At 39.1% G+C, this 838,763-nt stretch overlaps 3 protein-coding genes, 6 long non-coding RNA genes and 7 pseudogenes across 31 annotated transcripts, besides 30 other annotated features; 9 read left to right on the forward strand and 7 right to left on the reverse strand.

The window, feature by feature from the left end:
* Nucleotides 17,452-17,882: a transcriptional cis regulatory region, noted in NCBI's record as "candidate enhancer chr10.2661 targeted for multiplex CRISPR interference". NCBI's record gives its function as "positively regulates VCL gene expression with high confidence in K562 cells {active_cell/tissue: K562}" and the evidence as "EXISTENCE:mutant phenotype evidence [ECO:0000015][PMID:30612741]".
* Nucleotides 18,899-19,182: a transcriptional cis regulatory region, noted in NCBI's record as "candidate enhancer chr10.2662 targeted for multiplex CRISPR interference". NCBI's record gives its function as "positively regulates VCL gene expression with high confidence in K562 cells {active_cell/tissue: K562}" and the evidence as "EXISTENCE:mutant phenotype evidence [ECO:0000015][PMID:30612741]".
* Nucleotides 23,394-23,753: a silencer, noted in NCBI's record as "silent region_2498". NCBI's record gives its function as "represses an Ori minimal core promoter by ATAC-STARR-seq in GM12878 lymphoblastoid cells {active_cell/tissue: GM12878}" and the evidence as "EXISTENCE:reporter gene assay evidence [ECO:0000049][PMID:35858748]".
* On the forward strand, nucleotides 23,785-147,032 carry VCL (vinculin). Of its 2 annotated transcripts, NM_014000.3 has the most exons (22): nucleotides 23,785-24,044; nucleotides 68,752-68,822; nucleotides 96,339-96,489; nucleotides 96,644-96,752; nucleotides 98,399-98,521; nucleotides 100,412-100,572; nucleotides 108,123-108,213; nucleotides 109,035-109,182; nucleotides 114,865-115,018; nucleotides 115,692-115,867; nucleotides 119,940-120,130; nucleotides 121,325-121,524; nucleotides 122,873-123,001; nucleotides 126,617-126,766; nucleotides 129,489-129,597; nucleotides 130,720-131,022; nucleotides 132,899-133,023; nucleotides 134,640-134,825; nucleotides 137,578-137,781; nucleotides 139,853-140,056; nucleotides 140,464-140,568; nucleotides 143,692-145,838. In NM_014000.3, exons 1-22 carry the CDS (start codon nucleotides 23,877-23,879, stop codon nucleotides 143,836-143,838), a joined length of 3,405 nt encoding a protein of 1,134 aa, NP_054706.1. In that variant the 5' UTR covers nucleotides 23,785-23,876; the 3' UTR covers nucleotides 143,839-145,838. The 2 variants fall into 2 exon arrangements, with proteins under 2 accessions (NP_054706.1, NP_003364.1); NM_003373.4 differs by lacking the exon at nucleotides 137,578-137,781 and having other exon boundaries at nucleotides 143,692-147,032.
* Nucleotides 23,814-24,013: an enhancer, noted in NCBI's record as "active region_3587". NCBI's record gives its function as "activates an Ori minimal core promoter by ATAC-STARR-seq in GM12878 lymphoblastoid cells {active_cell/tissue: GM12878}" and the evidence as "EXISTENCE:reporter gene assay evidence [ECO:0000049][PMID:35858748]".
* Nucleotides 24,084-24,133: a silencer, noted in NCBI's record as "silent region_2499". NCBI's record gives its function as "represses an Ori minimal core promoter by ATAC-STARR-seq in GM12878 lymphoblastoid cells {active_cell/tissue: GM12878}" and the evidence as "EXISTENCE:reporter gene assay evidence [ECO:0000049][PMID:35858748]".
* Nucleotides 24,084-24,737: a biological region, named in NCBI's record as "H3K27ac hESC enhancer GRCh37_chr10:75758175-75758826".
* Nucleotides 24,086-24,737: an enhancer, noted in NCBI's record as "H3K27ac hESC enhancer chr10:75758175-75758826 (GRCh37/hg19 assembly coordinates)". NCBI's record gives its function as "activates a minimal SCP1, AML or CMV promoter by ChIP-STARR-seq in primed H9 embryonic stem cells {active_cell/tissue: H9 hESC(primed)}" and the evidence as "EXISTENCE:reporter gene assay evidence [ECO:0000049][PMID:30033119]".
* Nucleotides 30,100-30,394: a silencer, noted in NCBI's record as "tiled region #4496; HepG2 Repressive non-DNase unmatched - State 17:Gen3'". NCBI's record gives its function as "represses a minimal TATA promoter and a strong SV40 promoter by Sharpr-MPRA in HepG2 cells {active_cell/tissue: HepG2}" and the evidence as "EXISTENCE:reporter gene assay evidence [ECO:0000049][PMID:27701403]".
* On the forward strand, nucleotides 54,284-59,784 carry LOC124902455 (uncharacterized). Its single transcript, XR_007062197.1, has 2 exons — nucleotides 54,284-55,601; nucleotides 55,771-59,784. It is a non-coding gene; the product is annotated as an uncharacterized LOC124902455 (long non-coding RNA).
* Nucleotides 60,366-60,495: an enhancer, noted in NCBI's record as "active region_3588". NCBI's record gives its function as "activates an Ori minimal core promoter by ATAC-STARR-seq in GM12878 lymphoblastoid cells {active_cell/tissue: GM12878}" and the evidence as "EXISTENCE:reporter gene assay evidence [ECO:0000049][PMID:35858748]".
* Nucleotides 97,419-98,447, reverse strand: LOC124902458 (uncharacterized). Its single transcript, XR_007062200.1, has 2 exons — nucleotides 98,371-98,447; nucleotides 97,419-97,733 (listed from the first exon to the last, which is right to left on the reverse strand). It is a non-coding gene; the product is annotated as an uncharacterized LOC124902458 (long non-coding RNA).
* On the reverse strand, nucleotides 145,924-176,497 carry AP3M1 (adaptor related protein complex 3 subunit mu 1). 8 transcript variants are annotated; one of them, NM_001320263.2, is made up of 11 exons: nucleotides 176,424-176,497; nucleotides 176,004-176,164; nucleotides 164,475-164,600; nucleotides 163,776-164,051; nucleotides 162,301-162,472; nucleotides 159,696-159,833; nucleotides 155,576-155,661; nucleotides 154,777-154,910; nucleotides 151,817-152,024; nucleotides 150,049-150,193; nucleotides 145,924-149,579 (listed from the first exon to the last, which is right to left on the reverse strand). In NM_001320263.2, exons 4-11 carry the CDS (start codon nucleotides 164,046-164,048, stop codon nucleotides 149,479-149,481), a joined length of 1,257 nt encoding a protein of 418 aa, NP_001307192.1. In that variant the 5' UTR covers nucleotides 164,049-164,051; nucleotides 164,475-164,600; nucleotides 176,004-176,164; nucleotides 176,424-176,497; the 3' UTR covers nucleotides 145,924-149,478. The 8 variants fall into 8 exon arrangements, 7 of the variants coding, with proteins under 7 accessions (NP_001307192.1, NP_996895.1, XP_024303707.1 ...); NM_207012.4 differs by lacking the exon at nucleotides 176,004-176,164; XM_024447939.2 differs by lacking the exon at nucleotides 164,475-164,600.
* Nucleotides 176,421-176,650: an enhancer, noted in NCBI's record as "active region_3589". NCBI's record gives its function as "activates an Ori minimal core promoter by ATAC-STARR-seq in GM12878 lymphoblastoid cells {active_cell/tissue: GM12878}" and the evidence as "EXISTENCE:reporter gene assay evidence [ECO:0000049][PMID:35858748]".
* Nucleotides 176,890-734,959, forward strand: ADK (adenosine kinase). Of its 15 annotated transcripts, none has more exons than NM_006721.4 (11): nucleotides 176,890-177,012; nucleotides 226,433-226,507; nucleotides 250,207-250,260; nucleotides 340,336-340,414; nucleotides 419,810-419,982; nucleotides 424,140-424,248; nucleotides 550,925-551,095; nucleotides 614,951-614,986; nucleotides 626,048-626,162; nucleotides 695,852-695,938; nucleotides 733,990-734,959. In NM_006721.4, the coding sequence occupies exons 1-11, from the start codon at nucleotides 176,948-176,950 to the stop codon at nucleotides 734,112-734,114; spliced, it is 1,089 nt and encodes a 362-aa protein (NP_006712.2). In that variant the 5' UTR covers nucleotides 176,890-176,947; the 3' UTR covers nucleotides 734,115-734,959. The 15 variants fall into 15 exon arrangements, with proteins under 15 accessions (NP_006712.2, NP_001356052.1, NP_001189379.1 ...); NM_001123.4 differs by lacking the exon at nucleotides 176,890-177,012 and adding an exon at nucleotides 202,432-202,555; NM_001369123.1 differs by lacking the exon at nucleotides 626,048-626,162.
* Nucleotides 177,061-177,240: an enhancer, noted in NCBI's record as "active region_3590". NCBI's record gives its function as "activates an Ori minimal core promoter by ATAC-STARR-seq in GM12878 lymphoblastoid cells {active_cell/tissue: GM12878}" and the evidence as "EXISTENCE:reporter gene assay evidence [ECO:0000049][PMID:35858748]".
* Nucleotides 193,265-193,384: an enhancer, noted in NCBI's record as "active region_3591". NCBI's record gives its function as "activates an Ori minimal core promoter by ATAC-STARR-seq in GM12878 lymphoblastoid cells {active_cell/tissue: GM12878}" and the evidence as "EXISTENCE:reporter gene assay evidence [ECO:0000049][PMID:35858748]".
* Nucleotides 201,471-202,417: an enhancer, noted in NCBI's record as "NANOG-H3K27ac-H3K4me1 hESC enhancer chr10:75935560-75936506 (GRCh37/hg19 assembly coordinates)". NCBI's record gives its function as "activates a minimal SCP1, AML or CMV promoter by ChIP-STARR-seq in primed H9 embryonic stem cells {active_cell/tissue: H9 hESC(primed)}" and the evidence as "EXISTENCE:reporter gene assay evidence [ECO:0000049][PMID:30033119]".
* Nucleotides 202,172-202,291: an enhancer, noted in NCBI's record as "active region_3592". NCBI's record gives its function as "activates an Ori minimal core promoter by ATAC-STARR-seq in GM12878 lymphoblastoid cells {active_cell/tissue: GM12878}" and the evidence as "EXISTENCE:reporter gene assay evidence [ECO:0000049][PMID:35858748]".
* Nucleotides 215,879-215,938: an enhancer, noted in NCBI's record as "active region_3593". NCBI's record gives its function as "activates an Ori minimal core promoter by ATAC-STARR-seq in GM12878 lymphoblastoid cells {active_cell/tissue: GM12878}" and the evidence as "EXISTENCE:reporter gene assay evidence [ECO:0000049][PMID:35858748]".
* Nucleotides 232,147-232,679: an enhancer, noted in NCBI's record as "H3K27ac-H3K4me1 hESC enhancer chr10:75966236-75966768 (GRCh37/hg19 assembly coordinates)". NCBI's record gives its function as "activates a minimal SCP1, AML or CMV promoter by ChIP-STARR-seq in naive H9 embryonic stem cells {active_cell/tissue: H9 hESC(naive)}" and the evidence as "EXISTENCE:reporter gene assay evidence [ECO:0000049][PMID:30033119]".
* Nucleotides 232,680-233,210: an enhancer, noted in NCBI's record as "H3K27ac-H3K4me1 hESC enhancer chr10:75966769-75967299 (GRCh37/hg19 assembly coordinates)". NCBI's record gives its function as "activates a minimal SCP1, AML or CMV promoter by ChIP-STARR-seq in naive H9 embryonic stem cells {active_cell/tissue: H9 hESC(naive)}" and the evidence as "EXISTENCE:reporter gene assay evidence [ECO:0000049][PMID:30033119]".
* Nucleotides 253,606-253,655: an enhancer, noted in NCBI's record as "active region_3594". NCBI's record gives its function as "activates an Ori minimal core promoter by ATAC-STARR-seq in GM12878 lymphoblastoid cells {active_cell/tissue: GM12878}" and the evidence as "EXISTENCE:reporter gene assay evidence [ECO:0000049][PMID:35858748]".
* On the forward strand, nucleotides 255,735-280,546 carry LOC124902456 (uncharacterized). Its single transcript, XR_007062198.1, has 2 exons — nucleotides 255,735-266,633; nucleotides 268,407-280,546. It is a non-coding gene; the product is annotated as an uncharacterized LOC124902456 (long non-coding RNA).
* On the reverse strand, nucleotides 369,939-370,598 carry TIMM9P1 (TIMM9 pseudogene 1; annotated as a pseudogene).
* RPSAP6 (ribosomal protein SA pseudogene 6) lies at nucleotides 397,134-398,155 on the forward strand (annotated as a pseudogene).
* Nucleotides 410,278-410,357: an enhancer, noted in NCBI's record as "active region_3595". NCBI's record gives its function as "activates an Ori minimal core promoter by ATAC-STARR-seq in GM12878 lymphoblastoid cells {active_cell/tissue: GM12878}" and the evidence as "EXISTENCE:reporter gene assay evidence [ECO:0000049][PMID:35858748]".
* Nucleotides 443,676-444,911: an enhancer, noted in NCBI's record as "VISTA enhancer hs595". NCBI's record gives its function as "enhancer in: midbrain (mesencephalon)[9/13] | forebrain[12/13] | nose[8/13]" and the evidence as "EXISTENCE:transgenic organism evidence [ECO:0001131][PMID:17130149]".
* RAB5CP1 (RAB5C, member RAS oncogene family pseudogene 1) lies at nucleotides 448,902-449,726 on the reverse strand (annotated as a pseudogene).
* Nucleotides 532,167-554,993, reverse strand: ADK-AS1 (ADK antisense RNA 1). The gene is made up of 5 exons (NR_120673.1): nucleotides 554,962-554,993; nucleotides 553,435-553,661; nucleotides 535,061-535,178; nucleotides 534,041-534,084; nucleotides 532,167-532,262 (listed from the first exon to the last, which is right to left on the reverse strand). It is a non-coding gene; the product is annotated as an ADK antisense RNA 1 (long non-coding RNA).
* On the forward strand, nucleotides 553,251-553,765 carry MRPL35P3 (mitochondrial ribosomal protein L35 pseudogene 3; annotated as a pseudogene).
* Nucleotides 611,193-611,362: an enhancer, noted in NCBI's record as "active region_3596". NCBI's record gives its function as "activates an Ori minimal core promoter by ATAC-STARR-seq in GM12878 lymphoblastoid cells {active_cell/tissue: GM12878}" and the evidence as "EXISTENCE:reporter gene assay evidence [ECO:0000049][PMID:35858748]".
* Nucleotides 614,993-621,016, forward strand: LOC124902457 (uncharacterized). Its single transcript, XR_007062199.1, has 2 exons — nucleotides 614,993-617,472; nucleotides 618,340-621,016. It is a non-coding gene; the product is annotated as an uncharacterized LOC124902457 (long non-coding RNA).
* Nucleotides 633,835-634,682: an enhancer, noted in NCBI's record as "H3K27ac-H3K4me1 hESC enhancer chr10:76367924-76368771 (GRCh37/hg19 assembly coordinates)". NCBI's record gives its function as "activates a minimal SCP1, AML or CMV promoter by ChIP-STARR-seq in primed H9 embryonic stem cells {active_cell/tissue: H9 hESC(primed)}" and the evidence as "EXISTENCE:reporter gene assay evidence [ECO:0000049][PMID:30033119]".
* Nucleotides 634,683-635,529: an enhancer, noted in NCBI's record as "H3K27ac-H3K4me1 hESC enhancer chr10:76368772-76369618 (GRCh37/hg19 assembly coordinates)". NCBI's record gives its function as "activates a minimal SCP1, AML or CMV promoter by ChIP-STARR-seq in primed H9 embryonic stem cells {active_cell/tissue: H9 hESC(primed)}" and the evidence as "EXISTENCE:reporter gene assay evidence [ECO:0000049][PMID:30033119]".
* Nucleotides 667,079-667,445, reverse strand: NDUFA8P1 (NADH:ubiquinone oxidoreductase subunit A8 pseudogene 1; annotated as a pseudogene).
* Nucleotides 680,528-681,028: an enhancer, noted in NCBI's record as "H3K27ac hESC enhancer chr10:76414617-76415117 (GRCh37/hg19 assembly coordinates)". NCBI's record gives its function as "activates a minimal SCP1, AML or CMV promoter by ChIP-STARR-seq in naive H9 embryonic stem cells {active_cell/tissue: H9 hESC(naive)}" and the evidence as "EXISTENCE:reporter gene assay evidence [ECO:0000049][PMID:30033119]".
* On the forward strand, nucleotides 680,620-681,996 carry POLR3DP1 (RNA polymerase III subunit D pseudogene 1; annotated as a pseudogene).
* Nucleotides 764,990-765,079: an enhancer, noted in NCBI's record as "active region_3597". NCBI's record gives its function as "activates an Ori minimal core promoter by ATAC-STARR-seq in GM12878 lymphoblastoid cells {active_cell/tissue: GM12878}" and the evidence as "EXISTENCE:reporter gene assay evidence [ECO:0000049][PMID:35858748]".
* FAM32CP (family with sequence similarity 32 member C, pseudogene) lies at nucleotides 768,870-770,471 on the reverse strand (annotated as a pseudogene).
* On the forward strand, nucleotides 775,842-779,485 carry LOC124902459 (uncharacterized). Its single transcript, XR_007062201.1, has 2 exons — nucleotides 775,842-777,108; nucleotides 778,773-779,485. It is a non-coding gene; the product is annotated as an uncharacterized LOC124902459 (long non-coding RNA).
* Nucleotides 776,326-776,545: an enhancer, noted in NCBI's record as "active region_3598". NCBI's record gives its function as "activates an Ori minimal core promoter by ATAC-STARR-seq in GM12878 lymphoblastoid cells {active_cell/tissue: GM12878}" and the evidence as "EXISTENCE:reporter gene assay evidence [ECO:0000049][PMID:35858748]".
* Nucleotides 779,072-780,592: an enhancer, noted in NCBI's record as "VISTA enhancer hs1500". NCBI's record gives its function as "enhancer in: neural tube[6/7] | limb[7/7]" and the evidence as "EXISTENCE:transgenic organism evidence [ECO:0001131][PMID:17130149]".
* Nucleotides 813,186-813,386: a silencer, noted in NCBI's record as "peak1017 fragment used in MPRA reporter construct". NCBI's record gives its function as "represses an SCP1 promoter by STARR-seq MPRAs in K562 erythroleukemia cells {active_cell/tissue: K562}" and the evidence as "EXISTENCE:reporter gene assay evidence [ECO:0000049][PMID:32103011]".
* Nucleotides 821,446-822,032: an enhancer, noted in NCBI's record as "NANOG-H3K27ac hESC enhancer chr10:76555535-76556121 (GRCh37/hg19 assembly coordinates)". NCBI's record gives its function as "activates a minimal SCP1, AML or CMV promoter by ChIP-STARR-seq in naive H9 embryonic stem cells {active_cell/tissue: H9 hESC(naive)}" and the evidence as "EXISTENCE:reporter gene assay evidence [ECO:0000049][PMID:30033119]".
* Nucleotides 821,863-821,982: an enhancer, noted in NCBI's record as "active region_3599". NCBI's record gives its function as "activates an Ori minimal core promoter by ATAC-STARR-seq in GM12878 lymphoblastoid cells {active_cell/tissue: GM12878}" and the evidence as "EXISTENCE:reporter gene assay evidence [ECO:0000049][PMID:35858748]".

The following is an 838,763-nucleotide window of genomic DNA, read 5'->3' on the forward strand; positions in this document are numbered from 1 at the left end:
AAAGCTGTTAAAATTTCAATTCATGACAGTGAAAGAACATGATTAAAATACATTTGATTATTTCAACCAGTCTGTGAAATCTAAAGAAATAATACACATGTAAACAAAAAAACTTCATAAATCAAGGTAGGTAGTTTGCTGCTCAGAAATGACAAGGTTATAATAAGAAGAGAAAGCAGATTTTTGAAAACCACAAGAAACAACCACAAAGTTACATGCTGGTCAGATAGAGGGTAGAAGAGATAATCTGAGCGAGAATCTATAGCATGCCTCTAAAAAAATCTTTATTTTGCTATGATCCATATTTGGCTTTTAAAGACTACGTATTTAACATGATTTTGGAATATAACATATTTCTGGCAAGGAGACAAGCAAATTAGCTACGACGGTATGGTAGCTAATCTTTGAAAATGGCCTGGTACCTGATATACTTCCTGTTGTTTATGTCTTTAGGTAATCCTCTCCCATATAGACTTTGGATTGATCCTGTAACTCATTTTTAAAAATTACTAAGAATCGTAATGAGATTTAAGATATTACACAAAATTTGGAGCTATATACATACAAAAGGCTTATGCACTTTTTGTATGTTTGAACATTTTTGTATGCTTTTGCTTTGTTTTAACCAATAGAATACACTGAAAGTGACACAGTACCAGTTCTGGATCCAAGCTTTAAGACTACCTGACAATTTTGGCTTTTGTACTTTTGAAAACAGTCCTGAACTGCCATGTAAGAAGTCTGGCTGCCGGGCATGGTGGCTCACGCCTGTAATCCCAGAACTTTGGGAGGCTGAGGCAGGAGGATCAGGATGTCAGGAGTTCAAGACCAGACTGGCCAACATGGTGAAACCCCATCTCTACTAAGAATACAAAAAAAATTAGTCGATGTGGTGGTGAACGCCTGTAATTCCAGCTACTCAGTAGGCTGAGGCAGAAGAATCGCTTGAACCTGGGAGGCGGAGGTTGCAATGAGCCGAGATCGCGCCATTGCACTCCAGCCTGGGCGAAAAAAGTGAGACTCCATGTAAAAAAAAAAAAGTCTGCCTATCCTACTGGAGAGATCATGTGGAGAAGTGACTTGGAGAAGCAATGCAAAATGGAAGAGGTCCCGAGACTGCATGGAGAAAGGCCCAGCCATCCCAGCAGCCCAGCCTTCCAGTCATCCTCACCAAGACACCAGACGTGGGAGTGTGCCATCATGTATGTTCCCCCAAATGACTGCAGCCCCATCTAGCATCACCCGGAACAGAAGAACTGCCCAGCTGAGCCCAGTTAATCCAGAGAATCATGAGAGGCAATACAATGGTGCTGATTTAAGCCACTGAATTTTGGAGTGGTTTGTTATGCAGCTATAAATAACTGAAATGTATATTTTTGTTTTGTTTTCTCTAAATCTCCTAATCCACAGGTGTTTGTGGGCTTTGCTATTCTTAGGGCTCTTCAACGAAGAAATTGTCACAATTTTTTATCCTCAAAACTTTTTATTTGGAAATAATTTCAAACTTACAAAAAAAGTTGCAAAATAGAACATAGACCTTCTATATGCCCTTCACCTAGATCCTCCACTTATTATTTTTTCTGAATCATTGGAGAATAAATTGTGATGCCCCGTTACCTTTTAATATTTCAATTTGGATTTCTTGAGTGCAAGGATATAGTGCAACAATTCAGATTGATAAATTAACATTGATCTAATAATGCCACCTAATCTACGGACCCAGTTTAAATCTCACCCATTGTCTGAAAAGAGTCCCTTACAGGTCCAGGATCCAGTCTAGGATCACGTGTTGCATTTAGTTGTCACATCTCTTTAGTGTTCCTCAGTCTGGAACTGTTTCTCATTTTCTTTCTTTCTTTCTTTTTTTTTTTTTTGAGAGGAGTCCTGCTCTGTCACCCAGGCTGGAGTGCAGTGGCACGATCTCGGCTCACTCCAAGCTCTGCCTCCCGGGTTCACGCCATTGTCTTGCCTCAGCCTCCCGAGTAGCCCGGACTACCTGCGCCCGCCACCATGCCCAACTGATTTTTTGTATTTTCAGTAGAGACGGGGTTTCACCGTGTTAGCCAGGATGGTCTCGATCTCCTGACCTCGTGATCCGCCCACCTTGGCCTCCCAAAGTGCTGGGATTACAGACGTGAGCCACTGCACCCTGCCCTTTTTCTTTTGAGACAGAGTTTCGCTCTTGTTGCCCAGGCTGGAGTGCAGTGGGGCGATCTTGGCTCACCGCAACCTCCATCTCCCGAGTTCAAGCGATTCTCCTACCTCAGCCTCCCAAGTAGCTGGGATTACAGGCATGCACCACCACACCCGGCTAATTTTGTATGTTTAGTAGAGACGGGGTTTCACCATGTTGGTCAGGCTGGTCTCGAACCCCTGACCTCAGGTGATTCACCCACCTCAGCCTCCCAAAGTGCTGTGATTACAGGTGTGAGCCACCATGCCCAGCCGTTTCTCATTTTCTGAGTTCTCTTTCATGACCTTGATAGTTTCGAAGAGCCCAGGCCAGTTACTTTTGAGAATTTCCTTCAATTTGGCAGGTGGGGATTGTTTACTGTTTATAATTTATGCATTTGGCAGGAATATCACAGGAATAATGCTGTGCTAGTCTCAGTGCAGCATACCAGAAGGCACATGATGTAGACTTGTTCCATTAATGGTGATGTTAACGTTTATCATTTAGATAAGATGGTGTTTGCCAGGTTCTCCATTTTAAAGTAATTAGTAATTATTTTGTGGCAAGAATCTTTGAATGCAATCGTGTAAATCTTGTTTCTCATCAAACATTCACCAGTTTTAGCATTGATTAATGATTCTAACCTGAATATTATTACTCTGATGATTACCAAATGGGAATTTTCTGTCTTATTCCTTCTAGATTTATTAGGTGGGATAGAGTTTCCTTTCTCTCCTATTAATTATTGATATCAGTATGGACTCAAGAATCCTTTTTTATTCACAGAGTTACAATCTGTTATTATCATTATTTATCTTGATATTGAAATTGTCCCAGGCTTGGCCAGTGGGAGTCCCTTTAAGCTGGTTACTGTCTCACAGACGTGTGCCCGTCATTCCTTGAGCATTTCTTTACTTTCTGATGTCATAAAATGTTCCAAGCCCATCCTTGTATTCTCCCTTCTTCAGCCCTGGAGTCAGCCATTTCTTTAAGGAGCCCTGGTTCCTTTTAGCAGATAATGGTATTTAGAAACCAAGATCTTAATATGTTTGTTGTTATCAGAATGTCTCATTGCTTCTAGGCCATCTCAGTGGACAGAACTAGCATGTGCGCGCGCGCATGCACACACACACACACACACACACACACACACACACACACACACACCTATATTTGTTGTCTTATCTAATCAGACTCTGATACTGATACCTCTAATCCCTATGCAACACTAGAGGGTATTTTCTAGGCTTCCCAGTTTCCATATTTGTACCTCCTTTCTTTGACAGTGAGAAATGTGTATTCATTTATTTGCTTCATCCTGGACATGCTGACCTCCATCCCTCACTGGGCACCAAGGGAAAGCTCGGCACCAGTGAAGGGGAAGAGGGAAAAAAAGGCTTTTTCCCCCTTCAATGTGTCAGAAACTTAAGCAGTATATGTTGGCAAACATTTCTGTTTATTCAACTATTTTGACCAAGTTGTTTGCAGACCTTTTTTTTTTTTTTTTTGAGACGGAGTCTTGCTCTGTCACCCAGGCTGGAGTGCAGTGGCATGATCTTGGCTCACTGCAACCTCTGCCTCTGGTTTAAGCGATTTTCCTGCCTCAGCCTCCTGAGTGGGTGGGATTACAGGCACCCGCCACCACGCCCGGCTAATTTTTGTATTTTTATTAGAGACGGGGTTTCCCCATGTTGGCCAGGCTGGTCTTGAACTCCTGACCTTGTGATCCACCTGCCTCGGCCTCCGAAAGTGCTGGGATTATAGGCGTGAGCCACCTCACCCGGCCCATTCATTCTTAAGTAATAGTAGGCCGGGTGCGGTGGCTCACGCCTGTGATCCCAGCACTTTGGGAGGCCGAGGCGAGTGGATCATGAGGTCAGGAGATTGAGACCATCCTGGCTAACAGGGTGAAACCCAGTCTTTACTAAAAATACAAAAAAATTAGCCGGGCCTGGTGGCGGGCACCTGTAGTCCCAGCTATTCGGGAGGCTGAGGCAGGAGAATGGCTTGAACCCGGGAGGCAGAGCTTGCAGTGAGCCGAGATGGTGCCACTGCACTCCAGCCTGGGCAACAGAGCAAGACTTCGTCTTAAAAAAAAAAAAAAAAAAAAAAAAAAATAGGCCGGGCGCTGTGGCTCACGCCTGTAATCCCAGCACTTTGGGAGGCCGAGGCGGGCAGATCATGAGATCAGGAGTTCGAGACCATCCTGGCTAACATGGTGAAACCCCGTCTCTACTAAAAATACAAAAAATTAGCCGGGCGTGGTGGCGGGCGCCTGTAGTCCCAGCAACTCAGGAGGCTGAGGCAGGAGAATGGCGTGAACCCGGGAGGCGGAGCTTGCAGTGAGCGGAGATCGCGCCACTGCACGCCAGCCTGGGTGATAGAGCCAGACTGTCTCAAAAAAAAAAAAAAAAAAAAAAAAAAAAGGAAGTAGAAGCAAGTTTGTTTAAATGCTCCGTATATTATCATTTACTAAAAGCTTAGCAAACTAGATTTCTAGCAGCATCTCTGAAAGCAGCGGAAAGATGTGATTACGAGTTGGAAAGAGCTGGTTTTAATTTCTATGTCTAACACTTCGGGTATCAACCTTGGGCAAATTTCCTAATTTCTCTGAAATACAGTTTCCTTTTGGAAAATGGAGATTAATGAAAGACATAATTGTTTTTAGGATTAAATGAGACCATGTATGTGCAATGGATTGTTTTTGATAGACACTGGACCTTCAGATTTTAAAAGCAGAATAAAAACTGTTACTTAGAAGTTACAAGCTGTTCCTCCCTGCTAAGTGAAGATTTGGATACACTCAAAAGTCTACTGTTCTCTGTTCTGGGAGAGCCACCACTTTGTGTTTAAATTATGCAAATATACATGAAGTGTCCACCCATTGTTCTTGAGAGAAAATTGAATACAGTAAAATAACTGAAATACAGTTGTTTTAGGTCAAGAAATTACGTGTTTGATCATATAAATTGGGTAATCTTTTCACAACTTTGAAGGGGAATCTGTTCGTTCCTCTATGAATTTAGGCTGTGTTATGCCCCTACATTGTTGCTTCTTCTTGGAGAGTTTTTTTCCCCTATTGTTTATGAAGGAACCCTGAGGACTGTAGGAGGGGCCACAGGCATGAATTTTACTTCATGGTGGAGGGAGGCTGTACTCAGTGACTGCTCTGGGCTATTCCCTTCGCGTGGTATTTTTTTTTTTAAACTAAATAATCCAGAATGTATTGATGCTGGATGTGTTAGTCTGAGTCCTCTTAAAAGACAGAATCAAGATGGCATTAAATGTGCAAGGAATGTATTAGGGAATATGCCTGTGAGAGAAAATGGGGAGGGAACCAAGACAGACCGAGATAGTCATTTTTCATGCTGTGGATGAAAAAATAAAGACAGCTGGACTCTAGAGACAGGGAATGAAGCAAGTGCCCATGAGAGCAAGAGGCCCCAGCAGAAGATGCCGAAATAGAAGATATTTTCCTTAGCACTTGACCACTTCCTTATTCTTTTTGTTCTGACTCTTATGAGGCTGGGCTGCAACTCCTTGAATGGTGCAAGATACTCTTCTCTCTGTGCAGTACATGGCTTTTTGTTTAAAGTCATCTGATTTCTAAGACGGCCACATGTGGGATAGAGTAGCTATGGGGAGAGAAACACCCCATTTCCTGACACTAGAGTGTGGGTAACCATGGAGAGAACCAGTGGGAAACAGTGGGGTCTCCTGCAGTGGTCATCTCATCCTCATGAGAGAGTCCACAGGGAGAGGAGGCCAGAGTGGTAGAGTCTTACAGATCTATTCCTGACACCTCAATAGATAGCTTCTCCCAGCAGGTCACACTGAGAGGTGACTTCTGGCAATTAGAGGAATGAGTAGTGAGTCATTGTTTTAATATTAATGGAAATATGACTGAAATTTGCGGTACTAGGCTAAAGCCAGGCATTTTGGTTGCCCAGGTAAAATACTTGCTTCACAACAAGACTACAGTCAACACTAATTATTTCTCGCCCACTTTCCAAGATTCTCTGTCATTCCATAAAATACCATGCTCCAGGGTCACTTTATTTATAAATCCACTCTAATTTTTGGAGCAATCATTCCTGAGCACACATAGTGTAATGCAAAGGTCCCCCTTGCTTGGAAGAATAAATCACATTTTAGGAATATTGCTAGGTGGATTATGGTCTGTCATTAACTCCCATTAAAAATTATTAGATCATGGGGCTCTAAAGCACTCTAATTATAAATATATTTAGAAGATGTAATAAAATAAAAATAAAACCTTTTTTTAAAAAGCAAATTTTGTATAGATCACATACTGAAAGGAAAACAAAAACTCCTTTGAGCTGGTTTTAATTTCTGTGTCTAACACTTAGGGCAGCAACCTTGGGCAAATTTCCTAATTTCTCTGAAATACAGTTTCCTTTTGGAAAATGGAGATTAATGAAAGACATAATTGTTTTCAGGATTAAATGAGAACATGTATGTGCAATGGATTATTTTTGATAGACACTGGACCTTGAGATTTTAAAAGCAGAATAAAAACTGTTATTTAGAAGTTACAAGCAGTTCCTCTCTACTAAGAAGTGAAGATTTGGATACACATCAAAAGTCCACTGTTATTTAGAAAATTAGAACATTTTGTAACATATTTATCATAATATCCCAAATTACAGTGCTGTGTTATCCTCAAAATGAGTTCCCAAATACAAATACTAGATGTGTACCTGATGCCAGAGGGGGTGTGTTTTGGTGATGGGTAAAAGGAAGCAATAGCCCTCTTTCTTGGGTGATTTTAATGCCTTTCTCTTCTTCCTAAGCTGGTACAAACCGTCTAGTATACTCTGGGTTTTCTTTTTCTTCTTCTTTTTAAAAATTTAATTTAATTTAAAATTTTTTTCCTTTTCCTCCTCCTCCTAATTTTTATTCATTATTTATTTATTTTTAGAGATAGGGTCTCACTATATTGCCCAGGCCAGTTTCAAACTCCTAGGCTCAAGCAATCCTCCCACCTCAGCCTCCCAAGTAGCTGGGACTACAGCTACCTGCCACCATGTCCAGTTCTAGATACTCAGGCGAGGGACATAGCTAAGACTGGGAAATAGCAACATGCATTAACCAGAGCTCTTTAGACTGCAGATGGGGGAATCCTAACTTAACCTAATTAAAGCCAAAGGGAATTTATTGGTTTCTATATTTGAGTGGTTCAGGGTATTCTCTGACTTTGAGTATAACCGGACTCAGGAGCTCAAACAATTGTTCAAATCTAACCCTCTCTCCCAATCTTTGTGCCCTGCTTCTCACAGTGATTTGGTCTCATTTTTTTCTTACTCCAGACTTCTGGGGAAAATGGCTCCAACAGTTCCAATTTCACATCTTTCAATGTTAGTAACTCCAATAGAGAATTGTTCTTTCTTAATACCCGTATATTAATTTCTGGGAAGGATTCTGACTGGCTCTTCTAGGGTTACATGTCTATTCTTGAATGGTTAACTGTCACCAAGGAGGTAGGATACTATGATTGGCTAATCCTGGGTCATATTCATTTCACTGTGATAATGTTGCAGGGGAGGCGGTTAGAGAAAAGAGATTCCTGTATTTAGGAGCCCTACAAAGTCATATGAAGTACGAGAGGATGTCTGTCCTACTGCCTTAGCCTCCCTAGTAGCTAGGAACACAGGCATGCACCACCACACCTGTCTAATTTTTAAATTATTTTGTACCGATGGGGTATCACTATGTTATCCAGGCTGTTCTGGAACTGCTGGCCTCAAATGATCCTCCTGCTTTGGCTTTGCAAGGCATCAATCTAGAATTGTTTACCTTTGGCCTTTTCTATGCCTCAGTTTATTGGGCTAATAACTATAATTTGTTTAAGTTTGTGAGTATTTTTTCTTTAGCCCCAAATTTCATGATAATATCGTCTTGCTTTTTCTTTCCACAGCATTTGAACTTGCTTTCTAGACCCCTTTGCTCAGTAATATTTATGCAAATATTGTAGTTATACCTATACCTCACTGGCCTATGAATAGAACAATTTTAAGATAAGACCTCTTTGAAGCAACATGCATGCCAATGAAAAGCCCAATTTGGCAGAATGAAGATTAAAAAGAGCTAGAATCCTTGAAGACCAATCAGTTGAATTAAAGTCACCCATTGTCAGTTGTCACCTTTCGCCTATGTAAGGACAATAAATCTTTATTTGTTTATACTTTAATGCATATTTCCCATTTACAATACAGTTCATTCCTTTGCGTAGATATCATTTTCCTTCTGTCTGAAAGATTTCCTTCAACATTACTTATAATGCATGCACACCAGTTACAAAGTTTTTCAGCTTTCTGCATCTGAAAAAGTTTTCTTTGCCTCCATTTTTCTCCCCTTCTTTTTCACAGGTGTTGATACCTTCATTTTTGAAAGGTAAAATGTTCACGGAATTCTAGGTTAACAGCTTTGTTTTGTTTTGTTTTTGTTTTTTCTTTGAGTACAGTCATGCACTGCAAGACAACATTTCAGTCAATGACAAACCTCATATACAACGGTGGTCCCATAAGATTAGATTACAATACAATATTTTCACTGTACCTTTTCTATGTTTAGACATGCTTAGATACACAAATATTTATCATTTTCTTATACTTGCCTGCAGTATTCAGTACAGTAACATGCTATAAGATTTGTAGCCTAGGAGCAATGGCCATACTGTAAAGCCTAGATGTGTAGTAGACTATACCATCCAGATTTGTGTAAGTACACTTTATAATGTTTGCACAATGAAGAAATTGCCTTACGAAGTATTTCTCAAAACATGTCCCCATTGTCAAGTGATGCATGCCTGTACTTGTAAAGATATCACTCCACTGACTTCTTGGTTTTATCGTTTCCCATGAGAAGCCTGCTGTTACTCTTACCTTCTTGGCTTTTATAATTATGTAAGCCAATTCTCATAAGAAACCTCTCTCTATATATGTGTACAGATATATACCTATATAATAATCATCTATCTATCATCTATCTATCTATCTATCTATCTATCTATCTATCTATCTATCATCTCCTATTTGTTCTGCTTCTCTAGAGAACTATCACTGGTACAAATACGCTGCTTGATCCCCCATGTGTTAAAAGTTTTTTTCCATTCTGGCTCTAGAGAACATGAACTATTTCCACTGCCATCTGATCTCTGTGAGTTATTCCACCTGCTCCTTTCAGATGGTTCTTTTCCCAGCCTTGGGTAGTTTTCTCACATGCATATTCTAAAGAGTGGTCAGTTGAAAACCCAGTGTGATCATCTGAAAATCTTCAGAGCTCTATTCATGTGCAGCACTCGGAGCCTCCTTCTGGTACTCTTTACTGTGAATTATACTCTCGTTGAATGCTTAGTACTTTCAGCAACACCTCGTCAGCTCAGGAAGACTGTGGACTCTGGGTTCCTCTTCTCTGAGCTGACGGTAATTCAGGGCAAATTGAATGCTTGCTTCACTAGTTTCCCTCTCCTCGGGGATCAACATCATGCACTGCCTGTTGACCAATGTTTGTTGGTGTATTTGCCTTTTTTAAAGTTTTTAGACAAGAGGATAAATCTAGTTTCTATTAGTCTGTCTTGGTCAAGATTGGAAGTCAAATTCCTATTTGATTATGCCAGTTTTAGTTAGATTATCTGCTATTTGCAGCGAAAAACATTCTTTTTTTTTTTTTTTAAGACAGAGTCTTGCTCTGTCACCCAGGCTGGAGTGCAATGGTGTGATCTCAGCTCACTGTAACCTCCACCTCCTGGGTTCTAGCGATTTTCCTGCCTCAGCCTCTGAGTAGCTGGAACTACAGGTGTGCACCATCACATCCAGCTAATTTTTTTTCTTTCTTTCTTTTTTTTTTTTTTTGAGACAGAGTCTCGCTCTGTGGCCCAGGCTGGAGTGCAGTGGCGCAATCAGGGCTCACTGCAACCTCTGCCTCCTGGGTTCAAGCAATTCCCTGCCTCAGCCTCCGGAGTAGCTGGGATTACAGGCACCTGACACTATGCCTGGCTAATGTTTGTATTTTTAGTAGAGATGGGGTTTCACCATCTTGGCCAGGCTGGTCTTGAACTCTTGACCTCATGATCCACCTGCCTTAGCCCCCCAAAGTTCTGGGATTACAGGCATGAGCCACCACGCCTGGCCAAAATGATATTATCCAATGATTTCTTTTATTATTTTCTTTCTTTCTTTCTTTTTTGAGACAGAGTTTTGCTCTGTCGCCCAGGCTGGAGTGCAATGGTGCAGTTTTGGCTCACTTCAACTTCCGCCTCCCGGGTTCAAGCGATTCTCCTGTCTTAGCCTCCCGAGTAGCTGGGGTTACAGGTGCATGCCACCACACCCGGCTAATTTTTGTATTTTTAGTAGAGACAGGGTTTCATCATATTAGTCAGGCTGGTCTTGAACCCCTGACCTCAGATGATCTGCCTGCCTTGGCCTCTCGAAGTGCTGAAATTACAGGCATGAGCCACCGTGCACAGCTGATTAAGCCACCACGCCAGGCCGATAATTTTTATATTTTTAGTAGAGACGGGTTTTGCCATGTTGGCCAGGCTGGTCTTGAACTCCTAACCTCAAGCAATCCGCCCGCCTTGGCCTCTCAAAGTGCTGGGATTACAGGCATAAGCCACCACACCTGGCCTGCAGATAAAAACATTCTTAATGGATATATGCCGTCTTTGCAGTCATTTAGGTAGCTCATATGTATTTTGACTAAAATGTAATCTTTATGAAGAATAAAATTATTTTAAATGGTGATATACTAAAATCATCAGTAAAAAAGATGACTATAATCATCACTGTATTTGACATTAAAGGTTGTGGTTAATGCAATAAGAAAACAAAACATATGGAAAAAAATATTGGAAATCAAGTGGCAAAGTAAATGTGATTTTTCAGATTATATAATTGTATAACAAGAAAACTTAAGATACTCTACCAAAAATAAAACTTTATTTATAATTAATAAGATAATTTATCTTATGGCAAATTTTAAAATAGCTTTTCTTTAAATCAGAAATAACTTCCTGGAAAGGGCAATGGAAAAAAATCAATTTCAGTTATCAGTAAAGTATGAATACCAACAAATAAACTTATTTTATTGTTATTTTTTGAGACAGAGTCTCACTCTGTCACTCAGGCTGGAGTGCAGTGGCACAATAATGGCTCACTGCAGCCTCGCCTTCCTGGGCTCAGATGATCCTCCTGCCTCAGCCTCCCAAGTATCTGAGACCACAGGTGTGCACCACCACACCTGGCTAATTTTTTATGTTTATTTTTATAGAGACAGGGTCTTCCCACGCTACTGAGGTTCGTCTCAAACTCCTGGGCTCAAGCAATCCTCCCATCTCAGCCTCTCAAAGTGCTGGGATTATAGGCATGAGCCACCGTGACTGGTCCAAATAAATTTAATAAGATAGGTACATATCGGCTGGGCACAGTGGCTCACGCCTGTAATCCCAGCACTTTGGGAGGCTGAGGTGGGCGGATCACCTGAAATCAGGAGTTCGAGACCAGCCTGGCTAACAAAGTGAAACCTCGTATCTACTAAAAAAAAAAAATACAAAAATTAGCCGGGCATGGTGGCGCACTCCTGTAATCCCAGCTACTTGGGAGGCTGAGGCAAGAGAATTGCTTGAGACCGAAAGGCGGAGGTTGCAGTGAGCCAAGAATGCACCACTACACTCCAGCATGCGTGACAGAGCGAAGACTCAGCCTCCAAAAAAAAAAAAAAAAAAAAATGGCTGGGCATGGTGGCTAACGCCTGTAATCCCAGCACTTTGGGAAGCTGAGGCGTGAGGATTACCTGAGGTCAGGAGTTTGAGGCCAGCCTGGCCAACTTGGTGAAACCCTGTCTCCACTAAAAATACAAAAATTAAGCCGGGCGTGGTGGCATGTGCCTGTAATCCCAGCTACTCGGGAGGCTGAGGCAGGAGAATTGCTTGAGCCTGGGAGATGGAGGTTGCAGTGAGCCAAGGTCATGCCACTGCACTCCAGCCTGGCCAACAGCAAGACTCTGTCTAAAAAAAAAAAAAAAGTTACATATCTAGTGAAAAGAGCAATAACATTTTATATTGAAGGAATGCAAAACAAAATCTTTACAATCTTCATATATAATGTCCATATTTGGAAACACTATTTCCAAACATTTCCTAGAAAGAGGTCTTGATTTTCTTTCAAAAGCCACCCAATCACAAAACTAATCAACTAAAATCTGACAAAGATCAATTAATTAGAAAGTTCTGCTGGGTACAGTGGCTCATAATCCCAGCACTTTGGAAAGCAAAGGCGGGCAGATTGCTTGAGCCAAGGAGTTTAAGACCAGTCTGGGCAACATGGTGAAACCCTGTCTGTACCAAAAATACAAAAATTAGCCAGGTATGGTGGCATACACCTGTGGTTCCAGCTACTGGGGAGGAGGCTGAAGTGGGAGGATTGCTTGAGCCTGGGAGGTGGAGTCTACAGTGAATTATAATCACGTCACTGCACTCTGGCCTAGGCAACCGGAGTTGCCTAAAAAAAAAAAAGAAAAAAGAAAGTTCTGCTGGGCACAGTGATTCACACCTGTAATTCCAATGCTTTGGAAGCCTCAGGCAGGAGGATCTCTTGAGGCCAAGTGTTCAAGACCAGCCTGGGCAGCACAGCAAGACTCTGTCTCTACAAAAAATTTTTTTTTTTTTTTGAGACGGAGTCTCGCTCTGTCGCCCAGGCTGGAGTGCAGTGGCGCGATCTCGGCTCACTGCAAGCTCCGCCTCCCGGGTTCACGCTACAAAAATTTTTAAAAAAGTTAGCCAAGTGCCTGGCGCAGCGGCTCACGCCTGTAATCCCAGCACTTTGGGAGGCTGAGGAGGGCAGATCACCTGAGGTCGGGAGTTCTACACCAGCCTGACCAACATGGAGAAACCCCATCTCTACTAAAAACACAAAATTAGCCAGGCTTGGTGGTGCATGCCTGTAATCCCAGCTACTTGGGAGGCTGAGGCAGGAGAATCGCTTGAACCCTGGAGGCAGAGGTTGTGGTGAGCCAAGATCGTGCCATTGCACTCCGGGCTGGGCAACAAGAGCAAAACTCCGTCTCAAAAAAAAAAAAAAAAAAATTAGCCACGCATGGTGGCATATACCTGTAGTCCTAGCTGCTCAGGAAGCTGAGACAGGAGGACTGCTTGAGCCCAGGAGTTGGAGGTTGCACTGAACTGTGATCATACCACTGCATTCCAGCCTGGAAACGGAGTGAGACCCTGTCTCGAAAAAAAAAAAAAAGAAGAAAGAAAGAAAGAGAGAAAAGAAAAGAAAATTGTGCCTGGAATTCCTAGGTTTTTCTTTTCTTTTCTCTCTTTCTTTCTTCTTTTTATTTTGGGGGGGTCCCCTTTGTCCCCCAGGCTGGAGTATAGTAGTAGGATCTTGGCTTACTGCAACCTCCGCCTCCCAACCTCAGGTGATCCTCCCACCTCAGCCTCCCAAGAAGCTGGGACTATAGGCGTGAGCCACCACACTCAGCTAATTTTTGTATTGTTAGTATAAATGGGGTTTTGATATTGCCCAGACTGGTCTCAAACTCCTGAGCTCAAGTAGTCTGCCCACCTTGGCCTCCCAAACTGCTGGGATTACAGGTGTGAACCACCACACCTGGCCTAGGTTTTTCTTTGGTCATCAAGATAGTGATATTCAACTTGATGCTCTCATTAGTAGTTATGAGCACATTTTAATTATGTCTGTTATGGTTGGCAAAATGCTGAGTTGCTAGATGCTCTGTAGAGTCAAGAGTCAGACTATGAGATACATACAGTTAACGATTTGGTTGGCAAAGCTGTGGACAAGATAGAAAGTTGAAGATGATAGTGAGAAACTCCTAAATAATATAGGCTGAAAGCTGATGGGAGATAAATGGGTACTGTGCCTTGTGGGAACATTTTACTAAATTTACAAACTTCAGGATTTCTCTCAAGTAAATTTCGGAAAATCTTGGAATTGCTGTGCCAGCCAAAGATTTTTTTTTTTTTTTTTTTTTTGGTCTAGAAAGAGTCTTGCTCTGTTGCCCAGGCTGGAGTGCAGTGGTAAGATCTCGGCTCACTGAAACCTCCGTCTCCCAGGGTCAAGCAATTCTCATGCCTCAGCCTGCGGAGTACCTGGAATTACAAGGGAATTTTTTAAATAGAGGCATAGGAATCCACACAATATCAAGAATTGTTCTTGTAGATGGAGTTAGTAACTTCCTAAGTTAGTGTTTATCAAATGCCAGATCTTGGATTGATTTCTTCAGGTTCATAAAGGAACTTTATTGATAATACAGATTCTTTGTCCTCACCAAAGACAGTTTAAATAAGACTATTCTGGGCAAGGCCTACAATTTGTTGTTGTTTTTGTTTTTTTTGAGACACAGTCTCGCCCTGTCACCCAGGCTGGAGTGCAGTGGCGCGATCTCGGCTCACTGCAACCTCCGCCTACTGGGTTCAAGTGATTCTCCTGCCTCAGCCTCCCGAGTAGCTGGGATTACAGGCACCCGCCATCATGCTCGGCTAATTTTTGTAGAGACGGGGTTTCACCATGTTGGCCAGGTTGGTCTTGAACTCCTGACCTCAGGTGATCTGCCCGTCTTGGCCTCCCAAAGTGCTGGGATTATAGGTGTGAACCACTGTGCCTGGACTGTTGTGGTTTTTTAATTGTTACAGGGACTTGTTCTGTTGCCTAGGCTGGAGAGCAGTGGCGTGATCTCGGCTCACTGCAACCTCAGCCTCCGGGTTCAAGTGATTCTCCCTGCCTCAGCCTCCCGAGTAGCTGGGACTACAGGTGCTTGCCACCATGCCCGGCTAATTTTTATATTTTTTATTAGAGACAGGGTTTCGTCATGTTGGCCAGGCTGGTCTTGAACCCCTGACCTGAGGTGATCCACCTGCCTTGGCCTCCCAAAGCGGACAGATTACAGGCGTGAGCTACTGCTCCTGGCCACGTGTTACTCTTAAGGTTTTGAAGGTTACAAATGGTGTGCAAATGTTAGTGAAGTGTATTAATCAGAGCTCATTCAGTTGCCAGTGACAGAAACCCAACTTAAGCAAACTGGCTCACACAACTGAGGAGAGGAAGGAGAGATTTTTCAGTCATGGCATGTTCCAGTGACTCAAATTATATCTCTAAGGATTGGGTCTTCCCATTTCTTAGAAGGTTCTCTCTCTACTTAATGGGCAAGAATGTTGGCCCAAGATTCACAAACCTGCTGGGTGGTTGGAGGCAGAGAGCAAGAGCAAGAGCATGTGCTCCTGAGAGAGAATTTGCTAATAGCCCAGCATAAGAATTCCAGAAAAAACTGGCCAATCATGGGTCACATGCTTACTGCTGAGTTGGAAAAGGGTTGTAGTCAGCCTCATCTGAACCATCTCACATAGATTCTTTTTAAGAAAGAAGAATTTTATCACTACACAAAGATAGGTATGATTCTGCGAAGTCAAAATAAGAGATGACTGCTAAAAATGATAAGCATGATAAGGGCAAGGAACTCATCAGCATGTAACTGTGGCTTTCAAAGTGTGGTCCAGGCCACACTCAGGGTCTCTGAGACAGTTTTACAGGGTTCACATTATCTTCTTTTTTCTTTCTTTCTTTTTTTCTTTTGAGACGGAGTTTTGCTCTTGTTGCCCAGGCTGGAGTGCAATGGCTCAATCTCCGCTCACCACAACCTCTGCCTCCTGGGTTCAAGTGATTCTCCTGCCTCAGCCTCCCAAGTAGCTGGAATTACAGGCATGCGCCAGTACCCCCAGCTAATTTTGTATTTTCAGTAGAGACGGGGTTTCCTCCGTGTTGGTCAGGCTGGTCTCAAACTCCTGACCTTGTGATCCGCCCACCTCGGCCTCCCAAAGTGCTCGGATTACAGGCATGAGCCACCGCGCCCGGCCGGGTTCACATTATTTTTATAAAAATATGTTATGTTGGCTGGGAGCAGTGGCTCACGCCTGTAATCCCAGCACTTTGGGAGGCCGAGGCGGGCGGATCACCTGAGGTCGGGAGTTCTACACCAGCCTGATCAACATGGTGAAACCCCGTCTCCACCAAAAGTACAAAGTTAGCCGGGCGTGGTGGTGCATGCCTGTAATCCCAGCTACTTGGGAGGCTGAGGCAGAAGAATCACTTGAACCCGGGAGGCGGAGGTTTCGGTGAGCAGAGATTGCGCCACTGCACTCCAGCCTGGGCAACGAGCGAAACTCCATCTCAAAAAAAAATGTTATGTTAAAATGTGATGAGTTTATTATTTTCAATTAATTCAGTCGATATGTTTTTAAATTATCATTTTTTTCTGAAACAGGAAATATTGATTTCTATTTTGTCATACATAATATATAATTGTATTATCATAAAAATCATACATAATTTTATCAACATAATCAATTATGTCTCTTTGGCCAGCAAGTGAAGGAAAACCCAAGCCAAACTGGCCTTAACCATAGGAGGATTTATTTGCTCAGTGTGCTGGTTAGTTTTGTGTTAACTGGGCTATGGGGTGCCTACATATTTGGTCAAACATTATTCTAGGTGTTTCTGTGAGGGTGTTCTTGAATAAGACTAATGATTAGGTTGATAGACTGAGAAAATAAGATGGTCCTCATTCCTTAGTGTGGGTGGGCCTCACTGAATAATTTAAAAAGCCTGAATATAAGGAAAAGAGTGAACTTCCTCCAAGTAAGATAATTCTTTCCTGCCTGACTGTGTATGTTTGAATTGGGTTTTTTTCTCCACCTTCAGACTTGACCTGAAACACCAGCTTTTCTTTATTCTTGACACTGCTGGCCTTCAGACTGGAACTAAATCTCTGTTCTCCTGGGTCTCCACCTTGCCAATTCATCTTTCAGGTCTAGGGCTTGTCTGCCTCCGTAATTGTGTACGCCAATTCCTTATTTTACACACACACACACACATATACACACACACACACAATTCAATAGGATAGATGTAATCGCCAATTGGTTCTGTTTCTCTGGAGAACCCTGACTACCATGCAATCTTCCTGCCTCAACCTCCCAAGTAGCTGCAATTACAGGATATGCTCTTGATATATTTAGGTGAAAATAGCAAGAATAAAAATTGAACACTATACTTCTAAGGGGTGAATTTTATGGTATGTAAAAGATCTCAGTAAAAATCACATGGGAAAAAAGTTGAACACACACACAAAATACAGATGAACAGGAAAAAGGCTGAAAGAGAATACATTAAAATGTTAATAGTAGTCATCTCTAGGAGCTGGAATTTTACATAATGTTAATAGTCTTGTTTGTAGTTTTCTCACACAACACAGATTAAAATACAATAAAAAAGTGTACAATTAAAAAAATTGGAAAATGTATGAAGTTGAAAATTACTTAAATCCATGTTGAATTTTAAAAAATTGGTCAAGAAAAGAGAAGAACCACAATTCAAAGTGATGGGGGAAATGGTTGTGGTTTTGGGTGGAGGTGGAGGGTGGGGCGTGGTGTTTGGAGGGTGGGGCATGGTGTACATGTCAGCATTTGGAGAGAGGAAGGAAGAGCTACTAACGAAGCCGCTGTGTGGTTCACGTGGGGAAGAGGCTGCCATAGTGGTCTAGATAGAGAAGGTTCATCCGTGATGAGCTGGAGAATGCAGTGTGTGTGTGTGTGTGTGTGTGTGTGTCTGTGTCTGTGTGGGTGTGTGTTACAGGTTCACTCATGCGGGCACAAAGTGTATTGGAGTGTATGGAAAGATGTAAGTAAATCTAGCCATACAACTGATACTCAGCAGTCCAAAAATGAGGCAAAAGGAGAGCCCCAAAACCTAGAGAGACACTGAGCATCCCAACTAAATATAGAAGTCTCAGGTTTTATAACCAGCTCTATCCTGGATTAAACTTTTCACAAATTGGACTGGGCCCAGTGGCTCACACCTGTAATCCCAGCACTTTGGGAGGCTGAGGTGGGCGGATCACCTGAGGTCAGGAGTTCAAGACCAGCCTGGCCAACATGGTGAAACCCTGTCCCTACAAAAATACAAAAATTAGCCGGGCATGATGGCGGGTGCCTGTAATCCCAGCTACTCAAGAGGTGAGTCATGAGAATCGCTTGAACCTGGGAGGTGGAGGTTGCAGTGAGCCAAGATCATGTCATTGCACTCCAGCCTGGGCGACAGAGCAAGATTCCATTTCAAAGAAAAAAGAATTCACAAATTGTACTTACGACTGACAGTGGCTTCTATGTCTCAATTTCCCAGTCTGTATATGAAAGAGCTGTACTTCTTGTTTTCTACATACCTCAGAGAATTGCTACAGACTAAAACAATAGAAAGTTACCCATGTCATGAAGCCATGTGTAATAGAGTTGCTACCATCAAAAATTCTTCCCCAATGATTTCTAATTTAGAAATGCTAAGTTTGGTGGCTCGCACCTATAATCCCAACACTTTGGGAGGCTGGGATGGAAGGATTGCTTGAGCCCAGGAGTTTGAGACCAGCCTGGGCAACATAGGAGACCCTTGTCTCTATTGAAAAAAAAAAATTAGCTGGGTGTGATGGCGGCACACACCTGTAGTCCCAGCTACTCGGGAGGCTGAGGTTGGAGGATTGCTTAAGCCTAGGAGGTCAAGGCTGCAATGAGCTGTGGTCACACCACTGTTTACTCCAGCCTGGGTGACAGAGCTAGACCTTGTCTCAAAAAAAGAAAAAAAGAAATGCAATTTTTTTTTTTACATATCTTACAACATTCCCTAACATTAGTGGTCTCCAAACTAATTACATGGTAAAGAGTAATGTCGAGCTAGCCACAATCAAGAGTAAATGTCATACAGTCCTTTACCTCTGTAGCTTATAATCCTGTAGCAATTTCCCTTTTCTTCCTTATCTTTGAGTTGCATGAACATTCACTTCAGTCTGACTAATCACTGATCTGGAACATTCGCCCACCTCCTGCCTTGTTCATTCTGAAATGTCTGCCCTCTTGCCTGCCTAACCAAACATTATTCTTCCTTTGAGGGCAGATTTAGTTCCACTGTCCCATAGACTCTTTCTTACCCTTAGGCCCGTGGGGATCTCCTCCTGCTTGGAATTTGAGCATCACACCTTCTTTGCCACATATTTGCAACTTAGTTTCATGATGATTCCTTAGTCTAGCCCGTGCAATGAACTGACCTCTCTCTTTCCATGGTAACATTTCAGTCCTTAATAATCTGTGCTATGTTTAGTGAGACTGAAAACTTTATTATCCCCACTTTAGACATTAGAAACCAGATTTGTAATTTTTCAAGTGTCAAATGAGAACCATGTGGCTAAGTGCCCACATACATCTGGGGTTCTATTACTATGGAGGAAAAGCAGAACGGATATATTGGAGGACATCTAGCAGCCTGTATCATAGGAGAGAAATGTAAAATGATCATGTCAGAAAAGGACAATTAAAAGGATTAGTACAAGCAGCTCATGCCAGGGCCTTGCTGTGGGAAATCATAAAGAAAGAACTGAAAGTGGACCTTGAAGGTAGGTATATCAGTGATCTATTGTTATGAACAAATCACCACAAACCTAGAGGCTTAAAACAACACTCATTTATTTTTATTTATTTTATTATTATTATTATTATTTTTGAGATGGAGTCTCGCTCTACTGCCCAGGCTGGAGTGCAGTGGCGCAATCTCCGCTCACTGCAAGCTCCGCCTCCCAGGTTCACGCCATTCTCCTTCCTCAGCCGCCCGAGTAGCTGGGACTACAGGTGCCCGCAACCACATCCAGCTAATTTTTTGTATTTTTAGTAGAGACGGGGTTTCACCGTGTTAGCCAGGATGGTCTCGATCTCTCGACCTCGTGATCCACCCGCCTCGGCCTCCGAAAGTGCTGGGATTACAGGCGTGAGCCACCACGCCCGGCCTTATTATTACTATTTTTTGAGACGGAGTCTCGCTCTGTCACCAGGCTGGAGTACAGTGGCATGATCTCAGCTCACTGCAACCTCTGCCTCCCGGGTTCAAGTGATTCTCCTGCCTCAGCCTCCCAAGTAGCTGGGACTACAGGCACGCACCACCATGCCCAGCTAATTTTTGTATTTTTAGTAGAGACGGAGTTTCACCATGTTGGCCAGGATGGTCTCGATCTTTTGACCTCATGATCCACCCGCCTTAGCCTCCCAAAGTGCTGGGATTACAGGTGTGAGCCACCGCGCCTGGCCACAACACTCATTTATTATCTCACAACTGTGTAGGTCAGAAGTCCTGCATGGTGTGACTGGGTTCTCTGCTCAGTGTCGCAAAGCTGAAATAAAGGTGTCTACTGGACTGAAAACAAGGTGTCCCCTGGAGCTCTCAGCTGGAGGAAAAATCTGTTTCCAAGATCATTCTTCTTGTTGGTAGAGTTCAGCTCCTTGTAACTGTGCGACCAACTTCCCCGTTTCCTTGCTAGCTGTCAGGGGCCACTCTCAGCTCCTAGGGGCTGCCCACATACCTTGACCCATGGCCTCCCACGTCTTTAATCTAGCAACAGCTCATCAAATCCTCTTGTGCTTTTGAGTTCATTTGTTGTAACTGGCCAGAGAAAACTCTCTGCTTTAAAAGAGCTCATGTGATTAGGTCAAGCCCACTTGGATAATCTCCCTGTTTTAAGACCAACTGTGCTATATAATGTAATCTGATTATGAAAGTAAAATCCCTTATAGTCACAGCCTGGGGATTATGGAGAGTGTGTATATTCGGAGTGAGAAATCCCGGGGGACATCTTAGAATTCTGTCTACCACAATAGGTAAGAGTTAGACAAGCACTGATAGCTTTCTAGGTGGGAAAGAAATGTGGAGAAAAGCTCAAAAGTGAAACTCTACCAGGAATTTCTGGAGACTGTGAATATGTCAGTTTGTGACTGCTCTAATAATGATAATGGTTTCTTTTACTGAAGGTCTCCTAGGTGCTTTACAAATTCCCTTACATCAGCTCTGTGACGGTGCTATTATCCCACTTGCCGGAGTTATATCTCCATCAAGTTGTGAAGCTGGGGTTCTGGCTTGAGCTCTGGATGGCTCTGAATTTATGCTGTTTGCACTGTTTAACCTGCCTGTCTGTGGGTCTAAGGTGGGGAAGCTGAAGGCAGTAAGGTTGGTCTGGACCCAGATTGTGGAGGGCATTGGTGTTAACACATGCTAACAGGCACCAAGAAAGATTTTAGAGGGAGCCAGTGAATGTGGAAATCAGGGGGACGGAAATGGGTATGATTATGGATGTTGGGGAGCACATGGGCTGGATGTGCAATGTGATATTCTTTTTGGGAGGTTAATATGGCCAGTCAGGCATTAAAGATGATTACATGATCAAGCCTCTGAGTCTTCCTGCCAATCTGTAGGAAATATATAGTTCAGAAGAACAAGTTAAACTACACATAAATATACAATCAGCAAAGTGGGGACAGGGTGAGGATTTAACAAAATCATACACTTTTTGGGAGGCTATATATACTTTGGGAGGCCATTTATACTTTGGGAGGCCAAGGCAGGTGGATTTCTTGAGTCCAGGAGTTTGAGATCAGCCTGGACAACATGGCGAAACCTTGTCTCTATCAAAAATACAAAAATTAGCCGGGCGTGGTGGCATGCACCTGTGGTCCCAGCTACTTGGGATGCTGAGGTGGGAGAATCACCTGAGCCTGGGGAGGTCAAGGCTGCAGTGAGCCGAAATCACACCACTGCACTCCAGCCTGGACAATCGGAGTGAGACCCTATCTCAAAAAATAAAAACATAAATAAAAATAAATAAAATAAAATAATTTTTAAAATAAAAAAATCATATCGTTCCATCACTCAACTTTTTTTTTTTTGGACAGGGAGTCTCACTCTGTTGCTCAGGCTAGAGTGCAATGGCACGGTATCAGCTCACTGCAACCTCCACCTCCCAGGTTCAAGCAAGTCTCCTGTCTCAGCCTCCCGATTAGCTGGGATTACAGGCACCTGCCACCACACCTGGCTAATTTTTGTATTTTTAGTTGAGACGGGGTTTCACCAGGTTGGCCAGGCTGGTCTTGAACCCCTGACCTCAGGTGATCTGCCTGCCTCAGCCTCCCAAAATGCTGGGATTACAGGCGTGAGCCACCGTGCCTGGCCCCATCACCCAAATATTTATACTATTAACACAAAGTAATGGGCAGAGAAAACAGCTGTGGTGGTTGTGGTAGGACTAGACAAAAATTTTCATTTGATGTGAGAATCTTTTGCTTGGAGGCATTACTGAAAGTGTTTACCTCAGAATGGGAAAGCTTGGGCAAAAGCGAATTTGAAGTAAGTAAGACGTTTGGAAGATGTCTTTTTTTTTTTTTTTTTTTTTTTGAGACAGAGTCTTGCTCTGTCGCCCAGGATGGAGTGTAGTGGCGCGATCTCCGCTCACTGCAAGCTCCGCCTCCCGGGTTCACGCCATTGTCCTGCCTCAGCCTCATGAGTAACTGGGACTACAGGCGCCCGCCACCACGCCTGGCTATTTTTTTTGTATTTTTAGTAGATACGGGGTTTCACCGTGTTAGACAGGATGGCCTAGATCTCCTGACCTCGTGATCCGCCCGCCTCAGCCTCCCAAAGTGCTGGGATTACAGGCGTGAGCCATCGCGCCCGGCCTGGAAGATGTCTTATACAAAGCGTGAGGGAACTGGATAATTTGGTCTTACCTATCAAAATATAAAATGCATATACTTTTGCGTTTTTCTCTTTCCTGGTAGGCATTTGCGCTAGATAAATACACAGATGCACAGCACAGGGGTAAGTACAATTCATGCAGAATTGTTTTTTAATAGTGAAAACCAGGACCCAACCCAAGTCCATGAGTAGGAAATTGGTTCTGTAAATAGTTTTATTTCATGCAATGGAATATCATGCAGTCATTAAGAAGAATGAGGTAGACCTCTACCAGCAGTGAAAGATAAGGGCATTTTAATCAAGGGCAATCATACCTAGTTCCAGGAAAATGTTTATTAATCTCATTTAGTTAGAAAATATATATGTAGAAGTGAATCTATAGACAAGTCTAGAAGGCTACACACCCAGCTGTTAAACAGAATGTCTTTGAGGAGGGCAGGGGGCGGAGTCTGCGTTTACGTGAATGGGACGCTGCTGTTTCTCAGTGCACCTCTGCTGTTTGAATCTTTTACTAAAAACCTTCCCATGCATTGCTGGGAGGGAATGGAAGGAGTATTTTGAGGGTTTCGTGTGAAGGGAAAAGTTGAGGAGGGGACGTGGGAGACCCCTTGGTCTCATCAAACTCTAGCGCCGCTTGAGGTGAGGAGACCCCGCCCCGCTGAGGTGATTCTGCAGAGGGGCGGAGCCCCCCAGATCCGAGGCGGGAGGCGGCCCGGGGGCGGGACCAGCCGGCTCCAGCGGCCCGCTCCGCTCCCACCATGCCCTTATAAGGAGCGCCCGGCGTTAGGGCTCGGGAATCCGGTAGCAATCCCGGCGGCTCAGCCCCAATCCCAGGCCCCTCCCTTAGGAATGGGGGAGGGGCGGGGTTTGGCGGCGCGGTGGCTGGGGCGGAGCATCTCGAAAAGGGACCAGTAGGAGTGGCGGCCCAGGTCTGAGCTGCGCTGCCATTGGGCGCGGCGACGAGAGGGGGCGGGGAGCCCGTGAGGCTGGTTACGCCGAGGGAAGCCCCGACTCCGTAGTCGCTGCACAGTCTGTCTCTTCGCCGGTTCCCGGCCCCGTGGATCCTACTTCTCTGTCGCCCGCGGTTCGCCGCCCCGCTCGCCGCCGCGATGCCAGTGTTTCATACGCGCACGATCGAGAGCATCCTGGAGCCGGTGGCACAGCAGATCTCCCACCTGGTGATAATGCACGAGGAGGGCGAGGTGGACGGCAAAGCCATTCCTGACCTCACCGCGCCCGTGGCCGCCGTGCAGGCGGCCGTCAGCAACCTCGTCCGGGTGAGCGCGCAGGGCCTGGCGCGGGAGCGGGCGCGGGAGGTATCCCCGGGGCCCCGGCCCGCGTCGCGGCTGCCTGTGGCCGGCTCGCTGGCCGTGGCTTTCCGCGTGGGTTCCGGAGCCAGGCGCCGAGGGTTCGAATGGCCTCTTCTCCGCCCTGTGACCTTGAGCGAGTCCTGAGCCTCTCCGGGCCTCAGTGTCCTCATCTATAAAATGGGAGCAGTCATGAAAAAGGCTGCCTTGCGGGCTTGTCGTGAAGATATGGCGAGGTATTATTCGTGGAGTGCCTCGCGCGGCGTGTGGCCCACAGCAGACACCCAATAAATGAGAGTTGCTGGGATGTCCGAGGGTCCCTGCCCCGCGCAGGCTTCGCCCCCACGTTGACTTCCTCGCTCTCAGCGCCTTTTAGGCCTCCTCGATCTGGCTGTGCGGGGGAGGGAGAGCGGGCCTTCCCACGGATCCCTTGCCTTCTCTTCTAGGGATCCTTATTTGAGCCACGTTGTCCTCCTTTCTAATACTTCTGCCCCTCACCCTGAGACCCGCCTCGCCCACCCCCGCTCCCCAGAGCTCCCTGTATTCCGCCCTTTTATTCACTTGCCTCACTCTCTGTCGCCTCCTCCTCCCTCCTGGGCATTTTACTTATGCTCACTCCTCTGGCACTCTCACACCTTTATGCAGTCATTCGTGACCACAAGCCCGGTTTTTCCTTCCGCTCAGCCCTGCTGCCCTTCCTTTCATTCCCTCCTGTGGACATTTTCACCTGGCGTTACCTGCTGTCAAACGGCCTCCTCCCACTGGGGCCTTTCTAGACTCGGGGGCCCTCCTTGGCCCCTCCTCCTGGCAGGAAGCAAGATGGAGCTGTTGGGAGAGGCCTGTGGAATCTGGGATCTGCCGCCCCTGCCGGAGAGAAGGCTGGGGCATCCGCTCCCCATCCACAACTTTCCTGGTGGCTCTGCAGACCCCTGTAACCCACAGCTGTGACTCATAACCGAGGTGATTCCTGGAGGAGGTGGAGCCCACGTCTGAAATGGGAAAAAAGAGGTGCTGAGACCAGTCTCCCAAGACTCCCCTGGCTAATGTCACACTTTTCTTTCCCACCCTGGGTGGGTGACTCAGACTGGTCCTGCTTGTGAGGAACAATTTTGGAAAAAGTTCATACTGCTCCCCCACTGAGCTGTGTAAATAGTGTGTGTCAGGGCAGTTGGGCGGCAACTGTGGGTCTGTCTGGGTGGGGCTTGGGTTACTTTTCTGATTTGAGCACTTTAGTGCACTTAGAGGCTCTTTAGCAGCTGAAAGTCTTCCTCAGTCTTCAGGGGTCCCTGGACTGTCTCAAGCAATTTAGGAGACTGGTAGCTAGGAAGACAGGGTGACACCACCGACCAAATTCCTGATCTTTCTTCTCTATAGCTTTAGTAAGAATCTATTCATTCAGTAAGAATGCTGTATTCATTCACAATGTCTACTTGTACATTGTTCTTCTTTTTATAACTAATTTGAACAGAACACTCCAGAGTACATTCTTATGTAGTGTTGTCTAACATGGCTGCATTCCAGGCCTCCATTTTTCAACAAATAGGAAACAATGTAAAGAGACAAGGTAATAGTGTCTCTCCATGTAGTACTTCAGGAAATGAAATCTTAAAACCACATGTTGCACTTGGAACAGAGCTAGTGTAGTCTAGGGGTTGATATCTGGTTAGGCTATTTAGAGAAAAGTTATTTATGGGCTTCCATGCCATGAATTAATAAGCATTGAATGTCTGCTATATGGAAAACACTGCAATAAATCAGTGCTTCTCAGCTTAAGAGTGTTCATGAAAATCATCAGTGAGGCTTTTTAGAAATTAAGATGTCCAGCTCCCACGGGTCAAGGCCTTTGTATTTTGCTTTTTTTTTTTTTTTTTTTTGAGACAGGGTCTCGCTCTGTCACGCAGGCGCTGGAGTGCAATGGCGTGATCATAGCTCACTGCAGCCTCCATCTCCTGGACTGAGAAAAATCCTCCCACCTCAGCCTCCCAAGTAGCTGAAGGCCTTTGTTTGTTTGTTTGTTTGTTTGTTTTTGAGATGGAGTCTTCCTCTGTCACGAGGCTGGAGTGCAGTGACACGATCTGGGCCCACTGCAACGTCCTCCTCCCAGGTTCAAGTGATTCTCCTGCCTTAGCCTCCCGAGTAGCTGGGACTACAGGTTCGCACCACCGTGGCCAGCTAATTTTTGTATTTTTAGTAGAGGCGGGGTTTCACCATGTTGGCCAGGATGATCTCCATCTCTTGACCTTGTGATTTGCCCGCCTCGGCCTCCCAAAGTGCTGAGATTACAGGCATGTGCCACTGTGCCCGGCCAGGCCTTCGTATTTTTTAGGAAGCTCCATAGGTGATTGTGATATACGGCCTTAGTTAGGAAACACTGTAATACACACTGTGAGACAAATACAAAAGAAATAAGGTTATAAGATGAAAACAATGATATGTAGTTAAGTTATATACTTTCCAACACATACAAAAGAGGGGACTTGAGATTGGTGGTAGCTATGGGTTAGCAGAGACAAAGTAGGGAGGATTGTGCTGATAAATAGTTAATCATGAACAAAGGTACTTGTGAGTAAGTCACTTCCAGGTTACAGCAAGTAGATTATCTTGATTGCAGCTCAGGAGACAAGTTGGAGAGAAATTGGAGATGAAGTTAGTGCGTGACATATGGGCAGTGTAACATAGGCCTTATCCAAAAGGATGAACAAAGAGAGCAGGAGGGGAAGGAGGATGAGAATAGTGTGTGAGAAAGACTGCGTGAGAATGGCGTGTGAGAATAGTATAGTGTGTTTTGGGGAGGCCAGAGGACCTACCCATTGCTTCACATTCTTGGTGCCAACTGTGACCGTTAAATATGTGGATTCTGTACATGCTTCAAGATTGTTCCTGGAGGTCAAGCCTTGTCTGATATTCCTCTCTTTTTAAAAAATTTTATTTTGGTTTTAAATAGAGACAGGGTCTTGTTATGTTGCCCAGGCTGGTCTCGAATCCCTGGGCTCAAGCAATCCTCCCGCCTTGGCCTCTCAAAGTGCTGGATTACAGTTGTGAGCTACTGTGCCTGGTCTGATATTTCTTTATATGGTCCTCAGTTCCTGCCCTCAAAATTGGCACATAGGATCACTCAATAAATATTGTTGAAGGAACTATGGGAAGGGAGACAAATTGGGAAGCTTTTAAAATTGGTTGGTTATGAAGAAAATGAAGGCCTGGACTTGCGAGTGGCAGGGAAAATGGAGAAGGAATTAATCAGAAATATATTAGAAGAAGAAATAATAGAACTGGATAATTGAACTCTGAATTTGCTAGAAAAGAAACATAGTATTACGGTAAAATAATGAAACTGATTTTAGAACAAATCTTCTGGAATTTATGTAATCTGGGTGAGTATTTCTTGGGAGTTACTTTGGGAGGTTATATCCTTATTCTAGTGCTTTTCTTTGGGAATTTCTTTCAGATTATTTACATACGTATGCCAAATTAGTCTTATTTTGGTCAAGAAAGTGTACATTTTGACTGAAGTAGGCATTCTTGAGCTCAACTACTTCATTTACTGTTCTTGAGCCTAAATGACTTTTGGATATTTCCATAATTAAAATTTACTAGATGAAGATGAAATTTTCAATTGTTGTAATAGTCATTCACTTATCAAGCAGGTGTTTATTGAGACCCCTTCCAATGTCAAAGCAATAAGTGTGATGCCTGTCACAATCAGTATGATACTGAATTGGAAGTCTTTTTTTTCTGAGATGGAGTTACGCTCTTATTGCCCAGGTTGGAGTGCAGTGGCATGATCTTGGCTCACCGCAACCTCTGTCTCCCAGGTTCAAGTGATTCTCCTGCCTCAGCCTCCCTAGTAGCTGGGATTACAGGCATGTGCCACCACGCCCGGCTAATTTTGGATTTTTAGTAGAGACGGGGTTTCTCCATGTTGGTTAGGCTGGTCTTGAACTCCTGACCTCAGGTTATCCGCCCGCCTCGGCCTCCCAAAGTGCTGGGATTACAGGCGTGAGCCACCACGCCCGGCTGAATTGGAAATCTTAAGTGGCACTGAGGAAACAGAGTATGATGGAAAGTCAGAGGAAGACGAGATTACTTTTGATTGGAGAATCAGGGAAGGCTTCACAGAGGATATAACATTGAGTTGGGTCTTAAAGACAGATAGGATTTGAATATTTAGAGATGTGGTAAGAAAGGTATTACTTGGCCAAGTATGGTGGCTCATGCCTGTAATCCCAGCACTTTGGGAGGCCGAGGCGGGCTGATCACGAGGTCAAGAGATGGAGACCATCCTGGCCAACAGGGTGAAACCCCGTCTCTACTAAAAATACAAAAATTAACTGGGCATGGTGGCACGCGCCTGTAGTCCCAGCTACTCGGGAGGCTGAGGCGGGAGAATCGCTTGAATCCGGGAGGTGGAGGTTGCACTGAGCTGAGATCTTGCCACTGCATTCCAGCCTGGTGACAAAGGAAGACTCTGTCTCAAAAAAAAAAAAAAAAAGAAAGACATTACTTACTTTTATGGGGGCAGAACTCATTAGGATTTGTAATTTCATGTATATTTGCTAAGCAAAGTAGTCTGGTCACTGATATATATATATAAATATATATATAAAATTTGCAACTGGGTCATCACTTTTACTCCACAATTAGGGAGGGGGTAGGGTGGGAGTATTTATTTATTTATTTATCTTGAGATAGAGTCTCACTGTGTAGTCCAAGCTGGAGTGCAGTGGCGTGACCTCAGCTCACTGCAACTTCTGCCTCCCGGGTTCAAGTGATTCTCCTGCCTCAGCCTCCCAGGTAGCAGGGATTACAGGCATGTACCACTTAAAACTCTATTTAAGGCAGTTTTAAACACAGAGAGTGAGTCCAATTCAATAATGAAACAAGGAAGAGGAGGTAGTCAAGGGAAGGGTGGGAAAGGAAAAATAGGAGAAGGGCACAAGAAATTCTAAGAAGGCTTGGATTCAGCAGGCAGTGTGAAAAAGTCACAAGTCTTAGACTGAGTACTTTGTAGCATGGTATATAAATTTTTCTTTTTTTCATTAAAATGGCCCATAGAAATGTGTCAGTCTGTGATGTGACATTATAGTCATGCCAGTTTTGTTAATGGGGCTTCAGATACTTTGCTTTCTCCAGTGCATCTGAGAGCATGTGTTGTAAGTACTCCTTGGGCTCATGAAATATTTATTTTGGGAGTTTTTTGTGGCCTTGACTTTTATGGGCCTCACTTGTATATCATATGTTCTTGGGACCAGCTCTGGGACAAATAGCAGTATTATCTTCACTTTACACTGATAAATGGGAAAGACTGCTCTGCTCTTGTTTTGTTGTTGTTTAGAGATGGAGTCGCTCTGTCGCCCAGGCTGGAGTGCAGTGGTGTGATCATAGCTCACTGCAGCCTCGAACTCCTGGGCCCAACAGATCCTCCCACCTCAGCCTCCTTAGTAGCTGGGACTACAGGGGTGCACCTCCATGCCTGGCTAATTTAAAATTTTTTTTATAGAGATAGGGTTTCACTATATTTCCAAGGCTGGTCTTGAACTCCTGGCCTCAAACAATACTGCTGCCTCAGCCTCCCAAAGTGCTGGGATTATAGGCATGATCCACTGTGTCCAGCCTACTCTGATCTTAAAAGGAGATCAGCAGTTAATTTTGTCATTTGTAATTATCAGTATTAACATCTGAAAATATTTTTGCTTTAAAATTTGGTTGATATTAGACTTTATTTCAGTTAAGTAAATAACAGTGTTTGGGTGGGTGATTTTTTTCTTCTTAATATATTTCTGTATTTTCCAATTTTTGAAAATTAATATATAATTCCTATGCTAAGGAAAAAATAGAGTAAATAAAAAGAATATTTATGTGATCATTTATAGCTCATAAAATACTTTTATATTTATAATCTCATAGCAGTCTATGGGTAGGTATAGTGGTGGTCTCCGTTTTACAGATGAGGGAGGATACTGTAGTTCAGATAAATTAAGTAACCTGCCCACAGTGGCACAGCTGGTTAACCTGGACTTGAACTGTGGTCTGTTGTTCCAGATCCTCTGCTTTTTTTCACACCACCATTCCACATCTACTTAGAGCAAAGTTGTTAAATATCAGTGGAGGTTTCCCACCTAGAATCAGAAGCAACAGGAATGCTGTTAGTCATAGAGGTTCCATTTGTCCTGGGTCTGGCAACAGTATCTGTTTAGAGCCTGGCTTTAGCATAGCCTGCATGAATGGCCTATATGAGAAGAATGATGTGAAGGTAAGCTTGTTTCATAGCCACACCCAATTTCATAGCATTTCTTTTCTTTTCTTTTTTTTTTTTTGAGACGGAGTCTCACTCTCTTGCCCAGGCTGGAGTGCAGTGGTGCGATCTCAGCTCACCGCAACCTCCGCCTCCTGGGTTCAAGCGATTCTCCTGCCTCAGCCTCCCGAGTAGCTGGGATTACAGGCATGCACCACCATGCCTGGCTAATTTTTGTATTTTTAGTGGACACTAGGTTTCACCATGTTGGCCAGGGTGGTCTTGATTTCCTGACCTCAGGCCATCCACCCTCCTCGGCCTCCCAAAGTGCTGCGGTCACAGACATGAGCCACCACGCCTGATCCACAGCATTTCTTTTTTGAGAAATTAGAGTAGATACAGATCAGCACAAAAGTATGCCTGCAAAACAGATGAAGAGTTTTTGTGGTATATGTGCCTGCTTAGCTTGAAGCCTGTTAGAATGAAATCGTATGTAAAATAACTTTGTAGATTACTTGGGGAATCATGAAGTTTCATTTGTAAAGCTGTTGCTACATCAAAAGAGATGTAAGAACGAGACAGATATCTATATCTATAGATAGATATATGTATTTTTCTTTTTTTTCTTTTTTGAGATGCAGTCTCGCCCTGTTGCCCAGGCTGGAGTGCAGTGGTGCGATCTTGGCTCACTGCAACCTCTGCCTCCCAGGTTCAAGCGATTTTCCTGTCTCAGCCTCCTGAGTAGCTGGGATTACAGTCGTGTGCCACCACGCCTGGCTAATTTTTTGTATTTTTAGTAGAGATGGGGTTTCACCATGTTGGCCAGGCTGGTCTCAAACTCCTGACCTCATGTGATCCACCCGCCTTGGCCTCCCAAAGTGCTGGGATTACAGGTGTGAGCCATTGCACCCAGCCAGAGACAGAGATATATTTTGTTCCAATCATTTTTAACATTTACTCATGTGACTGAGAGAACAGAAGATTTTTGGAGATGGGCAGTTATCCGTCGGTATCCATGGGGGATTGGTTGCAGGAACCCCCCTCGGATACCAAAATCTGCAGATACTCAAGTTACTTACATAAAGTGGCATGGTATTTGCATATAACCTATGCACATCCTCCTGTATACTTTGTCATCTCTAGATTACTTATACTGTAATACCTAATATGATGTAAATGTTATAAATAGTTATACTGTTTTTTTAATTTTTATTTTTATTGTTGTATTGTTTTTTATTTTTATTTTTATTTATTTATTTTTTTGAGACAGAGTCTCGCTGTTTCACCCAGGCTGGAGTGCAATTGCACGATCTCAGCTCACTGCAACCTCTGCCTCCCAGATTCAAGAGATTCTCCCACCTCAGCCTCCTGAGTAGTTGGGATTACAGGCACCCACCATAATGCCTGGCTAATTTTTGTATTTTTAGTAGAGACAGCGTTTCACCTTGTTAGCCAGGCTGCTCTTGAACTCCTGACCTCAGGTGATCCGCTCGCCTCGGCCTCCCAAAGTGCTGGGATTACAGGTGTGAGCCACTGTGCCCGGCCTATTTTTATTTGTATTTGTATATTTTTGATCTCCAGTTGGTTGAATCCATAGATGTGGAACTCAAGGATATGCAGGGCTATAGCTATGTTTAAATTTTAATGGAACCACAACTTAAATGTTTGTTTACATCCACACAGTGGAAAATTGGGCTTTTCTAAAGCTGTTTTATAAATAGAGCTGGTATAACTCTAAATGGACAAAGTAAGAGGGCAAAAGTCCTCTGGTATCAGCAACAGTAGCTTAGATTGGGTCCTCCTGTTACAGTCCTGGAGTAAGGACAACAGTAGGACAAACTACTTTTATAGGACTCATTTGAATTTTACTATTTCTTAGATATTTGTTTAAAAACAAACTAGCCTGGTTATTTCATACACAGGTTGAGTATCTCTAATCTGAAAATCTGAAATCTGAAATGCTCCAAAATCTGACTTTTTGAGTATTGACGTGATGCCACTTGTGGAAAATTCCACATCTGACCTCATGATAGGTAGAAGTCAAAACTTTGTTTCATGCACAAATTATTACAACTATTATGTAAAATTACCTTCATGCTATGTGTATATGAAACATAAATGAATTTTGTGTTTAACCTTTGGTCCTATCTCCAATATAGCTCATGATATATATGCAAAAATTCCCAAATCCAAAAAAATCTGAAATATGAGATACTTCTGATCTGAAGCATTTCAGATAAGGGATATTTAACCTGTACTTATTTAATTACTCATCATTTATATAGTTATGAAGTGTTTATGTTTTATATATAGTCATTTTATTTTTATTTATTTATTTATTTTGAGACAGGATCTTGCTCTGCTGCTCAGGCTGGAGTGCAGTGGCACAATCTGGGCTCACTGTAGCGTCGACCTACTGGGCATTGATCCTCCCACCGCAGCCTCCCGAGTAGTTGGGACTACAGGCTTACACCATCATGCCCAACTATTTTTGTATTTTTAGTAGTATTTAAACAAATATCCAAATGGGGTTTTGCCATGTTGCCCAGGCTGTTCTTGAACTCCTGGGCTCAAGTGATCCACCTGCCTTGGCCTCCCAAAGTGCTGTGATTACAGATGTGAGCCAGTGTGCCTGGCCAGGATTGTAACTTTAAGAGCCTTCTGACAACTTCCCAGTCTTTCACTGCACCCTTTGAAATGGGTAGGATAGGAATATCCTCATTATCCACAGCCTGTAGTTCAGCATAGCATGGAGATGCTCTGTTATTACACTCATACTTGTTCAGTGTTTGTCATCTCACTAAGTTGTAGGTTCCTCAGTGGCAGGGACAATATGCCTCTCCGGGTTATAGGTATGCAATATACTTTTTTTTGAGACGGAGTTTCGCTCTGTTGCTCAGGCTGCAGTGCAGTGGGACAATCTTGGCTTACTGCAACCTCTGCCTCCCGGGTTCAAGTGATTCTCCTGCCTCAGCCTCCTGAGTACCTGGGATTACAGGCACGTGCCACCACACCCAGCTAATTTTTGTATTTTTAGTAGAGACAGGGTTTTACCATGTTGGTCAGGTTGGTCTCGAACTCCTGACCTCAAGTGATCCACCTGCCTTGGCCTCCCGAAGTACTGGGATTACAGGCATGAGCCGCTGCGCTCAGCCTAAATTTTTTTTTCCTTTTTTTTTGAGATGGAGTTTCATTCTTGTTGCCCAGGCTGGAGCGCAGTGGCACAATCTCCGCTCACTGCAACCTCTGCCTCCTGGGTTCAAGTGATTCTCCTGCCTCAGCCTCCCAAGTAGCTGGAATTACAGGCACCCACCACCATGGACGGCTAATTTTTGGTATTTTTAGTAGAGATGGGGATTCACCATGTTGGCCAGTCTGGTCTCGAAGTCCTGACCTGAGGTGATCTACCCACCTTAGCTTCCCAAAGTGCTGGGATTATAGGCATGAGCCACCGCGCCCGGCCTAAATTTTTAAATTAAGTGAACATATGCATAGCATTTATTTTTATTTATAACATATAATATTAGGAATTATCGTACAGTGAATATTTCCCATCCCCAGCTGTCAAATATCTGGTATAGTCAAATTTGAGCCATCTCATGGAATTTATAATGGGCTTTGACTGAAACAAGTGAAATATATACTAAGAGGAATGAATGGCTAACTGCCCATTGTTTGAGATAACAAAAGTGTTCAGGCTATTTTGGGTTGTGGTTTTTCTGTTTCAGAGTCATTTCAGCTATGCAGATCACTTACTAAATTCATAATGTGAGAGTATGTTACCTTCTATCTGAAAGTGGCGTTGGGATTTTGCATTCTCTTCTTGGGAGTGCCTTTTTAAAATTTAATGATTTAGACCAGATGTTGATATATTATTTGGAGCCCTGCTGGTTACAATGTAGTCTCATACTATGAGTCAGAATTCCTCATTAAAGGATCTTTATTTCCCTGAACCATATGGCAAGAGACAAAGATATCACAAAGTTGATCTGCTGCTTTTTTGCTTTCTGGCTGATTTGGGCCCAGCCTTTTCATTAAACCTTTAGGTCATGGTTCCGACAGCGGGGTGTATTTTTACATAATAAACCAGCATTAGGGCAGTATCAAAAGAAGTAGCAGTCTTTAATGAGCAAATATCAGAGATTAGCTGCTTTCTTTGTAGATGTTTCTTTCTAGAATATGCTGTTTGGTCAGAATTCTTGATGAGGAAGGTCCATTCAGTCAGTTCTTGTTGCTCTCAGGCAGGTCAACCCTTAAACCTTTCCATACAGATAGGACTAGAATAAAAAACAAACTTCTGCCTTGGCATTTTTAAGCTTCAACAACTTTCAGTGCTATATAATGTAAATCCTTAAGAGTTAGCTTTTGGGGGGGAAAATTCAAGTCTGTAATAAGACTGAAAGATAGAGAAGAAATTTGATATATTGGAGGAAGGACGTCCCATTGAAAGCTTTCATGTGTCTTTCTTTTCCCTGTACCTTGGATCTGTAGAAGTCTTGCAGTATATGTTTGAATATAGTGGGCCACATAAGTTCAGGTGAAATAATTTTCAAATTGTCTAGGTGGCTGCTGCTTTCCCCCCCCCCCCCCGAGCCATTTTAGTATTTAATTCTGTTTTTTATTTTTATTTTTTTTTGAGACGGAGTCTCGCTCTATTGCCCAGGCTGGAGTGCAGTGGCGCCATCTCGGCTCACTGCAAGCTCCACTTCCCGGGTTCACGCCATTCTCCCACCTCAGCCTCCCGAGTAGCTGGGACTACAGGCGCCTGCCACCACGCCCGGCTAATTTTTTTGTATTTTTAGTAGAGATGGAGTTTCACCATGTTAGCCAGGATGGTCTCGATCTGCTGACCTCGTGATCTGCCTGCCTCAGCCTCCCAAAGTGCTGGGATTACAGGCATGAGCCACCGCGCCCGGCTTTAATTCTGTTTCTATTGGGAATTGTTATGGAAAGGAAAGCTGTCTTACCTTATTTATTAATTATTATTATTATTTTGAGACAGAGTCTCACTCTGTTGCCCAGGCTATGGCATGATCTTGACTCACTGCAACCTCCACCTCACGGGTTCAAGCAGTTCTCCTGTTTCAGCCTCCCAAGTAGCTGGGACTACAGGCATGCGTCACCACACCTGGCTAATTTTTGTATTTTTAGTAGAGACGGGGTTTCACCTATTGGCCAGGCTGGTCTTGAACTCCTGACCTCAAATGAACCACCCCCTCGGCCTCCCAAAGTGTTGGGATTACAGGCATGAACCACTGCGGCCAGCCACCTTTTTCTTTTTTTTATTTTTCTTTACTTTTTTGAGATGGAGTCTTGCTCTGTTGCCCAGGCTGGAGTGCAGTGGTGAGATCTCAGCTCACTGCAACCTCTGCCTCCTGGGTTCAAGTGATCCTCCCTCTTCAGCCTCCCAAGTAGCCGAGATTACAAGCATGCGCCACACACCCAGCTAATTTTTTGTATTTTTAGTAGAGACAGAGTTTTACCATGTTGGCCAAGCTGGTCTCAAACTCCTGACTTCAAGTGATCCATCCGCCTCGGATTCCCAAAGTGTTGGGATTACAGGCTGTGAGCCACTGCACCAGCCTACCTTTTTCTTCTTAACAAGTTACAAAAAGATTTATTAGGGAAGGAAGTTGAGAATATGTAAGTAGGGAATTTTGTTCTTTTGTATTTTTATCAAAGTATTTTAGTTTTCATATTGCATTAAAAAATAATACTATTGAACAGTATACTATTAGTAATCACTTTTTATCATGCTGTGTCTTCATATAGTCTGAAAGAATAATTTTTCTTGTTACAAAATAATGCATTTTTATTGTTGAAAATTTAGAAAATCTATCTTTATTTGCAATCTTCTGTCAGTATTTCTCAGCCTTTTTCATTTCTGTCTACTTGAACTTGATTTGCATCATTTTTTCTTGTTACTCCAAACCAATTTATGTTTCTCTGGGTATAAATACAAATTTAACTATATATAGATGCACCAGCTCTTATCCTTTTCACCGTTTAAAAAAAAAAACAAACAAAAACAAAACCCATCTCTAGTTCACTTTCCTGCTTATGAATTTTCAAAGCAAGGTGAGGAAACCCACTGTCTTAAAATACCCCAAGACTTTCTCTGCCATCTGGGGAGCTGTGCTGTAGACAGGAAACTGCTGCTTCAGAAAATATGAAATGAAATAACTTCAAGATAATGAGCCTCATCCTGAAAGAACTTCTGGTCCCAACATACTTATTAAGACATGGGGGCTGGGCATGGTGGCTCATGCCTGTAAGCCCAGCACTCTGGGGTGCTGAGGCAGGTGGATCACCTGAGGTCAGGAGTTCGAGACCAGCCTGGCCAACATGGCGAAACCCCATCTCTACTAAAAATTCAAAAAATTGGCTGGGCATGGTGGCAGGTGCCTGTAATCCCAGGTACATGGGAGGCTGAGGCAGGAGAATCGTTTGAACCCAGGAGGCAGAGGTTGCAGTTAGCTGCGCCATTGCACTCCAGCGTGGGCAACAAGAGTGAAACTCTATCTCAAAAAAAAAAAAAAAAAAAAAAAAAAGACACGGGATCAAATAACCATTGATTAAATTAAGTATGTGCATTGCATGTATGCAAAGAGGTAGAGTGGGATAGAGTGTTAGGTAAAAAGGAACTTGTATAATTAGACGTAGGAAATGGGGAACTCACTGCCTTCTTTCAAGTCCCTTGGTAAATGTAGATTTTATGTCCTCATATACTGGATCATCAGTCCTTGGATGATGGATTTCATATCGAATTTTCTTCCCCCTCTCCTCCCTACTCTCCTAGGGTGTCTCCCTTTAGACTGTTGGTTTCTGAAGGGCAAGGAGTGGGTTTTATTCTTCATATTATTGGTTCTGTGTTTACCATAGTCCCCTGCTCATGGTAGTTCTTCAATTAAGTGTGTTATGTTCTGATATTTAATATACCAGCTAGTCATTTTAGGTTATTTTATGATAATAAGGATAGCTGATTATCTCTTGCCTCCACTGGAAGGCATGATGTTTCTCTTTTCCTGCCCTCAAATGTTGCTATGTACCAAATATTTATACAGTCTCAAAGAGAAACAAAGATTCATAAACGATATTATATTGTGTTGGGTACATATTTTGAACTTTTAGATTCCAAAAAATTCCATGTCACTTCTATCAGAAGTTAGCACACTGGATTGGCATAAGTGTGGGGTGTGTGTATAGAGGAGAGAGGTGGTGAATCTTAGAACTCGAAATGTTTTACAAATGTTGTTAAGCTGCAGAAAATAGAGTCTTTGGCCCTTAGAGAATTTCCCACTGATAAAATTTCCAGTTGAATGACTTTTAAGGGGAAAGTGGCTGAATTTCACTGCACTTCTTACCACAGCTGGCCACCATCCAAGTCAAAGTCATTCCTTCTTTTGAAATAAGCTTAAGTTATTCCCATGAGTAAGCTTTCTGTGAAGAAAGAAATGGCACAGTTGTTAGAGTTGAGAGTTGAGGGACCTTTGTTATATAGCTTTCTTGTGTTTCCAGCCTTCTCTTTGTCCTCTCTCCATCCCTGGAGAACTGGCTCATCTTTTATCTACCAGGTGGATAACATGTTTTTATTCTTGCAATTAAAATAGATAAGGGTATATGAATAGGCTAGTAAATCTCATAAGAAAAAATGTAGATCAGCAACACTTAAATTTCTCATTCTACAATTCTCCCCAAATAGTAAAGTTACTTGTCAAACTCCAGCTATGCACATTGCTAGGTGTTGGGATATATAAGATATGGTCTCTGGCCTCAAGTTGCCTAAAACACAGATGAAATCAATAATCTTATAAAAAAGATTTATTCACATCCTCTCCACCAATATAATTGTTGCAGAATTTATATTATTCTTCTTAAAGAGTTGTGTGTTAACTACTACAAATACAGTGGTTTTTCTTCTTTGGAGTCATGGAGAAGATGTGAAGTGGTAGGGACGTGGGGGAAGAGTGACACACACACAGTAGGCCAGCAGCAGATCGAGACTGGTATGGTATGAGAGGAGTGAGGAGATGGTGGGCCACCTAGTTAGGAAGAGACCTTTGAGCATTGGCCTCAGCTGCTTTCTGCTTGTGGCTGCCCAAACTCACTGGGTTTTTGTTTCCTCCAAAGTACAGTGCTTCCTGTTGGCCTTCCTTCTGCCTGATGTACTCTTCTGTAGTTCTTTACTTGGATAATTTCTACTAATTCTCAGTTTTCATAGTAAATGTCCATTTTTCAGGGACACTTTCCCTGACTACCTCTAAGCTAGGTTAGGCCCTTCTATCATGTACTTTCTATATTTTTTCCTTATTATGCTTATCACAATTGTAATTAATTATTTGTGTGATTATTCACTGTTTAACATATCTCCCCACCAGAGCCTCAGGGGCAAATATTGGCTCTGCTGTGTTTGTCTCTGAATTTTTAGTATCCATCATAGTGCTTGGCATATAGTAGGATCTTGCCTTGTGGAGTAAAGTATTTGTTCAATAAACAAATAGGAAGGCCATTTTCTGCTGCGATCAAAAACTGTTTTAAGCTTCTTTGGAGAAATATATATCAGGCTGTGGTTGAATCTTGGTGAAATTTAACTGCCAATTAGGAAAGTAGCTGTAAATAATTGCTTAACACAGGGCATTGCATGCAAAAGGACCATCTAATTTGTGTTCTCTGAGTGAAAAAAATTTAGGCACAGAGTCCTGGGGTGCAGATGGGGATAATCCTGCACAGCCCAGCACAGGATTATACAGAATATGTAAGTGTGAATAAAAAAATAAACATGGATGTAGAATTCTCTATTAGTTTTGATCTTTTGCAAATGAGCAGAATAGCCATCTTTGGCAAAATGTGGTAGTATGAGTTAGCAAATACCAAAGTCACACTTTAGATATAGATACTAGATAAATCAGCATATGATAATCAGCACATGATAAAAATTTTGGGAAGCAGTACAGTAGTATAATCGTTAAGCATTAAACTCCTTATTTTAAAATCCCATTGTTGACACCTTCGAGATAGGTAACATTGGGGAAGTTATTTAATCTCCATTTCTCTTGATCCTCCTATGTAAAACAAAGGTAAAGATAGTACCTGGCTGATAATGTTGTTGTTGTGTGGGTTAAATTAGTTCATTAAAATGTTTATAACTATTCCTGACACAGAGCTAAGAGCTTTATGAGTGTTAGATTTTATCATTACTATATTTTCCCATGATTTTAAGTCATATTTTAAACGTTAGTCTAATGAAAAGGCAGTGTTGATTTAAAAAAAAAATGTCTAAGCATAGCTTCTAACTTTTATTCAACAAGGCAAAATGCCAATGAAAGCTTTCAGTAGAATTCCATATGTTGTGGAATATACAGTTTTACCAACTGTGGGGAAAATATCACAGTTTTAGGTGCTTGAACCTTTGATTGCCAGTTTCCCATGATTAAAGATAGACATCTAAATTTTTAATTTATATTTATTTTGTTAGAAGCAATAGTGAGGGAAAAAGTATATATATATTTTCCAATTTGAAGCAAGAATTAGGGTTTAGGATTTAGGGTTTTAACTCAAGCATTAATTGTCTTTTCTCTTTTCTTTTCTTTCTTTTCTGTTCTTTTTTTGGAGACAGGGTCTCACTCTGTCACCCAGGCTGGAGTGCAATGGCTCAATCTCGGCTCACTGCAGCCTCAACCTCCTGAGTTCAGGTGATTCTCCCACATCAGCCTCCCCAGTAGCTAGGACTACAAGCATGTACAGCCATGCCTGGCTAATTTTTTTTGTATTTTTAGCAGAGACGGGGTTTTCCCATGTTGCCCAGGCTGGTCTTGAACTCCTGGACTTAAGCAGTCCACCCGCCTCAGCCTCCCAAATTGCTGGGATTACAGGCATGAGCCACTATGCCCGGCCAGTGTCCTATTTTCTTAAAAAAAAAAAAAAAGAAAAAAAGCAAAACGAAAATCCCAAAGAGGTACCCAGGCCATTCACTGAAGTAATAAGATAGAACCAGCTTTCCAGGTAGAGTTGAGAAATATTATGCATTTGTGAAATACAATTCATCATATTCTGGAACAGCCAATTTAGTTTTGAGACAGGGTCTCACTCTGTTGTTCAGGCTGAAGTGCAGTGGTGTGATCTCAGCCCACTGCAACCTCCACCTCCCAGGCTCAAGCTTGCATTAGTCTCCTGAGTAGTTGGGACTACATGCGTGCACTACCATACCTGGCTAATTTTTGTATTTTTTGTAGAGATGGGGTTTCTGCCATGTTGCCCAAGCTGGTCTTGAACTCCTGGGCTCAAGCGATTCTCCCACTTCAGCCTCCCAGAGTGCTGGGATTACAGGTGTGTCACCATGCCCAGCAGCTTATCAAATATTTAATGAGTACATTCTATTCCGGATACTAGACTAACTTAATTTCTCTTGTCTGAAAAAAGGGATAGAATCGCTTTCAGATTCCTACCAAATATAGGAGTAATAGAGTTGAAAAGTGAGATTAGGAGACCTTAACTACTAGTTTAGAGGTTATACTCAGTATTTCTAGTCTTTCAAGAAGTTTTTTGCTATGCATATTTAATTTCAAAGTCTTAAATTAATTAGCATTTCTACTATTCTCCTGAGTAATAAAAGGATATTAAAACAATTTTTGGCCAGGCCCTGTGGCTCACGCCTGTAATCCCAGCACTTTGGGGGGCCCAGGCGGGTGGATCGCTTGAGGTCAGGAGTTTGAGACCAACCTGGCCAACATGGTGAAACCCCATCTCTACTAAAAACACGAAAAATTAGCCGGGCGTGGTGGCTTGCGCCTGTAATCCCAGCTACTCGGGAGACTGAGGCAGGAGAATCGCTGGAATGCGGGAGGTGGAGGTTGCAGTGCCACTGCACTCCAGCCTGGGTGACAGAGGGAAACTCTGTCTCCAAAAAAAAAAAGTTTATATTTCCCACTTGGTAATTTCTTTAGTTCTTCCAGTTTGCTAATTCTTGTGTAGTAGTTTCTAATATGCCATTTAATCCATTCACTGCATTTTTAATTTAAATGACAGTCTTTTCCTTTTTTTCTTTCTTTTTCTTTTTTTTTTTGAGAGGAAGTCTCACTCTGTTGCCCAGGCTAGAGTGCAGTGGTGCGATCTTGGCTCACTGCAACCTCCGCCTCCCAGGTTCAAGCGATTCTCCTGCCTCAGCCTCCCAAGTATCTGGGATTACAGTCATCCACCACCACATCAGGCTAATTTTTGTAGTTTTAGTAGAGACAGGGTTTTACCATGTTGGTCAGGCTGATCTTGAACTCCTGACCTCAAGTGACCTGCCCACCTCAGCTTCCCAATGTGTTGGGATTATAGGCATGAGCCACTACGCTCAGCCTTTTTTCTTTTTATTTATTTGCTTTTGTAAATAATGGGGTCTCCCTGTGTTTCCCAGGCTGGTCTTGAACTCTTGAGCTCAAGGGATCCTCCTGCCTGGGCCTCCCAAAGTCTTGGGATTACAGGCATGAGCCACCACATCCAGCCTAAATGACAGTCTTTTTCCCTTCTATAATTCCCTTTGGATCTTTTTCAAAATCTGCTTCAGTTTTGATAGTCTCTTGTTCTTTTATTATACTTAAAATTGTCATTTCTTGTTGTTCGTGTTGTTTTCCTTGGAGTATAGAAACTATAAGAGCTTAATACCAGAGAGAGAATAGCAAGGCACTTTTAAAATCTGGTGAAGGCTGGGTAAGGTGGCTCATGCCTGTAATCCCAGCACTTTGGGAGGCTGAGGCAGGCAGATTGCTTGAGTGTAGAAGTCCGAGACCAGCCTGGGCAACATGACAAAACTCCTTCTCTACAAAAAGTATAAAAATTAACTAGGCATGGTGGTGTATGCCTGTAGTCCCAGCTACTTGGGAGGCTGAGGTGGGAGGATTGCTTGAGCTGGAGATCGTGCCACTGCCCTCTAGCCTGGGCAACAGAGCGAGACTCTGTCTCAAAAAGAAAAAAAAATCTGGTGAAATGTGAGGATAATCTTATTGTTTTGAGGCTGCAAGAGTCTCTCACTCTTTTTTAATTTTGGTAAAATGTACATAATATTAGCTTTACAATTTTAACCATTTTTAAGTGTATAGATCTGTGGCATTAAGTACATTCACATTGTTGTGCAACCATTACCATCACATACCTCCAGAACCTTTTTATTTTCCCCAACTAAACTCCCTATTTCTCATTCCTCCTAGCCCAGCAACCACCATTCTTTCTGTCTCTGTGAATTTGACTACTCTATGTAAGTGGAATCATACAGTGTTTGTATATACTGTATAACATATAGTATATGATATGCTCTATATAAGTGAAATCATATAGTATTTGTCCTTTTGTGATTGGCTTATTTCACTTAGAATAATGTCTTCAAGGTTCATCCAAGTTGTAGCATATGTCAGAATTTCCTTCCTTTTTTTTTTTTTTTTTTTGAGACGGAGTCTCGCTCTGTCGCCCAGGCTGGAGTGCAGTGGCGGGATCTCGGCTCACTGCAAGCTCCGCCTCCCGGGTTCACGCCATTCTCCTGCCTCAGCCTCCCAAGTAGCTGGGACTACAGGCGCCCGCCACTACGCCCGGCTAATTTTTTGTATTTTTAGTAGAGACGGGGTTTCACCGTTTTAGCCGGGATGGTCTCGATCTCCTGACCTCGTGATCCGCCCGCCTCGGCCTCCCAAAGTGCTGGGATTACAGGCGTGAGCCACCGCGCCCGGCCTCCTTCCTTTTTAAGGCTGAATTATATTCCATTGTATGTGCATACCACATTTGTTTACCCATTCATCCATTGATGGACATTTGGATTGCTTCCACCTTTTGGCTATTGTGAATAATGCTGCTATTTCATCATATGTTTAATATCTTAAGAGGCCTGAACTCTGTCTCTGAAGGGTGTAAGCTGCTGCTGCTGCTTTTTCTTTCTTTCTTTCTTTTTTTTTTTTTGAGACAGGGTCTGGTTTTGTTGCCCAGGCTGGAGTGCAGTGGTATGATCTCAGCTCACTACAACCTCAACCTCCCAGGCTCAAGCCATCCTCCCACCTCAGCCTCCCAAGTAGCTGGGACTACTACAGGTGCATGCCACCATGTCTGGCTAATTTTTGTGTGTATGTGTATATATTATACACATACAATTTTATTATACTTAAAATTGTCATTTCTTGTTGTTCTTGTTGTTTTTCTTGGAGTATAGAAACTATAAGAGCTTAATACCAGAGCGAGAATAGCAAGGCACCTTTAAAATCTGGTGAAGGCTGGGTAAGGTGGCTCATGCCTGTAATCCCAGCACTTTGGGAGGCTGAGGCAGGCAGATTGCTTGAGCGTAGAAGTCCGAGACCAGCCTGGGCAACATGACGAAACTCCTTCTCTACAAAAAGTATAAAAATTAACTAGGCGTGGTGGTGTATGCCTGTAGTCCCAGCTACTTGGGAGGCTGAGGTGGGAGGATTGCTTGAGCTGGAGATCGTGCCACTGCCCTCTAGCCTGGGCAACAGAGCGAGACTCTGTCTCAAAAAGAAAAAAAAATCTGGTAAAATGTGAGGATATATATAGGATATATATATATATATATATATATAAATACATATATATATGTGTATTATTTTATTTTATTTTATAGAATGGGGTTTTACCATGTTGCTCAGGCTGGTCTTGAACTCCTGGGCTCATGTGATCTACCTGCCTTGGCCTCCCAAAGTGCTAGGATTACAGGTGTAAGCCACCGTGCCCAGCTGGAATGTAAGCTTCTGACGGACTTGGGCTAGGACTGTGAACTTAGCCTCTGATGCCAAGGAGCAAACATGGAATGAAAGCAGGCCAAAGGCCCTTTTGCATAATATGGCAGTAAGGCAGGAAGGGAAGTTCATTCCACTTTAGAGAGGCAGTGTTTGAAGCATGAGGAAGTTTGCCAGCCAGAGAAAATGGGAATACCTTCTGTGCAGAGTGAATACAAAGATACAAGGGTGTGAATGTGCAGTTAGGGAATGGGGAAGCTTTAGTAATGAGACTGTTAAGGTGGATTGTGTCCCTTGTGAAGGGACTCAGACGACATAAATCAGTTAAAAAAAACAAAACTAACTTCAGTTTTTGAATAGGTATAGGATTCACCTGGTTCAAAATTTAAAAGGTAAAGGTATACAGTGAAAAGTCTCCCTTTCCCCCTTGAACTCCAGCCACCCAGTTTCCCTCCTCATAGGAAACCGATGCACTTAAGAAACCCAATGTCTTGGATATGCTTCTAGAGATAGTTTGTGCACAATCTGGCAGTAACTAGTCCCCTTTCATACAAATGAAGACCTGTTATACTGTCTTGTCCTGTTTCTTGATTTTTTTTTCATCCTTTGCATGTTTTGGGGAACATTTCTTGCTTGTATCTACAGAACTTTCTCTTCTTTTGACAGTTAAATAATAGTCCCTTGATGGTTGTAGATAATTTATTAAACTAGACCCTTATGGAAGGTTATTTGTGATCTGTTGCTGTTTCAGACAACATGGCAAAGAATGACACAAATATGTCAGTTTACGTATGTGCAAGTACATTTACAGGATAATTTCTAGAAGAGGAACATACTAAGCATTGGATGTTAGAAAACAGAGAAATCTTGTATTATTATTATTTTTACTTTATTTTACTTTAAGTTCTGGGATACACATGCAGAACATGCAGGTTTGTTACATAGGTATACATGTGCCATGGTGGTTTGCTACACCTATCAACTCATCATCTAGGTTTTAAGCCCCGCATGCATTAGGTATTTGTCCTAATGCTCTCCCTCCCCTTGTCCCCCATCCCCCTACAGGCCCCAGTGTGTGATGTTCCCCTCCCGAAACAGAGGTGTTTAAGCTGATGTATAAAATTTTGGTAAAATAATCCTGGTAGTATTGAGGAAGATAGATTGGAGCGCTGGTGAGACACTGGGGTTGGAGAGCCATCCATTCAAGCAAGAGGTAGTAAGAGCTGCCTTCAGGCAGTGGTAGGAGTGCAGATAGAGAAAAGACACATCTGCAGCATGTGTAGAGTACAAGAGGGAGAGGGAGGAAAAAGAAAAGATAAATTCTAGAGATAGACTCATTATTACTTAATTTATATTTGGATTCATAGTGTTCTCGATTTTGAAAATGAATCAGTAAAGTAAATGTTTTAAAAATAACTAATTGGCCCGGTGTGATGGCTCACGCCTCTAATCCCTGCACTTTAGGAGGTTGAGATGGTCAGATCACCTGAGGTCAGGAGTTTGAGACCAGCCTGGCCAAAATGGTGAAACCCTTTCTCTACTAAAAATACAAAAATTAGCCGGGCGTGGTGGCGGGCGCCTGTAATCCCAGCTACTCAGGAGGCTGAGGCTGGAGAATTGCTTGAACCCAGGACTTGGAGGTTGCAGTGCGCCGAGATCGCGACATTGCACTCCAACCTGGGCAACAAGAGTGAAACTCCGTCTCAAAAAAAAAAAAAGAAAAAAATTACTAATTTATTTTCAGGGGAGCACTATGTGGTTATTATCTCTATTTTACAGGTAAGGAAACTAAGGCTGAAAGCATTTGAGTAACTTGTCCCGAGCCAGTAATTGGTGGTGTCGGAGTGCAAATATTTTTATTATGCAAATGAGCTTACTTTGAGATGCAGGGCAGAAAACCTAGAATTCTTATTAAATCTAAAAGATCTCATCAATGATTTTATTGAAGCTGAATATGAAAGAAGTCATGCCTTAACCTTTTTGATCTCACTTGGAAAAAGAAAAACTAAATACAATAGCTGGTAGCATGGATCCACCTAGAGAGATGCTGCAAGAAAACACAATCTAGTTGAAGTGAGAGCTCAAAGGATGGCGCATAAGGAAAGGGCTTGAATTCAGGAATGCCAGTGTTTTTTAATGACTCTGATATGTATTCCAAGCTGGGAGGGACAGATATCTATGCTAGTAAGAAAAAACAGGGTCAATCACTTGGTGGCTCATGCCTGTAATCCCAACACCTTGGGAGACCGAGGTGGGTGGACCACTTGAGCTCAGGAGTTTGAGAGCAGCCTGGGCAACATGGCGAAACCCTGTCTCTACAAAAAATACAAAAATTAGGTGGGCATGGTGGTGCACACCTGTAGTCCCAGCTACTCAGGAGGCTGAGGCAGAAGGGTCACTTGAGCCCTGGAGGTTGAGGCTGCAGTGAACCATGATCGCCCCACTGCATTCTGGCCTGGGCAACAGAGCAAGACCTTGTCTCAAAAAAAAAAAAAAAAAAAAAGAGAGCGAGAGATAAAACAGTAGGGTAATCTGTTTATGATGTATGTGTGGAAGAGTGCATACTAAAATGGTGGCGGGATTGAATGGTAGGATTTCAGGTTAAATAATTGTTTTAATGAAAAACTTTTTCTGACCATAGTTTGTGCTTTTACCCTAACAATGAACATGTGCCACTTTGGAAATAAGAGAAATAAGTTCCGTATTTCCCCTCCATCTTTTCGTTATTGTTTGTACTCTTCCCACTGCCTGGAGTTGCCCTTCCTCTCTCATTAGAATGGGCCCAGTGCAGATGTCACTCTCTTCATGAAGCTCTTCCCAGGCTGCTCAGCAAAGGGAAGCTCTCTCCCTTTGCTGTGTTACTAAAATATTTGACTATGGTTGTTATCATGAATTAGAACTAATTGTGTTCGTGTCTGTTTCCACCCCTCCTTTCTCTGACCCCCCTACCCAGCTTCCAAATTTGAGTCCGTAGAATGAGAGTAGTTACAGACTTCAATGTTGAATTGGTTGCATTTTCAGCACTGCAGTTTTTTTTTTTCCCTGTCAGAACAAGAAAAGATAGATAAAAATTCTGAGTCATAGAAGAATGACTTAAAACTTCCGAAGGCAATGATATATCTATGTAAGCCATATGAATACTCTTGCCTAATTTGGGAACTCTCTGGAGTAAACAGGGCCATAAATAAATAAACCATCTCTGGAACTACCATACCTATTACATCTGTAAAACCAAAACATGATTGCCACATTTCAACTGACATATACCAGAAGACTCTGTCTCTGAACTGGAAGCTCCAACTTGGGCTGTTCTAAAGCTTCTGTAAAAAGGCAAATTCCTCAGTTAGTCTGCTGAAGTTATATACTATAATGATAGCACTAGAGAATGAGAATGCAAAAATCTCCTTTTTTCTCCTTCTTGTCTAGAGATTGAACCTTTTACTTATTCTTGCCAGATAAATAAACCATTCCTCTTCTTTTTTTTTCCAACAAATGTTCCGTTGATCTTTCCTTTTACATCTTTTTTCTTCTTTTTTTCCTCAAAGCAACCAGTCTGGATTAGGCTGATTGTTATCTTCTAATCTCTCCTTCCTTTCCATTACTGCCAAGTAAATCTTTCTTAAGTATAGCTCTGATCTCAAAAGGTTCTTGCTCAGAAACCTATGCCTTGTCCCCAGTCTTCCAGATTAATTTAAATTCCTTATTCTAGCTCTTCAGGGCTATCACATCCCTAACCCCTTTCTGATTGTATTATTTCTCTATGGAGAGCAGAAGTCAGCAAACTATAGCCTGTGTTTTTAACTGTCCAGGAGCTAAGAATAGTGTTTGCATTTAAAAATATTTTGGGAAAAAAACAGAAGATGAATATTTTGAGACACAAGAAGTTATTCAAAATTAAAACTTCAGGCCAGGCACGGTGGCTCATGCCTGTAATCCCAGCACTTTGGGAGGCTGAGGTGGGTGGATCACCTGAGGTCAGGAGTTCAAGACCAGCCTGGTCAACATGGTGAAACCCCATCTCTACTAAAAATACAAAAATTAGCCGGGCATGATGGCACGCACCTGTAGTTACAGCTACTCCGGAGGCTAAGGCAGGAGAATTGCTTGAACCCAGGAGGCAGCAGTTGCAGTGAGCCAAGATTGCGCCATTGAACTCCAGCTTGGGTGACAGAGCGAGACTCCGTCTCAAGAAAAAATAAAATACAATAAGAATAAAGATAAATAAATAAATAAATAAATAAATAAATAAATAAGTAAATAAAACTTCAGTGTCCGTAATGTCTTTTTTTTTTTTTGAGACGGAGTTTCGTTCTTGTTGCCCAGGCTGGAGTGCAATGACACGATCTCGGCTCACTGCAACCTCCGCCTTCCAGGTTCAAGCAATTCTCCTGCCTCAGCCTCCCTAGTAGCTGGGATTACAGGTGCGTGCCACCACACCCGGCTAAATTTTTTTTGTATTTTTAGTAGAGAAGGGGTTTCGCCATGTTGGCCAGGCTGGTCTTAAACTCCTGACCCCAGGTGATCCACCTGCCTCGGCCTCCCAAAGTGCTGGGATTACAGATGTGAGCCACTGTGCCTGGCCCACATTGTCTCTAGATCTCCAGGGACTCTCTGCTGTTATATATCTCCCACCTAAACTCTTAGTTTCAGATGGTTTTCATTTATGAACCAAATATAGACTTGTGTTGTTCTTTAATGAATCATTAGAAGTGAACTTGATATTTATTGAGGAATGAAGATAAAAGGATTGTAGCTTAGTGTGTACGTGCTTTGCCTGCACTGTCTTTAATGCAGTTGTGGGTAATGAGGTTTCAACAAAAGGCTGCATATGTGATGATGGTACCATAAGATAATAATATATTTTCACTGTACCTTTTCTATGTTTAGATACACCAATACTTACAATCGTGTTACAGTTGCCTACAGTATTCAGAACAGTAACATGCTATACAGGTTTGTAGCCTAGGAGCAGTGGCTATGCCATAAAGCCTCGGCATGTAGTAGGCTATACCGTCTAGGTTTGTGTAAGTATACTCTATGATGTTCACACAATGACAAAATTGTCTAAAAGCACATTTCTCAGAATATATCCCTGTCATTAAGCAATGTATGACTGTACTTAAAACAGTGACAAACTGGATAAACCAATGAACTCTCTAGTATACTGTAATTCTCTCAATTCTGACTAATTCTGATTATTCCTTTTGCCTAACTGGGAATAAGTTATCTGAGATGGTATAGCCTAATTTACTAATGAGTTTGGTTGTCCGTGGCAACTGTTCAATATCTAGGCTGCAGTATTGATGTTTTATATTGGTAAGCAAGTGAAACAAAAGGAAATGAAGTTAACATTTCTATAAAAGTCTTTTTCTTGTTTTAGACCAAAGGCTGTGTCTAATCTATTAATGTTCTATGAAGAGCAGTGATGAAATACAATCTGCAAAAGGCACAAACACAAATAGTATTGCTGGAGCTGGTTTACAGCTTATTTTCTATCAATACATCTCAGCCAGCATGCTCTGGAAGTGCTGTAGCTGTTCTCTTCTTTCACTTTTCAGCAACTTCAGAACTGAGTCCATGCCCAGCTCATATGTAGTCACACTAAATTGTGTTTGCAGTAGTTGAAAAGGAAAAAACATTAAGAAAAAAAAGCCTAAAGGTGTAACTTTGGAAGTACAGATATCATAAAGGTTACTCTTTTCTATGAGCATTTTAATTGGAGGTCTTGCCATTTGACACATGAATATTATAAAACTTATAATATTCTGCCTGTGGCTGCCTGTGAGAAATGTGTTTGTAGCTTGAGCAAAGGAATAGAGTGATTTTGCTTGTAGCCTTAATTTAATGGGTCAGAATGTTTATTATGGCCTGGAGCCAAATTCAATTACTATATTGTAAAAGTGACTGAATAATCTCCAATTAGCAAGCAGAATGGTCAACGTTAGTAAATGCATTTAAAGACTTTTTGCCGGCTGGGCGCAGTGGCTCATGCCTGTAATCCCAGCATTTTGGGAGGCCAAGGTGGGAGGATCACCTGAGGTCGGGGGTTCGAGACCAGCCTGGCCAACGTGGTGAAACCCTGTCTCTACTAAAAATACAAAAATTAGCCGGGCATGGTGGCAGGCGCCTGTAGTACCAGGTACTCGGGAGACTGAGGCAGGAGAATTGCTTGAACTCGGGAGGCAGAGGTTGCAGTGAGCTGAGATTGCACCATTGCACTCTAGGCAACAAGAGCAACGTGACACTCCATCTCAAAAAAAAAAAAAAGACTTTTGCCATTGTGTTACCATTTCAAGTTTTCATCACACCTGTAATTTAAAAAATGGGGGGTCTACAGTGTTGGTCAGTACTGGTTCAATTTTAAAAGTTACTTAAGGCCAGGCTGACTCAGCTGATCATGCCTAAGCAAATAACAGTTAAGGAGCTGAAGCCCTAGTTAAGCCTAACTGATCTTGGCTGTGGAAACCTTCCAGCTTCTGGGAAGAACCAGGACAATGGGACATCAGTTGGTTAGACTGCATCTTGATGGTTTATATGTGCCCATTGTGTACTTGAAGTTTTTCTTGTCCTTCTTGCCATCTGATAGTGCTGTAGAGTTACAGAATCACACAATATAACAGCCAAAAATATTAGACATAATTGAATCCCACTCTCATTTTATTTTATTTTATTTTATTACTTTTTTGAGACAAAGTCTTGCTCTGTCACCCAGGCATGGCACGATCTCAGCTCACTGCAACCTCTGCCTCCTGGGTTCAAGCGATTCTCCTGTCTCAGCCTCCCAACTAGCTGGGATTACAGGTGTGCACCACCATGCCTGGCTAATTTTTTGTATTTTCAGTAGAGACGGGGATTCACCATGTTGGCCTGGCTGGTTCAAACTCCTGACCTCAGGTGATCCACCCACCTCAGCATCCCAAAATGCTGGGAATACAGGCGTAGCCATGGTGCCTGGCCCCACTCTTCTTATTTTAAAAAGACACAGTATGGCTGGGTGTGGTGGCTCACACTTTGGGAGGCGGAGGTGGGAGGATTGCTTGAGGCCAGGAGTTTGAGACCAGCCTAGGCAACATGATGAAACCCCACCTCTACTGAAAATACAAAAATTAGCTGAGTGTGGTGGTGTGCGTCTATAGTTCCAGCTACTCGGGAGGCTGAAGTGGGAGGATTGATTGAGCTCGGAAGGTCAAGGTTGCAGTGAGCTGAGATTGCCCCACTGCAGTCCAGCCTGGGTGACAGAGCAAAACCCTGTCAAAAAAAAGAAAGGGAAGGGGAGGGGAGGGGGAAAGAAAGAAGGGAGGGAGAAAGGGAGGCAGGGAGGGAGAGAGGGAGGGAGGGAGGAAGGAAGGGAGGGAGGGAGGGAGGAGGGAGGTTTAGGATTAGAGTGTAGGTGTGCTGAGATCATCATTACTATTTGAGTGATAATTGAAGCAATGTCACTTATCTTGGGTAATACCCGAGGTTCATTGCTGGAAATCAAGGATGTGAACACACCAGAGTGAGGTTAAGAGTGGAAGTTTAATAGGCAAAAGAAAGAGAAGAGCTCTCAGCCCAGAGAGGGATCCTGGAGAAAAATGGGTTACCAGTTCCATGATGAAATGCACGGAGTTTTATAAATGAGCTTGAGGAGGCAGTGTCTGATTTACATAGGGCCCAAAAGATTGGTTGGACCAGGTGTGTCATTTACATAGCATGCAAAGAAGCTAATGTTTTATTATGCAGATGGTTCTCTACCTGGCCTGCATCATATTGCCTGTTTCTTTATTGTACACATGGTTGAAAAAGAAAAGGGAAGATGGAGCCTCCATGTTGAACATGCCTGGCCCCCAGGTAGCCTTTTCCTATTGGCATAGCTGCTGGCATTCACCCATGCAAGTTTTAGCATGCTTTTCTATGTCTGCAGCTCGATTTTTCAGGGTGGTCTTTGTTAGAAAAGAAATGATTTGGGGGCTGCTTTTTATTAAAAGGGAAACCTTGCTGAGAACTCTTTTACCCTCACCAACTGCCTAAATAATTTCTTTCTAGCTTCTGCATCAATATTAGGCAAATTGACAAACTTCTCTGTGACTCTGTTCCTCATCTGTGGCATGGGATAGTAAATGGAACCCACCGCATGGGGGAGTTGTAAAGATTTAATGAGATCATAAAGAGCTCCTGACTTACAGCATGTGCTAAATGAAAAATAATTTTTTTTTTGAAGGAGAAAACTGAAATCACAAACGAATATTGCAATGGCAGAGAAGGAAAAAGGGACTAATGTTTATTTAGCCCTTGTTATCTACCAGGCCCTATTCTAGGTGATTTACATATGTATTACATCATTTATCTCTGAGAGAGATGTTACTTTTTCCATTTTACTGATAAGGAGACTGAGGCTCAAAGAGATTAAGTAACTTGCCAGAGGACACAGATCTGGTAACAGCACAGTGAGGTGAGATTCAGATTGCTGCATTCCAAAGCCCCAGTTCTTTTTCCACTATTCCATTACCTTCCAAGATGAGGAGTAGGACCTCATTTTCCTAACATGAAAATGGGTTGCATTTCAAAAATTCGTTTACAAGTTGGTTGTTTGGAGTTACTTTTCCATGGAGACAATGTTACATGGTTACATGCCCAGGCTTATCTGCAAAAGCTATAATGTAACTGAAATTCTGCACATTTGTGAACTGAAACTATTAAGGAAAAAAATGCATTTGCAGTTCTAGCTATAAGCAGAAAAGAAAAAATAAGGATGCATTTTAAATTCTGTGGAATGAGAAAAGCACGTTCGGTTAGAGGGCAGTGAGGGAGAAGATGGGGACTGTTTTTATTCTGGTGGGGCTCTGGGATACTTTCATGGTATTCACACATATTTCCTTTTAAAAAATAATTACATATGCAAGAGATAGGACAGGTGGTAGCGTTGACCTAATTTCTGTTGGCAATATTTAGCTTTCCGTTTTAAATATATTTACCCATTTTTTTTTTTTTGTAATGACATGTGGGAGCCCAGCTAGTCACCCTCATATAGTCATAGAGTATTAAAGTTTATAGATGTCATGCCTGTAATCCCAGCACTTTGGGAGGCCGAGGTAGGTGAATCATTTGAGGTCAGGAGTTCAAGACTAGCCTGGCCAACATGGTGAAACCCCGCCTCTACTAAAAATACAAAAATTAGCCAGGTGTGGTGGCGGGCACCTGTAGTCCCAGCTACTCAGGAGGCTGAGGCAGGAGAATCGCTTGAACCCGGGGGGCGGATGTTGCAGCCATTGCGCTCCAGCCTGGGTGACAGAGCGAGACTGTCTCAAAAAAAAAAAAAAAAAAAAAAAAATGAAGTTTATGGATGTGTTGAAGAAAGAATGAAGATAAAAAGAATGTTTTCCTGAGTGAATTGTATAAGAATTTGAAGGAATTGAGGAGCTAAAGAGCATGTGCGCACAGATATGAAAATGATAAAATTAAATTTTCATTTCATCTTAAATCTTCATCATTTTACTTCAGTTGGCATTTAATTTCTGAGCATATGCTATGTGCCAGTCACCATGTGTCATGGCTATGAGGGAAAAAAACAGTCACAGACCCTTAGTCACAAATTTGCAAAAGAATTTGCTTTGTACTTGAAGCATCTACTAGAGATTATATTCAGATCATCCAGTGATGTTTTCCTCTTTATCGGTATTTATGAATATGTAAAGGTTACTTAATTATAACTAGTGGGAATAAGACTGAGGGTTTTTTTGTTTGTTTTTGTTTTTTAAGACAGGATCTCCCCCTGTTGCCCAGGCCAGAGTGCAGTGGTGCAATCATAGCTTACTACAGCCTCGATCTTCTCAGCTCAAGTGATTCTCCTGGATCACCCTCCCAAGTAGCTAGGACTACAGGCAAGAGCCACCACACCTAGTTAATTTTTTATTTTTTTTATTTTTTGTAGAGACAGGGTCTTGCTATGTTGCCCAGGCTGGTCTCAAACTCCTGGCTTCAAGTGATCTTCCAGCCTTGGCTTCCCAAAATGCTGGAATTATAGGTGTGAGCCACTGCTCCCAGCCTTAAGTAATCTTTTTTTTTTTTTTTTTTTTGAGACAGGGTTTCGCTCTTGTCACCCAGGTTGGAGTGCAATGGCGTGATCTTGGCTCACTGCAACCTCTGCCTCCCGGGTTCAAGCAATTCTCCTGCCTCAGCCTCCCAAGTAGCTGGGATTACAAGCATCCACCACCATGCCCAACTAATTTTTGTATTTTTAATAGAGACGGGGTTTTACCACGTTGGCCAGGCTGGTCTCGAACTCCTGACCTCAGGTGATCCACTCACCTTGGCCTCCCAAAGTGCTGGGATTACAGGCGTGAGCTATGGCGCCTGGCAAGTAATCTTTTTAATAACTAAGAACACTGGAAAAACTAGAGGAGATTATTAGTAAAAGGTGTTCATTTTATTTTCCCATAATTATTGCTTGATTTCCTGTCACTAGTCAGGACTAAAAGGTGGGAGATGTGGGACCTTTGAGTTCTGTTACATAGCATTTGCTTATGTATGTTTGCAACTAAAATGGAAACTTTAGGCTGGGCACAGTGGCTCATGCCTGTAATCCCAGCATTTTGGGAGGCCCCTGGAGTAGTTGGGACTACAGCTAGGTGCCACCATGCCCAGCCGATTTTTGTATTTTGAGTAGAGATGGGGTTTCACCATGTTGGCTAGGTTGGTCTCAAACTCTTGGCCTCAAGTGATCCACCCACTTCGGCCTCCCAAAGTGCTGGGATTACAGGCGTGCCTCCATACAGAAGAATTTTTTTTTTTTTTGAGATGGAGTCTCGCTCTATCACCCAGGCTGGAGTGCAGTGGCGTGATCTCGGCTCACTGCAAGCTCCGCCTCCTGGGTTCATGCCATTCTCCTGCCTCAGCCTCCCTAGTAGCTGGGACTACAGGCGCCCACCATCATGCCCGGCTAATTTTTTGTATTTTTAGTAGAGACGGGGTTTCACTGTGTTAGCCAGGATGGTCTCGATCTTCTGACCTCATGATCCCCCTGCCTCAGCCTCCCAAAGTGCTGGGATTACAGGCGTGAGCCACTGCGCCTGGCCAGAAGAATCTTGAGTTGAGGGGGAGGATGAAGTGTTTGCACATTAGAAGCTTAGTCATGGTATCTTCATAAATGGGGATCTGGTGAGCAAGGTTGCTCTGCTAACATTTATGTAGCCTTAACTGACAGACTGAGTCTCATATTGGGTTAGAATAAACAGCTGCTGCCAAGGAAGCTTAACATTGGTTCTAAGGAAACTATGTGGCATCAGATAAGCTTGCTTGACATCAGAACTTGCCACTGACATGGTTCATCTGCTGCCTAGCCTATGTGATTGTGTTCTCATTGATGCACATTTAAATTAATATTTTGGGCAATTGGTTAAAATTTTGACCTTTAGGCCCTAGAGGTTTCTCATGACTTTATTTATGAAGAATATTGTTGATGCATTTTAGAATTTAATTTGTGTTTTTTTCTGATTATGAAGGCAATACATAGTTGATTTAAAAAAAATACTCTGGAAAAAGTATAGAAAAGGATTAAGAAGAAAATAAAAATCACCTGAAATTCTACTTCCCATGGTATGTTTGCTTCCAGTTATTTTTTCAATGTGGATATATATTTGGGAGAGAGTGGGATGTTTCCTTATTAGTGAAATAGCTGAGGCTTCAGTAAAATTTCACTTAACACTCATGATATTGAGATGTTTGCCTAATGCACTGTGCTAATTAAGGTTGTTTGTTTAATCAGGTGGTACAAATTCTGATGCCTTAGGAGCCAAATAGGCAATGAGTGAATCAGGCCAGTTATAAGCACTGGGGAGTGATGGCAACTGTGGTTAACTGGAAAATGCCGGCCCTAACTGAAGAAGTTACTACCATCTTCAACTTACTGTTGTCACATGGAAACAGGGGCTAATGTTACCAAATCTTCCTAATTGTCAAGAAAGTCCCAGAAGTCTGTTTCTTTTTAATGTGAAATTTCTCATGTTAAAAAATACTGTGCAGGTCAAACAAAATAGTCTGTGTGTTGCACTTGGCCCATACACTGGCATTTTTTGTCACTCCTGACATAAATGCTTCTCAATCTTTCTCATAGCTCTTACAAGAAGAGCACATTTATTAAAGAAAATGTTGGGAGAGGAGTTTATGCATAAGGAGTTTCTGAGAATGGCTTCAGGAACTTTTCCGTCTGAGAGGGTTGCTTAGTATAGAAATGATAAACTCAGTTACAGGAATCAGGTGGTGACATAAATGAGTAAAATGAATTGGGATTAAGATTATGAGTGTGGACATGGTACAAATGCGCTGTTTGGGACATTTGGGTTCCAGTAATGTTTTTCCTTGATGGAATGCAGATCCAAATTGCTGCCAGACCTTCTAAGATTTAAGAGATGTCAGAAATTTGGATCTTTGTGAAATTTCTTGATTTTCAACTCATTTATGCATAGTGTTCCATTATTGGAACGCTAAGCTTGTGGGAGTTATTTATATCCTACTGCTCAAGGTCATCGCCAAGGTCTGATTTTTCACACAAAAAAATTGCAACCTCTGGCACAAATGGGTTAAAAATACTATGTGGACCAAACAAAAACCATCCTTGCCCCAAATTCTACACAAAATCCACTAATTTGCAGCTCTTGGCCTAGATCACTGTTTCCTACATATGTCCTAGAAATCCTAATTCTGTCATATATTAATAGGTGCTAAGAAATAAGGAATTCTTGGTCACATGAATTTGGAAAATGATGGATTAAACAAAACTGAACACATTTCCTGACTGAAGGTTATCATAGATCCTCAATTATGCTAATGTGCCTTGTAAATTCCTAAGAAGATATAGCCCATTACCCCACAGTTACAGTTAGGTCACCATCTCCACTTGCTTCCCCCACCACCCCCCTTGTCTAGGGTAAGAGTGGCTTTCCTCCTGGTAAAGGTTAGTCTCTGTATCTCTCTCCAGATTCTTACCCTGTCTCTTCAGGGATCTGACTTCAGAAGAAATCTATTTCCTGCCTCTTGTCCTGTAGCCTATCAGTATGCTTGGTTTTCTCCAGTTTAAAAAAAATGACGACCTTTTCTTATACCATACACAAAAATTGACTCCAAATGGATCACAGACCTAACTATAAGAGCTAAAACTATAAAATTCTTAGAATAAAACATGGGAGTAAATCTTCATGATCTCAGGTTAGATGAAGCCTTCTTAAGTGTTACACCAAAAGCACAAGTAGCAAAAGACAAAACAAAACAACAGGAAAAAAGCACAAGCAACCAAAATCACAAACAACAAAAGAAGACAAGCTGGGCTGCAATCCCAGCACTTTGGGAGGCCCCGCAGGCAGATTACTTGAGCCCAGAAGTTCGAGATCAGCCTGGTCACCATGGTGAAACCCTGTCTCTACAAAAAATACTAAAAATTAGCCGAGTGTGGCCCGGCACGGTGGCTCATGCCTGTAATCCCAGCACTTTGGGAGGCCGAGGCGGGCGGATCACCTGTGGTCAGGAGTTCCAGACCAGCCTGACCAACGTGGAGAAACCCAGTCTCTGCTAAAAATACAAAATTAGCCAGGCGTGGTGGTGCGTGCCTGTAATCCCAGCTACTTGGGAGGCTGAGGCAGGAGAATCACTTGAACCTGGGAGGCAGAGGTTGCAGTGAACCAAGATCACGCCATTGCACTCCAACCTGGGCAACAAGAGCAAAACTCCATCTCAAAAAAAAAAAAAAAAAAAAAAAAAAAAGCCGGGTGTGGTTGTATACACCTGTACTTCCAGCTACTCAGGGGGCTGAGGTGGGAGGATCACCTGAGCCTGAAGAGGTAGAGGCTGTGGTGAGCTGTGATCATGCCACTGCACTCTAGTCTGGGCAACAGAGACTCTGTTTCAGAATAAAAAAAAAAAAAAAAAAAAGAAAAAGGAAAAGACAAGCTATATTTTAGTCTTAAATTGGCCTTTATCAAAATTAAAAGCTTGTGCTGCAAAGGACACTATCAAGAAAGGGAAAGACAACCCACAGACTGGGAAAAATATTTGCAAAAGATAAATAACTCAAAATATTGGCAAGGGGCCAGGCACAGTGGCTCATGCCTATAATCCCAGCACTTTGGGAGGCCGAAGCAGGCAGATTACCTGAGGTCAGGAGTTTGAGACCAGCCTGGCCAACATGATGAAACCCTGTCTCTACCAAAAAAATACAAAAATTAGCCAGGCATGGTGGCTCATGCCTGTAGTCCCAGCTACTTGGGAGGCTGAAGCAGGAGAATCGCTTGAACCCGGGAGGCGGAGGTTGCAGTGAGCCCAGATTGCACCACTGTACTCCGGCCTGGGTAACAAAGTAAGTCTCGGTCTCAAAAAAAAAAATATATATATATATATATATATTGGCAAGGTATCTGAATAGACATTTCTCAAAAGTAGATATATAAATGGTCAATACACCCATAAAAAGATGCTCAGCATCATTAGCCATCAGGTCAAAACCACAATGAGATACCGCTTCAGTAGGAGGGCTGTAATTAAAAAGATAATAACAAGTGTTGCCAGGGATATTGAGAAGTTGGAACCCTCTCATGTAGCTGCTGCGAATGTTAAATGGTTTAGCCTCTTTGGAAAATAGTCTGGCATTTCCTCAAATGGTTAAACATAGAGATACCATATGACCCAGCAATTGAATACCTAGGTTTATAACCAAGAGAAATGAAAACATGTTCATACAAAACCTTGTACACTAATGTTTATAGCAGCATTATTCATAATAGCCCAAAAATGAAAACAACTCAGGTGCCCATCAACTGATGAATGGACAAAATGTGATGTAACCATACAATGAAATATGATTTGGCAATAAAAAGAAATGAAGTACTGATACATAGCACAGATGAAAGAAGCTAGTCACTAAAGAGCACATCTTATGTGATTCTATTTATATCAGATATTTAGAATAAGTAAATCTGTAGAGAGAAAGTAGATTAGTGTTTACCTAAGATTAGGTGGTGGTGAGGAAGGGTTAGGGCTAAATGGGGGTGGTGTTGACTGCTAATAGTTACTAGGTCTCTTTCTGGAGTGATGAAAATGTTCACAAATCAATTGTCATGGTTGCACAACTCTGTGACTGTCTTAACGACACCATTAACCTCTCTGTGGCAGTTGACACTATTGACTGTTCCTGAAATTCTTCTGGCTTTTATGACAGAGTTCTATTGATCCCCCTGCCCCTATCTCTGATATTTTCTTTCCAGCTTTTTTCACCAGCTTGTTCTTCCACCAGCTACTTATCTGTTGGTGGTGTTGGGTCGTGATTTCATTCATTATCCATGGCTTTTAGAACGTCTGAGTTGCCTGTTACTTGTGAATCAATTTTTCTAGTCCCGGTAAGTGAACTGAGGAACCATCTTTTCAGTTGCTTATTGGACAACTCCCTCTGAATATCCCAGTGCTAATTACTTTCCCTCTCAGAGCTGGTTTTCTTCCTATGTTACCAATTGACCCAGTCACTTGAGCCAGGGGCTGGGAGCCATCCTAGATTTCTGTCTCACCCTCCACATGGAGTGTCATGTGGCTGCCTTTTTTACACCTGCCCTCTCATCTCCATTCACACTGCTGCTGCTTCTGCTACAGTTAATCTGTAGTTTATCTTTCACTAAGACTGTAAGCTCCATGAGATCTGGGGCCATGTGTGTTTTCTTCATCACTGTCTGTAATGCTTGGTACATTGCATGTTATGTAAGTAATATTTGTTGATTGAATAAATGAATTCACAAATGAACTTGTCTTCCGAGTTTTCTTCGCTCTGATCCATTCTTGCTGCTGAATTTTTCTGTTTGAAATGCAGACCTAACAATGTCTTTTACTTAGAATAATTAAATAATTCCCCATTGCTTAGAGGATAAGTCTATTGCATTGCATACAAGGCCCTCCATGATGTGGCCCCTTTCTGCTTTTCCAATTTCCTGTCCTCTCCACATCTCCTCTCTACCCAGTACCCCATTTTCCAGCTATGTTTCCTGAGCTGGCCATGCTTTCCCATATCTTGCCCTATTAACTAGAAAGCCCTCCTTTTTACCTTGAATTCCATTACTTCTGGAGAACTCTTATTCTGCCTTCCTAGAGTTTCTCTTCCTCTGTGAAACTTCCTGTACCTCACCTACGCAGAGCAGAAACTTGGTTGTAACTCTACTAGAGCATGCATTACACTGCATTGCCTTATTTGTTTAAGCATTTGTCAACGAACAACAAGGACTGAGTCTCACTTTTGTATCCCCATCACACAGTGACAGACACAGTGCCTCCCACATGGGAAGTACTCATTAAGTGCTTGATTAAATGAATAAGTTGGAAATCAGAGTAGATTAGAGAGTTTTAGTTTTTCTGGATGTGGCCTCTTAAACACTGAACTCTGGCTGGCCATCTGTGAATGATGTACAAAGGATATCAGTGAGGGGTGGATGGATCACAAGTTCATCACCACCCCAGAAAAACAATCAAAAGCATTGCTGATGATGGGTCACTTACATTATTATTATCCTTGTATGACTGAGGCCTGGTACTGGGCACAGCTGCAATCAGAATGGTTGTTCAGTATAATGGATTGATCAGGCTAACTGTTATGCCATGACATTGATTTGAGCCACAGTAAGTACAGGCAAATGGGTACACATTCTTAAGTCTGGTCACAATCAGTTGGTCACAACCTATTGTCTAAATACATTAAGAACATCTTCCTACCACATTTTTAATGTAATGTTCTTTAGTTACGACTTACATTGTACAAATAAGTAACACAAGTCTTCTCAGCTTTGTTTTGTCTTTCTGTTTTCTTGTACTTAGTCTAGCTAAGGGAGACATCTACATTAACATATTTTTTAGTCTAGGTAGTGACTTGAACCAGCCAACCTTTTTTTTCTTTCTTTTTTTTTTTTTGCTGGAAAGAAACCAAATCTCTCTACATTACCAAACCAAATCGAGTAGATTGTGATGAAAGGAGTAATAATAACAACAGCAGAAGACAAAAGGCCTCTCACATAGAATTTTGAACTAAAGTCACATATTGAACAAAGGATATTTAAATTAACTACTGAACAAAGTAAGAGCTCTTCAAAAGAAACAGAGCTCCCTGCCAAGCCCCCTAAAAATGCCCCCAGGCCTCTTATTCATTCACTACCATTATTTCAGTTTATATCTAAAGATGTTTTATTTCTTATCTCATTCTCTTCCCACCACCTAGTGGACACATAGTTGGCACTTACTGCTTGTTTATTGAATTGAATGGAATCTAGCCCCAAGAGTTAAAAGCTATTCTCTGAAGAAGAAAATAAAAGAGAAATAATTTTGTCAGTGAATAGAAATAACAAGTCTGAGTTTCTCTCGGCAATGGAATAAAGTTAGGAAGGGATAACACGTACAGTTGGCTCTCTGTATCTGTGGGTTCCACACTTCTGCATTTAGCCAACTGCGGATTGAAAATATTCAGAAAACAAGGATAGTTGCATCTGTGTTGAACATGTACAGATTTTTTCCTTGTCTTTATTCCCTAAACAATACAGTATAACAACTATGTACATAGCATTTATATTATATTAGGTATTATAAATAATCCAGAGATAATTTAAAGTATGTGGGAGGATGTGTGTAAGTTATATTCAAATACTATGCTGTTTTATATAAGAGACAAGCATCTGTGGGTTTTGGTATTTGAAGGGGGTCATGGAACCAATTCTCCATAGATACCAAGAGACATGACTATATTTATTATAAAGTTAGATTACTCCAAAAGGGTTGTTTTTAAATACTGACCCAGAGAAAGCTAATTAGACTATAACTAAGATCTGTTTGTTCTTTTCTCTGTTTTTGTTTTTGTTTTTTGTTTTTTTTAGACGGAGTTTTGCTTTTGTCGCCCAGGCTGGAGTGCCATGGCACGATCTCGGCTCACTGCAACCTCTGCCTCCCAGGTTCAAGTGATTCTCCTGTCTCACCCTCCCGAGTAGCTGGGATTACAGGCGCCCACCATCACGCCCGGCCAATTTTTATATATTTAGTAGAGACAGGGTTTCACCATGTTGGCCAGTCTGGTCTCAAACTTCTGATCTCAGGTGATCCACCCGCCTTGGCCTCCCAAAGTGCTGGATTACAGGCGTGAGCCACCGTGCCCAGCCACTCTGTTTTTTTTTAACCCTTTAATCCATAGGACTTTTTTCAGAAGGAATAAGATCTATTTTAAGGCATAAAAAAAATGAGGCATCAGACAGATGTGGTGGCATGCACCCGTATTCCCAGCTACTTGGGAGGCTGAGGTGGGAGGATTCCTTGACCCCAGCAGTTTGAGTCCAGCCTGGGCAATATAGCAAGACCCCATCTTAAAAAAAAAAAAGTAAAAAAGAAGCATTTGTTGATTCTTACTGACCTGTTTGCAAAGTTGTAGTCTACATTGGGAATCATATTTCTCCATACTAAGTTGACCTCGAAGAATAACATTTTCCCACCAGCTATGAAGATTCCTGTTAGTTAACAAAAGACATTTTGTGAATTAATCCCTTTCTTGTTTGTTCTACTTTTTTTCTTTTTCTTTTTTTTTTTTCTTTTGAGATGGAGTCTCGCTCTGTCACCCAGGCTGGAGTGCAGTGGCCCGATCTTGGCTCACTGCAAGCTCTGCCTCCCGGGTTCGCGCCATTCTCCTGCCTCAGCCTCCCGAGTAGCTGGGACTACAGGCGCCCGCCACCACGCCCGGCTAATTTTTTGTATTTTTAGTCGAGACGGGGTTTCACCGTGTTAGCCACGATGGTCTCCATCTCCTGACCTTGTGATCTACCCACCTCCTGACCTTGTGATCTACCCACTTACGCCTGGGATTACAGGCGTAAGCCACCACGGCTGACTGTTCTACTCTATTTTTATTTGGAAAAGATGGGTGCTATGGAAATTTTCTGTTTTGATGGTGACAGGAGAGTACAGGAAAATGCATTTTCTGTCATCAATGGGTTAATGGCTTAAAAATTAAAGATTTGTCTTTGGTTCTCCTAGACAGGCTTTGCCAGTTGTTCTCAAATAGGACATACCTTTCTGCTTCTGTAGATCTTTACAAAGTGGTTCTTTGGAAGTTCTCGACTTGTTATTTTGGTGATAGAACACTAAATTGTAAAGATCTAGAACAGAGGATGACAATCTTTGAATAAATGGGCAGGTCAAGGTAACATAATCCTCTCTGCCTTCACTTAGCATACAAAGTCCTGAACTAACTGAACTTTCCTTTCTAGCCTCATTTCCTCTGCTGAAGCCACACCAGCGTGTCTTTCTAGTCCTGGCCTCCTTGTACTCGCATATCTGACTGAACCTTCTTTGCCTGTGCTCTTCTCTTTGTTTGGGCTGTCTGATTCTTCTCTACTGGGCAGCTTCTCCTTTCCAGGCCTGGCTCCTTTTTTCTAAAAGACCACATAGGAAAGGAATAAATGAAGGTTATAGTAGCTGTGTGAAGAATGAATTGGAAGAGTCTGGAGCAACAAGACCAGTTTTAGGATACAGTGAGGGTCTCATGGATCTGTGCTGCCTGATATGGTAGCCACTAGCCGTAGGTGGCAATTAAAATGAAATAAAGGTAAAAATTCAGTTCTTCAGTTATACTGGCCACATTTCTTTGTTTCTTTTTCTTTTCTTTTCTTTTTTTTTTTTTTTTGAGACGGAGTCTCGCTCTGTCGCCTAGGCTGGAGTGCAGTGGTGCGATCTCAGTTCACTGCAACCTCCTCCTCCCAGGTTCAAGCAATTTTCCTGCCTCAGCCTCCCAAGTAGCTGGGATTACAGGTGCCTGCCACACCCCTGGCTAATTTTTGTATTTTTAGTAGAGACGGGGTTTCGCCATGTTGGCCAGGGTGGTCTCGAATTCCTGATATCAGGTGTTCCACCCGCCTTGACCTTCCAAAGTGCTGGGATTACAGGCATGAGCTATTGCACCTGGCCTATGCTGGGAACATTCCAAGTGGTCAATACTCACAGGTGGCTAATGGGTACTGTATTGGGCGGCACAGATTAAATAGAATATTTCCATCATAAAAGAAAATTATTTGGACAGCACTGCCAAAAATCAATTCCCCAAGAAAAAATGGCATTCATTCTATATAGTCATGTTTTATGTGTTGTACCTTAAAAACAGTGCCGTTCGTTGTCCCTAATCTAATTCTAGCCAGAGTGTATTGAGCAATCATGGATACTATTGCTTCAAGTATGAATGCAGCTTAGAATAACAAAATCACATTTAGTGTTTATCACTTAAGTATTCAAAAATAGCATTTAAATAAATGCCCTTGAATATATTTTTAATTATCCATTTATCTTTCCTTACCTACTCCTACTCTTACAAAGAGGCATCAATTAATTACATGCCATTCAGTTTTTAGTAATTACCTCTACTGAGGTCAGAATATATGCTATTTACAAAACTGTTTTAATGTTTTTGCCTGGTGTAGCCATGATTGCTTTATCTTTGGATAATAACTGTTTGCCATATATCAGCCTTCTAGCATTGCTACCTTTGAAGGCTTTTTATTTCATTGATTTAGAAGTGATTTTTTTTTTTATTTTTTCCTTTTTTTGAGACGGTGTTTTGCTCTTGTCACCCAGGCTGGAGTACAGTGGCGCGATCTTGGCTCACTGCAACCTCCGCCTCCCAGGTTCAAGCGATTCTCTTGCCTCAGCCTCCGGAGTAGCTGGGATTATAGGCATCCGCCACCACGCCCAGCTAATTTTTGTATTTTTAGTAGAGACAGGGTTTCGCCATGTTGGCCAGGCTGGTCGCGAACTCCTGACCTCAGGTGATCTGCTCTCCTCGGCCTCCCAAAGTGCTGGGATTTATAGGCATGAGCCACCACGCCCGGCCACGTGGTTTTTATTTCTTTACCTCAGTCTAGTCTTCATCCCCCACCCCACCCCACCCAGTCCAAGAGCAAGTCCTAATAATATTTCTTCCGTAAAAAGGTAACACAATTCTATTCTTTTCTCCATTTCTGTTTTCACTACTTAAGTAGTGAAACCTTAAGTCACTACTATCACTCTCCCGGCTGACTGCAGTAGCCTCCCTGCAATCATCTAGGAGAGTGATACTGGTTACCCTGCTCTCCCCTCACCACCTAAAAATAGGCAAAATGACCTTTTAAAAAGAAAATCAGGCCAGGCGTGGTGGCTCATGACTGTAATCCCAGCAGTTAGGTAGGCAAAGGCAGGAGGATCGCTTGAGCATGGGAGTTTGAGACCAGCCTGGGAAACATAGTGAGACCCCATCTCTACAAAATAAAAAAAAAAAATTAGCTAGGCGTGGTGTCTCATGCCTGGAGTCCTAGCTGCTCCGGACGGAGGATCACTTGAGCCCTGAATCACTTGAGCTATGATTGCACCACTGCACTCAAGTCTGGGATATGGGGCCAGATCATGTCTCTTAAAAAAGAAAAGAAAAGAAAAGAAAAGAAAAAGTCAGATTAATCTCTTGTTTAGAACTCCTGCCTCCTATTGTACTGATAAACGATTCCAAATATTTCAAGCTGGCCTAAAAGGCTCTTTATGATCTGGCCCTTGCCTTCTTACCCAGCCTCATTACCACACCATACTTCCCTCCCTCCCTGAGGTTCAGCCACTCTGGCCTCTTTCCAGTTCCTAAAATACACCCAATCTTTTCCTGCATTAGGGCCTTTTTCTGGCTGCTCCCCCTAGATTGTTCTTGCCTAGCTCTTTCATGAGTGACTCCTTCTTAGTTTCAAAGTCTCAGCTCCAATTTTGCTTCTTTGTCTACTCTTTCCAAAGTAAGCTCCTTTGTTTCCAGCCCGTACTCTTTATTATAGCATCATTCTTACCATTATCTGGAATCATACTTGTTTATTTACTTGACTCTCTGTCTCTCCCTACTAGACTGTAAGTTCCGTGAAGGCAGGAAACTTTTTTTTATTCTCTACTCCATCTCTACTACCTAAACAGTACCTGGCTCATGTTGTTGTGCTAAAAGCAATGTTTAATAACACTGAATAACTTACTATTTTCTAAAGGAAATATAAGAGGAACTCACCTAGTTCTCCCTCCCACGCTTGCTCTCTGTGTCTGTGTCCCTCCTTCCCCCCACATATATAAAAGGAATCTCTCTGTGTCTTAAATGTGAATATCTTTCTAGGCCCTTTATACTGAATGTGAACTAGTGACTTTGTGGCTGAACTTCATCTTTTACTTCATGAAATCATGGCCATAGCTTTTTGAATGGTTAGTTTCAGTTGGAAAACATAGTGAACAATACATCTGGAAATATTCTGTCATGTTTTGAGCTGAGAAACTCTAGAGAACCAGCTGCTGATTTAAAAGCCTTTTATTATGATACAGACAGTCTATTGTCTATAAAAGCATTGGCTATTACACAGTGGTAGATATGTGTTGCTTTTTCTAGCTATTAACTTGAAAGAAAAAACTTGTATTCATAATTTATGCATGACTTATATTCCCTGAGAATAGTTTATTGTGTTATTTTCTTTAGCTGATTTACTGAGCATTTAGAGATTTTTTGAGACAGGGTCTTGCCCTGTTGTCCAGGCTGGAGTGCAGTGGTGTAAAACACTGCTCACCACAGCCTTGACCTCCTGGGCTTAAGTGATCCTTCCACCTCAGCCTCCCAAGCAGCTGGGACCATAGGTGTGAGCCACCACACCCGACTAATTTTGTGTAGAGACAAGGTCTCACTATGTTGCCCAGGCTGGTCCCAAACTCCTGGTTTCAAGTAATTCTCTCACCTTGGTCTCCCAAAGTGCTGGGAATGATAAGTGTGCACCACTGTGCCAGCCAGGATTTTTCTTACTCCATTTTTTTTTCCTTTAAACTCAATCAAAAGTTAAATGGTTAAATAGTAGGACTGACATATTTTCCATTCTGGGTTTTTTTAATTTCACAGATTTCTACATTAAAATATGGTTTATAAATATGATTTAGTACTCTTAGGTGGCTTTATATTGTTAAAATGGGTGAATTTCACCATTTACTATATTAAAGTTTACTCTTATATTTTATAATACATGAATATAGTGGAAGAAAAATTGACATTCAAGACCTGCATAGAGATAATTTTGAAGAAAGTGAATATGTGTATGATTAGTGGTATAATACACACATAATTTGGTAGTGTGACATTTAATATTTTGATAATTTAAAAAATTTCTGACCATTACTATTTGGAAGATCTATATAAAATGACAGATAATTGTGTACTGAGATTATTAGGTAGGAAATAATTACAACTAAATAACTTAGGCTGGGAGTGGTGGCTCATGCCTGTAATCCCAGCACTTTGGGAGGCAAGGTGGGTGGATCACTTGAGGTCAGGAGTTCGAGACCAGCCTGGCCAACATGGTGAAACCCCATCTCTACTAAAAATCCAAAAAAAAAAAAAAGATTAGCTGGGTGTGGTGGCACATGCCTGTAGTCCCAGCTACTTGGGAAGCTGAGGCATGAGAATCACTTGAACCTGGGAGGCCAAGGTTTCAGTGAGCTGAGACTGCGTCTCTGCACTTCAGCCTGGGCAACAGAGTGAGACTCTATTTCAAAAACACAAACAAAAAATAACAAAACAACTTACAGTAACATTTTTGTGTTTTTAAATTACAAAAATTACTTTAAAATTTACATTTCAGGAAATTAGAAAATAGGAAACGCAGATACAAATTCATTCAATTTCCTAAGCATTAGTACAACCAGTAGAATATTTTAAAAATGTTCTTTCGGTGTTGTTGCTTTATTTATACATGTGGATTTTTTTTGGTGTTGTACTCATAATGTATATTTCTTCTTTTAAGTGAAATATAATGTCATAAACATTTTCCTATAATGCCAAGTTTTTATAACCATTGTTTTAATGGCCCACATAGTACTCAACCTAACGATATATCTTAATTTACTTAACTATTCCTCTTTGTTGGAGGAGTTATTTATGAAGTGTTTTAGCTTTTATAACTGTCATCTTAGTGAATACTTTTGTGAATATTGTTTTTATTATCACATTTGGCATTACTGCTTATAAGGTATATTCTCATAAGTGGAATTCCCAGGTATGACTTTTTTTATGTCCGCTAACAAATTCTAGCAAGTGATTTTCCAAAGAGAATATGTCAGTTTATATCACCACCTGCAGGGTGTAAAACTACCTATTCCATTGTTGCATTCAGCATTATATATTCTTTCTTTTTAACTCGCACTATAATTAGGGAAAAATATCATATTGTTTTAATTTCAGTTTTTTTGATTACTAGTGAAGTTGCATATTTTCATGTTTGGTTTCTAGTGTCAGAATCATAATAGCTTCAAATATTTTTCCCAGTTCCAATAACTTCGTTTTTTTCTGTATAGATAGTTTTGTCTGTCTAACTTGATTCATGTACTTCATGTAACATTTTAGAGATGTGGCCTAGTTTTTTGGCTTAAATACACACACTTATATTCTCAATGATGAATTTCTCCTATTATGCTCAGTAATGCTTTCAAATTAGTTATTCTGAAGAAGGAGTAATACAACATTATGTTTGTATTCCATATTGTTATTCTAGTATATTGTGAAGGCATATTATGTGAGTAATCCTAAAAAATTTTTTAAATCCAGAAATCTCCCTTAAATCTAGAAACTTTAATGATAGATTATGTTTAAGTATATGTTTCAAATATGCTTAAGTAATAGTTTTTTAAAGTCTGAGAATTTATATTTGAATTATGATTTTTTTTCCTCTTGTAGGTTGGAAAAGAGACTGTTCAAACCACTGAGGATCAGATTTTGAAGAGAGATATGCCACCAGCATTTATTAAGTGAGTAATTGAAATATTCTTCTGTTGCTAAGCAGAATAATACTCTTGTTAGGAAGAAAAAGTAGCTGATTTCAGTAACAACTTTTTTTTGGTATAAAACTTTTGTTTACAATTGAAATTTCAACTTTTTTGTCTTCTAACTTTTTTAAAAAAACTGTTCATTTTAGTTTTTGATATTAGGCATTTTTGACATAATAATTTTTTTTTTTTGAGACGGAGTTTCACCCTCGTCACCCAGTTTGGAGTGCAATGGTGCGATGTCAGCTCACTGCAACCTCTGCCTCTTGGGTTCAAATGATTTGCCTGTCTCAGCCTCTGGAATAGCTTGGATTATAGGCGCGTGCCACCATCCCTGGCTAATCTTTGTATTTTTAGTAGAGATGGGGTTTCACCATGTTGGCCAAGCTGGTCTTGAACTTCCGACCTCAGGTGATCCACCCACCTTGGCCTCCCAAAGTGCTGGGATTATAGGCGTGAGCCACTGTACCTGGCCAATTTTTGACATAATAATTTTTAATAAGACCATGAGTTTTGAGTTTTTCTTTCCAAAATGAAAAGTATTCAGAGACCCACTGTGACTATAGCATGCATGAATCTACATTGTATACTAGGCACCTTTGCTTGGAGATAAGGGAATAATGGTAGATATAAACTTTAAAAAATTATTGTTTTGGCCGGGCGTGGTGGCTCATGCCTGTCATCCCAGCACTTTGGGAGGCCAAGGAGGGTGGATCACCTCAGGTCAGGAGATCGAGACCATCCTGGCTAACATGGTGAAACCCTGTCTCTACTAAAAATATAAAAAAAATTAGCCAGGCGTGGTGGCGGGTGCCTGTAGTCCCAGCTATTTGGGAGGCTGAGGCAGGAGAATGGCGTGAACTCAGGAGGTGGAGCTTGCAGTGAGTGGAGATCACGCCACTGCACTCCAGTCTGGGTGACAGAGCGGGACTCTGTCTCAAAAAAAAAAAATTATTGTTTCATATTTTCAGTTACATTTTAAATTTAAGTTATATTTATATATCTCCTAGTATTCCTAAAAATAATTTCCAGGCTTTTTGGGCTATTCTGCATAAAACAAGCAGACATACTAATTTTTGAATACTTAAAACTTCTTAGGTTCTTATATTGTCTTTGATTAGTGGTTTTGTTCTATATGGCAGTCAAGTTGTAAGCAAAAGTAAAAGCTGATGTGTAGGACAAAAAAAATAGAACTCATAGAAGTCAATAAGAATAACATAAGACTTTCCAAAAAGGTGTTTGAAGGACTTGAATAGGCACCTCAAAAGAGGAAATTTAAGTGGCCAATAAATATTTTATTTCAGTCATCAGAGAAGTGCAAATTATTTTATTATACACCCCAAATTAAGAACCCTGATAATATTAGTTGTTGATAAGATGTGGAGCAACTGGAATGTTCTTACACTGCTGTTGGGAATGTAAATTGCTGCAGCCACTTTGGAAAACAACATGACATCAGTAAAGTAGAAGATAAGCAGTTCCACTGTCGGGTATGTTCCCTAAAGATACTCGTCCACATGCACACCAGCATCCATATAAAAAACATTTCTATCAGCATTGTTCATGATGACCCCACTGGTCTATCTAGAGTAGAATGGATAAAATAATCATGGTGTAATCAGAAATTGTAATATTAATCAGTAATGAAAAGGAGTGAGGAATTTTCACTTAAAAATGGTTAATTTTATGCTATATGAGTTTCATTTCAATTGAAAAAAACAATGAGGCCAGGTGCAGTGGCTCACACCTGTAATCCCAGCACTTTGGGAGGCCGAGGAGGGAAGATCACTTGAGCCTAGGAGTTTGAGACCAGCCTGGGCAACATGGTGAAAACTCATCTCTACAAAACATTAGCTCCGTGTGGTGGTGTGAGCCGATAGTCCCAGCCACCCAGGAGGCTGAAGTGGGAGGATCACCTGAGCTGGGGAAGTTAAGGCTGCAGTGAGCTGTGACTGCACCACTGCACTCCAGCCTGGGTGACAGGGTGAAACCCTGTATCTAAAAATAAATAAATAAATAAAAAGACAAAAAAAGAGAAATGAATGAATCTCAAAAATAATTGAGGGAAATGAAAAACAGAGAGACAGAGAGACGGATAGATAGATAGATAGATAGATAGATAGATAGATAGATAGATATGTAGGTTCCACTTATTTAAAGTTCAAAAATGGCCAGGTGTGGTGACTCACACCTGTAATCCCAGTACTTTGGGAGACCAAGGCAGGTGGATCACTTGAGGTCAGGAGTTCGAGATCAGCCTGGCCAACATGGTGAAACCCTATCTGTACTAACAATATAAAAATTAGCCAGGCGTGGTGGCTCACACTTGTAATCCCAGCTACTTGGGAGGCTGAGGCGGGAGAATCACTTGAATCCGGGTGGCGGAGGTTGCAGTGAGCCAAGATCAAGCCACTGTACTCCAGTCTGGGTGACAGAGTGAGACTCTGTCTCAAAAAAAAAAAAAAAAAAGTTCAAAAACATGCAGAAATAAACTATGTTGTTTAGACATGCCTATTTATATGGTAAAAAGATGAAGATGAGTAAGTAATAATGGTCACCACAGCCAGGGTAGTCCTACCTCTGGGAGGGAGGAAGAGGTCTATACTCAGGAAGAGGTACACAGGGGCATCTAAAAGTGGTAATAATGTTCTATTTTTGATTTAAGTGATGAGTTACATGGGCGGTTGTTTTATATTTATGCATTATATTATACATATGTTTATTTTCTCTATGTATGTTAAATATCACAACTTTAAATAAAGCTAAAAGTGTTCCTTTATTTTTATCCTCCTTATGTTCTATTATTTTCATTGAACAGATGTAAAATTCTCACCCATATTGAAATCTTCTTATTTCTACCTGAGTGGGTGCTTTATGCAACTGTGTTTCTGTTAATTCCATAAAATGTCTTCATGTGTCAGGAAGTAAGGTGCTAGAAGCATCTGTTTTTTTGTACAGCCTGTTTTGTGGGAGTATCTTTTTTGTCCTACCTTCATTGGACTTGGTGATCTCAAGGTTTCTTCGAGCTCTGATCAACATGAGCCTATTTTGTTTACATGCCATCCGATCAGCCTGGTAATATATATATATTTTTGAGACAGGCTCTCACTCTGTCACCCAGGTTGAAGTGCAGTGGTGCGATCATGGCTCACTGCAGCCTCAATTGCCCAGACTTAAGTGATCCTCTTGCCTCACCCCGAGTCGCTGGGACTACAGGTGTGTGCCACTATGCCCGGACAATTTTTAAATCATTTGTAGAGGTAAGGTCTCCCTGTTGCCCAGGCTGGTCTTGAATTCCTGGGCTCAAGCAATCCTCCTGCATTGGCCTCCCAAAGTGTTGGGAGTACCGGCATGAGCCACTGTGCCCCGGCCTTAGCCTGGTAATATTAAGAGGAATCTTATGCTGTCAACTAAACATATTATAATTAAACTTGCATTTACCTTACATTAAAAACATAGCTCTAGCTTGTAGCAGGTTGCCCCTCACCCCTTGGAAGATACAGAGCACGGGGAATGAGTGAGTACAGGTTTCACTATCGGGTAGGTAGTTGGACTAGAAGACCTTACAAACAATTGCTTCCAACCCTGACATTCTAGTCTATGAATATGATTTGATTGGTAAGTGGATTTTGTCAGGAAACTTATTTTTGCTTATCCCCAGAGACATATTCTGAAATATGCTATGTGCTTTCACAGACTTCTTTGGGGACTTAGAAAAATTAAAAATGAGCACACCCTAGTTGTGATAAAAATTTCAAAAAATTTGGTCACTTTAAAACAAAATAAAACTTTACTGATCACCCTGTGTGGTAACTAGGGCATCAACCCCTTACTCTAATAATTGGTAATTTAAAGGAAATTAAGCATTTATCTTGCCTTTCCTGTACAAAATTTTTAGAGTAGCCCAATAGCCCTAGTTGTAAGGTGAATTCTAACCAATAAATGTGGAAGACATGACAGAATTAAAAAATCATTGATCGCTGGGCATGGTGGCTCACGCCTGTAATCCCAGCACTTTGGGAGGCCGAGGTGGGAGGATTGCTTAAGCCCAGGAGGTCGAGGCTGCAGTGAGCTGTCATTATGCCACTGCACTCCAGCCTGGGTGACAGAGTGAGACCCTGTGTAAAACAAAACAAAATAAAACAAACCGTGATGGATTTTTATGTTTGCTTTTCTTGTTTTTCTATAGAATGCAAAATGAAGCAGAAAATAGTAGATGCCTTGACTTGGAAAAGACAGGGACAGAGAAGGGGGAAACAGATGGAAGCAATTAATGACATCCTTGGAACTATTGAGTAGGACATTCTTTTGAGCTGCTTGGTTGATGTTTAGAAATTTCTAGGGCATGACCGACTGAAACTTCCTCTGTAGTCTACTTTTGCAAGGACTTCTCAAGTGACTGCTTAAGCAACACTAAAGGCTAAAATATTTAAACATTTATTGTTAGATCAGTCTGTACTCCTAGAATGTTAAGATGTCAAGGCTAGAGAAAACAGAAGATACTTGGCCTGTAGATAGATTTATACCTAAGCTATCTGATATATATTTAAAGATTTTTCAGGGAAAGATATGATACTTTTAGGATTTGGGGATCTCAAGATCCTATCATAGGCTATTTGTGTGATTGGCAATTAGGGCATATGGAAAAATGGGTTTAATACATTTAAAATGATACAATTGTCGATGAGGAACTTCCAGTGCTCAGGCAATTCCTTACTGTAAAAGTGAGAGCCATTTTAATATAGAACAAGATTTGCATGGTCACAGCCTTTCTCTTGGGTGGAGCTAAAGTTATTTGATCCCTGGCTGCACTGGCAGATAGAGCTCACAATTTACTAATTTTACCCAAGACTGCAATAATAGCCACAGTGTTGCATAAGAGGTGTAGGGTTGCATGGTGATTGCCATCGAAACTGCCCAGATTGTCATAAACTTCAGGAGTGCAGCAGCTATGCTGTATTGTTAAAATGTTGGTTAGACTAACCTTATAACCCTATAAGAAATCATTTGTTCCTGGCTGGGTGCGCTAGCTCACGCCTATAATCCCAGCACTTTGGGAGGCTGAGGCAGGTGGATCACTTGAGGTCAAGAGTTCAAAACCAGCCTGGCCAACATGGTGAAACCCCATCTCTACTAAAAATTCAAAACTAGCCGGGCGTGGTGGCACATACCTGTAATCCCAGCTACTTGGGAGGCTGAGGTAGGAGAATCACTTGAACCCAGGTGGTGGAGGTTGCAGTGAGCCGAGATCATGCCATGCATTCCAGCCTGGGCAAGAGCGAAACTCTGTCTCAAAAAAAAAAAAAAAAGAAAAGAAATCATTTGTTCCTTTTGAGACTGTCAGCAGGGGAGTCAGCTACTGTACTCCATGTTTACATTTTGTATCACTGTCAGTTGTCATTTTCTTCTTCGTCATCATCATCATCAGACTGCTGTGGCAGTAATGTTTTATATATAATTGATTAATGGGCTAGACATGCTCCTTGGTTAATTATTTACTGATTGCCTTCTATGTGCCTAGCATGCTGAGTGCTGTTTATAGAATAGTAGTTCCTACCAGTGTGTAATGAATAGTCACTTGTGAGATATATTGCAAATAATATATTAACAGTAATAAAGTGCCAGAGGATACTAATGCTTTGCTTTAAAAGAAAAAATTAATTGAGAGGTCAGGCGTGGTGGCTCATGCCTGTAATCCCAGCACTTTGGGAGGCCGAGGCGGGGGGATTGTGAGGTCAGGAGATCGAGACCACGGTGAAACCCCGTCTCTACTAAAAATACAAAAAATTAGCCGGACGTGGTGGCAGGCACCAGTAGTCCCAGCTACTCAGGAGGCTGAGGCAGGAGAATGCGTGAACCCAGGAGGCGGAGTTTGCAGTGAGCTGAGATTGCGCCACTGCACTCCAGCCTGGGCGACAGAGCGAGACTCCATCTCAAAAAAACAAACAAACAAACAAACAAACAAAAACTTAATTGAGCATATTTAAGTTCACGTGTATAATAATATCCCTCTCATTCCTTCTCATTATGTTTTTTTTTAAACTTTCATTGAAGTATAATATGCTTGTTATTATGTTTTCTTTAATGGGAGATAAAATAGTGGAACTACAGCTATTGTGGCTGGGAATTATGCATAATCCCAAGTAGACCCATGGGGATATGCCATAAACTTGAGTTTTATTTTTCTATATATGATGGCAGAGCAAAAGTGGAAACACTACTGCAGAGAAATTTTGTAAAAAAGAAATATTTTAAGACGTTTCCAATTAAAGAGCTATAATACAGACTGACTTTATGATAGGAATTCAGAGAGAGAGCTCTCTCATTATAAGTAGGAATAGTAGAAAGAGCGTTTATGTAGGAAGTGGGGCTTGGGAGGATGGTTAGATGTAGGGAGGAAGGAAAATACTCTAGGTGCAATGAATGGCATGACCAAGTCATGAGGGCCTGTGGGGAGAGGGGCACATGGTGGGGGTGGTAGGAACTAAGCTTAGGTAGGTAGGTTGGGCAATAGTGAAGGTCCTTGAAAGCCAGGCAAAGGAATTTAGAATTGGGCAGGAGGGAAGCTTTGTAGTTGCTGAGCAGTAGGATGACAATATGAAAGCATCTTCCAGAAGATTCATAACCAAATACAGAAGGAATAGTAGGTGCTAATGTTGTAACAGAGAATAAGCTAGATGTCAAACTGACCAGATTTATTTTCTGTCAGTGTAGATTTGCTTCAGATTGATTCCTTATTATAGGTGAGAAATGTTTATAGCAAACTATTTTATTTGCCTTGGAAAAATTGTCATTGCTGTATACAGTGGAATTTCATTCTTATTTCTGCAATGGAGCAGAAATGAATAAGGAAGGCAATTCTTGGACCTGATCCAAGGATGTTCAGAACTGAATGGATCAAAAAGCATCACTTCTGAGGTGGTCTTGTGATATGAACTTGAAAAGGGCATGGTGTACATTATCTGTTGGCAGGCAAATGACAGCTTTCATTTCGAACTGGACAGTGTTGTCACTTTCTGCCTTAGTGCTGCTCTGACAGTCTGCTTGAAGTCAAAACTTGGATTGGTTCACCAGCTTGGACTATTTTTGAAGCATACTGTAATGTCTAGGCTTATTGAATAAAAGAATGTTCCCAAAATACCATGTGAAAGGATGTACTACTGCTACATGATTGCCATTATTCACATTTCTTGGGAATTCTTTGTTTTAACCCTTAAACTTTATTAGTTAAGAACAGTTATGGTATTTACTTATACAAATTTACCATAATTTATATTCATGCACAAAGAAGAAATTTGAGAAGGATTAAAATATGCTTTATACTTAATTTAGATCTCTTTTGACCTAAAGTAATGATGTCACATTTTTAGGTCATCAGGCCTTGTAGCTTTTTCTTTGCTTGTGATCTTGAACACTCAAAATAATTTGTGATGAAATTTGTATTTTTAAACACACTTGTGGGTGAAAGTGCCCAGAATATCTTTTTTTAACAATTAATTACTTAATCATATCACTTAATACCTTTTGTTTGCCTGGGGCTAATGTGTGATTTGTGTGTGTGTGTGTCCTGAGTTTTGTGGTCCTTTCCACTGCTACAGTATTAGAAGATTTTTGTCTCTTAATGTGGATGCCCAAGTTCTGTGATGTAATCATTGACCTCTGCCCACTGCCTTGCTGCATTTTTGACCTAGAGCAAGCACTCAAACTTTAAATAGTTCACCTTTGGACTTGCCACATTAAGCATAATTTAGTACTACTGTATTTTTTTTTTTTTTTTTTTTTTTTTGAGATGGAATCTCGCTCTGCTACCCAGGCTGGAGTGCAATGGCACCATCTCAGCTCATTGCAACCTCCACCTCCCAGGTTCAAGAGATTCTCCTGACTCAGCCTCCCGAGTAGCTGGGATTACAGGCATATGCCACCATGCCTGGTCAATTTTTGCATTTTTAGTAGAGATGGGTTACACCATGTTGGCCAGGCTGGTCTCGAACTCCTGGCCTCAAGTGATCCATTTGCCTCAGCCTCCCAAAATGCTGGCCTATCACTACTGTTTTTTGTTTGTTTGTTTGTTTGTTTTTTGTTTTAGACGGAGTCTTGCTCTGTCATCCAGGCTGGAGTGCAGTGGTGTGATCTCGGCTCACTGCAACCGCTGCCTCCTGGGTTCAAGCAATTCTCCCGCCTCAGCTTCCCGAGTAGCTGGGACTACAGGCACGCACCACCACGCCCAGCTAATTTTTGTATTTTTAGTAGAGATGGGATTTCAGCATGTTGGCCAGCCTGGTCTTGAGCTCTGCTCAATTTCTTAAATACCTTGTATGAGCTGGGTATTTTAAGTTGTGTTATTTAGTCCACTTCATTTTTCAGATGAAGAGAAGCTCAGTAAGGTGTTGAAAGTTACTCAGTTCATACATGGCAGAGGTAGGATTCTAACCCTGAACTGTTTGATTCCAAGTATGCTCATTCCAGTATGCTAAGGTACTTTCTCATTCTTCTTTACAATAGTCTCTTCTTCTAACATAATAGTTATTGTGAGGTTTAAATGAGTGAAATGATATATGTGAAAATACCTAAAACAAACAAAAAGAAACATTTGGTGATTATGTTGCAGGACAGGCAAACCCCAAAACTGAGGTTTATCCCAAGAGGGTTCTTGGCTTTTCCTAGGAAAGAATTCAAGAGCTAGCCAGTGGTGTTAGCAACTTTTATTGAAGCAGCAGTGTACAGCAGCAGCAGCAGCAGCAGCAGAGGCATTTCTGCTGGCGGAGCAGGGCTACCCTAGAGGCAGCGTGCCCAGAGTAGCAGCTCAGAGGCAGTTCTGCATTCATATTTATACCCACTTTTAATTATATTCTAATTAAGGGGTGATTTGTGCAGAAATTTCTAGAATGCAAGTGGTGGCTACTAGGTTGTTCAGTTGTTGCCATGGAAAGGGGCAGTAACGTCTGGGTGTTGCCGTGGCAATGGTAAGGTGACCTATCACCCTGGTGGGTGTGTCTTATGGGGAGGTGCTTTTACCCTGGACCTGCTTTAGCTAGTCCTCTATGTGGTCCAGTGTCCACGCCCTGCCTCTGGAATTGAGTACTGACTCCTACTTCAATTACATATTAGCTCCCTTCTATAGCTTCTTTTTTTTTCTTCTATAGCTTCTTAATTTTTGTTTCTTAATAATTTTCTCCAAATAAATGATTCAATTCTTCAGTTAGTTTTTTTTTTTTTTTTTTTTGAGACGGAGTCTCACTCTGTAGCACAAGTTGGAGTGCAGTAGCGTGATCTCAGCTCACTGCAACCTCCCCCTCTAGGGCTCAAGCGATTCTCATGCCTCAGCCCCGCAAGTAGCTGGGACTACAGGTGTGCACCACTACTCCCAGCTGATTTTTTGTATTTTGGTAGAGAGGGGGTTTCACCATTTTGCCCAGGGTGGTCTCAAACTCCTGAGCGCAGGTGATCTGCTCACCTTGGCCTACCAAAGTGCTGAAATTACAGGCGTGAGCCACCGTGCTTGGCCCTTCAGTTACTTTTTAAGCTTTTCTCAGAGATATTTTTTATCTAATTTGTAGTCTTCTGTAGTAAGACTTTTTTTTTTTTGAATTGGACCATGATTACTTGTTTTTATTTAATGCCCTTTCTTTCTGTATCTGTTGAGTGGATTACACAATTTTTATCCTTTACTCTGTTGAGATAGTCTATGGTTTACTACATGAATATAGATTTGCTGATAATGAACCATTCTTGCATTTCTAGGATAAACCCTACCTGGCTGTGATGAAAAAAAAAAATATATATATATATATATATAGTGCTGAATTTAATTTGCTAATATTTTAAAAGGATTTTGCATTTTTGCTCATGAGGGACCTTTATCTGTAATTTTCTTTTCTTTTTATGTTCTTTTCTAGTTTGGGTATCAAAGTTATTTTAGCTTCATAAAATAAGGTCTTTTTCTAGTTTTTGAAACAGGTTATGTAAGATAAAGATTATCTGCTCTTGAAAGTTTGGCAAAACTTGCATCTAAAACTCCCTGTATCTGGTGGTGTCTTTGGGAGGAAGAGATATGACTAAAAAGAAACTCGCTCAGTTTTGTTTTATTATCTAAATCAGGTTCTAAATTCATTGTGAGTCAACTTTGGTAGTCTGATACTTTTCTAAGAAATTACCAATTTTATCCAACCTTCCAATTTATTAGCATAAAATTCATAATAATTATTCTTTTAAAAATCTCTGTTGTATCTAGTTATATCACATTTCCTATTCAGTATTGCTTATTTCTGCCTTTTGTCTTTTTTTCTTATCGCTCTTATTAGAGATTTATCTGTCTTACCAGCTTTTCCCACAAAGATCTATTTCATTAAATTCTTTTCTCATATTTATTATTTACTTTTCTCAAGTTTATTATTTGAATACCTTATTTTTAATATTTCAGTCTTTATGTTCAATCTTTCTTTTCTTTTTTCTTTTTTGAGATAGCGTCTTGCTTTGTCACCTGGGCTGTAGTGCAATGACATGATCTCGGCTCACTGCAACCTCTCCCTCCCGGGTTCAAGCGATTCTCCTGCCTCAGCCTCCCAAGTGGCTGGGATTACAGGTGCCCGCCACCATGCCTGGCTAATTTTTATATTTTTAGTAGAGACAGGGTTTCACTATGTTGGTAAGACTGGTCTCGAACTCCTGACCTCAGGTGATCCACTCACCTCCACCTCCCAAAGTGCTGGGACTACAGGCATGTACCACTTTAATTTTTAAATTAGAGAATTTAAAAATTCTTTAAAATTATTTTTTAAAGTTTTCAAAATTCTTTTTAATATCTTTTGTTATATTTCTAATATAATTGTATTGTACCCAAAGACATGGTTGGTATGATATCAATTCTTGGAAATTCTTTTGTTACATACAGCTCAGTTCTAGTGAGTTTTTATGTGTGCTTGAAAAGAAAGTATATTCTCTTTTGCTTGGGTATAGAGTTCTATTTATACTAATTAGGTCAGTATATAAATATTACTAGTCCAATTTTTTATAGCCTAATTTGTCTGTTTCAACTATCAGCTTATGATTGATATATGTTAAAAATCTCCTATACTAATTGTAGACCTGTCTGTTTTTCTTATAATTGTCAGTGTTAGCTCTACATATTTCAAAGCAATATTGTTAGGTGGTTACAAGTTTGTGATTCTTCTGGGTTCTGAATTCTGTTAATTATTTGTTGCTAATTATCTTTTTTTAGAATGACTGTTGATAGACGTTAGCCTGCTGTTGGCTTGTTTCTCCAGACTGTGTTCTTCTTCTTTTAATCTACATCCTAGTTTTTGCCAGTTTTCTTCATAAGTGAAAAATATCCTCTTATTGTATCTATCACTTCATTTTGTGTTTAGGTTGCCACGCCTGTAACTCTTTTATTACATTCTACTGTAGAACAGTGATTGCCTACTTTTTTTCAGCATAAGGACCTTTAAGTAATAATAGTGAAATTTTAGGCTGGGCGTGGTGGCTCACGCCTTTAATCCTAGCACTTCGGGAGGCCAGGGCAGGAGGATTACTTGAGGCCAGGAGTTCAAGACCAGTGTAGCCAACATGGTGAAATCCCGTCTCTACCAAAAATACAAAAATTAGCTGGGCGTGATGCTGCACACCTGTAGGCCCAGCTACTCGGGTGACTGAGGCAGGAGAACTGCTTGAGCCTGGGAGGTGGAGGTTGCAGTGAGCTGAGATCACGCCATTGCACTTCAGCCTGGGTGACAGAGCAAGACTATGTCTCAAAAAAAAACAAAAACAGAAAAACCAACAACAAAATAATAATAGTGAGATTTTAAATTATTTCTTGATTAAGAAATGCATAAAAACAAAAAGATACAGGCCGGGTGCGATGGCTCACACCTGTAATCCCAGCCTTTTGGGAGGCTAAGGTGGGCAGATCACTTGAGGTCAGGAGTTCAAGACCAGTCTGGCTAACATGGTGGAAACCCGTCTCTACTAAAAATACAGAAATTAGCTGGGCATGGTGAGGAGTGCCTGTAGTCCCAGCTACTTGGGAGGCTGAGGTGGGAGAATGGCTTGAACCTGGGAGGCAGAGATTGCAGTGAGTGGAGATCATGTCACTGCACCCTAGTCTGAGTGACAAAGTGAGACTCTATTTCAAACAAACAAACAAATGATACAGTGAATTTCATAATATTTTATTTTATTTTATATAATTTTTTGAGACAGGATCTTGCTATGTCACCTAGGCTGGAATGTAGTTGTGTGATCACAACTCATTGCAGCCTCAGCCTCCTGGGCTCAGGTGATCCTCTCATCTCAGCCTCCCAGGTACCTGGGACTATAGGCATGCATGCTACCATACCTGGCTAACTAAAAGAAAAAAAAAATTTTTTTTTTTTTAGAGATGGGATCTCACTATGTTGTCCAGGTGGGTCTAGAACTCCTGGGTTCAGTCAATCCTCCCAGAATACTGGGATTATAGGCGTTAGCCACCACGCCTGGCCAATTTAGTAATATTTTAAGATAATTTAAAAATTTTATTCATCACAACAGAATCAACATACATTTGAAAACTGCTAGTATCTGTAAGACACTCTTGCTTGTATACTCAGTCTATTTCTGCTGCAACCCTAGTATGAGATGGAGGAAGGACTGTGGAGCTGATGGACCAGGAGGTAGCAGAGTTCTTGATTGAACTCTGCACACTCAGAATCTGCACTGACGCTAGATTTGACAAGAGAATAAGGGAAGAAGGGAGAAAGAACAGGACTGGTTATTCAGGTTTTAAAGGATTTAAAGATTGTGACTTATACACATCTTTAAAATAAACTACTTACCAAGACTTGAGGAACATATAGCTTGGGCAGCTGTAACGTTTGTTCCTCTCCCATTCTTTCCCAACATGCTGCTTCCCCTTCAGTTATCAATTGACTTGGACAGAGTCCTGTTTTATTTGAAGTCAAAACTGGCTGCATACCCTCCTAATCTCAATAATCTGAAATAAGAGAATTTAGTGAGCCTGTGGGTTTTGTGTGTGTGTGTGCTCATGATGGGTGTGTGTGTGTGTTTAGGCTTTGTTATCTAGTATACATCCTCTAGCAAAGGGTTTGGTGTTTCCCTTGAAATGTTTTGAATGTTTTCAATATGACTCATTGTGGGTTATTTTTTAAAATTCAGTTTTCCCCTTAGCTTTATTGAGATATAATTGACAAATGGAAATTGTATATATTTAAGCTGCATCCTTGTGGTTTTATTTTTAGTTTTGGGTGTACTCATGCAGTGTCCTGTACTATCACTGTTTGGCCTTGATAAGAACAAGAAGTCCACTTTGCATTATGTTGTACTTTAAGAGAGTTGGGACAGGGAAAGGAATACTTTGTGGATGAGGTCTGTAGGATCTTTAAATGTAGGAGTACAGGGTTGGAACAGCATGTATTAATATTATCACACAGTGTACACCCGTGTGAGTTGGTGCTGCATACTTGCTACTTGAATTAGATTAAAGCTTGTCATTGTACTCTGTGTTCCTGACTCCCTCCTAAAAACTGTAACTATGCTTGTGGCCTTCAGTCAGGTGTCTAGGTGACTAATGGCTGAGGATCCTTGACCTTTCTCAAAATGGCAACTCCAGGAGCAAAGCATATCAGCTATTACTGATATGCCACAGAATGCGTCCATCTCTACTGTTTTAAAGTACAATCTGTGCCAAATGCTTCATATTAACATAGAAAAGAAATTTCTTCACCTATCTCCTGAGTCTTTTGAAATCTTCACATATATTATTTTCTAAATTATTATTATTTAAAATTTTCTTAAAGATGGAGTCTTGCTCTGTCTCCCAGGCTGGATAGAGTACAGTGGCATGATCTTAGCTCACTGTAACCTCAGACTTCTGGGATCAAACAATTCTCCCCTCAGCCTCCTGAATAGCTGGGGCTACAGGTACATGCCATCATGCATGGCTAATTTTTTAAAATTTTTCGTAGAGATAGGGTCTCGCTACGTAGTCTAGGCTGTTCTCAAACTCCTGGGCTCAAGCAATCCTCCCACCTCAGCCTCCCAAAGCGCTGGGATTATAGGTGTGAGTCACCATCCCTGGCTCTATTTTTATTATTTAAAAAAAAATTATATGTATATATAAATTCCAGTGAATTGATAGAGGCAGTACTTCCTATTTGAAGCATACTAGAATGGCTGAACTCTCAGTTGCTGATGCCTGAAATTTTATATTGGAGTTCATTCCTTAGGTTAACAATTTAAATCTTAAATATCTAATGAAGGGATAATTTGGGGGGCCTTAGCAGTCATTTTCACTTAGATCTTTGTCTGAAGGTAGGTTCTTAATATGCGGGAAGGCAGAGAGAGCTTGAGGGCCTGCCTGTACCCCAAACCCCTGTCTTCTCACTCAGGCCTTATATTATGAAGGGTCTGGACTTTAATATTATCTTCAAATAAGGCCATGTATGTAGTCACAGGAAAAAAAGAAGTTTTAAAAGATGTTGTTCATGGCCAGGTGTGGTGGCTCACGTTGTAATCCCAGCACTTTGGGAGGCTGAGGTGGCCAGATTGCTTGAGCCCAGGAGTTCAAGACCAGCCTGGGCAACATGGCAAAACCCCATCTCTATTAAAAATACAAAAAATTACCTGGGCATGGTGGCATGCACCTGTAGTCCCAGTTACTCGGGAGGCTAAGGTAGGAGGATCACTTGAGCCCAGGAGGTCAAGGCTGTGGTGAGCCGTGATCGTGCCACTGCACTCCAGCCCAGACAAAAGTTGATCATGCAATTAAAATATTAAATGTAAGCACTTAAATAGACCACCATTTTTATGAACCTGTTTTGGCATTTCTTCATTTTTAAATATGATGGACTTCTCAGACTGGGAAGTGATCTATGCCTTTCTTGATGTCTGAAAGACCCTGACAGGATGGGAAGGGAAGGGAAGATCTCAACAAGGGCTAAGAAAAGAGGAAGAATAGCCCTGACAATTGATTTTGCCTGCCACATAATTATACTGGGGCCAGACTGGTTGGAGATGACAGTGAGGGAGGTGCTGGGTGCAGTGGCCAGGTGGAGAAAACCTCACTGACCAGATTCTCATGTTCTCACTTCCTTCCCTCCACCTGTTTCCTTCCCATCTCCCAAGTGTCGTCGTAGCCTTGTTTGATCAGATATGTTTGTGGGCTCTGCAACAAGCTCTCTCTCTCTAATACAGGGATCGTGGTATGTAAACACCTGTTTCCTTGGGTGTGCTCCAGGAACTGCGACCTCCATGAAATAAAATTTTCAAGTGTTCTGTTCCATAGTACTTCACTCTTAGGCAAACAATGCATCTTTTTGACAGTATTTATAACCTAAAAGGCTATACTGTCTAAGATCAGTTTTAATTTTTTTGTTTTTATTAAAACAGTGAATGTGATATGAGTTACTTCCACTCCTCCCCAACTTTTTTTTTTTTTTGGTGGGAGTGAAAGTTGAACGTGAATGTTTTCAAGTGCTTTCCAGTTTTAATTTATGGACCATATGTCTAAATAGACTTAATCACACCATTTCCTTTATATTATTTTGTCTAAAGCTCTCCTTTCCACGGCCACTAAACCAGTGAGCTGACATAGGATGACTGCTTTTTACAGAAGTAGATTGAGATTGTTTGGCTTTAGAGTGAGCTACCTGCACTTTGTGATGGTAGACTGCCCTCCCTAGTCCAACTAGACCGATTGCAAGTGCATGTTATTTCTCACAGAAAGGGTGTGTGTGTGTGTGTGCGTGTGCACGTGCGTATGCGTGAGAGAGAGAGAGAAAGAGATCTACTGGAAAAAGAGCTCAAAGAGATGCTGCAAAGAGAATCATCTTTATAAGTAGTGCTGAACTTCTCAAGGCAGGAGCAGTGTAGTTACCTTCTCCATCGCAACATTCCTAACCTCTTAGGTAAAAATGACTCCTCCAGGCCAGGCACGGTGGCTCACACCTGTAATCCCAGCACTTAGGGATCACCTGAGGTTGGGAGTTCGAGACCAGTCTGGCCAACATGGTGAAACCCCATCTCTATTAAAAATACAAAAACTAGTTCGGCATGGTGGCGCATGCCTATAATCCCAACTACTGGGAGGCTAAGGCTTGAGAATCACTTGAGTGTGGGAGAGGCAGAGTTTGCAGTGGGCTGAGATCGCACCACTGCACTCCAGCCTGGGTGACAGAGCAAGACTCCACTTCGAAAGAAAAAAAAAAAAGAAAAGAAAAAATCTCCTCCTGCTTTTGCACCCATACTTTTTTTTTTTTTGAGACGGAGTCTCGCCCTGTCACGAAGGCTGTAGTGCAGTGGTGCCATCTTGGCTCATTGCAACCTCCACCTCCTGGGTTCAAGCAATTTTCCTGTCTCAGCTTCCTGAGTAGCTGGGATTACAGGCATGTGCCACCACGCTTGGCTAATTTTTGTATTTTTTAAGTAGAGATGGGGTTTCACCATGTTGGTCAGATTGGTCTCGAATTCCTGACCTTGTGATCTGCCTGCCTTGGCCTCCCAAAGTGTTGGGATTACAGGTGTGAGCCACCGCGTCCAGCCTGCTGGACATACTTCTAAAGACTGATTTGTACTTGTCTCCTCCTACCAAGGTTCCTCTTAGGTAAGGACTTTTAAAAAATATTCCCATTTCTAGGAATCATAGCATGTAATAGTTCCTCAATATATTAGATGAATAAATATATGAAAGAATTTAAAGGAATTTAAGATTAGTGACTCTGCTGGGCACAGTGGCTCACGCCTGTAATTCTGGCACTTTGTGAGGCAAGGCAGGAGGATCACTTGAGCCCAGGAGTTCAAGACCAGTCTGGACAACATAGGGAGACCTTGTCTGTACAAAACATAAAAAATTAGCTGGGCATGGTGATGTGCACCTATAGTCTCAGCTACTTAAGAGGCTGAGGTGGGAGGATCACTTGAGCCCAGGAGTTCAAGACCAGTGTGGGCAACATAGTGAGACCCTGTCTCTACAAAAAATATAAAAAATAAAAAATTATCTGGGCATGGTGGCATGTGCCTTTGGTCTCAGTTACTTGATAGGCTGAGGTGGGAGGATGACTTGAGTCTGGGAGGTTGAGGCTACAGTGAGCTGTGATGGTACCACTGCACTCCACCCTGGGTAACAGAGCGAGACACTGTCTAGAAAAAAAATTTAGTAACTCACTTTTTCTGGATATAGTCTAAAAGAACCCTTAAAAAGGACTTGCAGGCAGAGTGTGGTGGCTCACACCTGTAATCCCAGCATTTTGGAAGACCGAAGTGGGTGGATCACTTGAGGTCAGGAGTTGGAGACCAGCCTGGGCAATATGATGAAACCTCATCTCTACGCAAAATACAAAAAAAATTAGCTGGGCATAGTGGCGCATTCCTGTAGTTCCAGCTACTTGGGAGGCTGAGGCAGGAGGATTGCTTGAGCCCAGGGAACGGAGGTTGCTGTGAGCTGAGATCGCGCCACTGCACTCCAGCCTGGGCAACAGAATGAGACTCTGTCTCAAAAAAAAAAAAAAAAAGAAAAAGAAAAAGAAGAAAAAAGACTTGTGGTAGTCTTTTTATAATCTCTAAATGGATTTTCCTCTTCTTTGGCATACATTTAATCTTCTTGGTTAGTGATAATTGAAATCACATGGAACTGAGGAATTTGTGCTCTTTTTTTCTTACAAAATAATTACTCATACTCAAGGTCTTCTCCTAAATTGTCTCAAATTAGAGTAGGTGGTAATTCTGGGAAGAATGTATTAGAGGGTCATGAGTGAGCATATTTCGAGATCCCATAAGGCTGTCATTGGTCCATTTGATATATAGCATAAGATTTTTTTTCTAGCAATTTAGGTTGAAGATTCAAAGGGAGAGAGAAGTACTAGTTGATTGATTTAAATTATCTAATTAAATATTATTAGTATATAGTTAAGATATACAATTATTTAGGAAACTGACCTTATGCCTACTTTCATTCTTTAAATACTTTTTAAAAATTCAGATTTCTATTAAAATGTGCAAGATCACTTTAAGAAGCTAGGGAGCTTGAATGTTTAAATAAAATCCAATTTTCCATACACAAGACAGACTTCTTCCTGTTTCTGACTGCTGGTTAGTCTTAGTGGGATTTGTTTGGCTTTTATGAATGCCATTAAATTTTAATGTGCAGATCAGATGTCTTATTGTATAAAAAAATGGTTCAGTCTCTGTTTTGGACCTATCATTTTACCACACAAGGGAACCATTAGTGATAATCAATTTTATTCCTGTAAACCTTTTCAATTTCATCTTTTTCAGTTTCCTTTCTCCATAATGGTCATTCTTGTCATTTTTTTTCCAAATTTGAAAAACTTATACAGTAACTGGATTTCATAAATAGATATATCACAAGACTTGTAGTTGGTGATGCTTTTGTTTGTTGGCTATAATTTCATAAATGTTCAAGTTTCCTGGAAACAATTTCTTTAAATATTACCCTACCACTACCTTCTCTCCTTTGGAAACTTTAATTACACATATATTAGGTTGCTTGGAGTTGTCCCACAGTTCACTGATGCCATTTGTTTTTCAAAATCTTTTTTCACCCTGTTTTATTTTGGATAGTCTTTATTGCTATGACTTCAATTTCACTATTTTTTCCCCTGCAATATCTAATCTGCTAGTAATTCACAGTGTATTTTTATATCTCAGACATATCTTTCGTATCTAGTTGTTCTATTTGGGTCTTTTTCTCTATCTTCCATTTATCTAACTAGGGTAACCAATCTACTTTTTTTTTTTTTTTTGAGACAGGATCTTGCTGGGTCACTCAGGATGGAGTGCAATCACGGCCCACTGCAGCCTCAACCTCCTGGGCCCAAGTGATCCTCCCACCTCAGCCTCAAGAGTAGCTGGGGCTACAGGCGCACAACACCATGCCATTACATTTTTTATTTTTATTTTTTGAGATGGGGTCTTACTCTGTTGCCCAGGCTGGAGTGCAGTGGCACAATCACGGCTCACTGCATCCTCAACTTCCCTGGGTTTAGGTGATCCAGCCACCTCAGCCTCCTGAGTAGCTGGGACTATAGGAGTGCACCACCACACATGGCTAATTTTTTATTTTTTGTAAAAATGGGGTTTTGCCATGCTGCCCAGGCTGGTCTTGAACTCCTGAGCTCAAGAGATCCTCCTGCCTCAGCCTCCCAAAGTGCTAGGATTACAGGTGTGAGCCACCATGCCTGGCCTGATTTTTTTTTTTTTTTTTTTGTAGAGATGGAGTCTTGCTATATTGCCCAGGCTGGCCTTGAACTCCTGGCCTCAAGCAATCCTTCTGCCTCAGCCTCCCAGACCATGGTATTAGGCACTGTGCCCAGCTCAATCTTTACTTTTGTTTTTTGAACATGTGGAGTACAGTTATGACCATTTTAATGTTCTTATATACTGATTCTGTCATCTTTGTCATTTCTAGGTCGGTTTTGTTTTGAAATAGGGTCTTATTCTGTCACCCAGTATGGGATGTGGTAGTGCGATAATGGCTCACTGCAGCCTTGGCCTCTTGGGCTCAAGTGATTCTCCCACTTTAGCCTCCTGAGTAGCTGGGACCACAGGTACTTACCACTGTTCCTGGCTAATTTTTAAATTTTTTGTAGAGACAAGGTCTTCCTTGGCCGGGTGCAGTGGCTTACACCTATAATCCCAACACTTTGGGAGGCTGAGGCGGGTGGATCACTTGAGGCCAGGAGTTCGAGACCAGCCTGGCCATCATGATACCCCGTCGCTACTAAAAATATAAAAATTAGCCAGCTGTGGTGTGGTAGCACACACTTGTAATCCCGGCTACCTGGGAGGCTGAGGCACAAGAATCCTTTGAACCCAAGAGGTGGAGGTTGCTTTGAGCCGAGATCGCACCACTGCACTCCAGCCTGGGCGACACAGCCAGACTTTGTCTAAAAAAAAGAAGACAGGGTCTCCCTGAGTTGCCCAGGCTGGTCTTGAACTCCTGGCCTCAAGCAGTCCTCCTCTCATCCTCAGCCTCCTAAAGTGTTGGGATTACAGGCATGAGCCATGACACCAGGCCCGAGGTTGGTTTTGAATGATTGACTTTTCTCTTCATTATTGGCGGTATTTTCATGCCTTCTTGTATACCTGATAATTTTTGACTGGATGAGAGTTTCCTCTTATTGCTGTGACAAGTCACCAGAAACTTTGTGGTTTAAAACAACACAAATTTATTATCTTACAGTTCTGGAAGCCAGAAGTCCAAAGTGAGTCAGCAGGGCCACATTCTTTCTGGAAACTCTAGAAAAGACTCTGTTTCTTCACCTTTTCCAGCTTCTAGAGGCTGCCTGCTTTCCTTGGCTTGTAGCCCCACATTACTCCAGTCTCTGCTTTCATTATCATACCTCCTTCTCTCCTGCTTCCATTGCCATGTCAGTGAAATAATGCCCTCAGTTTGCTAATAAAATAACTGTCAACTTAGAATTCTGTACTGCTATAATAGTCTTTGAAGAATGAGGACAAAACAGACATTATCAAACAAAAACTGATACATTTTGTCACCAGCAGACTTTTACTAGAGGAAATCCTAAAGAATGTACTTCAGACAAGTCCGCTGATCCCAGATGTAAGCCTGAAATACAAGAGGGAATGATGAGCCAAGATACTGGACAGTTTGTTGGTAAATGTAGATAAGTGTTGATGTATATAATAATGGGATGTTTTTACTCAACGCTTCTGATACCAGATGTATGGCTTTTTTTTTCCACACCAACAACCAGTCTTCCAACTCTTCAGACACCAACTTGGTATTCAGCAGCGCAATTCAATTCTGACACTAACTATCCAGAGTTAGTGTCAGACTCCACAGGTTTAAGTGCTTAGTCCCATAAAACTATCCTCACTTCAGATACCAGTCACAAGTATTGGGTGCCTGGTATACCCACACTTCTGTCTGACTTTACTACAAAGTTGGGAGTTCCTACAACTCCCCGCTTTCGGGTTTGTTAATTCGCTAGAATGGCTCACATAACTCACAGAAATACTTTACTCAAATAGTTACCAGTTTATTATAAAGGATACAACCCAGGAACAGCCAAATGGAAGAGATGCATAGGGCAAGATATGATGAGGAAGATTTCATGCTGCCTGGGTGCACCACCTCCCAGCACCCAGATGTGTTCACCAACTCAGAAACTCTCTGACCATGCCTTGATGTTTCTGGAACCAGCTCCCGTTTTGAAGCTATCTAGGGTCCCCCAGCCACTAGTCATCTTATTAGCATACAAAAGACACTTTTTTTTTTTTGAGACAGGATCCAGCTCTGTCACCCACACTGGAGTGCAGTGGCATGATCATAGCTCACTACAGCCTTGATATCCTGGACTCAAGCACTCCTCCTGCCTCAGCCTCCTGAGTAGCTAGGACTACAGGTGTGAGCCACCGTGCCTGCCTATCTTTTTAAAATTTTTAGTAGAGATGAGATCTTGCTCTGTTACCCAGGCTCGTCTGGAACTCCTAAGCTCAAGTGATCCTCCTGCCTTGGGCTTCCAAAGTACTGGGATTACAGGCATGAGCCACTGTGCCTGTCCACAAAGACACTTTTAAGTGTCAAAAGACACTTTTAGGAAAAATATTTTTCCTAAAATTTGGATCACTCATTCTTTTTAATAACACATAGAAAATTTATAAAAATAAATCATATGTTAAGCCATGAAGCTAGCCTAAATATATTTTAGTGCCTTAAGACCACATTTTCTACACAACTCATTTGAATGATAAATCAATGATCAGAAGATAAGAGGAAGAGTCCTTTATACGTAGAAGTATATTTTAAAATTCCCAAACAATTCATTGTTAAATAAATCACAGTGACAATTAAAAATGAATGACAAAAACACTACCTATCAAAACCCATGGGGCCAGTAAACAGTGAAACAAACAAACAAACAATCCTCAGTTTTATTAATAAAAGAAAAATGCAGGGCTGGGCACAGTGGCTCAAATGTATAATCCCAGCACTTTTTTTTTTTTTTTTTCAGACTGAGTCTCACTCTGTCGCTTAGGCTGAAGTGCAGTGGCGTGATCTTGGCTCAATGCAACCTCCGCCTCCCAGGTTCAAGCAATTCTCCTGCCTCAGCCTCCCAAGTAGCTGGGATTACAGGCGCTTGTCACCATGCCTGGCTAATTTTTGTATTCTTAGTAGAGACAGTGTTTCACCATGATGGCCAGGCTGGTCTCCAACTCCTGACCTCTAGTGATCCACTTACCTCGGCCTCCCAGAGTGCTGGGTTTACAGGTGTGAGCCACTGTGCCTGGCCCCCAGCACTTTAGGAGTCTGACATGGATGAATTGCTTGAGCCCAGAAGTTCACGACCAGCCTGTGCAACATGGCAACACTCCATCGCTACAAAAAATAAACATAATTAGCTGGGTATGATGGTCTGTGCCTGTAGTCCCAGCTACTTGAGAGGCTGAGGTGGGAGGTGACCAGGAGGTCGAGGCTGCAGTGAGCCATGATTATACCACTGCACCTGCCGCCTGGGCAACAGACCGAGACCCTGTCTCAAAAAAAAAAAAGAAAAAAAAAGCAAGTTAAATTCACAATAGTTTATCGTTTCACATTGACCAGATTGGCATATTAAAAGTTCAGACGATGAGGATCAAGTCTGTATACTGCTGGTAGAAGTATTCAATTGATAAAACCATTTTGGAAAGCAGTTTGTCATTCCCTGGTAAAGTTGAATATATTTATTTTCTGTAATTTAGTATTTCCATTACTAGATATATAATCTAAACTCTGTTCATGTGTACCAGGAGCCAGAATAAAAATTTTCACAGCACTATTATTCATATTAACACTAATAACAGAAACAAGAACCTAGAACACCTCTAACATCCAGCAGAGGTAGAATGGGTAAATCAATTTTGGTATATATATATATATTTTTTTTTTTTTTTGAGATGGAGTTTCGCTTTTGTTGCCCAGGCTGGAGTGCAATGGCACGATCTCAGCTCACCGCAACCTCCGCCTCCCGGGTTCAAGTAATTCTCCTGCCTCAGCCTCCCGAGTAGCTGGGATTACAGGCATGTGCCACCACGCCCAGCAAATTTTGTATTTTTAATACAGACAGGGTTTCTCCATGTTGGTCAGGCAGGTCTTGAACTCCCGACCTCAGGTGATCTGCCCGCCTCAGCCTCCCAAAGTGCTGAGATTACAGGCGTGAGCCACCACGCCTGGCCAATTTTGGTATATTCTCACAGGGGAATACAACATAGTAGCTACAGTTGTTAACATGATGGACTGAACATTATAATGTTGAACAAAAAGAACAGTCACAGAAGCATGCATAACGGTATGATTCCGCTTAAGTTCCAATATAGGCAGAACTCAACAAAAAATTGCTTAGGTATGTATACATATATAGGTGGTAAAAGTATAAAGAAAATCAAGAAAATAATTAACAACATTCAGAGTAATAATTATCTCTGGAGAATAGGAAGGAGGATTTGGTTAAGGTGGGGTTCTAAAGTACCTGGTACTATTTTATAAAATGATTTTTTTTTTTTTTTTGAGACTAAATCTCACTCTATTGCCTAGGCTGGAGTGCAGTGGCATGATCTTGGCTCACTGTAACCTCTGCCTCCTGGGTTCTACTGATTCTCCTCCCTCAGCCTCCTGTGTAGCTGGGATTACAGGTGCCCGCCACCATGCCCAGCTAATTTTTGTATTTTTAGTAGAGACGGGGTTTCACCATGTTGGCCAGGCTGGTTTCGAACTCCTGACCTCAGTCCGCCCACCTTGGCCTCCCAAAGTGCTGGGATTACAGGCATGAGCCACTGCACCTGGCATAAAATGATTATTGACTTTTAGGTAGATGGTGTTTGTTTGAATTAAAATTTATACAATCTTTTACATGTGTTATTTTATTTTGTAACTTAAAAACTATGAAAATCCTCAACCTCAATGGAAATTAACACTATATTGAATAAAGATAACCTACAGACTGGGAAAAAAACATTTGCAAATTGTATTTCTGATGAGAGTTTAATAACTAGCTTATCTAAGAAACTCTTACAACTCAGCCCCAAAAGACAACCTAATTGAAAAATGGGCCTAATTGAATAGACATTTCTCCATAAAAGATGTAGAAATGGACAACAAGCACATGAAAAGATGTTCACCATCATTGATCATTAAGGAATTGCAAATCAAAGCCATAATGAGATACCACTTCACACCTGCTAGGGTGGCTTTTATTTAAAAAAAAAAAAAGATAAGCATTGGTGAGGATATGGAGAATTAGGAGCCCTTATGTGAAATGGCACAGTGCTGGAAAATAGTTTTGTGGTTTCTCAAAAAATCAAACATGGAATTACTATATAAACTAGCAATTCCTCCCCTAGGTATATAACTAAGAGAAATGAGAACATTATAGCAGCATTATTCATAATTGCTAAAAGGTGTAGACAGCTCAAATGTTCATAAGTAGATTAATGGGTAAACAAACTGTGGCATATCCATACAATGGAATATTATTATTCAGCCATAAAAAAAGAATGAAGTATTGATACAGGCTACAACTTGGATGAACCTCAAAAACATGCTAAATGAAAGGAGCCAGACGTAGTGTATGAATTCTTTTGTATGATGTTTCCACAATAGGCAAATCCAGTGAGACAGAAAGCAGATTAGCGGTTATCAGGGGACGGGGGAAGGAGAAAATAGGGAGTTATTACTTAATGAGTATTGCGTGTTTTACTGAGATAATGAAGAGTTTTGGCACTAGAGAGAGGCAGTGGTTGCACAACACTGTGAATACACTAAATGCTACTGAATTGTACACTTTGAAATGGTTATTTGTATGTTACATGAATTTCACCTCAATTGAAAAGAAACTATGTTTGGATCCAATTTTGGTTTATTATTGGTGAAGATCCAAAATTTGAATTGGTGAGAAGGTAAGAACTGTTTAGTATAACTTCTGCAGATTGCAATATGGCAACATTTGTTAAAAATTATACATATGCATACCTTTGACTCAGCAATTTTATATCTAGAATGTATCCTACAGACATACAGGGTAAAATTACATGTATTCAAGGTGATTCATCACAGCAGGCTAATAACTATTAGCCTGGGCTATTATGTAGCTTTATAAAAGTAGGAGGAGGCTCTTTATGTACTTTTCTTTCTTTTTTTCTTCTTCTTCTTTTCTTTTTTCTTTTTTTGGAGTCTTGCTCTGTTGCCCAGGCTGGAGTGCAGTGGCATGATCTCGGCTCACTGCAACCTCCGCTTCCTGGGTTCAAGTGATTCTCCTGCCTCAGCCTCCCCAGTAGCTGGGATTACAGGCCCCTGCCACCATGCCTGGCTAATTTTTGTACTTTTGGTAGAGATAGAGTTTCACCATGTTGGCCAGGCTGATCTCGAAATCCTGACCTAAAGTAATCCACCTGCCTTGGCCTCCCAAAGTGCTGGGATTACACGTGTGAGCCACCATGCGCGGCCCTCTTTATGTACTTTTAATAGAACAACACATAAATGTAAAAAGCAGAATGCAGCGAGTGACCATATATGATCCTATTTGTGTAAAAAAGTGGGGAAATGTACATTTTTGCTTCTTTGAGGCCTGAAATGTTTTATGAAGACATTTACATACAGAGGAAATACAACATTGGAGGAAACTCAGTATTGGTTGCAAGTGGGATGGAATGAGTGCATGGAAGATAGTGAAGGGAAAGAGATTTCTCATTGTATGCCCTTTTGGTTTTAAATATGTGTATATGCTTGTGTAATATGTATGAATATATATTATATATTTAAAATAAAATTAAAAAGAACAAAATATCCAGTCCTTTAAGCCTGATCAAAAGCCACATCAAACAGGTCTTGCCCTTCACTGATATTTATTATATACTGCCTTATGTTTTTTTTTTTGTTTGTTTGTTCGTTTGTTTTGGAGACAGAGTCTAACTCTGTCACCCAGGCTGGAGTGCAGTGGCATGATCTCGGCTCACTGCAACCTCCACCTCTGATTCTCCTGCCTCTGAGTAGCTGGGATTACAGATGTCCACCACTATGCCTGGCTAATTTTTGTATTTTTAGTAGAGACGGGCTTTCACTATGTTGGCCAGGCTGGTCTCGAACTCCCAACCTCAAGTGATCTGCCCACCTTGGCCTCTCAAAGTGCTGGGATTACAGGCATGAGCCAACTGCGCCCGGCCATGTATTGGCTTATTCTGCCAATGTTTGTGTCTTGCCTTAGTAAAGTATGCTCCTCGAGAGTTAGAATAGTGCTTTTTACATCTTTATATACATACCTACAGTGTCCACAGCCCAGTGCTTTTTATGTAGTTGAAATTCATAAGTTGGTTTAATTCTACTTGTTAACAATGTAATACTGCTTTAAACTTGTGGAGTTTCTGTATTACTTCATTTATCCTCAAAAGAACCTGGTGAGATAGGCTTTTATTTGCAGGTGACATTTTCTATGTTTTCAAATGAGACTGTATAATTCTGGCTAAGCATTTTAACTTTAAGCAGTTTGTTCCTTATCTTTGTAAGTTAGTCAGTCACAACATAATGGCTATATTGAATATGAGACTAGAGGAGATGATCTATTAGGTTATTTTCAACTCTGTGGGGATGAGTAATTGAATGAATGAATGAATACATTTTATTAGTACAAGGAAGGCAAACTGAATACTTGGTGTATGCATTTTGGGTTCCTCTTTTAAATGAATCCCCCGCCCAGCTCCCCTTCCACCACTCAACCTTTGGCTGATCTGGTTACTTATATTAATATTAAACTATTAATAACTGGCTTAGTTACTAATAATAGTGACCTTTAATTAACAATATATTTTCATTTTAATTTTTAAATTTTTGTTTTTATTTTCTTTTAACAATATATTTTCAAATGGTCCAATGGATTTATCAAACAAATTTATTTAGCTAGATGAATGAGTGAGAAATTTATGCATTGCCTCATACTTTTTCTTTGTGTTTCTTCCTATTCCTTTGCTTTGTTTAGTTATTAAATTTCACTTAACACCATGCTTTGGCATTTTATTTCCAGATGTTAGATCTGAAAATGATCTAACATTTCAGCAAAGAACTGAAGGATTTCAGTTCTTTGTGCAGTGTCTTTTAATAGCAGTGTGTATAGGGTGGGGAGGAATAAGGAAACAAAGGCATTGCAGAGATAGAGCAACCTGAAGTCAAAGAGCCCAGATGTTTTCTCGTCATTTTTTGTTGTCAGGAAATAAAGAATAAGGGCAGTGCACTGAATGAATGTGCTGCTTTTACCTGTAATTTTGTAATTTTCTTTTTGAAACAGGGTCTCTCAAAATGCTGGGATTACAGGCATGAGCCACTGTGTCCTGCCTAAATTGTAAAATCTAAAAACGTAGGTTCTATTATCAATTGGTCTTGGCTATTTTTCATGTAGGGAAAAAAACTGTGAATTTACATGCATATTCTCTCTTTGTATTTGCATATGGTATTCTTCTGTGTGGTTCTGCCGGTGTGTTAACCTGTGTTCTTCCCTATAGGGTTGAGAATGCTTGCACCAAGCTTGTCCAGGCAGCTCAGATGCTTCAGTCAGACCCTTACTCAGTGCCTGCTCGAGATTATCTAATTGATGGGTCAAGGGGCATCCTCTCTGGAACATCAGACCTGCTCCTTACCTTCGATGAGGCTGAGGTAGGCAATCTGAGACAAAAAGCCTACTCTTGAAGATAATAATGGAAGATTGATGATTGTTTAGAATGAAAATATGTTGAATGCTGCACATCTGTGTTACCGTGTTTGCTAGTTGTCCACCCATGTGATTGAATACTCTGAAATATTTTTTCAGGTCCGTAAAATTATTAGAGTTTGCAAAGGAATTTTGGAATATCTTACAGTGGCAGAGGTGGTGGAGACTATGGAAGATTTGGTCACTTACACAAAGAATCTTGGGCCAGGTTAGTTTTATCCAATTTCTATAACATTTTTTAAGGATTGTCCATGTTGGAGCCAAAGGAAAGGGTACCCTCTTCCTACTTTTTGCAGAAGATAGGTGAAGATGCATTGGGCTTTCAGGTGTCTGCTCTGTTGATGGAGATGATGCTGTGCTTTGAGGTGATGTCATTATCTCTGGTATCTGAATCTGCTTTCTATATATTGCCTTGTCAAATGAATTAAACCAAACATTGCAAATACTGCTATTGGAGAATGTAGGAAATACTTTTCTGTTACTGTAATGCTGAAGGCCATCCTGCATCCTGACCTCTCCATTCCACATTACACAGCATTCCTTCACTGTCTGCCAGCTGGCCTGTAGTTCTTTATGACCTCTTAGCTTGCTAATTAGCCTGCCTACTATTATGGATTCATGCCCTCACCCAAGGCTGCATAATATAATCAGACCTAGGAGAGAAGAGCTATTGTGGTTAAATCTTATTTTGAAATGATTATTCAGGCATCTGAGCATTAAATATTCAAAATATATAAACGGATACCAGCTTTTGATGTTACAGACATATAACATGAACTTGAGGGTCTTTAAAGTATGAATGAGACCAATGACAAGATATGTTAGATGTTTAACCTGCTTAACTTGATTGTTATCACTTTATAAAATTCATTTGTTTTATGTGAAATGTTGATTTTTAATTAACAGCATTTTTATGAGGTTCCAGTGTAGGTGTTCTGTAAAACTTAATGGCAGTTAAGAATTTGAGCCATCACTGAAGATCACCTGGAAATAGGTTTCTCTGGTGGCTTTAGAGTAGTCCTCTTAAAATTTCTCATAATACTGGCGAAAATTATATTTCCCCAAATGGAATCTTATGCAGAATCCCCAAACAAAAAAAGACAAAATGGAGCTACTTTAGGTGAAGCAGGAGCAGCCCCACCTCTGCTTCTCTTTGGTCTTGATGGTCTGTGAGACAACTTGAGAAATCCTAGGAGTAATTTGAAAATCAAAGCTTTAGAGAATCACATAGCGCCTTTGAATAACAACCAACATAAACAAAAAGTGCTAGCAGAGTGATTCCAAAACACCAGATGCTTTCAAACACTGTCATCCCTATAATTATTTTTATAATATTTCTATTTGTTTCTAATTATAAAACTAGTACATGCTTATTTTGGACAAATTGGAAAGTACAGACAAATAGAAATATGAAAACAAAACATATCATTGTTATTCTTAGAACTTTTTTCAGCCACTAGATTCAGTACTAGGCTCATGTGAGATTTTTAGCACAGAGTTCAGAGACATGGCATGAAACCTGTATGCATAGAAGCCTGGCAAAATGTTTTTCCCTTACCTGTGAATTTCTTTTTAATAAATATATATTTATTCATTTAGATGTTTAATATTTGTGAATATATTTATATCAAAATATGAAAATGTTTATCACATTTAGTGTTTACATTTAATACATTACTTTCATTGAAAAGAGTAATGTTGCATAAATTAGAGTTCAGTGATGGTGTCTGTTGTTTAAATAAGTGAGCAATCGGTTTGAACTTTCATAGTATTTCATAATGGATTTAGACTGAGAAAGCCAGACCCGGGATTGTTTCACTACTCACCCTGCACAATTTCTTCTTTGTGCCCCAGGAATGACTAAGATGGCCAAGATGATTGACGAGAGACAGCAGGAGCTCACTCACCAGGAGCACCGAGTGATGTTGGTGAACTCGATGAACACCGTGAAAGAGTTGCTGCCAGTTCTCATTTCAGGTACTTCCTGCCTGTACTTTATTTTATAGGGGGGAAAAATGTTAGCATGTTCTAAACTCTGAGGTTCATTTTGTTTTCTTTTGTTTTCTTTTCTTTTTTTTTTTTTTGAGATGAAGTCTCACTCTGTTGCCAGGCTGGAGTGCAGTGGTGCGATCTCGGCTCACTGCAACCTCTGCCTCCTGGGTTCAAGCGATTCTCCTGCCTCAGCCTTCTGAGTAGCAGGCACTACAGGTGCGCACTGCCATGCCCAGCTAATTTTTGTATTTTCAGTAGAGACGGGGTTTCACCATGTGGGCCAGGATGGTCTTGATCTCTTGACCTCGTGATCTGCCTGCCTCAGCCTCCCAGAGTGCTGGGATTACATGCGTGAGCCATGGCTCCTGGCCTGAGGTTCATTTTCTTTTGTGGCTTCACTGCATGTCCTTCAGCCTAGGTAAAAATGAGACCCGATTGATTGGTTATCACATGATGGCTGTAGCTGATTGGCTGAGAACCAGTCTTCTTCTCTAATGCTGTCCTTCTCCTGTTCTTTGTTTGAAATTGCCTTTCTGTGGCCTAATTCTGTTCTCCTAAAGCTCTAACAAGCCCCTTTGCTGGGAGGTGGACTCTCCTCTATAAACTCTAGCCTAGGATATTAAATTTTCACACCTTTGTGTTATAGAAAAATAATTAGGAGCTGGAATGGATATTATAGAGCATCATATGATAAAGACATGAACTCAGAGCCCTTTTTAGTGTGTATTAATCCAATTTTTCCTAAAAGATATTTAACTGTTGTTTACATCATGAGTAGATCAGTTCTTTAGTCACCAGCTGGGACTACCTTCCCATTGAGTAGTGCTCTGAAATGCAAACATGGTAGCTGCTCTCTCGACTAGCAAAAGGGAGTAGCACTTATTGAGTGTCTAGTATATGCCAGACAGCTCATGGTTTATATGAATTATCTTAGTCAAGTTGTGGGTTAATTAGTTATTTCTCAGAAGGCAACTTTATTATAAAAATCTGGTGACTCATGTCATTGTGACTTCCAGCTACCTGCTTTGGTGTTTCAAGTAGTAGCTAAAAAAGGACATATGAGTATAAGAGTTCAGGAGGCTGGGCACAGTGGCTCACTCCTGTAATCCCAGCACTTTGGGAGGCCGAGGTGGGTGGATCACCTGAGGTCAGGAGTTCGAGACCAGCCTGGCCAACATGGCAAAACCCCGTCTCTACTAAAAACAAAACAAAACAAAAATTAGCCAGGATTGGTGGCAGACGGCTATAATCCCAGCTACTCAGGAGGTTGAGGCAGGAGAATTGCTCAAACCCAGGAGGCGGAGGTTGCAGTGAGCCGAGATCACGCCGAAAGTGTTGGGATTACAGGCGTGAGCCACCATGCCCAGACATTATTTTTTTCTTCTTTATGTTTGGGGGTTGGCAAATCCAAGCTACATGTTGAGAGAAATCTCGGATGATAAACTTGACATCTTGGGATCTTCTGCTGGGATCAGGGGCAGCAGGATACGCCATTCAGAGTATTACTGACAGTTTTCATATTGTCCCATTAGGTTTGTAGTAGATGGAGCCAGGGTGAGGGCCAGGATGATAACTGATTTAGAAGGATATTAGATATTTTGTGATTGCAGGTCATCAGCATATGCAGGTTAAATTAGTTACTTAATCATGTTGTGATGGTGTCTTTGTACCTTGAGTTTTCTTTTTCTTTTTTTATTTTTACAATAAAGGTTGTTAATGTTGGAACTTTATTGTCAAACTTGTAGTGTTTGTTTTGTATACTCATTTTAGGATCTTAAAAGCCCAAAACATCTAAAGTGTAGAACATCTTTTGTGAATATTGTTATACAACAAGATTAAATTCCAAGCTTACTTTCTGATCTTTTATTTTTACAGCTATGAAGATTTTTGTAACAACTAAAAACTCAAAAAACCAAGGCATAGAGGAAGCTTTAAAAAATCGCAATTTTACTGTAGAAAAAATGAGTGCTGAAATTAATGAGATAATTCGTGTGTTACAACTCACCTCTTGGGATGAAGATGCCTGGGCCAGCAAGGTACGTGTTCTTAGTGGAGAAATAAGCAAAATCCCCAACTCTCCCTGGCTGGGGGTTTTGATTGGCACCTGTCTCATACTTTATCTTGTAATTTTTGTAGCATAAGAGTACTCAGATATTGTGAAAGTAATTTCTTCTTCATTTCTGTTTCATAGGTTACTTGCTATCTTTGCTAATTTCCTTTGTTCTAAGGTAGAACAAGTAAATAGGCATGTGGGGTAGATACTGGTTTAAGGCTGAGATTTATAGCTTTTCCATCAGGCTGGAGTCTTATTGGTTGGACTGGTGGAAGAGTATATTCCCGTGGATGGGAGCTCTGCCTTGTATATGGGTGGTTCTTCCCAGCTGACTAAGTAAGATACAGATATGCCTGTAATTCTGAACTTTATGGAAAACTTTTCTTTAACCAATCTTTGATCCAGAGAAATCTACAGAGGAAACTCTTGGCATTTCTAGATGTGTCCCTTGATCATTCCATTTTCCCCAAGGAAGGTTTAATTAAAATATTAGTCTTCACATTGGTCAGTTAGTTTGAGGGATCCCTTCACCCTTTTTCTGGAATCTCTTTTAGGACCCCAGAGGGGCTGGCAGATTCCTTCTAGAGCCTGTTAGCAGTGGTTTTGTGTTGCTGCTGCTCTGGTCTGCTGCTCCCTGTTTAATGACTGTGAACCAAGCTTTCAGGTCTGGGGGAACAGAGATACTTGGGTTCATACTTTCCTTGTAGGAGCCCAAGATGTAGGCAGTGGGGGGAACACACTGTCCCCAAGATCTAGCTTTCCCATGTGTGACCCCAATGTCTCCAGGGCCAGCCAGAAGGCTGGTAGTCAACTAAAGAAGGGATTTTGTTGTATGACTTCCATTGGGTGCTCAGTAGAACGGTATGTTCTCCGGGATCTGTAAGGTAATGTAAAAGCTGGGGCCTGAAATCACCAGCCCTCTCTCTTGTTGCCCTGAAAGCTAATTTAATTATATAGAGTAAGTTAGCTTATTTTAACTATGGATTTATTTACAGAGACATTTTCTCATTGATGTGAAGTTCTTGAATAGATTCTAAGACTGTATTTTAAATCTATATGGTAAAATCTTTTTAACTCTGATATTTTATTTAATTTTGCTTTTGCATAGTTGACAACTTTCACTTCCCTGTTATGACTTCTTTATGCATCTTTTTTTGTTCTTTTGTTTTATTCTTTTTCTCACGTTTAGAAGGTAAGCTTTCTCTTGCCCTCTAGTTTCTTTTTCGCTTAAAAAGAGAAAAGCATGTCTGTGAGGTTTTTTTGTGCTGTGTGCCGTGCCTTATTCTGTGTATAACACTGTGCTTGAATGTGCGTCAGAATGTGATTTAATACGGGACTCTAGGCAGTGCTGGGGAGACTGACTGTGGCTCATATTGAGTGATTTCTTTGGGAAAAGCTAAAGGAAAGACATTACTGTGGGCTATCAGGCTGCCTATATTTGGTGGGTGCCTTCAGTTCTTTGGGTAGGCTCCTGGGATCTTTTTTGGCCTGGTCTTTCCCATTGACTTCATTTGAGGAGCAGGATTCCCCAGGTAGCTGGGAGACCCCTGAGTTACCTGTGGACCCTGCTGTTGGGAAAGGAGACTTCCAGCTGATGCTATCTCTGTACCTGCCTCTCCCACCAGTCTTCTTTGCGGGCTCTGAAATTTTGCTTTTGGAGATGCATCATTGAGGTTTTAAGCCATAATGAAAGAGGGTAGGCTAGAGAGCTTAGATGAGGCACCTGTCCTTCATAATAATCCTAGCCTTCAAAATCCAAAGGAAAACAGAAGTGAAGTGTGTCTAAAGGTCTTCCTAACTTCATTCTGTGGCTCACTGCATGTTTTGCTGTCCAAACTGAATTAGCTGTAGTTCTCCATGACCTCATGTTCCCCTAACCCAAGCTCTTCGCTTATTCTCTTTCTTTTGCTTCTAGCAGATGACAAAAAGTAATAAGGAGGAACAGGCATTTTAACCTTAATGTTTCTCTATTTTCAGAAGGGAAAAGCTATCCATCATTTAGTGAATAAATGTTATTGAACTTTATTTTGTGCAAGTGCCATCAAGAGCTGCTTCTCTCATTAAAAAAATGTAGTCAGTTGAGTTTTCAGGGCTAGGATTAGGCACTTGGGGATACAAGTGAAATAGACCTGGTACTCACCGTGTACAGTCTTGTAGCTGCTCCCAGTTTTATGCTGAGGAAAACCAATTTGTTAGGATGCTACAAAACTAACTTCATCTGAAATGAAAGAAGGTAAATTAAATTAGCTCAACTCAAGTACACGATGACATCAGAATGAACAAGAGATGTTTATGTTTTAATCTACTGACCATAAGAATGAAAAAGAGATGCTTATTTTTTAACCTAATGACATCAGAATAAAAAAAGAGGTTTATTTTTAACCTAATTTTGCTTTTGTTTTACATTTATGTGGTTCAAATATCAAAGTGCTGCAAAAAGATATACCTGATAAGTCTTCCTCCTAACCTGGTTCCCATCCACTCTACCGCTCCTCACCCTCTAAGAGTAATCATTTCTATTGGTTATCAAAATAGAAAAAAATTTTACCCTGAAAATAGAAATTGGTAGCTAGGATTTTGGCTCTTTTTCAGTTTTGTAGCATTACGCATCTTTCATTGCTCCACTGTAAGCAGTGAATTAATCAGACCTTTTGTCTGACTGTGACTGCTGGGTTCCCATTCTGTTTAATGCATACAGTGTCTTTCACCTCTTCTCGCCCCTACCAATAAATAATTAACTTTGTCTTACCATACTTGTTTCATGCCTCCCCATTGGTGCAGTATTCTTCTGGAAAGTGATGATTCCTCTAGAAAAGTGGGGGAAGAAAGTAAGTGGAAAAAATTCTTGGTAAAAGTGCGTCTTGCCGAATAAGTTAAGATTTTAAAGAGGCAATGCAATAACTGATTATTTTACCTTTTATACCTATATTCAAATTGCACATTTACAAATTTAAAAGTAACTTTGACTTTAAACACTTCACTTATTTTAAAAGTAAAAAGTTTCCTTTTCTTAAATCAACAATCATTTTATAGTGATCATTAAAAATTAGGTTAGCATTTTTTTCTGAAAATACATTATTTATTAAAAGAATTTGAGTTAAACACAATTCTAATTCTACCCTTTGTAAATTTAGTGCTCTACATTTAATTTTTTTGGTATTTATATTACTTGTATCTTGATGCATGCTGAGAATTAAGAGGAAGTGAGATAAAAAATTAAAAAAAAATTTCACTGCTAAGACTTTGAACCCTACATAGGCACTCCTGCAGCTTTGCACCGTGAATCATTAAATTCTATTATTCAGAATTAGTTCCTGTGGTGGGTCTCTCCCCACTGTGGTCCTGGGCTGGTGGTGGGTAAAAGTAGTAAGTGACTCAGATGCCTTATACAGAAGATTAGCAAACTTAACTAAGGCAGGAAATGTTGGTTAGAACTTGTGAGTGTGTAATACTACCCCCTTACTTGCAGACCACTGGGATTTAAGAGTTGATTTGTTAAATTAAAAAAAGGTCATTTGTGGGCTTTCTATGAGCAAGTGTTCTAGTGTTTTGTTTTTAGCAGCTAATAGAATGAAAGATCTCTAAGAGCTTGAGAGAAATAGTTAATTCAGGCATTTATGATATTTTATCTCCCTGCTCCCCATGAGGAGAAAATCCCAAAATAAATTGATGTTTCCCTTCTGATCTAAGTTATCTTTGGCTAGTACATCTGATCATGCACTCATAGGTAGCATAGATTTTTAGAGCCAGGAAGGTATTCTTAGAGATGAGGAATTGAGACCCAGAGAAGGTAACTTGCATGAAGTCTCAGGACTAGACAACTTTCTCTTGTTTAAATGTAGTTTGTAAGATTTTGTTCTACTGCCCAATCTATACTTTCCAGAAACATCTTAAACCAGAAACATCTGGTTTAAAACATTGACTTGCAGGTGGAAATGAGGTTAGAAAGGGGATGGAGTGGGAAGACAGGTGTTGGTGGAGGGAGAAGGGAGAGTATGGTGGGCAGTCATGGAGAGAGGTTCTTATTCCCCATATTTAAAATTTTCAAGAGCCTAGGATTGCAGGACTTTACTTTTTTAACCGAAGTTCCTCTTGATTGTCCATAGAAGGAGGTCATTATTATTCACAGGTGTTCTGAGGCCTAAATCTATGTTTAATTTAAGGAGTGTTTCAGTTCCTAGGAAAGCACGTACAAATGGTTTAGCTTGTCGTTCCATCTTTTGGTATGCAGGGAAGAGTGCCAAGGCACTGTATTTTTTTCATTTAAAACATGAATTCATAAGAATTTTATGTTAAGAAGGAGCATAACATGGTGGGGGAGGACCCAGATAGATTCAGGCCAGCTGTCCCCAAAGCCACATGACTAGACCTGGTCTTTTTATACTTCACTCTTTCAACACCCACAAACCCCCTGAAAAACAAACCAAAAACAGATAAGAAATTGGTAGAGACTTTTCTTTTTCCCAAAGTTGAGCTTTTACAGAGAAGAATACTCAAATGAAGGTGCAGTTTTTCTCTCTTCTATTTCATATCTGAATTATACTGACCTGAAATATACAGACCTACATGACAAGGTTTAGCAAAATGGTTTGTGGTACAAAGCATGGCTGACCACAAGGGTTACGATTATTTTCACCCTTTATAAATATATCCCCAAATTGACTTCTGTCCTAGTTGTCCAGTGAATTTGTTTATGTCATATTCATTGTTTGTATACTTACATGCTTATGACAGAATTCTGTCAATTCTATAATAAATATTGCCTTTCAAAAGAAATATATATGAAAGTCTTAGGAGAAAAAAATTCCCTTAGACATGTTTGTTTTTACTAGATATGACTAACATAAAATGGTTACTTATAACCTACTGTTTTCCAGAAAGAATTTAAGATGGCTCTTTCAGTTATTGTTTTAAATCTCTGAAATTGTCTAAAATTAATGCTGTTAAAAATTTTGGTAACTTATTGAAAGTCGCAGTTATTAAATGCAGCTTCATTCAAAATTGGCTATTGGTTCCTTTTAGGGGAAAATGAACATCTCTTAATTTTAACTTCTTGACGGTGTCACACCTCCCACTGAGCAGTAAATTACTCACTTCCTGAGAATTACATTCTTTCCTTGCAGTACTGGCCATTAGAGCTTTATTAAGGAGAAAAAAAGAAATGATTTTTGAGGATGCTGAATAGACAAAAACTATTTTTTCCATTGTGTTTCAAATCATTTTTGGGCATTGGAGAATAAAAGCAGTCATTTTTGTTAGTGTAGATTATGAATTTGATTTCTGGAGCTTATTTTCTCTGCAGTATTAACCAAAGTCAAAACTGACAAGGCAGAGATTTGCTGACTATTGTTGGAGATTAGTAGAATCTTTAGCAACTCTCCTTGGTAAAAGAAAAAAAAATCTTGTTTCATTTGATAAGCAATGAGGTTTGGAGTCAACAAACCTGAGATCAAATTAGGTTTGTAGGAGTCAGTTCCTGTTTCTTAATTTGTAGTATTATTTAAATGACATTTAAATTTGAGATTCAATGAGGTAAGGAGGGGGAAAGTAGCTAAAACAGAACCTAACATGCAGGGAATGCATATTAAATTCAATGCATGTCAGTTGAATTTAGTTTCCTAACTAGTAGCCTTTAATGTTAGAGTAGACATAAAAATTTCTGACCTTCGTTTCCCTTTGAATTTAGATTTTTGAAATGTAATAAATACCTATTGCTTTTCTCACTGAAAATAAAAGTGTGTTAGGAAAATGGTTTAACAGGTTTTAAGTGAAATATTTTTACATTGACATAATTATTCTCCAGGATGTCCACACACTTCCTAAGTAAGAGTTTGTGATTAAAAGAAAACCTATGCCTAGATAACTTGTGTTAGATCCTGAAGGCTACCCAGTTCTCTGAGGTTAGGAGTTGCCTGGCCTCAAGTCTTTTAAAAAGTTATTGATTCAGGCCTTGCTAATTTGGAATTAAGCTAAAGTTGACCTTTGCATTAATTTTGAAGGCAACGTTTTCTGCACAAATTAATTTAAGACATGATAGGAGAGATTTGCTGATATTCAAACCATTTGAGAATCAAAGCACTTAAAAATACCACATATCTTCTTCTAATTACAAGTGGATTTTGAAATAGATCCTCTTATGATTCTGCCTTTTATTGACAGCTACCATGGTTACATATAACTTGATAATAAAAATATTTTGTTTTCAATTTTTTTGGTAATTTAGTTCACTTCTTTTTCATTGCTATAGCTGAGAATTTGCTATTTAGAGCCTTAGATAGCCAAGGATTCAACAGGAGAATCATCTGTGTCTGTTTAGAAGGGGAAGGAGGGATTCCGACAGTTGAGAGATCTGTCTTTTGAATAGGGGGCTTTGGAACAGTTGTGGACCTTGAGCCTAACTATGGGTGCTGCCAATGCTTATTTGTGATAGTGCTGTATCTTTTTTTGAATTGGAAGTGGGGATGCTCCTGGTGCCCCCGTGTGGAAAACTAGTGGTGCAACACCTTTAAGAACCCCAGTTGTGCAGGATTGGAAACTGAAGGAAGCTAGGACATTGCCTAGAATTTTAGAGGTTAACTTTGTGCTTTGATGGCTTAACTCTGTAAGAGTCAGTTTCCTACAGCAAAAAGGAGGATAGATGGTCTTTGAAGATGCTAAATAGAGACTTAAGAGATGGCTGGTGTTATATTGTTCTCTGTGTTTTTATGTGTTTAAAAAAATTTACGGAAATACTTAAATACATTTAAAGTGATTAGTCTGTTGTTTCAGCTTCTCCTGGTGTATCCTGGGAGATTTTATGCTAGTTTCCTGATAGTCCTCGTGAATCCTGGTTGTAAAAAATAAGCTGAGACCCATTTATTCTATCCTGCATCTTCTTCCAGGTGAGGGATAGTAAGGGAACTAAGAAGGAGGAATAGCAGGGAAGGTCAGAAAACACTTCTAAATTATATTACTTTGAGGGGTTTATTTGTAGAATTAAAATTAAACTGCTAGATTAACATTTTCAATTGTTTCTTCCAACCAGTAATTCCAAGTTTTTCAGGTTAATTGAATATAGTGAAATATCATCCAGTGTGTGCATTTCAAAACAAGATGTAAAAGAACTGTGATTTGTGGCACCACATACTAACGAGGCTTCCCTGAGGTGGGAAGGGCTTTGGCAAGGCTGCAGTAGATGAATGTTGACTAGTGGAAAGGCTGACAATGAGGCATGTGACAACAGGGCTTTTTCCTGCTGAAGACATTAAACATATTCTGGCTTGAGCAATTTTACCAGTTTTCACAGTTTTAGCAATAGGGAACCCAATTCCACTCTGTTTAGCAACAGAGTAGAATTAACTGAATATTTGCATGCAAGATGCTGCATTTTGACAGAAATGAGAATTGTGGTGTGGTGACAATATTTTTAAGGCCTTCGTAGGACTGACTACCTTAGCTATGTATGTTAATGCTGTAACTTCTTCTCTGTCTTACGTTCTATCATGGTATCTCAACTTTTGCAAAGAAAATAATGGTGGGATTTCTTCCCAAAAGGACACTGAAGCCATGAAGAGAGCATTGGCCTCCATAGACTCCAAACTGAACCAGGCCAAAGGTTGGCTCCGTGACCCTAGTGCCTCCCCAGGTAACCCTCTAGTTCTGCTTTTCTGATCAATACAACGAGAAGCTAAAAACCAAGCAAATGAAAGAAAGAAATTTTCCCATAATCTCATCATCTGAGAGAACTACTGTAACATTATGGGGCATACCCCATTATCTGATAGTTCTGAGTAACTGAAGCAAGTAGTAGGCCTTACAAGGATGAAGGGAATAGATTCGATCACCTCTAATCACGGAGGAGTAAGTCATACTGAGCTGGGCATTCTTTGCAAAATTTTTGGTTCTCCCCTTCCCTGAATCCAAAAGGTAATTATTTTGAATGAAAGTTCTTCTCTTCCAGTTCCCATTGAGCAGACTTCCATTTATGTCAACAGAGTTCTTAATTAAGCAGATTAAATCATGATGCCAATGAGAATTGGAAAGTTGACTGTATAAAGATAAGACCCAAATAGGTTATTGAACTAGGCTTTATTGATTTTCTAATCTAATATTTATTCTGTTTTAGATTAATATTTGAATGAATGTGAAAAACCTAAAGTAGGTTGGAGGTGCTAAATACTATTAAATTGTTAGAGTCTGTTTTCATCATCCATATTCTTACCACAAGCTACTTAGTATCTCCAAATAGATACAGTTCCAAGTATCTTTTTTTGCGTGTCTGTTGTTGAAACCTCACCCTATGGTTTAAGGGCACTGCTTGGCTGTTAGCTATCAGATATGTTGCCTTCTATTCACTCGTCTTGTTTAAAATCATCCATTCCTTGGTGAATGAAATGACTTGTAAAGTATCCTCTCTAAATAATGAATGTGTCAACAATGTAGTTATTGAATATCTCTTTATTTTAGGGGATGCTGGTGAGCAGGCCATCAGACAGATCTTAGATGAAGCTGGAAAAGTTGGTGAACTCTGTGCAGGCAAAGAACGCAGGGAGATTCTGGGAACTTGCAAAATGCTAGGGCAGATGACTGATCAAGTGGCTGACCTCCGTGCCAGGTAAAAGTTCCTCTGTCCTTACAGAGCAGTAGTGGGTAACTCACTCCTAACAGGGTGATTCAGAAAACAAGCCTCTGCCAGTTTTGAGTTATCTCTTTGGCTAGTAGATAACAGAGATATTATAGTCTATTAAATTCTTTTGAGATGGAGGTGAACTTTCCCTTTGCTGACTTTATTTATTTATTTATTATTTTTTGAGACAGAGTCTCACTCTGTTACCCAGACTGGAGTGCGGTGGTGCGATCTTGGCTCACTGCAACCTCCACCTCCCAGGTTCAAGAGATTCTCCTGCCTCAGCCTCCCGGGTAGCTGGGATTATAGGCGCCCGCCATCACACCTGGCTAATTTTGTTTGTTTGTTTGTTTGTTTGTTTGAGATGGAGTCTTACTCTGTTGCCAGGCTGGAGTGCAGTGGCGCGATCTTGGGTCACTGCAACCTCCAGCTCCGTGGTTCAAGCAGTTCTCTGCCTCAACCTCCCGAGTAGCTGGGATTATAGGCGCCCGCCACCACGACCAGCTAATTTTTGTATTTTTAGTACAGACGGGGTTTCACCATCTTGGCCAGGCTGGTCTTGAACTCCTGACCTCGTGATCCACCCTCCTTGGCCTCCCAAAGTGCTGGGATTACAGGAGTGAGCCACTGTGCCCGGCCACACCTGGCTAATTTTTGTATTTTTAGTAGAGATGGGGTTTTGCCAGGTTGGCCAGGTTGGGCTGGGATTACAGGTGTGAGCCACCATGCCTGGCCTGACTTTATTTAAAACATGTTTTTATTTATTTATTTATTTATTTATTTAGAGACGGAGTCTCGCTCTGTCACCCGGGCTGGCATGCAGTGGTGCAATCTCGGCTCACTGCAACCCCTGCCTCCCAGGCTCAAGCAATTCTCCTGCCTTAACCTCCCAAGTAGCTGGGATTACAGGCATGGGCTGCCACACCTGGCTAATTTTTTATAATTTTAGTAGAGACAGGGTTTTACCTTGTTGGCCAGGCTGGTCTCAAACTCTCAGGTGATCCACCTGCCTTGGCTTCCAAAAGTGCTGGGATTACAGGCGTGAGCCACCATGACCTGCCAAATTTTTTCTTTTTCTTTTTCTTTTTCTTTTTTATTTTTTTGAGATGGGAGATTCGCTCTTGTTGCCCAGGCTGGAGTGCAATGGCGCGATCTCGGCTCACTGCAACCTTCGCCTCCTGGGTTCAAGTGATTCTCCTGCCTCAGCCTCCTGAGTAGCTAGGATTACAGGAATGCGCCACCATGCCCGGCTAAGTTTGTATTTTTAGTAGAGACGGGGTTTCTCCATGTTGGTCAGGCTGGTCTCAAACTTCCGGCCTCAGGTGATCCACCTGCCTTGGCCTCCCAAAGTGCTGGGATTATAGGTGTGAGCCACCATGCCCGGCCAAATTTTTTATTTTTAATGACATGGCCTTGCTCTGTCACCCAGGCTCAAGTGCAGTGGTATGATCATAGTTCACTGTAACTTTGAACTCCTGGGCTCAAGCAATGTTCCTTCTTCAGCCTCCTGAGTAGATAGAACTATAGGCATGTGCCACTATGCTTGGCTAGTTTTTCAATATTTTGTAGAGATAAGGTCTTGCTATGTTTTGTGGTCTCAAACTCCTGGCCTCAAGTGATCCTCTCAAAAGTGTTGAGATTAAAGGCGTGAGCCACCACTCCTGGCTTGAACTTTTAAAATACACAAATGCCTAATAGTAAAGTTGAAACTTGTTCCGTAATTGAAACTGAAACACAAATCTAGTTTCTAATTTACTAGCCATAGGCTTATGAAAAATAAAGGGGCAGTGGTGAAGTCTGGCATGGGTAAATACATTTTACGGAGGATGGGGAGAAAGAAACATAGCGTGAAAACATTGGAATTATTTCACCTCATAAAAAAATCATTTAACTAGGTTATCCTCTAAGTTGGTAATTTCTGGGCTTTTTTGAGTTTCCTTTTCATGATTATTTATTCGGATTCATAATTATTTACCTTCCTTTTACCCTCCTAAAGCCTTGGCCTTTAGAGCTTTTCTCCCCATAAACTAAATAAACATAGTTTGCTATTGAGAAAACTCAATATAATATAAATTTGTTTGGAATTCATACAGATGAACTCATCCATAGTGATAATGAAGTTCTAAAAGATTTTTATAGAATTTTATGGTATGGACATTACGAAAACTTGGAATAGGATGAGACACTCATGAAACATCATGAGATAATTAGGATACACAGGGTCTACATACAAACAGGGCTCAGAAACACTCCTCTACATGCAGTGCACCATTATACCTGGTCTCCAATATTAGTGCAATAGACATAAGAATGCAGATCTTATTTATTTATTTTTATTTTATTTTATTTTATTTTTTTGAGACAAGAGTTTTGCTCTTATTGCCCAGGCTGGAGTGCAATAGCATGATCTTGGCTCACTGTAACTTCCGCCTCCTGGGTTCAAGGCATTCTCCTGCCTCAGCCTCTTGAGTACCTGGGATTACAGGCATGCGCCACCATGCCTGGCTAATTTTTGTATTTTAATAGAGACGGGGTTTCACCATGTTGATCAGGCTGGTCTTGAACTCCTGACCTCAGGTGATCCGCCTGCTGCGGCCTCCCAAAGTGCTGGGATTACGGGTGTGAGCCACTGTGCCTGGCCAAGAATGCGGATCTTAAAGGCGTGGTTCTTAACCTTTTGTGGACCAAGATCACTTCTATCATCTGATGAAAACATTCATCCTTACCTAAAAAGATGCATATAAACATGCCCATACAATATTATGTATAATTTCTAGAGGTTCCTGGATTCCCTGCAGCCCTGGAAGCTCCAGGACTTTCAGGTTGCGTCTCTATGTTGAAGGGGAAAGAAACAGCTTAAATAAATGTGATCCCATTGAGTTCAGTGAATCTTTTCTCCTGCTGAGAAGCAGTCTCCTCTGTCATGAGCATGGTAAGAACTTTGCAAAAAGGACAAAAAGAAGTTTTGTTCTCATTCGGAGAAATGCCAGTGCAGTTTGATAGGATTCTTGGCTCTTCTGATTTCTCACTTTTGTGTCTTTTGTCTGCAACCTTTTCCCAGTGTGGTAGCCAGTTTTCACTTGGAATTCTCAAATACACAGTTGTATGTGTTTAGAGAAAGATGAGTATGAGCAAGAGAATGAGGTAGTTATTGTAGGGGTTCCACCATTAATCTGTAAAGAGAAAAGGCTAGAACAGTGAAGGGTAACTATGGTCCTGCTTCACAGTGGAGCCTGCAATATCCTTTCCTGATGAAAGATTAGAAAGTTATCTCCCTGTAGTCCTTTCTTAAGTGTACCCAGCTGTTTAATATTTTAGTGGCTGAAATGCGGTAACAATTTCTTCTTGATATTCTGTTCAGTCACACAGGGTTTCTAGGTTGCTAGTATATATTTTTACCCCCATGAGACTCAATAAAATCTTTCTGTTTTGAATGAAAAAACTGTGTAGCCCATAAATAGTTTTACTTTTTCACAGTTGGACTCTTTTTTAAAAAAAAAATTTCTAAATTTCCAGCCTCAGAGAAGTTATTATTTTGTAATATACAGTTGGACTCTTTTAACAAAAAGATCTCTCATCATGAAGTAGTAGATTTGAAGAAAAAAAGCACATTAAATCCTAAAGACTATGTTTCCTAAAAGTCTTCCCCTCTTCTGCCACATAAAAGGAAGGCCTCAACTTCAAGGAAAAAGTGTATATATACCTTTTATATACCCGGCAATAAATGAATGATTCATTACCTCAAGTTTTGGTATAGATGAAAAACAGAATAATTTTATTTATTTATTTATTTATTTTTTTTTTTAGGTTTTTCTTTTTTTTTTTTTTTTCTTTTTTTGAGACGGAGTCTCGCTCTGTCGCCCAGGCTGGAGTGCAGTGGCGTGATCTCGGCTCACTGCAAGCTCTGCCTCCCGGGTTCACACCATTCTCCTGCCTCAGCCTACCGAGTAGCTGGGACTACTAGGCGCCTGCCACCACGCCTGGCTAATTTTTTTTTTTTTTTTTTTTGGATTTTTAGTAGAGACGGGGTTTCAGCGTGTTAGCCAGGATGGTCTCGATCTCGTGACCTCGTGATCCGCCCACCTTGGCCTCCCAAAGTGCTGGGATTACAGGCGTGAGCCACCGCGCCTGGCCGAAAACCAGAAGAATTTTAAAAAGAGGCTAGATAGGCTGGGTGTGGTGGCTCACACCTGTAATCCCAGCACTTTGGGAGGCTGAGGCTGGTGGATCTCTTGAGGTCGGAAGTTCAAGACCAGCCTGGCCAACAGTGTGAAACCCCGTCTCTACTAAAAATACAAAAATTAGCCAGGCATGGTGGCACATGCCTGTAATCTCAGCTACTCGGGAGGCCGAGGCAGGAGAATTGCTTGAACTACTTGAGAGGCTGAGGTAGGAGAATTTTGGCTCATTGCAACCACTGCCTCCCAAGATCGCGCCACTTCATTCCAGCCTGGAAAACAGTGAGACTCCGTCTCAAAAAAAATAAAAAAACCCACAGAGGCTAGATAGATGAATGACAGATCAATACTATTATGAAGGGAAGCAAAGGTGTTTTGGAGTTTATCCTAAAAATAGAAGTTCTGATTAGGATAATCAGCCATGCCATTCTACCAAATGGTAAAGTTACTGCCCCTATCATTGAGTTTACCAGCCTGCTTGGATTAAAACAATCTGGATTGTAAAATGAGGGCAAATCATACTTTGTGACTTGGAAAGTAAATAAGGAAAACAAGTAAATAGGGAAAGTAAATAGAGAAACAAGTTTCCATGAACTCATATCATTTTTAGTAGTAATAGCATATCATTTCTGAGAGAGGAAAATAGTGAAATCAGTTCTTTAGGAACTTGATGGGAAACAGTGGTTTCCTATCACCATGTGCTCAGTATTAGCTAGTTTCGATTATTTATATATTTATAGGTTGCCTAGGAGGAAGGTAGGCATTTAAGATTATCATTAGGTTCATTATAAAAATGATGATAATTCAGTAATAATGATAGATTTTTATTGCCAGTGTTTTCAAGTATATTATTTTGATGCTTGAAGCCACTCCATAAGATAAGTGGGGAAAATGTATTACCTACCTTCATTATATGTTACCTTCACTATATAAGTTAGAAAATGGAAACCCAGGGAGGTTAAACATCATAAACAAGGTTCCACAGGTACCAAGAGTCAAGATTTGAACACAGATCTGCTTGTTCCCAGTCTGGTACACTTTCATTAACACTATGCGTGCTTCCTCCTGAAACATTTTCAATGTATACTTGCCCATAAGAAGACAATTTAATGGACTATTTATTTCAGAAGCACACATTACTATGGTAACAAAGCCCTCCCTAGCAATAAGATCACCAGCACATTTTCCCACTGAAGTTTAGATTGGATTATGTAATCACTACCAAGAGGAGAATAATTATCAAAATTTGCTGGCCTGGTCTTCAAAGTGGTTATGCAGTTCCGTGAAGCTAATGTGCATTTTTAAAAGAAAAAGTACTTGATTTGGGCGTCTTGCTTTGTTTATGTCTGTTTTCTTGTGCTGTCCCAGATTTACTGGGAAAAAGGAAAAAGCCAAGCATGTTCATGAAAACCACATGTACTGTGCTATTGGGAATATTTTGTCATTAAGTATTTGAGGGTGTACAATGACAGCATGTGTCTGTTTTGAGCAGAGGACAAGGATCCTCACCGGTGGCCATGCAGAAAGCTCAGCAGGTATCTCAGGGTCTGGATGTGCTCACAGCAAAAGTGGAAAATGCAGCTCGCAAGCTGGAAGCCATGACCAACTCAAAGCAGAGCATTGCAAAGAAGATCGATGCTGCTCAGGTAGTCACAGTGATTTTCAGGAGGGGTGGGAAATATTTCATAAATATCCTAAGTCATAAATATCCTATCTTTCTTCTCTGTCTCTTATCATTTACTGTGGTTGGATAATGGTTTCTAAGTGATGAGTGACTTCCAGCACTTACCAATGTTAACACCTCCTTTACCACCACAGGTTTAGACAAATGTTTATCTATATTTTGAAATAAAGATCTTAATTTACAGCACTTCAGTTAGGTAAAAGTAAGCTCTCAGAGTACCAAGGGAAGATTGCAGTACATTGGAACTATTCCTTGTCCCAGAATTCACAACTCTTGGGTCATTGTAATGTTTAGGGGTTAAAGTTTTCCGATACTGCTCTACTGTAAAATGATTTTCAAGCATTTCACAAACACACATGTTTGAGGAACTGAGGAACTAATAAGGTGTGGTTAATTCAGAGATGAGATAAAGCTTGGGAAAATATTTTATGCTAATGGGTGTAAAAAAATTGATTTTAAAAAGATGAGAGATTGAGTTTCTTATCTAAGAACCTCCATACAATAATAAAGATCAGAATTATAAAAATGATTACTGGTATATTACTTTTGAAATCCTTCTTCTGGCCTTGTTAAGTTTAGTAGAAAGGAGTGTGTGAGTAGATCACAGCGTGCTGCTTCTCCGTTTCTATGTGTAGAACTGGCTTGCAGATCCAAATGGTGGACCGGAAGGAGAAGAGCAGATTCGAGGTGCTTTGGCTGAAGCTCGGAAAATAGCAGAATTATGTGATGATCCTAAAGAAAGAGATGACATTCTACGTTCCCTTGGGGAAATATCTGCTCTGACTTCTAAATTAGCAGATCTACGAAGACAGTATGTATTTAACCCTTACATTGCCTTTTCATATCTTTTCTTCTCTTTCTCTCTCCCTTCCCTCTCCCTTTCTTTCTTTCTTCCCCCAAGAACATACATATTTCAATTCCCCTAGGTTAAATGCACTTATGATGCTCTTCCACTATATTCTCATTAATTCTAGGTCAGATGTTAATTTGCTGTATCAGTGATGTAACTGAGGTTTAATGATTTATTGCTGGTCACATAGTTATAAATTGATAAATTTAGGATGCTAAGAACTCCTTTTTTGAGATGCTTTTTAAATTTCTAAGCTAGGGCTTTCTTTGATACATCATGTTTATGACCTATCTGTTTCCCATACATAAGAGGAAAATAATTTTTGTGGCTAGCTATGAAAAGACTCCTATGTGTATATGGAGGGGAAGAAGCGTAAGAATGTACTTTCCTCCTTCCCCAGCAATGATATTTTGTAAGTAGCAAGTATAGGAGATACTTAAATTACATTTCCTGGATGATTTTTCTTGTAACAACAGCCTCCCCACAGCCTCCTCTCCTAAAGTCTCTCATGGCACCTACTTTGATGATATGGAAAAGGGGTATTTCCTCTTTTTTTTTTTATTTTTTATTTTTATTTTTTTGAGATAGGGTCTCACTCTACCACCCACGCTGGAGTGCAGCGGCATGACTATGCCTCACTGCAGCTTTGAACTCCCAGGCTCAAGCCATCCTTCCACCTCAGCCTCCGGAGTAGCTGGGACTACAGGCACGTGCCACCATGCCTGGCTAATTTTTTTATTTTTTGTAGAGACGGGGTGTTGCTATGTTGTCAGGGCTGGTCTCAAACTCAAGGGCTCAAGCTATCCTCCCACTTCAGCTTTCCAAAGTTTTGGGATTACAGGCATGAGCCACTGCACCTAACTGCTTTCTTCTTTCAATAGATATTTTTCACTTTTAAGAAAAAAACCCCTGCAGCACATGCTAAAATAACACTAAGGAAGGGTTTAATGTCAAATGTAAAAGTTGCTCTCTATACTCTTAGGACCTAATGGAAGTCCATATACATACTAGGTACTCTTTAATGTTTCTTAATGATGAAGAGGTAATGAATGGTAATGGTGCTAACAGCAGACCTTCATGTGTGGTCATTCATGCCATCATTACTTAATACTATAGCACACACATAAACATACATCTATGTAACCTCTTGCCAGGAGTAGCCACGATCAGAATCATGTTAAAGACCCTCTTTGTTCACCTTTATAAAGGAGAATGTTATAAAAATTTAGAATCATAAAGGAACTCTTAAGAGAGTATCTAAGCTGGGCATGGTAGCTCAGGCCTGTAATCCCAACACTTGGTGAGGCTGAGGGCGTGTGGATCACTTGAGGTCAGGAATTCAAGACCAGCCTGCCAGCCTGGCCAACATGGTGAAACCCTGTCTCTACTAAAAAAAATACAAAAATTAGCCAGGCCTGGTGGTGGGTGTGTAATCCTAGCTACTCAGAGGCTGAGGCAAGAGAATAGCTTGAACCCAGGAAGTGGAGGTTGCATTGAGCTGAGATTGTGCCGCTGCACTCCAGCCTGGGTGACAGAGTGAGACTCTGTCTCAGCAAAAAAAAAAAAAAAAAAAAAAAGAAAAGAAAAGAAAAAAAAGAGAGAGACAGAGTATCTAAATTAGCTGTTCTGGCGCGGATGGGCTATTATTTTTATTTATGTATGTATTTTATTTATTTATTTATTTATTTTTGAGACGGAGTCTTGCTCTGCTGCCAGGCTGGAGTGCAGTGGCGTGATCTTGGCTCACTGCATCCTCCGCTTGCCAAGTTCAAGTGATTCTCCTGCCTCAGCCTCCCGAGTAGCTGGGACTACAGGCGCACACCACCACGCCCAGCTAAATTTTTGTATTTTTAGTAGAGATGGGGTTTCACCATGTTGTCCAGGATGGTCTTGATCTCTTGACCTCGTGATCCACCCACCTCAGCCTCCCAAGTCCTGGGATTACAGGTGTGAGCCACCACACCTGGCCTATTATTTTTATTTTTACAGATGAGACAGATAAAGTTAGCCTGAAAGTTACCTTTCTATGGCTGAGAGGACCTGAGATGGAAAATGAGTCAGATTCTTTGTATTTTTATAATGGTTAGAATTTGAAGTCTTTGGAATAAGGTGTTGGGGGCAGTTTTTTTCTTTGTGATATAATTGTGGTTGTCTTTTTATTTCTGTGTTGATACTTGGTTGAGGTTCTTTGGTTGGAAGGACCTGGTCAAGTAAAAAGTAGAGGATTATTGAAAATAGAGGCACCTCATCAAACCCAATAGCTTGAATGTGGCCAGATCTTGGGCAACTGGAAGCCCCTCCCTCCACCTCTTAGTCGCTGTGTGGGATCCTCTATGTCTGTTTCACCCTGTGTGTTGACTTAGTTTATTTATCTGGGGGTTTTGTCTCTGGCTGTGAGCTACCACGGCCCAGGCTTAATCACTTTCCAGCTCCAGATACCATCACTGGTTGACTATGCAGTGTTTTTGAAATATGGACCCAGGATTATCTGCCTAAGAATCATCTGAGAAGGTCGTTAAAAATGCAGACCCCTTGACCCCACCGCAGACATACTTAATTGGAATCGCTTTTGATGGTGGGTTTAACAATCTGTATTTAAAAATAAGATCTCCAGTGACTTTTATCCACACTGGACTTTGAGAACCCCCAGAATCTAATTGAGTGCCTTGCCTGACTGTGGGTATGTTGTCCTTGAGGTAGATAACCACCCAGTTTAATCAGTTATGGCAAGGACTGGGGATTATGTGATACCAAATGTATAGTAGTTTATGAATGAAGGCTGGGCACGGTGGCTCACGCCTGTAATCCTAGCACTTTGGGAGGCTGACGTGGGCACATCACCCGAGGTCAGGAGTTCGAGACCAGCCCGGTCAACATGGTGAAAACCCGTTTCTACTAAAAATAGAGAAATTAGCTGGGTGTGGTGGTGGGCATCTATAATCCTAGCTACTCAGGAGGCTGAGACAAGAGAATGGCTTGAACCCGAGAGGCAGAGGTTGCAGTGAGCCGAGATCGTGCCACTGCACTCCAGCCTGGGCAACACAGCGAGACTCCATCTCAAAACAAAACAAACAAAAAAAAGTGTGGCGACTCTGAAGTCACGGTGCTGGGTTTGAATCCTGACTCTATCAAAGTAAATAATGGGACATTGGGCAAGTTATCCAACCTCATACCTCCATTTTGTTTCTTTAATAATGAGGATAATACTGTTATTTACATCATAGGGTTGTTGTAAGGATTAAATAATATAAGGCAACTGCTTATGGCTGGGTGTGGTAGGTCATGCCTATAATCCCAGCACAGGACTCTGGGAGGCCCAGGTGGTAGGATCACTTAAACCCAGGAGTTAAGGACCAGCTTGGGAAACATCGGGAGAATGTTTCCTATCTCCACGAAATATTTTTTTTTTTAATTAGCCAGGTGTGGTGGTGCATACCTATAGTCCCAGCTACCTGAAAGGCTGAGGCAGGAGGATTGCTGCAGTGAGCCCTGGGAGGTCAAGCCTGCTGTGAGCCATGATCTCACCACTGCATTCCAGCCAGGGTGATGGAGCAAAACCCCTCTCAAAACAAAAAACAAACAACAACAAAAAATTGCTTGTAACAGTACCTGGCAGAATTAGGACTCAAAAGATAGTATTACTACTAGTTTGACTATAACTGTTTCAGCTGCTCCTACAACAAACATGGCTGCCTGGGCCCACCCAGTTCCAGAGGAAACTGGTGTTTTCAGAGGTGGCAGGCAGAGGGTGCCGCTAACCTAGTGATGATTGATTGAGCTCCGCTAACCAAATGATTGATCTGAGCTTTACTGATGCAAACTCATATTTAATGTCTTAACTAGGACAAAATAATCTGAATGTAAATTATTAATTTCTTATGTAAGGGCCAAATAAATAAACCACTCCTTTCAAACCAAATTAATAGTAATCAGGAGCAATTTGTCATCCTATTAGCATTTGTCATTAGCAGCTAAGTGATCTCAATGTAAATAGTGTTTATGTGTGACAGGATGGCTGTCTTTTTCTCTGTAGGGGGAAAGGAGATTCTCCAGAGGCTCGAGCCTTGGCCAAACAGGTGGCCACGGCCCTGCAGAACCTGCAGACCAAAACCAACCGGGCTGTGGCCAACAGCAGACCGGCCAAAGCAGCTGTACACCTTGAGGGCAAGATTGAGCAAGCACAGCGGTGGATTGATAATCCCACAGTGGATGACCGTGGAGTCGGTAAGGGCAGCAGTGCACTATAACCTCATTAAATTGGTCTCAGTGCAAATAAGCAAGTTGTTGATAGGGGTCCTGTAACATCTGTAATTAGGTAAGGGTTCTTTAGCTGCTGATAAGTAACTGTGATTCCATTTCCAAATGCAGCCAGTAAAATTCCTGTGATGTAATCAAGAAGCAGACCAGGCATGGTGGCTCATGTTTGTAATCCAAGTGCTTTGGGAGGCTAAGGTGGGAGGATCACTTGCGCCCAGGAGTTTGAGACCAGCCAAGCAACATAGCAAGACCCTCTCTGTACAAAAATAAAAGAGTAAAGAATTGGCTGGGCATAGTGATGCTCACCTGTAGTCACACCTTTCCAGCTACTTGGGAGGCTGAGGTGGGAGGATCGCTTGAGACCAGGAGTTCCAGTCTGTAGTGAGCTATGATCACACCACTGCATTCTAACCTCAGTGACAGAGAGAGACCATGTCTCTTTAAAAACAAAACAAAAAAGAACAAAATTCTAAGTTAGTTATGCCCAGTGTTGTGAGGAGTTGGAGAATTGGGCACATATATAATTTACTGGAGAAATAAATTAGTACAAACTTTCTAAATTTGGTATTAGATGTCAAGAGCTTTAAACAAAGTTCATACCCATTGACTCAGGAAATTAAGGGTTTCTTCCCTAAGAAATAATTAGAGATCTTTCTAAGAAGTTGCATACAGGAATATATGCATACAGCATAAATGTTTAATAATAACTGACTTGTGAAATAATTATTGTTAATATGATAAAATATTACATAGATTTTAGATCATGATTTTAAAAGATAGTGAAATAAAAATAAAGTGTTAAATAAAAAGAACTGGCTGGGTGCGGTGGCTCATCCCTGTAATCCCAGCACTTTGGGAGGCCGAGGTGGGTGGATCGCCTGAACTCAGGGGTTTGAGACCAGCCTGGGCAACATAGTGAGACCCTGTCTCTCTAAAAAAAACCAATTAGCCAGGTATGGTGGTGCACACTTGTAGTTCCAGCTACTTGAGAGGCTGTGGTGGGAGGGATTGCTTGAGCCGGCAGGTCAAGGCTGCAATGAGCTGTTGTTCCACTGCACTCCAGCTTGGGTGATAGAGCAAGACGCCACATCGCACCACAGAATGGCATTGCAATTGTCTCCTCTGGGTCTTGTAAGTTTCATTGTTTTTCTCTTGGTCCAGGTCAGGCTGCCATCCGGGGGCTTGTGGCCGAAGGGCATCGTCTGGCTAATGTTATGATGGGGCCTTATCGGCAAGATCTTCTCGCCAAGTGTGACCGAGTGGACCAGCTGACAGCCCAGCTGGCTGACCTGGCTGCCAGAGGGGAAGGGGAGAGTCCTCAGGCACGAGCACTTGCATCTCAGCTCCAAGACTCCTTAAAGGTAGAAGTCAGGAGCACATATCATTTTACTTTTTATGCTTCCTATTATTGAAAGACGAGGGAAGGAAGAGAGAGTTTTGAAAAATACATAATTTCTGGGGTCTAGGGAAAATGAAAAGAGTGTGACCAAAGATATAAGGAAATCTAGAGCTTATTAGGAAAAAGCTTGCTGGTATATAGTAGCAACTAAATTTGTGTTTTCCAAATTCCACTCAGTCAAGAGCCCTTTCGTGATTTTTGCTCTATCCACATATCATCTGTACTTTTATTTAGCCAATATTTTTCTTAAAATGGACTTTTTTTTTTTTTTTAAATGGACTTCTTTTTAAAACTTAAATTTATTTAAGAGAAAACTCTGTGGGCCGGGCATGGTGGTACATGCCTGTAATCTCAGCTACTTGGGAGGCTGAGGTGGGAGAATCACCTGAACCTGGGAGGCAGAGGTTGAAGATCACGTCACTGCACTCCAGCCTGGGTGACAGAGCGAGACTCCATTTCAAATAAATAAATAAATAAATAAATGAAAGAAAACTTTGTAATCCTGAAATCTTGGGTTTGATAAGCTAGTTGTATTTTTTCTATTATCCTTTAAAAGAAACACATAATTATTAAAATAAAAACATTTGCCCATGTAACACCTAAAATTATCTCAGGTATCACCAGCTAGTTTATGCTGCCCACCTTGCAAAACAATGAGGGTGATGGAGACTTCTTTGTATATATCCAGAAAACTTAAATTGGATTAAATGTGATGACTATGAAAAAGAGCTTGTTCATGGCTTCTAAGAATACTCTTATTTAGACCCATGTTGAGAAATTGATACAGATATTTGTTATTGAGTTTTTCTAGAAAACTTAATTGAAAGAACCTGGATTAAAAAATTCCCATTCTTGATTTCTTTCCTCTTAAGACAATAAATTGCTTAGAATTTGGCACTACATCCACCAAACAATCCTTACAGTTACTGTGATCGTTATCAGGCCCCGCCAGCACTGGCAATGGTGTGGAACTCTAGCCCATCTCTGGGCCTTCTTTGGGCTCAACCTCATGATTCTCAGTATCATTTCATGGAGGCCACCAAAAAAGGAAGTAGGGTTCCTTGATTGAGTGGAACAGTCTCTAGGGACATGTGGGTCATGTCTTATTTCTACTACACCACTAATGTCTTACAGGGCAGGATTCATAAATTACACCTGTTCTGTGCTAGCTCAGTGCTTTGTACACAGTTAACAAATATTTATTGAATGAAAGACTGAATAGATGAATGAATGTCAGTGAAGTAAGGGCATTAGTAGATATGCTTTGAGGATGTATCTGGACATTTTCATATGTAAACAATGTTTTTAAGGATCTAAAAGCTCGGATGCAGGAGGCCATGACTCAGGAAGTGTCAGATGTTTTCAGCGATACCACAACTCCCATCAAGCTGTTGGCAGTGGCAGCCACGGCGCCTCCTGATGCGCCTAACAGGGAAGAGGTGGGTATCTGAGGTCTTCCATTTTTCTGTCAGCCTGTGCTATAGGTATATGTAAAGGTGAAATGTGATTACAGTGGACATCAGGATCAGTGGTTGGGAAACTGTAGATGAAGGGTGGAAGAGCAGAACAGGGAAAGCCCTACCACCTCTACTTTTAGTCTCCACGTATATCAGTGAGGAATATCTTTAGTTGCAAGCAATAGAAGACCTGACCATCAGAGATGAAAACAACCGGGTTTGTTTTCATCACAAACCAAGAAACATGGAAGTAGGTGGCTTTGGCATTGGTTCAGCAGCTAAATATCATGAAAGCTGGCATTTCTATGATTTTCTAGGTCATTTTCTCAGGGTGTGGGATGGCATCATGTTAAATGCAGGAAGAAATGAAGAATGGGGGTACTCCAGTCACAACTGTGCCTTTCGAGTCAGGATGATCTTTTTAAATCAATCGATGTCATTCTTATACTCAGACCCTTCCAATGACTCCCCGCTATCCCAGAGTAAAACCAGAGTGCTAACAATGAAGAAAATTGCCAGCGATGTGCTGGTAAGCCAACTCTCCAGGAAAACGAAAAACCTTGATTTGTAATGTTTGTTGATTTCCATTATGTAAATACTCCCACGGTGGCTGTTTCAACATGAAGTCACTGAAACCTGAGTTGGGAAGAGATGGACATGTTTCGCTCCTGTGAGCTGGCACGAGTCGGTACAGGTGGCTTTAGCACACCACTGGATCTGGTCCCCATCCATTTCTTTGCTCTCGTGTGGTACCACTCTTCCCCCTCATGCTACATCTGTATGTACCTCCTTGAATTGTATTCCTAGTGTGTATTTATATGTTCTAATCTTGGGGCCTTTGCACTCGTTTGTTCCAGTCTTCTCCAGATAACCATATCTATTAGTTACTGTCTTTCTTCAGCTTTCTACTGAAATGTCACTTTCGGGTGACCACTAAGATAACACCACCACCCCAACTACTATCCCCATGGATTTCTTCATCTCCATATCCTACTTTTTCACTTAGCATTTATCAACATTTAATGTATTTACCCATTTTTCATTTTTGGTTTGTCTGTCTCCCTCCCACTACCATGAAAGCTCCATGCAGGGAGGGACTTTATTCTGTCATTGCCTTATTCCCCCTTCTTGGAACAGTGCCTGCCACATTGTTGGTGCTGAATGAGTGAAAATAGAGGCTTTCTTAGAAATTGTCCAGGAGAGCTTTGCTATGCCTCATTGGCTTGAACTCTGTCTCATGGCCACCCTAGCTGCAAAGGAGTTTAGGAAAGCAAGTATTTGGTTTTCCAGCCTTTATAGTATTGGCAGCGAATGAGAAGGGGTTTGGGTCAGGTACCCAAGACAGTGTAGAACTGGTAGGTGGAGGTTTTTGTTATTATGTGCTGATTACCCCAGTTTTCTTTCTGTAACCTGAGTTACTAGGCAGTTCAGCTGATTGTTCCCTTAGGCTGAGATGATTTGCTATTTTTTTAATTCCAGACTTCTCTTTCAGGCTAGTAGATACATCTAGGTGGGCCTCTCCACCTACAGTCTTCCTAGTTACCTCAGCATATGTTGTCCTTCTGTTCTCTCTCAGAAATTTGTGAGTTGTCATTGACTTTTCCCTTCCCCACACCCGTTCATACAAATAAACAACTAAGGCACACTCATTTAATCTCACATCCATTTTCTGTTCATATTGCCAGAGCTCTAATTATTTTCCTAGTCCCCTAGTCCCCCTAGAGCTATGACTGCATAGCTCTAACTGGTCTTCTTTGACTCTTTCACTAGGCCATCAATCAAATAAAAATACAACCTGACTCTGACATTCTCCTGCTTAAACCCTTCAGTGGGGCCTGTACTTTCACAGAGGATAAGGCCAGGGCTCTGTGATCTAGCTCTGACACTTCCCATACCTGTTTCCTACAAACCCCTCCCTCTCATTTCTGGCCCTAGCTATACCTAGTTGCTTGTGGTTTCCTGCACAGTCTGTCTTTTCCATGTCTTTGTTTTTTCTGTGTAATTATCTTCCCCTTCTTTTTTGGTGAATTACTATTTATCCTTCATCCTATTATCCTTTGTTTCCTAGAGAGGTTAAGTGCTTTTTCTTTTGCTCCTACCTATAGTATCAGTGCTTAGCTCTATTATTGTACATAGCACACTGTATTGTAAATCTGTTTTCGAGTGCTTTTTTCTCACTGGGCTGTGAGTTCCTTGAGATGAGGATATTGTGTTTTACTCATTTTTGTGTCCTCAGCACCTGTCTCAGGGTCTGGCACATAGTAGGTGCTCAGTAAATTTTGGTTGAGTGACGAGAAAAGCAAGTTAAGCAGTTAGTTAAATCAGAAGGAGCAGCAGTCATGGTCTGGCATTGAGATGGTCAACCAAGGATATTAGGTAGGTAAAAGCCCAGGAGATCCAGAGTGTGGGAGACCAGCTAGGGTAAAAGAACTGAGGCCACGGGAAGGAGGCTAGGAGATCAGGGATTTTAGGCAGAGATTCTCAGCATTAAATGGCAGGAACCCATGTAGTTAAATCCAAACAAGAGGCTGGCGTGGGGAAGAGACTTGAGAAGATAGACACAGAACACTGGCAATGATTTGGAACCTGCTATTGAACCAAGAGACCTTTAGAGATTGTCTAGAGCCAGAACTGATCTCCAAGTTAGGCAGAAGTTGACAAAAAAGAGGACGCATTCCACTAGGCAGCTCCAGACATGTTCGTGTAGTGTATAAACCTGACCCAGTGCTGTTGGGAAGCATCAGTTCTAATAATGCAGTAAGTAAGTAACTGAATGTGAAGACTAAATAAACCCCATTCTCCAAAGCTTATCTTCTAGTTTGAAGAAGATAAGCTTTTGCAAGAATCTATTCTAACAAATGACCAAAGATCTCTTGCTACTTTAAGTTTAATAGTCCCCTCCACAGTATGCAACCTTGCACAGTATCCCTGTTAAAGGAAACATTAACTTTTTTAGAATTTGAGAGCTGAATGAACAATTAAGTAGATGATTTTGCATTTGGGGTTAATAAAAGTCAGTCATCCTTGCCCTGAGGCCTGAGTGTGAGCACCAGCTATCATTTTTCCCTTGGAGGTCAATGGCAGAGTTTTTACAACATTAATGGTAATGGGATATATGAAGGATGCTGCTCTGGGGAGCCTGGAGCTCAATTTAGGACTGTGTGGATGTTCTGGGCTTTTAATGTACCCAGCTGCCTACAATAGAGCCTGGAGTGGGCTTGACTGTCTTCTTCAAACTAGAAGATAAGCTTTTGAGAATGGGGGTTGTTTAGTCTTCACATTCAGCAAATTACTGCAGAGTATATAATGCTCCTGCTTGTACCTGGTAAGCACTGGTTGAACTGGAAATGAAGGTTATGTGCGTGTGTGTGTGAGTGTGTTTGTGTGCATTTGCACATGATGGTGATGGCTAAACGTCTGAGGAGATCCATCAAGGCCAGGATTTGGAGTTTGACTGTTGTTTTATTAACTAGGGTTTGATGTCATCTCTAAAGTCTTTGAGCAGTTGCTGCCCTTCTTAAAGGATGAAACTTTTTCTTAGGCTGCCTGACCCATTTTATTGAAATAAATGTTCTTAATATCTGTTTTTTCCTCAAGGTATTTGATGAGAGGGCAGCTAACTTTGAAAACCATTCAGGAAAGCTTGGTGCTACGGCCGAGAAGGCGGCTGCGGTTGGTACTGCTAATAAATCAACAGTGGAAGGCATTCAGGCCTCAGTGAAGACGGCCCGAGAACTCACACCCCAGGTTGGGTTTTGCTCATTCCTCATACAGTGTTCAGTAAAGAAAGTTAATTACAGAACAGTTTCTATACATTTTTGAATACTTACCGTAAGATGGCATAAAAAAACATATACAGGCCAGCACGGTAGCACCTATAATTCCGGCACTTTGGGAGGGTGAGGCGGGAGGACTGCTTGAGCCTGGGAGTTTGAGACCAGCCTGGGCAATACAGCAAGACCCCGACTCTACCAAAAAAAAAAAAATTAGCTGGGTGTGGTGGCGCATGCCTGTGAACACAGCTATTTGTGAGGCTGAGGTGGGAGGATTATTTGAGCCCAGAAGGTTGAGGCTGCAGTAAGCTTTGATTGCCCCACTGCCCTCCAGCCTGGGGTGACAGAGCAAGACCCTGTCACCGTCTTTATACATTTTCATAACATTTGAATTTTTTTTTACAAGGACTATTTATTAGTTTTTTTTTTTTTTTTTTTTTTTTGAGACGGAGTCTCGCTCTGTCGCCCAGGCCGGACTGTGGACTGCAGTGGCGCAATCTCGGCTCACTGCAAGCTCCGCTTCCCGGGTTCACGCCATTCTCCTGCCTCAGCCTCCCGAGTAGCTGGGACTACAGGCGCCCGCCACCGCGCCCGGCTAATTTTTTTTGTATTTTTAGTAGAGACGGGGTTTCACCTTGTTAGCCAGGATGGTCTCGATCTTAGTTTTGAAAGTAGAAAAAATTAGTAAAGCAATCCCCTTGCCACATACACACATAACTAGGAAAATATTTGGATAATCTTTTTTTTTTTTTTTTTTGAGGGACAGAGTTTCGCTCTTGTCACCCAGGCTGGAGTCCAATGGTGTAATCTCAGCTCACTGCAGCCTCCACTTCCTGGGTTCAAGTGGTTCTCCTGACTCTGCCTCCTGAGTAGCTGGGATTACAGGCACCCGCCACCATGCCCGGCTAATTTTTCTATTTTTTAGTAGAGACAGGGTTTCTCCATGTTGGCCAGGCTGGTCTTGAACTCCTGACCTCATGATCCGCCCACCTCGGCCTCCCAAAGTGCTGAGATTACAGGCATGAGCTACTGCGGCCGGCTTGGATAATCTTAAGAGGCTACTTTGTTTTGATTTTGGAGTTTATATCTTTTCTCCACATCTTTGTGAGAGTTTTTTTTTTTTTTTTAAATTGATCTGTTTCTATAACTTTCTTTTTTCTACTTATTGTGTAACAAGGCATGGCTAGTAAGTTTGGGAGCAAAGGAAGATTGGGAAAAAAAACCAAACTGTACAGTTATTAAAAGTTTACTATGTGATAGGTTTTCTTAAAAATATTAGCTCAACATTATTTAGTGTGATGTTTGTGCAATTTTTCTTCTATTCAAATTATAGAAAATTCATTATTTTTTCATTTATTTATTCAGACATTTACTGAGTGCCTATGATACATTCGAAACTATGCTAGGCTTTATAAATTTGTGATACTGGCTTATGTGTGAACTTGTGAGGAGATATGGGGGAAATAAACATGTCTCTGAATCATTAAACTTTTGCCTGTGTGGCGTGTTAATAAATTAGATCCTCTTGTCCAACTTTTTAACTTGTCCAACTTTTACACAATTTTTCATAAGCTACAAACATGTCTAACACTCTTTAAAAGCTCCCATAAAACATGGAACATAAAATACAATTTCAATATGAAACTGAGATTCCTAAAAAGGAGGAACAGGAATCTAGGCTTATAACACCAATTATAGATAAAATGAGGACTCTGGAGACAGATTTGGACTTGAGACCTCTGTGAGTTTTTTTTTTTTTCCGAGACGGAGTCTTGCTCTGTTGCCCAGGCTGGAGTGCAGTGGCATGATCTTGGCTCACTGCAACCTCCGCCTCCGGGGTTCAAGCGATTCTCTTGCCTCAGCCTCCCCAGTAGCTAAGATTACAGGCGTCCACCACCATACCCGGCTAGTTTTTTGTATTTTTATTAGAGATGGGGTTTCACCATATTGGCCAGGCTGGTCTCAAACTCCTGACCTCAAGTGATCCACCCGCCTCGGTCTCCCAAAGTGCTGGGATTATGGGTATGAGCCACTGCACCCGGCCGACTCCTCTGTGCTCTTGATGCTTAGTCTCTCATCTGTAAAATGGAGCTAACTCCTTCCTAATGGACTCTATTTGGATTAAGAATATGCATGTACAGCCTGTATCTTACCAGATACGTGGCAAATGTTAATCCTTTTTTCCCCAAATGCTGTAACTGACTGGCCAGGACCTCTTGAGCAGTCACTTAAATTTTCTGAGACTTGGTTTTTGCATCTCTAAAGTAGAGATATTAACTGTCCTGTCTCATGGGGTTGTTGTGAGGATTTTTTCTTCATATTATTCATAAATCAGTTTTGAGTACTTTTCGGTATCCTTCTTAATGGTGATTTTTAAGATGGAAGAGTTGACATCAAGTGTTTAAACATATGCCAGTTTTGTGTATGTTCTTCTGAAGTATCAAGTGGACACTCATTTACTTTGTCACTTTATTACCTTCTTAAAATCAGGCTGTGATGGTAAAACCTTCCTGTGAAGGGCCCATTCTGGGGAGCTGTTTATTGAGACCAAACCTCATGTATTCAGCCTGAAAAGAGACTTGCCACTTTCTGGCTTTACAGTGCCATCTGTAGGTAAAGAGGAGAAAGCTTGGCTGAAGGTTTGTATCTGGAGAGCAAGGGTGCTCTGGTGTTTAAAGGTGTTTTGTCATTGTCAGGTGGTCTCGGCTGCTCGTATCTTACTTAGGAACCCTGGAAATCAAGCTGCTTATGAACATTTTGAGACCATGAAGAACCAGTGGATCGATAATGTTGAAAAAATGACAGGTAGAGTTTTCTATACAAATCTTGTTGTCTAATCCATGAAGAATGAGTTCTGAGAAATTGGAGCGGGACTGGTTCTGTTACTCAGCTGTAATTGGATAAAGGGCCGGTCACGTGCTGAGCAGTGTACTTGGCTCTGCTTAAGGCTGCTGAGCAGTGGCGGCTTCTCATTCAAGCCTTGCAACTTTGTCAGAAGAGAGACTCTTTGAGTCTCTTTTATTTTAATGCTGCCCTCCTGGCGTGATGTTTATTGTCACCACTCCTATCTTCTCTTTGAATAGTGTCTTTGCCCAGTCCGAGCCCGAGTTTGGTTTCAGAGGCTGGGAGGCGGTGTTTGTGGATACAGTAAGTGTCCCTGTCATTTTCAGTGGGTTCACATTTCAAGGAACCACAATAGCTACCATTTAATACAACTTGTCTCAAAGTTTCCTCCAACTTATCAACTACGTAGTTTTTTTAAAAAGGAGAAACCAACCACCAGCAAACCTGTGTCTGTGCAATTGAAGTGGCACCTCTGAATCGTCTTCATTCTCTGTAAAGGGAGAGATAGGAAAGAAGGAATGAGGAATGTAGGCTTTTTGCTGTCCCTGCAGAACCTGCTGTGACTGGGGTCCATGGCAGCCCGAGATGAAAGTGGAACTCCTGAGGTGTCTGAAGAGAGGTAACAGGAATAAGAAATAGGCTGTTAGGGTTATTGGAATCCTCCGCATGGCTCATCTTGAGCACTACAAGCTGCCAACAAGCAACAGATGGCTGGGGAGTGAGAGGGACAGGGAGAAAATATTATTCACAGATAACGTGGTGGTGATGCAGTGATGGTTTCAGACATATTCCTTGTTTCCTCCCGATGTTGCATTTCTGGTTGTCTGGGGTGGATACAAGAAGGCTGGCAACCACGGTTGGTATAAATGCTGCAAATCCAGATGGGCTTTTGGGCTATGTCCTCACTGTTTTTTTTAACTGTGGTGTTTACCTGGAAGCTTTTGATTATGTAGGAAGAGTTTGAGCTGAAGAAGAGAATTCTGGATGTTATACTTTCTCATGAGAAGTTTGAGTGGATAACAGTGTTTTGGAGTTTCTGTTCTTCTAAATTGAAACTAAATTCCATTTCTGTTTTCCTAACAGGGCTGGTGGACGAAGCCATTGATACCAAATCTCTGTTGGATGCTTCAGAAGAAGCAATTAAAAAAGACCTGGACAAGTGCAAGGTAGCTATGGCCAACATTCAGCCTCAGATGCTGGTTGCTGGGGCAACCAGTATTGCTCGTCGGGCCAACCGGATCCTGCTGGTGGCTAAGAGGGAGGTGGAGAATTCCGAGGATCCCAAGTTCCGTGAGGCTGTGAAAGCTGCCTCTGATGAATTGAGCAAAACCATCTCCCCGATGGTGATGGATGCAAAAGCTGTGGCTGGAAACATTTCCGACCCTGGTAAGCAATGCATGGCACTATGTCTCACCTCCACTGAGAGGTTAACTCAGGAAAGGTCGTGAGGGAATATGTACCCCACAACCACCACATACAAAGTCTGGGGGCAAAAACTATAGACACTTAGTTTGAGAATGCTAGATTAATCTTTTTCCATCCAAGTCTCTGCAGTTATCAGCAGGCTTGTTGTATGTTAGTTTTTCTGGACCAACTTCTCTGTGCTTTCTTTTTTTTTTGAGACTCTCACCCAGGCCAGAGGGCAGTGGCATGATCTCAGCTCACTGAAACCTCCACCTTCTGGGTTCTAGCGATTCTCCTACCTCAGCCTCCCGAGTAGCTGGGATTACAGGTGTGTGCCACCATGCCTGGCTAATTTTTATGTTTTTAGTAGACAGGGTTTTGCCATGTTGGCCAGGCTGGTCTTGAATTCCTGACCTCAGGTGATCCACCCGCCTTGGCCTGTCAAAGTGCTGGGATTACAGGTGTGAGCCACCGTGCCCAACCTCTGCGCTTTTTTAGTGCTGGGATTACAGGTGTGAGCCACCGTGCCCAACCTCTGCGCTTTTTTTTTTTTTTTTTTTTTTGAGACGGAGTTTTGCTCTTGTTGCCCAGGCTGGAGTACAATGGCACAATCTTGGCTCACTGCAACCTCCGCCCCCGCCTGGATTCAAGTGATTCTCCTGCCCCAGCCTCCTGAGTAGCTGGGATTACAGGCTCCCACCACCACACCCAGCTAATTTTTTGTAGTTTTAGTAGAGGCAGAGTTTCACCATGTTGGCCAGGCTGGTCTCAAACTCCAGACCTCAGTTGATCCACCCGCCTTGGCCTCCCAAAGTGCTGGGATTACAGGCATCCAGCCTGTGCTTTCTTAATATGGTCTGGCTAAATAGCTCCTCGCCTTGTTCAGTCATTATTTTGGAAAATTTTCAAAAGATGCATGATAACCAATTTACCATCCATTTAGTTTATGTAACTGGTGTTAACTTCTCTTGGGCTTTTCTTAAAATGCTTTTTTTTCTTTGTAAAGCATTCTCAGTTTCTATCAAATCTGGAGGGCTTAAGTTGATCTGTGGGTCTCCTAGGCCCTACACCTAAAGAAAATCTGGGTTTTCTTTAGGTGAATTTTGATCATATTTTTGGTACTACCATGGCAGATCATAATTGGAGCCGCTCCTTTGGTTGAAATCATCTGAATTCCTTCCTGTTTTGAACATCTGATGTTTTCAGTCTTGTCTATGAGTAGAATGCAGTCAATGCAAGAGAGTAGGAAGGAGGGGCTCCCCTATTCATCTCTGGTTCAGGCAGAATCTTTCTAATATCCAAAACCCATTATCACTAAGGACATGCTTGGTTTCCTAATTGGAGTTTCTAATAGTAGAGTAGATTCCTGAATTCCAGGCAACTGAACAGAGTAGCGCAGCTCAGCATAAGGGTTAACATACTGAATGCCAAGGACAGCAAAGGAGTAGAGAGAAAGGTGAGAAGTACTTCAGGGAATGTATGTCCAATCTGAAACTGACATCTCCCATGTTCTGAGTTGGGCAGGCTTATCTCTTGACTGCCTCATCATAAGAGAGGTGATGGATGCCACCTGAGCCCAAAGTGTTCATGCCCAGGGATCTCCTGGGTACTTTTTAGTTGTACAGCCAAGAAGGCACCCTGAACACTAAAAGAACAGCTGGTTTGTGATGCTTCCAATGCTCTGCAGGCCTCAGGGCATCTGCCTTGTCCTGCCTCCCCCCTTCTTCAATCACTGCCCGTGATATTTACTGGCAGCTTCACATCCAGCTTTTGTTCATGGAACCAGTTCTGCTGCTGCACAGACAGTGCTTTGGGGCACTGACCCACCCAGCTGAAAGTGAGGATGTCTTGTGTTTAGGACTGCAAAAGAGCTTCCTGGACTCAGGATATCGGATCCTGGGAGCTGTGGCCAAGGTCAGAGAAGCCTTCCAACCTCAGGAGCCTGACTTCCCGCCGCCTCCACCAGACCTTGAACAACTCCGAGTAAGTAAATTCAGATATGCAGAGAATTGAGCAGGAAGGTGTTGAGACTTCAGCAAGAGAGAGGTAGATTGTGTTTTAGAGCCTCCATCACTAGGTGGCTTCGTTTAGCTTTCATTTGAAGCTTAGTGGGAGGCAGATCTCGATTTTCATTCCTAAATCCAGTGGAGTTATAACCTAGTGCTTATATGCATGGGTTGTGTGTGTGTGTGTAGTACTGGTGTGTGTGGTAGTGGCTTGCTGTGATGGGGAGCGGCTGGAGCAGAGGAGCTGGCTTTGGTAAGTGTGGATGTGATGAGTGATGAGGTAGTGCATTGTGGTAAAATAATCTGCACAGCTTGGAGTAAGGAGATTTGGTGTGTTCTTAGTTGATAATGGTAGAACCGAGGTGGTTGAAATCTTGTGTTGGTTCTTTCCTTTATTTGACTTTTTTTTAAGTAACAAGATACATGCTTTTAAAAAATTTTTCCCTAACTATAATTTAAGATCTTTAGATACCTTCCCCACTACCCCCCGCAAGTACTGTGAATATATTTTTACATGGTGTAGGAAGAAGCTAGCTAGGCAGTATGTTGCAGACACAAATTCCAGAAACAGAAATAGTGATTATTTCTAGACACTTATTCCAACTAACAGTATTAGAAATACCTTGACTTTGTAAATAACTTATCAAGGCAATAATCTGATTTACTTTCCCATATTTAATGTCAGTAAAAGATGTTAAGTTTTTAAGTTGGTTGAGTACAAAATTGTGTCATCGCACACACAGCTAAGGAACAGTGTTTCCCAGCCTTCAACGCATCTTAGATTCTTCCCAGCTGGGTGCTTGGTGGGTGTTTAGAGCTGGGAGAGAGGGCTATTCCTGGGAATGGCTTCTTATGTGAGCAACAGAGTTATGTCATTTAGAATCTGGATCTTAGAGGTCATTTGGTCTAGCTACCCCTCAGTGACAGATGAGGAACCTCAGGCCAAGGGGAGAAGTTACTTGCCTATGTAGCTGCTTTCTGGTAGAACCAGGACCACAACTTACATCTTCTGTAGGGACTTTTTGAGAATCCTTCATCTGGTAGCACTGTGTATACTTCCCTGGGATGCAACCAAAACAGTAGCTGCAAGCCTTTTTTTTTTTTCTTTTTTTCTTGTTTTGAGATGGAGTCTTGCTCTGTCGCCCAGGCTGGAGCGCAGTGGCATGATCTCAGCTCACGGCAACCTCTGCCTCCCGGGTTCAAGCAATTCTCCTGCCTCAGCTTCTTGAGTAGTTGGGATTATAGGCACATGCCACCATGCCCGGCTAATTTTTGTGTTTTTAGTAGAGATGGGGTTTCACCATTTTGGGCAGGCTGGTCTCGAACTCCTGACCTCAGGTGACCCACCTGCCTTGGCCTCCCAAAGTGCTGGGATTATAGGCGTGAGCCACTGCGCCCGGCCACTGCTAGCTTTTTGTAGAGAAACCTGCTTCTGTTGAGATTGAAGCAGGTGGTCCTTGTGGCTCAGTGTGGGTGGTCTTATGTGGAGTCAATATGGGTGGGTTTTCTAGGGATGCTTTTTAGAAGAAAGGAAAGAATTCCAGGGGGGAGTAGTTTTAGGACTTTACTTACAACTTGTTTTCTCTTTTTTAGCTAACAGATGAGCTTGCTCCTCCCAAACCACCTCTGCCTGAAGGTGAGGTCCCTCCACCTAGGCCTCCACCACCAGAGGAAAAGGATGAAGAGTTCCCTGAGCAGAAGGCCGGGGAGGTGATTAACCAGCCAATGATGATGGCTGCCAGACAGCTCCATGATGAAGCTCGCAAATGGTCCAGCAAGGTAAGTAGTGAAGCTTTTCTTGTTGAGAAAGGATGTCTTCTCGGAAAGGATGAAGGACCATGAAAGACCCAGAAAGAAGAGTCTATTTGGAGTCACCCTCTCTCTCTCCTTTGGTTCCTGTGTTGCCAATAGCATATTCCTCTTCTTACCTGTGCTTTAGTGAGATGTTTCTGACACCTGATGGTTTCTCCTTCAAGCTTGCAAAAGCCAGAGTCAGGGTGCCTGTGATTTGAGAAGAGGATTCCTGTCCTTTGTCCATTAGAGTGCCAGGTGCCTTGACCTTAGCATTTGGGGTCTTTTAGAAATTGCTTATCTTTCTTGGAACTGCAAATGTTTTTAGATGCTACATTGCTAATGATCAGAGCTCCAAATATGAATTGTGTGGGCTGTGCTAAAGCTAGATGAAATGTTTGCATTTTCTTTTTTTTTCCACAGAAGCAAGTAGATTGGTATCTTAGAAGCCATGTGCTTTTGTCCTTTCTCAGAATCATTTCACCTGTCAACTCAAGACAGCTCCAGGCTGTCTCTTACTCAGCAAATCTGAAGGTGTAAATATTAATGTGGTTGGTAAAAATATGGATGCTACAGCAGTCTTGCCCTATGAATAACTTTTGCCTATTTTCCCCTAAATGATGAAAAGTGAGCAGTAGCTTTTCTAGATAAGAGGAATATTATTGCTAACCCTGCAGTGAAAGGTAGCTCTTAGTTCTAAACTGTTTCTAATATGACCCTAGATCTTTTTTTTAATGTTTTTATGACCCTAGATCTTTATTCCCACCACCTATTTGCCTTTATTCTTTACACATCCTCAAAGCTTTCAAGCTCTTGTGTCGATTGTATTTCCTCAGGGACCTCCTGCACCTGCAGCTGATCTTGGATTTTTTTCAGGCTGGGAAATTCACATTGGTTTTTAACTCTGTATTTTGCTGAACTGTTAGCTGTGAGCCCAGGTTCTAAGAAGGAAGGGAGACTTTGCTGGTGTTGGACCTGACCTGTAGAATTATTTATAATGGTATCTCTCCAACTGCATGTGGCAGAGCCCCACTGTGCATGGGGAGTGGGGGAGGGTGACAGTGAAGATTTTAAAGGAAATTTAAATTTCATTACAATGAACCAAAATACACTATGCAGAACAAAAAATATACATGAATTATTTAAAAAAACAAACAAACTTAAAAGCAGACAGCATTGGCCCACATTACTTGCCCCACTCTGCCATTTGTGGCCAGAAGTCCTGAGGTCTATCTCCTGAAGTGTGCAAGATCAGGAGTTTGCTGACTTTGAGTTGTGTGAAGTCAGAAGCTACTTGAACCATGTGTGTACTGGGCTGGGGAGGAATATCTGTTCGTGTGTCTGTCAACCTATCTGTCTTTGTACACTGTGGGACTCTGAGCCTTAGCAGCAGTGAGCTGGCTTTTCTTCTGAGCAGCAGAGATGGGTCTTGGTTGAGTTTAGGCAAAAGAGTTTAGATGGTATCTGAACCCCTTGTTGGCCCTGAATCCTCCAACATCGTCACCCTTTGGAGTCAGGTTTCATGTGCAGGTTAAGACTTTTAGGAGTGGTAACAACCTCAAAGAAAATTCCATATAAACTACTTCCTCTTGAGTACAGATGTTTGATGTAAAGAACCTGTATTCATCATTCTTTGTATAAATGGTTTGGCTTCATTGTGGCAGTTTTTAATTTTCTTTCCATGTTAGTCTATTTTCAGCATCTGGCTTTTATAATCTCCATCCCTGGTTCTAAATTCATGTTCTCTCCATCATGATTCTCATTCTTAAATGAGCACCATTCTTCTGAGCTTCTGTGAGCTCAGCTGCAGTCACTTGCCAAGTTCACATATTATTCTATCTGTGAACTAGATAAGCAGAGTTTGGGGTGAGTGAGAACCTATTTTGCAAGCAATTTAGGTTGTACCCAAGGAGAAGCTTTCTGAGGTGGTACTAGCAATGGATGCAAAAAGAGATGGTAGAAGCTTTGCCTCAGAAGACCTTGAGGGGATAGAGAGCTGGTCTGATGTGTGGGTGTTCCCTGAGATGGGCGGCTGACGAGGTGGCTTCTTGAGGCTCCTTACAGCTGGGTGACAGTGGGGTACTTAAGTTCTCTTCAGTCACCATTGTGTTTGTTTTTCCTGCCTCTTTCCTAGTTTGGTATTCGTTACCTCTGATGTATCATTTTTAATTCTGGGACTTTTAACTCATGAAGGAAATAATCTATGTCTGGCAGCTGCAGAGCTGACCCAAATTGCCTCCTGTGTCCCAGGAAAATGTAGAACAGTGACCATATGATCCAGCAGTGTTCACTTTGTTCTGTACAAAGTAACTTGTGTGGCTGCATTTACTTTTTCTCTCCGGATTCCTTTTAAAGGTAATTTGCTACTATCGTTTGGTTGTTTGGCTCCTCAGAAATATTCTCATGTGAGAATCACTCTTGTCAAGTTTGACTTTAGTATCAAGTATATTAAAGAAATGGATGCCACTTGCTTTCTTGGTGTAAAGATTTCTCTAGAAGCCCTTTGCCATTGGAGTGAGTCCCTTTTCTTCTCTCACCACACAGTGGCTTGGGCTGAGTGGCGCTGGAGGCTGAGAATTCCCCCTTCTGTGAAGCTTGGTACACAAGGCTCCTAGAGAACATGTTTCTTTCTCATCCTAGGCAGGCTTTGGTTACTAAACCAGCTGAAGCCCAGTTTCCCAAGTCGTATTGCTCTTACTAACACTATCCCTATTTCTCATCCTTCCCGCCATCGACAAAGCCGGGCATCCCAGCCGCTGAGGTGGGTATAGGTGTTGTAGCTGAGGCAGATGCGGCCGATGCTGCTGGCTTCCCTGTCCCCCCTGACATGGAAGACGATTACGAACCTGAGCTGCTGTTAATGCCATCCAATCAGCCGGTCAACCAGCCCATTCTGGCCGCGGCTCAGTCCTTGCATCGGGAAGCTACCAAGTGGTCTAGTAAGGTACTGATAAGCACCCCCAGTTGGGGGCTGCTCCATATGCATCCGGCCATGTGCAGCCTTGACACATTGCATCACTCATGATCTGTGCTGGTCCTGTGAGTCTGAGCAGGGCGGGCATCTGTCTGTCTGCACCATGTTGTTAGGACTGGCTTCACAAGTTTGATAGGTCTGCTAACGCCAGATTAATTGGACTGCATTTATGTTTAGGGGATGAAGAGAGATGGGGGGGGTCACTTTTGGAAAGGATTCCTTTTCTTACTGATTTTGTGGCCATCGCTGGAAACCCCTTGGGAAGCCGTGAATGCATCTCTCAATGACTTCCAGGTCAGGAACCATGGTAGACCATTACGAGGTCACCTGGCCTGACCATTGAGCTTTGCCTGCTCCCAACTGACCCCTCACTGATGGCTCAGGGAGAGTTGATGAGGGGGAGAGGCAGCTTTATAGGGCAGGGTCTCTGGGGGAGGACTGCTTGCTGCCCTGCACTTGGCTATGTGGCAGATGCTGGCCTTGATGGGAGTCCACAGAAAATGGGGCCTCACTGACTGCTTGTCCAGGTATCTCAGTGGGAGGGAATGGGAGTGGGAAATGGAGTACTCAAGGCCACAAGACAGGCCGCCATAGAACTTTGGCCTTGGGGAATGAACCAAAGCTAGTTTGGAGAGTAGGGTGATTGGGGTGATCACTTTTCCCTTTAAAGGTGGCATGCTGCAAGAAGAAAGGCTTTGAAGAGTGATGGGTAGTCACTAACCATGGCACTATGCTATCTTCTAACCAACGTGATGGGGTCCTGGAATGATCCTAGGTCTGCACTAGAAGAGGTAGACCCAGAGGACCTTGTCTAACATACCCCTTGCTTCTTGACTTCTTCCCATACCTGCGTTCTCTCCGGCCTCAATTACTGCCTGAGATGTTACACCCTTCCAGCATAAATGATGAACCGCTTCATGGTGCCTGTAGAGGCCTCTTGCAGAGCACCCTGCAGTGGTATGGTTTGTGTATGCCTCACTGCACTGTAGAGAAATGAAGAGCATGAGGGGAAAAATGAGTAGGGCCTGGACTTTTAGCTAGTTTTGAACACTGCAGTTGCTATGACTTGGGGTTGTTAGCAGCCAAAAGAGGAGCTTTCATGAGAGGGCACAGAATACATAACTTGTCTGTTTCTTTACTATGACCCATGAGGGTTTTAGTAAACCAAAATGCCAAGTCTAAGATAAACTGCCATTCCTTGGAGTGAGGGTTCCATTTACAGCCTGAATCACGACTTTTATTTTCCTAATGCCTTCTCTTGCATCCTCTTAGCTGAAGGTTCCTTTAACTGGAGTCTTCACTTAGCTGAGGGGACTGAAGAATTGATTCTTTACCCTTTTACGTGGGAAAAATTAAAGCAACATGTTCGTTCAGGCTGACAGGACAAATAAGAGGCAGTAGAGGGATAGCCAGAGCAGGCTAGATCAGAAAATATCTTTTTTTTTTTTTTCCCTCACCCAGCTGAGAATAGTTACTTGGGTTTGAAATTCTAGTTAAGTAGCAAGAACGCTTGGCTGCTATTTGCAACAAGGGTAAGCATGAAGAGGGTGATTTCAGCATCTGGAAAGGCTCCTCTGTATTTTTCCCCTCAGGCCAGCTCTACTGCTTTCTCCCTATAGAAATGAAAGTGCCTGTTTAACCAGCTCCTTGGCCCTGTCCCCAGTTTATTGATATGATTAACCTGGAGATGCCAAAGTGCTTGTTCAGTGCTGTGCCTGGGGTGCACATCTTGCCCTTTCAGACTAATATCTGGGTCTTCCTTTTTTTTAGTCAGGAAATGTCTCTCTCCCTCTCCTTTCCCCCTCCTCTCTCCTCTCTCTTTGTTTCTCACACTGAGTGCTTGGGCGAGTGCCCTGTCTCATTCTTTTTTTTTCTTCCAGTGCTATCCGTATCACTCAAGAACGGCCCTTTTCTCCTCTTCTCACCCTTCCGGAGGGATGCTAAGGTGGCAAGCTCCCTCCTCTTCTCTGTGCTTCTCCTTCCTTCCTTAACATGGCCAGAGCGTGGGCAGAGCTCACACTGTATCTTTGCTTCCCTCTAGGGCAATGACATCATTGCAGCAGCCAAGCGCATGGCTCTGCTGATGGCTGAGATGTCTCGGCTGGTAAGAGGGGGCAGTGGTACCAAGCGGGCACTCATTCAGTGTGCCAAGGACATCGCCAAGGCCTCAGATGAGGTGACTCGGTTGGCCAAGGAGGTTGCCAAGCAGTGCACAGATAAACGGATTAGAACCAACCTCTTACAGGTACTCGGGGAAAGAGGCTGCGTGTGTGTGTGTGTGTGTGTGTGTGTGTGCGTGTGTGTGTGTGTTGGAGGGGAGGGTATGAGAGGGAGAAAAGCAGGAGAGAAAAACTAGGTAAGGGAGAAAGAGGCACTTCACCGGGGACAGAAATAGCAGAAAGGGAAAAAAACAAATGTACTGGGAAAGACAGATTCAGGAAAGGTTACTTCCTAATCAAATGAATGCTTCCATTTCTGGAGAAATGGATTGTACTGACCCTAGGGGAAAAAACAAGTGGAATTCTGCTGCTTATTTATCGAGTGCCTTTTCTGTGCCAGCCACTGGGAATACAGAGGTAGGTAAGTCTTGCCTTCAAGGAGCTTGTGGGCAAGGCAAACAGAGAAACATACCAAATTAAACTTTCTCTTTAGGTATGTGAGCGAATCCCAACCATAAGCACCCAGCTCAAAATCCTGTCCACAGTGAAGGCCACCATGCTGGGCCGGACCAACATCAGTGATGAGGAGTCTGAGCAGGTATGTGGCAGCTGTTTTTGGTTTCTGGCTGGCAGCTTCTGTGCCGTTTTGCAGTAATTTAACTCTGCTTTGGGGAAATTTTACCCCTTAATTGAGTATCGAGTATTCAGTATGTGGGATGCACTCAGACTGTCTCAGGAGGGGAAAGTCTGTGTTGGATAGATACATCAGAAATTTGGAATTGGGGCCAGGTGCAGTGGCACATGCAGGTAATCCCAGCACTTTGGGAGGCTGAGGCGGGAGAATTGCTTAAGCCCAGAAGGTCAAGGCAGTAAGCTGTGATTGCACCACTGCACTGCAGCCTGGGTGACAGAGTGAGACTCTTGTCTTGAAAAAACAAAACAAAACACCAGGAATTGGGAGCCAGGTGTGGTGGTGTGCACCTGTAGTCCCAGCTACTCAGGAGGCTGAGGCAGTAGGATCATTTGAAACCAGGAGTTGAAGACTAGCTTGGGCAAAATAGCAAGACCCCATCTCAAAATAAATAGATAAATAAATAAATAAATAAATAAATAAATAAGTAAATAAAAGGAATCTGGAATTGCTCTTGGGCAACTTTTGTCATTTTACAGATAGGAAACTGAGGTCTAGAGAGGTTAAGTGTCTGAAATAACACTATGGATCAGTGGCAGTTAGGACTCTACTCAGTTCCTTACCCTTGGAATAAGTTTGGCTCTTTTGAGGCCTCCAGTGCCTGTTCATTTCAACTCACTGTATGTTTCTGGCTGGAGAGAAGGTCCGCTTTCCAGCTCTCTGTGTGTTAGTGCCTCAGGGAGGATGAATAGTGCAGGCTTTTCCGGGGCATGAGGTAGTTAGGCCTGTGCTGAAACTGAAATGACAGCTCAAAGGAGGTGCTTCTCTTATATTCTCTTTAGGTTTCTCTGATAGAGATAGAAATAAGGATGCTGAGAAGGTTCTCTTAACCACTGCTTCCTGCATATACCTTGGCAGTCACCCAAGTTTGTCCTCCTTCCCAAAATCTTGGCCCAGGTCTTTCAGGAAACCCTCATTTGAGCACCCCTTACTCTCCTTATTTCCCCTCCGGGAGGCCCTGCTCTAAGCAAGATTCCCACATGGACTGCCCACACAGGGCTCCTCACACATGGGGTACATAGTTTTGTTGGACTAGCCACACGAGGCTCATCACACATGGGCTAAGGTGAAGCACTGTATTAGGTGTTAAGGGAGTTTAAAAAATTAAGAGACACAATTCCCCCCACCCAACGTGGGGAACTCAAAAATAGTCTGAAAGAACAACTGTTTCTGATCTCTAGGCCAGGAGATAGGGCACTGGGGCACTTTAGAGGAAATAAGGCGGCCATTCTTCTTGGTGCCATTATTGTTGCTTCTGCTACCATATTCTAATCCAACAACTCTCACCCTAATCCTCTCTTCTCCCAAACCATGGGAACTGTATCTTCACACCTAACTTCCACATATTCTATGAAGGGTTTGCACACTTCGCTGTTTCTATGTCATGTGATCTCTTCTGTCCAAAGAAAGGTGGAAAAAAATGGGGAAGGAAGGGTAAGACTGAGATTCAGGCCTAATCAGAGACTTAATCAATTAACCACTAAAAATATGCCTTGAGAATATCTATTATGTTCCATTAAATATTCCAGTTTTAAAAAGGGTAGAAATTGACAGTATGGTAGAATGGAAAAAACACAGGACTGTTTGGGAGGCTGAGGCAGGAGAATCGCTTGAACCTGGGAGGCGGAAATTGCAGTGAGCCGAGATCGTGCCATTGCACTCCAGCCTAGTTAACAAGAGTGAAACTCCGTCTCAAAAAAAAAAAATAATAATAAAATAAAATAAAATAAACAACAACAAAAAACAAAACCCATAGGACTATAAGTCAGAAATCCTGAGTCCTAATTCTCACTCTATGAATGTCTCTGGGCCTGAGTCCCTTTGCTGACCAAGTGAAAAGAACAACTGATGAGGAATTCCAGCCCACAGTTACACTTATCAGAGCCTGTGAAACTGAGTGTACAAATTTTATGCAGGTGTGCATTTTTTCTGGGGGAGAATTCACCGCCTTCATTAAATCCTCAAATGATGTATGACTTAAAAATAGCCAAGAATTACTGAGCTGATGAATTGCCAAGATCCTTCCTTGACTTTCTATGGTAGAGTACCAATGTGATTTCAGTCTTATAAGTTTGTGCGTTTGTTTGAAAGATTAACGTATTTAGATTTTCATGGGTTTAAAGTGGTTGGTTGCTTGGTTTGTTCATTTGGTTGTTTTTAAAATTCATTAATTAAATATTTATGAAATACCTCCTGTGTGCCAGGCACCATCCTAAATACTGGGGGTATGACAGTGCACAAAATTGACAAAAATCTACTCTGTATAACTTAAATGTTAGTATGAAGACAGAAAAAACCCTCAAAACTCCCAAACAACCTAGGTAAAATACGTAGTGTATCAGTTCGTGATGATAGGTTCAATGGAAAAAATAAGGCCAAGCGCGGTGGCTCACGCCTACTGTATGTAGTCTTAGCACTTTGGGAGGCTGAGGTGGGCAGATCACTTGAGCCCAGGAGTACGAGTCCAACCTGGGCAACATGGCGGAACCCCATCTGTACAAAAAATTAAAAAATTACCCAGATGTGGCAGCATGTACCTATTGTCCCAGCTGCTCAAAGGCTGAGGCAGGAGGATCCTTGAGCCCAGGGGGCAGAGGCTGCAGTGGCCGAGATCACACCACTGCACTCCAGCCTGGATGAAAGAGAAAGACCCCATCTCAAAAAAAGAATGAGCAGGGAAATCCTCACCAAGGTGACAAGTGAGCAAAGATCTGAAGGTGAGGGGATCCCTGGGATCCCTGGGGAAAGAGCAGTCCAGGTACAGGAAACAGCAAGTCCTGAGGGAGAAGCATGTTTGAAGACCAAGAAAGAGGACATGCTGTAAGCTATCTGAAGCCACAGTATACAATCAGCGATGGCCAGTTTTGGGTTCTTTTTGGTGATCTGGGAAAACCCCTAGTGATGCAAGCAAATATGGGGGATGCCAGGTACCAGTGGGGTTAGCTGCATCCCACTCCTGGCTGAAACCTATTTTAGAGACAGGCCTGCATCAGGGACCCTGGGTAACGGAAAGTACCTTTTTCCTTGCAGGCCACAGAGATGCTGGTTCACAATGCCCAGAACCTCATGCAGTCTGTGAAGGAGACTGTGCGGGAAGCTGAAGCTGCTTCAATCAAAATTCGAACAGATGCTGGATTTACACTGCGCTGGGTTAGAAAGACTCCCTGGTACCAGTAGGCACCTGGCTGAGCCTGGCTGGCACAGAAACCTCTACTAAAAAGAAGGAAAATGATCTGAGTCCCAGGAGCTGCCCAGAGTTGCTGGGAGCTGAAAAATCACATCCTGGCCTGGCACATCAGAAAGGAATGGGGGCCTCTTCAAATTAGAAGACATTTATACTCTTTTTTCATGGACACTTTGAAATGTGTTTCTGTATAAAGCCTGTATTCTCAAACACAGTTACACTTGTGCACCCTCTATCCCAATAGGCAGACTGGGTTTCTAGCCCATGGACTTCACATAAGCTCAGAATCCAAGTGAACACTAGCCAGACACTCTGCTCTGCCCTTGTTCCCTAGGGGACACTTCCCTCTGTTTCTCTTTCCTTGGCTCCCATTCACTCTTCCAGAATCCCAAGACCCAGGGCCCAGGCAAATCAGTTACTAAGAAGAAAATTGCTGTGCCTCCCAAAATTGTTTTGAGCTTTCCATGTTGCTGCCAACCATACCTTCCTTCCCTGGGCTGTGCTACCTGGGTCCTTTTCAGAAGTGAGCTTTGCTGCTACAGGGGAAGGTGGCCTCTGTGGAGCCCCAGCATATGGGGGCCTGGATTCATTTCCTGCCCTTCCTCAGTTTAATCCTTCTAGTTTCCCACAATATAAAACTGTACTTCACTGTCAGGAAGAAATCACAGAATCATATGATTCTGCTTTTACCATGCCCCTGAGCAATGTCTGTGCTAGGGAAACTTCCCGTCCCATATCCTGCCTCAGCCCGCCAAGGTAGCCATCCCATGAACACACTGTGTCCTGGTGCTCTCTGCCACTGGAAGGGCAGAGTAGCCAGGGTGTGGCCCTGCCATCTTCCCAGCAGGGCCACTCCCGGCACTCCATGCTTAGTCACTGCCTGCAGAGGTCTGTGCTGAGGCCTTATCATTCATTCTTAGCTCTTAATTGTTCATTTTGAGCTGAAATGCTGCATTTTAATTTTAACCAAAACATGTCTCCTATCCTGGTTTTTGTAGCCTTCCTCCACATCCTTTCTAAACAAGATTTTAAAGACATGTAGGTGTTTGTTCATCTGTAACTCTAAAAGATCCTTTTTAAATTCAGTCCTAAGAAAGAGGAGTGCTTGTCCCCTAAGAGTGTTTAATGGCAAGGCAGCCCTGTCTGAAGGACACTTCCTGCCTAAGGGAGAGTGGTATTTGCAGACTAGAATTCTAGTGCTGCTGAAGATGAATCAATGGGAAATACTACTCCTGTAATTCCTACCTCCCTGCAACCAACTACAACCAAGCTCTCTGCATCTACTCCCAAGTATGGGGTTCAAGAGAGTAATGGGTTTCATATTTCTTATCACCACAGTAAGTTCCTACTAGGCAAAATGAGAGGGCAGTGTTTCCTTTTTGGTACTTATTACTGCTAAGTATTTCCCAGCACATGAAACCTTATTTTTTCCCAAAGCCAGAACCAGATGAGTAAAGGAGTAAGAACCTTGCCTGAACATCCTTCCTTCCCACCCATCGCTGTGTGTTAGTTCCCAACATCGAATGTGTACAACTTAAGTTGGTCCTTTACACTCAGGCTTTCACTATTTCCTTTATAATGAGGATGATTATTTTCAAGGCCCTCAGCATATTTGTATAGTTGCTTGCCTGATATAAATGCAATATTAATGCCTTTAAAGTATGAATCTATGCCAAAGATCACTTGTTGTTTTACTAAAGAAAGATTACTTAGAGGAAATAAGAAAAATCATGTTTGCTCTCCCGGTTCTTCCAGTGGTTTGAGACACTGGTTTACACTTTATGCCGGATGTGCTTTTCTCCAATATCAGTGCTCGAGACACAGTGAAGCAAATTAAAAAAAAAAAAAAAAAAAATCCCTGAATGATGATTAGAGACATCACCGCTAAAAAACTACATTTATAAGCTAGGATTTGTTATATGCAAATATTTTCTGCCTCTTCTTTTGTTCTGTTTAAAACAATAAAATGCATTTGTATAAAAAATGCTTTAAATGATGGATATGTTACTTTAGCAAGAACTTTTAGGTCAGGTTTCTCCTTTGTTTTGATGAATAGTCAATGAAACTAATCCTCAAGATCTGGAAACTAAAGATTTTTATTTAATCCAAATGTTGCACTGGAAGAAGAAATCAACAGTGGTATATTTACTTAACAAGGATGTGTGTAATACAAGACAACCCTGGGGATTACACACTTGAAGGAATGGAAGTGGCAAAGGTTAACAGGCAGAAAGCAGCTGGATGAAACAGTTTATTTTCATCTTAGAAGATTCTAGCTATCTGTGGAGACCACCACTGTTCCCCGAAAAGCTAAAGTTGTTAAGTTTGTAGGAGTACCACAGGTCCTTCCCCCTGCTGCAAGACAGAGACTTGCTCTGTTGCCCAGGCTGCAGTGCAGTGGTGCAATCTCAGCTCACTGCAACCTCTGCCTCCCGGGTTCAAGCAATTCTCCTGCCTCAGCCTCCCATGTAGCTGGGATTACAGGTGTGCGCCACCATGCCTGGCTAATTTTTGTATTTTTAGTAGAGATGGAGTTTCACCATGTTGGCCAGGCTGGTCTCGAACTCCTGACCTCAAGTGATCCGCCCACCTTGACCTCCCAAAGTGCTGGGATTACAGGTGTGATCCACCACGCCCGGCCACACAGGTCCATTTTTCATATTCCAAAGCCCAGTATAGAATAAATAGGGTTTTCAGGGATCCACCAGGGCTATAAAACAGAGTTAGCTTTTGGGGACATAGTCCTCTTCTTCCTTAAAGAAACACTGACTAAAATAGTAGGAGCAGGTTTTTAGAGTAGAGTTGGGACATCACTTTTTCCCTGATTTTCTAGATCTGAAAGGGGTAACATGTCATTAAAGGGTGATGATATTGATATTTAGTGTTGCCAACTGCTATTATCACTGCTTTATCTTGGAAAGTTGCCGACTATAAAGACAGATTCCAGCCTGCTTGAGTTAAGGGAAAGGCCAAGGCTGCTACTGAATTAGCAGTTTCTAAAACTGTCTTGTTTTTGCCATTTACCATATGTTCACTGGTGCTGCCTTCCTGCTGTAGTATAATCATTTTCTCAAATCAGTTGCCTCTCAGGACAAGATCAGCATTTTCCTAGGGTCCTTCTGTAGCACCACTTAAGGAATGAACCTATCACAGGAACTCCCTTTGAATAAAATGATGGTGACTCCCACACGCAGGAAAGAATCATTTACTTCATTTGCTCTTGATATACTCCCTTATGAATTTAGAACAAGTGATCCAGGATTAGCTGTAACTCTGTGCTTGAAAAATATTTTACTACTACTAAGTATTCAGAAATCTTTGTTATCAGTAGGTGGTGGTAGTGATAGGGAAGGGAGCTTTGATCACTAATCTCTCAGACTGTGGCCAGAATGGTGATGCTTAAGCCAAGTATGAATGGCTATTAACATACTGAGGTTAGGGAAGGAGTACTGAGAAGTGCTTTGCAGCAACACTCGCAGCTTGTGTGATGATGCAGAAGAAAATCTGATCATGTTCACCCTGCTTTGACAATGAGCCTTGCCCATTGGAGAATGTTCAATCAATAGTAGACCTAAAAAAAATCAACTTGTTGCTTTCATCTTTTTATTGATAGCACAGCCAGAGCTACCAAAATGATTTACTGGATTCTAGCAAATTAATAAATACAGTAATTTGATTGTAAAAGGAAACATTCTACTTGGACATTTTAGTAGAAATTGCTAGAGGGAAGGAGCTCCTGGCGTACATTCTACTTGGATAGAAGAGAAGATAGCACAGGAGGAGAACTGGACAGTCCAGGTATAGATTGTTGAGATTAGGGATTCAGCAGAAAGCAAAGCAAATGTTCTCATTGTTCTTTTGAGGTACGAACTCTGAAGAGTCAAGACATTAAAAATAAAAAGCAATTGAACCGGGTAGCCAAACTTAGGCAAAAGGAATAAATATTTGGCAACATTTTGACTTTAACTGCCAATCTGAGATTAGTTTCTTCAGAAATTTGGAAGCTGCAAAACGTTGCCTTTCTTATTCCATGAAAGGCAGGGCAGGCAAAGGTAAGAAAACTGCTGAGTGGGCTCCTTGTACCAGCACCAACCAGCAGCCCTTGACAGCATAGATGGGATGAGTGTAAGGGCTATCCTTAGCATAAGGGAAAGACGGTTATAAGCTGAGAAGATTGAAAGAAGAATGGAGCCACAAAGAGAATAGCATAAATAACAAGAAGGAAACATGAAGAACAAGCACTTAAGATATTAACTTTCAGTCTTTCTCCATTTCTTGATGTCTAATGAGGCAAAATAACTGGGCAAGGACCACCAAGATGAAGAAGTTAAATAAAATGTCACAATGAAATTGAGTGCAATAATACAACTGTTGACTGACTTTCCAAAACCACGGTGATCGGTAGAGTATCATCAATGTTACCGAGGATTTTGTTTCTGCCTCATTATAACTCACTTCCATGTATTTTGTCAGTATAGTACGTATATTTAAGCACTCCAGTGACAATTATGACAATAGTTTCTGGAAGAAATCTATGACTATAGCTTTGGGAAGCACACAATATGAAAAGGGAATTTCCCCTAAAGACAAGGAATGCAGACAAATTCAAACCCTTAAGAACAACAACAAAAAAGATTTAAAAAGACTGATGACTGTGAGGCAGGCACATTTTCCTCCTTTTGCTGAACTGGGGCATGAGGCATTTAGGTTAACCATGGCTTAACTGGTGTTGGGTAAGCTTTATATTATAAAACATGAAGATGGCAAAGGTTTCACTTAAGTTTTTCTTTTACTACTTTAATTTGCTTAAAAGCACAAATGCTTGTGCTTGCAGTAACTTCCTAAAAGCAGAAGTAATGTTCCCTTTTACTACCTTAATAAAGCATTTGCCCCTTTGATACAAATGATTTTTTTACTGTGCTAACAGCTGAACCAGTGGCACAAAATTGAGATGGTATTTACTGCAGCAAGGTCCCTGTAAATCAAATTCTAAGCTTTACATAAAAATCTTATTTATAAAAAATACAATACCAAGTACAGTGAGAATGGAGCATGGAGCAGCAGTGCTCCCTGCCAGGGCCATGTGGAAGTGGCTTTTGCTACAGTGCTTGCTTAATGGCACAAGTGAAAAGCTGAATAAGGCAAACACTTGAAGAGGCAGTTTTCTGTAAACTTCTGGGGGTGGGGGGAATTTCCTCTCGGGACAGATACTGGTTTGGGATGGCTAAGATCAGAAGGTGTGATATTTGGCTGCACCTGACACATCACAGATTTAAGATAGCTTCTGCTGGATGAGACCAGTTAACTCTTTTAGGAGAGAGGTTATCACTACAGCTTTCTGCCTTTACTGTTACAATGTGCAGCCGCCAGATGGTATCCTCCTATGGAAAAAAATCACCTCCAAAATCTTCCTAAGTGAAAAGATACAAAATAAGCTAAGTCACTAAAAGGTTTCCTTAGCTTAAAGCTCCTTAAGAATCCTACATTGATAACTAAGTAACTTTGTTAGCGGTGTGTAGCTAGACACAAATGCTTTAACTAGAATATGTATTCCCACTCACTTGGTACCTAATAGTGATACATCGTAATGACACTTGGAAAACAAACTGGTCCTGAGGAATTTTGGCCTCTTCTCATGTCCTCACTTGGAACTTTCCAGCTTTCGTGACGTATTTGACTCCTTTAAATGGCTTATATTTCTCCCCATACATGTCCAAACGGTTTACTTTTAAGCCTGTATCAAAAAGAATGAAAAAGAATAAATTATCATCATCCCAACCAATATAATGTTAGCAATGAGCGCTATATGGTAAATCTGACATTAACCAGTGTCCCTTCCACCATTTGGAAGAAATGTCTCTTCTATCATTTACAAATTATTGCACTTTGATGGTATGGTTTTGGTTAAGATTCCCACACAGGCAGGGAATGTCTGTGAAGTATAATTCTACTTTCTGTGAATATGAATAACTCTCTTTTTGGTGCTTAAATGAGGGCGGAGGTGAGGGGAAGCTGTTTGAAATAAGGTGCTCTGAAAAATCATTTGGTCGGTGCCTGTGAGACTGCCCCACCAAGCACAGTATAAAAGGCAAATGGGCTACTGCTCTTTCTAGAGAAGGAAACTTTTGTTACTCTTCTAAATGCCTAATAAATGAGCTTGCAAAACTCAATTACCCTTAACTACAAGTCAACCTTATCCTTACCTGAAATAGCAAGCTGCTGGATCTTAAACTGTATGTTGAGGCTCGGATTCTCTTCTGGTTTGGGGGCTCCAGACTGTAAATTTACCAGTCCTTTAAGACTTGGGAGCTTTTGTGGAGTAATTTTTCCCACATCCCATGTTAGTACCTTAAAAAGACAAAAAATGAAAAACAAATAGAACCATTTATTAAAGACAAACCCTCAAAAACAAAGTTCAAAGATATCATAAACTTCTGTACAAACTGAAGTGCAGTCTCTTGAAAACAAGAGATCTGGCATCTACAGTGAGTTTACCTCTGATTAATTCTGTGACTTTGAATGGGGAGTGAGAGCAGAGAATCTACATTTGTTGAGCATTTTCTTTTGTATTAGCACCGTGCTTAGCATTATTCATATGTTGTCTCATTGAGGGCTGTGAAGTAGCTTTTGTCTTCTATTTACAAATGAGGAAATTAAAGCTCAGAGGACATTAAGGCTCAGAGATCAAATGACTCGCTCAAGGTCACATAGTTAGTCAGAGGTAAGGCTGGGATTTGAACCTAAGGCCCTCTGATTTCAAATGTTCTCCATCATAACCATCTTCACTTTTCTCTGGGCCTGTTTCTTTTTCTTTTTTTTTTGAGACAGAGTTTCACTCTTGTTGCCTAGGATGGAGTGCAATGGTGCAATCTTGGCTCACCACAAACTCTGCCTCCCAGGTTCAAGCGATGCTCCTGCCTCAGCCTCCCAAGCAGCTGGGATACAGGCATGCGCCACCATGCCCAGCTAATTTTGTAGTTTTAGTAGAGATGGGGTTTCTCCATGTTGGTCAGGCTGGTCTCGAACTCCTGACCTCAGGTGATCCACCCACCTCGGCCTCCCAAAGTGCTGGGATTACAGGCGTAAGCCACTGCGCCCAGCCTCTGTTTATTTTTCTGTAAAATAATTAGATTGACTTAAGATGGTGTTTTTAAAACTTTTAGCTGTGAAACCCATTGTTCAAATGAAATCTTCGGTGTGAAGGCTCAACAGCAGATGAGAAAGAAAGCAAAGCTGTCATAGTTGAAGCTGTGGTAAAGGGCCAGGAATCTGAAGCTCCCTTTCTCAGCCCTGTGTGGTCTCCAGGAGGAGGTTCTTTGAATCCTTACAACTGTATTAAATAATCTTTAACATTCTATGATGTTATTCAAAAAACATGTCTTTTCATTTATCAGGTAGCTCAATGACTCTGCTATTGAAAACAATCATATTTACCAGCTAATCAGGAAGCTGAGAGAAAATCATCTGCTACAGTTTCTCTGAAAACCCTCTGTTACACAAAAATTTAAGTAGAGTGAGGAAGCAACTTTCCTAGCCCTGTGAAAGAGTATGAAATAATGCTTTTAAATTATAAAGGAAGAAAAAGGTCTTAGTGATCAATTTATATAGAAAACTTAGTAATTCATAGACCATCATAATATCTTCTTCAATCTACATAATGTTTTCTCTTTTTAAAAAAGCTTTTACTTCTTTCTTATTAGATAGCAGAGTCAGGCTCTGGATTAATAATGGATGAGTGAAGGCACACTCTGAAAAAGGACAGAATGACACATTTTTCTGTTCATCTACTCAGTAGCAGCTGCAGGATTCCTTCTGCAGCCAGTGGCAGAAGCACAGCACAGTATGCTCTCTAGGTTTTGATACGAACTTTAGTTTTAAACAAGGTGCCAAACCTTTCCCTCCATTCCTCCCCACAAATCACAAAATAGATTGCAGAAACACTTGCTCACTCTTGATTTGAAGTGGCTGTACCTTGGTGACTGGATCAAATGTATAGCTGCCTTGTGTGGGTGTCAGGTTCATGTTCAGCACAACTTTTGGCATGTGAACTGTCACTGTAATTCCTTCAATAGTTTTCCCCATATTCTGCTTTGGTCCAATTGTTATATCAAATCTGCCGCAAGAACTGTTCTCCTTAAAGCTGATACTATGTTTCACATACACTGGTATTGCCACTAGACTAAAAAGAGAAACAGAGAAAGATACAAAAGCACAAACACAATTAATGGTGTGGGGAGAGCTCCAGAGGTATCCTGAAAACCTCTGTCCAGAGTATCCTACCCTGCCTTTAACTCCACAATAAGGTACTACAGAGTTGGCTCTCTGTAGCCACAGTTCTGCATCCTTGAATTTGACCAGCTGAGGATTGAAAATATTATTTCACAAAATTGGCCAGGCGTGGTGGCTCATGCCTGTAATCCCAGCACTTTGGGAGGCCGAGACCAGGGTTGGGAGGGGATCACCTGAGGTCAGGAGTTTGAGACCAGCCTGGCCAACATGATGAAACCTCGTCTCTACAAAAATTAGCTAGGGCTGGGCGCGGTGGCTCACACCTGTAATCTCAGTACTTTGGGAGGCTGAGGTGAGGAGTTCAAGACCAGCCTGGCCAACATGGTGAAACCTCGTCTCTACTAAAAATACAAAAATTAGCTGGGTGTGGTGGCTCATGCCTGTAGTCCCAGCTATTTGGAAGCCTGAGGCAGGAGAATCGCTTGAACCTGGGAAGCGGAGATTGCAGTGAGCTGAGATCGTGCCACTGCACTCCAGCCTGGGCAAAGGAGCGAGACGCCATCTCAAAAAAAAAAAAAAAAAAAAAAAAAAAAAAAGTAAAAAATAACAATATAACTACAATAAAAATAAAAAGTCAACATGGTATAACAATTATTTACACAGTGTTTACAGTGTACTATCACAAGTAACTTGGAGATGATTTAAAGTATACAGGAGGATGTGCATAGGTTATATGCAAATACTACACCATTTTATGTAAGGGACTCGAGCATCTGCTGATTTTTGCAACCAGTCCTCCAAGGATACCAAGATGGCAGTACCTCTAGAACTGCAGATTCAGTATCTACACAAGGGGGAGCTGAGTACAGCATAATGTTCTTGTACCACTGTGCTGGGAACTGTATACAAATCAAGACAGAAATCTGAAGTTTAATAACAGTATAAACAATTGGGGTGGCTGGGTGCAGTGGCTCACACCTGTAATCCCAGCACTTTGGGAGGCCAAGGCAGGCAGATCACTGGAGGTCAGGAGTTTGAGACCAGCCTGGCCAACATGGTGAAATCCCCTCTCTAATAAAAAAAAAAAATAACAAAAAACAAAAATTAGCTGGGCGCGGTGGCAGGTGCCTGTAATCCCAGCTACTTGGGAGGCTGAGGCAGGAGAATCGCTTGAACCCAGGAGGTAGAGGTTGCAGTGAGCCAAGATCACACCATTGCACTCCAGCCTGGGTGACAATAGTGAAACTCCGTCTCAAAACAAACAAACAAAACAAAATAACATAAAACAAACAAACAAAAACAATTGGGGCAAATGGCCCTAGTTTAAAATGAATTATGATCCCACTGAAAAATAATGTAAAATATGTTTTATATAAATGAAAACAGTTCCTATGTGATAAGAGCCAAGAAACAGGCCAGGCACGGTGGCTCACGCCTGTAATCCCAGCACTTTGGGAGGCTGAGGTGGGCAGATCACCTGAGGTCTGGAGTTCGAGACCAGTCTGACCAACATGGAATAACCCCGCCTCTACTAAAAACACAAAATTAGCCGGGTGTGGTGGTGCATGCCTGTAATCCCAGCTACTTGGGAGGCCGAGGCAGGAGAATCACTTGAACCCTGGAGGTGGAGGTTGCAGTAAGCCGAGATTTCACCATTGCACTCCAGCCTGAGCAACAAGAGCCAAACTCCGGCTTAAAAAAAAAAAAAAAAAAAAAAAAGGAAAAGAAAAGAGCCGAGAAATAATTTCTCTGTTTTTGAGTTCTGTCATGATGTTACTCAAATAACTTTTGGTATTTTCAAGAAACAAACTACCTATAACTCCGATCCCCAATGCTAAATTTTTTTTTTTTTTGAGATGGAGTTTTACCCTGTTGGCCAGGCTGTAGTGCAGTGGTGTGATCTGTCACTGCAACCTCTGCCTTCCAGGTTCAAGTGATTCTCATGCCTCAGCCTCCTAAGTAGTTGAGATTATATAGGCACACGCTACCACGCCTGGCTAATTTTGTGTTTTTAGTAGAGACAGGGTTTCACCATGTTGACCAGACTGGTCTAGAACTCTTGACCCCAAGTGATCTGCCCACATTGGCCTCCCAAAGTGTTGGGATTACAGGAGTGAACCACTGCACCCGGCCCCTCAATGCTAAACAGTTCCTTAAAAACTCAACGCAGAGAAGACGTACTTGAAGCAGGTAAATTGGGGAATGTCCTCACGAACTACAGGTAGGTCTGTCTCCTTGTTGGCCACAAACTCTACAGACTATGGTAAGATTATGGCAATGGTTCATGGTTTTGCCCAGGTTATGCATGGTCCGTTTTGCTCTGCTTGCAAAGTACTCAGCTTTCAGAAGCAGAGCAAAATGGACCATGCATAACCTGAGCAAAGAACCAGTGCCATAATTTGACCATGCATAACCTTGCAAAGGACCGGTACCACAATTTTTGCCCAGGTTATGTATGGTTTGCTTGTTCTTGGCTATAGATTTTACTCTAGTCTCACTTAGTACCACTCTACACTCATACATTCAAAGTATACGGATTATTTTAGGTGCGTATTTTCACCCGTTCTCACTGGGTCTCCTGGTGAGCTATGGTTAAAGTGAGCAGTGATGACCTCAAGTACTCAACTTTCAGAAAGAAACAGGGAAAGGTGAGTTGTACTTGATATGTATGATGGCAGATTCTGGCTGATGCATCAACATACTTTTGTGAGCTGACACGGTATGATATGAGTCGGAAATTTCCATCTGGAGGAATAAATGACAAAACTCTTTCAGATTCCCAACGCTTGAACCGGATGCAGGGGTGAAAGCTGACATCATCCAGAAGCCTAGGGTTCTGCCAGAAAAACAGAAGACAGTCGTTCATAGACTATAATGAATATGGGAACTGTACTCAGATACCTTGACAAATATGTTCCCTGAAGATAAAGCAGTCATGGAAGAGTTTATGACCACATCTACACAACCTTATAGTTTCATAATGCTTTAAAGTTTGTAAATATTTTATGTACATTATTTTATTTGAATTTCAATAACTATAAAGGAGAAAAGGCAAGTAGTATTATTTCCCTTTAACAGATTAAAAAACTGAGGTTCAGAGGACTTAAGGTCAGAGCAAACTGGTGACAACACCAGAAGTCAGTTCTCTTAATTGTTCCTAGCAGTATATCATGCTGACTCTAAAATGATACAAAAGACCAGTGTCCTTTCATATCAGCAAAGCAAATAATTATTCAGTAAAAATGATACTGGATATTTGCAGAAGCCAGCCAGCCAATTTTAAGCCCCTTCTAGCACACTCAGGCAAAGACCTCCCTTAGTCTTTCCACAAAGACCACGCTCATCATGTAAGCGACTGTCTTAGGAAACTCTGCTAGGAATATTTCTGAGATAATCCTTTGCAATCTAAGATGCAAACTTATCTCAATATTTATCATTTCATTTAGTACTTCACATGTATTAGGCATTCAAGGGGCTATAAAACAGGAGAATAAAACTTACCATGAAAGAAAGGGAGAGATCAGGCATTCCAGATAGTTTAATGCAAGCATCAATGACCCCCTGAATTTCTGCAAAGACTGTAGATCCTGAAGAAAGAAAAAAAAAAGGAAGATAACATCAATGGAATATGAGTCTTCACTAGACCTATCACTGTATCTTTTTATTTTTATTTATTGTTTTTAGAGACAGAGTCTTGCTCTGTTGCCAAGGTTGGAGTGCAGTTGTATGATCATAGCTCACTGCAGCCTCACTCCTGGGCTCAAGTAATCCTCCTGCCCTAGCCTCCCAAATAGCTGGGAATATAGGTGCGTGCCATGACACCTAGCCCAACAATCACTACATCTAGAACAATAGAGATACCCTCTGGGTGTCAGATTAACTGAAGCTTTACATCTCTATTAACAGGTCAGGGGACAAGGTCCATACTTAACTCTGGCTGGAATATAATAATAATTCTTTTATTTTTAAGAGATAAAGTCTGACTAGCTAGTCCCAGCTGGTCCCCAGAGTAACTGAGACTACAGGTATGCCACTGTAGAATATAATTTTTTTTTTTTTGAGACAGGGTCTTGCTCTGTCACCCAGGCTGGAGCGTAGTGGTGCTATGATAGCCAGCCTCAACCTCCTGGGCTCAAGCAATCCTCCCACCTCAGCCTCCCAAGCAGCTGGTACTACAGGCATGCACCTCCACGCCTGGCTAATTTTTGTATTTTTTTTGTAGAGACAGGGTCTTGTTATGTTGCCCAGGCTGGTCTCAAACTTCTGGGCTCAAGCAATCCGCCTACCTTAGCTTCCCAAAGTGCTGGGATTACAGGTGTGAGCTACCATACCCAGCCAGAATATGCTAATTCTAAGGAAAATTAAACTGTTTCCTTTATGGAGCCAACCCTGTAAGATGACTGGATATGAGTTTAAAACATTTGGCAGGACGCAGTGGCTCATGCCTGTAATCCTAGCACTTAGGGAGGCTGACGTGGGTAGATTATCTGAGCTCAGGAGTTTGGGACCAGCCTGGGCAACATGGCAAAACCCCGTTTCTACTAAAAATACAAAAAATTAGCCAGGCGTGGTGGTGTGTGCGTGTAGTCCCAGCTACTTGGGAGGCTGAGGCAGGAGAATCGCTTGAACGTAGAAGGCGGAGGTTGCAGTGAGCTGAAACCACAACACTGCACTACAGCCTGGGCGACAATGTGAGACTCTGTCTCAAAAACAAAATAAAACAAACCAACCAAAACCATTTTCAATAGAATTTTATTTTTTTTTAATTTTTTTTTTGAGACGGAGTCTTGCTCTGTCACCCAGGCTGGATGGAGTGCAGTGGCGCTATCTGGGCTCACTGCAAGCTCTGTCTCCCGGGTTCACGCCATTCTCCTGCCTCAGTCTCTCGAGTAGCTGGGACTACAGGCGCCTGCCACCACACCCAGCTAATTTTTTGTATTTTTAGTAGAGATGGGGTTTCACTGTGTTAGCCAGGATGGTCTGGATCTCCTAACCTCGTGATCCACCCGCCTCAGCCTCCTAAAGTGCTGGGATTACAGGTGTGAGCCACCGCGCCCGGCTTCAATAGAATTTTAAAATGTGGCAAGTGTATTATGAAATGGACTAAGTTAACTTTTAAGAAATAGGATCCATAATAGAAAGATATCTCTTTTTTTTTAAGAGACAGGGTCTCCCTCTGCCATCCAGGCTGGAGTACAGTGGTGTGAACATAGTTCACCACAGCATTGAACTCCTGGGCTCAAGCAATCCTCCTGCCTCAGCCTTCTGAATAGGTAGGATTAAGGAAGCCATGCCTAGCTAATCTTTTAAATTTTTGATAGATATGGGGTCTTGCTATGTTGCCTAGGCTGGTCTTGAACTCCTGGGCTCAAGTGATCTTCCTGCCTAAGCCTCCCAAAGTGCTGGGATTACAGGTGTGAGCCACCGTGCCTGGCAAAAATCTATTATTCTATAAGATGGAATGTTATAATGAAAAGGGGACTCATGGAAGAGAAGATATTGACTATAATTCACAATAAGCCATCATTACATATTAACAAGTTGTGTGACCTGGAACAGTTCACTTAACCCTTCTGGGCTTTCCTTATGTGTAAAATAAATGTAAAGGAAGGACTAGATTTTTTTTCTTTTTTCTTTTTTTGTTTTTTTAGAGATGGAGTCTCACTCTGTCACCCAGGCTGGAGTGCAGTGGTGCAATCTTGGCTCACTGCAACCTCTGCCTCCCAGGGTCAAGCAATTCTCCTGCCTCAGCCTCCCAAGTAGCTGGGTTTACAGGCGCCTGCCACCACGCCCAGCTAATTTTTGTATTTATAGTAGAGACGGGGTTTTACCATGTTGGCCAGGCTGGTCTCAAACTCCTGACCTCAAGTGATCTGCCTGCCTCGGCCTCCCAAAGTGCTGGAATTACAGGCGTGATCCACCATGCCCGGCTGCTATTTTTAATAATAAAATTTTACGATTCTTATAGAGTACTATTGTTTTGTCTGGTTAAAAAGATAATCAGATTGGGTGTGGTGGCTGATGCCTGTAATCCCAGCACTTTGGGAGGCTGAGGTAGGTAAACTGATTGAGCCCAGGAGTTCAAGACCAGCCTGGGCAACATGGTGAGACCCTGTCTGTACAAAAAAAACAAATAAAAGTTAGCCAGGCATGGTGGCGTGTGGCGTGTACCTCCTGATTGGCTGGGACTATAGGCTACTCAGGAGTTTGAGGTAGGAGGATCACATGAGCTGGAGGTCAAGGCTACAGTAAGCAGGGACTGCGCCAATGCACTCCAGCCTAGGCAAAAGAGCAAGACCCTGTACTTAAAAAAAAAAAAGAAAGTGAAAAATAATCAGATAGGGGCTTTTACCAGAAGTACTGCACATAATGTAGTAGCAAAAGCATGGTATATAGCAGATTTTCAATAAATGTTAGAAGGAATAAATAGCAAGAGGTAGAGGTACATAGGGTAATAATTGGCTTAAAGTAAGGCATTATGAGTTCTGATTTACATGTTTGGCAGACCTCAACTAGTGGTTATGAAAATTATATGTAACCTATGGGCAAAATAAACAGATTTATGGGCCAGGTGCAGTGGCTCACGCCTGTAATCCCAGCCCTTTGGGAGGCCAAGGCAGGTGGATCACTTGAGGTTAGGAGCTTGAGACCAGCCTGGCCAACATTGTGAAACCCCGTCTCTACTAAAAATACAAAAAATTAGCCAGGGCCGGGAGCGGTGGCTCACGCCTGTAATCCTAACACTTTGGGAGGCCGAAACGGGCAGATCACCTAAGTTCAGGAGTTCGAGACCAGCCTGACCAACGTGGAGAAATCCCATCTCCACCAAAAACACAAAATTAGCTGGGCATGCTGGTGCATGCCTGTAATCCCAGGTACTCGGGAGGCTGAGGCAGAAGAACTGCTTGAACCCGGGAGGCGGAGGTTGCGGTGAGCTGAGATTGCACCATTGCACTCCACCCTGGGCAATAAGAGTGAAACTGCGTCTCAAAAAAAAAAAAAAAATTTAGCCAGGTGTGGTGGCTCATGCCTGTAATCCCAGCTACTTGGGAAGCTGAAGCAGCAGGATCGCTTGAATCCAGGAGGTGAAGGTTCCAGTGAGCCAAGATCATGTGATTGCACTCCAGCCTGGACAACAGTGTGAGACCCCGTCTCAAATAAATAAATAAATAAACAAACAGATTTAAAAATCATCAGATAATGAATGCCTTTCCACCGAAACCATACTGCCAAAGGACTTCAATTTTCTTTTCCTTTCTTCTTCTTTTTTTTTTTTTTGTTGAGACAGAGCCAGGCTGGAGTGCAATGGCATGATCTTGTCTCATTGCAACCTCTGCCTCCTGGGTTCAAGCAATTTTCCTGCCTCAGCCTCCCGAGTAGCTGGGATTACAGGTGCGCGCCACCATGCCCGGCTAATTTTTTGTATCTTTAGTAGAGACAGAGTTTCACCATGTTGGCCAGGCTGGTCTCGAACTCTGACCTCATGTTCCGCCTGCCTTGGCCTCCCAAAGGGCTGGGATTACAGGCGTGAGCCACCGCGCCCGGCCAGGACTTCAGTTTTCTATTCATCTGTGTCAGATGAATTGTTTTTCCCCAAATAAGATGACATGCACACAATTACCTGATTTATCTATAATTGCGTCTATTTCTTCAACAACATCAAAATAGGCTTCATTGTTTGTGTACTTTACCCCTGCCCGACGCCATGGTATGTTGGACAGCTGCCCGGTGGGGAGTGTGTCCCCAACATTACTACTGCCTAGAAACCAAAAAAGGAGAAGGCAAAGCTGATGTATAAAACAGTCATGAGAAAATTTATTACTAGGAAAAAAAAAGCTGCTTCTTCAATGTTTGGATTTTTCTTAATGAAGTTGTGGATGGTCACTAGAATTGTCAGACATATCCATACCAACATGATCAAATTTCTAGAAAAGAAATATAGGCCATGTGGCCCTCTGTCTACCTGCCAAACCAGGTTAAATTTATTTACTTATCTTTTGCCTCCTGTGTGTTAACAGTAATCTAATCTAATTCCAGTGGCTCAACAACAGAATCTCTGCCACTGATGAAAAAAGAGGTTGGTTGTTTCAAAACCTTCTGCCAATAAAATGTCTCCAGTGAGAATACAGAGTTATAACTAGGCCCTTCAGTATTCAACTTTATTTTACATGAGATGCTGCCAAGCACGCCTCAGTGGAGTAAATGGAATCTGGCCTTTTCCTATTTTAAGGTCAGCATACCCATACGGCTGCAATATAGCTAGTATTCAGTATCCAGCTCATTTCCTGGTAAACTGACACATGCCTAAAAATAAGTCTGGTTGTCCAAAACACATATCTTTGAGCTGTGACTTACTTAATATTTTGGTTAATTTATATTTCCCATTCGAAAGTACTACATACTTAACAACAACAAAAAGGTAGAGTTCAGAGAAGTGGTTTAAAGAAAAACACCTGTCTTCTTACTAACAAAATATATCTACCATTAACATTTTTGTTAATATTATGGTATTAACATTTTAATATAATATTAACATTTTGGTATATTTCTTTGAATATTTCCACCACCAGAAGGTTGCATTTTTTTCTATTTTGATAATTTTGGTTTTTAATTGCACTTTAAAATATAGTCGCAATCATACTGTATCTACAATTTTGCAGTCTACTTATGATTGGTGTTCCTACCTGCAACCTATAATCATGTTATCTTCCTGCTCAAAAACGTTCAATGTTTGCTCACTGGCTTTATGATAAAAGCTAAATATTTATCCTAGCTTTGAAGGACTTTCTCTACTTTTTAATTTGATCTCTAACTTCTCAAGTGAAAAACAGTTCTGCTTCTGCTAAAGGGATTAATAAAACTTTAGGTTTTTCTCTTTCATGTGTGTTTTTTTCTCATACAGTTCCACCATGGAGAATGCTCTTATTCCTTCCTCACTTCCTGAATTCTACTGATTTTCCAAGGTGGCCACCCACCACAGTTCAGGAGGGATTACTTCATTAATGGAACCATTCTCTTGAACTTTGTAATACACTATCTAATGAATCTGTTATGTTTTGCATTATATATTTTAGTAACTTTTCTCTGACTATAAAATACATGTTTATTTTGGAAAATTAGAAAGTATAAAGCAAAAATAAATATAATCTGTATTTAGCTGGGTATAATCATTGTAAATACTTTTTTGTCGGAGTGAATATTTATATATAAGAATAATTTTTTTCAGTTTTGTGCTGACTTTTCAATTTAACGTTACATCATGTGTATTTATTTTCCAATGCTATTACTTTATCTGTGAAGTATGGAATTGCTTTTTAAAGTCTTATACAGTTATTTACTTAATTTTTTTTCCAATGTCCCATTCAGAGTATAAGTTTTAGGAGTACAGACACACCATCTTATCTTTCTTTGAATTTCTCCTAACATTCGTCCTTACACAAAGGATGAATAAAGAGCTGCTGAATGATCTTTTTCTTATAGGCCTCTCTCACCTCATTTTTAGGTCAAGGCACTGGACAGGGGTTTACAATGGTTGACAGTGGAGTTGGAGTGGCATATAACATTTCATAGGAATCTTTGTCTAAAAGACTTTAATGCTTTCGAAAGAATATTGGTATCTGGATGTGCCTAATTTCTAGCTACACTCAAGAATTAAACCCAGCTGGAAGCTTACAACACAAGTACAGGCCCACAATGCATGAGATCTCATAAGTAAACTATTTCCTATTTTTTCTTAATACATCTTCTGAATGCATAAAAACAAAGACTTGGAGGAGATTGTAGTACTGTGTGGTTAAGCGTCTTAAATTTTCTATTCTCTAGTAATTGTGGAGTAGCAGCATACCAGTTATGTAATGCTATTTTAAATATTAAAATGCCAGTCTATAAATGGACTAAATTCTCTTCTAAGTGGGCTCATATACTGGCTTCTTTAGGAATAACTGGAACAATTTATTCAGTCTTAGTATTTAGTGTTAAATAATGGTAATAATATTGTTGTGGTGTTTTAGAAAAAAAAAAAGAGTAATAACCAAAAGTTCTTTATCACTTAAGGTCTAGCCTCTTTCCATGAAAATAAATATATAGTACATCCATTTTAACTTTACCAGTAACTTTAATTATGGCCAAATTGTACTACCTTAATAATATGTCAGATCATGAGCAATAATGAGTTGTTTACAAAGTTTTAATTGCTCAGTTACTAGCACAGTATGTTTTCATCTTACCTGTAATAGAGTTGACAACAGAGCGTAGAATTGTTGGTGGTTTAATCAATTCTTTCAAAATGTTAGATTCGGTAGCCAGTGGAAATCCATTGTCTAACATTTCTTCTAAGAGTTCATATACTATGACCACATTATCCTTAATTGCAGCCTCTGAACACTCACCAAAGTAGTCCTGACAAAATACACACAAAATATCACACAATGGAAGGCAAAAAGAAAGGCCTGCTAAATACTTTTTGTTCTGAAGAATAAACTTAGAGTAGCATAATTCATTGCTTAAGCTGCTGAACATATATAAAACAGAGCGGGGGAAAAAACCCTCTATAGTCCGGGCATGGTGGCCCATGCCTGTAATCCCAGCAATTTGGGAGGCTGAGGCGGATGCATCACTTGAGGTCAGGAATTCAAGACCAGCCTGGCCAACATGGTGAAACCCTGTCTCTACTAAAAATACAAAAATTAGCTGAGTGTGATGGTGCACACCTGTGGTCCCAGCTACTTGGGAGGCTGAGGCGGGAGGATTGCTTGAACCCGGGAGGCGGAGGTTGCGGTGAGCCAAGATCATGCTACTGCACTCCAGCCTAGGGAACAGAGTGAGACTCCGTCTCAAACAAAACAAAACAAAACAAAACAAAACAAGCAAACAAAAAAAACCCCTCTATAGTCCTAATATTATTCCTCAATATTTTCTTGATATTTCTAGGTTGAATTTAATTCCTATTACATATTATACCAGAAAGTATTGAAACATTAAATTGGAATTTGAGCTATAAACTTCATTCACCCTGATTATCCCAAAATACATATAGATAAGCTTAAATTATTTGGTATATTCCGCAAGACAAAATAATAAAATGTAAATATAGAAGAGTTCATAACCAATGAAAATCTTGAGACCATTGAGAGAACTGTATGCGGAGGGCATTATTGTTTCCTGATGATATACAGTCATCCCTTGGTATTTGTGGGAATTAGTTCCAGGATCCCCTGTAGATACCAAAGTTCACAATTCTCAAGTCGCTGACATAAAATGGCATAGTATTTGCACATAACTTATACACATCCTCCTATATACTTTAAATCACCTCTAGATTACTTGTAATATCTAACACAGTGTAAATGCTATGTAACTATTTGTTATACTGTATTGTTCAAGTAATAATGAGAAGAAGTTTGTACATGTTCAGTTCGATTTTTTTGTTCAAATATTTGCCATGTAAGGTTGGGTGACTTTATGGATGCAGAACCCATGTATATGGAGAGCCAACTGTAATCTGTAATACATATAAAAAATAGTGAATAGAGCAGCCATGTGTGTAACTGTATACCACACAGAAAAGGGCTTATGAATTTACGCTTAAACAGAGAGAGACAGACAGTAAACATCAAAACCTGGGTAATTAAATAATATAATCATGTCTCACCTTCAGCTAACTTGGGTCATTTAACTTAGAAAGGTATGATAGATAACCAACCTGAAAAGTGTCAGCAACTCGATGTAGGAACTCAATTACAAAGAGAGGTGGCACTTCGGTCTGTATGACAGATACAAAGAAGAGCTTATCCCGGTAGATACTGATGAGGTAGTGGTGAGGTGTTGAAATGACAGGTGGTACATTTTCAACATCAGCAGCTTTCTCTTGAGCTTCAAAGAAATAATCACAGACAGACTGGCTCACAACGCTCTTCCAGTGCTTCTCTAGAAATATGTCACCGGAACAGTTTATGAGAAATAGACTGTGGATCATTTTCTGTTGGGGCAAAGAAAGGTTTAAATTTATTATACATTAAATATCATTTAACATACACAAAAAGATTATACACCTTGACCAAGTGGGATTTATTCTAAGAATGCAAGGCTGGTTCAACATACAAAAATCAATCAACATGATATACAATAAGAACTAAAACAATCATTTCAAAAGGTGCAGAAATTGCATTTGACAAAATCCAACATCCTTTTACGAAAAAAAAAAAAAAAAAAGAAAGCCATTTAAGAACAAAAAGAAACTTCCTCAGCCAGGCTCAGTGGCACATGCCTGTAATCTCAGCACTTTGGGAGGCTGAGGTGGGCGGATTGCTTGAGCTCAGGAGTTTGAGACCAGCCTGGGCAACAGGGCAAAACATCATCTTTACAAAAAATACAAAAATTAGCCAAGCATGGTGGCACTTGCCTGTAGTCCTAGGTACTCAGGAGGATGAAGCAGGAGAATTGCTTGAGCCCAGGAGGAAGATCGACGCTGTAGAGAGCTAAGATTGCGCCACTGCACTCCAGCCTGGGTGACCAAGTGAGACACTATCTAAAAAAAAAAAAAAAAAAAAAAAAAATTTCCTTAACCTGATGAAAACCCCACAGCTAATATTATATTTAAAGGTGAAAGACCGAACACTTTCTCCTTAATAACAAAACCTAACAAGGATGCCCAGTCCCATCATTTCTATTCAACATGGTACTAGAGGTTTGAACCAGGGCAATTAAGCAAGAAAATAAAACAAAAGGCTTCCAAATTGGAAAGGAAGAAGTAAAACTGTATCTGTAGAAGATACAATCTTATATATAGAAAATCCTAAGGAATCCACACACACACAAAAAAAAACCTATTAGAGCTAATAAATTTAGTTCAGCAAGCTTGCAGGACACAAGTCAATATAAAAATCAATTATATTTCTATCCACTATAGCTATAAAATACTAAAAATGGGCTAGGCATTGTAACTCATGCCTATAAACCCAGCACTGTGGGAGGCTGAGGAAGGAGGATTGCTTGAGCTCAGGAGTTTAAGACCAGCCTATGCAACATAGTGAGACCTCATCTCTATTAAAAAAAAAAAAACAAAACAAAACTGAAAATGAAATAAAACAATTTCAGGCCGGGCGTGGTGGCTCATGCCTATAATCCCAGCACTTGGGGAGGCCGAGGCAGGTGGATCACCTGAGGTCGGGAGTTCAAGACCAGCCTGGCCAACGTGCAGAAACTCTGTCTCTACTAAAAAAAAAAAAAAAAGGCCAGGCGCGGTGGCTCACGCCTGTAATCCCAACACTTTGGGAGGCCGAGGTGGGTGGATCACGAGGTCAGGAGATCGAGACCATCCTGGCTAAGACGGTGAAACCCCGTCCCTACTAAAATTAGCCAGGCGTGGTGGCACGCACCTGTAGTCCCAGCTACTCAGGAGGCTGAGGCAGAAGAATCGCTTGAACCCGGGAGGCGGAGGTTGCAGTGAGCCGAGACTCAAGATTGCACCACTGTACTCCAGCCTGGGTGACAGATTGAGACTCCATCTCAAAAAAAAAAAAAAAAAAATCCCAGCTGCCTTTTCGTGGAATTTGACAGGCTAATCCTAAATTCATAAGGAATTGAAAAAGATCAACAGCCAAAACAATCTTGAAAAGGAACAACAGGGGCGAACGGGGTGGGGTGCGCCATTCCTCCCTGGCCAGGGTGCTTGGGAGCAGGGACCCCCACCTGCAGCTGAGCATCCTTCCTGGGAGCCACTCTGCTGTTCCAAGGACCTGGGAGGAGCCCTCGGTCCCCCGGGTGCCAGGGCCCTGGGGCGCACACATCCACCCCAGCCCGAGCCTGCGTTTCCTGAGCCAGGATCTGGGGCGAGATGGCTGCAGGCGGCCGTGCGCCCAAGCCCCACGTCCTCGTCTGCCTTGGGGCGCTCCTGGCCAGCTGGTCGCCGTAGGTTAAACTCACCTTACACCTGTAACCGGTGGACTTCCCTACATACCTTTGCAAGCCCTTCTGTGCCGACCAGCGCCTTCAAAGCGGGGTCTTCTGCCTTTACTTTTGGAAAAGCTTTTCATTTTGAAATACTTGGCTGACTTACAAAAGACTTCCCCTCACACTTGACATGATTGACAAAAGGTCTGAAATGCTTCATCTACAGTCTGATTTACTATGAAACAAGAATTGGGGGGATGCTTACAAAAATATGTAGAATTAAAAAGATTGAAAAAATATATATATTTGAATTAAAAAAAAAAAGGAACAACGAAGATGGATAACTCGTGCTTCCTGATTTCAAAACTTACTACAAAACTACTATGTGGTATTGGCACAAGGACAGACCTACAGATCAATAGAACATTAACCCTTACATTTATGGTCAACTGATTTTCAACAAGGGTGCCAAGACCTGGGTGACCAGTTGGAGAGAGAACAACCTTTTCAACAAATGGTACTGGAACAACTGGATTTCCACATACAAAAGAATGAAATTGGATACAAAAAGCAACACAAAATGTATCAAAGACCTAATTGGAAAAGCCAAAATGATAAAACTCTTAGAAAAAATATGCATAGATTTTGACTCTGGATTAGACAATGTTTTTTAAGATACGATACCAAAAGTACAGACAAGAAAAATAAAAAATAGATAACCCAGAGTCCATCAAATTTAAAACTTAGTGCTTCAAAGGACATTATCAAGAAAGCAAAAATTCACAAAATGATAGTAAATATTTGAAACCATATATCTTAAAGGGACCCCTATCCGGAAAATATAAAGAACTTTTACTCAATAATAAGAAGGGCCAGGTGTGGTGACTCACAACTGTAATCCTAGCACTCTGGGAGGCTGAGGAGGGAGGATTGCTTGAGCCCAGGAGTTTGAGACCCCGTCTCTATAAAAAAATTTAAAAACTAGCCAGGCATAGTGGCTCATACCTGTAGTCCCTGCTACTTGGGAGGCTGAGGTGGGAGGATTGCCTGAGTCCAGGAGTTTGAGGCTGCAGTCAACTATGATCCCACCACTGCACCCTAGCCTGGGTGACAGAGGGAGACCTTGCCTCTAAAACATAAAAAATAAATAAATAAACAAGCCAATTAAAAAATGGGCAAAGGATTTGAAAAGACATTTACTCAAAGAATATATACATACAAACGAATCTTACAAATACGATGTTGAATAAATGAAGCCAGATGCAAAAGAATATACACAGTATGATTCCATTTATATGAAGTTGTAGAACAGGCAAAACTAATCTACGTTAAATCAAATGGTTTCCTTTATGGAGAGTGGAGGGCCATGGGGATGATCTCCTAGAGTGCTGGTAATGTTTTATTTCTTTTTTATTTTCCTTTTTTTTTTTTTTTTGAGATGGAGTCTTACACTGTCGCCCAGGCTGGAGTGCAATGGTGTTATCTCGGCTCACTGAAACCTCTGCCTCCCAAGTTCACGAGATTCTCCTGCCTCAGCCTCCCTAGTAGCTGGGATTACAGGCACACACCGCCACACCTGGCTAGTTTTTTTTTTTTTTTGTATTTTTAATAGAGACGAGGTTTCACTATGTTGGCCAGGCTGGTCTTGAACTCCTGACCTCGTGATCCGCCTGCCTCAGCCTCCCAAAGTGCTAGGATTACAGGAGTGAGACACCGCACCTGGCCAATGTTTTATTTCTTGACCTGCATGATGTTTACAAGCTGTGTTCCTTCTATGATAACTCATTAGGCTTTACATTGTGATTTGCATACTTTCTGAGTGTTAGTTATGCTTCCTATAAGAAGTTTATTGTCCCTGCAATATGGGGGACAATGGAAAAATGTCTAATTATCTTACCTTGTTCCTATCTTTTACGTGTATAAGCACCAGTATCAGGTGTTTAGTCTAGTGGCTCAATCATTCCAAGTAATAGTACTATAGTCTAAGAAGAAAGAATTTAAGACCTATGAATACAGTTTCTATGAATGAAGATAAATTCCAAAGAGGAAAGGAAGACTTTCCAGAATTGATTCATTTGATTCTGTTGACAGAAAACAACATCAACCCTTTCTTTTATGAAAGCGGCTGACATTTAAAGAATATGTGGTGATGATCTCCTCTTCCCATTCGACACATGTTCAGTAGTTATCAATAATACTAGTTACTAAGATATGTTTTAGTAATTATTGTATTAATAAAGTATGAATACTGTTAACAGTTTAGGGTTCCTGTTTAATTAGAACCAAAAAATTTCTTTGTTTAAAGCCCTCTGTTTAGCCAAGAAATCAACTTGAGTTATTAGCAATAAACTCTGACACCTCAGGGTTGGAACCTGCCAAATTTTTCTACTTTATCTAGTCAGATGCTTTGCTTAGTAGGCTTGCTTTGTGTCTTATATTTCTGTCTGGGTATTAATATAAGTGCCATTAGAATACTTAGACTTGCTATATAGAACCTGCTGATTTTAACTATAATCTTTAGCTGATAAACTTTTCATTTTCATTTTTTAAATGAAACAGGAATATCCAACCATAAGATCTGCAACTAAATTTTTATTATTACACCTTTTTCTTGGAAGAAAATCAGCATCTGAAATATATAATGTATGACTTCAAGTGGAGCACTGTAATCCACAAGCAGACTCAGATTTGGGCACTTCAGGTGAGTCACATATGGAACACAGCATTCTTTGCAAAAATTAATCTTTTGGCCCCATTCAATGTGGTTATTTTTGGCCAGGCACAGTGGCTCACGCCTGTAATCCCAGCACTTTGGGAGGCCAAGACTGGTGGATTACCTGAGGTCAGGAGTTCAAGGCCATCCTGGCCAGCATGGCAAAACCCTGTCTCTACTAAAAATACAAAAATTAGCCGGGCATGGTGGCGTGCGCCTGTAATCCCAGCTACTTGGGAACAAAGCTTGTTTGTTTGTTTGAGCAGAGTCTCCCACTGTCACCCAGGCTGGAGTGCAGTGGTGTGATCTCTGCTGACTGCAACCTCCGTCTCCCATGGGCAAGCAATTCTCGTGCCTCAGCCTCCTCAGTAGCTGGGATTACAGGTGTGCACCACCATGCCCAGCTAGTTTTTCTGTTTTTAGTAGAAATGGGGTTTCACCATGTTGGCCTCAAGTGATCCGCCTGCCTTCGCCTCCCAAAGTGAAGCTACTGTACTCAGTCCCCATTCAAAGTGTTTTATTCATTAAAGATAATGAATAATAAATGAATTAATACTATCTAAAATGTATTGAGTACTTATTATGGGCCAGACACTATGCTAGACACTTTATCTCATCTTATTTTCACAATGCTACACCATAAATACTACTATTATCCCCATTTTACAGATAAGACAATGTCATCTCAGAAAAGTTAGGTCAATTACCTAAGATCACGCAGTAAGCTAGGATTCAAACCTAAATCCAGCTGAATTCTGAGCTCCTGCTCTTATCTGCCTTGTAGAGACTAATTATTAGGAACACGTTCTAATACAGCACTGTCCAACAGGGCTTTCTGCAATGATGGAAATGTCCTTTATCTGTGCTAATATGGTAGCCACTACACCCATGGCTATTGAGCACTTGAAATGTGGCTAATGTACCCAATACTGAAGTTTTAATTTTTTTGAAATTTTAATTAATTTTTTTTTGAGACGGAGTCTTGCTCTGTCTCCCAGACAGGAGCGCAATGGCGTGATCTCTGCTCACTGCAAGCTCCGCCTCCCAGGTTCACACCATTCTCCTGCCTCAGCCTCCCGAGTAGCTGGGACTACAGGAGCCCGCCACCACGCCTGGCTAATTTTTTGTATTTTTAGTAGAGATGGGGTTTCACCATGTTAGCCAGGATGGTCTCGATCTCCGGACCTCATGATCCACCCGCCTCGGCCTCCCAAAGTGCTGGGATTACAGGCGTGAGCCACCATGCCCGGCTTTTTTATTTTTATTTTTTTTTTGAGATAGGGTCTCGCTCTGTTGCCCAGGCTGGAGTGCAGCTGCGTCATCTTGGCTCACTCCAACGCCCACCTCCAGAGCCCAAGCGATCCTCCCACTTCAGTCTCCTGAGTAGCTGGGCTTACAGGCGTGCATCACCACACACAGCTGAGTTTCAAATTTTTGTTTTGTAGAGACAAAGTCTGCCTATATTGCCCAGGCTGATCCTGGACTCCTGGGCTCAAGTGATCTTCCCACCTTGATCTCCCAAAGTTCTGGGATTACAGGTGTGAGCCACCAAGCCTAGCCTGAAGTTTTAATTTTAATTAATTTAAATTTAAATAACCATATATGGTTAGTAGTTAATATATTGAACAGTGCATGAATGTGCTGCTTTAGCTTATGATTTTTTTTTTTTTTTGAGACGGAGTCTTGCTCTATTGCCCAGGCTGGAGTGCAATGGCACGATTTCCTCTTACCACAACCTCCGCCTGCTGGGTTCAAGCGATTCTCCTGCCTCAGCCTCCCGAGTAGCTAGGATTACAGGCATGCGCCACCATGCCCAGCTAATTTTTTGTATTTTTAGTAGAGATGGGGTTTCACCATGTTGGCCAGGCTGGTCTCGAACTCCTGACCTCGTGATCCGCCCGCCTCAGCCTCCCAAAGTGCTGAGATTACAGGCATGAGCCACTGCACCCAGCCTAGCTTATGATTTAAGAGGAGGAGGTAAAAGACATTTCTTGTTTAGTTAGGAGGCAAAAGACATTCTAGTTGTTATGCTGAGGAAGTTTAATAAATTATTTAGAGTGGAAGTTATATTTAAAAGCACCGACACAGGTTATCTAAAATCATTCATCCTATCGAAAATATAGTTCACAAGGATTTATAGTGCTCCTTTGCCACAATACACTCTGAAAGAGTTGCTTGTTTTGAAAGTAAGTGATTTTGTAGTTACTTTATTTTAGGGCCAGATCTCTACTCATCCTCTTAAGCTGGTGAAAAATTCTTTCCAGGAAAGTTTCCACCGAAGTTGTTTTTATTGGCAGTAGTTCAGGTCTCAGAATACAGAAAGTTAAACCAGCCTCCTAGATTTATTGTTGTTATCCTTAGTGCTGAGATGAAAGCATAACACTTGTAAGTTCTCGACTGTGCTTAGCTTTAAAACCCATCTTAACCTTCTATAATAGGAAAAGAGAGCTTACTTCTTCTATCCATATTATGACCAAGGTCTAATGCATATAACAATTAAATAATACCATGTTGCAGTGTAAATTAGCCTGTTTCTTTATTTATCGTCCTTTTGGTAGCTGCAGTTATTTTTTTAATTATTATTTTCATAAACTTTCTGAGAAAACTACACACTCATTATTACCACAACCATCTTTTTGTTCCTAGTGGCTTTTGAGTCATAAAACAGAATTCTCCCAGCTTATTTAAAAGCCACTAGAAGAAACTGTGTTCAGAGGCAGACCCACCAGAGCTTTGACTGCAGCTTAAATACATCATAAATCCTTTTTACTAAACATTTTATAATCATCCTGGGTAATTCACAAGCAATGCATTTACAATAGTCAAAATATTCTTGGAAGACAGTGTCTAAAAACAAAAATGTATTCCTTCTATATATAATATGATGGAGGCACAGAAGGGCCTATACTGAACTTGAGAGAATGAGACCAGAAAAGCATCTACTCTTCTGATTCTCAGCCAATATCTTGACCACATATTCATTCAACACAGAGTTTTGAGGCACTGGGTATATAAGAACAAACAAAATTAGAGTTCCTATACTCACAGCATTTAGAGATGAGCAGAGAAGACAACTTAATACAGTTAAGATGTAATTCCTACGATGATACAGGAAATATAGTGTGCTGTGGGAATCTACAAGGCTTAGAGGTGAGAGAGAACACAAGACAAATAAATCCAGTATAAATTTAGCAAATATGGAAGGTGGAGGGAAGAGGGGAGATGAAACTGGACAAGGAGGTAAGCAGAGACTGATTGGTTCATGGAGCATGCTAAACTTGTTAAGGAGTTTGGACTTTATTCTTAGTGCAATGTAAAGTCATTTTATAATTTTTTTAATTAATCATGCAATCCGATTTACATTTTTAGAAAGATCATACTAATTACACTGCGGAAACTGGATAATCGGTAACTGAACACTGTGACACCAGTTGGGAGATGAGTGGTGATGGCCTGGTCTAGAGTCTTGACTATGAGGATGGGGTACAGTGAAAAGATAAGAGAAACATTTAGGTTTTGTGCTAAAAAACATTTAGGCTTGGAGGAGGGGGTGTGTGGAGATGAGAGAGATGTGTCACTTGGCCTGGTCCTGTGTAATTTGACCAATTCTGGATACATCTGACCCAAATAAATATATTCAAAAAACTATTATATATACCCTTCTGGTGCTTTAGAGAAGCCAGATTGGAATCAGAATTGTAAGTAATCAGGATTTTTTGTTAATGGGAATTAATCAAAAGGAGAATTGAAACAAAAGAAAGAATGTGCATAGTATGAAGAGAGCTTATGGCAGGAACTCCAACATTTGAGTAGGAGGTGGGTCAAGGAAGTGGACCTAAAGAATGACCAAGATGTGACTGAAGAGTCCTAAGAAAAAAAAAAAAACAGGGTGGTTTTTAGTAACTATAGCTTATTAGTGTATTTCCAGAAGAATGGAGTGGTAAATACTGTTACATGGCACAAAGAGGTTAAGCTACGAGAATTGAAAATGTCAGCTGGGCGTGGTGCTCACACCTATAATCCCAGCACTTTGGGAGGCCAAAGTGGGAGTATCACCTGAGCTCGGGAGTTCGAGACCAGCCTGGCCAACATGGTGAAATCCCATCTCCACTAAAAATACCAACAAATTAGCTGGGTGTGGTGGTGGGTGCCTGTAATCCCGGCTGCTCTGGAGGCTGAGGCAGGAGAATCGCTTGAACCCGGGAGGTGGAGGCTGCAGTGAGCCGAGATGGCGCCACTGCACTCTAGCCTGGATGACAGAGCGAGACTCCATCTCAACAACAACAAAAAAGAATTGAAAATGTCTGTTGATTTAAGAGTGTTTTTTAAACTTTCTTTTCCTTAATGCCTGCTAAGGAGCCCTTTTAGACTCCATCTTCTCACCACCCTGCCAATCAAATTCCTCACCCATAAAACTTTTTATTATTCTTTCTTTTTCAACTGTAAATTGACAAATTATAGTTGTATATATTTAGGGGTACCAGATGTTATGATTTATGAAATGTGGAATAATTAAATGAAGCTAATTAATATCACCATAAAATTTTAATACCACAGAATATTCTCTGTTTATGTATTGTATTTGTGCTTTACACATAAAAAGAGTATTATATTTTTTTCACCTCACAAGAAGCAGTTTTTATCTGCTTTGAGAATGCATGATTTAACACACAGAGGACACTGGTGATCTTGGTAAAGGTAGTTTTGGTGGGCTGGGTGCGGTGGCTCACACCTGTAATCCCAGCACTTTGGGAGGCTGAGGCGGGCAGATCACGAGGTCAGGAGTTCGAGACCAGCCTGGCCAACATGGCGAAACCCTGTCTCTACTAAAAATACAAAAGTTAGCTGGGCATGGTGGTAGGCGCCTGTAATCCCAGCTACTCGGGAGGCTGAGGCGGAAGAATCACTTGAACTCTGGAGGCGGAGGTTGCAGTGAGCCGAGATTGCCATTGCACTCCAGCCTGGGCGACAAGAGCAAGACTCCATCTCAGAAAAAAAAAATAGTTTTGGTGGTAGTTCAGTGGAATGCTAGAAATAAGACATTGCAGTGGGCTGGGAAATAAATAGCAAGAAGTGTAAAAAAATAGAGATATGTAGAGTAGATTCAAGAAGTCTAGCTGTGAAGAGGATGAAAAGACAGGAAAATAAATGCAGCAGTTCATAAAGTGAAGGAAGAATACATTCAAATGCTGAAGGAAAGGTGTGAATAGAGGGGGAAAAGCTGACATAGGAGAGAGGGAAAAACGGAAAGAGGACCCTGACATAGCAGGAGAGGATGCTACTGAGAGACTAGGTCAAAGGGTTTGCCTTCTCTAAGGAGAAGGAACACTTTCTACTCTTCAGATTGAAGGGAAGGTTTGTATACTTGACTGCAGGCAGATGATGGCTCTCCTTCTCTGTGTAATGGGAGAGAGGTCATTTCCAAAGGGAGAGAGAAGTCCTCTTCTCTGTAAATACCATGTGCTACTCATGAATTGACACAGTACTGAGCTACTTAAAAATATTTAAATCTGCAAAGAACTCCCATAGCGTATGTGTATATGTATTTTTTTTTAAGAGATAGGGTCTTGTTTTGTTGCCCAGGCTGAAGTGCAGTGGACCAATCATAGCTCACTGTAACTTTGAACTCCTGGGCTCAAGTGATCCTTCTGCCTCATTCTGCCTCTACCTCCTGAGTAGCTAGGACTACAACCACATGCCACAAAGCCTGGCTAATGTTTAAATTTTTTGTAGAGATGGAGTCTCGCTATGTTGCCCAGGCTGATTTCCAGCTCCTGGCCTCAAGTGATTTTCCCGCCTCACCCACCCAAAGTGCTAGGATTACAGGCGTGAGCCACCGCACTCCATCTGCCCATAGTATATTGGTTTGTTTTTTTTTTTTTTGAGACGGAGTCTTACTCTATTGCCAGGCTGGAGTGCAGTGGCGCAATCTCAGCTTACCACAACCTCCGCTTCCTGGGTTCAAGCGATTCTCCTGCCTCAACCTCCCGAGTAGCTGGGACTACAGGCACGTGCCACCACGCCCAGATAATTTTTATATTTTTAGTAGTGACGGGGTTTCTCCATATTTGCCAGGATGGTCTCGATCTCTTGACCTCGTGATCCACCCACCTCAGCCTCTCAAAGTGCTGGGATTACAGGCATGAGCCCTACCGTGCCTGGCCGTATATTATATTAAATGGTTAGAAATAAAAATCATAAGATTAAGTAAGAAAATATAATCTTGTTGCAAAGAGAGCTTTCCTAAAGATACGTAAGGTTTTTTTTTTTTTTTTTTTTTTTTTTTTTTTTTTTTTTTCGAGGCAGAGTCTCGCTCTGTCGCTCAGGGTGGAGTGCAGTGGTGAGGTCTCAGCTTACTGCAACTTCCGCCTCCCGGGTTCAAGGGATTCTCCTGCCTCAGCCTACCAAGTAGCTGGGACTACAGGCGTGTGCCACCACACCTGGCTAATTTTTGTATTTTTAGTAGAGACAGGGTTTCACTATGTTGGCCAGGTTGGTCTCGAACTCCTGACTTTGTGATCCGCCCGCTTCAGCCTGCCAAAGTGCTGAGATTACAGGCGTGAGCCACCGCGCCTGGCCAAGATTCGTAAATTAAGATAATTCTTCATTAACCTCATTCACTTCACTTCTCCTATAGTGTCAATTGAAAGTGTCCCTCTGTCTTTCCCAAATTAATCCTTTCACTTGTAACTTGATCCCATTCCTTTCCTTCTCTTCTGGGAGACAAGACTTTTTCTTGAATCTTCAAATAGTTGCTTGCTTCCTGCCCCCAAATAGATATCTTGTATTCTTTAAAACAAACCCCAAACTTTCCCCCACCTTGCCACTCTCAATAATCTTGCTTCATGCCCCAAATGATGAAGGATTGGTCTACACTTGCAGTCTTTCCTCAGTTACTATTAAAGCATCTCTCTCAAACAGCTCAATGACTTTCTAATTATAAAATCCAACGACCTATTCTGATTTCAGCTTCCTCCTCTGACCATTGCAGCATTTTATGTCATTGATAACTTTCTCCTAAACAAAAATACTTCTTACCCTTTTATATGAAACTTCATCTGTTTTGGGTCTCACCTTGAAAGTCTTTCGGGCTTAATTCTCATAATTTTTTTTAAAGTCTTTCTACAATCTCCATGTAAACCACTGTTTCAAATTCGATAAAACTCAAACTCCATAAAATACCTCCTCCTGTCACTGGCACCATCTTCTTAATCACACATAAGGCTGTAAGTTTCAGGTTCAAACAAATCTACCAAATACAAACAGCCACATCGCCCGTCACTCTTCCACACTCACTGCCACCTGCTCAGCTTAGAACCCCGTTACCTCTCTCCTGAAGAACTGCAACACCCTTCTCACTGCATTCCTCACCCCAGGCTCTTCCAGGCACCACCCGCTAACAGGACGTCTGCTCAGGTCCGTTTGGGGTTTTGTCCTCCAAAGCAGAAACCTGGGACTGAGATTCCTGCCGTCTGTACTCCAGCTCACTATAGAGGGGGAACCCAGTAAGCTTGACCTCCGGGGCTCAGGCGCCTGAGAACACTGGGCTGCAGGTGGACCGCTCCCTTCTGGCCTTGCTGGCGAGAAAGCCCGGAAGGCCGGGAGTGGGGGGGAAGCGAGGCCCGGGCCAACAGCACCAAAGACGCTCCTAGAGCCCAGATCGGAGTCGGGGGCCCCAGCTATTCAGCCTACTCCCGGGTTTTGGAGCTGTCCCCAGTCCACAGATTTCCCGCCCCTCACACTCACCCCAACACCTGTGCCAGTCAGTGATTCGGCGCCGGATCCTCTCCTACCGAAGCTGGAGAAGCCGAGAAGGCCGCGAGGACCCGCAGCTGGAGTGCCCAGGAAATTGCCTGATTAACAGCTTCAAAGACACCGACTCTGTCTACCGTATTAGAAATTTTAAATATGCAGGAAGACCGTAAATGAGAGGAAAGACGTCTCTTGAGGCTTAGTATCTAAATCTTCTACATAATCCAGGGCCTAGAAAAATGGTGGGTTTCTCTCCATCTAGATTCAGGCGGTCATCTGCTGCCTAACGCAGTCTGGGGTCCCTCATGGTAGGGGAGGCGGGGTCAGGAATGGGCGGGGCATTCGCTGTTGGTGCCGACGGATAGAGCCAATGATTGTGGATGACAGCGGCACAGAATGGGCGGAGTCTGGAGGGGCGGGATTTGGAGAAGAGAAAGCGGTGATGCGAAGAGGGGGCGGGACCAGAGAGTGGATGGCAGAGGTGGGCTGTAGAGCCAAAGTGGGGTGGGAGCGCGAAGATGGCAGCTGCTGAGGAGGAGCCGAAGCCCAAAAAGCTGAAGGTGGAGGCGCCGCAAGCGCTGAGGTGAGCGCTGCCGGACTTGGGGAGGAGGGTGACGGCGCTGCAAGCAAGCCAGGGCCCACGTGGGGTTGCACGGCCCCGACGCTGGGTGGTGTCTCTCACTGCCAGCTTGGGGCCAACACGCAGGACCTCCCCCAGCTGCCCGCTTGGCCGCGACCCCTTGCCAGACGTTCTCTCCGTTTGGCTGAGTCCCCGCCTGTCTGGTGCAGCTCCGGCTCCAGCAGCCCTTCGCCAGTCGTGGCCCGCAGGGGGACCGAGCTGGCTGACCGCGCCACCTGCGAGCAAGCCCAGGCTGGGCTGGTGCGACCCCGGAGGGTCGGACCGGAGCAGCGTCTGTAGGCGGCCGCCTTCTCTTCCCGGGGGATGGCGGGAAAGAGGCTCGGCAACTGCTGTACACTGGGGCAAAGTCAGAATTCTTGGGGATTTTTCAGAGTGTTGCGGAAGGGCACGTTGACCTTCCTTTTCGTGCACATTCTGAAAGCCCGTACCTTTGAGGACCCTCTACCAGGGACCCAGACCCCTCCGATGCTTTGCAGGGGCAGCATTTGGATGAATGGATAGGAAAGGTTGATTTCTCTTTTTTATTTACACTTTTTGGCAGCAACGGGGACAGTGCTGCCCCTAACACCTGCCTCACATGTGATTGATGTTGCAACTTTTACTTATGAAGAGTCATTTGTTAAAATATCCCTTCCTAATAAGTATAAAGTGAAGCAGGCAGTCTTTGATGATTTGGAAATGTTCGCTGAAAGGCAGCGATTTTTTTTTCCATCTTAAAATAGACATATCAAACTGATTTAAAACTATTAGGACACTCCTGATTAAACAGGACATATCCCATTTCTTCCAGTATCACTCTTCTTCACCTCCAAAGGAAGGAATCACTCACAATTGAAAAGAAAAGGACACTTAGGGGCCTGGTGGTGTGTTCATGCTGCTTTGAATGGAGGGTGAACAAATCCTTGCCAGTTCCTTTAATGTATTCCTACTACCCTCAAAGGGTTAGTGTGCCTACCTTATACCAAGAACATAAACTTTAAAATAAAAACCCTCAGGATATTCTATTTTTATTTTAAATATTCCAACTATATGCAGAATAAAAAGCAACGGCTTTTGAATCAGACCTACCTGAGTTCAAGGCATGTGCTTTCCCTACTCTGCCCTTTATTAGAGTATTTCCTTATAAGGCACCTCCTTCGCCAAACTGGAAGACAGATGCAACTTTTCCCTACCATCCTACTGAACATATAACCCTTAGATTTCCTTAGATTTTTCCTTAATAAAAATTATTATATATAATGCTGATCCATTTTCACTGTGTTTTCCTATTTATTATCTTGTTGGACAGTTCTGTGATCAAAGGAAGGCAAGAATTATGCCTATTTTACAATTGAAGATATTGAAGCCCAAATAAAACAATTAGTACAGGAACAGAAATAGGAACTAGCTGAGCATGTTTTCTTATACCTGCAGTCCTGGTGCTTTGTGAGGCTGTGGTGAGAGCATTCCTTAGGCAACTAAAATTCACTTTATACAATATGAATTTAGTGCCACCTGTAGACATGAAGTTAAAAGATTAGACACTTGAGTACTGGGACAAATCTCTAATTTTGTGGGGAGACATTTTAGGATCGGCTATTATTACTTTTATTATATTAATTTGCTTTCAGACTCAAAGTGTGATAATGCATTGAGTATTTACACTGAATTTATGATGACTTGCTTGACAGGGGATTGCTACTGGTTTTGGTTAAGGAGAATGGATTATAAAGACTTTGCATAATTTAATGTGCAGCATCAGTGGGAACAAATAATGAGATATATTTGTAGATGTCAGGAAAAATATTTAGATTTAGGGATTTGTGAGAATTTGGTCAGCTCTGGGATAATAATTCTCCACCAGGGGAAATTTTGCCCTCCAGGGGACATTTGGCGTGGTCTAGAAAGATATTTTTGGTAGGGAGAGCTATTGGCACCTAGTGGATGGAATTCAGGGGTGCTGCTAAACATGCTACATAGGACAACCCCCACAACAAAGAATTATCTGGCCAAATACGTCAACGGTGTTGAGGTTGAGAAATCTGTTCTAGAGGGAGCATCTGACAAGACTAGTCTGCCTTTCTCAAATATCTATTATTTTTCTAGGCTCGGTTGCTTTTCAGCATATAACAGTTGCTTATAAAGAAAGAATCAGGCTCTGACATGTTTTCACGTGGGATTAGGGGAAAGAAGGGAACGTTAATTGAGTGCTAGACATTATACTATGTGCTCTATATATGTTATCTCTTTTAACCCTCCCAGTGACCTATGAGGTAGGAGCAATGATTCCTGTGTTACAGACGAGCTATTTTGTGATGAAAGAAGTGGAGAAACATTTTTGGGAACTGCTCCCTAGATGAAGGTGTTCCATGATGATCACTTATATTTAAGACAACTTAGTTTTCTTTTCTCTCCTTTGGAAATCTCATCCAAGTTCATTTCTTTAGCGATCGCCTCTTAAGAGGCTACAGTGCCTTCCAAGGCTTGTTGAGCACGTGCCAAGTCTTTTCCTTCAGTTTGTCTTTCAAGTACATGCTATTTTAGACATGGTGTTAAAAACTGGATATATATAGAGAGAGAAAGAGGTAAGGCACAGGTACCATCCTCTTGGTGGGAAATAAGTGGGGTTTGGGAAAATGACACCTGAGTATTCTTAAAGATGACTAGGAGTTAACCAGTCATCTGTGACTGTAGGGTATCTGTGAAGTAGGGTATCTGCCTTATAGGAAAGTTTGTTTGGTGGCAGAACTGGGAGAGAGCTGCCTCTTGGGGAAGTGCAGATAGTCTGACTGAAGCAGAGATGTATGGGGTCCAGGCTTTGTATTAGACACTCTCACATGTGTCCTTTCTATCTCTGTGCCTCTCAGTTCTCAGATCTTAATTTAATTTAATTTTGTATATATTTTTGAGTTGGAGTCTCACTCTGGCGCACAGGTTGGAGTGCAGTGGCACCATCTCGGCTCACTGCAACCTCTGCCTCCTGGGTTCAAGCAATTCTGCTGCCTCCGCCTCCCAAGTAGCTGGGATTACAGGCGTACACCACTATGCCTGGCTAATTTTTGTATTTTTAGTAGAGACGGGATTTTGCCATGTTGGCTAGGCTGGTCTTGAACTTCTGACCTCAAGCGATCCACCTGCCTCAGCCTCCCAAAGTGTTGGGATTACAGGTGTGAGCCACCGTGCCCTGCCTTCCCAGACCTTAATTTTTACTGTCTGCTGAGTATGTGCTTCTGAGTGACTTTCTGACATTTCGAAGTCATATATACCAAACTAAATTATCTGTTATCCTGAATCTGTGCATTTTTCCATATTTCCTGCATCTGTTAATGGCACCAGTAACCTCCTTTACTCCAAAGTTTGAGACCTAGATATTTGATTCATTTTACATCCACATTATAATGTCTTTCCTTTTCCATTCCTGCTGCCACACCTTACGTTTAGACTTTATCTTTTGCTTAGATTTTGTTTTGACTTCCTAAGCAGTCTCTTTACCTTCAGCCTCAAGTTCTGCCTACTTTTCTTTAGGCACAGCTCTACTTATTCATCACGGCAAATATTTGTAAACTCTGAAGTTGATGTTAGGAAACGTTGAATCCTGAAAGCCCATATCATTACTCCATCTGACATTAGCAATTAAGGATTATTAAGGATCATGACTTTTAATAGTACTAAAAAGGAAACAAACTACAGTTCTCTAATCAGCAAATGCTGAGCTTTTCTCAAATATTGCTTCCTAACTGTTTCACTTCCATGGACCCCTTTTATTATTTTCCTCTATCTCCTACCTCACTATGGACCCTGTGTTCTAAAATTAAACCTAGGAGCTGGGCATGGTGGCTCACACCTACATTCCAGCACTTTGGGAGGCCAAGGTGGGAGGTTTGCTTGAACCCAGAAGTTCGAGACCAGTCTGGGCAACAAAATGAGACCCTCGAATCTTTAAAAAAAACGAAACAAAAACTAGCTGGACATGGTGGCATAAGCCTGTGGTCCCAGCTACACAGGAGGCTGAGGCAGGAGGATTCCTTGGCTTCCCAAAGTGCTGGGATTACACGTGTGAGCCACCAAGCCTGGCCTTAATTAATGTTTGTTGCATAGAGTGGCACTGATAACTTTCATTTTTCTAGACCCTATATATATATTTTTTTGTTTGTTTGTTTTTGTTTTTGAGACAGAGTCTCGCTCTGTCGCCCAGGCTGGAGTGCAGTGGCACAGTCTCGGCTCACTGCAAGCTCCGCTTCCCGGGTTCATGCCATTCTCCTGCCTCAGCCTCTGAGTAGCTGGGACTACAGGCGCCTGCCATCACGCCCGGCCAATTTTTTGTATTTTTAATAGAGACGGGGTTTAGTAGAGACGTGTTAGCCGGGATGGTCTTGATCGCCTGACCTCGTGATCCACCCGCCTCAGCCTCCCAAAGTGCTGGATTACAGGGGTGAGCCACCGTGCCCGGCGACCCTATACTTTTAATAATGCAGCCTAAAATTGAGCTTTGCTACTATTTTCTTTTTTCATCATGATAATCTACTATTGAAAGAGTTTGGTTATTTTTGGATGATATTGCATGCCTTTTACTTATATTCGCAAATTTAATCCTTTAAGATTAAGGCTTTGGGCTATGAAGGAATGGAAAACAAAAGTCCCCTAATGCACTTAGTATGAATGCCTTAATAAGATCCTTTCCTGGGCAATATATACTAGTGCAGCGTGAGGGTGGTAGAGAGAGCCAGAGGAAAGCTTGCATGGATGGTTCTGGGTATCCAGGGACAAGCATGGAAGTGCTTGAAACTCAGGGAAAGTGGGAAGGGCCTTAGGAAAACAAGGGGCATTGAAGACTATGTTTCTTATTTTGGGTACAGGCCTAGACTGAATATTCAGCCTCAAATAAAACATGAGGCTGATGTGCTGCTTTTTTTTACCTGGAATATGTCTTTGCTTTACTTCCATCAATTAAAATCCTGGCCACATGGTGTGGCTCATGCCTGTAATCCCAGCACTTTGGGAGGCCAAGGTGGGAGGATTGCTTGAGGCCAGGAGTTCTAGACTGGCCTGGGCAACATAGTGAGACCCTAGCTCTACAAAAATAAACTTAGCCAGGCATGGCAGCAGGTTCCTGTTGTCCCAACCACTCTGGAAGCTGAGGCACTGGCACTACTACATTCCAGCCTGGGTAACAGCAAGACTCTGTCTCAAAAAAAGAAAACAAAATATCTTTCCTGTGTCCAAAGTGTTTACAGTTAGGTGGGGGAAAAAAAGTATCAAAATTTTAAAGAGCATTCTGGTCAGAATGGATCCCAGTAGAGCAGTGGTTAAGAGCATGGTCTCTGGCATCAGCTATCTGGTTTGACCCTTGATCCTTATTAGCTAGTGATCTCGGGAAGATTGGCTACTTGCCCCATACCTCTTTTCTCACCTGTAAAATGGGTATAGTAATAGTACGAACCTCATAAGGATGTTGAGAGGGAAACGCAGCAATTAAAAATTTAAAAAGGAAAGGAAAAGATATAGATATACTCAAGAACAAGATAAACATCTCCAGGGACCAAGAACAGAAAAGAAACATGCAGTTAGACTCTGGGTTCAGGAGCTAGTAGAAATAACATGTAGGGGACCTAGGGTCAGATGCTCTGTATGAAACTGAAGCTGGGCTGAGACTGGATGAAAGAGGGCTGAAAACATCTGCTCTTGGCTGTTGCTTTAAAAAGCTGTGGACCTGGAGTGAAGATGCAGAAGTGGCTGAGCTGCCAGATGGCTCAGAGTCAGGAACTGTGGTTTCCCCACTATCAGCTAGTACAAGAGCACCAAGCTTGGAGGTCGTGGACTCTGGAAGAGGGGTGGCCTATCACAGAACCCCTGGGAAAAGAGGGAATGTCTGAGCCTATAAACACACGAGGAAGACCATTACTTAGAAAATTAACACAGTTACCAAGAGATAAATTCACAAAAAATCTGATGGAAATATGGGTAATTTCAAAACAATTGTAAGTATTTTAAAGATCCTTAAAAAAGATAAAAGAAATAATGGTCATAAAAAAACATGAATCAAAAATAGGTAGATATGAAATAGATGGCTATATTAAAGAAAAAATGGAATTATTGAAATTAAAAAAAAAATAGGTCAGTTGAACTCTAGACCAGACAAATTTGAAGGGAAAATTAATGAATTGGAAGAAAGTACCCAGATGTATCACAGAGAAATAAATAGGAATTAACAAATATGAGCTGGGCGTGATGGCTCATGCCGGTAATTCCAGTACTTTGGGAGGCCAAGGCGGGCAGATCACCTGAGGTTGGGAATTTGAGACCAGCCTGACCAACATGGAGAAACTCCATCTTTACTAAAAAAAAAAAAAAAAAAATACAAAATTAGCTGGATGTGGTGGTCCATGCCTATAATCCCAGCTACTCAGGAGGCTGAGGCAGGAGAATCTCTTGAACCCGGGAAGTGGAGGTTGGGGTGAGCCGAGATCGTGCCATTGCACTCCAGCCTGGGCAACAGCGCAACTCCATAAATTGAGAGGCACCAACTTACATCTAACTGGGAGTTCCAAAAAGAGGAAATAATGTGAATGGTGGAGAAGCCAGGTTGGAAGAGCTGATGGCTGAGAATTTACCAAAATTTAAGAAAGACCAGTTCTCAGCTTGAAAGGGCATTATATGTATCTAGTAAGATGGAAACAAAAATATAAACTAAAACTTCAGAGATTTTCTTGCTAATTATATTAATGTATCTATTATAGAAAGACTGAAAATTTAGACACTCCAAATTTAATAGTGGGCATCTTTAGGTGGAAGAATTATGAGGTTTAAAAAAAAACTTGTATTTTCCAATGTTTCTACACTGAACATATTAGGAATCTTGCTTTTAAGTTGGAGAGACTTGAAGTACACTGAATATATAAGTGGCCAAGTGCTGTGTGGCTAAATATTATCTTTACAGAATGGACCTCTGGGATACCAAATACCTCTGAAACTTGGTAACATAATTATTATGACTTTATTGTAGGCTATAATCTTTTAAGCTATATTTCTGAAATCCCAAAGCTCTGGAAGCTGGAAGTTTTTTAAAAAGTTTGAGATGAATTAATTTGGCAGCAAAATTTGAACTGATGTAAAGGTGTCAGTAGTATTTATTTGTCTGACACAAATGTATATGCTTTGCTATGGAAATATTAGGCTGTTAATGACATGCCACATGAATTCCTCCTGGGTGTTCTACAAAATATATAGTGCAGTGTTACCTTCCTAAAATCCATAAAATTCTGAATTCCAAAACATACCCTGCCCCAAGGATTTAAGAAAGGGTTTGTGGACTTTTATTACTTATTTATAGTTTACTTTTAAAAGTTGGCTACTGTGCAGGAACAATAATTTCTCATCAGAGTTAGTTCCTAGATTTTTTTCTCTAGTCACTGTTCTGCACTTCTATGATACTAAGTAGATGCTCATTTCAAAGATACTTTTTGGCTAGCTCTACTGTAATACCAGTACAGTTGATGTCACTGAGTTATTAGGCTTTTCTTCCTCTCCAGTAGTAACTGAAAAGACAGACTTCTCTTCAACTTTTGGACTTGAAGATTTGGAAGGCTGTTTTACAAAATGGTCTCCCAAACTGAAGTTTCACATACTGCTTGAAGAAGATACATTCTGATGATTTATCAAAGCAGATTTAGAGTTTTTGCTCTCATTTATGTGTATTATTTCTGATGTTGTTTGTACTTTTGGCTTCGTACCATTTCTTTAAAAATTTGGTTCATACACTTCAGATCTAGAAGCAATGTGATTAGCCTTTGATATAAGAACATCTGAGTTTCTATTTGCATTTTTACTTTCATTGCATGCATGCTGACTTTAGTATTTTCTTTACAATTTAGAAGATATATATGTATAGCAATTATGTAAGAAATTCTTGCCTTCTGTAGGCACAACAGTTTGGTTACTGTATTAACATGGTCTTAACCATTTTGTCAGCAAGCCACATTTGGTTAGTAGTGAGTCCTGCTATTTTACTATGTTACCTGCAAACAGGATTGCAGATGTGAAGGTAGCCTGTGTGATCATTGGTCACTCACTGAATTAGGGATTATCAGAAATTATATTGAAGTGGTCACTTGGCTACTTGCCTTCTACATGCTTAGGCTAGACTTTGGTTCATACTTAGAACCATTTTGAAATCTCTGAAAGACTCAGTTGACTCAACCTAACTGGAAAGTCCATCTAATTTTTTTTTTTTTGAGATGGAGTCTTGATCTGTCACCCAGGCTGGAGTGCGGTGGCACGATCTCAGCTCACTGCAACCTCCGCCTCCTGGGTTCAAGCAACTCTCCTGCCTCAGCCTCCCGAGCAGCTGGGATTACAGGCATGCACCACCATGCCCAGCTACTTTTTGTATTTTTAGTAGAGACAGGGTTTCACAATGTTGGCCAGGCTGGTCTCAAATGCCTGACCTCAGGTGATCCACCTGCCTTGGCCTCCCAACGTGCTGGGATTACAGGTGTGAGCCACAGCACCTGGCCTAAAGTCCATCTAAATATGACTCAATCTAGGAGTTCACCGCTTGTCTCTGTTGTCCTTTAGATTCAATTTATCTCTCACGTAGGCCATTTCAGTGTAACAAGATGGCAGTTCTCAACTCCAAGCCAAAATCTCATGAGTCCAAAGGAAGAGAGTTTTTCTATATGCTTGTATCAGTTTTGAGAGAAATTTGGTTCTGCCTGTGTTACACACTACCTTGAACCAGTTGAGGTAGGAGGTGGGGCTCAGACACTGGACCAAATTGAGGACTAGCTAAAACAGGGACAGAGTGGAATCAGCTTTCCGTAAGTCACACCTACTAATGTGCCATGTCAGTTTCCCATTGCCACGGCAACACCCAGAAGTTAGCGTCCCTTTTCATGACAGTGTCCTGGAAGTTACCACCCTTTTCCTAGAAATTTCTGCATAATCTGCCTCTTAATTTGTATATAATTAAAATTGGGTATAAATATGACCACAGAACTGCTTCTGAGCTGCTACTCTGGGCATACTGCCTATGGGGTAGCCCTGCTCTGCAAGGGGCAGTACCTCTGCCGATGCTTTACACTGCTGCTTCAATAAAAGTTGCTGACACACCACTGGCTGACCCTTGAATTTTTTCCTGGATGAAGCCAAGCACCGTCCTGGGCTAAGCCCCAGTTCTGGGGCTTACCTGCCCTGCATTACAATCACTGTATCAGAGGTGGAGATTTGGGCTGGCCTTGGATACATTCTCACTGTCTGCCCGTCTGTTGTGTGCGTGCATGCAGGTAGGGGTGTGTGCGTGCATGCAGGTAGGGGTGTGTGTGTGTGTGTGTGTGTGTGTGTATGTGTGTGTGTAGGTAGTACTAGGTATATGGGGAGCCAGTGAGTGTAGGCATTGTTCGTATATGGGGGGAAATGGATGGGTGTTGATGGGTACACTGTAATCAACAACTCCGACAGGACCTTGTAGAGTAAGGGAGGTAGTGTCATTCCCTCAGCAAGAGAAAAATCCATTTTAGCATGTACAATATTTATTAAAACAACCTTCCTCTTCTCCCCTTCCAAAAAACCCGACAACCTCAGTCTTCAAGGTCTAGCCAAATTCTCTCTTCTCTATAAAACTTTTCTACTCACCAAACCTAGAAATGGTTTCTCCTTTGACTGTTTGTACTTTATACTTTGCGTTATTGCAATGTACAGTATGTGCATGTTTTATCTCACCTATTGCTACTTGAAGTTGGGAAACTAGTTGAATAACTCTTAGTGCCTCATAACTGATCACTTCATTGCAATATAACAGGCTCTGAATTTCTGTTGAATCAAGGAATTCCTATTTATTTTTTTGAGATGAAGTCTCGCTCTGCTGCCCAGACTGGAGTTCAGTGGCATGATCTCGGCTCACTGCAACATTCACCTCTCAGGTTCAAGCAATTCTCCTGCCTCAGCCTCCCGAGTAGCTGGGACTACAAGTGCACACCACCACACCTGGCTAAATTTGTGTATGTGTGTGTTTTTAGTACAGACGGGGTTTCACTGTGTTAGCCAGTATGGTCTCGATCTCCTGATCTCGTGATCTACCTGCCTCAACCTCCCAAAGTGCTGGGATTACAGGCATGAGTCACCGCGCCTGGCCTATTTATTTTAAAATTTTAATTAATTTTTTTTTTGTTTTTAGAGACAGGGTTTCACTATGTTGCCCATGCTGGTCTTGCCTATGCCTGTCTTGAACTCCTGGCCTCAAGTGATCTTCCCTCTCAGCCTCCCAAAGTGCTGGGATTACAGGTGTGAGCAACCATTCCTGGCAGAATCAGGGAATTCTTAACACTTTTTTTTTTTGTTTTTTTTGAGATGAGGGGGTCTTGCTGTGTTGCCTAGGCTGGAGTGCAGTGGTACAATCATGGCTCACTGCAGCTTTGACCTCCCAGGCTCAAGCGATCCTCCTATCTCAGCCTCCAGAGTAGCTGGAACTACAGGGATGCACCACTGTGCCCAGCTAATTAAAGAAAAAATTTTCTTTTGTAGAAACAGGGTCTCACTCTATTGCCCAGGCTGGTCTTGAACTCAAGCAGTCCTCCTGCCTCGGCCTCCTAAAGTGCTAGGATTACAAGCCTGAGCTGCATGCCTGGCCTCTTAACCCTTTAAAGATTTTTTTGTTTGTTTTTTAGACAGAGTTTCACTCTTGTTGACCAGGCTGGAGTGTAGTGGCACGATCTTGGCTCACTGCAACCCCCGCCTTCTGGTTTCAAGCGATTCTCCTGCCTCAGCCTCCCAAGTACCTGGGGTTACAGGTGCCCGCCACCACACCTGGCTAAATTTTGTATTTTTAGTAGAGACAGGGTTTCACCATGTTGGCCAGGCTGGTCTCGAACTCCAGACCTTGTGATCCGCCCACCTTGGCCTCCCAAAGTGCTGGGATTACAGGCGTGAGCCACTGGGCTCGGCTGCTTGTAGCATTTAATGGTGCAAAATGGATTCATGTGTTGTCTATAAATTCTTACCAATAATGGGAGTTGATGGAGAGAACTATTACCTGAAAATACTTCACGATTCTTTGGCCTTTCATTTTTTTGTTAAATGGAGTGAGCTTGTGTGCAAAATCAACCTGATACTAAAGGATAAGAAAGGTACTCCCGATTGCATTTCTTTTGTGTGTGTGTGTGTGTGTGTGTGTGTGTGTGTGTGTGTGTGAGACAGAGTCTCACTGTGTCGCCCAGGCTAGAGTGCAGTGGCATGATCTCACCTCACTGCAACCTCCACCTCCCAGGTTCAAGCAATTCTCCTGCCTCAGCCTCCTGAGTAGCTGGGATTACAGTCATGCACCACTGTGCCCAGCTCATTTTTGTATTTTTGTGTTTTTAGGTTTCACCATGTTGGCCAGGCTGGTCTTGAACTCCTAACCTCAAGTGATCTGCCTGGCTTGGCCTCCCAAAGTTCTGGGATTACAGGTGTGAGCTACCACGCCTGTCCCCAGTTTGCGTTTCTGTTCTTTCTGGTGACCATAGTGAGCTCGATTATAATAGCCATTTATTATATTTGTCTATGGGGAAAAATTCCCTCAGAATAAATACACTTCTCCTACGTGAACAGTAACATTTTCTTTCTTTTTTTTTTGAGATGAGTCTTGCTCTGTCACCCAGGCTGGAGTGCAGTGGCATGATCTCGGCTCACTGCAGCCTCCACCTTCCGGGTTCAAGCGATTCTCCTGCCTCAGCCTCTGAGTAGCTGGGACTACAGGTGCCCGCTACCACACCTGGCTAATTTTTTGTATTTTTAGTAGAGACGGGGTTTCACCATGTTAGCCAGGATGTTCTCGATCTCCTGACCTTGTGATCCATCCGCCTCGGCCTCCCAAAGTGTTGGGATTACAGGCGCGAGCCACTGTGCCCGGCCAACAGTAACCTTTTCTTAAGGTCCCGTGGTTGATGTCTTCACTCATTCTTTCTTCTTTTAATATAGTAGAATTGCGTATTTGGGGGAGGAATAGAGTTTCTGAAAGAGTGAATGTACAAAGAAGATCCCAGTGACCTGTTAGAATGATGAATCTCTTTTCTCTGTGTTAGCAAGCCTTTAATTAGTAAGGCTGTTTGCAGTGTAATTAGAACTGCACAAGCATGGAAGGTCAGTAATACTGTTCAGAATTTCATAATGTACTGTGTAACATAACATACTGTGAAATGAATCCATAGTACCACAAAATTTGTTTTTAAAGAAGTTTGTCTCTATTGACTCATCTAGGAGGGGTCACTTAAAAACAAAATAGGGCAAAAAAGTCAAATTCAGATGTCTTAGGTTTTCTCAAATTCCTTTAATCTCGATATAGCAAAAGAAACTGTTTCCTTCTTAGCCCTAGAATGGCAGTCTGAAAAATTATCTAAGTTTTTGAGGAAACAAATTGAAATACAAGAAAATTATTTCCTTTACAAATAAACAGTTCTCTTGTTTGTCTTTGAACTTAACCACATAGAGATTTAAATAGTTTGTTGTTTTATAGGCTTGACTGAGGAAGTCTTCTCCTAAAATAGAATTTTTTAAAATAGTTTTTTCTCAGCCCAGCTGAGACCTTAGTTATCATTTTTAGTTCTTAGTTTTGTTGAAGATTGAAGCCATTAAGCCGTAGAAGTGATGCAGATTTATGCTGTTGTCTATATCTGTTCTCACCTACTCAGGATGAATTGATTATAAAACATTTTATCATAGGATAGCATGTTGATGCATATAAAACATAGTGATGAAATTCTACTTTGTCTTGTTTTACTTATTGCTTGTTCATCCAAATGTATTAAATTTGATTGTTTAGGTTTGAGATATTATAATAAAACTTGGTTACATTATTAAATTCAGTACATAGTATAAAATGTTTATTAAAAATAGTATTTTAGGCTGGGTATGTTGGCTCATGCCTGTAATCCCAGCACTTTGGGAGGCTGAGGCAGGCAGATCACTTGAGGTCAGGAGTTCGAGACCAGCCTGGCCAACATGTTGAAACCCTGTCTCTACTAAAAATACAAAAATTAGCTGGGCATGGTGGTGGGCGCCTGTAATCCCAGCTACTTGGGAGGCTGAGGCAGGATAATTGCTTGAACCTGGGAGGCAGAGGTTGCAGTGAGCCCAGATTGCTCCACTGCACCACAGCCTGGGCGACAGAGTGAGACTCCATCTTAAAAAAGGAAAAATTTGTCCTTTTTTTTTGGGAGGGGAGTGTAGGTTCTTCTCTACATAATACATTGACTTCCTTAGGGGTATTCATCTCTGTGTTTGCATATCCTAAGGGTGTTCTTTAGAGAAATATATACATTTCTAGACTTATACTCGTAGATTCTTATCTTTGCCTAGTTTCCTCTGGAGGACAAGAATCTCTTCTTTAGCACTATTTCCCCCATATTTGTGTAGCATTCCTACATTTTTCAAATGTAAAAAAACACCACATCAGAGACCTTTGACCTCAGTTCTCTGTGAAGTTTCAATAAACTCGATTCCTGAGAAGACGTGTTAGTTTCTTGTAGATATCAAGTCAAACTCAAAGATCTTTAAGTGTTTTCTTTGTTTCCCAAGATGTTGATTCTTTACTCTCATAAAACAGGTTAAAGCAGGCTCTCTCAGCCTTTCTCTTTGAGAAACTACTTTCATATTTCCGAAGACTGCTTGGGAATGCTGGTGGGAGTTGGGATAGGAGCAGCGGAGGGAGGAGATGCCTAAGAGTGCCTGTTCTCAGGTAGAGTTGGAAATGTTCCCTCCTAGAGCTGAGATTTCCTGCAAGACATCGAGTTGGGGTGTGAAAGCAGCAGATTTCAGTATCAGCCAGATGTGGCTTTGAAATGGTGGTTCACAGTTTCTTGTGATTTTTGAAAACTCTGAACATATTTTAGACTTTTTAGATTATTAGTGCTTGATGAGGTACTTAAAATCAGAGTCTAATATTTGGGTTGTACAGTTGAGGGTATTAAAGCCCAGAGAGGCTAGGTGGTATCAGTAAGGTAACACAGTAAGTTACAGCTACTAAGTATCCAAGGTGAGATTTGATCCTGAGTCTTATAACTTACCGTTGCTCTAGGCTCTGGAATAAGAAATGAAGCATCAATTTCCTGGGGAGCTTTTTTTTTTAATTAAATTTAATTTTTTTTAAGATAAGAATAACATATTTGAAGAAAATGTCAAGTACTTTCACTTACATTTTCTTATTGATCTCCACAAGAAGACAACCAGGCAATCTGTCTTTAGCTGAGGAAACAGACCCCCGAGAGGTTAAGAGTCCCTAAGTAGTAAACATTCATCTCACGTTCAGGACCTCTGACTCATGTGTCTTGCTGTTTATATTATGTATGAAGATAGAAATTGAGAAGCTGTCAGTAAATTCTGTATGTGCTAGATAAGCACCCTGTTTAAAGAAATTCTGTGGCAATTGTCAATTGTGTTTTATAATCTTGTCTAGACTTGTGTCTCTCAAGTTTTCTTATTCACACATATGTAGTTTTATCCCCCCCAAAATAATTATTCTCTTGTGGGATCTACTTAGTGGTATGGTTTGCAAATGGATTAACTCATTGAACTGGAATTTTTAGTAGATTATATTTTCTTTTTTCTCATGTTTCTTTGAGACAGAGTTGCTCTGTTGCCCAGGCTGGAGTGCAGTGGCCTCCTGGGTACACTTCCACTTCCTGGGTTCAAGTGATTCTCCTGACTCAGCCTCCCAAGTAGCTAGGATTAAGGGCATGCGCCACCACACCCAGTGAATTTTTGTATTTTTAGTAGAGACGGGGTTTCACTGTGTTGGCCTGGCTGGTCTTGAAGTTCCAACCTTAGGTGATCTGCCCGCCTCGGCCTCCCAAATTGCTGGGATTACAGGCGTGAGCCACCATGCCCGGCCAGTAGATTGTATTTTCTAATCAAAACTTTAGACAAACCAATTTTGCTTGTGTTTAATTAAAATGTTCTAGTTAAGAACAATTTATTAGTACTATTTTTTGAGATGGGGTCTTACTTGGTTGCAGAGGCTGTAGTGCAGTTGAACAATCTTAGCTCACTGTAACATTCACCTCCGGGCTCAAGCCATCCTCCCACCGCAGCCTCCCAAGTAGCTGGGACCACAGGCTTGTGCCACCACGCCCAACTAATTTTGGTATTTTTTGTAGAGATGAGGTTTTGCCATGTCACCCAGGCTGGTCTGAAACTCCTGGCCTCAAGTGTTCTGCCCACGTTGGCTACTCAGGAGGCTGAGGTAGGAGAATCGCTTGAACTTGGAAGGTGGAAGTTGCAATAAGCCAAGATTGCGCCACTGCACTCCAGCCTGGGTGACAAAGTGAGACTCCGTCTCAAAAAAAAAAAAAAAGAAAAAAAAAAAAGAAATGGTTAAAATAGGAAAAGTCTCAGTTCCTCTTAGCTATTTCTGATTGCTACATGACTTCCATGAAGCTTTTTAAGCTTTCACTCAGTTCTGAGGTGTTTATATGAGCTTGTGAGGAACTTCTGGTTACAAACTGTAATACCTATTGGCTTTTAGCATGGTGCAAGGAAAAGAGCTTTGGATTAGGGATAAGGACACCTGAGTCCTATTAAGGTCTCTGTCTGGATTTGTGAATGCACCTGTTAAGTGAGTTGTATAGACTAAAATGTTTTCCAGACTACATGAGCCTTTTTGAGTATTGCACAAGTGGTATTTTATAAACGAGAAATAGAATAAAAAATATTGTGCATTGAGTACCTAAGAGGTAAGTATTGCTCTGTGAATCATTGTTTCAGTTATATGTATAGGGTACTGGGTTACAATGTAAAAAATGTATTTTTAATTAAAAAAATATAAATGTAGAAAAATATAATAGAGATGAGGTCTCACTATGTTGCCCAGGCTGGTCTTGAACTCCTAAGCTCAAGTGATCCTCCCGCCTCAGCCTCCCAAAATGTTAGGATTACAGGCGTGAGCCACTGTGTCTGGCCAAAAAATGTATTTTTCACACAGTTTGGTTTTCTATTCCAAAATTTGGTGGCTTAAAATAACTACTTTATTAGATGTCATGATTTTTGGATTAGGAATTCAGACACAGCTTGGCCTGTTGATTCTGTTCTATATGGTGAATAAGATCACTTGGAGGTGTTTAGCTGACAACAGGTCTGGTCTGGAGGGTCCATCTTATCTTTATTCACTCACCTTATGCCTTAGGGTAACTGGAGGCTTGGCTCAACTGGGCTTCTCTTAGTGTAGTTTGAGATCCTCTCTGTGGTTTCTTCAGCTGGGTAGTTGGACTTCTCACGTGGCAGCTCCAAGAGACCAAAGCAGGAGCTGGCAGCCCTCTCAAAGGCTAGCTTAGAATCTGGCATAGCATCACCTTCACTATACACTATTGGTCAGAGGAGTTCCAGGCTAGCCCAGATTTAAGAGAAGGGAACATAGACTTCTTGTCTCTAAGATATTGTTCCCATTTTAAGTCTGCCACAATTATGTAAAATAATTTAGAAAAACATGACTGAATTATATATCCAAGCTTTTAATTCTGTTATTGCCCTTTGAAGGATGATCACTTTTAAAGTGTTTTTTCCTCCATTGGGAAATTTGTCTGCTTTTGGTAAATTTTCATAGTTCAATTTGAGTATGTATATTATTTTTCCATGGAATACTGAGGGTTTTATGCTTTTGAAGAAATGATTTAAAGTTTAAAATTTCTTTCTCTACATTGATCTGCTGGTTTTAATTCTTTGAATAGCACTTATGATCATTTGATGCTGTTCTTTTTTGTTACTTGATTATTCATCTTTCTCTCCTTAGAATGTAAGTTCTAAAAGGGCAGCACATGTTCTTGATCTTTGCCAAATCTGTAGTGTCTCCTGTAGTAGAACAGATGCTCGATAAATATTTGTTGAGTTAATGAATGAACAATTTAAAAGATTGTGAGCTGGGCGCGGTGGCTTACGCCTGTAATCCCAGCACTTTGGGAGGCCGAGGCGGGCAGATCATGAGGTCAGGAGATCGAGACCATCCTGTCTAACACAGTGAAACCCCATCTCTACTAAAAATACTAAAAAATTAGCGGGGCATGGTGGCATGCGCTGTAGTTCCAGCTACTTGGGAGCCTGAGGCAGGAGAATGGCATGAACCCGGGAGGCGGAGCTTGCAGTGAGCCGAGATCGCGCCACTGCACTCCAGCCTGGGCGACAGAGCGAGACTGTCTCAAAAAAAAAAAAAAAGAAAGAAAGAAAAAAAAGATTGTGAAGTATCATAGATCAGATCTACGTTGAAATGATAAAAATAAGGAAAATCTTTTTTTAGACGGAGTCTCTCTGTGTCGCCCAGGCTGTAGTGCAGTGGCATGACCTCGGCCCACTGCAACCTCCACCTCCCGGGTTCAAGCGATTCTCCTGCCTCAGCCTCCTGAATAGCTGGAATTACAGGCATGTGCCACCACACCCGGCTAATTTGTGTATTTTTAGTAGTGATGGGGTTTCTCCACGTTGGTCAGGCTGGTCTCAAACTCCTGACCTCGTGATCCTCCCGCCTTGTCCTTCCAAACTGCTGTGATTACAGACGTGAGCCACCGTGCCTTGCCAAAATAAGGAAAATCTTTTAGATAGAAAATATAGGACCGGTGTGGTGGCTCATGCCTGTAATCCCAGCACTTTGGGAGGCTGAGGCAGGTGGATCCCTTGAGCTCAGGAGTTTGATACCAGCCTGGGCAACATCGTGAGACCACATCTCTACCAAAAAATTAGCTGGGCATGGTGGCGTGCATATGTGGTCCCAGCCGCTCAGGAAGCTGGGGTGGGAGGATTGCTCGAGCCTGGGAGGCGGAAGTTGCAGTGAACCAAGATTGTGCCAGTACACTTCAGCCTGCGTGACAGTGGGACCCTGTCTTAAAAAAAAAGGAAAAAGAAAATATATTTCATAAGGTTAGCAACAAGCTTTTGAGAAGGGCTATTCTTTATTTCTGTGATGTACTTTCTATATTTTTGTATTAAAATCCCTTTTCTGTTGTGAAATGATAGTGATATTCACTTCTATAGTTTAAAAATATGTTCTGTGCAGCATAAATAATTGATAAGCAGTGTTATCTTGTACTTTCAGATTGGAGTTGCCTTTGAGAGTCAAAGATTTGTAGCTCACAGAAAATAAAGAAGTACTGTGTGGGTGTGCCTGGGAGGGAGTTTTGCTAAGAATTCTTACTAAATAAAGTTCAATCAGTCAAATGTTATTGTACTCTTCAAATTCTCCAGGGAAATAAATTGCCAGCTTCCATTTAAAGATTGTATTTTGTTTGAATATGTGATGTTAAAGTGAAATGTGACATATAAGAATCTAAAGATGATTATTAAAAGCAAACAACATAATAGCATTCTTACAATGTCTTTTGCAGGAGAGAATTAATAGATTTAGCAGTGTTTCTTTGAATAAACTTGTCCATAATGAAAGCTAACTAAAATTGCATTAAAATTTATCAACTCCTTTAAAAAAATTCAATATGTTTTGAGATACAAGTATGCACAAGTATTTTCTTTCATTGTCTAATAAGAACTTAAAGGAACCTGAGATGTCACCTATAACAAACTCCTTTGTGTTTCAGAAAAGGAAACTGATGGTCAAAGAGGTAATGATTTGTCAAAAGTAATAAAGTTATTGGTAAGTCCAGGATTCGAATCCCTTCTCATTCCCAGGCCCCTGACCTTTACATGGCTGCACACTATTTTAGGGAGACAAGTTTTAAGAAGTTTCTCTTTTTGGATATGATATAGATTCTTTAAATAATATTATTTTACTGATTTTTGAATTCATATTAAATGAGGGTTTGTATTTTTAAGTAACATGCAGGGAAAACATTCCACATTCATGTTATGACAGCTGGGCTCGTCAAGGCTTTGCAAAGCTCTAAAAGTAGGATACACACTTTTAACTTTTGTCAAGTTGTGATTTAAAATTAATCAAAAAAATCATGAGGACACCTTATTTTTGTTATTCCTGTCTTAAAGAATCTTTATACATGAAAAAATGAAACATTTATAAAATTAGCCCAATTTGTCTAAAAATAAGGGTAGTTTTGACGGTTGTGAATTTCTTTTTTTAAAAAAACTCAGGAACAAGGTTATGATTTTAAAAATGCAAGTTTTCAAAAAGGGCAGGAGTAAGTTTTGTATTTTTAAGCCATTTAAAAAAGATAGTAAGGCCGGGCACGGTGGCTCACGCCTGTAATCCTAGCACTTTGGGAGGCCGAGGCAGGCGGATCACGAGGTCAGGAGATCGAGACCATCCTGGCTAACACGGTGAAACCCTGTCTCTACTAAAAATACAAAAAAAATTTGCCGGGCGTGGTGGCGGGCACCTGTAGTCCCAGCTACTCGGGAGGCTGAGGCAGGAGAATGGCGTGAATCTGGGAGGCTGAGCCTGCAGTGAGCCGAGATCGCGCCACTGCACTCCAGCCTGGGCGACAGAGCAAGACTCCATCTCAAAAAAAAAAAAAAAAGAAAAAAGATAGTTGATATTTAATAATAATTATAAAAATTATAACTATAAAACCAGTATTAGAAAATTAATGATGGATGAATGTAAATAAAGTAAAATTATGCATAATCCTACTTTCCAGAGATAACTAATAACATTTAGGTGTATTTCTTTCCAATCATTTTTTTCTATGCATATATGGTGTGTATTTTTTTAAACACAGTCAAGTTCATACTCTACTTCCTTTTGTTTTGCTTTTTTCATTTAACATTATATCATGAGCATTTTCTTATGTCCCTAAAAAGTCTGTGGAAACATTTTATAATAGTTCCATAACATTCTGTAATTATTTAACTATTACCCTATTTCTGGTTATTTGGGATATAATAAATTTTTGCTATTGTTAATAAGGCTGAAATGAATAACTGGGTATACAAATCTTTATACACATTTGTCTCTCTTTTAATGATAGTTGCCTAAAAGTTGGAATTACTGACACATATTGCCAAAATTCTTTATAGTAGAAATGTACTAATTTATACTCCCATTAATTTTATATGAGAGTGCTTGTTTTATCGCACCCTTAACAAACTGGTTGTGTTTGAAGAGAACTTTGCTATTATTTTGGGGCTTGAAGCATTTGTTGAAGAGATTAGTGGATGGGTCCACATTTTTGGTATGCTATTTGGAGGCACTTAGCTATTTTGGGTTATGTATCTGATTGCTTTTATAGGGCCAGACCACAAGATTAGATAAAGTATATGGAATATTTACATATCAGTCTTACGAAGAGCAAACTATTCAGACCCACTTATCTTGATTCAGCTATTCTAATTGTAAAAAGACTACTGAAGGTTAAAAATTTCAGTTGACTATTTTCTCCTAAAGTAGGATAAGCTAGGCTTTTAGGAAAAAAATAGGGTTGAAATAAATTGTTTAGAAAATTGATCAAAAGTAGTAGTTACTCAGTACTCTCTCTCTCAGCGCTCACTCTCTTTCTGTCTCTCTCTGTCTCTCTGTGTGTGTGTGTGTGTGTGTGTGTGTGTGTGTATTTAGAAAAAGAGTAGAATGGAAAGATTAGAAATAGAGCATGAAAGGCTGGGGAAGGGAAGTTGCTGTGAATAACAGAACTTCTGCCTTTACCTGGGAAAATATATCTTTACTTTTGTCGCTACATTATTGACTCTGAAAGATCACATGAGTCCTCTTTCTTGAAATAATATTTTTGTGTTTGTAACTGCTGACACGACTGGTACTTAAATTTTGAGAGAATAAACTTTTTGAAAATTTTTTTGACCATTAATAAAAAACTTTTTTTTCATTTCCTACAGTACATGGATTTTCTTTTTTTTTTTTTTTTTTTAAGACAGGGTCTTGTTCTATCTCTCAGGCTAGATTGCAGCGGCGCAAACACAGCTTGCTGTAGCCTTGAACTCTTGGGCTCAAGCCATCCTTCCATCTGAGCCTCCCAGGTAGCTCGGACTACAGGTGTGTGGTCTCCCTATGTTGCCCAAGCTGGTTTTGAACCCCTAGGCTCAAGTGGTCTTCCTGCCTTGGTCTCCCTCAGTGCTGGGATTACAGGTGTGAGCCATTGCACCTGGCTAGACAGCTGATTGGCTGGGCGCGGTGGCTCACCTGTAATCCCAGCATTTTGGGAGGCCGAGGTGGGCGGATCACCTGAGGTTGGGAGTTTGAGACCAGCCTGACCAACATGGAGAAACCCCATCTCTTATTAAAAATACAAAATCAGCCGGGTATGGTGGCACATGCCTATAATCCCAGCTGCTAGGGAGGTTGAGGCAGGAGAATTACTTGAACCTGGGAGGCAGAGGTTGCAGTGAGCCGAGATCGCGCCATTGCACCCCAGCCTGGGCAACAAGAGTGAAACTCCATCTCAAAAAAAAAAAAAAAAAAAAAGCGGATCACGAGGTCAGGATATCAAGACCATCCTGGCCAACATGGTGAAACCCCATCTCTACTAAAATACAAAAAATTTGCCAGGCCTGGTGGCGCACGCCTAGGGGATTGCTTGAACCCGGGAGGCAGAGGTTGCAGTGAGCCAAGAGTGCACCACTGCCCTCCAGCTTGGTGACAGAGTGGGACTCCATGTCAAAAAAAAAAAAAAAACGGTTAGATGCAAATATCAAAAATGAGTTAAAAAATATCTTTGGTGTGGCTTCAATTTTATTAACTATTTTAATATTGCAGACCCATATCTTCCCTTAATTATACTGAATTTAGTATATTTGTTAAAAAATAAAGTTTTAAGACTACCTGTTTTGGTATCAAAATTAGTTTTTTTTTTTTCTTTTTTTTTGAGATGGAGTCTTGCTCTGTCACCTAGGCTGGAGTGCAGTGGCATGATCTCTGCTCACTGCAAGCTCCACCTTGGGTTCACACCATTCTCCTGCCTCAGCCTCCCAAGTGGCTGGGACTACAGGCACCCGCCACCACGCCCGGCTAATTTTTTTTTTAATTTTTAGTAGAGATGGGGTTTCACTGTGTTAGCCAGGATGGTCTCGATCTCCTGACCTCGTGATCCACCCGCCTTGGCCTCCCAAAGTGCTGGGATTACAGGTGTGAGCCACTGCGCCCGGCTAGGTTTTTTCAAATTGAAAATTTTTTTTCTTTTTCTTTCTTTTTTTTTTTCTTTTGAGATGGAGTCTTGCTCTTGTTGCCCAGGCTGGAGTGCAGTGGAGCAATCTCAGCTCACTGCAACCTCTGCCTCCCAGGTTCAAGTGATTCTCCTGCCTCAGCCTCCCAAGTAGCTGGGACTATAGGTGTGTGCCACCGCGCCCAACTAATTCTTGTATTTTTAGTAAAGATGGGGTTTCACCATATTGGCCAGGCTGGTCTCGAACTCCTGACCTTGTGGTCCTCCTGCCTCAGCCTCCCAAAGTGCTGGGATTACAGGCGTGAGCCACTGTGCCTGGCTTTAATTTGAAAATTTTAATGTTACAAATCAAAGGTAGGTGTTACCAAAGTATGTTAAGCATGAGCAAAAGTGCATTTGATTGTTCAGAGGGCCAAGTTCATGTTAGCTTTGGGATCATGCCTCCAGAGATGTAAGTTTAACTATTATGATAATAACAAAGTAATAATTATGCCATGTGCCAAGGATTCTATTAGACTCTTTACTATAGTTAATTAAATTTTAATCTTCACAGTGCCCTGAACAGCATATAATGGGTAAACCGAGGGACAGACAGTTTAAGAACCAGTTTAAAGGCTGGGTGTGGTGGCTCATGCCTGTATTCCCAGCATTTTGGGAGGCTGAGGTGGGCGGATCACTTGAGGTCAGGAGTTCAAGCCCAGCCTGGCCAACACGGTGAAACCTTGTCTCTACTAAAAACACGAAAAAAAAATTAGCTAGGCATGGTGGTGCGTGCCTTTAGTCCCAGCTACTCGGGAGGCTGAGGTGGGAGAATTGCTTGAACCCCGGGGATGGGGGCGGAGGTTGCAGTGAACCGAGATCATGCTACTGCACTCCAGCCTGGGTGATAGACTGAGACTCCATCTCAAAAAAAAAAAAAAAAAAAAAAAAAGAACCAGCTTAAAGTCATACAGGTAATAGGAAGTCAAGCAGAAGTTGCAAACCAGATACCTTTTGCTACCTTTACAGGCTTGCTACTCAGCCTGGCCCACAGACCAGAAGCAATTAGTGAGACCTGGGAACATAAAGAAATGCAAAATTTTGGTCACTGATACCTGCAGTGCCAAACCTGCATTTTAACAAGATCCACGAGATTTGTATGCATGTTAAAGTTTGAAAAGCACTGATGGTGTGAAATGTGGATTATCTATCAACATTTTCCACAAGAGAAGGTGGGTAACTCTAGCCAGTGTCTCCACCACTGTGAATTGCTAATCCAGCTGCTGCTTTGCTTCAGATCCTGTTTAATCCAGAGGAACAATTGACTAATTCTGCTTGTGGACCTTCGGTCAAAGTCTTAACCACGCCAAGTATAGCTCAGTGTTTTAACAGCTTTTACTCATGGACTGAACACATCAGTTTTATAGACCATGGCTTCATTCTGGATAGGCATTTCCCAGGTTAAAGAGAACAGTGCTAAAAATAGCATTTTCTAAAGAAACTTGAAATCTTCTGGAATATTTGATGTGTTTTATGGCTAGCAAGAAAACAGATTTGTATAAACTGGCTTCCTTACTAATTTCATTTTGTGAACTTAATTATTCTATCACAGGGACAGTGATAGGTAAAGCTAACTTAGACTAGAGCAGCACTGTTCTGTAGAAATATAATGCAAGATTCCTGTAATTTTAAATTTTCTAGTAGCCACATTAAAAAAGGTAAAAAAGAGGCCAGGAGTGTTGGCTCACGCCTGGAAGGCTGAGGCGGGCAGATCGCTTGAGGCCAGGAGTTTGAGACCAGCCTGGCCAACATGGTGAAACTCCGTTTCTACCAAAAATACAAAAAAATTTAGCCAGGTACGGTGGCGCATGCCTGTAGTCCCAGCTACTCGGGAGCCTGAGGCACAAGAATCGCTTGAACCCAGGAGGCAGAGGTTGGAGATCGCACCACTGCACTCCAACCTGGGCGACAGAACAAGACTCCAGCTCAAAAAAAAAAAAAAAGTGAAATGTAGTCCAACTAAAACAATACAATTGTGTTTAGTGGAAAAATATATTGCTTCAGTTATAAAATTTAAATGAATTAAAATTAAATAAATTAAAAATTAAGTTCTTCAGTCCCATCAGCCACATTTCAATATCGGATGGTATTGGTTGCTTCTGATATAACTGATTTCAGACATATGAAATTGATCACCATCCTAGATGGTCAGTAAGTTAATGCCACAGGATATTGTAGTCTATTAATAACATTGTAGAACAGGGCCCAGTCGTTCACACCTATATTCCCAGTGCTTTGGGAGGCCAAGGTGGGAGGGTTGCTTGAGGCTAGGAGTTCAAGACCAGCCTGGGCAACATAGTGAGACCCTGTCTCTACAAAAATAAAAAAATGAAAATTAAAAAAATTATTGCACAGAGAATAAAGGAATAAAAGCAATTTGGATCATAAAGCATTTACTGATTCCCCCCTTTTCATAGTTGGAGTTAATTTTCCTTTTATTGGTTCACAATTTCTTAACTCTTCAACTGCATTAAACTGTAAGATTAGAGCCAGGAGTTAGGGTGCCATCCACTTTTCCCCTCTATGGTCTTAGATTCTTTTTTTTTTATAGCCCGCATGCTTCTTTGGAAAGTGAGGTAATTGTGTCAAATAGGATAGCCTTGAGTGGGGCCCAGAGGTTGTAAAATTTTATGTCTGTACCTGATTCACCTGGTAACTTGCTAAAAATACCGATGTCCAGGCCTACCTTTCTAGATTCGGATACATAAAGTGACACTTTCCATATTAAATAAGCTGCTCTAAGTGTTTCTGAAGTTCAGGAACGTTTGGGACCATCAGATCCAGCAATTGACTCTCAAAGGCTGCGGACTGGAATTAGTACGTCGTGCTGCCGTTGCCAGGCATTTTATATTTTCCTAGGCTGAGGCTTCCCAGGCTGTTGCTTTTTTTCCCCCCACCTTTGCAGATGGATTTTGCAGGCTGTTAAATCCCACTCCCGAAGACCTGCCCTGACAGCGCCTCTTTCCTAAGTGCTGTTACAGGGAGCTGAGCTTGCCGAGGTAGACAGTGGCCACGTGACTGCTAAACCGGTTGCCAGAGGCGCGGCCATTTTTGGGGCGGGCACCCAATCTCTCGCCCTGTAAACTGCGGGGTGACGGGACGCTGTTACTAGGACTCAAGATGGCCACCGCGCCCGCTAGTCATCTCGCTAGCCCGCGCGCCAGTGAGCTGGCACGAGACACGCGGTGGCCCACGGCGTCTGGGGACGATCTCCAGCCCTTCGCACGGGGCGGAGCGCCCGCCTTCCCTCCAATCAGCACGCCGGGCCGGCTAGCCAGGGGCCGCCCGCGCGCGGGGTGTGTGAGGACGCGCTCCCAGTCGCTGAGTGCCTGAGCCGGGAAGCAGTTGCTGTGGTACCTGCTGCTGCCCGAGCGGACGTAGAGCATCGGACGCGGGCGCCGTGGCGCTGGGCAGGAGGGCGAAGCCATGACGTCAGTCAGGTAACGAGCGGGCGGCTGCCTTGACTGCTCCGAGCTGGGCGTTAGCCTCCCGAGCGCGTGAGCACTGTCGCTCCTTCTCGCGGGTGGTCTGGAGCCTGCCTCCGCCTCTGGTCCCCCTCGTGTTGGGGGTTCCCTCCGCACTTTTCATTTGGGCATTTCTGCTTTCCTCAGAAGTTTTCGGGTCTGTGGCACATTGCGGAGTTCTGTGTGTCGCTGCTTGGTCGAGGTGACCCTCGCCCAAATTCCAGGGTTGCAAGCGTTCTTGGGTGTGTAGTGGATTTCCCATGAAAAATGTGCCCCACCCGCGCCCCCGGGGGCGGCCCAGGGCCGGAGGGAGCGTGGCGTGCACAGTGTGTGTCATGCCTGCGTGTCATGCCCTCTGACAGAACTTCATTGTTGGCCGGGAGCAGACCTGCAAAGTTGGCCCTTCTCTGATGCAGGTATATTGCCCTCAAGTTGTGAAATTGTGTGTCTCTAAAATGTTTGCTCATGACTGGAATTAGGACCCTGGTTCCCGAAGGTACCATCTTGTTTCTTTACTCCTTTTATCTCAGAGTCACAAGTGAAATGAGTTGAGAGATACTGGGCATGTAGCGAAATCCATGAAACTGGAGACTTTCCCCCAATTGCTCTTCCAGTTTGGAAGGTTCTTTTTTTGTTAATGAGGACAGGATAATGGGCTTGTCCACTTTCTCCCAGTAGCCTTGACTGAATGTTTAATTTACGCTAGTTCAACTATTTATAAAAAGAGATAAATTGCCTTATATACCCAGTGTTCTGACTGGCCTTTTTAAAAGCAGAACTTGGGCTTTGTTGTCCCAGAGAAAGGGAGGCCCCAGCACAAAAATGTGAAGAGAAATAAAATAAGCTCATTTTTGGTCTATGAGCTTTCCAGGCTCCACCCGTCCTGGTGATTTGAGGGCTTCTCAATGCCAATTTTTACTACATTGTGTTTAAGAGACAGCTTGGGAACCTAACCCTCAGTAAGATCTAACTGTGCTGAACTCGGACATAGTCTGTCTCTTAAATTGCATAATTATATATATATATATATATATATTTTTTTTTTTTTGAGACAGAGTTTCGCTCTTGTTGCCCAGGCTGGAGTGCAATGGCGCGCTCTCTGCTCACTGCAATCTCCGCCTCCCGGGTTCAAACGATTCTCCTGCCTCAGCCATCCAAGTAGCTGGAATTATAGGCGCCAGCCACCACACCCAGCTAATTTTGTAGTTTTAGTAGAGATGGGGGTTTCACCATATTGGCCAGGCTGGTCTCGAACTCCTGACCTCAAGTGATCCACCTGCCTTAGCCTCCCAAAGTGTTGGGATTACAGGAGTGAGCCACCGCTACTGGTCTAAATTGCTTCATTCTGTACTAACATAGACAAAGTACTTATCTCATTATGCAGAAGGAGATTCAGGTGCTGAAACATGGAGACCCACATGGAAGGATTTCACAGTAAATTATATTGGGGCATATAAATCTAGCTTTTAAAGCTAACAGTATTTTAGGATGAATTAGAATTAGGCTATTATACCCAGAGTTAATTCCCCTTCTTCCCATTCCCACTCTTATTATCACAGAATGCTACTAATTAGGTGTAGGGGTCAAATACTTTCTGTGTTAAGAATCAGTTGTTATGTGGATTCAGTTTTAATTGACTATCATCTTCCTGACCGTGCCTCATTGGAGAAACATCCAAATCTAAAGCTTCTGCTGTTTAATAAGTGACAGCAGGATGTATCTTTTACTGTAGGGGTTGATAGTTTTTTTTAAAAGACTGATGTAAAGGTTGACACCAGCCTTACTTGACATGTTTTGAAAGGATGGATAACTGATAATAAAATTTATTTATGCTTGTTTCTTCAGATGTCAGTCTGTATTTTACATAATCTTGAACTATGGTAACATGGCTCGAGAAAGCTCTTTTAGATGTTATTTAAACCAGCTATTACATTTTACACCTGAGGAAACTGAGACAAAAGTTGAGTGCCTTGTGCAAAATCAGCGGCAAAATTAGGAATTGAATCCAGATTTCCATGATTTAGTGCTCTGCATGGTGCCTTTGTAGAAACAATATACTATTTAAACTTCCTGAAAAAGCTGTTTCTGTGGACAGAAATTGTAAAGTATCATGAGAGACAACTATAGTAACTCTTTTGCTTTCTTCTTATCCTGCAACGAACTTGATAACTGGGGTTTAGAAGTAGGCAGGGTTAGCCAAGAGAACACAACTACTGGGTGTTGGGAAGTGCAGGGAGGCCATTGAAAGTGAAGTGACTCTGTATGGTGATAGTTTTGAATGAGTTGGTCATCCTACAGATACCAGCCATTTCCTGGTGAACACTACATTTAATACAATTATGTCATATCTTTAGTTTTTGCAATAATGATGTCAGACATGTTCCTATCAGAGGCATTTGAGCCAGAGCGACTCCATCTTGAATAGGGTCTGGGTAAAATAAGGCTGAGACCTACCAGGGTGCATTCCTAGGAGGTTAGGCATTCTTAGTCACAGGATGAGATAGGAGATAGTCAGAAGATACAGGTCACAAAGACCCTACAACAGGATGCAGTAAAGAAGCCAGCAAAAACTCACCAAAACCAAGATGGTGATGAGAGTGACTTCTGGTCATCCTCACTGCTTATTATACACTAATTATAATGTATTAGCATGCTAAAATACACTCCCACCAGTGCCATTGACAGTTTACAAATGCCATGGCAACGTTCAGACCTTACCCTATATAGTCTAAAAAGGTGAGAGACCTTCAGTTCTGAGATATCAGAACTGATTTCTTCCTTTCCTGGAAAACTCATGATTAATCCACCCCTTGTTTAGCATACAATCAAGAAATAACAAGATACTTAGTTGAGCAGCCCATACCCGTGCTCTGTCTTTGGAATCGTCATCCTTTTGTTTCTTTATTTCTCTAATAAACTTGCTTTCACTTTATGGACTTGCCTTGAATTCTTTCTTGCATGATGTCTAAGAACCCTCTTGGGGTCTAGATCGGGACCCCTTTCTGTTAACATTCCCATTTTGTGCTCAGTCTAACAGTAGCCTAAAAGGTAGGTATTATTGACCCCCTTTTACTGATAAGCTGAATGATTACAAGATATCCAACTCTGACTTTGTGTCCAATGTTCTTGTTTTATACCACCCTTAATTGTTGCTAAATATAGTAGTATGTGACTCTTTTCATAGCAATGGCTATGAAAGAATACAGGATTGGAAATCAATGAGGACCAATGGTCAGAATATCTTGGGCCCCACTGAGGGCCTTTTCTGAGTTACTGAGCTTCCATTTCTCTTTTCTTTTTATTATTATTATTATTATTATTATTGTTATTATTAATTATTATTTTGAGACAGTGTCTTGCTCTGTCGCCCAGGCTGGAGTGCAGTGGCGCGATCTCGGCTCATTGCAACCTCCACCTCCTGGGTTGAAGCCATTCTCCTGCCTCAGCCTCCCGAGTAGCTGGGTTTACAGACGCCTGCCTCACGCCCAGCTAATTTTTTTCTATTTTTGGTAGAGACGGAGTTTCATCATGTTGGCCAGGCTAGTCTTTTTTTTTTTTTTTTTTTTTGAGACGGAGTCTCGCTCTGTCACCCAGGCTGGAGTGCAGTGGTGCGATCCGGCTCACTTGAAGCTCCGCCTCCTGGGTTCATGCCATTCTCCTGCCTCAGCCTCTCTAGTAGCTGGGACTACAGGCGCCCGCCACCACGCCCAGCTAATTTTTTGTATTTTTAGTAGAGACGGGGTTTCACCGTGTTAGCCAGGATGGTCTCGATCTCCTGACCTCATGATCTGCCCGCCTCAGCCTCCCAAAGTACTGGGATTACAGGCGTGAGCAACCGTGCCCGGCTGGCCATGCTAGTCTTGAATTCCTGACGTCGTGATCCCCCCACTTCGGCCTCCCAAAGTGCTGGGATTACAGGCGTGAGCCACCGCCCCCAGCCCCATTTCTCTTTTCTATTCTGGACATTTGTTTAATGAAATAACTCAGTAGCAGAGATACTAATATGCATCCTACCAGTGTTGTTGGATAAGTGTAAAAGTGCTTTTAAATTTTAAAGCATTTTAAAAATAGAATAAAAGCACTTTGAGCCCTCTAGAGAATGGTGTCATCTGAGGAAAAAAATGTTTAAATCTTAAATTTTTAGACAGGAAACAAATTTACCTATCTAATTTTCTCATTTTACAGTTGAATTAAAGCCCAGAGATAGTGTGACATGTTCAAGTTCACACAGTTACATATCTTGAACTAGATATGAGATCTCTAGATACCTTGTTCAGTTCCCTTTCTAGTATAGCATTCAACTCTGAGGAATTCCTAAATAATGATTTTTTTTTGGGGGGGGTCTCTTTAGGAATTCCTAAATAATAATTTTAAATGAAAACTTTTCTTTTTTTTTAACTTAAGATCTTTGAATTTGGCTGGAGTTAGTATTTCATCATTTGTATTCTATTCTACTTAATTACTGATTAAGAGTCTAAATTTACAGCCTCTGAAACCAGATATCCTTGGGGAACAACTTATATCCTTTGTTATGTATATCAGATTCCTACTGGTCTTCATTTGGGAAATGATAGAACATATTTGATAAATTGATGCTTTTGTCATTTTAAATTGGCCCAATAGTTAAGTTGGCGCCTGAGTTAAGTTCAGGAGACAGAGGAAGATGCAGAATGTCAGGATTCAAAGAGGATCTTAGCATTTTACTTTTTTTCCTTTTCTATACTGGATCTTGTGTCCAAAGTAAAGTGAAATGTCCTACTTAGACCTAGTGGTAGAGCCTAAGATAGAATTTAGACCTTCTGACTCCTAATTTATGTATTTTTCACTGAGCAACACTATTTCAAAATTCCCCTCTGAATATTGCCTTGTTTTCCTAACATCAGTGTCTAGTCTGGTTTTGGGCATCGCTTACAGCTTGGGTTTGCGCCAGGGAAGACTAGGAAATGGAGTTGGGGAATATTTGTTGTAGAGCTAATGAGCCCTATTCTTTGGTCTGCCCAGATAGGTCAGGTTTGGTCTAAAACTATTCTGGGACTCTGGACATCACTGTGCCCTACATGATGATTCTGGAACCCACTTTTGTGGGTTAAGCCTACATTGGAAAATTTATGTGGGCAGTGGGTGGGGTCGTGGGGTATTTTCCTTCTAACACTCGAAACTTTTTGAGGTATGTCCAATAGAATCTGCCAAGCCACTCAGAACATTCATATGGAGACTAAAATCTGGCTAAGATTGAAACTGTCTTTGTTGAGTTGGTTTCTTTAGAGCCTTAAAGTTTTCAAACTCATTTTTACCTGTGTTTTTAAAATACGAATTGTAAATTCACATTACTGCACAATTTTTTTTATGCTGTGGGATGTTTTTAGAGAGGTAAGTGAGCTTTTAAACTAAAATTGTTTCATTTATGGAATATTTTGAAGAAGTAAAACAGAAATCTTTTTATTTATTTATTTATTTATTTATTTATTTATTTTTGAGACACAGTTATACTCTTATTGCCCAGGCTGGAGTGCAATGGCACAATATCTGCTCACTGCAACCTCCGCCTCCCGGGTTCAAGCAATTATCCTCTCTCAGCCTCCTGAGTAGCTGGAATTACAGGCACATGCCACCATGCCCGGCTAATTTTTGTATTTTTAGTAGAGATGGGGTTTCATCGTATTGGTCAGGCTGGCCTCGAACTTCTGACCTCAGGTGATTCTCCTGCCTTGGCCTCCCAAAGTGCTCACAGGCATGAGCTACCGTGCCGGCCAGGAATCTTTTATGTGCAACGTTGTCAGCTGTTAATGCTCCTATTTATGAATAGGTCACCTTTGTTTGAAAAAAGCGTACAAGGTTTTCTAACTCCAAATCTTTCCAGCCACAATATTGCTACGTTAAGCAGAACTGTCAAAGATAAAACTTGAACCAAAGTGATTTTCTAGACTGTTTGAATGTTAACCCTTTCCTGCAATATTGGTTAACAGTCACGTCTCCCTACCTCTTCATACCTCCTTGGTTTTATTTTATTATTTTTATTTTTTGAGGCACGGTCTTGCCCTGTTGCCCTTGCTGGAGTGTGGTGGCATGAACACAGTTCACTGCAACGTCAACCTCTGGGCTTAAGTGATCCTACCACCTCAGCCTCCTGAGCAGCTGGGAGTAGTCCCACTTGTAGTCCCTACAGTCCCACCTGTAGTCCTGTAGTCCCACCTTTGTATTTTTTGTAGAGATGGGGTTTAACCATATTGTCCAGGCTGGCTTTGAACTCCTGAGCTCAAGTGATCCACCTGCTTTGACCTCACAAAGTGCTGGGCCTCCCAAAATGCTGGGATTACAGGCATGAGCCGCTGTGCCCAGCCACATCCTTGGTTTTAAATTGTTATTTAAAAAATACTGTTGCTGGGCACGGTGGCACATGCCTATAATCTCAGCACTCCGGGAGGCCGAGGTGGGAGGATCACTTTGAGGCCAGGAGTTCAAGGCCAGCCTGGGCAATATGATAAAACCCCGTCTCTACAAAAAATACGAAAATTTGCAGGGTATGATGGTATTGTGCCTGTAGTCCCAGCTACTTCAGAAGCTGAGTCAGGAGGATCCCTTGATCCTGTAATGAAATATACTATTTTTTTTTTTTTGAGATGGAGTTTTGCTCTTGCTGCCCAGGCTGGAGTGCAGTGGCGCCATCTTGGCTCACCGCAACCTCCACTTCCCAGGTTCAAGCAATTCACCTGACACAGCCTCCCTAGTAGCTGGGATTACAAGCGTGTGCCACCACACCTGGCTGATTTTGCATTTTTAGTAGAGATGGGGTTTCTCCATGTTGGTCAGGCTGGTCTCGAACCCAGCCTCAGCTTACCCACCCACCTCGGCCTCCCAAAGTGCTGGGATTATAGGCACAAGCCACCACGCCTGGCCATGAAATATACTACTAATAAAATAAAATACTGTGATAAAACATAAATAAACATTTTTATTTTTTACTTTTTACTTTTTTAGCTGGCATTCTGGTCTGAGATTATTTTATTTTATTTTTATTTTATTCGAGACAGAGTCTCGCTCTGTCACCCAGGCTGGAGTGCAGTGGCACAATCTCAGCTCACCGCAACCTCCGCCTCCCGGATTCAAGCAATTCTCCCTGCCTCAGCCTCCCGAGTAGCTGGGATTACAGGTGCCCACCACCACGCCCTGCCAATTTTTGTATTTTTAGTAGAGACGGGGTTTCACAATGTTGGCAAGGCTGGTCTTGAACTCCTGACCTCAGGTGATCCACCCACCTTGGCCTCCCAAAATGCTGGGACTACAGGTGTGAGCCACTGTGCCCGGCAGAGATTTTTATTTTTTAAATGGCAAAGCTAGGTTATGAACAGGATGACCATATGTTCCAGTTTGCCCAGGACAATTCTGGATCATGCCTGTTATCCTGACATTATTATTTATTATTATTTTTTCTTTTGTAGACACAGGGTCTTGCTCTGCTGCCCAGCTGGAGTGCAGTAGTGCAATCATGGCTCACTGTAACCTTGAAATCCTGGGCTCAAGTGATCCTCCCACCTCAGCCCTCCAGAGAGGCTGGGACTATAAACACACACCACCATGCCTGGCTATATTTTGTGTGTGTGTGTGTGTGTGTGTGTGTGTGTGTGTGTGTGTGTCAGGGGGGTGGGTAAAGATGGGGTCTTGCCATGTTGCCCAGGCTGGTCTTGAACCTCCTGGCCTCAAACTCTTGGTCAAGTGATCCTCCCGCCTCAGCCACCTAAAGTGCTGGGATTATAGGCATGAGCCATTGTCCCCGGCTATCCTGACACAATTATTAATAGACACATAAATGTGTCTCATTTACTCTCAAAAGTGTCCCATTTGGATAATAAATTATCTGGTCACCTACATATGCATTACAATCATTTTGTTGTACTAGGTTTTGTTTGTTGAAATGTTATTTGAACTAGGACCATAAGATAATGGAATTTTGGCCTATTTTGGGTACATTTGGATGTTTTTCATTGGTCAGACATTTTTATTGTATGGAGAGTTCTGAGTGTACAAATGTATATTAAATAGTAATGCACATGATTTGAAATTAGGGATTATTTGTTATCTTACTTTTGGGAGGTTACATAACCTTGAGGAACCTCTTGTTTCCTCATCCGTTAAAAAGAGATAATAGCGATACCTATCCTACATGGGTGTTTTGAAGATATTAAAGAGGTGACATACCAAAAAATGCATTTTAAGTTGAAAATTGTTATATAAGTGTTAGTCATGTCACACATGTGCCTTTCTGCAATTGAATTTAAAATGAATAATTTTACCTAGTTTGGGGAACTTACTATTTGATAGAGCACTGGTAGTGTTTTGCTGTAAAGGAGAGCAGGGAAATAATGGTAGTTGGAAGTACATGCTGGGCTAAGGTTTTCTGCGGGGAGGTTTTGAAATTTTCACATTTGTGTGCTGAAAAGAGTGGTCCAATAGAAAGCAGAAAAAATAGATGATGCTTGACAGAAGGAAGAAATCAATGTTGAGTAGGAAAGAAGGATAGAATCTAGAATACATATGGAAGGATTGGCTTTACGTAACCAAGAAACACATTTCCCTAGTCTGTTCACTTTAAAAAAAAATGCCAACAATATAATTTTTTTTTTTTTTTGAAGCAGAGTCGTCGGCCGGGCGCGGTGGCTCACGCCTGTAATCCCAGCACTTTGGGAGGCCGAGGCGGGTAGATCACGAGGTCAGGAGATCGAGACTATCCTGGCTAACACAGTGAAACCCCGTCTCTACTAAAAATACAAAAAAAAAATTAGCCAGGCGTGGTAGCGGGCGCCTGTAGTCCCAGCTACTCGGGAGGCTGAGGCAGGAGAATGCCGTGAACCCGGGAGGCGGAGCTTGCAAGTGAGCCGAGATCGTGCCAGTGCAGTGCAGCCTGGGCGACAAAGCGAGACTCCGTCTCAAAAAGAAAAAAAAAAAAAAAAAAAAAAAGAAACAGATCCTCCCTCTGTTGCCCAGGCTGGAGTGCAGCTGCCCGATCTCGGCTCACTGCAACCTACCTCTCCTGGGGTCAAGGGATTCTTCTGCCTCAGCCCCCTGAGTAGCTGGGATTACAGGTGCGCCCCACCGTGCCAGGCTAATTTTTGTATATTTTTGTAGAGATGGAGTTTCACCATGTCGGCCAGGCTGCTCTGGAACTCCTGACCTCAAGTGATCTGCCTACCTCGGCCTCCCAAAGTGCTGGGATTACAGGCGTTAGCCACTGTGCCTGGCTCTCTCAGTATAATTTACCTAAAGTCAAATCAGCCTTCCCTTTCCTTCCCTTCCCTTCCCTTCCCTTCCTTTCCCTTCCCCTCCTTTCCCTTCCCCTTCCGCCTTTCCCCTTTCCCTTCTCCCTTCTCCCCTTTCCCTTCTCCTTTCCTTTCCACAGGGTCTTACTTTGTCGCCCGGGCTTGAGTGCAATGGGGCAAACACGTCTCACTGCAACCTTGACCTCCCCAGCCCAAGCCATCTACTTGCCTCAGTCCCCCAAGTAGCTGGGGCTACAGGTGTGCACCACCACGCCTGGCTATTTTTTTTGTATTTTTTGTAACAATGCCGGGGGAGTGGGGTGGGGGTGGGGTCTTGCTATGTTGCCCAGGGTGGTCTTGAACTCCTGAGCCCAAGTGATCCACCCACCTCGGCCTTCCAAAGTGCTGGGATTACAGGTGTGAGCCACTGTGCCTGATCCAGCCTCTTTTTAATTAATTCTGTCCCCCTTCTCACCCAGGCAACCACTTTTGGACTTCTTTTACTATAGATGTTAGTTCTGCCTGTTCTAGAACTTCACATAAATGGAATCATACAGCAAGGAGTATTTTGTGTCTGATTACTTTTGTTCAATATAATATTTTTTAGATTCACCCATTTTGGTGTGTGTATCAGTAGTTTTTCCCTTTTATTGTGAAGTAATATTCCATTATATGTATGTAGCAACAAGTCTTCTATTGATGGGCTTTGGGTTATTTCCAGTTTTTGGTTACTATGAGTAAAGTTGCTATGAACATTTTTGTATATATCTTTATGTGGACTTGGGTAAATATCTAGGAGTGAAATTGCTGTGTACTAGGGTAGATTTATGTTTAACTTTAGAAACCACTAAACTTTTCCAAAATGGAAAATTTAACACTTTTTACATTCCCACCAGTTTTTTTTTTATGAGAGTTCAGTTTTCCACATTCTTCACAATGTTTGGCATTTTAAAATTTAGGCATTCTCCTGAGTGTGTACTTGTATTTCATCATGGTTTTTGTTTATATTTCCTTGATGGCTAATATGTGATTATTGGCCATTTGCTTATCTTTTATTTTGAAGTGTCAATTCATTTCTGAAATATTATCACTGAATAATATTTCATTGTATAGATATGCCACAATTTATCCATTTATCACTTGATAGATATTTGGATTATTTTCACTTTTGGGCTATTATGAACAATGGTGCTATAAACATTTATGTACAAGTTTTTATTAAACTTTTATGTGCAACCCTATTTTATTGGGTTGTCTTTTTGTTGCTGATTTGTAGGAGTTCTCTTTATATCTGAATGCAGGTTATTTGCCAGGTTTCTCAGATTTTACACGCACATACACACACACACACACTCTTTCTCTCTCTCTCTCTAAATATTTTCTCCTGGTCTGAGCTATGTTGTTGCATTTTCTTAATGCCTTTTGAGAGCAGAACTTTTAAGTTTTGAGCAAGTTGAATTTGTTGATTTATTTTATTTTATGGTATTACCTTTTCTGTTCTAAGAAGTCTTTCCTTACTCTCTGCTAGGCTTGTGAAACTATTCTCTCATGGTTTTTTTCTAGAAGCTTTATGTTTTTGTCTTTTGTATTTAGGCCTATGATCTATCTTAAACTACTCTTTTGCTATCATGTAAGGGTTTCTCAAAAGGATTTTCAATTAATTGATTAGATAGCTGTGGGTCTTTTCTTGGATTTGTTCTATTCTGTTGATTTATTTGTATCTTCTTATGTCAATGCCACACTGTCTTAATTATTGTAGCTTTATAAGATTGGTATTGTTACTTTAAATTTTGATAGAATTAATCAGTGCAGCCGTGTGGGCCTGGAGTGTTTTTGTGGGAAAAAGCAGAAGGTTTTAAATTAGTGTAATTACTTTTACAGGTTTAATTACTTTAGCTGATATATAAGCATTCAGGTTCTTCACTTTTTCCTGTGGCAGTTTTAAGAAGTTGAATTTTTAAATGAATTTATTCTCAATTGTTGAGTTGTTATAAAGTTCATAAAATTTCCTAATATTCTGTTATTGCCTGTATGAACTGCTGTATGTCTCCATTTGCATTCTTGATGTTGGTACTTCTTTTGAATTTTTGGATCAGTTTTGCTAGGGGTTTAGCAATTAATCTTTTCAAAAACCCAGATTTTGTTTTGTTGAATTTCTATTTTGGACATGTATTTTTAATTTTTTTTTTTTTTTTTTTTTTTGAGACGGGGTCTTGCTTTGTCACCCAGGCTGGAGTGCAGTGGCGCGATCTTGGCTCACTGCAAGCTCCGCCTCCCGGGTTCACACCATTCTCCTGCCTCAGCCTCCCGAGTAGCAGGGACTACCGGCACCCGCCACCACACCCGGCTAATTTTTTTTGTGTGTTTTTAGCAGAGACGGGGTTTCACCGTGTTAGCCAGGATGGTCTCCATCTCCTGACCTCGTGACCTGCCTGCCTCGGCCTCTCAAAGTGCTGGTATTAGGGGCATGAGCCACTGCGCCCGGCCACCTTGCTCTCCTCTTGTGGATTTGATTTGCTCTCTTTTTTCTACCTTTTTTGAGTTAGAAGTTTAGATTATTGTTTTTAAACCTTTCTTGTTTTCTAATGTGCATTTCATTTCATTCATTCATTCATACATTCATTCAGAGACGGAGTCTTGCTCTGTTGCCCAGGCTGGAGTGCAGTGGTACGATCTTCGTTTACTGCAACCTTCGCCTCCCAGGTTCAAGCGATTCTTCTGCCTCAGGCTCCCGAGTAGCTGGGACTATAGGCGTGCACCACCACGCCAGGCTGATTTTTGTATTTTTAGTAGAGACGGGGTTTTACCATGTTGGCCAGGCTGGTCTCTAACTCCTGACCTCGTGATCCGCCCACCTTGGCCCCCCAAAGTGCCACCGCTCCCAGCCACATTTCTTTCATTATTATTATTTTTTCTTTGCTAACCCCTAGTAGTCATTCTAATGTACATTTCTTATATAATTAACATTTTCTTCTAAGTACTCCTTTAGCTGCAGCATACAATTTCGATGTGTTCAATTCAAATTTCTATTTCCATTGTGATTTTTCTGGTCCACAGGTCATTTAGAAGTTTATTGTTTCTTAATATTTGGGGATTTTTTAGCTATTTTCAATTTTACATGGTGTTCAGGGAATGCGTTGTTGACATATTGTGTACATATCTGTACCATATATCTGTAAATGATAAGTTGTTTATCATTTTAATCCTTTGATAGCTACTGAGATTAGTTTTAAGGCCTACCCTGTGGTGGTCTGTTTTGGTGAATGTTACCTGTGTCTCTAATTCCGCTCTGCAATATTTTGAGGTTTTCAGTGTAGATATTTTATGTATCTTTTATTAAATACGGTGTATACTGCAGTTATTGAATTTAGTGTTCTATAATTTATCAATTAGGTCAGATAGTTTTATGTGTTTGTTACTATATAACTGAGATATAATTCAGCTACTGTAAAATGCACCACTTAAAAATTGCACAGCTCAGTAGTTTTCAGTATATTCACAAGGTTGTACAGCCATCGGCACTATTTAATTCCAGAACGTTTTTGTCCCCCAAAATGAAAACCCATACCCGTTAGCAGTTACTCTTCATGTCTCCCTAACCTCTAACCCCTGGCAACCACTAATCTACCTTGTCCCTACAAATTTGCCTATTCTGAACATTTCCTAAGTGGAATCATATAATATTTGGCCTTTTGTAGCTGGCTTTTTTTTTTAACTAAGTATGTTTTCAAAGTTCATACATGTTGTAGCGTGTATCAGTATTTCATTCTTTCTTATGACTGAAATAATATTTCATTGTATAGATATGCCCCAATTTATCCATTTATCACTTGAGAGATATATGGGTTATTTTCACTTTTGGGCTGCTATGAATAATGGTGCTATAAACATTCATCTACAAGTTTTTGTGGTGTTCTATTTTTCTATTTCCCCTAAGGGTAGAATTGCTGGGGCATGTGGTAATTTTATGTTTACTTTTTGAGCAACTGCCAAACTATTTTCCAAAGCGGCTGAATCACTTTATAATTTGCAACAGCAATGTATGAAGATTCCAGTTTCTCCACATTCTTGTCAATACTTGTTACTGTTCTAGTCTTCGCTGAGAGGCTCTGTGTGCTTGTTGGAGCACACTTTCAGCACTCAACCAGGCTTTCAGTTCATCCATAGCCTTGACTTCCTGTTTTGCCGAGCTTCATGCTCAGTCAGTGGTGATTGCTTAGGGCCTTCTCAGGTCTTTCTTGAGTATGCCCATAGGCCTGGGCACACTGTTTTCATCTTCCAGGGTCTTAGGAATTTCAGAACTTTTCAAAACTCCCTATGGACATCTCATTCTCCTACTTTTCCTTTTGTGTTTTTTGGTTAGCTTGTTTGCCCCAGCTGCTTCAGGGAGCTGAAATGTTAAGCAATTGTAGCTGATTGTTTTTGACAAATAAATACCTTGGGGGAAAAGCCTGTTAGCAATGGGCAAGCTCTGAATCAGGTTAAATATTAGGAAGTCTTGGGAGTGGGGTTTTTCAGGGAATTGCTAGTCAGCTCAAATAATAACTGTACTCTGAAAATGGGACTTTGAAGGAACTCTAGCCCTGTTCTGTCACCTCCACTGGCTGCTAGGCTCCAGGATTCCACAGATTGTGGTTTGCTGCTTTTCAGGGCTAGCCTGGAGCTGGGAAGAGGGGCATGGGAATAAGGCATGTTAAAATGCCACAAAGCTTGCTATTCTTACTGAGATGCAGCCATCTTTTTTTGAATAAATGCTCCTTGGATTGTTGCAAACTTTTTGGTTAATATTCAGAGTTCTGAAAAAGGCTATTTTTGACTTTTTTTTTTTTTTTTTGAGATGCAGTCTTGCATTGTCGCCCAGGCTGAAGTGCAATGGTGTAATTTTGGCTCACTGCAACCTCTGCCTCCCAGGTTCAAACGATTCCCCTGCTTCAGCCTCTGGAGTATCTGGGATTATAGGCACCTGCCACCATGCCCAGCTAATTTTTGTATTTTTAGTAGCGACGGGGTTTCACCAGGTTGGCCAGGCTGGTCTCGAACTCCTGACCTTGTGATCTGCCCGCCTTGGCCTTCCAAAGTGCTGGGATTACAGGTGTGAGCCACTATGCCCGGCCCAAGTCTTGACATTTTTTTGCCAGTGTTCTTGTTGGTTTTATGGAAGAGAGGATTTTTGGAGGTCCTTACTCTGCCATTCCCAATGATGTCACCCAATTTGTTTTTTAAGCATTAAAAAAAATTATTTTAAAATATAAAGACAGGGTCTCACTATGTCAATTAAAAAGACAGGGTCTCGCCCAGGCTGGTCTCGAACTCTTGGGCTCAAGTGATTGTCCTGCCTTGGCCTCCCAAAGTGCTGAGACTACAGGTGTGAGCCACCACACCTGGCCTAAACATTTTTAATATATCTGTTTTTATATCCTGTTCCTCCCTTTTCTTTTGAAATACAACTCACAGAAATTGCAAAAATAGTACAGAAAGTTCCTGTGCACCATTCACTCAACTTCCCCCAATGATATATCTTTTATAACTATAGTGTGTTACCAAAACCAGGAAGCTGATTTCGGTGTTATACAATAGTATTAAATTAACTATAGACGTTATTAGAATTTCACGGGTTTTTGTATATACTGTTTTTAATTGAGGAGGTGGTGGTGTATAGTTCTATAAAGTTTTATCATGTCCAGATTCATGTAGCTATTACCACATTCAGGGTATTAAACTATTCTGTTACCACAAAGAAATTTCTTCATATTATTTCTTTATGGTTATGCTTTTCTCTGAACCCTAACCCCTGGCAACTACTGATCTGATTTCCATCACTGTAATTTTGTAACTTCGAGAGTGTTATATAAATGGAATCATATAGTAGGTAACCCGTAGATACGGCTTTTTTCTCACTTAGCACAATGCCTTTGAGATCCGTTTAAGTTGTTGTGTGTGTCATAGTTCATTCCTTTTTATTGTTTCTCTTTTATGGGTGTACCATAGTTTGTTTACCTATTTACTTGTTGAAGGACATTTATTATGTTTCCAGATTTTTACCATTTTTTTTTCTTTTTCTTTCTTTTATTTGTTTTTTTTGAGACAGAGTCTTGCTCTGTCACCCAGGCTGGAGTGCAGTGCCGCGATCTTGGCTCACCACAACCTCCGCCTCCCGGGTTCAAGTGATTTTTCTGCCTCAGCCTCCTGAGTAGCTGGGATTACAGGCGCACACTACCACACCCAGCTAATTTTTCTGTTTTTAGTAGAAGCAAGTTTTCACTATGTTGGTCAGGCTAGTCTCGAACTCCTGACCTTGTGATCCGCCCGCCTCGGCCTCCCAAAGTGCTGGGATTACAGGCGTGAGCCACTGCACCTGGCCCATTTTTTTTTTTTTTCAAACAGATATGGTTTTGCTCTCTCTGTCACTCAGGCCAGAGTGTATTGGCATGATCATTGCACACTACAGTCCTCCTGGGCTTAAAGAATTCTCCCACCTCAGCTTCCTGAGGAACTAGGAGTAGAGACATGCACAACTGCACCCAGCTAGTAATTTTAATTTTTGTAGAGATGAGGTCTTACTATGTTGCCCAGGCTGGTCTTGAGCTCTGGCCTCAAGTGATCCTCCTACCTCAGCCTCCCAAAGTGCTGGGATTACAGGTGTGAGCCACCATGGCTGGCCTAGTGTTTTACAAATAAATCTGTTAGGAACATTTGTGTACAGATTTCTCTGTGTACTTAAGTTTTTCTTCCTCTGGGATAAATGCTGTGTAGTGTGATTCTTTAATTTTTGGTGTGTCTGCCTGTTTTACTAATTACTGAAAGAAGGGTGCTAAACTAAGATTATGTATTTGCCTATTTCTTTTGTTTCTAAGTTTTTAAAAAAGTATTTTGAAGCCATTTTATTTGGTGTGTACATATTTTGTATTGTTACCTTTAGCATTTCTTTTCTTGATGATTTGACCTATTTTCATGAAATCCCTTTGTATCTGGTGATACTCTGTATTTTAAAGCTTACCTTGTCTGTGTCTTAATATAGCCACTGTATAGTGTCTATATAGTGTCTTAATATAGCCACTGTAATTTATGATTAGTGTTTTCTTTTTTTTTCTTTTTTTTATTATACTTTAAGTTTTAAGGTACATGTGCACAACATGCAGGTTTGTTACATATGTATACATGTGCCATGTTGGTGTGCTGCACCCATTAACTCGTCATTTAACATTAGGTATATCTCCTAATGCTATCCCTCCCTCCTCCCGCCTCCCCCCACCCCAGTGTGATTAGTGTTTTCATGGTGTGTCTTTTTGCTAACTTTTTATTTTCAAAACTTCTTTGTCTTTATAAAAGTGTATCTTGTGCTAGGCATGCTGGCTCATGCCTGTAATCCTAGAACCTAGGGAGGCTGAGGCAGAAGTATAGCTTGAGCCCAAGAGTTTGAGATGAGCCTGGGCAACAGAGGGAGACCCAGTCTCTATTAAAAAGAAAAAAATTAACTGGGTATGGTGGCTATAGTCCCAACTTATTGGGAGGCTGAGGTGGGAGAGCTTGGGAGGTTGAGCCTGCAGTGAGCTGTGATTGCACCACTGCCCTCCAGCCTGGGCAACAGAACAGGAGCCTGTCTCAAAAAAAGAAAGAAACAAAAGATCAGAACCTATAATCACAGAATCACTGAAAACCCATGGAATTATCATATGCTAGCCATTGGGAATACAAATGTAAATGAGATTTCAAAAAAATCTTTACCCTTTGTTGTCTAGGTGGTTAAGATCAGTTGATTGAGATAAAGTTCAAAGCAACCCCTAAAATCAACTAAAAAGTTCATCAAAGGACTTTTAGAACTGAGCAGGAGGGAATGAATAAATCTTTGGGAGGGAGGGATGCAGTGCCTTGATATACAGTACCAGGAGCCATTTTCTACATTGTTAACAGCACTCTTGAGTGATGTTGGTGGCAGCTTGTATATCTTATGTGGAAGCCCTTGGGTAGGAGTCGATCAGGAAAAACTTCCCAAGACAGGTAGCATACAGGGAATTTTAAAAAGATGAATGGGAGTTTGCCAGGCAAAGGAAGCAGGAGAAGAACTTTACAAGCAGAGTCTTATTCAAAGAACAGTAAGGCATTATGATTAAAATAGTTTGTATATATTAGAATGGTGAGAGGTAAGGTTAAAGAATTACTGAATTTTGATTATCTTAGTGTGCACATTTCTTCCCATTTTAACAACTCTGAAATTGGCATACATCTTACAACTGATTGTGTTTTGCATCACCATTGGAAATTGGGATTATTTTATGAATAATGGCATCTTAGATATGATGAAATATGGTAAGTTTGAGTAGATTCAATGTCCTTTAAGTTATGCTTTTGGATTTTATCCTATTAATAATCAGAAGCTAGGTAGATTTTAAGTAGAAAAATATTATGTCTAGAATTGTTTAAAATAATATGATTTTGGTGATATTGTGCAGGATTTATTGTGGCTAAAACAATTGCTAACAATGTAGAAATTCAGGCAATGTCTGCAGAGGGCCTAGTGCTAGTGGGTGTATTGTGGGAAATCCAGGTACAGGAAGCGTTTGATAAAACCAAGATGATGTCGTTACTAGTAAGATGGGGCTAGTTGACGTAGAGAGAAGAGTCATATAAAGCTGAGGTTTCTGGATTTAAAGAGAAGATGACTGGTGTAACAGTTAAAGGCAGTCATTGTTAGTGTTTATTCTGGCATCATAATTAAATGTTTCTATTACTGAGAGGGCTAATCAACATTCAAACATTAATATATCAATAGCCAAGAAAAGATTTTCTCAGGAACTCTTACTGTAAAATATATGTCAGTATAAAATTTGTTGACTGTCCAATAAAATAATAATTATAGTGTAGGTTTATGTTGGCTGCAAGCCTAAATTATGAGACATTTATAAAATTACTGACCGCTCCCCCCCCCAAAAAAAAAAGATTGTTCAGAATCTCTCATCCTAGCATCCATTCCAAGAAAAAGATATTGCTAACATTTGGAATAAAAAGTAATCCCAGTACGGGTTAGTCATAGTTTTTGGCTATAGACTAAACCTCATCTTGTTCACATTCTAGTAGAACAAGATAAAAACAAATGCTTATTCATATAGTATGTTCATCATTTAAGAAGGTCATAGTATTTACTGGCCTGGACACTAGTTTATATGTGTTTGTATTTAAGAAACTAGCCATTATAATCTCAATTATGTGCAGTGAAGGAGAGAGAAACGTGACATGAGCAAAGTTTTATTTGCTTTTGAAAATAATTGTATCTTTTTTACTTAACTTACTATTTCAAGATATCTTTTATATGCTACTTTATTTAATTAATTTGTTTTTAAGACAGGGTCTTATTCTGTCACCCAGGGCTGGAGTGCAATGGTGCAATTACAGCTTACTGCAACCTCGACCTTCCAGGCTTAAGCGATCCTCCCACCTCAGCCTCCCTGGTAGCTGGGATTATGGGTGTGCACCACCATGCCTGGCTCAATTTTTTATATTTTTCTTTTTCTTTCTTTCTTTCTTTCTTTCTTTTTCTTTTCTTTCTTTTTTTTTTTTTTTTTTTTGAGGTAGTAGCATACTCATGGCTCACTGTAGCCTCAACCTCCTGGGCTCAAGGATTCTTCCACCTCAGCTTCCCTAGTAACTGGGGCTATAGGCACATGCCACCACACGCGGCTAATTTTTGTATTTTTTGTAGAGATGGAGTCTCGCCATGTTGCCCAGGCTGGTCTTGAACTCCTGTGCAGAGGCAATGCGCCCGCCTCAGCCTCCCAAAGTGCTGAGATTACAGGTGTGAGCCACTGTGCCCAGCCAATTTTTTGTAGAGATGGAGTTTTGGCATGTTGCCCTGGCTGGCCTTGAACTCCTGGACTCAAACCATCTACATGCCTCAGCCTCCCAAAGTGCTGGGATTACAGGTGTGAGCCACCACGTCCAGCCTGTGCTAATTTAAATTATTTTCTCCTCACTGCTGTACTAGCCACAACTTCTGCAACCAGTTTCATGTGGGCTTTGGACAATTGCAGCCTAACAGCATCACTCATCAGGGTCTATGTTGCATACGTTCTCCCTTGGGGAACTGTAATGTTAAGATTAGGCTGGGTGCGGTGGCTCACACCTGTAATCCCAGCACTTTGGGAGGCCAAGGAGGGCAGATCACGAGGTCAAGAGATGGAGACCATCCTGGCCAACATGGTAAAACCCCATCTCTACTAAAAATACAGAAATTAGCTGGGCATAGTGGTGCGTGCCTGTAATCCCAGCTACTTGGGAGGCTGAGGCAGGAGAATCGCTTGAACCTGGGAGGCGGAGTTTGCAGTGAACCGAGATTGCGCTACTGCATTCCAGCCTGGTGACAGAGCGAGATTCTGTCTCAAAAAAAAGAAAATGAGCACTAATAATCTTTTCTATATTACAGTTTTATAATAAAAATGCATTACATATTAAACAGATTCACAAAGTGAACTAATGACAATTTACGTCTGTCCCTATACTTTCAGTTGTAAGTAACTAAAAACCAGCCTCAAATGGAAATAAACAAAACTACCGACATATGTAATTGAAAAGTCCAGATACCTGGGTGATGAAATAACCTGTACAACAAACCCCCATGACACAAGTTTACCTATGTAACAGACCTGCACTTGTACCCCTTTACTTAAAAAAGCAAAACAAAACAACAGAAAAGTTCAGATGGAGTATAGGTTTCAGGTAAAGCTTTATTAGGTGGTCCAACAACTTCATTAATGACCTGGTTTCTTTCAGTTTTCGCACTCTGCTTTCTGTGGTGTTAAATTTATCCCAAGGCAGCCACATTGAAGCCATTAGGTTTTTAAGGCTTCTAGCACCTTCTTCATTTATATCTATTAGGGAAAAATATGTTCTGTATCTGAGCATCATAGAAAAAAATCTTGGGTTCATTCTGATTTTCCTGGCTTAGGTTACATGCCAGTCTCTGAACTGATTACTAAGGCTAGAGAAATATATTGTGCTGATTGGCTTAGGTTTGCCCCAGGGATCAATTCCACCCAAATTCCATTCTTGAGTGAGGAAATTTGGGGTAAAAGAGGGAGGATAGCAAGGAAAAGATGACAGACACACAATTCCAGTTTATTATAAGAATGACTTCAAATGACCTTAACTGAATTGTAATATTATTTGGGAACAAGTCAAACATTATTAACATTTAGGCCCAGAGATGGTAGATGGCTTGCTTAAGTCTCCCAGCAAGCTACCTCAAGAACTGAGACTTGGGCTGGGCGTGGTAGCTCACACCTGTAATCCCAGCACTTTGGGAGGCCCAAGGCGGGTGGATCATTTGAAGCCAGGGGTTCGAAACCAGCCTGGCCAACATGGTGAAACCCCATTTCTACTACAAATATAAAAATTAGCCAGGCGTGGTGGTGGGCACCTGTAATCCCAGCTACTCAGCAGGCTGAGGAAGGAATTGCTTGAGCCCATGAGGCAGAGGTTGCAGTGAGCAGAGATCATGCCATTGCACTCCAGCCTGGGTGACAGAGAGAGACTCCGTCTAAAAAAAAAAAAAAGAAAAAAAAAAAGAACTGAGACTCAGAAGTGAATTATTTGACTCTTGAATTGTACTTCATTCTTAGAATCAATTATTGGCCTCTCTGTAAGACTGTCTTTACTGAGTTTTTAAACGGAGTATAATAAACTCTTTTGGGAATGCGGTAGATGTTCAAAGGTTTGACTTCTTAAAAAGAGGTGTAACAATTATATTCCTTAAAACTGAGAGGGGACCAATTGAGGGTAGAGGGATTGATGTGGGGGCAGGAGGATACTTTTTTGTTGTTATTGTGATGAAAATGTTCCATAGTTTTGTGGTTATATGACTGTATACATTGAACTGGATGCTTACAAACGGTGATAAAAAGGGTGAAGGAAAATAAAAAACCAAGTAGCCCAATAACACTGCTCATCCTTGTTTTTTTGTTTTGTTTTGTTTTTTAAATAACAAGTTCTAGGAGTTTTTGTTTGAATAAGAATATATAAATCAGGCAGAGTAGTCCCAGTGAAATCATGGTTAGATTTTACTGTATTTGTCTGTTGATCCTTCACCTTCTAAGCACTTAAAATACTTTTTTATTAGACTTGCTTTGATCACATATGCAATTTAAGTGTGAATAAGTAAGTGTATTATCTTTCCCTCCTCCACTCAGCTTTCTTTAAATAGAAAAGGGACAAATATCTCTTTATTGCATATTCAGCCATAGTTGCTCAATCTATGGTGTTAATAAGAGACTGTAATTTTATCTTCTAAAAATCATTACAGATTATAATTATAGGCTGTACCTCATTCTCTTAAAGAAATATTGGCATGTTAGTCCATTGATATTACTGATAGTTGCCAAATGGTGAGAATGGTAACTGGTTTGGAGGCAACTGAAAGGGAGGGGGAATCATCAGTAAACTGGAGACCAATAAAAAATTACACAGAAACAAATCTTTTTGGATAAACTAGATGAATGTCTCTTATTGAGACTGATCCAACAGTATTCACTGGCCCATTTCTTGCTGCTAGATGAGCTTCTGTTTAAGGCATCACTTGTGGTGGAGTTCTTTCTTTTATTTGGATTGGAACCATACTGTGATCTCTTATGGAAAACAGACTTCCTCCAAGTCTGTTAAATATAATTTAAAATTATATCGTTTCTTGTTGATTTGTTTGTTTTTGTTTTGCTTTATTTCATGTTATAGGCATCTGAAATGAATCCTTATATATATAACATACAAGTATATGTATGAGAAGACATGAATATAAGAAGTATAGGAAACATAAGACATGAATAAAAGTTTTAGCTAGACATTTTTAGATGAAAAGATGTGCATTTAAATTTGTAAAAGTTACAAATCGTTCTATAAAAAGTTAGCATATATTTAAATTTTTTGGATACATAATAAGAGAATTATATCACTTCTGATATCCATTGTGAAGACCCTACCACAGTCATTTTTTTGTGAAGGGTAGATAGGGCTCTTGCTTGTACTCTTCCAGGATGTGCCACGGGCTCCCTAATAACATTCAGGGGAGTGCATGTGCAGGTTTGTTACATGGGTATATCATATGATACTGAAGTTTGGTTTTGTAATGATCCCCATCGTCTAAGTAGTGAACATAGTAACCAATAGGTAGTTTTTGAGCCCTTGCTTTCCTGTCTCCCTCCCTGATTTTGGAATCTCCAGTGTCTTTTGTCCCGACATCTTTGTGTCTCTGCGTACCCAGTGTTTAGCTTCCACTTATAAGTGAAAACATGTGATATTTGGCTTTCTGTTTCTATGTTAATTCACTTAGGATAATTCAGCTGCATCCATATTGCTGTAAAGGACATGATTTCGTTCTTTTTTTATGGCTGCATAGTATTCCATGGTGTATATGTATTGAATTTTCTTTATCCATTCTACCATTGATGGGCACCTAAGTTGATTCCATGTCTTTGCTATTGTGAAGAGTGCTGTAATAAACATATCCCTTTTTGGTAGAATGATTCATTTTTTTTCATTTTTTTTATTTTTTAGGCAGAGTCTCGCTCTGTCGCCCAGGCTGGAGCGCAGTGGCACGATCTCGACTCACTGCAACCTCCACCTCCTGGGTTCAAGTGATTCTCCTGCATCAGCCTCCTGAGTAGCTGGGACTACAGGTGCTCGCCACTACACCTGGCTAATTTTTGTATTTTTTATACAGATGGGGTTTCACCTTGTTGGTCAGGATGGTCTTGATCTGCTGACCTCATGATCCACCCACCTCGGCCTCCCAAAGTGCTGGGATTACAGGTGTGAACCACCGTGCCCAGCCTAGAATGATTCATTTTTCTTTGGGTATATACCCATAATGAGATTGCTGGGTCGGATGGTAATTATATTTTAAGTTTTTTGAGAGATCTTTAAACTTCTTTTCACAGGGGCTAACCTAATTTGCATTCCCATCAGCAGTTTATAAGTATTACCTTTTCTCTGCAACCTTGACACCATCTGTTTTTTTTTTTTTTTTTTTTTGACTCTTTAGTAATAGTTATTCTGGGCTGGGCACAGTGGCTCACACCTGTAATCCCAGCATTTTGGGAGGCTAAGGCAGGTGGATGTGCTGAGGTCAGGAGTTCGAGACCAGCCTGGCCAACATGGTGAAACCCCATCTCTACTAAAAATACAAAAATTAGCCAGGCATGGTGGCAGGCACCTTTAATCCCAGCTACTCAGGAGGCTGAGGCAGGAGAATCACTTGAACCTGGGAGGTGGAGGTTGCAGTGAGCTGAGATTGCACCATTGCACTCCGGCCTGGGCGACAAGAGCGAAACTCCGTGTCCAAAAAAAAAAAAAAAAAATAGGTATTCTCATTGGTGTGAGATGGTGTCTCATTGTAGTTTTGATTTGCATCTTTCTCTGATAATCATCTTTTTTTCTAAATGTCTTTATGCTACCTCTAAAATGTTCTACGTATAATAGGCAAATCAAATGTTTAATAAACTGGTGTGTTAGGTTTATTTTCAGGTTGAAATGAAGATAGTTATTTTTATTTTGTGTACCTTTTACATATCAACTTACTTTTAGAAGTATTTCTAACTTGTGTTTTGTGTTTTTTTAGAGAAAATATTCTCTTTGGAATGGGAAATCCTCTGCTTGACATCTCTGCTGTAGTGGACAAAGATTTCCTTGATAAGTAAGTATTAAACTCTTCATATGCACTATGTGGAACTTACATTTGAAGAAGAATGGATGAAAACTTTAGAAGTGAATTTACCACCGAATGTCTTCAATTAAAGGAAAACTCAGGAAATTTAAGTTTGGTGATAGCAAGTGTGCTATCATTAACTATTGAATAACTGAGTACAGTTTTCCTTGGGAAAACTTATATACATTGCTATTTTTACTTAAAACTTTTTTGCTTATTATTTGGAAGGAGAAAAGTTTATATAATTTACCTAATTATTTAATTCCCCAACTTTTAAACTACTGTCAGTGAGCTACGTCTATAATGGTATCATAATCTACAGACATTCTACCCCGAATGTGCCCAGTCTGGTTTCCTCTCAGAAGCTATAATGGGAGAAGAAAGATGATTAGAGAAGACAAGAGAACGTGCAGGATATAATTCAGAGGATATGAAGCTCTGCTGTTTCCGCTTTATTAGTAACTTCCAATGTTTCAACTTAGCTGAGAAATCAGTTTGTTTATTTACCTAAGTATTTGAGGCCATTTCGTACAATAGTCCCCACTTGTGTCCTTGTTTTCAGTTTCTGAGGTCTCAGTTACCCATAGGACAGTGTAATAAGACATTTTGAGAGAGAGACATGCACCACGTCCACATAACTTTTATTACAGTATATTTTAATAGTTGTTCTATTTTTAGTTAGTTGTTGTTAATCTCTTATTGTGCCTAATTTATAAATGAAACTTTATCATAGTATGATGTGTAGGTATGTATGTGTAGGAAAAACAGTGTGTGTGTGTTTGTGTGTGTGTGTATATGTATGTATGTATGTATGTATGTATGTATGTATCTATCTATCTATCTATCTATCTATCTATCTATCTATCTATCTATCTATCTATATATGGTTCAGTACTATCCATGGTTTCAGATACCCACTGGTCATCTTACAATGCATCTACCTCGGATAACGGGGGCACTACTATATGGCAAATTTAAGTAGTAAAAAAGATTAATGATGAGAAAGCAAGATCCCCCCTCTCCTCACACACCCTGATTTCTGTACCCAAGAGTAATTACTTTTTAAAAAATTGAGGCAAAATTTATATCGCATAAAATTGATCGTTTTAACCATTATAAAGTATACAATTCAGTGACTGCCAGTATATTCACAAAGTTGTACAACCATCACCACTATCTAATTCAGGACATTTTCATCACCCCAAAATGAAATCCCATACCCAGTAAGTAGTCATTCGCTATTCCCTCCTCTAACCCAGTCTCCTGGGAACTACTAGTATACTTAGTTTTTCTATGAATTTGTCTATTCTGAGCATTTTATAGAAATGGAATCATATAATAATATATGATCTTTTGTGTTTATATATATGACCTTTTGTGTTTGGGCTTATTTTACTTATGTAATGCTTTCAAGGTTCATCCATGTTGTAGCATGTATCAGTCCTTCATTCCTTTTAATAGTGGACTATTCCATTGTGTGGATAGACCACATTTTGTTTATCCATTCATTGGTTGATGGACACTTATGTTGTTTTTATTTTTTGTCTATTAGGAACAATGCTTCTTATGAATATTCATGTATAAGCTTTTGTGTAGGAATGTGTTTTCATTTCTCTTGGGTATACACATAGGAGTGGAACTGCTGGGTCACATGGTAATTCTGTGTTTAACTTCTAGAGAAACCACCAAACTGTTTTCCAAAGCAGCTGCACTGTTTTGCATTCCTACCGGCAGTGCATAAGTGTTCCAGTTTCTCTACGTCTTTGCCAAAGCTTATTTTTTATTTTTTAAATTATAGCCATATGAGTGGGTGTGAAATGATGTCTCATTGTGATTTTGATTTGCATTTTTCTATTGAAAACTTTTGATGTTAGCATCTTTTCATATGCTTATTGGATATTTGTATATCTTTGGGAAAATGTTGAAGCTCTTTGCCCATTTTTTAATTGGGTCGTTGTCTTTTTGTTAAGTTGTAAAAGTTCTTTTTATATTCTGGATACTAGACCCTATCAGCTAGCATATGATTTGCAAACATTTTCTCCCATTCTGGGGATTTACTTTAATTTTTTGATAGTATCCTTTGATGCACAAAAGTTTTAAATTTTGATGATGTCCATTTTATTTTTCTTTTGTTGCTTATGCTTTTGCTGTCATATGTAAGAATCTATTGTTAAATCCAGGATCACAAAGATTTGTGCCTGTGTTTTCTTCTAAGAGTTTTGTAGTTTAAGGTCTTAGATTTAGGCATTTGATCAATTTTGAGTTAATTTTTGTATAAGGTATGAAATAAGGGTTCAACTTTATTCTTTTGTGTGTGGAAATCCAATTGTCTCAACATCATTTGTTGAAGAGACTATTCTTTTCCCCACTGAATGATCTTGATACTCTTGACAAAATCAGGTGACCATAGATATATGGGTAAATTTCTGGACTCCATTCTATTCCATTGATACATATGTCTGTCCTTATGCCAGTATGACATTGGTGTTTTTGTGTATGTGTGTTTTGTTTTTTGTTTTTTTTTTGGAGACAGGGTCTTGCTCTGTCACCCAGGATGGGGTGCAGTGATGCAATCATAGCTCACTGAAACCTTGAACTCCTGGGTTCAAGTGATCCTTCTATTTCAGCCTCCCAAGTAACTGAGACTATATGCAGGTACCACCATCCCTAGCTATTTTAAATTTTTTTTTGTATAAACAGGGTCTCCTTATGATGCCCAGGCTGGTCTCAAACTCAAGTCTGGCTTGATCCTAGGCCCAAGTTGTCTTCCCACCTTGGCCTCCCAAAGTGCTGGGATTATAGGCATTAGCCACCATACCTGGCCTGTACGACACTGTTTTGATTACTGTAGCTTTGTAGTAAATTTTGAAGTCAGGAAGTGTCAGTCCTCCAACTTTGTTTTTCAAGATTATTATTATTATTATTATTAATTTTTAATTTGAGATCCCTCACAATTCCATATGAATTTTTGGGGATAGCTTTTTCATTTCTGTAAAAAAGGCAGTTGGAATTTTGATTGGAATTACATTGAATGTATAGATAAATACATGATTAAGTCTTCCGAGTTATGAAGACAGAATGTCTTTCCATTTATTTAGGTCTTTTTTTTTTTTTTTTTTTTTTGGAGACAGAATCTTGCTCTGTTGTCCAGGCTGGAGTGCAGTGGCATGATCTCAGCTCACTGCAATCTCCATTTCCCGGGTTGAAGCGATTCTACTGCCTCAGCCTCCTGAGTAGCTGGGATTACAGGTGTGTGCCATCATGCCTGGCTAATTTTTGTATTTTTAGTAGAGACAGGGTTTCACCATGTTGGTCAGGCTTGTCTCAAACTCCTGACCTTGTGATCCACCCGTCTTGGCCTCCCAAAGTTATGGGATTATAGGTGTAAGCCACTGTGCCTAGCCTTAGGTCTTTTTAAAATAATTTTAGCAGTGTTTAGTAGGTTTTCAGTGCATAAGTCTTATACTTCTTTGGTTAAATTTAATTTTATTATTTTTGATGCCATTGTAAATTGGGATTGTTTTATTTTCTTATTGTTCATTGATAGTATGTAGAAATATAAGTAATTATGGGGGACAATAATTTTTTTGAAACTTTTTTTTATATCCTGGGGATTACCCCTGTAAGTATATTTGGCTAAACTCAAATGTCAAAGGGTAAGGCAAGAATTTATAAATGTGTAAATTTGACTTACGGTAATATAATAGGAAATGTGCTGGGGGTCTAGGATAAACTGGGAGATGTGTTTTATCCTAAGACATTCAGATAGAAACTTTAAAACACACTTTCCCAGTCAGAAAATACTACTATATACAGTTACTTTAATGATTTTAGTTCTTTTGGTTACCTTGTACTTTTAAATAATATACTATACTTACATTTCTTAAAATTTCTTTTTCTGTCAAATTTCAGGCTGGGCGTGGTGGCTCACGCCTGTAATTCCAGCACTTTTGGAGGCTGAGGCAGGTGAATCACTTGAGGTCAGGAGTTCAAGTCATGCCAACATGGCAAAACCCTGTGTCTACTAAAAATACCAAAAATTAGCCAGGTGTGATGGCACGCACCTGTAGTCCCAGTTACTCGGGTGGCTGAGGCAGGAGAATTGCTTGAACCCGGGAGGCAGAGGTTGCAGTGAGCTGAAATTGCACCATTGCACTCCAACCTGGGTGACAGAGTTGACACTCTGTCTCAAAAAAAAAAAAAAAAAAAAAAAAAAAAATTAAACCAAGCCAAACCACACCAAAACAAAAAAACCCAAATTTCAATGGAATCCATTGACTTCTCATTATGGAGAACGAGATTACTGGTGCCCCTATTCTTTCCTATGCTACTTCTTCTATCTTTCTATTCTATTAACTGTGTTTTTAAGGTTGATGTTTTCATTCTGTTATCTATCTATAATTGTTTTCCCAACTTTGAATACAAATTCATAATGAAAGTTGAAAATGACTTACCCACATTATCACTCTGTGTATCATTTATTGCAGAATTAAGTAGTGTACCAGGAATGTAGAGCAGGTTAACATTTGAAATGTAATTAGAAGACTGGGCGTGGTGGCTCACGCCTGTAATCCCAGCACTTTGGGAGGCTGAGGTGGATGGATCACTTGAGGTCAGGAGTTTGAGACCAGCCTGGCCAATAGGGCAAAATTCCGTCTCTATTAAAAATACAAAAATTAACTGGGCATGGTGGTGTGTGCCTGTAATCCCAGATACTCGGGAGGCTGAGGCAGGAGAATCGGGTGAACCTGGGAGGCGGAGGTTGCAGTAAGCTGAGATTGCACCACTGCACTCCAGCCAGTGTGACAGCCTGAGAATCTGTCTCAAAAAAAAAAAAAAAAAAAAGAAATGTAATTAGAGTAATTCACTATAGTAAGAAACTAACATAACAGTCTAAGAAAACTCCATATAATTATCTCAATAGACAAAGAAAAACCTTTTGACAAAATCTAATATCTATTCCTGATGAAAAAAAATAACTTAAAGCAACCTAGGTAACTATGTCGATAACTTTCTTAACCCTATAAAGGTTACGTTAGGGGAAAACTGGTAGTGTGATGCTTATATGGGTATATAACGTATCAAATTGTATACTTTAAATGTCTACAGTTTATTGTATGTCAGTTATATATCAAAGGCTGTAATAAACAGAAAATAAAATCAGTTGGACATGAATTCATGGGTTTAAAATTAGATCTCTTTTGTTTGTGTAGTGTGAGATATTTTGTTCAGGAAGTCAACTAATTCATGGTCACTATTTTAAAAAAATCATGATGTATAAAAGTAAAGAGCAACTTAAAAATTTGAAATTTTATCGTGTATTTCAAAAGTAAAATAAAGTATAGAGACAAACCCATAAATGTAGAACATTTTATATGGGAAGCAAGAATTGAAATTTGGGATATACACACAGACCAGGTGGTCTTTGCTATGTCTGAAGAAGAAAGATAAGATTGGAAGTTTTATAAAAAGGTGAAATGTTTTGTATTGTTTTGAAAGAAAGCTCATTGGCACTAGTTTTGGGGAGGTGGCAAGCTTTGATTGGTGAGTGACTGCAGTGAGTAGAACTAGTCTTTTAGAGTCACAGCTCATTGTTTCAGTAGCTACTGGATAAAACTGTTTTCAGATGACAACAGGCAGTTTCAGCAGCCAGGCTTGCAGAGAATTACCTTCTTGGAGCAATGTTATGTGTGCTGAGTGCTCTTCCCCCCAGCCTGTCACCTGTTTTAGTCAGATATGACAAGAATGACCCAATTTATATGATTAGCTTTCACACATATATAATCAGTGTTGTTATTTTGGTGAACATGCCTCCAGATGTTTGTTAGGCATATATAACCTGAAGATGAATGTTTATGGGCTAATACTATGTGTAGTCTTTGTTAGTATGCTGTTTTTCACTCAACATTATGTTTTTGGATCACTGTTTTTAAAATTTCAGGCAAATGTGATCAGAGTGATTATGACTTGGCAGCTGTGTGATGATGTCACAGGATCCTTAGGGTGTCGCTTTTCCAGCCAGAAGCCACTGTGGTTGGTGGAGCCTTTGCCTGAGGTTTGCTTGTGCCTGCCAGGCTTGTTCTGCTTGTTTGGCCTGGCAGGCTGCGTTCGGCTCATGCTACCAGCCTGGATCCCACACCTGCCAAGGGCGAGCCAGGTGCAGAGTGGCGTGGCAAAGAGTGTGTGAGCAAGCGAATATGGGATCTGGCCACTGTGTACAGCCACTCATGCTGGCTGCTGTGGTGGGGTGGGCATCTCCAGGCACTGGCACAGGTGCTGGCTTCATGCAAGCTTGCGGCTGGATCTGATGCATCTCAAGTGGCTTCCACTGTAGGAACCCACGTCTGGACGAGGATAATATGGTGGTGCCCAGAAGCTTGGAGACACCAGAAACCACAGAGCCCCAAAGAGAGTGTCACAGCCCTGGATTGGGAACCCCCTAGGTCTGGGCTCTCAGAAGGGCTGCAGCTCTTCTTTCCTTCTTGTTGCCTGCAAGGTGCTGAGTGGGGTGAGGCATATTTTAGCTCTGTTTGTGTTACAGCTGTTTCAGTCCTGCCACTTGGTGGGTCTTCTTATCCTGCATCCATGAACAGTGAGGTATGGGGACAACTGGAGGGTGAGCAAGGTGGAGAGGAGCTTCATTGAGCAACAGAACAGCTCTCAGGAGACCCGAAGTGGGTAGCTCCTTTCTGCAGGCAGGTCGTCCTGACAAGTGTTCACCTCTCAGTGAGATGAGACCCCGAGGGGGTAACTCCTTTCCACAGTTGGTAGTCCCAGGTCTCTTCTGTAAGTCTGGCTGAGTCCAGGGTTTTTAATGGGCTTCACAAGGGAGAAGTGTGTGCTGATTGGTCCATGGGCGGCTATGGGTGGGTCTGGAAAAAGCACCATGAGTCTCACTCCCCTCAGTGGACCCCACCTGGAACTGATAGCCTGGCCCCCATGCTTCAGGCTGTCCCTGGCTTGAAGGCAGGGCTTCACCTGAACCCACCCCTTTTTTCCCAGGAGAGTGTCTGCCTCCTGCTGCCATCAATCATGTTGTCCACAGTGTGCAGGCTGTTGGTGATGAGGGTACTTGCTGGCCCCATTGAGCTGCCCTCAGTCCCACCTTGGCCTCCTTCCCATGCTTCTCTGCACCTAAAGTCCAGAGGGGGCTGAGGGGGCAGGGGGCTGGTATGTCAGTGCTGCCCCGAGCACATGCACACCTGCTGGGTTGTGACAGTGCCTGGGCTTGGCCACGACTTTGCTCCACCCTGGAGCAGGTGCTGGGATCGAGGAGAGGCCAGGCATGGGAACAGGCACTTCTGAGTCTGCAGGGGAAAGGGGGACTTCCCGGGCCCCAGAGAGTGCAGGGATACCTGGGTCCACAGCCATGGCTGGGTGGCTGCAGCTGCACTCAGGAGGGTGGGGCTCCAGCCCTGCCAACTTGGAAGTGGGTGTGGCTCCCACCTGTTCCCAGCTCCCATGGGCTCTGTGGAGCATGCAGCCCTGGCTGCATCTCCCCAATTGTAGCCAGTGTCTTTGCAGCAGCTGCTCTAGACAGCCTGCTGCTGCCATCAATGACGCTGCTGGGAGCTCGAGTAACTTCTTTGTTTTACATGTTTTACTAGCAGCTGGTCCTAAGTGGCTAGCTGAAGTTCTATTTTATATTTGGAAGGTTTTAATCTTTAACTTTGATTTTCAAATAAGTACTTGAAGATAAAAAACAAGTCTTTGGACCCTAACAATAAAAGAGTCTTCTCTATTGTTACTCCTGGCTATTTCTTCCAAATATATTTAAAAACTTACCTTATGATATAAACGAATCGTGTTTAGCCTACATTTTGAGCCACCATTAGATAAGTATTTAGATAAGTACTATGTATATATATATTTTTTATTTTTTTATTTTTTTATTTTTTATTTTTGAGTTGGAGTCTTGCTCTGTCACCCAAGCTGCAGTGCAGTGGCGCAATCTCAGCTCACTGCAACCTCTGCCTCCCAGGTTCAAGCGATCCTCTTGCCTCAGCTTCCCGAGTAGCTGGAACTACAGGCATGTGCCACCATGCCCGGCTAATTTTTGCAGTTTTAGTAGAGACAGGGTTTCACCATGTTGGCCAGGGTGGTCTCGAACTCCTGACCTCTGGTGATCTGCCCACCTCGGTCTCCCAAAGTGCTGGGATTACAGGCATGAGCCACCGCACCCAGCATAGATAAGTGGTATATTGCTATGGTTTGAATGATGGTATCCTCTCCAAAAATTCATGTTGAAACTTATCCCCAGTGTAGCAGTATAAGAAGTGTGACTCTTGGGGGTTGACCAAGTTATGAAGGCTCTGCTCTTATGAATGGGGTTAGCACACTTGTGAAAGGACTCAAGGTTGAAGGGAGAGCTCTCCTGCCTTTACATTCCTTCTGTCATGTGAGGACACAGTGTTCCTCCCCTCTGGAGGATGCAGCAACAAGGTTCCATGTTAGAAGCAGAGAAAAGCCTCGCCAGACACCAATCTTGCTGGTGCCTTAACCGTGGATTTCCCAGCCTCCAGGAATGTGAGAAATATATTTCTATTGTTTACAAATTACCCCAAACAAAATAAGAAAAATAAAACAACAACAAAACATAAGTAAGTAAATAAATAAATAGCCTGGTCTGTGGTATTTTTGTTATAGCAGCACAAGGGGACCAAGACATATACCAAATGAATGAGATATATACTGATTAGTATCTTACACTGTGAAAGTGAGTTCTAATTGTCAAAATTCATTTGATAAAATATTTTTCTGATTCTGATTTTTTTTTTTTTAGAGACAAGTTTTTCTGTTTCCCAGACTGGAGTGCAGTAGCACAATCATAGCCTAGTCACTCACTGCAGCCTCAAACTCCTGTCCCTCCCACCAAAAAAAGAATTGAAAGTTATTAGGAACACCTGTGGCAGAAAGTACATTATTGAAAAGAATCTTTTCTAGTAAACTGTAGGGACACAGTGGGCATGAGGGGATAGGAAATGTGGAACATATGAATACCTCCAGTTGAGCCCTGGTCTGTAATTATGGAGGTATGTATTAATAGGGATGAAAAAGGCAGGGAAGGAATGTGTAAGGTAGGTTTGCCTTGGTTTTTCCTGACACTAGATAAATATGAAAGTAAGAGGAATGAGAGAATGAATGAAATGGTAATTGAGAAAGGAAAACCATCAGTAGAAATGAAAATACTCAGTTTTGGCTGGGCGCGGTGGCTCACACCTGTAATCCCAGCACTTTGGGAGGCCGAGGTGAACGGATCACCTGAGGTCAGGAGTTAGAGACCAGCCTGGCTAACAAGGTGAAACCCCATCTCTATTGAAAATAAAAAATTAGCTGGGTGTGGTGGCACACGCCTGCAGTCCCAGCTACTCAGGAGGCTGAGGCAGGAGAATCGCTTGAACCCAGGAGCGGAGGTTGCAGTGAACCGAGATTGCGCCACTGCACTCCAGCCTGGGCGACAGAGTGAGACTCCATCTCAGGAAAAAAAAAAAAAAAAAAAAATAGAAAATACTCAGTTTTATGACAGGAGTAGTTGAGGAGACGTGTTTTTCTTACAGATCTAAACCTTTAATAAACATACAAACCTTACATGAGTTTTTATTAATCTGAGTATGCATGAAAGATGTTACTTAATGTTCAAACCTAAAATGCCCGAAGTAGCTGGCTGTGGTGGTGCTTGCCTGTAGTGCCAGCTACTTGGGAGGCTTTAGCTGTAGTGCATCATGATTATGCCTGTGAATAGCCACTGCACTCCATCCTAGGCAATATAGTGAGACCCTGTCTCTAAAAATTAAAAAAAGGAAAATGCTCAAAGTAATTGGCCATAAATTTTAGTGCTGATTATTCAGTGCCAATAATTTACAACTGAATTATTTCTATAAATAAAAATTTATTTCTTCTACAAATGGGTGTATGTTAGCTTTGAAAGTGAAAAAAATATTTAGTGTCAAGTGAGACTGCATGTGTTAGGTTAAAAGCTAGACATTTAATTGTTTTGCTTTAAAATGAATTGTAAACTGCTCTGACACTTTTGTAGTTAATTTTTTTTTTCTTTGAGATGAAGTTTCACTGTCGCTCAGGCTGGAGTGCAGTGGCATGATCTCAGCTCACTGCAACCTCTGCCTCCCGGGTTCAAGCTATTCTTATGCCTCAGTCTCCTGAGTAGCTGAGATTACAGGCATGTGCCACCATGCCTGGCTAATTTTTGTATTTTTAATACAGACGGGGTTTCACCATGTTGACCAGGCTGGTCTTTAACTCCTGACCTCAAGTGATCCACCCACCTCAGCCTCCCAAAGTGCTGGGATTACAGGTGTGAGCTACCGTGCCCGGTCTTTTAATTAATTCTTTATAAAGCTATTGCCATATTTTTTTCTACAGCTTTCAACATTATGTTTTGTATATTTAGGTCTTTAATTGACCTGAATATTCTGTCTGGGATTTTGTTTAGTATTTATGGATTAATTTGGAAAAAAGAGATCTTTACCAACAAATTTTCTTATCCTTACAAATATTTCTTTCTGTATTTTAGGTATTCTTCTATTATCTTTTAATAACATGTAAAATTTAAATACATTTAATATGGGTTACAAAATGGTTAGGCTGATTTTTTTAAAAAACGTATACATCTTATGGTAGTGATCATTTGCTAAATCTGTTAGATTCAAAAATTCTAAAAGTAAATGCTTTTTAGAAAAAAATTCAGACCATGTAGAAGTCAATAAAGTACAAATGAAATCTGGGGTCAGTATCTTTGCAGCAGTGTGTGCTGTCCACTAGAATGTTTCATGATTATGGAAATGTTGTGTATCTGTGCTATCCAACATGGTAACCACTAGTCACATTTGGCTTTGATCATTTGAAGTGTGGCTAGTGCAACTGATGAATTTCAACATTTTATTTCATGTTAATTAAATTTTAATAGATATAATTAGCATATATGATATTAACCAGTACAGCTTAGGTTTATTGTAAAATTTTACATTTCTTTTTATATGTTTATATTTTTTAAAGGTATCTTCAAAAAAAGTTGTATCTATTGTGTATATGATATATTTTTCTACAACATATTCTAGATTATTGGTGGTGTTTGGAAATGCTTCTTAAGTTTGAATATTTTCTCTTATTTGACTACCTTGTGACCTACATTAACAGATAGTCTTTGGTTATTCTGCTTCTCTCCTTCAAAATTCTAAATTCTTAGAATTTGAAATAAACTGCTATTTGAATCTTTATGTCATTTCACATATTGAGTGATTGGTCCTGAGTTGCTCTGGGGCTTCCTCAAAAAACAACCTAAATTATGGATACTAAATGAACACAGACTACTTTCCTTCATTTTGCCCAAATAGATGCTGTTCTTTGGGTTCTTTGATGTTCAAACTTAACTTTGAATATTGAAGGAAATGGTACTTCTAAGGATAAGTAAACATAGATTCTTTTTTAACAGTTCATTTCACAGCTCAACACACACTTTTTGGAGCATATGTTTTATGGTTACTCTTTTGCCAAATACTGGGAATACAATATTAAATAACTGTTTTGCCTTTAAGCAGCTTGTAATCTAATTGAGGAGACAGATGTGGAAAGAAATCACTTACTTCTTCACAGTGGCATTATAGAATAGAGGTTAAGAGTGTGCTCTGGAGCTGTGTGACCTTGGTTATCTATGGAAGCTCAGTTTCCTTGTGAGTAAAATAAGGTTATTAGGGTTCTTGTGAGGATTGAATGAGATTATTTGAATGTTTGGCATATGTTAGCTAATATTACTGGCTACTGAGCTTGAAATCTCTCGTGCCTCTATTATTGGCAATGGAGAGCACTTGAGAGATTTAAGCAGGCAGATGACATGGTTGGATTCATATTTTAGGATTATGTGAATTGCTTTGTCTGTAGTGGATCAATAGATTTGAGGAGGCTATAGTGATAAACCTGTTGCGAGATGATGACTTGATCACTTTAGTTATGATAGAATGGTTGGGAAGAGAGTGCAGTAATACTTTTCGTGTTATCAAGGTAAGACTTGATTGATTTAATGAAGAGGGTAAAAGGAGTTAGAGATAACATTTGAATTTTTGGTTTTGGTGACTGATGGTGGTATTTACAAATGAGTTAGGGAGTATAGGAGGAGGATATGGAAGAGGGGCTTGAAAGATTGAATTGAGTTTTGTTCAAGCTTGAGATGACTATGATATCCAGGCAGGCATATTCAGGAGACAGTTGGATTTATGTTTTTGGTGGGTAGAAGAGTCATGGCTGGACTCCTTTTGTTTCTGGAGACAGGGTCTTGCTGTGTTGCCCAGTCTGGAGTGCAGTGAGTGGTGCTGTCATGCCTCCCTGTAGCCTCCCAGGCTTAAGCGATTCTCTTACCTCAGCCTCCCGAGTAGCTGGGACTACAGGCATGTGCCCTACCATGCCCAGCTAATTAAAAAAAAATTTGTTTTTTAGAGATGGGTCTCACTATGTTGCCCAGGCTGGTCTTGGAATCCTCTGACCTCATTCTCTCAAAGTGCTGGGATTACACATGTGAGCTACAGTGCCTTGCCTGGACTCTTTAATTGTATTTAATTTTACATAGTTTGACGCAATATTATTCAATAAATGGTAGCTATTACTAGCACTATTTTTATTATTATGTGGCTGGTATTTAAAGCAACCAGTAGATGAAACTTTCTAAAAAAAAAGAAAGAGTAAAAAGTAAAAGGAGTGGGCTGGAAGCTAGAACATTTAATAGATGGATAGATAAAGAATGAGTATAGAATGAGATTAAGAAAAAGCAGAACTAAGACAAGCTCTGATGAAGTATGATGAGTTTATATAAGAATAGTCAATAATACCTGATGCAACAGAGATATCTAGTAAAGTAATGCCTAAAAGGGTCCCCTGTATTTGAATGGGATGTCAGTGGCGCCCTCTGCCAGGCAAATCACAGTGCAAATATGGAGACAGAAGCCAGAAATAAAATGTATTAGCAAATAAATGGGAGGTTGATATAACATGGGCCGGTTTTGCTGATGTGACCCAAGAGCTAAGCAGTGATATCAATATCTTCCAATTCCAAATTTTAAAATGTCCTTTAATAAAATATGTGGCTAGTCATTTTGAACAATTATCAGTAAAATTTTTAAAATAAAAAGCATAAGAAAAATTAAGAATACAAAGAGTATAGTTCTATTTTAGGTATTTAGGTTTAAATCTAGTTTAATTCTTTCAGCTTTCTCTAATTGAGTTTTAATCCTCGTTTACTTTGCTAATGAGATTTAAAAATATTATTTTCATAAACCTTGTAACTTTTTGCTTTTTTATTCTAACCCTGTGATTTACTCTTAATCTATTTCTTTATAAGCTTCTTAAATTTCAGTCCAGCTTTAGTCTCAAACATTGTTGTAGTGATTAATGGTTTTGCCCCCCCATTTTCTTCCTTTGTAATATATTTTAATCAACTTTTTTTTAAATTGGAAGAGCCAATTAAATATGTTGTTTAAAATCTTGCCATATCCACACTGTCTACCTGATTGGTTTTGCCAATTCTGTAAAACTTTACTTGATACTGTTGGGATTCTTTGGACTATGTGGCAATATTTGTAGATTTATAGAAATTTTACTGATTTAATTCTTGGAAGGCAATTTTAGTTCCAAGTATTTATAGAATATTTTATTGTCATCTGCTATGTACCAAGTCTTAACTTGACATTAACTGTGCAACATTAGGCATGGCACCTCTCTTATGACTGTCCTATTTCAGAACTTCACAGTCTGTTCCTGCGCCTTTCAAGGCACTAAGCTCTGTGCTATGCTGATCTTCAGAGGAGGAGCACATTTGAATAAAAAGTGTTTGTTTCAGTCTCATTAAAAGGCTCTTATAAAAGTTATGAACATTTAAAAGTGCCCTTTCCTCCCTTTTTGAGCTAATTGAATTCTTCATTTTATAGGGGTAGAAGATTCCAGGAAGAGGGGGCAGGGATGAGTATTTATCATAATTGTTAAATAATGCGCTGGACACTTTTTGTGTAATGTTATTTGATCTGGATAGCAACCCTGTGACATAGGCAGGTTTATCCTCATTAGAGAAATTAAGTGGCTTGCCCAGTTCAGAAAACAAGTTAATGTCAGAATCAGGATGATATTGCAGGTTTTTTGATTTGTATCTAGTGATTTTTTTCACTCAGTTGTTCTCTTTGTAGGGGCTAGAGGCAGAATAAAGAGGCCCCTTCCCTGTGCTCCCTCTTGCTTCCCCGTCTTCTATTCTTTGGAGTGTATGTCATTTTTCTCCAGTAATTTAGGGCAGAAAAAAATGTTGAGGACTACCACTGTACCATTTTGTTGTCTCTGATTTTTAGGAACTATGTTCATGGTAAGAATTGATTATAAAAGAATACCTATCTATGCCATTAGAAAACAAAACATCCAAAATATAGGCTGTGCTTTGCATCATTCTATGAAAGCCATGGTGGGAAGTTGGGTTATAGCTTTCTACTAAGTTGAAAGTAGGCTCTGTCGCCTAGGTTGGAGTGCAGTGGCACAATCTTGGCTCACTTACAACCTCCATCTCCCAGGTTCAAGTGATTCTCCTGCCTCAGCCTCCCCAGTAGCTGGGACCACAGGCGCCTGCCACCACGCCTGGCTAATTTTTGTATTTTTAGTAGAGATGGGGTTTTGCTGATGGGGTTTCGCTGTGTTGGCCAGGCTGGTCTCAAACTCCTGACCTCAAGTGATCTGCCTGCCTTGGCCTCCCAAAGTGCTGGGATTATAAGCATGAGCCACTGCGCCCAGCTAATGATTTTTAATAACTTTATATAATACTGATAAATCACTCTTTTTTTTTTTTTTTTTTAAGACAGAGTCTTGCTCTGTCACCCAGGCTAGAGTGCAGTGGCTCGATCTCGGCTCACTGCAAGCTCTGCCTCCTGGGTTCACCCCATTCTCCTGCCTCAGCCTCCCAAGCAGCTGGGACTACAATGCCTGGCTAATTTTTTTGTATTTTTTTTAGTAGAGACGGGGTTTCACCATGTTAACCAGGATGGTCTCGATCTCCTGACCTTGTGATCCGCCCGTCTCGGCCTCCCAAAGTGCTGGGATTACAGGCGTGAGCCACCGCGCCTGGCCTAAATCACTCTTTTTAGTGGACTCTAAATACCACTGTGATTTGATACCCCTTTTATTCATTTATAAAAATACATAAACAGCTTCCTTTTTTGATGTTTAAAAATTTTATAGTCCTTTCTGTCTTGAATTTGCATTTCTGTTATACTTTTCACACCAGATTCTATTCTTATATGATGTATTTTATGCATAAGTTATATTTTGCCTGTAACATGCATACATTATGAAGGTAGTATATTTTTATGCATTACAGTCTTTCATGCATATTGATTACCCTATTATATGTCTTTGCAGCCAGCCAAAATGTGTAAATTTTAAAATATCTCTTAGTCATTAAATTGTAATTAGCACACGGTAAAATAACAAATGTATTAAAATGTTGCTAAATTATTTTTTATTTATTAAAAAAATTTTTTTTCTCCTTCTCTGCCTTCAAAATGTTGCTTCTCTGCCTTCAAAATGTTGGTACATTATTAAACAGAAGAAAATAGGCCAGGTGCAGTGGCTCGCACCTGTAATCCTAGTACTTTGGGAGGACAAGGTGGGCGGATCACTTGAGGTGAGGAGTTGGTGACCAGCCTGGCCAACGTGGTGAAACTTCGTTTCTACTTAAAATACGAAAATTAGCCGGGCGTGGGGGTGCATGCCTGTAGTCCCAGCTATTTTGGGGACTGAGGCACGAGAATTGCTTGAACCCAGCAGGCAGAGGTTGCGGTGAGCCACAATCATGCCACTGTACTTCAGCCTGGGTGACAGAGTGAAACTCTGTCTCAAAAAAAAAAATAAAAAAAAAAAAGTTTCACAGACAAAATATGAATCATTCCTTGTTTAACACTTAAAAGGTTTTTATACTCAGGCAATAGAATAGTGTATAGTTTCATTCACAATAGGTGAGGAGTATGTCATCCTTTTTATATTAATAAAAAGTGAGAGGAGCCCAGATGGCCGAATAGGAACAGCTCCGGTCTACAGCTCCCAGCGTGAGCGATGCAGAAGACGGGTGATTTCTGCATTTCCATCTGAGGTACTGGGTTCATCTCACTAGAGAGTGCCAGACAGTGGGCGCAGGTCAGTGCGTGCAGCGCACCGTGCATGAGCCGAAGCAGGGCGAGGCATTGCCTCACTCGGGAAGCACAAGGGGTCAGGGAGTTCCCTTTCCTAGTCAAAGAAAGGGGTGACAGATGGCACCTGGAAAATCGGGTCATTCCCACCCGAATACTGCACTTTTCCGACGGGCTTAAAAAACGGCACACCAGGAGATTATATCCTGCACCTGGCTCGGAGGGTCCTACGCCCACGGAGTCTTGCTGATTGCTAGCACAGCAGTCTCAGATCAAACTGCAAGGCGGCAGCGAGGCTGGGAGAGGGGCGCCCGCCATTGCCCAGGCTTGCTTAGCTAAACAAAGCAGCCGGGAAGCTCCAACTGGGTGGAGCCCACCACAGCTCAAGGAGGCCTTCCTGCCTCTGTAGGTTGCACCTCTGGGGGCAGGGCACAGACAAACAAAAAGACAGCAGTAACCTCTGCAGACTTATATGTCCCTGTCTGACAGCTTTGAAGAGAGCAGTGGTTCTCCCAGCACGCAGCTGGAGATCTGAGAACGGGCAGACTGCCTCCTCAAGTGGGTCCCTGACCCCTGACCCCTGAGCAGCCTAACTGGGAGGCACCCCCCAGTAGGAGCAGACTGACAACTCACATGGCCGGGTACTCCTCTGAGACAAAACTTCCAGAGGAACGATCAGACAGCAGCATTCGCGGTTCACGAAAAACCACTGTTCTGCAGCCACCGCTGCTGATACCCAGGCAAACAGGGTCTGGAGTGGACCTCTAGCAAACTCCAACAGACCTGCAGCTGAGGGTCCTGTCTGTTAGAAGGAAAACTAACAAACAGAAAGGACATCCACACCAAAAACCCATCTGTACATCACCATCATCAAAGACCAAAAGTAGATAAAACCACAAAGATGGGGAAAAAACAGAGCAGAAAAACTGGAAACTCTAAAAAGCAGAGCACCTCTCCTCCTCCAAAGGATCGCAGTTCCTCACCAGCAATGGAACAAAGCTGGACGGAGAATGACTTTGACGAGTTGAAAGAAGAAGGCTTCAGACGATCAAACTACGAGCTACGGGAGGAAATTCAAACCAAAGGCAAAGAAGTTAAAAACTTTGAAAAAAATTTAAACGAATGTATAACTAGAATAACCAATACAGAGAAGTGCTTAAAGGAGCTGATGGAGCTGAAAGCCAAGGCCCGAGAACTACGTGAAGAATGCAGAAGCCTCAGGAGCCGATGTGATCAACTGGAAGAAAGGGTATCAGCAATGGAAGATGAAATGAGTGAAATGAAGCGAGAAGGGAAGTTTAGAGAAAAAAGAATAAAAAGAAACAATCAAAGCTTCCAAGAAATATGGGACTATGTGAAAAGACCAAATCTACGTCTGATTGGTGTACCTGAAAGTGACGGGGAGAATGGAACCAAGTTGGAAAACACTCTGCAGGATATTATCCAGGAGAACTTCTGCAATCTAGCAAGGCAGCCAACATTCAGATTCAGGAAATACAGAGAACGCCACAAAGATACTCCTTGAGAAGACCAACACCAAGACACATAATTGTCAGATTCACCAAAGTTGAAATGAAGGAAAAAATGTTAAGGGCAGCCAGAGAGAAAGGTCGGGTTACCCACAAAGGGAAGCCCATCAGACTAACAGCGGATCTCTCGGCAAAAACTCTACAAGCCAGAAGAGAGTGGGGGCCAATATTCAACATTCTTAAAGAAAAGAATTTTCAACACAGAATTTCATATCCAGCCGAACTAAGCTTCATAAGTGAAGGAGAAATAAAATACTTTACAGACAAGCAAATGCTAAGAGATTTTGTCACCACCAGGCCTGCCCTAAAAGAGCTCCTGAAGGAAGCACTAAACAAGGAAAGGAACAACCGGTACCAGCTGCTGCAAAATCATGCCAAAATGTAAAGACCATCAAGACTAGGAAGAAACTGCATCAACTAACGAGCAAAATAACCAGCTAACATCATAATGACAGGTTCAAATTCACACATAACAATATTAACTTTAAATGTAAATGGACTAAATGCTCCAATTAAAAGACACAGACTGGCAAATTGGATAAAGAGTCAAGACCCATCAGTGTGTTGTATTCAGGAAACTCATCTCACATGCAGAGACACACATAGGCTCAAAATAAAAGGATGGAGGAAGATCTACCAAGCGAATGGAAAACAAAAAAAGGCAGGGCTTGCAATCCTAGTCTCTGATAAAACAGACTTTAAACCAACAAAGATCAAAAGAGACAAAGAAGGCCATTACATAATGGTAAAGGGATCAATTCAACAAGAAGAGCTAACTATCCTAAATATATATGCACCCAATACAGAAGCACCCAGATTCATAAAGCAAGTCCTGAGTGACCTACAAAGAGACTTAGACTCCCACACATTAATAATGGGAGACTTTAACACCCCACTATCAACATTAGACAGATCAATGAGACAGAAAGTCAACAAGGATACCCAGGAATTGAACTCAGCTCTGCACCAAGCAGACCTAATAGACATCTACAGAACTCTCCACCGCAAATCAATAGAATATACATTTTTTTCAGCACCACACCACACCTATTCCAAAATTGAACACATAGTTGGAAGTAAAGCTCTCCTCAGCAAATGTAAAAGAACAGAAATTATAACAAACTGTCTCTCAGACCACAGTGCAATCAAACTAGAACTCAGGATTAAGAAACTCACTCAAAACCGCTCAACTACATGGAAACTGAACAACCTGCTCCTGAATGACTACTGGGTACATAACGAAATGAAGGCAGAAATAAAGATGTTCTTTGAAACCAACGAGAACAAAGACACAACATACCAGAATCTCTGGGACACATTCAAAATAGTGTGTAGAGGGAAATTTATAGCACTAAATGCCCACAAGAGAAAGCAGGAAAGATCCAAAATTTACACCCTAACATCACAATTAAAAGAACTAGAAAAGCAAGAGCAAACACATTCAAAAGCTAGCAGAAGGCAAGAAATAACTAAAATCAGAGCAGAACTGAAGGAAATAGAGACACAAAAAACCGTTCAAAAAATTAATGAATCCAGGAGCTGGTTTTTTGAAAGGATCAACAAAATTGATAGACCACTAGCAAGACTAATAAAGAAAAAAAGAAAGAAGAATCAAATAGACGCAATAAAAAATGATAAAGGGGATATCACCACTGATCCCACAGAAATACAAACTACCATCAGAGAATACTACAAATACCTCTACGCAAATAAAGTAGAAAATCTAGAAGAAATGGATAAATTCCTTGATACATACACCCTCCCAAGACTAAACCAGGAAGAAGTTGAATCTCTGAACAGACCAATAACAGGCTCTGAAATTGTGGCAATAATCAATAGCTTACCAACCAAAAAGAGTCCAGGACCAGATGGATTCACAGCCGAATTCTACCAGAGGTACAAGGAGGAACTGGTACCATTCCTTCTGAAACTATTCCAATCAATAGAAAAAGAGGGAATCCTCCCTAACTCATTTTATGAGGCCAGCATCATCCTGATACCAAAGCCTGGCAGAGACACAACCAAAAAAGAGAATTTTAGACCAATACCCTTGATGAACATTAATGCAAAAATCCTCAATAAAATACTGGCAAACCGAATCCAGCAGCACATCAAAAAGCTTATCCACCATGATCAAGTGGGCTTCATCCCTGGATGCAAGGCTGGTTCAACATACGCAAATCAATAAATGTAATCCAGCATATAAACAGAACCAAAAACAAAAACCACATGATTATCTCAGTAGATGCAGAAAAGGCCTTTAACAAAATTTAACAACCCTTCATGCTAAAAATTCTCAATAAATTAGGTATTGATGGGACATATCTCAAAATAATAAGAGCTATCTATGACAAACCCATAGCCAGTATCATACTGAATGGGCAAAAACTGGAAGCATTCCCTTTGAAAACTGGCACAAGACAGGGATGCCCTCTCTCACCACTCCTATTCAACATAGTGTTGGAAGTTCTGGCCAGGGCAATCAGGCAGGAGAAGGAAATAAAGGGTATTCAATTAGGAAAAGAGGAAGTCAAATTGTCCCTGTTTGCAGACGACATGATTGTATATCTAGAAAACCCCATTGTCTCAGCCCAAAATCTCCTTAAGCTGATAAGCAACTTCAGCAAAGTCTCAGGATACAAAATCAATGTACAAAAATCACAAGCATTTTTATACACCAATAACAGACAAACAGAGAGCCAAATCATGAGTGAACTCCCATTCACAATTGCTTCAAAGAGAATAAAATACCTAGGAATCCACCTTACAAGGGATGTGAAGGACCTCTTCAAGGAGAACTACAAACCACTGCTCAATGAAATAAAAGAGGATACAAACAAATGGAAGAACATTCCATGCTCATGGGTAGGAAGAATCAATATCGTGAAAATGGCCATACTGCCCAAGGTAATTTAGAGATTTAATGCCATCCCCATCAAGCTACCAATGAGTTTCTTCACAGAATTGGAAAAAACTACTTTAAAGTTCATATGGAACCAAAAAAGAGCTCACATCGCCAAGTCAATCTTAAGCCAAAAGAACAAAGCTGGAGGCATCACGCTACCTGACTTCAAACTATACTACAAGGCTACAGTAACCAAAACAGCATGGTACTGGTACCAAAACAGAGATATAGATCAATGGAACAGAACAGAGCCCTCAGAAATAACGCCGCATATCTACAACTATCTGATCTTTGACAAACCTGAGAAAAACAAGCAATGGGGAAAGGATTCCCTGTTTAATAAATGGTGCTGGGAAAACTGGCTAGCCATATGGAGAAAGCTGAAACTGGATCCCTTCCTTACACCTTATACAAAAATCAATTCAAGATGGATTAAAGACTTAAACGTTAGACCTAAAACCATAAAAACCCTAGAGGAAAACCTAGGCATTACTATTCAGGACATAGGCATGGGCAAGGACTTCATGACTAAAACACCAAAAGCAATGGCAACAAAAGCCAAAATTGACGAATTAAACTAAAGAGCTTCTGCACAGCAAAAGAAACTACCATCAGAGTGAACAGGCAACCCACAAAATGGGAGAAAATTTTTGCAACCTACTCATCTGACAAAGGGCTAATATCCAGAATCTACAATGAACTCAAACAAATTTACAAGAAAAAACAAACAACCCCATCAAAAAGTGGGTGAAGGACATGAACAGACACTTCTCAAAAGAAGACATTTATGCAGCCAAGAAACACATGAAAAAATGCTCACCATCACTGGCCATCAGAGAAATGCAAATCAAAACCACAGTGAGATATCATCTCACACCAGTTAGAATGGCAATCATTAAAAAGTCAGGAAACAACAGGTGCTGGAGAGGATGTGGAGAAATAGGAACACTTTTACACTGTTGGTGGGACTGTAAACTAGTTCAACCATTGTGGAAGTCAGTGTGGCGATTCCTCAGGGATCTAGAACTAGAAATACCATTTGACCCAGCCATCCCATTACTGGGTGTATACCCAAAGGACTATAAATCATGCTGCTATAAAGACACATGCACACGTTTGTTTATTGCGGCGCTATTAACAATAGCAAAGACTTGGAACCAACCCAAATGTCCAACAATGATAGACTGGATTAAGAAAATGTGGCACATATACACTATGGAATACTATGCAGCCATAAAAAATGATGAGTTTATGTCCTTTTTAGGGACATGGATGAAATTGGAAATCATCATTCTCAGTAAACTATCACAAGAACAAAAAACCAAACACCGCATATTCTCACTCATAGGTGGGAATTGAACAATGAGAACACATGGACACAGGAAGGGGAACATCACACTCTGGGGACTGTTGTGGGGTGGGGGGAGGGGGGAGCGATAGCATTGGGAGATATACCTAATGCTAGATGACGAGTTAGTGGGTGCAGCACACCAGCATGTCACATGCATACATATGCAACTAACCTGCACAATGTGCACATGTACCCTAAAACTTAAAGTATAATAATAAAAAAATAAAAATAAATAAAAAGTGAATTTTAGGCCATTTTCTGTTACTTAGAATACCTGAAACTGGGTATTTTATAAGAAAAGGAATTTATTTCTTACAGTTATGGAGGTTGAGAAGTCCAAGGTCAAAGGGCTGCACTTGGTGAGAACCTTCTTGCTGATAGTGACTCTACAGATTCCTGAGGTGGTGCAGGGTATCACATGGCAAGGGGCCTGAACCTGCTAATGGTAGCTCAGGTCTCTTCTCTTCTTTTAAAGCCACCAGCTCCCCTCCCATGATAACCCATTAATCCATGAATGGATTAATCCATTTATGAAGGTGGAGCTCTCATGATCCAATTACTTCTTAAAGGCCCCAGCTCTCAATATTGCCCCGTTGGGGATTAAATTTCAACATGAGATTTGAGGGGGGTCAAATATTCAAACCATAGCAGTGGGTTTAAAGGTACTTGTGAAAGAGGAGACCAGAGAGGAAAATCAACATGACCTTTCAAATGGACCTATGATCCATTTTCAGGCAGATTAATTTTAAATTTTATGAAAGGGTTGAGTATGAATGAGAATTGAAGACCTGGGAATTGTTGTCCATTGTTGTTTATCTATTTCTGTGTACCCTTCAGAAAGTCTGTTTACCTTCAGCAGTACAAATATATGGTACTGTGAAAGATCCCTGATCTAGTATTTATAGCAACCTGTATTTTATGACCAGAGAAACTGAGACTTAAAGATGTAGAGTACTTGCCTATGGTCACTTAGCTAGTAAATGGTCAATCAAAAACTCCAAAACTTGAGGCCGGGTACGGTGACTCATGCCAGTAATCCCAGCAATTTGGGAGGCTGAGGTGGTTGGATCACTTGTGGTCAGGAGTTCCAGAGCAGCCTGGCCAACATGTTAAAACCCCTTCTCTACTAAAAATACAAAAATTAGCCAGGCATGGTGGTGCGTGCCTGTAATCCCAGCTTCTGGGGAGGCTGAGACAGGAGAATCGCTTGAACAGGTTGCACTGAGTCAAGATCGTGCCACTGCACTCCAGCCTTGGTGACAGAGTGAGACTCTATCTCAACAAATAAACAAACAAACAAAAAACACACAAACCCTCCAAAGCTTTTCTTTCCCTCCTGTGTCATGCTACTTAGTACATAGCCTGGTTCACAGTATATGATTACTATATATTTAATGAATGATTTACATATTATTTGTGAAGTCCAAAATACTTAACGTTGTAGTTGTTCCATCAGTTTTGAACTGCTGAATAAGTGTGACATTACAGATGATTCACTACAGAAGAATATTGAAGATCTTCAAAGCATTGTTAAGGTGATCTCCTTTCAGTTCCTGGAGTGGTGTTCCTGGAAATGACTAATAGAACAGCAAAAAACCGTCTACTTGGGCATTCTTGGTGTTTTATCAATTAAGTCAGAGACCTATAACAGTGTTGGAGTGCTTGTTTTGAAGAGGTCAGCTAACTTACGTTGACACTGTGTGTGTATGAAGAGTGTAATTTTCGTTTCTGTTATACAGGTATTCTCTGAAACCAAATGACCAAATCTTGGCTGAAGACAAACACAAGGAACTGTAAGTGCATTAAACCATTGGTTGTAAATAGTTTACTCTGTCTATGAACTTGATATATGTATATGTAAATTATCTGATTTTCAAAATTATATAATGACAAAGTATAATTAACACTATGACCTTAATCCTAACAATTATGATAACCTACACTATATAATTTACACTACATAAAGTTTACACAGGACATAATTTCTCCTGTATTCACATTAAAAGATGTAGTGTTGTATTCCATCATCTAGACTAAAGTCTTACTGGGAAATATGTCATGCTATTTTCTCTTTCCAGATAAAATATTAAATTGTTCCTATTTTCTTTCTGACTGCTCTACCAGAAAAAAGTAAAAAATAAAAATAAATTGTCACTCTTAATTTTTGGGTCTTACTCCGGTGGATCACCCACCTTCATGGTAATGATAGACAAATATAATTTTGTTTCTGTCACTGGTTTATGCAAAAGTAAATGTCAATTGTTTGGTACAAGGTAAAACACTTTATTTTATTTTTATTTTTTTGAAACAGAGTCTTGTTCTGCTGCCCAGGCTGGAGGCGCAATCTCGGCTCATTGCAACCTCTCATTCCTGGGTTCAAGCAATTCCCCTGCCTTAGCCTCCCAGGTAGCTGGGATTACAGGTGCCCGCCACCATGCCTGGCTAAATTTTGTATTTTAAGTAGAGATGGGGTTTTGCCATGTTGGCCAGGCTGGTCTCAGACTCCTGACCTCAGGTGATCTGCCTGCCTTGGCCTCCCAAAGTGCTGGGATTACAGGTGTGAGCCACTATGCCTGGCTGAAGACATTTTATTTTCACATCTAACTCAGGTCGCTCTTGGTTTAGTTTAATGTAACCTTCACTTGTACTCATTTATAGGGACAGTAATTTTTTTTCGTAGAGGACTTCAAGACTATTATTTTCTTCTTGAGATTAAGTAATAATTTTTTTCCAAGTACTTTTAAACTGCTTTTTAAAAACTGTCTTGAACCTTTTGTAAATTATTTTCTTCTCTCCTATTTAAGGTAACATAAATTGTTAATTATAAAATGGCAGGACCAATGTTCAGGGAAAGGATTTTCTTATGCGTTCTTACCGTTTACACATTCCACTATTATGCTAACCTTTCATCAGTATTTTTATATTTGGCCTATCCTTATTTGAGTATAATCTCCATAGTGGGTTCTCAAATATATATATTGTCAAGAAATTTTTTTGCTCTTTCTTTATTTCCTAGTATAGTCAGTGAGGGCCGGTGATTGTTACTGTAGCATTGGTTGGTTATTATTTATAGGTCTGGTAACAGAGCTTCTTTTGCTTTGGGAATTAAGTAGTTGGTGAGCCTTAAAAGTTCCTTTAGTCCTTAGACTATGACCAATATTAAAAATACCAGAAATCTGCTTTTAAAGAATATGTTATTTAATATGTAACCCATTTTAATGTTTTAATTCATTTGAAAGTTTTTTTAACTGTCCAAGATATAATTCATCTCTATGGGTATAACTTGGCGAACTGATACTTTTTTCTTACCTTTTTTTTTGTTTTTTTGAGACAGACTCTTGCTCCGTCACCTAGGCTGGAGTGTGGTGGCATGATCTTGGCTCACTGCAACCTCTGCTTCCTGGGTTCAAGCGATTCTCCTGCCTCAGCGTCCTGAGTAGCAGGGATTACAGGCACCCGCCACCATGCCCAGCTAATTTTTATATTTTAGTAGAGATGGGGTTTCGCCATGTTGGCCAGGCTGGTCTTGAATTCCTGACCTCAAGCGATCCACCCACCTCAGCCTCCCAAAGTGCTGGGATTATCACAGGCTTGAGCCACCGTGCCCAGCCCCTACATTTTATTACGAAAAGTTTTAAACATATGTTATGTGTTCACCCATATATTTACCACCAAGGTTTTATCATTAACATATTACTGCACTTGTTTTATCTATTTATTCTTCTGTTCGTGCATTACTTCATCTGTTTTTTGGATGCATTTCGAAGTAAATTGTAGACATCAATATGCTTCTCTCTAAATATTTCAACACATATACCATTAACTAGAGTTTTATATTTCAAAGTTTTTTTTTTTTAGTTTCACCTGTTCTAAAATTTCTTATAAACTGAGTCATATATATGTCCTATTTTGTATAAGGCTTCTGTCACTCCCTGTGTTTTTGAAATTCATCAGTGTTGTTGCATATATCAGTTAATTCCTTTTCATTTTTGCAGATTAACATTCTGTTGTTTATTTGTTCTATTATTGCTAAGTATTGCCACTTGTTTGATTTGTCATTATTGATGGTCTTGATATTTTTGGCTGCTGGCTCTCTTCCTTGTAGTTTTTGACCTACATACCAAAGAAAACTTTCAGTTGAATATGGCACCATAAAAGCAGAGTATTAATTTTAAAAAATTAAAACAGTTATTGAATTAATGAATTTCATGAATTATGAAAGCTGTTTATAAATAATCTCATTTGTGTCTTTGCAACTCAAATAGCCAAAATCTTGGTAGGGTGGTGGTCATGGAAGTCAGAGTCTGCTAAGGAGTGTATAACAACTCACCTGCTGTATTAAAAACAAAAAAATCTTTTTGTGTTCAAGACTAAGCTTTAAACAATATAAGAGATATGGATATAAAACAAAATTTTATCTAATCAGTAATTCCATGCTTTATTCTCATAAAACATTATTACAACTTCTTAATTTCAGTCTGTTAAAGCTTGATTAATTATAAAATTGTAAAAATGTGTTGGCACCATCACATTGACCTGCTCTTTGAAAATTAACCCTAATTCTATAAGAGTACCAATAAGAGAGTACAGTGATAGCTCTAATTATCTTGATATTAATAAATAAAGAGTGGCCTGGCATGGTGGTTCACATGTGTAATCCCAACACTTTGAGAGGCTGAGGTGGAAGGATTGCTTGAGGCCAGCAGTACAAGACCAGCCTGGGAAACATAGTGAGACCCCATCTCTACGAAAAACTTAAAAAAGGCCGGGCACGGTGGCTCACGCCTGTAATCCCAGCACTTTGGGAGGCCGAGGTGGGTGGATCACCTGAGGTCAGGAGTTCAAGACCAGCCTGGCCAAGATGGTGAAACCCTGTCTCTACTAAAAATACAAAAATTAGCCAGGCATGGTTGTGGGTGCCTGTAATCCCAGCTACTCAGGAGGCTGAGGCAGGAGAATTGCTTGAATCTGGGAGGAAAAGTTGCAGTGAGCCAAGATCACGCTACTGCACTCCAGCCTGGGTGACAGGGCGAGACTCTGTCTCAAAAAAAAGAAAAAAAAATTAGCCTGATGAGGTGGTGTGTGCCTGCAGTCCCAGCTGCTCAGGAAGCTGAGGCAGGTAGATCTCTTGGGCCTAGGAGATCAAGGCTGCAGTGAACCATGATCATTCCACTGAGCTCTGGACTGGACAGCAGAGTGAGACCTTGCCTTTAAAAAAATAAAAAAAGAATACCAATAAGAGAGTACAATGATAGTTCTAATTATCTTGATATTAATGAATATTAAGTATGTTTTCATTAAAACATTTTTAGTTCCTGAAATTTTGTGATTCAGATTTCATATACACTTAGTCACTGATGCTTCACGAGTATACTTGTTTCTCTGTCTGAGGAAGATTGGCATGGGAAAACAGGGAAATATTGGTCAGCAGTGACACTTGTTTTTCTAAGCAAAGTGGTTTTTCTCAACTTCCTGTTTTTCATTATTCTACATACTGAAGACCTTGGGGGATGATTTTAAGTAGAGAAAGCTGAGCAATTCAAGTTGTGATGTGATTTATCTAAAACTATAGGATTTATAGTTTGTTCTATACATGATCCAGTAATCAACTGGTTTCATTAGCTTTCTAGTTTTTTTCAGTTTTAGTTTTGTAAATGGAATAATTTAAAATAAATTAGGAAAACATCACTATTTTACTAAGTATTTTTTCACCTACTTTCCATTGTGCTAGGCATTAAAGAAAAGATAGTGTGCAGCTTTTTATATGTCAATTATACTTCAATAAAGCGGTTTAAGAAAAAGTAAAAGATACTGATTTTATTTATAAATGGAATCTTACTCTCCAATAGTGGCTTTTCAAAATCTTTGGACACATCTGCAGTTATTGAAAATAGAACCATTTTGTTTCCATGAATATCTATTTTATGAATATATAAATTTTGTATTACCTTGGATTATGAGATCTGATCATATAGATTTAGGTAAGGAAAGTTAAAAGTTGTCTGGAGTTAGGGGTGAATTCCAAATGCAAATATAAATAAATTCAGAAGTATCCATACTACTTAACACAGAGTAACCTGGTATCTGAAGATTTTTTTTTTGTTTGCTATAAGGCAAGGGGAAAATCTCTTTAAAAGGGATTCACATTTATTTACTTGGCTTTTTAAGATAGCTACCAAGGTAAACAGTGAACTTTTGTAAGCAGTGTATACTGTTCTAAATATGAAGTGTATTTTCCCTTCTGATAGTGAATGAATTCCATTATGATTTTTTAATGTCAAAAATTAAATTATTTTGTCAGAATAACCCCTTAAATTTTTAAATGTTGTCTTATAAAAGTTAATTATATTGTGATATTTAAATGCTTGCCAATTTACGATTATGATGAGATGGAAGAAAATAAATAAATTATGCAATAGGCATGAACCTTCAAGGGTATTAGGACGTGCTCAGGATATGATCTTTGGTGCAGTGTAAAAATGTAATTTCTTAGTGAATAGGTCAATTTCCAAACCAGCAGGAAAGTTATAAGTATTTAAATGGAATGTGTAGGGATATGTCAGGGAAGTTAGAGACAATAACATCTGGTATGCTTTTTTTTTTTTTTTTTTTTTGGTGAGATGGAGTCTCGCTCTGTCGCCCAGGCTGGAGTGCAGTGGCGTGATCTCGGCTCACTGCAAGCTCCGCCTCCTGGGTTCACGCCATTCTCCTGCCTCAGCCTCCAGAGTAGCTGGGACTACAGGCGCCCACCACCACGCCCGGCTAATTTTTTGTATTCCTAGTAGAGAAAGGGTTTTGCCGTGTTAGCCAGGATGGTCTTGATCTCCTGACCTCGTGATCTGCCCGTCTTGGCCTCCCAAAGTGCTGGGATTACGGGCGTGAGCCACCGCGCCCGGTCTGGTATGCTCTTAAATTAATTGTTAATGCTGTGACTTAGCAGTTCTTTGAAATCATCAAGATCATAGACTGGGCTTGTGCCTATAATCCCAGCACTTTGGGAGGCTGAGGCAGGAGGATTGCTTGAGTCTACGAGTTGGAGACCAGCCTGGACAATATAGTGAGACTCTTGTCTCTACAAAAAGTTAACAAAAGTAGCCGGATGTGGTGGTGCCTGCCTGTAGTCCCAGCTACTTGGGAGACTGAGGTGGGAGGATTGCTTGAGACCAGGAGGTCCAGGCTGCAGTGAGCTATGATCCGTGCCACTGTGCTCCAGCCTGGGTGACAGAATGAGACCCTGTTAAAAGAATCTTTTTTTTTTTTTTTTTTGGTAAGAATGAGCTAAGAACTGGATATCTGTAAAGCTAATAGAAAAAAATCCTGTGAAGCAAAAAGTCAAAATTGAAATAAGCTAGGACCGACAGCAAGGTTAAATGCTTATTTTTTTTTAGTGTTCATAAATAAGGTACAGTTTTAAAAATATCATAAACATTTTTATGATCCTATTCTCAGGGCCCGGTTTTTTTTGTATCTTTAAAATTATAGTATTTTGATTCTAGAAATGAACCCTTGAACCAATATCCGTATTTTATCATGAATAAGGTGAGAGTAACATTGATAAAATGACTTGCTATAGTTTACATTGCTACTTAAGGACAGTACTAGACCAGAAACCAAGTCTCCTGAGTCCCATTTAAGTGCTGTTTTTGTCACACCAAGCAGTTCTCTAAGTATATAGTCTTTTTTTTTTTTTTGAAACAGGGTCTCGCTTTGTCACCCAGGCTAGAAAACAGTTGCATGATCATGGCTCACTACAGTCTTGTTTTTAGAGATGAGGTCTCCTTATGTTGCTCAGGTTGGTCTCAAACTCCTGACCTCAAGCAGTCCTCCTGCCTCTGCTCCCAAAGTGTTATGATTACAGGCATGATCTACTGCACCCAGCCAGTAACTTTTTTTTTTTTTTTTGAGACGGAGTCTCACTCTGTTGCCAGGCTGGAGTACAGTGGCGCGATCTTGGCTCACTGCAATCTCCGCCTCCCAGGTTCAAGTGATTCCCCTGCCTCAGCCTCCTGAGTAGCTGGGACTACAGGTGCCTGCCACCACGTCTGGCTAATTTTTATATTTTTAGTAGAGACAGGGTTTCACCATATTGGTCAGGCTGGTCTCAAACTCCTGACCTCAGGTGATCCGCCTGCCTCAGCCTCCCAAAGTGCTGGGATTATAGGCGTGAGCCACCGCGCCTGGCCGCCAGTAATTTTTTTTTTTAAAGGGATTAATATCCATTGCAAGACTTGGTAACGGATCACAGAGAACTCATTAGTTAATTAAATCAGTTTCACAGTATTGTGTTTTGGTTTTGGAAATCACTTCAGACCTATAACCAATATTGAGTGAGTTGAAAAGAATTAATTACTTCCAAATACAAGGCACTTTACATTCTTCTAAGGAGAGGATGCAACACAAAGCTATTTGGTCAGCTTGATACAAAAGCTCTTAGGTGTGCTCATGAAGTAAGTCAAATGTATACATTTTACAACCACATATTAAATAGAATTAGTTTTTTCTTTTTCCTTCCCATTTCTTTGAACAGTCTTATTCAGAATCTTCATCATTAGCAACTTTGTCATCATTGGAGCCCTTTTCTCTAGAACACATCAGCCTCTTTCTATGTATGATATTTTCGCTGGAAATTTTATCCTGAGCTATAAATGCCTCTCATGTAAGAAAAGTTTTTTTTTTGTTTTTTTTTTGAGACAAGATCTAACTCTGTTGCCCAGGTTGGAGTGCAGTGGCGTGATCATGACTCACTGCAGCCTTGACCTTGTGGGCTTAAGCAATCCTCCCATCAGCCTCCTGAGTATCTGGGACTACCACTGTGCACCACCACACCTGGCTAATTTTTGTATTTTTTGTTGAGATGGGGTCTTGCCATGTTGTCCAGGCTGGTCTTGAGCTCCTGGGCTCAAGTGATATGTCTGCCTTGGCCTCCCAAAGGGCTGGGATTACAGGTGTGAGCCACCATGCCTGGCCAAGAAAAGTTTTTTTTAAAGTTTATTTTTGTATGTAGTCATAATACTTGTAAGGTAACCTTTTCACTGTATTGCTTTTTAAACTAAGGTTTAAATAGTTCATTGTAATAAGAGTTACCGTTTGTGCTTATAAGGCTGCATCTCCAGGAGTAAGTACTAAATCTGTGTTAGATTTCTTTGCTGCTTTTTTTTGTTTGTCTTTTTTTTTTTCTTTTACTGATATGGTCAGGTGGTCAGGTTACTTCCGTAAGGATCCAAAACTAGAGTTGATTGAGATCATTTCAGGCTTATACATAATCTACAAATGATTCTCAACCAATTGAGATCTGAGTTCACCTCTTTTGCTGAACTTTTAATTGTGATCTTACTGTAAAATTCTAGGATCTCATAACTTCTATGAAATTTTTATACCTGGATTATAAAACTTCGGAAAGATTTGCTTAAATATTTTGTTGCTTAAAAGAAAATAATTGGCCGAGTGTGGTAGCTCACGCCTGTAGTCCCAGCATTTTGGGAGGCTGAGGCAGGTAGATCAGTTGAGCTCAGGAGTTTGAAACCAGCCTTGGCAACGTGGCGAAACCCTGTCTCTACTAAAAGTATAAAAAAAATTAGCTGGGCATGGTGGCACTCACCTGCAGTCCCAGCTACTCAGGAGGCTGAGGTGAGAGGATTGCTTGAGCCCAGGAAGTTGAGGCTGCAGTGAGCAAAGATTGCACAACTGCACTCCAGCCTGGGCAATAGAGTGAGAACCCGTCTCAAAAAACAAACAAACAACCCCCCCGCACCCCCCCCCCCCAAAAAAAAACAAACAGAAAATAATTAACACTGTCATCAAGGAAGGTAACTCATTATAAGGATTTAAAAAAAAAATTTTTTTTTGAGACGGAGTCTTGCTCTGTCACCCAGGCTGAAGTGCAGTGGCACAATCTTAGCTCACTGCAAGCTCCACCTCCCGGGTTCACGCCATTCTCCTGCCTCAGCTTCCCAAGTAGCTGGGACTATAGGCGCACGCCGCCACACCCGGCTGATTTTTCTATTTTTAGTAGAGGCAGGGTTTCACTGTGTTGGTGAGGCTAGTCTCGAACTCCTGACCTCGTGATCCACCCGCCTTGCCCTCCCAAAGTGCTGAGATTACAGGCGTAAGCCACCGCGTCTGGCCTATAAGGAATAATTTTGTGATTAAACATGGTCTTATATTCATGAACGATAGGTGAATGAAAAATGTGTGTTATTGGTGGTAAAATCTTAAAATCCTTAAAGAATTAATTTAAATTGCTACCTTCTACTTATGAAGCACTATATGGTGCCCTGGACTTAGCATTAGAAGAAACTTAGTTTATGTATGAGTTTTGCCATAGGCTGTAGTCTTGGGGTATTAGTTAGAATTCAATGCCACTATGATATTAAGAAATTTATTACAGGAATTAAATCTTATTCAATCATGAGAAAAACTGGGGATATTAAGGTCCCTAAAATGTGAGAGAAAAATCGCTAAACTGCCTTTTGATGTAGGTTAATGAATTGCGTGTTCTGTTAATAGGGAAACTGTGAAGGAGGTTCGTGTGTTGTGGGCTCTTTGCAACTACCACCTTTATGGGCCTTTAGTGAAAAATCTGGTGATAGGCTTGGTCCTGGTAGTTGTGGACGTAAGGTAGAGTGGGGATGAGTAAGGACAGATTACAGTTCTGCCCATACCTTTGTGTCTGTCCTTCCTGCCTCTAACCAATGACTGCCTTTGGAATGTAATGGCTACTGCTTCAATTGCATCCCCTAAATTTTTTGCAAATTTCTCTTGTGACATATCTTAAGCTGAAACCATATAGGAGAGGAAATTAGGGGAAGTGTACTCCTTCTTGACATAGTTTAATACCTTAACTTTGTTTAATCACTTAGTCTTCCAAACTTAAGTTCCTCCGATATCATTTTGGGTTTAGATTAGTGCTTTTCTGTCATTGTCCATTAAACAAATGATTTCTTTCATTACCTACTTCTCTTTTAGTCTGTTCAGTGATCCCTCTGGGTATAGCTTCTGAATTTCTAGCATAAAACTCTTCAACAATAACAAAAAAGGATAATGATCTTTCCTGTCAATTTTTAGGGGGAAGGATAAGGTGTTTCCTAGAAACTTTATTCAGAGCACTTTAGTCAAAGTGTAGTTCATTGATCCTTAACTGCAATTTACTTGACAAGATATATTTATGGGATGAAATTTATTGAGGGTAACAGAATGGAGAGAGAAACTGCTGGTGTGATGAATTCTCTTTCTTCTTGGTCTACAACAAACAGAAATATTTTGAGAATGTAGCTATGGCAGATTTTAATGTAAGAGTTATGCCAACACTATTTCCCCTTAAGGGTTGAGTCAGACCTTTTGGGAATGATATAGACTTGGGGGTCTTGAGTGAACTTTTAGTATTTATTAGCAGCCAATCTAACCTTGAAAACTCTATGTTGATTTCTTTTTGGAAAGTGTTGAACAATTAAATAATACATGTTAAAGAACAAGGAAGAAGGGCATTGTTTTAATTATTTTGTGATCTAATTTAATCCCCACAGCAACTCTGTGAAGCAGATATTGTAATCATTCCCATTTTACAGATGAGGAAGAGACTTCGTAACTTGGTTTATATAAGAAAAGGATAGAACTGTTTAGATCTTTTTGATTGCTTTCCATTTTGTATAAGTTCAGTGACTTAGGAACCTTTTTTAAAAAACTTCTTTGGAGGAGTGATATTGTTCATTATGAACATACCTACTTGAAAAGTATTTAAAGGTATTTTTCATGGAAATTATATTTTATAAGTTTTAGTATGGTTCACTAGAAATACGTCACAATTTGTAGGTAATACTGTGTTTTATTTTGAGTTGGCTAATTGTTAAGGTAAAACTTTAGAGGATAAAGTGAGCTCATATTGATGAATGGTAATCTGATATTTCCAACAGACTAGGTCTTTTTTTGAAGTTCATGTATTATAACTTTATTCTTTGTGATACTAGCTCCCTCTGTAGAACTTCAATAAGATTGCAACTGGACTTTTTCAATAATTTAGAAAAGTGATCTAAACATTATCTATAACATTTCCCTGTAAAATTTTACTTTGTATTCTAATCAGTTGCAAGTGGGTTTTTAAAAGTATAAATGTAACATTTATAAAAATGTTTCACTTTGTACACACAAAGTTTTAATAACATATACAAAATAAAACTTTCTTCAAACATTCCTATAACTTTAATGCTTTTTTATTTAGGAAGGCTAGAGAGAGGTGTGATTTCTAGGTCTGTAGGTCTGTGTTGAGTAAAGCCTGATGGAAGCCCTAGGGGAAAAATAAATTTTGACGTTTAGCTGGATACTTGAAATTATCCCTTTTTTTTTTTTTTTTCTGAAACTTTCCGGTTTGACTTGGGTGGGAAAATGTTCATAAGGGATTTTTTTTTTTTATCTTGTAGAGAAGGGGAAAGCAAACTTCTACAACAGGTAGAAAGAGCAAAGAGAAAATCTTAGCAAGATCCAGAAATTTAGTGGAGAATTGCAGGAAAACATTCTTGACATTTACGGTTTAAAAAAATTTTCCTTTTTCTTTTTTTCTTAAGAGGTGGTCTCACTCTGTCGCCTAGACTGGAGTTGAGTGGCATGATCATAGTGATCGTTCCACCTCAGCCTCCTAAGTAGCTGGGACTACAGGTATGTGCCACCACGCCTGGCTCCTTTTTGTATTTTTAGTAGAGATGGGGTTTTGCCATGTTGCCCAGGCTGGTCTTGAGCTCCTGGACTCAAGTGGTCTGCCTACCTCAGCCTCCCAAAGTGTTAGGATTACGGGCGTGAGCCACTGCACCCTGCTCACATATATGAGTTCTATGAGTTTATGCTGTTGTTGGAAAATCCTTTGTTATCAAAGTCTACCAATTTTCCTGTGTGGGAGTGAGCTTACTTATTTTACCACCACTTTTTCTCCTTTCTTTCTGCTATGGTTTGAATGTTTGTCCCCTCCAAAACTAATGTTGAAATTTAATTGCCATTGTAACAGTAATAAGAGGTGGAGGCCTTTAAGAGGTGATTAGATCATGGGGCTCTACCTTCATGAGTGCATTAATGCAGGAGTGGGTTAGTTATCTCTTAGAGGGTTGTTATAAAGTGAGTCTGGCCCCTCAAGCACTTGCTTGCTGTTTGCCTTCTGCCATGGGATAATGCAGCAAGAAGTTGCTGAGCAGAAGCTGGCACCATACTCTAGGACTTCCCAGCCTTCAGAACTGAGAAACATATTAATGTTTCTTTCCTTTATAAATTACCCAATCTCAGGTTTCTGTTAAAAGCCGTAGCAATCAAACTAAGACACTCCCCTAAACCATTTTATATTAAATTGTAAGTTGTATAATTAGCTCTTCAAAGATGTTTTCTCAGACATAATGTAAGCTCAATGAAGGCAGAGGAAATATGATTGACTTGCAACATGGAATTTAGAAAAATGAGCGAACTGATTTCAACCATAAAGCTAGGGACTAAAACATACAAATGAGGATAAGAAAGAACTGAAGTACATATGCTCTTTCAGTTTCTAAAAATTTAACTGTATTTTCTTCTAAGTAGATTGAAGGATGTTCTTAGGATTATGCTTGAGTAGGCTTTTAAACAATTTTGTGTGGATAATTATCTTTGAAGCCTTTGTTAGTACTAAACATCTTTATTCTGTTATAATACAGTTTATTCAAACAGACGTACAGTGTGTATTGTGGCACAAAGAAATTCAAGAATGATTCTTATTCTTTTTGTTTGTTGGCCTTGACTAAATTTGATACCAGATAATTGCTTTAAAGGATAGGCCAATTTTATTGGTATAACAAATCTACCCTTCATTATCCATAAACCACTTATATAGTAATCTGGTTTTCCTATACAGGCACACCTTGGAGATATTGGGGGTTTGGTTCTAGACTATCACAATAAAGTGAATATCACAATAAAGAGAAATACATGAAGATTATATTCCCCAGTGCATATAAAAGTTGTGGTGATATCACACTGTAATCTATTGTATACAATAACATTGTGTATAAAAAATGTATATGCCTTAATTTAATGTAATCTATTGTATACAATAACATTGTATATAAAAATGTATATTCCTTAATCCATAAAAATACTTTATGGATGAAAATGCTAACAATCATCTGAGCCTTTAGCAAGTTACAATCATTTTGCTGGTGGAGGGTCTTGCCTCAGTGTTGATGGCTACTGACTGATCAGGATGTTGGTTGCTGAAGGTTGGAGTGTCTGTGGCAATTTCTTAAAATAAGACAATAATGAAGTTTGCTGTGTCAGAGCCTTCCTTTCATGAAAAATTTCTCTGTAATATGCAATGCTGTCTGATAGCATGTTACCCACAGTAGAATTTGGAAAATTGGAGTCAGTCCTCTCAAACCATGCTGTTACTTTATCAACTTAAGTTTATGGAATATTCAAAATTCTTTGTTGTCATTTCAGCAGTGTTCACAGCATCTTCACCAGGAGTACATTCCATCTTAGGAAACCACTTTTTTTGCTCATCTATAAGAAGCAACTCCCTGTCCATTCAAGTTTTATCATGAGATTGCAACATTTCAGTATCCATCTTCAGGCTCCACTTCCAATTCTAGTTCTCTTGCTATTTCTACCACATCTGCAGTGACTTCTTCCCTGAAGTCTTGAAGCGCTCAAAGTCATCCACAAGGGCTGGAATTCACTTCTTCCAAACTCCTGTTAATGTTGATGTTTTGACCTCCTCCCATGAATCACGAATGTTCTTAATGGCATCTAGAATGATGAATACGTTGCAGGAGGTTTTCATTTTAGTTTGTCTGATCCATCAGAGGAATCACGGTCTATGGCAGCTATAGTCTTGCAAAATATATTTCTTAAATAATAAGACTTGAAAGTCAAAATTACTTCTTGATTTGGGGGTTGCAGAATGAATGTTGTATTAGCAGCCATGAAAACAGCATTCATCTCCTTATACATCTCCATCAGAGCACTTGGGTGACTGGGTGCATCATCAATGAGCAGAAATATTTTAAAAGGGGCCAGGCATGGTGGCTCATGTCTGTAATTCCAGGACTTTGGGAGACTGAGGCAGGCAGATCACCTGAGGTCGGGAGTTCGAGACCAGCCTGACCAACAGGGAGAAACCCCGTCTCTACTAAGAATAGAAAATTAGGTGTGGCAGTGCATGCCTGTAATCCCAGCTACTCGGGAGGCTGAGGTAGGAGAATCGCTTGAACCCAGGAGGCGGAGGTCATGGTGAGCCAAGATTGCACCATTGCACTCCAGCCTGGGCAACAAGAGTGAAACTCCATCTCAAAAAAATAAAAGCCTAGCCTCCCAAAGTGCCAGGATTACAGGCATGAGCCACCGCGCCTGTCTGTCCGCCCGTCTTCTTTTTTAAGAGCAAGAAAAGGTTTCCCAGAAGTACTCTGGTAGATTCTTATCACACACACATTCCTAAACCAGTTACTGGCAAAGAAAATAGAATTATCATGATTAATTAGCATATTCTGAAGTACATGCTTCCTTATAACTGAACAAAAATTAGAGCTCCACTGGCAACGCGGAAATGGCTGTTGACTTGGCAACTAATAGTGAATTGCTCACAATGTTTAAGTGAAATGGCCTGTCAGATTTCCTGGGAACACAGGAACCAGGGCCAGACTTAGAAACGGCCTCAGTAAGAGGTTTTCTAAAACTATTTTCTGGTATCGTAATTATTCCTAATTACCTTGTGCACTAAAAAAATTTAAAAATTTTAAATTTAGAATTTTAAACACATTTCCTGACAGTAACCAAGATATAAAAATGTGTAAAATTGAGTGAATATATTTTAAAGCATGGAAGATTTGTGTTACCCTCAGACTTGAAAGGGAACCTGCAAAGTTATGGTCTCATGGGAAATATTGTTTCTTTTTGCCTTGACATAATTTTCAGGCTCTTTGGTTTTATTCTAAGCAACCCAGCAGGGCACCTTTAAAAAGAAACAAACAAAATTACTGTCTCTAAACCAAAGAAGATAGAAAAATACATTCAGGAGAATAGTATACATTGAAAACTGCCACTTTAGCTAGTGCTTTTTTTTTTTTTTTTTTTTTTTTAAGACGGAGTCTCGCTCTGTTCCAGGCTGGAGTGTAGTGGTGCGATCTCAGCTCACTGCAACCTCCACCTTCCAGTTTCAAATGATACTTATGCCTCAGCCTCCTGAGTAGCTGGGATTACAGGGGCCAGCCACCATGCCCAGCTAATTTTTTCATATTTTTAGTAGAGAGTACTTTTTAACTGAGAAGAGATGCTGTAAAGTTTTAGGAAATCACAGTGGGGACAGTAGTCATACTTCTACTTTCTTCTGAATATAATATTGTTTCTTTTTTCTCCTGCAGTTACTTATTTTTTTTTTCTTTTTGCTTTAAGGCTTGGTAGTTCTGAGAATTTTAGATTCAGTTATAATCGAATGTAACTATCAACACATGTTATGGAGTAGTATAAATTGTTACTTGATGTTTGGAGTTGTTTTACTCAGTCACTCAGCAAAGGTAAGATTAGATCTCCGTTAGATGAAAAGTATTATCTCTTATGCAAAGAGACATTGGTTAGCTCTGGATGAAGACAATGGCTATGGGGTCAGTCAACCTTGTAGAAAGAATAGGCTAGGCACAGTGGCTCATGCCTGTAATCCCACCACTTTGGGGTGGTCGAAGCCAGTGGATCACTTGAGCCCAGCAGTTCGAGACCAAACTCGGCAACATAGTGAGAGCCCCCTCTCTACAAAAAATTTGAAAATTAGCCAGGGCATGGTGGTGTGTACCTCTGGTACTAGCTATCAGGAGGCTGAGGTGGGAGGATCTCTTGACCTGGGGAGGTTGAGTCTGCATGCAGTGAGCCATGATTGCGCCACTGGACTCCAGCCTGGGTGAGAAAGTGAGACCTTGTCTCAAAAAAAAAAAAAAAAAAAAAAAAAAGACACAATAAAAGTAAAATTGTATAATCTCTGGAAAAAACAAAATAGGCTGTCATGTTCTAATACTCAATATGTAAGGATGTTTAGTATATTAGTGGGTATAATTATTAATAAAATATTCTATTTAGTTATCTTTGAACCAGTTTGTAATAACCAAACCACAAAAATTCAATTTGCTTTGTATGTAAAAATCTTTTAAAATAGAAAGTCCTGCCTTAACTTTCATAAATCTGAATGTGAGCATATATTTATGCTTTTCATTTCTTTGCACAGCTTTTTTTTTTTTTCCTCTAAGACAGAGTCTCACTCTGTCACTCAGGCTGGAGTATAGTGGCACGATCTGAGCTCACTGCAACCTCTACCTCCCAGGTTCAAGTGATTCTTGTCCATCAGCCTCCCAAGTAGCTGGGATTACAGGTGTGCAACACCATACCTGGTTAATTTTTGTATTTTTAGCAGAGACAGGGTTTCGCCATGTTGTCCAGGCTGGTGCACAGCATTTTGTTGTTGATGTGTGAGACTTGTAATATAACAGTAATAATGCTGTCATTTCTTAAAGATGATATATAATCCTATCAAAATATTCCTGGGAAGTAGGTATTTGTCAGCCTGTCAGTGTTTTCCTTTTATTTTGTGTGTGTGTGTGTGTGTGTGTGTGTGTCTGTGTGTGTGTGTGTTTTAGTACATTCTCCCAGATGCTGAAATTTTCCCTTTAAACTGTTACTATGATGTATGTCTTATTTCTTTCTCTTTTTTGGTCCTAATTATGCTCTCAGGAGTTAAGACAGTATAAAATTATGTTTTTTAAAGGAAACTTCATCAAATACTTGGAAATTAGCAAATATTTTTTAGAGGTAGAAACTGTCATTTATATTCCTAAGACTTGTAGGCCATTGTATTTGTTGACTGACTGATTTGACTGAGAACCTAGTGTGTGATAACGTGTCACTGTTTCTGTCAACTTATATAATTGAGGGTCTTTTTAATTGTTCTTACCTTAGACCACTATATACTTGTGGTCTTATAAAGTATATTTGAAAATTATATGCATTTTCATGTTTTGTCTGGGCCTGGGAAAAATATTTATTTTAAAACTGTAACATCTTAACCTTTAAAACCCATTGTCAGTTATTTGGAAAAATTAGTATTATATGATATGAAGCACTTCTTTTTATTGCTGATTTCAGGTTTCACTATCTGGGAAACTCCGGTGTGGAGACATAGGTCTGTTAACTGTCTTCTTTGTTTTATCTGGAATGTTTTATTGATACTATAAAACAAAACTTATCAGTAAGACTGATTTGGAATTCATATTGTTTGACAGCATTATCACTGTCAATAATTATCCATTGTCAGTATTTGTAAAGCAGAATAAAAGAAGCCATTATTTAAGTTTAATTCCTGAGATGATTCAGCATACGGTGTAATATCAATCTGTGGGAATTTTATTTTAAACTTTTTCTTAGTAAAGTTTACTTTTTAGAGCTGTTTTAGGTTCATTCACAGCAAAATTGAGCAAAGATACAGAGATTTCCCATAATCCTCCTGCCCTCACACATGAATAGCCTCCCCCATTTTCAGCATCCCCCACCAGAGTGGTACATTTGATACAATTGATGAACCAATATTGACACATCCAAATAAAACTATTTTTTGGGGAGGGGAGACGGAGTCTCTCTCTGTTGCCCAGGCTGGAGTGCAGTGGCGAGATCTCAGCTCACTGCAACCTCTATCTCCCGGGTTCAAGCAATTCTCTTGTCTCAGCCTCCTGAGTAGCTGGGACTACAGGCACACGCTACCATGACCGGCAAATTTTTGTATTTTTAGTAGAGACGGGGTTTCACCATATTGGTCAGGCTGGTTTCAAACTCCTGACCTCAAGTGATCCACCCGCCTCGGCCTCCCAAAGTGCTGGGATTACAGGCATGAGACACTGCGCCCAGCCGATAAAACTCTTAGAACAAGATTAATTGATTGATTGAGACAAGGCCTTGCTCTGTCTCCCAGGCTGGAGTGCAGTGATGCAATCATAGTTCACAGCAGCCTGCAGCTCCTGGCCTCAAGTGATCCTCCTGCCTGAGCCTCTTGAGTAGTTGGGACTATAGCTTGTGCTACTGCTCCCAGAAGTCTCTTATTTAATCTGTCTCTTCTAAAGTATAGATGTATAGTTCATACCTTTAGAAATTTCTGAGTTTTTATGGTGGTTCTGCAAATAAACCTGTTTGCTTCTTATTTCTGCCTTCCCTTCCTTCTGAGCCTTTGGTTTTTGATTTTCTCTTATATGCTGGTTCAGCTATCCTTGTTTCTGTTGCTTTAAAGCCTTCAACATATTATGAACATTTTCCACCAAACATATTGTTCTTATGAGTACATCGTAATTTTAGGGCAAGAAGCAGAGATGAACTTTGCTTTAACTCTTTTGTGTTGAAGTATGCTAATGGCAAGCATGTTTTTTAAATATAAAAGTTGTACAAGTTGAGATGTTTAATTCCTTTACTTTAAGAAAAAGCATCATAATTAGAAGGGAGAATTGCTGTTATCTGGAAGGTGTTCAGACAGTTTGGGGAGAAAAAAACAACCAAAACAGCTGCAGTGTAATTTCCATAAGGGAATGGGCTTATATCTTTGTTTATTTGTGTTTGTTTTCCATTGTACACTCAGTGCCTAGCACGGGGTAACACAGTATGTGATTAACCAACAGTTATTGGAAAAATATATTTTAGTGTGTTATTTTAGATAATTAAAAGTACATTTAGGAAATATGCAACCTTTTTGTTTGGCTTTATTAATCAGCTTTAAAATGCTGATGATAGAAGCAGGAGGCAGAGAAATTATAGGCAAATAGGGGTGGGTCCCTGGTGAAACCCCACCTCCAAGGTGAAAAGCTTGAAACCAGCAGCCCAAAGTGAGAACTTCTATTCCTGTTTGCCTGCACTGTCCTGATTGGTTCTTTCTGAATAATGTCTTTTTACCAATTGAATGTTGCCTTTTCCAAAGCTACCTATGGCCTGCCCCACCCGCATCCTGTGCCTGTAAAGCCCCGGACTCAGTAGGTAGAGAGGAGAGATTCTGCCAGACTTTCGGGAAAAGAGATGGCTTGACTTCGGGGAAGAGACTACTGCTGTACTTCAGGGAAGACCACCTACTCTTCCCGTCCCCTCTCCAGCTCCCCTCTCCACTGAGAGCCATTTCCACCGCTCAGTAAAATTCTCCACCTTCACCATCCTTCAAGTGTCTGCATCACTTCCTTCTTCTTGGATACTGGACAAGAACTCAGAACCCACGGAGTGCAGGTACCCAAAAAGGCTGTCATACTGGCCCTTTGCCCTCGCTGGCGGAGGGCAGCCACCCCACGCAATGTGGTAAGGGACCAACTGAGCTGTTAACATGCACACAGACAGACGGCAGAGCTAAAAGACCACTGTAACACTTTCTCTGGGGTTTTGGGGTCGTGGGCACCCTCACCTGGGTGCTGCTGTGGGACCTGCATGGAGCTTTCTCTCGCTGGCTCCTGGAGCAGCCGGCCAGGTCCTGCACTCTCTTGCTAACATGCTCCCTCCTGCAGGGGGTTGAGCGCTGTGGCGTGAGTAAACTGTCGCCCTTGTTGCAAGTCCAATGAAGGGACCAAGAAAAATCCTGCATCACTGATATGAAATGTACCAAATTAAGTAACATCATCTTATTTCTTCTGATTTTGTTTTCAGTTTGTTTATATTCCTTTCCATAGGTATTATGTGTCTGTTTTAGTTCATAAAATTGTGGCCTAATTTATATTTTGACCATTATTCAGCACACTGTTAGTACTCAGGACTAATTTCAGTTGCTTATTTAGACACATCGAAATAAATCACATTTTAAGGCTGGGCGCAGTGGCTCCTGCCTGTAATCCCAGCACTTTGGGAGGTTGAGGCCAGGAGTTCGAGACCAGCCTGGGCAATATGGTGAAATCCCGTCTCTACTAACAATACAAAAGTTAGCTGGGCATGGTGGTGCACACTTGTGGTCCCAGCTACTTGGGACTCTGAGGCACGGAAATCGCTTGAACCCAGGAGTCAGAGGTTGCAGTGAGCCATCACGCCACACTGCATTCCAGCCTGAGTGAGATTACGTCTCAAAAAAAATTTTTTTTAAACATAAATAAAGACCACACTATCTTTTTTGAAGATTATGTTCACATTTCATTCTCTCCATTGAACTGTATAGATGTATTACCTGTATATAAAGAATGTAAATTTTTTTGTATTAAAAATCGACACCTTAAAAAAAAACTAATACCACCACAAGGTTAAGCTCTGAGGAGATTTCAGCTTTACAATAATTACATTGTTACAATAATGTTTAACTTCTCAATAATTAAAAACCAAAGCAATGTTGCAACCTTGGTTCAATATTCAAATATATTTTTCTTGGTAACCAAGCTACTTCACTATTTATAGTACTTTATAAATGATTTAGAATTGTTATGCAGTTTTTTCAAAGAAGTATTCATAAGGTAAATTTAGAAAATTATTTTAAAACGAAAGTGATGCCCACCAGATGGTGCTATTTCGCCTGTTTTATCTGCGACAATAAGTAGGAAAAATGAATATAGAACTTCAAAAAAGTGTATGGAAGATCTAGAATATTTGGGCATTGTATTTTGGGTGTAGATGAGCTCAGTGGAAGGAAGCATTCAAATATTCTAAACTTGTGTTTAGTACTGTATGTTTATCTTGATAAAGGTAAAGATGAATTCCCAGAGTTAATATGCCAGATAACCTTTTATTTAGTCTAAATGTTAAGTAGATTTTTTGAAAAGTTGACCTATATGCAAATTTTATTAACTTCATAGCTGTATATGCATGAAAAATGAAATTATTTATTAGATATGTGTTACCAAAATTTGTTTCAAGATTTCTTTATATTGTTAAGTAAACAATATTACTATCTCATTTGAGTTACATTGTGATTTACAAATTAAGGGAAACATTTTGATTTTTTTATGTGTTTGTAATTATTACCCAGAAACTTAGGCTTGAATTCACTATTTTTACAAAGGAAAGAGATGACTCTTCTAAATTAATTTTTGTATTAGGAAGAGGGCAAACTATGTGGTACAGTGTTCACTTAGATGCAGCCATTGAATGACGATCCATTAGAGTCAAAATGGTTAGTTAGCTAATGAAATACACTTTTCAGTAAAGCTGGAAAGATTTAGCCAGCTCTTAAAAGTGTTTCTAGGATTTTAATGTAGTCTTTTTCCCGCTGATTTTATTATCACTCTGTATTCTTCTCTGGTCATGAGATTGAACCATAAAAGTCATGTAGATGCTTGTTATAAGTATTTGCCAAAGTCATCATTGTCAGTGATTTTATTGGCATGTGTGAAATTAGAGATTAAACTTGCTTTTAAATCTTGCATTTGAATTTTTCTTCTGGAAGGGTACATGTATAACTTTCAATTTAATGTTCAATTATTGGTAACAGAATGAAGCATCTCTCTATAGGCCAGTAAATATATATAGTAGATTTTATTGTATTCCTGTACTGTTTTTGAATGAATATTTTACTAATTATATTAACATAATCCTCATACATACCCTTAAGATTAGGACCTACTATAATGCTTTATTTGAACTTGTTTCATAGCATTTGTCTTTTTTAACTTTGGATTATAGTTTTGGAATATAAATCAGATCCCTCCTACAAAAACATAAAGTTCTTCATGCTTTCTCTCATTCCACTTATCACAATACTTTACATGTAGTAGATGACCCTATATATTTTTTATATAAATGAATAGTTTTGTCATGCCAAGTATTGATATTAGTATTAGTGACAACAAGTATTCCTCATTCCATAGTTTTTGTTTTTGTTTTTTTTTTTTTTGAGACAGAGTCTTACTCTGTCACCCAGGGTGGAGTGCAGTGGCAGAATTTCAGCTCACTGCAATGTCTGCCTCCCAGGTTCAAGCAATTCTCCTGTGTCAGCCTTCTTAGTAGCTGGGATTACAGGCATGCACCATCACGCCTGGCTAATTTTTGTAATTTTAGTAGAGATGGGGTTTCACCATATTGGTCAGGCTGGTCTTGAACTCCTGACCTCAGGTGATCCACTCACCTCAGCCTCCCAAAGTGGGATTACAGGCATAAGCTACTGCACCTGGTCTCTGTTCTACAGTTTTTTATCTTATGCTTTTCTGAAATGACTTTTTATAGTTGGGTTTAAAAGGATCATCTCATTGGAATCTCATATCACAGTTATGATGCATTCTGTCATGATGAGGATAAGTGTATATTCAGGTTAAAAAAAATCAAAATATTATTGTCAGCCTGCATCAGTATTAGAGATTGTCTGGTCCAGGAGTTCTCAGATTGTGATTCAAGGGCCTCTTGTGGGAGGGGGGGGTCAGGGGTCCTTAAGACCTTGACAGAAGTTCTGTGAGGGCAGAACTATATTCAAAGTAATACTAAGACTGTGTTTACCCTTTTCATTCTCATTCTCTCATGAGCATAGGTGGAGTTTTCTAGAGGTTGCATACCATGCCATACTGATTGAATGTACAAGTTATATGAAACTCTAGCAGTTCTGTCAAAAGACAAAGTTACAACAAATTTAGTTTAAAGATCTCAGTCAGCTTTATTGTGATTCTAGAATCAGGCAATACTTCATTCCATAAAGTAGAGTGTGTGTTCTAATGAGTTGAGCAGATGGTTGGTTTTATAGACAGAAAGGGCTGAAGAAAGCAGATTGGTCATTTCAAAGTGAATTCTCTTGTAAGGTCTGGATGGGGAGACAGGACAATAGAAAGACTGGTTAATATCAGGTTACTTCAGATTAGGGATTAAAACAGAGGAAACTTCATTATCATGCCCATTGAATACTTCATTATCATGTGCATTGAATATTGAAAATTGTCCTGTTTGGGATATTAGGCTGTTATCTGTCTCTCCTGATTTTTTAGAAAGTCAAGATAACAACTCAGTTTGGGTTTGGTGAGCATGGGTGACTCCATTTTGATTTTTAGTCTGGTCTTCTTTTGGAGCCTAGTGTAGGAGTTTTGTTCAAAACAGTGGCCTATAATTTTGGCTTCATAAGCCAGACATTAAAGAGATTTGCAAAGATTATAAAACAGTGCTTCTCTTGTCACTAAGATGTTTTTTAGTTTGGAAATAGTTATTTTCATAAAATGTTACATTAACATTTAATGAATTTATTCTTAAAATAATAAATATTTAAAAAAGTTATATTTTAACTTCTAATATGATAACTAGGGCTAGATATTAAAGCTCCTTGAATTACTCGATACTCTTTTTAAAGTGTAAAGTGGTCCTGAGATGAAAGTGTCTGAGAACTTATGATCCTAATTCTTTATCCTCATTTCATAGATGAGAATACTATGAGCCCAGAGAGGTTAGTTTAGTTAAGTACACTCATCCAGTTTTTGGCTTAGCTGATTCTTGGATCACTGACATCTGGCTTTTTTTGATTTTTTTTTTTTTAAGTTTTTTTTTTTTTTTTTTTTTTTTGAGACAGAGTCTTGCTGTGTCAGCTAGGCTCGGGGGCTGGAGTGCAGTGGTGCAGTCATGGCTCACTGCAGCCTTCACTGCCTGGGCTCAAGTGATCCTCCCACCTCAGCCTCCTGAGTACCTGGGACTACAGGCACGTGCCACCATGCCTGGCTAATTTTTGTGTTTTTTGTAGAGAAGGGTATTTTTTGTTGCCCAGGCTGGTCTCAAACTCTTGGGCTTAAGTGATCAGCTAGCCTTGACCTCCCAAAATGTTGGGATGAGCCACCTTGCCTGGCCTGATATATTTTATTAGCAGTTTTGCTGTTTAGATATTCTTCAACCTAATACCAACCATCAGCTCCTTTAACAGTTTCTTCATTTGATATTTTAACTAACTTTATTAAGTACATGAGTAAATTAGGAATATTGACCTACTTTTTCAACAACAATAAAATGGTGTTTTTTTAAACTCAAAAAATGTCTAGAAAAAGGGAATTGATATATGAAACAGTGTAACCTTAGCGTCAGAAAGAATAATGTTGAGGGCAAAGAAATAGGTTCTTGTGTTTTAGAGACTCTTTTACTGTCTTTTTTCCTTTTTTTCCCCCCTTCTTCAACAACAAAACATTGGTTACAAGCTTCCCTGGGCATTTATGGCAGCCCACCTACAGAAGAACAAGTGTTCTGTTTTAAAATTTTAAAAATTTTATCAAGAGGATAATAATTACACATATGCTGCTTTTTTGATGGATATGTATTATTTCTCAGGTTGAGCCTCATGGTGGGGGTGGTAGATTCTAACCCCCTCCTTTTAATTGTTGAATGAATTTAAAACTATGTCATAAAGAAACTGCGTAATTTTAATTCAAAGAAAGATAATTAGGATATACATAATATCCCTCTTCCTTTGAGGGGCTTCCTTCGTGTAGAAGACATGGACTGAGTGATTTTTGCTCAATAAAGGAAAACTTTCTAGTAGTAAAGAAATACAAAAATAGAATCAGCTTGTTTGGAAGTAGTGAGTTCCCTTTCTTATGAGGCATTAAAGCATAGACCAGATTATTGACTGTTAGTAGGAGTACTAGCAAATGAATCAGTAGATGGAGGGTTAATTGGGTTACATGACCTTTCAGATTGCTTTTTTTTTTGAGGTGGAGTCTCGCTTGTCACCAGGCTAGAGTGCAGTGGTGCAATCTCAGCTCACTGCCACCTCCGCCTCCTGGGTTCAAGCGATTCTCATGCCTTTGCCTCCCGAGTAGCTGGGATTACAGGCACGTGCCACCACACCTAATTTTTTGTATTTTTAGTAGAGACGGGGTTTCATCATGTTGGCCAGGGTGGTCTTGATCTACTGACCTCATGATTTGCCTGCCTTGGCCTCCCAAAGTGCTGGGACTACAGGCATGATCCACCGTGCCCAGCCTTCAAATTCTTTTATTAAGTGTTTGAGTATACTTGTTCAAAATAACTTTTTAAACAAGTATAAAAAGGCAGTTGGTTTAGCAGATGTATTCTACTTTTATATCAGCTGCTCTGTTAACCTAAAGATTTTATGGATCTGTGGTCTCACCATGATCACTGACATCAATTCTCCTTGAAGGAGGATGAGTTTTGTTTGTTCATTTTATTGCAAACCATTTGAAGAGATGATAGATTGGTAGCAGAAATTTGGCAGAGAAAAGGATGATAAACATTAGAAAGGAGGATAAAGCCCACTGGAAGACATAAATGAATTGATGATATTTTGGTGTATATTTTCTCATTGCTTTATGATTATAAATATTTTCTGCTGCTTTTTGCCACTATCTATTTTTCATGTCTTCCAATAAAGTATTCCATGGCCAAAATTTGTGTGAAATTCTCTTCGGTTGTTGCTGGTTTTACAAGTTATAGGGTTCTTTGGAATATAATTACTGAAATGATGACTACACTAAAACATATTTCTTCTTAATTTAACAAAGTATTTAGTGGGAGGAAGGCTCTAGCTTTTCTTATTTTCTTTAATGTTTTTTAGGCATGCTAGAGGAAAATAGTGTTCTTACTATTAGTTTTGAACATTTTTTATGACTATAGAGTTGAAAGCCCAAAACACTAGAAGTAAATGGATCATTGCAAAATATTTGTTTTGTTTTCATTTGTGAGTGGGGCATTCGTGTGTCACTGTGTCTATGCTTCTATTTTTCTCTGTATATAGTTTATATCCTTAAGACTTTCAGAAAGAAATTGAGATGTTATGTTGTTTTATTGTATATGCATGTACATGCATACACACACACACACACACACACACACACACAGTTTTATTTGTTCATCATATATTTAAGGCCTGACATAGGTCTTACAAAGTTCAATTACTATAGGGCTTAAGTAGGAAATGAATGGTAAAATGAGCCAATTTGAAGCAATAAATACTGATTGATAGATTATCACCTTCTTCCAAATAAGATATGTGGCATCGTAGAATCTTGCTCTTAGATACACAGATATGTGTGATGTTTAAATAGTTGAGAAATTCAACCAGAAATGAATGAAAGGGTTTTCCCGTTATCCTGTCATACGCAAATTACCAGATCATTCAGTTCTTCAATTTATCAATTCATGTATTTATTCATTTAACTAATATTTGTTAGTTTTATACTATGTGTAAAGCCCTATTTTAGACACTGAATACAGTGCCAGACAGTAATTTTCCTGCACTCATAGTTTATACTCTAATAGAGAATGTAGAATTGAGCTTTAAATTTCCTATTCAATAAGTATTTTTAGTAATATGTGAAGTACAAGAGCTTCTGAAGACTTATTGCGCCACTCTCTCCCTATTCATCCATTTACCAGTTGTTACTGAATGCTTACTCTATGTACTAGAAATGCAGAGATGAGTAAGATACAACCTGGCCCTGAAAAAAATTCAGTCTATTTGGAGTTATAGACAGGCAGTAACTAGCTATTATATAGTGTGATGATGGCTATGATATAATTACAAATAATATTCTGCAAGAACAGTAATTTTCTCTAGCTGTGAGGTATGCAAGAAGCTATCATAGAGAACTAATATTTGAGGATGAGTAGAAATAGTCGGGTATAGGGAGATCAAAGGAGAAGTTACTCCTATTCCCCAAATAGAGGGTTCTTCATGAACACACAGAAGTAGGCAAGGTCTGTTTGGAGAATGGTGAGATATTGTGTAGTTTGGGTAAAACACTGGGTATGTCATGGAGGGAGAGGTAAAAGAAGAAGCTACAACGTAGGTTCAGGCCGAATTGTGAAAAGTTTTATATACAAGGTTAAAGTTGGCTTTTTATTTTACAGTTAGTTGGGGACCTGTGGAAGATTTTTCAGCAGGCAAACATACTTAGTCTGCAGTTTACAAAGATAGTTGATAGAATACAGGATGAAGTAGTGAGAAGTTGAGGCTATGGAAAGGCAGGTATACCAGTTTGAAAACTTCATAATAGATATGAATGAAATAATGAGGGTCTCTTATAGGGTAGTAGTAGTAGTGACTTTAGAACACAGGGATGGATTAAAAATCAAATTCAGAGGTATTTTTGTTTTGCTTCATTTTTTTGAGACAGGGTCTTGCTCTGTCACCCATGCTGGAGTGCAGTGACATGATCACAGCTCACTGCAGCTAGGGCTACAGATGTGTGCCACCATGGCTGGCCAATTTTTTATTTTTATTTTTATTTTTGGTAGAGACAAGGTCTCATTATGTTGCCCAGGCTGGTCTTAAAATCCTGAGCTCAAGCGATTCTTCCATCTCAGTCTCCCAAATTGCTAGGATTACAAGCATGAGCCACCATGCCTGGTCCAGAGTTAGAACTGACAGGATTTAGTGAGTGATCCATATGGAGAGAGGGCGTTGAAAAAGATTTTGAAGTTTTGTGTTTAGTGTCTGCATAATTAAATGCTGGTACTATTAACTTCAAAAGGAAAAGCAATATGGTTGAGGGAAGCAATGAATTTGGTTTTGTAATATTGAGGGCAGGAGTAAACCTAAGGGAATGTTGGAGGCATTTAAATTCTAAGTGGAGGAGATGCCTATTCAAGAGAAAGGAGGAGGAGTAGGGGGAAGAGATAGCTGTTCAGTGTGTCATTAAACCTCTCAAATCCTCAGTTTGTTATTTATCATATATTGGAGGTAGAATCAATAATTTTTCTGGTTTTGAAATAACCTGTGTTTTAGTTATCACAAATTCTAAATTAGTAGTACAAAAATTATAATAATTATAGTTTATATGTTATAGACTGATGATAATATTTATTGATTACTTCCTGTGAAGTTTAGGTAAAATGCTAAGCATTTTGCATTCATCATCCATTTAATTCTCCTAGCAATATGAGTTAAATATTATTACTATCTGGATTTTCAGAAAAGGGAAGATAACTTGACCAAGATTGTTACAGCAAATAAGTGGTGGATGGGTATTCAAACCCAGGACAATCTGACATTAAAACTCAAGCTTTTAACCACTATATTATTTGCCTGTCTTGTAGAACATAAGAGTTGTAATGAATCTAAAACATCATCTAGCCCTTTCCTGTAATCAGATTTATGTCATAGCTAAGGTCTGTAATTAATGTCAAAATTAGCTATCCAATTTACTTAATAAGAAGCTTACTCCACAGCCATTCATTACTGCTGTTTTCCTTGTGGCAGATACTTTTTTTTTTTTTTTTTTTTTTGTCGACTCACCTCTTTACCGTGTGATGTGAGTAAATTCTGTATAGTCTAGGCCACTCATGATTATCCCATTTTTCTTGCTAGTCATTAATTAAGACCTGAACATAGGACTGATATCTGACCAATAACTCATTTGTGGCCAATGAGACATGAGGGGAGGTTTGGTGGAGGGGCTTCTTGGAAAGGTAACACCTCCTCTCCCCTCATTTTTGGATGTTTCTATCTAGATGGGTTCTTGGAATTGTGAGAGCTATCTTGGAATTATTTGGGGCCTAGGTCAGGATAAAACCAAAACACTGGATGGCACAGTGAAAAGATGGTGAGAACTTGGATCCTTAATGATCTTGTTGAACTTCTAAATTACCCATTCCTAAAGCTATTGTGCCTCAGGACTAGGTCTTACATGAAATTAGAGGGAATTTATTAGGCTGTGTGAAACAAGGACTTTTTAAGGCTACTAACAGTTTTTTTCTTTTAAACGATACTTATCACTGAAAGAAACCTAACTGGGATCTGCAGTGTTTATCTTTGTCTGAAGTAAATAGAAAGGCACTGTAGGGCTTGCATTACTGTTGAGACACAATTAAAACAGGAATAGAAGACAATTTTTGTGTCACTGCACCTAATTTAATTGGTGTAGAAGTTGGAGATGATCATGCTCTAGAAAACAGATCTTATATATGTTAAAGGTAGCAAAGTGTCATTGAGGAAATGAGTCTGATTATTCTGACAGTTTCTGTAGGTAAAAGGAATAGAAAGTAAGTGTTCAGATTAGGTTAGGAAATAGAAATGGATTTAGTTTGTAGACAGTTAACCTACGTTTCAGGGTCCTTCCAAGACTCTGGAAGAATCTCAAGCAATGTGTTAACATAATATTTTGGGTGAGGCGGGGTAAGATTTGCAAAAGTTAGGTATTTAATCCATTAAAACTGCTATTCCTTTTCACTTAGACTTTCCCTGTATCATACCCTCATATTGGGTGGCATTAGAGTGGCCTGAGCTAAGGGAAAATTGAGTAGAGGATACATTTAGAGATAGTATATGGTTAGCAGTTGTTTATGTGTCCAGTTATTTTGTAGGCATTACTTCCAGGAATGTTATTACTGTCCACTGTGTCTACTTCCCTGGCCTTGTGATACATAGATGTAGTTTTGCAGGGCAGGTGAGCCCCAAAGTGGGGCTCAGCCCGTGAGGGTTCTTGGCTTTGCCCAGAAAAGAATTCAAGGGCAAGCCAGAGGTAGAAGAAAATAGATTTATTGAACAGGCAGTGTTACAGCTCTGGTGGTGTTATAGCTCGGTGACTGCTCCTGCAGAGCAGGGCTACCCCGTAGGCAGAGAGTAGCAGTTCAGGGCAGTTATTAATACCCTTTTTTAATAACATGCAGATTAAGGAGTGGTTTATGCAGAAATTTCTAGGGAAGGGATAGTAACTTTTGGGTCATTGGGTCATTGCCATGGAAAGTGGTGGTAACTCCTGGGTGTTCTCATAGCAGTGTTGACATGGCACACTGGTGGGTGTGTCTGATGGAAAGCTTCTTCTGCCTAATCATCTTTCAGCTAGTCCTCAATTTAATTGGGTGTCTGAACCTGTCTCTAGAGTCAAGTCCTGCCTCCTAACTCAGTAGGGGCAAGGGTCTTAGAGCATTATAAATATGTTCTTTGTGGTAGAGGTAGAGGAAGAGAAACATCGTTTAAGTGTTTAGAGTGAGAAACTAGTCTGGAAAATTTTTCTAAATCTTGGAACTTGATTGTGGTTTTCGTAAATTTGATAATATTCCTAAGAATGTATATGACATTATCAGTAATAAGTTATAAAGAAGTTATAAAGCTGATATAAACTCTCTACACTGCCTTTTTTTTTTTTTTTTTTTAAGATGGAGTCTCCTCTGTCACCCAGGCTGGAGTGCAGGGGTGTGATCTCTGCTCACTGCAACCTCTGCCTCCCAGGTTCAGGTGATTCTTTTGCCTCAGCCTCCTGAGCAGCTGAGACTACAGGCACGCACCATCATGCCTAACAAATTTTTGTATTTTTAGTAGAGATGGGGTTTCACCATGTTGGCCGGGCTGGTCACGAACTGCTGACCTCAAGTGATCCGCCCGCCTCAGCCTCCCAAAGTGCTGGGATTACAGGTGTGAGACACCGTGCCTGGCCTACACTGTCAGTACTAAAAATTGATCAAACACAGTAGTAAAAAGATAAAATTATCTTTCTATTCTCTTAATGTTGCAAAATTGTTATATGAAGAGGAAATCAAGAAATGCAGCCAGAAATGTAAGAAAATAAGAGCATTATAGAGATAGATTAGGCAATTAATAAAGATATGCTCTTCTTTTTGAAATTCATGTTTTTGGCATTTGTTAGCCTTTTAAAGTTAGTGTTTAGTTGTAATTTATTTTCTCATTCCAGATATTTACTTCACACCTAATTTTGTATTCCTTTCCTTAAATAGAGTCCCACAAATTGTAAAAAAGGAATTAGCTCACCAAAAACACCAAATGCAGTATTTTTAATATTTACCTTTCAGGTTCGGTTGCTGGATCTAGATATGCCTCTTTTTTTTATTTCCTCATTTTTTCTTCTAAAAAGAAAATTATGTATTTTAATGTCAGATTGCTTTTGATTAAAATGTTTCATATTAAAATTGTATACCTGAAAAATATTATTCAATAACACACTTCAAAAAGTTGACAGTTAAAAAAAAAAGAATAGCCCTTGTTACTTTTCTTATCTAATCACAGAGTTTGTGTAGTGAATGTAAAAAGAAAAAAAAATTGTTACAAGTTTGGAGCAAAGAGCTCTGTGTTTAAAAGGAATCTCCTTCTTTTTTTGTGTGTTTTTCCTTTTGTACCAATGGGGAACCTAAATCTGTTTTAGTTGCACAGACACAATGGACAAATAGTCATTTTGTATTTGCCAAGTGTGATACCTTCCTTTGTTTATTTGCTATTAAACTGTTGAGAGTTTTATGGCTAGTGGATAATCATTGTTCAAACTTTTTAATAACTACAGTGAATTGTGTTAATATAAAATTATGCTGTACAGTATTTTCTTGTTATGTTGATGGTCAAAGTGAACATCAGATATTAAAAATTTAGATGAGTAAAATATTAAACAGCCTATTTTTGTCATGTAACAAAAGACCATGAGATCCATGGAGGAAAAAAGGACAGCTTTATTTTTCTATAGAAAACAATAGTAGGTTGGGGATATGCAGCCTGTGGTGTAAAATGAAAATGAGGTCCTAGTTGGGGGTTGGAGAGTTAGAAATTATAAAGGCAAAAATTGTAGGACAGGGGAGGTGGGGTCAAGGAAGTAAGGAATAAAGTCTTGATTAGATGACCTTTAATCCCCAAATCACCAGTGTGTCTTAGTTGGTTGTTTCCAGGTGGTTGGTCAGTTGGCACCAGGTGGTCTTTTGGTGATCATTTGGGGAATTTCCAAATGATCACCAAAAGGAACTGTTCTTTGACTTGGTGGCAGAAAAACAGGTTTTGCAACACTTTTAAGGACACAGGGTATAATTGCTCCCTTACCCTGTCATTGCCTCTTGGTTCTGCTTTTACCTTTGAGCCACAAGGAGTCTATCTTGTCAATTAACTGGGGGCATAATTTGACAGTCCAATATGTATAATGATGACAACAGCTCCACTAACATGAATGCCATTCTTAGAATTTCTCATAGATCCTGGCATTTGGTACATCTGAGTTGAATAAATAAAAGTCTGGGGAATGAATGAAAGAAAAATTAGTTCAATGTCCTATAACTTTAAGTTAATTTATTAGAATTGCCACCAACAAAATTAGCTCTAGCATTTAGATACTAAAAGGAATTTGTTAAGCAAACTTACTTTTGCAGTTATCTCTCCATGGACAGTCAGAACAGGTATTCTTCATTTCTAAAACATACTGCTGTTCTTTAAGACCATTCTTTGGCACTGTGGAACTTTAGTCATTTTCTAGACATTTGTTAGCCACTAAATGTCTCATACCAGGGACTCATATTTGTAAATAATAGTGTCTGCCTTTGAGAAGCTCATAACTGGGTAGTCAACGAACAGTCACAGTGCAGATCTGGAATCAGTGTTGAGGGAGTACAAAATCCTTTGGGTGTTGTAATCAGAGTCAAGAAAAGCTTCACAGTGGCGATAGGCTTAAGCTTAGTTGAAGGAAGAGGAAGCTTTCAAGTGGAGGTGGCAGAGAAAGCATTCTGACATGTGAAAAGGCAGGAAAGCCTGCGTGCAGCATATTTATTAGTTTTGTCTCCCTTGGAGCATTTTGTAAATTTTATTGAGTATTCAGAGTTGACAGAAAGGCAGTCAGGGATCATTTCATGGAGCGCCATGCTGAGAAGATTAGAGGATTTTAAGCAAGTGATGTGGTCAAATTTGCAGTTTTGAAAGAGTACTTAACATTATCCTGGTTATATGTTTAGCAGATTTGGCAAGAACTGATTGTTATGATTTGATAGTCATTTAATACAAAAAGGAACCTGGAATGCTCTTCGTCTTTAGTGAACATTATGTAACCTATCTTCATGGCCTTCTTAGTGAGGTAAACATTTTTTTTTTGAAATTGTAAAGATTTAAACTTTTTGAAGGGTAAACTTTCTCAGATAATTATGCTTAGTTGTGAGCAGAAGTAAAATAATGTTTTTACAGGCCAGAGCATTTAATTACCAGTGCAAGACTGTCCAGACTACTCTTTCCATTTACCATGATAACTGGTAAAATGTGAGATGGTGATTGCTCCATCATCTTGGGTACTGAGATGAAAAGATGTGGGGTGGAGTCCTCAAATGACTTATGATGAACAGCTAGTGTAAGCAAGAAAATGACCTTATTGTTTTAAGCCACTGATATTTTGCAGTTCTTACCTGATAAATGGTACATGAACCTAACGTGTTTTTATTGATGCAACCATATATCAAAACAGTATTTTTGAAGGAATCATTGTAGAAGTACAGACATTTATAGAAAATTTTTTACCTCTCTGATTTAGAGAAATTTTTGAAAGCACAATAACTTAGGTAACATAGTAACATAAAAGTTCTCATAATATGTGTAAACCAAAATGAGTTACTGCAACTAAGAGTCATTTTGAAAGAGACTAAAATTGACTTATCTTTAATTTGTTAAATAAAAGTGTGATATTAAATCCATTACAAAAATGGGTAAAAATTGAAGACAACTGCAATTTTATAGGTTACTGAACTTTATATTTTACATGATATTACAGTCATCCTTCAGTATACATGGGCGGGTGGTTCCAGGACCCAAGTCTACAAATATGTTAAGTCCCACAGTGGGTGCTGTGAAACCTACATAAAGGAAAAGTTGGCTCTCTGTATGCGCAAGTTTCGTATCCTGTGAATTCTGTATTTTCAATCCACATTTGGTTGAAAAATTTCAGCCTGTAGGTGGACTTGCGCAGTTCAAACCCACTTCATTCAAGGGTCAACTGTATTTTATAGTCAGTATTTGCATAATAAGGAAATCTAAATGGTACTTTGATATTCAAAGTTTCATAATAATCTATATGTATGTTTTAAAGTGAGTGTGGTGATATTAATACTTAAATGAAAAATATGAGTTAATAAAGCAATTTATAATTTTATATCAATTGAGCATATTGTTTTTGAAATTTAATTTAGAATAATCATCTATACATAATCTATAGATACTTTAGTCTTTCTATATGACATTCTTATGGTGGTTTATTGATTATCATAACTATGAATAATGAGTAAAAATTATACAACTATACAAGCCAATATATGCTTGAAATTATTATTTATTGATAGTAAATTAGATTTTGACATGAAATGATTTCTGTTTAGGCAATAAATTTAAACTATAGAAAAAAATGCAGTGTAACTTGTACTGTAAATAAACGATTAGCAATGAACATTACAGTGAGAGCTGATAGTTTATGAATTATTCACTGCAAACTTATTGTCTCTGTGTCATTAACATGTAAGATAATGAGCCTAATTACCATGGCTTTAAACTCAGGGGAGTTAGCAATTTATGTGTAAAAGTTTCTGGGCTGTAGTTACCACCCACAAGGGTATTGAGAGAACTGCAGACACTACTTCTGTGTTTTGTTTCAGAAATGTTCTTTTTCCTCACTTGCTTCCTTCTTAATAAATTAGTTTTTATTTATTTTTATAGTGAGAATTATGAGCTTTTCCTCTTGCTTGAATACCTTTTTAAAGGAGTTATGAGAAATATTTAAGTATTTTTTTAGTGTAGTTTAGTGTTGTAAGTAGACAAAATATTATTAGATGTATTCTTTTATTTGCTTACATAAGTTGGCATCACTTACTATAGTAAATGACCACTAATAGTGTAATTTCTTGGAAAATCTAGCCTAAAAGGTCAATATTAATAATTGGTTTTCTCCTCTAAAAGGATTTGTACTAAGATGATTTACTTTCAAAGTACTCAGTATTAGCCTATAGCCTTTTTTCTAATCTTTAATATTGTATCTTTGATCTTAATTTAAAGTTTTGATGAACTTGTTGCTTCTATTTTCTCTCTTATAGTATAAATTATCTGTAATAAGCCACCTTAATTAAAGTTGGTAAATCTACAACTGCTTCAATTATACACTAATCAATTATACACTAATTTAATTCTACTTAGCAGGATACGGTACATCATTAATCAGTTTTAGACTTAATACAACAGATTTAGAAGTAATCAAAATTGAAGCATTTTATTTAGCTGGGAAAAAAATGAAGGGTCATAATCTAGTAATTCACATATCAATTCTGATAAAAATCAAAGATTCTTTGCTAAAAATGAAGGAATGTAGCTGTTATGTTTACTGTTGAGTGCCATGGGCTGAAGCTGTGATTATATAATATCTTTAGATGTTAATAGCATAATAGTTTTGTGCTCTACCTTTTTCTTTAAATTGTTATTCATGTTACTAAATGGGTTGTTTTCTGTAACATGATTGTTTAACGTATACATAATATAAGAATTCCTTGAGTGAATATCTTTTTTGTTGTTGTTGTTTGTTTTTGTGTTTTTTTTTTTTTTTTTTTTTTGAGACGGAGTCTCCCTGTGTCGCCCAGGCTGGAGTGCAGTGGCATGATCTCGGCTCATTGCAACCTCTCCATCCTGGGTTCAAGCGATTCTCGTGCCTTAGCCTCCCAAGTAGCTGGGATTACAGGCATGTGGCCTAGCTAATTTTTGTATTTTTAGTAGAGAAGAGGTTTCGCCATGTTGGCCAGGCTGATTTCGAACTCCTGGCCTCAAGTGATCTGCCTGCCTCAGCCTCCCAAAGTGTTGGGATTACAGGTGTGAGCCACTGTGCCTGGCATATAGAATATTTACTAGTAGTTTGTTTTGAACATGTAAGCATGTGCACAAATGTATTTTTTTCAGAATTATGTTAAATAAGATGATTAGATATAATTAACTCAAAAATCTTTAGCAAAATGATCTTTGTTTTCTGTGATTGAGGTGGTGACAAATTTGCCTTAGAATTCTTGGGGATGTGTTATAAACTCGATGTAATCATTTTTCTTTTCCTTTTTTTTTTTTTTTTTTGAGACGGAGTCTTGCTCTGTCACCCAGGCTGGAGTGCAGTGGCGCGATCTCGGCTCACCGCAAGCTCCACCTCCTGGGTTCATGCCATTCTCCTGCCTCAGCCTCCCAAGTAGCTGGGACTACAGGCACCCGCCACCATGCCTGGCTATTTTTTTTGTATTTTTAGTAGAGACGGGGTTTCACCATGTTAGCCAGGATGGTCTCGATCTCCTGACCTCGTGATCCGTCTGCCTTCGCCTCCCAAAGTGCTAGGATTACAGGCGTGAGCCACCCTGCCCGGCCCATTTTTCTCAATTATCTGCTCATTGAATTAAATGACTCAGATTGAATTTCATTACTCATTCTTTCTATACATGTTCATATTATTGGAAACACTTCTTGTCCTGCTCAGCTTTCTTTCCAATAAATTAGTAATTCTTTGCTCACTCGTCTTGTATTCCTTTATAAGAATGTTCTAGATAGGGATATTCTAAGTTTTGAAGACTATGTATGTTAAGTGCATTTTACCCTTTTGAGAGAGTTTTAGTAACAAGTTTCAGGGAACCCCTAGGACTCTGACCCATTATAGCTTTGGCCATTTAAAAAAAAAAACCTTCAAAGGTAATATGTGTACATGGTTAACAATCAAATAGAACAGATGGTCTGTCTAATAATGAAAAACAAGAAAAATCTTGCCCTATGTTTCTCTGTTCCCACTCCCCCCAAAATCAGCCACTTGTAACTGATTCTGTTTTCAGTGCTTATTGTGGTTGTCTCAACCTGTAGTAGAATTATAGATTCTTTTGTTTGTTTGTTTGTTTTGCTTTTTAAATTAGAGACAAGTTCTTGCCCTCTCACCAGGTTGGAGTACATTGGTGTGATCACAGCTCACTGAAGCCTTGAACTCCTGGGCTCAAGCCATCCTCCTGCCTCAGCTTCCTGTGCAGCTGGGACTACAGGCATGCACCACTCCACCCAGCTAATTTTTTAATTTTTTTGTAGAAACAGGGTTTTGCTGTGTTGTCCCTTGAATGCCTGGCCTCAAGTGATCCTCCTGCCTTGGCCTGTGATTATAGGCGTGAGCCACTGTGCCCAGCCTTAGAAATTATTTCTCAATGCTTTTGCTCTTCTGTGTTCTGTGATTAGGTGACTCTTTATCTCACACCACTTCTACCTTTTCTCCATCCTTCCAAGTTGTGATCACTGTTTTCGTTCCTAAATTGGTTATTTTTAAACTTCAAATAATTCAGGTAAATTTATATTTTATGTTTTGTTAACTGTGTTCCCTGCTTACTGTTTCTTCCATTAATTTAAATATCATCGAAGTTGATAATGCTAAGAACTTGTTTGTGTTAAGGTAATTCTCACATGTGGATAAAAACTGATTAGTGCCAAAAGTTTACAATAAAATATAACAGTCTCCTATCCTACCCTGGGTTCTCCAGAAGCGGCAACTTATAATACTGTTAGTTTGTTCTTTCTGATACTAGCTTATTCCTAAATAATATGTGTATTCAGCTTTTCTGATTAACCAATTTTAGATGTTATCTATTGACCTTTTTATTGGGGCCTGGGATACAGATCATATTATATACCTGTGCACCCAGTTCTGAAAAGTTATATAATAATTTTGGTTCAATCTATAAGCAGTCTATAATCGTTATTTATATTATAGTGACTATGTAAGTATTGAGTGCTGTAATATAGCACATTACATTCATTTGCTTAAACAAATATTTGGTCCCCCTTTCCCACCACATTATTTATAGCCTTGTTTATTCATTTGCTTGGTTTCCTATTGGCTAATTTGCTAATCTCCCCCCTCAGTGTTTCAGCAGATCTCTCCAGCACCTCCCATTAATTTTTCTTTGTTTATCATAGGTTCGAAACTCAATAATTTTTTTTCCTGGAAGTTTCTCTCCTTCAGCCCTCTATTCTACTTTACCAAGGAGTTGTCTTACTCTTTTCAGCTCTGATCCTGGGACTTCCCTTTGTTGCTCTTTTGGGGGACAATTTGCTTTTTGATTGTTTTTAGTCTTATTAGTTTATGCCCTTGTTTTGCTCAAGCACATTCTCCAGAGCTTCCTGAGAAAAGAATATGTGAGAAATAAAATTTTTCCATACATGTAGGTCTAAAATGTCTTTATTCTACCTTTACATAGGTTGGTATTTCAATTAAGTCTGGAAATGCAGATTGAAAATAATTATTCCTCAGAAACTTGAAGGCCTTGCTCCATTAGCAACCAGTGTTTCCTATGTGAAGTTTGATGCCACACTGATTGCTGATTCTTTATATGTGACCTATTTTTTTCTCTTTGGACATTCTTAGAATCTCCTCTTTCCTCCTGGTATTCTGGCATTTCTCAATGTGATTTTTCTTATTATGGCTTTTTTTTTTCATTGTTCTGAGCATGTAATGGGCCCTTATAGTCCAGAGACTTAAATGTTCTTCCTGCCATTCATGCAGGTTTTTGAAATTTCTTCTCTACTATTTTCTTTAGAGCTATGAGTTATTTTTATTAGCCAGTTTTCTATTAATAGACACTGGATTTTTCAAGTTTTCCACCACAAAAAACACTCATGGGCCGGGTGTGGTGGCTCACACCTGTAATCCCAGTGCTTTGGGAGGCCGAGGTGTGTGGATCACCTGAGGTCAGGAGTTCAAGACCAGCCTGGCCAACATGGCGAAACCCTGTGTCTACTAAAAGTACAAAAATTAGCTGGGTATGGTGGCAGGTGCCTGTAAATCCCAGCCACGTGGGAGGCTCAGGCAGGAGAATCGCTTGAACCTGGGAGGCAGAGGTTGCTGTGATCACGCCATTGCACTCCAGCCTGGATGACAAGAGTGAGACTTCATCTCAAAAAAAAAAAAAAAAACAAAAAAACTCCTCACATATATTATCTTTTTTGCATGTACTTTTATATAATTGTGCCAGTTCTTCTGTAAGATATACATGGCTTTTATCTTATTACTTTCTCTGAGAGGTAGAGGGTGGGGCAGGGAAGGCAAGGAGAGGAAGAAGCTTTGAGATTCTCCTACCTGAACTTCAGATTCTGGTGTGATACCTCAATATTGAGTTAGAATGGCTTTATCAAGCATGTTTATTTCTAGTTTTTCATATTATTTTTGTCTTAGTCATGAAGCACAACAAACCAACATAGAACCCATTTCATACTGATGAATAAACAGGTAGCTTCATTCATGTATTCATTTATTCATTCAGTCATGTTGTGATACTCTTTGGGAATACAAAGGTGATACTGTACTTGCTGTCATGGGATTTACAATTCTAGGGATAAGTAGGAGTGTAATTGATAAAACATGTATTTGTGCTTTTCAATAGTAATATTGACTAACTCAAGAAAACTTTTGGAGACAGGCTTTCTTTGAATGGACTGTGATGCTTGCTTGTTTATGTTTTCATGAATACATTTACTAGCTTTTGATTTTTTATATTAGGAGAGAACAGAGTGTCTTGTTGTGGCAGAAATACCTAATATGTAATCCTCTGAATTCTTCAATTGTTGCAAAACATAAACATTTACTAAAGAGTTCAGCAGAGTAGATTAAATGTTATTTAAAACATATGTTATATTGACCTCATGGCTAAATGGCCTGGTTTAGGAATCCATGAATTATCCCACAGGTAATAGCAAAGTTTTCTCCCTGCCTCGTCTCCCACCCCAAATATTTGATTTCCACATATACTGCACAGGGGAATTGAATTTGATGTCGAAAGCCATAAGAAAAAGAGAAACTTTGCTTTTTACTGCTTTTACTAGGAAATAGAAAACATTTTTAGTGACAGGCTATGCTTCATCATGAAAATACGGTTGGGTGTTTTAGGCCTTCACAAATTTGATTTCATTGTACTTAGTGATGGATGTTAGTAAGCTGTGTGAGATGGAGAGAAATTAAAGAATAAACAGGAACCTCTCAAACTTGCTAGTGATGTTCTACAGTTTGTAGCATGAATTTTCTTACTTTTAGTTTTTCCTTATGAAATACTTTATGTAGAACAAACTAGCAGTACTAAAACAAACACCCATGTACCCAATCTGTCAACACTTAGATTTGTTGAAGATTTGGGTGGGCAGAGTCTTCCACCCAAATGGTAAAAGGGGAATACATTACAAGTACATCTGGGGTTCTCTGTATACCTGTCTTCAGCCCATTTTCTGTCTTATTTCAAAGTTCACTGGTGTTCCAGTTTTGTTTTTAGCTGTAATGCTTTTCTTAGTGCTTAAAATATATGTGTATATATTCATAAGCAATATGAAGTATTGATTTGCGTGTTCTAAAACATATTTTACAGTGCCTCTCCTTCGGCTCGCTTTTTCGTGTAACATTGAATTTTTAGATTTTTCCCTGTTAATGCACGTAATTTATATGTAATTTATTTTCACCTGTATAGACTTGTATGAATACATCACAATTTATTCTTTGGTTGAGGAATTACAGGTTTTTCAGTATTAGAAACACTACTGTGTTTAAGGTTCTTGTACTGATCTGTTTATGCATATGTGAAAGATTCTTGAGGACTGTATTTTAAATATGTGGATGTTTAAATTTCAATTAATTAAAATTAACTCAGTTCCTCAGTTACACTAGCAACATTTAAAGTGTTTAATAGCCACATGTAACTAGTGAGTAATGTATTGGATATTGTGGATATGGAATCATTCCATTATCATAAAAAGTTTTATAGGCTAGTGCTCCTTGGGGTTTATACCTGTGTGTGGAATTGTTGTGTCACTGGGCTTGCACATGTTGCACTTCAGTAGATGTTGCTGAGTTGTTCTTTCCAGTGGTATCTGAGCATTCCCTTTCTCAATTGTCTTGCTAAGAATTGGTATAAACAGAAATTCTAATTTCTGTTTTGTAGGTGTGAACTGTATCTCATTGTGGTTTTAATTGAATTTTGAAAATATATAGTGAGGCTGAGCCTTTTTTCTTATACATGTGTTTACCTTTTACAGTTCTCATCTTGTGATTGCCTCTTAATGTCCTTTACTCATTTTTTCTTTTGAGATATTTTAAATTACTGATTTGCATGAGTTTTTTTTGTATTTTATGGATACAAATTCTTTGATTATATTTGCCATATATCTGTGCCTAGTATGTGACTTGTCTTTCATTTTGTGGTGTCTTTTGCCTCACACAAGTTTTAAAATGAAATGTAATCACATTATCAATTTTTAAAAATGCTTTATCTTCTTATGCCTTATTTAAGAAATTACTTCCTACTCTAAGGTCAGAGTTTCCCATATGTGCTTTGCAGAGGTAGATCTTTCATCTGGTAGTATGTAATTTTTGTGTATGGTGTGAGGTAGAGTTGGAGACTTGAGTTTTTTTGCATATGGATAACCAATTATCTTTGTATAATTTTCTGAAAACTTCATTGCCTTAATAGTTTTTTGTTTGCATGGGGGTCAATTTCTGGGTTCTAATTCTGTTCCATTGGTCTATTTGTCCCTATACCAATGTTTCAGTTGAATTTTCCTTTTTGTCAAAGTACCTATTTTTTTCTTTATTTTTTGTAGAGACAGGGTCTTGCTTTGTTGGGTAGACTGGTCTTGAACATCAAATGATTCTCCTGCCTTGGCTTTCCAAAGTGCTGGGATTACAGTTGTGAGCAACCACACCTGGCCAAATTTTCTTAAAATGAAAATAACAGTGATAATTTAGGTCCAAGCCCTCTTCCCAAAATTGATTTAGCTGATGATAAGCTATAATATTGGAATTTATAATATAAAATACTACAATTTTTTTTTTTTTTTGAGACGGAGTCTTGCTCTGTCACCAGGCTGGAGTGCAGTGGTACAATCTCAGCTCACTGCAACCTCTGCTTCCTGGGTTCAAGCGATTCCCCTGCTTCAGCCTCCTGAGTAGCTAGGACTACAGGTGCGCACCACCACGCCCAGCTAATTGTTTTTATTTTAGTAGAGACGGGGTTTCACCATGTTGGCCAAGATGGTCTCAATCTCCTGACCTCGTGATCCACCTGCCTTGGCCTCCAAAAGTGCTGGCTGAGATTACAGGCGTGAGCCACCGTGCCTGGCCTAGAAAATGATATTATAACCAGCAGATGTGAACAATAACATTTTTTTCTGTGATGATATTTGAGAAAAGCGCAACTTAATTACAAAAGAGTGAAAAACAATCACTTTATCAAAGTCAGAACTTCTATACACTTTCAAGTGGTGAATTGAGCCTCACTTAAAATCTAATTTTCACTTTTAATGCCATTTGTTTTCTTTTGAGATATAACTGATTCATTTACCACCAATTTTTATAAATTGGATTTGTAGTTTGGCCATTGTATGAAAATATTTTTTTAAAAAAGTATATGGGTCATATGGGTAGTAATCAGGCAAATTGGTTTTAGATTTGCAGTACCTGTTCAATTATCTGAGATTTAGGGGATCTAGGGCATGTGAGTAGAGGTTCTATTAGGTTTATAAAGTGCTTGTGATGATAATATAGGTTAAGGACCAAGTACCTGGGAAAGATCAAGGGCATACTAAATAGTTGTTCCTAAAGTAATGGGACAATTGCAGAGAGAGGGATGAGAGAAGGAGACTTAAGGATGATGTGTTGATGTGTATGTATATATAAATGAGACATAAATGACTTTTGGAAGGATTACTAAAGAAAAACAGCAATAGAAGAAGACTAGCCTATGTCCAGCAGCAAAAGGAAGTAGAAGACAGTGAGTCAGATAGTGACCAGTACAGGACGCTAGGTGGTGCCATTAGTCTTAGACTGCTTATTTGAAGTCTCTGGAGGCTCAGTAACCTCAGAATAGAAAGATCGAAAGGCGGCCGGGCACAGTGGCTCACGCCTGTAATCTCAGCACCTTGGGAGGCCGAGGTGGGTGGATCACGAGGTCAGCAATTCAAGACCAGCCCGGCCAACATGATGAAACCCCGTCTCTACTAAAAATACAAAAATTAGCCTGGCGTGGTGGCGGGCACCTGTAATCCCAGCTACTCAGGAGGCTGAGGCAGAGAATTGCTTGAACCGGGGAAGGAGAGGTTGCTGTGATCGGAGATCGCGCCACTGCACTCCAGCCTGGGTGACAGAGCAGGACTCTGCTTCAAAAAAAAGAAAAAAAGAAGAAAAAAAAAGGCACTGCTTGTATAGTAAATGAGCGAATTGTCTTATTGAGTATAACCCATAGTATATTATAGTTCTTGATATTTTCTTCTCCAGTGATCATTTTGAAAAATTTTCTGGAATTTGCATTGTAAAGAAGTTTGTCCACCAAATAAACTGTGTTTTAAAAGTAATAGTTCATTTCTTTCTAATTTTAAAGGTTGTATATAAAAAGGTATTTTCATTTAAAATTCATATTAAAAAAGATAATTGAAATTTTCATATTGAAATTATATAATCAGAAGGAACTTGGTGTTTTAATAAGCTTTAGTGGCCTTTTCCTAGGTCAATGTACAATTCCACTGAATTTTTTTGAAATACATATCCATGGGTTCCACATTGGTGGATTAAACCGTGGAAAGAAAATATTAGGGAAAAAGAAATTGCCTGTGTACAGAGCATGTACACATTTTTCCTTGTCAATATTCCCTAAACAATATGACAAAAGTTTACATACATTTCCATTGTATTAGATATTGTTAGTAATCTAGAGATGATTTAAAGTTTGGGGAGGATGTATGCAGGTTATATGCAAATACAGTTGACCCTCAAACAGCACAGGTTTGAACTGCATGCACCTACTTATATTAGTTTTTTTCCAGTAAATACAGTTGGCCCTCTATATGGGTTGGTTTGGCATCTACAAGCAAAAATGGATGGAAAATACAGTATTCAAGGAATGTGAAAGTTGTGTATATGGAGAGAAGGGCCAACTTTTTGGATCTATGGGTTCAACAGGGCCAACTGTGGTACTTTAGTATGTGTGCATTTTGGTATCCAAGTTGGGTCCTGGATCCCTCAAAGATACTGAGGAATGACTGTATTGAAGATGATTCCTTGATTCCTGTTACATTTTTTTTTAAGATTCCAGATTGGGAATAATTAAGTGCATTATTTGATTTCTGGAGATGAGTTACACCATTAAATTTTTGTTGATATGTGTATCGTGCAGGTGACAGAAACCCTAACTCATACTGGCTTAAGTAAATGGAAATTATTGGATCACATATCTAAAAAGATGTTGGTATGGCTGATTTTAGGTGAAGCTTGATGCAGAGGTTCAAATAATTTTATTTGGACCCTCTTCACCTCATCTTCTAGAGGTAGGGTACTGCCATCAGCTATTGGCTTATATCCTTATTTGTGTGTGTGTGTGTGTGTGTGTGTGTGTGTGTGTGTGTCTGTCTGTCTGTTTTAGTGGCTCTAAAAACAGGTGTAGGATTATGTCATATTAGGCCTCTTTGGCTTGTTTGGGTTCCATATCTACTCTGCAACTGGAGATAGAGTTAACACTGCTGGAAATTTATGGATTAAGAGTGTTGAAGGGATGATTCCCCAAAGAAAATTTGGATCTTATTAGGGAAATAAAGAATGGTTGTAAAATTGCACTTATTTCTTTAAGGAAGTCATCTTAAAGCTGTTTTTCTTTGCCAGGTATGGTGGCTCACACCTGTAATCCCAGCACTTTGGGAGGCTGTGGTGGGAGGTTCACTTGAAGCCAGGAGTTTGAGACCGCTCTGGGCAGCATAATGAGATCCCATTTCTACAAAATATTTAAAAGTTAGCCAGAGATAGTGGCATGAACCTGTAGTTCTAGCTACCCAGGAGACTGAGGCAGGAGGATTGCTTGAGCCCAGGAGTTCGAGGCTGCAGCTCGATTGCGCCACTGCACTCCAGCCTAAGCAACAGAGCAAGTCACCATATCTTTAAGAAACAGCAACACCCCCCAACACATGAAAAACTTTTTTTTTTTTTTGGCTAAGCTGTTCTTACACTATTGATTTTATTTCACTAGAATTTGTTTTTACTTTAATCTCATTTGTGCTACTTATTAGTTGTGTGACTTCTCAGAGTCCATTTCCTCACTGGCAAAATTGTTGATACAACTATTGATATAGTTATGGTGATGATAAAATAAGATAATGTGTGTGAAATACCTAGCCTAGTGCCTGGCATATATTAGATATTACAGAAATGTTAGTCCACTTGTAAGCATGGTTATTACCCAGACATGTTTGGATTTTATCAGTCTTTGCTATATGTTTTAAATTAGCCTATAATCTGTAAGTATCACAGATGTTGTAGAATGATCAATTTTCAGATTATCAGTTTGATTTATTGATTACCGCTTTCAGTGCTGAAAATGACAGTTGGTAGATATTGTCCAATTCATGACTTGCCAGTATTTTTATCCTAGTACTTAATGTGCAGATTTAGCTTCTGTAAGATTTTTACAATTAATCTATGTGGGGAAATATAAATTATCTTTAAGGAGTAGCAGTAAGTGTAGTGAAATTATGATAAATGGTTTTATTGTTTGGGGAAATAATATCAACTGCTTCATGTGTTTGAAGAATAAAAGGAAGTTGGCAGCAAGGGAGAAAGATGAATGATTAAGTATGGCTTAAACTTGTTTTTTAATTAAAGTGCTTCATTGTTGTACACAATATTCAAATTATATTTAAATGTAACATTAATTTTTCTATTAACATTCATCTTTATTAGAAAATATTGCTTGTATTTATCATAATTTTTTTCCCCACCAACTATAACACTCTTATAATCTATTTGGGTTAATGCGTGTGTAGTCTCAAGAAAAGAGCCTCCTTAATTGTTTTTAAACTGTTTGAACACTAGAGATTTAGTAACCTACATTTCCAATAACTAACAATACATATGAAACTCTTGATAGTGATGGAATAGAACTAATCATTTCCTTATAATATAGTGATACATCATTATTTGACTTATGGCATATTTAACTCTGGTTAGCTACAAGCAGCTTTATACTGGTGTCTTTTATTCAGATTTGAGAAGTATCAGTGTAACATATAAAGAACTTATTTTTACTAATTTTCACCATATTTTATAGACACAAACCACATGAGACCAAAAATAGTGTATACTGACCTGGCTGGTCATTTTATGGTTGGTTATTGTGTTTATTATTCTGTACTATGTTTGTTGTATTTGTGCTTTAGTTGCTATTTATTTTTAAGAATATTGTGTTATATAGGTGTAAAAGTGATAAGAATGTGCCAGGTATGGTGGCTCACTGTAATCCCAGCACTTTGGGAGGCCAAGGCAGGCAGATCACTTGAGCTCAGGAGTTCAAGTATATCTTTTGTAATCCCAGCACTTTGGGAGGCTAAGGCAGGTGGATCACTTGAGCTCAGGAGTTCAAGACCAGCCTGGCCAACATGGGGAAACCCTGTGTCTACTAAAAATACAAAAAATTAGCTGGGCGTGGTGGCACGTGCCAGTAGTCCCAGCTACTCGGGAGGCTGAGGCAGGAGAATCGCTTGAACCCAGGAGGTGGAAATTGCAGTGAGCCAAGGTCATGCCACTCCACTCCAGCCTGGGCAACACAGCCAGACTTCATTTCAAAAAAATAAATAAATAAATAAAAGTGATAAGAATGTGACATGTTAATAGGGAGAGATATTAGTCCGATGGTAATTAAAAGCAGAGAAAGTTTTAAATAAACTAAATGGTGAAGAATTGGTTTGTTCAACAATAGGAGTTATTTTGAAGAATAAAGCAAGTGATTAAACATGTGAAAAGTAATGTGCCTATGCCCCAAAGTGCTATTGCTTAGTGGGTTATATCTATTGATAATTACAATATTAGAAATTAAAATGGAAACGGTTGAAAATATTCAATACATTTAAAGATAACTGTAATAAACCCAGTATTTGCTAGCATAAACACATTTTTCTGGAAAATAATGATATTTTCTAAACCAGAAAAAAATAGTTAAAAGAATGGTATTGCTTTTTGCAAATCTCTTTAATGTCTGACTTAGTAGAAGACAGCTGGATTTTCATCTGCTTCTGCCTGCCATCTGTTGTAATATATTGAACTGATCCAGAACTCCTGGTCTCAAGCCATTGTTCCACCTCGGCCTCCCAAAGAGCTAGGATTACAGGTGTGAGCCACTGCACCCAGCAAAGCAAATAGTTTTAACCTTGTTGGTTCCCTGAAAAGATTTTGTGGGACCCTTGTAGTCCTTAGACTATGCTTTGAGAACTGCTGGCCTTAGCAATTGAACGTAAGTACAGTAGGAGACATTGGTAGAAATGCTTTTGAATTTACAGTAGAGTCTGGGCATCAATATTAGATGTCTATTGATCTTTTATTAAAAGACTAAGAGTTTGAGAATTTAAAGGCTAAAACATTATAGGTCCTGCTGATCAGACTTTTCATAGCCAGATAGTTCTGTAGGCTTAAGGCCCTTTAAATCCAGATAATGTCCAAGTAAGTGGCAAGGCAGCAATTTGGATTCCATAGCTGCTAAAAAGTTTTTTACGGCATTTGTACATAGATCATTAAGAAGAGAGGAATTATTTCTCACAACCAATTTTTAGTGTAGACAAAACTGGAATATTTTGGAGAAAAATGTCTTAATAGAATGCATATAGCGGTAATGTAGTCTTCTATTTGGCAGGAATATATATAGGGATGGTCACTTTAGATTAAAGAACAAATAAAACTTAACCTACTTATAAACAGAGGCTTCTGTATTGAGAATTTTTCTTAGTATAACATATATTCACCTTAGTATCAAGTTGTGGGGGTTTTTGATACCCCCAAATTGACAGTTATTCAGCTGAAACTTGGAGATAGGACAGACCTTGATTAATATTTGGCAATAATTGTCAGTTCTAATGTTGGAATTTTTGCTCTAACCTTGTTGATTAAGCATTTAACTTATTTACATTTTTATGCTTAGGGATTAAAAGTATGTCTACTTTACATTTATATTCAGGTATATATATATTTTTGTTGTTGTTGTTGTTTTTTCTTATTATTATTATACTTTAAGTTTTAGGGTACATGTGCACAATGTGCGGGTTAGTTACACATGTATACATGTGCCATGCTGGTGTGCTGCACCCATTAACTCATCATTTAGCATTAGTATATCTCCTAATGACTATCCCTCCCCCCTCCCCCCACCCCACAACAGTCCCCAGAGTGTGATGTTCCCCTTCCTGTGTCCATGTGTTCTCATTGTTCAATTCCCATCTATGAGTGAGAACATGCGGTGTTTGGTTTTTTGTCCTTGTGATAGTTTACTGAGAATGATGATTTCCAATTTCATCCATGTCCCTATAAAGGACATGAACTCATCATTTTTTATGGCTGCATAGTATATATTCAGGTATATTTTAAGGCAGTTTTTAAGTATATCTTTTTTCTTTAATAGTACTTACAAAAATGTAATTATTTGATATGACAAAGCTGCTTCATATTTTCATATTAGCTTGAACTTTCCATTGATATGTCAAGCAAATAAATACTTAGTTTTTTTCTGAGTAGAAACCAACTGTACTGCAAACCCCATTGATAGTAAATTAATTGCAGGGATTTAACATGTAGGGAAACCTTAATTATTCTGAATATACTTATGTTATGATGTGTAGATGATTTGTTTACTGTCTTTAATGTGACTGAGTCAAAATATGTGTAGTTATTTGCATAAAAGGGAAGTGTTGCTAATATATTTTGCATTACTTAATGTTATATATAAAATTAATTTTCCTTGTAAGGGATGTGAGAAATTTTTTTACTCCTCATTTCTGTTTATTCTCATCTATTTCTTTGAAAATGTAGATTTAATTTATTTAAATACTGTGTGATGAAAACATTACAGATATGTTCTTGCTCTCTTTTTTTTTTTGAGACAGGGTCTCACTCTGTCATCTAGGCTGAGTGCAGTGGCATAATCATGGCTCCCTGCATGTCAACCTCCTGGGCTCAGGCAGTCCTCCCACCTCAGCTTCCTGAGTGTTTGGGACTACAGGCGCGCACTACCATGCCGGGTTAACTTTTGACTTTTTGTAGAGATGGGGTCTCACTATGTTGCCCAGGCTGGTCTCAAACTCCTGGATGCAAGCAATCCTCCTGCCTCAGCCTCCCAAAGTTCTGGGATTACAGGCATGAGCCACCACAGCCAATATGCTTCATTTTCTACCTCTGATTATAAATTAAAGGATAGTATTATAAATGCTTAATTTTATAACCTCCAAATAGTGATATTGTATTGCTCCTTATTGTGATGGATAAATTATAAGACATATGTGTTTAACTGGTTTGGTGGCAAGTCTGTTTACAGAAATTTGCTGTTAATTTCTCAGTTGTTCACATGAACTTATCTGATTTATAGCTTTGGCCAGCAATTTACAAAGAAAGTTCAGTCTGTAGGGCTTCCTGTTGCTCTGAGTGGGGGCTCCTTCTACCCCTGTTCAACTTCAGTCAGCCCATGGTCTATAGTATACCTCTCACAAGGTCCTTATACTGCAGATCCTCTCTGCTGCAGATGCTTGGGCTTTTGCCTTAAGCACACTGGTGTAATTAGAAGAAGTAGAAAAGAAGAGAAAGGGTGAATAATAAGAGATGAGAGGATTTAAAAATGGTTGAAACAGGAGTTGTGAAGTTTGAGTGTGGTGGATATGGAGATGTGCAGCCCTGATCCTCCTTCAAGGAAGAATTGTGGCCCAGTTGTGGGGAGGTCAGTCATCAGAAAACCTTCAGCTGTCTGGCCTACAGAGGACAGCCAGAAAAAAAAAAAAAATTGCCTTAAGCTGTCAGCTCCTTCAGGCTCTACCTCAGTTGCGGAGAGCCTCCTTGCTTAAGGTCACATCCTTTCCAGGGCAGCACTTATCCTGCAATCAAGCAAGACATGTTTAAAGGCCCAGCCATTTTGTTCAGGCCTGAGACAACTCTGACAGGTGATATACCACCAGAGATCTGCCAGGTTGCTTGAGGCTTTGTTGGGCCTGAATTGCAATTTGATTTTTCCCTCTGCCCAATTCGGCTTTCTTCCCCAAATCTCTTCTTCTTCTTTTTTTTTTTCTTTGAGATGAAGTCTTGCTCTTGTTCCCCAGGCTGGAGTGTGATGGCATGATCTTGGCTCACTGCAACCTCTGCCTCCCAAGTTCAAGCAATTCTCCTGCCTTGGTCCCCTGAGTAGCTGGGATTACAGGTGGGTGCTACCACCCCTGGCTAATTTTTGTATTTTTAGTAGAGATGAGGTTTCACCATGTTGGCCAGGCTGGTCTCGAACTCCTGACCTCAGGTGATCCACCCGCCTCGGCCTCCCAAAGTGCTGGGATTACAGGCGTGAGCCACTGCGCCCGGCCTCTCCCCGAATTTCTTTCACAGGGATTGACTGCTAATAAACATCATATACCCAAAACTACTTCAGTGTCCATTTTCAGAGAATCCAGCTTGCAACAGGCAGGCGTATCGGCTTCATGTTGTCCTAAACCTTACGTAAAGTTCTATGCAATTTTTTTTGTGAATTTGCATTTTTCTTAGGAGGTCTGTGGCTTCCATTATCTTCTTTAAGATAGACTTGAAAATTAAAGGTTTTTCTCATCAAGGACTTAAGAAGGAAAGGCTTAAACATTTTTTTTTTGACTCAAGATCAAACTAAATACACTTGGCCATTGAACAATATGGGGGTTAGTAGTGCTGACCCTTTGCACAGTTGAAAATTGACATACGACTTTTTACTCTCCCAAAACTTAACTATTAATAATCTACTGTGTACCAGAAGTCCTACCAGTAACATAGTCTATAAACACATATTTTGTATATGTATTAAACACTGTATTCTTACAATAAAGCTAGAGAAAACAAAGTGTTATTAAGAAAATCATGGCCGGGCGTGGTAGCTCACACCTGTAATCCCAGCACTTTGGGAGGCCGAGGTGGGTGGATCACCTGAGGTCAGGAGTTTGAGGCCAGCCTGGCCAACATGGTAAAACCCTGTCTCTACTAAAAATACAAAAATTAGCTCGTGGTGGTGGCAGGCGCCTGTAATTCCAGCTACTCAGGAGGCTGAGGCGGGAGAATCGCTTGAACCTGGGAGGCAGAGGTTGCAGTGAGCCTGAAATTGCGCCATTGCAGCTCCAGCCTGGGCGACAAGAGCAAGACTCTGTCTTAAAAAAAAAGTCATAAGAGAAAACCTGTTTATTATTCATTGAGTGGAAGTGGATCATCATAAAGATCTTTATCCTTGTCATCTTCATATTGAGTAGGCTAAGGAGGAGGAGGGGTTGCTTTTTAAGAGGGGGCAGAGGTGATTAGTAGGAGAAAAATTTTAATGTGTGTATATATATATATATACACACACACATTATATATATATAATTTTTTGTAGAGACAGGGTCTTACTTTGTTGCCCAGGCTGGTCTTGAACTCCTGGGCTCAAGTGATCAGCCTGCCTCCTAAAGTGCTGGGATTACCAGCATGAGACACCGTACCTGACTGGAGGAACTACGTTTTTGATATGGTACTCAGAGAACTGAGTGCAGTACAGAAGCTTATACACCCCCTTTTTTTTATAGGGAAGTGGGGAAATGGAGAATGTAGACAGTTCTTTTGAGGGCCAGTAAATCATTTAGGTGGGAGGCAGACATTGTGGGAAGGTGAGAGGTGAAGCTGCAGGTTGTCTTACCATGCAGATGAAGGCCCCCTGGGTAATCTGTTGGAGCTGCCCTGGGAAGAATAGATGAAGTCTTTCTGGGCAGTAATGATCATGACTTCCAGCTTCTTCTCATGTAGTCGACCTTTCCTGATCATTTGATGAGATCCCTAGGAAGGGAGTTTAAGACAATTGCATTTCTTTTGGAAAGAAGCTTTTTTGGGCTGATAAGGAAATACCAGAGAGAGCCCCTCTCTGCGCTGGGGTGGGGGACACGACAAGTTAGAGGGATCTTGATTGTGAGGCAGCTTCTAAGGCCTTTAAGCATGTCTAAGTGCCAGTCTTTGGGGGTGTGGTTTGAGAGACCAAAATAGATGCCCCTTTATTAACTAGGACAGATCTTAAGGTTAAGGAAACAAAGTTACCTATCGGTAGAAAGTTCAGGGCCCTGCTGGTGTGGCAAATTTCTAAATTCCTATGGCTACAAGAAAAATCACTCTTATTAAACTCTCTAACAATAGGAGCTTTCAGACAAATTATCACAATTCTGATTTACAGCCCAGACTACTACAACTCTGGACAGAATTCCCAACTTAGAAACATTCTTTTCTTTTCTTTTTTTTCTTCTTTGAGACAGAGTCTCACTCTGTCACCCAGGCTGGAGTGCAGTGGCACAATCTTGGCTTACTACAACCTCCACCTCCCATGTTCAAGAAATTCTCCAGCCTCAGCCTCCAGTGCGGACCACTATGCCTGGGTAATTTTTGTATTTTTAGTGGAGATGGGGTTTCGCTATGTTGGCCAGGCTGTTCTTTAACTCCTGACCTCAGGTGATCTGCCTGCCTCAGCCTTCCAAAGTACTGGGATTACAGGCATGAACCACTGTACCCAGCCCTTAGAAACATTCTTTTCTGATAAGCTTTATAGACCTTGAGTTTCAACCAGCTTTAGAGGCTGGGCACAAATTGTCTTTGCATCGTATAGTTTTTATCTTTTGATGTAAAGAGCCAAATTCCACCTTATTTTAATGCTAAAGCCCCACCCCAAAGTGAGCATAGGATGTATATTACACATATGTTTACCCATTGCACGTGCGCTCAGCTCTTCTCGTAAATATGAATAGCTTTCCCCTAAATCTGCTGAATATATATGATTCTGTTGTGTAATATGGGCCCTGTGAGGCATAAAACCCAACCTATCCTTCCCCTGTTTGAAGACAGAGCACCTTTGGTTTGCACTGGAGACTTTTTCTTCGCTGGTTGCAAACCCATATTCCCAGTAAAGCTCTCCTTTCTACTACGTAGCTTCTGGTTATCTTTTGGATGACAGGGGTATTGCTTTCTGGGCCCCAACACTGGGAAGCAGCACTTAACCATTGTAAGCAAGGAGAAGGGTGTATTAATTTTCTGTTTTTCAGATAACAAATTGACACAAATTTAGCAGCTTTAAAACAATACCCTTTTATTATCTTATAGTTCTATAGGCCAGAAATCTGATACAGTGTGTCTCACTCAGCTGGTTCTCAGCTCCAGGTTTTACAAGGCAGAAATCAAGATGCTGGGAGGATAGTGTATGTTCCTTTCTGGAGGCTCTAGGGGTGAATGTTTCCAAGCTCTTTCTGGTTGTTAGCTGAATTCAGTTACTTGCAGTTGTAGGACTGAGGTTCCCATTTACTTGCTGGCTTTTTGGGAAGTGGTGTTTACCTGTTTAATCTCAGTGGTGTTTACCTGTTTAATCTCAGTGGTATGTGTAGTTATATGGGATTGTGTGTTTTAAATTGATCTCTTTTGTACCTTTCCTTTCTATTCCTTTGATTTTTGTTCTTTTTCATCTCCTTTTACTTTCTTTGGGTTTATCTATTGTTCCTTTTCAAATATCTTTTTTTTTTTGAGACGGAGTCTCAGTCTGTTGCACAGACTGCAGTACAGTGGAACGATCTCAGCTCACTGCAAACTCCACTTCCCCAGTTCAAGCGATTCTCCTGCCTCAGCCTCCGGAGTAGCTGGGATTACAGGCGCCTGCCACCACACCCAGCTAATTTTCCTGTTTTTAGTTAGAGACAGGGTTTCACCATTTGGCCAGGCTGATCTCGAACTCTTGACCTCGGGTGATCCGCCCTCCTCAGCCTCCCAAAATGCTGGGATTACAGGCATGAGCCACTACACCCAGCCTTTAAATATCTTAATAAGAATACTTAGCTCATTCATTTACAGCCTTTTTTCATTTCTAAGATGAGCACTTAAGTCTATACATTTTTCTCAGAATACCTTTTTTGTGTGACCTGGACTGTGTGAGATAGTTTTTTACTTTTTCATTTTGAAGTGTTTTAAATTTCTTTTGTTTTGTTTTGTTTTGTTTTGTTTTTTTGAGATGGAGTTCTCACTCTGTCGCCCAGGCTGGAGTGCAGTGGTGTGATCTCGGCTCACTGCAAGCTCCCCCTCCCGGGTTCACGCCATTCTCCTGCCTCAGCCTCCCAAGTAGCTGGGACTACAGGCACCCGCCACCATGCCTGGGTAATATTTTTTTGTATTTTTAGTAGTGACGGGGTTTCACCATGTTAGCCCGGATGGTCTCGATCTCCTGACCTCGTGATCCACCTGCCTCGGCCTCCCAAAGTGCTGGGATTACAGGTGTGAGCCACCGCGCCCAGCTAAATTTCTTTTATGGTTTCTTTTTGACCTGTTGATTGTTTGGGAATTGTTTAGAAATACGGGTTTTTAAAAAGCTATTTTTTCTTTGATTGTACATTGTGGTCAGAGAATAAGTTCCATGTGATATCTATGCTTAGAAATTTTTTAGATTTATATTTTGCCAGTACATGACTACTTTTGTAATGTTTTATGTATATTTGATAAAAATATAGATTATCTAATTATTGGATGCAGAAATTCATATATTCCATATATCATTATATGATCCATACATATTCAAGCTTGTTAATTATTATTTCCTGAATATAATCTTTGTTTATTTATATGCTTGACTGGTCAGTAATAGAAAAATGTTGTGTCAAAATCTACTGGGAGGGGTGGCGACGTAGCTCACCCCTGTAATCCCAGCACTTTGGGAGGCTGAGGTGGGTGGTCTGCTTGAGCTCAGGAGTTTGAGACCAGCCTGGGCAATATGGCAAAACCCCATCTCTACTAAAAATACAAAAATTAGCCAGGCTTAGTGGCAGGCACCTGTAAACCCAGCTACTCGGGAGGCTGAGACAGGAGAACTGCGTGATCCTGAGAGGTGGAAGTTGCAGTGAGCTGAGATTGCACCACTGCACTCCAGTCTGGGTGACAGAGTGAGACCCCATCTCAAAAAAAAAAATTAAAAAAAAAAAAAAAAAAAACAACCCTAAAACAAATCTACTGTGATGTTAGGTTTGTCCATTTTTTTCCAGATTTTTTTGGCTTGATATATTTTGAGACTATTTTATTAGATGCACATACTTTTAAAATTACTTTGTCTTACTGGTAATGTGAACTTAAATAATTTTGTTATGATCCTTTCTTTCCTAGTTGATCATCTTTTAGTTTAAAGTTTATCTGATAACAATTACATGTAGTTAAACTTCTTTCTTTTGGTCAACATTTGACCAATATGTCCTTTTTCCTTCTTTCACTTTTTTTATTTTTATTTTTAGAGTTGGGGTCTGGATATATTGCCCAGGCAGAAGTACAGTGACTGTTTATAGGCATGATGATAGCACACTACATCCTCTAACTTGTGGCCTCAAGCGATCTTCCCGTCTTAGCCTCCTGAGTAGCTGGGACTACAGATGTTAGCCATCACACTCAGCTTCTTTCACATTTATACATTAGGAGTCCTTTTGCTTTTTATATGTCTTTTATAATAGCCATTAGTTGGATTCTTTAATCTTATAATCTTTATTTTTTAACATAATGATTTTTGATTTTTGTTCATCCCTCTTGTTCTTGGCTTCATAAAAAAAATTGAGGCCAGCTGGGCGCGGTGGCTCACGCCTGTAATCCCAGCACTTTGGGAGGCTGAGGCAGGTGGATCACGAGATCAGGAATTCAAGACCAGCATGGCCAAGATGGTGAAACCTCATCTCTCCTAAAAATACAAAAATTAGCCGGGCGTAGTGGTGGGCGCCTGTAATCCCAGCTACTCGGGAGGCTGAGGCAGGGAGATTTGCTTGAATCTGGGAGGCGGAGGTTGCAGTGATCCGAGATTGCGCCACTGCATTCCAGCATGGGTGACAGAGCGAGACTCCATCTTAAAAAAATAAACAAAAAATAAAAATTGAGGCCAGGTGCAGTGGCTCACGCCTGTAATCCCAGCACTTTGGGAGGCTGAGGTGGGTGGATCATGGTCAGGAGTTTGAGACCAGTCTGGCCAATATAGTGAAACCCCGTCTCTACTAAAAATACAAAAATTAGCTGGGCATGGTGGCTCATGCCTGTAGTCCCAGCTACTTGGGAGGCTAAGGCCAGAGAATCACTTGAACCCGGAGGTTGCAGTGAGCCGAGATCGTACCACTGCACTCCAGCTTGGGTGACAGAGTGAGACTTCATCTCAAAAAAAAAAAAAAAAATTGAGTGCCTTTTACCCAGAGCCTCACCAACAGAATTGCCAAACTTTTGATTTTTTCTTTTTTTGCCAGTTTGATCACTAAATAGTGATGTTTCATCTTACCTCGAATTTTTTTTTTTCATGAGTGAAGTTGAGCATCTTGTTTAAAAACATTTGTGGCCAAGTGAAGTGCTCAGGTCTGTAATCCCAGCAAGTTGGGAGGCTGAGGCAGAGGATTGCTTGAAACCAGGAATTTGAGATCAGCCCAGGCAATGTAGGGAGACCCCGTCTCTAAAAAAGAAAAATTAAACTGGTGTGGTATTATGTACTTGTAGTCCCAGCTATTCAGAAGGCTCAGGGAGGAGGATCACTTGAGCCCAGGAGTTTAAGGCTGCAATGAGTTATTATTGCACCACTGCACCCAACCTGGGTGACAGAGTTAGACTAGATCTCTTAAAACAAACAAAAAGTTTACTTTTCTCTTTTCTGTAAAATGTCTGTTCATATCGTCTCTACCACACTTATTTTTTTGGTGGGATTGTGTCTTTTTAGTGATATCTGTGTTTTTTTGTTTTTTGTTTTTTGTTTTGGAGCCAGGGTCTTGCTCACTGCAACCTCCACCTTCCTCAAGCGATTCTCCTGCCTCAGCCTCCCAAGTAGCTGGGACTACAGGCATGTGCCACCATGCCCGGCTAATTTTTTGTATTTTTAGTAGAGATGGGGTTTCACTGTGTTAGCCAGGATGGTATGGATCTCCTGACCTTGTGATCTACCCGCCTTGGCCTCCCAAAGTGCTGGGATTACAGGTGTGAGCCACCGCGCCCGGCCTTAAACAAGTTTAAACACACACACACACACACACACACACACACACGTTTTTTAGAGTTGGGGCTTGCCTTGTAGCCCAGGCTGGTGTCTAACTTCTGGCCTCAAGTATTTCTCCCACCTTGGCCTTCCAGATAGTTTGGATTATGGGTGTTTACCCCTATGCCCAGCTCTAAATAAGTTTTAATGCCAACCATCACTTCTATTTGTAGAGATTCCTAATGCCACCCAGTGTAATGCTTTTGGGGCTATGGCAGTGTAAATTTGGTTTTCTCACTGCTGTTTATAATTCAGCTTTCTTGGGTCTATTGAGTTGATCACTGCACCTCACTCTGCTTTCCACTGTCCAAAATTTTGTCACCATTATTTTTTTGTTTTTCTTGTCTTTCAGAGTTTTAGTGAGGTTTCAGGAGGAATCAGAAGTTCATGCATGTATTAAGTCCTTTGGTTTTACTGAAAGTTTGACACATATTTTGAATTGTAGTTATTTTGTCTTTCCTAATTTAGATGCAAAATTAAGTTGTCTAGTGAGATACTCAGTTAATCAAGTTGAGATATTAAGGGTTACAAAAAGGTTTACCACACTGGTTTATATACAGGTTAAGTATCCATAATTTGAAAATTTGAAATTCATAATGCTCCAAAATCTGAAACATTTTGTGAGCCGACAAGAGACTCAAAAGAAATTTTGAATAAGGTATACTCAACTTGGATAATATTCATTTGAAGCATGTAAAGGAAATAATGGCTGTTATGTGTTATACACAAATGTGAAGATAGTGTTGATTTGATGCTTTACTTTTGATAATGTTGATCTGATGCCCTGGTTTTGATCACTTAACAGATACCCATGTGCTTTATGGGAAGTTGAGTTCTTCTTATGCTCATGGGCTGAGCCCGAATTAATCCAAATCAGTAATGGTAATTTTATGCCCTCTCCCATTGATTTGATAGTGAGTGGCCTTGAGAGCCAGTTCATTGGGGGAAGTTCCCCACTTTTTTGGTAAAGAAACATAAGCAAGGGGAAGGCAGTCTCTCTTATGATCCTAGACATTAAATTGTTACTTGCAACTAGTGTAGCTACTTTGAAACCGTTAGGGGACAAAAAGTCATCACACTAAAGATGACACAGGAAAAACAAGGAAAGAACTTAGGTCCATGATCTTGATGAGGCATCATAAATTACCTATCCCTGGAGCTGCTGTAGCTCTGGACTTTTTGTTATATGAGATAATAATTCCTCAGATTGACTTAGAATACCAATCAAAATAACTATTATTTTAGCTAGCTAAGAAAAAAAATCTGAGTAAATACCATAAGGTTCAGATTACATAAATATGAAGATCAAAACTGCAAGTTTTCTGAGAAGTTAGTTATTATTGTTTTTTACTAATATGAGCTGCATTGGAAATTTATTTTCTTTTTAAAAAATTATTGCTGTCTTTGTCCATAACTTTTATGGACCTGACATTTTAGTTGTTTGGAAAAATTGGTAATTTTAATCTTTTGTTTTGGTATGATTCAGGTTGACCTGACATTTTAATACATCTGGCTCCTAGGACTGATTAAAGAGACATTTTATTTGTTGAAATATGCACATTTTCTTCATGAAATTGGTTTTCTTTTTTATGTGTGACTTTTCTTGCAAAAGCTTACAAGGCACATGCTTTTGATAGCAGTGTTACATTTTTAATTAATATTTTAGATGTAAAAGGTGACAGTTTAAAAGATTGTTTTATTAGTGGGTTATCCTTAAAAGCAAGTGGCATTTGGTTTTATTTTACAATAGAGTTTAATCTTACATGTTTTTTGTTAAAGTAATGTTACCAAAAAATCTCTTATTGAACTATTTGTGGTGAACTTTTTAAGGATGTTTAAGATTTCACATGCAGTTTAACTGATCACAGATGAAGTTGTAAATTAATACCTCATGAGCGTATTTGACTGCAGGGCATTGTTGTGAATCAAAACCGCTTTGTTCCTGTAAACTGTGAAAGGGGTTTAAGCATATGGATTAAAATTGCATGGTGATACCGAAGTACTTATGAAAAGACACTGTAGTTGGATCATTTAAAATGTACTAAAATATTACGAATAGCCATAAAATATAATAATTCCCTGAAGCTTTTAAGAGTGGTAAGATTTAGTTTTATTTCTTTGTTGGATTTAACTACTTTAATAAGAAATTGTTTTGTTGCTTTTGGAACTATGCATAGTAATGAGAATAACCATGATGATGAGAACACTGGAAGCTTCCCAGAAAACATGTATTTCTTCAGAAATGTTCTTGGTTGTGACAAATATATATATGAAGCTTTTCCTTGTTCCCATCTGAGTCATTCCCTTACCAGAACCTTTAGAATGAAAGGTTTAATGATATCTTCTAGTATAAGATTATGAAATGAGCATTGTTTAGTGTAAAATCATATTTTTCTTTTGCTGTTAATTTTGTCTTATAGTATATGAAAATCACCTGGTGTAGAATGTATTTTTCCTGCCATAAGAAACTGTCAAGAATCTATTGAAAAAATACCATGAGAGTAGTTGTTCTGGATGACAATGGTAGGTTCTGATTTACTGACGTAGAAGCAAGCTTCAGTTAGCCACTTTAGTCATAGGTAAACACTAGATTAGCCTAAGGAAAAATTGTTGGGAAGCTTTTGGAGTTCTCATCTGTGTCACTGTTTTAGATCTCTTCAAGTTCTTTGAAAATTTTGGTACCTCCCTGTTTAACAAATATTCTGTTTTCTGCTATCTAATTAGTTCTCATGTAGATGACGTTTCTAATACTAATTACCACACTTTCTTGGACTCCTCTTTTATAACGACCTTTATCTCCATTCCATTTGATCAACTGTTTTTTAGGACTATGTTCTGAACCTACTTCCTACCCAGGACTGCTTTAAAAAAAGTAATCTATGTTAGCTTCCTGTTTGGCTTCTTCCTAGTTTGACTTTACTCTCTATATACAGCCTGAGTGGCATGCTCGGTTATTTCAGCTACATCTTACCATTACTCAGTTCTCTCTCCCTTTTGACCTTGCTGGTTTCTAAATCTGGGTCAATTTGTGTGCCTTGCTTCTTGACTTGATATTACAATTAACTTATTTTGTCATACTAGATGTTTTCAGCCATCTTTGATCCCCAGGTTGCTCACCAACTCTTATTATCCTTTGAAATGACTCTCAAATCTTACCCCTCTTTTTGACTTTTATGTTTGTTGCCCTCATCTTCATCTTTTTTTTTTTTTTAATGAGACGGAGTTTCGCTCTTGTTTTCTTTCTTTCTTTTTTTTTTTTTTTTGAGACAGAGTCTCGCTCTTGCCCAGGCTGGAGTGCAGTGGCGCCATCTCTGCTCACTGCAAGATCCGCCTCCTGAGTTCACGCCATTCTCCTGCCTCAGCCTCCTGAGTAGCTGGGACTACAGGTGCCCGCCACCACGCCTGGCTAATTTTTTGTATTTTTAGTAGAGATGGGGTTTCACCGTGTTAGCCTGGATAGTCTTGATCTCCTGACCTTGTGATCCGCCTGCCTAGGCCTCCCAAAGTGCTGGGATTACAGGCATGAGCCACTGCGCCCAGCTCGCTCTTGTTTTCTTGTTGCCCAGGCTGGAGTGCAATGGTTTGATCTTGGCTCACTGCAACCTCCGCCTCCTGCGTTCAAGAGATTCTCCTGCTTCAGCCTTCTGAGTAGTTGGCATTACAGGCGTGTGCCACCATGCCCGGCTAATTTTTTGTATTTTTAGTAGAGACAGGGTTTCTCCATGTTGGCCAGGCTGGTCTCGAACTCCCGAACTCAGGTGATCCGCCAGTCTTGGCCTCCCAAAGTGCTAGGATTACAGGCATGAGCCACCACGCCTGGCAAATTCTATTTTTTTTTTTTTTTTTTGAGACGGAATTTTGCTCTTGCTGCCTAGGCTGTGCAATGGCACGATCTCGGCTCACCGTGGCCTCTCCCTCCCAGGTTCAAGTGAGTCTCCTGCCTCAGCCTCCCAAGTAGCTGGGATTACAGACGTGTGTCACCATGCCCGGCTAATTTTGTATTTTTAGTAGAGACGGGGTTTCTCCACGTTGGTCAGGCTGGCCTGGAACTCCCAACCTCAGATGATCTGTCTGCTTCGGCCTCGCCAAGTGCTGGGATTACAGGCGTGAGCCACTGCTCCCAGCCCTTCATCTCTTACATTAGGTGCCATAGCACTCACCTCTGTGGCTCTGTTTCTTCTATCCCAACAGCACATGAGGGATTGGGTCCCCTTCCATCTCTCCAACTCCCTACTCCTACTACCACATAAATTAACAGAAACTCCCTTTAGTAGTAATTCTCAAATGAGGTGCCAAATCTTGGTCTGTATGGAATGTGTATTTGGTTTTAAAAAAATTCTAAAAGTGATTCTCTTCTGAGGTCCTAAAGGGTCTTTTGCAGGACTTCCTCAAATTCGTCTTTTACAATGCTATAGGAGTCATCTTTGTCAAACATAGATTTACTCATTTTACAACTGTGTAACAACTTATTTTTTGCCAAGTATTGGGATAGCTACTGGAGTTAGTAAAGTGAATATTAGGGTGCTTACTTTTGAGAAAAATGCTAATAATATAGTATAGCCATCATTTACTGGAACTTTTTTAAGTGCTAGGCACTTCATGTATTTATCCTTATAATAGTCCTTCAGTGTAGATATTATTAGCCACTGTACAGATGAGCAGCCATTCTCAGAATTCTGAGGACTCACATAGTAATTCATTAGGCAAGTGATAAGCTTTATGATAAATACTTGAAAGGGACCTCTAAGAGCATAGAGGAGGGATATCTAGTTTAGAGTTGGAAGATTAACAGAATAGGCTTCACAGAGAAGATGATGTATTAAGCTGAGTATTTAAAGACAAGTAGGAACTTAGACAAAATGATAGATTGGAAAATGAGTGTGTGGCATGGTTATATTTGTGAATAGTCTTTGTACAGAGATATAAGAGAAGCATTTTATGAGAACACCTGGTGCTCACTTAGGCAACACATATACTAAAGTTGGAGAACAGCTCAATATGACTGAAGCATAGTATGTGAGATGGGGAATTTAGAGTGGTTTAGATATAAAGACATTAAACTAGGTTGTATTTTATATATTTATACATCTATATCTATATATCTATATCTATATGCATCTGTGGTCCCAGCTACTAAGGAGGCTGAGGTGGGAGGATCGCCTGAGCCTGGGAGATCAAGGCTCCACTGAGCCGAGATTGCACCATTGCACTCCAGCCTGGGTGACAGAGTGAGACCCTGTCTCAAACAAAACAAAACAAAACAAAAACCCAGTTAGACTGCTGGAATAGTCCAAATAAGAAATCAGGAGGCCTTGAAACGTGTCAGTGGGATTAAAGAGGAGAGAGGTGGAATTGAAGGTTATCTGGTAGGTGCAATCAACAGACTTAGTGGTTTAAAAAGTGAGTGAGAGGTTATAGTCAGGTTGGGACTATGTATTAATCCTTTATTTTTTTAATTTACTGTACTGTACTATGTATTATTGTTAATATCCTTTATTTCAGATTGACATATACCCTTAAATATTCTTAAGATCATATCCTTAAGGTCTTAATAGTCTCTGAATAAATATTGGTATAAGCTGCTTCCTAAATGATTTCCCATTTATTTACTGGTGTTTTTATATATCTATTTAGAGACTGAATCTCACTATGTTGCCCAGGCTAGAGTGCAGGAGCATGATCATAGCTTACTGTAACCTCACACTCTTGGGTTCAAGTGATTCTCCTGCCTCAGCTTCCCAAGCAGCTAGGACTACAAGTGTGTGCCACCACACCTGGCTCATTTTTTAATTTTTGCAGAAACAGACTCTTGCTATGTTGCTCAGACTGGTCTCAAACTCCTGGCCTAAAGCGATCCTTCAGTCCCTGCCTCCCAAAGCAGTGGGACTGCAGGTGCGAGTCACCATGGCTGGCTTGAGGAGTGTTTTTTAAAACATCCTGGCCAACTGTGAGCATTGAGACATCAATTTATCAAGGCTTTACTGAGTGCTCAAGGGCCCAGGCACATTCTAAGTCCTGGAAGAGGGAGCACAGTGGAAGTTCTAGGACTTAGCTATCTAGTTAAATATCTTCAGTTTAAACAGATTTACTCATTTTACAACTGTGTAACAATTTATTTTTTGGCAGTTTCTGAACTTCCAGTTTTCACGTTCTCTAGTATTGACAACAAGCTGATAATCTTGCTAGACACAACAGACTCTTGAGGAAGGAATTATTCATTGTGGTTTATAGACAATGATATTTGAAGTTAACTTGCCCCAGGGCAGGAGTATGGTTCTTATATAATGTAGGAAAAGGCCAGTCAACACCAGACCTCAGAGCTACCATTTAATGCATTGTGGCAAATGATTCGCATGTATTATCACACTTAATGCTCACAAGAATACTACCATGAAATAGTTAATATTTAAAACAAATTTTTTTATTTTTTAAGGAGACTGGGTCTCACTATGTTGCCCAGGCTTGTCTCGAACCCCTGGGCTCAAGTGATCCTCCCACCTCAGCCTCTTAAAGTTCTGGGATTACAAGCATGAGCCACCGCGAGTGGTCTTTATCATTATTATCGCTGTTTTACAGATGAGAAAACTGAGGCACAGAGACCTGCTTATGGTGACACAAGTAGGAATTGAAAAGATGAGATTTGAATCTAGCTGGTCTAATTTATCCTGAAGTTCAAGATAGCAATACAAGAATTATGAACATATAAATGGAGTGAGTGGATATGATCGCTCAAGATAAATCTCTTGGCCGGGCGCAGTGGCTCACACCTGTAATCCCAGCACTTTGGGAGACTGAGGCGGGCAGATCACGTGGTCAGGAGATCAAGACCATCCTGGCTAACATGGTGAAACCCCCTGTCTACTAAAAATACAAAAAATTAGTGGGGCGTGGTGGTGCACGCCTGTAATCCCAGCTACTCAGGAGGCTGAGGCACGAGAATCACTTGAACCCAGGAGGCGGAGGTTGCAGTGAGCCAAGATTGCGCCACTGCACTCCAGCCTGGGTGATAGAGTGAGACTCCGTCTCAAAAAAAAAAAAAAATCTCTTGGATGAGAAAACTAGACTTAGGATTTAAGGAAATCTACGTTAATGGACTGGCCAGAAAAACAAGTCATAAAGGAAAATTAGGAAGTAATCATGAGAGAGGGGGATGTTATGTCCTATTACCTGAAGCAGAAATATAAATGGAAAACATATCAGTGTTATTAACTGAAGGGAAAAGAAAATATAAAAATATATCTGTTATAAAATATATTCTGTATAAAACTCGAATACCAGATTGTTGTTTGCATTGACGTTGCCTGTAATCCCAGCATTTTGGGAGGGTGAGGTGGGAGAGCTCAGGAGTTCAAGACCAGCCTGGGCAACATGATGAAACTCCATCTCTACAAAAAATTAGCTGGGCATGGTGGTACATGCTTGTAATCCCAGCTACTCAGGAAGCTATAGTGGGAGGATCACTTGAGCCCGGGAGGTTGAGGCTGCAGTGAGCCATAATGGTGCCACTACACTCCTGCCTGGGGCGATGTACTGAGACCCTGTCTCAAAAAAAAAAAAAAAAAAAGAGAAAAAAAAATTTTTAAGTACTTTTTTACTTAGAACCTTTCAAATGCCATGTTATGTGTCTTTATATACAGAAACCCTGGGCAAAGACAGTATGGCTCTTTTTTTAAGAATTAGGAGACATGAGTGTAAAGCATATTTGTAAATAACGGGCAATAAAATTAATGCGGAAGGTTTGGCTTACATTATTTGGGGAGGGAACATATAAAATTCAATATTCAAATTGTTACATCAACTTGAAGTACAGTGAATCATGACTCAGAAAATGTATGAAGATGAGACAAGGTAGTTGCCTATTGGAATCTTAAATGATACTTTTAGTAGAGATCATGTAAATCTGTGTTGATGTTAAAGAAAAGTGAACATAGGCTGAGCGCAGTGGCTCATGCCTGTAATCCCAGCACTTCGGGAGGCTGAGGCAGGCGGATCAGCTGAGATCAGGAGTTCGAGACCAGCCTGGCCAACATAGCGAAACCCCATCTCTACCAAAAATACAAAAATTAGCCAGGCGTGGTGGCGGGCACCTATAATCCCAGCTACTCTGGAGGCTGAGGCAGGAGAATAGCTTGAACCCGGGAGGTGGAGATTGTAGTGAGCCGAGATCACACCACTGCACTCCAGCCTGGGTGACAAGAGCGAGACTCCATCTCAAAAAGAAAAGTGAACATAAACTTTTAAAACTTCATTACAGAGTAAAAAGTCTTATTACGTTTTTCTGGCCAAAATTTATAAACTTTTAAAATATTTCAGTGAAGTTGAGCTATATTAGAGGTATCTCTTTATGTACCTCTGGAATGGAACTTTGATAACTGTTTATTACAGTAGAAAATAGGATCTAAAATGGGTAAGTTCATTATTTCACTTTGCTTTCTTAATATTCATGGAAGGTATTTTGCCGAAATTATTTTTGGAGAGTATATGAAAAGTAAGTAATATTTTATAAAACTGTATTGCAGCTGATTTGGAGAATGAGTGGCTACTTTGAAAATTGTCAGTAGATAGGAAATAAAAATAACAGAATGAAGCAGCTCACACACTTCAGAGTTTATTCTCAATATTGTTGAATTGGGCCATAATGAAGCATAATGCCTGGTTAAACTTTATTGCAATTCAAACATCCCACCAGAAAGAAATTTTTAAAAACTATATCAACAAATAAATTCACTGAAGTCTGTCTATAGCTTCTTCTAGGAACTACAATTTATTTATTTGTTTATTTTAATATTGTTTTTTGTAGAGACAAGGTCTCACTTTGTTGCCCAGGCTGGTCTTGAACTCCTGGGCTCAAGTGATCAGCCCGCCTCTGAAAGTGCTGGGATTACAGGCATGAGCCACCGTACCTGGCTGAAGGAACTACATTTTTGATATGGTACTCTGCTTTAAACGCAGTAGGTACTCTGCTGAATTGGGCTAAATAAACATTTCACCTCTCAAAACTATGTGAATATTTGGCTTAAGCAAAGATAGCCTGGGACCATGAAGAAAGCTAAAACACTTAAAAAAAATGTACCCTTATTTAAAAAGTAGCATGTTTCTTTCTGATTTGGAGTGTTATGTTTTTGTTGAAAAATTGGAAATTACATAAAACCAAAATGAAAAATATAGAGATGATCAGTAATTTCACCATGAATATAATACTCCTCTTATCATTTTGTATTCCCTTCCAACTAATTTTTCTCTTAAAAGTGGCACTATGTTTTTGAAAAAGCTGACTACTTTAAGAAAATTTCTCTCAGTTTACTTTCTTAATCGTGTGCTTTTCTGAAGAGTTGGCTCTGACGTTGACTACTATAGTAAATCCAATTTTGATGAGTTTTTCTTTTTTAGTGGGCCAAAAAAAAAAAAAGGAAAGAAAATTCTCCTTTGTAGAAAAAGGAGGGAGGATGGAATGTATATTGTAGTACACCTGAAAATCCATACCTTTTCTTAGCCATATACACAATTAGTTTACTCTTTCTCAAGATAATATTTTTATAGTAAATTAGGATTCTTTGTTACAAGTGATGGGAAACCAAACTAGTGCTATGCTAGGTTAAAAAAAGGAATTTAGGGACTCAAGTCACTAAACTACTCACGCGCACACACACACACACACACACACTCACACACACTCACATAGGGGTTCAATTGGGCCTTAGGAATGGCTAAATCTAAGGTCTCAAAAGCTGTCAGTTTTTTTCCTTCGGTTCGTTCTTTGTCTCTGAGAGTTAGCTTCACTTTGTCAGCCTGCTTCTTTATACTCTTCCTGTTTTTCACTCTGACTTACTGTGTTTATAATTATCTTGGGTTAGTTTTTCTTATTGCTCATTTGGAAAAACTATCAGTACTTCTGATTAGTAATTTCAGATGTTTTTATATTTTAATTTTGTATGCAAAATAAGTATCCGTGATATTTTAAAAATATTTACTAAGTATTTCCCTAGTCTTTCTCTAAAGGGTAATCTCAAATGAAACAACTGGAACTGGATTCTCATTTGTTTAATGACTGAAGAAGTCTTCCAATTACTCTACAAACCATTGATAACTTTTGTTATTTGTGACCAGTATTCATCTAGTAAGATGTTAAATGCTTTTATGAAAGAGACAAGTGTTTTACCTAAAGAATGAGAAAAAAAAAACCCTAATTTTTTGTGAAGTTTTCTCCTTTTTTGCTGAGTGCTTAAAGAAAAAAAGTTTATGTTGTTTTAGGTTTTTCTTCTTGCTTATCACCCTAGGAACTAATTGTGTTACTTTTTAAATGTTTAAATTTAATTTTTCCTGTCCCTTCCCCATGCTTGCTAATTATGTTTTTTAAAGGTGACCCTTTAAGATGGCTCTTATAGAATAAAGAGAGACACTGAATTTTCTAATCTTGTGGAAGAGGTTATATTTAGCCATTGGTATTTTAAGTTGGAGCACTTCATTCTACTGTGCCTTTAGTTTATGAGTCATCTGGAGAAAATGGGCTGCTTCTTGCTTTTAGGAAGAGTCTGTAGCAAATAATAATAATAAGTGCTATGGGAGATTTTTTGCCAAATAATTTAAAATGGAAAATGTTTTGTAATATATTTTATTGCCCATATGTAAAATACGTACTAAAGAATATAGGAGTTTTTGGCTCATTATTATCTTTAGCTCATAAAAATAAACAAAAGAGGCTGGGTGCGGTGGCTCACGCCTGTAATCCAGCACTTTGGGAGGCTGAGGTGGGCGGATCACGAGGTCAGGAAATCAAGACCATCCTGGCTAACACGGTGAAACCCTGTCTCTAATAAAAAATACAAAAAATTAGCCGGGTGTGGTGGCAGGCACCTGTAGTCCCAGCTACTCGGGAGGCTGAGGCAGGAGAATGGCGTGAACCCAGGAGGTGGAGCTTGCAGTGAGCTGAGACCGCACCATTGCACTCCAGCCTGGGTGACAGAGTGAGACTCCGTCTCAAAAACAACAACAACAACAACAACAATAACAACAAAACCCTAATGTCACATATAACAAAAAGAAAGCATTTTCTACCAAAACATTATATAGATTGTTATGAGTTATAGGTAAGTGGAAAGCAAGCATAAACCATATGAAATTATTTTATATGCAGGATGTACAGCAGTGGTCAAATCTTAATGATAATTGTCAGTAACTGGGGAGAATATTGTGATTATTGAAGTATTGATTTTTTTTCAAATATTTTTATATTACATGTGGTAACTTTTTATAATCTTGTTTTATATCTACTTTAGTATGATAGCTTTACCATACTAGATATTCTATGAGGGGTAGACAGTTGGCAAAGGATGTGATATTGATTCTAATTTTGGCTACCTTTGTATTATGTGTATCATAATGATTTCACGCTTCAGTTTTCTCATCTGTACAGTATTTTGTTCTTCGTGACTTTTCTTGCAGGAATGAAAGGAGGTAGCATGGAACAAAGAAAAAAGTGTATCATATTGTAAAACAGGAAATTTTAAAGTCCTAGAGTTCAGATTTTAAATCCAAGATGTCATTTTTGAGGTAAATTTGTCAGGTCTCCCTGGGACACAGAATGACTGCATCACTAGAATCATGAGCCCGTGGGATTGTTTTTTTCTTTTTCTCAAATGTATTTATTTAACATCTCTCTCCCTCTCTACTTACCTACCTGCCTACCTACCTACTTACCTCTGTTGTGAAACTTTTGGGAGCTCAGTATTGTCTACTATACCAAGAATACCAGTCCTTTACTCATTTTTTTGCATTACAAAGATCATATGGAATATACTGGAGGGGAATTTAGGTCTTTTGGTTCTGTGTTAGAAGAGCCCATTTTGTTTTTCCCTGCATGTGGTAGTCGGTGTATAGGCCTGTTTCTGTGATGGGAAGATGACACCTTTTGTCAAATCTCTATCCTTTTTGTATGTCAAGGAATCATTTCTTTGCAGTGAAGTAGAGTGTGCCCTGTAGTATAGCACTCTGTGTCCTTAGTCATAGCAATATTGGAGGATTGGAGAGTTAATCATGTTTGAGAAGTTAGGGGACTTGTTCTTTCAGCATCTATTTAATGAATCTGCTTGTATTTTTGATATCCTAATGTGTCCCAACACTGAACTCCTAATCTTTCCTCTAAAACCTGTTCCACCTGCAGCCCTCTCTATTTCACTTGATGGCAGTTTTATCCTTCTCGTTATTCAGGATAAAAACCTGAGACTCATTCTTGTTTTTCCTCTTTCTCTTATATCCCACATCTAATCCTTAAGGAAATTATACTGGCACCACTTGTGAAATATATCCTGAAATCTGATCACTTATACCATCTAAATCGCTAAAGTCATCTGTACCCCCACCTCTCTTTTGTGCCACCATCATCCTTTGCCTAGATTTTTGCAGTAGCTTCTTAGTTACTTTCTTTCCACCTTTGCTGCCTTCAATATCTTGTCAGCACAACAGATTGGCGGACATTTTAAAAACGTAAGTCAGATAATGACACTCTAATAAAAATGAGAAAGGTTTAAAAATAGTAAAGATAGGAAGCCTGGACAACATGGTGAAACACCATCTCTACAAAACTAGCTGAGTGTGGTGGTGCATGCTTGTGGTCAGCTACTCAGGAGGCTGAGGCAGGAAGATTGATTGAACCTGGAAGGTTGAGGCTGCAGTGAGCTGTGATTGTATCACTTCACTCCAGCCCCCGTGACTGATTGAAACCCTGTCTCAAAAAAAAAAAAAAAAAAAAAAAAAAAAGGAAATATTATTTGCAGGTGAAATGGTTGTATTTAGAAACAAGAACATTTAAGTGGCAGGTAGTTACAGAATTGATACACACAAATATATTTTTTATACTTTTGTATGTTTAAAAAAGCCACAAATTACAAATTATGTTAACAGCAATATAAAAAGAATGAAACATGAGTGGGGTTTATTCTAAGCTGAGTTGTTCAAAATTAGGGTATCTATTAACATAATTTACGATGCTTCTCAGAGGGTTTCTGTTGTTCACTCAGTGACTGCAGACCCACTAGTACTAATGAACTACTCTCTTAACTTGTTATTGAACTACACCTTCTCCAATGAGTCTGAGTCTTTAACATTGCATACTCTTTTAATCTGCCTTGGGGTACTATATAGAGCTTTCTTATATCTTATAGTTACTCTTTTATTAGAGTTAAAATACTTCTTTATGTTAAACTTCTGTTTACCTTACTCTGTGATTTATATCTTTTGATTAGAAAAGACTAATGTACCATATTAGTAGGTTTTTGGATAAATTTTTATATTATTTTCATAGATGCTAGAAGAGCATTTGCCAAAATTCATCATTGATTCTTTTATTAACTTTTTGTGAATTAAAGTATAACATACATAGAAAGGTATAAAAATCATAAGTGTACAGCTGAAAGAATTACTGCAAAGTAAACATACTTGCTTAACTACCATTTAGTTCTAGAAATAGAACTTGGCCAGCAGCCCAGAAGCACCCCTCACCCCCACCTTCTTCCCCAAAGGTATCTTCTGTCCTGACTTCTAACATTGGAGATTACCTTTGCTGTTTTAAACTTTAAATATATGGAATCATATAGTGTGTACTTTTTGTCTCTGGCTTCTTTGGCTCATCATTATAAGCTTTATCCACATTGTTGAACATAGCAGTGCTTTTGTTCATTTTCTTTTCCATGTCCTATTCCATCATATGAATTTATCTCAGTTTATTTTTATATTCTACTGTTGATGATGAATATTTGGGTTGTTACTAGTTTGGCCATATTACAAATAATGTTGGTATGTGAACATTCTTGGGTGTGTCTTTTGGTGCTCATATGCACATATTTCTTTTCTTTCTTTTTTTTTTTTTTTGAGATGAAGTCTTGCTCTTGTTGCCCAGGCTGGAGTGCAATGGCACAGTCTCGGCTCATTGCAACCTCCACCTCCCGGGTTCAAGTGATTCTCCTATCTCAGCCTCCCAAGTAGCTGGGATTACAGGCACACGCCACCATGCCCAGATAATTTTTGTATTTCTGGTAGAAATGGGGTTTCACCGTGTTGGCCAGGCTAGTCTTGAACTCCTGACCTCAGGTGATCTGCCTGCCTTGGCCTCCCAAAGTACTGGAATTATAGGTGTGAGCCACCACCCCTGGCCCAAAGTGTTATCTTTAGAACAGCAGAAATGGGAGTTCCAGTTTTTCCACTGTTATTTTCTATCTTCAGACAAACAACTGTTTAGTTATACTGGTAAACTGGCAGTGGTATATCATTGTAGTTTTAATTGTATTTCCTTGACCATGACCACTAATAAAGTTAAGCTTTTAAAAATTTATTTATATGTTGATCAATTAGATATACTTCTTTGTGAATTACTTAAGTTTTTTACCCAGTTTTCTATTGGGTGTTTAAGAATATTTTATATTTATTTATGTATTTATTTTTGAGACAGGGTCTTGCTCCGTTGCTCAGGCTGGAGTGCAGTGATGTGATCTCGGCTCACTGCAGCCTCCGCCTCCTGGGTTCAAGTGATTCTCCCACCTCAGCCTCCTCAGCAGCTAGGACTACAGGCGTATGCCATCATGCCTGGCTGATTTTTGTATTTTTTGATAGAGCTGGGGTTTCACCCTGTTGGCCATGCTGGTCTCGAACTCCTGAACTCAGGTGATCTGCGTGCCTCAGCCTCCCAAAGTTCTGGTATTCATCTGCAAGCCACCACGTCCGGCCTGTTTAAGAATTTTTAATGAATTTGGCTGGATGTGGTGGCTCACACCCGTAATCCCAGCACTTTGGGAGGCCAAAGCGGGCAGATCACCTGAGGTCAGGAGTTCGAGACCAGCCTGGCCAACATGGTGAAACCCCGTTTCTACTAAAAATACAAAAATTAGCCGGGCATGGTGGCACGTGCTTGTAATCCCAGCTGCTTGGGAGGCTGAGGTGGGAGAATCACTTGAACCTGAGAGGCGGAGGTGGCAGTGAGCCAAGATCACTTTATTGCACTCCAGACTGGGCGACAAGAGCAAGACTCTGTCTCAAAAAAAAAAAAAATTTTTTTAAATGAAAAATCTCTGTACTCAGGGCTATGACACTTTTTGGTTGGCATATGTCTTTTTGGACTTGTTCTTTCATTCTTTAAATGGTGTCTTTGATGAACCGATGTTCTTCATTTTAATATGGACCCTCTTTTTGGTGTTCCTCCCTTTTTTTAGTTTTCAGAAGATATTGTCTATGATTGGTTTTACTTCTATTGGTTTTATTTCTTAAATGTTTGGTGGAATTCACTGGTGATACCCTTGAAGCCTGGAGTTTTCTTTGTAGGAATGTTCCATTAAAAAAAAAATACTTAAAGGGCTTTTTAGATTTTTTTTCACTTCTTAAATCAACTTTGGTAAAATTTCTTTTTCTAAGTATTTGTACATTTTGTCTTAAGTGTTAAAATGCGTTAGCATAACCTTTTCCCTACAGTATCTTTCTGTGATTTTTAAATATGCATATGACCTATCATTTCTGCTAATGATTATTTGTGCCTTCTTTGTAAGAGTTCATCAATTTTATTAGCGTTTCAAAGAACTAACTTTGGCTTTGTTGGTTCTCTGTAGATCATGATGTATGTTTTCTATTTCCACGTATTTAGCTCCTTTTTTTTTTTTTTTTACTTTCTTTGGGTTTCATTTGCAGTTTTTTTCCTTACCCTAACCCTACAGTTGTTTTTAAAAAAAGATTCTTGAGATGGATACAGGACCATATAAAAAATTTTTTTTATGCATGGCAAGAAGTTTGCATAAAGTCAGAAGACAAATTACAAACTTGTAAAAAAATTATTTAATACCAATTACATCAAAGTCCAAGGCCTACTTCTTTAATATGTAGTGAGTTTCTAAAAGTCAATAAGAAGGAAATAATTATGTATTAAAAATGAGCAATGTTTGTGAAGAGTTGATGTGTAGAAAAGTTAATATTAATGGCAGTAAAACATATGAAAGGATGTTCATCGTCTCATGAGGAATTCAAAATAAACCTTCTATTATTAAATTGGCAAGTATTTTAAAAATCAGTAATAAGTAGTATGGGCAAAGTTATAGAGAATAGGCGCTTTCATAAGCTATCATAAGGATATAAATTGCTACAACCTCTTTGAAGGAGAAGTTTACATTATTTATCAAAATTTTAAGTATTCTTTTTTTTTTTTTTCTTTTTTTTTGAGATGGAGTCTTGCTCTGTCACCCAGGCTGGAGTGCAGTGGCGCCATCTTGGCTCACTGCAAGCCCCGCCTCCCAGGTTCACACCATTCGCCTGCCTCAGCCTCCGGAGTAGCTGGGACTAGAGGCTCCCGTCACCACGCTGGGCTAATTTTTTTTTGTATTTTTAGTAGAGACGGGGTTTCTCCGTGTTAGCCAGGATGGTCTTGATCTCCTGACCTCATTAACCGCCCCTCTCGGCCTCCCAAAGTGCTGGGATTACAGGCGTGAGTCATCGCGCCCGGCCCTTAAGTATTCTTTAATTCACGAACTATGTGTATAAAGATGTTTATTTCCATATTACCTATAAAAGCCAAAAAACTAGACATAACCTAAATGTTTATTCTAGAGACTAGGTTGTAGCTACCCAATGGAAAACTATGTAGCCACTAAAAGGCAATAGACTGTTGGTACTGGTTGTTACAGAACAAGCTCCAGGAAAGTTTTTTTGCAGAAATACACATTTTATTAAACGAGTTTGTGGGTGAAGTGTTTGTATTTTGTGTGTGCATAGTAAGTTTCTGAAGTGCATAACTTTGTGTATCTCACTAGGTAAATTTGAGTGTTGTATTTATGGAGTTGGATTTACAACATCTGGTATTTACTATTCAGTATCACTTTAGGTTATGTTTCGTTTTCTCACTTATATTGTAAGCTCATAGAAAATGGAAGATATGGACTGTGTTTTATGCTTCATAATTTTCTCCACATTGCCTAGCATAGTATATTGAGTGTGAAACAGACTTGGTTTTTAAAAAACAATTTAAGAACAAATTTAACACTAAATATTTGTTTTCCAGTTTCAGAACCTGTTCACATTATCTTTGGTGAGCTGTATTGTAGCTCTCTGTAGTAGATAGGTATAATACTCATTAATTTATTCATATGTTACCATAGGGCGAACTGAGCCCAAGTGAATAAGTGAGTTATTTAAAGTAGGGGTTGGCAAACTATGAGCTGTGGGCTAAATTTGTCCCACCTCTTGTTCTTTATGGCCTAGAAGTTAAGAAAGGTTTTTATATGTTTTAATGTTTGGGAGAAGAAAGCATATTTTATGACACATGAATGTTATATGAAATTTAAATTTTAGTGTTCATAATTAAAGTTTATTAGAAGACACTGATGCATATTCCTTTATGTATTGTCTATGGCTGCCTTCCCACCACTATGGCAGAATTGAGTCGTTGCAACACAGATTGGAGTTGGCATTTTCATTGCTTCACACTGCTGCTTGGCATACTACACATCTCAGTAATGCAGTTATAATTCAACAGTGTTTCAAGTGCCATATGTATTGCTGTGCTATAACACTGTATTTTTTTTTTATTACTAGGGCATACCTATATGTCAAAACAAGAAAAGGAGAAAATCTCATGGTTTTAAAGCACAGTGGACTGGGGATTATTTTATCCAATTAGATGGTAAAGCATTAGGTTTATTATGCCCTTCTAAAGAAATAGAATATATATTGCCATTACCAGGCTAAGCACTTACAGTGTTCCAAATTCATAGGAACATAATTCTCATAAAAATTCAAAAATTTGAAATGTAATATGTTACAACAGCAGAATTTTTCATGCACTCACTTTTTCTCTCACTCACTCTCACACTGAAAAGGAGGCTGGACTTAATATAAGATTTTGAATGACCCATTTGTTAGCAAAGCAAGGAGAGCTATTTACTAATGGTAAGTTAGTAAATTTTCATTGTAGCAGCTAAAGAATATTTTCAGAAAAAAATTACATTTTTAAAAATATCATTAGCCATTTGGTGACCATAGTTGCTTTAAGAATTGAGGACATTAGGCTCGTTGCAGTGGCTCACACCTGTAACCCCAGCATTTTGGGAGTCTGAAGCAAGAGGATCACATGAGCCCAGGCGTTCAAGACCAGCCTGCGCAACATAGTGAGACCCTATCTTTTCAAAAATAAAAATAAAAAGAGTATTGAGGATTTTAGGCCAGGTGTGGTGGCTCATGCCTGTAATCTCAGCACTTTGAGAGGTGAAGGTGGGAGAATCCACTTGAGCCCTGGAGTTTAAATTCAGCCTGGACAAATGGCAAGACCCTATCTCTACCAAAAAAACCCCCCAAAAAAACAAAAACAAAAACAAACCAGAATTGAGGACATTAGCCAGGCATGGTGGTGTGCACTTGTAGTCTTAGCTTCTTGGGAGGCTGAGATGGGAGGATCCGTTTGATCCCAGGAGTTTGAGTTCAGCCTGGGGAGCATAGCAAGACCCCATCTCTAAAATAAAAACAAAAAAGTGAATTGAGGACATTGGGTGTAACATCGGTAGTCAGTTAAAGAAGATAGTGGTTTTACTTGGCTCTGATGAACCAACAGATGTTACTGACACTGATCAGTTATTCAAAGAGCCAATGCTGAGTTTGAAGTGACTGAAAAATTAGCTTTCATGAAAAGTCGATGAAACATCTGCAGACGTGAATATTTTCAAAAAATTTGAGAAAACACTAATTCAGCATAATCTGAAGTAGAATCTGTTAAGATGTGTTGCTACTGATAGTAGTAAAAATATATGTGGAGGCCGGGCACAGTGGCTCAAGCCTGTAATCCCAGCACTTTGGGAGGCTGAGGTGGGCAGATCACTTGAGGTCAGGAGTTCGAGACCAGCCTGGCCAACATGGTGAAACCCCATCTCTACTTAAAAAAAAAAAAAAAAATTAGCAGCGTGTGGTGGCATATGCCTGTAATTCCAGCTACTTTAGGAGGCTGAGGCAGGAGAACTGCTCGAACCTGGGAGGTGGAGGATACAGTGAGCTGAGATGATGCCATTGCACTCCAGCCTGGGTGACACAGCAAGACTCTGTCTCAAAAAAAAAAAAAGAAATATATATATATATATAAAATATATTAAAATACATATTTATATCATAAACTTTGTAGATTTCTCCACTTAACCTTTTTGCTCCATATATATTTTAAATATACATTATACATATATATGGATCAGAAAAAAGGGTTAATTGGAGAAATCTACAAAGTTTGTGAAACTATAAGGTTGTAAAGCCTATGGCTATTCATTGTATTATTTATTAGCAGCTATTTTGTAGACAACATTTGAATCTATGATTTATTATTTGAATATCATTTATTATTGAACCAGTATTATCAACAGTGAACTTCATTTGCTGTATGAAGAGATAGTTCTGTAAGTTTTTATCAGAAATTTAAGCTGTATATTTGACTTGCCTGACCACCCATCAGTTTGATTACTGCAGTTGTTTGAGCTTATGGTCAAGATTCAAATTTTTCTAAACAAGGAGAAGCTCCTTCAACTACTGTTATTGCATATGAAATGGCTTTGAAAATTAGCTTTTACTGAAGACTTTATATTGTTTCTTTTCTTTCTTCTTCTTCGTCTTCTTTTTTTTTTTTTTAGAAACAGGATCTTGCTATGTTCTCCAGGTTGGTCTTGAACTCCTGGACTCATGTGATCCTCCTGCCTCAAGCTCCCAAAGTGTTGGGATTATAGGTGTGAGCCATCATGTCCCTGGCTAATACATTATTTCTTAATGATACTGATATTGTTGTTGTTTGTTTCTTTCTTTCTCTCTCTCTCTCTCTCCTTGTTTCCTTCCTTCCTTCCTTCCTTCCTTCCTTCCTTCCTTCCTTCCTTCCTTCTTTCCTTCCTTCCTTCCTTCCTTCCTTCCTTCCTTCCTTCCTTCCTTCCTTTCTTTCTTTCTTCTTTGTCTCTTTTCTCTTTTCTCAACAGGGTTTCACTCTGTCACGCAGGCTGGAGTGCGGTGGTGCTGTCTTGGCTCACTGCAACTTCCACCTCCCTGGTTCAAGCAATTCTCCTACCTCAGCCTCCCAAGTAGCTGGGACTACAGCCTCATGCCACCATGCCCAGCTAAGCTTTTTGTATTTTTAGTAGAGACAGGATTTCACCATGTTGACCAGCCTGGTCTCAAACTCCTAATGTCAAGCTATCCACTCACTTTGGCTTCCCATAGTGCTGGGATTACAGGTGTGAGCCACTGTGGCAGCCTTTATATGGTTTCTTAATTTTGAGGCATACCAGTGCTTATATGTAAAACTTATACTATGGTAAAGTTATTTGACAGCAGCTAATGTAGTTTGAATCACAAGTAATGTCAAGCTGCTTTATATACAATGTCCCATTCTGTCAAAAGTTAAAACAAGAAGTGATACTTCTATTTCCACACACATTTGTAGCAGATGTTTGTGGGCTCAAACTATAGTTTTAGCAATATTGATGCCAGAGCAGAGATAACTTCTTTATTTCAAAATCCATCTAACACTGCAATCACGGAGCTTCTACCTTATGTTACATTAGAAGTGATTAATCTGCAATCTACATGCTAAAGGGGAAATATCAAGAAAAAGCTCTGATAGAATTCTATAAATGCTTTCTAAGTGATAAATATGCTTAATTTAAATCATATGCTATTGGATTTATATCAGTATTTGGGAGTATCTATTTGTATATAGAGACATTCAAAGTTGAAATATGTGAAATTATTATAGATCAATGTTAACAGATGAATATTTGCGATCAATTTTGATTGATAACAGTAACTTTGGCCAGGCACAGTGGCTCACACCTGTAATCTCAGCACTTTGGGAGGCCGAGGCAGGTGGATCATGAGGTCAGGAGTTCAAGACCAGTCTGGCCAATATGGTTAATCCCCATCTCTACTAAAAATACAAAAAATTAGCTGGGCGTGGTGGCGTGCGCCTGTAGTCTCAGCTTCTCGGGAGGCTAAGACAGGAGAAACGCTTGAACCCGGGAGGCGGAGGTTGCGGTGAGCCCAGATTGCACCACTGCACTCCAGCCTGGGTGACAGAATGAGACTCTGTCTCAAAAAAAAAAAAAAAAAAAAAGTAACTTTAAACACCAATTAAATGAAATGTTATTTCCCCTAAAAGAATTACATTCTTCTCATTACTAAACCTGATAAACAAAAAATTTTATTGTTATTAATATTCCTAAATTTGTCAGTAAAAGTTTTTTGTTTTATAAGTACCTAGATAATGTCCTTGGTTTTTTTCTCATTACCCATAGAGCCCAAACTATTTACTACCTGGCCTTTTACAAAGAAAGCTTTCTGACCCTCATCTTCTTCTAAAAGAATAATAGATGTCTAATTAGAAACCAGTTATGCATTGGGTTGAGTATCCTTTATTAGCATTTTAAAGTTCTTGCATTTCGAAAATACTAAAAATACTCAAATTTAGAAAAGTTAGTTGTCTTCATAATGTAATTTAAATGTTTGAAGTGTTACAAAAGAGATTCACCTGCAATTAAATATCAGCAGAGTGTGTCCTGTACCCTTATCCTGCAACACTTTTCTCCTATAGTAACTGAATGACTTTGGAATTCAGGGCTTTGTATTTTTACCTTTTTTTAAAGCTTATTTTTGCTTTCTTTTCTTTTCTGTTTTTTTTTTGTTTGTTTGTTTTTTTTTTTTTTTTTTTTTTTTTTTTTTTTTTTTTGAGATGGAGTCTTGCTCTGTCGACCAGGCTGGGGTGCAGTGGCGTGATCTTGGCTCGCTGCAACCCCTACCTCCCGGGTTCAAGCGATTCTTCCACCTCAGCCTCCTGAGTAGTTACAGGTGGGACCACCATGCCTGGCTAATTTTTTGTATTTTAGTAGAGATGGGGTTTCACCATGTTCCCTGGGCTAGTTTCAAACTCCTGAGCTCAGGCAATCAGCCCACCTCAGCCTCCCAAAGTGCTAGGATTATAGGCATGAGCCACTGCCCCCAGCCTGTTTTTGCTTTCAAATGGACTGTTGATGGTTTTCTCAGAGTGCTTTACTTTTGAAGTCCAGTTTGTACTGGAAAGAATTTATATTCCAGGCTGGGCACAGTGGCTCATGCCTATAATCTCAGCACTTTGGGAGGCCAAGGCAGATGGCTCACTTGAGTCCAGGAGTTCAAAACCAGCCGGAGCAACTTGGCAAAACCTCGTCTCTTAACAAAAATATTTTAAAATGAGCTGGTTATAGTGCTGCATGCCTATGGTCCCAGCTACTTGTGGCACTGAGGTAGGAGGTTGGCTTGAGCCTGGGAGGCGGAAGTTGCAGTGAACCCAAATCGTGCCACTGCACTCCAGCCTCCATTACAGAGGGAGAGCCTGTCTCAAAAAAAGGAAACGAATTTATATTCCACATTTTACTGAGTCTAGTGTGAGTTTTTGTTTAAAAAAAAACAACCCAGGAATAATTTCTTCAAATTCATAAGCATGGCAGGCAGTTTTATTTTAAATTCTGTGGGAAATATGAATTTAAGGATCTCATGTACCATGCCTTGATAATCATTTCTCTGTAATGTATATTTTGGCAAATGATATTGTTATGAAACATACTTTTGCATTAATATTAACTTTATGCATAATAAAGATGCATCTTCAGTTTTTTGTTTGTCCTATGAGAGTTTACAGCTGGGGACATCTTTTACAAAAGTATATTTATAACCTGTTCAGAAGATATGAAACACAATAATGAGATAATCACCTATGTATTTTTCAGTTAGCAGTTACAAAAGGATTATTGACACTTATAGTTGTTAATATCTCAGTAAAAACATACTCTTGTGCTTATTTTAAAATTGAACGCTAGTCTATATTTTTAAAGTTTCCTTTTATGGAATATTTTGTCTTTTGGCACTTTGCATCTGGATTATAGTTCCCCCATTTAAGAAAGAAACCTGTTTCTATTCAATAGGATTAAAAACACACTTTCAGTTTTAGAGCAGATTTATCATCTACCCTTCAGGCTATTCTTTAATATGGAGCTCTTAAAAATGAGTATATTAAGATATTCCCCAGATGTTTTAAACTTCAGCAAACTTGTGGTTTTCTTTATTTGTAGTATTTGGAAGATGAAAGAAAGTATCTCCAGTATCTAAACACTTTTCATATTGGTTTTAATGTTGTTTTTTTTTTTTTTTTTTTTTTTTTTGCTAGAAAGGCATGCACAAGATAAAGCTTCTACACTGATAAATTTTCAAAGTCCTTGCTTTTAAAATATCAAGCTGGGTGCAGTGGCTAACGCCTGTAATCCCAGCACTTTGGGAGGCTGAGGCGGGTGGATCACCTGAAGTCAGGAGTTCGAGACCAGCCTGGCCAACATAGTGAAAACCCGTCTCTACTAAAAATATAAAAAATTAGCTGGGTGTGGTGGCTGGTGCCTGTAATCTCAGCTATTAGGGAGGCTGAGGCAGGAGAATCGCTTGAACCCGGGAGGTGGAGGTTGCAGTGAGCTGAGATCGCACCATTGCACTCCAGCCTGGGCAACAAGAGTGAAACTCTTGTCTCAAAAAAAAAAAAAGGTATTGTCAAAATGAGAGTTGTATTAGCAGTAATGTAAAAGTAATATTGTATGTCTGTATACTTTTGAATTTACATTGTTATGTGATTCATATTTGTTTTGTATAGCTGTAACATTTGGTTAATTGTTTAGTGGGTTATTGAATAGATTATTTTCTTCATTACTTAGTACAGTGGGGATTGAGAATGCTTTGTATCAAGTGTCTTACAAGTATTGGGAAGTTCGAATTAAAAATATTAAAGATGTCAGTCATTTACTTCTTTTTTTTTTTAAGGTGGTAGCCCAATTGAAAATTTTCTGCAAAATCAGTAACTAAGTTATTTTTCCACAATTATAAACTTAGTTGATGGCATTTATTGAGTGCTTACTACGTTCAAGGTAAATGAAATGAAAGAGTGGAATAGTGCATTATACACGCACACACTCAAGGGAAGCAAGTATAAACACCTTATTTCATCTCACTTGTTTAGAAATTTGATTTTGTTTTTTCTTGCTGGGTAACATATCTGTGTTAATCGAAAATTTATGACTTAGAGTGGAATTTCTCTAAAAAGCAGTAGGTGACAGGGATACAAGATAAATAATTTCATCAGAGAATAGAAATTCTTTTTTACAATGGATAAAATTGTGCTTGTAACAGGGATACAAGCACAAACCAAATCAATGTTTAATTATTTTAAAAATATTCAAGGGAAATCTAGTTTTGTTAAAATTTGTATAGGTTGGTAGTGTGCATGTTCTTAAAAATCCAAGAACAATAGCAGCAGCAATTCTTATTTAATCTTTCTTTAGTGTGTCCATTCAACCATTCATTCATCAATTTTTTTTTCTGTGTACCCATTATTCATCAGGCACTATGCTTAAATATCGTGGAACACAAAAAGAAATAGTCTTTAATGCTGTGTTTTACAAATGAGGAAACCTAATCTCGGAGAACTTAAATTACAGTTGTCCTTTGGTATTCATGGGGGATTGGTTCCGGGAACTTCCTCAGATACCAAAATCCAAGGATTCTCAAGTCCCTGATATAAAATTCTGTGGTATTTGTATATAACATATGCATATCCTCCCATGTACTTTAATTTCTAGATTACTTATAATACCTAATATAATGTAAATGCTGTGTAAGTAGTTGTTATACTCTCTTGTTTAGGGAATAATGTCAAGGAAAAACACTCTTTACATGTTCAGTACATATTTTTCCAAATATTTTCAATCTGTGGTTGGTTGAATCCATGGATGTGGAACATACGGATATGGAGGGCCAGCCGTACTTGCCCCATGTCATATAATTAGATGAATATAGAATTAAAGCCAGGTCCGTCTGACAGAGCGTTTGCTTCTAACCATTGAGGAATGTTGCCTACCCTGATGACTCTACTATAGGAAATCATATATTGATATCAAATTGATCTTATATGTCTGTAGTGAGGAACTTGGCCATGTTGGACCTATCCCCTTCCCTCCTTGCTCCTCTCCTTTCTTCCTCCCTTACCCCCACAGCTTCACCCCTCCCTTAGCTCTTTTTTCTGACAGGTGGCTGTTTCCATCCCTGTTTGCTGGCACCTTCTCCACTTAAATTTTGGTATATCCCTTGGTTCCACTCTCTGTGTTCTTCTCTTGTGTATGAGTGTGGATTTTGTGTTTGCTTATCCTGTGTGGAGTTTCTGAGCTTGAATCTGTTAAGAGTATGTCATTAATCAAATTTGGAAATTTTTAAGCCATTTTTTTTTCTTTCTTTCCTTTCCTTTTCCTTTTTTAGAAGCAGGTTCTTGCTTTGTGGTTCAGGCTGCAGTGCAGTGGCACAATCTCAGTTCACTACAGCATCAAACTCTTGGACTGAAGTGATCGTCCTGCCTCAACCTCCTGAGTAGCTGGGACTACAGGCATGCATCACTATGCCTGGCTATTTTTATTTTTTTGTAGAAGTAGGGTCTCACTATGTTGCCCAGGCTGGTTTCAAACTCGTGGGTTCAAGCAGTCCTCCTGCTTTGGCCTCCCAAAATGCTGAGATTATAGTTGTGAGCCACCATGCCTGGTCAAGCCATTATTTTTTCAATTTTTTTTTTTCTGCACCGCACTTCTTTTCTTCTGTTACTCATGCACAAATTTAGATCTTTTAGTATTGTCCTATAGGTCTGAGTCTTTTTTCATTTTTTAAAAAAATCCTTTTTCTGTCCTGCAGATTGGAAAATTTTTATTGATTTATTTTTAAGTATACTGATTAACAGTCTTCTTCATTTTACTATTAAGCCCATCTAGTTAGTTTTAAATTTCTAGTTATTGAATTTTTAAATTCTAATATTTTTATTTTATCTTCTTTATCTTCTGTTTCTTTGCTGAGTCTTTTCACTTTTTCTAGCTGTCTGAAGAGTCCTAGTAGTTTGTGGTTCCCTGGAGCTCTCCGCCTTGGTAATCCAGCCAGAGAACTGGGGCTTTATTTTCTCAGCTCTGCACATACTTCCTGTGACTGTAACCATGTCTGGGTCTAAGTAGTAGGCAGATACTCTTCTCTTGCTTTTTTCTTTCTTGTGTTTTAGTCAAATTATTTTACCTCTTATTATAACTTTGTTTATTATTATTTACCAACACTTTATATGCAAATTGTAGATTATTCAGATTGTATCTTCTACCAGAGTGTTCACTCTTTTCTGTATGAGGCTGATACGGAGTGAGGGGAGAGCTTATTACCTTAATAAAAATTAAGGGTTAAGCTAGGTCAAAGTTGATTTTTCAGTGTTGACAGTTCAGTTGAGCCTGTTTGCTTCTGTTCCTAGAGCCTGAACCTCTAGGACTTTTAATTGATACCAGTGGTCTCCGCTCTGAAACAGTCCACCAGAATGAGGGTACCAAACTGACCTCAGAGGTTTCCAGGTTAATGCAGAGGTTTCTAGCTTAATTTCTTTCTGCCTTCAAAATTTGGCAATTATGTCAAAGGGGAAAATGATCTTTTGTTTTAGGTTTTCAGTTTCCAATGTTACTACTTCAGCCTTATGTAATTGCTAAAATCCCTACTGTTTTCCCCCTATTGCCCCCTTCCTTATCATTATCTTCTGCTAAGCACAAAGTGTGAATTTTCAGGTTCCACATGTAACCAGTATAAGTATATCCTTCCCCCCAAACCCCAGTGGAAATGTGCCACGGATCCTTATTTTTATTCTCCACTCCTTCTAGGGCTTTCATTTCTTGCCTATTATGTTTTTAGTTGCTCTTTTCTTGTTCTGTCTTTGTAAGCACAGCTAGAGTCAGAGAACTTTCTGCTTTTGGAACTATTTTGGTTAACCTCTTTAACTTAGCATTCAGTTTCAGAATTCAGCAAATGTGTTTTGGGGCAAACTAGCTGTGTGTTTTAGGTTTGGGAAATGTCAAATTTTGTTTCTCTGTCTTCATGCTTCTGGCTGCAAATGTTGGCAGGTGGAACAAAAAGCTGCCAGTTCTGGCCTGCCCCTGTGAACAGGTCTCACCTCTCCGGAAATTTATCCACTTTGTCCTTGTTGCTTCAGAGCTCTTTGGTACCATTAACAATGTGACTTATGATTTATATGGCCTTCCTAGGTGTCATCAGTAGGAATGTTGGCTGTGATGCAGTATATGCTACCCAGAATCGGAAGTTCCATATATTATGTTTTGATAAGAGATTTTAGGTGTTTGAGTATTTCTGATGAGTGACATTTTTTGAAGTTTGCTAGAGAGAAATAATTAGCTAGTTATTGCTTAACTACTCTCTCTCCATATCTATTACATATGTTTCTGGAATATTTCTATGGTCAGAGAAACTCAGGCCCATTATAAACCATGGACTCTGGTAGAAATAGAAGCTGAAAGCAAACCAGTAAGGGAGGTGGAGTGTATAATTTGTGTTTTGGAAGTACCTGCCGGTGGACTTGGGGGTGATGCTCTAGGTTTACCATGAGATTACTCATCTAATTTTGAGAACCACTGTCCTGCAGTATTTTTCTTTTGCTTACATATGACTTTTTCTTTTTATGATTTAAAACTAAATGTCAACCAGTTACTATTTAATGAAAATCATAAATTGGTTTAGTGAAATTTTGTTGTGTTCTTACAATGGGTAGAAACCTAATGCACTTATCATGCATCTAAATTTAGGAATAATTCATTTTATTTTAATCATCTATACTTATATACAAAATGCTTTTCAGCAGTATATTTGATTATCTTAGGTACAATGATCTTCATGTTCAGAGTTATAAATGGGAATAATTAAACCTTTAAACATATTAGAGTTGAATAAGGGCTTATCTAAGCAATACATGCTTAAAATTGCTTTCTTATCAAAAAAATAAAATTGGAGGTTCAAGAAGTGTCTTTAAATTACAATCCTTATGAACTAATAGCTTAACCTTAGTTTTGAATAACTGTTACTTTTTCCGTCTTTTAAAAAGATGCTTAAAAATAAACGCATGTCGAAAATGTTATTTTGGCTTTTAGCAAACTGACATTTGAGTTTTTTAAAACCTCACTAAACATTTGTGGTAAAAGATTTCAAAGCTTTGAATTTTACAATTTGCCTGTCGATTCCCCCCCTGTGTTATTCTATTAACATTTGATCTTAATAAGTATAACCTGTTTAGAATGACTTATGTTTTTAATTATTTGTTTAGATGAGAAGTTTAAGGAATAACTTCATCAGAAATTCTACTTGGCAGTTATGAATGCTTTCTTAAGGAAGTTAAATTTTTGGAATTTCACTGTAAAGATTTTAATCACATGTCCTATTCTTCATACATCAATCTATAAATGTTCAAAAATTGTTAATGTTGTTTTTATGCTGTGCTGATGTTAACACAACGTGAGGTCTTCTTTCTTCTCCTGATAATATGCTGAGCGCACACACACTCTCATATGCTCACTCGCTCTCTCTCTCTCTCCTTCCCTCCCACCCCTGAGTTTGAAATAAGTTAGTGGCTTTAGTTTCTTTGAAAATGGAAAGCAATTGCCCTTAGGTAGAACTGGAAATTGTAAAGTGTTGGTTTTGTGGACATTTTCCTGTTCATAATTCTTGTTATATCTTATTTATAAGTACTTTTATTCATATAGGAATAAATGATTCTATGTTGAAGGGTATAATCATGAAGTCTTTTTTATTTTTTCGTGTTAGATAAGGAGAAAAATGACACATTAAAAATTACAGTGCTATTTGTGTTTTAAAATTTCTTCTGTCGCTTTTGTATTCCTTATTGTTCTCTTCACTTTTTCTATTGTTTTTCTAGCTTTTCAGGATACATTTTCTAAATGCATCCTAAATATAACTTACAATAGTTGCCTTTTATTTAAAAGTAATACATTTAGTTTCCAACCACAAAGTGTTTAATTCTACATATTTCTATTTTTATTTTACATGATCTTAATATATCCTTGATTACTGTGTTGATCTTCTAGTTTTTAGGCTGCCACTTATACCATCAAAAGCCATTTAAACTGGACTTAGAGGATAATGAATCTAAATTTTCTTATCTTCCTCAAAACAACAGATACAATTAAAGTCACAAATAAGCTGTACCTTCAGAATTGCTAGGAGACAGAACATAGTAAGAATTCAAATCTCTTATAAGCAGAGTTATAAACATCATATTCCAATATTGATTCTGCTGCTTTGTCTGTACATTTGGAGAGCAGAGGTAGCAGGGAGGTTTAAGAGACTGAAAAAAGGGAGAGGGGTGTATGAAGTGTAGATCAGTAACAAACACCATCACTCTTGAAAAGAAAAAGTCCAACAGAGGTCCTAGACCTGTGTTTTAGACAGGTGGGAGGACAGTAAATTAATTTTTAAAGACAAAATAATTATATTGAATGAATTTATTGATCATTTTGTTGAACAGTTAGTATAAGGACATCCCGTATTATATTTCAGCTTTCATAAACTATAAGTGTTTATGTCTTATATTTTGTGTTCTTTCAACTTTATCTTAATTTGCTTCTGTTATTTTTAATGCCATTTTTGTACATTTGTTTAATATTACTATATTCATCTTTGTTGTAATTTTTTCCTGTAATAATGTAACATAAATAATTATAATATTACAAAGTTTATTAAATTTCTTCCAATGATAATTAATATAGTAGGCTTGTGGTGGAAAAATGGATCAGGTACTGTCCTTCCAATTCTGTCAGGCTTTTGATTGAGGTGTTTATATGGCCACCCCGTTCAGACAAAGAATGTCAACCAAAAGGAGAAAGTAAGAAGGAATCTATAAATTACTAAAATTCCCATACTTTATTTCCTATGGAAAAAGTCATGTAAGGAAAATATATAGAAGTTTCCCGTAAAATGTAATAATATCATAAACTCTTTCATCCTTAAACACCTGTTAGTCTTGCCACAGCACAATCAGTTCCCTAAAGATAAATATTTCTTGGTTTGTTAGTTGGCTACTTAGGAGTTCCTTTTCCTTCTTATGAGTTTTCTTCTCTCCTGTATTTCTTTTCTAACACCATCCAACTGGTTATCCAAACTAGCAACCTCAGAATTTTCATCCCTCTTCCACATCTTACATTTCTTTATCACATCCTGTGTCTTCAACTTCGGAATGATTCCTTACTTTGGTCTCGTCTCTCTATCCTGTCTTTCGTATGAGCTATTCTAAAGGCAGGTGGTCTGCTTCTCTTTACTCTGTCCAGTGTTATCATCATTTTTAAAAAGTCTGCTTTTCACACTGTTGCTAAATAGAGTTTAATAATTTCTAGTAGCCTTCAGAATAATGTCTACACTTATTAGCCTGATAGTTACCTTTTCTTTGTCAGTTTTTACTACTTTGATTTTGACCTGCATTTTAGTCTGTGTTTAACTGGTTTTTCTGAATACGTCATGTTTATTGTTTTAGCCTCAACCCTGAATTTTTTTTTTCTCCCTTAAGTGTCAAATTTCAATTCAGATGTTAAACTTTCCCTGCCTTTTTCATTCAGAATCACTTCTTTCTTTGCTCTTGTTTTTTATTCAGCTTTGTTCTATATATGGTTCTTTAAAAATAATTGTATGGAAAATTGCTATGTTCTTTTATTATAAAATGAAGTTGATTTTTCATTACAAAACAGTTTATATGCTTATTGCACAATCTAAACAGATGTATAAAAGAGCCATAATTGTTCCTAATTTGGCGATAACTACTGTTAATACCTTGGTTGTATTCTTCCAGGTTCTTTTCAGTAGACATGTATATTGGGTAATTTTGTTTACACAAAAAGATTACATTGTGCATCAGTTTTCATAAATTAGCACTTCTCATTTGAAATAACATGGAAAATACCTATCAATAGATGTAAATCTATTTTAAATCTGTAACATTTAAAAATGTTTAACACTTAAGTAGAAGCAACACATACACATAGTAAAACTACATCAAGGTGGAAAATTAAACGCTTATTTGAAGACTTCTAATTTTGGGAAATTGACTAATTCTGCTATTCTTCAGGATTTCTCAGGCCAAAATTCAGAACAAGGCTAAATTTGCCCATTTCCACCTACTATTATTTATTCTTTCTTTATATTATGCTAGAGCTTGTAGGCTCTGTACTAACACAAGAAAGGGGAAGAAAAAAATTGTCCTTATTCACAAATGATAATTATGTTTAATTTATTAAAAACACATAAATCATTGGAGTTAATTAAATATTAGAAACTTGGCTGGAAAAAATTGATATAAAGAATGTTTCTAAATATCAGCCACAAATAAAGATTAAACAATATCATAATAGTATTAAAACATAGGAAGTATGAAGTAGTGATCAGAATAAAAGATGTGGAGGCTTTGTGGCAAACATTATGAAACTTTGAGAGATACTGTAATCATGGATTAGATGATTTAATATTGGAAATATATCACTTTTCCCAGCATAGATATAGATAAGTAGTGCAATCACTGTTAAAATCCTAACAAGTTGGGCTGGGCATGGTGGCTCACACCTGTAATACCAGCACTTTGGGAGTCCGAGGCAGGCAGATCACGAGGTCAAGAGATGGAGACCATCCTGGCCAACATGGTGAAACCCCATCTCTACTAAAAATAGAAAAATTAGCTGGGCATGGTGGGATGCGCCTGTAGTCCCAGCTACTTGGGAGGCTGAGGCAGGAGAATCACTTGAACCAGGGAGTCAGAGGCTGCAGTGAGCCGAGATCGCGCCAGTGCACTCCAGCCTGGCAACAGAGCGAGATTCTGTCTCAAAAAAAGAATCCTAACAAGTTGGTTTTTGGAGTTTGACAACTAGTTGTAAATTTATATGGAGTGCAAAAAACCAAGAACGGCCAAAGCACTCATGAAGAACAACAGGGTAAGGACACTTGTAGATAGAGTGTGTGTGTGTGTATGTATATATATGTGTGTATATATATTATATATGAGAGATAGTTATAAGATACTGGGGTTTCTAAGTCAGTCCAGTGTGTTTTTTCTTAACCTGGGTAGTGGTTACACAGACATTCACTTTTTTTTTTTTTTTAGAACAGAAAGTTTCTAAGAATTTATAGCACCAAGACATTCATTTTTTAAAAATTGCACATTTATTTTACTTATCCTAGAGAAATTTATAAAAAACAAAAGTAAACTATAAACACCAGTTAAAAAAATCCTTTTATATTAACTCCATAGAGATGCAAATACTGTTAACAGTTAATGTTTTCAGGGGCCTGGCTCCATGGCTTGCACCTGTAATCCTAGCACTTTGGGAGGCTGAGGTGGGAGGATCGCCTGAGCTCAGGAGTTCGAGATCTGCTGGGCAACATGGTGAAGCCTGTCTCTAAAAAAAAAAAAAATACAAAAAAAATTAGCCAAGTGTGGTGGTGCATGCCTGTATTCCCAGCTATTTAGGAGACTGAGGCGGGAGGATCCCTTGAGCCCAGGAGGTGGAGGCTGCATTGAGCTATGTTTGCACCACTGCACTCCAGCCTGGATGAAAAAGGAAGATTCTGTCTCCAAAAAAAAAAAAAAAAAAAAAAAAAAGTTAATGTTTTTAGCTTACCATTATAAGTCTAAATAATGAATTTGTGCTTATTTTTAATTAACAAACTTATACAATGTCTGTAAACTCTATACTGGAAGATGAAGAATGTAGTGCACTTACACTGTTTTGCCTTTTTATTCTTCCTTATATTTGCTTTAGTTTGATTTTTTATTGATTGACTTTATGACTTCAACAATATATTTAAAACCTTTTTAAAAACTTGATTTTTAACATTTGAGATATTTATGGAGTCTTCTCCATGAAAGGGAGAATTTTGCATGCAATAGTGTATGATGGGCACTTTTAACTTTTTTATGGCTTTCTTTTTCAAAGTCATACACCACTTTACTTTTCTTTTAACCTAATTCCATCTTTCTTCTGTTTTTTTTGGGGGGGAGAGGTTGGAACATCTCCTTAGTAATTTTTTCCACATAGGAAAAAGGATTATTAAATATTACTTTGCCTTATTAACCTGATAATTTGAGTACATATTGAAAATTTCTAGTTTCAAAAATTTCCTCCCTTCTCAGCATAGAATACATTACTCCATTATATTTTTAGCATCCGGTATTCTTTGAGAAGTTAAGTATTAGTCTGATTTTTATTCCTTTTAAGGTAATTATTATTTTTCACATTATATGCTTTAAAGGTTTTATCTTAATATGAGAGATTAAACAAGATGTGTCCAAGTATGGGGTCCTAGTCCCTAATCCCTTGTAAAACTGCTTGATGTTTGGAAAAATCTGACCATATTTATGTTTCACCTTTTTTTTTTCCAACATTTCTCTCTTACTCTTCATAATCTCTATTTTCCCTTTCTGTATTTCCTGTTAAACAGATCTCAGACCACCTAATAAATTCTCTACACCTTTTAATTTTTATTTCATATTTTTAATTTCTTATATTTTCTATCTACTTTTTTGGTCTTTTTAAAAATTTCAACTTTTCTATTTTTATCTTAGTTTTTACCCATGCATATTTTGATTGCTCAGGTAATCCATCCAACTATTGATTTTTCAAAAATTTTTCAATAATTGTTAGTGTACAGAAACTGTGTCATTCTCTAGCTGCATCTTTTCATATAATTAGATAGGTCTGTTTGTGGCATCTTTCTTTCCTTGCTTTACAGGCAGTACTGTTATACTTTTGTTTATTTTTATACATAAAACATATTTTTTGACGTTTAGTAAGATGTGGAAGAGGAAATGAACATATACTTCATCTCTTTTGAAGTGTAAGGTCTTATAATTTTCATACTTCTTGAACTGATTCCAAGGGTAACATTAAGTGAAATTTTGTTTAGTTTCTATAGAAAACTCTGTTAGTTGTCTGGAATGAGGAGAAATACATGCTGATTTCTGTATGTTTGTAGTAACAAGTGATTCTGAGACTGGGATTCTGATTTTGACTTAACCAGTTTGCCACGTGACCTCCATTTGGCAATCTATTAATTATTACTTTTACTTTCTGTTTAGTTTAATGGCCAATTATGGACAGTCTGTTTTAAATTCTTAAATTCTTATAGTTGTACACTTATGGAAAACATTTCTTAAATGTGGAAATTTAGTATTTTTGTTATAAGATATTTCAATTCATTTATTCAACATACTTAAACAATAAAAACATTTTACTATTTGTGTTTTAATACTCTTCTGCTCAGAAAAGTTTACTTTGTTGCAACTCACAGAAGGTAACTTACTTTTTTCTACTGTGATTTCCTTATAGGTTTGATGAACTTGTGAAAAAATTCAAAGTCGAATATCATGCTGGTGGCTCTACCCAGAATTCAATTAAAGTGGCTCAGGTTGGTTAATTATTTTAAAAGTTAAAAGGATTCAAAATGATTCTAGACCCATGTCTATTTTGCATAATTGTTTCCTTTTATATTGTGTTGCTGTAGAATAGTTTTGTTCATTTGAATTGGGATTTTAGTAGTCATTGCACATCTAATCAAAAGTTATTTTAATTGGTATTTCTTTGGTTATTGGTAAGCTTGAACTTTTAATGTTTATTGTTCATTTGTGTTTCTTCTTAAATTGTTTCCTTTCACTATCATTTTATAATTTTTCATGTTACAGATTTGTAGAAACTTCATATTTTATAGATAGTATTCCTTTTTATTTTATAAGTTGAAAGTATTTATTTTTTGTTATGTGTACATTAACTCTTACAGTGTCTTTTACTGTGCCTTAGTTCTTAATGTAACTTTCAAAGTTTTTAACGTAATTAAACTTTATGGCTTCTTCATTTCCTGCATGTCCCCCTTACGAAGGACGTTTCTGCCACAAGATAGTAGAAATTGCTCTGTATTATATATAGATATCTATATACATAAATGTACATTCATATATTCATACCTAAATATCTATGTATAGACATATATGTTGGTAGATATGTATATGCATCTATATATCTATACCGGTGTATATCTTTTATAAATCTATATATCTGTCTCTATTCCCATATCTTCCAATGAGTAATTGAATAAACCCATTAGGCATATACTCTTTGAGTTACCAGCTTAACCTAATCTTGATTGAGAGAGTTAGTGATCTGTTTAATCTTCCAGCTTTGAAAGATATGAACAAGTTTTACATACCTCTGGTTCTTACCTCTGCAGTTTGAAGTTAACTCAAAATTCTGCTCATTGCAATCATGTGTCAGTTCTGCCTACACTAGATTTCTTTTTCTTTTTTATTGATTAATGCTTTCCCCTTGAATTCTGATTAACTTCAAGAACTGGGGAAGTGGAAAATTGACAAATAAAATCCAGAATGATTTCTTTTCAAGTAACTCTTAGTTGATTGAGACATATAGTATGATTATTCCACATACTTCCAAGCTCAGATTTAATCATAGTTTTCAAATATTTTGTAAAAATGAATCTTTAAGGCGGTCATTAATATGAAGTGGCCTGAGTCTTTGTATTGGTCAATTGATTTGTATTGTTTTTGGTAAAACATCCTGGTGGTCACTTTATGAACTTCCAGAGTAATAGAAAAAGGATGATTTACGGCCAGGCACGGTGGCTCACGCCTGTAATCCCAGCACTTTGGGAAGCCGAGGTGGACGGATCACTTGAGGTCAGGAGATCCAGATCAGCCTGGCCAACATGGTGAAACCCCGTCTCTCCTAAAAAAATACAAAAATTAGCCAGGTGTGGTGGCATATGTCTCTAATCCCAGCTACTTGGGAGGCTGAGGCCAGAGAATCGGTTGAACCTGGGCGGTATAGGTTGCAGTGAGCTGAGATCATGCCACTGCACTCCAGCCTGGGCAACAGAGTGAGACTCCATCTCAAAAAAAAAAAAGAGAGAAAAAAAGGATGATTTACTTAAGCCTTAATTTATCAAGGCACGTTTTGCATTTTGCAGTTTTCAGTCTTTTCTCCTGCTAGAACTGGGGGTGATATGGTTAGGCTTTGTGTCCCCACCCAAATCTAATCTTGAATTGTAATCTGTATAATCCCCACATGCCAAGGAAGAGACCAGGTGGAGGTAATTGAGTCATGGGTGCAGTTTCCTTCATGCTATTCTCCTGATAGTGAGTGAGTTCTCACAAGATCTGATGGCTTTATAAGGGGCTCTTACCCCTTTGCTCGGCATTTCCCATTCTTGCTGCCTTGTAAAGAAGATGCCTTTCTTCTCCTTTGCCTTCTGCCATGATTATAAGTTTTCAGAGGCCTTTCCAGACATGCTGAACTGTGAGTCAACTAAAACTTTTTTCTTTATAAATTACCCAGTCTCAGGCAGTTCTTTACAGTAGTGTGAAAATGAACTAATACCGGGAGGCTATTAGCTGTTCACTAATAAATTGTCTCCTTTCTTGGGGATCTTCATCAGTTTCTGCCTTCTAAAAGTTTATTAATTATATAATTAAGTTCTCCCTCAGCTTTCTCCCTGATATTAGTCTCATAATAAAACAGTCATTGCCTACTTTTATTCTTTTGCACTTTTTTTTTTACAATATTTCACATTCATTCTAACAACGTATTCTAGTAGTGGTTTATTTGTTCCTGTCTTTAGCAAGGTAATAAAAGGAATTTGAAGCTTTGGGTAACTTATTCTGTCAGATCTTACTAGTAATCATACTTTCATGTATCAAGTGATATGGCAAATTATGTCAACAAGAAAATGTCCCCAAAGCTCTTAGGTATTTTGATATGTCAAATCATGTTTTTGAAGATTTTAATGAAACCATAGGCAACAAAAACAAGTATGGTTGATATCTTGTCCAAACACAATTCTAGATTTATTTGATACACAGCACAAATGTAAATTTTGGTAAATTTCATTTGGTCTGAACTTCTTCCTAATGAAAGTGAAAAGTTCTTATCTGCTCAATATCCTGCACAGCATGTATATAACACTGCTAAAAAGGGGTATAACTTGCTTAAGTTTGATAATTGATGCTTTCTTAATGAACACTTTTGGTTACTTTGTCAGTTTTTAAAAAATTTGTAGAAGCACTTAATGTGAGTTTTGACTTGAAAGAAATGGAAAAACGTTGGCATTGTGACTCATGCCTGTAATCCCAGCATTTTGAGAGGCTAAGTTAGGAGAATCGCTTGAGTCCAGTAGTTTGAGACCAGCCTGGACAACATAGTGAGACCCTGTCTCTAGGAAAAAAAAAAAAAAAAAGAAATGGAAGAAAATGACTTCCTTGGATATGTGCCTAAAAGATGGCTATTATTGTTGCTGGACATAGATGCCCTGCAGTACAATATTAACAAAATATGGGACCAAAGGAATGCCCATCTCTGATTTGGCAGTACATTGAGAATGAGAATGGAAAAAGAAGATTATAGTAAAACAAATATTTTTATGCTGTTTCTGGTTTTTTTGTTTGTTTGTTTGTTTCAAGACGGAGTCTCACTCTGTTGCCAGGCTGGAGTGCAGTGGCGCGATCTCTGCTCACTGCAACCTCTGCCTCCCGGGTTCAAGTGATTCTTTTGCCTCAGCCTCCCAAGTAGCTGGGACTATAGGTGTATGCCACAAAGCCCAGCTAATTTTTGTATTTTTAGTAGAGATGGGGTTTCACCATGTTGGCCAGGATGGTCTTGATCTCTTGACCTTGTGATCCACCCGCCTCGGCTTCCCAAAGTGCTGGGATTACAGGCATGAGCCACCGTGCCTGGCCTGTTTCTGTTTTTGAAGAGGCCACAAGTGGGCTAGAAAAAACACATACCAAAAAAATACTCAAATAATTTTATTTGTTCATTATTTATTAATTTTTTTGAGACAGAATCTCTTGCTCTGTTGCCTAGACTGGAATGTAGTGGTGTGATCATAGCTCACTCCAGCCTTGAACTGCTGCGCTCACAGGGTCCTCCTTCCTCCATCTCCACCTCCATCTCCTAGGACTACAGGCACACCCTACCATACCTGGCTAATTTATTTGTTGTAGAGACAGGGTCTCTGTGTGTTGCTCAGATTGGTCTTGAACTTTTGGCCTCAAGTGATTCTCCTGTGTTGGCCTCCCAAAGTGCGAGGATTACAGGTGCGAACCATTTTACCTGGCTCAAATGGCTCATTTTTATATATTAAGAGTGCTTCAGAACTCAAGTAAAAAAGTCACAGAAAAGAGCAATGAGGTTAAATAAAACTTTTTTTCAGTTTCTTTACTAAAACTGTAACTTACTTGGAATCCAGTTTTGACATCAGAAATTCAAATTCAGGTGTTTTAAAACCATTTCTGCAAGAAAGAAATTTAAGTTAGGATGATAGCCAATGTCTTTCAGAGTGTTTTAAAGTGATGGACATTTTGAACATTGATAAGCCTATATAATGAATCTGTAAACACAAGGGATATGATTCATAAAGAGCTGGAATGCCAAAACCTGCATTTAGCTAAAAGATAGATGGATATTTTTATAGAACTATAAACTAATTCCTATATCTAAACACCTATTATTGATAGTAATTAAAATCCTAAGTATTCTATGTTTACATGCTTTTGTTGAGAGGATATTTAGCTTAATGTCATTGCACTGGACTGACATCAAGAATGTGGGCTTGATGCATCAGAGGTATAAGTCACAGTGAATTTTACCTTTGACTGTATTACGTTTTACCACACATACAAGAAGGATTGACCTAATGGCTCTAGTCAAGTATAGAAAGGAAACATAAAAGTAAAAATATTTTATTATTTCTTAGGCAAAAAGAAGCATGCCTTTATTCTTTTTAATTAAATATTGGTAAAATGTTTAATCCAACTGTGGTTACGTTATTTTTTTAAAAAGTGTGATAGAAATAAACAACAGAATAATATATGATTTTGAATAAGTTCAATATTAGTTTGCTAGGGCAGTCTTAGCAATTTCAGAGACTAGGTGGCTTAAACAACAAAGATTTATTTTCTCACAGTGTTGGAGTCCCAGATCAAAGTGTTGACACCTTGATTCCTTCAGAGGCCTCGCTTCTTAGCCTGCAGATGGCTACCCTCTTTCTGCCTCTTTGCGTGGTGGTTTCTGTGTACATATGTACCTCTGGAGTGTCTCTGTGTGTCCTAATGTCTTCTTATAAGGACACCAGTCAGATTGGATTAAGGCCTACCTTACTGCCCTCATTAATTTAATTACCTTGTTAAAGACCCTATCTTCAAATGTAGTCACATTGTGAGATACTGGGGTTTAGGGCTTCAACATATGCATAGTGGCAGGAGGGTCTGTGGAGGGGTGTTTATAATTCAGCCGATAACAACTATGTGTTTTTAAATTTTTGTGTCTAAGTAATAAAACATGAATAAGTTAATTTTTGGTAGTGTTCTTTTTTGATACCTTCTTCCTTTTCTTTCCTGTATATGTTTTAGTTACTTTTATTATTTACCATTTGAATTACAATGAACATTCTAAACTCATAACAACCTAATTTGAATAATACCAATGTAGTTTCAATAATATACAAACACTCTGCTCCTTTACATCTCCATCCTCTTCTTATATATTATTACGCTCATTGATTACGTCTTTATATATTGCATGCCCATTAACATAGATTTGTAACTATTCTTTTATTCATTTGTCTTTTAAATCATATAAAAATAAAAGGAATTACAAACCAAAAGTTCAGTGATAGTGGCATTTATATTTACTATGTAGCTACTTTTACCAGAGTTCTTTACTTCTTCATATGGCTTCTGGTTACTATCAAATGTCCTTTCATTTCAGCCTGAAGGACTCTCTTTAGCATTTTGTGTAGGGCAGGTCTATTGTTAACAAACTGTCTTAGCTTGTGTTTATCTGGGAATGTCTTAAATAGCCCCTTTATTATAGGATAGTTTTGTTGGATATAGAATTCTTGGTTAACGGTGCTTTTCTTTTAGTATGTTAAATATGTCAACTCACTGCTTTTTGGCCTACATGGTTTCTGATGAGAATTAGTTCTTATTCTTACTGAGAATCCTGACTTGTGACCAGTTGCTTTTCTCTCACTGATTTCAAAATTCTTTCCTTGTCTTTGTCTTTCAGCAGTTTGACTATAATGTGTCTTGGTGTGAATCTTTTTGTGTTTATCATGTTTAGAGCTTATTAAATTCATGCTTCAAGTTCATGCTTGGATGTGTAGATTCATTCATTTTATGAAAGTCAGGAAGTTTTGGACCATTATATCTTCAAAAATTTTTTTCTTTTATTTTCTCTTTGTTTTCCTTCTGGCATTCTCATAATTAATATGTTGGTCTGTGGTGATTGTTTAGTGATAAGGATTCTGATTAAATAAGATAGAAAAAAACACCATGGTGAGTAAGCAAAGCAGAAATAGAACCCCACTGTTTTAACTAGTAACCTCAGCTTGCTTTTTTTACCGGAGATTTTTCTCTCATCCTGAGAAAACTTCAATTTTTACTTCTCTAAATGTTAGAGATTTTGAGTAGTGTTTCACATGCTTTCTTCACTTCTTACTGTCTTCTTCAATTTGGGAGTAATTGTAGGTTGTCAGAGAGAGTGTCGAATATGCATCACTTTAAATACAGTTATCAGTAAATGGACTCTTTCATTCATGCTTCCCAGAGATGACAGTTTTCCTTGGTGCCTAGATACCTTTTTGTTCCTTGGAGATTCATAGTATTATGTGACTCATTGAATTTTTCAGAAGCCTGATGGTGAGCTTCGTGAGGTATTTCTATTTAAGTTGTAAGTTCGCTTGTTTTTAAGCTTCCTGCAATTTAACTTACCTATAGTATTTTTAAATTTATTTTAAAAATGCCATCTTGGGGTATATTCTAGGCATCTCAAAAATTTTAAATACCATCTTATCCTTTGTTAACTGGAATATAAGCAGGTAATCATTTGAATCATTTTTTTTCCTGTAATTATTATAACATTGAGGCTATATGGATTTTTTTTTCTTTTTTTAATTTGAGGCAGAGTCTTGCTCTGTCACCCAGGCTGGAGTGCAGTGGTGCGATCACAGCTCACTGCATCCTTGACCTCCTGGGCTCAAGGAATTCTCCTGCCTCAGCCTCCTGAGTAGTTGGGACTATAGGTGCACACCACCACACCCACCTTATTTTTAACTTTTTTGTAGAGATTGGGTTTTGCCATATTAACCGGGCTGGTCTTGAACTCCTGGGCTCAAATGATCCTCAAGACATTAGCTTGGTCTCTTCTCAAATTAGCAGATCCTTATTTCTGTCTTATAATTTCTAATCTGCTTTTATAATTATTGACTTACATTCAATCTTCCAGTTTTTCATGTCTCTTCCAATTAGATAAGCCTCCATATTTGTATTTAACTTCCAGTAAAATTTTAACCATGTTGTTTCATTTTTAATTAAAATTTAAGAGGACTGCCTAAATGCCAGTGTGTTTATGTTGTATACATCTCGGGGCATGCTTTTAAGTGTTTTCTTGATGTAAAACATCACATAATAAACTAGTGTTCATAATTGTATTTTAAAGCTTTCCAAAATTCTATGTAAAATGAGTTTCTAAAAACACTAAACAAAAGAAGTTTTAGGAATTATGTTTGAATGAAATAGAAACATTGAACTCAAAATTGTAAAGCTGATATTTCAAGAACTACCAATTAGTGTAACATTACTAATTGAGTTACAGTATTTAGAAGTTAAAACTGATGTAAATCAAAGGACTCATGTTGTTTATCTATTTTGAATCCTTTTTTGAAAAAAGTTAATCTTTAAAGTTTTTCTGTATTAAAAAAATCTGATTATCTCTTGTGACCTATTTTACCTAGAAAAGCTAGTTAGAGGTTAAAAGGTTTTTTATGAGACATACTTCTGTGCATCGGAACAGTCCAGATGTAAATTTAAAAAGAAGAAATGACAATGAAGTGATCAAAGAGAATTCTGTGTTCAAATGCTTTCACCTGGAGCAGTTGTAGAAATGTCAGTAGCACAACTGTATTTATAATTATAGCAGGATGTGGCAGATGGTGATGCAACACCGTCTCGTCAATTCTTTGTGTCATTGAAGAAAGTAGTAAGTATTAATTCTGCCAATTTTATGATTAATGAATAATTTTAAGTAACACAGGCCCTACGAATAAGGTTGACTGTTCAAATTGTGATACCTCATTATAGTTTTTAAAGTTTAAATATGAATTAATACTCCTCTTTGCCTTTCTGTTCTCTTTCCTTTTCAAATTAGGTTGTTAAGTTTTCATAGCTAAAATAAGATGAAGGAAGCAGTGGCTTGCTGTCCTCAATTATATTTTTGATGTGTTTGTGAAATTATTATAACTTAGATCAGATTCTTTAAAGAAAAATCAGTATTTCATTTTTTCCTTTCCTCCCTTTTCTCCCTCTCTCCTTTCCTTGTCTCTCTCCTTTCCTTTCTCTCTCTTCTTCCCTTTACCCCTCCTCTCCCCTTCCCTTCTTTCTCCTCCTCCTCCCTTCCTCACATCTCTTTCCCTTCTCCTCCTACCCTTCCTCTTCCCTCCCCTCTTCTTCCTTTCTTCCTACTTTGTTTTATGCATTATGTTAAGAAATTGTTTTACTGCTATTAGTGATAACATGCTTTTAGTTCTGTCTTAGCAGTTATGGTTGTGCTCTCCAGGATAAATCTACACATATCACAGTTATCCACTTCATAAAAGAATGACATATCTCTACTCTTGTGGGCCTTAATGTCATGCAGTGTTTCTGGGTATGACATTAAACATGGGTACAATTTGAAATTGTATTTTTCTGTCTAAAAGCAAAACAAAGCTTCATCAAGAAATACTACAAGCAGTGGGACCTAATTTCATCAAGGGGATAAAACTCTATTCCTTTTTATTCTATTTTGGAATTGGAATTCAGAAACATTTTTTTTTGGTCCTATGGATGGTATATTCACTTATTTGAAATGAAAATTGAACTCAGACTTTTCTGAAAGAGTCTCATTTGTTAATTGGTTGACAAGGATGGTCTTTGCCATTTAAATGATACAGTGGTACTGTCAGCTGTCATTGTTCTTGAAAGCAAAGAAAATATTTAATTGTATTGATTTTCTGACTTACGTTCGAATTAATACACATTTCCTTCTTCTTTAAGCAACTTTATTGGAATATAGTTCACGTACAATTCACCTGTTTAAAATGTATAATCTTGTGGCTTTTAGTGTGTTCACAGATCTAGCTAGCTGTGCAACCATCACCACAGTCAGTTTCACAATATTTTCTTTTCTTTTCTTTTTTTTTTTTTTGAGATGGAGTCTCGCACTGTCGTCCAGGCTGGAGTGCAGTGGCGCGATCTTGGCTCACTGTAATCTCCACCTCCCGGGGTCACACCATTCTCCTGCCTCAGCCTCCCGAGTAGCTGGGACTACAGGCACCCGCCACTGCACCCGGCTAATTTTTTGCATTTTTAGTAGAGACGAGGTTTCACCGTGTTAGCCAGGATGGTCTCTATCTCCTGACCTTGTGATCCGCCCGCCTTGGCCTCCCAAAGTGCTGGGATTACAGGTGTGAGCCACCGCTCCCGGCCCCACAATATTTTCATTATCAAATGAAGAAACTCTATAACCATTAGTAGTCATTCCCCATTTCTCTCTCACCCCCTCATCTTCTGTCCATTCAACCCCTTGGCCCCAGACAGTCACTTATCCAGTTTTGTTTCTATAGGTTTGCCTATTCTAGACAATTATTTTTATTTTTGGAGATGGCATCTTGCTCTGTCTTCGAGGCTGGAGTGCAGTGGCACAATCATGGCTCACTGCAGCTTCCAACTCCTAGGCACAAGTGATCCTCCCACCTCTGCCTCCCGAGTAGCTGGGTCTATAGGTATGTGCCACCATGCTCAGCTAATTTTTAACTTTTAAATTTTCTGTGGAAATGGAATCTTGCTTTGTTGCACAGGCTGATGTTGAATTCCTGACCTCAAGCAACCCTCCTGCCTCTGCCTCCCAAAGTGCTGGGATTACAGTTGTGAGCCACTGTGCACAGCCTTTCACCAATTGTCAAAAACTTATTCATGTATGTGATTGTAGATTCTTTGACCAACATCTCTCCATCCTTCTACCCCTCTAATTACCCAAGCCTCTGATAAACACCATTTTACTTTCTCCTTCTATGAGATCAGCTTTGTTATAGTTCACATATGAGTTGAGATTATGTAGCATTTGTCTTTTTGTACCTGGATTATTTCTGTTAACAAGTTATTCTCCAGGTTCCTCCATGTTATCACAAATGAGAAGATTTTGTTCCTTTTTTTTGTGGATGAATAGTATTCCATTGTGTATATATATCGCATTTTATTTATTCATTCATTCATTGCCTGATAAACTCTTAGGTTGATTACATATCTTGGCTGTTGTGAATAATGAAGCAGTAAATATGGACGTGCAGATATATCTTAATCATTTCCACTGAATATGTACCCAGAAGTGGGATTGCTGGATCACATGTTGTACCGTTAATTTCTTAAGGAACCTCCATACCTGTTTTCCATAATGGCTGTGCTAGTTTACATTCCCATCAGCAGTGTACAGGGTTCCCTTAATATTTCGGGTACTATAGCCTTTTGTAATATATTTTGAAGTCAGATAGCATGATGTGTCTTTGTCATTTTTGCTCAAGATTGCTTTTGCTATTTGGGATCTTTTGTGGTTCTATATGAATTTTAGAATTTTTTTTCTATTTCTATGAAGATTATCATTGTCATTTGAGAGGGTTTACTTTGAATCTGTAGATCACTTTGGATAGTATGGGCATTTTAATGATATTCTTTAATTACATGAATGCAGGCTGTCTTTTATTTGTGTCTTCTTTAATTTCTTTCATCAGCGTTTTATACTTTTCATCTTAGAGATCTTTTATCTCCTTGGTTGAATTTATCACTAGGTATTTTAGCTATTTTTATAGCTATTTTAAGAGGAATTGTTTACTTGATTTTTGTTTTTTTCAGATAGTTTGTGGTTGATATATAGAAATGCTTTTGTATGTTTATTTTGTGTCCTACAACTTTACTGAATGTGATTATTAGTTCTGACAGTATTTTGGTACATTCTTTAGGGTTTTCTGTGTATGAGATCTTGTTGTCTTCAAACAAGAACAATTTAATTTCTACCTTTCCAATTTGTATGCCTTTTATTTCTTTCTCTTGCCTAATTGTTCTGGCTGGGTCTTCTAGACTATGATGAATAGAAATGGTGAAAGTATACATCCTTGTCTTGTTCCAGATTTCAGAGGAAAAGCTTTCAATTTTTCCCCATTCAGAATAATAGCTTTGGATTTTTCATATATGGCCTTTATTGTGCTGAGCTGCATTCCTTCTATACCCAATTTGTTGATAATTTCTAACATGAAAGAATGTTGAATTTTGTCAAATGCATTTTCTGCATCTATTGAAATATGGTTTTTTCCTGCATTTAATGTGATATATCACAGTTATTGATTTGTGTATGTTGAACCATTCATATATCCATGGGATGAATCCACTTGATCCTGGTGAATTATCTTGTTAATGTGCTGGCTTTTTTTTTTCTTTTTTAAGACAGAGTCTCTCTCTGTCACCCAGGCTGAGGTGCAGAGGTGCTCTACCTCCTGGATTCAAGTGATTCTTCCGCCTCAGCCTCCCTAGTAGCTGGGATTACAGGCACCAACCACCATGCCTGGCTAATTTTTGTATTTTTAGTAGAGAGGGGTTTCACCATGTTGGCCAGGGTGGTCTTGAACTCCTGACTTCAAGTTATTTACTTGGCCTCCCAAAATTAATGTGCTATTGAATTTGGTTTGCTGGTATTTTGTTCAGGATTTTTCTTCTATGTTCATCGGAGACATTGGCCTATAGTTTTCTTATTTTTGTTGTGTCCTTGTTAGGTTTTGGTATCAGGGTAATGCTGATTTTGTAGAATGAGTTTAGAAGAATTCTTTCCTCTTTATTTTTTAAAAATAATTTGAGAAGAATTCGTATTAGTTTCGCTTTGAATATTTGGTAGGGTGTGTTGGCTTACGCCAGTACCCCAGCACTTTGGGAGGCTGAGGCAGAACTTCAAGAGGCCAGGAATTTGAGGTCAACCTGGACAACATAGTGAGACCTTGTTTCTACAAAAAAAAAAAAAAAAAATTAGCTTGGTGTGGTGGTACACACCTGTAGTCTGAGCTACTTGGGAGGCCTCTTGGGAGGCTGAGGCAGGAGGATTGCTTGAGCTTAGGAGGTGGAGGCTGCAGTGAACTATGATCATGCCACTGTACTCCAGCCTGGGCAACAGAGCAAGACCCTGTCTCTTTAAAAAAACAGAACAAAAATTTTGGTAAAATACAGCAGTGAAGCCATCAGGTCCTAGGCATTTTTTCTTTTTTCTTTGATGGGAGACTTTTTATCACTGATTTAATCTCTTTACTTATTGGTCTGTTCTAATTTTCTATATCTTCGTAATTAAATTTTGGTAGATTATATATATTCAGAAACTTATTTCTTCTAGGTTTTCTAGTTTGTTGGTGTATAATTGTTAATGAGAGTCTCTTATAATTCTTTATATTTCTCTGGGATCAATTGTAGTGTCTCCTTTTTTGTTTCTCACTTTATTATTTGTGTCTTCTCCTTTTTTTCTTAGTCTAGCTAAAGGTTTGTTGCTTTTGGCTATCTTTTCAAAAACCTAATTCTTTGTTGTATTTATCTTTTGTATGTTTTTTAGGTCTCTATTTCATTTATTTCTTCTCTTTATTATTTATTTTTTTCTGCTAATTTGGAGTTTGGCTTGTTCTTGTTTTTCTAGTCCCTTGAGGCGCAACATTAGGTTTATATCTTTCCTCTTTGGGGATTTATGTGTTAATTACTATAAACATCACTTTTAGACCTGCTTTTGCTGTATCTGATAGGTTATGCTTTTTTTCCATTGGCATTGTTTCAAAAAATCTTTTTGTTTCTCTTTAATTTTTTCATTGACCATGTTGTTTAATTTCCATGTATTTGTAGAGTTTTTGATTTTCCTCTTATTATTGACTTCTAGTTTATGCCATTGTGATCGGAAAATATAATCTATGATTTTGAACTGAAACTTGTTAAGACTTATGTTGTGGCTTAATATGTACTCTATCCTGAAGCATGTTTCATGTTCAATTGAGAAGAATGTGTAATCTTCAGCCGCTGGATAGAATGTTCTGTAAATGTCTGTTAGGCCTATTTGGTCAAGAGTGCAGTTTAAACCTAATGTTTCTTTTTTGGTTTTCTGTCTGGATAATGTTTCTGTTGCTTAAGTGGGGTGCTGAAGTTTCCTACTAGGTAGAGGATCAGAAAAAATAAATATTACATACTCAGCTTAGTATCTGGGTGATGAAATAATCTGTACAACAAACCCCCATGACACAACCTGTACATGTAACAAACCTGCACATGTACCGCTGAACCTAAAATAAAAGTTAAAAAAAAAAGTTGTCTACTATGATTGTTTTGTACTCTATCTTTCCCTTTAGATTTATTGATATTTGCTTATATCAGGTTATTTTAATCTAGTAACAACTTAACTTTGATTGCTAAAAATGTTTAATAAACACTGTGTACTTTAACTCCTCTTTTTCTCTCACATTTTGAATTTTTTTCTGAGATACAGTCTCACTCTGTCACCCAGGCTGGAGTGCAGTGGTATGATCTCAGCTCACTGCAACCTCCACCTCCCGGGTTCAAGCGATTCTCATGCCTCAGCCACCCAAGTAGCTGGGATTACAGGTGTGCACCACCTTGCTCAGGCAATTTTTGTATTTTTAGTAGAGACGGGGTTTCACCATGTTGCCCAGGCTGGTCTTGAACTCCTGACCTCAAGTGATCTGCCTGCCTCGGCCTCCCGAAGTGCTGGGATTATAAGCATGAGCCAACTTGTCCAGCCACATATTTTGAATTTTTGATGTTACAACTTACAACTTTTAAAACTGCATATCCCACTATCAATTGTTGTAGTTATAATTATTTTTAATAGTTTTATCTTTAATCTTCATATTAAAGATATAAGAGGTTTACATACTATGCTTACAATAGGCCGAATAGCCACTTCCCACTCATTTTTTCCACCATAGAAAACTTGCATCCAGGGGACTTCTGCATATGTGGGCTTAGGGGAAGGGTGTTGCAGTCAAAGCACCATTTCCCTTACTGTCTGATATGGTTTGGCTCTGTGTCCCCACCCAAACCTCATCTCTAGTTGTAATCCCCATAATCCCCACATGTTGAGGGAGGGATCTGGTGGGAGGTGATTGGATCATGGGGGTGGTTTCCCCCATGCTGTTCTCATGATAGTGAGTAAGTTCTTACAAATCTGATGGTTTTATAAGTGTTTGGCAGTTCCTCCTTCACTCTCTGTCTTTTTCTCCTGCCACCATGTGAAGAAGGTCTTTACTTCCCCTTTGCGTTCCAGCGTGATTGTAAGTTTTCCAAGGCCTCCCCAGTCATACAGAACTGTGAGTCAGTTAAACCTCTTTTCTTTATAAATTACTCAGTCTTGGATATTTCTTTATAGCAGCGTGAAAATGGACTAATACACTGTTCTCAGATTTTTCTCAGCTCTGTGGTACAATGAGACACCATCCTGAGTTCCAAGAGATCCAGGGTAGTCGTCTTGCCACTGAGAAGATACTAATTGTGACAAGTTAATGGGTGCAGCACACCAGCATGGCACATGTATACATATGTAACTAACCTGCACATTGTGTACATGTACCCTAGAACTTAAAGTATAATAATAATAAAATAAAATAAAAATAAAATAAAATCTAATCTTCTGTGCAGGCAAAAAAAAAAAAAAAAAAAAAAAAGAAATTCTATAGGGTGTGGAGAACCAGACAACAATTCCTACCCTTCCATTTTGCAAGCATCACTCTGCCATATTTTTTAAAGAATAATGTTTTTAGAGTATTTGTGTTCTTTGGTACTTTTGCTGCTGAGATTCTTGGGATAACAAAGTAAAAAACCAAATAGTCTAGATTGTAACATACCACAGTGATTTGGGGCAAGAAGGATGTGCAGTAGAATTAAGCCAAGCTGGGCAAGTATGAACTTGGGACTGTCACCAAACTCTGTCTCATTCTTTTCTCCTTATTTAATTCTTTCCATATCAAGCATTTACAACCCACTATGTAGAGGTCCATACACCTTGGCTTATAGACTTCACTTGGTAGTTACTGTTGCCCACCTATCTATTAACCAGAATTTTCATTTAAAAATCTCTACATAAAAATTAGCAGTTATGCAGTGGAGTTTTCAAATAAGGAAGAAGATTGGTTGGATGGATGGATGTTAGGTGACCACTGGGAAACTATGGTTTTAGAACGAGTAGCTGGTAGGTTGCAGGTGGCATGTATTTTAATACATGTAGCAGAAAACTGAAAATTTATGAGCATTTTAGAAATTAGAGCTCTGTCAAAATAAGAGAAAAACTTAGATTTAATTTTATAAAAGCAGTACTAATGACTTTATGAAGATGGCATATGATTTATGTATGTATGAACAATTATATGTATCATTAAATAGATCAGATAAATTTTTTGTTCTTTTAAGAATAATAGGCCAGATGTGATGGCTCACGCTTATAATCCCAGCACTTTGAGAAGCCAAGGCCAGAGGATCAGTTGAGCTCAGGAGTTCAAGACCAGCCTGGGCAACATGACAAAACCCTGTCTCTACAAATAATAAAAAAAAAAAAATTAGCCAGGCACGGTGGTACATGCCTGTCATCCCAGCTAGTCAGGAAGCTGAGGTGCAAGAATTGCTTGAGCCTGGGAGGTTGAAGCTGTAGTGAGCCATGATTCTGCCACTGCATTCCAGCCTAGGCAACAGAGCTAGACCCTGTCTCAAAACCAAATAATAATTTTTTAAATATTTATTATCTAATGTGGGTTTTTGCTTTATGTTACAGTTGTCACCTACTCCAATATGAAAAATGAGAAGAAAGCCAGGTGTGGTGGTGCATACCTGTAGTCCCTGCTACTCAGGAGGTTGAGATGGGAAGATCACTTGAGGCCAGGAGTTTGAGGTTGCAGTATGCTATGATTGCTCCTGTGAATAGCCATTTTACTCTATCCTGGGAAACACAGTGGCATCCTGTCTCTTAAAAAAAATTTTTTTTTAAAGCATGTTCACAAGTTCTTTAATACTTCTCCATTGAAAAGGTAGAACCTAATTTCCCTTCTCTTGAATATGGCCCAGACTTAGCGACTTGTTTCTAATAAGTAGAATGTATGTAATGATGGTGTGCTATTTCTGAGGCTAGATCATTAAAGGCATCATTACTTCCATATTATTTTTTCTTGGGACACCCATAATGGGGAATTCAACTGCTATGTTCTTGAGGATACGCAGTCAGCCTTTGAAGACACCCACATGGGCAGGAACATAAGCCTTCCAGCGGCAACCAGCACCAATATGTTGGCCTTGTGAGTGCAGCCAGCTCCAGTCAAATCACCAGATTACTGGAGCCCTGCCTTACTTAACCGACTACAACCTGATGAGACACCCCAAGAGAGAACTGTTCCACTAAGCTGCTCCCAAATTCCTGACCCACCAAAACTATGTGAGATAGTATTTCTTATTTATAGCCACCATGTTTTGAAGCAACAATGACTATTAAAATAATAAAATAACTTTCAGACATTGTTTTTAATCCCTCTTTTCTGTAGTCCCTGTACTTTCCCACCCCAATTTATATTTCCTGTTTCTATTTGAACTTTTTTCTTTTTTGTTTTCATTTCTTTTATACATAATCGTTTTGAGCTATAAGAATAATTTATGCCAAAAATTATGCAGCTAATATTTTACACCCGTATTGTAACCAGTATACTGGTATAAAACTAGATAATAAACTACTATGGCTGTGTTTTGCTTCTTACAGATGGAAGGAAATGCCTAAAATTTAATTTTATATACCACAATGTGTTTTGAAAGTTTTGAATAATTTTCTGGTTTTGAAAACCTGTTTTGATTTTTTTTTCTCACAAACACGATATTCTTAAGTAAAATAGAGTGATTTATGATTAATAGAAATAATGAAGATTATGCAAGTTATTTTACTTCAATTGAAATAGCAAGGCCAGAATAATTTAATCATGTTTTCCAGAAGAATAATAAAATAGAATCAGTGGCAATACTAGTAAACATTAGTCTACATTTCTATTTATTTATTTATTTTTTTAGACGGAGTTTTGCCTTTTTACCCAGGCTGGAGTGCAGTGGCACGATCTCAGCTCACTGCAACTTCCGCCTCCTGGGTTCAAGTGATTCTCCTGCTTCAGGCCTCCCAAGTAGCTGGTATTACAGGCGCCTGCCACCACACCCAGCTAATTCTTTGTATTTTTAATAGAGACGGGATTTCATCATGTTGGCAAGGTTGGTCTCAAACTCCTGACTTCAGGTGATCCACCTGCCTTGGCCTCCCAAAGTGCAGGGATTATAGGCGTGAGCCACTGCACCCAGCCAACATTTATATTTCTTTAACTTCATATCATTTGCTGTAGTTAGCTGGATCATATTTCTTAAATTTTACTTTATTTATTTATTTTTGAGACAAAGTCACGCTTTGTCACCCAGGCTGAAGCTCAGTGTTTGCGATCTTGGCTCACTGCAAACTCTGCCTTCTGGGTTCAAGGAATCCTCCTGCTTCAGTCTCCTGAGTAGCTGGGATTACAGGCTTCTGCCACCATGCCCAACAAATTTTTTTTTGTATTTTTTGTAGAGACAGAATTTCACCCTGTTGACCAGGCTGGTATTAAACTCCTGACCTCAAGTGATCCACCCACCTAGGCCTCCCAAAGTGCTGGGATTATGGCCATGGGCCACTGTGCCCAGACAAATTTTACTTTCATAGTAACATTTTGCAAATGTAAAAATTTTATAATTTGATTAGTAATGTCAGACTCTATCAAGGTGATGCTCTCTTAAAAGTTGTTGATGATAATATTAGATGAGAGATGTATGTAGTTATGAAAGACCCTGAAATGATTGTATTTTTTTATTTCTGTACAAAGTTTACTCACATTTCTATGTCTAGCCATAGCTATTCTAAGCCATAGCACAAAGAACTGTATTGTGATGGTGAGACTATAAAAAGGTAAATTTAGAGAAAGCTTCCAGATCTGCTCTAGAATTTATTACCATCTGGTCTCTTTGGAGACTAGTATAATTATTCATGGGAATGTTTTCAACACAGAAAAGCATGGTTTGTGTATTGGCAGAAAGTAAAAAGTACCAGTGGTTTAAACCATATGTAGCTTTTTTAGAGTTAGGCAAGGGAAATGAACTGAAGACCTAATTGAGAGTCATCAGTAGTGATGCAATTTGTGTCAATTTTGTCAGAATCTGTTCATAATGAACAAAATATTGCACAACAAGAAAAACTGAAGGTATTAGAAATATAACTCCATTTGAAGAGTATTACTTTATCTTAATTTAACCAATGAAATGTAAGATGGTGTCAGCTAAGTATTTGTGTAAATCTCTGAAATAACATAAGGAATATATGTCAAATTTTGATGACTTTTAAAAATGAAAACACTCATGTTAAAATAATTTTAAGCTTGAACACTGGAAGAATGTCTTATTAAGGTTATTTTTCTTAAATTGAATATGAATGTATTATTTTAGATCATTTTAGATGTGGCATGGACTTACTACTGTTCCTCTTAAGAAGCAGAAATATTTTACAGTCTTTCTTAAGCTTAAATTGATTTTATAGAAAAAGGAAAAAAAAACTAAATATCTTTTCACTTTCCATTCTAACAGTTACTTGGAGTCTATAAAAAATGAGATGACAAATCAAAAAATTGAAATCGTCTATTTTTTCAGCTATTTTAAAAGAAAAATGCCTAGTGGGCTGGGAATACACAAGAAATTTAAATTTGTGATTGAGAATAAGAAATGCATTTGTGGTTTTAAAAAAGAAATACCAGCATGTCACATTAAAAATATGGCATCTACAGTATTGTACAAAGGAAAATGTATTACATTAGGAGGGGGTATGTTGTACTTTATTTAGAGAACTAGTGCAGGGATACGAATGAGAAGTATAACGCCATAGAAGGCATGAGCATTAGTAATCCAGTCAGAGAGGAAGAATTTTGCTGCCTCCCATGTAACATAAAACAGATGTTCCATTCTATTAGAACCTTACTAAAATGAGAGTTTAGATCATTGGTCAATAGGAGAAACATGAACAATGGCAATTTAATAATTTTGAGGGTTTATCTTATTTGTGAGTTAATATCCATGGTGGGGAGTATGAAGGGATGCCTGCCAAATGTTATTTTATTTTTGATATCTTGATTGAGAGAGCTGAAAGGCAACAGTAAGCTATACTAATTTTTAATTTATTGTTTTGCAAATTTAATCTATTTTTTTCTCAAAAACTGTTGTAAGAAAAAAAGATTTCAAAATTATAAGTCCTGATTTAATGCTTGAATAGGTATTGAAGCATATCTGAAAGTATAATTAATTAACCTCAAATGAATACTGTAAACATTAAGTAGTTGGCAACTGAAAGTAGACGTATGCAGAAAGGGACACCAGGGATGGTACCACAGGGTCCTGGGTATATTTTTGTTTTTTTAAGGGAAGATTTACTTTTTTCTAGAAAAGAAATTCTTTTCAAATAAATTTATTTTTCAAAAAATACTTTTTTTCAAAAGTATTTTTTCCATTTTAAAATTAAGTTATAATTTATATACAAAAAAGTGATCTTTGTAGTGTATGTTTCTGCAAGTTATGACACATGCACAGTCTAGCAACCAGTATCAGAAATAAGATAGAGAATAGTTTCATCACCTCAAAACTTTCCCTGTGTCCCCTTTGTAGTCTTCCTTTCCCCTACTTCAGCCCTTGGCAATCCCTGCTCTGTTTTTGTTGACAGAGACAGTTCTCCTCACTTGTTTGTGAAGACTGTAAGGTTCTGACTGCCCTTTTTCCTGGGACATTTCTCAGGGTTATATATGCAGCTGATAAACTTGAGACATGAGATAACATCTGTTCCCAGACAAAAAGCAAGCTTATTTACTGCTTGCTATAAAATTGGTGGATTCCCTGAGTTCAGTGCTTCTCATTTGCTGATGCAAACTCACTACAAGCATAGCATCCATCTGAGCATCCCCAAAGGACTTGGGATGAAGGGAACTGATGCAAATGTGCTGATGTTCTTCTGTTTTGTCATAAGTAATGAAGTGTTTTTTCTTTGACTGAGGAGTCTTGTGTCTTCTGCCTGCATCCATGAATTAGTTAAGAGGCTTTTGTGTTAGCTTTTATTAAATAGGGTAAAATCAAATCCCAGTCTCCATAATTTTCTGTTTGTATAGTTTTGCCTTTTCCGGTGACTTGTATTGAGGGTTCCTGCTTCTGGCCAACAACCTATGAGTGATTTTTTAGGTCTGATCATAAGGCATTTACAGAGGTTTTCCTGGCAGGCTTCATAGGGGGAGGGCTGGTCTCCAGAGCAGACTTGGTGCAAAGCTTTTATAGTCTCTGAGGGGAATTGCAGTCAAGGACCCAGCCATCCTCTTATACATATCTGCGTTCCTAGCCTAGGTGCCTTCATTCAGAGGCCTCTTTATGTGGGGCTTTTGGGGAGGCTTTCCTTAAGTGTCTCTGTCAAGACTTTATTGGGGAAAAGAGGGGAAGACACTTACCAACTCTTTCTCTACTATGACTTGTACTTTTCTGTTTCTAACCCTTCCCTCTCTAGCCTTCACTCGACTCCTGGGTCTGTAAAACTGCCAGAATCTTTTGTTGGGGGTTCCCTTTGGCAATGATGCAACCCTCACATTTGTGCTGGTCTACCTGCCCTGTGACCAATGTGCCATGCCACAGGGGAAAATGGAATGGGGGGTAGCTGGCACTTTCTCCAATTTAGCCTCTTATACTGTCACAGTGATTACAGACCTATTCTTTATTTTATTTTATTTTATTTATTTATTTTTTTGGCTTGTTGCCATTGGCTGTGCCAAAACGTGGCAGCCCAGCTTTCTCCAGCTCTCCTGAGGTACTGATACACACAAATGGAATCATGTTGTGCATAGCCTTTGAATCTGACTTTCTTCAGTTGACGTAAGTTCATCTTAGATTCATCCATTTGCTTTGTCAATAGTTTTTAAATTTTAATGGCTGAGTAGTTTTCTATCATCGTGATGTACTGCACCTTGTGTCTCTATCCACTCTAGAGGGATATTTGAATTGTTTCTGGTGATTATGAATAAAGCTGCTAAAAATATTTATACGTTTTTGTGTTAACATAAATTTTCATTTTACTAGATGTATTGCCAAACTCCTTTCCAAAGTGGCTGTGCCATTTCACATTCCCACTAGTAATATATGAGAGGTCTAGTGGTTTCACATCCTTTCAGCACTTGATATTGTCAGCTTTTATTACTACATCAATTGTAAGGGGGAGAGGAGCATCTCATTGTTTGTTTCTACTTCCCTAATTATGTGAAGCACATTTTTATATGCTTATTTGCTATCTGTATATGTTCTTTGAAGAAGTATCTCTTCAAACTCTTTGCCTTTTTTTTAAAAAAAATTGTGTTTATTTTTGTTACAGAGTTTTGAGAATTCTTTATCTGTTCTGCAGACAAGACTTATCAGATGTGTGATTTGCAAATATTTTCTCCTAGTGAGTGGCTTGTGTTTTCATTTTCCTAACAATGTCTTTCAGTGAGCAGAAGTTCTTACAAATTTATGTACTTTTAAAATGGATTATGCTTTTGTGTCATATAAGAACTCTTTGCCTAATCCAGGGTGAGAAAGATTTACTCCTATATTTTCTACTAGAAATTTCATAGTTTTACTTTTTACATGTAGATCTGTGATCCATTTTGAGTTAAGTTTTGTGTATATTGGGTGAGGTCTGTAACAGAGTTTTTGATTATTGTTTTTTGCTATTGTTTTTTGCTTTGGCATATGGATATCCAATTGATCCATTACTCTTCCCTGAAGTCTATTTAAATCTCTTTAATTGCCATTGTACTTTTTTGAAAATCAATTATGTGGTTGTATATCTATGTTCCATATTCTGTTTCATTGATCTATATGTCTCTTCTTTCTCCAATATCATACTTCTCTGATTACTGTAGCTTAATGTGTTTGTTTTTTTTGCTGTCTAATCATGGAAGTTGAATTTATTGCATTTTACAGGTCAATATTTTTTGTAGTTGTAGACGTCTGTAATTTTGCACTGTTAATTTTAATGTAATGGACATATTAGAAATTAGGTTTTCAATATGCAGGGGAAATGCTGTTAATTTACAATTGAAGAGAGTTATGAAATAATAATAAATAGAAAAAGTAAATAGAGAAAGGAAAGTACAGTCATCCCTTAGTGCCCATAAGGGATTGGTTCTAGGACCCTCTGTGGATACCAAATCCATGGATACTCAAGTCCCTTAAATGGCATAATATTTGCACATAACCTATGCATATCCTCCCATATACTTTAAATAATCCCCAGATTGCTTATAATACCTAATACACTATAAATGCTAAGTAAATACTTGTTATACTGTGTTATTTAGGGAATAATGACAAGAAAAAAGTCTGTACCTGTTCAGTACAGACTCAACAACTATCCATTTCCCCCACTTCCAAGTATTTTTGATCTGCTGTTGGTTGGTTGGTCTGCAGATGCAGATCCCATGGATATGGTGGGCCTATATATATGTCTTATTTATTGTCACTACCTTTTGCTTCCAAGTATTTTTTATTTTTAATGAGAGTTATTTTGTTGTGGTGGGTGGTTTAACATACATAAGTTTTCCCAGCAGCAGAACCCTGAAGCAAGGATTTTAGAACAAAGTCTACTTTGGAGACGTATGTAACAGGCAAGAATTGATGCAAGGAAAGCAAGGCAGCTAATGAAGACTTACTAACTAAACTAACACAATAGGTTGCTGGAGCTTTATCTTGTGGGATAATTCTGGGAAAGTCAGTGTCAAATTTAGTTTCGGGACTAACTCACCTGAAGTGTGAGAGAGTGAGTATATTTCCTGTTACTGGTTGTGGACTGCCATACAGAAGACATTGCACCTGCCTGGTGCTGTGGTGGGCAGAGTAGCATTCAGCCATTCAGAGGAAAGCCCTGAGGGATACAGAGGAAGATACTGGCTATTGGAAGTAATTTGGAATGGTGGGAAAGGGTTAGGTCCAAAGGATACTGTACAGACACTGACATTATCTGACTCATGCCTTGTGAATTTTAAGTGCCTTTCCTGGGTTATCAAAGTGAATAGCTTTAATCAAATCATCTCTATAAAGACATTTCTAAGTAAATTTTCTATACTTACACTCCTCTACTTTTTATTACTACAGCTGGCTTCATTAGCTTTTTGTATATTAATCTGTGTTGTCCTACTATTAGCTAGAAGAGCTTACTAACTGTGAGCTTGAAGATATTGTATATTCCCTCTTCGGATGATTTTTTTTTTTTTTTTTTTGAGTCAGAGTCTTGCTCTTGTAGCCCAGGCTGGAGTGCAGTGATGCAATCTCGGCTCACCGCAGCCTCCGCCTCCCGGGTTCAAGTGATTGTCATGCCTCAGCCTCCCGAGTAACTGGGATTACAGGCACCTGCCACCACGCTGGGCTACAAATGTATTTAAGAATCTTAAATGAGCTGTGATTGCACCACTACACTCCAGTCTGGGTGACAGAGCGAGACCCTGGCTTCAAGCAGTCCTCCTGCCTCAGCTTCCTAAAGTGCTGGGATTACAGGCATGAGCCACTACCCCTGGCCTAAATTCCTTTTCTAGCCTCTATACAGAATTTCTAGGATAACAACAACAACAACAACAACAAAAACTTAAATGATAAAAATGAATATATAAAATAGCAAGTAAGCCATGTAAAATATTTTCAATATTCTTAGCCATTAGAGAAGTGCAAATTAAAACTATAAGATACTGCTGCATACATATGTGGATAGCGAAAGTAAAAACTGGTGAGAATACAGAATGAATGGATTTCTCATCTGTTGCTGATAGGAAAATGACACAGCCACTCTGGAAAACAGTTTGGCATTTTTAATAAAATTAAAGATAAATATTCCATATGACTCAGCAATCATATTCCTGAGTATTTAACATAGAAAAATGGAAATTTATGTATATGTAAAAACTTGCTACACAAATATTTACATCAGCTTAATTTGTAATTGCCTCAAACTGGAAAGAATCCAGATAACTTTCAACAGGTGAATAGATAAACAAACTGTGATATATCTATCGAATGGAATACCAAGCTTTGTAAAAGAATAAATTACTGGTACAGTCAACAGTTTCCGTAGATCTTAAGTTCATCACACGAAGTAAAAAAAAAGCTAAACTCAAAGTGTTACATACTGTATGATTCCAATTATATAGTATTACTTAAATGAAAAAAAATTAGTGTTGGAAAATTAACCTGTCATTCCAGGAGTTAGAGATAATGTGGGAGAAGGGGATAGGTATGACTATAAGGGAGTTGCAGGAGAGGGCTTCTTTGTGGTGATGGAATAGTTCTGTGTCTTAATTGTGCTGGTGAGTACATGAATCTTTACAGCTGATAAGATTTTATAGAATAGTACACACACACTAAGAACAATGCATGTAATGTCTACTTTGGGGAGCTTTTTTTAAAAAAATTTCTTTTAAGAGACAGTGTCTTGTTCCATTTCCCAGGCTGGAGTGCAGTGGCACAATCATAGCTCACTGTAGCCTCAAACACCTGGGCTCAAGGGATTCTCCTGCTTCCAGCCTCCCAGGTAGCTAGGACTATAGGTGCATGCCACCATGGCTCGCTAATTTTTTTATTTTTATTTTTTGTAGAGATGGGGGTCTCACCATGTTGCCCAGGCTGGTCTCAGTCTCCTGGCTTCAAGCAGTCCTTCTGCCTTGGCCTTCTAAAGTGCTGGGATTACAGGGGTGAGCCACTGCCCTGGCCTAAATTCCTTTTTTAGCCTCTTCACAGAATTTCTAGGATAACCAATATAAGTAAAGTAGATGTTATTTTTAAAATGATCCACTTTATACACTAAATTAAAAGACAGTCTTGATTTCTTCAAAATTCTTTGCTGTGAAGTGAAACGTTTGGTAATCATATATCTTGTTGACATAAACATACAGATTCCTCTGCATGTAACATTCTTTTCCTTCACTTTACCAATTTGTGCCCATTTCACGTATCTCAGCCTATATCCCTTTTTCATGATCATCTTACCTCTGACATAACTCTTTCACCCACCAAATCTGTGTTTGGTGTCATTTCTATGATGGTCCCATACAAAGCTGGACTCATTTTACAGATGCAAAAAGTGATGAAATAATGAACAAGTTAATGGCCCAACTGAAACTGTGGTGTTGGACATAAACTTTAGAATAAATCCTAAATCTTAAGTGTGCAAATAAATTATTCAAAACATGAGATTACCTAACCTATTCTAGTGATATTTAACAGAGATATGTTTGTAACTGGTGGAAGAAGAATCACTCCCTAGGTACAAGATCAATTACTGTTCATTTTATTCACCTGAAGATAAATCACTTTCACAGATTTTGCAGACTACTTCTTTTCCTGAAAAAATGATTTATTAAAGTGGAGGTTTCTTTACTATATCAACACTGGCTTACTCTTTTCTTTATAATACTTCTATACTGAAAGAAGCCAGAGGCCAAAAGTAGTCTTGTTTGTGCTGCTCTTTATTTCATTGTTATTTTTAAACCAGATGATGAAATTCCCTTCCATTTTGAAGGGCCATTTTTCATGTACATAGGAGGGAATTTAAACTGTTTGAGTTAATATTAACATATTCTATTACTATAAATTGGTTTTAGTTTGATTTTAAAATAGCATATTAATTTACATTTAATTTTAGTATTCAACTCTGATCAGAAAAATAGTATTTTGGATGTAGGGGTAAGGAAAAGGTGTGAAATTCCAGTTAAAAATCTAAAGTACTGTGTTTATTGTTTCATTGTGTGTCTGCATTTAGTATTGTTTGTATGAGAAAAAGTCAGTTGTTTCCTTATATTCCCATATAATTTTTGAGTAGTATGACAATCTTCATTTATATACCTGATGACTTTTAATTTTTAAAATGTTGTCTAAACCAGGTTTCAGGTGATATATCTTGCTTCCTAATTTGACAACTCTGAATATTACTATTGAAACTTGTAAGCAAGTAGAAATTAAAATGAAGCCATACATAGCATTTGCTTTGATTAAAAAGAATAGAAACCTAGACTGTTTTGGAAAATTCAGTGTATATTTCAGTGTATATATATTATGTGTTTATATATTGACAGATCTGGGCATCAGAATAGAGTCAAGAAATAACATAAATAGAAATTCAGTAAGAACACATATGAAACTGGAAACCAGTGGAGGAAAACTGAGGAATTGCTGTTTGTGAGAGACTTATTTTTCACTCAGTATACTTTTTTTTACTGTTTTAATTGTCTATATAGCATGCTGCATATTACCAATTTTAAATACTTAATTTTGAAAGATTAAAATGGCTGGCAAATTTATTGCCCATTTGCAAAGTACATTTATATCAGGCATAGTACAATATGTAGAATGTTATTGGAACATTGGAACATTGTGTCTGAAATACTTTTTTAAAAACCTCATAAAATATGAAAATACTTCTTAATGATTTCAATATTAACTCTATTCATTAGACATCTATCATTATCCTTTATGTCAGAAACTTAGAGTGAAATCTTATTAGCTTGATTGAAGAACACTTGTTCTCATTTCATTGTGCTATAGTTAACATTCAAAGTTAAAGTTATTTTTCTTCTCCTTGATAGTATACTATAATAAGTATATTCAAAGTGATGCTCTAGATTTGTTTCCTTCACATTTAGACTTGCATTTTTACAATGTTTATACTAAGGTTTCTTACACTTGCCATAGTATATCTGTGCGGTGGCTTACTCCTGTTAATCCCAGCAATTAGGGAGGCCCAGGCAGGTGGATTATGAGGTCAGGAGTTTGAGACCAGCCTGGCCAACATGGTGAAACCCTGTCTCTACTAAAAATACAAAAAAAAAAAATTAGCTGGGTGTGTTGGCGGGTGCCTGTAATCCTAGCTACTCGGGAGGCTGAGGCAGGAGAATCACTTGAACCTGGGAAGGTGGAGGTTGCAGTGAGCCGAGATCCTGCCACTGCACTGCAGCCTGGACAACAAGAGCGAGACTCCGTCTCAAAAAAAAAAAAAAAAAAGGATTTTTGCAATCATTAACTTACTTCTTGCTGTCTGTTTTTATTGTCTTTGGCTGTCCTTCTTAACTTCTTCAAAGATTTCTAGTATATTTACACTCCTTAATCCTAAATCCAGTGTATGTTGGCTCTCATGGTAGTTTTCCATTTCATGTACTTGCTTGTATAATATAAATCCCTGTTCTTGGTGTTTTGTGTATTTATTTATTTGGCTGCCATTGTATTGAAAATTGTCTTGACAATTCATTTATGAACATCATTAGTACAGCAATATGTAATTCAAAACCAGCATGCTCAAATTTGTACTATTCTGGTTAGTTATTGCTATGTGTGTATTTTCAAATTTTTAAAGACTTAGAGAATAGTAAAACATATACTTAGCACAAATGATATCACTTCTTGGTACCTTTCTGTGAGTCCTTCTTCCCATAAGGAAATTAAATTGTTCTTTGTTTTCATGCTAAGTAGCATGAAAAAAAAGCTTTATTGAGATAAATCAAATTTAGAGCATTTTTATCACCTCAAAAAGAGCCCATATACATTAGCTCTCACCCACTCAATTATCCCTCCTTGGCTATTTTGGGTCCATTGCAATTCCAAGTGAATTTTAGAGTCAGTTTGTCAATTTACACAATGAGTATAGCTTGGATTCTGATAGGGATTGTGTTGAATCTCTACATCCATAATGGGTAATATTGCCAATCTTAATAAAATTTTCCATGAATGTGGGATGTTTTTCCATTTATTTGGATCATCTTTAATTTGTTGCAACAATGTTTTGTAGTTTTCAGAGTATAAATTTTACACTGTAAAGAAAACTTATTCCCAAATATTATTTTCTTTTTGATGCTATTGTAAGTGGAATTCTTTTCTTAATTTTATGTTCAGATTATTCATTGCAGATGGCTTAGAGATACAATTGTGTGTGGTTTTTGTTGTTTTGTTTTTGAGACAGGCTCATGCTCTGTTGCCCAGGCTGAAGTGCAGTGGCACAAACATGGCTCACTGCAGCCACAATCTCCTAGGCCCACCTGATTCTCCTCCCTCAGCCTCCCAAGTAGCTGAGACCACTAGACATGCACCACCATGCCTGGCTAATTTTTAATTTTTTTTGTAGAGACAGAGTCTTGCCATGTTGCCCAGGCTGGTCTCGAACTCTTGGGCTCAAGCAATCCTCTGGCCTTAGCCTCCCAAAGTTTTGGGATTATAGGCATGAGCCGCTGTGCCTAGCTCAGTTTGTGTGTGTGTGTGTGTGTGTGTGTGTGTGTGTGTGTTTTAATATTGATCTTGTATCCTACAGCCTTTCTGAACTTACTTAGCTCTAATATTTTTTAGTGGGTTCTTTATGATTTTCTATAAACAAAACCATGTCATCTGTGACTATAGTTGTGTTTCCTTCTTTCTTTCTAATTTGGAAGCCTTTAACTATTTTCCCCCTTCCTTAATTGCTGTGACTAGTAGTTGTAATGTAACAGTGAACAGAAGTGGCAAGAAGAGATGTCCCTAGTCTTGTTTCTCATATAGGGGGAAAATATCTAATCATTCACCATTAAGTTTGATGTTTCTCTGCAGTTTTCTTAGATGCCCTTTATCAGATTGAGGAAGTTACTTTCTATTTCTGTTTTTTTTTAGCGTTTTTATCTTGAAACAGTACAGTTGACCCTTGCACAACATGGCGATTGTGGGTGCTGACCCACTGCATAGTCTAAAATCCATGTATAACTTTTGATTCTCCCAAAACTTGTCAATTAATAGCCTACTGTTAACCAGAAGCCTTACCAGTAACATAAAGTCAATTACCACATATTTTATATATGTATCATATAAAGAATATATTATTAAGAAAATCATGAGAGAAAATGTATGTACTATTTATTAAGTGGAAATGTTTCGTGAGAAAAGTCATCATTGTCTTCATGTTGGGTTGGCTGAGGAGGCAGAGGAGGAACTGGTTTTGCTGTCTTAAGGGTGGCAGAGGTGGAAGAAAATACTGGTGTAAGTGGATTTGTGAAGTTCAAACCAGTGTTGTTCTGGAGTCAATTGTAGTGGATTTTGCCAAATGCTTTTTGTTTGTTTGTTTTTTGAGACGGAGTTTCGCTCTTGTTGCCCAGGTTAGCGTGCAATGGCATGATCTTGGCTCACTGCAACTTCTGCCTCCCAGGTTCAAGCAATTCTCCTGCCTCAGCCTCCTGAGTAGCTGGGATTTCAGGTGCCCAGCACCACGCCTAACTTATTTTTGTATTTTTAGTAGAGATGGGGTTTCACCATGTTGGCCAGGCTGGTCTCTAATTCCTGACCTCTTGTGATCCACCCGCCTTGGCCTCCCAAAATGCGAGATTACAGGCGTGAGCAACCATGCCTGGCTGCCAGATGCTTTTTCTATGTGTGTTGAGATGATCATGTAATTTTGTTTTCTATTCTATTGATATGATGCATTGAATTAATTGATTTTTGGATCTTAAACCAACCTTGCATTCCTGAGACAAACTCCACTTGGTTATGTTATATATAATTTTTAAATGTTGCTGGATTTGTTTTGCTAGTATTTTGTTGAGGATTTTTGCATCATTCTCATATGAGTATCAGTCTGTAGTTTTATTTTCTTGTGACTTTGTCTGATTTTAGAGTATCATAGTAATACTGGCCTCATAACATGAATTGGGAGATGTCTTCCCTCTTCTAATTTTTAGAAGAGTTTGTGGAGAATTGGTATTAATTTTTTTAAAAGAAGCAGCAATTGCTTATTTTTCTAATCAGGTGTCTATGCTGCTGAATCTTAAGGCCTCAACAAATGTTGCACCTTATTATTTCATTGAACAATAAGACCTTCTATTCTGATTATTCCCGGTAAATAGGAATAATCACTGGTTTCTCCAGTGGTTTCCACTTGCCAAAAACTCATGACAGATGACTTAACAAGGTGGCACCTGCTTTCAGGGGATTGTATCAGATGCATACTCATTTCCAGTGCAGCAGCTGTTGGCAATCTAGGACTTCTCTATCATGGTTGGCCAAGTAGTCCTGCTTTGGCTGCCAGAGCTTCATTCTGCTGAATATTACATTCCTGAAGTCTCATGGATATTCTTTTTGTCATTTAAAAATATTTCCATAAAGTGTTCTGAACAGGCTGGTCTCTTCAGGTTTTACATCTGTTGTGCAGTCTTAACACAGTCCAAAAAGCAGATTTCTGCAAGTTTATTGTCAGTCCCAAGAAATTCCTTCAACTGTTTAATCTGATCAGATTCTGGTATTTGTGCACCCATATTCTTTTGGTACATTTATTAGTCATCTTCTCTGATGCATGAGTTTCCTTTCTGTTCTTGTAAAGTAGTGTTCCAACCTTTGTTTGAATGTCTTCAGTGAGACGTGATTTCTTACCTAAGCACAGGCTCTCACATCTGACGTCAGTACAAGGCTGGAGGCCTACACTGCCAGTCGAGTCTGAGGATGGAGGATCAGGATCAGGGCAAGCATTGCAGCCGCTTTATCTAATTCTTCTTTAAACGTTCATTAGAATTCAATAGTGAAGCCATTCAGGGCTAGGCTTTTCTTTGTGGGTAGTTTCTTGATTACTAATTTAATCTCTTGTTATATAGGTCTGTTCAAGTTACCTATTTTTTCTTGAAATTTTTTTAGTCATTTGTGCCTTTCTAAGTATTTGTCCATTTCATCTAATAAATAATCTAATTTGTTTAATGGCTATTCTTTCTGACATTAATATAGCCACTTTGTCTTTCTTGTGGGTGTTGTTTGCATCACGTATCTTTTTTTTTTTTCCCAGACAGGGTCTTGCTTTGTTGCCCAGGCTGGAGTGCACTGGCAAGCAGAGGTTGCCACTCACTGGAACCTCTGATTCCCAGGTTTAAGTGATCCTCCCACCTCAGTCTCCTGAGTAGCTGGGATTACAGGTGCATACCATCATGCTTGGCTAATTTTTAAATTTTTTGCAGAGACGAGGTCTCACTGTATTGTCCAGGCTGGTCTTGAACTCCTGGCTCAAAGTGAAACCCCTGCCTTGGCATCTCAAAGTGCTGGGTTTACAGATGTGAGCCACCACATCCAGCCTGCATGATATATTTTTCCACCCGTACTTTCAATCTGTTAGTAACTTTCTATCTACAGTGTGTCTCCTGTTGACCCACATAACTGTCTTTTATGTATAGTTATTAGAACTATTGATAAGAAAATGTGAAAGTATAGTCCCATTATCTTATTTGAGTGGAATCAGTAGACTATTTCATAAAATGTATTCTAGTTTATAGTTTAGAATAGTTTGTTTTTCATGGCTTTTGAGAAAAACATTTGAATGAGCTTACATTTTGTTGCATTTAAAATTTCTGGGTTTTTGTTGTTGTTGTTGTTGTTGTTTTGAGATGCAGTCTCTCTCTGTTGCCCAGGCTGAAGTGCAGTGGTGTGATCTTGGCTCACTGCAACCTCTACCTCCCAGGTTCAAATGATTCTTGTGCCTCAGCCCCCTGAGTAACTGGGACTGCAGGTACATGCCACGACCTGGCTAATTTTGTATTTTTAGTAGAGATGGGGTTTCGCCCTGTTGGGCAAGCTGGTCTCAAACTCCTGACCTCAGGTGATCTACCTGACTCAGCCTCCCAAAGTGCTGGAAGTACAAGTATGAGCCACTGCGCCTGGCCAAAATTTCTGTTTTTTAATGAATCCAAAGTTCATGTTTTTTTTTCTTCCCAATGCCATGGTACATATCATCACCAAAAAAAGTAGTGATTTTGCTTCAGTGAACACTGAATTTTAATATTATTGATAGAATGGCTATATCGATCAGGGTTTTACACTTATAGTACAGTATACTTGCAATGTAGGTAGGCCTCATCCTTTGTAATTAATTAATTAGCTTGTAATTATGTAAGCTAATCTAAATTTTCATATTTTCAGTTTTAACATTTGGGCTTTTGAGTTACATTTCTTATATTTTGATTTTTTTCTATAAATTTTAAAACCAGAAAGACAACACTAGAATCAATTAAATGCAAGATTGAAAGGGTTTCATAATGTAAAAGAGCAATCTTGTTTTTGAAATGTTCAGTTTACAGTAAGGATCGAGTAGCTCTGCAGCTACCGATTTGGGAAATACCTGAGGTTTTTTTTCCCCTTGCACTTACAGGCTGTTTTAGCCCTGAAGGTGGCTAGTAAGGACACAGACTTTAGAGTGCCACGACAGTTCCATAACAGGAATGAATTGAAGAAGAGAAGCAGTGGAGTCAGGAGCCTCACAAATTAAAGACAACTGGTGAAGAGAAAAACCATTTATTTTCGATACTTAAGATGGCTGAGCCTGTAATTCCAGCAGTGCTTTGGGAGGCTGAGGCAGGTGGATCACGAGGTCAGGAGATTGAGACCATCCTGGCTAACACGGTGAAACCCTGTCTCTACTAAAAATACAAAAAATTAGCCGGGCATGGTGGGCACCTGTAGTCCCAGCTACTCAGGAGGCTGAGGCAGGAGAATGGTGTGAACCCGGGAGGTGGAGCTTGCAATGAGCAGAGATCGCACCACTGCACTCCAGCCTGGGCGACAGAGCGACACTCTGTCTCAAAAAAAAAAAAAAAAAAAAAAAAAAAAAAAAAAAAGATGGCCGAATAGGAAGAGCTCCAGTCTGCAGCTCCCAGCAAGACCAACACAGAAGGTGGGTGATTTCTGCATTTCCAACTAAGGTACCCAGTTCATCTCATTGGGACTAATTAGGCAGTGGTTGCAGCCCACAGAGGGTGAGCAGAAGCAGGGTGGGGTATCACCTCACCTGGGAGGTGCAAGGAGCTGGGGGACCTCCTTCCCCCAGCCAAGGGAAGCCATGAGGGACTGTGCTATCTGGCCCAGATACCATGATTTTCCTATGGTTTTTGCAATCCGCAGATCAGGAGATTCCGTCGTGTGCCTACACCACCAGGGCCTTGGGTTTCAAACACAAAACTGGGCGGCTGTTTAGGCAGACACTTAGCTAGTTGCAGGAGTTTTTTTTCGTACCCCAGTGGCACCCGGAACCCCAGCGAGACAGAACTGTTAACTCCCCTGGAAAGGGGGCTGAAGCCAGGGAGCCACGTGGTCTTGCTTAGAGGGTCCCACTCCCACGGAGCCCAGTAAGCTAAGAACCACTGGCTTAACATTCTCACTGCCAGCACAACAGTCTGAAATTGACCTTGGACCATTGGGCTTGGTAGGGGGAGGGGCATCTGCAATTACTGAGGCTTGAGTAGGTGGTTTTTCCCTGACAGTACTAAGGTGGCGGGGAGGTTTGAACCAGGTGGAATTCACCACAGTGCAGCAAAGCAGCTGTGGCCAGACTCCCTGTCTAGATTCCTCCTCACTGGACAGGGTATTTGTGAAAGAAAGGTAGCAGACCTAGTCAGGGGCTTATGGATAAAACTCCCATCTCCCTGGGACAGAGCACCTGAGGGAAGGGGCGGCTGTGGGCGCAGCTTCAGAGGACATAAACTTTCCTGCCTGGTGGCTCTGAAGAGAACAGCTGATACTGACAAGGAGGATTCTCCCAGAACAGTGCTTGAGCTCTGCTTAGGGACAGACTGCCTCCTCAAGTGAGTTGAGGAGACTCCGTGCCTTCTCACTGGGAGAGAACTGCCAACAGGGGCCAACAGACACCTCAAACAGGAGAGCTCTGGCTGGCATCAGGCTGGTGCCCCTCTGGGACGAAGCTTCTAGAGGAAGGACCAGGCAACAATCTTTGCTGTTCTGCAGCCTCCATTGGTGATACTCAGGCAAACAGGGTCTGGAGTGGACTTAAAGCAAACTGCAGCAGACCTGCAGAAGAGGTGCCTGACTGTTAGGAGAAAAACTAGCAAACAGAAAGCAACAAACTCAACATCAACAAAAAGGACCCCCACACAAAAACCCCATCCAAAGGTCATCAGCCTCAAAGATCAAAGGTAGATAAATCCATGATGATGAGGAAAAACCAGCGCAAAAACGGTGAAAATTCCAAAAACCAGAATGCCTCTTTGCCTCCAAATAATTGCAGCTCCTCTCCAGCAAGGGCACAAAACTGGACGGAGCAACCCCAAGACACCTAATAGTCAGATTCTCCTCTGAGCTGAAGGACCATGTTCTAACCCAGTGCAAGGAAGCTAAGAACCTTGATAAAAGGTTATAGGAACTGCTAACTAGAATAACCAGTTTAGAGAGGAACATAAATGACCTGATGGGGCTGAAAAACACAGCACGAGCACTTCATGAAGCATACACAAGTATCAATAGCCAAATCGATCAAGCAGAAGAAAGGCTATCACAGATTGAATATCAACTTATTGAAATAAAGTGTGAAGACAAGATTAGAGAAAAAAAAAATAAAATGGAATGAACAAAACCTCCAAGACATATGAGACTATGTGAAAAGACCAAACCTATGATTGATTGGTGTACCTGAAAGTGACAGGGAGAATGGAACCAAGTTGGAAAACACACTTCAGGATATTATCCAGGAGAACTTCCCCAACCTAGCAAGACAGGCCAACACTCAAATTTGGGAAATATGGAGAACACTGCAAAGATACTCCTTGAGAAGAGCAACCCCAAGACACCTAATCATCAGATTCTCCAAGGTTGAAATGAAGGAAAAAATGTTAAGGGCAGCCATAGAGAAAGGTCAGGTTACCTACAAAAGGAAGCCCATCAGACCAATAGCAGATCTCTCTGCAGAAACCCTACAAGCCAGAAGAGAGTGGGGGCCATTATTCAACATTCTTAAAGAAAAGAATTTTCAACCCAGAATTTCATATCCAGCCAAACTAAGCTTCATAAGCTAAGGAGAAATAAAATCCTTTTCAGAGAAGGAAATGCTGAGGGATTTTGTCACCACCAGGCCTGCCTTACAAGAGCTCCTGAAGGAAGCACTAAATGTGGAAAGGAAAAAGTGGTACTAGCCACTGCACAAACACACCAAAATATAAAGACCAATGACACTATGAAGAAACTGCTTCAATTAGTGTGTAAAATAACCTGCTAACATCATGATGACAGGATCAAATTCATGTATAATAATATTAACCTTAGCTGTACATGGCCTAAATGCCCCAATTAAAAGACACGGACTGGCAAATTGGATGAAGAGTCAAGATCCATCGGTGTGCTGTATTCAGGAGACCCATCTCACTTGCAAAGACACACATAGGCTCAAAATAAAGGGATGGAGGAATGTTTACCAAGCAAATGGAAAGCAAAAAAAAAAGCAGGGGTTGCACTTCTAGTCTCTGATAAAACAGGCTTTAAACTAACAAAGATCAAAAAAGACAAAGAAGGGCATTACATAATGGTAAAGGGATCAATGCAACAAGAAGAGCTATCGTAAATATATATGCACCCACTACAGGAGCACCCAGATTCATAAAACAAGTTCTCAGAGACCTACAAAGATACTTAGACTTCCACACAATAATAGTGGGAGACTTTAACACCCCACTGTCAATATGAGATCAATGAGACAGAAAATTAACAAGGTTATTCAGGACTTGAACTAAGCTCTGGACCAAGCGGACCTAATAGACATGGGGTTGCTACAGAACTGTCTACCCCAAATCAACAGAATATACATTCTTCTCAGCAGCACATGGCACTTATTCTCAAATCAACCACATAATTCAAAGTAAAACACTCCTCAGCAAATGCAAAAGAATGGAAATCATAACAAACAGTCTCTCAGACCACAGTGCAATCAAATTAGAACTGAGGATTAAGAAACTCACTCAAAACCACCCAACTACATGGAAATTCAACAACCTGCTCCTGAATGAATATTGGGTAAATAATGAAATTAAGGCAGAAATAAAGAAGTTATTTGAAACCAATGAGAACAAAGAGAAAACGTACCAAAATCTAGGACACACCAAAAGCAGTGTTAAGAGGGATATTTATAGCACTAAGTGCCCACTTCAGACAGCTGGAAAGATCTGAAATCAACACCCCAACATCACAATTAAAAGAACTAGAGAAGCAACAGCAAACAAATTCAAAAGCTAGCAGAAGACAAGAAATAACTAAGATCACAGCAGAACTGAAGGAGGTACAGACATGAAAAACCCTTGAAAAAAATCAGTGAATCCAGGAGGTGGTTTTTTGAAAAGATTAACCAAATAGATAGACTACTAGCTAGACTATTAAAGAAGAAAAGAGAGAAGAATCAAATGGACACAATAAAAAATTATAAAGTGGATATCACCACTATTCTCAGAGAAATACAAACTACCAACAGAGAATACTATAAACACCTCTATGCAAATAAACCAGAAAATCTAGAAGAAATGGATACATTCCTGGATACATTCCTGGACACATACACCCTCCCAAGACTAATCCAGGGAGAAGTTGAATCCCTGAATAGACCAATAACAAGTTCTGAAATTGAGGCAGTAATTAATAGTCTACCAACCAAAAAAAGCCCAGGACCATACAGATTCACATCCGAATTCTACCAGAGGTTCAAAGAGGAGCTGGTACCATTCCTTCTGAAACTATTCCAAACAATTGAAAAAGAGGGAGTCCTCCCTAACTCATTTTATGAAGCCAGCATCATCCTGATTCCAAAACTTGACAGAGACACAACAAAAAAAGAAAATTTCAGGCCAATATCCCTGATGAACATCCATGTGAAAATCCTCAATAAAATGCTGGCAAACGAATCCAGCGACATGTCAAAAAGCTTATCCACCACAATCAAGTCGGCTTGACATGTAAGGCTGGTTCAACATACGCAAATCAATAAACGTAATCTATCACATAAACAGAACCAATGACAAAAACCATATGATTATCTCAATAGATGCAGAGAAGTCCTTTGATAAAATTAAACATCCTTCATGCTAAAAACTCTCAAAAAACTAGGTATTGATGGAACATATCTCAAAATATAAGGGCTATTTATGACAAATCCATAGCCAATATCATACTGAACAGGCAAAAGCTGGAAGCATTCCCTTTGAAAACCAGCACAGACAAGGATGCCCTCTCTCACCACTCCTATTCAACATAGTTTTGGAAGTTCTGACTAGAGCAATCTGGCAAGAGAAAGAAATAAAGCGTATTTAAATAGGAATAGAGGAAGTCAGATTGTCTCTGTTTGCAGATGACATGATTGTATATTTAGAAAACCCCATCGTCTCAGCCCAAAACCTCCTTAAGCTGATAAGCAGCTTCAGCAGTCTCAGGATACAAAATCAATATGCAGAAATCACAAGCATTTCTATACATCAATAATAGACAAGCAGAGAGCCAAATCATGAGTGAACTCCCATTCACAATTGCTACAAGAGAATAAAATACCTAGGAATACAACTTATAAGGGATGTGAAGGACCTCTTCAAGGAGAACCAGAAACCACTGCCCAAGAAAATAAGAGAGGATGCAAACAAATGGAAAAAAAATTCAGTGTTCATGGATAGGAAGAATCAATATTGTGAAAATGGCCATATTGCCCAAAATAATGTATAGATCCAATGCTATTCCCATCAAGCTTCCATTGACTTTCTTCGCAGAGTTAAAAAAAAAAAAGAAACAAACCTTAAATTTCATATGGAACCAAAAAGGAGCCTGTGTAGCTAAGACAATCCTAAGCAAAAATAACAAAGCTGGAGGCATCATGCTACCTGACTTCAAACTGTACTACAAGGCAACAATAACCAAACAGCATGGTACTGGTACCAAAACAGATATATAGACCAATGAAACAGAACAGAGGCCTCAGAAATAATACCACACATCTACAACCATCTGATCTTTGACAAATCTGACAAAAACAAGCAATGGGGAAAGGATTCCCTGTTTAATAAATGGTGTTGGGAAAACTGGCTAGCCATATGCAGAAAATTGAACCTGGATCACTGCCTTACACATTATACAAAAAGTAACCAAGATGGATTAAGGACTTAAATGTAAAACCGAAAACCATAAAAACCCTAGAAGAAAACCTAGGCAATACCATTCAGGACATAGGCATGGGCAAAGACTTCATGACTAAAACACCCAATGCAATTGCAGCAAAAGCCAAAATTGACAAATGGGATCTAATTAAACTAAAGAGCTTCTACACAGCGAAAGAAACTATCATCAGAGTGAACAGGCAGCATACAGAATGGGAGAAAATTTTTGCAATCTATCCATCTGACAAAGGTCTAATATCCAGAATCTACAGGAACTTAAACAAATTTGCAAGAAAATAACAACCCTATCAAAAATTGGGCAAAGGATATGAATGGACACTTCTCAAAAGAAGACGTGCAACCAACAAACATGAAAAATTGCTCATCATCATTGGTCATTAGAGAAATGCAAATCAAAACCACAATGAGATACCATCTCATGCCAGTTAGAATGGCGATCATTAAAAAGTCAGGAAACAACAGTTGCTGTTGAGGTTGTGGAGCAATAGGAATGCTTTTACACTGTTGGTGGGAGTGTAAATTAGTTCAACCGCTGTAGAAGACAGTGTAGCAATTCCTCAAGGATCTAGAACCAGACATACCATTTGACCGAGCAATCCCATTACTGGGTATGTACCCAAGGGATTATAAATCATTCTCCTATAAAGACACATGCACACATGTGTTTATTGTAGCGCTATTTACAATAGCAAAGGCTTAGAACCAACCTGATGCCCGTCAATGATAGATAGAGAAAATGTTGCACAGAGACACCATGGAATACTATGCAGCCATAAAAAAGGATGAGTTCATGTCCTTTGCAGGGACATGATGAAGCTGGAAACCATCATTTTTAGCAAAGTAACACAGAAACAGAAAACCAAACACCACATGTTCTCATTAATAAGTGGGAGTTGAACAATGAGAACACATGGACACAGGGAATGGAGCATAACATACCTGGGCCAGCTGGTGGGTAGGGGTCAAGGGGAGGGAGAGGATTAGGACAAATACCTATTGCATGCAGAGCTTAAAACTTAGATGATGGGTTGATAGGTGCACCAAACCACCATGGCACATGTATACCAACGTAACAAACCTGCACGTTCTGCACATATATCCCAGAACTTAAAGTTAAAAAAAAAAAAAAAAAGCCAGGCGCAGTGGCTCACGCCTGTAATCCCAGCACTTTGGGAGGCTGAGGCAGGTGGATCACAAGGTCAGGAGATCGAGACCATCCTGGCTAAAATGGTGAAACCCTGTTTCTACTAAAAATACAAAAAATTAGCCAGGCGTGGTGGCGGGCATCTGTAGTCCCAGCTACTTGGGAGGCTGAGGCAGGAGAATGGCATGAACACAGGAGGTGGAGCTTGCAGTGAGCTGAGATTGCGCCACTGCACTCCAGCTCTGGCGACAGAGCGAGACTCTGTTTCAAAGAAAAAAAAACTTCAGTTTACTTGATTTTGCTTATAGAGTTCTTTGAGAATTTAAATCATCCTTTCTGAATTACAGAAAGTCATAGATTAGAAGTGTAGCTTTAAAATGCTCTAGATCACTCTGAATTAAGAAAAAGGGTTTCCTTTGTCCAGAATAAGCATCAATTTAAAACAGCATTTAAAAACAAGTATTCAACAAATTGGTATACGAATTATAACACAAGCAACTAAATCACTGACTTTGATTAGTCTCTCTACTGATTACTACTGTTGAACAGAAGTTGTGTGTAAGAATAGGAGAAGGTGAACTCATTGTCTTGAGCATGTGGAATTAGTTCTTGTCTGAGGCCAGATAGCAATTTTTATCTTATTTTCAGTATAGCAGATCCTATGCTGCCCTGATAAGAATCACCTGCACAGCCTCATTGACTCTCACGGAAGTATTCCAGTAACTCTTTGAATTTTTTCCTAGAAAAATTGGCATCTGTTACCCCTACACAATTCCTTCATAAACAGTAGAAATTTCCCCCATGAAACCTTTCCTTTAACCTTAACATTCTTCGATAATTATTTATGAAGTCCTTAAATAATTATTACAACAAGTATTGGTTTTGAATACGTACCAGCTTTGGAATACTGCTTAAGGAAACCATGATAAACTCCAACTCCTTTATGATTATTTAGAGGAATATATCTATTTGTTATAGTCTTAAGGAAAACCTTGTCAACATATTAGATGATAGAAACAGTCATAACCAGCGACCACCAGGTTTGGTGGGAACTCATGATGTGAAGGGTCTACTCCATGTTCTGCCAACCAAGTAACTAAGTCATTTTGGGCAAATGATTCAGCTGACTTGATCTGTTACATGATTCCTAAGGTCTGTTATAGCTCCAATATTTCATGGCATCACTCCACTTTAATGTATTATCTATCTTAAAAAAGTTAAACAGAAAGATCAATTAGCACTTATATTAAATTTGAGTTGCTGAATATTTTATTTTTTCTCACTTCCACTCACTGCTTCCACTATTTGGGTAATGATTGTTGGAGCTGTATGCATTTATAATGCATTAAGTACAGTGTGGTATATCAGTAAAACTTCATTACAAATATTCATTCCATACATTTGTCTGTACTGGGGTCAGTTTTTTTCCCCTTCTTCTTCTTTTTAAAGACAGGGTCTTGCTCTGTCTCCTCCTGTCTTGGTCTCCCAATGTGCTAGAACTACGGGCATGAGACACTGCACCTGCTCTTTTCTAGTTTTATTTGTCTATCTGAAGAGTTTATTATTTGGCTAAGCTCACATGGCAAGGTAGGTATCATGAAGTGTTAAAACCCAGCTTTTCTGCTAATGTTCTTGTGAGATAAACCAACTATTAGTAAAGATACTTGCTTCCTAATCAAGATTACTTGGAATTGTTAAGAGAGTATGTATGTATGTATAAGTTAACTTTTTAAAAACTTCTCTGCTGCCTGGAGGAATAATGAAATGACCCAAAGGGATAGAAGCAAAATATTTCAGATAGTACATAACGTATATACTTAGCCTTGTGCAATCAAGAATTAATGATATAATGTGTATGGAGTAATATTTAACTTTATTTCGTTATAAGCCCTTTTGGGATAGTGGTTGTTCCACATAACTTTTATCTTCTTTAATGCTTAGTATCTGCTAGAAATGTAGTCTGTGGGATCATAAGAGTTGGGGAAGATTTACAGATAGCATTTTCAGAGACTGAACAGAAAAGCATATTGTCATTTGGAAAAATTTTAAAAGTGTCTAACTTTTATTCAGGACCATTTGCTTTTATTTTCCTGTTGTTATTTATTTCTATTATCTTGTTTACAGTTGAAATTTGGACAATTGGTCTGTATCTTTTCTAATTTTCATTATATATAAAGACTTAGGTTTCCTCTTTCCTTATGTGTTTGTTGGTAAACATTAGGTGCTATTTTTAAGTTTTCAATTCTCAGGCATAGTGCTACTTATCCATGTTATTTATATAAGCAAATGAGCATATTTGCCAATCAATCCACGGTAAGAAACACAATTTAAGTTCCTACCAAGGATACCTCTGTGTGTGTGTATGTGTGTGTATGTATCTGAAATATTTCACTAAATAATTCATTTTTTTTTTTTTTTTTTTTTTTTTTTGAGACGGAGTCTCGCTCTGTCGCCCAGGCCGGACTGCGGACTGCAGTGGCGCAATCTCGGCTCACTGCAAGCTCCCCTTCCCGGGTTCACGCCATTCTCCTGCCTCAGCCTCCCGAGTAGCTGGGACTACAGGCGCCCGCCACCGCGCCCGGCTAATTTTTTGTATTTTTAGTAGAGACGGGGTTTCACCTTGTTAGCCAGGATGGTCTCGATCTCCTGACCTCATGATCCACCCGCCTCGGCCTCCCAAAGTGCTGGGATTACAGGCGTGAGCCACCGCGCCCGGCCAATAATTCATATTGTTAATACCTCAACCATATCTTGATATTCTGTTAGCTTTTTAAATGATGGTTGTGACCAACTACAGTTCACATTTTTCACTAGTGGATCACACTCTGCAGCATTAAAATCACCGTGAAATAGATTAATTAGAATAAATGAAGTGTTCTTTTTTCATTCTGTTTGTACAGTAGATATTATTGGATTATTTTATAAAATACCCATTTTATAAATTGGATGGTATGTTATAAATGGATAGTAGGATTTTTCCTTTCTTCATTTTGTACCAAGAGAATAAAAAACACTCCTGTTCAGTACATCTCTAGCAAGCCTATTTCAACATCCAATGTCTCAAATAATTAATTTTTCTATACTTTAGTCACCCTTACACCTAAACGTTACAGTGCTTCAGTATAACTTCTATGTAAACATTATTAATCCCATTTACAGATGGGAACCAGAGTGTTGGGAGACAGGTCATGGATTTCTCATGTTCCTGCACAGTCTAAGTGTTCTAAGGAGAGGCATTTACAGTGCCAATTGTATAAGGAGAAATTTCAGGACAGTAAAACTACTGACATGTCCCTCCCTGGAGACGTCCAAGGATAATAAAAATAAAAGACCTTCTCTTCCCCTTCCCAGAGGAGATTTGCTTATATTTGAGTGTAATGAGCAATCTTTCTGGGCAGAGCAGGGTGGCAAACCAATAGAAGATCAGAGTTCCTTCATTTGGGGGTTACTCTCCTGTGATGCTCTCTACTGTATGCACTAGTAACATCCATCCCTTACTGCATTGCCTCATGGAGATTGGAGCTCAGGGAACTGGTCTAAATATATTGTTCTAGGTGCTGCTTTTGCTACGAGTAATAAATTGTCTTTGTTTCTGATCCACAGTTCTTGTGTCCTTATGTCATTGTGTGTGTGTGCATATGTGTATGCAGGAGAACGAATGCGGCAGATTGAAGAGCAGTTGAATATCAGACCTTTGTAGTGTGGTGGTGGTGATTATGGTGTTGAGACAGAATTTTGCTGTGTTACCCAGTCTGGTGTGCAGTGGCGCAAGGCTCATTTCAGCCTTCGAACTTTCAAACTCCATGGGCTCAGGTGACCCTCCCAGCTGGTACTGAAGGCACACCCCACCATACCCAGTGATTTTTTTTTTTTTTTTTTTTTTAAGAGACAGGGTTTTGTCATGTTGCCGAGGCTGGTCTCAAACTCTTGGGCTCAAGCAATCCACCCACCTCAGCCTCCCAAAGTGCTGGGGTTACGGGCATAAGCCACCATGCCTAGCCCTTTGTGATTTTTTTAACTTAACTCTGGCTCACACAATTTAACTGTAGGTCTGTTTGTAAACCTGAAGCGCTTTCTATGCTTTCTTCCTTACATAGACCGATAAAATAAGTAGAAAATATGGTGCTAATGACTAGTATTTGGTATAAGTAGATAAATGTTTTGTATCACATTTGCATGCTTATAATCTGTGATCAATGAGCAGTCTGAATATTTTTCCCTCCATCCTCATAAGTTAAACTAAAAAAAAGTTATAGATTGAGGCTGGGATATCTGGTGGCGAAATTATATTTATTTGAACAGAGTTTGTGTATATACATACATATTTCAGAATATATTGAAAAATAAAAGTGTAATGACCTTGATAAAAATGAAATATTCACTTAAAAACTCCATTTAATAATGCCCACAGGAAAGAAATGCTTCTAGAATTTTTTAACTAATCATTTTTCTCAGTACTTTTGATTGTCATGCAAACTAAAGAAATGGACTTAATGAACAATTTAGTTACAATAATAAAGTTTCAAAAATTCTAAATTTACCTCATAATTGCAACAGATGCAAAATTATTTCATATCTTTATACTCGTTATGAAATTACCTCATATCCAAAAATATTTATGTCAAGTGACAGGCTTTTTGCAGCATTTTTGATATTATTACCCTTGTAATATATAATTAACTTTGTAAGTTAACCTTGTGGAACTTTTAAGGGAAATGCATTAACTTAGCATTAATATAGACTTCTAAAATTTACTGTGATGTAGAACATTTGATTTAATGTTGTCTGTGTCTAATACAAAATAACTGTGGTCCACTTACTTATTTCAAATTTTATTCTCAAAGGTACCTACTAGATTATGTGTGAAGAAGTTTGTGACCAAAGTAATATAACTGATTCTGTTTTGAAAATCTAGAATAAAGTTTATGCAAAAGCATATGGATTATTTCTTTATGAATGCAGTTTTATACTAAAAACTCCTCCATACCCACGTAAGTAGATATATTCTCATAGTGATGTAGAAAACTGACAAAACTTTTCATCCTCAGAGCTAGGAATTCTTGTGTTTGGCCACAAGGGAAAGACAAAGGTATTAGAATTTTAAATAAGCTATCATCAACAAATACTACATCTCTCCAGCTCCATTCATAAATATAGCAACATTTTGGAAGTGCAGATGAATCGAACATAGTTAAGTGAGAAAAATTTTTAGTAACATACATAATTTGTAAATATTGAATCGTTTTTTAAATGATACTCTGAGTCATAATTATTTCAAATTGTACATAATGCTAGAAGAAACTAGGATAATAGCAGAATAAGTTACAGTGACTAAAATCATAGGTTTTTTTAAGAGATTGGGGAGTCTCTGTGGTGCCCAGTCTGGAGTGCATTGGTGCAATCATAGCTCACTGTAACCTTGACTCCTGGCTTCAAGCAATCCTCCTGTCTCTGCCTTCCTTTTGTAGTTTCAGGTCTTAACATTTAAGTCTTTCATCCATTTTGAGTTGATTTTTATACATGGTATAAGATGAGGATCTAGTTTGATTCTTCTCCATATGGATATCTTTGGTCTATATATTTATTTATATGACAGTACCATGCTGTTTTGGTTACTGTAGCTTGGTAATATAATTTGAATTTGTGTAGTGTGATGCCGCAGCTTTCTCTTTTTGCTCAGGATTATTTTAGCTATTTGGGGTCTTCTGTGGTTCCATATGAATTTTAGGATTTGTTTTTTCTATTTCTGTGAAGAATGCCTTTGGTATTTTCATAGAGATTGCATTTAATCTGTAGCTCACTTTGGTTAGTAAAGATATTTTAACAAGGCCGAGCATGGTGGCTCATGCCTGTAATCTAGCTCTTTGGGAGGCTGAAGTGGGAGGATTGCTTGAGGCCAGGGATTCAAGACCAGCCTAGGCAACATGGCGTGACCGTCCCTACAAAAAAATATTTTTTTAATTAGCTAGGCATGGTAGCATACACTTGTAGTCCTGTCTACTTGGGAGGCTGAAGCAGGAGGATCCTTTGGGCCCAGGTGGTCAAGGCTGCAGTGAGCTATAATCATGCCACTGCACTCTAGCCTGAGCAACAGAGAGAGATCTTATCTCTGTGTAAAAGAAAAAGAAGTGTAATTAAAGGAAAAAAACATTTTAACAACAGTCTTTCAATTCCAAAACATGGGATGTCTTTTTTTCCTTTTCTCTTCAGTTTCTTTCATCAGTGTTTTATAATTTTCCTTGTATAGATCTTTCATCTGCTTGGTTAAATTTATTTCCTGGTTATTTTATTTTTTTGTAGCTATTGTAAATGGTTTGCTTTCTTGATTTCTTTTTCAGGTTGGTTGCTCTTAGTGTATAGAAATTCTACTGACTTTTGTATGTCGATTTTGTATCTGACAACTTAATAAATTCACTTACCAGTTCTAATATAATATGGTCTAATTAATATATTAGACTAGAAGTATAAGATCTCTCCTGGAGAATGTTCCATGTACCGATGAGAAGAATGTGTATTCTGTGGCAGTTGGATGAAATGTTCTGTAAAGGTCTGTTAGGTTTATTTGGTCTAGAGTATAGTTTAGCTTCACTGTTTGAAGTTAAACACTGATGTTCTTACATTTCTTATAAGAACATTTTATGTTTCTTATGTATAAGAACACTGATGTTTTTATATTTCTAGTCTAATAATGTATTATTAAACTAAAAATATAAGATTTGTCCTGGAGAATGTTCCATGTCCTGATGAAAAGAATGTGTATTCTGTAGCAGTTGGATGAAATGTTCTGTAAATGTCTTAGGTTTATTTGGTCTAGAGTATAGTTTTTTACTTCAGTGTTTGTTGATTTTCTGTTGGGATGATCTGTCCATTGCCGAAAGTAGGAAATTGAAATCCCCTACTATTATTGTATTTATCTCTTGCTCTTGCTCTTATGTATTCACACTTGCTCTCTCTCATGCTCTCTCTCTCTCTCTTTCCCTTTGTATCTAATAATATTTGCTTTATATATTTGGGTACACCAATGTTGGGTGCATATATATTTACTATTGTTATATCCTTTTGCTGAATTGACCCCTTTATCATTATATTATGATCTCCTTTGTCCCTTTTTACAGTTTTTGACTTAAAGTCTATTTTGCCTAATGTAATTATAGGTATTCCTGCCCTTTTCTGGTTTTTATTTGAATAGAATATCTTTCTGCATCCCTTCACTTTCAGCATCTATGTGTCTTTATAGGTGAAATGAGTTTCTTGTAGGCAGCATGTATCTGGGTCTTGTTTTTAAAATCCATTCACCCACCCTGTGTCTTTATTTGGGTTTTATTTGAGATGGAGCCTCACTCTGTCCCCCATGCTGGAGTGCAGTGGTGTGATCTCGGCTCACTGCAACCTCCAACTCCCTGGTTCAAGCGATTCTTCTGCCTCAGCCTCCCAAGTAGCTGGGACTACAGGCGTGCACCACCATGCCTGGCTAATTTTTGTATTTTTAGTAGAGACGGTTTCACTATGTTGGCCAGGCTGGTCTCAAACTCCGGACCTCATGATCCACCCGCCTCGGCCTCCCAAAGTGTTGGGATTACAGGCGTGAGCCACTGCGCCCGGCCTATCCTGTGTCTTAATTGGAGCATTTAGTTCATTTATATTCAGTATTATTGATAGATAAGGTTTTACTACTCTTATTTTGTTACTTGTTTTCTAGTTGTTTTTAACTTTTCTTCTGCTTCTTTTCTTACTGTCTTTCTTTGTGGTTAGGTGATTTTCTCTTAAGAGTACATTTTAATTTATTGCTTTTTATCCATTTTTGCTCTGTGGTTACCAAGAGGCTTATAAATAAACATCCTGTAGTTATAGCAAGTATTTAAAACTGATAATCAACTTAACTTTGATTGGAAAAAAAACACACAAAAGTGAACATTAACTTCCTTCTCCCCCTTCATTTTGAATTTCTGATGTCACAGTTCACATTTTTATATTGCCTATCTTGTAACAAATTGTTGTAGTTATTATTTTTAATAGTTTTGTCTTTTAGTCGTCTTACTACAGATATTAGTGTTTTAAACACTGCAAATACAATATTAATATAACACTCATTTTAGTGTTTCTTCCAGTTTGAAGAAGTTTTTAAAGCATTTCTTATTGGACAAGTCTGATTATGGTAAATTCCCTCAGCTTTTGTTTGTCTAAGAAAGTCTTTATTTCTCCTTCAGTTTTGAAGGATAATTGTGCTGAGCACAGTAATCTTGGTTGACAGTTTCTTCTCCACCAGCATTCCAAATATATTCTTCCACATTTTCCTGGCTTATAAGGTTTCTGCTGATAAGTCTGCTACCAGGCATATTGGATCTTCCTTGCATGTTATTTACTTCTTTCCTTTCAGTGATTTCAGAAGTTTTTCTTTGTGCCTTTGACCTTTGTGAGTTTGATTATAATGTGTCCTAGAGTAGTCTTCTTTGTGTTTAATCTAATTAGTGATCTTTGACCTTAGTCTACCTGAATATTTATATCTTTTTTCAGGTATGGAAAGTTTTCTGTTATCATTTCCTTGTATAAGTTTTCTACCCCTTTGTCTTTCTCAGTCCTTCTTTGACTTCAGTAACCTGAATATTTGCCCTTTTGATGTTGTCCCATAGATTTTGTAAGCTTGCTTGCTTCCTTTTCTTTTTTTTTCTCTTCTCACCATATTTTTAATCATTTTTCTTTGAACTCACTGATTCTTTTATTTGGTTAATTCTGCTTCTGTTGCTCTCTATTGAGATTTTCGCTTCATTAATTTTTTTTTTTTAGTTGCAGGATTTCTGGTTTTTTAAAAAAGTTATTTGAGTCTCTTATATTTCTTTCATAATTTTCTGAATTGATTCTTCATGTTTTCTTTAAGTTCTTTGAGCTGTCTTCAAACAGGTATTTTGAATTTTTGGAGAGATCACATATCTCGGTCACTTTCAGGTTAGTCTGTGGTACCTTATTTTGTTCTTTTGGTGTGATGTATTTCCCTAAATGTTCTCAATGCTTTAGAAGTGTGATGATGTCTGAGCATTGAGGGATTTGTAATTTATTTTAGTCTTCCCAGCCTGGCTTTGTTTGTGCCTGTCCTTCTTCAAGAGGCCTTCCAGGGATTCTAAAGCTGACTTACTATTGCATTCTCTGAGCCTCTGACCAATTACAGCCATCTCAGCACTAGAGTATGCTTTAAGCCCAGGTTTTCTGAGTCCTGCAAGGGCACCAAGGTTGACACAGCTTTCTGGCCCAGATGGACCTCGGGAAGACCCAAGGGAGGTAGTTGGGCTGCCTGGGAATGCTGTCCAGACACCTGAAGCCAGAAGACTCTCCTAGTGGTCCTGATAGGTATGCCTCCCAACAAATCTCTGCACAGATGGGATAGGTCCCTGACTACAAAGAGAGTGGCTGGAGTTGAGACTGTGCGTCTTTGGAATCTACTGTGGAAAGGAGGCTGATTGGCTCACCTCATTGGCTCAGATTAGCATGCATCACCCAACAGGTCCCAGTATCTGGGCAGTTTCTTGACTGCAGCAAGAGGGCTTGGAGCCAAGACTGGGCCCCTTCAGTATCTACTATGGATATGCCTGTCACATGGATCCAGTTGGGCGTGTGTCTCCCAGCAAGTCCCTCCATAGATGGAATGATTCCCTGACTACAGCAGGAGAGGCTGGAGGTGTGACTGTGCCCCCTTGGGATTTGCTGTGGGACAGAGGATTGAGAGCCTGGTCTTGGCTCAGAGGGGTGTGCATCGCCCTGAATGTTCCTGCACATACAGGATATTTCCCCAACTGCAGTGAGACGAGCCAAAGCTGAAACTGCACCACCCTGGGATCTGCTGTTGGATGGAGGTTGATGTGCTTGTCATGTTGGCTCAGATGGGCGTATGTCTCCCAGCAGGTCTCTGCATAGACAGGAGGGTTCCCTAACAGCAGGAGGAGGGTCTGGATCTGAGACTGGACCCTCTCAGGATCTGCTGTGGGATGGTGGCTGGAGAACCTGGTCTGAGCATGCATCTCACCAGTAGACCCTGTAGACAAGATAGTTTCCTGGTTGCAGCAGGAAAGGCTGGAGCTGAGACTGGGCTCCCTCAGGATCTCCTGTGTTGCAGAATCTGGAGAGCCTGTCTTGTTTGCCCGGACAGATACCCCTCTTCCAGCAGATCTCTGCACAGAATTATTTTCAGACCACAGCAAGAAGGGTCAGAGCTGAGAATGGACCACCTGAGGATCTGCTGTGGGATGGAGGTTGGCGTGCCTGTCTCATTAGCTCAAATGGGCACCCATCTCCCAGCAGGTTCCTGTTTCTGCACAGATAGGATGCATCCCCTACTGCAGCAGGAGGAGCTGAGGCTGAGTCTGGGGCCTCCCTTGGGATCTGTGGCATGGAGTCTGGAGCCCCTTGTCTCATTGACTCAGAGACACACCCACAGGAGATAACTTTTCAACTTCTAGTAAGCAATCATTTGAATCATTAAGTATTTTTGGTGTATTATACATAACCACACTTAATTACAATTCATACCTGTACCTTCTTATTGCTACCCATATTTGAGGAATAGGTCTTTCCCTTCTTTCCTTCTATATTTAAAACCTTTTATCTATATTTTCTTCTCATGCCTTGAGTCTAATCTCAAACCTTGTTCTCTTCTTGATCTTTGCTAACTTTGTTGTAAATGTGCTCCTATCCCACTATTGAAACAAACAGGCAAACTCTCCAACATTCGCCTTATCTATCCTCATTTCAGCTGAATTTCTTGACAGTGTAGTTCACACTTCTTTATCTCTGATGCATTCAGCTGCTCTCACCACGTTTTTAAAATCCAGTGGGCACGAGTCACCCATGACCTTTTAGTTGCCAAATCCAGTGAACACTTTTCAGTTCTTGTCTGACTTATCTCTGGCATTTATCAGTGTTGACCTTACCATAACTCTGAAACTTTTCCTGTCTTGCTTAGCTTATGTGATACCTTTTCCCTCAGGTTTTTCTTCTTTTCTGGCTCCTCTTCTTCCTTTTCCACAGCTGGCAATTCCTACTCTTACAGCTCTTCTAATGTTTTCCTTTCCTTTCCTTTATCTTTAGGCAAAGGCTATGGTGTGTGTGTGTGTGTGTGTGTGTGTGTGTGTGTGTGTGTGTGTGTGTGTGTGTTCTAGCAACCTCTTTCAAATGAATTCCAATGGATTCTAACACTAAGCTGGAGTGTCAGGTACTACTTGTGATTTCTTCTCTTTTATCTTCCTGGGAGTTTTACAGAATCTACAGTAGTGATCACTACTTCCCACAGTCTTTTCCTGACACTTTCTTTCTCCCTTTCTCCAGTTTATTCACTTCTCTTTTAGATTACAGGACAATTTTCCTCTGTTCTCCGTACATCCAGCCTGGCTGTCCTCCAGTCTGTGTTCCATAGAGCTACTGAAAACCCTACTAAGAAACAAATTTTGTAATACCATTTCCTTACAATGCTTCAGTAATTAATGTTAACATTTAGGTTAAAAACAGCCTTATCATTAAGAAAACTTTTAAACTGATTTAAAATTTATATAATGTGAAATCATTTTAAAGTATACAATTCAGTGGCATTTACTGCATTCACAATGCTGCACAACCACAACCATAATTTCTAAATAATTCTAAGTTTTCATCACCCCAAAGGGAAACTCCATACCCATCAAGCAGTCATTTGTCATTCTCCCCTCCAGCTAGCCCCGTTCATCCATTAATCAGCTTTCTGTGTCCGTGGGTTTACCTATTCTGGAGGTTTCATATACATGAAATCATCACTATATGTGACCTTTTCTGTCTGGTCTTTTACTTAGAATAATGTCGTGGAGGTGCATCCCATTTTGTTGCATATATTAGCACTTCATTTTTTTGATTGAATAATGTTCCATTGTATAGCTATACCACATTTGTTATTCATTCATCAATTGATGGACATTCGAGTTGTTTCTGCCTTTTGAATGCCTGATTTTGATTCATTTTTGTAGAGTCCTTAGGTTTTCCTAAGTATAAGATCATTTCGTCTGGGAACAAGGCTAATTTAATTTCCTCTTTTTCAATTTGGATGCCCTTTATTTCTTTGTCTTACCTAAATGCTTTGGCTGATTCATTTTGGGCAAATACCTGGGAAGAGTGTTTAATTGCTGGGTCATATGGTAATTCTATATTTAACTTTTTAAGGAAATGCCAAACTGTCTACTACAACATCTACAATAAGATAAATTTTCACCAGCAACTTATGAGGGTTCCAGTTTGTGTACATCCTCACTAACTCTTGTTATTTTATTTTCCAGTTTTAAATACTATTAATATCTAACTCAGTGGGTATAAAGTTATATCTCATTGTATTTATGATTTGCCTTTTCCTAATGACTAATGATATTGTAAATGTTTTCATGTGCCTGTTGCCCATGCATACATCTTTTTGGGAGAAATGTATATTCAACTTACTTTCCCGTTTTTTATTTGAGTTTTATTTTTAACCAAGAAATACCTTTTAAGTGATCAGACCTGGAACCTTGCCAGGTTTAATGATTATCAAAGCAGAGCCATATTTTGACTTTTGATGTTATCTATTATTATAGTCTTGTTATTCATAATTACTTGAATATTATCAGCATCTCTAGATCCTTTGTAGTTAAAACATAGTAAAGTATTTTAAGTCTTTATACTAAAATAGTACGTCTTGAAAGTTTTAATATAGAACACTCTGCTTAGCATTTCTTTATAACCTAAAATGCAATTAATAAAAGGGTGTCATTTCCTCTGCCAATTAAGTAGCCTTCATTGGTTGATATTGAACAAATTGCTGATACTTATTTCTGTGATGTTTACTTTTTAAAAAAAATATTTTTTGCTTTCTTTTTAACACTTCCAAACAATTGCTAGGTTAATTTGTCAGTTGCAAATCTGAAATAAAATTGTTTTTAGCAGTCTTTCAAATAAAATTTTCGTTGAGACTAAAGAGATCCTGGATTACAATCAACATTTGTAGATATGTCATACATAGAGAACCAAAAAAAAATTATAAATCTGATATAAATATCAGTGTGCCATACAGGCATGGTGGCTCATGCCTGTAATCTCAGCATTTTGGGAGGCTGAGGCAGGTGGATCACTTGAGTCTAGGAGTTCGAGATTAGCCTGGGCAACATGGTGAAACCCCATCTCTATAAAAAATACAAAAATTAGCCAAGCATGGTGGTACACACCTGTAGTCCCAGCTGTTTGGGAGGCTGAGGTGGGCGGATTGTTTGAGCTTGGTAGGCAGAGGTTACAGTGAGCCAAGATTGTGCCTCTGCACTCCAGCCTAGGTAACAGAGCGAGACCCTGTCTCAGAAAGCAAAACAAAAACGCCCAAATATCAATGTGCTATGAAACCACACATTGTATGTGTTCATTCCCACAAATTGGAGCATTTTAAGAAGCGCTCTAAATTAGTTTATGTCTTGCTTTTCTTCTTATGTTCTGTAGATTCTTTAGTACTCCATAAGAAAAATTTGCTATAGAAAGCATAAAAACTGCAAATGCATTATATCCTCCATGAAACCAGCTTTAATTTAGTTGCTAAACCCTGATCATTGTTGCACTATACACTCAGAAAATGTATAGCAGTGACTATTTTGTAAATATGAAGAGTTCATATTCAGCACATTCAGCAATGGTTTATATCTAAAATGATTTTTGAAGAATGCTTTAAAAAACTTCTTTGCCTAGAGTCTTTAAAGCTGGCACTTTAAAACTATGTTTCATGGATTGTCAGTTGGAATGGACTTCAGGAGGTCCATAAGTCCATGAAATTACAGTTTTTTAACATGAATTTTTCTGAGGATACATGATTTTTATCATACTCTCAAAAGAATCTAAAACTCAAAAATGGTTAAGAGACACTTAAATAAAATGTTGATAAAGGCCATGGTCATTGATTCTCATTCTTCAGAAGCTTTGCATGTGTGAGTTTACCTACTCACTAAAATGTACTTGTAAATCCAAAACCAGTACTCGGTGCTTTTGCAGTCATTTGTAAACATATTTGGAGAAGCAAAAATTTTGAGTTACCTTATGTGTTCATTCCTCTCTGAGGTCAAAGAAGGTGATGGTTTGCCTTGTTTCAGCTGTCATACTGTAAACAAGTGTCCTTTTCAATGCGTATTTAGTGCCATATTAATCACATTTTTTGTTGTTGATTTTTCTGTTTAAAATGGTTCCCAAGCATAGTGCAGATATGCTGTCTAGTGTTTCTAAGCATAAGAAGGCTGTGATACACCTGAGAGAATAAAAATCTGTAATAGACAAACTTGGTTCAGGCATGAGTTACACTGCTGTTGACTGTGAGTTTATTGTTAATAAATCAAATATGAAGTATCAATATCTGTATAAATAGTTAAATATAATTATATATAGATGTAAATATAAATTGTTAAAATACGGAATCTTTAAACAGAAACATACATTTTAGAAATTATGTATTGGCATTGGTTGACCAAGATGATGTTTGGAGAGGTTTTCAGGAAACTAACCCTGTCTTTTTCCCAGGAACAATAATTCTGCAGGAGGCAGAACCTGTTGTCTAGGTTGGAGTACAGTGGCATGAACATGGCTCACTGCAGTTTTGACCTCCTGTGCTTCTTCTGCCCCAGCTTCCCAAGTAGTTCAGGCTACAGGCACATGTCACCATGCCTGGTAATTTTTGTATTTTTTGTAGAGACAGGGTTTTTCTTGCCCAGACTGGTCTTGAATTTCTGGGCTCAAACAATCCTCCCATCTTGGCCCCACAAAGTACTGAGATTAGAGATGTGAGCCTCCATGCCCAGCTATAGTTAACCTTTTGCAGTGTTTTTTTTTTTAACTTAATGTTTCTAAATTTCTTCTAGGGTAAACATTTACTACGTAGAGGCTGTGTGTCATTTACCTCTTCATGGTATCACACATCAGATACTTCTAACATAATCATGATAAATGTTAGTGGTTTCATGGTCTTATTTACACTCCAGCTCTACCAGAATTCACTAATCTACTTCAAGTTTCTGTCTGAAATATTCTTTTTTTTTTTTTGATACAGAGTCTCACTTTGTTGCCCAGGCTGGAGTGCCGTGGCCCCATTTCAGATCACTGCAAACTCTGCCTCCTGTGTTCAAGTGATTCTCCTGCCTCAGCTTCCCAAGTAGCTGGGACTTACAGGCACACGCCACCACACCCAACTAATTATATTTTTAGTAAACATGGAGTTTCACCATGTTGGCCAGGCTGGTCTCAAACTCCTGACCTCAAGTGATCTGCCTGCCTTAGCCTCCCAAAGTGCTAGGATTAACAGACACGAGCCACCGCATCCTGCCTCTGTCTGAAATATTCTTATTGTTCATCATACAGTATATTGGGCTACAGTACTGTATTTTTCTCCAGGGTGTTGGTAACCATTTATGCTGAGTTTAGCCATTTTACTTAAGAGTCTACTAATTCACTGTAGATAAAGAGTTACTACTTTGGCATGGTGGAGCATGCCTGTAATCCCAGCTCTTTGTGGGAGGCCAAGGCAGGTGGATCGCTCGAGTCTAGGAGCTCAAGACCAGCCAAGACAACATGGCAAATTTTATTTCTACAAAAATTACAAATATTAGCCAGGTGTGGTGGTGCATGCCTGTAGTCCCAGCTACTGAGGAAGCTGAGGTGGGAGGATTATTTGAGACCGGGAGGTAGAGGCTGCAATGAGCCATGATTGTGCCGCTGTGCTCCAGCCTCAGAGACAGAGCAGTACCACAAAAAGAGTTAGAAGAGTTCTTTATCTAACAAATATGAGTTGTATATTTGCATAGTTGATTGCATTCATGAAGTCTAAGTATTTTTTTATTCATTAAATCTAAAGGAAGTTGGGGCTCTCTGCTTTCGATAAGATGAAGTAACAAGTACTGTACTTATCCTTCACCTAAAATAATGATTAAAGAAAATTTGTGTGTTTATTTCTTAAGACACAGAACAAGCATTTGATAAAATCCAACATCCATTCCTCATAAAATCACTCCTGAAACTGGTGATAGAGAGGAACTTCCTCAACCTGATAATTAGCATCTATAAGGAACCAATGGTAATATTATATTTACTGGTGAATGTCTGAATGCTTTCTCACTAAGATCAGGAATAAGACAAGGATGTCTACTTTCACTACTTCTGTTCGATACTGTACTGCAGGTTCTAGCCAGTGCAATTAGTTAAGAAAAAGAAGTGCTTCTAGATTAAAAAACAGAAGTAAATCAATCATTATACTTCAGTGATATGATCATCTATGTATATTATTCTATAGAATCTACAAAAAGGTACTAGAATGAATAATTGAGTTTAGCATGCTTGCAGAATATAAGATCAGTATTTAAAACTCATGTAGTTTTCTGTACTAGGAACAAAAATTTGAAATTAAAATTTAATAGAAGAAATATTTTCTATCACATAAATAATAGGCTATACTTGGGGACAAATCTGACAAAAGATCTGGAAGACCTTTACTCTGAAAACTGTAAAAACATTACTGAATGAAAATAAGTGTGCAGATTCTTTACATATGATACTAATAGAATGATCTGTTTAAAATTGATTAATTGTGCATCAGCTATATACATAAGCCAAAACTTAAACAATTGTACACCTTAAATATGTACAGTTAATTTTGTTAATTCAAATCCCTATACTACTGTTAAAACAAATTAGAAAAACAAACTAAAGGAATTTATGTTCATATGACAGTGAATGAGTTGTCTGAACTCACCTCAATTTTTAATCCTAAGATGAATCCATCTCTAAAAAGTACTGAACATCTCTGAAAAGTTATGAATATGGTGTATGTTTTCTCCCATAACCTCATATATAGCAATTATTGTTATTAGGAAATCAGAACTAGCTTAAATAATCATAACATTGACCATCTGCTTTCCTTGTTAAATACATTTGACTACTAACTTAATGTTTTCAGTTAGCCCTCTAAAATTTGAGAAAGCAACATCTTTTTTACCTTTTTGCCAGATTTCTACAGGCTTTCTGATATATAGTTGGCCCTCTAGATCATTGCTGGCAGTTTGAAATATGTGTGATTATGATAGAGTATTTAAAATATTTTATTATAAATATTTGATCAATTTTTTATTATATAAATTTTCTTCTTTTAAAAAAATACAATTTAGAGATGGGGATCATACTATGTTGCCCAGGTCTTGAACTCCTGGGCTCAAGTGATCCTTCTGCCTTGGCCTCCAAAAGTGCTGGGATTATAGATGTGAGCCACTGCACCCAGGCTAGGGTAAACTTTTGATAAATATTTTTGATTATGTAGAATAATTTTATGGTGAGTTCAAAGTAGGGTTTTGCAATTTTTATTGTGGAGATGTATTTATACTGTTAGTTTCAGGATATCTGTACTGATCATCTCCTGTGTTTTTAATCATGATGTTTCCTTTTCAAACAACACATTATGATGAAAGATCAATTTTCAATGAAATCATTTATAAGTATATACTAGCTATTGCAACTTTGGGGTTTGGAAAGGAAAAATTAAAGTGTGTTATGTTTACATGTTGGAAACATGTTAGAAAAATCAGTCTAGGATTGGAAGGAGATGGGAAGATTTAGGAGTAACTGCTAATGGGTACAAGGTTTCTTCTTAGGGTGAGAAAATGTTCTACAATGATTTGTGGTAATGGTTACAGAAGTATGATTATACCTAAAATCATTGAATCATATGCTTTAACTGGATAAATAAAAGGCATTTATATTGGAAAGGAAATAGTAAAACTGTATCTGTTTGTAGATAACATGATCTTATATACCAAACAAAAATCTTAAGCAGTCCCCTACAGATCTATTAGAAGTAATAAATGGCTTTTCACACTACCCACATAGACGTCCATACGGCGTTCTTTCTGGATTCCCATCGTAGCTTAAAGCGAAACTTTTCACCATGTCTGGAGCCCTTGATGTCCTGCAAATGAAGGAGGAGGATGTCCTTAAGTTCCTTGCAGCAGGAACCTGCTTAGGTGGTACCAATCTTGACTTCCAGATGGAACAGTACATCTCTATAAGGAAAAGTGATGGCATCCACATCGTAAATCTGAAGAGGACCTGGGAGAAGCTTCTGCTGGCAGCTTGTGCCATTGTTGCCATTGAAAACCCTGCTGATGTCAGTGTTATATCCTCCAGGAATATTGGCCAAAGGGCTGTGCTGAAGTTTGCTGCTGCCACTGGAGCCACTCCAATTGTTGGCCACTTCACTCCTGGAACCTTCACTAACCACATCCAGGCAGCCTTCCAAGAGCCACGGCTTCTTGTGGTTACTGACCCCAGGGCTGACCACCAGCCTCTCACAGAGGCATCTTACGTTAACCTATCTACCGTTGCTTTGTGTAACACAGATTCTCCTCTGCACTTTGTGGACATTGCCATTCTATGCAACAATAAGGGAGCTCACTCAATGGGTTTGATGTGGTGGATGCCAGCCCGGGAAGGTTTGCGCGCGTGTGGCACCATTTCCCATGAACACCCATGGGAATTCATGCCTGATCTCTACAGAGATCCTAAAGAGACTGAAAAAGCAGAGCAGCCTGCTGCTGAAAAGGCTGTGACCAAGGAGGAATTTCAGGGTGAATGGACTGCTCCAGCTCCTGAGTTAACTGCTACTCAGCCTGAGGTTGCAGACTGGTCTGAAGGTGTGCAGGTGCCCTCTGCGCCTATTCATCAGTTCCCTACTGAAGACTGGAGTGCTGAGCCTGCCACGGAAGGCTGGTCCACAGCTCCCAATGCTCAGGCCATTGAATGGGTAGGAGCAAACACTGAAAGGTCTTAAGCTGTTATTGCACACGCTCTTAAGCAACATGGAAATAAGGTTGACGGAAAATAAATGTCAGTTTAAAAAAAAAAAAGTAATGCATTCAGCAAGGTTGACAGATAAAATATCAAGATAGAAAAATATATTGGATTTTTGAGCAATATTAATGGGCAAATTGAAAATGAAGTTATGAAACAATTTCATTTAAATATCTTAAAAAGAAATAATGTACTTAAGTATAAATATAACAACAGAAGTGTGGAACTTATACTCTAAAAACTACATAACATTGAAAGACATTAAAGGAAACTAAATGGAAAGACATTAAATGTTGATATTTTGAAAAGATTTAATATTTTTAGGATGGCAGTTCTCCCCCAAATTGATCTAAAATAAATTTCCTACTAAAATCACAGCTAAATTCTTTGCACAATTTGACAAGCTGCTCTTAAAATTAATATGGAAATTCAAGGGACCCAGTATAGCCAAAACAATCTTGAAAAAGACCAAAATTGTGTTTCTCACTTCCCAATTAAAAAACGTATGATGAAGCCATACCAATATGTAGTTCTGGCATAATGATAGACATATCTATTAATGGTATAGAATTGAGAACAGAAATAAGTCTTCACATTTATGGTAACCTGTCTTTCTATAAGTGTGCCATGGCATAAAGAATAGTCTTTTCAATGAAGGGTACTAGAACACCTGCCCATCCATATGGGAAAAAAAAAAAGCTGGACCCCTATCTCATATGCAAAAATTAACTCAAAATGAATTAAAGACTTAAATGTAAGAACTAAAACTGCAACCGTTAGAAGACATAGGGATACATGTTTATGACTGGGCATGGGATATGAGCTGGCAAATGATTCTTAGATAGGTCACCAAAAGCATGAGCAATAAGAGAAAAGAATAAATAAATTAGATTTCATCAAGTTTTGAAAGTTTTGTGCTTTAAAGGACACCATCAAGAAAGTGAAAAGACAACCCACAGAATGGGAGAAAATTGCACTCACATATCTATTTTATCTTGAATATATAAAGAATTATTTAGACTCAATAATGATGAAAAGACAAATAACTCACTTTAAAAAATGGGCAGAATATCTGAGTAGGCAGTTTCCCAAAAGAAGATATACAAATGACTAAGGAGCACATAAAAAGATGCTCAACATAATTAGCTATCAGGTATATTAAAGTCAAAACTACAATGAGATACCATTTCACTCCTGCTAGGATGATGGGTATAATCAGAAGGACAGAGTTTTGGCAAGGATTTGGAGAACCCTAAGGCATTGCTGGTGGGAATGTTAAATAGTGCAGCCTTTTTGGAAAAGAGTCTTGCAATTCCTTAAATATTTTAACATAGAGTTACCATATCCAGCAATTCTGCTCCTAGGTATATACACAAGACAAATGAAAATGTTTGCACAAATGTTTATAGCAGCATTATGTATAATAGCCTAAACATGGAAACAACCCAAGTGTGTTACTGATAAATGAATAAACAAAATTTGGAATATCCATGCAATAGAATATTATTTGACAAAAAAGAAATGAAGTACTGATACATGCTACAACATGGGCAAATTTTGAAAATATCGTGCTAAATGAAGGAAGCCAGTCATAAAAGTACACATGTTTTATGATTCCATGTCTGAGAAGTGGCCTGAACATGCATATTTTTAGAGACAGAAAATAAATTAGTGTTTGCCTGGGACTTGTGAAGATGAGGTTTTCGGAAGTGATGACTCAAGAGTGAACTGGTTTTTTTGGGGGGTGTTGAAAAATGTTCTAAAATTGATGTGGTGATGCCTATACAACTCCAAATATACTAAACACCATTGAACTGTACACTTCAAAGGGATGAATTGCATAGTATGTGAATTATATCTTAAGGAGCTGATAAAGAATATATATTTATTGGTCTGTTTTACCCTTTGAATGGATTTTACCCATATGTGATGTTTTTACCATGATACATTAATCATTTGCCAGAGTTTTTGTTCCTTAAATTATGCATATCTTACAAATGTAAAATGTCTTATTTGTCAATATCACTACTAAACAAGAAAATAGTCTTTAAGCATTGGGAACCTCACTGGTGGATATGAGTTTTACACGATCATAATTTTCAGAGACCCAGGGAGAATTATCTCCCATTTTTTGATTAGTTTTCTGTACACTGTTGCCTAATTATCTTTCTGAAATACAGATTGATCAGGTAACTCTCTGATCCCAGCCTGCTTGTCATTGTCATGCATGGTTAGTCCTTCATAAAATATGCTATTATGGACCCCATCTTTTACTAAATTCAGAGAAAGCATGCCCATGTCTCTCTGTGTTTTTTGTGTGTATGAGTTTCTCTATGTATAATTCACTTTAGTTTATTTTTCTTCTTTTCGCCTGGTAAAATCTTCAAACTTCAAGAAACAGCATATCTGTTATTTACTCTTTGACCTTTTCATTATACCCCATATTCCTTGGTGCTTTCCAAGTTTTTTGTTCGTACCTTTATTATAACACTCCTCGTATGTTGTTTTCATGCTTACTCCTCCAGTAGAGCTATGAACTTCTCATGACTTTATTTGTGCTTCTATTCCCTCACAGAGTACTTTAGATATAATAAGAGTCTCTTGGATTAATGAGTTCCTAATTTTATTGTGGGTGCTCAGTAACATTTTTATTTTGATGATGTTATAATTGAGGTATGAATCAGACTCCCCTTACACTTTCTGCATATAAATCTTTTTTGTAAAAGAATTCTATACATTTTAATTATCCTATAAAAACTTAATTACCAATATTGTTTGTAGATGTCTGTTGCCAGATTTTTAAAAAATGATGCATTACCATCCCCATAAATGATAATTGCCTTTTGCTTTTTTTAATATAAAAATGACAACTTTGCCTGTCAAATTATAAAAAATGTTTTCTCATTATTTTCATTTGCCATTCTTTGGTTACTGTGCTAGAGAATATATATGTCTATTGTTTGTTAGTGTTTATATCATTGCCCTTTAAAAAAATTGTAGTTGTGCAAGAATGGATGTAGGCAGGCTAAAATATGGACTCTCCAGAGATGTGGATATGCCTGGGAAATTGTCATTTGATTTACCTGTCTTCACAATCAGCATTTTGGACCGTGATACAGTTGTTACTACCTATTTACACTTGGCTGATAGGCAGGCTCAAAGCTGTAGCCTCTTATTAGAGTCAGTCAAGGGGGGCCAGAATGGCAAGAGCCATTTTTTTTTTTAAACTGCTGGTCCTACCTCAGCAGCACCAGGAGAGTGGCAAAGGGGGCTTCTTCAAAGATTTTATGGTATCTTCACTTTATGTCAAAGTCTAAGCTATCAGTATTTTTCTTTGTAGTAGTTGGTGTATGTGCCAAAGTTAGAAAATCTTTCTCTGTCTTGGTTATTAAAATAAGTGGCTGAATTTTCTAATACCTTTATGGGTTCTGTTTTGTTTTGGTTTGTTTTTTCATTTGTGTGGGGTTTTTGTTGTTGCTGCTGTTGTTGTTTTTACACTTTTGGTTAAAGTGTGACAGGAAAAACTTTTCTTTTTTTCCCTGAAAATGGTTCTGTTTTTATGCCAGCTTAATGTACTAATTCCCTCATTTCCGTCTAAAAAAAAAATCACCTTTATTTTAATACTATATTGCCATAGGTACTTGGATCCGTGTTTGAACTCTGTATTTTTCTGTTGATCTGTATATTAGTACCAAATTGTTTCTAAAGCAATTAACAAATAATACATTTTAATACCTGGTAGTAAACTGCTCCCTTAATCCCATCATTATTACTCATCTATTTCAGAAGGTACTTTCTTATTATTCTTCCACATGAATTTAAAAATCATATTGATATTTTCAAAATATCACATTGGAATTTGTAGGTTCTTTAGGAAGAAATAACATTTTAGGGTACATTTTTGTTTTCTTATCATATATCAAGTTTTTCATTTTAATTATTTATTTCATAGCTTTTTATTATCGAAAGTTTCAAACATACACAGAGAAAGAATAGTAGGTATAATGAGCTCCACGTTTCTATTCTCTATCTAGCTTCAGTAATTATTTACATTTGCCAAACCTGATTTAAGTACCTCTCCTATGAAGCAAGTCCCAGATGTCTTATCATTTCATCCTCAAATGCTCTAGATTGCCTGAGAATGGTCTCAAAAAACCCACCATCATATTATTCACAATGGTAATTTCTTACTGCTATTTAATATCCAATTTAGATTTGCATTTCATAATTGTTTCAAAAATAGCCTTTTACAGTAAGTTTATTTGAATCAGCATCTAAAGAATTCAAACACTATATTTGTACCTTGTGTCTTTTATTATTACTGCTTTTCTCTCTCTCGTCTTTTTTTTTTTTTTTTAATACTGTCATTGACCTTTTTTTAAAAGAGAAACTGTGTTATTTTTCCAGGAGAATATCTCACTTTCTGAATTTGGTTAGTTGCTTCATATTTAGTATTTGCTGAGAATTTGAGCTAGAGATTTGGTTAAACTCAGGTTTTATTTCTTTAGGCAAGAATCTTCTTAAAGTGATGCTCCATCATTTCCATTTTATCTCATCTGTGAGCCATCATATCTGGTGGTTCCACTTTTAATGATGCTGAGATTAATCAATATGTTCAGGTGTAGGTTTTTTGTTTGTCTGGTTTTCTTTCTGCTATTGTATATAGAACATTTTCCTTACTGTTTTTCTAGTAGGTTATTATTGGTATCTGAGAAGATTTTTAAAGCATGTGTTTTAGTAACTGGACATCTGACCAAACTCTCATTACTGTGTCAACTTAAAAATCATGAGATCTGTAAATCTGGAAAAGAGAACTTTATTTCTGAGAAGGGTTACAACCTGTAGGCTGGGAAGCACAGCCTCTGGATTAGATCAAAAGTAGCCATTTCAAAGACGATGGGTGAGAGAGGAGTTTTACACTAAATGGGTTAGCTGAACATACATATTTAACAGGTTATAGGAGGAGCTATGAGTATTCATGAAAGGGGTTACATGTATGTATGATAAGCAAACATAACATGTTACATATGTCCCATGTTCGCTTTGGAATGGAGACTTAACATTAAAAATGTGGTAAAATCAGACTCTATACATCAAAGGTGAAACTTAGGACTCAAAGGTGCTTTGTGCACATTCTCTGTAAACTGACCAGTCCATGGTCAATTGTCGTTTATCAGGAAGGATTGCTTTGTAAGTTGGTCAGCAGTCATGTCAAAACCATGAAAAGGGAGGGGAATCTGGCCACAACATCAGGCAGTTGGTCAGTGGAAGAATTTTCCATTCTTTCTTTTCCAGGGCTGGTGTTTGTTTAACTCTTAGGAAAAATAGTCTAATGACAGGTAGTGAGGAAGAGTGTATACTGAGACGTGACCAACCTCCTATCTCATCAAGGCCGGGAAACTTCGTTTTTAAAGTTTTTCTGGGGCCTCCTTAGCCCACAGACATCTGTTCAGTAGGTTGGGGCACTTAGGATTTTACTTTATCTCACAAATATCTAATAAAATTTTTGGGTGATCCTCTTCAGTGACTAGTATAGAATTGTCACACTTGAGCTTTGGAGATGAGGTGTCTCAAATTAAACCCTAGGATGGTTATTTAGTCTTTCTGTGCCTCAGTTTTTTTTTTTTTTAATCTATGAAATGGAGATCATGTGTCTACCTCATAGGTTTATAATGAAGATTGAATCACTTCCCATAATAATCAGAAACTACATATTTGGGCTGGGAGCAGAGGCTCACACCTGTAATCCCAGCCCCTTGAGCCCAGGAGTTTGAGGTTATAGTGAGTTATGAGCATGCCAAAGCACTCAGAGTGAGATTCTGTTTCAAAAAAAGAAAGCAGATGTTTGTTTTTTAATTTTTCCATATCTTTTGCAGATTGTGATATTGTGCTTTCCCTTTTTTTCATATTTTAGGCCTTTAATTTTAGGATGTAATTATATAGGCCATAACAGTTAAAAAATAGCAGTGATAACATGCATCCTACAATAACATGAATAGCTAATATTTATTTTAGTATAATTTTCTTCTTGTATAATTATGTTGTTTTAGTAGTATGTTTTGAATATCACCAGAATAAATTTTTGGTATCTATTAAAATAATACTATAATTTCTTTACATTGATCTTTTAAGATACAGTTTATCCAATACTTATGATGCCAGGTTCCAGAATGCATTAGAAGAGTGTTTGTGGCATAGGGAATGTTGGAACAGAAGCAACACTTTACAATGTTAAATAGTTTTATTGAGAAGGTGAGATTTGGGTAAAGACTTTCAAGATGAGTGAGGATCCATATGGGTTTCTGGGGGAAATCCAGTTCAGTGGAGGGGTTGGCATTTGCTAAAGGAGGGCATGTTTGGTGTGTTTCAAAATCCAGTAGGGAGCCGGGTGTGGTGGTGTGCTTCTGGAGTCCTAGCTGCTCAGGAGGCTAAGGTGGGAGGATTGCTTGAGCCCAGGAGTTCAGATCTAGCCTGGACAACATAGCAAGATCCCATCTCTAAAATAAAATAAAAATTTAAAAAATTGTTTAAAATCCTGTAGAGAGTTCAGAGTGGTTGGAGCAGAGTAATGGAGAATAGTAGACAATGGAGTTAGAGAGGCAATGAGAGGTAAAGGGAAGTGGCTTGAACCTGTAGGGCCTCATAGACTATTGTAAAGATTTTTGCTTTTTAGTGAGTGTTGTTGGAAGCATTACAGGGTTTTGAACAAAGGAATGACATACTTTGGCTTGCATTTAAAAAGGACAGCTCTATGTGCGTGGAGTCAAGGATGGAAGCAGAGAGGTTAGGAAATCATCGCAACAGTCTAGGCAAGCAGTTATGGTAACTTGGATGGGTGGTAGCGTGGAGTTAATGAAAAGTGGTTGAAATCTGGAAATAGTTTGAGAACAGGCTTTTCAAATGGACTGGATGTGGTGTGTGAATAACACTCTTCTCACTGGTCTTGTTGCCTCTCCAATCCAGTTATACACAGTAGCAAAAATGATCTTACTTTACATTTGATAATTTCACCTTCTTGATTAAAATCCTTCAGTGACATACTATTACACTGAATAAAATTTATCCTTCTTAATATAACCAACAAGGCCCACATAATCTAGAACTGCATATTTTTCTAACCGTTTTCATCTCCCTGAGCTCCAGCCATACAGGTGTTAAATTGTTTTAATATGCCAAAGTTTTTCCTGCCTCAGATGCTTTGCATTGCTCCTCCCTCTGGAAACTTCCCCTAACCGTAAGGTCACTCTTTACCCAATCAGCTCATTTGCATGTTTCACGTCTCAGTTTAAATGTCCTTTTGTCTATTTAAAATATATTTTAGCTGAGTGCCTTTAATCCCAGCTACTTGGGAGGCTGAGGCAGGAGGATAACTTGAGGCCAGGAGATAGAGACCAGCCTGGGCAACATAGAGAGACCTGGTCTCTGAAAAATTGAAGAATTAGCTGGGTTTGATGGCTTGCACATGTAGTTCTAGCTACACAGGAGGCTGAGGCAGGGAGGATCACTTGAGCCCAAGAGTTCAAGGTTACAGTGAGCTATGATTGTACCACTGCACTCCAGTCTGAGTGACAGAGTGAGACTCCATCTCTAAAAAAATAAATAATTGGTTCCTTCTTTGCCTGCCTCCCACTCTTTGTCTTTCTCAAACATTTTTTTCTTCATAGCATTTCTTACAATTATGCATTTTATTTCTGTGTAATGTTTTTGTTTGCTATGCTTTGCATTTTATATTGTGTGGAATCTCCATGAAAATAAGGACCAGCCTGACTTGTTCAAGTTTGTGGTCAAGTAACAGGATGGTACCTGGCCCTTAGAACTATCTTTATAAATATCATTAGATTGGATTGACTGACTCAATTAATGAACAAATGAACAAACAAAATAAATCATTATATGCTGAAGTAGCAGTCCTGGACATTGTATCTAATTTAGATTTTAATTTAACCTTGTTATTTTGATACTCGCTTCCCTTAATCAGTCATTGCATGTTCCTTATTGTAAGGTGGTTGTTTTTCTTTATCATGAGAAGAATAGTTCTTCTCCGGGCGCAGTGGCTCACATCTGTAATCCCAGCACTTTGGGGAGGCTGAGACGGGCGGATCACAAGGTCAGGAGATTGAGACCATCCTGGTTAACATGGTAAAACCCCATCTCTACTAAAAATGCAAAAAATTAGCTGGGTGTGGTGGCATGCACCTGTAGTCCCAGCTACTTGGGAGGCTGAGGCAGGACAATCGCTTGAACCTGGGAGGCAGAGGTTGCAGTGAATCGAGATCGTGCCACTGCACTCCAGCCTGGGCGACAGAGTGAGACCCTGTCTCAAAAAAAAACACATTTTTTTATTTAGCTATTAGCTTCTAGGCAAAATCTTAAATTTCAGAAAATAATTATACTCATATAGTCATACTACCTGTCAGGGAAATGTGTCAAAGGAAATATGAAACAATAGCTTTAAAGTTGTCCCGCACCCTCACCCTGTTTTTCTTTTGAAGGTATTATACTAAAGGAAGAAAGGGAAAAAGAGAAATCTATGGTGTGAGTTCAAGTTTACTACTGTAAGTGTTTAAGAAAGGGCTCTGTTACCATGACAACAAATGCATGAATTTCATGTGGAAAATTTTCAGTGTATGGGACTGATAAAATTGTAACATTCTGATTTTCTCTGGTATAGAATTGTTCTTTGTCAAGTTAAAAAAAATCTGTTAATATATGTTAAAATTAAATTTTTAAATGTTTTATGATATTGTTTTCTAATTGTTTATTATAACTTAAAATCATAGCCAAAAGAGTGTACTTTCGTAGATCTGTCAAGCAGAAAGTTAAGTATTTGATTTGACATTAAAAATTACTTTTCTAATCTGTATTAGATTTTTGCTAAATGGTAAATAAAATGGTAAATAGTTTCATGTATTGGGAGTTCTTGACAATAGAAAATGACCTGCCACTTTATAGATTCCTTTGCCTTAAATGCTTACTAACTCAGGTAGAGGAAAGCTGTTAAGCTTTAAGTGCTTTGTCATATTTGCAGGCTTTTATAGTGGAAGAGAACAGCAGTCAGCAATGATGATGGAAAACTGTGGCAGGTAGACTTAAAACACCATAAAGCACAGACGATTGTGTGTAATGCCTTGAATTGAATCCTTTTTGAATGAAATGATCAGCCATATGTGCCACCCTTATGGACCCTGTAAGAAGAGTAGAAGAAATGTGCCCTAATGCTAACTGTGCATGAAATTGCAGTGTTAGGAGATATTGACCAGATGTTTCAATCTCAGCAAATGGCTTGTTATGTGACTGAGTGAAAATATCTTTGCTGCTTTGATCACATACACCTTGAAGGAAGGGGTAATTTAATAGAGGCTGTCATAGTTCATCATTGTCAATAAACTTTGACTTGACCTTTGCCTTACGTTTTTGATGTTGCTGCTGTTAAGTGTTGTTGGGCAGATGTTTACTGCCTTGAGGGATTTTGCTTTTTATAAAGTGTATACTAGAAAAAGTAAAGGAGAAGGATTTTCTCAATTCTTTTCTTATTCTTTGGTTATTAGTTGGCATGCTTCTCTGTGGATTTTGTAGAATTTCTGGGCAGATGCATTTGAGTGACATTCTTATGTCTAAAGATCACTGTGGTGTTTCTCTAAAGGTTTCTTCCTTTCCTCACCTTCCTTTTTCTTTTCTCGAGACATGGTCTCACTCTGTCACTCAGGCTGGAGTGCAAGTGATGTAATCTTGGCTCACTGCAGCCTCTACCTCCCAGGCTCAGGCGATCCTCTCACCTCAGCCTCCTGAGTAGCTAGAACTACAGGTGCACACCACCATGCCTGGCTAATTTTTGTATTTTTTCTAGAGATGGGGTTTTACCACATTGCCTAGGCTGGTCTCGAACTTCTGAGCTCAAGCCATCTGCCGGCCTCAGCCTCCCAAAATGCTGGGATTGCAGGTGTGAGCCACCGCACCTGGCCCTTTCTCACCGTTTTGTCCTGGTTTTAATTTACCACAATAAACTTCCTTGGTGGTTTTTCTTTCTTATTTTATATACAGCCTATTCTTTTGTTCTGATGAAAGTCACATTGAATTAAAACTTGACACCTATTGTAACACCATACCAGGTGCTGTGTTATTTTTTTATCCCTAGTTTTGGAGACCTTTGGAGATAAATCCATGCTATTTTGTAATCCATTTTTGTTAATCTTAAGAAATTGAGTGAAAGTTTCAGTAACACAATTTTTTTAAAATTATAAGATACAGTATTTTAAAATTTTGGTAAATAGCTTTGGATTAAATGAGTTTCTTGTTTAATTTGATGAATTTGACTCAGTTCTGTAACCTTTTTGCTCTTTTTCTTGAAAAGAAAAAGGCTTCCTCACTGGCTATATCTGGGTTCTGCCTACACTCTTCCCTCACTTCCCCTTGGTGTAGGTGGCCTAGACCGTGTTAGTCACCTAATGAAATCTGTGAATCCTCTCTTGAAAAACACAGCAAAGTTTCCTTACAATTTCAGGATGTTTATTGGATTTTCCCCCCCTCCTCTCACACATACCCTGCAATGATAGGGGCCCCTGGACTTCAAGCAGACTAACAAAGCTTAGAAAATAAGATTCATACTCCTTCTTAGTATTCTAGATATATAACAATTTGACTTAGAAGTAACAATAACAATAGTATTAGTGATACTGCTACAATAATTACAACAGTAATAATAATAATAATAATTAAAATTTACTTTCTGCCAACCTTATGCCAGATTCTATGCTGAACCTTTAACCTGTATTACTGGTTATATTGTTAATGATACCTCTAGATAGAGTATATGCAGCATACTTTTATTCTGTACTTTAGGAAATACTATATCTTTAGAATACAGATTTGAGTAAGAGATTATAAGCATTTTGATTCTAAGACTTTTTGGAATACTGAACTTTTAGTTTTCTGATTCCAGTAGTCAGTCTGTCTGTCTCTGTCTCTGTCTCTGTCTCTCTCTCTCTCTCTCTTTCTCGGCCTCTCTGCCATTCATCTTCTTCTGAAAATTAGCTATCCCACGTAAGCCTCATATATCCCCTAATTCCTATTTGTAGTTGTGAGGGAGGAAAAATATTTTCCTTCTAAGTTCTCTGCTGTAAGATTCTTGTAACAAAAGACAGATTAACAAAAGTTAAGTACACTAATTTATATTCTAAGTTTTATGTAACATAGAGGGAAATGAAGACTTGAAGAAACAATTAAACCTGGTGTTTTTACATTAGGTTTTATGAAGAGTGGAAGGGAAAGGCAATAGGACAAAAAGGGGTATGAACTAAGAGTAGTAAACTGAGGGGACCTTAGCAAGACCTGTTTGTTTAGATTCATCTCATGTCCTTACATCTTCTGAGATAAGGATGTTCTTTTTTTCTGCATATAGTAAACATCCTCTCACATGGATGGTCTTATGATTTGCTTCAGAGGAAATCAGAAAGTCCTTCCTGCACCTGCTGTTCTCAAATTCCTTCAGCTTAAAATTTTCAGTATGTCAAGTGCCATATTTTGGGGGTAGTGTGTCCTGATCTCCATCATAGTTAAGTGTCAGCTTGGACACAGTTTCTCATATTTATCTTAGGAAATCTTCTTTGGCCACTCTGCAAAGACTAAGGTGCTACTTGCATGTTCTGCAACAACTCCTATTATATATATATCATCTCTTAAAATAAATAGTAACATATCTTGTATGTAAGCTTTATGTACCCTTAAATTGTAAGTTTTAAGAAGATACAATCCTGGCTTTCCTGTTCACTTATTTGACAATTATTTAATTGCATAGAATGTAGCAGGCACTCTTCTAGATTTGGAAACACACCCTACAACTCTTTTAAAAAAGCCAAGAAAACAGTCTTGAACAGCAAATTACAATTAAGTGGAATTAATTCTATGATAGGAATGATACAGTTTGTTGCGGCAACATAAAATGCAGGCATATAGGCTGGGCACGGTTGCTCACACCTGTAATCCCAGCACTTTGGGAGGCCGAGGTGGATGGATCACTTGAGGTCAGGAGTTCAAGACCAGCCTGGCCAACATGGTGGAACCCCACCTCTATTAAAAATGCAAATATTAGCTGGGCATGGTGGCGTGCACCTGTAATCCCAGCTACTCAGGAGGCTGGGGTAGGAGAATTGCTCGAACCTGGAAGGCAGAGGTTTGCGGTGAGTCAAGATCGCACCACTGCTCTCCAGCCTGGGTGACAGAGCAAGACTCCGTCTCAAAAAAATAAAAAATAAATAACAATGGGTATATAGAACAGAATTTAGGACAACATTGTCTCAGTAAGTGAAACCTGAAACCTAAGTAGGAAGCTAGAAAGAACAAACAGAAACAGAATGAAGTATTCAGTGTACTGGAACATTGCATTCAAGAGTGTTAATGCTTAGGATTAACTTGGAGAGGAAGTTAATGGTTCAATCATAAAGTTGTTTATGTTGAACTTGCTTAAGATACTTGGGTAACGATTGAAGGACATTTTAGGAAGAGCACTCAAAATGCAGTGGATTGGAGAAAAACAGAACTAAAGGCAGGGAGATGATCTAAGAAGCTTTTGCAAATGGTTGCATGGTTGGGAGGATGGAGTGACAGAGAGAATGGGAAATGACATCCAATGGGTAGAGGTTTCTTTTTGAGATAATGAAAATGTGATGGTTGCACAGCTATGTGAATAAACAGGAAACAACTGAATTGTATATTTTAAAGTGGCAAATTGTATGGTTATATGAATATATCTCAATAAATTTTTTTAAAAGAGACTTTTATAGTAGTCTAATTGAGAGTAGATGGTGGCCTGTACTAAAGTGGTGTTAATAGAGGCAGGAGTAAAAGTGTGTCAATTTAATAGGCAAAATAGGGTTGAGTAGGTATTTGGATATTCAGAGCAGTCATTTGAAAACAAGTATAAGCTAAAAATGAGGGGGTCTCAGCATATAGATGATAATTGAAACCATGAGAGTAGATTAGATCATATCCAGAGAAAGTATATACGGTAAGAATTGTAGGTAACCTGGGAATCCAGGCCTGAGAAATGCTAAGGAATGGGGAGAAGGAAAGAAGCCTACAAAAGAGATAGAGAAGACTTCTTTATCCATTATTAATTACAATAATGTCCAACAAATAATAGGTGATCAACAAATATTGGTGGAATGAATTGAATGAATATACACTAAAAATTCTGCATTTTATCACAGTCTCAGGGCACTGTTGTCATCGTCAGCTGTACTCTGTAATAGGCACTGCCTTGAACACTTTGCTTACATTATCCTATTCAATCATCACAATAATTCCACAAGAAACATAGTCTCTGAAATAGTAGCTTGTTTACCATCACATGGCTGGATGAACTTATATATCTGAGTCTAAAGTTTATTTTTTCTACTAGGCCTAATATTCCCCGAATCTGTTCTGAGAATGTTAACAGATATTTACTAACAAAAATAACAATAGAACTATTTCAGGGAAAGAACAGGATTATTAGAAATTGATTTTTATTAATAGGATGCTTGCTGGCAGGGGCAATGGAGCAGTTTTTTAAGGAAAGAAGCATAACATACTAGTTATTCAGTTAGAATAGATTCTTAATATTTATGAAAATCTTGTGTTTTGCCCTGTCTCACTTGGTGGTATTGTAATCATCTGAGAATCTATCCTATAAGTTATGTGATATATGCTATTTTCCTTATCAATCTATTTCAGTTTTGATTTCCTCATCATCCTTTGCAGTCTGCTTGTTGCTGTTTCTCAGTTTTGACATTTAATTTCTTTTAGTTGTGCTTTACAGTTTTTCTGAGATGCCTCATTGAGTTTTCTGTATAAAATTTCATATCTTTGGCTTATCTTGCAACTCTTTTAGTACCTAGGTGTCATTCTTCATCATTCTATTATGAATTGAATTAAAGCATATGGCATTATTTCAGAAGTGACTGCCTCTTGGGCATCATTGTCAGTTATATTGTCCTAAATATTGCATTTAGGTAATAAAAAGGAAATCTTCCTTGAAGGTAAAGTTAATATTAATAGAAATCTTTCCATATGTTGTTAAAGACTCTTGTTATGAAGTTTAATATGCCATTTATTTAGGCCTTATTTAAATTCAGTTGTAAATTTTTTCCTTCTGGCTCCTTACCTTAGTGAACTGTCATCTCTTATCATCATACTCTTTGCTCGAAAACCTTCATGTGTTGCTTTCTACCCTCAGGATGTTGCCTAAATTTCTTGAAGTGGTATTTACTGATCTGGCCTACATCTACCTTTCCCATTAGTCTCTTCCTTCCCACATAGTTGCTTTGTCGGTATACTCCTAATAGTCTTTTATTTCTGTTTTTCATTGTTTTTGTTAATATTATATTCTTGTTTCCCAATCTGTGCACTAAGTCCCCTTGGGGTGCTGTAGCAAACCCACAGAGAGTCTTCAGGGTATTTCAAAATTTCAAGGTAAACACAGTGACGTCTATCAGACACAGCATGAACCACTAGCTCCAGATATTTCAGTTTTTTTTTTTTTGAGATGGAGACTTGCTGTGTCACCCAGGCTGTAGCGCAGTGGCGGGATCTTGGCTCACTGCAGCCTCCACCTCCTGAGTTCAAGCGATTCTCCTGCCTCAGCCTCCTGAGTAGCTGGGATTACAGGCATGTGCCACCACGCCTGGGTAATTATTGCATTTTTAGTAGAGACGGTGTTTCACCATGTTGGTCAGGCTGTTCTTGAACTCCTGACCTCGTGATCCGCCTGCCTCAGCCTTCCAAAGTGCTGGGATTACAGGCGTGAGCCACTGCGCCTGGCCTGGTATTTCAGTTTTAACATTAGATTACTACATTCCTTTTGGTGGCATTATACTGTGCGAAACTGAATCTTTGACGGTTTCTGTGATAAAAAGCAAATCAGTGTGAAACAAATGAGGGTGATGGTTACCAGTCTGATTCCAAGATTTGAGAATTTTGCAGTGCCTAACAGGTAGAAAATCATTAGGAAATAAACACTTTTGGCTGAAACGAATTATTTAATAAATGGAATTTCTTTCATCCTAGGGGCACCATGATAAAATTTCTAACATAGGAAAGGAGGCATGTGCTATATGCTGTATGACTCTTTTTTCTTTCTAGTTTGTAACCATTTTGGAAGATCATACCCATCCTTCAAAGACCAATTGATACTGCTACCTGTCTTTGGAGGCCTTTCCTGATCCCCTCCACTGCAGTTGATCTCTCTCATGGGTATTTTCCAGTAATATGCTGCTTTTTTACTATTGCTGTTTAAGTTAAACTAATTGAAGTATTTATTTGAAGTTACCAATAGTGGCCGTGGTTTTCCTATTCCTCCAGTTAGGTATAATTACTTAAAGTATAACAAGAGCCCTTTCCTTCTTTGTATAAAGGTGATACAAATATAATAATAGAAACCCTATACTGTACTAAACTGCGTAGGTTGTTAGTCAATTTCTTTTTATTTCTTTTTTTTCTTTTTTCTTTTTTTTTGAGAGGAGTTCCACTCTTATTGCCCAGGCTGGAATGCAATGGCGCAATCTCGGCCCACTGCAACCTCCACCTCCTGGGTTCAAGCGATTCTCCTTACCTCAGCCTCCTGAGTAGCTGGGATTACAGGCATGCGCCACTATGCCTGGTTAATTTTTTGTATTTTTAGAGATGGAGTTTTTCCATGTTGGTTTGGCTGGTCTTGAACTCCCAACCTCAGGTGATCTGCCTGCCTCGGCTTCCCAAAGTGTCGGGATTACAGGCGTGAGCCACTGCACACGGCCTTGTTTGTCAATTTCTAATTCTTACAACATCCTTAAAAGATCATAGGTTATGTTATCCACATTTTATATTTGAAGAAATTGACGTTTAGCAGTGTTAGTTTTTCTCACACCCACATACCTCCTGACCTTTAGCTATTCTAGTTCCTTTTCCTTTAATATTGATTATAGAATCAACTTTTTGATATCCTCAAAAATCCATTGAGAGTTTGGTTGGGATTGCATTGAACTTATGAATCAATTTGGGGAGAATTAATGTCTTAAGAATATTGAGTTTTCAAATCCATGTACATAATATAGCTCTTCGTTTATATAAGTTGTTTTTTTTTCCTCAGCAGTCTTTTGTAGTGTTCTACATATATGTCTTGCACATATTTGGTTAAATGTGTTCCTACATGTTTCAATTTTGGTGGTATTGTAAATATTGTTTTCTTAATTTTAATTTTCAACTCTTCTTTGAAAATTTATAGAAATACATTAGATTTTTATATATTGATCTTAAAGTCTGAGACCTTGATTGACTTACTTTTAATTCTAGAGCATTTATGTGGATTCCTTATGATTTTACATATATTCCTTAAACATGCACAGGTTGGTATCTAGCCATAGCCTCAAGGGTTACTCTGTAGATTTCAACTCATTCTTCTCTGAAAATCTTTTTCACAATTTCTAGTCTCCTGGCTCTCCTTGAACACATCTCTTTCTCCTCATTTTAGTGAAAATGCCAGGCTCTATTTGCCTTCTTTCTCCCTCTCCATGGTGTGGAACTTGCCTCCTGGCAGAGTACCTGCATGATGTCAGGGCACACCTTGTTTCTTTCCTATCAGAGATCACAGTCCTACCATGCCTGTTATTCAATGTCTGAAAATTCTGTAGGTGTTTCCTTTTGGTTTTCTGGTTTACAGCACAACAGTAATTCTAGAGCCTGCTACTCACTCATGGCCAGAGCAGAAGTTAAAGTTTTTAAGGTATACTGTACATATGTGAACCAAGGGAAGGTAGGCAGTTTATTTTAGCTAAAAGAAGGAGCATAATCAAAGGTTATAAACAAGGTTGAATCTCCATCCTGGAGAATCAAAATCTAGTAGTTGTGACTTTGTATTAGGAACATCATCATTTTTATCTTTTTATTCCCTGGCAGACATGCATTAAATGTTTGTTGATTGAGTATCAAAATGATAGGAAATAGATTAGTTGGATGTTGGTGAAACATTGTGTTTTAGATGCTTACAGATGTACTAAAATTTTAACAGAAATCTTTGCAAATTACTTGTTAAATTTTCCTAAACTGATTTTTAAAAATCTATTTCATTCTCAATTATAACATCTTTACTGAGATTATTAAGTGCTTTGAAGCAGTTAACGTGGCTTTTTTTTTTAATGGCTGTAAAAAAACTGAATTTTTAGGCTTGTTAAACTCTGGTTTTAGAATGACTTTTGAGTGGAAATCACTGATCAAAAGCAAAGTTCTCACATTTTGTCAATATCTGAATGTCAGAAATAGAATGTCAGGCAGTTTCCCATGTTGAAATATTCGATAGTAAAAGGATAGCAAAGTTGCTGAATATTTCTACTGTTTATCAATTTTTGCCTTGCAGGTTCAAATAATATTTATTTGTAGTGGAAATATTTCAATTCATTTAAATCCTGATTATGGAGTAGTTAGTAAATCAGGTTTAAGCCTGACAGTGAGTTGATATAGCTCTTATTTCAGACTGTAGTTTGAACATGTAGACTCTCTGATTATAACTAGGCTAAATTATATAATAATGACTTTATTTTCACTGAACAAAGTTTGCTATTATTTTGATGACAAATTATTTAAGTAATCATAGTAAAAGTTGCTATTGGCTCTGGGTTTTATTTATTTTGCTATATATAGTAGACATGGTTGATCATTTAATCATGCCTTATAGATAAATAAAAGTAAGTTATAGAATAACACAGAAATTTTCTGCTAAATTTATACTTTCACTAAATTTAATAACAATAGAAATTCTCTGTTAAATTTATACTTTCACTAATTGTAGAATAAAGTATTTTAAGTTAGGCATTTATACTGAGACATTTTATGATATTAACTGCTTCATGTTATTTACTCATTTTGATAAATGGAGTGATAATATCCAAAATGGAATAAATTAAGTTTAAATTATTGTTATTCTTTAAAGGAATGATTTAGCTACAGTATGTTTGTCCCACCTTTTAATTTTGAACATTTTCTAACTTACAGAATAGTAAAATGAACTTTTCTATACCTTTCACATTGATCCACCAATTGTTAACATTTCAACACATTTGTGTTCTCTCTTTAAATAAATGTATGTGTGTGTATTTTCCTCAGAACCATTCTGAAGTATTTATTCCTTATTCAAGAAATTAAGCATTGATACTGTTTTCTGATGTGTGATCAAGATTCCAGATGTCACAGTTATTCTGGTAGTGTCCTTGATAGCTGTTTAATTTTATTCTCAGTCCAGGATCCAATAAGAATCACACATTACATGTATTAGTACTATTTCTTTAATATACTTTCCTCCCACCTTTTTGGTTAAGGCATTTTCTTCAAGAGTCCAACCCAGTTGATTGTAATATGTGCCACCTTGTGGACTTAATCTCATGATTTTAGGCAATAATAGTACGTAAGTGACACTGTGTATTTCCCATTGCATCACATCGTAAGGTTTATGGCTTTATTGATAATGCTAATTGATAATGGTTAAGATAGCATCCCTCAGATTTTTTGCTTAGAACCTTCTTCCCTTTCCCCATTCCATGTTTGTGTTTTCCTTATCCTGTTCAGCAAACCTAGTTCCCAACAGCATCAACTTTATATTCATTTGCTCTATCCTACAATACGCACAAAATAGTTTCACCAATAACATAACCAACAATAAACCTACTAAATAAAGTTTGATTTATTTGTTGTTTTTGTTCCTTATAATTATTCCATTAAGACTGTATTGTCATAAGAGCATACTGAAAAATTATTTGCATTATTTTTTCTATGTGCTTATGTTACAATTTGATACCTTCTTTGATTTTTCATTCTTGTTATACTCAACTTCATAATTTGTTTTTCTTCTAATGGAATTTGAAATTAAAATTAAATTTTATTATTTGAAAATGCAAAATTTTAACATGTTTCAGAAGTCAAATTTGTATGGAATGCTATATTCAGAGAACTCTTCTATTCCTATTCCTCTACTCCTTTCCCACTCACTCTCATAGAAAAGCATTTTTCATTTCTAGTTTATTCTTTCTGTGTTTCTTTTTATAAAATTAGCAAACACAAAATTATATATACATTCTAATATATGTATATAGTATAGTATCTATACTAAAAGAATATATATGGTTGAGTGAGGTGGCTTGCACCTATAGTCCCAACTACTCAGAAGACTGAGCTGGGAGGATCTGTTGAATTCAGGAGTTCGAGGCAAGAATATACACACACACACACACACACACACACACACACACACACACACACATTCTCTTTTATGTAATAAAAACCATAACATTAACTCTACCATCTTAACCATTTTTAAATGTACCAATTAGTATACGCATGTTGTTACATAGTCAACCTCTAGAAATTTTTCATCTTGCAACACTGAAACTCTGTACCCATTAAACTCTTAATTCTCTGACTTCCCTCCCTGACGTCCTTGGCAACCAACATTCTACTTATGTTTCTATGATTTTGACTACTTCAGATACTTCCTATGAATGGAATCATACAATATGTGTCTTTTTTGTGACAGACCTTATATAACTTAGCAAGTTCTTGATGTTCATCTATGTTGTAGCATGTGACAGGATTTCCTTCTTTTGTTTCTTTATCCTTTAATTGTTGATAGATGTCTGGGTTGCTTGTACTTCTTGGCTATCATGAATATTGCTGCAGTGAACATGGACATGCAAATATATCTTTGAGATCCTGCTTTGAATTCTTTTGACTGTATACCCAGAAGTGAGGTTGCTTGATTATATGTTAATTTAATTTTTAATATTTCTTTCAGGAACTTCCATACCATTTTAGTAGTGGCTGTACCATGTTACATTTCCACCAACACTGCACAAGGGTTCATTCACTTCTCCACATTTTGCCAGCATTTTTTGTTTTCTGTGTTTTCGGTAGTAACCATCCTGATCAGTGTGAAGTGATATCTCATTGTGGTTTTGATTTCCCTGATGATTACTGATGTTGAACATCTTTTCTTGTGCTTATTGGCCATTTATATATCATTTTTGGAGAAATGTCTATTCAAGTCCTTTGCCCATTTTAAGATCATGTTATTTGTATTTTTATTGTTCATTTAGAAGTTTGTTATATATTCTGGATATTAACCTTTCATTGGATATATGGTTTGGAAATAAGTTGCCTTTTCACTCTGTTGATTGCCTCCTTTGCCATGCAGAAGTTAAGCTTGATATAATCACATTTATCTATTTTTGCTTTTGTTGCCTGTGCTTTTGTTCCATATTTATGAAATCATTGCTAAATCCAATGTCCTGAAGCTGTCCCCCATATTTGAAAATAATATATATTATTAAGTTTTATTTTTTAAACAAAGCTTTTTACCTTTGAGACTTGATTTTTTTTTGAAGTTAACAAAATATCCTGGAAATTACTTTGTATAGAAGGAGTGTTCCACAGAGCTTTTCCTTTTTTTGTGTTGTTTTGCTGGGATTTTTGAATGGCTGTGTGGTATTCCATTGTGTGGATATATCATAATTTAATCGACTGATCTTCTACAGGTGGACTTCTAGTTTATTTCCAACATTTTGCCATTACAAATAACATCTCAATACTTATATATGTGTTGTTTTATATTGTGGATGAGTCTGTAGAAGTGGGATTGCTGGTCATTAAGCTGTTACTATGTCTCATTCTTACAGTTCTGTCTTTGTTACTTTTTCCTCTCCTCATCCTTTTACCTCTCAAATATGCATGTATTTCTTTTCTATTCCAAATATTTGAGAACAGATTTTATCAAAATCTATTTTGATATCTTTTGACTTTGTATGTAGATTATTTGTAGGTTATTTTGCTACCTGTAAGTCTTTGAAACTAAACAGGTGTTACCTATAGAATCACTATAGAATATTAGAACCCTCAGGGATTTGAGCTAATTATAAAAGGTAAAAAGTTCAAATCTGTGAAACATATGCATCTTACAAGAAATCCATTAAAGCTTATAATAATTACTTCAATGAAAAAATGAGATATTTGTAACTAGAACTGTAACACTATTTCTGAATTTTTAAAAGAATTTTTTTAGATATGAGCATGTTTTAGCTTAATTTATATATGAATTACTACAATAAGTATGACAATCATAGTAACAGCCACAGCTAATATATGTTGTTGACTATGTGCTGGGTACCATGCTCAGCAATGCAAGTACATTAATTTACATCATTTCAATTAGTCCTCAACGACCTTATGAGATGTATTTGTAATTATATCTCCACTTTAAACATGAGTGAAATGAGAAATGTTAAGAGATATGCTCTAACATGCTCTAACTCATGCAGCTAGTAAGTGGCAGAAGCAAGATTTGAACCCAGAGAGTCTTCAATCAAGATGGATTCTGCTCTTTTTATGACAATGCTAGACTTCTTATATTGGGACCCACTATTATTTTCCTATATCAGGCCAGCATTTGTCTTAAGGTCTGTATGATTTTAGCTGCTGAGTCCTTAACAACTTTATGTACTTTATTTCTCTCCCCAAAGCAGTATAAGATATTACATGGTTGTTATATTAAGTTTTTTTAATCGTAAGTGATAGCACAGAATTGAAATCCCATTCATAACAGCTACAGTTTCTCACAAAGCATTCTTGTCACATCACTATCTGTGGCAGAATATTAAACTATGTGTACCATTTTTTTGCCCCATTAAATTATTTATGTTCCTGTTTTACAGTGGATGATTCAACAGCCACACAAAGCAGCAACATTTTTTGGATGCATTGGGATAGATAAATTTGGGGAGATCCTGAAGAGAAAAGCTGCTGAAGCCCATGTGGATGCTCATTACTACGAGCAGAATGAGCAGCCAACAGGAACTTGTGCTGCATGCATCACTGGTGACAACAGGTCAGTGTAATTCCAAGGGAACCACTATACTAATTGGCTATTTTAACACTGGTAAAATATGAATTCCAATGTGAATTTGGAATTTTGACTTTATAATTCCTTTTAATGTTTGATAAATGCTTATTCCTTATATCAGTTTTCCTGTATTGTTTTTAAATTTACTTTTGTTAAACATGCAGTTGAATTCATGAGGCATAATGGAATAAAAGTTTGAGGTTATTTAGTCCAGTCTCTACTTTTTATAATTAGAATCAGAAAAGGCTGATAGCTTGCTCAATGCCTTGTAGCTTGCTCAACACCTTGTAGCTAATTTGTTGCAAAACTTGAATTAGAAACAATGTTCTTTTCACCATATCCTGAGGTTGGAATACGAGAGAGAGAGACAGAGAGACAGAGAGAGAGTGTGTGTGTGTATTTTATGTATATAAAATACAACATTACATTCAGGCTCGTAAGACTTAGTCATCTAAATGGTCATCTAAACCATTTCTGGCAAATAGTAATTCATTCATATTGAATAAACTCAGTCGTGGGTAGTATACCACTAACAAAACAACCAAGTATATTTCTATACACCCTTACTTATTAGAAAAGTATTCTTAATATGAACTTGAAATATCTCTCTCAGGCCCCTCCATATATTGGTTGGTTGTTCTTTTGTACCCACATGGAGATACTCCTTCAGTGTATTCATGCACTGCTAACGTTATTACCATATCAGCACAGGCTTTTTTCCCCTTTGCAAGGGAAAAACAAAATAACTGCCCTAGCTATTATATTGTTGGGATAATCAAAGATGACCTCTTTTTAAATAGTGATTCACTAGAAATTTTGCATTACTTATAGTTGGAAATATGTAGTCTGTCCTCCTCCATTCCCTATCTCCTTTCTTTTCCCATCTTCTCTTCCTTTCTTTTTTTCCCTTTTCATCCTCCTTTATTTTCTTCCCCCTCTCCACCACGACCTTGCTCCATTTCTTCTATTTACCCACTTTATTGCTCACTACTTGACCTTCAGCAGAGGTATATTAAGGAATGGACTATTCTAGAGACTGGGGATCAATAAGCACAGTATTTACTAAATAACCAAAATACAATATTCAAAAATTATTAGGGTATGAAAGGCATTTTCAGATCTTTCCTTTAATTTTGTTTTTTATATACAGGAGAACTTTATGGTTTTAAGATTACAGTAAACATTGAAATATGGGATTCAGGGATTTTAAAAAAAAACAACTAAAAATGTTGAAATATGTTTGTTTAGACCTTTGCCCTTAGTTTTCCCAAGACCAGCCTTAATCTGTAGGTGCAAAGTTTTCCCATTAGTGAGAAGTAGGTCAGATTTTCTTCTGATATCACTTAGGCTACAGTAAAATTACTAAATTGTTTTAGTATGCTAAATTGCTGTCCTAAAGAACAGTTATGGTTGGGTGCAGTGGCTCACGCCTGTAATCCCAGCACTTTGGGAGGCCGAGTCAGGTGGATCACCTGAGGTCAGGAGTTCGAGACCAGCCTGGCCAACATGGTGAAACTCCGTCTCTACTAAAAATGTAAAAATTAGCCAGGTGTGCACCTGTAATCCCAGCTACTCGGGAGACGAAAGTAGGAGAATTGCTTGAACCTAGGAGGTGGAGGTTGCAGTGAGCCGAGATTGTGCTATTGCGCTCCAGCCTGGGCAACAGAGCAAGATTCTGTCTCAAAACCAAAGAGAGAGAGAGAACAGTTATGATAATATTAGATCTTCTGGATGTCAAAAACTTAACTTTTATACTAATTTTATGGTTATAGTGATATTGTTGAGATGATATGGGACTCAAAAATTGGGGAGAAATCTTCAGTATCTAAATCATTATCTAAATTCTGGAAGCTAATACAGTTGGATCAATTGTTTTGGATAGGTCCAGTAACCTTTGCTGCCACTATCAAAAACTCAGAAATTGGCCGGGTGTGGTGGTCACACCTTGTAATCCTAACACTTTAGGAGACCGAAGTAGGCTGATCACTCGAGCTCAGGAGTTTAAGGCCAGCCTGGCCAACATGGCGAAACTCCATCTCTACAAAAAATACAAAAATTAGCTGGGGATGGTGGCATGTACCTGTGGTCCCCGCTGCTTGGGAGGCTGAGGTGGAAGGATTGCTTGAGCCCAGGAGGTTGAGGCTGCAGTGGACTGGGGTCGTGCTGCCCACTGCACTTCAGTCTGGGCAAAAGAGTGAGCCCCTGTCTAAAAAACAAAAAACAAAACAAAAAATTTCAGAAATTGAAGTGTTTGGGTAATGCAGTATCTTTCTTGATCCAGGTTCTTCCTCTTCAAAGTCAGAATCAAATACGTTGGGATAATAAGAATACTCATATTTTTCTGGTCGGGCATGGCAGCTCATGCCTGTAATCCCAGCACTTTGGGAGGCCGAGGCGGGTGGATCATTTGAGGCCAGGAGTTTGAGACCAGCCTGGCCAACATGGTGAAACTCCACCTCTACTAAAAATACAAAAAAATTAGCCGAGCATCATGGCGGGCACTTGTAATCCCAGCTACTTGGGAGACTGAGGCAAGGAAATTGCTTGAACCCGGAGGCGGAGGTTGCAGTGAGCCAAGACGGAGCCATTGCTCTTCTCTAGCCTGGGCAACAAGAACGAAACTTCATCTGGAAAAAAAAAAAAAAGAATACTTTTATTTTTCTTTTGGAGAAACTGTAGTTTCCCATCAAAAAGTAGTTTTATTATCAGAATAGAGTTTAGTATCTGGTACCAGAAATGTTTGCTTTTATTTGGTAGCCATTTTGTCAAAATTTTCCTAAAGTCATAATTACTAAAATATTTTTATAAATTAGGTCTAAATTTTCTTAAGTTTGTAATATAGTTATTTTGTATATGAATATGTTGATGCATATTACTCTTTCTTTCCTTCATTTACTTGAACATAAACAGATGTATCCTTTAGTAGTAAATTGGCAGATGGATGAGTGGAAATACGTTTTGGAAGAGAATTGAGGTTTTTTTTTTTAACAGTGTAATCGAACATATTACCAAAGTCTGAAATGATAAGATTTTTTTTGTAAGCTATAACTGTTACAATTTAATTAGAAAAAGAGAAAAATTGGCAAGTAATTTTTTAAATTCTGGAGCAGTATGAGGAAGGAAAGTATTTTTATTTATAATGTAAATAATTATTGTATTTATTTTTAATTAAACAAGCCAAGTGACACTTGTAGCAGGATTTTATTTATTTATTTATTTATTTTTTAGAGATGTGGTTTTGCCTTGTTGCCTAGGCTGGAGTGCAGTGGCATGATCATAGCTCATTGCAGCCTCAAACTCCTGGGCTCAAGCAATCCTCCCACCTCAGCTTCCTGAGTCCCTAGGACTATAAGTGTGCACCACTACCCCCAGCTAATTTTTAAAATTATTTTGTAGAGATGGGATCTGGCTGTGTTGCCCAGGCTGACCTCAAACTCCTGGCATCAAGCAATCCTCCCACCTTGGCCTCTGAAAGAGCTGGGATTTCAGCTTTGAGCTACTGCACCCAACCTGCAGCAAGATTTTAAATGCAGTATCCTGCTTAGATATTCCATTTCTAAAATTGGACCAGTCAGGGGACTTTTCAACTATAGAAAACAATTCTAATTGATTTCAGCCCTTAGAATGTAATGGTTTACAAATTAATTCCTCTTAGCGAATATGGTCTACATTTATAAGTGTCTTTTACGAAATTAATTCCATATTTGGCTTTTAAAGGCTTCGATTAAATAGACAATTATAGTATGTTGATATTTATTTTTATAAAGATATTTTTCTACTTAAAAAATGTTTTTAGTTGCATAGATTTCTTTTTATATAATGAGTTAGCCTTATTTCTTAACTGCATTTTGAACTATTAAGGTGTAAAAAGTAGGTCCTATTTTACTATCAAAAGGCAACTTAAATGCCAATTTCTTTCTCAAAATACCAGGTGTTGTTTAGAACAAAAATTATCATAGATGCCTCAGAAAGTTCTCAAAACAAAATTATTATTTATATTTATTTAAAAATCAATAACATTAGTTTTGAAGAATTAATTAAAATGTAAATTTTAAACTTTGCAAAAAATATTGGTAATTATCTATTGAAACATATGCTAAGTTTGACTATAATATTACTTGCTTATTCTTTGGTTGTTTTAGGTCCCTCATAGCTAATCTTGCTGCTGCCAATTGTTATAAAAAGGAAAAACATCTTGATCTGGAGAAAAACTGGATGTTGGTAGAAAAAGCAAGAGTTTGTTATATAGCAGTAAGTACTTACCTAATTCAAATCTCTAGTACATATTTACATGATGGATTATAGTTGTTGTCTGATATATATTTTAAAATAATTATCTTTTATTTACCCTGCAAATTATTTATCTCTCTCAAAGCATATGTTAGATTCACTATTGTGAAAATAGAACAGAAATCATTATCTTTCTATGGGTAACATAATTTGTATTATTTATCTTCAGGTCTACCTATTTTTGGATACATTATGCATAGGTGCTTGCCAACCAAGCGCAGAATTCTATATTAAATCAGTTTCCAAATATATTTTAAAATAATTCTACAAACTTACATCTTACATTTGTAGGCAACTTGCATTGTGCAGAAAAATATTAGTAGTATAAATATTCACTGCAAATAGTTTGAGCTGAATTGCTTAAAAAACTTAATTGCTATTTATTCCATAGTAATTACCATGACACCTCTTAATTTAATATTTCAGAAACATTGATCGTGACAAATCTCTTAAATCTGGGAACAAGGGCAGGGTGTAATTTGAATTATTAAGTCTTCTGACACAAAAATAATTGGTTAAGAATTTATTTCTAAAATAGGATGGTACTAAAAATTCTGAATTAATCACCCCATGATTACCTTGTTTTTATTTAATATGTGTTAAATGTGGCTTTACACAAATAAGTAGATACCTATGAAAAAAGCATCTCGTATGCATGTAATATATGGTTTTGGTATAACAGCTGCTGCCATTTCATTACCTGAGCTCTGTGAAATAGCTGGTAAGATGTGTAAAAAATTGATTACCCTACTAGGAGGAACATGTTTATTGAAAATATAATTATTTCTTTCAGTCTAATGTTAATGTCTCCTACAGCATGTTTGTGTGCACTGTTCTAGGCTTTACAACATTGTTATTGATTCCTCTGTATACCAAATCCTATCCCTTTATAACTGTCAAATAAATGCTTACATTGAGAAGATTATATAATGGAAAGTTATGCTATCTTTTCTGCCAGTATGTGAGAAAAACATTTCAAGAATTAAATATTTTACCCCTTTATTATTTCCATTTCATTTTATTTCTCAAATTGGTCTCATGTTCTTTCCATTTTTCAAATCTTGATACTGTATTTCTTGTAGTGTGATTCTTTAGAGGGGATTTATGTACTATTTCAAACCATCTTACACTTGAAAGTCTGATTTTCAAAAAGCACCATGTTTAGAATTTGGCATAATTTATATATACTTGTTGACTATGAAATAAGACAGTGTATTCTGATGAAAAAGTATATTTAACTTGACAATTACAGTCTTCTATGTTTCAATATATAGTTGTTCAATCCTGAATTGTGAGCCAACTTGCAAACAACTCATAGTTGTAATGATTATACAGTATAACATGTCTAGCCAACTTTGGGTGAATGGAACTTTTATGAAAGTGTAGATTCAACTTGCAGACAACTCATAGTTTTAGCATTTATGCACTATATTGTATCTAGCCATATTTGGGTGAATGGAGTTTTACAGTAGTATTAAATATTTATACTTACGTGCAATTTTGTACAGCATAAAGTGATCAGCTTTTGGTGAAATTAATAAGGCAAATGATATTATTTTTGAGATTTGGGTGGTGTATTCAGCCAGAAGAAATAACAAAATGGATTTCAGTTGTTATCTGTGATACAAGTGTTAGCTTGTAGCTTCTGTTTCAGCAGTTTCATAAAAAGAATGATCTCTTACATTGCCAGGTAAATCTGTACTCTTCTCCTAGCTTGGCTTATTCCAAAATAGTTCTGAAAATAGTAGACTCATATTGGATACCTGGGACGCTGTATATTCTTAGTGAACATTCAACAAATATTTACTTGGTGAATAACTAAGAGCATAATTCGTATTTATTGAAATCTGTAAACTTCCTTTTGAAATACAATGTTATTTCCACAAAGACACTGCAGGTTTTGCAAATCTGTAATTCCCTTTGATTTCAGAGCATTCCGAAATGATGTGTAGTCTAGTCTAGTTTTTTCTTAGCATATGGTCAAACCATAAATTAAGTGGGCTGCCCCATACTTTCTGGTTCTATGAGGTCAACAGTCTCATTACATTATCATCATAAACTAATGAGGTTTAAGAAATTAAAGTTCTGGGGGCTCTTTAATTCTAAAATGTTTTTGATCTAAGGAAGCAACGCAGTTTATCTATTCAACAAATATCCGTAACTAAAACATCTGTCTGCATCACATAAGCTAAACCAGATCTACATACTCAGCTCTGCTTCTTCACACTATTCTCCAAACTAGCAGTGTTTCATGAATATTAAGAAAATTCCAAACCTTCTTCTTCATTTTCTTCACCATATAATTTACTGAGTAAGTTCACACTGGAAACCTTCCTGACTGAAAAGCTAAAATTGAATATGGATACACCAGCATCCTCTTTTGGTTTAAATACAGTGCCAAGATCTTTTAAAATTTATTTTTTACCTTTCATAATAAATGTCTCATTTTATGCCACGTAAACTCAGTTTTTCCATGTTTAAACCAGCTTCTCAGATTCTTTGTTAGCAGGTAATTAGGGACTACTGGCTATGGTGACTAGGTAATTATGTTTTTGAAAACATAAGTCTCAGGTTCTCTTCACCTTAGAATCAGATTGGGATATATCTGTTTTTTCTCACTTAAGAAATAATATTTCCTGGCATAGTGGTTTATGCCTGTAGTCCCAGTGCTTTGGGAGGCCAAAGCCAGTGGATTGCTTTTGGTCAGGAGATCGAGTCCAGCTTGGGCAACAAGTAGGTCTCTAAGGACTTGCTTTATGAATCTGGGTGCTCCTGTATTGGGTGCTTTATGAATCTGGGTGCTCCTGTATTGGGTGCATATATATTTAGGATAGTTAGCTCTTCTTGTTGCATTGATCCCTTTACCATTATGTAATGGCCTTCTTTATCTCTTTTGATCTTTGTTGGTTTAAAGTCTGTTTTATCAGAGACTAGGATTGCAACCCCTGCTTTTTTTTTTTGTTTTCCATTTGCTTGGTAGATCTTCCTCCATCCCTTTATTTTGAGCCTATGTGTGTCTCTGCATGTGAGATGGGTCTCCTGAATACAGTACACTGATGGATCTTGACTCTATCCAATTTGCCAGTCTGTGTCTTTTAATTGGGGCGTTTAGCCCATTTACATTTAAGGTTAATATTGTTATGTGTGAAGTTGATCCTGTCATTATGATGTTAGCTGGTTATTTTGCTCGTTAGTTGATGCAGTTTCTTCCTAGCCTTGATGGTCTTTACAATGTAGCATGTTTTTGCAGTGGCTGGTACCCGTTGTTCTTTCCATGTTTAGTGCTTCCTTCAGGAGCTCTTGTAAGGCAGGCCTGGTGGTGACAAAATCTCTCAGCATTTGCTTGTCTGTAAAGGATTTTATTTCTCCTTCACTTATGAAGCTTAGTTTGGCTCGATATGAATTTCTGGGTTGAAAATTCTATTCTTTAAGAATGTTGAATATTGGCCCCCACTCTCTTTTGGCTTGTAGAGTGTCTGCAGAGAGATCTGCTGTTATTCTGATGGGCTTCCCTTTGTGAGTAACCCAACCTTTCTCTCTGGCTGCCCTTAACATTTTTTCCTTCATTTCAACTTTGGTGAATCTGACAATTATGTGTCTTGGTGTTGCTCTTCTCGAGGAGTATCTTTGTGGTGTTCTCTGTATTTCCCAAATTTGAATGTTGGCCTGCCTTGCTAGGTTGGGGACATTCTCCTGAATAATATCCTGCAGAGTGTTTTCCAACTTGGTTCCATTCTCCCTGTCACTTTCAGATATACCAATCAGATGTAGATTTGGTCTTTTCACATAGTCCCATATTTCTTGGAGGCTTTGTGCGTTTCTTTTTACTCTTTTTTTTTCTCTAAACTACTCTTCTTGCTTCATTTCATTCATTTGATCTTCAATCACTGATACCCTTTCTTCCACTTGATCGAATCAGCTACTGAAGCTTGTGCATGTGTCACGTAGTTCTCGTGCCATGGTTTTCAGCTCCATCAGGTCATTTAAGGTCTTATCCATGCTGTTTATTCTAGTTAGCCTGTCGTCTAATCTTTTTTGAAGGTTTTTAGCTTCTTTTAGATGGGTTCGAACATCCTCCTTTAGCTCGGAGAAGTTTGTTATTACCTATCTTTTGAAGCCTTCTTCTCTCAACTCGTCAAAGTCATTCTCCATCCAGCTGTGTTCTATTGCTGGCGAGGAGCTGTGTTCCTTTGGAGGAGAAGAGACGCTCTGATTTTTAGAATTGTCAGCTTTTCTCCTCTGGTTTCTCCCCATCTTTGTGGTTTTATCTACTTTGGTCTTTGATGATGGTGACCTACAGATAGGGTTTTGGTGTGGATGTCCTTTCTGTTTGTTACTTTTCCTTCTAATAGTCAGGATCCTCAGCTGCAGGTCTGTTGGAGTTTGCTGGAGGTCCACTCCAGACCCTGTTTGCCTGGCTATCACCAGCAGAGGCTGCCAAATATTGCAGAACAGCAAATGTTGCTGCCTGATCCGTCCTCTGGAAGCTTTGTCTCAGAGGGGCGCCCAGTTGTATGAGGTGTCTGTTGGCCCCTACTGGGAGGTATCTCCCAGTTAGGTTACTCAGGGATCAGGGACCCACTTGAGGAGGCAGTCTGTCCATTCTCAGATCTCAAACTTTGTGCTGGGAGAACCACTACTCTCTCCAAAGCTGTCAGACAGGGACATTTAAATCTATAGAAGTTTCTATTGCCTTTTATTCAGCTATGCCCTGCCCCCAGAGATGGAGTCTACAGAGGCAGGCAGGCCTCCTTGAGCTGCTGTGGGCTCTACCTAGTTCGAGCTTCCTGGCCGCTTTGTTTACCTACTCAAGCCTCAGCAATGGCGGGCACCCCTCCCCCAGCCTCACTGCTTCCCTGCAGTTGATCTGATAGCGGACTGCTGTGCTAGCAGTGAGCAAGGTTCCATGGGCATGGGACCCTCCGAGCCATGCGTGGGATATAATCTCCTGGTGTGCCGTTTGCTAAGGCCATTGGAAAAGCGCAGTATTAGGGTGAGAGTGTCCTGATTTTCCAGGTACCGTCTGTCATGGCTTCCCTTGGCTAGGAAATGGAATTCCCCAACCCCTTGCGCTTCCCAGGTGAAGCGATGCCCCGCCCTGCTTTGGCTCACACTCTGTGGGCTGCATCCACTGTCCGACAAGCCCCAGTGAGATGAACCTGGTACCTCAGTTGGAAATGCAGAAATCACCCGTCTTCTGCATCACTCACGCTGGGAGCTGTAGAATGGAGCTGTTCCTATTCCTTTTTTTGTTTTGTTTTGTTTTGTTTTGAGATGGAGTCTTGCTGTGTCATCCAGGCTGGAGTGCAGTGGCACAATCTCTGCCCACTGCAACCTCCGCCTCCTGGGTTCACACCATTCTCCTTGCCTTAGCCTCCCAAGTAGCTGGGACTGCACGTGCCTGCCACCATGCCCGGCTAATTTTTTGTATTTTTAGTAGAGACGGGGTTTCACCATGTTAGCCAGGATGGTCTCGATCTCCTGACCTCATGATCCACACGCTTTGGCCTCCCAAAGTTCTGGGATTACAGGCATGAGCCACCACACCCAGCCTAATTGTTTTTTTTTTTTTTAATCAGCTTTGTTAATATATGTCTCACAACTTACAATACATACATTTTACTTCTACATATATATTATAAACATCGTAACCTTGCTGCTATTTTTGTTTAAATTGTCAAATATATATTTTAAAAGACTTAATAAGAAAAAATTCATATTTTTACTCAGGTATTTATCATTTCTAGTTCTCTTTATTCCTTTTGGTTAGAATTAGATTTCCATCTGGTATCATTTTCCTTCTGCCTAGAGGGCATTCTTTAACATCTCTTGTATTTGGATCTGTCAGTAATAAATTCTTTCAGCTTTTGTATGTTTGAAAACATCTTTATTTCACCTTCATTTTTGAAAGACATTTGTGCCAGATATATAGTTCTAGTTTGACAGTTTTTCAGTACATGAAAAATGTTACCCCATTGCCATCTTACTTGCATAGTTCTTGATAAGAAATCTGACATTCTTTTGTTCTTCAATGTTTCACAACCCCCATTCCCCAAATTTTGCTGCTTTTAAGATTTTTCATATGAGACCAGGTGCGGTGGCTCACACCTGTAATCCCAGTGCTTTGGGAGGTCAAGATGGGAGGATGGCTTTTGAGGCATGGAGATCAAGATTAGCCTAGGCAACATAGTGAGACCCCATCCTTACAAAAAATACACACAGAGAAAATTACTCATTTTGATCAGTTTAGTTATGATGGGCCTTAGTGTATTCTTCTTCATGTTTCTTGTGCTTGGGTTTTGTTTAACTTCTTAGAGCTATCGGTTTTTAGTTTTTATTATGTTTGGAATATTTGCAGCCATTATACATCTTCAAATTGGTTTTCTGACCCTTTTATGCCACTTGAAGTTGTCTCATAGCTCACTGACACTCTTTTTTTATTTTGTTTCTTTCTCTATGTTTTATTTTGGATACCTCCTTTGCTGTGCCTTCCATTTCACTAATATTTTCTTCTGTAATACCTGAACTGTTATTAATCTCATCAAATAAATAAAGCTAAATATTTCTTACTACTGGGGGAAGACTTTTCTTAGTACTCCATGGCACAGAGCACTAAGGGGTCCCTAATCTCTGGTACTGCAACTATATCAGTTCCTGTTAGGAACCAGGCCACACAGCAGGAGGTGAGTAGCAGGCCACCAAGCATTACCACCTGAGCTCCACCTCCTGTCACATCAGCGGAGGATTCTTTTTTTTTTTTTTTCAAATGTGAAAAATCTAATTTTATTCAGTTTAGATTAATGTATAGCTATACACTCTGGACTCTTAATGAAACCTTTCCCATTCTTTTTTTTTAGATTTTATTATTATACTTTAAGTTTTAGGGTACACGTGCACAACATGCAGGTTTGTTACATATGTATACATGTGCCATGTTGGTGTGCTGCACCCAGCAGAGGATTCTTATAGGGGTGCAAATCCTATTTTGAACTGCACAAGCGAGGGATCTAGGTTGTATACGTCTTATGAGAATCTAACTAATGCCTGATGATCTGAGGTGCAACAGTTTCATCCTGAAACCACGCCTCCTACCCGTCCGTGGAAAAATTGTCTTCCACAAAACTAGTCCCTGGTGCCAAAAACGTTGGAGACTTTGATGAAAAAAATGATGAGTTTTTCTGCTCTAGGTCTTTGAAACAGCCACTATTTCCAAATGTGTATGTGCCTCAGGTACTGTTCCTTCTATTTTTTTTTCCTCTTAATACTTTTGGATGTTTCTTTCCCAGGTACTGACCTTAAGAAAAGACCCTCTACAGAATTCCAGGTTTCTCTGTAAATCTTTCTGTTCTCTGATATTGTGGTCTTTCAACTCTTAACTGCTCTGAAATTCCCAGACTCTCAGTTGTATTTCCTCAACTCACTGGCATCTACTACAGTTCTCCTTATACCATATTCTGGAAACTCTTGCAATAAACTGCTGTAGTCATATGGCTGACCTCCATTGTTTCCCATCTCTCAGAGATACGTATTTTTTATTCTTGATGTCCAGTGTATTAAAAACCATTGTTTCTAGTTTTGCTATTGTTGTTTCATGATAGGGAGTAAATCTAGTTTCTGTTCCTCTACTGTCTTCTGCTTTGCATTGTTTTTGAAAGGAAGCCTGCTGCCATTCCTATCATTGTTCCCTCTTACCTAATATGTCTTTTAACCTCCTTTATCTGCTTTTAAGATGTTTATCACTGATTTTAAACAATTTTATTATGATGTACCTTGGCATAGTTTTATATTTTGTGTGGTTGGGGTTTTTTATAGTTTCATTCACTTTGGAAATTATTTAACAATAAGTTTTCTCTTTCCACCTCCATCTACCTTTGGGACTCCGATTAAAATAATAATAATAATAATAATAAGAAGAAGAAGAAGAAGAAGAAGAAGAAGAAGAAGAAGAAGCCACTTGTAGTTGACCCATGTCTCAGTGATTCTGTTTTCAATATTTTTGTTTTTCTATCTGTTCTTCATTTTGAATAATTACTCTCTCCCCTATTTTGTCTTTTCTTTTTTATTTTTATTTTTATTTTTTGAGATGGAGTCTTGCTCTGTCACCCAGGCTGGAGTGCAGTGGTGCAATCTTGGCTCACTGCAACCCCCGCCTCCTGGGTTCAAGTGATTCTCCTGCCTCAGCCTCCTGAGTAGCTGGGACTACAGGCACGCCTCACCACACCCGGCTAATTTTTGTATTTTTAGTAGAGGTGGGTTTTCACCATATTGTTTCGGCTGGTCCTGAACTCCTGACCTCATGATCTGCTTGCCTCGGCCTCCCAAAGTGCTGGGATTACAGGCGTGGGCCACTGTGCCTGGCCTCTTTCTTTTTTTTTTTTTTTTCAGACAAGTTCTCGTTCCGTCGCCCAAGCTGGAGTGCAGTGGCACAATATTGGGTCAATGCAACCCCCACCTCAGCCTCCCAAGTAACTGGAACTGCAGGAGTGCACCACCATGCCTGGCTAGTTTTTGTATTTTCTCTAGAGACAGGTTTTGCTGTGTTGCTCAGGCTGGTCTCAAACTCCTGAACTCAACTTATCTGCCTGTCTCGACCTCCCAAATTGCTGGGATTGCAGGCATGAGCCGCCATGTCCAGCATTGAATAATTTCTATTACTCTGAAGTTTACTAATTATTTCATCTACAATGTTTAATCTGCCATTAATCTCATCCAGTTGACATTTTATCTCTGACATTATAGTTTTCATCTCTTGAACTTTGATTTGGACCTCTTTTACTCATGCCATATCTCTACATAGTATGCTTATGTTGTCATGTGCTTTCGGAATGTTGTTATAACAATTGTTTTAATATTCATGTCTACTAATTCTGTCACTTTTTTTTAATCTGATTACCTTGGTATTGGTTTTTCCTGATTACCTGGGTATTCATTGTTTCCTCATACATGTGTACTGAAGACTCCAAAGGAATCCCTTGCATATCTCGAGTTCTCACTTTCCACCTCTTTCTTCTCCAAGCAGCTCTGTCCTCTCCAGTACTCTGCCCCAGCATGTGGTAGCCAGCTTGGCCTCCCTGAATGGAAACTACTTGACTCTATTTAGGTTCTTCCTTCCCGCTCTGCAGCCTGGGAACTCTATTCAAGGTGTAAGTTTGAGTAATTGTAGCGCTTACCTTATTCTGCCCCTTCTTTGATTATTATCCAATGCCTGAAAATTGTGTTTTCATGTATTTTGTTCATTGTTAGTTGTTTAAGATGGGAATATAAATCTGCTCCCTGGTCCTTCATAGTGGCTGGAAGTGCAAATCTCTAGGTTGATTTTGGTTTTTCCCTTTTTCAGGTAACTCGCTTTTTTTTTCAAGAATGCCTAATTTTTTTATTTGAATTTGAGTCTCAGTCTGTTGCCCAGGCTGGAGTGCAGTGACACAATCTCGGCTCACTGCAACCTCCATCTCCTGGGTTTGAACGATTCTCCTGCGTCAGTCTACCCAGTAGCTGGGATTATAGGCACCTACCACCATGCCTGGCTGAGTTTTGTATTTTTTTTTTTTTTTTTTAGTTGAGATGAGGTTTCACCATTTTGGCTAGGCTGGTCTTGAACTCCTGACCTCAAGTGATCCACCCGCCTTGGACTCCCAATGTGCTGGTATTACAGGCATGAGCCACTGCCCCCAGCCTGAATTTGAATTTGATAATAACTATGATTTATCTCTATGCGAATTCTGTATTGAGTTTTCCTCGAACAATGTATTCATTTTAAACTGTAGATTTCATTCCCAGTTAACTTTCTTGTCCCCAAATATTGTTTCTCCTTTACTTGACCTATTGGAGTGTCAGAAAATGATCATAACCATCACTGATAAATGTGTTATGGGGAATATTAGAGTAAAAGCAGAAATTCCAAGTTGTGGTGAGAAAGTACAGTAGAACCTTGAACAATGTGAGGGTTCTGGGCACTGACCCCTTCGAAAATCCACATACAATGTTTACCTCCTCAAAAACTTAACTACTAATAGTAGTTAATTGGAAGCCTTACTGATAACGTAAATAGTTGATTAACACGTATTTTGTATATGTATTATATTCTGTATTCTTACAATAAATTAAGCTAAAGAAAAAATGCTATAATATCATATGGAATGAAAATATATTATTATTCATTAAGTGGAAATGGATCATCATAAAGGTCTTTATCTTAGTCATCTTCATGTTGAGTGGGCTGAGGAGGGGAAGAAGAGGAGGAGTGGTTGGCCTTCATGTCTCAGAGGTTGGCAGAGGCAGAAGAAAATCTATGTATAGGTTGACCTGCACAGTTCAAATTCATATTGTTATAGTATCAGTTGTAATCTTAAATTCATCTTCAGGTTGATTTAGTGTCAAAATTCCCTCAAATATTATTCTAGATTCTATAAAATGTTCTAGATACCATTTTATCGCTTAAAAATAAATGTGAAAGCTCTCAGCTAAGATATAGTTGTTCATCTATGTGTAATTACTAGTTTTGTAATTTTTTGTAATTTCTTAGTCACCTCTGCATAGTGTTTGGATTACATTGTGAGTACAGTAGGATTTTGTTTAGAAATCTATGCGTTATTTCAAATAACATCTCTTTATGATAGGAAAAAAGGTTCCAAGTTTGAAATAACACTGTGAAGAACTAATCACCATGCAAGTTTAGGCTTATTATGGGGAAATTTTTAAACTTTAGGTATTAAAAAGATTTTTAAGAAATAGATTTTAACAAACTTTCAGTACCTTGTGACTTACCCTGCGTAAACAAGGTCAGCCAAATTTGTACCCTGTTTCATGGATTAGAAATTAAACACTATAAGTGAAAGAATAATAAGTCATATCTTGTCAATAATTTTGTGAGAGTATGAGACTTGTGGTGAGTTTTCCTTTAGCACTCATGCCTATTTTCTTTTTTAAATTATTTTTTCAGTTCCTATGTCTTATTACAGGTCTTCTCTTTTCCTCTCTTCATTTATTTATAACTCTGTCTTGACCACTTATATCTGTTTTCGGTCTAGAATTTTACTACTTTGGAGAATGTGGTTTTTGTGAGGGTAGAGTTTTCAAATGTCACTAATGTTTGCTTCTGGAATAAGGGAAGTATGATTATAGGTCAGTAGAAGAAACATGGTATGAAGAAATGTACAGCCTTGGTGGTAAGCAATAGAATTCATACTTACAAAGAAACAGAAGTATATGTATATTAAAGGCAAGTAAGAATCACTACCAAATGTTTACATTTTACATCTCCTGCTTTGTTTGCCCTATAGGTTTTTCATACCTATGCCATGAGTAACAATTTTTCTTAGTAAAACTTTCATTTATACTCAGTTACAATTAAATATCTTTATCAGTAATCTAAAAGCAATAAAGCCCTTAAAATGAGGTAGTGTGATAAATTATAAGAAATCTCATCTAAGAAATCATATGTTTGAAATTTTACGTGTCAGTAATGTGGTTTGTGTCCATTGAATTAACAAGTTAGAATGAATTTATAATTAAATAAATAATTTCTATTTTTTTAGGATTTGGTTATCTTTTGGCAGTATTTACCAAAAGACATGGTTACACTAAAACGTGACTAGAAATTTAAAAAGATTGCTCAAAATTTCATGCTCAGAATTTAGAACGTGCCATCTAGTATTCTTTGCTCTGTCATGAAAAGATTTGAGAAAGTTTCAGTGAAAGTGAATTAAGTTGTTTTGTAATGGTAACCTAATGGAAATTGAAGTAATTTTTTTTTAAAAAAGGTAAGTATTATTTAGGCCAGGCACAGTGGCTCAAGCCTGAAATTCCAGCCCTTCGGGAGGCTGAAGTGGGTGGATCACCTAAGATCAAGAGTTTGAGACCAGCCTGGCCAAAATTTTTGGTAGAGACCAGACCATCTCTACTAAAAATACAAAAATTAGCCAATCATGGTGGTGCATTCCTTAGTCCCAGCTGCTGGGGAGGCTGAGGTAGGAGAATCGCTCAAACCCAGGAGGCAGAGGTTGCGGTGAGCCAAGATCGCGCCACTACACTCCAGCCTGGCTGACAGAGTGAGACTCTGTCTGAAAACAAACAAACAAACAAACAAAAACTTACTTAAAGTGATAGCTTTAAACCTTATTCGACCATGGAACAAGCCTTTGTAACATAATCTATACTGTTACAATAAGTACACTTTGGCAGAGTAAGTGAACTAATGATTTTTTTTTATAATTTAAGCTAGTCTGTGAATGACAGTTGATTAAATAATGTCACAGCTCTTTATATATAGCATTAAATAGAGTTCAAAGTATTTTTGGAATTTATTAATTTATAATATTCTTCTGTGATTATTAAAGAGGTGGGATAGCTAAACTTTTTCTCACCTTTTATCATTGTTCCAAGTGCAGTTTTGAACTCGTATGTGTTAGAACTCCCATTATATTGGTCAAATCGATGATCACCATATGACTTTATTCCTGCATTTTTGCCTCAAATTTTTAACTATCCTATTCTGGACTGCTTCATTAACTTCATTAGGGATTAACTATGAATGTTTAAGCCTTTATTTTACAATGTCCTTGCAGGTGTCCTTAACTGTTTCATTTATAAACACAGAGAATAAAATGAAAAAAAAATCTGTAGAGTTGTTTGTTCTATTTGGAGCTTTTCATGTTGGTGTAAAATTCCTGACACTTAACACATATGAATCTTTTTCATTCATGTTTAATAATTTTATTTGAGAGTCACTTCAAGTAAAGCCCAAACTGTGTTAACATTTGAGTTAAGCAAAGACATCTTTGCTTAACAATAAAGCAAATATCACAATAAAGCAAGTCACATGAATATTTTGGTTTCTGAATTCATATAAAAGTTATGTTTACACTATATGGTACTCTCAAGTGTGTGGTAGCATTACATCTTTAAAAATAAACATACTTTAATTAAAAATACTTTGTTGCTAAAAAATGCTAGTGATCATCTGAGCCTTTAGCGAGTAATAATCTTTTTGCTGTTGGAGGGTCTTGCACCAGTGTTGATGGCTGCTGACTGCTCAGAGTGGTGGCTTCTGAAGGTTGGGGTAGCTGTGACGATTTCTTAAAATAAGACAGCAATGAAGTTTGCCACATCAATTGACTCTTCTTTCATAAAAGATTTCTCTGTAGCATACAATGTTGTTTGATAGCATTTACCTACAGTAGAACTTCTTTGAAATTGGAGTCAGCCCTCTCTAACTCTGTTGTTGCTTTAACAGTTATGTTTATGCAGTATTCTGAATTTTTCGTTGTCATTTCAACAGCATTCATAGCGTGTTCACCAGGAGTAGATTCCATGTCAAGAAACCACTCTCTGTGTTCATCTATAAGAAGCAATTTCTCATCCATTCAAGTTTTATCATGTGATTGCAGCAATTCAGTCCTATCTTCAGGCTTCACTTCTAATACTAGTTCTCTTGCTATTTCCATCACATGTGCATTGACTTCTTCCACTGAAGTCTTGAAGCCCTCAAAGTCATCCATGAGGGTTGGAATCCACTTATTCCAAACTCCTATTAATGTTAATATTTTGACCACCTCACATGAATCGTGAATGTTCTTTTTTTTTTAAACAGGGTTTTACTCCTGTCACTCAGGCAGGGAAGTGCAGTAACAATCACTGCACATTGCAGTCTCAATCTCCCAGGCAAGCTCAAGCAATCCTCCCACCTCATCATTTATTTTATTTTTGTAGAGACGAGGTCTCACCATATTGGCCAGGCTGGTCTCGAACTGCTGGGCTTAAGTGATCCTCCCACTGCGGCCTCCCAAAGCGCTGGGATTGCAGGTGTGAGCCACCATGCCCAGCCCATGAATGTTCTTAATGACAACTGGAATGATGAATTATTTTCAGGAGGTTTTCAATTTACTCTGCCCAAACCCATCAGATGAGTCACTATGGCAGCTATAGCCTTATGAAATATATTACTTAAATAAGATTTGAAAGTCAAAATTACTCATTGATCCATGGGCTGCAGAATGAATGTTGTTTTAGCAGCCGTGAAAACAACATTCATCTTCTTATACGTCTCCATCAGAGCCCTTGGGTTACCAGATGCATTGTTAATGAGCAGTAATATTTTAAAGGGAATCTTTTTTTCTGAGCAGTAGATCTCAACAGTGGGCTTAAAATATTCAGTATACCAGCTGGGCACAGTGGCTTATGCCTGTAATCCCAGCACTTTAGGAGGCCAAGGCGGGAGGATCACCTGAGGTCAGGAATTCGAGACCAGCCTGGTCGACATGGTGAAACCACATCTCTACTAATAATACAAAAATGAGCTGGGCATGGTGGTGCACACCTGTAATCCCAGCTACTCAGGAGGCTGAAGCAGGAGAATTGCTTGAACCCTGGAGGCGGAGGTTGCGGTGAGCCAAGATTGCGCCATTGCACTCCAGCCTGGGTGACAAGAGTGAAACTGTCCCCAAAAAAAAAAAAATTCAGCATACCATACTCAAACAGGTATGTGTTCATCCAGGCTTTGTTATTTCATTTATAGAACACAGGCAGAGCAGATTTAACATAACTCTTAAGGGCTCTAGGATTTTTAGAATGGTAAATGAGCATTGACTTCAACTGAAAGTCACCAGCTGCATTAGCCCCTAAAAAAAAAAGAGTCGTCCTATCCTTTGAAGCTTCGAAGCCAAGCATTTACTTCTTTTTAGCTGTAAAAGTCTTCAATAGCATCTTCTGCCAGTAGAAGACTCTTTTGTCTATGTTGAAAACCTGTTGTTCAGTGCAGCCACCTTCATCAATGATGTTGGCAAGATCTGGGTAACTCTTCAGCACCTGCTATTTTACCTTGCACTTTTATGATATGGAGATTGCTTCTTTCTTTCAACCTCACAAATTAGCCTCTCTTAGCTTCAGACTTTTCTTGCACAGCATCCTCACCTCTCAGCTTTAACAGAATTGAAAAGAGTTAAGGTTGTGCTCGGGATTAAGCTTTGACCTAAGAGAATGCTATGCTGGTTTGATGTTCTATACAGACCAGTAAAACTTTCTCCATGTCAGCAATAAGCTTATTTCACTCTCTTATTCATGCGTTCACTGGAGTAGCACTTTTAATTTTCTTCAAGAACTTTTTCTTTGCATTGAGAACTTGCCTGTTTGTTGTGAGAGGTCAAACTTTCAGCCTGTCTCACCTTTCGATATGCCTTCCTCACTAAACTCAATCATTTCTAGCTTTTGACTTAAAGTGAGAGACATGCAACTCCTCCTTTCACTTGAACACTTAGAGACCACTGTAGGATTATTAATTGGCCTAATGTCACTATTGTTGTGTCTCAAGAAATAGGGAGGCCTTAGGAGAGGTAGAGAGATGGGGTAATGGCCAGCTGGTAGAGCAGTGAAAACACAGCATTTATCAGTTAAGTTCACCATCTTCTATGGGTGTGGTTTGTGGCATCCCAAAACAATTACAATAATAATATCATAGATCAGTGATCACTATAAAAGATATAAAAGTTTGAAATATTGAAAGAATTACCAAAATATGACAGAGATCCAAGCGAGCACATTCTGTTGGAAAATAATGACACCATACTCAAGGCAGGCTTGCCATAAACCTTCGATTTGTAAAAAAAAATAATAAAAAGGTATCTGTGAAGTGCAATAAAATAAGGTATGCTTATACCAAAACAGACTTAATTATGCTATTTCTTACCATTAGTGTTAGAGTTCAGTTTCTAATGTTTTTCATTTTCCATATGTTATTGATGTTCAGTGAGTTACACAAATTATTTACTGTTGTTACTTCCACCTTAGTAGGGAGAATCTTTGATTTTTGCTGGATAAATTTTCAAACAAGAGTGTGATTATAGGCTGGACGTGGTGGCTCACGCCTGTAATCCCAGCATTTTGGGAGGCCGAGGTGGGCAGATCACTTGAGGTCAGGAGTTGGAGACCAGCCTGGCCAACATGGTGAAACCCCCTCTCTACTAAAAATACAAAAATTAGCCGGGCGTGGTGGCGCATGCCTGTAATCCCAGCACTTGAGAAGCTGAGGCAGGAGAATGGCTTGAACCTGGGAGGCAGAGGTTGCACTCCTGCCTAGGTGACAGAGTGAGACTCCATCTCAAAAAAAAAGAAAAGAAAGAAAAGTGTGATTACAGAGATCCTATTTGTGTTTATTTTTAATTTCTCTAGAATTTGTTTTCTTCAATAAATAAAATTCTAATACCAGTTTTTTTTGAGTAACACTGTGATTTTTATACAGAAAGACTTTCTCCAAATTGGAGAATGTACTCTTTTATTCCTGTAATTTTTCTTAACTCTTATTTTTGGCAGCTACCAAAAGTAAAACTCTCTACCAAGACAGAGAAGAAATCTTTGGGAATATTAAGTAATGTTATTTTTCATTACACGGACTAACCTTTTTACTAAGAAGAATTGGGATAGTATTGGTTATGGGAGCTTAGGAGCCCTAAAGATAAAGATTGGAAGATTTTGTGTTGTGGACTTGTGGCACTGTAACAAAGTCTGGGAATTTTATGTGAGATTGGAAACCACACTATGTGCTAATTGCCTCAGAATGGTAAGAAAATAAGCATATGTATAGCATTTAGTTGTTAAGACAGTAGGCACTTATGCAGAGCCCCAAATGAATTAACAAATCATCTACTGAAATATTTTCACTTCTGTTTACTTTATGTATTTTAGACCAATCAGCAGTTGCTTGAGAAAATGAAATGTTTACTAAATCTCTTTAATAAACATGTTTAAGAGAGGAAAAACTTATAAACATTCAGATGGCAGTGTACATTTTTAAGTGCTAGTTGTCATATCTTTGAAATTGTATGTAAACTGGACATAAACAATCAAGTGTCTACAGAATGGTATCTGTCTTCCAATATATTTACTGAAGATATTATAGAATCTTTATAGTTTAATATGATTTACCCCACATGTTCTGTTGTTGCTATCTTTTCAGATAAAGTTGAATTTAATCTTTCTTATCAGCTTTTATTGAGGTATTTATGAACCATTGAGTTCACCCACTTAAAAAATATCATTCAGTGGCTGTTAGTGTATTTACAGAGTTCTGCTACCATCACTGTAATCTAATGTTAGAACATTCACATCACCACAGAAGGAAATGTTATACCCATCAGTAGTAATGCTCCATACCCCCTGGATTTAATCTTATATCCACATCTCTCATAATAGTTTCAGTGGTATCTAGTTATTATGACTACAAATGATGCAATTGTTCCTGATTACACAAATAATGTATTTATGTCTTTATTGTTGGCATGTAATGGAAGACATAATAAGTCTGCTTTGATCTCTTGCTCTTACCTATTTCTCTATTGCAAGTGTTATAAAGAGTCTTTTAAGCTTTTGCTCATATATATAAATATATATATACATACATTTATATATACACACACATACATATATACACACACACACACACACACACACACACACACATATATGTAATGCTACCGTGTTTGAGGGTCATGAGGGTCAGTTTTTTGAAATACCAGTTTTTTTCTGATTTAGGTGGATGACATGGTACGTGAAGCTTAAAAAAAAATTTGGTAAATTGGTATGAAAAAATGAGAGGACAACGTTTTTCCTTTCTGGTACTTAGCAGGAAGGCAAGTTCTTGTATGAACCCATATTTCCTGTTACCCATTTTCAGACCAATATTGGTTTCTCATCTATATAATAGGGATCTTTTGACTCTAACCTCTTAAATCTATCATGTGTTTTCTTTCTTCACCTTGGAAATAGCTTCTTGAAGCCCCAGACTTCTAGAGCACATTCATATTAACTAACATTGTCCTGGTTTACTAGTTAGGGATATTAGTAAATCCTAAATAGTTGAAGACGTTCTGAAAGATATATTGCTGCTTTTTAAAAATTTATTTATCTTGTTCTCTATACGGATTTCTGGCACAAGGTTGGTTTTTGTTTTTGTTTTTGTTTCTGTTTTTTTTTTGTCAATTGTGGTAAGTCCATGGATGCTTTTCTCTATAACTTTCCCATTTTCCCTTATCACACCGTCACTGCAAACATCTAATTTCTGTCCAGTCTCTCAACTCTTTTCAGCTCTGCTGTCCTAACTAATCATTTTTTGTATTCATCTTTCAAAGTATTTGTTTCTGTCTTCATTCTATAAGTAACAAGATTATTTAAGGTTATTTTGTATTACAGAAATAGTAAAAATCAAATAAAATATCAAATGTAGAATAGTCCACCAAAAATATTTTATTTCATCTTTTCCAGAGAGGTACACATATAATAAAGTAAATGAGCATTATATATTTTATTATTAATCCTCAATAATATATTTTTCACAGGTATGTTGCTTCTTGTAAGTTTACCTTTTTTAATGTGAAAACTACAATAAACTAAATTAAATTTTAAAAATATTTTACTTACTAAAGTCAACTGATGTTTTCCTGGTAGATTGATAGGCTTCTTGTGGTAGCTTTTAATCATTTGCAAGTTTTGAGCCCATTTCTAAAACTTTTCTCATTGTAAATATGTATTTCCTTTCTTATATTAACTGAGAATTTGTTTTTATAAAAATAAAGTGGGGAATCAGACTCAAGGTGAAATGTTGTAGACTTAGTGCCAGCAATAAGCAGAATTATTTAAAATCATTCAAATATCTTTAATTCCCTTGTTGTCTTTTTCAAAAACTGTACATTTTAACTACATTAATATAACGGAAGACTTTTTAAGGCTTAGTTTTCCTTTATAGATATTCCCTAATTTCATTTTTATTTCAGTCTGTCAGGGTTGTGAATGTGATGTTTTAAGGTACACTGTAGTGTTTTCACATCCTCAGATGAACTGAATTGGGACAATACTTTGTAGGAAGTTTTTTAATATAGTATGTAGACACATTGGTAAAAATCAGTATGTCCACTGGCTTATTAGTTTCACAGATGCTTCCATAATTCTTAGTGTACTCTTGGGTATTTTAAATTATCATTTCCTGACAGCAATCCTGAAACATGCCAGTCTTTTAAAGCCTTATTTCTGAGAACTAAAGCAAGGCATCAGCGAACCATATCTGACATGCCATGTTAATTTCCATAACTATCATTTCTGGGAGGTGGTAGGATTTCTAAGGCATGGAGAATCTCAGTAAATCTACTTTAAAAAAAAAAAAAGCAAAATATCTGTTTTATTACTGGGTTTCCATTCACGAGCCCTGACTGCTTCATTCCCACTTAAATAATTTCAAAAATAGTGATAAGCATATTTTTTCTCTTATAGATTATTAAATATTTACTCACGTGCACAATATATCAAAACATATTTTGAATTCTATATTCTTAGTGTTGGGTGTTCATGTTGTGAATGAAAACCTCATTCTGTTATCTCATAGCATATTTATATATACAAATAATTTTTGCCTTAAGTAGGAAAGAAACAGCTAAAAGATACATAGGTTATTTTGCTTTTTAAAATTTTAGCAAACTATTCTGTGAATCTTTTGTGTGTTTGGGGCTGTTTGTAGAGGAAAATTTCATCAAGCAACATTTTGGGAACATTGGCCTTTTGTACTCTTTCCTAAATAAACAGAAACTTGTACTCCCCAAAATAAAATGTTTCTTTGTATATTGTTACCTGCAAGTTATTGATAATGGAAGGAACACCTTTTCAATCCTTAGTCCCCTTTCCCCCAACACAGCTTTTAGATTGTCGATAAACTTCCCAGCTCAGTAATTAACTGAGCTCAGTCATTGCACCCTGTATCATGTGATTTTTTTTTCCAGTGGAATACATTATTAGAGCACTTACACAGCCAGTCTAGCTGCAGCAGCCCAGGCGGCAACAGCAGTGCCATTTTTCACAAAGAAAATGTTGAACAGGAGCCAAATGTTTGGTGGCAGTCTGTTGCTAGGAAATCAAGGTCCTGAGGCGATTAATGACAAAGCAAGCAATAACAAGAAGGCAGAATTACAGATTTAAAAGAGAAAAAAGTGGTTGGTGTTATAATTACCCAAAGAAATCCGCACTCATTAAATTGGCTGTTTTTATGATTGACTTTAATTGGAGGTTAGCTCAGATATTTAGCTCCTTTCCCACCCCTTTAAACACACACAGGCACATAATCTGTAGAACTGCAGACTTGTTTTTCTAAGCATTGAGAGGAGCTTGCCCTGTAATTTGATCCCCACTGACAGATGCATTTTCTATGCTGCCATTTTGAATTAACCTATTGTAGAACAATTTTCTTCAGCCCTGTTGAATAAAACATCCAGTCTGATTACCTCCGATGGATTTGATAGAGTAAAAGAATGTACTTCTCATTGAAGTAGATTGTTTGCATGGACTCTACTGATTGTGAACTCTGCCAGTAAGCACAATCATTTGTAATAAATTTTCAAAGAAATTTGTGAGGAAAAGGTAATGAGAGTCACCCTTTTATAGTTTAATGTTTGGCACCTCCATCAAAATAATATAATTCTTATAAGACAGTGTTATTTTTCCAGTAAGCTTTTCACGTGGTTTTAGAAAAAATTTCTGAATCTTCATTTGGACTATTCATATATTTAGGAATAGAGTCTTGTATTTACACTCTAAAATGACCATTCTTCCTCCCCAACAACAGTATTTTAGTGCAAGACTCAATATGCAAAGCACTCTATTGCAAAAATATTTTTGGTATGTACAATATTTAAAGTGATTTTAAGATTGGCCTATTTCAGTCTTTGAAGTATTTCCCCCCCCCAAAAATCCCTTATTTAAATTTTTTAGGGTGTGATAAAGCATATTACTAGAAAAGCATCAATCGGTCTTTCAGGTACAATACCAGAGGAACCATCACAGTTTATTTACCTTTCAGAAGCTTTAAAAATAAAGTTACATGATGCCTCTGCTCTCCAGATTTCTAATCAAACCCTGGAACAAAAGAGCCAAGCACATTCTATCTGACAATGCACACACTGCTAATCAGATGCCAATGCCAAGCTGTCTGCTTTGTTAAATACTTAGCTTCCTAGAGGCAGGAAGACAGCTGCTATAAGTATGATGAAATTTTGTAGTTCAATCTATTTTTGCTACCCTTGGGCTACCAAGATACTGTTAATTTAGACCACCCCAATTGGTACATTTTAGGGAGTTTTTTAAAGAGTTTGTAATTAAAATGATAAAACATCGTTATTACATTGAAGACCTTCTGTAAGTTTTACATTTGGCAGATACCTACTGAGATAACCCCAGCATGTAATTTACAATGATGTAATGGTTGTAATTGCATTTTAGAAAAAAAGAACTATAGGAGGCAAGTGCTTCCATTAGAAGAGTTTTTAAATCTGCTTCTGTTTCATTTAAATCTACTTCTATCCCCAAATTACTTACTTATAATTGACTAGAGCAGCTATAAACCTTAAGATGCTATCTGAATATTTTTAAAAAGTTATCACCCCAGACACTGCCACCAGGGGGAGGAAGCTAAAATCTTAAAGTTCTTAACTGATGATGATACTGCCAGTAGGTAGATTATATTGCTTAGCCCTACATAGTTAACTACTTCCTCCAGATAATACCGCCTTTTGGGACATGATTCTCACAACCTGTAATATGTGATACCTGTAGACTTAGCACACTATTAATTGTAAATAAAATGGAAACTTTCGTACTCTGGTGGTTGGGGTCAGGAAGGGGAAAGAGGAAGTACAAATAAGCAACCTGGACATTTTTATTGTTTTTCTCTTATCTGTTAGTCTACTTGAAGAGCTATCCTTGAAAGTGAGTGCTTTAGATCTATGAAACTGGGCAGCTATCATAGCACATCTATTAAGATCTAATAATCACATAATTAATGTAGCAAAATGAATAGACTGTAAGGTAGTTTTCTATTTTTTGTTACTACACTGTGGTTTTGTTTTTAATAAATAGTTTTGGCTTTATTTTAAACAATTAAAAATTCAAAATATTTTTATGACCAAAGCTTGTAGGTTCTATCCCTGGAAAATATTTTATAAATGCAGAAAATAGTTGCTTAGGATTGGAATCCAACTCTGTTTACCATGAACAACTTAAAAGTTGATCTCATAATCTTGCATGTTGTGGAATAATACCACGAAAAAGTTAATTAAAGAATTTAGATGTTTGTTCTCCTGTCTAGAACTCAATAACTTTTAAGTAGTAACTCTCCCTACAGTTTAACTGTTAAACAGTAACTCTTCTGACAGTTTTAGGTTTTATTCTGTGAAGACTCATGATTTTTAATTTTTGCATCTTAATTTTTCAGTTATTTCAGGTATTGAAATTACAAACGACGGGAAAGAAAAGTGGTTGACTAAAAAGGGGATACAAAAGGCAATTTTTAGGGCGATGTACTGTTCTGTATGGTACTGTGGTGGTGGATACATGATACTATGCATTTGTTAAAGCCCAAAGAACTGTACATCACAAAGGGTTAATTTTAATGTATGCAGGTTTTTTAAATGTTAGGGATTTCAGGATAGAATGCAAGCTGTAACAAATGAATCTAATTGTATTACAAATGTATGGCATAACTTCACTGAATGGGTGGGGGAAAAGGAGCTGACCTAAGTAACTTTGGAAAATGGTGTTTTGATTGGACAATGTAAAGCTAAAGACTAAGGAACACTATAGAAACACTCTATTCTAGTTGGTAAATTTGTTTCTCATAACGGTATGGGTGAACAGTTCTGAACCTCTTTACATGTATCCTGGGGTTGAACAAATAAGTAAATGGATGATGAATGGTGGAAGCTAGGTTTCTCACTGTCAGGAAGGGATGTTACAGATAAATAAACAAGAGGGGAGAGCCAGAATGAAACCTGTGGTACTGGATTAGAGTTGGAGATATAAGTATTTACTCATGTTTAGCTTAATATATGCAGATGGATAGATGCAGAAATAATTATAGATGCATGTGTATATGTGGATTAGTATACATGCATATGTTTCCTAGCTGTGTTTACTGAGAAGGCCTAGAAGCAGTGATATCCCAGTAGCCACAAACACATCTAACGCTCACATCCTGGTTTGTAAATCCTATTCTCCAATAAAAGGATCCAGGACTCCTTTTAAATATGACTGATTCTGGGGCTGGTGATGGGAAAATACAACATAAGCATGGAATATCTTGTAGTGCCAGAAGGCAAGAGATTTCTTAAAAATAATAAAGATTAAGCATGCCAAAAGGGACACATGAGCCAATGTGAAAGAACTCCGAGTGGCCGTAGCTGGAATAATTAGAGCAACAAAATAAAACATGTAGCATTGGATTAAGGATAAATTATTGAGTAAATATACATGAGTTCACAGTGTTATGTATAAATTGTATAAATAAGTAAATGGAGGAGAAGAGATAAATCTCCCTGACAGAAGAATTCCAAATAACATATTGCCCCCTCCAGAAGGGGGATCCTACTTCCCTTCTCCTTGAGAGTATGAGCTGGATTGAGTGAGTCATATCCAAAAATTGAGTTTGGAAGACAGCGAAATACTGACTTGACTATTTCCATTGGAGAAAGCTGGTAAACAACTATGTTAACTAAGTGATCAAGGTTAACATCACAAATGGGAAGTCATGCTGATGTGAAGAGGTGGAAACTTCATCTCTCTGATATTCTTTCCCTAAACCTGTAGCCTCAATCTAATCATTAGGAAAACATCAGACAAATCCCAACTGATGGACATTCTACCACATAAGTTGAGCATTCCTGAAAACTGTCAAGGTTGTGAACAATGAAGAAAGACTATGAACATCTCACTGACAAGAAGAGACTACAGAGTCATGACAACTAAATGTTACATAGTTTCCTGGATCAGGTCCAGAATAGAAATAGGATATTAGTGTAAAAACTGGTGAAATCTAAATAAAGTCTTGACTTTAGTCAATAATCCACCAACATTGGTTTCTTGGTTTGGCCAAATGTACCACAGTAATGTAAGATGCTAAGATAGTGACATTAGAACAAATTGGATGAGGGGTACATAGGAAGTCTGTATATTAAACTTGCAATTTTTCTGTATATCTAAGTTCCCAAATATAAAATAAATTTATTTGAGGTTGATCAATGGGCTGACTATATTGACAAGATACTGATAGGTTACATGTTGAAGAAAACATACAATATAAAATAGAGAAAAAGTCAGTTCCATCCCTTCCCACTCCCCCTTTACCTACCTGCTCCCCAGTACTCATCATTGTGATTTAGTCAGAACAGGGTTTAGTGCCAGAGGTCAGGGTGACTGAGGGTGGAGGAGTTGTGAGCAATGGGTTCATGGCTGTCACAATAATGCTGTGGCAATTCTATGGTTTCCCAGCTGGGAGTTAGGAGTGGGGAGGGGGCTGCAGCCTGATGACAGCCAGCTGAAGGAAGAGCTACCTCTCCCTTCCCTAGCTGCTCATCACCTGAACCCAAGACCACGCCAAACAAGATATGGATGTAGATGCTCTTGCTGAGTCTGTTCCGCAAGAGGGAAAGAAAGGGTAGCTGCTCCAAACACGCCGTCCTCATATACAAGGGTGAGGGGAACAGAAGCATGTGGCTGCTACCAGCAAAGGAAAAGTAGGAGAGCAATAGAAAGGGGAGGAAATGGGAAGAGCAGAAAATCAATATTATTTAAAAAGTGACCTAAGACTTAAAATTGAATTAGTATTTGTACAGAAAGATGCAGGTGGAATAACTCACTCTGGCCTGTGATCAAAATTATATGGAGAAATCATGGTGGGCCCCTTCCTCTGTCCCCAGTGGTGGCACCAGTTGCTGAGTGTGATTAGTTAGAATGGATTCCAGTCTAGTCGTTCAGGCAGAGGAAGTAGTTGCAGTGGGCAGGCAAGAGGGGCTCAGTTGCTGCAGCACTGGCTCTTGCTGGCTGGGTGGTTCTTCTGGAGGTCCGTACCTCAGTTTTGGCCTGGAGCACCAGGTGCACTCTGGGGCTTATTAGGAATCTTCTTAGCTCTCGCCGTGTAAACTTCATTCACGTTCATTGCAGTCTTTACTGATGTCTCCATAGTCAACTGTCGTCGTCTGCATAGTCCTGTGCTTCGTGGAATTCTGGGGCTTTCTTGCTGGCCAGGTCTGCCTTGTTACCCACAAGTACAGTGACAATGTTGGGGCTGGCCTGCCTCTCTAGCTCCTTCACCCATTTCTTGGCTGGTGCAAATGTATCTTTTTTGGTGATTTCATAGTACATGGGGGCTGGGCTATGATACCGCTCCTGTCCAGCGCTGCCCCAGATCTCAAACTTGACTATTGTGTCGTCTAAGCAGACAGTCTGTGTAAGGAAGGCTGCTCTGATTATGCTCTCCTGGTACTCTTGAAATTGTCCCTTGACAAAGTGGAGGACAAGGCTGGATTTGGCCACCATAGACTCATTGTTCCCAGTGGCTGGTCCACCAGGTCGTGTGCTGTGCCTTGCCGACCCGCCACTACCCGTCCAGCTGTTGTGATACCAGAGAGCATGGGGACGGGAGCCATTGCTATGCAAAGAGGCACTTAGTTGGGAAGGGGGTCTCCAAAATGACGCAAGGGCAGTAGTATTACTTGGGGCTGGGGCTCACACAGGCTCCGCTTCTCTCCCCCCACCCCTGGTGGTATCTCCATATAAAAATTTTACTTAAACGCAGAGACCATATATGTACTTAAACACTTGTCTAAAGAAATAAAATATGGCCGGGCATGGTGGCTCATGCCTGTAATCCCAGCACAGAGGCCGAGGCAGGAGGATCACCTGAGGTCAGGAGTTCATGACCAGCCTGACCAACATGGAGAAACCCTGCCTCTACTAAAAATACAAAATTAGCCGGGCATGGCAGCACATGCCTGTAATCCCAGCTACTCAGGAGGCTGAGGCAGGAGAATTGCTTGAACCTGGGAGGTGGAGGTTGCGGTGAGCCAAGATCCCCGCCACTGCACTCCAGCCTGGGCAACAAGAGCAAAACTCCGTCTCAAAAAAAAAAAAAAAAAAAAAAAAAAAAAAAAATTCCCCTGCCTCTCTCCACCCCAGAGGGTAACCATTATCCTAAATTTTATTATTATTATTCACATGCTTTTCTTTATAGGATAGCCATACATGTATCACTAACTGTTCTACCATATCTCATAACCTCTTATATAGTTTCCCTTTTTTGTCATATTTGCTGTGTTCTGGATAATTTCTTCAGATCTATCTTCCGATATTGGTAATTGTATCTTCAGCAGTGTCTCATATTCTGTTTTACCTGACATTGAATTTTATGTAATAATCATTACTTCCATTTTCATTTCTTCCCCTGAAATCAGTTTACTTTATCATTTTGATAAACTCATTTCATTCTCATATATACAATCCTCTTGTTTATTTAAATATATTAAACTTATTTTCTATTTTGTGCCTAGCCTAATATTTAAAGCTTATGCAGTTCTGATTTTGCTGTCTGTTGTTTCTGCTGGCTGTTACTCAAACTGCCTTATTTTCCTGTGTGTTAGCTTGTATTCATTATTTGTGGTGATTTCTGAGACTGAGATGAAGATACGTTTCCAAAGAGAGTATTTACATTTGAATCTGCCAAAAGCCTGGGGATACTGTCAACCTGGGAACACATTCAAATAAATGTTGGGCTTAAAGTTTTGTGGGCTGCATAGGTAACATGAGTTCCAGATCCATAAACCTTCATGAGGGTGGGCTTGTGGTTAAATTTTCAGGGAAGATGTATTTACCTGCACCCAGCATCAAGTTTGAAAGAGGTTAATTTCCTTGTTTATTCCTTCTGTAGGGTAGACATCATTCTATTCAACTCTTACACTAAACATGTATGTAGCTCTTTAGGATCCCAACTTTATGTGGAGAGTCTAATTAGACTTCGTATCGTTAATGTACCCTAGAATTTATCCCCTAAACCTTGGGTTCAGTAGTGTCCTGGTAAATATTTTAAAGCTGGCTGTCCAGGGCAAAAAAAAAAAAATCCTAATTTCTCACATTTTTCTATTTCACACTATGGCTGATTTCACGATACCAGCCTGAAGTCATTGAACGTGGAGTTGGGAAAAGATATGTACAGTTAGCTTTCTCAACTCCAGTGTATCACTGCCAGTTCTGTACATGGCTGTGAAAACTGAAGCTCAATGCACAGGGCTTGGCATATCCCTCAGAATGAAAGAATCTGAGTGTTTGCCTACCCCTCTGGATTTCCATTTTTACTTTGTTTTAACCTTTTGAGTATTCTGTGTCAACTCAGCAATATACTTCAAAAAAAGATTCTTTTGTTTTCTTTTTATTTTAACCCAGCATTTGTTGTTGTTTTTAGCAAAAGTCCTGTGTTAGGGTACCTATTTAGTCAGAAATAGAAGTCTCTGTGCTTGTTTGTAAGTATAATGTATTATTTTTCTTTTTGGGGAAATATAGAAAGAAATAGAAGTCTCTGTTCTTGTTTGTAAATTTAATGTATTTTTCTTTTTTGAGAAATAGAGAAAAGTACAGAGAATATTAAAACACCCATAATCCTATCATATATGTTCATTTTATGTGCATGTATGTCTCTATACATTTTTATATAATTTGCATTATATCTACTATTTCAGTATATGATTTTTGTTAATATATAATGAATGTTTGCTCATGCCGTTAACTATTCCTTTAAAACAGCCCCCATTATATATGAGACTAAACATAAAATGCTGCACACATAGGAGTTAGTATAATTCAGAAATTTAGTCTGTATTGCATTTGGAAATAATTTTGTGAAGGTTATTCATGCAGCATTATTAATAATTGCAAAATATTGGAAACCATATAAATGACCAGTTCTAGAAGATTGGTTGAATATACTCTGGAACATACAATAGACTACTATGTTTATAAAAGCTATCTGTTTTTATAAATATATGGAGTAATTTCCAGGAAATATTACATGAAACAAAAAGCAGAAACAAATACCCATAGTGCTACTTGTCATACAAGAAAAAGGGAGAATTAAAGAATGTGTATGTTCAGGAAGGATAAAGCAGAAAACAGTAAAATTAGTTACAAGAGGTAGAAGGGAGAGTGAGGTGGAAGGGATGTGGGAGGGAGTGAGACTTGGATATTGGGGTATACTTTCTTGGCATAGTTTCAACTTTTGAAAGCATGTTAATGTCCAACATATTCAAACAGTTAAATAAAAATGATATCACTGGGACAGGGACCTAAAATTGTAAACAAACAAGTGAACTTAATTCATTTTTTTTTCTTATTTTTTTATTATTATACTTTAAGTTCTGGGATACATGTGCAGAATGTACAGGTTTGTTACATAGGTATACATGTGCCATGGTGGTTTGCTGCACCCATCAACTATCACCTACATTAGGTATTTCACCTAATGCTATCCCTCCCCTAACCCCCCAAGCCTCAACAGGCCCCTGTGTGTTATGTTCCCTTCCGTGTGTCCATGTGTTCTCATTGATAAAGTTAATTTTAAAGTAAAATGAATACTATATCCATACCGAAAGGGGATAAAGAAGAAAGAAATGAAGGAAGAAGGGAGGACAGATTTATGAACACCAGATTCAACTATATGTCCTTAGCTTGGGGTGGGTGGGAGAGAAATGAAGAATTGCAAACAAATCCTGAACTCACTTTTGTAGGTTTATTTTATTTTATTTTATTTTTTTGAGGTGGAGTCTGGCTCTGTCGCCCAGGTTGGAGTGCAGTGGCGTGATCTCCGCTCACTGCAAGCTCGACCTCCTGGGTTCACGCCATTCTCCTGCCTCAGCTTCCCGAGTAGCTGGGACTATAGGTGCCCACCACCACGCCTGGCTAATTTTTTGTATTTTTAGTAGAGACGGGGTTTCACCGTGTTAGCCAGGATGGTCTCGATCTCTTGACCTTGTGATCCACCTGCCTTGGCTTCCCAAAGTGCTGGGATTACAGGTGTGAGCCACCGTGCCCGGCCTATAGGTTTATTTTAATGGTATGGGCAAACTAAATCAGAGACTATTTTGAGCAAATGAGTGAGCCTGGTTTCTCACTATGGAAGAAGGGACAAACATATAGACAGGAGGAAGACAGGTAAGAATTCTGTGTAGAGGAATTGGATTGGAGGTGTCTGTGTACATATGGACATTTCTGTGTGTGTATGTATCTGTTGATGTGTGTGCATGTATTTTTGTATATGTATATGTATGTGTGTGTGTGTGTGTGTGTGTGTGTGTGAAGAGACATTCATATATTTCTTAGCTCTATTGCTGAAAGAGCAAAGGAGCGAAGTCACAATAGTAGTGACACACCTAGCGTTATTTCCCACTGTTAGTTTCCTAAGGCTGCTGTAATAAATTACCGTAAACTTAACAGAAATTTATTCTTTCATAGTTCAGGCGGCCAGAGCTCCAAACCGAAGGTGTTTGTGGGGTTGGTTCCTTCTTGGGGAGGCAGAGGGAGAACCTATCCATACCTCTCTCCTAGCTTCTGGTGGTTGTGCATAATCCTTGGAGCTTGATGGTTTGTGACATTATAACTTCAATTCCTGCCTTCATTGTCATATGACATTCACCCTATGTTTACCTGTCCAAATTTTACTCTTTTTATCAGAGTAATCCACTCATTAGGGCCGACTCTAATTCACTGTGACTTTATCTTAACTTCCAAAGACCCCGTTTCTAAATAAGCTCACATTCACAGGGTTAGTACCTGATTATGACTTTTTGAGGAGCACAGTTCAGTCCCTAATGCCTACTAAAACTAAAGCTCTTCACTCAAATGACTGGCTTCAGTCTGGGGCAGGGTAGGTACAAGATGAACCTAGAACATGTTGTAATGCCAAAAAGTAAGGAAATGCTAAAAAGTAAGATAAGTTGTTTGTTAAGTATACAGAATCTAGCTTGAAGAGTTCCCCACTGGTCAAATCTAGGGCAATTTGAGCATCAAATAATTAAATACAGTAATGAATTATAAGCTGTTGGAAATAAAGAACTTTATAAGACCATTCCAATCACTAATGGGTGGATGGATAGAAAATGAAGATATTTTACTTACAGTGGCATGCTGAAAGTTGACCAGCAAATGTGGAGGTTGTGCTAGAGTTGGGAAAAAACAAAACAAGGAAACCTCATTTTGCAGTCATCATGTTAAAGATTAGATCAGGCAAAAATCATCAATGGTTGTAACATCTAAGAGGACAGACATGTTGATGAAGAACAGAATATTTACATGGTCTTGAAATGTTGTATGGGAGAAGAGAAAAACAGCAACAATGCAGTGGAGAAATCAGACAACACATTGACAGGGTGATCACAAGTATCACCTCCAGTGAGAGTCAAATGAACATTGTTTGCCTCCTTATGTGTTTATCTGTCCCTGAGAAGTACACAACATCATCTATGCAGTTTCTGGCCCAGAATGCATCTCAACTCAATCACAAGAGAATATTATGCATACATACAGAAAAAGAAAGAATACAACTGAACATAGATGATAAAGAAAATGAGGTAAAAATGTGACAACAGATGAAAATGGATAAAGGTATTTTCTGTGTTTTTATTTTTGGAACTTTTTGTACATTGAAATGATTGCCAATGGAAAAGTTTAGATAAATTGTCCTAAAGTTACAGAGAACTTGCAGGGAAAAACATCTTAAAGTAGACTAATAGTGGAGAGTCATAAAAGACACTTGGCAAATCTTCTTAGTTGAATATTATTCAAACTATTCAGTCAGGGAACTGATTTTGTGCTAATTATGAAATGCATTATTGCATTGACTTTATGTCTCTTACAACATTAAATTATGTTACCTAGGATCAATTTGAGATTCAACACATGATAGTAGTTTAATACAGTGAAGTCATAACTTGCAACAAACTATCCCAATTTTAAGAATTAATTCTGAGCAATTTTTATATGCATGAAAAAGATGGTTAGAATTATTTGCAGACACTTGCATATTCTTTAGTCAAGTGGTCTTATTACCATAATTCATATCTGTTGTGGGAGTAGGGAAGAAAGAGATTTAAAAAATATCTATCAGTTCTTTCAATCAAGTTAGGTATAATATTAATAGACTTTGAGCTAAGAAAGTTTTCATGACCAGAAGAGGAGCAGGAACTGTCTAACATAGAAAATGTTTATGGTATACCATAATCAGTTATACAAATATAAAAGGAAAAAATGTTTGACTAGTGATACTCTCAAACTTGGATATCCAGAAGAGTGATTCTGTCAGTACACTAAAAGCAAATTCATCTATCAGGAGCTTTCATGTTTTCATTCAACAAATATTTATCCAGTGCCTATTATGTACCAGATAGTGTTATACTGTGAATCGGGAGCATATGTTAAAATAGACAATATAGTAGACATTATTCTCTAAAATTATTAACAATAGTAGCTAATACTCATATGATACTTACTCTGGGCCACATACCATTCTAAGATCTTTACATATAGTAATTCCTTTACCTCAAACAACCTTATTAGATTGGTACTATTATTACCTCTATTTTATTGATGAAGAAACAGAGGCACGGAGGTGTTAACTTTCTCCAGGTTTCACAGCTAAAAGTAGCAGACCCAGGATTTTGAATCCATCAGACTGGCTTGTGTCCAAGCTTTTTTTAATTAATTTTTTTTATTTTGACATAATTTGTAGATTCACATGCAGTTGTAATATAATACAGAGAGATCTCATGTACTTTTTACTCAGTTTCTCGAGGTAACTTCTTACAAAACTATAGAACCATATCATAACCATCATATTGACACTGATATAGTCAAGGCTCCAAATATATCTGTCACCACAATGATCCTTCATGTTGCCCACCCACTTCCCTCTGTTCACCTATTGAAAGACATCTTGGTTGTTTCCAGTTTGGAGCTATTACAGATAAAGCTGCTGTGAATATTTGCACATAAGTTTTTGTATGAACACCAATTTTTGGCTGGGCGTAATGGCTCACACCTGTAATCCCAGCATTTTAGGAGGCCGAGATGAGAGAATTGCTTGAGGCCAGAAGTTCATGACCAGCCTGGTCAACGTAGCAAGACCCCATCTCATTTTATAAAAATAAAAAATTATTTTTTAAAAGGAACATCAATTTTCATTACTTTAGACTGCCTCTAAGCTTTTAATTCTTACATTCTACCACCTCTCAATATATAGTAGGGAATAAATAGTAGAGAATGACTTGATGGTTAAGTTGACATTCAGAAGAGGCCTGAAGGAAGTGAAGAAAAAAGCCATACAGCTGTTTGGGGAAAGCACATTTCAAGCAGAGGGAACAAGCACAGAGGCCTTGAGAAGGAAATATGCCTAGAGTGTTTGAGACAGAGCAAGGCGGCTGGAAGGAGATGAGTTCTACAAGGCAGCTATGAGCCAGGTCTATAAGATGTGGCTGCTATATAGAAAATAGATGGTGGTTGGGCAAGTGTTGAAGCATGGGGAACTATTAAGAGGCTGCCCATCGGAGCTTGCAGTGAGCCGAGATCCCGCCACTGCACTCCAGCCTGGGCGACAGAGCGAGACTCCGTCTCAAAAAAAAAAAAAAAAAAAAAAAAAGAGGCTGCCCATGTGAGAGATGATGGTAGCTTAGACTTATGGTGGAAGTGTTAAAGATGGTTCAGATTCTAGATATGTTTTGAAGAAGAGCTCACAAAAATTTTTCTGATGGGCTGACAGTTGGATATGAGAAAAGGAAAGGAGGCAAGAATGATTCCATTTACCAGGTTCCAAGAGAATGATTACAGAAACCAATAGATTGCCTTATTTATTTATAGTAGGAAATGTAGTTATCACATCGGCCCAAATGTTTGTGTCTGCTTAATCCGCATATCTGTTTCTTTAGGCAAACTTGCATTGGAATGTAATGGCGACTGCAGAATCAGGATAAGGGGACTTGAATAAATCAGTCTTTAAATGCATCTGAGGCCGGGCATGGTGGCTCATGCCTGTAATCCCAACACTTTGGGAGGCCGAGGTGGGCAGATCACTTGAGGTCAGGAGTTTGAGACCAGCATGCCCAACATGGTGAAATCTTATCTCCACTAAAACTACGAAAATTAGCCAGGTGTGGTAGCTGGCACCTGTAATCTCAGTTGCTCGGGAGGCTGAGGCACGATAATTGCTTGAACCTGGGAGGCGGAGGTTGCAGTGAGCCTAGATTGTGCCACTGTGCTCCAGCCTGGGCAACAGAGCAAGACTCTGTCTCCAATCAATCAATCAATCAATCAGTAAGATACATTTCACTCCAGCCTGGACAACAGAGCAAGACTCTATCTCAGTCAATCAATAAGATACATTTATCTCTTTAGTAGGGACCTGAAAAAATTAAATTCCATAGACAAAAGGCTTTCTGAGCTCTTCTTTAATAAGTAGTGTTGGCAGATGCAGTGGCTCATGCTTATAATTCCAGCACTTTAGGAGGCCAAGGCGGGAGGATCCCTGAGGCCAAGAATTTAAGACGAGCCTGGTCAACATAACAAGTCCCTGTCTCTACCAAAATAATAATAATAATATTTAGACATGGTGGCTTGTGCCTGAGGTCCCAGCTACTCGAGACGCTGAGGTGGGAGGATCCCTTGAGCCCAGGAGGTCAAGCCTGCAGTGATCCATGGTTGCACCACTGCACTCCAGCCTGAGCAACAGAATTTTTATTTTTATTTAAAATAAAAGTAGCACAAACATTTGCTTTTGTTTCTCTTTCATAATGCACCAACACTACCCTAACCCCCAACATAATCCTTTTGTAGATTTGTTAATATATTCAGACAGGCCATATTCCATATCTGATCCTACTTAGTGGTTTGATGGTTGGCTAAAAGGCAGTATTAATATCTGTTATTTCCATGCTATTGAGGGATATCTCACATTGATCATCCTTGTATTGGCAATAGAAATAAATGGTGATAGTATTTTTTTCATTTAGATAAATTTAGCACTGCTCTTAGTATTATTGAAACTTAGTTTAGGAATGTATCATTTATCTATAATCATTTATTGCTGAAGTGAACCCTTCTTTAAATTTTCCTCTTCCAAATATTGATGTAGTTCTTTCTTTCTTCATCAGTTCCATGCATACAATTCAATTTTCTTCATGACACGGGATCATCATCTATAACGTCTGTTACTTATAGGACTATTCTATGAGTCTCTTCAAGTGTATACATGTATTTGCTTTTATTTTAAGTTACTCAAATTGTTATATATTTTGAGTACTTATATATACATTTTAATAATTTTACTAGCCCTGGAGCTGGTGGTGTGTCATCTTCAACTTCCTTTTTAAATTCCTTCTAATTTCTTAGGGTGGGAAAAATCTAATTCAGTAGATTGAATTTTTAGAAAAGAGTAGATAAACTGATGTCTAAATATTTAGGTATTTGTCTATTCTGGAACCTTTTTGCTTCATGATTTTTCTTTTTTACTTTGCATTCCTGAGATTTCCTTTCATGAACTGGAAGGCTTTACTTTACTAAGTGACTCAGCAGTAGCTCTATGTATCTTTTAGTTGGAAATGCCTTTGGCTCTATGCATGCACACACTGCCCATTAATTAGCAAACCAACATAGAATCATCTGTTGATGACAAAATTACCAAAATGGATCATCCATAAGTGTTTATACTGCAAACAGTGTATCAGAAATGTCATAATCTCATTCATTAAGAAATTTACATACACACCAGATTTTAGAGTGCTCATTCATGATGAATGTCTACTTCCACACTGTTTGTTTGGAAACATTCAATAGCCAGTCTTGAATTTAAAAAATTTAATTGAATGCTTAAAGAATTACAAGTGTTCCTTTCCTTGGCTCTAATGCTAACCAAAGTGCTTTTCTAAACTGCTAAGAATGGACTGAAGATTCTGCTGAGGGCTGTAGATACTTATCTGCCTAATTGAGCCATCATTTGTTGACATGAAGAAAACCACGTGACCTACTTTAATGCATTTCTCAGTAGCAGCAGGAGGCTAGAATGTAGTTCATCCAACAGTAAAACTAGCAGCAGTATTATTAGACATGTGAAAATAGCATTGGTTATGGGATTAGTTTTGTAAAGTAAGGATAGTAATATAAAGGTATATAGTCATAATATAAACAGTATAGAGTGATTTTTTTATTTTCAAAATTATTTGAATCCAATAATCATTTAAGTCAGTCATTCAGTAACTATTTACCAATGTTTACAGTTGCCAGCTATATTAAAGGAATTGTTGACTTGTCAAAGTTGATTCATATGAGAGTAACAGTGTTAAAATCTGAAACTGGTATGGATTGCTAAAACGAAATACTTTGAGTACACAGGGAATTACTATGATCAAAACTATGCTGGATACATTAATTTGACCATGTGTCTTTAAATTGGAGGTGAGGAAGATTAGTTACAGATACATTAATTAGAAAGGTGTTATATTAGTCTAGGTTGAGGCTGATATAAGTAAGAAAGTAGGAAAGGATGCAAAAGCCCTTGGAAATGAATATTTGTGTGTGGTGAAGTAAAATGAGGTAGAGGTTACCCTTTTACATGACTTGAGAGAATCATGGCTCATTTAGTAAATCCAGAGGGAGAAATGATTTTCTATATATATAATGAGTTTGGAATACAGGAAGAATGCCAAAAATAACATCTTAAGGAATTCTTCCTAAATAGTGAAGAAAGAAATTAGTATCAACAGAAGAGACAGAAAAGGATGGTTATGAAAGATAGGAGGTCATCGCTGTCTAAAATGACTGATGGATTTTGATTACACCACTGGTGATAGAAAAAAAATTATTAGAGAAAAGTGTAGTCTGAGAACTATTTGATCTTAGTCTGTAATGAATGAAATATAAAATTTGAGACTATTTGGAAACTGTTTAACAAGTTTACACCCCCTTCCAGCAAATACAAAATTACAACAAATTTAAAGATGTTAATTGGTTTTTATTTGCAATTCTAAAATCGGACAACAACCTCATTCTATTAAATAGAATGAATATTCCAGTAAGCTGAGCAGAGGAAGTTGACTTTATAGACAGAAAAGGGCTGAGGAAAGCAAAAACAGAAAACAAAATGTGGATTGGTATTTCCAAAATTACTTTTCTTATAAAGGTTAAAGCAGAGGGGACTTCCTTATACCAGCTAAAACTGGTCTGTTTGGGGATCTGGCTATTATCTGTTTCTCCTGATTTCTTGGAAAGTAAGATAAACAACTATGTTTTAGCTTAGTGATGTGGAACTTCAGCTTGAGTGACTCCATTTTGGTTTGGTCTGGTGGGCCTAGTGCAGGAGCTTAGTCCAAACTAATGGGATCCTATACATTTTGTTTAACACTGCCAACATCCTGGTGCACGATCATCAGATTTCTCATTGAACAGGGAATGGATGACTTTGAATGTTGGAGAGCACCTGTGGTGAGTTGTTTATATATAATCTGTAAACTAGTTATGCACAGTAGCACTATATATGGGTCTATGTTGGACTAGAGGATAAAAAATAACTTGGCCTTCACCTCAGAGAGTTTAAGAATCACTATGCCACCAGAAAGATGGTAGTAGTAGGCACATTACATCGAGTGAAGACTGTTGGGTGAGAGGGAAGGTTTGCTTAAAGATATAAGAGATTTGAGTTTGTATATTGTCTAAGGAAGATATGATAGAACAGAAGACTGATAATGCAGTGTGGAAGAGTGATAACTGCTAGATGGAATTGAGATCAAAGGTTTATAGATGAAGACTTTATCCTTGGAAAAATACATTTACATTTATTTAATGTTTAGTTTTTAAATTAGATATTATGTAACTTGAGCCTCACAGTAATCCAATGAATTAGGTGACATATGGTTGGTATAATTCATCCGCCTTTACATTTAAGAAAATTGAGACACAAAAAATGTTGTGTGTTATCCACAGTCATGTGGTTAGTAAATGGGGAGATATTTTCATGCCCAGTTCTATGCTATAACTACTATTATGTCTGAAAATAAAGGCAGAAAAAAATACTTGAAGAAAAAATGGCAAAAAACCGCCCAAATTTATTGAAAAACATTTGTTTATACATCTAGGAAGCTCTTTGAACACCAAGTACAATAAATGCAAAGAGATGCACACCTGGCCTCATAATAGCAAAATCTTGACTATTTGACAAGGACAAAAGGAAAATCTTAAACTCAGCAAATCACAACAGGGGAACACAAAATTAACAGCTTACTTCTCACCGGTACCAATGAAGCCAGAAGGTAATGAGATAACATATTTAAAGTGCTGAAAGAAAAAAATCATCAGCAAATAACCTTATGTCCAGCAAAAATATGTCAAAAATAAAATGAAATATTTTCCTAGATAAGCAAGTCTAAGAGTGTTCATTGCTGGAACATCTGCCTTACCAAGAAATACTAAAGAAAATTCTTTAAGCTGAAATTAAATGACAACAGATAGCAATTTAAATCTATACACAAAAAACAAAGAGCATCAATAAAGGTAATTATGTAAGTAATTACAAAAGACAGTATAATGACATATTTCTTCACTATTCTCTCAACTCATTTAAAAGCAAATGCATACAGCAATTTGTGTATAATTGTATTTAGGCCCTATGACTTATTAGAATGTAATGTATATGATGATAACAGCAGAAAGGAGGTGCATGGCAACAAAGCTCTATTGGAGTGAGTAAGAAAAGGACACCAGATGGTAAACTAAATTCACAAGATGAAATGAAGAAAACCAGAATGGTAAATAAGAAGATTAATATAATAAACTCTTTAAATGCTTGTAGTCCTAGCTACTTGGGAGGCTGAGGCAGGAGAATCGCTTGAACCTGGGAGGCGGAGGTTGCAGTGAGCCAAGATCATGCCACTACGCTCCAGCCTGGAAATCATAAGGAATAGAAAATATATTTACTATTCATTAAGTGGAATTGAATCATCATAAAGGTCTTCATCCTCTTAGTCTTCATTTACTGTCTCCAAAAAAAAAAAAAAGTTTCCATGACTCTTCAGTAGATTATCATAAATTAAGATGTATATTGTAACCCTTAGGGCAACTGATGAGAAAATAACAAAAAATTCTAGTTAAAAATTATTAAAATGCCCCTATAATATGCTTAACTGATTTTTGACAAAGGTATAAAGCCAACTAATTGGTGAAAAGATAGCCTTTTCAAAATGTTGCTGTGGCAACATGACGTCAAAAGTGAAAAGTGGCCAAAAGACCAAAAAGTGAACCTTGACCTGATACAAAAATCGAGTAAATGGATCACAGCCTTAAATGTAAAACGATGAAACTTTTATGAAAAACATAGGAGACAATCTCAGAATCTAGGGGTAATCAAATTTCTACTGAAAATTTTAGTAGCCACAGCAAATAAGCAATAAATAGAAAGAAATGTCATTAAGGTTGGAAAGAAGTGAAACTACTCTTATTTGTAGATGACATTTTGCATATAGAAAATCTTAAGGAATCCACTAAGAAAAATAAAGGAGGACAGGTAGTGATAAATGCAAAAACAGAAAGTAATGAAATAGAAAACAAGAAAATAGAATTAAATCTAAAGCCTTTTTAAATAAAATTAACAAAATAATCAAAGTGGTCATAACACTAAGCAAGTGAAAAAAGAAAAGATAGAAGCAATATTATAAGTGAAAAACAATGTTTAATCATAAACAATTCTAAGAAATTTGGACCAATAAAAGTTTGACAAAAATCTGAAGTTCTCTAATTTGTTTATATATTTTTGGTATTTATGTATTTATTGTCATAGGTTTCTTAGTTAGATTCATGGCCAAAAGTACCATCCAAAAAACTATTTCCAAATGTATATTTTTAGCACATACCTCTTTTCTGATCTCCAAACTTAATGACCAACTGGTTATTTAGATTATTATATGCAAATAGACTTCTTAATATACAGTGTCAATCCTGTTTCTCTTATGTTTAATACATCTCTGTATATGGTACCACTGCAGGGTTTGACTCATGTGCCCTAGCCAAACCCTAGGAGTCATCCTTGATTTTTTCTTTTCCTTCAATAAGTCCCTATCTTTATATCTGGAACCCATTTACTCTTCTTTTATCAGCAATTACCATTCTATTACAGACCATTAGTATTTTTCTCCTGCCCTACTGCTATAGTCTCCTGACTGATCTCCTTCTACTTTTTAACCCTTTCAAACCATTCTCCACAGAATAGCTGGAGTGGCCTTTTAAAAATGCAAACCAGCATAAAACATTTTGATGTTTAAATCCCTCTCATGGCTGCCAATGATTGCTCATAGAATAAACTCCAAACTTTCTGCCATGGTGTATAAAGCCCTACATGTCTTACATGGCTTTCCTCCTACCTGTCTAATATCATCTTATTCTAGTTCTTTCTCATTGATTATTCCTTTAACAACCAAGCCCTTTTCCTTCAAAAGTCCTTCACTCTTACTCCTCCTTCCTGGAATGCTCTTCACTGTTTTCTAAGGGCTGACTCATGTATAACCTTCAACATTCAACTCAAATGCCATCCTCTTAGAGAGTCATTTTCTGGTTAGCTATCTAAAGTAGCTTTCCCTGTTCCTCCATGAGCTGTTGTCATAATATCCCTCCAACCCCCAACCCCCACCTTATATAACCATGCTTGTCTCCTTTGTTGCAGTTATCTCCATTTGTAATTAACTTGTTTAAATCCTCCTAGAATGCCAGCTAATAAGAAGGTAAGGTCCTTGCCTCTCTCTCTCTTTTTTTTTTTTTGAGACAGTCTCCCCTGTCACCCAGGCTGGAGTGCAATGACGCCATCTCGGCTCACTGCAACCTCCACCTCCCGAGTTCAAGCAATTCTCCTGCCTCAGCCTCCCAAGTAGCTGGGATTACAGGTGCCTGTCACCACATCCGGCTAATTTTTTTTTTTTTTATCTTTAGTAGAGATGGGGTTTTACCGTGTTAGCCAGAGTGGTCTCGAACTCCTGACCTCGTGATCCCTCCGCCTCAGCCTCCCAAAGTACTGGGATTACAGGCATGAGCCACTGCCCCCGGCCTTGCCTCTCTTAATAACCATATTACCTCTGGCAACCAGCATAGTGCCTGGTATTTATTGTGCTCAGTATGCATCTGTTGAATATTATTATTTTGTATACTCTATAGTGATGAGCATGTTGTAAGCAACCCGATATGTATAAATTCATTGATGGTGTTCTCTCTCTAAATTTTCTTTATTGTTTTCATGGTGGGTTCATTTCCTCCTTTACCCCCTCTTTTTAGGTTGTATAATCATTAGTTTTATTTTCATCTCTGATTTTATATGGACATGTTTCAATGCATACAGACAGTTAATATTCTTTTCCTCCTAATTATCTATTATATATATCATCTTCAGTATCATCACCATTCAAAAAACTCTTTTATATGTTCTAGATAATGTGGCCTATTTTTTACGTTAGACTACCTGATAAGGTGTCAACTGAATTGGCTGCCTTTATCTACATTCTGAACCAAAATTTAATTCTAGAGTTTGTAGTCAGCGTTTTTCCAAATGTGTAAAACTGTAATCCTTCATAAAATGTCATATGTAAAAGAGTAAGCAATTCTGTGTGTACTAAAAGGTGAGAAAGTTATTACTTTAGCTTTCACTGGGAAGACTTAAAGTTTATCAAAAAGGATTATAGAAAGAACAGATTTATAGCAACTGTCTGATATATGACCAGAACCCTTATGTTCCACTGAAAGAGACTTGCCCTAGGCTTTCTAGAGCATAATGCCCTTAGCAAGTAGCTTTCAACATCTTTTTCAGGAAGCAATATTTTCCTTCAGTAAAAGGGTCACTGTACTGTTTTTCTTTTTCCTTCCCTGTCTTATCTTTTGAGTTCAGGAAGTACTTTAAATTTACAGGCAGCTTTGAAGACATGAAGCAAGTTCAGCCCCAGAAGTATTTCCTGTTATGGCATTAATCTAATTCCATGAAAGTAGAACTGATTTTTCATCTGTAAAGTAGATAAAGTGCCTAGAGCAGCCGACCATTATTCTGGGTTATCATGATAAAGAGGCTTAGTTTTGACACAAAAGAGTTTATCAGCCTACCCAGTGGAAGATTTCATCCTTTTTGTTGAAAGATATATTAATGGATTATAATCTGTCTTGGCTTCCAAAAGAAAGTTCACCTTTATATTGAAAATGATTAGTTAAATCAGCAAATATTTTCCTGAATATACATTTTATAATATACGATAAATCAAGCAAACATTCTAGGGATATCACATATAATTAAATATCTAATGTTAAATCATTTTATGTTATTTTAATGTTTAAATTATTGTCTCAATTTGAAATAATCACAGATTTTCCTTATAAACCAACTTGGTTTAATTTTAACATATAGACTAACATAATTTCTAGTAGGCATATATGCTTCATTTTAGAAGCCCCTGTTATTAGGTTATATAATTTCTCCTTACAACTTATAATGTAGAAATAGTTTTCTTATAATAAGGTATTTCTCTTAATAGTTAATAATTAAACTTAGTTGATTATTTTAAGTATATAGTACATACAAATAATATATAATTCAAAAGCTATAATATATTTTTCCTATCCCTATTTCCTGGTTCCTCTCTAAGCTAAGGCATTTAGACTAATCCTAGTGGCTTAGTATTGTTTAAATAATTTTTTATTTGAAAATTGATTCCATATTGGACATATTTACAATATTTCCTTGAATAATAATAGCTTACCACATAGTAATACATTACATATTTAGTTCTCTCAGTAGCCTTCTGAGTTAAATTCTGTTATCCATTTGAAAAATGCAGGAACTCAAGGTTAGAGAGGTTAAATAATTGGCTAAAATTCACCTGGCTGATAAGTGACAGATTTGGGCTGGAACTCAGGTCCTCTAATACCAGAGCCTATATTCATAGCCCATACTGTAGGATTATAGAAATAAGGTTATTCCCAGTTGTGCCTTTTATACTTGAAAAGAACAAAAGATTCCACTGAATGCTTATTTTACAATTAATAAATTAAGTTAGGCTTTATCATACCCTAATGAGATATCTTATTATTTGTTTAAAATAAATGATCTACCATTATGTTCATAAATAAAAATAAAGATATTGTTTTATTATAGATGTTAATGTTTTAAAACTTAGATCATCTAAACATGAAAAATCTCTGGCCTAGTCAAAGGCACACTGAGAACTAAACTTGGGATTGGAAAATTTGGAGTTTTCAAATGGCCCTACCAATTCAGCGCATAATTGTATATGCTTATCATTTTTCCAAAGAGGGTTGAATAGTATTCTTCCATTGTATATCTTAGGGAGGCATTATAAAGGTAATATGACATCAGATGTTAAACTTACTTATTTAACCAGCATTCATTGAGGCTGCCTACTATACGTATCCTGTGAAGCAATGTGACCAATACAAAGATGAAGAAAACATGGGTGCTGTCTTTAGTGAACTACCCATCTTCTAGGAAGAATAAGATCTATTGTAATATAAACAAGAGTGATGAGTCCTTAGTATATGTGAAGGTCTCCTCAGCTAAGTTCCAAAAAGTAACAAGCTAACTGTAATTTCACCACCTTAGTATTTTATGAACACCACCTTAGTTTTTATGAACTCAGGACCTTACCTCCACTTTATGAAAACACATATACACAAAGCAAGGAGTTTTAATAAGCACTTGAAAAGATGCTAATCTTAGCCATCAGACAGTGGCATAACCATGTGAGCTTTATCTTAACACCCACTAGGATGTCTATAATCAAGAAGACATAATACCAAGTGTTGACAAGGATGTGGAGAACTTGGAACCCTCATGCACCACTGGTGGAAATATTGGCAGTTCCTCAAAAGGCTAAACACAGAGTTACCATATGACCCAGCAATTCCACTTTTAGATATATACCAAAGAAAAATGAAAACCTGTGTTTACACAAAAATGTGTATATGAATGTTTATGGCAGCATTAATTATAATAGTCAAAAGGTAGAAATGACTGAAATGTTCATCAACTGCTGAATGGATAAATAAAATTAGATTGTTATTTTACATGAGACACAAAAATGAACTCAAAACAGATTAAAGATTTAAACATAAAACCTGAGACCTTAAAACTCAGAAGAAAACATATTAGAAAAGCTCCGTGACACTGGTCTTGCAATGACTTTTTATGTATGACACTAAAAGCACAGGCAGCAAAAGCAAAATTAAACAAAATTGTATCTATATCAAACCAAAAAGTTTCTGCACAGCAAAGGAGACAACAAAAGAAAAGGCAACTCACAGAATGGGAGAAAATATTTGTAAACCCCATATATGATAAAAGGTTAATTATCCAAAATATGTAAGGAACTCATACAACTCAATAGCAGAAAACCCGATTAAAAAATGAGCCCAGGACCTGAATAGACATTTTCCATAGAAGACATACAAATGACCCAGGTATATGAAAACATGTGCAGTGTCCCTAATCATCAAAGAAATACAAATCAAAAGACCACAGTGAAGCTGGGTTCAGTGGTGGTGGTGCGTACCTATAGTGCCAGCTACTTAGGAGACTGAGATAGGAGGATCAGTTGAGCCCAGGGGTTCAAGGCCAGCCTAGGCAACATAGGAAGACCCTATCTCTTTAAAAAAAGAAAAAAAAAATTACTCCCCCACCCCCACTTTCCTCTCCCTCACAATGAGATACTACCTTAAATTTGTGACTGTTATCAAAAAGTCAAAATCATGTGGAAAAAAGGGATCCCTTGTTAGCGGGAATGTAAATTGGCACAGAGATTATGAAAAACAATACGAAAGTTCCTTTAAAAACAGAACTACTATATAATCCAACAATCTCATTTTTGGATATAAATCTAAAGGAGATCGGCCGGGCATGGTGGCTCATGCCCGTAATCCCAGCACTGTGGAAGGCCGAAGTGGGCGGATCACTTGAGGACAGGAGTTGGAGACTGGCCTGGCCAACATGATGAAACCCCATCTGTACTAAAAATATAAAAATTAGCTGGGCGTGGTAGCACATGCCTGTAATCCCAGCTACTTGGGAAGCTGCGGCAGGAGAATCGCTCAAACCCAGGAGGTGGAGGTTGCAGCGAGCTGAGAACATGCCACTGCACTCCAGCCTGGGCGACAGAGTGAGACTCTATCTCTAAAGAAATAAATAAATAATTAAATAAACGGAAATGAAATCAGTATGTTGAAGAGATATTTGTACTCCCGTGTTCAGCTGCATTATTCACAATAGTCAAAATAGGGAAATACCCTAGGAGTCTGTCAACAGATGAATGGATAAAGAAAGTATATGTATATATAAACAGTGGAGTACTGTTCAACCTTAAAAAAGAAGGAAATCCTGCCATTTGCAACAACATAGGTGAACCTGCAGGACATTATGCTAAGTGAAATAGGCCAGACACAAAAATATAGATACTGTGTGATCTCATTTATATATGAAATCTTAAAAAGTCAACCTCATAGAAACAGGGTAGAAAGTGTGGTTGGGGGAGGGAAGAAGGGTAGTGGAATGATGGGGAGATTTTGGTCGTGGGGTGTAAACTTTTAGTTATAGGATGAATACGTTCTGGAGACCTAATGTAAAACATGGTAACTATAGTTTATAATTATGTATTGTATACTTGAAATTTGTTAAGAAAGTAGCTCTTAAGTCTTCTACCACACACAAAAAAAGATAAATTTGTAAGTTCATGGATATGTTAATTGGCTTGATAGTGGTGTCATTTCACAACATACACATATATCAAAACATCATATTTTATACTGTGAATAAATGTAATTTTTGTCAGTTATAACTCAAGAAAATTGAAAGAAAAATGTATTATATCCACACAGTGAAATATTATTTAGTAATAAGCAGGATGAAGTACTTTCATCCATGCTGCAACATAGATAAACCTTTAAAACATTGTGCTAAGTGAAAGAAGCCATTTATAAAAGGCTGTCTATTGTATGATCTCATTCATGAAAAGTCTTAAATAGGTAAATCAATAAAGACAGAAGGTATATTGGTGGTTGTCTTAGGCTGAAAGTGTTGTGGGACAATGCTACACTCCTAATAGATACAGGATTTCTTTGGGAGTTAGACAACTAATCTAAAATTGACTGTGGTGATGGTTACACATCTCCGTCAATATACTAAAAATCACGAATTGTATGCTTTAAATGCAATTTATATGTGAATTAGATCTCAATAAAGCTTTTATTTTAAAAAATAGATGGTATTAACAAAACTTTTAGACTACTGTGACCACTTGGCACACCTAACAACAAAGCATCCAAGGAGATTAATATTTAAACGTACATTATAATATGAAAGGCATGAATTTAGATGGGGGCATGTAACCTCTTGAAGAAATATATAATGTAAAAGTGTTATTATTGCTATTTTATTTCTTATTTTAATCAAACACTGTGATAGTATTATTCATTCCACTGTAACCCCTATTGGATAAATACATTATAGTATTTAGAATAAAACTCATGTGTTAGTAAGCCAGTGAGAAAGAATCATACCAGAGCTTTATAGATCACCAGTTCTATCTCCTGTCCCTCCATTTCAGGTATATGCAACTGGCCTACCTGTTCAGAGTATTAACTCTATGGTGCTTCATCAGTCAGACCATCCACTATGCCCAAATGAGTAATATGTCCAAACTGTATTTGCAAAATGCATTTCTTCACAGAAATTAATATCCTGTGCAAATGCTGGCTAATTGATTATTACTCTTTCATAAAGGCTTAATTAGGTAGGAAACCCAGTACCTGCAGCGAGAGAGGAAGAAAAGTCTTTCCTAGGGCTAGATCCTGACCCAAGGTTTTGGATTTTAATGGGGCAGAGTTGTCTGTTTTCTATTAAACACATACTTGGGAGTAAGTAGACTTGCCCATCTCCTGTTTTATACTGATCTTTTCACGAATGTGAACCTTTTTCTTGAAAGAGTAAATATCTTTAAATTTTTCTGTAGCCTTCCCTGTTACAAGTTAAATGTTCCTACTTCTCTAGAGTATTTCGAAGTGTTTATTTAAATAAGTAAACATGGATAGACACTATTTTGTAGCAAGGGGTTGGGGGAGTATACTCTAAGGCAGCTTCTCTCTGACAGCTTATCTTTCTTATAAGTATAGTGTAAACATATAATTTATAATGTGGGAAAAGAGGGTTTGATCTTTTAATAAAGCCATTTCTTTTTATTTCAGAGTTAAGGAGTTTAAATTCTTTTTCTTTAGCATCTAGCAGTGAGTTCAGGGGTGATGGTCATTAATATCTTGATCCATTACTTTTCCTAAAAGATAAGATTTTTTTTCCCATAATGGTTCATTTGTCTGACTGCTTTATTTCCCACCAGAAATCACAAAATCCATTTTTCCTGTGACAGTATAATAATTTTCACAACATCTGATTTTAGTGGCACATACATGCAGAAGATTAAAGGTGTAGGTTAGAAAAGAAGCAGTAAGAAGGCATTGAGAATAAAAACATGGTAGAATTTATTTCTTTAATGTCATAATAACTAATTTAGAAAAACAAATATAAACAATGGGTTGTAAATAGTTTATTCAATATTTTAATAAAGAATTAATTCATTACATGCACACTTATTTTTACATACTTGCCCAGATTTCTTACCAAAAAAAATTTTCTCGCCCTATTCTCAAACAAAATTTATAGACATTATATACAGCCTCTGTTGAAAAGACCTTCTGTTAAAATCAGCTGCCCTTAGCTTGACATATCTTGAGTTCTTAGTGATTAACATGTTAATAACAAGTGTGAATGTCATTAATGTTCCTATAATTAATTTCAGTATTAACACCTTATGTTTCTTATTATTCATTCCTCAAATGAAGGATTTTTCCATTTATAACTAAGTGGCAATTATTATATCATTTTTATATAATGGAGCAATAAATTGTATCTGATGTTATTAATAGTAATTCCTACATTCCTTATAACATACTTTTATACTCATTCCTTTATATATTCCTTTACTGTTATATAATACTTTTTAAGTGCCTTTAAGTGAAGAGAAGTGGTTGAAATGTAAAAGAAGCTACTTGGAATGTCTGTAATAACAAATGTGTTAGTATATTTACACCTGCTTGAAGGAAAGAGTAAAGTATTTCCTGAAAACCCCACAATTATATAGGTAGTTCAACCTCTGATCTGCACTGAGGCATTTAACCTCTCTTAACCTTGGCTTCCTTATTTAAAGGAAGTGGCTGTTGAGCCTTACCTAAATCATAAAGTGAGTGCAAGTAATTGTTTACTGAGAAATCTAAGAAAGGCTAATGGAAAACATCAAGTATGAATGAAACAGTTATAACTGTTTTCCCCTTTGAAAAGAATTGCTGTTCCACATTGAATTTCTGTCATGAATCTAACTCTTTTTAAATGAGCTATTTAAATTTAAATACATAAATGGATGTTATATTTTGATTTTAATTACTTCAGTAGTAATTCAGAATTAATTGAAGCTACAGCTTAAACATATTTTATTACATTTAAATAGTTGGGAAAAAATAAACAGTTGGTTAGCTAAAACCCAATAAATAAATTGGGAATAGATTCTGCTAGTTGAATGCTGAAATGAATAGTATATACTTTAAAGGGCTTTAATTTTTTCTTTCATACTGATTTAAGACTGATAATTTATCTCTTTACTTATTCTAATTATTTGACCCTTTTTGTTGGAGGAGAGGGGGCAATCTTGTCACTAATTGTGTAACCCTTGTTTAATTTACTCTTTCAGGAACCCTTCCAACCTTCCCCCTCTCCACCTTAATACACTGATGTTCATTTTGGATTTCCAAGAGGGAGATATGATATGCAACTTTAAAAAACCTATTTTCCAGTCAAGCCATTTTTCAAAGAGAGCTTATTAACCTCTCCTATGGATCAAATTGTGAAATACTAAACTAGGTTGCCTGTGGAAGTATAGTGAGAGACGACGATAGGAAAGAAGATAGGATGGGGTCAGAAGAACCTTACATTCCATGCTTAGGAGTATAAACTGTATACGATAAGCAGCTGGGAACCATAAAATCCTTTTAAGAAGTATTGTGATATAAGACTAATTTGAAAGAATAGTGAGAAGGTGGATAATTGTACATTTGATTTTATTCCTTTATGCTAATAATTCCCATGTACATACAGTGAATGAAATATAGGAGACAAACATCTTCAACTATTCTCATTTCTTATTGGTTTTAGAGCTTGGAAATATGTTAAAAAGACATGTAAACTAGTTCCATCAATTGTATTTCCTCCTATTTAGATAGTACAGTGATTTTGAGCAAACTGTTAACATTGATTTTAAAATCCAAAATATATTATTAGTCTATAAATCACTGCATGGTTCTCATTCATTGATTTTCACTTAGGAGGCTTTGGGGGGTTGTTTTGTTTTTATAATGCTTTACCCAAAGCATTTTAAATCTTCTACTCTCCAGTAATAGTTTTTGTCAAATATATTTTGATATCTGCTGTACTATTTGCTATATTTACTTAAACATCTCTCCACTACGTAGAGCAGGTACTATAGGAGGAAAAACTTTTCCTCTACCCTCTTATGTTCAGTAGTTGGTGCTTGCAAATTAAACTGACAAAAAATTAGGAGGATAAAAGGATTATTTTGTATGCACGTGAGAAGCCTCACAGAAAAGAATTGAAAACCCCAAAAAACCAATGAGACCAAGGGGCTTACATATCATTTTAAGAAAGAGTGATAAAGTATGGAGAAGAGACTAGACAAAATGGGGGTTTAGACTTCTGGTGGGGTGAGGGTGGGCATTAATGATAGGTGACTAAGGAATGAGTGGTAAATAAGGGTTGTTTAGTAAGGTTTATTAGGCAGAGTCAAGTGAGAAGAGTCTGCTTCTTCTCTTCCTGGTACTGGAGAGGAGGACGCCATTACAAATATGAATTTCCTTTACAAAAGGGAAATTTATGCCCTATTTTTAGGAAGTAAAGGGGAGGGCAGAGAGCTCCTCCTATGTTTGCTGTTTTAATTGCCTGTAGTTCAAAATAATCCTTATGCTGAAGTGGCATATTTGAGGGTGTCATACTCTGATCCCCTTCACTATAGACTACTCTCTAATACCAGGGTACTGAGTTAAGATAATTCTGAAGGCTTCGCTAATAATCTACTACTCTTTGTCAATTTCCTATCTTAGTTTTCTCATCTGTAAAATGGAGATCATGATAGCACTTACCTCAAAAAATGATAAGAAGTCAATTAAAAAAGCACCAAAAAATGCTTAATAAAGTGGTCTGACACATAGTAAATTCTCAATGAATAATGTATATACTGTTAAGGAGTCATTTCCCTCTAAGAGTACAAAGTACAAAAGAAAAAGTTGGAGCTTAAGATTTAGGTTTGGCTGGGTGTGGTGTATCACGCCTGTAATCCCAGCATTTTGGGAGGCTGAGGGGGGTGGATCACCTGAGGTCAGGAGTTCGAGACCAGTCTGGCCAATGTGGTGAAACCGCATCTCTACTAAAAATACAAAAAATGGCAGACGTGGTGATGCATGCCTGTAATCTCAGCTATTTGGAAGGTTGAGGCAGGAGAATTGCTTGAACCCTGGAGGCAGAGGCTGCAGTGAGTCGAGATCACGCCACTGCACTCCAGCCTAGGCAACAGAGTGAGACTCTGTCTCAAAAAAATAAATAAGAGTTAGGTTTAATCCCAGCTACTTGGGAGGGTGAAGTGGGAGGGTCTCTTGAGCCCAGGAGTTCAAGTCCAGCCGGGGCAACCTAGTGAACACTTCCCTCCACTCCATCTCTTAAAAAGGATGGGAGTGTTCCCAGTGCTGATTATGCCACCTATTAGCCGTATGACCTTGGACAACTGTAAGCCTCAACTTTCCCATCTATGCAATAAGAATCATTTTTACCTCATTAGATTGTTATGAGGATTAAATGAAGCAGCATGTATATATGTGTATATATATACGCATATATACATATAGTATCTTGTATATAATAAGTATTTATTACATGCAATTTCATCTTTTATGTAGACTTTCTAGACTCTAACCTTGCCCCAGGAAGATAAGTGACTTTTACATTAAGCCATGTTCTCTTTTTCCTTTATGACACTCCTCAATGCTTAATGAAGAACTCTGGCTACACAAAAAACTAAAGTAAAATGTTGACAGACTGCTTTTTTCTACATCTGGGCTTCTTTAATTGAAAGCTGACATTTAGGCCAAGAATTGTTAGGAATTCCTATTTAGGTTTATACCAGTTCTCGCTTATATACAAGATGTATACTTGTGTATACATGTTATTTACACACATACAATAATATATACTGGCTTTCTTTTTTTCCCTCTCATCCCATAACAGATAGTATACTGCCTTTTTTAAAAAAAAAAATGCCCACTTTTCAAATTAAAAAGCAGAGGCACACATTCTTTCCAAATGTATTAGTATAATTTGAAATAATGAGATTGTATTAATAGGATTCAGCCACAGAAACAGACCCATTAGGGAAGATAGAGTGAGAATAAGATTTATTTGTTGGTTGATCGATTTTGAGGAATTGGCCTATGTCATTGTGGAGACTGGCTAAGTAGTCCAAAACCATAGGGCAGGCAACCAGGAAGGGGAGAAAGCCTTGAACTTCTTAGGCATGGGCAGAAGCTGTCATTCATAGGTGGAATTTATTCTCTCTGTCAAGGAAACTTAAGCCATGCTTTTCTTTTTAAATTTTATTATTATTATACTTTAAGTTTTAGGGTACATGTGCACAACGTGCAGGCTTTTACTTTCAACTGATTGAATCAGGCCCCTCCAGATTATCCAGGATACTCCAGTAATAGAAGTCAACTGACTGGGAGTTTTAATTACATCTGAAAAATACCTGTATAGCAACACCTAGATTGGAATTTGATTGAATAACTAGAGTCTGTAGCCTAGTCAAGTTGTCACCTCAAAAAAACCATCTTGGGATAAAGTTTTTTGAAAAAAGAAATAGAAAGTTCAGGGCATTTTGGTCATTATTTTTGTGTATTGTGCCTATTATATCTTTTTATTTTAAATTTTTGAGAATCTGTTTAGTGCCTAGTATTTTGCCAAGATTATAAAGGAAACAAAGGTATCTTAATGTTTTTTTCAAATCTTAACATCTTAAAGTTGTTTCAAGCATTTTCCCTGAATTCATTGATTAAGTATTGTTAGAAGAAGTGGAACATGGATGATGCATATGCTTTAGATTGAGGCAGGAGTATGTGTGGTGACTAAGAGAGTAAGAAATGATGATCTCGAGAATACTAGACTGTGAGCTTTCTAAAAGCTGGTATCGTGTGTTATTTATCCTTGTATTGCCATGGCCTGGCACAGTAATTGAAAAAGTTCAACAATGGTTTGTTGTTTAGGTTGATTAAGGAATGAGCAAAAACGTAACTTAAAAGCTATCTGTATTGAAGTGTGATCTGTTATATGTATTCAGATCTGATTATACTTGGAGTCGAAATCACTGTATCTAAATTAATATTAAGACTCAGGGCCAGGCACATTGTCTCACATCTGTAATCCCAGCACTTCAGGAGGCTGAGGTGGGAGGTCAGTTGAGGCCAGGAGTTTGAGACCAGCCTGGGCAACATAGCGAAAAACTCTGTCTCCACAAAAAATTAAAAAAATAAAAATTAGCCGGACATGGTGGCATGTGCCTGTAGTCCTAGCTACTTGGGAAGCTCAGGTGGAGGATCACTTGAATCTAGAGGTGGAAGCTGCAGTGATCTGTGATCGTATCTCTGCACTTCAGCCTGTGTGACAGAGTGAGACTTTTTCTCAAATAAAAGAATCAATACAGCAATACAGCCCCAATTTCTAAATTGGAGAAAGTCATTTTCTATTTCGTCTCTCTCTGTTCCTCCACTAGATTGTAAACTCTTTGAGAGTAAGAATTATGCAGTTTTGTCTGCTCTTCAATGTTTTATTGCCTTGCATTAAAAAGATAATAAATACTGCTTGATGAATTAATTAAAAACAGCATACAGAAGAGATCCAAATTTAATTTTGTAATAAATCACCTCTGAGAATAATAAGAAAACCAGAATATTTGAAATACATCATTTAATTGAATAAGGAACAGTAAACTGATTTTTAATGTTCCTGTTTTTATGTATTTGAAGTTAATGTTTAGTTATTTTGTTTTAAAATCTTTATAAAAATTCTCTGCTTTATCTTCCAGTGAACAAGACATATTAATAGCTTTTCTGTAGAGCAAGGCATATTAATAGCTTTTCTGTTGAATATGAAAGAAAGCAGCTGTAGTTTTATCCTACTGAGTACAAATATTTGTTGGGGAATTAAAGATTTATTAGATAAATGGCTTAAAGATTAATTAATTAACTATACTATCTTTTTACTTTCCTATCTTATCTGTAGGCCATTGGTCTGTTAATATATATAAATTGCTCTGTTTCCTGCTATCTTTCCATTTCTTAATTAAATATTAGAAAAATGCCCAAGGAAAAACAATACAACTGAGCTTCCTTTCTGGTTTTCATGCTTTTAAAATTTATAAAAATTGTGGCTCTGCTGCCTTTTTTTTTTTTTTTTTTTTTTTTTGTAGTTAGATGAATTTGGCCTGAGATTCTATGAAAAAAATAAAACAATAGTTTTTATTTCATGATTTTTTTTTCAAGTTGTTCTGATTTTATAATATCTAGTCAAGTGATGACATGCAGAGATTTTGCTGTGAGGAGAGGGAGAGAGCAAAAAGTATTCTGCCCTGATTGCTTTTTAGTGATTTTATTACTAGAAAGATAAACATTGCCTTGTTATTTTAGCCAGTAAAATTGTCTGCAAAGTAGGTAACAAAATGCAAAGCAGTGTATTTACTTTTCCACTTTTTCCCAAAGGTATGATAAAAGCAGGGTTCCAGTGGAACAATTTGCTGAGTTCTTTCCTAGGGAGCACTGGTAGCCCGTATTAAATGATTATATTTTGGAAAATGCTAATGATGAAAGATGAGAATAATTTATATTCTTTGAAATGTGACTAAAAAGTTGGAAATGAAACCTATCTTTCTGAAGTGACATCCACATTTGTGGTTCATTTTCATCACACCTGATTCACTTCTGCCAGCAATTCAGAAAGAAAGGTGGAGGTGGGAAAGCATATATGTAGCTAAGCTACTAAAGTGACTATTTGAGTATTTCATTCCATCTGTCAAAAGATTCAGTGGGATAAAGAATTTGGCATAAATGGATGTAATTCATTCTCTTTTTACAAAGAAGTAAATGATAGAACAAAATCATCCTAAAATGAAGGAACAAAATACCAGAAAGTGAAAGAAAACAAAATTTGTATTTTTTGATAGAATAGTAGCAGAACTCAATGTAAAAATAATGATTACATTAATAATTATTTGCTCACTTTTTCCTGTATTTGGTATTTTGGGAAAGTGGGCTTGAAAAACAGTGGATACATTGATGAAACATTTCAATTTTCACTTGCCTGTTGTGTTTGCTCATGTTAGACAAACTATAACTTCTCGGTGTATAGATATGATGTACACAAAATTACACAGAAATTAAGCCATGTATAATAATGCATGACTAGAAGAAAGATATATCTCCCTTGAACAAATAACAGTTATTTTAGTAAATTTGTAACAGAGAAAATAGGCTTGATTAACAAAAATATGAAAGATCTTTTAAATAAATGAATTTTGAATTTTCAGAGTAGCCCAGAATTTTATCTAAACTCGGATTATTTCATTAGCTAGAACATGAAAATAGGCATTTATTCTACTCACCTACAGCTTCTGTAGTACTAAATTTATGGAATGAGGCTTTGTGGTGCTGCCTTCAGAGCTCAATGATTTGCTTTTTCTGAATTTTGGAAGTCTGTCTCTAATTGATTGACACATATGAATGTAGTGGGAAGAAATGAGATTAAGCATACAAGCTTTCTTTTTCATTTAAACATCATTGAAGCCATGAATTTGTAAATTGATATAAAAACACAATCCTTTGGATCTGTATTAGGAAATTTATAAATGGGAGCTTTATTTTGCTCCAGAAATGTGATAATTAGAAATATATTCAGGTGATTTTTTCCCTTTGGTTTTTGTTGTTTTTTAATTTATTTTTCTTTCTTATTTTTACCAAAGGTTCAAGTCATCTGTAATATTCAGGTGTTTTTAAGAATTTCTCATGGCAAGTTAATTGTGGGTGAACATTTCCCTATTGGACTACCAGATGTACTTTGTGGTTATAACTTGCATAGCTCCAGGATTTTTCGTGAACAAGTAATAAAACACATTTCTGGTTTGCTTTCTGCCATAGAGTATTAAGAGTTTAACACTTTTTAAATGTTACTTTAATCTCTGAAATTTTCAACAATGATTAGTGGCAGTATACTCAAAAAAGGAAATGTGTAGGCTTTACTATAATAAAAATAAGAACAACTTATATAAGCTCCACACTTTATAGATTTGTATGGATATACAATCAAATGTACTAATTTTTAAATTATCCTCATTTTGCAGTAATTTTACATTTTGCTCATTTGTGCAAACCGTGGTGATAGTAAAATATTTAACAGAAATTCAAGCACATTCTTTTAACTCTTTCTGAAAAATCTCACAAATGAGATTTTTTTAAAACAGTTAAGAATTTACTAAATTTAAAATGTATATATACCTGATGCCATCCAGATGTTTTATTGAATTTCTAAAATAAAAGTCCACCTAATGAATGGCTAATTTACTCAACACGTAAGACAAAGATGTATTTCTGTGTTACTAAGAACATGCATCCTATCTCCTTGACAATGGCTCTAATTACCTCAGCTTGGACTGATCAATATTTGATCTTTTTCCCACCATGCAAACATGTTACTTTGACTTTGTCTCTTCCTCTTCTTTTCAGATAATTTGCAGCCATGTGAGAATGGTTCATTTTGTTTGTTCTCCCTGGCTTGAGGCCAGGGGTCTCTTATTAGTATAATGCAGTTCATTGATGTGAATTTGTTGATCTCCTGGGTAGGTTTTCACAAATTTAAGGCAATTAAAAGCTTTTATATGGCATTTCACTTGAAGTTATTAGTGGCCTTTCAGTGATTTTGCTTTTAAAAATTACTTCATCATTTTATGATTATTTCCTTTCCTTCTCTTTTCTCTACTCTCCCCATGCTATAAAATTCTATAGTAAAGGATTGAAACAACTATTTCATTGATTTCATTAAAAGTAATAATTTATAAACTTATAATTCAATAGCTTAATATTTTAATTACCACAATTTTTAAAGGACTAATGAAATTTTTGGTTTTGTGTTTTCAAAAGCTGCTTTGTTTTAAGCATATAAATATTCATGATAGAAGCCATAATTTGGAGAATAATAAGAATTGAATCTAAAAATTATTAGTAATTGCTAAAAAATTCAAAAAGCACATAGTGTAAACTTTGTGTATATGAGACAGAACTTTTTCTAAATTGCAGTTTCATTAACATCTTAAAGTTTTCTCGTAGCTAACAGATGTCCATGATATTTTTGCTTCCTTAACTTTTACAGTCAATGGACCATTCTCCAGCAGGTCATAAGTAAGAATGTTAAATAACGGCCACTAAATCTTAAGGAATGTGACAACATTGATTAGATTAAAATCCTTTGACTTCATTGACATATCTTTTTTCTTTCCCCATTTAAAAAATTGTTTCAGTTGTTTTCCTACTGTTTGTTGGTGGCATACTTTGTTACAGTACTTGATCCAGTTTGTTTCATTGGTGTGCTTGGTAAATTTGAAGAAATGATCACTGGAGAGGATTTGAAATAACTAGCAAAAGTTTTGAAGTATTGCAGTGAGTATATGGAATGTGTTACTCATTTATGCAAAAAATATTGGTGTTTTTATACTTTTTATTTTAAAAAATATATAACAATAATAGCAAATATTTAGTAAGAATGTAACTTTATGCCATACTAAGGCAAGAATAGTATATTGAATAAGAGGATATACCCTGAAGGCAGGGTATAAATCCAAGTTGCGCTGCTTACTAGTTCACTTCTTAAGCAGTTAACTTCTGAATCTCTCTTTATGTGCAAAATGGTATAGGAGAGGAAAAAAAATATCTTTCCCTCCTGATATGTACATGACTGGGGCCTCTATAACAAAAACAGATTAACAAGAGAAAAGTATACTATAATTTAAGTGTAAGTTTTACATGACATGGGAGCCTTCATAAGGAAATGAAGACCCAAAGAAACAGCTAAATCTGAGTGTTTTTTATATTAGGTTCAATGGTGAAATGATAGGGTATGAAGTAAATGTAGTAAACTGGGTGAAACTTGGCAAGGCCTTTTTGTTTGGATTCCCCTCTGTCTCTTTGTCTTTGGAGAAAAGATGCTCCTTTATAGAGAGGGTACCATTCACATAAGGGTCTTGTGACCTACTTAAGGGAAAGGTCAAAAAACAGTTACCAGGTTTTATGATCTGTTTCTAGAGAAAAGGGCAGGGGACAGTCAGAGAGACCTTCCTGCTTCTGCCATTTTCTCACATTCCTTCACCTTAAAATTTTCAATATATCAAGGTGCTATATTTTGGGGTAGTATATCCTGAACCGTGCCTATAGGAATGATGATAATAATATCTACTTTATAAGGATAAAATGAGACAATATGTATAAATTGTATGGAACAGTGCATGAACCACAATAAACACTCACAAAATGTTTGCTATAAAGATATTTTCGACCTTCCATGGTGGTTCATGCCTATAATCCCAACACTTTACGAGGCTGAGGTGGGAGGATCACTTGGAGCCAGGAGTTCAAGACCAGCTTGGGCAACATAGCAAGACCCCATCTCTTAAAAAAAATAAAAAATAAAAATTACCCATGCCTATAGTCCTAATTACTTGGGAGGCCAAGGCAGGAGGATCACAATTGATCCTCAGGAAGATCATGCTTGTCTGTAAAGGATTTTATATCCCCTTGACTTATGAAGCTTAGTTTGGCTGGATATGAAATTCTGGGTTGAAAATTCTTTTCTTTTTTTTTGAGACAGAGTCTCACTCCGTCACCAGGCTGAAGTGCAGTGGCATGATCTCGGCTCAGTGCAACCTCTGCTTCCCTGGTTCAAGCAATTCTCCTGCCTCAGCTGCCCTAGTAGCTGGGACTACAGGTGTGCGCCACCACGCCCAGCTAATTTTTGTATTTTTATTAGAGACAGGGTTTCACCATGTTGGCCAGGATGGTCTTGATCTCTTGACCTCGTGATCCTCCCGCCCTCGGCCTCCCAAAGTGCTAGGATTACAGGCGTGAAAATTCTTTTCTTTAAGAATATTGAATATTGGCTCCCACTCTCTTCTGGCTTATAGGGTTTCTGCAGAGAGATCTGCTGTTAGTCCCATGGGCTTCACTTTGTGGGTAACCCAACCTTTCTCTTTGGCTGCGCTTAACATTTTTTCCTTCATTTCAACCTTTGTGAATCTGACGATTACATTGTGTCTGGGGGTTGTTCTTCTCGATATGTATGCACCCAATACAGGAGCACCCAGATTCATAAAGCAAGTTCTTAGAGACCTACAAAGAGTCTTAGCCTCCCACACAATAATAGTGGGAGACTTTAACACCCCACTGTTAATATTAGACAGATCAACGAGACAGAAAATTAACAAGGATATTCAGGACTTGAACTCAGCTCTGGACCAAGCAGATCTAATAGACATCTACAGAACTCTCCACCCCAAATCAACAGAATATACATTCTTCTCCGCACCACATCGCCCTTACTCTAAAATTGACCACATAATTGGAAGTAAAACACTCCTCAGCACAAGCAAAATAATAGAAATCATAAAAAACACTTTCTCAGACCACAGTGCGATCAAATTAGAACTCAGGATTAAGAAAGTCACTCAAGGCTGGGCGCGGTGGTTCACGCCTGTAATCCCAGCACTTTGAGAGGCCGAGGCGGGCGGATCACAAGGTCAGGAGATCGAGACCATCCTGGCTAACATGGTGAAACTCTACTAAAAATAGAAAAATTAGCCGGGCGTGATGGCGGGTGCCTGTAGTCCCAGCTACTCGGGAGGCTGAGGCAGGAGAATGGCGTGAACCCGGGAGGCGGAGCTTGCAGTGAGCCGAGATCGCGCCACTGCACTCCAGCTTGGGCGACAGAGCGAGACTCCATCTCAAAAAAAAAAAAAAAAAAAAAAAACCTCACTGAAAACCACCCAACCACTGCTCCTGAATGAATATTAGGTAAATAATGAAATTAAGACAGAAATAAAGCAGTTCTTTGGAACCATTGAGAACAAAGACACAATATACCAGAATCTCTTGGACACAGCTAAAGCAGTGTTTAGAAGGAAATTTATAGCACTAAATGCCCTCAGGAGAAAACTGGAAAGATCTAAAATGGACACACTAACATCACGATGAAAAGATCTAGAGAAGCAAGAGCAAACAAATTCAAAAGCTAGCAGAAGACAAGAAATAACTAAGATCAGAGCAGAAGTGAAGGAGATAGAGACACGAAAAACCCTTCCAAAAATCAGTGAATCCAGGAGCTGGTTTTTTGAAAAGATTAACAAAATAGATAGACTGCTAGACAGACTACTTAAGAAGAAAAGAGAAAAGAATCAAATAGACACAATAAAAAATGATAAAGGGGATATCACTACTGATCCCACAGAAGTACAAACTACCATCAGAGAATACTATAGACACCTCTACGCAAATAAACTAGAAAATCTAGAAGAAATGGATACATTGCTGGTCAGATACCCCCTCCCAAGACTAAACCAGGAGGAAGTGAATCCCTGAATAGACCAATAACAAGTTCTGAAATTGAGGCAGTAATTAATAGCCTACCAACCAAAAAAAGCCCAGGACCAGATGGATTCACAACTGAATTCTATCAGAGGTACAAAGAGGAGCTGTTGGTGGGAGTGTAAATTAGTTCAATCATTGTGGAAGACAGTGTGGCGATTCCTCAAGGAACTAGAACCAGAAATACCATTTGGCCCAGCAATCCCATTACTGGGTATATACCCAAAGGATTATAAATCATGGTGCTATGAAGACACATGCACACATGTTTATTACAGCACTGTTCACAATAGCAAAGACTTGGAACCAACCCAAATGCCCATCAGTGATAGACGGGATAAAGAAAATGTGGCACATAACCACCATGGAATACTATGCAGCCATAAAAAAGGATGAGTTCATGTCCTTTGCAGGGACATGGATAAATCTGGAAACCATCATTCTCAGTAAACTAACACAAGAACAGAAAACCAAACACTGCATGTTCTCACTCATAAGTGGGGGTTGAACAATGAGAACACATGAACACAGGGAGGGGAGCATCACATACTGGGGCCTGTCAGGGGGTAGGGGACTAGGTGAGAGATAGCATTAGGAGAAATACCTAATGTAGATGACGGGTTGATGGGTACAGCAAACCACCATGGCATGTGTATACCTATGTAACAAACCTGCGTGTTCTGCACATGTATCCCAGAACTTAAAGTACAATTAAAAAATAATAATAAAATTTTAAAAAGAAAAAGATTGGGTATTTCACATCTTCTTGAATGTAAAACTGGGGGAAAATAATCTTTTTTAATGTGCATTAAAACTTTTTTTTTTTTTTTTTTTTTTTTTTTGGGGGGAGAAGGTCTCACTCTGTTGCCCTGGCTGGAGTGCAGCGGTATGATCACCGCTCACTGTGGCCTCAGCCTCACAGGCCCAAGTGATCCTCTCACTTCAGGCTCCAAGTATCTGGACTCAAAGGCGTGCACCACCACTCCCAGGTTTTGTTTTTTTTTTTTTTTTTTTGCAGAGACAGGGGGTTTTCTATGTTACTCAGGCTGTTTTCTAACTCCCAGCCTCAAGCAATCCTCTTGCCTCAGGTTGCCAACGTGTTGGGATTACAGGCATGAGCCACTGTGCCTGACCCAGTGAAACATTTTAGTGCAGAATAGTTGTGAATTTTTGAAATAGATAACCAAGAAAATTTAACTTCAGATATCACCTAGTTGTAAGTTATCTCTCCGTTTTGTCATTCAGGAATGGGTTTTCTGAGACTTTCTAAAGAAATATATATTATCGTTCAGTTTGGCTTTGGAAATTTTATTATTGCCCTATATTTCTAGTAAAGTAATGTAGATCTAGTTTGATACAAACCATTCTATACACTACACCGGTACTATCAGCTTTCACTTTTCACAGCTCCCAAAACAAATAAATAAAAGAAAATAGCTTTCTTTTCTATGCCGTTTCTTTCTGAAATAGTACTAATCTGCCTTACCTTTAATACTATCCCATAGACCCACCTAGTAGCTCTTCCCTTACGAGAGAGTTCTTTTGATCAGATAAGGTTTAATATGGAAAATAAAAAGAAATAATCATTTAAAACTTGACCAAAATATTTTAAAAACATACACATATATACTCTACCTTAACATATGGTGAAAAGCAATTTTTCCTAAAATATATTCTATGAAAAAAAAATTTTGGCCAGGCACGGTGACTTATGCCTATAATCCCAGCACTTTGGAGGCTGAGGCGGGTGGATCACCTGATGTCAGGAGCTTGAGACCAGCCTGGCCAACATGGCAAAACCCCGTCTCTACTAAAAATACAAAAAATTAGCTGGGCACGGTGGTGGGTGCCTGTAATCCTAGCTACTTGGGAGGCTGAGGCAGGGAGAATCGCTTGAACCCAGGAGGCAGAGGTTGCAGTGAGCTGAGATCACACCATTGCACTCCAGCCTGGGCAACAGAACGAGACCTCATCTCAAAAAAAAAAAAAATTTATTTCCAATCAGTTGGAAAATGTAAGAATATGCAAAAATTTAACAGATTTCTTTAATGTGGGTTTTTCCTAGAACACCTTTTTACATTTCAGAGGACATTAGAGTTCAGCAGGACACAGTTTGGTAAATATTAGTATAAAAAGTTAGGCTCAGCCGGGTGCGGTGGCTCATGTCTGTAATCCCAGCACTTTGGGAGGCTGAGGTGGGCAGATCACGAGGTCAAGAGATCGAGACCATCCTGGCCAACATGGTGAAACCTCGTCTCTACTAAAAATACAAAAATTACCTGGGCGTGGTAGCACACGCCTGTAGTCCCACCTGCTCGGGAGGCTGAGGCAGGAAAATCGCTTGAACCAGGGAGGCAGAGATTGCAGTAAGCCTAGATGGTGCCACTGCACTCCAGCCTGGCAATAGAGCAAGACTCCATCTCAAAAAAAAAAAAAAAGAAAAAAAAGAAAGGAGAAAAAAGAAAAAAATCAGGCTCTCTGTAGTCAAAAGTCAAACATTTTTACTGCTAAAATAAGGCATTATTTTTTTTCCTTGCTTAATTGCCATGCCAACTTTTATTGGTTCTTTCCTGTCTCCCAATGAGTTAAAAAAGAAAAAAGTATCCAAATGTGTTCCCACCCCAACCCAAGCCTGTGATCACTTCTTTGTTTTTTTGCTTCCCTGTAAGGGTATTTCTCCCTATAATTATACTCACACTTTAAGAAGTAGGAGCCATTATACTTTATTTTCAAATTTCAAATTAGAAAGTGATTTGGGTTTGGAAGCTTGTTTCTGTCTCTGGCTATCCAACTGTTTCTCGGCTCCAAGATGTGAAACTGTTTCTTCACCCTAACGGCAAAAGGGCACCTGCTATTGAGCGTGCTTTGAGCGTTATTCTCCCAATAGTACCCTAGATAGGTAAGACATTTTTGAAATCAAAAATAAACAAAAACTTCTTGTTGTGATTTCTCTGTATACCAAAACATCCTCTTGACATAAACTGTGTTATCCTAATGACACAGACAAACACAAATTATCTTCATTTGGGTTGCAGAGTTGGGGGTCATTTCTTGTGCTTATGAGCCTGCTATTCTGCAACTGTGAGATTTCAGACATGTTCAATTTGTGGATTTTATTTTTTATTACACACACATGTGTAGTATTATTGCTTGTAATACCTTGTATGAATATAAAAAGATTGTCATTTTTCAGGTGTATATTAACTTCATTAATTTTTTACAATTCAAATGATGGAGAGATTCCTATTGAAGGATACTTAGCTTTTTCTAATAATTCAGTTATGATTTTATATTCAATGTAAATGATTTTGTCTCTCTGGGGCCAGATTATCCTATTTACCTTGACCCCCTACCATGACAATTTAAATACTGCATTTAACTGTAGTATATGTAAGATTGTCCTTAACAAATATGAGACTTGAAAGGTTGTTTTTGTTTGTGTCCTCTCCTCTGAAGTTTTCCTTTTAGGATGACAGCATACGATAGATGTGTTCTAGTAAAGTGCTTCTTTTATTCATGAATTACAAATAGCTTAAGAAAATGTTTAAAGTAAAGCTATAATGATTAGTCCTGGTAGTCTCCATTTTATTCAGAATGTCTCTGTCAGAAATTATGTCATCACTATGGACTGTTAGCCAGGAAGTTCTGTCTAGCAGATGAATGAATAGGGAGTACTGAGTTTTCTAATAAAAGACACTGTTGTAATATTGAAATACTGCTAATGGAGGTTGCCAGTTTTCTGTTCTTAAATTTACAGGACATCTTCTGTGATTAAAGTAAGGAATACTTAGAGCAAGTCCTTAGAGTAAACCAACTATAAACTTAAGAAACCGGAAATAGAATTTTTTTTTTTTAAACAATGCCATTTAAGTCCCTAACTTGTCTTGGTTCAGCTGCTAGACATTTGTTCCTTTGTCTCAAAAACGTTAGCAGAAAGCAATAAATATAGTTCTTGCTTTACTCAGCTAACATCTGATTTTATCTGCACATTGCTTCCATCTTAAAACTTTCTTACCTTACTAGTCTGAATGGCTTGTGTAGCCTAATACTGTTATAATTGTCAGAACAAAGGGTTTGATTATTTTGGCAAGGAAAAAAGCCTGGTAATAGTATTTGCATTTCAATTAATTGTTTCATTCTGATTTGAAATGTGACTTATGTTAGATACATCTCTGATCCTTCCCTATCTCAGTACTAATACTAATATGTTGTATTTCCACTACAATAGCATTACATCTTACAAACATTTATTTCCTTTATAACTGACGTAGAGCTTTCCACATAGTAGATATTTAATATAATTGATGGTTTGGAATTCATACATTTTGTAGGCTAAGTATAACTCTCCTACTGTTTCACCTACTTCCTAAGCTAGATTTATCTTTACAGGTACTAGACTTTATAGAACTAATGGTAAATTCAGTATGCATATCTTCTGTAGTAAACATAGAAAAACATTTTTGTAATAGTGCTCCCCAAATTTTAGTTTCTTGACTAGTAATGAAATATCTTATCTGTACTAGAGTTTTGTTATACAATAATGACAGCATTTTCATGTGCTATGTTATGGCCAGTTAACTAAAAATAAGTGGATATTTAAAATGGAAAATGAAATTATCCTGTTGCCTGAAATATCTTGACTCAGGTTCTATTACAGGTTGCATATGGTATCTGTTAGAGCTTTGAATCTATGTTGGTTGTTGAGTTATTATGTGCATTAACTATTGCATTCAAAAGTTCTTTAAAAGCATATGTCTGTTTTAAATCTTATACAAATTCCTTGCAGGTTTTGAGAGCAGTCTTTTTGTATGTCTTTCTTGTTTGTTGTTTTGTTTTTATACCAGAGCACCATGTCCTAAGCAGCAGTAAATTTAAAACATTGCTTAGGATAGTTTTATAATATCATTAATAGATTTTTATATTAGATAGTTTCTCTGAATTATTGACCTATTATAGGGAACATGGAAAAATTTAGAAAAATTAGAAGTTATACGGAGTATTAAGAAAAAAACTTTATATTTTGGTACTCCCAGGAAAACTAAAACCTCTTTCTAAGAGTATATTTTAGGAAATTTTCTAAAATTTTGTAAATCAACCTACAGAGAAAAAAAGTATAGAAAGTATTTTGAAATATTTGTGTGTATATGTGTGTGTGTGTACACAAGCCACATTTTCTCCTAGAACTCACTACTGAAATTTCTGAAAGTGATTCAATAAGATATATATTTCATATCTGGTTTTTAAAATCCATAGAATTTTTGTGTTTTGACCATCAGGTAGAGTCTTACAGTTTAGTCACAGTGGAATCATCAGCTTCAAAATGAAAGAACAAGATAGTCTCTTGGCATTCAAAAATTTAGCATACTTTAACTCATATTTGCTGTGATGTTAGGTAGTGAATTATTCTTGTTAACTATCTAGCGTCCAATGTGACATGTGTTTGTTGTTACCTACAACTTATCAAATAAACAGTTACCCTCTGGAATGATAAGAACTTGGGCTTTTTATGAAAAATACCCTCTAAATGAGGACAGAAATCTATATTAAGGATAGGCTATTGATTAAATTTAGAGATACACATAAAGATGACTCTCATATAAAATTTAGAATAAACATGAAAGTTTTAGCATGTCCAGACTTTAGGGATTTAGGCTTTATGAAGGTCTCAAGCCTGTCTCCTGGAATTCCAACATTGTGATGACTCAAATTTTATCAGTAAATATGGAAAAATAAGCTAAAGTTCTTGAGAAATTGCTATCTAATAAGTGATTATTTTATTTTTTTTCTAGTTTTAAAATAAAAAATCTTTACTATTTATTAGATTCACCAGTGTTTTATACTGGGGGTCCCCAACCTTTTTGGCACCAAGGACTGTTTCGTGGAAGATCATTTTCCACAGGGCAGGGTGGGGGAGGGGTGGTTTCAGGATTATTCAAGTGCATTGCATTTGTCGTGCACTTTATTTCTGTTATTATTACAGTATAATATATAATGAAATAATTATACAACTCACCATAATGTAGAATCAGTGGGAGCTCTGAACTTGTTTTCCTGCAACTAGACAGTCCCATCTGGGGGTGATGGGAGTCAGTGACAGATCATCAGGCACTAGATTCTCATAAGGAGCACATAAGCTAGATCCCTCACATGCACAATTCACAATAGGGTTCGCACTCTAATGAGAATCTAATGCCGCCAGTTATCTGACAGGAGGTGGAGGTCAGACAGTAATTTGAGCAATGAGGAGTGGCTGTAAATACAGATGAAGCTTCACTTGCACATCTGGCACTCACCTCCTGCTGTGTGGCCCAGTTCCTAACAGGCCATGGATTTGTATCCGTCCATGTCTGAGGGGTTGGGGACCCTTGTTTTATACAATTCTAATTGTGTCATTGAATTTCTTTTTTCTTTTTTCTCATTGTTAGGAGGCTAAAAACAAACTTGTCTTGTGCAGATTCGTCGTCTTTACCACCAAATTTTTGTCATGGTATCTTGTCTTTTTTTTACGTCTTTCTAAACTGCCTTAATCCTTGTAAGGGAATAGGTAAGGTGTAAATATAATTAATAAGGTGCAAGGAAATGTTATTAGAAAGAAATTAGATTGTTATTTGAAAACATACAGAGCCTAAATGTAAGAGAAATGTCCTAAGCAAAACTTATTAACAGGAAATTTACTGAATTGGAAAGTACTCTTGATTTTATGACTAATATGAATTGAGGTATTCTTATAGACACTCAGAGATTCCTGTACACATGTTACTTGTGTTTTTCCAAAACTATATACGTATAGTCTTTTTACAAATAAACAGTGGCCACCAAGAAAAATTACAGCAGTACACATAAGACATACCGTATACATGATACTCAACTTTGTCTATATCCTTTGTGTTCAAGTTTCTAGAAATTTTCATCTTTGTAAGGATATCATGTGAGTGTGCTCAAGGTTTGTTCTAAGAATCTAGCTGAGCACAGTGGCTCATGCCTGTAATCACAATACCTTGAGAGTCTGAGGCAAAAGGAACATTTGAGCCCAGGAGTTCAAGACCAGCCTGGGCAACATAGGGAGACCCCCATCTCTATTAATTTAAAAAAAAAAATTACCTGGACATGGTGGCATGCATCTTTGGTCCCAGCTACTTGGGAGGCTGAAGCAAGAGGATCAAGAGGATCACTTGAGCCTGGAAGGTCGAGGTTGCAGGGAGCCACAGTCATGACTCTGCACTCCAGCCTTGGTGATACAGCGAGACCATGTCTTTAAAAAAATAAAATAAGAATCTATACACAATTCATGGAATGATGTTGTTTTATAGTTTTACTGTATATTTGTTTCTGTCATAACTTCCAATATCCCAAAAACTTTTTAATTATTTTTATTCAAGACATACATACAGAAGCAGGCCAGGCACAGTGGCTGATGCCTGTAATCCCAACATTTTTGGAAGCCACGATGGGTGGGTTACTTGAGCTCAACAGTTTGATGCTACAGTGAGCTATGATCATGCCACTGCACTGCAGCCTGGGCAACTATTTAAGAAAAAAAGAGAGAGAGAGAGAAGCAGAAATTCAAAGGACACTTTTTGAAATGCACTTAATGTAAAGGCTGCTTTGCATGGTTAATTTATTCCTATTAAAGGAATACTACATTCCTGCCACTTTTCTAGGTGGTGAATTTATAGCAGCGACCAGGTAAATATTGCTGTCCTCAGGGTGCTTACCTTTCAGTGGGTAATGCTTTAAACAAAATATCTAGTATATTAGATGGTAATAAGAACCTTGGAGAAAAATAAAACAGAAAAGAGTGTTCAGGTCTAGCATGAAAGGTTACACTTTCAAATCTGATCATTAGGGAAAGTCTCACCCAAGACAGTGATGTTTAAAAATATTTCAAGAAGCAAGTTGTGCACATATTAGGGAGAAAAACAATCAGTGAATAAATAGCAAGTATAAAGTCTCTATGCCAGGAGCATAGCATGTTTAAGGAATAGCCAGGAGATTAATATGGCTAGAGTAAAATGAGCAATGGGAAAAGTAAGTAGGAGATATAATTACACTGGGAAAGAGTCTAGGGGCATATTAAATAAGACTTTATAGGTCATTATAAAGACTTTGTTGTTTTTGTTTTGTTTTGACTCTGAATGAGATCAAAAGCCTTTAGAGGGTTTTGTGCAGACGAGAAACATAACATGACTTATATTTTAGTAGGGTTATTCTCACTGTTATATGGACAAAACTGAATGGGGCAAAGATAGAAATAGGGAGATCACTTTGGAGGTCATTGCAATAATCCAGTGGGAGATATGATGACTTGGACTAGAGAATTAGCAATGGAGGTGTTAAGATACAATCAGGCTCTGGATATAGTGTGTAGGTAGATTTAATAGAAATTGCTGTTGAATTGAAGAATAGTTTACGAGAGAAATGAGTCAAGGGTGGAAGCTTCATTAACTAAGAGAGGGTAAATGGGGATAATTTGGTCTAGTTTTGTATAAATTATGGGGAAAGTCTTGGTCTCATAGTTTAGCATTCCATAGTACGTTCTCCATAGTGTATAAGTGATAGGTTTTACTAATTTAATAATTTTTTTGTCTCAAACTTGTGACTTAGACTTTGATAAACTTCTGTTTATGATAGATGGATTTTTAATTGATTTTATTGTTTGTATTTTATAATGGATTTTAAGGCATATTAGTGAAAACACAACTTAAAATTTATTTTCTTACCTTACTAACATTCCAAAAAAGGAACATATACTGTATAATGTTTTTTTGTCTCACTAATATATTCGTATCCCTCTTCCCCCTTCTTGGCAAACTTGTCTGAAAGTATACTGTTGCATGTTATGTCATGGATGTACCGGAGCATGTGTGTAAAATACATGTCATAAATGGAAGCAGCTGGTTTCCTATGCAGTTAAGAGAAGAAATGCATACAGCTGAGCTCTTCAAACTTCAGAACTCATTGGATTCAGTTTCTATCCTGTGTAAGCATGCTATGATTTCAAATAGTACAAATGTATAACAAGTTACCTTAATAGCTTAAAAAATTATTTTGTTTCGATAGTTGAACTACTAAATCTGTTTTATTCTCTTTCCCTCTGCCTTCAGTCCCTACTTACCTATCCTACCTCTTGAAAAGAACATTACACCTATAGTCTTAGTTTTAAATTCGAATCTGAAAAGGCCTTGGCAAGAGTTGGGAAAAAGTTATCATCTCAAAGGGAAAAGCTGAATTCATACACAGGAACTGCAGGATTACTCTGGCGTTTTACTAGTCCCTTGCAGCACTCGCAAGTCCCATAAATACCTAATGGAAAAACAGCAGAAAATGAGATCTGCAGCAGCCTTTTGAGATCAAATTTATGTTGCTGAACATTTTTTTGAGGTTGAGTGTAAAGGTCAAAAGAAAGTGGGTAGATTAAAGTTGCTGATTTTTGCAAACTTAAGGCCATTTTTAAAGGTTTCTCTTTCTGTAGCAAGAAAATTTCAAGATAAATGGCTTTGCTTCATTAGCTGAAATGTCATGTCTTCCTTTAATATCTGTTACCTGAGACATTTAGTGATTTAGTGGTATTTATATACAACAAATAAAAATCTCAATCCACTTTAACAAATCTAGATAAATTTATGAAATTGCAGATCTTTCCAAGAACAGCATGATGATAAATTAATGTATATATACATGTTTGTATTGCCATGTATATATGTATCTTAAATGACATATTTTAGATGTTTTTGTATGATACAGAAGGAAAAGATAATAATCAAAGTTTTGTATTTTTAAAGTATAGGTTATTGATCCAGCAGTGTAATTATAACCATCTTTTTTTAAAATTATTTCTTATATTAAACTATTACAATGAAGATAAATGACCTCAAAGAAAAGATCGTGCATGTAATAGCATTAAAACAAAATTCATGGATGCTTTTAATGGTCTCTTACCTTTTGAACAACATTTTAACACGTTGTTACTGGTGCAAGCCTATATCTAAGAAACTGTGAGTTACTAGGGTACTGCAGACTTGATGCAATGAAGAACAATAAACTGCCATTTCTGGACATCTCTATCCTGAGTTGATAGTACAGAAAGCCACCACATATGTTAACGTGAAGTTATAGATTATTTATATCTCCAGGGCTTGCTTCGTGTCTTTGATTTCGTAGTTCAGATTGCCCAGTTATTAGTACTTAGAATTCAAAAGAATAAGATAAAAAATTTTTACTTAATACATTCATTTCTGCATCACAATAAAGAGTTTTCATGGAAATTATCCAGATAATTTCATAGTAGAATAATATATGAAATGAAATCTTTTCTTTTTTATGGTAGTTGATAATTAATAGTAAATCTATTCAGTTTATCTCTAAGAAGTCAGATTATGGGAGACTTGTCTCTATTTTTCTCTATTTAATTTTCCCAAAAAAATTCATAAGGAAAATATTAATTTTCATTTAAATCTCTATATTAAACATTAAGTGATCTTTTTATGCCTTGGAATCACAATGAATATAAATGTTATTTTTATTGTAGTTGATTTTGCAGTTTCAATTCATTTCTATTAAATATTTTAATAAACATTTTTATGAAACTAGGTAGAGGTCACAAATCTCATTAGTCACTGACAGCCAATTCTCAAACCCAGGTCTTTTCCTGTATACCACATTTCCTCATTAGTTCTCACTACACTGTATGGCTATTTCCGCCTCTTAACTTTTTATATTTTATTACACTCTTAAAGTACAACTGTACTTCTCTTCTCAAGTGCCCTTTTCTATTCAGTAAGGGTCCCAGGTGAGCAATGATTCTGACTGGGGAAGAGGGAGAAGATGGTGTTGTAGCAAGTAGTATTAAAAGGCCCTTAGGAAGGTAGATAGATGTATAATTTTGTCTCTTTCTTCTCACTGTTTTCGTAAAGACAAAGGCTATGCCTTAACTTTTTTGCCATTCTTATTTTTGAGACTACCCATTAGGGATTGTTTTTGATGTTGTTGAGATGAAGTATTTGGTGAAGCCAAAACCTCCTTGACTTTTATAGTTTTAATAAGTTTGTGCTCTCCAAACCTTCATAAAGTAATGTCTAGTGATCCTTTCAGATATGGCATGCTGTCATGTCAGCTTTAAATAATTGTTAATGGCATGATTTTTAACATTTTACCTAGTTAGAATCAGTAAAATTTATTATATATACTCTTTGCTGATCAGTAGAGCCTCTTATGAAGGAGTCAGTATGATGTGCTGGATAGAGCATTAGATGGCAAATTGGGCCTCAGATATTATTAGGCATAGTTTTGCCACTAATTTGTATAATGTGCAAGTTTAATAACCTTTCTGGGCCTACAGTTCTCCTCTTCTGAAATGGAAAGATGAATAGGTTATCTCTAAAGTCTATCCAGATCTAAAGATCTATTTTATTATAGAAAACTTTTAATCATACACACAAAGATAGAATAAAAATAAATGGCATTATGAATCCCTGTGTATTCATTACCTGTCCTCATATGTTATCAATAGTAACCCCTTAGTATCTTCTAATACCTAGTTCATATTAAAATTTCAATTAAAGTATCTAGTCCATATTAAAATATCATCTCAGTAATAATAGTTTCTAGTTGCTTTGTTTTGTTCAAATTATAATCTAGACAAGGGGTGTGTGTGTATGTGCATGTGTGGGTGTGTGTGTGTGAGAGAGAGAGATCTAGTTGTGTTTTTAAGACTTATGGTCAAAAATACATATCATAAAATTTCCCACTTTAGGCTGTACATGGTGGCTCACACCTGTAATCCCAGCACTCTGGGAGACCAAGGCAGGAGGATTGCTTGAGCCCAGGAATTTGAGAACAGCCTGAGCAATGTTGCAAAACCCCATCCCTACAAAAAATTATGAAAATTAGCCGGGCATGATAGTGCGCACTTGTAGTCTGAGCTACTCGGGAGGCTAAGGTGAGAAAATCACCTGAGCCCAGGAGTTTGATGCTGCGGTGAACTGTGATTGCACCACTGCACTCCAGCCTGGGTGATAGAGTGAGCCCTTGTCTCAAAAGAAAAATATTTTTTAACCTTTTAATTTATTTTTTAGAGATAGGGTCTCACTGTGTCACCCAGAACTGGAGTGTAGTAGTGCATAGCATAGCTCACTGTAACCTTGAACTCCTGGGGCTCGAGTGATCCTCCTACTTCAGCCTCCAGAGTAGCTAGGACTACAGGCACACACCACCTCACCCAGCTCATTTTAAAAATTTTTTGTAGAGCTGGGGTTTTGCCATGTTGCCCAGGCTGTTCTCAAACTCCTGGCCTCAAGTGATCCTCCTATCTTGGCCTCCCAAAATGCTGGGATTATAGGCATAAGCCACCGTGCCCAGTCTATCTTAACCATTTTTAAGTGTAAAGTACAGTAATGTTAATTGTATGCACATTGTGTGCAATAGATTTCTTGTACAAACACCTTGCAAAACGGAAACTCTGTAGCCATTGAACAGTAATTCCCCTTTGCCCCCTTCATACAGCCCCAGGCAACCACCATTCCACTCTGATTCCGTGAATTTGACTATTTTAGATATTTCATGTAAGTAGGATCATGGTTTATGGCTGGCTTTTTATGGCTGGCTTATTTCACTTCCCTTACCATGATGTCCTCAAGGTTCATCCATCTTGTAGCATATGACAGGATTTCCTTCTCTCTTTTTTTTAGGCCAAGTAATATTCCATTTTGTATATATACCACCTTTTTTTTTTTTTTTTTTGAGATGGAGTCTTGCTGTGTCACCCAGGCTGGAATGCAATGGCGCAATCTGAGCTCACTGCAACCTCTGCCTCCTGGATTTGAGCAATTCTCCTGCCTCAGCCTCCGGAGTAGCTGGGACTACAGGTGCGCGCAACCACACCTGACTAATTTTTATATCTTTAGTGGAGACAGGGTTTCACCACATTGGCCAGGCTGGTCTCGAACTCCTGACCTCAGGTGATCCGCCTTCCTTGGCCTCCCAAAGTTCTAGGATTACAGGTGTGAGCCACCGCGCCCAGCCACATTTTCTTTATACATTCATCTGCTGATGGACATTTAGATTGCTTCCACTTCTTTGCTATTTTGAATAATTCTGCGATGAATATGGGTGTGCAAATATCTCATCAACATCTTGTTTTCAGATCTTTTGGATATATTTCCAGAAGTGAGATTGCTGGCATTTTTAATTTTTTGAGGATACTTCATAGTGTTTTCATAGTGGCTTTGTCATCTAACATTGTCAGCAATAGTGCACAAGCGTTTCAATTTCTCCACATTCTGTATCTTCTTTGAAAAATATCTATTCAAGCCCTTTGACAATTTTTCATTTGGATTCTTTCGGGGGTGAGGTGTTGTGGAGTTCCTTATATATTCTGAATATTGATCCCTTATTGGATATATGGTTTGTAACTATTTTCTCTCACTTCATAAGTTGCCTTTTTACTCTGTTGTTTCCTTTGCTGTGCAATAGTTTGTAAGTTTGGTAGTCCCATTTGTCTTATTTTTCCTTTTGTTGCCCATGCTTTTGGTGTCTTATCTAAGAAATTATTACCAAATTCATTGCTGTGAAACTTTTTTCTCCAGTGTTTTCTTCTTGGAGTTGTGTAGTTTTAGGTTTTAAATTTAATTGTTTAATTCATTTTGAGTTTATTTTTATATACACAATAAGGTAAGGGTCTAACTTTATTCTTTTGCATGTGGATATCCTGTTTTTCCCACCACCATTTCTCAAAGAAACTATCCTGTATGCATTATCAGTACTATACTTTTTCTTTTTTTTTTTTTTTTTGAGATAGATTCTCACTCTGTTGCCCAGGCTGGAGTGCAGTGGTATGATCTCTGCTCACTGCAAGCTCCGCCTCCCAGGTTCACGCCATTCTCCTGCCTCAGCCTCCCAAGTAGCTGGGACTACAAGCACCTGCCACCACGCCTGGCTAATTTTTTCAGTTTTTAGTAGAGACTGGGTTTCACCATGTTAGCCAGGATGGTCTCGATCTCCTGACCTCGTGATCCACCTGCCTCAGCCTCCCAAAGTTCTGGGATTACAGGCTTGAGCCACCATGCCTGGCCTATCAGTACTATACTGTTTTGATTGCTGTTGCTTTGTGTAATATGTTTTGAAATCAGGAACTCTGAGGCCTCTATCTTTGTTTTTCTTTCTTGAGATTGTTATGGTATTTGGGGGCCTTTGCAGTTTTATATGAATTTTAGAATTTTTTTCTATATCTGCAAAAAAATGTCATTGGGATTTGTATAGGAATTGCATGTGCAAAGGAATCTGTACATTCCTTTCAGTAGTATGGATATTTTAACAGTATTAAGTTCCAATCCATGAACACAGGACGTCTTTTCATTTATTGGTGTCTTCTTTAATTTCTTTCATCAATGTTTTGTGGTTTTCAATGTAAAAATCTTGTGCCTCCTTGGTTACTCATAAGTATTTTATTCATTTTTAATGCTATTATTAATATATTTGTTTTCTTAATTTTCTTTTTGGGTTGTTCATTGTTAGTATTTTCAAACACAATTAATTGTTTTATGTTTATTTTGTGTCCTGCAACTTTGCTGAATTTATTTATTCCTCCTAATAGGTTTTTTTGTATGTGCAGTCTCTAGGCTTTTTATACATACAAGATTGTGTTATCTAAAGAAATAATTCTACTTCTCTGTTTCCAACTTGTATGCCTCCTATTTCCTCTTTCCTTTCTTTCTTTCTTTAGCTGACTGCTCTGGATACAACTTCCAGCACTACTGTGTTGGGCCTGGTGGTATGCTCCTGTAGTCCTACATACTTGGAAGGCTAAGGCAGGAGAATCACGAGTTCAGGAGTTCAAGGTTACAGTGAGCTGTGGTCATACCACTGCACTCCAGTCTGGGTGATAGAGCAAGATCCCGTCGGTAAAAAAAAGTGGCAAGGGGGGCATCCTTGCTTTATTCATTGTCTTTGAGGGAAAGCTTTCTGTTTTTTACCATCGAGTATTATATTACCCATCGGCTTTTCATATACAGTCTTTATTGGGTTGAGGTGATTTCCTCTGTGCCTTTTTTTTATTTAATTATAAAAAGATGTTGAATTTTGCCAAATAGTTTTTCTGCATCAATAGAGATGTCATCTAGTTGTGATGTCTGATAAGATTCTTCTTTCTGTAAGTCATTTTCCTCCCCTCCACTCCATTTTTTAGCTTTCCTTTGGTTTGTCAGAGAAGCCAGGTCTTACATTTGTCTCATATAATGTTCTACAAGGTTCAGTGCTTCCTTTTGTAGTGTTGTTCCTCTATCACCTAATTTCCTAATAAGACCTAGAAATGCATTGTCGTCTGGTAGCTACTAGCTACATGTGGCTCTTTACCTGTACATTTTTAAAAATTAAAGTTTAAAATTTTCAGCCATTGTAGCCACTTATCAAGTGCTCATATAGCCAAATAGGGGTAGTGGCTACCATATTGGATAGTGAAAAGGAACATTTCCATCATCGCAGAAAGTGGTCTCATATAAAGAACTGATATGACAGTGTTTTTTCCATACTCTATTTTGTCTTTTTCCACATGCCAGCTATCTCAACACCATTTGGGGCTATTTTTAGATGTCATAATTTTAGCCAATACTAATGGGTATTTATTGATATCTCATTGTGGCTATTTTTTCATCAATAGTTTTTTGTTTGTTTTGGGGGGCAGATTTTGTTTGTTTGTTTTCATTTTTTTGAGATAGGGTCTCACTCTGCCACCCAGGCTGGAAGACAGTGATGTGATCATGGCTCACCGCAACCTTGAACTACTGGGCTCAGGTGATTCTCCCACTTCAACCTCCTGAGTAGCTGGGACTGCAGGTGTGCACCACCATGCCTAATATAAATATATATATATACACACACATACATATACACACAGACACACACACACACACACACACACATATAGAGAGAGAGCCACTGTGCCTGGCCTAAATAGTTTTATTTTGAAATAATTTTAGATTTATAGAAATGTTCTAAGATAGTAAAAATAAGTTCCATGTACTCTTCACCTAGCTTCTCCTAATATTAACACCTTAAATAACTGTAGGATCTTCATCAAAGCTAAATTAACATTGGTACAATACCATTAACTAAACTACAGGTTTATTTTCCCAGTTTCTTAAGTAATGTCCTTTTTCTGTTCCAGGATCTGTTGGAGGATACTACTTGACATTTCATTGTCATGTTGCTCTGTCTTGCCTTCTCTTTTGTGGCCTTGACACTTATGAAGAGTAGAGGTCAGATAGTTTGTAGGATATCTTTCAATTTGAGTTTATCTGTTGTTTCCTTGTAATTAGACTGAAATTATGGGGTTTTGAGAATACCACCACTGAGGTGATTTTGCTTTCCCAATGTATCACATCAAGGTGTACGTAGTATCAATCTGTTACTGTTAGTGTGAACCTTGAACATCAAGTTAAGGTGGTGTCCATTGGGTTTCTCCATTGTCTATTTGTTCCTTTCCATATACAGTTCATTAGAAATGAATCACTAAATCCACCCCACACTTGGGGGTGGGGGGGTAAATACAAAATGAATAGTGTTTAGAAACCTCATAGAGGAAGGATATAGCCACCACAGTAATTAATAAATATTAGTGGAGAGATATTATGAAATTATGCAAATATTCTAGTTTTTTAAAGTTTTACCCACTGATTTATAGCATTTATTAGTGGATATTGCCTATACCAATTACAACTATGGTGTTCTAATGGTGATTTTCTATTTCCCTCATTTATTCTATATTTAATAATTCAAATTCTTTAAGGAAGATTTGTCTCTTTGCTTCCATTTTTAATATTCTTTAATTTTTTTTTCGAGATGGGTTCTCACTCTATATCTCAGGTTGGAGTGCAGTGGTGTGATCGTGACTCACTGCTGCCTCAACCTTCTGGGCTCAAGTGATCTACCTGAGTAGCTAGGACTATAGGCATGTGCCACCACGCCCAATTAACTAATTCTTTTTTTAAGAGGCAGGGCCTCACTGTGTTACCGAGCCTAGTCTCAAATGCCTGAACTCAAGTGATCTTCCCTCCTCAGCCTCCCAAAGTGCTGAGATCACATGTGTGACCCACCACACCTACTCTGTATTCGTTTTTTACAAATTCAGTAGTCTTTTCTTTTCTTTCTTTCTTTTCTTTTCCTTTATTTTCTTTCTTTCTTTTTCTCTCCCCCTTTCCTCTCCTTTCCTTCCCTTCCCTTCCCTTTCTTTCCTTTCTTTCCTTTCTCTCCTTTCTCCCTCCCCTCCCCTCATTCTCTCTGTGTCATCCAGGCTGGAGTGCAGTGGCGAGATCATGGCTCGCTGAAACCTCAGCATCCTGGGCTTAATTGATCTCCCACCTTAGGCTCCCATGTGTGTGGGGGTGTGTGTGTGTGTTTGCATGTGTATGTAGATGGAATTTCACTGTGTTGCCCAGGCTGGTCTTGAACCTTCTAGGCTCAAGCAATCCTCACAACTCGCCCTTCCAAAGTGCTGGAATTACAGGCCTGAGCCACTACACCTGGTTTGTTTCCATTTTTCATAAATTCTGCCTGGTGCGGAGGCTCACGCCTGTAATCCCAGCACTTTGGGAGGCTGAGGTAGGCAGATCATGAGGTCAGGAGATCGAGACCATTCTGACCAACATGGTGAAACCCCGTCTCTACTAAAAATACAAAATTAACTGGGCGTGGTGGCACGCACCTGTAATCCCAGCTACTTGGGAGGCTGAAGCAGGAGAATCGCTTGAACCCGGGAGGCAGAGGTTTCAGTGAGCCGAGTTCACGCCACTGCACTCCAGCTTGACAACAGAGCAAGACTCCATCTCAAAAAAACAAAAAACAAAGCAAACAAAAAAAAACAAAACAAAAAACCCTTAATTGTCATTTATATCAATAGGGCTCATGGATATTTATTTAGTTCTTTGGGTTATAATCTAAAACTGTGTCACTTTTACTACTCAAATTCGAGATTTAACTATTGAGAGCTTTGTCACATTGGCTTCTGTATCATTGTGACAGACCTGTCATCTTTTTATTACTTTCTTACTTTCTGGCACTACAAGATCATCTAGACTTTCTGTACCCCAGCTTGTTTCTCCAAGGATCACTGGTTCACTTTATCAAAGAGAAGGACCAGGCATGGTGACTCAATTCTCTAATCCTAACACTTTGGGATGCTGAGACAGAAGGATCACATGAGGCCAGGAGTTTGAGACCAGCCTGGACAATGTAGTAAGACCCCCATCTCTTAAAAAAAAAAATTAGCCAGGCATAGTGACATGTGCCTGAGACCTAGCTACTTGGGAGGTTTAGGCAGGAGAATTGCATGAGCCCAGGAGGTTGAGCCTGTGTGAGCCATGATCATGACACTGCACTCCAGCCTAGGTGACAGAGCAAGGCCCTGTCTCTAAACAGAGAAAGAGAGAGAAAGAGAGAGCGAAGAGAGAAAGAGAGAAATAAAAGAAGAAAAGAGAGAGAGGGAGAAAGAGAAAGAAAAGAAAGAAGAGAAGAGAGAAAAAGGAGGGAGAGGGAGGGAGGGAGGGAAGGTAGGTGGGAAGGTGTTTCAAAACCAGCATCTGAGCACTGTTTTCTCGTAAGCTACTGGCAGTAATTGCTTCTAGGTTCTCTCAGCAGATAGAATTAGGAAATATGCTTATGTCTGCTAACTCATGTATACATAGACACACATTGTATTTAATCCTGTTACCTATGTGTGTTTATAATATATATAAAATCGTGAGTTTATAATGGTATCTCTTACTCTAATTCAGTACCACAGAGTTCATGCTAGCATTTCCCTTTGACTTATTTTAACTTCCTTCTCTGATAGTGAGAAAGCTGGCTCTGATTATTTGACATGTATTTACTTATTTATGCAAACCTAGTATACATATAAAGTCGTTTAAAAATTGCTGGCTGGGTACAGTGGCTCATGCCTGTAATCTCAGCACTTTGGGAGGCTGAGGCGGGCAGATCACCTGAAGTCGGGAGTTCGAGAGCAGCCTTACCAACATGGAGAAACTGCGTCTCTAACAAAAATACAAAATTAGCCGGGCGTAGTGACACATGCTGTAATCCCAGCTACTCGGGAGGCTGAGGCAAGAGAATTGCTTGAACCTGGGAGGCAGAGGTTGCAGTGAGTCAAGATCGTGCCACTGCACTCCAGCCTGCGTAACAAGAGCAAAACTCCATCTCAAAAAAAAAAAAAATTGCTGAATCATACCTCTGTGATAAACCAATTTACCAGAATACAATGCTTATATATAGTTCTTTTTGTCTTTAGCACTATAGTATGTAAAGGAAATACTGTTGGCTACAGTTATTTAGGGTCTTTTCATTCCCACCACTTTCAGTAAGTTTATTTCATACATATTTAATACATTTAGACTAATTTATCACAGTTTGCATTCCATCTTGGGTTCCCTTAACATCCTAATTGATATTTTTAAATTAGTATTTGCTGAAAGAAACCTAAAATATTGCTCCTTTACGGTAGTTGGTCCCTTCCACCTGCCAACCATGGGAAAAGTTAATCTGTTTTTCATCTCTGTAGTTTGGCATTTTCTAGAATGTCACATACATGAAATTATAAAATATGTAGACTAGTGGTTCTGGCTTTTTTTTACTTAGCAAAATTCATTTAAGATTCATTCTTATTGTGTGAATCAAGTTTGTGTTTAGTATGTAAAATATATAGTTTAAACCAGATATTTTGGGGCTGATTTCTGTTATTGTATGGTATGCTTTCTGTACTATGAGGATTTTTTAATTTGTTTCTATCTTTTGCCATATCCTCCCACTTTGGTTTGTGTGTATGTTTCTTCCAATAATTTGTGAGACTTGTATTTTTATTCAAGTGACCACATTTAGATCTGTAACTTCATGTAACATGATTAAGATTTTTTTATTTAAAAAAAGGTCTTTTGAGACATGGTCTCACTTTGTTGCCTAGGCTGGAGTACAGTGGCATGATCTCAGCTTACTGCAGCTGCAACTTCCCAGGCACAAGCGATCCTCCCACCTCAGCCTCCCGAGTAGCTGGGTTTACGGGTGCATGCCACCAGGACTGGCTGTTGTTTTACAATATGTTTTTAGAGATAGGGTTTTTCCATGTTGCCCAGGCTGGTCTCAAACTCCTAGGCTCACGTGATCTACCTGCCTTAGCCTCCCAAAGTACTGAGATTACAGTAGTGCACCACTGCACCTAGCCAAGATTTTTTAAAAGATAATAAGTATTCTTTTTCGGGGAATTCTTCATTCTCTTTTCCTAGAAGATTTTTCTTTCCCTTAGTGTTTTTAAGAATACTTAGACCTCAATTACATGATTTATCAGCTTTTCAGGATCTCCTTGACCCCTGGCTATAAAAGATGAGGAAATCTTTCTTACCCTCATAGTCTCACACCTTCCCTCTCCCAATTACTCTATTTTGTATATTTGTTCCCGAGATTTATAACATTTATATTGTTCTGTAACCAAACATATTCTCCTCCCTCCTGCAAATTTTTGATCTTATTCATAACAGTTAAAAGGCAATAAACAGAATCAATGTTTATAGCTAAGCCTTTCATAATAGTCATTTTATCTCTTGGTTTGCTGAGGTTTGTTCTGGTGGTTTCTTCAGAAAGTCACATAGAAACTATATTTCCCAAATTATTTTATGTTCTAAATTTTGTCTCTTCATTTATACTTACATGGTAGTTTGACCAGATACAAAATTAACTAGGCTATCTTTCCTTGAGGAGGTAATAGACATTGCTCTTTTATTATAGGGTTTTTTGGTTTGTTTGCTTTAATGAGATAGGGTCTCACTTTGTTGTCTATGCTGATCTCCAACTCCTGGCTTCAACCAATTCTACTGCCTCAGCCTCCCAAAGCACTGGGATTATAGGCATTAGCCACTATACCCAGCCTATCTTAGAACTGTATTTATTTATTTCTAGAGACAGTGTTTCATTATCACTCCCAGGCTAGAGTGCAGTGGAGCCATCACAGCTCATTGCAGCCTCAACCTCCTAGGATTAAATGATCCTCCTGCCTCAGCCTCCTGAGTGTCAGGGACTCCAGGCATGTGCCACCACACCTAGCTAATTTTTAAAAAAAATTTTCATAGAGATGAGTGTCAGTCTGTTGCCCAGGCTTGTCTTGAAGTCCTGGCCCCAAGCAGTCCTCCCACCTTGGCCTCCCATAATGCTGGGATTAAAGACATGAGTGACCACACCCAGCAATTCTTTAAATGATACTTTGAAGAACCTGAGCACGCACATATATTTCTTCCCTCTTTGTTAGTAACTCTCAGTTCCTTATCTAGCTTTATTTTTCTGTCACCTGGTGTATATATTCCTTGGATTATTTGTTTGCTGTCATCTCCATCTATAGAATGCAACTATCAATAGTAAAGGGATTTGGTCTGATTTGTTCTCTGTTGAATTCCAAATAGCTTGTTAGTGTTTAATACTTAGCATATAGCTAATACACATTTATTGAATTAATAAGGTCAGAATTCATGATTCTGCCCCATTCTCCATCCTTATAAGTACTTTGATGGGTTTGATTGCTTACAAAAGGATTCGTTTCACATTTTGAATTCCCGTGCCTTTACTCAGATATGTCTTGGTCTTCACTACTGTGTGTCAGTGTTGTGCTCTTTCCAACTATATTTTTCTGTGCTATTTCTAGAAAGTTCTTCCACATGTATCTTTTTTTAAAAAATATTTTTTTGAGACAGGGTCTTACTCTGTCTCCCAGGCTGGAGTGCAGTGGCATGATCTCTGCCCACTGCGACCTCTGCCTCCTGGTCTCAAGTGATCCTCCCACCTCAACTTCCCAAGTAGCTGGAACCACAGGCACGTACCACCACACCTATCTAGTTTTTGTATTTTTTGTAAAGACGTGGTTTCACCAGTTGCCCAGGCTGGTCTCAACACCCGGGACTAAGCAGAGCTCACCTCGGCCTCCAAAAGTGCTAGGATTACAGGCATGACCCATCGTGCCCAGCCTCACATATCTTTATATTAGGATTGCAGCTTCTGTTTTCTACTATTCCCACTGGCCTGGTTTATCATTCTCTATCTCTTTTAGCCACTTTGTTTTTTGTTGGTTTTTTTTTTTTTTTCATTTTTTTTCTCCCTACCCCTCTCTTTTAGCCACTTTGAATTGGTTTGTTTTAGTGTCTCTTTGCCATACAGCAGAGAATTTTCTTTTGCTTCCTGAGGCAATCTGAATATACTTTCATGTCAATAAGCTGCTGATATATTTGGCCTCAAACCTGTCATGTTATTCTATAATTACTAAATATATATGTATACTGTTTTTCTGTGTGATTTATTATCTCTGCTGTTTTTAAATTTTTTATTCTGGCATTTTGGAAAGGTTTATATTTCTTTTCTAGCCATTAGCTTTTCTTTTAAGTGTGCTTTTTATGGTGGCCTTAATCCCCATTTTTCTTATAACATTCTACTCTCCAATCAGTTTTAAATGATATCCTTTGATTCTCACCTATTATCTATACAACAGTGATTTTATTCTGCATTTTTCTCTCACTTCTTTGTTTTAAAATTGTATTACTTCTACTTTGTCAGAATATGCAGTGCTTACAAACTATGTTCTTTCCATCCTTTTTAATTTATAATTATAATTATCTTATTAAATGTAATGAGGTTTACCAACAACAGTCCTGTGTTTGAGTTTTCCCCCAATCATGCTTGGATGAAGCTTATCTTCTAATACATTTCTCAGGAAAGGCGTATGTGTACAGTATCCTCTGTGTTCTTTTTTTTCTATTACTTTATACTTTTTCCTACACAAAGACAGCTTGGCTGCATATAAAATCCTTGACTTTATTTCTTGGAAATAATGTTCTAGTTTTGTCTTGCTTTGTGTTTTGCTCTTGAAGTCTAAGGCAGCCTAATTTTCTTTCTTTCTTTCTTTCTTTTTTTTTTTTTTTAAAGAGACAGAGTCTCACTCTGTCACCCAGGCTGGAGTGCAGTGTGGTATGATCATACTTTACTACAGCCTTGATCTCCTCAGCTCAAACAATCATCCAACCACAGCCTCCTGAGTAGCTGGGACTACAGGCATGTGCCACCATACCTGGCTAATTTGTTGTTTTTTGTTGTTTATTTGTTTGGTTGGTTGGTTGGTTTTGTTTTTGTTTGTTTTTTGTAGAGACAGGGATCCTGCTATGTTGCCCAGGCTGTTCTCAAACTCCAAGCCTCAAATGATCCTCCCACCTCAGCCTCCCAAAGTTTTAGGATTATAGGCATGAGCCACCACACCCAGTCCCTAGCCTAATTTTCTTATTCTTATTTTTCTAATTTCTTACTCTTAATTTTATCTTTTTGCCTGTAGGCCTGAAAATACTGTTTCATCATTAAGGTCTAATAATTTTACCAGGATGTGTCTTAGACCTTTCTTGTTTGGGGTCAGTTTTTCCAGGTATGCAATAATAAGCTGGAAATATAGTTTCTAGCTTATAGAGTAATATGGTAGCTCATGCCTTGCACATGCTTTTACACCAGCAGCACATCTTTTAAATGTGTAGATTTAAATTTTCATCTATTTCTGGAAAGTTTTCTTAGACTATATTTTAAATATACTATTCCATTGCGTTATTTTTTCCTCAAGGATTCTGTGTTTATGTTGGATCTTCTTTTCCTGTCTTCCATTTCATCTACTTTCTCTCTTTGTTATGTCTTTCTTCTCTCATTTTCATTCTTTTGGTTGTTTGCCTTCATTTTTTCAGTGTACCTTTTTAGATTTTCACTTTATTAATGTATTCAGCATGGTGCACTTTGTAATTTATTTCTGGGATTGTTTTTTCCTTTTATTGCATTTCTTCCCTGATTACTTTGTCCTAGTAATGTTGAAGACATGGTCATATATTGTTTTATTTGTACTTCTTGTGGCTTATTGAGAGAATACGAAGATAAATTTGGTTTCAGATTATTGCCATTATCCTGAAATAGATTTTGAACTGTTTTTCTGTGCTACTACTTTGTTACTCTAATTTAGGAATGCCATTTATATTATCTTAGATTCACTTTTCCTCTTGTTCTGTCCTTTTCTCACCAATTTATTTTATTACCTTTGTTAGTTCCTATTTCATTTTGCTTGCTTTACACAGTCCTGACCTCCATTTTATTTACTATATTTTTATCAGTGTTTTTTTCTCCATTTCTTTGATGGTTGCATTTTTCTTTCACACTCTCTTGAGCCCAGCCAGTTTGTGTTTCACCATCTGTTAATATGTTTAATTATAACTTCTCTATACTTTAGTGTCTCTGCTTAATAGGGATAATTGCTTCATGAATTTTGTCCATGCATTTGCTTATAATTGATGTGTGTTCCATTACTATATATTTCTGTTAAATGTCTTGTATGTGTCATTTACTTTGCTACTTTTTTTTTCTTCTGTCCTCATACAAATTCTGTTCTGGTTCCTTTTTCATTTCTCATCTTCGAATATGGTATTTTCCTACATTAGCTATTTTACATGAGGTTTAATTAAGGAAGGGGTTACACATGTATTTCATACTATGAAGAATTGTCCATATGATGCACATATGCCAGTTCAATTAATGGTCTTAACTCAGGACAATACAAATAGTACCTATTGTTTCCTACCACTATTCCTAAGCACCTTATATCAGATTTTCTTTTCCTTAACCCTTGGAGACATCTAGGGAAGATTCATCGTAGTTTTTAGTCACTTTCAGCTGTTAAGGAAATTGCCCTGCTTTTGGTTATTTAAACAAATTTTAAGTCTGTTGTTAAAAATGTCAGTCTTAAACTGTGTTTGTATTAGTCCTTTCTTGCACTACTATGAAGAAATACCTGAGACTGGGTAATTTATAAAGAAAAGAAGTTTAGTTGGTTTATGGTTCTGCAGGCTCTACAGGAAATGTGGCTGGGGAGGCCTCAGGAAACTTTCAATCATGGCAGAAGGGGAAGCAGGCACATCTTACATGGCTGGAGCAGAAGGAAGTGAGACAAGGGGGAGACGCTACACACTGTTAAACAACTATAGCTCATTGAAAACTCATGCACTATCACAAGAACAGCAAGGGGAAAAATCCACCCTCATGATCCAATCATCTCCCACCAGGCCTCTCTTGCAACATTGGGGATTACAATTTGACATGCAGCTTGGGTGGGGACACAGAACTAAACCATATCATTCTGCCCCTGGCTTCTCCCAAATCTCATGTCTTTCCTACAGTGCAAAATAGAATCATCCCTTCCCAACAGTCCCCCAAGACTTAACTCATCTCAGCATTAACTCAAAAGTCCACAATCTGAAGTCTAATCAGAGACAAGGCAATCTCTTCCACCTCTGAGCCTGTAAAATACAGTTAGTTACTTCCATGATACAATGGAGATACAGGCATTGGGTAAATCCCTGTTCCAAAAGGGATAAATCAGCCAAAAGAGAGGGGCTACAGGCCCCATGCAAGTCCGAAACCCAGCAGGGCAGTCATTAAATCTTTAAACTCCAGAATAATCTTTGACTCTATGTCTCACATTCAAGCCACACTGATGCAACGAGTAGGCTCCCAAGGGCTTGGGCAGTTCTGCGTCTGTTGCTCTGCAGGGCTCAGCTCCCATGTCAGCTCTCAAGGGCTGGCGTTGAATGCCTGCAGCTTTTCCAGGTGCATGATGCAAGCTGTCGGTGGACCTACCATTTTGAGGTCTGGAGGACAGTGGCCCTCTTCTCACCATTCCAATAGGCAGTTTCCCAGTGGGGACTCTGTATGAGGACTCCAACCCCACATTTCTCCTTTGCATTGCCCTAGTAGAGGTTCTCCATGAGGGTTCACCCCTGCAGCAAACTTCTGCCTGGACATCAGGTGTTTCCATACGTCCTCCGAAATCTAGGCAGAGGCTCCCAAGCCTCATCTCTTGCCCTCTGCATACCCACAGGCTAAACACTAGGTAGAAGCTGCCAAGGCTTACAGCTTGCACCCTCTGGAGCAGTGGCCTGAGATGTATCTGGGGCTCTTTTTTCCATGGCTGGGACGCAGGGAGCAGTATCAAGGTTGCACAGGGCAGCTGGTCCCTGAGCCTGGCCTAGGAAAGCACTCTTCGCTTTTATGACTCTGGGCTGGTGATGGGAGGGGCTGCTGCAAATGTCTCTGAAATACCTTAGCAGCATTTTCCCCACTGTCTCGGCTATTAACATTTGGCTCATTTTTACTTATGCAAATTTCTACAGCCAACTTAAATTCCTGCCCAGAAAATTTCTCTTTTCTACCACACGGTCAGGCTGTACATTTTCCAAACTTTCCAAATTCTGTTTCCCTTTTAAATATAAGTTCCAGTTTCAGATCATCTCTTTGCTCACATATATGAGCATATGCTGTTAGAAGCAGACAGGATACATCTTGAATGTTTTGCTGCTTAGATATTTCTTCTCCCAGATACCATAAATCATCTCTCTCAAGTTCAAAGTTCCACATTTCCCTAAAGAAGGAGCACAATGCTGCTAGTCTCTTTGCTAAAGCATAGCAAGAGTGACCTTCACTCCATTTGCCAAGAAGTTCCTCATCTCCATCTGAGACCTCCTCAGTCTGGACTTGACTGTCCATAGCACTATCAGCATTTAGGTTACAACCATTTAACAAGTCTCTAGGAAGTTCCAAACTTACCCGTATCTTACTATATTCTTATGAGCCCTCCAAACTGTTTCAACCTCTGTGTGTTACACTGTTCCAACGTTGCTTCCACATTTTCAGTCATCTTTATAGCCATGCCCCAGTCGTAGGTACCATTTTTCCGTATTAGTTTGTTCTCGTACTGCTATAAAGAACTACCTGAGACTGGGTACCTTAGAAAGAAAAGAGGTTTAATTGGCTCATAGTTCCGCAGGCTCTACAGGACATATGGCTTGGGAGGCCTCAGGAAACTTACAATCATGGCAGAAGGGGAAGCAGGCACATCTTAAATGGCTGGAGCAGAAGGAAGAGAGACAAGAGGGAGGTGCTACACACTGTTTAACATCCAGATCTCATTGAGAACTCGCTCATTATCACAAGAACAGCAAGAGGGATATCTGCCCCACTAGGCCCCTCTTCTAACACTGGGGATTAAAATAAACACGTGATTCGGATGGGAACACAAATCTAAACCTATCAGTGTTTACATTTTTTATTTTTATTATTTTTATTACAAAGCTCAGCTTTCCAATATACTCTGCTTATAAACTGAAATTTTTAATATTATTTAAAATGTCAATTCTCCCTACAGTGAGCCATAGAATCAATGCCTTTCCAACCAAAAAACAAGATTTTTGTGAAACTTTACCATACATTTCTATGGAAAAGCAAAACGGCAAGAATATTCAAACTACTCCTGAAGAGGGACAACAAAGTGGGATGTAGCCTACCATATATCTGAACATTCTGTGATTTTTGTAATATAGCAGTTCGCTATTAGGACAGTGGTAGACCAGTGTAATGGGACAGAGAGGACAGAGACAGATGCCTTCATTTCCATAAGGAAATGGTTGATTATTCAATAAATGGTGCTGCGATAATTATTTTTTCATAACAAAAAAGTGAAATCAAATTTCTGTTTTATACTATACACAAAAATCAATTTCAGGTGAATTATAGATCTAAATATGAAGGTAAAATGACAGAGCTTTTGGAAGGTAACTTTTGAGAATATCTGTATGATCTCGGGGTGTGGAAAAATTTCTTAAGCAGGACACAAAAGCATAAAGGCAAAGACTAATAAGTTGTACCACATTAAAATTAAGAGCCTTTGTTTATCAATAGGTACCTTTAAAAGATTAAAAGGCAAGCCACTGAGTAGGAGAAGACATGTGTGACACAAATAACCCAGAAAGAATTAATATCCATAATATATTTTCAAAATTTTAGTAATCAATATGGAAAAGACAACACAGAAGAAAAATAGTCAAAAGATACCAACAGGAAATTTACCTTAGAAGAAAATCACATGTGTATTGAAGGAATGAAAAATTGTTCTACCTCATCATTAATTAGGGAAATGCATTAGCCGGGCATGGTGGCACATGCCTGTATTCCCAGCAATTCAGGAGGCTGAGACGGGAGTATTGCTTGAGCCCAGGATGTCAAGGTTGCAGTGTGGTATGATCTTACCACTGCACTCCAGCCTGGGTGACAGAGTGAGACCCTGTCTCAAAATAAATAAATAAATAAATAAATAAATAAATAAATAAATAAATAATCCTTTGAAAAATAAGGGAAATTCAAATGTAATCCACAATGAGGTATCATTTTATACCAGTTGATAAAAATTTTAAAGTCTAAAAATTTCAAATGCTGCATAAAATTAGAATTACTGACTCTTACACACTTGAAGATACAAATTCCCTACTATCCCCAGAAAATGTTATTGCTTTTAGACACTAATTATATCCAATATCTAGAACTTAGTCTAATAAACTATGAACAAGGCCTCTACCAAGAACACTTAAAACATAATTGTGAGAACTTAAAATGTAAATGGAGGTGTGTTTTAAAGATGTTTATTTATTAGAAGACTCAATACTGTAAAGATGCAATATTTGTCCATTTTAGTCTGTAATTTCAATGCAATTCTGATTAAAATCCTAACAAGTAGGGGTGTATATGAGTGTAAATTGACAAACTCATTTTTATATGTTTTTGGAAAGTCAAAGGATAATAATAGCCAAGACCATCTTCAAGACAAATAAGATGGGAGAATTTACTGGTGATATGGTTAGGCTTTTTCTCCCATATCCCCAAATCTCATCTTGAATTGTAATCCCTATAATCCCCACGTGTCAAAGGAGAGACCTGGTGGGAGGTGATTGGATCATGGGGGCGGTATCCTTCAGGCTGGTCTCATGATAGTAAGTGAGTTCTCATGAGATCTGATGATATTATAAGTGTAGTTGTCTTTTCCACACTTGCACGCTCTCTCTCTCTCTCGCCTGCCACCATGTAAGACGTGTGTCTTCCCCTTCTGCCATAATTGTAAGTTTCCTGAGGTCACTCTAGCCATGTGGAACTGTGAATCAATTAACTCTTTTTTCTTTAGAAAATACCCAGTCTTGGGCAGTACTTTATAACCGTGTGAGAACAGACTAATACAACTGGATATTGAGTCATCTTATAAAGTTAAAATAATAAGACATTGTGACATTGGTGCAGTGATAAATAATGGAACAGAATAGGAAACCCAAAAACACACCAACAGGTATAGTTTTCCATTTTGATTGTTCCTTTCATTAGATGTTTAAAACTTTATAATGAATATGTACTTTTAGTCAAAATTTATTTACTTGAGAAGCAAAGTGATGTATGGATTATGGCCTCTGAGGCTATAATGTGAGTTTGACCCAAATAATGATCCAAATGTGAGTTCCAGTCCCAGTTTTGTCCTATACTACTAGCTGTTTGAGCGTATTCAACTGGTCTGTGGTTCTTAGTTTTTTTATCTTTAACACAAGATAATAAAATTACCTCTCAGAATTATGGTGAGAATTTGACATAACAAGTATAATCCTGCTGGCACATGCTGTTCCCTTGATGAGGGGAATTTGTTATTATGTTTCTTAGGAACACAAAACTTCTGTTTATTCTTGGTAAGAATTCATGTTTCCCAGATCTATGTGTACTATTTGTTATATTTAAGGTTATCAAATTGTATCCTTGGTAATGGTTGCCACTGGATCTTTTTTGGAATATGTACAACTCCTTATTCAAAGTGGCTTTCTAATCATGATTAGTTTTTTGTAGTTTTGGAAGAGCCATATTACTGCCCTGCATTCATAAAGCAGTCTTGTAAACACTGATTATGATAGTGTTTTGAAAAATTAAAAGCCTCCAAAATCACTAATTTTTAAAAAATAATGCAGTTAAATATAGAAAAGGATTAGCCATAGATATTTTGTAGTTAACCCTATTATCATTAACCTAAGTGAATAGAACCTAATTTTTGTACTTGCTAATAATTGCTATTAAGAATTTTGTTAATCGTGTGTGGATTGGTGCTTGAGTTCAGAATGAATGATTGATAGGGGACAACTCTAAGAAATACAGCACTTACATTAATGTTTTATTAAACAGAAAAAGCTTTAATGTTTTATTAAACAGATTTTAAGAGTTACAGTCTTAAAATCTTTATTATTTATTTTATGAAATATTTCATTTTGTTTTTTTTCTGGGCACTTTAAAATTGAGATGAGGATGGTAGAATTTGCCAGTTTATTTTTTGGCTATTTTTTTTTTAACCCATCTTATTTTGAGAACGAATTTAGTAATATTTTTCTCAACATCCTGAAATTGTGTAACCTGTAGAAACTTCCCACTGTCTTTTTAAACTTATTCTTAAATACCACATTTAATATAGGATAAATAAGTCACAAAGCTTGCTTATCAAAACAGAATATTGTATTCAGCTTTCCATCGGAGCTTTTGGGGAAGACATCACAGTATTGTACTGTCTCCCAAGATGCAAAGTATCAGGCTTTAAATAATGAAAATAAGGGAAATGCCAATAGAAAATTAGAAAAAATGTTAGAACAGTTAAAAACAGCATACTGAAGCCTGCATTATTTGGCTTATCTAAAAATCATATGTTTTCAACCAATCAGTACTTATAGTCATTCTATTTAATCTTTTAAGAAGGAGACATAATCCACCCTCACCAAGTGATTCAGTGTAGCATCCTAACTAATAATGACTTAATGTGTGTCCAAATGGCATGTAATGAGAAGTATGAAACATTGTCTGTATACTTTCTTGCCTAAGATACTTAACTGAGTCTAATCATAAAGTTCAGACATATCTTCACTGTGGAACATTTCTACAAGACAACGGCCTGGACTCTTCAAAAATGCCACTGTCATGAAAGACAGTAAGGAGAATGGAAGGAGACTTTCAGATTAAGGGAGACTAAAGAGACTTAAGCAAATGTAGTATTAGATCCTTGACTATATATTAGATAATACTACATCACTGCCACATTTTGTGCTTATATAGGAAAATCTCCTTGGTCAGTATGTATCATAATAGGGTCATAATGTCTGCAACTTATTTTCCAGTGGTTTGAGGGGAAAAAAGACGTGTGTGTGTGTGTGTGTGTGTGTGTGTGTGTAAAGAATATGTTCTAATTGATACATATACGTAAATAGCATAGGAGTGTTCATTTGTACTACTCTCAATTTTTTCTATAGGCTTGGTTTCAAGATGAAATTTGAAAAACCTTAAGGGAAAATATGTTTAAAGTATGATAATAACAAATTAGCACACTAGATAAACTTTTTATAGCTTTTGTGAGTTTTTTTCCTTCAGAAAATCATATTTATGTAGATAGCAGGATTAAAGAAAACTTTTCTAAATTTCAGATGTCAGAAATGGAGACATCTAAATTGTTTTTCCATTTCATCTCTAAATGCTAATGAAAACTGGACTTTTACGACATTAAAGACATTTAATTGATCTCTGTGGGATTTCATGTTTAGCTTTTTTCAACAGCTATATATTGAACATTTAGGTGATGAGATTGAGTAGCTAATCTTAGAGGCGCTCTATTGAGATTGTCCAGATTCCAACCCTGATCCCACAACTTACCACCTTTGTGATCTTGGACAAGTAATTTGAGATATCTGTGCCTCATTCTCCTCAAATATTCAACAGGATAATAATAATACATACCAGTTTCTTAGGATTGTAGTAATGCTTAAATGAATTAATATATTTGGAGCACTTAGGAAAGAGCCAAGTACATAGTAATTTTCTAAAAATTATACCTACTTATTATGTGGATCTTTGCTGAGGAAATATGAGTAAGCATACAAGACTGGACAGGCTTTGAGTAGTGAAGATGTTTTACTCACAAGCAAGGTAATTATGCCTTTTATATTAAAAGAAAGTTCATATGGAACACTCTGCTTATATGCTTCATCTTCTTTTCAATCAGATAATAAGTTCTCCAATGTAGAAGGGAAATGTCAGCCTCACACATAAAAATATACCTGTCAGAGATTATATAAGTGTCAAAATAATACTATCTAGAGAAATTCAGGACATTTGGATAAATAAAGGAATGTCATGTAGTTTGGATAGAACATAGAGAAGTGAGGAAAGGAGACATTCCCAGATAGAATAACAGCTCAATGACTTGAACAAGGATACAGATGCATGTAGTATACACAGTGGACTAGACCATTTATGTGTGTATGTACATATGTGAAAAAAAGTCTTTGAAATGTTTGCATTTCAATTAAATTCTGATTTTAAGAACTTATTTTCCCCCTGTATCCTGTGTGTGCTAGCATTCTGTTTCCTAAGGCATTCTTTCAGACAGACATACCTAGTCCTGAAAATGCTGCTATTATTGTTCCAGATACAAAGCAGGATGTCATAATTTTTTTTTTTTACTATTCCAACTGGAATAATATGGCTCAACTTAAGTTCTGTACAAAACTACTTAATGATAACTCACAAAATTAAACCAATTTATATTTTCTGCAGTTAAAATAGAATGCACAGATTTTTAAAGACCTAGGACACATTATTATATCTAGTTCCTGAAATCATTAAATGTCCATGGGGAAGAAAAAAACTTGTGTAAGTAGGAATAATATAATTGGATTTGCAATGCTCTCTTAAGAGATTCTTTAAAATCATGTGAAATAAGTAGAGTTTCTATGATTTTTTAAAAATCACAAATAGCATATATCCGTTTTATCTTTAATAGTGTTTGAGCCCATCATTTGAAAGCATTGGAGCATGTAACCAATATTTCTGAAAATGAACCATGGTTCCAGTCATAATCTATATGCTTTAAAATTCCTTCCCTTTATTCTTTCTTCCCAAATCCATGACATCTGAATTTCAATAAGGAAGAAAATAAGCATGTTTTTAAAATGTTTTAGAAAAGATTTTCAAAATTAGATTAAAATGTTTGAGGAAATAAAAACTTCTTTATGTATTCATTGTGATACTGATTTTTATCAATGTCTTTTTGTAAAAATACCTATATACTAACTTTGAATAGGTCCAACATATGGTAATGTGTTATGCAATTAATGATAATGTAGAACGATGTTAAACCCACAGAATATTGCCAAGGATTTACCAACAACCAAAAATGTAATTATATAGAAGAAAAGTGTAGTTACAAATGCAGTCTTTTGTCTTTTTACATTCTCTATATGTAGAGGGTAACAGAAATACTGTATCACTTTTTAGTATATGTTCTCCCAGAATAAGTTGCCACAATTAGAACAGAGTTTAGGAGCCTATATTAAGCTTTACTAGTTATGGTTATTTCCATAGTGCTAGTAAATAAGAGAAAAAAACTTTTTGAACCCATGTCTCATTGTAGGTCTCCTAAAGGAAAGTGGCCCAAAGTCCAAATACTTCAATACCGTTCGTCTCTGCCTGATAACAAAGTGTTTTGTTTTTGTTTTTACCCTCGGACAAGCCAGTCAGCTGATCTTTGTCCTAATTTGTTCCTGGTAGAATTGAACAAGATGTTTGCAGAAGCTTCCTCTAGTTTGAAAATTGTATTGATTTTTTTTCCCCATAGTAACTCACAGATGGCTTCTCAGGTTGGAAATAATGGTGTCCATGTTTAGGTACCACGTGTTAGATCAGATTTGTACTCATGGATCTGTGATTATTTTAACTTTTTCTTGTTATTTATAAAAATAATTATGTACTTCTCTCTGGGGTTTAATGTGTCTTTTTATTCTCAAAAAATGTAGTACATTGATCAGCCACCTAAAATACTAGCCCTATAGAATTCTAATAGTTAGGTTTTATATACAGCCATTTGTCGATTAAATATTAAATACCGGATCAGCTTAAAATGGACACACAAAAAAACACTACCACATAAGCTATACAGTGCCTTTTTTCACAGTGTCTTATAGGTGGAAGATACTCAGTGAGTGTTTGTTGAGTGAATAAAGGATCTTCACTTGGTGCATCCCATTTCCTTACAATTTATTATTTTTTATTTTACTTTACTTTGAGTCAGGATCTCACTAGGTTGCCCAAGCTGGACTTGAACTTTTAGATCCAAGCAATCCTCCTGCGTCAGCCTCTCAAGCAGCTGGGACTACAGGGATATGTCACTATGTTCGGCTTTAATTTTTATTTTATTATGAAAGTTTTCAAGTAGCAAAAGCGATGTAATGAACCCCATCTACCCATTACTGAGATTCAATAATTACTAAGATTTTGCCACACTTGCTTTATCTAGTCTTTAAAGAAATTTCTCCACTGAATGATTTACTTTAAAATACTTGACCTCCTGGCCTTTTACTCTGTATTTTAAAGAAAGCTGTAGTAATTTGTGACATAAACCAATAGAGAGCAGCTAAATTTTGTTATATCTTCATAGCAATTGACTATATTTTGGTTTGTCTTACCAATAATTTGATGAATGACCTTTCATTTTCAATTTATCTTTGGTAACTAAGTAGATAAGTGGGAGTGTAGGTTTACTTATTTAAATTCTTTGAATTTGTGTGTGTGTGTTGCTTTCCCCCCCGATAGAAACTATAAATGGTAGTGTTATTGTGGTTAGGAGTATGGGGCTATGGAGTTGGGGAAAACATGTATGAATCTCAGTTCTACTACTTTACCTTTTGAATGTGGGCAAGACAAGTCTCAGAGTTGTTTTAGTTTTTTTAATTTTAACTTTGAAATAATTGTAGAAAAATAGCAAAACTAGTTTAATGAATTCCCATATGTTAATATTTACCACAGCTATTGTATGTATGTATGTAGAGTTTTTTTCCTGAGTCGTTTGAGAGTAAGTTGCAAAAATAATGCCTCTTTAACCTCTAAATACTTGAGGTGTGGTTAGTAAAAATTCACGTTTTGTTACATAACCACAGTATATTTATCCAAAACAGGAAATTAACATGGATAAAGTATTACTGTCTTATCTAGAGATCTTATTCAAATTTTTTCAGTTATACCACTAATACCCTTCATGGCAAAAGAAAAATTATTTTATTCTTAGGTTGAATCCAAGATCACATGTTACATTTAGTTGTCATCTCTAGAAACTGCTGGTAGTCCTAGCTATTTGGGAGGCTGAGGAGGGAGGATCACTTGAGCCCAAGAGTTCGAGTCTGACCTGGGCAACATAATAAGACTCTGTCTCTTAAAAAAAAGAAAGAAAAGAAAAGAGACAGAAGAAGAAAACAGAATAAGCTCATGGACTGTTATAAAGGCAATAAATGTGACATAAAGGATGCTAACCAAAACAGATAAATAGTAAAAGGTTAAATAACAGAGGACTTAGCTATTTGCAAGTACTGACAAATTTTCATGATTGGGCAATGAATGATGTGACGTTAACACATCTGACTTTATCTTTCATGACTTTGATATTTTTGAAAAGTATAGGCTGCTTATTTTGTAGAATGTACCTTAAGTTTTTTTTATGTTTCCTTATGATTAGATTTAGGTTATGCCTTTTCATAAAATACTATGGATATGACCTATCCTTCATGTACCATATTAGGAGGTACATGATACCTGTTTTATCCTATTGCTGATGATGTTACCCTTTGATCATAACATTATATTTTCAAATTTCTCTACCATAAAGTTACCATTTTCCTTTTGTAATGGATCTCTTGTGGGAAGATACTCTGAGAGTACCTAACTATCCTATTTCTCATTACATGTTCACATGCTAGTTTTGACATCCATTCTTCCTAGAGACAGTTATTACTATGGAGATTGCCAAATAATGATTTGTTTTTCATTCCATCATTTTTTCTGCATTTGTTAGTTGGCTTTCAGCTTCAATTTTTATATCTGTAAAATGAACCTAATTGATGTAAAATTGGTTAATAACACCCAAATCATGTAGGGTATAAGATAATGCATTTTATTTTATTTTATTTTACTTTACTGAGACAGAGTCTCAGTCTGTCACCCAGGCTGGAGTGCAGTGAGTGACATGATTATGGCTCATTGCAGCCTTGAACTCCTGGGATCAAGTGATCCTCCCACCTCAGGCCTCCCTAGTAGTTGAGACCACAGGTGTGCACCAACACACCCAGCATGTATGTGTGTGTGTGTGTATATACATATATATGTATATCCACACATACATACATACACACATCTTTACATATATAGACCTCATCTATATATATATATATATCTCATCTATATAGAAGAGATATATATAGAGAGATATATAGATATAGAGAGAGATATAGATATATAGATATAGATATAGATATAGATAGACATAGATATATATCTCATCTGTATATATATAGATGAGGTCTCCATATGTTGCCCAGGTTGGTCTCGAAATCCTGGGCTCAAGTGATCCACCCACCTCAGCCTCCCAAATAATACATTGATTTGGGACAATTCTTAGCACATAACTCTTTAAAATATTAGATATTATAATTTTTATTATGCTAGTATCTACTTTTCAGTTGAAGAAATAGATCATTTTAAAGATCTTTGAAAGGTCATAGGAAATGTTAAAAATATCAGGTATTTTATGTGTACCTACCATGAATGTTTTACCTCATCTTTGGTAAGGTCAGAAGTGAGATGATGTAACAGCCATCATATGTATGTGTATTTTTTTTATTGACCTGAGACAGTTTTTGGTTATTTAATGCAGAAAATATATTTGCAGTGTACTTCATATGATATGCAGTACTTTAAATACTTGTTGTAATGTGGTCATTTAATAGGAGAGAAACTTAGAGACATGGTAAATTAAGTTTTGATTTAGTATACTGAATGATGAAATAGAATTATTTATGGTCATTTTAATTCTTTAAAAGTTTTTAAATTAGTATTTTAAAATAATATATGTACACAGTTTACTGATTTTGTCCTTAAGGGTATACTGTGGAAAAGAGCAATACCCTGCCCTGTACTTTGACAGCCCTTTTAGCTATTTCTTCTTTTACCTACCTCCATATTTTTAATCACCTCACCTATCCAGGTTAGATATTATGTACTTACCAACTTCCTACTATGATAAGATAAATATTTGTCTCTCTTATATACATACATTCTGTCCTCTCCTCCTCTCCAGTTCTCCAGTAGAGTTTTTGATAAATCAGTTTTCAGCATAAATAATATTATACAGATGTATGTATTATTTATTTCTGAGACAAATTATATTCTATGGTGTTTTACAACTTTTAGTTTCTCCTAGAGTTTAGAATTCCCTTATCTTTTTGTTTCCTTAGGTTTCTTTATACCTGTGGTGACTTCCATACACATATCTTCCAATAGCTTCTCACATTTATTTTGTGCATAGTTAAAAATGTGAGTTTTAATTTGTAAAGGTAATTATAAATCATGTGCTCTGAAAGCTTTGTTTTTCTTATTTTTTTCTTTCTCTCTCTTTTTTTGTTTTTGAGATATAGTCTCACTCTGTTGCCCAGGCTGGAGTGCAGTGGCATGATCTCAGCTCACTGCAACCTCTGCCTCCCGGGCTCAAGCGATTCTCCTGCCTCAGCCTCCCAAATAGCTAGGATTACAGGGGTGAGCCACCACACCCGGCCAAGTTCTTTTGATGGCTCACATCCTTCATTAACTTTCTGAGAAAAAATACAAGGGAGATAAATATTTTGAGAACCAAAGTGTCTCAAAGTATCTCTGTTTACTCACTCTGGATTAATATATGGGCTCCATGTGGAATTCTAGTGAGAAAATTTATTTTCTTTAGACTCTTGAAACCATTGCTCTATTATATTCTAAACTTACATATTGTTTTTGAGAGGTCTGGTTCTTTTTTTTCCTAAGCCTTTATATATGATCTGCCTTTTCTCTAGAAGCATTTATGATCTGTCTCTGGTTTTCTAAAGTTTCATGATAAATAATAATGATGTAGATCTCTTCATTAATTCATTATATTAATACATTATTCCCTATAAATTTAGACAATAAGTCAGTTCTGTGAATTTTTAAATGAAATTTTACTTCCTGGGTTGATCCTCTATTTTTCATTTTTTCTTTCTTTTTGATTTTTTTTTCCTTTTTTTTCTCTTTCATTGAAGTTGAGCTTTTTGCATACTCTTCTCAAGTGTCTGGTAATGCTGGTAGTGCATTTATATTTAAGAGTGATGCACTAGACAATGTACAAAATGAGACCTTTCAACTTCCTTAGGGTATTTGAGTAAAAGACAGCTTTTTCATAGGGGAAGTAATTTACATGCACCTTCTCCAGGGCTATTTAATTTCTCCAAGGAAAAATGGATTCTCTAATTTTCTTTTTGGGTGAACTTAAGCCTAAGTACTGGTCAGGAAAAGGGTCAGAAGGGCTATTTGGTATGTAAGTGTTCACATAACCAGCCCAGCCTGTTCTTAGTTCAGCACTTCACCCATTTCCCTATCTTCCTTTGTGCTTGGAGTTCCTGAGTCTGAAGCCTTTCCAGTTCTTTCCTAGCCTACCTTCCCTCCATTATTCTGCAGAGGTAGGAAAAGGACACTTGTCAGGCTATATGAGGTGGGAATGGGGTCTGAAAGTTCTGCTGTTAATTATCTCCCTATTTTCAGCTCTACTAGTTACCTGGTACCACCATTTTCTGAATTTTCCAAGGTTTGGAGGGTGAATCAGCTTGATTTTTGTTGGAATCTCCTCTTAGTAGGCTTTTATACTTTAGCTTTCTTCCCCCTGCTAATCTAATTACCTTTTCTCCATATACTGTCTGACCTCAGAAATTGTAATCCAGGATTATCAGTATCTTCTAGTTTTTTTACTAATATGGTTAGTTGTAATTTTTCATTATTGTCTTGAGATGATTTTTGATAGGAGAATGTGCAGAAATGTTTATATTTTGGCATCAGAAATATCACCTTTGGAGGGGGCGAGGGGGTCTTACCTAGGCTGGAGTGCAGTAATGCAGTCACAGCTCACTTCAGCCTCTACCTCCTGGGCTCAAGCAATCCTCCTGCCTCAGCCTTTCAAGTAACTTGGACTACAGGCATGTGCCACTGCTATGGTTTTGCTCTGTGTCCCCACCCAAATCTCACCTTGAATTGTAATAATCTCCACATGTCAAGGGTGGGACCAGGTGGAGGTAATTGAATCATGGGGGTGGTTTCCTCCATGCTGTTCTCATGATAATTAATGAATCTCACAAGATCAGATGGTTTAATAAGCATCTGGCATTTCCGCTGCTTGCATTCATTCTCTCTCCTGCCACCTTGTGAAGAGGTACCTTCCGCCATGATTGTAAGTTTCCTGAGGCTTCCAGCCATGCTGAACCATGAGTTGATTAAACTTCTTTTCTTTATAAATTACCCAGTCTCAGGTATTCCTTCACAGCAGTGTGAGAATGGACGAATACAGCCACCATGCCACACTATGTTTTTAATTTTTTTGTAGACACAGAATCTTGCTGTGTTGCCCAGGCTGGTCTCAAACTCCTTGGCTCAAGTGATCCTCTTGCTTCCACCTCCCATAGTGCTAGGATTATAGGCGTGAACCACCATGCCTAGCCAGAAATACTATCTTAAAATCAACTCTGCATAATTCACTGACCCATCATTAAAATTTGTCAGTACTTAAAAATAGCTAAGTCCTCTATTATTTTATTTAACCTTTTACTGTGTAGTTTATTTGTTTTGGTTGGTATCATTTAAGCCTCATTTATTGCCTTTACAGCAGTCCAAACAGAACCTATTCTGTTTTCTTTCTCCTCCTCTCTCATTTTTTTTCTCTTTTTTAAGAGACAGAGTCTTACAGTGTTGCCCAGGTTGGACTCAAATGCTTGGGCTAAAGTGATCCTCCCTGCTCAGCCTCCCAAGTAGCAGAGACTACAGGGACTACGGGCGCCACCTTGCCTAGCTCCCCCTCTCTCTTATCTTCTTTACCCTAGTTAAATTATTTCTGCTTTGTCCCAAAAAATAATATTTGTACATTACTCTCCACATGGCTTTATGGTGGAGTAAGGGTGATGCTTGAGTGTAAGAAGTTTTACACTGGGATGTGGTACTTTTCCTTTTTTCACTTATAGTTGTTTTGAAGTTTGGGCATTCTTTTTGTCTTCAAATTGTGCTGAAGGCATGGTGTTTTTGTAGATTTATTTTTCTGTCCTTGTTCTATATTCTTTTGGAGAGAAACAGGGCTTAGGTGGCAACCATTGCTTCAGCTGTCTGGAATTCCTCAATTTATTTTAACTTTATATACCATCTTTTCTCCCACCTCTCTCTTCATTATAAGCAGACTCATTCATTCACAGTATGTTTAGTGAGTGCTATGTGCCAGGCATGGTTCTAGGGATATGGTAATGAACAAATGTCTTTGCCCTCATAAATATTATATTCTGGTGGTAGAGACAAAGAATAAAACAAAAAAGTGAATATATACTATAATGTTAGGTAGTGATTAATGCTATGTTTTAAAAAAATAAACAAGATGAGTGCAGTGGTACACTCCTGTAGTCCCAGCTGCTTGGGAGGCAGAGACAGGATGGTCACTTGAGCCCAGGAGTTTGAGTAGCCACTGCACGTCAGCCTGAGCAATAAAACAAGACTGTGTCTCTAAAAGTATAGATATATCAATCAAGAACCTGGGGAAGTTCTAGTGCTACCTACAAGAGTTGAGGAAGACCTTTTCTTTTTTTTTTTTCTTTTTTTTGAGACGGAGTCTCACTCTGTCACCCAGGCCGGAGTGCAATGGCCCGATCTCGGCTCACTGCAAGCTCCGCCTCCCGGGTTCATGCCATTCTCCTGCCTCAGCCTCCCCAGTAGCTGGGACTACAGGCACCTGCCACCACGCCCGGCTAATTTTTTGTATTTTTAGTAGGGATGGGATTTCACCGTGTTAGCCAGGATGGTGTTGATCTCCTGACCTCATGATCCACTTGCCTCAGCCTCCCAAAGTGCTGGAATTACAGGCATGAGCCACTGCGCCTGGCCAAGGAAGACCTCTTTGAAAAAGTGTTACATTAGCAAATTTTGTTTTGTTATAGAATAGTAAGTACATCTTTTTATATTAGCATTTACCTTATGTAAATCATTAAGATTTTACCACTGATCAGGTTTCCATGATAAATTGTTTAATTTTAAAACTTCTGTAGTAGAATGGGCATGTGGTGTTATGGAATTCATACCAAATAAGAAGAATTTTACAGAAAGTAAAACCATAAGCTGTCTACTATTCAACTCTTCTCATTCTGCTTTAGAGAACTGCTATTGATAAAAGATTATTTGAGAAACATATAATCTATCCTTTTCTCTAATAACTCTACACTTTATTTTTTATTTTTATTATACTTTAAGTTTTAGGGTACATGTGCACAACGTGCAGGTTAGTTACATATGTATACATGTGCCATATTGGTGTGCTGCACCCATTAACTTGTCATTTAACATTAGGTTTATCTCCTAATGCTATCCCTCTCCCCTTCCCCCAGCCCACAACAGGCCTTGTGTGTGTTGTTCCCCTTCCTGTGTCCATGTGTTCTCATTGTTCAATTCCCACCTATGAGTGAGAACATGTACACTATTCACAATAGCAAAGACTTGGAACCAACCCAAATGTCCAACAATGATAGACTGGATTAAGAAAATGTGGCACATATACACCATGGAATACTATGCAGCCATAAAAAATGATGTGTTCATGTCCTTTGTAGGGACATGGATGAAGCTGGAAACCATCATTCTCAGTAAACTATCACAAGGACAAAAAACTCTACATTTTATGCTTGGACTATCAGAAAAACTGTTTACTTGAAAACAGTTTACAGAAAAACTCTTTACCCTGACATGTATTGATTTGTTGCTTTGTGTTTTTTGAGACAGGGTCCCACTCTGTCACCCAGGCTGGATTGCAGTGGTATGATCATAGCTCACTGCAACCTCAAACTCTGGGGCTCAAGCAATCCTCCTACCTCAGCCTCCCTAGTAGTTGGGACTACAGGCGTGTGCCATCACACCTGGCTAAATTCTGAGTTGTTTTTTATATTGAAGCCTTAATCTTTCATTGAGGAATACCACAATAAACAGACTGAGCTTGCTGTTGAGAAGTTGTTGAGGACAACATAGTCTTCTGTATTAATGTTTAACATATTAAAGACCCTATGAAAAGTTTATTTTAGAATCACGTGTTTCTTATAAGAAAGTGACATTTTTGGCCGGGCACAATGGCTCACGCCTGTAATCCCAGCACTTTGGGAGGCCGAGGCGGGTGGATCACGAGGTCAGGAGATCGAGACCATCCTGGCTGAAGCGGTGAAACCCCATCTCTACTAAAAATACAAAAAATTAGCCAGGCGTGGTGGCGGGCGCCTGTAGTCCCAGCTGCTCAGGAGGCTGAGGCAGGAGAATGGCGTGAACCCGGGAGGCGGAGCTTGCAGTGAGCAGAGATCGCGCCACTGCACTCCAGCCTGGGCGACAGAGCGAGACTCCATCTCAAAAAAAAAAAAGTGACATTTTTATCTCTTCAAGCATGAAAAGTAGATAACTAGGCATGTCTTACTTTTTGCTTTCACTGTCAAGAAATTGGAAACAAATTCAGAGCTAATTCAAGACGCCTCTGCCATGTATTTCTTTTTCTCCCCAATCTTATACTGTTCTGTTTTCTCTGATCATTTTTTTTAGGTTGTCTCACTAATTATGGAACAATGGCAGGGATGTGTATGAAAGAGTGAGCAGGTAGATAAGTCAATAGATGAATGCTGTTGCCTCCTCAAATCATTAGTTGTATGAGCTTGGGTGAGTTAAACAACCTTTCTGCACTGTTAATTTCATCTGCAAAATGAGAGGATTAATAGATCAAATATTTGTAGCTGCAGAACTCTGTTTTCATGGGAAATAATTTGGAAGCCCGAAATAGAAGCCAAGTAGTAGCAGAACTGTTGTGTCAGGCCAGTGCCATAGTGGCCGGGAAACTAAGCCTCATTTTTTATCCAGATCATATTAGAACTGCCTCTTGGAACAAAGAAACACTACCTCTAGTGTTTCTGCAATACAGTGTTCTGTATTACAGCCTTGACTACTCTACTTTTTCCCCCACTCCAGTCAAGTTTTACATTTTGTAGTAGGCCTCCTTTTTGCCATCTTCGTGAAGATTCTGAATTTTCCTGGATGGATAAAAATCATAAGGATAATAAATGGATATTTCAGTGTTTTTTTAGTCAGTGGTTTGCAAAACCACCTGGAGGGCTTGGGAAAACACAGGTTGCTGTGTCCTACCCACACAGGTTTCTGATTCAGTAAGTCTGGGGTATGACCAAGATATTGCATTTTGAGCAACTTTCCGAGTGATTCAGAAATTATACTTTGAGAACTACTATCCTATGTGAGTATTAAAAATGTATTTTAGTCACTTTTCTTATTTTAAAAATTACATCAAATCATATAACTTCATAAAGCTCAGAAAACAATGTCTGAGTAATATATGGTTTTTGAAAAATAACATTTAAGTGACATATTCCGATGTCATGGAGCAAGTGAGAAACTGGTTTGAAATGTTTGCTATCTAGTGTCAAGGGCTATCTATCCCTTTTTGACTTCTTGTGCTACTGGTGCAAATGGATAGATATTAATCCTGCAGCAATCAGGATTTGCTTCAGCAATAAAGAAATTATTGATGTCTGAAAGCAATCCTTTCCTTTTGACATGTTGGCAGCACCTAAGAAGAAAATGTCAGGGTCAATATAAGTGCATTTACTGACAGTTTGGCTCTTTCCTATGTTACAGAAAATGATTTCACATTTAGCTTTTATCAAAAACAGAAACACTGACCACTCTGAAGGATATAAACAATAGCTTTCAGCTTAGTCATTTTCCACTTATAAAGTGATACTTTCATAGAAATAAACAATGCAAACTTCAGAGAGCCAAAACAATTACACAGAAAAAAATCATTGCATTTTTGCCATTTTTAACTCAGATTTAAAACAACTGTGTCTGGTAGTAACTGGAGAAAAATCACTGTTTTGTGTTCTGTTAAGTTAAAACAGTTAAAATCACTTTATGATAAAATATGGCCAAAAAGAAGAATCATCTTCAATTAGGTACTTCAAGATCACTTGTATTCTCTGCTTCTCTTTCAGAGCCTGATCCATGTATTTCTTAAACTTCTTCATCATATATAAAATTTCGTGTTTATAAAATTTCCACTAAAACCTCAATTATTAGTTTCATGAATCAGAAGTTACAATTAGTTTCATTTCTGGCTCACCAAGATTTGTCAATTTCTGGATAAAAGGGACTCCCTATTCAGAATATCCCTTTAAATCTTTTTTAAAAGTGCACCTTTGATGTGTACATGTTTTTATGTTATTTATGGCTTCTGAAAATATTATGCAAAAAAATTGTTATGGAAACAACCCAAATGTCCACAAGCAGGAAGATACATTGTGATAGATCCATACAATGGAATATCATTCGTTCATAAAAAAGAATAAAGTACTGATGCATGATAGAATGTGAGTGAACCTCAATATCAAGAAAATGGACGAAGCCAGACATAAAGGATCACATATTGTATGATTCCATTTATATGAAGTATCCATAATAGGTAAATCCACAGAAACAAAAGCAGATTGGTAGTTGCCAGGGACTTGTGGGGAGTGAGGAATGGGGAATAACTTTTTAATGGGAAGATAGGGTTTCTTCTTGGGGTGCTAAAAATGTTGAGAAGTAGATAGAGGTCATGGTTGCACAACACTGTGAATATAATTTTATGTGAATTTTACCTCAATTTTTTAAAGAAATCAGTTGATTTAAGACTTAACTGAATTCTAGAATTTTTGAAATGAAGGTGTTTCTCAAGGTCATCCAACCCAATCTCCTGTTTTTCACAAATGAAAAAACTAAAACTCATCAAGATTAAATACTATATATCACTAAGATTGCCTAGTAGCTAGTCCAAACCCAGGCCAGAATTTGAGTATCTGGATTTTTAGCCCAGTGATTTCTTTTTAAACTACTGCATGCTGCTTTATTATCAATTGCTATTTTTTTTAAATTTTTTTCTGGGAACATACTACAAGTGTTAGTTTAAAAGTAAACTAACATAAAAGTAAATACAAAAAGAAGCATAGCTTCCTTTGTGCCACATATAAGAAATGTAGACATAGAGAGTGTTTATTGCAGTAATTTGCCAAAAAGCAAGCCATAGTTTAAATTAGAAGAGGTTTATTCCCTGCAGCACTTTCACAATCACAGAAGGCACCTATATTTTAAATGTAGTCTACATTGGCCTGGCTTATGAACTGCAACCTTCTATGATTGCAATTCACTTTTTTAAATTAAAAAAAATTTCAAAATAATTTTTGCATAATTATTAGCACATTCTACCACTTGATAATTTTTTGTTTCTTTCAATAGACGAAAGCACTCACATTGTAAAAAAATTATATAAATGACCTTGTCTTGTGATGAAGCTAGAAGATCTGTTTTCAACGAAACTATTCTCAGAGGCATCTAGGGAGAAACATTTGAGTCAGGTTGGGAGTTAGAGATAGAAAGCAGCAGCAATTAAAGCAAGATAATGTATTACCCCCTGGAAATTGGGTGTTATACTCAAATGTAAAGGACTTGTATTGATTTAGTGCTAGCCTCAGAAAATAGTCAGATGTCCTCATTTTAAGGGAAAACTTTAGGAAATGTAATTATATCGTTTCTTTCTCTCTAAATCTGCCTTAGTTTTCAATTTCTTTATGTAGTTCGTTACTAAGAGGAAGCTACACTCTCATTACCACACTAAATGGATTTTCTATTAATATTTATCTCCAATGTTATTTTTATCTGGGTTGTTGTTTTCATTTCTACTTAGTATGTATTTTCTTCTTTCCTTTTAGTTCAGAGGTCAACAAAGTATGGCCTATGAGCCATACGCTACAATAGCAGAGTTGAGTGGTTGCAACAGATACCATGTGGCCTGCAAACCTAAAATATTTATTGGGGCATTTTACAGAAAACACTTGCCAGTCCTTGCTTTAGTTGACCAAGTAGAAAAGGAAGAGCAGATTCTACAGAGTGAATAAATATCACCAGCAAAGGAAAGGATATAGAAAGGTACAGGATTTATACTTAGGCTAGCTAGAAACTCCATATGGTCAAAGTAAGAGTTTTGTGGATGTGAGTCATCAGAGATTATATAGGAAAGATAGATTACTGTCAGATTTAGAGGATTTTTAATGCCACTTCAGGAACTTGAGCTACTATTGTTTAGGAAATGAGTCATTTAAGGTTTTTTGAACAAAGGAGCTTTGCCAGAGCAGGAAAGTGTTGCAGTAGGGTTTACAAAGTAATGAGAGTTATCAACTAAAGTTATATTAATAGGAAGGATGACATAGTTCCAGGAGTTGCTGTATAATTAAAATTGATAGGACCTTAGACACTGCATTTTGAGACAAAGAGATAATAGTTTAAAGATTAAAACTTCATTGGGCAGAAAAATTATTATTTATACACATATTAGGGAAGTAAAGAGCTAATTTTTGTGGAAGGTTTAAGTTGATGGAGAAGGATTATAACACTACATAGGATAAGAAACAAAACTGATTACTAGTTATCAGCATTACTGAAGTTGTTCACTCATCCCAGGCACAGGCAATTTTTTACTCGCCATATTTTATCTCCAGGGCACCCAGCTGCCATCATCTTGTCAGGGTCCATCTCTTTATAAAATCCTCTTACTTTGCTCTCCAGAATCCCACCCTGATACACAGATTTACTTACGCTACCTCATACAGAATAAAGTACTTCCATTTTCCAAGTACTCTGAACCATGCTCAAGAAGGGCTTTAGCTCTCTCAAATAAAAAGACTTATCTCAAGGTGTTTAATTCAAGTAGAGCCACAGTTCCGAAACTGTGCACTGACACCCCAGGGTACTGCAGCAGACTCACAAGAGTGCTACAGGATATTTTATATCGGTTTCAAAATTAAATTTTGCTACATTCCTTTTGGATGATGTCTTTTTAAAAAATAATTACTGTTGTTGTTTTTTTTTTAATATGTACCTCCTGAAAAATCAATGCAGAATGGGAAATGAAGGTAGCAGTATCCACTTGGAATACAAGGCTTGAAGAGTGTGCAGTATTCCATAAGCATACATATTCATTTAGTAAATACAGTTAACCCTTGAACAGTGCCGGGGGTTAGAGGCACTCCCCTCCCCCGGGTAGTTGAAAATCCATGTATAACTTTTGACTCCCCAGAAACTTTACTAAGAGCCTACTGTTGACCAGAAGCCTTACCTGTAACATTAATCATTGATGAACATGTATTTTGTATATTATATGTATTATACAGTGTATTTTTGTAACACAGTAAGCTAGAGAAAAGAAAATCATAAGGAAAATATATTCATTGATATGGTTTGGCTCTGCTTCCCCACTCAAATCTCATCTCGAATTTTAATCCCCATAATCTCCACATGTTAAGGGAGGGACCTGTTAGGAGGTCATTAGATCATGGGGGCCATTTCCCCCATGCTGTTCTTGTGATAGTGAGTTCTCGTGGAACCTGTTAGTTTTATAAGTGTTTGACAGTTCCTCTCTCATGTGCCCTCTCTCGCCTGCTGCCATGTATGACATGCCTGCTTCCCCTTCTGCCATGATTGTGTTTCCTGAGGCCTCCCCAGCCATGCAGAACTGTGAGTCAATTAAACCTCTTTTCTTTATAAATTAGTCAGTCTTGGGCAGTTCTTTATAGGAGTGTGAAAACGGACTAATACATTTATTGTTCATTAAGTGGAGGTGGATCATCATAAACATCTTCATCCTAGTAGTCTTCACACTGAGCAGGCTGAAGAGGAGGGTGGGGAAGAGCTGGTCTTCCTGTCTCAGGGGTAGCAGGGGTGGAAATGATGAAGGAGGTGGAAAGGATGGCAGAAGAGGTAGGCATACTCAGTGTAACTTTACAGAAATACGTTGTAATTTCTGTCTTATTTTTCATTTCCCTAAAAATGTTACTCTAAAAATGTTTCTATATGGCACCTATCCTTCCACCTTTTGCTTTTGGTTCAGTGCCCATATCATAGAAGGGTCCATGTTGTAAAAGAAGTCAAAAGCAGTCTTTTGAATAACTGGAATCATTCTGTTATATGGTCTAATATGAATTTGTTTCTGGCACTACTTATTCTACATCTTCTTTCTCATCATCTGGCACTGATTTGGAAGCACTCATCTCCATCAAGTCATCTTCTGTTAATTCCTGTGATATGGTGTCTGTTAGCTCTTGAATTACTCCAAGATCCGTATCTTGAAACTCTTCAACTTCCCCCCACTTTTTTTTTTTTTTTTTTGCCATATCCACAGTCTCTTTTATGATATCCTTGATTGACTCTGTTGTAAATCCTATGAAGTCATATACACCATTGGACACAGTTTTTCTCTAGCATCAATTTATTTTTTTGGGCTTGATGGCTTTCATGGCTACTTTTGTAACAATGGCGTTTTCCATGATTTGATTCTTTCAGATATCCTTGGTGTTCTCTAAGTTGAGGTCTACTTCCATAGCATTGACAATCTTTTCTATAGATTACCATGTGTAATGATCTTTAAAGGTCCTTATGACCCCCTAATCTAGATCTGAATTAGAGATATTGTGTTTGATGGCAAGTAGACCACTTTGACACCTTTGTTGTTGAACTCCTGGTGTGGGTGACCCGGGGCATTGTTCAATATCTAAAGAAATTTAAAAGACAGTTCCTTACTGACAAGGTACTTCTTTGTCAGCAGAAGTTACTTCTCCTCTTATCCATTTTTTGAAGCCAAACCTCTTTCTAAAAATGTCAAGCCATCCTTTGCTGACATTAAATTCTCCAGCTTTAAATCCTTCACCTTCCTTTTGCTTTAAGTTGTCATATAATGACTTCAAGTCTTACTAGAGTATGCCTTTCTTATAGCAATTCTGTACTCACATTGTATTTTAAATATAAGATAAAAAGATATTTTACAGAAACTTCAAGGTTTTCATGCCTGCTGTCGTAGCTGCAGTGATGGCTCCACAAAGTCCTCCCCCAACCACAATGGTCCTTACACTGGATTCATCTATCTTGAAATGGTGGGCAACCACAGCTGCAGACCTCAATCTACGGTACATATCAAGCAAGTCAGCTTTTTTTTGTAATGATTTTTCTCTGCTTCTTGGGAGCACTTCCAGCATCACTAGTGACATTTCATATGGGTCCCATGGTGATGTTCAAGATTTACAGTATTGCACTAAACATGATGAAAAATAATTCAAGAACCATGAGAGATCACTTTTTATTGCAATATGCAATTTACTGTAAGATGTAGGGTTCACTCAGAGATGATTAGCATCAGATGTCATTTTCAATGGATACAACACTTGAGCTCACTGCAAAAGCAACAGGTGGTAGTTACAACGTTGTTACAATAGTACAGTATTTACTGCAGTTCATTTTATGCAGTTAGGATTTAATACTGAATTTTTACATTTGTTTACATTTCTCTTGACTCAAATGCTGCCGTGTATGGTCTGTAAGTGTTTGCCTGTGTAAGTTTTGATAGATTTTAACTTTTTATAATACATTTTTATAGTTTTATGATAGTGATAAAATAGTATCTACATATACTTTATGAGTTCATGACATACTTAACAATTTTTATCAATATTTCTAGGCTACACAGTTTGTCTGTAGAGTATTTCAAACTATCACAAATTTCCAAAAAATTTTCTGATATACTTCTTGAAAAAATTTTTACACACAAGTGGATCCATGCAGTTCAAACCCAAGTTGTACAAGGGTCAACTGTATTGTAGTTATTTTTTAATGAGATTTTAAAAACTTTTTTCAATTTATATGTATTTTTCTTAACTGAGTATTAAATTCTGAAGCTAGTACTTATTAAATTGTTTGGACTTAACATTAAACAGGACTGTTAGGCATTTGTTAGCATACCATGAAAAAATGAAAAAAATAACAAAAACACTAAAAACACTGTAAACTGGGAAAGTTTCAGATTCTCTGAATTTGAGAGAGTTGTTCAACTCTAAAATGAATGCATTCTTCCATAAGCATGTGAAAAGGCAGCAGTCTTTCTTTTTTCTCTTTTTTTCAAAATTGCTTTCTAGACTGGGCACAGTGGCTCACACTTGTAATCCCAGCATTTTGGGAGGCTGAGGTGGACAGATCGCTTGAGCCCAGGAGTTTGAGACCAGCCTGGGCAACATGGTAAAACCCCATCTCTACAAAACATCCAAAAATTAACCAGGTGTGGTGGTGCACACCTGTAGTCTCAGCTTCTGTGGAGGCTGTGAGGTGGGAGAATCGCTTGAGCCCAGGAGGCAGAGGTTGCAGTGAGCCGAGATCGTGCCACTCCACTCCAGCCTGGTGACAGTGAAATCCCCTCTCAAAAAAAAACAAAAAAACAAATTTGAAAACACATTCTAGTGACATGGGATTTTGTGTAGCATCTTAACAAAAATGTAATCACATATTTAAAAATTTTCTGTGCTTTTTGCTGTATCAAACAAAAAAAGTAAGAAGTGCTCTTCCCTTTAAGGTTATGGTCAGGTCAGAGTGGTAAGACAAATACAAGTTGCTTATATCATTAAGTAAAATAAAATAATTACCCTCATTTATTTCATAATATCACATATTATGGGCATTCAAAGAAGAATGTGTACATCTGTTAGTGGGAATGAAGAAAGAATTTGTTAGATTTTAAATGGGCATTGACATGTTGGTAAATTCTAACATGTAGAGGTAGTGGACATTTCAGATAGAAGGAAAAACATAAAAACTCAAGATTTATTTTGGGAGAAGCAAATTATTCTATATGACTGAAGCAAGGACATATGTTATGAAGTAATGTAGATTACAGCTGGTTTACTATAAGTTGGAGTACTATCGTGGAGCACTTTGAATGCTGGGGTGTGAGGCATTTGGATTCAATTTACTAGGAAAAGAAGAGTGATTAGGGTGATTAATCTGTCAGCAAGATATAGGATGATTAAATCAAGGAGAGAAAGGAGGCAGGGATAGCTTTTTAAAAGGGAATGATGGATTTTGCTTTATGTATATGTATTTCAAAGGAAACACCAAACTGTTGATCTTTAAAGAGCATACTTTTGTTCAGCACTGTAACTAACAGTTGTAACATAAAACTCACTTTTCTGATGGGAGGCAGAAGACTTTCTAACTTTCTTGTTATTTCTAGAGGAATAATATCAATACAATGTAAATATGTATGGAATGCATACTATAGGCCAAGAACTATATTAAGCATTTATTTAATTCTCACAACCCTTGAGAGACATTATTATTCCCATTTTACAGGTGAGAACAGTAAAGCCTAGTAAAGTTAATGTTGTCCAGAGTCACATAGTTAATAAGTAGACAGATTAGCAAAAATTTTTAAAATAAGTTTACTAGTTGGTTTAAACTAAGGAGAATTGAGTTAATTCTCCTTGGGTCTTATCAAATTATCTTCATCTGACTTAGGCATAGTTTCTCTCTTTTTTTATTTTTCATATCACTCCTGATCTCTTCCCACCATGGGTACTCTTAATGTGTTTGATATGGCTCTTACATTTGGATGTGTCCTTTAAGACTGTATTGTGTTATTTTAGATGCATGCATATGTGTTTAAATTATACATAATATATAAAAGGGTAAATTATAGCTTGTCTGATTTGATATATATGTTTCTACTCTATTGCTTTTATATTTTTATTTTATAAGAAACACACATTTTTATTTTATAAGAAACAAGGTCTTGCTATTAATATGTTACCAAGACCAGAATGCAGTAGTTATTCACAGGTGTGATCATTGTGCAGATAGCCTTGAACTCCTGGCCTCACCCTATCCTCCCACTTGAGCCTCCTAAATAGCTGGAACTACAGGTGCATGCAGCTGGGCCTGGCTTAGTTTACTGCTTTTTTAAAAATAATTTACAAATAATAATTGTACATATTCATGGAATACATTATGATTTTTTTTTTTTTTTGAGACGGAGTCTCACTCTGTCGCCAGGTTGGAGTGCAGTGGCGCGATCTCGCCTCACTGCAACCTCCACCCCCTGGGTTCAAGCGATTCTCCTGCCTCAGCTTCCTGAGTAGCTGGGACTACAGGTGTGCACCACCATACCTAGCTAATGTTTGTATTTTTAGTAGAGATGGGGTTTCACCATGTTGGCCGGGATGATCTCGATCTCTTGACCTCTTCATATGCCTGCCTCAGCCTCCCAAAGTGCTGGGATTACAGGCGTAAGCCACCGTGCCCGGCCCATAATGATGTTTTGATACCTGTAATGTATAGTAATCAGACAGGGATAAATAGCATATCCATCATCTCAAACATTTATCATTTCTTTGTGTTAAGAACATTTAATATCCTCCATCTACCTATTTAAACTATTTAATATATTTTTGTTAACTAAATAGTCATCCTGCAGAGGTATAGAATTCTATAACTTACTCTTATCTAGTTGTAATTTTGGTATCCTTTAACAAATTTTTCCCTATCCTTCCTTTCCCCCTACTTTCCCAGCCTCCAATATCCTCTGTTCTACCTTTTACTTCTATAAGATCAACTTTTTTTTATCTTCTACTTATGAGTGAAAACATACCATGTTTAACTTTCTGTTCCTAACATTTCACTTAACATAATGTCCTCCAGTTTTATCTATGTTGCCATGAACCACAGGATTTTATGCTTTTTTATGGCTGAATGGTTTTTCTTTGTGTATACATTACACATTTTCTTTATCCATTCATTTGTTGTTGGACACCTAGGTTTGTTCCATATCTTGGCTATTGTGGATAGTGCTGCAATAAGCATAGGGGTACACATGTCCCTTAAATATAATGATTTCCATTCCTTTGGATAAATTCCTAGTAGTAGGATTGCTGGATCATGTAGTAGTTCTACTTGTGGTTTTTAGGAAACTCCAACTATTCTCCATAGTGGCTATTCCCACCAACAATGTATTAAGAGTTCCCTTTTCTCCATCCTCACCAACATTTTTTTTTCTTTTTGATAATAGCCATCCTAACTGGGGTGAGATGATACCTCATTGTGGTTTTGATCTGCATTTCTCTGATGATTAGTGATGTTGGGCACTTTTTCATATATTTGTTGGCCATTTGTATCTCTTTTGAGAAATGTCTGTTCAGATCATTTACCTATTTTTTAATAAGATTGGTTTTTTGCTATTGAGATGTTTGAGTTCCTTGTATATTCTTAGTATTAATCCCCTATCTGATGTTATGAATAGTTTGCAAATATTTTTTCCCATTCTGTAGGTTGTCTTTTCACTCTATTGATTGTTTCCTTTGCTGTGCTAAAGATTTTCAGTTTGATATAATCTCATTTGTTTATTTTTACTTTTGTTGCTTGTGCTTTTGAAGTTGTATTCATAAAATATTTTTCCAGATCAATGTCCTAAAGCATTTCACCTGTGTTTTCTTCTAGGAGGGTTATCCTTTTAGGTCATATATTTAGTTCTTTGATCATTTTTTTGAGACAGGGTCTTGCTGTGTCACCCAGGCTGCAGTGCAGTGGTGCGATAATGACTCACTGCAGCCTTGACCTCCTAGGCTAAGGCAGTTCTCCCGCCTCAGCCAGCTGAGTAGCTGGGACTACAAGCATATGCCACCATGCCTGGCTAATTTTTATATTTTTTGTAGAGATAGGGTTTCACCATGTTGTCGAGGCTGATCTCAAACTCCTGGGCTCAAGAGATCCACCTGCCTTGACCTCCCAAGATGTTGGGATCACAGGTGTGAGCCACCATGCCCAGCCTCTTTGATCCACTTTGAGTTGATTTTTGCATGCAGTGAGAGGTAGAAGTGTAGTTTCATTCTTCTGCATATGGCTATCCAGTTTGCTCAGGACCATTTATTGAACAGACTATTCATTCCCCAATGACAATTCTTGGCACTTTTGTCAAAAATCATTTTGCTGTAGATAATGTGGATAAATTTCTGGGTTCTCTATGCCTTTCCATTGGTCTATATGTCTGTTTTTATGCTGGTACCATGCTGTTTGTGTTATTATAGCTTTGTGATATATTTTGAGGTCTGATAGTGTGGTACCTCCAGCTTTGTTCTTTTTACTCAGGATTGCTTCAGCTATTCAGGGTTTTCTATGTTTCCATACAAATTTTAGAATTTTTTTCCATTTCTGTGAAAAGTGTCATTGGTAGTTTGATAGGGATTGCACTGAATCTATAGATGTCTTTCCATTTATTTGTATGCACTTCAATTTCTTTCATCAGTGTTTTGTAATCTTCCTTGTAGAGGTCTTTTATCACCTTGGTTCAGTTTGTTCCCAAGATTTTATTTTCTTTTCTAGCTATTGTAAATGAGGTTGCCTTTTTGAATTCTTGTTCAACTACTTTGTTGTTTATGTACAGAAACACTACTGATTTTTGTGTGTTGATTTTATATCCTGCAACTTTATGGAATTCATTTATCAGTTCTAAGAGTTTTTTGGTAGAGTCTTTAGGCTTTTTAATATGTAGAATCATTACATATGCAAATAGGGACAATTTAACTTCCTTCTTCTCAATTTTGATATGGTTTATTTCTTTCTCTTGCCTAATTGCTGTGGCTAGTACTTCCAGTACTATGTTGAATAAGAGTGGTGAGAGAGGGCATCATTGTCTGTTCCAGTTCTTAGAGGAAATGCTTTCAGGTTTCAGTAAGATGCTAGCTGTGAGTTTGTCATGTTGAGGTAATTTCAACATGTTATTATGTTGAGGTACTTTCCTTCTATACCTAATTTATTAAGAGTTTTTATGAAGGAATATTAAATTTTATCAAAAGCATTTTCTGCTTTTCATTGAGATGATCATATGATTTTTGTCCTTCATTCTATTGATAGGATATAAGACATTCATTCAGTGACATATGGTGGACCATCTTTGCATTCTTGGGATAATCCTCACTTGCTCATAATCTTTTTGAGACACTGTTGGGTTCAGTTTGCTAGTATTTTGTTGTGGACTTTTGCATGTATGTTCATCAGGGATATTGGCCTATCATTTTCTTTTTTTGTTTTGTCCTTATCTGTTTTTGGTATCACGGTTATGTTGGCTTCATAGAATCAATTAGGAAGTATTTCCTCTGCTTCATTTTTGGAATAATTTGGGACAAATTGGTTTTAATTCAACAGTGAAGCCATCCAGTTCTGGACTTTTTTTTTTTTTTTTTGGTGTTGGAAGACTTTTTGTTATTAAATCAATCTTGTTTCTTGTCATTGGTCTGTTTAGGCTTTCTATTTCTTCTTTCAGTCTTGGTAGGTTTTACGTATCCAGGAATGTGTCCATTTCCTCTAGGTTTTCAAATTTGTTGGCATATAGTTGTTCACGGTAGTCTCTAGTGATCCTTTGTATTTCTGTAGTATCTTTTGTGATGTCTCCTTTTTTGTTTCCTATTTTAATTATTTAGATCTTCTCTCTTTTTTCTTATTCTAGCTAATGGTTTGTCAATTTTGTTTAGAAGCCAGCTTTTTGTTTTGTTGATCTTTTGTATTTTTTTTGTCTTATTTTTGTTTATTTCTACACTGATCATTATTATTTCTTTCCTTCCATTAATTTTGGGTTTAGTTTATTCTTTTCTAGTTCTTTGAGGTTTATCATCAAGTTGTTTACTTGAAATCTTTCTTGTTTTTTGATATAAGCATTTATTCCTATAAACTTGACTCTGAATACTGTTTTTGCTGTGTCCCATAGGTTTTGGTATGTTGTGTTTCTGTTTTCCTTTGTGTCAAAGAATTTTTAAATTTTATTCTTAATTTCTTTCTTTATCCATTGGTCATTCAGGAGCATATTGTTTAATTTTCATGTAATGGTATATTTCTAAATGATTCTCTTGTTATAGATATCTAAGTTTACGCCATTGTGTTCAGATAAGTACTTGATATTTTGATCCTTTAAGAATATTTTGAGACTTCTATTGTGTCCTTACACACGATTGATCCTGAGACTGTTGAATGGGCTGATGAAAAGAATGTGTATTCTGCCACTGTTGGCTGAAATGTTCTATAAATATCTGTTGTATTTAGTCTATGGTGCAGTTTAACTCTGATGTTTCTTTGTTGACTTTTTGTCTACATAATCTGCCCAGTGTTGAGAGTGGGATGTTGAAGTCCCCAACTGTTATTTCACTTTAGATCTAATAATATTTGCTTTACATATCTGGGTGCTTCAGTATTGGGTGCATATATATTTACAGTTGTTATATTCTCTTGTTGGATCAATCCTTTTATAATTATATAGTAGCCCTCTGTCTTCTTTTACAGCTTTTGACTTGAAGAGTGTTTTACCTCGTATAATTATAGCTATTCCTGTTTGCTTTTAGTTTCCATTTGCACTGAATATTTTTTCCATCCACTTCCAGTCTGTGTGTGTATACAGGTGATACAAGTTTCTTGTAGATAGCATATAATTGGGTCTTGTTTTTTTAAAATCCATTCAGCTAGTATGTATCTTTTAAATGTGGAACTTAATCTATTTACAATCGTGTTATTATTGATAGGTGAGGACTTACTCCTGTCATTTTATTGATTGTTTTCTGGTGGTTTGTATATCCTTTGTTCATTACTTTCTCTCAGTGTTATTTTTGCAGTTGAATGGTTTTCTCTAGTGAAAAGGTTTGATTCCTTTCTCCTTCTCCTTTGTACAGCAGCTCTATCAGTGTGTTTTATAGTTTCACATATTTTCATGATGGTGATTATTGTTTTTCATTTCCACATGTAAGACCCCCTTGAGCATTTCTTGCAAGGCCAGACTAGTGGTGATGGATTCCCTTAGTTTTGCTAGTCTGTGAAATATTTTATTTGTCCTTTATTTCTGAAGGTTAGCTTTGCTGGGCGTATTCTTGGGCTAATAATTTTTTTCTTCTAGTACTTTGACTATATTATCCTGTCCTCTCCTGGACTATAGGATTTCTGCTGAGAAATTCACTGTTAGTCTAATGGGGATTCCCTTATATGACTTGATGCTTTTATCTTGCTGCTTTTAGAATTCTTTCTTTGTCTTTGACTTTTGACAATTTAACTGTAATGTGCCTTGCAGAGGTCCTGTTTGAGGTGAATATATTTGAGCTTTCTCGACTTGGATGTCTCTCTGTCTTTCTGTTATTATTTCATTAAATATGTTTTTCTCACCTTTCCCTTCACCTTCTGGAGATATTTATTTGCTTAATGGTATCCCATAAATCCTTTAGGCTTTTTCATTCTCTTTTTTTTTTTAAAGTTAGTCTGCCTGTGTTATTTCAAAAGATCATTCTTCAAGTTCAGAAATTCTTCTTCTTGGTCTAGTCTGTTGTTTAGCTCTTTATTGTATTTTTTATTTCATTCATTAAATTCTTCAGCTCTAGGATTTCTGCTTCATTCTTTTTTATGATATCTGTCTTTGTTGAATTTCTCTTTCAAATCATAAACTCTTCTCCTGACTTTGTTGAGTTATCTATCGGTATTCTCTTGTATCTTATTGGATTTCTTTAAGATTATTATTTTGATTTTTTTCCCACATTTCATATATTTCCTTATAGTTTGGAGTCTGTTACTAGATAATTATTGTTTTCCTTTTGACATTACATGTTTTCTTGCTTTTTTTCCTTCTTCTTCTTTTAAGACAAGTTCTCATTCTGTTGCCCAGGCTGGAGTGCAGTGGCACAATCTCGGCTCACTGCAGCCTCTACCTCGTATGCTCGAGTGATCCTCCCACCTCAACTCCCCAAGTAGCTGGAACTACAGACACTCACCAATATGCCCTGCTAATTTTTGTGGTTTTTAGTAGAGACAGGGTTTCACCATGTTGCCCAGGCTTTTTCTTGCTTTTTCACGGTTGATGTGTCCCTGTGTTGATTTCTATGCATCTGGTGGAAAAGTCACCTCTTTTAATTTTATGGAATAGATTTCATAAGAAAGAATACGAATGAGTCTTGGGTTGTTGGTTTGGTGGGGTACATTAGCCTTATTTCTAGATACAGTTTTGTAGTCTCTGAGTAATTTCTTCAGCTGTAATCCACTCTAGTGGCATTTGTGAGTTTCTCAGTGGCATGGGCTGAGAGAGTTTGTGGCAATGGTGATGCCACTTTGCCAGGGGTGGGCTCACTAGACTGTTTCTCAGGTCTGGGGTATGTATGTGCACATAGTAGGTCAGCCAACTTGGTTGGTGAGATTGGCTTACTGAGACTGGGGCCACAAGGCTGTTACTCTGACCAGAAATACAAGTATAAGGTTGCTTGGGCAACCTGGGGACATGCCTGCCAGGAGCAGCTTTCAGGTCGGGGACGTGGGCTTTTGGCCACTTGGCTGGCTTGGAGATATTCCCTGTGGCACGGGGGCAGTCTGCGGGACTATCTCTCAGGCCATTATTGGGGGTAAAGGACTGTTGGGCAGGCCAAGGGCGTGCCTATGGGGGACCTGTGTGTCTGTTTCTCAGGTTCTGATTGCTTGCAGGTAGCCCTACTCTGCTGGCCCTGGGCCATATCACCTTCTCAGAGGCTCAGGGAGGTCTCCTGCTTAGAGAAGGGAGCCCAGCAGTTTGGCCAGCTTAAGAGCAGGCTTGCTGTGGGTAGGACTGGCAGACTGGTTTCTCTGTTGGTGGTATGGCCATGGTTCTTGGTTTTCTTGCTGTGCAAGACCAGAATAACAGCCAGTCCAGGGTCCAGCCTTCACCAGCTTGGATCATGGTGTTCAGAAACTTGTTTGGAGTTGGCATAATGAAGATGGAGCCCCAGTTCTGGAGAGGTGCAGTGGCCACTTTCCCCCCAGAGGAGGGCATACTACACAGGTGGCTATTCTCAAGATGACGCCATGTTACAGCAGTTTGGCTCACAGTGGTGGGATGGGGAGTACACACCTTGTGCTCTTAATCCAGGTCAGTGCGTCTGCATGAATTCCTGGCAGCTCTCCAAAATGGGCTCAGGGCTTGTGAGGACTATGGGATTCTTGTGTAGTAAGGCCTTCATGTGTTTGTGGTGGCAAAGAGGCTGGTAGGGATCTTCTGCTGACTTTTTTCCCTGCAATAGCAATTCCCTCCCGTCTCCAGGCAGATCTGATCTAGGTGGGGAAGATGGGACCACGAGTTTGAGTGCCTCTATGCTGCCTTCCTAGATTTCCAATCACCACAGGTGCATCTTCATTCTATCAGTGCACCCCACTACTCTTCCTTCACACTCCAGTCAAATCTTAGCTGTTTGTTTGTTGCCTTGATCCTTTTTTTGTGTGTGGGTTAGACAAGCACCAGGTATCCCTACTCAGCCATCTTGCTGATGTTACTCCTTTATTGCTTTTCTTTTCTTTTCTTTTCTTTTTTTTTTTTTGAGATGGAGTCGCGCCCTGTTGCCCAGGCTGGAGTGCAATGGTGTGATCTCAGATCACTGCAACCTCCACCTCCTTGGTTCAAGCGACCAAGTAGCCTCAGCCTCCCAAGTAGCTGGGACTACAGGCACCCACCACCACACCCAACTAATTTTTGTATTTTTGGTAGAGACGGGAGCTCACCATGTTGGCCAGGCTGGTTTTGAACTCCTGACCTCAAGTGATCCGCCTGCCTCAGCCTCCCAAAGTGCTGGGATTATAGGCTGGAGCCACTGTGCCCAACTCCTTTATTGCTTTTAATCTCTGCATAGTAGTGTGTGTATTAGTCTGTTTTCATGCTGCTGATAAAGGCATACCTGAGACTGGGAAGAAAAAGAGGTTTAATTGGACTTACAGGTCCACATGGCTTGGGAGGCCTCAGAATCATGGTGGGAGGCAAAAACAGAAACCCCTGAGAAAACCGTCAGATCTCGTGAGATTTATTCACTACCACGAGAACAGCATGAGGGAAACCACCCTCATGATTCAAATTATCTCCCACCAGTCTCTCCCACAACACGTGGGAGCACAATTAAAGATGAGATTTGGGTGGGAACACAGAGCCAAACCATATCAGTGTGCATTCACCACATTCTCATCTTTTCCCCTAGAAATAGACTTCTAGGATTTCTCACACTTTATGTTCAACAGAGCTATATAAATATGCTCCTATGTATTCCCTTAAAGCCCATCTTCTTTCTACTATATCTTTTTCCTCATTTTACTTCCTTTTTTGAGGGAGTTATGTGGGATAGAAGAAAAATGGACTTCTTCATTTATAACATACCTGAAGTTGGGAGTATTTTAATCCTTAAACAGATTAAAATGAGCTGGGTGTGGTGGCTCACACCTGTAACCCCAGCACTTTAGGAGGCTGAGGGAGGCGTATGGCTTGAGCTCAGTAGTTGGAAACCAGACTGGGCAACATGACAAAATCCTGTTTCTACTAAAAATACAAAAACTAGCTGGGCGTCGTGGTGCATGCCTGTAGTCCCAGCTACTTAGGAGGCAGAGGTGGGAGGATCACCTGAGCCCAGGAGGTCGAGGGTGCACTGAGCTGTGATTGCACCACTGCACTCTAGTCTAGGCAACTGGGCGAGTCTCTGTCTCAAAAAAAAAAAAAAAAGAGTAAAAGATATGCAGACTATGTGATTTTCTGCTTCCAAAAGGAACCACATAGACAGGAAGAAGATCCAAGTGAATTATTCTCTTCTATTTCTTTACATTGCCTTCTGTCATTGGTAACATAACCTTTATGGCATTCACAAGTATATTTGTTCTAGCTTTCTTCTTTTAGTAATTCTGTTGCTGTCGTTTGTGTGAAATACTGCATATTATAACATTGTAATTATAAATGATTTATACATTATCTTAATCGTTGTCAGGGCCAACGTTTTTCTTACAAGCAGATAGGAACTATGCTTTGTTGTAACTCATATTTGATCGACTCTGAGAACAAAATGTATTTTATACTTTCTTGGAGTAGTCCCACAAAACATGTAGGACCCATTAAGAGGAAGAAAGCATGCTATATGGTTGTTATATTTGTTATTTTTGACTTGTAATTTATTCATTCTCTCAGCCCTGTTCTCTGACTAGTGTTACTATGGCACCTAAGTTATGGCATGGAAAACAAGCTAATTATGTTCTTCAGAACAGACGACAGTGATACATCTTGAGACACAAGCATCTGGTAGTCTTAGCCCTTTCCTCATCAGTGCTAGTCTAGGCTTGGTTGGGCTCTCTGGTTGTCCAAATATTTTTCTGTTACAACACATCCTTCTTTATTTTATTTTTCTTCTATAAATAGTGGTTTATGCTTTCTAAAGCCTCTAGTCTCATATTTAGTTTGTTCCTTTTTGAGCCTTCTGTCTACTCAAAGAAGTAATATAGACTTACTCCCAGCTGTGTATGATCTACTCTTACTCCTGTTTATTGAGTTAAGCTTTTTACTATTTGTAAACATCTCTTGGTTGTGTAGACACAAATACACCAAAACTAAAAATGGTTAAATTGGGGTGAAAACTTACGGATATTTCTTACAATTTATTTTTCAAAATTCAGTGATGTAGTTAGATGGCTCTCCTGATAAAAATTGTTTAAGAGATATGAGTAATCAATACTTTTTTATCAGAAGTGACATCTAACCATATTACCAAATTTTGAAAAACAAAGAAAATATTAGAATTATCCACAATTTTTGTACCTAAACTTAACCAGTTTTACTTTTGTTTATTCCCTTATAATCTTTTTTACTATTGATTTAATGTAGGTTATAATCATACTGTGTACACACTATTTGTATGTCTTCTATTTAATTGAATATTTATGTGCCATAAGCATTTTCTACTTTACTACTTAGTTTTCATCATCATCATCATTTGTAATATCTTTAAAATATTCTCTGGAGTGGTGCTATTCAATAGAAATATAATTTAAAATTTTCCAGGACCCATATGAAAAATGTAAAAAGAAACAGCTTAATAATGGATTTTATTTAATCTAATATATCTAAAATATTTATTGTTTCAACATGTAAAAATTATATACCGTATTAGACATAAAAATTATTAGATTTTAACCTTCTTTTCATAGTACATCTTTGAAATGTACCTATTTTACATATATACCAGTGAATTACGTCACTAAACTTTCAATGTCAAAATAAAATGTAGTCCTACCAAAACAATAAAGCTCCAGCAGAAAAATATGAAATGCTTCAATTTTTACATTTAAATTAATGAAAGTAAATTAAAAATTTAGTTTCACGATCATACTAGCCACGTTACTTATGCTCATCATGTACATGTAGCTTCTTCATTTAAATTTAAATTACATTTAAAATTCAAGCCTCTCTTTGCACTAGTCACATTTTAAGTGATCAGTAGTGAGCTTTAGAGTATATAGCCAATTCTTGACTGTTCCTCTGTCATTTTTTTACATTGATTTCAATGAAATAAGTACACTGATAAGTTTATGAATGTATATTTTCCCATGTTTTGGATTACTTTCTTAAAGTAGACTCTCAGAAGTAGAATTACTGGGTCAAAGAGTATAATCAACCCTTCTTCATCATTGTTACCATATTGTTTCTTTAGTTACTAGAGAGGAATATTTCTCTACATATTTATTTACTATGTATTTCTCTTTCAATGGAATACTTTTTAATGTTATGGTTTATTTATCTATTGGTGTCCTAATGTTTGTTTAATTTTTAGTCTACTTTTAAATTTCTTTGTGGACTAAAGATACTAACGCTTTGTCTTGTTTTTCCTCATCTTTTGTTTATTTGTTTGTTTTTTTCCTTCTGGGAGTACCAACTGAACCCTTTACTTTTACTATAGCAAATATTTAGATAATACTTCCTCTGTAAGCTTCAAAGTTTTTCCCACTCTAGAAGTTTGATATTTACTTCTCTTTTATCATAGATTTTCTATGTATTTTTAAAAAATGTTTTTATCAAACTGGAATATATGATTATGTAATTGTGAGAAAATAAACTAAATTACAAGTTCTTAACCTTCAGTTGAATCCAGTGCTTACCCATTATTTTTAGATAAAGCCTCATTATATATAGTTGCTGACCACCACTGCATAGTTTTACGCATATGTGTAGTTAATCAGGAAGTAGATGGACCCAAATAGATTAAAATCTACTGTTTCAAATATTTCAAAATAATATCATATATTCTTCCCTATTATATTCTGATCAGAATATTGTTCTCAGTAAAAACAAAGTCTTTTTTTTTTCTATATCACCATGTATCCACAGTTGATTAATTATAGTCATGGTTATTTTACATAGGTTTATTTCCTTTTGAATTAATATAGACTTATACTTCCAAGAGTTATAAATAACTGAAATTTACATAGTTGTGTATGCACACATACACATACACATACCCCTATTCCTCACATAATTGGTAATAGAAATAATGAAAAGAGGTTGTGTTCTTAGGCAAGGACAATTTAAAAGAACCCCAAATGATTACCTTGAATTAAGGTAAACACTGGTAAAAAAAAAAAGAGCAAAAAGGGCAATTTTTTCCTTTAGTATATTAAACAATGTTGTTTCTAACATTCCCTCACGTTTAGACTACTCTGAAAAATCCTTAGAGTGGTTGTGTAATGTGTTTAAGTTTTTTCGATTTCCAAGCATTAAGTCTGGCTCCACTAAAACGGTTGTTTGGTTCTATTTTAGTCTGTCCCTATCTGTCCTACTGCTACCACTTTGTGTTGTTTTGTTTTCTGTTATAATGAATACAACAGTCCCACTTCATTCTCAGTTCTAATTAACGTTATCCAGCCTCTAAGTGTTAGCATCTACTTTGCTTTTGGTTATAGGATCAACGATAAACAGCTAACTGTTGTGCAGACTGAAATCCCTAATTAGTAAAGCACAAGATTTTATTGGTTATATATTTTTCTAAACTATAGACTTGATTTTGTTGCAAACCTTACATGTAGAAAAAAAATTTTGTAATGGCACTGTTTTTATTTTTGGTGATACTATAGTCTGGAACATGTGGCCCAGCAAAGGTTATAAATCTAGCAAGAAAAATTATGGATGGCATCAATTTTAACAGTCTTTGCGATCTAACAGAGCATAAACCCCAAATTGTTTAAATACTAAATATTTACTTAAAGAAAAACAAGAGATCATTCAAAAATAGAATTTAAATAGTGAATTTGCCTTTTATTTAAAAGTTGACAAGTTTTGTATATTTATAAAATTAACAAAATTGACATCATACTATCCATATCACAAGACTCTTGTGTTGTATTTTAAAGGAAAACACACACACAGCATACATACATTTGGATTGGGGCCAGATTTAGACTCCAGGGGCACAGTGTTCTGTACCTTAAATTACAATCAGATGTATTTTAGCACAGATCAAATTTTCAGTCTGAAGTTGGTGAGAAGCCTAATTATTTGACCAGGTTACTATTTATGTAGACCATTCTGTGGCTGGCTGTGGTTAATCCACAGCTGGCAGAATGCTAGCTATGGGAGGTTTTTATTTGATGCTGGAACAGTTTGGGGAGAAATAGAGGGGGAAAGCTTTAAAATCTTCTCATTAAATGAAAGACTAAAAAGCAAGACAGTACATCCATATTACTATGGAGACAAGATGCTGTATAAACTGTTCGTTTTAATTCTCCAAGTGACAGAAATAGCAAAGCAGCAGCTTGGATGCTCATAGTTTGCAAGTGATAGGATACTTGGTTAAAAAAGAAAGATAAAAACATTTAAAAATAATAACTAAGACTAAGATTTGTTGCCTCTTAGAACACTTGAATATTGGTAAAGAATTAATGGATTCAATTTTTAAATGATGAGAAATATTGTTATTATACAAAAACATTTTGTATTTCACTAAACATACTAAAACATTTAGAATTTCACTAGCAGTACTTTAAAGTGATAAGAGGCAGTTGTAGGGGAGAAAAAGTAACATATTTTCCTCATCCATCGCAAGGGTCATGACTGAACCCTCTGTAACGAAACAGATTAACAAGAGAAAAGCATAATTTATTTAACAAAGTTTTACATGACACAGGAGCCTTCAGAAATTAAGACCCAAAGACCAGCAAAAACTGTATTTTTATGCGAAGTCTGATGAAAGACATGGATAGTTGTAGAGAAACATTAGACAAAAGGGGTATGATCTAATGGTAATAAACCTAGGGTTGAAGGATGTGGAAGCCAGCAAGTCCTGTCTGTTAGATTATTCTTGGCCACCAGGTATAGGACAGGACCCCTTTGGAAAAGGGTTTTATGGCCAGCTTTCACACAGAAAGGTGGGAGAAGGTCAGAGTGACCTTGCTTCTGCGGGTTTTCTCAATTGCTAGGGGGCCATATTTTGGGGTATTGTATTCTGGGCCCTGACACAATTATAGTAGACGATTCTCTCTTAACGTCTCAGAATATGTATAAAGGCAATAAACCCTTCCTTAAAAGATGGACCCCAATACACATGGCTCCTGCCACTAAATTAATTTTTTTAGTCTTCTTATTGTAGTCTATTTGAAATTTGAAAGTAATATTTTAAAAGATTTTTTTTTCTTTTTAAACTTTTCAGAGTTTGCATTATGGAAATCGTTGGTCCCTCAGTTATAAGTGAATATCTCAGTAGCATTTTTGTAACTTTTAACAGAAGTTTCTTTTATATTTTCAAGGTTATTTCTTCCATTTATAAGCCAGTTCTTCTCCCCTTCTAGTTTCCAGTGCTCCCACTTCCTCTAGTTCTTTGCTCTAATTATCCTCTCTCCCTTGCCTCTTCATTCTTCTATTTCTCCAATAGATCCTTTTCTTTGAAAAGCAAAATCTTTCCAACTTTCCCTGCCCTTAAAAGCAAATCTCTTCTTTCCTCCCTTCCCTGCCCACCCTTCCCCGCAAAAAAGCGTTTGTGCCTTTTCCTCCTCTTATTATCTGCTCAAATTAGCAACATATCTGGAGTCATATGAATCCAGGCTTCATCACATGTAAGCTGTGTGTCCTAAGAAACATCTCTTAACTTCTCTATCTTGCTTTATTTATCAAAAGAAACTAATATGTCCACCTCATAGGTTTGATGTAAGGAAAAAACAATAACTGAGTTGCTGTATAGTATAGTGCCTGGGACACAATAATTACTCATTACATTTCAGATGGTTTTATTATCATTACTGATGAAGCTTTGAAAATAATTATTCTTACCTTACTTTCTCACCATTCCTTTTTTAACAACTACTTCTACCATCATACTAAGTGCTTTCTGTTAATCATCAAATCTTATGACTTTTACTCATTCCTTTCTTTCTCTACTTCCCCATAGCACCTTCTTAAAATTTCCCTTGCTTAGTTTCTCCACCATCACTTCTCCTCTCCTCATTTGGCCTCCTCTTGTTTTCTCCTTTTCCTTTTTTATTTCCTCTAATTTTTGTTCTCCATTTTTTCCTTCGTCGTCTTTTGTTCTGTGTTCTCTGCCTTGGGAATTACACCACCTCTTTGACCTCACCTCTTTCATGACCTTTCCTCTAAGTCCAACTTTCTGGTAGATACTTAGAGATCCCTTAGAACCTCAACTGTAGTATGACCACAACTAAACACTCTTTACCATCTAAGCCAGATCTTATTCTGGAATTTTCCACTTTTATTAATGGTAGAACCAGATTCAAAAATCTCAATCATCTTTTGACTCTTTTCTTCTTTGCCTTCCACATCTTAAACAATTGCCAAGTCCTGTATGTAGTACTCCTAATATGGTTTTCTTTTACACAGCCAAATGTAGACATTTATTAACTGTTGCTGAATTGTTGCTGCCCAGGTTAACTTTGCTTTAAATTTTCCCATAAGCTTGTTATTCCTTCCTTTCACGGAAATATTCATTACCCATGATCCACCCCTACCCCTCTTGCACATTGCCCACCAAATAGATTCCTACCCTGCCATCCAAGGCCCTTTGTATTCTTAACTTCGCCGACCTTTTCAAGTCTCTATTATTGCCCTTTGTGTATTCCTTTACTTGTTTGTGCACCATCCAAACTAATTTCCTGTATATACATGTATGTCTTTGCTTATGCTTTCCTCTAGAAAGCATGAATATGTTTTAATAAGACTTTCATTAATATTAAAGCTGTACATAAATAGCATTTTAAATGCAGCTTTCCTGACATGAAATTTTAAAGAAATTTAAAGAAAATTTTAAAGAAAAATTAAATATTTTTCTTTTGCATTACTGCATTCTTTTCTCATTATTTGAAAATTCTAATTCAGAATCTTCCTCAAAAATCAATTTAGATATTTCTTAAGGTAACAAGTTATGATTGATTGATTGATTGATATAGAGACAAGGTCTCCGTGTATTTCCCAGGCTGGAGTGCAGTGGTGTCATCTCGGCTCACTTCAACCTCCACCACCTGGGCTATAGCAATCCTCCCGTCTCAGTCTCATGAGTAGCTGGGACCACAGGCACACACCAACACACCCAGCTAATTTTTGAAATTTTTGTAGAGACAGAGTTCCGCCATGTTGCCCAAGCTGGTTTGGAACTCCTAGACTCAAGTGATTGGCCCACCTTGGCCTCCCAAAGTGCTGGAATTCCAGGTGTGATTCATTGTACCCAGCCAGAAGTTATGATCTTAATTAACAGATTATTTTAAAGTCACTTATAAGAATACAAACTCAGCCAGGCTCAGTGGTGTGCACCTGTAATCCCAGCTACTTGGAGGGCTGAGGTAGGAGGATTGCTTTATCCCAGGAGTTCAGGACCAGCCTGGGCAATATAGTGAAACCTTATCTCAAAAAATATATATTCCAAACTGTTTGTAAGAAGCTAAAAGGATTCAGTTTGCCTTCATAGTACAATTTCCCTAATTCGAATGTAATTATTGTCTTGAATGAGACCTTTCAAACATTTTTTCTTTCATGAATTTCCAGAATTCTTTAGTATTGAGCATATAAACCTAGTATGAAATAAGTAATGCTTTATTCTCTGAAGTAATGGCATGTATCAAGCATATGGTACTCATATGATCAAATATCCTTCCAGTCAAATGTTGCTATTTTCTGCCTTGCATCTTATAATTGTATTTTATATACTTTTGTATTTTGTATAGGTTTCTTTTATTCTCACTGAGAGTGACTGTGGAGATGGTATTTCTAATTTTCCCTCCTTTTTTCTTCATCCAGGGCTTTTTTCTTACAGTTTCCCCAGAGTCAGTATTAAAGGTGGCTCACCATGCTTCTGAAAACAACAGGATTTTCACTTTGAATCTATCTGCACCGTTTATTAGCCAGTTCTACAAGGAATCATTGATGAAAGTTATGCCTTATGTTGATATACTTTTTGGAAATGAGACAGTGAGTTACCTTTCCTTTTTCAAAAGAACCTGGGGGTTTTTTGTTTGTTTATTTCTGATGTGTGTATATATGTTTAGAAATATATAAATTAAATCCTAAATTTTTGTGTAAATGTCCTTGAGAATTGTGCAACAAAATTGCCTCAATGTCAACTGCTCTCAGTATTTTCAATATTTCCTTCAGTATATACTAACTTCTTTCTTAGTGAAGCATTTATTTATTTATTTTTATATTTTTATTTTTTTGAGGTGGAGTTTCCCTCTTTTCATCCAGGCTGGAGTATAATGGCATGATCTTGGCTCACTACAACCTCTCCTTCCCGGGTTCAAGCAGTTCTCCTGCCTCAGCCTCCTAAGTAGCTGGGGTTATAGGCGCATGCCACCATGCCCAGCTAAATTTTGTGTTTTTAGTAGAGACAGGGTTTCACCATGTTGGCCAGGCTGGTCACGAACTCCTGACCTCAGGTGATCTGATCGCCTCAGCCTCCCAAAGTGCTAGGATTACAGGTATGAGCCACTGTGCCCGGCCCAACATTTATTTTTTTAAGGTGTTTGACGTTTGATTTACTTATAGTAAGAGTCATCCTTTTTACTGTAATTTCTGTGAGTTTTTACAGATGGATACCTGTCCTGTTACTATGACCACAATCAGGATAAAAAAGCACATTCATCACTTTTTTAAGTCTCTTCAGAGTCTAAGTCCATTTGATATTTGTTTAATAAATTATGAGTAAATTTTGATATATTACATTTATATTTCTTTATTAATAATATTTTTAAAATATTGTCTGTTATAGTTGAAGGTGATAAAATGGAATTTCATCTCAACAAGTACAGTTTTTTCTTTCTACCAAGAATGTATTTTCTTCCATTCTAAATTATGGAAATGCTTATTTACTTAAATGCTTATTTACTTTGATTGCTTGTTTACTGTTTATACCTCTTATTTACTGTTTATACCTCTTTAAAAATCCATGAAAGAGGAAAAAATCCTTCAGTGTGTCTTCCTATGACTTGGCCATGTCACTTGATGGTTTAATGTATACAATGAAGGTATTGTATTAATCATCCCAGAAGTTCATTCTGATTCTAATTCCATAGTTCTAACATAGTTTGAATATATTCATCAATTTTATATCTAATAACTGCCATCTGCCTAGAATAACATAAAAATTGACCTGGAAGTTTACGAGATCACCTGGGTAAAGATTAAAGGATGATCCATAGAAATAATATCACAGTGTATCTGCAAAGGTGATGGTTACATTGGTTATAAATGGTGACATTGGAAGGAAATGCTATATTCTTGATAATTCACAAATTGAGATACTGGCAAGAAATAGTGGTAATAGCCAAGTGCCATATAACTGCTAGAAGCCTAATTTGACTAAGATCTACCATTTAGTTTTTCCTTATTAACAGTTTTATTTTGTAAAGGGTAAAAGAAGTAAATGGGAAAAGTGCTATTCAAGCCTTTTGAATAACATTAAAGCATTGGTCTCAGTAGTCTTGAGAATCATTGGGAGAAGTTAACATTTGGTCTCAGAGTTCTAAATAGTCAAGAAAGATCAGACTGGCAGCACTTAAATAAGTTCTCTAGAGTTTAAGAGACAAATCTTAAAACTTTTAAAAAAGATAAATATGATTCCAAAGAGGCCGGGCACGGTGGCTCACGCCTGTGATCCCAGCACTTTGGGAGGCAGAGGCGGGTGGATCACGAGGTCAGGAGATTGAGACCATCCTGGCTAACACGGTGAAAGCCCGTCTCTACTTAAAATACAAAAAATGAGCCAGGCGTGGTGGCGAGTGCCTGTAGTCCCAGCTACTCGGGAGGCTGAGACAGGAGAATGGCGTGAACCCAGGAGGCGGAGCTTGCAGTGAGCCGAGATCGCGCCACTGCACTCCAGCCTGGACAGAGCGAGACTCCGTCTCAAAAAACAAACAAACAAAAAAAAAAAAACATAAATATGATTCCAAAGAATGAAACTTTGGAAGTAAAGAAAGCTTAGGGAGATTGAATGCCATAAAAAATGCTATTTGGACTTTATAGTCACAAATGATCTTAATTAAGGAGAGAATGTGGAGGGACCTTTTGAAAAAATATAGCAGAGCACGCAGAAAACTCTTTAATAAGAGCTCAAATTTGGAGGATAACGAGATAGCTGCCTCTGCCTTTGCCGGTGCAGTGAGAGCAGCTTCAGGAATCTTATGGCCTCTGAATATTTTGGCATCTTCAGCCTACCAAAACTGTGTCAAAAATGCCTCTCTTATTTCTGCATTGTCCACTGGACGTTTTAGTCATATTCAGACACCAGTTGTTTCCTCCACTCCCAGACTTACCACATCTGAGAGAAACCTGACATGTGGGCATACTTCAGCGATCCTTAATAGAGTGGCCCTCTTGCTTCCAAGTGTCTTGAAGCTGCCAGCCAGATCTCTAACATACGTCAGTACAGGAAAAGGCAAGAGAAGGATTGTGAAAGCTGTCATCTATAGGTTTCTTCGACTTCATTGTGGCCTTTGGATGAGAAGGGCTGGTTATAAGAAAAAATTATGGAAAAAGGCACCTGCAAGAAAAAAGCGATTGAGGGAATTTGTATTCGGCAATAAAACCCAGAGTAAACTCTTAAGATAAAATGACGACGTCCTTCTGGAAGAGGTGAAACTGGTATGTCCATGATCCTTATCAGAAGTGTCATGATCGAACAAACCTGAAAGTATAGATCAGAAGTTTCACTTGTTTCTCAGTTATTGAATATGTATCTTTGTGTACATATCTGCAAAAATGGATAAGTAAAAATCTCGATGTAAATTGTATCAATGAATATGTAAACATACAGTGACAACACTGAACTTATAAAAGTTTTAAAACTTAAAAAAAAAGCTCAAATTTGTAAAAGACATGTAAAAAGAAGGTGGAAAATGTATTTAGAATCAGGGAATGATGCTAAAAGTTTGGTAGAGACAAAAGAGAAAAGAAAGTCCCAAAAGTGGTTTAAGTTTGCAGCAGATGCTGATGATATCAAAACAATCTTCACTTAAAAAAAAAAAAAAGACTCCAAAGTACAAGCAACAAATGGAAAAAATAGATAAATTAGACATCATCAAAATTAACAATTTTTGGGCATCGAAGGACACTAACAAGAATGTGAAAAGACAACTAGTGGAATGGGAGTTAATATTTGCAAATCATATATCTGATAAAGGATTCATATTCAGAATATTTAACACAGTAACAACTCAACAATAAGCAAACTAACAACATAATTCAATAATGATCAAAGGAATTTAATAAACATTTATTCGAAGAAGATATACAGATGGCCAGTAAACACATGAAAAGATGCTCAACATAACCATTCAAGAAGTGCAAATCAAAACCAAAATTAGATACCACTTCACACCCATCAGAATGACAATTGTTTTAAAAAATGGAAATTAACAAGTATTGGTGAAGATGTGGAGAAATTGGAAACACTTGTGTATTGCTGGTGGGAATGTAAAATGGGAATGTAGAAGACAATTTGGTGGTTCCTCAAAATGTTAAACATAGAATTATTACCATATGATCTAGCAGTTCTACTTCTAGGTATATTACCCAAAATAACTGAAAGCAGGGACTCAGATAATTGTACACCAATGTCCATAGCAGCATTATTCACAATAGCTAAGATAGAAGCAAATCAAATATTCATCAACAGATGAATAAACAAAATTTCATGTATATATACAATGGAGTATTATTTAGCCTTAAATAAAATTTTGATACATGCTACAACATGAATGAATTTTGGAAATACTATGTTAAGTAAAATAAGCCAGACACATCAGACAATTATTGGATTTTCTAAGAAGAATTCCACTTACAAGAAGTATCTAGAATAGGCAAATTCATAGAGACACATAGTAGGATAGTGATTACCTGGGAGTGGGGTGGGGAGGAATGAGGCATTATTGTGTAATAAGTACAGAGCTTCTGTTTGGGATGATGAAAAAGTTCTGGAAATGGATAGTGGTGATAGTTGCGCCACACTGTGAATGTATTTAGTGCCAATGAATTGCATACTTAAAATGGAAAATTTTATCATATGTATAGTTTACCACAATTTTTTTGAAAAAGTTTTATTCTACAAATCAGTAAACTTAAAAGTTGGATCACAGCTTAGCATAGATTATTAAAGGAATTATTTTTCCCCACCTAGAAGAGGAAGTGGTAAAACTGTAAGCTGCTACGTGGCTGTAAGTCATGGGGCAAGAAAATCTTTTCTCTTTTGGTATGATTATTGTTCATTTGAATTCGCTTCAAGAGGTATTTATATAGTACCTAAGTACCTATTATGGCAGACCAATAAGCAGTGGATACATAGTATATTTTAGAACATCTGTCATTACGTGGACTATAGAATAATAAAGATTGGCTATAAGACAATTAGAGGTATTTGGTATTTTATTGAAGCAGTCTCAAAAGGTCTGTTGATAAATAAATTGATTTCTAGGGGTACGCCTCAGTGTTTACCCTGCCTTTGCTTAAGTAAACAGTGATTTAGATAAAGCTATATTTGCATATAATTCAAATGCAAATAATACAACACCTTAATACATACTAGGTAAGTTGAAGGTCAAAATCAGATTTTTTTAAATGTTAGTAGACTCTAAATATCAGTTGAGTGATGAAATTTAATAGGGATAATAAAAATTATATCGTATTTGATTATAAAAAGCAAGTAGAGTAAAATGCTTTATCCCTTTAATCTCATCATCCATTGTTTTTCTCCTTGAATACTATAGTGATAATGTTATCTTCAGTTTTCCAGGAAAAAAGAGACATTTTACTTCTAAAATGTGACGAAGGATAAAATATAGTTATCAGAGAATATACGTAGGATTCTTTAATATTTCCCCCCTCAAAAAAATAAAGTATACTGTGTTTAGTATAAATTTTTAAAATGTCAAAACTCAGCTAAAATCAAACACACTTGGCCCTTATTTTCTACATGTCACCTTCCTCTTGTCAGAGGATTGTACAGTAGTAATGATGATTTAAAACTTCTGATAGCCTCAATATTTAAAAAAAATAATACCTTGTCCACAAAGATTATTTCTTCACAGGCAATGATCAATGATCCCTGTGAGACAAGAAATAAATAAGATAAACCTGATGATTACCCCAGCTAACTCCTTGGAGATAATTTCCAGGCAACAGAAGAAAGGTAACTAAGGCCAAGCACAGTGGCTCACGCCTGTAATACCAGCACTTTGGGAGGCTGAAGCGAGTGGATCCTTTGAGGTCAGGAGTTCAAGACCAGCCTGGCCAACATGGTGAAACCCCCTCTCTACTAAAAATACAAAAAAGCCTGGCAGGGTGGTTGTGCGCCTGTAATCCCAGCTACTCGGGTGGCTGAGGCATGAGAATTACTTGAACCTGGGAAGCAGAGGTTGCAGCGAGCCAAAATTGCACCACTGCACTCCAGCCAGTGTGATTGAGACTCTGTCTCAAAAAGAAAAAAGAAGGGTATCTCAAGTAGACCCTTGCAGTCTCTTTTAATGAGGAGTTGGAGCCGGAAGTTCAAGGAGTCTAAGACAGCTAGTGTTTGTAAGTTAAAAGTACCAGAGAAGAAATAGCTGAATAGAGGGAGAACACAGGACATTTGCAGAATCCCAACAAGTCTTCAGCTGAGTATGAATCAGTGCATTTTTGTGAAGAAATTAAGGAAGACCACAAAAAGAACCACCTAAAAAGATTGTAGAAGACAATCCTCAGTGCACACATGAGGACCTATAACCATTCCTATCCTACTAGTCAGAGTGGATAACCTCGTAATTCACGAGGCTTCAAGTAGAGTATTAAAAGGAATTTTGTCTCATTAGCAGGTTAAAATCAGCTCTAGACTAGATGTTCTGGTCCCTCCTGTCAATATTATTACAATATATTTGACAACCTTTATGAAATGGACAAATTTGTTAAAAGACACAAAGTACTAAATCATACTCAAGAAGAAATAGAAAAAGTCTGTTTAGATTATTAAAGAAATTGAATTTGTAGTTAAAACCCTTGCTACAAAGAAACTTCAAAGGCTGAATTGCTTCAGTGTTTAATTCTTTTCTGTTTGTTTGTTTGTTTGTTTTGAGACAAGGTCTCACTCTCTCACCCAGGCTATAATACAATGGCACAATCATGTCTCACTGCAAGCTCAAACTCCTGGGTTCAAATGATCCTCCTACCTCAACCTCCCGAGAAGCTAGGACGACAGGTGCAAACCACCACAGCTGGCTAATTTTTAATTTTTGTAGAGAGGAGGTCTCGTTTTGTTGCCCAGGCTGGTTTCAACCTCCTGCACTGAAGCGAGTCCTTCTACCTCAGCCTCCCAAAGTGCTGGGATTACAAGCATGAGCCACTGCACTTGGCAGTGTTGAATTTTAACACAGATTTCAGAAAGATGTAGTACCAATTGTATACAAACTGTCCCAGAAAATTGAAGAGGGAGAAATATACCTATCTTATTTCATGAGGTCAGCATTACCTTCATACCAAAAACAAAGTATTGCAAGAAAACTACAGACCAATATCCCTCATAAACACAGATGTAAAAATTCTTCAAATAATTTTAGCACATCAAACCGAACAATATATTAAAAGAGTAATTCATCATGACTAGGAGTGTAGAATTGGTTTAGCATTTTGAAATCCATCAATGTAATTAAATATGTTAAGACTAAAAAGAAAAATCACATGATTATCCTAAAAGCTTTTGAAAAATCCAGACATCTATTTCTGTTAAAAGCCCTCGGAGGCTGGGCATGGTGGCTCATGCCTGCAATCCCAATAGGGATTGGTGAGGGTCAGGAGTTTGAGACCAGCCTGGCCAACATTGCAAAACCTCATCTCTACTAATAATACACAAAATAGCAGGGCATGTTGGTGGGCACCTGTAATTCCAGCTACTTGGGAGGCTGAGGCAGGAGAATCGCTTGAACTGGGGAGGCAGAGGTTGCAGTGAGCCAAGATCATGCCACCACACGCCAGCCTGGGCAACAGGGTGAAACTGTGTCAAAAAAAAAAAAAAAACCCTTGGAATAGTAGAAGCATGAAAAAATCCAGATTTAGAAAGAAGGAAGTAAAACTGTCTCTATTATCAAAAGCATGATCATCTTCATACAAAATCTGATGTCATCTTCAAAAAGCTATTAGAACTGGCTGGGCATAGTGCATCACGCCTGTAATCCCAGCACTTTGGGAGGCCGAGGCTGGTGGATCATTTGAGGTCAAGAGTTCTAGACCAGTGTGGCCAACATGGCAAAACCGCGTCTCTACTAAAAATACAAAAATTAGCTGGGCATGGTGGCACACGCCTGTAATTCCAGCTACTTGGGAGGCTGAGGCAGGAGAACCCGGGAGGCTGACCTGAGGCAGGAGAACCCAGGAGGCGGAGGTTGCGATGAGCCGAGATCATGCCACTGCACTCCAGTCTGGGCGACAGAGCAAGACTCTGTCTCAAAAAAAAAAAAAAAAAAAAAGCTATTAGAACTAAGTGACGTAGCAAGATTGTAGCATACAGAATAAAAAATTTAAATCTCAAATGTATTTTTCTATATTAGCAAGAAACAACCAGAAATTTAAAAATACGATTTCCAATACCATCAAAAAGTATAACAAAGTATTTACTTTGGGATAAACCAGACCAAAGATGTATACACTGAACACTACAAAACATTGTTGAAAAAATTTAAGAAGACCCAAATGGGAGATATATCATGTTCATAGATTAGAAGACTCTGTATTGTTAAATATAAATTCTACTCAAAATAATCTATAGTTTAGTGTAATTCAGTCAGAATTTCAGAAGTTTTTTTTAAAGTCAAGTTGATTCTAATATTTATATGGAAAAGCACTGGACTAGAGTAGCCAAACCAACGTGGATTTTAAAAACCAAATCAGAAGACCTTTACATGATTTGAAGACTTATTACAAAGCTACAGTAATCCAGACAATGTGGCATTGGTGTAATGATAGACAAATAGTCAATGGAACAGAAGGGAACGTCCAGAAATAGACCTAAATTTATTTTTCAACAATGTTTCAGAGGCTTTTTCATGGAGGAAGAAAACAGTCTTTTTGACAAGTCGTTCTGGAGCAATTAAATATCCATATCTAAAAACGCAAACTTCAACCCACGTAACAAACAACTGCACGGCTATTAGAATGTCTGAAAGTGTGACCATACCAAATATTGGTAAGGATATATGGAGCAGCTAGAATGTAAAATGGTACAACTACTTTGGAGAATGGTGTTCTTGTTTCTTACAAAGTTAAATATACATCCTCCAAATGACCTAGCTATCCCACTCCTAGATATTCACCCAGGACAGATGAAAGCATCTGTCCATGTAAAGACATACACAGGTGTTTATAGCAGCTTTATTTGTAATGGCCAAAGTCTGGAAAACAAACCAAACATCCACAACTAGTAACTGGTTAAACAAATTGTGATATTTCCATAGAATAGAATACTACTCAACTATAAAAGAATTGTACTATTGATAAGAAATGAACCAACAGCATAGAAGAATTTTAGAATACCTATGCTGAGTGTAAGATACTGTAAAGTACATTCTATATGATTCTATTTATATTCTAGAAAGTGCTAACAAATTTATGGTGATGGCAGATCCATTGTTGTCTGGGGACAGGGTTATGCTATGAGGCAGTGATCACAAACGGGCATGAGGAAACTTTTAGGAGTAATAGATGTGTTCCCATTGAGGTTGTGGTTGCAGTACTTTATACATACGTCAAGTTTTATCTAATTAAACACTTTTAGTTTGTGCAGATAATTGTATGTCAGTTATACCTCAGTAAAGCTATTAAAATGAATATATACTTTGATTCCATTTATATGTTTAAAAGTAGGAAACATTATTCTAAAGCCATTAAGTTCCAAAAATACACTGCTAAAATGAAGAAGTGCCAATTTGTTATTTTTTGATCACCATATATGAAACTTCTGTTATTTCCATGGAAGATCCCCTTATATTTAAGTAGCAATGTCAAGCCAGAGGAAGAGTGTTTTGATAGTCCTGGGTTCTAATCATGACAACTAAAAATTATCATAACCTACCATTGAATAATGCTTTAAAGTTAAAAAGGGTATTCACAAAAACCGTCATTTAATCTACAAGGCAATTCCATGTGTTTTTCTAATGCATGTAAAGTTTCAGCTTGGCTCATGGAATATATTCTCAATTTTTGTTAGGTAATGTTGGTAGTAGTTTTAGGAGTATTGATCATGTTATCTATTAAGTTTCACTTCACTTTAACTTGCTTTGATAACTCACACTCTTCATTCATTCCTGTTAAAACATAATGAATATAGTACCAAGTGCATGAGGGAAAACTCACAGCTATTGGGCTGCTCTCTGCTATACCACCTTACTTCTGTTCCAACAAAGTTATTTGCTTACAAAAGTTAATTATGTTTTTCCTAAACTTGGTGAAATTTGTGTTCATTATTTAATTATTTAACATTATATATTCTGATGAAATATGAATGCAAGTAGAATGAGAATTAGTTTAATGAGTTAAGGTTGGTTCCAAAACTAAATACATATGAGTTATTTTTAATGTTGCTATTGAATTGGATGTGGGCATGAAAAGTATAAAAGATTAAAGGCAGTAAAAAGCTGTAAACATCTGTATTCAGGAGTGCTTCATAGGTGTTTTTATGTTTTCTCTCTGCTTTAAAGAAGTTGAAACTAGGCCAGGAACCATAGCGCACACCTGTAATCCTAGCACTTTGGGAGGTTGAAGTGGGAGGATTGCTTGAGCAGAGGTGTTGGAAACCAGCCTGGGCAACATAGTTGGACCCCATCTCTCCAATTATTTTCTTAAAATTAGCCAGGCATGGTGGCACACACTTGTATTCCCAGCTATTCGGGAGGCTAAGGTGGGAGGATCGCTTGCACCTGGGAGGTTGAGGCTGCAGTGAGCTACGATCATGCAACTGCACTCCGGTCTGGGTAACAGAGTAAGACCCTGTCTAAAAATAAAATTTTTAAGAAAGTAAAATGAGAATTCATAAACTATGAATTCTAGATGTGGTTCTACAAGAAAAACTCTAGAATGTCAGTCTGTAGGCATGCTCAAAGGTTTTGACCCTATTTTTTTTTTTTTTTTTTTGAGACAGAGTCTTGCTCTTATTGCCTAGGCTGGAGTGCAGTGGCACCATCACAGCTCACTGCAACCTCCACTTCCCAGGTTCAAGCAATTCTCGTGTCTCAGCTTCCCGAGTAGCTGAGACTACAGGCGTGCACAACCATGCCTGGCTAATTTTTGTATTTTTAGTAGAGATGGGGTTTTGCCATGTTGGCCAGGCTGATTTTGAACTCCTGGCCTCAAGTGATTTTGAACTGCCCACCTCTGCCTCCCAAAGTGCTGAGATTACAGGTGTGAGCCCCCCACCCAGCTGACCCTATTTTAAATATTAGCAAATGATGTATCTTTATATATTAAAATAAAATGTTTAGATTATGAAAGCTATTTTTTGTTCCCTTAATTTAATCATCACTCTGATTTATTTATCAACTACTATTCCTTTTCCTCATCTGTAAATTGAGGGGATTTGCATAGAAATACTAGATAATCTTTTAAATTTTTTCTTAAAGCTTAAACATGTTATAAAACTGATGATTCATTTTTTTTCCACATTCTAAGATTAATACTGTTAGATTTTATTATAAATTAATAAAGTTCCTCTTTTAACATGTAAAATAATGCCTGACATTTCTTTTAGGTAGTTCTGATTTTTTATTATGAGTGTAGCCTTAACTGTAGTGCCTTTGAAGCTGAATTCTCCCCATTTGTGACCCCAGTATTCCTTTTTTGTTTAGTGAACCTAGGGGAAATGATATTTCTCTCCAAAAAATACCTGAAAATATTTGGTTAGACACGTGCTGGGACAAAAAGTGAAGTATCCACAGTAATACCATTGCTATGTTCTTGTGATATAACCAGATTATAATTACTAAATGATACAATTTACTTTCTTTTTTTAATTCTGGTAAAAAAAAAATACACAATATAAAATTTAGACCATTTTAACTATTTTTAAGTGTACAAATCAGTGGCATTAAGTACATTTGCAATGTTGTACAGCCATCACCACTATTCCTCTCCAGAACTTTTTTTTTTTTTAATCAACCCAAGCAGAAGCTCTGTACCCATTAAACAATAACTCACTATTTCCTGTTTCCTCCTTCCTCCTCACCCTTGGTAACTGTTTTACTGTCTATCTATGAATTTGCCTATTTTAGGTACCTCATACAAGTAGGATCATACAAAAGTTGTCTGACTTAATTTCACTTAGCATAATCTTTTTAAACTTCATCCATGTTATAGCATGTTATCAGAATTTCATCTTTTTTAAGGCTGAATAATATTTCATTGTATGTGTGAAATTTTGTTTTTTGCTTCATTTTGTTGATAGACATTTAATTTGTTTCCACCTTTGATTATTATGAACAATGCTACTGTGAATGTTAATGAACAAGTATCTGTTTGAGTTCCTGCTTTTAACTCTTTTGGATATATACCTAGATGTGGAACTGTTGGATCCACAACAGGTACACCATTTTACATTCCTACCATCAATACACAAGGGTTCCAATTTCTCCACCTCCTCACCAACACTTATTTTGCATTTAAAAAATAATAGCCATCCTGCTGGGCACGAGGTGGCATCTCACTTTGGTTTTGATTTGTGTGGTTTACTTTCAGCCAAGGTTCAGAAATACATAGTGACAAATTTCTGTTTCTTTAATTTAAAATCTTTGGTAACCTGTTACATTGCATTTTGTACTTTTAAATTACACATCTGAATTGATTGGTTATCCTTGTTAAAGTAGTTCCAAAATTACTGTAGTTTAAAAACTCTTTAAATATTACATTGTAGTTTTAATTTGTTTCTGACATCTTCAAAGTTTGAAATTTTCCCTTCAGCAACAACCATTTGTTAGCTACATTCACACGAAAGCAGCTTAATAAAGGACATTCTACACAAAGGTAATTATAATCCATTGATGCCCCTTAATGCAAGCTGCTTTGTAGTCATTATCTAGCAGTAGATGACTAAAGAACTTGATTATTCTTGTTTTTCATTTTTATTAAATTAAGAAGGTTTTTTTAAATTATGTCATTTTGCAAATGGTTCTTAGGAGTAATGCCTTTCAAGGCTCCATAATCACTAGATAATTAACCTGCAAGGATTAAGTACACTCAACTTTGCCTCAGGATGCTTAACTCTCAAATACAGTCAATTATCTCATGATAATAACTGCTTTGTCAAGAGTTACCACTTAACTCCACAGTGAAAAGTCAAATCACCCATACCATGCACTTTAAGATAGTTTCAATAATAAAATAACAGTTTGAAATGGGGCAGAAGAATTCAGTTAAATTTTTTCATAGGGATAAGAATGATATGCTTTAGATAAAGCTCCCCCTCATATCTAGTATTTTGAATTTCACAAATGACTTCAATTTATAAAGATAATATAGGCCAGGTGCAGTGGCTCATGCCTGTAATCCCAGCACTTTGGGAGACCAAGGTGGGCAGATCACCTGAGGTCAGGAGTTCCAGAACAGCCTGGCCAACATGGTGAAACCCCATCTCTAATAAACACAAAAATTAGCTGGGTGTGGTGGCACGCGCCTATAGTCCCAGCTGCTCAGGAGGCTGAGGCAGGAGAATCCTGAGAACCCTGGAGGCGGAGGTTGCAGCTAGCCAAGATCACACCACTGCCCTCCAGCCTGGCAACAGAGCGAGACTCCGTCTCACAAAAAAAAAAAAAAAGGTAATGTATTGCTCTGCTTCATCAGTCCTTTTGCTGGCAGTGTTCCTGCATTGCAAATTTTCTTATAGGAAAGCCATTTTGTCTGTTAACCTCACAGAGGATTCAATATATTAAAAATCTCTAATATACACCAAGAAAATGGAAATTACTTTCTTTACATATTGATTTAACTTTTAAAAAATCTCGTTTATCAACAAACGAATTACAAAACAGTGAGCAAAATTCTGCAGTTTGTTGTGGTTGTTTTTTGTTGTTGAGTAGCTTCACTCATATTTGGACAGGATATGCCAAAAACAGAAAGACTGCTAGATAGATCAGGACATTTTGAAAGAAAATATAAAAATGTCTTTAGGTTTGTTATCCATGTCCTCTAAGCCTGAATGATGCTTGTATCTCTTTATAAGTAAACTATCATTATCTTTTTACTAAACCAGATGGGATACATTGGCTTTTTCTTCTGTTATATATTTTACTGCCATGGGGATGGGAAGAGACTTTATTGATATTTTGTTTACACTTTTAAACCCTTTTTAATGTTTCTAATAGTTAATTAATAATTTGAAACCATCAATTCTTTAAATTGTAAATAACTTTGATACAGGTTATCTTATTTTTCAGTTTCTATACTTCTGTAAAATAGAAGTCATTTGCTCTTTTAAGATAAAAAATCTGTGTGAATCTATGTGTAATTATGTACACCAAATAGTGCTATACATGCATACAACTTCTTTCAGATATTCTTCTTTTGGTTAAGAGCCTTTTTTTCTTTGTAAAGGTATTATTTTAATTTTTAGAACTATTTTTCTGTGCACTGGAGCACATGTTTGGGAGGAAAAAAGAAACTTTCTGTCAAGTCCCTATACACAGAGAATTCTTGTTTGAATTTTTAAAAAATTTTGTCAAGTCTAGTTCTTTTATTTATTTATTTATTATCAGTTAGAGACAGGGTCTCACTGTGTTGTCCAGGCTGTTCTCAAACTCCTGGCCTCAAGCAGTCTTCCCGCCTTGGCCTCCCTAAGGTTCTGGGATTACAGGCATGAGCGACCAAGCCTGGCCAAGTCTAATTCTTTAAAGGATGTGATTTCCAAGTATTTCCAGGAATTCAAGACTGTTACCTAGATCCGTATTCTGACAAAAGAGATGATCTTTTCTTTCTTCATATCAGAATATTTCCCCCATGAATTGAGGGAAATGGGGCTGTATCTAAAAATGGTAACTCTGCCCTTTAAAGTATACAGAAGTGCCCTGTTTCTTCCTAAGAGAGGTGGAAGTCCCCTTTCTGAGACTGTGCATATAGATCTCTTTATTCCCCTTTTTCTGCTATAAGTGATAAGAGGGGCTATGTAGACAAAATGTAAGGTTGTTATAAAATCATCAAGGAATTGGGAAAGAAACTTTATCGGAGGATATACATAACCCCTTCAGAAAAAAAAACAAAAACTTATGGTGCTTTTTGGAAGAAATTCTGACATAGTTGTATTTTCTGAGAAGGATAATGAAATTTCAGTTAACATGGAACTGTAACTTCGTAAAATTGCTGCTCAGCTCCTAGATTTAACTTTCTCCCTAGGGTTTTTCTAATATATTTACTCATCTGAAAAAAGTGAGATTGACTGTAGCACAAGGGAGACTTCTGATGTCAGTGGCATGTTGTAAAGATGTGCTATGGGAAAGATTCAGAAAATGCAAAGGCTATTTAACTATATGCTCTGCATCTCTCTTCCTTTCTACATAGCTCTCTCCTTTCTTTCTTACTCCTTCGTCTCCCTCTTTACGCCAACTACATTGCCTCTCTGAAGATGAAATGCTTTTAAATCATCCCCAATCTAACATCCATCACTGGTAAAAAGCCATCTAATTATTATGTGTTGATTTTTAAAAATTAAAAAAAATTATTAGAAAATTAAGAAGAGCATTTAAATGTTTTTAATTGCAAGGAGAAAATAAATACACTCAAGTAAAGAAAAACACTGTGTAATTTGAAATAGTTTGAATTACTACGGAGATAATCATATTTTATGCAGTAATGCCTTTCTATTTTATTCACTATTTCTATTAATCTTTATTTGTTTCAGTTACTGTACTATAAATTTGTAAGTGATTATTTTGGTATTATTTGTATAGTATGCCATAATATAAAAATAATGAAAAATATTAAATATATATTTAATGTTCTTATTTAATGCCTTTAATTTTTTTTTTCTTTGAGACAAGGTCTCACTCTGTTACCCAGGCTGGAGTACAGTGATGCAATCTCGGCTCACTGCAAACTCCACCTCCCAGGTTCAAGCGATTCTCAAGTCTCAGCTTTCCACATAGCTGGGATTACAGGAATGCGCCATCACACTCAGCTAATGTTTGTATTTTTAGTAGAGATGGGGTTTTGCCATGTTGGCCAGGCTGATCTTGAACTCCAGGCCTCAAGTGATCCACCTGCCTCGGCCTCCCATGTGCTGGGGTTACAGGAGTGAGACACCTCACCCAGCCAAAAATTATTGTTTATTAAAAATCATTTAATGACATTGACATCCTTATAAATAAAAACTGTAAATTTATATCACAGTAGAAAAAGTGCTAGACCTAAATTTAGAAAACCTGTCTTTTATCCTAGCTCTTGAGTTTTTCACAGAGAAAATAGGAGTCAAGAAGCCAAAATTCTGACATGAGGGAAATAATTAGCAAAATTTAAATAGGTGCCATTGATTAGTCAATGGTATTTTATCAACATTAATTTTTATTTTATTATTTATTTATTTATTTTGATATGGAGTCTTGCTCTGTTGCCCAGACTGGAGTGCAGTGGCATCATCTCGGCTCACTGCAACCTCCACCTTCCGGGTTCAAGCAATTCTCCTGCCTCAGCCTCCTGAGTAGCTGGGGTTACAAGTTCCTGCCACCATGCCTGGCTAATTTTTGTATTACTAGTAGAGACGGGGTTTCGCCATGTTGGCCATGCTGGTCTCGAACTCCTGACCTCAGGTGATTGGCCTGCCTTGGCCTCGCAAAGTGCTGGGATTACAGGCATGAGTCACCGCACCCAGCTTAACATTAATTTTTTTAGTTTTGGTAATTTTAATATGGCTATATAGAATGTTTACATTTGGAAAAATCCTAATATCCTTTTTGACTGATCCAGATCCAGTCCAGGTTGCTCACATTGCATTTAGTTACCACATTTCCTTCGTCTCTTTAATCTAGAATGGTTCTTCAGTCTTTGTCTTTATGACCATGACAATTTTGAAGAGTCCTGACTGGTTTTTTGTAGAATGCCCTTCAGTGTGGAGTTTCCTCATGATTAATACATTTTTTATAGGAATACCATAGAAACAGCCTGGGCAACATAGCAAGATGCTGTCTCTACAAAAAGTAAAATTCACCAGGCATGATGGCACATTCCTGTAGTCCCAACTACTTGGGAGGCTGAGGCAGGAGGATTGCTTGAGCCCAGGAGTTTGAGGCTGCATTGAGCCATGATTGCCACCCTGGACTCCAGCCTGGGTTACAGAACGAGAACCCCCACACACCCCCCCCCCCTAAAAAAAAACAACACAACACAGAAATGCTATTGTGTCTTTTTTCATGCGTTATACTAAGATTTTAGTGTGTTTCGTTACTGGTAATACTAACTTTGATCACATGGTTAAGAAAATGTTGGCCCAGTTTATTCACTTCAAAGTTACTATTTCTGGCCAGGCATAGTGGCTTACGCCTGTAATCCCAGCACTCTGGGGAGCCAAGGAGGACAGATCGCTTGGGCTTAGGAGTTCAAGACCAGCCTGGGCAACATGGTATAACCCTATCTGTACTAAAAATATAAAAATTAGCTGGGCATAGTGGCATGCACCTGTAGTCCCAGCTACTTGGGAGGCTGAGGTAAGAGGATCGCTTGAGCCCAGGAGGTCACATGGTGACCTTGGAAGCAAATGCTCCCTCAAACACGAGATGACTGCAGCCCTGGTCTACATCTCAGTTGCAGTCTTGTGAAATCTTGAGTCAGAGGCACTCAGCTAAGCCATGCCTGGATTCCTTTTCCTGGAAACTATGGAGATAATAAGTGTTTGTTATTTTAAGTCACTAAGTTTTGGAGCAATTTGTTACACAATAATAACTAATATGCTGTGAAAAACAAATTTACTAAGAGCTCAATATCTGTGTACAATTTTTTTTGTCTTTAGCCTTTTGTGTATATTGTCAAAACACAGGCTTTTAGTTAAAGTTAGTTCCTTTCCCCTTCAAGTATTTTAATTTTTTTTAAATATGTGAAACATTTATATGGTTCTTAACATCAGAACTATATGAAAAGGTTTACTCAGTAGTGTCGCTCCTCCCTTATCCCTCATCTTCCTCATTCCCCATTCTGTCTCTATTCCTACCCTGTTTCTTCCTACCTACCCTCTATAAATAATCTCATTAGTTTCTGGCTCACATTTCTAAATTTCTTTTAGCACAAATTAGCAGCTAAATGCATATTTTACTGTATCTTCTTTGTTACATGAAAGGTAGCACACTATAGATAGATCCTCTTTGAACTTAGCTTTTTTTCAATCAAGTGCATCTTAGAAATCATTCCATAAAAGCTCATAGAGATCCTTCTCATTTTTAATTTTATTTTAGTTATTTATTTATTTATTTATTTATTTTTTTAATGAGATGGAGTCTCGCTCTGTCACCCAGGCTGGAGTGCAGTGGTGCGATCTCGGCTCACAGCAACTTCCACTTCCCGGGTTCAAGGGATTCTCCTGCCTCAGCCTCCCAAGTAGCTGGGACTACAGGTGCCTGCCACCACCCACGGTTAATTTTTTGTATTTTTAGTAAAGACGGGGTTTCACCATGTTAGCCAGGCTGGTCTTGATCTCCTGTCCTCGTGATCCTCCCGCCTTGGCCTCCCAAAGTGCTGGGATTACAGGCGTGAGCCACAGCGCCTGGCCTATTTCATTTAAAAAAAAAAAAAAAACTGAGACAGGGTCTCACTGTGTTGCCCAGGCTGGTCTTGAACTCCTGGGCTCAAGCAATCCTCCTGCAATCCTTCTGCCTTGACCTCCCAAAGTGCTGGTATTACAGACATCCAGCCACAATAATCCTCATTTTTTTAGTTGGATTTTCCCCATTGTGTGAATGTACCATATTTTACCCAGTCACTCTCTTATGTATGGACATTAAGACTGTTTCCAGAGTCTTGCACTTAAAAACAATCTTTCAATGAATAATCTTGTTCATACATATTTCTTGGGTTGCTAGAGGTATTTCTTCAGAGTAAATTCCTTGAAATGGAATTGTTGGGTCAAAGGATAAGTGCATATAACGTTTTGTTAGATGTTGCTAAATTCCTCTCCAAAATAATTAGAAATGTTTTCATTCTCAGCAGTAGTGTAGGTGAATGCCTGTTTTTAATGGGGTTATTTTAATATTTGGTTATCAATTATTAAGCATTGCTATCAAATGGAATTCACTAGAAGCATGTAAAATTCTAGCTTTATTTCAAATACTTAGTTGAACCAGCCAATTCATTTTAGCACAGTAAAAGTAATCCAAGAACTAAAAAGTGATCATTCTTTAAGGTACAGATTTTAAAGACTCTTTTATCTTTTTTTTTTCTTTTTTTTGCTATTTTATCAGACACATTAGAGGAATATGAATTAATCCCCATTATACACTCTTTAGTTTCATTTTCTGGCCCTGTATTTTCATCTTATACTTCTCTCCTACAAGCACCTCTTCCTTTCTCCTGTACTGCCTAACTATTCATGTTTTCTTATCATCAATACTCATTTCATATATTCCCTACCTCACATTCTCCCCTTCTTTCCCTCCCTTCTCCACTCCCATTCAGTTGGTTATTTTATAAATGTGATTCTGTGATCTTGTGTATATAATTACAATGCTTACATGTTTCTTTTACACTAGAATGTGTTCCTTTACAGCAGTGACTTTCATTCTTCACTACATTCTGGCCACTTGATTGGTGATCACTTTCTGACCGGAAGTTCCAATTATTTAATCACAAAGTTGGACTTTCTGGTGACCACTTCCCATCCTGGGGCTGACAGTGAGTCGCCCCATCAGCATAACAAAGGCACTTTTAACAATCAGGAAATTCTGAGGGTTTTTGAAGCTCTGTGCTAGGAATCCAGACAAGGACTTGATATATTTTTTACTATACCAGTTTAAGGGTTAATGATACCATGTAACAACTTTATTAATAGATTACTATTTATAGAAACTTGATAAATGTGGTGGGAGGTGGTGCAGAATCATGTGATATAATCAATTATAAATGAAAGCACAGATAAAATTTGAAATAATAAGAGAGAAATAAGAATGAAGGTTGGCCACGGTGGCTCACACTTGTAATCCCAGCATTTTGGGGGGCTGAGGCGGGCAGATCACGAGGTCAGGAGATCGAGACCATCCTGGCCAACATGGTGAAACCCCTTCTCCACTAAAAATACAAACATTAGCTGGGCGTGGTGATGCATGCTACTCGGGAGGCTGAGGCAGGAGAATCACTTGAACCCGGGAGGTGGAGGTTGCGGTGAGCTGAGATGGTACCACTGCACTCCAGCCTGGGGACAGAGTGAGATTCTGTCTCAAAAAATAATGAAAACCGAGGAGTTTTTTCTTTCTTTCTTTTTTTTTTTTTGAGACGGAATCTTGCCATGTCGCCAGGTTAAAATAAACTTTCAATTCTCTTCTCTTGAATATCTCTCACCCAACAATGTTTTTTTCATGTTGATCACTTTACTAAAGCGAACAATTGGGGTTTTACCAAAATTGTGAAGGATTTTATTCTTCCATACTTATGTCTGTGTTCAGGGTCATACAGATTCTACTTTTTCCTTTTAGTTTAAGGTATTCTCTTGGAGATTTAATGTACTTAAATTTGACCACAATTTATTGAGAGCATATTCTGTGTCAGACATTGCACTCTGCACTAGATATTCAGGAATTTCTAAAAAGAATGTTAACATTGCTGTTACATAGTCAGTTACTGATCACATTCTTTTCCTCTCAACTTTTTTCAAAATAGGAATCTGCGGTATGTTTTCACGTATGGAGTTCAGGTCAGGCTTAGGGGTCCCTGACAATGTGAATAGTTTTAAGCTGGGCCTCAATTCGTGGTACCCTTATACTAATTTAACAAGCCGTGGACTCTAGGTTCCACCAAAAATATTTTGTTCCATCCTCTCTGGTTTCAGTCCATGGTGTACAGAAAGAAAACTAAGGAACTTCAGCCCCAAATTGTCAAATTTTGCTACTTAAGAAACAGAAGATTTAAATCTATCATTTTGTCTTATATTCCAGAGTTGACTGGTTCCTCCTGTCTTTAACTTCTTGTCCTTGAAGGGTATTCTAATTTTCATTCAGAAATATGACTTCTCATAGGGTTTGTGTTAGATATTTTCAGGGCCAGATGGATATGATGTTCCCATTTCTGTTTTATTGTTAAACTACTATTCCTTTTGAGCTGTAATGAACAATTCATTCTGAGAGGCAATATATGTTTTCAGTAATTGACTTGAATAAAAGTAAATGTTAAACATGGAGTTACTAAGTTAATACAGTGGGTATTAGTACTAATTTGTTCAAATTAAGATAGAATTCTTAATTTGATAAATAGAATTCTTATATTACAGCATCAGTCCAATTGGATTGATAGTTTGTAGAAAGGTAATTTCTTACATGAGGAAAGACAGGTTTTCTTTCTCTTAGCAAGGTATTAATGCAAAAATGACCTCTTCATTTCCTACCAGCTTCCAGAAGGGAAATGCTGGTTAGGAGGTAAATTCAATTTACTCTACAAGCAAACTTCACATCTGTTATGCTGAAGTCAGAGTTTATCTTTCTTGTTATGTGGAACCTAGAAATATACCATGAGGAATACTGAAAAATAAACTAGCAGAAATTTTGCGTGATGCTGAGGATTTTTAGATGGCTGCAAAATGGGTGAAAGTAATATAAACTTAACAAAGAATGTTGTCACAACTCTCTGGAACTTAGTACTGTTTTTCAACTAACAAATGGAAGATTTGTGAGACTAGGTCGACTTAATGTGATTTCAATGCAGTAATTACTGTGTGGCATGGGCATGGTAAGAGATAGGCCTTTTCTAGAAATATTCTCATCTCTGTTTTTTTTAGTTGCTCTTACTTAGATTTATATTAACTCAGCTTCACATTTTCATTTCTTTTTATTTTATTTTAAACAATGAGAAAAATACTCCACGATGTCACTGATTTAGTTATCAGATTTGCTTTATTTCTGTATATAATAGGTAATGTGAGTACAGGAAATATATCTGAAAAGGTTACTTGTACCTAAATTTTAAGTTAGATCATTTAAAAATTACTTATAAGTCTCTTGAGTGTTTTATATAGTAGGGCAGATGGAAAAACTTATTTGATATTCATTTTTGGTACCTCTTAGGAAAATAATTGGGAATGTATTCAGTTGGAAAAAATGTTGAGAAGAGTGTTTTATATAATGATTATTTAGTAAAACATTAAAAATAATTTCTTATTCTGGAGGTTTATAGACATCAAAATTGACAAAGATTCATGGATTATACATTTCATCAAGGTACCTTTAAGCGATTTTTTAAAAAAAATTCTGACTCTAACAATGCATGCTCATTGTAGAGCGTTAAAAATACAAAAACATGCAAAAGAAAAAATTAAAATTAACATGTGTCATATCACCCAGCATTAACTACTCTATAATTTTTCCTGTGTTTCCTTGTAGGGTTTTTCCCACACATTTTTATTTGTTTTTATCATATTTATTTTTATTCCACACACTTTTTATTTTGAAATGATTTACAATCTAGGAAAGAATTATAAGAAGAGTACAGAGTTCTCTCCTACTACACTTTTGAGCATTCTTGCTTTTTCTCTCTTTCTGTCTCTCTAAATATATGTGCTTAACCATAGTACATATTCAGATTTTTCTAGCTGTCCCAAGAATGTTCTTTCTAGTGATTTTGTTTTCCAGGATCATGGATCATGCATTGCCTTAACTTGTCATGTTTCTTTGGTTTCCTTAATCTGGAGTTCCTTGATCTTTCTCCTTCATGCCATTGCATTTATAAAGAGTGTTGTCAACTGTTCTGTGTATGTAAATTCTTAACCAATTGAAATAGATTTTACATCATTTTTCCCACTTTATATATATATATATATTTATTTATTTATTTATTTATTTATTTTTATTTTATTATTTTTTTTTTTTTTTGGAGACAGAGCCTTGCTCTGTCACCAGGCTGGAGTGCAGTGGTGCAATCTCGGCTCACTGCAACCTCCACCTCCTGGATTGAAGTGATTCTCCTGCCTCAGCCTCCCAAGTAGCTGGGAATACAGGCGCGCACCACCATGCCCAGCTAATTTTTTGTTTTGTTTTGTTTTGTTTTGAGACAGAGTTTTGCTCTTGTTACCCAGGCTAAGAGTGCAATAGCGCCATCTTGGCCCACCACAACCTCCACCTCCTGGATTGAAGCAATTCTCCTGCCTCAGCCTCCCGAATAGCTGGGATTACAGGCATGTGCCACAACATCCGGCTAATTTTGTATTTTTGGTAGAGACAGGGTTTCTCCATGTTAGTCAGGCTGGTCTTGAACTCCCAACCTCAGGTGATCTCCCTGCCTCAGCCTCCCAAAGTGCTGGGATTACAGGCGTGAGCCACCGCGCCCGGCCTAATTTTTGTATTTTTAGCAGAGACTGGGTTTCATCATGTTGGCCATGACGGTCTCGATCTCCTGACCTTGTGATCCACCTGCCTTGGCCTCCCAAAGTGCTGGGATTACAGGCGTGAGTCACCACACCTGGCCACTTAATATATTTTCAACATTTTCCAATGTCTTTAATTATGTCAATTATAATTTTGGATTGCTGTATAATATAATTTATTTTCATTAGTCTTCTAGTGTTGGAAATTTTTACTGTTTGTTTTCTTTTCAGTATTGCAAATACAATTGGGAAATAAACTTTGTAAATAAATCTTTGTTGTAATTTTAATTTCTGAATCTATCAAGTATTTGTTAAAACATAAAGCAACAAAACAAAAATCCTACAGAAGAGGATAATTAAATGTTAATCTTTTTGATTCTGAATACAATTAGAATGGAAATTTGGAAAAGGGGAAAATTGCCAGATAAAGAGGTTGCCAGATTTAGCAAATAAAAATACAGGATGCCCATTTAAATTTGAATTTCAGAAGGGACACACGATATCTGGGACATACTTATACTAAAAAATTATTCATTGCATATCTGAAACTTAAATATGACTGAGCATCATGTATTTTATCTGGCAACCCTACCAGTGGTTTGAGTATTCGGGAAGACTTCATGGTAGAGATAAAGAGAGGGAATAAAGAAGATGTTTTACACAAAAGGAATGGTTGAGATTACCTCCAAAACAAGAGTGAACATAGTTTATGTGAAATAGTCTCCATAAAGATAAAGACTTTGTGTCTCATTCACTGCTGTATCCCCGATCCCTTAAACAATCTGTACACTGTAGTCACTCAATAAATATTTGTTGAACGAGTAAATGAATTTGCACTATAAATAAAGCCAGGCAACTTGGGACAAAGATTACCTGTTGTAACTAAGTAGATAAAGATAAAATTTCCATGAAAGTGGAAAACCTGGCAGAAGAATTTGGACTTCCTGCCTTCCCTTATTTATTTTATAATGATTCATTAAGTGACTGTTATGTGCCACATGCACAGGATACTTTGGAGAACAAAAACAGACATGGCTTCTACCCTCATGGATTTTATAGTCTGTATTAGAGGCAGACATTCAATTTATAATTCAATTATTCATTTAATAGTCAATAAATTTCAATTCAATTATAGCGTACAACTTATAAAATTGAATTTTTAATCATTCAATTTATAAATATGAGTACTGTAAGGGAAAAGTATATAATACTTACATTCTGAAATCACACACAGTGAGGGGGTATTCTTGAAAGAACCTGATCAAGATAAATGTACATGGTGTTGTGTCTTAGGGATAGATCCAATCTTTTCTTTGAAATCTTCATTCATTCACTAATTTTCCCTCGAATTTATAGAACACTCTTTGGACTATTACACTTATACATCTTTTAAAATCTTTTTATATGTGCAATTTAGTTTACTTACTAGATTGTAAATTAATTAATTTATTTATTTATTTAGAGACAGGGTCTCACTCACATCACCCAGGCTGGAGTACAGTGGCACAATCACCACTCAGTGGCAGTCTCAACTTCCCAGGCTCAGGTGATCCTCCCACCTTAACCTCCTGAGTGGCTTGGACTACAGGTGCACATCACCACTCCTGTCTTATTTTTCATATCTTGTGTAGAGATGGGGTTTTGCCATGTTGCCCAGGCTGGTTTCAAACTCCTGGGCTCAAGTGATCCGCCTACCTCGGCCTCCCAAGATCCTGGGATTACAGGCATAAGCCCTGCACCTGGCCTAGATCGTAAATTCTTTAGTGAGCTGGGGGTATTTCAATTTGCTTTTATCCCCTATTGTTTCATGTATGTAAAATATACACAGGCGTTAATTATTGACATGTTGATTCATTGAAATTATAATGGGGCTTTTAATAGCTATAGATATGCCATGAGCACATAAAAGACGATTTCCTGATTCTTTGACCCTCTTAAAGAAGTTTATGATGCCTACTTGTCATTCTTGGGTCCTTAGACCTTCTGTGGCAATATTAGGTCGGGGATAGATGTCTAATGATTTGCAGTCAGGGAGCTTTGATAACCATTGTCACATGTTAGCATAAATCAGAACCCAATCACTTTTTTTTTTTTTTTTGAGATGGAGTCTCATTCTGTCGCCCAGGCTGCAGTGCAGTGGCGTGATCTTGGCTCACTGCAACCTCTGCCTCCCGGGTTCAAGTGATTCTTCTGCCTCAGCCTCCCAAGTAGCTGGGATCACAGGCATCCACCACCATGCCCAGCTAATTTTTGTATTCTTAGTAGAGACAGGGTTTCACTGTGTTGGCCAGGCTGGTCTCGAACTCCTGACCTCAGGCGATCCTCCCGCCTCAGCCTCCCAAAGTACTGGGATTACAGGTACGAGCCACCACGTCCAGCCGAGAACCCAATCACTTTTGACTCTGCCTTCAATATATATTGCAAATCTAACTACCTTTTACTACCTCTACTTCTTCCCTTCTAGTTCATGATGCCATTATCACTTGCCCAGATTATTACAGTAGTCTCATAATTGCTCTCCCTGCCTCTGGTTTTGCCTCTCCCCTCCAGCAGTGATAGGAAATAATGGAAGTTTTTAAGTAAGCATGGTAGTATCACTGGATCTGTTCTTTGACACAGCTGGCTAGTAGTGTTTGGTAGATTGGAATAGGGGCATAGTAAATGTGGGTTGACATGGTATAGTAGGTAGTCAAGACAGTCCAACAATCAATCTTAAAGACATTTCATTTTCTTGGTAGTTAAAGAATATAGGCCTACCAGTACTTGTAATTTTAATTTTAATTGATTTATATCATTTTACTTATTAATATTCATTTGAATCTTAGTTTATAATATCTATAATCATATGCTATGCTCAAATGTAATTGAGTTACTTTTTAGAGACAAGGTCTCGCTATGTTGCAGGTTTCACCATGTTGTCCAGGGTGGTCTTGAACTCCTGCGTTCAAGCAATCCTCCTGCTTCAGCCTCCCAAGTAGTTGGATCTACAGGGATGGCATGCACCATCATACCCAGCTCTGAACTATTTTTTAAGTAAAATTTTTTTTAGATGAAGACAAGCTTGTATACAAGAGTAGTTAAGACAGTGTGGTACTGACTCAAGGATGTACTAATAGACAAAGGATAGAAAACAGACCCACACACATACAGTCATACAGTTACAGCAAAGATGCCACTGGGATATAGAGGAGAAAGGATAGTATTGGGATCAGTGGATATTCATATGGAAAAAATTAACTCCTACCTTATACCACACACCAAAATTAATTCTATATGATTGTACATAAATGTAAAATAGAACAATAACACCTCTAGAAGAAATCGTATGAAAATATCATGGTCTTGGTTAGGCAAAGCTTTCTTACAAAGAATTTAAAAATGTTAACAATAAAGAAAATATAGTCTGGTCCAAATGCAGTGGTATTTACAACTAATTGATCACAGCCAGTTACAGATTTCTTTGTTCCTTCTCCACTTCCACTGCTTTACTTGACTAGCCTTAGGAAAAAACAATTTTTCAGGAAAAATAAGTTGGATGTGTCAAAATTGAGGACCTTTCCCCAGAAGACATTGTGAAAGTGAAAAGGCAAAATATAAAGTGGGCTTAAGAATTATGAGAAGTTCAGCACAGAGGACTAGTGGAAGAAAATATGTTTGTACATAATTTCTTTCCCTATAACCAATACTAAGAATAGAGAACCCTATATTTAACTGAAGGCAGAAAATATTTTGAGGCCATATTTGTTCTCATTTTATGCCATTTACTTAGTAAATGTACATACCTTATAGATTCATGCATATAATATACAGTCCTCCCTTGGTATCTTCAGGGGATTGGTTTCAGGACCCCTCTCACACATACACAGGATACCAGTATTCAAGTCCCTTGCATAAAATGGTGAAGTATTTGCATATAACCTATGCATATACTCCCATGTACTTTAAATATTAATCTCTAGATTCTTTATAATACCTGATACAATGTAAATGCCATGTAAATAGTTGCTATACCATGGTTTTTTGTATTATTATTATTATTTTTTATTGTTGGATTTTTTTCATATTTTCAGTTCATAGTTGGTTGAATGTGGATGCAGATACAGTGGGCCAACTGTATACATATTTTGGGATCATTTTAGTGGGTAGTAAAACTTGGTTTTCCCCAACTGTTTCTGTTAATTCACAGCCAGTTATGAAATATGCCACATTTGTCCTGATTAAATAGTGAAATGTCTTAGCCCTTTCCACTGATTATATTGATAGAAAAGATTAAAAAGTGGTGGATAAACCTAACCAAAAAAAAAATGTTTTCATAAGCCACTGCTGTCAGCACTTATTTGAGATTTTAAAACATTTTGTAGTTCTTTATTTTTAAATGACCTTACATTTTCAAAAGGGTTTGTTAATTCAAAAGGTCTCCTATGGTTAAGGCAGTTCAAATAGTAGACTGAGGGTAGAAGAGGGATTGACTGTAAATAGGCATGGAGGTATCTTTTGGGGGTGATGTAAATGTTCTAAAACTGGATTGTGGTGATGTTTGCACAAAATTTGCACAAAAGCATTGAATTATACACTGAAAGCATATTTTATAGTGTGTAAATGAATGCCTTAATAAAGCTTTTTTTTTTTTTTAAGGATACCATTAAGATAATGAATTGTCCAGCCACAGATTAGGAGAAAACATTTACAATTCATGTATCTGACAAATGATTGTATCCAGAAATCAATAATAAGACAAATCAATAGACAAATAGCATAATTTTTAAAAATTGGGCAAAAGACTTGGACACTTCATAGAGGGAAATAATCTAATGGCCAAATAAGCACACTAAAAGAGGATGAACATTATTAATCATTAGGAAACACAAATTAACATCACAGTGAGATACTGACCCATCACTCATCCACTTGAATGGTTAAAATCAAAAGGACTACTAATTGTTGACAAGGATGCAGAACAACTGGAACTCTCATTCTTTGCTGGTGAGACCATGCAGTGGGACCACACATTTGAAAAACTGTATGGTAGTTTTTTATTTTTTTTTTCCTGGTAAAAATTAACCGTACATCTACCCTATGATCCAGCAAGTCATTTACCTGAGAAGAACAAAAACATATATCCACAAAAAGAGTTGTGCAAGAAGATTCATAGCAGCAAACAGGCATGTTCATTAACAAGACAATTTTTCAGCACATTGTGTTTTTTTTTTTTTTTTTTTTTTTTTTTTTGAGACAGAGTCTCACTCTGTCACCAGGCTGGAGTGCAGTGGTGCAATCTCTGCTCACTGCAACCTCCACCTCCCAGGTTCAAGCGATTCTCCTGCCTCAGCCTCCCAAGTAGCTGGGACTAGAGGCACGCACCACGACACCCAGCTAATTTTTGTATTTGTAGTAGAGATGGGGTTTCACCATGTTGGCCAGGATGGTCTCGATCTCTTGACCTCATGATCTGCCCTCCTCGGCCTCCCAAAGTGCTGGGATTACAGGCATGAGCCACCGCGCCTGGCCTATGTATTCATTTAACAGTACACTACTGGGCAATAAAAATAAATGAACTACTACTACCCCCAACTACATGGATAAATCTCAGGAACATTATGTTGAACAAGAAGAGTCAGATGCAAAACAGTATTTGTGTTCTACATTATACCATTCAAACAAACAAAAACAGTCTATAATAGAAATCAGAAAGTAGTTTCCTTTTTGTTAGGGGGTATAGGGATTGACTGGTAAGAGACAGTAGAAAACTTTCTGGGATTATAGAAATGTTCTATGTCTTGTTTTGGATAACCATTTAAGATCCGTACATCGTATTTTATGTGATCATACCTCAGTAATAAGAATGCAAAATGCTACAAAAGCAAGTCAACCCAACATCTCTACTAATAAATCTCACCATTTTAAAAAGAACAGTAAATCCTACATCTCTATTTTGAGAAAAAATAATTATAATTTTATTTAATGCTATTTAACATATGCTTATATATGACATATAAATTGTGAAAAGATTATTTAAACAAATTGGCTAAAGAAACTTCATGAAGAAGGTGAATCTTTTGCCTTATTGCATATGCTTTTATATTGAGTAAAACCAAAGTGATTTCCCATGGTAGCTTCTTATACTCTGTTCTCATACTCTTTCTTGTGATAAAATGGAAACTGATGTTCTTCCCATGAAAGGGTAATTATACATTAATGTACTCTTTTTCCCTCCTGTCCTTTTTTTATTATGAAATATTTCATATATCAAAGAATATGTCTAACATATGTGTATTACAAAGTATATCCTCTGCCTCCCTCCTCATTTGAAGATCCTGCCAATCCTCTGCAGAGCTAATGCTTATTCTGACTTTGGGGTTTTCATTTCCTTTCATATATCCCTTATATATGTAGTCCTAGTAGGTGTATACATATGTATATCATGAATAGTTATATATATAATAATTGCAAATACATCCTGTTTATTTAATGGGTTATGTTTCTTTAAGTTCCAATACAATATTTTCTAAATTAGAAAGGTATTACAATTTTAAAAAATGTGCCAGGACAAAATTAATACCAAATTACAAGAATGGTAAAGCTTAGAACATTGTCATTGACTATAAATAATAGCTGCAATTCTATTGTTGGTTTCTTTTTTCACTAGTCCATTTTGATAATATTTCTTGTTGTGGCCAGGCACAATGGCTCATGCCTGAAATCCTAGCACTTTGGGAGGCCACGGCAGATGGATCGCTTGAGCTCAGGAGTTTGAGACCAGCCTGGACAACATGGCAAGACCTTGTCTCTATTTAAAAAAAAAAAAAAAATTGTTGTAGTGAAGCAGTGTTTTCTTTCCCACAGAATATCGTTCTTCATTTATTTATAAAAATATGATTTGGTATATATGCAAATGTAGCTTATTTTATATATAACCATACTGTAATAGTCTTTGTGGTAAGCAATTCAGTTAATATGACTACAGGTTTAAGATATAATGTGAAATTTGGAATAGATTTTAACTTTTAAAAAATAATTTATGTTAGGCTGGGCACGGTGGCTCACGCCTGTAATCCCATCACTTTGGGAGGCCAAGGCAGGAAGATCACTTGAGCCCAGGAGTTCAAGACCAGCCTGGGCAACATAGGGAGACCCCGTCTCTACAAAAAAAAGAAAATTAGCCCTGCATGGCCCATGCCTGTAGTCTCAGATCTCCAGAGGTTGAGGCTGCAGTGAGCCATCACCATGCCACTGTGCTCCCACTTGAGCAACAGAGCAAGACCTTGTCTCAATAATAATAACAATAATAATATAACTTATGTTAAGGGCTGGTCTTTCTTTTTCTATATTTAACTGATTAAACTGATTAACTGTTTGTTGTTTTTTTTTATGTCATAGGTGTCAGATCCAGCTAGCAGTGCCATAAGCCAGAATTATAGATGGAAGTGGGGGAGAGAGAGAATTGTCAGAAAAACTTACTAAGATTTCTATCCTGGCCAGGTATAGTGGCTTATGCCTATAATTCCAGCATTTTGGAAGGCCAAGGTGGAAGGATCCCTGGAACCCAGGAGTTCGAAGCTGCAGTGATCTATGATCATCCCATTGCACTCTAGCCTGGGATACAGAGCAAGACCTTGTCTCGAAAAAAAAAAAAAAAATCTAAGTGGCTTCATACAGAAAGTTTAAAGTTAAATGTATACTGTTATGAATATCTTATTAAAATGCAAGACAATCAGAGACTGATCTAAAAGTAATCAAGGATGATCATGTCTTGGGAGTATCCTGTTTCTCAGTTGCTCTGGACAGAAAGCACCTAGAAGGTTGAGATAATTCAATGCAAAATCAGAGATTTCCCCCCATGTAATCAACCTCAGAACTTGAGTTGGTCCTAACAGTAGACTCAACCCCTTGGAAAAGACTAGGCAGAGCAATTTTCCTATTGACTACATCTGAGACGCCATTCATTCTTGTGTCACATGAGACATAGCATATACTTTTTAGGTCTCTAATAATAGCAGTTCTCTAAGAAGCAAACTGGGATGAAAGACACTATTCACTTATTTTCTTAAATGGGGAAGGCATTAAAAGGAGTGAAGGTTTATTAATGCCACTTTTAAAGATATAAATAGTAGATTTTTATTCTAATAAGTCATACATCAATAAAATTTGTTATTGCAGCTCCGGGGCAGCAATTACTTATATATTGACAACTTATACATGTTTTACATGCCCATTTGCTCTCCTTTTCACTACTGAAATGTAGTTACCATAGCAATGAACACATCACATGGTTCCTGTGCTAGTTCTAAAATAGAGAACAGCAATATGCCATATGAGCTCTGCTTATTTTCTACGTAAGGACTGCATATACAACTTGAGGCTATTCCATAACCTTCTCAGTGCAGATAGCTTATCATTGATTTAGAAAGCTTTCAAAGTAAAAAGCAATTGGCAGTAATATATTTCAAGTCTCTAGCTTCTCTTGTACTGTTATTTGCCACTGAGCTAAAAGAACAGTTTCACTAGCTTTGACCACCAGGGACTCTGCTGTTGTATATTTAGCCATAGATTGTCTATGGAATAGCAGTGCCACTTAGAAGATTGGTGGGAGAGGCATATATAGCATTCATGGACACATTTTCTAAGTCTTACTGAGCAATTCTTAACCAATCTTAGCTTTTCTCCTACTGTCTCCCTTAATGTTTCAAGTTTTTAAAAATATAGGACTCTGTTTTAGAATTTGAGGAAAGGAAGATGCCAGGCACAACTGGAGGCATGCTATTAGTTCCTTTTATGTCCATTATTGTTGTGTAAGGTTTTAAAATGCATTGGTTATATAGCAGTTTATCTATAGAAAAGGACTTCAGATTTCAGTGCCTGGTGGTATCAGGCCGTATTTATGCCTTACTATCACATTTAGAGTGTGTTGTAGGCTGTCAGACCTCCAGAAATAAAGTAGGAACATACCCCTCTTACTGTGACTCTTACCAGATACTTATTTGAAACAGTCCAAGCACTGGCATATTAGGGAATGGTGCTAACTCTTTCTAACCATTAATAAGCAAAATAAATTTCAATGTGAGCTTTTGGCTATACTATACCTATGGTCAAGTGGCACTACAAATTCAAAATTTTAAATATTCTTTATTGAAACTACTAGGAACAACTGTTTTATATATAGTAGAGGAAACCAGGGCTTTATTCTCTTGACTGAAACGTGTAAGAAGTGATTCATAGGTCTTCAAACACAAATTAGTAAATTTAGGAAGCTAAAAAGGCATATATATTTGACTACTGATGGGGGCAATATGTTGATTGTGTAATATTTTTATCTACCCTTTCATCTCAGTTATAATTTAAAAACCATTTATATACTACATAAACTATGTAATATTGGATACTTCTGTGTCTATATAATTTGCAACAAAGTAGAATAAATGGCCAGAGATGTTATTGTAATCTTATGGTTGAATGTTATTTCTTTTTTCTAGGTCATTGTTTAAAATCTGGACATCATAGAAACAGATAATGCAGAGAGAAAATTCTTTCATAATTCCACCACATCTCAATCTTTGTTATTAGTTTTAAAATATGTCCTTCTAGACATATTTTATTGTAAAAAGTATTTAAAATACTCATTTTATTTTATTGCCGCAAGAGAGAGAAGGGCATTTATTGTAGGGCACCAAGCAAGGAAGATGGGCAGCTCATGCTTAAGACCCAACCTCCCTGCTGGCTTACAAGCATGGGTTTTTAAAGGCAGGGGTACATTTCAGGAAAGTAGAAGTTACAGGCAAAATTGTTAATCAATACATAGAGGTTATACATGGGTTGGCTCAAAAAGGAGTAAGGTTTTGAGTGGGGGCTTACAGGTCATCAATGGATTAGGAGATTCTTTGATTTGCAGTTGGTTAAGGAAGAAAGGCTTTGTCTAAAAACTTGGGGTCAGCAGAAAGGAGTGTTGAGGTTTGGCCTTAACATAGGTTAGTTAGGATAAGGAAACCTGTTAATCATTATGGGGTGCTATGTCAGGGTCAAGGTATGAGAGCAAGCCACGATGCACTGGGTCAGAGTGACCAGTTTAGGAAATTGATAGCCCACAGGTGTGACTCTCTCCAGGCCCCTCAGGAAGCAATTTAGAACAAAGAGCAGCAGTCAGAGTTCAGTCTTCAGTTTCCCTTTATCAAAGGTCTATGTGACAGCAGTTGACATTTTCTTTTTTCTGTTTTCTTAAATTTATTTATTAAAAGAAGTGTCTCATTCTGTTGCCCAGGCTGGAGTGCAGTGGCACGTTCATAGCTCACTGCAGTCTCGAACTCCTGGCCTCAGGCAATCCTCCTGCCTCAACCTCCTGAGTAGCTAGGACTACAGGCACATGCCACTGTGCCCAGCTCATCATTTTCTATCTGGTGGGTATGCTGGCATGTTGGAGGAAGGACCTGGCGAGAGGTGCTTGGATCATGGGGGCAGTTTTCCCCATGCTGTTCTCATGACAGGAGTAAATTCTCTCAAGATCTGATAGTTTAAAAGTGTGTGGCAGTTTCCTGCTCGTGCTCTCTGTCTCTCCTACCACTGTGTAAGATGCACCTTGCTTCTCCTTCACCTTCAGCCATGATTATAAGTTTCCTGAGGCCTCCCCAGTCATGTGGAACTATGAGTCAACTAAACCTCTTTTCTTTTTAAGTTACCCAGTCTCCGGTAGTTATTTATGGCAGTGTGAAAACAGGCTAATACACTTGGTTTCTGAAAAGTAATTTGGCTGGCTTTGAAGTGGGGATGGGCCATGAGCCAAAGGATGCAGGCACTTCTGGAAGCTAGAAAGGCAAGAAAAGATTATCCCTTGGAGCTTCAAAAGAAATCAACCCTGCATGCACCTTGATTTTACCCTAGTGAGGCCGGGCTGGACTTCTGATGCTTCAGAGACAAGGGTTCCTCCCTCATCTGTCTCAGGAAGACTTAGGACTAACTTTAGGCTTTGAAGTAAACAGAAGCTGAAACATTTGAATGTTTGATTTTCATGATCCAGAACTCAAGCCTCATAGGTCCCATGCATTCCCTGAACCCAATAGGATGTCACAGTCTGCATACCTTCACACCATGGCAGTCTGGCTTCTTCCCTCTCAGGCCTGCAGCCTCATGCTCTGGGCTTCCCTGGAAGCTGGTGTTGTGGGGGCCTGCAGTTGCCACCCTGCTGTGTGTCAGCACTGCTCCCTGACGCTGTTCATCCACTGACCTCCATTCCTTGGCCCAGCTGCCCAGGCATGGCAGACTACACGCAACCTGGGTTGTGGGGACCAGGCGGAGCCAGCAGCACTAGGACCTGATGGCCAAAACACTCATTTTAATGAAATCATACTTTAATTCTGTTTTGTATCTTCTCACATAAAATAGCTAGATCTCTTTTCCTAGTAGTACAAACTTATCTATCTGCCTTATTTTGTATAAGAGTGGTATTATATGAATACATCATTGTTTATTCTTCTATTGAAAGCTTTTATGTTGTTTTCTGGGTTTTTGTTATTATAGTTCTGTAGTAATATGTCTTATGTACTTTTGTGTAAATAGTTCTATAGGCTCAATCTCCAGAATTGAACTGCCAATTCTTAGTAAAGGAAAATTTAACTTTTGATACATTTTACCAAACTGCCCCTTCAGGGGATTCTACCAAATCATATTCTCTGTTTAAATGTCTTTTTAAGCTTTGCCAAACTGATATATTTAAAATGGTATTTTATTGTTTCAATTTGCAGTTTTAGAGGTAATGTTGTAATTCTATATCTTTTCATATTATAGTGCATTTATATTTTCCTCTTCTCTTAACTCCTTGTTTGCCTAGCTTTCTTTTTCTTTTGGTTGGTTCAATTTTTCCAACTAAGTTTTTTCATGTTGTTTTTTTTTTTCTTTTTCCTTTGTATTTGGGAAATAAATCCTTACTTGTAAATACTTCTTGCAGTTTGTCCATTGACTTTTTTTTTGAGACAGGATCTTGCTTTGTCGTGCAGGCTGGAGTGCAATGGCATGATCACAGCTCACTGTAGCCTCAACCTTGCAGCCCTCTGGCCACAGGCTCCTGAGTAGCTGGGACTACAAGTGCGCACCACCATGCCCAGATAATTTTTTTAAAAAATTTTTTTGTAGAAAAAGGACCTATGTTGCCCAGACTAGTCTCAATCTCCTGAGCTCAAGTGATCCTCCCTCCTTGGCCTCCCAAAGTTCTGGGATTGCAGGCATGAGCCACCATACCCAGCCTGTCTGTTGATTTTATTTTCGGTGCTTTTTTTGTATATGGAACTTTTTCTATTAGTATTTAGTCATATTTGTTAGTCTTGTCCTTTATCCCTTCTAGCCTTTACCTTATTTAGTAATATCAGATGATGTGTTTCATATGGGTCTAATTTATGCATTCATTCACTTACAGAAGCTAATCATTTGAGTCCTAGTGTACCAAGTATCTTAGATGATGGGTCATTGCTGACTGTACAATCTAAGAAGAATCTTATTTGCAACAATGATGCTTTAGCGTAGCAGCAGACCAAATTCTCTAGGATGATTAGCAGCTAATTCTGAATATTGCTGTAAAGTCATAGTAGCATGTAACATGTACAGCAATAGTAAAAACATGTAACAGTTTGTTCCTTCCTAAAATTTTGTTAATTTAGTCTTTTATGTGTCCTTATATTTATAAATATTAGTTTTGTGGCTAAAATGTGTACATTTTTCCAAGTTATAGTATTGAGAAGCATAGCTAGTAGCATTTCACCCAACAGAAAAAATTCCTTTAGATAAAAGCCAAATCACAGTTGGCCTCATTCTACATACTGTTCTACAAATTACAAAATCAGTAAATGTTTATTGGGTACCTGTTTTTATTGCTAAGCTCTTGCAAGAGAAAGAGAGAGGTGGTAGGATTTTTTTAAGGTGCGAGCTATTATCCTATTTTTAAAGAGCTCATAATCTAGTTTGGAATGTTTGGCATAAGTACATCCAAAGGTAAATAATAAAACAAATGATAATTGCTCAACAATATGTAAAGACCCCCCTCTCCAAACCAAAACAAAACAGAACAACAAAATTGTCAGTCTCTTCTGTGAGCAGTATTATCTGCTGAGGACATGTTACTGGTCGAAGAGCTTTGGCTGCAGTCATTCCTAGAATGCAAAATGAAATCATCCAAAAAACTGAGAGTGGCCAGTTTTACTAGTCAAATGGAGTAAGTGGTCATCTGTGAGTTTGTGAATCTGTCTGCCAGAATATATTTATTTTCTTGCTTATTCCACCAGTTACTCCTTCTTGTTAAAGCTTTCACCGTTATTAAAGAGAAGTACCTCCTGGAAATTTTAGCCTGCTAGATGTTGTCAAACCTGATAGCACAGTGTGATAGGCTAAGATTCTTTGTTCATTTGTTTTGGATAGGGAAGGAAAGACACAATGAAAAGACTAGGAGTCTGAGGTGAGGGAAGATGATGAAGAATATGAATCAAGGGATCAGGCATCAAGATAACCGTTCATTTATTTAAATGTAGACTTTATCTGTCTTGATCAGGCATCAATATAACCTACATTTATTTAAAAGTAAACTTTATTTGTCTAATGTATGTGTTCCTAATCCCTGAATCTATTCATTTCATTGAAATTGATGAGTACTTTCAATACAAATAGTTACAATATTTTAAGATGTTCACTGTTTATAACATCATTATATGAGTCCATGTTAAACCAGAGAAGCAGAACCAGTAGACAATATAGATTTAGAGATTTGTTACAAGGAATTGGATGATGGAAGTATGGAGGCTGGCTAAGCGAGTCCAAAGCCCAGTCAAGAGGAAAGCAGGCTAGAAACCCATGGGCATAAGCTGTTTAGAGTCCCTCAGCTCAGGGAAAGCCTAAGCTCTCTTTCAAAGGGCTCACCTAACTTTGCCTTGTAATTTTCTATAATGGATTCCTAGAGTTTACCAACTAATATGACGGTCTAGAGTTACATTTAAGTGAAATTTGATTGTGAGATTGTATTCTTAACTGTCTATATCTGGTGCTCTTGAGCACGTATACAACCTTCTCGCCTTCTCTAGGTCCCTAAAAGTCATTTCTTAATTCAAAAAATATTTAAATGCCTGCTATGTACCAAGCACTTCTCTTGATAGAGTGGTGAGCATGACAATCTAGTAGAAAAGTGAGACAGGGAAACACCAACATTACTGTGGAAAACATAGTTACAGGGGAAGTAGAAGGACATTAGTCATGTTTTTTTCTTCATGACCCACTGCCTAACACATAGTAGATGCTTAATAAATGCCTTTTAAATAAATAAGACCACATGGCATTTTTAAAGGAGTAAGGACCTCTTTAAAAATAAGTATATATGGGGAAGGAAAGAGATGATGAGAAGACTAGGAGTCTGAGTCTTGCTACAGAACTAGGGTAACTGGAGCTAGTAGAAAAGCAAAGAAGCTTCTGATTTGGGGATGGATTCAAGAGTATATTGGGATGGGTGCAAACACTTTCACTGATTAGCAGTTTACATATTTCCTTCAAGGATAGTCTTACTCTCCTTGTCCTAACTTTTAACCTTTGCTTCAAATTAGTTTAGCAGTTTGTACTAAGAGGAATTGCCAGTGACCAAGTGAATATGATATACATATAAAAGAACAGAGAAAATCAAGTCTTTACTATGTTGCTGTATCACTAATTCAGGCTTCCAGCTAAATGCCAGAACATAAATTAGGTCCCTTATCAAATCTGGCACAAAAATATTTAGGATCCTTTTTAATATAGTACATGTGCTTTCAATAAATGCCTGCTTTGGCAAAAAATAAAACCAGTGTTTTTTGTGTCAAGTACAAGCTGTTGTACTCTGTAACTTTTAAACTGTCCTTGTGAACCAGGTTGAGGGTAAAATTAAATTTGGATTTTGTATTCAGTTTTACAATCAACAAATACCATTTTTTTTCTTTGTGTTGTGTTGTCTTATGGGTGTTTGTTTTATTTTGGTTTGGTTTTGGTTTGGTTTTCACTTAGAACAAAATTCAAAATCTACTAAATACTCCCTAGCCACACTGGCCTGTTTTCAGTTTGAGATTTTTTTATTTTTAATTTTTTTTAAAGATGACATCCCACTGTGTTGTCCAGGCTGGAGTGCGGTGGCTATTCTCAGGCATGATTATAGCACAACTACATCCTTGAATTCCTGGGCTAAAGAGGTCCTCCTGCCTCAGCCACTCAAGTAGCTGGGACTATAGGCTTGCACCTCCACACCTGACTTCTTTCTGTTTTTAAGACAGTTGAGCTCTTTCACCTGTCCCCTCAAACTGTTTGTACATGCTCTTCCCTCTGCCTTGACCTATTTTTACATCATGTTCAGTGTTACTCACCCATCTTACTCTCACTAATTTATTAAGTCTCAAATATTTTCTCAGAGATTCTTTCTTCACCCATGCCTCCATATCTCAGTTAGATCTCCCTTAAAAATCTCTTCTGTGTTACTAGTTCCTAGCATATAGTGGATGTGTGATAAGTGAAAGGATGGACTGAAACATAGAGCACATACAATAGGTATATTCTAGTCATTATAAAATGTCCTCAAGGAACTTTCTTAAATCTGAGTTCCAAAGGGCCATGTTATTTTGTAAATAATATTCTTACTTTTACTTTAGGGAACAAAATCAGCATTTTTAAATGAAATAGATTTAAAAATATAGGCATGTACATTGTATAAATGCATGTATACATATGTCTAAATATGGCAAGTTGCAAAGTAACATGAATACCATGATTGCTGTCATAAACCTTGAAAGCCACTGTGTTAGTGGATACTGTTGTATAATAATCTCCAAATAAGCACGTCTAGAAAACAACCTGTTTTACTTATCAATTTCCCCAAACATCTCTCTGGTGACTGCGTCTTTGGCTTCTTTTTTATTTATTTATTTATTTTTTATTATTATACTTTAAGTTTTAGGGTACATGTGCACAATGTGCAGGTTAGTTACCTATGTATACATGTGCCATGCTGGTGCGCTGCACCCACTAACTCGTCATCTAGCATTAGGTATATCTCCCAATGCTATCCCTCCCCCCTCCCCCAACCCCACAACAGTCCCCAGAGTGTGATGTTCCCCTTCCTGTGTCCATGTGTTCTCATTGTTCAATTCCCACCTATGAGTGAGAATATGCGGTGTTTGGTTTTTTGTTCTTGGGATAGTTTACTGAGAATGATGCGTCTTTGGCTTCTAAGAGTTCTTTGCTGAGAGTAAAGAGCCAGAATCTCAGAAATCCCCCAGAAAGACGATTTAAGTTAAATGCACCCATCAAGCTTTGAAGGAAGGCGGCTTAAAAAAAGAAAAACACTATATTACATTCTACTTTTAATTTTCAAAACCTGAAAACCTTCTCAAATCCAGGAAAACTAATGGTATTTCCATCTATTCTCTTTGATAGCCCACAATTCCTATGATTTTCTTAGCATCCCATAATACATTTTGCTTTTATCCTTTTACTGTTTTTCTTCCTAGAATTTTCTTTCAAGGTCCAACACAGAAATCCTTTTTCTCAACAAACCTTTCCTGACTAACCCTGTTTCCTTTTTTAAAATTCTTTGCATTTTCTCAACAGTTTTTGATATTTATTTTTTAACGTTTGTATACAATACTATAATACAGTCAGTTATTTATAACTTTATTTTGTGTTAGAAGTAGGTTTTTTGTGTGTTTGCATTCTTCCTAATTTTACATGTGCAAAAAGTTACTTTAATCTTATTTTTCTTAAATGAAATAATCCAATTTTAAATCCCTTTCCTGGAGAATTAAATATAAGTCATTTTGGGGGTGCTTTCCTTCACCTCCCCCAGAATCTCACACAAAATAAAACATTCAGAGAATTAATCGCCCCTGCCCCACCCCACCCTAATCTTCTGTCCATGTTGGCTGTCCTGAGTTGTCCACTGTTAAACCACATAATCCCTTATAGTTCAGTGGCTCTGTTGCTTCTTAGGACATGAACATCTTGGCCAAGGCTTCAATAGCTTTCTGTGTTGGATATTTTCTCCTGGCATCTCCAGATAGACTTTTTACTCTTTTCTTTCCCTATTCTGTGCCCAAAGGCCCTGAGAAAATTGCTAAGTATTAGTAACATGGAGAAAAAAGGGATATAGTTTCTGGGACTGTAAATTATTCAAAGGATAGTTTTAAAGCTCTGGGAAAGTTTGGTGAAAGTTAAAAACGTGTTCAGAGAGGAGGAGTTGGAGCCTAGTCAAGTCACAAATCTTCTAATTCAGCCAAGCTCTAGTAGCACTCCTGAAACATTACTACTATATCCTTAACATGTGCTTTTTTAGTTCATGAAACAATATTGGCATAACTGTTCCCCTAACAACTTAATGAGAAAGTTAAAGATTTTAACAACTCAAGATTGCTGCCTATGATACTTATGATTTTTAAACAAGTTGTCATATCAATAATAATAATAAAAAAACCATAAACCTAGCTGGGCATGGTGGCTGACGCCTGTAATCCCAGCACTTTGGGAGGCTGAGGCGGGCAGATCACCTGAGGTTGGGAGTTCGACACCATCCTGACCAACATGGAGAAACTCCATCTCTACTAAAAATACAAAATTAGCTGGGCATGGTGGCGCATGCCTGTAATCCCAGCTACTGGGGAGGCTGAGGCAGGAGAATCGCTTGAACCCAGGAGGCAGAGGTTGCAGTGAGCCGAGATCATGCCATTGCACTCCAGCCTGGGCAACAAGAGCGAAACTCCGTCTCAAAAAAAAAAAAAAAAAAAAAACCATGAACCTTCCTTTAGGAAATAGAGCAATGTAGTATAACCCCACTTGCAATTTTATTTTTCAGATTAATGAATATGATTAAAATTAAGATGGAATAAAAATTAAAACAATTAAATAAAATACAAATTGGTTGTATAATAAAGACAAAATTGTTATCTTGAGACACATGTTGCATCTTTCCATATGTTCTAAAATTCCTTAGGAACTTGGCACAAGTGCTGCTGAAATAATTTCTGACTGATAAGTGGCAGATGCCTTATCTTTTATTGTGGTATTAATTCTAAATCCCATCAAATAAGACAATGCATGATACAAAGGATAAATTTATAAGCATTTGCCTCCCAATTTAGACACAGAATCATTATCATAGTACATTCACTTTCAACTTGTTTCTATGTTCTTTCTCTCCTTCACATCTGGCCTCTTCATGTTTTTATTTTCTCTCTCTCTCTTTTTTTTTTTTTTTTTTTTTTGTGGAGACAGTCTCACTCTGTCACCCAGGCTAGAGTGCAGTGGCACGATCACAGCTCACTGCAGCCTCCAACTCCTGGGCTCAAGTAATCCTCCCACCTCAGCCTCCTGAGTAGCTGGGACCACAGACATGCACCACCACACCCGGCTATGTTTTTGATGTCTTGTAGAGACAGGGTCTCACTATGTGAGAGGCTGGTCTTGCACTCATGGGCTCAGGCAGTCCTTCCTCAGTCTCCCAACGTGCTGGGATTACATGCGTGAGCCACCATACCTGGGCCTGTTTTCTCTTTCTTTTCATTCTAACCATAATCACTTATCTATTTATGGTTTTTGTTTCTATTTCTGAATACATTTAAATGCCAGTTATAAAATCAGAAATTCTTATTTGTGCTTAAACATAGTAAGATTTAGCAGTAGTTTGAACTTCAACATGATTATTAAATGTGGATTTTAATACTAGTGATGATTCACATTTTCCAACTTTTATACTTTACAATTTGTTTTTCTTGATGAGAGTTTAGGTATCTATGAATGAGGAGAAAAGTTAATTGAATTTTGGCTTCTAGAAACAAGTAATTAATCTTTTCCTGTTACCTTTTAAAAAGATACTTTACTTTTTATAGAAAGATAGCAGTAGAAAAGAACAGGTATTTAAATCTACTCACTGACTTAGACCAATTATTTCATAATGGAATCTCTACTTCTGTGAATATGTGTTTTGCTTAACGAGACCTCCTAAAAACTCATTTTTATGGTCATTGAATTTTAGAGTTAGAAAAGACTTTAGAAAGTGTTATTAGCCTCTCATTTTTTAAAAACAGTTTGTATCTTGCCCAAAGTCACACTAGGGGTAAAGTAAGAGGCAAAGGAAGAACTGGAATTCAAGTTTCTAGATTCCAAGTCCAGGACTCTTTCTTTTTATCTCATTATTTTATGAAACATGGAGAGCAAGCTGATTGTTCATTTAAGTTCATTACACTGTATCTTGGAATTTGTCATTTCTATGCTTCACTATTTAAATTAAAATATTTTATGTTTATCACCTGTTTTTTGATCTGCCATGTAAGAATTTTCACTTATTGTCTTCCCTTTAACATTGAGTCTGCATACTGCTGCTAAATAATCTTTCTACAGTATAGTCCTAATTATGTCCCTCAAAAACCATAATATATCTCACCCCTTCTATCAGCCACATAGTTAAATAAATTAAATCCAATCATTTAACCCATTGCAGACTAAATCTGCCTTTCAAATCTTAGTACTTTCCACTCCTCTGCTCATATTTTATGGGCCAGGCAAATGGACTACTTACTTGCTATTCTCAGGACACACGTCTCATTTTTCATACCACTCTATCCTTTCTTATACATATAACAACTTTGCCTAAAATTGTGCCCATTTGTTGAGACTTTGATCAAATTTCACATTTCCCATTTCTTTTGTTCTCTCTCTCTCTGTTTTTTTTGTTTTTTTTGTTTTTTTTTTTTTTTTTGAGATGGAGTCTCGCTCTGTCGCCCAGGCTGGAGTGCAGTGGCGCGATCTCAGCTCACTGCAACCTCCGCCTCCCAGATTCACGCCATTCTCCTGCCTCAGCCTCCTGAGTAGTTAGGACTACAGGCGCCTGCCACCACGCCCAGCTAATTTTTTTGTATTTTTAGTAGAGGCAGAGTTTCACCGAGTTAGCCAGGATGGTCTCAATCTCCTGACCTCGTAATCCGCCCGCCTCAGCTTCCCAAAGTGCTGGGATTACAGGCCTGAGCCACCGCGCCAGGCCCTATTCTCTCTCTTTTTAATTCCAATTACAGTGTAGTACAAGCTTGTCCAAACTATGACCCATGGGCCACATGCAGCCCTGGATGGCTTTGAATGCAGCCTAACACAAATTCATAAACTTTGTTAAAAGATTATGAGGTGGGTGTTGCTGGGTGTGTGTGTGTGTTTAGCTCATCAGCTGTTGTTAGTGTTTGTACATTTTATGTGTGGCCCAAGACAATTCTTTTTCTTTTAATTGTGACCAAAGGAAGCCAAAAGATTGGACATCCTTTATGTATTATATTCTGACTTTAAATATTGCTTTCCCCTTAATTTTTTTTTCATTGTCATCTCCTCACTTTATTGCAAGTACAGTCAGCATCAATGTTGAGAACTTTTTCTCCTAGGAGGTACAGGATTTGGCTCTGATACGGTGTTGCCTCCACAGTTGCTCAGAATCTAGGCTCCATCTGTTACAGGAAAGGGGTCCTAATCCAGAACCCAAGAGAAAGTTCTTGGATCTTGCACAAGAAAGAATTCAGGGCAAGTCCACAGTGCAAAGCAAAAGCAAGTTTATTAAGAAAGTAAGAGAATAAAAGAATGGCTACTCCATAGACAGAGCAGCCCTGAGGACTGCTGGTTGCCCATTTCTATGGTTATTTCTTTTTTTTTTTTTTACATGTTCTATTTTTTAATAAAAATATTTATTTGGTCTTATGAATACAGAATTATTTTATTTTTATTTCAAATGCCTAGGTATTATAATTCTGTATAATAGTTATTTGTACTTTTTATATTTTTATCTTTTTTTTATTATACTTTAAGTTTTAGGGTACATGTGCACAACGTGCAGGTTAGTTACATATGTATACGTGTGCCATGTTGGTGTGCTGCACCCAGTGACTCGTCATTTAACATTAGGTATATCTCCAAATGCTATCCCTCCCCCCTCCCCCAACCCCACAACAGGCCCCGGTGTGTGATGTTCCCCTTCCTGTGTCCATGTGTTCTCATTGTTCAATTCCCACCTATGAGTGAGAACATGCATTGTTTGGCTTTTTGTCCTTGCAGTAGTTTGCTGAGAATGATGGTCTCCAGCTTCATCCATGTCCCTACAAAAGACATGAACTCATCATTTTTTATGGCTGCATAGTATTCCATGGTGTACATGTGCCACGTTTTCTTAATCCAGTCTATCATTGTTGGACATTTGGGTTGGTTCCAAGTCTTTGCTATTGTGAATAGTGCCGCAATAAACATACGTGTGCATGTGTCTTTATGGCAGCATGATTTATAATCCCTTGGGTATATACCCAGTAGTGGGATTGCTGGGTCAAATGGTATTTCTAGTTCTAGATCCCTGAGGAATCGCCACACTGACTTCCACAATGGTTGAACTAGTTTACAGTCCCACCAACAGTGTGAAAGTGTTTCTATTTCTCCACATCCTCTCCAGCACCTGCTGTTTCCTGACTTTTTAATGATCGCCATTCTAACTGGTGTGAGATGGTATCTCATTGTGGTTTTGATTTGCATTTCTCTGATGGCCAATGATGATGAGCATTTTTTCATGTGTCTTTTGGCTGCAAAAATGTCTTCTTTTGAGAAGTGTCTGTTCATATCCTTCGCCCACTTTTTGATGAGGCTGTTTTTTTCTTGTGAATTTGTTGGAGTTCATTGTAGATTCTGGATATTAGCCCTTTGTCAGATGAGCAGATTGCAAAAATTTTCTCCTATTCTGTAGGTTGCCTGTTCACTCTGATGGTAGTTTCTTTTGCTGTGCAGAAGCTCTTTAGCTTAATCAGATCCCATTTGTCAATTTTGACTTTTGTTGCCATTGCTTTTGGTGTCTTAGATTTGAAGTCCTTGCCCATGCCTATGTCCTGAATGGTATTGCCTAGGTTTTCTTCTAGGGTTTTTATGGTTTTAGGTCTAACATTTAAGTCTTTAATCCATCTTGAATTAATTTTTGTATAAGGTGTAAGGAAGGGATCCAGTTTCAGCTTTCTACTTATGGCTAGCCAGTTTTCCCAGCACCATTTATTAAATAGGGAATCCTTTCCCCATTGCTTGTTTTTGTCAGGTTTGTCAAAGATCAGATAGTTGTAGATATGCGGCGTTATTTCTGAGGGCTCTGTTCTGTTCCATTGATCTATATCTCTGTTTTGGTACCAGTACCATGCTGTTTTGGTTACTATAGCCTTGTAGTATAGTTTGAAGTCAGGTAGCGTGATGCCTCCAGCTTTGTTCTTTTGGCTTAGGATTGACTTGGCGATGCGGGCTCTTTTTTGATTCCATATGAACTTTAAAGTAGTTTTTTCCAATTCTGTGAAGAAAGTCATTGGCAGTTTGATGGGGATGGCATTGAATCTATAAATTACCTTGGGCAATATGGCCATTTTCACAATATTGATTCTTCCTACCCATGAGCATGGAATGTTCTTCCATTTGTTTGTATCCTCTTTTATTTCATTGAGCAGTGGTTTGTAGTTCTCCTTGAAGAGGTCCCTCCTTGAAGAGGTCCTTCACATCCCTTGTAAGTTGGATTCCTAGGTATTTTATTCTCTTTGAAGCAATTGTGAATGGGATTTCACTCATGATTTGGCTCTGTTTGTCTGTTATTGGTGTATAAGAATGCTTGTGATTTTTGCATATTGATTTTGTATCCTGAGACTTTGCTGAAGTTGCTTATCAGCTTAAGGAGATTTTGGGCTGAGACGATGGGGTTTTCTAGATATACAATCATGTCATCTCAAACAGGGACAATTTGACTTCCTCTTTTCCTAATTGAATACCCTTTATTTCCTTCTCCTGCCTGATTGCCCTGGCCAGAACTTCCAACACTATGTTGAATAGGAGTGGTGAGAGAGGGCATCCCTGTCTTGTGCCCATTTTCAAAGGGAATGCTTCCAGTTTTTGCCCATTCAGTATGATACTGGCTATGGGTTTGTCATAGATAGCTGTTATTATTTTGAGATACGTCCCATCAATACCTAATTTATTGAGAGTTTTTAGCATGAAGAGTTGTTGAATTTTATCAAAGGCCTTTTCTGCATCTATTGAGATAATCATGTGGTTTTTGTCTTTGGTTCTGTTTATATGCTGGATTACATTTATTGATTTGCGTATATTGAACCAGCTTTGCATCCCAGGGATGAAGCCCACTTGATCATGGTGGATAAGCTTTTTGATGTGCTGCTGGATTCGGTTTGCCAGTATTTTATTGAGGATTTTTGCATTGATGTTCATCAAGGATATTGGTCTAAAATTCTCTTTTTTTGTTGTGTCTCTGCCAGGCTTTGGTATCAGGATGATGCTGGCCTCATAAAATGAGTTAGGGAGGATTCCCTCTTTTTCTATTGATTGGAATAGTTTCAGAAGGAATGGTACCAGCTCCTCCTTGTACCTCTGGTAGAATTCAGCTGTGAATCCATCTGGTCCTGGACTCTTTTTGGTTGGTAAGCTATTGATTATTGCCACAATTTCAGAGCCTGTTATTCGTCTATTCAGAGAGTCAACTTCTTCCTGGTTTAGTCTTGGGAGGGTGTATGTGTCGAGGGATTTATTCATTTCTTCTAGATTTTCTAGTTTATTTGCGTAGAGGTGTTTATAGTATTCTCTGATGGTAGTTTGTATTTCTGTGGGATCGGTGGTGATATCCCCTTATTTTTTATTGCGTCTATTTGATTCTTCTCTCTTTTTTTCTTTATTAGTCTTGCTAGCGGTCTATCAATTTTGTTGATCCTTTCAAAAAAGCAGCTCCTGGATTCATTAATTTTTTGAAGGGTTTTTTGTGTCTCTATTTCCTTCAGTTCTGCTCTGATTTTAGTTATTTCTTGCCTTCTGCTAGCTTTTGAATGTGTTTGCTCTTGCTTTTCTAGTTCTTTTAATTGTGATGTTAGTTTTGAGCCTATGTGTGTCTCTGCACGTGAGATGGGTTTCCTGAATACAGCACACTGATGGGTCTTGACTCTTTATCCAGTTTGCCAGTCGGTGTCTTTTAATTGGAGCATTTAGCCCATTTACATTTAAGGTTAATATTGTTATGTGTGAATTTGATCCTGTCATTATGATGTTAGCTGGTTATTTTGCTCGTTAGTTGATGCAGTTTCTTCCTAGCCTCGATGGTCTTTACAATTTGGCATGATTTTGCAGTGGCTGGTACCGGTTGTTCCTTTCCATGTTTAGTGCTTCCTTCAGGAGCTCTTTTAGGGCAGGCCTGATGGTGACAAAATCTCTCAGCATTTGCTTGTCTGTAAAGTATTTTATTTCTCCTTCACTTATGAAGCTTAGTTTGGCTGGATATGAAATTCTGTGTTGAAAATTCTTTTCTTTAAGAATGTTGAATATTGGCCCCCACTCTCTTCTGGCTTTTAGAGTTTTTGCCGAGAGATCTGCTGTTAGTCTGATGGGCTTCCCTTTGTGGGTAACCCGACCTTTCTCTCTGGCTGCCCTTAACATTTTTTCCTTCATTTCAACTTTGGTGAATCTGACAGTTATGTGTCTTGGAGTTGCTCTTCTCGAGGAGTATCTTTGTGGCATTCTCTGTGTTTGCTGAATCTGAATGTTGGCTGCCTTGCTAGATTGGGGAAGTTCTCCTGGATAATATCCTGCAGAGTGTTTTCCAACTTGGTTCCATTCTCCCCGTCACTTTCAGGTACACAAATCAGACGTAGATTTGGTCTTTTCACTTAGTCCCATATTTCTTGGAGGCTTTGTTTGTTTCTTTTTATTCTTTTTTCTCTAAACTTCCCTTCTCGCTTCATTTCATTCATTTCATCTTCCATCACTGATACCCTTTCTTCCAGTTGATCGAATCGGCTCCTGAGGCTTCTGCATTCTTCACGTAGTTCTCGAGCCTTGGCTTTCAGCTCCATCAGCTCCTTTAAGCACTTCTCTATATTGGTTATTCTAGTTATATATTCATCTAAATTTTTTTCAAAGTTTTCAACTTCTTTGCCTTTGGTTTGAATTTCCTCCTGTAGCTCGGAGTAGTTTGATCATCTGAAGCCTTCTTCTCTCAACTCGTCAAAGTCATTCTCCATCCAGCTTTGTTCCGTTGCTGCTGAGGAGCTGCGTTCCTTTGGAGGAGGAGAGGCGCTCTGCTTTTTAGAGTTTCCAGTTTTTCTGCTCTGTTTTTTCCCCATCTTTGTGGTTTTATCTACTTTTGGTCTTTGATGATGGTGATGTACAGACGGGTTTTTGGTGTGGATGTCCTTTCTGTTTGTTAGTTTTCCTTCTAACAGACAGGACCCTCAGCTGCAGGTCTGTTGGAGTTTGCTAGAGGTCCACTCCAGACCCTGTTTGCCTGGGTATCAGCAGCGGTGGCTGCAGAACAGCAGATTTTCGTGAACCACAAATGCTGCTGTCTGATTGTTCCTCTGGAATTTTTGTCTCAGAGGAGTGCCCGGCCGTGTGAGGTGTCAGTCTGCCCCTACTGGGGGATGCCTCCCAGTTAGGCTGCTCAGGGGTCAGCGGTCAGGGACCCACTTGAGGAGGCAGTCTGCCCGTTCTCAGATCTCCATCTGCGTGCTGGGAGAACCACTGCTCTCTTCAAAGCTGTCAGATAGGGACATTTAAGTCTGCAGAGGTTACTGCTGTCTTTTTGTTTGTCTGTGCCCTGCCCCCAGAGGTGGAGCCTACAGAGGCAGGCAGGCCTCCTTGAGCTGTGGTGAGCTCCACCCAGTTGGAGCTTCCTGGCTGCTTTGTTTACCCAAGCAAGCCTCGGCAATGGCGGGCGCCCCTCCCCCAGCCTCGCTGCTGCCTTGCAGTTTGATCTCAGACTGCTGTGCTAGCAATCAGCGAGACTCCATGGGCGTAGGACCCTCCGAGCCAGGTGCGGGATATAATCTCCTGGTGCGCCATTTTTTAAGCCTGTTGGAAAAGCGCAGTATTGAGGTGGGAATGACCCGATCTTCCAGGTGCCGTCTGTCACCCCTTTCTTTGACTAGGAAAGGGAACTCCCTGACCCCTTGCGCTTCCCGAGTGAGGCAATGCCTCGCCCTGCTTTGGCTCACGCACAGTGCGCTGCACCCACTGTCCTGCGCCCACTGTCTGGCACTCCCTAGTGAGATGAACCCGGTACCCCAAATGGAAATGCAGAAATCACACGTTTTCTGCGTCGCTCACACTGGGAGCTGTAGACTGGAGCTGTTCCCATTTGGCCATCTTGGCTCCGCTACTTTCTTTCTTTTTTTTTTTTTTTTTTTGAGAAAGATTCTCACTCAGCCACCAGGCTGGAGTACAGTGGTGCGATCTCAGCTCACCGCAACCTCCATCCACCTCCGACATTGAAGCGATTCTCCTGCCTCAGCCTCCCAAGTAGCTGGGACTACAGGCGCATGCCACCACGCCCTGTTAATTTTTGTATTTTTAGTAGAGACGGGGTTTCACCTTGTTGGCCAGGATGGTCTCGCTCTCTTGACCTCGTGATCTGCCTGCCTCAGCCTCCCAAAGTGCTGGGATTACAGGCATGAGCCACTGTGCCTGGCCATTCTTGCTACTTTCATAGCAAAACATTTGGCTTTGGCTTTGCTATTCTGCTTTATTGTACTCTTTGATATCCAGTATCTACCAGTAATGTCTGGACTGCATACATCGTTGAAAATACAACTGTAATTAAAGATTTAAATGCAATATTCTTTCAGGAAAATCTCTTTCCCTGATTTTGTTTGATATTGGAAATGAAACAATACCATAATCCTTCAGGATAACTTCCCACAGCAGGACAACTGCAGGAATGGCACAAAATATGAATTGCATAAATACTCTTATAGAACACATCAGACTAGCACTTTCCCAAGTTTTTAGTCAGATCTTTGCTACCATCCCTGAAACTGTTAATGCATATGAGTAGAAAAATTTTTTACCTTTGTAAGCAAAGATTCTACTACTAGAATAATCAAATTAACTCATTCTAATGCACATTTACTTAATTCATACTATGTGTGAGGCAGTTTTAGGATGTGATAGAAAACTTTGTTTTGAAGAAGCTGATAAACTAGGTGGGGGGGAAACAGAGTACAAATAAATTATAATGCAACATAAGAAATAGCATAATAGAAGAATATTCAGACCACTAAAGTCAGTCAACTCTGATCCCCAAAATTAAGTATGAACCACAAAAAAATCAAGTCAGTGTCAATCTAATGCAGATTTATTTGAGGGCTTCTCTTTTCTTCTTTGCTTAATGTAGGTGAGTGCTTTATCCTTGCTATTTGGTAAATCAGCAAGGATTTATTATCTATTCTTTGCAGAGTAGTATGTTAGATGCTTTGAGGATACTAAATGAAAAAGAGTTTCTGCACCAAGAATGTATAATCTAGTAGAGGAGATAAGCTATCTATACAAATAACTGTGTCTGCAGTCTGCACATAATTGTTATAAAAGAAGCCTTTACAACTTGAGCCAAATTCTTTTACAATGCAGAAAGCCACTCCTGGAGGTAGAGAAAGGAGAGAACATGAACAATTCAAGAAGACTTCTGTTATGCAAAAGATGGCTGAACTAACCCTGGAGGGATGGGTAGGATTTTGACAAGAGTGGTTGAAGGTATTCTAATTCACTTAGTACCTACATGTGCGAGGCAGCATGAAGGCAAAAAAGCCTGGGGCATGTTCAGAGAATAGCAAGTATTCTAGTTTGAGTGGCACCTGGTACGTATATAAGGGAATAGTAAAAGATCTGGCTGGAAAGGAAAAGTAGGGGCAGGTTACGAAGGACCTCTGAAAGTCAGACTGTGGAACTGGAACTTTTATCAGGAAGCAGTAGTTAGTTTTTTCAAGCAAAAGCTAATTAGAGTTGATATTTAGGAGGATGAATCTAACAGTTGTGTGCAAGGATGCCTTCAAACTGAGTGAGACTAGTACTGGAGACTGGTTAAGAGACTACAACAATAACCTGAGTAAGAATTAATACAGGCCTGACCTAGTTTTGAGTGAGTAGGATTGGAAACAAGAGTTTTAGGTATTATAGGATTTATGCATATAAAATGGACTTGACAGAACTTGAAGAAAGAGAAAGTGTCAAAAGGACACAGAAAGTGAGGCAGGATATCTTACAATGTTAAAGGAAAGGAATAATAGAAGTTACCCCCCACCCCAGAGAAAAAAAAGTAAAGAGAAAAGATTGGAAAGTTAAAAACTGAACTTTTAGAGAAAGACTGCATTTAGGGAATGTAGCAAATAAGATAAGCAACAGAAAAGTGAGAGAATGGGAATAAAGATATGCAACAGAAAAGAAGGGAAGAGAGTTCCTAGGAAAGGGTGGGGAAATTCAAATTCTAAAATATCGATGAAGTCTCATTTTTCATGTATTAAATTATCCAGTGGAGTTGGAAGATCCAAAAGAGAGCAATTAAATATGCTAGAGTGCATGGGGAAAATTGACAAAAGACCTAAAAGAAAAATATTTAACCACAAAATGAAAAGTAATAGGAGATGCTAAGAAATTTTGGATGGGAGTTAAAATTAAATCTCTGAAAGAATAAAAGGGAATTAATACTCAATTTATATCTTAAATAAATATTTCTAAATGTTACACTATGCAGAAATCCTTCTTCCCTGGAAAAAATGAGATCAAGTCCTATTCAAAAAGGTCAAGAAGAAAGACTGAGGTTGGTGACCCGTGAGAAAAGTTTCTGAGATAAGTGTAGGTGGAATTTGTAGTATTATTTATCATAAGTCAGATGGCTGTTAACAAAAAGTTAATTTTACATCTCATCTGTTAGCCCAGTCGCTTTATAATGTTCGGTACAACAGAAATGCCACTACTTTGTAACCACCTAAATGCTGTATTACCTTCAATTTCCATTGTGTTGTTGATACCCAAGCAGAACTCATTCTTTGTCATGGAGACTACAGAATACCACAAGCAGGCACTAAGGTTGGATAATGTGTTATCTCACATTCTGAAAGGAGGGTCTACATGGTAGATACATTTCTTGATTCTGTTTTGGGATAATTGGCTCCTAAGATAATTGGCTATTTCATTATTAAATGCAGTATGAACTTTGCAGAAGTATTCAGTATCTCTTAAAACCTGTTTCTTTTCCATATAGCAGTGGTACCTACTTTCAATTTAGTATTTATTCACCATCTACTACATGCTCCACTTAGTGTTTTGTATTATTTCTCTGTGTGTGTGTGTGTGTGTGTGTGTGTGTGTGTGTGTGTGTGTAGTCTAACTTGTACATTTGGCCAATTTCTTTTTCAAGCATGTTAGATTTTTCTCTCTGACTTCTTTGTAGATGTGGGGTAGTTTTGTTTTTTACTTAAGAGACCTGTATTGATTATTTCTATGGCTGTCCTTGCTAATTCCCACTGGCCATTGTGAAAAATCTTGTCTATGGTGTATTTGTTTCTAAGACAGCCACATTACAATACACTCTGTACATAATTACTATGAATCAGCTGGCAAGAAAGAAGAAAATAATACTGGTTATTGGTAATATTTGTTGATTTTATATGTTAGCTTTATTAAAGATTTTTTTTTCTTATCTTTTTTCTTTCAACTATTGCTACCTCTGAAGAGGCTTTTGGTAGTATTTAGATGGGTTGTGCTATCCATAGGTAAAAATTCTGACCTGGGGGATATTACCTTTATTTTTCACTAGATGTAGGAAAGTAGATGCTGCTCTGTTTTTACTCCATTTTGTTACATTAAAAAAAAATTACAATGTAGTCCTATAAGTTTCTTTTTTTATTTTATCCAGTACTATTTTAGACTGTGAATATTACTGGAATTTCTAGTTCTATTCCCTCTTCTCCCTCTAAAAATCAAAAGTGCCAAAGAGTAGTAGACCTTTTGTGATATGTTCTAGTCAAAATAGCTAAAAACTAGCGCTCTCTCTTTAAAGTTCATATTCATCTAGAACATCTCACACCTTACTCTTACCACTTTACTCACAGTAGTTTAAAAAATAAAACTGTACCCTGTATATTTGTTCATTTTTGTGTTTTATGTAGAGTTTCCATTTTGTTTTTACTTTTTTTCAAGAGTGAATTTTGTAAAACTTCCAGAGTAGAGTAAGTTACGGCCATTAGAGTAGCCCTGGAGGATGAGACTTATAGTGGCAATGATTATCACACCTTGACAACTTGGGAAGGGCCATGGGATGTGGATGTGGAAAATATATAAAAGGACATTGGTTCACATTTGAACAAAGTGGAAGGAATTATTAGAAAAGCACTTAACAAGGGTGCTGATCTCTCCCCATCTGAGGTCTTCTTTCTTCTTTTCATCTAATTTTAAGCACTGATCAGTGAATTCTTTCTCATTATTTTACATAAGCAGGTATCTAAACTTATAAAAAATTGATTATTTATCTTGTCTTTTAGTGCCTTTTTATTAATATAAGTTATTTGGTTTTTAAATTGTGTTGCCAATGAATGAAGGAAGTCCTGTCAAAAGATATACATTTTACTTATCTTAAGGCTAACAGCCACCATGTCCAGCCTAGCAAACATTTTTTTTAATGAAAGTCCAAGTAGTATGGTCTCTGTTAAGCTACTCTACTTCAACTCTGTCTGTGGTAGCATAAAAGCAACCATAGATAATATGGAAACAAATAGTCATTTGCTGTATTCCAATAAGACTTTATAAAAACAGGTGGCAGGATGAATTTGTCCTATAGGCTGTAGGTTGCTGATCCTAGCATAATGTATTGATTATACATTATGGTAGAGCCCTCTGTTGGTTGGAAGAGAGGACCAGGGAAAAAAAAGTGAAGATGTATTAGCTATACAGAACTTTCTAGTTGGTAAGACAAAAAGCAAGAAAATTACAGTAATATAGAATATGTAAAATAAAGGAGGATTCAGAACTGAGTAGGTAATTCTTCAGAGCATGTCAAATGTAGATTATGGTAAAGTAGAATGTTTATGGTTTAATACATCAAGAACTATATCCTTCATAAAATAAAATGTAGCTGGACATGGTGGCTACATCTTAGCCACCATATTTTTACATGTACATGTTTGGTACAGGCTTATGGTGGCATGTAATTCCAACATTTTGGGAGGCCGAGGCAGGTGGATCACCTGAGATCAGGAGTTCAAGACCAGCCTGGCCAACATGGCAAAACCCCATCTCTACTGAAAATACAGAAATTAGCCGGGTGTGGTGGCGTGTGTCTGTAGTCCCAGCTTCTAGGGAGACTGAGGCATGAGAATCGCTTGAACCGGGGAGGCAGAGGTTGCAGTGAGCTGAGATCATGCCACTGCACTCCAGCCTGGGCAACAGAGTGAGACCCTGTCTTAAAAAAAAAAAAAAAGTGAAGAACAAGGTAAGACACATTTAATATATCTGATCAAGTGGTCTTGTCCAAAAAATGTCCTGATACATTTTTTTAAACTAATAAATGGAGGATTGCAGACTTACTGAATATGGCAGGATCCTTTAGCATGTAATACTTTAAAATGGATCCACACTGAACTTCTGCTGGATGTACTGGAGTAAGAGTGGCCAGATTTATCCTCCCTCCTCAAACAATGCAAAAACCAGACAAGGTATATAACATAAGAGTTTTTAGACACTAGACAATACTGGGCAGTGATCCCTGAGAGAAAATGAATGAGGCATCCCTACAATTTCCATAGCATTCTGCCTAGATAGCTTCCAGTCTGTAGTCTGCAGGAAGGAGATCCAAAACAGAAAGAACCCAGTGGCCCAACTGAATGGAGACAAAGCCAAGGTGGCTAGAATTTGCATGAGACAGTGCGAGAGAAGACAGAGCTCCACAGAGATAGAGCACACACACTGGATATCTGCAGAGGGCTCCCCTTGATTTTTAAGCCAAGTACTGAACCACATAAGTATGCTAGGAAACTACTTAGGGACAGGGATAAAGCCACTGGAAAGGAATAAGTGGAACATTTCCTGAACTCAGATAAGATTAATAATAGTTTATAGCCCCAATAATCACAGTGGAAAAGCCTCTAATAAATTGGACATCTTTTTTAGTACTCAAAAGAATATTACATCAGTTGGGGACAATATTAGCTCTAGATTAAGAGCTGCTCTCATCTCACCTAGTAAAGCTTCTAAATAAGCTTGTAAAGAATCAAGTTGTTTTTGAGTAACCAACTGAATTTCAGAGTAAAGTTAGGGCCATTAGAGTAGCCCTGAAAATATATAATGAGAAACAAAATATTTGATATGGTTTGGCTGTGTCCCCATCCAAATCTCACCTTGAATTCCCACGTGTTGTGGGACCCAGTGGGAGGTAATTGAATCATGGGAGCAAGTCTTTCCCATCCTATTCTCATGGTAGTGTATAAGTCTCATGAGATCTGATGGTTTTAAAAAGAGGAGTTCCTGGCCAGGCACGGTGGCTCACACCTGTAATCCCAGCATTTTGGGAGTCCAAGGCAGGTGGATCACTTGAGGTCAGGAATTCAAAACCAGCTTGACCAACATGGTGAAACCCCATCTCTATTAAAAATACAAAATTAGCCAGGCATGGTGGCACACGCCTGTAATCCCAGCTACTTGAGAGGCTGAGGCAGGAGAATTGCTTGAACCCAGAAGGCAGAGGTTACAGTGAGCTGAGATCATGCCATTGCACTTCAGCCTGGGCAACAAGAGCAAAACTCCATCTAAAAAAAAAAAAAAAAGGAGTTACCCTGCACAAGCTCTCTCTCTTTGCCTGCTGTCATCCATGTAAGATGTGACGTGCTCCTCCTTGCCTTCTGCCATGATTGTGAGGCTTCCCCAGCCACATGGAACTCTAAGTCCAAATAAACCTCTTTCTTTTGTAAACTGCCCAGTCTTGGGTATGTCTTTATCAGCAGCATGAAAATGGACTAATACAATATTCTACACCTAAAACATAAAATTCATAATGTCTGTTATCCAATCAAAAATTACCTTTCATTACCTGAGAAAGGCATTGTTAAAAAATAAATAAGTAAGCCAGGCACAGTGACAAATGCCTGTAGTTTCTAGCTACTTGAGAGGTGGAAACAAGAAGATAGCTTGAGCCCAGGATTTTGAGGCCAGCCTGTGCAACACAGCAAGACCCTATCTCAGTCAATCAATAATAAATACACACACACACACACACACACACACACACACACGTATATATAACCATTCATGCGAAGAAGCAGGAAAATACAACCCATAATGAGGAGAAATATTAATAGAAATGGATTTAGAAATGATACAGATGTTAGGATTCGTTGACAAAGATGTTAAAACAGCATTTCTAAATATATTATGTATTTCAAGAAGGTAAATAAAAACATAATCCTATTAAAGAGTAATGTGGGAAATGTAAAAAAAGACCTAATTTCTAGAAATAAAAAATACCATGTCTGAGGTGAAAAGTTCACTGGGTAAGATGTGGCACTACAGAAGAAAAGATTAAGGATCTTGAAGACATAGCAATAGCAATTGTTCAAAATGAAACACCTAGAGGGAAAAAAAGACTGGAAAAACAAGCAGTGTCACTGTGAGCTGTGAGACAACTTTAGATGATCAAATATATAAAGACTACGGATGGGGCAGGGAGACAGAAAAAATATTTGAAGACATAAGGGCTGAAATTTTTCCAAATTTGATAATAACTGTAAACCCACAAATCCAAAAAGCTCAACAAACCAAAAGCAGAAGAAACACTGAAAAGCTACACCAAGGAACATAATCAAATTGCATAAGATCAGTAATAAAGAAAAAAAACTTAAAGTAGCTAGGTTTCTAAAAACAACAACAACAACAACAAAAATGCATTACATACAGAGAAACAAAGATAAGAATAGCAGCAGTCTCCTCAACAGAAACAATGCAAGCTAGACCTTGGAACACAGAAGGAAAGAGAATATTAACCCAGAATTCTAGACCCAGTGAAAATACCTTTCAAAAACAAAAGCAGAATACTTTTTCAGACGTATAAAACCTGAAAGAGTTCATCAGCAGGAGACCATTCAGAAAGCCTCAGATCTAAATGCTGCCTGTAACAATTACCTGCTGTATGGCCTTGGACATACTTGAATCTCTCTGAACCTTCAAATTTTCATCTGTAAGATAAAAATAATGCTAATTTTTAGGGGTTTCGTGAGAATCCAATGATAGAAAGGAAAAGAACTGACATTCATTGAATGTCTTCTTTATACCAACCACGTATTATCTCATTAAAAATGGAAATAACCTGCCTGGGCAACATGGCAAAACCCTGTCTCTACAAAAAAATACAAAAATTAGCTGAGCATGGTGGTGCATACCTGTAGTGCCAACTGTTTGGGAGGCTGAGGTGAGCCTGGGAGGTTGAGGCTAAAGTAAGCTGTGATCCTGCCACTGTATTCCATCCTGGGCAACAGAGTGAGACCCAATCTCAAAAAAAAAATAAAAAATAAAAATGGAAATAAAATTCCCAATAATAGGGCTACTATCCTAACATTTTTCTTATGCTAGCCTCTTTCTTCTTGTTCTTTAATACTAAAAACTTGGGTTGTTCTGAAAGAAATTAGTCTAAGTAGCTTGTCTGTCTTACGTTTTGATGAAGCACTTTTTCCTAACTTAATTTGTTCTTTAGTTACCAGATTAAATATGCTTAAAAGTGGGAATGAACAACTCTCCTTGCTAGAATAGACAAGTCAGTTAATCACTTTGTGAAACAGTTAAGTTTCTTGTAAACTGCACTTTATTTTTTTGCCTGTGTTTTGGCTGCTTAATTTTTTTCAGTTATGTTTATTGAGGTATAATTTATATACTGTTTATCTAATTTTTATTATAAACCTATTGGATAGAGGCATGAGTGTCTTTATAGCTGTGCATTGCCCCATAGAGTTTTTGGCACTCAATAAAATGTTAAATAATATTTTTATTCAGCATTCTGTAGACGGGAAGCATATGGTAACAAATGTCAGAGCACAGGTTGAAAATCTCCAAAAAGTTATATGATATATTCTTTGGAAAAGCTAGTAGAGATACTTTTGTGAATGAAATTTCTCTTAAAAGGGGTTCCCAGACTCACATTTTATGCAACAAATTTCTCCAGCCTTCAGTTACTTTATTTACAAATTAAAGTTTTTCCTTATCAGAAATAATGCATAAGTTAAAATAGTATAATACTAACGTGGTATCATAAGAAAGTATATAAATGGTTTGATAGATAACATAAAGTAAAGGTAACTCATAGTTTGAAGGACAGCATGAGAAAATATTTAGAAGCTTTAGCAGTATAAGTCTTTATGTTGTGATATATTGTATGAAAAGAAATACACAGTGGATAGTTCTTTATTGTTAAATTTCAGCATGACTTAGTTATGTCACTGCTACAGCTGTTGCAGACATTCTAGTGGTAGGAGACTTTGACTCAATATTGTTTTTCTCACCTGAGGATTCTAGCACTATTTAATACTCTTATTTTAGTGTCAGAAACAATCATTGCTTCAGAATAACAGAAGACATTGTGAATTAAAACTTCAAATAAATTTCATGCAAAGGATAATATCTCCCGGTTAATCTGTGTTGAAGAAATGGTTGACCATAATCAGGTATACAAAGCCATTTAGATAGCATATATCTAAATTTTCTTTCCAGAATTTGCTTACCCTCTGATTTGCTGACCACACTTGCTTTGAAGTTTTGGTTTTTGTTGTCTTGCTATGTTGCCCAGGCATGTCTCAAATTCCTGGACACAAGCAATCCTCCCACCTCAGCCTCCCAAAATGTTGGGATTACAGGCATGAGCCACTGCACCTGGCCACTTTGAAGTTTTTATTAACATAATTTGAATGTGAAATTACCTGAGTTTTTCTTGTTAACCTCATGTATAAAATGTGGGATAGGGAATCCAGGCACTGCTTACTTAGCTTGGTGCCTCTGGCTCTCATAAGACTTTTAATAAAGGTGTCAACCAGGTTTGTAGTCATCTTGCTGCTCAGCTAGGGGAGGATCTTCTTCCAAGCCCACTCATGTCCGGTCACAGCCCTCAGATCCTCACTGGTTATTGATCATGCACCACTCCATAGTCCTCACAACATTGCAACTTATTTCTCCTAGAGCGAGGGCTCAGAGAGAGAAGGCTTGTGATCAAGAAGATGAACAAAACATACCATCACTTTTGTCATATATTTGTTAAAGCAAGTCACTAGGTCTAGAGCACATTCAAGGGGAGGAGAATGTACAAGGATTTGAATACCAGGTTCAAGGATCATTGAAAACCATTTTGAAGACTGCCTCCTACACATATAATCCACAGATGGGACAGATCATTAAAGTACTCTAGGTGCTCTGACACTCATTTGTTTATCCTGAGATCTTAACAAGAACTTGAATTCAATAGGCAAAATGATTTCAGTTTCACATAAAGTATTTCATTTATTCCTAGCAACAATGCAACGAAATAGGTATGGTTAACCCCAATGTTATTGATGAAGAAATTGATGTACTGAGTGACTGGCTCAAGATTACATAGCAAATAATTTGTAAAACTGGGACCTTAGTGTAGGCCTTTTGATTCTAGACCCTGTACTCTTTCCATTGGCTATAATTGCTTCCTACCAGTACTATGTTGCACTTAAAGCCATTCAAGGAGAATATTATACCTCTAAATTTATATACAATTATATGAATTTTTATTATACAGAGATTTTTATACATATATGTAGAGAAAGACAGACACCCCCCTGTCTTAATCTCTAACCTATACCACTCCGTTTAGGAGTTATAGTATTATTGAGTCAAAGTCTAATATCATTATAAGGCCTGTAACAGCTGTAGCAATGACACACATGTACACAGATGCTAGCAGCCTAAAACTACACTTAGGAGGTAAATGTTTGTTGCATGGAGAGATGAAGAAGCAAAGTAAGAAAACAGACCTGGTCTGGTGGCTCCATTCCCCCTTGGCTTGTCAGTATACAGAAATCATTGTGTTTCTATATAACTAGTAACAAATAATTGGAATTGCAGTGAGTATGGGCAAGTTATGGTTTTAGTTTAATATTGATTATAGATAATTCTACTTTATAAGTAAGAACTTGTGTTATCAGATGAAATATAGAGAAAGTTTTCTCCTCCATAGTTGTCTTTCATATACGCAAACATGCACTTGAGTTTCTTTCCTTTCCTGCATAATCTGAGGATTGTGCTTTTTAATAGTGGCTTGCTGATCCCTTTAAATAGCTCTTAATGTAAGTATTCCATAGTTTTCATTAATCTGATTAACATAGTTTTTCCCTAACCTCCATTCAAAAACTATATTTGGTTGTTGTTTTACCCTGGTTGCTGAAGCAGCAAGCCTACTGCAAAACCTAAGTGGTGTGGTATAGATGAGAGTCTAAGACTTTAATTATATGTCATTTTATTCACAACACTCAATTCCAGGAAGGAAAAAATGGGTCTGTTTTTGTAAAGGACATATTATGTGAGTATCATTCATTGTAAACCAAAAATGATACTGTATTATAGCATAGACAACAATGAGAACTGATTCTGAAAATGTGACCTGACTGAGAAACTGAGTAATAGTGAAAGTTATCAAAATGGAAAAAAAGCGTTAATGTGAAATCCAGCCTTCTCAGAAATACTCTTTCCTGGCCTGTTTAGTTTTGCTTTTGTTGCTTGTCATGCATGAATGAAAGTGCTGTACTCTCAGGGGAGCAGGAAAGCCTCTGTGTCGGTTGTTTATTTCCTTAATCCCTCCTCCTTTGTGATTTTTGATGTCAGATCTAAAATGGAAAGCCTGTAAATATAATGATTATCACACGGATAATCACCTGCATTAGGAACCGCCCTGCTTTTCTATTCTAACCCGAGCTGTTCTCCACATGTCACATCCACTCTGTGGTTGGATTTTAACCTGACTGCTTCATTAGATTTGTGAAACTCAGTACGAGGCGCCCTGGGGCAGCACAGATGGGGACTTGCTTGTTTTCTTTTCTCACTTTTACTGCAAAGGCACACTAAAAAGTCCTTTTCAATTTAGTGCGATCAGTTCACTTGGAATTATCTCTGATATTTGGAACCTGTCTTGCTCTTCTGCCCACCAACTATGCCTATTCTTTCTTCCTTACTTTCTGACCTAATGTCTTTTCTTTCTGCCTCTGCATGTCATGAATCTGACAACTAAAATTCTGCTTACAATTCTTACTGGGTCAAACTGTTCCCCCGTGTTGTTTTGTTTGTTTTGCTGACAGGGAAAAATAAATGTTGTTCCATCATTGTACCTACAAACACCTTCAGATCAGAGGTTAGCTGTGGGAAAGTCTGCAGTGATATGAGCCAGCTGCCTTCTCTAATGGAGTGACTTGGGGCACCAGTCCAAGATCAGAGGAAGGTGGGAGGAAGTCAGAAGATAAGATCATTTTAAGCCACAGAACAACAAGCTTAGCTTTTCTAGTGATAGGGCACAGCTCAGCAAACCTGTGTGAGGGGGCACTAAGACAAAAAATTGAGTTGACTTTTTTTAAGTACATCTTTCCTCAGTCAGAAATATGTTGATGCTTGAAATAGTTTACAGACATGGAAGTGTCCTAGGGCCTGGTTTCCTTAAAAGATAATGATTTGACATTTATATATGTGTCTTCTTGCAGTTAGTCAGCTCCATACCATAACAGATCACAGTTAATTTTTAAAAATAATTTTTTTGGGCTGGGCATAGTAACTCATACCTGTAATCCCAGAACTTTGGAAGGCCAAGGCAGGTGGATCACCTGAGGTCAGGAGTTCGAGACCAGCCTGATCAATATGGTGAAACCCCCATCTCTGCTAAAAATACAAAATTAGCTGGGCATGGTGGCACACACCTGTAGTTCCAGCTACTCGGGAGGCTGAGGCAGGAGAATACCTTTAACCCAGGAGGCGGAGGTTGCAATGAGCTGAGATCGCACCACTGCACTCCAGCCAGGGCTACAAGAGCAAAGCTCTGTCTCAAAAAAAAAAAAAAATATATATGTATATATATACACACACACATATTTATATACACATATATATACATATACACACACATAAATTTTTTACAGTTAATTTCTTATATTTGAGCAAAACTGGACATTAAAAAAATTTTACTGTATGTGAATTTTGAGCATTTATGGCTTAGTGCAATTTTAGTCCTACACATTCTTCCTTTGAACTTTGTCTTACAGTCCCCTGGGGTTCTCTCATGTCTCTGATGAAGTTCCATATAAATAAGTGGTTCTAGTATAGCTTTTTTGTTGTCTTTTTCATATAAGAATTTGCTTGGTTCAGAGTGACAGCTTGGGAAGCACTACATCAATAGCTTTTGAACCTTTTCCTATTCCTTGATATCACCGCCAGCAAATGTTACTGACTATGTGATGTACAAAGTTCTAACCTTGCTTGCACAAATTGACCAGTTGTCAAGATCAATATTTATTTGCTTATTTTTGTCTACATGAACTAAGGGTAACTTGGTCAGGCTTATGTTTCTCTAGTAAATAGCGTAAGGAGTTGTACTTTCAACTTAACACTTCCTGTTGACTTCAGTGTTTAGCTGTAATCATACATTTTGACCTTTCTAAATCCTCAAAATGGTTCTCTAACCTATATGTTATTAGTACATTGGACCATAGGTGCATACATGTATTTTTTTCCCAATGTTTTCCCAAATTTCTGCTGAAGACACTGACTGTACTTTCTGCCTTACATGGCTTGATGCTACAGTCGTTTTAGTTGAGTTGGATCTGCTCACTACTCAGGCTCAAATCCCATCCTTCTATTAATATCTCTTGGCAAAGATAATTTTGGAAGAATGTGAGTTAAGATGTAGAGACTCTTGACAGTTGTCTGCAGTTTTTTTTTTTTTTCATTTTCAAGAGGGAAGTAGAGTTGAAAAGTAATATTGCCTCCCTTTTCTATCTGTCCTAAAATTAAAGTATAAGCACAAAGAGTGAAGAAAGGGAAAGGATTTGATTACACATATGTATTTTTGTCATTTAGTAACCTGTTATAAGAGCCTTAGGGTATATAATAATCATTAGATTGTGTCCTTAAGATATTTAAAATCTAGAAGAACTTTGCATATTAAAATTTTTTAACCATACATATTTTTAATGCTCAACTGTTTTTACCCTGTCATCTTATATTAAAGAGGATTTTTGGACTGTTTATTATAAAAAATTTCAAACAAAAAAGGAGACATTGGACCCCTACATAGCACATACATCTAGATTTAACACTTGTTAACATTTTGCCACTTTTGCTTCATTTTAATTTTTTTCTGCAGTATTCTAAAATAAATTACATATATCATGACATTTCATTTCTAAATACCTCAGGATTCATCTTAAGAATTAAGGACTTTTAAAATCAAACTGATAATTCCTAATATTACCTAATTTTCATTTCAGATTCAAATTTCTCCCCTTGTCCCAAAAATGTCTTTTATAGCTGGTTTGTATAAACCAATTAAGGTTTATACATTGTTCTTGGTCATTTTCCCTTTTCTACTTTACATTACATTGACTTGTTAAAAACATTAAGCTAGTTGTCCTACAGAATGTCCTACCCTATGAATGTTTTCAGTTGCTTTCTCTGTGTATACTTTAACTTGTTCCCCTATCCTCTGTATTTCTTATAGACTGCAAGTTACTGGACTAAAGTTTTGATTAATTCATATTAAAGTATTTAGGTTAGAATACTTTATAGGTGATGGTGTGAACTTCACACTGCATCACAACAGAAGGCAAAGAATATTTGGTGATCCCACTATTAGTGATGATAAGTGATAGCATCGATCACTGGGTTAAAGTGATGACAGCTTGATCCTTCCATTATAAAGTTATGCTTTGCTCCCGTGACCAGCATATAATCTGAGATACTTTGATTCCATGGAAATACCCAGTTCCCTATCATCCTTTTTACCCAATGAGTTTAACATCTACTGAGGATCCTTGCCTGCATAAATTTCGTTATGAGGATTGCAAAAAGATGATTTTTCTGAATTTATACATTTATTAGCAGGCATTCTTCTCTACATAAGAGCTTTTTGAGAGGTATTGTTTTAATTAAAAACACAACCACCAGCATATTCCTTGGATTGTCTTTCTTTGCTGAGGTCAGAACACCTGAACTCACTGTGGCAGCTACAGTAAAAACATGTACTACATCTTCTTTATTCCAACTTGTGAAGTGTGTTGACATTAGGCTGCCTTTTTTTATTATTATTATTCCAAGGGAAAAAAGAAATCTTTATTGCTGTAAGAATAAAAATTGAACTATGTGGGTATATTGAGATAATTGTGTAAAGAAGAAGACTGAATGAGTTTCAAAAAATGGATTATTTCTTCATTACCGAGCACTTTATAATTAACTGTTCTTTTTTTTTTTTATTTCAGGAAGCTGCCACTTTTGCTAGAGAGCAAGGCTTTGAGGTGAGTTAACCCACAATTGCACACTAAACAGATCCTAAAGGTTTTTTCTAGCTGATAATGAAGTTCTTTTGGACAGTGATTGATGTGCTATTATACTCTCAGAGCCTCGCAGCAGTTGCCATGGAAACTTGGCAGTCGTCATGGTTTCTTTGTTCTGCCAGCACAGTGTTATGACGCACTCTGCTAGGTCTGCACCCAACATCGCCTACAGATGTTATTTATTGAATTTTGAAAAGCCTCTTGGGAAGCCAAGAGGTTGGGCACGGTTTCAAGCTGCCTCTGCAGATATGGGGCCTGTCAGTTTGTTCAGTTAAAAAGCTACCTCATTAGCTGCATTACATTTCATAAGGATTCACTGCTAAAGCAGTGGTGGAACAAGACTAAATAATGAAATATAATGTCGTTTAAATAATTTCAGCCCTATCACATGTAGATTATCATTATGCAAATTAATTTCTAAAAGGTTGTACTTAACAGTTGTTAGGAACTGATTAATTTAAATCCTGCTTTTATAAACTTACTCTTTGAACCTATCTTTTCTTCTCTCTCCCTCTTTTTTTCTGGGGAGACGGAGGTAGCATAAAATATACATACATTTTCTGAAATAAAATATCAATAATTGGATTTAATTTCTAGGTCCTAATTCTGTTTTTCTGATATAAGTGTTATCCTGTCAAGATTCAAAACTCCATGTGGTTGTTGTTGGCAAAACTGAGATAACCGTGTTTTTTATCTGTATAATACCCCTCTTCCAACTGATTGTTAGAAAACACTGACTAATATGAACCCAGGTTAACTGACAGAGAATTAACTAAGTTGGAGTTGTTTATGACTATGATATTTATTGAGTGAACTATGTAGAATGCTGTGTTCTTACAGCAACTTAAAGTGTTACAGGGTAGTAATTTTTAAAAATTTAATCTAACCACAGCCGAAATGTAGGAACTTTCTTTTTATTTGCATATTCAGTATTGTCTATCAAACAGGGAAGAGGTGAGTGGTGATTGAATAGTATCAGTAAGGACTAGTAAGCTCACTTTGAACTCTAGAGAAAGATATTATATGAGTTTGTGAAACTCTTTTTAAATGTAGTAAAGGCAGATTATCAAGCAGCAAAGTAATACATGTTCATGTTATTCATGTCATCAGACTTGACAAACGAGACATAGAGCTTCCTCTTCATAGAGGAAAGACAAGGAACATGTGATACAGATATTCTGTTCTGAAGATCCTATAAAAGAACTACTCCAGAGTAGGGAAACTTGCTTCTTTGTACTCAATTATTAGGAGCTGTGATAGTTTCTTACAAGTTTGCTTTTTTATGCTTTACCATATTATAGTAAATCTAGGTTTAAGTCACATTTAGAAAAAGGATTTCCAAGTGGTGGGTTTTTTTCTAATTTAAGTTTCACATTTTAATTTCCCAAACTGGCAATTATATGTAGGACAAAATGTAATCATGGGAATATTCAATTAAAAAGTCAAATGTTTTGATCATGAGAATATAAATAAAAATTTTCAGGAATTTTTTAAAGTTTTACTGATTTTAAGTTTTAATATTACAAAAATTATATTATCTGTTGATACATCAGAATTCTCCATAGAAGAAAACTTTCAGAACATACATTTGTATCCTGTCAGTTTACTGTGTTACCATAAAAAATGTATTTTTGGTTCTATAAAATAACCAATTTTGCAGATACTTAGAAATATAATTTGTTATATAACATGATCATGATCCTGTAGTATCTACATAGCAGTTTTTAAAAAATAGTTTATTAAGCCTGATTAATACTTTTATTTCCCCCTTGAGCTACTTGCTTTTCATGTGCCTGGTTTACATTCAGTCATAGCAACAAACTACTTTTTCTATTTTCCATTAACTAGCACTATATTCACCTTTCCATTAGTTCTTACTTACTGATTCTTGAATTGTTTTTGCCATAAATCTGCCATAATTGATTACAGCATATAAGCAAAATGATAATGATTATAATCACATACCTTATTACCTCCTGACATAGCAAAACTGCTCTGTCAGTGATATTGACAGTGATATGTTAGACTAAATAAAGCACATAGTGTCTTGATGTGTCTCTTCGTAGATTCCCAAAACCATCACAAGCATTGCAGAATATATTTGAACCATGAGTAGGGTACCCTCAAATAGATATTTTTAATCAAATGTAATCCATGTATGGAACACTATCTAGAGAAATTCAATGATTTTATAATGTCACTAAAGTTTCCTAGGTCATTAGACAGAAATGGCAGAGCATAGGTTTGAAACTTGGTATTCTTAAGGAATAAAACAAAAATAAATCACTTTATCTTAATAGTTTTCTGTGTGAAAATGCATTAATACTCTTGGCTAGTGTGACAAACTAGACAAAAATCTGCATTTTATCCCTTCTAACTTTAATTTTGACTCTAAATTTGGAGCATGAATGAGAAGAAAGAAGTGAAAAGATTAAAAGAAAGGAAAGGTGAGTATTTTTTCCTTCCATCAGTGCCGCTGTCCTACCCTCATTTTCTCCTATAAATCCCAATCAGTTCCAAAAGCCACTGAGTATTGCCACTAGTGATCTGGCTGCTGACAGACCAATCCAAGCGCCTCTAAAAATAACCAGTGTTTATTCGTCAGGAAATATTCTCAGTGGCATTTTTTTTTTAATTGATTATTATTCTGGTTAGCTTCTCTGCAAATTTTACTTTTGTAAAAAAAAAAATCTTTAAACTGAATTCGGCAGTTTTCAGTGAGAAGCAGCAGCTTAGGAGAGCACTGGAGAATGAGATAAAAACTGGAGCTGGGCAGAACACAAAGCATAAGAGAGGATTTTTTTATATATATAGGTGATGGAAAATTGCATAGTGCCTGATTTAAATGACAGACCTGCTAAGAATTTAAAATGACAATTCTTGGGGTAAAAAGTTTTATAAGGCCTTTTATTATTCTAGAAAATCAGTTCAGACTGGAGTGTGTTTTTAAATCTAGCTTTTCTTGAGCCGAACTGATTAAATGTTCGTATTTTTAGAACATAAATAAAAATAAGGTGCTCAAAAGCATGTTTCATTATAAAGCCTTTTTTAAACTATTGAAAATTGATTTAAATAAAGTGAAGAAAATACCTCAAAACCTAAATATATATATTCTCTATCTTTTCATTGTCTCTGCAACTGAGTAAATGACAAATGATGAAGAGAATTCATACCTTCTCTATTGGATCATTTATTTCCTTTTACTCCAAGTAATAAATTTTAGATTTTTTTTAAATTTTAGATCTCTAAGAATAATACTTCTGCTCATAGGGGAAACAAAGCAATCCTTTTCGCCTTTTTCACTTCCTCCATAGCCCCTGACTACCCAGAAGATCCTAGACTTGTAGTCTTTCTCTGACCAATGAGGATTCTTTCATCTTACACCACTGAAAGAGAAAAGTATGGAATTGTGCTATCCAATACAGCATCTACTAGCCACATGTGGCTATTTAAATTAGGATTAATTAAAATTAAATAAAATTTAAAATTCATCACTTCTTGGCCTTTTGGCTAAGATCAAATGTAAAATTTTAAATTCAGTCCTTCAGTCATACTAGGCACATATTGAGTACTCTATAGACTATGTAGCTAATGACTACTTTATTGGATAATGCAGGATAGAACATATGCATCATCACAGAAAGTTTCATTGATCAGCATGGATAGAAAGTCTACAGAGAATGTATTCAGGCAGTGTTGATTACCAAAGAATTACCTTAGGTGACTTTTAGGTTCCTGTGTTCTTCACAAATATAAATAGTGCAATGAATGATCACTCAGAGTTTCAGAGTTTCTGAAAATAAGACCCTAAATCAGGCCCTGCTGGCTAAGAGAGTGCAGTGTTGTTTTTGTAGGTGCCTGAACCCCAAAAGAGGACAATTTTAGAACAGTTCAGTTAAGGGAAAGCAATAAGCTAGTCTTCTAATTCTCTTCATTTAATCATTTATTTATTCAACAAATATTTACTGAGTTCTTACTATGTACATACCACTTTGATAGACCCCAAGACAAGGTGGAAGTGACCAGAGAGTGTACCATGAAAGAGCATGTGGGAAGGGTTCCCATTTTAGCTATGATGGCTATGGAATGACCCTAAAAATATGAATATCTAGCAATGACAAAAAAAAAGCGACACAAACAGCAAAACAAATTTCAAACAGAGAGAACAGGACTATAAAAGTCTCTGAACGAGAGAGAACTTAATGTACTATGTACTCCAGGAACTGACAGAAGGCCAGTGTGACTGGAATGGAGTTAGTGGGGACAGCATATGAGATCAATCTGGCACTGACACATCATATAAACAGCATAACTATTAAAGGAGTTTCTATTTGGAAAACAAAACAAAATGGTATGGCTAGATGACTCAATGTGTGGAAACACTACAGTTGGTTTTCTACAGAACTAGGTAGACTGTGACAGGATTGCTTAACCTTTGTATAACCAGCTGGTTAAAAATAGAATAAAGATTTTCTTTATCCAGTCTATCATTGATGGGCATTTGGGTTGGTTCCAAGCCTTTGCTATTGTGAATAGTGCTGCAGCAAACATATATGGGCATGTGTCTTTATATCAGAATGATTTATAATCCTATGGGTATATATCCAGTAATGGTATTGCTGGGTCAAATGGTATTTCTTGTTCTAGATCCTTTAGGAATCCAGTTCATGTTCTTTGCATGGACATGGATGAAGCTAGAAACTATCATTCTCAGCAAACTAACACAGGAACAGAAAGCCAAACACTGCATGTTCTCACTCGTAAGTGGGAATTGAACAATGAGAACACATGGACACAGGGAGGGCAACATCATACACCGGGGCCTGTTGTGGGGTGGGGGGTTGGGGAGGGATATCATCAGGAGAAATAACTAATGTAGATGACAGGTTGATGGCTGCAGCAAACCACCATGGCACGCGTATACCTCTGTAACAAAGCTGCATGTTCTGCACAGGTATCCCAGAAATTAAAGTATGATTAAAAAAAATTTCTAGTAATAGTAACACTACTAGTAATTCAAATGAAGTGTGTGTAACAGAAGAAATAAAAAAAAAATTAAAATGCTACATCTGAAAATACCTATTTCATACAAAGCAAGGAGGTAAAGAAGGGATAGAACATATTTTTTTAAAATATGACATATGGAAAACAAATAGCAAATGGCAGATATTAATTCAACTGCATTAATAATAATGTTAATCTGGAGTAAATAATATGATAAAAAGGCAGAAATTCTCAGACTAGATAAAAAAACTGAGGTCTAACTATATGCTGTCTGAAAGAGATGTATCTTCAATTCAAAGATACAAATAGGTAAAAAAAAAAAAAAAGAATGAAGAGAGTATGTTCTTTGATTTGGAAGACAATGTGATCACCAATGACAATAAAACCATATTTCTACATTTATAAAATGCTCACAGTTTATAAAACCTTTCCCAACATATCAGTAATACATTCATACTTGCACAAACCTTGAGAGATAGGTAGGGCATGTATTGCCATATCAGTTCAACAGATTAAAAAAATAGGCTATATGGCCGGGTGTGGTGGCTCCCACGCCTGTAATCCCAGCACTTTGGGAGGCCAAGGTGGGTGGATCACCTGACATCAGGAGTTCGAGACCAGCCTGGCCAACATGGTGAAACCCCATCTCCCCTTAAAATACAAAAAAATAGCCAGGTATGGTGGCAGATGCCTATAATCCCAGCTACTTGGGAGGCTGAGGCAGGAGAATTGCTTGAACCAGGATGTGGAGGTTGCAGTGAGCTGAAATTGCACCATTGCACACCAGCCTGGGCAACAAGAGCCAAACTCCATCTCAAAAAAAAAAAAAAAAAAAAAGGCTCTATGACTTTTTCAAAGTCATATAGCTAATACATTATGTAGCCAGAACCAGAGCTCAGCTCTCTATGTCTGGTGCTCTTTACTATAAAGCACACAGCTTTCTCTCACACATTCTAACATGTTGGAAGAGGAGATTAGATTTCAAAATGACTTTGAGAAATGAAAAATACCTTTTTTTTTTTTTTTTTTTTTGGGGAGGGGGTTTGGCTTTGTCACGCCAGGCTGGAGTGCAGTGGCGTGATCTTTGCTCACTGCAAGCTCCGCCTCCCGGGTTCACTCCATTCTCCTGCCTCAGCCTCCCGAGTAGCTGGGACTACAGGCCCCCGCCACCACATCCGGCTAATTTTTTGTATTTTTAGTAGAGACGGGGTTTCACTGTGTTAACCAGGATGGTCTCGATTTCCTGACCTCATGATCCGCCCGCCTCCGTCTCCCAAAGTGGTGGGATTACAAGCGTGAGCTACCGCGCCCATCGCCATATCAGTTCAACAGATTAAAAAAATAGGCTATATGGCCGGGTGTGGTGGCTCCCACGCCTGTAATCCCAGCACTTTGGGAGGCCAAGGTGGGTGGATCACCTGAGGTCAGGAGTTCGAGACCAGCCTGGCCAACATGGTGAAACCCCGTCTCTACTAAAAATACAAAAATTAGTTGGGTGTGGTGGCGGGCACCTGTAATCCCAGCTACTCAGAAGCCTGAGGCAGGAGAATCACTTGAACCCAGGAGGCAGAGGTTGCAGTGAGCCAAGATCGCACCATTGCACTCCAGCCTGGGCAACAAGAGCGAAATTCCATCTCAAAAAAAAAAAAAAAAAAACCACTGAAATTCGCTGGAGTAAAAATATGAGCCAAATTAATTAAGAAAAAATAGCAAACTTAAACACAAGATCAGGAATGACTTGTGAATGTGGTAGGAAAATGGTTTAGGATGAACATGCTATAGTTTTGTGATAAAAAAAAACAACAAAAAGCACATTGCTAGCATTTATAGAAGCACTATAATAATGGTTAAGTGTATTATCCTTGGAGTCAGACTGTGGGTGCTAGTCTGTTCTCCACTACTTGTATTTATGACCTTAGGCACATTACTTAACGTCTCTGACTCAGTTTCTTCATCTATAAAATGGCATATTGTATTAGTACCTACTGCCTAGAGTAGTTCAGATTTAATGAGTACTTTATTTTATTGATTGGTTGATTGATTGTTTTGAGACAGCCTCACTCTGTTGCCCTGACTGAAATGCAATGATACGGTCTCAGCTCACTGCAACCTCTGCCTGCTGGGCTCAAGCAATCTGTAGATTCAATGCAATCCCTATCAAAATTCCAATGTCATTCTCTCTCTCTCTCTCTTTTTTTTTTTTGAGACAGGGTCTGGCTCTGTTGCCCACGCTGGAGTGCAGTGGCGTGATCTCAGCTCCCTGAAACCTCTGTCTCCCAGGCTCAAGCCATCCTCCCACCTCAGCCTCCTAAGTAGCTGGGACTATAGGCGCATGCCACCACACCTAGCAAATTTTTGTATTTTTTTGTAGAGATGAAGTTTTACTACGTTGCCCAGGCTAGTCTCAAACTCCTAGGCTCAAGCGATTCACCCGCCTCCGCCTCCCAGTGTGCTGGGATTACAGGCATGAGCCACCACGCCTTACCTTAATGAATACTTTAGAGCTTTATACATGGCTTTTAGTTTCTTCATCTATAAAATAGGGATAATAATAGTACCTACTGACTAGAGAAGTTAAGATTTAATGAGCACTTTAGAGCTATGTACATGGCTCACAGCTCAATTTTATGAGCTTTCAACTCATACTTCTTACTCCTCCCTGTCTTCATCTTCTTCGTTATAGATACTATAATTGAATGTTCCATATTCAAAACTCTTGAAGCCCTTTCTAGCGATTTTGGGGCAACCTAAGTATGTAACCATTTTAGAGAGTATTAAAATGAGAGTAATTAGAGGAAATAAATTAATATTTAAGTTCTTAGCATGTGCTAAAATTGCATTAAGCTATTTCACTTACCTCATCTTCTTTCATCCTCACAATTTTTAACTTTTTATTTTAAAATAACTTTAGTCTTAGAAAAATTACAAAAATAGTACAGAATTCCCACATACCCTTCACCCAGTTTACCCTAATATTAACATCTTACATAACCAAAGTATAATGAATAACAGAAAATTAACATTAAACTACAATAACTGAACTATATACAGGCTTTATTCTGGTTTCAACCGTTTTTTCTCTAGTTTCCTTTTTCTGTTCCAGAATCGAATCCCACATTGCATATTTGTCATGTCTCCTTAGTCTCTTCTAATCTGTGACAGTTCCTCACTCTTGTTGTTCATGAACTTTATACTTTTGAAAATTATTGGTCAGTCATTTTGTAGAATGTCCTTCCATTTGAGTTTGTCTGATGTTTTCTCATGTACATTGAGATTAGGCATTTTTGGCAGGAAAACCACAGAAGTGATGTTCCTTTCTTGGTGCATCATATCAGGGAGGTACACAGTGTCACAGATTCTTATTGCTGGTGATGCTAAACCTTTATCACTAGGTTTAGGTGGTGTTTGCTAGTTTATCCTCTGTAATTCCCATTGTATTTAATAAATATCTTGGAGGAGATACTACTTTGGGGCTATGGAAACATTCTATTTTATCCACTAATTTTAGCATCACTAAACTAATCTATCTGGCTTAAGGTGATGTCTGTCAATTTTCTCTACTATAACATTATGATTTTTCCTTTTGTAATGAATATCTTAGGGGGACATACTTTGAGACTGTAAATATCCTGTTTTCTTTAATTTTTGCCCACTAATCTTAGCATACTTATCCCTCAAAATCTTTTAATGTGAACATTTTCTTAGTTTTGTAGATGAGGAAATGGATCTTAGAGAGGTTTATTAACTTGCCCCAAATCATACAAATAGTAAATCCAAGCCTGTCATATTCTAAAAGTCCTTGTAATTTCATTGTTTGTTAAGATGTGTGAGCTTAAGTGTAAGGGAGAAGAACCTATTGGGGACAGAGGAGAGGAATTACTGTAGAAGGAGAAATAAAGTTTTACATACATCTGGGAAGAATTATGTTTTGTACTTGGAAAGTTTATTTTGTCCTTTAATTGCCATTTTATGAGGTTTAATTTGAGACATAAGAAACATTTCTTTGATTAAATTACCAAAGCTCTCAACAAAATATGTCTTCTCACAGGGTTGGTAGAAAGCAACCATGGAATCTTATTCCTTTTTTTTTTTTTTTTTTTTTTTTTTTGAGATGGCGTCTTGCTCTGTCACCAGGCTGCAGTGCAGTGGCATGATCTCTGCACACTGCAACCTCTGCCTCCTGGGTTCAAGCGATTCTCCTGCCTCAGCCCTCCCAAGTAGCTAGGACTACAGACACGTGCCACCATGCCCAACTAATTTTTGTATTTTTAGTAAAGACGGGATTTCACCATGTTAGCCAGGATGGTCTTCATCTCTCGACCTCGTGATCTGCCCTCCTCGGCCTCCCAAAGTGCTGGGATTACAGGCGTGAGCCACTATAACCAGCCAGAATCTTATTCTTAATTTATTCCTTATATCACCTTGAAGAAAGACTTTCTTTTAAAGAACATCTAGTACATTCATAAGATTCTGCTTTCAAGATGATGAAGTGAATGTGTTTTTCTCTTATCTTTATTAAATATGAGCTGTACTTAATCACAAGCAAAAATCCTATAGTAGTAAAATATATTTGTGCTAAGGAAATTGCCAAAATATACATGAGTCATTTTAATTATATGTGTACACTTATTTAGGTGAGTGAAGACATTGCATGGCATTTTTTGGTCCTTTCAGCTGTTACTAGTCATTTCTAAAAGTCTGTCTCCTGAAACTGAGGGAATTTCTTCTCATCTTATCAGAGTTCAGACTTAGTTCTGTTCTAAAATAAGCAACCGAAAGCGAAATAGTCAGCATGTTTGAAGTCAGCAGCACTGTCCTACTACAAATGGCTATTCTTTTCAGAAACAACTGTCCTCTAGAAGTCATCCTGTTAGGTATATTAGAAGCTTAGCTTCATATATTATCTGGAATTTATTAAATATTGAGTGAACAAACAATATAAAAATATTTCACCACTAATTGTCATCCCTTTAAAAATGCCAGTTTCTGGTGACGTTTGTAACGATTGCAAACCATTGTGACTTGTCTGCTTTGCTTGCCTAAATGTTCTCTCTCATATATTCTATTTGTTCTCTTATATATACTTTATTTATGCCACTCAGCTATATTTCCGCTCTGATAGGTGTTTCTTTCTCTATAACTATTTGAAACTTTGCATAGTGATAGAATAAACTAGTTTTGTTAGCAAAGCCCAAAACTATGGACAGTTTTAAAAGCCCACTGAATACAGACATGGATTTTCAAATTATCCAAAATGGTTGAAAAGATGATTCTAAAACCTCTGCCTTTAGCTCAAGGTTAGGTTTCAAGATTTCAGAAAACTTCAATAAAGATTTCAGTAAAACTTTATGGCCTATGTGGTGTGAAAAACAGCATCAGAGTTTGACAATTAGTTTGTCATTTTTTAAACTTTATCTTTTTTAAAGAAAATTAAGTCTTTGTAGGAAAGGATTAGCATTTCTTTCTCTCAAATCAGTCCTTTGAAAAATTGACATTATAAGAACTGTATTTTTTCCAAAGTCAGCATAATTATGTTCTGTAAACCTCTAAAATAATTAAATTTTCCTCTTTATAAAAACCTCTCTTTAATTGGGAATTTGAAAACTGCCTGGATATTTGCTGATACTTAGTCATTGTTAATAATTTTTGAAGTATGATAATAGTTTTGTGGTTATGTTTATCATTACCTTTCAAAGATATATACTAAAACATTTATAGATGAAATTATGTATAGTTCTTGGAGTTTACTTTAGAATAATTTGAAAAGCAAGTGGATGAGGATATAGGTGAAATAAGATTCATCATACATTTTAAATTTGTGTAGATCATTGATGGGTTCCTTGGAAGTCACTGTGCTATTCTATTTACTTTTGTATATGGTTAAAGAAATTTTTAATGTCTCTTAATAGATATGCAGGTCTCTTATTTTGATCAATAGAAGCTAAATTGTTAATCTACTAATAAAGTTTTGTTTTATTTTATTGGTCATGAGAATTTTTTCCTTCCTTCTATTAATAGACTAAAGACATTAAAGAGATAGCCAAAAAGACACAAGCCCTGCCAAAGATGAACTCAAAGAGGCAGCGAATCGTGATCTTCACCCAAGGGAGAGATGACACTATAATGGCTACAGGTACATGTGGGAAATGTGTGATGAATCTAGTATTATGGAGATTAATCAATTACAAAAAAAAATTCTGTATTCTTTCTATTATAATATATACAATATACATATACAATATATATAAAATGAAATATTTTATTTTAATAAATATTTCTACCCTGTATCTCAGTAGAAAAGATTTCATGTTCAAGAAGATAGTTTATTAACATTTAGTTAAATAAACCACTTTGATATAATTTATTTACTTAGTTATCTTGGGGATTTTGTCAATCAAGAAATATCTTTCCTGAAAAAAAGAATACATTTCATTTATAAAATACCTGCACTAGAGTAAAATAAATTTACTCAATTATGAACAAATAAAATCCAGAACTAAGTTACATTTTCCATTTTTCCTTCAAGAAGAAAATCTCATTTTTTGTTTTATTTCACCATCTATTTTATAGCACTCATAAAACAGGAATTTCATCTAGTAAGCAAACATGTTATTGATTAAAATGATTAATAGTGTTAATATGGAGCTACCCACTATTAAAAATATAAATGTTTTAATTCTGTCTGTACCATTCAGATTAAAACCAATCAGTTGATTAGTTATTGTAAACTGGAGCAATTTAGTATTACCTATGTGTTTGTTCAGTACTCTGCTGAACACTGAAATATAAAATAGGAACCTTAAAGATCTAACTGGGAATTAATATTCATAAAATATAAGTACAAAGTAAAATATAATTATAGTTCTTATCTATTGGTGCTAACTATATGGATTGTATTGACTCAGGAGATCAGTAAATCTTGAAAAAAGATGTTATAGTGAATATGAAGTACATTTGTGTTGAATTAAATATAAAGCCTGAAATAGGCCAAAGATGAAATTACTGTCAAGATATTTTCTTTCTTTTTTAAAATAAATTTTATTCTTTATATTTGAGGTTTATAACATGATGTTATAGGATACATAGATATATATAGATCAACTTTCTTATTTCAGAATGGTCAAAAGCAAGATTCAGAGATTTGTTTCAAAAAATATTTGCTTCAAAGTAGTTCAGTGAGTGGTAGATAAAGTGAGGGTATAAATGAAATGAGACTGGTAATGAATTAATTGTTGAAGCTAGACAGTGGATATATGGGGGCATCATTATGCTATTATCTCCACTTGTGGATATGTTTTAAATTATCCATAATTAAAACTTTAAAAAAAGAAAGAAAAGTTTTTTTTTTTAAATTTCAAACAAGATTCAGAGATGTTGAGTGGCTTTCCCAAGATACATTGATATCCTTGCTAATCCTTAAATTCTAGGAAGGATTAAAAGAAAGGAGGACAAGTGGGCACAGTGGCTCACACCTGTAACCCTAGCACCTTGGGAAGTCAAGGTGGGAGGATTGCTTGATCCCAGGAGTTGGAGACCAGCCTTGGTAACAGCAAGACTTCATCTCTACAAAAAAAAATGGAAAAAAAAAAAAAATTAGCTGAGAGAGTAGTGGCACATGCCCATAGTCCTGGCTACTTGGGAGGCTGATGCAAGAAGATCACTTGAGCCCAGAAGTTCGAGGCTGTGTTGAGCTATGATCTCTCCACTGCACCCCAGCATGGATGACAGACCAAGACCCTGTCTCCAAAAAAAAAAAAAAAAAAAAAAAAGAACGGAGGGCAATGGAGTCAAAGAGGATCAAGTAAGCAAAGGCACAAGTACTAGCAATCTTTTATTGTGATGGCAAGAAGAACCACCTTGTTAATTTGTACAAGAGAGAAAAGAAACCATGAAAAGATATCCCTGCACTGATACAAACTATCTGAATTGCTTTCTTCCTATAGTATAAGGATTATTCCTGTCTTAGCAGTGGACAGTTTAGAAAAGTGAAAAACATACAGGCTTCTTATAGGAATTGTAGTACTACCTTCAGATTTACAAAATATTCTTTGGTTGCTCTTTGTGGAGACATTCATTTTAAGTCTTTGTATATTCTAGATATACATACTGTACAAGTGTCTTCCTTATTGTGAATTTGCAGTTTTCCCAAAATTGAAAATTAACCTCCCCATTCTGTGACTGTATTTCCTTGTGAACTCATTTTATTCTTTATTAAATCTATTAAGCCATTCTTAGGAATGCTTACAAGCTGGAATTTATTTGAGGAAAGACACTGGCTAATCTTTGCTGTTCCTACCATATGAAAATGAACTTAAATCAAAGGATGCACTATATCTGCAATGCATGATAAATACAAGATGGATAGAGAATCTGTTCAGTGGTGTCAGCTACAAAAGCAAACATGATAAATGTTAATGCAGTTTTGAGCCCTGGGATAAGCTATTCAGTGCACAAGTGTAGCTGAATCTCTTTGCTATGTTGTTATTCATTGCAGCCAAATAAATGTCAATAATAAAAGAGAATTAAAGATTTTCATTTCCCAGAGGCAGTCCTCTAATACGGCTTGATCTTTCATTTCATTTGTAATTCGTTCTCATGTCAGGATGCAATCATTCGCCAGGCTCTGGGTGTCATGTTAAGCCATTTAATAATGATTAAGAACATAAAAATGCTTGGCCTGTGGGGCAATTCACAAAAGAGATGCCAATTTGTTATTGTTTTCCCTCCTTTCCTCTTGAATATGGATCAGCTTTTTCCCACCTCCTAGCATTAAAATACTAATGGAAGATAGGGAGGGAAAGTGTCCCTTAATTTACCATAAGTGACATTCCAGAATGGCACAAGGCAGTGCTAACACACATATTAAAAGACTAATTAGGAATCATTGTGCCTTAAACCTATTTTTTTTTAATGATACTTTAAGTTCTGGGATACATGTCCAGAATGTGCATGTTTGTTACATAGTTATACACATGCCATGGTGGTTTCCTGCACCTATCAACCCATCATCTACATTAGGCATTTCTCCTAATGCTATCCCTCCCTGAGCTCCCCCACCCCCCGACAGGCCCTGGTGTGTGATGTTGCCCTCCTTGTGTCCGTGTGTTCTCATTGTTCAATTCCCACTTATGAGTGAGAACATGCAGTGTTTGGTTTTCTGTTCCTGTGTTAGTTTGCTGAGAATGATGGTTTCCAGCTTCATCCATGTCCCTGCAAAGGACGTGAATTCATCCTTGTTATGGCTGCATAGTATTCCATGGTGTATATGTGCCACATTTTCTTTAGCCAGTCTATCATTGATGGGCATTTGGGTTGACTTTGCTATTGTGAATAGTGCTGCAATAAACATATGTGTGTATGTGTCTTTATAGTAGAATGATTTATAATCCTTTGGGTATATACCCAGTAATGAGATTGCTGGATCAAATGGTATTTCCTGTTCTAGATCCTTGAGGAATCGCCACACTGTTTTCCACAATGGTTGAACTAATTTACACTTCCACCAACAGTGTAAAAGCATTCCTGTTCCTCCACATCCTCACCAGCATTTGTTGTTTTATGACTTTTTAATGATCACCATTCTAACTGACATGAGATGGTATCTCATTGTGGTTTTGATTTGCATTTCTCTAATGACCAGGGATGATGAGCTTTTTTTCATGTGTTTGTTGGCCGCATAAATATCTCCTTTTGAGAAGTGTCTGTTCATATCCTTTGCCCACTTTTTGATGTGGTTGTTTGTTCGTTTTTTGTAAATTTGTTTAAGTTCTTTGTAGATTCTGGATATTAGCCCTTTGTCAGATGGACAGATTGCAAAAATTTTCTCCCATTCTGTAGGTTGCCCGTTCACTCTGATGATAGTTTCATTTGCTGTGCAGAAGCTCTTTAGTTTAATTGGATCCCATTTGTCAGTTTTGACTTTTGTTCCCATTACTTTTGGTGTTTTAGTCATGAAGTCTTTGCCCATGCCTATGTCCTGAATGGTATTACCTAGGTTTTCTTCTAGGGTTTTTATGGTTTTATGTTTTATGTTTTAAGTCTTTAATCCATCTTGAGTTAATTTTTGTATAAGGTGTAAGGAAGGGGTCCAGTTTCAGTTTTCTCTATATGGCTAGTCAGTTTTCCCAGCACCATTTATTAAATAGGGATTCTTTTCCCCCATTGCTTGTTTTTTGTCAGATTTGTCAAAGATCAGATCGTTGTAGATGTGTGGCATTATTTCTGAGGCCTCTGTTCTGTTCCATTGATCTATATATCTGTTTTCATACCAGTACCATGCTGTTTTGGTTACTGTAGGCTTATAGTATAGTTTGAAGTCAGGTTAGCATGATGCCTCCAGCTTTGTTCTTTTTGCTTAGGATTGTCTTGGCTATACGGGCTCTTTTTTGGTTCCATATGAAATTTAATTTTCTCTAATTCTGTGAAGAAAGTCAATGGTAGCTTGATGGGGAAAGCATTGAATCTGTAAATTACTTTGGGTAGTATGACCATTTTCACGATATTCTTCCTATCCGTGAGCATGGAATGGTTTTCCATTTGTTTGTGTCCTCTCTTATTTCCTTGAGCAATGGTTTGTAGTTCTTGAAGAGGTCCTTCACATCCCTTGTAAGTTGTATTCCTAGGTATTTTATTCTCTTTGTAGCAATTGTGAATGAGAGTTCACTCATGATTTGGCTCTCTGTTTGTCTATTATTGGTGTATAGGAATGCTTGTGATTTTTGCACATTGATTTTGTATCCTGAGACTTTGCTGAAGTTGCTTATCAGCTTAAGGAGATTTTGGGCTGAGATGCTGGGGTTTTCTAAATATACAGTCATGTCATCTGCAGACAGAGACAATTTGACTTCCTCTCTTCCTATTTGAATACCCTTTATTTCTTTCTCTTGCCTGATTGCCCTGGTCAGAACTTCCAATACCATGTTGAATAGGAGTGGCGAGAGAGTGCATCCTTGTCTTGTGCCGGTTTTCAAAGGCAATCCTTCCAGCTTTTGCCCATTCAGCGTGATATTGGCTGTGGGTTTGTCATAAATAGTTCGTATTATTTTAAGATATGTTCCATCAATACCTAGTTTTTTGAGAGTTTTTAGCATGACGGAGTGTTGAATTTTATCGAAGGCCTTTTCTGCATCTATTGAGGTAATCATGTGGCTTTTGTTATTGGTTCTGTTTATGTGATGGATTACGTTTCTTAATTTGCGTATGTTGAACCAGCCTTGCATCCCAGGGATGAAGCCGACTTGATCATGATAGATAAGCTTTTTGATGTGCTTCTGGATTCAGTTTGCCAGAATTTTATTGAGGACTTTTGCATCAATGTTCATCAGGGATATTGGCCTGAAATTTTCTTTTTTTGTTGTCTCTGCCAGGTTTTGCTGTCAGGATGATGCTGGCCTCATAAAATAAATTAGAGAGGAGTCCCTCTTTTTCTATTGTTTGGAATAGTTTCAGAAGGAATAGTACCAGCTCCTCTTTGTACCTCTGATAGAATTCAGTTGTGAATCCGTCTGCTCCTGGGCTTTTTTTGGTTGATAGGCTATTAATTACTGCCTCAATTTCAGAACTTGTTATTGGTCTATTTAGGGATTCAACTTCTTCCTGGTTTAGTCTTGGGAGGGTGTATGTGTCCAGTAATGTATCCATTTCTTCTAGATTTTCTAGTTTATTTGTGTAGAGATGTTTATAATATCCACTGATGGTAGTTTATATTTCTGTGGGATCAGTGGTGATCTCCCCTTTATCATTTTTTATTGTGTCTATTTGATTCTTCTCTCTTTTCTTCTTTATTAGTCTAGCTAGCAGTCTATCTATTTTGTTAATCTTTGCAAAAAACCAGCTCCTGGATTCATTGATTTTTGGAAGGGTTTTTTGTGTCTAACTCCTTCACCTCTGCTCTGATCTTAGTTATTTCTTGCCTTCTGCTAGCTTTTGAATGTGTTTGCTCTTGCTTCTCTAGTTCTTTTAATTGTGATGTTAGGATGTCGATTTTAGATCTTTCCCGCTTTCTCCTGTGGGCATTTAGTGCTATAAATGTCCTTCTTAACACTGCTTTAGCTGTGTCCCAGAGATTCGTTGGGTCTCTGTTCTCATTGGTTTTAAAGAACTTATTTATTTCTGCCTTAATTTCATTATTTACCCAGTAGTCATTCAGGAGCAGATTGTTCAGTTTCCATGCAGTTGTGTGGTTCTGAGTGAGTTTCTTAGTCCTGAGTTCTAATGTGATTGCACTGTGGTCTGAGAGACTGTTTGTTATGATTTCCATTATTTTGCATGTGCTGAGGAGTGTTTTACTTCCAATTATGTGGTCAATTTTAGAATAAGCGTGATGTGGTGCTGAGAAGAATGTATATTCTGTTGATTTGGGGTGGAGAGTTCTGTAGATGTCTATTAGGTCTGCTTGGCCAGAGCTGAGTTCAAGTCCTGAATATCGTTGTTAATTTTTGGTCTCGTTGATCTAATATTGACAGTGGGGTGTTAAAATCTCCCACTATTATTGTGTGGGAGTCTAGGTCTCTTTGTAGGTCTCTAAGAACTTGCTTTATGAATCTGGGTGCTCCTGTATTGGGTGCATATATATTTAGGATAGTTAGCTCTTCTTGTTGAATTGATCCCTTTACCATTATGTAATGCCCTTGTTTGTCTTTTTTGATCTTTGTTGGTTTAAAGTCTGTTTTATCGGAGACTAGGATTACAACCCCTGCTTTTTTTTTGCTTTCCACTTGCTTTGTAAATATTCCTCCATCCCTTTATTTTGAACCTACGTGTGTCTTTGCACATGAGATGAGTCTCCTGAATATAGCACACCAATGGGCCTTGACTCTTTATCCAATTCCCCAGTCTGTGTTTTTCAATTGGGGCATTTAGCCCATTTACATTTAAGGTTAATATATTATGCATGAATTTGATCCTGTCATTATGATGCTAGCTGGTTATTTTGCCCGTTAGTTGATGTGGTTTCTTCATAGTCTTGATGGTCTTTACAATTTGGTATGTTTTTGCAGTGGCTGGTACCAGTTTTTCCTTTCCATATTTAGTGCTTCCTTCAGGAGCTCTTGTAAGGCAGGCCTGGTGGTGACAAAATCTCTCAGCATTTGCTTGTCTTTAAAGGATTTTATTTCTCCTTTGCTTATGAAGCTTAGTGTGGCTGGATATGAAATTCTGGGTTCAAAATTCTTTTCTTTAAGAATGTTGAATGTTGGTCCTCACTCTCTTCTGGCTTATAGGGTTTCTGCAGAGAGATCAGCTGTTAGTCTGATGGGCTTCCCTTTGTGGGTAACCCAACCTTTCTCTCTGGCTGCCCTTAATACTTTTTCCTTCATTTCAACCTTGGTGAATCTGACAATTATGTGTTTTGGGGTTGCTCTTCTCAAGGAGTATCTTTGTGGTGTTCTCTGTATTTCCTGAATTTGAATGTTGGCCTGTCTTGCTAGATTGGGGAAGCTTTCTTGGATAATATTCTGAAGAGTGTTTTCCAACTTGGTTCCATTCTCCCCATCACTTTCAGGTACACCAATCAAATGTAGGTTTGGTCTTTTCATATAGTCCCATATTTCTTGGAGGTTTGTTAGTTCCTTTCCATTCTTTTTTCTCTAATCTTGTCATGATGCTTTATTTCATTAAGTTGATCTTCAATCTCTGATATCCTTTCTTCTGCTTGATCAATTTGGTTATTATATTTGTGTATGCTTCACGAAGTGTTCGTTCTGTGTTTTTCAGCTCTATCAGGTCATTTATGTTCTTCTCTAAACTGGTTATTCTAGTTAGCAATTCCTCTAACCTTTTTTCAAGGTTCTTAGCTTCCTTGCATTGGGTTAGAACATGGTCCTTTAGCTCGGCGGAATTTGTTATTACCCACCTTCTGAAGCCTACTTCTGTCAATTTGTCAAACTAGTTCTCTGTGCAGTTTTGTTCCCTTGCTGGTGAGGAGTTGTGATCCTTTGGAGGAGAAGAGGCATTCTGGTTTCTGGAATTTTCAGCCTTTTTGCACTGGTTTTTCCTTATCTTCGTGGATTTATCTACCTTTGGTCTTTGATGCTGGTGACCTTCGGATGGGGTTTTTGTGTGGACATCCTTTTTGTTGATGTTGGTGCTATTCCTTTCTGTTTGTTAGTTTTCCTTCTAACAGATGCCTCTGCTGCAGGTCTGCTGGAGTTTTCTGGAGGTCCACTCCAGACCCTGTTTGCCTGGGTATCACCAGCAGAGGCTGCAGAACAGCAAAGATTACTGCCTGTTCCTTCCTCTGGAAGCTTTGTCCCAGAGGGGCACCCGCCAGATGCCAGCTGGAGCTCTCCTGTATGAGGGGTCTGTCGACCCTTGCTGGGAGGCATCTCCCAGTCAGGAGGCATGGGGGTCAGGGACCCAGAGGCAATCTGTCTGTTAGGAGAGCTCGAGCACTGTGCTGGGAGATTTGCTGCTCTCTTCAGAGCTGGTAGGCAGGAAAGTTTAAGTGCCGAAGCTGTGCCCACAGCTGTTCCTTCCCCCAGGTGCTCTGTCCCAGAGAGATGGGAGTTTTATCTATAAGCCCCTGACTGGGGCTGCTGCCTTTCTTTCATAGATGCCCTGCCCAGAGAGGAGGAATCTAGAGAGGCGGTCTGGCTACAGTGGCTTTTCCAAGCTGCAGTGGGCTCCACCCAGTTCAAACTTTTTTTGCGAACTTTGTTTGCATCTTTGTTTACACTGTTAGGGGAAAACCGCCTACTCAAGCCTCGGTAATGGCAGTCGCCCCTTCCCCCACCAAGCTTGAGCATCCCAGGTCGACTTCAGACTGCTGTGCTGGCAGCGAGAATTTCAAGCCAGTGGATCTTAGCTTGCTGGGCTCCGTCGGGGCAGGATCCGCTGAGCTAGACCACTTGGCTCCCTGGCTTTATCCCCCTTTCCAGGGGAGTGAACAGTTCTGTCTCGCTGGCGTTCCACACGCCACTGTGGTATGAACAAAAACTCCTGCAGCTAGCTTGGTGTCTGCCCAAACAGCAGCCCAGTTTTGTGCTTGAAACCCAGGGCCCTGGTGGTGTAGGTACCCGAAGAAATCTCCTGGTCTGCGAGTTGTGAAGACCATGGGAAAAGTGTAGTTATCTGGGCTGGAGTGCACCATTTCTCATGGCACAGTCCCTCATGGCTTCCCTTGACTAGGGGAGGGAGTTCTCGACCCCTTGCACTTCCCCGGTAAGGTGACGCCCCACCCTGCTTCCGCTCGCCCTTTGTGGGCTGCACCCACTGTCTAATCAGTCCCAATGAGATGAGCCAGGACTCTCAGTTGGAAATGTAGAAATTACCCGCCTTCTGCGTTGATCTCGCTGGGAGGTGCAGACCGGAGCTGTTCCTATTCAGCCATCTTGCCAGCCACCCAAACCTATTTTTAAATGATCACACTGTTAAGTTTGCAGTACTTAGCAATAATGTATCAAAATGTTTCCTTGGAGTTTTATTCTACAGACCTATCTCCTTTTGAGATATGATATACATAAACTACTTTGTCTTATTTTATAAATTTAATTCTTTAAATTGCCTGTAAATCTAAAGTATTTTCCGCTCACCCTGTTTTATGGGTCATACCTCTTTCAGATTGAGTTTCCATCTACCCTAGAGGTTCTGTCACATACCAATCATTGTTTCAGTCCTTGCAGGTTAATTGAGTTTCAAAAAAATTTTCAAGGGAGTGCTGGGCACTGAAGAATATTAAGAGTAACAGGCTGGGCAATTCCACAGCAGAGTATATGTCCAAAATAATTGAAGCAGGAACCTAAACAGATATATGCCCACCCATCTTCATAGCAGCATTATTCACAATAACCAAAAGGTAGAAGCAATCAAAGTGTCCATCAGCAGATGAACAGATAAATAAAATGTGATATATACATACAAAGGAATATTATTCAGCTTTAAAAAAGAAGGAAATCCTAACATGCACTACAACATGGATGAACCTTGAAGACATTATGCTAAGTGAAATAAGCCAGTCACAATGGGATAATTACTGTGTGATTCCATTTATGTGACATACCTAGAGTAGTTAGCTTTATAGACAAAGTAGAATGATGTTAGCCAGGGGCTGGGGGAGGGCTGAATGGAAAGTTATTGTTTAATTGGTAAAAAGTTTCAGTTTTGCAGGATGAAAAAGTTGTAAAGATGGGTAGTGATAATTGCACAATAATATGAATGTACAATGGCACTGAGCTGTATATTCAACAATGCTTAAAATGTTACATTTTATGTATATTTTTATTTTTTAAGCATATTTTTCAATTTAAAAAAAATTAAACATAACCTAAAGAGTAAGATGCTGGGGGTGAAGGCAGAAAAGATGACTGTCCATTTTGATCCTCTTTATAAATGTTGAATGAATCTGTTGAATAACATGGCAGTAAGGTGAAGGAAATCATTTCTGTGTTTATAAACTGGAAAAACTAACAGTGTTCTTTACCTGTTGGAGAGCAACTACTAATGAGATCTTCATACAATAAAACCTTATTATATTAAGCATGGTAGTAAAAAAGTAAATATATATATGTATGTAAATACATATATAGTGCTTTATAGAAAGTTTAAACTTCCCCAAGTTTCTATACTAAATAAATCACCAAAAATTGGAGAAAGCAATACAACTTTTGTTCTGAATTGGAAATAATGTGTTTCCAATTAAATAGGTCCACTGAAAAATAAACTGTAGATTTTTCTGTTTCGTTTGTTTTAAGACCAGGCCTCGCTCTGTCACCCAAGCTGGAGTACAATGACACAATCATGGCTCACTGCAACCTCAACCGGGCTCAAGCGATCCTCCCTTCCCAGCCTCCTAAGTAGCCGGGACTACAGGTGCCTACCACCCTGCCCAGCTAATTTTTTTGTATTTTTTCTTTGGTGGAGACTGGATTTTGCCATATTGCCCATGCTAGTCTCAAACTCCTGAGCTCAAGTAATCTGCCTTCCTAGGCCTCCCTCCTAAAATGCTAGGATTACGGGTGTGAGCCACCACACCTGGCCTAAATTGTAGACTTTTCTGAACACTCAGAATTCTTATTTGAATTGTAATTTTTCACAAAGGGAGAAAATATATTAAGTCAGATGTTTTCAACTGGAAGACTGGTGCTATCACATCAAAATCACCTAGTGAGTTTTTGGTAAATACAGTCCTACCTTTTTTTTTTTTTTTTAATTTTAGAATTGGGGGAGGGTGTGATACTTTTTCAGGGTTGTTACATGGATATATTACATAAGGCTGGGGTTTGGGCTTCTATTGAACCCATCACCCAAACAGTGAATATAATACCCAATAGGTAGTTTTTCAACTCACCCCCACCCACTTCCTGCCTCCCCCTTTATGTCCATGTATACCCATTGTTTACCTCCCACTTATAAGTGAGATTGTGGAGCATATGGTTTTCTGTTTCTGGGTTAATTCACTTTGGATAATGTCCTCTGGCTGCATCTATGCTGCTGCAAAGGACATTATTTCCTTCTTTGTTATGGCTGCATAGTATTACATGGTGTATATGTACCACACTTTCTTTATCCAATCCGCTGTTGATGGACACTTAGGTTGATTCCATGACTTTGCCATTATGAATAGTGCTGTAATAAACATAAGAATGCAGGTATCTTTTTGATAGAACAATTTCTTTTACTTTGGGTAGATACCCAGTAGTGGGGTTGTTGGATTGAATGGTAATCCTGTTTTTAGTTCTTTGAGAAAGTTCCAAACTGCTTTCCACAGGGGCCAAACTAACTTACATTCCCACCAACAGTATGTGTTTCCTTTTCTCTGTATCCTCGCCAATGTGTAATTTTTTTACTTTTTAATAATAGCTGTGCTAACTAGTATTATGATATCTCATTGTGGTTTTAATTTGCATTTCTCTGATTATTAGTGATGTGGAACATTTTTCATATGTTTGTTGGCTGCTTGTATGTTCCCATTTTTAAAAATTGTATTGATTTATTTGTATTTTATAGAGAAAGTGTCTTGCTATGTTGCTCAGGCTGGTCTCATACTTCCTGAGGCTCAAGCAGTTCTCCTGCCTCAGCCTTCCAAAGTGCTGAGATTACAGACATGAGTCACCATGCCTAGCTGTATGTCTTATTTTGAGAAGCATTTGTTCATGTCCCTTGCCTACTTTTTAATGGAGTAATTTGGGTTTTTCTTGTTAATTTGTTTAGGTTCCTTATAGATTCTGGATATTAGTCCTTTATTGGTTGCATAGTTAGCAAATATTTTCTCCTAATCTGTAGGCTGTCTGTTTATTTTGTTGATAGTTACTTTTGTTGTGCAGAAACTCTTTAGTTAAGTTACAATGGTCAATTTTTATTTTTGTTGCATTTGCTTTTGAGGTCTTAGTCATAAATTCTTTGCCTAGGCCTATGTGCAGAATAGTTTCTCCTAGGTTTTTTCTAGGATTTTTATAGTTTGAGGTTTTATGTGTAAGTCTTTAATCTATCTTGAGTTAATTTTTGTATATGGTGAGAGGTAGGGGTCCAATTTCATTATTCTGCATATGGCTAGCCAGTTTTCCCAATATCATTTATTGAATTGAGTGTCCTTTCATCACTATTTATTTTTGTTGACTTTGTTTAAGATCAGTTGGTTGTAGGTTTGTGGGTTTACTTCTGGGTTCTCTATTTTGTTCCATTGATCTATGTGTCTATTTTTGTGCCAATACCATTGCTATTTTGGTTACTATACCCTAGTAGTATAGTTTGAAGTCAGGTAATGTGATGCTTCTGGCTTCGTTTTTTGCTTAGGATTGCTTTGGCTATTCAGCTACCCTGCCTTCTTAAAAGCACCTTTCTTTCAATCTGATACAACCCTGTGAGGAGTATTAGAAAATACAACTTCAAGGAGATGTTTGAGAATGCGGGCAGTACAGTCTGGGGCAAGGGGAGTGTAGGATTATGTATGGTTGAAAATGTTCCCTTTGGTGATATAGCAATGCTGTCTATCCTCCACCTGTCACTTTGAGAATCACTGGATTAGGTGATTTAATAATGCTGCAAGTTCCGTAATCTGCTGGAAAAACGAAAACAGAACTTTTTAACAGCTAAGGGTCTAGTTCTTCAATAACTCAGGCCTTGGGAAATGCTTCTTTTTTCGATCCTTCAAAATCCATCCACACTTACAGGCAATCTACAGTTTACTTTAAATAGTCTCCTACTTTTGAGGTGCTTATAATTTAACATAGTTACATCCCAATGCCCTTTGTCATTTTATTTTAAGTAAATGGGGTTATTGACGTTACTTGTCTTCATGTTCCTGAGTCCTTAAAGAAACGTGTTACCTCATCTGCTAGTTAAGTTTTCATGTTCTATGAAAACACTCAATGCTGCCCATTACTCTGTAAGAAAAGGTCAGTGTGATTTGCAATTCTGGTAGACGTAAAGTTCAGAAAATGTGCGTTAGAAAATGCAAACTCTAAAGGAAAACAATCTCAGCATTGGAAGAATAATGTCAGCACATGATCCCAACTCAAAATATTAATATAAATCATTTTGAAAATGTCTCTACTACAGCCAAATCAATTTTAAATGATAACCTTGTTGGCTTAGATTGGTGATGGTAAAGATAGAATAAACTAAGTGGCATTCTTTTAAAATGTCTTGTATGGCATTCATAGAAAAAAGTTCTTACCAGGTAAGATCTTAGAGAAAATATATTTCTCACCTATGAATGTAAGTTACTAAGTTATTAGCTCATGGTCCATTTTTAGATTATTGTAATCACAAAAGATAAACTCCTTTAATTAATTGGTCAAAAATAATTTAGAATAACATGTGGACCTGTCACATTTTTGACAAAGTAGTATCTTTGGGATGTGGTTCATTTAGTTCAGTGATCTCAAGCCTGAAGAAATGAGACTTCTTTCAACTCCCACCTTTTTATTGAAAAGGATCCTGCTAGAAGGCAAAATAAGAGGCAACCTATCCTAAGCAGATATAAGCCCTATTATAGCACTGATTTCTGGAGGGATGTTTAAGTCAGATTTGTTGAGATATAGATTACATATAGTAAAATCCACAAATATGTTACTAAATAACATGTAACAACCACCACAGACTATAGACCACCTTGTACAGTTTGTATTGAAGTATAATGTGCATACAAAATTGATACAACTTTTCATTAAGTGGATGGACCTGTGTAGCTATAACCAGATCAGGAAATACAATACTTATAGCACTTAAGAAGCTTCTCCTTGTGCCCCCTCCTAATCTTTATCCCCACTGAAGGTAACCATTGTCTTAGCTTCTACTACTGACAGTTAGCTTTGCCTGTTTTTGAAATGGAACCACTCAGTATGTAGACTTTTGTCTGCTCTATCTCCATCCATTTTTGTGCACTTTCTTACTTTTTGACAACATAAGATCCCCCGGGCTCACGTTGTATTTTCTCCACTTCAGTCCTATAATCAACTATTTCTCCAAGGAACCCTGGTTCCCTTTATTGAAGAATGGTTTTTAGAAACCTGTAACTGTGCTCTAGATATGCTCTTTGTTCCTTGAGTGTCTTTGCTTCTAGGCCCTCTTAGCAAACAGAACTTGGCAATATATGTATGTATAATAACCTATGTATACTCACTCATCTATATTTATTTCTGTATCTATATGTTTATATATTTTTAAAACATGAAGTCATACTGATAAATTTTATTTCAGTCCAGCAGCACAAGGCTCATTCTAGCCTTCATTCTTCCTTTTGTACAACTTCTTCCTTTGACATTGAAAATTCTGGCTCTCATTATCTAAAATGTATTTACTTATTTGTTTTATCCTAAAGTAGTTTTGAATTGCTTGCCCATACCCTTGTATGAGAAAGAGATTTACCCTTTAGAGTATAATATTTGCTTACAGTTCTTTTTTTCTGTAGCCCAATAGTGTCCAGTCAATATATAGTTATCCAAAGTAAATTAGCTCTTTTATTTCATCCACTCATTATGGTTACATTATTCATTTGTAATACAGGTAGGGTCACTTGTTAAGAGTATTCCATTTTGGTTTCTTTTCACATCCTGATTGGGGTTTTATTTTCTCAATAAAATTCACTTTTTGTAGTGTCAAGTTCTGTGGGTTTTGACAAACACATAAGATCATGTAACCACCACCATAGTTATGATACCAAAGAGTTACATTTTTCAGCTCCGGATTTGCAAGGATGGTACCAATATAAACTCCCCCAATTTTATGAGACGGCACTAATTGTTCCACATCTCTACCAATATTTGCTACTATCCATCTTTTTAATTTTAGCCATTCTGGTGAGTATGTAATAGACCTCATAATGATTTTGATTGGAATTTTTCTGATGTGTAGTGAGATGGAGCTCCTTTTCATCTGCTTACTGGTATTTGTTTTTTTGTGTGTAGTTTTGTTTTGTTTTGTTTTTTTGAGATGGAGCCTCACTCTGTCGCCCAGGCTGGAGTGCAGTGGCGGGATCTCGGCTCACTGCAATCTCCACCTCCTGGGTTCAAGCGATTCCCTTGCCTCAGCCTCCCTAGTAGTTGGGACTACAGGTGCCCACCATCACGCCTGGCTCATTTTTTTATTTTTAGTAGTGACGGGGTTTCACCATGTTGGCCAGGCTGGTCTTGAACTCCTGACCTCAAGTGATCCACCTGCCTCGGCCTCCCAAAGTGCTGGGGTTACAGGCGTGAGCCATCGTGCCTGGCCTTGCTTACTGGCATTTGGATATCATCTTTGATTGTATTGTTGTTGGGTTCTTTTGCCCATATTGAGTTGTCTTATTGATTTAGAAATCTTTTTACAGCCTGTATGCCAGTCTTTTGTTAGATAAATGTATTGTAGATATCTCCTGCTACTCTGTGGCTTGCCTTTTCACTCTCTTCATGGTATCTTTTGATAAACAAAAGTTCTTGATTTTAATATAGGGCAATTCATAATGTTTTCCCCTTATGATTAATGCTTCTTATATTCCATTAAAGAAAATCATGGCAGATCTCAAACTTGTGAAGATACTCTTCTGTTGTTTTTTTCTAAAACTTCTATTCTTTTACTTTTTTCAACTAGCACAATTCATCTAAGATTAATTTATATATATATATAAGGTGTAGGATAGGGAGAATGATTCATTTATTTTGCCCATATGAATAACCAATTGACCTGGCATCATTCATTGACAGGAATATCCTTTCCCTAACTGCATTACATTGACACCTTTGTCATGTTTCAGATGACCTTATATGGGTGAGTCTTTTTTTAGGCTATTTCATTGTCCTCATTCTCTATCCTTTACCAATTGCACACTCTCATGATAACTTAGGTTTATAATCAGTCTTTTTATCTGGCAATGTCAGTCTTCTGAGTTTGTTCTTCAAGATTATCCTGGCTTTTCTTGGCTCTTTGCATTTCTACTTAAATTCTAGAACTGGCCTGTTAATTGTCACCAAAGGAATTTTTTAAAAATTCCTTACTAGAGTTTTTTCAGATTATATTGAATCTGCAAGTCAATTTGGAGAAAACTTATTTCTTTACAGTATTTTGTCTTCCAATCCATATTTTCCTCTATTTATGCAGTCTTTAATTTTTCTCAGGATGTTTTTTTCTTTTCAGTGTAAAGGTCTTGTATATGTATCTTTTGTAAGATTCTTAGGTTTTCGATGCTATCTATTTTTAAATGGCATCCTTTTAGGTTTCTGTTTCTATTTGTTTTTTACTGGTATATAGATTTCTAAATAATGATCTTTTTCACATATTAACTGCAATAACATATCAGATAATTATTTTGGATTTTCTATGCATATAATTATACCATCTGTGAATAAAAATAATTTGCATTTCTGCTTTTCCAATTCTCATACAGTACTTTTTTTCTTACTACACTAGTTAGCACGGTAAGACATGTAGAATACAAGTAAATTGAAATGGTTATAGTGAGCACCTTTGTCTTATTCCCGATATCAGTTGAAAAACCATCAATATTTTATCAAAAAGGATAATGTTTGCTATAGTCTCTTTGTAGATACTCTATCAGATAAAGGAAATTTCTTTCCATTAATAGTTTGCTAAGAGTTTTTGTTTTGTTCTTAAGAGATTTTTTAAAAATCATGAATAGTTGTTGTATTTCATCAGATAATGTTTTTGCATGTAAAATTACTATATGATTTTTTCCCTTTTTTCTTTTAATGTGTGAATTACAGATTGATTATGGAAAGATATTTCACCTTTGCATTCTTGGAATAATGCCAACATTGACATATCTTTTTAATGTCTTATTGGATTTGATGTGATGTTATTTTGTTTTCTGTTTGTTTTTTTGAGAGAGGGTCTCGTCTTGTCACCCAGGCTGGAGTGCAGTGGTGCTCTCCAGGCTCACTGCAGCCTCCACCTCCTGGGCTCAAGCAGTCCTCCCACTTCAGCCTCCCAAGTAGCTAGGATTACAGGCACGTACCACCACGCTAATTTTTTAAATTTTTTGAAGAGACGAGGTCTCACTGTCTTGCCCAGACTGATCTTGAACTCCTGGGCTCAAGCAATTCACCCACCTTGGGCTCCCATAGTGCGGGGATTACAGGTGTGAGCCACCATGCCAGCCTTGCTTTATGTATTTTAAAGCTATCTTAACTAAGTGTATATAAATTTATAATTCTCACGTCTTCCTGATGCATTGAACCTTTTACCTTATGAAATGTCCTTCTTAATCTCTAATGATGCATCTTGCCTTAATATCTATGCCAGCTTTCTATTGGTTAGTGTTTACATGATATCTTTTTTCATTCCTTTATTTTCAACCTTTCTGTGTTCTTATATGACTTTTGTTGTTTTTTAATTAATTCTGACAATCTTCATATTTTAATCAGCCTGTTTATATTTAATATAAGTTACTAATGTATTTGTGTTCATATCTTACATCTTACTCTTTTTGTTCTGTCTTACATGTGTATCTTCTTTTTTCTCTCCTTTCCTGCTGTTTTTGGATTGATCAAGTATTTTTTTCTTTTTCTTCTCATTTAGCTTCTCGGTCTTGCCCTGTTGCCCAGACTGGAGTGCAGTGGTGTGATCTCAGCTCACTGCAGCCTCCACCTTCCAGTTTCAAGTAATTCTCATGCCTCAGCCTCCTGAGTAGCTGGGATTACAGGCATGCGCCATCATACCCAGCTAGTTTTTGTGTTTTTATTAGAGACAGTTTTGCCATGTTGGCCAGGCTGGTCACTAACTCCTGACTTCAAGTGATCCGCCCGCCTCGGCCTCCCAAAGTGCTGGGATTACAGGAGTGAGCCATCGTGCCCAGCCTGAATTCTCAGTTTTTGTTTGTCTGAAAGTTTCCTTTTGCCTTTCAATGTGTATAGTTCTCTATGTTGGGAGTTATACTTTTTGAGTTCTTTATAAATGGCTTTCCATTATCTTTTGGATTCTCTTATTTTTGTTGAGAAGTCAGCTGTTACTCTTATTCTGCTCTTTTATATATAATATTTTTATTTTCTCTAGCTGCTTTTTAGAATTTGTCAAACTTTAACTTTATCCTTAGTTCTGGTTTTCCTTTTATTTATCCTGCTGGGATTTTTAGTGCTTCTTGAATCTGTGATTGATGACTTTCATCAGATTTGGAAAATTCTCAGCCATTATCTCTTTAGATACTAGAACTGTTTATACTTGGGAATCTAGTTATACATATACTAGGTCTTTTCATTGTATCCCATATGCCTTTTATGCTCTTTGTGTGTGTGTGTGTGTGTGTGTGTGTGTGTGTGTGTGTGTGTGTGTTTTACCCCTTTTCCTCCCCGAGCTTCAGGCTGTATATTTTGCACTGACCTGGCATTTAGTTCCCTGATTCTCTCTTCTGCTTTGTCCCATCTGCATTTCAAAACATCCAGTGAGGCTGGGTCCAGTGGCTCATGCCTGTAATCCCAGCACTTTGGGAGGCCAAGGCAGGCAGATCACTTGAGGCCAGGAGTTCAAGACCAGCCTGGCCAACATGGTGAAACCCTGACTCTACCAAAAATAGAAAAATTACCTGGGCATGGTGGCAGGTGCCTGTACTCCCAGCTACTTGGGAGACTGAGGCAGGAGAATTGCTTGAACCCAGGAGGCAGAGGTTGCAGTGAGCCAAGATCGCACCACTGCACACGAGCCTGGGAGACAGAGCAAGTCTCTGTCTCAAAAAAAAAAAAAATCTAGTGGATGCTTTATTTCAATAGTCCCTTTTTTATTTTCTAAAGTATCTGATTATTTCTTATTCATCCTAGTTCTGTAGTATAATCCTCTACCTTGTCATCTATTTTTTTCTAACATATTAATCATAGTAGTAATAAATTCTGTGTCTGAAAACTACAATATCTCAGTCATTTGTAGGTCTGGTTTTTAAAGATTTTTTTTAATTTCCACATAATAATTGCAAATATTTATGGGGTACATAGTGATGGGTTTGGTGTTTTAAGAGAGGGTCTTGCTCTGTCACCGAGGCCAGAAGGCCAGAGTGCAGTGGCGTGATCACAGCTCACTGCAACCCGTATCTTGCAGGCTCAAGAGATTTTCCCAACTCGGCCTCCTGAGTAGCTGGGACTACAGGCACATGCCACCACACCTGGCTAATTTTTTTTATTTTTATTAGAGATGAGGTCTCGCTGTGTTGCCCAGGCTGGTCTCAAACTCCTGAGCTTAAACGATCCTCTCACCTTGGCCTCTCAAATTGCTGGGATTATGGGCGTGAGCCACAACACCCTGCCCATCGTGATGTTTTGATACATATAATGTATGGTGATCAGAGCAGAGCAATTAGCATATCCATCATCTCAAACATTTATCATTTCTTTGTATTGTGAACATTCAATATCCTCCTTCTCACTATTTGAAACTATGTAATATATTATTGTTAACTGTAGTTATCCTACATTGCTGTAGAACACTAGAATTTATTCCTCCTATCTAGCTCTAATTTTGTATACTTTTAAAAATCTCTCCCTATTGCCTCCTCCTTCTTACCCTTCCCAGCCTCTAATATCCTCTGTTCTACTTTTTACTTCTGTGAGATCAACTTTTTTTAGCTTCCACGTACGAGTGAGAATACATAGTGTTTAACTTTGTGTTCCTGGCTTATTTCATGTAACATAATGTCTTACAGTTCCATCCATGTTATGGTGAATGACAGGATTTCATTCTTCTTTATAGATAAGTAGTATTCGATCATGTATATATACCACACTTTCTTTATCCATTTATCTGTTGTTGGACATTTGGGTTGATTTCATGTCTTGGCTATAGTGAATAATGCTGTAGTAAACATGGGGGTGCAAATGTCTCTTTAACGTACTAATTTCCTTTCCTTTGGAGAAATACCCAATAGTGGGATTGCTGGATCATATGGTAGTTCTGTTTGTTTCTTTTCTCTGCATCCTCACCAGCATCTGCTTTTTTTTTCTCTTTTTAATGATAGCCATTCTTACTGGAGTGAGATGATACCTCACTGGTTTTGATTTGCATTTTCCTGATGATTAGTGATAATGAGCTTTTTTCCCATTTTTTTGGCCATTTATATATCTTCTTTTGAGAAATGCCTGTTCAGGTCATTTGCCCTTTTTTAAAACAGAGTAGAGTTTTTTGTTTTTATTTGTTTGTTTGTTTTTTTACTGTTGAGATGTTTAAGTTCCTTGTATATTCTGGATATTAATTCCCTATCTGATTAGATGAGTAAGTTGTATGTATTTTTTTCTATTCCATAGGTTATCTTTTCACTCTGTTGATTGTTTCCTTTGCTATACAGAAGCTTTTCAGTTTGACATAATCCCATTTGTTTATTTTTGCTTTTGTTGCCTGTGCTTATAAAAGGTTGTACTCATAAAACATTTTCCCAGACCAATGTCTTGAAGTGTTTCCCTTATGTTTCCTTCTAGTAGTTTTATTGTTTTGGGTCTTACATTTAATCCATTTTGAGTTGATTTTTACAGAGGGTGAGAGCTAGGAGTCTAGTTCCATTCTTATGCATATGACTAGATGCATATTTAGTTTTCCCAGCATCATTTATTGAAGAAACTGTGCTTTCTCCAGTGACTATTCTTGGTGCTTTTGTCAAAAATCAGTTGACTGTAGATACGTGGATTAATTTCTGAGTTCTCTATTCTGTTCCATTGGTCTTTGTGTCTGTTTTTATGCCAATAACATGCTGTTTTGGTTACTATAGCTTTGTCATATATTTTGAAGTCTGATAGTATGATACCTCCAGCTTTGTTCTTCTTGCTCAGGATGTTTTTTACCATTTAGGGTCTTTTCTGATTCCACAGAAATTTTAGAATATTTTTTCTATTTCTGTGAAGAATGTCATTCGTATTTTGATAAGGGTTGTATTGAATTGGCGGATCACTTTGGGTAGTATATAGGTCTGTTTTTTTGTTTTTGTTCGGTTTGGTTTCTATTTCCTTTTGGGGCTTGTTTCTTGGTTTGCCTGATAATTTTTTATCAAATGTTAAACATTGTCCATAATAAATTATAGAGCTTCTGTTAGTGTAGAGTCCAATTAGATCTAGGACTAAGCCACCTCAAGGTTGGGTTATAGTTTTTGTAAGACCCAGTCTACCTCTCATTTGCTTCCACTTCTATACCATGGCCCTCCTGGAATCTCAGCTGAAATCCTGGTGTTTTTATGAGATCCCTACTCATTAATGGGTTCTGAACTCCAAATTTTATCTGTTTTGTGTACCATACAACTAGCACAATCACCACTCTGCCTTATGGATGCCTTATACTTGGTGTCTTGGCCTCTTGTCCTGCTTCCTGACAAGTGTGGCAAATACCTTGAGTAGAGTATTTCCTCTCCTGAGTTTCAGGCCTACTTTATTGTTTTCCCCTCCTCTTCAGGATCATGACCCTCAGTTCTGTCTGTCTTGACAGTCCCAAACTCGAATTTTTGTCTTACCACCCACTAGAGATTGCAAAAAGTTATGTTGGCTTCTCTGCCTCTTAGTAGTAGTCCATTGCCCAGATTCTCAGCCTCTTACCCGACACAGGAATTTGCAAATACCCTAGGGAGAAAACGACTTTTTGAATGTCAGTTTAGCTCTTTAAGATCCTCTTCTCTCTGAGACCTTCTCTTGTCAAATTTTGACTACCTTGTCAGCTCTCTCATCCCTTCTTTATTTAAAAAAAAAAATTAAGCTTTTCTGCCTTTTTATGGTCTGGGAATTGGTTTACTACAAGCTATGGCATTAGAGCCTAACCAATAGGTCCCTTATTGAATACATTTTTTTATTATTAAATAGAAAAATACATAGCCCGAGAAAGTTAAGTGGGCTTATCTGTGTATTAAGGAATACTGTTTTTAGGAATGTGACTTAGGAATACTGTTCTTCATACCGCACTTTGGGAACTGCTGGATTAGGTCACTTTCCCAAGGTCTCAGAATTAGAAACAAAAGCAGCTAGATTAGAACCCAGCCTCGGCCTGGTGCGGTGGCTCATGCCTGTAATCCTAGCACTTTGGGAGGCCAAGGCGGGAGGGTCACCTAAGGTCGGGAATTCAAGACCAGCCTGACCAACCTGGAGAAACCCTGTCTCTACTAAAAATACAAAATAAGCCAGGTGTGGTGGTGCATGCCTGTAATCCCAGCTACTCGGGAGGCTGAGGCAGGAGAATCGTTAGAACCCGGGAGGCGGAGGTTGCGGTGAGCCGAGATCACACTATTGCACTCTAGCCTGGACAACAAGAGTGAAACTCCGTCTCAAAAACAAAAAACAAAAAACAAAAAAAGAACCCGGCTTCTTGAATCCCAGACTAGTCCAATCTGTTCCATACCATGTTAACTCATTGGCTTACATCTGTGGTTTTCAACCAGAAACAACTTTCCCCCTTCCTTTCAGTTATGACAACTGGCTGGTATGGAAGAGTTGGGTCTTCCACTGGCATTTTGTGGGTAAAAGCCAGGGATGCTGCTATATATACTATAATGCACAAGACAGCCAATCCACAATAAAGAATTATCTGGCCCAAATTATTAATTGCCTCAAGATTAGAAAAGCCCTGTCTTACAGTATCCCTCAAAATTTATATATTTAAAGGATCACTGGCTGATTCCTCTTTACACTTAATCATAAGGTCAACACCAATAGGCTTTAGTAGGATAAAGCATCTTTATCCTACTAAACTACATCCAGAGGCCCTTTGACCCAAGAAAATGTCCATATATGATCTAGTCCGTACTTGCTTAACTGTGTTTCTCAAAGCTTTTGCCAAATATGCTCCAATTCTAAGACTTCTCTTTAGTTAGAATTTGTTAGAGCTGGAAAACTTTCTGGTGTAGAATTGTGCGTGCATATCTTGTAAATGCATTTTGTATGCATGAATGGATATCTAGATGATAGTGACATTTACCTACACATTTATAGATTTTATTTATATATATACACATATATACATAATATATATGTATTCTAGGCATATATATATATATACACACACATTAGTCTAAATGGTTCTTAGAAAATTTATTCATTTTGGTTTATAACTCTAATCAATTTCTATAATCAAAAGCTCTTGAAAATGTAATACAAATAGATATTTAATTAAAGAGGTATATTACCAAATGTTTTTCAGAATAATTATTGTTTGTACCAGTGAGTATTTCTTTCAGAAATTCAATTAGACTCTAAAATTCATTTTTCAGAGCATTACAACTTGGCGGCAAAATTTTCTTTTGGCTGAAACACTGCATGCAAGCTTTTGGCTCAGAAAAAAATCTTTGGAAGTATAGCTGAAAAGTCTGATTCAGATAACTGAATGGCTAAAATTTTCCTTGTTTAAAAGGAATAAACTGGTTACACGTGAAATATTAAAAACTGTATTTAAATGGATAGTTAACTATTGCCTTATTTCTTTTAAGTCTTAACCAAGCTGGCTTATCCTATTTCAACTGCTCTAGAACTCACATCATTTTTGATTCATTGATTTTTTTTTTTTTTTTAGTATCCCAATAGAAGCCATCATTTCTAAGGTTCCACCCCAACTTTGCTGAGCCTTGGCCCAGAAAATTTGTTTAGCTTTTCTCTGCTGTTGTTAAGCTATTTTAAATTTTAAATTTTTGTGTTTTTAAACCTTTCTGTGTTTTTAAAGCCTTTCTGGTTTAATAAACAATTCTAAAATCTCAAGAAAATATCCAAATTCTTTTGTTAATAATTTGGCACTTAGCCATCTATTCAATTTATTTATCATGGTAAATTTTGCTTATACTTAATTATTTCCTCTAGTCCTAGAACTCCACCCCTTACCATAATAAAGGGGCAGTTTATAAAACAGGTGTTTTTGTAAGTAATTTACATGGTTTAGTATGCAAAAAGTACAATAATAGAGCTGTTTAGCTGTCAGTACTTGTGAGGAAGTAAGCAGTTTTTTCGTTATTAGGATGACCATATAACTTATTAGAAAAACTCAGATGCTTTTGAGAGTGAAAGAGTGGGGTGCTATTAATAATACTAGGACAGTTCTGGGCAAACCAGCCCATATGGTCACACTAATCATTATAGATATTTAAACAAAAATATTTGGTAAAATGAATTTGTGTATTGGTTGAGGTTTTTGGCTGTGTTTATTTCTAACATTTCTTCCAGTGAAAAGATTCTTGATCATGTGCTAAGTATATGCCAGGTAATATAGAACTTAAAAAAAACATGAGAACCTCTAATCTCAAGCAGGACAAGTTGGAGAGGCAAGATACTTATAGATAATGCAGTAATGTAACAGCACAAATAAATTCAATTCATTATGGTTTTATTGAGTGCCTACTGTATGTCAAGAATTGTGGTTATAAAGATGAACAAAACAAAAACTCCTTTTCTTGAAATCTAGAAGAGACATACTTAAATAATATGATGTGAAAAATGATATTATTTTCATGAACTAATTTTTATAGAACAAATGGAACAAGAAGTTGGGGAAAGCTTTTCAAAGCAAGTGATGTATGAACTAGGCCTTGAGGAATCCTTACAATTTTGGCAAGTTGAGATTACAAAGGTATTCAAAGTTAATGAGGTAATAAAAGCAAAAGGCAGAGTCCTTCATATGATTTGTTACAAGAAATGGCAGAAGGGAGATATGGGGCAACCATCTCTGAAATGGTAATTGTGATGGGATTTAAATGCTATGCTGGGCAATACATTATTAAGTGCTTAAAGTATATATATATATAGAGAAGACATCCTTTGGACTGAGAAACATTTTGTGATCAGTTTACCGTAATTCCATAAAAGAAAGGAATCACACTTCCATTTGTTTATAAAGCCCTGTTTCAGAGGGATCAACAAATACTAAAGATGAAAATCCTTTTTTTAATTAAATGCTAAAGAATAAAAGCTGCAATAATCCCTCTAAAAAGTATTAGTGATGAACAATCCCATGGGGTTATAGTGAGACAAATGTGATAGGGTTAGAAAAATTGTAGAGAAAAATTATGGTAAAAGCACTAGGGAAATGCCTTAGAAAATTAATAAAGATTGGCTTGGTTTAAAGACGGTAAATAAAGACTAATGCAAAAGGCTAATGAATTCAGTCATGGAGAAAGTTTATACTATAGTGTTTGCTAAAAGAATTACCACTAGATGGGATTTTATTAAGCATTTTTTTATTCAAAGAAAAAGGGTAACTCATTAATAAAATGTGTAGTTGATACTAAATAAATAAATCAACTAGTGTAGTTGATACTAAATTAGGAGATAGTGTAGTTGATACTAAATAAATAAATCAACTAGTGTAGTTGATAATAAATTAGGAAGATACTGTAGCTGATACTAAATTCTAGAAATTCTGGTAATAGACTCTAGAAATAGATGTTTGAAATAGGTGTTTAAAATAATATTTTAAAGAAAATCATATTCACCCCATTTTAAATCCACATAGAAGCAGCAGTTAACATTAAAAACTTGTGTCCACTTCCAGGAGATAGTCATGGTTTAAGGGTCCAGAAATCAATGGTAGAATCACCTGAAATTTAGAACAGTAGAAATATGTCTTCACTAAAGAGTCTAAATTTTTTTTTTTTTTTTTTGGAGGAGTCTTGCTCTGTCCCCAGGCTGGAGTGCAATGGCACGATCTCAGCCCACTGCAACCTCCACCTCCTGAGTTCAAGCGATTCTCCTGCCTCAGCCTCTTCCAAGTAGCTGGAACTACAGGTGTGTGTCACCATGCCTGGCTAATTTTTTGTATTTTTAGTAGAGATGGGGTTTTACCATGTTTACTAAGCTGGTCTTCAACTCTTGACCTCAAGTGATCCACCTGCCTCAGCCTCCCAAAGTGCTGGGATTACAGGCATGAGCCACTGCGCCTGGCCCAAGAGTCTAAATTTATAGGATGTATATGATTAAAAGTGACTTTTGTGAACATTTAAATAAATATTTGTGACTGAATTTTCTATGGAACATTTTTCCTTCAGTGGCTTGCATTTTAATGAAGGAATTATTTTAAAATTACCTTATTCCCTCCCAATGTTGTTTAAATATCTAGAGGGTATCTAGGGCTTAAGGAAGATTGGATGTGGAACAATGAGTGGAGGCCTAGAGAACAAGGGTAGTTTCCTGCAACAGTTATATGGATCCCTAGCAAGGTTCATATTTCTGTCTATACTGCTGGTTAATCTGAATATTCCCATAAATTGTGGAACATAATCCATGGCCTTGGTTTTCTGTTTCTTGTAGTAAGATTTATCATTTTATTTCTACCATAAATTAGAGATCATTACATGATTACTATGAAGGATCTACATTGCTATTTGTTATGATCAAATAAACAGTATTTTTGCAGTTGACTATTCAGGGATCTGTTAAAGCATTTAGACCTTAGGCCCTCATAGCATATATATATAAGCTTTTTGGAGACTTGGCTCTCACTACTTTGAGAATTTGGCACACAGGGTAATCAAAAAAAAAAGCTTTCTTGGCTCTTGCCTGTAATCCCAGCATTTTGGGAGGCTAAGGCAGAAGGATCCCTTGAGCTCAGGAGTTCAAGACCAGCCTGAGAAACATAGCGAGACCTCATCTCTACTAAAAAATAAATAGTAAAAAATTATCCCAGCACAGTGATGCGCACCTGTAGTCCCAGCTAATCAGGAGGCTGAGGTGGGAGGATCACTTGATCCAGGGAGTTTGAGGCTGCAGTGAGCTATGATTGTGCACACTCCAGCCTGGGTGACAGAGTGAGACCCTGTCTAAAGAAAAAAAGCTTTCTTTCGAAATGGCCTCAGGTTTATCGATTTTTAATTTAACATTGCTCTACAGATTTATTTTGTTGAGTTTTTTTTTTTTTAAGTACTAAGAGTGTTTTGGGCAGGGGAAAGAAATTCACAGTGTTTTTTTGTTGTTGTATTTTGTTTTGTTTTCTGAGACGGAGTCTCGCTCTGTCACCCAGGCTGGAGTGTGCAGTGGCACGATCTCGGCTCACTGCAACCTCCGCCCCCTGGGTTAAAGCAATCCTCCCACCTCAACCTCCCCAGAAGCTAGGATTACAGGTATACATCACCTCACCTGGCTAATTTTTTTTGGTATTGTTAGCAGAGATGGGGTTTCACCGTGTTGGCCAGGCTGATCCCAAACTCCTGACCTCAAGTGATCCACCTGCCTTGGCCTACCAAAGTGCTCGGATTATAGGTGTGAGCCACCACACCTGGCCTACCACAATGTTTTTTAACTGAACAGTTGGCTGCAGTAAGCTTTTAGAAGCCTACACGTTGGTATTTGAGCATACGAGGTGGATCATAATGGGGATCATTAGGTTTCTTTGACAGGTGATATTAAGAACCCAACCCAGCATGCCACTTGTAAACCATCTATACATAGAGACATTTGTCACCATTGACAGTTGTGACATTTAATCTGGGATCTATTTGCAACTCAGCTTCCTATGTATTACTATGTATTTAACAGTCTCAATTCAGGCTCAAAGCATCAGCTTTTTTCTTCTAGTTTTTCTAGGTTTTACTTAACAAAGGAAAATAGAAATATCTGTTTACTATTGAGGTGATCATTTCTCCTCAGATGAGTCATGCCAGTCACGATTCTTGGATGTTGACCTCTTGTGCTGTTTTTGTAGTTCACAAGCCAAAGCTGCACTAAATAGGATTATGGAAATTAGATTAATGGTCCAGGAATGAGGCATAGTGCTTTGGTTGAATAGGAAAGTCTGTAAAGTGGAGCCAGTAGTACCTGAAAAAAACTTAATCCAGGTGAGGCAGATGTTCTGAAGAATCTCACTCGTCTCACCTGGATTAAGTTTTTTTCAGGTCCTGCTGGCTCCACTTTACTGACTGCTATTCAACCAAACCACTATGCATCCTTTTTGGAGCACTAATCTAACTCCAAAGGGGTACAACAACCTCATCACTTCTAATATGAATACAACCAAGATATTGTGTGAGCTGAGAGTGGCAGAAGAAAACTGGAAAAAGCTCTCTCTTAGATAGCCAGTGTCACTTGGAGAAGTCTATTCTTATGTAAAAGGAGTTATATTGGTCTTCTAAGAAGAAAGGTTGTCAGGAACTGGCAAGCACTAAAATGCCTAACCAACACCTTGGAGTTAGAGCAGTCTAGTTTTAGAAGGCAGAGACTAGGAGGGATAATCAGTCATAGCTAAAGATAGGGAATCTAGACCAAAGCTCATTCCAGTTCCTAGGATTAGTGCAGAATACAATTTATTAAGCTAGAACAGAAGCTTTGCAGTCACAATTAGATCATCACAACGTACATCTGGATGTCAGAAATAATTCTGCACCCTACTCTTTTTTTTTTAAGTTAAAGAGACTGTCTCCCAGGCTGGAGTAGAGTGGAGTGATCTTAGCTCACTTCATCCTGGAACACTTGGGCTCAAACAATCCTCCTGCCTCAGCCTCCCATATAGCTGGGACTACAGGCACACGCCACCATGCTGGCTAATTTTTTTCTATTCTTTTAGAGACAGGGTCTTGCTGTGTTGTCCAGGCTGATTTCAAATTCCTGGCCTCAAGTGATTCTCCTGCTTTGGCCTCCTGAGTCACTGGGATTGCAGGGCACCCTATTCTTGATTTTTATTCTTCCCTTGTCAGGACTAGCTTAGAACTGTTACCCCAACTGTATAAGTAAGTGCATCCTTAACTATCAAGACCCAAGAAAGATATGAGCAGAGCAAAATGAGGAGCTCACGCAAGCAAAATTAAGACTTGAAATGTCAGCAGATAAGGTATCTGAACATGTCTATGACAGGAAGCCAGTTGCAACTTAACTACTGCAGTGCTAAATTAAACCACTGCTATGTATACCATATTTGAAGTAATAATTGGATACAAAGGTATATGGCCCTTACTTCAAAGAGCTTATACTTGTGAAGTGTACACTAGAAGACAGTATGTAGAAATTTTACCAAATTTTTATCAATTTACAGTATGAATTTTACCAAAAAATTCACTATAGAAATAATGCATGACTTCACATCACACTGGTGATCAGAGAAACAATGTATTTTAAAAGTGACATATGAACTGGTTTGTGAAATACAAATGAAATTTTGATGCAAAATATAACTAGAAATGACCTTAGATATCAGCTGGTACATCTTAGAAATTCGAGAAAAATTAAGACCCACTACTAGTGGGATAAATGTTGGTGTACAGTTTTTCTTGGTGACAGCTTGAGAATACATATCAAAAGCCTTAAAATATGCATATCCTTTGACTCAGTAACTTTACTTACAAATTAATCCTATGGAATAATTTAACATATGCACAGATTTACATGCAAGAATGTTCTTCATAGCATTGGTCTTAAATTTTTTAATTTTTTTAACTTCTCATTTTGCAGCAAAAAAAAAGTTGTAAAAATAGTAGATATTTTCCATATATCCTTCATCCAGCTTTCCCAAACATTAGCATTTTATATAACCAGAGTACATATATCAAAACCAAGGAGTTAATAAATAGGTAGAATTTTTGTCAAATAAATAAATAAAATTTTAAAACCAGCAAACTACTATAGATGTGATACTATTATTGAAGCTACAGACCTTTTTCAGATGTTCCCAATTATCCCACTTTTTTTTTTTTTTGGTCCAGGATACAATCTAGGATTCTACTCTGTGCTTAATAGGTAATCATATTCTTTTATTCTGTTACTATCTGGCATAATTCTTCAGTCTTTTTTTCTCCTCCTTAACATTAACACTTTTGAAGAGTACTGGCCAGTTATTTTATAGAATGTCTCTCAATTTTTGTTTGACTGATGTTTCCCTGTGATAAAATTCAGATTATGCATTTTTGGCAAGAATACCACAGAAATAATATTATGCTCTTCTCAGTGAATCATATTCAAAGACGTGATACTAATTAGCCTCGATAGTAGTGATGTTGACTCTGATTCACTTTACTTGGTTAAAGTGGTGCCTGCCAGTTCTCTCCATTGTAAAGTTAGTATTTTTTCTTTCTTATTGAATAAATATCTCATGGGGAGGTACTTCAAGATACGTCTTCCATACATACATGGATTAATCTTGCCTGAAATAATTATTACTGTGGTATTAGCCAAAGAATTATATTTTATTTTTATTATTCCTTATAAACTTCTCAATTCAAAATTATACACTTATTAATAGAGAAGAGCTTTCCCCTTTTTTTGTTTATTAATTTACTTATGTCATATGGACTCATGAATATTTTATTCTATTATTTAAAATATATTACTATCACTATTTATTGTGTTTCTCAAATTGTCGTAGATTTGACCATTGGAAGTGCCCTCAAGTTGGTTCTTATGAACTTCCAATGTACTACAGTTATTTTCTGACTTCCTTACATTCTGCGACCACAAGATCTCCAGGTTCAGCTTGTGTTTTCCTTGCCCCAGCCATGAAATAGGAATTTCTCCAAGAAGCCCTGGTTTCTTTTATTGTACACTAAGAATTTATACACACATCTATATCTGTGTCTATATTTAACCTGTGTGCGTGTGTGTGTGTGTGTATGTGTGTGATATATATATGATTTATTTATTTTTTTTTTTTTGAGAAGGAGTTTCACTCTTGTTGCCCAGGCTGGAGTGCAATGGCGCAACCTCAGCTCACTGCAACCTCTGCCTGCTGGGTCCAAGCAATTCTCCTGCCTCAGCCTCCCATGCCCAGCTAATTTTTTGTTTTGTTTTTTTTTTTTTAGTAGAGATGGGGTTTCTCCATGTTGGTCAGGAATGGTCTCAAACTCCTGACCTCAGGTGATCCACCCGCCTCAGCCTCCTAAAGTGCTGGGATTACAGACGTGAGCCACTGTGCCTGGCCCTGTGTATATATTTTTAAAACATGAGTACACAGTAGTATCACCTATTGCAATCCAATACCACAGAGTTCAGGACTGGCTTAGAGCTGTTACCCCAGCTCTGTAAGTGCAGCCTGAACCATCAAGACCAGGGAAACATATAAGCAGAGCAAAATGAGGAGCTCACACAACCACACATCCTGGTTAATTTTAATTAAGTTTTTTAAATATATAGAAAATTACCATGGTTCTAAAAGTCAAGAACTATTCACAAAGATAGAGTAAAAGAAGTGTCACTTCCCTGACATTACTTTTTCGCCATTCTTGTTTTAGCGTTCTTCCCACCCTGTTCCCACCTACCTCTTGTAGGTAACCAATCTCAGTTTTTTACTTATCTTTTCTGTATTTCTTCTTTTTTTTTCTAACAGCTTCACTCAGATATAATTCACACACCATACAATTTCCTTATTTAAAGTATACAATTCTTTTTTTTTGTATATTCATAGGTTGTGCAACCGTGACCACGATCAATTTTAGAACATTTTCATCATCCCAGAAACTGTCTCTCTCCAGCTTCACCCATCTTCTCCCAACCTTAAGCAACGATTAATCTACTTTCTGCCTCTATGCATTTGCCTTTTCTGGAAATTGCATATAAATGGACTCTTACAATATGTGGTTTTCTGTGTTAGGCTTCTTTCACTTAACATAATGTTTTCAAGGTTCATCCACATTATAGCATGTGTCAGTTTTTTACTTCTTTTTATTGCCATGTAACATTCTATTGCATGGTTTATTCATTTCCTAGGGCTGCCATAACAAATTACCACAAAGTGAGTGGCTTAAAAGAACAAAAATTTATTATTTCACAGTTCTGAAGGCTAGAAGTCCAAAATAAAAGGTATCAGCAGGGCCTTGTACCCTCTGAAAACTCTAGGAAATTGTTCCTTGTCTCTTCCTAGCTACTGGGCTCCTGGAAATCAATTCTTGGCATTCCTTGGCTTGTAGCTATATCACTTCAGTATTTGCCTCTGTCTTCGCATGGCCTTCTTCCCTGTGTATATCTTTCTGTGCCCACTCCTTTTATTTTAAAGACACCAATAATTGGATATAAGGCCTAATCTAATCTAGTGTGACCTCATCTTAACTAATTAATCTGCAAAGACTTTATTTCCAAACAAGGTCACATTCTAAGGTTCCAGATGGACATGAATTCAGGGGCAACACTATTTAGCTTTCTACATATAGAGATACAACATTTTATTTACCTATTCTTCAGTTAATGGAATTTCATTCCTGTATTTATTTATGCCCAGATGAGCAGATACATGAGCATTTTCTTATTTCTCCTTCCTTTTTATTTGAAAAGTGGCATACTGTTGATATGTTTGTTTTTTCCTTTTTTCAGTTTATAATATATTCTGGAAGTTTTTTCATATCACTTCACAGAGCTCTAGCTCATTCTAATCTAAATATTCAGCCATAGAGAATTTATTAATATATACATAAGATGGAAATTGATTTAGTATTTTAATTTTTATGAACATGGAATGATGTATACAATATATTGGGGATGTTTTCTTCTATAGGTTTTTTAATCTGTGTTTTCAAGGTATTATATTCACACAGTATGAAATTCCTCCTTCTAGATGTTACCCATCTAATCAGCCCTTTCCCAGAGTGAACCAATGCTTCCACTGAATGTCAGCTATACACATTGTTCCACACCTTGCCTTTTTGCTTAATATATCTTAGAGATTGTTCCATTTTTTTATAGCTGTATAATATTTCATTTTCTTGTCACATCATACTTTATTTTACTAATCCTCTTTTGGTACACATCTTGGTATTTCTAGTCTTTTGCTACAACAAATATAACAGCACTATTTGCAATGACCAAAATAATTGGAAACAACCCCAAAGGTCCATAAAGAGTAAACTGAATATATTATATATTTATGTGATAGCATACATAATGAAGAGAGAATGAATGGATTACCACTCAACTCAACAATATCAATGAATATAACAAACATAATGTGGAACAAAGTCAGACCCAAAAGAGTGTATACAGAATTCCAAACTAAATAGGGTAGGAATAGCTCATGTCAGAACAGCCCTTCTTCAGGTAGCAATTATAACTCTTAACAAAATATTACAAAACCAACTACCTGGAGACACTGGAGAAGAATGAAAATCAGGCAGAAACTGAAGGAGAGTCTATACTTGGAGGAGGAGAATGGCCTTGAGTACATTTCCTATTTTTATGACTCTTTCTCTAGGGCCAGCCCAAGTTGGCACCAAGTAGCATGCCTAAAAGTTGGTAGAAAACACGCAGTCTTACTGGCTTGAAGATCCAGAGGAAGAGTTTAGGTAAAAAGTGAGTGAGGAAATTTCAGAAAGGAGAAAAACCATACAGAGGTAGCCCTAAATTCTACATACAGACCTTATCCAAATCTCTGGATGACCCCTCAATTACGCATATGCAGAGTGGATTCCTAGCAGCCCAGCTAAGGCTAAAAGAACTTAATAAAGATGTCTCATTGTCCATTGCTGGGGTGCAGAGTTTGGAATTTCATTCTAGCCAAGTTTACTTGTCTCCTTAAAAAAACAATAATAATCCCCTCCTTAGAAACATTTGAGTAGACTGTACAACAGAGGTCAGCATTTTTATTTATTTTTTTTTTTTGAGACGAGTCTCGCCCTGCCTTCCAGGCTGGAGTGCAGTGGAGTGCAGTGGCGCGATCTCGGCTCACTACAAGCTCCGCCTCCCCAGTTCACGCCATTCTCCCGCCTCAGCCTCCCAAGTAGCTGGGACTACAGGCTCCCGCCACCATGCCCAGCTAATTTTGTTTTTCTATTTTTAGTGGAGACGGGGTTTCACCGTGTTAGCCAGGATGGTCTCGATCTCCTGACCTCGGGATCCGCCCGGCCTCCCAAAGTGCTGGGATTACAGGCGTGAGCCACCATGCCCGGCTGGCATTTTTTTCTTAAAGGACCAGAGAGTAAATATTTTAGGTTCACAGGGTACTCTTTCAGTAATTTAAATATGACAAGGAGCAAACTTGAATATAGGTATGTAGAAATTATCAAGTGTGGAAAATGAAGAGAAAAAAAACAATGAACATGGCCGGGTGCAGTGGCTCACACCTGTAATCCCAGCACTTTTGGAAGCCAGGGTGGGTGGATTTCCTGAAGTCAGGAGTTCGAGACCAGTCTGGCCAACATGGTGAAACCCCGTCTCTACTAAAAATACAAAAATTAGCTGGGTGCAGTGGCACACGCCTATAGTCCCAGCTACTTGGTAGGGTGAGGCAGGAGAATCACTAGAACCTGGGAGGTAGAGGTTGCAATGAGCCGAGATAATGCCACTGCACTCCAGCCCAAGTGGACAGAGCAAGACTCCATCTCAGAAAAAAAACCCACAAAAACAGAGAACAGAGCTTCCTTGACCTTTAGGACAACAGCAAAAGGCCTAAAATGTTCATAATTGGAGTCTCAAAAGGAAAGGAGCTAGAGAATGAGGCAAGATAAATATTTGATGAATAATGGCTGTAAGGTTTCCCACTTCTGGTGAAAGACATGAACTTACAGATTTGGGAAGCCCTGTGAACCACAGGCAGAATAAATACAAAGAAAACCACACCTAAACATTTAATTAGACTACTACTGAAACCAAAAGATGAAGAGAAGATATTGAAGAGCAAAGTAGCACATTGCATAGAATGGGAAATTATATGAACAACTACAGATTCCTTACAGTGGAGATCAAAAGAAAGTGGAACATCTTTGAAGTGCTGAAACAAAACTGTCAACCCAGAATTCTATCTCCAGCAATATTTTCCTTCAGTGATGAAGGTGATATTAAAACATTGTTATATAAACATAAGAGTATATACTATGTGATTCCATTTGTATAAAGTCAATGGAAACAGGCCTCAAGTTACTTTTGATGGGGATTAGTAATTGCAAGGAGGGGAGGGAATTTTTCACCATAATGAACCACTCCATAAATTAGTAACATAAAAAACAGCAGTTTTATTTTCTCATGATTCTCCAGTCAAGGCTAGGCTCAGCCGAGTAGTTCTACTTGTCTTGACAGTGGTCACTTGTTGGCTACATTAAGGTAGTACGTTGGCTGCAGGCTAGACTCATTAGGGATGTTCAGAACTCTCTATTTAGTCTAAAGGCCAACATTTCCAGAGTCAGACTTCCAATTTGTACTCTTCTCTGTATGTGTCATACCTCAATTAAAAGCCCACTTTCAGACTAGGTGCAGTGGCTCACACCTGTAATCCCAATACTTTGGGTGGCCAAGGTAGAAGAATTGTATGAGGCCAGGGATTGGAGACCAACCTGGGCAACACAGCAAGACCCCATCTCTACCAAAAAAAAAAAAAAAAATTAGCTGGGCGCAGTGGCACATGCCTGTAGTCCTAGCTACTCAGAAGGCTGAGGCAAGGAGGTTCGTGGAGCCCAGGAGTTCAAGGCAGCAACAGTCAGCCGTGATCACACCATTACACTCCAGCCTTGGCAACAGAGTGAGACCCTATCTCAAAAAAAAAAAGTCTACTTTCAAAGGGCAATAGATAATTATTTTTTTAATTACAATCTAACAAAAATAGAATAATCTAATATAAATAGAAACTACAAAATGTTCCAGAAAATGTAAGTATTCCTGTGTGACTAGTGTAGAATTAATATAAGAAACATTAATAGGTGATAAAGTAAAAAAGATAACTTAGGGTTAGATTACACTGAGATTTGAGTGCTTGGCTACAGAGCTGGGTCTTATTTGAAGGGAAGTGGGAAACTATTGAAGGGTTTTGAGCAGAGGAATGATATGTTCAAAACAGTGGTTTAGGAATATAATCCCATGCTAGTGTACAAATTAGACTAGAGGAGGGAGAGACTATTATCAAACGGATCAATTTGGAAACAATTTAGATAAGCACCAATAGGAATTGAATTAAAATAATAGCAAGCTAATGAAAAAAAGGGAATAAAATGTATTAATTCTACATCTACACAGATTGAGAGCCTACTATGTTCTATGTACTTGGTAAAGGACTGTATATATTTTTGTCTTTATAGTCAAGGAATTCACAACATATGAAATGTAGAAGTATGAAAAAATAACAATTTGTTGTAATAAGAACTATAATAGATGAATATTTAAGGTGTTAAGGACACAAGAAGAGGAAGCAGCCAATAATACAGAGGAGTCTAAGACATGCTTTAGATAAGATTTAACCTTACATGAGTAGTTACAGTTTACCAAACAAAGAAGGCAAAGAACAACATTCTAGCCAGAAGAAACAGCACATAAAAAGTCACAGGCAAAGAAGAGTAGAGCATGGTGAATTGGGGGACATAGTTCACTATATCTACATGTGCAAGCTAAGCATAGGTACAGAAGCTAGAAAGATAAGGATCACATCACTAAGGGCAAAAGACATGAAAAATTTGGTGACTATATGAGATGAAACAAGATTTAGTGACTTTATAAGAAGACAAGGATGACCTTAATATTTTGAATTTAAGTGACTAGAAGGATAATGATAAACCCAATAGTAAGAATTGTATAACTTATAGACACTTTTCATCTGAGTGGACATTAAATACCTAGGAGTTCTTTTTATATGTGTGTGAAGAATAGCACTAGATGTGTTTCATCAATGAAATTCTGAATATAAAATAATCATCATAGGTTCTTAAAGCCAGTCAACAACCAAGAATTGATACTGACCACTGGCACAGTTTTTTTCAAAAATGACAAACTTTAAAAGAAAAAAAAATGCCTTGAATGAATGTTTTTCTTAACTCAGAAGAAAAGAAAAATCTTTAACTACATATAGCTTACCTGAAGAAAAAACAGAATTGCAGAATTGCTGTGAATGTTCTAAAGACCTGGTTCTATATAATCAAGTTAATTCCTCTTTCATGTGTTTTAAAATATTGTTGATCCAAGAACCAACCATCAGCTATGCTGGAAGTCTATAATTATGCATTGATATATGAGAAGGCTATCATTCTCTACAGACGACTGGTACCATCCTTAGCAGAATACTTGAGGCTGCTTTTGGTTTAGGGAATCTGTAGCTCAGAGATTTTCCTAGAAAGTAACCTCTGTTGTTCAAATTAGATAGCCATTTGTGGAGACAAAACCCACTGGGTATAGGTAGTATTACCTGAATCACTAAAAGATAATTGATTAGAAATCCAAATCAAACCTTGAGACTGCTGAGTCTAGATGAGTGGCTGCCTAGGGATAGAGGGCAGGAAGGGGTGGGACCTTACAAAGACACATGAAGAAACTTTTAGAATTGATATGTTTGTTGTTTTGATTGTGGTGATGGCTTCATGAGTAATACCTATTCAAACTTTTCCAGTTGTACACTTAAATAGTGCAGTTTATTGTATGTCAATCATGCTTCGATAAAGATGTTAGCAAAGGAAATGACTTTCATCTTAGAATGGTCAGATAAACTGTTTTAAGTGCTACACCATTATCCATATAAAGAAGAGATGGCCATTTAAAAATATTTATACAAGACTTGAAGCAATGTAGGTAACCTGAGGTATAATAAATTGAGTGTCTTGATATTTAGAGTCCTGATGTAATACACTTTATTAAGATATAGATTTGTAAATTTATGCTAATTCTGGATGATTATTTTTCTTGAGTTGGTTTCTATGGACTGAATGTTAAAGTGGGTTTTAAGCAGGTTTTATATAATATATCAATACCACATTAGCTTGATTTTTTTTATTGCGAGAGATGCAGAAAGATCAATATCTTACATGCTCTATATCACCATAAATACTTTCAATAAAGCTTTTTTGGCCTGGTAGGGTGACTCACACCTGTAACCTCAACACTTTGAGAGGCTAAGGCTGGAGAATCACTTGAGGCCAGGAGTTCAAGACCAGCCTGGGAACATAGTGAGACCCTGCAAAAAAAATATGGAAATTAGCCAGGCATGGTGGCACACGCCTGTAGTCTTGGCTACCCAGGAGGCTGAGGCAGGTGATCACATGAGCTGAGGAGCTCGAGGTTACAGTGAGCTATGATCATACCACTTGCAATGTAGCCTGGGCAATAGAGTGAAACCATGTCTCATTCAATCAAACTTATTTGAACCTTCGTACATTTTTGCTTTTATTAATGAGCTTTTCTTTTAAAATCAGACTTTTAATGGCTTTCTGGCAGTGTCATCCTGGTTGTGGTTGAGACTAATATGAGCTCTAGTTTGTGTTTTTTGTTATTGTTTTTGTTTGTTTTTTTGAGACAGGGTCTCTCTCTGTTGCCAAGGCTGGAGTACAGTGGCACAATTACAGCTCACTGCAACCCCTTCTTCCTCCCAGACTCAAGTGATCCTCCCACCTCAGCCTTCCGAGTAGCTGGGACTATAGGTGCACACCACCACACCTGGCCAATTTTTAAATTTTTTTGTAGAGACAGGGTTTCATCATATTGCCCAGGCTGGTCTTGAACTACTGGACTCAGGTGATCCACCCACCTCAACTTCCCAAAGTGCTGGGATTATAAGCATGAACCACCATGCTCAGCTGAGCTCTAATTACTGAAGATTAATTCTATAGGTTGAACCTGGATATGTTAGAAGACATAGGGGACTTTCATAAAGAAGTTCAAATTAGAATATGTGAGATAGGAGAATTTTTTAAAAGAATTGTTATTTGATACTTAGGGTGTAGTCATATACTCTTAATATTGCTAGAGTGTAAATTGGTAAAAGTTTTCATATCCTTTTATACAGCAATTTCAGCTCTTGGAATTTAAATAATCAAAAGTCTGGGAGCATCTACATGTGAAGACATTCATGTCACTTTTATGTATAATAGTGTAGCAACTTGAAACTATATATATTATGTTACATGAAAAATAAACTAACACAGTGGGTTCATTCACTTTGTGAAACTTCATCACTTATTTGAGGACTTTGAGTATAAACAAATCAGAATATAAAATTACCTGCTATTACGAAGTAGCAAGAGAGGCTGGGCACAGTGGTTCACACCTGTAATCCCAACACTTTGGGAGGCCGAGGGGGGCAGATCACTTGAGGTCAGGAGTTCCAGACCAGCCTGGCCAACACAATAAAACCCATCTCCACTAAAATTACAAAAATTAGCCGGGCGTGGTGGCATGTACCTGTAATCCCAGCTACATGGCAGACTGAGGCAGGAGAATCGCTTGATCCCAGGAGGCAGAGGTTGCGGTGAGCCGAGATCTCGCTACTGCACTCCAGCCTGGGTGACAGAGCGAGCAAGAGCAGGCGAGCAAGCGAGACTCCATCTCAAAACAAAAAACAAAACAAAAACAAAGTAGCAAGAGTGAGTATGCCAGTGTGCTGGGGGTAAGATGATTTAGATACTCTGTATTTTCCATGTCTTATTTTCATACTTTAAAAAACATATCAGTTGTTTCTAAAAGAACATATTCCTTTTAGTTACAAACATATACATTCAGCAACCCTAAAGTAGCATAGACTACTACTGGCTGAAGCTCTGGGGTTTTATTAGTACAGTGATGACTTAATTAACAAATCCTCTTTGAACAAAGCCTCTTCACTCAAGACTGGCCTTGGTGCAGTAGGCATGAGAGAAGGACCAGTTTTCTCTGAGCTAGATCGGTAGCAGCAGGGACTAATGAGGCAGGGCCTTGAAAGTGGCTCTCTCTCAGATCTAACTCCTCAGGGACTGGCTAAAGCTGAAGCTGAGGGTACTGGTGCACTCCTGGGACCTACACAGCCTGGTTACCCAGGTGTTGAAAAAACAGTTTCTGTGCCAACACCATATGTGGCTTTTAAGAGACTCGGCAGGACTCTTGCTTTAGGCAGAGCATTCCTTGTGTGGAATGAGTAAGCTGGAAAATAACAAAGAGGGAATCCCATGTGCTAGGAAGCTTCCTCTTGTCTTCTGTGTGCTCCGTGTACTGCTTTTTCAATTCTCTGGGCCTTATTTTGTTCAACTATAAAGTAAAAGGAGTAGCTAAAAAATCTCTAATATATCTTTCAGTTCTAATAGACTACATGTTTAAATCAGGAATCGGCAAACTTTTTATAAAGGGTCAAATAGTAATTATTTTCTGCTTTGCAGGGCATACTACCTCCATTGCAAGTGCTCAACTCTCCCTCTGTAGCGTGAAAACAGCTGTATATAAACAAATGGGTGTGGCTGTATTCCAATAAAACTCTATTTATAAAAATAGGCAGCTAGCCAGATTTGGCCCACAGGCCATATTTTAACAAGCCCAGGTCTAGATGTTAATGTAATGGGAATGTCATATTAAGAGAATTATTTGATGAATAGGATATAATTCTTATTTCATAGAGACCATTCTCTCAGACTTTTTATTTTTAAAGCGTAGGCAAATATAAAATATTATTTCACTGTCAGGATGTAATACCATGGGAAAAAGATTAAAAATACTCTGGCACCAAACTGTTGTAGTAAATTATCTGAAATAGAGCCTTTGACTTCCCAATTAAGGAAGAAAATGGTGTCTGCAACACCTGTGACTGGGTTATTTTAAGTCTTCAAAAGTTAGGGGCCTAGTAGAAGAGAGTCTCAAGGGCTTGTTCATTTTCTTTCTCATCAAATGGGCCAAATCATGCTTTTCATAGTAGAAGGTAGGCTGTGGACCCTTTACTATTTTATTTTTAAATATTTCTCTTGGCTAGGCATAATGGCCCATGCCTAAAATCCCAGGCTGAGGCAGAAGGATCCCTTGAGCCCAGGAGTTTGAGACCACCCTGGGCAACATAGCAAGACCCCGTCTCTACTAAAAAAAATAACTTTTTAAAAATTAAAAATAAATAAATAATTTTTTGGTGGTCCAGAAAGGGGCAGCTGCCATGCTTTGCAGGTTTCAGATCCCCATCTATCTTGGGTTGGGTTTCTATCTTGGTCTTAAGTTATCAGTATTCTAATATGGAGATAAGTCTGCCTTCACTTTGGAGACCTTTGTTAGTTCTTCCATGTCAGGCTTCAGCTAGTATAGTTTGTCTAATGCATTTATATAAAACTTGTTTCCAACAATGAAAAAGCAATTACAGGTTGGGATATGTAATTCAGGCCCATTACTACATAAAAGGATCAGCACAGTGGTACTTTATCTGACTAGGGAAGTCTAAAATATTCTTGTTGGCCAGCTTGCTTTCACATAAGCACTGTTCGGGATCTTTTCTAAGTTGCAGAACATGAATTCCTTATTGGCCTATCCCACTAGCCACAGCTGTGAGCACAACAGAACTGACACATACCTGGTAATTATACCTTATCTAAAGTGAACAGGGCCACCTTCCCAGCATAGTGACAGCTATAGCCCTTAATCTAATGCAGTGGTTCTCAAAGTATAGACTCACTGGGGGTGCCCTTTCTGAGGCTCTTTCAAGGAATCTCTTCTATGAAATCAAAACTACTTCACAGTAATTCAAATATATTATTTGCCTTTTTGACTCTCAATGACAGTAGAGTTTTCCAGAGACTACATAATGTATGATATCACAACAGATTGAATACTGAAGCAAATGTTAAGAATCCAGCTGACTTCTGTTAACCAGATATTAAAGAGATTAGCAAAAACTTAAATGTCATACTCTCTACTAATATTTTTGTTTGGAATATATAGTTATTCTTATGAAAATATGTTAAAATGTAGGTTTATTCAGAAATTTTCTGAGATCATTTTATTTTCTAATACAGTAAATATTAATAAATATGACTCACACAAAATCTATTTGGAGTCCTCAATTTTTTTTTCTTTTTTTTCCTGGCTTACATTTTTTGATGCACTCAATTTTTTTTTTTTTTTTTTTAATTTAAAAAGAGACAGGGTCTCACTATGTTGCCCAGGCTGGTTTCAAACTTCTGGGCTCAAGCAATCCTCCTGCCTTGGCTTCCCAAAGTACTGGTATTACAGGTATGAGCCAGTGCACCTGACCTCAATAATTTTTTAAGAGAAAAAGTTTGAGAACCCCTCCTCTAATGTAATACCCTTAGTTGCAATACTCTGATCTCATGGTTACTGATATCATCTTTACCATATTCCCTCTTATAAAATATTTACTAAAATTATCCCCAGAGATAACCCTTGTTAACAATTTAGTGATTACTTCTAGACATCTTTCTACTGAGTGCTTGCATTCACACATAATATATATACTTTTACATTTATTGGATCATACTGTGGTCTTTCAAAACTTATTCTCCTGAGTTTAATTTTTCTACCTGATCACTCTCTGAATTCTTATAAAATCTTAAGTTCTTTTTTTTTTTTTTTTTTTTTTTTAAGACAGGGTCTCACTCAGTCACTATCACCCAGGCTGGAGTGCAGTAGCATGATCATAGCTCACTGTAGCCTCAAACTCCTGGGTTCAAAGGATCCTCTTACCTCAGCCTCCTAAGTAGCTAGGACTACAGGTGTGTGCCACCATATCTGGCTAACTTTTTTTATTTTTAGTGGAGACAGGCATCTCACTATGTTGCTCAGGCTGGTCTCAAATTCCTGGCCTCAAGCAATCCACCCACCTCAGCCTCCTAAAGTGCTGGGATTACAGGCATGACTCACCATGCTTAGCCTAAATCCTAAGGTCTTAAAATTGAAAGGGACAGAGGGGTCATCTTATCTCATTCCCAACTCAAGTCAGAAACCCTCTCTAAAACATTCACAACCTGAGAGGTCCATTTAATTTGGTTTTATAAACCCTAAATTGTTAGAAACTTTTTCCTTCTCTTGGACATAAATTTGCCTTCTTGATCACTTTTACCCATAGGTTCTAGTTCTACTTTGGGAAACTATATAGAATGCATCTTATCTGTCTTCACTGGGCTTCATTGTGGGTATTTTCTTCTGTTCTATCTTCCAGTTCACTAATTCTTTTTTAAGTTGTGTCTAAGCTTCTATTAAAACTATCCACTAAATTTTTACTTTCAATTTCCATTTAAACCTGTTGTATTCTAGTCCTCTGTTAAAATTCTCGATTTTATCTTTAACTCTTGCTATTTCAAAGTTTCTGTTTGTTAAGTTCAATATCTGGAACTGCTTTATTAAGCTGTAATTTCTGCTGGTTTTAATTTCCTGCTTGCCTCTTTGTATTACTGTTTATTTTTTATTGTGGGTGATATGTTGTATTTGCAAAATTGCTTATAGAAATAATTTGAAGTATAGGATGATTCATGTTTGCTTTTGGCAGGCATGGGGACATTGGCACACTATATTTATCTTCATCTAAGTTTAAAGATTTAGATGATTAGAGGCTAAGCTACAATCCCTTGTCTAGGTCTTTCTACTGCCTGTTCACACACCCTTAATCCTTTTGATTCCCACCCTGAGATAAGGAGATTTTAACTAGGCCCATTACTCTTGACAGACTGGGTTCCAGACTTTGTCCTCCTAGCATCAAACACCAGACTCACTTCTCTGGGTTTCTATCATCCTCTGTATTATAGCCTGGTAATTCTTCATTCTTTTGTTAGGACTTCAATGCCTTCAAACAGATTTTTTAAAAATATGTCCAGATGTTCTAATTCTTGATAAGACAGTTGGTCTGAATTACCTAGGCTGCCATTAGTACCTGCAACCTACTTTAATCCGTATTAATATTTTTCTGTCCTTCTGGATTGCTTGGGAAACTGTTAAAGAGCAGGAATAACCCTGACCAGGCATCTGTACCACATTCAACCAGATGCTCTGTAAGAGCTCCTCTTGAAGGTTTAATCTGATATTAATCAGATAGGAAGTACAGTTCTTATGAACAGATTCAGTCTTCCCACAGGGATGAGTTCAGTTAAGAGGGGCAATGGATACGGTGTACAGTGGCCCCATTTTCCTTTATGTTTATATTCTAGTCTTGTAATAAAACTAATGCTCAGAATGAAAGGTCTCAATTTAGGATTTAAACCAAGTATAAACAAAAAGTTAAAACAAGCTATTGTTCAAACTTTGACTTAAGTGAAAGAATTGGTTTTTTTATTTGTTTGTTTATTTTTGAGGCAGGGTCTTGCTCTGCCACCCAGGCTGGAGTTCAGGGATGCAATCATAGATCACTGTAACCTCGAACTCCTGGGCTGGAGCAGTGCTCCCGCCTCAGGCTCCTGAGTAGCTAGGAGAACAAGTGACACCACACCCAGCTAATTTTTTAATTTTTTTGTAGAGATGGGGCTTTGTATGTTGCCCAAGCTGGTCTTACCTTCTGGCCTCAAGTGATCCTCTTGCCTTGGCCTCCCAAAAGTGCTGGAATTGCAGACATGAGCCACCATACCCGGCCTGGTTTTATTTTAAAAAACACTTTTGCTGCCCTTCTGTAAAATGTTAATTATATGTATGCACATTTTCTTTTATCTGGTGCTTCTCTAAATTCCTTTAGCCCACGTCTTATCCAACTAGTCATGTGGGAATTTCCTCTTTGGGGAATTAAATATTTAATATTAACTTCTAGGTAGTACAGAGCAGCCCACTGTGTTTCACTTTTGTATTATTCCTTTGTTAGCACTAAGTTTTCTGTATCAGCTTGTCTAGAATTTTTGTTTCAAAATTGTATTCTTCTAATTTATTTGCAGTTTTTCTCTTCTAATTGTTTAATTGTCCATCCCCTACCCCCTGCCCCAAGGCAAATGTACTGTCTTTTATCCATATGTGCCCATAAATTCTAAACTCAAAGATTTCTGGTTCTCCCTTATATTTATGGTATTTTTCTACTTCTCTGTTCAGTATATTTTTGCAAGTGTTTCAGTTTTCTTCAGTGTTTGAGGTTCTCTAGTGTGTCATTTCATTTTCATGCATCAGAGTAATTCCTACCATTCTTATATGGAGTCTCTTACCTGATGATTTTTTAATTAGTAAAGTGCAATATTGAACAACATTGAAGATTTTATTTCTTAATCTAAAACATAATATTTATTTAATAATGAAATGGAAATATAGGTTTTGTGAAAGGGAGAAAGGTGTTTCTCTAAATATTATACCTGTGTCAAAAAGCTGCAAGTGCTACTACCACTGTTTTGTGACCCCTGAATGATTTCTGCTTTCTTTATATTAATACTTACTCTAATAGTAATTGAACTCCCAAAAAGATCACAAAGTCCCCAATTGCTAGCTTTATAAATACATTGATGTGTACCTTGTTTGATGAGATAAAAGCTTCAGTAAGTGATATCCCCACCTGTGTGGTTAATTTCAAAATATTGTTTGTCTAATACATTGTTGTCAGTGACAACTGAACAAGAACTTTTAGAAGCAGTTGGCTGTCCATTAATGGCAGATTTCAAGGCTATGCAAATTGTGCCAGTTCAGCCCTGCATTTTTTCGATATTATCATATCAATTGAGTCAGTTCAGAGTAGACAAAGCAAGGTTATGGGAACCACCTAGAGCATCATGCACCATTTAACATCAATGCAGCATACATGAACATCTGCAACTTCGATCTTATTAACAGAGGATAGAATGGAAGGCAGTAAACAGCTTTCTTCATCACTTAATTGCAAAATAGTATTTCCTAATGTTTGCATTGTTTATCAACACGAACTTCATCAATAATTGTATAATTATGGTTGCCTAGATCACAGTGCCCTCATGCATCTTGTCACTTATTATAGAGTGGTCTGAGTTTAATTTGAATTTGAACACATGATACAAGGATAATAATACAAGTTCCTTGAAATGTGAGTTGCATAATACAAAAATTTTGTGTAGTAGGAGAATGGCAAGTTATGATTCTTCAGTCACTTTGGGGATTAACACAAGGAAAAACAGGACTGAAAGGCAGTGAAAGATGAGGGGAAGCCACTAGTTAGATTCAAACATAGACCCATTGGACATGAGAGTAGGTTATGTTCCTTAGAATTAATCATGAGTAATTCGATGTTTGCTTTAGGCCCAAATTGAGCTGAATTAAAACAGGATTATTATGCTTAGGTCTTCCCTTCAGTCTCTGTAGTTAAAGAGAGAAAATGGCAGAAAACTACAAATATAGTGAGGAAAAAGCTATGGTGGCCAAAGTTAAAAATACCACATGCTGAGGAAAGCCTTGACATAGCTGCTCAGCCTTCATTGCTGTTGCTTTTGAAGCCTGATAATGCCACACTACTCCTAATTAGCAAATGTTAGTATTACAGTAAGCAATCAAGTGCAGTCTTCAGGCTTTGTGGCAGCAGTTTCGCAGTGCAAAATATTGAAGAAAAAATGAAGGAAAACAATATAAGCTCAGCCACAGTTATTGGTGTGGTCAGTGGGAGTTGTCTCACAAGAGAGCAGGAAAAGGAAAATGTGAAAAACAGTGGGTGCATTTAAAGCATGTAAGACAAGAGCTGGCTAGTCTGAAAAGTTTGTCTATTTTAATCATGAAAATCTCACATTTTTACTTAAATCCATTTTATATTTAAGGAAAAATCTAAGGCTTGTTCATGAAATTACACTTGAAATATTTTAATTTGTGGTTAGAGTCTCCTCCCCATCTCAAATTAAAAGGTATTAAATTGTATATTGAGTGAGCTCCGTTTGTACTCAGCTCTTCCCAATTAATAAACATAGTCATTTCCTTAAAAAAAAAAAACTCTAGAGTTAGAATGTTTTCTCTCACTAATTAGTCTGTATTTATGCCTTTAATAATTATCTGTTCATTTTCTAGCAGCAAATGTTTGTTCTCAGATTAAATTGGAGAAGGAAGGAAAAAAAAGATAGCTACCCACAGTATAGTATCCACAGACGATATAGAGTTATGTCCCTCTTTGTGTGGTTCTTGAGTATAATAGACATAACAGAAGCTTTCTTAATATGATAGTTAATCTATTATTTTCTGTATTTGGGGGATGCTAAGAACTGGTTTACTAGAGGTAATAGTTTGATCTGTAGTTATTTATGTTAAAATACTTTTTTAAAAGGTAATTACAGCTTCTACTATAAACTTGAAAAAGTTGGTCTAACTCTGTGCCGAATGAGCGGGGAGATATTACTATATACATACATATAAGTGTATATGCCTCTTACCTGAATACCTCAGGGAGCACACTTTTCTGAACCAGGGTTTTGTAATAAATGTGTGTACTACTAATTCTGACACATGTATAGTTCTCCTTTAAATAACTTGTATGCAAACGTTATTCAGAAACGTCTTCTAGGAGCTATTTATCAAAACTGCTATAATAATAACTTTGTCCTAATGAGTTTCAGTCTCTGTTTAGGGAGTAATCGATAAACTACAAATTAATGTTCCATAATTCACATTATAATGCACATATAATTATTTTGAGATGAGGCAAACCCTATGCATTTAATTTACAGCTATAATTAAGTAAGCTCATTTGATACTAATTAAGTAAGTCTAAAAGGATCATAGGTTTGTGTATTTAATTATCAAGGTACAATCAGCAACTAATTCCTTGAAAAGCTTTCCTATCTTCAGTTCAACACTGATCTCAGCCCACACTACAATTTATCTTCTTGCATCTTCAATAGATTAAAATGCATTGTGAATTGTGGAGAATCTACTTGGTAAGTTAGCTTCTTTATTTAAAAAGTATATATATGTATATATATATACACATACATAGGCTTAAGAATACAGAAATTCTATAATCTGGCAAAACTGTCCTTAAGAAGTGAAGGAGAAATTAAGACATTTCCAGATAAAAGATAAAGAGGTTTATTGCCAATAGACCTGTCCTACAAGAAATGCTAAAAGGGAATGCTTCAGGATTAAATGAAAGAATGCTAGACAGTAACTGAAAGCCATATGAAGAAATAAAGAACTCCTGTAAAGGTATCTATATAAGTAAATATAAAAACCAGTATTGCTGGTTTGTAACTCTTCTTTCATTCATGAAAGGAAAATGCCTAGGCCGGGCGCCGTGGCTCACACCTGTAATCCCAGCACTTTGGGAGGCCAAGGCAGGCAGATCATGAGGTCAGGAGATCAAGACCATCCTGGCCAAAATGGTGAAACCCCATCTCTACTAAAAATACAAAAATTCGCTGGGCGTGGTGGCACACGCCTGTAGTCCCTGCTACTCGGGAGGCTGAGGCAGGAGAATCGCTTGAACCTGGGAGGCGGAGGTTGCAGTGAGCCGAGATCACACCACCGCACTTCAGCCTGGTGACAAAGCGAGACTCCATCTCAAAAAAAAAGAAGAAAAGTGCCTAAAACAATAATTATATGTTAATGGAAAGACATGTAAAATATGTAATTTATAACAACAACATAAAGAGGGAAACAGAGCTGTATAAGAGCAAGGTTTTTTATACTGTCCAGGCTAAGTTGGTAACAATTCAAACTAGATTGTTATGAATTTAGGATTTTAATTGTAATTGCCATAGTAACCACTAAGAAAATAAGAAATAGGTCAGGGCGCAGTGGCTCACACCTATAATCCCAGTGCTTTGGGAGGCCAAGGCAGGCGGATTACGACGTCAGGAGATCAAGACCATCCTGGCCAACATGGTGAAACCCTGTCTCTACTAAAAATACAAAAATTAGCTGGGCGTGGTGGCACGCAGCCTGTAGTCCCAGCTACTTGGGAGGCTGAGGCAGGAGAATCACTTGAACCCCGGAGGTAGGGGCAGGAGAATCACTTGAACCTGGGAGGCGGAGTTTGCAGTGAGTCAAGATCGCACTACTGCACTCCAGCCTGGATGACAGACCGAGACTCCATCTCAAAAAACAAAAAAAGAAATAAAATAAGAAATAATGAAGTTTTCTCTAGTTTTGTTAAAGTAGTATATAAAAATTAGATTATTAGAAAATACACTTAATTGCTAGCTTAGAAGTCTTTTAAATTCTACTGTCAGCCGGGCACAGTGTCTCACCCCTGTATTTCCAACACTTTAGGAGGCCAAGGTGGGAGGATCACTTGGGCCCAGGAGTTCAAGACCAGCCTCTGTAACATAGGGAGACCCTGTCTACAAAAAATTAAAACAATTAGCCAGGTATGATGGCAAGCACCTGTCATCCTAGGTACTCAGGAGGCTGAGGTGGGAGGACCACTTGAGACTGAAAGATTGAGGCTGCAGTGAGTCTTGATTGCACCACTGTACTCCAACCTGGGCGACAGAGTGAGACTCTATATCAAAAAAAAAAAAACAAATTCTGTCAGTCAATCAACTAATATTCAAGTATTTAATATAGTAGGCTTCCTGCTAAGTTTCAACAATTGTCTCCATTTCTTCCCACTAAATTTTTTAATGTATAGTCAAGAAGGAAGAGCTATCTGATGTCTAGAGTGACATTCTAGTGTTGGGAAATGCTAGATAAGATGTTCACATTTTCAGATTTCCCAGCCACATTTAAGCTCAAAAAATATGAATACTTGTCCCCATGACTTTCCTGAAGGTCTAAAAGATATTTCTGTCTCCATCCCTTCAAAACCAAGATACCTGATTGTGAGGAGTAGAAGACCCCTATATGGTCCAGTGTATGTTCTCTTCAATCTCAAAGCGTGTTTAGAGTATTGCCATTGCTATCAGAAATGTGAACTTTCCCCTCAGATCCTAGATTTTCAGATTAAGCTAATCTTAGAACATGGGCTTTCCTCCTTCCTTATCAGAGGCCACTGTGGTAAAATATTATAGAAAGTAATTGTTGGCCAGTCGCAGTGGCTTATGCCTGTAGTCCCAACACTCTGGGAGGCTGAGGCGGGCAGATCATTTGAGGTCTGGAGTTTGAGACCACCCTGGCCAACATGGTGAAACCCTGTCTCTACTAAAAATACAAAAATTAGCCGGGTGTCATGGCCGGCGTTTGTGGTCCCAGCTACTCGGGAAGCTGAGGCAGGAGAATCACTTGAACCCAGGAGGTGGAGGCTGCCAAGATCTCGCCACTGCACTCCAGCTTGCGTGACAGAGTGAGACTCTGTCTCAAAAAAAGTAATAATAATAATTGCTAATACCTAATGTTGCGCTTTACAGCTCACATAGAACATTTACTTATATTATCTAAAATGAGGTATTAAAATAGATGAACAAACTGATATCTGGGCTGGGAGGGAGTTGTTGCTTCTTTTATTTCTTTGGGGTACTACTAGCACAGCCTGTCAGTACATTAAAAATAGAGACTTTTTGGCATTACTTTGTTTTTTCCAAGATTAACTAGCACAACACAAATTTCTTGTGCCTAGGTGTAACCAGTGTTGAGACTTCACATACCACACACAATTAATGACATCAACCTTGCAGTACTGACAGCGATATCATGCCCAGTTTGTATATGGTGTCTGGGTCATCTGAGGAAGTTAAAATAGTATTGTGATCTGTGAACAGGCCAAGTCTAGCAGGTGCCATTTGCATAGACTAGAATATAAATAGTATCCTCTAAAGCTATATGATGTAATGTCCCTAAAATGAATTATCTCCCATCTTCTTTCATTCTCAGAAACAAAAATACTGATTCTTGTATTGTTTGATGGAAAACTATTAGTTGTTCAACATAACCAGCAAAGTATAAAGACTTGACACCTAATGGCTTCTGTTTTCTCTGAGAGTTAGAATTAGTATGTAGCTTAAGAAGAGCTGTAGGCATTTAGAATGATATTTGGGGTGGTGGTGGGGAAATGGAGGCATCAGCTAGGGATAGTTTAGAACCAGTTCTAAATTGAGTGGAATTGCCAAAATTCGGTATGGTATTGGATAACAAATATGGCCTATTTTGACACAGGGTCTTAATTTTTTTTTTAATAGGCTTGTGCCATTCTTCTTAATCTAATAGGCATTGGCAATCCCTAATTACGGAGAACTGGTTTGTCTAGTGACATCCCAAACATAGGAAGAATGTTTCCTTCTTTAAAATTTTTTGATAGACACTTGAGTCAAATGAAGAAATCCCAGATGAAAAATTTTAGAAAGGACATTCTACTCTCCTGTAGAATGGGAAAATTGTCCCATTCAGCTAGTTGTAAGCCAAAGGAGAAAACTTAAGGGGTTGTATTATGCAGCTACATTTTTGAACTGATAACAGTTACCCTTCCCTGTCCTTTCCTGCCTAAACAGATCCTGATGCTGCAAACCAACATTTCTTTCTTTTTTTTTATCACTGTTGATGAAGGTTATTTAAAACAGAATCAGTGATATGTTAGCAAATATTTTATGACTGGCTTTCAGGAAAAAAGAACATAGATTCATAGCAATTGTGTCATGGTTTAAATACTCCCACCATCAATGTGAGGTCACTGAATGTAGATTTGAGAAGAGCTTTGTATATGCAGAATTAATTCTCATTAGCCAATCTGAGCAGGCTCCAGCACACCACTGACAGTTAAAAGAGGTGGATGACTGATGTGAGTAACCACATGAATGAATGTCAAAAACATTATGCTAAAAAAAATGTGCTGAGGTAAGAAGCCAGATATAAAAGAACATATACTGTATGATTACATTTATTTGAATTTAGAACAGGCACTATTAATTTACAGTGATAGAAATCAGATCAGTAGCTTTTTGGTTTTTGTTTTATTGAGAAGGAATTTGGCTATGAAGGGATATGAAGGAACTTTCTTTCTTTCTTTTTTTTTTTTTTTGAGACAGAGTATAGATCTTGTCACTATGCTAGTAGCGCCATCTTGGCTCAACTGCAACCTCTGCCTCCTCAGTTCAAGCAATTCTCCTGCCTCAGCCTCCCGAGTACCTGGGATTACAGGTGCCCACCACCACGCCCAACTAATATTTTTGTATTTTTAGTGGAGACAGGGTTCCACCATGTTGGCCAGGCTGGTCTCGAACTCTTGACCTCAGGTGATCCACCCACCTTGGCCTCCCAAAGTGCTGAGATAACAGGTATGAGCCAGCACACCTGGCCAGGAACTTTCTTAGATGAAAATATTCATAGCAGCATTACCCAATAGAACTTTCTACAGAACTATCAACATAACAATTGTATTTTCAATCTCTGCTTAGGAAAAATAACCAAACAGCAATTTAAAGATAGCCTGTAGGCCAGGTGTGGTGGCTCATACCTGTAATCCCAGCATTTTGGGAGGCCAAGGTGGGCAGATCACTTGAGGTCTGGAGTTCAAGACCAGCCTGGCCAACATGGTGAAACTCCGTCTCTGCTCAAAATCAAAAATTAGCCGGCTGTAGTGGTGGGCGCCTATAATCCAAGCTACTTGGGAGGCTGAGGCAGGAGAATCACTTGAACCTGGGAGGCAGAGGTTGCAGTGAACTGAGATCGCACCACTGCACTCCAGCCTGGGCGATACGGCGAGACTTAGTATCAAAAAGAAAAAAAAAAAGCCTAATAGTAAGATGGAACCCAGTATGCTAGTATATATTTAACAGTCAGCTCATAGCAAACCAAGCCCTAGTTTGTTGTGTTTTCTAATTTCTATGGTGTAAATACTCTCACCATGACTCACCATTCAAACTACCAAGATGAAGGCATTGAATGGTGAGTTGGAAAGAGAAATGTACGATCAATTCATAAGCTGGTGTGAACTCAGTTTCTGAACTGCTTCTACCCGTCACTATTATTGACGGACTGAATTTTCTTGGTTTTAGTTTAGTTCTTTAGATTATTCAATCTTTCCCAGAGCTGTGTCTTTGCCCAGAGACTTTATTGAACCTCAGAGATGTCTGGCTAGGCTGTAGCTCAACTTTAGATCCTTTAACAGAAGGAAGAACACGAGGGCTGAGTGCGGTGGCTCAGGCCTGTAATCCTAGCACTTTGGGAGGCTGAGGTGGGCAGATCACTTGAGGTCAGGAGTTCAAGACCAGCCTGGCCAACATGATGAAACCCTATATCTACTAAAAATACAAAAACTAGTTGGGCTTGGTGGTGGGCACTTTTAATCCCAGCTACACGGGAGGGTAAGGCAGGAGAATTGCTTGAACCCAGGAGGCAGAGGTTGCAGTGAGCCGAGATCATGCCATTGCTGTCCAGCCTGGGTGACAGAGCAAGACTCCATCTCAAAAATAATAATAATAAGGAATAACATGCGTATGATCCTTAAAATATTTCTGCAACTTTTTTTTTCCCCTGGTGCTGCAGCTTCTATTCGTAAAGAATGGTGAGGAACACAACCAAGCTTTAAAATCAGTGTACTTGAGAGGTTTTGTTGTTGTTGTTTTTACAGGTAATTAACCATATGTTACACATTTTAATCTGCTTTTAAGTGCAAGAGAGATTGGCAAATGACTTAATAAAGAAATGACTTCTGCTTAAATTGGATAAAATGGTTGTTTACTGGTGTTTATTGCTGTATTCCAAGTAGACAAGTAATCTGTGAATCCAGTTTAGTTTATTGGACAATAAATGGTACTCAGAACTTTTATCAGTGTTTGATTGTCAGGATGCCCATTGAAATTGACTTCATACTTAGGGAACTTTAATTTTATTGTACAGTATGCACTGTTAAAAAAAATATCCTTGTCTTTCAGTATAAACCTATGACATTGCCTTGTGGCATTATCATCCCTGAGATGCTTTCTTGCTCTAAGATTTCTTCTATGTCATAAAGAAAAAAGGAACTTTTGGTTCCTTCATATCTAATGCAGTTTTTTCTTTTGTAAACTCTAAATATTTTCCATTGCCACCATCAACAATTCAAATAACAATCTTACTGATGGAAAGTCCATGATTAGAAATAGCTGCTTCTTCAAAAATAAAGAACTTTGTATGTACCTATCCATTTTGAAAATCTTAACCATTGTGCTCAGAAGGAGAGATATGATTTTAAGAAGGGTCACATTTAGAATACCAATAATGTCCTACTCCTGAAATAATTGGGACCAGGCCGCTAAAAAGAAAGCACCTGATGTTTGGCCTTTCAGTATTTTCTATAACTATGACGCCTTGGTCCAAATTATCTAATAAATGCTTCTTCCTATTCTCCCGCCCTAAGAGTCCATGGTCTCTTTATAAAGAAGAATCATATACATACAGATATTACTTGAATTTATATGGCATCCTCATGAGGTGAATCCCACCTATGTCACTTAGGATTCATTTGATTGCCCTGGTTTGATCCAATTCAAGTATTAATTCAGGCCAGGTGCAATGGCACATGCCTATAATCCCAGCACTTTGGGAGGCCGAGGTGGGCAGATCACTTCAGTTCAGGAGTTCGAGGCTAGCCTGGCCAACATGGGGAAACCCCCGTCTCTACTAAAGATACAAAAATTAGCCGGGTGTGGTGGCAGGCACCTGTAGTTCCAGCAACTTGGGAGGCTGAGGCAGGAGGATTGCTTGAACCCGGGAGGCAGAGGTTGCAGTGAGTAAGCCAAGATTGTGCCACTGCACTCCAGCCTGGGTGACAAGAGTGAGACCCTGTCTCAATAGAAAAAAAAAAAAAAGGCCAATATGGGCCCAGGGCCTGCCATTCAGACTTCCGCTTGTGGCAGAGACCAAGGGATGGCAGCAGGTTAGTCGCAGGTGAAGTCATAACAAGCGGTGTGGAGCCGCACCTGGGCAACATGTCGGAAGGAAATGCAGTGAGCGAACCCAGCACTCTGCAAGGGCCCCGACCCCTCCTGACTGGGGCCCAGGAGCTCAGCAGGCAGCGACTGGCACCCCTTCACCCCGGGCCGCCTTCCCTTCATCCGCTCTGGGAACCTTACCCTGGGGGTTGAGGTTGGGGGTCAAGAAGAAAACCTTCACCCCAAATATCATCAGTCAGAAGAACCCAAGGAAGAAGTAACCGTCAAGAAGGAGAAACATGAAAGGGACAGAGATGGACAGAGACAGGTGCATGGACAGGGATGAGGCCACCCAGAAGTGATCCAGTCTCACTCCATCTTTGAGAAGGGCCCAGCTGAAATGATGAAGAAAAAAGGAACTGGAATAAGAAAGTGAATGTGTCAGACATGGGACCTTCTCATATCGTCCACATCAAAAAAGAGAAGAAAGAGTTGGACGAAGACACGAAACATCTCACCATGCTGTAGAAGGACGATTTCATTGATGACCCTGGGCTGAGGAATGACACTCGCAACATGCCTGTGCAGCTGCCACTGGCTCACTCAGGGTGGCTTTTTAAGGAAGAAAACAATGAACCAGATGTTAAACCTTGGCTGGCTGGCCCCAAGAAAGAGGTGGGGGTACCTACTGTGAAACTGAAAGAGGAGCTACAAGATGAGGAGGAGGCCAAGATAAAGGCTCCTTCCAGAGCAGCCAGGAAGACCCCCGGGCCTCCCGAAGGACATATCCGTGGCAGAGCTGCCCAGGGAGCTGAGCCTCACCAAGGAGGAGGAATTGCTGTTCCTCCAGTTGCCAGACACCCTCCCTGGCCACCCACCTATCCAGGACATCAAGCCCATCAAGGCAGAGGTACAGGGCAAGGACAGAGAGGTGGTACTCATCAAGCAGGAGAACGACCAGGAAGCCAGGCTGGCAAAGAATGCTTCTACCCTAGCTGACCTGACAGAGGGTCAGGTTGGCAAGCTGCCCATCTGCAAGTCCGAAAGGGTGCAACTCCTCCTGGGCAAGGTGACTCTGGACGTGACCATGGGAACCGCCTGCTCTTTCCTGCAGGAGCTGGTGTCTGTGGGCCTTGGAGAGAGTAGGACTGGGGAGATGATAGACCTGGGACATGTGAAGCACAAACTTCTGTGTTCCCCCGATTTTGAATCCCTCTTGGATCACAAACACTGGTAAAATGATCAGATGGAGGAGGATGGCGGCTGCTGTCTGCTCCAGACATTTTGTTCTCGAATCTCTGCAACCCAGGAGAGGCCAGTTGAGCCCACCCACTCCAGCCTTTGGCAGCCATTGTCCCAGTTTCCCCCAGGGCCCACAGGGCTTCCTCCCACAGCAGCTGTGAATGGCACAGTTACCTTCCCACAGTGTGAAGATGGTACATCCTTGCTGCTGGGGACTTGTCCATGCTATTTGTTTTTGTATTTATATTTTGTATTTTGTCTTAATCTCTTCAACTGACTGCATCCTCCCAAGGGAGGAGGGAGGATCTGTGGGAAGGTGCAGGCTTTTGGTGGCTGTTGGGCCGTCAGGCAGCAAGTGTGAGGACTGCAGCTTTTGCTGGTGCTCCCTTCTTCCTCCCAGAGGCAGTATAGGAGAGAGAGCAAGGATTGAGTCTGAGACTTAAGCATGGGGTCCCAACTCATCAGTTCCTGGTTCTGTATCCTTGCGCAAACTACCTAACCTTTCTGAGCCTCCTGTTCCTCATCTGACAAAAATGGGGATGATACCTACTTCACAGGGTTGACGTGAGGATTACATGGGATATTATAGATGAAAACTCCTTGCACAAGGCCAGAACCAGTAGCCACTCAATAAATGTTAATTTCCTTTTAAGTAAATAAATAAATAATCAAATGTTAATTCAAAGTCCCACATGAGAGCGTTCTGTGTTTTGTGGTGTTTGTTTTGTTTTGTTTTAGAGACAGGGTCTCATTCTTTCACCTAGGCTGGGGTGCGGTGGCACAATCACAGCTCACTGCATCCTCGAATTCCTGGACTCAAAGGATCCTCCTGCCTCAGCCTCCTGAGTAGCTGGAACTATAGACATGTGCTACCATACCTAGCTAGTTTTTTTTTTTTTTTAATCTGTAGACTGCCTCTGTGGACAGTTTTTCAAATTTTTTGTAGAAACAGGGCCATGCTTTGTTGCCCAGACTGGTCTTGAGCTCCTGGCCTCGAGTGTTCCTCCCACCTTGGCTGAGACGACAGGTGTGAGCCACTGCACGTGGTCAGCCTTCTATCTTTAAACAGGATCTGAATCTAGATTCATCAACTCATAAATATGTTCTCATTTTTAAATGATGGAATGATGGAAAGTGAAAGCACCAATCAAATCATATTTTCATTATTTCCAGAATGTGTTCAGCACAGTTAGGTCTGGAAAGGTTTTTGGGAAAGGTTGTGCAAGGTTGAATTTATTCACTGTTGAAATAGCACCTCTAAATTTCAAGCAATTGTATGATTTACTTTTATACAAGTGTCAGAAATGCTAAATTATTAAATCCCAATGGCAGGATCACTGACAACTAGAAACTTGAGTTTATTTGCTTCCGTGGTTTACTAAACTAAGCTAGAGAAATATAGTACAGTTATTTACTACTTAAGATCAGCCAGAAAATGTATAGTGAGTTCATACTGTACTAGATTCTGGGAGATAATCAAATGTAAAACATATACCAGTCTCAAGGAAGTTAAAATCTAGTAGGAATAATCACTATATTCAGCAATAATTGTTAATTGAGCACCTACTCTGTACTAGATACAGTACTAAGAGCTGGGAATAAGATTAAGTCATAATTCCTACCTATAAGGAGTTCAAAGTTTAGTTGAGAAGACATTTGTAAAGAAGTAATTGTAACTATGATAGATACCTTCCTGGAAGTATGTGAAGGTTATAAGTGATGGCATAAAAGAGAATAATCAGTTCTGCTTGGAGGCCAAGGACTATAGCCAAGAAGACATGCCTTATTTGGAACTAAGAGTGAAAGACAATTTGAAATGTAGACTTGATACATACACAAGAATAAAAGATCATGGCACATTTGGGACATCATGAGTATGACCAAAGAGTAACTGACTAAAGTTACTCTTTTGGTCAGGGAAAGATAAAGTTTGAACAATAGGCTGGATTCATATCCTAGAGTTAAGAGTTCATTCAATAGAGAACCATTGAAGAGTTTTTAACAGGGGAATAACATCAGATTTGTATTCATGAAAAAGTACTCTGTTTATTCATCATATATTTATTGAGCCCCTATAATATACCAGGCATAGTTCTGGATGCTAGCAATCATCAGAAAAAAATATTGCCTTTTCTATAGCTCCTCTTACCTAGGCAGCCAAGTTTTGTGCCCTGAGCCCTAGCTCCTTTCCTGTGCTCAGCTGAGTGAATCAGGGTTAGGAACATAACCAAAGGTAGACAGTCCATAGATGGTCAGTGAGCTATGAGCTAAAACAGCAGAGGAAATCAGTTTTTTGTCTGTCTGTTTTTGATGTAGGATCTCCCTCTGTCACCCAGGCTGGAGTGCAGTGGTGCTATCATGGCTCACTACAGCCCCAACCTCCTGGGCTCAAGCAATCCACCCACCTTAGTTAGCCTCCCAAGTAACTGGGACTACAGGCACGCACCCCCATGCCCGGCTGGCTTTTAATTTTTTTTGTAGAGACAGCTTGTTGTGCAGGCTGGTCTCAAACTCCTGGGCTCAAGCGATTCTCCTGTCTCAGCCTCCCAAGGCTCTGGGATTACAGGCATAAATCACCATGCCTGGCTGGAAACCAGTTCTTCAGATAAGAGAGTGCAGCATGTAACATTTAAAGAAGTAGAGACCAGGTTGACATGAACAGCTTTATAGTAAGATTAAAGTGATATGCTTCATTTAGTGAACCTATTAAAGATAACAGAAACCTCGTTAATTCATTATACACACACACACACACACATATATACACGTGCATATATATATGTGTATATATATAGTCAGGTGCAGTGGCCCACACTTGTAATCCCAGTACTTCGGGAAGCCAAGGTGGGAGGATCACTTGAGCCTAGAAGTTTGAAACCAGCCTAGGCAACATAGGGAGGCCCATCTCTATAAAAAAAATAAAAATAAATTAGCTGGGCATGGTGGCGCATGCCTGTGGTCCCAGCTACTTGGAAGGCTGAGGCAGGAAGATCACTTCAGCCCAGAGCTCAAGGCTGCAGTGAGCTGTGATGGCACCACTGCACCCCAGCCTGGGTGACAGAGAGAGATCCTGTCTCTAAAAAATTTCTTAAATGCAGTCACACACACTAAACAAAGGGGAAATAAGGTTTTAGAGCAGTAATTCCATCTATCATTGTTTTCTTGGTCATTTTTCCATGGAAAACTATTTTTGTATTCAAAGTCAACACTCATTCTCTTATATGTTTACATTCAGAACTGAAGACCTTAACTGGAATTAACTTAAAACATTTGTAGAAAATCAGATGCAAACATGAACAAACTAAGAGATTTTACCACAAACAATGATGTAGAGGCAGGTAGTCTGCAAGGTCAGAACCATGCCTTCAGAAGCAGCAATTTTAAGTGAGACCTGAATCTCCTATACTCAAAGGTCTTGCATTAGTCAGGATTCTCTAGAGGGATAGAACTAATAGGATAGATATGTATCTATATAAATGGGAGTTTATTAAGTAGTATTAACTCACACAATCACAAGGTCCCACAATAGACCACCTACAAGCTAGGAGCAAGGAAGACAGTCCGAGTCTCAAAGCTGAAGAAAGTCTGACGTTCCAGGGCAGGAAGCATCCAGCGCAGGAGAAAGTTGTAGGCTGGGAGGGTAAGCCAGTCTGGCCTTCTCATGTTTTTCTGCCTGCTTTATATTCTCTGGCAGCTGATTAGATGGTGCCCACCAAGATTAAGGGTGGGTCTGCCTTCCCCAGCCCACTGACTTTGGCAACACCCTCACAGACACACCCAGGATCAATACTTTGCATCCTTCAATCCAATCAAGTTGACCCTCAGTATTAACCATCACAAGTTTCATTTCAAGATTAATAATATCCTTGTCCATTTAATCATAAAAAGGAATGCTTATTATGTGCCAACTTTTCCAAGTGCTTTATATGTATTAACTAATTTACTCCTCAGAAAAATCCTGTAAGTACCTGCAAATGCTATTATTGTTCCTTTTTTCTTTCTTTCTGAGACAACATCTGGCTCTATCACCCAGGCTGGAGTGCAGCAGCACTATCTCGGCTCACTGCAATTTCCGCCTCCTGGACTCAAACCATCCTCCCACCTCAGCCTCCCGAATAGCTGGGGCTACAGGAATGCACCACCACACCTGGCTAGTTTTTTTGTATTTTTTTGTAGAGATGGAGTTTCGCCATGCTACCCAGGCTGGTCTCGAACTTATTAGCTGAAACAATCTGCCCATCTCAGCCTCCCAAAATGCTGGGGTTACAGACACGAGCCACCGTGTCTAGCCTCCTATTTTAAATATGAGAAAATTGGCCTGGCACAGTGGCTCATGCCTGTAATCCCAACACTTTGGGAGGCCAAGTTGGGAGGATTACTTGAGCCTAGGAGTTTGAGACCAGCCTGGGCAACATGACGAAAACTCTTCTCTACAAAGAATCAGCTGGGCATGGTGGCATGCGCCTGTAATCCCAGCTACCTGGGAGTCTGAGATAGGAGGATCACTTGAGCCAGGGAAGTTGAGGTTGCAGTGAGCCGAGATTGCACCACTGCACTCCAGCCAGGGTGACAAAGTGAGACCCTGTCTCAAAAAAAAAAAAAAAAAAAAGAGGCCAGGCGCAGTGGCTCATGCCTGTAATCCCAGCACTTTGGGAGGCCAAGGCAGGTGGATCATGAGGTCAGGGGTTCGAGACCAGCCTGGCCAATATGGTGAAACCCCATCCCTACTAAAAATACAAAAATTAGCTGGGCGTGGTGGCACGCACCTGCTGTCCCAGCTACTCAGGAGGCTGAGGCAGAAGAATCGCTTGAACTCAGGAGGCGGAGGTTGCAGTGAGCTGAGATTGTGTAACTGCACTCCAGCCTGGGTGACAGAGCAAGACTCTGTCTCAAAGAAAAAAAAAAGGAAAAAGGAGAATTTAATCTGATTACCAGATTGTAAATGGCAAATCTGGAATGTGAACCCAAGCAGTCTGACTTATGCACTTAACCACAGTTATACTCCCTCTACTCTCTATGGAGAATTTATCAACTTAATTTAGTCAAATTTGGTTATCAGTACCAGGCTTAAGGGAATTTAAATGTCAGTTAACTGCTGTGTAACAATGAATCAAAATCTATTTATTCCATCATCACCTTTTTTTCAGGAAAATAGTAGCAACATTACTTGAATGACAACTTTGGGATCATATTTTACTACTTCTCTTTCATTCATTTGTCCCAAATTCCTGCCTTTGCCATGGGACTCTAGGCAGTTGACAAACTCTGTGAGCCTCAGAGTCATCATTTATAAAATAAGGTTAGTGATACCTTACTCATGTGAGAATTAGATGAGATAAAGTATACAAAGCATTTGATGCAGTGCTTTTTCACTCAGATAACTACCGTTGCATTCCATTGCCTGATGTATCAAATCCAAACTTTTGCGTGGCTTTCAAAGTCTCCCTAGAAATGGCTAGATCCCACCCATCTTGATTTATTTCTTGCCTTACTTGATATATAAACTTTCTTCTGTCTCTATTCCTCTTGGGACATACACACCTTTCTTTTCCTCTCTTTTTCATTATCCACATGTTTAAGACCTAGTTTAAGTTCAGTCTTCTCCGTGAAAGCATCTCCAGTTAAACTATATTGTTCTTTCCCTTTTTTGAACTCCTGTTGCAGTTATAATAGATGTTACATTGTGTGATATTTCACAAATTCTTTGATATATGCTAGGTTTCTCTTTCCATCTAGATTCTAAGCTCCTTGAGAAGATAGATCATGTCTTAATATTTTTCCTGTATCTCCCCCAGAGGATCTAACAGAGTATCATAACTATTGTTCTATGAGATCTAATGAGCTCACAGCTATTGTTCAACAAATACTTATTACCTGATTGAAGAAAATAAGCTCCTAAAAATACCTGATAATATTATATAGGTCTTTATATTGTCAGGGTGTTTTTATAACACTGTTAATACTTAATCCATATAATAGTCACAGAAAATAGGTAGAACAGATATTATCTTCATTTTTTAGGTAATAACACTGAGTTTAAATTACATTGTGGCTTGCCCAAGGATTCTTGGTAAGTAGCGTTATTGACCCCACCCTCAACCCCTGCCATTCCAGTCCATTGTCCGTTCTCTATCAGGCTGCCAAAATAATTTTCTTTTGAGACAGGGTGTTGCTCTGTCATGCAGGCTGGAGAGCAGTGGCACAATCATAGCTCACTGCATCCTCAACCACCTGGGCTCAAGCGATCCTCCCACCTCAGCCTACTGAGTAGCTGGGAATATAGATGTGCACCACCACATCCAGCTAATTTTTCCATTTTGGGTAGAGATGAAGTTTTGCCATGTCTCCCAGTCTGGTCTCAAACTCCTGGGCTCAACCAGTCCTCCCGCCTCAGCCTCCCAAAGTGCTGGGATTATAGACATGAGCCACTGTGCCCAGCAATATTTTCATATCAAAGATGAGATTGCATCACTCCCTTATTTAAAACTTTCCAACAGTTTCCCATTTTACATAGAATGAAATCCTGCAAAACCCCCACATTCAGTATACTCCAGGTACAGTGGCCTTCTTTAGCTTCAGCAGTCTTAGTTTGCCAAGCTTGTTGCTAGTCTGGGGCCTCTGCACTTGAATGTTCTACCCCTGGAACTTCACATGGCTTGTTCCTTCTTACCCTTGAAATCTCAACTCAAATATCACCTCCTCAGTGAGGAAGTAATACCTATGTAAATTAACTCCCCTCCCTTGTCACACTTCATCATATCATCCTGTTTTATTTTCTGTATGGCACCTATTAATATCTCAAATTAGGCCGGGCATGGTAGCGCATGCCTGTAATCCCAGCACTTTGGGAGGCCAAGGTGGGTGGATCATGGATCACTTGAGCTCACGATTTCAAGGCAAGCCTGGCCGACATGATGAAACCCTATCTCTACTAAAAGTACAAAAAGTTAGCTGGGCATAGTGGTGCACGCCTGTAATCCCAGCTAAGAGTAGCTGAGGCACAAGAATAGCCTGAACCCAGGAGGTGGAGGTTGAAGTGAGCCAAGACCACACCACTGTACCCCAGCCTATGCAACAGAGCAAGATGCTATCTCAAAAAAAAAAAATAATATATATATATATATATATGTATCTCAAATTAGCTTGTTTATATATTTGTTACTTGTGTATTGTCTATCCCCACTAGAATGTTGGCCTCATAAAAGCAGAGTTTTTATCCTATTCACATCTGTATTCCCAGTCCCTAATAAAGTACCTGACACATGGTAGAGTCTTAATAAATATTTATTAAATAAAATAGCTAAGCCCGAACTAGACTAAAACTATGGCTTTTTTGCTCCTAATCAAGTGTACTTCCCATGAACATTTAATTTTTCCTACTTTTTGTGGAAGCACTTATACCTTTGGAACTACAGTAAGAATTGATGTTCAGAATAATGACATTAAGATGTGCTGTAGGATTCTCTATTATCAAAGAAAAATTTTATTCAGTTCAATAAACTAAACTAATTAAAGCAGGGATGTCATGGCATATTATTATATTAACACATTTAGAAAGATTTCCAAATAAAAAGACTTTCTGCTTTTTCTTTAGTTAACTAGAAAATTAAATTAACTCAGAGCTCTTTATGCCTCAAAAGTCCTTGTTAATTAGGATTGTTCTATAAATCTCTATTATTAGCAGAGTTCATCATCTTTTTTATTGCCCTGTTTATTAGGGCAGTCTAAGCAGGGTGTCTTTGCTCATATCCTGATATGTGTGTCCTAGTGAAAAGAAAAGCATTTCCGGATTCTCATTTTTTCCCTATTCCTTGATATAGGCATATTTCATGCTGTTAGTATAACAATTTAGTTTCCTTCTATCAGTTCTCTCCATAAAGCTGGAATGATATTATTGACCTATGAAGCAAAATAATTAAATTTAAGGTCTGTTTAAAAGCATTAATGCTTTGTGACGTTGTTTATGATAATAGAAGATTGAAAATAGCCTAAAAGTCCATCAGTAAAGGATTGGTTAAATAAATTATACTATATCCATGTAGTGGACTATTATGCAGCAATAAAAAATAATGAGGACATTCTCTGTTTACCAATATAGAAAGATATCCAAGATTTTAAAATATGATCCAGAGTAGCCTAGATAGTATGATACCTTTTTTTGTGTGGGTGAGGGGAGGAAAAAATTAAGAATGTAGTTTATTGTATATGCATAGAAAAATTCTAGAAGGATATATAAGAAAGCAATAACAGTGATAACCAGATTGGGAAGTAGAAGGAGCAGAAACCAGCTGAAGGGCAGAGATGAGGAGAGGGAGATTTTATAGCATAGCTTTTCATATGTTTTATATTTTTGAATCATACGAATACATTACCTACTCAAAAAGTTAAATTAAAAACAAGCACAACTAAAAGTAATATGTGGCCAGGCATGGTGCCTCACGCCTGTAATCCCAGCACTTTGGGAGGCCAAGGTGGATGGATCACTTGAGGTCAGGAGTTCAAGACCAGTCTGGCCAACATGATGAAACTCCGTCTCTACTAAAAATACAAAAATTAGCCGGGCATGGTGGTACACACCTGTAGTCCCAGCTACTCAGGAGGCTGAGGAAGGATATCGCTTGAACCTGGGAGGTGAAGGTTGCAGTGAGCCAGGATCGCACCACTGCACTCCAGCCTGGGCGACGCAGCGAAACTCCATCTCAAAGAAAAAAAAGTAATATGTGATTCTGGACTGAATTCTATACCAGATGAAAAATATTGCTATAAAATACATTAGGACAATTAAGAAAATTGAACTGTGGACTATAGATTAGATTAAAATGTTGTTTTCTGTGTTTATCAACTATAACCTGGCTAACAGAATATCATCACTCTTAGGAAATACACACTGAAGTATTAAGGGGTAAAAGGCATAATATATACCACAAATGCTAAATAAAACTTTGAAAGAATAAATAATGTTATATATATGGGAGGAATGATCAACTAAATGTGGCAAAATGTTAAAAAATGGTAAATCTGGATAAATGTTGCATAGAAATTGTCTGTATTTTTCTGGGAACTTTTCTGTTAATTTAAAATTATTTCTAAATAGTTTTTTAAAAGAAACAAACAAAAACATTTTAATACTATGGATATTACCTTATTATAAGCAATGGCATAAGAATGTGAAGGGTTCTGGTTTTTACGTAGTCATACTTTTCACTTTCTGGAGAAGTTTTTACCATCACTTTTCTGTTTCTTCCATGCCTATTGATGCTGGGTCAGAGGCAGTGGCAGGGGTAGTGACTGAATTTTACCTTGAGGTTGAAAAACACCAGGCCAAGTGTGGTGACTCATGCCTGGTGTTTAGGAGGCTGAGGCAGGAGGATCACTTGAAGCCAAGGGCTCAAGACCAGTCTGGAGAACACAGCAAGACCCTGTCTCTACAAAAAAAATTTAAAAATTAGCCAGGCATGTTGGCTTGCACCTGTAGTCCTAGCTGCTCAGGAGGCTGAGGCAGGAGGATCCTTTTAGCCCAGGAGTTTGAGGCTACAGTGAACCATGATCACACCACTGCACTCCAGCCTGGGAGGCAGAGTGAGACCTTAGCTCTTGAGAGAGAGAGAGAGAGAGAGAGAGAGAGAGAGAGAGAGAGAGAGACAGACAGACAGAAGGAAAATGAAGAAAGGAAGGAAAAGGAAGAGAGAGAGAAAAGAAAGAAAGAAAAACACCTGCCTACCTGCCTTTCAACCTGCTGGATCACCTTCACTTGTATCTTCTCAACAGTTTAGGACATCAACAAAACAGTAACAATGTGGCATTTTAAAAATTCTTTGAACAAAATTTTCTAAGGATATCGTGAGGTTGTGTGTATCTAGTGCTAAAATATATAGTTAATTTAGTGGAGGTAAACCTGCAGAAACATTTAATTGTTTGGCATTGAGTAACTGGATTTGTATTATTGTTCAATTAGATATTGTGGCAATTGTAGAAACTTAACCATCTCTAATATAATTGACTTTCATTATTGATGCATGAAGATGTTTTTATTCTAATTAGATTGGCCTCTTAAGTGATTAGGTAGTGAAGCTTGTCTCATATTTAAGTGAAGAGTAAATTATTTGTATGAAGTGTCTAGAGGATGCCTAAAATTGATTATTTTGTATTCTAGGTAAGCTAAATTTTATTGTTTTGAATGAAGGCACTCTGCAAGTCTTATCTAATAAATGACACAAAACAAATCTGTTATCAACTGAATTGTTAGTGTTTGTTTCCTGTCTGCTTGGGGAAGCTTATGATTTAGTGGTTTTTTAGAAATCCAGAAAGTAGGAATAATAATTATTCCCAACCCTTTTCCTTCTCACTTTACAAAAAGTTTGTGAAGAATTGAGAAATAAATGCTACGAATAATCTTAAGCTCTTAGGTAGAAGTACTTGATCAAAACTAACCAGGTCATTTTTCTACAATTAGTGCAGAAAGCTAGTTTTTACTAATTGTTCCCACAGCTACTCCAGGCCCATTTCATGCCTAAGAAAACTAGGTCCCAGTGAGAGTCATGTGAGTGTTGTAGGCTTCATTGGTTGAATAACGTCCTTACCTGTAAGTGTATATTCAGATTTAGTGAATGTACTTCATGTGTTCATATAATAAATTTCCTAGAATAGCTATGGAGTAGGTCATGCCGGTAAAAACTGTTAGTTTTGTGACTTTTTTTTTTTTTTTTTTTTGAGACTGAGTCTCACTGTTGCCCAGGCTGAAGTGCAGTGACATGATCTCTGCTCACTGCAACCTCCGCCTCCCAGATTCAAGTGATTCTCGTGCCTCAGCCTCCCAGGTAGCTAGGATTACAGGCACATGCCACCATGCCCAACTAATTCTTGTATTTTTAATAGAGACAGGGTTTTACCATGTTGGCGAGTCTGGTCTCAAACTCCTGACCTCAAGTGATCCACCCGCCTCAGCCTCCCAAAGTGCTGGGATTACAGGCATGAGCCACTGTGCCCGGCCATGACTTTTTATAATAGATCTGTAAACCAGCTTAAGTCATTTGAAAATCAGAGCATACTGAAAATGTAATAAAACATAAATATTATTGAAGATTTTTCAGAGTCATCATTTTGAAAGGAGTTCTTGTAGTTCTTTAGATAATAGAAAATAATGAAAACTGAGTTTATGACGCATCTTTTGCATATATGATATTCTTATATACTTATCTGTACTGATAAGTATAAAAAGGTAGAAAATAATTCTACTTTGTATTTCAGGAAATTGAGCTTCATATGAAAACTAAGGATAAAGTATCTCAATGATGTGTGTGTGTGTATATATATATATATATCTCCAGAAAAAATCATTATAAAGCTGCATTTATGTAGAATTTTCAGCAATTTAGATAAATAAGTCATGATTTTTTTTTTTTTTTCCTCCGAGAGGGAGTCTCACTCTGTCGCCCAGGCTGGAGTGTAGTGGTGCGATCTTGGCTCGCTGCAACCTCCACTTCCTGGGTTTAAGCAATTCTCCTGCCTCAGCCTCCAGAGTAGCTGGGATTTCAGGCATGTGCCACCATGCCTGACAAATTTTTTTTTGTATTTTTAGTGGAGCCGGGATTTTACCATGTTGCCCAGGCTGGCTGAACTCCTGACCTCGTGATCTGCCCACCTCCACCTCCCAAAGTGCTAGGATTACAGATGTGAGCCACCATGCCTGACCAGAAGTCATGATTCTTAAGAATAAAATTCAAAATAATCTCTTCCGTTGTCGATTAGGTTCTGTTCATAAATAAATATTTATGCAGTCAAAAATGAATAATTGTTTTCAAACGAGGAGCTCAAGGAATTCTATGTAATTTTGGTTTACTTACTATTTATATATAATTATTTTCCAATCTGTAAGTCTAGTGATTAATTCTTATATTACCTAAAATGTTTTATAGACATGTTAGATTATTACATAATGTAAATGTATTGTAAATAGTAATGGTTTCATTAACTTGAGCTCATTTTACTTATTTAGTACCTGTTTGGTTTTAGTTTATAGTTGTTATTTCCCTGTATAGTGTAGCTTGTACTTGGAAGTAGTAAAACCAGATTTCTTTATAAGTATTTATGGTACAGACCTTTTCCTAAATCAGACTGCAGACCTTTCCTGAGTATTTCTAATAAAGTCTGCTTACATTTTTTTTTTGGCCTGCATAGTAGTTTGTGCTATATATACTCTCTAGAAAATGTAATTCTGGATATTTGTGCCATAACTTTCAATTAATCAAAATCTTGTCAACTGCCATATAGGCCCTCATGTTACAAAATGTGGAAAGTTCAGTTACTTAAAGAGTTTGGCTGGGCATTGTGGCTCACACCTAATCCCAGCACTTTGGGAGGCTGAGGCAGTCAGATCACTTGAGGTCAGGAGTTCAAGACGAGCCTGGCCAACATGGCAAAACCTATCTCTACTAAAAATACAAAAATTAGCTGGGCGTGATGGCACATGACTGTAATCCCAGCTACTTGGGAGGCTGAGGCAGGAGAATTACTTGAACCAGGAGGCGGAGGTTGCAGTGAGCTGAGATCACGCCACTGCACTCCAGCCTGGGCAATAGAATGAGACTCCGTCTCAAAGAAAAAAAGTTTAAGCCAGATGCAGTGGCTCATGCCTGTAATCCTAGCACTTTGGGAGACCAAGGCAGGAGGATTGCTCGAGCACAGGAGTTTGAAACCAGCTTGGGCAACAAAGTGAGACCCTGTCTCTACCCACCCGCCCCCCAAAAAAAAGCAAAAAATTGACCAGCTGTGGTGCTGCGTGTCTGTGGTCCCAACTACACAGGAGGCAGAGAGAATCCCTTGAGCCCAGGAGGTCAAGGTTGGAGTGTGTTATGATTATACAACTGCACTCCAGCCTGGATGACAGAGCAAGACCTAAAAAAAAAAAAAAGATTTTAAAAAAGATTGACTAAGTGAATGAGTCCTCTTCTTGAATATCAGTCATTCCAGGAGAGTATTTTCATTAACATATTTATGTCTCTTGTTGAAAGTATCCATTAAGAGCAGGTAGCAAAAGCTAGACAGAATATGCTTTTGAAGATTCTCTATGCTCTTTATTAATACCTTTCTTAAGTTTCTCAAGATCTCCTTTTGCCTCCCTCTTGATCTTAAACGAGACTGAAGTTTAAGAGTCTTTAGCCACTCTGTCCCCATAGGGATGCAAATTTATGATTTCAGAAGTTCCAGCCCCCAATAAGAAGCACTGTCCAATCGTTTGCAGATGTATCTTGTAAGCCAGATTTCATGACAGATAAGTCCATTCCACTGTCATGTGCCATGTTTAAAGTACTAAATTAGGTTACTCTGTAGTCAAAACAAGTAAGCCCTGGTCCAGACTACTCTAGGGCAAAATCCCGTTGCACTGTCCCTTTTGTTCTGCCCATGCATTCAGTTGTAGCTTTCCCTTTTGCCAGTTGACAGATAGTGACTTCTTTGCAAAACATAACCAGATTAGGTTATTTTTAGTAAACCAACTAAAATAAAAAATTCTTGACATTGGGAAGAAGTATTTTAACAGAATAATAGTAATGTTTTTATTGTGCCATTGTGATTTTCTATAAAGAAACACCCAATATTCATTATTTATATTTTTTTAAATTTACAACTCTTTAACTGTATCCAACATTTCACTGCCAGGAATATAGTCAGGCTCGAAGCTTTTTTAGAAACCCATGATCCAATCCATACCAACACTTCCTTTAGTTTATGGCTTCTGTTCATTTGCACTGTCCAGAAAGGTACTGCTACCATTTGTAGTCACTCCAAAAAAAAGTGTGAACTACCTAGGTATAACTCTCATAAGACGTATACAGCAGCATCTGTATGCTGAAAGTTACCAAAAAAGTATTACTTGCAGATGATTTTGCACCTTAGTTCCCAAGTGCCCCTGTACAGAATATGGAGCTTATGTCCTGTCTCTCTTTGAATGATGAGTGATGAAGGAGCTTCAGATGTTACTGGGTGAGCTTGTATTGAGTGTTACAAAGAGAAGTCATTCTGCCTTTCTTTGGCTCTAATTGCAGAAAGTGAAGTCACTGCTTTTGCTGTCTTGGATCAAGACCAGAAAGAAATTATTGATACCAATGGAGCTGGAGATGCATTTGTTGGAGGTACAGACTAATTTATTTCATTCTTACTTACAAGTAAAACATTTTAACCCTTGTTTCTACCATATAACCAAGATTTATTCATTTAGTAACTTCTAATTTCTTCTTTTAAATAATTAACTTCTGAAGTTCTTTCCATATACTTCTATCATTGTCAGTATTAGAGGGTTTTACCAGAGGAAAAATATGTGTTTGGAAAAGATAATTTGCTACTATGCTGTACCCCAGTCATTTTCACAAGATTAATTGTATCTGTCAGAAAATTGCATAAACAAACTGCATCAAGTACAGTATATAGTATATTCATAGCCCTTCAGGCTTAAATGTTAACACATTTTTGTTCTTTAAAACAAGTTGTGATGAATATTAAACAGTATGCTAATAACTAAGGATGATGTCTTTTGATGATAATCCTTTGGTTAAAACATCTGTTTCAAACACAATAGTGGTTGTTTGTTATACTAAAAAGGGTTAAATTTTTGCCTATTTTTGGCTCAATAAGAACTGGCAAATTTTATGTGAACTAATGATTTTGGTAATGAATACTCAAAAATAAAATCAAAACAATAGAAGACTTGGCTTGATGACTTAGATTGATCTAAAATCTGATTCAAAAATTCTTTTGATAAGTCTAAATTCCTTCTAGTTAAGTGTAGTTAATTAAGCTAGTTTATAGTCTCTAGAAAGCTTTCGCTTCCTCACAGATACCCCAAAGGGGTCTTTCCTGGTCTCTGTTTCTTTCTCTTAACATCAAGCCAGACCAGGTTAATTTAAAAAAAAAAAAAAAAAAGCAAGCAAGTGGAGCTGATGATTGTCCCTTTTTCTCTGGAGGATAATTTGAATCATGGGAAACTTATTTAAGTTTGTGTGATGGTTTTAACTTAATATTTTATTTTAATAGTCTTTTGCCAACATAAATTTTTATTTTTCTTTCTCTAAAACTATTCATGCCCAGTCTTTTTTTTTTTTCTCCCAGGCTGGTGTGCAGTGGTGCAATCTCAGCTCACTGCAACCTCCACCTCCCGGGTTCAAATGATTCTCCTGCCTCAGCCTCCCAAGCAGCTGGGACCACAGGTGCATGCCTCCACACCTGGCTGATTTTTGTACTTTTAGTGGCGACGGGGTTTCGCCATGTTGGGCAGGCTGGTCATGCCCAGTCTTAAATGAACTATTAACCATTAGGATGCCCCATGCCCTTGTTCTTTGGAAAGAGTCTGTACCACAGACAACATTCTACTTCACTGTTATGATTGTGTTTTTTATTTCCTTGCTCGGAAAGTCTTCATTATTGATAATATTAGAGTACTTAGCAGCCAATTTTCCTATTTTTTACTTTTTAGAGCTATAGATGTATGTAGGCTAAAATATTTTATTCTGAATTTAACCATATTCTGTAATACATTAAGAAAACCCTAGTGATTTCTTGGTTAGAAATTGGTCAAACCAGGAATCTTAGTCTAGAAACTTTTAAACTTATACACTGTATGTACATTACTTAAGTACTTTAAAATCTTTAAAACATGAAGTATTCTATTTCTTTGACATTCAGTGGGACACATAATGAGGCCATCATAGATTTGATGGTGACCTAAATAGCCACTACCTCTGGCCTTGGGTTACTTGGCTTCCTGGCCCGGCAACAACAGATTCTGTTACAGACACCTAACTATCTGTAATGCTACCGATACTAGGTGAGAACATGTAGACTTTTTGAGGGAGGGAGAGGCCATTCTTAGGATACTGAGGTAGGAACAGCTAGCTACCATTTGTATTGTGGTTACAACGATAAATAAACTACTTCATCAAAGCAATTGGGATTTTTTTGTTAGAGGATTTTTCAGCCTCTTTTTATCCTACTTCATTATATTTATTGTTGGGGTATAGTTAGGTAAGCAAAAAAGAAAAAGAGTATAGAACAGGGATCCACAGTCGTCTTTTTTAAAGGCCAAATAGTGACTATTTTAGGCTTTGCAAGTCATATACAGGCTGTATTGCATATCTTCTTGTTTTGTTTGCTTCCTTGTGTTTTGTTTTTTTACAGCACTTTTAATACGTAAAAACCTTTCCTAGCTCTCCAGCTGTACAAAAACATACCATAGGCCAGAGTTGGCCTACAGACTATAGTTTGCCAAACCCTCTTTAAATCATGGGCAGCTTCCTCACTTTATTCATTTCTAGCATTTCAAAGCTCCAGACACTGGATTTCACTATACATTGTTGAAATCAGAATAGAGAAAGTAGAAAGCAGGTAGAAACTAGGCAGGACTTTACTGGTAATACAATTAGATAGCCATTTTTCTCACTTTGAACCTACTCAGTTCCCAGGGTAATCAGATCCCAAAACACTGGGTCATGCAATGAGATGAACATCCTAATGTCAGTTTATTAATAGAATACTTATGTTGCCATCTTTAGCACATTCTGTCAAATGTGAATCAAGCTACAAAGTAATAGCAATAGATAACTTTTATACAGTACCTACTAACCAACCAATATCTTAAACACTTTATATATATATTAACTAATTTAGTGTTCACAAAAACTTCTTGGGGTAGATTATTTTTACCCCTATTTTACTGATGAAAAAAACAGAGACAAAGAAAGGTGAGATAATGTGCCCATAGTCTCATGGCTAGAGAGTAGCAGAGCCAGGATTCAAACCCAGAAAGTCTGGCTCCAAAGTCAGTGCTTTTACTCACCACACTAATACTGCTTCTCTAAACATTTATGTAAATCTCACCATTAGAACTGAGAACCACAGACCAGCCTTCCTGACAAAAGCTGGTTTTGCCAGAGAATCTTCCTGTTATCTGAGTAGATGACTTACTTTATTGAAAAGGATCTGTTGTAATCTGACAGGGTTCTGGGGACTCTAAGGTAAGATTGTTGAGGAAAAGAAAGAAAAACTGAAAGGGAAGAGAATCCAAGAACTGTAGTCCCTGGTGAGTTTCAACCAAGAGCTTTTTGCTAAGCAGTAGAATCGATTGCACTACAGAGATACAGAAAGCCAGATGATAAACTTGCTTGGTTAGCATGGGCTCCAAATAAGAGAGTTATATGAATCAGCTGTTTAATAGTGAAGCAGGATATTTCCCTAAGCCCTTCTCAGGCAGAAATTGCAGTGTGTGGGCGCAGGAACTAGCCAGCCACTTTGGTGCCAGCAGGAGCGAACTTCACTCACTCGCTTCTCCACTGCTCACAGGAGGGTGAGCACACGTGAGCAGGTGCAGGAGCTGGGCTGAGCGCTTTTGGGCACTGGTAAGAGCGAACTCCATACCAGACCAGTGGCAGCATCTAAGGGAAGCTGCCCGTGACCCCTGGATCCCCAGAGGAAGCGTTACAGTGCCCTTTTAGCTTTGCTGTCTGTAGACAGCTTAAGCATTAACAGCTCAGTTGAGTGACCCTCCATTGTCACCAATGTGACAGCCCTTTGCACCCACACTCATGGCACCCGAGTTCTTGTCCGGCATCCAGGATAAATGAGGTCACACAAACGAGTTGGAGATGGTAAATGCAGGGGATTTTATTGCCGATGAAAGTGGCTCTCAACAGGAAGGGGAGCTGAAAGGGGGATGAAGCAGGAAGATAATCCCCTGGAGTCCGGTCATCCCCAGCCAGACTCCTCTCCAAAGCTATGCCATCAAGCTGTCCCTCTGAAGTCAAGCCGCTTCTCTCCGATGTCCAACCGTGGTCTACAACATCCAGCTGCTTCTCCTCTTCTTTCTCTGTTGGCTGAGCCTGGGGTTTTTATGGGCACAGGATTGTGGGTGGGGTGGGCCATGGGTGATTTTGGAAAAGGCAACATTTGAGCAGGAAAACAAGGATGTAAGTTCTCACTTTGGGCCATGGTATTAGGCTTTTTGGCTTTAGGATGGGGCGCTCACCAGAGACCTACCCTCTTCTGCCCAGAAATTTGCCTGCCTCCTGTCCCTATCAATAGCACCCATCTAACAACTGATGCATCTATCTTACAACAGAAATGGTCTTGTTAGTTGGAAATACTAAAAGATCCATTGGTTAAAACCCCCTGCTCCCTCTCCACACCAGCAGGAGCCTTTCTACTGGGATTGGAAATAACAGCTGTTGGCTTGACACAGTGGCTCACACCTGAAATCCTAGCACTTTGAGAGGCCAAGGCAGGCGGATCACTTGAGGCCAGGAATTTGAGACCAGCCTGACCAACATGGCGAAACTCTGTCTCTACTAAAAATACAGAAAATTAGCTGGTCATGGTAACATGCACTTGTAGTCCCAGCTACTCAGGAGGCTGAGGCCCTGCCCGTATGGAAAAATTAACAAAATGGATCAAAGACTTAAATGTAAGTACTAAATCAGCCAGGTGTGGTGGCTCATGCCTGTAATCCCAGCACTTTGGGAGGCCGAAGCATGTGGATCACTTGAGGCCAGGAGTTTGAGACCAGCCTGGCCAACATGGTGAAACCCCATCTCTACTAAAAATAGAAAAATTAGCCGGGCATGGCGTTGCATGCCTGAAGTCCCAGCAACTTGGGTGGCTGAGGCAGGAGATTCACTTGAACCCAGGAGGCAGAGGTTGCAGTGAGTCAAGATCTTGCTACTGCACTCCAGCCTGGGTGACAGAGTGAGACCCTGTCTCAAAAAAATTAATTAATTAATTAATAAAATAATTGTCGTTGACTCCTTCCACCTTGGGAATGAATCTCAGGCAGTGGCAACTTTTACATTTACTATGTAGTTTATTTTTCTTCGCTTCATTGCCCAATTAACATATCTTCTTTCTGATTGACACATTCTATATTTGGATGGTTAATATATTCATCCTGTAACTTTCAAGTTTTGCTGGCCTAAGAGTATTTCTGTCTTTTGTGACTTTGCATATCTATATTTTAGTCCACTTTGTGGTAATTTAACTCTCTGAAGGACAATAATTTTCTTTGCATAAATTTCAAGTTTTGGATAAAGTATCACTCCAGCTACCATGTGCTAATTATCTATATCAGTACCAGAGTGCCATGTGTTCCTTTAGCCAGCTAAAAAGATATATGACTACATCATGGATTTTCATGTATAATTTAAAAATGAGTAACCCAAATGTACATAAATTAAATTAAATTAAATTCGTAGTTCCATCTCACGGGTTTAGTGACAGTAACAAATCCCTCCAGCCTCTACAAGCATCGCTCCTTGTTCTATTTGGAGGTCTTAAGCACTTTGTGATATTTGTTCTTTATTTGTCACTGCCCAGCCCTGATAGAACTAATCTTTTCACATTCTTCCTCAAAAGCCCAAGTGCTAGGATTGTACTCTTGGAAATGGATACAATTCTATAATCTCTAAGTATGATTTCCTAATTTCCTAGGTCAGGAAAAAATTTCTTCCTGTTGTCCTGCTGTGCTTTGTCACAGCAGGTCTACCTTTTCATTTGGAACCCTCTTTGTCACTGCCATAGTAACAAATGGAAACATTGAGAACATTTTGTGACAGGCACTGTCATTGTTCCCAGTGAAATCTCTTCCCCTGTGTCTTCCCAGTAAATGAAACTGAGAAGAAAAATCATAACAAATAACATGAAAGAGGACCTAATCAATATGTTCCCACTGGGCTGTCAATACCAGCCTGTGTTAATCTAATATGATTTAGTCATATGTTTTATGGCAGCTGTGGGAATATGGACAGGACCTACAAATCATCTTTAGACTGAAAGTGAGTACACCTTTGACAGATTATGTGTAGGCACTTATATACAACTCTCAGATAAAAGACTAGAGACTTCACCCAAGAACCAACATTCTTAGAATTAAAAAAAAAAAAAAACACCTTCATTAAGTATGGTTAAAAGCCACGTATAGATTAGAAGATTTTACTTTGTTGGTTTTTTTTGTTTTGTTTTCGTTTTTGTTTTGAGATGGAGTCTTGCTCTGTCGCCCAGGCTGGAGTGCAGTGACAGAATCTCGGCTCACTACAACCTCTGCCTTTCAGGTTCAAGTGATTCTCCTGCCTCAGCCTCCCAAATAGCTAGAATTACAGGCATCCGCCATCACGCCTGGCTAATTTTTGTATTTTTAGTAGAGATGGAGTTTTGCCATGTTGGCCAGGCTGGTCTCGAACTCCTGACCTCAGGTGATCCACCTGCCTCAGCCTCCCAAAGTGCTGGATTTACAGGTATGAGCCACTGCACCTGGCCAGAATATTTTATTTGGAATGATAATAAAGTAACTGTGCTGACTCATAATACTTTTTTTGGAGGGGGAGATGGGGTCTCACTCTGTCACCTAGGCTGGAGTGCAACAGCACAATCATAGCTCACTGCAGCCTCAAACTCCTGGGCTCAAGCCATCCTCCCACCTCAGTCTCCCGAGTAGCTGGGACTACAGGGTTTTTAAAAAATGTTTTTGTAGAGACAGAGTCTCACTCTGTTACCCAGTCTGGTCTTAAACTCTTGGCCTCAAGCAGTCCTCCTGCCTAGGACTCCCAAAGTGCTGGATTACAATTGATTAAAATGACAATTCATTTGGGATTACAGACATGAGCCACCACCCCCAGCCAGAATACTCTTTATTTTAAAAATCCTCACAACAGCTTCAGCAGAGAAAATGTATTACCCTTAAAAATATTACCTATAATATGCAAATGACTCTGAAAACCACTCAGCAATCACAATGCAAATAATTCTCCTATTTCCCATCTAATAAAAAGGAACACTAATTACATTCTCTAGGCTGGGAGCAGTGGCTCACACCTGTAATCCCAGCACTTTGGGAGGCCAAGGCAGGTGGACAGCTTGAGCTCGGCAGTTCAAGACCAGCCTGGACAACGTGGCAAAACCCCATTTCTACCAAAAATAAAAAAATTAGCTGGGCATGGTGGCATAAGCCTGTGGTTCCAGCTACTCCGGAGGCTGAGGTGGGAGGATTGCTGGAGCCTGGGAGGTCGAAGCTGCAGTGAGCTGTGATTGCACCCCTGCACTCCAGGCTGGGTGACAGAGCAAGACCCTGTCTCAAAAACAAACAAAAAACAATTTCATTCTCTAATTCATGTTTAGAAAAGAACATTGGTTTACAAAAAATTTTTAAAGAGTTTTTTCAGAACAAGGATGCCACTTCCTCTTCATGTGGCACCTATCTATACTTCTGAGAACCATGAAGACTCTCTAATTATCTTCATATTTTCTATCCTCACCTTGTTTCTTTGGTCCCAAACATTTATAGCTTCCTTCCCCATTCTTCTTAATTGCTGCTTCATTGTGCTATGCATAGAAGTGGTGCAGAATTCTTGGGATTTGTTTTTTCTACACTACCCCCTTCCTTTGCTCTCCATCTCAGAAGACTAGAAGACAACTTGGTAAGTGTTGAATATATTGTTTCTCAGACTTCTTCACTCAAAAACCAAAACCTTCATATGACCCACATCTGCTGAGGATTTACTTGATGGTGACCAAGATGACAGCTGCCCACTGCTAAACAACCCAATGTCAACAACTCTTTTTCTTGTCTTTCTGCTCTAATGGGACATCTTCTCTGTTTTATTTCTTGAACAGAAATTTTTCTTAAAACCATCAAATGAACAGTGAAATTGGCTTGGTCATTAGGAATATGAAACAGACCAGGCATGGTGGCTCACACCTGTAATCCCAACACTTTGGGAGGCAGAGGCAGGAGGATCACATGAGGCCGGGATTTCAAGACCAGCCTGCACAGCACAGTGAGACCCCAGTCTCTACAAAAAAAAAAAAAAAAAAAAAAAAAAATAGCCAGGCAGGGTGGCATGTGCCTGTAGTCCCAACTACTCAAGAAGCTGAGGTGGGAGGATAGCTTGAGCCCAAAAGGTTGAGGCTGCAGTGAGCTGAGGTCACGCCACTGCACTACAGTCTGGGCAACAGGGGGAGACCCTGTCTCTACAAAAAAAAAAAAAAAAAGGATATGAAACATTCACCACAGATAGTAGTTCAGGTTCATGCAACAGAAAGCAAGAGAGAGCTATACCCTTGCACAGTGATAGGATGCTTTATTACATGCCACACTAGTGTTATACATCCAGAGTCTTAGTCAAGCTGAAGCTAGACCAGCACCAAATTTCATAAACACTGTCTATGATTATTTGAGCCTTCGTTAGTTAAAAAAATGTAAAGATTATCCTCTCCAGCCATGATTTAAAAAAAGAGAGAGAGAAATCACTTTGTTCATGTGAAATACAGGATGATTTTAGAGTGAAGCCTGTAATTTCTCATCAACGCAAATGTTCCCTCAAAGACCTAATATCCTGAATGGCCTTCATCTAGAAGCAATTGTAAATAGATAATGGAATTGAAAGGAGTTTATCTTCTGGGAATGTGGATAAGACACAGACAGTCTGAACCATGTAGGCTATCAGACTCCAAAGCTCAGATGTGAAACTTAGGTTTCTTATATTTGATGATTATTGAGAAATATTTATTCTAAGAAAATGATGTTGATATGGAAATTTTTATTTAGTTGCAGAGGTCCACAGGAAATGTAGTAAGTAAAATTTCTGAAGTTCATTTTCTTAAACAGAATTGTGACATAACAAAATATATGTGTGTTAGTTCCCTGACCTAGAATATTGGTGAGCCAATTGGAAGTAATTTGAATCCTAAAATTCTCTCAGCTGCTATTAAATGAATCTGGTCAATTTTACCTGTCTGATACATCCAACATGTATCAGTTAGCTTTTACTGCATAACTAACCACTTTCAAAACCTAGTTACCTAAAATAACAACTCATTTATTTAGCTCCACAAATCTGTGGGTTGACAGCTGGGCCTGTGCTTACCTGGACAGTTCCTCTGGCCTTAGAGTGTTGAGAGATTAAGTAATTTGCCCAAGGTCATATTGAAAGCTAAGATTCAAACTCAAAATTTGGCCTCAAAGTTCTTAGCCCTAGCCATTTTGCTATACTCCCTTTTATTACTACAACATCTTAGCTTCCTCTCTAAAGGAGGAGAAATAGCCAAAGTGGTTTTATAAACACTGGTCTGTCGACTGGTACCAGTCTATGACATAAGAGTTTTCATCAGTCAGTATCAAAATGTAAAAAGGCAGGGGCAAGAAAGTAAATTTCCATAAAACTAAATGTATTCAGTTTTAAATCTTGCCCTTCCTACTTTGAGGGAGTTCAGTTTTCTTTCTTTATGAATAATGTTGGTAATAGTGGATTTTTTAAAAATGTTCTTATCTAGCAGAATTAAAGTTTGCCAGCTCTGTGTTTATCCCTAAAATCTTTTGGGCAAGTTTCAATGTTCTGTGAAATCCCAAAGTCTGGGATTCACTGATCAACCATATTTTTTCATAAATTCTACAAAATTATTTGGCCTTTTTTTTTTAATGCCAGTAAAAAATTACTGATGACGTGAATGCCATTCATGTTGGGCTTTTCTAATATCTGGCCCACTTCTTCATATAAAGAAGATGAGTATAGGCCAGGCGCAGGGGCTCACACCTGTAATCCCAGCACTTTGGGAGGCTGAGACAGGTGGATCACTTGAGGTCAGGAGTTCGAGACCAGCCTGACCAACATGATGAAACCCTATCTCTACTAAAATACAAAAATTAGCAAGGTGTGGTGGTGGGTGCCTATAATCCCAGCTACTCAGGCTGAGGCTGGAGAATCGCTTGAACCCAGGAGGCGGAGGTTGCAGTGAGCTGGGATGGCACCACCACACTCTAGCCTGGGCGACACAGCAAGACTCCATCCCAAAAAACAAAATAAAAAGTAAAGAAGACAAGTATAGAACTGTAAGTTCTATACTTACTGTAAACAGATGAGTACAGGCCGGGCACGGTGGCTCACGCCTGTAATCCCAGCACTTTGGGAGGCCAAGACGGGCAGATCACGAGGTCAGGAGATCGAGACCATCCTGGCTAACAAGGTGAAACCCCGTCTCTACTAAAAATACAAAAAAATTAGCTGAGTGTGGTGGCAGACGCCTGTAGTCCCAGCTACTCGGGAGGCTGAGGCAGGAGAATGGCGTGAACCTGGGAGGCAGAGCTTGCAGTGAGCCGAGATCGCACCACTGCACTCCAGCCTGGGCGACAGAGCAAGACTCCATCTCAAGAAAAAAAAAAAAAAAATGATGAGTACAGAGCAATAAGTATAATATGATGTGATTTGTATTTTGTTAAAAATGGTCTTATGTGTGTATGTTGTAGGTATACTTATAAAAGCATATAAAAGTTCCAGGAAGAAACACTCCAAACAGCTAACAGTGGATGTACTGGGAGGTGGCTGAATGAAATAATCACTTTCTACTCTGTATGTCTGAATTTTTTTTTTTTTACAATGTGCCCTTATTGGCTTTGTAATTAGTGTAATCTTTAAATAAATAAAATCACATGTGTGTAGCACTGATGCAGAGCCTAGCCAACCTTAGTACCTAGCAGAAATCTTCACTGTGGTAAATAAGTCATCAGACACAGCATTTCAAACTATACGATAATTTACATAAAACATAACCTCTGATGTTTTAAGGCTACTTATCAGCAAAGGTCTGAATAAAACAAAATTAGCAGCATGATTGTCAAATTAACAGCTACTCTCTCTTCAGATATATAAGTTCTGAAACCAGGGGTATAAACACAGGCTTTTAATTTATTTTTCATTTAATTATCCAATTAACGTTGACATTTTATAGAATTTAGATATATTTCTAGCCCACAAAGTAAATGGCAAATTAAAAACTGATTTCTGTCATCAAATGCTCTTAAAATTTTAGAACCATCATGCTATGAGAAATTTTCAGTTGATCAAATGTAGGTTTTTGAATTGAGTTAAATAATAACAAAATGATCCTTCTTATGAATTAGGGCATAAGCACAGCTTCACATAAACAATGTTACCATCATCTTATCCCAGCAGCTATTACTTTGCCCCATTGAATCTTTTGTTTTTAACTATATCATTTAGAGTGTTTGTGCTGAAAGGAAAATTTTAAAAAATCATATTTTCTGGTTTTCAGTTTCCAGTAGTGAAACTCTTTTCAAATGAGATCTTATCTGAATCAGAATGAAATGAACCCACAAAAATTAAAAATTAAAAATGTTTTTAAGAAAGAATGAAATGAGATTAAACAAACTCCCATTTGTCCCTATCCACATTTTATTTGGTGGCTCATGATGTCACGTAGGAAAACCATGACCTATTCAAAAGCCCCTATTTGATGAATGAAGAAAGTAAGGCCCAAAGAAAGGTAAGATGAGTTGTCCAAGGGAGTTAATTGCAAATACGAGACAAGAAGCCAGATTACTGAATTCATGAAGCAGCAGTTACTTGTGTTCATAATCCAAATGAAAGTTGTCAGTTAAGGCTGAGCGCAGCAGCTCATGCCTGTAATCTCAGCACTTTAAGAGGCCGAGGTGGACAAATCACTTGAGGTCAGGAGTTCGAGACCACCGGCCAACACAACATGGTGAAACCCCGCCTCTACTAAAAACACAAAAAATTAGCCAAGCCTGATGGCGGGCACCTGTAATCCCAGCTACTTGAGAGGCTGAGGCAGGACAATTGCTTGAACCTGGGAGGCAGAGGTTGCAGTAACCCAAGATCACGCCACTGCACTCCAGCCTGGGCGACAGAGTGAGACTCCATCTCAAAAAAAAAAAAAAAAAAAAGTTGTCAGTTAAGCTGTCTGTTATTTAGTCCTCTTGGAAACATATAGGTCAAGAGTCAATATCCCAAATGCACAGAAGGAGGGGTTTTTTGTTTTGTTTTGTTTTTGTCTTGATGTTTGACTTTAACAATAAACAGAAGCATACGCTAAACTTTTATTTTGGGAACCACATCAAAAGATCACACATTAGCTTTAAAATCAAATACTGACTCAGTGTTGTACATCTATGCTCCATGAAGAAGAATGACTTTTAAAGCAGTGTTTTGAAAGGGATTAGGGTGAAAGGGCATCTTATCTATATGAGTGCAAAATACTGCTTAGCAGTACTCTTCAAGAGCTTTCTTCCGAAATTAAGATCATTTTTAAATTGATGGGCTTTTGGTTTTGTTTTTAATTCAAATACAATGTCCCATACCATGTTAACAGAACTTAGTAAGCTTCCATTTTTAGCCACCACAAAGAAGGAATAAGAAGTTATTCTCAAAGCTGTAGCTATAGGACAATAAAGTTATTCTTTCTTATAGCTACAGTACTGACCACTTGCCTGTATATTACACATTGCTTCTCAGTTGCTCACTTTATGTGGGAGGGTGTGTTGTGCTGAACTATCTTAAAGCAACCTTTGCTCTAAATTGACTTCCTGTACATGTCAACAATTAACACCATCTGACACCAATTAAGCTTTAGTTTTCTTTTCTTTTCTTTTCTTTTTTTTTTTTTTTTGAGACGGAGTCTAGCTGTGTCGCCCAGAATGGACTGCAGTGGTGTGATCTCAGCTCACTGCAACCTCTGCCTCCCAGGTTTGAGTGATTCTCCAGCCTCAGCCTCCCAAGTAGCTGGGACTACAGGTGTGCACCACCACTCCTGGCCAACTTTTGTATTTTTAGTAGAGACAGGGTTTCATCATATTGGCCAGAATGGTCTCTAACTCCTGACCTCAGATGATCCACCCGCCTTGGCCTCCCAAAGTGCTGGGATTACAGGCATGAGCCACTGCTCCCAGCCTGGTTTTCATTATGCAAATACCTGCTAGGTCAGACCTTACCCTGGCAGGCACAGTAGCTTTTTCAGTTATTTCAAAATTTAATATTTATTATTTTCCCTGAAAAATCAGTTTTCTAAAATTTGGGTCACAAGTTGTTATTTGAGTTCATGACTAATTGGTAGTCAATATGAAGTCAAAACAAAATTTTACTAACTAGACTACATAGAAAATACAAAAAGTTTACATCTGAGCACTTTTCAGCAGGGGGAAACCATTACTTTGTCACATCTGGATATTCTAAGCTAGCCAAATTGAAGTGGGAATTTCCTGCCAGATGTTAGTTCTTTGAGCAACCTGTGAACATCTAAGTAAGTGAGGGGTTATGAGTCCTTGTTTGGTAGAGCTATACCCACTCTGGAGGCTTGCTCCTAACAGGCAGCAGACATTTTATATGTACTACCACCAGTCAGGAGGTTGTGCAACCTATTTGAAGTCAATATGATGTGCTCTTGTTAAATGTCAAAACATCCAAGGCCTCATTTTGAATGTACAACATCAGTCTTACAGATATTATATCCAGGGTGAACATTGCATTGAAATGTCCTCCCAAATGTAGATGACAAAAATTTTGTTTCATTAATAGAAAGAAGGTAAGACTGAAACACCACAGGTATTCCAGATAACTTGGATAGGGCCATTTTGTAAAGTCAGTGTAGACCAAAATATGTCTCTAAATATGAGGGAAATAAAGAATCTGAAATGACATGAAAAATACCAAGTATTTATATCAACCTCCTGTTCTAGACGCACATGGGAATTAGGAAGTGAAAATTTCATTCAGAAGAGCTGTGCACAAAAAGTGGAAATGCATTATTCAATTGAAACAAGTAACATTTTTAAGGGGGATAAAATACTTTCTACATGATCTCACTGGTTTTGTCGTCCTCCGTAAGGGAAAATATTGACATTTACCAGACTGTTTGCTCCAGCTTTCTGATCTCCTGCAGTTTATTTTTATAACAACCTTATCGATGGGCCTCTTACCCAGCTCTCTAGGTTTAACTGAGTTGAGTCGATTTGTTACCACAGCTTCAAGTAGCTGTTACAGAACAAGCAAGACATCCTAATAAAGCTGTAAACGTGTTTACTCAAACAGAGTATTGATTTTACTTGGAGGGGAAGAAGCCGGTTCTTAGCACAGTGTCAGGGTGGATGAATTTCACTGCAGTTTTTCATTGTCATCTGTCAGGGTTGTGAAACACTAAGTAAAGCCATCAGAGGATAATTAGAAGTACCAGAAGTTTAGCCCCTAAAATCAGTTAACCACTTGGGAGTTTTGTAGCTTAATTAGCTTTTATTAAAACTTTCCCTAGTATTAATAGCCAAGCACTTTTAATGGTATTTCCAAGTAGATCAAGATATCAAGATTGTGACTTGTTAAATATATGAATTTAATGGCTAAGGGTTTTTCAGACCTTTTCTCACTCTAAATTAGGCTACCACTAGAACATAATTAGAACCAAAACCAATGTAAAGATACAGTGATCTGTACTTATACTAGCAGAATAAATGCATGATTTTTTTTTCTGAAAAATCAACTTAAAAGAAGTAGTAAAACAATTATAAAATAATTTAAGCCAGGCGCAGTGGCTCATACCTGTAATCTCAGCACTTTGGGAGGCCAAGGCAGGAAGATTACTTGAGCCTAGGAGTTCAAAATGAGCCTGGGCAACATAGTGAGACTCCCATGTCTACAAAAAATTAATAAATTAGCCGGGCATGGTGGTGCACACCTATAGTTCCAGCTACTCAGGAGGCCAAAGTGGGAGGATCGCTTGAGCTCAGGAGGTCAAGGCTGCAGTGAGCCGTGATCACACCACTGCATTCCAGTCTGTGTGACAAAACAAAGCCCTGTTTCAAAAAACAAAAATAAAACATGTCTTTGTAGAAAAATCCAGTTTGCGTCTTTATTACACTTAAATGTTTTTGTAACACAATGTGATCTAAACACATAAAACTGTCAATGCCACCCTTATTTTTAAATACCTTGATTAAAGCAGATTCTAAAATATTCTAGCTTACTTTAAGTTAGTCATTGTCTTAACAATAAAAGCTGATGCACGTTGTGCAAAAGGTAAGCATCAGAGTAAGGAGTTGCTTACCTTCTGTAGAAACTGCATTAGCTACTGAGCTTCATGAAAAGCATTCATGTGAACACTACCTGACCTCTTCCAAATGTCTAGAAAAACAAATCACAGTTGAAAAAAATCACCCACCTAGAAAATGAACAAAAAAACTGGAAATTTATTAAAAATAAGTTTGACCTTCTCTCATGATGCTGCAGTCAAGCAAAAATGAAAAATAAGTTTGACCATTATATTTAAAGTACATCTTCCCATATCTAAATAATTCATTTAGTGCTTTATGGTAAACTTTTTATGTCTTCTTGCACTACTGCCTCGGCCTGTCTAAATGACTAATAAAAATTATGATATCTCTGGGATGACCAGTTCTAAAGCCTAAGGGTAACAGACTCTGTCAGAAAGAACAGCAAAAGATGTTGGGTTTTCTTTGTCTTTGAAATGCTTTGTCACGTGTTTATCTGTGCATATAGTTCTAAGCCAAATTCTACCCTGAATTGCTTTAAGCCACAAAGTAGCAGGTTGTAAAATATTGTTGCATAAGAGGGCACCTCTAGAGCTTGCTCTTCTAATTTTTCTAAAGGTAGAAGAAATTGACTTTTCACAATTGTATTTAGATCATTCTTCCATATTAAGGTATTCAAAAACAGAAAACATAAAGGATATGGATTTATGATTATATCATTTTTATGTGCATTTCAAAAGGCCCACAATACAGTAATTTATTTTATTCTATGCAATTTTCTTGAGAATGACAGCATGTGAGAGAGCTCGTTGGATGGGGAGGGGCAGTATATAGTAGGGTAGCCATATTTGAGCTTCAAGGCACTGTTTACTCTGACTCCTTCAGTCAAAAGGAGCATAAACCCATTTCACCTAGTTCAGGTTAAGGAATTTTTTTTTTGTAAGGAAGATATTATAACAGTGGTTAAGACACTGGGTCAAAATATGTGGGGTTTTTTGTTTGTTTGTTTTGGTTTTTTTTGAGGTGGTGTCTCGCTCTGTTGCTTAGGCTGGAGTGCAGTGGCGCAATCCCGACTCGCTGCAAGCTCCGCCTCCCGGGTTCACGCTATTCTCCTTCCTCAGCCTCCCGAGTAGCTGGGACTGCAGGTGCCCACCACCACGCCTGGCTAATTTTTTGTATTTTTTAGTAGAGACGAGGTTTCACCATGTTAGCCAGGATGGTCTCAATCTCCTGCCTCCTGATCTGCCCGCCTAGGCCTCCCAAAGTGCTGGGATTACAGGTGTGAACCACTGCACCTGGCCCCAAAAGATGTGGTTTTAAGTCCTGGTACCACATTAACTAGTTGTGGGACTGCTGTGGTTTGAATGTGTCCCCTCTAAAATTCTAGCATTGTCAATGTGATAGTATTAAGAGGTGGGGACTTTAAGAGGTGATTAGGCCTTGATGGCTCCTCTCTCATTAATGGGATTAAGGCCCTTATAAAAGAGGCTTCATGCAGCATTTGGCTAGCTTGCTCTTCCACTCTGGCTTACCCTTCCACCCTCACAAGACACCAAATGCCAACAGCTTGATCTTGAACTTCAAAGCTGCCATAATTGTGAGACAATAAATTTCTGTTCTTTATGTATTACCCAGTCTCAAGTATTCTGTTGTAGCAGCACAGACTATGAGAGAGACTATGGAAAAGTTAATTCTCTTTTTTGTTTGTTTGTTTTTTGTTTTTTGTGTTTCTTTTTTAGATGGAGTCTTGCTCTGTCACCAGGCTGGAGTGCAGTGGCATGATCTCGGCTCACTGCAACCTCTGCCTCTCGGGTTCAAGCGATTACCCTGCCTCAGCCTCCCAAGTAGCTGGCGACTACAGGTGTGCGCCACCACGCCCGGCTAATTTTTTGTATTTTAGTAGAGACAGGGTTTCACCATGTTGGCCAGGATGGTCTCTATATCCTCACCTCGTGATCCACCCGCCTCAACCTCCCAAAGTGCTGGGATTACAGGAGTCAGCCACAGTGCCTGGCCGTTACTTAACATCTCTAAGCCTCCGTTTCCTCATTTATAAAAATGAAGATAATGAGTACCTATCTCATTTGGGTTATTATGAAAGTTAAATGAAGTAATGTTTATAAAGCACAACACCTGATACATAGTAAGGATTCATTAAGTGTTACATATTATAAGAGGGGTCTCAAAGAAGTCTCAGACAAGAGCCAGAATGACAAGTTTTCACTGAAAGTATAGCCAGATGGTGATTGTAGGTTCAAGTCAGTTCTGGAGACCTCAGCAGCAGATACTGGATCTTCACTCCAGTTCTTCACTAATTAATCCTACTCAGCTGCATTACGTGTCTGCGTCTTACTGTCTCACAGTCAGCTTCCCAGCCTGTCTTTGTTTTCCATTCTGGCTCCTAAAAGAGAACACTGGGTTATTAGCTCAATTCACTTTTTATACAATGTCATCAGTAGGACACTAGGAGAACCATAAGTTGTTTGCCCTTGAACGAGATGCCTACCCTTTGTTCCATTTAATAGTAAAGGTTGAATTTACGTGCACAAAACATTCTGCAGTGCTGGAAGTGATTTTTCTTAAAAGGGTAATACGTGGATGGGCTCTATAAACATTGTGTTTGCATGCCTTGTCCACTACCTTCTTCCCATATTTATAGTTCTGAAAATGTTCCCTACAACGTGATCCATCTATCATACAATACATGGAACATCAAACAGCTTGTATCTCAAGCTAGAAACCTAGACGCCCTTCCTGAGTCCTTCCATTCCCTCTCTCCAAACCGTCAGTGAGTTCTTTTGATTCCGCTTTAAGGATGTATCTCAAATTTGTCCACTTCTATTTCTCTGTCATGACTTTAGCTTAGGCCTGTTTTCCACTTACTGTAGTAGTTTCCTAACTGATGTCTATGCCTTCACTCTTTCTGGAACTTTATTCCATTTTCTGTATAATAGCCAAAATAATCACTTTAGGAAGAAGTTGAATTATTTCATTCCCCTGCTTACAACCTTTCCGTTGCTTCTCACTGCACTTAGCCTAAAAATCCAAGCTCCTGTGGTGATTTAAAAAAATCTATATGATCTGCTATGTTTGTATCTTTATTTCATTCCATTTTCACCTTTGCCTGCATGATGTAGCTATACTGTCAGTCTTCTTTCAGGCCTTAGACACTTTGTACAGTGGAGTTTACTTTGCCTAGAATGTTCCTCCCCTACTCTTTAAAAGTCAACTCTTCTGTAATCATCCTATCTAAAATGGGTCCCTTGACTAATATTCTCTCCTGTTACTCAGTTCTTTTTCATAGTAGCACTTAACACTCTGGAATTGTCTTATTTACTTATTTGTTTACTTGTTTTTGTCTATTTCCCCCATTACAATGTAAGTTTCAGAAGAACAGGAACTGTAAGTGTCTTATTTACCAGCGTATCCCCGGGACCCAGCACAGTGCCTAGCATAGAAGACTCAGTAAATATTAGTTAAATAAATGAATATATCAATCATATGCACAGCTGCAAACCGATTTGCCCCTACCATCAAGTAAAGACCATTTAGTCGGTATTTCTAGGAATTTGGTTATTGAGGTATATCATAAGAAGGGGTTAGAATAAGTCAGGAAACAGAGTAGGCCATACTTTAGGATCAGGTCAACTTGGTTTAAGAGTAACCCACGCTAGGCCAGGTGCAGTGGCTTACGCGTGTAATCCCAGCACTTTAAGAGGCTGAGGTGAGACAATAAACTGAGCCCAGGAGTTCAAGACCAACCAGAGCAATATCGTGAGACCCCCATTGGTATCAAAAATTAAAAAATTAGCCAGACCTGGTGGCAAACACCTGTAGTCCCAGTTACTCAGGATGGTGAGATAGGAGGATCTGTTGAGCCCAGGAGGTCAAGGAAACAATGAGCCATAATCATGCCACTGCACTCCAGCCTGAGTGTGTATGTGACTAATCCAGAAACAGAGAGACTGATCATACTACCTTTAGTATCACTTAAAATAAAGGATGCTGGGCTGGGGGGCATGGTGGCTCACGCCTGTAATCCCAGCACTTTGGGAGGCCGAGACCGGATCATGAGGTCAGGAGATCGAGACCATCCTGGCTAACATGGTGAAACCCCATCTCTACTAAAAATACAAAAAATTAGCTGGGCGTGGTGGCGGGCGCCTGTAGTCCCAGCTACTCGGGAGGCTGAGGCAGGAGAATGGCATGAACCTGGGAGGTGGAGCTTGCAGTGAGCCAAGATCATGCCACTGCACTCCAGCCTGGGTGGCAGAGCAAGACTCTATCTCAAAATAAATAAATAAATAAATAAATAATAAAATAAATAATAAAGGATGCTATGGAGAGAATACATGTGTTAGGAAAGAAGGTAGTATTTAATAATAATTGTACTAAGTAGTTATAGTACAGATACAAAAAATTTATTCTCAAGATCATAATCCTGAACATCAGTTCCTGCTGTAATAGGCAGTAACATACAGGTCAGAGACTCCAGTCAAGATTTCATAAAATATATTAAAGTTATCCAGTAGATCTCCAAGTTGATTCCTGACATCACTCTCAAGTCCCCTAATACACACATCACACTCTCAAACTTACAAATTTGGTTTGCCAAAATGTCCAGTGGGAAGGGTTTAATTCAGCAGATAATAGAACCTTGCCCTGTCCTACCTAGGATCTTTGCTGCCATTCCTTCGTTTATAGGTGTGAGTGGGGTAAAAAGTAGCTCATCCATAAAGGAGGCAGTGAAAATCTCTAGTGAAGAGCACTGAGCCTGGGACATAACCTGTTTCATTTTCCACAGCTTCTTTACCTCAAGCCACAGAATTGTTCTTAGCTCTTTAACTTTTGTCAGCACCCACATCAAATCAACAAACTTGTTTATTTTTCTTCTTTCCTTACTATCTATCACCCAGAATAGTGGTTCTCAAACTTGAGCGTGCATCAGAATCATCTGAACACTTGTTAAAAGATCTGTTGCTGGACCCTCTCCCAGGGCTTCTGATTTAGTAGGTCCGTGATGGGGCTTAAGTGATACTGAAGCAGCTGGTTCAGGGAACACGCTTTGTGAACCATTTCTGGAAAGAATTTTACAGTAGATTCCCATTTGATCTCTCTGCAAGCAGTCTCTTTCCTAGTAAGTTCATATTCCACACTTCTGCCAGAGTTAGCTGCCCAAAAGCAATGTAATATGCCTCCCCTGTATCAGAGTTTGGTTGGCTCTCTATTTATTATAGTATAAAATCCAAATCAGGCTGGGTGTGGTGGCTCACACCTGTAATCCCAGCAATTTGGGAAGCTGAGATGGGTGGATCGCTTGAACTCAGGAGTTTGTTACCAGCCTGGGAAACATGGGGAAACCCCATCTCTACCAAGAATACAAAAAATTAGTCAGGCATGGTGGCACACACCTGTGGTCCGAGCTACTCAGGAGGCTGAGGTGGGAGGATTGCTTGAGCCTGGAAGGCAGAGGTTGCAGTGAGCTGAGATCACACCACTGTTCTCCAACCTGGGTGATAGAATGAGACCCCGTCTCAAAAAAAGTCCATATCACATCATACAAGATCCTTGACGATATGTCCCCATTTTGTCTTTCCCGCTGTGTCCCCAACTCAGCTGACCTTTGACTATATTGCAAAATAAGCTTTGTCCTGTCAACAGCATGGCTTTTTTTCCTGCTTATAATGTCTATCTCTGCAAAATGTTATTCATTCAACACCCAGCTCATGTCACCTTCTCCAAGATGCATTTCTAAATGTCCCCCAATTGAGGTGTTATGTTATTTTTAAAGTGCATACGTGGCTTTCTCTCCTAAAGCTATAAAACCCTCAAGGACAAACACTGTGTTTTATCCATCTTTGACTCCTTTGGTGCACCCAAAGCCCAGTACCTAGACATTCAATAGCTGTTGGTTGATGGAATGAATCCAGGTACTTCTGACAGATTCCAGATTTTCACTTTCTTTTGTTTCTTATAATAAAAATGTAGTATAGAAGCAGTCATGGCATGAGTCTAGTAAACTGAGGATTCAGATCAGTCAAAGTTATAATTTATCTTATTCCCTTTCCTAAAGCAGCTAGAGATAATGAAAATAAAACCTTTAAAAAGAATGTAACACCTTTAAGTTGACTGCCTCGTGTACACTGTGGCAGCATATATCTGGTAATCATTGGTATAGGAGGTAAGTTTAACAGGCCAGTTTAAGACAGCATATAAATCATCACTAAAGGACAGATAGCTAAGAAAGATGGAAAATAAACAAATAATTGAAAAACCAGATTGACCCAGAAATGACTAAGAACAAAGTTTGTGCAGGGAGACAGGGAGAATTGAGTTTAGTACTGTTAGTTGCTGTAAAATATATCAGGTTTGCTTTAATTACATGGTAATGCTTCTAAGAACAAAGGTAATTACATGATAACTTATGTTACTACTCCCATATTATCTCTAAATAACTATGTAATTAGCTTGTCACTACTATACAGTGTGAAGTTTGATATTACTCATGGATAAAGAACATTGGTAACTTAAGTGAGTGAGCAAGGGTGGGGTGAGGGATGGAGGCAGCAGGGAAATCATAGAATTATTACAATCAGGAATGCAAATGGTTAATTAGATCATTGCACCCAGTCCTTAAGGATCTGAGCCAGAGCCATGGAGAATACCAAACGAGTCTGAGGTAAATTCTCCATGGCTTGTCACAGTGTCTTCTGAAGACCATAAACATACAACAAAGTAAGTTGACAAAGCACGCAACAGATCAATGAGTTTGGGATATAATGCATGTAATTTTAAACAGTTCCTTTTATTTGGGGAGGTTTTTCTTTTAAGTAAATACTAAGAATTTTTTTTAATTGAAAAATATTTCACTCATCTCATTTTCCAACATCCTGAGGTTATATGTGTGGCCTATGGGGTGAGGATGTGTAGCACTGGGAACTCTCATTTATTGCTGGTAAAAAATGCAAAATGGTAAACAACCACTTTGGAAGACAATTTGGCAATCTCTTACAAAACTAAACATACTTTTACCATATGATCTAGCGATCAGGCTCCTTCGTTGCCCAAATGATTTAAAAACTTACGTCTTCACAAAAACCTGCATGCATATGTTTATAGCAGTTTTATTCATAATTGACAAAACTTGGAAGTAGCTACATATCTTTCACTAGGTGAATGGATAAACATTATCGATACAATAAAATATGATTCAGCCAACAAAAAGTAATGAGCTATCAGCTGGGCATGGTGGCTCACACCCGTAATCCCAGCATTTTGAGAGGCAAAGGCGGGCAGATCACTTGAGGCCAGGAGTTCAAGACCAGCCTGGCCAACATGGTGAAACCCTGTCTCTACTAAAAATACAAAAATTAGCTGGGCATGGTGGCAGGCGCCTATAATCCCAGCTACTTGGGAGACTGAGGCAGGAGAATTGCTTAAACCCAGGAGGCGAAGGTTGCAGTGAGCTGAGATCGTGCCATTGCTCTCCAGCCTGGGCAACAAGAGCAAAACTCTGTCTCAAAAATAAAAAAAAGAAAGAAGGAAAGAAATGAGCTATTAAGCCAAGAAAAGACATGAGGGAACCTTAAATGCATGTTGCTAAATGAAAGAAGGCAGTCTTAAAGGCTACATACTGTGTGATTCTAACTACAGTCATGCACCACATAACATTTTGGTCATTGACAGACCACATATATGGCAGTGGTCTCATAAGATTATAAAACCTTATTTTTACTGTACCTTTTCTATGTTTAGATATGTATAGATACATAGGTACTTAACATTTTGTTACAATTACCTAAAATTCAATAGAATAACAGGCTATACAGGATTGTAGCCTGGGAACAATAGGCTATACCATCTAGGTTTCTGTAAGTACACTCTGATGTTTTCACAATGACACAATCACCTAGTGATCCATTTCTCAGAATATATCCCCGTTGTTAAGCAACTCAAGACTGTATATCACATTCTAGAAAAGGCAAAACTATGGAGACTGTAAAAAAGTCAGTAGCTACCATGGGCTGGAGCTGTGGCGCAAGGAGAGAGGGATGAATAGGTAGAGAGCACTGAGGATTTTTAGAGCAGCAAAACTGTTTTGTGTGATACTTTAATGGTGTATATTATTATATTTGTCAAATCCCACAGAATATACAACACAAAGTGTAAGCCCTAATGTAAACTATAGATATTATTTAATGATAATATGTCAATAATGGCTCATCGATTGTAACAAATACACCCACTAACTAATGTAACAGGTTAATCATAGGTGGAACTGGGGAGTAAGGGGATGAGGGAAGATTTGGGAACTCTCTGTATTTTCTGCTTCATTGTTTTGTAAACCTAAAACTGCCCAAAAATATAAAGTCTAATTTTTTTAAACCCAAGTGGGAAAACCTTTCTTCGATCCATCTTATTCTACTGACATCTTGGGTGTGTATGATGGTCTGTGTTTCCCAGTGTCATCAATTTCACTGCCTTAAGGTGCTATGGCTTAGACTTGTGTCCTGTGGCCAGTGACCTCACAGTTTTTACCAAAATACTTGTTTTCATTGCTATCACGTGATAGCTACTCTAAGTATGATTATCCTTCTTAATTCTGTTAGGAATCCCCCCGGCATTCCCTGTGAGGGAAGTATTAGTCCTTGAATTTCCGTTTCAAAAGATGCGTACTGATTTACTTGGTATATAGCTTCTGTAAGAGGAAGTTTCATTTGGGAAAGAAAGGTTGTGCTAAGGTTCCCTCAGAAACTTTCTAAATTGCCTTCTCTAAAATTGCCTGTGTTTCCCTAAGCCTAAGAGTAAAATACAGGAAATAGTGATGATTTTTATGTGCTTGAGGAATCTTCTAAGAAGAGTGACCAATTTTATTCTACTTATACTGATACTTGTACTGATTTACCTTGTGGAAAATTCATCCAGTGGCTACAATTACTAACTCACTCCAAAGGCATGAGTGGGAAACTATTAAAATAACACATCACTTAGCTGAAACTCTTGAATGGTTGCTCTTAATAACCATTTTTCTGAATAATTTAAAGTTCCCATGTTTTTTAAAAAGGTTTATTGACTTAGATCTGATTTGAAAAGTGTAATGTAGCTTATTATAGAATATTTAAAACATAAGAAAAACAAACAGGAAAAAAGTCATCCCAACTCTAGAAACTTAACTTTTTTCAAACACATTTTTTTTTTTTTTTTTTTTTTTTACTATTTTGACTAAACATGTTTCTAAATGTACTTCTTGGATCTGACTAAAGACTAAAAATGGAAGGAAACACAAGTAGAAATTATAAAGTCAGGATCAGGCCAGTGTGGTAGCTCATGCCTGTAATCTGAAAACCTTGGGAGGCTGAGGTGGGAGGATCACTTGAGGCCAGAAGTTGGAGACCAGCCTGGGCAACCTAGTGAGGCCCCATCTCTACCCCAAAAAAAAAAGAAAAAGAAACTTATTTATTTAATTTCCTCTCTTTAAAGGTATCATATGCAAAACAGAAGGTTTGGGGGTTTTGGGGTTTTTTGTTTGTTTGTTTTTTGAGACAGGGTCTCCCTCTGTAGTCCAGGCTAGAGTACAGTGGCACAATCATAGCTCACTGCAGCCTCAAACTCCTGGGCTCAAGCAGTCCCCACTACCTTAGCCTCCCGAGTAGCTAGGACTAAAGGTTTACACCACCATGCCCAGCTAATTTTTCTATTTTTTGTAGATACAGGGTCTTGCTGTGTTGCCAGGGTTGGTCTCAAACTCCTGGGCTCAAGCAATTCTCCTGCCTCAACCTCACAAAGTGCTGGGATTACAGGCATGAGCTGCTGTGCCCAGCCAGAAGTTTTCATTTTAGCACAGTTTAATCTTTCACTTTCTGGTTTCTGCTTTTTGTGTGTCTTATTTAAGAAATATTTTCTACCTCTAGGACATAAAGATATTTTTTATTTTCTTCTAAAAGTCTTACTATTTTTCCATTTACATTTAACTCATTGATAGACCTGGAATTCTTTTTTTTTTTAATATAGAGTGAGGTAATGTTATTTTTCCAAATTGAAAACTAGTTGCCTAAACACTACTTTTCTAAGAAGCCATCTTTTCCCCATGAATTTGCAATGGCAACTCTGTTGTAGCTCAAGTTTCCACCTTTTCTCTATTTATTTATAGCTATGCCAACAAACACTGCATTTATTATTATAGATTTTTAGAAGTATTTAATCTGGTAAGACTAGTCTCTCCTATCATTTTTACTTCAGTAAGTGTATATGCCTGTTCTTGATCCTTTGCTTTTTCATATAAATTTTAGAATCAACTTATCAGGTTCCCAAAAACATTGTTGAGACTGTGATTGAATTTGTATTGAATGTTATCTTCTTCTCCAATAACCCAGCATATCTCTCCATTTAGGTCCTTTGTAATATCTTTCCATAAAGTTCTATAGTTTTCTTTATTAGAGGCTGGCATAACTTGCATCGCTTTTGTATTTTTACCAAATTACATTTTTAAAACTGTTGCTCTTGTATATATATATGTGTGTGTGTGTGTGTGTGTGTGTATGTGTGTATGTGTGTATATATGTATATGTATATATGTATGTATATTCTATATACAAAGCTGCTCTCAATGAAAATATTGACAAATTTATTTCTTCTTTTACAATTCCTGTGTATGTGTGGGGTGTGTGTGTGTGTGTGTGTGTGTGTGTGTGTGTGTGTGAAGATCTCGCACTGTTGCCCAGGATAGAATGAGTACAGTGGCATGTTCACAGCTCACTACAGCCTCATCCTTCTGGGCTCAAGCAATCCTCCCACCTCAGCCTCCCAAGTAGCTGGGACTACAGTCATGTGCCACCATGCCCAGATAATTTCTGTATTTTTTGTAGAGCCGAGGTTTCAATTTCTTACCCAGGCTGGTCTTGAACTCTTGGGCTTAAGCGACCTGCCCACCTTAGCCTCCCAAAGTGCTGGAATTACAGGCACAAACTACTGCACCCAGCCTCCCTTTACAATTCTTAAATTTTTTTTAGTCTTGTTACTCTTGTTAGGGCTTCCCCACTATGTTAAATAGTATTGATTTTTTATTTTATTTTATTTTTTGATACAGAGTCTTACTCTGTTACCCAGGCTGGAATACAGTGGCACAATCTCAGCTCAACACAACCTCCACCTCCCGGATTCAAGCAATTCTCATCCCTTAGCCAACCGAATAGCTAGGATTGCAGGCACACACCACCACACCTGGCTAATTTTTGTATTTTTAGTAGAGATGGGGTTTCACCATGTTGGCCAGGCTGGTCTCGAACTCCTGACCTCAAGTGATCCACCAGCCTCGGCCTCCCAAAGTGCTGGGATTACAGGTGCAAGCCATTACGCCTGGCCTGATTATTATTATTTTATTTTTATTTTTTATTTATTTATTTTTGTTTTTGTTTTTGTTTTTTTTTGAAACGAACTCGTTCTGTCACCCAGGCTGGAGTTCAGTGGCCCGATCTCGGCTCACTGCAAGCTCCACCTCCCGAGTTCATGCCATTCTCCTGCCTCAGCCTCCCGAGTAGCTGGGACTACAGGCACCCGCCACCACCCCCAGCTAATTTTTTTTTTTGTATTTTTAGTAGAGACAGGTTTTCACCATGTTAGCCAGGATGGTCTCGATCTCCTGACCTTGTGATCTGCCCGCCTCGGCCTCCCAAAGCACTGGGATTACAGGCATGAGTCACCATGCCCAGCCCTCATTATTATTTTTAATGGGACTGTGTATGTTTTCTATTTATTTGTAATTTTACTGTTTCCCTTTTTCCACATTTTCTGCAGTTATTGGGTATGACTTTTATAATCAGAAAAACAATATTTTCACTTGCTTTCTTAAAAATAAATAATCTCTTAGTGAAGGCCTGAGGGGTCCTTATAGGTGTAATATGGATGGCCATGGAGCTGCTATGGCTTCAGGCTTTATATATATGAGGTATTGCTGTCTATTCACAGTATTCTCTGACCTTTAAATTTATGTGGCTTAAAATCTATTTTCAATGCATAAACATTTGTATATTTTTCCAGGTGAACAATGTACTACCTAGATGTATAATAATTTAAATTTAGTGTAAAATGAGATTTTTTACAACAAATTATATATTTCCAAAAACTTTAAAATGTTTAAACTCTACATAGGCATATGGTGGTCTACTATATATAAAAGGTTTCTGGGAACTATTTAAGAAGATAAAAATAGAGCCACTGACATGTATTTGTACTGTATCTTTGGGAAAACAATTTCAGCGTAATATATACTTGTAAAAAGTGAATTAGTAAAACTATTCTGGCCGGGCACAGTGGCTCACACCTGTAATCCCAGCACTTTGGGAGGCTGAAGTAGAAGGATTGCTTGAGCCCAGGGGTTCAGACCAGCTGGGCCACATGGTGAGACTCCATTTCTACAAAAAATAGAAAAGTTAGTCAGGCATAGTGGCACACACCTGTAGTTCTAGCTACTCAGGAGGCTGAAGTGGGAGGATTGCTTGAGCCCAGGAGTACAAACAAAAACAAAAAAAACTTTATTCCTCCAAGTTTAAAAAGTGCAGCTTGCTTACTTGTTGACAAGCTGCTGAATATAGAATGAACAGTAATAGAGTCTACTGGGTTTTAGGTTCCAGCTACCATGAAAAACTATTAAGGAACTATAAATAGAAAAGAAAAAATGGACTCATAAAGACTTTGTTCATTTCCTTCTAAAATATCCCTAGCTTATTAAGTGTCTCCATTAAGGCTTCCGTACCCACTGACAATATTTCTTGATTCTCTGTAAATGACACTAAGAAAATTCTAGATGCTATAGCTCTTCTATAGTAACTACATGGAATAGACAGCTTAAGTTAGGAAATTACATTGCCTTTTGAGCACACCAGCAATCCTACCTCTGTGTGCTTTGAGGAAACTAGTGTAGCACCTCCTCTTTTTGTACAACTTTAACATATGTTTCAGGTCTCATGTCAAATACCAGATACAATTTGTCAATTTATTGATCACATTTTGTAACATCAGTAAAAGTCTAAATAAAATCAACCAGAAGATAATAGGCTACACCAATTGTTAATGAACAGAGGTTTATTTGGAAAGATTGTTCCAGGATTCAGAGCCAGCTAACAATAGCTCTAGGAACCCAATTTATTGTCGATGAGAGATTCTCACCTTATGCCTCGTCAGCTAGAGGACCTAAAGTCTATAACGTCTCCTAAAGCTGGGAAAAGCCTGAGAGGCCCAGGTTGATACGCCTATGTGTAACAGGATAGAGAGAAGGAACCAAAGTAAAAAGGCAACAACAACTGCCTCAGCATATGAGTTCTTGATTTGGAAAAACCTGCACTGATGGTTCTTGTTCTCTGGTGTAATGCCTCCTATGCCTGCTCTCTTGGCTGTGTTGAAAAGCATACATACAGAGCTGTGCTCTTCATTTTCAAGATGATGTACTGATAAGGACCACAAGCCAGTGGCACTGGGAAAAAGGGATCCTAAGAGACTTTTTCTTATTAAACATACATTCAAAGTCAGTTATTTAATATTTTGCTTTTTGGACTCTTGGTAAGCCCAAATCTTGTTCTAAAAAGAGCAGACTTTTTTGTTTTGTTTTGTTTTGTTTGAGATAGTGTCTCACTCTCTCTCCCATTCTGGAGTGCAGTGGAGCGATATGGCTCACTGCAGCCACAACCTCCCAGGCTTGGGTGATCCTCCCACCTCAGCCTCCTGAGTAAGTAGCTGAGACTACATGTATGTACCACCACGCCTGGCTAAATTTTTGAATTTTTTTGTAGGGACGGAATTTTGCCATGTTGCCCAGGCTGGTCTCAAACTTCTGGGCTCAAATGATCTGGGTGCCTCAGCCTCCCTAAGTACTGGGATTACAGGCATGAGCCACCAGGCCTGACTTGTTTTTGTTTTTTTGTTGTTGTTGTTGCCCAAACTAGAGTACAGTAGGCTCAATCACAGCTCACTGCAGCCTCAACCTCCCACCTCAAGCAGTCCTTCCACCTCAGCCTCCCAAGTAGCTGGGATTGCAGGTGCATGCCACCACGCCCAGCTAATTTTTTTTTTTTTTTTATGTAGAGACGAGTCTCCCTGTGTTGCCCAGGCTGGTTTCCTGGGCTCAAATGATTCTCCCATCTCAGCCTCCCAAAGTGCTCAGATTAGAGGTGAGGCATGAGCCACCCAACCTAGCCTTTTTTTTTTTTTTTTTTTTAATACCTGCAAGCCACATTTATCTGCTATAGTGTTTACCAACCACACTCTGGGGCCTGAGGCTGTGTTTCAGTGAATGAAATATTAAAAAGTACTTTGTTTACTTGCTGACACAGTACAGTATTTGTATCTATTAATAGCATATTGTTATTGTTGGTTTTTTTTTTCGAAAAACACTTTATTGGAATAATATACTTAAAATGCAGGGAACTTTTAAAAATAGAGTGAGGCCAGGCATGGTGGCTCACACCTATAATCCCAGCACTTTGGGAGGCCGAGGCAGGCGGATCACCTGCAGTCAGGAGTTCAAGACCAGCCTGGCCAACATGGTGAAACCCGTCTCTACTGAAAATACAAAAACTAGCTGGGTATAGTGGTGCATACCTGTAATCTCAGCTACTCAGGAGGCTGAAGCAGGAGAATCACTTGAACGCTGGAGGCGGAGGTTGCAGTGAGCCAAGATCACACCAGTACTCCAGCCTGGATGACAGAGGAGACTCTCAAAAACGATAATAATAATTATAAAATAGAGGGTGAAAGACCAAACATCCTATAGAAAAATAAGCAAAAGATAAAAATTAATTCACAGAGAGATTTGTTCTTTAAAGATATATAAAAAGATGTTCAGCTTCACTTAATAAGAGAAATCCAGATTAAAATTATACTGAAATATTTCTAACCCATCGGACTGGCAAAAATTCAAAAGCTGGACAGTGTACTATATTGGTGAAGTTGTGGGGAAATGGGCACTCTTACATTACTAGTAGAAATAGAAAATCCTTAAACCTCTATGAAGGAGAATCACTAATAAAACTATGTATGCATATAGTTACTCATTAACCTAGCAGTTCTACTTCTAGAATTTATCCTGAAGATACGCCCCTAATAACACAAAAATACATATGTAAAATTTTATTCATTGTAGCATTGTTTATATTTCCAAAACATTGGAAACTATGTAAATGCCCACACATAGGAGATAGATTAAACTACAGTGTATTTATACATGGAGATACTATGTAGCTGTAAAAAAGAATGAAGAAAATCTCTACCAATTGATGTATAATGATTACCAGGAGATTTTGGTCTCTGACTACAGGAGTCTCGCTCTGTCACCCAGGTTGGAGTGCAGTGGCGTGATCTCGGCTCACTGCAACCTCTGCCTCCTGGGTTCAAGCGATTCTTCTGCCTCAGCCTCCCAAGTGGCTGGGATTACAGGCACCCGCCACCACACCCGGCTAATTTTTGTATTTTTAGTAGAGACAGGATTTCACCACGTTGGCCAGGCAGGTCTCAAACTCCCGACCTCAGGTGATCCACCCGCCTCAGCCTCCCAAAGTGCTGGGATTACAGGCGTGAGCCATGGCACCCAGCCTCCAAGAGATACTTTTAAGTGGAAAAAAAGCAAAGTGTAAGAGAGCATATATAGTGTATTACCTCCTTTTGTGTTAAAACAAAAAAAAAAAGAAAAGAAAAAGAAAGAAAAGGAAGAAAATGTACATACATCTGCTTACCTTTACTAAAAGAATACAGGAAGATAAACCAGAAAACAGTGAAAGTGGTTGCTTAAAGGGATGGTGAGGAGGACATGGTAAAGAGAGTCACTCTTCTTTGAGCATATCTTTTATAGAATTTTTACTTTTAGAAACATGTTAATGTTCTACATATTTTTTAAATATTAAATCAATAAGGATAGAATGTAAGAAATGGGACTAAAACTGAAAGCAAACTGAAAAACATGAACCCAACTATTTCCAATCTTTTCTTAAGTAAAATGAGCTCCCCAAAGGGGGTAAAAAAGAGAACCAATCTAAGTTACATGCTGAACACAGTATTTGACTACACCAGAGAACAGAAAATTAACCCTAAACTCTTTTTAGTAGATTTGGATTTTTTTCTTTTAAAGTTAGGGATGAAGTGACTTGGAAACTATTTTAGATGTATTACAAAAGTGAGTAAACAAATAAATTTGTTGATATTTTTGGGAGCTAGGTTCTCACTATAAAAGAAGGAACATACAAATAATGGGATGAGGAAAGGCAAGAAAGAACCCTGTGGAGATGGACTAGAATTGGAAGTACTGGTGTCAGCTCAATTTCTAAAATAGGTCTCTGTACACATGTATACGTATACAGTTATGGATGTAAGTGTGTGTGTGTGCATGACTATGTATACATGCATACTTCCCAGCTCTGTTCATTAACATGGTCTAGAAGCAAAGAGCACAGCTGCCACCCAGATCTTGGTCTCTAATACCATTCTGTGCTAAAAAGAACCAGTTATCCTCAGATAAATGGCTGATTCCAGGGCATAGTAGAGCCCAGAACATTATGCCAGAACATAAAGAAGGGATCAAAAATAATGTGATGGCATATCCAATGACACGGGAGCCACCAGCCTGAACGGCTCCCACTGGCAAAAACTGGAATATTTTAAGGACCAAATTAATTAAGGGCTGTAAGGGATTATAAACCATTGATTTAAAAAGAATTGTGGGCCAAGCATGGTGTCTCACACCTGTAATCCCAGCACTTTGGGAGGCTGAGGTGGGCGGATCACCTTAGGTTGGGAGTCTGAGACCAGCCCGTCCAACATGGTGAAACCCTATCTCTACTCAAAATACAAAAATTAGCCAGGCATGGTGGCTCATGTAGTCCCAGCTGCTACTTGGGAGACTGAGGCAGGAGAGTCACTTGAACTGGGGAGGTGGAGGTTGCAGTGAGCTGAGATCGTACCACTGCACTCCAGCCTCGGTGACAGAGCAAGACTCCACCACACAAATAAAATAAAAATAATTGTGCATTCTTATTGATAATAAATAGATTTTAAAATAATAAATGGGAGAAGAGGTAGGCTCTTGTTTATGGTAGAATGGTGAGGGCTGACTGGTAAATGTGAAAATCATTTCACAGCTGCAGTTGGAAAATCATCACAGTATGAGTTGCTTCAGTTAAAAATTATGAGTGGATACTCAATCTGGGAGGGGGTTGGGACTTTTGATAAAGAACAGAATATTTATGTGATTTTTTTTTTTTTTTGAGATGGAGTCTCTGTCGCCTCGGCTGGAGTGCAGTGGCGTGATCTCAGCTCACTGCAACCTCTGCATCCCGGATTCAAGCGATTCTCCTGCCTCAGTTTCCCAAGTAGCTGGGACTACAGGCACCCGCCACCATGCCCAGCTAATTTTTGTATTTTTAGTAGAGACAGGGTTTCATCATATTGACCAGGCTGGTCTTGAACTCCTGACCTTGTGATCCGCCCCCCTCGGCCTCCCAAAGTGCTGAGATTACAGGCAGGAGCCACCATGGCCAGCCTAATTTGATTTGAGGATTTGCTCAGTCTGTCTTCCTTCCTTCTTTCCTTCCTTCCTTCCTTCCTTCCTTCCTTCCTTCCTTCCTTCCTTCCTCTCTCTCTCTCTGGTCTCTTTCTTTCTTTTTTCTTTTTTTTTGAGATGGAGTTTTACTCTTGTTGCCCAGGCTGGAGTGCAGTGACATGATCTCGGCTCACTGTGACCTCTGCCTCCTGAGTTCAAGCAGTTCTCCTGCCTCAGCCTCCCAAGTAGCTGGGATTACAAGCAAGTGCCATAACACCTGGCAAATTTTTGTATTTTTAGTAGAGACGAGGTTTCACCATGTTGGCCAGGCTGGTCTCAAACTCCTGACCTCATGATCTGCCTGCCTCGGACTCCCAAAGTGTTGGGATTACACGTGTGAGCCACCGTGCCTGGCCTATGTGATCTTAAATTGTCTATTCACAAACTGCTTGTTAGATGCAAGGGAAAAAATAGGTACTATACAATGGAGAAGTAGGACAACACCTTGATCAGGTGGTCAGAATTCCTATCACCAGTGCACAGCAGATGGACATGATGTGCCTCTAAATGTGACACTTTGAGAAGGATCCATCATAATGTGTGTAGTAGTCTGCCTGGGTGTGCATAGTCTGAACTTAATCATGAGAAAATATTAGACAAATCCAAAATTAGAATCAGTCTATTAAAAATGGGAAAATAAATAAGTAATGGGATAAGCGCGTCAGACACAGTGGCTCACACCTGTAATCCCAGCACTTTAGGAGGCTGAGGCGGGTGGATTGCTTGAGTCCAGGAGTTCGAGACCAGCCTGGGCAACATGACAAAACCCCATCTACTAAAAGTACAAAAAAATTAGCCAGGCGTTGTGGTGTGCACCTGTGGTCCCAGCTACCCGGGAGGCAGAGGTAGGAGAATCACCTGAGCCTAGGGAGTTGAGGCTGCAGTGAGCCAAAAAAAATTATGCCACTGCACTCCAGCCTGGGCAATCAGAGTAAGACCCTGTCTCAAATAAATAACAAATAAATTAAAAATGAGGTGAGGTAAGTTATGACTATATTCTTCAAAAATGTCCGTATCTCAAAAGTCAAAATCTGAGGAAATGTTCCAGATTTTTAAAAACTATAAAGATACCACAGTTAAATCCTGAACTAGACTCTGTTCCAGAGGAGAAAATTTCCATAAAGGATATTATTGGGTAATTGACTAAATTGAAATATGGACAGTAGATTAGATAACAGTGTTACTGAAGTTGATGTTGATGTCCACACTGTAGCTATGTAAGAGAATATCCTTATTCTCAGAAAAGATACACTGAAGTTTTCAGAAGTAAAAAGACATTGTAAATGTAACTTCCTCTCAAATAGTTCAGGGAAATAAAATTGTATGCAGAGAAAGAGTACATGCAAATGGTGCAAAATGTTAACAATATTGTGCACCTGGGTAGATGATATGCAGATGCTTTTTGTACTATTTTTATTCCTGCAACTTTTTTCTGAATTTGGAATCCTTTTCAAATAAAATACATTTTAAGCAGGCTAATAATTAAAAATCTAAACTAAGATTATATTGGGAAACATTATGCTAAGTGAAATAAGCTAGACACAAAAAGACAAATATTGTATGATCTCACTTATATGAGGTACCTAGAATAGGCAAATTTATAGAGACAAAAGTAGAGTAGCAGTTACCAGGGGCTAGAAGTAAAGAGGAGTGGGGAGTTATTGTTTAATGGGTACAGAGTTTCTTTTGGGGTGATGAAAAACTTCTAAAAATGCATAGAGGTAGTAGTTGCACATTGTGAATGTACTTAATGTCACTGAATTGTGCATTTAAAATTTGTTAAAATAGTAAATTTTATGTTACGTATATTTTTCAAAATAAAAAAGTATCTTGGGGATGTTTACTTCCATTATAAAAGGATTCCCTACAATTATTTAAATATAAGCTCCCTTTGTTTATTTAAACAATTTTATACAGCTTTCAAGATTCACATCAGATACTTTTTGAAGATTCCACTTATAACTGATTATGTAGTATCTGTATTTCATTTTAGTTGGTTTTTAAAAATAGATTATTGAAAAACTGACATTCACCTTGGGCAAAGGTCTTAGCTTTTTTCAGCATCCAGGTTCTCCACTTGTCAAAGCAAAAGATTCTTCAGAATACTTCATTCATCATCTAGTTCTCTTAGAAAAAGGATGCTGGTGGTTTTGCTTCACAAAAATATTTCATAAACATGAGCTTTTTCTTTTTCTCACAATGATCATACCAGGCGGAATGAAGAAAACAGATGTTGCTTATAAGGCGTCTAATAGACATGTTTGCATTGTAAGCTGATCTGACTCTGAATTTGGCATCTGCTCCATTCACTGTGTGGACTGAGCATTTTCGCCTCACAGTTTGGCAGAAAAGTTAATATTGACTTTTGACTGTTACCTGAAAACTTGGTGATAAAATACTCTTACTAAACCTCTTGAGAGAGTGATTTTACAGTCTCAGCAAATGTCTTTAAAATACATCATTCTATTAACCATTTTAATTTTATTCTTTGGTTGGGAATACTTATTTGTTTCATCTAATACAGAGCATTCCCCAAATCTGACTGGGAAAAGTCTGTGTGGTCAGAATGGTAGAAGAAGGAGGACATAAATCACTTATAATGTTCTCTACAGGTCATTATACCACAGCTTCTCAATTAACCTTCATCCCCCTCAGGCTGCCCAGGGCCTCAGGGAAGGCCCAGAAGCCTAGCTGCAGCACAGTTTCTCATTATTATCTGCTCTTCTGAGTATTTGAGTGTTAACTGCAGCAGCTCAGCAGCTCAGGTTTCCCCTAAGGGGAAGGTAGCCCAGATTCTTCTGCTCTTGACCTGTCTTATTTGCAATTATCCTTTTTTTCTTTTTTCACAGTTTTATTGTGGCATAATAGACATACAATAAACGGTATGAATCTAAAGTTTACAATTGTATAACTTTGGACATATGTGTACACCCATGAAACCATCACTATGGACATATCCACTGCTCCCATGGCCTTTTCTAATCATGCCTTCCTGCTCCTTCTCATCCCCTTTTGGATTGTTTCCAGTTTGGGGCTATTACAAATAAAGCTGCTGTGAACATTCATTTACAAGTCTTTGTGTGGATATGTGCTTTCACCTACCTTGGGTAAATACCTAGAAATAGAACGGATCATATGATATGCACATGTTTAGCTTTTTAAGACTGACAGATGGTTTGGGAAAGTGGTCTTAGCATTTTACATTCCCACAATTAGTGTGTGAGAGTTCCAGTTGATCACACCCTTGCCAACACTTGTTATAGTCAGTCTTTTCAGTTTTAGCCATTCTGCGAGTGTGCAGTGGTATCTAATTGTGATTTTAATTTGCATTTCTTTAATGAATAATGATATTGAACATTTTTTCATTTGCTTATTTGGCATCTATCTTCTTTGCTAAAATGTTAAATACTTTTGCCTACTTTGTGTTGAGTTGTTTCTTGTTATTGAGGTACCAAGTATTTAATTGTGACAAAGTTCAGATTATTTTTTCTTCTATAAAAGTTGCATTCTTAGCCAAGTGTGGTAACTTATACATGTAATCCCAGTGCTTTGGGAGGCCAAGGCGGGCAGATTACTTGAGCCCAAGAGTTCAAGACCAACCTGAGCATCTCTACAAAAAAATGCAAGAATTAGAGGAAAGCTGAGGTGGGAGAAGAGCTTCAGCCCAGAAGGTCGAGGCTGCAGTGAGCCATGAGTGTGCCACTGCACTCCAGCCTGGGTGATAGTGAGACACTGTCTCAAAAATAAATAAATTTTTAAAAAAGAAAAGTTCATACTTTTTACCTCTTACTAAGTGATCTTTAGCAAACCCAAGATCACTAAGATTTTCTTCTATGTTTTCTCCTCAAGAGTTTTAGGATTTTATTCCTTACATTTATGTCTGTGATTCATTTCAAGTGAATTTTTGTAGATAGTGTAAGGTAAAGGTTGAAATGCTTTTTTTTCACACAATTTGTTAAAGTGTCCTTTCTTGATGGGATTGTTTGGGCACCTGTGTCAAAAATCAGTTGGCTATACAGAAGTAGGTTTATTTCTGGACTCTGTTCAGTTCCATTGATCTATTTGTCTATATGCTAATACCATAGTGTCTTGGTTATTATCATTCTATAATAAATTTTGAAATCAGGTAGTATAAATCCTCTGGCTTTGTTCTTCTTTTTCAAAGTTGAGTTTTTGCTAACCTAGGTCCTTTGAATTTCCATATAAATTTTAGAAGCAGCTTGTCAGTTTCTATAAGAAAAATCTGCTAGAATTTTTATTAGTATTCCAATGAATTAATAGAAAAATTCCTGCAGAACTGATAATATTGAATCTTCTGACCTTTGAACACTTTATGTCTATTTATTTAGGCTTCTTTTATATTTCTCAGCATTGTTTTGTCATTTTCAATGTGCAGGCCCTACACAACTTCTGTCAGATTTATTCTAAGGTACTTCAAATATTTGAAGTATGTGAAGTACCTTAGAATAAATATGGATAAATATTCTTAACTTTTTAATCAATTTTTGTTTTTGAGACAGGGTCCTACTCTGTTACCCAGGTTGGGGTGCAGTGATATGATCATAGCTAACCACAGCCGCAACCTTCCAGGCTTAAGCAATCCTCTCACCTCAGCCTCCTGAGTAGCTAGGTCTACAGGCATGCACCAACATGCATGGCTAATTTTTGTATTTTTTGTAGAGACAGGATTTCGCCATGTTGCTCATGCTGGTCTCAAACTCCTGAGCTCAAGCAATTCACCCATCTTGGCCTCTCAGAGTGCTGGGATTATAGGCATGAGCCACGATGCCTGGCTTATTCTTAGTAACTTCTAATTGTTCATTGCTCGTATGTATAATTATATATACACATTACCAGTATAGATAATTTACTTTTGTATTTTTAGTAGAGACGGTGTTTCACCATGTTGATTTTGAGACCCTATCAACATATGCTTCCCTGGCTGGGTGTGGTGGCTCACGCCTGTAATCCCAGCACTTTGGGAGGCCAAGGCAGGCGGATCACCTGAGGTCAGGAGTTTGAGAACAGCCTGGCCAACATGGTGAAACCCCATCTCTACTAAAAATACAAAAATTAGCTGGGCGTGATGGAAGGCACCTGTAATCCCAGCTACTCGGGAGCCTGAGGCAGAAGAATGGCTTGAACCTGGGAGGCAGAGATTGCAGTGGGCCAGGATCATGCCATTGCACTCCAGCCTGGGCAACAAGAGTGGAACTCCACCTCAAAAAAAAAAAAAAAAAGGAAGACCAGATTGACTTGATGGCAAGTTGTTGTGTCTCAACTTGAGCTCTTTAGAATAAATATTAGGGGAAGCTCATGATGTTTGGGAAAAGATCTCCCGACCGGGCACAGTGGCTCAACACCTGTAATCCCAGGCCAAGGCAGGCAGATCACGAGGTCAGGAGTTTAAGACCAGCCTGGCCAGCATGGTGAAACCCCATCTCTACTGAAACTACAAGAATTAGCTAGGCATGGTGGTGCATGCCTGTAGTCCCAGCTATTCAGGAGGCTGAGGCAGGAGAATTGCTTGAACCTGGGAGGCGGAGGTTGCAGTGGCCAAGATGATGCCACTGTACTCCAGCCTGCGTGACAGGGCAAGACTCCATCTCGGGGAAAAAAAAAAAAAAAAAGACCTCCCTAACGGTAACGCACAAGACTTTCTCTTACTGTCAAGGCTGAAGAATGAGACAGGTGCTTAGATCATATATTGGTCTGACCCAATATGACATTTCTGCTGCTGTTATACAATACTCATGTGTTTTTTTTTGCCTGTGTTCTAGGTTTTCTGTCTCAACTGGTCTCTGACAAGCCTCTGACTGAATGTATCCGTGCTGGCCACTATGCAGCAAGCATCATAATTAGACGGACTGGCTGCACCTTTCCTGAGAAGCCAGACTTCCACTGATGGAAGAGCTGAAAACACAAGCCCAGGAGTGCAGACACTGCCCTAATTGCTTCCTGAGAATTCCCATATTAATAAAGAAGAAAATTATCTGCCATTTTTTCCTACTATAATAATGCTGAATCTTAATTTAGAGGGTACAAGGGTATGGTAATGCTTGTAGAATCTTTATTATCTCAACAATCTAAAAAATGATGTTTATTTCCATAGTTTGATAGTGCCACTTAAATGCCAATTAAACAAGAATATAACATTTCAATAGAAATTTTTATTTCATTTTCAATTACTTTGTAAATTCGTGTGTATTTAGTACACTGATTTGTTTTTTTACATTTCTGCTTTGAATGCAGATGCAATTTAATATAATAGATTTTTTAATGAATTAATCTTAACATAGTAATCTTTAGCTTTTTATACAAATATATTTAATTTAGGAGTATATGTGTGTCTATACACACACATACATAAATATACCACATATACACCTGATAGTCAAATAAGGTACAGAAATTTTATCTTGTCAATTATGCCAAATAATCTCTTTAATGTGCACTCAAACATGTAATAAACTTTGGATAATTAAATAATGTGCCAAATTTAAGTTGTACCACAATATTCAAATCATAGTCTTATGGAACTCTGTAATTGGACACAAACAAAAACTTGTCATATAGGAATTTTTTTCTGTCTTTTCCCTGTGTACAGCAAACTGAGGAAGAAAGATCATTATTTAATACTGGGCCCTGAAATGACACCCAATTTGTTAATGGAATTATGAAGAACAGCAATATAATACACTGAAGAATAACTTAGTATCAGAGACCAATAAATCACTTTTTTAAGGATGACAAAATGGTATAATTGGACTTCTGGAGTCAGACTTTATATGACCTTAGGTAAATCTTCGAACCTCAGTTTCCTTTTTGTAAAATGAGATAATAACCCTTACATAGAAGGTCATTGAGATGATTTGAGCGAGATTACCAAGTATAAGATATTTGTTATAATGCCTTGTAAATGCTTTATAAGTAGCTGCTGTTATTATCATTATGATTATTTTCTTTTTGAAGAAAAAAAGATAATGTTTGTAAAACTGAATTCAAATCATAGGAAAGGATTTGGCCAGGCGCTGCAGCTCATGCTTGTAATCCCAACACTTTGGGAGGCCAAGGTGGGAGGATCACTTGAGCCCAGGAGTTCAAGACCAGCCTGGGTAACAAAGTGAGGCCCCACCTCTACAAAAAAATTTTTAAATTATCCAGCCACAGGCTGGGCACAGTGGCTTACACCTGTAATTCCACCACTTTGGGATGAGGCAGGTATCACTAGAGGTCAAGAGTTCAAGACCAGCCTGGCCGCCATGTTGGTGAAACTCCATCTCTATTAAAAATACAAAAATTAGCCAGGCATGGTGGTGGATACCTGTAATTCCAGCTACTTGGGAGGCTGACACAGGAGAATTGCTTGAACCCAGGAGGCGGAGGTTGCAGTGAGGCAAGATCACACCACTGCACTCCACCCTGAGCAATAGAGTGAGACTCCATCTCAAAAAAAAAAAAAAATTACCTGTGGTGGTTTGCACTTATAGCTACTCGGGAGGCTGAGTTGGGAGGATCACTTGAGCCCAGGAGTCTGAGGCTACAGTGAGCCATGATCACACCCATGTACTCCAGCCTGGGCAACAGAGCAAGACCTTGTCTCAAATAAATAAATATATAAAGTCAAAAACTTGTATGTTGAACTATAGAAAGTTGAGTACTATCTGTAGTGCAATTAATTTAAATATAAAGTAATTTGATATTTTACAGTGGTGCCAAAGTGATCCAATGGGGAAAGGAAAATCTTTTCAACAGATGATGCTATAAAAACTTGATATTCATAAGGAAAAAAATGAATCTTTGACCCTGATCTCATACCATACAAAAAATTAGAGATAAAACATGGTCACAACATAACAGCTAAAACTATTAGACTTAAAGAAGAAAACAGGGGAATATTTTCACAAGTTGGGGTAAGCAAAAGTCCTTGGAAAGAACCATGAGAGCATGAGAGCACTAACCATATAACAAAAATATTGATAAATTAGATTTCAAAAAATTAGAACTTTATGTTCATCAAAAGATACCATTAAGATACCCCATAGGCCAGGATACAATAATCACAACACATATATCTGAACTTATATTCAGAATGTATCTTAATACTCTTACAACTCAAAAATACAGATACTTTACAAAAGAAGATATATGAATCACTAAGAAGTACATGATAAAGTATTCAACATTGTTATCATGGGAGAAATGAATGTTAAGACCTCATTGAGAATACTACTACACTAGAATGACTAAAATTAAAATGACAACACCAAATGTTGGAGAGGACATGGAGCAACATTGCCGATGGACTGAACAACCACTGAACATTGCTGATGTAAACTGAACAACCACTTTGGGAAAAGGCCCTCAAGTTTTTCATAAAAAAGTAAACATACACCTATTCGTTCATCCAGTTGTTTCACTTCTGTGTATTTACCCAACGGAAGTGAAAGTATATGTCCGCCAAAGGACTTGCAGCAGTTTTATTCATCATTGCCAAAAACTGGAAAGGGATAGTTGTCCATCAACAGGAGAGCAGATAAACTGATATATTCAAACAGTGGAATAATACTTAGCAAAAGATGACCGAGTGTGATGGCCCATGCCTGTAATCCCAGCAATTTGGGAGCCTGATGTGGGAGGATCACTTGAGCCCAGGAGTTAAGACCAGCCTGGACAATATAGTGAGGACCCCATCTCTACAGAGAAAAAGCAAAATTATCTGGGCATGGTGATGCACACCTGTATTAGCTACCCAGGAGGCTGAGGTAGGAGAATTGCTTGAGCCCAGAAGGTCAAGACTGCAGTGAGCCATGACTGGGTCACTGCACTCTAACCTGGGTGACAGACGGAGACCCTGTCCCAAAAAGAAAAAATAGCAAAAGGAAGAAATTAACTGCTGATAAAACAACATGAATCAGTTCAACAATAAAAAAAACCTTACTGAGTTAAACCAGATACAAAAGCATACAAACTGCGAGATTCTATGTATTTGAAAGTCTAGAACAAGCAAAACCAACCTATAGTGAAAAAGAGCAGTGGTTGCCTTTGTAGGGGAGGAGGAAAGTGGAAACTGACTAGAAAGGGTCGTGAGGGGACTTTCTGAACTGATGATGATATGCCGCATCGTAATAGGATTACACAGTTACATGCATTTGTCAATGCTCAGGAAATAGCCCACTTAAGTTGTGATTTCATTATATTTAGGTTTTACGTCACACACACAAAAAGAATTATAGGCTGGCCATGGTGGCTCACACCTGTAACCCCAGAACTTTGGGAGGCCAAGGTGGGTGGATCACTTTAGCCCAGGAGTTCGAGACCAGCTGGGCAACATGATGAAACGCCATCTCTACAAAAAAAAAAAAATACAAAAATTAGCTGGGCATGGTTGTGCATGCCTGTGATCCCAGATACTCAGGAGGCTGAGATGGGAGGATCACTTGATCCCCGGAGGTTGAGGGTGCAGTGAGCCTTGATTGCACAATTGTATTCCAACCTGAGGGAAAGCCTGCCTCAAAAAAAAAAAAAAAAAGAATTATACGCAAATAATGAATTCTAGTTAAATAAAATACATACTGATAGAGATAAAGTGTACTGAGGTTTTCAACCTATGGTAAAGTGCATCAAGAAATAAACACAAAGAGGGAGATGAGTAGATGAAAGCTAAGGTAAATATAACAAAATTTTTTGAGACAGGGACTTAATCTGTTGCCCAGGCTGGAGTGCCGTGGCACCGTCTCGGCTCACTACACAACCTCCGCCTCCTGGGCTCAAGCAATTCTCATGCCTCAGCCACCCTAGTAGCTGGAATTATAGGCATGTGTCACCACACCTGTCTAATTTTTGTATTTTTAGTAGAGATGGGGTTTTGCCATGCTGGCCAGGCTGGTCTCACTCCTGGCCTCAAGCGATCCTCCCACCTCAGCCTCCCAAAGTGCTGGGATTAAAGGTGAGAGCCACTGCACTCAGCCAATTTCCTATTTTTTAAAAGGCTGAATAGTATTCAATTGTGTATATAGATTACATTCTAAAAATTAATTTATCCATTGATGGGCACTTTGGTTGTTTCCATGTCTTGGCTATTGTGAATAATGCTGCTGGGAGCATGAAAGAACAGACATATCTGTGACATACTGATTCCAGTTCCTTTGGGTATATGCCCAAGAAGTGGGATCGTTGGATCATGTGGTAATTATATTTTTAGTTTTTTAGGAACCTCCATGCTGTTTTCCAAAATGACTGTACTAATTTACAATATCACCAACAGTATGCAAGTCTTCCCTTTTCTCCACATCACCAGCATTTCTTATCTTTTGTGTTTTTGATAATAGCCAGTCTAACAGGTGAGAGGTGATACCTCATTGTGGTTTTAATTTGCATTTCTCTGATGACTAGAGATCTTGAGCATTTTTTCACGTATTTGTTGGCCATTCATATGTTTTCTTTTGCAAAATGTCTATTCGTGTCTTTTTCACATTTTAAATAGGGTTATTTGTTTTCTTATTACTGAGTAGTTTTGAGTTCCTTATATATTTTGAATATTAGCCCCTTACGTGATGTATCATTTACAAATATTTTCTTCCAATCCGAGGGGTGTATTTTCACTTTATTAATTCTTTACTATGCTGAAGCTTTTTAGTTTGATGTAATCCTATTTTTCTACTTTTGTTTTCATTGCCTGTGCTTGTGGAGTCATATTCAGAAAACTGCTCTCCAGATCAATGTCATTAAGTTTTTCTCCTCTTTTCTTCTAGTAGTTTTATAGTTTCAGATGTTACATTTAACTCTTTACACTCTGTTGCCCAGGTTGAAGTGCAATAGTGCAATCACGGCTCACTGCAGCCCCAACCTCCCAAGCTCAAACAATCCTCCCACCTCAGCCTCCCAAGTAGCTGAGACCACAAGCATGCACTGCCACACCCAGCTAATTTACTTTTATTTGTTGTATAGATGGGGTCTCCCTATGTTTCCCAGGCTGGTCCCAAACTCCTGGGCTCAAGTGATCCTCCCACCTCAGCTCCCCAAAGTGCTGGCATTACACAGCACCTGGCAAAGTTGTTCATTGTATGAGGTGAGATAAGGAGCTATTTTCATTCTTCCATTTATGGATATCCACATATGGAAGAATGGAAGTTTTCTCAGCACCATTTATTGAAAAGACTGTCCTTTCCCCATTGTGTGTTCTTGGCACCTTGTCATAAATCAATTGACCATAGATGTATGGATTTATTTCTGGAATCTCTGTCCTATTCTGTTGGTCAATATGTCTGTTTTTAATGCTAGTACCATACAGTTTGGTTACTATAGCTTTCTAATAGATTTTGAAATCCAGTAGTGTGATGCCTCCTCCTTTGTTCTTTTTAGTCAAGATTGCTGTGGTTATTCAGGTCTTAGGTGCTTCTATATAAATTTTAGGATTTTTTTTCCTCTTTCTGTGAAGAATAGTATTGGAGGCCAGGTGTAGTGATTCATGCCTGTAATCTCAGCACTTTGGGAAGCTGGGGCAGGCAGATTGCTTGAGCTCAGGAGTTTGAGACCAGCCTGGGCAACAAAGTAAGACCCCATGTCTACAAAACATACAAAAATTAGCCAGATGTAGTGGCATGCACCTATAGTCCCAGCTACTCAGGAGGCAGAGGTGGGAGGATGGCTTGAGCTTGGGAGGCAGAAGTTGCAGTGAGCACTCCTGCCTGGGCAATAGAGCAACACCCTGTCTCAAAAAAAAAAAATAAATAAAATAAAAAGAATGACACTGGAATTTTGATAGGGATTGCATCACTTTGGGTAGTATGGACATTTTTTAAATATTAATTATTCCGATGCATGAACAAAGGATATCTTTCCACTTATTTATGTCTTTAGTTTCTCTTTTAACATATTTAATGTTTCCAACTGATTCTTAAATTTCTTTCATCAATGTTTATAGTTTTTAGTATATAGATCTTTCACTTCCTTGGTTAAATTTACTCCAAAGTAATTTATTCTTTTGTTGCTATTGTAAATGGGATTGTTTTCTTATTTTTTTTCAGATAGATCATTGTTAGTATATGAAAGTGCTACTCTTTTGTATGTTGATTTTGTATCCTGCAACTTTACTTCATTCATTTATCAGTTCTAATATTTTTTGGGTGGAATCTTTTGGATTTGGTATATATAAAATTCTATCATCTACACAGACAATTTCACTTTTTCCTTTCCTATTTGGATGCCTTTTCTTTTCTTTTCTTTTCTTGCCTAATTACTCTGGCTAGCACTTGTAGTACCATTTTGAGCCAAAGTGGTGGGAATGGGCATCTTTGTCTTGTTCTTGATCTTAGAGGAAAATCCTTCAACTTTTTATCACTGAGTATAATATTAGCTGTGGCCCGGTCATATATGGCCTTAACTGTATTGAGGAACATTCTTTCTATACCTAACTTGCTGAGAGTTTTTATCATAAATAGATCTTGAATTTTGTCAAATGTTTTTTCTGCATCTATTGAGATGATCACATGGTTTTTGTCTTTCATTCTGTTAATATGATGAATCACATTTATTGATTTGAATATGTTTAATCAGCCTTACATCCCAGGGATAAATCCCATTTGATCATGGTAAATGATCCTTGAATATACTATTGAATATGCTTTGCTAGTATTTTGTTGAGGATTTTTTACATTTATGTTCATCATTGATATTGGCTGGTAGTTTTATTTACTTGTAGTGTCTTTGTCTGGCATTGGTATTAGGTTAATGATGAACTTGTTTAGAAGTATTCCCTCCTCTTCAATTTGGTGGAAAAATTTGAGAAGGATTGGTATTAGTTCTTCTGTAAATGGTAAAATTCAGCCATGAAGTCATCTGATCCTGGGCTTTTTTTTTTTTTTTTTTTTTATGGGAGACTTAATTACAGACTGAATCTACTTACTCATTATTGGTCTGTTCAGACTTCCAATTTCTTCATGATTCAGTCTTGGTAGGTTATATGTTTCCAGGAATGTACCATTTCTTCCAGATTGTTCAATTTTTTTGGTGTTCATAGTACTTTTTTATGATCTTTTGTATTTCTGTGTGTGTTATCAATTGTAATGTCTCCTCTTCCACTTTTATTTTCTTTTTTGTCACCCAGGCTGGAGTGGAGTGATGTGACACAACGCACTGTAACCTCAGACTCCTAGGCTCAAGTGATCCTCTGCCTGCATTAGCCTCCCAGTTGGCTAGGACTACAGGTGCTCACTACCACACCCAGCTCACTTTTTTATTTTTTGTAGAGACAGGGTCCTGCTATGTTTTCCAGGCTGGGCTCAAACTCATCTTCCCACCTTGACCTCCCAAACTGCTGTAATAACAGGTATGAGCCACCGTGCCTGGCCCCATTTTGTTTATTTGAGTCTTCTCTCTTTTCTTTTTTTGTTTTTGTTTTTGTTTTTGAGACAGAGTTTCACTCTTGTTGCCCAGGCTGGAGTACAATGGCGCGATCTCGGCTCACCGCAACCTCCGCCTCCCAGGTTCAAGCGATTCTCCTGCCTCAGCCTCCCTAGTAGCTGGGATTACAGGCATGTGCCACCACGCCCGGCTAATTTTGTATTTTTAGTAGAGACGAGGTTTATCCACGTTGGTCAGGCTGGTCTCAAATTCCTGACCTCAGGTGATCTGCCCGCCTCGGCCTCCCAAAGTGCTGGGATTACAGACATGAGCCACCGTGCCCAGCCCTCTTTTATTTCTTATTCTAGCCAAGAGTCCATTTCATGGCTGGGTGTGGTGGCTCACACCTGTAATCCCAGCACTTTGGGAGGCCAAGATGTGTGGATCACCTGAGGTCAGGAGTTTGAGACCAGCCTGGCCAACATGGTGAAACCCCATCTCTACTAAAAATACAAAAATTAGCCAGGCATAGTGGCGGGCACTGTAATCCCAGCCACTTGGGAGGCTGAGGCAGGAGAATGGCTTAAGCCTGGGAGGCAGAGGTTGCAGTGAGCTGAGATCGTGCCATTGCACTCCAGCCTGGGTGACAGCGTGAGAATCCATCTCAAAAGAAAAAAAAAGAGTCCATTTCATTTAGCTTTTCAAAAACCAATTTTGTTGGTCTTTTCTATTTATTGTCTAGTCTCTAATCATTTATTTCTGCTCTGATCTTTGTTATTTCCTTCCTTCTGCTAGCTTTGGGCTTAGTTTGTTCTTCTTCTAGTTCTTTGAGGTGTTACATTTGTTTTTTTGATAACTTTTTTCATTTTGAAGGTAGACATTTTTTGCTATAAACTTTACTCTTAGAACTACTTTCACTGTATTGCATAAGTTTTGGTATGTTTTGTTTTCATTTTTGTCTCAAGACTTTTTAAAATTTCCCCTTTAATTTATTATTTGACTTAAAGAATAGGTAGAATGTTCTTTATATGTCAGTTAGGTTTATTTGGTCTGAAGTAGAGTTCAAGTACAATGCTTCCTTATTGATTATCTGTCTGAATGATCTGTCTGTTGTTGGAATTGAGATATTAAAATCCCCTACTATTATAGCGTTCCTCCAGTCTATGTGTTCCTTCAGATCTCTTAATGTTTGCTTTATATATTTAGGCGCTATGATGTTGGGTGTATATGTATTTACAATTATAATATTCTCTTGATTAACAGACCCCTTTATCACCATATATGACCCTCTTTGTCTCTATTTACAGTTTTTTTCTAAAGTCTATTTTATCAGGGCTGGGCACGGTGGCTCACGTCTATAATCCCAGCACTTTGGGAGGCCAAGGCAGGCCAATCATCTGAGTCAGGAATTCGAGACCAACCTAGCCAACATAGTAAAACCCCATCTCTACTAAAATACAAAAATTAGCCAGGCATGGTGGTGCATGCCTGTAGTCCCAGCTACTCGGGAGGCTGAGGCAGGAGAATTGCCTGAACCTGGGAGATGGAGGTTGTAGTGAGCCAAGATCATGCCAGTACACTCCAGCCTGGATGACAGAGCGAGACTCCATCTCAAAAAAACAAAACAAAAAAAAGGTATATTTTATCTGAAATAAGTGTAGCTACCCCTGCTTTCTTTTGGTTTCCATTTGCATAGAATATTTTTCCCATGTCTTCACTTTCCATCTATGAATGTCCTTTAAGGTGATATGAATCTCTCATAGGCTGCATATAGTTGGGTCTTGGTTTTTTGTTTTTTAAAATCCATTCAGACACTCTATGCCTTTTGATTGGATAATTTAATCCATTTATATTCAACATAACTTTACTAGGTAGGAATTTACCAGCACCATCTTGATCATTGCTTTCTTATTGTTTTGTAGATGCTTTGTTCCTTTCTTCCTCTATTGCTTTCTTCCTTTGTGGTTTGATGGTTTTCTGTAGTGGTATGCTTTGGGTCTTTTCTTTTTATCTCTTTTGTATCTATTGTAAGTTTTTGCTTTGTAGTTACCCTGAAACTTATATAAAACATCATATAAATGGCTACTTTAAGCTACTGACAATTTAACTTTGATTATTTATACAAACTCTACACTTGTACTCCCCCTCCTCCTATATTTTATATTTTTGTCAAAATTTACATCTTTTATTATTTGCATCTTAACAAATTATTGTAGCTCTAGTTGTTCATACTTTTGCTTCTTAACTTTTATACTACAGATATAATTGATTTACCCACTGCCCTTACCATATTAGAGTGTTTTGGATTTCACAACATACTTATTTTTACCAATGACTTTTATGCTTTTATATGTTTTAATGTTACTAAATAGCATCCTCTTCCTTCAGCATGAAGAAGTTCCTTTAGCATTTCTTGTAAGCCAGGTCTAGTGGTGATAAACTCTCTCAGCTTTTATTTGTCTGAGAACATCTTTATCACTCCTTCATTTTTGAAAGATAAGATTGCTGGGTATAGTATCATGGGTTGACAATTTTTTTTCTTTGAGGTTTTTGAATATGTCATACCGCTTCCTTCTAGCCTGCCTTTGCTGCTTCCCAAACTCTCTCTTTGTTTTAACTTTTACCAATTTGATTATGATGTGTCTCAGCATGAGTCTCTTTTGATTCATCCTATTTGGTTTCTTTTGGGCTTCCTGAATCAGGATTTCTATTTTCTTCACCCAGGCTTAGGAAGTTTTCTGCCATTATTACTTTGAAAATGTTTTCTGTCCTTTTATCTCTCCCCTCTCCTTCAGGTATACCAGTAATGCTTATGCTGTTACATTTGATGGTGTCCCATAAGTCTTTTAAGCTATCATTACTCTTTTAAGTTCTTTTTTGTTTTTGTTCCTCAGATTGGATGCTTTCTAATGATCCGTCTTTAAGTTAAATGATCGTTTCTTCTGCTTGATCTAGTCAGCTGTTGAATCCCTCTATTTAATTTTTCAGTTCAGTCATAGTATTATTCAGCGCTATGATTTCTGTTTGGTACTTTGTTTTCTTTTGGTTTTTGTTTTGTTTTGTTTTGTTTTGGAGACAGGGTCTTGCTCTGTTGCCCAGGCTGAAGTGCAGTGGCACAATCATGGCTCACTGGAGCCTTGACCTCTTAGGTTCAAGCAATCTTCCCACCTCAGCCACCTGAGTAGCTGGAAACACAGGCATGCACCACCACACCTAGCTAATTTTTTAATAAAAATTTTTGTGGAGATACATCTCCCTGTGTTGCCCAGGCTGGTCTCAAACTCCTGGGCTCAAGCAATCCTCCCACCTTAGCCTCCAAAAGTGCTGGGATTATAGGCATGAGCCACTGCTCCCACACCCTGATTGGTACTTTTTAATACTCTCTCTTTGTTGAAATTCTCAGTTTGTTCTTACATTGCTCTCCTGACCTCAGTGAGCATCTTTATGACCACTATTTTCTATTCCCTGTTGGGTAAATTGCATCTCCACTTCACATCAGTTCTAGAGATTTATCTTGTTCTTTGTTTTGGAAATATACTCTCCTATTTTTTCAGTTACCTTTCCTTTTTGTTGGTTTCTATACATTAGATAGGAACTGCCTCTCCTAGTCTTGTCAGACTGGCCTCATATAGGGAATCTCACCAATCCATCTGGCCAGAGACTTTAAATTTTCTCTCAAACCTTTATGTTCATCCAAACTGCTGTTTCTGGTTTTGGTGGCCCTTGGAGATTAGAATGTGCCATGTCCTGGCCAGGCACAGTAGCTTATGCCTGTAATCCCAGTGCTTTGGGAGGCCAAGACAGGAGGATCACTCGGGCCCAAGAGTTTGAGACCAGCCTGGACAACATAATAAGGCCCTATCTCTATATTAATATATTAAATAAAAATAAAGAGAGAAAAAAAGAATATGCTATGTCCTCTCCATACCCCAAGATTGGTAAGGTAGAAGCAGACTCTTTTGATACAGTTGGAAAGGTTGAGGTGTTGCATATGTATTCCAGTTCCTTCTATCTTCACAGTGAAGCTGAGCACAAGCATTTTCTCCCACCCTCTCTGCACAAAGCTGGGGAGAGAATCTGTGGCAAATGTCTGTCTTCACATTCAGGCAGCACCCCTCTGTTCCTGGGGAAATAGCTGCTGGAAGTGGACCCATTGTATATCTGCCTCTTTGTTTTTTGTGGTCTAGGCCACTCAGGAATGCAAAGTCCCATCAATTCCTAGAGTAAGGGGATTTTTTGTTGTTGTTGTTTTGTTTTTTTGGAGACAGAGTTTCACTCTTGCTGCCCAGGCTGGAGTGCAATGGTGCCATCTCAGCTCACTGCAACCTCCACCTCCCAGGTTCAAGTGATTCTCCTGCCTCAGTCTCCCAAGTAGCTGGGATTACACGCACCCACCACCATGCCCGGCTAATTTTTGGATTTTTAGTAGAGACAGGTTTTCACCATGTTGGCCAGACCGGTCTCGAACTCCTGACCTCAGGTGATCCACCCGCCTCAGCCTCCCAAAGTGCTGGGATTACAGCCGTGAGCCACTGCACCCGGCCTAGAGTGAGGTTCTTAAGGAGACAGTTCCTTTGGTAGGAGATGTAGAATTTGTGGCACTCAGTGCATGTAAAAACTCCTTCCCAAGAAGAATGGATAGGCCTGGATTTATCATTGGGGTGAGCCAAAGGAATGGCTCAGGAAGTGCCAAGCCCTGGCTCAGGTTGCTGTAGAGCTACTGTTTGTCTGCCCCATTAACTCCCCATGCAAGTTCATTAGAAGCCAGGCCATCAAGTAGCCACTGGAATTGTGTGCCATAAACCTCATCTGGAAAGAAAATGGAAGCTGTACATTCCAACCCATTTTGTGCACTACTGCAAGGGGGTCTAACCCCTGGAAGTGTTTGTGCACTTGTTTAAAACCATCTCTTTGTTCTGTGATCTACGGAGACTCACATATGACTAGTCCCTTCTGCTCCCAGGTCTAAGAGGTTTAGGATGGAATCCTTTGGGAGATAACTGTAAAAAACTGAAGCACTTGATGCTTGGCATAAGCCTCTTCTGGGGAGAAACAAGGAGCTGCATTTCTATAGCCCCTTCTCTGCACTGCTTCCAGGGGATAAAGCCCCTGGTAATGCTTGCATATGAAACCACTACTTTTTTCTGTGGACTAGAGAGACTCAAATATGCTTAGATCCCCTCTGTTACTAGAGCTAGAAGATTTAGGATGCAGTTCCTCAGATGGAAACTGTAAACATTGGGGTGCTTGTGTGGACAGTCTCCTTCCAGAAGGGATTAATAGACCTGGAGTTATTGCTGGAGTGAACCAGGAAAGAAGGCTTGGGAAGTGCCAATCTGCTTATCAGGCTGCCGGCAGGCTTCTATTTTGTCTGCCTCTTTAACTCCCTGATGCAAGTTAGTTAAAAGCAAGGCTGTCAAGTAGCCACTGAAAGAGCGTGTCATAAACCCCTTCTGGGGAGAAAGAGGGATGCATTTTTTAAGCCCCTTCTCTGCGTTCTTCCCGGGAGATGCAGCCTCTAGCAGTGCTTGTGCATCTATAAAACTGCCAGTTTTCTCCTGTGGTCTAGAGAGACTTGTGTATGCCTGATTCCCTCTACTCTCAGATTTGGTGGATTAAGAAACCAACCGTAGAGAAGTTACATGTTGGAGATTCCTTTCCCAGTTTTATAGCACAGTGCCCAGAATGCTATCCATGCCTGAGTGTGGCTTGGCTTCTCCTACCCACTCAATGTGGATGTTTTCTCAGTTGCCCAGTGGGTGTCTCTCGACTGGTCCCTGATTTTCTCTCAAAGGGAATTGATCTGTAAATAGATGTTGATTTCATGTATCTGTGAGTGGAGGAGAGTCTGGAAATTCCTATTCCACCCTGTTGCTGACATCATTCCTTCCTGTATATCTAATTGATCACCAAGTTCGGTCAGCAGTACCCCTCTTAAATCTCTTCCTCATGTCTCCATCTCCTTTGGTGTAATTTGGAGCATTATCATATATATTTCCCCAACTCTGGTTCTTCCCCATCACCAGTAAGTCCTCCCTCACCATGGGGACACCTTGTTAAAGAGGAAACTCAGTCACATTCCCTGGTCTGTTTAAATCCCTTGAGCATCCACCCCTTAGCCACTTCAACAGCTTTCCTACTGCCATCCCTCCTTATAACCCCCACTTCAGCCTAAACATACCTTATAACTACACTCATGCTTCTAACTGGATTACCACTTTCCCTCTACAACTACTCATATTTAAAGATGCTGTTCAAAAGTCAGGTCATCTGTAATGTTTTATTCTGTAATACCCAGGCAATTAGTTGCTGCTTCATCCGTTTTTCTCTCATAGTACATTGCATATTTCCTTATCATAGTTTATGCAATTGTATTGTATCATATAACTGTTTATTAATGTATATGTCTTCTTCTAAGGCAGAATTATCTACTGCCACATAGTAGATGCTAAATAAATGTTTGCTCAATGAAGACCTTTCTCACTTCTCCAGATTTCTGTAGTGAGTTAGAGACTTAGGAAAGGCAGAGTCACCAGGGATTTTGGCTGCCAGAAAAACTAGCTCTTCATATTATCTGGCTTTACTTCTGCTCCCATCCTCTGTACTAAAACTCTTCCTTCTTCTCGATGTAGCTTCATTCTTAGAAGTCTGTCCCTTGGCCAGGTGCAGTGGCATTGTGGCATTTAACCTGCCCTAGTTCCATGCCCCACATTCCAAGAAATGCAAGAAACAAGAAAGTATAGCCTATATGTGGGGGGAAAATATCAACAAAAAATCGTCCCTGGGGTAGCTCAGACATTAGACTTACTAGACAAAGACGTTAAATCAGCTATTTTAAGTATGTTCAAACAGCTAAATAAAACATGTCTAAAGAACAACAACTAAAGGGCCGGGCATGGTGGCTCATGCCTGTAATCCCAGCAGTTTGGGAGGCTGAGGTGGGCAGATCACCTGAGGTCAGGAGTTCGAGACCAGCCTGGCCAACATGGTGAAACTCTGTATCTACTAAATATACAAAAATTAGCCATGCATGGTGGTGCGCACCTGTAGTACCAGCTGCTCGGGAGGCTGAAGCAGGAGAATTTCTTGAACCTGGGAGGCAGAGGTTGCAGTGAGCAAAGATGGTGCCATTGCACTCCAGCCTGGGCAACAGAGCGAGATTCCATCTCAAAATAAATAAATAAAATAAAATAAAATAAAGAACAACAACAACCAAAAAAGCTTGATGTCTCACCAAATAGAGAATATTAATGAGGAGATAGAAAATATTAAAAAGGAACCAAATGGAAATTCTGGAATTTAAAATTATACTCAGGCCAGGTACAGTGGCTCATGACTATAATCCTGGCACTTTGGGAGGCCGAGGTGGGCGGATCACTTGAGGTCAGAAGTTCAAGACCAGCCTGGGGAGGTGAAACCTCATCTCTACTAAAAATATAAAAATTAGCAGGGCTTAGTGGCCAGCACCTGTAATCCCAGCTACTTGGGAGGCTGAGGCTCGAGAATCTCTTGAACCCAGGAAGCTGAGATCACACCACTGCACTCCAGCCTGGGCACAGAGTGAGACTCTGACTCAAAAAATATATAATTATAATAGCTCAAATGAAAATTTCACAAGAGGGGCTTAACAGCAGATTTGAACAAGCGAAAGAATCGGTGGCCTTGAAGATTGAGATTATCCAATCTGAGGAAGAGAAAAAATATGAATGGAGACAAATGGGCAGACTAACATATAAGCAACATAACACTTATCACACACAATGAAAATCCCAGAAGGAGAGAAAAGAGAGAAAGGGGCAAAAAGAATATTTGAATAAATAATGGCTGAGAACTCCTAAACTTGATGGCAAATATTAATTGACACATCACATAAGATCAACAAATTCCAACTAGGATAAACTTAAAGAGATCTACATTGAAGCACATTAAATCAAACTGCCAAAAACAAAGAATCCCGAAAGTAGCAAAAGAGAAGCAACTCATCATAAACAAGAGACCCACAATAAGATTAACAATTGACTTCTGATTAGAAATCATGGAAGCCAACAGGCAGTGTGGATCAAGAGAATGAGAAAACAAGCCACAGACTGGGAGAAAATATCTGCGAAAGATGTATTTGACAAAGGACTGTTATCCTTAATACACAAAGAATTCGTAAAACTCAACAATAAGAAAAGGAACAACCTGACTTAAAAATGGGCCAAAGAGTTGAACAGACACATCACCAAAGAAATTATACCAATGACAAGCATATGAGGCCAGCCACAGTGGCTCACGCCTGTAATCCCAGCACTCTGGGAGGCCGAGGCAGGTGAATCACATGAGGCCAGGAGTTCAAGACCAGCCTGGTCAATATGGTGAAACTCCATCTCTACTAAAAATACAAAAATTAGCCAGGTGTGGCAGTGTGCACCTGTAGTCCCAGATACTTTAGAGACTGAGGCATAAGAATCATTTGAACCCGGGACATGGAGGTTGCAATGAGCCAAGATTGCACCACTGCACTCCAGCCTGGACAACAGAGCGAGACTCTGTCTCAAAAAAAAAAAGGCATATGGAAAGATGCTCAACCTCATATGTCATTAGGGAACTGCAAATTAAAACAATGAGATAAAAAATTAAAAAACAATGAGATACCATTACACACTTATTAGAATGGCCATAATTTAGAATACTAACAAACATCAAATACCAGAACAACAGGAACCCTCATTCATTGCTGGTGGGAATCCAAAATGGTACAGCCACTCTGAAAGACAGTTTGGTGGTTTCTTACAAAACTAAACATACTCCTACCATATTTATATTCTTTGGTATTTATCCAAAGGAGTTGAAACTTACATTCACACAAAAACCTGCACATGGAGGTTTACTGCAGCTTAGCCACTTTATTCATAATTGCCAAAACTTGTCCTTCAGTAGGTTAATGGATAAGTAAACTGTGGTACATCAGTTAATGGAATATTATTAAACACTAAAAAGAAACACACTACTGGCGAGGCATGGTGACTCACACCTGTAATCCCAGCACTTTGGGAGGCTGAGGCAGGAAGATTGCTTGAGGCCAGAAGTTTGAGATAGCCTGGGCAACATGGTGAAACCCCATCCTTATTTTTTAAGATAAAAAAAAAAAAGAAAGAAACAAGCTATCAAGCTATGAAAAGACACGCAGGGATCTTAAATGCATATTATGAAGCAAAAGGACCCAATCTGAAAAGGCTACATACTATACGATTTCAACTATTTGACATTCTGGAAAATGCAAAACTATAGAGACAGTAAAAATATCAGTGGTTGCCAGGGACTGGGGAGAGGGAGGGATGATGAGGTAGAGCACAGAGGATACTTGGGGCAATGATACTTCCCTGTTGATGTTATAGTTGTAGATACATGTCATTATACATTAGTCAAAACCTAGAGAATACACAATACCAAGAGTGGACCCTAATGTAAACCATAGATTTGGAGGGATAATGATGTGTCATTGTAGGTTCACTGACTGTAACAAATATACCACTTTTGTGCAGGACGTTGGTAGTAGAGGAGACGTAGTAGAGGAGGCTGTGCCCGTTGGGAGTCCAGAGGTATATGGGAACTCCTGAAATTTTCTGCTCAATTTTGCTGTGAAAATTGTAAAACTGCTCTAAAAAATCAAGTCTATTTTAAAAGAAGGCTGTGGGGTGTCATATTTAAATCTCTGACAGAAAAAAATTAACCAAGAATCCAACAAAAATATCCTTCAAAAATGAAGAAATTGAGATATTCCTAGATAAACAAAAGCTGAGGGAGTTTATTGAAGAAACTTCTCTAAAAGATATGCTAAGTGGCATCCTCTGGGCTGAAATGAAGGGACACTAGACAATAATTCAAATCCACACAGAGAAATAAAGAACACTCGTCAGGCGGGGCGCGATGGCTCATGCCTGTAATCCTAGCACTTTGGGAGGCCGAGGCGGCCTGATCACCTGAGGCCACAAGTTTGAGATGAGCCTGGCCAATGTGGTGAAACCCCATCTCTACTAAAAATACAAAAATCAGCCGGGCGTGGTGGTGCATGCCTGTAATCCCAGCTACTCAGGAGGCTGAGGCAGGAGAATTGCTTGAATCCGGGGAACAGAGGTTGCAGCGAGCTGAGATCACGCCACTGCACTCCAGCCTGGGCGAAAGAGCAAAACTCTGTCTCAAAAAAAGAATAGAAAAGAAAAGAACACTAGTCAGGGTAACCACATAAGTAAATATAGAAGACAATGTTTACATATTATTATTGTAATTCTTCTTTCTTATCTGGTTTAAAAGGCAACTGCATAAAGCAATAATTATAAATATTTGCATATAACCTATAAAGATATAATTTGTGACAATAAAAGCATAAAGAGGGAGGTGAAGCAATATAGGAGCAAATATTTTATATACTATTGGAACTAAGTTGGTATTAATCTGAATCACAGAGAAAAAGCAGATGAGTGATTACCAGGAACTGGGAGAATGGGAGAAATGAGGAGTGACTATTAATGGTTATGGAGTTTCTTCTTGGTGGGTTGATGGTAGTGAAATATTCTGGAATTAGTGGTGGTGGTTTTACAACCTGAATATATTAAAAATAACTAAATTGTACACTTTAAAAGTTGAGTTTTATGGTATATTAATTATATCTCAATAACAATTACTTAGAAACAAACAAAAAGATGGCAGGAGTTGCTCTGTATATCTTAAAGAAATTGAATTTGTAAAGTTGAAAGCATTCCTACAAAAATACCTTCAGGCCCATATGGCTTTACTCATGAAGTCTACCAAACATTTAAGGAAGAAAGAATCCAATTCTACGTATACTCTTCCAAAATAAATTAAAGAAAACATAATTCTTTCCAACTCATTATTTGAGGCTAGAACCAAAACCAGATTAACACATTAGAAGAAAATACTCTGGAATCCCTGTCTCAAAAAAAAAAAAAAAAAAAAAAAAAAAAGTTAACATATCATGATCAAGTGGAGTTTATCCCAGGAATACAGGGCTAGTTTAATCTTCAAAATCGGGCCAGATGTGGCAGCTCTCACTTGTAATCCCAACGCTGGGAGCATATCTTGAGGCTGAGAGTTTAAGACCAGTCTGAGCAATGTAGCAAGACTCCATTTCTAAGTAAATAAAATATTCAAAATCAATAATTGAGCAAGTTGCAGTCGTTTATGCCTGTAGTCCAAGCTACTCAGGAGGCTAAGGTGGGAGGATCATTTGAGCCCAGGAGTTCAAGGCCAGCCTGGGCAACAACAACAAAAGATACCATCTCTAAAAGAAAAATCATTCATTATAATTCACCATATTAACAAAGTAAAAAAGAAAACCATATGATTATCTTGATAGACACAGAAAAGCGTTTGACAAAATCCAATATTCATTCCTAATAAAAACTAAATAAATCTGGAATAGAAAGGGATATCCTCAACATAATTATGGACATCTACAAAAACCCCACAGCTACTATCACACTTAGTGGTGAAAGACTGAATAGTTTTCCCTAAGACTAGGAACAAGACACCTTCTCTCCCCTTTTCTATTCAACGTTGTGCTGGAAGTCCTGGCCATTCCATCAGGCAGAAAAAAAAAGAAAAAAAACCAGCTAAATTGAAGAAGTAAAATTGTCTCAATTTTCACACAACGTGACTGTCTATGTAGAAATCTAAAGGAACCCAGAAAAAAGCAACTAGAACTAATAGGCAAGTTTAGCAAGGTTGAAGGATACAAGATAATACACAAAAATTAATTATATTTCTATATGCTAACAGTGAAAATTCATACATTTATTAATTTATCAAATTAGTAAAATGCCATTTGTAATAGCATCAAAAATATAAAATACGTAAAATACAAAATACAAAATACGTAGAAGTCCTCTAACTGGAAACCATAAAATATTGCTGAAAGAAATTAAATAATATCTAAATAAATAAATAGTCTGGGCACAGTGGCTCACGCCTGTAATCCCAACACCTTAGGAGGCTGAGGTGGGCAGATCTCTTGAGCCCAGGAGTTCAAGACCAGCCTGGGCAACATGGCAAACCCCGTCTCTACAAAAAAAAAAAAAAATATATATATATATATATATATATATTTAGCCAGGTATGGTGACACACGCCTGTAGCCCCAGCTACTTGGGAGGCTGAGATGGGAGGATCACCTGAGCCCATCTTAGCCTCCCAAGTAGCTGGGACTACAGGCATGTGGGAGGTCGAGACTGCAGTGAGCCATGATCAAGCCACTGCACTCCAGCTTGGGTGACAGAGTGAAACCCTGTATAAAAAAAAAACTAGATATGCCTTGTTCATGGGTCAGAAGACTCAACAATGTTAAGATATCAATTGTCCCCAAATTGATCTATAGATGCTGATGTGGTTTGGATATTTATTCCCTCTGAATCTCATGTTGAAATGTGATCTCCAGTGTTGGAGGTGGGGCCTAGTGAAAGGTGTTTGGGTCACAGGGGTGGATCCCTCCTGAGTGGCTTGGTGCCCTTCTGCGGTAATGAGTGAGTTTTTGCTGTATTAGGTCACACAAGAGCTGATTGTTTAAAAGAGCTTGGCATCTCTCTCTTGCTCTCTCTGTCACTATGTGACACACCTACTCCCTCTTTTCTTTTCTTCCTGCCATGAGTAAAATCTTTCTGAGGCTGGCCAGGCATGGTGGCTCACACCTTTAATCCCAGCACTTTGGGAGGCCACAGTGGGCAGATCACTTGAGGTCAGGAGTTCGACACCAGCCTGGCCAACATGGTGAAACCCTGTCTCTACTAAAAATACGAAAATTAGCTAGGCATTGTGGCATGCATGGGTAGTCTCAGCTACTTGAGTGGCTAAGGCAGGAGAATCTCTTGAACCCAGGAGGCAGAGGTTGCAGTGAGCCAAGATTGTGCCACTGCACTCCAGCCTGGGTGACAGAGCGAGACTCTGTTTCAAAAAAAAAAAAAAAAAAAAAACTTTCCAGAGGCTTCACCATAAGCTGAGCAGATGACGGTGCCATGTTTGTACAGCCTACAGAACCGTGAGCCAAATAAACTTCTTTTCTTTATAAGTTACCCAGTCTTTGATAATTATAAATTACCCAGTCTTTTTTTTTTTTTTTTGAGATGGAGTCTCACTCTGTCGCTCAGGCTGGAGTGCAGTGGCACGATCTCCGCACCACTGCACTCAGCAGGTTCAAGCAATTCTCCTGCCTCTCAGCCTCTCGAGTAGTTGGGACTACAGGCGTGAGCCACCACACCTACCTAATTTTTGTATTTTTAGTAGAGACAGAGTTTCGCCATATTGGCCAGGGTGGCCTCAAACTCCTGACCTCAAGTGATCCACCCACCTCAGCCTCCCAGAGTGCTGGGATTACAGGCATGAGCCACCGCACCTGGCCAAATTACCCAGTCTTTATAAATTTATAATAAAGGCCTTTATTCAAGGCTCCCTTTATTATAATTTTATTATAAATATAAATATTTATTATTTATAAATAATAAATATTATAAATATTATTAGGTGCTAATATTCAAGACAATAGGGAAAAGACCCAGAAGGCATTTCTTCCCTAGCAATGCAAAACAGACTAACACAGAACATTGATACCAGGAGTGTGATGTTGCTATAAAGATACCTGAGGATGTGGAAGTGGCTTTGGAACTGTGTAATGAGCAGAGGTTGGAAGAGTTTGGAGGGCTCAGAAGAAGACAGGAAGACAAGGGGAAGTTTGGAACTTATCAGAGATTGGTTAAATGATTGTGTCCAAAATGCTGATAGAAATGTGGACTGTGAAGGCCAGGCTGAGGAGGTATCAGATAGAAATGAAGAACTTGGCTGGGAGCAGTGGCTTACGCCTATAATCCCAGCACTTTGGGAGGCCAAGGTGGGCAGATCACCTGAGGTCAGGAGTTCAAGACCAGCCTGGCCAACATGGTGAAACCCCGTCTCTACTAAAAATACAAAAATTAGCCAGGCATGGTGATGGGTGCCTGTAATCCCAGCTACTTGGGAGGCTGAGGCAGGAGAATTGCTTGAACCTGGGAGGCAGAGGTTGCAGTGAGCTGAGATCGCACCACTGCACTCCAGCCTGGGTGACAGGGTGAGACTCTGTCTCAAAAAAAAAAAAAAAAAAGAAGAAAGAAATGAAGAATTTAGTGAGAACTGGAGTAAAAGTCACCCTTGTTACACCTTAGCAAAGAACTTGGCTGCATTGTGTCCATGTCCTAGAGCTTTGTGGAAGGCTGAACTTGAGAGTGATGACTTAGGGTAACTGGCAGAAGAAATTTCTAAGCAGCAAAGCATTCAAGAAGTGCCATGGCTGCTTTTAACAGCCTATGATCAGATATGGGAGCAGAGGAATGACCTAAGGTTGGAACTTATCATTAAAAGGGAAGCACAGCATAAAAGTTTGGATAATCCACAGCCTGGCCATGTGGTAGAGAAGGAAAGGGAGTTTCCAGGAGGGGAATCCAAGCAGGCTGCGGTTGGGAGCAAACCTTGCTAGAGCAATTAGCACGTCTAAAAGGGAGCCAGGTGCTAATATTCAAGACAATGGGGAAAAGGCTCAGAAGGCATTTCAGAAATCTTCCAGGACACTCCTCCCATCACAGCCCTGGAGGCCTAGACAGACAGACTTGTTTTAGAGATCAGGCTGGGTCACTGCTGCCCTGTACTTCTTCAGGACGCTACTCTCCCAACGCTGGCCACTCCAGCTCCAGCATTGGCTCAAAGGGGTTCAGGTACAGCCTGGGCTGCAGCTCCAGAGGGCACAAGCTGTAAGCCTTGGCAACTTCCACATGGTGTTAAGTCTGCAGGCACACAGAATGCAAGAGTGAAGTAGGCTTGGCAGCTTCCACCTAGATTTCAGAAGATATATAGGAAAGCCTGGGTGCGGAAGCCTGCCACAGGGGCAGAGCCCCCACAGAGAGCCACAACTAGGGCAGTGCTGAGGGAAAATGTGGGGTTGGAGCCCCTGTGTAGAGTCCCCAGTGAGGCACTGCATAGTAGAGCTGTGGGAATGGAACTACCACCCTCCAGGCCCAAGAATGGTAGAGTCACTGGCAGCTTGCACCCTCAGCCTGGAAAAGCTGCAAACACTCAACTCCAACCTGTGAGAGCAGCCACTTGGGCTGCGCCCAGCAAAGCCACAGGGCCAGGGCCACCTGAGGCCTTGGGAGTGCATTCTTCACACAAGTGTGCCCAGGATATGGGACATGGAGTCAAAGGAGATTATTTTGGAGCTTTAAGATTTAACGTTTGCCCTGCTGGGTTTCAGACCCGCATGAGGCCTGTTGCCCACTTCTTTTGGGTAATTTCTCCCTTTTGGAATGGGAATGTTTACCTAATGCCTGTACCATCATTGCATCTTGGAAGTAAATAACGTGTTATTGGTCTTACAGGCTCATAGGCGGAAGGGACTTGCCTTGAGTCTCAGATGAGACTTTGGACTTTGGACTTTTGAGTTGATGCTAGAATGACTTAAGACTTTGGGGGACTATTAAGGAGGGGTGATTATATTTTGCAGCATGAGAAGGACATGAGATCTGGGGGGCCAGGGTGGAATTATATGGTTTGGATATCTGTCCCCTCCAAATCTCATGTCGAAATGTGATTTCCACTGTTGGAGGTGGGGCCTAGTAAGAGGTGTTTGGGTCATGGGGCAGACCCTTCATGAATGCCTTGGTGTCCTCCTATGGCAATGAGTGAGTTATCATTCATAAGAGAGCTGGTTGTTTACAGGAGTCTGGCATCTCTCATTTGCTTCCTTTTCTTGCCATGTAACACACCTGCTCCCCCTTTACCTTCCATCATGAATGAAAGCTTCCTGAGGCCTCACCAGAAGCCAAGTGGATGCTGGTGCCATGCTTGGACAGCCTGCAGAACCGTGAGCCAAATAAACCTCTTCTGTCTGTAAATTACCCAGCCTTGGATATTCCTTTGTAGCAACACAAAATGGACTAATACAGATGCTATGCAATCACAATCAAAATTCTAGCTGGCATTTTTGTGAAAACTGACAAGCTACTGATTCTCAAATTCATATGAAAATACATAGGACCTAGAATAACCAAAACAGCTTTGAAAAAGAAGAGCAAAGTCAGAGGATTTACATTACTTGATTCAAGACATATAAAGCCACAGTAATCAAAACAGTGTGGCATTAGCATAAAGTTAGAAACAGATAAGTGGAACAGAATAGAGAGTTCAGAAATAGACCCACATAAACATGCACAAGTGACTCTTCAAGAGCTTTATGAGATATAACTTACAAACCAAACTATTCACCCATTTAAAATGTACACTTTTTACATTTTTAATTTTATTTAATTTATTTTTTTCTTAGAGTTAGGGTCTCACTCTGTTGCCCAGAATGGAGTGCAGTGGCATGATCATAGTTTGCTGTAACCTCAAACTCCTGGGCTTAAGGGATCCTCTTGCTTCAGCCTCCCATGTGCACCACCATGCCCAGCTAGTTTTTAAATTTTTCTGTAGAGACAGGGTCTCACTATGTTGCCCAGGCTGGTCTCCAACTCTTGACTTGTAGTGATCCTCCCTCCTCAGCCTCCCATAGTGCTGGGATTCCAGTAGCATGAGCCACCTCACCCAGCCTAAGTCAAATGTTTTAAGTAAGTTCCCTGGGTTGGACAACCATCACCACAATCTATAGAAAATTTTTGTCCACCCAGAAAGAAACCTTGTACTTATTAGCAATAACTCCTCATTTCCCCTACTGTCTCCTCCTCAGCCCTAAGCAACAGCTAATCTTTCTGTCTTTACAGATTTGGTTCTTACCAATATTCTATAAAATGAAAGCATCCAATATTTAGTCTTCTGTAACTGGCTTCTTTCTCTTAGCATAATTTGTTCAAGGTTCATCTATGTTGTAGTGTGTATCAGTACTTCATTCCTTTCACTTGCCAAATAATATTCCTTTGTAAGGATATATCACATTTTGTTTATTCATTCATTGGTTGATAAATACTGGAGTTATTTCCACTTTGGTTCTATTACAATAATGCTGCTAGGGACATTTGTGTACAAGTTTTTGTGTGAGCATATGTTTTCATTTCTCTTGGGTTGATAAGTAGGAGTGGAATTGCTGGATTGTATGAAAATGATATGTTTAACTTTTTAAGAAACTGCAAAACTGTTTTTCAAAACAGCTACAAAAGGCTACATTCCCACCAGAAGTTCACTAAGGTTTCAATTTCTCCATATCCTTGCCAACACTCATTATTGCCTGTCTTTTTTTATTATAGCCATGCTAGTGAACATGAAATGGTATCTCATTATGCATTTGTCTGTTTGCTTATTGTGGTAAAATAAATGTAACATAAAATATGTCATTTTAACGCCCCCCCCCTTTTTTTTTTGAGACGGAGTCTCGCTCTGTTGTCCAGGCTGGAGTGCAGTGGAGCGATCTCGGCTTACTGCAAGCTCCGCCTCCCGGGTTCACGCCATTCTCCTGCCTCAGCTGCCCAGCTAAATTTTTGTATTTTTAGTAGAGACGGGGTTTCACCGTGTTAGTCAGGATGGTCTCGATCTCCTGACCTCGTGATTTGCCCGCCTTGGCCTCCCAAAGTGCTGGGATTACAGGCACGAGCCACCACGCCCGACCGTCATTTTAACCATTTTAAGAGCACAATTTAGTGGCACTAATTACATTCACAATGTTTTGCAATCATCCCCACTATTTCTATTTCCAAGACTTTTCCAGCACCCCAAACAGAAACTCTGCACCTGTTAACTACCCATCTCTCCTCACTCCCAACCCCTGGTAACCTATTATTTACTTTCTGTTGCTATAAATTTGCCTATTATAAATATTATAAGTGGAATAATACAATATTTGTCTAGCTTATTTCACTTAGTATAATGTTTTCAAGATTCACCCATGATGTAGCATGTATCAGAATGTCATTCCTTTTTTGTGGCTGAATACTATTCCACTGTATGTGTGCAGTACATTTTGTTTATCAGTTGATGGACACTGGGTTGTTTCCACTGTTTGGCTATTGTGAACAGTGCTACAATGACCATTAGCATACAAATATCTGCTTGAGTCTCTGTTTTCAATTCTTTTGATTATATGTCTAGGAGTAGAGTTGAAGAGTCGTCTTGTAATTTTATGTTTAACTTTTTGAGGAACCACCAAATGGTTTTCCACGGTGACTGCACCATTTTACATTCCCAGCAATGTACAAGGTTTCCAGTTTCTCCACATCCTCATTAACGAACACTTGTAATTTTCTGTGTTTTAAAAATTATTATAGCCATCATAGTGGATACGAAGTGGTAATTCATTGTGGTTATGATTTGCATTTCCCTAATGACTAATGGTGTTGAGCATCATTTCATGTGTTATTCACCATTTATATAACTTCTTCAGATGTACTTTCAAATCCTTTGCTCATTTTTAAATTGGGGTTTTTTTGTCTTTTAATTGTTGAATTGTATTTTTGTATGTTCTAGATGCAATTCCTTCATATGATCTGCAGATGTTTTCTCCAATTCTGTAAGTTGTCTTTTCAGTTTTTTGATGGTATCATCTGTAGCACAAAAGTTTCTAACTTAGCTATAGATTTTTTTTTCTTTTGTTATTTGTGCTTTTGTTATATCTAAGAAACCATTGCCTAGCCCAAAGTCACAAATATTCTGCATTTTCTTCTACGTGTTTTATAGTTTTAGCTCTTAAATTTAGATCTATAAGTAATTTTGAGTTAGTTTTTGTGTATGGTGTGAGTTAGAGGTCCACATTCCTTTCATATGTGAATATCCAATTTTTCATCATTATTTGTTGAAAAGGCTATTTCTTGGCACCCTGGTTGAAAAAAAACAATTGATCATAAATCTATGGGTTTCTGAAATTTTAATTATGTGGCAATTGATTGTTAAAAATCTAAAACTAAAAAACTACAGAAACAAAAACTGGAGAAAATTTTGGTCGTCCATTAGGCAAAAAAAAATTTAGATATGATACCAAAACACAATCCTAAAAAGGACAAATTGATATTTTGGACTTCATAAAAATTGAAAATCTCTGCTATTCAAAAGAAACTATTAAGAATATGAAAAGGTAAGCCACAGAATAGGAGAATATTTTTGCAAAGCTCATATTTGATAAAAGACTTCTATCAATAATGTATAACACCCAGCACTTTGGGAGGCCAAGGTGGGTAGGTCACTTGAGGTCAGGAGTTCAAGACCAGCCTGGCCAACATGGTGAGACCCTGTCTCTTCTAAAAATACAAAAAATTAGCCGGCATAGTGGCACGCCGGTAATCCCAGCTACTCAGGAGGCTTAGGCAGGAGAATTGCTTGAACCTGGGAGGTGGAGTTTGCAGTGAGCTGAGATCGCACCACTACACTACAGCCTGGGCAACAGAGAGAGACTCTGTCTCAAAAATATGTATATACATATATATACACATACATGTATATAGTTTTATATATAACATATATTTTGTTTTATATATAAGTATATTTTTATATATATAACATATATTTTGTTTTATATATAAGTATATTTTATATAGATAACATATGTATTGTTATATACATATTTTTAAAAAACTCTCAAAACCAAAGTTTAAAAAAATCCAATTTTATAAATAGGCAAAGATTTGAACACATATTTCACCAAATAAGTACATGAAAAGACACTTGACCTCATGAAGTGCAAATTAAACCCACAGAGAGGTACCTCTTCACACCTATTAGAATCAATAGAATTAAAAATACTGGGCTGGGTGCAGTGGCTCATGCTTGTAATCCCAGCACTTTGGGAGGCTGAGGTGGCAGATCACTTGAGGCCAGGAGTTCGAGAATAGCCTGGCCATCATGGTGAAACCCCGTTGCTACTAAAAATACAAAAATTAGTCGAGCATGGTGGCAGGCGCCTGTAATCCCAGCTACTTGGGAGGCTGAGGCAGGAGAATCTCTTGAACCCGGGAGGCAGAGGTTGCAGTGAGCCGAGATCATGCCATTGCAATCCAGCCTGGGCAACAAGAGCGAAGCTCCGTCTCAAAAAAAAAAAAAAAAAAAAAGAGACTGGCCGTACGAAGTATTGGTGAGGATGTGAAGGAATTAGAATTCCCATTCACTGCGGGTGAGGATATATAATGGCACAGCCATTTCAAAAGCAGTTTGGAAGTTTCTTAAATGCTTAATATTAATATAGCTATCACGTAACAGAAACATTCCACTCAGATATTTACCCAAGAAAAATGAAATATATGTCTGCAAAAGACTTGTGCATGAGCGTTCATAGCAGCTTCATTTGGAATAGCCCTAGATTGGAAACAACCCAAATGTCCACCAACAGGGGAATGAGTAAGCAAATTGTGGTATATACATTCAATGGAATATTACCCATCAATAAAAAGGAATGGATTATTGAGACAGTCAACATCTTAGGTGAATCTTAAAATAATTACACTCAGTGGAAAAAGCCAGACAAAGAGGAAACACACAGCTAGACCAAAAAAAATACTATAGGATTGCATTTATTTAAAACTTTAGAAAATGCATACTAAACCATAATGACAGAAAGAACAGTGATTACTTGGAAATAATGGAATGATGGAGTGGGGAGAGATGGTCCATTTGGAGACAATTTTTTGTATATGAGATAGACATGATACAGATTGTGAGACCTGAGTTTAAGTATTTGCTGTTGTTGTCATTTTGCATAGGACTATCCAAATGGTGCTGGTACAATTGTTTTCCTATGCAAAACAACAACAGTAACAACAAATACTCAAATTCAGGTCTCACAATTGTATCATGAGATATGGGAAGAATGAATTTCAGAGGGGTACAAGGAAAATTTTTGGAGTGATAGATGACTTTGAAGTGATTGTGGTGATGGTTTTATGAGTGTATTCATAAGCCAAAACTTACCAAATCATACACTTAATATATGTGCATTTTATTGTATGTCAATCACATGTTAATGAAGCCATTTTTAAAATTACGTATGTGTTGATCATGTAAAATGGTGCAGCCACTTTGGCAAACAGTTGAGCGGTTCCTCAGAAAGCTAAATGTGGAGTTGCCATCTAACCCAGAAATTCCACCTTTCCATATCGGCTCAGAAGAAATAAAAACATATGTGCATACTCAGAAATAAACTCGTGCATGAATCTCCATAATAGCCTTTTTTTTTTTTGAGACGGAGTCTCACTCTGTCACCCAGGCTAGAGTGAAATGGTGCAATCTCGGCTCACTGCAACCTCCGTCTCCTGGGTTCAAGCAATTCTCCTGCCTCAGTCTCCTGAGTAGCTGGGATTACAGGCATGTGCCACCACACCAGGCTACTTTTGCATTTTTAGTAGAGATGGGGTTTCTCCATGTTGGTCAGGCTGGTCTCGAACTTCTGACCTCAGATGATCCACCCGCTTCAGCCTCCCAAAGTGCTGGGATTACAGGCATGAGCCACCATGTCCGGCCTGAATATTTGCTCATTTTAAACATAGGACAAATGTGGTGGCCAGGCATGGTGGCTCACACCTGTAATCACAGCACTGTGGGAGGCCGAGACAGGTGAATTGCTTGAGCCCAGGAGTTCAAGACCAGCCCAGGCAACATGGTGAAACACTGTCTCTACAAAAAATACAAAAATTAGCCAGATGTGGTGGCATGCGCCTGTAGTCCCAGCTACTCAGGAGGCTGAAGTGGGAGGATCACCTGAGCCCAGGAGGTTGAGGCTGCAGTGAGCTGTGATTGCACCAGTACCCTCCAGACTGGGCAACAGATCAAGACTCTGTCTCAAAAAAAAAAAAAAAAAAATACACACACACACACACACACACACACACACACACACACACACACACAGTGATTTTTTTGATGCCATGCTTTTTTTTTTTTTTTTTTTTTTGAGACGGAGTTTCGCTCTTGTTGCCCAGGCTAGAGATCTCAGCTAACTGCAACCTCTGCCTTCCGGGTTCAAGCAATTGTCCTGCCTCAGCCTCCCTAGTAGCTGGGATTACACGCACCTGCCACCATGCCCAGCTAATTTTTTGTATGTTTAGTAGAGACGGGGTTCACCATGTTGGCCAAGCTGGTCTCGATCTCCTGACCTCGGGCAATCGATCCGCCTCAGCCTCCCAAAGTTCTGGGATTACAGGTGTGAGCCACCATGCCCAGCTGATGCCATGCTTTCTTAAAATATCATGTGTAAAAGCTTTTAAATAGTCTATTTACAGTTGCTAAGTAATATTTAAGTTCTCTAAAGTCAACTTGAATGTACAAATTACTTTCAAGTCTTGGACAGTTTTTGCCTGTGAGGACTTCCCCATAATCACTAAGAACCTCAGCCCTACTCTGCCCTTGACCTCAGAGTTTCCTTGCCCTCTTGTCGGATTGCTGCCTTGAGAAAGTTCAGACAGAAGCAAGCTTTCTAATCAAGTGCCACCTAATGGTGTGTCAAAATTTGGCTGCCTCAAGTCTTAAATGCACAAATGAATTTTACTGAGTTTGAGGCCAGAATCAAGGACTTATGGTTAGAGGCTGAATGCATGATGGCTGTGTGAATTTGGGGCCTGATGGTGTCTGGCAGTTCATTTTTTCCAAAAGGATGGAGCTGTCTTCTATTTCCTCTTAAATGGAAAAAATTGGCCAGGCAAGTTGGCTCATGCCAGTAATCCCAACACTTTGGCTGGAGGATTGCTTGAGCCCAGGAATTCAAGACTAGCCTGGGCAACATAGGGAGACCCCATCTCTACAAAAAATACAAAAATTAGCCAGGCGTGGTGGCATGTGCCTGTATTAGTCCTAGCTCCTTGGGAGGCTGAGGTGGGAGGGTCTCTTGAGCTTGGAAGGAAGAGGTTGCAGTGAGCCGTGATAAGGAAGAGGTTGCAGTGAGCCGTGATTGCACCACTGCACTCCAGATGGGTGACAGAGGGAAATCCTGTCTCAAAAATAAAATAAAAACATAAAGGGAAAAAAATTATCCTAAAATATTCTATATGGAAAACAAAGAGATAAAAGCTCTGACAGGCATAATGGTCCCACAAAGATCCATGTCCCAATCCCTGCAACCTGTAAGTACATTATGTAACATGCAAAAGGGCCATTGCAGATGTAATTAAGGTGACAGTTCTTAAAATACAGAGATTATTCTGGGTGATCCAGTGAGCCCAGTCTAATCATGTGAGCCTTTAAAAGCAGAGAACTTTCTCCTGCAGGAGGCAGGAGAGATAAGGCAGAAGTCAGAGAGATTCAACGCTTGAGAAGGAGTTAGTGAGCCTTTGCTGGCTTTGAAGGTGAAGGGGCAACGTGACCAGGCGCACAGGAAACCTCAAGAGGCTCAAGGCCAACAGAAAGGAAACGGGACCTCAGCCCTAGCACCACAAGGAGCTGAATTTGACCAACAGCCTGAATAAGCTTGTTAGCAGTTTCCTTCCCAGAGCCTCCAGGAAGTAACAAAGCCCTGCTGCCACCTTGATTTCAGCATTTAGAGACCCTAAGGACAGTACCTTGCCAAGCCCACCCACCAGACTTCTGACTACAGAACTGTGAGAGGCCAGGCGCGGTGGCTCACGTCTGTAACCCCCACATTTTGGGAGGACAAAGCGGGGGAGTAACTTGAGGTCAGGAGTTTGAAACCAGCCTGGGCAACCTGTCTCTATTTATAAAAATCGTTTGTGCGTGTAGAACTGTGAGATAATAAATGGGTGCTGTTTTAAGCTACTAAGTTTGTGGCAATCTGTTACACAGCAATAGAAAACTAATATATGAGCTGCTTGCAAGTAGAGACCCCATGTACTTAAAAGGTTCTCAGATAAGTAAGAGGAATGATTCTTAAATTTTAAAGTTGGGGCTGGGCACGGTGGCTCACATCTGTAATTCCAGCACTTTGGAAGGCTGAGGGAGACAGATCACTTGAGCCCAGAGGTTCAAGACCAGCCTGGCCAACATGGCTAAACCCCGTCTCTGCAAAAAATACAAAAATTAGCCAGGCGTGGTGGTGTACACCTGTAACCTCAGCTACTCTGGGGGCTGAGGCAGGAGGATTGGTTGAACCCCAGAGGCAGAGGTCGCAGTGAGCCAAGATTGCACCACTGCACTCCAGCCTGGGCGACAGAGTGAGAACTGGTCTTGAAAAAAAAAAAATTGGAAGACACATTTAGGGATATAAATAAAAACATGATGGGAGGTATTATATTAGATCACAGAATCAGGACTTTGGGGCTCACATGTTGGCCCTGATGTTGCACTCTGCCGTGGACATGGAACTGGCCTGACAGATTCAGCTATAGTTATAGAAATTCAGAAAGACACAAAGGCTGAAGACAAGTGGGAGATATGGAGCTCTTATTTGTGTCGGCTATCTGCAGGTTCTGTGAGACGGGAACAGTAATGGTGCTGTGTTTTGCCCTCAGCTTGCTGTCACTGGAGTTTTCTACCTACCTTGTACAAAGCCAATCCGTTATCCCCTGCCTCGCAGCATCAGTCCAGTCCTGCACTCGCCAGGAGTATCAAACAGCTGGAAGATGAGGGCACACTTTTCCTCCCTGGGAAAAAAGTCAGTCCTTTCAAGAAGTGAACATACAAGGCCGCTGGTCCCCTTTGAGGGGACAGGACCAAAACAAGAAAGTCATGTCTTGTCATCTGGTGTCTTGTTGTGTAAACCTCCATTCTATCCCATTTCCATAAATTCTTTCAAAGGTTTGAGATGTAGGACAACTGGGGCCTTTTCTCAGTTCGAGTCTTCTAGTTTGAACATTATAATTTAATGTGATTGTTAAGGAGTAAGAATGAAACAATTCCAATGCTACATAAAATAGAGAAATAACGGAAAGTTTCCAGTTTACTTCACAAGCTAACATAACCCTTCCACCAAAACCAGATACATGCACACGTGCGCAAACACACACACACACACACACACACACACCTCAAGCCAGACAGCTTAGTCTCACTTAGGCTATTTATATGGAATTTATAAACACACATCCTAAATGGAATACTAGCAAATTTAATTCATTAGTACAATATACTAAAATAATATTTCATACCCAAGCAGAACCTGTTCCAGAAATGCAAGGATGATCAATATTTTAGAAATGATCAATAGTATATATAGACCGTGTCTGTTTTGTACACTAGTATGGTCCTTGTGTCTGGCACAGTGCCTGGCACACAGTAGCATATAAGTATTTGTTGAGTGACTGAATATTACTATTAATAAGCAGTTCGAAAATAAAATAAGAAGAAAAAGATCTGATGCAAGTACAAATTATAGCAAATATACACGTGTTTGTGTGTTATGTATGTATACACACATCATACATATTCCATACATATACATCTATGTATACATGTATATATGTGTATATGTGTATATATGTATGCATATATACATAAATACATATACATGTGTATATGCATACATATGTGTATATACACATGTGTGCATGCATACGTGTATGTATGTGTATATATGCATATGCACATACATGTGTGCATATGTGTGTATATACATATGTACATGCACATATACATGCATGCACACGCATGTATATGTGTGTATATGCACACACACATATTTCACCCAAGAATAAACTTTTAAAAATGTATATAAGATCTGAATGAAGAATAGAGCAAAAGTTTGCCAAGGTACATAACAGAAGATAAATAAATGCGCAACATGTCACATACCTGTGTGAGAAAAGGCAATAATAAAAGATGTCAGTTCTTTTCAAACTAATTAATAAATGAAATGCAGTGTCCATTAAAATCTCAAAGAGATTTTGGGAGAGACGAGTCAGTAAATTGTTGCAGAAGAAAAGAAATATGAGGGGATTTTGCATAATTATTAAAATCTGTCATAAAACCACAGTAATTAAAACAGATTTGGCATAGAATAGACAGATCAGTAAAATAAAATTTAAAACCTGGAAACAGACTCACATATACACCAGTATTTTGCATATGATAAAGTTAGCATTTAAAATCAGAGAAGGGAAATATTATGCAAGCAAATCATGCTGGAATATTGGTTTCTGTTGGGGAAAATTAAGCTGGAGTCCCCACTGCATGCCAATCATCAAGGTAAAGTTCCAAATAGATCAGTTATTTTTTTAAATACTATAAACAGAATAATGAGAAAATATAGAAAGTGTTTCTATAATCTTGAGTGGTAAAGATTTTTCAAAGCATAATACCTAAAGAAAAATATAAGAGATGCATAGATTTGCCTACATAAAAATTTAAAACTTAAATTTGATTTTTTAAAAAATAACAAGGCAAACCACAAACAGGGACAAGATGTTGGCAGCGTAAAAGATTGACAAAATATTAATAGCCTTAATTTTATTTTATTTTTTATTTTTTTGAGTCGGAGTTTTGTTCCTGTCGCCCAGGCTGGAGTGCAGTGGCACCATCTCGGCTCACTGCAACTTCTGCCTCCAAGGTTCAAGCGATTCTCCTGCCTCGGCCTCCCGAGTAGCCGGGATTACAGGCATGCACCACCACGCCTGGCTAATTTTTGTATTTTTAGTAGAGACTGGGTTTCCCCATGTTGGCCAGGCTGGTTTTGAACTCCTGACCTCCGGTGATCCACCTATCTTGGCCTCCCAAAATTGTGGGATTATAGGTGTGAGCCACCACGCCTGGCCTAATATCCTTAATTTAGAAAACACCCTTGCAAAGCAGAAGGAAAAAGGCATACATTCCATTTGGAAAATGGAAAAAAGGCAATTCACAAAAGAAGAATATGAATAAAAAAGAAATGTTTCTTTTTTTTTTTTTTTTTTCTGAGACAGGGTCTCACTCTGTTGCCCAGACTAGAGTACAGTGGCTCCATCTTGGCTCGCTGCAACCTCTGCCTCCCAGGCTCAAGCAATTCTCCTGCCTCAGCCGCCCAAGTAGATTACACCGTGTGCCACCACACCCGGCTAATTTTTGTATTTTTGGTAGAGACGGGGTTTCACCATGTTTGCCAGGCTGGTCTTGAACTCCTGACCTAAATGTTCCACCCACCTCAGCCTCCCAAAGTTCTGGGATTATAGGCATGAGCCACCACACCCTGCTGAAAGGTTTACTTTCAATAATAAACACAGAAATGCAGATAAAGTAGAAAAAAAATAAATACCTTTTAATATCTCCTGGGTTACCAACAATTTACTTTTTTGTGTGTCTTTTTTTTTTTTTTTCCTTTTTGTGGAGAATTGGGGTCTCACCATGTTGCCCAGGTAGGTCTCAAATTCCTGGACTCAAACTAGCCTCCTGCCTCTGCCTCCCTAAGTGCTGGGATTACAGGCGAGAGCCACTGTGCCTGGTCAGATTATCAACAATTTAAATAATGATAACATAAGCACTGTAAACAAAGACTTCATATATGTAGAAGACAGTCAAGGCTTTAAAAATATGACCTGGAAATACTGTGTGTAGAATTGTTTCTTTTTTCTTTTTTTCAATAACTGGTTTTTGCTTTATTCTGTAGTTCACATAGGACAATCCCAAATTCCACACTTGGTTTCTCTCTTCCGTCTTTGTTATTCTTTCAATGTCTATGTCAACAGAGACTGTTTCTCCCAATAGCATATGCAGCCTCATCCAGGACACACAGGCCCTCAAAGATCCTAGCCCTCTAGCACTGCCACCTGGGCCTCCCAGGTGACCGCACCCATGCCTGTGCTGGGGCTCTGCCCTGGTCCTGTCACCCTGAGGTGTCCTTAGGGCGGGAATGCCAAACAGGCTCCATGTGATGTACCAACTCTGAGTAAATACAAGAGGCTGCCTGGGGCTGAGGGTTGAGAGACAGTCTGTGTCCGGCTTCCATTACAAAGAATGCTGTGATCCATGAGCAATGCCTGCCATGACAATACCCGTTAGAGGTACCTGGAAGGGTGTGGGGTTTGGAGGGAATGGGCTCAGAAAGGGACAAGGTGTGTAGCCCATCCTTGCCTTAGGTAGTTGTTCTGCTACCCAGGCTGTGCCGTCCCACCGGCCAGGTGGCTGAGGAGGAAGTCAAGCCCGCAAAGTTGCAAGTGGCTTCCCCGGGGCCTGCAGGGAACAGCATAAGCTCCAAGCTGGATGGAGTTTCGAAGGGTGCACACGCTAGGCCTCGTGGGGGTCTGCACACTGCAGGCCACGCTGGCATTAGCTCCAATCCTCTGGGGTCCGTCTCATCCAAGCAAAGACAGCTGGTTGGCCTCAGAGCGTTATTATAGATGCCACTAGCAGGTAAAATATTTTTACATGGCCCGGACGCAGAAACGGGCTGTACCTCTGGATAAACTTTTAGAAACTTTCCATCCAAACCAAAAGGATATATCTTCTAGGTGTTACCAAGAAACCTAAACTGAGTAAAAGGACAGGCTTACTTTAATGAAGTTCCAGAATGGGGTGCATGGCTTTGAAAAGCACTTTGTAGCAGAAGATGTAGGGGTGTGTGTAAAGCAAAGTTTCTAGAATACACCAGAGGAAACAGACGCAACCCGACTTGGCCTTTGCTTCCCCTGGATGCTGCTCTGTCCCGGCAGTGGGTGGTTACTGGGTCCAGCTGACTTTGGGGGTGTCGCGATGCTCCGTGTGTGCGTCCAGGTGTCTGCTGAAGTCCTCCTCTCTCTGCCTGTGGGTCTGGGATGCTTTCTTCAGGATCCTTTCCATGTGTCGCTTCTCCTGCACTTTCTCCTGGGCTAGGGTCAGCTTGAACAGGCCGCACCACTTCTCCTCATTCTTTTTGCTTGTTCCCATCTCTTCCTGAGTTGTGCCTTGTCTTTGTGCTTCTTTTTCTTCTTCTGCTTGGTCACTCCAAGCTCTGTGATGCCTTTCGGCTTCAGGGGTCCCTTCTGGACCTGCTTGTAGGCCCCCAGGTCACTAGCCTGCAGTTCGGTAGGTAGCAGAATTTTTTCTGGAGAAAAGATCAAGCAACATATGTGGAGATTTACGTCCAAGGATGTGCATCATAGAATTCCTGAAAATATATATAGAGAGAGAGAGAGGCAGAATCTCAATATGTTGCCCAGGCTGGAGTGCAGGCCCAAGCTCCTGGGCTCAAGCAATTCTCTTGCTTCAGCCTCCTAAGTAGATGAGAGTATAGGTGTGTACTACCATCCCCGGCCAATTTTTTAATTTTTTTTGTAGAGATAAGGCCTTGCTATGTTAGCCAGGCTGATCTCAAACTCCTGGCCTCATGCGATCACCCTGCTTTGGCCTCCCAAAGCTCTGGAATTACAGGCATGAGCCACAGCACCTGGCCCTTAAAATATATTTTTTAATTTTTATGTTTTTTATTACATGTATCTGCTGATTTTTTTTTTACTTAAAATATTTTTAATGGAAATATTTAAATGTTCTCCAACATTGCGAAACCCCGTCTCTCCTAAAAATACTAAAATTAGCCGGGCATGGTGGCATATGCCTGTAATCCTAGCTACTTGGGAGGCTGAGGCATGAGAATCCCTTTAACCCTGAAGGTGGAGGTTGCTGTGAGTCCAGATTGCACCACTGAGCTCCAGCCTAGGTGACAGAGCAAGACTCTGTCTCAAAAAATACATATATATATATATAAATATTCAGCAATAGAAGACTACTTTGGTAGGTTATAGTCTATATGTAATCCCAGCACTTTTGGAGGCCGAGGTTGGGAGGATGGCTTGAGCCCAGGAGTTCAAGACCAGCCTGGGCAATATAGTGAGATCCCATCTCTACAAAAAACGGAAAATTAGAAAATTAGCCAGGAATGATGGCATGCACTTGTAGTCCCAGCTACTCAGGAGGCCGAGGTGGGAGGACCACTGGACCCCAGGAGGTCGAGGCTGCAGTGAGCCATGATTGTGCCACTGCACTCCAGCCTGGGAAACATGCCAAGACCCTGTCTCTAAAGAAAAAAAAAGTGTGTTCTGACTTGGTAAATATTAGAATACTTAAGCTATTAGGCTATGAAGTCAGAGCTGGATTTAAACCCATCTCTTTCTAGCTGTGTATTGTGAGACAATTTGCTTAACCTCTCTAAGCCTCAGTTTCCATACCTATCTATTTTATTTATTTTTTTCAGAGGCAAGGTTTGCTACATTGCCCTTGGCGGTTCTCCACCTCAGCCTTCTGAGTAGCTGGGACCACAAGCTCCTACCACCTTGCCCAGCTACCTTTTAAAGTTGTGGGATTAAATAAATCAGTTTCTATGATGTGCTTATAACACAGTGCCTGGCGTTCAATAAACATTCACTGCATATATATATCATGATTGAATACTAAATCTTGAAGTCAGTGATGCTGGCATGCAAAAGACATTTAATAAACATCTTTGAAAAAATAAAATACGATGAATATGATAGGAGATTAGGCTGAGAAAATTGTGTTTAGGTCAAAAAGAAAATTTGACCGCAAAGTAAAGAGACTTTGATTTTCTATGACTAATTAATGAACTCAGGAGGGAATGCCAAAGGATATCTTTTAAAAATGTTTTGAACAGTAGCAGCATACTGAAATAAACATATGTAGCCTCACAAGGTGAATTATTTGGAAGACAAAACGCATTTAGATGTAACCGTTCTATTAGTATGTATGTTGTTTTCTTTTTTTTTTTTTTAGACGGAGTCTCACTCTGTCACCCAGGCTGGAGTGCAATGGCGCGATCTCGGCTCACTGCAACCTGTGCCTCACAGGTTCAAGCAGTTCTCCTGCCTCAGCTTCCCGAGTAGCTGGGATTACAGGCACCCGCCACCAGGCCCAGCTATTTATTTTTATTTTTTTATTTTTAGTAAAGACGGGGTTTCGCCACGTTGGCCAGGCTGGTCTTGAACTCCTGACCTCAGGTGATCCACCCACCTCAGCCTCCCAAAGTGCTGGGATTACAGGCATGAGCCACCATGCCCAGCCAAAATGTATGTTGTTTTCTATGTGGTAACTTTATAGCCATTCTCTACATGGCCCACTTCAAAACAGCCCTGGGAGCAGCCTTTTCTTTATTCAGCAAAGGCTCTCTGAGCCCCTAGGATGGGCTAAGCACTGCCACGGGCCCGAGGTCTTTGCCTTCATGGAGCTGGGCTGTGGACTGTGCTGGGTTGTGATGGGGGACAGTGACGCAGTCTCGCCTCCTGTGGACGACTTGGGAGGTTCCTAGTGGTCTGGAAACACCCAGGACAGCCCTGAGCTCAGCTCCCGGAAAAGGAGGCGTCTTCGGGCTCTGTACCGCATACCCAATTGTGAAGCCTGGGCAGCTACACTGAGGTTCTGGGCGTCAACTCTCCATCTACGAAATGAGAGCATTACACAGATGACTTCAGGGTTTCGTTTGTTTGTTTCTTAATCCTATGACCAGAAAGAAATTCACTGTGACCAAACACACACACACACACGAATACACGCACATGGACACAACTGGAAAACATGCTTACGAATGCCAAGGCCACTCCCACTCTGAAACATGTGGGGGATTGTGGTTGTTTTGTGTTTCTTTTTTTTTTTTTTTTTTTTTGAGACAAGTTCTTGCCCTGTCACCCACGCTGGAGTACAGTGGCTCAATCAATCACGGCTCACTGCAGCCTTGATCTCTTAGGATCAAGAATTCTCCCATCCCAGCCTCCCAAATAGCTGGGACCACAGGTACAGGACACTATGCTGTCAGCTAACTTTTGATTTCTTTGAAGTAGAGACGAGGTCTTGCCATGTTGCCCAGGCTGGTCTCAAACTCCTGGGCTCAAGTGATGCTCCTGCCGCAGCCTCCCAAAGTGCTGGGCTTACAGGGGTGAGCCACTGCGCCTGGCCTGAAACACCTGTTTTTCTAGTGGAAAAGGTCTGGCAAGGAAGCAAAGTCCCTGGTTGTTGGTGGCTGCCAGCCTTATGGGATCTCAGGCAAATTGTGTCATCTCTTTAGACCCTTTGCTGTAATGTAAGGTGTCTGGCCTAATGATGTCTGAAGTCCCTCCATTGCTAAAATTCTGTTTTATAATCATTCCATTCCATTCAATGGTCCTATATTGAGCACTTGTGCCAGGCACTTTCTAGGCCCAGGGGCTGCAAAGGGGAATGACTTGTAGACCCCACCATTGAAGGACCCACCACCTTACTGGGTGAGCCAGCACGGGAAGCACAGAGATGGAGATGGGTATGTGTGGGCTTGTTCCAGAGCTGGACGTGCCTAAAGACCCTTTACTGAGGCCATGATCTCCACCTGGCTCTCATTTGGGCCTACGCCATTTCTGTAGACTTTAAATGGGCAATGAATATACTAGGTGTCACCAAACACATATTTCCACCACATTTCCACCCCACCCCAGAGGATTTTGTTTCAAGGGGAAGCGTCTAGTCATCCTATGTGGCCAGACTCTGCGTAGGGCAAGCTCTGGCAATAGGGCCAAACAATGCACGTGACAAAGGACAAATACAGGATACAAAATATAGCTATTTGCTGTGTTAATTATCTTACTCAAGTCTAAATGTTTTTCAGCCCTCGCTCTCCACCCCTGTGAGTTATCAGTTAAATTTTTAAAAATTGATGACATGCAAAACATAATTATATTCCTAGTATTCCAATTCCTCATTTTAGACCCATGGCCATATCCACTTGGTCACTTTCCATCACAAGATACCGTTTGAATTGTCAGCTCAAAAGCTCCCACTGCCCAACAAGGCCAAATGCCAACATGAAAAAAACCCCACAAGCCAATGGAGTTTATTTCTAATGCCAGACACAGCTTTGAAATACAGGTTTAGACAGCATGAGAACTGGCCGGTGAATAATTGCTTCAACAGCATCAGCCCTTTAAGGGCCCAAAGAGTAAACATGATCTTCCATGTGAGTAAAATGCAATGGCTGTGCAGAGAGGAGACATACGAAAGGTTTACCTTGGGCAGCACAGTCAAGAGCGGACTGTTTCCTTGCTCGAGTGTGAAAGCCCATCTATAAACAGCTTTCACAGCTCTGTGGTGCCAGACAATTGCACCATTGAAAGACGGGACTGGTAAGTGCTCCCCACTTCCAGGGATTATTCTGTGTGTCTCAGTAGAAGTAGGGTGCTTTGTCCTACTTCCCCTTTGTGTGAGTAAATGTCTTTTTATTCTAGGAGCCTCCGTTCCTGCTCTCGGTCTCTTGCTGTTATTGTTTAACCTTCTCGGCACAAGGGAAGCCAGAGGCAGAGGGAGTCAGCCACAAAACCTGCCCGTCTCAGTGCCTGGTGAGGAGGCATTACCTCTCTAGAAGTTGTCCACTCACCACAGACCCATTCCTCAGAATGAACTCAGGATGTTTGGGATGTAGTTTTCCTGGGAAGCAGTAAAGCCATCCAGGAAGGCATAGCGAACCACACGATCCAAAAATGTTTATTGAGACGCACCACACACCAGCACGTTCTAAGCCCTGGGGAAAGAGCTTTGCTTATAGCCAAGTCCCTGCTCCCCTGGAGCTCGCTGTCCAAGAGCCATGATGATAACATGCAGATAAATACCTGGAATGTCAGGTGGCATGGAGGGCAAGGAGGAAGGAGTGATCAGGGCAGGGAGAGACGCTATTCTAGACGGACCCCTCAGGACAGTTCCTCCGATGAGGCCATATTTGAATGAAGAAAGAGATTGAGTCACGCAAATGTCTGAGGCAGGAGGGCTTCAGGCAGGAGAAACAGCAATGCAAAGGCCCTGGTTTGGGGTGTGCCTGGCATCTTGAAGGACCCCCAGGTGGCATTTTAAGGAGCTGGCGACAGCAATTCCTCCCAAAGAGCCTCTTCCAGGAGACACTGAGTGAGATGGCAAATGAGAGGCTTTTCTAGTAAAACTGCTAGTGAAGGCCGCACATGGTGGTGGCTCATGCCTGTAATCCCAGCACTTTGGGAGGCCAACTGGGAGGCTCGCTTGAGCCCAGGAGTTCGAGATTGCAGTGAGCTGTGATCATACCACTGCACTCCAGCCTGGACAGTAGAATGAAACCCTGTCTCAAAAACAAACAAACAAACAAACAAACAAACAAACAAAACAAAACAAACCTGCTAGGGATGATCATTCCATGTGAACAACTTGTTGATCCTGCCCATAATTAGAGCTCAAGTCTTCTAAGCCCTCCCCCCAGTCTGCTCACATGTGTTTTCTTAGAGGCCAAAGCTGCTGAAATCCAAGCAGCCCCACAGGCAAAGCCACAACAGGATGAAAGAAAGAAATGGGCTGGGAGCGGTGGCTCACACCTGTAATCCCAGCACTTTGGGAGGCTGAGCCTGGCGAATCACCTGCAGTCAGGAGTTCGAGACCAGCCTGACCAACATGGAGAAACCCCATCTCTACTAAAAATACAAAATTAGCCGGGTGTGGTGGTGCATGCCTGTAATCCCAGCTACTTGGGAGGCTGAGGCAGGAGAATCGCTTGAACCTGGGAGGCAGAGGTTGTGGTGAGCCAAGGTCACGCCATTGTACTCCAGCCTGGGCAACAAGAGTGAAACTCCGTTTAAAAAAAAGAAAGAAAGAAAGAAAGAAATGTCTGAGCCAGGCGCAGCGGTGCGCACCTGTAGTCCCAGCTACTCGGGAAGCTGAGGAGGGAGGATCACTTCAGCCTGGAGTTCAAGGCCATCCTGGGCAATGTAAAAATTTTTTTTTATAAAAGGGTCCGGTCTTAAAAATATTTGTGAAGAAAACTAGGTCTTTGATTGCTTTCTGTCAATCACCTACTATTATAAACAATTCATGTATATTAGCTTTTATGTAGATGTGATTATCCTCATTTTACACAGGAGTCACCTGAGCCTCAAAGAGAGGAAGCAAATGGCTCTAGACCACACAGTGCTAAGAATCCGTGAATCACCCCAGCTACTTGGGGAACTGAGGCAGGAGGATTGCTTGAGCCCAGGAGGTTGAGTCTGCAGCGAGCCGAGATCATGCCACTGCACTCCAGCCTGGGTGACAAAGTGAGAGAGAACCTGTCTCAAGAAAAAAAAAAAAAAAGCAGTGAATTGGGATTTGAACCCAGGCTGCCTGCTTCTGGAGCCTGTATTCTTTCTACGGCAGAGCGTCGCCCCTGTGCGTCACGATGATATGCATCCAGTACCATGGAACCATTGCTAACCCAGCTTACAGAGTCCTGTCTGGGAGCAGACTACCAGCCTTGGTTTGTGGCTGCATGGGGACTCCCCATAGCTGGCAATTTGTTTATACAGAGTGGCTGTCACTTAATTCGGTAAAGCCTACATTTCCATGTCTCTCAAGTTTGGCAGAACCACAAACCTAGGGGGTGGCTCGCTGCCCCACCCTCAGCCCTCTCCACATCTGAAATGCCATAGTGGGTGCTCAGACGGTGAGACCGAGGGGGGCCCCCCAGCTTTCGGAGATACCCCCATGTGCTTTCACAGTCAACCAATGCTTTCTCTCCAGAGGCTTCACTTCTGCACTAATGCTGCAGGTGTAGCTCTCACACCTGAAACGACACACAGAGGTTATCACTTTCCTTTCCCCAAAGAGACTTCTAGCACATGGAATCATGGAAAGTGAGGGTCAAAATGGACATGAAGTTCTTTGAGCCCAATCGTCTTCCAGTGATTCCCTCACTACTCCATCTTTCTGCCAAGCAGCCATCCTGTTCGAGCCTGAACACTCCAGTTTCCCGGGAACACACCGGCTCCCGCCAGGTATTCTTTCTGCTATTTCATCTGGGCACCTCCGAGCAGCTTCTCTACCCTGTGCCAAAGTCTGTCTTCCCTTCGTCTCTACTCTGTGCAATTAACGGATACTCTTCCTGGGAGCTACATAGCACACCTTGAATACCGTCTATGTGGAAGCCAAACAATTGCTTTATAATTCTATTGATATAGCCTGCAGTCACAGCTTTTTTTTTTTTTTTTTTTTTGAGATGGAGTCTTACTCTGTTGCCCAGGCTGGAGTACAGTGGTGCCATCTTGGCTCACTGCAACCTCTGCCTCCCGGGTTCAGGTGATTCTCCTGCCTCAGCCTCTTGAGTAGCTGGGACTACAGTCACGCGCCACCATGCCTGGCTAATTTTTGTATTTTTAGTAGAGACAGGGTTTCACCATGTTGGCCGGGCTGGCCTCGAACTCCTGACCTCATGTGTCCTCCCACCTCGGCCTCCCAAAGTGCCAGTCACAGCTTTTTTTTGATATTCATATAACACTGTTGATTCATATTGAGATTTTCATCAACCAAAAGTTAAGTGTTTGTTTCCTTTTCTTTTTTCTTTTTTTTTTTTGGCATCACATTAGTATTAAGCCGTACCCCTGTGTCCACACTAGTACAGTGTGGTGATTTCATGGACCATTACAAGATTTTGCATTATTCCTATTAAACTTTCACTAGATGCTCATCAATTGACCGGATCTTCCTGGGTCTTGTTGCTGTGATCCATCTGCTTTATCCCTCCCACCTTCACTTCACCTGTGAGTAGTCAGGGAAGCATGTGTTTTGCTTTATTTTTGTTTTGAGACAGAGTCTCGCTCTGTCACCCAGGCTGAAGTGCAATGGTGCAATCTCAGCCCACTGCAACCTCCGTCTCCAGGCTCAAGCAATTCTCCTGCCACAGCCTCCCAAGTAGCTGGGATTACAGGCACCTGCCACAATGCCCGGCTAATTTTTGTAGTTTTAGTAGAGATGGGGTTTCACTATGTTGGCCAGGCTGATCTCGAACTTCTGACCTCAGGTGATCTGCCTGCCTCAGCCTCCCAGCATGCTGGGGTTACAGGCGTGAGCCACCGTGCCTGGCCAGGGAAGCATGTGTTGATAGGGTCTCAACATCAAATACCTGTAGAAGCCAAGGAAGTAACGTAAGTGGAACCCCAGGGCTGGGTGGACAAGCCCAAGGGCTTCTTCAGCACCCTCTGGACACAGTCCTCCAACCCCTTACTAAACCACCTCCCCAGGTTGACATCCAGCCTCCCACTGCCCATCCTGCCCAGATACACTGGAGAGTGCTTTCTAGAGGAAGTGCTGCATCTCAGAAAGGGCTATAGTGGAGGGGAACAGAGCTCAGGCTCTGGAGTCAGACAATGCTGGGTTGTTGCCTTCCCTTTTCCATTCCCTGGCTGTGTGACATTGCACAAGTGCACTTACTTCTCTGTGCTTTGGTTTTTCTCATCTGTAAAATGGGGAAAATAATAATGTCTACTTCATAGGGTTGACGTAAGTATTTTACACAATCATTCATGTGGTGTATTTAGCTCAGGGCCTAGCACATAGAGATTACTTAATACAATTCACCTATACTGATTATTTTTGTGGTTACTATTATCATTGCTACAATGATTATTAGGAATCACACTGTTATCTCTGACATCTCCTACAGATGGTGGCAGCAGGACAATGGAAACAACCCGGTGAGTACAAAAGAGATGCTCTTGAACACACACCCAACCCTCTTCCTTCATTCACACCCCCCGGCCTGATATCGGCAGCACATCGCTATGCTCCTCTTGGAGAAAACTCCTCTCGCGTTGAGAGTGGAAACACCAGCTTGCCTTCGTGTGACATGGAGCGGGTCATGCCACTCCTCTCCTCAAAAACTTTCAGTGAGGTCCCTTGTATCTTACAGAACAAAGTCCAAACTCTATCCTGTCATTGAAGAGTCCTCTCCCAGGTGGCCGTGCCACATCTCCAGCTTGTCTCTCAGGAGACCTTCTCCAGGGCCCTGCCTGTCCACACATAGGACTCACCACTCCCTGGGCGAGCCTGGGCCCTTCCCCACCCATCCTGTGCTTTGATTCCCCAGGGGCGGTGCCCTTGCCGGACTCTTCATGGACTAAATCCCACTCGTCCTGCAAAACCTGGCAAAATTCAAGGCCACTGGAGGAGCTCTTCCTTTGAGACTCTCCAGCAGGACTTGCCGCCTCTGCGCGGGGTGTGTAGCAAGCCCTGCTTGCCATTGCCACTCCGTTGCTGCAGAACGAGTGGGATTTGGTCTCTTTCGTGACTTCCCCAACACACACACCCCACCCCCACCACATAGCACAAGGCTGAGAACACTGGGAACGCTCAATAAAGAAATATTTTTGGCCTGAATGAATGGCCTGAAGGACTGCTCCTTTCAACAATTATGGCCCAATAAATTATACCGACATTGCCTCCTGGAGGGAAAGGCCACACCAAGGCCCCCACAGATGGGGAAACTGCTCTGTCTGCCAAAACCCAGATGCAGGGCAGCCTTGGCCCTGCTTGGCTGTCTACCTGAATCTGGGTTTAACAACTTGGCCTGCAGTTTTACAGCCTGAATCACCAGGCTCAGCACAACAGCATGAGTTCTTTGTCCGCATGCTGCTGCCAGGTGTTGAAGGAACGGGCTGCAGTGACTTACCCGGCTCAAGGAGACCTGCAGGCGGGGCAGACGGGTGCCTGCACCCCAGGCTGGGAGGCCAGGGGACTTGTCTGCAAAAGAAACCCTTGTCTGGACCCTAAACAGAAAAAAAGAGGTGATGAAAGTTTACATGAGGACCCGGCTCTGGGTGCTGCAGGGGGATGCGTGCTAGCTTGGAGGTTGGGGGTAGGGGCTGTGGAACATGGAGTGACCTTCAGGTCACTGAACAAAGCTTAGAGGGCCCAGACTCAGTCAGATTTTATTTCTATAGCTGTAATAGTTGTGTGGTCCTAGGAAGCATGCAGGAAGCCATCAAATTTAAGCTTTTAGAGCTGGGGTTACATATCTTAAGAGCCGAAGAAATGCAGTATCCAAACAAGTGATATAAGGCATGAAGACTCGTGCAAGGAGAGGTTAGAAGGGTCTCTGGCTGTATGAGCGTTCCTTTCTTGGGTTATGAAGTCATTGATTCAGCATCTATAAATAGAGCTCACGGCAATGGCGTGCTGGTTACGGTTTAACCACCAGTTCTTCCAAGAAAAAGCCCTGACTTGAGGCATTTGCAGATTTCTGTGGTGTAAATACACCCACCATGGCCAATTTCAAACTACCCAGAAGGTAGGCCCAGAATGTAGAGCTGGGAAGAGATTGCACAGCCAGCTCCCGTACACACTGATTCCCAGCAGCCTGTCAGCGTCACCAGCAAGAATCCTACCAGTAGCCCACTTCTTCAGTAGTTTTGCAACCTCAAGCAGTGCAAGTCAATGAGGCAACCTCAAAAATAATATGAGACGATAACCCCCAAAATTGTGTGAGATAAGATAATAATTCCCTTACTGGGTAAGCATTTTTCAAACTGGCTATTATTTATTTTATTTTTTATTTTTATGTTTTATAGAGTAGAGGTCTCACTACATTGTCCAAGCTAGTCTCAGACTCCAGGGCTTAAATAATCCTCCTGCCTCAGCCTCCCACAGTGTTGGGATTACAGGCATAAGCCACCATGCCCTATTTATTTATTTATTTTAATTTGTTCAGACAGGGTCTTGCTCTGTGTCCCAGGCTGGAGTGCAGTGATGCAGTCATAGCTCACTGCAGCCTCAAACTCCTGAGCTCAAGGGATTCTACCTCATCAGCCTCTGGAGAAGCAGGGATTACAGGCTTATGCCAACAGGCCCAGCTAGTTTTTTATTTTTTGTGGAGATGTAATCTTACTACATTGACCAGGCTGGTCTTGAACCCCTGGCCTCAATCAATCCTCTCGCCTCGGCCTCTCAGAGTGCTGAGATTATAGGCATGAATCACTGCGCCCGACCCACAGTCCTTTTGCAGATATTCACCAACATGCACAGAGCGGCAAAAAATTTGAGTCAACCGACAAGCACATTTCTAGCAGAGGCTGAACAAGGCAACGCTCTGACTTCCTGTTTCAACTGTCATTTTGTGAAGAAATGTCCTTTTCACAGTCCATTTAGTGCCAGGTTTTTCATATTTTTGTCCTTTTTCTTGGGGATGGTGCTGTGTAAAATGGTCCCCACGTGCACGGCTGAAGTGCTGTCTAGCGATCCTAAGTGCAGAAAGACTGTGATGCACCTTCCGGAGAAAATACATGTGTTAGATGAACTTTGTTCAGGCAAGAGCTATAGTGCGGTTGACTTAATTCAATGTTAATGAATCAACAATATTTATTAATAAGGCATCTTTAAACAGAACTACACAGCTGGGAGCAGTGGCTTATGCCGGTAATGCCAGCACTTTGGGAGGCCAAGGCAAGAGGATTACTGTAGCCCAGGAGTTCGGGACCAGCCTGGGCAACATAAAGACTCCATCGCTACAAAAAAAATTTAAAAATTAGCTGGGTATGGTGGTGCACACCTGTGGTCCCAGCTACTCAGGAGGCTGAGGTGGGAGAATCATTTGAGCCTGGGAGGTTGAGGCAGCAGTGAGCCATAATTGCGCCACCACTGCATTCTAGCCTGGGCAGAGCAAGACCCCACTTCTCCAAAAATAAAACAAAATAAAAGAAAACCCAAAAAATCATAAATGCACGTAAAATAAAGTCATATATTAATCAGTTGACAAAACTCTTGTGACCAGAGACTCTCAGGAAGCTAACCCTGTATCTCCCCTAGGCGCAATGGTTCAGTATTCACTAATTCAGTGTCTGTGGTGACCTTATCAAATGCAGTTGCTATGAGTAATGGAAATCTACTGTATCTGCAGGAGAGTGAGGAACTGCCACGGCCCAGCCCAGAGTGTCAGATCCCAAGCAGGGTAAAGAGGGGAGGAGAGGATCCATGCGGCAGTGGTTCAGAGTACGGAGTCAGAGTGCATACAGGGAAAAGCCAGTGGCAGCTCAGGTGGGAGATTCATCACACACATAGGTGGTGATGAAATAAGTAAACATGGCCCGGTACGGTGGCTCACGCCTGTAACTCCAGCACTTTGGGAAGCCAAGGCGGGCAGGTCACCTGAGGTCAGGAGTTCAAGACCAGCCTGACCAACATGGTGAAACCCCGTCTCTACTAGAAATACAAAAATTAGCCTGGCGTGGTGGGGTGCACCTGTAATCCCAGCTACTCAGGAGGCTAAGGCAGGAGAACTGCTTGAACCCAGGAGGTGGAGGTTGTGGTAAGCCAAGATCACGCCATTGCACTCCAGGGGCAACAACAGCAAAACTCTGTCCCCCGCCAAAAAAAAGAAAAATAAAAGAAAAAGGAAAGAAAAAACGAAATAAGTAAACATATTGAGGGCAATGGAAGCCAGGGTGCTCTCTGTTTCTGTCACTGAGGGGACCCAGGAGCAGCATCACTCCAACAACAATGGGCCCCCTGGAGCACAGGTCTTGGCCTTAAATACTATTTTCCACAGCTCCTTGGAGAAATGGATGCTTCCAGGGTTAAGGCAGGCAAAGTGCAATATAAACCTGAAACATCTTATTTTTCCAGAAAGCACACAATTACTCAAAAACAAAAAAAATTATGGAGGCATGTCAAAAGGAACAAGCCAAGCTGGGTTCGGTGGCTGACACCTGTAATCCCAGCACTTTGAGAGGCTGAGGCGGGCAAATCACTTGAGGTCAGGAGTTGAAGACCAGCCTGGCCAACATGGTGAAACCCCATCTCTACTGAAAATACAAAAATTAGCCCGGCATAGTGGCATGCATCTGTAATGCCAGCTACTCAGGAGGCTGAGGCACGAGAATCGCTTGAACCAGGAGGCAGAGTTTGCAGTGAGCTGAGATCATGTCACTGCACTCCAGCCTGGGTGAGAGAGCAAGACTTTGTCTCAAAAAAAAAGGAACAAGCCAGCTTGATGAGAGACAATATGAGATTCAAAATAATGATAGTAGTAGATTATAACTCAAACATAGATAGATTAATTAATTGAAAGTTTTATTTGCATTTTTAGTAAAAATGGGATATTTGCATAGCTTCAAAATACATCTTTGCAAAATACTGATTAGTTACAAAGAGAATAAAAAGTTAAGTTTACAGCAGAAAGAAATGACAGACACCATCTTAATCAAATGATCTTAGTCAACATCATTAATAATGAGAAAAACCGAAATCATGCACCAGTCGATAAGATGCAATAAAGAATACAGCATCATTTCTGTCATTTTTCTGCCTGACGGATAACCTGAATCTGATCATGAGGATCAGACATACCCAAAGCGAGAAATATTCTGCAAAATAATTGGCCTGTACCTTTCAAAAATATCAAGGACATGAGGCTGAGGAACTATTCCAGACTGAAAGAGAAGGGAGAGACATGACAACTAAATGCTATACGGGATTCTGAGCTGGATCTGCCTGCTGTACAGGGCATTGTTAGGACTAATGGTAAAACTTGGATGTGGTATTAGGATCTAATGATAGTAATGTATCATGTTAATCTCCTGATTTTAATGGTTGTGTTGTGGTTATACAGGAGAATGTCCTTGTTTCCAGGAAACAGACACTATATATTCACAGGTGATGGAGTATTAGGTTAGCAATCCTCTCAAATGGTTCAGATAAAAAGTTCTTTCTAAGCCAGGCGCAGTGGCTCACACCTGTAATCCCAGCATTTTGGGAGGCCGAGGTGGGAGGATCACTTGAGTCCAGGAGTTCGAGACCAGCCCGGGAAACATGGTGAAACCCCCATCTCTACTAAAAATACAAAAATTAGCTGGGTGTGATGGCCGGCACCTATAATCCTAGCTACTCAGGAGGCTGAGGCAGGAGAATCACTTGAACTTGGGAGGCAGAGGCTGCAATGAACCAAGATGCACTGCCCAGAGTGAGATTCCGTCTCAAAAAAAAAGTTCTTTGTACTGTACTTTCAACTGTTCTATGAGTTTGTATCTGTATCAAAAACGTGTCATCAAGGAATTGATTTGTGGTTTTTAAGTAAAAACCTTACTAAATTTATATACAGTAGTGAAACATTTCAGGGAAATTAGGTTCACTATACCGCTATATGTTTAATTTATTAGATTTATAAAAATTAGGTACTTGGGAGCATTTGTCAGTTAGACAATTGAAGTATGTACTTTTTTTTTTTTTTGAGACGGAGTCTCGCTCTGTCACCCAGGCTGGAGTGCAGTGGCGCAATCTCAGCTCACTGCAACCTCTGAATCCCGGGTTCAAGTGATTCTCCTGTCTCAGCCTCCTGAGTAGCTGGGATTACAGGCGTGCACCACCATGCCCGGCTAATTTTTGTATTGAATTATGTACTTTTAAAAGGAAATTAAATATATTACATTTATAAATTAAGTTTTAAATGATTGAAGGCATTTAACTGAATGAGTAAATGGGACCAAATTATTATTTTAAAACTCCTTAAAAGTAATTGCTAAAATTACCTAGACTTATAAATAGAATACGGTTTTCAACTGAACTTAAAAGTCTACCGAATATTAACATTTTAAAACCAGAGTAAATGCAAAAGTTTTGTGTTTTTTTGTTTTATTTGAGATGGGGTTTTGTTCTTGTTGCCCAGGTCGGAGTGCAGTGGCACCATCTTGGCTCACTGCAACCCCAGCCTCCCGGGTTTAAGTGATTCTCCTGCCTCAGCTTCCTGAGTAGCTGGAATTACAGGCACACACCACCTCGCCCAGCTAATTTTTTGTATTTTTAGTAGAGACGGGGGTTTCATCATGCTGATCAGGCTGGTCTCGAACTCCTGACCTCAGGTGATCCATCCACCTCGGCCTCCCAAAGTGCAGGGATTACAAGTGTGAGCCACCGTGCCTGGCTGCAAATAGATTTTTTCTGGATAATATAGATTCAATAATTCACCAGCACTGCTATAGAACTAACTTTGTGCTTAGAGCTTCTAGGATAAAGAACAAATATAGGCCGGGCATGGTGGCTCATGCCTATAATCCCAGCTCTTTGAGAGGCCGAGGCAGGAGGATTGCTTGAAGCCAGGGGCTAACGAGCAGCCTGGGCAACACAGTGAGGCCCCGTCTCTACAAAAAAAATTAGACGAGTGTGGTGGTGTGCCCCTGTAGTCTAGTCCCAGCTACTCTGGAGGTTGAGGAGGGAGGATCCCTTGAGCCTGAGAGACAGAGGTTGAAGTGAGCTGAGACCACACCACTGCACTCCAGACTGGGCGGCAGATGAGACCCTGTCTCTAAATAAATAAATAAATAAATAGATAAATAAATAAATACAACAACAACAAAGAAATGTAAAATACAGCCAGGCACGGTGGCTCACGCCTATAATCCCAGCACTTTGGGAGGCTGAGGCAGGTGGATCACCTGAGATCGGGAGTTCAAGACCAGCCTGACCAACACGGAGAAAACTTGTCTCTACTAAAAATACAAAATTAGCTGGGCGTGGTGGCGAATGCCTGTAATCCTAGCTACTCGGGAGGCTGAGGCAGGAAAATTGCTTGAACCCAGGAGGCAGAGCTTGCAGTGAACCGAGATCGCGCCATTGCACTCCAGCCTGGGCAACAAGAGCAAAACGCCATCTCAAAAAAGAAAGAAAGAAAGACAGAAGTATAAAACACAATATCTGACCAGCTAAGGATATCATAACTAATCAATGCCACAAGACTAACACATAGAATATAACAGCAAATAAAACAATCTGACAGTAAGACAATGTGGCATATCCTTATGTATAGCCCTAGAGGGCAGAACTCCAATCCAGAGGAAAATAAATGAAGGCATTGCAGCCATAAAAAGGAATGAGATCATGTCCTTTGCAGGGACGTGGATGGAGTTGGAAGACATTATCTGCAGCAAACTGACGCAGGAAGAAAAAACCAAACACCACATGTTCTCACTTATAAGTGGGAGCTGAATGATGAGAACACATGGACACATGAGGGGAACAGCACACACTGGGCACCTATGGGGGTTGGGAAGAAGGAGAGCATCAGGAGGAATAGCTAATGGATGCTGGGCTTAATACCTAGGTGACAGGACGATCTATGCAGCAAACCACCACGGCGCACATTTACCTAGATAACAACCCTGCATATCCTGCACATGTACCCCTGAACTAAAAAGAAAAGTTGAAGAAAAAATAAATAAATAAATAAAACTATATAAACATGAAAAAATAATAATAATAAATGGAGGCACTGATATTCAGCTTTCATAGGATGGGGTAGTCTACACCACAAGAACAAACAGAGCTTGAACTCTCAACAGCTTAACACATAAAAGTTTGTATCTTGCTCATTCAAAGTTCAATGCAGGCCAGGATGCTATTTGCCATGTGGTGACTAAGGGATCCAGGCACCTTTCATCTATTTCTTTTTTTTTTTTTTTTTCTTGAGATACAGTCTCGCTCTGTCACCCAGGCTGAAGTGCAATGGCGTGATCTCTGCTCACTGCAACCTCTGCCTCCTAGGTTCAAGCAATTCTCCTGCCTCAGCCTCCCAAGTGGCTGGGATTACAGGCACCTGCCACCACGCCTGACTAACTTTTTGGTATTTTTGGTAGAGATGGGGTTTCACCATGTTGGCCAGGCTGGTCTCAAACTCCTGACTTCAGGTGATCTGCCCGCCTCAGCCTCCCAAAGCGCTGGGATTACAGCCGTGAGCCACCGCACCCGGCTCACCTTTCATCTTATAACTTCACCATCTCTGATCATTGCTTCCAAACTACCACAACAGGGAAAAAGAGAGAGTAGAAAACTCATACTTGCTTTTAAATGCCTCAGCCTGGAAGTTCCACTCACAGCCCATTGGTTACAAATGGTAGCATAGTCCCAGAAATGGTAGCATAGTCCCACAAGGGCAGTTCCTCCTCTGTGACCACGGAAAAGAAGAGAACCAAATCTGTTCTTTTTTTTTTTTTTTTGAGACGGAGTTTTGCTCTTGTTGCTCAGGCTGGAGTGCAATGGTGTGATCTCGGCTCACCGCAACCTCCGCCACCTCCCAGGTTCAAGCGATTCTCCTGCCTCAGCCTCCCAAGTAGCTGGGATTACAGGCATGCGCCACCGTGCCCAACTAATTTTGAATTTAGTAGACACGGGGTTTCTCCATGTTGGTCAGTCTGGTCTCGAGCTCCTGACCTCAGGTGATCTGCCAGCCTTGGCCTCCCAAAGTGCTGGGATTACAGGTGTGAGCCACCGCGTCTGGCCCCAAATCTGTTCTCTATTGACAACAGCATATCTGGAAAGAGTAGAGCAATTAGGAACACAGATTTTGAAGTCAGAAGACCTGGTCTGAACCTAGATCCTGTGGTTAAAATAACTGTGTGACTTTCAGCAAATAACTTATCTGTGCTTCTCTGAAAAATGGAGTAACAATGACTCCCTCTGATAGTTGTTAAGAGTTAGGAGAAGATCTTACCACAATATAAAGGCTCAGAATATAGTGGTTATTATTGTTGTTATTATTATTATTACCAAGCCATCCACTAATCAAATACATCACTTAGAAAGTAATGAGATTCAGGCTGGGCATGGTGGCTCACACCTGTAATCCCAGCTACTCAGGGAGGCTGAGGCACGAGAACTGCTTGAACCCAGGAGCCAGAGGTTGCAGGTGATCTGAGACCACGCCACTACACTCCAGCCTGGGCAACAGAACAAGACTCTGTCTAAAAAAAAAAAAAATTCTATATATATATATATATATAAACACTGTAACATAATCAGGCAAAAAATTATTAGCAAATGGTACTATTTATTTATTTAGAGACAGGGTCTCACTCTGTCACTCAGGCTGGAGTGCAGTGGTACGATCTCCGCTCACTGAAACCTCTGCCTCCTGGGTTCAAGTGATTCTCTTGCCTCAGCCTCCCGAGTAGCTGGGATTACAGGCGCCCACCATCACGCCTGGCTAATTTTGTATTTTTAGTGTAGATGGGGTTTCACCATGCTGGTCAGGATGGTCTCGAACTCTTGACCTCAGGTGATTTGCTCGCCTCAGCCTCCCAAAGTACTGGGATTACAGGCATGAGCCACTGTGCTCTGCAGCAAATGGTACTCTTTAAATAAAAGAAATTTTAAAATTGAAATTTAGCAAGGAGTCTGTGTGCTTGCCAACAGTGATGTGTCTGTCCTCTCTTGCAAAGGATAAACTGTGTCTCCCTGTTGCTACTCCAAGGTTCAGAACAAGACCACTGCCACCACAGGCATCCGATGCTGCCCTGACAGTCATGGGCAGCCAGGGAGACCTCTGCTCCAGAGATGCAATTAGAGAGAAAAAGTGTCCACAGCTGGGCACGGTGGCTCACACCTGTAATCCCAGCACTTTGGGAAACTGAGGCGGGTGGATCAGGATGTCAGGAGTTCGAAACCAGACTGGCTAAATATGGTGAAACCCCATCTCTACTAAAAATACAAACATTAGCCGAGCGTGGTGGCACGTGCCTGTAGTCCCAGCTACTTGGGAGGCTGAGGCAGGAGAATCACTTGAACCCAGGAGGCGGAGGTTGCAGTGAGACAAGATTGTGCTACTGCACTCTAGCCTGGGCCACAGAGGGAGACTCTGTCTCAAAAAAAAAAAAAAAAGAAAAGAAAAGTGTCCTCCACTTCCAATGCCAAATTTAATAGTCACTAAAAATTGTTTCATATCACCACAATTTGTATTTCTTTTTGATGTGTGTCCATTTAAAACATGAACACATAGAGAGAAGCCCTCAGGGGCTCCCTCCCAAAGACTCCATCTTCTTGCTCTACCAAGGCTGTGGCAGGGATATTGTCCCTTCTTGGCAGGAATAAACCAGAAAATGCCTGGCCACTTAGATCAAATCGAGAAAAGAGCAAGCTCTCTGCACGCTGCAGGTGAACGAGGGACTGTGGGGCACTGGCTCTCCACCCTGCTCTGCTTGGAACCACTTGGGGAGCCCATCAAAATCACCAGTGCGTGGGCTCCACCCTATTTATTCATTCAACAAATATTTATTATTTATTTATTTATTTTGAGATGGAGTATCACTCTTGTTGCCCAGGCTGGAGTGCAATGGCGCGATCTTGGCTCACCACAACCTCTGCCTCCTGGGTTCAAGCAATTCTCCTGCCTCAGCCTCCCCAGCAGCTGGGATTACAGGCACCTGCCACAACACCCAGCTAATTTTTGTATTTTTAGTAGAGATGGGGTTTCCTCATGTTGGCCAGACTGGTCTCGAACTCCTGACCTCAGGTGATCCACCTGCCTCAGCCTCCCAAAGTGCTGGGATTACAAGCATGAGCCACCGTGTGCGGCCTCAACAAATATTTGTTAAGTGTCTCTTTTGTGCCAGGCACTGTTTTGGACAACAACCTGGACAGGCTGTTGGGGTCCAAGACACAAAACCACAAAATTTCCTGCTTTTGTAGTGCTTATGTTCTAGGAAGGAGGGAAAGAAACAATAACCATAATAAATTAGGAAATGATACAGTGTGTGCTCAGGAGACGGTGCTGTGGAGGAGACACAAGGCAGGGGATGCAGAGCCTTAAGCAGAGTGAGGGAGCAGCTGCAATTTTAAATCTGGGGGTCAGGGGAGGCCTCGCTGGGAGAAAGGGCTGCATTTGAGCAAAGCCCTGAGGGTGGGGGAAGCCCAGGCAGCCGGGGCCGCACTCCAGGCTGAGGGGATGAGGCCTGGTCCATGTTAGTATCTGCAAAGACTCTCCTTGCCCAGATTCCAGGCATCTGTCCTCTGCCCCTAAATGATGGCCACACAAATTTCCCTTCCTCCGTTCTGGGTATGTGACCGCAAGGGGCCCTTCTAACTGGAAATTCCAGTGGCACATTGGCACGAGGAAAAGAAAGATGAAAGATCAGAGAGGCGACACCAGTTGAAACAGGCTGCTGAATTATTACAGCGAGTGACCATGGGACGATGGAGCCGGGGGCGGCCACCCCCTGCTGGCTCAGTAGGTCAAGTCAGTGCGGTGTCCCAGCAGAGGCGGCTTGAACTTAAGGCGAACTTAACAATCAATGTGGTCCCTTAAAGAAACCTAACTTATTTATTCATTAAGTATGGAACACACATTGCTTTCACCCAGGTTAGCTTTGTGTAAAATATGCTATCGACGTGCATATATTTTCAACCATTGTTTGAAGAGAAACCTATTGCTTTCGGGCATTTCATTTACAATGTTTATGGAAATGGATATGTCAGCTATTTGCTTATAAAAACTCATGCCTACTTGAAATATAAAAGATGCTAAATAGAGCTTCACTTTGCACGAGTCAGGTGCAAACAGCCCCAACCTCAGTGGTTTATAACAACAAAGGTTTATTTCTCACTCAAGCTCTTTGTGTATCATGGGTTGGCTGGGACCATGGTGTCATGTCTCCTCATTCTGGGACCCAGGCTGGGGAAGCAGCTGTCATCTCAAACGTTGCCATTCGCCATGGAAAAGGGAGTCTTGGAAGGCTCTTGCCTGCAAATTAAATGCCACAGCCCAGGGACACACAGTACTTCCTTCCACGCAGGACTCATTGGCCAGAACAAGTGACACACCCCACCCAACCACAAGAGGGTCCAAAATGCAATTCTACCATGTCCCAGGAGATGCAGGGGGCTGGAAGTACTTGGTGAATAATCTTAACAACTCCCCTAAACTGCCAGAGGCGACTGGCATTCAGACAACAGGGCTCAGCCACAGCACCCTCACGCAATTGTCAGGCCATCTCTGAGAAGTAGGTTACTTCTTGATATAACATGATAGGAACCATTACCTAAGAACAGAGACAAATAGGCCAGGTGTGGTGGCTCAGGCCTATAATCCCAGTGCTTTGGGATGACGAGGTGGGAGGATTACCTGACACCAGGAGTTTGAGACCAGCCTGGGCAATGTAGTGAGATTCCCACCTCCCCCAAAAATTAAAATGTTAGCCAGGTGTAGTGGCATGCACCTGTGATCCCAGCTGCTCAGGAGGCTAAGATGGGAGAATGGCTTGAGCTCATGGGTTGGAGGATACAGTGAGCTATAGTGGCGCCACTGCACTCCAGCCTGGGTGACAGAGCAAGACCCTGTCCCTAAAAACGAAACAAACAAAAAAAGACAGGGACAAATAATCAAACAGCATAGTTACGTTTATCACCAAGGAATGTCTGTGAGTAGAGAGAATATGGCTCAGGTAGACTTTGTACTGGGTTGTGTAAAAAGACAGAAGCCAGCGGCAGTGCCTTCTACCTGATTCCAGACCCAGGCTCCAGAACATAACCACGGTTACCTGAATGTCTCAGGAGCAAGAACTCAGAAGAGAAATGCCACAGTCTGTTTCAGATGTGCTGAATCGTGAGGAAACAGCATAATGTCTGGAGGAAGCTGGATCCAGCCTGCTGTTAGAATGTACCCCTGGCCCTTACAGAAGAAGCCTGGGGCTTAGAGACACAGCGAGAAGTCACCTGCATCGAGGTGAGAGTCCAGCCAGGGAGGAGGACGAGGTCCAGGACAAAACCTTGCCAACGTCATTGACACTGAAAAAGACCAAGAAGAGCAGGAGGGTGAGAGGGGAGAGCAGGAGGTCACAGGACCTCTTGGGGACCAGACTCCAGCTTCCAGGATTCTCAGCCTGGACACTGCCTTCCCTGGAAAGCCTCCTGCCTTCTCCCAGTGGATCTGCAGCCCCTCCCACAGTGGGCCCTGTACTCCCGCCCAGCCCTCCCCTTGCACTGGGGTCTGCTTGGCACCTGGGACAGAGTTTTGTTCACTGGAACCTCCCCAGTGCCTAGACCGGTGCCTGACCCTTGGAAAGCACTCAATACATGTTCCGTGAATGAAGAGATGAATGAATAGAAAGTCCAGAGTGGTGACGATCAAAACTAAGATTCAAATGGGGAAACAATAAGTAAGCAAAAATGGATGCAATTTGGTTTAATTCAACAAATGATAAACTCAGCCCCTTGCGGAGGGATCCAGGACAGAGGTGACACAGGTCTTATTCTCGAGGTGCACACAGCCCAGCGGGTAGATCACAGAGTGAGGGAAGGTGTAGCAGAAACGGGAGGAGGTGGACATTTTGAATCTGAGATTCAAAATCTGAGATTCAAAAACAGGAGGAGATGGGCATTTTGAATCTGAGATTGGCAGTTGAAAACAGGAATGGATTTTTCCAGATGAAACAGAATGAGGAAAGGCACCAGCCCAGGAAACTGCAGCTGCTGCAACACCTAGGACTCCGGCGTCTGGAGTAGGGAGAAGCGGGAATCACCAGGGTGTTAACAATGAGAGGAATTATTCCTACATGAACACGAAAATGACTCAGACCCCAGCAGAGCTGCGGCTGTCCCTTGTCCCTTGTGCAGTCATTGAGCTGCTGTGCCCGAGGAACAAAAATGCTCAAAAGGATAAACAAAAACAAAAGGTGCCCAGGGGCACCTCCCCTTCACACCCACCTGGGAACACCCACACCAGGGAAGCAGAAAACCACTTTATCACGGGCTTCACTGGAGCCCTCAAGAGAAACTTCTGGCTAACATTCGTTGAGAGAGTCTGGATGAAATTCTTAGGCTTTATATTTCAGAATTAGTGACTGTGGTTTTTGTCTTTGTTTTTGTTTTGAGACAGGGTCTCATTCTGTCACCCAGGCTGGAGTGCAGTGGCACAATCATGGCTCACTGCAGCCTCTACCTCCTGGGCTCAAGTGATCCTCCCACCTCAGCCTCCCATGTACTACAGGTGCCTACCACCACACTTGGCTTTTTTTTTTTTTTTTTTTTTTTTTTTTTTTTTTTTGGTAGAGACGGGGGTCTCACTATGTTGCCCAGACTGGTCTCAAACTCCTGAGCTCAAGCGATCCTCCTGCCTCAGCCTCCCAAAGTGCTGGAATTACAGGCGTGAGCCAGCACACCTGGCCTGATGGAGTGTGTTTTATTTACCACAGTCACTGGTCACTTGGGGACACTGGCAGAGTTACTAGCCACTCAGATTGGCCAGAGGATGATGTGTCCCTCTCACAAGGGCCCCTACAATCCTTCTAGCCAAACTCTGCAGAAGTCAAGGACGGAAGATGTGGGAGTCTGGAGGGTGTGTGGCCAAGAGACCCAGGCCTGCTGACATTTCAGACCACCCCATGCTGGTACCGAACTGCAGTGAGCTTGGCCAGGGAGCAGGGAAGAGCCAGAGGCACATCTCAGGCTTCAGCTCTCCCCAGGCAGAGTGCAGGATAGCAGGTTCCCAGCCACCTGTCACCTGGCAGCTCTGCCCTCAGCATCCCAGAGGAGAGGCACCCTCCAGTTTTCAGCAGGGCTTACCCCTGGGAACCAGTTTCTCCTGATAAAATAGCTGTGTATAGTTATGGGAAGTGGCAGGACCAAAAAGCGTCTGTACTCTCTCCAAACACTGATCAAAATCCCTCCTTGATCTAAATAAAGTGACTTAGCAAGTTCTCACTTAATTTAGAGTGTGGATTTGCATCCAATTCCACTCGTACCTGCCAAAAAGACGCTTTATGAAAGCTAAGGCGGAGTTATGAACCTCTCAGCAAACTTGTTTATAATGAAAATTACAAATCAGCAGCAATAATATAATTACGCAGTATACTGTACGAGAAGTCTTTCTAGACTGTTTAGAGATACTTTGTGTTCTATAACATGCAGCATGAATCCTGGGCTAATTGGAAACAATTGCATGGTATATAATAACAAAATGTTTCATTGTGTTTTTCTTTTACAGAAGGGTCTGAGTATTCACCTGAGTCATTATCCTGGTTTTCTGAGTAGTGAAATTTACAAATCATAAAAATTGAATGCTGGCCAGGTGCAGTGGCTCACGTCTGTAATCCCAGCACTTTGGGAGGCCGAGGTGGGCAAATCAGTAGAGGTCAGGAGTTTGAGACCAGCCTGGCCAACATGGTGAAACCCTATCTCTACCAAAAAATACAAAAATTAGCCATGCATGGTGGTGCACACTTGTAATCCCAACTACTCGGGAGGCTGAAGTGGGAGAATTGCTTGAACCTGGGAGGCAGAGGTTGCAGTGAGCCAAGATCAAGCCATTGCACTGGGTGACAGAGGGAGACTCCATCTTAAAAAAAAAAAAAAATTGAATGCCTGTGCTCAGAGGTAGGTTATGGTGGACTCACCCTGGGGTGGGCAGCCACGCAATGCAATGGAATGAGAACAACCACAGGCCCCACCCCAAGAGCAGCCCAGGGCACACCTGGGCACCCAGGGGCTCTGCTGGAGCCTTCTGAGCTGACCCAAGATAAATTCACATTAACCAGGACTGTTAAAAGAAAAAAAACTTCAGCAGAATTAAAGGAGTTTAACTGAGCAATGAACGATTGGTGTATTGGGCAGCCCCCAGAATCACAGCAGATTCAGAGTGACTCCAGGGGTGCCTCATGGTCAGAACAAATTTATAGATAAAAAAAGTAAAGTGACGGGCAGAAATTGGAAATGAGGTGCAGAAACAGCTGGATTGATTACAGCTCAGCGTTTGCCTCATTTGATCACAGTTTGAGCACTCATCAGTGTATGACTGGTTAAAGTATGGCCACTGGGACTGGACAAGATTCAGCGATTGTTACAGGGGCATACTCCTAAGTTAGGTTTTCAATCTTGTCTACCTATTAAATTAGGTTGCAGTTCATCCACAAGGACTTACATATAGAAGTATGGAGTCCTTCTCAGGCCATATTTAGTTTCCTTTAATAGAACTGAAGGAATTTCACTTTCCATAGGACACAGCATCTCAGCCCTTGAGAAGGGGAAGGACAGGGAGAATCAGAAATTCTTGTATGCCAAGCAAATGGCCAGTGTATTAGGTGAAGAAAGTGCTGAATGAGAAGTAATGTTTCCCAAAAGATGGTTCCCAAGATCATACTAAAGGATTCACAAAACAATATTTTTTATTTCGAATATTAATATGCTTAGTTCAATCAATAAAGGCAAGTGACAGTGGTTTTTCTATTTATAATATTGATATAAAATTTCCCTTTTGGGCTGGGCACGGTGGCTCACACCTGTAATCCCAGCATTTTGGGAGGTTGAGGTGGGCAGATCACCTGAGGTCGGGAGTTGGAGACCAGCTTGACCAACATGGGGAAACCTTGTCTCTACTAAAAATACAAGATTAGCCGGGCATAGTGGCACATGCCTGTAATCCCAGCTACTCGGGAGGCTGAAGCAGAAGAATTGCTTGTAACTGGGAGGCAGATGTTGCAGTGAGCTGAGATGGAGCCATTGCCCTCCAGCCTGGGCAACAAGAGTGAAATTCCATCTCAAAAAAAGTAAATAAATAAATAAATAATAAAAATTTCCCTTTTGATTACATTTAAGTAAAACAGCAAGTTTCTTTAAATAATTTTTTTTTTTTAGACAGAGTTTCACTCCTGTTGCCCAGGCTGGAGTGCAATGGCACAATCTCGGCTCACCGCAACCTCCTCCTACTGGGTTCAAGCGATTCTCCTGCCTCAGCCTCCCAAGTAGATGGGATTACAGGCATGCACCACCACACCTGGCTAATTTTTTTTTTGGTATTTTTAGTAAAGACGGGGTTTCTCCATGTTGGTCAGGCTGGTCTCGAACTCCCGACCTCAGATGATCCGCCCACCTCAGCCTCCCAAATTGCTGGGATTACAGGCGTAAGCCACCATGCCCAGCCTAAATAAAATTTTTAATTTTTTAAATTAAATTTAATTTAAAAAACTTCTTTAGAGACAGAGTCTTGCTCTGTTTCCTAGGCTAGAGTACAGTAGCATCATCATAGCTCTTGTTGTAGTCTAGAACTCCTGGGCCCAAGTTATCCTCCTGCCTTAGCCTCCTGAGTAGCTGGGACTATAGCCACATGCCACCATACCTGGCTAATTTTAAAAAATTTTTTTGTAGAGACTATAACTGTCCATGGAGTTCTCCTTGCCCACTGCCTAGACAGAGCCAATTTATCAAGACAGGTTAATTGCAATAGAGAAAGAGTTTAATTCATGCAGAGCCAGCTACATGAAAGATTGGAGTTTTATTATTATTCAAATAAGTGTCCCTGAGAATTCAGGGATTAGAATTTTTAATAATTTGGTGGGTAGGGGACCAGTGAGTTGGGAGCACTGATTGGTTGGCTCAGAGATGAAATCACAGGGAGTCAAAGCTGTCCTCTTATGCTGAGTCAGTTCCTGGGTGGGGTCACAGGACTGATTGGCAGGTCCAGGTGGGACCATCAGGCTGTCAGAAATGCAAAAACCTGAAGAGACATTTTAAAAGGCCAATCCTAGCTTCTACCATGTTATCTTCAAGAGTAATTGGAGAAGTTGCAAATCTTATGATCTCTGGAATAATGGCTAGTATTATTTAGAATTCAAGTCCCTCTCATCCTTACTTGGTGGCCTTTCATTAGTTTTACAAGAACAGTTTAGTTTTAGGGAAAGGCTATTATTTAAACTATAAACTAAATTTCTCCCAAAGTGAGTTTGGCCCATGCCCAGGAATGAGCAGATAGCCAACCCGTGAGGCTAGAAACAAGGTGGAGTTGGTTAGGTCAGATCTCTTTCAACTGTCATAACTTCCTCAGTTATAATTCTTTTGCAAAGGCAGTTTCAAGACAGGGCCTCGCTGTTTTACCCAGGCTGGTCCTGAACTCCTGAGATCAAGCGATCATCCCAAAGTGTTGGGATTATAGGCATGAATCACTGCGTCCAGTCATTTTTTAAAACTATATATATATATATATATTTTAATGAGACAGGGTCTTTCTCTGTTGCCTAGGCAGAGTGCATTAGTGCAATTATGGCTCACTGAAGCCTCTACTGGCAGGCTCAAGAGATCCTCTCGCCTCGGCTTCCTGAGTAGCTGGAACTACAGTCATGCTCCACTACACCCAGCTAATTTTCTTTTTTGGAGTGATGTTGCCCAGGATGGTCTTGAACTCCTGGACACAAGCAATCAAAAAACGCTGGGATTACAAGCATAGGCCACTGCACCTAGCCTTTTTTTTTTTTTTTTTTTCGTTTTTTTGTGTGTGTGTGTGAAGGGGGTTCTCACTCTGTCACTCAGGCTAAAATGCAGTGGTGTGATAATGGCTCACTGCGGCCTCGATCTCCCCAGGCCCAGGCGATCTTCCCACCTCAGCCTGCTGAGTAGCTGGGACCACAGGTGCATGCCACCAGTCCTGGCTAATTTTTGTATTTTCAGTAGAGACCTGACTTTGTTGGCCAGGTTGGTCTTGAACACCCGAGCTCAAGTGATCCACCTGCCCCAGCCTCTCAAGGCTGAAGTGATCCACCTGCCCCATGCTTTGGATTACAGGCATGAGCCACCATGCCTGGCCATTTTTTGTTTTGTTTTGTTTTGTTTTGTTTTTTGAGACTGGGTCTGGCTCAGTTGCCCAGGCTGGATTGCAGTGGTTTGATTATGGCTCACTGCAGCCTCTGCCTCTGGGGCTCAAGCCGTCTTCCCACTTCAGCCTCCTGAGTAACTGGGATTACAGGCATGAACCATCATCACATTCAGTTAATTTTTGTCTGTTTTATAGAGATGGGATTTCACCATGTTGCCGAGGCTGGTCTCAAACTCCTAGCCTCATGTGATCCACCCGCCTCGGCCTGCCAACCAAATGTGTTGGGATTACAGGCATGAGCCACCTTGCCAGGCCTTGAAATTTAGTTTCTAGTTTAAATGATAATTAATAACCCTTCCCAAAAACTAAGCTGCCTTCATAAAACTAGTGAAAGGCCACCAGGTTAGGAGGGTGAGAGGGGCGTGAATTCTGCTAAGATGTAGGTATAAATAATTTTTTTTTTTGAGACAGAATCTTGCTGTGTCGCCCAGGCTGGAGTGCAGTGGCATGATCTCAGCTCACTGCAACCTCCGCCTCCTGGGTTCAAGCGATTCTCCTGCCTCAGCCTCCCAAGTAGCTGAGACTACAGGCACCCGCCCCCACACTGGGCTAATTTTTGTATTTTTAGTAGAGATGGGGTTTCACTATGCTGGCCGGGCTGGTATTGAACTCCTGACCTCGTGATCCACCTGCCTCAGCCTCCGAAAGTGCTGGGATTACAGGCGTGAGTCATCAAGCCTGGCCAATTTTTTGTTTTTTTTTTTTTAGTCAGGATCTCACTCTGCTGCCCAGGCTGGAGTGCAGTGGCTTAATCATGGCTCACTGCGGCCTTGAGCTCCCCAGGCTCAAGCAATTCTCCCACCACAGCCTTCTGAGAAGAGGGACTACAGACACATACCACCACACCTGGCTAACCTTTGTACTTTTTGTAGAGATGGGGTCTTGCTATGTTGCCCAAGCTGGTCTTGAACACCTGAGATAAACCATCTGCCCACCCCCGCAGCTTCCCAAAGTGCTGACATTACAGGTGTGAGACATTGAGCCAGGCCAAATGATTTTATTTTGTTTTTTTTGAGACAGAGTCTTGCTCTGTTGCCCAGGCTGGAGTGCAGTGGCACAATCTCAGCTCATTGCAACCTCTGCCTCCTGAGTTCAAGCGATTTTCCTGCCTCAGCCTCCTGAGTAGCTGGGATTACAGGTCCACCACCACACCTGGCTAATTTTCATATTTTTAATAGAAACAGGGTTTTGCCATGTTGGCCAAGCTGGTCTCGAACTCCTGACCTCAAGTGATCCACGTCCCTCAGCCTTGCAAAGTGCTGGGATTACAGGCGTGATCCACTGCACTCGGCCAAATGATTTTTTATTGTTCCAAAGATCATAAGATTTAGAACTTCCCCAATGACTCTTGTAATTAACATTGGTATTGTAGAATCTTTTGAGATGTCTTTTGCATTTCTGATGACCAGATGGTCCCACCGGACTGCCTGACCAGGGCAAGTGGCCACTTTGGTGGCTACCACTTAGAAGCAGGGTCAGCACAGAATGAACATTTTCCACACCCATATGACTGCATCCCCAACCAATCAGCATGCCCCTACTCCGTAGCCCCCTACCCGCTATCCTTGAAAAACCCTAGCCTTCAAATTTTTGAAGAGATTGCCTTGAGTAGTGTAGTGTGGCTGGCCTTGCCTCAATAAACTCTTTCTTTACTGCAATGCCATGGTCTCAGTGCATTGATTTTGTCTGTGCAGCAGGCGGGAAGAACTCACTGGGCAGTTACATTTTGATATACATATACATAGTGAAATGGCTACTACAGTCAAAAAAATTAACATATCCATCACTGTGATGCTGTGAAATACATATATATTTTGTCTTGTGAACCCCAGAAATCTGAGACAGGTCTATTAATTTAGAAAGTTTATTTTGCCAAGATTGAGGACACGCACCCGTAACACAGCCTCAGGAGGTTCTGATGACATGTGCCCAAGGTGGTTAGAGCACAGTTTGGTTTTATACATTTTAGGGAGACATGAGACATCAATCAACATATGTAAAATGAACATTGGTTCAGTCTGGAAAGGCAGGACAACTCACAGCAAAGGTGAGAGAGGGGGCTTCCAGGTCATAGGTACATAAGAGACAAATGGTTGCATTCTTTTGAGTTTCTGATTAGCTTCTTCAAGGGGGGCAATCAGATATGCATTTATCTCAGTGAGCAGAAGGGTGACTTTGAATAAAATGGGAGGCAGGTTGGCCCTAAGCAGTTCCCAGCTTGACTTTTCCCTTTAGCTTAGTGATTTAGAAGCCCCAAGATTTATTTTTCTTTCACATTTCCCCCCCTTTTCTTTTCAAAAATCTTCTGGAGAAAGCATTTTAGAAGAAAATGAGTCTCTAGTCTCAGGTTTTGTCTGATTTCTCATGGCTAGGATGGTTTATTCCTAGATGGGTAGGTCCCAAGTTAAATGGGTTAAGAAAGCTCATTTTTTAGCAGGTTGTGAAGTCTCATGTCCTATGAAGAGAAAATAGGGAGAGGAAGAGAGAAAAACAACAAAAAACAAAAGAACAATCCTGGAAAATCAATATAGGCCACATTACTCTGAAGCCCATACATCAGTAGGCAGGTACGAAAGTGGCTTATGTATATATATAAAATCGGTTGCTGTTATTTTCTTCTAAAGTTTAAGTTATCCAGCTTCAGTTCACAGGGCTTTACAAAAGCACAGCTTAGTTTCTGGTGACTCCAAATTAGGAAAAATGGGAAAAAAGAAGGAAAAAAAAATTGAAAGCATTATTTTGCAGACTTGTAGCCAAGAAAAAAAAATTAGAATTCAGTCCAAACTGTAGAAAATAATAAAAATTGAAAAACATTAGGCAAGACCAGAATCTAACAACAGGTATACTATAGTTTTTGAAACATAATTTTTCTTTCTCCAGTTTCTCATTTTTACTAAAGATAAATCATGGTAGGACTAATTTGCTTTATTGTACTTGGCCTGATTATTGGTATACAGTGCAACAAGAATAATTATTTTCTTTTATGTAGGCTTTTAAATGGGCTTTGATGGAACTTTGTTCCATAGAAAGAATCTTAGATAAGATTTTAAAAGCCAAGCCCAGCAATGGATTTGTACCATCAAATACCTATGAGTTGGGTGAATTCCTCTCCTCTAGAGGTTCCAAGACAAACTTGGGTCTCCTGGGCCTGTCAGAAAGTGACATTCTTTACTTCGCACAGGTCAGGAACCCTGTACAGCGACTGTGGAGACAAGACATGAGACCAGTTTTCTCAAGGGGCTTTTATTGGCTCCATAAGTCAAGTTTGGTTCCTTAAAGGCAAGCACACCATTCCAGTCAAAGCTTTGGTAAAACAACCAGTTTCTTCAATTGTGTCCTGTTACAAATGAAAACAGATTCTTATGGCACTTATGCAAATAACTGCATTGCTGTAAGTTAAGAATACTCACAAATAGTTTCAAAATTCTGTAGAAATCAGGTAGAGAGAAAAAAATATGCTCCAAATTTTGTTTATAGGAGTATACTAAATTGCTAAAAAGCCATCAATAGCTCCAAAGGAGTTTTCTTGACTCTGAAAAAATTAAGGATTAGCAACATTTTAAGCAAAAAGTCAAAAAATTACTTCAGTTTTCTATTACTTCAGTCCATACAGTTAATTCCTATTCTGCTTGATATTCATGAATATTTCAGCTCTCCATGAGTCCTACAGTTTTTCCTCTATTCTGATGTCACAATCTTCAAAGTTATCAGAAACCTTCATTCAAGAGCACCTGTTTGAGTTTCATAGCTGGTGGTTTTATAAAACCACCATCTAAAAAGGACCAAAACAACAATTGTCCGTGGATGACAAAAGTTTTAAAGATAATAATACTGATTCTTGCAAAATACAGTAATTAAGAAAATTAGCTGGGCACAGTGGCTCATGCCTGTAATCCCAGCACTTTGGGAGGCCGAGGCGGGTAGGTCACAAGGTCAGGAGTTTGAGACCAGTCTGACCAACATGGAGAAACCCCGTCTCTACTAAAAATACAAAAAAATTAGCTGGGCATGGTGACATATGCCTGTAATCTCAGCTACTCAGGAAGCTGAGGCAAGAGAACCACTTGAACCCAGGAGGCAGAGGTTGCAGTGAGCCGAGATCCCGTCACTGCACTAGGGCCTGGGTGACAGAGTGAGACTCCATCTCAAAAAAGAAAAAAGAAAATTAATCCTTTATCACAAACCCTTGTAGCAGAGTACATCTCCCCGTATATACCAGCATTGTACCTAGGGTGGGTGCATTCCTCCTCTTACTTTCAGGAATGTCCTGAAGTCACTATAGCTATGGAGTAGCTGTTCTTTCACCACTTCACTTTCTTAATAAACTTGCTTTTGCTTTGTACGGCGGGCTTGCCCTGAATTCTTTCTTGTATGAGATCCAATAACCCTCTCTTGGGGTCTGGATTGGGACCCCTTTCCTGTAACATATTTCTGGCGACCACACAAGGGACTATAGTGCAGAAACCCTGACCCAATGGCTACCTTTGGGTAAGTGTTGGGGTTCTGTAACATCTTTCTGGTGAACCTGAAGGGACGATACTGAAGAAACCCTCCAATCCAAAGAAATAGACTGCAGCACTGATTGGGTAACTTTGGGTAAGTGGTGGGGTACCTGGGTAAAGAATGGGATTGGGTTAGAGGCCCAACTTAGGGGAGTTAGAGTCTCTCCTAAGACAGAGTGGGTTAGAAACCCTTCTTAATAAAAGGCAAGGATGCTTGACCAACCTCAGGTTAGAGGCCTGACTTAGGAGGGTTAGAGTCCCTTCTATGATTTGGGGGTTAGAGGTCCCTCTCAGTAAAGTCCCTCTTGGCTAAAAATGTGTTTGGCACCGCAGGCTATGCTCTTTGTATTAATCTGCCTTGTCTTCTTTGCTGCATAAATCAATTTCTTAATTGCTGTGTCTGTTTCACTGTCATTTTCAGCAGACTTTATTTAACTAGTTTTAGGAATTTTAACTTACTCTTTTCCTAAGCGCCTCCCAATTTCCATCCGTCTGCTTGTGATCGAGAAGCACTACGATGAAAATCAGGGGAATTTTATCCTTGCTGTTTCGTTTCACACTAAAAAATCTTCTTTCCTTTCTTGGATTTGGGCAAACTGGCTTTGCTTGTCCAATCCACACTGCTGCTATTGCCCAGACCTGTTTGCTCTGGTCATTCCCATCTAAATCCTCTTCATTTCCCTTTCCTTATTTGACATTTTTGTCGAAGTCCATGTTGTGGTTTATCTAAGATTCATGGCTCGGCTCACTTATGTTATCTGGAAAATGTGAATAAGAGAATTCAATTTTCGGCAGGGATCCCCTCATTAATGCAGCTGGCCTTAATAACCTCTCTTTTTAGTGGAACTCTGCCAGTGGCAATACACTCTCGCAGGCTTGGAACTTTTCTTTCAACATCACCTGCCTCCTTCATGGGAACCATGGCATTGATTCCAAAGAACGCACCACTAGGATGCATTATTGAACATTGGGACCAGTTTAAACTGAATGGGCTTAAGAAGAGAAAACTGGTCGGTTTTTTTTTTTTTTTTTTTTTGAGACGGAGTTTTGTTCTTGTTGCCCATGCTGGAGTACAATGGTGCAATCTCAGCTCACCGCAAACTCCACCTCCTGGGTTCAAGCAATTCTCCTGCCTCAGCCTCCTGAATAGCTGGGATTATAGGCATACACCACCACGCCCAGCTAATTTTCGTATTTTTAGTAGAGACAGGGTTTCACCGTGTTGGTTAGGCTGGTCTCGAACTCCTGACCTCAGGTGGTCCACCCTCCTCGGCCTCCCAAAGTGTTGGGATTACAGGTGTGAGGCACCACGCCCAGTGAAAACTGGTGTTTCTGTGTAATACTGTTTAGCCTCAGTATTATTTGGAAAAACAAGAGAAATGGCCTCCTACTGGAACTATGGCCTTTAATACTATACTTCAACTTATTTTTTTTTGTAAACGGGAGGGAAAATGGTATGAAATACCATATGTTCAAGCATTTTTGCAGCTCAGTCAGGATAAAACCCTGCAGCAGGCATGTGCATGTTTGATGAAAGGAAAAGAAGAAAAAGAGGTAGTCATACTAGATGATCCTTTAATGCAAAACCCCCGGGTTCAGCGGGGAGTTTTGGGTGGAGCAGAACTTCCTTCCATCAGCTGTGAAGGTTCAGATGTGTCAGTCCTTTCTCCCTTCAGTCCACCTGAAAGTTCTATTGAGAACCCTTCGTCCTCTCCTCCTTACAAGTCTAGTCCCATTCTATACCCACCACTCCCTGAGGAACTTAGCCCAGTGAGGACTACTCATAGCGGAGCCTCCCATCAACCTCCAAAGGGAAATCTTTGTCCACTTAGAGAGGTGGCAAATGGGGAAGAATGCACTGTGAGAGTACATGTCCCCTTTTCTATGTCTGATTTGGTTCTATGTAAAGAGAAGTTTGGTCATTTCTCTGAAGATCCAGGAAAATTCATAGATGAGTTTAAGAAGTTAACTCTGACCTATAGTTTAACTTGGCAGGATCTTCTTGTTGTGTTGTCTCTGTGTTGTACAGTGAAAGACAATCAACACATTCTGGGGACAGCTAGGACCCATGGAGATGAGGTATTGGCTCACAACCCAAACCATAATATATATCAGGCAGGAGGTATAGCAGTTCCAGATCAAGATCCAGAGTGGAACTACTGTAAGGTACATGGATGTGCTTTGGTCAACAATAGGCTGAGGCGGACATCTGGGCCAAAGTAACTCAGCAAGTTTAGGGTGCAGGCGCATACTCCGCTTGTTATATAACCTGTTTGTGTAAGTTCATACTTGCCTTGGAGCCACTATTGTCTGTGAAAGGTGTAACTGCCCTGTTAACACTGTACAGGCACTCTTGGGCACGACTTGACATGGCTCTCATGCAGGCACGCTGGCACCCAGAGAGAGAGAGAGAAAGAACCAGAGCTGTCTGTCTTGCAGACAGAGGGGAGCCAGGGCACAGCTTGGCATGGCACAGCACGGCTTGTGCTCGTGCCCAAAGAGAGAAAGAGTTAAGCTGCTGACCCTGAAGTCAAGGAAGGGCTGGCCACACAGCTGTGTGTGGGAGCGGCCAGCTCAAGCAGCCGAGACAAGGTGGACAGTGTAAGTAAGCTGCTGAAGTGTAAGAGCTAGTCTGAGAAAGCTGCTCATGAGAGAGCTGCTGAATAAAACTACATTTCACCTGCTTATGGCCCGTCGAATGTTCTTTCAGTTCCCTATCCCCTGTCCACTCACTCCCCTCGGACCTCAGATGGATCTGGAACCTGGCCCTGGGCATGACATTTGGCGTAGTCGTGAACCTAACAACTATCAAAGGGGTAGTGAGGACTTGGGAAGGAGAGATCATATGGTCACTTGTTTGTTGGAAGGGATTAAGAAATGTATGAAAAAGCCGGTTAACTATGAAAAGGTTAAGGAAGTTTCTCAGGGCAAAGAGATAAGAATCCAGCTTTTGTTGAGGCAATCACAAAATATACTAACACTGGTCCTGCCTCAAGGGAAGGATGAACCCTTTTGGGAGTACATTTTATAACCCAGTCTGCCCCTGATATCCACAGGAAACTACAAATAGCAGCTATGGGTCCCCAGACTCCTATGGAACAGCTTTTGGATATGGCATTTTTAGGTTTTAATAACAGCGACAAAGCAGAGGAAGCAGAAAGAGCAAGAAGGACCTCCCACGAGGTGCAGCTCTTGGCTGCAGCCTTAAGCTCACCTCCCACATGGGGCTGCCCTCCTGGCTCTTAGCCTGAACAAGGGAAGCTGGAAGGTGGGAAGCCCAAAGCTGGGCATCTGAGTCAACGTGCCTTGGGCATCAGTCAGTGTGAACACTGTAAGAAAACTGGCCATTGGAAGAGGGATTGTCCAGTGTTCCAAAGGGGGCCATCAGCACCTGAACCAATGATGGCTGAAATAGCCAGGTGAGCCCAAGAGTGACAGGGCCCGAGACCTTCCACCACACTCCCATCGGATGACTAGCTGTATCTCCAGGGGAGCCTCAGGTAAACTATGACATGGCAGGTAAGAATATTAACTTCTGGGCCGGGTGCAGTGACTCACGCCTGTAATCCCAGCACTCTGGGAGGCCGAGGTGGGCGGGTCACAAGGTCAAGAGATCGAGACCATCCTGGCCAACATGGTGAAACCCCGTCTCTACTAAAAATACAAAAAAATTAGCTGGGCGTGGTGGCACGTGCCTGTAATCCCAGCTACTCGGAAGGCTGAGGCAGTAGAATAGCTTGAACCCTGGAGGCAGAGGTTGCAGTGAGCCGAGATCATGCCACTGCACTCCAGACTGGCGACAGAGCAAGACTCCGTCTCAAAAAAAAAAAAAAAAAAAAAAGAATATTAACTTCCTTCTGGAATGCTTACTCCGTTTTGACTCATAATGGGCCTCTGTCACCCCAAAAATGTATGATCAAAGGGACAGATGGACAAGCCCATAGACATTTTACCAATCCTCTAAAAGCTCTTTGGGGACTTTGGTTTCCTCCTGAATGCCCCACCCTTGTTGGGAAGGGATTTGTTAACTCAGCTGCAAACAGTAGTATCATTTGGAAATCACAAGGCAGACAGAAATTGCTCCTTCTCCTTTCCTGTGAATCAGTATCAGGCTTTGTTGCTAAACATCCTGATATAATACTTAAAGTATGGCTGGGCACGGTGGCTCACGCCTGTAATCCCAGCACTTTGGGAGACCAAGGCGGGTGGATCACCTGAGATTAGGAGTTCAAAACCAGCCTTGCCAACATGGTGAAACCCCATCTCTACTAAAAATACAATAATTAGCTGGATGTGATAGCGGGCACCTGTGTAGCTACTTGGGAGGCTGAGGCAGGAGAATTACTTGAACCCAGGAGGCAGAGGTTGCAGTGAGCCGAGATCATGCCATTGCACTCCAGCCTGGGAGACAAGAGTGAAACTCAGTCTCAATAAATAAATAAATAAATAAAAATAAAAAATACTTAAAGTATGCCAAACTTTGAATCCAGCTACCCGTTTGCCTGAACCCACAGGCAACCTAGATTATTCTTGTATCCAAGTTATGGAGCAAGTTTACTCCAGCCGTCTAGATTTAAAGGATGAGCCTCTAGATAATCCTGAGGTAGAATGAATTACAGATGGAAGTAGCTTTGTGCACCAGGGAAGTAGGACAACAAACTGTTACTACCAGGTGCTAATCAGTGGGAAATAGTTAAGCATTTGCATGATTCTGCTCACTGGGGAAGAGATTCCCTGTTTCAATTAATATATTGGCTTTTTTTTTTTTTTATTGGAAAAGGCTTACTTAAAACAGTAAAGCAGGTAACTCAAGCCTGTGAACTATGTGCCTGGAATAACCCAAATAACCAATCTTTACCTCCTCCTCTAGTAAGGCCTGAGCAGCATAGGGGAACGTGCCCTGGTTAATAGATTATACTCAGATGCCCCCATGTAAAGGGTTTAAATATTTATTAGTATTCGTTGACACCTTTACTGGTTGGATTGAGACTTTTCCTACCCAGTCTGAAAAGGCAATTGAAGTTTCTAAACTCCTGCTGAAGGAAATAACTCCTAGATTTGGGTTGCCTAAGAGCTTACAGAGCAATAATGGCCCATCTTTCACAGCGACAATTACCAAAACACATCTTCAACCCTAGGAATTCAGTACCACCTTAACTTGGCATGGAGGCCACAGTCTTCAGGGAAAGTAGAAAGAGCTAATCAAACTCGAAAAAGGACCCTTGCTAAACTATGCCAAGAAACATCAGAAACCTGGCTGTCTTTATTACCTGTAGCCTTATTACGGGTTCAAGTGGCCCCTGAGAGAAATTTGCAGCTCAGCCCTTTTGAAATAATGTGTGGAAGGCCTTTCTTAACTACAGACCTCCTAATAGACATAGATACTTTCAAGCTACAGAATTATGTAATCAGGCTGGACACAGTGGTTCACGCCTGTAATCCCAGCACTTTGGGAGGCTGAGGTGGGTGGATCACCTGAGCTCAGGAGTTCAAGACCAGCCTGGCCAACATGGTGAAACCCTGTCTCTACTAAAAATACAAAAATTAACCAGGCGTGATGGTGGGAACCTGTAATCCCAGCTACGTGGGAGGCTGAGGCAGGAGAATCACTTGAACCTAGGAGATGGAGGTTGCAGTGAGCCGAGATCGCATCATTGCACTCCAGCCTGGGCAGTAAGAGTGAAACTCCATCTGAAAAGAAAAAAAAAAAAAGAATTATGTGATTAACTTGGACAAATGCAAAATGCACTCCTTGAATATGGAAATCTAAGACTCCCTTCCCCTACTAAGGAAGAGAATCTTGTTACAACCCAGCAGGAGACTGGGTCCTGTTAAAAACTTGGAAGTAAGGGTCCCCAGCAGATCAACTTTCCCCCAAATAGAAGGGACCCTATCAAGTTCTCCTTAGTACCCCAACTGCAGTTAAACTTCTGGGAATAAACAGCTGGGTCCACTTATCTCAAATTAAACAGGCCGAAGGAACACAAGAGACTGATCCCGTTTATTCCTGTGAGCCAATCAGTGACCTCTGACTCCTGTTCAGAAGAAATGAAAGGGATAGATATCACCTTTTGTCGGAACTCAGTTATAAACAACCTTCACCATACCAACGTTCTCTGACTGAGCTTCGCTCTACCCTGAATGCAAGAGATCCTAATAGTTAGGAGTATCATCACCCCATTCAACCTGAAGAAGTTACAGAAAACAGATCTTCATTCCTGTGCAACCCTTAGGATTCAAGGTTTTCTTGCAAAGGGAGGGGGAGATATGTCTGAGCCATTTGAACCAGAGCAACTCCATTTTGAGTGAGGGCTAGGAAAATAAGGCTGAGACTTGCTGGGCTGCATTCCCAGAAAATTAGGGCTTCCTAGCCTCTCCATGCTTATGGTTAAGGGAACAAATTAATAATGTTTACTAAACAGACCCAGACTTGGATGTGTCCAGATATCCCAATATCTGGAAAACAAAGGCATTCCTAATTTTGCATAATATTGATTATTGCAAAATATAGTAATTAAGAAAAGTAATCCTTTATCACAAACCCTTGTAGCAGAGCACATCTCCCCACATATACAAGCATTGTACCTGGGGTGGATGCGTTCCTCCTCTTACTTTCAGGAACGTCCTGCTCTGTCTATGGTGTAGCTGTCCTTTCACCACTTCACTTTCTTAATAAACTTGCTTTTGCTTTGCACTGCGGACTCGCCCTCAATTCTTTCTTGCGCGAGATCTAAGAACCTCCTCTTGGGATCTGGATCGGGACCCCTTTCCTGTAACAATAATTTGGAACTTTCCTTCGTATTTGATCAAGTTGGATAGAGTTGGTCAAACCCAATGGGAAAAAGACCCAAACAGCTGGGCGAGGTGGCTCATGTCTGTAATTGCAGCACTTTGGGAGGCCAAAGCAGGTGGATCGCCTGAGGTCAGGAGTTCAAGACCAGTCTGGCCAACACGGTGAAACCCTGTTTCTACTAAAAATACAAAAATTAGCCAGGTGTGGTGGTGGGCACCTATAATCCCAGCTACTTGGGAGGCTGAGGCAGGAGAACTGCTTCAACTCAGGAGGCAGAGGTTGCAGTGAGCTGAGATCGCACCATTGCACTCTAGCCTGGGAGACAGAACAAGACTCCGTCTCAAAAAAAAAAAAGACCGAAACAACAACAAAAAAACAGTTAAGCAAAAGAAACTAATTGCACAACTTATATGATTACTGAGCCCTCTAATGTAAGGAGAAATTAAGATCAGCTGATTGTTAAACTTTACCAAGCCAAAACCCCAATTCAGATATTTACTTAGGGATGGGTCTCAGGCTGAAGACTGCACTCTGCCATCCTAGAAGCAGGAAAAAAAAAAAAAAACCCGAATTCGTCTTCCTTGCTGGGAGCGAGCTCAAACTCCTTAAAGAAGTTACCTGCCTTCCATCGTCATGGAAACAGGAAATCTTGCCTTTCTTGTTGGAAGCAAGTAAAACCAAAAAAAAAAGAGGAGTTGTATAGCAAAATAAACTTTAGATCTTGACCAAATTTTGGGAGATAAGGGAATTTTCTGGAGGGGATGCTCCCACACCTCAGCAAATCGTCCTATTGGTTTGAGCCATAAAATTAGCTCATGCTGGTATCAAGCACCGATAGGAGATTTGTCAAAAGTCAGGGACATCTCCACTCAGAATACCTTTGTGATTACCAAAATGTGAACGCTGAAAATCTGAGACAGGTCTCAGTTAATTTAGAAAGGTTATTTTCCCAGTGTTGAAGATGTGCGCCCATGATACAGCCTCAGGAGGTTCTGATGACATGTGCCCAAGGTGGTTAGAACACAGTTTGGTTTCATACATTTTAGGGAGATATGAGACATCAATCAAATATATGTAAGATGAATATTGGTTTGGTCTGGAAAGGCGGGACAACTAGAAGCAAAGGTGGGAAGATGTGAAGTAGGGAGGGGAGGGGCTTCTAAGCCATAGGTAGATAAGAGACAAATGGCTGCATTCTTTTGAGTTTCTGATTAGCCTCTGCAAAGGAAGCAATCAGATATGCATTTCTCTCAGTGAGCAGAGGGGTGACTTTGAATAGAATGGGAGGCAGATAGGCCTTAAGCAGTTCCCAGCTTGACTTTTCCCTTTAGTTTAGTAATTTGGGGGCCCCAAGATTTATTTTCCTTTCACAGTCTTCATCCCCATTTCCTGGCATACAACTCCTACAATCCTTGAAATCCCCAAAGTGTTGTCCTTTTTTTTTTTTTTTTAAGATGGGGTCTTACTCTATTGCCCAGGCTGGAGTGCAGGGGTGTGATTATAGCTCACTGCAGCCTCCAATTCCTGGGCTCAAGGGATCGTCTTGCCTTAGCCTCCCTGATAGCTGGGACTGCAAGTGGGAGCCACCATGCTCAGCTATGAAGTGCTGTCTTTCTCTATGCTAATGTTGACTGATTAGTTTCAGGATGGAAGACCAAGGCATAATTAGAGGGCTGGGACTTTCAGCTCTACCCTCAACCTCCAGGAAGAGGAGAGGGGCTGAAAATCAAGTTAATCATCAATGGCCAATGGTTTAATCAGTCATGCCTATGTAATGAAGCCTCTATAAAAACCCAAGAGGACAGGTTTCTGAGAGCTTCTGGATAGCTGAACACATGGAGGTTCCTGGAGAGGGCATGGAGGCTCCAAGCTCCTTCCCTCACACCTCAATGTACACATCTCTTCATCTGTATTCTTTGTAATATAGTATATAATAAACCAGTAAATGTGTTTCCCTGAGTTCTGCCAGCCATTCTAGCAAATTAATTGAACCCAAAGATGGGGTCATGGGAGCCCCAACTCAAAGCCAGTCAGTCAGAAATTGCAGAGGCCTGGACTTGCCACTAGTGTCTGAAGGGGGGGCAGTTTTGAAGACTGAGCCCCCAACCTGTGACATTATGTACACTATCTCCAGGTACGTAATGTCAGAATCGAATTGGAGGACACTCCACTGGTGTTCCCTGCAGAACTGATTGCTCACTTCGTGGTGGGGAGACCCCCCCCATACACATTTGGTCACAAAAGTCTTCTTCCATGTTGATGTTTGTTGTTCTCGTGGTCGTGTGAGAGCAGAGGTAAAGCATAGCTCGAGTTTTTCCAAACAATCACCTTCCATAGTTACTTTCTGTGTGTATATGTGCGTGTGACAACAGCACCTAAAATCTCCTGTCTTTGCAAATATTTAGTATACAACATTATTAACTATAGTCCTCACGCTATACATTACATCTCTTACACTTATTCATCCTACCTAACTGCATATTTTTTAAAAATAATAGCACAGGCCGGGTGCAGTGGCTCACTCCTGTAATCCCAGGACTTTTGGAGACTGAGGCAGGCAGATAACCTGAGGTCAAGAGTTTGTGACCAGCCGGGCCAACACGGTGAAACCCCGTCTCTACTAAAAATACAAAAAAATTAGCCGTGCGTAGTGACGCGGGCCTGTAATCCCAACTACTCGGGAAGCTGAGGCGGGAGAATCGCTTGAACCCGGGAGGCAGAGGTTGTGGTGAGCCGAGATAGCGCCACTGCACTTCAGCCTGGGTGACAGAGTGAGACTCCATCTCAAAATAATAATAATAATAGCACTGTTGGACTTCAGCTAATGGTAAAATAGTGAAGCTGATGCTTTGCCGTGAAGTTGAGGAAACAATAAACAGTGATAGGTGTTCTAAGCCTGCTGGGGCACTTCCTTCTGTCCCAGGATGCGAAGAAGTTCATTCTGTTAGTGGAAAATCCTTGGACAAATTGAATTTAACGAGTTTGATTAACCAAAAAACGATTCACAAATTGGACAGCCCCTGAAAGAAGAATAGGTTCAGAGAGACTCTGGTGCTGCCACATGGTCGAAGATTTAGGAACAGAAAAAGCAAAGTGATGTATAGAAAATGGAAGGAAGAAAGGTGCAGAAATAGCTGGATTGGTTCCAGCTGAGTGTTTGCCTTATTTAAACACAGTTTGACCAGCTGGCCACCTTTGATTGGCTGGAACTGAATGCTTGATAGAAGAGTAAGTTACAGCCTGTTTACACATCCAGTTGAGTTACAGATCGCTATGTAAGAAGAAACCTTTAGGCTGATCTTAAAATATCTAAGGAGGCAGCTTTAAGCTAAACTTAATTTAACCATTAATTCATTTGATTTTTAGCAACTGTTTAATTGCGTCCCTGTCTTATGCAAGACACTGTTCAAGGCCCTAGGGATACAGACAATTCAAGAAACAAGGCAATATACCATGGTAAACGAAGAAAGGATGGAGACATGAAGCAACAGAAGAAATAGATGGCTAAAAACAATAGATGGGTTGGGTGCAGTGGCTCATGCATTTAATCCCAACACTTTGGGAGGCCAAGGCGGGCAGATCACCTGAGGTCAGGAGTTCAAGACCAGCCTGGCCAACACAATGAAACCCATCTCTACTAAAAATACAAAAATTAGCCAGGCATAGTGGCACATGCATGTAGTCCCAACTACTTGGGAGGTTGATGTGGAAGGATGGCTTGAGCCCGGAAGGTGGAGGTTGCAGTGAGCCAAGATTGTGCCACTGCACTCCAGCCTGGGGGACAGAGCGAGACTCTGTCTCAAAAACCAAACAAACAAAACACACCCCCCTCCCCCACCACCCACCCCAACAGGATAGCAAATTATACCCATATTTTTAAAACAAAAACTAATAACATAGTCTGCAGAAATAATGTTGTATAATATCTTTATTAATAATAGTTTTCAATGATGGAGCATTTACCATGTGTTAATCTTTGCTTATGTTATTTCTTGTTATTTCTGTTTTTTTGTTTTTTTGTTTTTTTTTTTTTTGAGGCAGCCGTGCTCTGCCGCCCAGGCTGGAGTGCAGTGGCATGATCTCGGCTCATTGCAACCTCCATCTCCCGGGTTCCAGCAATTCTCCTGCCTCAGCCTCCTGAGTACATCGGACTACAAGCGGGTGTCACCATACCCATCTAATTATTTTTGTATTTTTAGTAGAGACGGGGTTTCACCATGTTGGCCAGGCTGGTCTCAAACTCCTGACCTCAAATGATCCACCAGCCTCGGCCTCCCAAACTGCTGGGATTACAGGTGTGAGCCACCATGCCCGGCCTGTGTATATTATTTCATTTAATCCTCACTACAATACTAAAGCTAATTGTTATTAAATCCATTTTACAAGTGAGCAAACATAAAGACATGCTCAACTGCACATAACAGTTCTGGGATTCAAACTGAGATCTCCTGGTGCCAAGGCCTGAGCATGTTCACTAAGTCACGTTGTGTCACTGAAGCAGATGCGGGAAGAGCAGGGGAGAAAAAGGGAAGTGGAGCGAAAGTGTAAAGAGAAGGGAGAGAGAGGAGGAAAAAGTGAGGGGACACATGAGATTAATAGGGAAGCAGGTGAGGAAGGAGAACAAGGAAGGAAAAAGAAGCCTGTGTCTCTGAGATGGCGTCACAAAGTGGGATAACTGGTTCTGTTTGAGAAGCAGACGGTCTGGGTTTGGTTATTAGGATAACTCTATTCCTTAGAAACCCTTAAATTGAAAACATGGGGTTGGGCATGGTGGCTCACATCTGTAATCCCAGCACTTTGGGAAGCCATGGTGGAAGGATCACTTGAGGCCAGGAGTTCCAGACCAGCCTGGGCAACATAGTGCAACCCCATTTCTGTTAAAAAATGTAAATATTGGCCGGGCACGGTGGCTCTTGCCTGTAATCCTAGCACTTTGCACTTTGGGAGGCGGAGGCAGGCAGATCACGAGGTCAGGAGATCGAGACCATCCTGGCTAACACGGTGAAACCCCATCTCTACTAAAAATACAAAATATTAGCCAGGCTTGGTGGCGGGCGCCTGTAGTCCCAGCTACTCGGGAGGCTGAGGCAGGAGAATGGCGTGAACCCGGGAGGCGGAGCTTGCAGTGAGCCGAGATCGTGCCACTGCATCCAGCCTGCGCGACACAGTGAACCTCTGTCTCAAAAAAAAAAAAAAAAAAAAAAGTAAATATTTAGCCGGGCATGATGCTGTGCACCTGTAGTTCCAGCTACTCTGGAGGCTGAGGCAGGAGAATAACTTGAACCCAGGAGGCTGAGGCTGCAGTGAGCTATGATTGCACCGCTGCACTCCAGCCTGAGTGACAGAGCAAGACCCTGTCTAAAAAAATAAAACATAGAGTGTTCACAATAGAAAAATATAGCAAGAAAGAGAGTAGATTTGTGATTGTCCACAGCTGGGGATTTAGAAGTAAATGTGTAGTGACTGCTAATGGGTACAGGGTTTATTTTTCAGTGATGAAAATATTTTATAATCAAATGTAAGTGTTCCACAACTTTGTGAATATACTAAAAACCACTAAATTGCATAATTGGAGTGGATTAATTGTACATATGTGAATTATATATCAATAAAGTTGTTATTTTAAAAACCAAGAGGATATTGATTGTTCCCAACACAAAGAAATGATAAATGTTTCAGATGATGGATATGCTAATTACCTAATTTGCTCACTATACATTATATGTGTTGTAACATCACTGTGTACCCCATACATATTACAATCATTATGTGTCAATATAAAGTACTTATTTATTTATTTATTTATTATTTTTTGAGACAGAGTCTCACCATGTTGCCCAGGCTGGAGTGCCATAGCTGGCTAATTTTTTTTGTATTTTTAGTAGAGACAAGGTTTTGCCATGTTGGCCAGGCTGGTCTTGAACCCCTGGCCTCAAGTGATCCACCTGCCCTGGCCTCCCAAAGTGCTGGGACTGCATGCCTGCAATTTATGTATGCCCAGACTAGTCTGGGCAACATAGTGAGACCCTATCTCTACAAAAAATTTAAAAATTAGCTGGGCATGGTGGCATGTGCACCCAGTCAAAAAAAAATTTTTTTAATCACTGAATTTGAAGATAGGTCAATTGAGATTATCCAGTCTCTCTTTCCAGAACAAAAAGAAAAAAGGTGAAAATAAGGAACAGAATCTCAGAGACCTGTGGGAAACCTTTAAACATACCAATGATGCATAACAACAAGGGGAGGAGAGAGAGAAAAATAGATAAATAAATTTGAATCCATAATGGCCAAAAATTTCCAAAATTTGCTAAGAGAAACCAATCTACATATCCAGGAAGCTCAAAAACTAACAGTAAGGTAAATTCAAAAGGATACAAAATGTAGACATATAATAATCAAACTGCTGGAAGTCAAAGACAAAAAGAAAATCTGGGCCAGGCATGGTGGCTCATGCCTGTAATCCCAGCACTTTGGGAGGCCAAGGCGGGCGGATCACCTGAGGTCGGGAGTTCGAGACCAGCCTGATCAACATGGAGAAACCCCGTCTCTACTAAAAATACAAAATTACCCGGGCTTGGTGACACATACCTGTAATCCCGGCTACTCGGGAGGCTGAGGCAGGAGAGTCGCTTGAACTCGGGAGGCGGAGGTTGTGGTGAGCTGAGATCATGTCATTGCACTCCAGCCAGGGCAACAAGAGTGAAACTCCGTCTCAAAAAAAAAAAAAAAAAAAAAAAAAAGAAAGAAAGAAAGAAAGAAAAAAGAAAAGAAAATCTGGAAAGCAGCAAGACAGAAGCAACTCATCACATACAAGAGATCTTCAATAAAATTAACAGCTAATTTATCAGAAATCATAGAGGCAGCCAGGTACAGTGCCTCATGCCTGTAATCCCAGCACTTTGGCAGGGCAAGGCAGGAGGATTGCCTGAGTCCAGGAGTTCAAGACCAGCCTGGGCAACATAGTGAGACCTTGTCTCTACAAAAAATAATTTTTAAAAATTAGCATGCACCTTTAGTCCCAGCTACTCAGGAGGCTGAGGTGGGGGGATTGCTTGAGCCCGGGAGGTCAAGGCTCCAGTGAACTGAGATTACACCACTGCACTCCAGCTTGGATGACAGAGCGAGACTCTGTCTCAAAAACAAAACAAAACGAAACAAAACAAGAAAACAGGCCAAACATGGTGGCTCACACCTGTAATCCCAGCACTTTGGGAGGCTGAGATGGGCAGATCACCTGAGGTCAGGAGTTTGAGACCAGCCTGGCCAACATGGTGAAACCCTGTCTCTACTAAAAATACAAAGATTAGCCGGGCATGGTGATGCACGCCTGTAATCCCAGCTACTTGGGAGGCTGAGGTAGGAGAATTGCTTGAACCTGGGAGGCAGAGGTTGCAGTGAGCCAAGATTGTGCCACTGCACTCCAGCCTGGGTGACAGAGTGAGACTCTGTCTCAAAAAAAAAAAAAAAGGAAAAGAAAAGAAATTATAGAGGCTCAAAAGGCAGTGGGGCAAAAACTGGCAACCAAAGTTTCTACATCCAGCAAAGCAATTCTTTAAAAATTAAGGGCCGGAGCCAGGCATGATGGCTCAGGCCTATAAACCCAGCACTTTGGGAGATTTAGGTGGGCAGATTGCTGGAGCTCAGGAGTTGGAGACCAGCCTGGGCAACATGGGTGAAGCCCCGTCTTACTTTATTAAAAAAAAAAAAAATTAAGGGTTAGATGTGGTTGCTGACACCTATAATCCCAGCACTTTGGAAGGCCAAGGCAGGAGGTTTGTTTAAGCCCAGGAGTTCAAGACTAGTCTAGTTAACATAGATGAGACCCTATCTCTACAAACAAGTTAAAAATTAGCTAGGCGTGGTGGCATGCATCTGTAGTCCCAGCATCTTCGTAGGCTGAGGTGGGAAGATATTTGAACCGAAGAGGTTGGGGCTGCAGTGAACCATGATAAGGAGAACTAAACAGAAATTTGCACACCAATAGTCATAGCAGCATTATTTACGATAGCCGAAAGGTGGAAACAACCAGAGTGTCTATCAACAGACAAATGGACCAACAAAATGTGATATATTAATATACTGGAATATTATTCAGCTGTAAAAATGAATGAAATTCTGAGACATGCTACAACATGGATGAACCTTGAGAACATTATGCTAAGGGAAGTAAGCCAGTCACAAAAAGACAAATACTGTCCACTTTATGGGGTACCTAAAGTAGTTAAATTCATAGAGATAGAAAGTAGAATGGGGTTGCCAGGGCTCAGAGGAGAGAGAACTAGGAAGCTAATCTTTAATGGGCATGGGGTTTTTAATTAGAGAAGATGAAAAATTTCTAGAGATGGAAGGCAGTGATGGTAGCACAACAATGTGAACGTACTCAGTGCCCCAGAACTGTACATTTAAAACTGGTTGAAATGAAGCATACAAATATGCACTTAGAAGACACAAGACCTGGCTGGGCCTGGTGGCTCATACCTGTAATCCCAGCACTTTGGGAGGCCGAAGCCAGCAGATCATGAAGTCAGGAGTTCAAGATCAGCCTGGCCAACATGGTGAAACCCTGTCTCTACTAAAAAAAAAATACACACACACGAAGACACAAGACCGCTCAGCGTGATGACCTATGCCTGTAATCCCAGCACTTTAGGAGGTGGAGGCAGGTGGATCACTTGAAGGAGCTCAAGACCAGCCTGACCAACATGGTGAAACCCCATCTCTACTAAAAATACAAAATTAGCCGGGCGTGGTGGCTCACGCCTGTAATCCCAGCACTTTGGGAGGCAGAGGCGGGTGGATCACCTGAGATCGGGAGTTCGAGACCAGCCTGACCAACATAGAGTAACCCGGTCTCTACTAAAAATACAAAATTAGGTGGGCATGGTGGTGCATGCCTGTAATCCCAGCTACTCAGGAGGCTGAGGCAGGAGAATCACTTGAACCCGGGAGGCGGAAGTTGTGGTATGCCAAGATCAAACCATTGCACTCCAGCCTGGGCAATAAGAACGAAACTCGGTCTCAAAAAAAAAAAAAAAAAAAGGCCAGTCACCGTGACTCACACCTGTAATCCCAGCACTTTGAGAGGCCAAGGCAGGGAAATCACTTGAGGCCAGTTCAGTACCAGCCTAGCCAACATGGTGAAACCCCATCTCTACTAAAAATACAAAAAATTAGCCAAGTATGGTGGCATGCACCTGTAGTCCCAGCTACTTAGGAGGCTAAGGCACAAGAATTGGTTGAACCTGGGAGGCAGAGGTTGCAGTGAACCAAGATCATGTCACTGTACTCCAGCCTGAATGACAGAGACTCTGCTCAAAAAAAAAAAGAAAGAAAGAAAGAAAGAAGAAATAGATAAAAACAACAAATGTTTAAAGGTTAAAATGGTAAATTTTCTGTTATGTGTATTTTACCACAACAAGAAAAGATAAAATGTTAAATAAAAAGAGCAACTAAAGAGAATTTAACTCTAGCACATCCATTTTTCAGGCTGAAATGAAAGAACAGGTGACACTAACTCAAATCCACATGAAGTGGAGAGCATTGGAAAAGGTAACTAAATAAAGGCAAATATAAAAGACAGTATAGATGTATGTTTTGTTTGTGACTCTTTTTCTCTCCTGTCTTACTTCAGACAACTGCATAAAGCACTAATATAAAACATGAAATATATATTGAGGGTCATATATTCTATAAACATGCATTTGCTTGGCAATAATAGTACAAAGAAGGTTGAGGGAATGGTCCTTTGTAGGAGCAAGTTTTGTACACTATTGAAATTAAATTGGCATGGTTCCAAATTGTATTGTTTTAAGATGTTAATGGCAACCACTAAGAAAATAACTAAAAATATATAGTAAAAGAATGACAATGCAATAACTATAGTATACTAGAAAATATTTACTTAACAGAAAAGAAGGCAGTAATGGAGTATTAAATAAGACTTAAAATGTATTAAAAATAGCAAAATGGCAGATATATATCCTATGTTATCTGTAATTAAATGTAAATGGACTAAACACTTCAATCAATAGGCAGAGATTTTCAGAATGGATTTTAAAAATAAAACTACATGCTATTTACAAGAGACAAAATTCAGATTCAAAGACACAGATAGAGTTAAAAGAACAGAGATGGTCCAAGTGTGGTGGTTCATGCCTGTAATCCCAGCACTTTGGGAGGCCAAGACAGGCAGATTGCTTGAGCCCAGGAGTTCAAGACCAGCCTGGGCAACATGATGAAACCCTGTCTCTACAAAAAATACAAAAATTGGCCAGGCAAAATGGTGTGTGCCTGTAGTCTTAGTAGTCTTAGTTACGCAAGAGGCTGAGGCAAAAGGATTGATTGAGCCCAGGAGGTGGAGGCTGCAGTGAGCTCTGATCACATCACTGCACTCCAGCCTAGGTAACAGAGGGAGATTCCATCTCTAAAAAAAATAATAATAATTGAAGACAATAGAATCAAACCTTTCAGCTTTGCCAAGTCTCATGATTTTTCATTTGTCTCAGATCAGTTTTTTAAAACAAAACATGCAAAATTTATTGCAATCTATCCCACTCACTCCCAACAGCCAGAGATAATTACTATCCTAAATTTGGTGTTGACCATTCCCTTATGTTTTTATACTTTTACTATATATATAATACATGTATTTTACTATATATAATATATATTTTACTATATATAATATATATTATACTATATATTATATTTGTAATTATACTTTATAATATATTATATATTATACTATAAAATATATTACATTTGTGGGCCGGGTGCGGTGGCTCACGCCTGTAATCCCAGCACTTTGGGAGGCCAAGGCAGGTGGATCACGAAGTCAGGAGTTTAAGACCAGCCTAGCCAACATGGTGAAACCCTGTCTCTACTAAAAATACAAAAATGAGCTGGGCGTGGTGGCAGGTGCCTGCAGTCCCAGCTACTTGAGAGGGTGAGGCAGAGAATTGCTTGGACCCGGGAGGCAGAGGTTGCAGTGAGCCGGGATCGCGCCACTGTACTCCAGCCTGGAGGACAGAGTGAGACTCCATCTCAAGAAAAAAAAATATATATAAAATATTTGTAATTATACTATATAAAATATTATATAGTATATATATTTTAAGTATAGTAAAAGTTTTTTATACTTTACACATAGTAAAAGTATAAAAACATAAGGGGGCCGGGCACAGTGGCTCATGCCTGTAATCCTAGCACTTTAAGAGGCCAAGGCGGGTGGATTACCTGAGGTTAAGAGTTCAAGACCAGCCTGGCCAAAATGGTGAAACCCTGTCTCTACTAAAACTACAAAAATTAGCTGCGCGTGGTGGCATGTGCCTGTAGTCCCAGCTACTCGGGAGGCTGAGGCAGGAGAATAGCTTGAACCCAGGAGGCAGAGGTTGCAGTGAGCTGAGATGGTACCACTGCACTCCAGCTTGGGCAGCAGAGTAAGACTCCATCTCAAAAATAAATAAATAAATAAAAATAAGGCAATGATTATATATATAGTATTGTTTTACATCTTAAAACTTTATGTAGATGATATCATACCATAAACATCCTTCTGCAACATGATTTTCTTGGGTAACATTATGATTTTGAGATTCAGCCATGTTTGTTCACTCTGAGCATCTGGAATGCATCAATAAACAAAGCTGACAAAGATCCCTGCCTTCACAAAAGGAGATCAGGCTAGAAAAAAAGGAAAACAGGACCGGGTAGGTGAGCTAGTGACCATCAAGAGAAGGAGCCTTTGCAACTATAAACAAAGTGTGTGTCAGGTAATGTCAGAAAAATAATTGGGTAGGTGAGGGTGGATTGGGGGATGTTGGCCACAGAGAGGGTTGTAGGCCATTGAGGCCATTGTGAGGATTTTGCTTTCACTGAAATGAAATGAAGAGTTTTGAGCAGAGTAGAGATATGACCTGACTTACATTTTTGAAATGCTGATACATATAGCTCTGGTTCATTAATTTTAACTTTTGCATAGTGGTCTATTGTAGGATCATACATTAAAGTATTGATTCATTCTCCTATTAGTGGTCAATTAAGTTATTTTCATATTCATTATATATAATGCTGCAGTGGACACTTTTGTATTTGTCCTTTAGGGCACTTGCGGGAGAATTTTCCTAAGAAGGAAATCTTTGGATCGGAGGGCATTTGCCTTTTTAATATTATTTGTAATAACTATTATTACTAATTATTAGTAATATTATCAGTAATAACTAATAATTGCCAAACTGCTCTAGAAAGAGGATGTCCCACTTTACACTGGCACCAGCATTTATAGAAGTTTCATTTGCCGCCCAGTCTCACCAGCCCTTTTTTTTTTTTTGAGACAAGGTCTCGCTCTGTCGCCCAGGCTGGAGTGCACTGGCGTGATCTCGGCTCACTGCAACCTCCTACCTCCCAGGTTCAAGCAATTCTCCTGTCTCAGCCTCCCAAGTAGCTGGAATTACAGGCTCACACCATCATGCCCGGCTAATTTTTGTATTTTTAGTAGAGACGGGGTTTCGCCACGTTGGCCAGGCTGGTATCGAACTCATGACCTCAAGTGATTCGAATCCCAGCACTTTGGGAGGCCAAGGTGGGCAGATCACTTGAGGTCAGGAGTTTGAGACCAGCCTAACCAACATGGTGAAACCCCATCTCTACTAAAAATACAAAAAAAAAATTAGCCGGGTGTTGTGGCAGGCACCTGTAATCCCAACTGCTCGGTAGGCTGAGGCAGGAGAATCGCTTGAGCCAGGAGGTGGAGGTTGCAGTGAGTGGAGATCGCGCCGCTGCACTTCAGCTTAGGCGATAAAGAGAGGCTCCTTCTCAATAAGAAACAAACAAAAATAAAAACAAAGTGCTGGGATTACAGGCTTGAGCCACCACCACATGTCTGCCCCTCACCCGCCCTTGAAATAGCTCTTTGTGGTTTTAATTTGCATTTCCCCATCCCTGGTGAAGTTCAGCACCTTTTTCATGTTTATTTGTGGTTTGGTCTTTTCTTCTCTGATTGCCTCTTGATGTTCTTTATCCTTATTCTATGGAGCTATTTCTCCACCACCCCCCTTTTTTTTGAGACAGAGTCCCCTTCTGTCTCGCAGGCTAGAGTGCAGTAGTGTGATCTCTGATCACTGCAACCTCCGCCTCCCAGGTTCAAGCAGTTCTAATGTCTCATCCTCCTTAGTTGGGATTACAAGCCTGCGCTACCACGCCTGACTAAGCCTGGATAATTTTTTGTATTTTTAGTAGAGACAGGGTTTTGCCATGTTGTCCAAGCTGGTCTTGAACTATTTCTCACTTAAAAAAAATTTTTTTTTTTTTGTTTTGAGATGGGCGCTCTGTTGCCCAGGCTGGAGTGCAGTGGCACGATCTCAGCTCACTGCAACCTCCCCTTCCCTGGTTCAAGAAACGATCCTCCCACCTCAACCTCTTGAGTAGCTGGGATTACAAGTGTGCACCATCACGCCTGACTAATTTTTGTATTTTTAGTAGAGACGGATTTCACCAAGTTGGCCAGGCTAGTCTTGAACTCCTGGCCTCAAGTGATCCTCAGCCTCCCAAAGTGCTGGGATTACAGGCATGAGCCACCTCACCCAGCCTAAAAGTTGATTTTTAGATATTCTGTATATATTCTAGATACTGATATTTTGTTAATTATACACAATCCATTGCTGATTATATGTAACACAAACATCTTCTCCCCTTCTCTGTCTTGTCTTTTTTCTTTTCTTTTTTTTTTTTTTTTTTTTTTTTTTTTTTTGAGATGGAGTCTCGCCCTGTCGCCCAGGCTTGAGTGCAATGGCACCATCTCGGCTTACTGCAACCTGTGCCTCCCGGGTTCAAGCAATTCTGTCTCAGCCTCCTGAGTAGCTGGGATTACAGACATGCATCACCACGCCTGGCTAATTTTTGTATTTTTAGCAGAGATAGGGTTTCACCATGTTGGCCAGGCTGGTCTTGAACTCCTGGCCTCAAGTGATCCACCCGTCTTGGCCTCCCAAAGCGCTGGGATTGCAAGCTTGAGCCACTGCGCCCGGCCGTCTTCATTTTTTAAAACTGACATCTTTTGTTGCACAGAACCCTTTCATTTTTTTATGCAGTTGAATATTTGAATCTTTTTCTTTCAAGGCTTGTGATTTTTGTGTTTTGTTTAAGAAATGTTCCTCTACACCAAGGTCATAACATTTTCTCATATTCATTCCTCCTTTAAATTTGTTAATACGATCAATCTGGATTATGTCGAGAGGGAAGGGGAAGTCTGATCTGTCCCTTTAGAGGTGACTTTGCATATCTCACCAGGATTCTTTGGTGTTGACTTCATGGCTTAACTCTGTAGATAGTCCTGTTCTCCTTATTTACAGGTTGCAAGGAAAGCTTTATTGAAATGTCCAAATCTTAGGCAGATTTTTATTTAATGGACCTGTGGCAGGGCCCAAGAACCTGCATTTTTATTTGCAACCCAGGTGATTTTGATGAAAGAGGTTTCCTTTTAAATTATTGATAGTGCTGAAGCCATCTTCTCAGGTGTCCAGCAACTTGGAAATGAACCTACTCTTTGTTGGCTGGTGATTGAGCCTTGCTCTGCCTTGGTTCCTCTTTGGTAAAAGTGGATGGCCAAAGTCCCTCCTGGGAGATGGGGAGTCCCATGATGAGTGGGATGACTCTCACATATAAAAGTTTAGCCCGCCTTGCATTTGTCAGACACTCAGTAAACAGTGGACCTTCCTTAACTCCTGAGGTCCCAAGCTCAGGGTTGAGCCTGCCCTGCCTCCCTTCTAGACCATCTCCCACCATGCACCCAACTTGGGCAAGTCCCATAACCCCTCACAGCCTCAATGCCATCATCTGTAAATTCATTAATTTGCTGGCTGGGCACAGTGGCTCACATCTATAAACCTAGCACTTTGGGAGTCTGAGGCTGGAGGATTGCTTGAGCCCAAGGGTTTGAGACCAGCCTGGGCAACATAGTGAGACGCTATCTCTACAAAAAACTTTTAAAAATTAGCAAAGTGTGGTGATACACATCTGTAGTCCCAGCTACCGCAGAGGGTGAAGTGGGAGGATCACTTGAACCCAGGAGGTCAAGACTGCAATAAGCCATGACTGCGCCACTGCAGTCCAGCCTGGGTGACAGAGTGAGACCCTTTCTCAAAACAAACAAACGAACAAACAATAGTCTTTGCGTTACAAGGTTGTTGTAAGGATTGGAGTGGCATATAAACACCCAGGACAGTGCCAGAATGCAGTATCACTACAAGAGACTGTGGAAGCTGAGCAGTTGTGTTTTTAATCCTGGAGAATCTGAAAGATTCCTGGAGCATCTCCCATGTTGCTTCCCAATGCCTAGAACAATATCGGACATTCTGTAAAGATTTGGTAAATTCATGTTCTTTCCATTGCAGGACACAATTCTCACATTCCATCAGTGTCTCCAAAGAACCTACAAAACTGGAAAAATATATTCGATCATTTTATTTAACAGGTGTTTATATAGGGCTTGCAGTACATCAGGCCCTGCTGTAAGTGCTTTATAATAATTAACTCATTTAATCTTCATAACAACTCTATGAGGGAGATACTATTATTATTATCATTTTGCAGATGAGGAACTGAGATGAGGAGCAGCCCTGGACTGAGTGAATTGAACCCTCTGGGTGTGTTACATTCAGGATGGTGGAACAAGACCCCTGGGAAGAAGGTAATTCAAACCCTGGTTCTTCTGGATGCTTTCTGTTTCAGATGAGGGAAGCCTTTGGAATTGAAAATCAATTCAAACTGAGCAATATTAGTTGTAATTTTTGTATTTTAAAACCATCCTACCACGGCATCCCCATTTGGATGGTTACTATCAAAAAATAAAAACAGGGCTGGGCGTGGTGGCTCATGACTGTAATCCCAGCACTTTGGGAGGCCGAGGCAGGCGGATCACAAGGCCAGTAGTTCGAGACCAGCCTGGCCAATATGGTGAAACCCCATCTCTATTAAAAACACAAAAATTAGCCGGGTGTGGTGGCGGGTGCCTATAGTCCCAGCTACACAGGAGGCTGAGGCAGGAAAATCACTTGAACCTGGGAGGCGGAGGTTGCAGTGAACCGAGATTACGCCACTGCACTCCAGCCTGGGTGACAGAGAGAGAGAGACTCTGTCTCAAAAAATAAATAAATAAATAAATAAATAAAAATAAAAATAGGCCGGGCGCAGTGGCTCATGCCTGTAATCCCAGCACTTTGGGAGGCCGAGGCAGGTGGATCATGAGGTCAGGAATTCAAGACCAGCCTGGCCAAGATGGTGAAACCCCATCTCTACTAAAAATACAAAAATTAGCCAGGCGTGGTGGCAGGCGCCTGTAATCCCAGCTACTCGGGAGGCTGAGGCAGGAGAATCGCTTGAACCCGGGGGGCGGAGGTTGCAGTGAGCCGAGATCGTGACACTGCACTTCAGCTTGGGCAACAGAGTGAGACTCTATCTCAAATAATAATAATAATAATAATAATAAAAACAAAACAGAAAATAACAAGTGTTGGCAAGGATGTGAAGAAACTGAAAACTTGTGCACTGCTGGTGGGAATATAAAATGGTATAGCCTCTTGGAAGACAGTATGGCAGTTCCTCAAAAAATTAAAAATAGAATTAGCACATGACCCAGCAATTCTACTTCTGTGTATATACCCAAAAACACTTGAAAGCAGGGATTGGAGGATATACTTGTATTCCTATGTGTACAGCAGCATTATTCATAATAGTCAAAAGTGGAAACAACCCAAGTGTCCATTGGTGGATGAATAGATAAAGAAAACATGGTATATTCACACAATGGAAATGACTCATCCTTAAAAGGAAGGAAATTCTGACACACGGTATAACATAGATGAATGTTGAGGACGCTGTGCCAAGTGAAATAAGCCAGTCACAAAGATAAACACTGTACGATTCCACTTACGTGAGGCACCTAGAGTAGTCAAATTCATAGAGACAGAAAGTAGAATACTGGCTGCCAGAAACAGTGGGCAGGGCTGGAGGGGGAGTTCTTGTTTAATTGGTATAGAGTTTCTGTCTTGCAAGATGAAAAGAGTTCTATGGATGGATGGCAGTAACAGTAGCACGATGTGAATGTACTTAATGCCGCAGAACTGTACTCTTAAAAATGGTTAAGGGCCAGGCATGGTGGCATAAACCTGTCATCCTGGCACTTTGGGAGGCCAAATTGGGAGTATGCCAGTTAGAATGGCTATTATTATTTTTATTTTTTTTTGAGGCACAGTCTTGTTCTGTCACCCAGTCTGGAGATCAGTGGTGCAATCTTGGCTCACTGCAACCCCCGCCTCCCATGTTCAAGCAATTCTCCTGCCTCAGTCCCTCGAGTATGGGACTACAGGCGTGCGCCACCATGCCCAGCTAATTTTTGTAATTTCAGTAGAGACAGGGTTTCACCATGTTGGCTAGGCTGGTCTTGAGTTCCTGACCTCAGCTGATCTGCCCGCCTTGGCCTCCCAAAGTGCTGGGATTACAGGCGTGACCCACCATACCTGGCCAGAATGGCTATTATTAAAAAGACAAAAAACAACAGATGTTGGTGAGGATGCAGGGTAAAGGGAATACTTCCACACTGTTGGTAAGAATGTAAATTAGCATAGACACTATGAAAAACAGTATGGCTGGGCATGATGGCTCACACCTGTAATCCCAGCACTTTGGGAGGATGAGATGGGTGGATTGCTTGAGGCCAGGAGTTCGAAACCAGCCTGGCCAACAAGGTGAAACCCCATCTCTACTAAAAATACAAAAAATTAGTCGGGCTGCTGGGTGTGATGGCTCATGCCTGTAATCCCAGCACTTTGGGAGGCCGAGGTGGGTGGATCACCTGAGGTCAAGAGTTTGAGACCAGCCTGACCAACATGGAGAAACCCCGTCTCTACTAAAAATACAAAATGAGCCGGGTATGGTGGCGTATGCCTGTAATCCCAGCTATTCGGGAGGCTGAGGCAGGAGAATCGCTTGAACCCGGGAGGCAGAGGTTGCGGTGAGCCGAGATCACGCCATTGCACTCCGGCCTGGGCAACAAGAGCGAAACTCCATCTAAAAAAAAAAAAATTAGCTGGGCATGGTGGTGTGTGCCTGTAATCCCAGCTACTCAGGAGGCTGAGGCAGGAGAATTGCTTGAACCCGGGAGGGAGAGGTTGCAGTGAGCCGAGATCACACCACTGTACTCCAGCCTGAGCAACAAGAGCAAAACTCCATCTCAAAAAAAAAAGAAAAAAAGAAAAATAGTATGGAGATTTCCTGAAAAACTAAAAATATTAATAGAACTACCATACAATCCAGTAATTCTACTACTTGTTATTTATCCAAAGGAAAAGAAATCAGTACATCAAAGGGATATCTGCACCCCCATGTTTGTTGTAGCAATATTCACAATAGCAAAGATATGGAATCAACCTAAGTGTCCATCAATGGACTAATAGATAAAGAAAATATGACATATATACACAACGGAATAGTATTCAGCCATAAAAAGGAATGAATGAAATCACATCATTTGCAGCAACATGGGTGGAACTGGAGGTCATTATGTTAAGTGAAATAGGTCAGGCACAGAAAGACAAATATCACATGTTTTCACTCATATGTGGGAGCTAAAAAAAAGTTAACATCATGGAGGCAGAGAGTAGAATAATAGATACTAGAGGCTGCAAAGGATGTGTGGGTGCGAGGAAGGGATGAAGAAAGATTGGTCAATGGGTACAAACATACAGTTGGTTAGAAGGTGTAAGTTCTAGTATTTGACAGTAAAGTGAGATGACTAGTTAGCAACAATGTATTATATATTTCAAAATGGCTAGAAGCAAGGACTTGAAATGCTCCCAACATATAGAAACGATAAATACTCAAGTTGATGGACACCCCTAATACCCTGACTTGATTTTTACCCATTCCATGCATGTGACAAAATATCACATGTACCCCATAACTGTGTAAAATATGAGGTATCAATAAATATTATTATTATTATTTTAGAGACAAGGTCTTGCTCTGTCACCCTGGCTGGAGTGCAGTGGCATGATCTTGGCTCACTGAAGCCTCAAACTTCTGAACTCAAGTGATCCTCCCACCTCAGCTTCCTGAGTAGCTGGGATTACCAGCATGCACCACCATGCCTGACTAATTAAAAAAAAATTTTTTTTTGTAAAGAAGCGGTCTCACCATGTTACCCAGGCTGGTTTCAAATGATCCTGGTCTCAAGTGATCCTCCTCCCTTTGCCTCCCAAAGTGCTGAGATTACAGATGTGAGCCACCATGTCAAACAATTTTTTTTTTTTTTGAGACAGGGTGGAGTGCAGTTGTGTGATCATAGCTCATTGCAGCCTCCAACTCCTGGGCTCAAGCAATCCTCCTGCCTCCACCTCCTAAGTAGCTGAAACTACAGGTGCATGCCATCACACTTGACTAATTTTTACATTGTTTGTAACAACGAGGTCTTGCCATGTTGCGCAGGCTTGTCTCAAATTCCTGGCCTCAAGTGATCCAACTGCCTTGGCCTTCTTAAGTGTTGGGATTACAGGTGTGAGCCACCATGTCCAGCCCCTTTTGCTGCTTTTTTTTTTTTTCTTGAGACAGAGTTTCGCTCTTGTTGCGCAGGCAGGAGTGCAATGGCGCAATCTTGGCTCACCCCAACCTCTGCCTCCCAGGTTCAAGCGATTCTCCTGCCTCAGCCACCCAAGTAGCTGGGATCACAGGCATGCACCATTATGCCGTCTAATTTTGTATTTTTAGTAGAGATGAAGTTTCTCCATGTTGGTCAGGCTGGTCTCGAACTCCCGACCTCAGGTGATCCGCCCGCCTCAGCATCCTAAAGTGCTGAGATTACAGGTGTGAGCCACTGGACCTGGCCTCCTTTTTCTGATTTTTAAGTAATGTTTCTTTTTTTTTTTTTTTTTAAACGGAGTCTCACTCTGTCACTCAGGCTGGAGTGCAGTGGCGTGATCTCGGCTCACTGCAACCTCCGCCTCCGGGTTCAAGCAATTCTCCTGCCTCAGCCTCTCCAGTAGCTGGGTTTACAGGCATGCACCACCATGCCCAGCTAATTTTTGTAGTTTTAGTAGAGACAGGGTTTCACCATCTTGGCCAGGCTGGTCTTGAACTCCTCACCTCAGGTGATCTGCCCACCTCAGCCTCCCAAGGTGCTGGGATTACAGGTGTGAGCCACCACACCCAGCCAGATTTTGAAATAATGTTTCCGATAAAACTTTCAAACATCGCAAATGTTTTGAACAAAGAACGTGAGTGCTTCCCATAACCTCATATTCTCTTTTTTTTTTTTTTTTTTTTTGAGACCTGGCTGGTCTCAAACTCCTAGCCTCAAGCAATCCTTCTGCCTCAGTTGGTTCTTTCAGTGAAAGAAATGTGCTGTGCATTTTTTTTTTTTTTTTGAGATGGAGTCTCACTCTGTCACCCAGGCTAGAGAGCAATGGCGTGGTCTTGGCTCACTGCAACCTCCGCCTCCCAAGTTCAAGCAATTCTCCCACCTCAGCCTCTCAAGTAGCTGGGACTACAGGTGCATGCCACCACACCCGGCTAATTTTTGTATTTTTACTAGAGACAAGGTTTCACTATGTTGGCCAGGCTGGTGTCAAACTCCTGACCTCGTGATCCGCCCACGTCGGCCTCCCCAAGTGCTGGGGTTAAAGGTATAAGCCACCATGCCCAGCTTGTGCATATATTAACCCATAAAGTAATTAATATTTTCACAATATTAATAACCATGTCTAATCTATTTTGACAGCACAGAGCCAGCCTTTTCCTTCATTTCTGGGAGAAGTCCTTCCCCAGGAAAGCCAAGCTTCCACTTTCCACCTTCAAATCAAATGCACCAGTGCTCAAATGGGGTTCCAGGCAAAGATGGTGGGCTTGAGGCTCACTGGAAGATGGAGAAATATTATTAGAAGCAATTTTGCCAGCCTGCACAACATAGGGAGACTACGTTTCTACTAAATAAGTAAATAAATATATAGGCTGGGTGTGGTGGTTCATGCCGTAATCCTAGCACTTTTAGAGGCAGATGCAGGAGAATCGCTTGAGGCCAGGAGTTCAAGATGAGCCTGGGCAACAGGGCCAGGTCCTGTCTCAATTTAAAAATATATAAATATATATATATTTTTTTTTAAAAAAGAAAACATTGAAAAAAAGAATAAAAATTAGCTGGGTGTAGTGGCACATGCCTGTGGTCTCACATACTTGGGAGGCTGAGGTGGGAGGATCACTTGAGGCAGGGATGTTGAGGCTGCTGTGAGCTATGATCATGCCATTGCACTCTAGCACTCCAGCCTGAGTGACAAAGCGAAACCCTGCCTCAAAAAAAAAAAATTTTTTTTTTTTGTAAAAATGTAATACCTGGGCCGGGCGCAGTGGTTCACACCTGTAATCCCAGCATTTTGGGAGGCCAAGGTGGGCAGATCACTTAAGGTCAGGAGTTTGAGACCAGCCTGGCCAACATAGTGAAATCCCGTCTCTACTAAAAATACAAAAATTAGCCAGGCGTGGTGGCGGGCGCCTGTAATCCCAGGTACTTGGGAGGCTGAGGTAGGAGAATCACTTGAACCCGGGTGGCAGAAGTTGCAATAAGCAGAGGTTGCAGTGAGCCGAGATCACGCCACTGTGCTCTCCAGCCCGGCTGACAGAGCAAGACTCTGCCTCAAAAAAATAAATAAATAATGGCCAGGCCTCCCAGGGAGGCAGAGGTGGGTGGATCACCTGAGGTCTGGAGTTCGAGACCAGCCTGACCAACATGGAGAAACCCCTTCTCTACTAAAAATACAAAATTTAGCCAGGTGTGGTGGCACATGCCTGTAATCCCAGTTTACTCAGGAGGCTGAGACAGGAGAATCACGTGAACCAGGGAGGTGGAAGTTGCGGTGAGCCGAGATTGCACCATTGCACTCTGGCCTGGGCAACAAAAGCGAAACTCCGTCTCAAAAAATGAATGAATAAATAAATAAATAAATAAATAAATAATGTGGCCTGGCGCGGTGGCTCACGCCTGTAATCCCAGCACTTTGGGAAGCTGAGGCGGGTGGATCACGAGGTCAGGAGTTCGAGACCAGCCTGACCAACATGGTGAAACCCCGTCTCTACTAAAAATACAAAAATTAGCCAGGCGTGGTGGCACGCCTGTAATCCCAGCTACTCAGGAGGCTGAGGCAGGAGAATCGCTTGAACCCAGAAGGAGGAGGTTGCAGTGAGTCAAGATTGCACCACTGCTCTCCATCCTGGGCGACAGGGCGAGACTCCGTCTCAAAAAAAAAAAAAAAAGTAATACCTGAATTCCTATACTTCTCAGTATGTACAGTGATTAATATTAACCTAAACTATTCCCTGAATAAGACCTCAATTCAGAAAATTCAGGGTGTTTGGATGCTGTATTCATTCATTCAGTCAATCAATTCAGAAATCAATGTTTCCCCAATGCTTCTTAAGCCATGCCAGATTTGTTGCTAGACATAGAATCCCACAGAAAACAAAAAGAGACTTGGTTTGGGGGGAAAACAACTTATTTAATTTCTTATTCTTAGAGACAGTGTATCACTCTATTGCCCAGGCTGGAGTGCGGTGGCGTGATCTTGGCTCACTGCAACATATGCCTCCCAGGCTCAGGAGATCTTCCCACCTCAGCCTCCTGAGTAGCTGGGACTACAGGTGTGCAACACCACGCCCGCCTAGTTTTGGTATTTTTTTTGTAGATACAGGGTTTCACCTTCAAAAAATTTGCTGGGCATAGTGGCGCATGTCTGTAGTCCCAGCTACTCAGGAGGCTGAGGTGGGAGGATCACCTGAACCTGGGAGGTTGAGGCTGCAATGAGCCATAATTGTACCACTGCATTCCAGCCTTCGCAACAGAGGGAGATCCTGTCTCAAAAAAAAAAGTATTTTATCAAAAATGCAGCCGGGCGCTGTGGCTCACGCCTGTAATCTCAGTACTTTGGGAGGCCGAGGCAGGCAGATCACATGAGGTCAGGAGTTAGAGACCAGCCTGGCTAACATGGTGAAACCCTGTCTCTACTAAAACGCAAAATTAGCTAGGCAGGGTGGCGTGCACATGTAATCCCAGCTACTCAGGAGGCTAAAGCACGAGAATTGCTTGAACCTGGGAAGCAGAGTACTGTAGTGAGCCAAAATTGCACCACTGCACTCCAGCCTGGGCAACAGGGTGAGACTCCATCTCCAGAAAAAAAACAAAAGCATGACCAGGTATTGTGTGGCTCATGCTTGTAATCCTAGCACTTTGGGAAGATGAGACAGGTGGATCACTTGAGGCTAGGAGTTTGAGACCACCCTGGCCAACATGGCAAAACCCCATCTCTACTAAAAATACAAAAATTAGCCAGGCATTGTGGTGTATGCCTGTAATCCCAGCTACTTGGGAGGCTGAGGCACGAGAATCACTTGAATCCAGGAGTCAGAGAGTGCAGTGAGCAGAGACCACGCCACTACACTCCAGCCTGGGTGCTGGGTGATAGAGGAAGACTCTGTCTCAAAAAAAAAAAAAAAAAAAAAAGCGTAACCTAAATCAAATCATAAGGAAACATCAGACAAACCCAAACTAAAGGGAATTCTACAAAATGACTTGCCTGAAACCTTTAAAAACATCAAGTTCATGAAGACTAGGAAAGGCTGAGGAACTCTTCCAGATTAAGAAGGAAATTAAGCAAACAGGACAAATAAATGCAACATGTGATCCTGGACTGGCTCCTGGTCTGGAAAAGAGAAAGCTATAAAGGCCTTTAATTGGACAATTAGTGAAATTTGAATATGAATTTCAGCTTAGATAACAGCAATTTAACAATGTTAAATTTTCTGCATTTGATAATTGTACAGTGATTATTTAAGAGGATGTCCTTCATGTTAGCAGTGAAGATGGAAATATTTAAGGGTAAAAATCTATGATTTGCTCTCAAATGTTCATTTAAACTATAATTTTAGGCTGGGCACAGTGGTTCACGCCTGTAATCCCAACACTTTGGGAGGCTGAGGTGGGCGGAACACCTGAGATCAGGAGTTTGAGACCAGCCTAGCCAACATGGTGAAACCCCATCTCTACTAAAAATACAAAAATTAGCCAGGCGTGGTGGCACGCGCCTGTAATCCCAGCTACTCAGGAGGCTGAAGTAGGAGAATAGCTTGAACCTGGGAGGTAGAGGTTGCAGTGAGCCGAGATCCTGCCACTGCCCTCCAGCCTGGGACAGTGCAAGACTGTCTCAAAAAAAAAAAAAAAAAAAAACCCCAAAACTACCCGAACATGGTGGCGGGTACCTGTAAACCCAGCTACTCAGGAGGCTGAGGCAGGAGAATCGCTTGAACCCAGGAGGTGGAGGTTGCAGTGAGCCGAGATCGCGCCATTGCATTCCAGCCTGGGCAACAAGAGTGAGATTTTATTTCGAAAAAAAAGTGAAAAATAAAAAATAATTTGGTAAGCAGGTTGATAAAAAAAAAAATAATAGCGATATATATTGTATACAGAATGCTGAAGTAAATGCAGCAAAAATATGAATTGGTGAACATAGGTGAGGCGTGTATGGGAGTTCCTTAAGGTGTTTTTGCAACTTTTCTGTAAATTTGACATGCTTTTCAAAATAAAAATTTAAAATTAAGAAAGCCTGTTAAGATATGTAAAGGAAGGGTAGGGGTGATTGCTGAAAGGGGCTCCATCGAGGACTAACCCTGCCAATAGAATGGTACTGTATGCCAGAGCACAGCCACACTGATGTCCCTCCAGTGCCACACTGATGTCCCTCACTCCTGGAAAGGGCCTCTGTAGAAGATGATACTGGGCCAGGTGTGGTGGCTCCCGCCTATAATCCCAGCACTTTGGGAGGCTGAGGCAGGTGGATCACCTGAGGTCGGGAGTTCAAGACCAGCCTGACCAACTTGGAGAAACCTTGTTTCTACTAAAAATACAAAATTAGCCAGGCGTGGTGGCGCACGCCTGTAGTCCCAGCTACTTGGGAGGCTGAGACAGAATCGCTTGAACCCGGGAGGTGGAGGTTGCAGTGAACCGAGATTGCCATTGCACTCCAGCCTGGGCAACAGGAGTGAAATTCCGTCTCAAAAAAAAAAAAAAAAAAAAAAAAAGATGATACCAATGGCTGGGCTCCAAAACGAAATCAGTGTGGGGGACAAGGGTTCACCTTGTACTTTGTCCCAAATTTGCCCCTAAACATCAAGCAACATATGAGAACATATGAGACCGTGTCAGCAATGCCTGGTCTGACCCTCCTCTGTTAGAAGCTGGAAGTTATTCTGTACCTTCTTGCTTTACCTTTTCTTTTCTTTTTTTTTTTTTTGGTTTGTTTGTTTCTTGCTGTTGAGGCCAGGAATACTCTAACGTTTCCACAGATGAGTTAACATTTGCATAACAATCTGGGTGACCCTGTTCTTTCCTGTTGGAAAGGGACTTTTCTTGACTCCTGAGAGGATAAGTTGAGGGTCTTTTGAAGCTGCCCAGGCCCTATGGGTGGGGACGTGCCTGTCAGCCCACCAGTGGAGAGCTGGAGCCCAGTGAGTCTCAGGGGTTGGAGGTGTGGCGGGCCAGGAGAGTGTGTTGAATATGGGGGCTAGGAAGTAGGGTTGGGCCCAGCCAAGGTTGGGGGTAAAATTGTCCACACTCACTCATGTCCCCTTGAAACCTATTATATAAGGCTAGGGTAATACTTTGAAAATTCACTACATTTTGTCACCAGTTGAACACGACTGTTTCGTGGCAGAACTTGATAGAATACAAGAATGTTTTCTCCTTGTGTACTATGCAGATTTGCCTAGGAGACCAGAAGTTCTTGGCACTCACTTACAAAATGGAAGTGCAGTCACGAAGTATCTGTTGGGTGTCTGCTGGAGTTCAAATGGTAAACTAGGTTGTCAAGGTTCCTGCCCTCAAGGAGGTAGAGAGCAAGAAAGGTCAATGGATTACCACAATAGAGTCTAAGGACAGAACGAGAAATTACCTAGGCCCTAGACAATAGTATTTTGAGTTAAAATTTTTTTCTTGGCCATGTCTGGTGGCTCATGCCCGTAATTCCAGCACTTTGGGAGGCTGAGGTGGGAGTATTGCTTGAGCCCAGGAGTTCCAGACCAGCCTGGGCAACATAGCAAGACTTCATCTCCACTTAAATAAATAAAAAAATAAAATAAAAAAGAAAAAATATGTATTTTTTTCTTGATTAAAAAAACCTTGGAGGCCGGGCATGGTGGCTCATGCCTGTAATCCCAGCACTTTGGGAGGCCGAGGTGGGCAGATCACCTCAGGTCAGGAGTTCAAGACCAGCCTGGCCAACATGGTGAAACCCCGTCTCTACTAAAAAATACAAAAATTAGCTGGGCATGATGGCGCATGCCTGTAATCCCTCGGAAGTCTGAGGCAGGAGAATTGCTTGAACCAGGAGGCAGAGGTTGCAGTGAGCCGAGATTGCGCCCCTGTGCTCCAGCCTGGGTGAAACAGTAAGACTCTGTCTCAGAAAAAAAAAACAAAAAACCTTAGCAAAAATTGACCAAAAAGTCAAAAGACAAGTGCTCAAGTGGGAAAAAAAAATTGCATATGTGCTAGCTGAAGGGCTAAGTCAATTAAAAATTAGACTCGGCCAGGCGTGGTGGCTCACACCTGTAATCCCAGCACTTTGGGAGGCCAAGGGAGGCAGATCATCTGAGGTCAGGAGTTTGAGACCAGCCCGGCCAACATGGCGAAACCCCATCTCTACTAAAAATACAAAAATTAGCAGGGCATGGTGGCAGGTGCCTGTAATCCCAGCTACTCGGGAGGCTGAGGCAGGAGAATCACTTGAACCTGGGAGGCGGAGGTTGCAGTGAGCCAAAATCGTGCCATTGCACTTCAGCCTGGGCGAGGATAGTGAAAGTCTATCTCAAAAAAAAAAAAAAAGAAAGAAAAATGCAAATTGAAATTTCAACAGGATACTACTTTCACATTGGCCAAGAGCAAAATGTTGATAATGTTTGCGGAAGGCTGGGGAAACAGGCTCTGCCCTATATCTGAGGGAAGTGTGCATTGGGCCAGCCTCCATGCAGGGCAAGTTGGCTACAGCTGTCAAGATCTAAAATGCACATCTTATGACCCAACAACTCCAATGCTAGGAACTTATCCTACAGACACAGTAAAAACTTGCAACATGTCACACTGTTAAGTGAAAAAAGCAAGCTACAAAGCAGTGTATATCATATGCTATCCATTGAATGTATATGTAAAATCCCATGGTTAAGCCATAATTTTCTTAACTTTCTCCTGTTGCTGGGTATGTTGTTTTCGTGTTTTTGTGATTATATTGTAATGCTGTGATAGACATCTTTTGTGCATGAATTTCTGTCTACACCTAAAGCTGTTTACTTGGGACAGTCCAGATTACTGGGCCAAGGAGATAGCAAAATGAATTTACAATAGCAACCATTGCAGCAACCATCACCATCTGTTAAGTGGGCTGTTTTGTTTTGTTTTGTTTCTTCATCTTCTCAACAGTCCTGTGAGGTAGGGAGGAGCACCTCCGTTTTGTAGTTGAGGAAAGGGGTTTAAAGGAGGTGAAGTGACTTGTTCCAGGGCACACAGCTGGAGTGGTGAGAGCAGACCTGGATCTGCTTGGCTCTGTTGATGAAATGGGTCAAATTCCTTAAAATATTTGGATTTATTCTGAGCCAAATATGAGTGACCATGGTCCGTGACACAGCCCTCAGGAGGTCCTGAGAACATGTGCCCAAGGTGATCGGGGCGCAGTTTGGTTTAATACATTTTAGGGAGGCATGAAACATCAATCAAATACATTTAAGAAATATACTGGTTTGGTCCAGAAAGGCCAGACAATTCAAAGCGAGGGGTGGGGGTAGATGGGGTACTTCCAGGCTGTAGGTAAATTTAAACATTTTCTGGTTGACAATTGGTTGAGTTTTTCTGAAGTCCTGGGATCAGGCCGGGTGCAGTGGCTCACACCTGTAATCCCAGCACTTTGGGAGGCCGAGGTGGGCAGATCACCTGAGGTTGGGAGTTCGAGACCACCCTGGCCAATATGATGACACCCCATCCCTACTAAAAATACAAAAATTAGTCGGGCGTGGTAGCAGATGCCTGTGATTCCAGCTACTGGAGAGGCTGAGGCAGGAGAATGGCTTAGATCCGGGAGGTGGAGTTTGCAGTGAGCGGAGATAGCACCATTGCACTCCAGCCCAGGCGACAGAGCGAAACTCTGTCTAAAAGAAAAAAAAAAAAAAAAAAAGGCTGGGCACAGTGGCTCACACCTGTAATCCCAGCACTTTGGGAGGCCGAGGCGGGCAGATCACCTCAGGTCGGAGTTCCAGACCAGCCTGACCAACATGGAGAAATCCCGTCTCTACTAAAAATACAAAATTAGCCTGGCATGGTGGCACACACCTGTAATCCAAGCCACTTGGGAGGGTGAGGCAGGAGAATTGTTTGAATCTAGGAGGCGGAGGTTATGGTGAGCCGAGATCATGCCATTGCACTCCAGCCTGGGCAACAAGAGCGAAACTCCGTCTCAAAAAAAAAAAAATTATTTTTGGTTTACAGCTCCCAAACCCCTGCTTTAGAGGCCCTTCATCTATTCGGGGCTTTCTTTTTTTGAGAGAGAGAGGGTCTGGCTCTGTTGCACAGGTTGGAGTGCAGTGGCGATCATGGCTCACTGCAGCCTCTGTCTCCTGTGCTCAAGTGATCCTGCTACCTGGGCCTCCCAAAGTGCTGGGATTACTGGCATAAGCCACCGCACAGGGCCTACTTGGTGTATTTTTTAAGGGTCTTGGTGGCTGAGCATGGTGGCTCACGCCTGCAATCCCTGCACTTTGGGAGGCTGAGGTGGGTGGACCACCTGGGGTCAAGAGTTCGACAGCAGCCTGGCCAACATCATGAAACCCCGTCTCTACTAAAAATACAAAAAAATTGGGCGGGCACAGTGGCTCACGCCTGTAATCCCAGCACTTTGGGAGGCCGAGGTGGGTGGATCATGAGGTCAGGAGTTCAAGACCAGCCTGGCCAACATAGTGAAACCCTGTCTCTACTTAAAATACAAAAATTAGCCAAGCATGGTGGCATGACTCTGTAGTCCCAGCTACTTGGGAGGTTGAGGCAGCAGAATCGCATCGCTTGAACCTGGGAGGCAGAGGTTGTGGTGAGCCAAAATTGCACCACTGCACTCCAGCCTGGGCAACAGAGCGAGAGACTCTGTCTCAAAAAAAAAAAAAAAGAAAGAAAAAAGAAAACACCGAAAAAATTAGCTGGGCGTAGTGGCACGCACCTGTAATCCCAGCTACTCAGGAGGCTGAGGCAGGAGAATCACTTGAACCCAGGAGGTGGAGGTTGCAGTGAGCCGAGATTGTGTGCGCCACTGCACTCCACCTGGGTAACAAGAGCAAAACTCGGTCTCAAAAAAAAAAAAAAAAAAAAAAAAAAAAGCGGGGGGGCTCTTCATAAACAATGTCAAATTACTCTCCAGAAACCTAGTATCAGTTTATGCTCCTCACACTCCCACTGAGATTGCCAAACTCTCCACACTCAGGTCAGTGTGGAGAATGGCAATATTTTCATTTTGCCAACTGGGAGGGAAAAAAATAGCCTCTCATAGTTTTGATGATCATGTCTTTGGTAACTAATGAATCTGACCATTTTTCATATGTTTATTCGCTGTTTGTACTTTTATTAACTGTTCATGTTGGACTACGTATTTTTAAAATATGCAAAACATTCTGAAAACTGTAACATGTCGATTCTTTTTCTTTTCTTTTCTTTTTTTTTGAGACAGTCTCGCTCTGTCGCCCAGGCTGGAGTGCAGTGGTGCGATCTTGCTCACTGCAGCCTCCGCCTCCCAGGTTCAAGCAGTTATCGTGTCTCAGCCTCCTGAGTAGCTGGGACTGCAGGTGTGCACCACCACACCCAGCTAATTTTTGTATTTTTAGTAGAGACGGGGTTTCACCATGTTGGCCAGG

Source organism: Homo sapiens, chromosome 10, assembly GCF_000001405.40.
Source record: "Homo sapiens chromosome 10, GRCh38.p14 Primary Assembly".
Classification (NCBI taxonomy): domain Eukaryota; kingdom Metazoa; phylum Chordata; class Mammalia; order Primates; family Hominidae; genus Homo; species Homo sapiens.

Excerpts from the sequence above, each read along its gene's own strand:
- VCL (NM_014000.3), top strand. The coding sequence starts at position 23,877 with ATGCCAGTGTTTCATACGCGCACGATCGAGAGCATCCTGGAGCCGGTG. Across the intron at positions 24,045-68,751 it reads CCGTCAGCAACCTCGTCCGG|GTTGGAAAAGAGACTGTTCA; the intron begins GTGAGCGCGCAG and ends TTCCTCTTGTAG. Across the intron at positions 137,782-139,852 it reads CTACCAAGTGGTCTAGTAAG|GGCAATGACATCATTGCAGC; the intron begins GTACTGATAAGC and ends GCTTCCCTCTAG.
- AP3M1 (NM_012095.6), bottom strand. The coding sequence starts at position 164,048 with ATGATCCACAGTCTATTTCTCATAAACTGTTCCGGTGACATATTTCTA. Across the intron at positions 155,662-159,695 it reads CGCAATTATAGATAAATCAG|GATCTACAGTCTTTGCAGAA; the intron begins GTAATTGTGTGC and ends TTCTTTCTTCAG. Across the intron at positions 149,580-150,048 it reads CCAGCAGCTTGCTATTTCAG|GCTTAAAAGTAAACCGTTTG; the intron begins GTAAGGATAAGG and ends TTTTTGATACAG.
- ADK (NM_006721.4), top strand. The coding sequence starts at position 176,948 with ATGGCAGCTGCTGAGGAGGAGCCGAAGCCCAAAAAGCTGAAGGTGGAG. Across the intron at positions 419,983-424,139 it reads TGCATCACTGGTGACAACAG|GTCCCTCATAGCTAATCTTG; the intron begins GTCAGTGTAATT and ends TGGTTGTTTTAG. Across the intron at positions 424,249-550,924 it reads CAAGAGTTTGTTATATAGCA|GGCTTTTTTCTTACAGTTTC; the intron begins GTAAGTACTTAC and ends TTCTTCATCCAG.